This window comes from Myodes glareolus, chromosome 17 (assembly GCF_982192425.1).
Source record: "Myodes glareolus chromosome 17, mMyoGla1.1, whole genome shotgun sequence".
Classification (NCBI taxonomy): Eukaryota; Metazoa; Chordata; class Mammalia; order Rodentia; family Cricetidae; genus Myodes; species Myodes glareolus.
In genome coordinates this window covers 9,240,170-10,393,602 of record NC_142042.1, presented here as the reverse complement: position 1 = coordinate 10,393,602, position 1,153,433 = coordinate 9,240,170, and the positions used below count along the sequence as shown (strand labels likewise).

The window sequence follows — 1,153,433 nt, the reverse complement described above, 5'->3', positions numbered from 1 at the left end:
CTTTATTTTGGATCTAAATCTCATAAACTTTGTATTACTAAAATTGACCGTTAATTTGCACTGCTTCAATTGAATTTCTGGTAGCCTGGCAATAGAATTAAACTACCCCTAGGCAGGATTTATAAATAGACAATTATGTACCCTTCGTGTACATAATTGATGTTTTATATGTGATAGCAAAATATTGTATTATCGACTTAGAACTGGCATACCACATTCTCAGTGATTGCTCTGACAAATGTAAGCCTACATTATCCCTATGCCCCTGATTGTTCCTAATCCCTGACAGAACTGGGCACGATCAGGATAAAATAATTTCTTAGCATAGATGTGAACATACACAGCACTTGGAAATGTGAAATAAACAGACTCCATTTTTCACTCTGGGAAGCATGCACGTGTGAGTGTCAGTGCCTTCTTGACAACACTGCACTGCATGAAGCCCCCGTCTCAGCGATGTATTTCCTTCCAAATTCTTTTATCTGAACATCGTTGAGATCTGTAAAAAGTAAATTTGGGGGATCCCGTGGGAGAAACACATTTTTGTTGTTGTTGTTGTTGTTGTTGTTGAAACATTGGGCATTGTTTAGGTTAGGTACTATTTCTATGTGTCTTGATCCTGCATTTTAAAAAGAATGAAAACGCTTGAGTAATGACTCTTCAGTAGTAGAGGTGAGACGTGTATAGAACATAAATAAGTAGAAATGGTGTGGATACCCACTAATTTGCATTTTCAATGCAGTGGTCAGAAACTACATCTCTGAGCAGGCAATATTTGAACTCAAAGTCTGCGAAAGTGAGCCATGCAAAATCTGGGGAGAGAGGGACCCAATGGTGGATTTGTTAAATCCCTGGGTACTGGCCTGAGGACAGATTTTGTCTCTTAATGGGTAAAAAAGAAGCAAAATTCACTTGAAATTTTGTTAGTATCAGACAGAACGGATGGAAGTTGATGAGACTAGACATGTCAGATGGAATATGGTTGATTTAGAAGTGAGAACAGGAAGCTCTATTCACTACTCAACACAATTGTGGGGTTGCTGTTTGATTTTTATTTTGTTCGTTTCTTCTGGCATACCTTGACACTGCCTTTTACTGCAGCATCTACTACTACAGTCCTATACACATCACTGCAAGTTTTCACCTGGAATTTTAAAATTATTTCATAAATTTTATCCCTACTTCTATCCTTGCATTCTGCTTTCAGTATCTGAACCACTGGTTATTTAAAACCAAACCATCTGTAAAGTCCAAGATTTGTGACTTTTGAAGAATTAAAAAAAAAAAAAACGTCACCGAGAACAGATGTATTTGAAAACTATATCAGGTTGGAAGAAAAACTAGAAAGAAAGATTTCTTTGGGTTTTCCATTCCCCTGCCAAGCTTTGACACAGCACACAAAGCACATCGCTCAAAGATGGCTTCCCAGAAAGATCCCACATCCCATGCCGGCTTTGCATTTCTACACAGTTCATGCCATCTTACATACTTCTTTACAATTTTAGTCCTGTGTTCCCACACCCTTTTTGAGTCTCAGTTCCTTAAGAGCATATAATGTCTTTTACTGTTTCTGTGTCAAGCTCCAAAACAATTTTAGGATATACTCCATTTTGAATACATAGGCAACATCTTAAACATTCTTTCCATTATTGGAGAATGGATCTTCGAGCACCAAGGTTGTATCCAGGAAAGCACTGAGAAAGCAACTACAGGAATCTGAGTCTTGCTCTTTGTATGAGGGTCAACGGGGAGGAAAAAAATGAGAACGATGAACATAGTTTGAGTCTGTTTTGTTTGAAAATGAGACAGTATTTCCTGGAAGACTGGCTGTGAGATGATGGAAGAGACAAGAAGGAAGTAGAAGGTTTCAGTTTGAGAACCAAGAGGGTGTGAGTGCCATTCACCAAAAGGAGAAATCCTGTGAGGACAACCAGATACAGGTGGGCCTAACGGGAAACAAAGGATTTTCTTTAATTTCTCCATTTCCTCTTCAACTATTTTTTTTTTCTTTTAAGCAGGAACCCATTTATGTATCCCAAGCTGGATTTGAACTCCCCATCTAGCCAAAGGTAACACTGCCTGTCTTCCCTCTGTTTTCCGAGTGTTTGAATTACCGGTATGGTCCTGGTTTATGCTGTGCTATGTATCAAAACCAGGGATTTGTATAAACTATGCAAGAAGTCTACTAAGTGTGCTACATCTCCACCCTGATGCTTTATTGAGAAATTGAAAAATAATCAATTTTTTTACTTTCTAGTCTCTCCTATCATATTCCTAGTTTAGAGCTCAAAAATCATCATCATTTTGAGATAGATATTTATGTATAATTTAGTTGTTTTGAGAATTTGTGCCTGTATTTAAGAAACTGTTTCATTTAGAATGAATTTAAATATGTAACTATGAGCTATAATCTAAATCTTCCCAACTAATTTAACAATTACCTCAACCACTTTGGTTCTTCTGTAGGATAACCAATCTTTCCCCATATTTATGAAATTTTCAGTTTTTTCATATACCACTACTTACATGTGCTCGAATGTATCTGAAAATGTTTGTTCTGTTAATGCAATTATCCTATCCAAACTACCTTATTCTTTTTACTAATTTAGTTAGATTTCCCCTCATTTCCCTTATTTTCAGAGTTGTATTGGTTATTCTTAACCATTTATTCTCCCTAATAAATGTTTTTAGGATTCTAATCTATTTTTTACAACCCAACCAAATTATCTTAATTAAATAATGTAGTATTTGTTTCACTCTCTCTCTCTTTTTCCTTGCTCGTGTTTTCCCTGTGGATTGGTTCTAAGAGCTACTTAGCATCCATCTTTCTTTGTCTTATTCTTGTATTTAGTTGCTTTAATAAACCCCTTTTTACATAATGAATCTTCTGTTCTTCCTTCTAGATCCATTAGAAGTCAATATCCTCATACAATTCAGCTTAGCAAACCCATTCTTAGTGCCTAGGAAGCACATAGCACTGCATTGTAATTTCTCCTTCTTGTGTCATTGTCCTTCACTAATTTCTACCTTTATTCTGGCTCATGTTTGGTCCCTAGACCCTTGTACACCTCCAATTACTGAAGAAGTAGAAGTCATACTGGCTGAGTGACAAAGTAGATATAGCAAGACTCTCAATTTCGTTTCTGTCAGTCTTCACTCTTTCTGAAGAAAATAACCGTGTTATTTTTAAGAAGCTCTTATGAAATTCTTCACAGTTATAGGAAGGAAAGTCCAACTGTGAACTTTCACAAGTGGTTTGAATGAGATGTCCCTCATAAAGCTCAGTCATTTGAATAATTGGCTTCCAAGTGGTGGTTGTTTGGGAAAGTTTAGGAAATAAGGCTTTGTTATAGGAGATCTAGCACTGAGAGTAAGCTTAAAGTTTCAAATACCTCCTACCACACTCAGTGCACTTTCTGATCCCTGTATACAAATCAGTATCTGAGCTCTTGGGTACCAGGTCAGTGGCATGCCTACCCAACTGATGTAATGCTTCCTGCCATGTTGGTGATGGACACTTATCTCTCCCAATCTGTAAACCCCAATTAGATGTTTCCTTCTATTATTTGCCTTGGTTGTGGTGTTTTATCATAGAAGCGAAACTAATGTTCCTATTAACAAGATGCATGTACCTCCAAATGCTATTAAGTACAAGTAAATCGATTATATTTTTGACGGGAAGGTTTAAGGAGACACCATGCTTGCTGTTCATCATATCATTGAGCCTGCTTTACTTTGCTCTATGGCTATATCACACAATGCCTTTCTATGAAATCTGTAATCAACTGAAAACCCATGAATTTTTCAATGAAATGCTTCCTCTCCATGCCCACTCGTCCTCATTTAGATGCTATTCAAATGCAAAACTTTATACATATATGTTTAAATTCATCTACGTTATTCATACTATACTACAGTGAACACTGTCAATCATGAACCATTCATTTCATATCTCTTCCACAGCCTGAAAATTTTCTAAGAAAGTTTCTTATTTCTTGACTCATTAGTTTTGTGAGCAAAGATTGTCCAGGGGCTCTGTGACCCTGTCCTGGAGACACTGGGATCTGTTTTATCATTCATAAAATTATATATCTCCAAGTATTTTGAGTTTTCCAATAGGTTGTACCCAAAGATTCCCTGAAGTCCACGACATATTCTTTATATCTTGTGCTCACTAGTCTTATGACAACCTGACACACAAACTAAAGTTATCTGAAAGTAGAGAACCTCAGTTGCAAAAAAATCCTCGATAAGATCCAGCTCTATGACATTTTCTTCATTAGTGATTGAAGAAAGCCCAGCCAAATGTTGATGGCTCCATCCCTAGACTGGTGTTCCTGGATTCTGTAAGAAATCAAACCAAGCAAGCCATGAAGAACAAGCCAGTAAGCAGCACCCCTCTATGGCCTCTGTATCAGCTCTTGCCTACAGGTTCATGCTCTGTTTGAGTTGCTGTCCTGACTTCTATCGTGAATGAACAGTAGTACAGAAGTGTAAGGCAAATAAACCCTTTCCTCCCCAACTTGCTCTTTTGTCATGGCATATTTCACAATAGAAAGCCTAAGACATCTCTCTCCTTCTTTTTTTTAAAAGTTTATTAAATTACAAAAGTTTCCATTTCCGCCCCTCCTCCCAACACCCTCCCACTTCCCCCACTCCCTCTCCTCCTCCCTCTCCATCCCTAAGAGTAGTCAGGGTTTCCCACCCTGTGGGAAGTTCAAGTTCCTCCCCCCTCCCTCCAGGTCCAGGAAGGTGAGTATCCAAACAGACTGGATCCCAAAAATCCAGTATATGCAGAGGAAACAAGTCCCAGTGTCATTGTCAATGGCTTTTCAGAAAGACTCCGAGCCAGCCACATCCAGAGAATCCGGCCACATTCAGAGAATCTGGTTAGATCACGTGCTGGTTCAGTTCCAATCCAGCTGGCCTTGGTGAACTCTCATTAGATCAATCCCCTTGTATCAGTGGGTGATGGCGCCCATCGCAGTCCTGATTTCTTTTTTCATTTTCTTCATCCTTCTGCTCCTCATTTGGACCGTGGAAGGCTTCGTCCGGTGCTCCAATATGGGTCTCCGTCTGTATCGCCATCCACGTCGGATGAAGGTTTCCTCTGCTCTTGCCTTCTTTGTTCATGTTCTCCTTCCTTCTGCCTCTCCTTTGGACCTAGGGAGCTAGGTCCAGTGTTTCGACATGGGTCTCCACCTCCATCTCCCTCCATCGCCAGATGAGGGTTCTATGGTGATATGCAAAATGTTCATCAGTATGGTTGTGGGCCAAGGCCGGTTCAGCCACCCTCTCCTCTGTCCAGAGAACAATCTGGGGATCTCTCCTGGGACCTGGGATCCCCTTTATACTCAAGTCTCTTGTAAACCCTAAAATGACTCCATTAGTTGAGGTATATACTTCCCTGATCCCATATCTATCCATTCTTCTTCTCCCCCATCCCAGTCCCCCGATCTTTCCCCATTCCTCCCCTACTCCCTTCTCTCTAACCCTCTCCCCTTCCAACAGTCCCCCCACCTCCCCCCCATGCACCGAGGTTACCTGGCACTCTTGTCTATTTCCAATCTCCAGGAGGATAGCTACATGATTTTCGTCAGGTTCACCTTCTTATTTAGCTTCTCTGGGATCACGAATAATAGGCTCAAAGATCTTTAATTACGGTTAGAATCCACTTATGAGTGAATACATACCATATTCCTCTTTTTGGGTCTGGCTTACCTCACTCAGTAAAGCGTTTTCTATTTCCATCCATTTGCATGCAAAAGTCAAGATGTCATTGTTCTTTACCGCTGAGAAAAACTCTAATGTATGTATGTTCCACACCTTTTTTAACCATTCTTCTATTGAGGGGCACCTAGGTTGTTTCCAGGTTCTGGCTATTACAAATAGTGCTGCTATGAACATAGTTGAACAAATGTTTTTGTAGTATGTTAGGGCATCTCTTGGGTATATTCCCAAGAGTGGAATTGCTGGGTCCTGAGGGAGGTTGACTCCCAGTTTCCTGAGAAACCGCCACACTGATTTCCACAGTGGCTGCACAAGTTTGCATTCCCACCAACAATAGATGAGTGTTCCCCTCATTCCACATCCTCTCCAGCATAGGCTATCATTGGTGTTTTTGAGTTTGGTTATTCTGACAGGTGTAAGATGATACCTCAAAGTTGTTTTGATTTGCATTTCCCTGATCGCTAAGGAGGTTGAGCATGACCTTAAGTGCTTTTTAGCCATTCGAAGTTCATCTGTTGTGAATTCTCTGTTCAGTTCAGTACCCCATTTTTTAATTGGGTTAATTAGAGTTTTAGTGTCTAGTTTCTTGAGTTCTTTGTATATTTTGGAGATCAGACCTTTGTCTGTTGAGGGGTTTGTGAAGATCTTCTCCCAGTCAGAAGGTAGCCTTTTTGTTTTACTGACAGTGTCCTTTGCTTTACAGAAGCTTCTCAGTTTCAGTAGGTCCCATTTATTTATTGTTTCTCTTATTGTCTGCACTCCTGGGGTTCTGCTTAGGAAGTGGTCTCCTGTGCCTACGTCTTGTAGACTACTTCCTACTTTCTCTTCTATCAGGTTCAAAGTGGTCAGATTAATGTTGATGTCTTTAATCCATTTGGACCTGAGTTTTGTGCATGGTGATAGATATGGATCTATTTTCATTCTTCTACAGGTTGACATCCAGTTATGCCAGCACCATTTGTTAAAGATGCTTTCCTTCTTCCATTGTATACCTTTAGCTCCCTTGTCAAAAATCAGGTGTTCATGCATTTGTGGATTTATACCCGGGTCTTCTATTCGATTCCATAGGTCGACTTCTCTGTTCTTATGCCAATACCAAGCTGTTTTCAATACTGTAGCTCTGTAATAGAGTTTGAAGTCAGGGATGGTAATGCCTCCAGAAGTTCCTTTATTGTATAAGATTGTTTTGGCTATCCTGGGTTTTTTGTTTTTCCATATAAACTTGATTATTGTTCTCTCCAGGTCTGTGAAGAAGTTTGATGGGATTTTGATGGGAATTGCATTGAATCTATAGATTGCTTTTGGTAGAATTGCCATTTTTACTATGTTGATTCTCCCAATCCAAGAGCAGGGGAGGTCTTTCCATTTTCTGGTATCCTCCTCAATTTCTTTCTTCAAGGACTTAAAGTTCTTATCAAATAGGTCTTTCACTTCCTTGGTTAGAGTTACCCCAAGATACTTTATGCTATTTGTGGCTATCATGAAAGGTGATGTTTCTCTGATTTCCCTCTCTGCTTCTTTATCCTTTGTGTATAGAAGGGCTACCGATTTTTTGGAGTTGATCTTGTATCCTGCCACATTACTAAAGGTGTTTATCAACTGTAGGAGTTCTTTGGTAGAGTTTTTGGGATCGCTTATGTACACTATCATATCGTCTGCAAATAATGAAAGTTTAACTTCATCCTTTCGAATTCGTATCCTCTTGATCCCCTTATGTTGTCTTATTGCTATTGCTAGAACTTCAAGCACTATATTGAAGAGGTATGGTGAGAGTGGACAGCCTTGTCGTGTTCCTGATTTTAGTGGAAAGGCTTTGAGTTTCTCTCCATTCAGTTTGATGTTAGCTGACGGCTTGCTGTATATTGCTTTTATTATATTTAGGTATGATCCTTGTATCCCCAGTCTCTCCAACACCTTTATCATAAATGGGTGTTGAATTTTGTCAAATGCTTTTTCAGCATCCAATGAAATGATCATATGGTTTTTTTCTTTCAGTTTATTTATATGATGGATTACATTGATAGATTTGCGTATGCTGAACCAGCCCTGCATCTCTGGGATGAAGCCCACTTGATCATAATGGATAATTTTTCTAATGTATTCTTGGATTCGGTTTGCCAGTATTTTATTGAATATTTTTGCGTCAATGTTCATGAGTGAGACTGGTCTCTAATTCTCTTTCTTGGTCGTGTCTTTGTGTGGTTTTTGGTATCAGGGTAACTGTAGCCTCATAAAGAGTTTGGCAATGATTCTTCTGTTTCTATATTGTGAAATACATTAAGGAGTATAGGTATTAGCTCTTCCTGGAAGTTCTGGTAGAATTCTGCATTGAAACCATCTGGTCCTGGGCTTTTTTTTGGTAGGGAGATTTTTAATAACAGCTTCTAATTCTTCACGACTGACAGGTCTGTTTAGATTGTTCACCTGGTCTTGGTTCAACTTTGGTATATGGTACTTATCTAAAAAAATGTCCATTTCTTGTACATTTTCCAACTTTGTGGCATATAAATTTTCGTAGTAAGATCTAATGATTCTCTTAATTTCCTCTGCGTCTGTGGTTATGTCCCCCTTTTCATTTCTGATCTTATTAATTTGCATGTTCTCTCTCTGCCGTTTGATTAATTTGGATAGGGGCTTGTCAATCTTGTTGATTTTCTCCAAGAACCAGCTTTTTGATTCATTGATTCTTTGGATTGTTTTCTCTATTTCTATTTTGTTGATTTCAGCCCTCAGTTTGATTATTTCCAGTCTTCTACTCCTCCTGGGTGAATCAGCTTCTTTTTTTTCTAGAGCTTTCAAGTGTGCTGTTAAGTCTCCAATGTGTGCTTTCTCTGTTTTCTTTAATTGGGCACTTAGTGCTATGAACTTTCCTCTTAGCACTGCTTTCATAGTGTCCCATAGGTTTGAGTATGTTGTGTCTTTATTTTCATTAAATTCAAGGAAGACTTTAATTTCTTTCTTTATTTCTTCCTTGACCCAGGGGTGATTCAGTAGTTGACTGTTCAACTTCCATGAATTTGTTGGCTTCCTGGGGGTAGCACTGTTGTTGAATTCTAACTTTAATCCATGGTGGTCTGACAAGACACAGGTGGTTACTAATATTTTTTTGTATCTGTGGAAGTTTGCTTTGTTACCCAGTATGTAGTCAATTTTTGAGAAGGTTCCATGAGCTGCAGAGAAGAAGATATATTCTTTCCTATTTGGGTGGAACGTTCTATAGATGTCTGTTAAGTCCATTTGATTCAATACCTCCAATAATTCTCTTATTTCTCTGTTAGGTTTCTGTCTGATTGACCTGTCCATTGGTGAGAGAGGAGTGTTGAAGTCTCCTACTATTAGTGTGTGTGGTTTGATGACTGCCTTGAGTTCTAGAAGTGTTTCTTTTACATAAGTAGGAGGCTTTATATTAGGGGCGTAGATATTCAGGATTGAGACTTCCTCCGGATGAATTGTTCCTGTTATGAGTATGAAATGTCCATCTCCATCTCTTCTGATTGATTTTAGTTTGAAGTCGATTTTGTTAGATATTAGAATGGCCACACCCGCTTGTTTCTTAGGTCCATTTGCTTGGAAAACCTTTTCCCAACCCTTTACTCTGAGTAGGTGTCTGTCTTTGTGGTTGAGGTGTGTTTCTTGTAAACAGCAGAATGTTGGATCCTGTTTTCGTATCCAATCTCTAAGTCTGTGCCTCTTTATAGGGGAGTTGAGTCCATTGATATTAAGTGATATTAATGACCAGTGTTTGATGACTCCAGTCATTTTTTTGGGTAGTAGAGTGTATGTGTTTTCCTTCTTTGAGTTGTGCTTGTGAAGGGTCGCTAGATGTCTGAGTTAGTGTAGGCAGTGTTGGGAATGTTGGATTCCTTGGGTTGTGATTTTCCTTCTAATATTCTCTGTAAGTCTGGAATAGTAGCTAGGTATTGTTTAAATTTGTTTTTATCCTGGAATATTTTGTTTTCTCCGTTGATAGTGAATAATAGCTTGGCTGGGTATAGTAGTCTGGGTTTGCATCCATGGTCTCTTAGTTTCTGCAGTACCTCTACCCAGGACCTTCTGGCTTTCATGGTTTCCATAGAGAAGTCTGGTGTAAGTCTGATAGGTTTACCTTTATAAGTTACTTGACCTTTTTCCTTTGCAGTTCTCAATATCCTTTCTTTAGTCTGAATGCTTTGTGTTTTGATTATTATATGGCGAGGGGATGTTTTTTTCTGATCCAGTCTATTCGGTGTTCTGTATGCTTCTTGAACCTTCATAGGAATATCGTTCTTTAGGATGGGAAAGTTTTCTTCTATAATTTTGTTGAATATATTTTCTGGACCTTTGATCTGCAATTCTTCTCCTTCTTCTACTCCTATTATTCTTAGATTTGGTTTTTTTATTGTGTCCCACAGTTCCTGAATGTTTTGTGATGAGAATTTGTTGGATTTGCTGTTTTCTTTGGTCAGAGTGTTTAATTTCTCTATGGTGTCCTTAGAGTCTGAGATTCTTTCTTCTATATCTTGTATTCTGTTGGTTATGCTTGCTTCTGAAGTCTCTGTTCGTTTACCTAGATTTTCCAGCCAGCCCTCGGTTTGTGATTTCTTCATTGACTCCATTTCAGTTTTCAAATCTTGAACTGTTTCTATTACCTGTTTGATTGTTTTTTCTTGGTTTCCCAGAATTTCATTTACGGATTTACTCATTTCTTCAAACTTTTTGGTATATTTCTCTTCCATTTCTTTACTCATTTCCTCAATCTTATTGTTATACTTATCTTCCATTTCTTTACAGCAGATTTTCACCTCCTGTTTAAGTTCCTCTATTATTTCCATAAAGATCCGCTTAGAGTCGATTTCTTCTATTTCTTCTGGAGTAGGGTGTTCAATTCCTCTAGTTTCGAGCTCCCTGGATTCTGGAAATGTCATGTTGCCTTTTAGGTTGTTGGAGGAATTCTTGCATTGCCACCTGCCCATCTCGTCCACTCTGGATGAAGCTCCTCAGCACTTTCTGGATAGAACTCCTCAACACTCTCTGGGTAGGACTTCTCGGCACTCTCTGGATAGAGCTCCTCAGCACTCTCTGGGTAGGACTCCTCAGCAGTGCAACAGGGCTAGCTGGTCTTCCCAGGACCCAGGAGACAAAGGGCCAGCAGCAGTGGGGGGAGGGAGGGGTCTCGTGGAACACCGAAGACCCTGCTGCAGAAGCTGAGGGGGGAGGGGCTGTGCTCTCTTCCCAACAGGCAGGCTGCCCAGGTGAGCACCCACTCACCTCTCTGGGAAGAGCTCCTCAGCAGTATAACAGGGCTAGCTCGTCTTCCCAGGACCCGGGAGACCTCCCATTCTCCTTTTTGTTCCCGATTCTCATTGTAAGATTCACTAAAAGCAGTGAGAGACACCATCACTGTAGCCTGAATGCTTCTTGGAATAGAAATGTTGGCTGCCAGATAAACTAATTCATTTCCTTTAAGATCAGACACTCACAAGGCATCATGTAGTAATAGAATGTAGACAAAGTCTTGGATGGTTTCTATATGGTGGTGTTTCATCTGATTTTCAAACAATCTCGTTTGCATAGCTATAATTGTCCACATTTCCACCAGTGTCCTGTTCTTTTGAGACTCCACCAGAGTCTTCTAGTTAGCTCCACTGAAGAGCAGTCTAAGATTTTCCAGTTTCATCCACCAAGTTCTTTGATACTCTCACTTTAACAATTTTCCAAAGTTCACCCGCATATCAGAAATAGCAATAACAATGACCCAGAACCTGGGTCAGTCAATTTTATCAATTTTCTATGGTCAGCTCTTCATTACCTTGACAAGATACCAGAGGTAGTTAACTTACAAAAGGAAAATTTTTATGTTAGTTCACATGTCTGGATATTACAGGATGAGTTTGCATAACTTCAATTGTTTTGGAAATCAGGAAACTGGCAAATGTCTGTGGTAGAACAAATCCTTTCCTCAAGAGCCAGGAAGGAGAAAAAGATAGAATGTGATGAGGGTCCTATGATCCCCCTTAAGGGTACACTCCAGGGGGTCTAAGGACTTTCTGTAATGTTCATGAGAAGGATATTAGCTAATAATGAATTCTCAGAATCACAGAGAGGAAAGCTGGGAATATTTGGTGTTTTGCAAGTAATAAGTGTACTTCCAAAAGGATCAAGGAGTTTGAGGTGACATTGTGTGGACAGATAAAGTTTAATGAGCTTTTGAAATTAATTATTCAATTTAATGACATGGAAGAGCCACTGGAAACACAAATTGCTAAGAGGAGGGCAGACTAGGGTGTTTGGGGTCACGAATAAAAGGCAACACATGATTCATTGACCTCTTGTACTTCTTAGCATAGTTTTCAACATTACTATGCATAATTAATTATTTGAAGTAATTAGGACTGTGATAACTTTACACATGTGTATCTAATTTGCTTGGCCTACGGTTAGCATTTAGAAGACGCCTGCTGTTTGTGGGATTTGTTCTTAAATTCTCATTCTATCTTGAAAAGAAAGTTAATGTGAAAGAGGGGCCTATAATTGTCACAAAATGTAATGTGGGATATATTTGTGTATTAGTCGGCTGAGACTACCTCACAAAATAGTCTGGGTGCATTAAATAATAGAGATTTAGTCACTGTAGTTATTAATACCAAAAACAAGGATCAAAGAATCTGTTGGCGGGAAGGCCACTTGTTCATTTCCAGCTGCCCAGCCTCAAAATAACCACACAAAAACTGTATTAATTAAATCACTGCTTGGCCCATTAGCTCTAGGTTCTTATTGGCTAACTCTTACATATTAATTTAACCCATCTCCAATAATCTGTGTGTCGCCACATGGTTGTGACTTACCAAGTAAAGTTCTGATGTCTATCTCTGGTGAGGCTATACGGCTTCTCTCCAACTCTGCCTTCTTTCTCCCAGCATTCAGTTTAGTTTTCTCTGCCTATTTGGCCAATCAGGCCAAACCAGTTTGTTTATTAAACAGTGGTATTCACAGCATACATAGGGGAATCCCATATCAAGGGTCAGCAAGGTGGATTACATTCTGAGGTCCTTTTTCTTTGCTTAGAGGAGGCTGCCATCTCACTGTGTGTACATTCAATGTTTTCCTCATGTATACATGATAGAGAATGGGAGAATAATGGAGGGAAAATAAATGCAGGAGAAGAGGAGAAAATAGAGGGAAAGAGGGAAGAAGTGAGGATAAGAGAGAGAGGATGAGTCTTTGCACTTTTTTGATTTTTCTTCTTTTTTTTATTTTCTTAGCAAGCACTTCCCAGCTGCACCCTTTTCTGTCTCCTCATAATGAAAAAGCAGAGGAGTAAAGACACTCTTATAATAGAATATATGCATTTGCTCACTCTTTGTTGAAACTTAAATTTTTTTCTAACCATGAATTTTATGAAACTTTGTTGCATATATCATGTCTAGTTCATAGTCAGAGCACAGAGGCCCATATGAGTTATTATATAATCAAATGGAACTCAATTGAATCAAGATTTTGCCGTGTTATAACAAAAATCAGCCTTTATACACTTTCAAATAAACTGTTGTTCTTCGTTTTCTTCAGAGATCGCAATACAAGCATCTGTCTACATAAATGGATGTGTTTTATTCTACAGCACCCCACTTCTCATACTAAAATCAATTCTACTAATTCTTCCTTGGATCATCCACCCATGGTCTCACAGAGAATTCTCTATAATGACAAAGCAGAAGATTCAGGATGAAGTACCATTGTTTCTTGATTATCAGACGTCACAGCTCCTTTCTAGAACACTCATGATGGATAGTGGCTACGTAAAATTATTCCCGGAACAGAAGTTCTCCTAGTTCATCTGGTATTTTGCTGTTTTAAAGAATATTTGGCAACGGAGTAATTTTATACTAAAATGAATTGTGAACAATGGTTTGGTCAGAGACTTGGACATAATCATGTTCTGAAAATTCATGACAGGGAAATCTAGGGACAAGGAATATGGATGGGAATTTCTAAATGTCAAAAAAAAAAAGAAAGAGAAAGAAAAAAGATATTTTATCTCCTATTTGATGGTCATCACAGGGTGAATTTAGCAAGAGATGAGTAAAATAATCAAATAAGGTTTTGACCTACTATGTTCGTATTAATCAACCTACTAAAATCAGTTCTGCCATTGCTCAGAGTTTTCATGAACTGAGTGGCATTGGAGATTATACAGACTGAGGGACATGGACTTCCATTTGCAAAGGAACATTTCCCATAACCTCTGCCAGTTGCATGGTCTGTAACAGCAGTGCCATGGCCAGCTACTGGATCTACAAATACCAAGATGACATCATGCATGAGGGTGCTCAGCAAAATACAAGGCTGCAGGTTGTTTACACTGGACCATGTTCATCATGAAAAGGACAGTGTATTTGGACATATTAGAATACAGATATTGCCTTTCCTTCCTGCAAAGTCTTTAATAAAACAGTCATTTGTGACTTAGAGAACATTTTAACTGCCACTATGGTATTTGACAGTATTATTAGGATGTCAAAATTTATTTTCAGGTGAACAAAATGGACTCATGCTCACAAAGTTCATGAGGTGGTGTTGTTTTTGCTGTTGTTTTAATCAAATTCTCTAATTCTCAGTTAGATAACTTGACAGAACCATTCAAGACTCATGTTGGGACTAATGAGTCCTGGCCCTTCGGCTGCTCTTCCCTTCTAGAGCCTTCTAATTGAAGTGACTAAAAGCTGTGCTTTGCCTTGAGGATCAGAGGATGGGATTATCACCTGTTGGCCATTGACAGCAGGGTATTTAAGCCTCCATGGTGCTATGAAAGGAGGGCTTTTGGTACCAGGGATTGAAGGTCTGTGTGTTGGTCTGTCTCTGCGCGAGTATTCTCAACCTCCAGCCCCTTTCCCGACTCGTGAACTGGGGTCTTGCACATAAAGCGCAGACCGGGGTCGGTCGCGGTGCCCGGCAGACTCAATTATGGTTATACCTTGCAAATCTGAGGCAAGATTACCTAGAAGGAGATAATACTGAATGATATCATGTATTTAATGCTCATTTCTCATATTCAGAACTCACAAATCTAGGAATCAAAATACAGAATATAAATGCATGACGCACTAGTGAGCATTAGTTAAAGCTTTCTTTTCTATTCCTGTGACCTAAGTCTACCAGCCGAGACACTGTGATTCCAAAGGAAGTGATGTTGTCACTAGGATATAACAGTGAGCCCACCAGAGTGGAAGCTTTTACCATCCAGCCTCTTTGGAATTTACATACCTGTGAGTCATGGGGAATGAAGCTACAGTATCGATTAAAGAAATTAACCCAGACTACCAATGGGGAAGTGCAAACAATATTTCACAGTAGAGGTAAGGATATTTTTTCTAGAATACAGAAGACATTTACAACACCTCTCAGTATTACTGTTCAACATAATTAAGGTTAGAGAAAATGGCAACCTGACTCAGATTGTATTAAGTCCTATAATGAATGAGAAAGGTACTTCAGGAAAAAAGGTATGGGTCTCCTAGCCAGGCTGAGAACCAAAACCACTTGAGATAATTGCTGAAGATAAAATGATAATATTATAGAATGGACAGCAGAAAAAAGTAATTATAAATTATATGATCCTCTGAACAATAACAAAAATTGAGGACTATGATTGCCAAGAATTTTTCTTCATTTGTGTTTGAATGTGTTTTGTGAATGTGTGCTGTTTGTATATATTAAACACATCCTTTTTTTTTCTTTTCTCATTTCTTTTCTCACTCTGTAAGACAAGATGAAATGCTTTTAAATCACAATTTTCATCCATTGTTGACTTTACAGCATATTGCTTAAATGTGGAGCTATCAAGGAGAACGGTCAGTAATCAGCCTTTATCTTGTTTTGTGTCCAGGGCTCCAGTGCTTTGGGTGTGCACAGTACACAGAGAAGATGACCCCTGTTAAGGATATGACTTATTTGGAAAATTATTTAAACTGTGTATAGATGCCAACATGATAAAGTATGAACTTGTGCTGACTGGTATTTTATGTTAGGTTGACCACAGGCTTTACAGATATCTAGTTAAACATTTTTTTTTTTCTGTTAGGTTTCAAACTGAAGTAAAAGCTGGTCATGTATCTTGAATCGTGATCCTTCAGGTTGGATTATTCTTCATGGACTCTCTTTGTTTGCTAACATTCACACTAGACTAGAGCCACACCAGAGGCACCTTGCATGTCTCTAACTTGCCATTTTTATCATTTGACTTTCAGTGGCTCTAACTGTGTGAGCCACTTGTACTTGGGTTTTATTCCTCTGGAGAACTCTACCTAGCATCATGATGGTAAAGAGGTACATCATTTTGAGTTCATGACTAAGGAGCTACTACATAACTGAATTGAAACATATAGTGACTGCCAACTCTCGGACTCTAGAATTGCTTATGAGACAACCCCTGGGCATGCCTGTGAGGAACTTTCTAGATTGGGTTAGTGGAGGTGAGAAGATGTAATGCAAGCAACAATCTCAAGTTCCTGTTGTCATGACTTCACCATGATGGATTATACCCTCAATCTGTGAGTCAAACTAAGTCCTCCTTCTTTGATGTGTTTTTTCCTGGGTATTTTGTTACAACAAATAGAAAAGAAACTAGTACAATACAGCTATTTAGAAAAATACAAAAGTATTAGAAATTGAGATGATTATTGCTGTGGGACAATGGTCTATACCCTGTCAACTGTATTTTAATAAAACGCTGATTGGCCAGTAGCCAGGTAGTAAGTAGAGTCAGGGCAACCAGAACAGGGGAATTCTGGAAAGAGAAAAGCAGTCATCATCCAGACACAGAGGAAGCAAGATGTGACTGCCTCACTGAAAAAGTACCAAGCCATGTGGCTAACACAGACAAGAATTATGGGTTAATATAAGTTAAAGAGTTAATAAGAAGCCTGAGCTGATAGGCCAACTAGTTCATAATTAATGTAGACCTCTGTATATTTCTTTGGGACTGAATGACTGTAGGACTGGGCGGGACAGAAACCTCTGTCAACAGACCATACTATATGAAAATATTTTAGTAGATGGAGAGATGACTCGGTGGTTAGATGAACACTGGTTGCTCTTGCAGAAAACATCCTTTCAGGAACAATACGGTGACTCACAATCATCTGAAACTCCAGTTCTAGGGGAGCCAACAACTTCTGAATTCCATGGGTCTGTGGTACACACACACATACATGCAGTGAAAGCATTCATACCACAAAACATAATAAATAAATCCTTAAAACGGCTTTAGAAATATCCACACATCATCTACATTCCTGTTTCCATTTTGTTCTTGATTAGAGCTTATTCTCTGAGAAGGGAAGCTATGATACAAGACCTTCATATGGTGCTAAATTTGTGTTTGTTGTCTAATGGGTTAATTCCATCACCGTTGAATTTATGTCTAAGTATAGCATCTATCTGAAGAAATAAGAAAACCTATGACCAGCTTCTGAGCTCAAATTGATTTCCATGGTGTTGTAGAAATGCTTGTTTCTGATTGTACAACATAGCTCACAACACACCAAGAATTCTTTCCCCAAAGATTTTGTCTGACTGGAAAAATAAAGTTTCTTCAGTTTCATCTATGAAGCTAAAAAATCTAATTTTAAAATGCCAAACAGAAATGTTCAGCAATATTTTGGTTTGTCTGTAGATAGCATGGTCTGTTTCTCCAGAGAGGGGGTCAGATTGTGAAACCTGACTTCTGCCAGCTAGCTTTATCTTCCTGCCCAAGTTTAAGCACAATCACCTGCAGAGAGAGACTGGAAACTCTAAATAATGCACTAAGATATCTGTGGGGAGCCATACACCTTATGAAGGGCAAGCCAGGCTCATTTCTCAGAAACCTGTTTCCCCTAAACTCTCACACCTCACCCACTGTAATCAAAGATGAATGCCTATAGATTTTCCCAGTAATAGGGCACCATGCAATACCTACTTTTTTGATGCTTCCTATGTGAAAAGGGAAACATTTCAGGACAGGTATCTAAGAGACCTGTGACTGCAGCATTTGGACAGGAGAGGCTGTGGCATAAGGCATGTGTCTCAATTTTCACTTACTCTCAAAGAAGTGAATACCACAGTTTTGCATTATAAGAATTGAATTCAGAAGCAAACATATGCAGGCAGTAATGATTTCTTCCTTGTTACTGTCATGATGGTATCCAACTACCCAAATCCTACTATAGAATCTAAATTCTCCTATACTGGAGATTAGATTTCCACACATCAATTTGGTTCATATACATTCAGTGTGTAATGAGAGTCAAGAAATCTCTGCCTGTGCTTTCCTGAATCTGTATTGTCTGAGAATTAATTGTTACAGGTAGCATAGTACAAATGTGTTAAAACAAACCTCAAAAAAAGGAAGTGTCCTTAGGAAATTGTAAGGTTAAATTCATCAAAGAAATTTGTACTTGTAGGTAATTTGGCAATGTAATGAGTGAATGAATGGGAAGAATATTTATACTATTTTATAACATTGGCTTTGTTTTACTGTTTTATTTATCTGACTTTATATGACCACATTATGTTATCTGACATCACTTATAGTTAAGCTTAATACATAGTGCTATGGTTGTGATGTAGACATTGACCGATTATAGATTCATAGCTTGATCTATGTAGTATGTGGGGCTGGCTTGTTGGGGTATCTGTCTCGCCCAGTACCCCACATCCCGCAAGCCACACACAAGACTCCATAAGATTATAAACTGATTGGCCCATTAGGTCAGGCAACTTATTAGCTCTTATAACTTATGTTACCCCATTATCCTTATCTATGTTAGCACATGGCTCCGTACCTTTCTCGGCAGGGCAGGTTACATGCTGCCTCTTCAGTGGTCTGCACAGGAATGACTGAGAGAGCTTGTGTGGTCCAGAATACTCCCAGTCTCTTTGCTCCACCCCTACTTCCTGTCTGGCTTTCCCGCCTATACTGCCTGCCTGGCCAATCAGCGTTTTATTAAAATATGATTGATAGAATACAGATAATTCTCCCGCACCAGATCTATACTAAATGATATGCACAATTTCGATCTCTTTTTCTCAATCTCCCTCTCTCTCTCCTTCTCTCCTCTCTGTCTCTCAATCTTTGTCTCTTTTCTCTCCCTCCTTTTTGACTAATGATAAAAGTAATCATAGGTTTGTTGTGACTTAGCATTGAGTTAATATCACTTGAATGACTGAAAATAATAATAGTAAAAATAATTTTGAGTTTGGGCCCATTTACACTTCATTTCTCTTTTAACATTTCAGACTTAAGCTATTAATAGAAATGTAAAAGAATTCTAAATAAAAGGATATTCGATTCAAACATTTGAATCAATGGAATCCTGAAGATGAATGAAAATAACTGACTTTTATCTATCTGAATCACAGAGAGCTGAAACATACTAGAATTACTTTACCATCAGGAAAACATATGGAGTTCAAGAAACTCTTAGTCATCTCAGAATAAGTAACAAAGAAGTAGTTTAAAAAGAAAAATAGATTTTTATATTAATTAAAGAATAGAAACACCCCCTTCCCACCAACTGCATTTGACCAGTGAGTTAATTTCATAAATGCAAAACACAAACATCAAATAGAATGTTGGACTAAACTAAATGATTTATTACAGACATTATTTTCCCTTTAATTGACTGTTTAACTAAATAAGCCAGATAAACTTATTATCCTTTGAATCTTAGAATCAATCTAAGAATTACTAAATTCTCAATCATTTCCCTGAGAGCCCATTAATTTAGCTGTGTTGTGACGCTTGAGGAAAATAATTAAGAGAATCAATATAAAGAGCCTTCCTCTGAAGGATGAACTGACAATGATGTCTCCAAAGTTATTTCAGTCTTTATAATAAGCAGAGAAATAATTATGGTGTTTTCTACAGAGCACATGATTACTCGGGTCAGAAAGTTCTAGATTCTATTTTTCTCTCTCAAGATCTCAGAAAACACTTCCCTATCTCAAACATGTGGTATCCTCTCTGTCAACTACCTTATTACCAGGCAGGTATGATGAAATTTTCCATGGAACTTTTAGAATTATAATATGCAAGTCCGTGTTTACCAACAAAACTTCACAATTTCCAGGAATGCCAGGACTCAAAACCAGAATGCAGAGCAATGCTGCCAGCTGGACACTTTAATACAAAACTACTAAATGAAAATGGAAACTCTCTGCCATGGTTAAAAGGAGGCATCACAAGTTGTTTTACTTTAGTAAAAAACAAAAAAACAAAAACAAGTGTTTATAAATATTTAGAAAGTGACAGACATCTCTCAATAGAAAGGTGCTAACAAATCACCAAGCTTTACAGTGGTAGAGTATAGAGCCTCCATCTGACCATCAGTGGGGCCTGGATTCTATTACTGTACTAATCTGTATCTGAGAATACTCATATCTGCAGTGGGGCAGGGCTGAGTGTCTGAAAGGCTTCCAGATTCTCATCTTACAAACCCTGATTTCGCAGGCTTTCCCAGCCTTGACTAATAATGCTTCCTTTTCTGTTGGAGTTGGATTGGGGCATTTTGAAGACAATAAATAAATACATAAATAAATAAATAAAATTTGTCTGTAGGAGCAAGATAGCAGGTTTAGACTAGTGTCTTCTATGGATGTGAAAACAGTGCCCAAGGAGAAGGCTGCAGATGGAGGTGTTTTCTAATCAAAAAGGGTGGTCACAGGCTGTGCTTTAAGCATCTAAAACAAAGGTTTTTAACACACTAAAGTCTGGGCTGTCCACCACATAAACCCCAGAATTACATATTACAGAATTGAATATTACAGTCTGAAATTGATTGAGTGGGCAGGAAAGAATTGGCAATGCCAATTCTGGTAGTTACAGAAACTAATTGAAAACCTAATGTCAAATGAGTCCGAGGTCTGTTATCTCTCACCCAAGTGGCATCAGGTGGCATCAGGGTAGCATCACGCTAGTCCTGGGTCTGAACATGGAAACTTGGTGTGCTGCATTTGCTGCAGCTCCTATCAACTGTCTGAAGTCCCTCAAGTCAAATTAGAGATGATTGTGTTATGGATTGTAGTGTTTTTACTACCCATACATTATTTCTGATTTTATGAAAAAAAAACAAAAGCTTTTCGAATTTTCCCACTATCATTCCTCAGTGTATAAGCACCAAATTATGATATCTTTGTATTGGGTCACAATGTTTGATACTAAAAATAGCTGTTTGTTTTTCTAACTCGACTGTCATTAAAAATTGTTAAAATGAATTTTGATTTGGGATCAGGCCAGAATTCCAACAATATCTGAAACTTCTCTAAATATACATCTGCTATTTTTCACTATGTATTTGTACAAAGTGACATACATTCTCAGAACTGACACCTATGAAATCAAAATTTTAGTTGACTTTGGAAAGTGTTGTATATGTCCTATAGTATAAATATTTAGCTAAGATCTGGTTCTTCATATAAAAATAAATAAGCATATACATGTCATCAGAATTTATATTTTTATTCTTTTAGTAAATGTTAAAAAATACACATATGTCAAATATTTTGTTTAAAATGAATTTCTTTGTAAGTCATTACTAATAAATATTTTATTTGTGTAGCTGCTTTGCATATCTGTATTCTTAAGATTGTACAAAAACTTCTCAGGCAAAAACTTGGTTGTGAATGATAAAGCTTAAGAAGCTTTGGCTGAATTGTTCTTGCTAATTCCCATGATGGTGTGACCCATTATGGTCATTTATGGAAGAACCTCAGCGTGATTGTGTAACAAAGTAACTTGGTATATTCTTTGGGATTCAAGAAAAGATATAATGATAATATTAGGTTTTCTAATTTGTTTTCCCACTGCTTGCAATAATTCCATAAACCCTCTAAAATGTAAAATTTGCAAAATTCATATAACACGAAAAAATTAAAATGAAAACTCTGAAACCACCATTGTATTCTAATATTATTTTCTGCCTTTGGGATTGTTATCTTTCATGGTAATATGTTTGCTTTGTAACTTCTAGGTTTTTTTGTGACTTTAATTTTGTTTTAAATTCAGATTATATTTTGGTATGTACCTTAAATATTATGAATGGTGTTGAAGTCAAATTTATAGTATAATAATTTCATTTCAAAAATAAGTGAGTGATGACGAAAATCGAGGGCAAGAAAAATGGAGGAGGTGGCCAACGTTTGTTGGGATTCCCAATACTGAAGCTGTGCCCAGCAAGTGGATTGCTACAACAGTCCTCTTGCAGGAGGAAGTACAAACTTCAAAGAGGGAGAACTCTGAGAAAAAAGCTAGCAGAATGCACATGACATTTCTTCCCATTTTGGTGCATATATTCCTAGAAAACACAAAGCTCTACAATAAGAAACCGATCTAGCTGTAATTAGGGGACAAAACAAGATGTTTCATTAATGTAGAGAATTTATGGAGAGAAATATACCTCTCCTCCAAGGAGCAAAATCAAGAGACTTTCTACTGGGGTGTGAACACGGAATCTGATTAAAGCAGTTTGATTGGTCAAGGGACAGATTGATTCCTAAATATGCAGTAAATTGTTGATCTCAAATTGAGAATTTCTTCTATTCGGAGTCGGCTATAGTTTGAATGCATCTCTCAAAAGTCATATGTTGGGCTCTCCCATGACACAATGTGAGGAGCTGCCGTCTAATGAGAGTAATGTCAACGAAGCTGTCTGTACATTTCCAGGTCCCAGAATATGAATGCTGAGATCGTATAGCAAGACAAAGGAATTAAAATGGAGAAATAATACCTTGATCTCACATTGATAGGGCTATTAGGTCCCCAAGTATAAGTTAGTTAGGTATATTGCCCAGTAAAACAATTTGTATAATTTCATATGGAACACCCATTGCTCAAACAAATAGCCAAAGCTAAAACAGTGCTGTGTGAAGGGAGGAAATAAATCAAAATCTGTAAAGACCTAACAAGCAACTCCAAAAAATATATGGCATATTATTTAATTGTAGTCATATTTATATGACTTTCAGTTACACAAGCTGCACTCATGTGAGAACTTTGAGGAATTGCCTCTCTAAATTGCTATTGCAAATGTGAAATAAGAGAAGAAAAATAACAGCATGCAATTGCAAATGATAAAGAAGAGACTCAGTTTTGTTTATAGGAATTTGGAGTGAATTTATTTGACATATTCAGGATGATTTGTAACTGCTTAATTATTCTTTTTGTATTCCTTGGAGTGCAGGATTCTAGGGTAAAATTGAGCAAGGGTATTTAAAACACTTCCTGCCCTAGGAAAGTATTGAGTTGCAGGAATAGTGCTACAGGAAAAGCAAGAGAGGGGAGTTTAATAGCTAGGGACTTAGGAAAGTCAACAGTGCCAACATATTAGAAGGTTGATGTTAGGAAGCACTTTCCTCCTCTGGAGTTTGCGTGTGCAGCAGATTGCTTACCCACTTTTCTCCTTTCTGTTGCCTTGTTCCATACCTAAATCTGATGACATAAATGGTTTCCTTAATTCTTGAGCTAGTGTTGCCAGCACTGTTCTGCCTGAAAAAAAATATTAAAACAATCTTCATGTGGCTATCTAGATATCTGTTCAGAATTTATCATTTACCTGATGCTCACTACCCCTTAAAGTGACAAATTAATGCATCCTACTCCTTGACTCAACACGGAAAGCCATTATAATGGGGACACAATTTACTTGAGCGCATGGTTCTGCACTGGAAACTTTTCCAATGCTGTATGGGTTCATTAAGGCAATTATGCCTTAAATTCCGGAAAGACACGACTGGCTTGGTCAGGGGTACTGTTAGTGATCTCCCGTGGTGTGATGTTTATGATAGCGGCATAAACCCAGCATGAAGTTACATTGGCCTGGGGGCTCCTGTAACTTAAGTGCTTGCTTTTTTGACATTTATTCACATTCTTCAGGAAGAAAATGTATTTTTGTTGGTTTGTTTGACCAGTTTTTGCTGGGGGGAAACGAAGACAGACAGAAAGAAAAAGATGTGTGAAACTTACATGACTTACAAATGAATGTAAAATGTTCTTTCTGGGCGGGGGAACCATGCTGGCTAGGGCCAAAGCAAGCTCTTATTTTATACATGTTCATAATACTGAAGCCCTTTGCCTTAAGAATTGGTATTCTCTGAATGCTGTGAGGTTTTGTTTGTTTGTCTTTTCTGTAAGTCAAGAGATCCTGAACGAATACTGGTTTGGAATTCACAGACATGAAGCTGTTTTAGAATAAGGACCCTTCCAGCGTCCATCTAACTGAAGGCCAGTCAGCAGAACTGGCTCACAGCATATTGCCTCATTCAAACTGATTTGGCTTGCCTATGATTTGATTAAATATGCAGCATAGCTCTTGCTTTTCTTCGTATGAAAATCTGCATTTTATGATGGAACTTTATCTTTTATCATGACATCAGTTTAAAAAGTATTATTCATATAAAATGAGGGAATTTCCTCAGTGAGACTGGTTGGGAACGCTGGTGCTGGCCCTCTCTTTGAAAAGCTGTCCACTTGGAACAGATGGGAGTTTTAGGATCTCCTCATTCTGCTTCTATACAGGCTGCATGGGACAGTTGAAATCCTGTTAAGTCTGTTCCTCTCAGCTATCTGCAAACACTGTCAGATCATACAAACATCTATGTTAAAATGAGAGTGTCATTATTACACTGGTGTCTAGAATGAACACTCCATGGCTCCGGCTCAAGAGCTGGGAAGTGAAGCTCCCCCCAACCCTGCCCCGCCTCAACCCCTTTGTTCTTCTGAAAGTAAAATTAATCCAACTGGTTTGGACCTTTCTGAGTCTCAAATACCAAGCATAATAAGGAAGACATTTAGTCATATCAAATGACATTCTTATTTACACATATTGTCTAATCTCAAGTTGGATAAGAATACATCAATTTTTATAAATCTTTTCATTGGCAAAGTTGAATGTTCTGAACAGAATTGAGGAGCTTTAAATAAGCCCAGTGATATACTTACAATACTTAAAAGATTATGCTTGTAAATGTTTTGATAGGGAACCAAATTAAATAACCATGAATCATTCAGTGGCAAGTTGAGGGATTCAAGTGCAGATTAATTCAGGGTACTATTCGTTAACACAAAGTCAGTAAGAAGTACGTGATTGTCGGTCTCGGTTTGTGGGTCGAACTCCTCAGGCTCCATGAATGTATCATTCCCTGTGTGGCCAAGTCATAGGAAACTGGGCATTGAAGTGGCCCCTCCTCCCCCATAAGGACTTCCGACCTTTGGACTGGACCCAGGGAAATCCCTGGGAAATAACAAAGCAAGGTTGTTTATATACAAAAGCAAAATACTTCTTTAGAACAGATTTTAAGCACTTAATCCACGCTGTAAAGCATAATTAGGTAAAATAAACACCGAATTGTAAAGGGAAATAATAAATAGACAGAAACTTGATCCATTACTAAGAGGGAGGTAGCTCTGACCAGCTTTGATTGCCCTGCTTTCAGAGCATTGCCAGCATGACCGCCACCACCCTCTGTCCCCTAATCTCTGTGCGGTATTATTTCTTTAAGACAGCACCTACAGTCTATAGCCTGCTGGGAGGGCACACGTTTTCATATCTAAATTTCAGTTTTCTCTGTAAAATGTCTGCGCTCAAGTCTTTTTTATACTATCCGTGAATTTACTGACGAATTCAATTAATATTTTAGCAAAGACTTACTCATTGCAAAATTCTGTGCAGTGTGCTCTAAAAGCCATAAATAAGCATGAGCTATGACTTCACTTCAAAGAGTCTATGATGAAGTAAGGATTAAAAGTCCACTAAGAAACTACAAAATAAGATTTTACAAAAAATAAGTGTGCACACATATGTTACACCAGCAATGCTAATAGTTGCTAATGTCTCTTACATGAATAGTGCCCACGCTTTTCTGAGAACTCAAATGCATAAGATCATTTGATTTTTCCTGTAATCTGAGGAAGTTGACGGTATGAAAAGCATCAGTTTGCAGAATAAACTGAGGCAGAAAAAGTAAATAATTAATACTCGAGTTGAGCCTTGGGAGGGAGCACTGTGTGCTTTTGTTCCCATCGAAGTCTTGGGTCTTCCATCCTCTTACATGTTGTCATTCTGGTCTCCAAGGAGCACTCCTTAAGGTGTGTGTGTGTGTGTGTGTGTGTGTGTCTGTCTGTCTGTCTGTCTGTCTGTCTCTCTGTGTTTGTGTGTGTGTGTGTCTGTCTGTCTGTCTGTCTCTCTGTGTTTGTGTGTGTGTGTGTCTGTCTGTCTGTCTGTCTCTCTGTGCTTGTGTGTGTGTGTGTCTGTCTGTCTGTCTGTCTCTGTGTGTGTGTGTGTGTGTGTGTGGTCTGTCTGCCTGTCTCTGTGTGTGTGTGTCTGTCTGTCTGTCTCTGTGTGTCTGTGTGTCTGTCTGTCTCTGTGTGTGTGTGTGTGTGTGTCTGTCTGTCTGTCTGTGCGTGCGTGTGTGTGTGTGTGTGTGTGTATCTGTATGTGAGCACGTATGCATGGGAGATGACAGCAGGAATTTCTAGAGATTTGCGTTCAGTTCTAATAATAGGAGGAAAGGACCTAATTGCAACTGGGTTGTTATGATTACTTTTTGCAGAGAAGGAAGCTTCTGAAGAGCAACTGGAAGAACAGATGGGATATTTTATAGTGCTCAACTTTTCTGATACTAAAAACTAATAGCAACAAGTCAAAATCACTGTCAGTATTTATACTGAGACCCAGTAACCCTCAAGATTCTAATATGTGTCCTTTGAGTGATTATCTTCTGCTTTATGTTTTGATGAATCTGTCAATGAAAAGAATTACATCTGCACCCAGACAAACTACACAGTTACTGTGGATTTTTTTAAAAAACAAAACAAAACAAAATTCTCCTAAAAAATGGAAAGATAGTATTTTTAATAAGGAAATTAATATTCTGGTAAAAATATTGTATACAGGTAAAATGGGAAATTTTATCAGGATAACAGATCAGAAAAGGAATACCTAGAAGAAGGGGAGTTCATACTTTAACCTGTGTTGGTCCACAGAACAAACTTGTCCGAGAGAGCTTAGACTGATCTCACATGCGCTCAGGACCACTAGGAGCCATTGTTCTTAATATTGGCAGATTTAATATCATTATGGAATTGTTGGCTTCATTCCTGGGGTTCCATAATTCAGTTAATTTCCTTTCATTTTATTGAGGCACCTTATGATTATCTTTTGTTTCTATTTCAAAGAATCTTTCTTTTTATTATTTTACTGAGGTCTCAGTTTGAGTTTAAATTATGTATCAGAAATGTTTAATTAAACAAGCCGCTCTGGCTAGTTTCTTTCCTCTGTTTTTGGAGGTTTAAGGTTTTACTTTTTCCTTGCTTCATTGATTGCCTTTGTGTCTCTTATTTTTAACTGTTGACACTAAGCCTACTGTCCAGACACAACCAAGGAGACCAGTTCTCAGCCACCCACTCATGCTCCCTCGGACATCATATGGCTGCTTTCAGGTCTCAAGCTTTATAGCAGACAATGTTACATGAAAAGTCATAAATGGCTAACACACATGCTGGTGTAGGGCATGTGGACCAGCAGAAATCCATCCCCACTTTTACTTTCCTATTTTAGAAGAAATCAGAGTCACACACACACTCATCTAAGCAGTAATAACATAAAGGCCAGTTTATCAAAAGTCTGGGACATCGAGAAAGACATAAGCTGAAATGGAGACCAGATGCAGGGAACCTTGAAAAAAAATGAAAACTAAGATTTGCCTTTTGCTCTACAATTTGTAAATCACTGTACATGTGCTGTTTTTTATTCTTATTACAATTTTGAAAAATAGATATTATCTCTTCTTAACAAGGGCCTTAGGAACTTTCTGTTCTGTAACCAGTGCATTCACCTTTTAACTACAAAATCCAAAATTTACTCTTCTACCTCAAAGAGAAGCAAAAACTTGGGCTCATTAGGTTTAATTTGTTATGTGCATGATATACCACAGAAAGATTTATATATATATAGTTCCTAAAAATGAGTTATAGGGAGCTAGACCTCGTGAAGAAAGCCTATATACTATAACTAGTTACTATAGGCTAGATGACACAAACACCAAAGCTTTGCAATGCACACTTTTGGAGATTGGGAAATACACGATCTGGTTACTGGGAGATGCGTTTCGGCTTCATAGTAATCTCTCTGCACACCCAACATGACACAGGCAAGTTCATTGGAGACACTAATACAAAGGTGTAAATCTTACTCATGGGTGGAAAACCCTTATAATCTAACTGCTTCCTGAAGACTTCACCTCTTAATGCTATTGCCTGGAGGATTTTAATATGCCAATTTTACAGAGACACAATCAGGAACAAAAAGAAGGAAGCAAACATTCTGAATCACCGAATGTAATAGTAATTCAGCAAGGTGCTCACAGGGTGTGGACTCTGTAGCCAGAGTGCATAGAATTTCATCTATTTTCCCCACTTCCAGGCTGCTTATTTTGGGACCAGTTACTTAACTGCCTGCACCTCATTTTCCTCATTCTTTTTTACATGCTTTGTATTTTTCTTGAACTTGGACATAAAGTACTTAGGAATGACTAGCACAAAGGAAATACTTGAAAAGTTGTAGCTATCTTCAGACAACGTCCTCTGGCCAGGTCCTCTGTGGGACAATTTGAACTCAGCTTTGCTGACACGGCGAATGGTTGTTTCTCCTGAAAGTTCTGAAAGCAGATTTCCAACACCTTCCATATAAATCTTACTTTGGTTTGAACCATTGTTGGCACCACTGACAAAACTTTCTTCACGTTTGTCTCAGTGATGCTGACAATATTAGATGGTTGATCTCCCATAGTATCTGCAGCAGTTCTGTTGCTGGGTGTCTAGACAGTGATTGCTGTTTATTGATGGTAGCAATGATTTTTAATGATGTCGGTTACATAACAAATCAGGAAGCAGAGTGACAGAAAATTGTTCGTTAAGCCAAAGAAAATGCTTTAGATGGATGCTCGCCTGGGGGATGTTCCATCACCTTCTTGTCCCAGAGAAAGTGATGGCATGAAATTTTCTACAACTTACCTTGAAACACCCCACCCAGAGTGATATTTTACCACTTTGTTTACTTCTGTTCTATGCTTTACTAGCCCTGCAGGCATTCTAGATTAGCAAGCATTCCCTGCAAAATTGGCACTGCTTTGAGGAGTCAATAAACTATTTTTTTAACTCTACTGCTGACACACCCATGCTTGGGAAAAGGAGAACATCAGCAAAGAGATTTGCACGACATCTGAGAAAGTCTGAAGCAAGCAGTGAAAGATAGTAGCCCTCTTCGGAAGGCAACTCAACTTCTAAGTACAGAAAAACTTCGAGATGTCCCTCTTGATTCTTTTAGACCATTTAAGAATCTTGAAATGTTGATCAGTATAAAGATAAGGTACAGGAAGTGTTTCCAGGCTTCTCAGACCCTTAAGCTTTTCAAAAATCCTATGACTCATGGTGAACCCTAGTGTTTATCTATCACAAGGACCACAAGGGCCGGATAATGAGTTCTCAACAATGTCTATTTACAGGTAGACAATAGCAATATAGTAATAGATCAGTGTTATCTACTTCTTACTTTCCCTCCCTCCGCTTTTTCATGGTACTGGTAATTGAAACTAGGAGGCATCGCACAATAGGTAGTAACCTACCACTAAGCCATATTTATTGGCCTTTTTTATTTTTCTGTTACTGACAGATTATCCCTAAGATTTTCAGGCCCACCTTGAACTTGGAATCCTCTTGCTCCAGTTTCTGGAGTAGCTGTGATTACAGGCTTTCTTCACTAGGCCTAGCTCCCTAAAACTCATTTTTTGAAGCCTGAAGGTCATTATCGTAGTTTAAGTTTCTAGAATTTTGGGTGTTCTTTTTATTATCTACTATAAACTGAAAAGCTTTCTGTTCACACTGCTACCATTTTCAGTTCTTGGTGGATTTCAAAACTATTGTAGTTCCATTATCACACAGGTATGCTAGAACAGAGGATTAGATTAAAAACCAAGTTCTAAGTTCGGGAACAATGAGAAAGTTTTTAACAATGAAGACTCATTCCTGATACGACCTGGCACAGGAATGCCACTTGCAGAGGCTGGCTTTTGAGTAAACCTCTGCAGAGGGTGAAGGGGTGTGACATGTCCTCTTTTGGGATGAATGTGCTCCAGAAAGTATAAAAGATAAAGAAAGGGTCTGGTGACAGTAAGTAACTTCTGGGTTTTGGGAGCACCAAGCAAGTCAATATGATAGGAAAGCAAAGAGTAAGGGAAACAGTAGTGCTGAGTTTTGAGGGCCCAGGGAGGTGTTGGGGACAGGGGATGCAGACTGTAGAATCCTGGTAGTCACTATGAAGAGTGTGGTTGTTACTCAGAGAACTTTGCAAATTGTCTGAAGGGTTTTAAACAAGATGATAAAGCTAGATAATCCACTTTAAAGTAAACTTTTTGAGCTGAATGCGAACTTTAGCTAAGTAAAGTTACTTTAACATCACTGTAAAACGGGCTGGGTGGCACATGCCTTTAATCCTAGCACTAAGGAGGCAGAGGCAGGTGGATCATCACACGCTATAGGCTACCTGACCTACATAACAAGTTCCAAGCCAGCCAGGGCTACACAGTGGGATTCTGTCTCAAAATACATAAATATCTAAGTGAATATTTATGGAGACTGGAGGTATGTGGCTCAGATGTTTACCACCAAAAAGTTACTCTGTCACATTTTCTTTTCTCTTAAAACACAAGGAAAAATGATGATTCATGACATGCTAAGGGACTGGAAGCATCATCCATGTAGGTAGATTACATATGTAAATTTTGAATCCTGCAGGGGAGGTTCTTTAAACTTCATTCATGTATGTAATGATATATATTTAAGAATATTTACTCTACTCTCTTCTTCAGATTGTAGCCTAATACTACATAATTTTATTATTTACATCATTCTAGTTTGACGTTGAGAACTCTCCCAGTTTGCTCCTGTGTTCCTTTGACTCACTCTCACCATTGTACAGGAAAGTGCACTATGTGCTATGGTTTGCCATTGTGTGTGTTTGTGTACGTATGTGGGCATTCGTGTACACATGGACAGGCATGTAAGTACATGTGTGAGTCCTTCCTTCCTTTCTTGTACTACAATGTGCTAATGGCTTTCTTGAGTGTCCCTTACCATAACTGGGACAAGGAACAGTCACTGTTTAAAAGCACTGGTTCCTTTTATTGGAGAAATCAGGGTCTGGTTGCTGTTGCCCTTAATCTTTGTTTGATCTGACCGCATACTCTTAACCGGCAGAGCAAACGCTGCAGTCTTACAAGGTCGTTAGATATTTCTACAACTGCGTTGCCAAAGAATTGCAAAAGCAGTTAGTGAGAAAGCTATTATCAAAATTGACCAGAAAAAAAATGAAAATAATAGGTAGATGTGACAGTGGAGTAAAATAGAGTTATCAACTGCATTCTAGAGTAATATTGAAGTGTTCATTGTCTATATAGGCAGTGTGGTGTTTCTGAAGCAATTTGGTTACCAAGCATTTGAACACATATGTCAGGCAATCTTTGTGTTGAATGTAGAAGACACAACTGTGCAAAGTCATAATTTTATAAGTCCATGTGTAGTCTATTTGGGGACATTGCTGCAATAGCTGAAAATAGTCAGGGCCAAGATGGAGGTAGCGGTGGGGAAACGACTATGAAGTCTTTCTTCCTTTCTCTCTTTCTCTCTCTCTCTCTCTCTCTCTCTCTCTCTCTTTCTTTCTTTCTTTCTTTCTTTCTCTGCAGCTAGCACTTCTATCAAACTCCTGTACAGAGCCAAACGTGAAGGACAGCCTTAGCTTACCAGGATCACATATCTACCATTGCCTAGGCATTGGAAAGCAAGACAGTGAGGTGAGAGCTCTTCAGGGGGCAGGAAGCAATGCTCAGGGAGCTTTCCATTTCTCTCCCCCCATTTTTCTTTAGTTTTAGATAATCATACTTTGAATTTTATCTTTGTTTTCCAATTATAAGTGATCATATCGTGTGCCCTTTAAAATAACTGAAGGATAAATCTTTAAAAAAAAATCCTGATACCAATTTTACATAGCAAACTTTTCTCACACATTAAATATGTGCATGTGCCCTGAGCATGTCAAAACAACATGATTTAAAAAACTCATTTCGATGTTTCATTTCATTTCATTTTGAATGAACTTGATGAGAGTGGCCAAACATTTAGTACTTGCAAGCTTCATCTGCCCTAAAATGTAAGAACATAGAGGGGTCCTAAATGTTTTGCCTATAATGATTAGATTTTATCATTAATTTATTATAAAAATAGATTGAGACAATAACATTGTCACGTGTTGCCATGTTCTACTTCTAAAGATCTGGTTAATGTTTAATAGTGTTTACGTATCTGACATGAAAAGCCATTGACTTGATAATGGCTACCAGCTGCTGAGATCTAGTTCTTTTGTAATGGCTTCAAAGGAATCGGATCAAAAAGGAATTCTCTAATAAGGTACTTCACACATTAATATCCTTTAAAGGAGCCAGTTCAATGGACTACATTTTGTAGAAAAATCTCAAAATTCATCTGAGAAATTGGTGTAACTCCCACTATTATTAAATAGGGTGAAGAATTGTGCATATATTACTATATATGCATATAAACATATTAATATTGGGTTTTTTAAATTAAGATCTGTTATCTTTATGTTGGGAAAGTTTTCTTCTATAATTTTGTTGAATATATTTTCTGGTCCTTTGATCTGCAGTTCTTCTCCTTCTTCAATCCCTATTATTCTTAGATTTGGTTTTTTTATTGTGTCCCAGATTTCTTGAATGTTTTGTGATGAGAATTTATTGGATTTGCTGTTTTCTTTGATCAGAGCATTTATTTTCTCTATGGTATCTTCAGACTCTGAGATTCGTTCTTCCATCTCTTGTATCCTATTGGTTATGCTTGATTCTGTAGTCTCTGTTCGTTTACCTAGATTTTCCACATCCAGCTGTCCCTCGTTTTGTGTTTTCTTCATTGACTCCATTTCAGTTTTCAATTCTTGAACTGTTTCCATTACCTGTTTGATTGTTTTTTCTTGGTTTCCCAGTGTATCATTCATGGATTTACTCATTTCTTCGAACTTTTTGTTATATTTCTCATCCATTTCTTTACTCATTTCTTCAATCTTTTTGTTGTACTTCTCATCCAGTTCTTTAAGGGAGTTATTCATATCCTGTTTAAGGGACTCTATTGCTTTCATAATGGTATTTTTTTCTGCTTCTTCTGAGTTAAGAGGTTCAAGACCTTCTATTGTAGGGTCATTGGTATCTGGTGTTTTCATGTTGTTTTTTAGATTGTTGGAGGAGTTCTTGCCTTGGCGTCTGCCCATCTCTTCCTTCAAATGCTCTCTATTGGATCTTCTGGTACCAGGTCAGGTTCCCTTGTTGGGCAGGGACTTCACTGACAGAAGGTCTACCTTTCCTCAGGCAGGCTCTCAAAGCAAAGGAAATGCCCCTGCCAGCCTGAGCCCACAGTCCAGGCCCAGCGTGCAAGGGAGCAGCTCTGGGGAGATATTGTGGCCCCAGAGGGGAGGGGGGAAGAGAGGAAGGTGTACCTGGATATAGGCTGGGACATGATTCGGGGGAGCTGACATCTCTCTTCTTAGCTTCTCACCAAAACCCTTTTATTCATAGCTTAATGGTGAATAGGAAGAGCAAATCCTAGGTCCAAATGGTATTACGGATCCATTTTGTCATGGTTAAACTGTAATGACAAACAGCTCTGGGGCTGTGTCTGTGTGGCTCTTTTCTACCCTCTCCATTATGCCAACATCACCTGTACAAGGCCTTTTATCTTCATAATAAAATGATTACAATAGCCTCGGATTCTCAAACCCATAACGTCCAGAAAGAAGCATGCAGTGGTGCCCAATTTCTTGAGAAAGTCTTGGATGCACTGCAGTGCCAATGGAAGCCAAACACTGTTTGGAACTATGCCACTTTAATTAAGCAGTGCCTCTGCACATGGGACTGTTAGTGGTGACAAGGATTGTCTTTCTCAAAGTCCATAGTTCCTGGCAGTATAGGAAATGGTATCTACACCTCAGGCAGACCTTTGCCAAGGAAAAAGGAAGCACAAATTATCAGTGGTCAACTGAGACAGTGACAAGTTCTCTGGCTCACATCTTTCACCAAGGTAGTGTGCATAGTCATGCCTGTGTGAAATTCACAGTCTACAGAGATTCCCTTATAATGGCACACACGATAAAGAGTCCAAATGGAAGGAACGATATTGGGTCATTTTCACATTTTATGCGTCAGTGTCGAGTAATATCTTTTGTCCAGCCTTCTTGATGCAGTCTTATTTTTATAGTTTGTGGGAGAAAGTGTATTGAAAAAATGGTGGATCTGTGACCATGTTTTCTTTTCTTTTACCATAAAAGCCCTGAGGGGCTGCGTGTTTGTCTGAGCAAGCTGTCAACCAATTAGGGTTTACTGCTGAGGAAGAAGCAGAGAAAGTTAATCATGCTCCTTCAAGGCATAGTTAGAACGGAAATATGAATCTTAAGTAGTGTATGCTATTTCATCAACTGAGAACCAAGAGAGAGTAGTTAGGCAGAAAGAGGCGAGGGCACTTTTAATGGGCTCGTTTAAAGAGGAAACCCACAGCACACTCGGAAGAAGTTACTTCTTCCCTTTGGCCTGGGATGGAGGAAAAGAGAGTGCATTAATGAGTTGATACTGACATTTAAAACACCCTTCTTCTGTATGGTTCTACTGATAAAAAACGGCTACAATTTAAAAATCATTGCACCAGAAGCAAGGAGCCCTCTCTGCAATCCAATTCTGGTGACAATTCCTTTCCTTTCCCTGGTCTTCTGAACCTTTCTCTGCAGCAGAGGTAATAATAGCTACAAGAGATTCCTTAAAGTTGTGATGATATATCTGTCGAGGAAGAAAATCTTCAGGAGTATAATAAGGCATCTAGCCAGCACTTGTTCTACTTAATGTCTTTCACTTGTGGTCCCTGGTCTTTAGGATGATAAAGCCACCACTAATCACTGGGTTCTAGCATATTATATGGGCCAGCCTGTGGACCCCACTGTATCACCATTAGCAAGGAGGTCTCCTAAGAGCATACACTTTGAATCTTCCTTTTCAAAACCTTCTGGTTTGGTTTTTCACTGGCAGGAACAAGTTGATTAAACAAAACAAAGCAAAGAAACAACTCCCTAGACTATTTTGATACTCAGGTTTGATAACTATTAATTTCATCCAACTATACTATTTTCAAGTAAGAAACTTGGCCTCAAATGGAAAAAAATGAGTAAAGTATAATGAACTAACCAATCATCTAGGTGTACTAATTGATAGCAATATTGAGAGATTATAGAGATTTCAGGTATCACTGAAATAACAGTGATACCTCTAAGAGGGAAAACAAATTCTATTAAATCTCTTCTCTGTGGTTTAGCTATCTAATAGAAGTGGGCTAGTAATTTCCTGGCATACTAAAGACTAGAAAAATGAGGGTTACTAAGAGGTGATAGTAGGTACATAGGACCTCTGTGTAAGCTTCTTATTAAGAATTCAGTCTTTATCACAGAATAGACCTTCGATAAACCTGTCTGATTTTCACATACCCTTGAAGAAAGTTCAGTCATTCCTCTAAACAAATGAGGATCTAAGAACTGAATTTTTCTCTATTTTTCTTTCATTGAAATAATTTTTTTCATATAATATATTTTAACTACAATTTTCTCTACTCCAACTCCTCCTGGGTCCATCTTCCATCCCTTCTGAATCCACACCTTTTCTGTCTTTCATTAGAAAACGCAGAATAATAATAAAATAAGGTAAAACAAAACCAAACAAACTGAATAGGGAGAGAGAGAGAGAGAGAGAGAGAGAGAGAGAGAGAGAGAGAGAGAACAAAGAAAAACCCCAGGAAATACATACATACAGATACAGAGACATACATTTGTATACATGGGAATCCCATAGAAACACAAATTACTTATGCAAAGATCCTGTACGGTTAAAAAAGAACACTGACAAAGCATTATGATAGAAAGAAGCTCCAAAGATGTCATTGAGTTCAATTTGTGTTGACCATCTACTGCTGGGCATTTAGCCTGCCCTTAGGAGTGGTTTCTATCCCCAGTGATACTCTCTTGGGGAGAACTAATTTTTCATTCGCAAGTGGTCATCAATTGGATCTAGCTTCTAGGATAAAGACAGGGGCATGTGTCCCCTCTCAGCAGTGGAACTTCATCTGGTACAGATCTGTGCAGTCCTGTACATGTTGCTACGTTCTCTATGAGTTCATTTGTGAATCAGACCTGCTGTGTTTAGGCCTTTTTCTACTGCTGTCTCCATCCTCTCTTGCTCTTGCAATCTTTTTTGCCACCCCCCTTTAGTAGGAGACTGCGCGTTCATTTCCCAGCTGCCCAGACCTGAATAATCAGACTGAAACTGTATTAATTACAACACTGCTTGGCCAATGACTCAGGTGTATTTCTAGAAGACTTTTACATCTTGATTTAACCAATGTCTATTAATCCATGTATAACTATGAGACTGTGGTTTACAGGGTAAGGCTCTGGCATCTTCCTCCTTTGACAGCTACATGGTGTCTCCTTGACTCCACCTACTTTCTCTCTATATCTCTCCCAGCCTGGCTATATACTGCTAAGCCATTGGCCAAACAGTTTTACTAATCGACCAATAAAAGCAGCACATATACAGAAGGACATCCCATATCACCCCTTCTAAAGAGTTCCCTGTGTCAGTCCTGAGGGAAGGAATCTGATGGAATATCTCATTTTGAACAAGTATTCCAATGCCTCTTACTCTACATATTTTCCTGCTGGGAAATTTTTATATTTTCCATAAATTCTCATTTTCTATATTTGTTCTATCTGCTGCAAATGGCAGCTTCTGTGATGAAGACTGAGCAAGGCACTGATCTATGAATATAGCTGAATTTTGTTAGGAGTCATTTGTGGTCATGTTGTTTAGTAAAACAACAGTATTTGGTTTACCACTTGGTCCCTAAGCTATGTGGTCTCAGGCACCTGAACCTAGGGCAGTGTCAGGGATGGGTTCCATCTCATGGAGTATGCCTAAAATCCAATCAGTTGCTGGTTGGATACTCCTATAAACTTTTATGTCACTATTACATTAGCTTACCTTGTAGACAAGTCATCATCATAGATCAAAGAGTTTGTATCTGGGTTGTTATTCACTGTTCTCCTTTGGAGAGTACCTTTCTGTACCATGAACACTAGTCTGTAGGGGTGAAGGCACCAGTTGACTTCTCCATATTAAAGGAGTAGTATAGGTGTTGTCTTCAACAATAGAACCTTAGCATCCACTTATGAAGAACAACCAATAGCTTTGGCAATAGTCTGGGTTGATGGAGGGTTTCTATGTGGCCTGTTTGACCAACAACTTGATTATGTGTAATCTGTTTCCAGAGCATTGATTTGAAGAGTCTGACACACATGCTCTTCTTTCTCAGCTTTTTAGAGGCATTTTTTCCTAATTCTATACAACTAAACACATTCTTGTAGCAGCACCTTAAGACTTTTCTTCAAGTATAGATTCATCTGAGCATCTTACACCTTCCCATGGCTAATCTTGGTTAAAAGACCTAAGAAAAGTTACTTTCAATAAATAAGTGATCAAGGTCCTATAGTAATAATTACTGATGTCTTTTAATTTGATTTTAGCAAAGCTGACTTTATGTTTTAATTTAAATAGACTGTAAGTACTGCACGAAAGTCCTGTGCCTACAAGTGCTGACCTTAAGACTACATGAGCCCAGAGGGGTACAAATGGGAGCTAGAGGAATAGCCAGAAATTAGGACAAGCAATAACACTGTCATAATCTGAGGAAACACTTACATCTTGTATCTTCAGAATTAGCATGGCATGTTCATATGTGAAGTTGCATGTTTATAACTACACACTGATTCTACTTCTTCATTGATGTCATGTAGGTTTTATGATGAAAGTTGGGCCGTGAACAGTAGCATAATCCCTGTCTTTAAAACTATATGCAAATATTTTCCACTCTAAGCAATTGAATACTCAAGACATAGACTTGTAAACTGTAGAAGTTAGCTCGATTTGGGAAATAACCAGGCTAACTAAAAGATAAACAATTATATTTTTATTTATTATAAGGGGAAAAAAACTCATGAAACAGGAACAAGAAGTACAAGTTCAACCGTGCCATGAGGGAACTGCAAAGAGAGGGCACCTGGGCCGTGTGCCCATTTTTTCCCAGGTCCCAGAAAGCCACACCCTAACTTGGTCCCATCTCTTGAAGATAATTGGTTAGCAAAGCTTCCCTATCACCTACTCTTTTTGTCTAAACAAGAGTAATCCAAACCCAATACAAAACTATATACAATAGGAATAGATATTAAATATAAAATTACAAACAACATAAACAATATTAAGCAATGAACACATGATAAATGTTTGTCTGAAGTTTTTGTTCTAATTGATCCTGCAGTTGTTCAGTCCCAAAGAATCACACAGAAGTCTACATAAATTATAAACTAACTGTCCTATTATCTCAGGTTTCTTATTAACTCATAACTTATATTAGCCCATAATACTTGTCTGTATTAGCCATGTGACTTGGTACCTTTTTTGGCAATGCAGTTACATCTTGCTTGCTCTGTGTCTGGCATCCTCTGTGGCTGGGTGACAATTTTAAACTGAAACTTCCCTCTTCCCAGAGTTCTTGTTGCCCCTCCTCTGCTTCCTGCCTGGTTGCCCCACTTATACTTCCTGCCTAGCTACTGGCCAATCGGCGTTTATTTAAAACACAAGTGACAGGGCACAAACCGTTGTCCCACAGCAGTAAACCACAAATCAAAGTATAATTCTATGGAAAAATTAGAAATAAAAAATATATCTGGTTCATAGAAATTGTTAGCACAAGCATAAAGATAGGTACTTATATTGAAATACGTGTCTAAAAAAAGCTAAATTGTTATTTTCTCCCTCACAAGTACCCTGTTTCTAAGGCAGCTGATCTCAGGACTGTACATGAGACTCTTTCTTCCTTTACCAGATAATGAGAGACAGAAAGATGCTGAAGAATAGGTAGAAAGTGAAGTCAGTCAATGTGTCTGTTCGTTTTCCCTTTTGGGCAGCATTAAGTAGGTTGTGACCTTTTATTGAAGGACATTTGGCATAAGAGTTGGTCTGCTCTGAGAATCCTGTGCTTCTCTCCTTGTCCATTCTGGTTGAGGAATGCACATAGTTCCCAGAGGACATCAGCCTCTATAAAGTACCATTTCTGGCCAAAATTCCTAAACTTTCATTGTCATTTTATAATTAACCCCCTTTAAAACCTCCTTCAGCCATCCCCATCCCATATGAGCCCATGCCATCTGCATCTCACCGAAGCCTAAGCTGATAGGTTGGCTATCTGGTGACTTTAAACAAAAAATTAATTTCATTTCTAATTAATTTCTTCACCTCTACGATGATGAAGTAGCACCTATCTATTCTACTTCATAAACCCTTGAGAAGGTTTAATGAACTGATGTTAATTTTTATATCTTACCTAAACCTTTGTACTTTTAAAAGGTGAGAAAATAGTGTAACTCTGTGAATAATTGTGTGTGTGTTGCCCCTATTTCAGATAGGATATTTTTTTGTAGAACAGGCTTCCCACACTGTGCCCAGGGTGATCAAAAGCCAAGCAACAATTATAAGATCAATGCAACTATCCACTGTGCATCCATTATGTGCAGAGGGAGGGGAGGCATGCACAGAGAAGCCAGGTCTGAACAGCCAAGTAGCAGAGGTTTGTGAAACTCTCAGACCTTTTCTTTATAAATAGCAGACAAAGTCCATCCTTTATGGCATCTTGGAAAACCCAAAGAAGATAAGGAAAATCCATTTCTTCAAGTCAACGATGTGGGTGATAAGTCCTATCTGGAAATCTGATAGCTATAAGTTGAAGTTAAGTAATAATGAAATTATGTGTCCACATCCAGGCAGTACTTGGATCTTTCTGCAACCTTGTGCTAGGTGCTTTACAGCCCAATACTCATTGACTATGGAAACTGTAGCTCAAAATGAAAAGAAAACTAACAGCAGGCTATTTTCCTCACCAGTTAATCTACTTTGCTCTTTGTTTTTGCAAGAATGTAAAACAGTAGAAGGAAGGAGTCTTCATGGCTCCTTCTTAAAGTAGAGAGGGCATTCATGATTCCAGCTTCAGGACATTTGTTTCTGACAGAGAGTATTCTCACATTTAGACAATGAAAGGTCAGGTAAGATTAAACAGGTGGTTGAATTCCTATATTCTATATTCCATACTCTCCTTTGTGTCTTACTTAAGTAGTGTGTGTAGTCACAAAAGTTGCAGTCTACACAGAAAGGAATATTTTTATTTTGTGGCCCATAAACATTGAAGTCTATGACAGATTTCCTTCAGAAGGTTCCAGATTAACTATTTTCAATAAAAACACAATTCAGTAGATCCATAAATAAAAACAACCTTGAAAATTAACCAGCAATGCCTAAGGTCTATCCGCACCAAATAAGATTGATCTACTAATAGTCAGAGGAAGAAAATGCCAGGTACCATGTATGCATGCATCTGAATGAGGCAGTAGAAAATGAACTCGGAATGCAAGGCTATTCTGGCTAGGAAAGTAAGAATTCACCCAGTTTTACTATGATTCTTCCAAGTTTATTCCATCTTTTTTTATGTTTTATTAAGTGGAGTGGAGAAAGCCATGAATAAAATGTTATTATTTATGGCAAATTTGTTGTGTGTGGCTCAATAAAGTGGATCAGTTTCCCAGGCAGTGCCCCAAATTCAGTGAAATTCAATGATTTATTGAGATCTTCAAACACAAACTAGAAATAGTATATAAAAAGGCTGTAGTCAATAGCCATATTAATCATAAAAGTGTTGACTTGCTGTAAGAATTAAATAAATTTAACTTTTATAGGGTGTCTCACACAGCAATATCCTTCAAGAATAAAACATATTCCATGTTGTCCTAACTTAGCTTGAGCCAACAAATGTGGTAGAGATCAACGCAAACTCAAACTCTGTCCAAACTAGCAACAGAGTGAACATCTACATAATGGATATTTAATATTGACATGGCAGTCAGCCAGAAGTACCCCTTTTTGAACCTCCATTTACAGAGCTGTGAGCCTTGAACTTCCTTCTTGCAGAACTTGAGAAGTAAAACATTTTTGCTATCAAATTGTAGACGAGATTTCTGAATCACATTATCATAAAGATAAGAAAATGGGAAGTTTAACATTTTCAACCATGAATACATTGACTATAAATTATACACTACCCTATTCTCCATCAGAAAAAATGTGCTTGATTTTCTCCTAGCTCTCTCAGTTCTTTCTCATCAATGATAATGAAGAAATGTGGTAAAAATGATAAAATATCCCTTTCAGCCTTTTGGAAGAACTGTCTATAGAAAACCAAACTAGCTACACTCCAAGTTCTCAGCAGATTCAATCGTAGAAATTGATACGTCAAAGACCAGTATTTGCTTAGTTTTCTTGTACTTCTAAATTGTCAGAAATTATTAGAAGAGAAAAGACTGAATCTCAGTGCATTTGGACAAAGCTTGAGGCAAAACTTTCTGAGTATAGCCCCCAAAGTGTCTTATTCCTCAAGACAGAGTGATAGTATTTGCCTTGTGGATTACACAAGGTTGCAACAAAACTTCAAAGAGATATTTTTATGGTTAAAAGTACTTTGAAAGCTACATAAATGTCACACAAATACCTCATTTTTATTTTCAAGATTGTAAAATAATGATATTCTTCTAGGTATTTTGAAAACGTAATTGTTTTTATAATTACATTACTTAACATGCAATGAAGCTATTGTTGTTTTTAAAATGAATTAATGCAAAATTTCTCAGATTTACTGTTTAAGATGATAAATAGCTGTACTGGTTAATTTCTTTTTTTAATTGATTTTATTGATCTATTCATTTTTCTCTGCTCCCCTCCCATCCTCTCCCCTCCCCATTAACCCTCTCCCATGGTCCCCATGCTCCCAATTTACTCAGGAGATCTTGTCTTTTTCTAATTCCTATGTAGATTAGACCCACGTATGTCTCTTTTAGAGTCCTCATTGTTCTCGCCAAAGTGTCAGCTGCAGTGCAGATCATAGCCAGCATTGGGTAAAAAATGGAAAGGAAATCAAAGCATACAAAAAAAGACGGCTTTTTGGACCCTAGTGCCCACTTACAAGTACATATCTCTTCAAGGAGTACGCAAAATGGTCACATTCTAGAACCTCTAAGGCAGTGTAAGACATGATGCTGATCTATCATCCTCAAGTTGACTAGATTTAGAATCATATCTGGGACTCATCTGTTAGTGTGTCTATGGGATCATTTCCAGAAAGATTTCACTCAGAAGGGAAGAAGGGTGGCACTGTGCCTTGTATTTGGTTCCTAAAGAAACCAAGCTAAGCATCAACATCCATCTCTTTTGGCTTCCTGGTTGCAAGGGAAATGTGTGTAAGCTCCTTTCTGAAGTCACAATTTCTCCACCATGGTAGACTGTATCCTCTCAAGCATTCATTCGCTTGTCATGAAACTAGGAGTGACCTAAGGAAATACCCCTGATGAATTTATCTTAATCCTTAATCCTCTCTCATTTGGAGGGTCCAGTTTCCATGCTAACAGCTGGACTCTGGAGATATTATAAGACTGAAGTGATTTTTTTTTTCCTGAAGTGATGTTTTAAAGAGTCTTCTCAGGACCCAATGGCAGGAATGAGTTTGGGAATCTCAGTTCAATCACAGGTGACAATGAAGAAAACCAAGAGTTCTAAGACATGATTGCTTTCAATCCCCCCGCATCGGGGGCAGACAAGAGACACCTGAAGCCTTCAGTATCTTGGGAATATTGTTTTCCTCTGGTCATGTTACTAAAACCCAGCCTAAAATGCTAGAGGTTTGGTTTTTTGTTTGTTTGTTTGTTTTTTTCTTTGGTCAGGAGTTATCCAAGAAAGAGACATTGCATACAAGAAACAGGATAATAATGCAGGCAGAGACCGTGATTTTTTGGAATATGAATTTTATCAGTGAGGCTTAGAATATATGACGTATCAGAAAGAATGGTCAGGAAAAGGATGGTTTAGAGAATGAAGGAGAGAGATTGTCAACTTGTAACATGAGGGGCCAGCTTGTTGGGGTTTCTGTCCCACCCAGTACCCCACAGCCGGCATACCCCAAGGAAAATCACACAGAAGACTCCATAAAATTATAAACTGATTGGCCCTTTAGGTCAGGCTACTTATTAGTTCTTATAACTTATGTTACCCCATTATCCTTATCTACGTTAGCCACATGGCTCAGTACCTTTCTCAGCAGGGCAGCTTACATTTTTCCTCTCCGGTGGTCTGGACAGGACTGCCAGAGGGAGCTTCCCAGAATACTCCCAGCCTCTTTACTCCACCTCTACTTCCTGTCTGGCTTTCCTGCCTATACTGCCTGCCTGGTCAATCAGCGTTTTATTAAAATACATGATTGACAGAACACAGATAATTCTCCCTCACCATCAACTGACTTAACAATGAAGGAGGGAAGCTATTTCTAGGGAAGTCCCATTAAGTTGAAAGAGGGGGTGCAGAAAGCAAGCGAGAGCTCTCCCAGGGAGAGCTGTAGGGAAAGGTTGCAAACATGTCTGTGGAGCAGACAGACAACAGCTTCGGAGGAAAAGCGGGAGGGCCTGCAGCTCAGGGCCTCCTGACAAGAGATTTGTATAGGAGGATTTATATTTGCCATCAACAAATGCCAGCATTTTATGACTATTAAAGAGAGAGAGTTGCAGAAGCTTTATGAGATGTTTTTACCAAAACCATTTGTGAAAGATTCATGTTTCATAACTTTTGTTGCTTTGAGAGTGAAACACTATTGCCAGACCTTAAGAGGTTACTACTGTACCAGCTATGAGAAGCGATGCCAATCCAGGGGACTGGGAAAAGCTCTGGACTCTTTACCCACCTTTCTCAGCATGAAGTACATCGCAGCTGGGACTGCCAGCCTGGTGTGGAACGTTATGGACCTGCAAGTTTACTGATTGGGTTAGAAATAGTAGTGTCCGTAAAAACCATATTGTGATACCACAATCCATATCTGTTGTAATCCAGGCAGCTTGGCTGTTTCCAAAGTAAGCCGTGTCTTATTTTCAATACAGCAGGATGTCTGTGGGCCACAATGTGGTTCCACAACAAGTGGGAAGAAGTGAATTTACACTGGCAATTTTATAACAACAAAAGAGAGGTTCTGGGGCATGGATTTAATATTTTCTTGTACAATTTGAAGATCAAATAGAAATAGAATGTCTAACAGAATAGTAATACACTTGCTTTACAGTCTGATAGAAATGAGGAGTGGATACACAGCCAGCGCCCTGGTCATTCGCTTTAAGGAAACATGCGAGTTTATTCATTGTAACTGTTTTATAGAAGGCACTTGCAGCATGCTAAGACTATATATCCACATGAGAATGAAGACACAAGTATCTAAAATATGATGCAAATATTCTAAATAGATGCATGTGTTTAGGTGCAACATGAACAGAAAAGTTAGACAACCAGTATTTTGAAATGCTCCAATGATGCTGTTTTATTAGAATTATACACATAAAAAAATAAATGAGGAGATATGTTAGTGTAGATGTTCATCAGGACTTGAATTGATAGCGCATTATGAAAATGATTGTAGGTACAATCTCTGCTTCCAATGACGAAGGTATATTTAAAAAACATACTTTTCATTTGTTACAAGAAATTTCTTTAGAAGGAAGAAACACAAATTCCTTTGACTGAAGTAGCAGAAAGCAATCACAGAAAGGCATTGAGGGAAGGCTTGAGCGTGTTTCCTGAGGGCCCAGGCACACAAGCATGAGACACCAGCTGAACCTAGGCAGTAGGGGTTGTCTGGTAATAAAGGCAGAGTTCAGCAGATTGGGAGGAAGCGAGTGTTAACATTTGTTTAGTGACCTTCAATTTAGAGAGAGTAGCTCACATCCACACATTAGTCATCTGGATCTGTGAATATTAAGAGAAAAAAAAGAGAGAGAGAGAGATGCTATCAAAACCATGCATGCATCAGAAAGAAGGAAACAAAAAAAAAGCAAGAGTTCTGCCTCCCTGTCTGCTCTCGCAAAGCCTACAGATGTTCTCCTTCTGACGCGCGTCTTTGCTTCCCTCAGTGACCCTTCCCCTCACACTGATTTTGTTTTTAACTTTCTTTGACTACCCGTCTCGGCCTCCTGACTTCCCTGTAACTAACACCACATCCCTGTCGGCATGGCATCCACTTGAAGATTATTGCTTTGCACGGGTGTCTGAGAGCTTCCTCTTTCCTGACCCTGACAGCCTCCACTCAGTCTTGTATATTTAGAAAAGGGAGGAAGGGCAGAGGTACCCACCGAGAAACATCTGTGCTGGTGCCCATTTCTTCACATTCACTTGGAATCATTTTCCTCGAGCTACGCTGGCTGCTAGATTGAGTCTAATGTTGCTCTTCAATGAAAACCACCTTTATGTGTGGGGGGAAAAATCACATTCATATTTACATAAACCCTCTTATGTGGGACCTGAATGTTTATGCCCAAGTGGTCAAGAAGTCACGGGGCAGGCAGAAGACAATTACCTTCACAGACTGGAACTCTGGGCTGTAAGTTAATAGGCCTCCTTTTAGAATATGGCACTGCAGCCCTCTCCTTCTAGAATGAAGGGAGGAATTTTCTTTGGGTTGAGTATCTGTTTCCTGTTCTGATAATTAGCACCTGCTCCACATTTGGATGTGACTGCTGCGCTCAGGCCCAGCATCTGGCGTCCCAAGTCAAAATGAGCCTAGAAGACTCCATATGTGATCAGACACCGGGAAACTTTCTGGCTGAGGTTTTCATTAGGCAAATGAAAGCTTTAGGGTTTCATTTTACTTCAAAGACAAGATCCTTCCAGCAGTCTGTCCTGTTGTGCTGGCCGTGAGGATATTACGTTAACAGCCACGAGGCCCAGAGCTGCAGAATGGAATGGAAGGCATTGCCTTCCTTGCTGAAATATGTGAACGGCAAGGCAGGGCTCGCGGTTTTTATGAAATTTAAGAGATGATTAAAGTGTTCTTAAAGTTCTCAGGAAGTTTCCCAAAACGTGTTTCCAACTTTGTGATGAGGTAGTCCTGCAGCTACCTCAGGACGCAGGAGTCTACGCAGAAGCTCAGGTCGATTCATCTGTTACCAGCAGCTTCTCAAACGTACTTCAGCCACTCTTCACTGCCGCTTGCCTCTCAAGTAACTACTGCCAGCCCTTTCGTCTAACAAACTGGTGGAACTGAGGAATGCCACATTTATTATGTGCTCACTAGGGCCAGGAACCAGATAAACCCAGAAGCCTGTGATTCGACTCTCATCCATTTCACTAAGATTCTTGCCCAGCTTTTCTCTTTCTGAGCTGATTTCCATGGATCTATATTCCAAAGCTCCCCTCGTCTGGCTGTCACTTGGATTTGGCTACACCAGACCCTTTCTGTGGTGTGTATAGCAGCCTGGGAACCTCTAGCTCCAGGTTTTAGGGACACCTGCTTCTAGGTGTCAGTCACTGCCATGTAAACAGATTTCTATTACACGAGTTGCCTTGGGCCTGAAGCTATAATTAAGTTACCATCTCTTTATGTATTTCCCCAAATGTGGGTGAGTGTAGCTGACCCCACATCCAATGTCAAGATTTTCTTTGTACTTTAATTGGTTCTTCAGTTATGTTCTCATCGATGTGACAAGTTTCCTGCTCTGATTTCTTTCTGTTTGAACTCTCTAGGATGGTTTCTGCTTTCCTGTTTGAATATTGACTAAGGTAATGAATATTCATTAATCCAAACGTCAAGCTTATGAGGAAGGGGTCTTGATATCACAATGTGGTAACATAGGATACAAAATCATGAAAGGTAACAGATGTGTACACAATGTTGTGTGTGCATATTTCATAATCAAATAATAGACAATAGTGCATTTTAGAGATGAACAATGAACTTGTCATTTTTATTCCTTAGAATTTGTTTATTGCTTCTAAGAACACACAATCGTAGACTTACTTGACCTATAGATACAGTTATTCATAACTGGAAAAATAAGTCCCGCAGTTTTTATTTGATTTTTGATAACTTCATAACTACATATAATATATTTACAAAACTTCCATCCTGACTCCCCCAGACACTCTCGCACCCCATTTCAGTCTCATGTCATCTTCTATGCTCCCCCTCCTTCCTTTTTCTGAACCACTGAGTCCAGTTATGCTACTTTTATATGCTCAGGTATATGAATACACCATTGACATAAAAATCTCTGTTCTTTCCTCACCCACATCTGTTTTATTATGTAGGATTGTTAGTCTTGGTACTTTCTTCAGCATTTAACCCTGCTGAATGGAAGGAATCCCTGATGAAAAAAATGTAGACAGTTTCCCTCAACTATTGGCCTCCATTTGCAAAGACTAGAGTTCCTCAGGTCTATTCAAGGTCAGTCCATTATTTGTCTTGAATATCATTCTCTTCAATTGTCTTCAGTTGTCACCCTGCCCTTGTAGTGACCCAGCCACTGAACTCCCATCATTAAGAACTTTCTCCCTGAGCCTGCAACACACACATCTTCCAATATTTCATGTCTCTAGTCTTCCCACCTTTGCCTCTGTCCTTGACCTCATGGTCTGACCTAACTGAACTTCTGCCTTTATCAATCTACTTCTTCCAATGTGATAGCAATGATCTCATAATAACTTTACTCCCTCACATCTGTTATTGGATGACACTCTCTTTCATGTCCTGTGGTTGATGCTTGTCCTTCATGATGCCTCTAGTTACTTGATTCATTTTCACTGCTGTCTGTTTAATCTTGAGATAAAACCTATGCAGACCAGGCCGGCATGATAATTTCAAGCTTCCCCTCCAGTGTTCCAAGTGAACCACCATGCCTGGCTCTCCAATGGTTTTAGCATCTCGATACTTGAAATGGTTGTAACTTAAACCTGTCAATTTGCTTTTTATTCATGTCTCCTCACTTACTCCAGCTTCTTGCCTTAAATGATGCTATTTATTAGGATTCCAGCTTGGTCCACTCCTATTATCACTGGACACATTCTCCCTGGACAGATCCCATTTATTCTTCAAGCTTCCAAGCACTATTTAAATGTTAATATTCCCAAATGGATATTTATAGCACAGTCTCTCCAGATGTTTAGCATCATTACCATAAAGCCTGCTAACCATCTCTAACACATTTCCAGAAAGAACTGATCTCATCATTTTAACCTTCTAAAGTATCAACTTTGGAACATCTGAATCCCTTGTATGTAGAAGATGAGATTTTCCATAGTTCTTCTCCTGATGGTTAAACTTCAGCATCAACTCGATGAGATTTACAATCACGGTGCAAACAAACCTTGAAAAATGTCTATGAAAGATTATCTGTCTTAGATTAATCAAGTAGGAAGGACTAATCCTAAATGTGGGAAGTAACATCCAATGAAGTAGAATAATAGAACCAAGGGAAAGAAGAAAGCAATCTGAAAAACAAGTGTTCATCTTCCTCTGCTTCCTTACTGGGGACACAGAGTGACCAGTCACCCCAAGCTCCTGCCACAGTGACTCCCTCACTATGATGAACTGTACCTTGTACCTGTGAGGTGTTATGAACTGCTTTTGTCTAGGTGTTTTGTCCTAGCAACCAGAAAGATTACTAAAAACGTTCTCTCTCCGAATCTCTCAAATATATCCAGTTGTGCTTGTTACAGATCCCCTATCTGGGACTTATACTCTGGCTGGGCCACTCCCTGGCTCCACTCGCAAGAACTTCTATGAGAGATTTCACTTCTATGCAGGGTCTTGTTTTGCTCTCATTCTTCCTTTGTTTCTGTTCACTCTTCCTTTCTACCTCACCCTTTTTTTTCTCTTGTAAATATGATGAAATTTTGTAGGTGCATACATATAGCGTGCTTCCTGTCACCCAAAGCCTTGGATGATTATTTTATCTCTGAACTAGTTAGTCATTAAATATCTAGTTAACCAATTGTGTTCTGGACTGCTCTTTAATTATTTCTTCCCGGAACCCTTCCTCATCCTGTCACTACAGTCCCTTTACCTTCACATGCATTTGTCTTGTTGTGATTGTATGCATGACTACTTGGTGGTTCTGTTCTCTGAGTGTTGAACACACTTTATTCTCCGTTAAATACATCATTTGCAGCAGAGGATTAATATTTGGCTTGCTCTTGATGATTATTTGCTGCAGAAATGAATGAGCACATGAAAAGTACTTGGAGGAAGAACTGCTATAGTGGAGACTGATGGGTCTTGGTGAGTATGTCTTAGGAGATGGAAATTTCTGCAGTTCCTGTCTGCTTGTGGCTGTTCTGAGTTTCATCCTGTGATATATATATATATATATATATATATATATATATATATATATATATATATACTTGTAGAACCAAGGCAACTGAAGGATGAGTAAAGTGTTTGCTGAGCAAGCATGAGGACCAGAGTTCAAATTCCAGAACCCACATAATCCTTTTGTGGTAGCATGAACCAGTCATCCCAGTATATCTATGATGATATGGGATGTGCAGTCAGGAGATTAGCCAAGGGCAAGCTAACCTAGTGTGTGCATCTGGCAGCAACAATGAGATCCTAATTGAGACAAGATAGAAAGCAAGAACCAACATCTAAGGTTATCCTATCATCTCCACAAGCACACAGCATATGCCACACAACACATATATCCATATATGTGCCTGTGCACATAACACCACACACATACGTACACACAAACAGTGAGAGGAGAGAGAGAGAGAGAAAGAGAGAGAGAGAGAGAGAGAGAGAGAGAGAGAGAGAGGAGAGAAGAAGGAGAAGGAGAAGGAGAAGGAGGAGGAGGAGGAGGAGGAGGAGGAGGAGGAGGAGGAGGAGAAGAAGAAGAAGAAGAAGAAGAAGAAGAAGAAGAAGAAGAAGAAGAAGAAGAAGAAGAAGAAGAGAGAGAATTAAAAAAAAAAGAGCCTGGATAGTTGCCAGATGTTTGCACCTCTAACATGAGGATTTGTTTTTCTGTGGTGCACTGACCTTGGCATGAGACCCTCCCTGACGTGTCTAATGTGATGTGAGGATGCTACTTCTTTTGCACCACTCACAGTTCCTTTAATGCCTTGTCAAATGTATTTTCCATTCTTCTCTGACTACTGCCGCCAAAAGAGGAACAAGGATGCAGAGACGATCAGAACTGAGATATGCATGGAGGCTGTGGAGCACAGAGAAGCTCAGGTTGTGATTTCAGTTTCTACCCTAGTGAAATTCCATCTACTGAGTTCCCTGGATAAACATAGGAGTCAATGTCACAAGCAGACTATTCACAGAGGAGGCTCCATTTTCAGTGTGCTGGCTGCTCTAAACTGTGCATTTCTTATCACCTGTCTATTTGGTAGGACATACAAAGACAACATGACATTCTAAACATAAGTCAGCACCTGGCACTATCAGAGAATCTAGAAGTGCCAATTTAATGAGATGATAGTCTGTCACATTCATTGTCTTATATAAACTTCAGAAAGCTGGCAAACATGTAGAATAGTTTTTTAAAAAAAAAATAGGAAAAGTCACTTTCCAAAGAAAACCATTGGCACGAACAGGAAGAATCTTAGCCAAAACAAAACTGCCTGTGATCCTAGGGTGGGTAGTCACAACCAGGTTTGGTCCTGTTCCTTCCATGGGCATTTTCCACTTGAAAGACCTTTGCACATATTAGCAACTGTTGCTTTTCTCTTTCTCTGTCGCTGGAGAATCTGATGTATCTCTATTCCACCAATATCTCTTATAAATAAGTTATAAAGAAGCTTTCAATATAATGTGATCTATGTATAAACTGTTTTATCATATGACCTCCCACCTCTCACCCTTCCCCAGAGTAAAATTCTCTCAAAGCCTCTATTAATGCTTTTACTTTATAGGGGATTTTATTTCTTCTATTTTGTCTTGCCTTTGTTGCACATAATAAAGAAAATACTGCAATGCTGGCTTTCTATGATACACATTTATATAAGTAGATATCTTTAAACTGTTTTTCTGTACATTTATATACACATACATAAGAGACAATGTCTTGGCTCTTTTAATAATGAGATGAGTTATCAGATTCTCCTGGTGTTATATGAAAGTGTTTCTAAAAAGTCAACCTTAGGAATGAATAACAACCCAAAGGAGACCCTGGAGAAAAGGCAGTTATATTGTTGGGGCAGGAGCCTGTATAGGGAAGAAAGGTATCTGGCCCCTCCCTCTCCTCCTGGAGACACAGATGAAGGAGACCAGCCTGTGAGCCACAGGGACAGACACTGAGTCAGATTCTTTAGTGATTAAAAGACACAGAGTACAAAAAAGACTAAGGTATGGGCTGAGAATCAAGACAGATTATAAAAGACTGCAGAGAATAGGAGAGTCTGCTAGCAAAGACGTTGGATTTTTTTCCCCCCTCTTCTCTTGAAAAGGAGCCATAGAAAAACCAGAATAGAAATTCTTTTATCTCAAAAGAAAGAAATGAATGCAGGTAATTTCTGGGTCATCAGAATAACTCAGCAGCCAAACCAGTCCCCACCCACCCAGAGAAGCACTGAGCTAATGACCTTGAGAGTCTCCTTTTAAACCAGAGAAGATGCAAAGACCCTTAGCAGGAGAAGAAATTGGGATCCCGTTCCCATAGAAAGCATCCCTAACTTGAGAGTGGTTCAGGGAGCTCCAAGGAGGGACTAGTTTTCACTTCTAGTTTCTGGTGTCGCAGTCCTTGGGAGCCTCTTCAGGATGGCAATATGTTTCTTGAGTTCCGAAGGTGCAAGAGAAACTCAGCCAGTCTGCTCGGGCCTGTGTTTCCTCACCTGTAATGCAATTAGGAAGCCTTTCGCTTTCACTGGAGATCTCAAAGGCTTTTCCAGCTGTTTTAACATATCGAAAACATCTTTAATAAATCCCATGGGCCTCTGTTTAAAATAGAAGTTCTGACCTCAGATTCCTTTCTGTCAGTATCAAACTTAGGACTCTTAAGAATAACTCCAAAAAGAAAAAAGAAAGAAAAAGGAAAAAAAGAGAGAGGGAGAAAGAAAAAAATCTCCTCAGTAGGCCAAAACCACTTGTCCAAGAGGTTAAATGACAAACTGGGTGTGAATTACTTGAGAGCAGTTTTATAAACAAACACTTGCTCAGACTGAACTCTGTATAGATTCTGAGAATCCTTCTCACTGCTCTCTCTAGTATCCCAGTGCTGAGTCTCACAAAGGGTCAAACTAAGCCCCTGTGTCTCCTTTCCAGGAGTTCAGACTGAAGGCCCTGCTCTTCGTCTGCATTTGACTGGTTTTGAGTGACAATGGGATGCTTCCACTTGCCCAGCCTGGAGGCCAGTGCCACAAAGTCTAAAGGAAAGAAAATAAAGTGTTTTTGCTTTTGATTTGTGTGTATGTTGTTGTTGTTTGATGACCTGGAAAGAAACTAGCCAAGATCTCCCCCAATGCTGGAAATTTGAGTGTCTCTGAATGACAGCTAATAAGAGGCTGACCAATCAATCCCAGAGGCTCTGATTTGAGAGTCTTCTGAATGACTGCTAGTAAGAGGCTGAGCAATCAATCTCTGAGGCTGTAGGCACCTGTACACTCTTTCCACCCATGAGACTTAGCCAAATTCATTGTGATGCAAAGCTGTGGCTCTAACCCAGGCCTCCCTTTAGAAAATCGTGTCTGTAGAAGCCAGGTCAATGGAGAAATGCAAGTTCTGCACCCAGGAGGCAGCCAGGGCACCCTAGGGTTCAGAGCAAACCGCTTCCTTTTTGCTGCCTGTGTGCAGTACATCTTCTGCAGGCTTGGCTGTGATCTTAGCTCCTCTCCCACTCTGCCTTGGCCATCTGCCTGGTCTCCTGCTGTTCTCATCTGGAGGAAACACACAGCTCAGCAAGAAGCTATTTTTCTTGTGCCCATCACAGCACTTCAAGAGAAAGAATACCAAGATAGTTGCCTAAAAAGCAAAGGAAGCCCTTGTCATGTTGCCAAATTTATTCCTGTAAGGGCTTCTGACTTTTACAAAAGGAATCCCCCTCCCCACTCAAATCAAAAGTGCAAGATATAAACAGAGCACACCATCACCAGGACAGTCTCCGATTCCAATACAGTGAAAATCGCACAAAAGTAACGTGGACCTGGCCCCTGGATCGCTCATGATTGGCTTTTCAGATATTAATTTGGGACTAGTTTACCATTTAGCTTCATAGTGACTCTTTGTTCAATGTTACTTAGGGACATCCCCCTGCCAAGATGAAAATATTGAACCATGCAGGACTCTGTGTGACTGTTATTACTCATTCTGGAATTACTGTTTTATTTGATAATTATGTAACAGGATAAGATAGATGAAGACAGTGGTCCTGATGTGTAAACAGGCAGAGTCCGTCTGGTAATTATATCTGTTTATCAGGGACCTGCTGTTTTATTGATATTTATTCTTTGTAATTGGGTCAATATTTCTTGCCTGTGTTGAGAAGCAGGCATCAAAATTCCACTCACCTGTGACACCATTTTGATGTGAAAAGCAGCTACTGTTAATTAACTTTCAGAGCTTCAAATAAAAAATATACTTGTGACATATATGTTCTGCTACCTACAATCTGAGCCTCAAGAACAAGGGCGTCCATTAAATGCTGTGTTAAACTCAGCCAGGGCCCTATCAATGATACCTTTAATTATGAGTATATATCAATATAGACTTCCAAACAGCTATCACAGGAAGAAAATGAAGGTTGTGATGAAATAGAGGTTCTGAAAAGTTTATGCAAAACTAAGACTGTGATGACCTGCTTTTGGAACCTACATTTTAAATGTATTCTATAAATATAAGAAGGTGAGACTTCATGCTTTAATGGAATAAGTATGTTTTACTCCCCTGGGAAATAAAGAAAGATAGCTACTGCCAAGTTTAGAGCCAATGCTGAATAAATACCTGTTGATTGGCTAAATATTGACTAAAAAAAGTCCGGGCAAAGCTAGTTTATGGTTGTGGCTCATAATCCTTGGTTCGAGTCGTTTATTGAATAATTTAAATTTTAGATAACAGTACAGCTACTTTTTATGACTTTGGTAATTTTCTCCTTAGAAATGATTTTTATAGCTTTAGATTTTATGATTAAAAAATAAGACATCATTTGCACATGGAGACCAAAAAGACTTCTCTTTCTTTAGTCAATACTATGGTGAATTTGACCCTTAGTTCTTAGCACACCTACATCATGTTCTGGAAATGCTTCAGAAATAAGAGTTGTAAGTTAAAAGTTTGTAGACTTTTCCTTTCTATGAAATTGGGGTCAGAAGCACAAACCCTAAAAAACTGCAAATGATGGCAGATAATGTTTAAATTAAGGATTTTTATATTTATTTATATTTTATTTCTGTTTCCAATACTTGGCCAAACCTGTTGCAATATAGTACTCTACACTCATGGCTGGGCCGCTTCATAAAGTTCTTTCCAATTCCATAGAAAAATCAGAATTTGACATTTGTATACATAAGGTAATTATAATCACTCCCTTCAAAACCTAACTGTTCTGAAGCACAGATGTTTAAAACAGTCCTATCTCTGTAGCATCATTCTGGTTCTCTCAAGCTATTTGATGATTATAAAACCATCATGGCATAAGAGACACAAGAGACCTGTATTTTAGTTTCAATTCTATCCCATCTATATAAGTATCTTATATTCATCCACCATTTATTCATGATTCTTTAGTTCAATACTTCAGGGGTAGAATAATGTCTCCCTTAACCAAATACCATTACTGTTCTGAGACCTTAATGTGTGGTCATTGTGCTAATGTTGTCTGTAAGCTACAGTTCACCCGATAATGGCTAGTGCCATTTTCAGATGAAGAAGCATAGATGTAAATATGACTTCTGATCCTCAACATCTGACAAGTGCTACATGGTACCTATGGAATTTTGACTCCTGTATTCTGCCAAAACTGTCAAAGATTGAAAACATGCCATTTAGTGAATATTATGAAAGCTGGGAATGTCAGGCATTGCATTCCCTAGGATGGGGTTCGGACATAGGGCTCAATAACCACTGAGATCATCAGAGATGCCCTTAGAAGGGAAAGGGAGGAAGCAGAATTGGACAGAGAGATCATGAGCTACAGTGAAGCCTCAATACCCATCTTATCATGACCTTCAGGGTACTTTTAAGATCCAGGAAAGACTCAGAGTTGTTGTGAATTCGATTAAAAGAGTAGGGATGTTTCTCTCTCCTATTAATCAATGGATCCAAGAAGCTCTAGTAAGTGTCAACTTGTGCAAGGTAGATCATCACAAACTACACAAGCCCTGCATAATGCTATCACCTTGTGCCCTTTTTCTCATACTGGGCTGTATTGTCCAGCCTTAATATCAGGAAAGATGCCTATTTTTGCTGCAACTTGAAATGCCACATTTTGTTGAAATTTATGGGAGACCTGCTCTTTCCTGAACAGAAACAGAGGAGCAGATGATAGAGTAGGTGAGGGGAAAGCAGAGGTGAGGAACTAGGAGGAGAAGAGGAAAGGAAGCTGTTTGGAGTGTAAATAATGATGATGATGATGATGATGATGATGATGATGATGAAGAGGAGGAGGAGGAGGAAGAATTGCTTTTGATCTCCTTAGTAAATTGGGAGCATGGGGACTTTGAGGGAGTGTTGAAGGAAGGTGTGAGGGAAGAGCCAGGGAGGGAAGCAGAAAAAAATATAGAGCTCAATAAAAATCAATAAAAAAAATTTCTGTTGAAAAGTAAAGCAGAATAGTCAACATTCTCTAGAGGTAGTTCGTGGTCACGTTGTCCCTGCAAGAGTAAAGTTGGAAACCGAACTTTTAATTGCATAGTAAAAGAAAATAGCTCTTCAAGGCAATTTTCATTTTATTTACTTATATTTTATTTTTGGAAATTTATCCTTGCAGAACACTGGCATAAACATATGCTAGTCAACATTAGAATTTTGATGCTGGTGCTAATATGGTGGTTGTTGCTGCTGGCCACAGTACTGTCTTTACATCATCCAAGGAACTGAGGTGCTGTGCAGCATCTCAGGAGCTAAGTCCATGAAAAGTATTCTACAGTCAACCCTTTGAACATGTCTGTGTTTGTTTAAAAATGAGAGCCCATGGGGACACCATTAGTATTGAGATAAAAAATGGTTCCAAATCCCATTTGTGCTCTCAATGTAATCTCTCTCTCTCTCTCTCTCTCTCTCTCTCTCTCTCTCTCTCTCTTTCTCTCTCTCTCTCTCTGTGTGTGTGTTTCTCTGTGTGTATATTTCCCATAGACATGAACTTATAATATAAATGATGTGGAGAAGAATCTTACTTCTGTGTTTGATTGCCTGTAGTAAGTAGCACTGTTAGGAAGTATGGCTTTGTTGGAGTAGGTGTGGCCTTATTAGAGTAGGTATAGCCTTGTTGGAAGAAGTATGTTACTGTAAGGATAGGTTTTGAGATGTTATAAGCTCAAGCTAGACCTAGTGTGGCACACTTTCATTCTGCTGCCTGTGGATCAAGATGTAGAACTCTCAGCTCCTTCTCCAGCACCACGTTTGTCTGCTTGCCACCATATTTTCCACCATAATGATAGTATACTAAACCTCTGAAACTGTAGCCAGCCCCATCTAGATGTTTCCCTTTATAAGAGTTGCCACGGTCATAACTTTTGACCTACATCTTTCCTGCTTATGAGATGTGCTGAGGTAAGGGTGACAGAGATTGAGGGAGTGGCCAACAAATGACCAGTCCAGCCCATGCCAGAAGAGGAAGTCCAGCCCTGACACACCTGGAGTACCAGAACCCACAGGTTGGATGACCCAGAGACCTAGAAATAGAACCAAACATGATTAGAGGAAAAATGTCAATGTAGTGATGCCTAATGATATTCTGCTATACTCATAGATTGGTGCCTAGCCCAATTGTCATTAGAGAGGCATCCTCCAGAAACTGATAGAAACAAATGCAGACACGCAGGCAAACATTAGGCAGAGCTTGTGGAATCCTGCAGAAGAGGGGGAGATAAGATTGTAGGAACCAGAGGGTTCAAGGACACCACAAGAAAATTCACAGAAGCAACTAAGGTGGGCTCTTCGGGTCTCACAGAGACTGAATTGACAACCAGTGCGCCTGCATGGGACTGACGTAGGCACTCTGCATATATGTTATATATGAGTAGCTTGATCTTCTTGTGTGTGACCACCAAGGGTGAGAGCAGGGCCTGTCTCTGACTTTTACTGGCTTTTGGGATCCGGCTTGTCACACTGGGTCGCTTTCCCCAGCATACATGGGAAAATGCTTAGTTTTGCTGCAGTGTAATACACCATGTTTTGTTGATATTCATGGAGACCTGCTCTTTCCTGAACATAAATAGAGGGGGAGATTGAGGGGTGGAAACAAAGCAGCGGTAGGGGGTGGGGGCTGGGAGGAGAGAAGGGAGGGGAAACTGCAGGAGGGATGTAAAAAGAGGGAGTTGCTGTGGTCATGGCTTCTTTTTCACAGCAATAGAATCCCTAAATAAGATACTTGATTAGAAAAAAAATTCAGCATTATAGAATAATATGCCATCAAAATAATAACTCCTTAGGAGATTTATCTTTTGTTCAGTATACAGTAAAATTTCTTTCCATTTAGTGAATGCATTTATGCATGATAGACTCTGCTAAGTGAGAGCATATAAGTCTAGCTACAGAAAACCACACTTTGCAAAGACACACACACACACACACACACACACACACACACACACACACACATATATATATATATATATATATATATATATATATATATATATTTCAATTTAGTCATATTTCATTACACCTTATGGTGGTCTGAAGGAAAACCAAGGGAGCCGAGAATGGTGAGACTGTCTCTACCAATTAAGTATGATAGGTTTTCAATGGCATTATTCTCCTTGAATTGATTATTCCAGATGAGTAAAAGCATCAGTCTGAGAAGAAGTAATGATAGAATGTTTTTTTACATACTGTCATGGTTTGAATGAGAAGAAACCCATAGGTTACTATTTATACCTGCTTTGTCACCAGAAAGTAAGTGTAAGCTCACTCTCTCTTTCTCTCTCTCTCTCTGTCTCTCTCTCTTCTCTGTCTCTGTCTCTGTCTCTCTCTCTCTCTCTCTTTCTCTCTCTCTCTCTCTGTCTCTCTCTCTCTCCTCTTGCTACAGCATGATGCCAGTGTGTTTTCAACCATGATAATCATGGAATAACCCATAATACTGCAACCGTTTCCCATGTGAATGTTTCCTTTTGTAAATTACCTTTGTCATGGTGTGTCCCTCAGAGCAACAGAACAGTAACTATGTATTCGTGCATTATTGACAGTTTGCATTTGTTAATTGATAGAATCAAGCAGCTGATTTTCAGTTGATTGTTATAGCTCATCTAATGAAATGTATTGGTAGAGTTTAGCCAAGTTGATCATCGTCTTCTTTTTCTGATACTTCTACTTGTAACAACACATAATATTTCCTCTCTCTTCAGTGTTTCCTCTCCACTTCTGTTTATAGATATTACTCTCTTCCTTCAGTAACGACAGGAGGGCCTTTCCCTATGGCCTCACCTGAGCATTAATGCTCATTACCCAAGTAATCTCCTCTGGGCCCTTGTTTGCAAATAGCACCTGTGTCCCACGAGGCATATGAATTGCCCACTCTTAGAGAGCCTTTCAAACACAAATAGTTTAATACCAAGAGCACTGCAAAGCTCCACCTTGACATTCATAGGAAGCTTGGCACATTCTGTTTTCAGTAAAAGTCAAGTTCTTATGTGATCTACAAAATGGCTTCCTGGAATGCCCCTGGCCTCACCTCAATCTGTGGACTCGTAGACTGCTGCAACTACACTCTTTGCTCAGTCCAAGTTACTTCCAGAAAATGTCGAGTGGTCAGAAAACCAGCTGGACAGAGACTGGGGAAAATGAGGGCAAGGTAGAATCTGCTACTGCCGCAGCTCCTGTGTGTCCCACTGGGATCTTCACACAGCAACACTGCTCTTTTGCTTCTTACTTCCAAATCTCTCTTGCTTAGCTCTTTGGACTTCCATAAAGTACAGGGTTCTGGGAAATGTGGTTGAATCTTATTCTAACAGTCTTCAAAGGAACACCACCACAGAGATTACTACTCCAAACATCCCTTTGCTCATTATCCCTGGTAACATTCCTATGACTGAAATTTAGGAAGAAGTACGGCATGGCACTTGCTCTCAGGGTCTCTGGTTCCAGAAAAATCTCATACTTGCAATCCTAATACTGGCATTTGCTATGTAGGAGAAAATAAAAGACCTGATCTTATTGTAAGTCCCAACCACACAATCTGCTCATGATGTAAATAGCATGGCAATTATACCAAAGATTAAATTATATAAGGTATATAAGAACCATATCCTAGAAAATAGCAAAAACTGTTAGCTTGCTAGAATACCTCGGAGTATGATTTTTGAGAGTGTCATGCATGTAATAATGAAAGGCAAACAAAGGCCCAAAATTGGAGAAAAGATTACTGAAGGGTGAGAAAGGACTAGCAAAGTAATTAATAAACTTAATGGTTAGTCACCAACTATGAATTTCACAAAATAATTATAAAGTTCTGATGACAATTCTGAAATACCCACTTTCAGGAAAGACCTTGGTTGCAACAAAGGAGCTAGAGAAACTGGCACAAACTCACCAAACTATCATTAAGCTCCCCTCCCCACCCTACATGATTCAGGTACCTGTGATCTCCTCTCTGATATTAAAGTGTCCTCTCAGCAATAAAGACATGAATAAAGACAAGGAACTCTTGGTAGACCATAAGAAAGTAACTGTCCTGGTGTAAACACTTGCAGGAATAAGGTGTCACTGCAATTGGAGTGTACAGTGGCTCCACAGAGGACACCAAGGTTTAATGGACACTGGGTTAGGGAGATAATTCAACCAGCAAATCCTTTTCTTGCAAGTGTGAGGACCCAGGTTTGATCCTCCAAGCTCGTGCAACAAACAAGCAAAACAAGAGCAAAACTAACACAAAACAAAAAGCTGAACATGGTGACATGAGCTTGCTATCCTAGTATTAGGAAGATAGAGCAAACACGGGAGACAGGCAGATCTTTGAGATTCACTCCCAGCATTCCTAAACTATCTGGCAAGTGCCACGCCGGCGAGAAGGAAAAACGAAAACTTAGAGCCTTGCCTTCACATACATGCACACATACAGGATCACAAATCCTTATCTAGACTCAAATGCACACACATTCACACAGACTCAGAAACACACACACACAGAGACAGAGAGAGAGAGAAAGAGAGAGAGAGAGAGAGAGAGAGAGAGAGAGAGAGAGAGAGAGAGAGAGAGAGGAGACAGACAGAAGTAATGTCTTTGGTAAGTTGTTACCTATATGTTCAGTGCAAATGTTATTCAAGATTTCTCAAAACAAATCAACTAAGGAAGTAGAACCATGTCACAAAAGGCAGTGATCCAGTCAGATTTCTCACGATTAGCCCTTCTCCGTTGTATTGTGTGAGCCTTGACTCAACCTCAAATTCCCTCTAGTTCAGGAATTCCCCAGTCAATGCCTTGGGTTTAGTGCCTGACGCAGTGGTTCATTCTGACACTTAATACCCTTTTTATGTCCCTTCCTAGCAATTTAACTCTGATTCCCCAGGAGACATACTAGTCACAGGCTTCTAGTGAGACTGCTATGGTGCATTTCCTGTTCATGACGGAACCACCGAAGCTCAACACAAAGGAGGAGGCAATGGCTCTCTTTCCTTCTCCCTGGTCGCAGAGACCTGTTTTTCTACATCAGTATGAGCTGGGCTAGTCCTCTGTGGCTGTCTCCCAGTTGTACTGCTTACTGTACTACCTCAGTTCTGTGTGCCCAATACCACCTCTCTGAAGGGGAAGAGATGCCCTACTTCCAAATTTGTGTTTCATTTCTCTTTCTTTTTCACTTTATACAGAGAATGGGCAATACTTTGTGCACTCCATGTCTTAAATAAGAACCTAATAGTAGGATAGAGACCAACCATTTTTATCTAACTTTTTCGGTAGTAACACCATGATTCTTAAAAAAAATATATATGTTTATGTTGCCATTGAGTCATGAGAGTTTGAGACCGAGATATCAGGGACATTGGCAAACAACAGAAACTCCATACCACAAATGAGTAAGAGGGAGGAGACTGAAGCGGAAAAGGAGGGAATATATTAAATGAAGACTGATTTTGTACATGGCCTCCTCTCAGGAGGTTCCTACATTTTAGTTCAACCTAGGAAACTTTAGGCGGTTCTAGTAAACCTACTAAAGGGCTTGAACTTGCCTGTGTCTATTGATATGTCAACATTCTATATTAAGGTTGACACACAATGGAATTGACGCGGTTTCCAGAACCACAGCAGGGACTTCCCAAGAGTTGGCAAAAATCTCAGAAAGTTACAGATCATCACCTGTGATGGAATTGAGATTTTTTAATAATTAAATCTATTTGTCTTTCAATAGTGGAAGAGTTACACAGGAAAAGGATTAAAAGATAGATTGGCAATTTCCATCTTTACCCCAGAAGGTGAGGTAGCATGAGATGGGAGACAAAAGTGTTCTACAGGGACCCACTGTGAAATACAGCAGGACACCTTTCGGGTTCACCACCCGTAACCTTGTACTAACCTCCGGCTCCCACCTACCCCTTAGATTAAGGCAAGTTTTCACCTTTGGAGTCTTTATCCCTTGACCAAATTTGGCCCAATCATCTTTTAGGTAAGTCAGAGCATCCTTGAATGTGTCCTTGTACTTTTTCTCTTTCTGTAATGCAATTATATTTCCTTTTTAGTGTTAATAGAACAAAGATAGATTCTCTGTGAGAATGTGATTTTATCTCAACTATTTCTATTTTGCCTCCTGATTTTATGTCAAATGAATGGAAAACCAGGACTGCCCATATTCTCACATGATGTTCCTGTGACATTCACTGCTTTTTATCTTCTCATCTCAGGGATTTTAAAAAAACAAAATCAGGCTGCTCAGATGACTAAGCTGTTAAAGAACTAAAACTCAATAATATAATGCCACCAGACACCCTGAGCCCATGCAATCACAAGAATTGGGAAGTGTTAGCATCTGTAAGCTCTGGCTGAACAGGGTAGCCTTTGCAATTTTTTGTGTGCCCAGCGAAAAGTTAATTTTTATTCACAACCAAATAGGCTTTTTTCTTTATTTAAAATGATAAGTTTTCTTGAGTTAGACAATAAAAGTTATCTAATTTGTATTGGCTTGTCCAAAATATTTGGTTATAATCTTTCTGCTTTATTAAAACAACTTTGTTTCAATTTTTCTATTTAATTCTTCTACGTGAATAGGAACCACCTAAATATGATTTAGTTATTACCTGTTCCACATTAAAAAAAATCTGAGGCTGGGGCTGGAGAGATGGCTCAGCGGCTGAGAGCACTGGCTACTCATCCTGAGGTCCTGAATTCAATTTCCAGCAATCACATGGTGACTGACAACCATCTGTAATGAGATCTGGCACCCTCTTCTGGCCTGCAGGCACACATGCAGACAATACGCTGTATACATAATAAATAAATAAAATCTTTTTAAAAAAAATCTGGGGCTATAGAGATGGCTCAGCCTTTAAGAGTCCTTGTTGCTTTTTCAGAGGATTTGAGTTATGTTTTCAGCAGACTCCTAGAATGGCCTGCACAGATACCTGCATACAAACACACACACACACACACACACACACACACACACACACACACACACGCACACGTACACCTTATAATAAAACTTTTAAAAATTATGTTGTTTTAAATATATTTTTCAAAGTTTAAATAATAATAGTGATATATTTGAGTATATACACAAACTTTTCCCTCAAACAAGAGACTATTTCCAAAATACAGGCTTGCAATCTTACATTGTTCTGTAGTTCTTCTAAACTTATAAAATTATGAGCAAATCATCATTCCTTTGTAAATGTCCCATCTCCTAATTTTCAAGTGAAAGTATTCAAGCAGACAACCTCTAACTCATTTTCACTTCTTATATTTTAGGATTAATTAACATTGTGGATCCAGCAATGTATCTTAATAATTATTCCTATAATTATGAGTAAGAAAATATTGGGTTAAATTTTTCTTGAAACATTTTCTATTTCAAGAAAAATGTAATTGAAATAAAATACAATCTTAATTGTTACATTTCCAAGGACATTTTCCAGGACTAAAGCTTATGTTTTTGATGTTAGTAATGAGAAACCTAGTTATTCTATATTATCTTTCCAATTAACCACATAGGAAGGAATCTCATTTCTTCACTTGTTGATAGCTTGGTCATTTTTATTCTTCCCACCGAAGTTTCAAGAAAACAGAGCTCTGGCAGGCTGAGGTGCTGTAATACCAGCACTTTCAGAACAAGTACGTCTATGAAAACAACGAATGCGTGAATTCTATGAGTCAACTATTGTGAGTACTTTATATTCAGTATATTCAATCCTAATCCTATTTAATGTTTGTCCTTTCATAAAACTGTTAATTACAAAACTGACCCTAACAAACCCTGAGATTTAATAAACATATTTTGCTTCAATTTTACTGAGACACTCTGCTTTGATGATTCTGATATGAACCTCAGGCCTCCATACTTACACATATGTACACTGTGACTACACACATACAAAACATATCACATACACATGCATATAGGAGGCAAATTTTCAAAAAGGAAGAAGTTTCTTTGTTCGCAAAGCTCTTCATAAATATAGCACTCAAAGAGTTGGCTTACTGCCATTTTACAATAACAGATCTTAATTTAAAAAACCCAATATTAATATGTTTATATGCATATATAGTAATATATGCACAATTCTTCACCCTATTTAATAATAGTGGGAGTTACACCAATTTCTCAGATGAATTTTGAGATTTTTCTACAAAATGTAGTCCATTGAACTGGCTCCTTTAAAGGATATTAATGTGTGAAGTACCTTATTAGAGAATTCCTTTTTGATCCGATTCCTTTGAAGCCATTACAAAAGAACTAGATCTCAGCAGCTGGTAGCCATTATCAAGTCAATGGCTTTTCATGTCAGATACGTAAACACTATTAAACATTAACCAGATCTTTAGAAGTAGAACATGGCAACACGTGACAATGTTATTGTCTCAATCTATTTTTATAATAAATTAATGATAAAATCTAATCATTATAGGCAAAACATTTAGGACCCCTCTATGTTCTTACATTTTAGGGCAGATGAAGCTTGCAAGTACTAAATGTTTGGCCACTCTCATCAAGTTCATTCAAAATGAAATGAAATGAAACATCGAAATGAGTTTTTTAAATCATGTTGTTTTGACATGCTCAGGGCACATGCACATATTTAATGTGTGAGAAAAGTTTGCTATGTAAAATTGGTATCAGGATTTTTTTTTAAAGATTTATCCTTCAGTTATTTTAAAGGGCACACGATATGATCACTTATAATTGGAAAACAAAGATAAAATTCAAAGTATGATTATCTAAAACTAAAGAAAAATGGGGGGAGAGAAATGGAAAGCTCCCTGAGCATTGCTTCCTGCCCCCTGAAGAGCTCTCACCTCACTGTCTTGCTTTCCAATGCCTAGGCAGTGGTAGATATGTGATCCTGGTAAGCTAAGGCTGTCCTTCACGTTTGGCTCTGTACAGGAGTTTGATAGAAGTGCTAGCTGCAGAGAAAGAAAGAAAGAAAGAAAGAGAGAGAGAGAGAGAGAGAGAGAGAGAGAGAGAGAGAGAGAGAAAGAGAGAAAGGAAGAAAGACTTCATAGTCGTTTCCCCACCGCTACCTCCATCTTGGCCCTGACTATTTTCAGCTATTGCAGCAATGTCCCCAAATAGACTACACATGGACTTATAAAATTATGACTTTGCACAGTTGTGTCTTCTACATTCAACACAAAGATTGCCTGACATATGTGTTCAAATGCTTGGTAACCAAATTGCTTCAGAAACACCACACTGCCTATATAGACAATGAACACTTCAATATTACTCTAGAATGCAGTTGATAACTCTATTTTACTCCACTGTCACATCTACCTATTATTTTCATTTTTTTTCTGGTCAATTTTGATAATAGCTTTCTCACTAACTGCTTTTGCAATTCTTTGGCAACGCAGTTGTAGAAATATCTAACGACCTTGTAAGACTGCAGCGTTTGCTCTGCCGGTTAAGAGTATGCGGTCAGATCAAACAAAGATTAAGGGCAACAGCAACCAGACCCTGATTTCTCCAATAAAAGGAACCAGTGCTTTTAAACAGTGACTGTTCCTTGTTCCAGTTATGGTAAGGGACACTCAAGAAAGCCATTAGCACATTGTAGTACAAGAAAGGAAGGAAGGACTCACACATGTACTTACATGCCTGTCCATGTGTACACGAATGCCCACATACGTACACAAACACACACAATGGCAAACCATAGCACATAGTGCACTTTCCTGTACAATGGTGAGAGTGAGTCAAAGGAACACAGGAGCAAACTGGGAGAGTTCTCAACGTCAAACTAGAATGATGTAAATAATAAAATTATGTAGTATTAGGCTACAATCTGAAGAAGAGAGTAGAGTAAATATTCTTAAATATATATCATTACATACATGAATGAAGTTTAAAGAACCTCCCCTGCAGGATTCAAAATTTACATATGTAATCTACCTACATGGATGATGCTTCCAGTCCCTTAGCATGTCATGAATCATCATTTTTCCTTGTGTTTTAAGAGAAAAGAAAATGTGACAGAGTAACTTTTTGGTGGTAAACATCTGAGCCACATACCTCCAGTCTCCATAAATATTCACTTAGATATTTATGTATTTTGAGACAGAATCCCACTGTGTAGCCCTGGCTGGCTTGGAACTTGTTATGTAGGTCAGGTAGCCTATAGCGTGTGATGATCCACCTGCCTCTGCCTCCTTAGTGCTAGGATTAAAGGCATGTGCCACCCAGCCCGTTTTACAGTGATGTTAAAGTAACTTTACTTAGGTAAAGTTCGCATTCAGCTCAAAAAGTTTACTTTAAAGTGGATTATCTAGCTTTATCATCTTGTTTAAAACCCTTCAGACAATTTGCAAAGTTCTCTGAGTAACAACCACACTCTTCATAGTGACTACCAGGATTCTACAGTCTGCATCCCCTGTCCCCAACACCTCCCTGGGCCCTCAAAACTCAACACTACTGTTTCCCTTACTCTTTGCTTTCCTATCATATTGACTTGCTTGGTGCTCCCAAAACCCAGAAGTTACTTACTGTCACCAGACCCTTTCTTTATCTTTTATACTTTCTGGAGCACATTCATCCCAAAAGAGGACATGTCACACCCCTTCACCCTCTGCAGAGGTTTACTCAAAAGCCAGCCTCTGCAAGTGGCATTCCTGTGCCAGGTCGTATCAGGAATGAGTCTTCATTGTTAAAAACTTTCTCATTGTTCCCGAACTTAGAACTTGGTTTTTAATCTAATCCTCTGTTCTAGCATACCTGTGTGATAATGGAACTACAGTAGTTTTGAAATCCACCAAGAACTGAAAATGGTAGCAGTGTGAACAGAAAGCTTTTCAGTTTATAGTAGATAATAAAAAGAACACCCAAAATTCTAGAAACTTAAACTACGATAATGACCTTCAGGCTTCAAAAAATGAGTTTTAGGGAGCTAGGCCTAGTGAAGAAAGCCTGTAATCACAGCTACTCCAGAAACTGGAGCAAGAGGATTCCAAGTTCAAGGTGGGCCTGAAAATCTTAGGGATAATCTGTCAGTAACAGAAAAATAAAAAAGGCCAATAAATATGGCTTAGTGGTAGGTTACTACCTATTGTGCGATGCCTCCTAGTTTCAATTACCAGTACCATGAAAAAGCGGAGGGAGGGAAAGTAAGAAGTAGATAACACTGATCTATTACTATATTGCTATTGTCTACCTGTAAATAGACATTGTTGAGAACTCATTATCCGGCCCTTGTGGTCCTTGTGATAGATAAACACTAGGGTTCACCATGAGTCATAGGATTTTTGAAAAGCTTAAGGGTCTGAGAAGCCTGGAAACACTTCCTGTACCTTATCTTTATACTGATCAACATTTCAAGATTCTTAAATGGTCTAAAAGAATCAAGAGGGACATCTCGAAGTTTTTCTGTACTTAGAAGTTGAGTTGCCTTCCGAAGAGGGCTACTATCTTTCACTGCTTGCTTCAGACTTTCTCAGATGTCGTGCAAATCTCTTTGCTGATGTTCTCCTTTTCCCAAGCATGGGTGTGTCAGCAGTAGAGTTAAAAAAATAGTTTATTGACTCCTCAAAGCAGTGCCAATTTTGCAGGGAATGCTTGCTAATCTAGAATGCCTGCAGGGCTAGTAAAGCATAGAACAGAAGTAAACAAAGTGGTAAAATATCACTCTGGGTGGGGTGTTTCAAGGTAAGTTGTAGAAAATTTCATGCCATCACTTTCTCTGGGACAAGAAGGTGATGGAACATCCCCCAGGCGAGCATCCATCTAAAGCATTTTCTTTGGCTTAACGAACAATTTTCTGTCACTCTGCTTCCTGATTTGTTATGTAACCGACATCATTAAAAATCATTGCTACCATCAATAAACAGCAATCACTGTCTAGACACCCAGCAACAGAACTGCTGCAGATACTATGGGAGATCAACCATCTAATATTGTCAGCATCACTGAGACAAACGTGAAGAAAGTTTTGTCAGTGGTGCCAACAATGGTTCAAACCAAAGTAAGATTTATATGGAAGGTGTTGGAAATCTGCTTTCAGAACTTTCAGGAGAAACAACCATTCGCCGTGTCAGCAAAGCTGAGTTCAAATTGTCCCACAGAGGACCTGGCCAGAGGACGTTGTCTGAAGATAGCTACAACTTTTCAAGTATTTTCTTTGTGCTAGTCATTCCTAAGTACTTTATGTCCAAGTTCAAGAAAAATACAAAGCATGTAAAAAAGAATGAGGAAAATGAGGTGCAGGCAGTTAAGTAACTGGTCCCAAAATAAGCAGCCTGGAAGTGGGGAAAATAGATGAAATTCTATGCACTCTGGCTACAGAGTCCACACCCTGTGAGCACCTTGCTGAATTACTATTACATTCGGTGATTCAGAATGTTTGCTTCCTTCTTTTTGTTCCTGATTGTGTCTCTGTAAAATTGGCATATTAAAATCCTCCAGGCAATAGCATTAAGAGGTGAAGTCTTCAGGAAGCAGTTAGATTATAAGGGTTTTCCACCCATGAGTAAGATTTACACCTTTGTATTAGTGTCTCCAATGAACTTGCCTGTGTCATGTTGGGTGTGCAGAGAGATTACTATGAAGCCGAAACGCATCTCCCAGTAACCAGATCGTGTATTTCCCAATCTCCAAAAGTGTGCATTGCAAAGCTTTGGTGTTTGTGTCATCTAGCCTATAGTAACTAGTTATAGTATATAGGCTTTCTTCACGAGGTCTAGCTCCCTATAACTCATTTTTAGGAACTATATATATATAAATCTTTCTGTGGTATATCATGCACATAACAAATTAAACCTAATGAGCCCAAGTTTTTGCTTCTCTTTGAGGTAGAAGAGTAAATTTTGGATTTTGTAGTTAAAAGGTGAATGCACTGGTTACAGAACAGAAAGTTCCTAAGGCCCTTGTTAAGAAGAGATAATATCTATTTTTCAAAATTGTAATAAGAATAAAAAACAGCACATGTACAGTGATTTACAAATTGTAGAGCAAAAGGCAAATCTTAGTTTTCATTTTTTTTCAAGGTTCCCTGCATCTGGTCTCCATTTCAGCTTATGTCTTTCTCGATGTCCCAGACTTTTGATAAACTGGCCTTTATGTTATTACTGCTTAGATGAGTGTGTGTGTGACTCTGATTTCTTCTAAAATAGGAAAGTAAAAGTGGGGATGGATTTCTGCTGGTCCACATGCCCTACACCAGCATGTGTGTTAGCCATTTATGACTTTTCATGTAACATTGTCTGCTATAAAGCTTGAGACCTGAAAGCAGCCATATGATGTCCGAGGGAGCATGAGTGGGTGGCTGAGAACTGGTCTCCTTGGTTGTGTCTGGACAGTAGGCTTAGTGTCAACAGTTAAAAATAAGAGACACAAAGGCAATCAATGAAGCAAGGAAAAAGTAAAACCTTAAACCTCCAAAAACAGAGGAAAGAAACTAGCCAGAGCGGCTTGTTTAATTAAACATTTCTGATACATAATTTAAACTCAAACTGAGACCTCAGTAAAATAATAAAAAGAAAGATTCTTTGAAATAGAAACAAAAGATAATCATAAGGTGCCTCAATAAAATGAAAGGAAATTAACTGAATTATGGAACCCCAGGAATGAAGCCAACAATTCCATAATGATATTAAATCTGCCAATATTAAGAACAATGGCTCCTAGTGGTCCTGAGCGCATGTGAGATCAGTCTAAGCTCTCTCGGACAAGTTTGTTCTGTGGACCAACACAGGTTAAAGTATGAACTCCCCTTCTTCTAGGTATTCCTTTTCTGATCTGTTATCCTGATAAAATTTCCCATTTTACCTGTATACAATATTTTTACCAGAATATTAATTTCCTTATTAAAAATACTATCTTTCCATTTTTTAGGAGAATTTTGTTTTGTTTTGTTTTTTAAAAAAATCCACAGTAACTGTGTAGTTTGTCTGGGTGCAGATGTAATTCTTTTCATTGACAGATTCATCAAAACATAAAGCAGAAGATAATCACTCAAAGGACACATATTAGAATCTTGAGGGTTACTGGGTCTCAGTATAAATACTGACAGTGATTTTGACTTGTTGCTATTAGTTTTTAGTATCAGAAAAGTTGAGCACTATAAAATATCCCATCTGTTCTTCCAGTTGCTCTTCAGAAGCTTCCTTCTCTGCAAAAAGTAATCATAACAACCCAGTTGCAATTAGGTCCTTTCCTCCTATTATTAGAACTGAACGCAAATCTCTAGAAATTCCTGCTGTCATCTCCCATGCATACGTGCTCACATACAGATACACACACACACACACACACACGCACGCACAGACAGACAGACAGACACACACACACACACACACAGAGACAGACAGACACACAGACACACAGAGACAGACAGACAGACACACACACACAGAGACAGGCAGACAGACCACACACACACACACACACACACAGAGACAGACAGACAGACAGACACACACACACACAAGCACAGAGAGACAGACAGACAGACAGACACACACACACACAAACACAGAGAGACAGACAGACAGACAGACACACACACACACAAACACAGAGAGACAGACAGACAGACAGACAGACAGACAGACACACACACACACACACACACACCTTAAGGAGTGCTCCTTGGAGACCAGAATGACAACATGTAAGAGGATGGAAGACCCAAGACTTCGATGGGAACAAAAGCACACAGTGCTCCCTCCCAAGGCTCAACTCGAGTATTAATTATTTACTTTTTCTGCCTCAGTTTATTCTGCAAACTGATGCTTTTCATACCGTCAACTTCCTCAGATTACAGGAAAAATCAAATGATCTTATGCATTTGAGTTCTCAGAAAAGCGTGGGCACTATTCATGTAAGAGACATTAGCAACTATTAGCATTGCTGGTGTAACATATGTGTGCACACTTATTTTTTGTAAAATCTTATTTTGTAGTTTCTTAGTGGACTTTTAATCCTTACTTCATCATAGACTCTTTGAAGTGAAGTCATAGCTCATGCTTATTTATGGCTTTTAGAGCACACTGCACAGAATTTTGCAATGAGTAAGTCTTTGCTAAAATATTAATTGAATTCGTCAGTAAATTCACGGATAGTATAAAAAAGACTTGAGCGCAGACATTTTACAGAGAAAACTGAAATTTAGATATGAAAACGTGTGCCCTCCCAGCAGGCTATAGACTGTAGGTGCTGTCTTAAAGAAATAATACCGCACAGAGATTAGGGGACAGAGGGTGGTGGCGGTCATGCTGGCAATGCTCTGAAAGCAGGGCAATCAAAGCTGGTCAGAGCTACCTCCCTCTTAGTAATGGATCAAGTTTCTGTCTATTTATTATTTCCCTTTACAATTCGGTGTTTATTTTACCTAATTATGCTTTACAGCGTGGATTAAGTGCTTAAAATCTGTTCTAAAGAAGTATTTTGCTTTTGTATATAAACAACCTTGCTTTGTTATTTCCCAGGGATTTCCCTGGGTCCAGTCCAAAGGTCGGAAGTCCTTATGGGGGAGGAGGGGCCACTTCAATGCCCAGTTTCCTATGACTTGGCCACACAGGGAATGATACATTCATGGAGCCTGAGGAGTTCGACCCACAAACCGAGACCGACAATCACGTACTTCTTACTGACTTTGTGTTAACGAATAGTACCCTGAATTAATCTGCACTTGAATCCCTCAACTTGCCACTGAATGATTCATGGTTATTTAATTTGGTTCCCTATCAAAACATTTACAAGCATAATCTTTTAAGTATTGTAAGTATATCACTGGGCTTATTTAAAGCTCCTCAATTCTGTTCAGAACATTCAACTTTGCCAATGAAAAGATTTATAAAAATTGATGTATTCTTATCCAACTTGAGATTAGACAATATGTGTAAATAAGAATGTCATTTGATATGACTAAATGTCTTCCTTATTATGCTTGGTATTTGAGACTCAGAAAGGTCCAAACCAGTTGGATTAATTTTACTTTCAGAAGAACAAAGGGGTTGAGGCGGGGCAGGGTTGGGGGGAGCTTCACTTCCCAGCTCTTGAGCCGGAGCCATGGAGTGTTCATTCTAGACACCAGTGTAATAATGACACTCTCATTTTAACATAGATGTTTGTATGATCTGACAGTGTTTGCAGATAGCTGAGAGGAACAGACTTAACAGGATTTCAACTGTCCCATGCAGCCTGTATAGAAGCAGAATGAGGAGATCCTAAAACTCCCATCTGTTCCAAGTGGACAGCTTTTCAAAGAGAGGGCCAGCACCAGCGTTCCCAACCAGTCTCACTGAGGAAATTCCCTCATTTTATATGAATAATACTTTTTAAACTGATGTCATGATAAAAGATAAAGTTCCATCATAAAATGCAGATTTTCATACGAAGAAAAGCAAGAGCTATGCTGCATATTTAATCAAATCATAGGCAAGCCAAATCAGTTTGAATGAGGCAATATGCTGTGAGCCAGTTCTGCTGACTGGCCTTCAGTTAGATGGACGCTGGAAGGGTCCTTATTCTAAAACAGCTTCATGTCTGTGAATTCCAAACCAGTATTCGTTCAGGATCTCTTGACTTACAGAAAAGACAAACAAACAAAACCTCACAGCATTCAGAGAATACCAATTCTTAAGGCAAAGGGCTTCAGTATTATGAACATGTATAAAATAAGAGCTTGCTTTGGCCCTAGCCAGCATGGTTCCCCCGCCCAGAAAGAACATTTTACATTCATTTGTAAGTCATGTAAGTTTCACACATCTTTTTCTTTCTGTCTGTCTTCGTTTCCCCCCAGCAAAAACTGGTCAAACAAACCAACAAAAATACATTTTCTTCCTGAAGAATGTGAATAAATGTCAAAAAAGCAAGCACTTAAGTTACAGGAGCCCCCAGGCCAATGTAACTTCATGCTGGGTTTATGCCGCTATCATAAACATCACACCACGGGAGATCACTAACAGTACCCCTGACCAAGCCAGTCGTGTCTTTCCGGAATTTAAGGCATAATTGCCTTAATGAACCCATACAGCATTGGAAAAGTTTCCAGTGCAGAACCATGCGCTCAAGTAAATTGTGTCCCCATTATAATGGCTTTCCGTGTTGAGTCAAGGAGTAGGATGCATTAATTTGTCACTTTAAGGGGTAGTGAGCATCAGGTAAATGATAAATTCTGAACAGATATCTAGATAGCCACATGAAGATTGTTTTAATATTTTTTTTCAGGCAGAACAGTGCTGGCAACACTAGCTCAAGAATTAAGGAAGCCATTTATGTCATCAGATTTAGGTATGGAACAAGGCAACAGAAAGGAGAAAAGTGGGTAAGCAATCTGCTGCACACGCAAACTCCAGAGGAGGAAAGTGCTTCCTAACATCAACCTTCTAATATGTTGGCACTGTTGACTTTCCTAAGTCCCTAGCTATTAAACTCCCCTCTCTTGCTTTTCCTGTAGCACTATTCCTGCAACTCAATACTTTCCTAGGGCAGGAAGTGTTTTAAATACCCTTGCTCAATTTTACCCTAGAATCCTGCACTCCAAGGAATACAAAAAGAATAATTAAGCAGTTACAAATCATCCTGAATATGTCAAATAAATTCACTCCAAATTCCTATAAACAAAACTGAGTCTCTTCTTTATCATTTGCAATTGCATGCTGTTATTTTTCTTCTCTTATTTCACATTTGCAATAGCAATTTAGAGAGGCAATTCCTCAAAGTTCTCACATGAGTGCAGCTTGTGTAACTGAAAGTCATATAAATATGACTACAATTAAATAATATGCCATATATTTTTTGGAGTTGCTTGTTAGGTCTTTACAGATTTTGATTTATTTCCTCCCTTCACACAGCACTGTTTTAGCTTTGGCTATTTGTTTGAGCAATGGGTGTTCCATATGAAATTATACAAATTGTTTTACTGGGCAAAATACCTAACTAACTTATACTTGGGGACCTAATAGCCCTATCAATGTGAGATCAAGGTATTATTTCTCCATTTTAATTCCTTTGTCTTGCTATACGATCTCAGCATTCATATTCTGGGACCTGGAAATGTACAGACAGCTTCGTTGACATTACTCTCATTAGACGGCAGCTCCTCACATTGTGTCATGGGAGAGCCCAACATATGACTTTTGAGAGATGCATTCAAACTATAGCCGACTCCGAATAGAAGAAATTCTCAATTTGAGATCAACAATTTACTGCATATTTAGGAATCAATCTGTCCCTTGACCAATCAAACTGCTTTAATCAGATTCCGTGTTCACACCCCAGTAGAAAGTCTCTTGATTTTGCTCCTTGGAGGAGAGGTATATTTCTCTCCATAAATTCTCTACATTAATGAAACATCTTGTTTTGTCCCCTAATTACAGCTAGATGGGTTTCTTATTGTAGAGCTTTGTGTTTTCCAGGAATATATGCACCAAAATGGGAAGAAATGTCATGTGCATTCTGCTAGCTTTTTTCTCAGAGTTCTCCCTCTTTGAAGTTTGTACTTCCTCCTGCAAGAGGACTGTTGTAGCAATCCACTTGCTGGGCACAGCTTCAGTATTGGGAATCCCAACAAACGTTGGCCACCTCCTCCATTTTTCTTGCCCTCGATTTTCGTCATCACTCACTTATTTTTGAAATGAAATTATTATACTATAAATTTGACTTCAACACTATTCATAATATTTAAGGTACATACAAAAATATAATCTGAATTTAAAACAAAATTATAGTCACAAAAAAACCTAGAAGTTACAAAGCAAACATATTACCATGAAAGATAACAATCCCAAAGGCAGAAAATAATATTAGAATACAATGGTGGTTTCAGAGTTTTCATTTTAATTTTTTCGTGTTATATGAATTTTGCAAATTTTACATTTTAGAGGGTTTATGGAATTATTGCAAGCAGTGGGAAAACAAATTAGAAAACCTAATATTATCATTATATCTTTTCTTGAATCCCAAAGAATATACCAAGTTACTTTGTTACACAATCACGCTGAGGTTCTTCCATAAATGACCATAATGGGTCACACCATCATGGGAATTAGCAAGAACAATTCAGCCAAAGCTTCTTAAGCTTTATCATTCACAACCAAGTTTTTGCCTGAGAAGTTTTTGTACAATCTTAAGAATACAGATATGCAAAGCAGCTACACAAATAAAATATTTATTAGTAATGACTTACAAAGAAATTCATTTTAAACAAAATATTTGACATATGTGTATTTTTTAACATTTACTAAAAGAATAAAAATATAAATTCTGATGACATGTATATGCTTATTTATTTTTATATGAAGAACCAGATCTTAGCTAAATATTTATACTATAGGACATACACAACACTTTCCAAAGTCAACTAAAATTTTGATTTCATAGGTGTCAGTTCTGAGAATGTATGTCACTTTGTACAAATACATAGTGAAAAATAGCAGATGTATATTTAGAGAAGTTTCAGATATTGTTGGAATTCTGGCCTGATCCCAAATCAAAATTCATTTTAACAATTTTTAATGACAGTCGAGTTAGAAAAACAAACAGCTATTTTTAGTATCAAACATTGTGACCCAATACAAAGATATCATAATTTGGTGCTTATACACTGAGGAATGATAGTGGGAAAATTCGAAAAGCTTTTGTTTTTTTTTTTCATAAAATCAGAAATAATGTATGGGTAGTAAAAACACTACAATCCATAACACAATCATCTCTAATTTGACTTGAGGGACTTCAGACAGTTGATAGGAGCTGCAGCAAATGCAGCACACCAAGTTTCCATGTTCAGACCCAGGACTAGCGTGATGCTACCCTGATGCCACCTGATGCCACTTGGGTGAGAGATAACAGACCTCGGACTCATTTGACATTAGGTTTTCAATTAGTTTCTGTAACTACCAGAATTGGCATTGCCAATTCTTTCCTGCCCACTCAATCAATTTCAGACTGTAATATTCAATTCTGTAATATGTAATTCTGGGGTTTATGTGGTGGACAGCCCAGACTTTAGTGTGTTAAAAACCTTTGTTTTAGATGCTTAAAGCACAGCCTGTGACCACCCTTTTTGATTAGAAAACACCTCCACCTGCAGCCTTCTCCTTGGGCACTGTTTTCACATCCATAGAAGACACTAGTCTAAACCTGCTATCTTGCTCCTACAGACAAATTTTATTTATTTATTTATGTATTTATTTATTGTCTTCAAAATGCCCCAATCCAACTCCAACAGAAAAGGAAGCATTATCAGTCAAGGCTGGGAAAGCCTGCGAAATCAGGGTTTGTAAGATGAGAATCTGGAAGCCTTTCAGACACTCAGCCCTGCCCCACTGCAGATATGAGTATTCTCAGATACAGATTAGTACAGTAATAGAATCCAGGCCCCACTGATGGTCAGATGGAGGCTCTATACTCTACCACTGTAAAGCTTGGTGATTTGTTAGCACCTTTCTATTGAGAGATGTCTGTCACTTTCTAAATATTTATAAACACTTGTTTTTGTTTTTTTTTTTTTTACTAAAGTAAAACAACTTGTGATGCCTCCTTTTAACCATGGCAGAGAGTTTCCATTTTCATTTAGTAGTTTTGTATTAAAGTGTCCAGCTGGCAGCATTGCTCTGCATTCTGGTTTTGAGTCCTGGCATTCCTGGAAATTGTGAAGTTTTGTTGGTAAACACGGACTTGCATATTATAATTCTAAAAGTTCCATGGAAAATTTCATCATACCTGCCTGGTAATAAGGTAGTTGACAGAGAGGATACCACATGTTTGAGATAGGGAAGTGTTTTCTGAGATCTTGAGAGAGAAAAATAGAATCTAGAACTTTCTGACCCGAGTAATCATGTGCTCTGTAGAAAACACCATAATTATTTCTCTGCTTATTATAAAGACTGAAATAACTTTGGAGACATCATTGTCAGTTCATCCTTCAGAGGAAGGCTCTTTATATTGATTCTCTTAATTATTTTCCTCAAGCGTCACAACACAGCTAAATTAATGGTCTCTCAGGGAAATGATTGAGAATTTAGTAATTCTTAGATTGATTCTAAGATTCAAAGGATAATAAGTTTATCTGGCTTATTTAGTTAAACAGTCAATTAAAGGGAAAATAATGTCTGTAATAAATCATTTAGTTTAGTCCAACATTCTATTTGATGTTTGTGTTTTGCATTTATGAAATTAACTCACTGGTCAAATGCAGTTGGTGGGAAGGGGGTGTTTCTATTCTTTAATTAATATAAAAATCTATTTTTCTTTTTAAACTATTTCTTTGTTATTCTGAGATGACTAAGAGTTTCTTGAACTCCATATGTTTTCCTGATGGTAAAGTAATTCTAGTATGTTTCAGCTCTCTGTGATTCAGATAGATAAAAGTCAGTTATTTTCATTCATCTTCAGGATTCCATTGATTCAAATGTTTGAATCGAATATCCTTTTATTTAGAATTCTTTTACATTTCTATTAATAGCTTAAGTCTGAAATGTTAAAAGAGAAATGAAGTGTAAATGGGCCCAAACTCAAAATTATTTTTACTATTATTATTTTCAGTCATTCAAGTGATATTAACTCAATGCTAAGTCACAACAAACCTATGATTACTTTTATCATTAGTCAAAAAGGAGGGAGAGAAAAGAGACAAAGATTGAGAGACAGAGAGGAGAGAAGGAGAGAGAGAGGGAGATTGAGAAAAAGAGATCGAAATTGTGCATATCATTTAGTATAGATCTGGTGCGGGAGAATTATCTGTATTCTATCAATCATATTTTAATAAAACGCTGATTGGCCAGGCAGGCAGTATAGGCGGAAAAGCCAGACAGGAAGTAGGGGTGGAGCAAAGAGACTGGGAGTATTCTGGACCACAGGAAGCTCTCTCAGCCATTCCTGTGCAGACCACTGAAGAGGCAGCATGTAACCTGCCCTGCCGAGAAAGGTACGGAGCCATGTGCTAACATAGATAAGGATAATGGGGTAACATAAGTTATAAGAGCTAATAAGTTGCCTGACCTAATGGGCCAATCAGTTTATAATCTTATGGAGTCTTGTGTGTGGCTTGCGGGATGTGGGGTACTGGGCGAGACAGATACCCCAACAAGCCAGCCCCACATACTACATAGATCAAGCTATGAATCTATAATCGGTCAATGTCTACATCACAACCATAGCACTATGTATTAAGCTTAACTATAAGTGATGTCAGATAACATAATGTGGTCATATAAAGTCAGATAAATAAAACAGTAAAACAAAGCCAATGTTATAAAATAGTATAAATATTCTTCCCATTCATTCACTCATTACATTGCCAAATTACCTACAAGTACAAATTTCTTTGATGAATTTAACCTTACAATTTCCTAAGGACACTTCCTTTTTTTGAGGTTTGTTTTAACACATTTGTACTATGCTACCTGTAACAGTTAATTCTCAGACAATACAGATTCAGGAAAGCACAGGCAGAGATTTCTTGACTCTCATTACACACTGAATGTATATGAACCAAATTGATGTGTGGAAATCTAATCTCCAGTATAGGAGAATTTAGATTCTATAGTAGGATTTGGGTAGTTGGATACCATCATGACAGTAACAAGGAAGAAATCATTACTGCCTGCATATGTTTGCTTCTGAATTCAATTCTTATAATGCAAAACTGTGGTATTCACTTCTTTGAGAATAAGTGAAAATTGAGACACATGCCTTATGCCACAGCCTCTCCTGTCCAAATGCTGCAGTCACAGGTCTCTTAGATACCTGTCCTGAAATGTTTCCCTTTTCACATAGGAAGCATCAAAAAAGTAGGTATTGCATGGTGCCCTATTACTGGGAAAATCTATAGGCATTCATCTTTGATTACAGTGGGTGAGGTGTGAGAGTTTAGGGGAAACAGGTTTCTGAGAAATGAGCCTGGCTTGCCCTTCATAAGGTGTATGGCTCCCCACAGATATCTTAGTGCATTATTTAGAGTTTCCAGTCTCTCTCTGCAGGTGATTGTGCTTAAACTTGGGCAGGAAGATAAAGCTAGCTGGCAGAAGTCAGGTTTCACAATCTGACCCCCTCTCTGGAGAAACAGACCATGCTATCTACAGACAAACCAAAATATTGCTGAACATTTCTGTTTGGCATTTTAAAATTAGATTTTTTAGCTTCATAGATGAAACTGAAGAAACTTTATTTTTCCAGTCAGACAAAATCTTTGGGGAAAGAATTCTTGGTGTGTTGTGAGCTATGTTGTACAATCAGAAACAAGCATTTCTACAACACCATGGAAATCAATTTGAGCTCAGAAGCTGGTCATAGGTTTTCTTATTTCTTCAGATAGATGCTATACTTAGACATAAATTCAACGGTGATGGAATTAACCCATTAGACAACAAACACAAATTTAGCACCATATGAAGGTCTTGTATCATAGCTTCCCTTCTCAGAGAATAAGCTCTAATCAAGAACAAAATGGAAACAGGAATGTAGATGATGTGTGGATATTTCTAAAGCCGTTTTAAGGATTTATTTATCATGTTTTGTGGTATGAATGCTTTCACTGCATGTATGTGTGTGTGTACCACAGACCCATGGAATTCAGAAGTTGTTGGCTCCCCTAGAACTGGAGTTTCAGATGATTGTGAGTCACCGTATTGTTCCTGAATGGATGTTTTCTGCAAGAGCAACCAGTGTTCATCTAACCACCGAGTCATCTCTCCATCTACTAAAATATTTTCATATAGTATGGTCTGTTGACAGAGGTTTCTGTCCCGCCCAGTCCTACAGTCATTCAGTCCCAAAGAAATATACAGAGGTCTACATTAATTATGAACTAGTTGGCCTATCAGCTCAGGCTTCTTATTAACTCTTTAACTTATATTAACCCATAATTCTTGTCTGTGTTAGCCACATGGCTTGGTACTTTTTCAGTGAGGCAGTCACATCTTGCTTCCTCTGTGTCTGGATGATGACTGCTTTTCTCTTTCCAGAATTCCCCTGTTCTGGTTGCCCTGACTCTACTTACTACCTGGCTACTGGCCAATCAGCGTTTTATTAAAATACAGTTGACAGGGTATAGACCATTGTCCCACAGCAATAATCATCTCAATTTCTAATACTTTTGTATTTTTCTAAATAGCTGTATTGTACTAGTTTCTTTTCTATTTGTTGTAACAAAATACCCAGGAAAAAACACATCAAAGAAGGAGGACTTAGTTTGACTCACAGATTGAGGGTATAATCCATCATGGTGAAGTCATGACAACAGGAACTTGAGATTGTTGCTTGCATTACATCTTCTCACCTCCACTAACCCAATCTAGAAAGTTCCTCACAGGCATGCCCAGGGGTTGTCTCATAAGCAATTCTAGAGTCCGAGAGTTGGCAGTCACTATATGTTTCAATTCAGTTATGTAGTAGCTCCTTAGTCATGAACTCAAAATGATGTACCTCTTTACCATCATGATGCTAGGTAGAGTTCTCCAGAGGAATAAAACCCAAGTACAAGTGGCTCACACAGTTAGAGCCACTGAAAGTCAAATGATAAAAATGGCAAGTTAGAGACATGCAAGGTGCCTCTGGTGTGGCTCTAGTCTAGTGTGAATGTTAGCAAACAAAGAGAGTCCATGAAGAATAATCCAACCTGAAGGATCACGATTCAAGATACATGACCAGCTTTTACTTCAGTTTGAAACCTAACAGAAAAAAAAAATGTTTAACTAGATATCTGTAAAGCCTGTGGTCAACCTAACATAAAATACCAGTCAGCACAAGTTCATACTTTATCATGTTGGCATCTATACACAGTTTAAATAATTTTCCAAATAAGTCATATCCTTAACAGGGGTCATCTTCTCTGTGTACTGTGCACACCCAAAGCACTGGAGCCCTGGACTCAAAACAAGATAAAGGCTGATTACTGACCGTTCTCCTTGATAGCTCCACATTTAAGCAATATGCTGTAAAGTCAACAATGGATGAAAATTGTGATTTAAAAGCATTTCAGCTTATCTTACAGAGTGAGAAAAGAAATGAGAAAAGAAAAAAAAGGATGTGTTTAATATATACAAACAGCACACATTCACAAAACACATTCAAACACAAATGAAGAAAAATTCTTGGCAATCATAGTCCTCAATTTTTGTTATTGTTCAGAGGATCATATAATTTATAATTACTTTTTTCTGCTGTCCATTCTATAATATTATCATTTTATCTTCAGCAATTATCTCAAGTGGTTTTGGTTCTCAGCCTGGCTAGGAGACCCATACCTTTTTTCCTGAAGTACCTTTCTCATTCATTATAGGACTTAATACAATCTGAGTCAGGTTGCCATTTTCTCTAACCTTAATTATGTTGAACAGTAATAGTGAGAGGTGTTGTAAATGTCTTCTGTATTCTAGAAAAAATATCCTTACCTCTACTGTGAAATATTGTTTGCACTTCCCCATTGGTAGTCTGGGTTAATTTCTTTAATCGATACTGTAGCTTCATTCCCCATGACTCACAGGTATGTAAATTCCAAAGAGGCTGGATGGTAAAAGCTTCCACTCTGGTGGGCTCACTGTTATATCCTAGTGACAACATCACTTCCTTTGGAATCACAGTGTCTCGGCTGGTAGACTTAGGTCACAGGAATAGAAAAGAAAGCTTTAACTAATGCTCACTAGTGCATCATGCATTTATATTCTGTATTTTGATTCCTAGATTTGTGAGTTCTGAATATGAGAAATGAGCATTAAATACATGATATTATTCAGTATTATCTCCTTCTAGGTAATCTTGCCTCAGATTTGCAAGGTATAACCATAATTGAGTCTGCCGGGCACCGCAGACTCTGCGCTTTATGTGCAAGACCCCAGTTCACGAGTCGGGAAAGGGGCTGGAGGTTGAGAATACTCGCGCAGAGACAGACCAACACACAGACCTTCAATCCCTGGTACCAAAAGCCCTCCTTTCATAGCAACATGGAGGCTTAAATACCCTGCTGTCAATGGCCAACAGGTGATAATCCCATCCTCTGATCCTCAAGGCAAAGCACAGCTTTTAGTCACTTCAATTAGAAGGCTCTAGAAGGGAAGAGCAGCCGAAGGGCCAGGACTCATTAGTCCCAACATGAGTCTTGAATGGTTCTGTCAAGTTATCTAACTGAGAATTAGAGAATTTGATTAAAACAACAGCAAAAACACCACCTCATGAACTTTGTGAGCATGAGTCCATTTTGTTCACCTGAAAATAAATTTTGACATCCTAATAATACTGTCAAATACCATAGTGGCAGTTAAAATGTTCTCTAAGTCACAAAAGACTGTTTTATTAAAGACTTTGCAGGAAGGAAAGGCAATATCTGTATTCTAATATGTCCAAATACACTGTCCTTTTCATGATGAACATGGTCCAGTGTAAACAACCTGCAGCCTTGTATTTTGCTGAGCACCCTCATGCATGATGTCATCTTGGTATTTGTAGATCCAGTAGCTGGCCATGGCACTGCTGTTACAGACCATGCAACTGGCAGAGGTTATGGGAAATGTTCCTTTGCAAATGGAAGTCCATGTCCCTCAGTCTGTATAATCTCCAATGCCACTCAGTTCATGAAAACTCTGAGCAATGGCAGAACTGATTTTAGTAGGTTGATTAATACGAACATAGTAGGTCAAAACCTTATTTGATTATTTTACTCATCTCTTGCTAAATTCACCCTGTGATGACCATCAAATAGGAGATAAAATATCTTTTTTCTTTCTCTTTCTTTTTTTTTTGACATTTAGAAATTCCCATCCATATTCCTTGTCCCTAGATTTCCCTGTCATGAATTTTCAGAACATGATTATGTCCAAGTCTCTGACCAAACCATTGTTCACAATTCATTTTAGTATACAATTACTCCGTTGCCAAATATTCTTTAAAACAGCAAAATACCAGATGAACTAGGAGAACTTCTGTTCCGGGAATAATTTTACGTAGCCACTATCCATCATGAGTGTTCTAGAAAGGAGCTGTGACGTCTGATAATCAAGAAACAATGGTACTTCATCCTGAATCTTCTGCTTTGTCATTATAGAGAATTCTCTGTGAGACCATGGGTGGATGATCCAAGGAAGAATTAGTAGAATTGATTTTAGTATGAGAAGTGGGGTGCTGTAGAATAAAACACATCCATTTATGTAGACAGATGCTTGTATTGCGATCTCTGAAGAAAACGAAGAACAACAGTTTATTTGAAAGTGTATAAAGGCTGATTTTTGTTATAACACGGCAAAATCTTGATTCAATTGAGTTCCATTTGATTATATAATAACTCATATGGGCCTCTGTGCTCTGACTATGAACTAGACATGATATATGCAACAAAGTTTCATAAAATTCATGGTTAGAAAAAAATTTAAGTTTCAACAAAGAGTGAGCAAATGCATATATTCTATTAGAAGAGTGTCTTTACTCCTCTGCTTTTTCATTATGAGGAGACAGAAAAGGGTGCAGCTGGGAAGTGCTTGCTAAGAAAATAAAAAAAAGAAGAAAAATCAAAAAAGTGCAAAGACTCATCCTCTCTCTCTTATCCTCACTTCTTCCCTCTTTCCCTCTATTTTCTCCTCTTCTCCTGCATTTATTTTCCCTCCATTATTCTCCCATTCTCTATCATGTATACATGAGGAAAACATTAAATGTACACACAGTGAGATGGCAGCCTCCTCTAAGCAAAGAAAAAGGACCTCAGAATGTAATCCACCTTGCTGACCCTTGATATGGGATTCCCCTATGTATGCTGTGAATACCACTGTTTAATAAACAAACTGGTTTGGCCTGATTGGCCAAATAGGCAGAGAAAACTAAACTGAATGCTGGGAGAAAGAAGGCAGAGTTGGAGAGAAGCCGTATAGCCTCACCAGAGATAGACATCAGAACTTTACTTGTTAAGTCACAACCATGTGGCGACACACAGATTATTGGAGATGGGTTAAATTAATATGTAAGAGTTAGCCAATAAGAACCTAGAGCTAATGGGCCAAGCAGTGATTTAATTAATACAGTTTTTGTGTGGTTATTTTGAGGCTGGGCAGCTGGAAATGAACAAGTGGCCTTCCCGCCAACAGATTCTTTGATCCTTGTTTTTGGTATTAATAACTACAGTGACTAAATCTCTATTATTTAATGCACCCAGACTATTTTGTGAGGTAGTCTCAGCCGACTAATACACAAATATATCCCACATTACATTTTGTGACAATTATAGGCCCCTCTTTCACATTAACTTTCTTTTCAAGATAGAATGAGAATTTAAGAACAAATCCCACAAACAGCAGGCATCTTCTAAATGCTAACCGTAGGCCAAGCAAATTAGATACACATGTGTAAAGTTATCACAGTCCTAATTACTTCAAATAATTAATTATGCATAGTAATGTTGAAAACTATGCTAAGAAGTACAAGAGGTCAATGAATCATGTGTTGCCTTTTATTCGTGACCCCAAACACCCTAGTCTGCCCTCCTCTTAGCAATTTGTGTTTCCAGTGGCTCTTCCATGTCATTAAATTGAATAATTAATTTCAAAAGCTCATTAAACTTTATCTGTCCACACAATGTCACCTCAAACTCCTTGATCCTTTTGGAAGTACACTTATTACTTGCAAAACACCAAATATTCCCAGCTTTCCTCTCTGTGATTCTGAGAATTCATTATTAGCTAATATCCTTCTCATGAACATTACAGAAAGTCCTTAGACCCCCTGGAGTGTACCCTTAAGGGGGATCATAGGACCCTCATCACATTCTATCTTTTTCTCCTTCCTGGCTCTTGAGGAAAGGATTTGTTCTACCACAGACATTTGCCAGTTTCCTGATTTCCAAAACAATTGAAGTTATGCAAACTCATCCTGTAATATCCAGACATGTGAACTAACATAAAAATTTTCCTTTTGTAAGTTAACTACCTCTGGTATCTTGTCAAGGTAATGAAGAGCTGACCATAGAAAATTGATAAAATGGACTGACCCAGGTTCTGGGTCATTGTTATTGCTATTTCTGATATGCGGGTGAACTTTGGAAAATTGTTAAAGTGAGAGTATCAAAGAACTTGGTGGATGAAACTGGAAAATCTTAGACTGCTCTTCAGTGGAGCTAACTAGAAGACTCTGGTGGAGTCTCAAAAGAACAGGACACTGGTGGAAATGCAGGCAATTATAGCTATGCAAACGAGATTGTTTGAAAATCAGATGATACACCACCATATAGAAACGATCCAAGACTTTGTCTACATTCTATTACTACATGATGCCTTGTGAGTGTCTGATCTTAAAGGAAATGAATTAGTTTATCTGGCAGCCAACATTTCTATTCCAAGAAGCATTCAGGCTACAGTGATGGTGTCTCTCACTGCTTTTAGTGAATCTTACAATGAGAATCGGGAACAAAAAGGAGAATGGGAGGTCTCCCGGGTCCTGGGAAGACCAGCTAGCCCTGTTATATTGCTGAGGAGCTCTTCCCAGAGAGGTGAGTGGGTGCTCACCTGGGCAGCCTGCCTGTTGGGAAGAGAGCACAGCCCCTCCCCCCTCAGCTTCTGCAGCAGGGTCTTCAGTGTTCCACGAGACCCCTCCCTCCCCCCACTGCTGCTGGCCCTTTGTCTCCTGGGTCCTGGGAAGACCAGCTAGCCCTGTTGCACTGCTGAGGAGTCCTACCCAGAGAGTGCTGAGGAGCTCTATCCAGAGAGTGCTGAGGAGCTTCATCCAGAGTGGACGAGATGGGTAGGTGCCAATGCAAGAATTCCTCCAACAACCTAAAAGGCAACATGACATCTCCAGAATCCATGGAGCTCGAAACTAGAGGAATTGAACACCCTACTCCAGAAGAAATAGAAGAAATCGACTCTAAGCGGATCTTTATGGAAATAATAGAGGAACTTAAACAGGAGGTGAAAATCTGCTGTAAAGAAATGGAAGATAAGTATAACAATAAGATTGAGGAAATGAATAAAGAAATGGAAGAGAAATATACCAAAAAGTTTGAAGAAATGAGTAAATCCGTAAATGAAATTCTGGGAAACCAAGAAAAAACAATCAAACAGGTAATAGAAAAAGTTCAAGATTTGAAAACTGAAATGGAGTCAATGAAGAAATCACAAACTGAGGGCTGGCTGGAAAATCTAGGTAAACGAACAGAGACTTCAGAAGCAAGCATAACCAACAGAATACAAGATATAGAAGAAAGAATCTCAGACTCTGAGGACACCATAGAGAAATTAAACACTCTGACCAAAGAAAACAGCAAATCCAACAAATTCTCATCACAAAACATTCAGGAACTGTGGGACACAATAAAAAAACCAAATCTAAGAATAATAGGAGTAGAAGAAGGAGAAGAATTGCAGATCAAAGGTCCAGAAAATATATTCAACAAAATTATAGAAGAAAACTTTCCCATCCTAAAGAACGATATTCCTATGAAGGTTCAAGAAGCATACAGAACACCGAATAAACTGGATCAGAAAAAAACATCCCCTCGCCATATAATAATCAAAACACAAAGCATTCAGACTAAAGAAAGGATATTGAGAACTGCAAAGGAAAAAGGTCAAGTAACTTATAAAGGTAAACCTATCAGACTTACACCAGACTTCTCTATGGAAACCATGAAAGCCAGAAGGTCCTGGGTAGAGGTACTGCAGAAACTAAGAGACCATGGATGCAAGCCCAGACTACTATACCCAGCCAAGCTATTATTCACTATCAAAGGAGAAAACAAAATATTCCAGGATAAAAACAAATTTAAACAATACCTAGCTACTAATCCAGCCTTACAGAGAATATTAGAAGGAAAATCACAACCCAAGGAATCCAACATTCCCAACACTGCCTACACTAACTCAGACATCTAGCGACCCTTCACAAGCACAACTCAAAGAAGGAAAACACATACACTCTACTACCCAAAAAAATGACCGGAGTCATCAAACACTGGTCATTAATATCACTTAATATCAATGGACTCAACTCCCCTATAAAGAGGCACAGACTTAGAGATTGGATAAGAAAACAGGATCCAACATTCTGCTGTTTACAAGAAACACACCTCAACCACAAAGACAGACACCTACTCAGAGTAAAGGGTTGGGAAAAGGTTTTCCAAGCAAATGGACCTAAGAAACAAGCGGGTGTGGCCATTCTAATATCTAACAAAATCGACTTCAAACTAAAATCAATCAGAAGAGATGGAGATGGACATTTCATACTCATAACAGGAGCAATTCGTCAGGAAGAAGACTCAATCTTGAATATCTATGCCCCTAATATAAAGGCACCCACATATGTAAAAGAAACTCTTCTAGAACTCAAGGCAGTCATCAAACCACACACACTAATAGTAGAGACTTCAACACTCCTCTCTCACCAATGGACAGGTCAATCAGACAGAAACCTAACAGAGAAATAAAAGATTTATTGGAGGTACTGAAACAAATGGACTTAACAGACATCTATAGAACACTCCACTCAAATAGGAAAGAATATACCTTCTTCTCTGTAGCTCATGGAACCTTCTCGAAAATTGACCACATACTCGGTAACAAAGCAAATTTCCACAGATACAAAAAAATATTAGTAACCACCTGTGTCTTGTCAAATCACCATGGATAAAAATTAGAATTCAACAACAATGGTACCCCCAGGAAGCCAACAAACTCATGGAAGTTGAACAGTCAACTACTGAATCACCCCTGGGTCAAGGAAGAAATAAAGAAAGAAATTAAACTCTTCCTTGAATTTAATGAAAACAAAGACACAACGTATTCAAACCTATGGGACACTATGAAAGCAGTGCTAAGAGGAAAGTGCATAGCACTAAGTGTCCAATTAAAGAAAACGGAGAAAGCACACATTGGAGACTTAACAGCACACTTGAAAGCTCTACAAAAAAAAAGAAGCTGATTTACCCAGGAGGAGTAGAAGACTGGAAATAATCAAACTGAGGGCTGAAATCAACAAAATAGAAACACAGAAAACAATCCAAAGAATCAATGAAACAAAAAGCTGGTTCTTGGAGAAAACCAACAAGATTGACAAACCCCTATCCAAACTAATCAAATGGCAGAGAGAGAACTTGCAAATTAATAGGATCAGAAATGAAAAGGGGGACATAACCACAGACACAGAGGAAATTCAGAGATTCATTAGATCTTACTACAAAAGTTTATATGCCACAAAGTTGGAAAATGTATAAGAAATGGACACTTTTTTAGATAAGTACCATATACCAAAGTTGAACCAAGAACAGGTGAACAATCTAAACAGACCTGTTAGTCGTGAAGAATTAGAAGCTGTTATCAAAAATCTCCCTACCAAAAAAAGCCCAGAACCAGATGGTTTCAATGCAGAATTCTACCAGAACTTCCAGGAAGAGCTAATACCTATACTCCTTAATGTATTCCACAATATAGAAACAGAAGAGTCACTGCCAAACTCCTTTTATGAAGCTACAGTCACCCTAATACCAAAACCACACAAAGACACAACCAAGAAAGAGAATTACAGGCTAATCTCACTCATGAACATCGATGCGAAAATTCTCAATAAAATACTGGCAAACCGAATCCAAGAACACATTAGAAAAATTATCCATTATGATCAAGTAGGCTTCATCCCAGAGATGCAGGGCTGGTTCAACATACGCAAATCTATCAATGTAATCCATCATATAAATAAACTGAAAGAAAAAAACCATATTATCATTTCACTGGATGCTGAAAAAGCATTTGACAAAATTCAACACCCATTTATGATAAAGGTGTTGGAGAGACTGGGGATACAAGGATCATACCTAAATATAATAAAAGCAATATACAGCAAGCCGTCAGCTAACATCAAATTGAATGGAGAGAAGCTCAAAGCTTTTTCACTAAAATCAGGAACACGACAAGGCTGTCCACTCTCTCCATACCTCTTCAATATAGTGCTTGAAGTTCTAGCAATAGCAATAAGACAACATAAGGAGATCACGGGGATTCGAATTGGAAAGGATGAAGTTAAACGTTCGTTATTTGTTGACGATATGATAGTGTACATAAGAGACCCCAAAAACTCTACCAAAGAACTCCTACAGCTGATAAACACCTTTAGTAACGTGGCAGGATACAAGATCAACTCCAAAAAATCAGTGGCCCTCCCATACACAAAGGATAAAGAAGCGGAGAGGGAAATCAGAGAAACATCACCTTTCACAATAGCCACAAATAGCATAAAATATCTTGGGGTTACTCTAACCAAGGAAGTGAAAGACCTATTTGACAAGAACTTTAAGCTTTTGAAGAAAGAAATTGAGGAGGATACCAGAAAATGGAAAGACCTCCCCTGCTCTTGGATTGGGAGAATCAACATAGTAAAAATGGCAATTCTACCAAAAGCAATCTATAGATTCAATGCAATCCCCATCAAAATCCCATCAAACTTCTTCACAGACCTTGAGAGAACAATAATCAAGTTTATATGGAAAAACAAAAAACCCAGGATAGCCAAAACAATCTTATACAATAAAGGAACTTCTGGAGGCATTACCATCCCTGACTTCAAACTCTATTACAGAGCTACAGTATTGAAAATGGCTTGGTATTGGCATAAGAACAGAGAAGTCGACCTATGGAATCGAATAGAAGACCCGGATACTAACCCACAAACTTATGAACACCTAATTTTCGACAAGGGAGCTAAAGGTATACAATGGAAGAAAGAAAGCATCTTTAACAAATGGTGCTGGCATAACTGGATGTCAACCTGTAGAAGAATGAAAGTAGATCCATATCTATCACCATGCACAAAACTCAAGTCCAAATGGATTAAAGACATCAACATCAATCTGTCCACTTTGAACCTGATAGAAGAGAAAGTGGGAAGTAGTCTACAAGATATAGGCACAGGAGGCCACTTCCTAAGTAGGACCCCAGTAGCACAGACAATAAGAGAAACAATGAATAAATGGGGCCTGCTGAAACTGAGAAGTTTCTGTAAAGCAAAGGACACTGTCAGTAAGACAAAAAGGCTGCCTTCTGACTGGGAGAAGATCTTCACCAACCCCTCATCAGACAAAGGTCTGATCTCCAAAATATACAAAGAACTCAAGAAACTAGACACTAAAACTCTAATTAACCCAATTAAAAAATGGGGTACTGATCTGAACAGAGAATTCACAACAGATGAACTTCGAATGGCCAGAAGACACTTAAGGTCATGCTCAACCTCCTTAGCGATCAGGGAAATGCAAATCAAAACAACTTTGAGATACCATCTTACACCTGTCAGAATAGCTAAAGTCAAAAACACTAATGATAGCCTATGCTGGAGAGGATGTGGAATGAGGGGAACACTCATCCATTGTTGGTGGGAATGCAAACTTGTGCAGCCACTGTGGAAATCAGTGTGGCGGTTTCTCAGGAAACTGGGAGTCAACCTCCCTCAGGACCCAGCATTTCCACTCTTGGGAATATACCCAAGAGATGCCCTATCATACTACAAAAGTATTTGTTCAACTATGTTCATAGCTGCACTATTTGTAATAGCCAGATCATGGAAACAACCTAGGTGCCCCTCAATAGAAGAATGGTTAAAGAAGGTGTGGAACATATATACATTAGAGTTTTACGCAGCGGTAAAGAACAATGACATCTTGAATTTTGCATGCAAATGGATGGAAATAGAAAACGCTTTACTGAGTGAGGTAACCCAGACCCAAAAAGAGAAATATGGTATGTACTCACTCATAAGTGGATTCTAGCCATAGTTAAAGGTCTTTGAGTCTATAATTTGTGATCCTAGAGAAGCTAGATAAGAAGGTGAACCTGAAGAAAATTTATATAGTTATCCTCCTGGATAATAGAACTAGGTAAGATTGCCAAGCAAACTCGGGTGCATGGGGGGTGGGGGGTGGACGTAAGGGAAGATGGTTAGGGAGAGGGGAGAGTGCGAGAATTGGGGATGGCTTGGGGGAATGGGAGGGGGGAGGGAGGAAGGATGGTTATGGGAGCAGGGAAGTTTATATCGCAACTAAGAGAGCCATTCTAGGGTTTGCAAGAGACTTGATTCTGGAGGGGTTCCCAGTAAAAATTAAATAAAAATAAATAAATAAATAAATAAATAAATAAATAAATAAATAAATAGAAAAATAGAAAAATAAAAAAAAGAAAAAGAAAACGCTTTACTGAGTCAGGTAAGCCAGACCCAAAAAGAGGAATAAGGTATGTATTCACTCATAAGTGGATTCTAGCCATAATTAAAGGACTTTGAGCCTATTATTCGTGATCCTAGAGAAGCTAAATAAGAAGGTGAACCTGAAGAAAATTCAGGTAGTTTTCCTCCTGGAGATTGGAAATAGACAAGAGTTCCAGGTAACCACGGGTGCTTGGGGGGTTGGGAGGGTAGTTGGAAGGGGAGAGGGTTAGAGAGAAGGGAGCAGGGGAGGAATGGGGAATGCTCAGGGGACTGGGAGGGGGGGGAGGGAGGAAGGATGGATATGGGTTCAGGGAAGAATATATCTCAACTATGGAAGTCAGTTTAGGGTTTACTAGAGACTTGACTGTAAATGGGATCCCAGGTCCAAGGAGAGATCCCCAGATTGTTCTCTGGACAGAGGAGAGGGTGCCTGAACTGGCCTTGGCCCATAACCATACTGATGAATATTTTGCTTATCACCATAGATCCTTCATCTGGCAATGGATGGAGATAGAGACGGGGACCCACGTTGGAACACTGGACTTAACTCCCTAGGTCCAAGCGAGAAGCAGAAGGAAGAAGAACGTGACCAGGGAGGGCAAGATCAGAGGGAAACTTCATCCGGCGATGGATGGCGATGCCGACGGAGACCCACATTGGAGCACCGGACTGAGCCCCCCAAGGTCCAAAGGAGGAGCAGAAGGAGGAAGAACATGAAAAAGAAAATCAGAACCGCAAGGGGAGCGATCACCCACTGATACAAGGGGACTGATCTAAGTAGAGTTCACCAAGGCCAGTTGACTGGGACTGAAGGAGCGCTTGATCCAACCAGATTCTCTGGAGGAGGCTGGATTCCCTGAATGTGGCTGGCCCGAAGTCTTTGTAAAAAGCCATTGACAATGACTCTGGGACTTGTTTCCTCTGCATATTCTGGATTTTTGGAGATCCAGTCTGTTTGGATACTCACCTTCCTGGACCTGGAGGGAGCGGGAAGGAACTTGAACTACCCACAGGGCAGGAAACCCTGACTGCTCTTAGGGATGGAGAGGGAAGATGAGAGGGAGTGGGGGGAGTGGGAGGGTGTTGGGAGGAGGGGCGAAAATGGAAACTTTTATATTTTAATAAAAAAAAAGGAGAATTGGAAATAACTAGAAAAAAATGCAGTTTCAAGAAAAATGAAGTTTAGAAGCCTGTAAATACAGTGCCCAAAAGGAGCAGTGATTCCTTCCCTGTAAACCTGTGGTGGTTAGTCACCTTATAAAGAAAAGCAAAATCCTTTGCCTTCACACAATACAAAGATGGTTCAAAATTATCTCAGGCCTGGTGTGTGATAGCCCCACAACAAGTTAATTGACGTATAAATGTACTGCCAATAAAAAAGTAACTGGGCTGTTGAGTCTTGGTTGGTAACCTGCAGAACCATGAGTGAAAATAAACATTTTTATTTTATAAGTTAATTGCCTCAAGTTTTTCATTTTATTCATGGAAAACTGACTCATGACTTTCCCTTCTGCTCCACTGCATCCTACACTTACCTCATTTTGTTTCAATGATCCACACTTTTTCACACGGATCCACCACAATGACTAGACATGGTACTTCCAGGGCTCAGACTGGCACAAATCTCAGAAAGGATTTTCCTGAGCACCGGACACTCCGTGTTGGAAGAATGGATGGGCTACACAAAGCTACAACTGTATGTGCTCTCTCTGTTTGAGAGATTTTTTCCCACAGCATAATGCAATCTTCACTAAAGAAAACATGATGTTGGTAGATCAAGGCTAGGACACTGAATAATGTATAATAGAGTTAATTGAACAAAATTGAATTGACTGTTCCTTTAGTGTGTGCATGTGTGATGAATCACTTTTGTTGGCTAAGACCACGTGTAAAAGTATGATGGAGAATCTTCTTATCGGCAGGAAGCTCTGCATTGGGTTTGAGACAAGCATAAATAAAACTTATGAACAAAATAAAAGCATATAAAACTGAAAATAAAGAGTAAGGAATTGACACCACATGCTATGCCGTGAGACCAGTGCAGGTGAGATGGTAAGAGCTTGGAAGAAACAGTGGTAACTGGTAATGAAGTGCCTTAGGTTGCATGGTAAGTGAGAGAAGACACTAAACAATTTTGACAAATCCTAAATTTTTAGGGAAAATCTGTACTGAGCAATACTCTAGAGGCTGATGACTTTGGGGGATTAAGATCAGAGGACATAATTCTGAATCTGTTAAACTTGGGAACGTACTTTATGAAAGGCCTGAAGTTCTAGTCACCAAGTTCACTAGAAGTCAGACTGTGAAATGGTAAGAGTCATAATAGCTGGAAATTACAAAAACAAAAACATAGCTGCACTCTTCCATACAATGTATTGGAAGATTCATGTGTACTGGGATGTAAAGGTGGAAAATGCAAGAATTCAATGAAATAGGTTGAAAATGTAAGCATCTTACAAAGTTGTAGCCTTGGACCATCACACAACTCTCAGTGGGGTCTTCAGAATTACACACATATAAAACAGGATATGTGTGCGCCTCTTTAGTAATCTGAGCTGTTCTATGCATTCCAAGTTCTACTTTTCATGGTTAGATGCTTTTAAGAACTTCATTTAAAGAAAGCTGACTTGGAGATAGTTTGCCAAAAATCCTTGAACAATTTTCATTTTGAAAGCTAACTTTTTAAGGTGTTTCTAGATTTCTCTCTTTTTTTTTAAGTGAGGTATTTGGTAAAATCAAAAATAAACATTTTATCTGTGAAATCATCATTTTGTAATGGAAGAACTAAGAAGTTCATAGCCTCATACATAGAATTTAACACACAATAATTCTAACAAAAATACCATTATTGCACTGATTTATAGCATTTCTGTGGGTGTATATGAAGACAAAACCTACTGAATTCTATTCCCTGATCTTTAAATCGTGATGGAACACAAGCAGAAGTATGTTATAGCTTGATAAGTCAGACAGAACCACATGAAAATGATTCTGCATTACAGAATTTTCCAGCAGAGGTGGAGAATTATGACAAGAAATCCCAATGTCCTTAATTTGGGCTTATTTCTCTTGGGGACAGTCAAGTTATATGGAGATTTGGGGGGAAGGGAGGTTGCTATCTAATGGTAAGATCCTGGGAGAAAAAAATCCAGAAGACTAATGGTTGAAAACATATCAGAAAACCCTTCTCCTCAATTTTCCAGTTGAAAATCTTCCATTTCATTCATATATATATATATATATATATATATATATATATATATATAAAATATTCTTGTTAGTTATTATTTTTTTCTTTATTAATTATCACCTTCCCCAGAGTTTCTATGTTATACAATCTACAGAGAATCTATTTCAAGTGTTCCACAAGGGTGAATGGGGGTGAAGTTTCCAAACTGTATCCAATGAACACTTAAAAGATAATGACTAAACATTGGGCTGGAGAGACAGCTTAGTTTTAAAGTTTTAAAGGCTTGTTTTAAAGAATAATGATAAGAGTTTAATATCCAAACAAAAAAAGAGGAGGAGGAGAAAGATGATGATGATGATGATGAAGAAGAAGAAGAAGAAGAAGAAGAAGAAGAAGAAGAAGAAGAAGAAGAAGAAGAAGAAGAAGAAGAAGAAGAAGAAGAAGGCAAGAAAAGAAAGACAGAGATGAAAGCAAGCATCTATAATTCTAGTATTGGAAAGTGGAGCCAGATGGATCACTAGAGTGTCCTGGTCTGCAAGCCTCATCTACTTGGCAAACTTCATATCATTGACTGGGAGATGATGTGTCAAAGCAAAAGTAGCTTGAATATTTTTTGAACCATTGCATTTTGTTCCAGGGATTTAGAACAAAGGTTGACTGTTTTCATCATATAAGGCTCTGATGAAATAAGCAGGAAGTGTTATAGGACCTCACATGAGGGAGCATTTCAGACTACCAGGAGAAAGATATTTTTGAGGTTGTCGCACTGGAGTCAAATCTTGACTAAAATAAGTGGATTGAAAAAAAAAGTCACAGTTAATCTTCATTGCCAGTTTAACTAGATTTACAGTTACCATGGAAACATACTTGTATACATTTCTATGACTGTTTCCAGAAAAGCATAACTAAGCAGAGATCTACCCTGAGTACAGGCACTACCTATCATCCTGTGGGCTAGAACTCTGGGCTGAGTAAAAGGGGAAAAGAAAATAAACGCATACCTTCGTTTCTTTCTGTTCCCTAAATTGAGTGAATTTCCTTCCTTATAGTTCTATACTCAAGGCAGAGGCTAACCCTGGAAGACTGAACCGAAGAGGAAGCGCAAGAGGCAAGACGGCCTTGGGATCTGGATCTATCCCCAGTTTCATAGTGATTTGTTGAGCAGAGCCTAGTCGCGAGCACTCTCCACGTGACTCCACAAGAAAATCTGAGCCATTGGCTCTGGATTCCCAGTGTTGGGAACGTGCTTGCTTGAAACATGCTAGTCTTCAGTGCAAAGTCTCCTCATTGAGAGCTATACCTCAAAATCATTAGTAGATTATTGCCACAGAAATTACAATCCAGAACCAGAGAGCAGAGGCTTCTTTTTCTATGCATGTGCTATATTTGCAGGTGCCAACTTGGAATGAATACTTCAAATGTAATCACATATTTCTGTGGCCATAAAGAACTTAGGATTATTCTACAAACTGCTCACTTGATTGTCAAATGAATGAAGATTTAGTAGACCAATATATTTGATCTCAGAGCTGACTTCATCAAGATCTCTTAATCTCTTGAGAAATTTTATTTCTACCACAATGCTTTTCTTAAATAAAATGTGTTCACTAAAACTTGGGCGTTTCAAATTATTGAAAGAAAAAGTGCAAAAGTCTGTACATATATTTAGTTTACACAGAGTGTGAGCCATCTCCTACAACTGTTTGGCCCTGTATAATGGTTGCTATACCTACATATCAAAATTTCACAGAGGCCCAGGCAGCACTTTGGGAAATCATTTCCACCCTTTTGCTATGATTTAAATGTGGTTTGTCCCAGCATGAAACATGTTGAGGTTTGATTGGTGTGGTGCACCCACTAAGAGATGCTTACGTCTTCAGGATAAATTACATCCCCGCAAGAGCATGCTGTTCCCATTGGCTCCCAATTCGGACTCTTTTACAGTCTTGGAATGCAATGCTATCCACCACGTGATGACTCAGCCATGGAGCCTCTGTCCTATGTGGCCTGTGGCACACTGCTTGGAAGTGCCAGCCACCAGAACTGTGAACCAAATAACCATTTCTCTCATCACTATATCAGGTGGTTTGCTACAGCAGCACCGAACCGCCAGAGACCACTTTCTAGCTGAGTTCTTCCTGATTCCATTTTAAATGACTTTGTGGAACATGTGGTACTATAGAATGTTAACTTGGTACATAGATTTTCCTGAGACTGTCTGGGGATTAATATATAAAACTTCTCTAGAAAACACATAAGGTGTTACACAGGATTCTGAAGCTCTTATAAGTCCCTCATCTGAAGATCTGCCACAAGACTCAAGTTCTTTGGAGGAATATTCCTGTGATTTTCATTCCAAGGCTGCTTGCTACCACAGATCTTCCATTCTGTGACATTCAGGCACGAGACCATGAGCAATGCATCCTCAGAAATGATCCATTTTGGAAATTCTTAACCTTGATCTGTACAGAATATTTCTCCACTTTTTAAAAAGCCATGCTATTATCACCCCATGTCCCCTATTTCTATTTTTGCTTTAATGTGCCTTGAGCTCCTGAGATAAAAGGATTATCAGAAGTACAAAGTGTTGTATTATTACTAAAAGCATAAGACCCTATCTCTTCAGTTCATCAGTAAAGCTTTGGTCCAGTGACTAACAGAGGTCTGAAGTTTTTGAAGTAGGCTACCAATATGTCTCTGAGGACTTACAGAAGTGTTGGGCAACAAATATAGAGTTGTTTTCTGCGTTAAATGTCCAAGTGCTGGATACTAGAATTGTATGTCTAGTTCTTCCTAGGACATTTTGAATGTAGCTTCTACCTTTATCTATCTTTTATTCTGAGATGAATAGAAATAATTAGCTCCCCAGTCATCCATCTTAGCAGTAGTGTGATATAGGAAAGACACTGCTTACATTAAAGATGTTGATAATTTCATTCACCCCCCCATCAAACAATTTTGTAAGCAAAGAGAGGTAGAAAAAAATCCATAAGCATTTGCTTATTTTGTTTCTTAAATTTCCCTGTCAAGAAAAGAATGGTAAAAGTTGTTAGACTGAGAAAAGTTACCTGGGGTGTACTGGAGAAAAGTCTCAGCAGTTAAGAGCACTGGTTGTCCTTCTAGAGGACCTGGGTTTGATTCCTAGCACCCATGTGACATTTCTCAACCACCTGTAATTCCAGTTCTAGGAAATCTGATGCCCTCTTCTGGCCCCCAGAAGCACTGCACACATGTTCCGCACATGCATACATGTGTCCAAAATAAAATTGTTTTAAATAATGAAATTGCAAAAGTCTATCTGATGAATATCTCTCTATAATGGCCACATAACACTTCCCAAATTATAGTCCTTGGGAGAACAAGAATGTCCTCAGCAAATGCTTGGACCTAGAACTTGACTCAACATTTCATTCAGTTTCTCTTCTAAGTACCATAGAAACTCTATCTTTCCCACACACTAGATAGGGATATGTTCTTCCCTTTGTACTCTTACCAGCAGACCAACCTCAATCTCTGATCACTGCCATCTTGTCATATTCCACTTCGGTCCTCAGATGACCTAAGCATGTTATAACTGGGCTATTATAGATTATCCTATCGTTTTTCTTCTTTAATGTCTTTTTTGTCTTCCAACACAGGTTATAAATTCACTCAGGGAAGTCACAATGATGTTGTTATTTTACACAGATAGACACAAGCTGAGAACCTGGCCAGCACTGAGCAGGACTTGTGATTTGGGTTCAGTCAGGATCAGAACGGCTGGAAAGCTCAGCCGGCACACTAGGGAATTAGTGATAGTCTTTGCATCCTCTCACAGAAATCCTCAGCCTCCCACGGCCAGTTCCATCACTCTGCCACCTGGTCTGTGAAGGCAGGACAGTGGCAAGGCTGTCCGAGCCTTGGTTTAAGATACCTGGAGGCAGCAAAAGCATAAATGGCTCCCAGTAAGCCTGCTATGTTTCCTTCTGCAGTGCCAGACTATTTATGACCTTGGAAAATCTATCTCAGCCCTACATCCATGCTTCATTAGAGGAGACCTTTCCTGTAAACGAAAGAAAACATCAGGAGATCTTATTTTAGATGTTGCCCCTAATTTCCGTTCCCTGGAACTCAGAGCACGGGTTTTCATTCATTCTCGGGTCCTCTCAGGAAGAGCACCATTTGAGGCAGTCAGGGTGGTTAGGGAACAGAGAACAGCATCTTGCCCCTGTGCTACTGCGTAATGCAGCAGCTGGGGTCATGTGACCCCTCTCGAGGCTAAGGCTGCAAAAGATAATAGAAGGAGACATGAGCAAGCGAGAAGATAACATTTCAAATAAAATTTAACATCATGCTATTGCCGCTTGCTCTAACAAAGGCCAGAGGCTGGAATCTCAGTGCCTAAGGCCCAGGCAGGTGTGATTTGTGCTTTCTCCCTTCTGATCGTCTGATTCTCACCTATGTCATCAATAGTGGTACTGACACTTACCTGGGAGGAAAGACATGAGGTAGCAACGAAAGATAGGTTCCCACCCTATAATGAGCTTTTCATCGACCGCCAGATAAGTGGTCTAATTATTTTGTCATGTATGGCAAATTGGCCTGGCAATACAAACACTTTAAGAAATTGAATGTTCCCCAGATGTGGAACAGACAGTGTTTCAGATATGGTGCCTTGGTCATGTGAAGGACAGCAGCTTCCACCACAGCTGCAGCTGCCAGAGCAAGAAGAAAGTTAGAGACCTGGGACCCGGTGACCAGAGCCAACCTGAGTCTCCAGTTTCTGTCGTTGCCACCAGCAACAGCACTCGGGGCTGTAACGAGTGAACCTATTGTTTATTGTAAAGACGTCATCATAGGGCCTGATAAGGACAGTCCCCCTAGACAGAAAAAGGGCAAGGTGAAGCCAGCAGAAAAAACCAAGCCTGTGTATATTACTTAGCAGTATGCAAATTTTCCAGAAACACATGCAGGATCTAGAAAATGACAGTAATAAGCAACGTGTGCATAGCAAAGATGCTGAGAGACAAGAGAGTCCCAACATGAAAGGGTTTAACTCAAAGAAAGGGTTCTGTGCCCCTCACACTGGCATGCTTCCCTAGAACTGGCTGTGGTAGAGGAAGCCTTTTATAAAAAAGTCTCAAATTTTAAAGACTCCTATCTCCTTTTTATGCTAATATGGGTGGAGGCCCAAGCTAGATAACTTTTGTACATTTATTTATTTGTTTGTTTATTTATTTATTTATTTATGGAAATAACTGAAAATCCTTTTTGGTGATGAAAAATGTAATCAGAAAAAAAAATAAAAACCTCTTACCCAGCCTTTTGCAGGGACAGAGCTCAGTGCTACCTCAGCTTGATGAACCATGCTTTGTTCAAGTCCATGGGAGGCCTGCCCCTTCCTGAATGAATATGGAGGAGCAATAGATGAGGAGAGGGGTTAGATGGAGGTTAGGATGGAGAGAGGATGGGAGGAGAGGAGGGAGGAAAAACTGTGGTTGGTACATAAAATAAATTAAAAATATTTTAATAAAATAAAATAAAATCTTAAAAAGAAGAAGAAAACTACAATCAGCACAGCTTGAAAATATATTATTTTTCTACGTACAAGAAGCATTTCAGTTTCATTCTGGCCATACCAGAAGGAGGTGGAAAGAGGGAGTGGACACACAGTCCTTTTACTTATTAGCCCCTCCATTGAGGAACATGATCCCAATGAGGGTACTAGAAAAATTCTCTTATTATCACACACCTGCTATACACTCATGTAGACACATGCATGCTCATGTTTCCTCTCTCTCTCTCTCTCTCTCTCTCTCTCTCTCTCTCACACACACACACACACACACACACACACAAGGCACATGCATGCATGTACCTAAAGAAAACCAAAGTGAAAACTAAGTAGCCTAAGCTATTATTTGAAAACATGATCATCATACTTAATTCCCAGAAACCAATGAGTTTAAAATTCCTCCACCCTTCTCCCGCTCTCTTCCAACATATTCAAAAGGCTCTGTGCCTTTTGTTGTTGTTGCTGTTTTCCTCAAATAAGATTCCTTCTCTAAACTGCCCAAGTTGTCTTGTTCCAGCATCCATTGGTTCCCTGGAAGATGAGTCTATAGCTGTCATCCAGTTTTACTGTCAATTTAACATTTGCTTTTTTTCCCCTGTTCTGACCTAAAAGTCCAGAGCTAATATTTACACTGACAAAGCAGGTTGATTTTTCTTCAGCAACGTGGCTCTCTAAGCCCAGCCTAAGAACTATCACAAACTCTTCTTCCCACGGACTTCTTAAAATTTTGATTTTTATCTAATTCCTAAAGAAATCTTGACATTTGTTAAAAACCATACCATTTTCTTGGGATTCGAAGGAAAATGAATTTTAGGTTTATTTGCCAACTGAAGAATCATGAAAGCCTGCCTTAATTCCCATTCAAGAATCTCTATGGCTCAAGGACTCTCTCCACGAGAAGTACTTCATGACATCTGCAATTCTGAGCACAGAGGGAAAGATGAGTCTTGGGCCCACCACCATCTTTCAGCACAGGCATGTCAATCAAACTCAAAACAAAAGAAGAATTCTTCATCACTTTATCATGGAGTTTAAAATAACATCTCAGGTGAAGAGTGTTGTGTCTAATTCATCCAGTACGTATTAGATATTATAAATGTCCTAATTAGAGTAATTCATTAAATATTTTTCTTGAAACCTATTAAGTAAAACGTTCTTAATATGAAAGCATCCCTTGCTACTGATTTCTCCCGACACAGAGCTCAGTTTTGCCACTGGTAGCATTACTAAAAGGTGTGACATCCATAAAGAACAGTTACTCACAGCGCATTGCTGAGGTCTGTTAAAATGTTATTACCTCACGAGCTCTCCTTACACCCTTCTAAGGCTCTCCCAACCTAAACTTATTTTCTAAACTTGTTTGGTCTTTAAAATTAATCATTTAAAGGTACCGATGCTTACATCATGGCAATGAGGAAAAACTCCCACAGCCTGGGCTCTCAAAGTCTGTCCTCTCCCAAGTCTCTGTTTCCCCCACCAAATGTACTGACTAAGCTGGGTAGGCGGACACACCTGCCATTCCAGCATTCATGAAGCTGAGACAGGAGAATCAGAAGTTTGAAGTCAGCACACAGCAAGTTCCGGGACAGCTTAGGCTACATAGGAAGGCATTGTCTCAAAGCCACAGCAACAAAAATTCTGTCATCTGGGCAGGCACTTTCCCACCTGCATCAGCAGATGTGCAGCCTGAAGCTAATCCAATTTAAACTTCAGGGCTTCTCACTTGTTTAAGCTCCTAAAGGCTGTTTCTAATTTTGTTTCCCTTTCCTTCTAAAGACCTCCACACAAAAATGTGAACTTCACAGGTCACATGTCAAACACATTTACTCTCTGAGTTTTTTCAGCCACACCCATCTTCTTTCTCATTCTGAAAACTTAAATTCCTTCTTGGAGGCCCAAATCATCTCTTGTTCCATGGATCTACTCACAGCTAGTAGGGGGATTTTTGACATATTTTATGTGACTATTTTTTCATATTTCTCATGTCTTATTTTTTATACTCCTTATATTTTAAGAAATAAATGTTTTCTGTGGTCCCCTGCCATCTGGGCTAATTTGAGACTTATTGAGTACACACACACACACACACACACACACGCACCTACAGTTTAGTGTGTTACACTTCTCCCCTCTAGGAATCTGCCTAAATTGTGTATTTTTAGGTGTTGTTCACCGTTGCCTCTATTCTATGCAGGTAAATACCTCTTGGTATTTAAGTTTAATTCATGACACTTGATACATTATGAATATTTATCTAACCGTAAAGTACTGGGGAGATGTTGGTATATGCTAGGTGGGGTCTAAGAGAAGTGAGCAGAAAAACAAAGAATAGACTCAGTTTTCCACCAGACAGTCGCAGCAAAGATCACTCTTGTGATTCCACAGTATTTGCAGATTTCTCACCACAAACATTGATTATAACACAATTACAACTCCATCCATGGTTGGCCATGTGGCCACCAAGGAATTGACAGAAGTTTCTGCCCTGCACTGTATTTCAATCAAAACCCATTCCTTTGTAATCCAGATTCATTCTAGAAAATTCTATTTCACTAAACTGAATTTTGAGAGTCTCCCTTACATTGAGAGCATAGGTCTACAATACTGGGTCCACTGAGGTCCATTTGAAAGCCAGGGGAATCAGAAGTTTGAAGTCAGCAGACAGCAAGTGTGCTTAGGCTACGTAGAACAGGACAGCTTAGGCTACATAGAAAGGCATTGTCCCAAAGCTACAGCTACAAAATTTCTGTCATCTGGGTAAAGAAGGAGCAATGGAGAGAGGGGTAAGGCAAATGCCAACCTACCCTGCTCTCAGTCCTGTCCTGACTTTCATCTGTTGAGCAGAGGCAGCTGTGTAAGCCCCACTCGCTGATGGGTTGGTGGAACACCCATTTAAACTAATCTACAAAGCAATGATTCTGCCTAGTTCATGGTGACCTTACCCTTAGAACATGAAATAGTCAGGACTACTTGTTCCATCATGGGGTGGTGGCTACAATTTCAGAGTATGAAAAATTACAATTCCAAACTCTATCACAAGTAAATGAATGAACTTTCACCCTCCTACCCCCGAAAATGTAGCTGGGGAGCAGCGTAGCCAGGCTAGGCCAGGTCTGCTGTAGAGCATCCTGTGGTACACACTGTGGTTCCTTCGTGCAGAGACACTTCAAAAGTCTACACTTCTGTTTTCTTTACTTACGTCTTAGAGGTTCACTTCTGTGGCAAACAGAAGTCTTTGTATTCTATGAACAGAAAACGTTACTTTCATTACCTTCCTTTAAAAGAAAAGAAGTTTCCCCAGGAACACTCCTAAATAGAATGTGTAGTCAGTTACCAGAGCTTTGTAGTTATTCTGTCCCTTCCTCTGTCTCTTTTTCTAAACCACCCTCACAAGTAAAATCTAGTTGATGATAAATACAACAGGGCAACCTGAGGGTGAGGGGAGACGATAGGGTGGAAGGAGAAGAGGTGGGGAGAAGGCGAAGGGTGAGGAGAACTTGAGGGAATGGGATAGTTGAGATGGAGGAAGGACAGAGGTGAGAGCAAGGAAAGAGGTACTTTGATTGTGGAAGCCGTTATAGGGTTTGCAAGAAACCTGGCTCTAGGGAAATTCCCAGGAATCCACAAGAATGACCCCAGCTAAGACCCTAAGCAATAGAGGAGAGGGGGCCTGATCTTGACTTGCTCTATAGTCAGACTGATGAATATCTTAAATATCACCATAGAACCTTCATCCAGCAACAGATGAAAACAGGGGGGACCCACATTGGAGCACTGGACTAAGCTACCAAAGTCCAGCTGAAGAGTGGGAGGAATGTGAATATGAGCAAAAAGGTCAAGACCATGATGGGTTCACTCACTGAAACAGTCTACCTGACATGGGAGCTCACCAAATCCAGTCAGACTGGGAAGGAACAAGCAGAGGACCAAACTAGTCCTTCTGAATGTGGTTGACAGTTGCATGGCTGGACAGACTGAGGGCCCACTAGCAGTGGCACCAGGGTTTATCCCTACTGAATATGCTGACTTTTTGGGAACCTATTCTCTTTGGATGTATACCTTGCTTAGCCTAGATATAGCAGGGAGGGCTTTGGACCTTTCCCAAAGCAACGTGCCTTCCCCTCTCTGAGGAGTGGATGAGGGTGGGGTGGGAGGTATGTGGAAGAAATGATAGGAGGGGAGGGAGTGGGATTTGGAATTTGGATAGGTATTTAAAAAAAAATCTAATAATTTTTTTTTTTTTTTTGTACCAGGCCAGGTGGTAAAGCAGCTTCGAGGTTAAACACGCAAATCGACACAACAATTGAGAACACCCTGTGTTGTCAGGGTGAGTGGCAGGGTTGGTATGTGCATAAAATCCCAGATTTACCTGAATGCTAAGTCACTGTCAAGGACTCATTTTACCACTGCCCTTTATTTTTTTTTCCCTTATGTCACGTAAGATTCCTTGAAGCAACTAGAAAAACAGTCATAATCCATTTGATTTTCTGCTTTCCTAGGAGGGGAACTTTTGACAGATGATAAATAGCCACTGCTGACAATCATCAATGCGAAGCTATCATGCTTTTACATTAAATACAGAAACAGAGTTGTAAAGTCACAGGGGATGGGACTTTTGACATGGACGAGACAAATATATAATCCTCAGAACTGCATCACTGATGGGATCTGAGCACGGCAACAAAGCGGACTGCTTTCAGACCCTCACAAAGTCGCACTAAAGCTAACTTTGATATCTACAAGCTAATGCATGTTCCGCCCAATGTAGCGAGCTCTTCTCCAGAAACCCGAGTCAAACACACACATCCATCCATGCACGTGCGCAAGGAAAAGAGCCATTTTATCATACTGTCTCTTTTAATTAAGGCTAAAAAGGAGACCAGAAAACAAATTAAAAAATACCATAAACCGTAGTTAATTAGATGACAAAGGCAATTCTAAGGCACAGGGGCTTGGCTCTCGGATGTTTGTGTCTCATTAAACCTGCAGGAGAGCTGAGCATGTAGGACCCTTCAAAGAAAACCAGTAAATTGCCCATATGTCCCATCAATAGGAGTGGGTCATGTACAAAGGTTACTTCCTTTATCGTCTGGCCTGCTCCCTCTTCCCCTGTTGGCAGGCAATCGCAGTGGCTCCCAGATCATCCTTACTCTATGGCTAACTGTTTACTGACATTCACTTCAAGTTATCTAACCAATTTAACAACCCCAAGTGCTCTTGGGACCCAATTTCCACTTCAAATTATACATATTTTTGTACTTTGGATTAAATGACTGATCTTAATGGGAGAAATCTTATCTAATAAGGCTGGGGAATAGCAGTTACTTCAAATTTCATGCTATACTGAATGATCCTAGTATCAAATTAACAGGGTTTTACGATATTCTGTTTATTTACCCAATTAGTAACACTCTGACCTTTTGGCTTTTATATAAAGCTTATTTCCTTTTATTTGGCCTAATTTCCCCATGGGAGGAAAATAAGAGGTAGACAAGGTTAAAGAGATTTTCCTGTCACCTGTATCTCCTTTCCTTTCTTTGGCACACCAGCACACTGGCACACCTGGAAGAAGGCAAGACATAAGAGAACAGAGGCCAGAAAATGTGTCCTGAGCTCCATGGAGGTTCCAATGCTCAGCATAAAAACTTTCACAGAAAACGATTAAATGGAACCACCCTTTTTAAAAGCCTTTCCTGTTGTTCATTGTTCTGTTTTGTATGCTTTTTTATGAGATTTTTCTACATTTAATCTCTATTTCTGCATTTCAGTAATCTGATATGTCTCTCAATGAGCAAAGAAGTGGGAAACTTTTTTACAGACACACACTTAAATTGAAGGAAAGACAGCATTAAAGTTGGTGAAAGGACTGGTGTTGGGCTAGAAGCTCAACAGTGGTGTGCTTTCCTATGTGTGTAAAGCCTTGGCTTAACCCCTAAGCACAAGACGGGTGGAAGGAAGGTGGGAGGCAGAGAGAGGGTAATAATAATGGTGGGGAGGACTCCATTAAGAACTTCAAAAATACATCATTTGTTTTAGTCCTCAAATAAAGAAGTTTGGTAGTGTTCAGGATCACACACCTTGGGATTACACGTGTTGGGACTTGAATCTTTCTTGGCTAGCACCTGATTGCTAATTCTTCTCAATAATTCTCATAGTAAACCAATAAGCTTCATTTTCCTCGTTTTTAAACTTGTCCTTATTGAAAAAAATAAAAGAGCAGAAGCAATGAATAGATACGCACACAACACAATTAAATGAGCAATGACATATTAAGAAATGGTTAAGTTTTAAACTTACTTTCTATTATCTTTCCGCTAAACAGCATTTATTTCTTGCTATTTTTACAAACATAGATTTTGACAAAACTATACTATGAAGTAATGTTTAATTCTTGATAGAAATATTTACTACAAACTACAATCAGCTTTTAAAAATTTATACATTACAAAGTAAGGCTTAGTTTTTAAAGTGAGCCCACAATGAAGATTATATCCTTGAATGCTAAAAATCTGAGATGATCATAGCAATTAATTTGAATGGCAACAGGTTTAAATGAGAAACAGGATGAGCGCATAAAGGGTACAAGTCCCCCATTAGCTTAAGAGAATAAAAATGAGTAGGCTACTACTTGAAATAGTCTATAGGAGTCTAAGAAAGTGAGATGCATGGAACGGCTAGGTAGCACACTCTTATAAATGAAAATATATTAATATATAAATAGAACAACATGCAGTGACGTTCATATTATTAAAATACTAGCTTTGGAGAAAAAAGTTTGAAACAATGTCAGCCCAAAGCGATACTCGACGTTGATTATAGTTGTTTCCTCATTAAAGTTTAATGGAAGTTGTCAGTAGTGAATTTACATACATTCCATCTGAAATGGCTCAGAAACACAGTGAGAAAACGCACTCAGTCCCGAATGAATTTATGATTGTTTTCCAGGGTCCCCATGCCACAGATGGGCCAAATATCCCTTCTAAGTATAAATCAAAAGTGACCTTCCCATGAAAGACAGCAGCTTGGTAAAGTCCCTACCCTTTTCCTCCCCAGCCTCGGTCCTTCACACTGGAGAAGGGGCATCTGGTGAAGAGAGTTTCTTCCGTGTAGTCTCTGTCACGGTGTCTCCTGTCAGGCTTTCCTTCATAAATTAATATGTACATCTAGGCACTATAAATCAATCATCTTCCAGAGTACTTTATCTCCTAGAGATACACAGCATTGTACAGAAATTCACCTTTCACAGATCCATGCTTAAGAGGGAATAATCTAATAAGATATCTAATGTCAAAAACTAATTGTCATGTAGTTGGACTTTATCAACTCATTTTTTCATGTTACCTCTTTATCCCAGTGCAGAATTAGGACATTAGTCTTCCTGGCTGCATCTCAGTGTAACTTGCAGGTGGAGGGAGATCTTCATTTTCCCACAGTTACAGTATACCAGTGAACAATAAGTATATTAAAGACTATTGGTATTTTGATTACAGCTGCTAGGAAAAGGTTGCAAAAATTCCAAGCCCAGCAAACGATAATGATTCATCATCTGTCTTTGGAAAACTTGGAAGACAACAAGCAAACCAAGCTAAACCTTCAGTGAAGAAAACTGACATCCTGCTACTCACTGTATTTTATCTTGCAAGTTATAAAAAGTGGACTTAGGCGATCAATAGCCGCTAAGTAGAGATCATAACACCTGCTGCATTTATTTTTTTTCCTTAAGAAAAAAATTACCTCCTCAGTAGCTGTGCGTGTAGGAAAATAAGGCCACTTAATCTGAGTTACTCGGAGTAACTAAGGAGAAGGTCAAAGGTTGAGACCTAAACAGACCAGTTAACTTCAAACAAGAAGACATCTGTTCATCAGACACATTCTGTGCCTCCGGTAATCCTGACCAGCTGTCTCAGAAACTCCAGTCACAATGGCGATCAGTTGAGACTCTGGACTGTTCGCTGGTTCCATGCAGAGGCAACCGAGGGAGGGCAGGTAAGAGGCTCACACGTCGGCATTTCGCTTGCTGTCTCTGAGCAATTTGAATGCGCAAAACAACAACACTCTAAAAATTATTGTTTTGTCTCTCACCAGCCAATAAAAACATCAAGCCAGTGAATGAAAACGAGTTACAATATTTAACACTGCCTGCGGGACAAACAGCATTTCAGTGTTTTGTGTTTTCCAGCTGTCAGGAAGACAAAGCCCCCTCTGCTGTCTTATCGCGCTTGTTTTCAAAGGCGTTTGGAGCAAACTGCCCTTTGAAAAATCTAGGAAATGTTTATTTATTCCATTTACTAAGAAAGAAAGCAGAGCTTTCACTGTGTGACAGATGGACCCGAAAGAAACCAGAGAGTTCAGTGACTCATCCAGAGATAGTCTGGCCCAAAAAAGACAAGGCCAGGACCTGGGCGCTTAGACCCCAGGTCTCCTGTGTGTCTTAAAATCATTTCTTATCCAGCCGTTATTTAAGTACATTTTGAATTAGGGATATTAAATTATTCCCAAGTTTTCTTGGACTCTTTATTTGAGAGAGTTTGTAAAAACCTAACACATAAAAGAAAATGGCATTGTTTAAACTGAAATTTAATACATCTTGCTCTTCACTGCCTTCTGTTGGATTATTTATCATTGGACTTTCAAAAATACTGAATAAATACTCACGGACAAAAATAAGTATTTTAAAATGTTGTGTTTCTCTCTTATCAGGCGATTTGAAGTCAAAGTTGTGTTTAAATCCTGGCTTCTTCCTCTCGCGAGAACAACATGAACTAAACTGAGAAGCAAGGCCTGACTCGGGTTCAATTTAATTTGGAAGAGCTAAAAGGAAAAGCTGTCATAGAGCAAGGTGGATGTTCCCATAGTCACACGCTGGAAAATTCCCAGAAGCCAAGTCAGGGCAGTCTCATTGCTACAAATATCGCTTACAAATGGAGGGAAAATTAAATTATAAAAGTTACTCATTTAACTCATTTACTCAGCAATTATTGTATACCTTTTCACTAATACCCACTCAACATGGAGCATACCAAACGGCTTTTCTGTGCTTGATCCCAAAGTCTCTGCAAATATAATTTCAATACCCTTCATTCAGCTTTTTAAGATATAAGCCCAGTCCCTGTGACCATCTTTTAAAATTCATAAGATCTTCTTATCTGTTGCAATATGTTTTAAGCAGAATAAATTCATCAGACTAGTATATAATTTTCACCTGTACATCATTTAACCTACACTGGAGTGACCTGTTAAAAACAGCCACTTACAGCTAAATTCTCCCTGATACTTATGTGGCCTTAACTGCATAGAGTAACTAATGGTTGCTTTTTATGGGTATTTGGGCAAGGAGACAAAGAAAGGAATTTGAAGAGGGAGAAAGGTAGAGACAGAGAGAAGCAGAGGGAGAGCATATATGCATCAACTTCTAACATTTATTTTCAGTGAGGTTTTGAAAGTCAAGAGTGGGTTTGAATCATAGGGAAATAGAGTACAAATCCAGTGTCAAGTTACTGTTTTTGCAGCAACATGACACTGATTTTTCTCTCCAACCTCATATGTTTAAAGAAAGCAGCTAAAATGTTGATCTCAACAAAAAAAACAATTAATAAACATCAAATTCTTTAAAACTACTTTCAAAAAATATAAACATAACCATTAAACTTTAATATATTCACTTAATCATTAACTTATGAATTGAATATTCATTTATTATTGAAACTTAAAGCAGTATTTTAGAGCCAAGAGGGAAACAGATGAGAAACTGGGTGAAGAAACCCAAGGTACATCTTCATTCCAGAAACTGTATCCTCTTGAAAATCCAGATGACTTCTACTCTGTCACTGAAGCCAGATAGGAAGGATAAACTATGTCCAAGCCTACCCTGTTTCCTTCCTCACGCGATCCTCCAGTCGTTACATGATCTGTTATAGATGTTTCTACTCTGTAAATTATTTGAAGGTAACTCTGTTTGTATTCCAACTCTGATCCCAAGCATTCCACATGAGATGCCTAATCCTTCCCAAAGTGTTTCACCAATTGGAGACATTTTCCTCATTCAGAGAAGCACAGCATCTCTCCTGAGACTACATTTGATGACCTAGGTAATCATTCCTCATTATTAATTAGCTGACCTCTTATATTGTAAGGCTGGTGCAGCCCTCTAGCTTAGAACAATAATAGATTCAAGTGAGTGAATTTGGCACGTGACTCCATGCACTACTTTACTCTCCTCAAGTCTGACACAATAACCTTCTCTCCAATTTCTTGCACCAACTAGCTTGCTTTTCTTTACCTCCTAAAATATTTCTAAGCATAAATTCCGTTGCTGTTTTAAGATGAAGTACTTTATAGTGAAGATTTTAGTATGTTGATACAAGCGTGAGTCATCTTCATATTATTTTCCAAGCCAGCATTGTACCTGGACTTTGACAATGGCTTTTGTGTTGATTTTCCCTCTCCTGTGACTTATTGGCATATTGAGACTATAATAGTTACTTAGAATCTCACTAACCCTTTGTGAAATAACCTTGTGATTGTGTTGGTTCAGTTACTTCTAAATGTTAGTAAAAAATCTGTGTTATTAGCAGATTTGGTTCTGATGATAGAATTATTTACCTAATTTCTAGATCACTGAAAAGATTATTTACACAAATGACTCACTGCTCGATTACTTCCAATTATCTGCTGTTTTACATATTCATAGGTTGAGAGTTTTAAGTCACTGAGAAGTCTCTTGAATATTTTGTCTCATTGAATACTTCCATTTTCTGACTCCAGACAGTATCATGTATTCTGTGTGTATCCTCGTAAACCTGGATTGCCCAATGCAGAATCCATGACTCATGTGTGGCTATTATATTAAAACTGACAAAATTAAATTGGAGTAAATATGCCAATTATACTAGCTTTGTGAGAGTTTCTGAGTGCTACATGAGTGTGTATGCTTCTGACTTACTGTCTCCTGCACTGGGCACTGAAGAACTTTTGCAGTCTTCAATGTGTTTACCAAGAGCATTGGACCTCTGTCTTTCCTTGCTTTCCTCTATCTTCTCTGTTCCTGTTATTACACCGAGAACCATAGATATTTTCTCACTTTACTTGCTCTAGAATAAGTCTTGTTAGGAGAAAAGGGGTTGAAAAATTTTAAGTACCACCTATTCTAATCTCACCCTTTCATAGATGTCAACAACACTCAACTAAGAAGTTCGTGTCTTTCTTCATAGCAAGCCAGTGGCGAGAGCACTACCTTCTGAATAAAATAAATCTGTAGCTGCTCTGCTGGAAAGCTACAATGTAGTATCCACCACTTCATGCTAATACCAAAGTCACACAGACACTCACAGAAAAAAAATGCTATCAGGTTTAAGAAATAAAATTGTAACCACCTTTCAGATGCAGCAATAGTCTCCATACAAAAGTGGCATATTCAAAGTAAATTTTTATTTTGTTTTGTTTTTCAGGACAGGGTTTCTCTGTAGCTTTGGAGCCTGTCCTGGAATTAGCTCTTGTAGACCAGGCTGGCCTTGAGCTCACAGAGATCCGCCTGCCTCTGCCTCCCAAGTGCTGGGACTAGGGGCATGCGCCACTACTGCCTGGCTCAAATTAAATTTTGAAGGATGAACATGAACACTACCTTGACTGTTTGTGGAGAAGTACATCTTAGCAGACCTGTTACAGAGCAATTTTTGTGTATATTCATTTGACAAATGTTCATTGGGTACCTACTCTGTATTAGGCACTGAATATCCAGTTAATAGAAATGTGTTTCTAAGCCAGAACTAGATTGCTCAACAATGAGATCAGCAGACTCCTAACCAAGAAACTGCAAAGACTTGAATAGGTGTCAATTTGAAATTATCTAACAGGGATATCTAACTCATTCATGGAGATACCAGAAAAAGAACAGCATAATAGAAGGAGTCTCTGTTCATCCACTTCTTCTAACTTAAACTTTAGTTAAAGTAGCATTGTGCATCAACATTGGGATGGAATAAATGGATAAATAAGATAGAACTCCATCCGAATGAAGCCCCAAACCAGCCTGAGAGCCCTCCATTGTTACCACAGAGTCTGAAAGAGAAAAGGTACTAGATTGGGCTAAAATCCATGTAGTCATAACTTGATATACTGTATCTAGGCTATAGCTCTCCATTACCGTTTCAGAAAATGGTGCATGATGGTACTTTTACCAACAATGACACTTAGCAACAGATAATCTTCTGAAATAATATTGGGACATCTGGTGCCATGAACATGGACATGACTCTTTTCTTTAGGATCTCTTTATTCTCAGCCTCAATAATTCATACACATGGGAGCTCAGTACAGGGAGACCAGGGACTCTTGTAGCCTGTGAGGAACAAGTGATGAGCACTGGGTGATTACTGCATTAAATTATTATTCAACATCACTATATTTCATGCTATATTTAAAAATGCAGCCACAATACATTTAAAACCCTTCTAACAAGGTGATAAGGACAACATTCTGAGTGGACTCTAGCATCACTAAATTACACATGACTGAATGTTTTCTAATTGTCAATCACTTAAATCTTAGGCTTGGTCTTTTCACACACTTTCAAGGTGACTCCTTCTGTTTCTGTTTTAATACCTATAAATCAAAGTAGGAGGTGCTGAAATGACACTTACTGTCTTCTTGGGAAAGGTCTTTGATGATTAGTGGGTTAATAGCTATATGAACATTTCAGTAATTGCATATCAAACAGGAGAAAGACTTCAGAAGTTTCATGCTTTCCCGAGGAATCTTTCTACAGCCTCATGGGTGAGGTGGGGGGCGGGGACCCGTTGTAAAACACAGAAATATATTAGCATTCTTTAGTCCTCCAGTGAGATGCTGTCCTCCAGAAGTTTTCAAAAGTATTCACTAATTTGGTGGAAGAGGAAGGGATTGGGGGTGGGAGTGGGGGAGATAGAAGAAAGACTGAGGCCAGGATGTAAAATAAATAGATGAATTTTAAAAAGGTGCTATTTGTTACTTTCTGTAGAAAGCCAGTGAATAACACATTTAAACTAATGCTCTGTCAAATTTAATAGTCGTAATTGCCTAATTATCTGCTCTAGTGTGATGGTAAAGCCTTTTAACATCTTGCTTTCCCCTAAGGAAAATGAATGCATTTTCTAGAACACCACCTTTCGCTTCTTTGGAGAATACTCAAGCAAATAATTCATTTTACTCTCAAGACAACAGATACCATCTCATTTTTCTTGTTTGTTCAGTGTGTGTATGTGTGTGTGTGTGTGTGTGTGTGTGTGTGTGTGTGTGTGTGTGTGTACTTTGTTTTACTCTGTCTGTACTCCTCTTAACCTCAAATACACAGACATTTTTTTCCAATGGTAAGAATCCACACACATAAAGCAGTGTGGATGGTTTTTCCTTGGTTATTCACTTACTTTCTTGGTTAAATTTATAGCATCCCTTTCTAGCATATCATTTCATTTCAGCTCACTCAATAGTACTTGCCTAGAAATATGTCTTTCACTTTCCTAATAATCGACACTCTCCTTGATCCAAATCTAAAGATTTGTATCACTTCACCAGTGTGATCATTTAACACACATGACCAGATAACCTCGGTAGTAGATGAATAATTTTCAGGTTGAGCTGATTTTTATCTGCTTGCTTTGATTTTTATGCAACTTTAGCCTCCTGAACTCTCTGCTTTTATATGACATGTTATCTTGACATTTCTTTTTTTTTTTCCTCTGAACTTGATTTTTCAATATTATTCAATCCACTTGGGGATCCAGTGGGCTGCTTGTTACCATGAGACTCAGATGTCATTAGTGCAAAGATGTCAGCATGCACCATGATATAAAGGACCACTTTCAGACACAGAAAACTATCTGGACTAATATATGACAACAGGAATAGTGAAAGGCACACCCAGATTAAGTAGAGCCTACTTGCACTCCAGTATTTTCCACTGAGAAGGGTTCATTTAAGCAGTAGACTTGCCCGCTCTTCTAACACATAGCACTAATACAGAAAACACTTCCAAAATATTTATGAAAACTTTTTATTAAATTGGGTCAGTAAAAGCCACTGGCTGGTTGAGAGAATCAAACTTGGACCCCAAATGCAGACCTATGAAGTCATTTTCTGTTACATGTTCTCTGTTTTAGAGTTTTAGATTATACCTTCAGATGTCAGAGTGAAATCCTAGCACTCAAGAGACTAAGACAAGAGAATTCCTGTAAATTTGAGACCAAAATGGGCTATGTTGTGAGTTCTTGGATTGTCTGTGCATACAGAAAACCCAAGTATCGAGTAAGTGATTGCTTTGATATATGATCAGTAAGCATGGCTCTTATCTTCATTCCAAAAATATTTATCAAGAAAACCCCCACTCAAATAAGGACTCACTCGTTTCATAAAATGACACTGATTCTATCCAGTGAAGGGTTGTGGTAGATGGATATGTTCAAGTCAGGAAGATAGTCAATAAATGATAGACAGATGACACATAATTGATACAGGTGATATAGGATATATTTATAGACAATAGATATTAGATATATAGATGATAAATAAACAGATAAAACGTGTAATATTATGGTTTATGGTGGCAACGAGTTAATTTTAAAAACTGGCCTGAAAGGAAAGTCACAAAAACACAGGGGATGTTTTAACTGATGTTCTATAGTCTTGACTTTCATGTAGCAAACATATTTCCCTTTACTTCAGAAATGTTTGGACTATTCTCAGTGACTTCAGGCATACTTAAAAGAATCAATTAATTCAGATTTTTAAGTAATACCTAAAACACAATGAGAGTAATAGTGTGCTTTTTATTTTGCTTTCTGTGTTAACTATGTCAAAGTCACTGTTCTGTTGCTGTGAGATATGGTGAAATTTCATCTGTGCTTTAACAAATAAAGCTTGCCTGAAGACGAGAGTACAGAGTAAGCCACACTAGTTAACCAGAGAGGCCAGGAAGTGAAGTGGTGGCACATATCTTTCGTCCCAGCACTCAGGAGCAGAGGCAGACAAGCCTCTGTGAGTTCAAGACCACCCTAGGATACACAAGACTGACTCAAGTCTAAAAGAGAAACAGAGTCAAATGGTGGTGATTCACACCTTTAATCCCAGTACCAGGGCAGTGGAGATGGGAAGTGATATGGCTGGGCAGAGAGAGGACTGTAAGGTGGGAGGAGACAGGATCTCAAGATTCAGCCTGAGGTTTCGTAGAGAGAGCATTTAAATTGAGGATTTGTAGAGATAGGATAGCCCATTCAGTCTGAGGATTTTGTAGAGGTAAGAACATGTGGTTGACTGTTCTACTTCTCTGATCTTTCAGCTCTCACCCCTTAATATCTGACTCCAAGTTTTTATTAGAAAGACCAATTAGAAATCATGCTATAGTGAGGAGACATTATGACCAAGGGAACTTACAAAAGAAAAGATTCAACTGGAGATTTGGTTACAGTTCCAGGGGTTTAGTTCATGATTCTCACTGAAAGAAGCCGACAGACATGGCTCTGGATCAGCAGGTAAGAGCTTTATGTCCTGATGTGCAGGCATCTAGCAGAAACACTGGGACAGGCTCGCAATTTTCAAAACTCAAAGCTTATACTCAGCAATGTACTTCCATTCACAGCCACATCTATTCCAACAAGACCACACCTCCCAAACCTTTTAATCCTTCTCAAACAGTTCCACTTAAATATATGAGCCTTTGGGAGCCAATCTCGTTTAAATCACCACACTGTCTAACCATGTAAGAGATGCAGATGAACACAGTGTCTCCATTTTAGACCTCCTAGATTCCACGGATTAAGATGCCACAATTAACTCAATACTAAAGATGGCTAAGAATGCAATGTAGCAACATACCTTAACTATAACAGAACGTCTTGATTCCACTAAGAATGTCAAAATTCAAAGAGAACTGCTAGATAAAGAAGAAATCCAGGAGTTGATTGCAGATGTTACAAAAATAAAAACCCTTGCATGTAAGGCTCAGGGGGGGAATAAGACCACAGAGGCCAAGGTAGAAAGTTTGTAAGAGCCACAGAACTATGAGGTTTGCTCCTAGAAAGTGTCTTCTGGACTTGACAGGAAAACTGCACCTATGAAATCTCAACAATACAGTGGCATAAACAGTATCTGGATGTTTGCAATGCAGCTGAGATGTCTATAGAAATGGAGAAAAATTTCACAAGGCCTGACCCATAGATGGAGGGCTACAAGCAATCAACTGTCAGTTTTAGGTCTCTGCTTTCTTTCCTGTTTATCCTGTTTTATCAACCCATTCTATTTCACTAATTACTAACTTTCTTTTTTATTGGTTTTTATTGAGATCTACATTTCACACTGCTCCCCTCCCTGCATCTTCCCTCCCTTTCAACCCTCTCCCAAGTCACCATGAAATTATTTTTTGATTTTCCTTTCTCTCTTATAGTTTTTACAGATCTTAACAACATTGTCTATCATATCCAGCATTTTATACACAGTCATTGAGTGTAGGAACTGGTGCCTACTGAGAACAAAGACACATGGGCACAGAGTTCCTTCTTGTCATACAAAATTATGGCTCACACCTGAACATCGATTCACATGACTAACGTGCTAGAAAACACCCAAAGTTTTATCTGCAGAAGATCTTATTTTCAAATGTGTGCTAAATCACCTCTAAAGACAGAAAAGGCAAAGAAACTACATGTGTCTTCAGACTTAAATACAATAGTAGAAACAAACACAAGTTTAAGAAGCATCAACACCAGCCTTTCCAAATAATAAGGCCATATCTTTAAGTTATTACAGGAATTTTGGCCTTTTTTCTTTTTGTGTCAAAAATAGACACCCACTGCTTGTGTAACAAACTGTTCTGCCACACAGAAGTCTATGATATAGCAACCATGGTTCCCAAGCTGAATGACTGCATAGTAATACTAACTGAAAAGTGTAAACTAGTTAGTACAGCATATATCACATAGGTATCCAGACATAACTGTGATTATCATTTCTCCCTCTCCCTAGGTGAGGAATAACTCCAGAGTAAAGCAAATCATAGTCCACATTTGTACTCTCATAGCCCTGATAACTATTCTTTGTATTTACACAGCCATATTCAATAAAAGTTAAATGGATAAATGAATTTAATAAATAAAGCTTTGTTTTCTAGTCGAATTAGAACATCACTGCATGTGGAAATCTTTTCAATGCCATGTGGCCATTGACTGCTGTGCCCTCTTCTTCCAGTGCAAAGACAGTGTCTTCAGAATAGTACCCACCCACTTCCTCCAAGTTCCCAGCTTCATTCTCTTCTGTGCACTGTTGGCATGCGATGAGGAAATGACCTGGCCTCTCCAGTGGCACCCTCTTTCCCCACTATCTTCTAACACTGTATCTCCACTGCTAATGTATTGCAGATGAATTAATGACTGGAAGAATATAAGCTAAGCATAGCTTTCCCTCATCCCTATTTATCTCTCATTGGTTCCCAGTACCTCATAAATCATGGGTGATTCTTCTTTGTCTGATTTTTGTTCTTCAGAAAAATTGACATGAGAATATAATGGTTCCCATCTGAGACATAGAGTAGAGGATAATATGTCTCTGCTGCAGTGAGATTGTTACTGCTAAGAGAGTGAGTAGAGAGCTTAGGAAGAGGAGTCTAGTAAAACTTCTAATACTTGTTCATCTTTCAAATGCCAAGGTTTGGGTGCCAACAGCCTGCAATGAGAAATTCAACAGTGCTCAGAGCATAGGTAAATTGCCTGGAGTGTCACCTGTACCTGAGAGTTAAACCAGCATCTGCCCTCTTATCAAGAAGTCTAGAAAGGTCCATGTGGCAATATGGAGTGTAGCTTTTCTTACAGGAACATCGGGTATCAGTCTGTGGGGAGCCAGAAAGCCATTCTCACTGTTTAGAATAGATACAATTCTGAAATATCAAAGGTTCTTTCCTAGACAATGATAATGACAAATATTTACACCAAAAAATCAAAAATTCTGTCATTAATTAAAAATGTCAGACTGGCTTTGGATTTGACTGGTATAAAGCAAAGTATGAACTTGCTATCACTCTTCAAAAACCAGGAAGATTATGGAAAGAAGTAAAATATGACACTGGTTTTCCTCATTTTACTGTAGGATGAATACTTATACGTTTTGGGGACAAGAGCTCAATATCTATTCCCTGCATGGCTCACTCATGAGCTCTCACTTATATCTAGGCTTAAAATGCTCAGTATTTCTGTGTTTACAGTCATCAGGCCAACGTAAAAACTGTTAATCAAGGGTGACAGACAGTATGGTAGGGTTAGAAGAATATTTATTTCTGAGCCTTATTTTAATCAATACATTCTCATTTTAAACTCACAAACTGTGATGTAAAAATACCTGAACATATTTAATTATGTCAATTAAATATTTAACTTGACATTGTCAACAGGAAATGGAATACTTGCATAAAAATAAGCATTGCTACTTTTGCTGTTTTATGTGCTCCACAGTTCAATGTTTTTGATCTCACACTACAGAAAATGTCTGTAGAGATAATGCCAAGCCAAGCTACCCTTAAGGGAAGGCAGAAAGTGCGCATGCCCAGTTTGCACTATATGTTTCCTTTCTTATACTGACTTCTAATCTCAGAGTTCTTCACCAATGTTTGTTGAGTTATATATGAAGGGGTTTAGTGGTGTTTATATTTCCACCCTCAGCTGTCAGTGTGACATTAAGCTTGTTGTGAAGGCCTGGAGTTCTCTGCATTGACTCAGAAAACACACATGTATTGTTTATAAACACATCTCTCTCATCTGCTGCTGTTATCACATCTCTTCATTAAACTACATAAGTAGAATAGGGTGATGTGGATGGAATGCTTATCTACCAGGAGGCTGAAAGACATCACCCATGTCTTCCGGGATCTAATCACTAATTGCTTCTCCAGAGACATGCGGATGGTCACTCACCTTTTACCTTCCGTCACTACTTACCTACCAGCAAGATCTTCAAACATGTTAGGGAAAAAGCAACAGACTGGGAAATCAAGATGTAGAAAATAAAAGAGATGCAGACATGATGACACGTAGGTGACTGAGATAGAGGACTGTTGATTTCCAGGCTAGCCTGAACTACATAATGAGACTCTGGTTAAAAATAAACAACAAACAAAAAGTGAAGAGGACACTTCCCTTTTCATGCATTGCAAGTTAATCTTTGAAAGAAAGAAAAAAAAACCAAAACAAAGAAACCTCGTTGCTTATTCTATACTTGAGATTAGGGAACTCAAGTGAGATAGATTTTGAAATGTTTTTCAAAATGGTTTTGAAATGTTGATCAACTTGTGAATACTAAAATGATTTCCCAGATCTCAATCTGACTGAATGATCATATGATAGTACATTTCCCACTGATGGCCATGTGAGAATTAAGAGAGAACTGACCTGTTTACATGGGCAAGAATTATTAGGATCCAGAAAGCACGCAAGGCCATAGATACCTAGTAAGTTAAAATGATTTGAAGCCATATGTAGCAGAAAATATGGAAGACTAACAAAATCTCAGGTCGGATTTAATTGTGTTTTAAATTAGGGGATATGGGTCATTATTCATCAACCCATCCATTGTTCCAAAGCTTGATTTTATCCTCCTAACTAGTTCTCCACTGTAAATACGAACAAGTCCATATATGGAAAGGGAAAAATAGAAATTTATTATGTGAGGAAAAATAATAGGTATGGAGGATGTCTATGAAGTTGATGGTCAGGTTCACATAACATTTATCATTTCAAAAGTCTGAATCCACGTTAACATGAATAAACTTCATTTTATCTCACTTCCTGGTTAACAGACGACATTCACAAACACCTAACCTCAGGAGCTCTTGGCAGGTATTAGCCACTGGGATGTAACACCAGTTTTCTTCAGGGGTATGGGCCCCAGGTAGGGGAGACTCTACACTCCAGTGGATGACCCTATAGACCCACGTGAAATAGCTAGCCCTAACTGAACTCAATGAACTATTTACATAGAAGAAGGCATGAAGTTATATGGACGACATGGTTGGGGACCGGGACTATGGGAGAAATTTGGGGGTTGGTATGCTGAAAATATATACTGTGTAAATATATGAAATCCTCAAAGAATAAATAAAAACAATAAGGAAAATGTAATCCTCAGAAGTAAGGAGAATGTATACATATTAGATGAGCTTAAATTTAGAGGGCAATTCAGTCTCTCCAATGGTGAATTCACAAGTGAATGACAAGAGCCCTGAGCACTTCATAGCAGAGATCAAAACTAAATATGAAGAGCATTATCAAACACACCAATTCTTGCGGACACTGATTGGCCATGTTCAGTATTATCTTCATGGTAGAAGATTTGTGTGACAATGAAACCAAAACCATTCTTTGAAACAAGCTAACATATTTTTAGAAGGATACTTTTTTTTTTTAAAGTAGGAGTTAAGAGTACCTCTAAGTCTTTGGTGGTTTTTACAATGCAAATTTCCTGTCTAATACTGTCCCTGTTGAAAACCTACAGAGAAGCCACAAATGTAGAGGGTCTTGCATTAGCCCACAGTAATTTCCCTTCTACAAATTAATGTGAAGTGGGTGCGGAACTAGCTCTGGGTTTGCCTTCCTGTGGGGGTGCCCATGTGTGTCTGTGCAGACTTCCTGCCAGAGTGATTGGCTAACAATTTTAGGGGCACTGTAGACAAAGAAAATTGCCTCCAAACAGCAGATCTCACTCTTATTTTACACACAAGAATTTCCCCTTGATTCTGTTGCATGAAAGATCTTCTGCATTTTCTTATTAACTTAAGCCATCACAGCCTGAGAACCCAGCCTAAGAGTAAATCATGGAAACCAAATCAATGGCTGTGCTTTTTGGACACTGGCTGCTGTTTCTTTCTCACCAGGATGCTAATATTTCTTCAGTTCACTAACAGGACAAGAACCTGATGTGTCTCCCCTGGCATTCTTCCTTTGGGGGAAACAGAGAAGAAAAGGAAATCTGAAAGCTGGACTTGATTAATAAAAAATGCCAAGAGAAGCAGTTTATCCCAAGATCCCCCAGGGTATGCTATCATGCTGGAGTGACAAGTTCATGGTCTGTTTTGGAAAATAGGCGAGAGCAAGGGACAAGAGTTCAGTATCTGGTCATCACAGGATGCTGAGAAACAGCTCAGGGCTGAAGTGGTCAGATAACTATGGTCAAAGCACTGTGAGGACAAAGATTCTCCATTCTCCCGCCTCTCCCTCCATCTGCGTTCCTGTGTCTGCAAAACCGAAAAGGGAGCCGGTGTTTCACCAGTTCCCTGGGAATATCCCAATCATGTTTGCATTATACTAATAATATAATGCCATAGCTGGAGGATTGTGCCTGTTCTCTTTATCTCTAGCTGAAAATTAACGCTTCTGTTGAAGAGTATTCACTAACAAGAAAAAAAAAGGTTCTCCTACTTCCCATCAAAAGAAAACACAGGGCTCATTTTTGGACCGACAGTTGGTCAGTGGGGTGTTTGCCATCTACCTCAGGAAAGTAACAGAAAAACGGTGAGAGCACTTAGTAGGAGGTTCTGACACAAGAGTATGACTGGAACACCATTTCTAAGCTGGCAGAAGTGCCATTTCCTGGCACAGAAAAAAAAGGAATTAGAAACTAGGACTCTCTTTACTAAAGTACAATTCAGTCTACAATGGCAACACATGCTCCATCATTTGTGTTGTGCGTAAAAAATGTCCACACAAACACTCAGGGCAGGAAAGATTCTCATATGACTTTGGATGCTCTCAGGAAGTATGTTATCAGTGACACACTTACTAGGTTGCTGACAGTTTTCAGAAACCTCATAGATCAATATTTCATGTGATGCAGGAGTCTCTTTGCCAACATCACAGGTAGAGACCTGTCTCCATGTCTACCACTTATGCTTTCAAGATGCATTGAACACTGAAATTTGAGTGAGAAACTAAGCACACTCAAATACTCTGTACCAGACTGGTAAATCTTTGCCTCTTAGACTCTTTGTCTAGGAGCAAAGAGATGCCTATAGCCATATAACCGGTACGAAAGCATGCTAATAAGGAGACGAACATACAAATATGGAATACAATATATTACATAGTTTAGTAATATATTGAGGGCTGAAGAGATAGATGGGGACAAAAGACACTCTAGGGAAGGAAGCAGAATGCTCATATATTTGAAAATACAGAAAGTCTGGGAGAATCAAATTGATACATAGACATTAATTTGTCTTCTAGGGCTATAATCTCTAATATGTTAGTGTTAGTCACTAAGCAAATATAGTTATTGAACACTTGCAGTAAAGGTTAATCAAATTTGAAGGACCCAGATAGGCAGAATACACACTGCCTATAGATTTAATTGATTCAGTATTTTCAAACTGAAAACAGACTTGGTAATCAGGTGTCTTAAAAATTTTCATAAATAGTTAGCGGTTTCCAGTTATTAGCATCTATTCTCAACATTTTTAGTATTTTCGCATTGGAGAATATTTCCAAGGCTTCAATAAAAGTATTATTGAAGCCAAAGACACCTGTAAGGTTGAATGAAGCTGCAGAATTAGCAACCATGCAAATCTATCACAGTCTCTGAGAGGAGAGCTCACGCTCTAGTGAGTCACTGTTCCTTTCCAGCCTCCACCTTTCATACTGGAGTCCTCAATGTTTGGCTCCTGGCTCACCAGAGAGGGAGTGATTCAAGGGGAGATACAAGTACATGGGCCAAGTATGTTATGACTTGGTCTCCAAACTCATACTCATTTTTTTTATCTGTGTGTTTTATTTATTTATGTATTTGTTGGAATGGAACACACACATGTCATCATGTGCATGTGGAGATGAGAGGACAGCTTCCAGGAATCTATTCTCTCTCTCTCTACCATGTAAATTCCTCAACCTATCCCAGGTCTTCGGGCTCAGTGGCAAATGCCTTCACTCATTGCTAGCCAAACCCATTCTGTCTGTTATTTACTATCCATCACCCAGGAAAAGAAGTCTGAAACTTACACAGAAACTTGTCAACTAGGCTGGCTATGGCTATAGGAATATGTGTGGCTTCTACACATGCTAACCTTACACGGGCTCTTTAGGCATATGGACAGTATTCTGTGGAAACATTTCTCTTTAGGAGTGTGTGGGTCTTCTGTGAGTCTTATCATACTGCACTTATCATAGTCTACCCCACTGGAGAAGTACAGATCCATTTTGTGAGAGCTGTCTGTACCTTGTGCTTCTCCTAGAATGACTTAGAGACGCTACCATTCTGTGCTAAGAAGCCTCCAGCAGTGCTAGATGACTCAGCATGGGAAGGTGCTTGCAGTGTCTGCCTGGTGACCTGAGTTCTAACCCCAAAATCCATGTTAAGCTGGAAGAAAATGACTCAAAAAAAAAAAGCATCCTCTGTGTAATGTGGCATGTATTTCCCCTTCTGCCATATGCACATATATACACAATAAAAGGGTTGGGGGTTTTATTGCTGTTATTGTTTTGTTTAATTTAATGGGGTTTGGTGGTAGAATTAAAAAGCTCGTTGAGTCAGATCTTCTGTCAGGCCTGTCTGAACCACACAGAACTGTGCACCAGATACCCTCGTAATCTTCCTGACACCTGAACAAGGCACTGTACGGTCCCATTCATAACTTAATTTTTAAATCATTTTCTTGACATTGACTTGAATTTGCTCAGTGATAGTTCTTCATTTTTCTATTATTATCCTCTATATGGAAAGGTTGAGGATTATTATAAAATCAAGTCCTGATTCCTTCCTGTTAATTAACCCTCCCTAATAGTTAATTCTTCTCCTCTCTCAAATTACCATAATCATCAAGAAGAAACCAGTTAGACTCCTTAGGACTTTGTCCAGGAAATCTTAGTTATATTACCGACTTTATTAGGAACATCTTCTACTTTTCACGTTAGTGCAGGCAGCAACCTGCTGAACATCTTGCCGTTGCATGCCCAGATTTTTCCCAATGTCTCCTAATACTTCATTTACACTTCTTCAAAGAGTATCATGTTTCAGGGAACATTTCTACAAGGCTCTCTCTTAGAACATTCAGCTCTGCCTTCAACCTATAACCTGGTCCCAAAGCCATTCCCATACTTGGGGTGCTGGCTGCAAACACAGCTTACTGCCAACTATGAACTTATTATTGCTGCTTAACAATTTATGTCAAAATTAACGATGTAAGAGAGAGAAAGACAGAGGTCATAGGAGTTTTTCTTATTTATTTGCTTACATATCTCTCTTTCTGTCTCTGTCTGTCTGTCTGACTCTCTCTCTTTCTCTTTCTCTCTCTCTCTCTCTCTCTCTCTGTGTGTGTGTGTGTGTGTGTGTGTGTGTGTGTGTGTGTGTGTATAGCTTATGTGTGTGTGTGAATGCCAGTACCTAACAAGATCAGAAGAAAGAGTCAAATCCCCTGGGTCTGGAGTGAAAGGTGGCTGTTACCACCTAACTTAGTGTTTCTACTGTATGAGCACAAACTTTTTAGCCCCATCCATAAGATGGTTTTGTTGTTTTGTTTTGTTTTGTATTTTGTATAGCCTAATAAAGGACACACTACCTAAACTATTGATTGTTATGTCAAACAATCTTGACAAGATGTGGGAAGACCCTATACTGTTAGACACTGTTGAATTCCTCTTGGAAACAGCCTCTCCCACAAATATTTAATTAATAATTTCATACTTTTGGGTCATTTGCTAATTTTTAAAGATGCTTAGATATCAATGTCAACACATAAAATATAGAAAATATTAATATAATTTGCATATATTAAATAATACAAAACTTAAAATATTGTTAATAGAGATGGCGAATATCTTCTTAAGTTTACTTTTCTGTTAATGCAATACTAAAATTTAAATGTACATATCTGGCTTATATTATATTAATACTGGGTTATAATAACTGAAGATATAAAAAGAAAAAGAGATGAGCAGGGAAAAGGCAGAAGATGGACAAGGAAGCACCTTGATTCTTATTTAAGAGTTTATGCCTCTTCTACAAGTAACAAAAAGACATTGAGGTTTAGCATTGGGAAGTGGCATTATCAGAGATGTGGCAGAGGTGATTGTATCTAACAGCGGGGAGTCAGACAGATTAGATTGAATAGACACTGAAGAAAGGTCCCGAAGAGTGAATTATACAAGGATAAAGCTCAAAAGGAAAATCAAGACAAGAGAATGAAAATCTGTGGCATCATGTCCTTATGAAGCATAGTTGCAAGGTTGCAAAGAACCCTTTGTGACTAGGACCAGAGGTGGAACTTTGCAAAGTCCAGCAGGGGTCGAGGGAACAGAGACAAGAGAAGGCAAGAAGTCCTAGTTGGCAGAGAACTCGACAACAGACAGCAAGTTGGGCGTTTTGTTTTGTTTGTTTTTTGTTTTGTTTTCCTCTTCGTGGTTTTCATCCCAGGTTTGAGATGTGGTTTCTGGTCCCAGGAGGAGCTGGAGCAATGGAGAAGCATCCTTGAGCAACATCTCCCCCATGTGCTTTTCCGCCCTCCACCTGTAAGCCACTGCCTTTCAAACAATACCACTTTGTAGTCTCAGGTGGCACCCGCCTCCAGATGGAGTGATGGGCAGAGCCCTAATTAAGATATCCTGTGTTTTCATCCTCTGCCAACTCCTATCTTGTGTCACGTTTCTGGGGCGGAGGTGGCTGTAGATAGGCAGTATGGGTGTCATTCAGAGCTGCGGTCTGAATGTTTACGATGTGTCGCTGTCGAGCAGGGGGAGAAAAGAACAGCTGGTTGTATTCAGTGGAGACTGAAAAGGCTTTTAATGAAAAGTTTAAATTACTCTATCATCTTGGGAAAAAATGCTCTGTCAGTAGCCTTTCAAATGATGAACTTGGTCACATTCTTGATTACAGAAAATATAATTCTTAAAGTTTTCACGCACACTTTCAAGTAACTTTTTCTGTTGTGTTAAAGAATTTTCTGAAAAATTTTAAACCAGTTTGATGTTAATATCGAATCAAATGCAGTCAGTCTGGAAGTTTTGTAAAATTTAGTGCTAAAGATATAAAGTATATTATTGGAGGTAGTAAGCAATAATACTGAGAATAAAGCAAAAGAACAGTGAAAAACAGCCGCAACATGCATGGGATCTGCTAATTATTTTTCCAGTTGCTGTAACCTGAAGTTAACAGCACTCACATGCATTGGCTGAGTGAATCTAAGCTTATAAGCAGATCCAAGAGAAGAAAAGTCCTCTTCGGCTTGATGTCATTTTCTTCTGCAGTGTCTCCAGTAATCTGAAAATTGTATTTGCCAAGAGAATTTGTTTTTATATCCAATCATAACTGGAACAGTTTCAACAGTTCTTGCCGGACATTCAACAACCTTACTAACCGCAGTAAAGACATGTTCAGCTGATCTTATGTGTGCTTGGTGAATTTTTTCCATCAATAAAAATGGTATTTTTGATCAAGTAATTTTCATAGGTTAATCATATACTGCTATTAAGGAAATCATAAACGTATTTGTCATTACAATTGTAAGAGTGATATGAAATGAGAAATATATGTATTTGGGTGGCATCTGAAGTCATGGTTCACTGTGAACTTGCTTTCAGGAAAACTTTTTAGTTAAAAAAACAAATAATAAATCAAAGCATTTATCAAATGCATTGGTAGAGACTCCAGTAGGCAAGTAACAACTGGGCAGGGGAAAACTTCCAACAAGTATTAAAAACTTAGTTTTGGATTGGTGGAAGCTAGTGTGTTTTAATGGTTTTGAAAGCCGCAAGCGATGAGGGCAGAAGAAAGAAAGAGTTAGGCAGTTTAGAGGTAGGTCCTCCTAAGCAAACAATTTGGCCTCTGTCTCTTGACAACAGGAAATGTCCTGGGCCGGACCTGCACCTTTGTCCCGCCACTCAGAGGCCAGAAATGTCAGAGAGGCTTCAGCACTCTGGTTCTTCTGCTCACTTCAACAACCGTAATGACCACAGCTGCTTAGGAGGTATGCATGAGGAAGTGGCCAAAAGTCTGCCCAGGAACCAGGATGGAGAGGGCCCTAAATACTTCATGAGAGGGAAAACTACACTGACCATCTCAGCCTCTTCCCATTCTCCAACCCCATACCGCCTCATTAGCCCCTAGTGGGTGCCTAGGCAACAGCCTTGTCTTGGACCTTTCCAGCTGTTTTCTTTCTCTTAAGCTTTTGCAATAAAACTCCTTTCCAAACTTAAGCCTCCCATCATCTTTGAAATTCATTCTTGGAATTCAGGACACAGAGATCCAGAAGCCACTGACCCAGAGTGGCTTGGTCATTCATTTTAGGCACCCTGGCTCCCAAAGTTATTGTTCATTCAAGTGGCCATGCCCCCATGATTGTATTCAAAGATCAGTACTTTCCTACTGCATCTTAAGGAACTTGTATCAGACATGGGGGGTGGCCAACAAATGGCTTTCAACAGGATTAAAAAGGTAGCCAAAGATAGTTTGATTTTGGATTTCCAACATTCTAACTCTTCATAATCGTAGCGTTTTAACTCAGTCATCTATAATGATCAAAACAACTGCAGCCTTTGTTTGTTTGTTTTTATGGGCATTTTAGTTTATATCCTTCTCGTGCAAGTAGCTAATCTTACTAAGGAAGTATTTTATATGAGGTGTGCAGAATCTGGATACTATGGAATTTAATACAAAAACAGCTACATCCCCCAGTGTGGGTGTATGTGGAAAGAATGAAAAGATGCCACCTATAGAGCTGGGTGGGTAAAGCACCTGACAAACAAGAATAAAGATAAGAGTTCAAATGCTGAGCACCCATATTAATGCTGAATAGAGGTGGCAGCCTGCCTGCCATTGCAGCATGTAAGGAGACAGAGAGAGTGGTATCCATACAAAGCTGCTGAACTAATTATCTGTCTCAGCAATTCTGGGGTCAGATGAGACACCTTGTGGAGAATGGTCCAGGAAGATACTCCATGACTTTGATCTCAGTCTTGGGCCTCAACCTTATGCAGGCATCCCTACACACCTGTGATTCCCCAGCACATGCAAACAAACACACACCGAGCACAGACACACACTGAAAAAAAGAACAGATAAAAAAACACAAAAAAGAAAAGAAGGAAGGAAGGGAGGATAAAAGAAAGAGAGAGAAAAGGAGGAAGGAAGGAAGGAAGGAAGGAAGGAAGGAAGGAAGGAAGGAAGGAAGGAAGGAAGGAAGAGAATACACAGCCCAAACTGAAAAGGAGCCATACAACTAAGTAAAACACAGTGTGAGAAACACCATTAACATCAACCTAAGCTTGTGGAACACTTAACCTGCTGCAGGTATTTGCAGGTAAGTTGCTTAATTTCATTTAATTCTGATAACAAAGCTATTTAGTGGGCAAGTTATTATCCCTAACACCATCCATTAAGATAATGATAAGTGGAGATGCAGGAGGGTGCTTTAACTCTGGAATGCTAAGCAAAGATGCTGGAAGGAAGATTGCAGGCCCTCTGGGAGGGTGAGCCCCTGTCATCTCTGTGGGTCCACCTCATCTGAAAATTTCAGGGAAACTATTTAAGACACTTTTATTTCCAAATACTTTTACCTTAAAGACATTATTTCACTCTTAAAAAAAAAGAAAGAAAGAAAGAAAGAAGCCAGACTTAGAGGTGCAGATCCTGGAGTCACGGCTCCTGGAGGGTCTGAGGCAGAAGAATTAGAGGTTAAGGGCTGCCTAGGCCACAGATGGAATCCAGGCCAGCCTTAGTATTGTAAAGATCTTATTTCAAAACAAGAAAAGATTAAACTGGGGTTGAGATACAGTTCAGGGGTGGAGCAATTGCCTAATGTTTGAGGCCTTGTGTTCAACGCTCATCATTACACAAAGGAAAAAAATGTCCTTGTGTTTTAACCCAACTTAGGCCCACATAGGAAACTGTCAGGTGACCTTGGCTGAGGGTGGTAGGTCAAAGAAGAGAACTGAGGACAGGAACAAGCACAATGGAAATGGAAAAAGAGAGGAGTATGTAGAATTCAGGAACTTCTTTATATCAAGAAAAGAACTCGGGTGCACCCAAAGGAATATTTCACATTGGTGGCTGCCAAGAGACTCAGCAATGGGGTGGTGCAGCAGGGCCAGACTTGGTCACTGCACTGAGATTTCACATGCAAGAAGGTCTGAGGGATCCTCGGGGAGTGTGCCAGGGAAACGGGAAAAGCTGATGGTATAAACAGATGCTTCTTGACCTGCAGAGAAAGTCTGCAGCTGCCTCCCTTTTGTGTAAGGCTACATTGCAGGCTGCAATTACAGAAACTGTGTCCCCCAGGGATTTCTGCATTCTGAGTAGGTAGAGACAGCTTCTTCCATTTGAAGTGGCTTGTCTTGCTATCACTCGTGAGCTCTTAAAATTGTCAGAGGTAGGAGACGTAGCAATGATCACAGCACTGTCTGCGATATGGGCGGCCTTGGTGCTCACTAACAAAATGGCAGGGAAGGGCAAGATCCCTGGGCAAGCACCATTCCTCAGGGAGGACACAGAAGCACCTCATCCTACCAAACTCTTGTTGGGAATTGTTGTTGCTAACTAGCTCGCTTACCCAAAGGCACTGAAAAAGCTTAGCTTTTCCTTAATAATACTGAGGGGTTTTGTAGCAGTTTTTAATCTTTAATTAGTTAATCTGAGCGCCATCCCTATGAGATAGGTAAGGATAATCATCCTCATTTTACAGATGAGGAAACGAACACTCAGAGGTTAAGTGACTTTGACAAGGTTATTTAGTGAGTTGCCCAGGCAGAGCCAAAACACAGACAACTTGCAGGCCTGGAGAAACGGATGGGCCTTTGTCTTTAGCACGTAGCCAGTATAACTCCTATAATGTTGAGGCAATTCAGATGATGTAATTGTTTTCCTTTTTATCTAGATGACTTAGACCCTTACTTACACCCTGGCCACTGAATCACCAATTAGTGATTGTTAGTGGCTGATGACAATATATGTTGCTATTGGCTGTCACCATAGCTGAACTGGCAAGAGAGTATTTAAGAGGATTAAGAGCTACCATAAAAACTCCCTTTCAATTAGAACAGAATTGACTTTTATAGAGTTACATAAGGTGAATAACTTTTCAGAGCTGGAAGTTCAACCAAGGCAAGCACCAAATATTATATACAAATTGAAATGAATTCTACTATAAAAATAAATGCTCAATTACATTCCCAAAATATTATAGACAACTATTTGATAAAGTAACTAAAAGACTGGTGAATTCTGTGTACTTTAAAATCATTTGTTAGGAACTAACTTTAACATGAACTACAAGTTTAATATAGAGTTCATATTAGTATATTTTGAAAATCATTATATTCCAAAAGTGAATGTGTTAAAACAAAACAAAAACTCTCAGATTTAGGTTCCCTCTCCACCTCATTCATCCTGCTTCCAAATCATGGTGTGTTCATACACTACAAGAATCACTTCAATTGTAGTGAAATTTTTCATAAATGTTGTGAAATCACAGCTTCTTATCAGCATTAATACACATTCACAGGCTACCCAATGCATATCGATGTCTGAGGGACTAATATTTCACAACTGCAGTGACTCAACATTCAAAGAGGCACCAAGGGCGTACTATGGCCCAAGAGTCAAGAAGATTATGTTTCTTTGGCATGTGTAGAAGTGTTCTCACATTAAATTCCTGTGTGGGAGGGTAAAACTATGTGTTCATGCAGTGTGCACATGACCTGCATGTTGGGGATCCTCCTCTGTCTCCCAACTCTTATTTTTCTGAGACAGTGTCTTTCACTGAAGCTCAAGTTTGCCAATTTGGCTAGGCTAGATGGCCTACGAGCTCCAAGATTCTGTCCGTCTCTGCCCCAGCACTGGAATGGCAGACCTCCGCTACTGGGCCTGGCTTTTTATGTGGGTGCTCGGAACTCTGAACTTCATTTCTGCATGCTTGCATGGCTGACATCATACAGACAGAGACCTCTCCCCGGCCTCCCAGGATTTAGTATTTACATGTGTGTATGTATCACAGGCTTCTTAATCTCAATCTTCCCTAAAAACCAGTGTTCCAAGAAAGACTTCAGGACGATAAACACGAAAGAGTTCACCAAAAGCAGCCCATCTAAATATCTATGACCCGTCATTATATATGTTATTTAACTACATAATGTGTGTATTTTTAATTGCATGTGTTCTTTTTTCTCCTGCGTAAAGTAAAAATTTAACTTAAATGTAGCTATATCAAAATCTCAATAGTCCCTAACACAATTGAACTTACCTTACTTCCCAAGCATGGAAAAACAACTTACATAGTTCTTGAAATTTTCTGAACAACAGAGTAGAGCCCACCATCTCATACTGAATTGCTAGATAACTGCAATATTTCCTATAAATTTTTCTTGAATATCCACCACCCTTTGCATCTTACTCCCCACCCCTGAAAACCTTTTTACAACATACTTCTTTCTCCAGAGCTTCTTTCAGGCCACTTCACATCCCTTCTCTCTGGTCCTGTCCCATTGGGCTGCCTCCCTGTTCCTTTAAATCCTTATTTCATCCTTCCATGGACATTATCCAAAAATTTTCACCCATCTGCTCAATAAAGAGTTGGCCCTTCCTCTAGAACCAACTTCCTCAAAGAGTAGACGAGAAAGAAACTGTAAATATTTGCTATTTAATTTGCCCCTTAGAAATTCAAGGGATGAAAGAAAAATCTAGACGCTGCGTAAAAAGCAAATGGGAAATGGGAGCCAGGAGTGTTAACTCTGATACGTGTAAAGCTGGCAGAGGTGAGCCGACTGATAAAAGTCCCAGGAACCGAGAAATTTAAAAGCAGCTGTACAAGCCTAGGGATTTGCCTCTGTGAAATCAAAAAACGAAAAAGCACACCGATCAGATATCATAGCAGGAGACACGCCTCCACGCAGCAGGAGGGTGCTTTCCCAGTAGGGGGTCCAGCTCCTGTACCTGCCTCTGAGAATCAGTGTTCACAATCAACCTCTATTGAGCAGGGACAATTCCAGGCTGCCGTGTGAATCTTTGAAACCTACTATAGAAAATCTCTACAGAGAGACATACTGCGGCCCCATGGCCCTGACAATCCAAAGGAAGGTCACAGGCTTCCCACAGAAGGGTCACCCAGGACAAAAGCTTCAGCTGGAGTTTTGTGGGGTTTTTTTTCACTCCTTCAAGGGGAGTGTCTTAGGAAAGCTAAATCACAGAACAATTATATAAACATCAGAAAGACACCAGTCTATAAGGGGTGGGGAAAGAAAAAGAGAGGGGTTAGCAGTGAGATGTCGTTATGCATCAAAAAAGTTAGCTTCCTGAATTCTAAGATGGTATGGGAGCCAGGTAATTGCTTATGGGTACGGTGTCAGAGAGGTCTGGGGAGAAATGGTCGTCGCTGATAGGATCTTTTCCTCTTCCTCAAAAATCAAAGAGCAAAATGGACCGACCTTTATTGATGAAGTTACTGGCAGAACAAAGATTACTAAGTACACAGATGCAGCTCATCCAGTAGCAAGAAGGCAGGACCAGGCTCACTTCTGAAGACAGAGAATAGAAAAGCATAGCTAAGGAATATGTAATGAAGGGTGGGATAAGAAAGGCAGTAACGGGTAGATGAGAGAGTAGGTCTGTCCCGCAATCAGGACACCATTGAACCATACAAGTAGCCACACACAACTAACTATCGCAACATTAGAATAACTAAGGAAATCTACGAATCATATCAGAAACACACACGCCTTCCTTGATGGGCCTGTACTGAAGATATCTTCATAAAATTCCCAAATACAGAGCAAACTATTCAGAATGAGAGATGAAGACACAGCGATTAAAGAACTGGCAGAATGTGCGTGCTACATGGAGAATGACGTCGAGGGAAAAAGGCAAGCGAATAAGTAGCGTATTCAGAACTCTTTTGTCTGAAGCCATTGTGTGGTCAGGAAAAGCATGCAGGCTCTGTAGAAACCGATGCCTGGACTCTAAGCCTAGGGGATCCCATTCGGCTGGTCTCAGGTGGAGGCTGCCACCTTGCCTGCTATCAATCTCTCAGGTGCTCTTGACGCTGCTCACCCGGACCACTCTCTGCATGGCACCAAACTAAAATATGTATCATTTAGTCTTCCTTCAAGTTCGGGTTTGTCACAAACAGAACAGTTTGCTGAACTATCTTTCACCCATCTCGATCTCCTCCTCCGATCTCAGTTTCTCTTCAAGTGGTTTTAATGTGGCCTTAATTTTCCAGCGTGGTTTTATAATGATGCACACTCATCACTGTGGGTGAGGCCCCCTAATTACACAATTAAAGTTTTAAACCCTTTGAAGTCCTAACCCATAAAGAGCCTCACACCAGTGTCCTTGCGCTTTTTAAAACCCTTGTGATACCGGCTAAATCCGGCAGAAGCCGCTCCGCAATCCAGACACAATTTACACTTGCCCCAGATAGTAATTATAGAAAACTTATGACTTTTCTATTTGTAAAGACTGAAGTTTTTGAGGAAATAAGCAGCTTCAAATGTCAAGCACTCGCTAGAGCCGCCTCCTCCACTAAAGAGGATGCTGCAGCTGTGACCGAGGATGCCAGCGCTCTGGTATTAGAAAGGGGATTTAGTCTGACCAGACTTGAATTGACCTGTGGGGCTAAGAGTCACTTGTTCAGTTGGCTTTTCCCGTAGGAGGGAAAACATTTGGACTATGTATCTGCTGGAGGCTCTTTAGTCTCCAATATAACCTGTTTTCTGCCTATTGAAAAGACAAATGGATAAAGATATTACTTACTTCTTTTGATTTCCTTCCCCCAAATAGGTGCAATGAAGCCTTATTAGTCCCTGAAGAAATTATCTTCTTTGACAGATGCTTTAGGTTAGCTCATATTAACACAGTAAAGTGGCTGTGTGTTCACTGATAAGGGCAAGGCAAATCCACTCTTCTCCTTCCCTCTTTCCTCACCTGCTCATGCATTCTTTGTCTTCCCCTCCTTTTGGTTTTCCCATCCCTTCACCCTTTTGATGCATTCCTTCTACAAAGGGGCACCACGCAGTTCAAGTTTAGGCTCGCCATCCTCCTCATCATACATTGATTCAGCACCATTAAGTGCAATCATGCTGGATTATCTTCATTATCTTGGGTGGCCCAGATGCTCAACATGTTCCTCCCTTGTGCTCCCTCTTTCCCCCCTTTTCCCACACTTTCCAAGGTATGGTGATCTGTTTGTCCCTCACTATTCCCTTTCCGATTTGTAAATATAAAACTTTATATTCTCTTTCTGCTTCCCTGTCCCCTAGCACTTTGTGTCCCCCAAAGTTCTTTATCTGGTTTCTTCCCTATATTCCTTTACCATGATTAGTTAAAGCTCCTCGGTTAAAAATTGGTTGGCAAGGAAACCTGGCCTTGGACGATGTTTTACATTTCACTCAATGGCATAAATATGCAGAAATTGCTTCCTGTCAAATACCCATGCACTAAATTGTCCTATTAACTATTTAAGTGAGCACGGAAGATTATTCCTTCAAAGGCCCACCTACTGCAATTATTGTTAAGTATGCTTTCACTGAAAAGATCCTGGTTATGATAGCTAAGGGGCACGGCCAAGTTCAGATTAGGCTTCTCTTCTCGTTTGTAGAAGAAAACGTCCACATAGCAACTGCTTTTGGAAGGAAAGGGTGTGTAAGCCCAGCAGGGGGTTGCAGCTTGAGTTAAGAGATCTTTGCTGAGATGAATAATGCACTGTTGCTTCAAACATCATTTTATTTCCTAATTGGTAGCACATACTTCTTTGCTGGATAAATGGAACAGACTAGGTATGGCATGATCCTTAATTAATTGGTGTACTAGCTACTTAAGAGGGCACACACCACTTGTGTTATTAAACAGTGCCATGTCAGATTTAATGGATGTCATTATGGGGGTTCCTTGGGGATCAATCCGTGGACCATTGTTATTTATGCTCATTGTAAATGAGCTGACAGGGCAGTGTTCAGAGCTTACTGAAGACCTTTCTGCTGATGGTAACACGCCAGGGTGGGAGTGATCCGTCACCGAGTGAACTTAGACGCTGCCTTGTTCAGGGTTTCCTTGGCTCCAGGTTGAATTGCTTCAAATAAGTCAAGCATTTGGGCTTTCTATTTAGGAATTCTCCAAAACTGTGCACATATAGATTCTTTAAAAATGAGATACCCAGATACTCCAGTAATCAGAATTCTTCTAGGGATGGTGACCTTTGTCCTGGCAAATGTCTTTATATGTAAAGGCATAGAAAACTGTAATGTGAGGGGGCCTGCTTGTTGGGGGTTTTCTGTCCTGTCCGGCCCCGCAGCTATTTAGTCCCAGAGAAAAATCACACACAGATCTCTTTAAGTTATAATGCTGATTGGCCCATTAGGTAAGGCTACTTATTAACTAACTCTCACATCTTGATTAACCCATTTTTCTGATCTATGTTAGCCATGTGGCTCAGTACCTTTTTCCGTGGGGCAGCTTACATCCTGCTGCTTCCGTGGTCTGGGCAGGAGTGGGAGGAATCAGCTTCCTCCTCCCCAGAATTCTCCTGCTCTCCATGCATCATTTCCACTTCCTCTCTGGTTTTCCCACCTATACCTCCTGCCTGGCCAATCAGCGTTTATTTAAAACATGACTGACAGAATACAGACAATTCTCCCTCACCAGAAAACATTATATTCAAGAGAGAATTCAGAATGCTTTAGTTCTGAAACTCTAGACAAGTTTCAACTGTGGGAGTCATGAGTAGAGAAGGAGCCTATTCAGTTTTAGACAAATGTTGTTCCTTCTTTAGCATTATTTCTGGACCTCCCGGGTTTGCATGAAGGAGGTTTGCCTTGAGTTCTTGCTGCACTTTGAGCTATGTGATCAGTCCCCACACAGACGGCAGTATTGTTTGCACAGGTCTACAAACACAGACTCAAGTGTTTGTGGAATGGATGCATCTGTCTGTGGAACAAGGGGAGGAAAAGGAGGTAGAGGGAGGAGACAGGTGTAAAAAGTGAGAATAAAATTAATGAAGGTCTGTGGGAGGGGAGAAGTTTGGCGGGTTGCACCTGGAAAAAGACTATCACTCACAGCTTCTCCCTGAGGAACACAGATTAGTGATAGAGACAGTGTTTCACTGAGGAGTCTGACAAAACACAGCCATTTTGGAACAAGCAGAGCTTGTGAAGCAGTCTAAGAATAAATCTAGCTGAGCTGAAGCCACTGAGATGCCACCATGTCTGAGAGACCAGTCTTTGGAGAGCCACACCTTTTCTTCCTCTTGGCGATCTTCTTGCAAAACTATAACTAGACAACATTTTAAAAATGGGAGTCTAAAGAGGATGAGCCCAGCTTCCCCTCTATAGTTTTGATGTGTGGGAGCTACTGACCCAGCATGACATATAAACAAAGTATAGGCAACAGATATACAAAGAGACACTTATTCTCCAACTGTTGCCTAACAAAGAAGGCGGCTTTGACTCATGACACTGTTTAGACATCGGTTAATGTCAACACGGGAGCAAAGGTAAAGTGCCAACTTGTCGGTATTATCTTTTAAGTTGAGCTCTGAGATAATACATGGGCACAGGAATAAAAAGACCTTCCTCTGCCAATAAATGTTTCTATGCTGATAGGGCAGGGAAAAAATCAACACAATAAACAAGATTTAGTTATTGAAAATGATTGAGCCCCCAAATAACTTGCACTTTATGATATAACAACCGAGTCGTATGGGAATTATGCCAGCTTGCTCTCTCGCTTAGAGCATTCCAGACACCACTGCCGTTGAATCTGCCAGAAATAATCTTGCCAGTCTTGGCTTAGTAGACAGTGATTGCATTGTTGTAGGCGCAGGTATGTCCCATGCAACACGCCCTCCTGATGACTTCATCTGCATGACAGGCTGCCTTTCTTCTAGAAGAAACCATAAATAATTCCACAATAAGCAAATGTTTCTTGTTACAGTGAAGGCACGATATGAGTTAAACTACTGCAGTTTTATTCTTTGAGGCAACTTTGACATTTCAGGCTCTATGCCACCCTTTCAGTTGGGAACAAAACATGGTCAAAATGGACGTGTGGTTTTGACTTTAGTAGCATAAAAATCCAAGAGTTAGAAACAAAAAAAAAAACCAAAACAACAACAACAAAAAACCAAAAAGACCGATTTCTTTTTCTGTTATACAGTCTAAATAACTATTTAATATTTTTCTAAAGTTCTGTTTAGAATATACTGTCCAAGTACATTCCTCAACACTTTCTCACAGTGGGAGAATGAGAATTATGAAGACTATTTTGGTTTCTAAAAGACAGTTTTCCTTTGGGTAGAAACATAGTAGCATGACCGTAATTAGTGTTCACTTATTTTCAACAGGATGTTTAACAATCAGTAGGCATCGTGTTTTAAATCTTAAAGGGCCACAAAGATGACTCAAAGCAAGCACTATCCTTAATCAGTTTGCAACATGGTAGAAAAGTTAGAATAAGCTCACAGATATCTTTAATACAAAATGAAAGATAGATACCACAATATTTAAATTCATTAGTGAGGAAGTATTAAATCAGGGAAACTCCCAGGGCTGTACATCAAATTTTGCCTTCTACAATGGGTATGATTTGAAATTCCTCCAGTTCAGAATACTGATTTTCATTAAGTCACACATATTTATCATAAAAGCAAAATCATGGCGTCTCTTAGGGTGAGTGTTTGATAGGTGGAATGGGAATATGTGGGTCATATACCCATGAGTAGATTCAAGCATCGTGACTTTCTCAAGGGTGAAAGAACAGAATGGCATCCAGGAAGAACTTGGGCCTGAACCAAAGAGGAAAGGTTATGTGTGGACCATGCATGAGGATCTGAGTTCAAATTCCTGAAACCTGCATTAAAACTGAACATTTAGAACATGAGCCTGCAGTCCCAGCACTGCCACAGAGAGGTGGGAAGGAGGAGCAGGAAAGTCCCAGGAAAACCGAGAGTTAGCTGACCTAGTGACAACAGTGGAAAAGCAGCAAAAAGGCACTGATTCAAATAAGGTAGAAGTCAAGTCAACAGCACCAGAGATTGTCCACCGCCTCTGCAAGTTTGCATGGCATGTGTGTGCCCAAATTGCACATGCACGTTCAGGCAAGCTCACACACACACACACACACACACACACACACACACACACTCACACACACACACATTTAAGGATGTCACCAGTGCCATGTGAATTGACAGTTGCTAAATTAGATCTTCCTATGGAGGTTAGAGGGAGGTTGAGAGGCCCATGTCTTTAGTGAACAAGCAAAAGCAGAAAACCATTTCCTCCGTACTTCCACCCTTTATTTACAGACTCATTTCCTTTAGTAGGGATCACACAGGGAACTCCATTTCTCTCTAACTTTCACATGACACACACATTTCACAGACTCCACCTTTCTTGAATCTCTGATGAAGAGTGCTTGTCGCCTTCCCTTCAACTGATGCCCAGAATGTTGCAGCCATATCTTTGTCCTCATCCTCTTTCTCTTTCTCACTCTTTCTGTGTGCCACCTGACTGCTAGACTCCTCTTTGGTCACACCGGGCACACTTGTATCTTAAATATGGGACTCCGGTCATCCTACTTGGTTTGTTCTTTTCCTAAATTACAACTTTGTTCTTGCGTGCTCCAGTTCTCTTCACACATTGTAATAGATTCAATGATGGTCCCCGAATGTCCCCATCCTGACCCAGAACCTGTGAAAGTGTACATATTTGGCAAAGCACCTTTGAAAATATGTTCAAGGATGTAGAAACAAGAACATCCTGGATGGTCTGAATACTCCCGACAGCTCATTGCACTGTCTTTATGAAACATGCACAGAAGATGCATACGCACAGAGATGGAGTCATGTGAAAGGGGATATAGATATTGAAGCTAGGTGGAATTTCATCAAAGGTTGCTGGGGGCCAGTGGAAACTAACAGAAGCATGCATTCTCTAGAGGGAATGTCATCTTGCTCTGGATTACCATCGAAGACTTCTGCTCTTGGGGTTGAGAAGGAATAGGTTTCAGTACTTGCAAGTCACCTGGTGTATTATTGTTCTTTTACAGTGTCCCCAGGAAACTAACATATGTATTAGGTCTGGATAACCCCTACCTTAGCTTTCCTTCACAGTGTTTTTTCCTCTTTGTTCTTCCCATTGCCCCGGTGATTTTGGACTTGCAATTTTGTTCTCATTTTAAAGAACACATCACTTTGTTAAATACTTTCCTTAGAATACATGTATTTCAGCTGAGTGAAGGTGGTGCATACCTTTAATACCAGTGTTCAAAAGGCAGAGGCAGGAAGATCTCTGTGAGTTCGATATCAAGGTCAGCTAGTTCCAGAACATATAGAACACAGGGAAACCCTGTCTTGAGAAACCAAAAAAGGAATATATGTATTTTATATACTTTATTGTCTACCTGCCAGTAGAATGTAAAATCCACAGTGACAAGTGTGTTTTTTCCTACTAGTTATGAGTGCCTGACAAAAGCTAGGTATGTAACTTCATAGTCAACAAAAACACAGTTGTAAATGTGAGTACCACAGGGAATGTGTGTTGGTGCTGAAATTCATGACCCTAAGTTCACAAATGAATTCATAGAACATAAACATGGAGAGTTATAAAAGAACAAATCTGGGTTACAGACGATAAGACACATAGTTTGTAAAGTCACCAAACTTTTTTGAGTGTCAAGATGCTAGGTTTAACCAATATCTTTTTTCTTGTTAAATAGTCCTCTTTGTGAAACCAATGTCCCCTTCACTCCCTCTTTCACTGTACCCAGGGAGGAGATGGAACTTGCTTTCTTGGTGAAGTCAGAGAAAATAATCCAGCAGGCAAACCTAGGCACACTGAAGCTGTCCATGAATAGACATCTACTGTCTCCCCCTCTTCTTTCTCCCTCAACAGTTTTCTAGATGGACTGGTCATACTTAGAAAATCTTGTCAGCTTGGTGTACATAATTTTAATCCTGTGTGCCAAAATCTTTCTTAGAAAAGTCTTCAAGATAAACAAAATTCTTTCACTCATTGGCTGCAACAGCCAAATTCCCCAAATCTGTAACTGTCGTGTATCATTCAACTTGCTCTAGTGAATGCAACCAACAGCTTTGCATATGACTAAAAGATACCTTACATAAAGTGGAAATAATAGGACTCTTTGGTGTTAAAAATTAAGAATTTTCTGGAAACTAAAGTGAAGACAATGAGGACGCACAGATTTCTCTGAGATCAAGCTGAAAACAACTGCTTTTCAAGGACGTAAGCTGACATTTGCCAAAGTCCACATTCTTCATAAGGCTCTATTAATCTTGCCAAATCGCTAACGTTTTGCTGCAGGTTCTTCCTGTATAAATTAGGGTATATTTTCTTGTTCATAAGATTGTTATGAATATTAATGATCTCCTTGCATAGGAACTGCCACATTTCCATAAGAAAAGACTTCTTTGTCCTGCCCTGTGCTCAATTTCCCTCTCAACTCCTGGCATTCCCAGTTGGAGATCTTTGTCACCTGTACCCATGGTAAAGAAGAAGCTGGCCTTTCATTTCGTTTTCCAGCCTCAAATGGGTAGAAAGCATCGCTTTCTAAACTTAATCACTAAATACAATAATATCCTCTAAGCATGGGTTATACGGTTACTTAAGGGGAAACTGTAGTTGTTTTAATATGGTGATTGTGGCCATGCATTTTGATTTTATGAGTTTTATACAGCACTATTACTTGTGTGGTAATCTTAAGGATATTGTTATAATCTGTTCTATGTGTTAAGCATTAGAGAGACTGCCTAGCGTTGCTCTAGCTAAAGTACACAAGCATCTCATTTGATTCCGGCTCGAGTTACATCTCACTGCTGCATTCTTTACACAGCTCCTGCTTCCTGCTTCCAGCCTCAAGACACTAGAAATTTTAAGTCAATAAATAGCTCAACACTGATCTCTCTGAAAGCACCCAAGCTCTATGTGTTGTTCTACATGTGCCCAACTCTGTAGTCTCCTCAGAGCCTAATGAACATCCTGTCCTTATGCATTCATGCCAGCATGGGTGCTTGTGGGTTGACTCCTCCTCCCCCTCCTCCTCCTTTTCCTCCTCCTCCTCCCCCTCCTCCTCCCCCTCCCCCTCCTCCTCCTCCCCCTCCTCCTCCTCCTCTTCCTCCTCCTCCTCTTCCTCCTCCTCCTCCTCCTCCTCCTCCTCCTCCTCCTCCTCCTCCTCCTCCTCCTCCTCCTTCTTCTTCTTCTTCTTCTTCTTCTTTTTCTCTTCCTTCTCCTTCCATAGATTTTAAGACCACAACACAATTTCTCAGTTTTCTATATACTAACAGAAATTAGAAGGTTCTATTGACCCCTTCTGAACATCATATAGAAGTGAAGTAGTGAAGTAGTTGTTCTGTGTTGTCCTTGATCCCTCTGGCTCTTACAATCCTTCTTCCCTTCTTCAGTGGGATTCTCCATGCTCTGTCTAATATCTGACTCTGAGTCTCTGCATCTGCTCCTATCAGTTTTCCCTGGGATGCCCACTCTTTTCTGAAGGGAAACAGAGGAGGAGTGGAACTAGGAGAAAGGGAATATGAAGGGGGGACTGGGGGTAGAGGAGGGAAGGGAAACCACAGGCAGTGTGTAATATATAAGACAAGAATAAAGTTTTAAAAGATGAAGTGGTGGGGATGGGGAGACAGCTTAGTTGGTTAAGCTCTTGCTATCAAAGCATGAAAACAAAAGTTCAGTCTCCAGAACTCTCATAAAAAATTTTAGATCTGTCTGGGCAGTGGTGCCACATGCCTTTAATCCCTCAGGAGGCAGAGACAGGCAGATCTCTGCGAGTTCGAGGCCAGTCTGGTCTACAAGAGCTAGTTGCAGGACAGACTCCAAAACTACACAGAGAAACCCTGTCTCAAACAACAAGCAAGAATTTAGATGCAGTAACTTCTGCTTGTAATGCCAGCACTGAGAGATGGAGGCTGAGAGATCCTTGGGCCTTACTGATCTGACATCCTAGTCTAATCAGCAAGATTCAGATCCCCTACAAAAATAGAATGTGTGGTACCTGAGATGTTGAAGCCATCTCTTGACTTCCATAAATGCATGCACATACATCCTACACATATACAGACAGCTGTTACTTAAAATGTAAGTGGTCATGATACCTACACTGCAATTTCAGTGTCTTCTCTTTCCTGAGCTATAACCAACAGCAAAGATTCAAAACAAAAATCACATAGTTCACTTCAGTATTCTGTATCTCGTACTTCACATAAAATAAACCTGTTCCTCCATTCTGGAGTTGTTGTCAAGAGATCTTAGTGCACAGCAAGACAATTGCAAGGAAGGCAGCCTCTACCATTCAATTGAGAACAGCTCATGTCTTGTTCTGTGGACTGCAGTGCAGCTGGCAAAAATCTGACCACTTGCAAGGATCACTGGGGATGAAAACTTTACATCCATATCTTCCTTTATCTGAAAACTGTTCCATGCTCATTAAGAGAAATTTATCATTTGAAGCAGGTTTTTGCTTTGGGCTGGTGTGTAGAAACAGACGTTGATATGATGACCCTTCACCAGAAGTCCATAAACCACAGGTGATGTCCAGTCATCTGACTACATGTCATTTTTGCTTTAGATTACTCTTAATACCTACCACTATGGAATAAAGGAAGTAAATATAGTAACTTAGTAAATATCATCATTATGTATGACCTGGAAAAACCACTCTCATGTCTTAAATGACATTAAGAAAGGACTAATAGGTGCTTTCAATATCAATGGGTATCAATGGGTTCTGATACAGAAACTTTCAGGGCAGAAATTTTCCTACTGTAACAGTTAATCAGTTAAACTAAAAGTTCATAGATCTTAATGCAAGAAAAGAAGGAAAGAAACAAAAATGAACTTAATTTCAGAAAGCGATGAATTTCTCAATGAGAAGTAGAACCGCTTTTGGTGTAGACTGGTAAAAATGTTGGTGAGACTTCACAGGTACAGCTTCTGATATTCCTAGGTGAAACAATTTCAGAGGCTAGATTCTGATCCTCTGACTCTCAGTCTTCCTGCCCCCTCTTCCTCAATGTTCTCTCAGCCCTCTGTGTGGGAGTGTTTTGTAGATGTTCCTAGTGTTTGAGACAGCGATCAACAACTCTATATGTGGATTGGTTGTGGATTTCTTAGTGGTCTCCATTTGTTGAAAGACAAGTGTCCTTGATGAGGGCTGAAGGCTACACTCATCTGTGTGTGTAAGGACAAAAGTTCATAGTCTGTTGCTAAGTATTATACTGGTTTAGTCAATTAATGGTTGTGAATTCTCCTTCAATACCCACTATTTTACTAGCACTGAATAGTTAACAAGGTTTCCATTCATAAAATCTCACCAATGGGACTGCTCAAATGTGTCAAAAACAAGAATAATACCAGGAAAAATGCTAAACTAGATAAGGAGAAACCCAGGAGGCCTCAACCTTACACAAATAACTAACAACCAAGAAATGCTGGGAATTGGAGAGATGACCTTCCCAGGAAAGAACACACTTTTTTTTTTTGTTGTTCAGTGACAGTCAACCATAGAAACATGCATACAGGTAGCATTATCCGGATTGACTAGGTTATATTTATAAATATTTATATGTGGATATCATAACAATTCATGAAAAAAGAGGTCATGAATTTGAAGGAGACCAGGGAAAGATATATGAGAATATTTGGAGGAGGAAAATGGAACGAAGATATGTGACTAAACTATGAAAAAATAATTTAAGGAAAAGAAGTTGAAATGGTTTAAGCAAATTTTTAATCTGCAATAAGCAATCTTGAGAGTCAAGATAATGAAACATAATTCCAAGAAAGCATAGAATTAATGTGCATCTCTTTGTTCATTACCAGTCCATGATACTTCAGAATACACACACAAGTATTATGCCAAAGGCTGAGGCAGGGTAGAAATTCTAATACCAATTTGGTTGCAAGAAGAGAGGGGCCTTTTGTTTGTCCTGGCTGCCCGGCTAGCTTATACCCAAAATAACCACATAGAAACTGTACTCATTAAAACCCTGCTTGACCCATTAGCTCATTATTTCTTATTGGTTAGTCCTTACATCTTAATTTAACCCATTTCTATTAATCTGTGTATCACCACGTGACTGTGACTTACCACAAGATTCTAACCAGCATCTGTCTCAAACAGGAGAATCCCACGTAGGTGGCCCAGTGGGTAAAGACATTTGCCACCAAAAGTGGAGACCTGACTACTATCCTAGTACTCATATGACAGAAGGAGAGAACCAACTCTTTCAGATTGTCCTCAGACCTCTACAAGTGTTCCATAGAATATCTTCAACTCCACAAAATAAATAAAACCATTAATATGTTTAAATGAAAAGAGCTTATGAAAATATCAATTCTTAGAAATAAACTTAAGAATTATGTGCATGATTTAGTACAACAAAGCATTCCCAAGTTGGAAGGATAAGTTTTTAGAAAAAAATAAGAGAATGATTTTGTAACCACAGGGTAGATAGAGATTTATTAGACAAGTCAAAAAAGCACTAACCATAAAGTTTCAAAATTTAAAAGCAGAATATTTTGTGAGGCACACTAGCAAGCTGAAAAAGAAGGCATGCAAGGCCTCTGTGATGTCATATCATGAAAGAAGCCTGTGCCCCACACTTGAGAACTCTTGAGTTGTACATTCTCAATCTTCAACTGGTTGAAAGAATAACTGCTTTATTTAAAAGTGAATTGACTCTAGATGTTAACCAGATTTGCAAAAATACAGTAAAGATATAAACAAATGTGTGCATTTGTATTTTAAAAATGCAAGCAGCTAGGTTAATATTTGATTAAATAACTGAATTCTATAGCAGAAAATTAGCTACTGTTAGGGAGAAAAAGGAACAACTCTAATACAGAGTTTATTAAGAACATATACAAAGAGAAAAATGAATATTTAAAAACACTCCTTTAAATAAAAAAAATGTTCGACATGATGATTCAGGATTATAATTCCAACTCTTTGGAGGCAGACACAGGCTAGTCAGAAGTTTCAAGTCATCCGAAGACACACAGCAAGCTCATAGTTGGTCTGAGCTGCATCATACCTTGTGCCCCATTTCTCTGAAAAAATAAGTGGGGGAGAAAAGGGAAAAAACCCCAGAAACTTTATTTTTAAAGCTTAATAAACAAATCAAGTAGGTTTCAGAGTGAAGAAAATGGGGAGAGATTGGCTATTGGGTGCAAACAACATAGACATTGGAATCAATGAATTTTGGCATTTGATTATACAGAGGGACATTGTAAATAACAGTGCACCACACAATTCTAATTAGCTAGAAAGAAACATTCTGAATATTCTTGTCACAAAGAAACAAGGTGTTGCATACCCTAAATATCCCAAATTGATTACTATATAACATAAAATGCTTCAAGGTATCCTACTAACACAAAGACATATAGTGATCATCAATAAATTTTGAATAAAATGATGTTCCACATCATTTGATTTTAGAGAAAAACAAATCAAAACCATAGTACGATATGATAAAAGTGTGGCATCCAAAAAGAAGACAAAATGAAAAACCAGTAGGAATGGGAATGAGTGAGCATCTTGCATGACTGGTGGTTGTGAAGGAAGCTTAAGTTCCTCAGAAAAACTATAAAGCCTGGAACTAGCAATTCTATTCCCAGAAGAATTTAAAATACTAGACCCACAAAAGATTTGTATATAAAGAACCAGGTCGACTTACTTAGAATAACAAACGACTGGAAAGAGCCAAATGCCTATCTGCAGAGAAGGAAAAATAATTGGAGCTCTGTGTTAAAATATAGAAAATGCCTGTGCAACATAAAGCAATGAACTATTGGTGCATACAACAGCGTGAACCTCAAAGATATGGTGAACAAATACAAGGAAAGGATACATACTAAAATGTATTGGAGCCCAAATCAGGTACAAATAATCTTCAGTTACAAGGCACAGGTCTGCAGTGTTCTATGTTTCATCTGAGGTGTCCGTTTCAAAGAAATACATAATTGACAAAATGTATCAACCCCACTCTGAATTTTCTATAGTTTTTCTTCATTATTTCTGAGTTATTGCTCAACAAAACATTAAAAGGCAAACAGTTTCTTGAAGAAATGTTTAAAATAAACAGCTTTCTAGGTCTCGGATTAGAAAGAGCCAGAGAGATTAAGACAGAAAAAAAGTCTTACCCCTAGAGATAACAGCCAAGGGCTTGATATCATCTTGTCACTCCCAGACATAGAGAATGGAAGGAAAGTGGTGGAATTGCTTTGCTCTGAAACAAAGCAGACCCAGTCTAATTCTCTGTGCTGATTGTAGCTGTAAGAACAGAAGCTTGCCAGCACAGGCAGTCTCATTGAGATTTTGTTTAAACACTTGCATCGATCCACAACAACTTTAAGGGTAGTTGTTTGGGAATGCAAGAACTTTTATTGTTTGTTTCCATTTCGGTTTTTAAAATAATGTTCCTTGTTAATCCTCTCTTCAATAAATACAATCTTAAAGTGTCAAATCACCTGTGAGAGTTAAGTACTCAAGTGTGTGATGGACATCGCAGCCAGACTGAGTGGTAAACCTGGGGGATTAGGATCCCTGGACTATGTGTAGGGTTTTGCTAATTTATCAAGGAACTGGTCCTCATTCTTGGAAACAAGCTACTACATAGAGCATCCATATCTCATAATACAGAAATGTAAATAGACATGCATTTATGTATATATGTACTTATGATTAATAACTCAACATCTGGCATTTTAAAGAATTAAAATTGCTGGAATGTTCTACATCATTTTTCAGAGATGACAGTAACAGATCTTCTGACAGAGATTGAAGAAAGAGTAATGATGGCCATGTTTGTTTTGGAAGATACTTTCTAGGAAGAGGGGTTTGAGCAAAGACAGATTACTTGAATCACAGAGCTGAAAGGAACCAGGGGGCCATATCTTCATGCCCAAACTAGAACTCTCTCTACCACATTGACTGATGACCAACCTGTCTCTGCTTGAATTCTTTCAGAGACAACGAAGATTCCACTTTGGAATTTGGCCCAATCAGATTCTTCTCTTGAGAATAATGAATGTAGGGCTGATGATACCGACTGTATGTAGCTCGCTGCTGTAAACTCTGCAACCAAAAGGTCAAATCAAGGCAGAACTGGAGAAGCAAATGAAATCTGGGAAGGGAGGCTGCAGATAACAGAATATACCAGGAGGCCAAGCTACTATATAGAGAATGCCAAGAATGATAGACAAAAGCAGACCCAAGAATCCAGGCAACCCAGACAGATCTGCCTTGCTTCCAGTTTCTCGGCATTCTTTCTCTCCATGGATTTAACTATCTTAAAATGGACGTCATTTGCTATGACACCCTTACAGAAAACATAAGACCTGATTGTCTAAGACAGAGATTATAGAAGCACTTTTTATCTCACCATAAAAGCCCAGCCTCAGGGTTCTGTTTTGTGGGTGTAGAGAGAAATCTGTGCTCTCAAACTACAGCACATAGACCAGAAGAAGCCAATGGAATTAAGACTTTGACAATCTGTCAAAACCACTGCACTGGGACAATGTTTGCTTATATAAATAGTCTTGTCAAAACAGGGATCTTTTAAGATACATGCAATATTCTCTGGCTTAAATGCCAGGTGGTTTGGGCAACAGTAATTTTATTCTGCAAAATTATAAAACAGAGGGAAAACATCATGGGCATTGTTAAAATAGGAGTTATTCAAGTGTTTTTGACAACCAAGTCCTGAAAGAATGTGACAAGAATTTTGAAATCATTCAGCCGTTACCTTTCACCTCATGTTGCTGGGGAAACAGTGTGTATTAGTGTGAAAAAGGACTTTTCCTCAAGGTTTACTTGTTCCTTGTTCTTAATGGGAATATTGTTCCCTTATACCCAGTCTCCTCTCTCTATTCACATGTACATATGTGTGCACGTGTATGTGTGTGTGTTTCCCTCCATAGTCTATATAGACCTTTACAATTGAGGGCAGTTTTTCAGTCTTCATCCCAAGAAGGAGAAGTTTATCTCAAAAGTTGACTGTTACTGACTTAGAAATCCAATTCCATCATATCTGTGGATAAGAGTGCCTCTGAGCATTACTGAATGATGTGGACTAGATGGATAAGCCTCAGATATTTACCAGAAAATCAGAGTATAATTCTTTCTCCAAGAAAAGAAACTTGGCAATTATATATAAAAAAGTTTTGTTAATCCCTTATAGGGTGCTAGAAAAAAAATAAAAACTAGAAAGCACCTTAAACCTACTGAGTCTCAGTCTTTGCCACTTTTCAGGGTCATTTAAGATGTAGAGTGTCTTCACACATTTAAAAAAATAATAAAAGGAATAAAAAATAATAATAGAAGGAAGCTGAAAAATACAAGCTTTTAAGGAGTTTTTGAGGTTTTCATATTAATAAACTTGTAACTAAAATACTGCCATAACTTTTTCAGAGGAATTTAATCATTTGCACTCTAGCTCTCTTTCTCTCTCTCTCTCTCTCTCTCTCTCTCTCTCTCTCTCTCTCTATATATATATATATATATATATATATATATATATATATGATGGATTAATGTATAGAGCTAGCAACACTCTTTCTTTAATACGTACTAAAAAGTGAAAAAAATAGAGTACTAGCTCAATTTATTTACCTGCATTTATTTTTGTTCATATTGATGTTTACTGGAGTAGAATTTTTGAGCAAATTTTGAAAAGCTTCTAAGTAAAATGTGAAAAGAGATGTGAAGGGCATCCACAAAGATGCCCACAAGAATTAGCTGTCTATTGCTAGAACTAAGGAATTTTAATTCCTTGTTCAAAATTTATTAGTCAACATAAGTACACACAGTTTTGAACAAGAAACATCTCATGTAATTCTTTTGTTTGTTTGTTTGTTTCAAATTAATAGAATCTAACAAAGTAAAACAGGTAGTTTCCTTGTGCCCAAGTGGGCTGGTATCCCACCTCAGCCACCGGTCTGGAGGACAGCCCATCCTTTGACCATCCTTTCGTATTTATATTTTGGGTGAGGATAATCTTACTGATGTGCAACCTACTCATAAGTGTCTTTTAGTTGCCTTCCTACAAACAGTAATGTCTATTGAGAGTGTCTGGGGAGGCTGGCTGTATGGAGACCAGCTGATTCTTGTGCAAAACTGATAAGAAAAACAATTCCTTCAAACTTTGAGTCATACTTATTTTAAAGAGAAGCAATTTGAGCAATTTCTTCCAAATGTTTAATATGGGATCAATAATCAAACTTTAAATGACATGATTTCACACTTGCCCTTTTAAAGCAATATAAGCTTTAATGTGTTTCTTGCTAATTCTTTTTGCTTCAACTGATTGTGCACTCTTACTTTGTTATCCTAACTAAATTCAAAATGTAGCAAGTTTTATGAAATAAATACTAAAGTGGGTTGAGCTATCCCACAGTGATAGAGAATAACTGAACAAAAATCTAAATAGGAAAAGCCAGGATTTGGTTGCAATTCTACTCCTAATAGGTAACGAATGAAGAGTTTGTGATACGGATGCACACCCTATATCCATATAACATGGCATAAAGCAATACCATTAAAATATTTACTATCACTCCACTATTACTTAGTAGCTTTAAACAGCAGTCTTTAATTTTTCCACAGTTCTATGGGCCGATTTCCATCAGAGCGTCTTCTATACAGCTACTAGGATTCCTGGTGAGTTAGCTGGAGCCAGTCATGAGGTTACAGTTGAAATTGGGATAAAACATCTAAAACGCCTTCTTGTAAGTGCACGCCTTGATAAGCAAGGATAAAAGACGCCTCCTCCTGCCCTGTCTCCTGTCTAGCATGTCTATCTCTATGAAGCTCCTCGGGCTCTTGAATATCCTCTGATTTTCACATGGGATAAAGCAGAAGTACTGGTGCATGAAGAGGCTGCGGCAGGCAGCAATGCCACGTCACTTTCCATGTCTCTCTATGGAGGTTGTGATTCATAAATGTAATCTTTTGAAGTAATATCATGCTCTATAAGGTATTTATTCTCCACTGAAAAGAAGCTTTTACTTTCTTATCAAATTATAAGAGAAACTTGGATTTTGACTGTATTTCAAGCTACAATATAATCTTCATTCCCTGTTGACATCAAAGTAAGCTTTCACAACCGGTCATTAGAGTAGTAAGTACCCTGTCACCAATGCTTGTGGACATCCTATGAGCTTGAGAAACTATCACAAAGGGCTCTGACTTCCGTGATCCATAGACACATCGATACCTCTCTGACCGTGGCTATGACTTCACAGAGAGTTTCTTATTACAAAGTAGCAAAAGAAAGGAGAGTCTTGGCTTGCTGTGCTGGCTTTTCTTTTAAGTAAACCAGAAGAGTCAAAGTCCTACACAAAAGTAACTCCGAAGGAACATAATGAAGCCTTTGCAGGCTCTCAGGATGCCAAGGAGCATGTCTCATCCCTAATTTTTCTTGAAAGCATAGACAGCAAGAGGTGCAGATGGATGTCACTGACTCACGAACAGTGGGCGAGTGACCAGGAGTTGGGAAGAGACACTACTAAAAGCTTGGAGGCAAGAAAATCTGTGGGAAAGGTGTGCATCTTGGTTTGAAGGCACAAAAAAAAAAAAAACTTCACTTTATGTGACGTCTGAATGTTAATATTTTACAAAGCAAAATTAGTCACTTCAGTATGATGTAGTTCTTCATCTTTCTTTGTTCTTGCCCAATAGGATCTTGAGCAAAGAAACACAGAGGTGACAATGCCTCCATATTACACAAGCATGAACTTACACTTGTCAAGGCCAACCTAGGAGCAGCCAGTGCCACCTGTCTACACAGCCAATGGCAGAGAACAACAGCAGAGGCCCCATATGGTAGATTTATCACTGGATCGAGACTCAGTGTTACTTACCTACTTCTGACCAATTCCATCATGGAAGGGGCAGCTTTTTGTTCACACTGGAATCAATCCTTGCTCAAGATTTGTCTTTCTGGCATAAGATGCTTTTGCCAAAACCAAATGGACTCACAGGCTTCTTCATTCACCATCTGGGTATTCTACCCAGCATTGCTTCTCAACGGGAATCTCATTTTACAGCAAATGAAGTGTGGAAATGGGCTTGTGTTCATGGAAGTTACTGGTCTTGTCATGTTTCCCAACACCCTGGAGCAGCCAGCCTGACAGAGTGATGGATTGGCCACTTGGAGTATTAGTCACAGCACCAAACGGATGACACCACCTTGCAGAGTGGGGGCATTGCCCTCGAGCATGCTGCAGACACCCTGAATCAACAACCAAACCTCCTGCTTTCATCCCTCATATTCACTGATCTAAATCTCAGAAATGAGGCTACAACATTTGTGAAGATTTCTTACTTTGACACAAATATTTTTACCTTCCTGCCCATTCTCTTTTTGTTAATAAATAACTTGCTGCCATTTCTAGGAAATGAAGTGAATTCCTCAGGGTGATTACTGTCAAGTGGGATCCATGACCGTATACTAGCATTCCACCAGTCCATGGAAGCAGGCAATGGCAGCAGGGAAACAGGCAGTCAATGCAGGACCATAGCCGGAATGTGATTCTATCTAAGTCATGTGAAAGAGGTACCATTCTCATGAAAGACACAGGGTCTTCATGGAGAAAACTGATTTCTGGAGCCAGGGCAATGCAGTCTTTGCCCTTAATTTTTGTTGCTTTTTGTCTCTCCGTAGATTCAGTGACTGTATCGGCAGCAGGGAAATCCATGTCTTCACAGTTATCTGTGCGTCATTAAGGTCATTTTCTGCAGGAGATGCTAACGCAAGTGAGCACAGAAGAACTATTGCCTTAAAAGAATTCAATCACTTCAAGAGACAAGGCAGAGACAGAGAGAGAGAGAGAGAGAGAGAGAGAGAGAGAGAGAGAGAGATGGAAAGAAAAACACTAACTTCTTTTGTCTTCTTCCAGTTTGTCACAGCCCTTTGTTAATGAGAAACAAAGAATGGAGCATGTGCTCAAACTGAACACTCTGAATGTGGCTGGCAATGAAGGCTGACTGAGAAGGCAAGGACAATGACACTGGGTTTTGATTCTACTGCATGGACTGACTTTGTGGGAGCCTGATTTGTTTGGATGCTCACCTTTATAGACCTGGATGGAGTGGGGAGGACCTTGGACTTCCCATGGGGCAGTGAATCCTGACTGCTCTTAGGACTAGAGAGGGAGGGGAAGGTGGGGAGGGGGAAGGAAAAGGGAGGCGGGGAGGAGGTGGAAATTTTTAATAAATAAATAAATAAATTAAAAAAAATTCTAGTAAACACAGCACAGACCCACTCACCCTCAGAATCACATGGTGTTTATTAAACGGCAGGTGAGACATAAAATTCAGGAGAAAGTAAGTAACTGGAGTGCTAACAGTGCGTACCCCAGAGAACTCAACCATGGGGGACCGAACACTGTGCATCAGAAATGTGGAAATATGGTATAGGACCCTTGATGAAAACCAATCCAGGTTTTATAATTGTGCTATTTAAATGATCAGGTTTTCATATGTCACATATTGGATACATTTCCATCATCACCATCGTTTATATTTTATCAATAAGGATTCATATTGAAGATCATAAAGTAAATACAATCATAATTGTTGTCTTTTCACCAAAATTCAGTTCAAAACCTTTTAAAAACGTGCCATCAAAAAACGATTGATCTGAGATAATATGAACAGATAAAAAAATTTACTTAGAAAAAAAGAGAGAGAGAGAGAAAAGTAGAGTTTCTGCCAGTTTGCCCGAGACTCCACTTTGAACTTATTCAAGATTTCAGTAAATTTCCAGGATAAAAAATGGGGGCCTTTCAGCCCTGCAAAATGAACTCATTTTTCTGCTTCTTTGCCCATCTAAATGATAGGGCTCTGTAATACTTGGACACAGAGCTTGATTCAAGTTTAATCACTGCACACACATGTTACAGCTGTGACTTTGGCAGAAGTAAACAAAATAGAATTCCATGACAACCAAATAATTCTTGTAATGAATTCAGATCCCATACATAGTGTAGTTCACCACACACAATGGGTTCTCTTGTCCATTAAGTATGGTGCATGGGGTTCAAGCTTGTGGAGAACTATGTGGGTATCGTTTGTCTGTAAAGTGGTAGAAACCCCTAGCCATCCTGGAGACTGTCACTGGGAGATGAGCTAAGTCATTTAAAGTTTCAGAGTTGCGACACTCCGTATCTAAAGTAGGATAATTAAACAGACTTTAAAGATATCCAGATGAAAGGAATGATGTAAGAATAAAATAATCTGCTGATCATTACAAAGACAAACCTTAATCTACTCCTGAGAGTGAGTGGTTAGAAAACCATGGTCAAAGGAAAGAGACGTTTAGGGAGATTCTTATAATTACAGGAAGCTAATTATTCATTAGACTGCCGTGCATCTTCATCTGCACATCATCTCCTTCGCAAGGCAGCGATAGCACTGTCTTGGAAGACCTTCTAATTGTATGATTCATATTTCTCATGAGACTCTTAAAAGCAGGGTTAAATAATGTGTTTTAAGTGTTTATAATGCTCTCCTAAAAAAAAAAAGCCAACAATCTCTTTTGTTATAGTGATTTGCTTTTGTGTGGTGATTAACTGTCTCAGAACACACGCAGCAAGGATTTTGCTTTTTTTTTTTTTATAGCAGTTTAGTTTCTGAATTTACCAAATCAGAGTCTATACAGAACATGTTCACTTGTCCTTTGTAAAATAGTACCAAGGAGATTTATGTCTCACAGCCTTCAAACCCGGGAAACAGTAATGTTCATATTACTTTAGGGAATTTCCTGTAAGAGAGTGGCCAAGTTTGTTTTTCCAAATCACACCACAAAATTAGGTCCTGTTTTTGAAGGAACACTAGCCCACTAGAGTATGTGGCTCTGGCAAGCCGTGCACTTCTCCCCAATTCCCTCTGCCTTGCTAAAATCCCTTCGATTACATTCCTAAATCTAGCCATCAAAGTGTATTCCCTTATTTGGCTACATCCTTCTCCTGGGGCTGACTACCAAGTTCCAACTATCAAACTATTAAAGTCTGGCAATCAAAAACCTGTTTGGTTCACCTAATTAACATGCCCAGTTAAAACTACACTCCTTATTTTAATACAGGGTTTCTCATCATAAAGGTATAAACCACCATTTTCCTATATGCCACATCTCCTCTCTATCCAGAGGAAGTCCTTTGTTCCTCCAAGCTAAACAGTCTTCCCCCCTTTCCCTAGTCAATCCTAGTCAATTCTGGCACACACCTCTCCTTTTTCTCTTCTTAAAAATTACATCTGCAAGGTCATTTGCTGCTGTTTTCTTCCTAAGTCAGAAAGCAGTCATTTCAACTTCTCTTTCCTGCTTCATAAAGAATCTCTCTGTGAAAATAGGGGTATGGGTGTAACGTGTCTAAACTGGGCTGCAGAAGGAAGTCCCCGACTGTGTGGGGAAGAGGAGAGTGCTAGGGTCCTTCATTTGTTACAATCTATTAGAGCAAATAATAAGCAATTGAGTATTTAAAGGCAGAAAAACAATGCAAAGTAATGAAAACATTATTTTGGGGGGGCGGCTGTGACATGTTAGTTTCTTTTGAGTGGTGGTTTGCCAGCAAACTGAAAACAGAGGGCTAGAAAGGAAGGGCAGTAGTGATGGAGGGGGGGTTTAAAGAAGAGGAGTTGCTTTTGTTTCCACAGGAAATGAGAGGCTGTGGATTCATTTTGAGTTAAGAAAAATCAGGTTTGATCAGAAAGACCACCTGAGAAATCTCCAGTAGGAACAGATGGCCCAGATGTCTGAGTTCTACATACAGAACAGATTCAAGACTGCTGACTGAGATGATCAAGACTCACGGGATACTCCAGTCAGGACTTGATCATAATTCTAAATTTTCTTTAGGTCACCATAAGATTATCAGTGCCCCCAACCAGCAGAAAGTAGCCTGGAAAACTATATCCACATTCCCAAAAGATGGACTATGAATATTTTCCTTTGTTTAGAATGTTGGTTACAAGTTGTTATGGATAATGGTCAGGAGAAAAGCTAAACAAAGGAGATTAGATTCAGAGTTCTTGGTTTTTTTTTTTAAGGGGGGAAGTGCTGTGGGGCAATGGTTTGTACCCTGTCAATTGTATTTTAATAAAATGCTGATTGGCTGGTAGCCAACTAGGAAGTATAGGCAGGACAACTAGGCAGGAAGTAGAGGCAGGGCTACAAGAACAGGAGAATTCTGGAAAGAAGAAAGCTTGGTCCCCAGCCAAGAAGAAGCAAGATGTGACTGCCCCGCCAAATAGGTACTGAGCCACGTGGCTAACACAGATAAGAATAATGGGCTAATATAAGTTGTAAGAGTTAATAAGAAGTCTGAGATACTGGGCTAATCAGTTTATAACTAATGTAGACCTCTATGTGATTTCTTTGGGATATAGCGATGTGGGGACGAGGCAGGACAGAAACCTTGACAATTGGGGGAGGGAGAAAACTTAGGTGTTGTTGTGGTTTTGTTTTCTATTTTAACCTGTTTCTATACTCTATCCCCAAACTGATGAAATCTATTATCCCATCTCCAATAATGTGAGTGCAGGGTAGGAGTGCTAACTTTTATTTGGCTGGAACGACTACCGTTTCACAATCATCAGCTCTGTCTCCACAGGCTGCGTAGAGTTTGGATGTAACTGAGAGTGGCATATTTTTTTAAATAGTTCAAAACGTAAAGACATACAGCAGTCGGAATTTGGGAGACAAAACAAAACAGAAAGCTGACAGCCTGAAGTTGGGTTCAGTCCCTCTATTTTACCCCAGTAAAGAAAGTGTATAATTAATGCAGTCTTAGATTCTTAAGAGAAAGGACTTTAATAATGAGTGTACTAATCAAATGATTGTCTTAAGTGTTTTATTCAAAGTGAATACTTTAGAACAGCTTTCCTTTAAGTTGCCAGGGCAAAATGGATTCCCAAATCAACATGAACATTCAAAAAATGATAGAAAGTAAGGAAACAAATAATGATTTGACAGAGGAAATAATAAGTTCATTAAAAACATAAAATTATAATAGGTATGGCTGTACTGGTCATCTTTATTTGGATGTCCTGTGGCATGCTGATCGTCACTGGCAGCAAGAGAACTTGATAGATGTATGATCACGCTATGGAGAGAGGAGTGGGGGAGAAAATTTTCAAAACCATGAAGTTCAAAGTTTAGCTCTTCTCAGAATGACCCGAGTGAACATTGACATATAAGCTTGCTCTGGTGAAAGCAATCAAAAGAAAGGATCTAAGGACAAAAAAAAACTTCTTGGTAAGTTTTGAGGAAGCCCATGACAGTTGAATTTGTATAAGATCTAAATAATGAGACAAAGATACATAAGCTGGGTTTAAGAACCTAGGAAAGAGAGATGGATGGCAATAAATCTAGCAAATATTCTAATCTTGCTTACCAGTGGGCTGAAATGATAATTAAAAATAGTAACAGATATAGGGAGATAAGGCAAAAGCTTGGTGTTCATTTCTTGGTGTTTATGCAAAGACTTTCTTATACTCACAATAGAATAGGATAGGTTTGAATATCAGCTATCACGCTTGGAATCAGAGGTGAATGAACATTGTCTATATCAGCATTCAAAGGTTTAGCAGTCCTTGGCAAGAGCTGCTCTCTGTGAAATCAATACCCCAGATAGAAACCGAGGCCATATTCAGTAGGGAATTTCCCTCAGTCATACAGGGATCATGCATGAGCAGACAAATGAGAGTGAAAAGCAGAAAACAAAGCTAGGATTTTGAAATAAAGAAAATAGCTAACCCATGACCTGAGACAAGAATTACTAATCAGAACTGAAGATAAAGACTATGTAAGAGCTGGTGGATGAAAGCATAGAAGCTAGCAAGCGGGAGGTCTAGGAGAAATCTTTTCTAGATATCTACAGACAGTTTCTGCATTCACTATGAGAATATTACACAGAATAATCTTGACCAATGCTGTCGTATTTGCTGCTCAATACCCATCCCTACCAGCTTCTGACATTGGCTCTTTTTCCTTTTAGAAGACACTTCCCTTATTTAGTTGTTTGAGCCTCACCTAAAAAAACCACTCTTGGCTTCTTCTTCCCCATATCTCTGGGTTCTGGTGGAGCCTCTCTCTCCCTTGTGCCTTCAGCATACACTGAGCCCTGAGACCTTCCTCTCCAGTGCTAACTATTTATGGTTGAGCATTGAAATCTTGCACTCTATATATTCATCCAGACTTCCTGCTGCAAATACTGACTTTAGGGATTGTCACCCAGAGAAGTCACTTTTTTATGCATACTTGAAACACCTTCTTTTCTTAAGTGATCTGGACACTGCTCTGCTTTTGACTTCAACATTAGAAATGTTACATTTAAAATGATTCTTAGGTAACCAAGCAGAGATGCTGAATTGTGGGTGAGCATCAGCTTTGGAATTAAAAAGAGAGACCCAGGAAAAAGCCAGACAATAAAAGATGTCAGTGAACTTATACTGTAAAAAGTTGTGGAAACTAGAGGAGACTTGGAAGGAAACTTAGAAGGAAGTCGGATATCTGAGCCCCTTGGCACCAAATGCGGCTACAGAGATTAGAATGATAATAAACAAAAGAAATTGTGAGGGCCAGCTCACTTTAAGGTAAGTCGTTGCAATGTAGACAGTTACCCATGTCCTTATACAACATGCTAGCAAATACCACAGAACTTCAGTGTTTCATAGCACAAGAACTGAACACACTTGCAGAAAAACCAACGTTCAAAGGACTGACTGCAGCGATTAAAAGCTCCTAGAGCTGATCCCTAGTGACCTGTATGACCTACTAATGATCTTCAACCCTTGCATTCATTCACTCATGGATCAAGCTGTTGAATTATTTAGTTAAATGTGAAGCAGTTAATGTGAATATTGACTAACTGAGGATGAGGAACAGTTCCTGCATTCAAAGAAATACAAAGATTATGTTGAAATTCTATACGTCCCAAAATCCTTTAACAAATATTTTCATATTTAATCTTTATAGCCACCTTCTAAAATAAATATTTTATAGTTATTTAAATGTAAGGAATATTTTTAAGCTGTTATATGCAACTCATAAAATAAAAAAAACACTTCAGTGTTAAGAAAAATTGAAGAAATCAGTTTGTAAGGACAGGGCTTTAGAATAGTGGTTCCCGACATTCCTGACACTGTGACCCTTTAATACAATTCCTCATGTTTTGGTGACCCTCAATCATAAAATTATTTTCATTGCTACTTCATAAATGTAATTTTGTTACTGTTAGGAATCATTATTATGTAAATATATGTGTTTTTGGTAAGTTTTACTCAACACCTATGAAAAGGTCATTCAACCCCAAAAAGGTTGGGACTCACAGGTTGAGAACTACTGGTTTTGAAAAACCAGCTACCTCTAAATCTAGCCCCTCCTTGCCAAGCTAATGAATCTTTCTGTGTCCTGGCTTCTCATCTGCACAATGGTGAGAGGATCATTGGGAATCCATCATCAAGGATGCTGTGGTATCTCTGAAACGCTTTGAAGATTACCTGGAACTTGTCAAGAGTTACGGAGATATCACGAACATTATCCAGCTAAGAGGGAGTAGAAAAGAGAATGAGATAAAAATTCACACCTCATAAGATTACCTGTGAAAGTTAGAACAATTCTTGGAACACACATGTTCATTAAATGTTAGTTCATTCTATCCATTCTAGACCTGGTCTAGCATCCAGTATTCCCAAAGTGTATTATGGGTAACAGGATATAGTTATGATGGAAAATAACACCCATACCCAGATCAAATTTCACTAAAATCCATACTTTGGATAATTTTATGAATCAAATTTATAAATATTTAGAGCTTTGCTTGACACTAATCACCATCTATGCTTTCAACGCACGGCAGTAAATACCAGGAATTTTCATGAGGGTATTATAAGTAGGACAGACGCTTTTGCTCATAAATCAGGCTTTGACCTCAATCATTAATAAACAAATCAGGGCAGAGCAGCAAGAGAGTGTAAAGAGTAATTTGGTGAGGAGCCCAATAAATTTTATCAACACAAATAATCAAAACCGAGAATTTATTCTTAGTCCTACCATGCTAATGACTTCCTGTAAAAGGGAAAATGATTAAACCAAATATGGCTTTAATTTGTTGAGGCTAGATGTATTTTTCCCCAATGTGATAAATTACTGTGAGAGCAAGTCAAATAATGTGAAATTTACTACAAGTCTGCTGTTGTGTGTAGGGTAAAGAAACACAAAACAAACCGAGAGCTGTTGAGCTAGAGAATTCAAACTAAGCTAAGACTTTGCATGCACGGTCACTGTTCTGCTGCAGGAGAATGGCTGTGACACCATGCTATTGCTCTCAGAATTTCCATGTCATAATCCACACCAAGTGTGTGATGAAAGCATTGACTCCCAAGATTCCATAAAATCACAAGGTGCTCCTGCTGAGTGACAAGTCAGAAATGATTGACCCCTACTTTCTCCTTTACAAATGAGGAAACTGAGGCTCCAAAAGATTAAGTGACCTCTCTACGTATTTGGAACCGAACACAATATGTCTTAAAGTAGTTTTGTCCTCCATCATTAATACTAATGGGGGCATAGAAATGAGAAAGAGAGAGGTGTCAACCTGCAGCTCACTGCTACTCATGAAAAGAAATTTCTAAGGTACTACTTTCTACAAGCAATGGGATATGAAATTGCTCATCCACTTCCCAACTGCTTGACTCTGAACTTTAATTTTATCTCACTTTAAACATTGGGATACAGTAGAGTATCTGCACTTATACGGCTTAAAGATTTTTGAAGAAAGTATTTTGTTGATCTTGTCTATTTTTGTGTTTTCAGGCTATTAAGAGAAATTAGTAGATGATATGTATATTTCTCAAAACAGAGGGCGTGTTTTGCCCTATTTGACTGCCGTCTCTTGGAGGACTGTTTTTGTTTTTCTGAAGAGGAAACAGAGGAGGAGTGGATCTAGGGGAGAGGGGGATAAGGATACCTGGGAAGAGAGGAAGAAGAGGAAACTGTGGTCAGGATGTATTATATAAGAGAAAAATCTATTTTCAATTAAAAAAAACTGCAGCAAAATAAAATTGAAATACTTGTGAACAGACAGAAGGAAAGGCCACAGGGGGTGATGAAGGGTCACAGAAAAAGAAAGAGGAAGATAATCAGACTGACTCAGATATGGAAACAGAACAAAGTAAGCATCACCTGTCAATAGAAAGCTGGCCCAGGAGACATGGGCACAGAGCAATCGAGGAGGCTCTCTCCAAGGGAAACTGTTTTTATGAGAAGAGCTCAGTGCATCTACTCTTAGTACCACAATTGTCTGTCTGTTTCCACATCACCCCCAAGGAACTAACGAAGCCCTGGGCACTTGGACAGAGTAGGGCCTGGCGAGGTTTACACTGCACTGAGCTGATCACGGCACAAACTGTGCAGGGGACAGTGGAGCCTGAACTGTTGTACTGGCAATACAAAGGGGGGAAAGGACAGAATACAGTATCATAAACTACCCTGGTGTCAGCTGAGCACCTGTCAATCTCTGAGAGAAAATACATCTGGGAGATTTGCCTCAGGTCCCAGCTTTAATCATGATGAGACAAGACAGTTTTCTTATTTTTCTCATGCTAGCCTCAACCAGCTGCTCATCTTTCAAAAGTCCGATTCAAAATAGTAAATAGGAAAAAAGAGGTAGAAGTACAAACAGGACAAGGGGTGGTGTAAGTGCATGCTATTGGCAGAGATGAGAATTAAATATAAGCCCCTTGTCTTAGTCCAGGACCACTATGAAGAGGGCCCCAAGAACAGCTCTAACACTGGGGACTGAATACTGTCTGTACTGAACAGGCTTCCTTATCAGGGGATCATACACAATATTCTCCAACTCAGATAAGGTCAGAGCCCCAGACTCCTTCACTCTTCCAGCCTACTTCAAACTCACCTTCATTCCAGCACAAAGAACGTGTATCCTTATTTTATCTGATTCCAGAGAGACATTTGTGTTTCCTTTCTTTATTTCTTCACACTACTGCATTTGAGAAGCTAAATTGGACGTTTACATTTTGTTCACATCAAAATGATTCAAGGAAAAGTAGAATTTGAAGGTACTGTTTGGAATGAGAAGCCTACTTTATTTTGCTTGGAATAAGGAAAAGACACTGAGCCAACATTTCCATATGCCAAGAACACAAACTGACTGATGGCATTCTGAGTCTATTTCATGTCTGGAAACAAATTTTTGGATGCCTTAGTCTGCATTCTACCAATGTCTTTATAAATGTGTTTTCAAATTAGTTTGGCATGAGCCTAGGTCTCTGGCAAATCTTACATTTTTGTAGAACGTGAACTATAACTTGAATTTTGAATGCCTGGATGACCCACACAACATCATTCCAAAAATAGTAAGATTTGAAGCGAGCAGATAATGCTCTACCTCAGAGAACAACAAGGAAGCCGACCATTTTCAGCATCTTTGACTCATCACTCTTAGGGTCTGTTACAGGGATGAACCAATATTTGCATGATAGAATCAGTGACACACATGTACAAAATAAAAATAAATTTTGCTTGCAAATGTGAACTGTGGAGAGCTGAGAAGTCTTGCTTTCTGGCAAATTAGAGAAAACAATAAAATCTCAAATTTTTGAACTTTGACCTTGAATCAGGATAAACTTTGTTGGTAGCACACAGACAGAGATGCTGGTAGTACTTGTTAATGGGTATTACATCTGAGGGCAATTCAGGGAAATCCTTTCTACTTCTTTTGGAGTTACTTCTTAACAACAGTGTAAAACAGACCTGGAAGGTAGGACATGGAAGGTAGAGGTGGTAATAAATATGCAACAGTTGTAAACACACCTTTCTTCAAAATCTTAAGCAAACCACATTTTTACCTTCAGTGGTTCTTCCAGCGACCAGGAAGCTCCTTAGCCTTGTTGTTATGCTTACTGTCTTCCCGCAGGGGTTCTCTTTTTTCTGCCTGGAGACATTGTGTTTTCAGACCACACCATGTCATCTCAACTGTTCTCCAACCTGGGCTTTGCTGTAACCTCACTTAGGCGTACTCCCAGAGGCAAAAATTGCATTTCCGATTTTGCACAGCATCCTGGGCTCTATGGGGGGTGTGGACCCCATCAATCAGATGTCCTAGGAAATGAAAAGAAGAAAAATAAAGCTACTCATTTATTTCACATAGTCCTGATTATGCGTCTTAAGTGCTTCCTTTGTCTAAAGAGGAATTATCCAAACTAAATTTACAGTAGTTTTAAAAGAAAGCACACTGTACAAGTTCTTTAAATGAAAGCATCTTTGGTTTAATCTTTTGATTGATAAAATCTACCCATTAAGTGTACTGTCCTTCAAATGCAGACATTTGCGGGTTCATTCCACCTCTTCGAGTACATTTTGCTATTGTATTAGTAATTATCATTTTGATTATAGTTTTATACATCCTTCCCTGATATAATATTTTAATAGCAGTTAATGAATTCCCTGAGAAGTTCATGTAATCTGCTTTGATCATATTCATTCATCCTCCTCTAATTCCTCTCATACCCACTCTCCCCACCCACTTAGAGTCACCCACCCCCAGTCAAATCCAATTTCTGTTGCCCAACTGCTCTTGGGAGTTGGACCTCTACCATAGTGTAACTGAACTATCAGGGGTTAAACCATCAAAGAATGCTGACCTTCCCTCCCCTACCAGCTACCTCAGCTAGTGGTGGGATTTTTATGTACGCTCACTCTCCCATGTTGGAAATTTCTCTGGTTTGAACTTTCCCAGGTCTTGAGTACACTCTCACAAGCACAGTGGGTCCATATGTGTATTTTCCTTGTTGTGTCTGAAAAATACAGTTTTCTTTTCTTTTTTTTTTATTTAAAAGGTTTTTTCCATTTTACATACCAACCACAGTTTACTCTGCCTCCCCTCCTCCTGTTACCCCCCCCTTCTTCTCCTCACATAAACCCCCTATCCACTTCTCAGAAAGGGTAAGGCCTCCCATGTGGAGTCAACATAGTCTGGCATATCAAGTTGAGGCAGGAACAAGCCCCTCCTCCCTGTATTGCAGCTGGGCAAGGTATCCCTCCATAGAGAATGAGCTCCAAAGAACCAATTTATGAACTAGGGATGAATCCTGGTCACACTGCCACCAGGCCCACAGATTGCCCAAGCCACAAAACTGTCACTCACATTCAGATGGCCTAGTTTGGTTCCCCAGCTATCAGTCCTGAGTCAGTGAGCTTCCATTAGCAAGAGTCAGCTGTCCCAGTGGGTTTCCCATCATGATCTTGACCCCTTTGCTCATATAAACTGTGTTTGAAGGGACTCTGGGAGCTCAGCTCAGGGCTTAGCTGTGGATCTCTGCACCTGTTTCTGTCAGTTACTGGATGAAGGTTCTATAATGACAATTAGTGTGGTCATCAACCTGATTACAGGGGAAAGTCAATTCAGGCATCCTCTTCAGTACTCATAGGGATCTTAGCTGGGGTCATTCTTGTGGATTATCGGAGTGTCAGATTACTTGTGGAGTTCTCTAGTGTCAGATTACTCATTAACCCCATAATGGCTCCTACTATAAAGATATCTCTTTCCTTGCTCTCCCTCTCTGTCCCTCCACAAGCTGAACCATCCCAGTCCCTCATGTTCTTCTCCCCTTTCCCCTTCACCCTGCCTACCATGACTCCCAATTTACTAAGGAGTTCTTATCTATTTTCCAATCCCAGGAACATCCATACTTGCCTTTCATAAGGTCCTCCTTGTTACTTAAATTCTCAGGGGTTATGGATTATAGCCTAATTATCTTTTCTTTATGGGTAATATTCACTTATGAGTGAGTACATGCCATCTTTGTCTTTCTGGGTCTGAGTTAGCTCACTCAGGATGGATTTTTCTTATTCCATCTATTTGCCTGCAAATTTCATGTTGTCATTGTTTGTTATCACTGAGTAATACTTCATTGTGCAAATGTACCACATTTTTTTATCCATTCTTTGACTGAGGGGCACCTAAACTGTTTACAGGTGCTGGCTATTATGAATAATGCTGTTACAAACATAGTTGAGCAAATATCCTTGTGGTATGAGTGTACATCCTTTGAGTATATGCCCAAGAGTGGTATTGCTGGGTCTTGAGGTAGATTGATTAACAATTGTCTTAGAAACTGCCATACTGTTTTTCAAAGTGGTTGTACAAGTTTGCACTCCCACCAGCAGTGGAGGAGTGTTCCCCTTACACCACATCCTCTCCAGCAAGAACTGTCATCGGTGTTTTTGATCTTAGCCATTCTGACAGGTGTAAGATGATATCTCAGAGTCATTTTTATTTGCATTTTTCTGATGGTTAAGGATATTGAGCAATTCCTTAAATGTCTTTTGGCTATTTGAGTTTCTGCTGTTAAGGATTCTCTGTTTAAATTTGAATTTAATCCAAATAATTTTTAATTGGATTATTTGGTATTCTGATGACTACTTTCTTAAGTTTGATACATATTTTGGATGTCACCCCTTTGCCAGATATGGGGTTTGTGAAAATCTTTTCCCATTCTGTAGCATGCCATTTTGTCTTATTTACCAAAAAACATGGGTTTCTTGAAGTCATTCAATTCCTCTAACTCTTACAATCTTCTCATCTCCTTTGTCACAAAGATGTCTGAGCCTTGTAAGAAGGATTGTGGTACACATATCACTGTTAGTGCTGAGAACTCTACAACCTATTTTTCTCTGCATGCTGGCCAGTAGAAGATCCCTGCATTAATGTCTATCTACTGCAATTAACAACTTTTCTGATGAGGGTTGTGAGACACACTGATCTATGAGTATACTAGTAAGTCATTAAGAGTCATCTTAATAATATGTCCATTCAGCAGAATAATAGTATTAGATATTCTTCTATTGCCTATTATACAAGAGCACCTGCTTTTCTTCTTTCTAATCAATAATGTGATAAACAATTTTGATCTTTTCCATTTTAATAAATTAGGATTTAGCTATAATTTTATTTTTTAGAAAATTGTTGGAAATCATCTTTCCCATTATGAGAAGCCATTTTTATTTTTATAATTAATGCACTCCTTAATGGCATATTTTTTTTCTTTATTCATTATTTGCTAATAGAATCAGAACTGCTCTGTAGACAAATAATCCTTTTTGTCAAAAGAAGATAATAAACTGTGATTCTAAATTTAATTTGGGGAAAAAATTCATTCCTTTAATTAATATAAAATCTAGAGTAATCGTCTGTGGTCATTCATTAATTTGAGTAGATGTTGGTGGGTTGGTTTCCTGCTGCAACCACAATAAGAAGTCATAGGGGTTTGTATTGTAGTCTGATGTCCATCGATAGTGTTAGCAAATGCTATGCTTGGTTTCACAATTGTGCTTAAGTTCACTTATGACAGGCTCATCTCTATCTACACTAGGATTCTGGAAAAGTAGGTGCCACCTTGAACACCCCTGTTCACTGACCAAGTGTCAATTTTAGGATAAACCACTAATTTGTAGCTTATTGACCAGGACTCATCAATGGGGTTTGATGCAAATAAAAGACAAAGTGTGTAAAAAAGAAGTATGCCTTAAACACTCAACACTTGGCGCACCTTGCTGTTAACCCTATCCTTCAACACTATCAAATACTTGTTTCACCCTCATTCATTTCTGCCTGAAATATGTGCTCATCTTTGTGTCTGCAGAAAACCTCCAAACCTTCATGTGGTCTTGGTATTACACTCTGGACTTATGGTCATTATTTATAGCCTGGCTACTTGCAACAGCTTAAGTGGCACATTTTGGGAGTGGTGTCTTTATCTAGAGAATAATAAATTTAAAGTAAATCATCTGCTCCTTCCTAAACCATCAATAAAGTTCAGAATAGGAGCAAAATAATCAATAGTCACTCAGAAATGCAAAGTTGGAAAGGTATACAGCATTTCTCTTCCCCAGAGGGACAGTCATTTCTCTATGAGACCCCAATCCCATCTATGGGAAAGGGTCCCGGGTCTGTGTTTTCTGTGTCCTAACATCTGATCATTCCATCTCTGCCATTCTAAAGTGTGTACACTCAAGATAGTCGCGCTGGTGGGCTGCCCAGTTTCTTCAGTCTGCTTGTTCATGAGAGAGGACTGGGGATCCTTGTCCGACCTTAGGCATGAAGCAGTCATGCCAATGGCCATGTTCAAGTTTCTGCTTCCTTCATGATTTTGTGTGCTTCCCTCAATACATCTATGTTTCTGAAGTGGGAACAAACCCCCTTTGAGAGGCTGTCTGTGATTTGGCTCTCCTATAGATATCCGGAGGAAATATGGCTTCAGCGATGGAGATACAACCTTATTCTCCATAGCAAGAGACATTTCTCTTTTAGCTGTAGGTTATGTTTCCACCTACTAGGTACCTTTCAGTTTAGAAGTGATGATATCATCAATTCCATAGGTGTGTTCTTATTTTTATCTTTGATTTTTTAAATTAAAATATGTCTCAGTTTTAGCTTTTTCTGTTTGGAGTTCTCTGTCTAATGTCTGGATTCTTCCTAAACACCTTCCATTCTACTTGCAAAGTTCTTTTTTTAGGTGTCTCTCTTTCTTATTACTAAGCTTCCAAGCAACAAGAGATGCCCATATATCACCCAGTACTCCCATATCCAATTGCTTCCCTTAATGCTACAAACTCAGGATTAAATTCCTTCTTTGTTCTCCCAAGCAACAGTTTGCTTACTGTTAAGCTGTCACCACATCCCAGGGATTGTATCTTCTAGTCTGCAATGTCTGTTTCTTTCATGCATTAAAATTATTTCCAGGTCTAGCTACTCCCACATATTACATCTTCTTTGTACTAGAGTCCTCATAGGGCTTTATGCAGCCTTCAGGAGGAACTGATTTAAGCTGAGAAACAAATGGCCAGAAATCTCAGTAACTGATAATATGAAGTCATTTACTTTCCTCTAAGGGAGACAAACTAACATTCCCTATCTCTCTCTGGTCATAGTTTAGTTTGGAAGACCCATGTGAATTTTTCCCTAAAGATCATGTCAAGCATCTCCTTCTCTCTAGGCTTCAACTCATACTGTAGAATGTACTGGTGTGGAGATGAACTATACACAACACAAATCTGGTTATGATTGTTCACTTTGGCCAATTCAACAGAGGGCAATGAGATCAAAATTTCTTTGTGACTTCATAGCTCTTTAGCTCTTTTATCATCTAACTGCTGGCTTTCTTTCTATGCCTGCCTGGACATTTAGCAGTAAAACCTAGGTCTGTGACACACACACACACACACACACAAAACCTCTCTTCTATTTCTTGTCTATTTCTTCCTTTGGTTTTCTTTCATATGCCCTTTAAGACTCCACAAACACAGAGGAATCAGATGGCTTCTCCCAAGCTTGTTCATAATATCTCCTCCTACCGTCAAACCTGATGAACAGCTCGCGTTGCTTATTGTACAGCTTTGCAGCTTCCCTTTCCGTATTCCACAGTGGACAATTAGCTGTTTGAGGCCAACAACTGCCTTCCTTATTCATCTCCTTGGCTAGAACAGGGTGACATTTCTTAAGTCTTTGTTATTTGTTAATTCACGCAGTCTGTGCTCCTGGAGTACGTACTGGCATAGGGCATTGTGTTAGACCCTGCCCAGAAGCCAGAGTAGGAGTGTGGGAATGGAATACAGGACTAGCTACTATACTGCACTGTGGAAGGAGAAAAAAAAAAACGCAAAGTGATTGAATTATCTATGTCCTCACAGACGAAAAACGACAGAGCTGGAAAACACACTTTTGTTTTAACCTTCCTCATACAGATATTAACAGGAACCAGAAGTTTTCAGAATAAGTAGCTTATGAGTGCTATTTTTTCTTATATGACTAATAGCTAGGATACTTTTAAGTTCAATTTGGAAAATTTTAGTTAAACAGGATGTTCTTATGTGAGACCAATCGTGGTTTTCCTCTCTTGCAGCAATTCCCCATTCTCATTAGCCACTGTTGTTCTTTTGGGGATTCAGGACCTGCCTCTTTCTTAAGACCATTGCTATTGAGGACAGCTGATGCCATTTTCTGAGTGTGCCAGGAAGCTCTTACTTCTGGCCCCAGAAGGATGGATGAAAAGTTCTGCTCATGAAAACAGTTTGATATAGACAAGTTGTGACCTCATAGATTTATGTTCTCAGAGTCTTAACCCTGAGCCTTGAAGGACCTGGCTTAGTGATGCAGTGTTTTGGAGTATACGTCCCTAAATTCAGCTCTAAGTCTTGAGGAAAGGTATCAATCCCCCTCCTATTTTTTCTGGTGCCATTGGTTTTTATTAGTAAAATTTAGTTTAATGAAAATATTTTTATAGAACTTATTAATATAAAGTTAAAAATAAATAACAGCATTATACACAAAAATTAATCAAACACAGTCTCTACAACTCAGTGAACCTCTGTACAGTCATAGGGGCTTAGAACAGAAGCTGTAGAACTTTACATTAAATCTTACACTCTCATTATTGATTTTATTATATGCACATTTCTACCATGAATATCCGCAAAATTTCATGACAGAATTAGAACTAAAAATTAGCTTTAAGCTTATTTGAGACTATTTATTTCCCATTTTGAGAACCTTACTTGTGATGACTACATAGACTTATGATCTGAGCACCTTGATTCAAGATAGAAACCATATTATCTCATTATGCAACTTTTAGCATGATGTTTAAATCTCCCGTGGAGTACACTGATACCTATTATTTTCAGCTTTCCTCACATTGCAAAATCTATTTAATGCAATATTTTATACTACCTCCAGGGGCATGCTTTTATGATCATGATTTAAAAACATTACTTGTTCCTTTTTGTAATGGCAGTTCATAGCCTGGGGAGAGAGTTTATCTTGCCATATGTTCACCAAATCACTTCAGTTTCTGAGTTTCATATTTGTGAAGCTCTACTTTGGGGACTCTTTGCTTTGCTTTGTGTATATGGAACTACTAAGTATTCTTCAAAGAGAAGAGAGAAAAATAAATAAGCAAGAAAGACATTTTTAAATTATCTATCCATTTGTTAACAATGTGTAGTGGAGCAAGCTTGTAATTCCAGCATTCAGGAAGTAGAGGCAGGGAGTTCAGTTATCTCTGGCTACATAATAGGTTCAAGTCTAGCCTAGCTATATGAGACCCTGTGTCCTACCCCCCCCCAAAAAAAAAAGAAAGAAAAAGAAATGAAAGAAAGGGAAAAAATGTTCACAGTAGGAATGCCTCTCATCCACAGCTCCCTTTGGTGGCACCAGGCCTTATTTCTGAGTTTTCGTTTTTGGATTTTTTTTTTCTTTTTGGAAGACTATGAGACAGGTAGAAATATGAAATCAGGGGAACTTGAAAGTCAGCTGAAACCTTGGCATCCATCAGCAGTGTAACATTGCTGCCACTGACCCTCCAGGCCAAGATGTTTCTAGCATAGGGGGAGAAACCCAACACTTACAAAATTTTTGCAAGGTGTGTCTCATGTGAACACTTATAACTGTCTGATTGCTATGATTATCACTGCTACTGCATAGATACCGTAGGCTGTTCTCCTTTGCCTTTCATAATTTTTCTTCTCAGGCCCCTTGGGTCTTTGTTTGCTTTTTTGCCTTTTGAATAGATTATTATTAAGAAAAAAAACTCACATACAGAAGAAATAAGATTCTGAATTAGTTTGCATTCCAACCACAGTTGTGGATAGTATTGACACAAATGTGCCAATATTATCAATGTTTATTTCTGTAACAATATAGAAAGGAAACTTTCCTTTGAATTGAGCATGGAGAGGACTTGACTTGAATGGTTAGAATGTGAGTGATCTAGCACCCCAGAAAAGAGAGGGAAGGACTCACCGCTGCTCACTTAAGTCTAGGATCGGCAGAGTTGGGGAGAATATCAATCAGAGCACAACAGATGGCAGTGACTTGACAACTTATCCTGGTGCAGGAGGTACACACTGATGGCGGCACATCAGGGTGTGTTCAGACAGAGGGTAAGTGAGGTACGAGCCAACCTGACAAAGATGTGCGCAAGGCTCCTAATTATGCCTCCGAAGAGCAATCATTAATGAACAATCAAAAATCTAATAGAGTGAACTCCTGATTAACTGTAAATACAGATCGTCAAATATGTGGATGATATTTTAAAAAACTAAACAGCTATAAAAGTTGCTGTATGAAGCTGAAGAGTCAACACTCTCTCTCAAGGCAGCACATACATTCTGAGGCCCATGCTCAGCTCCAAGACTTGAAACAACCATTAATCATATTATTAGTGACTAAGATTCCACATATGGATAAGGAAATGGCCTTGAACTATGATGCATAGAATTTGGATTTTGTTTTTATCCTTTTCTTACTTCATTGTCTTACTATCAAATAGGTTCAAGGATTTGTAGTTAGCATTTCATTAATCACTAATTCATAAATCACTAATTTCAAGAACATTGACATTAGTTTTCAGTAATGAGGGTCCTGAAGACCTTGAAAACTTTAAGAACAGTGAATAAAACCCAAGTTCTAATTTTGTGTTTAAGTTACAGCATGGCCTTGAAGAAATTGTACAGCAACATGCTGCGCACATAAGCTACAAAGCTATGCTCAAAACTTTTCACATTGGCTATTAAGTCACCTCAAGACTCCATGGTATGTATTATGGCTGGCCTCAGTGCCAAGATGAAGAAACTAGAGGAAGAATAGACAATGAAACAACTTGTTCATGATCTCACCCATTAGGAGAAAAAGACATGGATGGGGCTTACACTTCTCTACTGAGTACACCCATGAGGAGAGCTTAAGCCCTAGTAGGCTTAACTCACAAGCCAGGATGGTAGTACACACCTGGAATCCCAGTCCTGGGAGAGATGAGGGCAGGAAGGCCAGGAGTTTAAGGTCATCTCCAGCTGCTTGGAAAATAAAAACAAAGATAACCTGGATACAAGAAATTCTGTCTGAGAAAATCCCGATGGAACGGCAACACTTGGCATTTGCATACTTGGAAGGAGAGTCTAATACTCAGAGAAATGTATTGCCACCGAGGATTGTTGAGGAGTCGTATAGGATGTCAGAGTCAGTGAGCATTTGAGAGAACAGTATGTAAAGAAAAGGCAGAGGATGGAGAGATGGCTCCGTGGTTAAAAGCACTACTCTTCCAGAGGACTCTGTGATGGCGAACCTCTGTCAGCTTTAAGAGATTGGACCAGTTTACAGTGTGACCTTTTAGGTACCCAGAGGAAACCACTAGCCTGACCAAGACTGGCACTCTCTGATTCCCACATCATCCACCTGAGGTTGGACTTCTCATGCCTCTTCTGTCATTTTGCCCATTATAATAAAGAAAATATAAGTGGAATCTTTTTGGTGTTATCTTGGGATTCTTTGACCTGCTTCCAGGGCTTCAGATCACCTTCAATATGGGAGCAACAGGCTCTGCAGGCCCTGAGTTCTCCAAAAATTGGGTACAGGTAGTTTAGTAACAAATGACACAAAATCGAGGAGCATCAGCAGCCGTCTGAAGACTTTCCTAACCTTTACAACTTCAGAATCATTACATCACAGTGTTTCTGTAATACACATTTAGAATCATGAAGTCACAACATTCCTGCAATACACATTTTGTAGAAAATCCTTCACGTTTCAGAAAAGTCTGACTGCTTCGTTATCATTGTAGTCTGAAAAGTCATTGTGTATAGCTTTTAACTTTTATGTCAGGAAAAATCATGTTCCATACAATAACCCACAGAGTGTATGATTCTGATCTGCCCTTTTGTTTAAGAAAAGCAAAACATTACTAATAAAAAAAAAAACATTAAAAACTGTGCCTTCCTTTTTACGGAGTTTATCTAGCTTTGCACTTCTGTTTGAGAGATGTGCCCCAGGAAAGGTAAGAAGAATGTTTTTGTTTTTGTTTTGTTTGACTTAAACACACTGACTAAAATACATTTACTAAGTGTACAGTGTACTTAAAAAAGAAACTTGTACAAAGACAAGGAAATGTTCCCTATTCTTCATAAGAATGAGACAAAGCACAGAAACCAAATGCACAGAACTCTCTAAACCTGCCCTGTGGATAACACTGTGGGAAGGAAAACACCAACTTGAGCAAAGAAAATGCCTCAATGTCCTCCTCAGAATTCTAGACTCTCTCATAAACTCTGTCCTTGTGATTGGAAAAATCTCCCAACCTCTTGATGTTTTTCCTTTGCTGGTTAACCACCCTTTCTCCATTAGTTTCTATTTTAGAGCTGTCTAGAGGAAGTGAGTGACTATACATCATGAAGTAGGATTTACACAATATAATCTAAAGAATTCAACACTGGTCATTGTAAACTGAATAGACTTAGAATCCAGAGATGCTCAAGCCTCCAGGCTATATGCCTCAGCAGTCTCAATATGGTTCTAAAGGACTACAGTATTCCTCAAGAACTGTTGTCCTTTAGTCCCTTTTGGAAGGCTGAGAAAGCTATGGTCCAATCCCTGTGGTGGCAGGAGCTTCATTGTGATAAACACAGTCATCAGCAAGAAGCTAATATAGGCAAGTCATCATTGCTGACCTCGCCTAGGCTGTCTTTATATGTGGCTGCTGCCAGATTGCTTCTTACTTTGAGGGATATATTTTCCTCTTAGTTAATTCTGCTTGATAAAAACTTTATGGACCAGACTACAGATCTGTCTCCTGTTTGACTATAGAGTCCATCCAAGAATCAACCACTATTAAGCATCACCATGTTCTAGTTAACACTAACTCCCTTTTTAGAGCCTGAAACTATAAATGGAGACTGCGCCTTCATTTTCTGGCCAGCCACACCTGAATAATCACACAAAGCTATATTAATTACAACACTGTTTGGCCAATGTCTCGGGAATATTCCTAGTTAGCTCTTACACCTTAAATTAGCCCATTTCTATTATTTTATATTTTACCATGAGGCTCATGGTTTGTTACTTCATATCTTGCATCTTGGGCGGTTACATGGCATCTGCCTTTCTCTGCCTTCTTTCTCCCTGTATTCAGCTTAGATTTCCCACCTAGTTATATTAAGCCCTGCCATAAACCAAAGCAGCTTCGTTACTAACCAAAGGTAATAAAATACATTCACAGCATAGAGAGGGTAATTCCACATCATGAATCAGACTGGGGTTTCATGTAGGCTTGCAGAGTGCCTTCTCACACATGACATACATTCCTATTGTATATTAGTGTTGAATACATTATATAAAGTAGCACATTTCAATCAGGTGAGGGGTAATCCTGTACAGCTATATTTTACACATGCTATGTGCATTTTATTACTAGTCTTTTCTAGACTACTTTTAAGTAGAGATGATGTTTTGTCTGATTTTTCCAGCATATCACATGTTCTAGAACACTGATAACATGTTTTAACTATTTATAGAATGAATAGAGACCCTGTTTTGTTCAAATCTTCAAGCATAGTAAGGGTCTCTAAGGTAGAGACGGCAGAAAGGAGACACTGTCAATGAGAAGAGCATATATAAAAACACAGGATATATTTGAGAACTTAAGAAAGGCTAGTGTCATCTTCCAGACTTTGATTTCCATGTTTGATTAAAACTATATTATATTTACCCACATATTAAACTGTGAAACCTTTTCTATTTCCAAAAATAAAATATATATAAAATATTGTATAACGTGTATGTACATCTATTTATACATGTATATAAGTATGTACATATTTATATAACTATATCTGCATCTGTATCTATAGATATATGTATACAGATATAGATACATGCATAAAAATTATAACATACATACATACAAACATACATACGGGCAATTCAGCAAACTTTTTATTTGAGATAGAATAGGGCATGTTAAACTTGTACCTGTATAGGTTAGTCTGTGTTAAATTACTTATAAACACATGGAATTTCTCAACTTCCTAGTGCTTTACAATTGTGGTCTCTTCCTTACTCTGTTGAATGATTGTTCAAGATAATTATGGACGATGATACAGATATAGATACAGATTGGATATTGATAGATGATATATATAAGATGTAGATATGGATTAGATTTAGATGTACAGCCAAGAGCTTCTTAGGTGCCATTCAGGAGTACAACAAAGAAATTTTTCTAGAAATAGCCACTTCTAGGAGGCAAGAAGAACTGGCAGGGACAGAAAGAAAGGGTAGTAACGATTAACAGAAGCATGGAATGTCAATGAGGAGCAAACTGAGACAAAAAAAGAGGTATGTTTGTTTGTTTAAAGTGACAACTGTCATCAATCAACTCTGGAGATGAGAAATAGAAAGTTATTGAATTGGTCACTTGTTACTCATTGACAAAGATAGTCACAGCATAGGACAGACAAGAAGGGCCTCTGAAAGCAGGCACCAGAAGAAAGCAGGCTAGATGGGCTCCTGGGAGATTTTCTCTGCAGAGGTCAGCATGCAAAATGAGATAGGATTTCCTCCCAGCATGTTGGGAGGGTTCCTAAGCTGTGTATGTACTTAGAAGCACAAACTGTGTGTGTTGTGAGACATGTAGGTTTGGAAATGCAGAGGATTCAGCCTGTCAGCAATCTCTCTGTCCTCTGTCCTTCCTGTGGGGAAATAAAAAAGTTCTCACCATCTCTACTTATTAAAATATTAGCCAGGAAAGAAGAAACAAGTGAGGGAAAGGAAAGAGACTGAGTGTGTGAGAAAAGAAACTATTACTTTCAATTCATTCTACAAATCTCCAAGGAATCAAAATAATTTTACTGTTAACCTTTCAAATCCTCTCCCATGTAAAGGAAACGTAGGTCCGATTCTACATAGTTTCTGTACAGACCCCCAGCACAAGCTCACTTTTACACGTAGAGCCAATTTACTACTTTACCAAACTTGAACTGAACCCAAGTAAAACTGCAGGTTAAGGACCGACTTCAGGAGGAAAGCCAGAGCTGTAAATAATACTTCTACTTCAACCCAAGGATTCATACCCTGTGTGAGCGGCTTGATTCCTTGCCAAATAGTCATGTCAACAATTTCTAGATATTTCTGATACTGATTCACTGTGTTACCAGAGAAAAGTTGCTTAGAACCATGATCTTTAGACGGGGGGGAGAGGAGAACAGAGGAAATAAGGCCTAATTATCTCATTGAAAGAAAAAGGCTCACAGTTCAAAAGCATCCTCAAGTTGCACAAGGCCCAAGTCACACAACTATCTTAAGAAATGATTCCTCCTTAAGCCCTGAATTCAGAACCAGGAATCTGCCCTGTTGCTTTCCCATGTGAAGATGAACAGCCCTTCTTACTACCCACCTAGCCTTGGTCTGATTATAAATCATCTTTTTTGAGCAACGAACACATTACTAATTTTGCCAAGTATAAAACAAGTTACTTGGATAGGAAATCAACCGTTCCGTCATGCTAAGAGGCAATGTTTCCCTGAAGATTATGAAATCAACTTATTTGTGGACCTTTCAGTTTTACATAGAACTCCAAGTGCAAAATGAAAATGTAGATTCATTAGAGACAAATAGGCTCAGCCACAGATCACAAGGCACCGTTTAGGGAAGGCTCACTGAGAACTAGGAATATGAGCTAATATTAAATTTACCTCTGCTTCTCTGGAAAGGGTCCCAAATACTTGTTCCTCTCTATATAAAAATATTAACCTTATGTTCCTCTTCTCACAATTTCTTTGTGCTACATTGGGTGCAGAACATAGTTAACAAGAGAAGCTGTCTTTATTTCAGTTAAAACGATGCCAGAGCCTAAGTAGCATCTGAATTCTAGCTATCAGTGCCTTCTCAGTAAAGTCTGGTTGTCCAGCATGGACCTAGCATCCACCCAGTTCAAAGAACAGGAGCTGGTAGGTCAATGCCATAATCCATTCCATCTGCAGAGAAGGGCAGCCTAGTCTTGGCAGAGTTGCACAAGGATCATTCTACAGTGGAACCTTCTACAGTCCATTCTACATGATTGACAGTGGGGTGTGAGTTGCTCTGACTGACTCAATCAAAACTGCTTTAAGCAGAAAACCCAGGATGAGTGTTTTTATCTCTCTGAACCTTACCACAATCTGCATCCTTAAGTCACTGGACCAGACACACATCCTTCTTGCCTACCTCATGAAAGAAAAAAGTTAGCAGCTTAAAATAAAATTATGATGGAGAACAAGGAAGGAAAGGGGCAACAAAAACCTTCAGGAGAACAAGTTAAAGGAGAGACCAAAGAATTTCCAAAGAGGAAGGAGACTCCAGATAGGGAAGACACAAAGTGATTCCTTGGTGGGGCCTTGTTTTAAAGGGATTAGGTAAATATTTAGGATAAAAAGAAGAATCAGCAAGGGCAAGGCGGGGAGGGATTCCTGTGAGCGGGCTGGTTTGTTAATATAATGAAACTGTGCTGGCCTGCTTTCCAGGACTTGTTTCCAATCCCACAGAGACATCTCCCCTTCAGAAGGAAGGATGTAGATTATTAGACTCTTGGCAGGGGGTACAGAAAAATCTATGTTGCTTCAGGTCCAGCCCAGCAGTGGAGGATTAAGGTGTGATTGAGTGGATTGCATTCATCAGCCCCACACTCTGAGATCCCCCAGATCCTGTTCAGGGCTTCAACAAGGCAGTAGCCCCAGGATAATCCCCGGGGATGAGTTTATTTCTTCCCTATTTTTTTCTCATCACCTCTTTGTATGATGACATGTAGGAACCTTCAACTAAGCAGCTTGTGCCCTTCAAAGATAGCTTTTGAAAGATACTTGGAGGGGTGCAAGCTATAGGCTTATTTGTTGTTTAACCTGAAAACAACACCAGGCACCTGTCCTTGCCGTCACAGTGCATCTCTCCTTGTTGGACTCACTTTGCTGGAATCAGTTTCACAGAGTTGTCCTTGCAGCCACTAACCTGCACACCCTTAAACCAGGGGGAGAGCTGTTTCCATCTCCTGCAACTTCCAAATACTGTTTTATGAATAATAAGAAGAAGAAAGTTCCAAGAGCTTGGTGTTTTTACATATTCAATTGAAAACATTCTAGGATGCATCTGACATATTATCTATTTCCATGCTTGTTTTATGTACACCACACACACCTCTGAGCTCTCTCAGAGACATGTATGTCAAACATATGAGCCTGTGGGGAACAGTTCACAACCGAACCGCAGCACATGATGTCCTTGAAGTCCATCCTTCTTTGCTGCAAATGACAGATTTCTGTTCAGCTCCATAAGCACATCATGCTCCGCGGGGAGTCCGAGCCATACATCCTTGCCCACCTGCTGATAGGTAGTTAGGTTGTGGTAAGAGTGCCGCAGCTAACATCAGCACTGGATTCTTGCTTACCCACCTGTTGATAGCCAGATAGGCTGAAGTGATAGTGTCACAGCCAACACTGGCACTGGATTCTTGCTTACCCACCTGCTGATATTCAGATAGGCCTAGTGCCACAGCCAACACCATCGCTGAAGTCTTGTTTACCCATATGCTGAAAGTCAGATAGGATGATGTGATGGTCCCACAGCCAACACCAGCACTGGATTCTTGCTTGTATACTGACTTCATTTTCTTTCAATATATACTTACGGTTGGGACAACTGAATAATGTATATGGCTTTTCATTTTTTTTCCTATCTTCTCTCTCTCTCCTCTCTCTCTCTCTCTCTCTCTCTCTCATCTATCTCTCTCTCTCTCTCTGGTTGTATTTTACCCCAGTCCTTTTGTGAAACTCCCAAATTGCTCTGTACTGGTTACACTATATGTCCCCAACAGTGGATAAACTGCCCATTTTCCCCAAATCTTAATTCACCAAAATATGTAATTTAGGGTTCTTTTTTAAAAATAACTCTAACTGAGATGAGATGAAAACCTCATTATTATCTTATGTGCATTTCTGTTAGTGAATGTCGATGATTACCTTTTGCACATTTACGGGGGATTTCTACCTCCTTTTGAGAAAAGTGCACATTTAAATCATTTCCCTGATTCGGGTATAATGACACACACCTATAACACAAGTACCTAGAAAGCTGAGGCTTGAGAATCATAAATGCAAGGCTAACCTGTGCTATGTAGCAATTTAACGTCAGTCTGGTTTATGGAAGGTGCTATCTAGAAATAAGTAAATAAGTCTCAGATGAACTGTCTCGTTTACTTGATTTTTTTCAGTATTTGGAGGTTCTGAATATGTTCTGGACATATAGGACATATAAACTCACATATACACACCACACACACACACACACACACACACACACCTTAGATGGATAGCCAGAAAGTTTTCCTTTTAAGTACAAGAGCGTCCTGTCCCTACCTATTGGGCTGTTTCCTTTGCTGTACTGAAGCCTGGTATAATCCCATTATTCTCATTTCCTGTGTATTTAGAGCTTTTAGCCAGAAAATCATTACCTGTACCAATGCATTATAAAATACTCCCTATTTATTTATTTATTTATTTATTTATTTACTTACTTACTTACTTACTTACTTATTTGTTTATTAGTGCTATCATTGTTTCAAGTCACCCATTTAGGTTTTCATCCACTTTGAGCTTTTTTTTCTTCCCCACAGGGCTATTGGGAAGAGTCAAGTTTCAGTCTTCTCACGGAGGCTGCCCTGTTATCCCCACACTACATGTTGACTCTTCTGTTCTTTCTCTGACGTGTGCTTTTATCACCTCTGTATATGAACACTTAGCTGTTGATGTGTGGGGTATTTCCAAGTGCCTGATTCTGTTTGTCTATTTTGGAGCCATCAGTTTTGACTGCTGTAGCTCTGTGGTATGTCTTGAAGTTGGTTATTATGAGAGCTCCAGTTCTGACTGTCACTACATTACCTTGGTTATTCTGGGCCGTGTGTGCTTCAGATGGATATGAATATTGTCCTTTCCAGTTCTTTGCAGAATTCCCTTGCTAACTTGATAAGACTTAACTCAGTTCTTATGTGACTTTGGACAACATAGACACTTCACCAAGACGAATTTTCCAGCCTTTGACCATGAAATTCTTTTTGGTATTCTGTAAGTTCACCAGTTTTTGTCAGCACTATATAGCCTTCGCTTTCTTAATTCAGTTTATTCCTAGTGGGGTTTCTATTGTCTGTTTTCCTTTGGTTTTTGTGTCTAGGATTGCTTTCATCGTTTTGTGTCCAGAGGGTTCATTGTTGGTGTATACTATATGTTTATGTACTCTAATATTTCATTGAGTTCTTCTCTCTGTTCCAATAGCCATTTGCTGGTATCTTTAGCTGTAAAATAACATTGGCACGTTGAGATAGTTTTTGTTTGTATGTTTGTTGTTGTTGTTTTGTTATTTCTTTTTAGATTTTTGAGACAGGGTTTCTCTGTAGTTTTGGAGCCTGTCCTGGAACAAGCTCTTGTAGATCATGCTGGCCTCCAGCTCACATAGATCCACCTGCCTCTGCTGGGATTAAAAGCATGTGCCACCACTGCCGGGCTCATTTATGGTATCGTTTGACTTCCTGACCAAATGTATATCATTTCTTTCCTTTCTTCTTTTCCCTTTTCCTTGCTGTTCCACCTTAAATTTTTAGGTCTATATGGAATGATGGTGATGAGTCCAGATACCTTGTCTTCTTTCTGATCTTAGAGAGCTGCTTTAGGTCTTCCCCACCCAGGGTGACCTGTCCTTTTACATTCATACAGATACAGTCCACGTGGATGGATATTACTGAAGGATTTTATTATGGAGAATGTGAAATTTTATCAGTTGCTCTTTCTGTAACTATGGAGATGGTCCTTGATTTTTATCTTCCCCTCTAATTAAGCAATATGCTATACTTATTACTGTCAATTGAGCCATCTTTACATATCTGAAATAAAATTAACTTTGTCATATTTTATGAATTCTTAAAATGCAACTGAATTCAATTTTGCAGCATTTTATTACTAGGGGTTTTGAATTTGTATTCAAAATATTTTTTTGTATTTTTCTATAGTTTCTGTTATTGTGTGTTTCCTACTCCTACTATCTAATCCTTGCACATAGCCATTCCAATTTTGGAAGTTTGAAAAGGTAAGGATTTCTCTTTCCAACAAATATTTGCAAAAAAATTAAAATTAAAATCAAACTAATACAGAACATAGAAAGAGTAACATAGTGAAGATGAGCTTAATAGTAATTTTGATACAATTACTGCAAGAAAAAGGTGATGAAAATAATAACAAAATCAAAATATTGAATAATACATGCCCAATGCTGATAGGGCTCCATGCACATGTGCAAGAAAGGGATGTTGCAGACCTATGAGGGCCATGTCACAACCATAACTCTTGCAAGAATATTGCACAAGCATTTTCCATGTTGTGCTTTGCTTAACACAGGGCAGGAAACCCTGACTGCTCTTAGGGATGGAGAGGGAAGAGGAGAGGGAGTGGGGGGAGTGGGAGGGTGTTGGGAGGAGGGGCGAAAATGCAAACTTTTATATTTTAATAAACTTTGAAAAAAAAATAAAAAAAAAGAATATTGACTTTTAGTAAGTCTTACTTTTCTAGTAAACAGCCCTGCTTCTTCTAGAGTAGAAGCATATACAGCTTCAAGTCAGTTGGCACAAGAGCTAACACAAGGCTTGCTGCTTGCATTTTCTCCTGCTGTTTGGGAAGTTTCCTATGGACAGGCAGGATGAAGGATGCTGCAGAGGAACACACTGTTCCAGACACAGGTTTATAACTGACAGCTGAGAACTAAAGCTGGTCTTGGCTGGAGTCCCTGAATGTTAGATCTCGCAAAGGCCCTATCCTCCAAGCACAGGTGGGGAGTAAGGTAAAGGATAAGAGTGGAATTATGAATTTTTGATACTGTTCTTTTTAAGGGCTCTGCAGCTCTCTTCTCTCCCCATAGACAAAATGATGAATATAAAAGAAGAAAAATCATGGCTGCTTATTTTTTGATGGTCTGTTTGTATCTACCTGTCTTGTCATTTGATAATTCCTATGAGTGGTTTTTATCTTCACATGGAACATGGTACCCATTGCACATGGGTTTTGTTTGTTATGCCAGGAAGTGTCTTTTCATCAGCTGCAAGACTTAGACTACCTCTGAGTGTAGCTCTTAATGAGCTCTCCTCCCTCCTGTACACTTAGTTCCTAGTAATGCCTTCTGAAATCAGCCATTAACAGTCATATCACCCACAAGGAATGAAGATCCCGTAATTAAAGAATTCTGAAACCCAAGAAAACTAAAAATGATAAGAGTGTTTCTGGCCTGTGCACATTTTGGGGTACTTTGATTTTTCATTCAGTCATTGGCCAGGAATGAAAAAGACACAATCCATAACACCATTTTACAAAAAAATAATAATAATCATTCCTAGGAACTGAAGAAAATATATCAACCACTGATTAACTGCACCTGTTGAAATATTAGTTGGATAAGAAAGTTATTGGATATTCCATCCAATGTATTTTACTGCTTCATTTTACATGTGTGGTTGGGATCTTTCTTAGAAACCTCATCAAATAATAAAAAGCAAAGGTCAATCTTCAATAATGGGGTTGAACTTATGCAAGTCAGTGACAAATTAAAATACTATACAGGAAACGTAATTAACTTTAACTTTTCAAAAAGCTATTGGTTGCTTTTTTACTTCTGCCTTAAAAAGGCTTGCTGTTTTGAATGTAGGGCTTGGCCCACACTGTGTGAGAAATTATTGCAGTACCAGAGACTTTAATCAAAATCCTGTGTGTGTGTGTGTGTGTGTGTGTGTGTGTGTGTGTGTGTTTTCCTAACTCACAAAACAACTTTTCTCTATTCTCCAGAGTTGCCTTGCCTTTGCCCGGATAAAAACAAAAGGTCCTTAAGGCTAAAGACTTCCCTTTAAATTTACTTAGATGGAGGAAACTACATTTCTTTTCTCTCCCTTGAAGGAGGTTTGGGGTCATGACGTGCATCTGACAGCAGAAGGAGGAGGGATATTGGTAATATCCCTGGTGGGTGAATGGGCTTCTAATTTTTTATTACTATTCAGGAAGTGTCACTCAAACGAGATTCTTTTATTGCAGCAGTGCTGTGGATCTCCGTCATAAATTTTGTTTGTACAATTTTCCCTCTCGCATTGTCAAGTGTCTGGTGGTTTTATTAGTGGCTTGCCTGTAATTAGATTCCAGGTACTGACGCACACTCATCTTTCCAGGCAGGAAATCACAAAGACTTGTCTTCTGCTGTTCCCGTGAATTCGGTTAGGGATATATGATAGGTTCCTAGTAATTTCATTTGTGGGTTGCACAGTGCCCATGACAATGGATGCTCGTCTCCTGGTTGTTACCTTGACTCCCTCACACTTGGGATCTCTTCCACCTGGACATGTATATTTTTAAGTGACAAGCTCTCCCTCATATTTTATGAAGTCAACAAATTAAAATCAGAATAACTAATAAAAAATAGCCTGTGGTCTGTGTGTGTGCGCGCGCGTGTGTGTGTTACTGGGTTTACAATGTTGCCAACTATCTCAACAGGTCCCTTAATTTTAAATGAAATCTGCCATTGATGATGAATTTAATTTTTAAAGAAAGCATCTTTCCCAAGGGAAGAATGTGCAGAGCTGTTTGCTGTTTTCCTTCTTCTAATAACCATAGGCTGGTAGTATTTAACCCGTGTTTGTAGTACTCAATTTACTGGTCAGGTGGACACTCACTGTAGAGTGCATTTCTTGATACCTGTCCTTACCTAATATCTCAGATCCAAGTGATGCAAATTTGAATGGTACAGTTTGAAAAAAATCGGAGGGTGAAACTGATATCCTCACATTAATGAGCACCCTGTTCCCAAGACTTACCAAACCAAATGGCCTAGGAGCCTAGGTAACTTGATTTTCTGGGATATAAGTGTAGGAAGAGTCATCATAGCCATCATGGTAATTTACCAGATTAGGAGATGACCTTCTTCACTTGTGTTAAAACCATGGTGGTCCTCTTTTTTCTTCTATCTGTCCAGAAACTCACAATTCATGACACATGCATACTTCAGAACAAATTAAGGGGAAAAGATGCTCAGATATTAATAGAAATCTCACTTTTTCTTTTGATTAATTAAAAGGGATTTTAGGAGAAAACTAATAATAGTCCACAGGGAAGAAAAGGCCATTAAAGTCATGGAATATATATTAGCAATTATCCTACCATATTTACTGCCTGTTTTTCTACTGAAAATGGGAATGCATAAAATATATAAATTGTCATAAAATAATAAATATACACAAAAATTCACGAAAGCCTGAGACACATTGCTATTTTTCATGCATTTTTTAAATACACAAGATGAACTTTCAAATAATATTAAATACGTGAATTAGGATTGTACTCAAATTACAGCCCTAATTACATCCTCCTCATTTTCATCTTCTTTTAAACATCCCTTAATTCTGTACCACAGAGAAACATAAGCTAGAAACAAGAGTAAACAACAAACCAGAAAAAGTATTTACCACTTTATAGAAATACCAAAAAGTGTTATTCCAGATAAGCATATGAACTTTGAACTTTAACAGATATTAGCAAAGCAGTTTGTATCTAAATTTACTTCACATGTATAGTCCTTTCCAAAAATAGAATAGCCTAAGGAATCTGAGTTTTTCTATTATTTCTGTGGAATTACAATTAAAATATATTGATTTCTTTTGCAAGGCTTCCCAACAAAAAGTAAAAATTCATGTTGCAAGTGTGGATACTTAAGTGGACTTTATTAAAGTCAGTTGTCAACACTCATAATTTTAAACATTTAGTATCTTCTCTTGAAATAAGTACTGCTTCAAAAGGAACACATGTGTAGACATTACTTATAAGATATCAGTGCACCTGTTTAGTGCAGGGCATGACTTTTGACTCTAGAAATCAAAGATTAACCATTCTAGACCCATTCCAGAAAGTAGAGGAGTGCTTGGTGTGGTGGGGAATGCTTGGTTGTCAGATCAAGATCCTAGAAATTATAAAGTCAATATTTTTTTTAATTCTTTGGTTTCTTTCTCCACAGACTAGAATCAGAACATCACCTGCCTCATAAGACAACTCAAGTGATCAAACAGATGCGACCTGAACATGCTGAGTCCCCAGCAGTCTCCACTAAATATAAAATAATTCAAATAAGTTACAATGCATCGTTGGATGTGAGAAGAACATGAAAAAGCCCACATTCCTTTTTGCTAACATCAAACAACATTTTGGTAAAAATAAAAGTAATGCTTCAGAAAATAAGAATCTTAAGAATTCACTGGGAAATAACCACATATGAATCAATATTTGTGGAACTTCAGTGAGGATATGGAAGAAAGAACAAAGAAAAAAATGCAAAGAGAAGAAAAGTGTATGAATGTTTGAAGAGTGATTCATAAGAAATTAGCCAGTCCAAGTCCATACCTGGAATAGAAAAATCGTAAGATTAACGAAGCAAATAGCAGCTATTTTTAATGAACATCACATAGACTATGAACAACATTTTAATTAAATAAAAAAATGAATGAAATGAGAGTTGAAACGCGTTGCAATAATATAATCAGAAAGGAAGCTTTCCATCAAAGAGCATTACCCAACATGGATTGTGCTTTTCCATCTTTATATCTCAAGAACTGTTCAATGCTATGAGTAGTAGGGACCTAGTTCTCTATATTTATTATAATAACAGAGTATTTTTATTCAAGTAAATCAGGGATTTGTGATCAGAGAGCAGCTTCTCTGGTGTCAGCCATGGATCTAGATTTCTTCTGTGCTGTAGCTTCAGCTTCCTCTGAATCCCTAGCTCACTCTGCAAAGCAGGACAAAGAAAGGCAAGAGAATTTTGTAGATGGTTGTAATTAAGTACTGAAGATGTTTTCATAATTTTTCTCTTAATTTAATTGCTCAGAGCTCAATACAAAGGACCTCATGGCCTTGAAGTAGAGCCTAGAGATAATGGAAAATATTTTATTTATTTATAGATGCATAGGAGTCTGTGAGATGTGTGTCTGTCCAAGCTACAACTTAGAGAACTCAGTTTTTGATGAATAACCTACGAACAAGAAAAGGTAAGAACTGCTGGCTCTGTTATTAATCATGGTGCCTTTCACGTTTATAATTAACTTGTCAACCTCATAATAAAACACTAGTTTTCATTTTTTAATCAAGCAGGCATAAATCAAAATGAATGAGTTCTGGGGGGTTATAAACTGTCTAAAATTTAAGAAAAATATTGAATTTATCTAGGTCTGCCTGAACATATTGATACAATTACCTCAATACTTAGATGCTTTATATTCAGCCTTTTAAAATAGCTAAATTCCCTTTGTGAATGCAAAATTTATTACCAAAGAATACTTGTGGATAAATCCTAAAGATGAGGTATTTTGAGATATTTATATGTAAGATATCATAAAATTTAAGTACATTAAAATAAAGAAAATCATTTTAATGTAAAAAAGTATGAACAAAAATATTACAGGTGTACTAATTTATAAGGAATATAACAAGTAGGAAAACATATAATAAGATTATTTTCCCACAATTTCAGTAATAGATACGGTTCTATGGCATGAATTGCACTTTTGCCACCAAATTTATACATTTCTATCTGGTTATCTGGTAGTCACTTCCTGATGTCACTATTTGAAAAATGGGAGGGTGTTTAAAGGCTTGAGTAGACAAATGAGTGTGTAGGTTGAGATGTGATCCAACGAAGTTAAGTGTCTTCTTACAAGAAAATCAAATGTGGACACTCAGTGAGAGAGCAGGGAGTCACAGACAAACGGAAAGGCCTTGGAGGGCACGGTGAGAAGGTGGCTGTCCACAGACCAAGGACAGAGGCCTCGGGAGAAACAACATGAACACTTGACTTTGCATTTACAGCTTTCAGAAGCACAAGATGATTTGTTTACTTAAGTCTCGCTGCTACAGTTTTGTGTGATTGCAGCCCAAAAAGACTGAAACAGGTGCTACTTAGATGACAGGTGTGAAGAGAAACTTAAGGTCTCAAAGGTAAATACAAAAGTCAAAGCATATTTTTTTTTTACTAAATTACCTAAAAGTGCCGCTGCACTCAAAATGGCCAGCAAAATTAGTCTCATTGAGAAATCTGAGCTATAGCAATTCATTTATAATATTAGACATGAAAATTGTTGGATATTGCCCAAATTGTATATTTTAAAAAGTTTTTGTACTCTATTTAGTACAGAGAATGCAAATTGTTATAGAAAAAGCAATAATGGGGGTTCTTAATAACAAAAGGTGTCACAGGGAAAATAAAAGAAGTATTCAGTTACATTGATCACAAAGCACAATTTGATCTAAATTAAAGAAGTAGAATATGCACATACCCATGTGACCATGGGAATGGAAAATCTCTCCCACAGGCACAGATTCTCAATACTTGGACCTTACCAGAAGTCCTATGTTAAAGTCCACCAAGTCCTTAGTAAGGCAAGTCTGGCTGGCTGAAGCAGACCACAAGGAGTAGGCTTCAGAAAGGGTTCCTACTTCCAACTTTAGCCCAAGCTCTCTGCTTCTGGTCTACTGCCATGTGAAAGGGCCGACTCTTCATGCTCTCACTGCCTTGAAGAGAGCTGGAGGCCCCCACTGCCATGCCTCCTCATAATAAACTAAAATCTCTGAGACCATGAACCCATATACATCCTTCCTTTCTAGAATTGCCACTGTATTTGTATCTTGTCACACTGAGGAGTGACCAACACAAACATCAAGGGGATAATTGAAGTATTTTCTTAATTTAAATACAATCATGAAATTTTGACAAAATTCACATCATTACAAAAGTACAACTTCTTAAAGTTCATGAAAAAAAACAACTAACCCTCTGAATAGTCTTACCCATATTAAAATAAGTAAATGAGATGAAAATCCCTGCCTCAACTAAGAGAGAAAAACAAATGAAAATCAAAATTAGTTCCACATACATGCAACAGATCCAGCAATGGAACCAGAAATTCCAACCATTGCCATGGTCTGAAGCCACAGGAACTTTCATAAAATATTTATATATTCACAACCTAAAGAATGAGGGTGGCCTCACACATAAAGCTAAACAGAAGAAACGTGACCAAAATTGTTAGCATGTGATTGCTTTATTGAAAAATTAAGAAATCTTGTCTGTGTTCCATTTTTGGTGAAAAGAGGGGAGCTATTGTAGAAGGTGTGTGAAGGAGGAACTTAGGGTGCATATAGCATTGAGTTTACTGATCTCAACAACAACTATGTGGGCATGTGTTCACTCACCCATGCTAAACCCCAGATGGCTAATGAGTTAGAAATGCACATTGTTCTTTGAAGGGACCAGATTTGAGCTCCCAGCACCCACAGAGGATGTCTCACTACCAGCTGTAACTGCCACTCCAGGGGCTCCATTGTCCTCTTCTGAGGCTCATAAGCACTGAGCTCACACACACAAACACACACACACACACACAAATACACATATAACTAAACAAATTATTTATAAGAAGTTTTTGTTTAGCATACATCTGCCATATGCTGAATTCCATCCACAGCAATTCTCAGTCTTGTTATTATAAAGCAAAGAGGTTAATTACAATTATCTATAGAGAAATAAACACTGTAAATTAACTGTATGCAAATGCAACATTATGTTATCCAAAGCAACTTAGAATTTCGTCTGACGGCACCCATTCTCTTATTTATTTCAGGATGTATTATACGCTTATAAAACATGTCCATTTATTCCAGAAGTAGAAAAGGCAAAACTATGGCAAATATTGAAGATGTTTTACACAACCGTAACATTAAAACCACAGAATTTGACTCTTAAAAACTAAAAGGAGAACGGAATGTGTTAATCAGAAAGAATCAGTTGAGGCATTGTTGTTCTTGTAATTAACAAGGGAGTGTTAATGTGGCATTTAACAATTAGATTTTAACTTTTGGATAGGAAATAAACTGGGAAAGCCTGAGTTTCAGCAGTAAAAAGGCCTCGTCAAATATGTGCAAATGATCATGCTCAGTTCTGCCTCCTTCTCAGTCAGGACAAGTTGACGTCCACCAGTTTCAGCCACAAACTGATCTCAGTTAGCTCTGCAGACTGGGCCAGAGCCAGGTGGTAATTATGTCTTGGCTACACTAATAATAGGAAACTTACAATCCGTGTGAGTGTGTCAGTTTACACAGCGATGGCTGACCTATTCCTATTGTGCAAGGCCACAACTACAGTGAGGCCTTTAATGTCCCTGTGTTAAAAGACTGGGTCACTAAATTGTACTAGTGGGAAGCAATGGAACCCTTAGGGAATGAGAGGGCATTAGGCCATTGGGAACAGGACCTTGAAGGCAATACTGACAGCCTAGCTCCTTCCTGCTTCTCTTCTTGCTACCAAATGGCCATACTGTGAGCATACATCATGTGTCTCATGTCCACACCTGCTGTCCTCTATTGAAAGAACCCATTCAAGAGACCATGGGCAATATGCTTTAAAATCATGAGTCAAATGAACTATTTCTCCTTTTAAGTAGATTCTCTTGGGCAATTTGGCACTGACAGGAAACAAACATGGAAGAATTTAAAGAAATAAGGATTAGGTTTTGGTCCAGCTGGCGCTAAATATTGCTGTTCCCTGAGGTACTTGCTTCCTCTGGGAAAAGAAATCTAGAAGTTAAAGAATTAGCAAACAGAGTACAAGTTCTGCTACTTTCTACTCTCACAAACGTCTTTCCTTTTCTCAAATAAGGATAACAGAAGAAATGGCAAAGCTTCTTTTTTTTTCCCAAAATAACAACATTCTTACTCCAGACTCTCTGATTGAGGAGGAATGACTGAAAATGGCAAGTAGTTGACAGATGCAGGCAGCAAATGAGGAAAACCTATGATTCTAAAGCAAAGCCAACAGAACACAGCCACCCTTCCAAGGGCTTCCATCTCAAGAGTGAAGTAACAATGGTTGTGTATAAGATCACATCTGTATAGTTTAGGAAATAGAACACCCTAACTGGTTCAGAAAAACTTCCCCAGATGTCTTGCAGTACCATGTTACATCAGGGCTTGTTGCAGCACAAAAAAATTTCCACACTAGCCCAGAATAGAGTATTTATTTGGGGGTAAACTCACAGAGAGAGCAGTGATCCACAGTCCCCTGCATGCACTGGGAACTGGAACCAAATCCAGCAGCTAAGAGGCCCATGAATGCTTTTTGTCTGCATATACAAAACATGAGACCACACCCAAAGTGGGCCAGTATCTTAAAGGCTATTGACTGAAGGAGTTCCCACAGCACCTCCCCCTTTTGTCTAATAAAAGAATTCTAAGCATAATACAAAACTATACACAATGAGAACAAATATCAAGTATAAAAATTACAATTACAACCAGCATGAACTATATCAAGCAAGAAACATGGTAAATGTTTTAATAGTCATCCTATCCTAAGGACTCTAAGTCTTATATTAGAAATGGCTTGGCTAAGTCATGAGAGGAAGGTAACTATGACTATCTAGTCTTTAATCCCATCAAAGACCTGAGAAGGGAAATAATATTACTTGAATAAACAGGAAATGCATCAAGCAGATTCCAAAAGATGCAAAAAATGATAGCGACAACCAGCTACCTGGGCAATCACCCAAAGTCTCATTGCTACTTTGGGGACATCCAACTTTGACTTAGGCCTAGAGTAATCCAAAGATCATTTGCAGAGGAAGAAAATATTTAAAAATTGTCTTACCCTGTCAAGGTCTGGCTATCTTTTTGCCGAGTTTCCACAGCAAGGGCATCCACAGGAAACACAAACATACTTGATTTCAGCAGAGATCGATTGCAGGACAGGAGCCCAGAATTTTAAAGCCTCCTGCACCTAGGGAAGGTACAGGAAACTGTGGTTACTTTTGTTAAACAAATTTCACATACCCTTGTGGCACCTTGAGTTTTCTGCATGCAAAAGAGAGTTCTTACTAATCTTCAGGGCTGTGATTATATCTTTCTTCTTCAAACCTCTTGCATAAATTCAGTTTTTGAAGAACTCATTTTACTTAAGCAAGGAGATTTCCTTAACCAATAGATCTTTTCCCAGATACTACAAAGAGAGAAGGCTAGAAAGAACAGCAATCAAAACCACCACAATGTCAAACACACATTCTTAATTGTACTAATTGTTAAAATAACCCAAGACTTCTAAGCAAATACAGATATGGGTAAAACATGAGAGATGTAGAGAAATAGAAGTTGAAAAAAGATAAGGAATAAACAATTTTTTTTTGCCTTTTGTTTGGTTTTTTGTTTTGTTTTGTTTTGTTTTTCTCGAGACAAGGTTTCTCTGTAGCTTTGGTGCCTGTCTTGGAACTGTAGACCAGGCTGGCCTTGAAACTCACAGAGATCCACCTGCCTCTGCCTGGGATTAGAGGCATGCACCACCACCGCCCAGCCAATAAAACACAGTTATCGTTACTTCATTGAACACAGAGCCCGAAGATCCCACGCTATGAAGAGGTAAAACTAGTAGATTAAAATAAAAAAATTAGCAAAAGTAGCAGAAGGGGAGGTTGGTAAGGGACAAGCATGAGAAGCTGATTCTTCTCCTCCAGCACACACATAAAAGGCCAGGTGTACCTGCAACCCCAATGGTTGATGCTGAGCAAGAGGGGTGCTGGGGCCTGCTGTTTGGAATCTAACCGATGCACTCCAAGTTCAGAGAGAGACTCTGTCAAGAGAATAAGGCAGAAAGTGGTAGAGGATGATCCAACTTTCTCTTCTGGCTGTTACGTGTAGCTGTCTCAGTACCTGTAGAGATGTGTGTGTATGCACACCACTGCCCCGACACACGTTTAAATTATGAAAAAGAATTCACGGACAAGACAAACTAGAAGGGAAAAAAGGAAATGCTAGGAAAAAACCAAAAGAAGCCATTCACAGTGATAGCATAGCATAAAATTCAGTGGAAGAGCTTTGGGCAAGCAAACACGTTATCCACTAACTGCAGGCAGGTGTAGCATACAACTGTTATAGGGAAACAGTTGCAGGTTAAGCAAAAGTCACCTGCAGACTGGGGAAGAGCTCAGGCCTAAAATAATGCATTTCAAAAGCATTAGAAATAACATGGTAGAGAAATGTGTACAGAGTAATCGCAATAAGAAAGGAAGGGAGAGTAAAGAGATGCATACAGAATAATCACAATAAAAAAGGAAGAGAGAGGAAGTAAAGTTAAAACAGGGCATCAGTGACTCTGGTCAAAAATCACATAAAGCATTTTGAATGGAAAGATAAGCAAAAATACTCAGGAAGTTATGACTCCCTCTAAGTTAACTTTCCAAACACACAGTAAATATACTTGAAAATCTTTACAGTGAGTGGTTCATACTTAGAAAAAGATATGAGCAGTTTGAGAATAACTGGACAAAATGATTTTTGGATAGAAGGGAGTAAAAAGCAATGAAACAGAGTCTATAAAGCTAAAATTATGAATTTCTATGCAACTTTAACTGTCAAGTATTAATAATTATATAATGGTAAACTTCAATGATACAAGATACATAATACTGTAAATTGAATTCAAATTATACATATACAAGCACGCAAACACATAAACAAAATGTTTTGCCAGCCATAAGTATACAAAGAAAGCCTAATTGCCTTGAATTACAAAAATTCTAATCACAGAAAATAAAACTTCTATAAAACACATTTTTTTGTAACAGGAAATTTAACCTATATGCCCCTCGACCAAAGAATGGATAAGGAAAATGTGGTACATTTACACAATGGAGTACTATACAGAAAAAAATAATAGCATCTTGAAATTTGCAGGCAAATGGATGAATTTAGAAAACATCATTTTCAGTGAGGTAACTGAGACCCAGAAAGACAAATATACGTACTCACTCATATGTAGCTTTTAGACATAAATTGAAGAAAAACCAGCCTACACTTCAGAACACCAGAGAACCTGGACAAAAATGAGGGCCTTAAGAGAGACACATGGATCTAATCTACATGAGAAGTAGAAAAAGACAAGATCTCCTGAGTAAATTGGGAGTGTGTGCACAATGGGAGAGGGCTGAAGGAGAAGGGGGAGAAAGGGAGGGGAGCAGAGAAAAATGTTTAGATCAATAAAATCAATAAAAAGAGTTAAAAATAAAATAAAATATAATGACTTCTGTACCAGGAAATTTAAACAAATATATTAAACTAATCTTAGTGAATGGGCGATATAGCTGAAATGAAGAATTGCTTTTAGAAATGAAAGCACTGAATTTTAGAGTTCATTTGATTTTTAAGGTGATAATCTGAAGTGAGTGTTGTTAATACAAGAGGAACGCATCCATAAAACTGAAAATAGTGGGTTTTTTTACACAACCGTTGGAAAAATTAGGGCTGGAAAGAATAGGCCAGCTTACAAGATTCGCTGCTTTGCAAACACAAAAGCCAGGGCTTAATCTTCAGAACCCATATTTAAAAGACTGGGCACAGTAGTGCACACTTGTAATCCAGCAATGGGAAATGCAGGCAGGAAGGTTCTATGTCCACTGGCCCAGTCTTCTTGCTGAATTTCAGGCCAAGGAGGGATTGAAAAAAAAAAAAAAAGGTGGGTGGTGCCTGTGATGATTTTTCTTGGTTGTCAACTTGACTACATCTGGAATTAACTAAAACCCAGGCTCTGGGTACACCTGTGAGGGATTTTTCTTAATTGAATCATCTGAAGTGAGAAGATCCATGTTTAATCTGGGCTACACCTTCTGCTGGCAGTCTATATAAGGGACATGGAGGAAGGAAGCTCTTTGCCTGCTTGCTCTCACTCCCGCTGGCAAATCTGTTCCCTCACTTGCATTAGAGACTACTTCTTCTGGATTCTGGCATATGCTAAAGACTAGCTGAGACACCCAGACCTGTGGACTGAACAACTGCTGGTCTCATGGACTTCTTCTTGGTAGACTGCCATTGCTGGACTAGCCGGGCCACACTCTGTAAGCCATTCCAATAAATCCCATATATATGGAATAAAAACAAAAATTGAAAATAGATAAAATAAAATTCGACTAATATAAACCTCAAAGCTATTACTCTCTTGACATATAAACATACAGATAGACAATGAAATAACCAATAGGAAATGTGATGATTGAGAAAAGTCAGTTATAATAACAACACAAAAATTAAACAAACTTAAAATGTAGAACATAAGAGAAAATTTTATGATTCCTGATGTAGGCTTGAAAAAATTATTGAACAAAATTCATTTTCAAATTTATTGTCCCAACAAATGTAAAATATAAACTAGATGACACATTTTATTAGTGTTAGAAAATATAAAGTTCATACATGAGGAAAATAAAAGAAAATAGCTAAAAAAAAATAATAAATAAATAAATAAATATTAAGTAAAACCCTACTGTGACTGCACTTCTCTGCAATTGAAGAGAATACCAGTGCCATGGAAAACCTCATTAATAGGAATCCCAGCCGCTCAACAGCTAAACTCTCACCTCTGTATACACCTGTGGAAACACAGGTCCCCAAAGTATCAGAAGTGCATTCGCAGTATGTTTAAAAGCAAACTAACCCCAAACTAGAAAATGCCCATTAATAAGAAAATTTTATCTTAATTTTCACTAAATTGAATTTCATTTATATTTGTTTTGATTGAAATATTTTTCTTGCACTAACAACATTCACTTCAGATTATCACTTTAAAACTGTAAACAAATTCTAAAGTTCAGTGTTTTAATACAAAGAAAGAGAGGGAAATCCTTCATTTCAGATATATCATCCCCTCACCAAGGTTTACCTAATAGCATTACTTAAAATGTTCAGGGTTTATACGATAGGATGTCACTTAGCTGAATCAAACTAATAACTCAAACACACAGCAAGAGTGACTGACAGAACACCTTCAAAGTGAAGGAAAACTATCACAAAAAAAGCACTGGCTGAAGTCCACTTGCATGGTATCTGGAGAAGTTCAATTCGGTAATGACGGGTGACATCTTTGGGGAAAGTGTATGAAAAGGATATTGGAATAGAGGGGCGAAATTTATTGGGTTTGTTACAGATGCTGCATTTATGATTTGTGAATTTCATCATATGTAAATTGTGATAAAGTAAGACCCAAAGCCAAGAAGCTCATGTCTATAAACCCAACATTTAGGAGGTGGAACAGGAAAGGTCAGGGTGTAAGGTCAGCTAAATAGTGAGTTTGAGACCAGCCTAAACTAAATGAGACCATGCCTCCAAAAGTCTAAAAAAAGTGCAATAAAAATGAATACAACTGGCGTCCTCAGAAATACTTTAATTTGAAATCATAGATGTTGAAGTAATTGATGGGGTGAGAATAAGACCTTTAGTTCTCTGTGAAACATCAAAAAATAAGATAAAATGAGAAAGGAATAAATATTTAATCAACTGAGTTGAGAACAAAATTTATAACATTATGGGGTACAGTGCATGTCTGATGACTTTAGAATTATTTCAAAATTATTGAATATTTGAGATGTTCCATGTTAAAATATTTGGCTAGAGGAAAGGAATATGAAACTAGACATGAAAATATAGTTAACCTAAAAATTAACAACAACAACAAAAAAAACCCTGTAGTAATTTGAAAGGCTTTACGGACAAGAGGGATGGCATAGAATGTCTAGTGAGGAACTCATGTGTTGGGGCATACTTAACATACTTTTGCCTATGATAAAGGTGACTTCTCAAATTACTGACAAGTGACAGACATTTAATAAATGGCGTTGACATATTGGATATCCACTTGCATAACTGGCAAATCGGATCCATACTTCATAACATACATCATAATAAATTCAAAATGGATAACTAGACATAGTTGGGGTTCTAAAGAAAGGCCAAGCCAAGAGAAGATAGATCTATACATGGATAGGAGAGAGAGAAAGGGAGAGAGAGAGAGAAAGAGAGAGAGATCAATAGATTGATGATTGAGGGAATTGTTTTTTAAAGAGGAATTGGATCCTGTAACTGTGGATACTTAGCAAATCCAGAATTTGGTAAAGGGAGGGGATGGGTGCTGCAGGCTGGAGACTCCGGAGAGTTACAGGTTGAGTCAAAAGGCTAAATGATAGCAGAGTTCCTTCTTGCTAGAGGAAGGGCAGTCTTTGTTCTCTCCATGCTTTGGAATAATTAATGCAAAATAATTAATGTTATGGAAGACAATCTTTATTTCAACTCCTGTTAATTAAATATTAATCTCATCCAAAAATTACCTTTGAAGACACAATGTGAGAAAAATAAGCTTGACCTCATCTCTGGATACAACAGCCCAGGCCAAACTGGCAAAGGAAATTAAAGATCACTCTTTATAAGTGCATCAGAATCTTGAAACCACATAGGTGAGGCAAATGTGATTGCATTCCTTGAGACTCAAAATTCAAATGAAACGTCAGTAAAATTTTAATAATTCTGATCACAGTATTTTACATCAATAACAGGATGTAATGTGGAACTTCAGATGGGAAATGATAACAAAGGATAATGTTTCCTATAGAGAGAAGATAAAAAAAGTAATAACCTTTATGATTTACAAAGAACTCATAAACACTGAGAAGACATGGCTGGGGAGATGGCTTATTGGGCAAAGTGCTTCTTGCAATGCAAGTGTGAAAAATATGGATTCAGAACCCCAAAACACAAGTAAATTCTGCTGTGGCAGTATGCATCTATTATTCCGGCACTCTTTCTATGAAATCAGAGGCAGAGATAGGAGAATACTAGAACTCTTACAGAACAGGTACCCTGGTTTACACAACTGTGAAACAAGGTACCCTGTCTCAAGCAAGGTAGAAGACAAGAGCCAACATCCATAGCTGGCCTCAGCCTCTACTGAAGAACTATGGTACATGTATCTCACATGCTTGCATGTACATACACACACAGACAAGAACACACAGACACACAGAGAGACACACACACAAGAGACCCTCTCAAACAAGGTGGAAGAACACCCACACACATAGAATAAATCTTTTTTAAAGAGAATAAAGAAGATAAAGGAAGTGGATAAATGGTATATTTGACCCTCTACAGGTTACAGTGCAGCGAAACAGCTAAAACAAGCCACTGTGGGGATGCTAGCAATCTTGAGAATATGGGTTGAGAGTAAGATGATATATCAGTGTTTGTTCTTGGAAGTGATGACATTTGGGGGACTCTACAGGTGAATGTCCTTGTGCTTAGGATTCAAACAGCTATGCATTTCTGGGTGATTCTCCAAGAGGCCTGAAACTTCTAATCCTATAAATTCTCAGGTAGTTTCTGTTCAGAGAAGATACACAAGTGAGAGTTGGATGAACCTAAGAGAAGACTAGATGAGGACACCCCGCAGTTTGCCCTCCATCTGCCATTGACAACCCTTAAGTCCTTAAGAATGATTCAAGTAGGGATGAACAGCCAGGCCTTGATGCCTGCATCCTCCCTAATCTGTCTCTGATTTAGGAAGACCAGGGTGGGACCACTTTTTTAGATGAGGCAAGCTTGGAAGCAGGTTCAGGTTGACCTGTTTCACCCAAATGCCCCCAGTATCTGTGCCAACAAGCATTCCTTCTAGTGCCACATAGGCAGCAAACCACAGTGCCCACTACAGATTATTTCCAACTATATAAAAATATTTTAAATTATTTCCACAGGGGGCATCATTTTCTCAGCCAGAGAAAAATAAACCAGGGGACAAATGCCCTTGTTATCAGAGTCATTCTTGATAACCATGACATTCTGTCTTAGTACTGATATTGCCACTCGGGAGTTGTTTTTGCAGGCTTTGTAACCAAATCATGTTTAGAGACCCATCAGGCAATAGCCCCCTTCACCCTGAAATTATGTCTGTTTTAGCTGAAAAAAGTGTGGCAATACACATGCTTAACTGAAACACAGAACAGCATTTTCCTCTGAGAAGGTCAAGGTTAACCTTCAGTGTCCTTACTTGTGTGACAAATCATCTTTAACTTGAATCAGCATATTTTCTATTAAGTACAGTTCAACTTTCAAGGTGCACAAAGGGCTTACAACTCCAAATAGGAAACAAATACTTAGAAATAAAATTACAAGAAAGGCACAAATTAAGTCTCAGTGGTGGCATGGCTATTTCAGGACAGGAATTGTTTGTAAAGAAAGCAGACATGCAAGACAGAAAGCAAAATGTGGGCTCCCTTGAATGAATCATTCTTTGAAAGTACAATACAGCTTTTCATTTGATCATTGCTGTTTGTGAAGGTATATTCAAATGTGGGTGTGTGCGAGTGCACAAACTCACTTACAAGTGTGCATCCACAAGCACATACATCATACACTTCTAAAGGCTGTCATTCCTGATAAGGATCAGGAATGAACTCTATAAATGTCTACTCATGGAGGTTAATCACAGCAAAGAATATTCTATCCTTCCAGCCATGGAAGCTCAGCTGTGATTCCTTTTTGGAAATTCTATGTCTGTCATTCTCAACATAGCTGTAGCCAAATTTTAATTTGTCATTCATTTTGGCCCTGTTTGGAGATTACACATGACATACAAGGAAAAGTAATATCATTACAAGTGGGCCAATATTTGGTGTTAAGCTGAGTCCAGCATTTATTTTTATTTAGAAGCACAACACAATGCCTGATACATACTAAGCATGCTATACTGTGTTCATTATATCAAGGTTAATATTGGCCAACCAAGAAAGTCTGTTATCTTCTAGGAATATGAAAATAATGGTGCCAGTTTAAATGGGGCATATCTTCTCAGAAAGTATAATAAGCAGACTTTCATAAGTAGGGCTTGATCGGTCCATCAGTGTTTGACTTCTCATAAGCTTTCAAATATTTGTCTAGTTGGGGTGAAAATATTGCCTGTCTTTGTTTGACAAAATGCAATTTCTACAACACAGCAAATGCATCGCCTGTTTCATATCTTGGTGCAATGTGTTTGTTTCCTGTCTTCACAACACAGGTTCCATGGAGAAGACTCATCAGCTACTAGAATGTCACTGTATTCACCCGGCTCTCTGAAAAGCAGACAACGGTAAAGGAGGGCTTTCTGATTGTGTTGCTTTCTGCCTTATATCAAATGTGCGTTCAGTTCAATCAACTCACCCATTTTATCTCCGAGTAGCTATTACCTAGATAGAACCACAATGGGGTAAATTGGGAACAAGTCAATGTATTGGAAGTTTCTAGAGCATGCATTTCTGAAGAGAAGTTGGAAAAGCTTTCGAAAGTCAAGAATGTGTGGGGAAAAAAACTCTCCTATTAATCATACTTCCTAGAACAAGAGAGGTCGACAAAGCTGCCCTAGAGCTATCTGAGTTATTACTATTTACTTTTCAAATTTATCTGGTACTGTCTTGACAGGACAGACAAGACAGACAAGATGAGTTGTCTGAACTTGAGAAACAAAGTCTGTTTTCTGTTAATTAGATCTTCTCCTTTCTCCGCACTTAAAAACCAATGCTTGCTTTGGTGTGCTTGATTTTATTTAGAAATGAGATTTTGCAGGGAGGGGGAGTTTGTTCTGGATTTGGGGTGTTTTTTGGGGGGTGTTTGTTTCTGTTTTGCTTTTTCTTATTGCTTAGGTCCCATCTTGAATCTGTGTCAGGAACAATAGTGTTATCTCTAAATGAGGAGCACATGCAAGGATCTCTGCCGATGTGGAATTTCAATGAACTTAGTGGTTCTAATGTCATGAGATTCTGTCAGATGTGAACAGAAATTGCATACAGGATTCTTAAGGAAGCACTCAGACCAACAGCCCTTTCTGCCAGCATTTGAAAACAACCTGGGGTCTGTGATCTCTGGAGACTGATGTGAAACTGTGACCCTGAAGAAACACCCACATGTAACCGTGGCCCTGAAGAAACACCCTGATTTTTTCCCAGGCTAGTTTATTGAACAATATGTGTTTATTTAAGTCTGAACATTTTAAAATAATTTGATTGTGTTTTTTTCTGATCCACTACATCAAAAATAGGAAAAATAATTAGCAACAGAAGCATTCATTCATTTGATAATTAGTTATATTTCTGTTTAAAATGATAGCTTGTTTACCCAGGTATTTTTTGTGTGTATGTGTTTTTAACAAAGGGAAGCCAATATGAAAATCTTTAGAAGTCTTTCATTTTCCACTGATGTGACGGGAGGCACAATCAATATTATTTAATACAGCAATCATCATGTTAAATACAGATTTTTTCTTAAATGACCATTTATCTCTCTGTGGACTCTCTATGCTTCCATGAATATAAGTATCTAATGTAGATAATGAGGCACGGTGTTCTTTACCTTTGTTCTAATCTTTACAGCATCACTGGAAATCAACAATCAAGGAGCTGTGGGTGACAGAGAATTCTTAGTACAGATTAAAGGGTTCAGAGGGCAGTCATTCTTCAGTTAGCTAGAACCACCTTACAGTTGCCTTTCTCCTGCTTTTGCCTATTCTAAAATACTCAATACCAGAAAGGTAGAGGTTTGAAAGCAATTCAGAAACCTGCATGCCCTTCCCCCACCCACAAGATGGCCTTGGCTTCTACTCTGCTGGTCTCATTAACAAATGATTCCCCAGCAATTTTGAAAGGAGGGAGTTTCAGTGAAAGAGGGAGTTTCAATGAGCCTTCACACAGGGATTAAAACGTCAAGTTACATTGGCAATTTCTAGCCAAAGGGGTAGGCTATCTATCCTTAGACAACAGTGAAGAAATATAAGTGAATATTCTGGCCCAATCTTAAAGAAGTCATGCTGACAACGTTCCCCAAGGGGCAAGAGTATCCCAACCTGTATCCACAAGTCGACGTTCACTGAAGTAATTTTATTTACAACAGGCAATGTACAGAAATAACCTAAATGCCCATCAATGGACAAGTGATAAAAAAAAAATTTGGTGTCATATATACTGGACTGTTACTTGACAATTAAAAAGAGAGAGAGACTGGTATTTGTGGCATGAATGACCATTGCAGACATTAGGCTAAATGAGGAAAGGCAGAAAGAGAAAAATAAATGTGACAGGAGAGTATGTTGACTCCAAAAGAGGCAAACATAAAGGCAGAAAGTGTCATATGAGTTTCCAGGGCAACAAAGAGGAGAAGCTGGTGAAAGGCTACAGCTAGCAGTTATAAGTGATTGTCAGACTTCCATTATACAGCCTGGAGACTCTACATGGTCAGTGACAATGCTCTGTAGAGTGGCAGTTTACTAGGAAAAGAACTCCTGTTCTTGCCACAGAATAGCAGGGAAGGAAGTAGGCTGGTGAGACAGTTCAATGGGTAAAAAAGTTTGCTATATAAACATTAACTCCCAAGTCTCACCTCCTAAACTCATGGTGGTAATTAACCCAATTCCCAAATCTTTCCACACACACACACGTCACGGCACATAAGCCCATGTGCATGCCATATGTGTGTGTGTGTGTGTGTGTGTGTGTGTGTGCGTGTGTATTCAATAATAAACTGTTAAGTAAAAAGAAGGGAACCAGAAAAGACAGTCAGACAAGACAAAGAGGGGATAGGAGGAGGAAGGTAAGGTTAGGGGAGGGGAAACCTGTAAGAAGGGAGGTGATAGAGAAATAAATTGTGGTAAGGATCTCCAGTGTATAGTATATCAAACAACCAAGTTACATGTCTTAAAATTCAACCATAATGAAATGGAGCTTGTGAACAATAGAGACAAAGTAGATAAATTCCAAATTGAATTCTAGCCAGCTGGGGCCCATGTCTGATCTGTTCCCATCCCATCCCTGTGTTCACTGCACTTAGCACAACGCATAAAACAATGAATACACATTCCTGGAATGAAAATACTCGAGACACCTGACGCACTGTGTCTTCATTTCTTTCTCCCTGCTATGACAAACTAGCTGACAGAAGTGGATTAAGAAAGGGTGGGTTTATTCGGAACACAGTTCAAGGTAAATAGCTCACCAGAGTGGGAAAGAAAAGACAGTGAGATCCTGAAGAAACTGACCACGTCCCACCCATTATTGGCAGTAGAGAGCAAAGCATCTGTGCTTTTGTGTATTTTCTTCTCCACTCACACAATGCAATATACCCCAGAAAATGGTCCCTACCTACACAACCAAGGCAGACCTTTCCAAATTAATTAGTGCAAACTTGATAATCCCTCACATGCGTGCTCTGAGGTTGGTCTTCGGATGACTCGAGTTCCAAGTAGGCTGGCAATTAACGCTAACCCCCACATGGTTATGGTCTTCTCTTCCCTTTGACAGTCTTGCGAGCCATAACGGATATCCTCAGGTGGATTTCCTCAGGGGTGTGTCTGCGCGTCGTGACTATGATGAATGGAATAGAGCAACTGAAACTATGGAACTTGAGATTAAAGGCAAGTATAATATAATGCTTAGAAAGCCAATTTTCCCGCAAATTGCAATGTCCTAATGGAGGTATTCAAGTTTTACAATTCATTACTAGTTATTAGAGACTTGAGGCTTTAATCTTAGAGTAACTGAACACTTGGAAAATTAACATAGCCAAACTGAAAAATGATCTATACAAATACATATAGTTGAAAAATCAAATTATGGGTTAAGTTTAAATCAGAGGAAATTAAAATATTTACGAAAGGCTGTAACAAATTGTAAATCACACGATAATTTTAATTTGCTATTTATTTGGGCATTAGCTCAAGAACAATTAGAGTGATATTTGAACTATATTCTAAACATCTACAAATAAAATGTAAAAAAAAGATCTTGCTCTACTTCTACATAAGATGTAAATAGTTACCATCGTTTTATTTAAGTATTTTTCATCTTCTCCTTTACATCAGCCTCCACAATTTCATGTACTCCCATGTCTGAAACTGATCTTGTCCGTATTCTGAGTATTTTAAACTGAGCTAATCTAAGTTTTGCTTTTCAAGAATCAGGTCTGTCAATCTGTGTAGACCTCTCTATTGGATACTCTACAAGCTATGAGATCGCCACACTCAAGTAGATCAGATAGTTCCCCGGCATTCCTAAATCCTGTGAATTTCCGCTCGTTTCTTATTTCATTGCCTCCTTAAGTCTTTCCAAATAGCCCAATGCCACATCAGTAGTTTCCTTTTCCCTTCTCTATACCCACAATCAATTCCTATTGCTTCTACCTCTGAAAGTTCTCCTTAGTACATGCTCATCTGAACTGGCCATCCTTGCTCTAGTTTGGAATGCACCATCCCCCCATCACTGTCTGTGTGTCAGTTGCACCCATGCTGACCTCACCTCCATACTTCCTTCAACCTTCCACTAAAATAATCCCATTTTGGGCAAACCTGATTAGTTTAGCCTAAAAAGCAGAATTCTGAATGGCTCACCAGTACCCTAAGATGTCATTACAGATGTATGATCAAACAGTCATGCTTTTTATGACCTCCCTCATTGCTTTGTACACCAAGTGATACTGAACTGCTGAAGTTAGGTCATTACTCTCTGGTCTGGACTGAATTGTGCCCCTCGAGATATGTGTGTTGTAGCTTTAAACCCTGATGTGACTGTAGTTGCAAGTGGGGAAATTAAGGAGGTAGTTGGGGGCTAATGAGTTCATTAATGTGGGTCTAGTGTCTTTATAAGAAAAGAATGAAACACAAGAAGCAATGCAAATAGGATAGCCATTTGCCATCCAAGCCTGTCAGTATTTTGATCTTGAGTTTCAAACCTCCAGAACTATAGGAAAACATGTTTGTTTTAAGTCCCAGTCCGTAAGCATTCCTAAAACAGTCATCCATCCATCCTTCTACCATTCTGAGACAGAGATGGATTCTCTTTTCTTTCTTAAGCACCTTCTAATTCCCCATTTAAAGCACTCATTCTATTCAACTTTCAATGCATCCAGCTATCCTGTCCCTCCCCCAAAGCCTTTTATAATTATTTTAGAATGGTTTAAAGTTTAAATCCTTTCTGCTCAAAATTAATGGAGTCAGAAAGCATCTTATATGTGCTTTCATTCCTAGCACAGCCATTAGCTTATATTTGTTGATAAATCTAATGAATAGTACTTGGTCCAGAGCAGATGGTCAGTAACTGATAAATTAAAGACAAGTTACATAAAAAGATTTCAACAAAATCATAAGAGAAATCCAATAGACCTCAATTACAGAACTAGGAGCAACCACCGAAATGTAGTACAAAAGCATATATTGGGAACACAAAGTTCCTTGGTTCGATGTTCAGGAATTAGGATAGCACAGGACACATGAACATACACACACACACACACACACACACACACACACACACACACACACACATACACACCATCATGGCAGAAAAGGGAACAGACAAGGTTTTCAGAGCAGACATAGATGCAAGTAACAGTTCTATATCAACATTGTCTAATGATTTGTGATCAAGAGTACAGATTCCACCTCCTCGTTTTCTCTTTCCAGTGTAAGTAACTTCAGAAGAAATGGTTATAACATAAACCCTTTTAAGATTTAATAAAATATTTCATGTTTTTCCTTGCAATGGTTCTATTAAGTCTCTTCAAAGGGACTTTCCACAGGGCAAACCAGAGGGACAGAACATTTGTTCCAAAAGCAATCTCCTCCTCAGTTATTTCCTCTATTTCCTCAGCAGCATTTCTCCACAGTTGTACCTGAATAAGAGCTTATTGGATCCCAAACCAGTTTCTCCTGCTGTTTGAAACTACAGTCAAGTCTCAGACTGTTTGGTGTGATGCCTTCCTCACAATCTGCTACCATGGAAATGATCTCAGTCACACAAGTACAGTATACATTTTGTTACGAGGTGAGTTCCTAGATTTACAAAGACAAAGATTCAAGATGGTATTTACAAAATGTGTTCAGAAGTGAATTGTGTTGCTTTTGATCCATTCAAAGAAATTAAACAGGTTCCCAAGTTGAACTCTTTATGTTTAGAGAAAATGTTAACATCAAAAAGAATATGATGATGGTGATGATGGTGGTGGTGGCAGTGGTAGTAGTGATCATAATATTATAATTACATCACAGCGTAAAGTTGGTAACAACAAAAGAAGTTAGTAGTTTACAGCAGTGTAGGGAGGAGGGTGATTATATATTTCCACGTCTTGAGCATTGCAAAGCCTTTCCATCAGGGACACCTCTTTCAGGTCTCTGGTTTGAGCCCTCTCGTCTTATAATTGAAGCACTCACGCATAGATTTTTCTAGGATCATGTCTCCAGTAAGGAGCAAAGACTTGCTGCTTACACACTATGCAGACAGAGGAGACATGGCAGCAGGATTCTGCTGAACATCTGTTCCATGCCAAGGATAAGATTTGGGAAGGCTTGTTTACTGTTTAAGCCTTTAAAAAAAAAAAAGAATTGAAAATAATCAAATGTTTCCATAGTTCCAAAAGAAGCCTTTCTGGAAAACTTGGGGACAATACATTAGGACTGAGGACTCTGACAGATTTGGGGGTTACCGTCTGCAATATTCTTCCTACTCAGTAGCACCCTGCGGTTCCTTCTCTGCTATTTTCAGAGATGCACCTGGTGGGTGGTGTGTGGGGAGATTACTGAGAGGCAAGTGGGATTCTCAATTTTCCCACATTTCATCTTACTCTTGTAGATCTGCTACCACTCCTATAGCAACTCCAAAACAGTTTGTGGGGAAGAGGCTAAGCCCCTATTTACGAAATATCCTGGATTCATGGGTCAAAGGGCATTAAAAAGCAATTAAATCCAACAAGTATCCACTAAAAAGTTTATTTACTCAAGCATTACAAACTATGCCATTTATAGCCAGACAGAAGCAATAGGTTTTGTTGTTTTAAAATCGTATATATGTTTCTCCAAACAGGGAAGTATTCCATTGTTTTTCCACTTAAGTCATATTCCAATTCCTTTATAGTTCTAGGTTTCTCTGACCTATCCAAACCTGAAACACTCCCTCAGGACTTGTATGAAGTTGTAGGCCTCTCCCCCCTAGTCTGGCTGAGATGCCATCAGGATAGCAGAAGTTAATACTGTGGCCACTTCCTGTTACCTTGATGGATCTTTAAGATCCTTCATGGAGTATTCAGATAGTTTTCTTTAATAACCGAGTTCCCCTGCCAGACCAGGTTGGACTTCCTCAGATGAGAAATAATTTTGTTCTTCCAATGCACTCTTGATGGGTTATTGCTAACCCATCTGCCCCCATAGCTGTGGACTCCAGGAAGCCATAGGGACATGCTCCATACTTTCACATGGGGGCATGGCATGCCCATACCTTCTTGTGCTCCTCACTGCTGCCATTCTGAATACGTGACCCTCATCTAAACTCATCCCCAAAGTCAGTGGCTGCCTTTCCACCGCTTCCCCTCCTACAGCTGTTCACAGCAGAGCCGGGAGTATTCCCTCTGAGAACGCTGGGTTTTGTTGCTGTTGTTGTTGCGGTCCCCAGGTGTCTCTGCTAAAATTCCTGGGGCAAAAAACATTTATAGTTCCACACATGTTTTCGTAGTCAATGGGAAAAAAAAATTCCGTGTACTCCTAATGGACTGTCTTCAGTAATATGCTTCATGGCACCCTTGGATGTGGGAGACCGACGTTGCCAGAATATTTCTTTTTTATGGCTTTTGTTGCTTTGACAGCTTTGATTTTATGGCAACTTTAATCATGTGAGTCCTATTCCTTCACCTCTGGCATTTTGCAAATATTCCATTTCTCTATTGCTGCTTCCATAACTGCCTTCAACAAATTGTGATTCATCAAATGGTTTCCCCCATGTCCTTCTACCACATCCACAGGGGAATCCCAGAAGGGGGCTACATCAAACAAACAAGGCGATGCTAAATGCTCGAGAGTGTGAAAATCTATTAATTACAAAGGGGAGGAGAAAAAGAGCAGGAAGGAAGAAAAATTGCATGTACCAGTTAATGCAGCCCCTAGCCACCACTGGCTGTAAGCTATGTTCTGACACTGTAGACAGGCTTTGTGAGTCTGTTTGCTCTGTTCACAACTGTTCAGGAGAAAATACGCTATCAAGTTTAACACAAAGTACATGTGTTATCTTAAAGATACAGCAAGTCAATAAATCATACCTGATCCATAATGGTATTATACGTCCCTCTCTTGTATAATCACAGAATAATGGAGGTAGAAATGAAAGAGAGTCAGAGCCAGGAAAGACCAAGTAGGTTATCCGTTCAATCTTGCCCTGACAGAGGCTCAGTCTAGAGCAATACATCTTAAATTGTATCATCTGGAAATTAGCATCTCTGTGGTGGTGTCGCTCTCTCACCCACTCTCTAAGCAGCTCCTTTCTGTGAAACGGAGGGGAATGGATTCTCATCACCTTCCCTGAGTAATAAACCTAAAATCTGACTTTGCTGAATCATTCACCCTCTTTCTTGCTTTTCTGATCCCCTGGGCCCTGCATGGAAGTTCCCTCTTATGGGTATTTGCAATGTTCTAATATGAACAGGATCACTCTCTGCTTCCTGTTCCTCCTCTGGAATGAGCCTCATTAGGCGTTTTCTTTCTTTAACAGGAAGGTCGCTTATCCCTTCCTGCTAAAGAAAGAAGACAGTCCTTCCCATGGAAACTCTTTTGTGTTTACTGCACCCCCAAGAGAATGACAGACTATAACGCAGTGTCCTCAAAGCATCAGCTACGGAAATGCCTCTTCTGCTGTGCAATGACATCCTTGTTCTTTCCAGCTGGTGGAGGCTGCCACCCCTCTCTCTTTACCCCAGCAGACATTTCTACCTTGTGCGCCTAAGCTTCTCACTAACTTGTCCCACTTTACTCATAAATCTCAGTAGCTATAAGTCTTGTTTGTGATCCAAAATAGTGTGATCCATTTCTATGGCAGTTGATGCATCTTAGAAATACCAGCACTGTTTTTAAATTTTACTGAAGTACTGCTTACACTCTTATATAGAACATTGGAGATTTGTTTTCCATCATGAATAATAATTACGTTATGGCTCATAACCTCTTCAAATTGATCAACCCATCCCAATTTGAAAGCATTGAGATCCTTCCTCACCATGGATAAGTGAATTCCAAGCTAAATGTTTTACAGAAATCATTATTGTTGTCAAAACAATATAAACGTTTTAATAGTGTGCTGGAGTTTGTGACATGATGCAGACCAATGCAAAGGTCATTCACTTGTTACCTCCATATCTGGCACAAAGCAAATACTCAGTATGAATTCAAGATAATGAACCATTCATTCAGAGCCAAATTATTATTACTGTTTTAAGTATGTGCAATAAATGGCCAAGGCTGAGCACTGAAACATCAGATCAATGATTAGGAAATGCCAGTGTAGCTATAGATTTCTGCTGTAAAATTCTCACATAGAAAGCCCAAATTACAGAAGGCCCCTTCTGTTACAGCAACAGGTGAAGGGTTAGAGAGGGACATTGACTGAGATCAAAGTACTACAGGAAATGAGAATATGTATGTGTGTGTGTTTGTGTGTGTGTGTGTACTAAGCACATATATGTATTAGTGATATATGGTAAAAGTTATAGCAACAGTATACCAAGAAATCACAAATATATTCATTCATGTGAAAAGTCTTATGGAAATTTTCTCATGCAATTATGATGGACAAGAAGTTCCATAATGAACCATCTACAAGATGAAAAACAAACAAGGTCATTGGTGTAATTTAGTCAGAGTCTGAAATCCTGAGAACAAGAAACTCCAGTGTGTGAAGCAGGTGATAGATACCATCAAAGATATACAGAGAATTTGCCCTTCTGTTGCCTTGTCTAGTCTACTGGGTCTTCAATAGAAGGTATAGAATCATTCACATGAATCTTCTTTGAAGGAAATCTTCTTTACTGACTCTACTAATTCAAATGCTATCCCAAACACCTACACCCTATACCCAGAAACACACTGTTTTACCAGCTCTAAGGGTAGATTCAGCCCAGTCAAAGAGGCACACAAAACTGGATGTCACAGAAACTGAGACGGAACAAGGACATACTAAATCCCCCCAGCACCTGATCGGTTGCAAAGAATTTGGAATTTCTAATAATATTTAATAAATATTAATATTTATTAATATTTAATAAATATTAAATAATAATAAATTAAATATGGAATTTAATAAAGACAAAACAGGGGATTGACCAGTAGTCCAGTTAGGGACCATGATAAAGAAGCAGGAAGCAGAATAAATGGGCTGAAAACGTGATACTAAAAACAAGTTGAAAGGACAGCTCTGCATCTAAAATAGGAAAAGTTGTGAAATCAGATCATAACGATCATGTTCTTTGTTGCTAAAAATCATTTTAGATTTAAGAAGACTTCTATGTTACAATGCTCCCAAAATATCTCTATTTTGTAACACTACGTATTAAATTTGAAGAGAACAAGGAGAGATAAATGTCTAAGGGTATACTGCAATTGTCTAAATAAAGAATTATTACCCAATAGTGATGACACAATCTGGGAGAGCAAAATCCACAAGTTGAGCTGACACTTGTTTATTATGAGGAGTTGAGGGAAAGGGACATGGAGTTACTATATAGTGATATTTTAGTGATACCCTACCTGCAAGTCAAAATGTAGAGCCTGGAAACAGTTACAGAAAATAATCTACGGAAGAGAAAAGGATGGACAGTGTCTTAGTGCACACTTTTCTATTGCCCGGATAAGACACGATGACCAACGCAACTTATAGAAGAAAGTTTATTTTGAGCTTACAGATTCAAGAGGTTAGACTCCACGACCAACATGGCAGAGAGTATGGCAGCAAGCAGACAAGAATGGTGATGGAGCAGTAGCTGAAAGCCTACATCTTGATCCAAACGCAAGAAGCAAATTGAGCACACTTGGAATGTCATAGGCTTTTGAAATTTCAAAGTCCACTCCAGTGATACACCTCCTCTAATAAGGCCACATGTTTTAATCTTTCCCAAACATTTCTACCAACTGAGGACCAAGTTTAAATTATATGAGCCTATGGTGTAAGACCAATTTGGAGATAAATCAATATGGGGCATGTTGAATTTACTAAAGCAACAATGTAGCTGACTATTGATGGTGGGAAGATCATGGCACTGTGTTGGATTTTTTTGAGAACAGTGCAAAATGAGAATTTTTCACAGAATGTATACTTGTGCTTTTATATAAATATTATGACTCAGTGGTTGTGATAGGAACATAAGTGAATATTCATAATAAAATCACAAACGAACACAGAGATGGGTTAAACCTAACAGATCTACCAAAGTCCTGATAGGCATAGAGGACAATGTATTTCTAGCTCACCACTTTTTCACTATTCTGTAGTGAATAAACTGAGTCACAAACCATTTGTTCACCATGAATTAATTTATTCAATTACAATCAAGTTTTCTTATGAAATTAAGCAAAATAGAAACTCTCATAGTAGCACAGTATATATATATATGATACTTTCGTGTATGTTAAGTTTGTACATAAAACGAAATTTTTGCACTATATATAGTGCTGGCTTGTCATAGAAAATTAAACTTTTCTTTCATAGCCAAAACTTTTCAATTGATTACTGTAGATGACCTAAGTAGTTTTTAGACAAAAATGCAAGATACAAAATTTAACATTAATTAAAATACTTCATGACCTATGAAGAAATATTAAGCAAGGTTTTAAAGAAGAATCATTTGATGCTGAGAATCATTACCTATATGTTATTGTTTTCTAACACGTATAAACAACGTCATTTCCAACAATCGGATAGCAGCTTTGGCACATGCTTTGAAATAAGCAATAAAGAGAATATAAGCAAAAAATATCACTTGGCCTCATTTAAATTTGCAAAAGTTTTTAGGTACTATCTATAAATAAAGTTTAAGATCATTGCTGCCTAGTTCTTAAAAGCAATAACTTTTGAACCATTTGTGAGTCTTTATATTGAAGCTTTGCACAGATACTATCTCTCCCAAGGCAAGCATCTGAAGCAGGCTCTTTTGCCATACCTGCATTTCTCAAATGAGATTAACTTTAGAAAGATAGAAGGCTCGATTAAACAAATATAAGATGATATCTCTAAAATATTGAGATATTTCTGATAAACTTTTGTTCATTTCAGCTTGTAATAAATAAGCATACTAATCAGTTTATATAAAGTAATCATTTCATGACATTTTCTTATTACCATCATCACTGAGCCCAATACTTTATGTGTACATATATATGTATATATATTTCTAATTTTTTCAATATTTTTTAACCCTTGAAGGAGAGAGGGCTACTTCTGACCATTATTCTATCTTTCTCCTTTGTCAAAGCAACATCATGTTGTCTTTACATGCGTAACATAGAGAATACAATTGTGTTCTTTACTCAGAAATATGTTCTGACTAATTTGATCATATCATCCTCCTTATAGATAACTGATTTATAGATGGGATATGCTCTATTCTAGTCAATGATCAAAAATAAGTTCAACCCTAGCTTCAGGGACTCTCTGAATGTGGCTGACGGTGGAGGCTGACTGAGAAGCCAAGGACAATGGCGCTGGGCTTTAATTCTACTGCATGGACGGGCTTTGTGGGAGCCTTATCTGTTTGGATGCTCACCTTCCTGGACCTGGGGGGAGCAGGGAGGACCTTGGACTTCCCATAGGGTAGGGAACCGTGACTGCTCTTTGGCCTGGAGAAAGAGGGGGAGGGGAAGTGGGGGGAGAGGAGGGAGGGAAGTGGAAGGAGGGGAGAAGGTGGAAATTTTTAATAAAAAAGAAAAATAAACAAGTATACATTCTGTGAAAAATTCTCATGTTGCACTGTTCTCAAAAAATTCAACACAGTGCCATGATCTTCCCACCATCAGCTCTGTCTGTCAAAGCCAGAACCTGGAAACAACCTAAATGTCCCTCGACCGAAGAATGGGTCAAAAGAATGTGTGGTACATTGACACAACAGAGTACTACACAGCAGAAAAAAATAACAACATCTTGAATTTTGCAAGCAAATGGATGGAGCTAGAAAACATCATTTTGAGTGAGGTAATTCAGACACAGAAAGACAATTATCACACGTACTCACTCATAGATGGTTTTTGAACATAAAGCAAAGAAAGCCAGCCTACAAGCCACAATCTCAGAGAACTTAGACAACAATGAGGACACTAAGAGAGACTTACATGGATCTAATCAACATGCGAAGTAGAAAGTAGAAAAAGACAAGTTCTCCTGAGTAAACTGGGAGCATGGAGACCTTGGGGGAGGGTGGGAGGGGGTAGGGGAGAGGCAGGGAGGGGAGCAGAAAAAAAGGTAGAGCTCAATAAAAATCAAATTTAAGAAAAATCCTACTGCTATGTTTCTCTAAATAAGGACTATGGAGCTGTGATCGGCACTCAGTCACTCTAGGTCCTGAAGGCCTAGACAATTCCATAAATTGTTACATTAAAAGACAGAACAGAACATGATTGATGATACTTGTGTATCTAATATCATAACTTCATATGTTATACAGTAAACTTTTTAAATATAAGCATTTTAAGATGTGTCTTTTGATAATTGTAGTCAATTACATTCTAATCAGTTCAAAATATCTACAGCCTTTGGATTATCTGCCTCTTTCCTTCTCCTTTTCCTTTCTTTCTTTCTTTCTTTCTTTTTTTCTTTCTTTCTTTCTTTCTTTCTTTTTTCCATTTTGTAGTAATTTGGGAATACCCTAGTTTGAACTTTGCTTTTTAAAAATTTAGTTCATTTTCTGATGGAGCTTGTGAAGAGGCTGGATCTATAGATCCAATGCTGCAGGATCTCCATGACACAAGTCAACAACAGAATAATTCCAAAAAGAGTACCAGTGAGGGCCCAGTACACAGGCTGCAGCAGAAGCCACAGGCCTTGAACCAGACCAATGATTCATTGCAACAACATTTGAAAATAAAGATGTATGGGTTAAAGGGTCCACTATGTGATTCACTGTGTCACACTACAGCTTTCATGCCAAGACTTTTTTTTTTCTTTTGGTGGGGAGAATTTGCAAGGGCAATAAGCCTTTTTTTTAAGATTTATTCATTTGTTTGTTTGTTTGTTTGTTATGTGGTATTTTCAGTATGTATGCTGCAGGCCAGAAGAGGGCACCAGACCTCATTACAAACGGTTGTGAGCCCACCATGTGGTTGCTGGGAATTGAACTCAGGACGTTTGGAAGAGCAGGCAGTGCTTTTAACCACTGAGCTGTCTCTCTAGGACCATAATTCTTTTTTGTTGAGGTACTATTTGCAAAACTTTTTTTTCTTTAGTGAGTTCAATATTTTGATTAACAAATTTAGAAACATTAGCTAGCTGTTATCATGTATATTTAAATTTTGCACGCTAAAGTTTTCATGAGCATTTCATTTTAAAGAAATGAAATTCTTCTTTTAGAGTATTTTGTCTCGGAGACAGCAGGTGTACATGAAAGTGCCTGTAACATAAGTTTGAGGACCTGAGCTTAAGCCCCCAAACCCAGATAAAGCTGACCACAAAGATTAAAGAGATGGGAAGCAGACACATAAAAATTTAGAAGATCATTGTTCAGGGAGCTGAAGTACACAACAGAGAAACAAAAAAGGACTCTGTCTCAAGGCAGTGAGACAGCAAGGCCTGATACCTAAGGTAGTCCTCTGATCTCGACACTTGCCCTGCACATACATTCACACACAAAAGTGCGTGTGCACACACTCATATTTACACTTGCAGAAGGAAGGAAGGAAAGAAGAAGAGGGAGAGGAAAAAGAGAGAAAGACAGAGACACCAACACTAAGACAGCTAAAAGAGACACACAAGGGAAGCACAGTGATGCTAAGGTGGCTTCTAGCACTTAAAACTGTTCAAAGTTGCATACATGCTTTGCTGTGTATTGTTCTGGTAGATCATGCACAGCTTTCTCAGAGACTCCGTAAATTAAAAATCAGGGTGTGAGCTCAGACAATCATTTTTCCTTACTGTTTTTGAGCCAGAATGGCACAAGCCATTTTTAAGCCACTGTTTTTTAAATAAAGAACAGTTTAAACTCATATTTCTCCCTTCATATAGACACAGCTTATGGGCATACCTGATACACAAGCTGCACAACTTGATGGAAGCTGAAAAATGCTAGAAACATTGAGTCCTTTCTCAGAGAGGACGAGGACTTAAGTGTGGAGATTGGGTTTTAGTGCAGCTCCCACTTCGTTCAGAGCAATATAGAGTAGCTTAATTTTCTTTCTGAGACTCAATAAAATAAGCAGAAGGAAAATGTAGAAAAAGATCTTTGGCGTGCCAGTTTTCATAAAACGAGACTGCCAAACTTTTCAAGATTAATCAAACACTCTTATAAGGTCTGAAAGCCCACCCTCAGCCTGTACTTGGCCTACTCACCGCTTGTACTTACTAAGGGTCCTCATTTTTCTCTCCAGGACTCACCGTCTGTGTTTCCAAATGCATGGCTGGCTCTGCTACAACGGTCTCTCCATCGTTCTTCCCTTGTTGCCTAGCATCTTTTCCTATTTCCCACACTGTCGTCCCCGGAGAAGAGTCTCTTAAGAAGAGTGTGGTACTCCCTGCTGTTTTCTCACACAACCCCAGGCACTCTTTTAACAAATATTTTTCAATACTTACGAATATTTATTCAATGCCTCTAAGCACCGAGGGTGCATCAGTGATCAAAACAATATGCTTTCCCATGGAAATAGTAACCTAGTAGAAGCAGATTATAAATAAATAAGCGCATGATATATGGCAGGGCTTAGAAAGACTCTGAAGAGGAAGGAATGAGGGTCACCGACAACTGCAGAGGAAGAAGGAAATCCTTCAGGTGAGCCTAGCATTTGAGCACAGTCCAGATGTGAGGTGTGGGGGCAGGGGAGACGGGTGGCTACTTTAAAAAAAAATCAAAAAAAGAAGGAACGGCAAATCCCAAAGTTGGATGCAGGAACGGACTTGGAATGTTTGAGGAGAAGTGAAGGAGAACAGCGAGTGGGGGAGGGAGAGAAGCAGGAGATGAGGTCAGGAAAGTAGCTGGTGCCAATTCAAGCTCTTGTATGCTCTGGCAAGGGCTCTTGGCTCTTCTTTGGGTGTAATGAAAGCATCAGGAAATTTTGAGCAAGGAGTGACTGGGTCTTGCTCTTATTTCTACTAGCCCCCTCTTCCTGCTCTAAATAGAAGGTGTACACTTGGCACTAAGAACACGGGGAGGCACCTGACAACGCAGGGAAAGTAGGGTGTGGGGGTGATCTAGTCGAAGGTGACTGCAGACACTAGGAAGGAAAACAGGGAGCACAGACAGGCCTTTTGAAGGAACTGTGCTACAGGAGAGAGTAGAGAGATGGCTAAATTTTGTGCATGTGTTGGAGGGGTGGCACGCAAAGGAAAATCATTTGTAGACATAACAGCATATTTTATATCCATGGGAACAAGCCAGTTAAAGTCTAGATCAGGCTGGATGGAAAGAGACCAATCACCATGCCCTTTGGTAGATGCTGATACAGAGTTGAATCTAGGCGACAAAACTCTAGGCTAACCTCTGCAGAGAAGCAATGGCTCACCTACTGCATGGATAAGGACAGAGAGAATGAATGTTCGGTTTGATGCAATGTAAGCAAGAGATGTAGTGGTTGGGGAGGACAATCAGTTTATAATCTTATGGAGTCTTGTATGTGATTTTCTTTGGGGTATGCCAGCTGTGGGGTACCGGGTGGGACGGAAACCCCAACAAGCCGGTCCCCTCATGTTACATATGGCACCCAGACGTGGATAACTGAATCCACAGAAAGCTTGAGACAGCTTGGAAAAGAATAGAGTAAAGCATGTTTTCTTTGTATGGTAGCAGCAATTTCTCAGGTCTGCTCTGCTTGGTAGAGGCAAGCAAGGCTCTCAGCTAAGAGAGGCTTCCTGACTCAGCTTTAGCTGCAAAAACATTGCAGCTCATTAGAGGTTCTGCCACGAAATACTTAAATGGTGTTGACGAAAAGCTGAACGCATGCTTTTCGGTTTTCAGCAGTAACAGGAAAAAAGTCATGCTGCTTTAAAACGCTGACTTTCTGGACTGTCCTGCCAGGGCAAACTCTGACTCTTTTAGGCAGGCAGTCCTACTGAGTGTGGTCTGTGAACAGAATACTACAGCTTGCTTGCTAGCAAGGACCTTGAAACGCCACAGAGTTGTGGCAGTGAACTGCAGCTTTGGCTGGTATCTCAGCCATGAGGCACGAAAGCTGAGGAATGGACTGGATCTAGCCGTCAAAACCACGGCTCTCCATATTGCTTAGTAAATTAAAGGCTCATGTAATCAGAAAAAGAGAGATATACAGTAAAGAGAGATTCAAAGAGGAAGAAAACCTCTAACTGGTTTACAGTATGTTAAAAATATATGCAGACTAAAGGTTAAAGTCATTAAAAATAAAAAAGAAAAGGGAGAAATAGGGTGTGGTGGTACACACCTTTAATCCCAATGCCTGGAAGGCAGAGGTATATTGACCTTTGTGACTTCAAGGGGCAGAGGTAGATTGACCTCTGTGACTTCAAGGTGTGGTAGTGCACACCTTTAATCCCAATGCCTGGGAGGCAGGGACAGACAGATCTCGGTGAGTTCAAGGTGTGGTAGCACACACCTTTAATCCCAGCACTGGGGAGGCAGAGACAGGAAGATCTCTGTGAGTTCAAGGACAGCCTGGTCTACAGAGTTATTCCAGGACAAAGATATATACAGAGAACCTGTCTCAAAAAGCCAAAAGTTAAAAGTAAAAATAAAAGAAATAGAGGTTGAAATAACGTTGCATAAAGATGGAAAATAAACAGAGAATCTTGATACTGTATGCTATTATGCTCTCTTTGAATTGTTTGAATGCTGAGGAAGGAGCAACAGCTGCTAAAAGACTTTTGTTTATAAATGCTGCTGAACTAACCCAAGATAGGCATTTTGAAAATACCTTGGCTTCAAAACTGAAGTCAAAAGGTATGTTACTTTGGAGAAGAGATTTTGCTTTTGTTTCCACAGAAAATGAGAGGCTCTGGATTTATTCAGAGTTAAGAAAAATCACCTTTGACCAAGGGAGGCCACGTGAAAAATCTCCGACAGGAATAGATGGCCCAGATGACAGAGTTCTACATCCAGAACAGATTCAAGACTACTGCCTGAGATGATCAAGACTCACAGGATACTCCAGTCAGAACTTGATTATAACTCTAAATTTTCTTTAGGTCCCCATAAGATTATCAGCACCCCCAACCAGCAGGAAGTAGCCTGAAATACTATACCCACATTCCCAACCAATGGACTATGGGTATTTTCCTTTGTTTTTTTTTTTTTTTTTTTAAAAAAAAAGAGGGAAATGGTGCGGGAGAATTGTCTGTATTCTGTCAATCATGTATTTTAATAAAATGCTGATTGGCCAGGCAGAAAGTATAGGTGGGAAAACCAGACAGGAAGTAGAGGTGATGCAATGAGAATAGGAGAATTCTGGGAAGCAGGAGGGTTTCTCTGCCACTCCTGTGCAGACCACCGAAGAGGCAGCATGTAACTTGCCCAGCTGAGAAAGGTAGGAAGCCATGTAACTAAGATAGATAAGGATAATGGGGTAACATATGTTATAAGAACCAATAAGTAGCCTGACCTAATGAGCCAATCAGTTTATAATCTTATGGAGTCTTGTGTGTGATTTTCCTTGGGGTATGCCGGCTGTGGGGTACCGGGTAGGACGAAAACCCCAACAAGTCGGCCCCCTCATGTTACACAGATATCTTAAGGAGACCTCTCAGAGATTCAAAAGACAGAAATATGTTAGACCTTGGGATGGTTAAACTTGTCAGCTTGAAAGATTTCACACTCATCAAGAAGACAAACCCTTGGGTCTGTGTGTGAGAATGCTTTCAGAGCGATTTACCTGAGACCCAAAAACCTTGCTGAAAGAGTGTAGTGCAATCCTACGGCCTGGGATCTTGTGCTAAATAAAAGGAGAAAGCTATCCAAAACCCAAAATTTCTCTCTCTGCTTCCTGACTATAGATACCATGGGACCAATTTCCTCATTTTCTTGGGACTATATCTTCCCCACCATGGTGGACTGTATGTCTTTGAACTTTGAGCCAAAATAAATCCTTATCTCCTTAAATTGTTTTTCCTATCAGGAATTTAATTACAACAATGAGACATGTAATTAGCATGACCCAGATAGGCAACAATGAAGTGTCACAGTGCTTCAGTACTGCCTGGTTAATCAGAACTTTCTCAACCTGGCTGAAATCCAAATTACACTGAATTCCCAGGTTACAGTTCTGGAACTCAGGCAGCTCAGGTTATCTGTCTATCATTCCTCCTTGCAAAGAAGTTCCTACACTCTACCCCCTTCCCAGCATATGTTCCCCAAGTGAAATCTTACTTGGGCATGTCTGATAGAAGAAACCTAAGTCATATTCTATTTGTACAGGAAGTTGGAAAGTGTTTCTGAGATCGACCTTAGAGACAAAGGTTACCTACATGAGTCAGGGACAAGCGTCAGGCTGGAATAAAGGAAAGGTTGGACAGCTAACCTGGTGACACACAAACACGGGTCTTTATCTGTTTGCTGTTGTATTTCAGCACTTATTCATACATGGCTATAATAGTATGCAAATGTTTGCTGAAAAGCACACAAAAAAATAAATGAGTACACATCATTTTTAGGCACAATCAGTTGTCCTGTCTGGTCCCCACTTTAAACTCTACAAAGAACAAAAATATACTGATTAAAGCAAGAAAATCCTGTTTCTGTCTCTAGGGTTGTTCTGTATGGGAAGGCTCCCATGGGGAGCTGATCATTTAGACTCTTGTTCATGTCAATGTGATAGTCACAAGAAAGTGCTAGGTTCTTGTAAAGTTTGAAATATAGAGCAGAGTAAATATTCCTTCATTGAATGTGTGAATATTGAGCTGAGCCCTTTCTGGGGCTAGGTGCTGCTGGTGATGCTGGACATACAGTGGAGAACCAGAGATAAGATCTCACTTTCAGAACCAAGAAATGGTTTGTCAGTCAGGCCTCACGTACACATGTACCTCCAGAACTGTGATTTTACAGTCTTCTGGTCCCTGTGTCATTGTACGTGTGTGTGTGTGTGTGTGTGTGTGTGTGTGTGTGTGTGTGTGTGTGTCCATCCGTTGCCCTAGGACAGTGGAGTTTTTTGTTTTGTTTTTCTTTTATTTCTTTTTCATTCGTTATTTCTTTTTTTCTTTCTTTACTTTTTTTTTCTAGTTGAGATGATGTCACATCCTACATACCCCAGGCTGATCTAATACTTGTCATTTTCCTATCTCATCTCATGAGAAGTGGGCACATTTTGATGACTGGACAGTTCTTAATTTTCATTCTATAAACACTGTTGCAATGGACATCCTTGTTCTTATACCCTGCAGATACAAATTGTTTCCTCAGAATTATTCCACAAGTGTGCGATTACCATATCCAAGAGTCACCATATGTTAAATTGTTACTACTTGCAAAACTTTACTAATTTCAGTCTCAGTTGATCTGTATGTGAGACTACCTACGGCTGACACACTAGAAAAATCTTTTTGTTGTTGTTGTTGCTGTTGCTTTTTTAACTAGCAATCAACTCCTGATGACTCAGCCAGTGACTCTCCTCAGTAGGGAGAAAACCAGGTGGGCACCTGTCAATAGATGATAAGTCAACAGATTTTCTCGATATGAACTATTTGTCAACTAGGATTACCCAGTCCCCAGTGGGAGGCCAGCCTGTTTTGTGCTGATAGGAATGTCTGAAAGACTTCTTCAGGGAGAAAAGTGAAACTCAAATGCTTGAGGGCTACCTCCGTCCGTCATTACCCACCCATGATTTCATTAATAAAGTGCTGGCTGCAGCTCGGTGTGGGTGCACACCTTGCAATCCCTACACTTAGGAGGTCATCAGAGCGAGCTTGGGTCCAGTCATATAGCAAGTGTGAGTGCAGCGCAGGCAATCTGAGATCCTTATTACACAAACCAATCTTCAGATGATGCCTGAGGTTCAAGGTGTAAATTTGTACCAGATACCTGGAGTACTCACTAAAAATTATAAACTTACACCATTCAAGTGTGAGCATTGATTTGCTGAGGAAATACATCTAATCTCCTAGAATATCTATATCCTAACCTTTGAAGAGAACATACTAAAATGAGCTCTCATTTTCTCTTATTGTTCAGTTTCCCAAGCTTTAATAGTTAATGACTATGTGTGCAGATCACAAACAATACTTCAACCAAATCTAATAATAACATTAAGGATAATCTCTCCATCTTGTCAAGAACCAAACACACTGTGAAAGACCATAATTAGCATGTGGTAGGTTCTTAACTTGAAATAAATTTTATTAACATCAGAACCTGTATATAAGTGTACCCTTCTGTGTCAAATTATTTTTTGAGATGTGGCCAACCATCACTTAACCAACAGGAACATATTCTTAAAAGGCCCTAGAGCCACTTGCCTCTAAGTCAAAAATCCTTTCTTTCTAAGCCCAAACTTCTAAAGATCATAAAGAAGAAAGTGAGTTAGGTTGACCCTGGAGAACAAGTGAAATACCCCAGATTAAATATCTTTTATTGCACTTATCTGTGTTGTCAGATACCATCTCTCTGTGTCCTTTTGCTGCAGCCTAAATCTATAAACCTTTAACTTCAGCATCAAAAGCTGATCAAAACAAGAATGGTTCAACAGGTCCTGGTCATGAGCACTTGTCCAGTGCTGATTTCCTCTTAAGCCTGCCTTATATCTGCCTTGAAGTGATGCTAATAGAATCAATCCGCTTGTTTGACCTACTAAGTCTTCTTGTGGCTTCTACTGTGGCCTCCGTGTTTTTATTCTACTTCCCAGAGAACACATGACCCTGATTGTATACATTTGTGTGCAGGTGACCCACTGGCCGTCCTTGTCCCAACAGAGCCCATCTCTCTACATTCCTCAGCAAATGGCTTTCTTAGTCTCTACAACTTGGAGCTCACACCAAACATCTTTTGTGAGAGCATGTTTGGAGTCTATTTCTATCCAGTTCCTTCTTTAATCTTCATTACACTACTTCTTATTTCTATCTATTTCTCTTCTTCTAAAGAAGAGAAAACAAAGTTAATATATCATCTTTATTCTGCATTACATGTACATCTATAGCAAGAGCATGGGGGAGGGATGATACAATTTGATTCAAGCTAGAGGCTGCATTCCACCATGGTAAGGAAAGTATGGTAGCAAGAATAGCTTGGGGATGTGAGTAGAACATGAAGCCACTTGCTGATACCTCAATGGACCAGAATGCATAGAAACTAGTGGAAAGGAGATGAACTATAAAGCTCAATAACTTCATCCCATTAATCCACCTTCTCTAACTTCTTCCCAACATCCCAAAAGAGCTACAGACTCAAAAGAAAGAAATAAGAAAGAAAGAAAGAAAATCCAAACAACAAAAACTGACCAACAAATACCTGAGACTGTGGGGGACATTTTATGTACAAACCACAATATCCACCCTTGGCTATCACAGGCTTTTTACCATCTCGAAATGAAAAACTACATTCAGTCCAACTATCCCCCACAGTCTTGACAGTCTCAATTCTATCTGAAAGTCCACCCAAAGGATCTTCTAAAGTATAGGCAATATCTTATAGGTAAGTGCCTGTGAAATGTTGAGCAATTTATATAATTCCAACAGACAAAAGCACAGGGTAAGCATTTCTACTGCAGGGAGGAAGAATGGAGACATGGCAAGGACTAGAATACCAATTTAATGTCAGAGATATCTCACAATATCCTTAATCTACTAGGATTCTCCCCTTGAACATCCTAGCCTCCGGAACTATAAACAGTGAATTTATTTTCTTTACTGATTATTATTCCTTAGATATTATTACTATATTAATAGCAGCACACTAAGACAGTTTCTTTTCTTGTTTTTACACTGGATACCCAAGATTTGAAACTAAGTCTTCTAGGTTCTAATGAACGCTTTTCATGTTTGTAACATTGAAAAAGAACCACTCAGTTTTAGCCTAAACACTCTTTTCAAACAGAGATGTTCCTTTTCCATTGGCAGATATAGAAAATTTTATATAAACAAAAACTTCTGTGTTTTGCTCAGGTGAATCTTATACTCAGCTGCAAAAATGCCAAGTCAAAAGAAACATATGAATCAGGCAATCAGGCACACCTCGTCCAGAATCTGCACCATGAGATGAGAAGCACAGTTAAATATTAAGGAAGATCTTGCTGAAGCTTAATAATAAATGAAAGATTTAATTGACCTATGAAAAACTTACAATGCACAAGGAAATAATAAAAGTATAAAAAGTTTCTCTCTGCTTGTCTTCCACCCAACACGGTCCCCTCAGCAAGACATGTCATCCCAACACAGGCCCCATGCAAAGGCATTCCAATTAGTAATAGACCCTAGGCATCTCAACGTGGAAGGCAGCATTCAAACGGTTTGTGATTATATAACATGTCATAGTTTTCTGCAAAAAGAAAATAAGAGAGAAAATGAAGAAATCTGCTTTTGAGCTCTTGCTTAATTAATTATCCTACCAGACTAATCAGGCCAGAGAGATGATGCCACCTCTTTCTCTAACCTTTGATCTATTTCCTACCAGGGTTTGTTTCATTTTCTCAAAACCACAAAAAGAATAAAACAAGGTGATCAAGGCTGAAGTCATCCCCTTTGCTGCATCTTCTTACTTGACACACTTTTTTATCCTTCAGCCAAATCATGTAAGAATTCTGTTTAATAAATAACAGGTTACTACTGCTAATTGCCATGGAATTGCAGAGAAAAAAAAGTCTTTTTTTTTTTAAGTTTAGGCTAAGTGGAATTGCTTTCCTTAAACTTATTGCAAAAGTTATGTGCACTGATTACAATCAGCATTCTGGTTTCTGTTCACATTTGAAGACCTTTAGATCAGCAAACATGGACTGGCACAGTGTATGAGACATTACTCATGCTGCCCAGATTGCCTGAGGACTTGGAAAGATTACGGTGGGTAAAGTGCTGACTGAACAAGCGTGAAGACCTGAGTGCTGATTCTCTGTACCCACGTGAAACCCAAACGGACTGGAGACAGGTAGGACCTAGGGTCTTGCAGACCACCCAGCCTAGCTGAATTGGCAAGTTCTACATTCAGATGGAGAGCTAGAGAGGAAGACACCTGGATTCAAGTTCTGACTCTCACATGAGCATGCCCACATGCAATCTCCCCACATACATGCAAGTACATACCTGTACGTACCACACAGAGCAACAAGAACAAATATTACTAGAAATTCAAATCTAAGTTGGTGGTGTGATAGATTATGAATAAAATGCTTTTAAGTTCTCAAGTTTTCACATAAACATTACAATCACCTAAACCTGCCCAGATGTTACCTCGAAAACTGGCAGCACATTTACCATATCACCCTTGTCTTTAACCGAAAATGTGGTTCTCTGCTCTCTATATTTTTATAAATGGCATTAAACGCTTATCAGAAAAAAATGGGTAATGATACTTTCTGGTGCTTTATTGGGTGGACATTTTGAGACACAAAAGCAGCAACCATTAGCCCCAGTTTAGATAAAGGAAGGGAATGGACAATGCCAACCCCCGGGCTTCTCTTAGGCAAGAAAGTATGATACTTTCCTTATTCTGCCACCAATGAGTTGCTGGCTTAGCTGTTATTGTGTCAGGAGCTGTTCTATTCCAGAATTTTAATCTATGAAACATTTATGTTTCTCAAGTTATAAGATTTTTTTTTTAAAAAAAAAAGGTATTTTATAATTCGAGTGTGCCTAAGTAGTAAGGCTGAAAGAGTCTGGACGCAATGGATTCTGTATTCTTTTACCAAATACAACATTTTCTGAATATTGCAGATTATTAAAAGTTCTTAACAACCAAGAAAACAGAATAACCAATCAGAGAAAGAAATAGAGAGTCTCTCTCTCTCTCTCTCTCTCTCTCTCTCTCTCTCTCTCTCGTGTGTGTGTGTGTGTGTGTGTGCGTGTGCGTGTGTGTGTGTGTGTGTGTGTGTGTGTGTGTGTGTGTGCTACCATAGTCCTTTGCCAGATGCCGCACTAGTTAATGGTCTATGTTGTCACACACACTCAGCTACTGGCTTGAAACTGGGTAATAAGGTTCTGTATTCTGCATAGTCTAGACATAACAGCTCAGAAATGCGTGTGCTCTGAACTCTGTATTCCAGATTGGAATTGGAATTCCAATTCCAATTCCAATTCCAATTCCAATTGGATTGGAATTGGAAAAGCATCATAAGTCACATCAAGAAGAATTTAGAATCCTCTCACAATCCCTCACAATCTCTCACAATCCCTGCATGGCCCAGTGATCTGTGATAACCAATCTGAATGTCGTTTTGTATCCCTGAGTTTAGTCAGAGTGTGGCATCTTTATTTTCCTGAAAGACAAACCAAACCCTGCCCTGTGTCCACATGGCTCACTGTTCTCCGTCTTTGGAAACTTCTTTCTACATTTCTTAATTTACACCCTTTACCGGCAATATGAAACTTCCTTCTTTCCCACTTTCTATGATAATTTAATCCCATAGGTCTCTCCTTAGCTTCTTCAATTAACCTTTCCATATTGGCACTTACATGTCCATCTTCAGAAAGACTCAGTTACTCCTACTTTTAAATAACTTTTACCAAGTGTGCTCAGTTAATTTAGAAATAACCTCTTTCTGGTAATTCTAAATGTCATTTTCCGACTGATCTTGACCCATTCCTTTACTGAGCTCCTTCCCTGCTGTGGCTTCTGTGAGGATGAGCCAGGTTAAAATGGTTTCTGTTTTCCGCTCTTTGAACAGCCTTTCTACTTCCCGGTTCTCCGGACTCTGTCCTTAGCTCTTTATTCATTATTTCTCTTTCTGGGCCTTTCAGTGACACAAATCTTGCCTCCACCCATTCCTTTTGTATCCATGGGTGTGCTATTCACAAAAGACCAACCTCTAAATTTTGTATTGTTTGTGCAATCATGGTGAGGACCCATTTGTGTCTTGTCGGTTGTTTCTCTGGAACAGCTATCCTACTGCCAGCTCATTCTTACACATCGGGACCCTTCACGAATGGCTCAATAGGTGATGGAGGGGAAAGAGTAGAAAAGATTTGCCAGTAGTTTTGTGTTTTGTTCTCATCTTTTAAAAAAAAAATATAGTCTCGGAATTGGCATCTGTCATTCTGAACTTGTGCCATACTGGCCGTAACACACTGTGATTGTGCTTACCTAGAACAGATGTTGCATGGTGGGGTGGAGATGTACCCTACAGGACATGGAAGCTAATTCTGATGGCATTACAGCTGTCTCTTCCTTTATTCCAACTCCAGTCACTAGCTGTGTCCTGCAAGACCTTTCATTACAGATCCCATAGGATATACAGGTATGGCTTTTTCATATTTCCTTCCAATCCAGCACTCCCAAAATAGACTTTATCTTTGAAGGATCTGCTTTCTAAACTCCAAGTGTCATGGTATAGACGAAGAGCATATCCTGAGCAGGCTGCCCAGATGATTCGGCTCAGGGACTCGGTGCACAGCCTGTTTCACAGTCTCCACATCTACACGATGCACAGGCCGCACAAGGCCACCTTCGCCACCTTCTCACCGTGCCATGCTTCGCCATACTTGCTCTTTTCCACAGCCCCTACTCAAGCTTTGCCTTTATTTTTCTCTTGTCCAACATAATCTCCTCTCCTCAAAATACTGCTGTATCTTATTTCACTAATTCCTTTGCATCATGCTAAACTTTCAGAGTGGTGATTAAGTCTTTCTTCTCTTTCATCTCTAATGCCCATTGCCATCCATTCAATTCTATGGCAGTTTTTTCTTAACATAAACCTTTTTTAACTCTGTGACTCTCTCTCTTTCTCTCTCTCTCTCAATTTCATTATATAGTACCTTAATACCTGCATCTTTGAAACATCTGTGTGTCAACCTAAAATGGATACTTGTTTCAAAATGCTGTAATTGCAAGGACTTTAAAAAGAGGCTCTAGGAACTTGGACTTCCCACAGGGCAGGGCACCCTGACTTCTCTTAGGACTGGAGGGGGGGGGGAGAATGGGATTTGGGAAATGGGAGGATGGGAGGAGGTGGAAATTTTAAATAAATAAATAAATAAATAAAGCAGGCTCTATGTTATCTCTGTGACCCTATCTCCCACAGCTTACCAATACAAAGAAAGGGAAGATACATTTTCTTTCCACAAGTATGAAACATGTGCAGTTCCAAGCATTCATTCATTCAAGAGCGACATGAGGATGAGCTCCTTATTGCCCACAAGCTGACCAATGTTAAAGAAAATGACTGTCCTGGTTTTGAAGACGGAGTACAAAGAAAGTCTAACAGAAAAGTAAAGCTCAAACCAATAATCCAGGGTTGAGAAATGGAGAGATGACATAATGCATTTAGGAGAAAACAGTATGGATACCTTCACAAACACAAATTTAAGGTATAGATATTAAAGGCAAATGTTCTAGTCAATGAATCATTACTGTTCTAACACAAGGAGACATCAAGTTCAGAGGAATGTAAAGTTAAATGACTCTAGAGAAGTAAGGGATGCCTGACCATGAGCAGCCTTGTAAGGCATGTCTGACAGTATTATTCCTGAATCTAAGGACAACGAAGACCAAGGATCATTTCAAGGAATAAATAATCTGACCTGGTTTAAGGCTAGACAAAAAAAGTTGGTGGTGAAAAGGGTTTTGAACTGGCTAAATTATGTTATAAGAAGGGGACAAGTATTGAGAGGAAATTAAGAAAAGCCTTCAATGAGTGGGTCTGCCCAGTCTGCACAAAGAACAGAGGGTTTCCAGCAAAGCAAGAGCTAGAAGAAACAAACAAAAAAATTGGCAGGGCATCATTACCAGCAACACACACTCTCAGAGAGTGAAGAACTCTGAGTAGCTTCATATATATATAGCATGCAGTATGTGGCCAAACTTATAAATAAGTTGTAAACTCATAAACTTAGTAAATAATGAGACATGATGCAGAGATGATGATGATGAGGTGTATTTTGGACACAGAATACCCAGATCTGAAATGTACTCACACAAGGTTTAAAGAAATGATAACTATTTACTTATAAGTCATCCATGAGTTGCAAGGTCATGGGATGGACTTCAAAATGCATATATCACATTAAGATTAAATTAAATATGAAATTCAAAGTATGAGTTACATTTAGCAGTTGAAATATCACTGATATTTGTTCTTTTGACTTCCAGTTAATGGTGAATGTAGAAGACGCACACACACACACACAAAATGAGAGGCAAGAGCATGGAGAACATACAGAATAGTCTAAAAGGGTTGTGCCATGGGCAGGAGGACTGGTTCAGTTATGAAAATTATCAAATGAATGAAGCCTCCTCCATCGGCTGTTCATGAAAGTCACCCCCTTCCTTCATAGAACCATGGCACAATCAGAGCACTCCCACATTTCCACGTCAACTTATTAAGTGAAACATTCATACAGCAGCTGTAACATTCCCTTGTGGTGATGAGCCCTGTGTACACACTGTGTTGCCAGTGAACAACATTAATCTAAATGCTTCAAGAGGATCATAACTTCCACGTTCATCCCGATACTGCCTGATTCTTCAATAAAGGACTTATGCATCCCTCATTCATGCATGCCACTGATGTTTGTTATTTAGGATATGACAGAAAGTACATGGAACTAAATAGAAATGACACAAGTCCTGTCCTCATGGAACTTGCATTTTAGTCAGAGAAACAGTGGATCCAAGAGACAAACAGTAGAGTCTGGTGCAGTGTTGGCATGGAAGGTGCCCCTTAGGCATGATCCGTAAACGCACAGCCTAAAAGTCTAGGAGACCTGTGTACATCCATCTTGACTACCGTCAGTTAACCTATATGAGCTTCGGTCTTCTTTCCTGGGAAGTAGGACTCATGATACGGTAGAGCTCACAGTGTTGTTAAAAATATTGTTAAGACAAATAAATAGGTTAGCATGCTTTTATTGTCTATATAGTAACTAGATCCTCATAGAAAGTTCCTCATAGGCTCTTTTAAGGCAGATACAAACCAAAGGTCAACATGAAGCAGGGAGAAGAGATGGTCTTAGAATTTTAAATCTGATCTCTAGGAAATTTCACTGGGAAGGTGACATTTCCGTAGAGAGTTAAAGAACGCCTGATAAAATTTTATTATTTTGGTATCTTAAGAGAAAAACTATTCTAGATAAAAAGCAATTTTATGTATACAAGTTGTACTGGTCAAACTCTATGGAGGGGAGGCCAAGATAGTTGGGTTAAGGCACAGTGAATGTAACAGCCACTGTAGACAAAAGCAGATGAGGATAGGAGATACACAGCTAAACGCTTTGGGGAACTGGGGACCAGGAGCTTTGGACATTTTGACTGTCATTTGCACTGATTCTTCTGGCTTCTATGCCACAGACAATTTGAAATAGATCAGAACCATTTATGAGACCATTAAAAAATACCAGAAAAAAACTATCTAAGGCTTTGATTTTTTTTAAAAAAAAAAAAGCTTGTAAGAGAATAAAAACAATAACAAACAAACAAAGATGAGGAGTAGAATAAGAAGAAAAGAAATTACTGCTGGTTGAAACATACTTGGACAGCAGTGCCTGTAGGTTTTGATGTTAGATAAGATGATGTAAGATTCCAGAAAAATAAACAGGTCAAGGGTTATTTAACAACATTAATCTGAGCCACTAGAGAAATAGAAGGACAATTAACTGACATGAGAATTATGACAGGAAGAGGAACTTGAGGAATGTGGCTTTGGATATATTAAGTGTGATATGCCAATTGCACATTCAGGCTGTGATATGAAGTACACAGTTGAGTGTGTCTTTGAAAAGACTATTCCATCTGAACACTTTCCTTTGGGAATTATCAGTGATAGACAGCAGTTAGAACCACAGGAAAGAGGAAAATCAAGAAAGAAAAGTGTGTGTATGTGTGTGTGAGGGAGAGAGAGAGAGAGAGAGAGAGAGAGAGAAAGAGAGAGAGAGAGAGAGAGAGAGAGGAGACATGAATGGGGTTGGGGGTGTTTATCTGCAGCTATGATTCCTACAGAGAACAAAGTCTACAGAAAGCAGGCGCTGCCTCCCAAGTCAAAGAAGGAGATATCATGGAATCCAAAAAGAAACCAAGGGATGTGGTATTTGGTAGTCACGAGCAAAGAGGAATTTTAAGGACGAGTAAGTGACCAACTTCATCAACTGATAACAAGAGGTCTGTTAACAAGAGGTTGCTAGGTAGAGAGGTAGTGACATAGACCCACAGTGAAGTCAAATGCTGAGGCTCAGAAGCATCATGAGAGGTGAAGATGGTGTGAAAGAGCAGAGAGAAAATGATTTAGACTTTCCAGAGTTTGTTGTACAACCAAAAAAAAAAAGTAGAGTAGTAGATAGACAGATAAATAAAAAGCAATTTTAAAAGAAAAAAAGGCATGTTTTATCAGAAAATATCCAAAGCAAAATTTTCTCTGACTTTCCTGACATCATGTTCCTCACCACCCACGCTTCTTTGACAAGAAAGTCTAAGGCCATGCCCATGACTGTCTTTCTGGAATGGTGTCTCTGGAACTTACTGTCTATTAAGGCTGCATTCTCCAGGATAGTGCTATTCTACAAAAGTGTGTATCTGTTGGAAAGGCTCATGTTTACTAGAAACAGAATAGAAACTCAATAAAAAAAAGTATATAAGGTTGAGAGATATCAACAGATAGTTCTGGATGGTAAAGCAAGTTGGGCAGATGGACAGAAAGCAAATTGGGTACAAGACTTCAAACTCACCAAGAAAGGATAGATAATGGAGTATTTTCTCTGAAAATGCAAATGGACTAGACATTGTTGATACACTTATTGCCTGGACATATTGTAAATAGCCATTGTACTTATTGCATATAGTTTTTCTTATATTATATAAAGTTATAACCTTTTATATTTTAGACAAAAAAGGAAATGTAGTGATATTTTGTTTGGGTTTCAAAAATAAACCTCACACAGAATAACTTTTCAATCTTAATTTATCCTTCTTTTTTGGGTCCACTCTGATAGTTATGTCAATTGATTTTTTTGTGATGACAAGTTTTTTTTCTTCTATTTTTATTATTGAGTTCTTCATTTTTCTCTACTCCCCTTCCTTCTCCAAGGTCATTATGCACCCAATTTACTCAGGAGATCTTGTCTTTTTCTACTTTCCATGTAGATTAGAACTATGTATGTCTCTCTTAGTTTCCCTTTGTGGTTCTGAGGCCCTTAACTCTAACTCAGCACAAGCTGATTGGACCTGTTTTGAAGACACAATCAGAATCTCAACTTTTCTTTTTGGATCTCTGTACTTATTCCCAGTTAATAGCAGTAGCCATAAGTCATGGTAGCAACTCAAATCTCTCTTGCTGTTATCTTTACATATCTCTTTTATTTTAAAATTACCCAATTTTATCTTCAAATAGTCAATGATAGGCTATCAATCATCTTGATACTAATTTTGCAGATGTCCTCATATTCACAGATACCCTAGTTCTTCAAAAATGAAAAGAATGGAACCGAAAAGTAAATGTTCAAAACAATGGATCAGAGTCTCAAAGAACTGGAAAACAATTATTTCTGATAAAATGTAGTTAGTATTTTATACAGATAGTAAACAAATAAGGAACCACAGAAGAAGAAGTAGTAATTGGACAGGGATCCGAGTATAGTTCAGTCGCTGATCATGTGCCTAGAATGCAAAAGGTCCCAAGTAATTTTCAATACAATCAGGAAGAGACATAGACAAAAGAAAAAGTAAGAGCTAGGGGTATAGGAAGAGGAAGAGGATAGGAAGAAGAGGAAGAGGATACATCTGAAAGGGAGAGTGGGTGGAGATAGAGGTTGGATTTTTATGTGGAAAGGGAACATAGTTCAAGAGAGGTCATGAGTAAATCATCATTCTGAAAGTGTTTCTGTGAGGTCTTTTGCTGTAGATCTTGGATGGAGTGCTATTATGCGATCAGGAAGTGTGTCCAAGTGTTTGACCTCATCAAATTAGACTAAAAGATTTTGTGTTCCTGTGGTTGGGCTAAGACAGGTGTTTAGAAACCCCATGGGCATTTCAAGATAAGACACATCTAGGAGAACAGTGGGCCTGGTTAGTATATGATTTACTGCAGCATTCCTCACACCAGAGAAGAACTGGGAAACACCTAAGTGTCCATCAATGAATGAAATTCATCCATTAAAAACTACCTATCATTTGTGACTAGGGAGAACTACAGATCAACATGTTAAGTAAAATAAGTCAGACACTGAATAAGTCAGTCAGGCATTATGAGAGCTCATTCATATAGAGTCTAAAAGCACTGGTCACACAGAAGTTGAGAGTAGAACAAAGTCACACAGAAGCTGAGGAGACAAGAAGGAAGGGAGACCTGGGAATGCTTAGTGGGTAGGTACCACCATTAATTTATAGATGTTCTAGAACAAGGCTCTGGTGCACTACTGCAAGGCGGAGTTACTAAACCTAACAGAATATTTTAGATTTCAAGATTTTTGAGAAAGTATTCTACATGTTTTCACCGTAAATACTGGATGAGTATTTGAGAAAAGGGATATGTTTAACTTAATTTAGACATACTATGTCTGTAAAACTTAATATTTTGTATCTTAAGTGTCAACTCAAATAAATGTAAGTGTATAGTAAAAACTAAATTAAGGGCTAGAAAGATGTCTGAGAGATTGAGAGCACTGGCTGCTCCTATTGAGAACCCAGGTTTGATTCCTGCACCCACTCAATGACCCACAACCATCTTTAGCTCCAGTTCAAAGGAATCTGATGCCCGATTCTGGCCTCTGCGGGGACTAGGCACAAATGTGGTGACCATACATTCATGTGGGTACAACACCAATATACAAAGAAAATAAATCTAAAAATATATTTAAAGTTATGTGGAGGGACTGCTAGACGGCCCAGGGAGTAAAAGGCGCTTGCTGCTAACCCTGAAAATCTGAGTCCCATCCCTGAAACCCCACATGCAGCAGGAGAGAACCAAATCCCGTAAGTGGTTCTCTGACTTTCACATGCATACTATAGCATGTGCGGTGTGCAAACATGTGAGCACACAAACACACACTCAATAAACAAAATGTATCTTTTAAAGGAGGTTTTGTAAACGTTATATGGAACACAAGGACATATGCAGTGTAGTTTCGTCGTGTAGAAAACGAGTAACAAAGGAGGGACAGGTTTGGTTAAATGTTACATGATTACATAATTGGAAACACACACTGGTCAGTTGATTGGTGTTTCTTTTGTCTTTTGAGACGTGGCTTCATTAGCCCAGGCTAATTTCAAACTTGCCCTGCAAGGGTGACCTTGAAATCTTGGTCCTCTCATCTCCACATCCTAGGTGTTTAGGATTGTAAATACGTGCCCAAACACCCAAGCCTGGGGTGAATTCAGAGAGTTCTGAGGAAAGAGCATCTGGGCAGGAGTCTGGTACTTTGGGGCAGCAGAGGTACGCTGACAGTGACACCTCCATTACCATCAGCAATACTGGACATTCTGAAACAGGACAAGTGAGAAAGCAGCGCACAAGCTGACTCCAATGCCTGTAAAACGTCTGGTGCATACAGCTAGAAGATATTTGGAAACTCAGATCTGGGCTTTCTGAGATATGCTGGGGTTGGTAGAGTTCAGCAGGATGTGGGTAGAAATTAAAGTTGGAGCAGTGGGCTCAGTCCTCTGGGAGAGTGTCAAGTAAGAGTAAGAGCATTTTAGGAAAGAATCATGGGAAAGATCTACGCTTGGCAGGCTGCTCCGGCTGTGTCTAGAATACAGTCGCCTTGCCATCTATTTCCTCAAGCTTATTAACCAATAAAAACTGACAAGACCTAGCTGCTAAACTTAAATCTCAGGAAAGTGTTTGTGGTCTAGGTTTTGCTCTCCTAGATCACGTGTCCTTCTTTTGATAATTTGTCTCTGTTTTCCAGGAGTTCCATATCATTTCAGAGGCCTCTTCACTTCAGTGTCTCTTCTATAAGTGCTGGCTGAAATGTCCAATTTTATTTGAAGGTCCCATGGTTGTTGGTCCATTTTTCAGCTGTTTTTGGCTTTTCAGTGAGCATCAGCTCCCTTTCTCAGACTATAACTGGAGCATATGCTGTATGAGGCGGGGCTCACTGTAAACAAGTGTGATCTCCATGTCCTGGCATATCTGGCATTTTGCTGCTTTCTGTTCAAGTACCTGGATATTTGTGGTTTTCTTATTTCCAAGTCTCTGGGTAAATTCCCTACCTCATATGGCACATCATTCCCCCAACTACTTTTATTTTCAGTGGGACACACAGAGTTTAGAGCCCTGAATAAAGCAAGAAAGAAAGGGTCATCCCCTTTGACTGTGTGATTTAGTCCATCAGTGGAGTTTGATTTCATAAATCAATTTCTCTCTTACAACTCAGATGAATGCTCATAGCCCAGTATACTTTGAGTTGGAATAGCTCTAGTTTTTCATGGACTTATACTCCAGTGAGAAACCACTGTTCTTAATGGATTAGAAAATTAATTAAGCTGCATTATGCTTGAAAGTGGCCAGCGAAAATGGAAAATAAGGGTATGCAGTCTGTTCCCCAATCATACATTTAAACTCTCCCGAAGCACTTTTAACTCAGCCGTCAGCGTTTATTGTACAGATAACTCATTTTAAAATTGAGAAAGTAAAAGTGTTATAATTTTTATAATTTCCCCTTAGCAGAGTTTTATATATTACCTTTAAAGCTTTAAGTAAAATACATTCTAAGGATTTCTGCACCTCACCAACTTTATAGAAATGTCTTGGCCAGTGACTCCGTGATACTGAATATAATAACTACTGAATGAAGCCAGCAATAAAATCAATCTTACACGTGTGCACCTGTGCTGCAAAGGTCTTCAGCTCCCGTTTTTCAGAATCTCGAAAATATCCTTTAAATATGGAATTGGGTTCTGGGTTGTTGACAATCCTCAGTGTAGACTATCCTTTGTGACTGAGATAGCAGTGTGCACAATTCCTCATCCCCACCGCTGACCACACCTGTATCAGACCCCTCTACTTGTAATTCAGCGCAGCCTTTGTGTCCACTCAGTTCCCATCACACGAGAGAACAAGGCACAGACTTTTGTCCTCCACATTTTCACCTATAAAAGTTCTCATCCACAGAACTACTGGTTCCTTTTTAAAATCATTTATTGCTTTTTATTTTATATACATTGGTTTTTTTGCTTGCCTGTATGTCTATGTGATGGTATCAGGTCCTCTGGAACTGGAGTTACAGTTGTGAGCTAGCCTGTGGATACTGGGAACTGAGCCCACCTCAACTGGAAGAGCAGCCAGTGCTCTTAGCTGCTGATCCATTTGTCCAGCCCCTAAATTCTTTTTTTTTAATTTATTATTTTACTTTTTAGATCATTTTATTGAAAATAGATTATTTTTTCATATATTGCATGCTGACCACGTTTTCCCTCTCTCCACTCCTCCCAGTTCCCCATACCCCCTCTCCTCTTCTCCATCTACCCGCTCCATCTCCTATCAGAAGAGGAGGCTGTCAGGAGACAACCAAACATGACAAAACAAGATACAATAGGGCAAGACAAAAGCCCTCAGGCCAAGGCTGAACAAGGTAACCCCATAGGAGGAAAGAGTCTGAAGAGTAAGTGAAAGAATAAACCACACACCCACTCCCATAGTTAGGAGACCCACAGAAACAGCAAGTTACCAGCTACGCACAACACAGAAGACCTGGAGCAGATATGTGCAATCCTCAGGCTTGTTCCTACAGTCTCCGTGATTCCATGTGAGCTCTGCTTAGCTGATCCAGTGGGCCATGTTCTCCTGGTGTCCTCCATCCCCTCTGACTCCAATCATTTTGCATTCTCTTTGACAGGATTCCCCAAGTTCTAAGGGAAAGGGACCCAATGGAGACCTCTAATTTAGACTTTCTCTCCGTTCATAATATCTGGCTTTCCTCTACTGCCTTCTTCAGGACTCTTTGATGATGGCTGGACAAGGCACCAATTTATCAGTTTGTCAGAGAATCATTAGGAATCATTTCATTTGTTTTTGTTTGTTTTTATTTTTCCACTTCTCTTTGGTTCTACCTTAGGTCTCTGGGCTATCCAGTGTTGATGTGGGGTTTCCCTTTGTATGCTGTGAATACCATTAGTTAAAGAATAAAGCTGGTTTTCCCAGTGGCTTAACAGTAGAACAAAGTGGGAATTCCAAGCAGAGATGAGGAGAAAGTAGGTGGAGTCAGAGAGGAGCCATGTAGCCACTGCAGGAGACAGATGCCAGATGCTGGATAGAATTTTACTGGTAGGCAACAACCACATGGTAATGCAAAAATTAATAGAGATAGGTTGATTTAAGATATAAGAGTTAGCTAGAAATATGCATAAAATAATAGGCCTAAAAGTATTGCAATTAAGATAGTTTCTTTGTATTTACTTCAGGTCTGGGTAGCCAGGAAATGAACAAGCAGATGTCTCCAATTGCACAGTGTACAGTTCCTTGCCATTCAAGCAGTTTCAGGCATGGGCTCCCTCTCATGGAGTCGGCCTCAAGTTAAACTAAACATTGGTTGTCCACTTCTATAATATCAGAGCAACCAATGCCCCAAGGCATCTTTCAGGCAGGACAGATTGTAGGTCAAAGTCTTGTGACTGGGTTGGTGTCCCTTTGTAGCCTCCAGAGTACTTTCCATACCAAAAAGACTAGAACATAGGAATGAAGACTCCATGCAGACACCAACTTAACGTTCCCATGTTCAATGATCTGTGTGTGTATTATCCTCAGGAATAGATCTCTGTTGTCAGTTTACAGAGAGCAACTATCTCTACTAGAATCAGCCTGGATTGTTTGAGGATCTTCATGGGGATTCCTCAACAACTAAACTGAATGCAACCACTTCTCTCCACCAGGAGCCTTGCCATGCTACAAGAGGTGGTCAGTTCAGATTCGATATCTCCCATTAATAAGAGTCCTCACTAAGATCACTGTCATGGATTCCAGGAAGTTTCCACTGCATTAGGTTTCCACACTGACCCCAAGTACTTCAACATAAAACCAGATATACTGAACCTGATAGAAGCAAGAGTGGAGAAAAGCCTGGAACTATTCAGTACAGGAAAAGATTTTCTGAACAGAAAACCAATATTGCAGGCAGTAAGATCAACAATCAATAAATGGGACCTCAGGAAACTGAAAGTTTCTCTAAGACAAAGAATACCATCAACCAACCACAGGAGCATCCTACAGAATGGGGAAAGACTTTTATCAACTACACAAGTAATTAAAGACTAATATCTAAAAATAGATAAAGAACTTAGGAAACTAGACATCAAAAGTCAAGTAATCAAATTTGAAAATGGAGTCCAGATTAAAGCAGAGAATTCTCAACCAAGGAATCTCAAATCAGGGAAACTTAAAGAAATGTTCAAAATACTTAGCCATCAAAGAAATAGAGATTGTTCTACATTCTTTGACCTTTGATGATTTACTCAACTGTCTTTATGATAATTCTTTGTGTTTTGACCATTGGCACCTAATAACTGTTCTTTAATGTTTTGAAATAATTCTAGTAGAAAAGTTTGCACTGGGACAGTCTATTTTATCTCATTCATAATGGAATCTGCACAGCCGTGTCTAACAAACATGGCCTTCCACATGCAGAGCTGTGATTTCTGCCCACATACCCACATGGTTTAGGGAACCATGTCCACACACCCACATGGTTTAGGGAACCATGGCCAAGGTGATTAATGATGACCTCGGGGTCTATCAAGATTCAATACTTGTACATAGTTTTCAGGATCAGGGATTTCAGCATTGTAAGATCTGAAAATCCTTCCTGCTGAAATTCTACTTCATTTTTCAGAAAATCCTGTTTCTATATTCACACCACATGACCACATTCCCTCCCTGTACCAGAAGCTGTACACCCTTCAGATCTGGAGTTGGATGTCACAAGTCTCCACCTCAGTCTCCCCCTGTCCCTGTGGTTGCCTGATGAATATTGATGGGACACATATTTCTCTTAGTCGTTTATAAGAGCTCAAGTAACAAATGAATTTTTTTACCCCTGCTGCTCTCTAAACTTTAGGAAGTATCAAGTGAACCATTAGCCATTTCATGATATTCAACTTGGGAGACCATGCTGGGAACAGTTGCAACTTAATGCCTTTTAAAATATACAGCTGTGTGCTATGTCATATCCCATCCTATTACATTTTTCTGCCATATTTTCATTTTATTGTGCTATCATCATTTTTACTATCAAAAAATATTAATTATATTATTTTCATTTGCTTCTCATATCTTTTTTATAAATGTTATATAATATTAACAAAATCTTGGACTATGTCTTGAGAGGCCAGCAGAGTCTCTGAACTGCCTGTGCCAGCTTGTCATTATAGAACCCTTGCTGGGGTCTGTTTGGGCATCTCTTACACATGTAAAAGTGAACACTGAGTTTCGTGGCAATTGTCTTTTCTTCTCTTTATTCTGCAAACTTTGCATAATATATAAAACTAGAGAACAAATAGTGATGTTCTCAATATGAAACAGTTTTCTGGGCAATATTAACAAGTCCTTGTTCCTAGCAAAAATATAAGTATTGTAGGATTTTTAATGACTCTGTGTTAATTACTTTTCTGTTGTGGCAATAAAACACCACAACCAAGGCAATTTACTAAAGAAGGCATTGCTTAATTGGGCACATGGATCCAGAGGACTAGAGTAAATGATGCTCAACAAAGATATCATGTGGCAGGAGCAGCAAAAAGAGAGAAGCACCAGGAATGGTTGGAGACTTTTGACATCTCCAAGCCCACCTCCAGTGACACATCTCCTCGTCAGGGCCACACCTCCTAATCCTTTCCAAGCAGTATCAGTAACTGGTGGACAAGCACTCACACATATAAGACTATAGGGATCATTCTCATTTAAACCACTACAGCCTCTAAATTATTGCTTATTAACATCCAAATAAGGTTGACTCACACAAGATTTTAGTTAGTAATGACATTATAAGTCTATCTGAAGTGAGTTCTCAAACTAAAAATTACGGAAAAACAACTTTGCTAATGGAAAGAATTTCATGGATTTTGAGGGGAAAGGAGAAGAAAAATTTGGGGACTCGTATCTTTCAGACTTTAAGTTGAAAATAACAGCCCCACAGAGGACTTGGTTAACAATAGTTCTTTCATTTCCCTAATTCTGCTTCTAAATTATCCTAAATGCTTATGTTTACTGTGGGGAAAATCAAGTAAATCTCAATTGTAAGTCATGTCCCTGAGGATGCTACTGTGTAAAGCCCTACCGCCTGAAACAACAGTCTCTCGCTTAACAGTCACTGAACAAGCCAACAAATAGGAGGTAGATACATGAATTGCAGCAATCATCGTGAGGGTTCGTCTTGAGTGTCGCCTTGGCTGGATTTGGAATTAACTGGGAGGTGTCTGTGGTCAGGACTTTGAGGACATTTCCATAGGGGTTTAATTGAGCAGGGAATGCCTACCATGCTGTTATCAGAAAAAGTACATTTATGTAGCTATTTGCAACCTCTACCATAGTATTCTGGTGAGATTGCTTCTATGCAAGAGTGCCAGTTCTTCTTGCATCTGATTGCTAAATTACGCCTCAGCATCTCACTATCCAAATGAAAATGTATGCATCAAAGTAATCTTTTCGAGTCTCTCTAGAAAAATAGTAAATATGATAAAATCCATTTTTGCTTTCAGTTAGCACATGCCAGTAATCTTTCTGTTTCAATGTGTAGTGCCCTGTTGGCTACAAATAGAGAACTACCAATACTAATTAGCAAACAAAAACACACATCTAATGGGGTTCCTAAAGGATATGCCTTAGTGTAACGCAGCCCTTTGAATTTTAACAGAGCAACCAAAGATAAAAGAACAGTATGTCAGTCTTGTAATTGATCATTTTGTCCCCTACCTTTCCTTAAACAAAAGCCACACTTGTAAAGTATTTGCTAAAGGCCATTTGATTTCCCTTAGATGTGAAAAAACAGATCTAATTAAAAAGCACACTTGATTTATAATAAGCTTCCTTTCTTAGTATGCTTTGTGTGTTTTTGAGAATATTTTTACTAAGATGCGGGTTTCAAATCTTTGAAATTTCATGTCATAAAAAGTCTTAAGATGGTAGTAGGTCCATTTAAAATATTCTAACTTATCCTTTCATCTAATGTTAGGTTACTGGTATGTGTGTATTCAGTATATTCATGTATATGTATATAGCCATAAATATAGACACAAAGAGTGTGGAACCTTACTGAACTCCTATCCCCAGTGGCTTATATATGTAAGCATCTTGGTTTTAAAATTCACTGAAAATCAGTCACCATCTTCTAAGCAAGATATCTTGAAAGAAAACCCAAATTCCACAATACTACTATATTATTGTTCTGGTTCCAGATTTTATACTCAAAACTCTTTAGTTACAAAGAAAATTATGGCACCTCACATCTGTAATGCTACCACTTCTGAGGATTAGGAAGGAAGATTGGCCTGAATTAGAGACCAAACTCAAAAAAGAAAAAAAAATAATGTATTCACAGAATAAAACTGAGTCTTTCAGAAACATATATATAAACCAGCAATGACTAAAAATCAGAATAACTGATATTGGAAAAAAAAATAGTTAGACGTTATTTTATTTTTCTTTTCTATTTGGAAATTCTTAGATGTAAGATGATTGGTAATGCTAACAAACAGCAATTAGATGGAACAGGGCAGAAACCAAGTAAAAAGGTATATATACAAAGTATGTCTATGATGCCAGCAGGACAAAGGACACACGTCTAACCTGAAGATCAGAAGATCTTTAATGGGCATCTCGTCATAAGAATCACGGATGGGTAACAATTGGAAGTCACCAACAGATTCAAAAAGATATAGGAAATCTAAACGAGGAAGTAGAGAGATGTGGAAAGAACCAGGTAACTTAAAACAGTCCATGGTACACCGATGAGAATGGAATGAAGAAACACATTTCACATGATCTGCATTTTCCCTCCTCATTGACAAGCTTTCTAGGAGTCAGAATGAGATCACAAATAATGGCTCTTGCTAAGTAAGAGAGGGCAAATGGATCTGAAGGACCCAAGATACTGAGCACAGAAGAAAAAGGATAGGACAGCCCATTATAGCACCAAGAAAGTAAGACAAGGACATACACCAAGTTCAAGGGAAAGAAGTCAGTTATCAACTAAGCAGGCAAAATAAATACATGGCAAGTCACCCTGTTGTCAGCAGTCGGGAAGGACAGAGCCGTGGCTCTACACAGTCGGAGGACATCCTCAGTCTTTTATGAACTGTGACTGAGGCAAACTCAGATTTGTGCTTTGATGCAGAAAATTATTTCAAGAGTAGCCAACAGGAAGTGAAACAGAACTTTTTAATTTTCCTATAAAACTTTCAGCACAGGGGTTAATACCAAGTCCCTGAGAAAGACACAACTAAAGGTGGGTGTGAGCTTCTGCAAGGAAAAATCACGGTTTATCAAACCACATGCTTAATGCAGATTTTGAGCAAGAGGGTTAAGGGGGGCAAATGCTAGGAAAAACATACTCAAGTGTCGTACAGGTGCCTCAAAGGAGAGCTGCAACCTTACTAAGCCATATATGCTACTTTGGTTACTCTCGTGTTAAATATCAAACGACTGCTAAGAAATATTTTTCTTTCCTTTCTTTTTTTTTTTTCAGTAAGTAAGATTCTAGGGTAAGTCTGCAGATGCCTTGCATGGAATTGTAATCTGATAAAGTAAAATCAGGACCCACTAGGGTTGCACAAAGTTTCTGTTGAGATTACTGGATCACACAGGTTTTCCTCAGAAGAGGGAGAATGAGGTCTTTTGCAGTTGCTAATTGTGCTGGAAATTCTTGTTTTTCAGCTTGCGAGAGAGTCTTCTACCAGGCTCAGGAGTAAGGGACTCCTTCACTTTCTAATGTCTTCATAATATTTTTCTACCTCTCTATCCTGCTTCAGTGTTCTCTAAGGGACATAAGCAGGAACAAGGGTCATAGAAGAAATTCTGAACCAATAAATAAGACATTAATCACAATAGTAGAGGTCTGTTTGCCAAATACTGGACTGAGAGGATTTTTGATAAAAGATGTCTTAATTTCTCATAACCTACCAGTGAAGAAGTCACCATTATGACAATTTTAAATGTATGAAATCTACAATGCATACGGGAACCTTCTCCTTGCTGCGTTATAAGCACACCTTTATTTTATCTCCTAATCTCTGCCAAATAGCTCAGCCATCAAACACAAGAGAAGCTCCCTATGAAAGTGCATCAACACCGTGGCCTTGAGGTTTTCTGTCCCGGGAAGACACTGTGGAAATTTGTGAGCCCTTCCAGAAATTTCTGCAGTTCTCTGTCTCACTAGAATCCCTGATGATGATGAATCTACAGCCTCAAATGCTTCATATGTCCAGACACCTTGTGCTAGATGTTTGATTCTTTTTCATGTGGAACTGGCTGAGGAGGTGATCCAGGCATCTAGCTTAACAACACGTGTGGAATTCGTTAGACAATTCTACTTGGACCAAGAAACTAACCTACTTTTCTTCTAACTTAAAATGTTCGTTGGGATCCCACTCTTTTCCAAAGCTATTTCCAGCCAGTTTACTTCCTCTCTATTGTGATATCAGTTTGTCTTATCCAATCTTGTTGATCTTCAAAGCTGATTTTATACTCTATTGCTGCAGCTTCACAGCTTTTCCCTAAGCGCCACCAGACATGACCTCAGCCTCCTCCCAGGGTTTCTCGATGACAGCGGCTAGCATTTACAGCAAGGGTCACGGCCTGAGCTAAGGATCAAGACCTGGTTTGTCTTATGGAATCTTTCCAACGGATCTATGAGGTACTATGATTAGCCTCGTTTCATATCTAAGTAACAGGAGCTTGGGTGTTTTCTAACATTGGAACAACAGGAAATATCAAAGATAAGCTTCGGACCAGAGGATTTAGTGTGTTTAACCACTGCCTTCTGTTGCTTCTCACTGCTTTAAATAAAGATCTACTCTAGACTCCTCTACTCGAATTCTCCAAGGCATCTCTCAGAGCCTCCATTGCCTTTCTCAGACAGGATTCCTGTTCTTCATCTTTATTTCATCCTCTCTTATCTGCTTGTCTGATTATAAACACTGGGTTTCAGGAAGTGATGCTCTAACATATGACACACCGGTTTGCTCAGTGCTATACCGGGAAGGAGGTTTTGAGGGTTTCAGAAGGTCTCTCAGTGACCTTCTGCCCTTCTATCTCCTGCTTGTCATTCTTCTTTCACAGCTAGTCCTAGAAACCAGGGCTGAAGGAGGCAGGCCGAATAGCGCAGGGGAATAGGCACGCTGAGTAAAAGCTGATGCAACCGCAGAGCTATATTATAGCAGAACATTACATGACAGCTGCCAGTGAAAAACAAGCCTTTCCAGGACCCACAGGGATCAACATGGCAGATCAAGATGACCTCTAAGTTCATTACAATGGCTGCTATGTATCGTTACCCTTGCAGAATTGGCTGTTTCCATCATGTTTCTGGTGTCATGACACATCCAAAAGCTCATCTAAGAACAGAATATACAAGTAAACCCTACTCCCCAGGAAAACCTCCAGGTTTTTTTCCTAGTCTTAACTCATGAATAATTCTCCACTTCTTTAAGCTGTATCCTAAAATGTGCTATTCACAATGACAGAGGACTCACTCCAAGACCCTCTACATTCACCCTTCAAGTGTACATTTTTGTTGTGCAATAAATGCACTCTCCCCTTTTACTCACTTGTGAATCCTTTCTCTGACAGTAAAAAGAACCTGAGGTTTGGGCTCAATCTCTTCCCGAGATCTTGCCAGCCCCCACATCTGGCAGCAATAGAAAGCAGAAATGTGGATCTGACTTTCCCTTGCCTTTCTCTATAAGCACAGGACACAAAGAAATCTCTCTGGTTTTCTTCTGAATTGAATATGGCGCACTCCTTCTTGAATGTTTTCTTGAATGTTCTTTCTTGGAAGTAAGTAGTATTAAATAGAGAGTCCAAGTATCGAGAAACACTGGCCTTGCTGCATCTGCCACTTTAGTCTGCTGCCTGCCAGACCAGCCACTCTTTTTATTCAATCACATTTAGTACATCAAATCTTGTTCACCCAAGTATTAAATATTAGCATTTCATCCAAACATGGTTGTTTTCAACCAAACATGGTTGCTACCTCCAGATCGCCTCCTTCATGCAATCACATTTATTACCATCAGATCTCCCTATTGATCTAAACGTAATTACAACTATTAGATCTCACCATTCATTCACTCATTCTCAGTACCATCAGACCTCACCATTCATTCAACCATATTCACTACCATCAGATCTCACCAATCATCCAAGCGTATTCACTACCATCAGATCTTACCAATCATCCAGCCATATGCACTACCATCCGATCACATGATTCATTGAATAGTTGTCCCCAGCTGTTGTTCCTCATAAAAAATAAACAAATAAGCAAAAAACAGTGTTTTCTGAGTTTGAGGTTATCATATCTAATGTTTTCCTTGTCATGCAAAATAATGGTGAGACAAATTTGTGATGATTTTCTCTTGTTAACTCAACTCTTGTTAGAGGACTGTTGCTATGGACCTTAACATGGAGGAGAAAGGGATACTCTCACTTGCAAAGATATGACTTTCTTCTCTACCCAGGAAAGTGTTTTGATGTTTCAGAGTCTCTGAATTCTTAATAATTTCCCCAGAAATGCCAGCTAGTATGTGGATATCAGTCTCAGGTTTGTCAAAACAATAAAATTACAAGCTGTAACTCAATGCTACATGCAGCAAATGGCTAGGAAGCATGATGTAGGGCATGCTTTACCACTTCTCGTCTGGTAATCACCAATTAGGCAAATAACGGGTAATAAAATGTGCACAATCTGAGGACTCCATGCGTTATTGATCATGGAACTAAAATAAAAAACAGTTGAGTCCTAGAAGTAGTAAGGAGACTGGTTTCAATATGGAAAAAAAATTAAGCCTTCTTCAGCAAAAATTAAAGAATTCTGTGTGGAATCTGAGACCTGTAGGCAAAGCTCGTATTATTTGAGTTCTTTGTATAATAACGTTTTCACTATAATAATGTTTGAAATAGCAACTAACCAAACTCAGATGTGAGAATATGGCTCAAAAACAGAAGACAAAAGAAAAAGTGCAGTGCTCTCTGGGGAAGACACCAAAATGCCCCAGTTTCGTTTAACAGGTGTCTATTCTATTATTCTATGTATTTTCTTCATATCTCTCACAATACATCCAGAAGGAGTCCCCCCCTCCGGGCACTCACTACAATGATTATTTATGGTTCTTCAGAGTTATATTTTTGTCTTTTTCAGCTCTTATCTCAAACTTGGCATTAAATAAGTGATTTCTGATCATTTCTTTATCCTGTGTTATTGGGATAGGTACTCTCAGGCTAATAAGATAGCAAGGGTAACTATAAAGTTGGCAACATCAGTTTTATAGCCATCCTGATATTGATTTAATATGCATCCTGGACTGATGAAAGGTGGTGTATTCAGTCCCTGGGATTGTGGATCTCCACTAAACAGAATGTTCCTGGGGAACTACAGTGCCCCATCAACTTCCCTCAGCTTGGAAGCAATACTCATGAGAAAGAGGTATGCTAGGTAGCAGCAACAGTCCGAGCTGGATGATGAGGAAGGCACAGAACAAATAGGAATGAAGAAAGGAAGTGAATTCTGCTACATGAGCCAACCCAAAACATCATTCAGCAATAATTTCACTTCTTTTAATTATTTTCTTTAAATGCTTGATTTTTTTAACGTTTGAGTTTTTCTGCAAAGTTAGCTTTATCCTTATTCAAAACATTTCTCTCTTGCTAACTTATAATATGAGACATATTTAATGATACCATATGACCTAGCAAATATATCTATTAAGTTACTGTTAGCCTGGCTCCCTATAAAGTTACAAAACACAATCAATGTTTATCATGAAAGGGACATGTCTACTACTCATCGACAGCTTGAGAAAGTAGCTCATTTAGTTCTAGCACATTCTGAGGATTCTAAAATATGATGAGCATCTAAAATCCAGAAAAAGGACAATGCCAAAATTTTTAAGCGTGGGACTGAACAGATCGCTCTGTCTATAAGGAGTTTGCTGTACAAACGTGAGAATCTGTGTTCCATCCCTAATACCTACATTTAAAAAGCTGGGTGTGATGCTGTGTGTGGGTTTGTAAACCTGGGACCGAGGAGTCAAGACAGTAAGCTTTTGGGGCTTACTGGCCAGACAGTGAGTGCTTGGTAAGTTCTAGCCCAATAGGTCATCCATCTCAAAAAAAAAAAAAAAAAAAAAGAGTAGATGGTAGTCAAAGTATGATACCCACTACTGCTTTCTGCCTTCTACACATCCTTATGAATTATGTGCACATTACCCCACATACACATGTGTATCTACATACTTACACACATGCGCACGAATACACACACACACACACACACACACACACACACACGGTTTTAGATATTGTCTGTAATCTGAGCAACTCCAGAGACTATGACCAAAGGCTCAAGAGGACAGCCCAGTTAACACATCCCACTCTGTCTAAAAAATTACTAAGAAAACAAGTCCTTTGGGTCAAGAGTGGTGGCTAACATATGTAATCCCAACCCTTGGAAAGCTAAGGCATAAGAACTGACATGCATTGGCGACTAACTTGGGTTAGAGTGAGACCTTAGCTCAAAACAGCAAACAAGGAGACTTCTGCAGTTATTTGTGTAGGATAAATAAATCATACCCAACCCAAATGGTTTTATCTGCTTTCATCTCCAACAGAATAAGGTATTCTGGCCAGTTGTTGTGTTTGAATTACATAATGAGAATTCCACAGAATAAAACTAAGACAGCTGGCTTTGTTCTCCATGATACATGGGCATTTCCATGAGCAGCAGCCTTCAGAGGTGGCTGTTGGAATTTGCTCTGACGATCCCACTCCTCCATCTTCAGAAAGGTTCTCTTGTTGTGGGCCTGAGATTTGTCTCAGGACAGATTTTTCCAGTTACGCAGACCTCATAGTAAAATGAAACTGGTGGGGGGAAATAACTCACTTGAGCTGTCTTATTATCCAGCAGATTTAAACCAGATCTCACACTGTGGAAGGGGATGAGAAGCAGTGGGTGAGTGGGCGATAAAGACAAAACATGTGCACCGTGGATTCTGACCATAGACAGAGCTTTGCCAATGCCACTTTATTTTGCAAATACTCTCTTGGTCACTCTTAATTTTCTCAATTTCATTTCACCTGACACACACACACACACACACACACACACACACACACACACACAATTTGCCAATACTTAACTCATCCTGGCTGCTTGTACTTGAAAAGCTATATGGTTGAAGATTCCACTCACAGGTCAGCATGATATGGGCTCCAAGGCCACCTACTCAGCCCACAGTGAATTTCGTCCATCTCCTAAATCACTCATAGGATAATACTATCTATATTTAAATGTTGTCTTTTTTACAAGTACGTATTTTTTTTAATCTATATCCGTTTCAACACTCTTTTATAAGTAGTGTATGTTTCTTTAAACTTGTGCTGGTCAGTTTCTTTATTGGAGAAGAAAAACACAAATGTCTTTTTAACATTAGTATTAAAGACCCAGCAGTACTTGATTCCAATAGTGAAATGGTGTGTGCGTGTATGTCTTTCTGTCTCACTCTGTCTCTGTCTGTCTGTCTGTCTGTCTGTCTCTCTCTCTCTCTCTCTCTCTCTCTCTGTGTGTGTGTGTGTGTGTGTGTGTATGTATAAGAGAGAGAGAGAGAGATTTGTAGTTCCTGTATTTCCTTCTCAAGGCTAATCATTTTTTCCATAGACACTGAAATGAAAGCCTAAAGGAGATAATGTGTTTCATTTTACACAGGTTAAGGTTAACTGCTGATCTGCCAAAGAAAGTCTACTCGATGAGAAGGGGGCAGTTATGAATATACATGTGCGTTCTTCATATTGTTTATTAAGACAGGGTTTCTCATTGTACTTCATTGAAGCTGAAGTCCACAATTAAGCTAAACTGACAATTAAGCTAAACTGTCGAGCAAGCCCTGGCAATCCTTCCCGAGTTCTGACCTTACAGGTATGCTATCATGCTTAGCATTTTCACTTGAGTGTTGGTAAGAGAAGGCACATCCTGTGTATGTGTCAAACATTTTACCAACTGAACCATCTCCCCAGCCCCAGAAAAAATAAAAATGTAACCAATAGTGTTTAGTTACAAAAGAAAAATGAAGACTAAAACCAACTTTGACACTAACACCTTAGCAGGTAAAAGGACATGTATCAGTGACAGCCGTAAGCTAGAAGTGACCTCAGCAATGTGGTTATACTTCTGAGTCAGCTCTGAAGGACCAGAAACTGTGTATCTCAAACCTCAACTGTGCTTAACAGGACATGCAGAGCAACTATGCTTTTTTTTCCTGAAGCAGGCTTTACAGTATGCTATATCCTGATAGATGGATATATGTATGTGTGTGTGTGTGTGTGTGTGTGTATATATATGTATATATATATAATCTTTACATTTAAAAATGCTGTGCATTACTTTTCCTTTATGTTTAGATAGCAATCACATGGCAAAGAAGCAGATGTAACATCGAAGAATGATGGACCTCCCTTCATATAGATGACAACCACTGACTCAGGCTGAAGTTGCCCTTTCAATTGTGAGGTGATACAACAACACATTGTCATAATCATTAGCTTGCCTTACTCATCCCACAGGCTTGCAGTGGGCAGTAAAAGTAAGTAAATAGGGCCTGGAGAATAACTCAGTCTTTAAAAACTTTTGCTGCTCCTGTAAAGGTCAGGATCAGTTCCCTGCCTCACACTCCAGTACACACTCCAGTACACACTCCAGTACACACTCCAGTACACACTCACACTCCAACCTGTAACTCCAGCACAAGAGGATCTGTCAACCTCTAAGAGCCTCCAAGTGCTCCTGAGTGCATGTGGTGCCCATATACTCATACATTCTCACACTTATACACATAAATGAAACCAAAGATATTTTTAAAATGTAAATTAGTAAGAACAATATTAATGGCACCTTCCTTTTACCGAATATTGAGACAACAAGCATAAGCCAAAGGATACACCAACCATGAACTCAGAAATTGCTGACAGAAGCTTACCACGTGAGTAGTACTAACAGAAGAGGGCATTCAAAAAAAAAATAAGACAAAAAGAATTAAAATTCCACAGATTGTCAGGGAAAAGCACAGAGATCGGTTCCCAGTGATGTTTGGTGGCATCTAGTACAGTGGACAGCAAGGAGTATGTGTCTCTTTCATCATTACTAACAAGAAGACAAAAGGAGCACTCACTTCTTACCGTTTTGTTTACAAAGGTTGCTGATAAGGACATTTGGGGACATAATAACACTTTAAAGATTTTTTTTTAAAAGCAAAACTCTAAAAGTTAATGAGTCTGGTGGTAGACACCTGTGATTCTAACACTTGAAAGATAAAAGAGGGAGAATCAAGAGTTCAGGGACAGCCTCTGCTACACAGCGAGGCCAGCCTGGGATACATGAGACCATCCAAAACAAAAGAAAACAAACAAACAAAAATCCCAAACAAAAACCATTCTAAATGAACAAACTTGCTGTATAAAATGATCAAAATTAGAGTTAAGTAGAGAACTTATTCAATTTACAGAAAACAATATTTTTCTTTGTTCGACAGAGAATGAGTTCTCAGTGTTTCCGGTGCAACTCTAAGCTAGACAGAGGGTTTATCTGTAGTTGCCTTCACACCCTTGAATGCTAATGCTTGTCTTCTGCCCATGATACTGTACACTTGTACATTTATGTACAGTTGAAATATTTTAAAAATTAAAATATGTCATAGACAAGGTGATATTGATCAACCCTAAATCCCTTTCAACCTTTCAAAATCCAGCTAAGGGTAGTTAATCTCCTTAACTCAAAAAAAGATGCAAATACCTCCTTCGACCAAATTGTTATTAAATTAGAGCAAAAGCAAAGTCTCTCTCTTACTCACGTTAGCGCAGAGAGACAAAGGTCTGTCTGTTTCGATGACCTTTCCCTAAGGTAGATAATTGAAATGATTCTAGTTTGGCTGTTCAAGCACTAAAGTGTCATAGTGATGAGCGTGGTAAGATAAATAGAGGGATAGCTTACAAATATTTCCTTTTGCAATCTGGTATTGCATATGGATGCCTGGAATAAGTAATGTAAATGAGTCTCCTCTAATTTACATTTAAACAGGGGCTTAAGCAGGATCAAGGAGCACCGTTCTGCCTTGGAAAGCCAGTGCCTGAGAAGAGTGGCAGGGATTGTCATCAGCATTATAATTATTACTAAGTTCCCCCCAAAAGGCTCTCGTTAGAAATGGATCTCTCTGCAGGGAACATTCGAGACTGGGGTGTCTGGGTAAAATATGAATCGAAGGCTAATGTAAAAAAAAAAAAAAAAACCCTGAAATTACATTTTCAAAAGAGGATGTTCCATTAAACAGTGATAAGCGGGGTAATTACAAGAATTTTCTGAATCTTCTAGCATAATTAATGACGTGGAACACTGAAGTTTGAAATTTGAAATCCGTCTATTCTAAATTATGCTTTTATATTTGCATATTACATTAGAATAAAAAATCAATGTCAAATGGAAAGATTAATAAGTATAAACCAAGCATGGATCAGTTATTTGTCCATTGTGAATATTACAAAGAAAAGCAAGAGTTACTTCTCATTTTAAGTGGGTTCTTGCTAACTGCAGGGCTTTTACTAAAACTAATATTAATATTATCTTAGTTAACTTTTCATATATAACAAGCTCTGGGTAAATAAACCCTGTATGAAAGCTGAAATGTAATTTATAATGAATTTGTGCTAATGGTATCTAATACGCCTAGTTTAAATGAAATCTTTATTGAGAGTAAATGTTGCTCATTTGCTTCAAAGGGAGTTACCAAACAAGTGTAATTTGATGGCAATTTAAGGAGTAACACAGTGTTAGCTAATACAAGTGTAATTTAAATTTCTTTATGACAGTGTGGTACAGGGGTCACATGGTTTTCAAACAATGTTTACTAATTAAAAGGATGGGGTGGGCATTAAAAATATCTTCCATGAATAGAGTAACCAATGTTTCACACAAATAAATAATTCAGACTACATACTATGGAGGGCAGCAAAACAATCCTATGAAAACTTCCTATCTTTCTAACTCTTGGGACCTAGAAATATGTAAGCAGTTTCCACGAAGGGGCTCTTTACAATGTCATGAGTGTGTGAGCCTGAAGAGAGGAGATGGGATTACCTGCATGTAGATGTGCACAGAGTAAGTCCGTGAGTTTTCTCAAGCAAGGATCATGTTGAAATGGGTCTCCATGACAATGAGAGCTCCCAGGTTCTTGGCAACTGAATGAAACAATGGAATAAGCATGCCCAAGCGTTGACTGCAAGAGGTTTACTCAAAAGAGAAAGTAGCAGTCAAGTGGCTCTGCAAAGGGGTAGTGGGCTCTAATGAAAAGGCTCAGAAGCTCCAAATCCCACCACAAGGCTGAGAACAGTGTGGCTCTTTACCCCGATCTACAGACGAGCTGTTTTATGACTTGGGACAATATGTCCATGAATGGGTGGGACATTCCACAAAGCATGTTGCTGCACATCTGACCTTCCTGTCTTGGGAGGAAATACCTCTGCGTATCATTATTCCAGATGCATAAATGAGAGCTAGAGATCTCAAGTTTAGCTGCTTTCTTGAGGCTCATGCAACTAGAAAAATTGCCAAGTGAACCCTAACTCCGAAGTCTGTGTTCAAAGCGAGACTAAAACTGGCCTCTTCTTACCGAAACTATTTCGGAGTATAGAGTAACCCCAAATTTGCTGGATGATTAGCTACATTGATATACATATGTAAGAATTTCACCCAATAACCATGCACAGAACCCATAATGCAAAGGTGGCAGATTGAGAGAAGGAAGAAAAGAAGATGTGTACAAAATCCAGTAGGGGTAATGTCTGTCTAATGATAGTGAGGTAGTAAATGTAAGAAAACAGAATGATGTGAAGTCCTGTTATTCATGGATATCCACACACAAGAACATACAACACAAAGAAACTAGGACATCTGAATGCTTTGTGGCTCTAGATTAAAACCCCAACAAGGAGAGAACAAGAACACAAGCAAAAATTCATCAGGAAGTCATGATTAAACACACCCATTTCCAAAGTAGAAATTTTTATTAGCTTCCTAAGAATTGTGTTTCCTAAATTATGTCTTTGCAGGAGAAAGTACAGATGGCATTTCCCAGGTTGACATTTTAGAAGTTTGGGAATTAAAGATAAAAAAACACTAATTTTCTTTAAATCCTGGTATATTAACAAAATGATACATTCAATTTTTGTATTAAATTATTTAACTATTTTGCGTATTATAAAATTAACCGTGACAGTTCTGTCTTAAATAACCACAAAGCATAGAATTTGAGCACCATTTAATAAGTGGTTCTCATCATCTGAAGTCAATCTGATCAACTTCATAATGCTACACAACCATGATTTAAAACACTATCAAAATGTATTAATACATGGCTTTTTAAAGCGTCTTTCCTTTGCTCTCAGATACACGACCAAATGCTGTGATGAATTTTCTAAACAGAATCTTGACACCATTCATTTTTATAATTGGTTTAGGGATTATTTAGCAATAAAACATTTCGAGAGTCCAGCTTTATGAAGAAGGGAAGACATGGTTGAACTTACTAGACACTCTTAGATATCTTAGTGTGAACTATAATTAAAAAGAGAAGCATATATGAATCAAATCCTATTCTGACACCATTTATTGTCATTATGATGGAGTGAAAAAGCAAGTGAAAAGATTTTAAACACCTAAAGGATTCAACTTTCTGCTGAAAGACAGCTGGGTGTGATGCCATATGCCTTTAATCCCAGTACTCAGGAGGTACAGGCAGGTAGGTATATCTCTGTGAGTTTGAGACTAGTCTCAAACAGCAACTTTGAGGCCAGCCACAGCTACACAACTAGAAACTCCTTGAAAACATTTTTAAAACTCTGAAAGGAGGTGGGTGTGGTGGTATACAGCTTTAAATCACTCTGGGGATGAGACAAAAAGATGTTCAAGGTAACTTTAACTCTGGAGTGAGCTGGAGACAAGAGACAAGCCTTTTTGTTTAAACAGAAAAAGGGGAAATGATGGAGGAGGGTCATCTGTCTATGTGTTCCTTTCATTGGTTAATAAAGAAACTGCCTTGGCCCTTTGATAGAACAGAAAATTAGGTAGGCAGAGTAAACAGCACAGAATACTGGGAGGAGGAATACAACGAGGCAGTCGCCATGACTCTCCTCTCTGAGACAGACGCAGCTTAGGATCTTTCCCGGTAAGCCACCACCTCGTGGTGCTACACAGATTACTAAAGATGGGTTAAAGCATGATGTGAGAATTAGCCAATAAGAGGCTTAAACTAATGAGCCAGGCAGTGTTTAAAAGAATACAGTTTCCATGTAATTATTTCGGGTAAAGCTAGACGGGAGCGCGGCCCACTGCTCCTTTTGCAACATGAGTTCATGAGAAATATGCCCTCTACAGTGGATGGATGCCATAAAAAAAGGGCCCTTAGAGGCACCTTTCTCCCTTCTAACTCTTTCTCCTCAGGAGCACAGAGCATTTGCCCACTCTGGAGGGTGCAGCAGCAGAGACCTTACCACAGACCCCACACCAGTTTATCTTGAACTTCTGTGATACTGTAGGAAGGAGGCCGCTTGTTCATCCTGGCTGCCCAGAACTGAAATAATCACGCAGATACTGTATTAATTAAATCATTGCTTGTCCCATTAGCTCTAGCATCTTCTTGGCTAACTCTTACATATTAATTTAACCCATTTCTATCAATCTGTGTATTGCCATGTGACTGTGGCTTACCTGCTAAAGTTCCAACCAGTGTCTGTCTCAGGAGGTGCTATGGCTTCTCTCTCACTCCGCCTCATTTCTTCCAGCATTCAGTTCTGTCTTTCCTACATACCTAAGTTCTGCTCTGCTATAGGTCCAAAGCTGTTTCTTTATTCATTAATGGTAATCACAACATACAATGGGAAATCCCACATCATGATACCTTCTTTAAGTATTCTATAATAGTAGCAAAGTAGATGAAGACAGTTGGCTGACCATAAATACATTTGTAGGGATAGTTTGTACTGCTACTAGACTCTGGTTTCTTTCAAATCATACTAGTCCTCCATGTAAACTTATAAAACATCATAAGTAAAACACTAGGATAAGGCTATTACAATTTGATCAGGACGTAAGATACAGAACACTGAAGGCATGAAGGAGAAATGAAGATATAAACATAACAAGTTATATCTCCAAGATTCAGTTCTCATCGAAGCCTAAATAAAACAATCATCCTCTATTAGGAATATGTACCACACTATAGACCAGTGTTGGCATCAACATAAATAGCAGAACCTTTACAGGAGGCCACTGCAATGAGGCCGCTGACAAGCTGTTTGAGAGTTGCTATTCGCAATGCTCAAGGAGAATCTCTGACCCTCTTACAATGTCACCCTCTTCAGAGAAGCTTCTTCGGGTAGTGGATTACAATTAACATGAAAATTCACAACTGATCAAGGCAAAAATAATAAGAGACAGCAGTACTGAATGGGATATCTCCGTCACACTCCCTCATCCCAAGATTCCAGATCATAGCAGAGGAGGCAAAAAGAGGCATCCAAGAGCTAGAGGGAGCAAATTACTCAATGAAGCAGTATCTTTTTTCCAGACATAGTATGTCAATTACACATATGAACTCACAGCAGTGTGAGAGCATAAACAAGACCTCTGCAAGCTCAATACAGACAAAATCCCAGTGTAGAAGGCTATCCCAGAGGAGAGGGATAGATGCAACAAGTCCTAACCCTGATTAAGGAGATACTATCAATTGGTAGCTGCTAGGAGGGGGGGAGTCAGTTTTTTTAAGGATGTGACCTTTAGTAGGTGGACTGTGCTTCAGTGGAAGGGCAACAGTATATGGGCAGTATAAACTGGACTGGATTGGTGAACAAGAATGAGGATACGAATTTGGGTGGGTAGAGAAGGAGGGTCTAGGGGAGGGAGTTGGGGAAGCAGAGAAGTGTTGACAAAATACACTGCTCAAAAACTGTCAAAGAATTAAGAAAACAAAGCCAGAAAATTTATGATGTACTCCTATATGTACTCTATGCTTAGATATAAAAAACTTTTATAGTTATTTTTTATCAAACTGGAGAAAGATATAAATCATTATATAACATTATATATTAATTATAATATATAATTTATTAACATAAATTATAAGAATCAAAGAGAGATATTTAAATTGTTTGTACTTTATTTTTTCATACAATATATTTAACTGTTTTCCCTACCCCCAACTTCTCCTATATCCTTCCCACTTTCATGCCCAATGAATTGAGTTCCTTTGCTTGCCCCCAAATTATATTCACCTGTTGTCTTTCAGAAGAGGCATGAGACCACAATGTCTATATCCCAAAGGTACAGTTGCAGAAGATGTTTGTGCTATAAAAGTTGGCCAGGCAGGTAATTGATACTTTATTTTTCTGCATTTTGTGAGGTCTGCTTTATTTTTGTGCTTTTAGCTTTTAACTCATGCATTTAATTTTCCAAAGTATGACATCATTTGAAAACATGGTCTAGCATTTCTCACTGTGTGCTTTGTTTGTCTTTAAAGTAATCTCCATGACATTATGGTGAACCTGGAATTGTCCCCGTATGCTTTCTACATGGTGAGATCTGCATTGTTTGTATGATGTGTGCCTCTTGATGCAGATCCCGGTAGATCCTCCAGAGTGTTCTCTGTATGTCCTCCCACGTGATACTCAGAAATCAGACGCAGGAACATTTTACTTTATCCTCTGAACAAGTAGTACCAGCATTCACACATGTGGTTGCTCGGGAAATTTCAGGCAAACAATAAATTTATCTTTACTGCGTCCCCTAAAAGATAAGAAGCTCTGTGTATGTCAGGTGTGAGGGAGGCATATGTTCAGAAATTCAAGTACAGCACACACATGCAGCTTTGTCTTCATTTCCTCTGAACCTGGAGCTCCAGCTCCTAAACTTCCTGCCTCTGCACTGGGCATCACAGCGCCCATCACGGGTGGAACACTCAGCCCTCGCTTCTGCTTTCTTGTTGGTGTCGGCCCTGCTCTGCAGGAGACAAACTTCATACAGCAGGGGCAGTTGTCTAGGCTGCTCACTACTTCACTCAAGAGGGAACTCAGAGGATATTGATTTTAACAACATAGAAGATCTTAAATATTTAAGATCTGAGCAATCTACATACAACTTCACTCTTAAATATGTCTTAAATCCTTTCTCTACTTTTATCATGACTGCTGTCCTAATCAGAAACTGCAGATTGTCAGTGCTGTGCTCTGGGTAGCCTCTTTGCACCCAGCAGTACTTTTCTGAGATCACTCACTCAACTCACTCAACTTATTGATCCTCAGGAGGCATTGAGCCAAACCACTCCCTTACTGAGCCTTCACAAGACGACCCCGTGGAGGAAACAAATCATTGCCTTCTCCATTGTACTTTTATCCCTCTGTCCCCCTCACCTGCCACAGACCCCAATAGGCCTACAATGTCTATGCATCACTTACATCTTTGGATCTCCATACTAGTACTGAAGAGGTACTTATCCACAGGAGACTCCCTGCCCCTTTAGCTACCATCTCTGCCAGGCCATCAGATGTTTGTGTCTGCTATCATTCTCTCTTACTATGGGCTTCGTGGGCTGAGCGACTCAGTAGCCATCTGTGCACAGTTATGTCACTGTATGTCCATCTTACATCTACACCACTTTATTGCTTCTCCCTCTGAAAAGTCAATTTCTTAAATACAAGACACCATGACATTTCTTTTTTGATTCACAGCCCAAGCCTGGTACACTGCACAAATAAGCTTCCATAAATATTTGTTAAAGGAAGTCACTTCAGTTAAATTATCCAAATGAAACCGTTGAGTATATCTATTCTATTTAAGATTTCTAACTTGGGATTACTTGTTGAAAGATGGGTGATAACCAAGATGTCTGATAACATAGAGAAGAGATGCTCCATGGCTTAAAAAGGAAAAAAGAAATGATTCGGAAACAAACCACATCCAGAGATAGCAGCTATGTTGAAATGAGTGTGATAATGAAGAACAGAAAGTGGCCACAATGGTAGAGAGGGCCAACCAGAAGACAAAACAACACGTAAAGAGCCAAGTCCTAAAGAGTGTGGCTGTAGCACAATTGGTAGTGTGCTTGTACTAAGCCCTGGGTTCTGTCCCCAGTGCTACTTAAAACCATGCCCGTAATTCTAATACTAGAGAGGAGGGTGAATGCAAACATCCTGGGATTACAGTCAAAGAGACTTTCAGACAACCTGAGATTCAGGAGACTCTGAGACAGTGTCCACTGTGTCACAGCCTTAAACTTGTTGAGCTCACAGTTAGGAGATGGTACAGACAAGGAAGGCTAGACCCCAGTGCTAAGAGCACAGTGGCAGTGGACCTGAGAAGGCCGTAGCCTTCGAGGAGGAATCCAGAGGTGCTGGCTTCCTCGTGAAGACAGGCAGAATATTAGGAGCTGGCTTATGACAGAGTCTGTCACCTAGAAACAAAGCGTAGGATCACCCTGCCAAACCCCTTAAGCATATATGAACAGAGTATATTTTATGAAATAAATTTAATAAGGGAATAAAAGAAACAGCTAACCAAACAATAGATTTGGATGTTTTAGAGCACTATGATTAAGGTCCACCTATTCCATTTCTTGTCCCTATTTCAAGGTATTTTTAGAATCTTTCTTAGATCAGAGTTATTTGACCATCTTAAAAATTCTTTAGAAATAAACAGAATGCATTTAGGTGGTGTAAAAAGGAAAAGGGGATGAAGAAGAAAGGAAATCAATGCAAATACCTTAGCAGGGAGTGAGAGTCTCCTCTTTGGTGCTTACCTGTGTGGTGGTCTATGACATATCTCTTCTACATGGAGGAACTAAGTGGGAAAAAGAGAAGATCCCCTTAGTGACTGAGCAAAGTTACCACCTTCTGATGACTTTGCTCTTGGACTCATTAATGTACAAATATGTTATATGTCAGGAATGGACAAGAAGGCTTTGAGGACTGACATTCATATCTCTGCCTTCTATTCCCAGCTCTTCCACCAGCCACCGAAGCCCTCACCCCTGTTAATAAATAAAAAATTTTGATATAATTTGAATGACTTTGAACTAAACACCACAAATCATTCTGTTACTAGGTGTTGCTGTTATGGAATTTCTACAATCGTTCATGCCAACCCTAGTCCTTATGGGTCTAAGGGCATAACATGCTTGCCTCGAATCCCAAACTCTAAAGAGAGAAAGTCCTTTTGTCAAGCTCCCAGGAAACTAGAGTTTCCTGAGACATTTTCATCTCATAGCCCTCAGAAAGCTGATCTTTTTTCAGGAAAACAAAAATGAACAAAGCCTACTGGGACAGTTACCACCTTCTTTCTTCTTCCTTGGTTTCTTCCAGTACAGTCAACAAGTGTTGACTGAGTAAATTTACACTGTTCACTGACCAGGAATCTCATCTGAAAAAATAGAAGTTGAGTGTGCCCTAGTCTTCTCTTTTACACCATTTAAAAAAAATTATTAGACTACCCCCAAACTGGAGATATTATTTCCATTAAAAAAAAAACTTACATTGAAATAACTTCATGGAAACATATAACACAAACCAGGTGTATCAAGTGAAAGACGTTGAACAGAAAAAGAGAGCTATCATGTCCCCAAGGAGGCTGAGAATCAGTTCTAAGTACTATTAGAGAGAACCTTCCATCAAATCGCTGTTCAACTTAATTATGGTTTAAGCTGTGCACATGTGAAATTAATATTCAGGATCCTGGTGATTTAAAAAGCAGCAGTAGGCCACCATTTGAATTCACAGACTTGTAATCCATCTTGTCCCATGGAACAACTAAGTACAACATGATACCGGTGCTCAAATTTCTGAAGAGAGAAAGCAATGGTCCTCTAATTTTTAAAGAATCATGCGTATGTAACTTGAATACAAAAGGGTGGAAATTATGTTAATGCTAAGGGCCATACATCCTTCCAACTCCAAAAGAAGCAGAAATCCTCAATTCTTTAAGTCTATTAGGAATGTCACTACCCACACACAGATGCCATATTCTAATGTATGTAAGACCTCTGTATGGTCAGAAATGGAGATCCCACGTGAAGAATGAGCCAGACTAAGGCTAAACTGATTAATGTCCGCATCGATAACATCCCATTTTTACCTGTTCCTTCTGTCCATGCTTGCTGTTTAACACTGACTCTGAAGAAATGTACCAGACCCTTAACATAAATCTTCTTCCTCCATCATCTGTGTGGTCTAAAGCATCCCCAGAGTCTTGTTTAATGTCTCAGCATGTTCCCCATGACTGCTGGACCCAGGCCAAGTTACAGAAGACCCAACAAGACTCTGGTGGGAGCCTTCACATTCGCCGGGAAGCAATGGCATTCACTCATTATCCTCTATCTTGAACACTTGGATGTGAAATCTCATTGACTTTCGACCTCTGCACCTTGCCGCAGTAACTTTCAGAGAGAGGAGACATGGCATAGTAGAAAGACCTTAAGCTCTGAGGTCATGCTTATGGTCCATTACTCACTTATGGCCTTGTATCCCTGGTAGGATACTTTGTACTATACCTGTTTTGTTGTTTAAACATCAGTAAATTTATCCACATTTTATTTATAGGGTTGTGGGCAACAAGAGAGGGTGTGGAAACTGTACACAACTTCTCCTTCTATGACAATTGTATAAGACGTGAGAGTAACTCTGAGTCCTGAGACTCAATTGGCGTGCACATCACCAAGGATCGTGTCAAGAATCCAGAAGTGAGATATACTGTTGCAACAAGTCTGGAAGGGGATCAGAGCTTTGAATAATGATGCCTTTGTTACAAAATCACTGTCTGTCTGCTTCATCTTCTTCATCTTGATATCAGTCATGAGTCCTAGGTCACTGTCACATTGGCCAACACCCTACTCTTCCCTAACTTGGAACATTCTAGGCTCAAGATTTTGTGATATTCTTTTCCTGGCTTTTCTCAGAACTTCCTCTATGTAGATCTCACTTACAATGTCACCCTCCCACAGAGCATTTAATGACTATCCCTCCCTATAAAAAGTCCTCTTTGCATTTTTTCAGCATCCATTCTTTTGTTCTGAATATATACCATATGTGATAGTGACCTAATTTGGTTTGCAATCCATTTTTACTTTAAGGAGATCTTGTCTGATTTTTACATATAGGGTTTTTTTTTTTTTTTTTGGAATGAATGATCACATTCTCCACAACTATCTCAAACTGTCAGCTCTTTGTTTTGCATTTCCACTTCTGTAAAGAGCAAGGGCCTTTAAGAAAGACATTTTAGAAACATAAATGGAAGTTTGATGCTCTGATGGCCACTTCTTTTTTATTAAAACCAGACTGACTTTGAACCTGTGGTCCTCCTGCTTCTGCCTCCCTAGTGCTGAGATTACAACTTCCAGGTGGATGACGACATACTTAATATATATTAATTATTTCTAGTGGTATTTTAAGTATGGGGACTGGGGAGATGGCTCAGGGGGTTAGTGCTTGCTGTATAAGCCTAAGGTTTTGAGTTCAGATCTTCAGCATCTCAGTGTTTTTTATGGAAGGCAGACTACTCACTGCTTTGGTAGGTACAGGCCCAATAATACATGTAAGGTTAAAGAAAAGCCTGTTAATTCTGTCTAGGTGGGAAATTCATATCATCCGATGCTCAGACTAAGTAAAAGGATGATAGTGTTGTCCAATAAAATCTATGGAGAGATTATACCCTCAAACTCTTTCAAAGCACACCACTTTCAATAATAGTGTATGGATATCAAATGGTTATTCGGTGCTAGAGATGTAGTTTAGTTGGTAGAGTGCATGTCTAATATGTATGAAGCCCTGGGTTTGATGCCCCAGCACCGAAACTGGTTGAAACAGTGCACAGTTGCAATCTACTTAAAGGGTAGAGCAGCGAATCAAGACCATTCCCAGGTACCTAGAGTTTAAAGCCAGCCTGGGCTACTTGAGACACTGTGAAAAAAAAAAAAAAACAAACAAACTTAATATTTAAATTCTTAAGTGAATGAATGGGTGCCACCATTTTTGGATAAAGTATATGCCAGCTGGATTTGCAGTAATATGTAACACATCAAACCCTGCACTTGTATGGAAGGATTGCTTTAATATTTCTATTTTCCATGTACTTTGACTAATATGTGAACTTATTCTTGGTTAAGGGAATTGAACCCAGGGCCTCATTCACGCTAAATACACCATACTCCTGAACTATGCTTCCAGGTCCCTACTATGCTTCTTCACTGGCCTCCCAGGATTAAGATTCATTTCAATAACTGGCTGGTACAATTTTTTAATAAGATTCTACTACAAATTCCGAGTTACAATGTGTCTCAGTGTGTCTGTTTGTAAAGATTTTTTTAATTTAAAAATGTTTGTGTTAATAGAAACTAAAAATAGCAAATGGTCCCATATTTATATCTCAGTAGTCAGAACACAAATAAACATTCTTGGTGAAAACACATCAGTGCTTCCAATTAAGGCAATATAATTGCATGCTTTGAAGCGGAACAATGGAAGAATCTGACGATCCATTGTATTAATATGAGGCACAGACTTTAGAGACATATAAAAAAATAACATTTAATCTTCGTAAGGCATCTGCTTCAATATACTTTTTGCATAACATTTATATATTTATGTAAACACACACATTAGATAGATAAATAGAAAGCTGGATAGATCAGCATATGTTAAAGAGCCACACGAAATCTGGTACAAATCACTAATTCACATTAGTAAGCCATTTCCCTGATAATGCTGCGAGTTCTATTGATTTCTACAGACTCATTGTTTTCAGGATGCTGCACTAAAGCTTTGTGCTCCAATACCAAGTTAACTCATTTTCCTACCTGACAGACCTCAAATGACCAGAAGTCAGAGCAGAAAACAACCCGCTGAATAAGCTCAAGGGACATAAAAGCTGAGAATGATGCCGTTTATCCAACACATGTCTCTGTTTTATTTTGTCTTCAAAATGGGGGGTAGCATATACGATCTCAGGAAAAGACAAATAAGAGGAAAATCAATCATCTTCTGCATTTCTATATAAACTAGTTTATCAAACCATTGGGTCCAAAATTCTTCATTAGATTACTCCAGACTTCCACATACTGCTTTCTCTCTCTCTCTCTCTCTCTTTCTCTCTCTCTCTCTCTCTCTCTCTCTCTCTCTCTCTTTCTCTCTCTCTTTCTCTCTCTCTCTCTCTCTCTCTCTCTTTCCTCTCTCTCTCTCTTTCTCTCTCTCTCTCTCTCTCTCTCTCTCTCTCTCTCCATACTTATGTATATAGACAGAATTCAGAGGTTAAAATCAGATATCAGATGTCATTTGCTATTACTCTTGACTGTAGTCAAACTTTCTTAGGATTGCCAGCTCCAAAACAATAAGGCAGAGACTTCTTATTAATTATGAAAGATTAGCCTTAGCTTAGGCTTGCTCTCAGCTAGCTCTTATAACTTAAATTAACTCATTTATATAAATCTACATTCTACCATGTGGCTTCTTACCTCTCCTTCATAGTGTGCATCCAACTATCTTCAACTTTCGTTGGATTAATCCCAAGTACCTCAGATATTTTTTCCTGAGTTCCTCTCTTTCCTATCCTCTCCTGCCTAGCTACTGGCCACTCAGCTCTTTATTAAGCCAAACAAAATGTGCCTTAGGCAAAGACGCATCTGCACAATAAATAAGAAGATTTCTGTAACGAGAATTCTAATTGATCTTAATAATAAAAATCTACAGACAGATAAAGGGGTTAAAGCTGAAAGATCAGAGAAGTAGAGCAACCAACCACCACACAGTTCTTACCTCTACCAATGCTCAGACCAAAGGGGAGATCCTCTGTCTATGAACACTTAGGATGAGTCCTGTCTTCACAAAACCTCAGACTGTTCCTATCTCTAAGAACACTTAGTCTGAATCTCAGACTGAATCCTCAGACCATATCTGAACTCCTGTCTCCTCCTACCGTATATTCCTTTATACACCCAGCCATATCACTCCTGTCTCCACCTCCCTAGTGCTGGGATTAAAGGCGTGTGATCCCAAACTCTGGGATCACCTTTGTGTGAGCTCTGTTTCTCTTTTAGACAGATTCAGTCTCAGGTAGCACAGGGTAGCCTTGGATTTAGAGATCCATCTGCCCGATCAGATGTCCATCTGCCTCCTGAGTGCTGGGATTAAAGGTGTGTGCCACTACTGCCTGGCTTCTGTAGTTACCTAGTAGCTGAGCTCTGCACTCTGATTTTCAGGAAAGCTTTATTTGTTAGGTCACAAACAAAATATGAGTACAGATTGTCCCACAAGAGTTGACCTCCCCCCTTGAAGGCGGGGTATCTCACTGAACCTGGAGCTCGGCAGTTGGCTAGACTGGCTAGCCAGCCAGCCCTGTACTCAGGAGCCTTTGGCCTCTATTTCCAGGGTTAGGATTATAGGTATATGCCACCACGAGCAGATGTTTACATGATTGATGAGGCTCTGAAGGCTCAACACTTTACTCTCGAGCCGTGTTTTCAACCCCAGTGCTGCTTAATTTCAAGCGTTATTTTCCCATCTTCGTTCTAAAACAACTTTAAAAACTAAGCATTCTTTGCAAGTTTCTTTGCTCAGATTCATGGTTTCAAGATTACTAACTCTGCCTGCCGACATTTTTGGTTGGTAATTATGCAATATTACACTTAGATTATTCTAACCTAAAACTAATTAATAATTAAATGATGGTACCTGTAAATAGTTGTGATTTCCAGGGCTTTAAAAACTTAACCTGGATGGTGTATTCTAGCCAAGGACAACACAATACAGGGGAGTGTCTCTAGTACATTTTAGTTTGGATCTGAACATCTATGTGGGGAGGAAAGCACTAACATCCCATTCTGGGCTAGTGCAGAGAAGGTATCACTATTATTTTAGGTCCACCACAAACACAGCAGATTCAGTTAGGATGGATGTGCTCTGACTCCAATCTTTCAGCATCTGTTGCTAGTACAGCATAATCTCTTCCTAATATTTTTCTTTGATTTTTTTTAAATTTTAAAATTATCTCTAGCTATTTCATAATACGTAAGATTAATTATCTATACTTTCAAAATTAATCTTCAGTAGAACTGAAATTATTTCAACATAAACATGCTACCATCCTTCAGGGTGAAGCAAACTTACAAAATGTAAAGTGTTACTATATAAAATTTATCTATTTATAATACACACTTTGGGGAGAAACCACCACTGTTCAGTGTACAGAGTCTTTAGTAAAATGAACTTCAAAATGTCCTGGGTAAACATTTGGGTGCACTTTAAACGGTCATTAGCTAAAGACACATACTATCGCTGCTCCTTTCATCTAACATCTTAGCAGATCCTACGTTCAAATCTTACCTAACAGCTAAAAATGTGCCTTTCTTTTCCTTTCTTTTTCTTTTCTATTTTACTTCTTTCAGATTATAATTTAATTATATCATTTCTCTCTTCCTTTCCTCCCTTGAAACTCTATCATATACCTCTTGCCACTGCCCTTCGAATTCATGTTCTCTTTATTAACTAGTTTTTATTGCATGCATACAATGCTGTCTGCATGTCTGTTTTCAGTGATGATTGGCACTGGGGAAATCCATTTCTTCCTTTCCCAGCTTTACTCATTTGCCTACCCCTAACAACCATCAAAAAACATTTGTTCTTATACTCACAGGAAATGTAGTCAGTCTTCATCTGCCATCAAGTTTTTGTTGCAAAAACTTCTCTTTGCAACAGATAGAGACCACTTCTGAAAAACCACAACCAATCAAAAAAAATGTGGAGGACAGCATGGCTTCTCAGGTGTTAAAACCTCTGTTTTGGACTCTGTAATACTAACAAAATAATTCTGCTGGTCTCTGTAAATTCTGAGATAGTTAGGGGTCACAATAAATTTGAAGTGTGATAAGTTTTGAGTCAGGTGTTTGAAAACTGTGACGCTCCTGGGCAAAATGATCTCAAACGTGAAGATGGAACTAAAGCAAGGAAGAAATAATCAGATATAAAATTTTAATTCATCGTTGTCTTAGTGCCTAAGGGTACTGAGAGGTTTAACAAAAGACCACTAAGAATAATACACTGGAAATACACGCCAAAGAAGAAGAAAATAAACAAAGGCCCTCAGAGAGTTCAAGGCAGTGCACACCACCAACAGTATGTAGGGCCAGAAATAAAAGTCTAAAGAGAAACTAAAAAGCTTTGAAAATTGGCCTTTAGGATGGTGAATATGAGGAAGGAAAGAATTTCTAGTTAAAGCCTTTCAAGATCCAACAGATTGTACTTTTGATGGTCAATAGTATCATCGTGACCTTGACTGCTGCTGTAGGAAATAGTGGGCCATTCAAATATGGCCATGTGCCTGCTCCTCGTCAGCCAGACACCAAGAATAATGATGGCCCAAGAATAGAGGTCCTTTGGCTATATTCTTTGTTCTCTGTGGGAGGAAAATCTGAGAAAGATTTTCTATTATGCCCCAAATAGCATTCTTTCTGGCAGTCCATAATAGGGGGGAAAAGGGAAGGGGATTATCAAATGAGGGGAAAAGTTTACCTAGGGAAAAGATGTATAGAGAAACTTCAGTGTATTTCATATCAGTGTTGTCTGAGAATCTGCTTTGTCTGTTAACTCATTGGATTCTGAAAATACAGATAAGAAACTCATTTCTATTTTATAGACATGAACGCAAAAGGCCAGCAGTGATCAGCCATTGCCCATGCCCTGTGACTAACCGGAAGATTTTCCTGGAAGTCGGCTAAGTGCAAAGACTCCAGTCTCTAAAACATGATACTTTCTATACATTATTCAAGACAATGAGGGATTGTCTCTCATGAATCTTATGTCTGCATCCCACAGCCTCAGACAGACAATACCCAAAGTCCTCTGAGTTTCTGTGCACACTGAAGGCAAATAGCCAATTTTTAGAATTTTATTAAGAACCTGGGTATGAGGGACACACATCCTCAAGGGTGTTCCTAGCCCTTCCAGCATCTGTGTAGTAAAGGACCTGAAAGATAAGATGTGGAAAAGATCCCAACTCTTCCTGGAGAAAGGAGTCAAGATTATAGCAACTCAGCACAAAAGACTTCATGTAAATTTAACCACAGCCACTGCAAAGGGTCCAGTGCATGCTTTATCAAAGAATGCTCTGTCAACATACTTTCAAATAAGGATAAGCTCTGTGAAAGTAGAACTTGTAGATTGCTTAATTCCAAGAGTTCAATAAAACAGAAACCATCACTGAAATGACCAAAATGAAATGTTTCACCTTCACTCACTTGGTGTATTTTTTTAAAGTTATGATAAGAAAATAACTCCATCCTCAAAGTGAATTAAAAAAATATATGAAGTATAACTCATCTAAAGTGACATAAAGAATTTTTTTATTTTTTATAAAATGAATAACACATTGTCATGAAAAACACCTTATTGCATAATCTTGTTAAAGGCATGATTATTTTAAATTCAGTTCTAAATATTCTGTCCATCAAAACTAAAATGAGACACAATTTCTGAGGAAGTCTCAGCTTGAACTTGATGATATTAACCATTCATCAGAGAAAGCCACTTGGTTGCATGGTTGGGGAGGGAACATCCATTACAGACCCTCACACCCCATCCAAGCCTGAAGCCAGGAGACTTCACCAGAAGTTTCTGATGGCTTCCATCTTCACAACTGCCCCTGGGATGTGTTTACAACTTGGCTCTCCTGGCAGGGAGAGACTATGAGCTGCCTTCTGTGTTCCAGAGGTCACATATATTTCTTATATAAGAAGTATAAGTTCTTAAACTATGACCTGAGTACATTAGTATCCTAGAAATATATCTAACAAATCTGATCTTGCAGGGCTGACTGCCTTTAGTAGAACTATTTCTAACGAATAATGGTGAGAGCACACTATCCCAGAATCTCCCAATTTTTGTTCTTTTCCAAAATGTAATTCCCACATTCAACTCTGTTATCACCAGCTTAATAAAGTGTATGCTAGTATAACAAGACTTAACAAGCACTATCCTGATTCGTCCTCACAATAGTTCTTGAGGCTTGGGCGGTGGCTCAGTGGGCAAAACGTTGACTATGCAGCCATGAGGGCCTGAGCTCAGACCCTCAGTGCTCTGTTTAAGCCAGGCATGATGCCACACCTGTGAAACCTCCACAGTAGCACAAGGAGACAAGCAGATCCTGGGGACTCGCTGCCATGTGGGTTGGCCGTAATAGTGAGCTCCAGGCTCAGTGTGAGACCTTCTCTTAAAAATTAAGGAAGATTGAGGAAGACACTGCTGTTGGCCTCCACGTGCATACACCATAATTAGGAATGATAGCAATGATTGAGATTTTTGATCAATATGCAAACTGAGGTTCTGGGAAGTTTAGAGCAAACCCAAGATCGCTGGCAATATAGTGACTATTTCCCCTGTCAATAAATCTATTTTTCTACATTGAGAGGGACCACACCTTAAACTTTTGACTGTGAATTAGCAGTAGTATGTGTTTAAAATTATATGTACTCATATAGAAGAGATAAAATGGCATGCTCTGATGGGTGTTTTAGCTTAAGTCCTATGTTCTCATTCTCAGTCTCCATATAAATATTAATCACTGTTATATACATAATAAAGTAACTATAATTGCACACATTACATATTAGGTAATCAAATAATTGTTCTGTAGGAAAATGATTTCTTCAAGAGAGAATTTGGAAGACTGGAATAAACTTTGTCAAAATTCTGAGCACACAGTGCCTATCACTGAGAGTCACCCATTGCCATCAGGAATCATTTCCATCCCTTGCAGCACTGAAAATTCTTGTTAAAGTTACTATGTTGTGCTTGGGGTAAAAAAGGAAGAAAGAAAGTAGTTGGGTGTGGTGGTACACACCTTTAATCCCAATGCCAGGGAGGCAGAGGTATATTGACCTCTGTGACTTCAAGGGACAGAGGTACATTGACCTCTGTGACTTCAAGGTGTGGTAGCACACACCTTTAAACCCAATGCCTGGGAGGCAGAGACAGAGGGAGTTCAAGGTGTGGTAGCACACGCCTTTAATCCCAGCACTGGGGAGGCAGAGACAAGTGGATCTCTGTGAGTTCAAGGACAGCCTGGTCTACAGAGTTATTCCAGGACAAAGATATACAGAGATCCTGTCTCAAAAAGTAAAAGTAAAAATAGAAGAAATAGAGGTTAAAATAAAGGTGGAAAATATACAGAGAATCTTGGTACTGTATGCTATTATGCTCTCTTTGAATTGTTTGAATGCTGAGGAAGGAGCAACAGCTGCTAAAAGACTTTTGTTTATAAATGCTGCTGAACTAACCCAAGATAGGCATTTTGAAAATACCTTGGCTTCAAAACTGAAGTCAAAAGGTATGTTACTTTGGAGAAGAGATTTTGCTTTTGTTTCCACAGAAAATGAGAGGCTATGGATTCATTCTGAGTTAAGAAAAATCAGCTTTGATCAAGGGAGACCACCTGAGAAACCTCTGACAGGAACAGATGGCCCAGATGTCTGAGTTCTACATCTAGAACAGATTCAAGACTGCCTCCTGAGATGATCAAGACTCACAGGATACTCCAGTCAGAACTTGATTATAACTCTAAATTTTCTTTTGGTCCCCATAAGATCATCAGCGCCCCCAACCAGCAGGAAGTAGCCTGAAATACTATGCCCACATTCCCAAAAAATGGACTATGGGTATTTTCCTTTGTTTAAAAAAAAAAGAAAAGAGGGAAATGGTGTGGGAGAATTGTCTGTATTCTGTCAATCATGTATTTTAATAAAACGCTGATTAGCCAGGCAGGAAGTATAGGCGGATCAACCAGACAGGAAGTAGAGGTGGGGCAATGAGAATAGGAAAAGGCTAAGGAGGAGAAAGCTCCCTCTGCGATTCCTGTGCAGACTACCGAAGAGACAGCATGTAACCTGCCCAGCTGAAAAAGGTACTGAGCCGTGTGGCTAACATAGAAAGGATAATGGGGTAATATATGTTATAAGAGCTAATAAGTAGCCAGAGCTAAGGGCCAATCAGTTTATAATCTTATGGAGTCCTGTGTGTGATTTTTTTATTGGGGCTTGCCGGCTGTGGGGTACTGGGCAGGACAGAAAGTTCAACAAGCCAGCCCCTCATGTTACACTGTTTGGAAACCATGGGAGGGTAGCACATTAAATCATTATTAGGCACTAATACCATTTTGTAATCCTACTTAGCCAATTAGCCAGAATGACCTACCACGTCCTTGAAGAACCAGATGGTCCAGCATACCAACAGGTGAGCTTGAAAAGAGGGAAGTTGTATTCTTAGATTCACTAAGCCGAAAACACAGATCTGAGTTTATTCTGTCAGGTTCCCCTTGTGGCTGATGAAGATGACCACTGGATTTATTAATTCACATAGCAACTCAATCATGCAGATCTCTGCACTCCCCACCACATGGGTCCCATTGTGGAGCCAAGCTTTTCCAACACTTCCACCCCTGTAATAATACCAGACATTACAGACCCGAGCAGCCGTTTCTCACACTGCTAACGTACATGGCTCTTCGGAGCACATATTTCTATCACCCTTGTTTCCTTCTATTATGTTTCTAACAATCAAGGGTGAGATGAGGTGGAAATGGCAGTGAAAGATATTTTTCATTTGCAAACAATAATTGCATATTTGTGGGTAAACAAGCACCTCCATATCAAAGGCAGATTCAGGATAGGTGCCAGGCATAATAGCACAACTCATAAAGCAACAGCTCCTGGAACCACAACCCTCCTATCACGGATGCTTCCCAGTGAACTCCTCCTGCTCTACCCTATACTTAAAGAGAGGATGGAAAACAGGGAAGGTAGTTATTTGGAAATGCATTATTTTTAAATGGGTCTTAATAACAATTTCAAGTTTGAGAGCTGAATATCTCAGCGTAACTTCATCTAAATTTGTCAGTATTTTTACCCATATAGCCGCACTCCAATGTCAAGAAGTAAAAGGTTATAAATGGTTCTATGGGCTATCCATCCTTACAGCATCACTGAGGCCATGAAATTACTCACTGTGTTTATCTAAGTCTGATCTAACAAAATCAAATCACAGTGTAAAGGCATAAAAGGCCTTCTTCTGAGCGATTTACTAAAGAGAAAAGCCAATGAACTGCAGGTTCCAGTGAGAGATTTTTCTTTAAAAGAATAAAGAGGGTGCCACTCCTGAGGAATAACACTCACAGTGACCCTCTGCCCTGCACACGCACAGGCACATGTGTGAAAGCATGCACATGCACACACATACACACAAGCATTTTGCTTTTTCAAAGCTACCACTATCAAGTCTTTTATATCTTTATCATTGATGCTTCCTTACAAAGGGCCTGAGACAAAGAACTCAGAACCTAGGTAAGATGAAAGAAAGGAAACAGATAATACGTGATCGTAAACAAATAGGATAAAATTCGTAAATGTTGCTTAGGGTCACTGTTAATAAAGAGAATATCAAGCAAAATAAAGAAAAGCTAATATTAATCTCTAACTCTGTAATTATGCCAAATAAAATGTGTACGAGGGTTTAAATTAGCACAAGACTTTTGAAAACAACTTGGCAATGTGTGTCAAGAGTATGAAATAGTCTTTCTCTTTGAGGAAATTTTTCTAAATACGAAGGACCACAATAGAAGATAGAAGTATCTAATAACAGCATGTTTTATGACATTGGAAAGTCAGAATAATCTAATAATCAATAACAGGAGTTATGTAAAGGTACATAATCATATCGCAATGTGCTCAGGGTTTAGTATGGATAAAAGGAATAACTCTTGAAATTAATTGATAGGTACATGTGTTCAAGATACCGTTCTTTAAACAAAAAACAAAAATTAGTGTTCTTGGTGTTGGGGAGATGGCTCAGCAGTCAAGATCACTGCTGTTCTTCCACAGGACACAAGTTCCATTCCCGGCACCCACATGGCAGTTTGCAATCTTCTATAAGTCTAGTTCCAAGAGATTTGCCCCCTTCTGGACCTCTTAGACACCAGGTGCACACATGATATACACACATGCATGTAGAAAAAAACTACTCATACATGTGAAATAAAGAGTAAAATTTTAAGTTGTGGTGTTAAAGAAATAGGAAATATACTTTTGAAGAAGAAAGGTATAGAAAGTAGTATGTTAAAATGGTAGGCATTGTTGGTTACTTTTACTTCCCCTGGCAAAACAGCAGACCATGGAAACCTAAGGAAGAGTTTGGATTGGCTCATAGTTTTGCTGACACAGTGTACCATGGCCTGGAAAGGAAGAGACAAGAGGGTATGGAGTCTGACCAGGAAGAAAAAAGCCATAGGTAAAGGCGAGAGAGAAAGAGAGAGAGAGAGAGAGAAAGAGAGAGAGAGAGAGAGAGAGAGAGAGAGAGAGAGAGAGAGAGAAAGCGCTAGGTTACAAATCACAAGGCTCATTCCTAGTGGTTCATTTCTTCCAGTTTAAACTGTTAAACTGTTTAGCTGTTAAACCTTATATCACCTCCCTCAAATGATACCACCAGCTGACAATTATTATTTTTATTTATTTATTTATAAAAAATTTCCACCTCCTTCCCACCTCCCTTTTCCCTCCCCCTCCTCACCTCCCTCTCTGTCTCTAGTCCTAAGAGCAGTCAGGTTTCCCTGCCCTGTGGGAAGTCCAAGGTCATCCCCTCTCCATCCAGGTCTATAAAGGCAAGCATCTAAACAAACCAGGCTCCCACAAAGTCAGTCCATGCAGTAGAATCGAAACCCAGTGCCATTGTCCCTGGTCTCCCAGTCAGCCTTCATTGCCAGCCACATTCAGAGTGTCCAGTTTGATCACATGCTCCCATATAATAATCAAAACACAAAAAGTACCAGCTGACAATTAATACAAGGTTCTTGACTGAAAATTTCTGATTAGATTATTGGCTTGTTTTGTGTATGTGTGGAGTAGTGCGCATGTGTGTTACATTATGCGTGTGAAAGTCAGAGGACAGCTTGTCGGGGTCAGTTCTCTCCTTCCGCCTTGTAGGTCCCAGGACCCCAGGAGTCTAACACAGCCTGCCATGCTTTGCAGTAATTCTTTATATTCTCTAAGTCTTCGCATTGATCTGCTGTTTTACTTTCTTAAGAGCATATTTTAGGAGGAACAAAGTAAGAACAAAACAAACAAAAGAGGCAATCTTCTTCACAGAACTCATGGGAACAGTAGAACCCCTCCTCGGAGTAAAGGAATCATTAGGAGAAAATTCCTAAAATGAGAAAGGCTGGTACATGTATATGAATAGTTCGGCCACAGAACAATGGGAGGGAAATTAAGTTTTAAGAAAATATTGGGAATAAGTGGTTTCTTTTCATTAAAAAAAAAAAAGTGTTCCAGAAAGAAATAGTTGCCCTTGGCAATGAAGTGATTGACAGGCTGACTCGGAGTCAAGATGAGGTTCCAGGCGAGAAAAGAGAGACAGAAGAGGAATCCCTACCATAGTGCCACAATTAAGGATTCCTTTTTTTACACCAAGGGGGAAACAGCAGAATATTTTATTCACAATGAAATGAGAAGGGCATAAACAAGAAGCTTACTTTGAAAGAAAAAAAGAAGGAAGACACAAGGACATGTTCATCTTGTTAGTCCTTCCCGGGATGACTTTAGAAGATGCTCAGTCTGTGGGAGTGTTTTGTTACTTCAAATCTGAACGGCCGTGAGTTGTTTTCCAGGCTCTCGGTGTACATTGGAAAGGAACCATGACCTGAGGTGGTGTTGTCTTTGGAGATTAAGAAAAATGCATTTCTGTGCTATCGTTTTTCTGATGCTCTCCAATTATAACCACTTGCAGACAGTTCCCCGTGGCCTTTGCAGCTTGGTGTCTACTAAATAATTGGAGTTGAGATGTCAAGTATTTACCTAATGAGCTCAAGGTCCAGAGTAAACTCAGGACTTTAAGGTCAGGCTGGCCAGGCATTTCTGGTGAGGCCGCTTCTGAGGATGAGCTAGAGAGGCTTTGCCTTCCAACATATGCATGTCATTTCTGAGCCAAAAGAGAAAAAAAAAAAATGAACGTTGAGGAGAAAGGACTCTGTTTCTCTACTAGATTAAGAGGATTACTGTCTTAACATTGTTATTTCTCTCCCTTAGGTTTAGAGGTTCAGCTCCAGAATGACTGGCCCTGGGCAGCTGGAATTCTATTCATAGGTGGTTCAATGCTCAGATGTGTAACCTGGGAGAACGAAAGTCACATTGGAAAGGAAAGTGCTATAAGCCGTGCAGAGAAATCATGAGTGCATTGGAGAAACTGTTTTATTTTAGACAAAGGGGCATCAGTCACCTCTAAGCACAGAGGCCAATGTGGGTGTGAATTTCCAAAGGCAGCCAAGCTTCATGCCCCCAGCAGATGCCACAGGTTGCTACATTCTCCATCGTGCCTGGGAGGGTGAACCAGAAAGATCCACAAGTCCAGGCTAGATGACTTTGGCTGTTGTACGCTTCTTTTCTAAATAACATAGAATAAAATAAAGTTAGCTAAACCTGAACAAAGAATTGATGGGGTTCGCTACCCTAAAATTACAGGTAATAATATGGCGATTAGTGTCTATAATTATTGAAAAGGGGCCAGAGTTACAGGTTTGGTTGAGTCTGTTTTTAAGACTTCCTTATAGTGGAGAGAAACAGCTTGCTGCCGGTTGATAAGGTCTTTAAATCGTGGTGCCAGCATAGCAATACAGACATTTAGAGTCAGCATATTAGAGTAAAAATTTTCTTGTCTGTTCCTCTTCATTCAAACATCAGTTGTAAGTGATTGGATAGTGGGCTCACAGCTCTGTTCACGGTGTTTGTTAAACACAAGCTTCCCAGCCCTCCAAACCAGCACACTGACTGAAGAACAAGCTTTGCTCATCTCTTTGTAGTGTAGACACGTTGGAGCTTGTCGCTTCCACGGCTCTGGGGATTTTCCCAATGTAAATTCCCTTGGAACTCAGCTCTCCGACTGTACAGATGTACTGTAACTGACTCTCTGTTTATGATCCTGTATCCAGCTTGTCTTTAATGGGAGTAGACAGATTAGACACACTTCTAAGGGACCCATTGTAGATTGTAAGAACTACAAGCTTAATTGCAAAAGAGAAAAAAGGAAGACAAAAAGAAAGAAAGAAAAGACCAACAACCCAGCTGCTTAATTTATGGATATCAACAGCAGTGCCAGCAATTTCAACATGGGAAGTGGAGCACTCGTCATTCATAACGCTGGCAAGATTTCCCTCTAAATTTCATACTGAACAAGAATCTCTTTGTTTTCCTCCAATTACTTTTTCAAACAAGTAAATTGAGTGCTGGTGGAAGGTGCTTGTTTTCCTAAGCAAAGTCCTCTATTTCACCACGAAACAGGTGCGAGAGACTGAGGGCCATGCAAGGCATTGCAAACGCAGTTATATTCTACTAGAATGCCTTTTCCTTGATCTAAACTTGTCACTTCAATGGCTCGGAAAGTTGAGACTCAGTGGCCTTTTGCAAACTTAATAGTGATTTCTGCTTTTCAGAATCTGTTGGTCCTAGAAATGACCAGATGGCTTCTCTAAAATATTACCTCAAATAATTTTGACCTCTTTCTTTCTTTTCTTGAATGGCCATTAACTATAAGGGAGCCTCTTCAACACCTTGTTAGTATATGTTGCTGATGGTATGGGCAGGGCCCACATCTACAACACTTTACCTGACTTTGCTTTATTTTCTGCAAACTCTCTTGGGGGGTGTTCTTATAGCAGAATGAGTCCTTGTAACCTGGTAGTAAATCTCTGCATGTGAAAAATCAGAAATAAAACTGTCTTTCTAAAGCATCATGGAAAGTCAGAGGCACTTTCTCGGGAGGCCATCTTGACAGTCCAAAGATGTTTGAGTCTTCTTGAGAAGGAACTTTAGTGGAATAGAAGTAATTTTCATCTCAGGCTTTAAATCCTCTTGGGTGAGATCCAAAGGGATTTCTGTTAATTGTGAAAGTATTTTCAAAGGCAAATAGTCAAACTTCAAGTGTAATTTCAGTATATTGTAGAGAGATAATCTTTAGAGACTTGTAAGGAGGGCAAGTATTGAGAAACACCTGTTCAGCAATAGACAGCAGAAGTCAAAAAAAGAAAAAGAAGAAAGAAAGAAAAAGAAACAGAAAACACACATACACGGGAAATAAAAAAAATTATATAAAAATATGTCAGTGCTGTGAGATCCATTAAACAGAGGCATTCCGATCTAAATCATTCTACCAGAGGACTGAGAATTCCCAAATGCAATAGATTTTTGGTTACTAGTAATTGAGCCTGGACGCATGCCCACAAATTAAAGATAACTCGCGCCCGTATCCCATTACTAATTCTTTTAACAAGCCTTCCTCTGAGTAGTTCTTACTTTTTAACCTTTTGGTTACTGACATTGCATCCATCAGAATAATTCCACAGAACACATTTCAGTCTTTTTTCTGGCTAAATGTTTGGAATGCAGCTGTTTAGTGGAATATCCTGGTACAACTTCTGCTTTCTTATTGATGCCAACATTGAGTATTCACATCTGGGTTGGCAATGAGAAGTTAATATCTGTCCATCCATATCAAGATTGTGTAAAATGACAACCTGACTATATGTGGATAAAGTTTTAGGAATTCCTGTTTACTTGGATAAATAAGCCAAAATCTGGGATTTGACTTGATTTTGTACCAAAAGCCAACAATTTAGGAATGACAGGTATCAGAGACAACTTGTCATCTCCAACCTGGTGATGCAGGTCTGTAATCCCAACTCTTCAGAAGGTTAATATAGGAAGATCTCAAGTTCCATACCTGCCTAGGCTACAGAGTGAGTCCAAGGCCAGCTGACAAAACCTAGTGAGACCATTTTAAAACAAAAACCAGCAGAAGAATGCTGGAGAGGCAGTTTTGTGGTCTATCACTCATGTAGGTTCACTCTGTCACAAGCAGAAGGAGCAGGGCACTTTGCCCCTTCTTACACAGAGATTGTATAACCCAAGACTCAGAATAGATGCCTAAAACTCTTATCACAGACAACACAAAATGTATATGTTGTACAAAATCTATATATTTCTTTTTTTGTATATATACACATGCATAATATTCTACTTTTAAATTAGGTACTGTAAGAGTTTAATAATAAATAACAAAACAGCACTTATGACAATGCAATATTATGAGTTATGTGAATGTAGCCTTGTTTGTTTTTCCAAATATCTACCCATACTTCTTACAATGACGGAGAGTGAAACTCCTTGACAAAAGCACTTTGCAGCCTCTCCTTGGCATACCTGCATGGCGAGCATCGCTTGCACTGCATGATATTACTACGTAAAATCAAGGACACTTGAACAAAAACATGCTGTTGTAGGTGATCTAAGGGCTGACAGCTACTACTAAATGAAGAATTGTAGGGAATAAACACAGGATTTTATGGCACCATGTAGAACAGTGTGCCATTTACAATTAGGAATTGTTTGCTTCTAGATGTTTTCTATAGTGTAATATATTTGTATCATGACTGATCAGACTCCACAGGAAGCTGGTGGATTGGTAAGTATAGACGGCAGAGGTAAAGGTTTATTTTGGATCCTTTGCTTCTGATAGACAAGACTTCATGCTTTGACACTCCTAAATATAGACTTTAAAGATATGCCACAACACTATGAATTATGAGGATTGTTATTGTTTTACCACTAATTGACATGAAATCAAGCTACCACTTCTCAGTGGTTTATTATCAATTGTCAAATGCGCATGGTAATAATGGTAACTAGCCTTCCTCACAAAATCATGGTTGAGATTAAATACTACCGTACATGGGAAGGAATTTTAATGAAACAGCCAACAAAATACTTAGGGTTGTGGCTGTTGCCAAAAGAAGATCTGATTGATGGGTACTAATTCAATGTCTAGGAGAGAGAACTAGAGTCATATTAGGAAAATATTTTCCTTTACACTCTGAGAAGGGACTTAGGGAACTGTGGGTTTGGCTATGGCATTATTTAAGAAGTCTTTCCTGAATACTCAGCATTCCCCATTCTTTTGTTAGTCACTGTTCACAACACAATGACCCAACCATTAAAAACTTTCAGCAGTGGTGTTTAGATGCTAAGAAGGGATGCAGGTGATGTGTAGGTAATCATGCTGATAGCAATGATTGCCAGGAAGAAGGATGAAAGGGAGAAAGGGAGGGATGTGGGAGGGATGGGGAGAAGGGATGATAGCTCCAGGTTATTGATGTGTAGAATTATCCACATTTTCCTCTCTGCTGCCTACAGGAGTCTGCTTTCTATTTTTCGGGACGCTTATCACTGTTTCCTCTGCTTACTCGCAGATTGTCATACCCTATCACGTCGTTTGTCTTGCAGTGGAGCCTCACTCCCTACTCCTCAGGGCCTCAGGAACTCTGCCAGGCATCCAGAATTTTCCAGAGGCAGGTTTGTGAGTATCACTTTCAGGGAAAGGAGAGCCATCTTTTTCCAACTAGGTGATGCTGATTTGCCTTGACTGGGGTGTGACTTCCTCAGGCTCTCCTTTCTGAGGTTTTAAGAACTTTTTTCATTGCAGCTTGGTTCAGGATGGTGGATGCCACTCATAGACTAGGGAGAGAGGAAGGTTGCCCATTACACACCCTGAACACCGAGGGCTGAGCAAAATAATGTGTCCAGACACACAAAACAAGGCAATGGTGACACCCAGTACAAGGGAGATCAATGGACATAGCTTTGTCTGCCCCGACCCCACACTCTGTCTCTCAGGTTGGCTACATGAAGGATCATATCAACATTCAATGATATAATACCTGTGACAAGTAGTACAGGAAGAGGAGAAAAGTGTACAGTCCAATCCCAGAGTTCCCAGCAAGAGCTAAGACAACTGGTTCATTCACTTTTCTCTGGCCTGTTCTTGCTTTTGGTAGGTTGTTTTCACACAGCCAGTCTCTTTCTGGGTCTGTGACATCTACTCCAGGGTCACCTGCTTTCGTCTGGAAAAGTTAAGGTCTATTACAAAGTCTTACATGCATTCTGTGGCTTTAAGACCTCAATAAGCATTAAGGTCTAATTCACTTACATTCTACTCAACAAATGCTGCCTTACATTTTCCAACATCTCGCAAAAGCAGATTACAACAGCTGACTGCTTAGGCCAGTGGTCTGTTAACTAAAAGGTGCTGTAGTCTAATGCAGTGGGGAATTTGTGTAGATTCTGGACCACTTCTCTCCTGCCTGGGTCCCCAGAACCCATACAAATGGCCGGCCCTGGCTGCATATGTATTGTTGACCTTAACACTGTGGGTCAGAGGTGAGTGGCTTCTGAAAGATAAGCCAGTCTCGCTGAAATGAGATTCTAGGTCTGGAAGAGATCCTGTCCCCAAGACCATAAGAAAGAAAACAATGGAGGAAGACATCCAACATCTTGCTCTGGCTGCTCCCTACTAGGAAACAGGCATGGGAATCCATAGCCACATGCATGCACCATACGTACATATACCATACATACATATACCATACACAACACAAACACACATAGACGCATAAAGGGCAATGAGATGAGCCTTTTTTGACTGATCTAGCTACTGAAATAACCACTTCATTCTAAAAGTCTTTCATGTAGACAGCAGGTTCTGCAAACACAACAGCAAGACTTCAATCTCATGAGCTACCAAAATTAGTAAGTAGCTCTCTAGCATCGCCTTCCTTGCTTACACAGGTCACTAACAGAAACTAACAGAGACCACCCAGAGCAAGAGCTGAAACTTGTGCTAGTTCAAACTTTCTTGCATGGGTAGCATCCAAAGATTTCAAGCGCCTGGATTTCATGGGACTGTGTATTTATGCACACCACCAGCATTTCGAGGTTAGTGGTGCAAGGAATAAACAGAAGAAGGCAAACAGATAATTCCAGCTGTGTAGCAATTTGGAACAAGTATTCTATCTCAGATTAATAAAATGGAAATTGTGCATCTAGAACTATGTTACTTCCTGTTAGTGCCAAATCTCTTTTGCATCTGTATGATCAAAAACTCATAATCCTATTGAATGCACACAAAATTGGGTAATAAACTTTTCCAAGTGTTATTGTCAGTGTCTGCTCACCAGTACCAACACAGGAGGAAAGCAGTATGCATAGGAGCCATTACCATGTTGTAAGCTCTTGACTCTCCTTTTCTTTCAGAAAATTAAGCATTTTAAATTAAGGGTTCAAATTAAGCATTGAACAGCATTGGATAAAATAGACACATATGAGCAAAATTATAATCTGATTAGCTATGTTATGTATAGGAAAAATAGAATTGTTGTAATATTGTAATTTGTGGTTTAAGATCTGAACAAAAGTTTGGCTGTAGCTCTGCAACAAAACTAATTTTAGATTGGTTTTGTTCGGCAGTATCATATTTCTGCTGTGAAGCCAAAGGGCTTGGTGTGCTGCTGTCACCAAAGACGGAGGACGAGGCTGCATTGGGGGAGAGAGAGACAGAGGCTGGCAGTGAATCACAGGAACGGATAAGCCCACACTAATTTGTATTTGTTTCCTCATCCCCAAACTGCCCTAAGACAGACCACAAAGAAAATTCCATATGCTAGCAAACATCACAAACATAAACTCTCTCAGTGAATCCAAATGCAGCACATCAGAAATCTCAAGGGCAAATGTTTCCTTGAGAACATGAAGTGGGTGGACTACCAAGGGTGTTCCTTTATGAAGCCCCAACAGGGCTCAGACTCTGTGAAACAGAAGAAGATGGAAGAGAGATCAGGCCCCTCCAAATTCTGAATTCCCAAAATACTCATCAAGAAGAGAAGCAAAGCCTGTTCCTTAAAAGGAACGTACAGTTCTTCAAAAATAAAATAGGCAACTTTTTTCTTCTTTTAGATTTGTTCCTGGATTTGTAACTTGAGACGCTCCCTCAACTTCTGAACCTGTGTGTCAGGCAGTTGTGGAGTCCTGCATATTGGGACGGGTTGGGCAGAGGTGAGATACGGGCAATGGCATTCTGTATCATATCCCCTACTCAACATTCCTGCATTAAGTATGTGCCAGTTGCCTACCACATGTTTATCATATAGATTATGCTTATACCTTTTAGACAATGACGGAAACCAGACATAATTTCTTTTTCGTCTCACTCCGGAGATGAAAGAAAATTTGTAATTGTTAAAGACAGGTAACTGCATCACAAAAATGGTTAGGTAATGTTAAATCAGAGCAGGCCATGTGCACTGAGGCTGGCATTTATAGAGATCCATGCTACTCCCATTTTAGGTAGGGATTTGATTCATTTAATTCTACCCCCAAATCTCTAGCATTTTGCTTTTTTTTAGAGACAGAGTACTCTGTAGCCAGCATTGTTTTTTCCTTTAACACCAGCACAGAGCAAAGGGAAATTTAACCATTGGGGTTAATCAACTTGTCAAATGGATGAGTTGAAATTTTTCTTACAATTAAAAAGAAAAAAAAAGCACATGATTTTTCACCTTAAACAGAAGAGAAAAGAGAAAATAACAAAGTGATATGAGCGGACGCATAGAAGGGAAAAATAGAAAGAACTGGGATATCATATCTCCTGCAGTATTAAATTTTTCATCTCTTGCCAGGGCAGGCAATTCCTCTCTGTCGGGCAGCATCATCCCAATGCAACCACCCAATATCCTTCTGGCTCTTGTGACCCACTCAGCAGCTCTGGGTCACATGTTGTTTTCCAGAAATCTGGGTCCACTGCATTGTGTGTTTACGGGGAGAAGCAAAAGCTAGGTCATTCATTTCATGGCCCTCATTCCATTCCCTTCAAGGTTACAATCTGTCCCTTTTCCCTTCCTTAAAAAAGTATGGCTTCCAACCACATGCACATGGCACATAGACATAGCTGTAGGCAAATCAACCATACCTATAAAAAAATTAAGAAGGAAAAAAATAAAAAATGACTCCCAATACATGCTGGTGAAATCCCTGACTGAAATATGCTTCATGAGAAGAGACAATAGAATCTAACAGTTTTATATGAATTCAAGTAAACTGAATGCCTCAAAAGGAAAATATTCTGAAATTTATCTCAAGGTTCTAAAATTCCCAATGTTTTGTTGTTTTTTCTCTAGAAAATTTTAAGGGGAGGGAAGAAGAGGTTAGTAGGAGTAACAGGAGACAGACTTCACCAATATTGAAAAGACTAGGCTTATGAAAGCTCTCCGTCAGTATTGAGGATCCCTGCCGATTTTAAGTCAAACCCCTTCCTCTAGTCTGGTGGTGGCACTCATACACAAGGGCCCAGGGAAAGTGATTCAATAATACTGCATGTGCTCTAATGCATGTGGAAACATTTGGCTATGAATGTGTATGCTTTCCCCACGTTAGTGTGGGGCATTCCATAGGCCCACCATAAGGCTCCATTATGTGGAAGGATCCACTAGAGAACTCCCGTTATGTGGCAGAGCTGAAATATCTGCAGCTTTTATGCAGGCAATATTCCATTTTAAAATGTTTTCCAATCTGGCTCTGAGCAACCCCCTCTGTGAACCAAATGTGTTCGTTACCAAATATTCTCCATGGTTCTCCTCCAAGGACCAAGGCAGCCTCCAGGTGTTAGTAATGGCCTATTCAGACAAAAGCCAGCAGTTACCCACACTTAACCCAAGATATGCTTTCTCCTTCCTCTCCTTTGCCTTCACAGCCTTCATACATCTGCTAATTACATATTTGCAAATCTCTCTTTTTTATCTCCCCAACAGATGCCTGCTGTGATGAGATATACCGAAGCACGAATTAGAAGCAACGATGGTTATCAGCCTCGTAGAGGCGGGTGGGCTTCCTCCCATCCCGCCATGGAACACATGGAATGCCGGGGAATGGTTGGCTGGGGAACTCTTCCACATTGTCACAAGCATTGGAAAAGAGAAGGCAAGAGACTGATGAGCAAAAACCTGGAGCAAAGCAATCTGCTACCTCCCGCCTCTCAGAGAGGGATGCCTGGCCTGCTGTGGAAAGTCCCAGGCTGAGAGGCGGTAACAGGGACGGGATGTGGGGAGGCCGGAACAGACAGGGAAAGAGAGGCCGAGAGCAGTAACCTCACAGCCTGTCTGTCAGCAGGATCTTCTCTTGAATTCAGTCCAGCTTCCATGTTGCTGAAAAGTCATCATTTCCCTCACGAATTAGTATAAAACATACAGAAAAGAGTAAGAAAACGGGAAAAAAAGACAGAAAAGAGAGACAAAAGCTTGAATACTGTGAGTCCAATTCCTGATTCTCCTGCTTTTGCCAGATCAAGCAAAACATTTAAAATCAGTAGCAGACATTTTGAACGTGGCCATTCAGGCTTCTACAGACAGGTCTAGTCCCTAGTCCAGTCAGTGGTGAGGTATACAATAGCACTTAGGGACAATGACCATTCAATGGCCATCAGGTACCAGAGCTTCTAAATTGGCCAATTTCGTGTGTCAGAAGGGCAGAAGATGCACAATCACGTAAAAAAGACACTTTAATCCGGTCATTAGAAGGGAGGGACAGAGAAGAATGGCTGTGTGTTTATGGCTGTACCTGTAATTTCAGAGAGGTTTGTTCAGCCAGAAAGATTGTTTCCAGTCTACCAGAAAACACTTCAATAAGCTGGAATTACAACCCCAAATCTTTCTTTTATTTTTTTCGGGTTGACATGAAATAAAGAGTTTTTCTCAGTAATAGTTCCTTTGCTATCTAAGCACCAAGGAATGTTTTCCCCTTTCAAACCAGATCTAATGCTTGTTTATCTTCTAGTACAAAAGTATGGAGACAAAATTGGATTTCCATTTTTTTCTTTTGTTTAGTTTTCTGCAATTGATCACTTGCCTAAAAAGATGAGGTTGGGTGTGTTAAGACTCAGAGGCAGAGGCAGGTAGATTTTTTCCGAGTTTAAGAACAGCCCAGGGCTACCCAATGAGAACCTGTTTCAAAAAGAAGAAGCAAAACAAAAACAAAGAAAGAAAAACCCAACACTCCCAAAACAGAGATGAAAGGAGATTCGCCAGTTGCCGTGTTCTATGGTGGTATTCATCTATCAATTTTCTTTCTCTTCTTTCTTTCCCCTTCCAAGCTCCTCCTATTCTATGGCATCAGTTCCTTCATTACTGTGTGTTCACATACTTTGTGCTGCATGTCTTTGCAACGTTTGATTTTTTCTTTTACTGTGTATTAAGTGTGCCATCTACACTACAGAGGAGAAATTGGGCTGGATGATGGCATAGCAGGCTTGATTTTGATATCACCACACCCAGAAAACAGCATCTGGATATCTGAGATGACTGAGTGAGGGGGATAAAAGACCCTAGAATGTCAGGATATCAAATTAAAGTACAAGGCTGTGTTCCTGAGCTCTGAGCCCTATTTATGCACTGTTTGAAATGAGAATGCCAATCGGAAGTAAAGCTTCATGAAGATGAGACAATTATCCTGCAACTTACCTCTCACACACAGTACAGTACAAGAGATAGCATTGCCTTGGACACACATTTTCTGTTGAGAAACATAAAACTTCCTTTGTTACACTGTTAGTTACTCATTTTTAATCCAATTAAATTGTGGAAATTCCCATGGATAAAAATAGTGTCCTGGAAACTAGTTGTGTAAATTTTAATGTACCACAGTATTAAAAATTAAGTGATTTTGTTGTGATTTGGATACTTTGGAACAGTCTAGTAGGAAGAGAAGCACTCCCCTAATATGTGGCTGAACATTGGTAAGAAGAGCACCTTAATGTGGCCAGGAGAGCAGAAACTCATACAAATAAATAAGTAATAAGTAAGTAGAGAAAAAGAGGAAGGAAGGAAGGAAGGAAGGAAGGAAAGATGCTTCCAAAATCTGAAAACCCAGGGTTCAGGATAGAGACATATACCTTTTTGTTATATATTTCTCCTCTAAATTTTTTATTTGTTATTTAGACTAGGAGACCCTTGTATTTTTGTTAATCAGTCTTACAGCCAGTGTGACATAACTTCTTTGTATTTGAGGAAATGCAAACAGCTATTGGATTCTGGAAGAATTGAAAGAGGGAAGAACATGAGCAGATGGAGACAAGCGTGACACTGTCCTTTCTTGGCCCTGCTTAGCCAGAAAAAGCTTTCCTCCCCATCCAGAGATGAACCTGCCCCCAGTGTGAAGGACAAGTAAGGCACAGACAGGTATTCTTACTATCCCTCCCAGGTGGTACCAGTAAGTCCACATGGATGCTCATTGCTTTATGTGGTCTCCAAAAGTCTCTTTTCACCTTGCTTCACTCCACTTTCACCTGTGGGATAGACACTGTTCGAACACATTATCTTTAATTAAAGGACAACTTGAGACGAGTTCTGTAATGTTGGGACGTTCTTTGTGGCTAGAGCTAGATTTGAAGGAAGAGCAACAGACATAAAATGTCAGTGCTATGAACTTATGTTGGCTTGTTAAGGTTGCGATGGAACACTAAAGAGGTGTTTAAAAAGCACTGCCTTGCACTGGACTGGGATGGAAGAAGAGATGGAAATTATGGGATGGCCTAGATCCTTTAGCTTTGCATGACAACAGGACCCTGCCAGTCAGCCTCCTGATGGAAAAATAATTGTGTCTCTTTCTCCAACTGCACATCAGCCTACAGACACAGTGGCTTAACTCATAGAGATGACAGCTGTTCTGGGCAGCAGGATGGCTCATCAGAATGTGCCTCAAACAGCAAGCACAGCTGGGCTGCCTGTCAACAAGTTCTGATTTCCCTCCGGGGTCCTGTTCTCTATAGGTCTCTAGCTCTGGTTCCAACTCAATCCTTGTCAGCCCTTGCTAGCTAGTTCCCTGATTGCTCTCCTAGAAAGAAAGAGCTTTCAAAGACCTAAAACCACACCACTGTGGCATCCAGAGATTCTCTTCATTGCTGTCGTGGAGGGACCTCCACAACCTTGCTTATGACTGACTAAATCTATCAGTTGTTCTCTGATTCTCGATACTCTCCAGTGGAAGTCAGTGGTAACTAAATACCAACCACAACACTCCTTGTTATCTTTTCCACGTTGCTGTCAAATCACTCTGGCTGATAGGACGACTTCACCCATGACATCTCCTTTCATAGCTCCATTAACCACTACTGGACGGTAAAGCAACTGTCTCTTCAGTATATGATTTTGTAATTTCAAATCAAGACCACAGGAATAAGGTAAAGGGAAAAGAGAAAAGACAGACGGAAAGGAAGGAAGGGAGAGAGGGAGGGAGGGAGGGAGAGAGGGAGGGAGGGAGGGAGGGAGGGAGGGAGGGAGGGAGGGAGGGAGGAGAAAGGAAGAAAGGAAGGAAGGAAGGAAGGAAGGAAGGAAGGAAGGAAGGAAGGAAGGAAGGAAGGAAGGAAGGAAGAAGGGAGAGAGGGAGGCAGGAATAAAAGTGTTAATGCTCAGCCAAAACTCTTGTGGACAGGAAGAAATATAAAGACTACATTTAACAAAACTTGGTCTGTCAGTCAATGGAAAAGTAAAATGCCCATCAAGCAGACCTAAACCCCTGAAGTTTGCCATGAAACCATAGCAGTAAAAACTAAAAATGGCAACTCACACTGCCAAGATTGGTGGTCAGGGAAACAAACCTGAACCTCTGTGAGAGATCTGGTATGTGGGGCACTTAGCGTTTCCGGTTGGAAGGGCTCTGCTACTGGTTTTTAGTGAAAAATACATGCGTTTTTTTTATTAAACAATAGTAGGGCATCCATTTGAATGGTGTGAATTACCTGAAACTTTAAGAATATTCATTGTCTGCCTTATTAGACCTGGATGCCAAACTGTGCAGTTTTGAGACAACCTGTGAACTGAGTGACTTCTCTGAAGCCATTTTTAGTGCTCTGGTTTTACCTCTTTGATTTTCCTATTTATGATTTTTCAAGATAGAGAAGAAAGTTGGTTTAGTCCTTGATATGCTTTGAATAAGTTATGGAAAAGGCATTTCAGTGGCTTCTTATTCATCTGAGGGTCTGTGACCTCTGAACTGCCACAAGGCTTTCTCTTAAACCTCTCTTGGGGGGGGGGGTTCTCAACGATTTCAAGTTCTCAGTCTCTTCGTTCTTCAGAGGAAGATTTCAAGGTTAGAATTTAGAGGCTGGGTCTCCATGCTGCCAAACGCATGTCTACTTCTCTAGGGAACAGGTAATTCTGACAAATGAGCAAACACTCTGAGAAGAAAGGAACTTTCTTAGGAGTAGCTTAGGGCTAACCGAACAGGCGGGGTGCTCATGTATGAAGTACCTGGCCTCTGGTACCACCACCCTCTGAACCGAGGTTGCTCTCATTTTCTCAGGGTTCATCTGTACTTGTCAAGTAAGGGATCCATTAAACTCTGTGATGCACTCAAGGGTTGTTGTACATCCGAGTGACCATTCCACTTCAAACACCATAGACCCCTACCTACCGGCATGGATTCATTTTTCCCTCTTTTATTTCTTCAGGAAGTAATTATGTGTCTACGATTGCAGCAATTTCTTTAGGAAGGCATTTTTTTTCTCTTTTCTCTTCCACTCTGGTGAAAGTGCTGATTCCGGGGTCGGGGTTTATGCTGAATACAAGGCAGAGTGAATTACTCAAAAAGGTACAAGTGAGCTTCCACAGAATCACTGTCCTAGGTGGCCTTTTAAAAACAATTACTCATTAGTTGGACTACAGAACCAAGCAGCTATATTTCTTCTGTATTCATGGAGTCAAGCTTGCTTTAGTAAAAACTATAAAGAAATATCACCACTTAATGCTTTCTTCAGAAATAACACCTAGAAACTGAAATGAAATACCACTATCCACAGGAAAGAAAAATGTTTTACACAATGATTGTGCAAGCAAGAGGAATCTTTTGTTTTATAATTTGCTTTGAACAACAAAATGTAGAATTGTGTAATAGAATTCTTATCAGAACTATAAATAAGCTTTCTGCAACTACATAGCCATGTTCAAGCTCTATTTCAAGAGAAATTATTTTCCCAATTTTATAGTTCTTGGGTTCTTATTCCTACAGGTATTAGAGAAAGCAAATAAAAGGCTATTTTGGCAAAACTCTTTAAATTTACTTTTTAGTTATATCATAACTAAATCATAATTATGATAAATATACATATGTTCTTTTGTAGTTTTATTAATTAAAAAGGAAAACATTAAGTCAGCGAAGTTGAAAAGCACTTACCTATTTGTGTACTGTGCATCTGGCACAGAAGTTACGTGTGTAAAAATCTCAAAAATAAAGAACTATCCAGTCAAAAAACATTGCCGTTAATGATTATTTTATTATCACCATACTTATGCAAGATTAATAAAAAGTATTAGTGAGATAATATGGCTATGTTAACGCATGGATACTTTGGCATCTTTGTGTGGCTTTGTGTGGTAACAAAACCTCCCTCATGATGATGTAACTCTCTGCCTCCACTATCCCTGGATATCAAGCAGTTTCGGGCAACTTTCCATTTACAGACAAGCAGTTCCCATTGTGACTCTGTGCCTTTCCATGGGTTTTAGAGGAACCTTTACTCATCTGAACAATATGGAAACAAAAGGAATGCTGTATGGAAATGGTACTTGAGGACTAAGCCCAAAGAGAATGTACACCACTGAACTTGAGTAACATTGGTGAGAAATTAGTCACATGAACTCATCAAACCGTGACAGGCATTGTAGTAGATTGTCCAGTAAATAATAATAATGATGATGATGATGATTATGATGATGATTATGATGATGGTGATGAAGGAGAAGAAAAAGAAGAAGGAGGAGGAAGAGGGGGAGGAGGAGAAGGAGAAGGAGGAGGAGGAGGAGGAGATTTGGTTAAAAAAACCAAGGGGCATCATAAAAGATGTAAACTCTTCAAAGTATTTGAGGGATATTATTCTTGTATGAGTAAATTTAGGCACCAAGAAATGAAAAGGACAGTTTTAGAGAGGCACACTAACATGGCCAGTATATGAAATTAATAACAGATTCAAATTAAAATGTTCTGTGATATGTCTGCCTTGAACAAATGTTTTCAACAGAGAAGTAAATAATTTATAACAAGCTGTATGAATTCAGTGGCTACATTTTATAATTTGATAAGGCAATATACACATAAAATTATACACCATATATATGTATATATGCACACAAATCCTCATGGAATCATTACATCAAGGTAAACAATACCCAATATTTTCCCCTGCCAGTGTGATGCCCACATGTTCGTCACCCGTACCCTGTCTTTAAGCAACACCCATCTATTTTATGTTACTCTGGACTAGTGTTCCTGTCCTTGGATCTTATCCAAATAACAACAATGCTCCTCTCTCATGTTCTTTCACTCCCTACCATTATTATGCCCTTATATACATCGGCGGCATCTTCCTTTCAATTATGAACTTTGCACTATCCAAATATATATAATTTTCTTGCCTATTTGTCTGTTGGTACACATTCAAGCTTTGTTCAGGGTTTCCTACGTGAAAACAAGCCAGCTGTGAATATTTATGTACAACTCTTTTTATGGGCATGTATTTATTTTGTTCAGATAAATTTAATTCTTAGGAATGAAATGGACAAATCCAAACTTTGATTTCATTTTGGCACTTTTGTGCCTTCATTTTGGTTAATTTTCCACATTGTTTTATCTTACTTGAACTATCATACTTTTTAAAATATATGGTGTTTGTTAGGAATTTTTGGCTTCTTCTCTGCCCTGTTAGGTATCAAATCTAAGCCTTGAACTTTTAGGTAAACACCCAGATGCCACATTTATCATGAAAGAATTTGAGCCAAGCTTTAAATAATAAGCTACGCCAACTACAGTGAGATGATCTTTGTAAAAGTACATTTCCAACTCTTTCTCAAAATTCTCTCACCATTACCATAATTTGTAATATGTTACATAAACACACATTAAGTCATTGATATTTTTACTTAAAAATAATGTTTGATGAAATTAAATTATAAAAGAAATTTTTATTTTCCTTTCATTTGTTCATTTTTAAACTCTCCTGGTCTCCCCTTCTAAAATCCTAATATTTTACTTAAAAATATTTCTTCAAAATGTTCTTCAGGTCAGGCAATGGTGGTACATACCTTTAATTCCAGCACTCGAAAGGCAGAGGCAGGTGAATCTCTGTGAGTTTGAGGTCAACCTGGTCTACAGAGCGATTTCCAGGACAGGCTCCAAAGCTATAGAAAGACACCCTGTTTTGGGGGGAAAAAAAGTTTTTCGCAAAAGTTGTTTCTAGGGAAGACTTCCCTCCATTTTCTTTTTGTGTGTGTGTGTGTCTGAGAAAGCATTGATTTTTTTTTCCTCCATTTTCAGAAGATATTTAATCTAGACGCAGAATTTCGAGATAGTAGATTTCTCTCTCTCTCTTCCCCTCCTCCCTCCCATTTGCTTCTCTCTCTCTCTACCTCTAAGCCTTCTAAAGCTATCTTTCATGTGATTGCTTGCTTGCAGGCTTCTGATGAAAAGTTTGCCGTCATTGTCCTATTTCTATGTAGGCAATAACTCATTTCTCCTCTACTCGCCTTCAATGTTATCCCATGACACTTCACATCCAGAAATCTTAACATGAAATTCTTAGAGTGTGGATTTCATAGGATTTACCAGATTTTGGTGTTTTCCAGTCTTGTTGGGTTCATTTGCTTTGAGTTTGTAGATAATATTTAAAACACCGAGCTGTTATTTCCACTGTTTTTCTTCTTCTAGGAGACCAGTCGTGCTAGCACTGCCCCTTTATTACTGTCTTGGAACTCTGAATCCTCATTTCTCTCTCCCAGACCCTGATCCTCCATACTTTGTTTTGTCTGCATGGTCTCTTGGCCTCTCTTAAATGTCACTCCTGCTTCCCTTCGCTGTGTAAGTCTATGGATAGGCCCTCACCCCAAAGACATTTTTTAATCTATGATACTATGCATTTTTCTTGTATTTATTCTTAGTGCTGTCTAGTTCCTCTGCAGCCGTAACTTGTCTGATGCTGCACACAGGCATGTTTTCTTCATTACAGATTCTAACATATAGTCATAATTACTTCAAATTTTGGTCAAATAATTCTGACATCAGTGTCATAACTGAGTCCAATTCCTGTGGTTACTTTATTCCTGCAACTTATTTTTTTCAGGCTTTAGAAAGGAAAATGTCCCACAGATTCTTGTTGAGATCCAGATATCTCACACAGGACAGCAGATACTGTGTGGTAAGTGTTTCTGTATTTGGAGATGGGCCTGTCTTTTTTGACAGCCTATTAGTGAGGGGCTTGCATTAACCAAACTAATCAGAAGCTGGGATGTTTGAAATTTATGGCAGTGGCTAACCTTAGCTCACCGCAGGCTTCAGATTCCTCTAGTGATGTGTTGGCTCTTGAGGGTGAGATTGTTGCCTGAGGTGATTGTGAGCGCCTGCCTTCCCCTTGGTACTGTATTTTCCCTGCACCACTCCTCGGAGAGGATCCCTTTCTTACAGTTCTCCCAGCTGTGCTCCACTTTCATTTTTACTCAACAGCTGTTAGTCTAGTAGTGGGGGAGAGAAAGGGGACACTTGCTAAGATTTTAATTAAGCCTCCAACTTAGAGTCTGTGAGTCCAAAGGGGATCTATTTATTCTTCATAACTGATTTCTCTCCCTGCTGTAATGCTGAGTTTGGAATGTCTTCTTATTCTTTCCTATGGTGAGTGCCATCTCTCAAATTGCTTTCCCAGCCTACGGCAGATTCACCAGTACTGCAAAACTGCCCTGTTAATGGTGTCAATGAAATTCTCCACCACAACCACCCATCCCCAAACACCCAGCCCTTGATCCAAAGGGAAAACAGGGAAGATGGCTGGGGAGGGAGTTCCTAGTTCCTCCAGCACCATCGAGTACCATGAGGACACATTTGAGGGTTATAAGGAGTGACCCACAATAAATCAAGATTATAATATCCAAAGTCCCCAAATAATTCTACCCCGTGGCATACCATACTCTACCTTCACATTTTATTTTAGCTGCATTTTCTTACTGGCCTTACTGTTAGTACGGGTTACAGACGCACATTTTTGCTCAAACTTGCAATGGCCTTGGAGCATCCTCCCCAACAAGCCTCACTCCTTTCCCATTTCCACACCTCCCCTAGTTATGCTGTTCCCCAAATAGTTTCTCTTCTACCTTCGTGTGATCTGCACATCTCTGATCTTATGTATCTGTAAAGTCTAAGACTCACACATAGGAGACTTTCTGAGGATGATTTAATTCCTATAATATCTCCACTTCTGTTCCTTTTCCTGCAAACAACAAACTTTGTTCTTTATGATTGAAATAATTTCTATTGTGTATACACACAACATTCCCTTTATCCACTCCTCTGCTGACGGACACCTGGACGGCTTCCATAACATCACTGCTATAAACAGTGCTGCAATAGACACTGATGAGCAGGTATCTCTAGAAACTAACTTTGAAGCTTGGGGTAAATACCCAGCAGTGGTCTAGCTCGGACATATGGAAGTTCTGTCTTTAGTTTTATGAGGAGCCTTTGCCTTGACATTTGTTGTAGCTGGACTATTTTCTGCCCCACAAAGAGTATACAAGACTACCCTTTGATCTCATCCTAACGAACAGCAGTTCTCTTTCTTGATAGTCTTTTGACTTGCATTTCTTTCATGACTAAATCAGGTTGGATTTTATGGCCAGCGGTGGCATCTTCCCAATGGTTAGCATAGGTCCAGTCACTGTTCTCTTTCAACGACCCCTTATCCCTTTTCTCAATGCAGTTCTGTCGTTGATGAAAACTCATCAATCTGCAGTTTGTCCTTTTTATTTTTAGTGATGCTATAATGAGGTTTTTCCATTCGTAAGCAGAAAGAGAAGCCGACTTGGACAGAGGAACAGAGTGGTAGCTTCTCTGTTATGTACTTTGAGACATGTTGCTTCTCTGTTTTCTCACTCATACTCTTTCTAGCCAAAACAGATGCTGCCATTTATACTATGGACCCTCTACAGACAGCATGTCTTTCTATGTGACTTCTTTTATGATTTTTTTCCCCACACATTTTGAGTAGACTCTTGGGTGGTGTTTTGGTAAAGGACTTTCTCTATGGAAATTACTGAAGTTCTTTGATTTTAATAGGTTTGTGTATTTCATAAAATCTAGACACTTTGCCATTTTTCCTTGAATGTGCTTTTGTGTTTTCCCTTCTGTGTCCTTCCCCTTGGAGACTCTGGTTGTGTGCATTAGGCCCCTAGGAATGATACCACAGCTCTCTGATTATCTGTTTCTATTTTTCAGTGTGGTTTTCCTTTTGTTTCTTCCTCTTTGCTCTTCATTTTGGATAGTTTCTGCTGCTACATTTTAAAGTTCAGGGATCTTTCCTCCTGCGGTGTTCAATCTGCCATTAATCTCAACCTAGTACATTTTTCATCTCAGATGTAATACTTTCTACCTCTAGGGAAAGTTTGACATGATTTTTAAAAACATTTTCCAAGTTTGAGTAACATTTTGGTCTTCTCCTGCTTTTGAAATCTTTGGGCTACAGTTACAATAATCATATCAATGTCCATGCCTGTTAATTCTAACATATTTCATATCTGGTTTCAATTGTTTACTCTTTCCCGCCTAATTACAGATTTCATTTTTTTTCATTGTCATGACTAGAAATTTTTAGTTGCATATCAGAAATCACAAATCATGCCTTGTGTAGAAAATTTTTAGAGTCCTTTAAAGTCTCTCATCTTTGGGACTCTGTTAAGTGACTTGGAAACAATTTGATCCTTTGAATTTTAAGATTCATTAAACTGAAGTAAAATAGTAGTTTAGGTCTACTTCCCTTTTTCTGCTGAGAAAATATCATCCTGAGTATTTACATATTCTTTGAAAATTTTCATGAGTTTCCAATCTGGCTGGGAAGTCAGCAGGATTCTCCGTGCTGTGTGAGCTCTGGCTGCTGTTGCCTCCAGTACTGACACTAAGTTCTCTCCTGGCTTCTAGAAGTTTTGTGAGTATTCTAGAGTAGAACCCTGCAGATGCTGAAAGGTGTTGCCTTTGTTTTTGTTGATTCCTTTTTTCCTTTCTAGCAATAAGTAATTTGTGCTCAGCTTAGGCTGATGTCCCTAGTTTCTCAGTAACTCCCAAACTCTAGATGTGGTATTTCATTTGTATTTTAAAAAACAAACCTTGCCTGAAGTTCAGAGAGTGAAAAAAATCACACTGATCATCAGTTTTACAGACCAGGCAGTGGTGACACACACCTTCAATCCCAGTAGCCACACTAGTTGCCACAGAAACAGGGCAGTAGTGGTACATGCTTTTTATCCCAGCACTAGAGAGGAATATAAGATGGGAGGAGACAACTCTGACACAGTCTCATTCTGAGGTTCCTGGAGGCAGGATCGCCATTTCAGACTGAGGTAGAGGTAAGAGCCAGTGGCTGGCTGTTTGTGTTTATGACCTTCAGGTTGAACCCCAGTATCTGTCTCTGGGTTTTTATTAATCGTGTTACAGGAAGACTTCTCATTAGTGTTAGAGTTCTCCCCTTGGGTCCCGCCGCCTAGAACCATTAGGTTGTGTATTGAAGCCATGCTATAACTCAACTCATGTATCCTGATTTAAATATCACCGCCCTTCATTGTTCAGTGTTCAAGTTATTTAAAAAATAGTTGGATATATTTTATCAAATGATTATTGCAAATGCAAAAACAAATTTCATGCCTTGTTACTCCATTTTAGGAATTAATTCCTAAACAATTTTTTTGGTTATACTAACTGAACTGCAATAATAACTGGTATAACCAGATATATTCAAGGGTGCAATAACGGCATGAATGTTATGAAGAAAACCAAGAACTTTCTAGTTGGCTATAAGTTGTTCCATAAGAGGGAGCACATACTTGGTCCTGAAAATCTGGCACAGAACCCACGGTTGGAGTGCTCACAGGACCACCTGTTACCATTATTTTGCTAGATGTACATGGCATTGAACACTTCTCTCAACTCTTTTCTCTCTAGCCATAGATTCCTGCAGCTCTGAGACCTCATCAGAGAAATTTCTTTGTTTAGTGATTAATGTAGAAACTCACTACTGATCAAAATTAAGAGAATAGGTGACTGTGGAGTGTTCGGTTACAAGTGGGACATCTCTGCCATACCCTTTCCCTAAGGTTTTAGGACCATCACAGAAGAGGGTTAGAAAGATGGTCAGGGCAGACTGCAGCAACACAGTGTCTTCTGGCCAGGACAGAACCATTGTACCCGTGGACTCACAGCAACTCTGGCTGCCAGGACAAGATCAAACCAGTCAACATTCTAGCATGAAATGGGAAGGGGTTCATGCATGACCCAGCACTAACTGGGGAGCTATAGACTGTTGATAGCTTCTGGGGAAGTAAAAGTCAGTTTTCTTTAAGGGTATAACTCCTAGCAGATCAACCATGCTTCAACAGATAGCCCCATACCCAGGAATATATGAAGATCTTCAACTGGAGTCAATAGGTTAGTGTATTTAAAAAGTAAATAAAAGGAGACCCCAACATAAAACAAGTGTAGGTAGGAGTGGACTGAAGGAAAGGAGACTGCGAATATTATCAAAATATACCATATGAATGCAAATATTTGCAGAATGCATAATTCTGCAAAGAATTAACAAAATGCAATCATTTCCTGGGCAATTAAGTTCTTCATTAGAAATATTCACATCAAGAAGAAATAATGAGATGAATTAGTTTTAGCCCTAGAATGGTTGGTCACTTTTTGTTGTTGTTGTTGTTGTTATTTGCCACTCAACCTCTCTGCCTCCTTTTTTGATGATGTTCTATCAGAATTCCTTTGAGGAATCTGTTATTCTGGAATGTTCATACAGCTTACTTGGGACTTCACTCCTGGCCCATATAATTGAAAAGTGACATCTCAGTGCAGTGTGACTTTGCGATTGTCTTATCATGAATGAGATTAGGCAAATCCTCATACACTTAAGAAGCATTTGTATTTTCCTTTCAGTGGGCTGTCAGTTCATATCCTTGGTCCGTTTTCCTTTGGAGACCTTCTCAGTTTCTCAGCCTCTTTACGCAGTTAGGGGATACATCTGCTTGTTTGGTGCTCCAAGTTGGATTGATTATCTGTTTGCCCATTGACTTTTTCCCTTGATTCAAGAATTCTCTTCTCAGCAGAAAATATTTACTTTTCGATGGAAAACAATCTCAATTTAGTAGATTTTTGAAACTGAAATAATTTAGTGAGTTTTTAATCAGGGTTGGGACTTTGTTGATGATGTGTCCATAAAGATTTTCCCCAATGTTTCCTTTAAGTCTTTTCATTGTTTTATTCATATGACTTCCCACAAACGAATGCCTTGCATTTATTAATGATCTTTCCCAATTACCCCAGGCATGAAGCTTTCTTTCTGATTTCTCACAGGATGGATAGGGATGCATCATTTATTATAATTACATGCTTTACTACTTTTACGTGATGCTGTTGAGTGTATTTCATGATCCCTAGCTACCCTGCAGATCACAGGCTTTCGTTATTTCCATTAGGCTGCCCACGTAGCTGGGGGAATCCTTCCGTCTCTGCTTCCCCAATGCTGGCAGTAAAAGCAAGGGCCACTGCACTTGGCTTTTTATGTGGATGTCAAGAAAGAGACACAGGTCCTAATGCTTAAACAGTCTCTAGCAAGTGAGTCATCTTCCAGCCCTGATTGTCGGTCACTTTGCCAAAGTCCTTCAACATGATCTGATTTGCTTTGTGGTTTACAAGACACTTTCTGCATATTTCTCTAAACTCTTGATTTCCTAAATACTAAGTGCATCTTGTACAAGTAACACAATTTTTAAATACTTACCTCCTTACTTACAAAATAGAAACAATTTTTGCTCTAAATTCAAGAACACACACATATCATAACTAAAATATTTAGTACAAAGCCCGACATGTGATGTGGTCAGTATTGATTACATGATGTCATTCTCTTTTTCTTCATCCTTGTTCTGTACTATGTATTAATTACTTTAGCATGTTTTATATAGATAATTTATGTCAGCTTTCCTTTCTTGTCTTATTATTTCTTACTTCCTTTCAGCATTTTGTTAATTTTATTAATATGTGACTTGCCTCAACATTCTACCCTAAGTACGGTTTTCCTATTTTAGACGTTTTGGATTTTACGGAAATGATAAGCTTTGTTTGTTACATAGATAGGCATCTCCTCAAAGGAGCATAGTATGTTTAGACACAGGTGGAAACACAGAGGTGGCTCCTACTCTCTAGGCACCAGAAATATAGCCTATTTTCCCTTCTGTAGTACCTCCCCTACAATGAGACACATGTTAATCTATGTGGAGAACCTCTTCCCGAGAGAAAGGTATCTTAAAGTGCCCTTGTGTCTGCATTGTCTCCACATTCCCATCGTGTTCCATCCACCCTTCCCTGAAATCATCTCCTGAAAGGAATCCTTTCTCGAAAGCTACACATTTTTAGATGTTTGCTGCGTTACAGGGAGAAAGACGAAGGTTTTGTGAGCACTCTCCGCTGAAATCTTTGACAACACCTTGAGGTCGAGAGGACTTGCTTACAGGCAAGGAGGGTAAGTCATAGGGATGTAAGCAGCCAGTTCATGCCCAGTTAAGTGGCAGGGGTAAGTTTTGAATGCATCCTACATGAGTCTGAAAGGAGGATTTTTATGCCTAGCCTACTAAGCTGATTGTGCATACTGGAGTAAGCATCCCTACCATAGGATGCATTTGGACAAAATGAAACCAAAACAGAATGAAAGAATGGCTAAAGAAACAACATCAAAAGATCACAGGCAATCAGTCCAAGGTAACTTAGAGCAAATACCCCAAAGAGACAGGAGTTCCAGTTGTAATTGAAAATGCCCTCTGGATCTGTCACATAGCTTACAAGGGGTATCTCCTATTTCCCTATAAGTTTTGAAATGGGGAGAATGTCAGCTTTGTTTTCATATAATTTTAAATTCAAGATTGGCAAATATCGAACCTTAGCCCATCTCCACTGACAGGGCTGCGATATCCCCTTGAACTCCTTTGATGATATAAGCAAAATGAATTCCTATTGTCTCTTGTTTGTTCTAACTCCTCCTTAAAAAAATAAAAAAACAACTCTTTTTAAATTAGTAATTTTCACTACCTCATACAATCTTCTAAATTACTTTTTAGAGTGCTGGCTATTAATATTTTAGGTGGCTTTGATGTTTTACTTTATAGTCTTCAATTTTATTTTACATTTCACAGGTTCCTAGTTGCAAATAATCCTACAGGCAATTTTCTCACGCTGCAGCTATTCCTTGAAAGATATGCTAATGCAGCAAGGCCCTTGTGATGCTGGGGGTTAAGTTAATCACCCAAAATGAGTTGTATTACTGTCAGTGGTGTATAAAGACATCCCATCGCGAGTTACAAGGAACGCTAGCTCTAGAGCTGCTTCAAAATAGACCCAAAGCTGGAGATGAACGAAAGCAGGCACTTATTTCAAAGTCTATTGAGCTCAAGAATCAAACATTTGTTATTTCTGGTCTCAGAGTTACTGAGAATAAACCAAAGGATTCATTTTTTTTTTTTTTTTACAAAATTTAATTACCAGGAAAATTCATGCTGATCTCACATTCTGGGTCTGGGTAAGACAAACACTGCCTAGCAGTGTCTGTTTCTGTATTTATCTGCCACAAAAGAAGAAATCACTATTTTGTTCTCTGTTTGGCTGAACCCCGTGCTGGATATGAAAACCTAGAGAGCAAATTGCCTTGCTCTGCCCACTCAGGGCCAATGCCGTTCGCAATCTAAAAGTGACTTTTGCAGGGATTCGGGAGGGGTGTGGAGACTGTGAATATGATCACCTTTCTTTTGCACTGCTCCCCTAAGTCATACGTCATGTAAGCAAACTGGGGACCAGACCATTGTATATTTTTCCTGTCTTAGAAATCCAAGTCGCTTACAGACTATTTTTTATCAACCTCATGGACGATGAAGAGATCATCTGATATTCCAGGGTATGATTTCTGACAGTCCTCACCACTTCTTTTCAGGAAGGGGATTAGCATAGCTCACCTCTACATTGCTCAGATACAGTCACAGGGCAGCTCCAGGTTCAAGAAAAGCTTTCACTATTAAGTGTACCACTGCCAACCCTAACTCTTATTAGTGGCATCATAGGTGTTGCTTTACTGCTTTTCAGTATGGGCAGCAGATTAAAGATTTTCCAGGACTTAATCCTTTCTGTCAGAGGGGTAACTCTCGACAGACTGGCTCTTCAGAGGCAAACTGAGGGAGAGTTCAGAACTGAGCTTTAAATAGCTGCACATCTACACTTAGGATGATTGAGATTTCTCTTTTCTGTCTTGCAAAAATATTGAAATAAGATTTAGCAACAATGCCTGGGATATGCATTTTTATGAGAAAAGAAATATATTGTGAAAACTGTATTACTTCTCTTGAACAGATCAAGAGAGCAAAAAAGAATAAAGGTTTACCAGGAACATAGTATTTATTTGCCATGCATATTTGATGTGAGTTCATTAAATACGCAATAGAAGTGTCAACATAAAGTGTTGTTTAGATCAAGCTATGAAAACAAACTGCCCTGATGCTAACATTGGAACATGCTAAGCTGTGGTTAAACATAAACCTTATTTACTATATGATGAAGAAATACTTTATGGACTATTTTTAAATAACCATCTACTTAGCCTAATTGAATCTGCCCTCTATTTGTAAAGGCTAATGAATCAAAAACTGTGACAATATGGATGGTGCTTTCACTTTTTGTCTAGTCACAATTTCATGGATATTTCTTCTTTCACCTCTTGACATGCAGTGGTAACTATCAGCAGCGTTGTGTGAGTCCGACACAGAGAGTCTGGTAAAGGTTCTCAAGAATTTTTCTGGGTACAAATTAGGGGCAAACACTCACTGATTCAGATCGGATTGGATGCCACCACTGATGCAGTCACATTTGTCCAGTCATTCTGCCCAGTGGGTAAAGAACACTAACAGCAAACTGAGAGACCCTTTGTCTCAGCTCATAAATTGACATGTAGGCAGGCAAGATTATGCCGTAGGGCTTGCTGCCCCAAGAGTCGGTGGCTAAATGGATCAAAATCCCAGAACAAGCCAGGCTTGAGAGCAGTTTCTCAGTCTCCCTAGGTCATTGTCAAAGATAAAACCTTCGAAAAATCAGAACACACTGGTGCTCGCTAAGGAACCCATTCACTAGATGTGGAGTGTACCTAAGGGTGGCAAAGCACAAAAACCCACTCACAAACAGGATAGGGGTGTTAACCAGAGAAAGTAGGCTCTTTAGGGTCCATTCTTAGAAATGAAATTTAAACAGGCATTTCAGATTAAAATGTAAGCACCTCCAGCAAATGTTGATGGCTCTGTGGTCTTTCTGGCATAAAGCCTTTGTAACATTCATTAACATAATGCAAAGATGTGAAGGAAGGAAACCACTATTATCCTTGTGTCTCACACAATATGAAGGAAAGCTAAGCCTACAGTAAGCAATACCGACCTGCTATAGAGATTTGCTTTGGTATGGATCTTGGTTTATTGATACAAATTTTAGGTCAGTTTTGTTATATGTATACTTCTGTTCTTGATTAGGGTATTGTTCTTGTACAGCTCATTTAAAAATGTAAAGTATAATTATAAATATAGGTTAATAAGTAATCATCTATAATAGTTTAGCCTGTAGTCATATTAGTCAGGTTTTCTAGATATATAAAGATATATTTCAGTTAGATAGGTTATTCTTCAAATCTTTCAGAGACCTTCAGAATATGGCATTTAAAATGTTTAAGAATTAGGACTTTTCATGACAGTGAGACACATCTACTCCTGGAAACACCAAGCTACTTCAAGAGGATAAAGGACACCAAAGAAGCTCCTTAAAGAGTTGGTTAGTCATTTAAGTAAGTAACTGCTCTTGCCTGGGCTGCTTGATGTTATTCTATATGAACTGGACTTGCAAGATCCACAGAGAAATGATTGCTGAACTTGCCTAAAGATGAGATGGTCCTTTAAGGTTCCTGCTTCGTGAAGGAGTCTGCTAGATATTCTGCAAGACACAGAAAAATGTGACTGACAAACTGCCAATATAAGAAGAACTGTTTTTGAAATTTCCTGCTTCATGGAAAAGTCTGCTAGATGCTATGGGCCAGTTAGCTGAAGATGGTTGCTGCAACATTACAGAAGAACTTTGGGTGAATGACCAGGTAGGAAAATGTCTCTGTCAATTCCAGAGTTTTGGAAGTTGCTTACAATCCACTTCCTGTTTACTTAGGTAATATTATATCCTTCTAAAGTGTTTGATAGAGTTGAAGACTCTAAAGTTATAATTAAACTTTTCCTTAACTATGATAAAAGATAAAGTAGTTATAAATATTGTAACTATAATTTTTGCTTGATACCTGTTTTGTTATATGTAATTTTACTATGTTAAAGTTAATACTTTCTGTTTTTATTTAAACATAAAAGGGGAGGTGATGTGGGATTCTGCTATGTATGCTGTGAATATCATTAGTAATAAAGAAACTGGCTTGGCCAGACAGGGTAGGGTAGAGCTATGAGGGGAAAACTAAACTGAATGCTGGGAGAAAGGAGGCAGAGTCAATGAGAAGCCATGCAGCCCCACCAGAGATAGATGCTAGATGAAACTTTTTCTGGTAAGCCACAGCCTCATGGTAATACACAGATTAATAAAGACAGGTTAAATTAAAAGAAAAAAAGCAGCCTAAAAATCACAATCCCAGAGAACCTAGACTACAATTAGTACCCTAGATAGAAACATACATGTATCTAATCTACATGGGAAGTAGAAAAAGGCAAGATCTCCTGTGTAAATTGGGAGCATGGGGAACATGGGGACCATAGGAGAGGATTGAAGGGAAGAGGAGAGGAAGGGAGGTATGTAATATGAGGACCCACTTTTGGAGGGTTTCTGTCCTGTCCAGTTCCAACAGCCAGTAAGCCCCCAAAGAAATTACACAGAGGTCTCCATATGTTATAAACTGATTGGCCCATTAATACAGTCTTCTTATTAACTCTTATATTAACCCATTATTCTTATCTATGTTCGCCACATGACTCAGTACTTTTTTCAGCAGGGCAGGTCACATCCTGCTTCTTTGGTGTCTGGACAGGACTCGGGAGGAAGCTTCCTTCTTCCCAGAATACTCCTGTTCTCATTGCCCGGCCTCTACTTCCTACCTGGTTGGACCGCCTATACTTCCTACCTGGCTACTAGCCAATCAGTGTTTATTTAAACATAATTGACAGAATACAATTGTCCTGCACCAGAGGGGAGCAGAGAAAAATGTATAGCTCAAAAAAATAAATAAGAAAAAATATATGGAGATGAAAAAAATAAGAAAAAAAAAACCTCAAAAGATATCAAAGTTAGCCAGAAATATACTTAAGCTATTGATCAAAGAGTATTGCAAATAATATGGTTTCTGAGTGATTATTTTGGATCTGAGTAGCCGGGAACAAACAAGCAGCCTGCTACAATACTGACCCTTCTTTTACTGGAAGTCTTACAACAGAAGCCTTTGAGGAAGAATACTGGCAGGACAAGTGTAATGTTGGAGTTTTAAGGCCTAAACTTTTACTTTCTAAATGATTTCTGCCACAGTTCTGACCTTAGCCCTTCAGAATGGAGGACATAAAAATAATGAACACAGATGCTACCATCGGGACATACGTATACTATACCAACATAAGAAAAGCACTGGGGTTTATTTAAACTCATTACTAAAACCCTGTAGTCAAAGGCCATTTCTATGATCAAAATTATTCATGTGAAGTAAACCTCTCAGCTATTTTAACCTTAATTTTGTACATGTGGTTATTCCTTCTTCTGTGACTTCCAAATCACCTGTCAATTGAATTGTCGACATACAGTCCAAGGCCCTGAATCCTTAATTATTTAATGTTAGTGTGTATTCTTGTTGTATCTTGAGCTGCTTGCTCAGCATTGTAATATGAAAGGTTCAAATGAATATACATTTTGGAAGTCTCAAGATTCTAAAGAAATAGATATGAGCTCTAAATTTAATTCTTTATGTTACAAAAAGAAAGGTACCAAAGAAGGAATACTTATCCTTTCTTCAGTAGTAGCCCTCAAGGCCATTTTTAGGGAGGAATACCAGAAGAACAAATTCTGGGTTTAAAAGGCATGACTAGGGAGTAGACCCATGAAAGCAAACTACGTGGATTCGTTATTTTCCACTCTTTAAATATTTTCTACAACTTCCAATTGGTGTCAAAACTAAGTTCAAGTCAAATGCTGCCTATCAGCTTTGGACTCTAAAAATGGAATTTAAAATGTCCATATTATTTTTTAGAATAAACACACACACACACACACAGAGAGAGAGAGAGAGAGAGAGAGAGAGAGAGAGAGAGAGAGAGAGAGAGAGATCGCTACTGTCAAATAACAAAGCATTATAGAGAATTTCCTGGAGGTATCAACTGGTAGCATTATTAGCAAGCAACCATGCATCTTTTTAGAACATTCTACTGCTCAAAATCTGAACTACCTAGTGCGGCTAAAAACTGGCTACATTGTTCCTGAATTAAGCAGCTTCTGGAAAAATTGCTTTTCCTTCACAGTTGGTGTACTAGTGCATATAGAAATTCTTCTCTATAATGGGAAACTGGTCAAACATTGTACAATTCTCAAGCTATGTAAAGATTAAAAGATGCCAAAATATGGACTCATGTTTCACCACAATCTCCACCTGTGATATAAATGTTTCTTCTGATTTGAAACGTTCCCGTTGTGTGAATACTCTGGAGAATAATGAGCTTACAAGGCTCAGGAAACTCATGAAGGGTATAAGACTCAGAAAATCCCTCCCCATGGTTATAAACACAATCAAGCAATGGCTGGGGACAGCAGATTTTCTGGTGGAGGAGTTGTGTAGAAGTTCCATGAATACATATTTTCTCAATGATCACCTATTGTGGCGCAGTCCTTTCACTAAGGACTCTTTGAGTCCCTTAGATCCCCATAAGCCCTCATCGATGCTATCGTAGCAAGCTCAGTAAGATGAATTCAGAGGTTCACCAAGCTGGTCTTGGCAGTCGTGGTTTCTCTGTTTTGTCGTGAATGCTTCACCTGGCTTCAAGAGATATTTGTTCATATCTCCCAGCGAGTCACATGGCACAGCCTCACCCACTTGTCCTTCTCTTGTGAATATATAGATCCTTTATACAGCTGTCACTTTTGGACTGTGATATAGTCAAGTCAGTCAACCAAGCCATAAGCCCTCAAGTTGTGCTTGATAACTCTTCTTCCCTTACTTTCTGTGCTGCCTGCCAGTAAACCCAGTCTCTTCTAAAACAGGGGCCAACTGTAGCTGCCATGAAATGTAGTATGAGAAACCTATGAACTGTTAATTAGAGAGATGGAGGTGTGGGTCCTTTATTCTCATAGACCGTAGATCCTATTTGGTTGAAAAAGCAAAAACCAGTTTCAGAGTAAAATGTTATGAGTTTGAGTTGCACAATCAGGTCTCCTTGGAAACATTGCTTCACCTCGTGAAACATTAGGAGCTCAGTGCTTTCCATTTTCCTCCAAGAATCTCAGAAATGCAAGTCTCTCCAGCTGTAGCTCCAGTTTCTGTAATTTCTTGTTAACTAGGCTGGAGATGAACGGTTTGCCTAGTTATCTATGCTATTTCTTGTCAGCCGCCTGTAACCATGGAGCTTCCATTACTACATTCACAGCTGAAATCGCAATTGCCAGAGTCACCCACAAACCCTTAGCTCAGATGAATACACTTCAGCTTGCATATTAGTGAACCTACTCATTCAGCTGTCCTGGCTTTTAACCGAGGAATTAAATTTGGTTTGATTGGTTTTTCTGGTTCTCCTCAATTTGATAAGTCTTTTCTTGTGTGCTTTTCAATCCAGATTTTTCTCAAGGTTCTGTTCTTGATATTTAGTCCTCACTCTCCCCTTCCCTTCATCTCTCCCTCCATTTCTTGAGACTGAGTCCCACTATGTAGGCCTGACTGTTCTTGAACTTGCTATGTAGATCAGATTGTCTTTGAACTCTTGGAGATCTGCCTGCCTCTGTCTACTGGGTGCTGGGATTAAAAGCATGTGCCACACTATTCCTTGGTTTTTCCTGGTCTCCTTTTGGGCAGACCACTCTTGTGACTTTGAAGAACTCCTGTACCTTGGTGATTTTTGTTATTTATTTTCAAGTTTCATGCTGTTCTCTTTGGCCAACTGTTGTATCTACAAGGCTGGCTCTCTTCTGATCAGAGTTAAATAAATGCAGCCCAATCAGGGGTCACATTATATCTGAAAAAAAAAACAAAACCTGTCCATTTCCTCTTAGATGCTAATATAAAAGTCTCCTCAGACTGAAGACACTTATATATTAGTATTTCCTTTACCATAGTTTGCCATAAAATTAATCACTTAGAAATTTCTCCCTTGGGAACTGGAGAGGTGACTTAGGGCCATCTAAGAACACTCTCTTTCTCTTCTTACAGAAGACCGAGGTTAGACTCCCTGCCCAAACATCACAGCTGTCTGTAGCTCTAGTTCTAATTGATCTTATATCTTCTGACTTTCACAGGTAATTCACGCATGTGCTACAACTACATACATGCTATCAAAATAACTCTATGCATAAAATAAAAGTAAATAAATCTTCAAAACAAAACCAAACTTTTGATATTTTCTCTATCTATCACCTGCTTCCTGTTCTTACCACAGCCTTATGTTAGTGTCTCCTATTTACCTGGATGAAAGCAATACCTTTCTAATTCAGCTCACTCAGTCTTCCCCACTTCCTGCTGTATCCTGCCACAAAGAAACAAATGTGACAGATGTTAAATCAAGTCTAAAATTTTCCCATAGTTCATTATTGCCCACAGCTTCTTAGCATAGTACACGAGGCTCATTATGAACTTTTCCATATCCACCATACACTTCATAGCTTATCCTTACTGCCTGATATTGATTGTGTTTTACAATATTGTTATATAAATAGCTCAAACCACACTTCAATCTTTAAGCTTTGTAATTCATCTGTGCTATTGCTTTGATTGCTTTCTCCGCTTGATATATTATTCCTGCTTTACAACTTCAAGATTCATCCTTCAATATTCAGTACAGAGGTTTTTCCAATAAATCTCCAAGCAAATCTTAAAGGACTTTCTCCATAAATCATATCATTCTTATCACTAACCACAATAAAATAAAATTATTATTTTTCTCTCATTCCCCCTCTTAGAGATCACTAACTCAAGGATAAAATCTTTATTCTAATCAACTATGCACACTAAGCATCTTTAGCACAATAGACTTAGAGATGATTTTTTTCATAACATCCAATTTCTGCTTAGACCCCCTGAATATGTGGTGGCATCACCCAGTGAAACAGAAAAGAAAGAGATCTGGAAATATCTGGGGCCAGAATATGCATCTGAAGATGCTGACATATGGCTAGAAGGAAATATTGTAGATAGATCTCTAATAGGAGTTGAGTCAGGCATTCAGTAAAGATCTGGTCTGGAGATCAAGGTTTGATAAGTAATAATCATCTAAATGGTAATAGGCCAATAAGGAAATTCGAATTGTTTCCTGCTTAAATTTTTTTATGCTGAAAGCTAATTATTTATGCCTTCTGCTTTAATCAGAGTTGCTGCTACAGAAAATCATTTTAATTAACTCAAATACTTAAGAATTTGAATGCCTACAACATGTCTTGGTCTAGATGAAGCAATAGAGTTTTGATTTCAGCTACTAGACTGTGGGGTTATTGTGCTTACAGTGAGAATCACTCACATGAAGCTCTTACACAATCATGAAAAAAACCACATGAACTAGAGGTTAAATTAAACATTACCATGCTCTGAAAGACAGACCACCGAAGAACAAATGTTGTTCTGTGATATATGTGGACAGTACCAATGATGACGACAGTGTATCACGTGAAAGTGCAAGGGCACCACACGTTTGTCTGGCTGGGTAACAGATTTTCTGGTTGTAAACTATTTGTATATTTCCTTCCAGGTCTGCAGACCCATAAACACGTGCGGGGCATTGATGGCAGACTTTTGCCCTACATATTTATGTCACCATGTGGTTCTAGAACTATACTTTGTCATCACTGTTTTGTTGACAGCAATTACAGAAGCAAGGAAAACATGTAAAACTTGTTCTCACAGACCATTGCGTACAGTGAGAAAGGCAGGTGATGAAATAAGAAGCAGTGTTTGTTCAGTCACAATAAGTATTATGGCTCAAAATTAAACACCAGCGTGAAATGTGGAGGAAGGAAAGATTAATTTCATTTAAAGGTTGATTTCAAATAAGGTAGACTTCAACAGCAAAGGGAAGGAGGTTTGGGATGAAGTACTGTGAATAGCTGGAGGGAAAAGAGTTCTAGGCAAAAGTCAAGACTATGAAGTGAGGAAATTCCTACTGCGTTTGAGGAACAGCAAAGTGATTGATCCAAGGAGTTAAGAAAGCAATAAGAATGTGTTCAAGCCATGATGAGACCATTTGGAGTGTTTGTTCTAAGTGTCAGCCATTGACGGGATCGGAGCAGAAGAGCGTAGTGATAGAGCTCACCTTTGTGCTTCCTGGATGTTAAGATGACTTCCCAGCTGAGACTGGAATTTAGACACATAAATGGAAGCAGAGACCAAGGCAGAGACACACAGCCGTTGAAGTCAGAGCAGTAGTGACTTAAGCTAGATGGAAGCAGAAGGTATATTAAAAGGAGATCTTGGATGCATTTTATAAGTTAAATCCATAGCACTTGATAAATAGCACCAATATGAATTACAAATAAAAACAAGGCCACAGGAATAACAAGAATGTGTTTCACATACATGAAAAACAAGAATGTGTTTAACATAATGCAAGTGTTAAAGCTATGTCGAGCAGTAAGTAAGAGGTTTTAACTGAGGCAGTAGGGAACCTATTCTAGCTGAGCCTATTTCATGTGCCTGTTAAATATTCCAGTAGAGGAGGTGGGTGAACACAGGGTGCTGGTTAGTTATTTTCCTGTTGCTGTGGCAAAAACAACTTAAAAAAAGAAAGGTTTTTCTCTGGCTCACAGTTCGTTGGCGAGTCCATTATAGTAGGGAAGTCAAGGAGCCTGAAGAGGCTGGCCACAGTGTATCCTCAGTCAGGAAGAAGAGAGCAATGAGTGCCTGTGTTCATTATGCAGCGGGACTGTTTTTCCATGACCTCAGCTGGAGAAACGTGCTACGGGTCCCTTCGTTTCTGTTTGTGCATCCATGCTTCACAGGTAATCACCGCACAATACCACTTCTCAGAAAATGGTCGAGCATGCACATCTAAGTCCTTTGTCTGAAGCAGAGAATTACCTGCTTACACGTGCTTTCCCTCAACCAGCGCTTTAACACCTGTGTAAAAAGGACGCCACGGCCGTCTAAACATCCATCTTGTAGGAGGTGTCCTCACTGGGGTGCTTTTGACTCCCTATTTTTCTGAAAACAATAGCTAAATTATTGAAGTACGGTATGTGTCACAGATATGCTGCATGAATATAAACACAAACATATTCTGTATAGTTCGATATTAATTCAAATTCGATCATTTTGATAGATTAGTTTGCAATTCTAAAAAAAAAAAAAGAGGTTGATTCTGTATGCCCTTGTTAAAACCAATGTGTTGGGTCACTGACTACCTAAGATGGACAAACATGGACACAGAGGAGATAGAATTACAGAATTTTAAAGGCCAATTCACTCTCAGCCCAGATTTCAAGTAGGTTAAGAGGGAATTCTACCCAAGAAGAAGGGTGCATATGGAAGGAAGAAGCAGTGGAAAAACAAAAGACTCAGATTCTACATAAGTCATGCATTTTCCTCTGTATTAAACCTCTCTCTCTCGCTCTCTCTCTCTCTCTCTCTCTCTCTCTCTCTCTCTCTCTCTCTCTCTCACACATACACACACACACGACATGTATAAGAATTATGTGTATATATATATATATGTATTTATGTATATACGTGTTGATAAGACATAATCTATGTTAAATGTATTTGATGCTATACTGAAATGATAATAAATAATGTAATTTAATGGAGATGCTACGGCTCAGATCCCAAATAAATGTAGGCCAAAAGGTTTATTATGGTGGCAAAATTTTTATCTATAAGCAGTATGTCCATTTTTATGAAATGGTTTAACATCAGCTTTGGTAGGCCACACTTATCTCTGACACAATAAAAACTATATTCTGACACACACAAAAAAAACTACATTTGGTTATGCTTATTAAGTGATCATTAAAGCATCTTACCTTAAAAAAATAAAGTTATACTCAGGTAGCAGTAAAACAGCTGCCTCGGAACGGATGTGAGTTGTTGTGGCTTGGCAGAGAAAGGCTTGAGAAAATATTTGTCGGAGCTCAGTCTCTAGGCCCACTCTTCCTTGTCACTGCCAATCAGCCCCATTAGATGGGTGATTAGCAACTGGGAACATGAATAGAAAAGCAGGTTTGCCCCCCAACAAAGCAGCCTTTGAAAACTGCTAACTACTGTTGCTGCATCTTCTGGTGTTTAAGAAGCTCATTTTCAGAAATCTGGTTGTCTTTTCTTAATCAAAACTATCATGAATTTGATGAAATTTGTTGAAGTACTCTAAATGCACTCTAATCTGTTTGGCAGGGCTAAGTGATTCTTCCCCATCTTCCAGATGGGTCTGTTTAGACTGACAGTGTCTGAGTAGCTGAGAATTCTAATACACAAAGTCTCAGAGAGGATGCTCTGAGCAAGGATAGCTTTACCCAGAGCAGGCCCATGAGCCCAGAAAAGACCAAGCAAGTTCTTGGTGATCACAAAGAAGGAACTCGAATGAAGTATTTGCTCAAATTCAAAACCCAAAGGTTCACCTCCCACCAGTGAAATCTCAAAGAGAAATCATCAAGAGACCCATCTATGACTTCCAAACTTAGTCAAACCTAGTTATTATTGCCCAAAATGATTCTGAAAAACTTTCCTCTGATATCTCACTAAATTCTAACTGCATCCTGAAGTATTATTATTCAATCTATGTATGTAGAAAGTGAAGCCCAAGAAACAAACTTTTTGCTTGAAACAGCTAACCAGCACCAAACAGAGTAACTATTTAGAGTTTGTGTAAATCCCAGCATACTTTAACTGTTCCAGGACTCTCTGTCCCATTGCCAGGAAGATATCTGGGTGCTGATTGCCGAGGATCTCAGTATTTCCTGCATCTCCTGTCCAGGACAAGAAATGCTAATTGAAGAAGTTAGAATTTAGAATCTATACATGTCTAATATGCCTCAGAGCTCTTATATTCCTTTTAATTCACTTGCCTTCATGTACATGATCTGACTAATTGTGATTTCCACGTTACAAGACAAAAACATTGACATAAGAAATGAAGAATAACTCACTTATAAAGTGATGTTAATGGTTGTCCCTAAATAATAAATGGCACCAGAAAAGTAAAGTAATATGTCCAACAAGCATCAGGGTCTCAGTGACAAATTAACATTATAATAATACCTTGCAAATAGAGAGTATTTATATATGATACACTTTTAATATCTGACAGCTCTCATAGCAATGAAAATGGTACTACTGTTATCTTCCTTTTTATGAATAATGAAAGAAGAGAGACATTAATTTATCAAAAATGAACAAACTAGCATTTCCAAAGCTAGTTTTTCAAAACTCAAAATCAATTTCTCTGACTAGTGTCCTGTGCTCCCTGTGGGCCCTGTGAAGTGTCATGATGTAATTGAATAACTGTTGTTATAATTAAGTTGGGTGTTAAACACACGAGGTTTTTTAAAACTGTATTTGCCAATAATGATTACATTATGTGATTTAAAAGCCAGAATGACCGTGACATTGTTAGAGATGGTGATGTCAGCACCTTTATGACTGCTGCAAGCTTACTGGGTGGTACGTCACACTCTCCTCAGAAGGCAGGGACCAGTCCACCGAGAAGAAGGGTATTATGGGAAAGAAGGGGGTATTCATTTGGGGAAATGAGATTTTTAAAACTGGCTTAGACAACTTAATTTTTCAATTCCTTGAGTTTTATAGTGAAGATTTAAGTAAGTTACAGTATCCCATGTTCTAAAGCTTTGAAGAACGAAATTACTTTTAAATTCCTTCGCTAGATATGAAAGATTGAAAACTTGTCACGAATTAATTCCTTTTCTTTTCTTTTTCTCTCTTTTTTTTCCTTCCAGCATTGGAGATTGAACTCAAAGCACTGTCATGTTGGCAAGTGCTCCACCACTGAGCTATGTTCCCAGACTGGATTGAAAATTTTAATGACGTCTAACAAACCTCACCAGGAATGTTAATACCTCTGAAACTGAAATTTTCTGCTACTGAATACGTGGACAAATTTTAAACTTTCCTTTCTTTTACAGAAATGATAAAATTCAATAATAAAGTATTTTGCCTTCTGTGGTCAATGAAACATTTCCATGCTACTGGCCCACGTGAGAAAAGCCTTAGAGTGGCGGATAGTGAGGCTCTGGTGTGGGGTGGGTGTCGGATAACACAGGAGAGAAATAAATACCTCTGTGGACAGGTCCCTGGGATGCATGATTGCTCCCTGAATTATCTCACATCCCAGGCATCTGCATACAGACACGAGGAAAAGAAGAACGCCATTGAAATAAATGTAGCTCTCAGTGCAGTTTGTAAACATAACAAGATCCTAGAACATTAGAGATTGAATGCCTAAAACAGTGATTTTGTTTACAATATGGGTATCCAAAGTGAAGACATCATTGCCCTTTCAGTTTTAGAGTCAGACCGCTAGAAGCCCACACAAGACCATCATCTCTCAAACAGATGTGATTTTATGTCATTTCAGCAATCAAAATATGAATAAATTAACCATGAGAGTTCAAGACAGCCTGGTGCTTTTGTTTTGTCCACTATGCATATTTCTGACATATCTAAAGAATGAATGATAAATTAGATTATTTGAACAATTACAACGACAACAAAAAAGATCACATAGCCCAGACTGACCTCAAACTCTCTCTAACTAAAGATGAACTTTAACTACTGATTCGTCGGCCTCTAATTCCCAAATGTTGGAACTGTAGGTTTATGTTACCATACCAGGTTTATGTGGTGCTGTGGATAAACCTAGGGCTTCTGGAGTGTGAGACACTCCATCAGCTGAGTTCTAGTCACTGAAATAAGACTTTCTACAGTCAAAACAAAAGCAATTCTTAGAGAAGCAGAAGTGCCTGGCCAGGAACATATCCTAGGGACTTACCCCTCCCCTGATGGTGTTGTGTGAGATAAAAATGAACACTCATTTCTGAATCTACTCATCTGAGTTTCCAATAATTGAAAATTGTCAGAAGCAATCACAAGATAGTGTCACAAATGAGTTCTAGAAAACTCCAAACACATATGTAAATGAAAAGGATCTGGCAAAGAAAATATCCAGGCTCCGCCCAGCCAAAGGCTCCAGGGACTGCTCCTCCTGGCAGAGACTCTCAGTCTTCCGCTCTGCCTTGATGGGATCCTTTTCTGTCGGCTAGTACAATGCTCCGAGCTGAAGACAGGCGTGCCGCCGTTAGCGCTGCTTTGAAATGGTTTGGCTCTCGCTTTCATTAAATGCACTCTGACCTAAGGCAGCAGATGTGAGAAAGTTCATCATAATTCTGGGAACTACCCCAAATCACTGGGCAGGAACGCACTGGAGAACAAGCACTTTTTTTCTGCATATTTTTCTCCAATTATAATTATAAAACAACAGCATGAAGAGGCCTTTTTCAACTTGTGGCAAGTCTGTTTCCTTCATGTAACAAAACGTTACCTGTCTCTCCAAAATTGTAGTGTGCAAAGGACGAGATGATGAGAACAAGGGGCAGGCTGGGAGCTGCCTTAATTCACCAGCATTTGCACTGTATGGGCAGACAGAATGGGAGGTGGGCGGAGGCGGCTGAATGTTCCAGAATAAGGGATTTGTAAAACCGGAGTCTCCAGCAGTCCTCTCGGGGGCCCAAGTCTTTGAGTTTTTCACCACAGTATGCTCTTTGTGGCTCTCCTCCCAGAGAAAGTCTGGAATGAATGAGGGAAAATGACCAAGGTATGCTGGGCATAGTTATCTCCGGGACTTTTTCTAGTCTAGCCAGGAATTTTAAAATGGCATTCAAAGGATCCAAGGTGTCTTAACCTACAGGAAAAAAAAAAAAATGCACCGCTGCAGCTTCCTACACAGCAGACATCTATAACATTTTTTACGGAAGACGTCACTCTACCCACAGCAAGGGTGATAATAATTAGTAATCTTTTCAATTACAGCCGCTGACAATGCTACTGATAGACAGGCCTTGAGTGAATCACCTAACAAAGGGGATGCTGAAAGGATTTGGTTCTATGGGTATTTCTCCACCTGTGTGCCCTCATCTGAACCGGCCGCTCTCCCTGCTCCTACTCAGTTAATGAAACTGCTTCCAGTCTTGTTTTCTTTTTTAAAGATATATTGTATTATTTTTAAGTGTGTGTGTGTGTGTGTGTGTGTGTGTGAGAGAGAGAGAGAGAGAGAGCACAAGTAAGGGAGTAAGGAGGGCAGGTACCAGAAGAGTGCAGAAAACGGCACTAAACCCTCTTATACCCTCTGGAACTGAAGTTACAGGTGTTGGGAGCCATCTGATGAGGGTGTTGGAAACGGAATTTGGGTCCTCTGTAAGAAAAGCTAACACTCTTGACTGCTGAGTCATTTCCCTAGCTTCAAGAAAGAGGAAGGACCTAACATCCATTGCTTTGAGGTAGGGTCTAATGGAGCCCCCAGGTGGACCTTCTAGTGACATTTTCAGAGGTTACTTGCACAGTTAGAACCACATTGACTTGTTTGTTTGTTTGTTTGTTTGTTTGAGACAGATTTTCCTGTCACACAGGCTGCTCCCAAACTTGTTATACGTTCAAGGGTGGCCTTGAACTCCTGGTCTTCCAGTAGCTGCTCTTCCTACTTGGGGATAACAGGCATGCGCACAGCACCAGTACAAACCACATTTTCACAGAGAGGCACGGTGTTTGTCTGCAGAGATTCACACTCAGAATTTCGAGAAATGACAGATGTGACTCAAATAAAATTGTCACCCAGCACCAGTGTAAACTTCAGTGGAGACGGGGATTAAGTGAGTCTGAATTATGAATGCACATCTTTTGATGAGCGAATGTCAACTCTGTACTTTTTGAAAATTTAGTTCTTCATATGCATCTAGTTCTTGGGGAAAAACTCAGGCATTACAGTGTATTTCCTAAATTAATCCAATTGTAATGATTTCTGTGTTTAGCAATGAGCCATCAATGTTTTTAATCACACCGTGTCTCCTTGGTGCAGCTTACACAATACCATTGTTTATCTGCTGAGGAGGAGCGTGGAGACATCCTGGCACTCTAAGGGGATACCTGGCAAGTCCAGAACTCATCCTCGGAGGTCAAGCCACTTTCGGAAAGAGCAGAAGCCACAGATTTGGAACTAAACAAAAATCTGCTTCACAAGTGTTGTCTTTCACTGTGCAGCCAAACTGCATAATTCCAATAAAAAGTATCTACCTTGGGGCTTTAAATTATATCCTTAAAATTAATAGGATAATTACCTGTTCTGCATTTTTTCTTTTGCTCTGAAGATACAGTTTTCTGCTTATGGCTTCAGGGAAGAAATACTGGGAACTTTATAAAGGAAAAGGAAGGAAGCAGTATCACCAGGTTCAGTATCAGGCATGGAGTCTCCCTTTGTTTCCAATCTATTTTCAAAGCTTTGGATCCCAGGATAAAAATGGCACTCATAATAGCAGAAGCCTTTCTCTTAAAAAGAAAGCATATGTCCCAGTGTTGGAATTCCCAATGCTTATTGCTTCTCTTCACCCAGCTTCTCTCCGGGTGCTAGGGGTCTGAACTCAGGGCTTCATGCTTGCATAGCAAGCAAATGTTTTACTGCCTGAGTCATCTCCCCAACTTCAAGACAAAAGAAAACTGAGACTAAATATATATAAATTTGCATTCAGAACTGTTGGGTAAGCAGAATGATCAAAATGGTGTGTACGTATATGGGTGGATATTGATTTGTAACACTAAATGAAACATGAAAGTTTTCATATTTTGTCTGCAAACACATAGCATTAGTTTCTTCATACACACACACACACGCAAACACATGCACACATGCACACATACAACATTCCCTCATTCGATGTGTCATTCACTGTACAAAACAAATGAGAAAATAAAGGGGCAGGCACCTTAGCAAGTTGTGGGCCGTTACAAATTCAAAACTGTCAGCATTTGAACTCACGACTATTTGACTCTTTTGACTATAAGGTTCCTGCTTGCCTTTCTATTCTCTGTTGTTTCCCCTTGCATCAACTCTTTTGAGAACCACAAAAAATTGCATGGATGACAGTGTCAAATATTAAGTAGAATAGAAATAGATTTTATTTATTAGCTACTACTATCAGAGAGATAAGAATCCACCCAGATTCCTATTTCCAAAGTTACATACTCTCATTCTGTGTCATTTAAAGCTTGGATTTGGTATCTAGAAGAGGACAAGGGGTTCTATGATAAGCAAACAAAAAAAAAAGGACAGAAATGCAAATAGATTATTTTGCTTAGCTGGCTGTAGTAGTGATTATTGTGAACCAACACAGAACAACATAGGAATCTGTAGAAAAAAATGCTATTTGATTTTCTAGTTCACACCAAGTAAACTGCATTACAAAAATATTTTGCTTGCTTATTCTTAGGTTTCTTCATCATTATTTTTTAACTAGCTCAGTCAAACAAAATGCTCCATTTGAGTCTAGTCTTCAGAATCTTTGTGGAATTTCCAGGAACAAATATGTCCCTTGTTCCCTAAAATGTCTCAGCTGAAGGTGTTTGCTGCTGACTAAAGTCACTAGGAATGGCCTGTGGTGTGATCTAAGGGAATACCTGTCACACGGAGCTTTACAGGTTAGCAACTCTTTGAAAAGACGTCATGGTCTAAAGCTGTGAGAGCAGGGAGTCTTCCGCAGTGCGAGAAGAGCACCTTGGAGCAGAGTGGGCGGCTCTGGGCATTTTGCAGAGAAAAGTGTACTGGTACTAGAAATCTAAGGACAAGGGACCTTTCCATGGGGAAAGTGAAATAATTTTCATAATTTGTCTTAGCGTTATTTGGCCTCACCCCTTATTTCCCTGATGCTCCACCAAGTTAACACTTTGTTCATGGTCAATAGTTCTAATTTCATCAGGCCACAGTGACTTAAAGATGCACAATTGGCTTTAGTAGATGGAAATCAACACCTCTTAGTTAACAACAGCCAAGTTTTATTCTTTGCAATCCAAGAAGACAGATGTTATCCCAGTAAATGTTTTTTAGTCAGCTCTCCAGAAAAGCAGGGCCAACAAACAATACCGTGATCTTTAATGCATACCAATTTTCATGTTATGCACGCATCCATCATGACTGTGATCCAGCTACTGAACATGTTAGAGTTTTTAGGATATTGGGTCCAAGCTTCAGCATTCCATCAGCCCAAATATTGTTCTACCACTATGGAAGCTTCCTGTAACCAGGGTAGTCTACACTGGTACTTAAAGTCAATGACACACCACTTAAAAGTAATTCTTTTGAGGTCTGATCACATTCCAGATTTTATTGTAGCAATCTCTAGCTATAGCCACCCTTAGCGCGAGGACCATGGCGCACCTTTAGTTCCCGTGAACAACTCTACAAATAATGCTTGTGTCTGCCCATTATGCTAGAGAGTAGTTTTGTTTCAAAGTCGGTGATCAAGAATTAAATAGGTGATACCTAATATTTCTTAGTTATTTCTCATAGAATTCCTAAGAGCATGGTGGTAGTTACCAAATATTTGTTGATTCATCTTTTGGAGTTCATGTTTTGAATTCTTCAAGTATCATGTGTTTTGAGTTCCGCAAGTAACTGAGAAAGCTGTAGATACATGGCTCCTTTTATTTACTTTTGTTGCTTTTTTTTGTCTGTGAAAGATAAAATAGCTAGGAAAATGAAAGGAAAATGAAAATGAAATAAAATTAAAGGCATCATGGATAGGAACTCCTATAAAAATACAAACAAAACAAAAACAGCAAAACAAATAAACAAACAAATACTAGATACATGGATAGGCATTGTGGTTGATGTCATCAGTCCCAGAATCCTGGAGGCTGCATTGTGAGGAAGGCCATAAATTTCAGACCAGCCTGTGCTAAACAGGAACAGTCCATCCTGAACTACAGATTGACAGCCTGCATCAGGAAACAAAATATGTATACTAATTTATGTTTGGGGAGGTTAATATACTTAAGCCAACATGTAAATATCTACTACAAACAACAATCACTGAGAAGAAACTGAAATTATTCCACTGTACATGGACTTCTGAAACCAGGTGCTGGCCCTGGCAGTGGTAATGAGATTTCAATGTAAAGATCCCATTTATGTCTCGTTTGTTTGAGTTAAGAGCAGAGGAAATCCTGGTTTGCACAGACACCGGTTTCATTTTTAACCTTTTGGTTTTCAGTCCCACATATCTTCAATTACAAGAAGATATTCAAGAGGAGGATATTTTCATTGTTTGCAATTTGTATAATCAGCAATATTTCAGAATCACACATTGATAAAGTCTTTTTGGTGAGTCTTTGTTGATGATGTGAACATGCTTGATTATGTCTGACACATATGTACTGAAATATGGGTTATTAGATAATATTATTACAGCATCCCGTGTGTCTCAATGCCTATCTTCATCTCACATTCACTCAGTTTCATCAGCATCAAATTGACTTTATTTTTCATATTGAATTCAAACCTTAAGTTTGGTTTTTATAGCTAATGTTTTATATGAAGTTGTAAATGAGATTAACATCACAGGCCAACATTGCATACTGAGTTCTTTCAGCTTATTAAAAATGTCAGCAAGAGACAAAAGCAAGCACAACCACGCTTTCAGTGAGATTTTGTTAATGGTGCTATTACCATGAGGGATTTTTTTTTTTCTTGTCTCATTTGAAAGATTTGTAGCAAGACTTGGTCTTGGCAGAACCAAAGTAACCTCAATTGAAAAGTGAATTCTGGAACCCCAATGTGAAACCACAAACACTACTAAAAATTCTCCATTGTAAAGTATATACCTTAAACATTGGCAGTACTCAGCAGAAAAACTCGTCTGAAAGAGGCTCATTTATCTGCTTTACAGCAAATGTTATCTATGCAACACGCCTCGGTTGTCTAAACTTATTTTGGCAACTTCTCTTACAGGAATCAAAATGTCTGGATAGTTTTACAGCCATTACTTACTCAATGTTAATTTCAACTCTCTACATCTTTGGAAAACCATTTAGTGTCTTGTTCTAAAAATTAACATAAAGCTGAAACACCTGTTCTGTTCCATGTCTTTAAATGGTTTTGCTGAGCATGTTGGTCATTTTAATTGTCAACTTGAAGCAGCCTAGAGTCACCTGGGAAGAAATTCTAAGTAAGGCACTGTCTGGATCAGATTGACCTACTTGCGACAGCTCTGCATTCATAATGAATATACTTTATTATTGATTATCTGGATCATGATAGGCGTGTCTGTGGAGGGCTGCCTTGAGTATGAACTGAAGTAGAAATATATCCAGTTCATTGTGGATGGCAACATTATATATGCTGGGTTCTGGCCAATGTAAAAGGAGACCAAAGTAAGCAGGCTGTCTAGCTGCATTAGCTTCTCTCTGCTCTTGACTGTGAATATTATGTGACTAACTTTTCTGTCTGACTCCTAATTTGGGTTGCCCCACATCATGGACTGTAACCTGGTGTTGTAAGTCAAATAAACCTTTTCCTCACTTACATTACTTTTGGTTAGGGTTTCATCAGAGCAACAGAAATAATTCCTGTACCCAGGAACTGTGTGTGTGGTGTGTGCACACGTGTGTGTATGTGTCCCCATCTGCATGTGCTTGTATGTGTGTGTTCCTGTGTGCACATATGTGTTTTTGTGTATTTATATATGTGTGTGTGTCTATGTATGTGCACCCTTCTGTGTTTCTGTGTATATGTCTCCATATATGTTTGTCCATGTGTGTATGTGTGCCTGTGTGTGTGTCTGTGTGTATATGTGTCCCCATGTGTTAATCAATATAGTCATATCTTACAAAAACCAGAGACTTGTGATATATAGTGTTCAGATATGGAAGCAATTGAATTTTAATAGTTCCATCTTTTAAAATAAGCAATTATTCACGCTAGTGCTTTGGTCATTTGCATAGAGTCTAGAGCAATGGCAGGCAGTATGCATTCTCTGCTTGCTCACCTACCAGGACCATCACACATCCATAGCACTGGGACCAATGAACATTTTCCTGATAGCTTGTGTATCCCTTTTACTTACAGCACCATAGCTTCAAACCGCACTATACATTTTCTTGACAGATTTACATCTGTTAGTACACTTTTTCAAGAAGATTGAATGGCTCAGATTGCACTCACAGATGTGGAGAGTCTTAATTTTATGGTGAAGATTTTCTTTCATAACTTCAGAATTGGTCAGCGTTCACAGAGAAGTGAACTTTGCAGAATTTAATTTGATAAACACAATGAAGACATTGTGTAGATTGCTCGATGCTTGGGACTGGAACAACGTCACTGATGTCGTCTGACCTTCATAAGATTTCTGATATCTACCATGAAATTTTATTTCCTCATGAAACTTCCTGTTTTTAATTAACCATCCATCTCCAGTTTAAGCAGCAATTATTTCGCCTCAATTTTAAAGACTACACTCACGCGTATGTTTAATTTAGGCAAATGACATCTGACACTACTTTTCTCACAACGCGGTCATGGTGCTGTGCGTGGACTTCACTTATTACTGCACAATTGTCTAACAAGGCGTGATAAGAGCTGGAGCTGAGCAGATGTGCCCAAGCCCTGCCTGGCAACTAACTGAGCTTAGCACGCATACAATGAACTAGTGAGCTCACTTGTATAATTTTACAAGAGCAGACATGTGCGGGCTTGAGTCAAACAAAGACCAGAGCAAAACCCCATCTTCCCAATCAATTGCACATCTGCGGGAAGGTTGTGTGTATGCGTAAATAAACAGAAGGAGCCACAACTGGAATTCTGCATGGAAGCAAGGAATCGCGGTGCACAGAAACTACTTCATAGGCTCAGATAGGCCAGAAGTTGGCAAGGAGGAGCACATTTTATGCTTGCTTTTGTTGGCTTTGTGGAGGCTTAATTTTATTTCATTTGGGTTATAAATTGTGAAATAAATGGACCAAGTTTCAAATATTGAAACAAATGTGAAGCTATAGAAATATCTCTTGGAATCCTAAGGTTTCAGAGAAAGCATGTTCAAAGTACACAGAGATCCAACAAATACCCACCCAACATAAGACACGATCAGTCTGTTCCACTCTTCTTTTTCCTCGCTGAAATCACTTTCTGGTGAGAATGGAGGGGAGAGAAGAGACAGGAAGGAAATGGGCAGATGGGGATGAAAAGGAGATTGGAGGAAAGAGGGGGAACAAGGAACGAACTGCATCTGGAGCCAGGGCTGTGGAACTTACAGTATTTGAAAAGATCTAAACTCCACCAACTCCTAAGTTCACCTTCCCAGGCAGGTCTCCCCTTGCCAAAGTCTCTACATGAGACCTCCCTTTGCATTCTAGGTTCTTGTGATGCTTCATGGCTTCGTAAGGTACACTGTCCTCAACCGCAAACAGTGCCACACTAAAACCTTTATGATATATGTGTCGTGGTGGATTGTAAGAAGGCAATCCTTTAGCTACTTGAATTAATCAACATCAGTAGCAAATGAAATTCTTTTTTCCTTTCTGAACCTGTGGCTACAGAGAGGACGGAGTGAGCAAAGACGAGATTGTGAGCTGCTGTTGTGTGTAAGCAAGCATTAGAACGATTGGAAGGAGGTCTCATCTGGTAGCTCATTTAGACCTTGTGTCAAAAACATTTTGTTTATCACCACTCTTATTTTTCACAGTGCTAAGAAATAGAAAACAATCTTTTTTCTCCAAATCAGGTAATTGGATTCTAAAGCTTAAATAGCTAAAGATCAAATTATTGGGAATCTTCCAAGCTCTGAAGTAGCTGTAGGTGTTCCTTCAGAGTTACTCACATAACCTCTATTGCAGCACATCTCTGATCAATTTATTGTTCAGACGGTAACATTTATTTCTTAGGTGGTTTAGTATTCTAGGCTACAGTTTTCTAAGGTATGATTCTATTAATTTCACACTCCCATCTACCTAATATAGTAGATAGAAAATGGAACTACAATTTTCAGATAACTGATGAATTTTAGGCATTTTTCAAATGTCAACTTGTAAATATCCTTCAATTAGAACAACAACCTTGACTCCACGAGAAACTTTTACCTGTACCTGCACATCACCAGAAAAGGCTCTCCTCGCTGCTCAGCTTTGAAGAGCAAATTGAAAGCTGCGAGGCAACACTGGGAAAGCAAAGAAGCCACAGATTAGCAGATCTCTCCTTCCTATGTCAGCATAGGAGGACACACAGGTACCCAGGGAAAGGAATTCCTACATTTGATCTTTTGTGGACATGTGGGTGCACACACACACACACACACACACACACACACACACACACACACACACAACTCCGGTGTGTTTTCCTCCCTTGCTCAGCTTTCTTGATTGCGAGGTTTCCTCCTTCTTGCTTCTTTCATCATTGAAAAGCTTCCTAAACAACCTCGCCAAAGTAGAACATCGCCAAGGTTAGCCAGTTGATTCACGTACGCCTCATTATCCACAGATGCCATGAGTCACTGTTTTTTTTTTCTTCTGTACATAGTTTGTCAGGATTGTTCATAGTAATTCATGCTAGGTAGACACAGACCACCAGAAATTAGTTAGCCTAAGGAATCAGGCTTCAGAGTTGTGCGTACAACCCTACCTCATCTTTAGTTTAAATGACAGTATAATGATTTTCTGAACTTTGGGGAAGATTTGGCCCAAACCCCTCACTTTGCAGATGTCCTTTTTCTGTACAGAGTCAAGTAAACCGAAGCCATAAACAAAGCTGCCCAGTAATGAAGCAAGCACTAGCTTCAGGCAGAACTAATATATGCAAAAACTGCTTCCTCATCCTGCACAGCTCTGTGCCTGTGGCATACCACCCACAAGGCAGCCAGCCCATTGTCACCATGAACACAAATGTCAGTAACCTGATATGTGTGATCTCTTTTACAGGAAGCCACTAGTAGCTATTGGCGCAGATGTGTTCTGTGTCTCATTTGGTAAAATGATTGCATCTTTCCTTTATTAATCTATGATGGATATTCTTCACGTTCATATTACTTTGGCATGAGACACTCATGCTGTTTTATGGGAAAAATCCATACTTTCGAACAGACTATTATACATTCTTGATATAACCACTGTCACTTCATATAATGAATGTGTTAATAAAATACACAGAATGATTGCTTCTCCCCCAGTGTCTGCACCCTACTTGAGCCCGCATCGAGCACCACAATACAATAATCATTATTACATTCTATTGTCAAAATATATTGGTGGCTTAAGAACCAATGATGAGCAAATCTCAATGGGGTTTGAATTGGAAGCTCTTTAGTCCAAAAGAAAAGGAGAAAAAAAAAAAACTTCACTAAAGTAGACTTTTTAGAAACCTTGAGTGCCTTTGTCTCCACTGCTAGAAAAATTCTTCAATACAACTTTCTGTATTCGGACATATGTGGTTAGGATCTTAGCCCAGGCTATGAATTATTTGCTAAATTTGGCTCTCTCCAAGCCCCCATAGTTTGAATTCATGCTTCAATCAACAATCCTAACACAGCATCTGGTTTTTAATACTTTGGGAGGATCATTTTTTTTGACACACAGACTAATATTTTTCTAACTAATATCCCAATATTTACAGCATATGCTTCATCCATGTAAAAAAAAATTCCTTCTGTCTTTTAATGCTGTCTTTCTTAAATCCTGTAATGGGAAATTTATGTTGTTTTTCTTAAACCTTTAATCAACCTTCAAGAAGAAAGTTTCCCTGGTAATTATTGTCTGTGAAACGGGAATGGGAAATTGCCTCCTAAGGCAGGACAGTCTTCCCCAGTGTCTGCATCAATATCAAAAAGCCATGTTGTTCTTCTTATCTAACCCTGTGAACTTACAACCTCAGAACAGGGGCCTATTAATAAGCTCAAACCCTCACACCATCCATGTTCACATGCTTAAGCACAAGGTTATGTAAAATAATCTTATGTTTTGTTTTGGGATGGTCACAATGGTGGAGGTGGGGTAACAGAATATGAGAGGGATCAGGATGCATGGTGCGAAATCCACAAAGAACCAACAAAGAGTTTTTTTTTTTAAAGGTAATCAAGAGAGGTGCTGTAAGGAGGCCGCTAGTTAGTTCCCAGCTGCTTAGCCTTGAAATAAATACACAGAAACTGTTTTATTTAAATCAATGCTTGGCCCATTATAGCCCTAGCTTCTTATTGACTAACTCTTATATCTTAATTTAACCCATCTCCATTAATCTGTGCATCAGGTCATGGCCTACCAGCAAAGTTTCAGCACTTCTGTCTCCTGCGGTGGTTTCATGGCTTCTCTCTGACTCCACCCCCTTTCCCCCAGCATTCAGCTTAATTTTCCCTGCCTACTTCTATTCGCTACACAGGCCCAAGACAGTCTTTATTAACCAATGGTTTTCACAGCACACAAAGGAGAATCTCACATCAGAGAGGTTCATTCTGCTGGGTGGTGACATTCAATGAAGGTTGAGAAAAGTTATTTTTAAGATTTATTTTTATTATTTTTTTAATTCTTGTGTGTGCATGCACACACACAAGCACGTGTAAACGCAGGTGTATAGAGAATTCAGAAGGCATCATGTCCCCTGGAGCTGGAGTTGCAGGCGTCTGTGAATCGGTCAACATGGGTTCTGAAAATCAACTTGGGTCCTTTATAAAAGCAGTATGTTCTCTTAAATGCTGAGCCATTTCTGTTGCCCTCAGATGAAAGCAATTATGAGAGACTCAACACATGTAAAACTAGGGAAGCATTTCGTTCTGTTTGTTTTGTGTTGTGTTTTACTGCTTTATCTTCAAGACCAGTCTGCTCCTTTAGCCAAATGCTCCCCGGTCTCCTACCTGGTATTAGGAGAGGTAGGACAAATGTTCCCAGTTCTCTGTACTCTAAGAAAGGAGATAGAGAAAAGGTGAGTTGGTATGGGAGGTCCTTCTGTATATGTGTTGGTTTATTGGTTAATGAATTAAGAAACTGCCTTTGCTTGGGATAGGACAGAGTAGAGATAGGCAAGGAAAACTAAACTGAATGCTGGAAGAAAAAAGTTGGAATCACAAAGAAGCCATTTAGCCACCACTGGGGACAGATGCTTCAGAACGTTGTGGGTAGGCCACAAGCCTCATGGTTAAAATATAATTAATATAATTTCTGAGTAATTTTTTTGAGGGTCTGGGCAGCTGGGAAACAAATAAGCAGCCTCCCCCAACAGTGAATGGTCCCACTTTTCCCTGTGCGGATGTCAATCTAACCCATCATTTTATCTCCAGCCCTAAACCTGGCCTAATCCCATACTCACTCTGCAGTAAATGAACTGAGACATTTGGAGAGGTAAACCTGAGGAAAGAGTCAGCTTCACCCATACAACCTATCAGAATGTGATCCAAGGTCCTCCACACCAGGTCCGTTGTACTCATTCCTTTGCCTCACCAGGAAGCTACGAAGCAAATTGGATCCTTTTCCTTGAAACTTCATCTGTGAGCATCTCTTGTATGCTTCTCTTCTCTAGCCTCAGTTTCCCCCTGACTGTGTTGGTTTGTTTTCTGTTGCTGAGATGAAATATTCTGATAAAGATGAAGTGTAGCTTGGGGATGGGGGGGAATCTTGTTTATTTGACTTAATGTGCCAGAGGGCCAGAGTCCATTAGTGATGGGCAAGAGCAAGAAGCTGGTCATTCACATTTCATTTGCACAGGAAGTAGAGAGAGAGGGGGCAGGGAAGCGGGCCTGAACTGTACAATATCAAAGCCTGCCCCAATGATCCCCATCATTCAGCAAATCTCTACCTCCTGAGGGTTCCAGAACCTTCAGCCTACTTGTATTTATTTTATTTATTTATTTTCATTCTCCACAACGTTTTTCTCCCATTTACTTATTTAGTTTTGAATTTTTCTCTTCCTTTCACCAGGTTTTGAATGAAAAACTTAGAAATGTGTGTTTACCATCTGATGACCTTGTCCTTATTACTGTTCTGCAAAATTAACTGAGTTTTTATATTACCTTTGTTCCTTTTAAATAGCCAATTCTCCCTTTTTATTATGATTCCTTCCTTCCATCAAATACAGTTCTTACACCTAGGATGAATGTAGAGTTAAAATAAGCAGAGATAGATCTTTCAATGTTATATATGTTAGCAAACCTGTCCAGCAAATGCAAACTCTATGAATAGTATCAGATTCAGATGTTTCCTTTCAAAAATTGTCTTCCCCATAAATAACCAACTTTCCAGGCATAATTTTGTCTGCAAATCCACTTCTGAATGAACACAGTCTTGGCTCAAGAATCACATGGAGAAAACCCAGCACAACCAACTTCCTCGCAGAAAATTCTCTGTTAAGTCATTTGTCAGGTCAAGCCTCTCTAAGAGTGGGAGAATGTGACTGGGAGCTACTCTCTGAAAATTACTAAGAGACATAACATCTGACACATCTACCAGTAAACCGTGTCCCTGAGACTCAGAGCTGCTCTCCAGCCAAAAGCTGGTGAACAATGTCTGTCCCCTGGACTATCTGCTGTGGTGTAAATTTTCATATGGTTTTCCAAAGCACTGAGCTTTTTGAGTTTCAGCATGGGGACTTTGTGTTTTCAGTTGAAGGGAGTAAATCTTGCAAAAATTGCATCTTAGTATACAGGCAAATCAGGTTGTATTTAGAAATAAATGAGTTATATTTAGAATATATGTATATTCATATACATATATGAATGCAACAGCAATTACTAAATGAAGAAGATACGAATTTGAAAGAAATTAAGAAGGGATTTATGGGGGCGTTGGAGGGAGAAATGAGGTAACTATTATGGTCTCAAAAATAAAAGAAAATATTGAATTTACTGGTTACAAATCAATGTTTATTAATGTTAAAATCCAATAATACGCTTTATTGTAAGATATTAGAAGCTTCTGCCTTGTGTTTCCTAATGTTTCCTAATAGGTGCATTTTTTAAATTTGCCTTAATTTTATTTATTGTCTGTTTATTTTTATTGTTCATAGTTCTAAATCACCTTTCAGACATAAAACCCTGTTTCCATTCACCCACTCATTTGACGCGATTTTCTTATTCTTCTCTTTGTTACCCAGTTTTGCTCAATTTTTTTTTGCCTTTACTCAGGCTCTGGCTCAGCTTCCACATTCTCTTGGTTTTCACTGGGAGACAGAGCTGTTCTCTGTCCATCCAGTTGCCCCTGTAGCATGGCTTGCTAAATTCCTCAAGCCCTTCCTCTTCTGCTTGGCATCTTATTCCCTCAGTGCTAAGCCCTTGCTTCATTGCAGTTGGAACAAGCTCAGGATGACTGTTAAAAGATTTGTTTGAAAACCCCTTTCAGAAGTGGCTTTTGCTTTCAACATTGTGACAGGAACTAGCACATTGAATAAGGCAGAAACAAGAACTGGACCCAGGAAAGCTCTCATCCTTCCCCAATTCAGGAGGGAGTGTATTGTAGATAGAGTCCAGAGTCTCACATAAAACCATCTGCGGTCTGCTAGGCTTGTCCCAATAAATGTCAGAGGCTGCTCTCGCGTCTTCCTTGGGATGAGTGTGCCTTCGCATCCTGAAGCCCCAGCAGTTTAGCAACCAAACATGCAAGTAATTTGCTGCTTTCTCAGGTTGGCCTATGAAACTAATAATCTTATGAGACATGGGGGCAGAAATATCAGACAAGAGGTTCAAAATCAACATGGGGTAAATTTTTATTTATTTGTTTGTTTGTTTGGCTCATTAAAGTTTCCTATCATTACCCCATTACCCAAGTTACCAAATCATGATTAGGTTACCAGCTGCTCTCAAGATGCTTTGGTGACTCCCTGAGTCTGGACTCAGGTGTTCCTGAGTTCATGCCACAGCCCTGCTGCTAGCCAAATGACACATCATGAATTATTTAGTCTCTGTAAACAGCCGTTTTGTCATCTGCAAAACCCTAGGATAATGTTTTTATGAAACTGATTTTGAGGTCTAACAGGGAAAAAGAAGGATAAATAACACAAGGTACAAAGCAAAAATTGATACATTTGTGAGAACTTCATACTTATAAATGTTGAAATCAAAAGCAAGTATAGCATCAATGTCAATTTCTCTTTTGATTTGGAGAAGGACAAAAATTAAATAGCAGTGGGGAAAAAAAACCTGTGTCCCTAAAGGCAGAATTTTCAAGGAAAGAGTCTGCATTCTGACTATCAGTTCTATTGCAATTGCTTTTGTCTTTCAAAAGATTGCACAGTAGCAATGAAGAGAATGAAGAGAAGCCAAATAGGCCAGAGATACACACACACACACACACACACACACAAATGTGTGTGGGGGTATTGGTAAAGGTCAATAACACTGAAATTTGATATTATAAATTCTGAGGTGCATGCTAGCATTTAATATCAACATTGCGGTGAGATTATTCAGTCTTCACTGAGCATCTCTTTGGTGAATGTCTTTGCATGCATGTGGGGACCCATAGATGTGAGCCTCTTCCACTTTGACTGGAGGTCAGAGAGTTTGAGCTTATTTTTACTCTTTCAAAGTTGTTGACAGCAGGTGTAGCTACACTCCCTGACCCAGGGTGTGGTTGTTTGGTGTTTTGGACATTAAGATGGCCCAAAGAGGTGGATCCTCTCCACGCTGACATAGGGAGTGGCTGCCTACAGGATACTTGGTCTAGGGTGGCTTCACTGCGTATCCTGTCCAAAACACCAAATGCGTTACTCAGGAAATAGTGACTTGATATCTCAAGTATTGAAACAGCTAACTGTTCTGGTTGTCTTAGTGTGATTTTTTTTTTGTCTTTTGCCTTCTTCCTTCCCTTTTGTATTGGGTATAAAAGCATATGAAAATTTAAATGCAGGAAAATTCAGCATTCAGTACCCACTCAGTTGCCCTCCTGGTTCTATCCTATATCTCTGTGTTTCTTTCATATCTCTGTTCCTCCTACCTAACATTTCTAATCCGCATGCCCCTACCCTGGAATGTACAAACGCATCGTGACTGGTCAGTGACAGAAAACACCCCAAAATGTTGCTTACTTCACATGTCTATGGGTGTATGATGTGCAAGTGTGTACATGCATGCTCCCATGTGTGCAGGTGCAGGAGTGTGCATGTTAGAGAGATACAGGCTGAGGTTAATATCTGGTGTCTTTTCTCCAATCGCTCTCCACTGTATTTACTGAGACAAATTCTCTCCCTGAATCCTGGGTTCTCCAACAGCTCACTTTAGGGATCCCTGCTCTATGGCCATCAAGCAGGCTATCACATCAGCCTTGCTTTTACATGGGAGTTGGCAATTCAAAGGCTGGTTCTTAAGTTTTAGCCCCTGAGAGTCATCTCCCTGACTCCCAATATTACCTTTTCACTTGTATCTTCCTGTTCCAGATATATATGCTTTATCTCATAGATTTCATATGTATAAATCTACAATTCAAGTACCAACCTCAGGAAATGTAGAGTGGGTAATATTTGCCTTCCTTAAAACGGAATCAATGGTTCTTTTATCTTAATGCTGAAATATCCTAGTACTTTAGTTGAAATATATGTTTGAGGCCTAATCCCAGATCTGCTTGATTCCACAAGCTGAGATGGAGCCTGGCAAGGTGTAGCTTAATAGATGTTCCTGGGATCCCAAACAGGTGTGTATCAAAGCTCATGTGGAACAACACGGAATTAAGTCAGGAGCTGATATTGTTTGCTTCCCCTCTATTCCAAATCCTCAACAAATAGCAAAAGTGATTGCATTTCTCTCTTAAATTTTCACAACCATTTGCATACATCTTTTACAGCCAAATAAATAAAAGTGCCTCACGTAAAAACACACAGATATGCTTTTCTACATTTTCTTCATTCTGAGAGTATGGCCGTTCTTCTGAGAATTCTAGGAAAAAAATAGATATCGAGAAAGTAAAATATGCAAAACACTAGAGATTGGTATTAGATAAATCAAGTTTCTTCTTGTTTTTTTATCACCAGGCTCATTTCTTTTTTAAAAGGACATATCTGGCTAGCAAGTTCTCATACATTACTGTGTGTTCACTTGACATTACTTGCTAAATAGTCTGTTGGAACAGACATAATTAAAGTAAAGGTGGAAAGAACATGACCAGTTAAAAGTCCATCAGAAATACAGCAGCTCTGGAAATAGTGTGAATTCCTTGTAAAGATATAAATATATCTGCTTTCTCTTTGTACCAATCAGTGTTTATCTAATATCTGTCACATGCCAAGAGATTGGTAAATTTATTTTTTAAAGTGGATTTACCATATAAGTCAAAATATATCCACACAGGCTAACAGAATGACTGTGCTGTGCATGTGTGCATGTATGTGTGCATGTGTGTGTGCGTGTGTGTGTGTTACATTTCTGTGTATGTGTGGGTATATACATGTGAGCACAAGTGCTGGCAGATGCCAGAGGCCTTGGATACCATCCCTGGAGATAGAGTTACAAGCAGCTGTGATTTGTCCCATATGGGAATTACAACTCGGGTTCCCTGCAAAAGCAGTATGTGCTCTTAACTGTTGAGCCCTCTCTCCAGGTTCAGAGTAACTTATATAGGCTCTCCAAGAGTACAGTCTTTGAGCTCACTGAACACAGTGGTACAGAATTAAAATGAAAACAAAATCAGCACTGATACTTTGAAAGCTTACCCAGTCTTCCCTAAGCCTCCATGTTCCTTCTATTTAACTTGCAAAGAATACCATTTGCTATTGTGTATTTTGGTTCTGACTATACGGAGTTTAATAATCCCATTTGAAGAGACAGACTCTAAGTCACTGACATTTTCCTATAGTCTCCTCATGCATTCAAGTGAACAGGAGTCATCTTTGAGGCAAAATATCTGTTTTTCCATGAGACAAAATCTTGCTAGGTAGCTAAAGTTGACAAGGAACTCACTATGTAGTCGAGGCTAACTTTAAAGTTGTGATGCAGGTGTACCTCACCAAGCCTGGCTAAGACTAATATTAATTTCAAAACATTGAGACACACTGATAGAAGTGTAATTAATTGCCTTTCAATGATTACACAATAATAAAGTAATACTCAATGGATGATGCTGGGCAAGTCATACAATTCCTCTGAGTTTTTCAAGGGTCCTCTAGGAGGCTCATGATAGATGGCATGAATTGCCTACTGAGAAGCCCAGCTTTTAATGAGGGCCTGGGTTTGATATCCAGCATCCCATGGTGCCTCATCCCAGAACTGATGTATAAGAATTCACTGAGTTGGGAGAGAAAAGTGAGGAGGGGAGGATAAGGAGACCCTGGGGGAATGGGATGGTTGGGATGGAGGAAGGGTGGATATGGGAGCAGGGAAGAAGATATCTTAATTAAGGGAGTCATTTTAGGGTTGGCAAGAGACTCTAGAGGGGTTCCCAGGTGTCCATGGAGATATCCCCAGCTAGTTCCTTAGGCAGCTGAGGAGAGGGAACCCGAAGTGGCCCTATCCCATAGCCACACTGATGAATATCTTGCATATCACCATAAAAGCTTCGTCTGGCGATGGATGGAGATAGAGACAGAGACCCACATTGGAGCACTGGACTGAACTCCAAATGAGGAGCAGAAGGAGGGAGAACATGAGCAAGGAAGTCAGGACCGCGAGGGGTGCACCCACCCACTGAGACGGTGGGGCTGATCTAATGGGAGCTCGCCAAGGCCAGCTGGACTGGGACTGAAAAAGCATGGGATCAAATCGGACTCTCTGAACGTGGCGAACAATGAGGGCTGACTGAGAAGCCAAGGACATTGGCACTGGGTTTTGATCCTACTGCGTGTACTGGCTTTGTGGGAGCCTGGTCTGTTTGGTTGCGCACCTTTCTGGACCTGGATGGAGGGGGGAGGTCCTTGGACTTCCCACCGGGTAGGGACCCTGACTGCTCTTTGCACTGGAGACGGAGGGGGAGGGGAGTAGGGGGAAGGGGAGGAAAATGGGAGGTAGGGAGGAGGAGAAAAAATTAAAATTAAAATATTAATAAAAAAATTTAAAAAAAAGAATTCACTGAGGTAATGGGTGTAAATTAGCAAGTCTAAAATCTGGCAACCCATGATCGAAAAGTAGACGCTGTTTGAAGAGATAACGAGAATGACGTCATTGTTGCAAGTGCATGTCGTTCCTCTCTTCTGCTGATCTGCTAATTATCTGATAGTCGGAACTGTGTCATTTTGATAATTATCATTCACCTGCGGCAGTATTTGCTTAATAACATCTCATATATATAGGAGTGTTTGTGATGATCAGAAGTAACCATATCGACTGACAGAAACCAAATTTCTCTCTGTGAAAGAGTATCAACAACGTTTCAGCAAAGAACATAACATAAAATGTCACAAGCACTAGAGGCAAAGCCCTCGAAGAGACAGATGACAGAAATAATAGCAATAGCAAACTGTGTCTTGGTGCTACTTGTGTGCTAAAGCCTAATTCACATAAATATTTCCAGGAATCTCAGACAAGGGATGGGTCCCTGTTATTCTTATTGCATGGATAGAGAACTGGAGGTGAGAGAGGTTAAGTGACTTCACAAGGTCGCACAGGCAGGAAGTGCCACGGAGGAAAGATTCGAAACAAGCATGTTAACTGCAAAGACCTGTCTCTAACAACACAGGTCTGTGTCCTGAGGCGATGGTAGATTAAATGTGAGAAGGAACAAGAGATATGGGGTCAAAGGGAAAGAACAGATTTAAATGTAATGAAACAGGCAACTGAGTCTTATGTTTTTTTCCTTTCCCTCCTTCCTTCCCTCCTTCCTTCCCTCCTTTCTTCCTTCTTTTTTTCTCTCTTTCCTTCCTTCCTTCCTTCCTTCTTTTTTCTCTCTTTCCTTCCTTCCTTCCTTCTTTTTTTCTCTCTTTCCTTCCTTCCTTCCTTCCTTCTTTCCTTTCTCTCTTTCCTTCCTTCTTTCCTTTCTTTTTCTTCCTCTCTTTTCTCTCTATCTCTCTCTCACTTTTTTCTTCCTTTCTCTCTTTCATTCCGTCTACCTAAAGCTAGTATGAGGGCTCACTTTCTCGCTGAAGAATGTCTGTGCAGACTAGCACCTTCCTTGCTCGCCATGCTGTTCAAGCAGGGACACACATGCATCATTACGGAGAAAGGCACTTTGTTGCATTCTGAAACACTTGACAATCAGTGATGCCAAATTTAACAGCAAGTGCTAAGCTTCCCAGGCTTTCACTTTCTTCACCTCTAGCAGCATGCCTTCCAAACTGCTGCACAGGTAGGGACTAGGGTACAGTTTGCTATTGGCTGTTATTATTTCAGCTTTATCCCTGCTGGGTTTTTTTTTTATAGAAATGCAATCAGTTTCTCTCAAGTATCAATCTTTATTTCCAATTTATAAAATCTTTGAATGATTTAAAAAAGAAAGGCCAATTATCGACTTAATTATGATCTTTCTACTTGTTTTGGCAGCTGTTTTCTGTGAGAGGTCAGATTCTGGGTTTTGTAGAACAATTGTCCCTACCCCAGCTCCTCAGTTGTGCCTGTCCAGTGTTTGGAATGGCCACACACAAGACATGAACTAAACGTGTGGCCAGGCTTCAAGAAAACTTTACTTACCAACAGAGAAGCAAAGGTGATCCCAGAGCTGTAGTTTGCTGATCTCTGGGTTCTATCAATGCCACAACTTGACAAGTCCTGCATCATTTCCCCTTGAATGTCACTTTAATCTAACAGAGATAATCACGTTAGATTATACCAGCAGTCTTGAAAGTGGAGAACACCAAGCCCAACCAAGTTAAGTGGGCAAAGATTGACCCAAAAGGGGGTGGTGCAGAAGTCGCAAAGCAAAGAAACAGTGAGGTACCGATTATAAGTACCTCGTTCTGCATCTAGTGTTACTGCTACCCAAGGCTGGGTTCCTGCGCTAATTAAAAATAAGGTCCAAATATTTTTCATTTAATTGAGTTGAATCTAGAGATAATTAGTTCCAATAACAGTAACTTTGGGAGAATGAAAAGCTGGATTGACGAAAATACTTTGAAAACACAGAATGCCTAGCTGGCCTTCTACATCTTGTTACAGGAATGAAGAGGAAGGCTGGGGAATGCATGGCAGTCTGACACCTTAAGACATAAGCATATAATTAACAGCTAGATTGGGTTCGGAGCCCTTTTTCATCGGTTCTGTGCTTAGTCTGTGTCTTGTCATTATGGAATTAAAATTCAACTGGAATGTTTACATGGTGACTCACTCCTGACACCCTGACTTCAGAAGTTACAGTGCTGTGTATCATTAACCTTAAGACTGTGACATTTGCTTGAATTATTTGTTGTTGTAAATTATATTTGTTCATTATATATCTGGAAGGTTATACTAAATTTACTTGTCAACTCCACTGATTTAGCCAATGCATTTTTAAATGAACTAACATGGAATTGGAGGGGTAAATGCCTTTTCTCTATATATGTAATTGTACAAATAAAAGTGGCAATTATAACTGAATCTTTTGAAGATAACGTGCATCCCAGCAGTATTCTCCTACTTCATGGACTTTTCTCATTTTAATTCTCACTACTGCTCTCCATGGAGAATATCTAGACACAACACTGGTCACCTCTGAGTGAGATACAAAAAAATTACCCAAGAAATTTGCCCCGAATTCCTCTCGGAGTGCCATAGTGGATAATGCCCTTGAAGGACTTGGGGTTTGATAGAATTTTTTTAATCTATATATTTTAAAGAGAGAAATGTTGCCTTATTGTGGCCAGCAATAATTAGAAAACATTGCTTAGCACATAAAATTATCCATCACAACAGAGATGACAGAGAGGAGTGTAGATGGCAGTGTTCAGACTTCAGAACAGAAAAGTACTAACTATACAACCCATCACCAGGGAAGCTACCTGCTACTCTGAATCCCAGTCTTCCCTTCAGCACCAACTTCAAACAGTGGTGGTGAAAGTAAATGAGTAAACAAGAATGGGATGTTCTCAAAATATCCTTGCTATTTAGAGTTACTATATTTTATGAAATATGATTTAATATTATTGCTATTACTAGTATTACTGAAGAGAATCTGATGGTCAAAAATGGTCATGTGTCCCAGTAGGTAAGGAAAGCTGATTATATAGGGAGACTGAATGATCAGTATCATGTTAAATGCCATCCTAAGAAGGGAAGAGGCAAAAGGGAAGATAGAGCAATAAATGAGCTTGTTCTAGACTATCATGTTGACTTGCGTTACATGTTGCTATCGTAACCTTGGAAGAAATCAGAAAGCAGGGCAGACTGTAAGGATAAAGGATCCCTGTTTAAGGACAGTACTCCAAGCCTTCCGTCTAAAAGGTCATTCATTGTTGGAAAATACAGTCATCATTGATAAACTCAAGAGAGCTGTAACTAAGGTAAATTTAATGTTTCTGTTGGAGTGGTAAATGTCCCCCACAGGCTCGTGCATTTGGTCCTTACCTGGCGGCACTGCTTTGGGAGACTGAAATACTTAGGTGATACGGCTTTGATAGAGGAAGTGAGGTGCTGATTTGCAAACCTTGAGGGTAATAGGTGCACTCTGCTCTCAGTTTTAAGGCCCTGCTTCCTACTCTAGAGAGATCTGAGAATGTGAGAATTCTAGACACATAATCTCTCCACCACAAAGCAGCATGCTGCCATGCCTTCCCCACTGTGATGGAAAGTACCAAACTGGGAAGGAAAAGAATCCATCTTCCCTCAAGTCCGTTTATGTCAGGTATTTGGTCAAAGAGATTAGAAGATGTGGACTTCTCTAATAAATGAAAAGCAAGTCATGAAAGCTGGGAAAGGATTTAAAACTAATTAATTCACACATATCCATATATATCCTATATCCAATAAGTCAGAAAGTGTTATTTGTCCATTACCTTTAGAATTAACTATAAACTAAACCCTGTTCATTCCCTCCATTGCTAAGATCCTAATCCAGGTCACTATTATCTCTCTATCTGAACTCTTCCTGTGTTTACTCACCCCCACATCTTACCTCCATACACAGTTCGCTTAACACAATAAAAACACTGATTTAAATAAACCATTTCTTCTGAAGACCTTGCATTAACAACCTGCTTTGCACAGACAGCAAAAGCCAGTGTCCTTAAGGTATCCAACAAGATGTTACACAGTCAGGTTTCAGATATTCCCACCATCCATTCCTATGTAACCACTTTTAGCTCCTTGCTGCTCCTTGGATGCACTCATCCTGCTCCTTTTCCAGGATCCATGCACCTCCTCTACCCTCAACCTTGGCCATTCTTCCAGGTGCAGGAAGCCTTCCTTTTCCCTTTCTTCAGACTTTCAGCCTCTCAACAAAGCCTTTTCTGAACATCCAGTTATGCCTACAGCCTTTCTTCTTACATTCTAAATGCTTCTTTCCCCACACCAATTAATACCAATTACCTTATAACTGTGGATGGGACGACCTTGCCTTTGGAAGGTAAGCTGAGAGATAGAGATTTATCCCTCTTCTGAACAGTGATAAACCCATAGCTTCCAATGCAATGGACTTGGCACAGCGCTGAAACATGCTATTCATTTGTTAAACGAATTCTCGCAAAACTATGGCACGCAGAAAGCAGAGAGATCATATCCAGGACATAACAATCCATGAATTCAGGATGAGTCATTCTCACACCATCCCATCCCACATCCTGGTGTCTATCACATAAACACACCTTGATCTCCAAGGAAATACTCGGTCTTGGCACTCTATGACCAAAGCACGAAGCCTAAGGGTTCACTTCCCTAGCGCATACAGGGAGCACTGTGTTCTCCTCTAACGTCCGCCATTCCCAGAGTGACTTGTCCATACCAATCCTGCTCTACATTCATCTAAATGGCGACGAGTGGTTTAAAATGATAGGTCCTTTTGTAGCTCTTCTTCCCCTCTCTGAAAGCAATCAAGGGATAAGCGCTTGAAGGTATGCAAACAAGCACCATGGTAAATGTCCAAATGACAAGTTTGAATGCCAGGTTTCACATTTCCCGAAGCATGCCTAATTTATTTTTTTCACATAAGGGAAGAAAAGTCTTATAATCCAAACCCATTCCTTTTCACGTGCCTGCTGCCCCAGTAAACACTGTGTACACAAATGCCTCCTTGTGTGAAATGTCTGTCCCCAGTTGTCACATGTCCTCGGAGCAGTTGCTGCCTCACTCCTACCAGGAGCCCTCTGAGCACTTACCACCATCCTTGGCCCGTACTTCTGTCTCCTGGCCAGATGGCCTTCATTACAGGGAGAAATTCTCCGGACAGGTGCTTCCCATGCCTGGAAATACCATCCTGAAATCCAAGGCTGAGATAATCTTCTGTGTGTGGTGGTGATGCATTTAATTGTACGTGTGATCTAGGAAGCTTGCGCTCTGCTGCTGGGTTTCCTGACACCCACTTGTTTGCCCTTTGCTCTTAGAAAAATGCATCCACGTCCAAGGAAATTAGAATTTTTACCATTCCAATTTTATTTCTGTTGAATAACAGCAAGAGAGGCAACTTTATAAGATCTCCCAAACTGGGTGTCCCAAGAATAGAGTCAAAACGGAAAGCACAAAACAAACAACCAAAAACATTCTACTGTATAAGTTCCGGAACATTCTATAATCAACTAAGTTGACATCACCTTAAGATAAGATGTCAGGGAGGGCAGGGATATCTTTTAAGTTGGCAAGCAACTTTCCCTTTCAAAACTTAAATCTTCCTCCTCTTTCTCTAGTTAAGTTTTTGTTAGTTCCCCAGGCTGGGGTTAGTTGCTGTCTGTCTAAATCCAACTCCTAATCCTTTCGCTGATGAACTCAGCTTCACTGTGTGCAAAACAACCAATTGCCGTGGGGGGGGGGGATCAAACTGGTGCTCAGCTCATTGATCCAAAGAGAAATGACTGGGGGAGGGAGGTGAGTGGGAATTCATTCCTGGCAAGAAGAAACATCCCAAGCATCAAAGAATGCAAGAATTCTTTCCACAGCACACATTGGAGATAATCAGGGCGCGTTCTGTAGGCAAGAGGAGTCAGGACTGAGCCTCTCAGATCTCACACCACCTTTCCTCTCTCACTGTGTAAATGTGAAAGTAACAATAAGTCTTGCTGACAATTACTTCCATGTCTACTGGCAGGGATCCAGCAGTGGTTTGAAGAACCACTGTGAGCCATGCGTGCCTGGAAGCCAACACCCATTAACTATCTCTCTAGTTTCCCCTGTGACTTATAGAATGTGTTATTTTTCCCCAGTGAGTAGCCCTTCCAAATGTTGAATTAGTAATATTAGCACCAAATACCACTAATTTGTCAGCTGGGTGGTGTTTTTCCATAGTGCTTGTGATGGAGTCCGATTACACCTTTTGCCGCACAGCCAAGCCAAGATGAAAATCTGAAGACATTTTATTTATACAGTTCTGCCAGGCTTTACGAAGACACATTAAAAACAGTCACAGAGGTGACTTAGTCCCGGTTCAAAATACTCACCCAGACTGCAAATAGCATCCTGACATTTCAACCTAAGCCTCCAATAAAGCTGGCATTTTGGCAACACCAGCACTATTTTGGAATTTCATAAACTAAATTAAAGTTTTAATTCATTCAGCAGCATTTATATATGAAATTCCCATGTCTGTGCAGAGTTGGAAATTAAGTTGGTGGCCTGGGTTGAGCTCCACCAGAGTTTTATGGAGGAGCAGGGGTGAGAACTGGAGAGGACGCCCAGAAGTGAGGGGCCCAGCAAGCTCCCCAGCTCCTTCCCCCGGACACCACTGCCCAACACAGGAGGTGGAGGCACAGCGAAGGTTCTCAGTGACCAGCTGCTATGGGGAAAGCGTGGATGCCTAGCTGCTTGCTTGCTTACTTACATCGAAGTTACTTACATCGACTGCTGCCAGAACCCTATCCAGAAATAGAATTGGCATCAGTGTTGAGGCCTGGGTGAAATCTCAAAAAGAGGACTTAGAACTTCAGTTGATCAAGGGACTCTGCCTCCGTTAAAAGTCACTGTCCCTAATGGAGTTTTGATAGCCAGCAGTTATACAAAATTCTGCAATACCCACACTCACCATAGAAGGTAATAAGTCAGGAAGGGAGGCAGATGTGGGGACTGGCAGAGACCATGAACTGTAGACTGTCTAGTGTCTCCGTGATCCACAGATGCTTGCATTTTTTTCCCACATTATCTTAAGTTCTTTCCTAAGTAGGAAGAAATAATAAGGGAAAGGAAACATTGTCTAACTGATTTAATATTCCCATTTCCCTATACTAATGTGTAAAACTTAAGATAATCATGTGACTTGCTGTCTAAATCGGGGTAGTTACAAAAGATTGTACTGTTAAGAACACATGGGAATGGTGACTATAACTCAACGCTAGCCTTCCTTTCCTCCTACGTGAATGAGATCTGCAGCTTTGAGAAGAGAAAAACTCGGTGAGGTGGGAAAGTGACTGAATTCTTTGCTCTCTGACAGACAGTACTAGCTCCCATGCGCAGTTCTGCATATTTTCAGGCAAGGGATCAACACAGTTTGTTAAGTTCAAGTGTTGGCGTATGGAAAAGTCAGCACAATTGTGAGCTGTGCTGATGTTTGCCCTCCCAGCTGTGTTCTCTGGCTACTTAGCACACCCAGTCTTCAGCTCTGAGAGGCCAGCATAGTCTACGTATCGTGTTTTTAGGCCAGCCAGGGCAACAAAAATGAAACCCTGTCTCAAGTAGAAAAAGACAAAGAGAAGATTTGTCTTCTGTCAATGTGGGAAGTGGGGATATAGAAAACGCTGCAAATATAGGCTGCGGTCCAGGGTTATACTCTGCAAACAACCTCAGTAAGTGACTTGACCTCTGCGATTTTCAGTTTCCACTTCTGGACAAGGTAACAAAAGAACAACCTCCCCAAGGATTAAAGGAAACAAAGTCATGCTTTTAAAATGTTTGTACAGGAGCTGGTCCTTAGACTCCAGTTGGTAAATAATGATAGTTTTTAAAAGTAAACATTGCAGCATTAGTTTTGAGAGGACAGGTCTGAAGTCTGTACACCGCCCTGGGTTTCTGCAGTCCATTTTCAACAGTCTTTTTGACGTCCTGACATTCATTGTCGAAAAACTTTGGTTTTATGGTAGAAGTCAGCAGTTTATATGTAACAAAGGGCTGTCTGTTGAACACCTACTTGTACTTCAGCTCCTCGCTGGTAGATGACAGGTTAGCCGATTAGTCATAAAGACAAACAGCAAAAGGTCTTTGCAGGTTCAAGTCTATGCAGCCCCCTTCCCTGGATCGTTAAGAGACAAAATGAACACACAGACCTCTATGATCCCCTGCTAGCATTTCAAATGTGTAGTACTTCTTAGGGTAAGGATTTAAAAAGTTCCCTAAGATAGTTTTTGATCCAGCAGGCTGGGTGAAGAAAGGAGCAGGGCAGGACCTTGCAGGGACTTTCCTCTTTCAAAAGGATAAGGAATGTGCTAACTATTAAAAAAAAAATTCATTATAATTTTGCATGGCTGAGGTTTCTGCTGGCTACTTGGCACTGGCCGGTCTGCTAGAAAGCCAGAGAACTTACAGAGAGATCTTCCTCCACCTGAGTGTTCACACCTTGGGCACCTTCAGCAAGTGTTTAGAAGTGGTGGCATCTGTACACAGCTTCCCCATTGTTCTCCCAGCTCCTCTTTAAAAAGGGCTGTGTCCAGACACAAACTGGAAATTATAGATCTTTCTTACATGAGCCAACCTCCCAGGTGACTAAAATTAAAAAGAGTAAGGGTAAGTTAAGCCTGTAGAACAGATATTTCCAAACTAGAGGTGGGAATGACTTTTACTTGAGAGCAAACACCATACTCTTTTACCATGTTTCAGCAGCACCGCACATCCATGACCTGTTTGTCCATGACCTGTTTGTCTGCTTTCCATGGTGTAATCTTCCCAAAGGGATAATGATAGAAATACATAGGACAAATATTTCAAACATAATAGCAGGCGGGTAGTTCTCTCTCAGGCAACCTCTAGTCATATTTTCAAATTGTGTGTGTGTGTGTGTGTGCTGTGTAAGTGTGCAAATGCATGTAGAGGTAAGAATTCAGCCACAAGGGCTGTCTAACTTGGGTTTCTAAGCTCATCCAAGCAGGCAAGTTGTCCAGTAACCCCAGGAATCTGCCTAGGTTCGCCATCACCAGCAATGGAATTGCAGGTGTGTGCCACCATGCCAGCTTTCTACACATGGGTTCCAAGTGCTTCCCTATAAGCACTCTGCCTGCTGACCCATCTTCCCACCTTCTTCCTGAACAACTTTAAAAAGATTTTCTTTTCAAGAAAAAAGACCATAGAATCCAAAGAGGAAAGAGAACAGATGCTTTTATAGGGGAAATGGGAGTTAAGTCTACAACTGGATGCATCTAAGCCTCCGTGTGTCAAATCCATAGTAGAATAAATCCTGGGGGAAGTATCTCCGACATGCTCTACAGACGGAGCTCATGTACGCAGCCGCTTACAACATGGAGCAGGGTGGTGTCAAAAGAGCCCTGAAAGACTGGCCTCAGCTCATGACCTGCTGATCGTCCCGCTCAATTAGCATAACAAATTAGATAGACTTTTTATGTGGATGTTATACAAAATTCAAATTTACTACGATTTTTCTTGCAAGTAATTTTTTTGTTTGTTTTATTGATTTTTATTGAGCTCTACTATACAAGTAACTTATCTGGGAAAAAATTTAGACAATATGTGGAAACATTAAGAAGGGTACTTTTACTAAAAATGTTATCTACTTCTTTCACTCCCTTGGGAGTCTTTTTTTTTTTTTTTTTTTTTTTGGCCAGGCACTAAGTTAGATATCCAAGTGAGCAAGGGAGGAAGTCAGATAGAAAAGAAATAACTAAAGGTCATTAAAATGACTACTGCAAAAGACATGCGAGACCTTAATGGTGGCACATAGGACATTGATTCAGGAGAATCATGAGTTTGAGAACAGCGAGAGCCACAAACCAAGACCCTGGGCAAGGAGGACCTACTACTATTGCCTTGCTTGGTGGACATATAGGTAACTTGTCTTCTAAATGTTTACTTTTATACCCACAGACAAGTGAACCAGGACTGCTCCCAGCCTTGGTCAGAGAAGCCTATTTTTGAAGTGGACAGTGGCTGCTAATACAGAGGCTCTTATCTGATCAAAACAAAAATAAGATTGACTATTGAGCTTAGGGTAGCTTAGCCCTACCTGAAGCATCTTCCAAAGTCCAGAGACCACCATGGAAGAGGGGTGGAAAGAATGTAAGAGAAGCGCAATAAAAGTCTACTTCTGGACGTGGCGTGCTGATGCAGTCAGGAACTCACGGCTCCTCTAACTATCTGCACAAGAATGTGCTTTTTAGCATTTCATCAAAAATGAAGAAGGGGATCACTAGGCCCTACTTTTTTTTTATGTGTCCACTATTAAGTTGCCTATGGGTTAGTAAATGACTTCCTCCATATTCCTATAAGGTATATTATTTAAACTCAATTTCTCTCCCCCTCTCCCCAACGAGCACACACACACATACGGGGGTGGCCCGGTAATATAAAGGGGGAAATATATCTGCCAGGGCCAGGGAATATAAAGGGGGTAATGAGGAGTTAATATACTTATCCATAGGTTTATGAAGTGGTTAAAACTTAACATTTTGATTCTAAACCCACAATCCATACCAACAAAGAACAACCTGTATGGTGTGTTAGTAGTACAGAAAAAATAATGAATTAATCAGAAAGGCAATCTCATGCTTTGGATTTAAAGTAATCATTTACAGGAACACAGAACAGAAAGGGAAATCTTGTCCACCTCAAGACAAAATTTAATGTTTTAACAAAATAATGGCCTTGGTTTGGAAGTGTATCCCAAATACTAACATGTTAACAACTTGACCACCAGACTGCGAACCTACAGTAGAACTCGGGGGGAAATGCCAATATAAAGTTAAGTCATCAGAGAGAAAATGCCTCTCTCTCTCATTGCTTACCCAGCATTTTAGGGTAAACTCCTCTCTGCCTACACTATGATGCCTTGTGCTGTCTCATTCCCCAAATTCCAGACCTAGACACCTATGTGCCTAAACCTCTGAAACTGAGCTCTCAAACACCGTTTCCCCTGGTAAACGGTGTGGTGTTTAAGACGCTTAAAGCATTTTAAGATGCTTACCCTGGTAACTGGTCACATACTGGTACAACTGGTCACATACTGGTACAACTGAATGAGGACAAGCATAAGGGAGGCTCAGACTTGGAAACAATGAAGTTATGACTTTTCTCTGATAAACTCAACAAACTAGCCTGGCAAAGTATAATTGCAGCAACTGATTGATTGATAGAAGATTCAGGCTGTGGAAGAAAGTCGTAGAAGTCTCTGGTTTGGCAAGAGTAATCACCTTGAGAGATTAGAAGTCACCTTGGTTCTAAGAGTGGACTAAGGATAGAAGAGGAAGTGTAGGACCTGGCAAGAGAGGAGGTATTGTTTCAAGGAGAGTCAGGAAGGAAGACTCCAGGGCAGAAGCTGTGAGGAAGAATTAGCAGGTGGAGCCTGCAGGGCCGTGACATTGTCAGGGAAAGGCAAACCAGCTGTGAGAGTGAGGAGTCTTAGAGCAGAGAATGCTGCAGAGGAATTGAGAAGCTGGGAAGGATCAATTCCATGCATATGCAAATTCTATGGTGTGTGGGGGGGAATCCTAGAGCCTGAGGCAATACTTCAGCGAGCAGTGAGGTGACAGGGGTATCACTGAGCAAGGGAGAGAGCTCTGAAACTGCTGTGTTCTGTAAGCAATAGTGTGGGAGCCATGGGCAAACTGAGGCCAAACTTGAGGAGCTTCATAGTAAAAGGGAAAAGACTGATCTGGACTAAACAAGAGGAACGAGGGTGTCTGTTTTACCTCCTGGCCAGTGAGAGAAGATGGCTGGCTAGGGGAAGAGAAGGGCCAGGAGGTAACTGTGTGGGAGGCTATGCAGAAGCTGTGGGGACTCTGTGAGGCTGTGCTGAGGCTGTGGAGACTCTGTGGGAGGCTGTGCTGAGACTGTGGAGACTCTGTGGGAGGGTATGCAGGGGCTGTGGAGACTCTGTGGGAGGGTATGCAGGGGCTGTGGAGACTCTGTGGGAGGGTATGCAGGGGCTGTGGAGACTCTGTGGGAGGGTATGCAGGGGCTGTGGAGACTGTGGGAGGCTATCCAGAAGCTGTGGGGTCTCTGTGGGAAGATATGCAGGGGCTGTGGGAACTCTGGGAGGAAGTAGAGACTAGGAAAAGCTGTGAGGAATCCCTGTTGGGGAGGCTGGGGCGGACTGTGGGGCTATGTGAGGGAGCCTGTATTTGGAAATAAAGTCAAGACTCTAGAATATTTTGCTAAAGATGTAATAGTTACACAAGTGTAAAGAACCAAGAGTCTAGGGGAGGGGCTTGCTATGGTGCTAAAGTTGATGGGGCTCACATCCATGTTGAAGTGTTATAGCATTTGAGAAGACCTTGAGTATATAATCTAAGTATGAATGACCTTTGGAAGCAGGACCCTAGGTAAGGTTATGGGGGTTAAATGACCCACAAAGTAGTGTTAAAATCTTCTAGAGCTGGAATGTTTGTTTGCTTTTGTCTTTTAGAAGAAAATGAGAGGCTAGAACTAGGACATCCCATATCACCTGGCAAGAGATTGTGTCACCTTGGGTCTACGCAGACTCCCTCCAAGCAAGAGATCAGAGCAGATGCAGCTGCTCAGTCTTGATTTTTCCAGTCTAAGACCAAACTAGGTGTCTTAGCTTTTTGCTGTGATAAAACACCAAGACAAAAACAACTTGAGGAGGAAAGGGTTTATTTGGCATATACTTCCAAATCACTGTTCATCGGCAAAGGAGGTCAGGACAGGAATTCAAACAGGGCAGGAACCTGGAGGCAGGAACTGAAGCAGAGGCAATTGAGGAGTGTTGCTTATAGGTTTGCTTCCCATGGTTTGCTCAGTCTGCTTTCTTATAGAACCCAGGACTACCAGCATAAAGGTGGTCCTAACCATAATGGATTATGCCCCTCCATCTGCATCACTAATTAAGAAAATGTCTTAGAAACTTGCATACTGCCTGATTTTATGGAGACATTTTCCCAACTGAAGCTCCTTCCTCTCTGATGACACTAGCTTGTGTCAAATTAACATAAAACTAGCCAGTACACTGGACAAACCTTTCTTCTTTAGAAATGACCTAGTCTGTGCTACTCAGCTATAGAAAGGAAACGTGAATCAGGAATCGTCGGGCCAGTATTACAGTGTGATAGAAAAAAGGAGAATTGGGCCCTAAGGGTCCTGAGAAAACTGGTATAAACAAGGAAGAAAGTGAGTTGAATTTGAGCAGAGGGCTGAGAGGGAGGGACAGGTCCCTTAGAGCCTTTCTTGCCGTGAAGATAGAAATAGAAAGCAGGAGAAGACTCTGCCCCTCGAGAGCATTCAAATTTGTCACTACATTCCAAAACAGGTTCCCCGCACCTAATAACAGGAGGAGCTCACAGGACTGAAATGTGATGCAGTCTTCTCGGTTCTCAAAATGCCAGAGGGGCAACGATGGGAATGCAAGAGATGGCTACCACTCAAAGCCCTGCATAGCAGGAGCTAAAATGTCACAAAGTCATCACAGTCTGCTGCTGACAGCCTGTTCCCTTCTGCTCTTCAAAAGAGGAGCCTCCTGTGCCACGGATGCCTTGACCAATCGCCTTTTTCCAAAAAAGGCAAGAATTTTGCACAAATATTCAACTCGTTTGGTTTTAAATCATCCAAGTGTTGGCAGTCAGTTCCACAGTCCACCAGGAGCACGGGAGGAGGAGAGATTAATGGCACGCTCTCTAAAGAAAAACACGTCTGAGCACTGTTTCATCCGGATGACAGTGATCTGGGATGCTGTTCGGGGAGGGAGGAAATTCGCCATGCTGAAAATGAAAAGAAATATTCCAGGAAAAAGGAAAAGGTCAAGGGCTGCCTTATCTTTTTACTATGTGTACGTGGGGCCTCCGTTGAGCAAGGAAAACTAGAAGTACATAGATAGCCGTGTCTTGCATCTCCTTGTCCCAGTTAGGCTTCTCCTTTACTACTTCTAACTCAGAAAGAGCAATTGTAACCAAAGGAGTTCCAGCATCAGCTCTTGGCAGTGAGTGTCCACTGAGTCCCTGACTGGTGAGTGTGCATTGAGTCCCTGACTGGTGAGTGTGCATTGAGTCCCTGGCTGGTGAGTGTCCACTGAGTCCCTGGCTGGTGAGTGTCCACTGAGTCCCTGGCTGGTGAGTGTGCATTGAGTCCCTGGCTGGTGAGTGTCCACTGAGTCCCTGGCTGGTGAGTGTCCACTGAGTCCCTGGCTGGTGAGTGTCCACTGAGTCCCTGGCTGGTGAGTGTGCATTGAGTCCCTGACTGGTGAGTGTGCATTGAGTCCCTGACTGGTGAGTGTCCACTGAGTCCCTGACTGGTAAGTGTGCATTGAGTCCCTGGCTGGTGAGTGTCCACTGAGTCCCCGGCTGGTGAGTGTCCATTTGGCCCTTGGCTACTGAGAGTCAGTTGTCTCATCCCAGCTTCGGTATCAGCAGAGGGAAGAAGAGAAGCACGACCCTGAGTATCAGCTTGGGATTGAACCAACACCTGGTTCTGTCGGCTCCATGTGGATCAGCATTCGGAAGGGAGCCTAGGAAAAGCTTTCCTACAGGAACAAATAGTAGATGTCTGCTGGTTACAAAGAGTGACAGGAGGGTGGAAAGCATTGGAAGTCATTTCCTGTCATAATCATCTAACATCACTTTACATCTCTAGTACAGATCGCCTGGGAAATAATTTTAAAGCATTTAAGGTATCTCCTACGTTGTAGTATGAGCTCTTGGGTTTCTATGGCTTAAAGGAGCGATGAGGCTGCAGCTTCAAGAACTAATCGCAAAGCGTAAGAATGCTGGAGTCTAAAAGAACACAGGTGATTGGAGGCCAGAGCCAGGATGCGGGGATTCCTCACACCCAGCCTGAAGCAAAGAAAGCTCGGCTGTCAGAGGGAGCAGTGGTTTCCTCCTGTGTTGTTCTCCACATCTTTGTCTTCTGTTCTCTTTGTTCCTGTTGGCTTACTAATTAGCTGTGATTTTTTTTTTTCAATTCTCCTTATAGTAGGTTAATTTTGTCTAACTCACCAGCAGGGGTTTTGTAATACATAATTCACAGAGCAATGTCAATGATTAAAATTCTTTCATTAACACAGCACCTTAAAGATAATAAATATGAAGCATTTAGTTCCCAATCTGTGGGTACAGGAAGCTTCATTTTGTCTGTGGGGAAAACAAAAAAGCTTGCTCAGATGATGGGCACCAGAGTAAAATAAAAAAAAAATAAAAATAAAAATAAAGAAGACTGAGTTTTAAGCGGGTTCTAAGACAAAGAGTACTTACTTATTTTAAGCCCTTTAATTCTGCAAGGGTTTTCAGAGAAAGAATTATGGAAATTACACAGCCAGGAAATTCTTGTCCCGTCTTTCCGAAGAGCCACTTTGTTGTGTCAAGGCTCGCTCTCGCAACTGAGGGTGGACACATCTTACACAGAAAGTCCCGGTGTGGGCAAAGTTGCTCCGGCTTCCACAGGCCGCTCTTTGTTCTGTTCAACAATTTTAGCTGCTTTGGCTTGAGTTTGTGCAAGAAGAGTAATGCAGTAATTAGATACAAAGGATGGAATTTCATTGAGAAATTTTAATAACTCATAGAACATCTGTCCCTCTGAACCCTGCCTGTCCACCTACTCACACGTGAATCTTGTATTTCAGTGTAAGTGCACGCTCTCTCTGCCTCCATGGACCAATAATAATAGTAATAATCACAAATGCCTTGGCAACAGCAGTCAAGAAAACTGAATCTGAACCTGATCACTAAATGTGATTTTGCCCAGAGCCTTTTCTCTCACTGCTGTGTGTATGTGTGTGTGTGTGTGTGTATGCGTGTGTGTTCTATGTGTGTGTGTCTTTGTATGTGTGTGTCTGTGCACATGTGTATGTGTGTCCTGTTTGTGTCTGTGCATATGTGTGTATGTGTGTATCTGTATGTATGTCTGTGGTTGTGTGTGTATGTCTGTGTGTGTGTGTGTGTGTGTGTGTGTGTGTGTGTGTGTGTCTTCCTATCTCTTCTCCAAAGAGGGATCAGATATTTTGGGTTTGGATATTTTTGAAGAAATGGATATATGTATTTTTGGTAGTAATTACATATAGCACTAGCTAATTTAGAAAATCCTTCAGCAGTAAAGATATAAGTTGATACTAACTTTGCACAGAGAAAGCTTAAAGTTCAAAGAAACATAAGTAGAATTAAAAACCACAAAATTTCTACCCTGTCCAAAGGTTATGGCTCAGATTTAACAAGAAACCTTAACATAATGCATTTTCTACTCTCAGCTCTGGTTCTAATAGGTTTGTCTCCAGAACCAGAAGACAGCATCAGACTTAGCCCTCAATTGGCATTTTGAGCTTAAGAGACATGGAGCAAGGTTACCGAAGCGGTCTCTCAATACGTCATCCATTCCAGTAAATAGCCTGTCCCCTTCAGAAACGGGTCAGTAGCAGGCCAGTCAAACGAAATGCTCATAGGCTTGTCCCTGCTCTAATCTGCCTGTGGCTAATTTCAAATATTTTCTATTTTTAGTGGACTGTGGCTCCCATCTCTCTCATAAGCTCAAATAATTACTCCCATTTTTTTTAAAATAAAAAACAGTGAGCAGCAGATGGCCCTCAGAAAGCCAGCCACTAAGCAAACGACTAACGCTAATACAGAATAGTGCCAGGCGAAAGTTGCCACTGGTCAACTGGCACGCAGGAAAGTAGTAATGAGTGTTTCTATTTTTAAAAATGGTAGAGAAGCTTTAATTTCACACATATAAACCAAAAAGAATTGATTTTTTTTCCCTTGTTTCCACTTACAGATTAAAGTCTGGGTACCTTGTCAAGCTTGGTCAACTGATTTCTGTTAAAGATAGCTGACGAAACGGGTGCAGAAATACTAGAACCCAAACTACTGGAAAGCAGACATGTGTGTCTCAAATGACTCATGTGTCTTATGCGGATGCAATGAATCTCACTCTGGGAATCTGAATTCGCAGTGTCCCAGTGCTATATAAAAGAGGATGGGACAGTGTCTTGACTCGGTGGATAAATTACTGGTCACATTAGCATGAGGCCACACATGTTGAATTCCCAGAGCCCATGCCAAGCCAGATGTACTGCCACACATCTGTAGTCTTTATACACTTGCAGAGAGATGGGTGGCTGAAGTTGGAGAATCCAGGAAAGCTCAGCAGCTCTGGGATGAGGGGGCTTGTAATCCACAACCCTTAAGAGCAAAAGAGCCTGCAGCAGGCAAGACTAAAGGGAGGACAGACACCTGAGGCTGCTCTCTGAAATTCATAGGCACACCGTGTTACACCCACCCCCAACTCACATTGTACTCACATATAAACAGCCAATTAGCAGAGCCAAAAGAGAAGCTTTTATGCAAAATCAATGTCCTCTCCTGGCATCTTCCACTCTTCTCAGGGAGTTCATGACTATGTGTTAATCAAGAGCTCAGAATATCAAGGGAGTAGTAAAGTCCCCCAGCACAGGTGAGCTTGATCTCGATGTAAGATCTCCATTTGGGTGTTTATGTATGCTGGCCTCTAAGGAAGAAACTCGGATTTTCATTGACCTTTTATTGTGTTTCTGTGATGCATCTACTTTAGAGAAAAGACTTTGCATTTGATTTTGGCATTGAAAATGGGGGTTTAAACCAAAGAAGAACATGATCTGGTAAGAGGTTTGCCCTGATGGATGTGTTGATAAGAAACCTTATTGTGACATAAGAAGGAGAGTAGACCTGTCCTACAGAAAGAGGGTACTAGGTTCACTTACGGACAGTGGCTACCCTCAGATATTAGGAAAGCAGAGTCAACAGAATTTCAGGTGGAATAATGAACTCCACTAAAACGTAAGCTGCCCTGTGACTCATATGTGCCTGGACAACAGTAACTCAGCCCTAGCCCTACACAGAGTCTAGACTATAACCCCTCTCTGATGCAATCTCCAAGAGTCTCAGCACAGAACTAGAAGGATAAATGAAGCTTCCTTTGAAGAGCAAGGAGAACACTTTCAGAGGCCTTGCTGGAGAGAAACTTGAAATGAGCAGTTCAACTCTGCCAGCGCCAAGTTTGAGGCGTCTACTAGATATCCAAGTGCAGAATCCACATGGACAGCATGCCAGTAAGTATGGAGACAAGCGAAAGATGGGTGGAGCAATGAACTTGGCAACTTGTTAGAAAACAGATAAAATTTAAAGCTGGGGGTAAATGGGAGCATCCAGGTTTTGAGGACCTATCAGTTCAGAGTCAGGAAAGCTGCCTCAGAAGCATGAGGAGCAAGGAACTTGAACAGAATGGTGACATTAATGCATCATGTTGATGTTCATGAAGACATCATGGGAGCTCACATACTGTGAGTGTCTACAGAACAGAGGTGAATGGCCAGTCTGACCAGGACAGTGTTGGTACATCTCTGTGAATTAACATAGGAAGTAGTTGATACTACCACATGGAATGGTAGAGCACAAGCAGACACCCCATGGACACCTGTGGATGAAGAAGCCAAACACTTTATTCTAAGTATACTCCAAAAAGTTTCTTACATCTCCCATGTTATTCACACTAGGCTGAAAGTGTGTGCCTGGAGAGATGGTTAATCAAACTCAAATGCACATAAAAATTTGGAATAACAAATAACAAAATAGACAACCATCTGGGCAAAATATGTTCATTAGAAGATTAAATATGATAGTAAAATGTTCAACAAAACATCAAACTGTAATAAATAGGCAGGTAACTTATAATTTATTTAGAACTGGCATATTGTGCACAATTAAAATGTTCAGTAGAAAAATTATGTGTTTAAGTTTTCAAGAGTATAAGATGGTGTCATAAAATGTCATAAACTGTGTGATAACAATATTTTGTAGCTATAAAAAAGTATTATGCTGCCTGGGAAAATGGTTCAGTGGGTACAGGGCTTTTTATGCATGAGGACCTGAGTTCAGATCCTCAGAATGCACTTAAAGCTGGATGTGATGACAAGCATCTGCAACCCAAATGCTCCAGGGGTTCAGTGGAAGGCTCAGACAGATTCTCCAGTAGTTCCTGGGCCAGCTAGCTGGGGAACACATCCTCAAACAGTAAGAGACCTTGTCTCAAACAAGATGGAAAGTGAGGGTGGACCCTCGGGCTGTCCACTGACCTCTAAACATGGATTCAGGCACGTGTACACATGAACAGACACACACATCCTACACACACATGAGGTAGAGGTAAACAGTGGAAATTGAAGATTTATATGGTGATATATATTGTCTGAAATCATATAAGTCTGACATACGTGTGCATTCATCTGTAATTAAAGGATGATTGTGAGATTAAAGGAGCATGTCAAAACGTCAGTGGAGTTTTCCTGTCCATGAAGATTCTCTTCAATTTTCTCTTCTTTCTATTATATTGAATTTGTTATTTTTTCTCAAATATCACTACATTGCTTATAAGATGAAAAACAAGTAAACTTTGAATTATAACGAAGATAATTTATTAAGTCTGTATCAGTATATAGACAGCATACATAAAATTTCACAAATGTTAAGATTTAATTCCTGGTCAAGGCGCCAACTGATCTAAGTACATCTATGACAGCTGAGGAGAGTAGAGTCTACAAGAGCAAGACTCGTGAGATCAGCCTTTGCACCTACGTCAAATCTAATAAGGACATTCTATATTCTACGCTCCTTAGTCTTTCTTGTGGACTACCTCAATATTCTACATTCCAAGAGTTTCATCTGCTTTCCCTCTTTCTAATGAACATATCACTAAAAGAAATTATTTTTGCAGGGACTACAGAGATGCTCATGGGTTAAGAGTGAGCACAGTTTTCCAAAGGACCATAATTATGTTTCCAACACTCAAATCAGGAATTCAAACCATTTGTAACTCTTAACTCCAAGGGATCTGACTCCCTCCTCGGGCCTCTGTGCACAATGTGCTCATTGCACACACCCCACACACAAATACACATAATTAAAGAAAGATAATCACTGCGAGTAATTTTACAAAAACAAGTTGTGAGGAATTTTAGGGAAAATATGAGTGTGTTGGAAAGAGGAAGGGAGAAAGAGAAAGAAAGAATAAGCAGTTGTCTAGGTTATATATTTATATAAGCATCTGGGATATGTGTGTATGTGGAGGCCAGAGATAAACATTAGGTATCTTCCTCTCCTGCTGTTATCCTTTTTATTTTCAAATAGTATCTCTCAATGGGCCGGAAGCTTGCCATTTCATCTTGACAGGTCAGTGAGGCCCCAGGATCCACATGTCTACTTCCCTGGAACTAGGTTATATATTTATAGGTGACACCAGTCGGCAGAACTTCCCTTCCTAGAATGGAGATCCAAATGTAGGTTCTCACACATTGAGTCATTTATCCACTGATTGATCTTGCCAGGCCCTAAAGAAAAGATTTGTAAGACATTTTATTTGGATTTAGAGAGTTGGCTCAGTAGTTAGGAGCATTTGTTGCTCTTACAGAGGACTTGAGTTCAATTCCCAGCACCCACATGGTGGCTCATAACTCTCTGTAAATCCAGTTCCAGGGGTTATTATTCTCTCTTCTGCACTCCATAGGCATCAGGCACACACATGGTACACACACATGTAGGCAGACAGAACAATCATATACATAGTATAAATAAAACTACTTTTAGATGATTCAACCACCTCAAAGGAGAAGGCTAAAGCGTCCATTCTCTGAGCCCTATGACATCAACAAATAGTTCTAAGTATCAGCTCACTCCAGGCTCAAACAGATTTCCCAACTTTCATGCATAATGGAATCTGATTCCCTCATTTCTCCAAATTACCCACGATTCTAGTGGGGCTAATGGATTGTTTTCCTTACAACAAAGGCCTATTATAAGCTATTAACAGAATCAATTTTAAACAAATGCATAGCTGGTTCTTTGTCTTTTGGTTGTGTGATTTGATTAGTATAAAAAGAGGCTGAAAAAACAGAGAGAATGCTGTTGTCCTACAGCATTTCATAATGTTTAAAACTACATTGTAAATGCTATATTAAGCCTCTATAGATTCCACATCCTATGTATTTGATATATTTTTTAATTTTATCTTGTGTGTAGCAGGTTACACACTGTGTGGATAGGAGGGATGTAGATGCCTGTGCTTCTGCAAGCCAGGAAACAATGTCAGTTACCTTCCTTAGTCTCTCTCCACATTATATTTTTAAGGAGGGTTTCTTGCTGAACCTGGAGATTAACAACTTGACTTTGCTGGATGGATAGCCAGTGAGTTCCAGCAGCCTGTCTCCAGTGTTTTACACGTGTATTGGGGTGTCTTAAGATAATGTAAATGGTTGAATAGCATGCCATTGAATAAAGCCACTAGAATCTGTTTTTAAAATTTCATGCTGAGCATGTAGATAATTTTGAATTTTCCTCCCCTGAGAACAAAGCTACCCAAAACATCCTTGCAGGTAGAAATTTGTACAAGTCCCTGGTTATACAATCTGGCCACACAGCATCACATCTTGCTGGAACTATAAAAATGTGTGTAAACATCAGTTGTCTTTCCCCAGAGTGGTCTCTCCTAAATATCTAATTTCTTTGTTAGGAGAGAAACTAATATTTTTCTGGCAACTGTGGTAGGTGAGAGTGATCAAGATGGCTTGGCGGGTAAAGGTAATTGCCTCCAAATTTAAGGACCTGAGTTCAGTCCCTGAGATACGCAGCATGGAACAGAAAACCAACTCTCATATTCTGTCCGCTTGGCACAGAATATATACACACACACATCCACACTTACACTAAATGATGATGATGATGATGATAATAATAATAATAATAATAATAGTAATAATAAATTTTATGAAATGTGTAATAGGTAGTAGTGGATGATTTTTTAGCAACAAATCTTTACACTAATCTTGTTGAATGCGCCCATCCTGCCCATTTTTACAAAAAATGATGATGAGAGTCCAGCGGGTTAAAGTAACTTTGCCAAGATCACATAGCTAGGAGACAGAAGAAAAAAGGAAAGAAGGAAGGAAGGAAAAAAAGAGGAAGAAAGCTTAAAAATTAACCTTGAGCCTGAATCCAAGACCAGGGCTCTCTTTAGAAAAGTCAGATGCAAGCTTATATTCATCATGGACTGCATTTCACTCCTTTCAGAATAGTGATAACCTAGCTTGATAAAAAGCACACTATCAAATAAATACCTGAACAAAATGTCCCCTCTGAAAAATTAGTTTTGCTTTTTGTTCATTTATTTGGAATTAAATGTCCTGGTCCCCGCATTGTCTTTGTGTTTTCCTAGGTTTCCCTGTTTCCCTGAGGAAGTTATGTCCCTTTTCTCCACTTCTTTCTGACTCTGCACTTGAGTCTCCGTGACACAGCCATGGCTCTCACTGTCCGCCAGGGATGAATGGTACCCACATCACATTCCAGACAACCTTGGCATTCTGATTGGCCACACTTCCTTGGCATGGCAGAATCCTACTGGTGGGGAACAAAGATTTTACACACACGACAAAGATTAAATGTGATGAGAGGAAATTAATCTCACCATCCACGGCTCCTTCTTTGGGTGTTTGCTAGGCATGACATCAAGATAGACAGCTCAACTTTGCCATATTATTACTATAATGTCCATAACAAAGGCCTCCCTTTTGCAAATCCAAGGAATGAAGGTTGAGAAAAAAAAGTTAACTCTAAAAAGAGGACAAGATGTCATTATTTTTTTTTCTGCTGTCTCATATTCCATCTTGAAATTTGTGGGCAAATGAATGGAGCTAGAAAATATCATATTGAATGAGGTAACTACATGTATTCACTCATAAGTGACTTTTAAATATAAGGGAAAAAAAAGCCAAAAATTCACAATCCCAGAGAACCTAGACAACAATGAGGACCCTAAGAGAGACATACATAGATCTAATCTACATGGAAAGTAGGAAAAGACAAGATCTGAGTAAATTGGGAGAATGGTGACTATGGAAGAGGGTTGAGAGGAGGGGAAGCGAAAGGAAGGGGAGCAGAGAAAAAATGTGTAGCTCAATAAAATCAATTAAAAAAAGAAAAAAAGAGGACAAACAGATCCACTCATATTTTTAATTGATGCAATTTTTCATGATAACTTTTGCTATCAAGACGTGAGAAATTTTATTAATGGACTTTTTCACCCCTTCAGCACTTGTCTCTTTTGTACAGCTTGTGTTTCTCTGCTTGTGTTAGTGAATGAAGATGCTTTCTTGGGACCCTTTATCCACGTTCCCTTGCCTTAGTTTACAAATCTCGCCCAACATACCTGAAGGTCTCTTGTCAAGCTTCCTTTCTCTCTCCAAAGTTTATTGAGTACTCACTATGCCAAAGATATCCTAATGTTTCAAAGTTGCAAAGATGTATTGGGCATGACGCCACCGAGGGTGGTCTTCTAGATGAAGGAGATTTCTTCCTGAAGAGCAGTTCCTTTTCAAGACACATCTTATCTCATGCCTTAGCAGTTATTTCCTGAGCATTGCTTTAGCAGTTATAGATCAGGAAGGATTTGGGTTGTTTCCTTGGATGTTTATGCTGACATTTGTCTGTGTCTCTGTCAGTGAATATGCTGGTTATAGTGAGCTTGCCACAGTTGGGGGTGGGTCTGTTTATGTTTAACTTAACTGTGCACACTGCCACACACTAATACCAATTTAGAGGTATGCTACTGGGTTATCTCAACAACTGTCATGTTCTCTGAGCTGCTAATACAGCAGAGTGTGTTTTAATGTGCCATCCCCCAAATAGTTTGCTCAACACCACCCTCAAGACCAAGAGCATCTGGAAACCAACTGGTGTTGCTGAGAGCCAACCCTTCCTGAGTGTATCATACCCACATTCATGTGTTCATCTAAATAGTTTTTTACACTACCAGACAGGCTGTAAGAAAATAAAGAATCTTTATCAGTTCCTCACTGACAGACCCATGTGACTGCAAAGAGTCTTTTGTCGGCAGTGCTTGCCAGAACCAATAGAGAACTGGGACTATGCAGGCTTCTGAGCTGTCCAGTATCAATCCTTAATACGTCAGAAATATGTCCCAAAGTCATAGTGTTCTTCGTTGTCATGTACATTTCAACCTGTGTAATTTTCTTCATTGGCAACCGCAGGTTTAATGACACAGACCTTGTGTGCAGCAGGGTGGTAGGAACCAGTTTTAGTTCCCACAGAACAGTACCAAGATAGAAGTCAGTATGGTTATTCCTCTCAGAGAACTGAAGTGGCGTGCTTTTAGATACTAATTTCTTTTTCTTTTCTTTTTTCCTTTATTTTTCTTGGAGAGATATTTCCCAAAGTTTGTTTGGGTTTTGAGGGGTGTTGCTGTTATTGGTATTGTTTGCTTGTATCTTAGCCTGGTCAAATTACCAATGAAGATTTGACGATTCACATACGAGATGACCCAAATATTAAAATTATATATGCACAAATATATGGTTTATAAAACAATAGGAATAGTTCTATGTTTTTAATTAAATAGTTATTCTTCCAAGAAAAAAAATTAAAATGAAGCTCTTACTTCAGACTGGAAAGCAATGGCACTTTCTCTTTCAGCAGAGTGATCAATCTTACTGTTTTCTTTTGAGCGCATTTTTTTTTAACAACTCTATGGCTTTTGCCTGTCATTCATACAATACACCTAACACTGATGTAGGAGCCACCCTTTAACTGTGGTTCCCTATCTCAGTCTAGTCTCCCAGGGTGGTTGCCTAGGTTATAGTTAAGCAGGTACCATAAGGCCTCTGTTCTGGGGTTCCTAATATAGTAGCAAAGGTTTGAGTGATGACAGAGTGTCCCATACCAGTGGTCAGACTGGGTAGTAGGACCACATAGTCAGACTTCTGCTTCTCCGCACAGCCTCAAAGATAAAAATGCCTTCCCTACCTCACTGTTAAAAGATAGACCCCAATGCAGGGTGAGACCAAACAATCAGGGCGAAGTGTAACACAAATGTTTGTTTTCTCTTACTATATGAACCCCTGAATATTAGATAAGTAGAAACTAAAATTTCTTAAGAACAGTTGGGGATATATATATATATATGTGTGTGTGTGTGTGTGTGTGTGTGTGTGTGTGTGTGTGTGTGTGTGTTAATAGTGCTATAAACTTTGTGCCTATTTGCTGTTAACTGTCTACCTATTTTGAGGGTTGTTTAGTTTGCTTGGGGATCAAATCCAATGCTGGGAAAGAAATTCACCTCGGAGTTCCACCCCATGTTATCCTGTGCCCACTGCTTGTTCAACAGGTGTTTTCAATATTTTTACGCTTAGTAAGTTTGCCTTACGGTTACTGATTTATGAACGCTTTACACATGTGTCAAATTTCACAAAGTTGGCAAGGTGATAATAGGGAAAAAATATTTGAGCAACATATATCACAAGGTGTTTAGACCAATGATGAAATAATTAGTGGTTATGGGGGTTTCCTGTGCAAAAGATGCTGTTTCTAGGTGCTTGTGGGTCAATTTCCTAAGTCCCTGGAGGGAGTGATAGTATAATCTTCATTAAACTAAGGGAAGAGTGGATGAGTAACTCAACTAGAAGTTATAGTAAGCAAGTGTGGTGGTTTGAATAAGAATCGCCTCCACAGGCTCGGCTCATAGACATGAATGCTTGGTTAATAGGGAGTGACACCGCCTAACAGAGCTTAGGGGGTATAGCCTAAGTTGGAGGAAATGTGTCACTGGGCATGGGCTTTTAGGTTTCAAATTCTCAAGCTAAGCCCAGTCTCTCTCTTCCTCTCTCTCTGTCTCTTTGCCTCTCTCTCTCTCTTTCTTCTCCCTCTATCTCTCTCTCTCTCTCCCTCTCTGCTGCTGCCTGCCAATCCAGATGTTGAACTCTCAGCTTTCAGTTTTCAGCTACCTACTCAGCACCATGTCTGCCATGCTCCCCTCCATGCTGATAATGGACTAGACCTCTGAAACTGCAAGCCAATACCAATTAAATGTTTTCCTTTCTTAGAGTTGGCATGGTTGTGGTATCTCTTCACAGCAGCAGTCCATTGCCTAGGACAGAAGTTAGTACCAGGGTCTGGAACTCTGCTGTGCCAGGCATAAAACCATGCTTTTTGTTGGTGGAATGTGGACTTTGGATTAGTAAAACAGCTGAACACATTAAGCTGGGCTCAATGGGTCATACTAATAGGACCAGAGAAGACAAAGGTGTTGAGAGCAATGTTGATTATGACAACCCAGCTCATAGATTTCAGAGGAGACTATTAGTCATTAGCCTAGAGATCATTCTTGGGATATTTTGGGGAAGAATGTGGCTGATTTTTGCCCTTATCTGAAAATTCTCGCTCAGGCTAAATTGGAGATTAATGACAATGACTAAGGAGATTTCAAAACAATCTGGTATTGACTGTCTCATGGTTATCAGTGGCCAGTCTTATGCAGGTATATAATGAGAAGGAACAAACTGAACAAGGAAAAAATACAAAATGTAGGTTTGAGGAGAAAGGGGACTCCAGGAAGAGTAATAGAGCTAAGACCCGTGCTCAAGCAGATAAACAGATTAAAGAAAAGCTTGATTCTAAATGGAATAAAGGGAATGGTGAACTCATGGCAAGGTTCCACCCAGCTAAGCTTCCAATTTGCTATGAAAAGGAATTTTAAAAATTTTGGGGCAAACCTGATAACACATGCCTTTAAGCCTAGCGCTCAGAACGCAGAGGCCGATGATCTCTGAGTTTGAGACCAAACTAGTCTACAGAGTGAGTTCCATGACAGTCAAGCTTAGGCAGTGAAGGAAATCATTGAAAACAGAAAGATGGTGAAAATGTACTTGAACAAGGGGCCCCAGCAAGCAAAAGACCTTGGCAGCTTCAGCTATGCAATTCTGACAATAGAGCCAAATATACAAGAAAAGAATTTTAGAATCTTACTCCATGGCTAAGGAAAGCCACTGAGGGCAGGTGAAAGTCAGAAGTGTCCCTGAGTGGAAGCCCAGAGAAGCCATTCTGTGAAACTGTGAAAACAAAGCCTGCATTTCATTGGAGACCCATGATTTTGGAGATGCCAGAGTCCTGGGATACCCCTCAAGAAGAGCTGCTAACAGAAAGTGAAACCTCAGAGAAAGGAGTGTCTTGTCGTCAATAAGCTGAAAGGAGTTGAAGATCTGAAGAGAACTTTGATGTCAGACATGGACAGGCAGAATTTGGAGTTTTTACTGCCAGTTTTAGATCTTGCTTTGTGCCAGTATTTCCTCACTATGCCCCCTTTCCTCCCTTTTGGAATGGTAATATATATCCTGTGCTATTGTGTGTTGGAAGTATGTGATCTGCTTTTTGATTTTGGTTTTATAAAGATTACAGCTAAGAGATTGTCATGAGTCTCAGAAGAGACTTTGAACTTTGGACTTTGTTAAACAGTGTTGAGACTGTTATAGACTATGGGTACTTTTGAAGTTGGACTGAATAAATTTTGGCATTATGGTATAGCTACAAACATATAGGGGCCAGGAAGTGGAAAGTGGTGATTGAATAAGAATGCCTCCCTTAGGCTAACAGATTTGAAAGTTTAGGCATTAGAGAATGGCACTACCTGCCAGGAATTAGGAGTTAGAAACTGTGGCCTTGTTGGAGTAGGTGTGGCCTTATCGGAAAAAATATGCCACTGGGTGGTGGACTTCGCCATTTCCACTGTTCAAGCCAGGCCCAGTGTCTCTTCCTCTTCCTTTTGCCTGCTAATCCAGATGTAGAACTCTCATGCCTGCCTATCTGCTGCCACACTTCCATCCTTGCTGATAATGGACTTAACCTCTAAAACTATAAGCCAACCCCAGCTAAATGTTTTCCCTTGTAGGAGTTGCTGTGGTCATGGTGTCTCTTCAGCGCTTTAGAACAATGACAAAAACAGCAAGGGAGACTATACAGTAACGAATATTGCTTGGGTCTTGGCCATCTATATATGCCAAGTTGGTTTCCAAATTAGTAGAGGTAAAATCTTTTAAGAGGTTAAAAAAAAGTTCAAGTATAAAAACTGATGATTCCTGGAAGAAATAAAAATATAAAAATTTCATCTCCTACTCCAAAATGAATGGGATTTTTTTTTTTTTTTGTAAATCAGGGGGATAGTGTATAAATCCACAGCCCAAGTACAAGCTGAACTGGTTGGTAATACACTTGAGGTTGCCCAAGTGTGGCTATACTGACTATTGGCCTCTGAAACCCAGAATCCTCAGCGCCTTCCTCACTATGCTAAGAGACCAAGTCTCTGCAATGTTAGAATTCCTGTCTTTGATTTCCTACTTACTCTTCTGTAACTGTGAGTCACATAGCAGCCACTTTCAAGCTATGGAAATTTAATGAAACGGTATGTGACCATAATTTTTCATGGCATTTGGCAAAGAGCCAGGCAAATAACAACCACTCAAATTAACATTATCTACCTTGGCTTGGTACAGGATGATGTATTTTGCCCAGCAGCCTATGAGAAGTTATGAGAAAAACTGCCCAGTATGGTAACATAAGCCTGTAATCTCAGCTCTTGGGAGGTAGAGGCAGGTGGACTATGAGCTCATAGGCTAGACCAGAAAGAAAGAAAAACAGAAGGGAAGGAAGGAAGAACGGAAGGAAGGAAGGAAGGAAGGAAGGAAGGAAGGAAGGAAGGAAGGAAGGAAGGAAGGAAGGAAGGAAAAGGAAGGACCTTTTTCTATAAACAGACTGAGGTGACCTGTGAAGATGGTTTGCCCATCTTGATGCTCTTGATTCAGACAACCCTACAAAATCCTGCAAATCAAGAGGTTCAAATCTTCATGTTCACTTTAAGAACACCTGTGCTGAAACTGCCCAGACCATCAAGAATATACGTATCTGAAAGGCCACCAATTATCTCAGAGATGCTTCTTTAAAGAAGCCGTGTGTGCTCTTCTGGGGGTATGATGGTTGAGTCCAGGTCCACCCAGGCCAGACAGTGGGGCTGGGTGCAGAGTCGGTTGCCTGAAATGAGTGCTAGATGGTTGTTACCTTTACTTAAAGATGCAGACAGTGATGCTGAACTGAAGGGTTTAGCTGTAGATTCTCTAGTCATTGAATATATCCAGGTGAGCAAAGCACCCAAGGTGCGCCGAGGACTGTACAAAGCTAGTGACCAGATGGATTAATCCGTACATGCGCTTCCGCACCACCCTGAGACGATCCTCACTGAAAAGGAACACATTGTTTCAAAGCCAGAGGAGGAGGAAGGCCCACAGGGGAAAACAATATTCCCGAAGAAACTGAAGTAACAAAAACTTATGTCATGGAAATAAATTCAGTATAAAATAAATGCAGATAAAAGTAAAAGAGAGAGAGGGGGAATTAAGAGTGAGAAGAAGAAGAAGTAACAGTTGACAAAAAGGAGATGTTATGGGGAAAATACATGCATATCTCACAAGGTGCTTAGAATGAAGATAGAATAGTTACCACTGTTATTACTAGGAAACAGGCAGTCTGAATGTATTCCTCTTCCTCCGCCCACTACCTGCAAAGTGGTCATTGTAAAATGAAGAACTGGTCTAATCTGAAAGCAGGAACGCACTAATCCAATTCTGAGTTCGAAATAAGCCTCTCTGATTATCTCAGAAGTCAAGAAAGTCATTTCCCTTCCATCTTCTACTGTAGTCTGTAATTCATAATGAATCAAGTTGCAGTAGCCTCCCAAATGCTTTATCAAAGTGTATCAGGTAATGCATAATCCATAGCCTAAAACAAACAAAAACCCCTCATCAATATGATCTGCTGGATAACTTGTTTTAGGTCCTGGTCATTGATCATCCCTCTGTTCTCTGGAAAGTAGACGTGAGATGATGGACAGAAACAAAGGGAGAGAGGAGGAGGCATTAAATCATATCCCAAAAGAAACAAATGTAAGAAGATATGACAGCAACAATTTGTGAGCCAACAGGGAGGCTTACAACCGGGAAGTGCAGTGAATCAAAATGATCAAATGATTTTATTAGTTTGCTTTTATTAGTTAGATCTATTACCTTTGTTTTTTTCATGATCAGGGAAAAAAAACAAAGTAATTATCATCCGTTTATCAAGACAGGGCCTCATGGAACTTGTACCTCACTCGTTCCCTGATTCTGCACTGCAGAGCTGTGCCTGGTGCCCTTGGACTTGAGAGCTCTTTGCCTCCAACTCACCCCCTTGCATAAGCAGGGAGCTGGGATGCATCTCAAGACTCTCAGAAAACTGCTTTACAACATGGAGAGAAAAGTTCAGTGTGTGGCTATTGTATTTAAAAAGCATGGAAGATGGACACTGCTCAAAGCTGAGGTGGGGGGGATCTTAATTTATCTTCAAGGCCCAGGCTGTAAGCATGGTGCTGCAATCACAGCAGATCTCCGCCCCACATCACTGCCCTGCTCGGCAAGCCCCTGAACTTTACCTGGTGTAATCACATTCTCTGTGGGAGAGAGGGGATTCAGTTACCGGGAAAGCTAATTCTTGGGCCTGCCCCAAGTGAAGGCGAACAGTCATTATAAACCATTCCAGATTACTGACAGCCACTCTGCTGTGGAAACTGCTATAGACAAGGACCAAGAAAATTTCCCAATGAAAAAAAAATAGTATTCTTTTAAGAAATCTGACATTTGCATACATATGTGAAAAATGATGAGGGAATAAATGGGATACAGCTTTCAAAGCTGATAATAAAGAATTGATAGATGTAGAATCCTGCTATGTTTGTGTTTACCCTGTAGGAATGCCATACAGGTTAGCTCAGAGGAAGAAAAGTGAGGGCATTGGTCACCATTTTCCCCCTTAACCGGAAGCTGTTCTTTGACGGTGAAGTGTTTTAAGAAGGTCTTGGGATGGGACAACAGGGGTCTTAGCAGTATCTTAAGCATTTCAGGGAGAAGAGAAGAGGGAGGAGGGAGAGGAAAGCTGCAGACAGGAAGGCTTTGAGTTTCAATGCTCACCATTAACATCACAAACAGTATTGTTTCACATTTAAATTATAAAATGTGCACTCCATCTTACACTCAGTTTTATTTCAACCTGGTATCCCCTGGTATTAGAATTGCCGAATTCCCTTTTAGTATCCCTTTTTTTACTTTTTTTTTTCCATGCTGCAGCTCCGTTTTTAACTACAGCAGTGGTTGACGGTAACCGAGAGCTTCTTATTTGCTAGGGACTAGCGTCACCCTTGCCTGAGAGCAAACAAACCCCCCAGACACAGAGGCACAACTAATCCAAACACACCGTCAAGGAAGTGCACTTTGTTCCCCTTCAGGAGACCAAAAGCTAAAGGCCCTACTCTTCTGACTTGCTAGCTAGTCTTTCTTTACATATTGTGAACAGGCAGACCCGAGTGACTTTATTAGCAAGCAGCTGGAAAGACTGACACTCATGATTGTAGCGCCTAGAGACCCTGTACCCTTCAAACCACACTGAGTCTCTTTTCTCTTCCAACATTCCTTCAAGTAAGTTTCTAAGTCAGGGAGAGAAATGCCTAAAGACAAGAGAAGTTTTAGACAATCATCCTCAATTATACATCTGTGGCCCCATATGCACTTCACTGAGGAGGCAATGGGCCGACTGCTGATGCCATTTCAACAGCAAGAAATTCTATTATGGAAAGAGCTCCCTTTCAACATCATATCTTCCGACCAGCTGCGGGCTCCCAAGTCAGTGTGATGTGGTGGTTGATGATAGGAGCTGGACAGTCAACATCAGGAGACAACTCCCTAGGACGCAAACTTTGTTCTGATCAGTTCAAGGGTGTTTCAGCAGCAAACAACCTTGGAAGTCAGGATGGTTCATTTTGATAGTCAAATGGAATCAATGATGAGGCGGTGGGGGGTGGAGACACTGGTGTGAAGTTAATAGCTGCTATGCTCTTCCAAAGGACCAGAATTCAGTTCCCAGCACCCGTGCCAGGCAGCTCAGCTCACAAACACTTGTGACTCCAGCTTCAGGGGATCAGATGTCTCTTGATTCCAAGGAACTCATACGCACACACCTACCTACCTACCTACACACAGATACACACACACACACACACACACACACACACACACACACACCACACTGGGGAGGGAGAGACAGTGAGAGATACAGACACTTTCTTAAAGTGAGACACATTCCTGGGTGTATCTGTGAGGGTGTTGTCACCAGAGACAATTGGTATGTGTTTCGGAAGCAGGAGGGGGAGTACTTACAACCTGCCCTGAATCCAGAGAGTACCATCCCACAGATTCTATGGTCCAGATAGAACAAAACTAGAAGAAGCAGGAAGGGAGCTGGCACCAGTTTGCTCTTACTCTCAGCTCCTTGGCTTTCATAAGTTCAGGGGCAGCAACGTTCCACCACTCCTTCCCACCAAGGGGCTCTGCTTAACCATGGAGCCAGCCAGCAGAAACTGAACCCAGGAAGCAAAACGAATCCTTCTTGATAACATTGTTTGTTTCAGGCGTTGTCAGTGATGGGAAACTAACATTACCGACCAAGGAAGTTGCTATCATACTGCTTGTTAAGGGAGCTCTGGGTTTTGCTTATAGATGGATGCTCACAAGTGCAGGGGTGACCTGTGGTCTTCTTCATGTCATATGAAAGAACTGAGGTTCAGAAAAATACTGAGATGATGGCTTTTTTTGATGAATGTAGCACTCTTAAATTTCTGATCCAGGAATCTCAAATTCCTCCTAGCATCTACAAAATTGCAGCAGGATCAAGTATGAGCTTACAAAAAGTCAAGATTTCAGACACTTCAAGCTTTTGACTAGACCCACTCAGGCGCTCTGGTTCTGCTGTTTATGAGGTATGTGCTGTTAGTACATTTATACAAAGCCACCTCAGAATGAGGACAGCCTTTAAAGTTTAAGGGTTGCATGATATAATTCACTTACTATATACCTTTACTATATACTACATGTCTTGGTACATGCATGCAACAAAGTGTGTCCTCAATAAATTTTGCCTGGTGTGAATCTTGTATAATTAAAATCCTCTAAAATGAAGAGACAAATCCTAGTTCAACTTTGTATGAACTCAAAAGTCAATAAGCTCATTCTGGAAGAAAAAAAAAGTAAAAAGGAGACAGGAGGAGGAGGATTCAATTAGAATAGTACTATCTCTCTCAGCTGCACACAATGTTGAGTTCCTGATGTCCCTGGTTAGCCAATTACTATCCACTTGAAGATTTTGTTCCTTTGACCAAACCCTGATGCTTCTTTACACTCTGGCTGTGGGCAGGATGGTAGCGTGGAAGTGGGCATTGCCTCTTCAAGAGAATTGATCCAAAAGTGGCTCTCCACTGGACAAAACTGTCAATATATATCCCCTTGGCTGGAACTCGAGGACAGGGCCTTGCATCACACAAAGGGGCATAAGAAAATTAGCAAGATTTAGCAGAGCAGAAGCCAGGAATTTTTCACATAGTGTAAAAGAATTTAAACATAGAGAACAAAAAAAGAAAGTAGAGACTTTCTATGGAGTCTTTTAGGAGATTTAAAAAATAGTGTTCTGTATTCTAAAGCCTTTCAGGAAAATTTACCTGTAGTATAAGATCGTATAGTCTAACTAAGATCTAGATATATTTTTTTCTCTTTCAAGCAAGTAATAAGAGATGTCCTAGTTTCAACAGTATTCTCCTTTATTTTATCAGAGCAACAATATTCAACAACATGGGGAAATGCAGAGATGTTATTTAAAACTTATTTGATCCATTGTCCTACAAACAGGAAGGTCCACACCTACACCATTCCATTTTCATGAAAACATCTTTTCGAAGATGTGGAGTGTCCGGTGAGCTTTTATATGCCCGACATCCCTCCAGGCCAGGAAATTCTTTCTTGTCGCTAATTTAAATTTGTTATCCTATAGCTTAAGCTCAGTTCCTTTTGGATTTCTCTTAGATACAGAAAACAGATGTCTTTCATCCTTGCTCTATTATGCATTCCCACATTTCTACTTTTAGCCGTATCCTCAGCAAACTGAGGAATCCCAGAACCTCTTTCCCCAGGTCTTAAACCTAAACCATGCCACGAGATGCATTGCTGGTCTTAGAAATCCCTCCCACTCTCCTGCATTCCAGTTAAGCTCTCCAGGAGATCCTCATAATAGAGCCCAGTTTGATAAGTACCTGTTCAGAAAGCAGCATGTGTATAAAAAAAATATCAAATCTATTTTCCAAGAAAATTGCATTCTGCCAACATTAGAAAAATGTTTATCTGTGGCTTTTTCCTTATCTTGCCTGGTGCCACTTTTATGTTTGTCACCCTCTTGGGAAGAAACCTTGACCTACCATCCAAATTCCCAGTTACACAGCCACAGACTCTTCTCACTACACCCCTATGGAAGCAATAAAGCTTTCTTCATAAATGCTGGAAATCTTTCACATGTTCACAGTCAAGAGACTTGGACTCGTGCAATTCAAGTACTCCTCTTCAGTTTGTAAAACACATGTTCTTCACGACAGCTTTGGGAAACTTGAGGGTCACTTGGCTGTCACTGTATGGAAGTCATGGCAAAGGCAGGACCTACCTCAGATTACCTGATTTTGAATTTGAGAGACACAGCAGGGAGTAATTTTTACTTTTAGGTTTATTGCCTCAGAAACCCAAGCCAAATGCAAATCTTGTTCTCAACAGCAGCAAGAGGACATGCAATTGTATCAATAGAAAGTATCTGATCTGAAGGAGATCTGTTTTGTTATTAAAGGAGATAATAAAATGTAACTGCTATGTAGAGAGTGACTGTGAATTATTTCACAAAATATTGGACATAATCATGTGTCAATAGGAATATGATTATATATTCTTAATAAAGGCCATGATGTTCTTGATATATAGTAAAAAAAAAATGTGTGTGTGCAAAAGATGCCTCCTCATTTATGTAACTGAAGGGGAGACCAGCAGAGCTCACCAAAACTCAGCCACAGCCCTCGTATGACCACGAGAAGAAAATGCCCTGTGCAAACATGCAATCTCCCTTACTAAAGGTAACAAATATCTCTGACATTATGTACCTTTTTAATGTTTTCATTACTCCAAATTTTTGTTATTTGTCAGAAAAGTTTGTTAAGGGACAATTAAATTTTAATCCTAGCACTTGAAAGGCTAGATATTTGTGAGTTACAAGTGAGCATGTCTATATAGTGAGTGCAAGGCCAGCCAGGCATTGATAGTGAGACCTTTTCGAGAGAGAAAGGTAATGGAACTCCTGAGGATACCTCCACAAGCACACCATGCACACACATCTATATGTTCACCAGCATACATACTTTCACATAAATGTACAAGTATGTCTATATCACACATATACACATTGACGCAAACGTGAACATACAAGAATGAGATAAATTACCATAAATTAGATTTTCAACAACAACAACAACAAATGTTTGACTTTCACAAAAGGTTTATTTCAGGCCCACATCCCTTGTGTGGGCGGGACTAGCATTCATCATCACAAGTTCAATCTTCGACTGTAGACCTTGGCTTTAATAGCAGTACTGTGGACCATAAGAGTACCAAGCTACACATTTGCTGGACTTTTGTACCTACAATGTTGAAGTATTTAAAGCTCCTTCCATTTTCATTCTGTTGACTGTGCTTGGATATGGTCATGAAATTCCGAGTTACTTGCTTCGTAGAAGAAATAGAATGTCATTTACAGGTGATGTTAAGATGAAACTTTTGCAGTGAGAGACAGATAGGGAGAAACATCATTCAGGTATCAATGATGCTGCATTTGCTTATGGTAGTGCAACACAGGGTGCCCATGTGAGTCAGCTAGGGACCTTCCTCAGTACTTGGACATCTTCAGCTAGTAGAAGCACTACTATCTGGAAACAAAGCATATATTACATTTCCTAATTAAGTGAAAACATCACAAGTTCTCTCCCTAAATAATAATCTTTGATGGATTCTGTCCTTTCTGAGTCACACAAAATTACAGTTGCTTTTCAGGAAATCCAAGTTCAACCTGGTTTCTGTAGAAAGAGCAATATTTGTTGAAAAAAGAACAGTATTTGCCAAAAAGGCCTGTCATTTAATAGATTTACTCAAAGTGCTATTTTGTTTTTCATTTCTGTCTCAGAAAATTCAGGAAAAGAGAAGAGAAATTTAAAAGACCAATGACATCTTACTATAGAAAAGAAAACATTATATCTACACAAATACGTAGCATGAGCCTGCATAAATAATTAGCTACCAAGAAGCAACATCATAGGTGACATGAGAACTGACTGTACAGTCTGTCACCTCAGGTAATAGAACCAGCCACTGTATTGAAGATTCATAGAGCAAACCATCTCTTTGCATACATTATGCTGGGAATGGGTGGGATATATATATAATAAATATATGTATATGTATATATACTATATATAGTAGATATACTTTATATCATATCTTTTTATATAATATGGCATATACTATATAAATATTATATATGTTTATATATACAATATATATTCCCTCTCCAGTTTCTGTTTTGAATCCATAACTTGACCAAATACAGAAAGGAAATACACCATTTGTCCACAAGCAATGGATGCCTCTAAGACTATTAGGCCCTGGAAAAGCATTGAATTTCTTATGGAGAGGGAGAGAGTAGGCTTAGTAAGAGTTCATAAGATTTGTAAAAGGGGTTATATCCTCCCAGAATCACTGATGGTCTACAGATTCAAAGCTTGATCCCTACTTTGGTTCATTACCTAGGAAGTCCATAAATAAACACAGAAACTACACCTGAAGGTTAAAGTCGGGCTTTCTGATTACAGAGAGAGGGGGGAAAAAAAGGAAGGAGGAAGGACAGGGAGGGGAAAGTGGAGAAGGGGCAGGAGAGAAGAGAGAAGAAGGAAGTGGCATACTTTTACCAAATATCCTATTCTTAATTTAAATTAACTTTTGAATCCTTCTCTCTCTCTCTCTCTCTCTCTCTCTCTCTCTCTCTCTCTCTTTCTCTGTCTGTCTGTCTTCTCTTTTGATTAAGATTTGATTAAGAAAAAGAACTAAACACAAAGGTTTTCCCCTGCCCATCAGCAGATCCCTGGCCTGAGGAAGTCCCTGCTGTTTTCACGTTGAATGGTGGAAGAGGCCAGGCTGAGGGCTGTCACTTCATGATGTCTTAGATCTTTGAGTCTTGGCTTACAGGGTGTAAGAAAGAGCATTGGCTGCCTGAAAGGTCCCTGCTAATTTATAGGGGTGCTAATGTTTTCCATTCAACGTGCACGATGCAAACAGATGGCTTCTGAACGTCCTGGTTTCCCTTCTAAGGCCACGGAGACCATGCTTTGCTCAGGATTCCCAGTGGGAGATGCAGAAAGGGAACTTTTCATGCCCCTTCTAAAAGCAGAGGGATAATGACTCAGTGAGAGTCACTTACCAAGTTCCTGGGGCCCCTGGCGGCAGCCTCTCTGTTCTACTCACAGCGGGGTGTCGGACAAAAGTTTGTCAGGAAGAAAGAGACAGAGAAGAAAAAAAAAAAACTTCAGGGTTAAGTGGAACTCAAAAGAAATTCGAATATGCTAAAATAAAGTTTTCTCTTGGGCTTTAATTCTGGTCTTTGATTTGCATTCTTCTTCAGAAATATTAAACGATGTTTTCAATAAGGCAATCCTTTTGTTGCTTTCATTTAAGCCCAAACCTTTGACTTGGGGGCATTGTTAATAAAGTTAAATATCATGCTTACATTATTAGCTTAATACTAAGTGGGAAGGGTGGCTTTGTAATTGTATGATTTTTCTCACTCAAGCCATTGCTTTTAATAAGTCGGTTTAAAATTCAGCAGATAATGTTAGGGCACTTCCAAGAGGAACTGCTCATCCACAAAGAGGCATGGCCAACTCAATTCCCTTAAAAGTGGGCAGTTCATGGATTCTGCTCACTGGATTTATCCTTAAGAACTGATAAACGCCACTTGAAACCTGTGTTAACTAGGGGGACAGTGTCTAAGCTTTCTTAAACCCTGCAGGTCAGTTTACAAACAACATCTGAAAACAGGTTACGTCACTGCATACAAATAAAACTCAGGGTAAATAGTTGAATTCAGTTACAATCCATATAGCAATATAACATTAATGAAGATGTTTTAATGATCATGGGGAATTTTTAAGATTTACAGCTTTACAAATTTGATTTTGCAGGCTTATTTTTAAATCTTTGTATGTATGTGTCTGGGCAGAGGTAGATGCAACAGAAGCCAGAAGAGGAATTGGATCCCCTGGAGCTGTAGTTACAGGTTGTTGTAAGCTGTTCCCAACACCCATCAAACAGCTTGATTTTAGACCACTTTTACTATAGGCTGTTATCTACTCAGACTGCTTTCATGAGACATAGATATAATTTAAGGAATAGGAGTTACTGGCTAATCAGGTAAAGTGCTTTGACACCATGCCTGATGACCTGAGTTCACCACCCAGGACCCGCATGGTAAAAGGAGAGAACTAAGTTTCACAACTTGTCCTCTCAACACACACACATACACACACACACACACACAAAGAGAGAGAGAGAGAAACAGGCACATGCACGCACACACACACACTCACTCACACACACAGAGAGAGAGAGAGAGAGAGAGAGAGAGAGAGATGCATGCACACACACATGTAAAACTTTCTGTTTTTACAAAAGGTGAGAGGTCACCAGATAGTGGTGGCACACACCTTTAATCGCAGCACTTGGGAGGCAGAGGCAGGTGGATCTCTGTGAGTTCCAGAACATCCAAGACTACATAAGAAACCTTGTCTTGAAAACTGAAAAAAATAAATAAAATTGGAAAGATAGAAAGGTGTGAGGTCACAAAATATATTTAACAGATTATAAAACAATGGTTTGAAATATTTAGGGTTTGTGTATAAAATATTGCATGGGTATAATTGTAATATTGATCATGTATATAGTATTGTACAGGTGTAATAGATCGTATTGATACTATAAAAGTAAAACAATCTGAGTAAATCTATATCTGTGAAGATTGTGTTTTCTAAAGGGGAGATACACTGTTTATGTTCACTTATACTAAAAGATAAAACAAACAGATAATACAGGATGTATGAAGTCCTGGGTTTAGACACTAAAAAATCAGAACAAAACAAAAACTCACAGGTGATATAGAAAGGAATGGGGGAACAATAGTGGGGAAGGAAGCTTAAGTGAGCAGAAGGATGGGAAGGAAGGATGATGAAGGGAGGGATAGATAGCTATCACTATGGGTTTTAGAGAAGCCATATGGAAACCTATTATTTTATAAGCTTCATATATATATATATATATATATATGAATAGATATGTGTATGTACATATATGTATAAGTATGTGAAGATTATATATATATATTTATTCATGTAAAAGTGTTTAATCAAAATTGTTGTACATAAGGGTAATATTCCTCCCAGAAGCCATAAGTTGCCAATGAAAACCTAGTGCCAGATGGGAAACACCTCCCCTTTGGTTGTTGATCATGGATGTTCCAGAGTCCCCTCCCCACCAGCAAACAATCCAGGCTATTGCTGCTACACTTTCCAGGACCACATCTTGATGGCAAGTCCCCACTGCTGAAGGCACTATCTATTCTGGTCATGGGACATAGAGAAATCATGTTGGTACTGACCTGGAAGCTTTCTCCACGATGGCTGGATTTCATAGTACCGGAAGGTGCTGTGCGGGTCGCTGGGGTTGCTGCTGAGATGATCAACAAGAGTGTTATCTCTCTTTGGATGCTGTGAGCTACAGTCTCAGCCATGTAAGGTATGCCCAGGATTGCAATAGTGGCACAAACATTATAAAAATAACCAACCACTTTGTGATTACATCTAAGATTCTTTCCACAGAAGAAAGCACGTGTCCAATACTACAAATTTGTCAAAGAACTTGTTGCTGGGGAGCTAATAAGCCTCAAGGATAAATCCACTGCTGTCATTTTCTAAATAGGCATAGTATCAAACTGCCTTCTAGAGTAACACAGGTCTCAAAAATCAAAGAACTTTCTTTAAGAAGTATAGCAGTTGTCATAAAAACTCACTACTGATCCATGTGCGGAGATTAAATGTCTGTTACTCAGCCACAAAGGAAACGTTTAGATCATAGCCCACCCTCTCAATGTTTGGGGACCACTGCAGAGAAAGGGCAGAAAAGTTTTAAGGGTGGCATTTTGAGGAGGCCAGAATGAAACATTGTCTTCAGGATATGACAGTGCCTTTATGTGTATTAAATTGCAGTAATTCTGGTTGCCTACACAAGATCAACATACTCAATATTCAAGCGTGGGGGGAGTGGGACATCCAAACTTCCCTTCCTAGCTGAGGACTTAATAATAAATGATAGATGATGCCTATATGACATTCAAAAAGAATTAATAAAAAATATTCTCATTAAAAATTGGCAGCACTATTCTACAATGAAGATTACTAGCCACCTATCCCCATACATTCCTTTATTAACCATATGGTAGAATTAAGCTGGTCAGACACACTAACAGATAGTTACATGTTTTAAATTCTAAGTTATAGAAGGAAAGTCAAGGCAACTGGTGTGCTTGCCAGTCTGAGTTCTTCTTACTAGAAGAGTTTATGTAAGGATTCACAGACTCCTTGTCATCTTGCTGAACGATACAGACAATGAAATATCCTAGGTCATCCTATAAAAAACAGCTATCCATTGAAGGTGACATTTTTGAATCAGCTTTAAGTCACTCAACTCAGGGATGTTGTGAGAAGCGATCAAACCCCACTTAGGGAGAGAAAATGGTGTGGTAGTTATTCAAAATATTCATAAGTAGGAAATTGTCTATGGCTGAAACTATCAAGCATCTGTTCCAAAGAGGGAAAACACTTTATTCAATGTACTCCTTTGCAAAAAGTTTTAACTTAATTCCAGTTACATACAAAGTTGCTTTCAACAACTAGAATTAAGGAAGAGCCTTCTCTACTTATCAATTCAGATCAACACTTACTGACATCAACACTGTAATTACAAGAGAAAAAATAGGTTATAAGTTTCTCTACCTCCGTCATTATAGCTGCACTCAGATTGAGTCCCTAAGTGAAACAGACAAGGCTTTAGTGCAAGAACCAGTCTGGGATAGAGGTCAATGGTACAGTATGTGTTTAGCATGCACAAGATCCTGAATGCAAAATCCAGCACCAAAAACAAATGAATGAAGAGTAACAGGTAGGTTTCCATAATCTTCCCCAAAGTTTTTCATTGAAATACAATGTCCTATGAGAAAAGCAAGGGTTGTTAATGTTTCTTATTAGCATCATCATTACCATAGATTATACTTTTTTATTAATTCTATTGGCTATTGATCTAAAGAATGAGAAGTGAGACAGATAAAATGTGTATGAATGGAACAAATGGATAGTTCTGAAAAATTGATGCATGAGTAGAATAATCTACTGATAAAAGAATTAGGCATCCAGAACTCTGAATTCAAGGTTTATATTTTAAGTGCTATGGCCACAAAAAAAATTCTTCATAGCTATATACATTGATGACATTTTCAATGGCATGTGAGTGAAAGAAAGTAGGGCCACAGAACTTTGATAGAATTATTGAAGTTGAAAATAAGTAGTATGTGTGTGAATTTATGTATGTGTGTTTGTTAACATTTGTGTACATGTTCAATTTTTTTGCATGTGTGATATTGATCTATTTTCTTATAAGCAGATTTGCTTTTATAAAACTGCTTATCTTATAACTGTAAAATAAGAATTAATAGTTAATGATCTAAACACAGTTTATACTGAAGTAGAAAACCAAAATACGTATATGGAATTTTATCTTGAGTACTTGAAAAGTAAAAGCCAATGCAAGAAAAATTGCTCAGCAGTTAAGGCATTTGCCCAGAGACCTTGAAGATGGGAGTTCAGACCCCTACTGCCCCCATGAAAACTGAAGAGGGGGTGACATATTTGTAGTCACAGAGTTGAAAGAGGCATAAACAGGTCATCCCCTGGGTAAGCTAACTAAAGAGCCTGGCATAATAGGCAAACTCAATGTTCAGTAAAAAAAAAAAAACAGACGTAGGAAACAAAGATTGAGAGTGACCATAAGATAATACCCATCTCTGACTGTCATCCGCTTGTGCATATCCACGTAACCACACATGCTAAGCAATAATTTACATAATAAATTGATAATACCCATAAATTGTAATGTTTAGCTTAATTCGAATATTAAATCAAACCATGTTTTCCAATGTAGTGTTATTACCTTAATTATCAAATTAAAACTTTTATTTCTCAAGTAAATGATCCAGTAACACTAAGCTAATTAAATTATAAATGTTTAGACTGGTATGTCAAAGGTAATGAAGGAAGTAGAATTAGCTGATAAACAGGTGCATATGTCTATTTCATACATTGAGAGCTTGACCTTGTATTTTGATTGACTTCTACAAGGTTTTCACATTAAATGACCTGAAAGTCAAGAGATTGCTAAAACACAGAGACACAACTCTTCTCGGTGCTCTCAAACAAAATGAGTTTTCTCCATATAAGAGCCTGGCAAATTAGCAATCATTAAGCACTTTATTTGTGCTAAGCACTACTCATAGAGAAATAATATCATTCATAGGTTCTATTAGAAAATTCCACTGTATTCATTAAATTCTATATTATCTTATTTAATTCCTGCACAAGTTTATGAATGAGATATTATGTTGATCTGTGTATTTCAAAATAAAGTATTACATAATTACATCACCCCCACATGATATAGTATAGAGCAGTACAGCGTCTGTGTTACTGTCATAGCTTATTATTATTAGTACATAGATTTTATTACAGGTGCTGTTGTTGTAGTGAGCTATTTCCTATAAGCCTCGCACGGCCATCAGTCACCATGGAGTGGAGACCGCAGTGGATGACCCACAGAATGTTTGACTACAGTCATGCCATTAAAGCAAGCAATATGCTATGGTTCTATGGTGATAGAAAAGAGCTATTAACATCTCATAATATAAGGAAAGGAGTGGAGGAAGATCTACCATTCCTACCTTTAATTTTACCTGCCCTGTCTCCTTACCTCCCAGCTGTTTACAGTCTCAGAAGCTTGTTGAGTATATCGAAGACGGAAGATTAGTTAATTCCTATACTCCATTGATGCAGCATTTGGAAGGTCTTCACCTATGTGAAGTGGGACTCTTGACACACAACTGCTTCAGAGTCACCTATGCTTCCGTCTCTCACCCATGCTCTAGTGCTGTAAGGAAGCCCAATAAACTCATCAGCTCTTTTGGACTGGGCGGAGTTGTTTTGAGCTGGGTGGACTTGGCCTGTTGTCTAGGATTAGAGTAACAGACATTCATGTTTCCCATGGAAAATTTACACATCAGGAGCCTGTTGAAGAAGACATATTTAGTTCGGTGTGGTAAGAAGCATGTGAGGGAATATTCTTGGTGACATGGCTAGGTAGTTCAAAGGCCGAATAAGACGTGATGACAGCAAGAGAGTCATATAGAGGTTTGTGGGTACTGCATGACACTACTTGGCTGGCCTGAAGATGAAGGAAGAAGCCACAAGTCAGGGAAAGCAAAACACTTCTAGAACTTGGGAAAACTAAAAATCAGAAAACCAACCAACCAAACACACAAACAAAAAACAAAACCCAGAGAACTGCTTTTCCCCTTAAAGCCTCAGAAAGAACACGATAAAGAAGATGCATTGGTCTTAGCGCAATGAAATACAGTGCAAATTTCTGAACATCAGAACCATGCATTCACACTGTCTTAAGTCACTAAATTTGTGACAGTTTATTTTTGGAAGAATTATGGGAAAACAATGCATCTTACAAAAAGAAAAGGGCGGTAAGCCACCACAGAGATGCAGCAGTATTAATAAAAGCCCAGAGACAGAAATTGGGGGTCATAAAAGCAACACAGTCAGCCATTGACACTTACCTCTACCTCAGTCCAAAAATGGCCATTCTGCCTCCAGGAACCTCAGAATGAGACTGTGTGTGAGAGGTGTCTCCTCCCATTTTGTATTACGCTTTAGTGCTGGGATTAAAGGCGTGCACCACTACTGCCTGGTTTCTAGGGCAAACTAGTGTGGCTACTGGGATCAAAGGTGTGTGTCACCACTGCCTGTTCTGTAAGGCTGATCAGTGTGACTGTTTTACTCTCTAAACTTCAGGTAAGGTTTGATTATTAAAATACAAATGAAATGTATTTTAAAACACAGAGAGAATATAGCTTCCCACAAACACAGGTAGCTTTCTACTTCCTATCCTAAGTCACAGTTCTACATTTATGTGCGATAAGAGCGACTGTCTTCAGGTTAGCGCCGTTAAAATACACTTTCAACATCTGTACATGTTCTCATATAGAAATGGCTCAAACGTGGCCACCTGTTACATAAATTCTCTCTGGCACGAGTTTGGCAATTTAAGGACCAGGTCTATCGGACAGCGTTATCTACAGAACCTGTACCGCACTCTCCTTTACCCCTTAACGCACGGCCATCCTGTTTAGGTATCATGTCATAGATACTGGGGTAGTTTGAATGTCATTGGCCCCTATAATCTCACAGGGAGTGGCACTATTAGGAGGTGTGACCTTGTTGAAGTAGGTGTGGACTTGTTGAAAAAGCACGCCACTGTGGGGGAGGGCTTTAAGGTCTCTTTTTGTTCAAGCTTCACTCCTTGTGAAACTCAGCCAACTCCCTGTTGCTTTCCGCTTAAGACATAGCAAGCACCATATCTGTCTGAATGCCACCATGCCCTGTGCCATGGTGGTGTGTGATTTTCCTTGGGACTTGCTGGCTTGTTGGGGTACTGGGCGGGACAGAAACACCAACAAGCAGGCCCCTCATGCTACAGAAACTGGACGAAATCACTGAAGCTGTAAGGTACCACCTCAGTTAAGTGGTTTTCTTTCTAAGAGTTGTTGTGGTCATGGTGCTCCTTCACAGCAATAGAAACTTTAACCAAGGCAGAAGTTGGTAGGGACTGGGGTATTCCTGTGAAAGGCTTGACCATGTTTTTGTCTGGAGGAATTTGGTCCTTGCGACTTTGGGTTAGGAAAGCAGTGGAATACTTTAAACATTGCTTAATGTTTCATACTAGTAAGAGCATGGAAGACATTGGTGTTGAGTGTGATTTAATGCACGATGTGTGGGGCGGGGGCTGGCTTAAAAAGTTTCAGAGGAGAAGAATTTTAATATGTTACCTACAGATTGCTCTTGTGAAATTTTGGTGAAGAATGTGGGTGCTTTTTGTCCTTGTCCAAAGAGTCTGCCTGAGGTTAAGGTGGAAAGATTTGGATTAATTCCATTGGCAGAGAAAATCTCAAAAACAGCCTAGTATAAACTGTGTTGTGTGATTATTAACAGTAACTATAATAATGATTTGCAATGAAAAGGAGCAAGAAAATGTAAAACTTGAGGAGAAAAGTAATGGAGTTAAGTGCTGTGTTCAAGGAGATAAACAGATTAGGAAATGGAATAAAGGGAGTAGTGACTTCAGGGAAAGATTCCATCCAGCAAAGTTTCCAATTTGTGAAAAGGAATTAAAGAAAAGCTTCACCACCTTTACACCTTTACACCTTGCACCTGGGAGGCTGAGACTGGTGGATCTCTGCGTTTGAGGACAGCCTGGTCTACAGAACAAGTTCAAGGATAACCAAACTTAGTGAAGGAAAAGAGAAAGCTGGTGATGATGCAATTGAGGGGTCCATGTTCCTCCCACAGCAAGCGGCAGAATTTGGCAGCTTTGGCCACATGGTTCTGGCTTTGGAGCTAATAATAAACAGGTTACGGGATTTGCCTCCACACCTAAGGAAGGCTGTTGGGGCCAGTCATGTGCCAGGTGTGTGCCTGAATGGAGGCCTAGAGAGGCCATTGTGTGAAGCTGTGAAGTTGAAGTCTGAATTGCCTTGGAGAGCCCAAGATGTTAGAGATGTCAGAGCCATGGGATCCCTGCCAAGGAGAGATGCTAACAGGTAGTGGAAACAGCCCAAGAGAGAGAAGTATGTTAGTCCACAAAGATGAAAGGAACTGGATATCTGCTTTGACATCAGACATGGGAATGCAGTGTTTGGAGTTTGCCCAGTTGGTTTTTGATCGTGTTTTCGTCCAGTATTTTCTCACTATGTTCCCTTCCCTAGGGTTTGGAATGATAATGTATATCCTGTGTCACTAAGTATGTGATCTGCTTTTTGATTTTGACTTTACAGGTGATTACATGAATCTCATAAGAGACTTTGAACTTTAGACTTTTAAATAAGTTTGGGACTGTGCTAGACAATGGGAACTTTTTAAGTTGAACTAAATGCATTTTGCATTGTGATACTGTTACAAGTTATGGGAGCTAGGGAGAGGGGTATGGTAGTTTGAATCTAAGAGACCCCTATAATCTCATAGTGAGTGGCACTATTAGAAGGTTTGGTCTTGTTGGAGTAGGTGTGGATTGTTGGGAAAAGTGTGTCACTGTCGGGATGGGCTTTGAGGTTTCTTTTGCTCAAGCTTCATTCACTGTGAAACTCAGTCTACTCCCCGTCGCCTTCTGATCAAGGTGTAGCCAGCACCAAGTCTCTCTGCATGATGCCAGCTTCCTGCCATGGTGATATTGGACTAAACCTCTGAAGCTGTAAACTGCCCCTTCAATTAAATGTTTTCCTTTATAAGAGTTGATGTGGTCATGCTGTCTCTTCACAGCAATAGAAACTCTAAGATAGATGCACTTTGAGATTTTCAAGTTCTTTGGGGAATGGGAATACATAAGCAGAACTACAGAAAACATAGAGACAGGAAGTAGAAAGACACTGCCAGGAATGGAAGGGGCCAGAGAGTTTAGGAATGTCTGAGGCTCAAAAGCCCTAGGCTTCCAAAGTCCTCACCCTGTTCTGATCATTTTTCTGGTGCCTTCTTCAGCATTTGGACATCATAGGCTTTCTTCACACCCTCTCTGTTTGCTTATATGGCACATATCCCACAGTAACACAGTTCTTTGGTCTTCCTCTGCCACTGGTTTCTTTCATTTGTGAATGTTCATATGTCTGAAGTTCCCCTCTACCTGATTATCCCTGTACCTGTGGAGACCCAATGCCAATCCTCACCTTGCACTAGACCTCTTATGAACACTACTAGATCCCAACCAGCTAGTGGACAAGAGCAACTCACTACTTCTTGGACTCAGTTATCTCTTGCACTTACGGGGGACTTGAAAACATATCCACATGTACAATGTATCGCCCATATGAATTTCTTTCTTTTGTAAATAGGTTTTTTGTTGTTGTTGCAAGGAACTGCTTGTTGGTTCTCAGCAGCTCAGCAGCTCAGCCTCAAAATATCCACACAGAAACTGTATTAATTAAATCACTGCTTGGCCCATTAGCTCTAGCTTCTCATTGGCTAACTCTTACATCTTAATTTAACCCATTTCTAGTGATCTGTGTATCACCACGTGGTTGTGGGTTACTGGATAAAGTTCTGGTGTTCATCTCCAGCGGGGGGCTACATGGCTTCTCTCCAACTCTGCCTCCTTTGTCCCAGCCTTCAGCTTAGTTTTCCCCACCTAGCTCTGTTCCCCTATAGCTCTGCTATAGGCCCAAAGCAGTTCCTTTATTAATCAGTGGTAATTATTGGATACAGAGGGAAATCCCACATCAGTTGTTCCCACAAAAGGGAAGATAATTTGATATCAAACATTGTCTTCTGTGGCAAAATGCTAGGTATACATTGAATTAGTGTGAGACAGTGGATTGTTGGACATATTCATGGAGGTGCATAAGTACAAGTCTACATGTCATGTAAAGACAATCAGTCAACACTGGATGTCTTCCTCAATCTCTCTCCACCTTACTTTTTGGGATGAAACTCTTATTGAACCTGGAATCCATTGGTTTGATGAGAATTTTCTGACCAGCCAAGCCCAGAGACCAGCTCTCACCTCCCCAGCACCATGGTTGTACAAACAAGACACCATATGCCGATTGTCACAGGAAGGCCAGGGCTCCAAATCTAGGTCCTCATAACTTGAAACAGTGAACACTTTACTGACTGAACATATCCACAGCTAGATACATCTAGTATTCCCAGGGCAGCTCATTTATACAATTGACTTTCAAATAATTTCTAACTTCAGTGTGGAAGAAATCATGAAGTTATATAATCACTCAGACTATACTGTGTTTGGGTTAAGTTTAAATTGCTTCAAAAGAATGAAAAGAAAAAGGAAAAAATCCTTCAAAAAATATTCGGTCAGACAACAAAATAATCCATATTTGGATCGTATTGAAAAAGTGGGCACAGAGTGCCCATTAGACTAGCTCAAATGACTCGGAATGTCTAAAGGAGAATTGACAGTATTCACCAGTGGTAGAGGTGAATTTAGAAACAGAATACCATGAAAGACAATTTTTTGAACCTTTCTTAAAGTGTATTTCAAAGATCATGAATCCCATGCATATCCCACAAAAAAAAATATAGATGATCAAGTAATTTCCTGCCAGGCAGTCAAGATGTGCAATAGTACAGTAATCATTATGAAAAATCTTGCAATAAGGAAAAAATTACATTTGTTTACACAAATGTTTCCCTAACTATTTGACCTTTGACTAATCCCATCTTTTATAATCCCTTTAACTCCTTTCATATGGGACTATTTAGGGGAACTTTGCAATACAGCAGGGTTACCAACTTTTTTCTGTAAAGGCTGAGGAGGAAACACTTTAGATTTGGCAGGTCACACGGTCACTAGCCCCTATTCGACTTAGTGCGCATAGTCTAAACAAAGTCGTCTTAACAAGGGGATGTGACGGGATCCAAATCGTTGTTTTAAATAAAATACAGCAGACCAGAGTTGGCCTGTGAGCCATAGTTGCTGACCCTGCAGTGGGGGCATAGTTCTCCACCAACAGAAGCTGAAAATTCACCTTTCTTTTTTTCCCCAATAAACATTGCCTTCAAGTTTCTTCAAGGAACAACACCCATGAGAGGGGTCTTTGAATTGTATTATGACTTAAAAAGACCTCCGCAGATGAGGTTCTTGCTTCATCAGAGGAAGGAGATACACCAAGAGCTATAATGCCTGCAACTTACAGTTAGAAACAAATATTGCCTCAGGTTTCCTAGTGGACTTCGGATACAGATATACATTTTAAACTGTTGTTGTTCCCCAGAAATACAAATATCTATGCTCAGTGTGCATTTAGAAATGGGGTGATTTAGGACTACTTGCTTGTCTTACTCATCGTCAGGAAGCACAGTGGTGAGTGCTGTCTCTTAGCTCACTTCCTCCTTTCTGTGAAGCCTAGCATCTCAGCCCACAGGATAATGCTGCCCACATTTAGGCTGCCTTTTTGGATCCATTATCCTGATCTGGATAATCCCTCACAGACACTGTTTCCATGGTGGTTCCAAATCCCTCAGAACTGACAACTAAGAGTCACCATCAGGGCGCATCTATTTATTAAATGCGTTACAATGTTGAAAAGATGGTTTTTACTGGCTTCAAATAGTAATTATGCAAGCTGTAATAGTATATTCTCATAAAATAATATTCTATTCAGATACCTAAATTTAAGGAATAAATTAAAATTGTCTCCTTACATGTACCTAGTGATATCCATTTCAACAGAGTTCTCATTGAGATGATTTCATCACCTTAGGGAGATACCCTCAGATGATTAAAACCTAAGTAAGTGATAGGAAGACAGTATTTCCCCCACTACAGCTTGTTCTTTTCTCTCATTATCCTGTTTAGAAACTCATATGCCTTGTCAAATTAGCAAAAATATTAGCAAGTATTACAGTCCTGGCTCCCAACATTAGTTTTGATCATTTAGCTCATTTCTTCCTTTCTCTGGAGGCTTAAAAGACCTTTGGCAATTCTCTTAAATGATCTCCTATTTTCCTCAGTAAATGTCATTTCCTTAATCTAGTAATTAATAAGAAACAAAGTCCCGTTTGTTCAGTGAGTATCTCTCTTGCCTTGTTTTTTAAGCTGTAGTCCTCTACCATTTACCATTTTATTTTTTGCCAAAAAGAAATGAGGTTATTTTACTGCTAACATTTAATTAGAGTTCTTGATCCTTGGTTAAAGTTTGTGGGTTTCCATTATCCTACCTACAAAGACCAACCCAAATGCTTTTTTAAATTCACGATTTTTATTAACTCGTTGAGAATTACATACTTCATCCCATGCATTTTAATCATATTCACCTCTACTACAATAAGATCCATCACCAAGCCCATAAATTTTATCTAGTCTTTTCTTTCTTTCTTTCTTTCTTTCTTTCTGTCTGTCTGTCTGTCTGTCTGTCTGTCTGTCTGTCTGTCTGTCTTTTTCTTTCAATAACCCATGGAATCTAATTTGTGCTTTCCATGTACACAAGAGTGTAGACCTATACCCTGGAAGTTGGTAGACTTACTCTGGGACCCACTGGAAGGAAACTGACTCTTGCCCAGCAGCCTATGATATTTAGTACCTGCACAGCCAGCCGTAGAGTCTCATAATGCCCTCCTACATACATGCTGGAGTGCTGACTGGACTGACCTGGTGTGGGATTGTACAGGCAACCACAGCTGCTGTGATCTCATGCAATCCCACTGTTTAATGCAGGCTGATGTGTCTTGAAATGACCAAGTAATCAAGCCACTTGGGTATGACCTTGGCTACAGAATTACTACTATGATAACAGGAAAAATGCATGGTACAGACCCAACATGAATTCTCAATTTTTCACAGAAATCAGATTTCTTACGAACTACTTCGGTTACAAGTTTGTTGTGAATCATCATGATTTCATCAAGATAAAATTCAATAAACAGAAGATTTTCTTGATTACTCAAAATTTAGGCAGAAATGATGACAGCTAAACTTACCCACAACTGATTTTTTCAGTATTTCTTTTTGCATAGAATTCAGTATTTTAAAGAACTGTTCCTTGTCCAGAGAATCTTGTCAATGTAAGTCTTCACTTCTATGACTCACATGGACCATTCTGCGGTCTCTTCTCTCTGTGTTCCTTGATCCTTGTCTTCACAGTGCTGTAACTATCGCACAGTATGGCACAAACATGATTAGTCTATTGACTGCTATTTAAATGGCCCATTCTGGCTGAATACCATATTGTCTATTTGCCCGGCATTGTTTATACACTAAAGACAAAAACAGGTAGTCCACTACTCTCATAGGGCTTATAGCTAGAAAAGAAACACAATGAAGTAATGCATAGCCAAAGAGGATCATTATGAATTGTAAAGAAAAAGAAAGAGGGGGGAGGGAGGAAGGAGGAAGGGGAAAGGAAGGAAAGAAGGAAGGAAGGAAGGAAGGAAGGAAGGAAGAAAGGAAGGAAGGAAAGAAAGAAAGAAAGAAAGAAAGAAAGAAAGAAAGAAAGGACAAGAAAAAGAGACAAAGAAAAGAAATAGCATTACAAATGAGCCTGCGGAAGTGAGGGATCAGCTAAGCATAGCCCTCCTACGAAAAGGGGATTTGTAGAGTTATCACACAAGGCCATGGCCTGAGGTAATAAAAGATCAGTATTCATATACTCTGTATCCCACCCATTCAAAGGCAGTCCACCAATGGCTGGTTTCTTAACAGTATACAATAGGGTGTTATAAATGTTTGCTTTGAAATCAACTTTCAGCTCTTAAGGATGATTACCACAAATATTGAACTCACAGAGATTTACCTGCCTCTGCCTACCAAGTACTGGGATTAAAGGCATGCACCACCACCACCTGGCTTGATTACCAATATATTTATATATCTTGTGTCTCTAGTTATAGAGAATTTAGAAGTGCCTTGTATGTATACTTGATAAGCATCTGCTCAAATATAATGCCTGGATCAATGTAACCCTTCCTAATTATATAGTTCTCCATTAATCATTTACCTGTACCTGTAGCTCTCTGTCAACTCACTACAAAGTTGCAGTTTTTCCATTTAAGGAGAAATAAATCCTCTCTATCTTACCTCTGCTTCCCCCATAGAGATGGCTCCTGTAGGTTTCTTCATTAACATTTCTTTAAAGTTTTTGTTTTTATCTATTTATAATGTATGTGTATGTTTATGTGTGTACATATATGAATGCTTATGTTGTTGTACACAAGGAAGTCAGAGGACAACTAGGGAATCATTTGCTGTGGGATAATGTTTTTGTACACTATAAAGATTTGTCACTCATATTAGATTAATAAAATGCTGATTGACCAGTAGTCAGGCAGGGGTAACCAGACTAAGAGAATTCTGGAAAGAAGAAAAGCAGAGATATAGTCTCCAACCAGACTCAGAGAAAGCAAGATGAGAATGCCTCACTGAGAAAAAAATACCAAGCCGCATAGCTAAACATAAACAAGAATTATGGGTTAATTTAAGTTGTAAGAGCTAGTCAATAATTAGCTTGAGCTAATAGGCCAAACAGTTTATAATTAATACAAGCATCTGTGTTTCTTTGGGAAGGAATAGCTGCGGAACCAGGCAGGACAGAAACTTCTTCCTACAATTGTTGTTCACTTTATACTATGTGTTTTGAGGCCCAAACTCAGGTCATTAGACTTGATAGCAAAATGGTTTCTCAGAAAGTTGGAAATCAGTCTACCTCAGGACCCAGCAATACCACTCTTGGGCATATATTCAAAAGATGCTCAATTATACTACAAGGACATCTGTTCAATTATGTTCATAGCAACATTATTTGTAATAGCCAGAAACTGGAAACAATCTAGATGCCCTTCAACCAAAGAATGGATAAAGAAAATGTGGCACATTTACACATTGAAGTACTACTCAGTGATTTAAAAAAAAAAAAAAAGACATCTTGAAATTTGCATGCGAATGGATGGAACTAAAAAAAAAAAATCCTGAGTTAGGTAATCCAGACCCAGAAAGATAATGATGTTATGTAGTACTCACTCATAAGTGGATACTAGCTGTAAAGCAAAGGATATTGAGCCTATAGTTCATGATCCTAGAGAAGTAACAAGGTGAACTCTACGAAAAACATATATAGATTCTCCTGGAAAGGGGAAATAGACAAGATCCCTTGACAAAATTGGGATCATGAAATGGGGGGAGAAGGAAGAGTAAAGGGAAAAGGAGGGGAGAAGGAGAGGGGAGGGGAGGGGAGAACTTGAGAGAACGGGATATTTTAGATGGAGGAAGGACAGAAATGAGAGCAAGTAAAGAGATATTTTGACTGAGGGAGCTATTATGGGACTAGAAAGAAACCTGGCACAAGAGAAATTCCAAGGAATCCACAAGGATGACCCCAGCTAAGACTCAAATAGCTTTCTTATACAGCCCATGTCCACATGTCTAGGCTTAGTACTGTCTACAGTGGGCTAGACCCTCCTACATCAATTAGACATTAAGAAAATGTCCTGTCAGCCTATCTGATGAAAGCAATTCTTCAACTGAGGTTCCCCTTACCTGGTGACCCTAAGTTTGTGTCAAGTTGACAGTTGGTGCTACAATCCTGAAGAGTCTCATTTTCCATCATAGACCTCTCTTCAACAGAATTTAAAGTGTCTCCACTTCTCTTTATATCAGAGTCCTCTAAATCAACCCCAGTGCCCCTGAAATCAGCCCCTCTTTCCGGGCTCCTGCTCTGAGGCCCTCCCGGCGTGCCATCGTACAGCTGATTCCCTGTGAAGACTGAACAGATTCTGCTTTTAGTTTTTTTTAGTATTTTAGGTTTTTTTAGTTCTGCTTTTCATCTCCTTCTCCTTCAACAAGCAAAATTCCTCTGGCCACCTTACAGGCCTCCTCAGATGATCTCTTTCCGTCTTTGGTAACCGCAGTCCCTTCAGCAGCCTGGGTGACCAACCATCTTAGAAACATTGTAAGTTCATGCCAGTCCTTTCAGACTCACAAAGTTGCAGTCCATCTAGATATAGCGGCCAACAAGAGCTTTTAAAACACAAGTCTAATGGTGCCATTGCCCTGCTTAAACCCCCATGATGACTCCCCGAAGCTTTGGGGACACAGTTCAAAAGCATCAGTTTAGTTGGAGCCCCTGTGCCTGAGCTAGCTCACTACCCCTAACAGCTCCCTTCTCACCCATTAGGGAGGCTGCCAGGACCCTATAAAAATCTACTGTGCAAACCCTTCTGGGATGGCAAATGTTTCTGGTTCACCATCTTTCTCCCTACAGAAGAATGTCTTCTAAGAAGAATGCTTGCTTTACCCAAGGTAGCTCACAGCAGAGGATCTTCCCACCTTCTCATATCCCAGGCTCTCTCAATGCTTCCCTGTGTTCTAAGCCAGCACCCAAGTCTCTGAAAGCTGGGGAGGTGTATAGTCTTTGCTCTGTGCTAGTGTTTAAATCTAGGGCGTTGCAGATCTTTCAACAGGGCTCTGCCACTACAGAATCATCTAGAAACTGAAGTGATTCCTATGTTCTATTAATGGGGACTACTTCCTGCTCCCCAAGCAGTTTGAGTCATTTCATACCCATGTCACTATCCCCTTCACCCTACCTTGCCTGCTCTCCCTTACTGGCCCATAGCCCATTGCCCAACACAAGCACCTCTTGACTTCGCTGGACCATCACTCTGTGTTGCAATTCTTGAAAGCTTTTAGTGACTCACACTCTTAGCTTTAATTAGAGACCTCTCTCTTGTCTTCTTGATCCTTCCTTACAAATGTAACTCAGTGTCTATTGTTTGGAAGTTACTTTATTTTCCCCTTCTGTCCTAGTTGAGGTAGCCCTAAGGTCTGAAAAACCATCTTTTTATCCAAGTGCCTAAGGAAGTGCTTAGCTTGGCATGAATACCTAATGGGTGGCTTTTCAATGAACCAATGAACAAATTAATTTCATAGTCCTGAAATGAACTGCCTAAATGCCATTTTGAAACATTTTAGACGCTATAAAAATAGCATTTGACAATAACACATAAAGTTAGCTCCAAATCTGTGTTAATATCAGTATTCTTAAACGAGACAGAGCCTGAAATATCTCTAAGAACCACATGGTATCCTTCCCCTTTTAACTTACACTTATAATGTATTGACTCCTTAAAAATTGAAATCAATGCCCATCTATTTCCTTCTCTAAAAGGCCTATATGAGGAGGCAGGGAGTCTCAGCAGAGGTTGCCCACCAGCAGAATTATGTTGTGTATTTGATGTGGATAGACTCCCATCAGGGAATAAAATAAGATGCCCTCATTCTTCCTCACTGTGCATTTGTGAGGCTCTTAGGAAGGAATATTCGCACTGCAACTTTCTGAGCAAGTCAGCTCCCGTAGTGTTTTTAATTGTGCCATTTATACCTGACACCATTATCCCTATGACTAAACACTATATTGCTGAACATAGATAGTTATTGGATATATTATTAAAACAGGGAGAGATGAATGTATGGAATACCCAATGCTAATATTATTTTCCTGATTTAGCACTTTGTAATTCTAAGCTTCAATACACACACACACATACATACATATATAGACGTAGTTGCTATATTTAAATCACTCACAATGAGCCGTGTTGGTAATAGCCAGCATTTACTGAGTATTCACTATGTATTCAAAGAATTTTACATACATTTCAGTATTTAGATTTTACAGTACTGAGAAAAAAATGTCACACCACTCCCTACTTATTTTCAGATGAAGACACAGACACAGAGAGGTGACTAGCCCAAGGTCACACAGCCAGTGAATGACAGCATCTTCCTGAAAACCCAGTCACTCTGTAGTACAGGGGCTTTGCTATTAATCTCTCTGCAGATTTGTGTTCAGGTATATCTCGATATAAAGCAAAAACTTGCATGGTTCTACCAAGAAACGATGCTTTAAAAACTATAAAAATTTTATCCTTCTCATAAATAGAAGGGAGTACATGTATCAACAAATTTAGTATCATTCAACAATACATAGATTTTTTTATTTATTAAAAAATTCCACCTCCTCCCCTCCTCCCAATACCTTCCCACTCCCCCACCTCCCTCTCCCCCTCCCTCTCCAGTCCTAAAAGCAGTCAGGGTTTCCTGCCCTGTGGGAAGTCCAAGGTCCCCCTCCATCCCTCCGATACATAGATTTTTACAAAAGCCATGCGTTTATCTCATATGTCTCCCACCAAGTAGGGTTCAACTTTTTACAGGCAACACATGGGAGAATGGTGCTGAGGAACAATTTGTCAGGTATAGGGTTTTTTTTTTTTAATCAATAGGTTTCTAGAACCAGATGAAACATTGTGATAAATACTTCGTGCGCTGTGGTCCATCTGACACTCATATGTAGCAGAAACAATGCTCTCCTTTCTGCTGGTGTTTAGAGCCGGGATTTTCTCAAGTTACATGGCAGCGATTCAAGCACAAGTTTGTGGTTGCAACCCCAAGGTTAAGTTCAACTCCTTTAAAGGAGTCTTCGATTGCCAAGAAACCATACACAGGTGCTGACTGGTCACAGGTTCTCCAGTTTGTGAAATTCACTTCCGTATTAGTCTTAGGTTCTGCGTCTGTAAGTCCACAGCATCAATACTGTCAGTTGAGGGCATACTAACATGGGAGGAAAGCAAGGCCACAAGTAAGGCGTTGATCTGAATACTAGGCTCTACTACCATTTTAATTTACTTTTCCGTTGCTAGTGGAAACCTTGGAAAGAGCATCAGGCCCTGGCCTTGATAAGGAAGCATAAAGTAATGCTGCAGACAGACTTGCGGGGGATACTTCCTTCTTCTGCATCTGAGTACACCATCCATTTTCTGCATCTGAGTACACCATGTCACACGTTTCTAATGATCCCAGGGCCTGTCAGAATCCTAAGAACACAGATGAAACTGCTGGAATTGCTGATTGCCAACTGCATAATTTGAGCCAGGCATGGTAGCATCACATTTGATCCCAGCACTTGGGAGGCAGGGTTGGGCAAATCTCTTAGTTCAGGGCTACCTGTCCTACAAAATGAGTACAAAGTCAGCCTTCTCACAAAAATAAATAAGTAAATGTAAGCAAGCAAGTAAATAAACGAATAAATAAATAAAACAAAAGCAACAGAGAAGCATAACTTAAAACATATCTTTAAAAAAAAACCTTAAAAATGTTCCTTTTAATGCTGACACAAAATCAGAACCATAATGGGTGGATTGTAATGAAAAGTAAAATATAAATTTATACTTAACAAAAGTAGGACTGGAAAGAATAGAAACTGTCATCCAGCCCAGGACATCACTACAGGAGGTACACTGTGAATATTTATTGAATAAATGAATGAGGTTGACATTTGTATCTCAGGCTGCCTTCCATTAAATGGTAACATTGCTATGAATGATGCAGTAATTAGTAATAGAAACATCTACTTAAAATCTGCAGATACTAGCATTTAAAAACTGGCATTTTGGGGGGTTGCAGAGACTCAGTCATTAAGACCACTGACTGCTCTTCTAGAGGACCTTGGTTCAGTTCCCAGCACCCACGTGGCAGTTCACAGTCTTTCCTCATTCTAATTCAAGAGGATCTTCCCAGCTCTTCTGAATTTTGCACCAGGCACTCACATGGTGCACGTATGCATGTGAAGGCAAAATACATGTATAAATCTCATAATAAAAATTTACAATGGACAATTTAACTTCCTAAAATAAGCCTCATCCATGTCAGGCATCTGGTTAGCACCTCTTTAGCCAAATAGCGGACCCATTTGCAAGCAACATTGGTACCTTTCATTAAGTCCAGAGATCAAATCCTACAGTGCTTCCTTCAGTCTTGGACGTCCAAGAGAACTTTCAGGCATAAGAACATTTTAATATCCAACATGTTTTCTCTTGCCATCATAAAATCTGATTCACTCAACGGTTCTGTCACTTTTCTAAAAATCAAGAATAATGCAAAGTTTAATTGCTTTTAAGAGTTCTTACTAAGCCGCCCAGACACCACTGAGCATGCCAGTCAACTCGGCTGCCGTTCTTTGAACTGGACAGCAGCCCATTAGTTCTGCTCCTGGTTACGGAATACTGCAGTTCCTAGTTATTTGGCCAGATTTTACAAGCCAGAATACATGTTTTTCTTAATGTGGAATGACTCTAAGTCAATCTGACCAGAAACAAGTAATGATGCTAACCTGAATAATTAGGGTCAGTCTTCATTATCGGAACAAGGGCAGCCTTTTCAGAACTCTGTCATCACATGGCCAATAACATCACCCTTCTTCGTCTTTTGTTTTTGTATTGATCTAATTAAACATCGCACATCAAGACATGGGTTAATGATTTGTTGACCCCGTTTATAATTATTCCCTTTAATTTGATATACAAATATATATCCTATGCTACAACATGTATGGTATCTTCTAAACACTCTTGAAAACAGAACTTGTGCATTTCATTTAGAATCAAAGACAAACCCAAAAGAAGCAATCATAGAGTTGTCCCAAGTACGGCCTCCTTATTAATATGCAAAAAAATTACATGGCATTAATTCATTGACCCAAGGTAAGGAATGACACTATGGGGGGGGGAAATACTTATTTGTTAAAGTGCCCTTTTATATATCCTTGGTAGTATCCCATACAGATTAATATTGATACAAATTAATTTCCTAATTCTGAAAAGTACTAATTGAAGCAACTTGGCCTGGTTTCCAGAACTAAATGTATGCCCTTGAACTATGTTTTGGATCCGTTTGCAATATCCATCCTAAACACTGGAAATCCTCATTTATCCTGGCTCTGATTCAACCTTCCAACATTTCCTCTCTGTTTACTTTGGTCCTTTGGAAGAGGTCCAAGTTTGTCTCGGTCTTTGAAGGCAGATGAATGAAACTGAAATTACATTTACTGTTCTTTTGGCTCTTGTATTTATGCTTAAAGACAGATCTAATTCCGCTAGTAATTTTCATAAAGTAAAATTACTAAATTGATGTATTTTAGCGCTCTCTAAAGCAGAGATTATGTATAGCCAATATAGCACCACTCCCTTTTTTTTTAATAAAAAGATAAAAAACCTTGCTAAAGGGTAGATTACTGTTTTCCCAGGTATGGCTATAAAAAGCTTTACATAATGCTAAGCATTTTGGAGTCACCCAAGTTAGACTCTTTGAAAGCTCAAGTAACTGAAGCCTGGAACAGCTGGACTCCCCTGAAAGTCCCATGGAGAGCTCAGGACTGTTGCTAAGCATAGTTTGTTCCTGCTCTTCTCTGACTTCTGCAATTGCCTGTAGAGTTCCGGTTAGTCAGCTTCCGGTCTATCTTCTAGGTTTCCAGTGGATGGAAGATAAGTCCACTCTTTCTCCATCTCTGTTACTGGACATTGACATTATCTTGATCTGTCTCAAAAAAAAAAAGAAAGAAAGAAAGAAAGAAAGAAAGAAAGAAAGAAAGAAAGAAAGAAAGAAAGAAAGAAACAAGAACAAACAAACATCAGGAATAATTGGCAGCCAACATAAAGACAGTATTAAAAACAGACATATCTTCAGAAAACACATAACTAGTAGGTCATAGGGTCATAAGTGAAGTAGAAGATACCAGCACCAGAGACTGTAAGGACACTTACCAAGGCTATGCTTCCAGTATATAACTCTTAACTCCGTAAAGGTTTTCATACACATAGGCAAAGAACCCTCACCTGAAGGGTATCTATGAATTTTTAGTAGTCTAGCCAAATGCTTCAATTCAAACACCCAACATATCAAGCATTGTCTTATAAAGATATAAAATAGTCTGAGAGGTGCTGCACACAAAGCAAAAGAACGTTATTATAATGATTTGCTTAGGCCCCACATTCTTCCTGATTATTTGTTTATAAAGTCATCCAGGCATCAACAGAAGACAGAGCTGTAAATATGTACCTAGCCTAATATGAGAACTACGTTTCAGAAAACTCATGAATGAATCATTTCTTTTTTTGTAAGCCATAATATTATTTTAAAATGCATAGCAGGCTTTCTATTTAAGGGTACTCTGCAGTAGCTCTTAGAAAGGATAATTCAAAATAATCACCGTTTTCTGTTCACAGAAGTGCTGAGGACTGAAGTTGCATGGGTCAGCAGATGGATTCTCACAGATACCACAGCACTGGGGTGGATTGAGAACCCTAAGTTGAGAATTTACAGTTACATGGGGCATTTGTGCTGGCTCCGCATGTGACAGGACTTTATAACCACTTGAACAGCATTATATATAAAATAACAGTATCCAGATCCCATCCCTAATGGCTGTGTTAACCAAAATACAATTTTCATCAAAAGGAACTAGCAGTTTATTTTGACCCAAATGTGAGTGACCATGCCTATAAAGAGGGATTCAGGTTGCCCTGAAAATGGCATATTCCACCATAGCAGTGAATTTTTATATATAAACTTTGATAGTCACAGAACAAATGACAGCTCGAATTCAAGACATTTGTCATGTATGGTGGCGAGGACAGCCGTGTAGTTTGGTTATAACAAGACAAGGAGAAAAAAAAACACATTTATATGTTTCAAATGCTCACGATACTTTCAGCTTTGCGACTTGCAGATACTGTTGGTCTGCTAAGACTTTATTCCCCAGGTTACCTAGCAGTCAAAAGAGATGTCATGTCAAGTACAGAGGTGGGTGACAAATTGATATTAAGGAGACTAAGGACAGTCTAGGGTAATTTTTCTTTTAATGACAACTCTCTGTAAGCAGGAAGTTCTAATCAGTCACTCTTTTGCATAGTTTTCAACACAGTGTGGCTTTTTTCTTTTAAGGGAACACTCAGTTCTCAAATGAAAACCTCTAACACAAGCATTTTTGGGTTGAAAGCATGCAAGTAAGTTTACAAGAAAGCCCGATAACAAAGGAATGAAAGACAGCTAATACAGTCAACTCTTCTCAGAAGCTTTTCTTTAAAGGGGATCATACAAATAAAATATTAATTATTGGAAGTGGATGCCCAGTCCTGGGAGATTTTGTTTGTTTAGTTCATGGTTTCAGCTGTTTTTCAAGACAGAAAGTTCTCTAACCCATTTGTGTGTTGACTAGTGTGAGCCAACATGAGAGGAATTGGTTCCATGGAAGAACCATGTATTCCTGGGTTAGTCTTGACTAACCAAGAGAGCAAGAGTGGTGTGTCTCAAGAAGAGGAACTGAACAAGACTGAAGTGTGGCAGCCAACCCCCAACAGAGGAAGAAAGCAACAATGAGCATTCTGGCTGAGGAAGCATTCGGGGCTGGGAGAGGGCTCTTCCGGAGAAGTGCTTGTCACCTGAGCACTACAATCCTAGCTCCATCTCTGAAACCTACATGATAAGGTGACTGCGGTGGCATGAGCCTGTCATCGCAGCTTTCCTACAGAGACAAGAAAGGCAGAGATATGAGACTTGCCTAGGTTAGGAGGCAGCTAGCCTGGAGTAGACAGTTCAGCACCATATGAAAAATAGGCTTCATCTCAAAATAAAATCGAACAGAGAACTGACTGATAAAAGTTGTCCTCTGGTCCGCACAAATATGTTGGAGCATGTGTATGCCCAAACTCACACATATTTATCATGCACATTCACAAAAGTGATTAAAAGGATGAATTATTACACAAATAAAGCATGAAGAAATATGGTTCCTTCAGATAGTCACTTATTTTCCCAGTGACTCAAGGAAATATCATCAGAAAGAGAAAGCAAAGATTAAAGACAGGGGAATACTGATCTACAGAAAAGGATCATACAAAATAACTGTGAAATGACATGTAGATAATTCTCTCCCATTGGTATGTTACATCCCAGAATAAATGCTGTTAAAATAGGACAAACACTATTCTCACAAGCTGGTATTGGTGACTCCATGCTGGGACCCAGTTGTCTTATTGAAGTAGCGAACCATGTTCTGGCTCAGATGCAAACAGTGCCTTTTACTCTATGTATAGAACATTTATTCCCTTAGTCCCTCTAAATAACACTTGCTCATTTCCAGAGTGCTGGTTCCCAGTCTCCAGAATTCCTTAATGATCAGATCACTGAAAAATACCCAGCACCCTCATCTTTCACCACTCTCAAGATTTCTCAGGGTACTTCCCTCTGCTCTGTTCAGCGAGCCTGACTTGTGTGGCACCTATAGATCTATCTCTGCACCTCCATATTTCTTTCTTCAGCCCTCTTAATCTGCTTTACAGTGCTGACATATTTATGAAAACCTCTGAGATTAAATGAAGCATTTCCCTTTTTGATCCCATTTCAACCCTACTCCAATGCAAATCAAACTCTACTTGCTCAAATACTTTTAATTCAAAGATAAATGCGTGGAGGCAAATGGCAATAACCAGATTGGGTCCATGTATGTGTAGGTTTATGTGTTGATGGGGATAAGATTTCATACACATCAGCTTTTTCCAGCCTCAGATTTGATATGTATATTTTTACCTACACAGAAAAGAATTGAGTGCATCCATATAACCGCAGAACCTCGGTCTAGGACAGCAGTAGAGTTAAAAGAAAATTAAAGCATGACAAGCAGGACTTGATAAGGTCCTTCACTCAGAGCTTACTTCTTTTACAGGCAAAAAAAATGTGCTAAGGAGATGACTCAGTGATTAAGAGCAGCTATTGCTCTTTCAGTGGACCCTGCACCCACACTGTCGGCTCCAAACATGTATATGCCCAGTTCTGGGGATCCAGTGTCCTCTTCTGACCTTAGTGGGTGCCAGAAATGCATGTAGTATATACATTCTTACATGCAGGCAAAACACACACACACACACACACACACACACACACACACACACACACGTAAAATGAAGCTAGATAAATGTTTTTAAAGGAAATGAAAAGGTGCTTCTATTCCCTAAGGCTTGGTGTCTCTCTGCCTTTAAAATAATTCATCCCTTGAAGTTATATTTAGGAGGGACAGCATTCGTACAATTCTCTCACATAGTAGGTTCCTGGTGAGTTACTCTTATTTGTATTACTCTCTTCATAAGTCTTTTTTTTCCCTGCAGTGCCAGACATTTTTAATAACAACAATAAATAAATGCCTGCTGAGTTAGATATTGCTATGATTTGATCTTGTTAATAGTAATGAGTAAATTGGTGGGTTTGATGCTTTCAAATTTAAAAAGAAGCCATCTTTTGATGGAGTCTTGCAACATCTGCAGTACAGCCACAATGGGTAAAATGTTTTTAAACTCACACATCAAATCAAATACCAAAGAGGTCTTATATCACAGACATACATACAGCTTCAGGCTGTGGTATCCCAATACACAAATCTGCAATAAATGCAGGTACCTGCAAACACAGTCCAGCTGCCAACCTTGTGTCTATATTGTTTTCTTTCTCTTTCTCTCTCTTACTCTCGTTCACTCTCCCTCTTTTTCTCCCTCCCTCTCTTCCTCCTTTTCTGGCTGTTCTCACCTTTCTTTTCTCTTTCCTTGCCTCTCTCTCCTGTCCCCCCTCACTTCTTCTCACTTAGATCCCTTTTTCCCTTCTCCCTCTTTGTCTCCTTTTCCCTTACTCACTCCTAGCTCTTCTCCTGATTGCCCCATTTCTCCATGTGCATTGCTGTAATGTATAATATTTACATTACTCTTACAGCAATCAGACATACCTTGGGAAACCTTATTATTGACTTTCCTGGTTTTCTCTCCACTTTTATAAATGCCACAGAGAGCAAAGTCTAATGACAGTTAAGCAATTTCTTGTCATCGTACCTTCTACTTTTTCATCAATAACATTTTGCTAAAACAAACACATAATAGAAATGGATCTAGTTCATGTCACCCTAGCTGATTGGGGTGGAATTTCAAGGCCAGGAAAACAAAACAGAGATTACTGGTTTGATGACTAGAAGAATCAAAGTTACAAGAGATTGGGAAGAATTGCCTCCACATTGATTCCTGAAGTAAATCATTCTCCTAGCCCTTTTACATGTTGACAGGCTAATGGAAAGAAATAAACTTGTTTTTTTATTTGAGTGATATTCAATTTAATCACGTTTCAGTGGTGAATAAAGACAGTGAAGGATGAAAACCAGAAACTGTGGCACAACTTTAAAAGAGGAGCTACACTTCGGGAAAGGTCAGGGAAATGGGTCAATTATACAGCTGATGAAAGATTATCATCAAGTATATCTCATTTGTCTACTGTTTCATAATGGGATGGGTCAACAAATATGCTTACCTTATCATTGGCAGAAACTGGGGAATCCACAACTGCCATTTGTGTTTAATTATAATAGTAATTAGAGTTATTATTATTATCATCATTATTCATTATTATTATTATTTAGTCTTATACTGTCTTATAAATATAACTGAAAAGGCTTGCTGGAATGAATTCCAGAATATGCAATTTTTAGTTATCTGACATTGAGGAAAAAATACTTGACTTTCTGAATCTTCATTTTCTTATCACTAAGATGAGAAAAGCAATCAAATTCTCCTTGCAGATTTTAGCAAGATTTAAATATGCAGTTCTTGAAAAGCAGCTACAACTTAGCTGAACCTAAAGAACACTAGTTCAAAGACTTGGGAAGAAGGAGTCTGAGCTATCCTTGAAATGAGAAAGGATGCCCAATAAATTTACTTTCATATTATAAGGTATCATTTGGCTGACTCTATAATGAAGTCAATGGATCATGGCAGGAAGGAATGAGAACTCAGAAAGTAAAAGGGCAACAACAGTCTTTGCTGCCTGTGTCCTAGGACCCTATATGATCATGCATACTAAACGTCCATTAAAAAATTGCTATTTTCATTTTTAAAATAGAAGTCTGAAGCTGCATAAAATTAGAAAATGTGTTCAATATTCTTTAATGATTGTCATATCTTATTTAAACACAAAATTAAGGATTGAGTTTTTGATACCGTCTTAATAATCAACATTGCTATGGGAGTTGAAACTCACAAATAGCTCACAAATAATGCTCCAGGTGGGTATATCAAAAGAGCAGGGTTTCATTCTGTTAATCATCTGTGCTTTCTGACACTGTTCAGAGTTCCCTTCTAAAACCTATGTCCTAGTCCTGAATGCCTAAACAAAGAAAATATCAGATTCCAAAATCAAAACATATATTTGATTCTAAACACTCTGAAGTAGAGTCAGATTTCAAATCCAGTCTTTGACCATTTCAGATGTCCCACGCCTGAGAGATACAATTCCATAAAATATTACATGCCAAAGATACTACGTCCAGCCCACACATTTGAACTCAAAGGCTACTCTAATCTTCATAACCTGGAAAACAAGAACAAATACAGTGACTTAAAATGGATCACCATATGCATTATCCACAAGCTAGAATAAGTTCTTTAAAAGCAGGTTAAAAAAAGAAATAGAGAAGCCCATTGTGCTCTATAAAATTAAAGAATAAAGAAGTTGGAAAATTAAGCTTCAAGTACTTTGATGCATTAGAATATAAGCAGAGTAAAATAGTTTGCCTGCTACGAAAGCAAATCTGTTTGAACAGCTCTAGACTTACAAACCATGAACATTTAAGTGACACTCTGAAAATATTAGAGTCTTTCTAGTTGAGCATGCAAATCAATAAATTGTGTATATAATGGATGATCACATGAGCATAATTAGAGTCTATGCTTGCAATCCACATTGACATGCTTGATCAACATGCTGCCATTTTATTGAAAATAGTTTATACATACAACACACACACACACACACACATATATATATTAAAAGTGTTTCATACTATGCATTTCATATCTATATTTCTATTTCTGAGGTTGTGAAACAGTTGAATGTATATTTCTTGAAATTAATCTTGTTTCTACATTAGTGTGTTCCACAATACTTTGTGAAATTGGAGCATGTATATATTACTGATCAGTTTAATTGCATTTGTGCATGCATTGTCATCTGGTTGCACCGTGGTGTACTGCTCGGAGGAAGGAGACAGTCTTCTTGCCTTTTAAGCTTCATGCATGCATGCCTTTCTCAATAATATCATTGATGTGTGATTTCCCTCTGTAGCTGTGATTACCATTGAGAAATAAAGGAATTGCTTTGGGCCTATAGCAGGGGAACAGAGTGAGGTGGGGAAAACTAAACTGAATGCTGGGAGAAAAAGGTGGAGTCAGAGAGAAGCCATGTAGTCCCACCAGAGGCAGATGGAACTTTAGCTGGTATGCTCACAGCCATGTGGCGATTACACAGATTACTAGAAATGGGTTAGATTAATATGTAAGTATTAGCCAATAAGAAGCTCGAGCCAAGTAGTGATTTAAATTAATACGGTTTCTGTGTGATTATTTCAGGGCTAAGTGGCCAGGAACCAACAACTGGCCCCCTCCTCCAACATATTATTAAATTGCCAAGCATCTAGAAGTCAAATATATATAGAATATATATAAAGAGAGAATATATAGAAGTCTTTTCTGAAGAAATCAAACAGTTCAGTGTAATGACTCACACTATTAATCCCAGCATTTAGGGATCAATGTCAGATAGATATCTGAGTTTAAAACCTTCCTGTCCTACATAGTGAAAGTAAGGAGAATGAGAATGAGAGGAGGATGATGAACAGGAGGAAGGCGGAAGAGGAAGAGGAAGAGGAGAATGCCAATCCAGCTAATTCTGATAACCTGGGTTTACATGCCCACTTCCATTTGAAGGCAGCCTCTGAAGGTTGGTTCAATATCAGATTTATATAGAAGCAGAAAGTGATTTTTAATACGATCAAGTCACTGCTTGACCTATAACTTTTATAATCATCTTATAGAAAAAATAGACATTAACACCTTCTTCTTACTCATTTGACAACCTTATCATAGATTTCAATGCAGCCCTTCTCAAGACTCAACATGACATTATAAATCTTGAGTGGATCTTTTTGTTTGGATGTCTTTGTTGTATTTGATAAATCACCATCTCTTTTTTTGCACATCTTTTCTTTCCTAACTTTCCCATTCTCCTACTCAGTCTCAACAATTAGACTTTTCTCATTGATACACTCTTATCTGTTCATCCAGTCCTTTCTGTTAATTTTCCAGTTCCTTTACCTTTTCCAACATTACTTTCCACTTGTCACATTTGAACCTCTGAGCACATCAGATCTACAGCAAAGAAATCTCAATGCACTGCATCCTCTATACAATCATCCATACACCACACTGTGATTCATTAAAAACTCTGTCTTCATTATGCATTGACATTTTCCATTGATTAACATAAAAATAGCCATCACCAACCCCAGCCCTTGTTCATGCAAGCAACCCAAATTGAACTCCTTGGGACACACACACACACACTCACAGAAAGTAGAAGGGATATTTGGAAAGTATGTGCTCAACAAAGGTGGGAAACTAATAAAAAGAATAATGTGGAAAAATGATAAAATACTTTATATCCAATTATAAAATTGTCAAAGTATAAATAGTTAAAGTCATATCTAGTCATCAATATGAAATTATAATATGCTTCCATAAGGAAACTGGCAGGAATCAGATACAGATGTATTCTGGATAATTCTAGCTGGAGAAATTTAAACTCATGAGACATTGGTTAATGTGTCCAAGGCTTCATGATTAGTTGGTCTAATATTTAGACATAGGAAAAGTGATGCTCAGAAAAGACAGCTAAGAAGAGGGCACCCTGGTAATCTCTAATGGCAGTGTTCGTCTATTTCATAGAACACTGTGCTAGCCAGTTTTCTGAAACTGACAAAAATGCCTAAGATGAACAAGTTACAGGAAGAGGGAAAAAGGAAAAGAAATGTGACGTTAGCCGCCAAACTTTTCCTGGTACCCAAATATATATAGACCCGCTTCTTGTGCGTAGAGGCAGCAAAGAAGAAAACAAGGTGGAGCGGTTTAGAAGCAATAAGGTAAGAAGTGAAAAGACTATGTGAAGTCCGTGAATTCCTAAGAATCAATGTTCCCCAAACAGCTGATAGACATGTCAACGGATTGCTTTCTGTTTAGCATTTTCCTCCTTTACTTCTGTGTTTGGTCTTCATTTGATGAGCTAATGATTTTGAGGTTGTAGTTTAGTGGTAGAACACTTGCCTAGGTTCAGTATTCAATCACCAGAATAGCTAAATAAATAATTGATGGCGCTGACACTGATTGTGCACGCCTATAATTCCAACCTTGAGAGGGAGAGACAGGAGAGTCATGAGTTCTGGCCCATACTCAGCTCTATAGTAAGTCTGAGCCGAGGTTAGGCTATATGCAGTCTCATATATTAAAACAATAACATTTAAAATACTAAAAATAGACAGGTAGTATTATCTATTGGCATCATTGCAGCAAGAATGAGGAATGATTTACCAAAATAATGGTAGTTAGTTTGTGAAAAATTAGGCAAAATGTTATATATAATAAATGAGGCCTTCATAACATAAAAGAAATTTTTTTCACAGTCTTTCCTATGGAGAGACATTAAAATAGGAAAAAGCCAACTACTAATTACTTTTATTCCCAGAGTTTTAATTCCTACATCTTGGTACCAGACAAGGAAGTGACTCAGATACTTTTAATTATGGACAGAAGGGTAGATATAAAATTTCATTTAAAAAATCTATTTAGAGATATAATTTATTTCAAAACCAAAGCCCATCAAGTTTTAGGAAAAACTGAAGCTTTAGAAAATCCAAAATAAAAATAAAAGTAGATTGCAACCATTTCTGGTTTCTGTTTTAAGGAGTTGGCAGCAGTTGAAAGGTTTGGGCCCTTTTCCTGTGACATGCCATGAGATGCTAAATACTGAATAGGCTCCTCTGCCTCTTCACATTCATCATGAAAATGTTCGTGGGCAGTGAGCTAGACCCAGTACAAGGACCTAGAGCTCCCAAAAAAATTTTGTCCTTGCATGTGTTACGTTTCTTTGGTTGTAAATATTGAGATTCTGATTAGCCTCCAACTTCAAGCAATTCACAAGAACCATCTTGCAGAATCGAAATGAAAATGAGGCAGTATTCTCACCTTAGAGACAGCTTGGTATTTTGTGAGGGATTGTTAGTCAACTTTAGGAACCATGACCACAGAACTGATTGCACTATTTCTTCCAGATACCTCACAGGATAGTGGGGCATCAAATGTCTCCTTCATTCTTGAAACACTTGCCTCTATTTAAGCGTTCTCCAAAGAGGAAAGGGAACCCCCACCCCCGTCCTAGGAAAACCATCTGTTGCTTAATGACAGGCATTCAACAGCCTAGTTTTATGGCCCACCAAGATTCTTCAGAGAGTAGAGACGTCAGCCTTCAGAAAAGAAGGGGCTCTCTTAAAGGGGGCCCTTTGGGAAGTCAAGAAACCAAAGGATGAGTTGGTATAATAAAAGCCACTGCAGTATTGCAATTTTGCTATTTAGGGATATGTTAAAGGATTTAAGTCTATTTTCCCCAGAAAGAAGAGAGGGGTGGAACATATCTATTATGCTTTTCAAGTGCCGGTGGAATTACTAAGGTTGACCAGTTGTTCTCTGCAGTGGAGCAGAAGCAGGCCTCTGGCTTGGCTTAAACTAAAATGCAAGTAAATCAGTTTCTCATTAGATCAAATTACACTGTGATAAAGTGGATAAAGTAGGAGATTATGGGCTGATGTTGGGGACTAGGATAGGCAGACAGCAATAGGAAGAAAAGGGGATAGTAATCAGGGAGAGATTTGAACAGAGTGCAAGTGTGTTAATGTGTACACCGAGTCAAGATAAAATCCATTACTTTAATGGTAAACAGCTGAAAAGAAAAAGAATGATTTCTGGTAGAACCTCAATAAATTGAACATAAAACTGCCATGAAGCCTAGCAGGCTCACTTCTGGGCTCCTGGATGCCTCCCTGGCCACAGTTTGGGTCTCTACAGTCTCTGCTGCCTGCTGGGTCCTGCGACAATCTTACATCTGATTGACAATCTCATCTTACTGAGAGACTGATGCACACTCTTTCCTCCTTGTGCTTTGATTTGCATTTTCCAAGTGATTTATGATGCTGAGTGTGTTTTCAAGGGTGAGCTAGGCATCTGCTGACCTTCTGTAAAGAAACGTCAGTTTCGGTGGCAATTTTTAGCTTTTGTTTCGTCTTGTTACTGTTCACTTTTTTTGTTGTTAGTTTATAGGGGTTTTTCATGAATTTTATGTGCTAAGATTTTACCAGATACATTACTTGAAAACAAACAGTAGGTAAATAAACAGGTAATGGTTTTGTGTAATGTTCACAACAGAAGAGCTTGAAGGTATATTGTGTATTATGTAGGGCCAGCTTTCCTTTGTAAGTTAAGAAACTGAGTCTTAGAAAGTTATCTCCAGCCACTCAGATGCTCAGCATTAAAAATAAAGTCTACCACATAGATTTTCTAATGTATGATAAAGACACAAGTTTCTATTATTCCCTGAGACTTTTTGCATCCTAGACTATTTGGACATGCCCTGACAGGAATATAGCTTCTATTTGTTTTTCATTGTGATTTTGGATGACTGTATACTCCCAACAAGCAAGTTTCAAACTGAGATAGGCCAGCACATGAAGTTACCATCACTGTAAAGTATGTCAGCACTGTCTTCGCTACCAAACTGGTGATTCATATCAGTGGGTGCTTTTATTTCAAACATAGAAAAAGAAGTCTTTCCAGATATACTTACACATGAATTTTGCCACCTACACATGGATTTTTCCACTTGTACGTTTAGAGAACACATGAGAAAAAAAATGAGAAATTTGTTGGATCTTCTTGACCTCTGGCATCCAGCCCTCTTGAGCTACCATTTTTCACACAGCCATAGAGAAACGATACGATATGTCACCTCCTCTGTCAGCCAACGCAGTCGAGACCCAGCCTTTCTTGAATGGTTCCAAGGATTCTTCCTGTAAGCCACTGACACCGAATAGCCCCTTGTATCCCATACTCTGATTGCCCTGATGGCTTGTGGAGAAATGCAAGCGTCTGCCCTTGTCCCGTCATGCCAGTGAGGACAACAGTTGAGCTCACACATGCACACTTGTTGGCACCTGTCTTACAGCTGCCATCCGGTCAGCAACAACTGTGCAGCACGCTGGGTACAGCTTCTTTCTAAGTCAGCTGTGTTTAAAGAAGATGGCATGTATGCCGTATATCCAGCACGGCGGATTCTAAGTTTTAGCATTTAAAGTGGGTATGAAGAAATAGTTTTCACTTTATTGTCAAACTTACCAAGGGAGGGGAATAGAGGGGGATGTGGCAGGGGGATGAGGGGAAGGGTGAGCTCACAATCTTCACCTAGGTGATGGGATCTTTAAGTAGTACGTTGATACAGAGGAAGGTTAAGAACCATAGGAAAACATCTCCGAGCTCGATCATCCTTTGTATCTATCACGTTCCCCGGGACTTCCTGTGTGCCTCACACTTATCCTTCCTACCTAGCTAAGTTTACACCTTCTGCCTCCCCTGCTTTCCGCGGAAAGTCTGATGTGACTGTGTAAATCAAGCATTCATTAACTAGGAATTCAGGAATCATTTTTTTTGTCATTCTTATAAGTCTAAAATGATATATTTAAAAATCAAAGGTCAGAGTATATACTCAAATGCACGGGAGAAATTTCCATTGCCTTACAAATAATTCTCAAAGGGTCTTTAACCAATCAATCAGTCATCTATGAAGAACCAGTGACACTTTGGGTAACTTTTGCGCATGTGTACTTCTGGGTTCTTCTTGTAAACTTTTGAATTGTAAAAATATTCCTTCCAATCTGGAAATGGGCTCTTTCTGAGGCTACTGATATGCCCAGACAAATTTATTTTTTCCAAAAACAAAAAGCAGAAAAAAAATCAGTTAGGAGACGTGGAATGCAAGATCAGTCCGCTTCCCCCTGCGTCCGTGGAGCAGGTGAGCATCTCCTTCCGCTCGGCAGTCCTCGCTCCCTGCTCTGCCACAGGTCACTCACAAGGCATGCTGTTCAACATTCCTCTTTGTTTTCTTCCCTGCCCTGGGATCGTCCAAAAATGTGGTATACACACACGTTGAATCTTTGCTTTTCTACAAAAGCATCTGGCTCTTTCTTCTTCAAAATCTCATTCCAAACACTGAGGAACCACTGTGATTGGTCTCAGCAACTTGTCATAAAGTCTTTGACACAATCAGTCTTAGCCCTGGGCCTGACAAAAAGGACTACTCTTCAATACCATTGAAAACAAAGAAACCACTTCCATGACATCTCAAAGCAGGAACAAGTTGATGAATGGAGAGAAAGGACAGGCACAGAGGCATGGCATTTGGGAGGAGATATGATTTGACCATAAAACTTAGTGATGGCCACATGTTCAGCCAGAGTTGGTGAATGCACCTGTACCAGAGTTGTCTGTGAAAGGTCATGTTTCTGGGGCACCAGTAAGAAAGCATTTTGAGTTGGCATTAAATATTGATACAAGTGTTTCTAACTGAGCAACTTCATCTAGGCAGTGAAACCTACCCAGAGTTGCATGACAGAGAATAATGCATTCTCAGAAACCCACTAATAAGTGAAATGGGTTAGTCAAGACTAAGCTTTAGTCATGCAACTAAATGCCTAGAAAAACCAGTCCTACCAGAGTCTTCCCTGGGTCTATGTTTATGTATAAATAAAACAGTCAAATGAATGAGCTTGTTTCAAAAGGGAAAGATTGAAGTCTGAAATCCTGGGCTCTGAATTCAAGGACACTCCAGATCTGGGATTTGCAGCCTCACCTTGTGTTCTATGATAATCAACCTCACATTTTCATCTGGGCAACAGGAATAATAATTTCATTAACTTAAGCAAGTTATGTACAATGTTTGATATGACTCAATAATATAGCCATCATTACAAAAAATATATTTTAGTCTTTAGTTGTAAAGCAAATACATTCATTTGCCCAAATCCCTATTCTCATTTACAAGTATTTCCATGACTGTCAACTAATATGATAATGAAAGACCCCCGAGGGACGTCTTCCTTACGAGAGAGGCCCCGAACCCACGAATCAGACGAAACCACACTTACGGATGCAAACAGCAAGAGGTTTATTCGAATACACAGGTACCTGGGGCGACAAGGTCTCTCGGAAGACTTGCGCGCCCCCAGGTTGGAGTGAGGGGTTCTTATAGGAGAGCAAAAGCGCAGATACAGAAGCGAAAAGCGTGGTTACGGGGATTCATTCCATTGGTCAATTCAAATAAGGCTAAGAATGCGCGCTGAGTGGCAAATTCTTGACCTTTCACCTAAACACCAAGGAGGGGGTTGTCCAGGGGCTTCCTGTTTTTCCTGCTTTCCTAGCTGGAGACCCAATGGCCGATGGCCGGCTGTAATTACCCTGACTCACATCCTGTCACAGGACAAAAGGCCTCCCCCCTTGACTCTAATGCCTTCCATTCCAACATCCAGGGTGGTATTCTTTTCTTTTTTCCTTTTCAATAAGTTAAAAGTACTTGAAAAATTATAAACTTAGAGTTAGGGGACACATCATCCTATGTTTCACCTTAATTGTTTTTAGTTGCCATAAGCCAATATACTCAGGGCCAGGGAGACAGCTCAGTGGATAATAATGCTTGACCAGACCTCAAATCCCCAGCACCCACATAAATGACAAGTACACAAGTTGTTCCACTCGAAAGTCTAGCATTGAGGCACCCTGCCACAATAAGGTAGAAAATCACCAAAGCAGAACCCCAATGCCAGCCTTGGGTCTCCCACCACTAGAGTGAACAAATGCATGCACACGCGCTCGCGCACGCGCGCTCGCACACACACACACACACACACACACACACACACGATGTGGGATTCCCCTCTGTATGCTGTGAATACCTTTGGTTAATAAAGAAACTGTTTGTGGCCTGCATAGGGCAGAATAGAGCTAGGCAGGGAAAATAAACTGAGTGCTGGGAGAAAGAAGGCAAAGTCAGGAGACACCATGAAGTGGCTGCTGGGAACAGATATGCTGGAACCTTGCCGGCAAACCACAGCCACATGGTGATACACAGATTAATGGAAATGGGTTAAATTAAGATGTAAGAGCTAGCCAATAAGAAGCTAGAGCTAATAGGCCAAGTAGTGATTTAATTAATACAGTTTCTGTGTGGTTATTTCAGGAGTCTGGATGGCCAGGAACAAACAAGCGGCCTCTTACAACACACACGTACACATACCACATGCACACATGTGAACATACACACACACACACACACACGCACAAAACCTGTGCAAGCACACATACTCACCATATATAACATTATCGTGAAAAAAAAAATGCCCATAAGGAAAAAAATCTCTATCATAAAGTGATTTTTTTTCTGCTTTTAAAAATCTTGTTATTTTTTTAAAAATCATGTGTAGTTGTGTGTCTCTGCACATGTTATGTGCATGTTTGTGCCCTGCCCACAGAGTCTGGAGGTGTTGGACCCCTGGGGCTAGGGTTGCAGATGGTGTGAGCCATCTGATGTGGATACTTTGGTCTTCTAGAAGAGCAGCAAATGCCCTTAACTGCTGAGGCATCTCTCCAGCCCCATGTGATAAATAATTGGTTATTAAGAACACATTTTCAGATTCCTCTCAAAAGTTATTAGAGGAAATGTAAGAGACTATACCCTAAGCAGGCAGGAAAGGTCAGCACATAGAGGTACTTCCAGGTAACCTAGACAGCCTGTTTTGATCCCCACATCCAACAGAATAGCAAAAGAGAACAGACTCCGAGAAACTGGACCCTGATACCCACTTCCAGCCATTTGCATGCATCTGCATTCACACACACAAGCACATTTTCTCATTTTAATAGTCCTTAGATTCGAAAAAACCTAATAATGGATAAGTGAGAATAATACATCCTTTATATTTCTGGAAACATGAGTGTGGATATTAGAAGTGACTATTAAAAACTTCTGTTATTAATTGCCACCATAAATATGGCCAATTACATTGATCTCTAGCATTTTTAGCTGTGACAAACATTGTTTTTCATTCTCAGAATAACATGAATCAAATTGTTAAATCATAGGTAAAATGGAATCAAACCAAAGGGGCACTATCTCAATTTGGGGAAACATGGAAGCAATGCCTACAATAGGGAAAATACAATTACAGAGCTGGCACACCACTCCATTTTCACCCTCTTTTCCTAATATTTGATTCCTTCTTGCCATTTTACTTGGGCTATGATGCACTTCCCTCTTTGCCTATTGAGGTTCGTATCTAGTATTAGACATACACAAAATGGTCTAACTAGAAATTGAACCAGCCATCTTCCTGAAGTTGGCCATGCCAAAAAATTGCCAAGATTTTGTATTGGAGGATATGGTGCTGCTATTTACTCTGCTCCATTAATTATTTAAAGCCCAAAATATGTTTCATTAGCAATCGGATATTGTCAAGAAAGTTCGTTCAAAGTTACCAGTTTTTAGCTTCATTAAATTTTATGTTATTGATGGTCCTGCTGATGAAAACATTTTTAAAAGAAGTTGTTGCTCAAGTGAGTGGGACCTAAGGAATGTTTTAAGTTACTGAGGTACCACTTCACAGAGATGATACTGCCCTGTCAGTTAAACTGTCTTCCCTCTGTGGGCATGCCTCCATTTTGCAGGGGAGATACACACATTGGCATGTATTAAAATAGTCTGAATCAAATTATCATCTAGTTGAGACGGGGATGTAGCCAGGGGAGGTCTTGATGACTCAAAATTCCTCAGAGAGGAGCTGCAGTGTCAAACTTGTGATGTGGTGTCAAGATGAAATATGCTTTGAATTTTATTAATAGTATAGAGCACATTCCACTGCTCCTTCAAGTGCCATGCCAGAACTAGGCTAGTGTTACCAATATTGAAGGATGGAGATTCACACTCTTTAACACTCTTGCCACAAAGTACCTATAAAATGTTTATACCTGTAATTGTCAAATTATGTTAATTGACTACTGGAAAAACACTAGTAAGTTGAAGTGTTCAAAAAGTATATTTCTCAGAATCTCTTGGGGCACTCTTCAAGCTAGGCACTCGGGGGAACTTTTTCCCTATACCACATACCTTGAATGAACAATGTCTTAAAATATAATCTTGGTCTTAATTTAATTTTGTAACACTTTATCAGGAAAGAAACCTCATTGAAATTCCTGATGAGACATATATAAGATAGCAAGGATTTTATCTTCCAGGAGGCTTTGTTTTTTAGCTCCGTTGCACTAATATGTGTTAGGAATATTTATTTGTTGTGAAGTTTATACACACTATACAAGATATTTTAAGCACAGCTCGGATCTTCAACAACCTCAGCCACGGGTAGATGTTAACAATAAATCAGGCACAATTGTGACTCAAGAAGAAAATGAAATAAAATATTGGTTCCTAGGAGAGATTTATTTTTCCCTACCTCCTTCTCTCAGGTCAAAATAAATAGAGATTTTTCTGAATGTCATTACAACTTCAATGACTTCTCAATTTTTATGTGAGACTATTCTGCTTTCAGGACTATAGATAACAATCCTTGAGTTGCAAAATTCTGACCATATTCTATTAAAATCATTTTTCCACTTTTCTGTTAAACTGTATTTAATCCTTTGTGTCAATGTGCTGGGGAAGATAGTAAAGATATATCTGAACTTTGCCTTAAACTTCTTTAATCTTTTTTTAAGCTCTCATTCATGTAACACAGCTTCAGCAATCTGATTTCAACACCTCATCTCCCAGGGGAAAAATGCTAAGATTTCCAAGTTCAGAGACCAGTGGGAAACTGGTTCTCCTCCACTAAAGGTGTTTCATTCCAACCACAGCTTCTCCACAGTGCCTCCTCCAGGCCTTTCAAGTCTTTTGAATCCCAATGGCTAGCAAAGAGGCCTTTTGTAGTAGCTAAAGAGCCCTAAAGCTGAGGGGACTGGTAATGACATCAGGCTCAGAGGATTTTTGTGTGGTGTAGAAGGGGCAAAATCAAACCTCTCCCAAGGACGGCATATACTTACTACCAAGAGCATACCTGTCCAGAGCCTTTGTTCTTCATGTTGGCCATAAGCACAGCTTCACAAATGTTTTCAATTCTGCTTCATTGTCAAGGTTGTTAATGAGGTAGGATCAGATGTGGAGAAGACTGACTGATGACGCCGTTCTGCTTCTTCCTTTAGCTTCCACTAGACACATGGAAAGATAAATACCTACAGAAGTATTTGCTTGCAGGTCTGAGATTCTGTTTCCAGCTCTCAGCTCTTCTCTCCAAGTTCCAAGAGTCCTCTCCAAGATGAAGTAGTCCCAAGCTCGTCTTCAAGCAAGGAATGAATGCCCTCTTCCTCACCATCCCTTGCTCTTTCCACCCAATGCCCTTTATCACAGCTGAAATCCTGCCCCTTTGGCACACTTCTAATATTTTCTGCACATGAAATTACGTTTTCCAATGGTGATGATAATCCCAGGCACATGGATATCTGCAGGACTGAACTGACAGTTAAAGCATCCAGTCCAGTTTGGTGATGATTGCTGTCTACCGGTTATCCAAAAGCTTTATGACCCAAGCTGTCAGGGACAGTCAGTCCGTGCTATGGCAACAAAACCAAGTCACACCGAACCACATGCTTGATAGAGAGCTTTTCATGTCTATGGGCAGCTTCAACAATAAGTTTCTTTGTACCAGACAGAGATAGACAGAGAGTGATGAACTATATCTAGTTCATATGATGAAAATGGTTCAGCATGATTTAAGAAACCTTAACTGCCACCCCAGAAGAAATAGAAATAGTGCTATTGACCTTTAAAATAAGATATTGAATTGTACTACTGATCAGCTTCCACCATCATTAAATTAAAAGAATATTGTGATATGGGGTATGTACTCAGTACATTCAATATCTTGATACTGAGTTCATTCCCTTTAAAACTTTTTCCTGGAAATTTCCTATGTGATGGAGAGGTTTTGCTATTCCCATAACTGTGTCTGCATGAAGGGTGTCTGCAGAGTGTCAGAGGTTTAGATGGCAGTGGACAATCGGCTGGAGTCAGCTCTCACTTTCCACCATGTAGGTTCTGGGTCTCAAATTCAGGTCATCAGACCAGCAGCAAGTGCCTGGCCCTTGTCTGGTTTTGATTGCTGTATACCAAAAGCAGTGTGGGGAGGAAATGGTCTACGTGGATTACACATCCCAGTCATCGAAGTCCATCCCTGAGCAAAGCCAGGGCAGGAATTCAAGCAGTAGCAGAGGCAAGAACAGTAGGGTAGAACTGCTTACTGGCTTGCTTTCTGAGACTTGTTCGCATTAATTTTTTAAAATTGAAAATAGATTGTTTTCTCATTTAATATATCCTGATTATAGCTTCCCCTCTCTCCACTCCTCCCAGTTCCTTCCCACATTCCTCCCTTCCAGATTCATTCTTCCCTTTCTCTCTCATTAAAAAAGGACAGGTTTCTGAGGATAACCACCAAGTGTGATAAAATTAAATATAATAAGATAAAGCAAAAGCTTTTATACCAAAGTTGGACATGACAACAGGAGGGAAAGAATCCCAAGAGCAGGCTCAAGAGTCAGAGGCTCACTTGTTCTCAAAGTCAGGAGTCCTGCTGTGGGACAATGGTCTTGTACTTTGTAAAGATTTGTCACTTGTATTTTAATAAAACACTGATTGGCCAGTAGCCAGGCAGAAAGTATAGGCAGGACGGCAAGGCAGGAAGTAGAGTCAGGGTGACTAGAACAGGAGAATTCTGGGAAGAGGAAAGGTCAGGCTGCAGTCATCACCCCCAGACACAGAGGAAGCAAGATGAGAATGCCTCACTGATAGAGGTACCAAGCCATATAGCTAACATAGACAAGAATAATGGGCTAATTTAAGATGTAAGAAAGAGTTAATAAGAAGCCTGAGCTAATAGGCCAACCAGTTCATGATTAATATAGACCTGTGTGTGTGTGTTTCTTTGGGACTGAATAGTGGCGGGACTGGCAGGGACAGGAAATCCATGGCAACAAAGTCCCATAAAAATACTAAGCTAATAGTTATAATATATATGCAGAGGACCTGATGCAGACTCATGTAGGCCCTGTGCTCACTGCTTAGTCTCTCTGAGTGCATACACACCTTGCTTAGCTGATTCAGAGAGCCTTGTTCTCCTGGTGTCCTCCATTCCCCTGGCTTTGGCAATCTTTACAATATACCTCCCCAACTTCTGTAAGATTCTCTGAACTCTGTCTGAGGGCAGGGATTTGATGGAGACTTTCAATTTAGGCTTTCCACGTAACATCTGGCTGTGGGTCTCTGCATCTGTTCCCATCTGCTGCTGCAGGAAGCCTCTCTGATAATGACTGGATAAGGCATCTATGCATATAGCAGAATATCATCAGGAATAATTTTATTATTGACTTTTTTGCTTGTTTGCTTGTTTTGTTTTATACTGATAGTGTTTGGTACTATCCTAGGTCTCTGGGTTATCCAGTCTCTAATTCCTGATCATCTGGGCTTGCTCTCATGCCTTGGGCCTCAAATTAAACCAACGCTGGTTGACTACTCCCACAAGTTTTGCACCACCATTGCCTTCGCATATTTTGCAGGCAGGATAGATTGTAGGTTAAAGGTTTTGTGACTGGGTTGGTGTTCATATTTCCCTTTTGGTATTCTGCAGAGTACTTGCTCTGTTCTAAAGAGACCAGAATATAGGGGTAATGACTCCATGTAGGCACCTACTTGATTTCTCACTGGTCAATGAGTTGAGTGAATGTTGTTCTCACCAATGGGGCCTGCTGGTAGTTTATGGAGAGCAACCCTTTGTCTTGACGTCAGCCTGGCTTGTTGGGGATTTCCATAGACTGATCACCCACCACCATTTGCCCAGTACCATGGACTGGACATGCCCAAATCAATCTTTAATCAAGAAAAATTCCCCCACAAGCTTGCCTACAGACTATCTGGTGGAGGAAAATTCCGCAATTAAGGTTCTCTCTTCCCAGAAGACTCTAGCCTCAGTCTAGTTGATCAAAAAGCAAACAAACAAAATAGAAACACCTAACCAGCATGTACTTTTATCTACTAAGATATTTTGCTGTGCTTAAATATCTGTTTATTAATAATGACATAATATGTAATATTATGGAAAATAAAAATTTTATTGTGGTCTATATGGTTAGCTTTGTAACTTTTTTAAATATTTTATCTTTTAGGACATGGAGCTTGCCTGCAGCTGACTTCCCCTGGAATCCTGGTTTTCTCTTATCTATACTAGCATATGAAATGCTCTACTGCCACAGTCCTCTGTACCACTAGTCAATCTATTTTGTTCTCTTAAGTCCTTTTAAGTCAGGTAGAATCACAATGCTTTTTCTGACCAATGAAATCAGTGGTGCCCTGCATAGTTTTCAATGCAAGAGTCAACAGATATTGTTGGCTGTTTACTACAGTATCTTTTCCCAACTACAGCAGTGCTAGAAACACAATTGAACTAGAACCCAGCATGGCCCCATCCCTGACTAACTACCACGACCTCACCACTGCCTTGTATTAGGAGAGAAATAAACCTTGATACATTGAGACAATCAAAACTCCAGATTGTTATTGCTGGATAGCTTGACTGTCCGAGAAGATCACATGTCTACAGATACTCATCAGTTATTCAGAATAAAAATAAAAAAAACACTACAGAAAATTCCATGCATATTGAACATGTGTTTATTACAAGATATTTATGATAATCATGTAAAAATGGTATTTTAAGTAAAATAGAAATAGATAGGATTTTATGAAAGTTGGGACTGACTTGAAGGGAGAAAGCATGAGAAAGAAACTTGTGTATAACATTTCCCCCAGAAAATGTAAGAAAAAAATAAATTGTATTTTTATTTAATAAAGAAAAAGTAATAGGAATAGGATTTTCTCCACATTGGACTTGCTGCCAATTTAGAACTTTTGAATCTTTTAAACACTTTTTGACAATTGTGGGTATAGAGAGTCCCTCCAGATTACAATAGGGAAATCCTTCTTGTTGTACTGAGTCTTGGACTTTACTGGTAGATTTAGTGATAAGTTTCTGTGTCTGGAGACAACTCAAGACTATGACCTCTTCTCAATGCATACTCAACACTGGTTCTTCTTTCCATGGTGAGAAAAGACTGGTAAAGTATCTAGGATTTAAAAAATATGGTTCCATTAAAATAAAAAGATAGTAATAAAACTTTGAAAACACCCAGCAATAAAGTTATGGGAAGGCTCATTTTTTAATAACCTAACTTTAAGAGGAAACACAATTTTAAAGGTCATTATAAACATGTTAGGTATTCCTTCCACACTGACTTACATAAAGAGGGAAAATGTAGAAAACAGACAGCAATGCTTATGAGCAGGTATAAAGCCACCATGGTGTGCTAGATAGAAAGGCACAGGGCATCAAGACGGTACGATTCCCTCCTTTCCCCTTTGGAGCTCAGATTAAGCAGTTGGCACTAGACTCTTACGATTTAGGTCTTCAGTCAGCCACCACATACAGCCACAGCTCTAGGGTTGTCTTCTGACATCAAGTTCTAAATCAGACTTTCTGGGACTGAAGAGATAGGACAGAAATCTTGTGGTGCATGCATTAGGATCTGAGGTCAGATGCCCAGAACCCACCATGTGAAGGCTGACATGGTCACGTGAACTTCTAAAACTAGTACTGGACATTGAAGAGACCAGAGAGTCTTGGGGACTTGCTGACCTACCAGCCAACTTATCTGAAAAAGTCAGGGAGCTCCAGGTGCAGCGAGAGGTCCCATCTCAGGGTGATCAGTAGGATAATGACAGGGCAGGATGTCCCCTGATGTCCTCCTCTAGCCTCCATATGTGTACGCGTGTGTACTCACAAGCACTCACTACACACTGTGAAGGAAAGAAGGAGGTAGGGTAGGAAGAAAGAAGGAGGTAGGGTAGGAAGAAAGAAATGGAGAACCAAGAAAGAAATGAAGAAAGGGAGAAGGGGGCAAGATGGGCAGGAGGGCCAGCAGCACCTCATAACATGTCCTCTTTGTATCTGTGCCACCAACCAGAGGTGCCAGTCAGTGCCCACTCTGGGGAAGGCCTCCTCTCCTGTAGTCCTTTTTGGGAATGTTGGGAATGCATTCACAGACCAGTCTGATTGGAAATCCCACCCAGTTTACAAGCAAGATTGATCATTATAGAGGGAATTTTTAAAGAAAGCACTAATTTTTTAAATTTTTATTTTGTTATTTATTCATTATTTTTTCACCTTTTTAGTCTTTTAGAAAGGAATGTGGTAGATCCTGTTCTACATCTAAGGTCCAGCCATTCCTGAGACAATGATAGAAGCACAAAGTTGTTTGTATGCTTAGTAACCAAATAGTCTGACAAATGCAGTTTAAATCAGATAAATTTTGCATTACCCTGTTTCTTGTTGGTGAGTGTGCCATTGCCACCAGCACAATCCGCCAAAATCAAGCTGCAGCTTCCTAGGCTTCCCAACATGAACTGAAAATCAATGGCTCTCTGGAAATCTTCCAGGCCTGCAGTATCTGATGGGGCTGCCGAGTTGTCCAATTTCCTAGCCTGATCAGCTACTGAGTTCTCGCATCTTCAGTATGAAGACAGTCATTTTTGGACCCTTCAGTTCCTACTACACTTTTTTTATGTATATGCAATCCACAAGCTCTGTTTCTCTAAGAACCCTGACTAATGAATTACTGCAAAGGCTGAACTGAAAGGGACTACCGCCTCTGACTTAATTTCTACAGGAGCATATTTTTATTTATACGTGTTACACATATCCATGCTTACGTTACTTATTGCTCTACTAATGTCAGCAATATTCTTATTTGCATGAGTCTACTACGTTGTCTTCTTTGCCCCTCTAACAGCATATTCACCACTGTGTTTCCCTGATACAACAGAAGAAATAGAGAAACTGCCCTCTTACCTTTCAGACTAATTCTACCATATTAGCATGGCAGGTGTTGGGACAAAGTTGGCAATGGAATAGAAAGTTTTCCCAAAGGAAGAAGAAAGCTTTACAATGTAGCTAAATTTAAAAACCAGTATCTTCTGAGGACAAGGGATTCCTACAGCTTTATAGAAATAGAAATATAAAAATTTTATATATTGTATAGATGTGAATTGTATTTGCATGATATGATTGTAGGAATGTGATTTATATTTATTACCTATAATAATTATTAATGAAGTACAGCAAGGGAGAATGCAAACTGATGAACCAGGGCAATAGAAAGAAAATGTACACAAAATATTCAAAAGCTTAAATGTTTATGCTGTAATTTCTTTTCCTTAGCACTTTAAACTCCTTAAAAGTAACTAAATGGTGTTTTTCTTCTCCTGAAAAATCTATTTTAGAATTGAATACATAACACCCAGGACTCCCACTGAGTTCATCTCTTCTTTTGAAAGCTGCCTCCTGTACTTTAAATAGTCAGGTCTCCATGCTACAGCTGGGTTTGTAATCCTCAACAACACACTTCTCATTATTTACAGGAAAATCATTCTCCACAGTGAAGCCCCGACACTTCTCCCTTTGATCACCACTTCTGCAGCACTTAGGTCCAGAGCCATGGTGTCCTTGACACAGATGCTCACAGAATGACATTGACTCCATAGTTTGAGTTTAAGAGATCACACGAGGCTGTGTAGCCACACATAGCACCGCGGAGTATCTACTGCGGGGAGTTAGACACAGAAGGCAGTGGGAAATGAAGAGAGCCAGAAATTTAGCATGGCACGGTGGGTCAAGGATACAAGGACACCATACAAAGGCTGCTGCAGATTTCTAGATATTCAAGGATTCAAATCAGCAGGATATGGCCTGCTGAGTAAGAAAATGTAAATGTTGCAGCTCATTGTCCCTTTGGTACCTGAGATGATCTGAACTTTGTCATACGTACTGATGCTTAAAGAAAAATCACTGGATAGTCAGTTGGGATTATGTTCATAACGAGAATGTGACGTGTTTAAATGCTGCAAATCCTGTACACTTTGGTTGCAAATCCTGTACACTTTGGTTATCTTAATGACTAAGTCTATGTATCAAACTGCCTTGGCCAACAGATGCCCTGAGAGGCTGTTTCTGGAAGGGGCTTTTGGATGACATTAACCTTACTACCTTAGATCAAACAAGCTATGTTGAAAGAAAATCAATCTGAAAAATCATGAATTTCTCAATTTAAACTAAGTAGTTTCTCAATTTAGAAATTTATTAATTTCTGAGCTTATTAAAAACCCCAGAGAGTTACTTAGGCAATAACATTTCTAAATGAGCATGACCAGAAGAAGAATTAAACTATTCAAGCATTATGGGGAGGGATAATGTGTTCAAATTTCTATACATTATTCACAATACTGTTTACAATGATCAGAGGCCACAAACATGCATTCTCTGGGCTGCTGTAGCCAAGCCCAAGAAACTTTGAATTTAAGTCAACCTTGAAAAAACAGAAATGAGTCTGGAGAGATGATTCAGTGGGTAAAGTGCTTGCAGTATAATCACAAGACCTGAGTTCAGATCTCTAATAACCACGTAAAAAGACAGACACGGTAGTGTTTGCCTGTAACCACGGTGCTAGGTGAGTAGAAACAGATGAATCCTGTTAGGTTGTCAGCCAGTCTATCCAAAATGGCAAACTTCAGGTTTAGTTAGAAACCCTGTCTCAAAATGATAATAACTATGTGGAGAGCAGCATGCATAAGATACAAAAGATATCCAAGTTGAGCACACATGCACACTAAGCCACATTAGAGACCAATCTATTATGTAAAAAAAAGTCCCCAAAACCATGTAAGACACATCAGACATGCATTACTAAAATTTGTAGCTGTTATCAACATAAAACATGCATTAGTGATGTCAATATTTATCAGGTACATTTATCAAAAATTTCATTCGAGGAAATAGAAAGCTTTTGTTTTGTTTTTAAAGCATGGTGGCACAAGAGGAAGAAAATTCTAACAGTATTGCACAGTCTGGTATTTAGGAACAGAGACAATTTCCAATAACTAAAGCAAGTGTCGGAAATATCACGCATTGAGTGAAGGGATCCCAATGACAAGGTCCCCTTTAGGTATCTAAATGTCCCAGACAGTGGGTCTACCAGAATATCAGAGATAGGAATGACCAAACACATGATCTGAAAGCAATTTTCCAAAGGATTTTTGTTCAGTGAGACCAGAGATTTCACCGGTTGCTAGACCTAAACATGCCAACAGGTCACAAAAGCAAATAGTATATAGCACAGTAGAGCCAGAGAAACCAAGGCAAGGTTTTCCATAGTCTCATCCAAAAAGAAGATAATCTGTGTCTGCTCAGACACATGCATCATTCATTCTGACTGGTCCTGCCGTGGAACCCCAAGTGAGAGTCTGTATAAGTTCTATCAGTTCTTGTAACAACTGAGTAGGTTCTTCCAGTGTGATGAGTTTTCTGAATTTTTTTTTTCAGAATTTTTCTCTACTCTTACTCAGTGACTGTCAACTCTTAATCTCATAGTCTTATTGACCAGTTCAGTATCATTCAGATTGACCCCAAGTGATCTTTATCTTCTGAGATGGGAAATGAGACTGAAAATTTCACCCCCCTTAGAAGCAAAAAATCTGTTTTTACTTTCATATTTTTCCCATTTAGTAATTTTAGGGACATTATCTGATTTGTTTTTACTTTCTTCACTTATGAACAATTTGATTCACCTATTGTGAATTTTATCATTTGATTCACCTATGGTGACTTGTCATTTCTAGTCTTTGAGAGCTGATGTTTAATACAAAGGTAGATAAAGGTAGTGTTAGATATGAATGTAGATACCACAACATACAAGATAAAGCTGAAAGATGATTGGGTCTGGGGAAATTTTTATTCTCCTACTTGTTTTCCCTGATGCAAAAACTAGATTAAACAAATTTAAGGTAAGAAGAAGGAACTAGGTTTAAGAATCCAAGAATAAACCTCCAATTTTACAATTCATTCACTACAAAAATATAAAATCCCCAAATCAAAATGTTAGAAAAACCGAGATAATAGAGCAGTATTGCATACAGTATGTAAAAGAGCGCACACAAAATGAGACTGTAGAAGGCAATAGAGTGAGACCCTGGCTTCCCACCATCCTCTGTTTTCTGTATTAGTTATTAACATAGGCTAATCTCATTCAGTCCCCCAGCAAATACAGAATGCCAATGACAAATCTCATAAAAATATTAATCTACATTTTTTTATAGAACCAAAGAAACCACAACCCCAAGCAAGGTGAAAGGGAACTTGTAGATGAGGTCAAAGCACTGGAATGGGTGGGATTCTCAGTTAATCAAGAAGGCTGGCAGTAGTTTCTCAAGCAGGTTAACACTAGCACTAGGGAGGTGCAGGGGTGGGGTATGCATTGAGGCCAGCCTTGGCTACACAGCTAATTGAAGATTAGCACAGGCTACCTCAGAAAAGTTTCCAAATTTTTCAACAACATGTTAGTGACTCAATGCATTAACAAACTTTTAACATAGAGTTCTGGCACTCAGAAGTCCAAAATGGATTCTCAGTGGGTGCAAACAAGGCTGAGTCCTTCTGGCTACTTTCCTGGAGAGTTCATTTGCTTGTTTTCTTCACACTTCAGAGACCGTTAATAGCCTTTGGTCTACTACCCACTTCCATCATCAAAGCTGACCACAATAGGTGAGCTTCTCACATCTCATTACTATGGCACTGCCTTACCCATACTCAGACCTTAGTGATTAAGTTCAAATCACCTAGATAACTCAGCCTAATTGTATAAGCTTAGAGAACCCTGACTAGGGCTTGATTCCATTCGCTACTATAGTCCTTCTTCGCTGTGATCCTTAACATATTCATAAGTTTCAAGGGATGAAACATGGACATCTTTGGGAAAGAGCTATTCTACTACACAGATGTTAAAAGAGAGTATACTAGAGTATCTTCTGGACCTGATGTAGCCAACATGTGTCTGAAAAAAAAATTGAAGGATCAGAGACTGGCGATGTTAGACATAAAAAAGATTCCTACTCAACAAACCTTGCTTGTTTTTGAATGAGGAAGAATGCAGGACTGAAGGCACAATGAAGGAACCCTGCAAACCTGGGAGTAACCTTACCAACAGCCTATGAGGAACAGAGACTTTAGCCCCAGAGACTCAAGGGTCTGAGCTCTGTCAGCAACTGAAGTGAGACCCCAAAGAAACCCAGTAACCCAGCAAGACATAAGTTTGACTTGAGACTGACATCTCTGTAAGATAATAATCATGCACTGTTTTTAGCAGCTGAACTTGTGGCTATTTACGACATCAATAGAAAGATTGTGGAGCCAGCAGTCAAGCTTCCCTAATGGGTTCTTCAGAGCTGTCTTAGGAGTTCTGAGAAAGCAGGCTACACATGACTTAATCCTTCAACAGGTTCTCATGAGGTACCATATAAGCAATACTGTGATTGTTTAGTCCTATGATGTCTGCTAGTCATGAGCTTCTTTGACTAGAAGCTGATACTTCTAATTTCTACTGTCTCCCTTAAGAGTATATATTCTGCTACTTAATAAACATATATTAATCACCCAGTACAGCGTGCATTTTGCTGCCTATTAGTAAACTAAATAAAGATAGGCCACAATTCTTCACATTCCTGTGACTCACTATACAGTGGGAGACAATGCAGAACAGTTTTTCTAATTGTTCAAATTAGTTGCCTTCATTTCCATGAGTTCAGTGGCTTACAAATAAATTTATTTCTAGGGCTGGCAAGATGTCTCAGCACCTAAATCCCCTTACTCCTGAGCCTGATGACCTATGTTTCACACCTGGGGCCCATTTGGCAAAGGAGAGAACCAACTCCTTACGTCAGCCTCTGACTTCCACATGTACGCACACTTGCTCACACACACAATTAGTTAATCAATTAAATGTAATTACATATTTAAAAAGAAATGTGTTCCTCGGGGTACTGAGGCTGGGAGTCCATGATCAAGGGACCCACAAAATCAAGTTCTGGAGGTTTTTTCCTCACTTGGACAAAATGCCAGCTTTTCATTGTTTTTCTCATGGCAGACAGGAGGTGATCATTCTTCAGCCCCTCTATGAGAGCATGAATTGTGTCCAAAAGGACTGCACCCCCAGGACCTAGCTGTCTCCCCAAAGTCCCAATGCCTATGTCCATCACCGTTGATTTTATAAGAGGGTTTGATGAGATGAAGGTGGAGACAGGTGGATCCCTGGGGCTTGCTGTCCTGTCCGCACATCCTACTTGACAAGTTTCAGACCAGTGAGAGACCCTGTCCCAAAAACAAGGTGGACAACCCCCGAGGAGTAACACCCAAGGCTGACTTCTGACCTCCACATGCGTGCACATGACTGTGCACTTACATCTGTACAGATCTGTGTACCCTCAGTCACACACAAAACAGATGCATCCAATTATTAATAAAGAAAAATTGTTCATAAAAAATAAAATCGGACTGAAATGTGAAACTCAGAGGAAAGACACAACTCTTGTTTTTCTCCCTGGAACATATGCACTAGTCGGCACACACTTTCACCAGAGCTTGAAATTTCTAAGGTTAAAGTGACTCTATCAGAAAAATAGGAAGATCACAGTGGGGAACCAGCAGACTCTGGTCAGTCACTGGTCCTCAGATGACTACATAATATACTCTGTTTGATACACAGGAGTGGAGTGTATCATATCAGGGGCATTCTTACCAAAATTGCCTTAATTTAGTGACAAAAATCTAACATGAGGAGGGGAAAAATATACAAATATTTCTAATACATTAGGGACATTCTCCAAAAAACTAACCACTATTTCAGGTCATGAGAGACTAAGAAGGGCTGAGAACCTGCCTTTAAGTAGAACAAACAAGGAAGGAATGGGAACAGAGGCAAGAGTGAAGATTTCAAGGTTAGATCTTAGAACAGAAAACAAAAAAGACACAAATATCCTGATATTTGGATAGTTTTGAACTTAAAGCACTTTGTGTTTAACTATTTGCTAGATTGCTGTTACTGTGTTCAAAATCTCATCAAAACCAATGAGGGAGAGAAAAGGGTTTATTTTAACTTACAGGTTATAGTTCATTATCAAAGGAGGTCAGGGTGGGAACCCAAGCAGGATCTCCAGGACGCAGGAACTGGAGCTGTGTCTGTCAAACCGGCCTGAAGGCAGATCTGAGGGGCATTTTCTTTATTAATGATCGATGTAGGAGGGCCTAGCCCGTGGTAGGTGGTGCCTCCACACGACAGGTGGTCCTGGTTTGGCTAAGAAATCAATCTAAACAAGACAGGAGAGCAGGTCAATAAACAGCACCCATATGTGGTGTTTATTCCTCTGTTGAAGTTTCTCTTCCCGTTGACAAGGTGACAAAATCTCACCAGCACAATGATGTTGTGTAGCCTTGTGTTCAGCACTCTAGTAGGACCTGGGAGAATGGAGCAAAAGTCTCATGCAATAGCTTTTTTCCGAGCATCAGACAATTTCTACTGTGGGGTCTGAGAGGAGCTGCATGAGTGAGGTGTCCAGTCATCAGGGCAAGCTGCCTGTGAGAGGCAAGCGGCATATAACAAACATGTTTCCCTGTAGAGCCTTTAAACAAGTAACAATATCTAACTGTAATAGGCAATCTGAAGCAAACTCACTCCTATCTGCTACACCTGGAAGAAGTCAGAATGCACATTCCAAGAACAATTGCATGTTTTTAAAGTAACTGAGGTCACGAGACTTGTTTCCTTGGAGTTTTCTCACGAGCACTCAGAAATCTCCTCGCAGGATTCCATTCTTGGGCCGTGTTATGACGGCCACGTAAAGTTTCCAGGTTTGTTCACTGTACTGTGGTAATGTAAGGGGAACAGGAGTGAAGTGAGCTGCTGTCAGTTTCTTCAGGTGACCTTATACAGCTTGGAGCATTTGCAAACCAATCAAAACTCACTCACTGTAATCCTGTCACGGACCTGGAAAGGAAGAGGCAGGAGGATTCCTCTGAGTTCAAGGCTAGTCTGGAGTGGGTCGCAGACCAGCCTGGGTTACAGTGTGAAACCCTCCCTCAAAGAGAGAACAAAGGGGCAAGGAGAGAAAGAAAGAAGGAGGGAGGAAGGGAGGACAGATGTCTTTAAAGCCGTCACGCCTAGCACAAGGCTTCCAGGCAGGCCTCTACTGAGCGGTTCTCACTTGTATTGTCACAGTCTTGTCTGAGTGTCTGAAAATCTTCTTTCCAAAGTGGTCAATTAGAGACAAGTAGGAAGCCCAGGCGTGAAGTTGGCGCATAGTTTTGATTGAGTGGAGTGGGGGAAGCTGGGAACTGAACTGAGACAGGCCTGTTAATTTCCCTCAGACCACCTGCCTGGCTCCGATACAAGCCAGTGACCAAAACATGATGGGCTATTACCAGCCCTCTGCTGGCATTCTGAAATGGGTGCAGAGGGGACACGTTTGGAAATGCCAAGAGCCGCAAGAGACGTAAGGAAAACAGAGAGAGGATTTTTCAGGAGTATTCTAAAAGGCCTTAAGACACACACACACACACACACACACACACATCACACACACTCTATAAAAACAAAGTCACCAGGAGTTTTGCTATGTGAATTAACAGGACTAGTCACCCAAAGTAAAACCTTTTCCTAGTAAGTTGTGACTGACAATGTGCAGCGTTATCTATGCACATTGCAGGGAGGGGTCCTCTAAGTAGACCCTTTCATCACATTTCCTATGGCATTGAAATGGAAACTTTTAAATACCACAATTATTTTCTACTTTGTCCTTTTCCTGCCAAGCATGCATGCAGCTGCTTTGTTTTCAGACCAAGGCAGTTTGTACCATAACGAGTGACAGAAGAAAAGGAAAAGTGCTGTGATCCTGCCAACCACAATCAAGCAAACACTTTTACTAGCAGGAATTCCCCCCAAACCTCGGGAGTGTCACAAAGTCTCTGCTCTCTTTCCCTCTTCTGCCTTCCATCTTTTGTGGATTCACACTACTGTAAAGTGAAATCTCTCCTTTATTTTAAATTATTGTCATTGTTCCCTGTGTATGTACCAGTGATTCACACTGTGTCAGATGATAATACACCAATAAATTTGGTATTTAATGGCTATAATAGCTGTAATAGAGAAATTAAATCAGATGTCATATGCAGAACGTACATTCTCTTTTTTATTTTTTATTTTTTGACGCTAACAATAAACTGAATTATCGCAGAGTAAATGCTACAGAGCAAGTGGTTGGAATTGAAAGTGGCTGTTGAGACAACTCTCGGATAAGCAGAGGAGGCTCTGGAGGCGTCCAAGGAATTGACCTCACGCAACAGTTCTCTGGTGCGGTTCTTCTTCTCAGACTTGAAGCTTCATCCATCGAAATGATTTACCCAAATGCTACCTCTGACTGTACCCTAACCAAGAACCCACAGCCACAATTTTACCTTTTCTTTACTAAAAATAGTTTTTTCTTTACATAAATATATCTGTCTACTCCCCCCAGCTCCTCTGCACCCCCTCTCCCATCCAGAGCCACCCCCTTTCTGTCTCTCATTAGAAAACAGACAACAATAAGTTGAAATAAAACAAAAACCAACACATAGGATTTGGACAAAACAAACAAAAGCGCCTAAGAGAAGGCACAGGAAACAGACATCCACTCGTTTGCACACTCAGAAATCCCATAAAAATACTAACCTGAAAGCTATAGTATATACACAAAGGACATGTGGGGTAAAAAGTGTGAAGAACAAAAACATAAACAAAATAAAATTTAAATTAAAGAAATAAGGTAAAAACAACAACAGCAGAAACAAGAGTCCTGACGTGCATTGCGGGATAAGGAACCTCCACTGGACCTTTGAATTTATCTTCTCTTGATTGTCTTTTGCTGGGCATGCAGCTTACCCTTAAGAGAAGTGTGTTTCCCCAGTGAATCTCCCTTGGATGAAACTAAATTTCTATTTGCGAGGGGTTATCAGTGGGAGATTTTTTCTAGCTTAAGCATTGGGGCATGGGTCCACTTCTTTCAGCTCTAGAGACCCAACCGCTGCAAAGTCATGTGGGCAGGGCCACGATTTTAATATGCATATAATTTCACAGGGTTTATGAGTGATTCCACCACGGGTAAACAGCAGGGAGGGGCTTCATTTTCCCACTTGGAGGCGGTTACTTTTTTAAATTACTGATATTGGACACTGTAGGAGTGCCCCTTTTCATACACCCTAAAGCGCTCCACTGGCCCCAGGAGTCACCAAGGCTAGTGGCTTTTAATAGTTATAGATCTTAAATGGAGGGTTAGAAAGTGTTTCTTTTCATTACAATTACAACAAGGAATTAACCCCAAGGGTATCCACTTAATTTCATAATATATAGACTGGAACGCTAATGTGGCTCTTCTACAGTGTAATAAAGAGGCAACAGGCCCTGCTCTCCCCGGGGTGGGTTTCTGTAAAATGTATCACACATGCACGCGCATGCGCACGCGCACACACACAGACACACGTTAAATAAAGATGATTTGAAGTTAACAAGCTCCATAACGTGACCAGCTAGGTACCTGGTGTGAGCCGCCCTTTGCAGGCAGTGAGCCTGGTGTGAACCACCCTTCACAGGCTGCGAGGCCGGCTGCTCCTCCTTGCAGTGGAAGCTCACTCCCGCCCAGCACTTGTCTTGGAATCACTCCATTGACACAGGAAGACAGAAAGTGAGAGAAGGAAAGACCATTTACAATTAAATTCAGAAAGTCACCGGGATGACAGAGAGAGGCACGGAGCGGGACTTGTTAATTGTCTCAGTATGGAGATGGGACCAGCAGTGCATGCTGGCCAAGTCTGATCACGCGCACATAATTCTGCACTCTGTCAGAGACCTCAGTTTAGTTGTGGGAACTCACTTCTTACTGACAGGAACCTGGGGCAACACCGGGGTTAAGGTTGCCATCTCCAGGCTCCAAGTGTCTGAGGCCACTTCCTGGCAAAGATTTGATATCCAGGGTTCCTCCCGTTAGCCCTGGCCATTAAAGTCATTTTTATTTCCCAGTGCCTTCATGATGTCGAACGAAGGTCTGCAGGACAAATGAGAAAAGGGACACTATTTCAGAAACAGGGTTTCAGAAAAAAACAGTCTAAGGACATCAGGAGAGGCAAACGGCAATTCAATAAAGCGCAGCCCTTCCAGGAGAAGGTTGTTCCCGTATATTAGACATTTCCAACATCGCTGTAACATCTGACCTGCTCCAGGCCTCCCGCCAGCCATGCCCTGGGACTCATTTCTTCCTTGCTGCTGAAAGTGTCAGTGAGGTAGAAATCTGCAGACTTCCCAGTCAACTGGGGAGAAAACTAATGATCCAGAGAGAAGAAATAGCCGGTCACCCAACGCATTTGTTCTCATCTGTCATGCAGATCACTTTCCCAGAGCCAGATAAGGCTGTATATAAAAGCCACAAAAGAACTCTGGCTTCAAGGAAAAGTACCCTTTTATAAATCAAAGCCCCAAGCTTCCCCCACTGAGATAGGAGGCAGTGGCTTGAAGCAGTTGTCAAGAGGGCTGCAGCCCAGCACCAGAGATGGGGAGTCTCTAGGGAGAACCACTGCAGACTCATGTTGCTAGAGAAACCTGGGAAAGCTTGGAGTCTTCTGTGCCTGACTCACAGCTACAGAAAACGTTCCTAGAAGAGTTCAGTGTTTCTCTCAAGGCCCAAGTAGCCCAGAGGGAAGGGACAAAGGACAGAATGAGGAAAGCATGAGAAACCACTAGGACAACCATGGATGTGGTTTTGCAAGTGATTCTCTAGTTAGCCAAGCAGCTATTTCTTTGCAAGGGCAGTCCGGAGCCCTGCAGGAAAGATGCCCAAGCAATAAATATGTGGTTTATTGACCATACTGCCTCCTACTTTTCTTACTAATTTTCATAAAATAGTGTCTCTATATGCTATGCTCTATATACAAAGAACTCAAGAAATTGGGCATCAAAAAAAATCCAATAAAAAAAGAAATAGAGTACAGATCTAAACAGAAAACTCTCAACAAAGGAATCTAAAATGGCTGAAAGACACTTAAAGAAATGTTCAACATCCTTACTCAAATCAAAAACAACTCTGAGATTCCATCTTACACCTGTAAGAATGGCCAAGATCAAAAACACTGATGACAACTTATGCTGGAGAGGCTGTGGGGAAAAGGGAACACTTCTGCATTGCTGGTGGGAATGCAAGCTGGTACAGCCCCTTTAGATGTCAGTGTGGCAATTTCTCAGAAAATTAGGAAACAACCTACCTCAAGACCCAGAAAAACCACTTTGGGATATATATCCAAAGGACGCTCAATCATGCCACAAGGACATGTGCCCAACTATGTTCATAGCAGCATTGTTTGTCATATCCAGAAACTGGAAACAACCTAAATGCCCTTTGACCGAAGAATGGATAAAGAAAATGTGGTCCATTTACACAATGGAGTACTACACAGCACACACACACACACACACACACACACACACACACACACACACACACAAACGACAGCTTGAACTTTGCAGGAAAATGGATGGAGTTAGAAAACATCATTTTGAGTGAGATAACTCAGACCCAGAAAGACAATTATCACATGTACTCACTCATAAGTGGTTTTTAAACATAAAATAAAGAAAAGCAGGCCACAAATCCAATCCCAGAGAACATAGACAACAATGAGGACCCTAAGAGAGACATACATAGATCTAATCGATATGGGAAGTAGAAAAAGACAAGATCTCCTGAGTAAATTGGGAGCATGGGGACCTTAGGAGATGGTTGAAGGGGAGGGGAAAGGCAGGGAGGGGAACAGAGAAAAATGTAGAGCTCAATAAAAATCAATTAAAAAAAAGAATTAAAAAAAGCAAAAAAAAAAAGAAATTATATTTATTTCAAAGTAACTCCTATGGACTCCTACCTCAATAACTTTGTTTTTTCTAGACCCATGATCTGTGGGATTTGAGGACTTGAAGTGTTTAAAAGACAATATACATATTGTTTTTGTTTCTCTAGGTATGGCACACCCAAATGTCCTCTTCCCTTTAACAATTATAATTAAAAAGAATAAGCATAACCTGTGTAGAAATTTCTTTCTTTCTTTAAATCTTCTTGGGCTGAAAACTGTCAATGCTTCTTATTTTATGTATATATTAAGTAGAAAATGAGTACAAACAATCCTCTCATTAGAATTACATGAGATATATACCTTACAGTGTTGATTTCCAGAATCTTCCCTTGGCATTATCAACTCAAATCATATAAAATATCAGCCTATCCAATAACAAGTAATTTAATTTTATAACCAACCCAGAGCATATCTAAATTTAGTATACCAGACAATTTGTCTCTGTTGGGTTATTTTGAGATGTTTTAGCTAAACTAATCTACAATAGCAATTTTCACATTGTTCAAGCAACAGATGACTTCAGCTTGTTGGTATTTTATCACTATGAGGGGCTCAAATATGCTCATATCAAATCACACTGGGTAAAATGTCTCAGATATCTACTGCTATTTATTTTATTTATACACTGTTTGCTTTTTACGCCTTCTTAGACACCTTAATCTTTTTGATATCTGATAAAACATCACACTATTTGATATGCTCAATTTTCCATTGTTGGGGGCTAGCTGACATTCTGCCAAAATTTAATTTAATATTTCTTGAATGATATAAGCCTGTGTTTCACAAATAGAATAGACAAAACCATGAGTCACCCATTACCTTCCTCAATGATAGAAGCTGTTTCCAAAAATGGGATTCTCACACATGCGTACATGCACGTCAAAAAGATTTTGAATCTTTCTGGATGTCGACATTGCTACCAGTGGAGAATAAGTCATTTTTCCCCAACTCTGCACTATTGTGGAAATCAAACACAATCCTCTAACAATTGTTTGAAATACTGCCGACGCGTACCATGACGGCCAGTGACCCTGAAGACAGTGGCCCCAACCGAAATTCTTCATTTCTTCATTTACACTTCTCTTCTAGTCAATGGAACAAATCACTTTCTAAGGTTGCAATATTTCTGCTGTCATTGTTTGTTTCTGTTTGCTTTCGGGATGTTTGTGGAGTTAATCTGTGGTTTTGTTTTATTTTTCTAAAGAGGTACTCTTTCATCATTCCCTGCCGGGAGGGTTTCCCCCCCTTTGAAATAAGTCAAATATTACCAGGCTCATGTGTGGGCACAGACAGGCCCTTCGACAGCAGTCTGGGTCTCTCAGCTGGAGAGAGATGACCAGGAGCCATGATGAAGAAACGGAGCTGAAATCTAGGAAGTTACCTCAAGTATGAATGAAGATGGAGACCGTGTAAAGGAAGCATGGCGTGTGGGAGGAGCAAAGTCCTAGGCCAATGCTCTCCGACATGGAACCGAAACAGGTATTTCAAACAAGATGGTGAGTAATCCTGTTATTACTCCTGACAGTCCAAGGTCAGAAAAACAGTCAGCAGCTTTATCAAAATTATGGTTATCAGGGACCTTGGTAAGAAAGCTTCGGGGAGGGCTGAGGGTGAAAGCATGGCTAGCCTGTCTCCAAAAGAGAAACAAGACAGAACACAATGTATCCAGGAAATCCCCATGACCAGGAACTGATGTTGCACCTGAGAAGGGTTTTAGTGTGTAGGTGTGGAGTGTGTGTGTGTGTGTGTGTGTGTGTGTGTGTGTGCGTGTGTATGTGTGTGTGTGTATGTGTGTGTGTATGTGTGTGTGTATGTGTGTGTATGTGTGTGTGTATGTGTGTGTATATGTGTGTGTGTTTATGTGTGTGTGTTTTATGCATGCACGTTATAAGTGTGCTTGCCCTGTGCACAGTAAGGTTCAAGGAGGATGTCCTCAACCTGCTCTATCACTCCCCAACATATTCCCTGGAGAAAGGATTTCTTACAGAACCCAGAGTTTGGTTCTGTGCACCTCTGAGCCACCTCTCCAGTTTGTCAAGAGTGTTCTTTGATGATAGAAACCAATTGGTTATCAATGTGACTCAGGTAAGAGGATGAAAACTGGCTTTCCAGGAAAACAAGGGGAAGGATCCAGGGGAGACTACTTACTGCAGGGATCTCCAAGGTGGGTGCTGGCTGAAGGCAGAGGTGACAAGCAGAAAGCCTTCTTGAACCCGTGGGAAAACCGCCAGCGCTCGGACAGAGTCCTTGATCCTGCAGTCCAAGGTGCGCCCCACACGCCGAGGTTCAGCAGCTTGCCTTGGCTCTCTTGATGGCCTTGCACCCTGTCTTAACTGGCTCTAGTATTTATCTCCCAACTAACAATATAGACACGGCTTTTATTTTTTTTCTGCTCTTACTTTAATCCCCCAAATAGAAAACATAGACCACAGAGAAGAAGTTCCATGTATAAATGTTAAATGAATAAATAATAAAAGCTCAAAAAAAAATAACCCAGATCTTTTCTAGACTCCTGATGTTTTGACATGTGCCATTACCACAATCAAGTACTTCTTTTCAACTATAAATTAATTAATTTATTAATTAATACATAGTGACAAAGTCTGCATGCAGTCGGGTCTGCAGTAGCTAGCCCTTGAGAGTTTGGTGATGATCATTTGCCACTCCTGGGCATGCTACAAACTGCAAACCAAAAGCGTTAAAGATGAGCAGGTATTGCCAATGCGAAGGATTCCCACTCATCCTCCGGAGGCTCCGCACTGTGTGTATAAATGATGGCGCAGAGAAAGGATCATTGGTTTAACAAACACCCAAGATTCAAAACCATTAAAAGGAAAGAGCATTATCCTTGGATGTTTGCCTAGCACATGATATTTGTCTTCCATAATTTTTTTTGCTATTTTCTACCAAATCGCTCCAGAGTTCAGTTAATATTGCTGTACTGGTTTTCCACTGGGCTGTAAAGTGAAACTTGGAGAGATTAAATGCGCTCCACAAGGGCAGTTATCTGCAGCTGCTGAGCGAAGGCTCACGATCAGGCTGCCTGCTTTTCTTAGCCTGACTAAGCCGACTAGCCTTCCAAGGGAATGAAGGATTGGAGAGGTACAAGAAGCACACTGGCCACTACAGATAATACTGATTTTACTTCTTTGGGCTGACTTGCATTGATCTGCACCAAGAATATTTATGAAAGTAAAAATAGATCATTCATGAATAGCAAGCCTAAACTGTGCTATTGTGCCTATGCCTTGGTTGAGGTACATTGAAAAGCAACTGGACATTGCCCAGTGGCCTTAGATTTAACCCCTTATTATACCACTGAAACAGAAGGAACCCATGTTTACATTTTGAAGTCTTTTTAGGCTATCTTTCACAGGTAAACTGATCATGGCTGCCAAACAGAAAACAAAGCAGGGAAAGGAACTTGGGAACTGAGAAACAGAGCCGTTCTCCTGGGGAGGGAAGTGGAGAAAGTAAAAGAGAAAGACAGAAAAGGAGAAAGCTTCGTTGACTGTGGCAGGGCATCACCCTTTTGCCCCAATTTTCTGATTTTTAGTAGTGATAGAGGTTTTGTTTTAAAAGCTGGTCATTCTTTTAAGATTGTGTTCCCAATTGAGAAATAACATTCCATTCTTCTCTGTCTCCAGTTAAGGAGAATTTCACACCCCGGTTCCAAACCACATAGTAAAATAATAACATTCCGTGTGGGGTGTAGAATGACACTCATGATCTCCTCCGTACCAGGCAAAGACTTTTGCATACATGAGTCTAAAGCGATATTGTTCGCTCAGATCCCTCCGATGAGGTCAGCACCAAGCAGCGGAGGAGGGAAAGAGAATGTCTCACCCCTGAGCAGCGTGGATGTGCAAAGGTTGTTCACACTGGCTCCTTCCCTTTCACTCCACCCCTTCCTCTTCCCTTCCTTCATTGCTTTCTGCAAATCTGTCCCTAGTGTTTTCTGCCAATGGAGACCTTTGAGAACAGCTGGGCTAGGTCTCGTCACTAACCATGCCGTCGTCCCGCAGATGTGGAGAAGCTGTTGGATCGTTAACTAATTCCTCTGCTGCTGTCTCTTCTTTACTCTGACCATTTCTACTGCTGGCCCTTAGCCTGGATACCTGTTTCATGTTTCGCACACGTCCAGAGTGGAAAACTTGAAGACAATACTATATATACCTGTGAAGCCCTATTTTAAAAATAGAAATAAATATATTTCAAATTAGAAGTAAATTCAAGTTTATTTCCTGTAGGACAAAGAATGATGCATACATTTGATGCATGTGGGATTATTTTAAAAATTCACTGTTGAACGAAGAATAAACTATCGGATAGCATAACCAGATGCTTATAAACAAAATGAAGTTTTAAAATAGCATAAAACTTTTACTTTTTTCTTTTTTTCTACGTTTTCTATATAATTAAAACACCTATTTATTTAATTCTTTATTTAAGAGGTTTTGTAATGTTAAAATACCTATTTTGAAAAGTTTTATTTTTCTTTCTCCCTTTTAGGTATTACTTACATCTTGGAACAGACATTTGTGGAGATATATATATATATATATATATATATATATATATATATATATATATATATTTGGATTAGGCCAAGTTTCTCCTCTCTGAGTCAGTTGATAAGGCAGGGATTTAGAAGGCAAAAGCATTATATAATCAGAATTTTATTAAACTGTCTGGGATTTTATAGATCATCTGTTGAAACCCTGCATTTTATAATAGAGAAACTGAGAAGGATAAAGTTAGAAAAATATGAAGAGCTGATGTGTGGGTGGAACAGATGGGTGCAATGGGAGTTGAATGAAATTTTCACGTTGGTAATTATTTCTGAACGCTCTGGATCTGGCAAGAACAGGTCTTGCTGAGAGAACATCCCTGTCCTTTCAACCCTTTCTCTTCCCCACTGAATTTTTTGAGACTTTCCAGTCCCAACATCAAAACACCCATTTGTCTAGGGCATTTGCACAAAGTTACCAAACTCAGAGATATTGCAGTGGTGTTTATTGGAACTCTACATTCTAGACAGAACTTGTGCAATGGATAAATGGACGCTGTTCAGCTTCCCTTCCAGTATCAAGGTGGTGGAGTCCCTCTCTTGGTCAAGTGACTCCCCTCATCCTGTGGCTCATCCTTGGCCAAGACAGCCCCAGCTCCCGCACACCCATCTTGAACGTGGTAGCCTGCACATAGATGGTAGGAATCCCAGTGGACCCCCTCCAGACCCCCAATCCGCACCTATGATAGGACCCATGTTCAGTGTATGTGTGTGAATGAGAGGCAGAACTTCCTGTTCCTCATAATACTGCTGCCTGTAGAACAATGCCTAGATCACTATAGACACCAAGTAAGAGACACTGAATTTAAGCATAAGTCCTTATAGGCTTTCATAAAAATTCTCAAAAGGAAGGGACATTATTTTTAAGGGTAAGTAACTAGGCACCAAAGACATGAAGTCTTACATGCTCTAAGCTCTTGACAAGATGAAAGCAGAAAATTACTTTATTTTTCTTTTCAATATGTGTAGGAACTAAAGGGAACAGGCCATAGCCATCATAAAGGATTAGGGGTCATTTGCGTAGAACCAGCTTTCTCCTGTATTTGTATGTGGTAGCTTACAGGTATTCCTTGGTCAGCAGTTTAGTCTTTTACCCAAGTATCACTAGTTTTCTTCACACGTTGAGAGTCCCCACCCTAATATATTATATGTGTGTATCAAATAATTAAAAACACATTTTAAAGGAACTGTGTTTCATTGTAAAGATAAGATCGCTAGTGTATCTAGTAAGCCCTTCTGACCTTTCTGACTTGCTCCATTCAGCTCATGATTTTGGTGTGTACGGTGATAACGAGATAGACAGGAACAGTAGGAACATTGTTTCTAGCCCAAACTTGCCAAGGACTCAATTCGAAGTGAACCATGACATTGATGGTTCACTTGACTGAACCATAACTGATCCCCCTGCCTCTGGCTCCCAGTTACTACTTCAGTTACTTCTGCAGATCTGAATCACCACACTAAGTTTATGAGGTGCTGGGGACAGGACCCAGTGTTTCATGCATGCCAAGCTAGAACTCTCCCAACTGAGCTACTCTCCCAACCCCTCAACTTGCTTCAAAATTAGTCTTGCTGTTTGCTCTCGGTCACAATTGTACTTAGATGTTTGTCCTATAGGCTGTAGTGAGCCTGATTTTTCTTAGACATTTAATTATCAGTGGCCTTGTTCACCCTAGAGGTACTGTCCCTCCTAGGGTTAATTAATTCCTAGAGGTGATAATAGAAGGTTACATTTCATATGCAAACCAACCAGTCCAGAGACTCAATTATTTTCTTTCTTAGCCACTATGACACGTCTCTAACTGTCCTGGGTCCAAAGCAGGATAAGAAGAGAAGGTCCCTGGATCTCCGAGGCCACCGAAGTTATTCAAACTTGCCAATCATAAGGCTTTTGCCCATTCTTCCTTATGGAAACAACAAAACAGCTGAGTGACATTTTTTTCTCAGGCCTCATGTCATATTCTCAACCTTGGCCCCTCCTTCCCTGTTGGTCCTGTATTATGTTATGTGTGCTCTTCTCAGGAACTGTGTAAACAACACTTTTTTGTTGGCTTCATGGTTGTCCAATATGATTAAGAGCTGCATTTCAAAACAGTTCTCTCATTCATCCTTCCTGACATTCTTCTAAAGTTGAATCATTTCTTCTTCTTTCTTCTTTTCTTTTCTTTTTTGACAAAAAAGAAATTCCTTCATTTCAAGCACTTACATTTTGTTTAAAACAATGTGCTGTAGCACACACACACACAAAAAAATCACTCTTTACTTTAACAGACAGACCAGGGTTTAAATCCCCTGATGGGAATCTGACTTCTATAAACAACCTTAAGAATCCCAGTCTTTCTACATGTAAAGTTCACCGCTGTGGTAGTTTGAATGTAATTGACCCCCAGAAGTTCACAGTGAGTGGCTCTATTAGGAGGCAAGCAGTTGGCGGAATAGGCATGGCCTTGTTGGGGGAAATGTGTCATTACTGGGGTGGGCTTTAGGTCTCATATATGCTCAAGTCACTCCCAGTGTCCCAGATCACTTCCTGTTGCCTTCTGATCAAAATGTCGGATTCTCAGTTCCTTCGCCAGCACCATGGCGGCCTGCACACTGCCATGATGACAATGAAATAAGCCTCTGAACTGTAAGCAACCCCAAATAAAAGTTTTTCTTTATGAGAGTTGTCTTGGTCATGGTATTTCTTCACAGCAGTAGAAATCCTAAGACAACGGCCTACTGACAAAGAACCCTGTAGGTCAAAATGTTCTCTAGAGACATCTCCTTACCAGGGTGACTCATTAATCTTTTCAGGCAATACTGTGTGATTTCTCCATCTCCAACTACAGCATCCGTGGGCTTCAGACAGCTATAGAAAGAACAAATGAACTCATCTCTGGTCGTAACAATCTCTGTCTATAAGTGATGCTATCTCATCCATTTTCAGACCATGGGCCAGAAGGCATCATCTAATCCAGTTGCAAGGCAGATCATAAAATATAACAGAATAAAAGGGCATGCAGTGGGGACTATTGCACTAACACTTTCCCACCAGTTTTGAGTTTTTTCCTAAGGAAATATCCTTCTATTGTGCCAGCATATTTAACAAAGCAGCTATAGCCATTGAGATAAAAAAGAAATCAGTTGTGTTCATCCCCTTTAAATGTATGGATATTCTAAGGGTCTGATCTTCTATTCCTTTCTAGATATGCAGAACATATATTTACTGGTAGAATGTCTTCTTTGGTTACTTATACTTTAAAATATTAATGACTGAAATTGGAGTCTACTTTGTTCATATAATCACTTTTGGGGGCTAGAGAGATTGATTAGAGCTTAGAGCACTGGCTGCTCTTCCAGGGGACCCAGGTTTGATGCCCAGCACCCATGTGGTGGCTAACAACCATCCCTAACCCCACTTAGATTAGATTTAGTGCCTTCTTTTGGGCTCTGCAGGCAAGGCATACAAATGGTGCACATTACATAGACATACATGTAGGCAAAACACCATACAAATGGTCAAATGGTGTGCAGACACGCAAGTAGGCAAACACACACACACACACACACACACACACACACACACACACGTAATAGTCACTTTTGGCTCTAGCTAAAGGCTTGATAGACTTTCACTGACAGGTATTTGGATGCTTTAGCATTTATTTCCTAGGCACAGAACCATGCAAGGATACCTGTCTCAATTCAAATACTGCTAAGTCTGAAGAAAAGTAGGATTGTTTTTAGGAAGCAAAGAAATTCCTTCAGCCTGCTTTTCCTTCTTTGAATCACTTTATTCCTATTTCCACTGGCTGTGTCTTTCTCCTCTACTGCGTGTGTCTTTCAAGAGTCCCTTAACAGATGATTAAATTGCATTTAAATTGATACAAATTGCTTGACTCCACACAATTTTCCAATTGAGTTTCCTCTGGGGACAAAATTCTTATATTACTGCTCAGGCAAAATATGACTGCTGTGGTCAGTGACAACCTAAGAGTACCAAAGCATGTAACAGGATGCACTCTTTCCTTGTTATTCTGTGTGTGTTTACATGAACACATGTGCACACATGTGTCTCCTATAGCCCAGCCTTACCTTGAATTCCTTGTGTAGCTGAGGCTGACCTTAACCTCCTGAGCCTCTTCCTTCTACTTCCTGAGTTCTGTAATTGCAGAAGTGTGTCACATGCTTAGCTATAATATACTGTGGCGGTTTGAAATAAAATGACCCCCAAAAGGAGTGGCATTACTAGGAAGTATGGTCTTCTTGAAGGAAGTGTGTCACTGTGGGGGTGGGTTTCGAGGACTCTTTTTCAAACATCACTCAGTGTGATAGTCAGTACTTTCTGTTGCATTTCAGTCAAAAAAAAAAGCTGAACAGAGTTAGAGAACTGAAACTGAAAGAGCATTTCAATGCAGAGTTTGGAGTTTGCCCAGCTTGTTTTAGGTCTTACTTTGGCCCAGTATTTATTATTTATTTCCTCACTATGCTTCCTTCCAAGCATTTTGGATTGGTAATGTATGTGTTGAAAGTGTGCGATCTTTTTTTTCATATTTTATAGGGGATTACATTTAAGAGATTGCCATGTGACTCAAAAGAGATTTTGTACTTTGAAACAAGTTTGAGACTGGAATAGACTATGGGGACTTTTGAAGTGGAATCCATTTTTGCACAATGATATGACTATAAGGCTTTGGGTGCCAGGGAGTGGAATATGATGGTTTGAAAAATACGGCCCCCAAAGGGGGTTGACACTATTAGGAGGTGTGACCTTGTCGTAGGAAGTGTGTCACTGTGGGGGTGGGGGCTTTAAGGTCTTTGCCCAAGCTTCACACAGCTTCCCATTGCCTCTGAGTCAAGATACAGGACTCTCAGCTCCAGTACCATGTCTGCCTGCAAGCTGCCATGTTCCCCGCCCTGGCAACACTGGACTAAACCTCTGAAACTGTAAGCAAACCACATCAATTAAATGTTTTCTTTATAAGAGTTGCTGAGACCATGGTGTCTCCTCACAGCAATGAAAACCTAAGACAGATTTTCTAACTCACCTCCCAGCTTCCCTTCAAAAAGAGCTTTGGGTATGACAATGACTTACAATTTCAAAGATTACTCTCCAAAGAGCAATGAGAAGAGATTTTAAATAAATTGAGATAATTTATTTTCAGACTGTTGTTGTTTTAGTAATCTGGAAACTGAATATACTGAACCATAGGTTATTTAACATGGGCCTAGTTAACAGGTAACCAAAGAGAAAAAAATAGATATGAAAAATATGTGTTCTAGGCAATGTTATCTCTGTCAGTCACAGAACTTCCCCAAAATGATATATACAACCTTTTACTGATTTTGTTCTTAGTTTTGCAATGTTGGAATTCATTAGTTTATATCCTGAATGAGTTTAGAAATGGGATTGTTACCTTAAACTGAGAAGAAATGCAACTTGGGTTATGATCTCAAACATCCAGTGAGCTCAACAGAGAAGCACACTATTATAAATTAAAATAAGAAGAGAAATAAAGTAAGGTTCTGGTGCATTGTTCATTCCAGCTCCCTCTTATCTGAGAGCAGGGATGAGGGAAAGGGAAAGGGAAGTGGATTTATGCAAACGACAGGGGCTCTGAGTTGAACACATGCTAATTTTTCTGCTAAGATCTAAAGAATAATTAATGCCATATTCTGCATCTGCAATCCCAAAGACAACAACAGAGCCATGCAGACCTCCCTGAGCATGACAAAATATTTAATTGAGTTGTGTTATTCATTCAAACTTTTGTTTTCTATTGTTTATAATAATAGTTCATCTGAACATCAACAGATTCAAGAGAATGTGGGTCCAAATGGCAAAGGAAAGGGTTCTAATTAAGAAGCAAAATTTAGGAGTCATCTAGTCAATTACTTAGTCCTCAGTACAAACAAATTCAATAAATTCAAAACAATATAGAGACGGGCGTAATGATCAATATATCCACCATGGTTAGGCCTGGGGTCCAGTGACCAACAAATATGATGTTCCAGCAGCCAGGATGTGACAGGTTGGCAGGAAAATAAAAGGCAGTCATGATACTGAGTATTATAGGTGGCCAGGTGTCAGGTCCCAAGCCTTCACACAGTTGAAAATGATTAGAGAATATTCCCCTTGATAAAGGTTCAGGGCACATGGTGCTATTGAGCCTAGCCAAGGCAACTTTTCAACTACAGCTAAGGGAAGGTTAGAGGGACCTAAGTAATAGAAAATAGCCAAGACCGATTTTGAAGCTTCCAATCAAATGTAACAAAGTGCATTCTTTTTCCTGGGGATTGTGGCCAGGTGAGGGACCAGCTTATGAAGGCAATCTCAGTGTGACATGATTTATACGGAGGCCCACACAACTGCACACAATGGCATACCAGACAGGCTATCCGGCTTTCTAAATGAGATGGTTCCAGGCTGAGAAGTCAACAAGATCGTGTATGTGAAGGAACAAATCACAGCCTGCTGCAGTCACACATTCAACATTTAATCTCTAAATTATCGCAACTCGAGAAACCATTTTTATTACTGTGGAATGAGTGACATGTGGTTTAACGTTCTCCCCCTCCAGGGAGTCAACTTTCCCCAAGAGGCCATGGAGAAAGGCACCTCTGGGCTTTTCTCTGGCATGAGATCATGGATAATACCAACTTTGATGTTTATTATTTCCATACAACAAAATTAGAAAAATGAACCAAAAAAAGAGAAGGAGGAGAAGAGGAGGAAAGAAAGAAAAATAATTAAAGGTGGAACAGACTACCCCAACATGCTCTTATGAAAGAAGCTCTGTTTGGATGACATTGCTTTTTTCCTTCTGCTGAAGCCAGGGAAGACATTCAATATGCAAAACAGTCAATGTGGCCAGAGCACAGACCAGTCAAAATGCATGAAAGGCAACCCCAATCGCATAATGCACACTGGCACAGTCCAGGTAAGGGCTGTAGCTTTTAAACAATAGACAGTCTGTTCCCATTTTGAACAGAGGAAGCTTCAAAGAGCTAGGTTTGTTTTACAGAATCAGTTGAAAAAAAATACTGTGAAAGTTCCCTTTGTCTTTGTCATCCTTCCTGTGGTTTCCTGTTGCAGGGGTTTCCTGGCTCCTGGCAACCATGTCTACCCAGTTAGACTCAATATCTATGTACAAGAGTGGTCCCCCAAAATAACACTCTGGACCCAGATTTGGTAAAAGGAAAACAGTCAGTCCAGTTCAGTCTGTACTCTGCCAAAGGATGACTTCTCTAAGTGTTCCCAGAAGTGAATACATAGGAGGATGTTTGCCCTGGACTGGGGCAGCCACTGGCAGTCCTCAGCAGGTGTTCCTCCTTCATGAAGTCTTTGCTTCTTCCCCTTCTCCCTGTGGGTCTAGCTGGAACAGAAGCCAAGGCTTGCCCCAGAATCATGGCTGATGACAGTCTACTTTCCAGGCCACTGATGTGAAGAGACTCTCAAAAGGAAACGCAGAGAAGACTTAGCCTATGTGATACTTCTCTAGCATTCCTCCATGCCAAGAGAAGCAACAGCTCAGCAATGACAAACCCCGTCAGCAGTTTTGATGTTGTTATTGTTGTTGCAGAGAAACACAGAGTCCACATTTGCATGCAAGAGTCCTTCAGGGAGAGACATCTTGCAGTGTAGCAAAGACGACCCTCAAATTTCAGTTCTTTCGCCTCAGCTTCGCAAGTGCTGGGCCTACATTCATGTGGCACGACCCTTGACGAGGAGAGCGCTGACATTCACGGAAACACCCCTCCTCCAGGGCCTCTTTAAAACAACTTTCAGTATCGTCTCCTCTCAGTGTCCATGGGTAACTGGCCTCACTTGTCTCTCTGATGTGCAAATCAGCCAATGTTCATGTGTGCTATGTACAAGGCAGTCCGTTTACGTGTAGTCTATATACCTAGAAGCCTGTTTGCTTTAAGTCACCTCCACATGCATATCCATACAGAGCTGGATACACTGGAGTGGAGGCAGCCAATGAGTAGCCTTGGTATTCTGGACCACTTCCCCAGCGTGCACAGGTTTCAGAACCTTCTCTGTGGTATAATGGCGATGACACCCTGGTGCAGGGTTCTGGGGAGTAGGAAAGGGTGGGCACGTGAAGGGCCTTTGAGTGGCATGTATGGAGAATATTCCACGCTGGGTAACAAGTAGGGCTTGTCTCCAAAATACAGACGACAGGGTTGTTTGATTCTGAGAGCTAAGTTTCCTAACCACCAGAGTTTCTCAAAACTTAATTGTTTCTTTTTATAAAAATATTTATGATTTACCTAATTATCCTTTATTATAGAATCATTCACAAGGCAATTTTTAAAAAATAACTTCCTGTCAGATCCTGTGTGGTCTTCTAGAAAATAAGAAGAAAAGAAAGATAGTGTCCACCATCCGAAGGCTTACAATTATTTTGAGGCGACAAACCAAAGGGACACTATCCCACTCGAGCATGTGGCTCTGGCAGGCCTTGCCCTTCTCTCCAGTTCCCTCTAATGCTAAAGAACATTAGATTGCATTCCTAAAGCTAGCCACAAAGGCCTAGTTCCGTATTTGACCACTTCCTCCTCCTGAGGCTGACTACCAAGTTCCATCTATGACAATATTGATGTCCAGCAACCAAAATCCCCCTTTGGTTCACCTAATTAACATGCCCAATCAAAGCAGACCACCACATCCTAGCCCTTTCTGACAAACCTCCCCTCCTTTTCTCTTCTCAAAATTTACGCCTGTGGGGCCATTTCGGGGTTAGAGAGAAACCTGGTGCCAGGGAAACTCCCAGGAATCCACAAGGGTGACCCCCAGCTAAGACTCCTAGCAATAGTGGAGAAGGTGCATGAACTGGCCATCTTTTGTAATCAGATTGATGACTACCCTAACTGTCGTCAGAGAGTGTTTATCCAATAGCCGTGGAAGCAGATGCAGAGATCCATAGCTCTGGGCTCAGCTAAGGGAGGAGGGATTGTGCAAGCCAGGGACAGGAGTAGGGTGTGTGGCAGGTATCAAGGTCATGATGGGGGAAACCACAGAGACGGCTGACCTGAGCTCCTGGGAGCTCATGGACTCTGAACCAGCAGTTAGGGAACCTGCATAGGATGAGCCTAGGCCCTCTGCATGTGTGTGACAGCTGTGTAGCTTGGTCTGTTTACAAGGCTCCCAGCAGGGGGATCAGGACTTGGCCCTGAAGCTTACTTAGCTGGATTTGGAAACCTGTTCCCCGTACTGGATTACCTCGCCCAGCCTTGAGGCAGAGGGAGGAGGTTCTATTTTACTTAAACTTGACTGCCAGGCTTTGTTCAAGCCCTTGGGAGGCCTGAGTGGATGGGAGTCAGGGAAGGGTGCAGGAGGAGAGGAGGGAGGGGAAACTGTGGTCAGTATGTAAAATCAATGGAGAAATGTTAATTGGTTTATAAAATTTTAAAAAATTACACCTGCAAGGTCATTTCCTGCTGTTTCTCTGCCCAACTTAGAGAACAACCACTTCTACATTTCTTCCGTACTTAATAAAGGATCTCTCTGTGTAAACAGGTGTGGTTTGTGCCTAATCCATGGAGGAAGCCCACATGGGGTGGTGGAGAGATGGGAGCAGCGTTTCTTTCACAGACCTGCATAATCACATGACAATGCAGGGAGTAAACTCAGCAAGGGGGTCACTTGAAAGACTGGGGAAACCCACAGAAGATCATCTTGCTAGATGCCTCACAGGAGCATTGAACAATGGTATTGTGAAGTTAAGGGTTATGTGCTTGCATGCGCACATCTGTTCTCAGCAAACTGATGTATGACAAAACTTTTCCTAGTGAAATAAAACATACTCATCAACTCACTCCAGAGAGGGACTCATGACCGGCCAAAGTGTGGATACCTCCAAAGTTCCTTGGTGAACCAATGAGTTTATTCAGGTTCCTTACAGGAGCAGAAATGACTCAAAGAACCAAGGCCCACCAAGGCATCGCCAAGACTCACCCCAGCATGAGGGGCAGCTCACAAAAGCTGGGAAACTGGACCTGCGGCACAGACTGCAGGCAGCTCCAAAGGTAGGAGAGTGTTCTTTCCAAGTGACTCTGGTCTTAACCTCTTCCAGGCAGATGGTCTACTCTCAGTATCTTCTGGGCAGCTCTGCTTATCTGAGAGTAACTCTTAGTATCTTTAGTTGCTTACACAGGGAGGAATCTAGTCAGTTCTGCAAACTTCCTGAAGTTATTTTGCATTGTCTCCTTTCCTGTTTAAGGAGCTTCCCTGCAGGTTGGAATGTTTCAGTCTAGGAGGAAACCGCTATACAATCCATACTCATGTTTGCTATCTTTCTACCTATAGTAGAACCCCAAAATTAGATCTTACTACTTCAGGTCAAATTAGACTCTTGATTTAAAATGTCCCCTCTTATGGAAAGTCAACTTCAGGGTATTCTCCACCATCATTCTTCTCACTGGAGGCGTATGGACTGTACTGTCATTGGAAAAAGGGCGCATGCTCCCTATTTGCTGAGTTCAGGCAAAGCTCTACACTGGGCAGGGCTTATGTGTTTCTCAGATCCCTTAGCAGAGGGATGGAGTCACTGCTTTCAGGACACTAAGCCTTCTCCTCTGTTGCTTAGGAAACCCTTCCCAGCTCACAGCAGATGTTTTGAGATCTCCCAAATCTTCCCTCTGGCCTTTGCTTTCAGCTATCTCAACCATTCATCCATTCCTCTTTCCACAGTCCCCTACAGACATGTTGTTGTCTAATTCTTAAATACCTTCCCTGACACCGCTTACTAAAGACTTGAAAAATGCTCCTGGATTCAACAGATTTGTGATAGGAAGGGGAGTTGGTCACTTCAGATGCACAGCACCCAATTCCTACACCAGTGACAGTGTCCCTCTTGAGATCAGCCTCTCCAACAGAGTCCTAGGTAAGGTCTATGCCCCAGCCTTCTCCAAAGACTTCCAAACAGTCTGGATTTGTAGCTTCTCCCTTTCCAGGCCCAGGAGCTCACCCCATTTGAGGACCTGTAACCTTGCCTCCCTCTCATTTCCCCACCATTCCTTCCTAGTGCATTGAAAAATTACCATTATGTTATACCTACATATTCTCTCTTCAGTGGCTTGTAGTATATCTTTCATTCTTGAATCCCCCAACTTCTTAATATTTTAAGGAACTGATTAATATTTAAAGGCAAGGCTCTGGTTTCTCTTTCAAGAAGCCTAGGGACTGCAAAGTGAAAACCTGGCTTTTCACTACAATTGTCTCTGAAAGTAGCTTCGAGAACAAACTTTGGATTTCAAAACAGGAACATTTCATCCTTTGTTCTTGTCTGGGCTCTGCCTCCTCATGAAACAGTGGATGCCACGACTCTAGGGGAGCGATCTGTGGTACTGAGGGGAGTACAGAAGGGGAGAACACAGCCGAAATACAACCCTGCCTTTTTTCGGCTTCGATTTTTTTAAAATTTTAATTCTTAATTCCCAAAGACCAGAGAGCAAAATGACACTGAACGCACCTGTTCTTTAGCTTGCCTTTAGTATCCAACGACCCAGAGCTCATAGCAGGAATACAAAAGTGGGGACATCCCCCAAAGAGAAAAAGCTGCATCAACACCCTAATACACAGGGTGAGTGAATATCCCAACTTCAGCAGAAAGAAGGCCTCCCACTGTGTGCAGTAAGCAAGGCTATTCTGCAGAGAAGTGAGGAGGACAGTGGGGGAGGCTGATGTGAATAACAGAAGCCAAGGGTATTTTAAAAATCTATATGACTTCCTGAGGGCCACCATCAAAGAGTACCCAGTTGGAGTTTTTAATACCAACCCTACATAATAAGAGCCATTGTCCCAGAGTTCTACAATGTACTAACTGTTACCCTCCCATTATCTTATTTGTTGTTCTATGTGAAATGGTTATAGCAAGCCAGTTTCCCCTTGATGACCCTGAGGCTCATTCACTTTCTTAAAACCAAAACGCTGCAGAGATAGAAAGCAAATCCAATCTCTTCCTTGCTCTGCAACAGCAGCTCTTTTTATAGTCTTTGTTCTTGCAAGGAACACCGATTCCCTCTTTTCCTAAAATCCGTCACAATCTCGACCCCATGGGCTTATAAGCCTTTGCTCAAAAATACACAGACTGCCAATGTCGCTAACTGACACGGGTTTTGCTGTCCACTGCATGAGGCGTTACTTGCTTACCTTATGCTTTATCAAGTCCTCAGATCTTCATTCCAACATTGTTCATCTGTCCTCTGAAGTTCCCTCTTTGTTAGAGAGGTGCATATACGTAGGTGAGATTTATATGTTCGTATGTATGTGTGTGTTTGCACATACATATCTCTGACAGAGACCAGAGGAAGATGTCTGCTGTCTTCTCTGCCAAGCTCTGCAATTCTCTTTTGTTGACAGGGTCTCTCATTGCTTCTAGAGTGCCTTTGTCTTGGCTAGTCTGGCGACAGCAAGCGCACATAACCTTCCTCTCTTCCCAGCCCTTGGGGTTGGGTTCAAAGGCATGTGAGAGAGACTACCCTTGGCTTTTTACATAGGTGCTAATAGCAGGAAGGCCACTTGTCTGTTTCTTGGCTGCCCAGACTCCCAAAATAACCACACAGAAACTGTATTAATTAAATCACTGCTTGGTTCATTAGCTCTAGCATCTTATTGCCTAACGCTTACATTAACCCACCTCCATTAAGCTGTGTATCACCACGTGGCAGTGGCTTACTGGCAAAGTTTTGTCCTGTCTATCTCTGGCAGTGGCTTCAGGGTTTCTCCCCTGACTCTGTCTTCCTTCTTCCAGCATTCAGTTTAGTTTTCCCCACCTAGCTCTGTTGTACCCTATCAGGCCAAGTAAGTTTCGCTATTAACCAATGCTATTCTCAGCATACAGAGGGGGCTCCCACATCAGGTGTTGGTAGTTGAACTTTGGCTTTCATGCTTGCACAAATGTTCTTAGGTGTCCCTCCAGTTCTAAAGGTTTCACAAGATGCTTCCTGAGATCTGCTTATTTAGTGGAGTAGTTACTGCTTATTCTCTGATCCAGATAGTTCCACCTAAGAACCTTCTTCCAAAGAAAGGGCTGGTACATGGGCCAAATCTCACCACCGTTCTAGACCAAGTACCCTTTTAATTGACTTTTTCCCTCATAGTGGGTTGCCTCGCCCAGCCTTGATATAAGAACTTTTGCCCTGACTTGTATCTTCCTTTATCCTGTCTGTCTATGGTCTCTTGGAGGTCTGTTCTTTTCTGAAGAGGAAATGGGGTGGGGGACAGGGAGTGGGGGAGAAAGAGGTGGGGAAGTGGTAGAGTGGGGGGAAGGGAAACTGTGGTCAGGATGCATCATATGAGGGAAGAATCTATTTTCAATATAAAGAAAAGAAATATATGAGTGATAATTAACTTTTGCTCTATAATAATTCCAAAAACAGAATAGCTTACAACAGTATTTATTTCTTTAGTTTACAATTCTGTAGGTCAGCCATTTGGGTTGGGCATAGTTAAGAAATTCCTGTTTCAGCTGGAATCAATTAGTTCATCTGTGGTCACCTGCCAGTTCAGCTGGGATCTGGCTCTTCTAAAATGACCTCAGTTAGAGGACTGCCCAGATGTGTGTGGTTGAGCCATGGTGTGGTTGAGCAGAATCTCAAAGTTTATCCTTAGAATTCATCATGTACTATAATTTTGATCACATTCTACTAACTAAAACAAATTCTAAAGTCAGTCAGAAATCCAAGATTGGACAAAGAGACCTCATCTTTTTAATGATAGATGCTTATTGTATTACAGAATAACACAAATATAGCAGACATTCAAACAACTGTAGTCATATTTGTAACTAGCCCACCAAAGTATCTACAACTAAAATTGGTCAGATAACAAGAAGAACAAAAAAAACTATTCATTACAATTCATTTAGCCATTTCTAAAGAATCACAGTTGCTTGCTAAAATGAGATAAACCTTTAATAAAAATGAATTCAGTTTGTTAAACATTCCTCAGGCACATGATCCTAGGCCTTGAGCTACCCATGAAACTTGATGAGAAAATCATTGTCAGTAGGAAGTTTGTGTCCTAATAGAAAAAGTAAATAGATAAATATATGTAATTATAGATATAGAGGGACCTATGATGTTTCAGAGGAAGACTGCATCACATACAAGTATCCTAGAGAAAGCTGAGAGGGGTTTTATATCTAAGAGCCCACCCGCCCTCAAAAAATGAGAAATGTGGCATTCTTCCTCTGTGGACAGATAACATTGACTCAATAGCTCAAGCTCCCAGACTTTTTGCTTCACTGACAGATCTGGGTTGTCAATAAATACTAGGGACTATTGCCAATGGTACATTTGATACTCGGGATTATTGACAATGGTATATTTGATGCTAAGGATTATATGATTAAAATGGTTTTGGTCACCAACCCCCTTTTATTATATGCATGTAATGATCCCAGGTATTTTTTTTTTGTCTTTATGTCTAGTCAAATATTAAGTATTAGTCAATGTTGCTTGCTTTCTGTGTCTAAAAAACTCCCTACCATTCAATGTGTTTTTCACATCCACATTCCTGCAATGTTAGCAGTTAGCATCCTAGGACCTAGTTGTTTGCAATATGGAGATGTGGTTCTTATCTGACTCAAGCAATTAAGTATTCATCCAATATTTGAAGTTTCAGTACTAATCAAATATTCATTCGTGCAATAATTTATCAAGGATCAGCTATAGCTTAGAAGTACTATATAATGGTTAACAAGATAATAAAAAGGCTGTTTTCCTCACTCTACATCTATGGGAAGGGACTGATATTAAAGCAAGTTACAAAGATGCTTCAATTATGGTTAATACCCAATAAAGAACAACATAATATAATATGAGAACAACACAAGAAATATCCAATTAGTCACCTATCAGATGAGCAGGTTAACCACAGATGAATTAGAGAGTTCCAGGGGAAGGACTCTACACTGAGGAAATTGATGTGGGATGTCCTTCTGCATATGTGTTGGTCTTATGGGTTAATGAATAAGGCTGCTTTGCCTATGGCAGGGTAGAACATAGCCAGGTTAGAAGAGCTATAGAGAGAGAGTAGGCAAAATCAAAAGGACACCATGTAGCTGCTGAAGGAGACAGATGCCGGAACTTTACCTGGTAAGCCACAGCCTCGTGGAGATACAAAGAATAATAGAAATGGGTTTATTTAAGATATAAGAGGTAGCTAGAAAGATAGCTAAGTCGTGGGCCAAATAGTGTTGTAATTAATATAGTTTCTGTCTGATTATTTGGGTCTAGGCAGTTGGGAAACAAATGAGCAGTCTTCGTTTACAAGAGATCATGTATGCCATGAGTCTGTTGAAGTCTAGCACAGAAGAACAGCAGGAAGATGATTAATGTGACCATATCCGACTGAGTAAAGAACAAAATCGTTAGTAGCAGGACACAAGGGATAGAAAATATCTAATCTTCAGAATTGGATTACTTTACATCATAAAGATACGTTTCTCTAAAATGTACCCTATTTGGGGTGGACAAAACATCAAACTTAGCCTAGACATACAATGTTAACTTATTTGCAGTTTGTCATTCTGAGGGCATCTAGCATCTCAGTTCACAAATTCACTGTCAGTTCTGACTAATCCTAGTTTCTTGGGTATTTCCTCAAAATAAAGTTGGATGGACTTTGATCAGTAGTTGGGATCTAAATAGATTCCTAGGAGAGAAAACGTTTGACAGGCCAGACAACATTTGTCAGGGAACTGAATGAGGGGTGGTAGAGGTATACAGATGGACTCTAATTTGTTCAATTTTATCTTTTCTTGAAGCTGGTCAAGTTAAAAAAGACATGCCTCCAGTCCTAGCCCTTGCAGTTTGAGGTTTGACTGACTCCCAGGACATCTAAGGATTCCAGCAACCCCCTCGTCTTTGTTAACGCTCCAAAAATCTTTCTTTATTTGGAATCTTCTGTTTTAACTTTTCTTGAAATTAGAACTTAGAACAAACGTGCTTCACATGCAATCAAAATATTTGACTGTTGCCGCATGCAAAATGAAGCTGAAAATCAAAGCTATAAAAACAAAAATAGAAACCTTAAAATCCTTGTTGGGTATGTAGCTCAGCTGTAGAGTCCTTGCCTAGTATGAGCATCCAGATCAAATCTCTCATCTCTCTCTCTCTCTCTCTGTCTAACACACACACACACACACACACACTTACACACGCATGCATGTATGCATGCACACACATATGGAGACAGAAGTAGACAGAAAAAGACAGAGATAAGAGGCTTGGGCATGAGTTAGAAAGCAAATCTCGAAGTAGGACCTAAACCCTCTCTTCCTGGGATACTTGGTGTTTCTCACTATATAGTTCAGGCTGACTTTGAACTCTAATCCTCCTGATTTAGCCTCCTTAGTGTTGTGATTTTAAGCCTGTGCCAGCTTGCCTGGCTTTCAAAGTTCTGGCTTCCCCAAGGCTCACATATTTGACATTGCTATAGCTGTTTTTCTTATTGTTCTGATCCTATAGTCGGCCTAGAAAAGAATTCATTTAAAACCACTGTTCTCTGGACCCTCATACCTTGGACTGCCCCTTTACAAGCTAGCGGTGAAGTCGCTTTGTCCTGAGCTGATGGCCCCTGTGTCACATGTAGCTCAGTTCTTTGTTTGTAGTCAGCATCGTTTGTGGCACACTTCCTCCGCATGGGACCCTTTGGTCCATACTGTTCAATTCACCGGAATTTAATTCATCTATCCAGACTCCCAGGTCAAACGTTTTCAGGTCCCTCCTCTTCCCCAGAGGTCATGGTTTCTGTCAGAGTGGCACAGCTAATTATCAATGACCAGAGTTGAAAGTATAGCATAGAATTGAAGCACCTTCCGTCTTAGGAGCTCAGCTCCTGCCCTAGGTCTTGTTATTTTAAACCTTCAGCTGAAAGCTGCCTGGAGGTGACTGGATTTCCTTAGTCCCCGGGGAAGCTGCTGTGAATGGCTGGCTGCTCACGATGCTTTGTGGGAGAGTCGCCAAGTTCAGTTTTCACAACCCTAAGTGCTTATGAGTTCAAATGCATGCCAGGGGGCATTCAAATTAGAGGAAGGAATGAAAATTTGAAATGGAAAGCTAAAAATGGAATAGACAGACACACATGGAAAAGAAGGAACAGAAAGTTTGGGTTCTGACCTGCTCCAGGTCACCCTCTTCTTAGAACCAAAGCTTAGGATCTGTCCTCACTGTGAGCAAAGTCCCACAGCAAGCTGTGCATTGCTTCCAGCCCCAGTTCTGCCATAGAGATTGCATGCATTCCCATATGCAAAACACCTAGGACATGGCGTGTACCCAGACCCATCATCTCCCATCATACTTTGCCTGGAGCTTAGCTAAAGCCTAACCTGCCAGCAGAGAGGCACAGGAAGTAACTTATGCTCTGTTTTCAAATGAACTAATGGCACTGCATTGATTTATACAGTCAATTATAAGTATAGGCAACAACCAAACAGGCAAGTTCCTTCAGGAAAGACAGGAAAAAGAATTCCTCAGGTCACAGAAGTGGCAATTAGCGTGTATTGTGCCTAGAATGAGGAGAAGAGGAAGAGAGGAGGAGAAAGGGCTGATGAGGCAAATTGCCTTTCATTATCCTGAAACAGCTTCTCCTCTTCTTTTGATGCCATAAGACCCCCTGCAGCTCCAAAATAAAATAAGCCCGAGTTTTTTTTTTCCGCTCTTGTAAATAGGAAGGCAATAGCCACTGTGGAAACATGATCTTAATCAAAAGTATTAAACTCCTGGCTGCTCTTTATTTGAAATTGCCTGGGCTCATTACTACCGTGGGGAAGAGAAGTCTAGTCATCATTCTACTCACATCCTGGTAAATTAAAATATTAATTACAAAATACGTTATTTTTGTCTTATATCTTAAGCTATTCGTTACTGTGGTCGGAGAAAAGAGCACCTCCGTTCCTTCCGTGCTGAAACTGGTCTCCAAACAGATCACTATGTGTGTCTCTGTCATTCTTAAAAATCAAATCAGGCAGGACATGAAATGTGGATTTCCTGAGCATCTCTCTCATTCTTAGAAATCAAATCTGGACATGAAGTGTGCTTTTTCTGAGAGTCATCCGAATAAATTAGATAGCAATGTCATTACAAACATACATAGATACATATATACATACATATGTACATACATAAATATGTATTTTTCTCAGAGGTAAGGGTTCAGTTACAGTGACTGCACTCACATGCTAGGGCCATGTGACCCTGTATGACTGTCTTTTGGCTGTGCCAGGGGCCTGTGGCCAATGCTGGGCAGAATTGGAAAGGGAAGAAAGAGTGTTCCCTTTCATTTCTGCCTCACAATACAACAATCGATCTTATACCCATAAATACAAATGCTCCATCTCTGGATAAAAAAGCAAACAAAAGCACAGACTAGGCCTTAGAGCCCACCAAACCTCTCATTGTCTGCTTCTTCAAAGACCCAAATTACTAGCGAGGTATTCAGAATGAAAACGCAGGCTGCTAGCAAACAAACCCACTAAGCAGAAGACCAGGGTCCCTGCACTCAGCACAAAATGATCAAAAGCTGAGTGCCTTCTGCAGGTGAGTTATCTATACTAACTGCGAAGATCACCTGAAAGCCACTATCCGCATTGCAAAATATTTCCTACTTTTGCTGGTTTGTGTGAGGTGTGAAATCACGCCCCCTCCTAACCAGAAAGGTTCTTGGTGAATAAATCATGAATTTCAGAATGAGCTGGAAAAATAAAACTATAGTATCGTTTCTGGAGTAAAATGCCCTGTTCTAAGCACTTAAGAGTCATTGTCTTGTTATTCTAATGAACTTGGGAAGTAGATGCATCTTTTTGCTCTGTAATCAAATAAGATTGGGGGATTAATGTAGCAAAGAAACGTGAACAAATAGCCAGTGCTCTAGGAAAGATATAAACTTAAGTATTTTGTTGTTGTTGTTACTGTTGTTTTTGGTTTTTGTTTTGTTTGATTTTGGGTTTTTTTGTTTGTTTTTCATTTTGGTTTTTTTTTTTTTTCATCCCTTGCTCTGGTTTCTGCCAGCTTTTAACTTTTGAGATGCTGGGATTTAGTAGACAGAATGTAGAAGCTTTTGAAAATAGAAGTACCAAAACTAGGCAAAACAAACAAACAAACAAAAAAAACCAACAACCTAAAGAGAGAACCATATGGCACCTGGAGAGAGACCCTACAGCTTTCCAGGTTGTTAGAAATGTTGGTGATTGTAATATTCTCACCCTCCCACTAAACATCACAAAAAAGACCTACTTTATCTGCCTTTGTAGATATTCTCCAGGAATTCCACGTAGCACCCGAGGGCTAGCAAAATAGTTTTCCTTTTTTAAAATTTCTTAAATTACTTATTTATTTTTATTTTATATGTGTTGGTGATTTGCTGGCTTACATGTCTCTGTGAGGGCATCAGATTCCCTGGAACAGAAACAACAGACAGTTGTGAGCTGCCATGTGGATACTGGGAATTGAACCCGGGTCCTCTGGAAGAGCAGCCAGTGCTCTTAACCATTTAGCCATCTCTGCAGCTCCACAAAAATAGTTTTCATTCTTTCAAACATGTGTACTTTTATCTCTAGCTGCTTAAAGAGTGGCTCATAGGTCTCCACACTCAACAGTCACTGGGAGGGTACAGGTCATGAAGCTTGTCAAGGCTCTACTGCCCAGTTCAAGAGTCTAAAAGAACTGACTTAAATTCCCATGACTAAGATTCTTCATATGGAAAAGCAGGTCAATGCACTGCCTCCTTCCCCAGAAAGCGTTGCCTGCACGCTACAGTAAAGAGTTCACCAGCCTATGATTTTACTGGGTAGACTAGCATCGCTCCAAGGCGTTCCAGAGAACAATTCCCAAGTCAGGTAAGCTTGGAAATGGTAACTCCTCAGACCTGAGCTTGCAAATGCACAGTGTACTTTAGCATATAAAAATCACTCCTGAACCCCAGCAGAGAAACCTATTTTAATATATTTAACAAGAAGGCCCCTTAGGGATTAGTGTTCTAAGGAACTCCCTACAGGAACTTGAAGAGCTGAACGGAGTAGAGAGAACACTGGTGCATTTAATGCCATGGGCTTTGCTATAAATGTTACAGAGCAGAAAAGTGATGTAGAAAAATTGCATTCTTCAGAACCAAAACCTTTTTTGATTTAGAGCTTAGATTAAGAGACTTGAGTCACCAGGGAGAACAACCTTGAACACATGGCCCAGCTCTTACACTTCAGTTTCTAACTAAACGAGCAAGTATGTCCAGGAAGGCAAGGTTCAGCCTTATTCATCCTTGAACTTCTAACATCTCAGAGCCCCAAATTCTTATTAGTATTCAAGATGTTTGTAGAATAAAAAAAAAATGAAACCCCAGTTTGGACATGAACAGCACAGAATGGTCCAGGGATGTTACCTCATACTTAATCTCATATTTAATCCTGAAATCCTCAGAAGGGAAGCTGACTGATCTTTCTGGAAGCAGACACTGGCACGAAGGGAAGAGTACAGGAGGTAAATAGGAAGGTGGTTCTATCTGAGGAAAAGGAAGTGGGGGAGAAAGACTGAGGAGAGAGGGGACTCCACATGCAATACAGAGCTGAGAAATGCTCATCCAGCTAAACCGGGACCCCAGCACAAAGACCGCAGATACGCTCCCTTTCAGTCCCCACCACACTGTTATTGGTTGGGGTTGCTGGGAAGATCATGGCATGGCTGCCACAGGCTAAAGTAACTCTCCGCAACACCACGTGAGATGCCGGATGCCGTTCTATTCACAAAGTTTGATGAGACTTTTATGCTTTTCTTTCTCTTTTTTCTTTCTTTCTTGGCATATTTTCATAGTACGTCGTGATGGGTTCCATAAAGACAAGGTTATATTCCCTTAACCTTATTCATTCCCATACCCTCCCCTTTCTCTCTTTTCTCCATCCTTCTGGATCCTCCTCTCCCCAGACTGTAGGACTCCTGCCCACACATGTGTATGCATATGTGTGATTTATGCATTTATATAAAACATAGGCAAAACAAATGAGAGGTATGAGATACTTTTCTGCCTGTTTCTGGCATATTTCACTTAATTCAATATTTCTACATGCATCCACCTTCCTGCAGTTGGCATAACATTGTTCATGAATGAATAAAATTCCACCATGTGTATATGCTATGTTAGCTTTATCCATTCACCTGCTGATGGATTAGTTCTATGAGCTATTGTGAACAGCGTACCAGTAAATGTGGATGTGAAAGCTTTGCTGTGGAATTTGACTCAGAGTCCTTTGACTACATACCCAGGAGTGCAATAGCTGGACTGTATGACAGAATTACAGAATTGGCTTGGGAAGTCTTTTTCTGAAGCAAGAGCCATCATCACACCTCTATTGCTGTTGAGAGCCTCTTCCGCGCATCAAATTCAGCAGGAAAGAAATACGCAGGGCTTAGAGTGTATACACGGAGAAATGTGTAGTTTGACAGGAAAGGGCCAAGTAACAAAGTAAATGTGTGCAGTCTTCAAAGAGAGGGTGTGGCATGGTGACTGTGGAACACTGTCTGCCATGTGCACAGCAGAAGTGACTCTGCAAGGACTCCTATTTGTCTTATCCAGATCATCCTTCCTCTGCCGAATTCAACCTCAACCTCAGAAACTTCCTTTCAAGTCTCATGTTTTCCATAATGTATTTACCCGTTAATGCTACTATCCCTGTGGTAGCCCAGTAAAATGTTAGCTGCTGCTCGCATCACTTGCTGTGGGATTTGATTTACCCTTCCTGTGTCATTCTCCAACTGGTTTTGCTGTTTGTTTACACATGGCCTCATGACCGATGCCAATCTGATAGCCGGTAGATAGTGTTTCACACGTGCCCTCTCTTCCTTTTAGGATTCACTCCCAACACTTGGGAAAGTGGTATTGGCCAACAGATTATCCTTTAATGAGACATAGTTTCAACTAGAGGACTGGACCTCTTTTCTCTGGATTGAATAATCCAAAAGGACCCTTCCTGTAAGGTGGTCTGATATTCACATATATGTCTATGTAGATACGTATGTCTGTTTCCAGTATTGGCTCTCACTGATCCTCCTTCTGTCGGCAGTAAGGTGTCAAGAAGGGAAATGGAGACTCAGTGACCATTTCTCCAATCGTAGTCAGGCCTGTCCCAATCCTGTTCTCTAACATGTCAAACTTTCGTTTTATAATTGAACACAACTTGCACACAGACACAGTTTGCCACAGTACCCATCCCAATAAGATGGCCAGCATCTGCTCCACAGGAAGGCACTGAGAGACTCTCCTCCCACTTGCTTCAGAAATGAGAGTGGATAATAGACCCTCTTTGCTATTTCCATTCTCTCAGTCCCTCCTTTAGGGAGTGGTAAAGCCAGCTCTAGGCCCTCAAACTCTCCACAGCTGCTACTATGGTCCACAGTCAACCTCTCTCCAAGGATCATCTTTCCATTTCACTCTGTAGAAAAAAACAAAATGTGTCAAGGAGACAGAAAAGGCTGGGCTGACTCATAGTTTCCTTTTCCTTTGTTGCTTGTTTGTTTTTGAGACAGGGTCTGCTCATATAGTCAAGGCTGGCTCAAACTCTATCTTCTTTCTTACTCCCCTAAGGAGTGAGTCACTTCCTATGGTGGTCACTGTGCTCATCTCTATAATTTTTTAAAAAATGATTTCAATTTTATACATCTGCCTTAAGTTAGCATATAAAAATGGTATTGTCGTCTTAGTAAAGTTTAATGTACCAATTCAAATTTGATTATCTTTGCCTTTGTTTTAGCAAATATGATCATTTGGCCTGTGTAGTAAGAACGCAGGGCCCCTTTGCTCCGTCCCGCTCAGCTAGCTTAACCCCTGAAATAATCACACAGAAACTGTATTCATTCAAATACTGCCTGGCCCATTATCTCCAGCCCCTTCTTGGCTAACCCTCACATATTAGTTTAGCCCATCTCCTTTCATGCGTTTCGCCACTTGACTGTGGTGTCTGCCACACTGCTCTTCTTCCAACATCCTGTTCTGTCTTCCCCGCCTATCTAAGTTCTGCCCTATCAAAAGGCCAAGACAGTTTCTTTATTCAACCAATAAAAGCAACACATAGACAGAAGAATCTCCTACACCAGGCCTGTCTACAATGTTCCCAGTATCTTAAAATAAGTAAATGTTTTCATGAAAATGTCTTTGAGTGTTTATCATTAAAACTAGCTCTCATTATATTTCATATTTTTACTATTAGTAATCTCCTTTGCATCCTAATACTAATTAAGAAGAGCATCAGAAAGCAAGTATTTGGTTGATTAGTCTGTAATTCTGGCAGTCTTAAAGTTGAGACAGAAGAATTGAAAGTTCTAGGAGAGATAAAGCTGCCTAGTGAACCCTGAGCAAATACAGACTGCATTTTTGTTTCCCAGCCACCCAGACCCAGATAATCACAAAGAAACTATATTAATTATAGCACTGTTTATCCAATGGTTCAGGAGTATTCCTAAATAGCTCTTACATCTTAAGTTAACACATTTCTATTAATCTTTATATTGCCATGAGGCTGTAACTTACCAGTAATGTTCTGGCATCTTCCTCCTTTTGTAACTACATGGCGCTTCCTTGACTGCACCTTCTTTCCTCCTCTATCTCTGCTTGGATTTCCTGTCTTGCTCTATTTTTCTCTTCCATAGGACAAAGCAGCATCTTTATTAACCAACAACAATAAGGCATATTCACAGCATACAGAGGGGAATCCCATATCAACCCTGTCTCCAAACGCAAAAGTAATTTTGCTGAAGCTCATGATGAATATTGAGGTGAAGCAGTGATTTGGGGATAAAAGCTGGCTGTTTGGGCAGGATTCCCTGGGCTCTGATGACCCTGTGTCGCCTCATCCAAAAGACACTTGCCGCATAGTTCTGCTTGGTCTACAGATCTTCAACAAATGAGACTTGCAAAGGCGTGAACTACATCTGTCATTTCTCAAATTTGATGCTCGCTCCTTGCAAATCTTTTTAGCAAAGCCAAGTGTACCATTTGGCCATGTACATACCAAATCATCACTTTTCTAAATTGATGGACTATTTTTTATTTCAAATCTAATCTCTCTGCAAGTGCTAAGCATTTTCAAATCACAGGTAAAGAATTTTCTTTCTCACCTGTCTCTTGTTGATATGAATTCAGTCAGGACTCTCTGTATTCTAGGCATTGTGATAATTATTAGAAATCCAAATCACAGGCCTTTGCACCAAGAATCTTACCATTTGTGGCAGGCAACAATTAAGCAGGGGATGAGATATAGAAAGTTATACAAAATTGGTCAGTACCAAGTACTTAAAGAAATCACAGGAAGGTTTTTCAGTCAGCATGAAGCAAAGAAGTAGTATAAAAACCAAACCCTCAGCATTCATATCAGAAGTTAAAACTGAGCCATCCAAAAATAAGGTCAAACTCAAGTTCTCAGTACAGCAGAATAGGGTTTAATTTGGTAATGAGGCCTTGATAGGATTAATCAGCATCAAATGAGGTCATCAGAGTGGGTTTTCCTCCAGTGTGACCAGTGTCAACACCAATATCCTCACAGAGCAGAGACAACACAAAGTCACTCATGAAAAAAGCCATATGAAGATAGAGGGCTATGAAGTCACATTTACAATCCTAGGAATTCCAGAGGTCACCAGAAGTTGGGAAAAGCAGGGGTGATTTCTCAAGGGTGGTTCACTCAGAGGGACCAAGACCTGAAGACAGCTGTGTCTTGGATGTCTGTCCTGCTGAGTCCCGCAGCATATTGTCCAGACACATGGAATCAAGGGCCACTCCCAAGTTCTTCCTGCAGCAGATCAGCCTGCCTGTTGCTGTCATACAGCCTGTGGAATTCCTACTACTTCCACCGTGAAAATTTTCTGGACTTGGTATGTTCTACACATCACCTGATAACCCATAAACATGTAGCTTCCTCCACAGTCAGAGGCTTGGAGCATCAAAGCCTGTGTCTCAACACCACATCAAAAGTCAGGAAGCGCTAGCTGAAAGGAGACACCCGGATGGACATGGGAGGCAAGCCATGTGCTGTCTCAAGAATCCTCTGAAAATAAATATCAATGGACTTTCAGTTAAGTCCTGGAATGGCCTTTCCTGTTCCCTATCTACCCCAGCCAAAAATATAAGGTGCCGTGTCTGTTTAGTCTAAGGGTTGTCAGCAGCCACGAGACAAGTGGGAGGAAGTGTAGCTCTTAGGCCACAAGGAGCAGAGCTGTCTTCCTCTTTGCAAAGACAGTGACAGCAAGCACCTGGGCCACGAAAACATGTCCCCTTAGGAATGTGCTAAAAATAGTGGCTTCAGTTCCCCCTTTGACACATCCTCTCACCACAGAAGGCATTTTTAACAGACTTCCGTAAGGTCCAGCTTCACGTATGTCCTGCCAGACACTTGAATGGAGCAAAGTAACTGGTTCACTCGAGTTAAGTGTGGTTGTCTGAGAAGGTTTCAAGATACCTCAACTGAAAGCAGGTGAGAGAGAGATTGGAAAGGAAGAGCCACTTGATTCAAGCCTGACTGCTCCTTGGAGGCGGATATGCTGCGTTAATGAGAGGAACCGCCTCATGGAAACAAAACAAATCATAACCAATAATGAGCCAAAATCAAATTCTGGGGACCCTTAGTCTAGTAGCTGGATTGCTGAACTAGCCTCTGAAGCAGTAGTGTTACATTTCACTTCTTTTTTTTTAATCTTATTTTATATATAAATAAGATTTTCTCATATTTATTTATTGTTTTTAATATATCCCCAGTGCTGTTTCCCCTCTGTTTACTCCTCCCAATTCCCCCACCTCTCCCTCAGGTCCACTTCTCCTCCGTTTTTTTTCAGGACAGAGCAGGCCTCCCAGAGGTATTCACTGAGCATAGCCATAACAAGATACAACAAGACTAAGCACAAACACTCATATCAAGGCTGGACAAGGCAACGCAACCCATCCAGTAGGAAGAAAAGGATCCCAAGATAGGCAAAAGAGTCAGAGACACCCCCATTTCCACTGCAATAAGCTACACACACACACACACACAAAACCTACCATGCTAACAGCCATGCATATATGCAGAGGACCTGGTACAGACCACTTCAGTCTTTGTGAGCCCCTATGTTCCAGGGGTCATGTTCTCCTGGTGTTCTGGACCCCCACTTCTTTAAACAGATGTTACTCTGCTTTGAAATGTTGGGCCAAAGGGAACAGGCAACTGGGTCAAACAAAGCTGAAAGTAAAGAGATTTAAAAAGATGGCCTTTGGGTTAGCTAAGCACCAGAGTGCTATAGGATCCAAAGAGCAGTGAGCACTGTTTCAGCCTCTCTTGAGTAGGAACTGACAGGACGGTCACTGAATCCCGCTTCCCCAGTTCTCCTAGAAACAGCCTTCCGTATCTCCCTCTCAGGAAACCTCCTGGTTTTGGGAAGTGCTTGCCTCCACGTTTCTGTGGTTTACCAACAGATTTCTCCAATGGCAGCATCTGCTCCTATCTTTCTGCAATGAATGACCAGCGTACATTTGAGAGCTACCAAAACACCGGCAGCACCAAATTTTCTGTTTTAAGAGACCGTTTCTTCTCTTGGAAGCAATACTGGTGTTTCTCCTGCCTGGGACTGTTAGGAACACAACTGGACTGAGCTCTCTATTTTTTGCAGTTTGGGGTGTCTGTAGTCGGAGGCTGCTCGTTCATTCCCAGCTTTTTGGATCTGAAATAATCACTCAGAAACTATATTATTTGCAATACTATTTGGCCAGTGGCTTAAGCGTATTTCTAGCTAGCTCGTATCTTAAATTAACCCATTTTTATTAAACTGTGTGTCTCCACGTGGTTGTGGCCTACCGGTAAGGCTCTGTCAATCATCCAGTGTCTGTCTCCTGCGGCGGCTATATGGCTTCTCCCTGATCTGCCTGTTCTCCCACTTTATCTCTTCCAGCCCGCCTATATTCTGCCTTGCGATAGCTGAAGCAGATTCTTTTACTAACCAATGGCTGTAAAACATATTCACAGAATACACAGGGGAATCCCTCATTAGGTGTCAAATCCACTTTTGTGCATTCTAGCCAAGTGTCCCACCACTGAGTCACGCCCATAGCTCCAGTCCCCTTTCCTGCCTTGTATTCTTCTGTAACTCTTGTTTGAGTACAGCTACAGCTTGGAACACAGAAAACAGTTAAACCAGCAAAGTGACTTACATATTATTTAACAGCTTTACAGAACAGACACTGAGGTATGCCAGGGCTTTATATGTACAGATATTGCCACTCAGTTTTTAGAACTATGTTTATGCAAACTGCATGCTAGACACAATTTCTAGTCTTTAAAGCTTTTCTTTATAAGATGCAATAAACTTTCATAATTACAGTAGCTTCACTAATAATAGTTCATCTTGGGAACCCAAAACATTTAATTGACATTCTCATGTACCTTTTTAACACTTTCCTCACCTGGGGATTCTGAAGCTGCTTCCTCCCTGCACTCCCCCAGAGGGTGAAAGGGGAATATCAGCCAATGACTAAGCTTAGAAAGCAGGGCTTCAGACCTATTCAGAACTGAATATTTGGGTTTTAGCAGAAGGCTGAAGCATCTTGGCTTCCATCCAAAACAGGTTTTGTTAGGGAAATTGTGCAATATCTCCATTAATGAGAAGACTATGCCCAAGCTGCACTCTTTATAGTCCAAAATTTTATTGCTAGAACTCAAAATAGATGAGGCATTGGGACTATATTCTGGAATGTCAGTGAAGTAGACAATTACTGTCGGATCATGTCATCAACCCAAACTGAAATTACATCAAATGCCCTAGAAAATAAAATGATGATTCAGAGTCTTTGGGAAAGACAGGTAAAATCTGGGGTAGGAAGTCTGAAAACAGAATTGACCAGATAAGCTTCTGGGTATCTGAAGAATCATGCACAGCAAGCAAAAACATGTGTTCCAAATGTTCCCATTTCAGGACATCCACCTCCAAGAAGTACAGCTGGAACTATGTGTCGTATCCTCCCCATAAGCATCAGAAGTTGTTCATGGAGAGAGATTTATGCTCTGTTTTGGAGGTCTACACACTGAAAAGGTAGCACTGAAAGAGAAGACCGATTTGGGGACCAGTCCATGAGATGCCGACTCACTGTGGAATCTCAAAGAAATTTCCTCTCTCACTGCAACTTTACTTTCCCTCACTGAAAGAAATAAAACTAAGGGCAACAATATTTACCTGGTAGCTGTGAAGATTGGAAATCATGAAGGGAAAGCAGCTAACATGTTTCCTGGTAAATACCAGATGTTCAATGGAAGGCAGCTATTATTACAGCTAGAATATTAAATTACATTTGCCATCAGCATAGACTTGCAGAAAATGAGATTCAGTTGTATTTATGCCCAAAAGCAATTTGTCCCCTATTAAAAAGATTTCAAATGTCAGCAAACAAAAGGGGAGAAAAGTCCTATTTTTTTATGTAACAGAAAATGATACATAAAAGCTAAGTGGCTGAAAGGTTAAAACTACATTAAAATTAATAAATCAATTGCCAAGTGCAAGCTGTTGATATTCTGTTCTGTCCATTTTTGTTCTATTTTCTTCAAAGAAAAACATAGTAAAACCAGGAAATAGAAGGAGGTGGAGACGAGAACAACCCATAGAAGAGCAGAAATCTAGAAATAAAATGATGAATAAAGGTACTATCGTGAGCAGAGTGTATTAAGGTAGTTAAAGGCAATTTTACAGAAAAAAAATTAGAGGCAAGAGCTAACTTAAATGTTATGGTTCCTGTATTCTAATATTTTCCTATGTTGGATTAACCAAGATACTAGATAAAATGTGGAAGCATTTTAAACACTCTTTTTGTACATGGCATTAAGGAGTTCATAGAAATATGAGCAATCTAATAGGACACTTAAGCAAAGTTTGATCCAACTTGGCTTCTGCTTGAGAGGTTTTGCAGAACTTGGAAATATTAGGCTCCATCTTTGACAGATATACTGCAGTTAGTAGACAGGAAATCCAAGGTAAGGTTGTCCAGGCATAGTGCCTAGTCGAAGATACTTACGTTGGATCAATACAAAAAAAATTCTCCACCTTTAATATTAAGACGAAACAAGAAACAAAACATTTTGTATGGTAATAATGATCAGTAAAGATGGGATCTTGGTTCTAGATTAGTGAGGAAAAAAATACCTCTAGACCTCCAGAAGATACAGCTGTCTCATAGCCAGGCGCATGATGAGGTATGCGGTCTCCCTACGACATAAAGTTCATAAGCAGGTGATTTCACGGAACATAGTGTTTCTGTGTTGGTGGTGTCAAGGGTAAGTGCCAGAAAAAAATAGGAGTCTTTTTTATAAGAATTAAAATTAAGTCTGTCCTTGGATAATTTTATGGAATATATAAGGAAAATATGCCACCCACTGTGGGGAAAAAAATCACAAAATGCATCAAAAGAGAAGATACTATGAATGAAAATCAGGCAAAACAACATAAATAAAATATATTCAAAGAACTCATAAGCTCACAGCCATCTGCAGAATGTGAAATGAACAACATCGATCCGTGTCGATTTCAAAAGTATGAAAATAAAACCATTGTAATCATGCAGGTACAAGAATGAACAAACATAGTACAAAAAGAACCAAACTACAATTCCTACAAATTAAAAAATACAATTATTTAAGTTAAAAAATCAATAGAATGGATAATATTGCCGAGAAAATAAATTAGTGAGTGAGAAGGTGAATTTCTAAAAACTATGGAATGCCCTAAGAAAAGGACATGATGTAGAAAATATACTCAGAAATAAAATGGAGACAAATTTTTCCCATTTCACTCTATAGTTCTGATGAAATACTTGGCCAAAAGCAACTCAGACAAGAAAAGGATTTATTTGGTTCACATTTCCAGGTCACAGCCATCATTAAGGACATCAGGACAGGAGCTTGAAGGCAGCATCCATGAAGGGACACGACTTGATGGCTTGCTCAGAGGCTCATGTTTAGCTAGTTTCCATACACAGCCTAGGATCACCTACCTAGAAAATAGTGACCACCAGCAATGGGCTTAACTCTCCAACAGCGATTAATAATCTAAACAATCTCCTACAGGCAGGCCTGCTAGTCAGCCTGACGTAGACATCTCCTCAACAGAGCATTCCTCTAAGATCATGCTGGGCTGTGTCACACTGAAAATTAAACATCTCATCAGAAGCTGTGAATGGGTTAAAATAAGAAAGCAGGAAAGATTCGATAATAAAGCACACAAAGATGGGGTGTTCGAAATCAATGAAACAATACCAATAATCAGATATAAAAAGTCTCAGACATTCTGCAAAGGCATAATTATAAAGAAAGCACACCCAGGAAACTGAGAAATGAAACTAGAAGGCACAGAGTATTTTAAAGGAGTTTGAACAGCTTGAAGACAGTCTGAGAAATGTGAAGATTCACTTACAAAGATAAAGGTGATTAAGATGATGGTTGATGTCTCTATAGCACTAAGCAGTCGCAAAAGACAGAGAAGTAATGTTTCACATCTTCAGATGAAATAACTTTCTGTGTAAGTTGTGCTGAGACAAAGAAACAAACTTTGAAGGACTGGGTTTGGGGAAGACTGTTAATCCTCTCCGAAAACAAAAACACTGAGATTTTTTGGTCTAATGTGGGTCTTCGCTAAAGGAAATGGAACACTATCTTCAACAAATATCATATTTGTCATCTCCCTAAGTTCCTCCTGAAAATGAGTCTCCCTGCATCTGATTATCATGGCTCATCCATCTGAGTATCAATACTCATCAACTGTGGAAAATTTTGAAACAAAATAATGCAATAGTCAAGAACAAGCTGAGAACTTATTGTTAAACATGTAAGTATTGATGACACAGAATTGTTCACTGCAGATAATTGTTGAGTCCTGTGGGGTATGTGTGTGTCAGGGGGTGTGTGTGGGTGTTATTTGGGGGGTGCACATGTGGGAGGTGTCGATGCGTGTGCATTTGTGCACTTCAGAATGACAAGTGCAGTGTCTCAGGTTCTGTCAGTTTTCACTGTCTGGAACTGACTAGCGAGCAAGCTCTAGTCACATGATCTGCCCCCGAATCCCATTTGTCTAGTGCTATGATTACAAGTGTGCCTCCAAACCTATCCTTTCCATACAAAGATGCTGAGGATTTGAACTCAAGTCTCACAGCTGAGAGGCAGGTGCTTTACCAAATGAGTTTCTGTTCAACCTAAAGAAACCATTTTTTTTTAAATTTTCCCGTTTTTGTTAGATTAAGGATGGAACTGAGCGCCAAGTGAATGCTAGGTAATCACTGTGCCACTGACCTCTATCTCAAGTTCCCTATTAGGCATTTCTTGTGCGTCTCTTCAGCTCCTCTTGACCTGTGAGTCCAGGCACAGCTCTGGCTGTTCCTTATATGAGACGTCAAATTAATCAGCCTCACAAAGTCACACATCTGCGCCTTGACAGCCCGATGCCTTCGCATCTGAAGAGCGTGACACTTACTCAACCGATGAGTACCAAGTACAAAACAGTGAATGTCCCCAAGAGACAACAGGAGATTTTGGCAAGCGATCACTTGAGACCAGTAAAAAATGCCTAAATCTGGGAATCCTTTAACAAGGCTTAACCTATGGTCCTAGCAGATTGTACTCTGAACCCAATAGTGCGTATTAGCTCTGGCTTCTCCACCCTCCCTACTTTACCTCACCTCTCTTCAGATAGCATACTCCGAAATAAACTATTTGCTTTAAACTTTCTTCAGGTTCTGCAATACTTATCATTCATGGTAATGGGTAATTAATTCCCTGAAGGTGAGGGCATTGAAAAACAAACAAGGTATTAAACACTCTAAAAGAAAAGCAGATAAGTTGGTGTATTGGTCATGACTCTTTTAGTAAGTATAATATTTATTATATTACTGTATTATATTTATAAATAATATGGAGCCTGTATGACTAGCTTGCATGCTTATTGAGCCTGAGAAATACTATGTTCTGTCATTTCCTAGACACCCAGAAAGACACTTAGATGATTAAATCTGATTCCAAGACCCAAGACCCAGAGAAGCCAATGATGCAGAATATAGTTCAGGGGGCAATGAAAAGATGAGGTATCCTGGCTCAAGTAAGAGAGGCAGGAAACAGAAGTGGGTTTTGTTTCTCCTCCTTGTTTTCCATTCAAGCCTCATTGAATTGGATGATGCCCAGCCACACTAAGGACAGAGGGCAACCTACTTTATTAAACCCATCTGTTCAAAAGCTGGAGCTGTCCAGAAACACCCTCAAAGATAGACCCAGAAACAGTGTTTTGATTCTGGCACCCCAAGAATCCACTCAAAACATGTAAAAGGAACCATCAAAGTTGAGGAGCTGATAAGAGTTTCAGCCTTTTAAAGCCCTTTTATTACATGAGCAATGAGCAAAATATGAAAAACTTTAGATTTAGTTAAGTGTGCATGTTAAAATATTGAAGAAATCTTGGAAAAGGAAGTTACAAAACATGTAATTTCCAAGGAAGGTAAAAAGGGGAATGGGAGGAGGGGGTTGGGGGGTTGATCCAATGCAAAAAAAAAAAAAAAAAGAAGAGAAATGGGAAGCTCAGACATGGAAAAGAATTCAAATAATCCAACATAAATTAGATCAACTTCTCAAACAGTAGAAAAATATCAGTAAAATACAAATCAGTTGTAACAAAGAGTTGCACCTGAAACACGCAAATAGAGAATCAGGAAGATAAAAGGTGAAACGGGGGCTGATGGGGCCCAGGTGATGGCCATGGAGTCTTCATGCTGATTTCTGATTTCAACACCCATTTATTTTCCATGATGCTATTCCGTTACTGAAGGAAGACCAGTATCTTGTTCATCTTTATGTTATCCAACACCTAGAATAGCAACAAGGCAATGTCTACTGAATTCATAAAATCAAAGCTGGAAAAGTGTTCAATCCATCAGTTACTTGTTGAGCCTTCTCAAAGGAAGCAATGATATTTCATATAATTTATGAAGATTGATTTGTTCTGGTATACCTATCATAATAAATGACTTTATTTCTCCCTAGAGAATAACATCAAGGCATAACTCAACCTAGAAAATTTCTGGATGTGAGGTCATTTGTGAGGTGACAAGCATGTCCATGAAAGATGGCGTTCCTTTGTCCATTTATTCTGCATGTATTTATTCACCCAATAGTGTCAAACGCTGTGTAGGCATAGAGTACACGATGGAAATTAGATAAACACAATCCTTGGCAGTTTGGATATTACACAATAGTTGTTGGAAAGCAAATCTGCAATCAAAAGTATTTTAATATATGTATCATGCATGCATTTTGATGCAGTTTAAATTTTATTTCCTTTAGGTTGTATTTCTTTTAGGAAATTCCTTGACTGCAAAATAAAATTTCAGCTTGTCTTGACTCTATTAACTGAATAACCCTGGGCTCATAATTCAGTCAGTCAGATCCTTTGCTGCTGAAAAGTTCAAGTTTCTTATCTCAGAATTTGAAAATAATCCTTACCTTTCGTTGTGAATGTTACCTAAGAGAATGTGCCAGGTATGGCGATCTCTAATAAATGTCAGTGTTCTAAGAATCGAATTGTTACCCACACGCCCAGAGTTAATATGTACCATATCCCATTTGTAAATATTAAGCATTATTCATGCCAGGCATCAAGTTTCAGAGAAAGGGAGCTGTCTAGATGGAGCAAGACGGCATTTATTGAAAGCAGGTTTTGGAGGACAAACCAGACATGTGATGTATGCATACCTGTTCATATATCGTATCTGTTACATAGTTGTTGGATTGCCAGCTACACTTTGAATAATCTACTGGCATCTTTTGTAATAATGATCATATTATATTCTTTGTAGTTAACTCAGATAAATTAGGGCATTGCCCTCCACACTCCCCTCCAAAACACAAAGGCTTCTGACTTACAAACCCCTGTTTTGGACCTGGTCTTCAAACGCTCTCTTTCCACAGCAGATGGAGAAGTGTCTCACTGGATATGCTGCATAAAACTAAAGGCTTTGAAATTAATAGAGACCTGGTTATCACAGGATACAACTATGCCTCATGGGCTATTCAAAAGTGATTAATATATGTCCCAGTGGGGCAACAAAGGGAAGGGCCGTGGTTGTGCATTAAAACAAAGAATTAATTTGACCTATCACAGCAACAGAAAAGGTTGGTGCAAGTTACTACACAATGACCGTGAGATTAGGCTAAAAGGTATTACTCATCTTATTAGTGTCTATAAATGGTGCTTTATAAAAGTGAGGAAATCCCATAGTTTACTAGAATGAACAATGTATTTGGTCACACGGCACTAGCTCAGTATTTCACTAGTGAGCGGTATCTTGCCTTTTATTCACCATGCCAGGGTGCTCCAAGTCAACCACATGAGATCAACATTGACCAAACACATTAGGGAAAATATAACTCCTGAGGATGCTGGGTTGAAAGATGCTTTGTAAGTGGGAGAGTTTAATATTAAATATTACTATTATTCGAATGTTCATTTCCAAACCTTTTTCACTTTAGGCAAACAATACAGAATGTCATTTCTGCGTTTCAAAACACAACCTCAGGAAGTCTGAATTACAGCAGAGGTCTATCCCTCTACCCCTCTGTATTCAGGGCCACATAGGAACAGATGATTTCCTTCTGCTCGGTAGTTATGAGATGAGCCATTAAATGTCTCAGACAGTTTGGATATTTTAGTTCTTCAATGAAACATTTTAAAATCAGTTCCTTTCTTATTGTTCCTCTAAAATAGCTTCATCCGTAACACATATAATTTATTCTTATAATCTAAATATTACCAGTCAAGTAATGGAGATTTCCAGAAGTCACACATGATAGAATATGTTGCAGAAAATTTTTTAAAAACCGTAATAATGGATTCCTCTTATAAAATTAAAATCATTGATTCTTTTTATATAAATGAATTGAAATAGCTAAATATATTGGTTCACCAGTGACTGTTTTGGAATTCTAGTCTGCACTCCTTCAAACACTACAGAAACATAAGGAACCATCTAGAGCTTACCTAGTTAGAAAGATCATGCCCACAATCAGAGGAAATCACTCCTGGGGTAGGTTGGAGGAAGGGCGCCTGGGAGATTTCAGAAAAGGCTGAAATATCTGTTTAGACATTCTTCCAGTGACCTTGGATTTCCGTCTCTTTCACACTAACACACATTTGCACATTTGTTCATTCACAGAAAAGGAAGGAAGAATATTTCTGTTTGTTATGTGCTATATTTTGATATATTTGTTTTAGTTAAGCTTTACCAGAACTTTAAAACTGCAGATATGATTAGCTACATACCACAAATGCCTGACATCACATGAATAGTGTGTGGTAGGTGTCACACACAGACCTCGCAGGGTGTAAATTGGAGTTCTTTGCAGGATTTGCATTCACTTATACATTCATGCACTTTATTAGGTGTTGGCTGTGTGCCCCACTGTTCTCTCTCTCTCTCTCTCTCTCTCTCTGTGTGTGTGTGTGTGTGTGTGTGTGTGTGTGTGTGTGTGTGTGTATCTGTATGTAGGTGAGATTAACCTCAGGTGTCCTTTCTGAGGCCCCATCCACCTTATTTGTTGAGACAGGGTTTCTCACCAATTAGGCTAGGCTGGCTGGCCACTGGGGCCCAGAGAACTGCCTGTTTTTGCCTCCCTACCACTGAGATTTCTCTAATTAGATAAATACGGTCCACAATCAGAGGGAATCACTCATGTGGTAAGTGGGAGGAGGAAGGAAGCCTAGGAGAATTCAGAAAAGGCTAAACTGTCTGTTTATAGATTCTTCCAGTGATCTTGGATTTCTGTCTCTGCCACACTAACACGAATTCACACATTTGGGCTTTCACATATGCGTCTCCGTTCCTGGCTCTCTAAACACCAGCTCTAGGATCCAAACTCAGGTCCTCATTTTACAAAGAAGTCCTTTACAGACTGAGTCTTCTTCCCGGCCAACACATATATGCTCTTGCAATACCATCACTGCCTTAGGGAGCCAAGCACTCTGTCCTGCAAAGGAAGCCTGGGAAAGGCTAAAACCTCCAAGGTAAGAAGGGTGATTGGCTGATGCCTCTTGTCACACTAATAGTTCGGAAGTACAGGCTAAGACAAAGGTTACTGAGGGACTGATTTTATTTTTTTCTCATATACATCTCACTCTCCCATGAATTTTAGATGAAAGTTTCTGTCCCGCCGGGTCCCACAACTGCTCAGTCCCAAAGAAACACACAGAGGCTTATATTAATTATAAACTGCTTGGCCTGACAGCTCAGTTCTGGGTCTTTCTAGAAGCAGCTGTAGCATGCTCACTGTCCTGATTGCCAGCCTCCAGTGAGTCTCCCATGAACCTGGCCATCAGCAGATTTCTCAGGAAGTACAGTCAGCCACTGCACTTGCAGGTGGATCAGGCTAGGGCAATGTGCTTGGTTCTGGGTTAGGTAGCAGGACATACAGAATGAGCTCTTTGTCATTTCTGCTTTCTGGATATCTCTGCTGCTGGACAGATGAAGAACGGTGAGCTACAGACGGACATAACAAATTACCCATAAAATGTATTCATAATCATCTGATAACCAAAAATGAGAATCAGGCCATCGATCACATTAAACTTGTGTTGACTTGGCAAAGACTGCCAAATTAACCTTGAAAAGACTTGTAATCGTTGGGTAGCTCACAGAAAGGCTCTGCATTTCCTGTCCAGCACCATGGCTGCTTCCCATGTTTCCTTCCCTGCTTGCCTTTCTCCTTCTGCCTCAGTGAGTGTCTTTTGCTCTATCAGTCAGCCTTTTTCTGTCAATGCATGCTTTCCTCAGAATTCTGTCCCCATCCTGGAAGCTATCCAATCATCAGTATTCCATCGTGGCTTCATGTGATAAAAAAAAGATGCTTATAGGTTCCTGACTAAAAGGAACCCATTCTCAGAATTAAACTATATCTAGCAACAAAATGAGCCTCCAACATCATTTCCTTTAACTGCTCTCTAAAAATCAAGGGAAATAAACAATCTCCTGCAATGAATTTTTGTGTCAAAGATAAGAACATGGCCCAACTAATCAATCACACAGCCAGCCTCTTTTCCTGTTTCTTTCAAGTAGTGTTTCTTTATGCCAACTTTTCTTTTGCTTTCTTTGGAAGGGTGGAAATTAGTGTCTGCCAAGCACAGATATTGTTTCAGGCTCTTGGAGCAAATTTCCTTGTGCCACATACACAACATTCATATGTGTGTGTGAGTGTGTGTGTGTGTGTGTGTAAAAGTAATATATCTATTTCATAGTATTTATATTATATAATGTATACATGTTATATATGTATATATATATAACTTACTTCCTAAACTTTGTGAATGAACTCATTATCTGTCTATTTCCTTACTTTCTTAAAAAGCAGAATTAGAATGAACTCTTTTGTGCCCCTAAGTAACTTGAAATACTTGTAACGCAGTTCTCAGGAGTCTGAGCATGCCCATGAGTGGGAGCCATATTTAGAAGACTGACCTTATTTTACATATTCAGCATCAGGTACTTTTCAGCATTTTGATATTTTCTACCCTGGCTTGAAAAAGCTATTTATTACCACAAAGTCACTTCACCAGTAAATATTTATAGGCAGTTTTATTTCCAGCTTAGGGTTTGAATTTTGTATCTTATGATACCTACAAAAGGTATTGTTGATTTGCTATTTTAGCTTTTGATGGAGAGCATGTTTATGGTCTGGTGGTGGGAGGTTTCTTCTTTAATAATTTACAAAATTACCTGCAGTAAAAATTTTCACCTGTTCTTTGTTTCCTTAGTGCCAGAAAATTGGAATTACATATAAAAACCTTTCCTCCAGGAGATTTATATCTACCAGAGACAGAAAATCTCCACTTAAATTTTTATGAAACATCAAAATTACAGCTGGGCTTTCACAAAACAATGGAAAGGAGCCTTCATTGGGTGAAGAGTATTTCCAATATTTGAAGACATCATTCTTTATCTCCCGTTTAATCTTTATTTTCCTGTGGCAGCTTCTTTTTTTGGTCCTATCGATCCCCCTGTGTGAATGTGCTGTGCGCTCATTTGTCTTTTCATTACAGAAGGTTCCGAATCCCAACCACAGGGGCTAACTCTAGCCACAGGACCCGCTCCTCAAATACTTGTGCTTTTCCAATTTAATTTGACATTGTTTCATTTAGAATCGGTGTCCACTCTCTTTCTTCTTCCTAGGACTGATCACCACAGGCTTGAAGAGGGTGATGTGGAAACAAACTGGTGGCCCCAAGTGAGAAACCCAAAGAGAAACAGACACAGAGAAACCCAAAGGCTGCCCTTCATAGCAATTTGGATGTTAAATCTCTCTTTATTGGATTATGTTTTAATAAAGGGTTTGTGTAACATCCACAGAGCCGTTATCGATTAATTACCCATGGAAATTTAAGGCATGTTATACAGTAGTAGTTATTATACTCAGGGCATTAGACATATGTTACATAAAAGATGCAGTCACCTTGAAATGACGCTGGTAAGGCTGCCTGTTTCTATAGAATTTTATACATTCAAGGGTGAAAATTGAGTTTAAAAACCTATCAGGAGATGAGGGTGAGTTGTTCCAATCGGTTTAAGGCAGGCTTAGAGGTGTTTACAGTTAGCTCAATAGAATTTCAAAGCATTGCATTCAGTATTTGAACAATTTTCAGTTTTTCAACACAATGAGTTTATATGAGCAGAGGACACGTGCCACAGAGAGCAAGCTGGCCTCACAGTTGAGACGTCGGTTGGTGTCATGTATCCCTACAGAGTTACTCGCGAATACTGACTCTGGCCTTGGCTGCGTCCTGAGGACTTGAGAACACCAGCACCTGGATTCAGGGTCCAGAGAAGACTGACCAACGGGAATGACAGTCCAGTGGCAACATGGTCCCTAAGATGTGACGTACAGCGATAGGGAGAACGGAAAGTCCCCAGCTCTATGACGACGGTAGCGCCCTAAGAGAATAGCAGGGGAATAGAACAAGTTCAAGTCAGAGAGAAAGGACGAAAGGATACAATGACTCCAAGGACAGCAGGAATTTTCAACTTCAAATAATATTGTGACTTTGAGGGATGGAAACATGTCTTGCTCATGGGGAGTTTACATGTCCTTGTGTATGTTATTTCTAAAGTCATCAGAAATAAAAAATCACACACCCACCCCTGTCAACCTGAAGAACTCTGGGAGTTGTGTAAGGCATTTTGAAAACTATAATCTAAAGTATCAGAAAATCAAAGTTATTACTTTAGGACATTATACTACATTGATTTTTAGAAAAAGAATTACCTCTATAGTTATAGTTTAATTTCAAAATATCAGAAACCCATTTAACTACTCATTTAACTAATTTGAGCAAATTCTAAGTAAAATATATATCTACCCAATATTTTACTACACTGAAAAACAAGTGAATCCATTCATCCATCAGCTTTCATTTCTGATGTATCTGTTCCTTGGGAGTCACTGAAGGGGAAACTGAAACGGAGAACCCAGCCATTGCGCTTAGTGAATGCAAGAATAGAAGGAGATGAGCTATCAACATTCTAGGCAGAGAGAGACCTTCCAGGAAACCATACACAAGGGTGTGGGCATCGTCACGTGCCTAAGTCTATGAGAAGGAAACAAACAAGCAAACTGGGGAAAGAAGAGCGCTGAGCACTGATGTCACAGTGTCACAAGATCAGAAAAGTGATGTTCTAGGGAGGAGGTGCCAGGGTTCATGCCCAGTTCCCACAACTGCTTATGAAAGGCAACTGCACTTTAGGTTGGACTTAGGTTCAAGTATCCAAGGGTGGTTAGGACTTGGGGAGACCCTTCTTTCACATGCCTGGGAGTAAACCTTTTCTCCGAAGTACCCAGCAGCTCTCACGTGAATATTAGCAATTCTGTGAACCTGTAAAGTGTCATCGATTTTGCCTGCCAAGCTTTTCATCAAGGCCTAATTTTCCCTCTTGCAGTTTTGGTCATTCATTGCTGTCAAGGAGTAGTTTCAATGAAAATGCAGCTGAGTACTTAGGACCCGTTTTGAAATGAACTATAGCTGATGTTGGAAATGAGAAAGATCATCACATGAGAATGCAACTAATATGGCGAGCTCGGGGACTCGGTGACGAAGACTCAGACTTGCAGTTACACAGTCAGACTTGTCGAAATGTGACAATAAATCTCTACTGATGAATAGTACACTCAAATATCTTGGAAATGTAACGGTACTGGGGAGTCAGGAAAACAAGGATTGTCATCACAATGGTGTGGTTTACCAACAGAGATCTAATAATGCTATCTAAAATCCTATGCACGGATGTCTGGGTCTTAGGGAGATAGAGATATAAGTAGATGATAGCTAATAGATTCAGAGTATACAGGTAGTCATGTAGATGATAGCAGATAGATGATGGAAAACAGATGATAGAGATGGATATATGAGACACAAATAGATAGGCAATAGTTATTAAATTAGGCGGTTAATTAAACATGTGATTGTGGAGGTAGAAATATCCCATGAATACATCAGGAAACAGGAACTCCTGAAGGGTGGCAGCACAGCTCAACTCAAGTATAATGGCCCACAATCCAAAGAAGTAAGGGCTATAAAATAAAATGTGAACTGGAAAGCCTGGTGTCCAAAGACAGAAGAGTTCTGCTAGCCAAGGTCAGGAGAAGGGTCCTTAGCTGCAGAGATAGAGTACACCATTTTATTTGATGTTCTATTCAAATATTATATGGGAAGGTCCAGGCAGTAAAGCCTTGCCCTGGAAGATGTGAGGGCCTGAGTTTGATCTGTAAAATCCAAGTAAAACACTGCCAGGTGTGTTGGTTAATGTGCGTACCGATCACCAGGTGTAAGAGAGTATGAGGGATGTGGAGGTGTGGTGAGAAAAGTTCGTGTTTTGTTGGCCATCCAGGATAGCCCGATTGGTGACTTACAGGACAACAGAGACCCTGTCTCAAGGAGATAGATGGCCTCTCTGAGGATGACATTCCGGGTTGACCTCTGGTTTCTTCATGTACATGCACCAGGTACCGCCTACACACATACCCTCGTGATATATGTTCAGATTATGTTCTGAGTAGTTAGGACAGAAAACATAACTACCACTAGAAACCTATGAACATGAACTAACTAACATATTCTATGACTTGGTGAAAACATCCCAAATCCCCTGTGCCATGTTTTTATATTGTGACTGTATCAGGTCTTTGGGCTGCTGCAACAACTCAGCCCAAACTCATTGGCTTAAAACGACAGAAATGTCTTTCTTCATAGCATGTCATGAAGGCCACTCTTCTCCTGAAGGTTCTAGGGGAGGCTCCTGTTGCCTTTTCTAGCTTCTGGCAGGTCCAAGCTATTTGGCTGAGATTTGACTTCAGTATGCTGGCCAGTCTAGCCTCGAATTTGCTCAAGCTCTCAACTGCCGAGAGAGACCTGCGGCATCACACCTTTCCTGGCTAGTCCTCTGCTGACATCCTACTGCCTTCCTCTTTGTGTGTCTCGGATCTGTGCGTGTGTCTTACCAAAGACTTTGCTTTGCTGTTATGGCTTAATTAGGAGGCATCTCTTCACACTCATGCTTCTGAACACTTGGTCCTCACCTGTACTACTCTGGGGCAGTATAAATTCTTGGAGAGGTGACACCCTATGACAGAGGTAGACAAGAAGCAGTAGACCTTGAAGGCTGCACCAAGTTTTGGTCCTGGCTTACTCGATCAGCCTTTTGCCTGCTGTCACTTGGACAAGGACACTGCCACCTCATGTTCCCACCACAACAGTCAGCACTGTTCTTCACCTCTTCTCCTTCCCCACCACGATGAGTTGCAGCTTCAAGACTGCTGCCAAGGCAAGCCCCTTCTCCCTTCCATCTGGCATTTGTGTAGGGAGGCTGTATAAAACAACTAATACATTCATGCTGGTTGCTATTGAATTTAGTACCATTTGAATATTCGAGGATGATCTCATTGAAGAATATTAAATAACATCTGCAAAAGCTCTTTCTCCAAATTAAGTCGCACTCGCAGGTTCTTGGGGTTAGGTTATAGACATACCTTCAGAAGAGATATTATTGAGCCCATTGCATTCACCTGATGTAGGATGTACTTCTGCACATATGTTGCTTTTATTGGTTAATAAAGAAGCTACTTTAGCCAATGGCTTAGCAAAGTAAAGCCAGGCAGGAAATCTGAATAGAGATATACAGAGAGAGTAGGTGGGATCAAAGAGACATCCTGTAGTTGCCAAAGTAGAGCAATGCCCAAAACCTTTACCGGTAAACCAAAGCCTCGTGGTGATACACAGATTAACAGAAATGGATTAATTCAAGATGTAAGAGCTAGCTAGAAATACGCCTGAGTCATTGGTCAAGCAGTGTTGTAATTAATACAGTTTCTGTGCGATTATTCGGATCTGAGCAGCCAGGAAGTGAATGCGCAGTCTCCGTTTATACTCACCGAGCAATGCCATTCATTCACACAGAGATCACCATTGGCTGGTCATTAGCTCAGTATAGGCACTCACGCTCTCTGAATCACTCACTGTAAGGTACCAATCACAGTGTCCTTCTAAAAGACAAATCTCGGAAAAAGTTGACCCTTAACTTACTCTTTTGTCTTATTGAAGAAGACTTAATGTTAAGTTTCTGGGGCATCAATTATGCTGGCTTCTTTTGACTCAGGTTCTATGTAGGTATTTTACCAACTGTCTTTATTGCAATGAGAAAATACCACAACTAGGGCAACTTCTATAAGAAAGCATTTAATTTGAAACTCACCATACTAGAGGGTTAGAATCTATAACCACTTTGGTCGACAGCATGGCAGCAGGCAGCTGTGACGCGGGAGCTGTAGATGAGAAGCTGACATCTGACGCACAGGCTGAGACAGGGGCAGGGAGAGGGAGAGCTCAGTAACTGGGAACCGCACGGGGATTTTTCTTTTTTCTTTTCGGTTTTTCAAGAGCGGGTTTCTCTGTAGCTTTGGAGCCTGTCCTGGAACTAGCTCTCGTAGACCAGGCTGACCTCGAACTCACAGAGATCTGCGTGCCTCTACCTCCCAAGTGCTGGAATTAAAGGTGTGCACAGCCACCACCAGGCAACATGGGCTTTTGAAACCTCAAAACCTGCCCCCGAGTGACAGATTTCCTCCAACACGGCCATACCTCCTAATACTTCCCAAACAGGTCTTCTAATTAGGGTACCTATGAGAGGCATTCTCATTTAAACCATGACACCAAGTACACAAACCTCTCATATGAGGCTCTCATCAACGACGATGAATATAATGCTTTCAGGTCCCTTCTCCCGTCCCCGTCGCCCCCCCCCCCCCGCCACCTCCCGCCTTGAAAGCAAATTCTCCTAATGGGCTGACGTGGCCAAGTGTTTTAAGAGATTTTGTTTCTTAAAAGTCTGCAGTTTAGTTCAAAATTAGGAGACCCCATTATTTGGCTTCTTTTTCAGCATTATCACCTCATCTTCAAATAATGGGCAAGCCTCGAGAGGACGAACTACTTATTAGATCTATTATTTTGAAGTTCAGAGTTTTTATGAGTCCAAAATAAACATTTGTAAGTGTATTCTTCAACGCCAGAAGACATGGCTGCTTTTTCCTTGCATCTCAGGGCCCTTTTGAAGGCAGTCTTTATTTTTAAGAATGAATGTATTAGGCAGAAGCAGGGGAGGAGTCTTTATCTGTCATGATAAGGAAGATTTATTCCTTTCACTTTTATCCTGCTTCTTTCGCCAGTCTTTACCAAGCTGGCAGGTCAGGGAACTAACTAATCTAAGAATTAATCTCCATGTTGGCGTATGTCCATATCCTCAAGTGGGAGGGTAGCAACCCTGACTCTGTAGAGAATCGACAACAAAGGCTTTAACTCTGGGATCCTTTCTGGCCTCATCATGGATATCCCCTCCACTTAACGCTAATTCATCTCCTTTGCTTTAATGCAATTACAATCGTTACACTTCCCTGAATTCTGGAAACTCTCTTAGGTGAATTACTGAACCTGGGGATTGATGGTAACCCCTGACTTTGTCAACATCTGATCAGAAACTTGGGGCTGAAAAGGGAAACTTTCTGTAGAAGACTGGGCTCTATACCTGTGGAACTTAGTCATCTCCACACGGTTGGTGTCAAAGGCCACAGCAGCCAGGAACTGATGCTTCCTTAGCTGTATCTTACAGGTGCCTGTTGTTGTTGGAATCCTCCTGTCGCTAACTAACAAGCCACAAACTTACTATCACAATTTTGGAAGCTAGAATTCTAAAACTGGCTACGTATCGTGTTTCTCACAGAGGCTATAAGAAGAAATATTTTTCCTTTCCTTTGCTTTTTTTTTTTTTTTTTTTTTTTGCTTGTCTTCGGTGAGGATGCCTCAGAATGTCACCCTGTGCCCAGTCTTCCTTCTGACATCCTCATCTTTGACACCGACATTTCTGTTTTATGGAGATCAGGGAAATACATGCATGAGTTATTTACTACCATGAAGATCTCGAGATTTGAACTCGAACCCTCAGGCTTGCTGGGTAAACCCTGTTGCCCTCTGAGTCATCTCTACTTGTGAGGCTCTTGCGGTTCTCTAGAGAGTTTTCCACCTCAAGTTTCTCAGGTTCTCTGCACTTGCACACCAGTGAACATGTCCCAGGTTTGGGGGTTTTCATGTAGACTTGTTGGGAACCGTTGCTCTGCTTACCACAAATAGCCTCATCAATGAAAGAAGATTCAAAAGCAGTAGTCTCCGGGAGATTCTTGTTCAAAGCCAAGTTTGCATTTTTGAAATCCTTTCAAAAGAAGCAAGTGTATTTTGCTAAATGTAATTGCTTTCTGTCTACACAGTCCTTTCGTGTTAAAATTTAATTATTACTACCCTTAGGGTTGCCTTTCTTTAATTTTTTTTCCTTTTTATTTCCTCTTACGCACCTATTATTATTAACCCAGATCCCTTACATTCAAAGTTTGTATCCGAGAATGGAGAATAGAATTCCAAATTCTATTGCTAACTTCATTATTTTTCTTCTTAAAATGGCTTCTGATCTTAATGTCCTCTTTTTTTAAATTTTTTATTTATTTCTTTATTTATTTTTTTGCATTAGCAATACAGCAGCTCAGCAAGTGGACGAACAGAGGAGTAGAAGAACCGGCTGTGTCTGTGTGAGAAGACGGTGTCTGCAGTTAACTGCTTGCAGGTTCCTGGGGAAGTCAGTCTCTCTAAAGTGCAGCTTCTTTGTCTATCTCAGGGAAGCAGCAACAACACCAGTTTTGTTACATTATGCTAATTAGGTTTCTATTACAATGAACCTTACAGCAGCGGGCCTGGAATGTAGGAAGCCTTCTTCACCGTCATCACCCCTGTTCACCTGAAGTTAGACCTACGTGCTTCCGTGAGAAGCCATTGACACAGGGTCAAATGTCATCTGCTCTACTCTGAGGCTCTGATGTCCTGGAAAAAAATAGGTCAGATGCCAGTCATGAGTGTCAAAAATGGCGGCTCTTTACTATTTATTTTTCTCTTTGTTTTTATATTCAAGAGAAGGTCTTTTGAGACCCCCAAACTGGCCATTTAGTTGACCATGACCTTGAGACTCTCACCTCCAGCCTCTACATCCCAAGTGAGAGTTTTACAGCTGTCCTCATCACTCTCAGCTTGTTTGAGCTCTTTTGAGACAGGAACTTGCTGGGAAGCCCAGGCTGTCCTAGAACCCACAATCTTCTTGCTTCTGCCCAAGAACTATGGTTGTAGAAGTGTGCTACCCTATACCCAAATAACACCTGCTAACTAGTTTTCCTGACCTATGTATCTTTACTTGGCTGCGGTGAAAGCGATGAAGTAGGAGATGGTGTTTCCTCAGATCTTCACTCATCTCTTTGAAGTTCAGATCATTCTACTCTGCAGCCAGTGTCGTCTCTTCCTTCTTATCTATCCTCGCTACCAGAAAAGAAGCAGTGCCGGTCATCGACCTTGTTTCTCCAGCACCTGGCAGGACAGGGCACGCTCGTGCATCTCTTGCTAATACTTAATGAGTAAACTAATAAATGCGTTGCTTGTTCGTTTCCTCATTTGACCTTTATCTTGACCTCGACTGTCATTTCTCCTCTCTGAGTTGTGGTAATAATTTAAGGGCTAGCCCGATGATCTACGCAGAGTATACCATACTTTTTATAAGCTTTTTGGCATCCTGGATACTGGGCTGGGGCCTTGCAAAGCTAAGGAAGTACTTTACCATTGGGCTACAGCCCAGTCCTTATTTTTTGGTAAGTGGTCTGACCACTCCACCACACTTACTGTCAAGTGCTTTACAATACTTCCAGTTTTCTTACTTATCTAGAACTTACTTTACATTAGATTTTTCATCACCCTTTACCTCTATTAAGTATGCAATGAAAGTTCTTCAGGGCAAGTAGTGTTTCTTACCATGTGTTGTGTGCCTGGCACTGTAGGTGGTAGAGAGACACCCTTTGTCCTGCTCACCCCTTTTCAGATTCTGTATACTTCACCTAAACCTTGAAAAACACATCCATGATCAGTTAACAATTTTATCATTTTGCCAGAATTACTCAACAAAATGTCTCATTTTAAACAACATGGCTGCTTGGTATGCTGCAGTGATCACACCAATTTCAAATGCAGCCCCCTGTTTGCACTTTGCAACTCCAAAGTATGTGAGGTGCCTGTTGCTGGGCAACCAGGGGCACTCTAAGGTCAGGTGTTAAAGAATTTTCGCCTCAAGTTTTTGGACTTGCCAACGTTTCCTAGAGTAATCTCTGCAAGGTTTGAAGGTATGAATAGGGGTTGGATTTTTAGAGCAAATAGCAAACGGTGCTAATGGGAGTCAGTGAGGAATTCAATTATTCTCCCAATGATGTAACACGCTAATACTCCTCCTTTGCCTTTGCTTTATGCTAGTAACTGAGAGTGAAATGATGCCCTGGTCCCCAATGTGTTTGCAGAGGTGTCTAAAATAGCGTCTCTTTACTGACGTTAGGGAAGATGCTCTGTCTCCTGTTGGCGCTTGTCCCCATACACCAGGAGCAGAAGTGTGCAGGAGATTTTTCCTTCTAGATGATTTCTATTTTGCATGGTTGATGGTTCTTACCAGTCTTCTAAGGACATTATATTTTATTTATATATTCAATTAATTTTAGCAATATTCTCAAGATCTTTGAAATTTGTGAAAATGACAAGATTTTCGTGTTTTGTTTTGTTTTGTTTTTTACATTGAAGAGTTCCATTCCTAGTATAAAAAAAAAAGATCTGGAAATAAAACAGTTGTAACTTTACACTAGGTACACCTCAACTTACTATCAGGCCACAATGCAATAAAGCTAATTATAGGCTGAGATATTATGACTGAGGACTTGTCTAAGGCACTTAACTCATGAACCATCCTATTTTTGCAACACAGGATACTTACTGTAGGGCATCAGTTTTTTGCTTTTTGCTTTTTTTTTTTTTTTTTTTTTGGTTCTTGGGATGTCATAGTTGACTGGAAACTGGGGCTACCAGCTTCTCAGGAGAGTATTCTATCCCCCAAAATGATTAACATAAAAGCATTGAGATACAGTTTCTATTGAATGCGTATGGATTTCACCTAAAGGAGTATCCAAAGCTTGGCAAGTCAAACCATTAGGAATGGGAACCAGGTGTCCTGTGATTGAGGAAGTTAACATTTAGTCAAGAAAGAGCAGAAATTCCTGGGGGTGTCTCCTGACGGATGGACCAGAGTTAGTGCCTCTCTGTCACTTAATTAGCCACACAGAGAGGAAGGAGTCAGCAACTGAGGCCTCCCACGGTGTGAGCCCTCTTAACACACCATACCTTAGGGAAAGCGCAACAATAAATTACTAAAGCACTGAAAATCTGTAGAAATAAAAAGATCCCCTAAATTTAAAATCTTACAAAGTTGATAGCATTGAGTGTAAAACCTCGTTTAAAACCATGACTTTTTTTTATGGAAAAGAAGAAAAGAAGAAAGGAAAGGAAAGAAGAGGGGAGAAGAAAGAAAGGCTAGGGATGTTAGAAAAGGACGGTGGAAGGAATTAGCCCAGAGGGACTGAGTACAGTGACCTCTGGCTTGCTGGGTTGCGTCAGTTTCTTGTCTCTAATGTTTATCTCCGTTTACTCGGTTTGACTACATATAGAGTGCAAATGAAAACCTCCCAGAAATAATTCTACACGGAAACATCCATTCTGCCAGATTCCCAAGGTTGCTTACTTGTTTAAAAAAAAATGAGAGGAGCAGATGTGGTGGTGCATGCCTTTAATCTCAACCCTTGGGAGACAAAGGCAGTGATCTCTATAACCTGGTCTACAATAGCAAGTTCCAGATTAGAAAGGGCTAAATAGTGAGACACTGTCTCAAGAAAAAAAAATTGCTTTTTCTGTTTTGTTCTTTTGTTTGTTTTTTCTGTAAAAAGTGCATGAAAATTTTCCTTAATATTTGTTTTATTAATGGTATCAGTGTATTAATTTGTGTCATTAATCTCTCCAGACATATCGACTCTATGCGTCAGATATGAAGCGAGGGATTAACTGTTATTCAGGCAGTAAGAGAAGCAGGGGAATTGTTTCTTCTCAGGGAAGACTGACTTCCTAGCTCGGAATGCTGCCAGAGCCTGAGGTAGTGTACAAAAAATGAATTTTGTAGTCATAGTTGGCTTAAGTTATTGTGGACTGGGGCATATTTGTCTTCTCTTTCGTCTGTTTCTTCTTTTGTATGACTGGTTTGCGACAGTTTTGTCCCGATCTTTTAGTTAAGTTCAGTTACTTGAAATTTTGATAGTGACTGATAAGCAAAAGTAGCTTTAAAAAAAAGAGCATTGAGACCCAGGACTGGGGCGTCCGGGCCCTTCCCTGGGTCTCCAGCCCGGCTGTCAAGGCTTGAGTGGCTGTGGGAAGGCAAACTGAGGCCTCTTTTGTATTTCACCTCCTGTCGGTAAAGCAGAGATAAGACTGTCTTCCTTGCTAAAAGGGACAGCCGGTAACAGTGTGGGAAACTATGTGTTAACCCATTGCCTCACTGTCCACTGTGAGAGTGAAGAGGTTGAAAGTCCCTGTTTGTAGCCCATCCAAGGCCCTGAACTGTCAACACAGCAGGGACACAAGTGTCTTTTCTCCATGTGGCCTCATTGAACTGTAGAACTTGTAAACAGGGTCTTCAGTGAGCCCAGGAAGAGGACTTCTGTCAAAAACTGTGGGTGTGGCCTCCCATTACCCGTGTATTATCTATACACACGGGGCCTCTAAGCTTGCCAAAGCTTTAAGTTAAGAGAAACATGTAACGTTGAATAAGTCAGACTCTGAAAGGCAACTACCATGTCTTCTCTCTCCTAGACTTAGATGTATAAATACATACGTCTTACAAGCTTACATATATGCATATATACATCATAAACACATACACACATACTTATATACACATACATACACAAAATACACATCCATACATGTACATATCACAGATACACATGTATGCATAAATACAAGCACTGTGGTGGTTTGAATAGGAAAGGTCCCTATAAACTTATAGATCTGAATGCTTGGTCCCCAGGGAGTGGCACTATTAGGAGGTGTGATTTTGTTGGAGTAAGTCTGGCCTTGTTGGAGGAAGTGTGTCAATGTGGGGTGGACTTTGAGGTTTCAAATGCTCAACCCAGGCGCAGTGGCTCACTCTCCTTCCTGTGTGGTCTCTCAGCTCCTTCTCCAGGACCATGTCTGCCTCCATACTTCCTGTCATGAAGATAGTGGAATGAAACTTTGAATTCTAAGTCAGCCCCACTTAAATGTTTTCCTTCATAAGAGTTACCACAGCCACGGTGTCTCTTCACAGCAATAGAAACCCTAAGTAAGGCACACGCATCTGTGCACACTCAGGACACGGAAATAGAAAGATGGCTGTGGAAGGGGAGGAAGAGGTCTAAGGCGATGAGGAGGAAAAGAACAGGAAAGAGTACGGAGTCTGAGTGACAGGGGAGCAGAAGCAGGGACTGTATGGAGGGAGAAGGGGTCCAGCAGGAGGGAGACTACAAGAGAGAGTCGGGGAGACAAACAAAATAAAATATCATTGTATCTATATGTGTGTGACAATGTTGCAATAATAACTACCACTTTGAATGCTGACTTAGTAATTAGTAATAATAACAACAAACCAAGTTAGAAACTAAACCCTGAGAGAGTCATCAGAATTAATTGCGGATATTGTTAGTAATTTGACCAAGAAGGCAGAATGACTCTGTTCTTCAAAGAGCTATGTCTTTGTGAAACTCATCCTAGCCTCACCAGGTCTGGGTTTCTAGTAGACAGATAAGACTCTGCTGAGGAAATCATCATTTCCTGTCCCTGTGGAATCTCCAAATCCTAACACTTGCCTCAACTCTATCAAAGGGGAGATCTGAGCTAGGAGTGGTGGTACCCACCCTAACCCAAGCCCTTGGAAAGTAAAGATTGAGAGTATCAAGAGTTAAAAATCATCTTTAGCTACACAACAAACTTCAAAGCTAGGATGGCTTTTAGGAGACACTGTCTCAAAACAAACAAATCCATAAAGAAACAATGGTGTTCCAGCTAGGGAAACTGCATTTTGTTGGATCCTCTGCTCCGATCTTGCAGTAAGCCCTGGAGGTTCTGAAAGCCCAGGGCACTGCTAATTCCTAGGTGGGGACTGAGGATGCCGGGGGAACACCTGCTTGAGTTACTCTCTATGATACAGTAAGTCATAGGATGTCAAAGATCTTATTGCATGACTCTGAACACTGAAAATGGCCCACTAAATCCTGCCGTTCTCCCCACTGTTTTATTAGCATTACCTGTTGAGAGAAAAGTGATGAAGCAGTGAGTGTTATCTTTACTTGCAGAGTTAGAGGAAACAGGGCATGCTGGTGGAACAGTGCCCACTCTATGATTAGCAAGTGACTCGGAGAGGAGGGCATTAGAAAAGAGCAGAAGCCTGAAGCAGGATGAAGGAACACCCACCCCCTCCCTGATGAGCTATGAACGCTATTCTAGCTTCATCCTGTTGTTGTGACGAATGCCACAGCCACCTGCAGCTCAGGGGAGCTAAGGGTTCACTGGGCTGGACTTACAGGTCACAGTCCTTCATTGAGAGAAGTCGGGGCAGGAACAGAAGCTGGGATTTGAACCATAAACCATGGAGGATGCTGCTTGGGAGCTTCTCACAGGTTCACACTTAGCTAGCTTCTGTCTACATCCCAGGGCAATCTACCAAGGGATGGTGGCCCCCACGGTGAACCTTCATGATTCTCAGGGTTCAGACTCTACACCGTGAAACACAAATACATGTTGTCAAAATCTTGCCTTTAAGCCTCAGACTGGTTCCTGGTACCCATTCTCTAAGATGGTCCCATTATAACACTTAATTCATCTGGTGTTTATCACCACTGTGTTGTGTTTCCGCTTTTCCTGGCAAGCTGAATATAGTCAGCTTCCGCCTTCCACGGGCCTGCATTGCAGAGCATATGATATTTCAGTGATCAAACAGAACCTTGCAGTCTGGAGGAGAACAGAGCAGCATTAAGCATAGTCTCCATAGATATTAGGTTGTGTTTTGAATTCAGCATCTGTGGTTTTTGAAGACAGAACAATAAGCAAGTCAGAATAAAGGAGAATCAATAGCACACACACACTACGCTGTGATGGGTTTTGCAGAAGAAGAGAAAATGAAGGAGGTCTTTGATGACCAGGTAGGGAAAGGTACTTGCCAAACCCATGCAGGGGAAACACGCTGCACACGGGGAGGAGAAAACATAGAGGCGGGCCATTAGAAGGAAATTAAGGTGTCTTTAGAAGGAAGGAGAGCAGGAACCGAATGAAGGGCGTAAAATTGAAGGAGATTAGTGGAGGAGGAGGAAGAAGGGCAGAAACCAGAACGCTGAGGGTAAACAGGATGACTGGACCAGGGAAGGAGAGAAAGCTTTGTGCTTTGTTCACACTGCTCATCCATAGAGGCCGTTCCTCTCCTGCTGAGCTGAGGGGATTGATACTCAAATTTCTTCTTTTCTTCAACTTTCTTAGAGGTTATGTGACTAGTATTTTTGTCATTTTAACTTTTGATTGGACTCAAAACATTGCTGAAAATTTTTCAACTTGGTCATAATGATCTGGGGGGGGGGGGACTTTTAACTGACCTGCCCTAACTAGACTCTTTGGTGAACTGCTCACACAGACTTGAATATTTGTCATGTCAGCACACATCAGAAATGTGCTGCTCATTGTTTTGCAGTCATCACATGCTTTTGGCAGGATGTTTAAAATCTGAATAAACAAATTAAGCTCTTATAAAGGTTAATGACCAGGACAGCCAATGGATTTCAGAGATTATGGTAAACTTTGTGAGGATACTGTTTGCAATGTACAATTCCACATTTTAACATTTCATTTGCTTATTCATGTAAGACAGAGTCCCTTCTACCCAGGCTGGCATAACATTCAACTCTTGATGCCCTTGCCTCTATCTCCCAATGTGCTGGCATTACAGGCAAATACACCGTATTAGGATCTTCTTTTAAAATATTATTGTGGGTGGGCGCAGAAACATGTGTGCTTTGGCACATGAGTTGAGATCACAGGTCAATTTTAAGGGTCAGTTCCCTCAATCTGGTGTGGGTTCAGGGGATCAAACATAGGTCTACAGGCTTTCAGGATAAACTCCACTACCCCTTAAGCCATCTTGCTGTCTCTCCCCAACCTAAAATTATAAGAGAAAGTGTCTTTTTCCCTCCTGAACAATTACCAGTTACATCCTGTAAATCCTTTTCCTATGATCTCTCCAAAGAATCCTCCTCTGCCTCCCCCTCCTCTTTTATTATCTGAACTTTTTGAAGGTCTCCAGACTACGGGGTTCTCACTTCCAGCAGTCACTGGTTGCTAGAGTGAGAAGCGTACACAGTACCATAGCACATCTGTGCTTCGTGGTTCAGAAGAAATGCTGACATTTAAAGCTGTGTCTTAATGTTCCCCAAGCAATCGGCTTTCACCTCGATGGTCCTTCAGCTCCTCTGTATCTCCTCACTTCTCTTAGCCACTCTGTGACATAGTGAGGGTTCTTGGAAACTGAGAATGAAAGATCCTTTTGTGCCTGTGTGTGTGTGTTTGGTTTGTGTGAGTATGTGCATGTGGGTATACATGTACACATACACATATAAATGTCCATGTGGAAGACTTCAAGCCAAGCATTTTTCCTTCTTATACTCTTTATCTTTTTTCCTCTTCTTCCTCTTCTTCTTCTTCTTCTTCTTCTTCTTCTTCTTCTTCTTCTTCTTCTTCTTCTTCTTCTTCTTCTTCTTCTTCTTCTTCTTCTTCTTTTCCTTCTCCTCCTCCTCCTCCTCCTCCTCCTTTTTCTCTTTCTCCTTCTTCTTCTTCTTCTTCCTAGTGTCTTTCACTGGACCCAACAGTACAGGAGTCTGAGAGTCTCCCTTCTCTGGTGATGGAATTATAGATGAAAGCTACCATACCCCACATAAGATATTTTCTGCCAATTTGAACTCTTATCCTCATATTTGTGTGGTAGGCACTGTATTGATTGAGCTATTGTCCCAGTGGCAAAATATTACTGAAGGTTTAATTGTCTACAAACAGCCACAATTATCTCTGAGTATTGTTGCTATGTTTATTATGTATTATGTGAAAAGATGGGCATCTTTGAATATTTGTACATCTTCACAATTATTTAATGTATGCATGTGTATGTGTGCCTGTGTTTGTGTATATTTCTTTATTTCTCTAATTCTCAGCTGCATCCCCTGCTGCTGTGTGAGGCTTTATTTGCTGTGGTGTCTCCTTTGGCCTGTTCTGTATTGCAGAGTTCACATGTTACCTCATTTCATCCGTTCCACACAAACCCTAGGAGAATAACCGCCCTTCACAGACCCCGGAGAGACTTCTTCTGTGAAGCAAATAACTTGCCTTATTCACTTGATCTCGTAACAAATCAAGTGCCATGTGTAAGCGGACCCCATGAACATTAGAAGAGTATGTCAGTTGGATGCATGAAAGCCAGTTTTATCAAAAAGTTTAATCTTTTTAAAACATGCTTTGGTAAAGCTGGCTCTTATAAAGTCTGGGCTTGGAACCTTGGCTCTGAAGGGGTCTTTGAGAAGGGTATGGAGCAGATCTTCCACCCTAAAGCAGAACCACCTGAGGAAAAAAAAAATCTCTTCTGTTTTAAATAGAACACAAAAAGATTTCAGACCACCTTTCATAACCCACTGCAAAATTGGTATCTTACCCAAACACCTCCAGTGTAACGTCAATCATCCTGCAATGTCTACTTCCTGTTTTTCTTTCTCCAACAAAATTGAAACCAGTTAGTTCCCTTTGATACTATAATAACCCTACTTTCACAGTCTTCAACATATTATTGCCTCAGATTATAGAATCTTCAGCCTCTTTGAGGTTGCTGTGTAGTCTTGACAATCTAATTCTCTCTGTACTTGCACTGAACTTGTTTATAAGTTTCTCACATAACCTCATGAAGGCTAAAACAGAGCAAAGCAGGGGTTGCTTCTGATGAGCTTTGTAAAAGCAATAGCTCAGAAACATTTGCCATCCTGCTATGCTGTTGGAGTTATTTTTAAATAACCAGATCTTCATAGGCATACTTCTATGTATATATAGTAACTGTATTTGAACATTTTTGTTATAAGTTGCTTACTTCGTTATTTTTCCTCCTTTCTTTTTATTTCTTTCTATTTTATGTAATTAAATTATGTTTGAAAAAAGCCTTATTTACTTGAAAATGGTGTTTCTATATCAAACCTCTCTATTTACACTTTTAACTTATGAAAAAGAAGCCTAATTTTTATGTTTAAGCTTTGAATGCTCATGATTTTGTTTTATTTGCTGCTTCTTCTGTGACACTCTGTCCCCTCCACTGAAAGCCAATGTGTTTACAGAGCTATGACATTTTCTTTTCTGTTAATCACTTCTCGTAGAAACAATGGTGTCCCTAACAAACAAAGCTAATTTCAGTTGTTCTCTGGGTCAATTTTACATTCATTGTAAGTTAAAATGAGCTTTAATTAAATAATTGGTATCTTATGCTAAAGAACTAAAAATGCCCAAACTACTTTTTAAAATTGTGGTAAAATAAACATGAGGTGAAATTTAATACTTATCTATGTTTAATTGTGTGGTTTGGTGGCTTAAGAAAATTCACAGTATTGTGCAAAACCTTTACTGTCATTCATCTCTAGAACTTGACTCATCTTCTCAAGATGAACTGACAGTGGGGGACAGAAGAGAAGCCTGCTTGCTTGCTTTCTCTTACTTTGTCATGGCTTTGTGGTACTTTCCATTTAGTCAATAGGGTGTGTGATTGTCACTGGCCCCTTTCATTACTCCTTCTAGAGCTACCTACCCTCTTGAGTTGGTTGAAAACTACAAAATGTTTCCTCTCTGAATTGCAGTAACCAATGTATGTTCTTGGAGACAGATCTCTTCTGTACTGCAACAAGACCAGGCACTTCTAGGACCTTTGATGTTTCCAGCTGACGAGGCCCATAAAAGGGCAGTGCTCAGGATAGACCACAGCCTGGACTTTTCCTGCGTTGTGCCCAGGAACAGTGTATAAATTACAGGCATGTGTCATCTCAAATGAAGGGCTGTCACGCAGCTATCTTCTCCAGATGGAAGTGGTTCTTCAAGGAGGGAAATGAGAGGCACCTGTTACTATGGAATCTCAGGAAACTCATCAACAGGCCTCTCTGGAGAAGTCTGCAAAGGGTAAATAATTGAGGAGTGGAGACAGGCCAGCTGCCATGGGTCCTAACCCACGCTTTTCAGTGGCACAGTTGTCCTTCATTCACCCAAACTCTGGTAAGTAGCTCATGACACATGCTTCTTTACCTGACCCCAGTAAACTCATCGTTTCTTCAAGGTAGAAGAATACAATCATTTCTCATGGATTTCCTTCTTATATCTGGGTGAACAGGCTTTTGTTCACATCTTCCTAGGAAAAATCATACAACCAATTTGTTCTCTTTTTTTTCTGAATAAAATTAGAAAAAGAAATAACAATGAATATAAGTTTAGTATTCAGAAACACATACAACACAAGGCATAGATATTGAATGCCAAAAATGCATAAAACACAAAACATAGACATTAGATGCTGGCCTTCTGGATAATGTAACTAGTTTGGAAATACATATGTAGGGAATGGAAACTACACCTTTTTTTTCTTGTGTGTGTGTGTGTGTGTGTGTGTGTGTGTGTGCGCATGCGCGCGCACGCGTATGCTCACACGTGTGCACAGGTAGGTCCTTTCAATAGTCAGTGGATTTTTGTTATTACTGTTTTGCCTGTTTTTTGGGGGGAATGGAACTCAGATCTTAGGCATTCTAGGCAGGCATTGTACTCTAGCCCTCTTTAAAATACTAATAAACTTAAGATTGTTCCAGTATACATTAGAAGTTAAAAACTGTATGAGATTCTCTTTGAGAATCCAGAAGAATTCCAGGAGAAGTTCCAGAAATTGTTTTCTGATTCTTGTACCTCAAGACCCCAAAGTAAAAAAAAAAAAAAAAAAAAAAAAAAAAAAAAAAAAAAAAAAACAGTTTACATATCGAGTCTGGGATTATAGCTCAGTCAGTAATAGAATACCTGCCAGGCATCAGTGAGGACATGAACTGAATCCCTTTCACTAAACAAAAGAGTAAAATAGTAAAATAGAAAGAAAAGCAGGAGGAGGGTGACAGCTATGATGACATCAGATAATTTTTTCAGGGTCTGAATAAAGGGTGGTAGCACAAACCTGTCACCCAAGCACTTAGGATGCTGAGGCAGGAGAATGCAGCAAGTTTGTTAGCCAGTTAAGTTATATGAGTTAAAGACCAGCCTCAACTACAGTGCAAGACCCCAAGAAACCACCACATGAAACACACACACACTTTCAAGGTTCCGTGCAAGTCCCTGATGAAAACAGCAAGATTTATACTGTGTACATTTTGGTTAATTTATCTCCTGTTATTTTATATTTTTTTAATTTTGACTTAGTTTACTACCTTGCCAGTATATTGCAGTATTTATAATATATATATTCTATAGTCTCGATAGAATGTGGCATAGTTTAAGTTAAGATAGCTAGGTTTTACCTGCCAGAAGAGAATTTTGTTCATTCAGTATACACAGATATTTACTGTGTACATAACATATGTCAAGAACTCATGCAAGGATGTTGGCTTACTGAAGAGAAAAGAAATCTAAGGAACTTCCCACGTTAGGAGCTGTGTTCTGTGGAATTTAAAGCCTTAAATAAGAAATGCATATTTACACCAGGGCAAAATCCTCGAAACTGACAACTGCCATGAAAAAATCTTGATGCAAAGAGGTCTGAGAGTCCGCAGAGGAAGCAGGCAGCTTAGACAAACAAATCCTAGGAAAGGCATTTCTGGAATGAGATGTCCAGCCCAGCATCTGGACTGCAGGCTGGGAAACGGGGGATGGGCAAGGAAGGCAGTCTGGTGTAGTCTTCCGGATGGTAGAGGGTCAGATTACAGAGAGCTCTGAAAGTCAGGACTGAGATTTGAAAATGTTGTCCATAAACGAGATGGCAAAGGAGAAGAGGGGGCAGAGCCTGGGGAAGCACAGTGCCTGGAGCTCCTTTAAAGGACTGTGTTGGCAAAGAGAATGGAGGGACTCTCTGCAGGCACGGTGGAGATGATGCAATGTATGCCCAAGGCAGCCTGATGGAAGTGGAGCACGGTGGATTGAAGATGGGTGAGCGGAAAATACCCTGTTCCAAAAGCAGGTGTCTTTCAAATAATAGATGCTTAAGGGGCTTGGTGATCCTTTGCTTTTTTCCATTAAAAGGGTGTCCACATGAATTGGTGAGTTGTTGAATGCAGGTGACAAGGAGGAGGAAGAGCATGGGAACCCCAGTTTCACTTGAGGTCTTCTTATGAGTCTTGCTCTCCCAACACCCCACCCTAATGTCCCAGTCCAGTTCACTCCACCATGGTCGTTACTGAATCCGGTGTAAAACGTCAAAATATTTGCATTATTTTAAGTGTAAAGCCAAACTCGGCCAGTGGGGGAGTCTTTGCACATGCCTACAGTGGAATGCAGAAACGGAAACTCTTAGGATTTGGCAGTGACAACCATGATCAGCACGTTGATTTGAATGTGCCACAGTGGCTGTCTTTGCGAAGATGTCTTTGGAAGACGCTCACACTTACATTTGTGAACTTAAACACAGAGATGACTGCCCTCCATAACTTGGTAGTTCTTACCTATAACTTGAAGGTCTTAATAGAACACACTTCAAACTTCTCGGCCTCACAACTTGTGGGCATAGATAGGAACACTGACTGTTCCTGAGTCCCCAGAGACTTTAGACTCTCACACACACACACACAGACACACACACAGACACAGACACAGACACACACACACACACACACACAGACACACACACACACACACACAGACACAGACACACACACACAGAGGCACACACACAGAGACACAGACACACACACACAGACACACACACACACACACAGACACACACACACACAGACACAGACACACACACACACACACACACACAGACACACACACACAGACACACACACACACACAGACTCTATTGGTTCTGCTTCTCTGGAGGCCCCTGACTAATGCAGCAAATAGGAAGTATTAATTTTCCAAGGGAAATTCTTGCCTTATGCGCACTGTTCATTTAGGGCAAAGCTTAAACTGCTTCTCTGATGATCAAACCAGATTCTAGAATAAAAAGGCCCCTAAGCGTTAGTGGGTGATAAAAAGCCTCGGGAATACTGTACTTCATTTCAAACACTTTCGCTTCACGCAAGTGAATCTTCCTTGCAATGTCCTGTTCAACACTGGCCCAGGAACACTGAAATTATACCAACTTGCTACTAATAAAATTCTTATTTCCAGCTGATCGATATTATTCGGTACCCACTGCCATTCTCAGGGAGGAAAGAGCTTTGACTTGCTCTACAAATGGCGTCTAAATCTTCCCAACTTTGTCTCTGTTCTTTGTTCTCTCCTCAGCAATCTCTTCTTTCCTATCCGCTCTCACCGGCACTGTTTGTGTGTTCATCAGTGTTAAGTCAAGATCAGGATAATTAAATTTCACTTGAAGTTCAGAGACAAAGTGATTAAATTTGAACCTAAATCTTTCTGAAATCGGCACCTCTCGTGTTTCAGAGAGGAGAAATCCTACTTGCATTTTGGCAGAGATATAATTATCTTGTTCAAGATACTAGATCTTTTGAGAAACAATACAATATTATCTTGGGGAAAGAGAGGGTAATCAGAAATTCAAAGCAGGTTTTTCTCACAATTATTTTACATATTCAGGAAGTAATTGAACATTCCTCATACACAGGCATTTGCTATAACCAAATGATAGGGTTTCCAAGGAAGCCGTTCTCTACCTCCCTCAGCATAGAAGCAAAATGGGAGGAGAATCTGATGTCTTTAGGAATCAAGATGGGAGAAGACAAAGCAACACAGGCGGCAAAGGCTGCTACAGTCAGCGCCGGAGCTGGGAATCTACTGCGAGAATGTTTGTCTAGCACGCACAAAGCCCTACGCTCAATCCCCAGTACCACATAAGCCGGACACGGAGAAGCCTACCTGCCATTCAGAACTTGGGAGTTCCAGGAAGAAGTACCAGAGACTACCCATCATCCTCTGCTGCCTTAGGTCTGTAATCTGAGCAAACAGTGTTGCAGTCACCCACCAATGGCAGTTGTGGTTCGTTTCCTCCAGGATGGACGGAGGTGACCCAGGGGCTCTCCAGTTGTGGCACCGCCTTCCCACTGGGTCACAGCCTTGGAAAGGGTGATCTCCAGCCAGAACTGGGCATGGTGGAGATATACAACTGGGTTTTCAAATCTAGCTTTTCCAACAACAATTCAGCAGCAATTCACCCCCTAAACTGAAAAGTTATTTCCTAGTTGCTTCCACTTTAGTGTGACTACTCCCCTCATCCTCCGTCCCAACTTGATTAGGGAATCCGAATGCAGAACTCAGAGTCACATTCCAGCAGAGGCAGAGACTCAGTGCCAGAGTGACAGCCATCCCCATCCTCAGCGAGAACAAGGAGCAAGTGCTAATTAAAATTATAAGCTAGAGAGAGCAGCCATTGAGAAGAAGAAGCCGACCCTAGCCAATATTTCCAGAGATAAATCATACTTGATTTGCTAACATATAGATGTGTCCAGGAACTATGATGTACAAATGTCTTGAATACAGTTCCAATCAACCTGCAGAACAGTAATCAGGGAGGCATATAATGAGAACAGGCTCGTGATGATGAACAACAGACACTACTGGGTCACCTTGAAACAGAGCAGGACATAGAAACCCAAACCATGACTGAGCCAAGCAGGCAGCTTCTTCACCTAAAATTCACTCTCTCAGATTTTGCACTTTCCACAAAAAATAAATAAACAAAATAAATCAAAACAAACAAACAAAACAAAAACCAGTTACTTTCAGAGTTTCGGAGTTAGTTGAACTGTTAACTTAATACTGTCTATAATTTCCTGAGAGGGGAGACTTGGTTAAGGGATTCCCTAGACCAGATTGGCCTGGGCGTGTCTTTGGGAATTGTCTTGATTGGTTATTGATGTAGGAGGGCCCGTCCCATTGTGGGTGGCACCATTCCCTGGGTCTGCCCAACCAAGACAGCTAGGTATGAGTCTGCAAGTGAGCCCGCAAACGGTGTTCTCCCACAATGAGCTTCTCCTTCAGTTCTTACCCTGACTTCCCTCAGTGAGGGATTGGGACCTGAAAGGACGCTGAGTAAGTCCTTCCCAGCCCGAAGCCGTTTACCATCAGCGCGTGTCATCATAGTAGCTGACGGAAGCACAGGGTCTCCTGGCCACGCTTCCAAGAGCCTCCTGTTCATTCTATCCTCTAGGCCTTTTCCTTTCGTGAAAGGGTTCTGACTCCCTCATGCCTCTTCAGACAGTCAGTCAGTGATGGAAAACTGCAGGCATGTAGCTGGAAGACTCTGGAGCAGTCACATTCTCTTACCGTCTCCAGGCCTTCAGCGTTGTGTGGGGTCAACAGCAGCAGCAAGGTGGATCATCCCAGGAGAATAACAGGAGCAGGATAACGCAAAGTTCTGAACCTGGACACCTTGTCACTGTATCACCAATGTGTTTGTCCTTATGAAAATGACACATTTGTTGCACTCCAGACACTGATGCATTCAGCAAGGAAGCAACAACACAGAAAGACAGCTACATTTAGTTTGGACGCCACCATCCATGTCTCCAGCACACACAAGGGTACCTGGACAAGCCCTCCCTCCTCTCAAACTTTGCTTTTTTTCTGGTCCTTCTGTATGCCACTCTCAATTCTGACCCAGGCTCTTTTTAGCAGCATCCTCGGTCAGCAATGACGTCTCTCCAGAGTTTTAGGCCAATACCTCTTCTTCACTACTCACCAATCTGTTGTGTATGTCAGTTTCTCACGGCATCCTAGCTAGGTCAGGATTCTCACCACAGCATCAGTCATAATTTTACATTTCATAAGGGTATGCTTGGTGCACCCACTCTGAAGCTCAGTGGCCTGGACCTGAACGCAGTTCTGCTTACTAATGGTGGGGTTGGATGCTGCAGCAGCATGGCAGAGCATCTTAGTCTGTCAGATAAAGGCCCAAAGGACGGATGCCCATCTCACAGATTTCTTTCTCCTGGGAATTACAGGAAGAATACACGCCAAGTTCTGAGAATAGGGGACCTGCTGGCATGGCTATGGCTCTTCCATAAACATAGAAAACATTTGATTAATTTATTAAGTATTGCCGTTCTTGTCTAGAGACTAATTAAACCTCACATCACTGGCATTAAAGCTTTCAAGTAAGATGAGACTGGATCAGACTCCCAGTGCCGCCTGCCACTCTACAGCTCTCTGGTAGGAAACTGGGTGCCTAACTTGGTGAAGTTCTGGGTTGACCACTTTTTTAAAAAGGGCAAGAACAAAAGAATCCAAGGTTAGAAAAGGAATATGCATTAATATCATCAGTGATGCTTTATACAGGAAAGAAAAGGCAGGACCCACAGTTGCACACTCTTGCATGAGCGAATTCCACAAACAGAACGCTGATAAACCACGTACAAGGTATTGTATTGCTCTATCCACATGTACATGATTAAAAGGTAGTCAAAAATGAACTACAATGTTACAAGCTAGGGATGACTGTATTGGGGGTTGTAATAAATAGGACACAAAACCTTTGTTGTTCTGTATTTGTTTCTTAATATAGAAGCTACTTATATTCATCTTGAGAAAGATGAGGAAGTATTAGATATCATACTTTATTTTATCAACTTGGTTGGACTGAGAACTGTCTAAGAGACTCCAGGCACTCTGGGTATGTCTGTGGGGGGTGCTCCGAAAGAGTACTGTATAATTGTGAGTAGCTGCACCATATGGGCTGAGGCTCCTTGATGGCATGAAGGGAGGAAGAAGTGGCCAGCTTGTGCAGACATCTATTGAGTCTTCCGGACAGCTGTTGTGATGGGAGCTGGTAGGGCCTGCCACACTCTTCCTTCCAGGATGCTCTGAAACCCTCCTGGAACATGGGCTGAAACAAATCTCTCTCCCCTTAAATAATTTTCACAGGAATTTCGTCACAGTGCCTGGGAAGTAACTTGCTCATTGCCTTTTTAATTGGAATCTGTCATTAGTAATAAACAAGGAAGGGCATTTCCTTGAATGAGTCAGTACTAAATAAAGACATGTTAAAACGGCAAGAAGCTCGCCTCTATCTTCTCTTCATTTTGACCCTGCTGTCTGTCACTCTCATTCCTGAGCCAGGCTCCCTTTGCCAACTGTGTCCTTTGTTTGCTGTGACAAAACTGGCATGAGGGAACTTGCTCAGCACTAACCTTCGTCGTTGTTGTAACCTGGGCATGATGCAGAAGTTCCTGTCTCTACGGTCTAAGAGCACTGGAGCACCCTTTCAGGATGTCCCAACCTGGTGAGGGAGAATTGTCTGTATTCTGTCAATCATGTTTTAAATAAACGCTGATTGGCCAGGCAGGAGGTGTAGGTGGGAAAACCAGACAGGAAGTGGAAATGATGCAAGGAGAGCAGGAGAATTCTGTGGAGGAGGAAGTTGATTCCTCCCACTCCTGCCCAGGCCACCGAAGCAGCAGAATGTGAGCTGCCCCACTGAAAAAGGTACTGAGCCACATGGCTAAAATAGATCAGAAAAATGGGTCAATCAAGATGTGAGAGTTAGCCAGTAAGAGGCTAGAGATAATGGGCCAATCAGCATTATAACTTACAGAGATCTGTGTGTGATTTTTCTCTGGGACTAAACAGCTGAGGGGCCGGGCAGGACAGAAATCCGAACAAGCAGGCCCACTCATGTTACACCAACCGTTCTCCCAGACTTTGGTTCCACGGTGGCTTTTCCTTGAAGATCATCCTGTGTCTTATCTTATCAGTCTGCTTTTCATGTGCTCCTCCATCTACCTAAGTGGCTACTCTGCAGCAATGGGCTCATCCAGCAACCTCCTACATATCTTCCCAAACCCAGATCCACCATCGTCTCCTCAATAAACTGTTCTGGGGGATGGGTCATCCACTCTCTCCCTTATTTTCTCATAGTTAGTAGAGGCTGTGTGTTATTGGGCTGTTAATATTCTTTAAAAACAGGTGCTTCTTCTTAGCGCTGGAGAGACCATGACAGGAAGATCAAGAGTTCAAGCTCAGCCTGGGCTGCATAGGGAGACCCTGTCTAAACCCACAAACACTCTTTGTTCCTGTTTCTGGACATACCAGTTGCTTAGTAATAAGGTTCTCAGACTTTCTGTTGACTCATGTTTTCTACTTCTTCAAGTCATTCCACCTTAGTAAGCCTATTTTTCACTAATAAAATGCAAACAGTGTCTTTTATGGACTGGGTACGAGAATTAGAATTTTTGTAAACAAATGAGACAGTGCTCTCCATAAAGAGTTTAGCCAAAAATTGGTGCTAAGTAAATGTTCGTTCCTGTAACTTGGGCAGGGCACGGCTTCCTTTGTTCTGTGCTACCAGTCTGGTAGTACCCACTCAGGAATGCCAACTCCTGAGAGAAAGGAAATGAACAGCTGCATCCTGGGCCCTGTCTACAGGTTTGCAGGAAAGAACGAGAAGGTAGAACAAGAGATGATGTGGATGGAGGTGAAAGCGGAAATGCATGTCTTTTTTTAAAAAAAAAAATTAGCTAAATTCATCTTACAGGAGCCCCAGACGCGTCCTTCCCTTTTTTTTCCCATAACACAGGCTGTTGCACAGAGCTGAGGACTCCATTGGGCCCCATCAGGAAAGGCATTCCTCACAGATCACGGCCTGGTGGATGCTCCTGAGAAGAGTCTCTGGCCACACGGCTGGAGAAAGATAATGCCATCCAACTGAAGTCGTGATGGCTGATTATTTCTCTCAAACTTGAAGTCATGAGGTATTTATGCTGCTTACCTAATATCTTCCTAATGAAAGACCCTGCTATCAACTGACTGCCTATCTGGTGGCGGATGGTGCTTAGGCTCTTTACATACATTACCGCTAATCCTCAGGCCATCCCTGGGCAAGGTAGGCTGATTCCAATTTTCCGGAGGAGGAAACAATTTAGGAGAGGTTAAGTAAGAGAGAAGAGGCTTAAGTCCATGTCTGTGAGGATCCAAAACTGCACAGGTCCTAATACCTCCATTTCATTAAGTGATTGACATGAATATCTTAGCATATAAATGAGCACTAAAATCCGGTAAATATGTAAGAAATGGATAGACATTCCAAGGTTGGCTGTTTGGTCTTCATCTGATAAATGTTGGATGCTGTTGTAACTGTATTAGATAATCAACTGTGAGGATATGATTTACATGGTGAAATTAACTCCCTCAGCAAAAGCCCTTGCATTGAGTATGTAACCAAATAATTCACTTCTGCAGGGCCAAAATTTTGGGGTATAGGTTCATTTCAGAGCCCCAAACTGGTGGTAAATGCCACAAAGAAAAGCAGCACGTAGCACATCCATTCTCTCATTTGAGTGAGTCAGAATTGAGGAATCTGAACGGAGCCCAGTGCATGAGGTGGCACCAGGGTCACCAGTCAGCTGTGCTTGCTTAGAGCTTCCAGGTTTTACTAAGTTCTACATGAAGTTACTAAAATAATTAAAATAAATATTCCGTGAAGTGTAGTAAAAACAAGCCACTCAGGTGAGCCCTCTGCAAGGACCCAAAGGGACAAGATGGACACTTTCAAAAGTTGCATCAGATGAGGGAAAGGTGACTGGAAGGTGGAAGAATCATAAACATGACACTTTGTCTGTCACAAGGAGACACTGCACCCGGGGAGGAACCCAGCTGGGGCAACCTTTCCCATTGGTCTTTTCACCCTGGACTTTCCCCGTAGTCTACATAGCTTCTAAACTTTAAGGTGCCCTCTCCTGACAGGGCACTTGGATTGCTTCAGGGTAAAATGGCGGTTGCAATAGAAGATAAGAAAGAAGGGAGGGAGAAGGTGAATATTTTTTTAAAGAGTAGAACTAAGAGAAATTTAATATAAGCAGTTTTATATATTAATAGAGACTTAAAAATAACACAAATATCTGAGGGCTTTTTTTTTTTTAAGACAAGTGTCTAATACAATCCAAGCTACACTTGAATCCCAGTCCCTTGTCTCAGTCTCCATGGTACTAGGATTACAGAAATGAGCTGCCTAGCTAATGTATAAGATTTTTGAAAAAAAATTAAAAAGATTATGAAGCTAGGAGAACAGAGAGGCAGAAAATAACAAAGGCAGGAAAATACTTATACATGAACAAGAAAGGTTAAATCATAACGATATATAAAAAGTATGCTAGTAGCCAAAATTGAATAAAAGTAAAGTAATAAAAAAAAATCAGGAGACAAAAGAAAAACAACAAACATTTGGAAAGGTTTAGATGAGAATTAAAGGAAGGGAGGGAAGTAGCAGGAATGGGGACAGAGGCTAATGACATCAATCGTCCATCCACCAGCCAGGGAGACTGGCCAGGACCTCCTGCCTGCCCTGGGCTAAAGTCCAGGAAGTAAATCCTCTGCTCCTGCTGGATCCTTCCTTTTAGGTGCGTGAGACCTAGCTGAAGACTGACTTGGGATGGGTGTTTGGTAGGGTCATCCTATTGGCAACGCAGACGTCAACAGAGCTTAAGTAAGCACAGACCTAGTTCTGATGCCTACCCACGAGGGTACCGCCTTCAAGACTTGAGAGCAACTGTGGGAATTACTGCAAGGATCGGAAAGGGCAAGGGTCTACGTTGCAACCCTGTGACAGCCACTGGCCTATTGCCCAGCAGGGGACAGAAGTGTCACCAAGGGCCACAAGACAGGGCCCTGAAAAATACCTTATTTCCATGAAAATTTCATTTGTTTGGGGCAAAAGTTTCTGTCTCTGTTCAGAGAGTGAAAATGTTTGAAAACCCTAAATGCTGAAAGACACTTGAAATTTTTAAATAACACGCTAAAAGAGTACAGGAAACTGAGCTACCCTGACTTTCTGTTTTTACACAGATTTTGGCTTTTGTTTTGTTCGTTTGATTGGTTTTTTGTCTCAGTCAATTCCACAGGGAAATAAAAAAAAAACTTAAATATTTCAGATGTGTGTGTGTGTGTGTGTGTGAGAGAGAGAGAGAGACAGAGACAGAGAGAGACAGAGACAGAGACAGAGAGAGAGAATGTGATTTGGCTCCACTGCAAACTGGTTAAACAGTATTATTTTATGAGTTAGGTGAGGACCAAAAATTGGATGCTGCGAATCAAATCGTGATATTTTCCCTCCATTACAGCTTCTTCCTGGTGAACTTTTTGTTTAGGTTATAACCGAAGGAGTAAATGAATAACCAAGATGGCCAGCATCACACGTTTGACTTCCACAGGCAGGGTTAATGAATCCACTCCTGGGAAATGTTTTTTTATTTGTTTGTTTGTTTTGTTGTTTTTGTTTTTGCTTTTTTTTCCTCCCTCCCTCCTTCCCTTCTTCTCTTCCTTCCTTTTCTGAGTATATTTCCAGGGCTTTGTACCTCAGAATCTGTTTCTAGTTCCCTTTCCTTTCTGTCTCTTTGGGTAGAATCAAAAGCGACAGACACAGCACTGACTGAAAGCTGTGATCACGCCAGTGAGATGCTGGGGTCATTGGTATGGATCTTCTCAGAACTGCAAGCAAATGTGTGTGGGTCAAAGGCTCAGACTTAAAGAGAACATCTGACATGAGCCCTGCCACTCGCCAGCTGGGAGGCCTCAGGAAAATTATTTTTCCTTTTTGTAAAAGGGGAAGATGAAAATTCCCCTCAGAGGACTGTGGATTAAGTGAAACAAGCGCAGTGCTTAGGATGGAGCCCCAGCGCTTAGGATGGAGCCCCAGCGCTCTAGGTGACTAGTAGGTGGCGGCAAATGTGTTCCTGTTTTAATATGCAAACAGTGAATGTGACAAAATGATTTAGTCTCTTTTTCAAAAATTAGACAGCCATTCTTTTCTCTCTCATTACAGGTTAAAATGACTTAGTGTAGCCAAGCCTATTTATTATGATTGATACTTCATCAGAAAACCACCAATAACTCTTTATTCCGATCAATACCTTCTGACACCTGTCATTATTGCTCCTGTTAGTTCTATGAGGTCGCTGTCAGCCCTTTCAAGAAAGCAGCAAAAAGTCCGTCTTTTTTGCCTAATAAAGTCAAACGAGAAAGCCATGTGGCTGGGAATGCTAAAACGCTCTTTTAAGAAGCTGAATTCTGACTCATGATTTAAAAATGCTTCTGGAAAACTGCACAGATTGATCATTCTTCATTGGTCTCTCAGGCTCACAGCTCTGGCTTGCTTAAGGATAGTGATGCCTTTTGAATATTTCCGCAATAGCTTTGCCCTTCAGCTTCAATAGTGCATGTGTGCCCGTGTGTGTGCATGTGTGTGCATGTGTGTATGTGTTTCCTACAGCAAATGAACACTATAGTAAGCTTAAAGCACTGCATTCCCTACTTGCTAGCTGACTTCAGACACTCATCTGTAACACTGAAGCCAGTATACATAATGACATTTCATAACCTATTCACAAAACCCTCACCTAGAAACAATAAAATCAAACCTGCCTCTCAGGACTCTGAGAAACAACATGAGATGAGGGGACATGTATAGAGAAACCCAGCATTTCTAATTGGCCTAGTTAGTTAGTTACCTGTGGACTTCAAAGTTATCGTTACTGTTTGCTTTTGGTTTTGACAGAAAGATGCTCCTCTGGACTTGCAAGCTCAGGTCAATGACTACAGTCCCTTCAGATGAACTTTGGGTGACTGCCAGTTAACTAAGGCTCAATGCCATCGCAACGAGACACATCACAAGGAATGTGTGCAAAGCACATGTTGCGTGAAGATGCTCTAGCCTTCGCAGACACTCACACTTTCCCGCTTGGTGGTGGTCTGAGCTATCCTTGTCGATGCTCCTTAAGAGATTCAATCTGAGAACATCATGATGGTTCTCAACTTTCTCCCAGTCACCTGATCGTTAGTGCTCAAGCTCTCTAAGGTCGCCAATGAGCAGGAAGCACCTAGTAGACAGTCTCACCTGAGCAGGAAGCACCTAGTAGACAGTCTCACCTGAGCAGAAAGCTCCTGGTAGACAGTCTCACCTGAGCAGGAAGCTCCTGGTAGACAGTCTCACCTGAGCAGGAAGCTCCTGGGAGACAGTCTCACCTGAGCAGGAAGCACCTGGGAGACAGTCTCACCTGAGCAGGAAGCACCTGGGAGACAGTCTCACCTGAGCAGGAAGCACCTGGGAGACAGTCTCACCTGAGCAGAAAGCTCCTGGTAGACAGTCTCACTTTAACCATCTCAGTTTTACTATACTGGGAAGCAAGGTTCATTTACTTTCAACTTGCCAGTCACTTTTCCTACTGAAATTGGAGATTTAATGCAGCCGTCTGAAGGAAAGGGGAGGACCTGGAACTGGAACTCTTTTCCTGTAGAAATGTGGTGGGGAGACCACCCTTGGAGTAAACTTCAGGTTCATGAAATAAGAAAACCTGGCTTCATTTCAAAAATCCAACTGGGGTGCCTCCTTTCAAGTTTTTTTTTTTTTAACTTAGAAAGACTGTAATAAATAAACATTTTAGAGTTCAAATATTTGGACCCCTCCCACCCCATGAGAGCCAAGTAAAGTTCAGTTTCAAACCTGAGTTGAGGAAAACAGACATCACGCACTGGCCTACTCGTCTGAATCCACAGAACATCTTGAACATATCCACAGAACAAGGGCACACCAAGTTTTCTTTTGAGAACAGGCAAGGAAATTTGCCCATTGCTTGTCTCTGGGGGCGAGATTGCAATGATGATTCCCTGCCAAATAATCCCTGTTTTTATTTATTTATTTTGTTTTTCGCTACAGGGTTTCTCTTTAGCTTTGGTGCCTGCCCTGGCACTAGCTTTGTAGACCAGGCTGGCCTCAAACTCACAGAGATCCACCTGCCTTTGCCTCCCGAGTGCTCGGATTAAAGCAATCCCTGTTTTTATTGGCTACCATACTGCCTCTAATGAATGTGGATGAGTTGGAATGGCATTGCATTTAACTAACTTTTTATCAGTTTCCATATAACTAACTACAAAAGCATACAAAATTAATATGAACACAGAAACATATAAGCCATACTTTAGAATGAGAACATGAGACGACTTTTTTTTTTTTTTTAAAAAAAGAAAGGGTGACTCTAGATGAACTTATATCAAGCACAACTAAGATAATGGACAAAGAGAAGAGCTGTCCCCAGGGGGAGGGAGAGTAAAGCAACTTTCTAAGCTCATCAGGACCAAGAGCCGGGATGCAAGAACCGTTTATTTAGGAATAGTTTGGGCAGACCCAAACCAAGTTGACAAATAACAGATCCATCAGAACTTTGAAAAAGAATTAAAAAGCCAGGTGCTGAAGTTATGGCTCAGTGGTCAAATTGATTGCTTCACAAGTGTGAGGACCTGAATTTGGATTGCAGGACATAGTGGTATATACTGGTAACCACAGTGCTGGAGATCACAGGTAGATCCTGTTAACTCTTGTTAGCCAGACTCTCCAAAGTGCTGAGCTCCAGGTTCAGGGAGAGACTCTCAAAAACAGGGTGAAGTAATTGAGAAAGACACCTTGAAGTTACCTTCTGACAGACACTTGTGCCCATATAGACAGATTTACCTGTAACACACACCCACACCCCTACACGGAATTGCCAATAGGCTCATAATTTTAACTTTAAAAATTACTTTGTGCTGGGAGGAATCCCATATGGGATTAAAAAGCGACTCATACATATTCCTTTTAGCTTATTTTAAAAACAATTGTTATTTTGGCAGCAAAGATGAATGAGTTTCGAAACTGTATTGCTTGGGGTAAACACTAGTGAAAAAAAAAATGATTTTCATGGAGACCACTAAGCATTTAGAGCCCAAACACTTGCCCCCATCATTTCAGAGTTCTGAGAACTGACAGGAAAGAAATACAGAAGGGACTTAACAGTCAACACAGCGTTTCCTGTTCTACAGTTTTTAAAAATTCATGACTGAGGTAGGCTGATGCTGTCTAGCTTATATACAAAGAAATACGGATTTTGCAATATCACAGAGATTAAGACTGAAAAAAATGCAACAAGGCTGAAATGGCAATCCCTGCTCATATGACACCCTCTTCAGACAAGAGTTTGACCAACTCTGGGCATTTAGCCTATCAATCATACGAACTCCTCAGAAGACTGCGGGTCCAGGACACTGAGCTTTCTAAGGAGTCAGTTTCTACTTGGATCCTGATGGTGTGAAACTGTGTGGCTTCTTCAAACAATACTTAGGACTTAGTCTGCCCTCCAGGAGATGTGTGAACACAAACTTTAAATTATTTCTCCTGAGGCTAGAGAGATGGCTCAGGAATTGAGATGTTCCTACAGAGGACTCGGGTTTAGCTCCCAGCACCTACATCTGTCTGTAACTACAGGTCCAGGGGAGCTGATACTCTTCTACGGCCTCTGAGAGCACTAGGCATGCATGCAGACAAAGCACTCATACCCATAAAATAAAGATAAACAGACATTTTAAAACAAAAAAAAAGTCATTTCCCTTTTCAAATTCCAATTGTGTCCAGATAAAGTGATGTCTTACTAAGAGGCATCTGAGGGACTCCCACGTGTGGGTAGAGCTTGGAAGATGACTATGACAGAAACCAGAAAGATCTATGTGTAGGGAGCCACCTGTAAGAATTTGTACTTGGAGAAATCCACCGAAGGAAAGAAAAATCACCTGTATATTTCTGCCCAAATTAAATGGTAGAATTATAATTCATTTATCTTATAGAATTTTAGTTCCCATTGCAAATCGTCTTTGAACATTTTGTGTCTGTATGAGAGATAATTATATTATGAATTCTATTCTTTTAGTTGCAGAGGGAGAAGCAGGCAAACTTGCTTGCATCATTTCATATAACTGCGGGTTGCAGTCTGAGATCACCTAAGGGGAAGGTTTGAGGGGACTGGAAAGGACCGCCTTGGTCGAATCTACTGCTTAACACACATGAAAGTGCACGCTACTACTTGAAAAAATTCACATTTATTTACTGTCAAACCGTGTTAAATTTTACACTGGATATTAGTGATGGGCTCATTATTAACAGGTTTACACAAAGGGCTTGAAGGAAGAGCAGAGTCTGGCTGGAACAATTTACATGTCATTAGAACTTTACCATAAAATAAATTAATTACTAAATATAGGCAGAAGGAATATGGAAGAGTAATATTTCTGTTTTATTTTTTTTATTTTTATTTTTTAAAAAAGAATAGGCACCTTTTGTTCACTAGAAAGTTTGTGAGAAGTGCCCAGTGCCCCCTTCGCCCTCTGTTCCAGAATAAACAGAGGGATGACCCAAGACCTCCAGATTTCCCCACATTTGTGCAAGGCATGGCAGGACTGACTTCAGAGAGTTTTCTCCCCATAACACACACTCTTTTGGCAATAAGAAATTTAAATGTAAGAAAAGGACTAACCGGTCAAAGTGGAACACCGTCTAGGGTGGAAAAGAAGCCAAACTGGGTACAACTTACCATGATGGGCTTAAGAAACCACATTTCCTATCATGTGCAACCAAGAGCTCGTCACAATATTTTCTCCAAACTCTTTGAAAATTATTTTAATGACAATTATATCTTAGTTGGACACAAATGTATTTATTTTACCCTAGCAATAGAACAAAATATAATTTCTTTAGCCATTTTTTTTTTCATGAGAATAGTTCATTGTACAGTTGAGGAAACATGAAATAAGGCCTGTGGCTTGATTGCTACTGGTTAAACATGTTTTCAATTGTTGCCTTAATGTGAAAGGTTTGCAGGGAAGTGCAAACAGGTGCAGAATCTCTCTCCTGCTTTTCCAAGTCTTGTCAGGAAAAGTAAGATACAGTCAATTTGTCCCACAGGATCTTAAAGCCTACGTCTTGTATATAATACAATGCAGGCCTACAAAAAAACGGTGCGGCCCTATTTACAGACTTAGTTCACCAACTGCCGCAAGTGACATGGCTGGAAGGGTCTCTCGTTTGTTTCACAATCTCTCTACACAGCAGCAGAAACGTAAAATACCTGGTTGGCATCTCTTTTTCTTTGTAACAAATAATTCAATTTAGTATACTCTGTGTATATACAAAGTTTTCGCATGTTTTATAAAAATTCACAGAACTACAAGGTTCAGTCTAGTTTGTCTTCCTACAGTGGAGAACCACAGGTCATCAGAGCCGACTCTTCAGGCAGAGCTGGAGGGGGCTGCAGGGGCCGCTGGCAGCGTCTTTAGCAATTAATACTTGTGTGTGGCCCTAGGAATAGCTGTACTATTAAAGACTCGTTACCAGCTGCATCTGTCCTTCCCTGACGTCCCCCTCCGGGATGCACCCTTCTTTGTTAATGGGGATGATGTAACCATCACTATTGCCTCTGCTGATCTGGTAGCACATCTGGAGCTGGCGGCCAGCTCCAAGATTTGGCATGCTTTTATAGTAAATATCCTCGTTCTCACTCCTCCTGGAGGGAGACAGGTCCTCTGCCATGTCGGGGCTGCTCTCCGGGTAGGGAGAGTCTCTTAGGTTGGGCATGCTCGTGTACAGAGAGTCTCTGTTGGGGGACTGGAGGTGGTCGTCAGCCTCGGCCGTCAGCTGGGAGACGTAGCTGTCGGTTGCCTCGGGTTTCACTTTCTTCTGGGGTTGGTACAGAAGCGAGTGAGTCCGCTGAGGGATGAGAGGCGCCTCCAGTTCTTTGTGGCGGAACTCCAGCGCTGGGTTGTCACCATGCATCAAAGATGAGGCGTCAGCCACAATCGCGTCATCTTCACTGCTGCTGCCGCCGATCACGGGTTTAACCGGGAGCTGGAGCTCCAGGTTGTGGGCTTTGTTGCCGCCCCGGAGGTTGTTATGCACTAACTCTGAAATGATCATTTTCTCGAACGCGGTGTCATTCAGACTTAGTCCACAGTCCACGACCTGCACCCCGTCGTGGTAGTCCCCCTTACGCAGTGAGTAACTGTTGTTGAAGTTACCATTTAGCGGTAGAGTATCCATGGCACTTGTGTCCCTGGCATTGTTCAGTGAATGTCCTGCAACAGAAAAGCGTGGGGTTATCGTTACTGCCTCTGTGCCTTCCTGAAGAAACCGCACGTTTCATATACAAAAGGTTTTAATGTCGTTCAGGACAAAGTTGAATTTGAAACCTAACACCTGAAGAGTGCCAGGCTTTCCCGCATTCCCAACGGTAAACAGTTGCAACCCTTAGTTAACAGGAAGAAGTGTCAAAAAAATGATACTGTTTTCCAGGGAGGGAAAATGGCATACCAAATATTACTTTATCAATTTGGGGACACAGTAGTTCATCAATCAAGTTTTGGTCCAATTTCGACATGTTTACAAACAAGACTTCACTCCATGCCCTTGCATAGTTAATGCAAAGCAATTCATTAGTGACGTTTACATTTTAAAGTACAAGACCATGGTTCATAAAATAAAAATCAACAGAATTTGTCCTAAACAACACTAAATTAAAAAGGAATAAAAAAGTCACATACAGAAACTAAAAAAAAAAAAAAGCAATGTACAACAAAAGCCCACATAACTGGCAAGCAACTTTTAAACAACGTTCTAACATTTCCTTTTTCTGGAGATGAGTTTAAACAAAACAAAACAACAACAACAACAAAAGGTATGAAAAAATGGACAGATACAAAGAATTCATGGGGCACAGAGTCAGGCATCTTTCACACCGACAGGACCAGGGTCCACAAGCACCATCCAACAACACGACAGACAGCAGGTGGGATGACTCACTTCGGACAACTCACATTATGTCTGTCTGCTCAGGCTATCTGGCCTAAGAGTAGCTGATATATAAAAGAAAGTAAAATGATTTTATTGTAACATGATGAAGAACTTCTAAGCTTCTCAGCAACTTAGTCAGAGCAAGGGTTCAACAAATTAGATTCCCAGCAAAGCAGCCTCCACTTTTCATTGAGGAAAACTTTTTGTTATTTTGAGTTGTGCTTGCTACTTCATAACGTCTAATCACAATGGCCTTGGGCTTCTGAAGGTCAAAGTTGGCCTGCAGCCCTGCAGACTGCATCAGTCACAGTGACGGTACCAAGTGAACCAGCAGAGACTACTGTACGAGACTGGCCCAGAGACACCATGGGTATGGACGTCAAATGCAGAAAGGTTAGAGGTTGCCTAAGTATGGGTCACAGAAATTAAACCAAGAATAGATATTAACTATGGGATGGGAAAAGGTGTCAATCTTAGCTAATACGTATTTTTTTAATATCTCAAAGAATGAGAGATTGGATAAATCTACTTGTGATATGAAGAGAGATTCAGGAAGAAAGAAAACAATGGGAACATGCTCGTATTTGAATCAGAGTTAGATTTCCAACAGACACATAAACATGTAAACTAAGACGTCACAGTGATTGTCAAGCAATGGGAAAAAGTCAGAGAAAATTAAATGGTCTGCACAAGGGAAATTAGGTTCTTCAACCTCGGAATCCTACGGGGGGTGGGGAGAGTCACCAGTCTACAGAGAGGTCTGAAAAGAAAATTAAAAAAAAAATCAACAAAAGGATGGCATGGTGTTACTGAGATGAAACTGGCCACTGTGAGGCTGCTGCATTGTATGCAAGGCTTGGAGAAGTCCAGGAAAACTCTCATCTTTGAAAAAAAGAGGAGGAATGCTCTCTTTTTTTGTGCTCACTGCACTCTTAAAGCTGCAGATACCTCAGAAAACCCATTATTCTTCAAAATAAAAATGCCCCTGCATGGTACAAACATCATGGCCAAGAACTGACAGTCGAGGGGGAAGTCCGTGTTAGCCCACGTGCGAGCACTGAGGAAGGCTTACGCCTGTTATTCATTCTTTTATAAAGACTGAAATAATTTCCGCATTAGAAAAACCGTCAATTCCATTTGTATCACACTCCGTGTGCTAAGAAAATGAAGTTGCGATTGCTACTGATAAGGCTTTCTTTGGTGGACTTGACTGGGGTTCGCCAAATCAGTGCGCATGTGCCGCGCTCTTGCTGAAGGTTACTGTTAGGCAACACTGGGCACATTTGAGTTGTCACACGGCGAAGGGGCTTGTTTCCTCTGCAACGAGAGTCAATCCTTTCACTTTCTTTCCTTTTCTATCGTTGCTTCCTAAGTACAAAATAATATATGCTGGGTATAATTCCAATGGTGTTTTCTATGATATACTGCAGATTTAAGACCTCTCTGGTTTTGAAGAGGCATCTTTTACTGCCCATGTTCAGGCAATTCACAGGAAGACTTTTTTTTTTTTTTTTTTTTTTTTTTTTTGCATAGCCTGTAGCAAGATTACTGTGGGAATGCAGAAATGATAAGTCAATTATTAAGCATTTGGGCTGACAGTACTTCAGGCTTTTGAGAGCAAATTATTTCAGCATCGCACAGACTTCAGTATGGACAGCATTTGCTACAGACCTCTCAGACTAATGAAAGCCAGTATACAGAGATGCACTGTTGGAATTTGGTAACATTTTAGTTGCAAATTGTGAACCACTTGCCCGCTGAGTCTACTTCATGACTGCTAGGTATGTTTTAATTGTGCCCGTTAAAAATCATGCTGAAAAAATTTACATTTGATAGGCAAAGTTAAGTTTGACTCCCATACTTGTCTCTCTGTAGGTTGCTAGAGGAGAGCGTAAGGAAAAGTAAGAGAACAAGAGAATGAAAAGAGAAGCTGCAGTTACCTTAAAAAGGAATCGCAAGAACAAAAACAACAGACAAACCGGAACAAAGTTCTGCGTTTAATTTAATTGAAATCGTTATTCACAAGTATTATACGCTAGTTTTGACCATGTTAAAATTTACCAAAAGCATAAAAAATACTATTGAATACGTTTTAAATAAGCTAGTGATTATAGCCAACAGGACAAGTTAGTGAAACACCACCCCCCTCCCTCAATTAAAAGCCATGGGCACAGACTGACTTCATAGCCCCTGAGTCCCCAAAGTTCCTTATGAAAAAGGAAAACAACATAAAGCTGCACTATACTATAGTTTGATTCTATTGATAATGCTGGATGTAGTCCTGTACACCTGGACATCCAAATTATCTTAGCTAGTCCATTCCAGAAGCAAAATTTGTCACCAAGGTTTAGAGTCAACTGAACAATATATTATATAGATAGGATACCTCTAAATGATATAAATCTTGAAGATGGGCTCTCGGACCATGTGATGTCAGTCCTGTAATAATATATTAAGATTTATGCCACCTGTGTCAAAAACATGGATAATTACTGCAAACCTATCACGACTGAACTCTTACTATAATATAGTGCAGTTTTAGAAGCCTGGCATGGGCAACACCTTACTTTTTAATCTGAGTTACTAAAGGTGTAGGAATAATAACTATATAGCAACAAGTTATTTCAGAAATAGGATCAGAGCTCTGTTTAGCAGCAAAGAAAGACAGTTTTATTTGTAAGTATGAGCACACCTGGTGAGTTAAACACAGGAGCTGAAGGGGCATTACATACAACTGTTTCAGCGAGCAATGTGTTATAGGGGTTGTTAGTGCCGTGGGGCCGAAGAAGAGGGTTTGTTAGTAGGTAATTGCCAGTCATTCCTAAAGCAAAGAAACAGAGAAAGAGTCCATCAGTGTGCTTGCTTATGTCAGTGTTACAGTTGCAGTAGCTTTCGTTAACTCATCGGGCCCCGGGCAGGGTGGCAATGGAAAGTCGGCTGGAATTTCCCTGACTCTGGCTGAACTACTGATTTGCAGGAGGAAAGGGGAGAGGGAAGTTCAACCCCGGGAATTCACAGGTGCTTTCTAAGCCCCCTCAAGTAAACACCTGCTGAGAATGACATTTACTAATTTATACAAAATCACTGTTAAACAAAAATGGCAATTAAATGCAGGGAGATCAACATTATGCTTCAGGACGCTACTACTTAACATGAAAACCCTAACCACCAAGGCCCAGCGGAGGGATGCTCAAACTTTCAGTCTTACAGGTGTGGGACCGTCCCTCATGAAAACATCTGTGTTAATACTGACTTCCACACAAGCAGGGGGGAGAAGCAGCTTCCACAGACATGTAAGAAGGAAGACAGACTGCACAGAGCTGCACTTATTAAAGGCAGAAGCAGACATGCTGGGGTGGGGGTGGGGGAGATGGATTATTAGACCAGGACAAGAATGCGGGTTCTGTAAATCTCGTTTGCCAGGTTTCAGAAGTGAGTCTTTGAATAACTTTCCTGTGTGACAACCATGTCAAGAGAATTAGGACAGCACCAGGGCAATGGTGATCAGGGCCTACCCTCGCTCTACCTGCACAATCGCACACCTTTCCTTGTCAATCGTGTTTCACGCCACTGATGGAATCTGACTAAAGGGAGGTGAAAATTCGGGCTGGGATGGATGTCATATAGACACCCTTTTCATTCCAGAGCCGAACTCTCTCATGACAGTTGCATGTATTATAAATCATGAAAGAGCCTCTTTCTATGGACTGGTACAATAACGCAAATTTTCCATACCTGACTGAAGCATACTAAGCTTTTATTTAGAAGAACCCGTGGCTTCATGTTAATGCCTTGATCTTGCTAAGGTCCTATATTTCTGGCCTTTATCATTTAGGAACTAAAATGATTTAAATAACAAATTTAAGTTGGCTCTAATCAACACATGGAATTATACGGGGGAAGTTGGTTTATATGCTTCCGTACATTTGAATTTACTACAAATGTTTTACTGCTTAGTATTTACTTTAAAAATGTAAAGGAACTTTATGGAAATTACGTAAGTTCTCAATGTGAAATTGGCACTGTTTTACATGAGCAATTACTACTCTAATTCTAGTAAACTCTTAGGAAAATAACTTTCATAGATGTCTAAGAAAGGACAGGTGGGCACTAATGAGAGACACATTTCATCTCTAACAAGGTATGTTCTCGACAATTAACTTTTTCACCCATGTTCTGTTACTGTGGAGCTGAAAGCTGTCTTTTCCTCCACTGCACCATGGAAATAATATAAATCTATACATACTTTGATGAATGAGGTTAAAAGCTGACCCCCAAAGTTTACTAACTGGTGATTTAAGCCCACGACAGGTAAGTCCAGCGTCTTCTCTACAGTTAGTCTAGGCTCACACAAAGCACACACTGTACGCCGTACGCTCAGGTCCCCTAAGAACTGACCTTGGTTAAGGGTAGAAGTGCTATTGATGTCACCTGAGATAAAAGAAGATTCAGACTGTTTCCTCACGGTGTCATTCCACATCCTTCTTATACGACTCTATTGATACGAAACAGCAAGAAAAGCACATTATGTCCGCGTCCCCACGCTCACCTCGCTAACACACTCTTCTACCGGAGATCGTGAGTATCTGACTGTTGTTTGGGCTTTTTCAGGATGCGTTTTGTTGTTGGTCCCAAGATGAGGACACCAAGAATGCCTTGTTCCTATTCAGGGCTATTTAGTCTTCAATCGTACACACTTTGTGTGGACTTATTTATCTATTTATTTATTTGAGGCAGGTTTCACGTAGCCCAGTCTGGCCTTGGCTTGCTCAGTAGCCAGGGATCGTCAGGAACCTCCTGCCTCCACCTCCCTAGGGCCCGGATTACAGGCCCATATCACCACTCCTGGATTTAGCCTTCCACTCTTAGGTGCTATTTTATTGATTTGTTTAAGGTGGAGACAAAGAATTATTAAATAAACGTGTTGGGTGCCTACTAAAAGTCCTGTTCTAGATGGCTTGAGAATATGAATTATTACAAGCTTAGTAAAGTGAACTCCTCAAAAAGAATATTTGCATCTACACCACACATTGAGTACATATTTAGGGAGAAACTGAAATCAAAATCCCCAATAACAGGTGAGTTCTTACTATCTAGATCACTACACTGAGGAAACAATTAGTGCGTCTAAACAGAACGTGTCTCCACAGACTTCCGGTAAATACAGTTAATTAAAGATGCTGTCAAGGTCTCTGTTACCTGTGTGCCAGAGGAGTACCGAGCACTGCTGCGCGTGGTTGACGCCTTCACAGAGCTGTGGGGGCTCTCGGTCGGGAGGCCGCCACAGCAGTACCAGTGTCTGAAGCACTTCCCATATTCTTTTCGCACCTGCATCAAACAAGTCCAAGACCAGAGGATTAGTGGAAGCGCACTGGCTTCTCCTGTCCTCTCTGGCTAAATGAGCAGCGAAGGCAACTGAGAACAACTGAACTTCCATAGAGAAAACAGGATGAATTTGACTCAAGGTCGATGCAAGTTGCTGAAGTACTTGTAGTGATATTTAAAATACAAATGACATATCACTACAAGTATTAGTCACTAGAGTAAGCTCTGTCTGTCCACAGATGGGCTGTGGTGGTAGCTTTATGACTCATGTGGAGATGCTTTGGAGTCTACTATTATTATGCAAATTCTGGTTATTAATACAAAGTGATATAGCAAAGGTTTCTTCTAAGTGCTTAGTAACTATTGGCAAAATAACTAGACAAAAAAAATAGCGTCTTTGATGCTTGGTCGTATATAACCAATTTGGAAATCCGTCACTGACATTTTATAAGCTTAGCCTTCCTTGGTAGTCAATACATAAACCTCTGGATTGCACACCTTTGGCCTGAGAACACACCCAATGAAAAGTACTTTCACACATTTGCCAATGCTCGGGAGGAAATGTTTTCCCAGGTGTCTGCTGTGTCTACCTTTGTCACTTGTGGAGTCTAAGATGTTCAATGACTCCATTAGCACACAGCAGCATGACTTATTCGGTTTCCACTCATAGTAATGAGCGACTCACGTAATGTCCTTTCTTCCCTAAAGCTGGAGTAGATGAGTAGACACAAAAATACTCCCCTGAAAGAAAGTTCAGCTTAGCCTTTAAAATGTGCAACCCACACAACTGAAATAGGCCCCTCATGGACAGGGAGCGGCATAGAAGTGGGAGGAGTGGGGAGGTGTGTATTATAGTACTGGTGTATAAATATGGTTTTTGTACATTAAAGCTAGACTTTGAAATTAAAATAGACAAGAAAAAACTGGAGACCAAAAAATAAGTCTTTTCCAGTAGATTATCTAATACATGAGACCATTCCCATCTCATAATCCTGTTAACTGCTTGCAAAGGCCCTGACTGACACTCCTTCACCGCTTAGATAATTAATGCCGCACGAAGACCTCCTAAGCCTAAGAACACTAGCATCGCCATCTTCTCTGTTTTATTTAGTGATACACAGCAGAACAAACAAGAACAGCCTCGAGCTTTCAAAGCACTTCCTGGGCCCAACTGTGCTCATTCAAGCATTAAAAATGAAACCTTTATTTTATTTTTCGACTTAATCATTTTGTTATATTATTAACAATCTATCATGGCAACTCTCACGAAGAGACATGGAAGACTGAGTAGAACATATTCAGAAGGGGAGGGTGCATGAGGCTTTTAAAATGGAATCCTTAATGTAAGGATACAGTGGAAATTCCATGCCCAAGGAATAAACGCAGCTATATGAAGAAACAGGCTCTTAAGCCTTCTGCTGCCAAAGCTGAGCTTTATGTCAAAGGTGATAGAGTGACTTCTGAGAAATAACCACTATGTGACTATATGCTTTGTGCAGGATGCTCACTTACATAAGACACATACAGAAATGGCAGTGGTTACCATGGATATCCCTGCATAATGTTTAAACTGTTAAAGTACACGGTTATTAAAACACAAGATACCTTAGGAAAAATTTCTACACATGTAACCGTTATTAGTTGCTCTGAAAGCTGAATAACCAAGACAATGGCAATCAAAATGGTATTTTATCCGAATCACACCCTCTGCTGTTGGTTTTGCCTAATGCCTATATTGCTGTGACTGTACATTATTTGTCAGTATTTCACGTCCCCACCGCCATTATCTCAAAATTACAGCTTATTCAAAACCGATGGAAGTAACAACACTATCATCTTGTCAGCGCTGAAAACTTAATCGTTTTCACTTTCACAGTTCTCTTTCTCTGTTCAATTTAGTGACCAACTAGTAATAACAGAATCAAAGACTACATTAGACATGCAGGCAGGGAAGGGCGATTCCTCGTGATAAATTCTCAACTTAAATGGCAGCTAAGTGGTTTCCTTAGTTCTGGCTACAGATTCAAGGTTTTCTTCCCCAACTTTCATTTATGAAATTATTTTTGCTGACTCCACACCACATACATGAAATCAGGACAAAATAATCAGAGGTGAAACACTAAATGATAGTTGTTTTAGATCTTTCAAAACCACTCACAAGGCAACATTAATATTAATCTTTTGCATGTCTGGAGCTTTAAAAATTAATGTTATTTGTCCTTGAGTTCATTTTCATTTTGGACCAGCGCATTCCTATCAGTGAGCTAAGACTGAATTTAACCTTGTATCTATTTTTCTTTAGCTTATAACTATGCACAGGTACTTCACAAACCCTTCTGCCAAAGAAGGGGCTCTGGACGTAAGAATCTAGTGTGCCATGGTCTCAAACGGAGATGCAGAAGGTGGCTGGCACTCTGCGACTCTGCACAGGCGCTTACATCCCCAGACAGGTATAGAGATAATTATAATATGACAGTGTTCATGAACAAGCAGGCTGTCAGGAGAAATCTTCTCCAGACCTATCCTCAAGTCAAAGGTCAAGAATATGGAGACTCTCCCCAGGGGTCCCTCCACTTACTTTCTTTTGAAGAGCACAGTGGAAGATGAAAATGAACAATCCCTGGAAAGCATTAAAGGTGGTGAAGAGATATGCCATCACAACAGTCTCCTCATTAATATAAAGAAACCCAAAGGACCAGGTTAGACCCAGGAGACACAGAAGGGCAAACGCGCCAAGCACCCAAGACCTGAAAAAATAAAGTGCATTTTTTTTAACGGGTTCAATGAGGGAACAACATTCATCTCATTTAGTAACGACTCAGTAGTAGAGGTTGACTTGCTCTATGTTCACCCAAATTCAACAGCATTTTGGCTTTAACCTTCCATCGATTAAGAAAGAACAACATTTAGTACTGCAGCTTCCTGTGAGCACAGCAACAGCGGGTATTGGCCTTTTTCTCGCTCCAGAATGAACAGGCATCAAAACGATATTAAAATGCAAGGTGTAAAATGTCCCCCGTGGCTTTACTGTCTTTCATGTGAATTTTAGTGAAGGAAATTAAGGAGTCCTTAATTAGTTTACTCCTATATTTTTTATTCCTGTGGTGTACGCGTCTGATACTAGATAATGCGACACACACAGAAAGGTTAAATGGCAGATAATCACGGAGAGCCTAGACTTCGGATTCTAATACGCTAGACTGAGGTGAGCCTACGAGATTACAATGGAAGTATGAAGAGGCCTAGCTGGAATGAGTTACAGAATAAAACAAAACAAAACACGAGAACGGTTTCAAAATAAAATATTCTGGCAGAGATTTCGTCATGAAAAGCTTAAGGAGAAAGGAACTGTAGAAAACGGGGCGGAATGAGAGGGTTTCAGTCATTGCATTCCATGTCTAACTAATGATCTTACTTGATAAATGGCTTATTATCTTCATAGCTAGAAAGCATTATAAGCAGAAAAGAGAAACAAAATTATTAGGCAGAATTAAAATAGAAAGTAATAAGAAATCATTTATATATTTTATAAATTAGTCAAAATTAAGAAAGTCAAAATGCAGAGGCAAGCAATTAAAAAAAATAAAGGCATATTATAGTTTAAGGATACTACAGCAAATTAGATATTCCAAAATAGCTATAAAAATTAAGAGCAATTCATGATACTGACGGATTTGCAAAAAATATTAATCATGCTGTAAGTTTGTTAATGTAGGGTTCTACCTTACCCAGGTAAGTCCGTATTATAGTAGCCATCACAAACACGGTAATTACTGGTGTAGGTGAGAAGACAGAAAAGAGGAAGGGAAGAAAAGAGAGAGACGCTAGCGATTAGCTCTCTCTCTTACCATGCAACATGCAATGAAGCTGGCACTAACCTATTTAAAACATCTAATTAAAAAATATTACCCTTACTATAATCTGCCATTTTTTAACATTAAAAATAGTATTTTCACAATCCTAGCATACGCAACTTTCATACGTCCTTGAATTCTACATTAAGACTCACATTTTAAAAATATGTCTGAAAATATTTCCATAGCTGATTTAATGAATCAACAGCTATCAATTTTGGGTTAATTAGATAGCATTTTCACTAATAGAATATTGCAGATTTTATTCAACATCGAGATAAAGTAAACACTTGTTTAATTAGCATGAAAACAACAGATAATCTTCAAGATAACAATAGTAATAGAGAAAATTCTCTTAGGAAAACAGGATTAGGAGGAGAAACTGCTCAGAATCCTTAAATCAAAAGTCATTTAACAAAACAAACTTAATATAATCATATCAGCCATGCAAACAGGACCATCATTTGGAATTGCATTTTAAATTCAAATGAAATCACTACAGTGCTCCGAAATTTCCACGAAGCCAGAGAAACAATTTCTCTACTCTAGATCAAGTCAGAAATTATATGCTTCTTGACCAATGCCCGCAATATGGTTATGGAAATTCAACCTCGTGATATCAGTAAGATTTCATTCAGAATCCCTCCCAGAGCTGCCAGAAGGCAGAAACGCCTGCGGTCCCTGTGGAGGATATCTTTCACTGAGCTCGGCAAGTATAACAGTTCAAACACAAAATACTTACTTAATGTTTTCCAACCTGCTAGAATCTGGTTTCAAAGTGTTTGAATGCTTCACCATTTTGCACAGCGTAATCACCAGGAAAATAATATTTAGCTGTTTTAATGAATAAAGAAAGAATCAGATCACTATGAACAACGAATAAAATATGTTTTGCAAATTTAGTTAATGAGTTCACCCCGTTCGGTACCCACGGCATATGGACCTGTATACAGCAAGTCAATTTTCATTTGTGTATACAGTGATGAGTTCAGCCTGTGTGGAAAACACCCTGGCTATTATGATCGATCTAACAGATCATTTGACATGGAATTGCAAGCTCATTAAGTCAGTATCATTTGGTAATGATTAAATTAATTAAAAAACCTAAATTAGTTTCTTTAGCTAAATGTAGTCCAAGGACTAAAAGTCACCTAAATAGAGACACCGAAAAGAATTCTGAGAAGTGCATTTACATCAAGAACCTGCTGTGGACGAATTGCTGAGTTCCAGGAAATCTGGCTGAGAGCCTACCTCTTGATAGTGACCAACTAAACCAGAGGAATGATGTTTGTATAACCTACATCTAAGGTAACAGAGCAGCCAATTAAATAAAATACATGAAACAGTTGAAACTAGTAAGAAGATAAGGTTTTTTACTCTCTGCACACTTCCAATCTAACTAATGTTAAAAGTCTCTTTCATCCCCTGTTCACACTGCCCAAAACTTGGTCAATTCCCACAAAAGTTTGAGTAGTCAGCTGTGTGAGGACTTTAGGGACAATCAAAAGCAAACCAAGGAGGCTGGAATTTGATGTGGAAGTGTTGGATTCCCTAGAGATCAGATGGTTGGATAAAGAAGACAGTGGGGGCATTATGACTGAGGAGAGGTAAAGGCTGGTAAATTTGGGCAGAGAGTCAGAGGGGAGCACTTTTCCATTCATGCCCTAAGACTAGAACTAAGAGAGAGTACCCTCCACCCTTCTTGTGACATTTTATTCCTTAATTCATAGATCCATCTAATCATGGTTCCTTGAGAACTCAGCATAACCCAGGGTTCTCCGGTCCTCGTTGAAGACTCAAGAAACACACAGTGTATTGAGGGTATGTACTTCTCTTAGGTGAGAGATACCCAACTGTGTTATCATTGTGATCCTTGCCACCCAGTCACAATGACACACAAGCAAATGACCCCACACTCATTCATGATAATTTTATAACCATGATGCATGATACAAGTCAATACACTAAACCCTCCTAATGAGTTTGGGAACAAGGCAAAGACTTTAAGTTGTGCATCCTTGTTCTCTGATGCACTTTAGTATTTCTCATCGATGTAGAATTTCCTCCATTAAGAAATAAAATGAGGCTAATGGGCATAACCTATACATGGTGACATATGGTTTACCTTTCTAGGGTAGTTACTTAAGGGCAAAGCAGATATTTATTTTATTTAACTTCTTAAGAGATTTATCAGAGAGAAGATAAAACCATAGGAACATTTCTTCCTTTATTTTTACAGAATTATTCCAGCTGGTTTATAGACATGTTTCCCTTCATAGAGATAGGCCACATCACATAGCTCACCCAACAGATATTTTATTGACCAGCCTGTGCTACACAAGGGTGTGTCGATCATGCTGTGGACACTTAAGACAGGCTTCAGCCCCCGAGAAAATCAGAATTCTTTGTGGTAGTGGTAATGGAGTAAACACTATTTTAAAGAATCATGGTAAATAGTGTGTTTTTAACTTTTTTTTCAAAAAGGCAAAGATCAGCAATGCCACCAGTTTTCCATTCTATGCATTGGTCGCCTTCACTGGTCACACTAGAGGGTGGCTGGGAGGCAGAGTGCCCCACAAGGCCAGGGTGTGCTATGCTCAGTCTGTATTAGTTGGGGAGGGAGCTGCTCAAAGACACTCTGCATGTAAATAAACTCAACACATCAATCCAAACTCAAGGTAAAAAAAAAAAAAAAAGGAACGGACTCCAATCTTGGGTGAGATGACCTTCTTTACAGAAGCATATAAAACCTTTCAACACTATTTTGAATGCCCTGAATGTACTGTTTGTTCGTCCGTCCGTCCGTCCATCCATCCATCCATCCATCCATCCATCCATCCATCCATCCATCCATCCTACTTTACTTGTTTGTTTGTTTATTTATTTATTTGATACCCATTCTGATTATGTCGCTCTAGCTGGCCTAGAATTCACTACGTAGTCTATATAGACCAGGTTGGCCTTGAATCCACAGAGATCAGCTTGCCTCTGCCTCCCATGTGCTGGGATTAAAGATGGATACATCACAGTGATCTTAATTTAGAGTGTTCTAAGAAGAATCAAAAGAGAATCACCTTAAAGATAAATGTACAATACACTCCATGAAAAATTATGTAGCAAAAATTATGATAGAAAAAATAATAAAATGCTCAATGGGCTTTTATATTCAAATTGTTTGGAGTGTCTATAAATTTTCCACTTTACAGAAATGGAAAAGATAATGATGGCTGATGACAGACTGTCATCAAACGTTCAGTTAACTTGTACACCGGACTTTAGCCTCTGAAGAAAAATTACTTGAAAACATAGAAATAATGGAGCAAGGATATGTTTAATAGGACAAAACACTGTCATTTCTAAACAAAATAATTATAAAAGGAGGCTTACAAGGAGTACTCGAGGCACAAGATAGCAAAAAAATGTCAATCGGAGAGTTTTCTCCATGCTTATTAAATATTAAAATTTCATTGATATATATTATTTGCAGTGAACCAGAGAAATGGAAAAAAATGTTAGTGACATAGATGTTGATCAATTAAACAGGTTACCATCAACATATACAGTGAACTTCTTGGAATGAACAGACCGTTGACAAGTCTGCTTTATAGTTCTCTCTTTTCTAATGCTTAAGCATTTTAACACTAAATTTCAGTTTCATACAATAAATGTTATGATTCTTTTTCAAGAGGCAAGACACTCCAACAATTATGATTTTGCAGATTAGAATATTTTATTATACTTCCACTCCTGTTTTCTCCTCCACTTCTTCTTTGCTCTTCTAAAATAGAACAGTGGGGCCCAAATCCAGGCACAGAAAAGCAGACAAGAACAGCTTCAATATATCTACAGTCCAGAACAGTCACCTTAAAACAGCAGACTGCTTTCAAATAAATGGCTATCTACAAATCTGAGTTCCTTTTCTGTGCATTTTTCTCAAGACATACATGACTTTCTAGTCCACAGTATTATATTTCTGCTTTGTCTGTTTTTACATAACAAAACGAGTGACTTCATTTACTTTAACTTTCTTCTTCCCCTATTTTATTGCTAGTATCGTCTATAGTCTTTGAGAAACTAAAGAAATCACGACAATCAGACATTCCCCTTTGATCTTTGGAGGGCAGACCGAGAGACAAGAAGGGTGAACACCTCTACCACACAGTCCCTCTGCTGTCACTTGTCCTGTCTGATTAGAATATCTTCACCCCCATTCTTTGTTGTTGTCCCTCACACCCCACAGCAAAAAAATTACTAAATACTAGTGAATTTAAATGAAAGGGGATATATTAAAAATTATTTATCGATGGGTAAGGAAAAGGGCTAGGCTGCATATACATGCAAAACTGAATGACTCACATAAATTAGTAAATTTAGATTAAATAGAACTATGTTAAGCATGTATATCAACCCAATAGTCTCAATGCACAGGGTAATAACTTATTTGGAGGGGGGATTTGTTAAGAAATTATTTGTACATTCATTCTACACTGTGGGCTTATCTGTGCATGTGGGTAGGTACATACAGATATCTGTAAACATATAGATATTTTGTTCTATTTCTTAATAGTTATATTAATTTCTTAATATATTGGTTCTATTTCTTAATAGAACCACATGTAAAAGTTGGGAGCAAAACCAGAAAGGGCTAAAAAAAAAATTCCACTCAACAAATAAATAACCAAACTGGGATACTCTTCCAATGACTACTACTAATACTCAAATCATAATTGCATATATTATTGTTTAAATCATACTTTGCTAATCTAATGGGCACTGCAGAGTTAAGCGTCACCTATGTTGCTAGGCATGACATACAAAAGAGTTTTTAGAAAGGAGAAGTTCCCAGGGATTATAGTTTGTTTTATGGTCATCAGCTTGCTCCATTAATTCACATCTGTCTGGGCTTAGCAGCTTTACATTCATTCCACAGCTTGCAGGGCTGACATGGATATGATAAGACAGAAGAACCGAAACAGCGCGCTGAAATAACCCGGCTGAACTGCACATGTTCCGACCCTTTTCGTCCTCCCTAGAGCTTTGGCTACCTGGCAAGTGCAAGTCTAAAACCGCACTTGTGTCTCCAGATCTTTGCTGTTAGCCAAGCAGAAAGTGATTTCCCCTGGACGGGCAGCCGGAGAGGTGTTCTCTGAAGAAGACTTCTAAGTGAGCATGTGAGCTGAACTCTTACTGAACTGAATTAATTATTAATGATGCAGATGGAGCTGTCCAAATGATAAGAACAGCTCCTGACGTGTCATGATCCAAGCCTTCATTAAACCATTTCAGGCATACTAATGGTTTCCCCTGCTCATTACTAACTGGCACTTTTCTCATAGATATAATAAGTCCAGTGCCTGTAGGCAAGACATTCTATAGAAAGGCGTTAAGTAGGAAGTTTTATCTCCCACAGACTCTTACTTTTCTTCACAGAATATTACAAAAGTAGACCTATTTAATACTATTAAGTTAAAATGGTTTCAACTCAGTCATAATCCAAAATGTATTTTCTTGGAATAGCAAGTAATGTTTTGTTATAAGAATATTCCTTACAGGGACAGTATGTAATACAATTTATATTATTAAGATTCATGTCAGAATTAGGTTTTAAATGTCTTGTAATACCACCGTACCTACTTAGGTAAATGTGTTTCTAACATACATATGCTGTATAATCTCATTTCTCAATTTAGGTTAGATATTGTATTTCAAGTTATCATTTTGCATTCTCTCTGTGCTGGGATGGTTAGAGGGCAAAGCCATCTCCGAATCTCAAGGAGATCTATATGGTAATTGTTACTGGCTGGTTTCTTTTATTTGTTTTTAGGTAGGGAACAATGTGACCTAGAGCCCTCCACAGGTCAGTCTGAAGGCAGAGTATAAATGAACATCAGAGTCTGATAAATAATAAGCTCCCATTATAAATGGGTGATGCACCAAAATACCTTTTACCCATTTCGTACTGAGTACACATTAACTTGTTCTTCAAACAAAATGTTTTTAATATATTATTAGTTAGTGCTAATCTTTAGAGGTGACATTCTCAGTCAACAGAAGTAAACACGTGACAGTTTTATGTCCCAAACATCCCTACTGCAGGCTTTGTATTTAAATGTGTTTGTTTTAGGGAGCTCTAAAGAAGCCTTTAGTCATTTTATGCTAGAAAACACTGAGTGTGGTCCTATACACTAAGGGGCAGAACTGGGGCCATTGCCTAGTGAGGATAATCTGATGAAAAATCCCAATCTCAGGAACACTAATAATATTTCAGTGGTTTATATAGGCTTTCACCTCTAGTTTCCATGCTGCTTTGTTGAAGTAGCTACGCGACACAACTGTAGTAAGATCTAAACTGCATACATGTTCTAAGTTTTGTTCAGCAACAATTATTTTTTTAACTAATTATCTGTGTAAGATCGACGTTAGGTGTCCTCCTCAATCACGCTCACGTATCTTTGGAGAAAGGGCTGCACACTGAAGCTGAGGGACAGCGACTCAGCTGCTCAGCCTCGCTGTGGGTACCAGGAATCTCACTGTCTCTGCCTCCCCAGTTCTGGGGCTACAGAGTCTCTGGCTGTACTTGGGTTCCCTTTCCACGCTACAAGTCTTCATGTTTGCACAGCAGGGGTTTTACTGACTGAACTAAGACCCTTTCTTTCTGAATTTTATGGAACACCAGTCGACATTAAAACACCCTGAACAGTTTCTTTAGGAAAAAAAATAAAGAAGAAATAAAATAGTAGCAGTAAAATACTTAAAATAGCAATAGCTAGTGTGTTTAAGGACATCAATTCTGCATAGATGATATGAAAACTTGTTTATGGTATTTTTCAAACTTCTAAAGGCTATTAATACTCATTTCAATCTGTGTTGTACTGTAACTGAGACAAAGTTTTAAATTATAAAATCCTGATGTTGTCATTTCCAATATAAATATAGATAATATAAAAGGTTTTGTAAATACTTTAATGCTACTACTGATGACATATAAAATTTGTTTAAAAATAAATTGTCACTGATTTTTAAAAAGTATATTAAGTCTTCAAAAGATATTCTTATTTCCAGTGAATTTAAAATCCATTTACTAGCCATTTTAATTAATCTAAGCTTCATAAAGATTTATGATCTACAAGAATTTAAGGTACGAGCATTCACTTAAAAAAACCAAATTACTATTAGACTGTGAAGAAAAATAATGTCCATTTGCCTGACTAAAACAGTCAAAAAATTCTTAACGTGGCTGTTGAGTGGCCTTTTGTATGTTAGTTATTTATTTGATATTATTATGTTGTATCAGCACACTGATACAGAACCAGCACAAAGTATTTTTCAGGCATAGTGAATCAGCCAGTGTACAACTTTCAATAACGGCAACAGTCTAAATATGCTACTCGATACTGTCCTCTTAGCAGACATATTTATACATCTTCAACTGCATCATTAGAAGTCGGAGGGGCATAGCATGGATTCCCGAGTAATAGTGCTACAGTGGCCACCCGAAAGGCTGTGAAAGGGAAGTCTGCTCACCAGAATAATGAAGGTCACAGGCCCAATGAAGCTCCATATGAAATAGTTATCAACGTGAAGCCAGCAACTATTGGGGAAAGGAGAACAAATGCAGTAAGTACTTTTCCGGGATCCTCACATTAAGCAGAGAAACAAAACCACAAAAATCCAGCCAAGAAACCATCTCTTCATATGCCTTTGAAAATTCATTAATCATGGGCAAGAAGAATTATAATAATTCTGAGTTGGCTTTGACCCAACAAAGTTGAGCAATTCGTTTACTTCAACCTGCAGCAGGATTCGTTTCAGGCACAGTACTGTACAGAAGTTTTCACAGGGAAAACGGAAGTCCCACCCCAGTCCTGAAGCCCTTGGAAACTTCCGCTTCTTTAGTCGATGCCAAGCAATATTCTACATTGCACCATCATTCAAACGTTCTATGTGTAATCCTCAAAATTTGTCTTTCAGGTTGATCCGAATTAAATTGCATAACAGAATTTAAAGAAAGCATTCAGAAGGCGTTAGTGGCAAAACAGTATAGCATAAATATCTCCATTAGAAATGGACAAATACTAGGGAAACATATAAGCACACAACCTCCACAGTATTAAAGTGTATAATGCATAAACTCATTAAGGGACACTTTAGTGACAGATATCATATGTCCTCACTCATAAACGGCTCCTAGACATAAAGCAAAGAAAACCCAGCCTACGATGCACAACCCCAGAACCTAGAAAGCAAACAAACAGGACCCTAAGAGAGACATACATGGATCTAATCTACATGGGAAGTAGAAAAGGACAAGATCTCCTGAGCAAATTGGGAGTGTGGGGATTATGGGAAAGGGTAGAAGGGGATGGGAGTAGAGAAAAATATACAGCTCAGTAAAAACAATAAAAAAGGACACACTTTAACTAGTGGTTCGTATTTCCTACAATATGAAATCTTCACTGAATTTCTCATGCTTTTTTATCATCTATAGTCACGGGTTCTTTACTATAAATAAATACTATTAACTAATTTTATCAGAGGAAAAATATAAGCAGAGTTGGAAGTCCAATTTATGCCTTTAGCAACGTAAACCATTAGAGAAGTGCCATCTCTTCATTCTGCCACTTTCTGTACTTTTAGGAACAAGAGAGGGTGAATTATTTTAATCCTCTTAAAGTTCCTGGTAAAATATTACCAAAGGGAAACATCTGGGATAGAATATGCTTCCGTAACAGTGCAGAAGGAGAATCAGCCCCACAGGGACCTGGGGAAACATTGGCTTAAGTCAGATGCATTAAGTTTGGGAGAATTTTTTACTTAATATCTTTCTGAGGCCAAAAGTTATTTACTTTTTCAATTTGTTTCAGGTCAATCTTTTGTGTTAAAAAAGAAAGTCCATAATTTAGAATCTGCCTCACCAGAGAACAAATCCTTTGAACCCAGAAAATTACAGAAGACTTGATTGTAATTTGTGCACGGCATGCCCCTTCTCTCCCCCAGTAAAGCTTTCAGACACGATTTTCGTCTGTCAGGAACCCTCACTGACAGCTAACAGGCTGTAAAAAATTATTCAGTTGAAAAGCACGCAGGCCGCTTGCAATTACTTACGCCTTTTGTGTCCCATAGCTCTTATAGTCAATAGCGGCCGAAACGCCGACCACCGTGGCAGGGAACAAGTATCCGGCCACATAGTAATATTTCTTCCTTGAATATTCGCTCTCAAAAACTTCAACCAACATTAAGTAGAGCTGGACACCTTCCAGGCACATCCAAGAAAAAGCCGCCAGGAAGAAGAAATGCAAAAGCCCTGCAAAGACAGGGCATAAGACCTGAAAAAGGAAAGAAGAGAAACATAAAGGATATCTGTGAGTACAAAGCATCCAGCATCCTCTCCTCAACCGTGAAACCGTCGGTGGCAGGATCACTAGGGTTTAAATACCTCAGCATCAGTATCTTCACACACACACACACACACACACACACACACACACACACACACACACACTTTCCATAAATGGACACAGGTTAAAGGCCTGGTAAAATATCAAGGGCACATATGCTTGAAAACCATACCCCCAAGTGTGACAGACTTCCTCACTAAGCGATGGCCGTTTTAGGGAAATTAAGTACAAGGAGGAAGCCAGACCTTTAAGATCACGTCTCCAAGTCCCCCACTGAGGGTGTCTGCTTCACAAGTCCACAGAGCAGTTATGTGCAGACACGTTATGTCCATCTAGAGCAGAACTGTAAAAGTTTGTTTTAATGACTAATACCTCACTCTAATTATGTAGGGCCACTTCCTTTTTGTTTCTGGGGCATTCTTAAATATCCCAGATGAATCCAGGGTGATGCGTTAATAAATTATGCTTTGTGTCTGATGCTGAGGCTTTGAGATGATGAATTCATTGCTTTAAGCATGAAAGAAAGACTGCTAATCAGAATATAAGCAAAGTAGGAACTTGGAAAGTGGCATCACTTTATTACAGGGTCCCCTGCATTTTTCTGTTGTATAACAAGCCAGAAAAATGAACTTGTACTTTAATCCATGAAATGAAGACCTTCATAATAGCATTACTGGGTAAGCTGTCTTATAATTCCACACAGTTTGTCCTTCACTGTGACAATCCATTGCATCAAACACTAATACCAGCATTACAGGTGCACCGACAGCTAGCAGACTGACTAAGGTCAGTCAACTCGACAGGGGCTTACCGGGTAGGACGTCTTATCGATGCCTATGAGATAAATAAATTCGGCAATGAAAAGGTTGATGCAAAGGTTCTTGTGGATAGTGTTGCGGTCACTCTGTAAACCTCGGAAGAAACAGAAGGTGAAGATGCAGATCGCCAGGCAGATGAGGGAGACAATGATGCCCACCCAGGTGATGACTTTAAGCAGAAGTTCGTGAACATCATTCACCTGGAAAGTGGGAAGCACAAAGAACGTCAGCAATCCACATTACCAAGAGGAAACCTTCTGCCTCCACCGCTAATGAAGAACATTCATGTGCTCAGTGGGGGCTCACAGACACAACTGTTGACTATATAATGGAGTTGAAGACTATCTTCCTGGATTTACAACTTAAAAGTAATTCAACAAAGAGGAGGATTTTATATAGAAAATGATGTGAGAGGCCCAATCTTATTTAAAATAAGTATTTAAACAGTTACCTTAAGAAATGTAGACAGAATAGTTACATGGAATAAAGACTAATTATGATTAAAAATAATTAGCATTTTAATGATGGTGCAGCTAATACATCATTCAACTTTTACGTTTTCCTTTGCTCTTGGGTTTCAACAAATTTACATAGTGAGAAATAAACAATACAGACAAGCCTGATATACATACGAGTTTTATACTGTACTCTTCTTGGAACAAGAAGGGATGAATACCAGAGTCTTTCTCAGGCTAGACAAACACTCCACCATTGAGACACATCCCTGACCCCATGCTATGTACTGAATATTTTTTTTTTGTCTACTATCACTCTCTTTAACAAGAGGAACAACTATGTAGGCATATTCCAGAAGCTTTTCTAACTTTTCAAACTCTGCAGTTCTACATAATGTGCCAACTGTCACAACAACATCGTGAAAAGCGATGCCACAATTCAAAGGAACGGCATCCGGCATCTGGGAGCCCAAGTTGTGCTCTGACGCCCCCCACTGCTATCTATTCTCAAAACCCTTGACTGCCTCTGAAAAACGTCTTCCCACAAAGGTGGGCAGGAACTTAGCAAGAAAGTGTCAAGACTTCTGAGCATATATGGACAGGGTAAAAACAATTAGAAACCTGCCTCACTTTGTTTGCTGTTTAGTTACGATAAGCACCCAAAGACGGACTATTACACAAGCTGTTTTCAATCTCTGAGGTCTTTCCCTGCGACTAATTAGAAGTGCAAATACTTACTGAAATTTCCCTGTGGGCCATGAGAATAGCAAAATTGGTTAGGTGGCTGCATGCACACGTTGTGCGAGTTTTATTAGTGTCAACCAGCTTGCAGCCCTGGGTAGACCAATATCCCATCATGGTTCTCTCTGAGTAGTTCCAGAAGGAGCAGTTTGCATTGAAATAATTGTGAGTCTGGGAAATAAAATGACAAGATAAAATTAGGATTTTACACTCAAAGATGGCAGTAGCAATTGTTTAATATGTGCAAAAGGTAATTTAGATTAAACTTTGCATGTTTCGGACTATAAAGTTTTCCATCAGCAAAGTTGTGGACTATGTTATACAAGGCACATATCTAGCTTCAAGGGGACTTTATAGTCCGAAACACTCTAACGTGTATTCTAAATTACCAGAGATCCATTTCACCCAATTACAATTTTGATCTTATGATTTTACCTACCGATGGGTACATTAGAGTCTATCTCCCTTTTCTGATAAGATTAAGGTGGTGAATTGGTTCTGAGAAAATCCCACAGGGACCGAGAGTCTTATAAAAATTATTTTCAAGTTTGGGTTCTTTTTATGGTTACTTGTAAGTGACACATGAGATACATGTGAAACACAGTTGACACTGTAAGAGTCTTAAGAAAAAATCATATCAAGCAAATATGAGCTAAGCTCTATGACTACACATTTGATTCTTGTCTGCCCCAAACACTTGGTTAACTCCCAGTGTTCATTCACTCTACTGAAGAAGCCCCATCTTCCAACATAGCTGTCATGTAAGCACCAGCCTGTGCTCTGCAGCACCACAGACAACACACACCTCCCCAATTCTGAACTCTTACATGCAATATTTGATGAAAGTTGAACCAAATATGTTTCATTTTTGTATGTATATGTGCGTGTATCTGTGTGTGTGCCTGCACACTTTGTGGGCAGATGCATGTGTGTAAACGAGCCCAATATAACTCATTAAAAATAATGATTAGCCATACTAAAAAAGTAGACTCTGAAGAGTTAATATCCAGCTATCCTGCTGCTAAGGTAAGAGCTAATTTTCACCCAAAAACAAATTAGAGTCATTTACATTTTCTTGTTGATTACTGAATTAGCTTTCATTAAGAATACACTTAAGTTCTAATAATCACTGAACCAGGCTCATTTAATTTTATGTTCACAGACTTAAATAAACTTGTGTCTCTGACCTAGTCTAACATTTAAAATTCAAATGGAAAGGTCTTCTCCCTCCCACCCGCCCACCCAACCGCACCATCCTTCCTGCATCCTCAGCATGTCAGCCTGGCTTTCCTCTCTCTGAGGGTTCAAGCCTTCTCTGACTTCATTAGCATACATTAGCTTACATAAATGTGCGGCAGGGTGAAAAGCACGGGGTCTGTCAGGTACACGCGGCTGGACTCTTTATTGATGGAAACGGAAATGACGTGGGAGTTCACTGCAATGGTGCTATTCCGACCCACGAAGTCTGCGCCCAGCTTTATGGTCGCATTTTCCGTACTCAAGAATTGTCCCAGACTCCGGTAAATGATGAACACCAGCTTTGCCAGCCCTGGGAAGGGAGAAACCGTCATAGCGCTCACAACAAATATGAGAAAGGATGTGGCAAAATGAGAATAAAATATGAACACCCAGTGGGCTCTTTACATGGATCTAAATCAAGTTGTTGAGAAAGTAAGGCTCTATTTTAAATAATAAAAGTCATTTTAGTTGCATTAAGGATAAATTTTCAAGACAGAACAAGTCCACCTCAACAGCTTTCTCTTTTTCTTTCTTTTTCTTTTTTTTAACAAGGGGAGTAAGGTGGGAAGGAAAGAGAAGAGAAGGACAAAGCAAAGCGGGGTTGTTCCCTCTCACCATTCCTGCTGTTCTGTTTGACAGTGTTTGCTGAGAGCTGGATGGAGCTGCCGGCCCCCTTGATGCCTAGAGGGAATTTAAAATCTTGGACCTGCCCTTCTGTGCTGAGTACTTCAACTTGCAGAACTGGATGAAACAAAAAATAAAAGAGGGGGGTTGTCATTCTTTAAACTACAAATAGACAAAAGAGAACCCAAAGGAATTATAGCTTCCCTTTTCTACTGCAAATCTTCATTCATTTGGGGTCTTTGTATTAAGTAACTCTTCAGTGACCATCCCTCTGCGGAAAGTGAGTGCGAATCTGCATGCCTTCAGCACACAGGCACATCTCTTTCTAGGCAGCACTGTGTCTGGTAAGTTTGTAGCTACACATTTTTCCAATTTCTACAAGCAGTGCGAGCAGTAAAGAATTTTAATGAGAAACTGTCAGCGGAGAGATGTGACTTCACTCCTTTCTTTGATTCAAAAATAGCCTCACCCCTGCACTCTCATTGCTCATAGACTATTTTTAAACTTTGTTTTGTTTGAAATATGAAAACATGGACATTCGGAGGTTCTTAGAAGGAATTCAGCCTCAAATGACACCACTCAACTGCAAGCTTACAATGATGCCAAGATTATAATGGTGCCCATGCAACTCTTGCACTCCCATGGGTGCAGACACAGGCTGGCAATTGCTCTCACTGTCTCATGTTGGGAAAGATCAAGCAGCTGGTAAGTCTCCCTGCTTCGATCAGACTCTCTGTGTGAGGAGCAACGGATCCAGTGGAGAGAAACGACTAACAGAAGTGTTTCTCCAAAGACAGCACCCAACAGGAAGACTCAGAACGGTATTATGGGGTGACAAGTGGTGGCAGACACATGAGGATCATGAGGTCAGAATCATCCTCACTTACACAGAGCATCCCAAGCTAGCCTGACTACATGAGACCCTGCCAACAAAACAAAATACAGCAAAACGCTCGTCCCCTCCCCCTCTGACATATAATTACCTCCTTATCATATTAAATGGCTCTATAATTACTAATTACTCCTCTTAAAAAGCAAATAAGATCAAAAGTCCAAGTTTCATGCAAATTCAAATATTCTAGACACACATGAATTCGTTCACTTCCTCTAATTATATTTACATTTTTAGCTTAAAAATTATGTTCATAGGAAAAAAAACTGACATGAATTTTCTAAAGTAATGGGGTTATTCCTACATATGACTATTGATTTTAGACAAAACTAAGCAATGGATATGGGATCATCAACTTTATAAAAGTAAGTGTGCATCAGCCAGTAAACAGTGCAACAGAGAACAGAAACATCCTGGGGACACTAAACATAATTGAAAGGAACTTTTTCAAAACTCCAATAGTTTCGGATCTCAATGCATCAATTCCTAGTTTAATACATACTTAATTTTAAATAAACTTATATTTTCTCTTTTAGAAGACAGGGTATTGATGTGTGCTAACCACTTCACAATCTTCTCAGTGATTAAAGGGTTACCAAACAATCCTTAAAAGAATATGCTACATGCCACACTTTAGACACTAATAACCTAAAGAAATTCAAAAGTGTAACTAGTTAGTATATTAGAGAAGCGTGTAAAATAAAATTAAATAATATTAGCAGAAAAATTCAGTACATTTTAACTTGTTTAATGGAAAAATAAAAAAACAAAACTTTACAAAAGAGGAGGAATAAAGGAACAGCCCCCTGAGCGGGAGGTTTTCCTGTCAGAGGGATCTTTTGCGTCTGTGCAAACATTAGGATGATAAGAGCACCCTTGAAAGGAAAAGGACACTTACTGGTGTGTACTATTTATCACTATCTTAGAATGCGATCCAACAATTAAAAAAAAATTAAAGGGAATGTAGACTGTGGGAGTGTAACAAGCCATTATTCACAGTATGCATAATTAAGAAATAGCCCATCCTGCAATGCTCTTTAGTTTGGAGAACTCTGGTACTTCTTTTAATATCAAGCCATGAGTGAAGTTTAATTCTAATAGAAATTCGAACAAGACCTTAAGAGTGTATGGGACTTGAAAAATTGATTTTAAAATCCATATGCATGAGATGTACACAAAGGCAGTCAAGGGAACTCCTCAAGGGGAAACACTGAAAGGTTCAAAAGCTGCCAGCATCACTGAAAAGGAAGCAGCACTGCACAGACGCAGCCAACACTAGATCCTACTACCATGCTGTCACTGGTAGAGCCTTGTTTGAAGACAGAGGCAGGGGAGGGAGCACAGAAAGAACTGGCTTATTCCTATGGAAAACGCCACATCAGTTTTTCCTACCACAAAACACAATAAAACAGAAACTTTAGAAAGACCACAAAGATTACTAACATAAATTTACAAAGTTCTAAAGCATGACATCATCATAAAATCAAAGTAGAGATGACTTTAAAAAAGCCAACGGAGCAGAAAGTTAAGAGTAAATTTTCTTAGGTAGCAAAAACTCCAACACTAAAATTAAAAACTAACCAATTAACTGCACATCATTATTATGCAAAATGATAACTTTAAAATAGTTTTTAAAAGGAAAGGAACACAGTATTTTTAAGCTATATCATCTGCAACAAATCAGTGGTCAGAACACACACAAAGAAATAGAAACGTAGGGAAATGTTGAGAACAACAAATTCAAAGATTAAAAACAAAAACAGTCAAAGGAAAGTAATACAAAAGGAACCCTTCAAAACATCAGGTGAACTATATATAAAAGCAGCAATGGGATCAAACTAATTAAAAAAAATTTATGTCAAAATGAAGTGTCAGCCTGTGCTGGTGCAGTGTTTTTAGCAATGAGAACAGAAACTGGAAAAATTAGGTAGAGGAAAAAATTGGAAAGCCACTAAAATGCCTTTCAGGAAAAACTGTGCTGTATTCTTAAATCAGATGGATGAACTAGGGGTACACATGACAGTGGATATACTCATGAAAACCTAACTGTGAGGGGAAAAACATCCAATGGGATTTACAGTATGAAATCGTTAATGCCATAAATATAAATACTGTACCTATGCACAACCTGCTAAGTAAAATTGTAAAAATAAATCTTAAGTGGTAGTTTAGTCTAAGAGTTTGAGGCCAGCTTGGACAAACCATCTCCAAATAGATCCCAGAAAAAAGGTAAAAATTTATATAACCGTAAAAAATAAGTCAAGGTGATAATTATTCCCTACTTGATCTTGTCTATCATGGAGAATGCCTATTATCCTCTTTACGACTAAGAGAGCTTCTGCATGGCCTGTGTGTTTGAACTAACGTGAACATATTAAAACATCGCCACGTAGCACTGCGGGCTGTTTATGTTGGTCACTATGGTACACGCCTTAGTCAACAGACAGCTCATGTGTATACACTCCAGTTCACTGGAGAGCCACCCAGAGCCTCATTCATCACAGCTCCCCCTGCCCCCCACCCGGCAGCTGGCTGCAGTGAGATGCAGAACCTCTGGGGAAGATGTTGATGGGGCCCTGAGGACCTGCCAAAGCTAGGTCAGTCTAGGCTCCAGGGAGAAGACAGCACTGAATAGATTTGAAGAGATAGAAGCCCAGCCTCTTGTCCACACAGCGGAATGGCGGAACAACCTCTGTTGTTGTAAAAGTCTAAAGCGCAGCAAGGTGGGGATGGTAGAGGCTATACTGTCTACTGAGGCCCTTCTGAAAATAAATGAAAGGGGATTTTATAATGGATGGATTGGGCTTATCTTACCTAAGCTATCCAATAAATCTTACTGTCAGGAGGAAAGACAATGGACAGTGCGTGTACCACAGTCACTCAACAGAAAGCTCCCTGTGCTGGTGGGCAGGTGGGAACTACACGCGGCCTGGTCAAGCTCCTCGGCCTAATTAGCGTATCAACAGAGTTGAGTGATGACCGGAAGATGAGACAAGCCAAGGAAAGTCTGCAGGGCCAATCCCCTCCTTATTTCTCTAATAAAACATTAAGTTTTTTTTTTGTAAAATATTCACTCTTTTAATGAACGATAAGTACACCAGTGAATGAACTATATAGACAGACTGTTATACCCACTTTCAGAGAAGGCATTAACACATCACAAGAAGTAAAGGTGTAAGAATATTATCTTCTGAACGTATTTTCTTAATGTTTAATTGTAATTGTTCTTTTCCCTAAAAGGATATTGAAGATTTCACATTAATAATGAGAGAACGCTATTTACGCTGTCAAATACCACAATGTTGGAAAGTGCAAGCAAGATAAAATTAGGCATATGGTGCTGAAACTAGGTATTACAAACCTCCAAAATCAAAATTAGAAATTTCTGCTATTCACAAAATAGAAAACGAAAATAAAAAGTCACTTACTGGGGGAAACATTCAGCATATAGACTTCTGGCCTAAGACATATATACACTAAGCACACATAAAAACTGAACTAGAGAAAAATAAATTAACAGATACTTTAAGGTGAGTGAACGGGCCATAAACACATGCGAAGAATTAATCAACTAAATGTTACTTACTGGGCACAGTGGTACATATCTCTAATCCCAGCACACAGGAGGTTAAGGCTAAAGGACAGAGTTCAAGATCATATGGGCTATACAAGGACACCAGGTCCCCATCATACTCAACCCAAAAAGTAAACACACGTTACTTAGTAATCATAGAAATCCAAAACAAACCCACACGAGATACCAATGTAAACTACTGAGAAGCCAAAAATAAAGAGACTGAGTATTGGAAAGATGGAGAACAGATGGACTCTCACTCACTGCCGTAAGAGACCAAATGAGAATAAGAGTCGCCATGTGGTAACAACTCAAAGAACCAGAAAGGGGAAAGAATACATAGAACCGAGAGTATAGTATACCCTTATGATGGAGGGACATTGAGCAATGACTGAACTACAGACAATCAGAATGGATAGGGAGCTCTCTAAGTGAACTCAACATAAAAGAAGATTAAAAATAATGCAAGGCAAAGTCAGGAACCACGCACAGGGACAGGAAGCAGTGGCTTCCTGGGTTGGAGGTGGGACGCCACTGCCTTCTGAAGATAAAACGAACCCTATGCTGAGGATTACAGGGAGAACATTTGTTCAAAATTCAAGGGACTCACATTCAAAATATATACCCCTGAATACAAATTAGACCTCAAATTTTACGGCACATGCTATCTCTGGACAATCACTCCATTTTTATGGGATCATATATCCTGAGTAAATCACACGATGATGTTAAAACAAACTGCTAAGAAGAAAACCAATTTGTTCTAATAACTGAAGATATAGCCATCCTTTAAGTTTAGATAAGTGCCTCAAAAGGATAAGAAAATAGTAGGTTGTTTCCAAAGTATGTTTAAAGGCAAGGTCTAGAAAAAACAGAATGCTTTTTTCTTGCTTAAAACAACACATATTTCTCTCTCTCTCTCTCTCTCTCTCTCTGCAAAAAAAAAAAACCCTCCAAGACTATGAATTAGAAATAAAAAAATAACTATTTTAAAATGCTTAAAGTGACTTTTATGCTGATAAAGTTGGGACAGTAAGTAAAAAGATACAATAAATTCTGTGCATGGGTTACTAATATCAGTAAAATGTATACATTGTATCCTAAATGTAGCCATGACATCTAAGCTTAAAGCTTTAATAGAAAGAACGATCTTTCCAAACACAGAAAGATATATTAAGAAAATGAAGTTGGGCAGTGGTGGTGGACGACTTAAATCCCAGCCCTCGGGACACAGAGGCAGAAGGATCTCTGTGAGTTTGAGGCCAGCTTGGTCTATAGGGTGAGTTCCAGGACAGTTAGGACTGTTTTACAGAGAAATCCTATCTCAAAAAACCAAAAAATGAAAATGGTGACTTGCAGACATTTCATTTTCTGTTTGTCTGGTACTGGGAAAAAATTATATGGGTATAGGACTGGGTTAGGGTTCCATGTAAATCAGGGGTAGTGGTGCATTCTGTAATCCCAGGAAGGTGGAGCCAGAAGGTCCCAAAACCATCTGGGAAACAGAAACTGGTTTATGGGTATTCAGAATTTAAAAGATCACAGAATTTAACAAGGTCCTTCAAATTTTTATGCACAGTTAAAGTCAAGGGAAAAAATAAGTTATTTTGTTTTTTTTTTAAAAAAAACTAATATTAGAAAATTAGGGAAGCAAATTAAAGTTACAAAACGCCAAGCCATAAGTCTTCTCAGAATGCCTTCACTAAGAGGATCAGGTCCACACCTCTTCTGTAATTAGGGGAACGACATGGATACAAGTGAATTGGGTTCAAAGTGAAGGAGCCTGGGGACTATAGCTAGCGCCGAACTGTGTGCAGATAATAGAAGCTTTGGGGTTTTATTCTTTTCTTATTATGAGTAAATTACATTTTTTTTAAAGCCAGATACCTAAGATTATGGTGGGTGCCTCCTTTTGACTTCATTTATACACGAAAGTTATTGAGTGATTTATAATTTCTGCACTTCAGAACAAATCATTACTATTTAACTTCATTGGAAAATTTTACATATAGGAAATAAATTTAAGTTTGTATTTTCAATTTTGGTGCATAATTTAGTTACGCCATCTCTTTTTTACTTTTTCATTCCTCAGCAGTTAATACGCCACCATGATATTGGCAGTCATGATTTGGCATTAAGACATGGCATTACAGCCAGAGAACTTCAGCCTTGTTGTGCTAAGGAGTCAGCCTGGCTTTTGATGGAGAAGAGAGAGGTCTATGCTCTTTTCAATTTTCTTTTCATTTTTACTTATAATCGGGAACCTTTTATTTCAGTACAATACACAGTAAACTTCATATGAAGGTTTACAGAGGAAGTCTTCAGTCTCACCAAACAACTGTCAATTCGAAGATGAAAGAAATTAAATACTAATTTTTACTCTCCTACCAAATATTGTCAACAATAGATTTCTGACCCTCACTGCAGCATTTTAACTCCGAGTTTACCCCAAAATTACTGATATTCATTTGACAACCTAGAAACAGGCTATTTCATGCTACAAAATATGTCCTTCACTGACAATATCTTTAGGAAGGAGAGAGTTTCTACCGGACGGGCTGACCTTCAATCTGAACCTCCCGGCTCCGCCTCCTTGGAATTACAGAATGTACCGTTATTCCGTGGTGCCAGGGACTCAAACTCATTGCTTCCTGCATGCTAGATGAGCACCTTGCCAGCTGAGCTCCACTTCAACTGTTTTGTTTTGTGAGTCTTGATCTAACTCTATAGTCCAGAGTGGCCTTGAACTCATAACAATCCTCCTGTGTCAGCCTACCAAAAGCTGATATTACAGATATGAACCATTATTTCCCAGGTATTAAACATCTCTTTTACCTAAGGGAGTCTGTGTTTAATGTAAAGAATCTACTTGAGTTTTATGAGCCAAAATATTTGGCGGGAAGAACACATAAAGCAATTTAAATTCATTAGGCATGTTATAAAAATGGAAAGACTTTTGCTACGTTCTCAGATGAAGCACTTTCATTACTTAAGCAATCCATATTCTAGCATTTAAGTGCTTTTATTTTTTCTTTTAATGATTTTTCAATTGAAAAACTCACACATACTCATAAAAATAACTTTTATAAGATATAGGCAGATTCCAGCTTAAGCATTAATTTTATTAAATATGATCAATAATTTCTGTTCCTGAAAATAAATAGCTCAGCAAAAGAGAAATCTAATGCTGGGAGATGATAGATTTGGAATGCAAACTTCACTCTCTTTAACACCTGTCTCCCAAATCAAATGTGACCACAGATACACTCACCAATGTTTTCTGTGGGCATTGAGACGCGGGTTGGTTCCAAGAGATTATCTGCTAGGACAAACGCTCCTTCTTCCAGTGTATCCAGTAACATCGTGGCTGTGTGTGCTTGCTCAGAGGAATTCATGTGTTTCCAGGAGTCCAAAGCTTCGGGTCTCAGAAGGTTGTCCACTGTGTCAACAATTGCCTGCATCCATTTAAAAATGACCATGAGTTTGGACTGCTTCTGGGGCACCAGGGGACCTGTCAATCGCTGACCTGTGACAACTGGGATGTTTGCCTGACTTGATGATTTACTTTTCTTTCATGACTTGGGCAACTGTAAGTATGGACAAGGACTTCAAAATAGCACTAACTGAACATTAGTGAACAGCTGCTGGGCGTTACGGAGCCTGTGAGAGAGGTGGTTGATTTTTTTCACTTCTCCGAGCACACTGCAATTGCTGAAGGGGACGTGCAACTCTCAGGAGCAGCTCTGAGGCGAAGGGCTGACTTACAAGGGTGGCCACTCACAACTACGACAGTCGCCCTATTTACAGCTTCAAATTTAAATGTAAAACTAGAAAACACCAGTGCTTCTGCAGTGGGCCAGAATCTACGAGAAATTTCAGTCATAGTGTCTTTTGAACCCAAACTCAAATAAGTCAATCTGCTTTACAGATGCTGTGCATTTATTAACACTTCAGGGAAAAGGCAGCTTTAAAGCTCATAAGCTAGCTGCCTACATTTTTGTCCTTCCCATTACCTAGAGAGCTGAAAGGCACGTGTATTTATATATATATATATATATATATATATATATATATATATACATTAACTTCTAAGGACCGGGTCTGCTTTTAAAGAATGAGGAAAACAGGCAGAATACGGAAAGGCTAGACTGATGATTTAAGAACGGAAATAAGCAAGTGTTGCGACCAAGCTGCAAATATTCCTCGAGTGTGGGTTTAATTTATTTCCATGCAAAACAGCATTAAATAGCAATATAACCCAGTAGGCTGGTCCACTGGAGGCAAGCCCTGATGCTCACATGTGCTGTGCTTAAGCTGGAGTGTGCTGTGCCACGGATAGATAGCCAGACAGCTGAAGTCGCTATGTGTGTTTACTGTTCCATACGCCTATGCTTAACGTACCAAGGCCGACATATACATTGCTCCAACCTACTGGTAACTGCTGAGGAAAAAGGTCACCCCATATATGAAAAACAACAATGAACTGCTGGTTTGAGGCTCTGTACTGAAATAGGTAAGGGGAAAAGTTGCCTGAGGTTATTGTCAGAGTAAGATTAATTAGGTTCATCCATCTTAATACCCTTGTTGCATCTGCCTTGTGAGCCACCACGACTTCTCTGGCAGGTAGAAGGTACTTCCAAGTGGCGTTAAAGTTTTTTTTTTTTTCCCCTTTCTTCCTAACGAGAGATGGAATAGTCCAGAATGTTCACGTGGACACTTCTTCAGCCAGTAACTAGAGTGGAACAGAAACTGGTCTGCTGAGGCCAGATTCATTAGTCACCAAGAAATACAGACTGGAGCCTCTGATCTAACTTACAGATGAATCCTCTGTAGCCAAGCAGAAACTTGCTTCATTTGCACAGAGTAAGTCAGCTTCTGATTTGTAATCAGGCTTATTAGTCTTGTCGGAAGGGAGTAGCTCATTTGAAACACACTGAAGATGACACTGGTCAGAAATTAAGGTCATACAGAGATGTGCCATGTGTACACGCTTCTCCTGAGGGTGCACTTACATGAACGTGACGTGCTCCTTATTTATTACCATTTGTGCTTTTTTATGGGGGGCCAAGATAATCATCAGCCTACTCATATTCCTGAAGCAATCATTTCTTTGCTTGCCAAAGTCTACTCTCAGTTCATTGAGGTATACCTTGGACAACACACTGATTAGTACCTTCTACCCATTAGTATCTTAAGGGAAACTTCAGCATTGAATGTGAAAAATTCCTTAGATCTTTATCAGTTGCATCCTCAATCAGATTCTTAAGGGTCTTTAGAACTTTACTACCTAAAAAATTGACTTTCCTCTGCCTTTCTTGCAAAGGGCTCAGGTTCAAAGGTGTCATTTGATAACTAGAGAGACGCTGGTCCTTGTGCCTGCCCATCCCTGACCTTGCCAACCAAATTAATGAGGTTTCAGTTTCTGAGTAACCGCATTTATAAAACTACAAAAATTCTTTGGTTTGTTACTCCACTCTGTGAATCTGTCCTTCAGGGTTAGGTTTGCCAGGGTAATGGCTAACTCCTTCTCTGCAACAGCAAGGGGCTTTTACACTGCAGAGCAAACCAAAACACAGTAGAACTAGTTTGGCTGACTTGCATGGAGAGCCTCTGCGTGCTGCCTAGGGAGGAGTGTTGGCCCTAGCAAGGAAGTGTACCTTCTGCTCTGGTAGCCCAGAAAGATCTCCCACCTATCACACAGTGGCATCACCACCACAGGGTTCATGTTTTATGCCTGGACACCCACACTCAGCACCCTACTTCCAGAAGCGAGTTCCCAAACAGCCAGGACAAAGCCTGATTTATTGACCAGTATACCCCAGAGATCAGAAAGCGGTGACTTTTTACATGCACATAGAGTATGCCCATACAGTCTTTGATATGATAAACTGCCAAGAATATATCATAGCTGTTTCAGGTTGTTGAATGCAGAGATGACAAGAGAACACAAAGGGACTACTATGTGCTTTCTTCCAATTCAGAGGATAATTATTCAATTCTTATATGTTTTGGATAAATGGGAAAACAGCAAAAAAAAAAAATCAGTCAACTCTCATTGGCTTATTCTGAGGAAAGCCAACATTTGTACAGCTGATATGGGGCACATTATATAATTATCAAAGACTGAGAATTCTGAGTCATGCAGCAAGATGGCATAAGCGTGGTAGGCAGCCGGAGAAGGGAAGAAGCAGGGGGACGTCACAGGAAAGATACCTTAAGGTAAGCCCTGCATGTCTTCTCTCGTTTTTGGAGCTTTTAAGTAAAAGAAAAGAAAGTCAGAGGTTAGATTTTATCTGCTGGAAAAAAAAAAAACCGAGGAAAGAAGAAGTCCTCAAAAATTAAGCTGGTGTTCCTGAATTCCAAGTCGACTAGCTACAGATCTTCTCTGGGCAACTCCGTTCACAGCCACAGCTATCTATTGACAGCTCTTAGCTCTATTTTGTTGTGTCATTTGTTAAAAGAGGAAAACATATATATATATAAAACCATTGTTTAAAAAATGATATGTCACTTATCTGAGACTAACTCTAGATTTGAACTTATAAAGATTTGAACATGAATGTAATATAAACACAACATGGTAAACAGAACTTAAACTTAGTAAGAAAAACTTAGTGGTGTGATCAGCATTCTCCTGAAAATGGATACATCCTTCTCTCTAAAGCTGCCACTAATACTACTGTGTATCACAACGTTGTTTCAAGCATTTAGAGTTGCATGTTCTCACACAATTCACTACTCATGTACCATAGAATCACTCTAGCTACAGATATTAATTCTACAGAGAGAGTACTGACCACATTCAGAAGGATCAAGTCACCATTCACTAAAACCTGTCATAACTGGTTTCATTGAGAACTTTCAGGGAAAGGGCAACGTTGCTTCTTTCTCAGTAATGCTCCTTGAGAAATGAGCAAACAGGGAACTCCGGTCTCTAAGTGTGTGTCTGGGCACCTGGCATCCACGTTTTGAAGGGCAGAGAGCTGACACGCACACAGACCCATGTCCTTTAGTGGCAGAGGTCCTACCTTGTTATAACTCCGCCCAGCGGAATCCTTCTCACTAGGTTTCAGCTCCTGCAGCTGGGCATCCAGGATGTCCACCAACTGCTCCATCAGTCTAACGGAGGAGCTCACATCCCCTGCAAACACAGTCCCCTTGGTGTGCTTAGCCAGTTCGTTGGCTAGACTTGCGGCATTTTCTCCACTTCTGATCTGAAACGAGAATTCGTATTATCTCAGTAAAACTCTCTCTCTCTGTGGTTCTTGGTTCTCTTTAAGCAGCTCTGTTGTGGTGGGGAAAAATTGCAAATATGTCAAAATCTGCAACTAATTGAGACCAATAACTTTCTCTTCATCTTAGAAGATTAAAGGCTTTTAGATCCTTAACACACAAAAGAAATACTTAGCCAGACACAAAAAAGAAACAAAAGGGAAGAGGGGAGACATCCTTTAAATTTGGTTTTCCAGTTGGCTCTCTTTGCCCTGTAACCACTTTCTTGTTATTTAAATTTTTTAAATTTATTACAGTGTTGCTGATTTTACATCAGATAACAGATAATTCTTAGTGATAACAACGTCTGTATTTCAAAACAGGTAGAAGGAGAAAAAATTAAAAGGGTACAATATTACAATGCAAAAATCAAGGGAGTGATTGCTAGGCCTTTGTAAGGGTCATTTCTACTTGTGTTGTAGTCATATGTGATACAAACATCTGTTTGCATTCTGTGGGCTCAGTTGAAAACTTAATGTTCCTTGATTTATTGGGCCAATACACTATTTGTCTTACGAACATCAAAAGGACCAGAACAAACTAAATGTGAATGAAATTAAACAAGTATGCATTTGTTAAACAGCTTAACACAGAACACAGCATACCCCCAAACAAACAACATTCAAAGACTAGTTTACAGACAAAACTATGGTTTAAAAGAAAACACACACACACACACACAAAATTAAAAAAAAAAACTTTTATGCAGCACAAAGGACCACAGAGCCTGGTTTAGCATAGAAAACTAAATTATTTATGTTAGAACTTCAAACCCTCAATCAACACATGACATCAAAACATTCCAATCCACCTTTTGAGCCAGCTGATTCACCCAGTGAGAGGTGCAGTTGCTAAGATCAGGGCCCTTAGGGTTCCATGTTCCTGTGGAAGCCATGCAGAGATACGAGGCCGTTCCTGCAAGAGATGAAGAAAACAAGAGGGAAAGTGAAGCCAGTGTTTTCGGCGAGCTTTTGGGAAACGGGCTCTGATGATCCTAGACTGTGTGTTCAATTTTGAATAAACGCTAATAAAAATAGATGACAATAACCCAGAAAAAATACCATGCAATGCAAAAGATTATAAACAGGGAGCATAAAGTCAGCACAGAAACACCAGGCATTTAGAGCAAAAAGAACCAAAAAAAGCCTCTGATATTCTTGGGACTCATCCAATGTGAGTTATAATGAGAAAGACAGCTGTAGGGAAGCCTCACTAGAGGCCTGGGGCAAAAGTCTCAAGTCTGACACAGGTAATGTGAGAGGGAATTCTGAGTCCGATCTTAAGTGACTTTGACAGTTTAAAACCCTTATGTTGTGGAAAGAAACTGTATTTATAATGTAACAAAATAATGGAATTGGCTATTGCAAACGTCTCCTAATGAAACTGCTTTGGTGTCTTTAGAAGCTACTCAGTAACCTACAAATGCATACATTGTATCATGTAATATACGGCAGGAAGTACCTCTCGTTCCCTTGGGACAGGGTCGTTCAACCATCATTCCCCTCTGTGTCTGAGGCCACTTTATCCCCTTCGTGTCTAACGCTTCGCAGAATCTCTCTGGCAGGGGAAAAATATTTGTTACAGGAGGAATTTTGGTTGTAGAAACTGCCGGAGGTGGCTTTGTCCCTCTGCTTCCTTCCTGAGGTCCAGCCACTGTGGTGCTCACGGGGCCTCTCTGTGAAGTAGTGCTTGTGGTTGACACTGTGGTTTTGAACATCTCAGCTGAAGAAGTTATTGTCACAGCTGTGGTAGGCACTATGAAAAAAAGATGAGTGTATTAATCTCAGACACACCCTCACGCTCACCTACCAGCACATGGATGTGAAGGTATGCATGGATACACACACACCCCTTCACCCATCCATATGTCCCAAATCAACAAACAGAATTACAATAGGGAAGGAAAAGAAGAAAAAAAAATCACTAAAATTGCAATTTATTCATAAGATTAAAAAGTGACTGTTGAACCGGTTAAAGCTCAGCTCTCTGTGAAATGTGACCCCACGGTTTAAGTACAATCTCTTCATAAAGCACAAAGCAAATGAAGGCAGTGCAGGAAAATTCTATTATACAAACACACTCTCAACAAATGCAAAAGATCAAGGGGGAAAAAAACCTCTGACAATTATGGATAATTAGGATGATAAAAAGATTTTGAGTCACCCACTCCACATCCTGCAGGAAAACAAACACTGACATCTTTACAGCCAACAGCCATTGTTGCTTGAGGGATTTCTGAGCATGTCTTATTCCAGCTAAACCAAAGATAAGTGTGGCATACTATGCTGCTCTTGGCTTGGCATCTTTACTTCGTGAAGGTGGGGGATGAAGGGCAGAGCTCACCATGGAGTTATGTATCCAGACAGGGGTTAGAACGGATCATGAATTCAAAAATCAACCTTTCATTATCTCAGTGACCCTTAGCAGAGAGTGTGAACGAAATACAGAACGACAGCTATAAATTTAAGAAAACAAACAAACAAACAAAAAACCCACAAAACAAACAAAAAATATTTTAAGGAAAGAGTTTTCTTTTTGTGGTTTTCCAACATTGCTATCAAGAGTTAAATCAAGTAGATTTTATCTCCATTAATAACTAAGTATTGAAAAACCTGTTAGCCAAAATTTACAGCCATTTAAAATCTGTCAGAAAATATCCAAAAGTTTTGTTCATATCCACAGATATTACAAATTTATTCTAAAAACCTTATGTATAGTGTGCCTCAAATTTAAAATATACAAGTAATTTATTCTTATAAAAATATTAACATTGATATGCTCAGGTGAAAATATCTTAGTGAAATCTACCACTATGTACAATGAACAAATATCATTTAAAATGATTAATTTTGTGTTTTACCTATACACAAGAAATAAACTGCAATACTGAGTATTAAAAATATATTCAAACACACGATCATGCTCAGTATTTTAGGCTCTGAGCTACAAATATTTGTGTAATTCTGAACAGTTGAGAGCATGCCAAATAAGTACTAAAAGGTATATTTCTAGGGTTTTAGGCATGACAAACTTCTAGTTATCATTAAATACATGACACTTTGGTCCTTCCTTCCTCCTCCAATCTCAATGGGAAAACTTTAAGCATGTGTTTTATTTCTAGACTAAAGTGATTGGTCGTATGAGAGGCATCTATGTCCGTCAGTCAATTCACATGCCTAGCCAGCTGCTGCGGAAAAGTATTCAAAGCTGTCTATCTTTGTCTCTGGAAGTTCCCTCCTGACATCTTGTAAAACCTGTGTAATTTTCTTTTGATTACAATGCAGCTAGGCTTTCGGTGCCTTCTCAATTAACATTTGTCAAAGCATCACAATCTTTAGCAAAACTGTCAGATGACTGCTGCTGTCTCTAGTCTTGAAGAGGGAGTGAGGAACCAGAGGGAGATGAGAACGGGGCAGAACGACATGGTTTGGAGTTATACCACCGTATGGATCCCCTGACACTATACTAATCAGAGCACATGGCATCACTCCGATATGTATTAATACCACAATTACTGAGTGTTGGCGATGCTTGGGCACAGCGTAAGACTACGCAAACAGCATGATCTCACTGGATGCATGCAGCGTGGTGCAGCCATGCAGCCATGTACTTCCTGTCAAGATATTAAACCATCGGGAGCAACTAGAATTTGTGGGATTTTTAAGACAGAAATTTAGTGATACTTTAAGGCAAAAGTTTTTGTATTTAATATTGAAGATATGTTTCTAAAAATCATTATCTCTTTCCACAAAAAGAGACAAATGTCAGTGGGGCATCTGGCAGTGATAAAGCTGGTATTTACTCAGCATACGTAGCCAGATGTCACGACAACCAACAGTCTGGATCAATAGATCAAATCTTACCACTGCTCCATAATACAGGCACAATTTATCTTTTTACACATGTGGAAATTTGACCATGGAGAAGTCAGGTGATTGATTTAAGGTCACCTGGTTATCCTCTTCGAAGTTTGATCTTACTTTTCTAGGTAAGAGGTTGTTCAAAAACAGAGAAAGGACAGAGTCAGGCAAAACAATCTGCCCTTATTCTGGAAAAAAGGAAACATTAAGCTGCATCATGAACATAGCAAAAGGTTCAGACGCTGAGGACATTCTCTGAAGAACAGCACAAAACAGAATTGTAACGTAAATACCAACCCGTTTTACAAGGCTCTGTTCATTAGGGCGTCCTAGCAAACATTTGGTTGGACGGACTTAGCACTTTGCCTACCATGTATCATTTGAGTGACATCAAAGAGTCAGTGCTAAAGAACACACTGGCTTGGTACCCAGGAAGACTTTAATGAGCAGAAAACAATTTTGTCTACCATTTACTACCAGTGGAAAGATACTCAGAAAATGTGACATACTGAATGTTTTGTAGATATTAAAAAACTGGCTCCTTTGCTGAAACATGTCTTCTTGTTACAGAATTTTCAGACTTCTCATAGTCAAGACAAACAAATATTCAGGAAATGACTCACACTGACTAAAGATATACTATTCTGTTGTTAATATAGGAAAATTAGAGCTATTGAAAGATTAAGAAATATGAAGCGTTAAAATAGAACCAAAAAGGTTTTTCTTTTTTTGAGACCATTTCTAGATAGAGATACAGAGGGACAATTGGAAAGAGTTTAAGACAACAAAGAAAATTACTCAAAGGGGAGAACAAAAACTAAATATTCAAATATTATTTTAAAAAGGATCAGAGAAATAAGACACTTGTGCCATCAGAAATAGTAAGGCTTGATCTAAAATTGAGAAGAGTGTTGGAAGTGATGAGCTAGCAAGGTGAACAACACACAGAAAAGGAAAAGACGATTTCTCAGCGCCCTTTCTACCTTTGGCTACATACAAGCCACAGCTCATAAAACTGCTTTCCCTCCCCCCTTTTGTATTGTTTTGGTTGTTATACACTGTGTAGGCTGTTCTGAAATCCTGGAGGCTTTTCTTCCCAAGAACCCAGTTCATTAAGACTTAAGTATGAATTTTAGCTGCACAAGACAGTTGCTGTTTTATGGAAAGCAGAGACTCAGTTCTTCCGGGTGCTCTGTCCCCTAGCCTTATTCATTTCTTGAATCTTGCTTCTGGAAAGCTGAATGAGGCTTATTGGTTTGACCTAAATCTATTGACTAGGATAGTTTTGCGAGACCCCACGTCTAGGCATATATAGAACACACACCTCAGAAGAGAAAGACAGGTCTCTGGAAGCCAAAGAAGATACATTACAAGGAGAGAGAATAAGAATATGGGTCAAACAGCAGCAAGAAAAATTTAGGTCAGGTAAAATGTTTTATTACTTAGGGTTTAATAAGGGGTCAATATGAATTTTTATGTTCTGGGAATATGGAAGAATGGCGAACTATTTGGGAAGATAAAACACTGTCATGGGAAGTCTCACTTGCTCTGTGTCTCATTTTCAAACTAGTAAGGTCTCTCTCTCTCTCTCTCTCTCTCTCTCTCTCTCTCTCTCTCTCTCACTCTGAAAAACACCTAAATCATCAAAGCCTTCTGGACTGGAATTGCACCACAAAATGTTCTAGCACAGAGATTGCACGTGGGAAAGCCGCTGTTACCTATTCTTGTATTTAGTGCTATGTTCTGAGACAAGGAGGAGGGTCACTGTGCTATGGTAAAAGGAATCTATACTCAATGACCACAACCTCTATGCTACACCATTCTCAACCCTTCCACCATTGCCTCAATAGCAATTAGTAGCTGTTAAGGTATTCCCTCCCTCCCTCTTTTTGTTCTCCTAGTAAGGGAGAAAGATTTACTGCCACACAAAACAAATGTAACAGTTGTCAAGATGGAGCAGTATACAAAAAAGTGAACCAGGGATCAATACAATTTTAACCAATGCCTGAAGGTAGTCAGGGTCTTAAGTCTGCCTTTTGCAAAGCCGAAGGATGAAACAGAAGCATTGTAGTACCTTTTAGAAAAATTAAGATGCATGAAGCATCCCAAAAGCTAGCCTCTAGAGCAAATAGACATCACATACTTTAAAACAAATGATTCTAAGAGGCTATCAGTAAAGATTTATGCTGTTAAAGGAGACTTAGCTCCTGAAAATTTAACAACAGATTTTACAAGCACATTTTTAAACCAAGACTCTCCAGGCACACATGATTCATCAGCATGCTGCCCGAGGTCTTTCTTTAAAGTAGAACTCAACATGTATTTGGTACTCTACGAAGATTCAGATTTGAAATTCAGTTATAGACAGCTCTTCTTTCCACTTCTAGGGTCTGGGCCGTATGACAATATTTAGAACCTATTAAGGACACATCTAAAGAGAAGTGTTAGTGAGTGTGAATATCTCTACCTTCAGTACCTTAGCAGATGGGTGTGTTTCACCTTGGTGTCAAGATTAATTTCATTACTTCACAAGTTTTTCAGTTTTAAAATTTTGAGTCCCTTCTAAATGTAAAAACTCCAATTGACTCAGGAAACGAAACATTAATTTATACCATAAACTAAAAACATTATTCGTTTGAAAAGACACCATCAGTACACACTCTACGATAATCATTAACAAGTTACTCTTTTATCCTGAGTGTGAAGTAATTTCTTTGTAAATGAAATATTAACACTATGACACCCAGAATCCATTTTTCATAGAACGGAAATCATTTGATAAATCAAATTATATTTCTAAAAACTTAACACTGCTTTCCTAAATAATGCTCCTTCTTGAATATACTTAAGGAAAAATATAAGTCAAGAAAACGCTAGCAGAGTCATCACAGATCATTTGGACACACTTAAAACATATAACCTGTGTGTTCCAGGTGGGGTTACAGAAATATAAAATGGCTATTAGTTTATTAGGAAATGAAAATGTGCACTTTTTACATGATGGAAGAGGAAGAAGTTTGAAGGTGTCCTCTTCTACCCAGAGCACAGATGTCAAAACTCCTGCACACGTAACCCTGGCTTTGAGTGTCAAACCTAGGCATTCTCTTGGGACATCCTAACACACATTTCCCTTAACCACTGGTGTCAAGAAGTTTAAAAGTCTGCGAAAACACTGTAATCAGATCAGAAAACAGGTAAGGAAAAAAATTGTTAACCGGTTTGTAGGAATTACTATATGTTTAGCAATGAAATACAACACTCAGCAATGGAATGACTTCATTTCTTAAAGTCAACATGCAACTCAACAAATTGAGCAAACGAAAATTGTGCAAAATAGGGCTGTAGTATAGATCATCCTTTGTGATCTAACTGTGAGAAGAAGAAAAACTTGGGAAAAACTCAGGAGTCTTTTGAAAGTAAGTAGTACAAATCACAGTGAGCTGACGTCAAACGTTCTTACCTTGGGCAGGGTCAGGTGGACCAAACTCCAGAGAATATCGTAAGATAAAGTTATTATTCCATACGTAGAGTTGGTTGTCTCTTGGATTGTAATCCACTGCAGCGATATACTGATACTGATTGGGGAAAGGAACATCCACGTATTCTCCCCGGCTTAAGCGAGTGTTGTAAATGTAATCAATTGTATTCTTGCCTGCTTCACTTTCATTGTCTTGGTACACTGACCTGACCACATAGAGAACTCCACATATCATGAAAGCATTGGACGCGGCACGCTTGTCATACACCGTCTCCCATGTTGCTTCAAATCGAAGAGTGTATGGATTTAGCTGGCTAATTACTATCATCCCATTGTTCTGCTCGGTGGCGTAAATGACCCACAAGCCATTTTCATCCACTGCCAGGTCAATATCTGTCTTCCCGCCCCATCGGTAGGGCGATGTATCATGGTAGTTGGCGTAGTTGATTATGGCCTCGCCACTCTTAATTCTAGTCCTCAAGTCAAATTTCACAATATTTCTCGTTCTCTCTTTGTTAAAGAAGACAGCTCCGTCATAAACCACAAATCCAGTACCGTCTACTCGGTTTGGAAGTTTGTATGTTGTTGTCTGGCGGCTGTTTTGAAAATCTTCTAAAGAAGCATATTCTATTAAAGTATCAGTGCGGTAGGGAGTCCAGGGCATAAAATAAATTTTATCTGCCGCCTGAAGAGGGTCCTTGCACCAAGCACCGGCCTTTTGCTCAGCTTCATATATAGATGGTGAGTCCACAATGGCTTTCAAGGTCCCAGGACACACAAAAACTAGCAGCCACAGAGAAAAGACAAGAAGTAAGTTATTTTTTTTAAAAGGCACAAGCCATCACACATTTTATTGAACACAAATCAAAAGAGGAAAATTCATTTCGTACAGCATTCAAGTTTTACACGTTTATATTTTGTCCGCATTAGCCTTGTTTTCCCAAGATTTTCTAATCGAGGTACCAGTGTACAGAGCAGCTGGCATTTACTTTCACAAATAGAAACCTACAATTAGGATCACTCCTAACTAAGATAAAATTTAGATTTCTGAATTGCAATTTTATCTGATAATTTGGTAATGCATGCATCAAAACTTGGAGCCTGTGCTTGAGAGTGAATAAGTATTCTACCCCAACCCAGACATTATGACTTCTAATCCCTCACACCTTTGACACCTCCCACAAACTAAGGCTAATAAAACAGAACACTCAATGCAAAGACTTATTTTCAGCTTTTTGGTTTTTTATAGAAGTTACAGGTGCTTCGAATTGGAGAATATAAATTTTAGGAAAATGCAATCGGGAGCAGAGAAAAGTCAACACAAGGGAAGCATAATGAGATGACCAGGAGACCCTGTAACCATGGCATGCTACGGAGAGGGTTCTGGAAGCCAGGCAAGATGACACTTCAGTAACAGGAAAATATCCAAGGGTGTCAGAGAGAGAAAGAGAGAGAGAGGAGAGAGAGAGAGACAGAGGGTAGAAAAGAAACAGAAAGGGCATCTCCCCTTCGCCGACTGCAGAATTTTACCCCATCGCCAGATCAGCAGCCATACAATGTCATTGTGGACAGCTGCCGCCTTTATGAGGTGCAATATGAGGTCCTGCCGGTCATTTTCATACAGTAGTGTTGCAGGGAAGGGGAGGGAGGAGGGTCACATCCATAAGGCACATAACAGGGAGCTGGGGTTGAGACTGGACATTATTTACCTTTTTGCTCCACTTCTATTTTAAGCATCGGAAGAAAAATGAAAAAAAAGTGCAAGGAAAAAAGAAAAAAGATTAAAAATAAATTGACTATTATTAGTCTAAGATTGAATTCGTAACAGATGCTAAACACAGGAAGAATAAGGAAGCTGTACTACTTTGGATAAAGAGAAACACACAGGAGAACCTAGCAGGAGAGAGATTCTAAAGTTACATGAAAGAACACGGATCAATCATTTTAGTAGATTAAGGAGGCAAGACAAATAAGTTGGCATGCTGCTTCACTTAGTGTGCCTTAATAAATAATGAAACTCTTCACTAATGCAAGCTAAACAGACTCTTGCCTCGCCAAAGCCACCCCGCGTTCTGACCGAGGTTTCCTTTATATATGGACACCACAGACATAAAAGCATGCACAGGTGTGTCATCTCCACTTGGTCTGTGTGAGCTTAATTATCAAACTGATTCATTATATAAGAATGGAAGGAAAATGTATTTATGACGACTTGACTTTGGAGTTTGAGCCAAATTTAATAGATATCGAGATGGCTACACTTTCCCAAAGGTATTTAGATGAGAAATAACTACATAGTCATGCAACTTAGTACATTTCAACTATTTGTCTATTATTTCCTATTTTTAGAAAAATCCATCTTAACCATTTAACAAAATGCCCCCATTCCAGAAATATATAAATCTCCCCTCACCCAGTAGGGATTTTAAAGGGGTAGATAAGGTCCATTAAGTATTAGCAAATTTACTTAAGGTTATGTATACATTACAAAATCCCATAAAATTACATTTATAATATACATTATAAAACTTGCAATATTAAGTCTATTAAATAAAAAGTAAGCAAAATACATACAAGGGAAAAGCAAGCACAGGTGGCAGGGAGGAAAAGGAAGAAAGAATCATGATTAGCTCATTATGACATTGTTTTCTACCATTGTTATTAACATCAAAAGCAAGTTAGCATGCAACAACTGCCATACCCAGCACTCACACCAAGGATCTTGATCCACAGACCCCATAAGAGGGAAAGGCTTTCACAGGGTAGACCTGGCCCAGGCAGGACATAGGAGTAATAGGGAGAAACCCTATGTGGTTATAGAAGTGCATGATGGTCCAAGAAAATTGCAATAAGATCCTAGTTGACACGTAGTCTCCTACAATGGGGATGCACACAGTGCAACTCTGAGATTCAGTGGAGGCTGTCCAGCACGTGGCCTGGGCTTTAAAAACCAACTCCACTGATGCTGTGTTTCCTCTTCTTCCCTTTCAAAAGGCACCCGTCTGTGACTACTGATGATTCAGAGTGGTGTTGCACATTTTATTACAATCTCAGCTTGATTACATAGTTTTTAGAAGTATAATTATTCGTCAAGATAAAACAGTGACCTTCTGGAACTCCTTTGAGAGAAACATCACACAAATATTTTTTTTAAAGAATTGCCATAGTAACAGCATATAATTTCTAAATTAAGCTACAACCTGCTTAACCAACAAACAAGGTCTGTTTAAGCACTTTCAGAGAACACACTTGTTCTGACTGGTGTGCTTCTCGCTGTACGAGGGGAAGGCGGGACAAGTGCAGTGTGCAGTTTTGGAAGCAACACTGTCTCTGTGGCACGTGGAGGTAACATCACTCCTCCCTCCATAAGGAGCACACGGTACCTGCTCAGAATCAATAACGGACAGGCACAGTGGAAGAAGAAAGAGCATTGGTGTTGAGGATGCTCACACTGCATTGATAGACAGCTACACTGTTCCTTGAGGAAACAATACTTTTATTCACATAAAGCAATTAAGGATAACGGGTGGGAATAATACTTGACACAATGTTTACTTATTACAGGGAACTTTGAAGTCAGTTCCATGAAAAGATTAAGGAAAATGCATTCTGTGCTGTCCATTCACTGAAGATCACTGGGTTATTTTTATTTGACAGAGTAAGATTATAGTGCAGTTACTGAGCAAAACATAAACAGAAATTACTTCAATTATTTATGATTTGAACCATACCATGTAAAGGGAAAGAGAATTGTTATGAATTTTATACAACTTGTAATTCCAATGAAAATTACATCCAAAGGCAATTTTTTTTAAAAAAAATAAAACCTTTGATGATTGATCTTTAAAAGAAAAATAAAATCTCCATATAAAGAATTTTATAAAATCAAAATGTGTCAGATCAGCCAAAATTCTATCAGGGATGTAAAAATACAATAAAATTAATAATAATCTGCATTCATAATCACATGCCAAATATATGCAAATAGTCTTAAGAGACACTATGAATTAATTTATAAGGATATATTTAATATTCTACGAACCAAACATACAAGTACACACCCACCAACATCAGTAGAGGACTCCATGGATGTACAAGACAGAAAATGAACCCAGATTGACTACAGCCTACATACTCTGTATCTGAAGTGACACACTATTTCATTTGAAATAATCTCACATTTATTCATTGATAGTAATTTAATTCATCGACATGAATGCAATTTACTCATCAAATGAGAGAACATGTAGGTAGCATTAGGATAAAAATCCTTCTATACTGTGGCAATTTGAAATAAGTAGGCACAAGGTTGAAAAGGAATGCCTGCTTATAAGTTGGGAACTCCAGTCTGAACAATCCCTTTTTTCTCCAAGGCTCCTAATGACTCTTTAATGTACAGTTACATGCTGTAATACCTGCATCCTGTACACAATAAAAAATGCCTTGCATGTGCGCGATTTTGATACGGATGTTACCTAGGCAAATGGAAAAGGGCACATATAATGTATCTGCCTGTTTACAGAATAAACTGACCACTGGCATTTCTAATGTTCTCTGCTGAGTGCATTTATTGCCATGTTTTCTGAAGTCACGGAAAGTCTTTGGCATCGTTTAGAACAGGATGGTGCACTTTGGAATATATGAAGTTTCTGAAGGATTTATTATGGATAGAGACTGGCATTAAGCCAAGTGGTAAGGCATACACACTAAACTTTATATGATAGAGACTTTTTTTTAGTCCAAGTAGGGTGTGTAAAACCTATGGAAAAGCAAATACATTGTTAAGATAAGGAATGGTCCAAGCAGGGCCCTTAAAAATGAATGTGAGGAGAGGCTATCACAGACAGGAGCATAAGGAAAAAGAAGAGGGGAGAATGGGGAGCAATGAGGATATGTAAGATTAGAACAGCCCAGAACACTCTGCGTTACATTTTAACGTGAGCTACAATCACGTGGTTTATAGTGTGTCACTACCGTACGGTATATAGGAATGAGAACCACTTCTACTCTCCAAAGAGGAAAAAGGTCATAGACTTATTTCTGTCTCTTGCAAACATCTAGAAAGGCAACAGCAAATTAATTACTGGGTTTACTTTTTATTTTGAAGGACAAAAACTAAATTAAAAAAATGGCAAATACTTCTCTGAGTACAGCTATTTGCAAGTTTAGTGCACAATAGACATTACTTCTGGAGAACTGAAAAGTAAAATTTTGATAGTTAGATGTTCCAGAAGATATCCACATTTTCTTTTCTTTAAACAGCACAAGGAATTATTTAAGAGTCTGAAAGTAATGTTTGCTTAACACTGTCCTTGGTGTCTTAGACTAGGTTACAGGGACCAGGTTGCAGAAAGACACAATTCTTGACAGCTTTGACTGATTCCACTGTTTGGGAATGGATGCTGTATTCCTTGTCTAATTTGAGGACAAAAACCAGGCTGAGTTCAAGGGAGAGGGACTTCGTGAAACAAAAATTTTGGTTAGCTCAAAAGAATACAATGTTCCTCGCGTGGCACAGGAGAGTGATTAAGTAAAGCCACCGCACTACACAGGAGCAATGCTTTAATAGATCGGCTCACTCTGGGGCTTCCAGTCCTACAAATGGTACAGAAGATACTGAAAACACAAAGCGCATCCATTTCACGTAACACAGGAACACAGAGCAGGGACGAGGAGAGAAGATAACCTGTGTTTGGCCTTTAACTGACACCACACACGCACAGAAACAATCTATTGAAATTGTGGCTGAGAGGACAGAGCATCTCTTCACAGTATACGCTACAATGTGTCATTACCTTCATATATCTGCTTTAATTATCAGAATTTGGCCTTTGGGGGTTTCTATGTTGAGATGGGGGTCTTTTTACGGTGCCTCAATCATCCTGACGACTCTGCTGGGACTACAGACACACATACGAAAACACCCAGCTCTAACTGTTTGGGACGTTTTGGTTGTTGTTTAGATTAAAAGTATAGAAAAGTTTCTGAAACTAGCAAAAGTACTAACCTAAGACTATTACTTCAAATGTCTCTGCACTATTGTGACAGTAATGTTTCATTTAACTTAAAAAAAAAAAAGCAAAGGAGAAAAAAAAAGTCATGTCTAAACTACCTTGTGAAAATTAGGCAATAAACTCAAACTTCTAGGTTGTCTAAACTACGAAAGCATTTTTCTCCCCTATCCAATGTATTGAGAAATATGCATTCTGATACTAGAAGGATTACACTGATACCTACTTAGAAAATTTCCAGTTAGAAAAAGTACTCCTGCAAAATGGTAAACAGTTAAAAGTAGAAACAGGTACAAGATGTTTGAATGATTGTCTGTACTTTTGGCTTTATTTTAAGCATTAAAACTTCCTCATCAAATCTGGTAAAAGAATTGCTTCCTTCCAGGACATGGAAGAAAGGGAAGACTCCTGCCTCAGTTTCTGTCCTGGTAGCTTTTACCAAGCACTCACGTTACCACGACAGCAGGTAGCCATTCAAATCCTTCACTATTAGAACGGAAGTCAATTCCTTCTTCAGAAAACTGCGAGCCAAACCAATTTGTCAGCAACTGGTATTGGGCAAAAGTACAGATTTCTATCTGCCCTATTCAATAGCTAATTCAAGTTTGTTTTCTGGAAAAACACTAGCCTTAAAAGCCAAACACTTAAGAACACAGACAGACACTTGGCCAGCATCACACTATGGCTTCCTTCCACACTTCATGAAGCTAATTGGAGTCCCGAGTCTGGGAGCGCTTTGCATGCATAATGGTTTTGTAGGCCGTAAACATACTCTTCTTTCACATGTGTAGTCTTTCAGCTCCAACAAGGAATGCTGGAGAAAGGAGAAAATACAAACTTCATACTTACTGTAAGGGACACATTCATATTGAACTTCAAGGTATTTGTAAGTGCCGGGACACGGGTCAGGAAATACATCTGACCCGGTAACTACTACACACTGCGTTCGATTGTTGCACCTGGAAAACAGAATCAACCAAGCCTATGAAACAGTGTGCTCATTGTTTACTTGAGAAATATAATATAGAACTTAGTCATGAACCAACAAATGCAGGTGAAATAAGATGGCATTATCAAACCCTTATTTTCTTGGCTTTTAATTTCTGTATCAAGGGTCACTCTAAATTGTAAGTAAAAAAAAATCGTTAATGGTTTTCAAATATACTACTATGTTTTAATTTTGCCATATCCAATAGGTCCTAGGAGACAGAACAACCAGGACACTTGATAACATATTTAAGAATTAAACCTTACACCCAGAAAAGGCACAATCAAACCCAGGGCTGTAAGCAGAACAGCTAAGCAGGAACTTGTCACACCACACGCCAACACACGCAGACCCAGATTTCAGCCTCTATGCCCAGTTTCTGCTTTGTGTTCTCACTCAGGCACTGTCCACACTCATGAACACAAGGCATCTGCTAGCACTTCCCACCTTCCATGTGGAGGCCTGCATAATGACAGAGGCACTAAAACTGTCCAGCAGAGGACCCGGAGCACCGCAAAAGTCTAAGCGCTCTTGGGGCTTTTCATAGGAGCTCTGCTCCTGTCCGTGGTATGACAGTGTATCGGGATGTTCTGAAGGTTAATATCAAAGGCAATGCCATGAACACAATTACTAAAATGTCTTCTAAATTACTGTGTGGAAGTATTCAGTTTGTTGTCGTCACTGCCATTAGGTCAGCAAGGATACTGGAATTAAGCAGGCATTCCAGGCAGGATGGTGCCTGAGTTATATAAATGGGCCCAGATGGTCTTCTCTTAAGCTTTGTAAAAGCCAGAACTATTTCTTTTATAATTTGATTTGATTACAGCCCAGTGGAATGGAATGTTTGCAGGGGTTTCATTACACTTCTTGATAGTATATACATTAAGAAGGCAAAGCAAGCAGAACCAGGGCATTATTACAAAATTTATTCAACAATTTGAATACCAAATATTCTATGGTGCATAAAATAACCGAAGTATAAAATAGCACCGTAGAGCAGTCTGGGAAAAGCAGACTAGCTCCCAGCATAGGAACCCCGGAATGGTGGGAAGCAGAATCACACTACCGAGGGATACATGCTAAGTCACGCACATTGGTACCACTGCAACTCAAAATCCCAGAGAACTGTCCTGAAAAGAAGATCGACAGGATTAAATGGCTACAGTTTTTAATTTAAAATATTACAGTGAATTTCAGTAACTCCACAATATTGAGTAAATTGTAACTAAGATTGAAATAATGCATTGCAAACATTAAAACTGTTAGCTTTGATATCAATCAGTCCCTGAGACAATATGGTATTTTGTTTTTTTAAGACATTCTTTCCCATGAATTTCGAGACCTTGGATGGTGTAAGTGGTTCATCTCATACAACATAATGCTTTGTTCTGTTCTTTCTCTTTCCTCCTACCTGTCCCCAATCATTTGAAGAAACTGCCTATGGTTCACCACTTAATAAAATGAATTATTTTAACATAAATCACAGAAACAATTTTGTATTATAAAATTTAAAACGAAGGGTGGATTTTTGCTATTTCTCAATGGTTTAGTATCTTGGGTTTTAACTCCCACAGAAATACAATTCTGACATTTCATTTCTTTTCTTTCCTGGTTCAGCAGTAAGAAATTTCAGTGCTTCTTAAACCTCGCTTGATCTTCCAGGAGTCCTTAGCCCCACGCTGCTCCCTGGAAAACACTCAAGTCTTGGATGTCTTTTCCTGTGCTTATCCATATCTACAGGGACTGTCTTTATGCTTCATGTTCTGGCCTCTCAGAAAGTAAGAAAAGTCAACGACTACATGCTTAACACCTCTTTCACATTCCCCACCATGTATGTTTCACGATCACGCAAACATAGTCTGCTATTTATTTTCCAAGGGCTTGAAACATACTTGTAGAAAACCCATAAAGTAATAATTCAGTTAGTGAATGAACTTTATGTACAGTATTACTTCCCCCTTTTTATTGAGGGTTCCTTTCACATCGCCAACATCACAACACACATAGTTGAAAAAAACCTGTGATATATATCATTTTCCGAAAAAGAAAAGTACAATGGTGCTGGAGAGATGTCTGAGAGTTAAGAGTGATTCCCACTCTTCTAGAGTCCTGAGCTCTGTTCCCAGAACTCATTTCAAGTGGTTCATGACCACTTCTAACTCTAGCTAGAAGACTGGGCACCTGCTCCTAGTGCACACATGCAGGATATTGGGTGTTTAGCTCAATGAGAGCGAGCATATGTAATCTGTAGAGGTTTTGTGTTCAGTCTCCAGCACTGAGAGAGTGAGGATTTAGATAAGTTGGAGTTTTGGACTAGTTCAATTAAGAATAAATAAGAAGAGGAACTTAACAGAAAAGGACAAGAGAATCATAGTTGAGGACACCAGTATTTTTAACCAGAGACAAATGAAAGGTCTTTGGAGGTTCAGACACAGTAGCAGTTGGGACCAAGAGGGAAATACCTGGTATGAGTTCTCACTATAAGGAAACGTCTGGCAGTTTGCAAACCTGTGTGCTGTGGGTCAGACTGTAAAACTGGAAATTGCTATCATTGAAGAAATCAAGAATAAGAAAGCAATCACTAAGCCACAAAAGAGAAGTAAATTCCCACCAAGGGTTCAGTTTTCAATTTTCATTCCCATGGAAATGAAAAGGCAGCATAAGCCAGGAAATGAAATCTATTCTGGAGACTGTGTCCACACAGGGCGGAGATTGAGCTTGACTCTCCCTTCCCACATAACGAGCTGGCTGTATGAGCAAAGCTGCTACTGCACTAACAAGGAAAAGACCAACACCTTGTGGGTTTTCAATGTTAACAACCCAGGCAGTAATCATAAAAATGAATGGAAGGAAGACAGAGAGGTATAAGAGAAAGGGGGTTTTCTATAAAGTAGACACTGGATGACTGCTTGGGAGAACTTTAATTACTGCTCATCACACAGAAATGGATTTTGGACGTACTTTAAATAGTTCAATTCCAAATAATAGCTCTTGGGCTGCTCTGCAGTGATGAAGATACACGAATGGCTAAAGATAGTTCACGCAGTGGCTATCAGAACACAGTCCTCAGAACAGGATCAGGATCACACAAGAGCTTGTTGGAAAGAAAAAGGTTCAAGGCCCACCCAAAAGGAGGAGAGCTCAGTGCTGGGGAGACCCCAGAGTACTCTTAAATAGCAGGAGGCTGTGTTTCCTTGCTCTGAAAACCACCAAAACAAAACACAGTAAGCTTAAATATTTCAGAAAAATAAAAGACTAGGCATGGTAGCTAAAATTTTCTTCCACAAAATTTCACAGAAACAAGACAGAAAACAAATAGCAAGATTTATCTAAGCACATAATTGGAGTTTGCAACGCCGATCTATCCTGGAATCAAAAGTTCCTATTGCCACTATTTTGAACAGGCTTTACATTCATTTTATTGGAGAGTCAAAGTAAATATGACGTCTAAGAACTCGCACATGACCCATACAAATCTACTTTATAGACAGGAGAAAAGGCATAATCTTTTCCTAAAAATTTTCTTTGTAATTAAAACTCTTTTCACTCATTAAACGTGAAATTAAGATTTTTCACTATCTATAAAAATAGGCTGTATTCCACAGGCAAATGTAATTTAAAATGAAAAAAAGTACTTAATCCATTGTAACTATTGCTATTGTCTCTGTATTTTGTCTGACTTAATTAACCAACTAAATATGGTGCCTTAATCCTCAGAAGGTATAAATGTAACTACTTAGACTCATGAGGAAATAATGACAACTAAACTTAGGTACATGATGCATAGTGCCAGGAAAATAAATACAGATGTGCTTGAATGCCTCTCCCAAGATTTGCTTATATTTTTCATTAAGTTAAATTATTCTGATATATCACCTTGGTCTAGAGTAGAGTTCAGGGAATGAGTTCCTCCTTGAGCTATGTGAAGCCACAGATTTGATCCCCAGCATGGCAACATCGAAGTTAAACAATAACCCCAACCTATATATTATCTTTATATTAATTCTGAACACAAATGTATGACTATAATATTAAGAGGGTTTTCTCTATCAAACTTATAGGAAACAACATACTGGACCTCAATTTCCACAAGAAATTAAATCAAATCCAATAACAAACGCTTCGAAACATCACCATATGCAAATAAAATAAGAGATTCATTATATTAATGATCTACATTAATACTAAAAATTTACATCTTATTCCTAGAACCATCAATTACATCAAGAAAATATTAAATTTCGCTTTACAAGTTATAAATGGGTTTAAATATGGCAAAACACCATATGTTAGACAGTATTTAACAGCCCATTATTATAATCCTTTAATGTTAACCTGAGGGAGTAGAATGAAAAAAAATGAAGCCAAATGTTCATCTTTATAACCTGAATTTTAAAAAACCAGAAAGTCTATGGATGCTGCTCTAGCTATTGTTAAGCCCTCTCCCCTTTATAGTATACTGCTGAACTACTTTTCCTGAGACAAATAAGTCCAAATATTGAGACTATTTAAATCACTGATAGAAATATATTTCAATATCAGAAGAAACTGAAGCAAATATTCGAACTTGGTGTCACTGCTCAGGTTTATGCCCAATAGACAGGATAAAAACAATTACAAAATACTCCAATGAGCAACTCAAAAATATATTCACCATCACAATCTGTAGGATGGTTACACACCACGCATTTGATCCCCTCTATCGTGGTCAATGTTGATATTAATTCTTAGGACATTCACAATAAATTCAAAATTAAAATAAACTGCATCCGTAAAACATGTGTAATTGATGAACAACTATTTTATGAAAGGATATTCATTTACATACCAGCATACCAAAATTAGAACAGGTCAGATGCAGCCTGGAACAGCTCCGACATCTCAGCTGCCAAGGCTGAGGCAGGGGAATTATATGTTCAAGGGCTGCTTGATTTTCTGACTCACCTTCAGAAAACTTCATACACAAAGTAACAATTGGAGAAACACAGTGTTTTGGTTTGAGGGAGACAGAATGCTTGCTGGTTTGTATGCTGCTAACCGTAATTGTATTGAAAAACAACAGAGCAGAGTACTGGCTAAGTGCTAACTTGGAAAATGAGTGCCTAATTAACAAGCTTGAACACGATGAAGAACTAGCTACTAACTTTCTGCCTGCAATCAGTGAATCCATAAACATGCACTAACCAGTTTGAGCTCCACTTTCTCATCTAGAAAATGCATTACCTTCCCTAGAAGTTTATGGATAAGATTCAACTGGATAAGGAATATGAACTTTGTGTCACGCCTGGATAACCAGGAATTCCCCCACCATGACAACCCCTGGGAACAATGCCCCTTACAGAAAACAGACAGAGATCTGCAAATCCTGAGACACAGAACAAGGTCTCCTCTTCCAGGGCACTGTGTGTATTCTTTCTTGTGTATACCTTTAAACGCCAGCTAAACTTATCCACGCAAACTTGCGTCTGTTCCAACTCTAATCTTGAATCGTACATTTCCCGACAAATTGCTTTTCCTCTGCTTTTGATTATCTTATGCTCATTATTACACTTTACCAAGTGCAAAGTATGGAGATGAGATTCCACGTGTAATCTATTGTGTGAGGTGTTTTAATCAATAGTCTTGTTCTGCTGATTAAGCAGAGTCTTCTGTTTTGGCAAGATAACATTAGCTTCTCCAGTCATGCTCCAAAAAGCATTGGGAATCTTCCCCAGATCATTAGTTATGCTACAATAACGCTTTGGTGCATTTTCTTTTCTTCCTTAAATTACTTCTTCACTGTCCCATCGTTCCCCATCACCAATGCACCGCATTATTACTGCAGCTCCCCTGGAACTTGTACTCCAGCTATGTCTCCAGGCCATAGGATGCCATTTTCAATTGAAGCTTCTACTTGAAAATATAAATTAAGAAAATTTCATTATCTCCTGCCAGGGGCCATTATTCACCACAGTTCTAAGGGAAGATTAAAAATGCAAAATCTACCAACTTGAACAAATACTCCAACATGCAACAGAGAAGCTTGGCATTATCAGGACAGGAACTAAATTCAACTTTGCTCGAAATGTGAAACATCCTGCAGAATTAGCCCAATTCTTTACTGAGTGTGTGAAGTTTCCACAAGTTCCTTCTCTAATTGGCACCTGCTATTTTTAAACTTCAATTACAACAAACTAGCAATAACAGGTTTATTGTTTCCACGCACCTCTCCTACCAGTTACCTTTGATCTTAAAACGTTCACTTTTAGAAGAAATATGACTTTACTAGGAATGTTACCCATGTCCAAAGGTGAACTGTAAACACGACAGTCATGGCGGGAGTCTGGGACTTTTCAACCCACATCCGTGGTGAACAGTATATTCTAAATGAGGAGAACACCTACAGTTGAATCTTCTACCACAGATCTAATTAATGGAGTAGGAATGACATTCATTCCCAAGCTTCAAGTAACAATAAAAATAAATGAAGTCAATTGGTATACGTCATTCCATTCAAGTATACAAGCTAAACAAATGGAGAGAGGCCTTGCGGCAAACCAGAGAGAATGAGGAACAACAAACTGAAACACACACACACACACACACACACACACAAATAAAGACGAAAGAGGACTGGTCAGCTTCTAAGACACTTATTCAAGTCATATATACGACAAGCATGTAAGTACATGTTTCTGAATGACAGAAATGATCAATGGCTAACCTCGCTATTTCTGATTGTAAATAAGTATGGTTAACAAAAAAAAATACACAACAGACAGCCAAGTCTGCTTTAGTCTGCTGTTCCTGGTCTTGCAGAATTATGTCATTTAGGACAAAGTTTTTTTTATCATGAAAGAATAAACACTTAATGTATAGGTTATTTATTTATGTGGGGAAGCCCTTTAATTGGCCATCATTCGCCCATGTGCTAACATTCCAAATGCTCTGATTCTATTATTCTCACACTTGTCCTGCCTAGTACAGAGAGAGAATTAAGTATTCCACACACAGCATGTGATTTGACCCCACAAGCAGGAGAAGGCCAATGCAAGGAAATATGTGGAAACCAAATACTCAATTCAGGCAAGAAAGGGATAGAGCACCCCCAAGACTTGGGAAACAGCCATTCTCCAGGGTCAGGAGGGAGGCTGCTGAGGGCTCAATCAAGCATCTCTCTTCTAAACGAACGCTTATAACGAAATGTCTTTTTATCATCTAAACTTTCACAGTACTATGGAAGCAGGGACTGATTTCTTATTCATTATGAAGTGAGAGCTTAAACAATTGCTAGGTAAACGGGACATTTGGAAGTTATAAGCGGAACACTATAGGATGGTCCCATGTGTCATGTAACGATCTTCTCATAATTCATTTAGTAATCTGTGTTATCTAGAAGAGTTCTATCTGGCCAGAACTGAATTCTTTAGGCATGTTAGGCTATTACTTATAATTAGGAAAAACTGAGTAATTCAAATTGTATTTCACTCAATCTCCTACATATTAATGTTATCAAAAGTTTTACTGTAATACTGATTTTTCATGGTTGTAGTGATTAAAACTTTGAAACTGCTGTGGGAACAAGTGTAGAAAAATCTAACACTGCATATATAACCATAAAAATGAGTGTGTATTTTGTGCTACAAATACATAACTTCTGTCGGACTGCTAAAGAATGTTGTGTGGAAGGAAAGTAGAAGGCCTCCTCCAAAGTCGTTCAGGGTGAGTCTACCAAAGCCTGACAAAAAAAACCAAAACCCTATCTAACTAATTTTGCTATGGGGCTATCATTCCATTTATTGTAGAAGTTGGAAAAGAGAGTATCTCGAACAGTAATGCCATCCATGGTCAGTTTATATCCTAGCAAACTACTGTACCAGGAAATACAACCTCAACATATATGGATCTTAGAGCATATAAATGATTTGTTTCTTGCAGATTGCTAAAATTATCTTAAAATTCCACATTAATTATTAAAATAAGCATCTTGAAGTGGTGATGCTGGGCTAAAAACAACTTTTTATGTTTAGGAACCACTGAAAGTCCTTGCAGTTTTTACTGGACCTTGGGGTCAGTTTAATGCAAATGAGGTTTGACTCACTCTGAGCCTTATTAATCCAGTACAAAATCTGTTGTTTGCAGAAATGCGCATTCAACACAAATGCACTTGCTTTTATTAGCAAAACCAGAGGTATTTATTTACAAAGCATGCCACTGAGACTGCTCCATTCATAGGGTCATGAAGTCTAACTGCTTAATGAAAAGAATAAGATCACTTAAGTGGGGAAAAAAACCATACATTAAAAATTATATATTTCAAAAGTATCGCTTCGCATCTAGATGCTCTGGACCTATACTTTTAATCATTCAAAAAAATACCACCTGCAAAAATTAAGAGTAATTATTTATAAAAATGTTAACCTGTTACAGTTTGGACTTGCATAAGCTGTCACAGTTAACAAGGAGAATGGGAAATCACTATGGGATGCCCTAGTTATATTAAATTAGCAGCAAATGCGTTACCAGACTGTATAAAAGACACAGCATAACAAGACGTGACCTTGCAGAGCCACAGAGCCAATCTACGATGTCTTCTCTCCTGTACCTCTTGCTAATTATCTGCAAAGTTACAGACCCCTTTGTCGTGGGTTATTTTTCTTCAAATTGTGAGGGGATTTTGGTTTCTAAATATTTAATTAGTTTTGTTATGATGTGAGAATTGTACATGCCAAGCGCTTCGATTTCCATACTCTGTCTAATTATCCTCAGATTTAGATTGGTCATCCCAAATCTTTTTTCCTTTGTAATTATTTACTTCGGAAAGATCATTCAGTGAAGAAATATTTTCACCCTTATGGCTCTTCTTTGCCACAAATGGCTCTGCTGGTCTGTTAATTACCCGCTCAGAGGATTAGAGCTTGAAATAAAGCGAAGGAACTGTAACTAGAAGGAGCTTTGGAGGGCAAGACTGCGCCAGAAATATATGAGGTGCTGTGTTAAAGTCATGATTTTGATAAACAGGAAAATTACACCATTGAAATTTTATTTTCTGATTCTTTATGGAACATAGGTTGTCATTTAGTCAGCATTATAATAAACATATGACAAATTCCCCAGTCTAATCAATAACTAATAAAAATAGTTTCTGCTTCTACAGATCTTACTTGGATTAAACACTGCAACAAATGTTGATAAACATCCCATACAAATCAAATTGAATGCTCAGAAATAAAATGTTAAGACTTTTAGAAGTGGGGCTTATTTTAAAAAATTGCAACCATGCAAAACTTAAAAAATATAACCATGTTAAACTCTTTAATCAACTGAGTAGAAGCGTCTCATGTCTTATTAAAATGCTTGTAACCCTGAAACGCTGTAAATGCCACTGCTCTTTATTGCACCTCTGCTCTAGATCATTTCCAAGTGTGACTTTTCTTCACTAAGCTTACTTATCAAAACGCATGTTTGTTAATACTCTTATGATACAACAAGTCCTTTATTTATTTCCTGAAGCTGCTAGTAAAATATATGTCATGGTTTACAAAGGAATGTATAAAAACACCTAGTGTTCTGAAAGACGGCGAAAAGTTCTGAATGAGCAACTTAATAGGTCTTAATATGAACTGAGTTCTTAAGTCAGTGCTGCAGGAGGACATTTGTGGTGTACATGATTGCGTGAAGGTTTCACCAAGGGAAAAACACATGATTCTAAAGGCAACCTGTCAGGAGATTAACTCAAAGGCCAGGAATCTGTCTCTACTCACTTTACCTTTGCAACTTATAAGAGTCATGATACCTATGCTACCTTACCTTGGCTTTTCCAAAGCCAAGAGATTCACGATTCACGCAATGTTTCTCTCAGCTGAGAATGTACTCCTGTGATCCTATTATGCCCCACCTCCCCAGAGCACTCATGTACCCAGTGTGAACAAGGGGCACTTACTCTTTCTATAGTATAAAGATGTTAGCAACTGTGCCCTCGTGACATTCGATTTCCATACTGTAGTCTGTCTAATTATCCTCAGATTTACACTGGCCACCCCAGATCTTTTTCTTTTGTAATTACTTGCTTATGAAAGATCATTCAATGAGAAATATTTTTACCTCTGTGGCTCCTCTTTGCCACAAATGACAATGCTGGTCTGTTAATTATAGGTCCAAGAATAAGTTATGTATCTATCAAATATAGACACCAAATTAGAGTCAGAACTGAACAACAGAACAGCGCTGTCAAGAATAGTTTAAGGGAAAAAAAACTCTATTTAACTGTATTTACAAATAAGAGGTGAATCCAGGCCTATAGATAGGGTGCTCAGTTCTCCTCCCCTGGAGTCTGCCTACCCCTTTGTCTTCCTTCCCCTATGTTTTCCTTACTGCTCAATCTGAGGGCAGCCAAGAAGTCAGTTCTTAGATCACTGGCCTAATATAATGAATACAGACAAAACACCCCAAATCAAGAGAATTTGATTAAGTTACCAAAAATTACACCCTAAAACTAAACAAAAAAACACCCCCTCTAGAGTGCAGTTCAGAACTGATTTCCAACAACAAGAGAACAAAGAAATTCTCTACAGGAACAGCCTCTTCACGTAGCCCCGCAGATCCTTGATCATCTCTGTAGTCGGAAGCAGCTAGACACTGGCGCACCATACAGAAATTGCTGCGCGGACATGCTGGAATGCTCTTCTCCTTTTCTGAAGAAGATCCCCTTTAAGTCTCGGAAGTAGAAAACTCTGATACCAGTTTCTCCAGGTCCCAGTGCTAAGAAGGATCCCATGACCAAGGGTCAAGCATGGATGCTGAAAGCTCAGAGATCTTTTTCTGTTTTCTTGGCCGATGTCGAGAAAGGTCTGCATCTAATTGTCAATTTGCGCACATTCTGCTTTGTGCTGAATGGTCTATGCTTTATTTTCGCTGGTATTCAATCTGTCAGTGTCTAAAATTAAAGTGTAAGCTTCCTATCTGCTTCTTTAATAGTACTTACCCCTCAAAAACTCAGCATTTTATTTTTTTATTTTTTTTTAAGGACTTTAGTGGTTACCAGAGCATAAGGTTTCCTTCCCTGTAGATGTTAGGCTTCTTATTAATTCCTGCAATGCTCAGAACTACCTTCACCAAGAAGTAGTTGCTCAAAGAGAGTTTTCTAAACTGGATTTCTTATTCTATGCCTCCTCTTTTTGTTTGCTAATGAGTGAGCAACAGAAAATGGCTTATGATACATGTCAGTCATTTCCTTTAAACAAAAAATAAAAGCTGCAGAAAATTTGTACAGGCACAGATATTTACTTGAAGATTAAAAACAACAAAGGCCAAAGCTAGAAACACACACCCTTGGGGTGCTAGAAGCAGTCAGCTGAGCCAGGAGGATGGCCCCAAACAACCCTGAGCCCCCTCATCTGAGTATAAACATCAAATCCTTGAGAGACAATATAAAGAGATCGGTACTTTGTGGTTCACACTCGAATTTAATGGAGTCTCATCTGACTGATAAAGAGATGACAAATTTCACTGGCTTGCCTCTGATAAATCAGAAGTAATCTTTAATCATGACAAAATATTCATAATCTAATCCTTTTATCAAATTGACTACCACCGCAGGAGTCTCGTGTGTTTGCACAATTAAAAACCCTGTGTTAGCTGCATATAATAAGGCATCACATTTGATGCAAATCCTTTCCTATTGAAATAAGTGCCAAGCTGACAGCAGGAAGCAGCTGATAAGAAAGCAACAAGGCATTGCTGATGGCATTCTCGATAACTGAACACAACTCATAAGCATTCGGTCTACAGCCTATTACCCAAAGAGCTCCTTTTAAAAAGTGTGGATCAAGGGAGGATTCATGCTGTTGCTTCTCAGTCACAAGAGGACACATCATCTTACAAAGATGATAGACAGACAGACAGACAGACAGACAGGATTAATCTGCAATTACATAAGTAGTAATACCCTAAAATAATCACATTCAAACAATATCTACATGGAGAAAAGCTAACAAGCTGCATATGGAATTACGCATTACTATTCTCTGCTACAATACACTGAACTCTGGTGGAGTCAGAGTTAATACAAGCCTCTCAAGCCTTAGTATCCACTTCAACGGTGACATTACAAGCCCTTGCAAAACAACTGCATGCTTTTAGGAATGCAAAGAAGTTGGTGTTTGAAAGACTCCATGGTCAAAGAGCAAGAAGAGAAATTATAACGCTGCAAAGAAGGTGGCAGATGAAGGTCCTATGGTGCCGAAAACAGAGATGATGAGCTCAGGGGTGGAGTAGCTGAGCTGCTCACAGGCGTCAGTGTCCCCTAAACCTACAGTGTATTTTCCCTCCAGGTTACTCTGGCTGTTTTCCTTTTCTCCCGCCATGTTGGGAAGTGTTGTATCAGGCGGGAGATTCAGAGTATCCGCTCTATGTTACAGCTGAGTGGTTGGCTACATTACAGTTTGAAGAATATCTGAGCCATGTGCTGTACACTCCGCAGTACCCTCTCTAAACTTAACCCCACAGACGCCAGCCTGGACTCTTGCAAATGTATATTTTTGCTAGCTGTTAATGGATGCTTTTCGCTGTTGCGAGGGGCACGGTGCATCAGGACATAGTAAGCATTTCATAGTGCATGCCAATGCAGCTTAGACAAAGACTGAATCTTCCTGAGTCAAGCCTGGCTCCAAAGTTCTTCAATACAATGGAAATCTGATTTTCAAGATTTATAACATGTACAAATAACACAGATATGTTTTTTTAATGGCAATGAAGGCAGGAGGCTTCCATTTAATACTGTACTCATAGCATGAATTAACTCTCTAAAGTAACTTGTGTAGAAGGTGCAGGTCACGGGGACCTTGAGAACATTTAAAACCACTAACTGCACGTCAGGCAGGGATGTGAGCAGAGCGTCATGTTGTGGAGCATCCAACACAGCACCTTTGGAAGCTAAAAGTGGCACACATCTAGAACTGGAGAAGTACCTGAATAGTGGTTGGGTGGGGAGTCATCTTTATCACTTCATATTAGAGACCTAGGGCAGGCCTTGTCATACTGTACAAAGCCAACTCAACTGTTCTGTTCTATTTTAGGAGTTTCATGACTTTCAAAAGTACGTAATTTGACATCCATCCAGATGAAATAGGTATTCGAGGTGATGCATTTTATAGGTGCACCTTCCAAAGCATATTTATCTTAAAAACATAAACTCCATGATAGCTAAAACAGTATGTGTATATATATATAATATATGCTTTATGCTAAAAATTATGACCAACTTATTAAGCATATTTGATACATCATTACTAAGCAAAAGAAACATTGCAAGACCTTGCTTTTATCATTGGCCCTTAAACATTTCCATTTCAACAACGTCAATAATGTCAACATGCCATTAGGATGCCTAACCACTCTTGAATCTCTGTAGCCTCAGCAGGGCAAAAATCTTCTAGGTCTAATCAGGAACGGTTTCTTTCTGCATGCGGCTAAAATGCTTAAAGAGACACAAAGGCCCAAGCACTACTTTCACGAAAGAGAGGGGATGACATGACAAAGGTGAAAAACGCCATGTTCAGACTTGCACCGCGCAATTTTCTCTTTCCCTTTTGCTTTGAAATGCTTAGTTTTAAAACTCAGCTGCCATACTTAGCATATACATAACCAATATCCCTGGAGGAAGCATTTTGTATTTAATATCATCACTGTCCTTTGGTGGAGCAGCACAGGAGGAGAAATCTGAGGTGGAGATCTCTAAGAGGCTTTCCGGGACCATTCTAAGCTCTACCAGGGAAGCTAAGACAGCAGCACAGCGGGCAGAATGAGATGCTGAGCCCCTGGAAGATGGAACCATCTGTCTGGGTGAGGAGCTGGGGAGCTACTGTGAAGGATGGTGAGGCTTTGCCTCGGCCCTCTGGCCCTAAATAACAGCTGCCTCTGAGGTGGAAGGTTTAGGTTCCCCAAACTGCAGGCAGGTCCTGTGAGGGCATCGGCTGTGAATCCTCCCACAGGGCGACTCTGGGCACCAGGCAAAGACGGACAGATGCAGAGCTGCCCAGCTCCTCCATAACTCCGTGACAGGATGCAAGTTGATGTACATCTCATTTCAGGATTTTTATTCCATTTTATCTTCTCGTACACACTGACATGTCAATCCTGTTTACTAAGTGATAGTCAATGGGTTTCCTATAGAGCAATGAACCTTAACAGGCAGCTTTTAATTGGCCCACATAGGAAACCACACTACTATTAATTCCTCAGATACAGCATCAAATAAAACCATCGCTTCTCAAACTCCAGAGCAATTAGACCTCTCGGCTATTTGGCTAACTCCACTTCATGATACCCAATGCAGTTAATTATATTTTTTGATGTTAATAGTCACTGTCAGTCTTAAGCATAACTTCGCTTTGATGAATATTTAAATTATATTTGAATAAAAAATAATCTTGGTTACATTTCACATTCAGTAATCATTGCGGCTTAATAAAGGTCTGTTCATCAAGGGTAGAAATAAATGGAAGTGAACACACAAGTGTCTTGAGTTGTCATTTATTAGTTATGACAGTTAGTCATCACCCTTCACACTCCTGCTTATGTATCTCAAGACTTGTGACCGTCTTCATGACCAGATCTAGATAACACATACGTGGCTCCATAAATTAATGATGCCGTGATCTTAGGGCTAGATCAGGATATAATTCAATGTGTGTGGAGCAAGTTCATCAAATAACAAAATATGCTTTTAAAAGTCAGTACACATTTTCTTGCCTTCTTGAGATTTATGGTTCTAGCAAGTTCCAAAGGCAATGAGGGGCAGGGAAACTCATCTTTTGAATGATCTCTTGTTTAGAGATTATACTGAAACCACTACTAAAGACACATAACTTAGAATACATTTATTGACACTGAGGCTATTAGTGTGCAATGCTAGATGCAAGTGACGGCATTATCTTCAAGTGGGTAGACGAAGGGGAGGAGAAAGGGGAAACAATGTCTATCAATCTCACTTGCTTAAAATTTACTTCTCGTATAGTTTAAAACTTACTGATTTCCATCTCCATTGTAGTATGAAGTCTTAAGTATTAAGCATCAACTGTAGAATGGGTTATTTTATATCAACACTTTTATTGAATGAATAAACATTTTACTGCCATTGAATTAACGCCCTTGCAATAAACTGATTTTTTGGAGTTTTTTTTTTTTTTAACATCTTCAGTTTCTTCTCCAAGCTCTGCATGGCACATTTATAATTGTACCTACTGCCCTTGGCAGGTGACCTACGTAATCTATACTCCAACCAGGAACACTCATGTATGAAAGCTGAATGAAGCTTAACGTCTCATGTATTGAATAACTGACAGAATTTTGCACAAAGCTTGCTTGATACACCATGAATGCTATTCCTACTCCCATTCCTCCTGGATTAGGTGCCATGGGAAACATTTAAACTGTGGTACGGCCTGGCACATTGGCACCAGAGTTACTATAAAGTATATAATGAGTAGCGTGAACATTTCCCACAGGCCATTTCTTCACCAGAACAGCCAAAAACGTCAAATGACATAAAATGCCAACCAATCCAGACTGAACTTATCAAGAACAGACCTCCAAAAGAGTCCAGTTGCTTTTCAGCCAGCACAGAGAAAGGAAGTAAAACCGACAGGTCAGAGAAAGGAATCAAACACGAAAGAGTGCTTCCATGTGGTACATTCTGCAATGTCCATGAGAAACATAGTCTCCTTGGCAGCACACTCCTCCCGCCATGATATTCTGCCTCCCATCAGGTTAACGTAATGGAGACAGGTGAGCTTGGACTGAAACCTTGAAAAACCCAGAGCCTTAAAATCTTTCTCTCAGGCATCCCTCACAGTAATAAATCTGAACAACACATGTAGGTAATGTGTTAACGAAGACCTAAAACCATGCCCTTGGGGTGCATACAAAAAGCAGTGAAGACACACTGTCTTCAGAGAAAAATGACACATCATCATCTCTCATGTTTATTCCTTATATGCTACCCTTGATGGGTTTATGTGGAGTGGACCAATATTAAGAGGCAGCAGAAACTCTTCGCTGTTGCTTTTTTTTTTCCATAATGAGATTTCTCCTAGAAACATGCGAAACAGATATTATTAGGTCCAAAATTAATTGCAGAAGAGCAACCAGCACTAAACAATTTAAATTGCTATAATATATTTAAAGAAAGGCAGAGTAAGGTAAGAAGGATGGGCTGTTAAAAACTGCAGGACAGCTAAATATGTATTAGCAAAATGCCACAGGAAAACTCTTTCTTCACAATAACTTTCCTCAGCCAATGTGCACACTAGAACATTAATATTGGTGCAATTTTGCTCTTACTATTATAGTCTTACGTTAACAATGCTAGTATATAATACCTAAAAAATAAGGGGAATCATGATTTTTGAAGGCTTAAAGTGCTTCAAAATAACTAAAGTGCTAGCTTTCGCTATTTAATAAAATTCATCAATAAATGCTGAATGTTAAGCTGCTAATCAGAAAATGAAATAGAGATCAAGGGCTGATCAGATGTGGTGGTGCAGACACCATCAGTCCGAGCACTTGGGCAACTGAGGCAGGTAGATCTCTGGGAATGCAAGGCCAGCCTGGTCTACACAGACAGCTCCAGACCAGCAAGGACTACTCAGTGAAACCCTGTCTCAAAATACAACAATTAAATCAACCAAAACCAAAACAACAATAATAAAGAAATAGGGGCTTCCTCTATCATATGTCTGTTTATGTTCGAAATTTGATTGAAAAACTCATTAAATGTACAAGAAAACTCCAGAGTGCATTGCATTCTTGATTATACATAAAGTTGCACCACACAGTGGTAGAAAACTGGTAGAAATGCTCTCTCTCTCTCCCTCCCTCCCTCCCTCTAGTTCTCTAAGACAGGTTTCTCTCTACAACCCTGGCTGTTCTGAAACTCACAGAGATCCGCCCGCCTCTGCCTCTGCCTCCCAAATGCTGGGATTGAAAGTGTGAGTCACCACCGCCCATCAATCTCACTGTTCTTTACAACTAAGTGTAAATGTCTATTCTGTGTGCTTACTTGATGGTGGTTACCAGAAGGCATAATTTATTTCAAGTCTTTTTTATTCATTACCATTTCAGATCAGAAGCTCGTTTTAAGAGCCAGAGCGGTGGTGGTATAGTTGTGATTCCAGCATTCAGGAGCCTGAGAGAGGAGGCTCCGAGTACATTATCCATGGTTAATCAAACAACCATGGGCCAGCATTCGAGGACACCCTCAGGCTTGTTTGTCCTTATCCTCCTCTTCCAAGATAAAAGCAAACTCGAAGCTTTAAAATATTCACGCAAGCCTGATTTTCACCCAGCCAGCCCCAGGTCACACAAAAAGCAGTAACACTGTCTTCAGAGAAAAAAGACAGTTCATCATCCACACAAGGAACACAATGTGAAAGGGGCAAACCCCATGTAGGAGAAAGAGTCAGCAAAAACAAGAATGTAGAAGGGAACTCTCCTCTGACGTAATCGAGTAAGAGAACCACTTCACAAATGTTCTTTTTAAAGGGAGAGCCCAGGTCCCAGGAGTGAAGACCATATTGCTTCTTCTTCCTCCATTAGGTGTGGGCATAAGTGTCACTTAGATGACCTGTGTCATAAAAGTTACTCTATAGTTTATTCATCTTTCTTATATAGTAACCGCCAGTGTTAAATATGGTTCATTTTTTGTTTTGCTTTTTTTGTCAATAATCTCTCCTTTCAGTAACAAACCCTTTAGTTTGCATGCCGATCAGTAGGTAACATGTAAAGCCTGTGTCCAGTTAAAGCTGTAATAATTATATACTACTGCACTAAGATTCAAGAATCTATAGTAGCAACTCTCAAATAGTAAAAAGGGTAATTCCAAGTAGCTGTCTATAAACAAATTCAGCCAACAGCAAGGGAATTAGTGAAACCCAGCATTAAGACACAGGAAATAAACTCAATATATTTTGCATCTACTGGCAAGCTTCTATGCTATTATTTTTCCCCATTTACATTCTATCCTAATGGATAAATGGTTGATAAACCTGACACCACAAGTAGATAAAAGCACTTGGGATAAGCAGCATATGGGACGAATGCAGCTTCTCAGAAGCTACAGGCTTGGGTTCTACGGGAAAGCATGAATTTACTGAATAAATCCAGCAAGCAAACTGAAGATGGAATACACCAACTCCCCAATCCCACAAAACATCAACTCTGATAAAAACACAGATTGAGCCGAGTTTACTGATATGAAACGACGGTTAGCATCGAGGAGACCTTAAGGTCTGAGAAAGGTATGTATAACGTTTATGGCTGCCAGTAAAGAGAGACCAGTAAAGGCATACTAATTAAATTAAAATGAAACAAAACGAAAAACTTCCTTAGAGCTCTGACGTGGACACACGGCCTCTTTTCAAAGACTGATTGATCAATACAAAGGCTGAGAAATTTGTACGTCAAGAAGACAACACACCAACAGAAATCTATAATCATGAAGTCGGCCAGAACTGTGGTTGCCTTTTAATGGATTCTTCTGGCCAATACCTGAGCTTTGATATTTACTACTTCTTACAGTAATGTTCTCTGCGTGGGATGTGTGTGTTTGTGTATGTGTCCACATCATTCCCCTTTGTTTAAATAGCTCACATAGAACTTCTGTTACTGAAAAATGTAATTTCATCTCCAGGTGTGATGACTCGGAGTTTGTAATTATAGAACATGGAGGGGTGTGATGGGGGAGTGAAACAGAAAGATTGAGGACTTGATGCTAGCCAGGGGTACACGGCCACACCCTGACCCAGAAACACAACAACAAAAAGATGTAAAAACAAATTTCATTAAGGAATTAATCATTCAACACATAATCGGCAGTTTTGGCCTCTGTGCCAAGCAGTTCCTTTTCTCAAAAGGACATCATATCTCCTATCTATGTTTAAAAACACATAGGAAGAATATGCATGCAGCCATGGAACCAAATGTGCTGTCCACAAGAAAAGCTACAGATTCACCAAGTGTGGTGAACGGCAGTGGAGGCAGAGGGAGGGCCTCCTTCCTGCCTTGTGCTGACAACCTGGTGCTCAACAATTCTATTTAAAGAAACACCATAGCCTAGCACCACTCCGACAGAGGGTGCCCAGCAATTGCTCTGCCGTGGAGCAGAGTGAGAACACAGCACCGGCGTCTCACCAGATACACAGGAACACACATACAATGCTGCACCTTGAGGTTTAGGATGCCAACTAGGCTGCACTCAAGTGTCATATAGATTCAGAACCTCCACCAAAACTGAAACTTGTTTATTAACAGAAGTTTCGAGGTAGAGCAGAAATCTTCTTTGTTACTAACTTGAAAAAGTTGTAACTGTTTTATGTGAATGTGTTCCCACAATTATTTTGCAAAGATTGTAAAACAGCCACCATTATCTGTAAGAGTAACTGTCTAATAATCTATTCAAGTAAATCTTTGAGACATTAAATTCAACCTTTTTAGGATAAATTACTGAGATTACTTTAAAGATAAGCTTACTAACTGAACATTACTCAGAGTTATTAACACAGGTCATGTTCACTCTTACACATGATCGGGAACGTAGAACATAGAGTAATAGTAATTTCACTTCCACAGTTAGGACTAGAAATCGAGTTACATGCTTCTTAACTGCTGGGGTGGTAATGGTGGGAAGCAGTAATGAAAGCGTTGGCATCCAAAGCAAACAAAAGTTCACTGAAATATCTGTGTCCCTCTCCCTATGCAGAATGGTAGCTTTACAAGAGGAGAATTTCTAGTCTATCAAGTTGAGCTTTCCAAAAAAAAAAATTTTCTGCATTAAGGAAATAAAAGTGCTTCTTTCTGGTACACTATTCAATGGCTCACTTGTTGAGGGTTTATAGATAGAAAAATCCACTAAACTATTTGAGGCTCTGTACTGTCAGAGTAAACTGGTTGTGTGTGCACAGTAATTATTCACTGGGAACCCAGCTGCAAAACACTGTCTCCCTGGTTTTCCTTTGGATCTTTCAAACTACACCAGTCAAATGTGACAGACTTCCTTACGATTTACATCATGACATACAACGAATAGGGTACTTACACATTTCCACTATGAAAATGTTTTTTAAATCATCTCAAACTTGTCTTCCCCTTTTCAGTACAGTGTTTATGTTCAAATTGTCATCCTGCTGATTAAATAATTATAAGCCACAAGTACACTACAGTTTTCAAAATGGGGCTTCAGCTGCTCTCTTTGGAATTATTTCTTTATTTATGCCAATACCCCAGATAATCATTTGAAGATCTGATAATAGTGGTAGACAGTTCAACATCACCCATTCCCCAAATTTAAATCTTTTCAATTTTTAAATCCTCTGTAGGTATTGTAGCAACAAGAAATGGAGTTCTCTTGCACTTAGAACCAATGGAAATAACTTCACATTTTATCTTGGAAGCTTTTCACATCTGTAGTGACATTCACCTGTACAATAACAAAAAGTTTGACGCATGTAGTAGATATGTGCTGTGCACTAAGTGTGTGTATGTGTGTACCTGTCTGGCAAGCAAGGAACAGCAGCATTTGCCAACCCCCTACGTCAGACCTGCCAGACAATCTTTGCACTAACTTCCAACTGCCTTTTGCTGTTTTATCAGTTTAGTAAAACATGAAATCATCCATAACAAATTCTTCACTTCCTGTTCCTCCCTTACCTGCTTCCAAAAGTCTCCCGTCTATGAATATTGTTGAACAAATGGATCAACAAAAGGAATGGGGAGATGGTTAGTTACTAATGTGTCATGGTATATGCAGGGCACAGACGGTTCCCCAAACTGGAAATAACACATGAAGTGTCCTCCAGGTTTAGGGTCTCTCTGCTGAAAGAATTGAAGGCAAAGGTGTTTCAGGTTATTCTTTTGGCTAAGGCTTGCCTATTATGCATGGTAAATTATTGGGGAGCTCAGACAGAAATAAAGACAAAGAATTCACTGTTTTACATGTACCTTGGACACAGCCAGCAGGTAACAGTGTTCTCAGTAGACGTATGCTTTGACTGTCACACTGTTACAAAGGGGCCCCATGTGGTAGTGCTTCTGTCTGTGGTACCATGGTGGCAGCACTATGTTCTGATCTAGATGTTCTCTTACGGATATTCAACTTGGAAAACCCATTTTACCAAATGAAGTAGAACACTAAACAGTAGTTCTGTTCCAAGGCCAGACTTCCAATCTTACACAAATCTATGCCAAATCTATGATTTGGGCTTTAGACAGAAGTATCTTTATCAAGCGCTTAAGAACTGACGTAAGACCATTTTGATGGAACTCTTAAAAATTTGGTGATGTGCTCTAGCTTCTCAAAAAGAACTAGCAAGCTGGTATCCACACTTATAAATCTACCTCTAATGCCTGTCAATTGAAATGCACTGATAAATTCCTTCCCAGTCTTAAGAACATGCACTCACACGGTGTGGACAGTCAAGAAGTAGTGCATGCGTTTCTTTCCTTCATCCCTCATGTCCTTTCCATGTTCTCATGTCACGTTTTCACCGTGTCTGCACTGACCACCCCTACACAGAAAGCCTGGTATTCTCCTGGGTGATCTGCTAATCAACTTAGAAATCTCATTATGACATTGTGTCCCAGAGGAAGGAAAGCAGGAGCGAGTAGGGAAAGCAAGGACTGCAAAGATCAAGGGCTTTTCTTCCACGGAATTTATCAGTAATAATGATGCTAAATTATGTGACCCTTAGGTGTCACTTTAGTATTCTGACTACTTGTACATCATGGAAACCTCTGGACAAAGCAATGCTGGAACGGAGGTATCGCTGATCTAGTTGGCCGTATTGATAACACACGACGGTGTGTGCACATACACACGGCAGTGTTCACTGAGCTGCATGGATTCCAAAATTTTAAAAACACAATGCCAAGAGTTAAGTGCCTTGTGTTTAATGCAGGATTGCCTTGGCCTAAGATGCCCAGTTTAGGATTTTCTTCAACCTCACCATGGTGCAAAAGTATACTTAATTGGAAAAACTCCAATTTTGATCTTTTCCTGGGCTAGAGCTATGCAGCTCCTCCCTCCAGTGATCCGCAGCAGATCCTCAGCTACTCCCCAGCTGTGGGTTACAATGGCAAACAGCCTCCGTAGGCATGTTATCTGAGTCAGAGATGTTTAAGTTTAAGATGAATTCATTGGGGCGCGTGACCAGGCTATGTTCAAGAGCATCTATCTGCTTTTTGTCATTAATCAACTAGGACTTAGTAGGAGGAAGAATTAAAAGTGCTCAAATTCATTGAGGCAGATGGTCTCAGATTACATTTTAACCCAGGTATCCCGGTATTCCCTCACATCTGTGTAAATACCTATTTTATACTCAGCTCTTGCAGACTGAATTACAATCTTTTATATGCAGTTGAAGACAATGATATACACACTTAACATGAGCCATGGCACACTGAACACTCAGTGGCATCCCATTTTATACTGCCTTGAACTTTCTTCTTCCCAATTGTGGACAAAAATTATTTATTCAATTATAGATTGCAAGGGAAATATATTGTTACCTTTCACCTGATCCTCAGAATCATCTTGAGTAATGCATGACGTTTTGAAGGGGGGGAATTGCTTGAATTACAGAGAGCACCTTCATTAGACTATGTTTTTCCTATCTACTTACTGTTTGAAGAGGACAGATACCCTCATTTAGAAATACACCGTGCATCTCATTTTCAGCCTATCTGATACGTGAACAGCACAGTTCCAAGCCACTAACCTTTCCTGCAGTCATGGCTAGGCTAAGGGAAGTTGTTCGCACAGACATTGGCGGTCATTTAGCCGTTTGGAAGGATTTCATCTCCAGTCCCATGGGGACACACAGGGTCCTACTTAGCTGGACGCTTCTGAATTTGCATCTGTGTCCTTTTTCTGTTGTTGCTTTTAAGGTTAGGAACCAAGAGCACAGAACAAAAGCCAGCGACGTGTTGGAAACATTTACAAATGACATCACTGAGAAGGTGGTTTCCAACCTAAATGTGCAAAGAATTCTTTAAACTGGACAATAAGCCTGAGTTATTAGGGGGTGGTGTGAGGTGTCAAGAACTAATAGATCCTAGCTCAAGGAACACGCACAGAAAGCAGTGAGCACATGGGAGCAAGTTCCACATTATGCATCATTAAGGACTTACAAATCGAAACAAGGAGATGCTTATAAAACGGCTCACGTTCAGACAGTGAACACTGCATGCCAGGGACAGTGTGGGGCAGCAATCCCACCCGTTCCTTGATCGTAGGGAAGAAAAATGGGAAAGCAGCCATTTTGGAAGACACCACCTCCTTCACTCCCCCACACCTTTAGAAATGTGGGTGAGGAAAGACTGGCAAGGGACAGGACTTTTCCATGAGGTCCAGAAAGGTCTAGAACTCATAGCCCTCTCTCCTCACCCTGCTAAGTGCCAGGATAGAAAGCTAAGTTAGAGCAAACCCAATGGAGGAACCATAATTTTGCATGGAGTTTTATTAACCAACCCACTAGTTTCACTTCTGGGCATTTACCAACAGAAGCTGAAAACACAAGCCCATACCAGAAACTACACACACACATACACACACACACACACGCAGACAGACACACACACACAGACACACACACACAGAATGGTTTCCCATGGAAACACTACACTTTCCATTCAACTTCAATGTGAGTCTAAACTTCTGTGAAAACTCATTTAAAACAAAATAATGGTAAGGAGCAATTACTAACAAAGTTCCACAGTGTGTGTGTTGTGGTTGTGTGTGTGTGTGTGTGTATACATCCTTTATGATTACAGAAAATACTTCTAACTGTTGAAGTCCTGAGACACAGGCTTACTTTTGAAATCTCCTTTTTATGGTATATGAAATAAAGGTAAGTGTTCTAGATTCCTATATATCCTGTCATTTATATTAAGATGATATAATGCTGCAGAAAACATATTATAATCCAGATATTAACATTAGTGACTAAAATCCTAACAGTTTAATTTGCAAGTTTATCTGTAGGCAGCACCTGGTCACTCTGGAAAGACTAACTTGAAATATTGCCCACAGGACACGTGTGCACATGGATCTACCACTGTTGGATGCAGGACACATGTGCACACGTATCTACCACTGTTGGCTACAGGACACATGTACACACGGATGTACCACTGCTGGCTACAGGACACATGTACACAGAGATCTACCACTGCTGGCTACAGGACATGTGTACACTCGTGTCTACCACTGCTGGCTACAGGACACGTGTACACACGGATCTACCTTTGAGTCATGATTTTGAAGGCGTCAGGGAGGTAGCAGTCTGTGTTCTCCATCTGAAAGGGGTCCGCATCACAGATCTTATCGTCCGTCCGACCATAGTTTGCGCTCTCAATCATGATGACATCACTGCCGGGACATCGCAGGTCTATAGAGTAACCTTCGCAGGACAGCTCTCGTCTAACTAACCCAAAGGGTAAGGCGGCCCTGCTGAAACCTACGAGTAAAGAAGACAAAAACAGAAAGGCTGGGTTTAACTCAAGTGTTAAACAGATGACTTCAATATGGCATTTTCAAGAGACATGATTCATTAGAGTCAAGAGATGTCAGGAATCCATATATTTATTTTTAATTAATTAATTTATTCTTAATTCTCATTCTAAAGGTTACTATGAAGTACTTTCATGCATCTTTATCTCGACTCACTCTTATCAGACACCTTAAATCTACCATTAAAAAATTTTTCTATATAATTTAGTATGAACCCACCTAAATATCGTTTGTCTGGCAAGTTCATATAAAAATGACAAATTTAAATGACTTCATGAACACTTTTCAAGTTTCATAAATATCTAAACATCAAATCAAGGAAGAGCTGTCACACATGTAAAAAACTAACACTCTACCACACATCATCCTGACCATCCCCTTTGTAATGTATACATATCAATTATTGTCAGGATCATTGCCATAAAACTACTTTATATTAGAAATTCTTCCTAAAATGTCTATGATAGTTATGACAATAATAAATACCAGGGCACAAAACATTTTAAATATATAGACACTATTGTGAAAAGTGACATCACTGACAGGGGACAGCACTATCTGAGCCATTTCAATAAAGAGCACCAAAGAGAAAGTTACACAATCCAGAAAATGAGGAGACTACTCATTGCATTGGCTTTCCTACCCGAACGACAGAAAAACCTGCTTAAGCGCTCTCTGAATTACACATGATGCAACAGGTCCGTGTGCCAGAGAGAATTTTTGAGTGAAAGTCTAAAACTTCAAGGTTTTCCTTTTAAATTATTACTATGAAAACATGAATCTGCTGGGATATATGATGGATGCACTACAGGCACATGAGTGGAGGCCACAGTACAACTTCCGTAGCTGGTTCTCTCTTGCCACCTTATGTGGGCTCTAGAGTTGAACTCAGGTCATTAGGCTTGTGTGGCAAACACCTTCATTCTCTGAGCCACCTGTTCAGAGTAGTCCAAACCAAAATCCCAAACCAGAGATCCCTTGAATTAGCACTAAAAGCACAGGCAGATGGCCAGAGCAGAGAAAGTGAAGGAGTAAAGACATATGATTGAGAGATAGGGGCACTAGCCACACTATTATGGTGAGCTACCTGAGGAGGAGTAACCATAGCAACCCTCTCTGATGATGCCTGAAGTCACATTTCCATCTTCCTGTTTGTCACCATCTACGACATTCCTTTTTAATGTTTCGTGTTTGTTTGTTGTTTTGGAGACAGGGTCTCACTTTGTAGCTAACCTGCTGTGCAGATGAGTTTAGATCACGGGCTTCCGCTTCCAAACTTGAGAGGTGGGGTTAAAAGTGTGAACCATGCTTAGCTGTCTTTTCTATCTTATATCTGTTGTTTTAATGACTCTATCATGTTGCTCACTCCCTATAGTCAATTGCAAGAAAAATTCTGGGGAAAAAAAAAAAAGAGGGAAAAAACTCCTTCAAGATATACACTTCAGCCCAGAATGTTGAGTGTTTCTGGGTCAGCACACAACGTTAACCCCTTCTCTCTGCATGTTGCATAACGGCCTTACTAATTCAAACCCTTCTAGGAGGTGCCTCACCCTACAAAAGCGTTTTATACAACATACCCATAGATCAGCACAAAAGCAATCCTACGGACTCCAGAGGGGAGGAAATAATTATATAACTTAGAACATAAACATTTCAGGAGGTGTGGCAATCCCCAAACCTGGGAAGGTCCTCCTAAGGCCCAAAATAACATGAGAACATCGGGCACAAGGAGGTGTGTGCAATTGGCAAGGACGAAGCATGCACACACAGCTTAGCGCCTCAGGACATGATGGTTACCTGGACAAACGTATAAAAGGTGTTTCGTCTCCTACAAGGTCAGCTACATATGACCCCTTTTCTAGTCCTGTATTAAAAAGCAATTTAACTCATACTGATACATTTGTCTTATTTAAAATTATTTGTATGGCTTCACAAGTTCTTATTTATTTCTGTGGAAAGCAATGTGCAAATTCAAACAAGCCGCATCAATAAAATTTTCGAGTGCAACCTACATTAAAGGCAGAAGTGATTTGCAATTATAATTCTATAATAAAACAGAATAAATTATATTATTAGAAAATCTTAGGAATATTAGAACATGCTATTAAAAGATTGGCTTAGAGCATAGTTCACACTTGGTACTATTTTGTCAAAAAAAAAAAAAAAGCCCAGAATTGATTACAAAGTTCCGTGATTTCAAGGCTGTGCCCTTTAATGTTGGTTTTTGTCGGTGTGCAGGATCTAAGTGGATTTTCTGCTTGAGAAAGCTGCTCGAGCAGTGAGGTAGCTCAGTGTCTTGGCTGGTTTGCTAACACAGGGAATTTTACAGTCTACATCACAGTCCCCCAAACTGATCCCATAAAGGAAGAATGATTACCATTCTTTACTAATGTTGGGGTGTCTAGTATGGAACCCACAGGAGGAAGGAGATCAGGGTTCTTGTGTTTCCATTGCAAAGAATGTAAGAGTTTGCCGCAACAAACACTGTTTACCTGAAGCTACAATGTCTATTGTTTCAGATCATAAGTCATCTCCTTGCCAAATTCTGACTAACTGCTTTCTTTGAACTTTGTCTTTACAAACGTGCTTGCTGGTCACGCGTGACGTTCATCTTTAACACACTCTGCCTGCTAGACACTGATGAGGTTCTTAGCCACAGTTCCACTACCTTGTACGTGCACGGCTTCAGTGAATGGTGCAGAATGGTAATGAGAGTGGTGAGTACTGTACTACACAGACAAACACAAAGCAGATAATGGTTAAACACATCCATATGAATAGAACAACGGGCACTGAATCATGTGTGTCTGTGTGTTCGTGAAAACCTGAGCCAATAAAATCCGCATTTTTCTAAGTTCTTGTCTCCTTTCCTGAACAAATAAAATTAGTTAAAAATTGTGTAAGCTTTTCCCTGGTTATGAGTCCAAACAATATCCTTCTAAACATATGCATGACGTTTCAATATTGTTTCCCAGTGACCCACAACTGAAAAAGCATTCTCTCTACTTCTCTGAGCTACGGACACTGGGTACGGATGCAGCATGGTGGTACAACACAGATCATAAGGTACTGTCAAGAAAATTCTCAAAAGAGTTGTCTTATTTACTAGACAGGGTTCCCTTGTTGAAAGAGAGCATCTCTCTGGATGGGATATTTTAACCAAAGAATTATGGGGACGGAGAAAACACATAGATGTCAATTATGGGAAACTTTTACATACTTTTTTTGCTTGTTTTTCGAGACAGGGTTGGAGCCTGTCCTGGAACTAGCTCTTTTAGACCAGGCTGACCTCGAACTCACAGAGATCCGCCTGCCTCTGCCTCCCGCGTGTTGGAATTAAAGATGTGCACCACCATCGCCCGGCTTATAAACATTTTTAAGAAGAATGTGGTGTGTGCTTTCTTCAGTCACCTCACACTGCTTGCATGAAAACTCGAGTGAGCACGGACCTCCGGCACCTCCCATGTAAGGTCACAGGAAGTCAGGACATCTTCAGTAAAACCCAGGGTTTTCACTAAAGAAACCCAATGAATGAAAAAAACATATTCCTGGGGAAAAGAAAAATAGTTACCCCCTTTTGTCCCTGACTTACAGACAAAAATCATGGGTGTGGCTTCCATTTCTTAGTGCAACTTCTTCCTTTACATGAAGTCATTTTTATAAGTGGCCATTATAGAATATATATTATTTGAGCACTGAATGTGACCATGGCAGAGAGTCACCCGGTAAGATCTTCTGGGAGGGCACAGCTTTCAGCTCTTCTCCATACCCTCAGAGTTAGGATCCTGGAGCAGAGGCAACTGAGATGTGTGTGTTTGTTGAGGAGAACACTAATTTACTTACAGCAGTGACAAAGCGAAGATGTGCCAAGACGGTCTCTGCGGCCGTTTAAAAATAGTTTTCTCTACTGAGACCGTGCATTTGTTAAGTCTCTGTCATCATAATTCCTCTTAATTCTCTAATATGGTTTCATTCTAAGCTTTGAACATATCCATAATAGCTGCTTTGAAATGTTTACCAGCTAAATCTATCGTCTGGGCCTCTATCTAAGGCGGCTTCTACTGGATGGGTTTTCTCCTGAGGATGGGTCAACGAGATTGTTTGCATATCTCATAGAATTGTTGTTGAAAACGGTGCGTTTTAGACAATATCCTGTTGGCAGCTCTGAATTTAGCGTTTAGTTCCCCAAGCTGCTGCCACCGCTGTGCTTTCTTCTGGGCCTTGCACAGATCAACAGCTCTGACTCTTCCCTAGTGTGCATTTTTCTTGTCCCTCCTCATTGCTCCAGTTTCTCAGCCTGGATTCCTAGGGATCACCCATCTCTGTATTCAGCTCTATGACCAACCAATGGCTGAATACAAATGTCACACTGAAGCTAGGAGCCTTCTGCTGGTCTAAGGGAACTTCTGAAGTCAGACTTGGAGATTCTTTCCGGCCAAGTGTGTTCTCGTTCTCTCTCTCTCTCTCTCTCTCTCTCTCTCTCTCTCTCTCTGTCCCTGCCCCCCCCCTTTTCTCTCTCTCCTGTCTTGTTGCCCTTCCTAGCTAGTCAAGCATTCATGGAAAAGATTCAGCTCCTATTGTTTCCAGGATTTGCAGACTGGACCTTTGAGAATGTATGCCTGCACTGGCCTCTCAACTGGACCCACAGTCAAATGGAGCTAGGGAGCCAGGAGGCACTCCCACCGGTACTTTTACTGACAACAGCACTGGGCTGTAGTTTCTGTCCTCAACTCCAAAACCAGTCGAGTCTACCTGACCACAGTTTAATAGGTACAGTGTTGTCCAGCAAAAAAGAAAAAAAAAATGCTAAGGCTTTTTTTGGGGTAAGCCAAGGCTTCATGCTAGAGGGCCGTGCTTCCTACCATTTCTGGCAGAAGTTCAGCAAATTTTCACAAAGAAACGCTCACCATTGGCTGTCTGGCTTTCGTTCATTTCTGCAGCCCGAAATGGTCATGGCTGAGAATTTTATCTCAGCATTGTCAGAAATATCTGAAGATATTTCACATGTTTAGCAGCTAATGAGCCTTCAAAAACCCCTATTGATGGGAACTATTAAGGTCACTGTTTTACAGGGGCTTAAGTGAGATTTAGGTTTCCCATAGTTCCACACGCTGGAAGGATGATCTCACAAGTTGCTTTCCTGACTCTCCACACTGTGCCGCCCATCAGCAGTAGGTCTCGGTAGGGAGGGCAGAGTTATAGTGTCAGTCTTGGGAGAGAACAAGAGGAGAAAAAAAAACTGGTCAAGTGGTCAGGGAAATGGCCACATGATCAACATCACGAGATCCCTAAATTAAAGCCTTGTAACCACGTTTACTGCATTTCTTCTTAGTTGTACTTGCAATCTTTTTTTTAACTTCACTCCCCCCCCCCAAAAGCATTCCAACCAGCAGAATGTAATCCAATCCATCTTGCAATGCTGACAATTGGAGAAAGAACTAGTGGGAGGCTTCTGTGAGGGGGGAAAAATCAATACTGCATCTTGGTACCGCGCAAATGTGGATACTGCCAAAGTGCGGCGCTTAGAGCGAAATGAACTGCTTGCTCTGTTTCTCCTCTCTGAACAAACGATTCTGCAAAGACAGTTTCTTCCCCCCAAGCTATAAAAGGTCAAACAATAACTCTCCCTGCTTTAGGCTAGTGATCGGAGTAAATACCTCTGGGCAACAGGTGCCAGTACTTGGGTCTGAACTCATCTGCATTTAGGAGGGGCGTAACAGTAACAGGTGCTATGACGGGAACCCTCAAGGCCAGAAGTGGAATGTCACCACTGGCTGTCACAGCCTCCATAAGCATCTTTGCAAGACAGTGTGGTGCTTTGTCAATAAATAGAAGGTTGCTGGACTTGAAGCAGGTGATAGCTAGCAAGCATTTTGCCGTTCTACCCAGTCTCCATGCAGTCTTGTACACAATTCTGTAGGAATCGTGTCTATGAAAGGGCTCTTATTAACTAGAATGTAAAAATCTCTCCTCGGCTACTGTTATTCTTAATTACTCCGAACTAAACCCTCTCATGGACAGTACTGCTCATGCTGTCTTTGGGTCCTAGTGAGAACAGTGGCTTTTGATTATCAGGGACCTCCGTGGAACTGGGGCTGTGACTGCAAGCTGCAATGAGACATTAACGCGGGCTACCATTTATGATCATTGCCAGCCTATGAAATCTCTGAATACTTCCATATGTATATGCTCATGAGGACTCTTCCTCATGGAAGAGTGCTAAGAGCAAGTCTCAAAGAGAAATTAGTTCGCTAATAGTTCAACAGTGTCCGTTTACCTCTGTATGCCCATGAAGCACAATTTTTAAAATCTAAAGTGTGCGATAAAACTTTTTACATGTAAAGGCAAGATGCTAGAGATGTAGGTTCATGTACGTTTGTGGGAGCTCAAGGCTGTTTCAGTTTCTTGGCTACTCCAAGGTTTAAAATAGCTTCATCAAGTATGATGAGATGGTTTATTGATTAAAAAGTCCTTGCGGCGAAGCCTGAAGACCTGAGTTCAAACTCTGAGACTCACTTGTCAGAAAGAAAACTGACTCACACAAATTACCCTCTACTTTGGAAAGTTATATCTCCCAGGCATGTATGGTATATGTCCGCCCTCCCCAGATATGAATACATATGCATTTAAAAAGGAGTATCTATCAAACAAAGACGTTTCTGTAGTCATTGATAAACAATTCCTTTGAGGTACATGTGGTGAGAAGCCTAAACTATGACATGTGGAGAGCACACAAACTTTAACCTATGGCCTTGTCTTCACAGTAACAATAAAAAACAGAAGTATATAGCTCCCATTGCTCAGCAGAAGGACACTGATCTAGAAAATGCAGAAATCTGCATGTATAGAAAGATTGTGTGGAACCTTGCACAGAAAGGAAGCCTTCCTGCAAAAAAAGCATTCTTTCCACCTAAGATAATGTGACTACACAACTCAACACAGAGGCGTGTCAGGCTATAGCTTCTTATATCTTTTGTTTCGAGACAGGGTTTCTCTATGTAGCCCTGGATATCCTAAAACTCATAGACCAGGCTGGCCTCGAGCTCACAAAGATCTGCCTGCCTCTGCCTCCTAAATGCTGGGATTAAAGGTGTGTGCTGGTTATCACACCGACTTTAGTTTCTTAAAGCTTATTACATTTATTTGTGTGTGTGTGTGTGTGTGTGTGTGCGTGAGAGAGAGAGAGAGAGAGAGAGAGAGAGAGAGAGAGAGAGAGAGAGAGCCAGTATGCCAGAAGACAACCCGTGGAAGCCAGTAAGTTCTTTTCTTCTACCATTTGTACTTCAGAGGAGGAACTCCGGTCATCAGGCTTGGCAGCAGCACCTTTACCCACTGAATCATCTGCACACGACTTTTTGAGTCATTTGGGTTTAGAATCAGTTGCTCATTTAAATAAAAAACAGTTGGATATTTAAAAATGATAAAGCATTTCACATATATTTTAAAATTTTGATAGTAACCTAAATTTAAATCCACAAAAATTTTATAATTACATTTGGAAATATATTTTTTAAAAACTTAAAATAAGCTGGTGGTGGTGGCACACACCTTCAATCCTAACACTTGGGGAGCAGAGGCAGGAGGATCTCTGTGAGGACAGCCTGGTCTCTAGAGTGCGTGCCAGGACAGTGAGGGCTGCACAGAGAAACCCTGTCTCGAAAACAAAAGCAAAACTTAAAATGAATAAATGTCTAATGAAAAATTGGAAATGCTAATTACATAAACGACACAGAGCAAAACCCCTGATATTTATGCAGTATCACTAATCCTGGTGACCCTCTGGATAGTCCAAGGTCAAAGTATCAGAAACCCACCAGCAATTAGGTTAAACAGAAGAAAAAAAATCCTCTCAATAGTCTGAGAATTCATTATGAGTCCTTCAAAACATCTGGGATTAAAGCACTTATTAGGAAGAAATTGATCCCTTCCAAATTATCCACTACTGAGTAATAATTCACAAGTGTCATTAAGGCACAGCAGTTTACGTTATAAAACATGACAGGTTTAATCCTGAACTTTAAAGGAAAAACTCCCAGTAAGGATGTCTACAAAAATAACATAAGCCACAGGAAGAGGTGTTTCTAAGAGTCTCAGCATGAAACCACAACTTCTCCAAAGTTCACAAAGACAGACTTCCTTAATTCCAGTCTGCTTCAGAAATGCTGCCAAGGGATTTCATATTTCATATCAAGGCTCCGTATTAAGGCTTTCAGAGCTATGGTGTGGCCGATAGCCTGGAGTTTGGCTGGTAGATTCCTTTCTAAGCACATTGGAAGCTCTGAGTCCAACACCGCAGGACCTCATAATTTAGGTCCTATGGTGTATGCCCAGCAATGGAAGAGGCAGGAGAATCACAAGTTCAAAACCATGCTCAGCTGCACATTCAATTTGAGGTCAGGCCAGGGTACCTGAAACCCTGTCTCAAAAACAAAGGAAAAAGAATTCAAACAAACAAAAACCAGCCCAAGGCTTCCCTGACAACAAGAAAAGAAAGTCTGACCTCAGGCTTAGATATTCACGCTGTACCTACTGGGCCCTACTGCTCTAAGGACCACAGGAACACACCTGAATCAACAATGACTATGGACCTGTGGCTGGGTAACTGACATGGAGGGAGGTGTCTCCTTGGGGAAGAGGGTCTTCATCTACTCAATCTCTGAAAACTAAGCCTACCGAGGAGTTCAAAGTCAGTCGGCCCTTGTGGTCATCATACAAAGGCAAAACAAAGCGCAATGACCCACTTGTTTCTTCTCAAGGAAATAAAATAGATTCTTCACAGTATTTCTGTTTCCAGCTAGCTAAAAGCTACTAAAGAATTAGCTTCGGTAAGGAAATCATCCTTGGCTGTTCTCTTTGTACAGCTAAATGAAAGTTCTCAAGAGCATCAGTATAATTCATGCACTGTCAACAAAGAAACTAGAAAATAATTACAGAATAAGTAATGAAAAACAATTTATTATCTCAGGTAGGGACTGCCACCTCTCACCAATGAATAGAACAGATTTCACAATTCTCTTTTCTACCCCTTTGTTATCAGAATCCCATTAATTCTCCCGCCCAGACCTGGAGAACTATTTTTCCTTAAAAGCAATGAAATAAGAAACAAGAATACAGAAATGTGAAATTTATTCTTGCATCCAATATGGCACCCCCCAGTCAAGCAGACTAAACAAGACTCCATTTCTTTCCTGTAACTACATTAGAGTCCATTTCAACTATAATTCCAGGAGGTCTCAAAGATCAAAGGGAATACAGATTTGGACAGTTACTCTATTCTCCTGTTGTATTTAAAAACAAACAATATATTTTTACTAAAATGCAAGAAAAAAGGCAGAAAGCTACTAATCACAATCTCTTTTTTTTTTTAAAAAAAAGTGGATTTAAAATGGTTCTCAATGGGGACAAAACACTATGTTCCAATGTATGACTTTTACAGCAATAAAATTTTACTAGGCAACAATAAGCCCTGAAGGTGTGAAGCAGTTCCACCTTGGTCAGAGAAGACATCTATAATGGAGCCCATTAGTGTGGGTTCCAGAATCTTCGTTAGCAACTCCGAAACTACAGTGAAACCACCCACTCTTTTCTCTACACCCTGAACAGGGGAATTCAAAGGAGCCTGCAGTCAACTGCTGCTGACTCAAACAAGTCTCAAGAGGAGGGCTCGCGGGGCCAGACAGGTTCCTCAGGAAATTAATCCAGCTGGAACCCTGCCTTTTCAACTACCCATTCCAATCACTTGTTCTGAAATAAGTTAAATAAATTAGCAAACTAACTCCAGGTAAAACCTTTACTTCCACACTCTGAAGGAAGACCACTCCATATACAAGTACCTCTAGAAGCCAATGACGGCACTGTATTTAGAACAAAATCCCATTTCTTAAATGACAATACAGTGGCTTTGACATTCATTCATTTGAGTCTGGGTACCATTTGCCTTTAGATGGACGGATACTGTTTTAAAAATAAATTCAAATTTTGCAAATCTGCAACACCATGAACTTAATTGGCAATTGTGATGTCATAAAACCTTAGAAGCGCAACATGGAACTCCTCCACAGTCAAAAGGCTGCGCTGCTGAGCAGATCCACTGAGAAGCAAGAGGCAGCATGGTGGCGGATTTATTGGAGAGGTCCAAACATAACACAGGGAGAGCCACCTCAGCTTTTTACACCGGCTCTTGCACCAGAAGATACTAAAAGCTGACGCTAGTTTCTAGGTACAGAGATTCTAACAAGTCACAGAAATACAGGGAAGACAGTCCTGTGCCAGGCAGTGTCTCTATTCCTTGATGAACTAATGGGCACAGCGACTTCAAAGGTTTGTTTTCCTTCACAACCTAGAACACTCTTAATTTTATTCTTACAAAGTGGGCAGTCTGGATTTAAAAGACCCTCAACGATTCGATAAAAGAAAAAGAAAAAGTAAAAAGCAGAAAATCCTAAGACTCACAAAACCAATCACCTGTTTTAGGGATCATGTGAGCTCACGGAGACAAGCAGCAAGCGACTGCACAGGTCTGCACCAGGTCCTTTGCCTTGTACTAAGACTGTCAGGCTTGGCGTTTTTTTTGTGGGACTCCTAACAGTGTGTGAGTGTGTGAGTGTGTGTGTGTGTGTGTGTCTGTGTGTCTGTGTGTGTGTGTCTGACTCTTTTGCCTGCTCTTGAGATTCTTTTTCTCCTTTAGGGTTGCCTTAACTACCAACAATACTTGGGTTTTTGCCTTATCTTGTTGTATCTGGTTCTGACATGTTTGGTTGATGCCTCTTGGAAACCTACTGTTCCCTGAAGGGAAATGGGGGGGAGGGGGCTGGGTCTGGGGGAGAGGAGAAATAGGGGAGGGGGCAGGGAGAAGTGGAGGTAGGGTAAACTATAGTTGCAATGTAGTGTACGAGAGAAGAATCTCAATTTTAAAAAAAGAAGAAAAAGAAAATAAGAGTTCAAGTGAATCTGATGTATAATAACAACAGGGAAGTTCTAGAAAAACCACATTCCCCAAATGGAGGCAGCATTATACCTAGGAACTGCATTAGGGCAGGAGACACTCTTACTCTTCAGTATACTCTCTGCCATTTCATGTTGGCACACAAGAGTTACTGTAACAACTGATGAAAGAAACCGGCACTGAAAAAAACATGGATTGCATTCTAGTCTATTCATCCACTAAAGAAGCAAAATGTAATGTGTCCTTACAAACACACTTCACATACAATGACCGCCCACGAACAGTGTATTTAATACTGAAGTAAGTTATTCTGAGAATGTTATATAAATGACTTATCAATAGTCAATTCCACTACTCAGGAGACTGACAGATGAAGACTGCTCAAATTCAAGGCTACCCTGATCTACCCAGCAAGCCAGGGCTATGTATAAAGATCCTATCTTAAAATTCAAGAAAACAAGTACTTTGATGTTGGCCAAGAACTTGTGCTTAATATTTTTAACGTTTAATACAATCACAATAGTATTTAATGACGTGTTAAAATTATACAAAATTTGAATTTCAGTACTCTATTACAGAATTTTATTCTGTCCATAAAATGTTTACATATTCTTTTTTGTTATCTAAAAACATATAATACCATCACTTATACTTTTAGACACACAAAACCAAAATAAACTATTCATGGACCACTCTTCAAATGCATTAGGAAAAGTATAGGAATGGTCAAGTCTTTTCTCAGTGATACTTGCTGTCAATTTGTTTTGATGACTGATATTAATTGATATTTGATAAAGAATGCAGATAGCTTAAAATAATAAAACATGATGACTGAGGTGGAAGTTTCTCACGGAGCTAAATAAGAAGAGGGGTTATGGAAAGAACGACCAGACGGGTCAGGGCACTTTAAGAATGTCTCCCTTCTGAAGCACTCATTAACGATCAGGACAGTCGGAACTGGAGGGATTGCTTCTAAGATGTGTTTCCTATTTCAGGCCAACAGTAAAAACTTCTGAGCAAGAAGGTATGTAGTTTGGTTTAGAATCTTTACACATTAAAAACACAGCACCAGTATTTCAGTACTTTCATTTGGAAACCAGGCACGATACTGAATTAATTCATTGTCAGTACACAGGGTGATGGTTTAAAATGGTTTAAAACTTTACTCAAAGTTTTACCCAAGCTGAAGCTCGTCATAGATTAAGATCAGCAACTACAAATGTTTACTATTGTAATTCTCATCCCACGTCCCACATACTTAACACATTGTTAAGCTACCTATTTATTAAATTCTAGTTACCAATGACAAACTAATATACGGTAAATCTGCCTTTGAAATTGCAATGAAATCCTATTTATGAAATACAAGCTGCCATCTTCTCCCAGCAGATGAACAACTTTTTCTCGCTGTGGAATGCTTGATATAGACACGGACTGGGGAAGTCTAAACATTAGACACTGAAACAAAAACACCAGGTCACATCGTTTATAGCAAGGTGTCTACAAGTCAGAGTATCTGTTTTATTTAATTTGTTTTCCTGTGGGTGTTTTGCTTCTTTGGTTTCTTAGCCTGAACTGGCCTGCTGTGCTGGCCTTAAAGAGATCTGCTTGCCTCTGCCTCCTCAGTGCGGAATTCATGGCACTACCACCACATGGCAATAGAATCCATTTTAAATTAGATCAAGAAAAGGCATGGCTGGGGAGGTGGCTTACTGACCAAATGTTGGCTGAGGCCTGGGTGAGACCCTGGATTGGATCCCCACGAGTGAACACCAGCATCTCCCAAAGCCCAGAAAACAAAGTAAACATAAGTAGCAAATAAAAATAAAATACTGTATTTAATGGTCAAGAACAAAACGATTTTTTTAAAAAAAAAAATCAAATTTGATTGCATTTTCTCCTATCAAATTACCAAAGATCTGGTTGTTTATTACAATAATTGGGTTCATAATTTAAGTGCTTCACATTGAGTCATTTTTAATGTTGGCGATATATCAATCCATTTTTTGCTGCTTTTATTTCATGAATAGGAATTGAATGCAATTAAGATCACATTTACCCACATTTTCATTATGTTTATGCTATACTTCAGCTATTTATGAGATCATGAACTCATACAATCTTTCTGAAAAGATTCTTACCAAACCCCATTTATGATAATATATTCTAAAAACAATCTAACAATCTGACAGTAATTTGGACAAAAGGAGACAGTGGAAATTTTAATACTACGTAATATCCCACAATAGGAGAGTGATTTAGAGGATATTGATAAAAGGGAATGGTTTCCTCCCTGAAAATACCATAATATTAAATACATGATAAAAAATATTGTGGAGTCTGATTAGTTTGGAGTGGACCTGGTAAACCAAGAGCTAAGGTCATCTGCTACCCTGTGAGTCTGAAACTGGCTTGAGTCAAATGAGATTCTGTCAAGAAAACAAAACAAAATTATGATTATATTGAGTGATATGGGATTGGGCTCCCAGGCCCCTCTCCCCCAGTCCACAAAAAGAAATTATAACTCTTGCTAGAGATATCTTCTGTATTTGTTGGTTCTCCAGTGAACCTGAGTTCTTGGTATCCATTCTGGGGAGTTCACAACCAACTACTAACTCCAGCTTGAAGAGATCAGACCTGGCCTTCACAGATGCACACACACACACACACACACACACACACACACACACACACACGTGTCATACACACAAAGAGACACCCACATATACAAATATAAATGTCAAAATACAATTTTAAAAAGATCTACATATTTATCACAGTATACATATGCATGACAGGAAGAGGAAGTATGGGAACACTTTTCTGGTATAACAGAAATTAGTCCCTAGACGCCAAGGGTGTCCAGTCATCGAGATGGGCATGAAACCTTGCCACCAACCCCTATGGACCAATTAACGTGAGTGGATGAGCAAAGAAGCAGAGAGCCCAGGAAGATAAGGGAGTACTGCCCCCTTTATGGGAACAACCTGATAACTACACTTCCTGAGCTGAGACCTGAAGTGAAAGTCCCATTGCCTTCTTGTGGCTGAGAGCCACCCTTTCCTTCACAAAAGATACCTGCGTGGAAGTGGAGACCCAGATGGCTTCTCCTAAAAGTGGTGTCTCGACCGGATCGCTCTCCCGTGGAATGCTGGATGACCTGTGCCCAGATTTATACCACCGGGAAAGGGACATTGCTTAAGTTAAATGTTTCCTATAGATTTCATGGCATTTTCTTCATTCCCAACTCTCCCAACTCCATTCCAATGGCCTTCTCGTTGTCTCCTCCTGGATACATTTCCCCAGTATATCCCACAGTTGGCAATGTTCTGCTGTGTTAAGGTTTATATTCTGCAAGGTGGTTGAGAAAATGACTTGTCTGCAAATTAACTACAAATATCAAAGAGAGAAGCAAAGAGATTTACACGGTACTAGAATGTTACTGTAGAAAAGCCCCAATTTGCTTATCCCGTTAAATTCTCTTAAATGACAAGCGTGCACTATACAGTCTTTATTTTCAAATCCAATTCTCACATCCCTATCTTTACGGCTTCACAGCATTCTCTCCAGGTGCAACTAACTTCCTCCTGCATGCTCTGCTTTTTTTGAACCCCGTCTCATCTAGGGTGTAGGAGTCCCCCCCCCACTTCTTCCCCAGACAGCAGAAAACTTCCAGGAGACTCATCAAAAGACAAGACAGAAATAAAGTATGTTTTGCACAAGAGTCCCAAACCACACTACAATGCTAAGTTTTTCAAAGTCATCTGTTACCAAAGAAGAGGGACTGGTCTAGGGACTGGTCTAGGGTGTCTTTGTAGAAGCCTACACAGCAAGTCTTACTGAAAAGACAAATACCCTTAATCCTCTGACAGTCAGCATTCCAGAATCATCCACCTTTGGCTGATGCTGGTGACATGAAGGCAACTCTCAATTCTGCAACTGTCTGCTGCAAGTTTGTAGGCTAAATTAATGTATAGAAAAGCATCTACTTGACACCATAGGCTGAGACTTTTGTAGGTGTCCTTTTTGGGGCTTTAACACCTAGCTGTTGGTTGCAAATTCATCTTGGGGTCTCGTGCTTCTCTGCTGGGTTTACTATTGGGAACTCTTTAATCATATCGCTCTTTTAAAGCTACTCTGCAAATGAACTGTCTGACACAGCCCACCTGGAGCTCAGCTAAGTTTTCAATGCTTGCTAGCAGAATTATCTTGCTTACCAACTTGAGGATGGATCTGTTCTTGAGTTTTTCCGCTTACCAAATGGGAGTAACAAGGCCCCTACATCTCTTCTTCAGGTTTAGACAAACAATAAATAACTTATACTTAAGGATTAAAATGTAACAGCTGCTAAGTGCCAAGTGTTCGATTTTGCCAGCATACTGGGGGGAAAAAAAAGAAGAGGAAGTCCCAATGTGTCAGCTTGCAATTCTGCCTTCATTAGTGCAGTTTTTAAAAGGTTTAGATCCTGTGTCCAGCTATCCAAGGAAAGAGACTAATTGGTAAGTTATACAGCAGATATAAGTGACTATATGTAAATAGTTTGTATATGATGAAATCCTAATTGCAGGCAATTATGATTAAGTTAATTCCTGTTAGCCTGATTTCTTTCCTCAGTCTTCTTAAAGCTACAATGGTAGCCAAGTCAGGGAGACAGCATCCTTCACAAGGACTAAACACAGTCTAGATACACTGCATATTTTCTCAGTTCTCATGAGGACCTGTAACAACTCAAGCCAGGAATAATATCCAAGCTACTTGCTGGACTCTTCATTCCTTCCTTCTTCTGACTAGAATTAAAAAAGCTCCCCAAGGGGGTGTCCTCTGTGTTACAGCCAAGCAGTACTGCCTCTTCCCCAAACAGGGTCAAGAGCACATGCCTGGCTTCCCAGGACTTATCCTATGTCCCTCTAAGAAGTGTGAAATATTCTCTGGCTTCAGGATTCATTCATTCGTTCATTTGATTGGGTATTTATTAGCTATGGCAGTCATCTAGCATGACAAAAACTCAAGACAAGGCTCATTTTACAACTCAGAACTTGGGGCTAGGAAGTCTTGTACTGAAGTCCAAGCGGAGAGGGTGGTGTTGATGCTCATCAGCTGAGTCCTATCAGGAGCGCTTTTTCTCTTTCTAGGCCATTTCACCTGCAGACTGCTAATCTCATTTACCAAGCAAATCACTGTGATTCTCCCACAAATTGATCAAAATCTTTCCTATGGAGCTGGAGAATTGGCTTGGTGATTAGCAGAGCATACTGCTCTTGCAGAGGACTGGAGTTTGGTTCTTAGCAACGACATCAGGAGGCTTACTACTGCCAGGAACACCTCAAGTTTCATGCACAGACACACACGTACATAATTACAAATACAATCATCCTTGAAAACATATTTCTAGGCACTGAAACTAAATATATTATATGCACGTTAAAAAGACGATCATTTCGATGCAACTAAGATTATCTTATAAACTTTTTATTTCTATTACCCCTACACAGGAACACCTTAGAATAAGAAGCAATGGGTATTTTCTTTAGAAATCTTACATGAGAATATTTCAAGGTGATTTAACATGCAGTGGACATTTTAATGATTGTGGCATGCACTGCTGCTGCCACTGTTCTCCGCAACGGTTGCAGCTGCAGCCTGTCTTGGTTATCCACGTCAGATATCAGATTACAAAACCTTTACTGACTCCCAAGGAACAGAAAAAAAGGTCCTAAGCCTTTAGTCTATTGCTTGGGTCACTTTGACTGTTCTAGTATGAGACACAAAGTCACTTTGCTGAATAAATTAATCATCTTTCTAAAATGCTACCTTATTACTTGGGGCATGTAAGTTTTCCAAAATACTGTACGTGTAAGGAAGTTCAGAATGCCCTGCAGTGTGGTCTCTGTGACATGGAAAGATCCCTACATGACAGGCTGTTAGGAGTTTTTCTAAGACACAGCACTTTAGGGAAACGAGGAACTCACTCGCTCTGGAGTTGGAAAGAGCTGTGTGTGTTTTCCGACAGCTGCTGTCGCTATATCTACAAGCAGGCATCTCAATCTCCTTTGCTCACTGTTTGGCTGAAGCAAAACAATTATACCCTAAGCTGGGCTCTAGCGTGCAACTGGAACCCATGGCAGACAGGGGCAGGAGAATCAGGAGTTCAAGACCACCCTTAGCTACCCAGTGCATTTAAAGTCACCCTGAACTCTATAAGACCTTGTATCAAAAACAGAACAAAGATTAAGGGGTATCACATGAATACTTGCAATATTTCTAAATATTTTTACATTTTAAAAAAAAATCAATGTGTACAATAACTGGTCTGCAAAAAAAAAAAGAAACAACATGTCAAACCTCTTTGCCAATAATGGGAAATTGCATAACTGTCATTAATAGAAAACCTTATGATCTTCTCAGGTATAACGAGGAATTTCTTTGTATTTTCCTGGTGCCTATCACACTATAGCTTGAATTTGTGCGTTTTCTCATTAGAGATGGATAAGAAAACATGCATGAGTATACAGATGGTTTCAATTATGTTCAAAATCTTCCAGCAAAGCAATTACTTCATGAATAAACCTTAATAAGCCAATGTAACCAATAATGTCCAAACACAATAGCATCAAATCTTAATTTTTCAAAACAATTCCATTATAATCTTTGAGCTCAATTTCCTCTTGCTGAACAGCTTTTACTTGCTACTATAAGGATTGCTTTTAGCTAGGCAGTAGTGGTTCATTCCTTTAATCCCAGCACTCAGGAGGCAGAGGCAGACGGATCTCTGTGAGTTGAGGGCCAGTCTGTTCTACAGAGCAAGTTCCAGGACAGCCAGGGCTACACAAAGAAACCTTGACTCAAAAACAAAAAAACAAACAAACAATAAAACAATCACAAAAAGTGAAACAAAACAACAAACAAACAAAGAAACAAATTGCTTTTAAGATATGGGGGGGGGGAGACAAGTGTTTGCTTTATTTATGAAACAAGGCTTCCTGAAACTAGAGACCCTCCTGATTTGTCATGCTGGGATCCTAAGATGAGACCCTGCCCTGTAGATCTTCTAGTATTTCAGCTTACTATTTATTGTTCAAACTTTTATCAAGAAATAATCATATTCCAATCAGAGAACAATGTACTAAAACAGTGTTGCCCATTTCTATTTGTTAAAAAAAAATACACTGTGGGAATACAACACACAAAGAAATAAAGACAAATGAAACAAAGGATAGATGAAGAAAACTATCCTGATTGGCAAGAGAGGAATCAGGAAGAGAAATGTTTTAAAAATCCAGTTGTCAAGAATAAATTAAATGAAGTAGGGAAGATTCTGAATAGAGCCTCAGCAACTAAAGATCACATCAAAGCCGTCACCTAAGTTTCCACTATCATTTAGCTCTAAATATTTTCATTTAAAAATACTGTAAAGGTTTGGAGAGATGGCCCAAGTCATTAAAGGACAAGCAGAAAGAACAGAGATGGATCACACAGTAAATGAAAAAAAGAGTCAATCCTGATGGAGTTCCCATCATTAGAGAGAGGCCCTGCCTCAGAAGAAAAGGTTGACAGCTCTTAAGAACACACCCCAAGGTTGTCCTCTAAGGGTCTGTACACGGATGCACCTGAAGACACACAGGCAACTGCACCACATGCACCTTCACTCACAAATGCACCTGTACATACATGCACTTACACTCACACACACACCTGTACATACATGCACCTGCACATGCATGCCCTTACTCACACATGCACCTGCACTCACACATGCACCTGTACATGCAAGCACCTACACTCACACATGCACCTGGATGTAGAGTCTGAGAAATGTGGGCTCATTTCCACCTTGTCTGAAGGTCAGGGATTTTGGAGATTACTCAAATGTTCAACAAGCAACCCAACTAAGGACGCCTGTGCTGGGTTCTTTTAACATCAAAATAGCTCATTCTAGTAGGTCCACGCTATCATGACAGGTGGTTAGGATATGCAAATGTACTTCTGCTCCTTCTTTTGTAAATCACCTGGGAAAAGGCAGCCTTCAGTGTGGGTGATCTAGAGCAGCTTGGCTACCTAGACAACAGAGTGCTAATGATGTGATGTCTCAAAGTGTAAAAGCAATTGACTGACTTGTCCTTTGTATCATGTTAAAAAAGTCTTCTGTTACCTTCTCTCCCAACACCCCCCCTCCATTTATGCTGGGAATAAAAGCTTGGAAAAAATAAACACAGATGATTTCAGGATTTCAGCAATCACTGGAGTACCCTCCCGGTATAATTCTATGGTTTCTGTCTTAGTATCTTTATGTGTCCTCATATTCTTTACTTATATTTATAAAATTCACACTCCTGTACCCTGGTAAGAGGTGACTTTGTCGAGGCCGGTCCTTAATGCCTGAACTCACACATGTACCTGCACACAGACGCACCTGCACACACACCTGCACCTGCACACAGATGCACCTGTACAGACGCACCTACACAGGCATGCACCTGAACTCGCATGGATCTGAACTCACAGGAATGCACAAAAATAATACAAAAAATCTCCGTGATGTGTAATTTGAAAATACCAGTCAAAACTTTTTTTTCTCACAGTTCTTCTAACGAGGTAAATCCCAATATATGTTGGTCTCATTTTAATAATTTAACATTTCACACACATGAACTTAGATGCTTGGCAAACGTATGCAAAGCAGCTCCAACACCTTTATAAAAATGCAAAATAAGCTGTGAAATGCTCCAACACAATTATGGTGCTACAGAAACACCACCAGGCACCCACGGTTTACTTATTGTTTATCAAGGTGCGTTTCTGACTCACTTGGTTTCATTACATTTGGCTGGGCATCTCAAATTCTCTTGTAACTTCGCCCGCCATCCCATAGGCTTCTCACCTACCTTACCACGATGCACTCTACCATAGTGATTTCAGGCCGGGAAGGTCTGATAGATAGGCCAGCCTAAACATCACTCCTAGTTCTTAGAGACAGCATGTAGGACTTGGATGAATCCGTATCCAAAGCATGTGAAAGTCAAATCCCTGCGTTCACTACCCCAAATGAATGAATCTAGACTTGTTTTTAAAGAATATGCTCTTAAGAAAAATTAAAACCAAGAGGTCAGTGAAAATGATCAGTATATTCTTGCCCTGTAAACGTGCAGACTGAGTTAAGTCTCCAGAAACTTTGTTAAGATGGAAGGAGAGATCTGACACTCCAAAGTTTTTATCCTCTGACCTACACACTGTGGAACACACACATGCACATGCACGCATATGCATACAAACATACACACACACCATGTATACTTAGAGTACAATGTACTTCACTATTTTAAAAGAATACACTAAAAATCACAAGCTTACTTCTCAGAACCACGGTCTGATAAGTTACCTGCTTCCTATAAACCAGAAGGTTTTTATATTAAGGTCTAACTTGCCACACTTGGAAGTTAGGAATAATTCCAATTTATAGAGTACCGCTGCTGCAGAATATCAAATCCACATCTTTCTCTTATTCTTTTCAGCCCCCAAAGATTCTGCATGTGACATATTCCATTAAAAAAATAATACTACCTAGGAAAGAGTGGGATATGTACGCTCTCACCTGGACATGCTGTTCTGGAAAAGACAAGATCATGAAGCTTCTACTTGCATTTTTGTAAGCTATTGTCTGCAGCAAACAGACTTCTTATGAGAAAACACTATGGGTTTATTATGTTCATGATTGATATCCATTCCATGAATATTCATAGTTGCTTTTAATAGATGATTAAAACTTAAAAATGTTGTCAGAGTCGCAATGCACAATTTAAAAAGTGCTGACCTTGTCCAAATTGGGATCCAGGAGGGAAATGCATGCTCCTTCTCCTGACTTAGGTAAAGCACACACTGCTGCGTGTCAGACACTCCAGAGGCTGCCTCGGTAACGGCTCTGGACTCTCTGGACTCTGAATACACACAGTGCACATTCCATCAAGGGTCAAAGGCTGCCAGCAACAGTCAACCCTCTCTTCCAGTTAAAGTGAAGATTCTTCTTAAACAATATTTAATATTGGGTAGGAACATAATATCCATATTAGGTGCTCAACCAAATATTTTTTTTTCAATTATATTGAGCTGATTACATGGCTGGGGTTTGGCTTAATATTTCTAGACTTCAGGTCTAAGTGCATCTTATGCCACATTCCTGGAATTTCAGAGCTACGGTCTTTTAATCCATTACCAGTTTTCTACCAAGGGACAACGCTCTTGTTTCCTTACATTAATTATATATGGAATCTTCGAGCTGAAATACTGACAGCAGGAATGTAAACGAGCTAAGCCGAACTAATTTTACTTTAAAAGAATACATACAAATATACCATTTTTAATAGAAATTTAATAAATGCCTAAAACTATTTTTATTTGGAAGGTTTTGTTACTTAAAAAAAAATAGCACGTTAGTTAAGAAGCATGCCACACTCAATTATTAATTAATGCTGAATAAGTAGTTCACTTAAAGCTTTCGGCAAAAGTAATGGGCATCGGAAGGTTTTGGGGAAGCGAAATCACAGACAATACAAATTATCTAATGGTGAGGTGGAAGAAGCTGAGCTTTTGTTTCTGGCAAAAAAATTTATCTGATTACAGCCACATTTAAAAGACTATAATTTGTGAAATTTAAGAAGTGTGTAATGATGGAGATGACTACAAAGAAATAACCTATTTATGCTGCATGCAATATGGAGATGCAAGCTACTTAATAATACTGCTCCCAACAAAAAGATAAAAATTCATGTGGAATCTCTGCTCTGAGGTGCGGAAGGCGACTGTCGTTATTACGTTATTAGTTAAGTACCAAGTAACAACATCACCCACTGTAAGCCTTATTTTATCTAAGGTAACTGTTTCCTATGTGACCTGTGAACATTCTCACAGAACTACAGGTGAAGGCTCCTCTGGCCCTGTTTAAGACACCATGAATGTGGGATTGTCTCCATGTACATCTGAACAATAGTCACAGGGCTTGGAAGAGATAGATTTTGTGGAAATCTCAATCCTTAATTAAATCACAGAAAGAGTTTTTGAAGTAGTAAATAATAAATCACAATGAATCCTCAAACTGGTTGTCAAGGAAACTACTTTGCTTTTGGTGTAATTGCTGATGTGCCCATTTGCCCTCGCTGACACCAAGCCTCATCACACATTCTGGTCAGAGACTGAGAAAGTCGCTTTTCTATTCCTCTCAGGCAATCATGTAACATGCATTGAGCTTGGCTGAACAGGGCCATGCGACCATACAAATGCTGAATTCAAGGACTTTCCTTTTCTGTCTGGAGGCAGTAATTAACTAGAAAGCAGTATATTCCTAGCAAGGCTCAACTAAGAAATGCAACCCAAGGTGACTTGGCAGCTCTTAGTAGCTGTGTTTACAGGATGTTTTTACTAAGTTAATAATTTATTATCAGAGGACTCATTTGTGAACCTGTGATCCCCAATGTTTTAAAAATTAAGTGTCAATGCGTTTTAGATTTCTCTGAAAACAGACACATGAAGGTTGATATGTGAAACGGAAGTAGAAGAGCAAACGTAAGGCCTCATAGATTTTGTCAGCTCAGCACGGGTTTCCTCTACCACCCCCTTTTTAATTCTATCTAATTATATGGGCTATTTTTCAGGTAAGAATAATATAAAATAAAATTCTGAGAGAAATTGGCAGTGCTGTGTTGTGAATTCTGCAAGTTACACTGTTTCCTGCTGCTTGTAGCTCCTTGACTAGAATGGCCATAGGAGAGGCCTGTGTACAGATGTAATTCTGTAATCTTCAAGACTCTAGTAGCTCCCTCTGTGTTCTGAATCTGTGACATTTTTAAGTTCACTCAACTGGTAACTTCTCACTGCTTACTTCAACCGTTTCTAAGAGCAATAGCAGCAATGTAATTTGTATCCCACAAACAGACATTGAAAGGTTAAAATTATCTTCATCAAAACAATGCCCTTGATTCAATACTTTCACTCTTTTGAACATGCATACGAGGCTTCTCTAAAGCCGGTCACCCACCTGGCAGGTCTGCTCCCTCATCTGTACAGATAGCAAATACCATTGGGGCCTAAGAGCTTCCTAATGGTGTTTGGATATATAGAAGGAATGTATGTGTTTACCTCTTTTCAAAGCATGCAGAGTCTGAAAATATTCTATTTAGTTTTGCATTTATTTGTTTGTCTGTGTGATGTATATTTGTGGTTTTGCCTGCCTGCATGTCTGTGTGAGGCTGTCAGATCCTCTGGAACTGGAGTTACAAACTATTGTAAACTTCCATGTGGGTGCCAGGAATTGAACTCAGGTCCTCTGGAAAGGCAGCCAGGTCTCTTAACAGCTGAGCCCTCTCTCCAGCCCCCTATTTATGTTTTCTATGGCACACATTTTTCTGCTTTGTATTTATTTTATATGTACTATAATTATTAGTCTCTCTATATTTATTCATTCGTCGATGAATGGGATCTCCCGAGGTATTCCACACTAGCCCGGAACCTGTTATGTAGGGCAGACTGGTTTTAAATTTGCAATCCGCCAGACCCAGACTCTCAAATGCTGGGACTACAGGTGTGCAACATAATGCATGGCTAATTTTTCTATTTCCCTTTTAAAAATAAAACCACAGAGCAATAAATTGTATGATTTTGAAACAGTGGGTCAAACGATTTAGCATAATATCATGAAAGCTTATTTTAGGAGAGCAAAGTCGGCCTGCATGTAACTCTAGGTAGTAAGGGGAAAGAGTGTGTAAAACCTTGAGTCAACGTGGGAGACTTATGGGTTGGGCTGTGAGGAAACCAGTTTTATTGGAAAACAGAAAAAGGATTTAACAGTCTCAAACCTGTCTGTTATCTCCCTCCCACCCACCCCCAATCCCAAAACAAGGTTTCTCTGTGTCCTGAAACTCACTCTATGGACCATGCTGGCCTTGAACTCACAGAAATCTACCTGCCTTTGCCTCCCAAGTGCTGGGATTAAAGGTGTGTGCCACTACCACCCTGCACAAATAAAGAGTCTTTTTTTAAAAAAAAACCTTTATGGCAATTTGTTTTGTCTTGGTTTATTTGTTTTTCTTGGCAAAAGTGAGGGTGTGTACGCATGTGTGTGTGTAAATGCATGGGTGTAATAGGCCTCCCAAACCTAGCAAGCACCCTATCATACAGCCACATGATTCTCCTGTCTTTGGCCATCCATCCAGGGCTATGTTGCAGACATCTACCGCCACTATGCCCAATGATGTAATAATCTTGAACTTGCTTCAATATACGATTCACCTTAATTGTCATAAAGAAAAATAAAACACACACACGTTGCTTGTCACAGTGGGCACACAAGGAAGACGCCGTAAGAATTATGAGAAATTAAATAGCTAGGAGTGAAACAACAAAAGGGTTGGGATTGATAGTCTAACTCATGTAAGCAAAGGATCCTGTGGGGGTGTGCAGGGGTTGCCGCTGGGGCATAGGAATCTCATACTTTACATTTCCTGACGAAGGGTCTCCTTCCTGGTTTTAATTGAAGTAACTGGGCTCACTCACTCTTTGTAGAACCAATAACTACACAGCATCTTGACAATAACACTAGGAGGGGGTTTATATCTCTTCAAAATGTTACAGTCAAAATTTGGTTATTTGAACATCAGACTGAAAGGAAATTGCTCACAACATTCCTACTGGCTGGTTCTAAATACGCAAACTAAATATTGCTATTTGGTTTCCGAGACTAACAACAACAACAACAACAAAAACTGCTGAAAAACCAGTATTTTCTGATTGTATACCATTATTCTATAGTTCAGGATGTCATGTTCTTCTCTGCTGATTCTCTAACGTGAGAAATGCATCACACTGTAGGTACACAACATTTGGAGCAAAGTGATATATACCCTGCGAAATCTTTCTCTCTCAAAGAAACAAACTCTACCTTAACTTGGGAAGTTAATTGTGTGCTTCGGTTTCACAAACCAACTGCTGTTGCCAGCTGCATTCTAAATACGAGTAAACAGAGGCAGTCTGAGCTGTCAACAAAAGACATAATTAAGTAGGAAAGACGCTGTCAATAAAACATGGCCACATGTAAAACTCTGGGAAGCAAACAGGGCCAACCACATTTGGATTACACAGTATAGTCAATACATTCTTAACCACTAAATAATAGGGTTCAGTAAGAACAATCTGGAAGGAGAAAGGTCTTCAAACACGAATGTGGAAAAACAAGATACTGTACAAGAGAAGATTAAAGCAAACTGCTCATTGCCTTCTCTAGCTGGGATTCCACATGGAATAAAGAGGAACGTAAAACAATATGCATGCCTGTTTCCCAACTCTACTAATTTCTTGAAGCATCCAAGAGTTCTCTCATCACATGCAGTGGGTATTCAAGGCTTAATTATCTGCAGTAACCAGCTGAGATTCTTATGAGGACTCTTATAAACTATGAACATGCATCACACATTTTTCAGTTGGAAAGACGTCAAGAGTAAAGGAGGCAAACAAGCACTGGGCCCTTACCTTGGGCTCTCCTAACCACAAGTTTGCACGAATGTTTACATTGTTTCTAAATGCAACATTACCCATCTATGAAGTCCTATTTGGGCATACTGTGAAGAACACATCTCATTTTTCTCCTTTTAAAAAATGCATTTTATTTTAAGATGAAATTAAAGTTTACTGGGAACAACAAAAGAACCTGAACTCTGTGTGATGTTCTCCTTACATATAGCATGCTCAGTATAAAGAAAGAAAACACCTTACAGAAATCTGTACAAAGGTGCTGTCTCTTGGTTACAGTTAAAAAGAACCAAAAGTCACATGAAGTAGGGAAGAAAGAAGTCACATCACCATTGCTCCATCTTCACATTTTACACACACACACACACACACACTCAGGAAACTATACTAATTTTACCTAAGTTAGAGGCTTTTCAGAGCATGTTTCTAAGAAGCAGTTTGTTTACAAGGAAGGATGGAGAAAGACAGCACAGTTCATTATGAACAGGGAAAAGCAGGCAGAAACATACACAACCCAGGACTGTGCACTCCAGAAGGCTTTCAGAGGCCGATTTGCCGAAGACCTGGGAAATCTGAGACCTCCAGACAAGAAAAAAACCCTCGACTGGTGTCTACCCATACAAGGATACCGAGTGATGTAGAAAGAGGAATTAAAATAAGATTAACAGGTCTGAAGTTGTGAAGAAAACATCTCCAAGGAGTGACTTTGGATGAGGAGCAGGGTCACCAGCAACAGGGAAAGATCTCAGAAGTCATTTTTCTTTCTTTCTTTCAGGGACTACATGTGAAAACCATGTAGTCATGTAAAAACCAGCGATCTGGCTTTAAATCTTGCACACATGAACTCGGGATTGATATGTAAAGCTCAAGAACTCATGCTTTTCTTTGAGGTTTCACCGATCAGTTTTTTAGCGTTGGATTAGCCAATACTCATAACACAAACTAGCATTATGATTTCATTTTTCAACACGCAAGCCCACTTATACCACTCTGTGTGACATGCGTACGCTGATATTCAAGAAATGCAGGGGATGTGCCCCCAGGTAGCCTGTGGTCCACCTCCACTATGTGAAGATTGAAGATGACACCATTCTGGGTGAAGGTGCAGGGTGCAGGACAGGGAGAGCAATAAAACATCTTAAATCGCTTTCTAAGAAGACAGTCTCAGGAAAGATTTCAGGCTGACAATCTCCCTTTTTCTGTATAAAACATAAAGGATAGTTGGAGAGCCTTGACTCTTGGGAAGACCAGTGAGGTATACCTGTGTGAGAACAACCATTTAATTGTGAGGCGGGGGCGGGGGGGGTCAGTAAAACACTAGAAAACACTGCACCATAGACACTAAGTGACAAGCACATCCCGGAGTCCCTCTTCCGATGGAGACACAGAAGGACTTCCCATCAGATACTGTACTACCATCCCACCCTCCGGCTTCACACTGCTGCTGTCTGACTCCCAACCTGGCTGGTCTGCACCTATAAACAGTGAACCAAGGTAACGCATAAAAGTCTCCTGTTCAGCCTTTCTCTGGGAGTCTAATAGACCTCCTTGAGGGTACATTCAAGGTCCTTTTAAATGGCTCCAGGGAAGGGTTCTAGAAATGTACATATGTTGAAAAGACCTACTAACTTCTCATTTAAACCAATTCAACAAGAATTCAGCAGAACCAAAAAATACTACTGTAGTAACTATAGTAGGTCCCTATTTAAGGAAAAACAACAACAAACAAACAAACACAAACTCAATGTGTTTAATATAGGCCCAGTATTTATTGCACATTACCCATGATGCCACTTACTCTAGCTTTTAGGTTCTTAGCTGGCATTGAGATATCTGTTATAAAATAGTTGAAAAGAGCCAGGCAGTGGTGTCACATGCCTTTAATCCAGCACCTAGGAGGCTGAGACAGGAGGATCTCAGAGTTCGAAGCCAGTTTGGTCTACAGAGCAAGAGTTCTAGGACAGGCTAGAAAGCTACAGAGAAACTTTGTCTCAAAACAAACAAACAAAAAATGGATGGATGGATGGATGGATGGATGGATGGATGGATGGATGGAGATGGACAGACAGACGGACACACAGATAGATAAAATAGTTGAAAAGAATAACCTGGCAATTTAAAAGGATAAATTACAGCACCTCTCTATGGCGCTATACAATCTTAATTTCTCTTTTGAAAACAAACTGAACAGTGACTGCTTGCTGTGTGTTTATATTATCACAGTAAAACAAAGAATAAGTGTCCTTCCAGGCTGGAGACCATCCCATGTTAATCCCAGGAACAGACGGGAACTGGCAAACTGATGACTAGCGTGTACAAACATTATTCTGCTTAGTTATTCCCAGTTGTAAAAGATAATAAAAAATAGATGCATGTTCTATTCAGTAGATAAGAATATCTTCAGACTAATTTCTACAGTTAAGGAAGAAATCCGTCAAAAACCAAAAGCACTTATAATTTTCATCATTTCTTCAACATCAATTAAAATATTTCCCCAACATATTTTGTAATGATAAAATTTAGAACACATATACAGGGCAAGTTAAATTTTACAGGTATTATTTTTAATATTTTGGAAATATTTTTCAAAACCTCATGCCATCCTTTACAAGTTATGACATTTGTTTGTTTATGAATAATTATAAGAATTCTAATCTATTCACAAATAGGAACACAACTTTTGTTAGAGTGATTGCTTTGTGTCTGTAATACGGGTCTCACAGCAGGAAAAGAAGCCGTGAGCCTACACTGGGCCTTTCCAGGAGAGGAGAGAAAAGCACCATGGGGCACAAACAGTCTTCTACTTAAGGTTTGTTTACCTGGAAACCCACAGCTTCTCAGAATCACTCCAAAACTTGATCAGGTGCGAATAAAGCTCCAAATTAATTATAGCATAACTTATTCAAAAGACTAAAAACCTTGTTTTCAAATAAAACTACATAATGTTTTATTACCAAAAGCAAATGGAGGATTAAGATTTTATAGGAAAGATTCCTGCTCATTTTAAATATATCTATGTGCGTGTGTACACACACACACACACACACACACACACACACACACACTGACAAAAGATGTAAAGGTATTTTTTTTCCTTTCAATTAAGATCAAAGTGTTGGTGTCGAGCCTAACTCATGATTCACATACCTGGGAACCATTTTTAATGATTTTAATTGCTATTAGGCAAATAAGCCGCACTCAATAACTTTTAGAGGCAATATACCTATATAGCCAACTATAAATGCTTGCAGCAAAAATAAATAATAATAAATAGGTAAACTCTGGCTCATTTCTCCAAAATACCAGCTGTCCCTCACCTCCATTTCCCCACCAAGGTTCTCTATCTTTCCTTCTTGTTTTAAACAATCTAAGGGTCTTAAAGAAAATAAACGACAGCAACAACAAAGTACTAACCTGTAATTTATAAGTTTATGGTTTCATATGTGGCTCTAAAAATAGCTATGCCATATGCTAAGAAGTTAATTTACCTCCAGTTCACCAAGGCCATAGTGGAATTCGTGTCCTTCCTAGAATATCTGCCACGTATACTGCTTCGATTAGTTAGATTTTTAAGGAAACAGTAAAAAAAATAAGAATTATTAGGGAAAAGAGCAGCAGTTGTTCATCTGTCTGTCGTCCTGTCCTCCTAATAAGAACCTGGTTTTCCTTTGTTCGGACAGTAGCAAACAGCCACTAGAACACAAAGCACCGTCCCTGGGCTGCCTCCCATTACACCACCCTTGTTTGACAAGGTCACTTGCTGCAGGGATTTGTAGGGGAAAAAGCATGCAGCCTGCAGAGTGAGGTTAAGCCACAGATGACCCAGATATTTATATTTTGGTAGGATGTGTAAGTAAAAAAGAATTATTTGCTCATTGAGTAAATAGACATTTTGTGTCTAACAATTTCAGAAACTTAAAATTCCAAGCATACCCATAATTTTCCCAAAGTCCTTTTTCCTTGGAATTCACAAAGCAACTGTATGAAATATTGAATCGCATGATAACATTAAAAAGCAAACACTAGTGAAGAAGAGACTGTGGATGACGCTGTCTGATAAGGAGAGGGCGCCTATCAAATGCAGAAGAGTTCTGGTAAAACCCGAGGCTGTGGTAGATACACCGTTTTCCCTTCACTTTAAGTTTCATCAAGAATTTAATTTGTAACTAATTTCATTACAAGGAAGATGAAGGGGACTCAAAGGTCAAAAATTCCATAACTCAATTTTATGTTGATTTTTACCTTTAAATTAAACTGGTGTAAACTTCGTAAGAAAGTTTTACCCATAACCCACCAATGATCCAATTGGTAAAACTGACTTTAGGAAGCAAGGCTCACCTTGAATTTTTCAAGTACGCTGACGACCTCGGAAAGGGCGTAAGACATACATGAAGACAATTTCAACTAATTAAGTTCTTTCCTTACAGAGGTACACAGTGAGAGTGGAGGGCTTTCCATACATGGATATGAACAGGAGACACCAGGAATCATGACTTTGTGGTTTTGAAAGTTTAAAGCATGAACAGCAGAACTATGACTCTTTCACATGTTCTTAGGGCAGTCTGCCCTTAATGTCACCTGGAAATCTAGAGTTATTGATAGAGAATTTAGAGTGATTTCAGTTTTTTACCTCTATACAAAACTAAATCATTTTCACATTTTCCTCCTAACTTTGATACAAAACCAGCAGAAGGACTATGAATCAATAGCCATTTTAATGCTTGAATCATGCGCCACTAAAATACAACATCATTTAATCTAACACTGGGGTTTGGAGGTCTTCACTGTTAAGAATTTGGTGTGTTCACATGGGAGGAGGAAGACAAGTGATAAATAACTCATTTGACCTCAATCTCTACTTAATTATTACAGTTACATTCACAGAACGTGCTGTCCAAACGTTCCCCAAAACAAATCACTTCATAAAGTTTATGAGTTCTGGTCTCGTGTGAAAGAAATTCCAATTCTAAGACTATTTTGACTATAGCGGCTGGGCGTCTGAGTCCTTGGGTGAGTCTATCAACTGACTCATTTCTGTCAGATATTTTTCACACTTTAGTCAGAATTACAATATTGTTAAGGCACTGATAGTACCCCATATTTAGAGATATTTAAAAAGTGGGTACAATGGTTGAATTTGATTTCAATTATCCAGTGATAACCAATAGTTACATAAAAATAAGAGGATGTGACAGTTAATCCTGGATGACAGACAGCCTTCAGTCAGAGATTCTAACACTCTAGTGGCTCCCTAACTGGAGCTCACTCAGGGCAGATCTTCGGCTTCATTTCTATTCAGAGGCAGCCAATCACCAGGGCTCATTTACATCCCTCCACTTTCCTTATAGTGTCTTAGCAGCAGGCAGTCCACCCATACCATCTTTAAAATAGGTAGGTGGTTCAAAATGCGCTCCCATCTGAGGGAAAAGCTTGAATTAAAAATAAACTGACACCTCCGTGTCGCCGTTTTCTCTATAAGACGCTAACGCAGAATAGACACAGCGCTTAATGGCTCTTGTTTTAAGCTGTGCACTGCACAGCAGACTCACTGCAGAAATCTGTGCCCTTCAGTCCTCCGTGCTCTCTAAAGAGTTGAGCATCACTTAAGCTCATACAGTCAATAACAGCAAGAAATTCTAAGTGTTCCTGATATTCCTTTCAAACTTTAGTTTTTCTTACAACAAACTGCTCACGATAGCATTAAAATAAAATCACAAGAGGAGGAACACATGGGATTATTCTGGCATTACCTTATGGCAAGCAGAAAATTGTAGACATGTGAAAACACCCATGTCCTATTGACAGTCGTACAAACTTAAAGGTGAAAAATAAAACAGTTTTCATAACTACATGCCTCCAAGACACGGTAACATACAACAGCCTAATCAGCACCAATATTCCGTGTGGCTACTTCTCATGAGATAAATATTAATGCAAAAATGTTACACGCAACATTCAAATCATCAATTAACATTGCAGGGGATTTAAGAGCAAAGTAGAGGGTTAAAACCACCCAGGTTTAAAAACTGATAACTTTTTCTTGGAAGTAAAGAAGATGACTCTACTTTTTCCAGGTTTACACACTAAAATCAGAATTTATAAGGAACTGTGGTCCCACGGCCACAGAAAGAAATTTCAGTGTGTTTCTTGCTCTGTTTCCAGCTTTTCATTACAGCTGTGGGCTTGCATATTTCCTTTAAGACAAAACTGGTCAGAAAAAAACCGATTTACATCTTTATCTTAAACAAAGGTGATGAACTTAATTTCCAAACAATGGCTGTGCACATTGTCATCATCTAGTGACAAATTTAAACATAAAATTCAATCAGAAGTAAAGCCTACTGAAAGAGTTATGAATTTACAAGATTTTCATGTATCAGCAACAGCCATTTAAATTGACTTTTGACATATATATATATATTCAAAAATAGATTATTGATGTTTTGACTAAGTAGTAACTTTAACTAAATGAAATGGTACAAAATTTACAGCATAGTTATATTCAAATAACAAAAGCCAGTTCTATCAAAATTTTCACAAGCAATAAAATGGAAAACCAAGAAAAATGTTTTCATGCTATACTAACACATAAACAAAATACAAACAAATCCATTTCAACATAATGCCAACAAAAGTCAAGTTTGATCATTTGTTATTTCTTGCCTGCAAAAAGAATATCAGAGTAGAATGTAGCTCAGAGGTAGAGCATTTGTCTAATATGCAAAAGGTCCCCTTGCATCACAAAACATCAGAAACCAAACCAAACAAAAAGGGACTTTCATTAAGGCAACAATTGCATCATAATGGATATGGCACGCTAAAAGATGGTTTACTTTTCTGTCTACATTTTTATGTTTGCTTTACTTTAGAATAGCTTTGCTATTTAAAATGTCGCCTTCTGAAGTCTTTTATCTAGCAGTATATATAGAAAGGTTTCCAGAAAAGAGATTCCAACATTTGCTTTTACTGCTATAGCATTTTTAGAGTTGTGTGTAGGAAAAGATCACGGGTTATTTCTGAGAATAACACTCACTCAGATCCTGGGGGCAGGTGGAATAGGAAAGATGCCCAAAAGTCACAAGCACTGGATACTTTGCAGGGGACCCAGGTCTGATTCCCAGCACCCCACAGGCAGCTCAGAAACCATCTCTAACCACCATCCCAGAGATCCAGTGCCCCTGTGGTTCTCATGGGCACTGCATGCATTCAGTGCACTTAGATGCAAGCAAAATGCTCATACACATAAATCTGATAAAGTTTTGAAAAAATGTAAGAAGGTACTGAAGAGATGGCTCTGTGGTTGAGTGCTTGTGTCCAACTGTAAGAATTGGAGTCTCTGTTCCATCACTCATATAAGAAGCTGGCCTTCCTACAAACACAGGCAATTCTGGGTCCTGGAAATCCTATGCCCTTTTCTGTCCTTTAAAATTCTACTCGCTCTCTTGAGCTTCATAGGGGCACATGCATTGCAGTCACGTGTACATATGCATGTGTGTATAACCCCATCCTCAAAAATAAAGAAAATGCATCCCTTTTTTAAAAAAAGATTTAAGGAATTCAAGTTTTCAATTTAGGTAATTAGGGATTCGTGAAAGCTTTTCTATAGATCTTGGGTTTTAACAAATGTTGAGATACACCCCCATCTATCTTTGATAAATGTTCCCCTTCTACAGTGTGAGCACAAACAGGGTTTATGCACCAGTGTAGATGGAATTAGCTCTGAGTAGCAGGCTGCCACAAGCTAAGGTCTTAATTCTACACAGATCTCAAGGGTGCTGTTAAATTTTTCATTGTTTCCCATGGAAGTATAGTATTCCTGTTTAATTTTGATATGATAGAGTATCGTACTGCTTAAGGAATATTGACTATACATTAAAATACAGATTCAAAGACCAGCAAGGCTTCATACTGTAGAGATCTGAACAATTAAAGAAATAGAAAAGAATCAGAAATTGCACTTGACTTCACAAACAGTCACTTTAATCTTCTTAAAGAGCACTAAGATGTCTATATAAATAGGCAGACCATGACAATATCAGCATATGGGCATATGTATACTATCTATTATGTCATTTCATGAATTTCCAATAAACCCAACAGCTTTAATATTTCAACTCACACATACTCTATCTCTAAAATATGGTGAGAATTTATAAGTAGTTATAAACTGACAGATGAAAATATTCAATCTACTCATATATGTCACTACCTAATTATCATAATGTTTTCTGTTTGGGCTCTTTCATGGCTGGAAATCAATGTAGATGGCAGTTAATTCACTATTAATAGAAAAAGTGGCTGATGCTAGGTGGATTTCTGGAAGAGGAGAACAAGAAGGAAGGAGAACAGGAAGAAAGAAGAAGCATCAACACTATAGTCTTTAAAAAAAGCAGGGATTTCGCTCTTTCTTTGGTATACTTTTTAAAGTCAGAAATCTCTGATCAGGCAACATCTGATACTTGAGAAATGGAAGGATCTTCAGTGCAAAATTACAAGAAGACAAATCCTCCAGCCCCAACAACGGGGGTGGGGGGGGACTTCCTCAAACAAGCCTTGGACAGGCTACATCCCCAGGGTGCCTGAAGTCATCAAAGAATGACTTCACTCGCACCCACTTTCCTTTTTGTCTTTATCCACTTGCTGGCAACGAACTCGCTGCTTCCCCCAAGGACCTCTCTGTCCCCCAGAGGTGTTCTTACACTTCCAACTCTCTTCCTTCTTAATATAGAGGGAGGGGACACACACAAAGAGGAGACAGACAAACAGACCGGTGGGGGTGGGGTTGTTTTCCGCACAGCAACCATAAGGCCAAAGGTCTCGCCAGCAAGAACTCTGGGTCCTGGAAGAGTTGGAATAATGTACAAGTGGCAAATGCAGGCCACCTCATCTCATTTGTGTGAACCCAATTTCCCAGAGCCAATTAGCTACATTTTACTGTCAATAATTAGATGATCAATGTGCCAGTCAGTTCTCCACCAAAAGATTACTCGACCCTCTGACTTGGTCAAATAGCTATCTAATTTGTACAGCCCAGTTCATCATTGAGTACTCATGACTATAATAATTTTTAAAAAACTGGTTTAAACAAAGAGAGCATTACTGGACCCATTAAGACAATATTTTAATGCAAATAAAACAAGTCCCTTATCTCTATAAAAATACAAAACACATACACAGATTCATATTTAAAATACTAGTAAGAATATAAAGATAGGGTCTACGTTTAAACTTTTAATTTGACGTGTAGTATGTCACTGAAAGAAAAAATATCAATCAAAGGTAAAAAAAATCACAAAACGAACAGAATGACTCAAGAACCACTTAAGCATATAATGTTCACATATAAAGGACTTTAGTTGTATAGAGGAACTAAAATGAGACCGCAGCCTGAGGTCAAGGAACCCCTAAACAGTCTGCACAGCTGGTGGGAGAGAAAATCCAGCTGTAAGATCCCCGGGGCTTGGAAAGACAGAATCTACACTACTGATTTGTAAGAAGATGTGATCCAGTTTATCCTTTGCCAAGTTCTTAGCTGTGTGAGACGAACAGAGAAAGCAGGGCCCAGGATGAAAGTGACCCCCGTGGAGATCACCTTTGGGAATGTCATGGATGTAAGTCTCCCCCTATGTTTAAAATAGCTTTACTGGAGCAAGAATTATTTTGTTTTTTTCATCAGTATCAACAGTATGTACCGTAACACTTGGACATACAGGTGACACAGATGAACATTATCAATTAAACATCTATAAAGATAAAGTCAACAATATTTAACATTCTTTTCCCTCTCTCTCTCTCTCTCTTTCTCTCTCTCTCTCTCTCTCTCTCTCTCATACACACACACCTATCAGAATCAGAGCTTTGTATCATGAAGTATACAAAAGTATAATATTGTGTTTGTGTTAATTTCAATTTTATCATCTAAAGGGGACTGCTGAGCTTCTACTTCTACTGTCAGTTACACTGTCAGTTCTGAAATGATTAAGAACCACACAGCTATGTAGAAGGTAAAGTTATTTGTATAACACAGAAGTAGCAACTTGGGCTAGGGATGATGAACCTTCATGGCAGAGTGCTTACCCACCAAGTGTGAGACTCTAGGTTCAATCACAAGAAGAAGGGGGGGGGGGCGCAAGTAATAATCTAACATAGATAAATAAAATCTAAGCTCTTCGTAGACTTACAAGTTAATCCTAGAATGATCTCTCAAATGAAGCATTGATATCACATGGAGATTTTAAATTGAATTACTTACTCTTGAGTTTGCAATTAAGTATTTAGATGTATTTAATGACTGTAGCAAACCCAAGTAAACGAATTAGCTTCTTATCCCGTGTCTTAATCTATCAATCGGGAGTCAGTAGATAAGGATAAACCAGGGGTAATCGGACACTGATTTGCACCTCTAACTAAACAGTTGCTCTCAAATACAGAATTAAATAGAAAACTCACTCATGGGTCTCTGTTTGTTTTCTCTCATGCACCAGCAGCATTTACTGCCTCTTGCCCTGAATCTTTCTCTAAGTGAGATCTCCCAAAGAGCTACAAGGCACAGGCCTGGAGTACACAGCAAAAGAAGTCAAATACCTCACAGACTCCGTTCTTCATATGGAGATCATTAATAAGGCCCCGTTGTCCAACAGTACAGAAGGCATAATAAATGCAGTCTACTTCTGCTATTTTTAGAAACTATATATTATAAAATATAGAGAATTAAGTAATTATTAAAGCACGATAAAAATAATTATTCCTACCCTAAATCAAACAAGATACATGACAACATTGAAGGTTTTCAACTCTCAGTTTTTAAAAGTAACCACTATATTACATTTTTATATCGTATAGAGTTCTCAAACTATTTTCAACCCAAAACAAATGCTGTTCTTAACTGTTTAATTGTCACCATAGAAAACAATTTATATTCTAGTAAAAAAAAAAAAAAGAAGTATTTGTTTGCCACTTATGCATCCTTAGAGCTTGCCCTTGGCTAATGGCTGATGAGAATCATAAACAGAATCCTAGCAAATACTAGTGGGTTTGATGAACATGTAAATACACAAATCTCACATATTGAAATTAGGAGTCCTCCATGTGCAGCAAACACAATCACTTTAACAAGCTATCAACGTCAATCCTAACTGTCCAATGAAAGATTAACCTGTATTGTACAAAACACAGAACCTACGGTAACGATGTCACAGTATACAAAGCACAGTCTGAATAAAGAAGTTCCTGTTCTAGCAAACACATTGAACTTTTCTGATTTGTTTTGTTTAAAAGACAACATCCCAACTTTGTAGTCCAAGATGATCTGGAACTCAATTCATATCAAGCCTCCTGCCTCAGCCTTCCTTGTGCTGGGATTACAGAAGTGAACCACTATGCCCAGCTTCAGGTAACTTTTGACTACCACAGAAGAACTTAAATTACTTTATATCATTTAGTTTTCATTGGAGTCATTTATTGGCTTTTTAATCGGTGTACTTATTTCTGCATATTTAAAGAGGTCTGAATACGTTCAATGTGGGATTTTTCCATCGAGTCCATAGTTGCAATATGCTAATATAACTATTCTGCGAAGCAGAATCACAAACATAAAGGAGTGGACAGTCCCCTCTCAACAGAGGGCTCCTGAGGAACTGAGTTGGTAACAGGGAGGAGGAGGGACTGAGCTGGATGACGTAACATGGGAGGAGCCCATCTCTGCAAAGCCTCTCCAGGGACTGACAGTAATTACTGCCAGGATCTGAAGGAGAATGCCCTAGTGGAGTGGCCTGCCAAGGAGCAAGGAGGTGGGGGTGGGGAGGGTGTCAGGCCCAAGAAGGTGAAGCACATGGGTGGGAGCATTCCTCGCCTATTTTTGTGTCAATGAAGCAGCTTCTAAAACAGTCCACTCAGAGGAGGAAATTTGGATCTGAATCTCAGCTCTACTGGACAAATGGTTTCGGGGGTTCTCAGCCTTTGGGTCAAGATCCCTTCGGCAAACCTCTCTCCAAAAATATTTGGAGATTATAACATCGCAATCCATAACAGTAGCAAGAAAAACAAAAAAAAACAAAAAACTGTTATTGAAGTAACAACAAAAATAAGTTTATGGTTGGAGAATGCTCACCCCAACATGAGGAACTGTATTAAAGGGCCACAGTATTAGGAAGGTTGAGAGCCACTGGTCTGAATGATCTTAGCCAGCTTATTCCTGCATTTTAATCTCTTTTTTCTTAATTTAAAAGAGAAGAATCACTATATTATGGCTATTGGCACAAAATATATTCCCTCCTTTCAGGTAGTTACTCACCTTTCTGAACATAAGCGGAAAAATTCTCTTTAAATTTCACAATCTGTGTTGAATACTTCAAATTATTTCAAATGAATTTGTAAAGGCGATATAAGTTTTCAAAGAGAGTCTGAAGCAGACATTCTTGCCCTAGCCAAGGGTGTCTGTTAAGTCTTCCTTGGGTCTTGTCCTGCGTGATGTCTGTGAGGAATGCCACAAAGCTGACTAATAAAAGTCATTTCATTCCCAGGTGTTCCTTAGGAGAATGAGTAGTACTAGCTCACATTTCAGAAAAGACGCAGAGTCTGGTTTCATGCCTAGAGTGAGCAGCTCCAGAGCTGGGAACCAGAGAGGAACCAGCCTCTCCATGCAGAGATAGATAGATAGATAGATAGACAGACAGACAGACAGACAGACAGCCTTGAAAGCAGCGCATGTGTGAGCACTGTATGCTCCCAAACATTAAATGCAAAGGAAAAAATATTTTTAAATCTTCCAGTTCTAATATTTAAGACCCTTACTATTGCATAATACTTGTATTACGTCAATACTATCTAAAATTATGCTAGCCAACAGAACATTAAAAATCTGACAATACAATTTCAAACTTGGCTCACTCATTAGCTTACAATAACTCAAAATGTTGGCTAGTGTCAAAGCTAACAGTAAACAGTTAAATTACAGGGAATTTCAGGAAAACAAAATGCGGTAACAGTTTCAGACATACAGAAACCAAGATCAAAGTCCAGAGCCCATGAGTTAACTTGCTGTCTCTTTCAGAGCAAGGCCTGGCTGTCCAAGTGACAGAGGGGGAAGGAGGTAACCCACAGTTAACACAGAGGAAAGATTTGCTGTCTGCAAACCAGGACACTGGGGCAAGACTCTTCCAAGACAATCAAATCAAAGAAAATGAAGAAATCCCATTTTTCAACTTCATTGGAAATATTGGGTGGTTGAAATTTCCATGATAAAAAGATGTAAATGAAGGCACTGATTGATCACACTGAACAGAACCAAGTAATCACAGAATTATCCACCCCCCCCCCCCCCCGCATCCAAAAGCATCCATCGACACCACCCACTTGCCAGTTCATTCTTTGGCACACAGGCAGCTATAATCATCTGGGAGAAAACAAAAGAGGCTTGTGTAATGAACTACCTGAATGCAGCAGGAGTAAACACTGGGTATTTTTAGACCGAAAGAGTACCTCACCAAGTTTCTATGCATTTTCCCAGAGACACGGAGCAATTAGAAACCTCATGTCATCCTTACTCCACCCACCCTCATCTACGTCTCCACATTTGCAAGCTAAATGGCTCCCACCAACACCTCATCTATAGATCAGATACACAGAATCAAACCATGAGATGCACATGACAGTTACTACTGAGGGACATTGATGATGGTTTACAGAACATTATAGTCTGCTAAGGATGCCGAGTAAAGAGTTTGTGAAAAACACTCAAAGGGTTGAATATCAATCATACTTTGCACAGATGTCAGGGTGATGTAACAGCAATAAAAACTTGAATTCTGAAGTTTTCAGTTCTGGTTACAAAGTAGGTGCCACTTATGTCCGGACACTGTAATTTTTAATGCTAGTCCCACCAACATTTGAGATGGCTGAAAGAATAAAATATCTGCTCTCTTCAGAGTAATTTAATCTTGGTTCTAAAGAACTGCAAGAGTCTGAGGGGTGATTTAATACTTGTGACACATAATTCAATACATTTGGGTCAAATGTATTGACTTCTAATCTTTTCAGACAACTCCATTATTTTTTTGTTCCTAACACTAAATATATACAACTCAACTACAGTCTTTTTGTGTGGGAAAACATGCTCATCTATTCTGCAGCAGGCTCTCACTATATGATACCTCGTTTCTTGATTTTAATTGGCCCAATATAAACAATTAAATTTCAATTTATACCAAATCAGATTTAAACAACAGTGAGAGACTGAGGTTTTCCATCCATCTGCTGCCATGCTGGCTGAGCCGGCAGGATCCTCTTCCAGCATCTTAAGGACCCTCCCAGTGGGAAGCCAGTGAGTGCCTTTTGGTCCTACAGTGAAGAATCTGGGCTAGCTAAGCAAAAAGACTGTCAGATGTGGCTTTAAGAACTTTCTCCAGATTTCCAGAGATACTTTCTGCATATATGCCATGAAGCCTTCAGCCAGAGGGTAGTGGCAAAACTCTGTAACTGAGGCACTTGGGAGGTCAAGACAGGAAGACCAAGAGCTTGAAGCTGGCTTGACGTACATGGTGACAGTTTGCCTGTGGTTGATGGACTGAAGGACAGGCGGTCAGAGGGATATGCTGAGTGTCCTTCAATACTACCCAATAGCTATAAAAACACAGGCAAGGGGTGTAACCAAGCAACCCTCCAGTTCTAGCCACTGTTTAGTCACCATGACTTGGGTGTCTCTACTGCTTGGAAGAACTGAGGCAAATCATCCTCAACTCAAACATAATAAGTCTTACAGCTAGTTAGTCTATAAGGTCAAAGATCAATCACTTAGAAACTGTAGACTCTAATTTCTAATCCATATTCTTACCAGCTAGCTAGAGCCACTAATCACAAATCTGTCACTTAGCATTGCTGTACAAATGATTGTTCATAAGATGAAGTACCTCTTGGCTTCAACCTGTACACAGTATCACCTGAGACAGAATTATAAATGCACCAGACAATGTTCTGCACTCTAGGGCTGTGAATTTATTCTTAGAAACCACCCTGGTATCTATTTCCAGGTTTGGAGATGCAGGTCAGTGGTACAGTGTTTTCCTAGGATGCTTAACATTTTAGGATAGATTGACACATATATTTTCAGAATTGATTTTCTTTATTGTCTTATATATCCTAGTCTGTTTTATTAATACCTTATTTCAACGATGTTCTGATGATTACCCCTTAACTTCAAATTTGGAAGATTTTATCTTTTGCAAGTGAAATATAATTACATGATAAACAAAATTTTAAATCAGTTACTGTTTGCCCTATTCAGTGACCAGAAAAGGACCAACACATTCATGTTGAGACAAAACTAGTAAGCTGAAACGGTCTGAAACGACATAATTCGGGATGGAAAGTATTCATGATCTAAACCAAGCACTTCCTGTGTCCATCAAATTTTAAAGGGCATTTTAGAAGTGGTATTGACAGGATCGATAGAACACAATCTTTTTTCTGCCTATATCATCATCAAGCTACACCTTTAACCTAGAACCTGCCAAGACATTCTGACAGTTCGTATCGAGTGGTAGATGAGTTCCTTAAACTGAATTAATACCCATATCATTAGCTCGGTTGCATAACTAGCTTTGAGATAAAACACTCTGGTAGTTAATCATCCAATTAAAATGGCAGCAAAATGTGCACATATCCTAATATTAATGAAGATGTGTAAAGAGAATTAACAAAACAAGACCAAGAGAGACAATTGGAAGACAACTATGGACTTAGTGAACCAGAATGAACTGGTAGCTAAGAAGAATGAAAACCCTGCTGGACAAGAAGCATTCTGACACAACAGGGATTTTAAAGCAGAGAGCCGGCTCTTCCAGATTTGCTATCTCTGTTTAAAGGCAGCACATGAACTGGCTCCTTTCCAATCTAATCTCTTAATGCTTTAGATCAGAGAACTTAAACCATGCTAACTAGTGATTGCAATAAAGTAGGTACCTATAGACAGTCTTTCCCCCAAAACACCTCCTTTGTCCTGTTACCACGGCAAACAATGAACTCACACATTATAGGAGAATGAATATTTGGCACAGGATTTGCACATTTAAGAGGTTAAAGTACACTTGACGGAAAAAGGCTTCAGAATCTTAGTATGCCATTTGGTCTTTAAAATACAGAAAACTGACCAAGTAGTTTTTTTCCGTGGGGGAAGGGAGAAGGGGGAAGAGGGAATTAAAACTCTGAAGAAGAAAACAAGTTGACTTACTTAAATCGCATGGAGAGCTGCACTGGAATTGAGAGCTGCATATGTGTGGATAGACAGACTAAGCACTTAGAAAATGAAGACTAAAAATTAGAGGGAAGGCACAAAAAAAATTTAAAAAGATAATAACATGTAAGAAAACATCATAATGAAATCCATGACTTTGTATGGTAACTTAAGAAGTAACTTTAAGGAAAAAGAAAACAAAACATTTAACTGCAATTATGGCAAATGTTTTTCACCAAGACAATGCCCAAAGTATTAAAATATCATTGACTTGGTGACTGTTTTTATCCCTTACACTCTCAAACCATGCCAGTTACATACAACCTTTTCATATGAATTTGCTTGTTTTTGTTTTTCATTGGTGGCAACTTCTTCATCCCTCTGACAATTATCACAAATAATCTGATGTTCAAAACATGGACAACTAATTGCATAAAGATATACCTCACAATTCTATTTATTCACACAAATATCTTCCAGCATGTCAAAAAATAAATAGTACACGCTATAAAATTATAAACTCAGAGGCCTACTTTAAATTTCAAAGCATACTAGAGATAAGCCAAGCAATGGAGGATCCACACTTTTCCTGAACAAGACAGCACACTTGAGAACTGAAATAACAATAATAATAATAATATTTATCATAACTTCATGTGTTTCAAATGCTACATGTTACAAATGACTTTGCTCCTCTTTATTTTCCCCCCCCTTCCTTAATTTGCTAACATTTTTTTAAATGTTTAAATGTTTTTTAAAGGTGACACATTTTCACTGTCTCTGACATAAACCCTTCCTTTGGAGAACTGAAGAAATAAGAACACTAGGTCAGGTATGGTGTGGCATGCCTTAAATCACAGCAGAGGGAGGCAGATCTCTGTGAGCAGGAGGCCAGCATGATACACATAGCTCCAGGACAGCAGAGACTACATAGAGAGACAGTCTCAAAAAACCACAAGGAAAATAAAAGAAAAAAATGAAATAAGAACACTAAACCACACTGCTCTGCTCTGGCTGTTCAAGCTACAAAGGCGTAACTCTGCCTAGCCAGAGAGCAAAGACCGGTACAAGAGTAGCTTATGTTTTGGTTCTTAGCATTCCTGAAACATTTTTATTCTTTTCCAAAGAAGTTGTTCATGTAAAAAACACAGAAAGTAATATCCACTCTCTGTATTTTAGTTCTTCCTACCAAGGAGAACAAGTCCCCTTACTAAAACTTCAATGAATACAGGCCTTGCTGAATGAAATAGCAGATGACTTTATCAGTAAATCAAACCAAGACTTAGTAGCTATTTTATCCTCGTGTCACCGTATCTGCCGTGTTCCCTTCTCATATGCCATGTGCAGATTTTCCACATTGAGCCCCACTATAAAGCAGCAGTGCATTTTATCAAGGAATAAATTAGTGAGTATCAGCATCTAAGAATTGATGTTTATTCTAGAGGTGGGGTGGTCAGCAGGTGGCCTCTGCTTTCCTTCCAGGGTCATGGCCACTGACGCTATTGTCAGTCTTATTATTGTATGTCCTCGTTTATCTAGCCCAGTTATCCATTAATTTTAGTTTTCTATTTGGGAAAAAAATGCATTCTTGTGCATTTTCAAGGGCCATTCTAAAAATAGAACAATGATCTTGTAGTTGACAGCACTAGGAGTGATGATTAATCGCTGAGTAAACAGGCACAAAAATTCCATAATTGGCCATAACTGTTATCTTTATCTCCTATGATGAAGCTGTCACAAGTGGAGTTTTGTCTTAATCTCTGGTGGCACTGCTGATCAAAAGAACTACACTCTCAATCGACAAATGGGTTTTTGCATTTTTCTCTACTTATCTGGTACATTTTTTGAGTTATTTAGTAAGAAATTGGTATTTGCAAATTACAAGATGATTTTTGAAATGTATGTGTATCATTAGGAACAAAAACCTTCCCGCATGCAAGCCCTCAATGGATGGTGAATGTGTGAGAAGAAACTGGTATTATATGAAAGCTGCCACCACGGAGAACCATCTGCGAGCTGATAAAGGATTTCTAACATTGCATCTATGTGGTGCCAAAATATCTAGTCGATGCAATTAAAAAAGAAAGTTAAATAAGATGTCTGGCACCAGAGACAAAAGCATATGCTGAATGCTGTCTCTTCCATTTCCCAGCATGCTGTCTGGGGCTGTGCAGACCTAGCCTGAGCATGACCCATGTTCATACATGTACAGACTTTAACAACTGTCTGGGGCAGTGCAGACCTAGCCCGGGCAGGATTTCCATATTTTTAAACCAGAGTGGTCAATCACCATCGTATAGGCATCTAGAAACATTCCAAAACTGAAAATGAAAGAACCGATGTCTGAGCTGACAAGGTGGTAATGGCACTTGGAACTGAGCCTGTCAATCCTAGTCCAACTCATGGGACCCACAGGACAGAATAAGAGAATTCACTACTAGTAGTTGTAGTCTGCGCTCCATGGCTCATGTGAACACACACACACACATACACACTCACACGTACACGTACACAGGCTAGAGAGATGATAAACAGATGATAGACAGATCAATATAATATAATATAAACGTGAATGGTCCCTATTATACAAATTACAAGCAATGTGACCTCTGTTGTCAGTTCTGGGGATGAACATATCTCTACAGTCATTTACACAATATTGATTTACTCTGTCTGTCTCCCAACTATGGGTTCATCTCGTCAGATACAAAACTGACAAAATACTCGGAACTGCACAGATCATTTGGGAGAGAGAATATAAAACACGCAGCCCAGGGCCTGAGCGCCTGAGGAGTTCACTAAGGGGTCACTGCGGCTGCAGACTTCAGCTGAAAGTAACGAGAGAGGAAAGCTAAAACGTCACTTCTGCACACTCACGTCTATTATTTCATCAAAGCAAGACTTCCAGTAAATACGTTATAAGTTATGGGATGTTAAAGCTTTGTGAATATTTTAATTCTGGAATTGATTATAACACTGACAAGCTTGTCTGCAAGTCACTGTGATAACTTATTCTTTAATAGTGCTAACTTCATTAAATTGACTCCACAAAGATCTTATCAAATTTTTTTTCTCTCCTTTCCCAAATTTACTTTTGAACCAGGGTCTCTCATGAAGCCCAGGTTGCCTTGAGCATGGTGCGCAGCCAAGTGTGATCTGGCTCTCCGCATTTTCCTGCCACCATTTCCCAAGTGGATTAGAGGTGTGTGCCATCACACCCAATCTATACAATCCTGGGAGACTGGACCCAACATTGCTCACTAGTCAAGTCCTCCACCTGGGGTATACCTCCAGCCCCCCTTTTCTGTTCTTCCATGCCTGAGTTCATTATCCACCTTGATGGGTGGCATTTATACATCGATTTTCCAGATACAAATTACCCAAGCCACGAGCATTGCATTTACCCAAATTCAACCACTCTAATTACAGACTTTTCTAAGGCATAATCCCAGACTGCCCAGGAGAAACTAGACACACAAAGTCCTGGCAGTAAATGTGGTTATTTGAAAAGCAGGCCCGCCACAGTACTGAAACTATGCCTGACGCTTCCTTATACTAAAAGAGTTATAAAGCCTATGAGTTCCTCAAGAATTTTAATTGAGAAGCACCAGGCAATTCTGTGGTTAGTGCAGATACCACGATGCTACAAGTTGCGAAGAAAAAAAAAAACCCTGAGAGACATGAAACTGGGGTCACATGATGGAGCAGGGCAGGGGAAGATAGTCTGGTTGGAGACAAGGAGCACATACAAAGGGAATACTGAGCATCTAAGCAGATGCTTGATGTTTGGTGTTGAAGCAAGATGTGGCCACCTTCCACTTCACCTGACAGAAGCGGTCTCTCTTCCCAGCCAACAATGAATTTGAATGACTTATCCATTCCCTCCCCAGTCAGGCTCCAAACCTCATGGTCAATAGCCCTGAAGTCTCAGCAATTCATACCTTTTTGTCTGATATCAGGGCAGTTTTCCTCTTGCCTCTCATTGTTTTTCACCTAAGCTAAAGTGATGGTCTTGCTCAAGAAATAGGGCCAGCGGGCACACAGAGCCAGAGCACAGGCGAAACCCAGTTCACAGGTACGTTTTATTTACGCACTTGGTGTCTGGATTTTTTTAATTAGCTGCAATATTTCGAAATATGAAGACAGAATAGTCAAATCCAAGTTCTGACTTTCCTTCAGGGGCTTGAGGCAGTGGAGAGGGGGATCAGTTCAGATGAAAATGTGTTAAACAAAATAAAGTCACTATTCAATAGTCTTTCTACTTTCAATAGAGAACCTCGGCCCCCAAAGCAAATACTTCCAGAAGAAACAACTATAACCATCTTTGAAGCTGATGACTGTCACTTACATGATGAAATCATAATTCTTCTTTCCACATGCCAGGTGAAGTCCTTTGTGACATGGCCGCAGAGTCACCCGTGCCTCTCTTAGCACTCCCTACCTTGAGCACACAATGACCGACACACAATCTGCACACATATTTACTGGCCTTGTTTGCCACACTGCACTCCCTCCTCCAGGATGCCTTTCTCATTCCTTTTTTCTTCCCCAGATGAGCAATTCTTGTCCATTCGGACAATTCTGCTCCACGACGCTAGCTGGATGTGCCAGGGACACTGCTCTCTCCAATACCCTGATTTATAAGATCCACAAATGTTAGAACCATGTCTAGCACAGGACAGCCTGGCCACCCAGCAGAAATCAAATCATTACTGTTTAATAAATGTTTGAATATTGGATTTGAAGCCTCTTTTCCATTTTTAACTTTTTGTATCATCAATTTAGTTATTTTTGTGTGTTTGGACATGCATGTGTGCGACTATATATGTGTATGGGAGCACATGTCACCGCGTGTGTATACACAGATGTGTGCATGAATGTAGATCAGGAAAAGACTGTTTTTCCCATCTACCATGGGTTCCAGAGATGCAACTGTGGTCATCGGGCCACGCCACAAGGGGCTCTACAAACTAAGCCATCTTCCAGGTCCAGCAGTAACAACTGGAAACAGAAGGGATTTTGAAATGTCATAATGAAAGCAGAACATAGGATCAAGTTCGATGGTTTTTTTACAAATTTACAGAGGATATAAACATGAATTAGAATATGAAATGTCAGACTACAGAGCGGCTCAGTAGTTAAAAACGCTGACTGTTTTTGAAGAGGATGAGTTCAGTTCCAGAGATCCATGTCTTCTTCTGGACTCTCCAGGCGCCCACACACTGGTGCCATAGAATGATTTATACAGAAACATGCACGTACACATAAATAAAAATAAAAAAAATTAAAAAGATGACTCATTGTGCCCAAGCTGGCTCTACAGATCAAGTTGCTTGCTGCCAAGATTAAAGACTTGAGTTCCCTTCTGGAACCCACACGATGAACAGGGAAGAATCAACTCCAACAGCTGTCCTTTGTGGCATGTTCGCACAACACACACACACACACGTATATTTAAGCTGTCAATAACCCACTGAAGTTATTAGCACCACATCGCACTGCTTTTGAAGTTAACCATTTGTTGCCCCCATGAGAAATGTACTAAACTTAATTTCCCTGCCTGAGTGGTCAGTGAAAGCTCAGAGAGACTAAATCAATACAAAGGACAATAGTGCCTGAGTGTGAGCTAACAGCAGAAATGCCGGGAAATTCCCATCTACCCTTGTGTGGCCATGGCAGAGGCTAGAACAACTCTCAAGAGGCCAAGAGAAGTTACGAGAAGCTGCACACAGTGTTCATATTCTGAACACTTAGCACTTCATTACATTCCCATAATACAAAGATTAGACAAATGAAAGCAAAAATAAAATCTTTAAAGGAAAATATATCAAGAAAACTCACTGCCCACAGGATAAGCAAAAGATAGAACATACACTCTTCTAGAAAAAATATTTACATTAGTCAAGAAAGCACAATTAACCAAACTAATTAAAGGATCCTTCTGTGAGCCAAGTTGTTTAATTTCAAGAATAGTAACACTGTTACAAGTGCTTCGAGCACAAACTAATTTGAATAGTTCTAAGCAACCGACTGTGATACAAATTCAAACAGAATAAAAATTTTAATTTCTACCTTCAAATATCGTAGTACTATGTCATAAAAAAAATCAGAAAATGACAGCAAGAAACTCAAAACAATTACACCATGCTGCAATTTTTTCCATAAGATCAAAAAGCCAGGAAGAAGCAAGATTCGTCTTCACTATTCCTTCATTAACACTTGAGTGGCTTTCATGTTTTTGCAGCCCTTGAAATTGCCACTAGTTATCCAAACAGCTTCTAAATCAAAGTATTTTTAAAGACACTGACATAAAGCCTCAACAAATAGTCTAATTTCCTTTAGACGTCAACTCCACTATTTCACTCTCAATAGTATTTCAAGGCCAGCGAGACACTGACCACGTTCTCAGCACGTTAGGGGGTGAATCCCTTGCAAACCACAATCCTCACACAGATGGATCTGTTTCTCCCATCCCGCTCAGCAGCCTCTGCCATCAGAACACCTGCACCCCTGCTCTATCCTGCGAAGCATTTCTAAAACACCTGGGCAAGCTGTTTAGGAAAAGAACTAGACACTGGAAGAGATGAGGGGTGATGGGGGGGCAAAAAACATATTCCTGGCATTCTCTCAACACTTGTGCAGAACCAGGCTCCAAGCCGGCACCTGGTGAAGGGAACTGGTGGATGTGATGATTCCAATTTACACATTCAGCACAACGTTCTGTCTGCCTGTCAATTTGAAACAGTTTTCTATTCAGCGATAACAGATACCCCAAAAGAATGCAGTGTCGAAATGCTGACAAGAATTTTACGCACTAGCTAGCCCCTCTCCCTGGACCAGCTGCAGTTGCCTTTCTAACTCTTGAATGGATTGACAGCTCTTTACTCCTCCTATGCCGAGGTGGTAGGGAGACACAACTGATTTTGACATGTTTGATTTCATGGAGCGGGTATTTTTCCTTTCACATGAATACTGATAATTTTCTTCTTAAGCAAAGCTAAGTATTATTCAATAACTTTTTTAAAGCATTTTTGTGGGTATACAGTACAATAGTTCTCACACCGGAAGGTTTATATTTCTAAGAAGAAGAGAACGTGCCAACGTATTTTCTAAGTTGACAGAGACAGTGAGCAAATAAGAAACGAGAAGAAGACATGAACGGACACCACAGTAAATGAGGTGTGCACCTGCAAATGGGGGGAAGAAGAGAGAAATCTGAAGGATATAGGGGGAGGTTCGTCATGCTTTTTTATTACATCTGTTCTTTGGCAGTTTTACGTATGCATGCAATACATTCTGCTAACTCTGCCCACACTCTCTCCGCTCCATTCCATGCCTATCCCTCTTCTCCCTCACGGTCCCTTTCTTAGATCGACAACTGGTGGGTTGGTTTTCTAACACACTCAGTCCAATCAGGGCATCTATCGGACCACTAATTGGAACTATCCATTGGAGCCTGGTGGGGTCAGCAGTCGGTACTCAATTCCCCGGCCATTGCTGACTCTATATATTCATATTTTAAAAGAATGTCAGAAACACATAATTAAGTTAATAGTTTGTTCAGGCTACTATAAATTCCAGGAAACTTTCACATTCTTCTTACACTTAAATGACAAGCTAATCAACTGCACTGACAAACTACTAATGTGGATTTCCACAGGCATGCCATTCTCTAGAATTACTGAATCCTCCTCCTTCCAGCCAACCACCTAGAAGATGATCCATTTGTCTTAAGAATGCCATAAGAACTCTCTTACATTTGTCCCCCGAAACAATCTCTTCTTTAGATGATTTCAATGGTACCAAAACCTTTCATTTTTAGAATGGATGACTTTCTGAAATAGTAAGTGCCATTGAAGATTAAGATGTGATACAATGACTTTTTTTTAATCTGAGAGGAAACACAGTTGCAAAGTTAAGACTAACAGACCAACAGACATGAAAGCAGAAAAAATATCACTTCTGAAACCTAAAACCATATCCTTAAAACTCTGTCTTTTAAGTAAATCTGTGAGTTATACTGTATTGGAGGCCAAAATTCTTATCAGTGGTACAGAAAAACAGCACTTCTGACCCCCACTATTCTAAAGCAAATACTTTCCTCTTCAAAGTCACTGGACAGAAATACAACCACTATGTGCTCAACAGAGTCTGTGATCTTTTTTAAATCAAACAGAAACAGACAAAAACAGCAACATAAGAGATATCCATTTACTAATGTTGACTAAAGAAGAATAAAAAAAAATTCTGACTGTCAACAATACAAGTTACCCATAACATGTATTGAAATTTAACATGTTAAAATACATGTTGTGAAAATTACCCCCAGCAAAACCTATCTTATTATTACAAACTATAAGTAATTCCTGCTATAAGCAAGGTCAATAAGAAAATAATAATTTAAAACCAGATATTTTCAGATAGGCTGCATAAGTCTGTATAAAAAAATCACAACAAAAATGTCATTGCTTGTTAAAATGACAAAAATGGTTACTTGGTAAAAGGAGTAAATCACAGGACAAGACAGTGAGAATTTTCAAAGAACTGGAGGCAATCATTGATCATCATGTCTAAACTGATGCTAGTATAATTAGTTCCAAAGCATGATCCTAAGTCATAGAAAGTGTACCGCTGAGTTCAGTAACTGCACTCCAAGATGGAAGTTCCATGTTTAAGGAGAAGTCAGTTTCAACTAGCTGGCTCAGATTCGAGAAGATTACTATCACCTAGATAATTTGAATAACTAGAGGAATTTAAGCACTAAGCTATGAGTAACTAGATTTTGTTGCAATTAAGTTTTAAATACACTAATACTCAGGCCTCATCTTTGTGCTTTCAAAATCTACACCCTCAACTTACTGATTGTAGGTGCTCTCTAGTGAAACTCTAGCACTGTGAATGAAACACATTTAAAATCTTGCCTGAACGCTCAATCTACTTGAAGGTGTTTTGCAATCATTAATGTTAGCATGATTACAAAGAAAAAAACTTGAGTAGAAGATTGTCCCCAGCCTCACAGAATTCACTGGAACATATAAAAGGAAGCAAAAAGATTTATAAAAACAGAGCCTTGCTGAGCAAAGGTGCCTGTAGATCACTCTGTCCAGTAAAGGCATGCTCTCACTTCTACTGGTCAGATCCAGAATTCTTAGTCACTCCTGAACAGTAGTTTCCTACACTGTACTGTGTTACTACATACATTCAGAAGATCTGTGCTTGTATTACTTTCTTCTTAAGCTTCCAAAAGAAACCAATGTTCCAAAGTAACCCCCTACCAAAATTTAACACAAAGAGCAATGAGCACTGCTTTAAGGGGACATTATCTTGTGATTTGTTGTTTAGTTTTTGTCTTTTGTTTGAGACAGGATGTCAAGTAGCCCTGGCTAGCTTCACACTTTCCATCATCCTAATTCTACCTCACAGTTGCTAAGGGAGATGCCACTATACCACACAGAAAATACTAACTGGTCATAAAAATCGATGGTGCTAACACACAACCAATATTCCGAATCTCCAAGTGTAGGGAGAGGAGAGGGAAGAAGGGTAGAGAGGAGTTACTTGAATACAGAGAACACACTAGAACAAAAATGCTAGCTCAACACTTTGTTTAGTAGCATAGAAAGCCTTCAAATTTATCCTACTGAACCCTGGGACACTGGCAGATACTTGCTATTTTGCACTACAGCACATACATTAGCAAGCAATAAACTACATCTACCAGCAGCCATGTCCACGTCCCAGAGTAGCTTTGGACCAGCTGAAGGTTTCTAAGGTGTGGACTCGGGAAGTGAGAAGAGGGTCTGGGGAGCATATGTGAGAATCCGAGCCAGTCTACTAGCTGTGGCACAATGTCAACCATTTGGTGTGTCCTTAAGTTGCTGCAGCACGGCGGCTCTGCAAATGATCTCTGATCTGTGATCAGCTGAAATGCATTCCAAAATGCAAGTGTAAGAAGCTGGCCATTTAAGTTACCCATGGGGACTTCTCTACCACTAATGCCTTTGAAACAGTAACCAAGGACTTCAAAGCAAAAGCAAGCACATATAGTATCCACTGTGACAATTGTAAATTTGTCTTCTCTTGAGTCTTGCTACATCATTAAAATATGTGACCTGAAGACAAATGTATACCCTAGTTCTTGGTGAAATCCGCCTTCCAAAGATGAGGGTATTATTTCAGTTGAAACTTAGTTCAATTCTTTTGAACAAACATGATTAGAAATATCTGTTCACATCTTGTCAGGTTACAGTGTTACACTTTTTACTTGCCTTGTCAGTTGAAAAAAAGTACGTGCAATCACATGATTCTTACATATGATTTAGCTACAAATCCCTGCAGGACACTAAACTAAAATCTACTCACAAATGTCAGCAATAATTAGGGCCACAAATTAAGTCAAACATAAAGTTAATTCAAATAGTCAAATTCTGTCATTTAAATGGTTCTAGTTTTACCGCTGCTTTAACATTTCTGAATGTGACTGAGTGTCTTGCTCTTCTATTGTGCATTTAGCATTTTAGTTCAAACAGAGATGAGACCAAGAGGCAAAGATTTTACCACCTTGCAAACTGGGGTCACACCTATCCCCAGGATTTTTTAATCACTAAAGATTTTCCAGTCTGTCTTCACCATCAATTAACAGCACTGTTGAAAGAAGAGAATGACAGCTCTCAGAGGCGAGCTCTTTAGTAAACAGACAGGAGATGGCAGGATCTACAGCAACCGCCTTTAAGGGGACAGAAGTAAGAGACACTGAGCTATTCACGATGGACTATTTGCTGAAACTCTAAAACAGAGGCCAGGATTAAGCAGCTTCCTGTGGCAAGCAGAATAAAGAGAAAGAATGACACCCAATGCCCAAACCTGAAGGACAAACGGGGAGTCCTGACTAAATATTTGACAATGATATGAAAACTAACTATAATAATCACCACAGGCTTCCAGAATACCTACACCCTACCATCTCATCAACATCTGAAAGCTTAGGAAATTACTTGCTTCTTACTGAAAATTTTCTGAAGATGTTTCAGAAGTTGTGGAGTTAACATAGCTGTATTATTTTGTTACAAAACAAAGTCGATTTTAGTACAGCTTTGGATCTACATTTTGTTTGTTGAGGCAAGGGAGGAGACAGAATCTTCTAATATAGCTCAGATGAGCCTCAAATTAGCTCAGAATAATCTGAACTTGTGACCCCCCTGCCTAAGGCTTTGCAAGTACTGGATTTTCAGATGTGTGACTACCTTCCCCAGCTCTTCAGAAAGCTTTTAATCTGCAACGATATTAAACAAAGAAACCCTGAAATGGGTTCTCTTTTGATAATAACCATTAAGTTAAACAATAATGCATGATATTTTGAAACATATTTTGTTCTGGAATGATGGCCTTGTGAAGTAATTGTATCAGTCAACCAACTGAAGCCAGATGTACCGTTCTGTGGGGAAAAGGTGGGCTCAGCAATAAAACCTCGATGAAAGGACACCCCTTCCCGGCTCTCAGTTTCTGCATCTGTTAAGTGGAAGATTCTACACAACTGATCTCCAAATTGTCATCCCAAATCCCAAAATTCCTAAACTCTAACAAATTAGGAGAACAAAAATGCCTAAGGTGTCTCTATGTAACTGCTTTTATTTCGAATTTGCTGTTTACTCGAATTCTGCCTTTCAAGGGCTCAGGAAACTACTGAAGACACATTTAATTCCCAAATACTATCAGTAACCTATTTTTGTCCTTGAAAGACAGGCAAAAGGATTATATCATCTGCTGCAAAGAAATATTGTATCTGCTGTGAAAAAAAACAATACAACATCATTGGTAACATGTATTATCAAATGACATCATTACTTGACCCTAAGCACACAAAACATCCTTAGGCCACTTCTCCTGGCCAGTTAACACTGAGGTATGCAGGCCTATGATCTTCCGGCCATAACATGCCACAGAAATAAAACTGAAGGGAAATGATGGCTGCTAGCTATTGATGTAGGCTGACTCTTCAAAAAAAATTAATATAAAATAACACAAAATAAACTTTTCCCAAGTGAGTTAGAACAAAGAACGATGTTTCACATTAAATGACTACTTGTTAACTGTTACTTTAAATAATAAAACAATATATTAAGAGGATATTAAAATAATGTATCTGTGTAGGGTAAAATAAAAGTAGGGCAGACCAACAGGGAATAGAGGGAAATATTAAGGAGAGGGCAGGTTGCATGGTTGTTCAGGGATTCTTTTTTTTTCCAAAGCAAATCATCAGATAAAAGGTCATCTTCAAGCATACAAAACGGGATGAAAACATAACAAAATATAACAAGGCTCCCTGCATCCTGAGGTATCTCTGTTCTCTCTTTAATGAGGGTCATAAAACTGAACACAATGCCGCTTCTGTATTTCAGCCACGTTCTCTCGGTTAAAAACAAATGACTTGCAATGACTGAAATCACTATCATGCAAATTCTGATTTTCTGAACATTTTAATAACCACAACTCCAGGATACACATCTCCTCTCAGAGACTATCAACGTCTGTGCCACCAGGGAACCCGTCAGACATGATCCACGCCTACCCCAGACACTGAGTCAGAATCCAGGTCTTCAGATGCTCAAGCGACTCACGACCGTATGCACTAACTTGCCATGCACATGGTGCTGGATCTGACGTTTAAGGTTTAGCCAGACCTGTTTCTGTTTCTCTATTTCTCCCCCAGCAAGAAGACCTTGGAGAGAGAAGAATTCTTTCTGGGTCTTATTTCTTCACCTATAAAATGAAGAAATCTACACTACAATCTCCAAGGTGCCTTTCCAAACCGTTGTTTCCTTCCTGTCTATGTTCCCGTCTGAATCACCTAACACTACCATCTCCCACAGCACTCAAACAATAAAAAAAAGTGGATCTCAGAATCCAGCGGGTTCTCTGTGTGACGCCGGCAATGCACTGTGACAGTCTCTCGCTTCAGTTAATACTACACTACCTGGATCTAAGACCAGACCATGAACCGCCTGTTTTAGATCTTCCTGTAGCTTGACTGTCTTTTATCCAAAATACCTGGGACCAGAATTATTCCTGATTTCAGGAACTTTACGATTTGAGACGATTTCCCAAGACTTTAAGGGAAAAACTGCAGACAACAACAAAAACAGCTCATGAGCCCTCAAATGCGTGGACTTCACAGCAATTTGTCTAAATTTTTAGATGAAGGAATGATCAACCTTTGCTACAAAGAAAAGAATAAAAACCAAAGACAGAAGTGAGAACTGATGGTTAGGACCTAAATACACAATTAAATAGAAATAGATGATTCCAAGGGAATAATCTGGAAGCACCTTATAAATATGCAATGAAATAGGATATTTTACTTGGCTCTCCTTTACAGAGCCATCCCTTACACAAAACTGCATCATCCGAGTCTATTTTATTACAGGAATTTCTTTCTTAACACTGAAGGATTCCTAAGATACAGAACTTTGTCTTTCTGTTTGTTTAAATTATTTTTAAACATTTAATTCAAATTGTTCCAACTTTGCTCCCTACCACCTGTCTTAACAATCTATCTACCCATTTATTGCTTAAAGCCAAATTTTGATTTTTTTGTTTTTCAACACAGGCTTTCAAATCTTGAGTTTTAAATTCCATGCAAAAAGAAATCTCTTCAAAGCAGAGATATATAGTTGGAATAAAAAAAAAAAAGGTGGTGCTTTTCTCTAAGAGCATGGTCTGTGCCAATGATGGATGTCTCCTCTGCTTTACTTTTGTCTTGTTTTCAACTATTACTATAAGAATCTGATCTTATTCCTGATTTTACAACAACTTTACCCACACGGAAATTTGGGTTAATATTTATTCGCTTCACTTTAAATTAACCATAGAATTTAGAGGCTGAAGATGCAGCCCAAGGGTAGGACATTTGCCTAGGATGACTAAAGCCCTAGGTTCAACCCCCAGCACTGACAAATTTCAAGAATAAATATTTAAGAGTCATGGGAAAATGCAAGTGAGGAAATATTTAAGACATGGATATGAGGAGTTTTAGCATAAAAGTGGAAGAAATCAAAAAAATTGCTATAAATTTAAAAGGGGGGGTAAAATAAACCAAATATAACAAAATCAGGATAGTTATTCAACCTTTAATTAATGTTCTATTAGAAAATCTCCTTTTAAATTCTCATCACAACTTCAAGCAATACAAATATCAAACTATCAGGCAAAGTAGAAAATATTTTTCAAAATAGAAACGGCCATCAATGATTGTAGTCATCAGAAAAATGATCATGTGGTTAATAAAAAATAAAAAGTTCACATCAAAACTTAACTGGTGAACAACTAAGTACACATGCACAAAAAAAAATGTTTTTATCCTTACAAGTCATTTTCAAATTAGAAGCACACAATGAAAGCCTTCATTGTACTCTGTGTCACTGCTAACAATGCAATGGTGACATCAGCACTCTCCTGTGCTGGGTTACCAACGTGAAGCCTCTTAGAACAGGCGATTGTATGCCTAAATCTCAGAGTAGGCAGAGTTCTACGATTCCAGGCTCGCAGAATAACTCACCCCCAAAGAAATATTTCCTATGAAGGTATTTATCTAGTTTATATCTGAAAAAAAATTAAGAACAAATGTCTGGTAAGTGAAGGTGAAGGATAAAGGCTTTTAAATGTATACATAATACATTTTATAACCATTATTTAAAGTCATTATCATAATAAGAGATGCAAATGAAGAATTTATCTGTTTCATACATGATTTTGTATTGATCGGTAACATCACTGTGTACACTGTAGAAAATTTCTTGAAAAAAGATGCATCTTAGGGAAACAATATGAAAGGTTCAAAGTATGAGCATCGTTACATTGTTAACTTAATTCCTTTTAATTATCTATCTTTTCTGGTTACATTGTTATCTCAATTTTTTTAAATTCTCTATCTTTTCTGGGGAAGGTGTGTTGCACTCAGAGTAAAAAGGGTGAAGGACTTTTAAGAAAAATTAGCTCTCAAAGAAAGAACTATGGCAGACATGAAAGTCAAACTCTGGAGAGTTCCCGGCGGATAAGAAGAGATTATAAATGTTGTTTGTGCTTCCTGGGGCGCAGATACGGAATTCCCTTCTCAGCTTTGCATTTTAGCCACGAGATCCCAAGGCCGGGACGAGGTATTCTCTTGGAATCACTTCTGTCAAGTTGACAAAAGCAGTTCCGAGACAGGGTTGAAAGATGTCAGGAGATATTCACTAATCCACATTGATGTCTAATACATGTAGCCTGCATGGCTGTCATATGTCATTCTCTGTCACGCAGAGGAGAAGAAAAGAAATGTGGAGTGCCACAGGGTATGGAGCATATGTTTCAGTGAGACACTCCCTTAGTAATATGGAAGATAAATCAGGCTTTCAAGGCAGACCAGGCCCTCATTAATAGTTATCTCCAATCATCCGTACTATTATTTCTCTGATACTGCAACCCAACTTATACGACAGATTTCAGAATTTAAAAAAAAACAAAAAAACAAAAACATGATTTCAAAAATAAAATAAAAAAATGTGACTCCTCAAGAATGAAACAAACGAGGGACAAGTAATTAACAGAAATATAGGCCTGAAAAATTACGGGGCTTTCAATGCTTCCTGCGTTTTTATTTTAATTAAGCTACCTTTAATATATTATTGATTGTTGCCAATGTAACAACAAAAGGAATGAAAGCCTAATTTGCATGTGAAATCAATATTTCTAAAACGCACTTTACTTTGAGAAAAATCATAACATCTATTCATAAATATTTGATACAGTCTTTTCCATCCAAACTTAAAGCCTGAAGAGTACCTGATAGTCAAGGACACACCAACAGTGAAGTTTTGGGGTCTATTGCTCTGAGAGCATTTGTGATACTCTTTCAGCAGTTGTGAAAAGACTGATTAGGGAATTAAGAGAGCTGAACAACCCCTTTGCCATGCTGGGGAAATAAAAGACAATAGAATATAAAGTCAGAACTAAACAGAGAGTGAGAATTAAAAGTTAAAAAAAAATTAGAATCCAGTTCTTGAATTTCATCTTCAATTATAAAACAGCATACATTAGCAGTAAAAATTAGGAAATAAATGACCTATATGGAACTGGAGAGCTGGCTTCTGCGCCTGAAGCATGCCCTGTAGGTGGCTCACAACAGCCTGTAACTCCAACAATTCTGGCTTCTAGTGGCACCTGCATGACATGCACAGAGCCCACATGTAGACAGACAGACAGACATCAAATTAAAAATAAAATAAATCTGCCAGGCATTGTGGTGCACACCTTCAACCCCCGTACTCAGGAGGCAGAGATAGTTGGAAATCAGCTTGTGCTATATAGCCCGTTCTAGGACAACCAGGGCTATGTAGAAAAACCCTGTCTCAAAAACAAAAAAATAAAAATAAAATAAATCTTTTAAAATGTGACCTATGTATACAACAAAGCAATGTTTTCAAAGCATGTGTGTGTGCTTTATTATTTTAATTTATGCAATGTTTGCATTTAGAACAAATTTATCTTCAGCTAGAAGCCAAGTAATTCTATACTTACATCATACACAAATATGATGCTATCTTATACAATTTACAAGGGGCATTATATTTACATTCTTAAACTTTATTATACATCATTACCTATAGAGAACACTATCACAGTCAAATTATATGACACTCACAAGGCACAATAAAGAATATTTAAGGTCTCCTAAGAGAAGACGGAGTTAAGTGTTGCTTTCTTAAAGAGTAAAGTAGTATTAGTTTGCACTAAAAATCTAAATACAAAAAAAGAAAGTAAATGCTTTGTTTTGAATAGATGCTAATTTACCCAATCTCTGAGTTTAAACAATGAGGTTACATTAGCTATGCAGCGAGCACAGGCACAATTCCTATTAATTTAATGGGAGTTATGACTTCCATTAAGTTTAATAGGAGTCATACAGCCAAATCCCCATGTACCTTGCTGGAAATTCACGTCCTAGACATCAACTAATCAAACACACTGAAATGAACAAAAGAAGGCGATCTTGCTGTGCTCTGAAATCTAAGATGGCGTCTGTAAGTCAGCTAGCTCAGAAGGGCCACAGGCATTCCCGGGAAGAAAAAGAACAAGGTACCACTGTGAAGACACCAGCCCTATGCCCAGGAGTGACACTAGGCCATGCTCACCTCGGCTGCTAATGTTACTTATGCGATTCAGCCAAAACAGGTTAAATAAACAAAACAAACAAATAAAACCTTTCCCAGAGTCTGTAGTTATGCTCAACAAGCCTAATCACCAGGATTAAAATAAAATAAAATAATCTGAAAATGGAAACATAAATACCAAGAAAGCAAATGGTTTCACCAACTTCTGAATCATACTGAATAAAATCACATATTTTTTTTTCAAAAGTGATTCTCAAAATCTTACGATCCGAGATGGGACCATGTGTTAATGACAGTGATGGCTTAGCCTGTGTAAGGACAATCACACTATTATCCAAAAGCTCCTGTTCCCTCCCCCACTATGACAATTACGTCTTCGAAGAATCACACCCTCCTGTGATGGCTACACACTAGCTGGTTAAAGGAACCCAGACAACAGCAAGCAGGGATGCTCCCTGCTCCAGGGAAGATGACATGTTTGTTATGTGTGCGTGTGCATGTGTGTGTGCAGGCTTATGTGGATGCGTATGAATGCAAGAGAAATGATTCTAATTGTCTGAAGTGTCTTCCTTTCCTTCCCTTCAGTGGTGGAGAACCATCATTTCTCCTCCCAAACTCAGACCATTCTGAAAGAAATATTTGGATACCAAGTAACTTTCTTAGTTCGTATTTAATCACATCTCTGCCTTTGTTCCATAGCTACAGATTAAAGCTAGCAACAAAAGAGCATTCGTGCAAAAGCTGTAAAAAAAACCTGCTGTTTCCAAACAGGCTTAACACTGAGTCCACCAGTTCTTCTCAGACTTTCTTGATTTCTCTTAAAATGTGAATCTTTATTTGCCATTCACACCTATCACAACTTTTTTTTTTTGAAACTGGGGTAAGTAACAATGTGTCCTGAGTTCATTAACAAGAATTCAGAGCTACGAGGTCCAATGATACATTCATTGCATAAAAAATTCAGCCTAAAATTCATATTACTGGCTTTGCTGAAGAACTGCTATTATTTGTAACCTGTCACTTGAGTGAGCCTTCATGTGTCTGACTTATGCTTGCCAGGGCTCCATTATATGGCATAATTTAATTCTCTAGGACACAAAAATTCAATTTACTTTCCTACTTACTGATACATGATTCCACAGTGGGTTACTATACTTATAAAACTTGGCCAAGATAATCAAAGCACACCAGGTCTCAACAGAACTGACTTGTGAAAGGCAAGGTTAGTACTATAGAAATATAAATCAGGTATATGAAAACAAAGCATTTCTAAGTATGATCTTCATACTATCTCTGTTTATACAGAGATACTAGACAGTCTCCAAAAGGACAGGAGACTCAAGAACAGAGCATTGTCCTACTTTGACAAAAATCACATGGTAAATTGATGAACAAACAGAATACAAGCAGCTTAATTTTCATATAATTAGTTTCATTAACTTAAAACATTTCAAATGAGTACTGAATGTGCTGTTTGTTACCCAAAGGAAGAGGTCAGGGCACAGCTCAGTCACAAACTTCTTCCACGACAAGCCAAAGCCCTGGGTTCTAGCCCAGCATTAAAAAAAAATTAATAACAAAATTGGAAGAATTTGCACAAGAAATATGTCATAGTGATGAGATCTGTCAAACCACTGAATAGATACCTCACAAACTTAGAGATACACCTCTCATAGGTACTGCTTCAGATCAAATTCAAAACCACGCTAAGCTTCCACACTTATCCCAAGGAAAAGCACATACACAGGAAAAATAAAAGCACTGGAAATTGGAGAGATGGTCCAGGTGGCAGTTTTGCTTTTTTGTTGTTGTTGTTTTTGCTTTTTTGTTTTTTTTTTTATCCTTAGTGCTTATGAAAACTCTTATTTCTGGATTCTACTGAAAGGGTGAAGAACTGATGGAACTAGGTTAAATACAGGCTGAATCCAAACCTAGGTGGGCGTGGCAGGGGCTCTGGTGGGCGTGGCAGGGGTTTTGGTGGGCGTGGCAGGGGCTCTGGTGGGCGTGGCAGGGGCTCTGGTGGGCGTGGCAGGGGTTTTGGTGGGTAGCAACTCTCAAGGAGCAGCAATGCTGAACTCCAATGTGTTCTTGAGGCTCCATTCCCAGCAAAGAACACAAACTCTTGAATGAGAGATCCAATGTGTGCATCTCCCAATCTCAAGCACCCACTCAGGTCTGATGCCTGAGAGAGAGCACACAGAGAGAAACCCACTAGGAAGACTCCTCTGAGTGTAAGGACTCTGGAAAAGGTACAAAGGTGTGTTCATTCCTCTCTCATCACTCATCCCCGCGAAGGCGACAGTGGAGAGATGGCTTGCTGTGTAATTTTAGGACATGAGATCAAATCCCAGAATCCTCATAAAAAGCTAGGTGTGGCATTGTGGGGGCAGAGACCAAAGGATTACTGGGGCTTAATGACACCAGCCAACTCCAAACTCAGTGAGACACCTCGTATCTAGGGACTGAGTCCTCAGCGTGTGAAAGCAGGACCACCTTTGTCATCCTTTGGCACTGCACACCGGAAAGACCACATGTCCCAGCACACAAGTACGTGCACACATACAAAGACACACACAGACATGCCTGACCGACAGACAGACAGACAGACAGACAGACAGACACACACACACTTTTAACTGAAAAAAGTAAACTTGGCTAAGAAAGAAAGTGATAGACAGACGGGGTGGGAAGAGAGGGAGGAAGAAAATCATGTAAGCAGCAGCCTAGCAGCTGGGATTTGAATGTTGATCTCCTGTCCCATGCCCTTTACACCTAACTTTGATTGGTTTCTCAACAGGTGTTCACAGGTCATTATCTGGCTTCCGGCAATAAAGGCAGACGGCGTCATGCACAGCTCTTCCAAGACACCCTCATGTGCCGCCACCAAGATGTTCTAGCAATGCGTGCTCACTGTGGCTCCTCTTAACGCCAGCAGTGTGAGTCCCTCCCATGCTCTCTGTTTGCCAGTAGGAGGGAATTCTTTCCAAAGCAACATGTACCCGGCCTGATGAGGCAAAAATGAAATTTCTCTTAAGAGCGGATATGAATCCTGACCTGAGAGGTGACACTTGACATAAAACTACGGCAGCTCATGAAAAAGCCTCTGCACGCTGCCCCCCATGGAGCGAAGCTACTGTGCTGGCAAAGTGGTCTCTATCTTGATTGGAAAATTTTTCATTATTGGACTAATGAGCCATTGGTCCACACCTGGAATCTTTTTCAATGTATAAAAACACTCAAATATAACAGCAGGAATTCAGACAGTGTTTTTCCAAAAAAAAAAAAAAAAACAGATGCAAAATTATAGACCATACATATGATTTTCGCAGCAATCCAAGCCTGAGATTCATATTATTAAACTCAGTTTCTGCCTGTTTGTCATTACAGTACCAGTTATTCAGACACATTACACTTTTAGATTTTCTATCTTCAACTCTAAAGCAAATAACTATGTCGTCTTCGAATTAAATATTAGCCTGTGCATAACTTTCAAGTGAATATGTATATTTTTGAATACAGAAATATATCCAAATGTTCCTGAATGTATTAACCATTTAATGGCATCATTAAATTGTGTTGATATATCAAATGTAGGAAACAGAGAACAGGCATAAAAAAAATCACCACAATTTTAAAACAAGCAATTTAAAAAAATAAAAATGTTTAGTTTGTTGATGTTCTTCACAAAGACAACGGACAATGGCTTTTCCACAGTTGTGTCTTTTCCCTTTCATTTTATTGCTGTGTTAAAACTGGACCACTGAAAAGTACCAATAAAACCAATTTTATAAGTCCAGTGCTTTATTATATTGAGACTAAAAAAATGCATTGTATGTACTAGCATTTCTAAAAGATATTTTTAAGTTAATATACTTTCTTATTAAATATAGTGTCATGATCTTCTTGGGATAAGATTGCCACATCTTACCCCTGTGTTCACTTCAGACCTGATCTAACATGCACCTGTGTGAATATTTTTTTAACGTGACTAATAAATAATGTGACCATAAATAATGGGTATCAGAAACATCCATTTAGAAATTAATAAGTGATACTTCTCATTATTTAGAATCAAAAATCCATAACTGTACACTCACTTCTTTAGAAATTATGTCTGTTTTGAAAACTTTTCTCACAATTATTTATAAATTTAAACAAGTTGTAAGAACTAAGGTTATAGCTCAGTGGTAGAAATTCTATGTCTTTCTTAAAGAAAGGGAAAGTTGATAGATACTTTACATAATTTTTCAAAGAACATGGATGTACATTCATGAGTAAGATTAGTTTTATTCCATGTGTTGCGAAAATAGGACTTAGAAGCAAATTAAGAACTGAAATTTCTAAGACAAGTTTCAAGAAAAATAAAAACTAAAGTGCAAGAAGTCATGACAAGTCAGTCAGGCAGTGGTGGTGCACGCCGTTAATCCCAGCACTTGAGAGGCAGAGGCAGGTGGATCTCTGTGTTAGTTTGAGGCCAGCCTGGTCTACAGAGTAAGTTCCAGGACTGTCAGAGCTGTTACACAGAAAAACCCTGTCTTGAAAAATCAAAACCAAAAAAAAAAAAAGGAAAAAGAAAAGTCATGACTAAAGAATTCAAGTTTTCTGGAATAAATGCAACTAATGCATGTAAAAATGTGCCAAAGGACTGCTGAGAATTATTGTATTTTCTAAATTTATAAAGTTATAAAATATAAAATAAGGCATTCAGTACTTTCTATACCAGAGAACAATATAACGAAAATAATTTAGTCACTAAAAAATGAATTCAACACATACTTTTAAAATTAAAATAACAAAATGATAATGCAGCCTCTTTAACACAGAAAAGATTCTATCCTTTCCGTTCTTCTGGGCTTTAGGAAGAAACTGAAATGTGTCTTACCTTCTGTATTCGGTGAGAAACTGATTATAATGATAAACCACAAACTTCGCATTCTGCAACCAGAAGACACCATTATTGATCCCTTTAAATATTTTCTTTGTATTCCTTAATGAATCTAGTTATAAATGCCCAGCTTCATCAACCCAGCAGTCTGCATCATTGATCCTCATATCTGGAAAAAAACAAAAAACAAATCCATCACTTACTTTAAGGCCCTGGTATGTCATCACAGCAAATGCAGAAGTAACTACCCTCAGCCCTTCCCACCATTTCACAAGCATAAAATACATTCTGATTGCATATCCAGGAAGTCAGCTGCTCCTAGATATATAGCATCTGAGATATTCTGGGGAGAAAAAAAGAAGCTTCCCCAAACGTATAGATAATCATATTCAAAAGTAAGTATATATTTTTTTCTAATAATGATATTCTCTAAGGAAAGCATCAAAGCTTAGAAAATCACGTGAGATAATACAGCCATCTCTCCATGACATTAACCTTTTGATCACAGAACTAGCTTTAGAATACATAATACCTCTAAACAAATGTATAAACACATGAGCATTTGCTGATCATAGTAACAACAATATAGTATTTTCCCCAGTTGTCTTGCAAGATAGATTACAGATCTGATAAGTTAATTTTTCTAAACAAAGGTAAACGGTTGCTAACACATGCTCATTGACAACACAGGCATTCAAAATACCATCCTCGACCATTATTTCCCTGCTAATTACTCATAGAATGAGCAGCTAGTCATTGTCAACACTACTTCCTCATAATGCTTCATGATTCCTCTCAAGGCTTTTCTTGGAGTAAGGTGTAACTTAAGATCAAAGTCATATCACTGAGTCCACTGGACCCAAAGAAACACCCAAAGATCCCGAGCACTGTATCTTCAAGGGATTTGGGGGTTTCTTTTCTTTTCTTTTTGAAGACGCATCTAAGGGTGGGTTATTCTGAAATTCATGATCTTCCTGCCCCAGCCTGAGCACTGGCACTGAAGCGTGTGTCACCAGACTGGATCGCATTGCTTTTTAGAAATAACTGATATGGGACAGTCCTAATTTTGATGTTCCTGTATGGGCCCATTTTCCCAAACTGGAGAGACTACAAAAGAATGAGTGTGGCTTCAAGGTATCCTCAGCTCCAAGGACCACATGCAAACAGCTTATTTCAAGTCTTACAGACAACTGGTTTACCTCTTTGTAGGGTGTTATAAGAAGTCATAGAGTCTGATAACATGAGATAAAGACGGTTTCCAAATATACCTGAACTTCCTGGTACAGCCTCCCACGATAAAGAAACCACTATTCCTTTAAAGGTCCCTTCCGAAGTTGCACCTGTGGAATTGCTGTAGTGTTTGTTTGCTGGTGGGCAAGGGGCAGGACTGGGAATTGAGCCCTGGCTGTGCTACGCGAGCACCCCACCACTGAGCTACCAACCCATACCTTGACTGCAGAGTTCTATAATGTGGGAACATGAAGGCACGTCTACCCTTTGCCTTTCTCAGGCTGTGTACACGACTCAAGACGAACTCTTAGTGATTTGCATCCGTTCACTAAAACATGAACAGTAACAGCAAACCAAAATACCCCTGCTAATCTAGTATTCTGCCACATCATCTGAATTCTTCATCTCTGTTAGAAGCTCCAGGTACCACATTCTACTAAGAAGTCCCTCTATTCCGTTAGGTGTCACCATGATATAACTTCTATGGAAAAGCGGTCAGATTCTAAATGGTTTGAAACTTAACATTCATCAAACTACAAAGGGATTATCACAGCTGTCAGCAACAAATACACCAGAAAGGATGTAAGAAACAAATTACTCTGAATCCACTCTCTAGCATTTGCATATAGAAATCCACAAAAGTCTCAGATGAAATGCTATCAAGACATTTCTATTATGAGAAATTGGTTTTATCATGCCTACAGGTTAAGAGATAAAAGTATGTCTGTATACATACATACACTTCAGCCCGTATTTTAGCTCTATGAAGAAACTGGAGAGATTTTAGGCACTTTCACGATGAAGGGAGCAGTGGGGATTATGCAGCTCTAAGAATACCCTATAGACGCTTCTCAATCAAAAGAAATAAAAGCAAAAACAAGGGATAACATGTTTCCTCCTCCTCTGAATACAAACAACACAGGAAGTAGGAAGCCATCCAAATTTAATCTGATGGAAACAGGACAGACCTCCATATGCAGAACTAGCCAGCTCTCTGATAATCCTTCCCAGGGTTAGTCAAAAGACAACCTGAAATAAACCTGTAGTTCACACTCCCATGACAAAGTTCCTGTCTCAACACCGAAAGATATCCTACATTAGACAGATGAAAAGCCCCGTGCCCTGACACACCCAAGTGCTCATCAGTGCGTACTCTCTGTGCCTCAATCTCTTCAGTCACCTGATCAAGCAGCTGAGCATAATTTCAGTCTGTGAATGATATGCATTCATGGCTACAATTAAAAACTGCGCCCATTTTTGGACGGCTCCATGCTCAAGCGTGGAATTCTGCCTATCCAAGCTTTTCCTGCAGTAGGTCCTTTCCTCTCACTCGGCTTTGCACACAGGCAACTTGCCCACTGTGCCACTCTCACCGTTTCCAGTTCCTTAGAGCGATCCAAGATTCGTCTGTCTTTGGTCACCCGCTGTTTGAAAGAGTCCTTGTTTGTGGGAAGAAAAGGAAGGAAGAAATCAAGGACTGATGTCTGCCGTGTGGGAAACAGCTGCCAAGATAGGACAGCCTGTGTGTGAGAGAGTGAAAGGCAAGAGAAACCGCACAACCAAGACCTCTGTTGTGGTCTTTGGCCAGCACCACTACTTCAGAAACCGATTTTACACACTGAAATCCCATGTACTCTTAAGGCTTGAGAATGTGAAACACGCTTTACAATGCACAGTCCACTTGACTAGAAGACTCTGTGCAAATGTCTGCCTCTGGCAAATAGAAAATTCTGGAATGTATCAAGCCATGGCTTCTTTTATGCAAATAAAAATGAAGTTCATCTGCCTTTGCAGGAAGCAAAAAGAATATTGAATTTATTTTTCTCATTCTACAACCTACAACGAATCACTTTCACATCAAATAAAATTATTTCCAGAAGTTCATACTCTGAGTGCAATTTCTGAGAACTAAGTCAGAAGATTTTACTGCTGTGATCCAAATTAAAAACAACCCTTCATTGAACAAATGTTAATGAAAACTGAAATACTTACAAACCACAATCAGCTAAGAATAGAAGGAATAAATAAATACGGTGAGAGGAATCCAAGGACGCTTTGCTCCTAAAATGAGCTGGAGTCTAAGGAAGCTCACACACATGCACAAGGCTACCAGACCAGCCCTTCCCACCACCTGCAAGCACCAGCTCAGAACACCCCACAGAGACTGGCACCCTGGCGCACGCTGATAATCTCAACAATCTGGAGCCTGAGGCAGGGGCATCAAGGTTCAAGACTCACCTGGGCTACAAGCGAAAAAAAAATGCTACAACTTAAAAAAAATGGAGGGGCAGGTATTTCTCAGAAAACAAAATAAAACTTAGGAAAAAGCAGAAATGGACTATTGAATGTCCTTCCAACAAACAAGAGATTACTTTGAATAATACCTCAGATTAACTATTTATTTGCATTTAGATTTTCAGAAAATCCTTCTCCAAACACATGAGAAAGGGGGAAAAATAGGCAGAATGACCCTCTCTAACAGCATGTCTTAGTAAAACTGGAGATGGCACAGTACCCTTAAACGAACTCTAATTACGACCTTCAGCAAATCCAAGCCTCCAACAGACAACCTCCTATGCTTTTGTCTCATTCTCGAAATGAGAAGATTCCAGCTATTTCATCCTAATCTTGCTTCTGTGAACCACAAGCCTTTGTCTACAAACCTCAGTCGTACCGTCTTTAGATCAGCACATCCTATTACTCAGCCATGTAAAAAGTCAATTAATGCAATCCCTTACTAGGAAGCCTTCCCCAGCTGGGGAGTGACTTCCAGGAATATGCTTCAGCGCTGTGTTCATCCCAGTAGCCCTGGTCGTTTCAGACTCTGTGGTCTCTCAGACGGTAACCTGCTTTCATGTTTACTAGCTGCAATAAACAGCCCCGCGCCTTGAACTGTGAGCAAAATGACTTAAAAGGCAAACACCGACGACCAGTTAGTTCTCAGTGATGGCGTTACGTAGCATGGGTAGGAAATCACATTTACCTTGATGATGTGACATATATTTAGCAAGTACAGAAGACAGAAGACAGGAGGTGGAGCCGCTGAGAAGCAACATGGAGCAAAGAGAATTTAGCATCCACAATAAATAAAGGGAAAGAAAATTGAACTAAAATTTGCTAAATGGATGTGGGTCTCCTACTAAAAGGAAGGTTACTATGGAGAAGCATTTACGCAGATTTCCACTCATGGACACTGGATATTAGATACAAAGCCTTCAGTCAGCAAGGAAGGAAAGAACCACCTAAGCCTGAGACCAGCCAAAATCACCAGCCCCAAGATAGTGCATACACACCCACTCACGCTGCAGAAAATGCAGCAGCCATGCTCTGGATAAGCCTAGAGTGTTACACACTAATATAAGTCGACTCTAAAGGAAAACCAAGGATGGCTACACACAATCAGTCTTTCTGATCTCATTTCCACTACAATTTCCACTATAAAATTGTAATCGTCATCAGACGGGATTTCCCAGCTTTCAATAAGGAAGAAAAGAGCGGCCATACGAATAAGAGGAAGAAACCAACCTCCCTCCCTTCCTCAACCCCAGTAAATTACAGAATTTGTATTAACTTAGCGAAAACCCAGTCAGGGTTTTCAGTTTTCAGGAGTGTTTTCGGTCCCCTCCTTTCCAGGCAGACTGGATTCAGCCCTCTGCTCAGACCAGAGACATCACCAACAGCTCTGGGAGTTTTCCGCCAATAGATGCCCTGAGCGAACCTTCCAAATGAATCACTAATCCGAGCAGCCTTCTCAGCACCAGACACTTCTCTTTGCGGGGGGGTTTGCGTTTCTTTTCTTCACTTCCCCAGCAATGCAAGGCAAGGCTGAGAACCTAGAGGCATGTGGCCACCCAGTGGTCCCCACCCTCCCACTCCCTCTGTCTAATCTTGCAAACACTGGTATCAAGACACCGGCAGTGCTTCTTGAACACTTTATGCTAAGTTTCCCTGAAAAGTCACGATGGGTCTTACCCTTGATTGAAACCTCTTCGTTGTCAAGGAATAAATCCTCATCTGGGGCTCAGAGGAGCAGAAAGAGTTGGGGAATTCTCTCACTTGCATTTGCTTTATGCTATCATCTGGGAGTCTTGCTGAGACTGCAAAAGAGGCTGGAGCTGTGGCCGTGGGGGCACAGTCGGGGCAGGCTGCCATCCTCCTCATTAAAACCCATCCAGTTGAAATGACAAAAACAAGTAGCTGCCATTTTTAAACCAGTATGGGGGACCCCGTGTGACAGCACAGGAAATGTCCAACTAAAGTTCCTAAAACGGGGGGGGGGGGGGAGTTATGGGGAGGCGCAGCCACAGAGCAGGCAAATGACTGCACTGTGTATATTGGAAAGTTGGCAGATTCCTCGAATTTATATTTGAAAAGAAAATGCTACCAATCTATTTTGTACTTGTTATTAGAAAACATTTGGAGTACTGACAACACAGAAGGTATAGAGTTCTTGTTACTGGGCTGTTTGGCTGTTTGTTTGCTTTCACCATTTGGGTAAAGGAAAGTCTAGTCTGACTGAATGACTGATTGACTGGCTGACTTATTTCAGATTTTTTGAAACAGGGCTCATATAGGTCAGACTCACTATGTAGCTGAGGGTATCCTTGAATTCTTTATCTTCCTCCCTCCACCTTCAAAAATCTGGGACTACAGGGGAATGCCACCATGGCTTACCCAGAAAAACTAATTTTATTGACGTATTTATTAATAATTTATTTATCAACAGTGTGCATGCCTGCATGTTCCCATGTATAGTGTCTCAATAGACCCACACACATGAACACAAGCTCTAGGTTGATGTTTGATATCTTCATCATCTATTTGCACATGATCTACCGGAGCAAGGTCCTTCACTGAACCTTTGAGCTTGTTATAGTTAGCTCACCTATTCTGGCTAGTCCAGGTAGCCAGCTACTCCAGGATCTCCAGTCTCCACAGCAAGGGTGCTGGAAATAAAGGCATCTACATCACATGTGGCCCACAGGCAGCTTATTTTGTTTGTTTGTTTGTTTGTTTGCTTGTTTTATTTCCGTTTGGTTTCTTTAGCTGAAAACCCAAGCATGGACATCAAGATTTGAAAAAGGCCCAATCAGCAATCCTTGCAAAACTGCAAGCTTGGAGCTACATGGCTCCTTCATTAACTTCTCTGAACTTACTCAGCTGATTCAATGGAGAAGCAAACATGTCCACTGAAGCTAAGGGGGAAGTTGAGGGCCCCTGACTACCATCCACAAACCCACTCATAAGCAGGTTCTTACTAGCAGCTTCCAGTTGCTTTGCAATAAGAGTAAAAGAAAAAAAAATCTCATCCAAAGAGAGATCACACTCTAGGTCAAAAACAAGTCATCTGAATACACAGCTATAAATGCCTAGCAAAATACGTTAATTAATAAATTAAGTTAAATAGACAAACTAAACAGTTTAAAGCAAGAAATATATAGACTGCTCCAGGGCAGTGACCAAACAGCAGGCTGGGAAACACACCCACGGTCTAAAGTCACGACTGTGGCTAATGAAGTTGATCATATAAACCTGCTCTGGGGGTCCTATTACAATTTACTTTAGAATGAAAAATGTAAACAAAGTCATTTTGTGATTATGAAAGTGTTGAAAAACCAGAAGAATAATGAGTTGATTTTAAAATGTTTACATGAGCAAAACTAACATCCCTCAGGTAATGATAACTATGTATTAACTTAATTTTTAGTATTTCCAGTTGAGCTACCTTAATTTTACCCATTTATATTGCTATTTAAAGCACTAACAATTACATGTTATAAATTAACAAATTATTCTAGACTGATAAGTCTCATGAATCAAACTACCTGAGAAGGAGCTTCTAAGTCGGAAAAACAAACACAAATGTTAGCAATATGCACACCTTAATTATCATAGAAGGAATCAATATTCAAATTCCTTCTTGGTCTGAGTATACAATCACTAAGTCAGGACCCAGGGCTGCTGTAGGTTACAACATCCAAGCACCATGAGAGATTTCTTAAAGGTAATGAGTCATTCTGGAAAAGCAAGCAATGATCTTTATATATATATCTATGTATATAAAAACGTAAAAACTATTCTGCAAGAGCGCAGCATGGTCATTCTTGCAGGCTAATTCCAGCACTCAGGAGGCTGACACACAACTACAAGAAATTCAAAGCCAGCTTGGGATACACCGTCTCAAAAAACAAACAAAAAGCTCAAGAACAAAGAAATCAAAGAGAAAATACAGCATAAAGCTGAAGAAAAATTTGACAAGAAGTACCACAGGTTTGCAATAAGCCAGTATACAATACAGTTCCCTCAAAAGCTGCCACGTTATGCAGTATTATGTAAATTTCGTACTTCCTCTAAATTGAAGTGGGTCGTATTAGTAATCTATCTGGTTCTTGCTGGCTAATGAGTTACGCCTAGGCCTCTTTGGCCTTGAATTACAAAAATCAATGTTTTTATCTTATTTATTTCACATACTAATACAAGTTAGTCTTGTGTTAGGTTCTAAAGGAATTGTTTGAAAAGACAGGTATGATGAAGTTAAAACGCTAAGGAGACTCAAAACGGGCTAGAAAACGTCAAATAAAGAATATACAAAACAATTATTTAAATTATCAAAACTTAATAGTAACAAATTTACTTCAGACCAAAACACAAAGAAAGAAACAAGTTTCTGCATGCCTATCTCCTTGAGATGTATACTTAGACCGGCTGGTACCAGCCTAATGAGTCGTTCAAGGCTGAGATCAAGCACACGCTTAACCTGCCTTCTGAGAGCTGGGACCCTTGACGAGCATCTGGGTCTTGAGTTCAGCAACTTTACAGGCATGCAGGAAAGTCCAAAAACTCACAATTGTACATTTTTTTTCTTTTTCCACTTACAGACTTTGGTGCTGAGGTCCCTGTAAGTAACACCAAGGAAACCATTCAAGGACTCCACAGTGTGGCTAACTGCTATTGTACTGCAGCTACACCACCATGCCTTGGCATTTATGCCAAGTATGACATCTATACTCCACCTCTCTAGAAAACTGGATCACCAAAAATCGCCATGTCAGGAGAGACTACAGGAAAGAACCGGCCCTGGGCTGAAGACCGCTTAAGTCATCAAGTCCCCCTGCCATGTGTATCTATGGCTGTCTACAACGAAAACTCGAAATACCTGTTTCTTATAATTGTAGGGAAAAGAAAATATATCAACTATTTCTAAAGAACTAATCCTACCAGCTGTGTTAAGAATATTCCATTTGAGTCCAGAGAAATGAACAAAACGCAAAGTCATCTTCCCAAGACCAGGGTTAGTTTTAAGGAACAGCCTTGGCGAAGGAGTGAGAACCTATCCTAGAAGTTTAAGACAATGTCAGAGAGGAATTTGTCATCTTCAGAAATAAATACCGACTGTGTCACTTTGAACAGTTAACAGTTGTTTAATAATAAAATATCAAAAGTTTTGTTGAAAATCCAAAACATTAAATTCTATAGGTTAGTGCTGCCCCAGAGTTGGAGGCGGCCTGAGATTTTCAGAAAAGTGATTTTCAAAGCAAAAATGAAATTTCACAACCCCTAGTAAAATGCCAAATGACACCAAGGAAAAAGTAAGACAGCGATGGTTTCACAAAAAGCAAAAGGTTATAAAAAACTTACTCAGTGTTAAAGTAACTTTACAGGACTTCCTCATCTGGTAATTAATTAATTTGTGTGTGTGTCTGCATGTGCATATGTGTACGAAGAAATGATTTTTTAAACACTTTAATTTAAAGAACTTAGAAGAGGGGAAATCGCTCGTTATTACTTCAATACATACAAGAAAGGAGGGAAATAGTGCGCGTAACTGAGACCTGCGATCCCAACACTTGGGATGCTGGAACAAGGTTAGCCTGGGCTATAGAGTGAGAACCCACCATGGGGTTGGGGGAATATAGTGCCCCTCTTACCATCTCAGCAGGAAGATCACACATACAAGGCCAGCCTGGACCACGCAGCGAGACCCCGTTGACAGAAACCAAAATGCTGGCGTGAAAGGTAAGCACCCATGATAGTCAGTGATTCTTTGGATCTGCTGAGGTTAGCATTATAAATAGTTTCATTATATTTGGAAAGAGTAAAGCCATCACATTATGCGCAGAGACTCCGTGGACATCAGAGCAGGGGTCAGATAACATCGTCTATGAAGGACCAAAGAGTTAATAGTGTGGAAGTCAACAGTCTCTGTCACCACCACACAACTAGGCCACTGCGTGGAAACAGTTAAGTGAGTAAGCACAGCTAGGTAGCAGAGCTCCCTACTTAATGCGGGCTGGCCATGGCTGACCCACTCTGCTTTAGACACACAGCCTGGCTAGGGCTGAAGGCAGCGGAGTCCCGGAATTGATCACGTGACTACCGGTGTCCACCCGCATTACCAACGCCCTCAGTCTGCTGTTAGAAGATTAACCTGAACAGTCAGGTAAAGGGAAATGAACCATGCTGATGAGAAAACAAAACAAAGCACCATTCCACCGACAAGGACAGACAGACGTGTCTATCTCCATAGGAGCAGATCTATAAGTCTCTTCACAGTGCTAGGGAGGCTTAAAAGAGAACAAAGGACTGGACTCGGCAGCTTAGCCCACTACTTTGTTTGGCATGGGAAAACGCACAGGCCATCAAAAGAGTAACAGGAGCCTGAAGAGCAGAAGTTTGGAGAAAACCCCAGGTACCCCACCCGAAGTGGGACGGGAATGGCTGTGGGGAAATGTGTCATATAGAGCCTTGGCGCTGCTGGCACTCGTGAGAGACACAAGATCTGCCCCAGGGACGTCTACGTTTGCTAGGCCCGGGATTGATGACTTTCTTTGAGAACGCTAAAGATTCTATAAGGCCGAATCATTTACCTTACTCCAAACAACTATGAAGTCATAATTAGTATACACACTGTTAGTTGAAAAGGATTAGTCTCGAAGTTCTTTATTCCTATATTCACAACCAACCCTTGGTTTTCCCAGCCAGTGTGACTTTCTGCATATGTAATGCCCACTAAAACAAACTATAACACACAACTCATAACTGTAACACCTTAAACTACAACAGATATCACATTAAAGAAAAAGACTCAACTTTTCTACCGATATTATACACATGAGACAAAGAGGAGAGAAGGTTACAAATTTTTAATAAGAGCATTGTATTATGGTACTAGTAATCTAGGTGTTTTACTGGAAGGAAAGTGGATTACTGTAAATGAAATTTTAAAACGTCTTTTCCACTTTACAGATAACACAAAATGACTTTTTTCATGTCTCTGGCGATAAGGATAAATTCGCCACGTTTAAATGGTGCCTTCACTCTTCCCACCCGGGCTCATGAATTAATAATTCAGTGCCATTAATACAAGAAGATAAATGATAAAAAGGTTAAGGCGCATGGGCCAACCATACACACACACTTCTTTTAGCACAGTTAAGACGTCCCTACCAATTATAGCCCAAACTTTTAACCAGTTTCCAATAGCGTTTCTACAATCTAAGTAGCAGCTTATACACACACAATTTCACAGGATACATTCCTAATAAATCTCCTGCTGGCCCCAAACAATCATTCTAGGGGATTAAGGCGCAACAACTGTTTGCATTAACAATGCAGCGCACACTGTGGAGTCAAGAAGCCTCCTTGCTGCTGTCAGTCTCTGGAAAACCTTCTGGACCAACAAACTGATTAGGAATGAGCTGGACCCGTACCTTGAGGTTGCTAACTTACTCTAACAAAGGAATACATTCTCAGGAAACAGTAAAGGAGAAAAACACCATGTTTACAATGAAATTCCAGACTTTGTTTGAACTTAGCTTACTACATGTAAATAGATAAACAAATACTACTGATATCAGCTCGATCTTAATTTTTAAAGCCCAAATTCCTCTGAGGCATTGTTTGAATTTGGGAAAGATACAGCTGTGTGTTGTAGTCATGGAGTTTGGGGGTTGGTTTTTCTAATTTTTAGACCAAATTCACATAGCACTGTCTCAATGTGATTTAATTTTTGTTTGTTTTTTATTTGTTTACTTTTAGCAATAGGAAATTGACTAGAGTCTACAAGGAAGGAAGAGGATATATTGGGAAGAAGGACAAACTGAAAAATTAAAAATGAATGAAAATACATTAGTAAAACATCTGAACCAATCTAACTTCAAAAATACTTAATCTAGTACTCTACCTTGGCCAAATTTATTCCCTCAATAACTGTGAATGTGCCAGTCACAGTAACGTTGCCCCAAACCTTTTATTCCTCTAAGATCTCCCTTCCTTTCTACCTAAATATATTCTGTACCCACCTGATACCATTATGCCAAGGCAGTCAATCAGGCAATCAGGAACAAAACCCTCGCCCTCTTCGGTCTCCTGACACCATTCTGAGTCATAGCTGCTATTGGGTCATCTTACGTCAACTGAGCTCTTTGAACTACCTTCTTAAGCTCTTGATGAAAACTGTCCATGTCTATCTTTCTTCAGCCTGAGTCCCCGACAGCCATGTAAGCCTCGTGGGGAAGGTCTGTGACCCCAGTATCTTGGGAGACTGAGGCATGAGGGAAGCAAGTTCAACACCACTCTGGGTTACAGAGGAAGTTCCCCAGGTGCCTATACAATTTAAAGAGCCTGTCTCAAAACAACAAATAAAGAGAAACTGAGTTCAGAGCTGGAGCATCTGCCTACCATGGGTGAGGTCCAAGGTTCAATCACCAGCACCTCCATCCCACACCAAAATATTCCTGAACATACAGTTTGTGAGGGGCTAAGGTGGGTACCATAGCACTCCAAGGATGCTAAGAGAGAGGAGGAAAGGGGCCGACACAGGAGTTATTATACCATGCGTGTGGTGATGGAGATAAGGCCTCCTGCTGAGGTACGACTTCTGTTCTTGGCTGTAATGTTCACGTGATGAGTAGTGAGCACGCCACGTGTGTAATTAACACAGCACATGGACAACAAACAAACTAACTGTGGAAAAACAGTGTTTTGAATTTATTTCTCACTCAGCTCACATCTATCTGTGAAAATGGTCAGTCTTTCTATGCTTCCCAGTTTGTAAAATTTAGGAATACTAGGCTTGCTTGCCACGTATGTCTGGACCACATTTGACACGCTTACGCTCTTATTTCTGACTGCAAGTCCTCTGCCACTTGTTCTTTGCCTAGGGAATGTCTCTGGCCCACCCCGTGACTTTCTCTAACTGGACCCTGCGTGAAACCTCCAACACACACCAGGGAGCAAGACTCTTTGTAACCGTGGTACAACGCACTCACCACTATCAAGAAGTACCTGAAGAATCATTTTCAGAAGATCATGAGCTAATTGAAAACAGACATGATAACTTTCCCATCTAGCCCTTCATGAAGTGCCAGATACAGTTGAGAACGCAACAAGCAAAAGCACAGGAAACATTCTCGTGCCAAGAAGGAGAGCAGAAAGGCAGAGGAACAAACTGCAGTTTGGCATGTCGTTAATAATCAGAGGATGAATTAAGGAAGTCAGTGGAATTCAGGCACTGAAGGGTACAAAAAGACAAAGTTCATTCTAAACGAGAAACAAATTTACAGCAAGATTTCAAAAAGGGGATTTCTTTTCCTTGGGAAGGGCTATTTTTCAATTAAATACTGAGGAATATTCATTAATAAAACAAAAATGAGTCTTGCCAGAAAGATGAACTTACTGGTATAATAAATTATCTTATCATTTTCAGCATCTACAAGAGTAAAAAAAAAAAAAACCCTCCAGTGAAAAATTTAAAACCACTGGGTCTCAAAGCAGAGAGGCACAGAGTTATGATTGAAACAAAGCCTGCAGCTCCAATCCAAATCAGAAAAATAGTCCCTGAGCAAATTAGTTAGAACAGTAATAGTATCTACAGAGACACACACATGCAAACACGCACACATGCACAGACAACATGCATACAAAAACATACATGCACGCATACACAAAAGCCTCATAATTTAAAACAATTTAGAACTGAAGTATGTGGAATTATATGATGCTTCTAATACTGAATCTTCTAATTTTGCGTTTAGATAAAAACTGAAAATTGTATAAGGAACAGGTTAGACATCTGTGTTGCAAAATACACGTAAAAAAATCTTAGTGATTTTTTTTTTCTATTGCAAATGTTTTAAAGTAGCTTCCTTTTCCACACATTTAATATTTAGGAAAAATAACTGCTTCTATCAATAAAGTACCCCTTAACACTAAAATATTATTGAACATAGGTAATACATATGTTTAAGACAAAAAAAAATTTATCTCCATTCTAAATAAAAATATGAACTTAAGTGTGGGTCAATGGCATGGTGCTTGCCTAGCATGAACAAGGCCCCAGAGTTCATTCAAACCCAGATTGAAGAATGAAAAAAAATTAAATGTTCACATTTTTCTCACAAATGCTAGAACAATCAGTTACCTAACTCAATAACAGCTCTTGGGTCACCTCACTTCTATATGACTGAGAGATAAACTCAGTGTTAGGCTGTAACCCCAGGAACCCTTCAGGCATCCTGTTTCTAATGCACAGATGCGGGCACATTGCTTTTCAGTCTGTGATTTACAGAGACTACTGCAAAAGCATGGCTACTTTGAAATCGTTCTAGCATTTGCAAACTAATTATCCATAATACGTAAATTCAACATTGACAATAAGCCTAAGCAACTCATTTATAAAGAGACACACAGGTATTAAATATGAATTTTAACAGGTCTTAATAATTAGACTTTGTAAATGGTGTGATACGTACATCTGTCCTAATTTGGTTAAAAGCGTTTCTCAAGAAACGCTCCTCAAACTAAACACAAGGAATTTATCCTGGCATTTTACTAAATTAAAATCCTGAAATCCTACAGCCTTATGTACAAATTTAGATTTTATTAATACTTTAAATCAAACCATACTTATTATTCAGCTTCATCTAAAGCAATTTACAGTCGACTTCTGCTGTGAAAGCAAGAACACAAAGAGACGCTAATCAGATTTTAATATAAGGCATTTTGGAAGGCAGGGAACCACCGTCCTGCTCCCCTCCAAAAAAATCCTATCATTTCACAATTAAAAGATAAAGGTGATCCACTCATGATGTACGCTCACCCATTGAAGAAAAGCGCTGGGAACAACTGGCTCTTTGCATTCCTGAACATGTTCTGATGCCAAAAAATGTGACCACCTGTGTTAGTATCGCGTGTAAAAATTAAATGCCTTTGTTTCACAGGCTGCTAGAGGACTCAGTGGTAACTGGGTTTGGTCATAGTCCAAGCACAGACTTAGTAAAATATTATGAAAACATTTCTTGAAATATTTTATCTTGCAAACTTAAAAAATCATCTCATTTTAAGAACTGTTGTTGGTTTTAGTTTCCACGACCCCCTAAATACAATGACGTTCGCACTTCAACACCAACAAGAACGCACAGCTAACTCCCTTTACCTCCTGCTGATCACCTTGAGTCTTGTCCCCAGCTTGACTGCTCCTTTCAGAAGGGAAGAGAAGCAAGCCTGCGTTAGAGACCCTCTGACAAGAATCCCCACTGGCTCCCTTTTTGAGACTTTAATAGGTGGGAGGGTCCTAATGCTGGGAACACTCTGGGGCCAGGTGTGCTGGGAGCAGGGATGCTGGAGCCGGGCTGAAGGAGAAGGAGAATCTTACTCCATCAGGCAACACAGCACAAAGGGGAAGGGTAAAAGCATTACCTTCTGTACCTAAAAGAAAGGGTGACCAAAGTGTTCAGGCATTTTCAGGTAGATGGAGACACCAATGCCTCCTGTTCCCAGTACTGAACCTTAATTTTGACATGCTAATTACTGATTTATCATTTAAGCTGCCAAAATTTGAAAATCCTATAATAAAAAGGGCGGGAGGCAGGGAGAGGGAAGAAAGGAAAAGAGGGAAGAAGGAAGGGAGAGGGAGAAAGAAATGGACAGACAGTGAAGGAAACAGAGACAGAGAGAGACACGTACAGAGAGACTATAAATAGGAAAGGACTTAGCCTAGATCAGAAATAAGGAAAGAAAAGGGGAATTTGACCAAAACAAAAATGGAAGATGAAAATGGTTGCCAAAAGACATGGGCCACCTGAGAACTGGAACAACCATTCACCAGCTTAAATCTGCCATCAGTGACAGCCATGGGGAGCACTCACTGAGGGCAATCTGAATGGGAAACTCCGCCTGAACAGACCGCCTCACCCTGCTCCACTATCTAGAAGCAATACAGCTTTGAGATGAGTCCGGAACACCCAAGATAGCATGCCTATTCCAGTTACCACTGCTTTATCCTGGTTTACACTGGTTAAGCTGTAAACTTGATTATCATCACAAGACTCAAAGTACCCACTCCAAGTACGCTGAAGGAGTCGGAGAAACAGAGGATGTGGCAAAGGTTCCTGCCCTCCTCTAGAAACAGAACTTTAGCCTAGCAAGTGTGAAGCCTGCTGTAGATCCCAAGCACCTCCTACTAAAAGGAGAGCATGAGAGCCCACTGTGACTGAGGCCACTGTGAGTCCACCCATCACTGATGGCTGCAGACAGGCTGTTGTTTAATGAACATACTAGAATGGACCACCAAGCAAACCTAACACCACTAATATCTAGGACTGGAGTTGACTTCTCTATTTCTGCTGTTTTTGAGGCAAGTTGTATAATACCATCCAGGCTGTCCTGAAACTCACGGTAATCCTCCCGCCTCTTCCTACTGAGGTGCTGAGGATACAGGTATAAATGACCACACAAGCTTTGAAATTCTATGTTTTTTCACACCAATAGGTGAGAAATTTTACATATTTTATATATTTTTTAATTTTTATATTTAATTAATTGCATTTGATTCAATAAATATATGATATTAGGAATTTATGATAATAAATTAGAACGATTAACTCAGTAAAGACAAGCTGCAATGAATAAAAAAAAATTCAGGGGCAGAGAGATTTCTATACTACCTGTAAGAGGGCAGACTGGTAACTACGGAAACCCGTGAATACTGACTTCTGAGCTGGTTGTTTACCGATGTGGTTGTTTACAGAGCTGTTCTAACAGTAGGAAGACCAGAACAACGACAAATATCTCAATGTGTCTATCCAGGAAAAAGTGCATATTTCATTTGAAATAGAGCATAATAGCTGGCTATCAAGACTCTCATAAATTAATTAATTAATGGAAACTCTAAGCCTTGTAGCCTGAAAACTATACAATGACTCATTTTATACAAGCAATTGAAAAACACACTACTTACGCACAAAGAAGTTCACCCCAAAAACACTTGTAGGGATAGGTATAAAGGTTGGGAAAAAATTATTTTTGCACAAATATCACATTAAAAATGCACATACTGCGATTGGAGCTATAGCTCAAGAGTAAAGCGCTTGCCTAGCATGCACAAAGTCCTATATTTAAGCCTCAAGCATCACAGTTAGTCAATCAGGGCATGTGAGCTTGAAGCAGACTGAGGCTGTGAGCACTCAGTTACGCTCATCTAAGTAGCGTCAGAAACAGGAAAAGTCCTCTCCCTTGTGAAGGGGGTGTGGCTAAAACCTTGGTCCTGGACTGTGATTCCTCCTCACTCCTCCCTTACTTATGGATTACACTCAACCATTACAACATCTGTCTGTCATCGCTGCCTCTCACCAGAGCTGTCATCCACAGCTTTTAATTAGCTTCCCAGGCCTTCCAATATTCCGCCACTCTATTTCATGGCTACACAATGTCCGGAAACTAGCAATTCAACGTAATACTCTCTCAACTGAAAATATAAACAATTATGCTCGGCACCATCTTGACAGAGCAAACTCTTAACACACACACTCACACACACATTCCAAACTAACAGTTCCTCCTTCCATTTTCTGTATACACCGAAGGCCCCAAATCTTCCTCCTCAAAAACAGCCTGTGCAAGACGACCTGACATTTATGTCCCTTTCCATTTTGCACGTACTCCTCACATTTGGTCACGTGCTCAGTGTGCAAAGCTCCAGTTCCTTGTGCAAAGCTCCTAGGACGGTGCCTTTTTTTCAGGCAGGGCCTTAATAAATGTCCATGCGTCTAAAACAAACAAAACTAAAGCTGCACACTAATAGTAAAGCAGATAAAATGTGCTTGCCAGGGGGCTTGTTCTTGGGAAGGTTAAAACCCGATATTTTAAAAGACAGACTCCAAGACTGGTGCAAGCAAATGCATTTTTTTGGTCTGGTAATTTGGGCCAACTTGGTACCAGAAATTCTGTCAAATTTTTGAACCCACATGTGCGGCCACAATAACCTCTGTGGTATTAGAGGGAACCAAAAATAACATCCTGAAGGTGAAATCCAAGGCACTGCAAATACTGTGGATTATTAAAGTAAACCCCAGCCCTTGCCTGCCACTCACACAGGAACACCTCCAAAGACAGTTGCTCTGAGCTAGAGGAGTGTAACTTACTTTTACAAATTATACCCATGCAGGAACAAGATCTTTCAAAAGATACATTAAGTATATACTGTATTTTAAGAAGCCTCCTACCAGGCATGGTGGCACACGCCTTTAATCCCAGCACTAGGGAGGCAGAGACAGGAGGATTGGATCTATGTGAGATCGAGGTCAGGCTGGTCTACAAGAGCTAGGTTCAGGATAGGACAACACAAAGAAACTGGGGGGCAGGCGGAGGGAGAGCCTCTGGAGATATGTCTTACAACATTGAAATTTCCTAGTTGTGGACACATTAATATAGTTTCTTGAAACTGGGAGAGAAAAGTCATCAAAACATGACAACAGCTGAATCATTCCGGGTTGGTGCTATCTTACAGCCTGAGGACGCAAAACTGTATGAGACCGAGCTTGGCTGACAGGGCTGCCAAGATTTAGGATTTATTCATTCAAATATACTATTATGACCATCAAAGAACTCTATTATATCTGTTGATGTGCAAACTCAACTGAGTTATTAGCAAAAATGAACAGTTTTCTATGTAAAACAATTTCGAACATGGAAAGATTTGCCATTCGGGAAAATAAACAAATTGGTTGGGTATCTGTCTATTCTAGATATTGAAAAGAAGAGGTAGGTTTCTGGTTTTATTAGAACTGTTAATGGCATTTGCTCTTTTTGTTGAGTCTGTTGAATCTACACATGTTTAACCAAACTCGCCCAGCTCTTGGATGGTTGTATTTACCATCTGTGGTGCTCAGTCGTCGTCCAAACTTCAAGTTTGGAGACAGTGAACTTCTAACCTCTACTGGATTTGTAGCTGTTGCTAAGTGCAAAGATGACTGGAGTCCCCTCCTCCCCACAACCACCCCCTTTAAAGCTGTCTCTCCTGACCTACAACAGGTGATTTCAAAATCTTGAATTTGGGATTTTAAAGCTACATTTTACCTTGGGTTTTGTGCCAGGAACTGAACCCAGGGCTTCAAGAATGCTAAGCATAGTTGATCTGCACCCCTAGCCCCCTTTCCTTTTAGAATGAAACTGTGTGTTGAAATGATGAAAAATATTAAAGTTATCATAAGTACTTGGCATTAAAAGCACCAATTTCCCAGACAAAGAATGAACGTTCAGAGATGGATGGACCTAAAGACTCGGAGAGGTCTGGGTGTTCTCCAAAGTCACCTTACTAAAGAGTGACCATGAAAACGGTGACTCTTAGCTCAAACTGCGTCCTGCTTTGTCGGACTCTTCCCCGCATTTTCCAGCAGTTTGACTCTGGATCTTTCATTGTTGATCCATTACAGGTTCCTACCCAATGCTCAGAAACCCCTATGCTTCTTAAATCTTTGCAGTTTTCTTCTTATTAATAGGAGTAATTTGTATTCATAAATACAAATTAAGGACAACAAAATGCAGTTACTACACAATTTCACCAAGGTCACAGAATCTAACAGAAAGTGAGACGTGAGAGAAAAAACTGAGACTTGGATCTTACAAATACAGCAATTTATAGATTAGAAGTCACAGAGAGTCAAACCTGCTTGTACCCAAAGACTAAGACAATCAGCCAAGGTCCCAGCCAGATGCATTTAAATATTTACTTAACATAAATTGGGGGGGGGGAAGATGACCAAAACAAACCAACTGAGGTGCACCTTCCCCCTGCCAACCCTCTCACGTAATCTAGTTCCCCAGTCCCTTTAAAACCACTCCAGGACTCAAAGAAATTGAAAGCATCAGTTCCCTCACAGCACCGGACGTCCTCTAAGGAGCTCCAGGGGAAGTTTCTGCTATTTTGCATACTGACAAAGGCCATCCATACTTTACAATGAATAATCAGCATAGTTAGCATCCAGGGGAACTTTTCATAATGATGCCGACCATGGGGTGGGGGTGGGGGGTGGATGGGGTGTCAAGTATTTCTCTCCCAGCCAGGGAGGGCTTGAATGCCTCTGAAGTCACAGGAGACCACCGTGGGTTTCACCTACCCGATACTGTTATTCCCTGCTGGCCGTCACTAAAAGCGCAGTTCACTCTTGGTGCCCCGGGGCTGGGGTGGGGATAGCAGAAATTATTTGAGGGAATGGAAAAAATATTTTCCCTAAAGAATTAGATTTATTTATTATCTTTATTTAGTTATGTGAGTGAGGCTAGTGGCTTTTTTGCGCACCACGTGCATGCAGGTGGCCACGGAGGCCAGAGGCCTGGGGTCCCTTCCACCTGGAGGTACAGGCTGTTATGATCGCCCAGTGCTGGTGCTAAGAATGGGCAGAAACCAAACCCAGGTCCTCTGCGACAGCAGAAAGTACTCCTCACCTCTCAGTCATTTCTCCAACCCACAGAAAAATACTTTTTGAAGAAGAAAAAAAAACATCAGCAATTCAGTGGGATGTGAAGAATATCAATTTATCAAAAAGCATTTTTGATAAAAACTACCCTATTAGGACATCTGCAAAGTATTACAGGAATATACAAAATGCTTAGAAGCGTAGATTGTCCTAATAGTGCCGGACCAGCTTCATAAGTGTGCAGAAATCAGAAGTTACTCTTCACAAGCAGGCAACGCTTACTTATTAAATTACATTAACACATCAAAACTGTGTTTGCAATTTATTTTTAATTCAACACTAATGTCATGGTGCTATGACTCCAATATTCCTGAAACTTCCTTCCTGTTTGTCATAGAATTAACACACAGCAGTGAAAAAGAGCCCACACTGCACTGACCCAGTTTTCAGTACCTGCCTTCTGTTTGCTCGCTTTGGCTTTTCCCAACAGGGTTCTCACTCTGTAGCCCAGGCTGCCCTCAACGTCATGACAATTTTCCAGCCTCAGCGGTATCATTCTTAAAATCCTTCAAGTATTTAAACAATAAATATAATAAAAACTACTTAATTGACTATTGTTTTAAATAGATCAAATTCTTATTTTCTAGGCTTTCAAGAATATTCAAAGTATTAAAAATCAATCCCCAGTATTTTGAAAATTGAGGTATTTAAAAGTGAGTTCTGTGAGCAGGATGAGGGCCAGGCCCCTTGCTGTCATGGCGGGAAACCAGAATTTGACTTCCGGAATCCCGGTTGTGTAAGAAAAGAATTCACTCTTGAATGCTATAAATCTCTACATGTGTGCCAAGGCATATATAAGTCCCCACCCCCAACACACACACACAGTAAATAAAAAAATAGTAGCAGTAATAGGATGCTTAAGCTTTATTCTTGGAAACGTTTTAAATGTAATGGCAACTGAAACAAATTAAATCTATTCTCATTTAATGGTTTCTATTACAGGTTCCAAGAATAAACTTTTATATAAACTTAATCTAAATAATTTGTCATATCTGCAATATAATAAAATATGAATCATGCCTTTACAAGAATAATAATAAACAATTTCTCTGCAATGGATACAGAGTTTATCAATCTCTAAGGCACCAAATGGGCACAGGAGAGGGCTCTTCTATAAAAACAACAAAGCATAAACAATATACTTGGCCACCGTGTTCATTAATAATGTTGTCACCTCATTTATATGAATTCTATGTCATCATAATTCCACAAAATACTTTATAAGCATTAATCAAGGCTAAATTTTTATGGAGGTTATAATCAGAGAAAGGTGGCTTTAGGATCTATTGCTGTCTTAATGTGCTGCAGCTGTTATCCCAAACCCCAGACGTACAGGAAAGGTTGTCTTCAAATAATTCAAATTGCAATTCAAATAACTTCAAGGGGACAGGTATTAATGCTTCACACTGGTTCGTTACTACTAAGAGATCACAACAGCTTTGTCATGAAGCCCACACAGGTCCTAAAATGACTGCATAAGGATTTTCTTTGAATCTATGCTAATCTCTTACTGAGGGACCTGGCGTAAATAACAGAACCCTATGCTTTGATTTATATTTTGTCAAAATAGAAATGCCTTCCAAAAATCAACCCTGACTCAAGGAGCAATGAGTACAAATTAACTCTTTGAAACCGTAACATAATATTCAGTGATTAAAGAATTTTACTGGGTGTTACTCTCTTTCTTAAACATGGAAATGAAAAACAGTAGGCTCACCAATCATATTTACATTAAAGTATTTCAACCAAACATATATTAGAGACAGACATACAGCATCAGTTTTTGTATCTTGAGTTTTTGATATTTTCTTAGATGTATTTGATTTGATATAAAGGCAAAACTAAAATATCTCAATGAATAGGGGAAAGAGTGAAGTTCTTAATTTCATTTTTTTAAAAAGACTGTAGAAATTTTATATTCTATGATCTTAATCATTTTCTATTTTGTTAAGGTTTGAATGGGCAGTATCATCTGAATCCAGAAAAATCTATCAATGTACACATAATAAACAGTTTTCTTTAAACCTCTGTTAGACTTAAATTTGAGGAAATTTCTGAGACAGAAAAAAAAAGGAATCATTTGAAACAATTAGAAAATAAGTGAGTTTTACTACTTTATCTTTAAAATAAAAATATTAATGCTTAAAGTCTAGGAATATTAAAATATTTTAAATAAATTTTATATACTTTTTCTCATCCAGTTATGAAAACATCAAGATTCATAACTTTTCGTTCCTGGTTTCAAAATACCCACAAATAAGCCTGTGATTACTATTTAGAGTTTATGTTTTCTGCCTCTATTAAAAGTACTTGACATAATATTTGACTCATGATTTAAGGAGGATCAAAAATATACTTTTTAAAATGAGTATCTTCCATTTTATAACTCTTTTATTAAGAAAGTTATTTTGAAGAAAAGAAAAAAGAAAAAGAAAATTATTTTGACAGTATACTCATTACTTATTTGTGAATATTATTCCTAAATACAGTCTATCCATAATATATCTTGTTTTAGAAAAAAATCAGTCTGCTCAAATGAATTTGGGACCAATGTATACATATTTACTTTAAAATCATACATTTACAAATGAACACAAGATACTACATTATAAATGTCTAGTCTTCAAGAATATATGATAAGATTATCTGACAACTTACAGAGACCGCCAAGGCTGTTTCTAACAGAAAAAGCAGCTACCAATGCCTTCCAAAACCATTCCCAATATTGTAAAGAGCCAGCAGTATTTTTACAAGAACATTTGAAAACATTTTGCAATGGACTCAGATTTCACAAACCTGGGGAGAGAGGAAGGGCCACTGAAATAAATGTTCTACTTTTAAATTTCAGACAATACAAGTAGCACTTACCCTAGCTGTGCCTTTCCAATAACATCACAGAAGTTATGCACTTTGTGACAGCCCCTGCGTCTCTCCTCCCAGTCTTCCTGGAATAAATCCTGCAGTAACCCTTACCTCGCTGAGGAGGAGGCTGAGGCATTCGCTGGGAGACAGTATAGAACTGTACCATCAGGCTCCACTTCCCAGCGCCTACCCACTGGGATAAGAAATGTCCCTGCAAAGCATTGTTTAAGACAATGACACACACTTGGCAGGAAGGAATGCCTATCAATAATGCTATTGAAGAGGAGTATGCGGATGCTTGTGTGACGCACAGAACCGTAATCCTGTTGAAGAATAATTGCTGTTGCTAACAGTCTTTACCCTGTTATGAAAATGCTCCGCAAAGCTGTAGCACAGACTTGTTGAGATAACACAGAGTGTAACATTTACACAAAAGCCCATGTCAGTGCCAAGAATCTCTCTATTAAACCATTTTTTCTCACCTGCAGGGTTACTCTGTGTAACAGTAATGATCTGACTCCGCACATTAGGTAAAGATTAGCTAATGGAATAATATATTCAATACAGTGAATTTCATTAGGAATCAAAGCCCTTGAAAATACAAAATAAGTATGTTTGTCACGCCAATTTGGCAGAGGGAGAGAGACTATTACATCTCTCTTCAAGAATACATAAGTGGGTAAACCCTTTTTATACCCCTCCAACAAGCAAATTCTCAAATATGACTTCATCAAGAGAGAGAGAGAGAGAGAGAGAGAGAGAGAGACTGGCATTGTCAACAGAATTTGATACTGTGAAATTTACTACCAAAAAGCAAATGTATGCAGGCAGTGTGACACCAAGGAGCGCAGCCTGAGCACTTACTGTCCTACCTGTCAAAATGCCCACACCCAGAATTTAAGCAGTTTTGAATAGCTTGGAAATTCCATTGGCACAGTTTACGCAAAGAACACAGTTTTCAATCAAAGCACCACCTGTCCAGCTTGCACTGGTGCTTTTCCAAGGTCTCAACAATCCCCTCCTGATCCCTTTGGGAAGGTTCTTCCTGATGGTCCCCTTGTCTTGTCTCTGAACCCATTTGCTCGCTCTGGCAAGTCTTTAAACTGAAGTGATCATTCACTGTTTTTGAGACAAGAACACATTCATCTCGTTTAGCCTATTGACTGAGTGCACGTGGAGAGGGATACAATTTGCTACTTTGTGTTTATGGGTCGTCTAATAATATTGTGTATAACCTGGGGAAGTTCCTAAAGCCTAGCCATCTCTTCCTTAATGGGCATGGGTCTAGAGACTTTTCAAATCTGTTCTCCCCTAGAGGTTCAGTCAAAGTAAAATAAAACCTCGAAATGAATCAACCTGATGTGTTTATCTCTATGATTTTCTAATATTTTTACTAATTGGGAGCCTACTTGTATTCTATGAATACAGGAAATGATAAGCACTGACTTACTAAATTTCACTGGAATTTGACTAACCTCAAAATGACTCACTTTCTAGCCAGCATTTACTTACACACAAGAGTAATTTAGAAGTCTTTACCATACTTTTCAAAGGGTAAATTATCAATGCTTGTGCCCTGATTATTTTTTTCTCATATACAGGCTCCCTCTGCAGGTAATAACAAGAGTTAGCAAAAGTATTTGCAGTAGCTAAACACTGCAACTACCTACACTGTTCTCGCCTCTGAGTAAAAAGGTGTTTCCTGAAAATCTGTGATTGACAAATAATTATCGTATTCTCCACCCTGGATAAGAAGCTTGCCTGGCCTGGCAGCATGCCCAAACTTAGCAGACACCGGAGGGCTAATCACATGGGGGAGGGGGGAGAAAAACAAAACATTTAAAAAAAACCGTTGTTTATACTTAACCAGCCTAAAGCCAAGTGCCCAACACACTGATTCTGTTCACCTTCTGAACACAAAGCAAACAGCCAAAGGAGACACACCTTCAGATCAACAACTGTTGAAGATGAATACACCTCATATTCCTAATCTTTCTCTCGGGAACTCCAAAACTGAGGGGTATTTTCTTTTTAAAACAAAATTTTATTCCTTTAGCGTAAAAATGAAGATTTAGAAAACCGTTATCTACACTGTAAATGCCATTACTTCTTTTGTAATATTTATTTCGGAATTTCTTTTAATCCATCTCTACCCAAGACCCACTTTTGCCAAATGCCCGTCCCCCAGGTTTATATAAATTAGAATGCACACGACAGTAAAGGGGGAAGAGCAGTAAAAGTCTGGGGGACAAGGTGTTAACCCAAAAATCCCTGAAAGAGAATGACGGATACTGCCAATTCTGTGGGTTCTCCTTCCTGGCATCCCACCACTCCTTTCTAATACATAAATAATGAACAGGAACAAGCCATTTCTAATATGATTTGCCTTACATTAATTGAAAAGCTTATAAAAACTGTTTCCTTTTTTAACTTCTGTTTCTTTTGGCTTGGTTTGATTTTCTGATACAATGGCTCCCTATATAACCCAAACTGATCTCCAGCTCACAGCAATTCTTCTGCCTCAGCCTCCTGTGCTGGGATTACATTCTTGGACCACCACACCCCACAAAGGTGATGCCTAAAACCAAAATTGTTAATGAGCAAATGAAAATTATAGGATACAGGATTAGCTCTGAGACAGATCATTTGTCTAGCGTGCACAGGGCTCTGGATTTCAACCTCAGCACGGGAAAACTAGCAAAAATAAAGACATGGATTAATTTCCATGCTAATTACAGAAACAAAAATTCTATGTCACTAGATTTTTTTTTTACCCCAAGGAAACAAAGAAAATTAGGCAAAGGGATTTTAAAATGTAGGATGTCCGCGTATTTGAAAAACAGTAACAATATGAAAACTGCATTTGTGTACCTTGTGGGTACCGCAGCACTCACAACGGGAAGGGCAAAGGGTATTAACAGTACTCTTTATTTGTCTGTTCAAGTAAACCGAGAAGGCACAACTAGGTCTGCATTATCTTCCCCATGACAGAGATGCCTAGGGCATCGTGAGTCTGGTCTCTAATTTCTATTCGTTGACGCATCTGAAACTAAATGAAGCAGTTTTGTATTGTATCTGTCTTTTCAAACACGGCCAACGAGACATGGAGTGTGTTCAGGCTATCTTGTCTCCAGTGTACCCTGTGTCAGGTCACAGCAAGCCTTCAGCAACACGTGACCACACGAACACCTACTAGAGGACACACGAGCATAAATAGGCAACATTACCAAAGGCTGCTCGTGATAGGTACAAGACAGCCGGGGAGTCTAGCAACTGAAACAGCTCTGTGAATCCAAATATTAGGAACACAAGGAAGGAGCTGTGGATGGAACACAAAGGGAGAACCTAGCTGAGCAGTAACTGCAAGGCCTAGGCTCCGTTCCTAGTACTTGGGGGAAGGGGGCGGAAATTAGTGGAGAAAAGGATGTGTAAGAAATGTAATTTCTAATCAATAACCACAGCACCAAACACTAAAAGACAGAGGCTTTTAATGCAGGAGAGTAAAATTTCCCTGTGGAAGGTATGTGTGGAGTGAAGAAATAAAAAGGAGAGAAATAAATGTTGCTTTTAAGCGAAGACAGAAAAATCATTTTTAACACCTCTTTCCTATGTGAGTGGAAGCTGAGAACTGATTACGTAATGGTATTCTACAGAAAATAAACGCCAAGTATTGAGTTTATCCACATTTTGCAATGGTTCTCCCATCTGATGGGAAAGCAGTACCATAGCACTTCCGTTTTTGAAAACAATTAAAATCAGGGCTTATTTTTAAAAGACAACAAAGCTGTCCGTTGCACTCTCCATAAATAAATGTGTTGCCACGGTCTACAAACGAAAGCATCAGTCTGGACCAGCATCACCTCAGCTGCCCCCCAGTCTACGGCCATTTTGACAGTAACTGGGTTAGATTGTTTAGCCATCCCATCCCTGAGTAGTAATGGGTTCGAGGCATAGACTGAGGCATCAGGAGCAGGGAAAGGGCGAGAACAGTGGACAGCATGCACAGTGCACGGTCCAGAGGTTGAGAACACCTTCGACAGCAGACCACAGCTGACTCACCAAATCATTTTAAAGAGTGATGCCAAGATCATACCTGGTTTGCACTTTAAATTTCCATTCATTCTTAGCCTAACACTGCCTAGAAATAGCAGAACTACCGATGAATCAAGATGCTCAGGATGTAAATTGCTTGCTCATGTGTACATGGGGCTAAACAGTTTGCCCTGGTGGCGAAACCCTGCCTTTTTCTTTTATTAGGTCTACCCCGGCACATTGTTTTACCACTACTTCGCTAAAAATCCCATTGTGTGTATCAGAAAAAGACAGACGCTCTGTATGCTTTTGTTCTGACAAAATAACATTGGTTTGATTTCATGGTGTGTCTCACCAACTTCTGCCATCCTTCACAGCCAATAATTGACGGTTCGCTTTTATGTCCTTTTCTTTTTTTCTACGTTCAATTGAAAAAAAAATCAAGGTGATTTAATGTATTCTAAAATAAAATTAGGACTTGGTCACATATTTGTGGGTACTTCTCTCACCTATTTTTCAATGCTACATTTCTAATTTTATAAAGTACTGCATCCACCTCTTTAAAAAGGCATCTAGAGGTTTGGGGTTTTCATCTCCCCGAACACACACCCAGCTGTAAGGAAATGAATTGCAGCAGCAGAATTCAGAGACTGAGGTGCAATATCGTGTCTGTCTGTAATGTTTATAAGATGGTCCTTGCAGGTTGGGAGAGGAAGGCATCAATGGCAGGACACACTGGGACCTGTTCTCGTCCCACGCTTTCTTGTCCTGCACCGATTAACGCTTTGCTCTGCAGAGGGAGACATTACATCCGGGCAAAGACAGACCTAAATTTTACCCTCAGGCAGAAATCTGATTTAAACATCTCTATTTAAAGTGGCATTTGTCCTCCTCCTTTCAACTGGTTTCCCTAGAAATTCCAGGAAGTTGACTTCATGACCTAAAAACAGCCGGGTGTCTTCTGAGCAGCACTGGTGACTATTCTTGCACTAGGGCAAAGCTGAGTGCCAGAATGAATCAAGGTGGTCATAAAACAGGTGCCTGGCTATCTGCAGCAATGAAGTCTGCACCCCTTTATTGCGCTAAGAATTTAAGAGGGAGGATTCGGTATAAGTCGAGTGTTGGTGATAAAAAAGAAATCCTAAAATGTGGTCCTGTGGATGCCAACTGGCCGCCTTTTCTGAAGGAGGAAGCTTCTTCAGATTCCTCAAATCATGTGCAGCACTTCATGATACTGATTCAAACTGTCAATTGACCAAAGCTTCTAGAAAAGCAACCTCTATAGCAAATAACACCACCACCAAGGGTACAGCTTCCTGTGCGTTACCTAGCAACTGCCATGAAAACAAAAATGGAAAGAGAAAAGAAAAGGATGCATAATAATAATAATAATAATAATAATAATAATAATAATAATAATAATAATAATAATAAATCACCCAGTAGGCAAACACATACATATTACAAGAGGAGCCAACGCCCTCACACTGCAAAGCACGGTGACTTTTGATATTATTAAGCAATTTCGACAATGCTGGCAAGTTTCTACTAACCAAGGTAATCTAATTTCTGTTGCTTTTCAATCTCAATTGATTTTTTTTTCTTTTAGCTGTTCTGGTAATTGAACAAATTTATACAAGTGTGATGGGATTTTATTTACTACCACACAATGCATAAAATCCTCTATGAAGACAAACAGTATACTTTCATAGTGCTGTATTTTTGTTGTAATTAAACAAATTGTATCTGGATTTGCTTTGTGCTTTCCAGACAGTTCCACAGTGCCTGTCGTAATTGCACTTTATTTGAAAGCAGGAGCTCGGTTCCTCAAACGTCCTCTTCCCTGGCAATATTTGCCTATCAAACATAAGAAGTTTGCTATGGGTGGGGGGCATGGCTGGAAAGAATAATAAACTTTTCAAAACTTACTGAACTGAAATTTATTTTAGAAGAATCCAAACTATTACTTGCATTTAGTCTATCAGACCATAGACCTAAAAACATTGATTTTTAAATGGTGGTTTCAGTTGATTGGGCCTTCCTATTCTTACGGCCCATGACTTGCCTAAAAATAACGATTTGTATCAAAATTAGTATGAATTTTTCTAGTTTATAACACGCACTAAGGAAACCTACACAACAGACTCAAGTACCTACCTGAAGTCTGATGGGTGTTAATGACTCTTTGTTTGTGACTACACCAGGTCAGTATACTAAGTGTTATGATTCACTGTATCTAACTTCAATAATTAACCATCTACCTGTATATTCAACAAATCATTTTCTTAAGCTGTTTCTTAAAGCATTTTTAGGAAGAAAGAAAGAAAAGGTCACTTCTTTACCCAATCTTGGAGAACGGCTCACACAACTGGAGGTTTCAGAAAGTAGTCCATCTATTTTTCTGATAAGATCGCTCTAATTATAGTAATCTAATGATTAAGTACGTCTTCTACCTTTAATCAAGAATTATTTGCAGAGGTGAGTATTTGGGTAGACCTCAAGAGCCAGTGTTATGTAACAGAGAGGCTAACCAACCTGTGATTTTCCTCTCGCTTTCAAGTAGAAATGTTTTAATCTTTGTTCAAAATAGTTCCAAAACAGTTATGGATTGAGGCAATGTGAACCTGTAAGCGCAAGAGTCGAACTGACCGAGATATCTGTAAGGATCCAAGTACTTTTTACACCCAGTTATAAAACTTGCTATTTTTAGTAGTTTATCAAAACCTTCAATTTAAATAGGCATGCTTGTACATAACCTTCCTCCATCACATGTACGGATCTCTAGCACATATCGCCCTGAAAATGACTGTGTTTTTCTTTTACAAGGATCTGCTCTGCTGAAAAGCAGGCAGGTGTCAAATGAGCCCCTTGCCCTTGGCGACTCCAAAGCAGATACAAGGAATCTAGATGCCAAAGTGCAAGCCTCTAGCAGGGAAAGTTCTAAGAATAGCACTTCCCAGGATGCTCAATTCTCCGTTCTCAAAACTGTATCTGATTCTTAAGCAAAGCCTGCCTAACCTGAGTTCTAGTTGTCAACACTTAGGCAAATGGGAAAAGGTTTCTGTTAAAACGAAAATGGAGCGTTCATAGGTGGGTACAAGTGTGTTAAGCCCACACACTGCAATAAATCTCTAATGCTGTCTCTAGTGCATACTACAACTGTTAATAAACCATCGTTTAAATAATTTTTCACAAACATTAGGTCAAATAAATATTTTTATAGAAAACAGAGCAGTAACGTTTTATGACTTGGGTTTGCAGATCGCCTGTGACTCTGACCTTCACATCCCTGTCGGTTTTTTTATACCCCACATGACTTAAGGACACTAAAATACACCCTAAAATTTTTAAGAAAGCACACAGAGCCCGAGTACTGATCAAGCAAAGCCCTGACCCTGAGTAAACTTGGTTTTAAAGCTCTGTATTCTCTGCATGTTTTGAGAAACACCGAGAAGCCCAGGCTTTCAGCTGATTGTGGAAACCGCAGCAGTAGAAACACCAGAGGTCTCATCTGAAATTAGGACTCGCAGGACTGCGAGTGAGATCTCTGCATTTATATTCCTTTTCGTGACATTCGGAAGTTATGCTGGTGGCTTTGATGTTACTCCACCAATAAAACAGAGCGAAAAACCTGGAAAACAGAGTTATTTATTGGAAATTCTCATGTCAAAACTTGAAGTAATTGGTTTGTTCTAGCCCACATGATTCAATATTCTGAATTCCCTAACTACCTGTTCCCAGGGCTATCTGCATTTCTAAATTCGTTTTCTGTTGCCAACACACACCAGCCTGGTGATTGCAAATGGCAGCTGAAGAGCTTCAACTGCACATTAATTCTTCTCTAAGTAGCCCAATTTTGTCATCTAAATTCTAAGAAATCTTAGTCTCACTGCCTTTTACACCTTTAGAGAGTTGTTAAACTCAGGATCATATAAAATGAAGAACAGTATTTTCAAGGCAATTTCTGTATGATCCTAATAGCACTGAAGATGGTGTGTCTTCTCGAGAAGACTTAGCACTCAAAGCAAAGGCGTTACCCACAACTGGAGCACAGCAGGCACAATTACAACCAATTCCACCCCCACCCCAATACTACAGTGTTTCTTTGGCTAGTGAACCAAGCAGATAAACAACTATCATAAAATGATTGCACAGTGAGGCTCTCCATTGGAAAGGTACTAAAAAACTCATCTTGATCTGAAAACAATTACCATCCCACTAAACAAAAGGCTAAACTATTTAGGCAATTAATGGTGGAGCTCCCCCCCCCAAATGGCTATATTAGAATTCATTTCCACTATTAAAATAGAAGCTAGGAGTCCAAACCCTGAGTAAATATCTTTCCTCCAAGGAAAGAATGTCAATTCATATTCAAAAGCAAACATCACAGGTAAACCAAGAAGAAAAGAGGAGAGAAGGAGAGAGGGAGAGAGAGAGAAAGAGAGACAGAGAGAGAGAGAGAGAGAGAGAGAGAGAGAGAAGCTTACAATTTTCAACCATTCTGTTTATCTTTAAAAATCAGTTTTGAAAAACTAAAGTGAAATAAATACAAGTAATTCAGAAGAAAAAGAGTTCTCTCTTGATCTCTCTGCTCTCCACAAATGCCCTATAGGTGAGTTTCTTATTTCTTTCTTCACTCAAGTTCTGGGTTGCTAAAAGAAATTCAGACATAGTGCTCTATAGATGGGGGAAAACTGAACCAAGAAAACTGGATATTTTTCTTGAAAAACAACTTTAATCCAAACAAAAGATTGTGTCTAGTGTTTGACAAAAATTTAAAGATAAAAACAAAAACGGTATCTAAATAAAATTACATTCATTTAAATAAAAGTCATAAAATGTGAGTCTTTGTCGCTTGGAAACCTTTTCCAAGCTGATACTTCTATCAGAAGTCGTGCTAATAAAGCTCATATGGGCTTTTAATTTTCAACAAAGTCTACTTCCTTTTATTCCTATTAATTTAGTAAGTGTATAAAAAAGTTTCCGATGTGTAGTAATGAGTGTCTTATCACAAAATAGTTACTGTTGTGTAGACTAATTGGAAGCCCTTCTAATTGTAATAACAGAGCAAAGGGTGTCTTAGAAAAGCTTTAGGTTAAACAGTTGGGCTTTTTCCGAATGTTTCACTAAGGGAACCCCAAAAGAAACGCCAACAGAGACTATCCTAAAACAAAAGGTCACCGCTTTCCTAAGAACAAATCATTTATCAATTGAAAATAATTGTCTTGCCATCTGCAAGCGCTCCAGAGCAAGAGACAATGTTTCTTAGCTCACATAATTACAGACAGGGAAAGTTCGGCAGCCGGGCTTGGATGCTCCTTCCAGCCAGCACCCTTTACAATTCCCATTGCCCTTTGGGCCTCGCCTTGGACGCAAAAGGAAGACAGGCGGCAGTTTTCTCAATTGAGCTGAAGCTAAGAAACCTTTGATATGCTAATCGTCCCCTTCAAACGGTAAGAATTCACACTTGCATTAATTCAAACAATTTGTGCAGTATGTGAAATGGCACCTCTTTTCGAGCGCGGCAACAAAAGGAACTCAGCAGCAGAGCATGCGTTCCTTGGGATTCCATCACGCACCAGTTTACTGGACGGTGCGGGGGGGCGTGGGGGGGAGACAAAGTTCGAAAACACACCTGAACTTAAGCAGATTTTCTTAGGAATCTCTAAGGATAGCTAGTAAGCATCAAAGCACACTACAATTACAATTACCTTTGGCTAGGCTCGAGACAGTTCCATCCTACCTGGACGCTGTCACGGTCACCCCCAAAAACTTCTGTGTTTCTGTGGACGAATTGGTGCTTCTTTAGGGCCTGTTTCTTAAGATTTACCCCACCACAAATCCTGACTTAGCAAGCAAACTACCAACAGGCAATCATTGACCAAACGGGCGTGCCTTTCTTCAAGGTTGGAATTAGAAGTAGGCAGCGTCAACTCGGAAGCAGGCTCAAGTCTTAGGCTGCAGAGGGAGAAATGAATGAACCAACTAACTACGGGGGAAACGACGCCTCTGGAAAGGGGGACAGCACAGGGGAACTCAAGCCCGGGAAAACGTAGAAGAAAAAGCAGCGGCGGGGGGCGGGGGCGCTCCTCAGAAACCTGGCCTTTGTAAGGGCAACCATCTGGTTGCCGCTGAGGCTCAGGCGCGCCCAGGCTGCCTGGAGAAGCTGCTAAGCAGCCTGACACCTTTCATGAAGCAGGAGGGAAACATTTCCTCCGTCTGAATGTGAGACAACACAGTTTGTATCTGGAGGAACGGAACGGAGGGGCCCGGAGAGGGGGAAAGAGAGAAAAGGAGGGAGGAGGAGGAGTCCCCACACGCCAGGGAAAGGCTCTGATGGGCAGCGCAGGACGTTGCTTTTAGAGGACAGGCTGGACCAAGAGCTATAAACACCCAGGAAGACGCACGTGCCTCGGCCTCTGCTCTGAGACAGCCCCGCACTCGCTAAAGCCTCCAGCGATTTCTTCTAATCCAAACCCTGCAGTTCAGCGAAGAGAAGAAAAAAAAAAAAAAAAACTTTGCTGGTCCCAACTCCATGAGTCCTGCACACTCAGAGACGCCTCCTCGCTGTGGGTCGCCCTTGTCCCTGTGGTGTGGCGGAAGGTCTAGAATCCAGAAGCCCACGCCCGCGACCCCAAGGGTCTCCCTCCCCTCGCGCTCCTCCCACGACTCCTTCTCCCTGCTGCTTCCAACCGGGGGCTTGCACACGAGCCAGTAGGCTCCCCACCCCAAAGGCAGCCCACGCCCCTTAACTTCTCCTGCAGGCCCAGCGCGGCCCGCTGCTGCCCTCTCACTGCCGGTCCGGGAGCTTCTCTGCCCTGGCCCCGGCCCGCCGAGTCCCCGGGCCCCGCCACCCTCCCTCCCCGTCGCCGAGCTCCCCCGGCCCCGGTAGCAGGCGCCCCTAATCGCTGCCAGCCTCAAAACTAGAGAGGTCACATCTGGCTGTGCTTTTCTCTCATCCTCGCCTCTCCGCACCACCTGACCAACGACAAGAAACGACAGCCCGCAACAACTCATCCAAGCCCTCCCCCACCGTCCCCTTCCCCGGGACTAGCTCCCAGGGCCAAACCACGGACGAGTCCCTGCCGAGTCTGAGGCCCAATATCTGGGGCGGGACAACCCGGGCGAAAACGCACTTCACAGTCCCCCTCCACAGCCCCGTTGCGTAAAGAACCAAGGGCACCTTCTGGTCCCCAAGCTTTTTAAGAAATGCCCCCCGAAATGCACGATTAGGTTGGAGCTGCCTCGCAAACCCGCACCCCCGCCTTCTAGGTCCCCAGCAGCCAGCCTGATTCCCGAGAGCGTGACAATAGCCGCTCGCGGCCCGGCGAGCGGGCTACACCGCACAGAGTTCTGCCGATCGATGTCGGCGGGAAGGGCTGCGCACGAGTGGCCAGCGCGGGTCTGACCCCCGCGACACGGCAACCTCCGGAGGCGTCAGCCCCATCAGAAGGCGCCCAGCAAACAGGTCTCCGAAGTCGGGTACAGAGGCACATTGTTGGCGCTTACCTCGGTATGCGCCCAAGAGGAGGGTCAATCTCGTGCGGGGAGCCGTGCGGGGACACGGGCGCCAGAGAGGGGACGCGGCGACCGGCAAGGGGTGCTCCTGCTGGCCGAGCGCGCGCGGGGAGGCGGCGGCCGCGGCTGGCGGGCCGGACACGGCGCCGCGCGGCTCCTCGGCTCGGCTTGTCCTCGGGCTCGAGTCTCCACCGCCGTCAGCCGCCGAGTCCAGCCAAGCAGCCCAGCGGCCCGGGCGGCTGCCGGAGGCTTAAGTCAACATCTTCCCGCAGTTTCCCACACGCCGCTCCGCGACACAGGGGGCTTTGCCCGCACAAGCGCGCGCCTACCGCCACACGCTCCCTTCGGAGCCAAAAAAAAAAAAAATCAAAATTCAAAACCAAAAGCTGCGGGGATGAGAGAGCGAGGCTGACGAAGGTGCGCCGACTCGGGAGTCTCCTGGCAGCGGCGGGGAGGGGGGGCGGGGACGGGCGCGGGGGAGCGAGGCCAAGTCCCTCAGTCTGTCCAGAGAAGCCCGGAGCGCACGGGCAGAGCCGGCAGGACCTGCATCCGGAGCACGCGCCGCCCCTGCGGCCTGGGGCACGACTCTGCCGCCGGCCCTTCCTCACACGTCGGGGCCCCTGGCGTGGGGGGGGGGGGCCTCTGCGGCCGCAGGAGACGAGGAACTCGGGTTCAGGGAAAGCGACGGGAGGAGCAGGGAAGAGCCGCGCCGATGCACAGCCGCGAAGGGAGGCTGGTCCCCTCAACAATCGCCAAAAATCCTCCGGTAAGCTCCCGATGGCGCTCGGGCACCTCTGCGTGCGTGTGCCTGTGAATGTGTGTGTGCGTGTGTGAGTGAGTGAGTGTGTGTGAGCGCGGAGAGAGTGAGAGCTGGAGGAGAGCAAGGAGAGCAGGGAGCGAGAGACGGGGAGCCCGAAGTCCTGACACGGACTCAGCCAGGGCTGAACTGGAGTCACCTCCTGCCTCCTCCTCTTCCTCCTCCTCCTCCTCCTCAGTCCCCACCCCCAGCACCCCCACCCCAGGACTGCTAATCATATAAACATATGAGCACGGACCCGCGCAGCATCCGTCTCTCCCTCCCGCGTTTGCCAGCGTAGGGGCTAGTGCAAACTCCTAAGACAGGCAGCTGAGTACAAAACGCGGAGCAGATAATCTAGAACTCATTGCGCCCAATGGCCATTTTCCACTCCATTGGAGCAGCTGCGGCAGCGGGGCGCCCGAGCGCAGGGCAGAAGGAGGAGGAGCGAAGGGGACACTTACAGGCGGTCTAGCCTTTCGGGTGGCGGTGGCGACGGCCGAGCAGCCGCGCCAAGACTGGCCGGCCGGGGCTCGGCCCGGTGGGGCGGCCGCAGGGCTTTCCGGGAGGCGCTGGTGGTGGTGGCGACGGGGGACGCGCGCGCACGGCCGCGGAACGCGCCCCAGAGGCGCCCGCGCAGGCTCCCGCCCCTCCCCTGTCCTCCCCCTGGCTATCGACTGGCGTTGCCCCCACCCCCAGCCAGGTCTCGGGGTTCGGTATCCAGCCTTCACCCTCTGCACCCCACCCCCAACCCCACTCTCGGCGAGCCCACAGTATGCTCTGCAGCCCGCGCGCACACACGCACTTTCCAAACATCGCTTTTATTTGGGGATCCCCGTGCAGGGGGTCCGGGAGAGCTTGGCATTCAGGCTACCGGGGGCCAGGCACTGGGGCCACTGGGGCCTGCAGCTCGGGATCCCCCTCCCTATTTCCCTCTTCCCTCCAGACCCAGGAGCTCACTCCTTGCCAGTACTGCGCCCGGACGCTCTGGAAGCGTCTTTTACCCACCCCTTCTCCAGGTTTTCTCTGCTCCGCGCGCCCCGAGCCGGAGGCCCCGAAACTTTTAGTTTCCGCAGCCCTCCTTTTGTGTGACTGCTCGCAGGAGAAAGGAGGTCTGTTCGCCTCGGCTGCCTCCGTCCGGCTGCGGCGCGCAGGGGACGCTCCGGGGCTAATGCGTCTTTGATACCTGAGATTTCCGGCGCGCTCGTTAACGAAAGTTGCATTTTATTTTAATTGCGATGACTTTTTCTTTGTAGTTACATAGAGCTAGCTAAACTTTGACTTTATTGACCATATTTCACAAGAGCGTTCTGTTTGTTTTTGATTAAACTCACCAGGATATGCAACGGAAGGAAAGGAGACTGCAAGGCTTTGCTTGCTAGAGCAGTCATCGTCTTTTAGGTCTGTCTCCCGTTTCCTTACATTGAAACCGCAGAAGCTCTTGTCCTCTCAGAACACTTCCTTGTCCTTCTCTGCTGACAGTGTTAGCAAACGACAGAAAGAAGCTGAAAGGACCAAAGCCACAACAATATCATGCTAGGAGAAAATAAATAAAAATAAACGTTTAAAAACTGGGTAAGCGTCTTCTGCCCGGGAGGTAAATAATCAAATCTAGATTTTTTTTTTAATTACAAGATGTCTAAGCAGAAAGCAGTGAGTTTTCCATTGTATTATAAACTATTGAGTAAGTTAATGAATTCAGCTATTTGCCTGCGAGAAGCTGATTCTCCCAGATTTGAAACCTCTAGGAAGCAGGGTGAAACTTGAGCTGTCTGCTTTCAGAAACAATATGTACTTTTTGTTACTGCGGGTATGTTGCAGTCACCACACTTCGGAAATCATTCCAAACAATGTTATTAAAATGTCAACAGGAGATTGCTCTGAAGACTCGAATATTCTGAATATCAATTAGCATTTGCATTTTGTCACAGAGCCAAATATTTGCAGCACTAAAGTCACTCAAATACTGGTCAATTGCATTCTTGACTGCAGAAAATCTGAAGTTAAATGTACATATATCCAAATCACATTATCATTCTCAGATTCAAAGGAGAAGACACCGTTTCTTCGACTGCGAGACTGATAAAATGAGCAGCCTAGAGTGCTTGTGCTTTATGGTACAGACACTCTTCACTTGGAATTTCTCAGGTCAATCAGTTCAAATATCCTCCATGCAAAGTTAAAGCAGTTTGCAAAATATACACCTATGCAGAGCTCAGGCAAAACATGAGTGTGCTTACATTTTCCCACTAGTCAAAAGCAGTACAAGGAGCCGGTCCTCCTAGAAAAGTTAATTCCGCCTACTTAAAGAAGGTGCAAAGAAAGCAGACCAATGATTCTCAGACATCAAAGATCATTTATATCACATTCTCCTTTTTAAAAAAAATGGCTTATTTGTGAGCGTAATACACAGTATGTCAAACTACTAGTAATTTGCATTTGCCAAAAAAATTTAGCTCTTTCTTTTGTTCAGCTTTCAAGGTTTGCATTCATCTGGCCTGACTCACAGGAAGCCCCAGTGAGTGCACAGACCCGTCTAATCCTATTTTCTTTGGGGAAGCAAAACTTAGCCTGAAGTTTTTATTTAGTAAGCTTAGCAAGTAATCAATAGACATTTTTGCCTGAATTAAGCTGGCCATATGTTGGCTCATTTATTTAATTCTCTCAGAAAGAATCTCTGAAAGAAACCACTGTCTACATTTTATACGTCTGATACTCTTTGATGCTCAGGACATAAAGTGAATCACTCTCCACTATGTTTCTAAGGCGCACACACACACATACACACCTAAAATGAGGAAAGTTGGCCAAAAGTGAGTTACAACTCTAGGGAACATGAAATGACCCATAAGAACTTTCAATTTTGATTCAATAGGATGTGTATTCTCTACAGCTCAAAGGTTCAGAAAATTTTCACCCTAAGAATATTTATTTGCTATGCCAAAACACACACACACACACACACACACACACTTGTAGTGGTGTCCCTTTTCCATGATACCTTAAATATTAAGAACTCTTTAATTCTGTATTATTCATGTATCCCAATAGTTCCACTTTCTGTATAGGTGTACAAAAGAGAATTGGCAGCCCAATCAATTCAATTTCAATGTTCAAGATTAAGCTGTTAGCCACAGACCTGACACTGAGAAGGAACAGTAATGTGATACACTCCAGAGTCTGTCCACATCCAGGAAACACAGCTTAGCTGACACTTCATGACAATTCAAAACACAACCTACAGCAATACAGGTGTGATGGTAGCAGAAGGAAAAAAAAATGAACGGAGTTGCTAACTAGTGTCTACAGATGTGAACAACGTCAGGGGAACTGGAATATGCTATTGGTTCCTAAAAGCCAAAGGACTGGACACAACCACTCGGTCGGTATTAATCTTTCAGTAATGGCAAAACCATTGATTTCTTCATCATACTTGCTAATTGTTTTTTTTTAAAAAATAAATTCTACAAAGGACAGAAGAAACACCCATTTCCATTTGTTTTATGTTAAATCAACATCTAACCACTCATGGTGATTTCATTCAAAGAAAACAGAAGGAACTCATTAGCTTATGTGGTTAGAGAGATTGGTGGGCTTCAAACATTTTTACCATACATGTTTTCCCAACTGCAGAAACGCATGTTTTTAATTTAAGCAACTTCTAGAAACTAGAAATTATTTTATTCAATAGGCTTATGTATTTCTGAGACTGAAATCACATTAATTTTCAAAGTTGTTTGCCATCCATGTATCTTTGTTTACAAGGAAAACGATCAGGTATTTGTCAAAATACAGTCTGAATAGTGACAGTTTAGGTAACAAGTTAACGGAGAACCATGAAAAGGGGCATAGTGGCCAAGAGCTGGGATGGGTATAAAACAGTAAATGCAGCTGGTAGCGTCTTCATGGCCCTGCTGGAGCAAACTTGAGTATAAATAAGCCAAGTCTTTAAAAGGCTGCACGAAGCTGCAATGGAGAGAGGATGCTAGACCTTGACTGTGTTTGTAACAGCATCACGGCTGAAGCAAAGCAGTGAAGAGAACTGTCGCAGAGCGAAGGCTGGGACGCTCCTAAAGAATACATGGGATAAAGTGGGCATCATGGTGCACATCTTTAATCCCAGCTCTTGGGAGGCAGAGACAGGTAGATCTTGATGAATTCGAGGCCACCCTGGTCTATAGAATGAGTTCCAGGACAGCCAGAGCTACATGGTAGACTTACATAGCTATCTTTTCTCAAAAACAGAAGAAAAAGCAAACAAACAAAACCTGTGTAAAGCTGCTCCACTATCCTGTTCAGAAGTAGGAACAAAATTAGTTAGATTATCGCCTGAATTGAACTTGGTGCTCTTTTCTTGACAACTACAATTTGATGTTTGGTGGGGACATGGCTCCCACCTCTAGAAAGTGCCCTGGCAGAATGTTCTAGAGCAGTCCAGTGCAGTGTGAGTCACATGTCTAACTAGAACTAGTTGGAAATTATGCTGGCTTTGTTTTTCTTTTCTTCTTTCCTTCCTTCCTTCCTTCCTTTCTTTTTTCCTTCCTTCCTTCCTTCATTCCTCCCTTTTTTCTTTCGTTTCTCCTTTTTTGCTTTCTTTTTCTTTTCTTTTTCTTTCTTGCTTTGCCATGCATGGAGCTAAAATGAAATCAAAACTCATTTTCCATGAGACCAGAAACATATGAAAACATTTGACAAGCCAATACGTTTTTAATTATTCTCTCAACTCTTAGGCTCAGTAAATTCTGTCCAAGAAGGCCAAACCTTACCTAAAAGGAGGCAGTTCAGCCTCAAAATTTAGGAAAGTGAAAAGCATAATATAAATATGATTATGGTGTACTAGACTTAATGATATTATTCAGAATGTATAATCATATGCATTTTAAGGCCATCATTTTTTAATTAATACTTTTAGAAAATATCCACCCATATAAGTGGCTGCATGAGTTTTTCTATACACCCAAATGTTTAAATATGCATAACTATCTCTAAAGGATTATAAAAATTTTATACTATTACAATTATGACACTTGAAAGCAAGCAAATTAAAAATGATATCCCTTATAATCATGTTTCCACTGCGTTTCTCATAAGTCAACGTCTTTCTTTTCTATAGATTGTTCCCATAACTCTTGCTAATCTCTGCACCATGAGGATTTTCTCTAATTGGGTCTTATAGATCTTCCTCTATCAATGCTTCTGTCAAACACAGACAGAGAAGTGTGCTGCTTCTCCAGACTCTGTCCCAACTTCCCGTCATTATTTTATTCGTGATACGTATCCATAAGCACTTTTTCCTTGTTAACGTGTGTGTTTAGAAATGGACCTTCTCCATTCTTTTTAATGCATGGAAACCTCACCACTGTCAACCACAAAGAAGAAATTTCTTTAAAAATTGTTAAAATTAAACCAAGAGAAAAAGTCTTTGCAGGTTTCGCCCCTGGTAAATCATGACACATACATCACTTGAGTGCAGAACAAAAGCAAAGGGATGTTAGCGGTGTCGGCAGCTCCATGCTGAACAGCAGCCTCACAGACTCCTCACAATGGGATTTCCATGGCTCTGGGAATATGATTCTGTCTATTCTTATCGCGGTCCACTGCAGGATGACCGGATTGCTAAAGGCTCTAAGAGACAGAACACAAACTCACAGACGACCCCTGTGAGTTCTATCACTTTCTAGTGTTTTCAGATTAAAACGAAGTTCTCATACCTGTACAGCATAAAACAGTTGTCATATACAGTCTGAATATTTAAATAAATAAATAAGATGCACTTCATTTTTCAAACTACTTCATGGTTTAAAATGGTAAAAACCTGAGGCTCTTTACCTTGGCTCTGCTGGACCCTCTGATTGCATCCTTTAATTTTACTGACATTTTTTATTATTGTATTTCCTTATTAATATAACTATCGTTTTTTTTTTTAACTCTATTTTTTTGAGACAGGATCTCATAGAGCCCAGGTCAGTCTCTAACTGAATATGTAGCTGAGGATAGCCTCAAACTTCTGATCCTTCTACCTCCAGTTCCTTCATGCAGGAATTAACTATGTGTACCTTCATGCCCAGTTTCTGCAGTGCCGGGAAAGGAACCAAAGGCTTCTTAGGTTCTCCTAGGCAGACACTCTCCCAGCTGAACTACAGCGCCACCAACATTCTATTTTTGAAGATACTTATTTGTTTTATCTATTTTGGTACAAACAAATTTGAACATGTGAGAACCAGCATAGCGATTTGCCAAGTAAAAGGCTGTAGAGATTTTTGATAATATCATATACTTTCTTAATAAGATATTAAAATGCCCCCTTTCCACAATAATTTAAATCATTCCATTGAGTTTTCACCGTGCCATAGATCTTTGCAGTTTATCCCCTTGTCCCAAGACCACACAATGACATCATCAGTACATGCCCTTGCGATACATAAAAATACGCTAAAATGGAACTAATTATTCTTTTAAGACGAACATTCAAATATGGAATCATATTAAAATCATTTGTTTCTCAAAGGAGTCCTGAAATGGTGTGATAATGATGAGATCTTTGTATGTGTGAATATTTTTAAGTATTTTGATTTTTAAAAATCACAAAATATTTTTTGCTTTACGTTAAAAATAAATCACTATTATAACCCGTGCGGCCACAGTGTATTAAAGAGACAGTGCGGCACTGTTGCCTGGATGACTATTCTTGGGATGCTTTTGTGTGTTTCTCTGAATTATCTACCCTCTAATTCAATTGTCCTTCCTACTAAAATCACAGATCGCAACAGAACTAAAACGGATTATTAGTGTGCCAAGATTCTCCCCACCTTCACTATGAAGATATAATTATGGCACCAATTTAATTACTACTATGTCTTTAATACTTGAATTAATGGTGCAAATGAATTCGTGTATTTTAAATTGTTCAGACAATATGGAATGCACTGCAAGAAAAACTAATTTCCTGTTTGTTATCTAATGGTAATTGAAGCACAATGATTCATTATGATGCTGGGTTACTGCTGTAGTTGAAGTGACAAGCCTCAAGGATAAAGGTGATAGATATAGTGAGAAAAAAAGGCTTTTTAAAAACAAAATCAGAGAGAGGCTGAATACAAACACCAACTACAAAATGTAAATGGACAAAGAATCTGCAATTGAGACTTGTTCTTAAGTAATATGAATCCCAAGGAGACTTCTTGGAATGCTTTGGTTTGTTTCTCTGTATGTAGTCATACAGTAAATAAATCTTTATGTAGTCAAATAAAAAATTCGAGAAATACCTGAAATAATGAATTTTAACATTTCCATGCCATTATTTAATGCATACTTTCTCTCTAATGACCTATTGTAAAATGATTTTAAAGTTTATGGATGTAAGTACACATATACACATATGAATACCAAGTTATTTTATGAAGGTACAGATTTGAGATCGCAAGGATAGCATATGCTTATGTACAGAAAGAAATTATGTAATGTCAAAAATAGATACTGATTAAATATTTAGAAAACTCTTTATTTGAATAAATTTATAGGTTTTCAAAAATCATTTATAAAATATTGTCCTTTACAACAGAAGCAAGTTTATCTTTAGTTAAATTTTCCAGTTAATGAAATAAATGTTTAGATACTCTATAGTGAGATTATTAACATCTACAAAACTGAAACAGATGCTTGTCTTAATATACCATTAAATTTATGATATACATAGAAGCCTTACATAAGGCTGATGGAAGACTGGTGACTCTAATTTGCACTAGATTTATAATAACCTGATCTGGTTTTTGTAAGTACTGGAACCCTTTAAACAAAATTAGAAAGCAGTTGTGCTCTGTGTGATTAAAGATGCAATTCCCGTTGGGGTAATGAGAAGAAGTTAGAACATGCTTCTTTCTTTATGGATGTTTCTATAATAAACAAGACTGCCGTATATTATATATTTTGTTACTATGATTTCCTTCTCTTTAATTATAAAGTAAACCAGTTGAATTTCAGTGGACTCTCAGATTGAAACTATGCCAAATTTGAGCTGAAGAATGTGCACTGAACATCAGAAAAATCCTTAAAATTGTTCTCAGGGTTTTGGGGCCATATTGTACAAATACTAGTTCATTATTTTCTAGAGCAAAACATCATTCTGATTTAGACCGCACAGAAAAAAATCTCGCGGGCCTGATAAACCTGAAACCTAAACAACAACGTAGATAAAACTATTCCTGAGTAATGATTGCTGGAGTCATATAAACTACAAGTAGAGAAAAGAATTCCAGGCTATGCTATCTCTTATACAAATAACATTTATAGCTCTATTTAACAGTTCACTTGGCGAATTGCAGCAATCAGTTCCTACGCCCCAGATCAAGAAGAATACTTTGTTTTAAAAAATGTGAACTCTATTTCCCTTTTTAAGAAAAAAAAATCAGTCAGAAAATGTTCATACAAATATCAATATAAGCATATATGTATATATTTGTGTGTATAGAAAATAAGTGCATGCAAAATATTAATTCATTAAAAGTTTATCTCTCATAAAACCTTTATTAGCCCTTGAAATCTTCGCCACTTCATATAAAATGATTTATCTTTTGAATAACAAGGTTCCATTAATCTGTTTGACAAAGGAATTTTTAAATCATTTAAATAATTTATTTGGATGAATTATTTAAATTCTGTAAAATATATATGTGAACATGTGTATGTGTATATCCATATCGAAAGATTTGTGTTCTAGCATAATATCACCAAGAACTTACAAGGCAGGACTCAGATGCCCTGTCCTTGACACCACCAGGGTGACTTGAGGTAGCTGCCACCTAGGAGGTCTTTGATCACCCACTGCTGGCACCAGGCCCCTATTAGAGGGCCATTTGTGCTCCATCTGGCAACACCCGGTGACTTCATGTCAGAGAACCTTACACATTATTTTCTATATTCCTTTTCAATTTTGCATTTTCACTGAAATTGTAATCTGACATAATTTTCAACACATAAGGATAGTAAAGGCAATTATTGAGCCGTCGTAGAAAACTGCTTTCCTTGGTGTGCTGCTGTAGGCGCTACTGAGAGTGGCAAACATACCCCCTCCCCAGAGAAAAAAGTTGTTAGTACAAACAGCTATACCCAGAGGAGAGGTGGGAGCAGACCCCAGTCTACAGTGTGACCATTCCACAGAGCCGAGGGACGTGAGGATTCCCTGAATACACTCAACAGGCAAGGCATGCCGTTCAGAGATTTTCACTTACCTCTATTTCTTCACAGCTTTTTACACAATCTTTCTCGACTAAATCTTGTCCTTTTATCTCTGAAAATGTGTGTGTGTTTTAACTTTCACAAATAAAGCAACTAATTAATAATCCCATGATAATCCCACAAATTTGGTAATGGTGCAAAATTTATAACAGATTCTTACCACTTTTAATTTTACACATGCAAGAACGTTAGCTTGTATTTAAGTCTCTCCATCGCCAAACTCATTTTTTCCTTTTGCCTGCTAGGTCCTTGCTTTGGGAACTCCATCTGCTGGTTTGTGTTTGTTATTTGTCCTGTAGGGCGCTCCTCTCCCTGTTGTCCTGGTTTAGGGTGAGCTCATTTAGTTTTCATTTCCGTTTTGTAGCACAAGCCTCTCAACACATTCAATGAGGTTTCACTTGCAGAGAGGTCTTAATTTTACAGGTAGAATCTCATTGCATTTTTGTGGCATTTGGTAAACTTTCAAGCGCCTGTCTCTCACTTATGTAAAGCCCACCTGTGACACTTGCCATTTCAGAGTGAGAAGACAGCAAGTTGATACAATTGCAAAAAGCCTTGACCTAACAAAGTAGGACTGTGCCACCTTGGGAGACAATAGTCTAAAGAAGTCTTAAGTTTTAACTTCTAAGTTTTTAGATTAAGAAGAAGAAAAGAGAAAGTAGTAAAGAAACCTGTCCTGGAATTCCTCGGTCAGTACCACCTTCTTGCTCTCATTCTGGGATGATCCGCTGAGTCCCTCCGTGTCCTGGACCAGCACTCTTCCCTGAGCCCCATCCTCAGCCAGCCCACTTGTATTGCCTCTAAACTTTACATGACATAGGAAGTAGCAGGATTACGGTAACTCAGAATAGAATGATGTGTACCAATCACTGAGGTAATTTGGAAACACGTCACCTGTTCTCAGAAGCCTTCTGAAGAACAGTGGCTTCCACAGTCCTTAGCAGCTGCAGTTGCTCATGGGATAAATGGGGGTCAAGATGCTATCTTTGTGGATTGACCTCTGTACACTTAGGTCAGCATCAAGGTTACTTGGTTACTTGGTCTGAATTTAAGACATTAGATGTGAAATAACCTATAAATCTTGCAAGAATATATTTATCACCATGCATGGTAACTATACTTACCATGGTTACTTATTAGCAAGTGGAAAATATTTAAATAGCTTGTTTTAGTTAGTTTACTGAAATATTTTTGTGAGCTATTTGTAAATTTTCACATATTAGTGATTGCAATCAAAATTTGAGTAATTTCCAAAGCTTAACTTAATAAAAGCGTTGTACTTACATGTGTATGTTCTCTTTAGTAGGGACTATCACAACCAATTTGTTGAAGAGGTTTTCTAGTGTCTAGAACTTACTGTTTATATGCACACCTGTGTGTGTGTGTGTGTATGTGTGTGTTGAGAAGATGGGAAGTCATACAACTAAGAAAGTATTTATTGGCATTTGTAACCCTGCATTCAACAAAGTTGAAATAGGGGTGGTTTTGCTACTTGGCATAGAACAGTCATTCTCCCTTGTACCCTTTCTGTTCCAGTCACCGTTATGGCACAGGAGAACCTCAGATACTGGGTTCAATGCAATTTTCTGTTTCTAACCCCAATACCCAAGTTTTATTTTAAGGCAAAACATCCTTGACAAATTGTGCATTCTGCTAAAGAGTAAAGTAGTCATAATGAGCTACTTCCATGGTAGCTCATTATGACTCACAAAGTTGTCAAAGCTCAAACCTTACTTCCATAAGGCAGAAATGCATTTTAACCAATTTTTTGTCCTGCCAAACCACCAGGAATTTTATTAATGTTTTCTGTTTGTTTGTTTGTTTGTTTGTTAAACAGATATGCAAGCATGGATTTATAGCATCCTCCACAGACCCCATTGCCTCCTCCGGTTAGCAAAGCATCTCCTGCCGTGAGTCATCCAGTTTCTGCTATTGTTTCATGTTCTCTCAAGACAGCATAAAAGAAAAAAGAAGTGCATCTTGACCCATGTGTCTACTCTGTGGAAAGTCGAAGTCAGAGCAACAGGGCTGTTTGGGAGCTAGAAAGGAGGTAAGATGTTTGCCGTGGAAGCCTGAGAACCCAAGTTGATCTCACAGAACGTGTGTAAAAGCTGGCACGACAGTATGTGTTTATAGTCCCAGTGCTGCAGAGGTGGAGACAGAAGCACCCTACATAATCTTTAGCAAGGGCAGCCAGTTTAGCCAAATTGGCAAGCTTCACATTCGTGGAGCCGCTGCCCCAAACCGTAAGGTGCAGAACAATTGAGAACACTGACATTGACCTCTGGCCTCTATTCACAGGTACACACACACACACAAACAAGTACACATCTATATAAGTACACGCAAACACACATATACACATGCATAAAAATATTTATGTACACATCTAAACACACAAGGACTTTACTTGCTCCCCACATTCTTTTTATCCTTTTCCTGTTTCCTCCAGGGACCTTTGGTTACCTTAGCTTTAAACTTCACTGGACATTAATATTCTATATTCTAAACAAACATATGAGTTTCACATGACTGCATAAGACATGAAGAAATGTACTGAACAGCAATAAATGTGCTCAGAGGGTTCGTGTGACATCCACATATTTGTCACTCACAGTTCATACTATGAAACTTTCTGCTTACCAACTGGCTGAAGTTCACAGTGTCTGGCATCCTCCTTTCCTGGCTGGCCGCTGTCCCCACCCCCACCCCTCTAATGTCTTCTCTTAAGCTTTGTTTTCATTCTTGGACTCCATTTGGTTTCCCTCTGTGTTTATCAGAAGTAAATACTATTTTTCATTATTTTTGCTTCATATCATACCACATAATTATGCTTTACCAAGGGAGGACACATGAAAGAAATTAGACACTTTTAACCACCAGCAAACAGAAGCAAACAACCTTCTAAGGATTATTACAAGCTGCAGTGTTTGGTAGCCATAGCTCAACAAATGAGTAAGACTCATGGCAGAGACAGCTAAACACAACATGTTTTAAGGCAAACAAGCTAAGCTTGAACTTAAAACCACAAGTAATTGATAGTACCACACATGCTAAGGCTCTGTTTTTCAAAGGAGGGTGTTTGCTTAGGATCTAGACAATCTACAAAACCTGAATGAATGAAGAGTCGTTTTCAACATCCCAGTTCAGATTGTTTCCTGTCTGATACTCTTAATTTTAGTTTATAGTATCTATTTCCCCATACAGATTTCTAGTATGACTACAGATTAAGACAACTGTTTATGGAATGTTACTGAACCAGGTATGAATTGAGAAACATTATCATCATGAATTACTGCAAAAATGAGAACCATCTATATGAAATATGCTCATCTTTATGAAATATGCACTCAATTTTTAAAAAGTATCTGAAAGTTGCATTGTTTCATATATATGTATATATACATGTGTGTTTATTATATACACACACACACACACATAATTTGGTGATCAAGAAGATTAAGCCAAAAATCTCATATATAATAAGTAAACTCTTCCCCACTGAGTCAAAGCACATTGATAGCCCACAAAATACCTCATAACACTTCAAAATCCTGGGTAATATGTAATTTCTAAAAATTTGTATTTTGTAGTTCTGTTGGAAGACGGTTCTCTTCAAATAGTTTTACCAACTTTCAATTTTCTGGCATTTTCTTTCATTTTGTTTCAGAGTGCATGAACACCTGCCAACTATTTTGTTAAAGAATTACCCAGTAGCTTTACTGTTACAACTTTATTAGGACAATTATCCTGTTCATTGTCGGGTAGATGCCATTAAGCAGAAATCATTACAGATATCTTCCTGTTTGGAAACTGATATTGGTATCTACAGCTATGTTGGCCAAGTTTAGAGTGAACTGACCAAGATTGCTGGCTCCTATCTGAACCCCAGGAATCAGAAAGCTTAGGCAGGAGGATTAAGGAGTGTTCAAGGCCGTCCTGGTCTACACAGTTAGTTCCAGAGACAGATTGAAGAATCTGACTTGGGAGATGGCTTAATCTACAATTACTCTTACTGAGGCACTGTATTCTGAATGCGTTGCATTCTTCAAACCACTAAACAACAAGGGACAGAAGAGCCTGTCAATAATTCTTGAGCTTCAGCAGAAACATGGGAATTGGAAACAAGAAACAAGAAGGCCAACTTAGTCTACAGAGAAAAGAAACTGGAGGGCTAGCTTGGTCTCCAGAGTGCTGAGAAACAGGAGACAAGGATCAAATAAAGAGGATGGTGAGAAGCAACACCCACAGTGGTTCTCAGCTATCCACCCGTGTGCATGCGTGCGTGCATGTGTGTGCATGAGCGACTGTGCATGCCTGCCTGCCTGTCTCTCACTTTCTTGCACACAGCAACACACAGGCTTTATTTTTTAACTCATTAAGACCCTGTCTGAAAAGAAATATTTAAAGATTAAATATTATTATTAAATATTATAAGATTAAACTTCCATTAATTATAGTGTTTGTTTTCTAAATTTTTCAAACGTATGCCTAGTAATCCAACAAACTGAAATATAAAAGACAAAAGTCAGTTCTTAAAGTTCAGTGAGTGATTTCTTCAGTTGCTTAGTCTATGTTCATACAAAAAAGGGAAAAACACATTTTCCATTGTTTAAAGTCCTCAACAGAATAAAATACTTCTCTTGATTCTTAATTTAAAAAAAAAACTGATGAGCTTACACCTAGCTGAATCCTTTTGATTCATTTCTTATTTGAATGCTATAGTTCAGTTTAGTCAGGATTGGGTAAATAACATTTGAAATCACTTTGCTCTGCAGAAGTTTTAGAAACATAATCACTGAGTTGTTTGGTTCATCCTTTCAAAGAAACCAGAAACCACAGATGCTGTTTTTCATAATAAAAACGAACTGGACGATTAATCAGTTTTGCTCATTGGTCTTGAGAAGAAGCTATTTTTAAAAAAATCTGAAAATCGTTTTAAAATATAAAGTGCAGGTACAGTTACATTTGCTTAATGTTAGTTTTAGGCATTTGTTTGTTCCTGTGTTTGTTGAAGATCATCTTACTATGTAGACCAAGCTGCCCTGGAACTTGCTCCAACTCTGGAGTGCTGGGATTAAAGGTATCCACCCTCAATCTGTCATGTCATGCTCAGCTCTAAGAAATACTCATTCTCTCCCCCCAATCTCTCTCTCTCTCTCTCTCTCTCTCTCTCTCTCTCTCTCTCTCTCTCTCTGTGTGTGTGTGTGTGTGTGTGTGTGTGTGTGTGTGACCCCAAGAGCCTTGTGCATGCTGTGTGTTCTAACTGCCCAACTGATCAAAATCCTTATGAGGAAGAAGGATCTCATAGTCTCTGAGAAGTCCTGGTGGAGGATAATGAACAATGCCCTTGGAATGCGGGTTTCTTCCTTCAGCTCCAGTGGCACATTTATTATAGGGTAGCTGACAGAGTCGCATCATTCACGGATAACCTTCCCTTCCATTCAAAGCCATCAACTCAGGAGACAAAGATCTCAGGCCAGCTGGGTATGACTAAAATATATCATTCGTCAACAGCTGGGTTCCAAATGCAGAAACACGATTTCAGTTAATTTTTGAAAATCCAGTCATGATCTGTAGATATGAAATGAATTTTGGCATTATAAAATAAATAGTGTCCTGTACCTTGAATCCTAGCACTCAGGAGGCTGAGGCAGGCGGATTTGTAAATTCTGTGATCAGCCTGGTCTACAGAACTCCTTCTAGAACAACTAAGGATAAGAAATAGAAAAAGAAAGACAAAAAGAAAACCCCTATTTCCAAAAAAACAAAAAAGGTACCAGCATGGGGGAGGGGAGAGTAAGAAAAAGAAAAAGAACCAGTGTCCTCACCGGCATGTTGTAGAAACAGAGTAGTGGGATAAATTTCTTGGGCTACTTGGAGACATCTCTTCATGGAGTTCCCACTGTGTGTGTCCACCAGATTTAACAGGTATGAAAGTGGGTGGGCGGACAAGGGAAGAACATTAGCCAGGCATCACTTAGGTATGTGTTGCTAGGCAGATATTTGAAGGTCCCTTGATAGTAGGACTGGCCGTCTGCTGGCATGCCCTAGTAGCTTGCTGGTGGGTTAGGACATGCATCTGTTTTCATCTACTGGTGCCCAAGTCCAGTTAGGCATTATTAAACATTTTCTTGTTTACCCTGTTTTAATCTTTCCCTCCGAAGGCAGGAGTGCTGGGATGTAAAAGGAGAGACCAGCATGGGGCTCCTGGCTCGAGCTCTGACTGCTATTTCTAATCCTGCTACAGGAGTTGTTCTGGCCTGGAAGTTTGCTTCTAAATCTCAGAGAGACCGTGTGTTTCCTATCATCATCTTCCATGGAAATGTGTAGACGGTAAATATAAGTTCTTCAGAATAATGATCTAGAGTTTTGTTGTTTTTTTTTTAAGTGTGTTTTTCATCCTTGGCAGTAGAGTCTTTGACAGTTGTGTTGCCCAGAGGGAACCAGACGCACAGAAAAGTCAAGCCAGGTATGTTGGGCCTGCTTGCACCTGCTTCTGCTGTACCTCCCTGCCTAGATCCAAGTCCTGTACACTGGGCTAGGATACTGTGGAAATGGCAAGTGTTGGTGGGGTATCTGCCTGCCCATCAGCTCTATGATGAATGGGGAAAATAAAGTGGCATAGGAAAGTTAACTTTCCCGGCCAGAAACAAAATATAAGAAACTGCATTTTGAGACTGTGTAAGCGTATTTTCCGTCCTGGTACATGTCTTCATTTCCGTTTTCAGAAAAGCTTCTCTTCCAAAAGCAGCATCACATAGCAGCCTAATCTATTCGAAATTCGAATTTCGATTCGAAACAAGTATGTTTGCTGTGGTTCATGCGAGACAATGCCAGCCTTGCTTCATCCCCCCGTCCCCTCTCCAGGTCCTTCAGCATCTTCCTGAGGCTTTATTGGCTGGCTCTTCAGAGGTGGAAACCCGTTGACCTACAAAATGCGGTACCTTCGGTCCCACTCTGTGTTCTTCACCTTGCTGAATAATTCATTCAACAAATATACTGTGCTGCTAGTGAGTGCTAGCCTCGATAGACTCGAGGAATAAAAGATAAATAAATGCCGTCTGCCATCAAGAAGACTGGAGGGAGGAAGGAAACAAGAAAAAGAGAGTCGAGGAAAACAGCCACTGATATGACAGTGTCCTTAGCTTAGGTTTCCATTCCCGTGAGAGAAAGGGATGACCGTCCCCTTAACAGACTGAAAGGAAGGGGCGCATTGCCATGCATCCCTTGAGAAATGCAAAGAGAACTCGAATAACACCTGGTTTCAGGAATTGCCAAAACCTAGAGGACGCAGCCTGCAATTTGTTGTGAATCTGAAAGAGGGTAAACATGTTTCAATACAGAGAGTAGAATTTAAAATGCAAATCACTTCAACAAACAGGAAAAGCTCCACAGAAACCTACAGGTTAAACTATTAAAACAATCACCATCATAATACACCCCCCACACACCTATTATCTCTGTGGTTTTCTCAGGACTTGTGAGGTACCTGGGTAGGCGGTCCGATTTCCACGCCACTGCCGCTGAAGTGGAAACAACCCTCTAGGCTGTTCATAGAGAATAATATGGTGTGGATGAAATTTACCTGCCTAAGAAGGGAGTGGGGGTGCTGTCTTAAAGTTGGAGTGAGCTGTGGTGTTGTCCCCAATGAGCTGTGTGTGACACCTTAGGCAAGTCAATTAACCTTTTCTGGCTACAATTTTCTCATCTGTAAAAATAGAGGTTCCAGATCTTTCCTTCCCAAAGGCTCTTCAGTTGGGACATGATGCCTCAGCACCTTGTCAGAGGGCTCTCAGCCCAGTGTGTGGCTTAGTCAGCCTCAGAGGCAACCCTCCATCCCAATACTTCCTGTTGTTTCGAGGTTGTCTTGTCAATATCAAGGCTAGAGGGAAACATCTTGATTTCCTGGTCATATGGTTTGGTCACATAAACAATTTAATTTGTAAGTGTGTATGTTTACATTTGTATGTGGAGACCAGAGATCAAGTTTTACCTTGTTTGTTGAGACAGGGTCTTTCTCTGACCTCAGGCTTATCAATAGTATCCTGACTCCCAGCAAGCCCCAGGGCTCTATATGGCCTTCCCAGCCCTGACTCTGTTGCATGATGTGGAATTACCCCTCTGTAAACTGTGAATACCATTGGTTAATAAAGAAGCTGCTTTCTGCCTCCGCCTACAATTGCATAGGTTAAAACGAGCAGACTCAGGACCTCCTGCTTGTTGGCAAACACTTTACAACATAGAATGAATATTAATTGATTTTTAGACCTCTATTTTAATTATAATCAGGCCAAGCAGATTGGAAGGTTGGTGAATAGTCCTTGCTAGTTGGAAACTCTGAGTCTAATGACCCATGGCTGGAGAGACACTGGAGAAAATTCTAGGTGAATGCAAATGACAAGCCCAGACACGATAGGAATTTGGGACAGCCTTCCTGGCCAGGAGAGGTGGGATTCTTCTCTCCTACAGACCACAAAATTGACAGAGCCGCAGCACATCTTGGCATTGGGGATTTCAGTCTCCAGGTATCTGCAGAAACTTGAGTTTCTTGGAAAGCAAAGCACTGACAATTTCTTGACCAGCCTTGCTGATAATTTCATTTCCCAGAAGACGGAATGAGCGTTCAGGAGACTCTTACTCAGGACCCAGTTCTGACAGAAGCCATAGGTAAAATGGAAATGATTGGAACCTTGGGGGAAAGCAGTCATGCGGTCTCAGAGTTTGATTTAAACAGTGTTCTGCCTATGCAAACACAAATGGTTCTAATGAGCAGGAAAACAGGGAGGAAACCAAAGAAGCCAGCTTGCCACACGGGGACTCGCTGACAGGCTCTGAATCTCAAGCAGCATTTGTAAGAGGGGGGACACATGAGGAAGAGGGAGTGGATGAGGGTAGTATGGACCTATAAGCACTCGGCAAGACATGAGCTAGGGACTTCTGGAAGATGCTGGAAAGAAGCAAGAATGCCGTCCTTATGACAGGGAATCAGGGAGAACAGCCACAGAGGAACGAGTGCAGATTTTGAAGTTGAAGACAGAATCATTCATGAGAGAAAAGAAAGAAAGGAAGAAAGGAAGGAAGGAAGGAAGCAAGGAAGCAAGGAAAGAAGGAAGGAAGAAAGGGTTTCCATTCTTCAATGCTTCTTCGCCATTGGTTCATTCTTATCTCGACTCACAGAGGATGTAGACCACCGTCTGGGAAACAGTTCTCCCTGACATCTTTTGCCCTTTGACTTTCAGTCTCATAATTGCTGGTACTGCTATTTTACACACTGAAATGTTATTGTTCTGCATTGGAGTGTAAGCTCCACAAGTAAAGGGACTTGGCCGTTTTCACTGGTGCACATGTCAGGCCTTGCATGTTCCGAGTACTACTCAATAGACATGAGCACAATGAACAGAGCCAAGATCGCTCGGCGAGCTTTCTGAAAAGAGAAATATGTGAAATCACTGAGAATGTAGACAATCGATAACGTGCTTGACATGAGAGCAAGTATCGAAAGTACGTACTTATGTGCTCTAGTTACCGTGCGAACCCCATGACTCTTGCATTATGACTGAGTAACTTCCCCATAAGCATCCAACTACAGAAGTGCACAGCTAGCATGTGAACCAAGAAAGTCAGGGACAGGACTCAGCACAGAACGTATGCTTTGCCTGGCCTAGCTGTCACCATGTCTCTCTCTTAATAAATAAATAAATAAATAAATAAATAAATAAATAAATAAATAAACAAACAATCCTTTTTCTTATTTTTACATCCCAATCTCAGTTTCCCCTCTCCTCCTCCCACTCCCCACACATTTCCCCCCTTCCCACAATCCACTCCTCAGAGATGGTAAGGCCTCCCAGAAGGAGTCAACAAAGACTGTCACACCACCTTTGAGGCAGGACCACCTCCTCCTTGTATCTAGACTGCACAAGGTCTTGATCTCTGTGAATCATTACCAGACACCTTCTAAATGCTGGGGTGGAAGCTCTCACTGTTCCCCTTAACAAATCTGGATTGTCAGGGGGCGGAAGAAAGAATATTCCTTGTGTTAAAAGAGGAAAAAGGCAGAGCCTGAGAATTCAGATCTGTGACAGCAGTGTTGTTTAAGGTACAATGGCTAAATTACAGTTATAAACACGTGGGACTTTGTGATCATTAAAAGTATTACAAGGAAAAATAATTGCACTAAAAAAGAATAATCTATTTTTTTCATTTTATATATCATTTCCTAGATGAGGGACTAAACAATTTTTCTTTGTAATAGGTGGAGATGTGTAGATTTTGGGAAGGCATTTGTAGTCTTTCTAACCCGTGAGAAAAGTTCAGGTTTAGGGATAGTTTCCTAGTGTGTTTTTATAACTAATTGAGCAATTGCACCCAGTCTCCGTGCAAAGGAGCCAGTGTTCACCTGAAGAAGACTCCAGCGAAGTGAAGGCCTTTGTTCTTCACTTCGTCTGGTGTGAACATGTCGTCAGTGACGGAGATAAGGCAGGAGGAGGCATGGCTGTCACAAACGGGTTACATGAGAAAAAAGAAGGTGGTGCCTTAGATTATAAAATCAGGATGTAAATGTTCTCAACAACTGAAAGATGAATAAAATTTAATAATATATAATTTGGTTAGAGTAATTGTGTGGGCCTGCCTTGGGACTAAAGCACCAACTGCCTAAATTTGGTTTGAAGGCTGTGTGACTTGGCAACAATCCTCCTGGGGGCACAAAAAGGAGCCGCACCTGGCAGTGAGCCACTGGTGTGATGGCTGCAAGCAACAACAAAACAGAAGTAGCTGAGACTGTGAGATAAATTTAGAGTGTTCATAAAGTAATGGTGGCTGTTGTCGTTAGTCCAACTCCGTTTTCTGCTGATTAGCCCGCCATGCCCAGCTCTGGGAGTAGCATTTAAAGTTACCAGTGGAAGACTGAAAAACTCCAGGATTCAGGACACAGAATGATAAAGAGAATAAACTACCTCCTATGGGGGGGGGGGGGGGGAGGGACTGGAAGAGTTAGGAATTTTTAACCTGAAAAAAGTTACACTTTGTCATTTTTATGTCAATAGTGAAATGATTTTAACCAAAATTGAGAATTTACTGTATTCTAGATGCACTATTAACCATTTTGCATTAATTAATGCTAACAACAGCCCTGGGGAGTGGGTTCAGAATTATTTCTATATTGAAGAATATGAAACAAGAACCAAGAGATTCCAGGTGATAAATATTAACAGAGGCTGGCAGTGGTTGAGCACACCTTTAATCCCAACACTCAGGAAGCAGAGGCAGGCAGATCTCTGTGAGATCAAGGCCAGCCTGACCTACAGAGCAAGTTCAAGGACAGCCTCCAAAGCTACAAAGTAACCCAGTCTCAAAAAACAAAAACAAACAAACAAAAAGTGCTAACAGGCACAGAAATTAAATCTGAACCCACTGCCTACTCAATCTGTAAATCAGATTTTCCCAACTATGCAAACTAGTCATTACATAGGCCCTAGACATTAAGTATATATGAGTGTACTTGTGATATATATTTGTATTGTAATATATATACATATATAATAAAATTATATGAAATAGTAAAAATAATAAGCCACAAGAAAGACTGGAAATAGACCTATCAAAGTTTTAACAACAGTTATACTTAGATACTGGAAAAAAATCTTTTTTCTTGTCTATTCCTTTTAATTTCATGAATCTTTACTTAGCTTATCTTGAATTTGTAAAACTCACACCTACATTTTTTGAATTAAAAAAAACAATTACTATATCAAAGAGGAATTTTTATTTTAAATACTCCCCCCAAATTGAATTAATATACATAAGAGCATCATAAAACTTTTTCAGCATAAAAACCACTTGTAGTTCAAGTTTTTTAAAGAGTTGATTTTTTTAAAATAATTATTTTTTGAGATAGGGCCTCATGTAATCCATGCTCACCTTAGACTTGCTATATAGCCAAAGAGAGCCTAGAAATTTTTACCCTCCTGTTTCACATGCTGAATGCTGGGGTTACAGGCGTGTGCCACACTCCATTAGGAAATGCTGGGGATAGAACCAGGGCTTCATGAACGCAACATAAGAGGCAAATCTTGGTAACATAAATGGTGAATTAGTTTTGCAGGAGATGCCGACAAAAGTCTAGAAGCACTGCCCCATCATTCGATTCAGTCCACATAATAATTTATAAAGTTTAGAATGTTCGAAATATGAGCCAGGGAAAAATAAGCCAAAGAGTAATTGGTGAATATTTCATTTTGTTTGGAGACCTTTCAGACTGCAAATAGATTTAGTGAAATATTTCTCCACTGAATACAAGAGACACTCAGAAGAGGGAGAGCATGGCATAGGCAATTCTTCACTTCTCTAGCAGTATTAGCACAGGTTTCAGGGACAGCCAAGAGTAGACTTAAAGCCACTATCTTCACTTGCTCATCCAAGTCCCAGGAAGCTCCTCGCTACTAAGATCTGAGTACAAGTGTTCCCTCTAGAAACTGACATTTGGGCATGACCTTGATTCATGTGCACTGCCTTTGCCTCTCTGCAGGCTCCTGCACACGCCACCCCATCTTCTTAGTTTTAAAATGGATCACCTGATAAACATAATAATTTATGTATTGTTATGGATACTAAGCCCAGAGTCTCACAAATGCTAGGCAAACACTCAACCACGGAGCCCCACTTAAAAAAACAAAACAAAACTAGTATTTCCATTATCTTAGTCGAAAGCTCTGTAGACACAAGAAAGATGCCAGCTTTTTAAAAAATTTCCTAAATTATAGAACAATTAAAATACTAGGCACAAACATGACTTAATCAGCTTGACAGATAAGTATAACAAACTTTTGTTTTCAAATCTAAGAGTGGCCAACAGGACTGCCTTTGATTTTAGACAGAATGAAGTTGAGTTTATCTCTTAAGATTGTATTATTTATTAGCCTTTTCTAGAAATGCTGCTCTTCTATCTTAAGTAAATACTAAGACCTTTTCCTCATCTTATTAAACCAGGTATCACAGCTTTTGAATGCCTGTAATTCCAGCCCTTAAGGCAAGGCAGAGGCAGGAGGTCAGAGTTTAAGGTCACCTTTGATGACAAATCAAGTCCCAGGCCAACCTGGGATAAAGGAGAACCTATCTCAGCATCAGCCAATCAATTACTCCGTGGTTTTGATGCGCAGAGCTAGTTGGGAAGTGTAATAAACAAACTGCAGCTGGGTAAAGGGTGCAGATCTGATTTTTGCTGCCAAGCAGCTCGTGATCCAGGAAGTTTGCTAGAAGATTATGAATGCTTTTTATCAGAATAAAGAAATGCTGAGGCTTACTAGAATACTGCAGGCATTTGAAAAAAAAAGTCTAAACTAAGGCAAACATCTCTAAAGGGGAGGAGAAAGAGGACCTTGGGAAGATAATACTTGGCAAGGGTTGACGTGGTCAGAAGATTGACTACTGAATGCTCCACAGATAACGTTTTCCTTTGCACATGCTGCAGACTATAGTCTAAACAGTGGCCACTTATCCTCCCCTAGTTTTTAAGGTTAGAAGTCCTAAGTAAAGATGGTAGCTTTGAGACCCCCATTGGAGCACTGGACTGAGCCCTCGAGGTCCAAATGAGGAGCAGGAGGGAGAACATGAACAAGGAAGTCAGGACCGCGAGGGGTGTGTTCACCCACTGACACAAGGGGACTGATCTAATGAGAGCTCACCAAGGCCAGCAGGACTGGGACTGAATGAGCATGTGATCAAACCGGATTCTCTGAATGTGGCTGACATGGGGGCTGTCTGAGAAGCCATTGATAATGGCACTGGGTCTTGTTTCGTCTGCATGTACTGGCTTTTTGGGATCCTAGTCTGTTTGGATGCTCACCTTCCTAGACCTGGAGGGAGGAGGGAGGAACTTGAACTTCCCACAGGGCAGGAAACCCTGACTGCTCTTAGGACTGGAGAGGGAGGAGTAGAGGGAGTGGGGGGAGTGGGAGGGTATTGGGAGGAGGGGAGGAAGTAGAAATTTTTATAAATTAATAAAAAAAAAAGAAAAATAAATAAAGTTCCAAGCTGTTAAAAAAAAAAAAGTGGTATCTTTGCTGATTCTCCAGAGGCTCCTCTCTTCCTTAGCTTTTACGTAGCCTTTTCCCTGTGTATTCTGTCTTCTTTTTTTGTCTATGTGTCGCCAGTTCTTATCTGTCTGTCTGTCTATTTATTTTTATTACTCTTGGGATTGAACTAAAGGCATGGTAGGCACACACTCACATTTACTCTTCTTTTAAATATTTTTATATCTTTAAGTGCATGGATGCTATGTATACAAGTCCATGTGTGTACCCTGTGAGTGCAGTGTCCATGGAGACTATAGAGAGTATGGGATCCCCTGGAACAGGTTGTTGTGAGCCACTACATGGAAGACTGCAGCACTCAGGAGGTCTATCTCAGGACTGGCTTTTGTTCATGTGAATGCAGCTAATACGACCACTGCAAGTTACCGAAACTCCATTCTGATCAGCTTCTGCAAAGGCAGTTAACCAGTTTGGAGATCTATGAAAACTTGAAAAACTGGGATTAAGGCTCAGAATCTGCCTGCTCTTGGATCTGTCAACTAATCCAGTCTCCCATTTCCCGAGTCTGCCCCAGATTTCCAGATTTAAAACTCACAAAGACCAGCTATAAGTGGCTCAGCATTAACCAGCTATTCACGTATAAGCATAGTCAGGGCTCGTTAAACAGGAGTGAAACTCCTCCCTGGGAAGTTCCAGAAGCAGAAGTATAAAGTTATTTGCTTATCCTTGAGTTTCCAAATGAAACCATACTTTACACAAACAAGTAGTTTTGAATCATCTTGATATATTTCTGCCTTAAAGTGTTTCTATAAATGGTTTCTCTGTAGAAAACAAGAATGTATGAGGAAGGCTTCTATATAACAGTATAGTAGTCATCAATACACAGGTTCCTGGGTTGACATCATTGTCTTCTTCACTTCCTCCTCCTCTTCCTCCTCCTCCTCCTACTCCTCCTTATCCTCCTTCTTCTCCTTCTCCTTTTTTTCTTCCTCCTCCTCCTCCTCTTCCTCCTCCTCCTTCTCCTTCTCCTTTCTTCTTCTCTTCTCCTCCTTCTCCTCCTCCTCCTCCTGCTTCTTCAAGACAGGTCTATCCTGGAATCCAGTATGCCTCCAAGGATGACTGATCTATGATCTTCCTCCCCCCATCTCTAGCTTACTGGGGTTACAAGCCTATAATACCATACCCAGTTCATACCTGAAGCTCTGTGCATGTTACACAAGCACTCTACCTACAAAGTAGACACATCTTTAGCCCCACTATTGTTAATGTAATGTATTAGTTTCTTGGTAATCTAAATAGAAAAATAGTGCTTCAGTTATTATTTTGTTTGTTGAAACAGGGTTTTGCTATGGAGGCATCCATTTGTCTAGAACTATCCTGATTCAGTCTCGTGAACTCTGGAATCTCAGGCCTATGTGCCACTACACCCCACCCAGTGTGGACTTCCTTTTGATTCAAAAAGGTACAATGTTGGAACATATTTGAACTATATATTTCCCCCTTCCAGCTTGGCACTATAACTTAAGGTCATGGGCACTCTGGACAGACAGTGTGAGCCACTGAGCTTGGTTTCCTGGGCTTCCAAATCTTGCATTAAAACTCAAGATGTTGTTGGGTGCTGGTGGTGCACACCTTTAATCCCAGCACTGGGGAGCCAGAGGCAGGCGAAACTCTATGAGTTCAAGGTCACCCTGGTCTACAAAAGCTAATTCCAGGACAGGCTCCAAAGCTATGGAGAAACCCTGTCTCAAAAAACAAACAAACAAACAAAAAGCTCAAGATGCTGTTTGTTCCCCTTCTGGGGACGGAGTTTCATGTCGATGGTCATCGCTGTTCTCTCCATCACAGCCAGCCGCATGTAGCCCACTCCACGTCTGCAACGTTAAAGGTGTTTCAGTACTCAGTGAACTTTGTAGAGAAAAATTAGCCCCCAAATCAATACAGTGAGAAGATCTAATAAAACACAACATTCATGAAAGGTGAAAAATTAAAGTCAGTAAAAGAAAACGGAAACCGTCCTAACTTGTTGTAAGGTGTGGACAAAGCACCTCTGACTTAATGGCGAAGGATCTGCAGCCTTCTCTTTAAAAGTCACGCCAGACAGATACGGTATTTACCGTATTTACCGTATTTACCGTCCCAACACAATGCTGGGATAGTGGCTAACAGAGGATCACGGAGAGGGGGCATCCAGAGAGACTGAGGAAAACTAACTGAACAGAAGATAAGCTTCTTTATATGGTGAACCCCAGGGGAAACAGAGAGAAGTTATAAAAATTAATGAAAACAGGTTTAGTCGATGCAAATTATTAGAAAGTTACATTTGAATGCTAAGAAGAAAACATTAGAAACTATCATCTTAAAAAAGTAAAGAATCTGAAATATATAGTTGAAAAATAGTCATAAGGTAGTAGAAATAAGTTTAATAAATATACATAAAAATAAAACCTTTCTGAAAAACATTCTTGGGCATGGTAGCAGCTGCCTATAATTTCAGCATCACGGTTGCTGGAATCAGGATGATCATGAGTTTTCATATGGCTCCAGAGAGAGCCCTTAACTCAAGAAAGAAGCAAGGAAGGGTGGAGAGGAAGGGAATATTCTTGAACAACACAGAGTGTCAGGGTGTCAGAGGGCATTATCATTCCTTGGTTGTTTTTCACCCCGACACTGGCTAGTAAACTGTGTGTGTTTCTATGTTAACAAATGACAGGGGTACACGTATCACTGTGTGTGGACATCCGTGGACACATTGTGGCGGTTTGTTCACTTGTTCTACCACTGGTTCTGTGGATAGATGCTGTGGGTAGAAATCATGTCACCAGGCTAGAAAGGAGAGTTCTTTTATCTACTGAACCACTTTGCCAACCCGCCCCCCCCTTTTAACTAATTAGTATTTTTATGTTCCAAGTACAGAAGTCTTTGAGCTCTGTGAACTCTATGCTGCAGCTGCTACCAGACTAGCAATGCATTTGTGCAGATTTAATAGGTTGTTCATGTATCTGAGCAACTGTAAAGTGATTACAAACTATTCCAGAGACTAATTTAGGACAGAGCATGCGCAAATTACAACAGCCAGTTGTTCAGCCAGCCTGACTTCAAAAGCAATGGCTAAAAGCTGGGCAGCGGGGCACACACTTTTAATCCCAGCACTAGGGAGGCAGAGGCAGGCAGATATCTGAGTTTGAGGCCAGCCTGGTCTACAGAATGTGTTCCACGACAGCCATGGCCACACAGAGAAACCCTGTCTCAAAAAACCAAAACCAAACCAAACAAACCAAAAAAGACTTTTAACAGCTATCCTAGCTGACCACAATTAAAACAGGAGTTTAAAAACAAAATAGGACAGTCTAATGGCAGTTATCAGGACACATAGATAAACGTTCTAAAGAGCCCATCAATTACTGTTTTCTAATTGAGAAAACTGCTTTTTCCTGTGAAATGAAGCAATGACTTGTGTGAGGCCAAATCCCCAGAGATCTATAATGAAAAAGATTCGGTGAACACAATTTTAATAGAATTGGTGAGAAATATGTTTATTGTTGCTTTTTTTTTTTTCAAACTCTCAGACCTAATCAACCAGTTGGCTGGTTATGGAGGCTTTCTTATATTTTTTAACTTGTGATCCTCTTGCCTCAGCCTCCGAAGTGCTAGGATTATGGGTGGATGCCACCATGTCCAACCAGAACTTTCCAACCCCAAAAATGTTTTCACACTTGTGTGACTTACTGCAAGACAATGAGTTGCTAATGGTATTTCTGCTGCACTAAGGGCCTCTCAAATTCAGGAGTTATTTTTGTACTGCGTGTTCTTTTCATCTACTGTGGTAAGTAGATTTTCACACAAGGGCTCCTGGGGCTAACGATGTACTTGCTGGGTGTACAGGATGTCCTAGGCTTGATCCTCAGCCCCATGCAAAAAAAAAAATAAAATTGCAAAAATGTTCATGGTCTTTGACTCTTATTCCTTATAAAGGTTTGTCGTAGAACCAAGGTCTTGACACAGGAACACTCAAGTATTCTAGCAAACCTCCAACCTGACAATGGTTTCCACCTGCAAACACTGCACAGCGTGTTTCGTCTTCTGGTACAACCTCTCCTACTTGAGAACATTTATTGTTACCATGAAAAAGTGAAGCACCACACTCTCACTCCCTAAGCACCGATGTGAAATCACAGACTATGAACCAGAATGAAAATGACTTTTTAAAGAATAGCTTTTATCACTTTAGATACTTTAAAGATATATTTTACCTAATTAATATTCATTTGTGTTTTAGTGCCTCCTACAGTTAAGTGGGAGATATATATGCATACATAATTTTATAAATATATATATATATTTAATTTTGTCATTCTAGTTAAAATTTTGCATAGAGAAATGCTTTTCAATAATGTGTGTATATATTCAATACCAAACATGTTCTTTTGAATAGTTGACTATTCAAGCATGTTTTTCTTCTGTTAGAAAAATAATATGTATTTATTACAGGAAATTCAGAAAATAAAAAATTAAAAGTATTCGTTGAGTTACAGTCCCAACAGTTTGTGGACTCTTTGAGACATTCTCCCAACCACATATCTAGTGTAAATTCTCTGCCTGTCTTTTCACACATCCCAATGTTTGACTATTTCAAAATGATATTTTTCCTCAATGAATATTTCCTTGGTTTCATAGCTAATGCTCAAGATGCTCAGAGAAGACTTTGAAGTATATAGTACCTGAGAACTGTTTCCCAGTTCTTATTCAGTAGGATTCCTCTGTTCATTATTTCGATTGTAAAGAGGTTATGATCAAGACTATAACCAAATGATTTGCTGTGTCATAAAAAACATGAAGACAATGAAGTTACACATTTAAATAAAATCCCGCGGTAGCTACCCTGCCTCATGGAAGTTGTGATATATGGTTTAGAAAACAAACATTTTAAAATTCACAGATGCTTCAAAGCCCTGGTCAGACATAAATCCCAATGAGTTTTTCTGTAACAGTGAAAATCCTGAGGCCTCACTCACCAGCTCTCGGTACGTGTCACAGATACATAATCACTCTGCACACAGAACGCAAAACACATCTATTTCTGCCTCGGGGTATATTTTAAAATAAATCCCCCCAGGAAAGAAATGTTGAATACACCATGTTTAACTATGATCCAACAAAGGTGGCAACACCTTCTCTTCCCTTCAAAGAGCCTGCATAGTATATGGCGAGAACTTTGAAACGCTCAAGGTGTTTGAAAGCGACAGAATTAACACCTGTTTTCTAGAGTTAGTGGGCAACGGTCCACCCTCATCACGACGTGCACTTTTTCTTGCTTGCTTTTGCTTGGGAGTTTCAAATGTAGGAAGAGTTCTTTACTTACCATTCTGGGAAAGATGAAATTTATTATCGTGTCGTAAACAGCCTGGAAAGCAAAGAAAATATTATTATTTATGATACCTTCACCTATGGAGGCACTGACTGTCAAGTGACTGCATCAGCCACCAATCAGCAGGAAACGCAGCTGCAGTGCTGAACGTTCAGGGCTGGCTCATGGACAGGCCTGCCTGCAATTGAGTGGTTATGATGGTAAGCACTCTCAGATGCATAATGCAGCACTTTATTTTCTCAAAATAAATGCTATGGGGATAAGAGGAAATAGTCAATATTTTTTTTTTCACTCTGCCATTTTGCTCAGTTGAGTTAATATAGAGGTGATAGAGATATTTAAAATTCTTTAAGGGAAAATGTGGGATACATTCCAGTTTTCTGAAATCAACATGATGACCATTGTTTTTGTTTAACCATAAATGAAATTTCTACCCGGAATTTTTCTACCTGCAAATTAAAATGTAGAAACTGAGAAATAAAGATTGAAGTCCCATGTTCTTTTTCAATTGCTTGCTGCTTCCTATTGATTAACCATAAGATCCTCAGTATATCACAGGATAAAAATTAGAGCAAATCTGCATTCTGTAAAGCTCCCCAAAACACACAGAGCCCCTGAAGCACTGGAAATCAAATTCAGAACCTTGCTTGCCTGGCTAGTGCTTTACCCGTGAGTTCTGTTTCCAGCCACACATGTTGGGTCTCAAATTCACTATGTTATTTAAAGTTTCTAAAATGCATTTAATTTTATTTTTACTTTTGCATTTAATACAAAATAATTGTTTTTGTATTAATACATACAAACATATCAGAATATGAGAAAATATGCTCTACCACATCCTGATGAGGTTAATAAATTTTCTGTTTTTTAATCTTTTTAAGGTATTATTAACATATTTTAAGGAAAATATATTGAGTTTCTATCTTTTGAAACTGCACAGTGGATAAGGGGAATGGAAGTAACAACAGAAGAATAAAGGGAATTTGTTAGAATATGTTAGATACTGATATTTTAGATCCTAAAATGTTTATCTACAGAAACAGTAATTATATCAAAACTATTCTTAATATTTATTTAAGAAGATTATTCTTTAATATATAATTTTTCTGTAAATAAAAACTAAAATTTCAAATGTAGATTCTAATGTTTATATTTTTAAAGGACACTTGGCTAGAAAATAAAATTATATTTGGTAGGTGTCTGTCTTATTTATATTTTCACAAATAAATACCTTTTTGTCTTTATTGTAAACATTGTATTTGAATGTTTTTGGATTTTTAGAACTTTTGCTTCCTTAGTTATTGTTTTACATTTTATAATTCCCAAGACATCTATTTCTATTAGATATTCTGTTTTTTAATGGACATTTGAATTTTGTCATAACTCACAAACTTTCTCGATAAAAATACTTTTTAAAAAATCTTATAATTTGTATCCAATCATTAGTGTTCATAACCCAGTTCAAAATTTATATTTATTGGGTTGTTAACTGAAAACTTTGCACGTCCCCCAAACCTATACTTAGAAAGGCATGACTACATTTTATGTGTTTCTTATTTACACAGGATTATTAACGGAAGTTCTTGATATCACTACTCATGTTTACATTTCGAAACTGCTATTTTTAAAGTATTTTTAGGCACAAGCTCCTGAAGAGGGCAGCACGCTCTAGATATCATTGAATTCTGAGCTCGGATGTGACAGCTTTGGGTTTTTGTTTTTATGTACTAGAAGGGAGGAACTGGTTCTGTTTCATAGATATCTGCTCCCATGATACAGTGAACCAGAAGAAATTCTAAGCAGTTGCCCACCAAGGTCAAAATTGCATTTGATTATTCCAAAAGACCATTCAAATTAGCTACCCACAGCAATGTGTTTCGAGAAAGGCACAACAAAATGCTTGCAAGGAGAATTTGCGTTTGGAATATGTTTTATCTTAATGCTGTGGGTAACGTCTCCTACTTGGCAAAGCGCTCACTGTCAAGCCTACTAAAGGGTTAGATTTAATTATCTCACTTCTTGCACATTTCATCTCAATTGCTATGGCAACATTCACTTGCCTTAGCAGCAACGCACACTTTAATCAGATGCTTCCTCCCCATTTCTCTATGAGCCTAAAATGTATAGTCAAATTTACAACCAAGTCCTGATGAATCTGATAACACGGCTTACAGTTTAACGGGAGTCTTCACCCACACATACGAACATCCTCAGGTTTAAAGCTGTAAGATGTGATGTTTGAACTTTCCCACTCAGTCCATTTATTTTTATTTTATTTGACTATCACGGACCCTTTTTATTCTTTCCTTTTGCTGCTTTGTTATCTCTAGCCAGTCACCACTCTGGAGACGGAGAGGATGAGAAAACAGAACAGTTCCCAGTGTTCAAATGCCAACCTAAGAGCCTGTTGGATTATTTGCCTCTGTATTGGAACGCAATTTGGATTGCCCTGTCAAGGAGCCCTCCTTTATTTCTTGAATACAGGCAAGAGAAGGAAGACAGTACAAGCTAATACAGCATGCAAAATGCAGAATATCAGATTCAAATAGATGGCCAAGCATGAAGAAGTTGCAGGCGTGGTCCAGGGGGTGTGATGGCTTTTATAAGAAGGAACAGGACAATGAGTTAAGCTGTGTGCTTCTCTTGGGTGACTCTGTAACCATCAACATTGTCATGCAAGTCAGCGTCACTTTGAAGAGGACCAGAAAAACTTTGGCGCATGGGTAATTATAACCATTTTTCAGAAGGTCTTTAGTTTAATTTGATATTGTGTAATAGTTATTAACACAATTTATTTTAGAATGTATTTAAGAAGCAAAATGATCTAAGACCGTCCCAGAAATTGTAGAGGCTGCGACCCTTTGGGTTTAGATAAAAAGCATTTTGCCTTGAAGTTATGATAAAATGTTTTATTTCAGTGGCCAGCAGTCATATTTTAGCAAACTTTTTCAATCATCACTTAGTTGTGGCTAGTGAAACTTCCATTAGTGGATGCAGCCAACAAGATGTGTGCTGTAGCCCCAACCTGAAGTCTAAACATCAGTTTCTAGATGGCATCTTATGTATTACAGATGACTAAAGCAGGCAAAACAAGCATAAAAGACCATTTTAAGAACTGTCCTTATGTGCTTTTAGCTTTAATTGAGCTCCATATTAGCAGGTTATCAAAATGTCATTTAAAAAAAAGTTCAATTCTCATCAATAATAAAATTGAGAAGCTAGATAACCCCTGGAGAAGCTAAAGGAAGAGCAGGTGCTTAATTAAAACAAGAAACCTATAGGTTGAGGTAAGTGCAGATGCTGGCTTCAGATATTTGCAGGACTTCTTATGTAGGACACATGGAGTGTCTGGCAAACGGACAGATGGGAGAGCCAGAGAAGTGGACTTCAACGCTGTAGAAGGAACAACCTGAAACAATGCGCATTGCTTAAATAATAGCCTAAGCCACAAAGCACTAAGTTCCCTGTCTAAGCATTTCCCAGAACTATTCAATGTGAACTCGGTTTTCTCTTGCTTGAATTCTGAGAGAACATTGTAGGAAACATGTTAGAGGCACTCCAGGCATTAAGATCAGGAGATATGACGAGTCACGTCTTATTGGATTTTTTTTTTTTTAATGTCTTTATTGAAGCCTAGCAATGATGCTCAAATAGCACACTCAACAACACCCTGAAAATCCTGGTCTGGACAAACAGGGAATGAGAAAAACAAACTTCTTAGTGGAGAGTTCTTGAAAGCCCCCAAGGAGACATGCAAATTGGTCCTAAGTGGCTTCCCTTCAAGAGCCTTTGGAGTCGCAGGGGATGCGGAGAGGTGAGGATTGAGTTTCCCTTTCGGTCTTGGCTTTTCCAGCTGGAGTGCTGTCACATGTGGCCTCCCCTACTATGCCTATATTAGACTTCCTCTCTGGATGAAAGGGAGATTTTTGGCACTATTCTCAAACCCTACATTCACTTAAGAAACAATAATTGCTCAATTAAGAGAAGCAGGAGCTTTTCTTCTCTGTCCAAAGAAATTTAAAGATGAAGAGGAAATTATGCATCTCATGGGAATGCTCATCTTCTGCGTGATTGCTGACTAAGATAAAGGGAAGTTGTACTAATTTAGAGATTATAAATATAAAGAAGTTGCTGATTCTTGACTCAAAATAACGTTTACTTTTCATGTAACCTTAGACCTGTAAAGTTCCAGCTTACGTTAGTTGTGAGTAGTATTCTCATTAAGTTTTGAAGTTTCCTAGGGTGGCTCATCCTCATGTCCCATTGATGGGAGGGACTCCCAAAAGGTGTAAAATGGAACCTTAATGTACTCCAGTGTTGTGCTGGAGTGGGTGAACTCTGAAGAATGGCTGTCCACCAGATGTATGCCACATTACCTACACACCTTATCTTGTAACTGCCGGAAAGTTAACTTTATTTTCACTACAAATCAACAACAACAAACAACAACCCACAGAGTCTTGTATACTTATTAACTATTTTACCTCCTTTATCCTTCCTCATCCATTCTCATCAAACATTTGCATTCACGTGTGTTGGTGCAATTTCTCCCGCTGAGATGTTGCTACCAAATGGCCATGAAACTTGTCTCCAAAAGGCTCACCCGTAAAAGCTTTTACAAGCCAACCCATTTGGTTGGCTGTGATCCAGCAGTCTCTGCTGAACACAAACATCAGCTACAGAGAAGCAAAAGCTTCCATGGCACCCTGGAGGAACTTTTTGATCCCAAAATGTCACTCTGAACTCAAGAATATTTCCTGGTGTCACGAAGACTGCGAGAAACGGACCGCATCTGTGCAATGCTTTTTCCGCCTGTTTATAAACCTGGTCCCCAACATCAGACCAAAGACTGTCTGCAATTAACAAGTATTTATTTGATGCCTATCATGTCTTAATATTACAGCCCCAGAAAAGGACAGACAGGAGCTTTTTTTTTTAAATGGTGTTGTTTGTTACTTGAATGAAGAATGATGCATTGCTGGCATATTGTAAAACTGAAGACACTCCAGGAGACAATGTTGACATAAAAATGAAAACGCACTCTTTTGGTTGTTTTTGTTGTTGTTGTTGTTTTGTACCACAAAACCTTTTCCTATAATTCAACAATGTTACCTCTTTTAAGTAGTTTCAACAGCAAAAGATAAGCACACATTTTGTGTCGTAATCAAATGTGGCCCCTCCCATCTCCCGTGTGGACCTCTTGTCTGTAAAATGTTAAGACATCAGGATTCTGACGGTGAGCTCACTGAACATAGGAGAAGTCTGGATTTTCAATGTGCACCATGCAGCAGTGCCGATAATAACAAACATTGAGAAAGTTTTCATTCAATGCATAATGAATGAGTAGTTACTAAAATGAATGCAATGGTATGGCCCAAATCCAAGGAGTGTTTAGCAAGAACAGTGGCATTTGAAATGATCTTAATTTCATGAAGTTATGGGGCTTTTCACTGGCAGGAGAGATTTGAATAGTGGGTGGGAAGGAGGCAGAATTAAGAGCATCAGCAGATTGCTTAAGATACCTCCAAATTAGTGAAAAGATGTAATTCCGCAGATGGAGGATTGAACTCAAGACCTTGGGCATGCTCCGTGGTGTCTTTACCACTGAGCTATGCCTCCTACTCGGTCTCTCCTTGATGAGGCCACAGTTTGTGGTTTTGTGTGGTTCAGATTAATGAATATTGTCGGAAACCATTTCTCAAACTAACTTCAATTTGCAACCCTCCCCACCTAGTTAAAACGAAGACTCTAATTTAGTAGGTTTGCTTTGCGAATGTGATTACCCACTTTTAGCAAGTTCCCAGGTGGTGCTAGCACCGACGCCACACTTGGGATGGGGATGCTATGGAAAGGCTGAAAGGCAGGCAGCCTCCTTCAGACCTGAGAATGACCCTGCCTTGTTGCACACTCCAGGCAGGTTGAACACTGGACTCCCAGGAGATAAGTCTGCTAAGTTCTGAGAAGCTGGCTGAGGGAGAGGGGGTGTGAGTCCAGGAGATTCAGCTGGGAAGGTAACTCTGCTTATGCTGCAGTTTCCAGAGCCTTGGGGCTCAACTCCTGCTGAAAGACTGACTTGTATACACTGTCAGTTCGGAAGCAGGCTCATGGCTGAGTGACTGTGGGCCTAGTGACTTTGAAAACAAGTGAAGTTTAGTGAAGTTAGTTTTTCCCTTCCTCTCTACCTTGGAAAAATGCATCCTTTCCTAAAAGCCCTGAGATTTTTGCTCTCCTGTTTCTGTCCTATGGAGCTGTAATTACGTCCTCCTATGCATCTCTCAAATTCTGAAACTACTATATCATAACGATGACAATAATAGCAATTAGCAAGATGGTGCAACTTGTGTTTTGAATGCTCATTAGTACCGTGAGGCAAATTGCTAAAAAATTTTTATAATTAAATCTGTGTACCAATACTGTGAAAAATTGTCTTCATTTATACAGATGAGTATAAAAATGAAGGAATGCTCATGTGTGTGAGTTTTGTTCCTGGTATATGCTAAGTAAATATATTTATCAGGAAAAAATGATCAGATATACTCTATCACATCGCTGGTTCCTCTTGCACTTTTGCTTGACTTTTTTCCTTTTTTGCTTTGTTTCTTATCTCCAATAATTATAACTATGACTAGCAATTAGTGTTTCCTGTGCCTTGGGTACCACTGTAAGCAATTTGAATGTGTTGTTCATTTAATGCTCATAATAATTCATTAATTTAAGGTGTTATTATTATATATGAGGAAAATTAGGTGTAAAGACACTAAATAATATGTCTAAGTTTCTGTATCTGTAGTAGGAGAGTTAGGACTCATTAAACTGTATTACTGATGATCATCCAACCTTTCTTTAAAAATGTAGACTTCTTGATACTTTTTAAAATAAACAACTTCAAATCACAGTGAAAAGTTAATTTCAGGGGTCAACAAGATAGTTTGTTGGTAAAGCATTTATTGTGTACATCTGACCATGAGTTTGATTCCTGGAACTCACGAAAAGATGGAAGGAGGCCACTGACACCTCCAGTGTCAGAATTGTCCTCTGACTGCCAAATATGTGTGTACCCAGACACATACATCATACACACAAACAATAACCAAATATGTGAGTATCTGGACATGTACATCATACACACAAACAACAACCAAATATGCATGTACCCAGAGACGTACATCATACACAAAAATAACAACAAAATATGCGTGTACCCAGAGGCGTACATCATACACACAAACAATAACCAGGAGTAGGTGTTTAAATTAATTTTTCTCACACGTTAAGAAATGTCCATGAAAACTAAGGAGACTTCCTGTTACCTCCTGTGTCCTATAGGCACACCCCCATAAGATCTAGCTACTCCTGGAGTGGAGTCTTTTCTGAGAACAGTTAGTCAAATAGTCCAGGTCCTTGGAGTCCCTGCGTGGTCAACTAGCTCTCCTCCAAATCCTTGTCAGTGCAACTCAGGTCCAGAACAGAGTAAAGAGCATTCCCTCCATCACGGACTGGCAGACTGAAAAGAGGACAGCCTGGACTTTTCACTAGTGAGCCCTCTCCCAAACTCTTAATCTGAAATTTTAATGTGTAAATCCAAACTGGCAGACTAGATTTCAAAATCTCTGAAATTATGTGTGTTGTTTGTTTTGTCTGGCTTTAAGGAAGACTGCTTTCTGTAGGCATACCATCGCACTGCTGAGTCCAGAAGTCTGATGCAGTGTTCCTCCTTGCTCCATGAGTTCCCATGCTCTGATCTGGGCAGTGTTTGTCCCACAGCTAAGCCAAGAATGGCTACCACTGTCTGAAGCTTTACCATAGAATTTGCCTTCCTGGCTTGCGTATGATACAGTTCACTTAAAGTGTTTCTATAGCCAGGGAACCTCTTATTTGCCAGGTCCTCTGCTATTCTTCATTCTAGGGGCTGGGGTGAGGTGGGGTGGTTGATGTCACACTGTGCTGTTCAGACTGGCCTTGAGTTCTAGGCCCAAGCAATTTAGTTTCCAGCACTCAGGGGTATGATTTTTTTTTAAAGATATTTGTTGTTTGGGGTTGTCTTGAATTTTTTTTTACATTTATTTATGCATAATCTGCTGTGGCATGCATATCATGGAGTTTATGTCACCTTCAGAAGAAAACTGGATGGAGCGAGTTCTTGTCTTCTGCCGTGGGAGTAGCGGGGCTCAAACTCAGGGCCCTAGGCTTAGGGGCAAGCTCCTCTATCCGCTTACTCCTCTCAGCAGTCCTTGCTTTTAGATTCTCATTTTGCTTTCTCATCAAAATTCAATTCATCTAGGTTTGGTGGGAGTTTGTGACAGTGATTCATTGCTCTATGTCCTATCAGGTGACACATTACTTGTGATATTAACATTTATCCTGTGACTAAAGCATTAACTGTAGAATGACTCCTTTCTCGTTCTATAGGTGTTTTCAGAGCAGTACATGAAGTTGTATTTATTTATCAAAGCAGGAACACATGGATGTTTATTTCGTTTAATGAGTTGTATTCTGCTATGGCAGAACATTCCAATCTTCCTGAATGAGAAGCCACTCTTAAGAAGTTGTAATCAAGTAACTGATGATAGAGAGATAGAGATATTAGGACTCCAGAGTTCAACTCTTCATTTGGGGACTTATTGACAGAGTTTAGGGGATAGCAAGATTAGGTGGCCCTTGACATGTGAGTCACAAGAAGGGGCATGCATATTGTTTAGGAAAACTTGATTTCACGTACCTGGTTTATCTTAAATTAAAGGTCCCATTAGAGTCAGGTTGAGTTCTAGCACCAGAGTGCAGCTGTACAGGTCCCCATGAAGACCCAGTAATAGCCTCATCTACTTGCCATTCACCAGGAAACCACGTGAAATAAAACTGCTCGGGTCACCCTGGGCTAGTCATGGTGGATCTCCTTCAGGCTGGGTTCATTTGGGTCGAGCTGAATCTGTATATCTCTATTGTTATCACACATTGGTATCTTCAAATCATCTCAGATATGGTCACAGTAATTATTTTTAATCTGACTTTTTTCTTCAACATGTTTCTGGCACTGCAAGAACATCTGTGCTTTTACATAACAAGATATTCCAGGCTAAGATTTTTTTCTTTTTGTTTTTTTTGAGAAAGGATTTCTCTGTGTAGCTATGGCTGTCCTGGAACTCACTTTGTAGACGAGGTAGGCCTCAAACTCACAGAGATCTGCCTCCTCATCCTTCTGAATGCTAGAATTAAAGGTGTGCCCCACTTCCTCTTAGCGTATTTTATTTCTCAAACTACGTTCCCAGTATCAGCTCTTTCTCCAAGAAGTCTCCTTGGTTTTCTATTAACAGTGGTTAGAAACCGAGATGGGGGAGGAAAGCACACCCAGCGCACAAGGTGAGTTCTCTTTGGACCCAGATGTAAGGGACACATGATGGAAAAATCCATCTATCGACCCACATATTCAGATCTCTATTTATTTCTTATGTACTTATGAACCATCAAGACTTCCATTTCCAAACCAGTCTTATGGGGCCTACTTGGCCTCTAATTTCAGTTTCATTACTACTTTCTCTGACAATGGGAGTCTGTCTTCCATTATGCTTAATGCAGTTCCTTATGTGGCCAATCACCTTGAGTTGGGGCAACTTATCTTTTCGCTATTGAGCACTCTCACACCCACCACAGTGGTCTCCGCACTCTATCAGAAGACCCCCTCAGGTTCTGGATCCCGTCCCATAGCACCTATGGATGCTTACCTCCCTACTGTCCCACACCAGCTACCTACAGATGCCTGTCTTACTTCCCCATCCCCAGCTCATGAGTTCGGACTGACTTTTTCGGGCAGAAACAGACGAACAGAAGGAAAGGGAAAAGAGAAACAAAGGTGAAAAAAAAGAGAACAAAAAGCAAGACACGCACTTAAAACCACATCTCTGTAATGTGAATTCTAAAGTCATGACAAATTATTGTTTAATTGAAAATTTTCATTTTTCAATATGAGAAACTAAAAAGAAAATAAGTCTCCTTTAACTAGACCTCACATATTTGACGGATATTTATTGAGTGCCTACTCCGTGATAATATAATAAATTTTGGTAAAAACCCAACTAACTCCAGTTATCAATTAATCAATATATTTTACTTACTGACTTTTCAGGAAATTGGCCAATTATAAGAAACCACATTGAGACTGACAATTTATTCAAAATAAGGTCACTCTTGAAGTCAGCATGGATTTTGCTGTAATTCTTGTGACATATGTTATTCTGTGCAGTGAGAAATCACAGAATTATGAAGCTCGGAAAGAATATTAACTCAATCACATTTGGAGCATTATGGGCTGACTGTGGACACCTTAGAGTCTTTACAACACACATCGGGCTTTATACCATTAAGATAAAACATTTTATGTCCCAAACATGAGATTCTAGCTTATTCATTTAATGAATACGAAACATTTATGTATTTCAAGTGTTGGTCAGGAAAGCTAAATTAGAGTGCTTGGAGGCGGAGGCTTAAGGACCAAGAGTTCGAGGTCAATCTCAACTACAATTGAGTTTACAGCAGTTTGGGTTTGCCTGGGACAGTATCTTAAAGGAACTCTACTAGGACAAACCATGAGGTTACTGTCTGGTAACAGGGAAAGACAACACACACACAACCACGTGGATTTCTATGATGTCAAAATAGCTAAAAAGCAGAGCTGTAGAAATGGTTTGGTGGTTAGGAACATGTGTATGCATTTGGTTGCCAGTTCCTATGTTTGGTGGCTCACAACTGCCTGCAACTTAAGATCCCAAAGTTTTGATGCACTTGTACTGACACGTAATATTCCCACATTAACACACATATGCACATTATTGAAAATAAATTTTAGAAATTACTAAAGCAGGGGCTGGAGAGGTGACTCTGGTTAAGTGCACTGTCTGCGCTATCAGACATCCTGAGTTCAAGTCCCAGCAATCCCAAGGTGGTTCACAACCATCCATAGTAGGATCTATAGATGCCCTCTTCTGGCATGCAGGTATGCATGCAGATAGAGTACTCATACACAAAGAAAATCAACAAATCTTTCAAAAATGAATAATTCCAAGAAAAGATGAAGAAGGACAAGGGAATATAGCGTGGAAATGTGAAGGAGATTTGCTTTAGAAATGTGGTTAGTTTAATTTGATTTTCTTGTAATCATTACTCCCACAATAGTTTCTACTAAAAAAATAAATAAATGATCATATTTGTCTGTTGTACTTCTTTAATATACTTCGGTCAGTTCTGTAGCAAACTACCAGCTGTCAGAACCATATGGGGGGCTAGAGAGATGTCTTATCGCTAAAGAACTGACTGTTCTATCAGAGGACTGGGGTTCAAATCACAGCACACATATTAGATAGCTCACACGCAATTATAATCCCAGCTACAAAGGACCCGACAACATTCAGACATACGTCCACACATCACATACCCACAAGTATGCATACAGTACATAAATAAAATAAATCTTTTAAAAATACCATGTAAAGACAGGGCAGCTAGAACTCAAAATGGAAAACGAAAGAAAGAAGAATAGAAAGAAGCAACATTGGGCAAATAGTCTGCACAGATTTACAAAATGTTTGGGAGGGTTTTTGGAGACAGAGTTTCTCTGTAGTTTTGGAACCTGTCCTGGAACTCGCTCTGTAGACCAAGCTGTCCTTGAATTTACAGCCTCTGCCGCCTGAGTGCTGGGATTAGAGGTGTGCACCCAGCCAGCTATAAATTCAAAAAAAGGTCTTTATTCTGCAAAAAATTTTAATGTAAAATTTCTTTATTATTTTTAAAGAAGAATTTTGGGATAGTTGAATTCTAAATCGAACGGCATGTTGAGAGCTCATCTATCTAGGAACAAGGTAGACAAAGACAAAATGAGATGAAAAGGAAAGAAACCGACCCACTCCTAGGCTACTCCTCATTTGCCTAAGTCTCACTCATTCACATGCTATCTTTGTTTTCATAATTTAAGTTGTTGATTTGATTCAGGAAGATTTCTGCTGTTCTTAAAGAAAAGTCGCATTTCCTCTGAGCCTGATAGTTGTCTGTCAGGCCCGATGAGAGAACCATGAATTTAAGGAATTGCTATTACTACTACTTAGAAAGTACGAAAGCGGACGTGGCTAAACTCCAGAATGGCTGGGCAAACAGGAGTCATTCCTTGTTCCCTATATAGAAGAAAATGCATCAGGTACAGAATTGTGAGACCGGACGTGAGCTTCTCCTAATTTGATATTAAACTTTGAGATTTAATTTTCTTTTTGTTAAAGTGTGGCCATCTGCCTCTGTCTAAAGCCACCATTCAAGCTTGCTTCTAAAGAAGCAAAGTGCTCAGAAGAGGAATATCTTTTCTTTTGAGTTTCTGGACGTACACACTTTCTTAATCACTTCTCTTACTTCCCTCCCACACATACATACATGCTGGCTCATGCACACACCCAGCCGTGTACATAAAATATTGAAAGAAAAACTACTTTGTAGCCAAACAAACTGCTTACTATTACAATTTCTTTCACAGGTAATATTACCACGCTGTCAAAACTTCAGTCATCCTTCAAAGTGATGAGACCTCAGAAAAAAAGAGAGGAGAGATGGGTGCCATGTTCTTTCCTTTCCTCTTTAGTTTGTTCAAAAAGCAGTCATACCTTTTGATTTTTTATTGTTTTGTTTGCTTTGGTTTTTTGATATAGAGTTTCTCTGGGTGTCCTGACTGTCCTGGAACTCACTCTGTAGACCAGGCTGGTTGCAGCTCACCTGCCTCTACCTCCAGAGTGCTGGAACTAAAGTTGTGTACCACCACTGCCTGGACACACTCACATTTTAGCAAATTAAAGGTTTTTTGGTTCAAAGATAGAATTTTATAGAAAAAAATCATGGGACTTTCTACATTTTTTCGTACATTTATTTTTTCTCATGTATTTGTGTGTACATGCATGTGAAAGTGCATGTTTGTGTGTGTGTGTGTGTGTGTGAGTGTGTGTGTGTGTGTGTGTGTGTGAGTGTGAAAGAGAGAGAAAGAGAGAGAGATGCTGGAGACTGAGCTCAGTCTTGTATATGCAAGGCAAGCTCTGTATCACTGAGTTACACCCCCAGCATTAGAGTTTTACGTCTTGAATAAATGATCGAGTCCGATTTTGAACTGGAATACTAATATTCACAGAAAAGAGTAACCAGAATACTATTGCAGCATTTAAATTACGAGGCAAATTTATGCACTAGTGCTGTTTGGTTAATTACAAACCTTTGAACTTTAACTTTAAATAGTACGCTAATTTACAGGAAAATGCCTTTCACAACTTACATACTATCTTTCTATGTTCATTTTCAAGGGCTTCTTATAGAATATATATTAAACAGTTTTGAGAGGCTTATTTCTCTAGTTCATTGCCTTTGGAATATTTGGCACCCTATACCTTTAATAGGAACACATTGTTCTTTTACCAGATGCCAATTCAGCATAATCGCAAACCACATACATTTGCAAAAATACATATCCAGGGGTAAGAAACTTAAATACATTATTTTAGAAATCAGAACCAAAGGTTGGACAGATGGCTGAGTCAGTAAAGTACCTGCCACACAGCATGAGGACCTGAACTGGAATCCTCTGGACCTCTGCAAGAGCCAGCAGGATGGTTGTATCTGTAACCAAGGAACTGAGGGAGAGGAGACAGGAGATCCGTAGGGCTCATGGCCAGCCAATCTGGCTAACTGGTGAGCTATGGGCTTAGTTCAAGACTGTCTCAAAAACTAAGGTAGAAAGCTACTGAGCAAGACAGCTGACATCAACCCCTGGGCTCCACATACACACTTCCTGGCATTCACATGTGCATACCCTCAAACGTACAGTACATACAAGAACATTTAAAGCTATAAAAATCAAAACAAAAGTATTTCCACAAGTAATTATGACATATATGCAATTGAGCTGTCATTTCTTTTAAATCTATACACCCAAAAGTTACATTGTAGAGCTGGAAGTATGGCTCAGGCGTAGCATGTTTACCTAGCAAGTGCAAAACACCATGTTTGATTCTAGCCCTGAATTAAAAAAAAGTTAAAGCTACCTTTTACTTTACTTCTTTTAAAGACAGCCGTACCTGGGTCTACTAAAAGAACTCCGCTTCCATGTTTACTATGCTGTGAACTCTCTCTCTCTGCACTGATGAGCCTTGGAAGCCATTCCTTTTGCCTCAAGCCATTTGTGAGGTAATCAAAGTCACAGAGTGTCTCTCCAGACCACACGTATTAAACTAACCAAACATCTGACCTCCTGGAGGTGGTGGTACAGAAAAGCCGTACAGGGACCACCCCTGCCCCTGCCCCAGGCTGAGCTCGGGTGTGCAAACAAGAGCAGCTCAGCTTTCACAGCAGAGCAAGACACGGGCTGAGATGGTGGTGGTTGCCAAGCTCCCTCCTCCCCCACCCGACATAAATCCACAGATAGAGTTTGTGGATTGGGCTCTACATTTATACCCGAAGGAAGAAACGTGATCTCTCTCAGGGCATCACAGCGAGGATGAGATGAACGTGCACTGGAGGATGACACCATCTAAGAGGGTACCACAGGCTGAGCTCTGTGCTGAGTGTTCCTCGTGGCTGTGGCAGACAGACTGGAGTGCAGGAATTTACCGTTTCTGTAAGTGACAACTCTCAGTTCTGCTATGCTTTAACCAAGCAGTACTGACTCTTCCCCTCTGTTAGTAAAGAAACTTAGCAACCTGGTTGAAGGAGAAGACTTTTTTTTTTTCATCTTACGTTTGAGCATGGATGTTGGTGCTAAGGAAAGAATAATATCTTTCCAACTGCTTACTTCTTTAGAGACAGATATTAAGGAAGATAATATCTCTGAGTAGCGGCTGGAGATGTGGCTCAGTAGTTAAAGGCACATATTCTTTTCCCAGAACAGAATTTAGTTCTCAACACCTAGGTCAGGCAGCTCACAACAACCTGTAACTCTACCTTTATGGGATCTGATGCCCTCTTCTGGTCACCACTGGTACCTACACACACACACACACACACACACACACACACACACACACACACACTGTCTCTCTCTCTCTCACACACACACATATTCTCTCTCTTGCACATACACGCATACACACACACTCTCTAACACACAAGTTCAAAAATAAAATAAAAAATAATCTAAAATAATTCTACTTGTACTTTCTAAGTTTTGTTGTGATATCAAAGTTAGCTTTTCTTGTTTATAATTACCAAGACAGACGACTTTAGAACTTGTTATTCACTACAACGACTTCCATTCTGAAAAGGCGAGTTGATTTGCAGTCATCTGTATTTGTTTAATTTAATTTTGTTTTTCTGCTCACTCTGTCCTAAATGATGAAGATCCTGGAGTTCCTTGGCCCTCAAATTATTTCCCGCTTTGGGACAAACTAGGTACAAGGGCCACTGGGGATAAAATCTGAAAGACCTAAGATATAGGATAACTCTCAGGGACTTTATGAACGTATCATTCGAATACAACTTTGTGTGGTTTGATCTGAGCTGGAACCAAAGGCGGATTAGAAGAGGACAGCCGGAGACAGAGCAACCTAAGTAACGACATCTGCTTGTTCTGTTCCGCTCTTGTCTGCTCTCACCAGTATCTCAGTCCCTCTCTGGTTGTCAGTTGCCTCCCAGCTGCTGTGTTGAATTTTTTTGTTTGATAGATATCTTGTGAGTTAGATGCACTGAGATATGTTCACTTGGAGCCTGTTTGGTACACTGCAGGCCTGGAGTAATGTCAACAAACATGACATGATACACACACTGAATTTACAATGAAGCACCCCATTACCAGGGCTTATGTCTTGCATACTTGCATACACATATCACATGCAATAATACTATTTTTAAATAAAAAATAACACCCACAGCAGTAGCATTTTATGTTAATTTTCTCCTAGACACACAAGGTATAATGTTTACACAGCTTGGCTCAGGAGTTACCGTCTGTTCAAAATCAGACCCCACCTGTGTTTGAAACTGCCTCAACTTTGAGAAAGTCGTCTCATTCTAGTTAGCATGTGTGCGTTTATAAAATGAGTGCGTTAGATCCTCCCCCTCACAGTCCAGTAGTACCTGACATAGAAAAATGGAAGGAGTGTTGAAATATCACTGTGGTGATATTTTGTATGTGATCTAACAAATAAAACTTGTCTGAAGATCAGAGTGTGAAGCCAGCCACTAGTTAGCCAAAGGAGGCCAGGCAGTGGTGGTACACACCTTTAATCCCAGCATTTGGGAGGCAGAGACAGACGGGTCTCTGTGAGTTCAAGACCACTCTGGGTTACACGAGATTGATTCAGTTTCGAAGAGAAACAGAGCCCTGTGATGGTGGTCAAACCTTTAATCCCAGTACTTGGGAGTCACATGCCTTGCGTCCCAACATTAGTGAGGCAGAGACAGGAAGAGATATGGCTGTACAGAGAGAAGAATATAAGGCAGATGAGACAAGAGCTCAGGGCATTCAGTCTGAGGATTCAGCCTGAGGATCTCTAGAGATAGGATTGCCCATTTGGGTCTGAGGATTTGGTAGAGGTAAAAAGTCTCTCTAATGGCTGGTTCCTTTACTTCTCTAATCTTTCAGCATTTACTCCCACATCTGACTCCGGGTTTTTGCTATTAAGACCAATTAGGACTGCGCTACACATCCCAAACATGCCCAAGGTTCCAATGGACGCTTATTCTTCAGAGGCTTGTGAACATATCTTAATTTAACACAGAGAAACATGAGCGATTTCATGTGCTCATAGGGTACACAAACACCTATCAGGAACTTAGGCCTGCATCCTTGAAAGTGATTCATCACAGTCTTAGCCTGTATCTAATACCTACTTAATTTCCGTGAAATATACTTCATTTCCCACTTCCTGGATTTATATCTCGTCCTAGTTTTCCCACACTGAATACAATTCGTCACTAGCCAGGCCGGACCTTATCTTTTCCTCTCCTTCAGTGTGGTCATGCACCTCATTGTTCTTCATTATCACTCGGTGATATCGACTTTGCTACCAAAATAGACCTCGCAGGCTAACAGAGGAAAGATAAGTTGGGCACTTTTTAAACATACAGATAAATCTTCCCAAAGCTTAAAGCTCTTGAGCTAGGAACATACACACAAACAAATAAAGGGCCTAGGAATGTTGCTTATGGTAGAGTAAGGCAGAATATGGTAGAGCACACATAAGGTCTTAGGTTTAGTCCCCAGTACCTCAAAATAGGGAAAGCCAAGAAAGAAGGAAGCAAATGAATGATTGCGAAACAGATGAAAATGAATGAAAGAAGATAGATAGATAGATAGATAGAGATAGAGAGAGATAGATAGATAGATAGAGAGTGATAGAGATAGATAGATAGAGAGAGAGATAGATAGAGAGTGATAGAGATAGATAGATAGATAGATAGAGATAGAAAGATAGATAGATAGAGAGATAGAGAGATAGAGAGTGATAGAGATAGATAGATAGAGATAGATAGAGAGTGGTAGAGATAGATAGATAGATAGAGATAGATAGATATAGAGAGAGATAGATAGATAGAGATAGATAGATAGATAGATAGATAGATAGATAGATAGATAGATAGAGAGAGAGAGAGAGATACACAGATAGGTAGGCTTGCTGCTAGGCAGAGAGACAGATGGATAAGCTGACGTAGGAGCTGCTCACTGCCTTCTCCATATATGGTCACGACAGACGTATGTGGACGTGACACACAGAGGAACTTTGTGCTGGGAGAAAGGTGAACTGAGCACTATAGGTCGCAGTAGGTTAATGGAGGACAGGTCATCCTGACAGGAGGAAGAGGAGGAGGAGGGAGAAAAGTCGACTACAATATTAAGCAACCCCTGAGGATGCTCAGGTCAGGTCCCTTGTGACAGAGCCTTCAGGTCTGTGCTTGCGCAGCCCAGTTCACCAGCTGCCCCCACTGCTGCTGGCCGCCCTTTCTCTATCAAGTCACCAAATCTGGACGCACAGGCCCCTCCATTCATTCCTTTCATTCTTTCCTTCTTCAACTTGATCTCATCCCTTCGCCTCCAAGGATCCTCAGTGTCAGACCCATTTGTTAGGCTGAAAGTATTTCAATCTTCGCGTTTCCTTTTATTCCTTACAAGGCTAGCTTTCTTTCCAAACTCATGTCTTCCAGTTTGCCCCTTGACTTCCTTACCGCTGACGTCACTGTTTGGCAAAGATGGTGCCTGTTATTTTAGTTCTCCAAGGCCTTTCCTGCTTGATTCGGGAGATTGCCTCTAGAGTCAGCAGAAGAGGTTACACGCCAGCGGTGATCTGGCCGGCACGTCCCAGGGATGACTCGACACGCTATATTTGATAAGTGAGCAACAGCTTAGAATTTTGAGCTCCTGGGAAAGCAATGATTTAGGAACTTGAAAGTCAAAATCGTTTTGTTTTTTTCAGGCTGTACCGTGGCTCTTATCTGTAATCTGCTGTCACAGGACAGGCAGAGGTGGCGGGGTGGGGTGGGGGGAGCAGGGATCTTAAGTCCAAGGAAAACTGGACTAACTAGATAGCAAATTCCAGGCCAGCCTAAAAACTGTAAGATTCTTGCCCACAAACAAATCTTGGCTAAGAGTGGCTGACGACTAATAACTAAGCACCAAAAGAGATGGCTTTTTGAACAAGGATATGGCGAGTTTCACCCGTGGATTCATTCATTCAGACAAACTTGCTTGGTTCCTGCTGGGAGGGATAAAGGCTCCAACAGGAAACCGCCTACTTCTCCGGAGTGTTCTTCTGAGGACTAAGTTATTGTTTGCTACAGTTGCAAACCGATTGGGCCTTTTGATTTGAGTAGCAATCTTGGCAAAGGCCAGGGCTGACCGAGAGTTCTCTGCAGAGCTCAGGTTTTCTCCAGTGCTGGGCAGGTTGCAGGCATGTAGCATCATGCCTGACCTGTGGCAGGCTTTTTTTTTTTTTTTTGTCCATTTGCCACTCCTCCTGTGAGGCCATTTGAAGGCAAAGTGCAAGTAAAACAACAGATGCTTGACTTGAAATGTTGGCTTGAATTCTCTTTTTCTCAAAATGGTTTCAGTTTGGATGGAAAACGAGCTGGATTTGGAAAATCAAATGCTTTCTTTTCTTTCTTTCGTTTCCCATTTCTTCCCCCCCCCCCCCACCGTAGGACGAAGGTTTAGTTAGGTGAAGAAGAGAGAGCCGGGGAGATGGCTCAGCGTGTAAACAGCTCGCTGTGCAAGCATGAGGACCTCACATCAGATCCCAGAACACACAGAGAAGCCTAATGTGGCGGGCCATGTCTCTAACCCCAGTGCAGGGAGAGGAAAAGATTCTGGGGGTTCTCTGGTCAGCCAGTCTAGGCAAAACAGTGAGCTCCAGGTTCAGAGAGAGACCTTACCTTAAAAAAAAAAAAAATGTGGGAAGTTATGGAAAAAAAAATAGTTGATATCAAACCTCTGATCTCGATACAGAGAAGGGCACCTTCACACTTATCTACATAACACACAATAAAGAAATAGATATTAAGGAAATAAAGAACAGAAGGAGAGAGCGAGCCATGTAATGGACAATAACCAATAATAAGGGGAATTGTGGTTCCTAGTACACGCAAGTAACTAAACTATGTTTAAGGGTTTTTTTTTTTTTTAAAAAAAAACCATTTCATTTAGAATAAACATTTATGCTCAACCAACTCCAGAGGGAATATATTCCCAGTTTAAAAGAGAGAGGAAGTTGAGCAAGTGAACACAGCTCAGCAAGTGAAGACCAGGCTGAGGCGGAACCATGGATCCCCTGCTGATATTATAATAGGTGCCCCTGCTTTTAAAGATCCTTCACGAAGGAAATACATACAGTCAACTCAGGCAGCTCGTGTAGACACCAGTAAAATGTGCACCGCATTGGCGGCTAGCTTATGTTTTATATATTTCCTAGATAATAAGATATTTGAAAACAAATTAAACTTTTATCAAAATCCTGGGCAAAGTTTACAGTTTTCTTTTGTGTGCTCAATTTTTGATAAAATTTTAATATTTATATTTTATATTACAGTAGAAAAAAGCATCTATTCTTTGATTTCAAAGTCAAGGAAATTTTTTCATTTTGAGGACTGGCCCTCACATGAAAAACATTCAAATAATCAGGACACCGATAACACTAATTTGATTGAATATTGCTGTCCTCTTGATTGGAAATATGGAAAAGCTGTTTTTACTTAAGTTTTTTTCTTAACTTGGAAAAATACAGTCTCCAAAGGTAATTCAGACAGGGACTATGTTACTGTGGGTTTTAAAGAAACTGTTGATAAGTCTGTGTGCATTTTATATGTACCTTTAAGCTTGCATGCTAAAGCTTCCATGTTTTTTTAAGAAACAAAATAACATTCTGTAAAGTTTAATTAAGCATATCTAAGTATGATGTTTTAATGTGACTAATATGATGTCAGGTTGATTTTAGGCTAGCGGATGATAGCCTTCATCACACCGAACTGAAGTAAGTTTCAATATTTCAGTTGTTCGCTCTCAAAATATTCGAATACGTTGCCCGGTCATCTGTGTTCTAAAAGTCCAATGACAGCACCGCCCAAGGAAGGCACACAGTTACTTTTTCTAGTGCTGCATTTCCTTTTAATTAACCTTTCCTTACCACCTGGCTCCCCCCGCCTTTGGCCATTTCCTCTTGTCTGTTCTGGCCTTGTTCCTCAGCTTCATGCCTGTTTGATTTTCTTCACCCTTGTTCCAGAGCCTACCATCTTCCCCCTTCTCCCTCTTTTCCTGTCTTCATTTCTTCTTCCCCTCCTTCCTTATTTCTCCCCCATTGTGATTGTCCTTGTCTCATCTTCCCCCGAGTCTATCCTCCGCCCCACAGTTCACAGGATAGATGGAAGACTGGCCCATATCCTAGCAACGTCACACTCTGGTTTGTGTGTGTGTTTTTTTTTCTGCATATGAAACGTATTTCCCCCTTTATGTGGTAACAGAATCCTTTCACCGGGTCTTTCTTCCTCTTGTTCCACAATCCATCACCCCACCTTTCCACACTCAGCGTGCAGGTTCTGACCTTCCCCCTCTATTACCGCTGAGGGCTCGGCCTCTTTCATCCCTTCTGCTTCATTCTTTGCCTGCATTTCTTCTTTCAAAAGCTCTTTGGTTCTGTTCCTAGCAGCCGATCCTCTTGATATCCCATCTAGGGGGGAATGTAAAGGAGAAAGCCCACGGAACGGCTTAACTTTCATACAGTAAATGGGAATGTTGGCTCGAGCCAAGCGGCCGTCTGTGCAGCAGGACAGTCCGTGGGCACTACGGGAGCACAAAACGTTTGAGTCATGTCTGTGTATGTCTGGATTCCGGATCTGTGTCTGAATAACACAGATCTGCTTGTCTGAACCCTGTTACGATTATTCAGGGCTGCTTCTCAAGCCCAAAGGTATTGAAGTTCTAACAGAGAGGCTGCCAAGGCAGAGAGTTTGACTTACGTTCACAGATTCAACACAAAGGGATTAAAAAAGATAGTTTAAAGCTGTGGAGTGTTAACAGCCACCATCTAGAAGTTAATAATAACTTGCCATCTCAGATACGGCTGCTAAATAACCTACAAATTATGTCAGAGCCTTTCCGTCCTGGCTCACATAACCCTTTTAAGATGAATATAATTTACTTATTAGCACTTATATATACAGTGAGATCTTCTTTACAGCAGAATATACGGAATAATTGGCATCTTGTCAGAGAAATATGAACAAAGATCCCCTTTATTAAAGTGATCTCACCTCGATATTAACAGTTTTACAGGAATTAATATCACTTTCCTGGATGTGGGCTCACCGTTGTCTTTATCCAACACTAACCTCGAAGTTGGTAGAAGTTATTTCCCTCAGTGAACTCACAACTTCCAGAGACATGAATATGATTATACAGCTAAAGTCATGGCTCTCAATATGAGACCCTGTCACTTTGTAGAAGGGTGGAGGTGGCGGGTAGACACAGGTAGTGGAAAGCGTCTACCTTTCCATTGTTAAATTTATTGTCATTTAAGGGGAAGGCCCCAGCATGCTATTGCACCTACACTCCTGGGACAGTGCTGATCGGGAGAGGACGCTGTCATGCCAGAAAAGTCTAGAAACCCTACTAAGAACCTCTGTAGCATCCTGGGGGTTTGCCAAGAGAGCTAGGTAGAGTGGCTCTGACCTTGAGTTCACAGGGTCTGTGCTGAAGTGGAATCTCTGCGTCATTTTACGTACATTGTCTACCCTCCAATATTTCAGCTAACACAACCAACTACTTTTCTACACTTGTATCCTCTTCTCCGGCAGAGCTGGAGTTGAAAAGTGGAGCCCTAAGAATAACAGTTTAAAAGACTTCACAACGACTTCTTCTCTTTGCTCTAGGCAGGAAACTTTTCTTTACTGAACTGATTGTTTTGTGTCAAAAGTACAGAAAATGGCTTGGCAGACTCTGTCAAACCATTAGGAATTTTTTGAGCAGCAGCTGGACATAGTGCAGCATGTCCTTATAGTAAAGAATATGGAGCATCATTGGGAGCCAGCAGTTGCTGCAGGTGTGTTGACATGTGTGATCATATGTATATGCTATATACATATATTTGTACAAATACACATACAGCCATCGTACATGATTTTTCCTTTTTCTTCTTTCTTTTCTTTCTTTCTTTTTTTCTTGTTTTTTCAAGACAGGGTTTCTCTGTGTAATAGAGATCTGGCTGTCTTGGAACTCAGTCTGTAAATCAGGCTGGCCTTGAACTCACAGAGATTTACCTGCCTCTGCCTCCCGAGCACTGAGATTAAAGGTGTGTGCCCCCACCACCTGGCCATATATTTGGTTTTTCAAGACAGGGTTTCTCTGTGTTGCCGTGGCTGTCCTGGAACTCACTCTGTAGACCAGGCTAGCCTCGAATACAAATACAGAGATCCATCTGACTCTGCCTCCCGAGCACAGGAATTAAAGACTTACTTCACTACAGCCCCACACTTGAGTGTGTGGTTCTATTTTAAGCTTTTCAACATACCTAACCTTTTTTTTATTTTTGTGACAGGTGAAAACTGAGACACCGGTCAGTTAGACGACACACCTAGTGTCACGCAGCATGTGAGAGAACGAGGGGCCATTTGATCAAGATCGCACGCTCAGCCATGAAGCTTGCAATAGCGTAAGTGAGTTAATTAATTCAACTCTTGTCTGCTGCTGGGGTTTGGTTTTCTGTCCGTCAGGCTTGCTCTGCTACATTGGGCCATGAATAAATGCTTTGTCTACAGTTGCTAACACAAAAGCCTTTTCTATGAAAGCTCTTTCTCTTGGCCTCATTATCCCAAAGCAGAGGCACCTGTGTTATCAGAAGGGCACTAGGTCCCTGGGGCAGCAGGCCTAAGAAAGCACCCAGTGGAATGAGCGTCATCCTCAGTAGCCCGAGCCCTGCTGGCTACAACCCTATAACTGGGTTAATTGTTATGATGGTGGCATTTGGAGCAATGATCTCTGAGGTCACGAGGCCACGGGGTTCTGGTAAAGAGCCCAGAGTTCAGGGTGTAAGGTGAGGCCCAAACAACAAGAAGAAAATGAGGTCAGCCACACAAGTGTTGGAACACCGGGCTGCACTAGAAAAAACAAAGGTTAAAAAAAAAAAGTCCACACTGTCAGGCACCCTGGAGAACGGAGACAGCCACAGTGCTGAGTGAGTGATGGGGAAGAACAGTACCGCACTGGGTGGATCTCTCCTGTAATGCTTCCCAACTACCATAGCAACCATTAGGTACCAAAGCTCTTCTCCTTTCCTGTGATTCTTGGCAGTGAACGCCCTAAGGAACATGCCTTCGTTCCCACCCAGAGGGGGCTCCCTCTACAGTTCTCTGGAAAGGTTTTGGCTTTCCATTTTGCTCTTTTGGTGGCATTGTCATGTTATGCTGTCCCCGTGGATCAAGAGTTAGGGTGAGGCTTCAGAATGTCTTCCTAGCAGTTGAGAGTGATCTGGTAATTGTGTGACAAGGTGAGCCTAGCTCTGAGATCCCACCATGGCCCCAGCTGTAAGAATCAACACCCTGGGACGGGCTCCTATTGTATTGTTTATCAGTTAGCCTGGCATTCAGTCCTGACCTAAATCCAGACCTGTGGCACCCTAAAACCACAGTTGGACAATGTTGATACATTTTCTGCATTGCAGGGTGCATGAGTTTGTTTGCTTTATGACTTCATTATTTATTTAAATTTACTTCTAAGGCTGTTGTGGTCTATCTTTACAGACTGAGATTTTGAATTCTAAACGGGGGTTTAGTCTGTTCCCAAGTCTCTGGTTCTTTCTAGTATATCAAAGGTTTATTTGATGATTTGGACAAAAACTATTTCATAGGGTAGGTATATCTTGCTTGTCTTGTGGAATTTAGATGCCTTCTGAGTTTTGTAACTATAAATAAAAATGCACACATATTGTTTTGATTTTAACCATGGCCAGACCTTAAAAAGTTCTCGTTTCCAGAGTTCTGGAGCTGGTAGCTGGCTCTCTGGTCAGCTTCTCTTATTCAGACCATAGTGGTATTTTGAGCAAATGAAAAAAATAAATGTATTATCTGGCCTTGAAATGTGTAAATATATGAGAGAAAATTGACCCGTAAGAATATGCCTTTTTTTCACGGTTTAGATTTATAAATGAGGACATCTCAGCTCCACCAGTGTGACAGAACTTCGTAAGAGGAACCCAATGAGGGATAAGACATTAAGTTGGGGAGAAAACCTGAAAAGTCAATCTGTGGAGCAAGCAGGTTTATGGATGTCAGCTTATTTACAATTTGCTGTTTTTCCTCTCCTAGCCCCACCCCCTGGTGAGCACTTTGAGCCAACCACAGTGTAGAAGGAAGCAACAATCAAGCAAAGATCAGTAGGCACAGAGACCTGGGTTGGAGAGAAAACCAGGGTCAGAAACAAAATGTGAGTCTGGTGTGTTGTTGCATGCTGTGGTTCTAGCACTGAAACGGGTGGGTGAAGACATTCTTATGAGGCCAATCTGGCTACGTACCTAGTTCTATGGCAGCCTGAGCTGTACAGTATCAGATAACAAGCAGGACCTACGGATTCATTCAACAGAATCAAGAGGAAAGCAAGGCAGGAGGCCAGCAGGCAGGAGGGTTAGAGAAGTGTGACTTTATTTCCCTGTTTTCATGGTGGGCTGACACTGGGGAAGGAATCCCTTAGAATATCAGCAGAAGTTGCCTGTCTACCTGCCTCTTATTACCACTCTTCTTAGCTACCCACATGAACCACTGTCTGAGTCCAATATGCAGCCTTGGCTGACCTGGAACACTCTGTAGACCAGGTTGGCCTTAAACTCACAAAGACCCTACCCACCTCTGTCTCTGGAGCGCTGTCACCCCTGCCTGTGGCAATGACCTGACTCCTGAGTTGGCTCTCTTGCTGTGCCAATCAGGGAAGGTTACTTACACCTCTCCAGACCTCAGTTTCTTCATGATTAGAGGCCTGAGGAGAGAGCAACCTTTTATACCATAGCTCATGCTGCAGACAAAGAAGTCACTAGTACAAGAAAACTATGTTTGCTTTTCCCCATTACTAGAACTCCTTGCTTTCATAAGATTGAGTTAAAAGCAGAGAAAGATACATAATTGATAACTGAATATTTTAGGTAAGAGAGTGAAATCAACACCCTAAAATGAATCATGAAAGTTCACTTTATTTCAGTTTGAGGCCTATTGTTGATTTGTGTTTTATCTAGCATTCTCTGCTAGCAAATTCCAATAGTTACTTTTCATAAACATGAAGCTTTTAATGAATTAATTTTGCTTTTTCTGTGTAGTCCTGGTTGTCCTGAAACTTGCTCTATAGATCAGGCTAGCCTCAACCTCAGAGACCCATCTGCCTCTGCCTCCCCAGTGCTGGGATTAAAGGCGTGTGCCACCGCCACCCAGCTGCATCTTTTTATTTACTACCTTTAAAAGGTCCAAACCTCCCAAGTGTTATCTTACCAATAGGGCATTACAACAACCACAGCTGTTGCGGTAGTTCATTTACTGTCTCATTGTTTGGGGATCTGGGTGAAGGAATTAGGCTTAAAGGATAGGTTAATACCTGTTTCTGTTACCGTTGTCTTGGTCTTTAAGGTTATATTGGCATGTAAGTGATACACAGTTAACATGAAGTATTTATTAGTAATGATATCAGCAGAACTCCAAGAAGAGCCAAGTTAAAAGAGACTGCCTCATCTCAGGCATTTCTCTGACAACGATAATTTCACCGATATTTATTGTCAAGCTATTCATCTGGTGGATTTCTTACAGCTGGCGTACCTAGAGATTTTAGGGAATACATCAAAGAGTGCTGCGGGGGTGGATCGCACATTGTGTTCTCTTAACAATAGTTGGCAGCCGGCAGCATTCCTTTCCTCTGCAGTGATGCTGACCTGCTCCAAGGTTAAAATAAGGAATGTGTGATCCGGTGCTCGCTTCCCTTTGAAAATATGGATTTCTCACTGTCAATGATACCTGCGTGCCCCTTGACTGTGTAAATAGCAATGAGTTGGCTACTGAGAAAATCAAGAGAGACAAGCCTGTGATACTCTAGTGTCTCTAGAGAGCGTATTAGCATCAGGCCTCAAATACTTTGATCAGGGAATCTCCTTCTAGAGTATAAGCACCGCAGGGTTCTGTCTTTCTCTTTCGTCCGTTGTCTCAAGGGTCTGTACACAGTATTAGATACTAGTAAGTAATTTTTAGTGGAGGAACCAGCTGAATGGTGTATGAACACCCCCCCCCCCCCCATCTTGGAGAAAATACTTTTTTTTTTTTTTTTTTGCTTAGTCAATAGTGATAAATGGTAGGAAAAGTCATTGAGCAAAACTCAGACTCAAAGTAAAACCCAGGACACCTAGGCCATGCTGCCATGGGCAGAAAATAAGAACTATCAAAAATGCAAAGAGATGGCAATGGAGTTCAATGGTACAGGATTTGCTCAGCATGCACAAGGCCCTAGGTTCAGTAAAAAATCAATCAATAAATAAGAAAATAAAAATGCAGACTGGAACATTTGTGAAATGAGGTTATAACTGGCGACACACACACATATACACACACACTACATTGTAGTCATAAAGCAATTAAAAGTTGATATGAGCACAATATATCTGTTGCAGTATAAATTACAGAGTAATTGAAATATTAAGATAATTTCAAAAAGAGGCGCAAACTCACGGTACTTGTTTTGAAATAGTTCTTGCTGAAGAACATACATTTAAAATCAAATTTTGAAGAAGGAAGCTGGCTGTAATGGCACATGTCTTTAATCCCAGCACTCAGAGACAGAGGCAGGCAGATCCCTTAGTTCAAGTCCAGCCTGATCTATAGAACATGTTCCAGTACAACAAGGGCTACACAGAGAAACCCTGTTGCCACAAAATGAAACAGAACAAAATATTTTTTTTAGAAGAAGGCAAGAAAAATCACATGAAAAATGTTTTTCAATAAAGTTTTTTTAAAAAAATTTATGTGTGTGTATCTGTGCATGTATGTGCATATAAATGGGTTGCCTACAGAGACTAGCAGGGAATATTGGATCCCCTGAAACTGGAGTTGCAGGTGGTTTTGAGCCACCCATTCCAGTTCTGGGAGTCAAACTCTGGTCCTCTGCAAGAGCCTCCAGGTGGTTTTAACTGCTCAGCATTCTCTTTAGCCCCAATGAAAAGTATTTTTCTTGAATGCATCTTACATAGAAACACTTAAGTGAGAAAACATGATTTAGTGTATGTGCCAATGTTCTAAGAGTGTATTAAACGTAACACATGGTTCATTTCTGTAAATAATAACCTTGAGCCCCACTAGGAGGGAGGCTGACTCAGATAATAACTTCCTAAAGTCAAATTATTGTACTTGCCCACACAGGCCTTCTTAGTCATTCTTCACAGCATAGCCACCTGTGAGGGAGATGTTGAGGAAGTCGTAATAAGCAGACTGTTTCACTGCAGCTTGGGGAAATACACTTCTAATTTTTCCCCACCAGAATCATGGAAAGGGTAACTGTGGTAACATAGAAGGGGTTTTCTTTGAAATCACAGGTTCTGTCTCTATACCTTAGAAGAAATACAAAAACAAGCCAATCACTATTGAAGACTGAAGATTGTTCTTCACTAAGAAGAGAAAAACAGCAGAAGCCGCCTGTTCTCTACATCTGCAGTGTGGGAAGGGCTTGCATCAAGACTACACTTTTCAGGCCGGTGGTTTTTGCCTTGTTTGAAGTATTCAGAACTGTGTGTTAACTAAATAAATGACACTTTACACATTTTGGACAAGAGTAGGTGCTGTTATAACTAGGAAATCAGAAATTTGCATGCTAATTTCTCTGCTCACATAAAGCGCAGCTGATGATAGGTCAGCCCCTGTAGATATGGTGGCAGATTTCTGAAAAATGAGATAAAATAAAGCAGTTGGTTATGGCGGTATAAACTACATAAAACGGTATGTGCTACCATGGAATTTTTTAACCACATTTTATGACATATTTTGGATCTTCTACTTAGAAAAGTTTGGAGACAACAGAGCTGGGCATTTGCTTGAGTCTGTGCTGACTGTCGTGGCTTCCTAGGACCTCAGGATTAAAGAGTGTTTGGGTAGATGTGACCTGTGTAGCTGACTTCGGGCTCGATGCTCATGGAGGTGAAAGGTGAGTCCCATCATTCATTAAAGAAGGCTTTCATTTCTCTTGTGTTTCTATAACTTGGACACAAATCTGAACAATAGAAGCAATGAAACCCAACATGGCCATTCCTGGACATTCATCACATACTACACGGACTAGAGAATGTGGTCCGACTGCTTCTCATTAACAATGGACATGCTTGATTTAAACGCTGTAGTGTTTAAGTGTTCACAGGTGTGACTTGAGTAAGTTATTTCTGTGAGTGTGTGTGTGTGTGTGTGTGTGTGTGTGTGTGTGTCTGTGTGTGTGTGTAGTTTTTCAAGACAGGGTTTCTCTAAGTAACAGCCTTGGCTGTCCTGGAACTCGCTTTGTAGATTAGGCTGGCCTCAAACTCACAGAGATCCACCTGCTTCTGGCTCCCCAGTGTTAGGATCAAAGGCTGCCACACCTTTAAAATAAATTCCCTTAAAAAACAAATTCTAAACAAGATTGGGAAGATTAATCTCAGAACGTAAATGAGAATGAGAAAATGTCTTAGCTTACCCTATAACAGAGTTTGACAACAACAGAATCTAAAGAATAAAAAAAATATCATGGACCACAAAGGAGAAAAAAATTGATATGGACATATCAAATCACTAATTCAGAACCATTTTGCTAGTATGGTTCTTTTTGTTTACTTTAGGCAGTGTCTCATGCAGCATAGGCTAGTCACAAATTAACCGTGTAGCTAAGGGTGACTTTGAACGTCTGTTCCCTAGCCTCTAAGTTACAAGCCCACACCACCATACCTGTTTTGTGCAATGCTAGGCATGCAAACTCTGGCTTTGGGCATGCTCGGCATGCTGTCTATCAACTAAGCAACAACCCTGGCTCTAGTTTCATCATTTTGCATCCTATAGAATGCATAGATAATAATGAGTTATCTCAAAAAAAAATGCCTGAAATGTGGCATTTCAAGTGGTAATTCTGTTTCTTTAATTTTTTAAAAGTCAGCTCCTTTAGGACAGAAAGATACTATAAGAAAACAACTACTAAAATTTGTACATACAGATGCGTAGTAAAAACTAACCACAAAGAGGGGCCTTATATTTAGAACAAAAACATCAAGTTGGGGGGGGGTGTTCTTATAATTGCTTCTGTAGAATGCAAGATGCCTAGTGTAGGCAAATAACAAAACGTTTAAATTGAAAAGTAAATACAGAAAATTTTAGCATGTGTTTAGAGTTCCCTAATTACCATAAATAATTAAAAAACAGTAATGACTGTAAGATTATTTAAAGTATTTATTCTTCAGGTCATTGAATTGCTACCACATGGTAGGAAGTCTTTTCTGGCTCCCCTTGTACACCAGTATCTAACAAATGCAGGCATGTGACATGGCCCTTTAGAGGAAGCTATAATCCTTGTAGATCTTTGAAAGGTAGCCACAAGTCAGTGATGAATTAGTTCTTGGTCCATATTTGAACTTCCCGATCCTTCCCTGCTCTCAGTTTATTTCAGACTTGAGGCAGAGGAGCAATACCCATGCCCAAGGAAAGTGAACCTGATTCGCTTTCTCTAGCGAACTTGAAACAGGAGCACAGATTATTAAGCGCTATAAGGTCCAGGTTTGTGCTAAAGAAGAAAGTTCAGAAAAACACCAGAGGTACCTGGAGGGAAATTGAGTAGGAGCAAGTGCAAGAAGAGAAGGGCTGATGTCAAGGGAATTGAGCAGACGTTCTAGAGGGGTTGTCCCCAAAGTGTTCCCATAAGATTTATCTGGAGTTTCTACCTTCATTTCTCTGAACTTTGAGATTTCCTCTTTTTGGGTAGAGGTGAGGTGCTGGGATTAACTCTTCAGTCTTGTGCATGCTCTGCCAGTGGTCCGCCACTAAGCTGCACCCCTAGTCTCTCTAGTGTTTGCATAGAAATCCAAAGTTTTGCCTAAGTAAGAGATTATGAGTTCAATGTAGGCTATGGAGTAAAGGTAAAATTTTGATGAAGGAGGGAGATTTCCATATCAGGGACAGATACTTCGCCTTTTAGGTTTCTCTCTTTGGGAATTTGTTAAAAACAAACTCACAAGACATATACATGTGTGTGTATGTGTGTGTGTGTGTGTCTTAAGGACTGAACCCAGAGCCTCATACATGTTAGGCAAGATCTCTACCACTGTGGCGCACCTTTGTAGCCCTCATCTTAATTTTGTTTTGAGACAGGGTCTTATTTAGTTGCTCAGGCAGGCTTTGAACTAACACTACAGTATAAGTAAATCTTATTTTCCTTCCTCAGCCTCCCATGGGCTATTTATATCTCAAAAAGCAGCAATGAGATAAAAGATGTCCAGTAACTTCTGTAGGTCACATGATTTTTACTAGACCGGAATCTGATTTCAAGCACATAATTGGATTTTGTTAAGTCAAAACTTTAAAGTTTTGCGACATTCAGCCAAAATTCAAGGCTTCAAGTTTCTTAGTGTATAGAAATTGTTTTTGCCCAAATAAGCATGATTTGACACAACTTGTAATTTCAAGAGGAATAAGTTAAAATAAATCTATAATGAGATACCATCCTCTGTCTACAACCCTAAAGATAAATCAAAAGTCTCAGAGTTGACAAGAATTTAAAGAAATGAGTTCATCTCATGCTTGCCTTTCTGAAATTCGAAGGGAACCACATCAATATGCACTCAGCAAACACTTATTGAATGTATCCCAGATGTCAGATACTGTTCCAGGCTTGGATATTCAGCAGTAAATAAAATCCCTGCCAGAATGCTGAAGAAAACCCACATCCTTTTAACAGCGTCATTGCCTTTCTCAGACATACGTCGGATCCTTGTAATAGAAGACCACTCAGTCATTGAGCCTGCTGTGCTGGTGTTGCCAGGTGAAGAGATGCTGCTAAGGAGTCTCTACAGTGGGTTTCCTCCTAGGAAGAGCACATAGATAGAGGAAGTGTAGCTCAGTGTTTAGCAGGTGCTTGGCATGTGTGAGGCTCTGGACTCAATTCTCAAAAATTGAGAAAAGCCCACTGCCAAAAGAACTCAAAATAATACTAATACCATCAGAAACACAGACCAAAGCAAAAGATGGTTAATGCTGTGTGTTGGCATTTTGGATAACTTTTCTTTTTTCTTAGTTGCCTTTGTTTGTTTGTATTTTAAAGACAGGGCCTCATATGACTCTTGCTGTCCTCGAACTCACTAGGTGACTTTGAAGCCAGGGAGAGCACCCTGGCAGGATTATCACTGCACATGTTTGATGCCGACAGCGTCTGTGGTAGAAAAAAAAATGCATGAACTTAAATTGTGTCCCATCTATCGCCTTTTAATTTTCCCTTTGAGAAGTACAGGCTGGGTGGGGTGATTGGTAAGGAATTAAAGAACACCTGTAACTGTGGTACTCCGGAAGCAGAGGCAGGAGGGTTAGACATTGGAGATTAGCCTGGGCTACTTAGTGTTAGCCTGGCATATGTAGCAAGACCTTCCACCACAGTCTCTAAAAAGAATGTTTATAGAAAAACATTAATTCAGTTACAGGCGGGAGATGCCTAACAAAAACTTACCATAGTGGATCCTAAAAATACAAATTTTATGTTCATAATCCTTTCTGTATTCATTTTTATTAAGGAAGAAAAAAAGCAACAGAAAATTTGTATGGTACATGGTGTGAACCGCCTAACAGGAAGTTCAAAAGTTGGCAATGCCAGGAGGTGGCTGGTGCGCGCCTTTAATCTCAGCAGTTGGGAGGCAGAGGCAAGTGTATCTCTGTGAATTCCAGGCCAACCTGGTCTACAAAGAGAGGTCCAGTACAGCCAGAGTTGCTGCACAGAGAAATCCTGTCTTGAAAAAAGCAAAAGAATTTTTAAAAAGTTGCTAACCTCTCAAGTTTGGAGTACTTAGAAGAGTGTGTGTGTATATTGATCACTTTTTTGGCATCTAGATGTCCTTGGGGTGGAAAAATGGGAGCGGCTTTCCCAAGCTCGTTCCGCAGGCTATGAACTCAAGTGGATTGCTCCAAAAATCAAACTCTCGCACTGCATACACGATCACATCTGTTTCCCTTATATTAAAATTTCCCCAAATAAAATTCACAATGTTTCCTTCGCCATATTGGGCACATTTCAAGCAACAGCAGCATCGAATGACTGATGGCTGTATCACTGGGAGATTCAAGTTACATCTAACTGCCCTCATCCCAGAAAGTTCTCTCGGACCAAACTATGGAGCTTCAATAAAACTCGGAAAATCCCACGTGACTGACCTTTAATTAAGGGACTTGGAACTCAGCTCAGGTCAGTAAGAATCAGGTCTGTGACTTTGGGAGTATAAGAGGGAGATGTTCTCATGGCTGTTGAAATTACAGAGAGCAGAGGCAATTGGAGAATTACTTCTTTCTTGGGGGATGTCACATGAGTACAAGATGAAAGAGAATGACTCTTGGCAGAATGAAGGTTATATCTGTAAGCTATGAAAGCTAGCATGTTTCCTTCTTGCTCAAGATAAGATGGGTCAGTTCTGTGGTTCTGATGTATAACTGAGGGAATATTGACAGAATTTAACACGAGTTTAGAGTTTGGTGGTCTATCTAATTGATATGGCCTGCAAGGCACCCTTTTGAAGTGACTCTGAGGCTAAGAAGTAGGTCTTGAGTCAAAGAGGAGAGTCATATGGAATTATACAGATAAATGGATGCTATTGTCTGACAGCAAAGATAAATAATTTACTTTCTGAAATACTATAATCAGAGAGAGGGGGTTATTATAACTGACAGCTTCTTAGGATCTTGTAATATGATATATATTTATACTGGTCTATAAAACTTGGAGGACATTTCCCCTACATTCACTGGGCACTTAAATTTACTAGATTTCCTTTTCACTGGGGGTGTTATGGAGGATGTTTTGCTACATGCTTAAAGTGCCTTTTGGTTGATTTTGGCGAAGCCTATTTTATCTAATGACTGCATTAGACAGTCCTTTATGTTGAGGAGTAATCATTCATTTATTTACATTTCCGGGGCAACGAATCTAAGTATGCTTAGTAAGTGCTTCACTGAGCTGTGTCCCTCTTTCTTTTTGGATTTGAGCAGGGTCTCACTAAGTTGTTGAAATTGACTTGAACTCACTCTATAGACTTCCCAGGTCTTAAACTTGTAATTCTCCTGCCTCAGGTAGCTGGAGTTACAGATGTGTATTCTCTTGCTCAGCTCAGAGTAATACTCTTAATGACATTGCCTAAAATATTTAAGCATGACTAAAATTATGGAGTATCATACTTAATTCCCCTTTTCTTTTCATCTACTATGAATTATTTTGATGGTCAGGGAAACACTTCAGTGATTTAGAGTGAAGGAATGGACCAAATCTAAAGAACCAGCTTACTGTCATTACATAAACCCTGCTTTCCTTTCAGTGAAGGCCTTTCCAGGGACAGATCCCGAGCATCTGTCGCACAGAGAGGAGAACCGTGGCCCCTAAGCCAAGCTGAGTTCTCTGCTTCCACTCTGATGATCTCAGCAGCGGTGCTGTCTGTGAGCATGGTCATGATATTTCCATAGGAAAGCACAGTTAACAGAAAGGAAAATGCCAAGAAAATAGATTTGTTTCTGCAGATGGCAGGAGAAGGGATGGGGTACCTGGACATGTTTCATGACGCAGCTCACAAAATCCTGTTTGCTCTGCTGTTCAGACTTTCACAGGCCAGAAGGTAGAAGATTGCCTGTTTACAGGACGACTCCCTCAGGAATCAGTGGGAGACATTCAAACACACTTGAAGTCAACGTGCTGACAATGATCAGGGGAAAAAAAGATGAACCCCATGAGCATCTGGGCTGTGTACAAAGAGCCATCACATCTCAGACTTGGGGAGTGATATATGACCCACCTGGAAAAGTGCATTTAGCTTGGATAAGCTTGATTCCAGAAGTACAGGGACGGTTGGAGAGAGTTAAGAGAAAACTGTTTTGAATGATGAGGTGACTAGGGAGGCGAGGTTGGGAAAGGGGCTTGGGAGGAAAGATTAAAGCAACTGACCAAGGAACTTTTAAGATTTGACATGATAAGAGCCAACAAATATTTGAGAATAGCAAATGCCAAAGAGACATTATTTGGAGTGGTCAAAACTATAGCAGGAAAGCAGTCCTGCAAATGCCAACATTCTGATCCTATAAGGAGAGGAGAGCAAAATGAAAGAAAAAAAAAAGACTAGTTCCTCTGGAATATTCTCTAGAGAGTGTAAGAAGCTTTATTCATATCCCATTTGTTGCAAAATACAAAGAAAGCCCTGGGTGTTGGGGGAAAAAGATGATTATAAGGGATGGGTGGTGGATTATGTTGCTGGAGACATTCTCTCCTGCTTAGTATTTCTATAAATCTATTAAATACGAAGCACTAATTTATGTTGAACCTTGCAGTACAGTGAGGTTTAAAGCAAACTTTGAAAGAACCCATTATTTCACAGTTTGCCCTTGGATCCCTTACTGTCACCGGGGAGAAGACAGTTCTTAATCTGCTGTTTTCCAAAAACAATTCAATTAAAAATAATTTAAAAAAAATCTGAAATCCTGCCCATAAGGGTTAATAGCTATAGAGGTGTCCAACCGATATTCAATCACAAAACCTCAAATGCTCTTTTCATTAAGCCACTGGTGTCAGTTTTTTTCCCCTAGCTAAACCAAGATAATTGTTTTGGGGCTAATTTCTGAGGCCATTTAATAATACCGCCTGCTAGACTTTCCATGTAAACTCAGCAAGTAGACGCATCCGGAGTAATAGAAAAAATACTTGTGCTCATTTTATAGCTCAAAATTATACTTTTCTGTATGAAAGAGAACTTGCTGTTAGGAAGTGGCAACTGCCGTGCGAACCAGGCTGGGAAGATGGGGCTAGCAGACAGAGCTGACCATGCAAGAAAGGCCCGGCTCTCCATCAGGATTTGTATGTAAATTCCGTCTGTTCATATTTTTATAGATAGTGACATGGATACAAAACACATCAAGGACTTTTCTTTTTCTTTTTTTTCTCAGTCAGCAAAATGATGAACAGGACACCCAAAGATGCTGTGATACACTTTGACACTGGATCATTCATATAAATGGGTGTTGTGTTTTTCTTCTTACAGGTTATTCTGGGTGTTACATTTTAACAGCTTATTGCTCTACAGATTATGACTCAAGTGTGAACATGAACTACAAAAGAGGTCATCATACCTTTAGTTTTGTTAAGGGGCAACTTTTGCGTTATGTTTTCTTAAGGAAACATTGCCCATCTTTTGGAAGGACTGCCATTCTTTCAGCTTGAAGGAAAAGCAACAGCAACACACATCCTCCAAACTCTTGGCAGGGCCAGGGAGGTATGCTTTTATAATCAACTAACCACAAAATTAAAATTATGTAGATTGATCTATAATTATTCTTTCGTGTAATCTGCGATGACATGTAAGGGTAAAGGTATGTTTTTGAAAAGCTGGCCTCCAGAGAACATATGTTTTCAGGTTTGCAAATCCACCTTTCTCGGCAATCGTCAATGACTATAACAGAAACAGTCAAGAAAAATGCTCTGTCGGGCAGCATATAAAATGCATTTTCCCCTGCTACTGTCATCTGAGTTCCATATATTGTCCTGTGAAATTCCCATTTGTGTCAATGGAGAATCCAGGCACTGGGAAGAGGAAACCCAAAACTCTCCCAACAGTGACAGACATCTCCAGGCGAAGCCAGAATGCAAACCAAGTATGTGCTTTAAACCTGAGGTATTGTGGCGATCCATTATCCTGCAAGTACAGTTGAACTCCAGGCCTGTGTGCATCTGTACCCAGGAATGACTAACACACGTGGGATATTCCCTTTGGTATGTTCAATAGTTTTAGTCAAAATAGGAAGCATACCTACAGTTCACCTCATGCCAAATCAAACAAGATTAGTCACATGAACTATGCCTCACTGATAGATGAATTCTGAAGGGGAAATGTCAAAACATGACACACGGCAGTTGATTTGTAGTTAGCCTGCAGGGAACCATGGCGTGGCTCTCTCCAAAGGAGAGAAAAACACGGCCAGGGGCCCAGGGGTTACCGGCATCTACTTCAGAAAGTCATACATAGCTGGCTCCCAACTGTCATTTAAAAGGCCTTTCTCTTGGAGTAGCTAAATGCACCCAAGTGTCCTTGGAGCGTCCGTTTTCAGCCTCCACTTTGGGAAGTCCTGATAATTCACAAGGACAGCCAGAAACAAAAACAGAAGACTGACAAGGATCAACAGTGGAAAAGAAGCAAGGCCCACACTTATTGACACTTATTGTAAGGGCACTAAGTCCTTCCACCGGCTTCCACAATCACCTTCAAGACAGAACAGTCCTGTGAGGTAACTCTGCTCTCCTTATTTCAAGAGGAAGAGTGAGAATCGTGGGGTGTGTGTGTGTGTGTGTGTGTGTGTGTGTGTGTGTGTGTAGTTTGTAGAGACTGATACTAACTGTCTTCCTTAGTCTATCCCCCCTTTTTTTTGGAGACAGGATCTCTCATTGAAACTGAAGCTTGCTGTTTTTCTAGACTGACTGACCAGTTGACCCAGGAGCTTTAGAGTTCCCTGTCCTTGCCTACCCCCAGTTAGGGTTGACAGGCACGTCTTGTGCCTGCCTTTTAAATGGGATGCTGAGGTTAAAACTCAGGTCGTCATGGCCCTATGGTGAAAACAATTCCCCTGTCCTATATTTTTAAAAATTAAATTCTGTGTTATGAACTTTGACTTGAATCTACATTCAGTGTTGTCGATGACTTCAGGCGTTGTCCTTCTCTCCACTCTTGCTCATGAACACCACAAAATGTACCTTACCTTCTATATATACTTTTGGGAACAGATATTGATTTTCTTGTGTGTTTTTAATCCTTTAATGCTGCTTTTGGTGGTTTTAGGCCAGTTTAGTATAGGTTTTAGATTCTAATTTTGTTGTTGGTGGCATTGGACAGTTCTTTGTATGATCCTGATGAATCACAGTAGATTATAATGTGCCTACTTTTTACCGAGATATTTTGTTTTTTTCTCCCTGAGTGCCAACCACATAGGGATGAGAAAAGAAGAGGTTTTTTAGTTTGTTGTTGGATTATACAACTCCAACATGAACTAAGGATATCAAGAAGGGTGAAAATATCTAATGAACACAGACCTTGTCTGTCAGGTCCTGGGCTGGACGGTTTGTGAACAGGAGCTCATCCAGTACGCATGACAGGCAGAGCCATGTTATTATCACTGTTTGACCCATTGAACAGTGGCCCTAACCCCTGAAGAACCAAGTGAAGATGTGCAAAGTCTATTGTGGGACTGATCTGGTGCAGATCTGTCACCCTTGGCTTTTCTCTTTCCTATACTGGGTGTCACGTGCAGGAATTGGGAGGCTCAGCCAAGCAACTTTATTTATTACGAATGAACCTTTCTTCGTATTGGAGACTAGGTGAATGGCGTCAGTAGAATATCGTTGTCTAAGCATCCTTCGTCCTTTCTCATGCTTGCATCTTCTTACTAGATAGCTGAAGATGATGTTGTACGTCTGATCCTCCGTTTTCTACTTCTACAGTGCTGGAATTATAGATGCGTTCCAGTACACCCAGTTCAGGCTGTGTTGGGATTGAACTCAGGGCTCTGGGCACACCAGTGTTTACTCTATCAACTGAGCTCAGCCCAGGCTCCTCTGTTTCATTTTCATATGAAATACTAAACAGTTGCTGTGTCTTGGTGCTTTAGAGTGATAAGGCTATCTATTCCCAAGTCAGCACTGCAAGCTGAGTGGTACCCATGAGCACAGCACCTTGCTCTTCTTGTTCCTGTCAGTCTCAAAACCTCAGCTATTAGCTAAAGCAACTTCTCCTAATGTGTGTAGTGGTCCAAAGAGCTCTACTTCCTTTGACTTCTGTTCCTTAGTAGGTCCTGTGCGTTAGATCCCATAAAAAGCTAATGAAAGAATAAACAGAGATCTAAAGCATACTCATTCCAAGAATCCAATAGTGAGATGTGTCTGCAGCTCTGTGTATGTCTGCCTCCTTCTTCTAAAGATAAATTGTGGGGAAAACCACAGATATTGTGCCAAGCTTAGTGTTCAGCACACTCTTCCTCAAAATATGACAAATTAGTTCAAACACAGTCAGGAGAAAAGTCTCCTTTTAAAATGTCCAGCCAAGTAATAAGACCCCACAAGGATGGTTTTAAAGTATTGACAGATGATGATAAAAAAGAAAAAAGGAATGTTGGGCCCGTGAGATGACTCAGAGACTTAAAGCGCTTGTTGTCAAGCCTAATGACCTGAATTCGGTTCCAGGATCCATACGGTGAAAGGAGAGAAAAGAATCCTGAAAGCTGACCTCTGATGTCCACGCATGAGCTATGTTGTATGTATGCACACACACACACACACACACACACACACACACACACACACACACACACACACACAGAGAGAGAGAGAGAGAGAGAGAGAGAGAGAGAGAGTAATAAAAATTAAAACAAAAGTTATAAGATACACATATACAAACAAATTTTTCCTGGTAATAAAGCATGCTATTTGGACTGTTATGTAGTCTATCTTACTATGATCTAATGTCTGTTCAAGTTAGTATACATTGCCCCACTCAGAATATAAATCTCTTAAGAATTAAAATTGAAACAAAGAAAAATCCAACTGCTTGTGAACAAATATAATTCTTTTTTCCTCTGTTTTTGTCTGCTTGCTTTTTGAATGCTCTGGTTGGTCAAATGTCTGTAGTACTTATTTTATAGAAGAAAAATTAAATGCTATTCTTCCAAATCAGCATATTTTAGAAAACAAACTTGGTCAGAAGCAACCAAAGCAAGAAGTCATAAAAATTAAAAAATAACGTCACAGCGTCAGTTGCCTAACTTTTTTTAAATTCACTGCAGAGGGAAAGAGAACAAACCAGAACAGAAAGGAAGACTGAACAGAGCAGGTTAAAAACTGGGTGGGGAGAAGGCTTGTATCAAAGAAAAAGAAACAAAAGAAATTACAGCTATTCTTTCCTTGGAACGAAGTAAAGACTTAGGATATATTGAAGTAGAAGCAACTATAAAAGAAGAAAGAAAGCTTGCCCATACCTGTATTTGGAGGGAGGTGGAGCTGCTACCTGCCACAGTTATGTGAAAGTGTTCCTAATGGCATAGCATTATTTTTGAAATAGTCAAGTATGCAAGACATTTCTTGGAATTTTCTCCTCTGAGTCAGTAAGCTCTTTGTCACGTTCATTAACTTTTAATATGGAGTTCGTTTTCTAAACCCTTATTTTTCCCCTTTAGACTCTTGTGTGAGACTTTTGTGTCATTGTGTATAAAAATATATCAAAATGATGCTGATTGTTTAATCTTAGTTTTAAATTTCCAGGAAAACTTATTTCTTTAATATTAAGCACACTCAGGGCATTCTTCCTTCCATTAAGTTTATTTAATGTGAAATGACCAGCCACTATCTCATGTGTATGCGAGAAAGAAAGAGAGAGAGAGAAAGAGAGAGAGAGAGAGAGAGAGAGAGAGAGAGAGAGAGAAGAAGGGAGTGAGGCAGAAAAAGACATATACAGACACACAGAAAGAAGCATACATGTTTGTTCATGTGTGTGCATGTATTCTGTTCAGTCAATATTTCTAAGCAAAGATGTGTGTAGATACATTTATTTTTTTCAGAAGTTTGATGGCACTTAGTAATGTTTGCCTATTAATAAGGTGGATATTTATTCCAGATTTTCTGGTACAATCCAGTTTATGTTTCTTGCTCTGACACAATTATTGGTAGTACCTGTTTTCACCCTTAAAAGTATCTAAGTTTAAATTATATAGTTACATTAACCTAATATTAAGACACCATGAGAGGAAATATCTAAAGTGTTCATGACAAACCCACTAGCATTTGTATACATTTCCACCATTCAACTTACTGTGAAACCATGGGCAATGACTTTTCTACTCTGAGACCCATCAGGAGCATATGGATAATAGTAGATCTATTGAGATAGAGCCACTGAGATAACATCAATGCAAGGGTATTATGTCTGGGTAGGCTCACAAGTAGGGATACTATGGCAACTGTGTAAGATTGCTATGCATTTACTCAAGGGGATGGATTTATGTTTAGTGATCAGCATTGTGGCAAGGGCTAAGAAAATACTCATTAATTGCGCCCATCCCTGTTGCCCCCAGCCGTACCATCCACCAAAGGAAGCTGGTCATAAACATTGGACATGACCCATTTCTCCATTCTCACTTCACACTCACACTGCTCAGAGACGCTGCATCTGTGGGAGATGCTTGGGAATTTGCCTGGCACCCATGGCAGGAATTGCTATCACTGAGTGACACCTTGGAGTGCTTTGTTGTACCAACAGGACAGCATTTGGTCCAGCCACAGAGCAGTACAGATGAGCTTACTTGTTCTAAGAAGGAATGAGTCAGAGCATCACAAAAGCCCCCCGCCCCCCGCCCCAGTGTAGAGCAGAAATTTCTACCCTTGGGCACTCTGGGAAGAACCCAGATATTCCCTCATGTGAGAAAGAGTCCTTGAAGTGCCTGATAATCTATCTGTTTCTAGTTTGAATTTTTAAATATTTAGAGATTTAATAGTATGTGTTACACTGTTTCAGTTCCCAGGATGTATCTCACTTGGTGGTATACCTCTCTCTGTTGTACTGCTTATACCCTAGTGTGAGAAGAGCAGGGTCTTCTCAACTATACCCAGGTGCCTCAGAAGTAATTCTTCACCTTATTTTCACCGTTACTTTGAGCATGCTGTCTGTCTGTCCATCTCTGCGTATTCATGGGTAGTGTGTCATGTGTGTGTATGTGTGTGTTTTATGTGTGTCTGTGTGCACATGGATATATGTCTATGAATGTGGAAGCTAGAGAATAACCTTGGATATTATGGTGGTTTGAAAGGAAATGGATCCCGAAGGGAGTGGCAATATTAGGAAATGTGTCTTTGTTGGAGTAGGTATGGTCTTGTTGGAGGGAGTCAGTCACTGTGGGGGTGGGCTTTGAGGTCCCCTATGCTCAGGCTATGCCAAGTGTCACTGTTCCCTTCCTGCTGCCTGCGGATCAAGATGTAGAACTCTCAGCTCCTTCTCCAGCACCATGTCTGCCTGTCCACTGCCATGACAATAATGGACTAAACCCTGAACTGTAAGTCAGTCCCAATTAAATGTTTTTCTTTATAAAAGTTGCCATGGTCATAGTGTCTCTTCACATCAATAGAAAGACAGCCTCGTTAGTACAGGTGCCATTTTGATGCCACACATCTTCTTTTTTTTTTTTTTCTTTTAGGGTCACAGTGGTTTGAAACTCACTAAGGAGGTTAAGATGGCTGGACAGCAAGTCCTTTGGATAAGACTATCTCCACCTCCCCAGAACTGGTACCACATGTATAAACTAGTGATCTGACGTTTTCTATGGGTGCTGGGGAGTAAATTCAGGTCCTTATGCTTCTGTGACAAGCATTTTTCGACTTGAGCATCTTCCAACCCTGGGAGTATTGTTCAGTGCTTCTGAACATCAGTCTCTTGTTGGTAAAATGGGACTATTCTTTTACTTATAAGATTTTTACATAGTAATTGTGGTGATATCTGTAAGGCCTACCAGCTATGGAACATGAACTCATTCCCATGCCATTTGTCTCATTGCTTCCTGGTGTCAGCTAAAATGGTTAATGACATAGGGTCAGTTTGCACTGCTGAAGACCATATTGAATTTTTTTTTCTACAGAAACAGGGAGTCAGAATGTATACTACCTAGATGACACCTGGCTTACCCCATTACAATACCAGTGAAACACATTGTGGAATCTCATTCAACTGTCCAGGTTTTCTCTTCCAAATTCCCATATTCATTCAACTTTGCATTGGCATAGTTTATGAGTGACCTTTCTTGACTTAGCATACGTGTTTTTGGAAACTGGTTACCATAGGAACCATATGGTTCTCCTTAGATTTTATAAAAATGTCTTAGTAATATGGAAACAGAGATGGCATTCCCAGGTCCAGGATCCATTCAGCCAGACACTTGTTAACCCGGCTCTGCACTTAGGTGTCCTTTGTTAGCCTCTCAGGTGTGTTCTCTAGAACGTGCTGTGGGCTGTACAGGTAGCACAGCCACATACCACTTGCATAGGGCATACAGAGCCCAGTCCTACCGCTCCCACCAAAAGACATTCAAACACCTATAATCCAAGCACTCAGGAGCCGGGTCAGGAGGATTACTGTGACTTGGTGGCTAGCCTGGGCTACATCTGTGAGTCGCAGACTCCTAAAAGAGTGCTCTGAAAAGGCCACACTTTCTCTGTGACCACACGCACTGAACACCACTGAAAAATCTGTGTTCCGGTCTCTCTCTCCCTTATGCTTTGGATTTCTAGAACAGGTTTTCAATGTCAAGGCAGCAGACCCCAGGGTTTCCATAGACCAGACTGGGGGTGGGGGGTAGGTTGCAAACTAAAATTCTTTTCAAAATAAAACTATGGCCATTATTTGCCTTTTTCACAGAGTTGACATTTGTACTGAAGATAAGAAGGTTTGGCATACAAAGCTGCTAACACCTAATAGTAAGGCAATGGCACCAGGCATATCACATTGCCCAACTTCCTTCTGCTTGTAGGAAAACAAAAGCAATGTAAAACATGCAGAAAAGTAAAAACCACCGACTTCCATTAAAAACGTCTTTTAAGAATGACGAAAACTCATCAAATCCCAATCTCTGAATATGCACCATTAATGCTATTTGTGACAAAAGGGAAGTGCATCAAAAATGCGGCGCAACATCTGGTGAGACAACTCTGTGGGCAAGAGAACTTGCTACGCAAGTGTGAGAGCCTGAGTTCAAATCCCAAACAGAAGGGAACAGCTAAACGATCCTCAAATGCCAACACATGGGAGCAGAGCCCTCAGATCCCGGAGCTAACTGCCGGCTGGCATAGCTAAAACACATCGCTGTAGAGATCCTGTCTCGGGTCAATGAGGCCAAGAGCAACAGAGAAAGTTATCTCAAACCTGCATCTGCCTCTGGCCTTTCAATGTACGTGAACAAGGGCATACCCACATACTTATGTACATACAGTACATACGTGCACATGTACACACGTGTGCAGTTCAACTCTGTGCAGCATTCTGTCCTGTTGAAAACCCTTGCGAACTGTTAATGTCAGGGATTGAATTCTATGCTCCTCCCATGAATTTTATCTCTACTTCAGGAGCAGTAGGACTTGTGGGCTTTGCAGAGTCATTCCGTAACCAACGAATAGACAGGCCAGTCACTTCAAGGAAGATACCCAGTGAGAGATATTGTCAACGATAACATACGAATGTCCTGATAAAAATCGTAACCTAATGAAAGATGTGAATCCGTCCTGCTAGCCTGATCGTTTTCCAAGCTGTAGAGACGGACTTTTCCGATAAGCTTAGGAGTGATATTCACAGATGCCTTTGCTAGATGTGATTTATGAAATACGGTGGCATTTAGGAAATCCCCATATGCCAGTGAAACAGTATTTCCCAAATGAACAATCCATGATGTCACATAATCTGTGCGGAAATCGTCATTTCAAATGTAAGATTTGCCAATGCATTTACTATAAGCAAGTTTTAACTGAAAAAGTTTGTCTGAATGAGAATGTGACTGTTTGTGAGTATAAAATGTAGAATGTGGATGTCCTTGGAGGTGAGAAGAGGGCACTGGATCTCCTAGAGATGCCATTATGAAGAACTACATCATCTGAGGGTGCTTGAAATTGAAGTCCAGTCCTCTCCAAGAGAAGCAAAAGCTATTAAATGACTGACTCATCTCTCCAGCTCCTATAATACAGTATTAATACTTCACTAACATGGTTTCAGATCCCAACTTGCCTAACTTTAAGCAGACAAGGACCATTTGACCATGATTCATTAACTAACTAAATCCACATTCACAGAGGAAACACTGTTAGTTACACAATGAGTTAGGTATCAGTTGTGTGAAGGGAACAGAGAACCCGTTTGTTTCTCTTCAATTCCCTGCTGTGACAGTCACATCGTTAAGCTACTTGATTAAGTATCAATTTGTACATCTTATACATTGCTTGAGAAAGGGTAATTTTAGGACTTTTCAAGATGTTTTTAAGCTCGGCCCAATGGAGTCACCCTGTAATCCTGGCTATTTAAGAAGCTGGGGGCAAGAAGACCAGAAGTTCAAAGTCTGCAGAGTAAGTTCAAGGTCAATCTGGGGAATACAGAGGGCTGGCTCCTATAAGGTTTTGGCTTCAAGTACTCCAAACGAGAAAACAAAAGAGGTTTTCAAAGTTTTGCTTGACTTTCTACTTTTCAGTTCTCAAGATAAAAGTTCTCACTTAAGGTAAGGCAACTTGATACACTACAGCGACAACACAGTGACGATTTTAAAATATTGCACTGTGGTTGTATTTTGTGTAATTTTAATACCTATTCATTCCACTTTCCTATAACAAAATTTTGAGTTCCTCTTCGCCTCAGTGGGAAATGGAGGGGACACACTGACAGAGGGAGTGGTGAAGTATTAAGACAATGGAGTAGAGAGACTGAGTTCTTGGTAGCTTAAGCCACGGAAACAAGAAGTATGTTAAATGTGGGCTGTATTTAATTTAATGTTAAATTAAACACTGTGGTGTTTTCTTCTGTCTTTTGCCACTGCTATTCTGCCTCCTTCACACCAAATGAGTTGTCTTAAAAGAGAAGCAGAGCGATGGCTTTGGACAAGGGGCGTGGTCTGAAACCGTGTCTCACAGGCGGGCGAGGTGTCAGTCAACTGAGCAGAGGGGTGACGAGTCTCGTCTGACAGAGAAAGGTTCGCCTTTTATTTGTGCTGATGGAGTTAACGATCTCCACCCAAGACCTGACCCACAGGTTGCATCCTATCCAAACAACTGTGAATCTTCTCCTCATCTGAACTCTAATCGGTGATGAGTCACTGCTTTATGGACAAGATTTAACAATTTTTGAGGATATAAATACTTATGCCTCTTTCTGTTGGTAGCATGTAGACAGAAACAACAAAAACAAAGAGAAGAAAACCGACAAACACCCTGGATCCTACACTTACTTTATAAGACTATATCCGCATGAGCCACTCGAAGGCCTCCGTGTGAGTTAGCTGTTTCCCTTCCTGTCCCCATGGAGAATCAAATGCTCATCTACTGAGGACAGAAAATAGTTTTCTGCAAGGCCAGGTAATTTTTAATGCCAATTTTGATCTCTGAGACTCTCAGAGTTTGATATAATGTCTGTGCAGGTCCAACCCTCACCCCCAACCTCTGCAAATAATAATAATAATAATAATAATAATAATAATAAGTGAAATTCAGAAATAAAATGAGGTCATATGATAGACATCTATTTAAGGGATGTATTCCCAAATTTTTGTCTTTCAAAATATTAAGCAGTTCCCCAACTTACAGTCTAGTATATCATTTAAATGCAAACAAGAACATTTGCAATTTTCCTTTCTTCTAAAGTGCCCAGGAGAATAAGCACGCACTAAAGCCTTGCTGCCCTCATCTCTATCTGTGCACTGGTTAAACAATCGGCGCTTCTGCAGATGCAGGCAGGAAAATCAGCCGCACTCCCGCTTCCTCCAGCCAGACAGTCATGCTGTTCTGGCAGCACACACACATAATGGAAACAAAATTGCTTTAAATAATCAAAATACACAAGGCACTTTTCTCCCCCCTGAGTGATTGGAAATAACTCTGACAAATGCTTGCATTTGGTAAATTATGAGCTAGCCAAGTTACGTTTGCATAAATATAATGAAAAACATTTTTTTAAAAAATTTAGTGAACATATAAAGCAAAGCATTCTCTTGGTAATGAATTTCTTTGACAGATAAACCAACAACCATGCAGGGCAACTTTATGAAGGTGCCTCCCTGCGTGCTTAGGAGGGAAGGGAGAGGAGGGCAGAGAACGCAGACAGACAGACAGACAGATGGACAGAGAGATGGGGCAAAGACAAGGAGAGAATGAGGGAGAGAGGAGAGGAGGAAGAGAGAGATGTAGAGGAAAGGGAGATTATACATACATTGTATATACAAACGGAATTATGCAGCTTTGTATAAATGACAGGAAGGCTTCCAACTAAAGAGAGATACTGAGGCTAGACACAGGAAAAGGCCCCTCGTGTTTTGGAAAGAACACCAAGGCTGCGCAATGCAACACTGTAGACATGGCATGTGGATCATTCATATTCCTCAGACGTAACTCTCTGATAACGCTGAGATTACCTAGCACATAAACACATAATTATATTCTCTTCCAACCATCTAGACACCACACCTCAGCTGCACATGGAAGCAAGCCTCTGTGTATAGGTGAAGCCAATTTGTGCATGGCTAATAAAAATGTATTTGAATAGGGAGAAAATAATTTCCTTCTCCCAGGTAATATGGCACGATTTGCTAGCCGACTGCGACGAATACACAGAGCACTGAATATGTGGATGCCAAAGAAAACAAAGATATTCAGAATAAAAGGCCAAAGGAAGACAGCCACACATTTAGATTTTTCTAGATTCACAGATTCTTAAGCTAGTCATAAAAAAGGTAGGAAACTGAGCATCAACCTTGCTACTTACATAGGCAAATAGCACTGAGAATTCTGTGGCCTTAATCAGTCACCAGGATGGAAGGGAGGGGGCACACCTTGACACTAAAGGGATCCAAACAGGCTAGTCATGTGACATAGGAATTTGTACTTAGGCCTACACCAAAGAGAGGCCACATCCTAAGAGATAAAGTTGACCAGAAACAGATGGGTGGAGTAGAGGTGATTTTCTTAGGGGAAAATTCCCCTGATTCCACAGCATGAATTGTAGGAAGTACCTGCCTGTCATTTACAGCCTGAGTCACCGAATATCATCTGCTCATCCCCATTAATTGCCTGCCACCCACCTTCAGTTGATAGACTAAGGGTGAAACAGAGAGAAACCAAGACAACAGCTCAGTGTAGAGAAATGGGGCAGGGACCCAGCCGACTGCCGTGGCTTCGCTCTGCGCTGCCTGTCCTCTTCTGGTCCTTTCCCTTAGAGTGAGCTCCCAGAAAGCATGCTTCTGCTCCAGCTTCAGTTTCCAGAGTGAGGCGAGATGACCGGCAAGTCCTACTACCAGCATCTGCCTTCTCTTCCCAGGAAAGAAACTGGCTTTCACCAAGTCTCTCCCGAAAGTCAGCAGTGACTAAGTATTATGACATCTGTCTGTGTCTCCTGCTGGCCTGCAGATCAGGCCTTTCTTCCAGAAACTGCCCATCCCTTGCCCTCTTCCTTCACTAGACCTTCAAGTTTTCCTTTGGAACCTGTAGGATCAACTCCACTCACCAACCTCTCCCAGTCTCTGTACATGGACTCTATGTTGACAAGAATCCTTGCCAATCTTGTCTACTCTTTGGGCTACTGCTCTGGATGTGAGTTTTGAACTGCACCCCCCCAAAACAATGCAGCCCATACTGATCTTTCCCTCATCTTTCCTTTATTTTATTTTTGTTTTTATTTTTATTGAAAGTCCTACTGTGCAGCTGTGGCCAGCCTAGGATTTGATATATAGATCAGGGTGGCCTCAGATTCAGAGAAATCTACTTGCCTCAGTTTCCTGTGTGCTTTTTCAATCTTTATCCTGTTTTGTTTTGCTTTTTAAATAAGCTATCTCCAAGCTATAAAAGCAGATATGACAACTTCCGTGTCTCTTTCCACGCGCATGTGCAAAGCACCAATCCCTTCTCTGGGGGATTTCCACTGTTTCCAGCCTCTTCTGCAGCTTGCTCTCTCAACAGCCTCTTTAATCTCAAGGCCTTTCTTCATCCACGCAGATTCACACATTGTTGCCAGTAAAGTTCTTGTGAAATGCAGTTTTGCTCATATTTATATGGATTCCCATAGCTAAATACATTTGCTCCACACATTTGCTTTGCCTTCCCACCAGAAGAAATGTCTTTTCTGTTAACCTCTCACCGGTGTCAACTTCAGGTGTTGGAGTCTAAGAGGCTTGACTTCCATAGAGAACACACAAGAAAGGCCTGCTGTCCTTACGCTCAAATACGGGCACATGGGGCAGTTTTCCACATAAATTGGTGTTCAGGATTCTTTGATTTTTAGAATACAGTTATTTCATTGTTTAAAGATCTTTAATATTCCCCACTGGCTAAATGCTACACACTCCTTCACCAGGCCAACAAGGCACTGAGATTTGGTTTCTGGGAAAGATTGGAAGCATGCAGTGAAGGCAATGGAGGTTGGGGGGAAAGAGATACAGAAAAGCAGCCTGTAGTTATTGGTTGTCTTGGTTTAGATTTATGATCCTGGCACTTGAGAGGTGGAAGGAAGAGGATCTAGGTCAGCGTTGGACACTTAGCAAGCCGGACGCCAACGTAACGTACACAAGACCTTGCAAGAAACAGCTAGGACCAGACCAGAAGTATTCTGCTGTTCTTTCGCCTACCACCTCCAATCATCCACCCACCCACCCAGCAGTCCCTCCCTTCGTCTCATAATATTCTGTGCCCCAATTATGCCATGTTCAAGCCTGTCACACCCAGAGGATGCCCTGGGTCCATTGGCATACCTTTCAATGAATGCTGTCCTCTGCTCGTATCTTTAGGCAGGCAAACCGGAACAGCTAGCTCCGTGTCTGAATGTCCCTGTCCTAAAATGTTGGTGGTCATTCCAGACATGGAGAGCAGAAGTCACGCATTTGGAGCCTGCTCTCTCTATCTGATGGTGCTTGGGTGTGTTTTCAGGCGCTGGCTGCGCACGCAGGTAAGGAGGAAGGTATGTGCCTAAAGGAAGTCCTGGGCCAGCTGCACACAGGCCTTCCCCTGTAGTTACGTAAGAGTCTCCAGTCCCTGCAGCAAGGACAAAGGTTAGCAGAGGGATGGGCGGCAAGGGACGGTTTCTCTGAAGATAAAACCTTTGTTGCTTGCTGTATATACATATACCTTCCCCACAATCCCTTCCTTGATGTGGGTGACAAGCCTGCCCACTGATACAACCTCTTTGTGCCCTGGTACTGGAAAATGCAAAACATATAAAGCCATCATTAGCTGGTTGCAAGTTTGGTCTCACTTCTTACTTTACTGCGGCGAAAGGGAACCTCTAAGAGAAACTTTGAATTTCTCCTTTCTCCCTCCCTTTCCCCCTCCCAATTTAATTTTAAAATTTGCAAATTGGCTTGCAGTTTCTTCTCTTCCACAGGAAGGTAGAGTCATTTTAATGGCTGTGTGACGTCCATTTTCCTTCAGTTCCCAGGAGATGACCTCACCCATGTCCTTACCAAGATCAAAGGCGTTCTCACAACTCTCCTTCCCCCAGCCTCAAACTTTGCTCTGTCACGATCCCCTTCTAGTCCCTCTCTGGGCACAAGAACAAGACAAACTACATTGCAGCTACCTTGACTCACTGGTCTTTCCCCAATTTCAGTCCCATTAGCAATACACCTCCCTGCTAATTGCTCTTGAATTGCTGGATATTTTGTCTCCTTAAAAATGAAGTCACACTGCCTTTTGTTTTGCCTTGTTTTCCGGGGGTTAGTAGTACAGGCTTGCATTCTCAGCTTCTCAGGAGACTGGAAAGATTGTAAGTTCAAGGCAACCCCAGGCCTGGCAATTTAATGAGAGTCTGTCTCAAAATAAAAGCAGAAAGATCAGAGGGCACTATAAATGAGCATGAAATGACCGTATGTAACCCCATCTATTTCAACTACATAACTAGGGTCTGGGGAAGTGGTTCAGCAGACAATGGCACCTGCTGTGCAGGGGTAAGGAGGGTACTCAGATCCCAACCATTCCTGTAAATGGAAGGTAGCTGCAGTGGCTGTCCCTAATCCCCTAACACATGGGGCATAGCTAGGAGATTCCTGGAACAAGCTCCCCAGCTGGACCGACTGGACTTGGAAAGCTCTGGGTGCGTGAGAGACCCTGCCTTAATAAAATGTAGATTGAGGAAGATACCTAATGTCAACTTAGGGCTTCTACATACATGCATACACAAAAGTATGTTTATCCACACAACACGTGTGCCCACATGCATATACACTTGTGTGCATATCACATGTGTGCACACACCAAAACTCTCAAAAAAATGTATAAGTAACAAGAGGAATGGAGACATAGCTTAGTGGTAGATACCAGCACACATGGAAAACAAATAAAAATCGTTAAATATTGAAATTGAGGTGTGGTTTTTTAAAACATGCATATGCTAATTACTTTGAGCTCATATTTATTTTTGCTTTCTGATAGTGGATGTCTGATCATGATAGACTCTTGAAGACAAATTTTTCAAGTCCAGTGCATTAGCAACTCACAACTCTGGAAAACCAGTATTTCAGATTCTGCCTGCCATAGGTCAAGACGAATGAGAAATGTCCCATATCCAGCTACAGGTTGTGACTATTTTTTGTTTCTTAAGATATGACTATTGTTTAAGACATAGACTTTTGGGAAATGATATTTAAAAACTTTCTCCTCAGTTTATTTCCCAGAAAACTTTTGGACTTTCCTAAGGAACTATTTCACATGGTTTTCATAATTTACCTTAAATCTTAAAATGAAGGTAGGACCATCACATGATCTTCATAAGATCCCTCTGTCTTATATAAGAACAAGGGTAAAAGATTGGCTGAAAATGAGTCAGTCTCCCAGGACTTTCCTGAAAACTATCTTATGGAAGGCCACAGGTCTTCCGTATGACGCAGGCTCTTCAGGGTAGTAATGCTAACCCTGTTTCCTGGAGAAACTGAGTTGTGATGTGGGGACTGAGTCTACCTTGCTCGCTCTCCTGTGCTGTGGGATGTAGAGCAGGGGAGGTGCATCATGAACGTTTGCACATATGTTGGCAAGGAAACAGTGTTGGTGTGACCAAATGAACATGTGGAACTTGACCAAGCACCCTAAGATGGTATAGGGGAATACCTATACCATCTTCTGAAGGGAGTATCATATACCTTTGGGGTTGTAATGTCCCTGTAGTATGTGCTCAAGATGCTTAGGAATTTGGTTGAATCTGATCTCTGGTAAGATTCAAAGGGCAGAGTGGAGGCTCTGACCCCTGGACTTACTGTAATTAAATACTTACAGAAAGAAACAAGCCAGTTTTTGGCCTGAAGCCTCTGGCCCCGGCTGAGGCTGGCCACAATAGACTGGATTCCATAGACTAGGAGACAGTCCAGTTGTGCTCAGCACCTAGTTTCTCCCAGAGTTTAATTATAAATTTACACTTTTAGTAATGCTGTTTCACCATTTACAAAGCATGATCGGGTTAGACAGTTATGTGAAATGTTGGGTACAAGCGTTGCGAAAACTGGTCGAAACGCTACAGGTCAAACACTGATAAATCGGTGTCACAGTGACATTTATTGCACCCTCCTCCATTTTTATAAATACCCAAACATTTTATTTTAATCGAAAAGAAAGCAAGGTATGTCACTGAAGAAAATCTCAGACGCCTTTTTGTGCTTATTAGTTAAAGCAAGCAGAAACATCTGAAATCTGTTTGCTAAGTACAGTGTGATGGGAACGAGCCTGCAGGCACAGTGTGCCGTCCCCTGTCTTCTTGCCAGGTCTGCTTAGCCCCAACGTATTAATGAACAAGTGCAAGTATTTGAAGAATCAGCATTTCCGCATTTGCATGCAAACTCTCACGCTGGGTAATTATACACAGAGCTGGCACTCAAATTAATTAAAGCTGATTTCTCTGTGACTGCAAACTGGTCCTATCTCCCCACTTTGCCTGCCTATGAAGTCATCACTCTCCATTCAATGTGACACTTCTGTCCCTGGTCTTCTCAGGGTTGTTCATGTTTGACAATTGTGAATCAGGCAATATTTTGGAGAGAAGCTGACAATAGCTGGGGGGGCATTCTGTTTTGCCCCCCTCCCCCGTTCATGGTATCAAGATAAAGGACAGCTTCTGAACGCTTGCTTTGTAATTATCTCAAATAATAACGCAGACAAATTACACGTATTGTTCCAGCGGGTTCCCTCCCCTCTCCGATGACTCCGCCCACTTGATTAGAGCTTGCAAACAATTCATCAAACTTAAAATTTTTGTTTATTTGATGTTAGCAGACAATTAGTCTTGATGGGCTTAGTCCTAATTTTGAAAAGGCTATAACAAATGGTGTTTTCCTTTCAGAGCTCTGGCTTACACCGTTCAAGATCAGGGAGATTAGGAGAGAGAGAAGCAGTGGTGACTGCTAGATTTGATTAAGACGTTTTGAGTCCTCATCAAATAGAGCAGAATTGAAACGGAGACTCGTATTTGCCGAGGAGATCCCCGCATGTTAGCAGTCCTGGGACGGAAGGCTTTCCTAGGCTCTTCTGCAATCAAGCCATCTCCTCTAGTTTCTCACTTCTTCTGAAGGAACTCTTTCTGCGACAATTCTTTTAAAAAGGCATCCTCAGAGTAATTAAGATATTGCTATGTTTCTCATTCATAAATTTAAAGCTCTAGATGTGGGTAGTTCCCAAACATCCCCAGATAGGGCCCCTGGAGAGGAGTGGTTGTGACATATCTCCCTGATGTCACTCCTCACCACTCAGACACCATTCACCCTCCTTCTTATTTCTCTGCATCGCATTAGACAGAAATGGCATAGACTGCTCCTGCCCGGACTGGCTGTCTCTTTTGTAGAGCAAGCACCAAACAGTTCTGTCCCTCCAGTTCAGGATGTTGAACCACGCTCCAGGTTTGTCCTAGTAATCTACATTTGAAAGGCGAGATCTAGGAGGACATTTATAATGCGCCTCTAAGCTCACAACAAGAACTGAATGGGCCTTACCTTATCAGGAATCCTGGATCCACACAGAATGCCACCGCTATTAGCTCCTTTCAAACTGAGACAAGTAGTCCAAGAGAGGGAGTCCTGAGCCCTTATGGGAGAGGCTGCTGACCAGACCAGTCACAACACCAGCACTGGGATCCTCTGAAGCCTGCCTTTCTGGCCCATCATGAATTTCCTACGCAGACAGGTGTCATATTGGCACGGATTTCGTTGCCAAGTACATTTTAAGAGATGGGCGTGGCTGCCATTAAGTAGCCAGTTCCACTGGTCTTTAAACTCTCTTCACCCCCTTTGCTTTCAATATTGCGCTCAGGCACCCGGTGACTTCATGAGGGACCCACACACAGGGCTCAGCTCACTGAGGTGTGGGAACAGTATCGAGAGTTAAGTAGTACAGTCATTGCCGTACACAATGCCCGTCGCTACTGGCAAATACCTATTTGCTGAATCAGGATTGGGCTGCGGGAAGCAGGACTGGGCAGTCCGACGGCTCTCTGTTTGTTTCCTTTTTGCAAACCATCCTCTTCTAATTAGCCAGTTAGCAAAAAAGAGATTCTTCTTTTGATATTTATTCTTTAACACGAAAGCTTTCATCATCAAGGATTACTCCATTTCAATCTTTTTTTTTTAATTACAGCCAACGTTTACAAAACAAAAGACAGAGTCCCCTTAATAATTACAATTAAGTCATTGCGTATCTTGGCCATTTTGCTCTTAAATTGTTGAATGGCAAATCAAACACATATGTCAGTTATGATTAAAACATTAGGTAGGCTATTCATTACTTCTTTTTCAGAGAAAAGAAGTGTTCTGTAAACTTCTTGAAAGAATTTAGTAATTTGCTTTCTCTCCTTCCTTCCTCCTCCCCCTCCTTACAATTTCAAGAGCAGGCAGTTGGCAAAATCACTCAATAAATGAGCTAAAATTTTTGATTAAAGTATTAAAAATTGTTGTTAGCTGCCTATCTATCTTATAGACATGATATAAATAGGATTTAGGATATGTCACAGTCAAATATATTATCTGTTAATATAAGTACTAGCATAAACAAAACAATGTTTAGACAGCAAAGGGCTCAGTGCATGTGAAAGGCCTGACATTGGCATATGATTTGGACTTGTGTGGTCAATGGACTCAGAGGTGAGGTTTTAATGTTCTCAAACCTCTTGACTCCTTGGTGACATTTGAATCAAGTGAACTGACAATTTTAAAACTTTTTTAATCTTAACTATCAAAGTTTCAACCAATATGCATCTTAAAGTAGGGCTTTCTGCTGGATGGTGGTGGTGCACACCTTTAATCCCAGCATTCAGGAGGCAGAGACAGGCAGAGATCATTGAGTCTGAGGCCCACCTGCTCTACAGAGTGAGTTGCAGGACAGCCTGAGCTGTTAACTGTGAAACCCTGTCTCAAAAAAAGGAGGTATACTGCATTTGCTTCAATCTGCCTCTAAACATCACAAAATTGACACAAAATGATGCTCACTTAGTATCTGATAAAGAAAATTTTGCAGACATGTTTATAATTACACAAATGGAAACTGTAAGTGATACAGGTTAGCTCACCTTTAACCTACTGTGGTTTTCCCCTATGTATTGAAATGATATATGTTATGCCTATAGGAGCACATGGGAATCATTTCCTAAGTAATAGGACTCCAAATCACTCTGAAAAGAGCATACAGCTCTCAGATTACTCTTTCTTATTTTATTGATTTTAAAGATTGCTCTACTATCTATCTATCATCTATCTATCTATCTATCTATCATCTATCTATGTATCATCTATCTATCATCTATATGGTGTGCGTGTGTGTGTGTGTGTGTGTGTGTGTGTACGCGCGTATACATGCACGCACACACTACATGTGTGCAGGCACCCACAGAGAACACAAGAAGGTATCAGATAACCTGAACTGGAATGTCAGACAGTTGTAAGCTGCTCACTGTGGGTGCTGGGAACTGAACTCTTGTACTCTGAAGAGAAGCAGACAGAGGAACCCACTGGGCTGTCTCTCTAGCACCCACTCTCATCTTAAGTAAAGCTCTTCATTAGTTTTAACCATTACATTTCTGAATAATCTTTTCTTTAGTGTGAATCTTTTTTCTTTCCGAAAAGCTTCATAGGACAAATTTGATCCCTATTCCACATGAAAGTTATCCAACTGTTTGAAAATGGCTATCATTTTCCCCAACATCTTCTGATTTTCCAGATGGAACATTCCTTTAATCATTATACTATGATATGGCTTTTAAGGCCTATCATCATGTTGGATGGATTCCAGCCTGTCTGTGTCTCCCCTAAATGTGGCAGTCAGAACTGAATGTATTACTTGAAATGTGGTCTAATTATGCAGAATGAAAGTGTGCTGCAGTTGCACGCCACTCTATTGAAAGTCATTTATAGAGGCAGGAAACACACTCAGAGGAGGGGGTGGCGTCCTCATCATATTCTTGGTTCTTGAACTTTCATAAAACTAAAATGTCCATCTTTTACAGACAGAACTCTGGTTAATCAAATCTCTTGGGTCTTGTTCTTGTTGGAATTAATGTTTTGAGTGGAAAAAATTAGCTGTGTGTCCGTCTATACTAGAGTTTATTTTTGGTGCTCGTCCAGCATTCTAATTACCTGTGCTTTTGCTGTTGTGTTTTTTTTTTTTAAAGCCTGACTTGACCATCCAATGGGTTTGTTATTGTACATCATTTGTTAAAAGGTTTCTGAGTGGTTTCTGGTTGTCAGACTTTGTGCTGGGCACTGATGATACCAAGAACAAGATGATACCTTGCCCATGATGACAATGCCGTAGATGCTGTCTTCAAAATGACTGGTATAAAAAAGAAAAAGAAAGTGGTTGTGTGTGTCTCGAACAGCTCTCCCCAGGGCGATGAGAGATAGCTATTTGGCACTAAGCTAGTAAGAAAAGACTTTATTAAATGTTTTTTTTTTTTTCAAGGATGGTTAAGAAGCAAGTGAGGAACATGATGGCACTTATTAAACACAGCACCCTGATGAGTAAATAGTTTTAACTCTTGCTTACAGCTGAGAATTGAGGGTCAGGAAATGGATGGAAGTTTCACAGGTGGACTTGGCCCATGTGTTTTAGCACTGCTACGTGAATGCTAAGCATCCACTCCAAAGTCTGCTCCTAATCACTTCCAAGGAAGCCACCCTTACATGTTGGAAGCGTCAAACATATTAACATCTCGTTCTAATTTAGCTTCTAGGAATGTGTATTTTGATCGAAAGACTTGCCAGATCCAGGTCCACACTCTTCTGTAGTGGGAAGGATGGTGGGTTACCTGGAGACTGTTTTATTTTCGATGGACCTATACTAATGTGTAATAGCCAATGGTGTCTTTTCAAAATGTTCTCTGTTACTTTAACCAGGCTGTAAATTTTCTTAAAGAATAAGGTTCAGTCCAGCATCTACCTCGAATTCTTGCTAAATCATCTCAGCATTGACTGAGTCTTTCTGATTCGATCCTCTTTTCTTTGATGTTGTAAACCATACCAGGCAGAGCTGCTCACCAGAAATTCCGTTATAGAGAAAGCCCCAGAACTTACTTGTATCCATTCATTTCAACTTCTTGGGGTTCATTTACTGTAATTGAATTTATTGAAAGGAAAGTAAAAATTGAATTTGTTCTGCAAAAGGCTTTACATATAAAAACGTATCTCAGAAATGCTCCTTGAAAAATATCTACCTAACAGGAGCAGCGTGGAGGTAGGGATTGTGCAAGGATCTTTTGTAAAGAAATAAGATACGGTTAGAGAAATCTTCAGATTTGGGGACTAGGGAAGTGACTCAATTGGTCAAATACTTGTTTAGTCTTCAGGAAACCCTGAGTTTGATCCCTCGCAGCTTCCGTAGTCCCAACATTCAGAAAATGGAGGCAGAAGGGTTAGAAATTGAATATCACCCAAAAGAGTTCCAAGTTAGCCTGGGCTACATGAAACCTTATCTTGAAAGTGAAAGCCAAGACCAAAAACAATTACAATTCACAAGTCAAAATTACGTTTGATAATGAAAGCGCATTGTGCAGCCTTTCTCCCTGACGACGATGTGGAGACACGGTGCTGTTATGCTAATTTACTGCAGCTGGAAGACCATCCTCACTGAAAAATTGAAAAAAACCGAATTTTGATCAGTTACTTGCAGAAGGGCAATTATGGGAGCTGGTCTGGTTTCATTATCCAAGATGAGTGGGGCAGAACGCAAAGCTGAAGCAAAAACCATGCAAGGCACATCAGGTTTGAGAGTTCTTTTTGTTTCAATTATCTAAGTTGTCATTAGTAAGTGCTTTGAAATATATGATCCTGTTGTTGAGGTGGCTGTTTCAGGAAAAAATAATTGTTTTTCTACTAAATTTTACTGTAATGTTGCTAATAGTTAACCTTATGTCATTATGTGCCAGGTATTACAATGTTAAACATTTTCCATACGTTTTGATATTTTTTTTTAATTTGTCTCAACTCTGTAATAGGAGACCATCCTATCATTTCCTCTAAACAAAGGAGAAAACAGAGGCAAAAAGAAATCACACATCTTGTTCACTTCACACTGTTAACAAACAGTGGAGCCAGGACTGAAACCCAGGCAGAATGTAGAACTTACACCTCTTTGCTTTTATTTTGCGGCCACTAGATGCTCTTTAACACACACCTAATACTCGTACGCGTTCTTCTATGACCTATACTCTCATGAAAGAGAGGTTAATCCTCCTAATTTATTTTATAGAGTTAAACATTCCTTAATGTCTGATCCAAATTGAGTACAAAGTGTATGACTTCTATTAGGATTCAGCTCAAGAGAGTCAACTTGACTTCATCAGACAAGACAACAGGCGTTGCCTCTGCTTCCCTGCGTAGGTGCCCATCTGTGCCCATAACAAACACTTCACCTATTTGTTTGCATGTCTCCTTATCAACAAGCCCTTAAACACTACAAGCCCTTGAGGACATTTGTGGAATGAATCGATAACTGGGGCCCAGTTCTTATCATTTCTTTATCATTTTTTTGACATATAATTTTCCCTGCCAGGTACCACTTTGTCTCCTGATGGGGTGAGGCAGAACACTGCCTTCTCTAGATGGAATTAATGTTCTCCCTGCTTACCAAAGCAAAGAGGTAAAGAGACATAGACTCACTGACTCTCCGCTCAAGCAAGAAACTTTTATCTTTGTGTGTGTGTGTGTGTGTGTGTGTGTGTGTGTGTGCGCGCGCATGTGTGTGTGTGTGTGTGTGTGTGTCTCAAATAGGGTTGGGTGGAGTTGAACTCCCTAAACATTCAAGGATGACCTTGAACTTCTGGTTCTCCTACCTGCACCTCTGGAGTGCTGGGACTATGGATGTACCCCAATTTACCCAGTTTCTGCAGTGCTGGGCATCAAACCCATGGCTTCCTCCATGCTATGCAAGTACTCTACTAACTAAGCTGCGCCTCCCATCCACAAGGAATATTTTTTTAAAGCAAACGCATTTAAAAGTCTGAACCTGCAGTCTTCATCTTGATTGTCCTCACTTTTTCTCATTGCTGGGGATAGATGAGACTGGATGCTGTTCTTCTTAAAATCTCACTTGCTAAGTTATTTGACCTATAGTTCAAACAGGGAAGAAAGTCATAGTGTTGCTGCTCCAAGATAAACCCGAGGGGCAAACAGTCAACTGCCAGCTAAAATAGTAACAGAATATTGCTATTTCTTTCTTACTTCCGTAATCAGGTATTCATTAAATAAAAGACAGGGTGCAGGTGGGAAGCTGAAGCCAGGTTCCAAGGAGGTTGTAGAGGACAGGGCACATTGCACGCAGCAATTAGGACTAAGTTTACTTGGGAGAGAAAAGTGGGCGGCATCCTGAGGCTCATCACCAACTATATGGAAACCTGAGGGCACATGAGCTCTGAGTCCTAGAGACAACCAGTGTAGCAATGGGCTCATGGGCAGGGGAAATGGTGTGCTAGCCCAGGTTCATCTTGTGTGAACATTTTTCTGATAAAAAAAAAAAAGTAACAAATTTTAGGCTTTCATTTTCATGGAATGGCCTTTTAAAAATCCTCTTACATCAGAGGTTCAAATACCAGATGCCTGGAAAGGTCAAGTGAGTTAAGACTAGGAGACTGGTCTTTGTCAGCAGGGGCCTGGTGCATAGGCATGGGGATCGCTGCTACCATTTTCAACTTTATTTTTCTTCTTCTTCTTCTTCTTCTTCTTCTTCTTCTTCTTCTTCTTCTTCTTCTTCTTCTTCTTCTTCTTCTTCTTCTTCTTCTTCCTCTTTCTCCTCCTCCTCCTCTTCCTCTTCCTCTTCTTGGCTTTTTGATATAGGGTTTCTCTGTATAACAACGGTTCTGGCTGTCCTGGAACTCTCTTGCTTTGTAGACCAGATTGGCCTTGAAATCACAGAGATCTGCTGCCTCTGCAGGGATTAAAGGCATGCACCACCAGCGCCAGGCCCACTTTCAACTTTCTATATGTTTATGTATCCAAATTTTTATGGGATAATTTTTAAAATATTGATATATAATTGAATATTTTGCTAAATAAACTAGCAAGAAGTTACGTGTGGTCATTCTTCAATACCTCACTTAACTTTTTAGTCTAGCAGAGTACTGGGCCTTTTTTTTTTAACAGCTTACTGAAAAGAATATTAGGAACATCGAGAAAATCACACTGGGTAAGACAGTTTATAACTTGATCCTATCTTCATTAACACCATCAATTTTCCTTCACCTAGCTATTCTGTGCCCTCCTTTCCCTACATTGCCTTTGTTTTTGTCCTGTAGTAATCAGCAAAGGAGCACAACATACAATGACCTGTTGTTCAAGGAATCGGTCCAGCATTGCTGGGCACAGACTGGTTGGCAATTCTGCTATCCCACATAATTCAATCTGTTGAAGTAATTGGATCTTTGCTTGGCAGGAGGATGAATATAAACACTTTCAAAATACATTATTTAATTTGGTTTTAAATATCCTTATATATGTAAGGCTAGGAGAAAGTGACTTGAAAATATGCAAGCCACCTTGCTCCAGTCTAAATAACTCTTGCTAACTGAAAGCCTTAAAAATAAAATAGAGTAGACATTATCCAAGTATATTGGTATGTATAATCAAAATAGTCTTTATTTTTAAATTATTGTTTCTTTCCTCCAGTGTAGAGATTCTCATGCACTTACAGGAGTTTTGGCTAATGCTTTGTTTAGCCTTATTCACTCTCTGTGCTAAACAAACCCAACAGAGCTGAGCCCAGTGAGTGCCGGGATGGGGGCTAAAACTAAGCGTAACCACCAGATAAAAAGCATGGCAGCCTTGGGATTGACGCGGCAAAATCTTGCTCTCCCAGAGAGCCAAGAAACAAGATTTATCTCGTCTTTCTCCTATGAGGTTGGTGTGACCCTGCCAAATGGCTGTCTCACAAGTTTACTGCACTTGGGCCAGTGGGAGAGGGAGGACTGGGGATTTTCGTAAAAAACACTTGGGCTCTCCACAGCTCCTGCACTCTTTTAAGAAAGCAAAAACTTCACAAGAATCTCATCACTGTTGCCTCAGTGCTGGTCAGAACTTCTTCAGAAGCAGCTTTCTAACACCCGATTCTCATCTAGTGCTTCTGAAAGGACTTCATCTCATGAGCTGTGGCAGAAGCTTCCACGGCAGGCAACTCAATAAGGTTCAGATTAAGCGCGGGAAACATATCTTTTGAGGTAGCATTCTAAAGGCAGGGAGCAGCAAGAATAAAAAAAGTCATGTGCTTCCTGTAATATTTTACTGCATGCTGTAAGGAACCTAGCAGGAAAAGGAGGCTTGCCGGGGAAGGGGAACAGAAATAAACACACAGGGACAAGACCAGTTAATAAAGAAGAGAAGCAGGTTGCCAGCGTGGCAATTTTTAGCTGAAGAAACTAAAGAAACACCACCACCTAAAACAAACACAGCCCAGGAGCTGCTGGATAGGAGCTAAAACAACTCCCTTTATATTTTAGAAATTCCCCCTGCGTGCATGCATGTGCGTGCAAACACACACACACACACACACACACACACACACACACACACACACGCAAAATCATCCATCAGGCGCAAGAGCATCCCCCCCCACACACACCTTGTGGTTAGTGGTGAGGAGTGGGTAGATGCCAACATTCACATTGCAAATGAGGCTTCAAGCAAACTGGAGATACTGAATGGGTAGAAGGGATGGTTTCTGTTGTCGATAATGTGGACCCCAGCTAGAAAGCAGGAAAGCAATTTGCTTCCGTTGTCAATCACGTCCCTTTCTCTTCTTCCTCTTAGCCTTGTGAGTGAGTTCAGGGACAGACCCTCATTAAGGAGGAATGGAAGACATGAGGAAGTCAGAGTTGCAAACTCCTGGAAAGAGATGGCATCAGGAGATTGGGTCTTATCATGCTTTCAAAATTCCCCGCTAGGGTTACCCTCAAGAAAGTTTTATAATCTCTGTCTAGTAAATGAGCAATTGCCATCTGTGAGATTAGATTACTCAAAAATGCTAGTTTAGCCCAGGCTTCAAGCACACCTATTTTTTTTTTCTTTCTGCCTTTTCTGACCTCTTCCATCATTTCACCCCCAAGGCCATTTTTTAAGTTCCATTGCTCCCTCCTCATCCACACAGACCCCCTTGACAGTCACCTCTGCCTGGGGGTGGCATATGACAGTAGAGGAAGTGAGGTGAGGGGGGGTGAAGTGTGCCTTTTGTCATACTTCCCAAATGCCACTGTCCAGTGTTTCCCACCCTTTCATTTATACCTCAAGATGAGATATGAAGATGTTCTGAAAAACTGGGGTCTTACAGAATATTTTCTTCCTTTACAAACAGAATAGCTGGTTGGAATTTGTTTCCCTAGATAAATGTCTCTACCCGAAGTCTTGGAATTTCCGAAGGAGACAGCCTGTTATATATTTCTGAAATCTGGAAGTGTGTAAAATATAGCTGGTGCTTAATAAATCTGTGCTGAATAAGCGAATAATCTTTAGAAAATCTAATATTCTATTGGATAGTCATTCAGCAAGGTTGAAGATCAGAAACTGGGAAAGAATTGTGAAACCAGCCCAAAGGAGTCTAGGCAGGCAAAAGTGCAAACTATCCAAAGTTAACCTTACTGCCAGGAAACGGAGGCAAAGGCTACTGTGTCGCTGAGGCAGTGAGCTCACACAGACCACTGTGCAAAAAGTCACATTGGAAAACATTCTGCGTAAAACTGTAGCTTTTAGCAGGATAGTTATAGACTTGCTTTTTGAAGGGGGCGGGAAATCCCAGGGATATTCTTCACCCTTACCTGAGAAAAATGGACATTTATGTTGAGTAGGAAGGTTAACATCTCAGGCAAACTTACATCTCAGGTAAAGAAACTTCATCAAGATGAAGCCTTTGAATGGGGACCTTCCAGGTGCGGAAGAGGCCTTTCAAGGCGGCTTCTGTTCCGATTCAGAACAATAGGCATCTATCCAGCATACTTACAAATTCCATCCATTCCACAGGGTTGAACTGAAAGAAAGGAGTCTCATAGCAAGCCACCCCCTCTCTGCGGAGGTTACAGAATGTTCAAGAACACCCCACAGAGAAGAAGAATCACACAGCTGGATTATAGTCCAACCCTCAGCTCTCATATCCTGAGAGAGGCACACAGTAGGTTCACAACACACAATAAATACAGCAAAAGGATGGGGCTTGTGCCTTGAAGCTTCAGCTACTTGCTAAATACATTTAAGAGACATTGCTGTCAGTAATTGATCTCTGCTTCTGCAAAATACTTTGTCGTACTTCTCAAATGTAAGGGGCCTACAATTCCCTGAGACCCAGAGGCCGGCGCAGTTCTTGAGGGGAAGTTGTCCTTACTTTGATTTAATTAATGGCTGTCTATGCTTGTGTATGCGTGTGTGTGTTTGTGAATGTGATTGTGTGATTGTGTGTGCATGTGTGTGTGTGTGTGTGTGTGTGTGTACATCTATGCACAGTGCATGGAGTGCACATTCGGGTCAAGGGAGAGAGACATCAGAAGTCCTGCTCTATCCCTTTGACACAGGCTCTCTCACCCTGAGCCCAGAGCTCTGTTTTCAGGTAGCCTGACAGCTAGCAAGCCCCAGCAACCCTCCTGTCTGTGCCTCCCTCACACCTCCTTTGCTGCTCCCCATAAACATGTGTGCCGGATCACAGGCACACAGTGTCACCTTTGTGTGGGTGCCAGGTGTCTGAACTCAGTTCTGAGGCTGTGCCTGGCCTGCCTTTATTTATTTGTTTATTTGTTTGTTTGTTTATTTAAGAGGTGGTCTCTCTGTGTAGTCCTGACTGACCTGGAACTCATTGTGTAGATCTGACTCATCTGTCTGTGCCTCCCAAGTGCTGGATTCAAGATTGTGCACCACCACCCTTGGCTCATGCATGGCTTTTTATGTGGGTGCTGGAGTCCCCAACTCGGCTGTTTAAACTAGTCTGGGAAGATGTCTTCCCCACGAGCCCATCTCCTTTCTGCTCCTTCATCTCTCTTCCCCTGGCAATAGCTTTCTTTCTCTAATAGTTTCCTTATTGCAATGGCAGAAAGAAATGTGGATATGTACGTATATACATGTGTACATACATATGAGCCAACTAGGATCTGGACTGTTGCTTTTTAAAATGCTTTTGTAGCCAAACAGATGTATTTCTAAATTTTACTTGTGTTCATTCACGGGCTTCTACACTATATTTAGGATCCATTGCTCATTTTCTTATCATTTTTGATTTCGTTGCTTTTGTTTTACATGGGAGGAGCTGGAGGTCAGATGCGAGCCCGACTGTTCTGTTAAAGACACGTGAAAATCAGGGAGAAACTGTACGGTTAACAGCATGAATCATCTGCTTTTATAACAACAGGAATGTAAACAAGCGTTCCGTGGAGCCCCACCTGCCTGACTGCTGTTGCGGGTCTGTGTGTATCTGGGGGGGAAACAATTCCTCCTTCTCAAGGCTGAACTAAAATTAGGCTCCACCTGCAAGATGTTAATGAAGCGTGCACAGCTGCATTCTGGAAACAAGTTACCCAGATTGCTTTTGGAGCACTCTGTGTCAGTGCAAACTTGTTAGCTCTTTGCCTAATTCCCAAAATGTAGTATTAATGTTAATGGTAATTATTAGCACAATAACCAACTGATAAGTAATCTCAAAATAGATCCAATATTATCAGATTTGAAATATATTCTGATTTTTTTTTCTAAAGCCACACATCCTGCCTAGGTTAACCCCTTATTCACTGATGCTTTCCTTCCTCTCTGCATTCACTTTCATTCAGGGACAGGGGACTGGGGGAAGTCACTGGAAAAGGGCCCAGACAGTTCCGCCTTCCATGGGGCTCCTTGCAGGAGAGGAATGGGAATCGTATACTTTCCTTCCCTTGATCCCTTCTGTGGATTCTGGAGCTTTCTTCAGAACAGAAGATTCAAATAAAAACCAAATCCCACCAGGCTTGGGTCCAACTTTTTCTCCAGATTTAAGATAGGGACACAGCCTGTGAATTCTTGCCAGAGAAGGCAAGTCACTGCTCCTAAGGAGGACATGCCTTCACAGCTCTACTCTGTAGGCCAAAGTGTCCATTCTTGACCCCACCACTCTTCTAGATTACACTTCAGCACTTGCCCTCAGAGCGAACAGGTTATTAGAGTTTATTTATTTACTAAAATATATGTGTCAAAAATCTCCAGCTGTTGAGGTGTGGAGACAAGTGGTTAAGATGGGGCCCAGCACAATGAACCCATGTAAGAACGCAGCCGGGAGTGGAATTGGGGGTGCACGATCCCAGGTTGAGGGAGGTGGAGACAAGCAGATCCCTGGCCAGCTACACTATGGATGGATAATCGAAGTAGAAGAGGAAGGGTACACAAGTCATCCTCTGGTTTCTACATGCATTTAACCCCATCACCACCACCCCCAGGACCCCCCCCCACACACACAAGCACACACACAAAATACTTTAAATGTCAAAGACTCTGTAATTGGGGGAAGGGTAACCTCCACTTCATATAAATTCAGCTCGGAAAACCATCTGCGAAACCGTCTTTACCATTTCTTTTATTGCACTGTCTTTAGTCTTGAAGGGAGCAGGACAAGTCGGCAGTGCTTCCGATTTGACCTCCTCCCAATGTCACAGGTGTCACGGTAAGGATTCTTACTCGTTTTTATACTGCTTTCTAAAAGCTCTCTGAGACTCTTCTTAAAAATCAGCTAGAAGTCAAATAGGCTCAATTAGGTCCCGAGCGGCAAATTCAGTCTCTGTTAGAGATTAAACAATGGAGAAAATAGCGAGGCTAACGAGAAGGCTGCTTTTCATTACCCTATCTGATTTCATTAGCCTAATTCACGCTTATTAATTATTGGTTTGATGAAATCATCAATGCGGGCATGCCAGGCTCGTGACGGCTACGTATGGGAAATATTCTGTCTTTCTCAGGCCCTTCCTATAGTGCTGAGATAATATCCCATTTTACTCCCTTTCAATAAGCTGTCCGACTCCATAACTGTACCGCCTATGAAGCCGGCGTCCCGGGAATAAACACGGGGTTTACCCACAGCTCTGCTTTGCATTGTCAACAGAGAAATGGAAAAAAAGCCGTGAGTTTTCATTCCTAGAGAGTGAACTCCTGCGTGTTTGGACAATGCGGGTCATTACAGACCGGCTGCCCCCTGAGATTGGGCAATTCTCGCTCCTGTTCTAACAAAGGGCTGCGGATCTGGCAGGGGTGGGAGTGAACTGGGCCACTCAGATAAGTTTCATTCACTGTCGGAGCCCAAGGGAACAGCACTTGGAGGCAGCGCTGTGGCAGCTCCTGGTGTAACTTTACACTATTTTTTTCCCCCTTAAAGTCGTTACTGATCCCTTGCGCTTACATGTTTGGGGGAGGGGTAGCATTAGAGAAAGGCCGTGTGAAATTGACTGACAGCCTCCTTATAAATAAGATCATATAGACGACCTCCGAGGATGAAAAGACAGTTGTGCCCTCGATGGTCCCAAGAATCATACAACAGGCTCCCACTGTGATGTACATTTTTAATGTTCTTGTTTGGTCCGTGTCTAATGGCAGCAAACAAATTACTGCCTAGGTTAAAATTCAAGTGTTATCATGGTGTTTCTTCTTGTCTACTTGCTTGCTAGGGAATGTTTTTTTAGACTTGGTCTTGTCTTTCTGAAACAAAGTCTTACCCTTCAAGAGTACTAAGAATAACCAGGAAAAGCAAGAAACCTTGGGTATCAGAGCTTGTTTAAAGTTGCAGCATGTCTTGAGTGAGTCTCTCAAACAATATGCAAGCCACTGATGGGGCTTTCTATCTTTTGGTTCTCAGGACAATTCTTTGAAATCTTATTTTTGTTGTTGTTTTAACTTTTTTTGTTTGTTGTTTTGATTTCGATCCTGGGGTTCAGAAATGAGGGTCATGAACATTCTACAAAAATGTGCTACCATTGAGTTACAATCTCACTCCCTTTTAATACTTATTAAAAAAAGAAAGAAAAGAAAAGAAAGAAAAATGGGCCTATTTAGTACACTACAAAGAGAGTAGCGGGTACTGCAGCTGCCAGTCGTTGTTCTAGTTTTGAGACATGGCTACCCTAAGCACCCAGGTTTTGAGCTTGGGATCCTCAGAATCCAGGTTCCAAATAACCAGAACTGCAGTCCTGTACCACCATAGCCGGCTCTGTTGATTGCTATCAAAAATGAGGAAGCTAGGGCTAGGGAATGGCCCAGCTCTTCATGGAGCTTCCATTTTAAAAGATTTTGGGTTTTCATTTTCAAAGATTCATGGTATTTTTTTCTCTCCCTCCCGGCCTGGAGAGGTGGAGGAGTTAGGCCTTCTCATCAGCAAGGACAATACAGACACACGACAGCCACCCCACCCTGCTCATCCCTTTGGGTTCTTCATTACCCCCAGTCCATCTTTCCTCTCAATCCTTACGACTCTGGAAATTGGCCTGACCTCTTCCCCTCTCCCTTTTATGAAAACACTAACTCTTCTCACGCCTCCATCTGCCTCACACGCCATCCTGTCCACCCACCGGCCCCTCCTAGAGTTTGCCTCCTTTCTAATTCCTCCTACAAACAGCCATTTGGAAGCAATTTCCAGGTCTACCTCCTTCCTTGTGCATCTGTCTTTGGTAATTTAGAGGTTAGGGACTGTGTGTTTTCTACTTGTCATGTTTATGCCTCACACTCTGTGGGTACCTAATAAACGCTGAATAATAGCAGCTTTATGACAGCCCAGAACCAGAAACACTGGTTCTCATATTTAGTATTTCATCACCAGTGAGGTGCATTTATTCACTGTCAGCCCGAGGCTAGGCACTCACTGGAGCTCCCTACTACAGCCCTGAACCTATCTTTGCATATCAACTTCTCTCTCTCATTTTCTTGGCAAAAGCAAAAAGCTGAGACCACCACTGACCTCCTCATTAAATTCCCAGTATCCTAGAGATGGAGGAAAACTAAGATACAGAGTCTCTGAATGAGAAGTCAGAGCTGGTGACAAAACTATACAGAAAGAGTCTGTTTGTTCCTGTGTGCTCAGGTCCCCGGTTTTCCTTCTTGATAGTCTGCGAAGAGAGAATTGGGCTACCTAAAATTTTTATTTTCTATAAATAACAAAATACCTCTGTGTTTATGCTGTGTCTCAACTAGCAGAGGAAATATATTGTCAAGCCTGAAAAATTTAAGTAAAAAAAAAATAAATGCACTTGCTTGTAAAATCAATATAATTGTTCCAAGAGATGGCTCAGTGGGTACTGTTCCTGTGGACAACCTGAGTTTGATTCCCACAACACAACATCCAGTACCTTCAGCTCCAGAAGCACCTAGCCTAGATGCTTCTAGCTTCTGTGGACACCTGCGCTCACATCTGAGTGCTTTTTCCTCCACATCCACATAATTAAAAATAAAAAATCAACCTTCAATGAATCGATGTAGACTAGCACTGGTTGCTCCTGTTTTTCAGACTTCCCTCAATAGGTGCTTCAGTCTGTTTCTTTCACCCACCTGTGTAGGAAGAATATACATGTATATTGTGTATGTATGTATGTATATTAATATATATTTAAAATAAAAATCCACTTGCAAATTGGGACACATTAATTCAGGAACTGACCCAAGGCAGCACTTATAGATTTTTTTTGGCTGTTGTTTATAATTGTGAATTCAGTAAATACTTTTCGAATGCTATACCATTCTTGGCCTTATGCTAAACATTGGCGGGTGCTGTTCAGTGTGGAGGCAGAGATATAAACAAGTTATTGAGGAAAAATGGTATAACATAATGGATATAATTGCAAATCCTACAGGAAGACAAATTCCTCTACGTGCCCGAGAGGACTACCTATGGGAGGTGACATTTCAGCTATGTCTTGAAGATAAATGGTTGTTCTCTGTCAGAAGGTGGGAAATACATCATCGAGGGATGAGGAAAGCAAGCCCCAAGACAGAGCATCAGTTAAAAGGTGGGAGACAGAGTTAGTCACGTGGAGGGTATGATAAGGAGTGGAAAAAGTTAACTTTGCATACTCTGATGACCAATCCCCTTGTATATTCCTTAAGGGAAATTAAATTACGTTTTGTGGACATCAGGGAAAATTTTAATCAGCAGAACGATATAACTATTTTTATCCCCAAGAAAGAGTTCAGCATAAAGGACAGCATAGGAATGTTCTACTTTGTGGGAAAGAGAATTAAGTGACCATTGTTCTAGTCAAGGGCTGAGGTAGTGCGAGGCTTGATTTAGGCGACACAGAGGAAGACTGCCAGAAGACGGTAGACTGAGAAATGCAGAGGACTGAGGAGATGTGATGGCTGGGCTCTTGGGAGGGAGACAGACCAACACTTCTGTTTCACCCCAAATATCTCAGGCGTTGTACTAGGAAAATTCTTCACATTCATTTATTCAGATCTCACTGTAATGTTGAGACACAAGCCATGAGTAGTTTCATTGGTATTGTACTGTGAGGTTTGGAAACCTGTGTTACAAGAACATGAAGTTCGGCTGAGGGGAGTTGTGGTCAACACACAAACACACATTCTCAGAGTCTTAAGGTGGGAGTCAAGAAGTCTCATACTTAAACTCCTGTTGATGGCTTAAGATCAAAGTAAATCCTCAATATGATTGTTATAACTAAATATCCTCCTTCTGTATGAAATCACTTCTCTGTTTAAACTCTAGTAGTGCTTGTGAAATTACTGGACAAAAAAAAAATCAAGAACAAAGCAAAAAAAAAACCACAGAAAGCAGAAATCTCTGTTTCTTTTTCAAGGAGTAAAATCTCTTTGTTAAGAGTGTGACAGAGTGCTGGAGACGAGCCTAATATGTGTGCAGAATAACGTGAGTTTTCAAATAGCTAATCATCTTTGTTTCAGCTCATTGGCAATTTGACTTTCAGTTTTTCGATATGACTGATTGATAATACCTGGGAAGCCTTATTATCAAATAGAAATAGTTCTAAGATTAGCCGAGCAAAAGTTTTCCCTTGACTGGTGCCGAAGGCTCTTATTACACGAGCAGCCATTAAAGGCGGGGGGGCTGTTTTATTTGTGTGTCATAGGTCAGTTGAGCTCTCCTTCTCTTTCTGCCCATCAGCTTCAGTGTCCCTTGCCTTTGTGGAGTTCTGGGAACGTATTGGTTTGCATGAGCTTATGGCACCGGTTGGAGATTCATGACAGAATATAGGATGAGGACAAGAAGAAGAAGAAGAAAAGAAAGGACATAGCCTCAAGCACATTTCCTTTCTTCCCTTTTCATTTTACTTTTCCCTATGAAACATCTTCCTGCGAGAATCTTCTCTAGACGGTGGAGTATGCTTTTGATATGTAGATCAAGCAAAATGGTAAATACATGGCCCTGTCTTTCAAGGACTCCTTATTCTACAATGTGCCTGTGGTTGTAGAGTCTTTGATTTTTCATGAGGGTTTACACTGTTAACTTAGTATCTTCCATTGCCCCTTACCACAGAAATTCCTTCCCCAAACCTAGGTTCAGCATTTACTCCATCAAGCTGCAGCTCACTTTTCTCCTCCTTCCTTCTGGACGATTGAGTGACTACGTCTTTGCTTTGATTTTCGTCCTGACTCTGAGGGGTCTCACTTTCCTAATTGCTACAATCTGCTGTCTCTCTTTTTTTTTAACCTAAGAATAAATAAAAACAGAAACAACTGAAGACACACAGGACTTTCTCACTCTGGTGTAGCTGGTGTATTTTAAGTCTGGCCCTCTGGATCGTGGTCTTTCCCCATGTGACCTCAGTTTCAAGGTCTTTATTGTGAGTACGCAAGCCCTCAGAGTCTGCAGGTCTCACCACAACTTCCACAGCTCTAGATTTGAGAGCAGGGTCTCTCTTGGTCATTTTCGAGGTCATTTGACCACTGAGTTTTAGTACTGCTTTCGGTATCTACATTTTTCAGTGCACACATTTAAGCAAGCAATGGTTGTGTACCTGTGTGCAACCTAGTTAGGACCGGATAGAGCAGTTTTGGATGATCATCGTATCATTCATTTTTCTTGTTTTAATACTTCAAGGAATCTGTTTCCTCTGGTGCTTTTGGGCTTGTTAATTATATTCTAAAAATAGAGAATAGGGAAAAAATTCCAAAGTTGCCCTCTAAAGAAACAGAAAGGCAGAATAGAAAACATAGACACACAGAAGCATTGTCATTTTATCATTGATGTTAAAACTTGAAAAACAAAATGAAATTGTTTAATGTTGGCTTTCATTATCTCTTGGTCTTCCTTAGTTTCTCATAATTGAGAGAAAGATATTGAAATAATCATTAGTTGATATTTTTTGTTTTGTTTTTTGTTTGGAGACAGAATTTCTCTGTGTAACAGTGCTGGCTGTCCTGAAACTCGCTTTATAGACCAGTTTGGCCTCAAACTCAGAGAGATACCCTTGCCTTTGTCTTCTCAGTGCTGGGATAAAAGGCATGCACCACCCACTACCAGCCATTAATTGTATTTTTAATTATAGATTACTCTGGGTAGTATCATATTTAAAGAAATATGAATATAACTTTATATAGTAACAAAAATGTATTTACATGCTAAATGTTTTTTATATAAGAACAGAAATGTATTTACATGTGAATCCCATGGACTAGACTTTAATATACAATTTTATTTTGTTTTACAACACAGGAAAGCTAACTCTTACATATAATTTTGCAAACAAAAACATGGCAAAAGTTTCTGTATAGAAGAGAGATTCTTATGCAAATATATCAGGTGAATTTACTTTGTTAAGACTGTGCACGCACATTAAAATCTGAAATATGTTATAAGTTTAATTCAGTTCAACTATACAACTTATAAGATTGCTCAACTCACTAAAAGAAATACAGTGGGCCATCACACAAGCATTCTGCTGTAGTCTTTGATGCCAAGAAAAGATTACATGCAGAGCATGGCAGCATCATAATCCTTTAATCCCAGCACTTGAGAAGCAGAGGCAGTCAGGTTTCTGTGAGTCTGGTCTACAAAGAGAGCCTGAGCTACACTGTGAAGCCCTGTCTCAAGACAAAACAAAAGGAAACAAATAAAGAAGCAAATTACATTTAAAAAAACCACTAAAAATACCACACCTCCAGTGTTAGAAACACCTGACTCTTCAGAGGAAATAAATCAGGCAGGATTTCTTGATTAGATTGCTTTAATTTTTAATTGAGAGGTGTGTAGGTGCTCTGTGTTCCCTCTCTGTGTGTATACACACACGCCTGCGTGTGTGTGTGCGTGCGTGTATGTGCGTGTGTGTGTGTGCGCGTGTATGTGCGTGTGTGTCTAGGTAAGAGGACAGATAACCTTATCAAATCAGTTTCCACCTTCCATCCCTGTGTGAGTTCTGTATCAAACTCAGGTCACCAGGTTTGCAGGGCTCAGCCCTTACTCCTTGAGTCGTCTCGTTGAGTATGTGATTTTTATCCCTTGTTGTTTACTTCACAAAGATCACACATTGAACATTTTATTACATACACATGAACTCTACTGCTAGAATAGAAGACTGAGAGAGAAATATAATCGTGCTGGAAGACAAGGAATTTCACTGGGCCTTGAAATATGAAGATGATTTTGAAATGTAGATGAACCTGAAGATAAATACTAGTCATTGTAAGATCACATGGGAAGCTGTGGGCTGTGGTGCCTGTCTGGTCACAACATGTCTGTGGAGGCTGAGGTGGCAGGGATTGTTAGTTCAAGGACAACTGGTGCTGCATAGCAAGTTGGAGCCAGCTTGGATGACAAAGGGAGAATCTGTTTGAAAATAGCAGAATAAAAGAAAGGCACGTCGCAGCAATACAAATTTTCCCTGGTTAAGAATGCCTTCACTCTAGCCGGGCATGGAGGTGCAGGCCTCTAATCTCAGCACTCAGGAAACAGAGGCAGGCAGTTCTCTGTGAGTTCAAGGCCAACCTGGTTCTATAGAGAGAATTCCAGGACAGCCGGGGCTACACAGTCAAACAACAAGCAATAACAAAATGTCTTTGCTTTCATTGACATATAAAATCTACAAATTCCATTAAAAACTAGGTATATACAGCCAAAAAGGAAATTCTAAATGATGATTCTCCTTTGTTCCAATGCCAGAAACAAGATATTTTCCTCTTCATTATGTGAAATAAATGAGGTCGAAAGCCGGAAAATTACAAAAGCCACTTTATTCAGTAAAGCACATAAATACATTCTAAGGGTCTAGGCCCTGTGTGCTCTCTCCCCCTGAAGCTGGGTGGAGCCATTTCAGTCTCCATTGCTGCATCCTATGGGTGGCCCAGGAGTGCGATGCCAGCAATAAAGCTCGCAATCAGCCCTCACATGATTTTAGACATTCCCAATCCACTTTGATCACGACTAACAAGTCAGCGGCCATTTCACTCACAATCTGTAAATCCTCCAGAGGAAACTTCTTCCAACGCTCAGCCCAGCATTTCATATTTTATGTTTAAAATATAGAATGATACTATCGGCAATATATTTATCCTTAAAACATTACTCAGTTTTCCATGATGTAATCTTGGTTCAATGTCTGCTGGTTTTTAATTGCCGCTACCCACAAGTCTGAGCTGCTTTTGAAAAACGCATGTATTTTAGATTACATCTCATCTAGGTTCATTGAAAAATGGTAACTCTTGCCCCGCAGTTTTCAAAACCACTCTGAGCTGTGTCGCCCGAGGCATCACTGTCCTTTGTGCGCCTGAATTTTGCTGGGCACACTCATTATGGCGAAGAAGATACTGAGTAAAATTTCTCGATGCCAAGTGTTTTTGAGCTAGTAAAGATGTCCTTAAATATGTATCAGTTCCTATCAGAGGACACAGTGAGCCCGAGTTGGAAGGATCCAGGCTGTGGCTGCCACCCGAGAGAGCAGCCTGTGAGAGCTTGTTGAAAGCAGAGGGTGATTTCGAGAGGGAAATTTCAGAGATGACAGCTGTTTAAATCTAATCAAAAACCCTTTTCTACACCAGGAGACAGTTAGTCTTCCATTTGCTTTAATATGTATCTTAGGAATCTGTAGGGTTTTAGAAGGCTGCAGGAGGCTTCGAAAGCAACACTTGAGAGCCCAGTTTAAAGATAAGACCTGATGCCGCCACTGCCAGCAGATTAAAATGGAGACTGAGAGGGCACAAAAGACTGGGGAGTATTCTGACAGAAGATTCTAAATAATACGTCCAATGCCATAATCTTTTTTAACTCAGGTTGCCTTGAAACTTATTTTTTTCATTGTTTTGTTCTCCTTTTTTGAGACAGGGTCTTAATGATGTAGCCCTACCTGGCCTAGAGCTGGCTGTGTATACTAGGCTGACATCAAATTCACAGAGATGTGCTTGCATCTGCTTCCCAAGTGCTGAGGGTTAAAGTGGCATGTCACCAAAACTGGCTTGTGATTTTTTAACATGCATTATTTAAATTCCCAAGTATATGCCACACACAAACTCAATGATAGCTATTAGTGTACTTATGGGTCTTGCCACTCAAGGTGTGGTCTACAGACTCTTATCATCTAAGAGATAGATAAACTTCAGCTCACAGGGTGTAGTGGTGCATACCTTTAATCCTAGCACTTGGCAAGCAGAGGCATGGTGTGGGAAGTCCTTCTGTATATGTGTTGCTTTTATTGGTTAATGAATAAAGAAATTGCCTCGGTCTGTAAAAGGGTAGAGTAGAGCTACATGGGGAAAACTAAACTGAATGCTGGGAGAAAAAAGGCAGAGTCAGGAGAAGCCATGTAGGCCTGCTGGAGACAGAAGCAGGGGTGGAACTTTACCCAGTAAGCCACAGCCACGTGGTGATACACAGATTAGTGAAGATGGGCTAGTTTAGGATATAAGAGCAAGCCAGAAATATGCTTAAGCTATTGGCCAAACAGAATTGTAAATAATATATTTCTGTGTGAATATTTTGGGGCCGAACAGCCGGGAATGAACAAGCAGTTCATTCAGAAGCAGGGGGAGCTCTGTGAGTTAGAGGCTAGCCTGGTCTACATAATAGGTTCTGGGACACCCAGAGCTACATAGTAAGACTCTGTCTTTAAAAAAAAAAAAAACCTTTAAGAACACCAGAAGCTCAGGCTTCACCCATCTGCACTGTAGATCCGTGTAGAAACTGGCACACCAAGAAGTTTTAAGACACACAGATTTGAAAGTATACATAGCTCTCTCCTTAAAAGTTATGCATCTTGAGCCAGGCGGTGGTGGCGTATGCCTTTAATCCCAGCACTCGGGAGGCAGAAGCAGCCAGATCTCTGTGAATTCAAAGCCAACCTGGTCTACAAGAGCTAGTTCGAGGTCAGGCACCAAAAGCTACAGAGAAACCCTGTCTTGAAAAAACAAACACACAAACAGAAAAGTTTAATTTAATTTAAATTTAAAGCCATTTAAATTTAAAGCCATTCTGAGTTGCCCTCATATCTAAGACATTACTATTTAAGGGGTTACTATTTAAAGGTAGGAATTGCCAGAAAATTCCTGTTGAAAAATCCTGGAGGCCACTTCCAAGGCTGTCTGGGGTTCCTTCCCAGGGCTGATGCTGATGGTGTGGCTGCTTGGAAGAGAAAGATGACACACAGAAGGGAACCCAGGGTTGTAGGAGGTAGGTGTTGGCCCTCATCTAGAGCCTCTGTTGTGACTCTTGCCCCGACCTTGTAATGCTAGGAAGTGTGGCTTATTAAAACCAACCTGTAGCTATAATGATGATGTTTTCGTAAAATCATTTTGTTTCTTTGTATTCCTTCCATCTCTCTTCCTACTGGCCCTGGCTGGTAGGACAGAGATGCTGGCCCAGGCGCCCTGTCCTTCCTTGTCACCTGTCTTCTCTGTCCCTACTCACACAACTGCTACCATTGCACCAGGAGATTTTTTTACTTCCACCCGTGCTTCGGGACTCTGTGCTGGAGTCTCACAGGGACACAGAGTGCTACACTTCCCCAGATACACAGGCAGAGTTCCCACCACCATGGTGCATGTTCTCCAATCAGACTGTTACCAGGGAACAGTCTAGAATTGGAACTTTTCATCAAGATAAGTCAGCCCCCAACTGCCCTGGGCACAAAAGAGCACACTTCCAATTAAAGGGAAAACACACAGGGAATATAGAAAAGAGTTCCCCTATGCCCTGGAAAAGAGGAAGGTGAAAATGAGCTGAGTTCACTTCAGTTGCTGAGGAACATTTGGAAATTCTTTAAAGGCAATGATAGCCATCTGTCCACTTATTAAAAGGTCCTTTAAACCATCCACCTAACCTACTCTGAAGACTCTAGAGATAAAAAAAAAATGTTTCTAAATGTTACACTTTCTTGCATGCTGTTTGCTAGACCAAAGCTACTCTCCTCTTGCCTTTAGTGAGACAGAGATACCTCCCAGCGCAGCACAGGTGTCTGGGCTGTTGGAAACACTCTGAGCATCCTGCATGCCTTCTTTACAGCAGCGAGTCAATCTAATTAAAGATTTGGGTAATCACATGTTTTGTGTTTATCTATCCTGCTATAAGCATCAAGAGAACAGGGCCACATCCCATTAGGAGGCAGATAGAGCAAGCATGTTTACTAGGCGAGTGTACATTTAATCACGTAAGTATACACCCCACAGTCTATAAAAAGCATATCCACCCAAACGAGCAGCAATGAGCTCCTCATGCGGATCCGGTTCCTCTCTAGACACAATTCAGGTGGATATGTTTGTCTGTTTTTCCAAATTCCAAAACAAAACAAAACCCCCTGCAAGTAGTGAGGAGGAAGGTAGGGAGGATAGGTAGTAAAGTAAGGAAGACCAGTGATGATTTGGATTGGCAGATTGGTGCAAGAAGGTAGGAAAACAGGGAGGAAGTGAGTAAAATACCATAGCAAGGTGGGGCCCTTGCCAGAAATAGACATTGCACAGAGCAACTTGATAACCTCACAGTTAATGCCAGTCATTATAAATCCCAACTAAGACGAATCTGTATCAGCTGCTTATGAGGAATATTAGGGAGAATTTACATAGAAACAAGTTACCTAAAACTGAGTCTGTGATCTGGTGGCAATAATGACACCTGGTAGCAATAAGGTTACCCGCCCTAATATGCTTCATTAATTACGAAATGTCTTTTTATTTTGTAGCTTTTGGAGACAGGGTTTTTCTGTGTAGCCTTGATTGCCTTGGAATTCGCTTTGTAGACCAGGCTGACCTCGAACTCAGATCTACCTGCCTCTGTCTCCCGAGTGTTGGGAATAAAGGCATGCGCCACCACCACCAAACATTTTGTTGCTGTTGTTGTTGCCTGAAGCACGTTTTAATACTTTACCTGGCTTGATTTTTGCAACATACAAGAGGGAGATAGGCTACAAAAACCTGGAAAATTTGCCGAGGAAGAGCACTTCATTTCCTGGTGAAGCTGACAAATTGTTACTGAAGTGCTTTTTCACCGGATATTATCATAAATATAAGATTTGATTTTTAAAGATTATTTTTGGAGGGAGAACCATTTCGTTAAGATTCACAAAAGTTTTTTAAGCTATCTTTTTTGTTGGAAATTGGACATTGTGTTTAAATCAGCTCATCAAAATACAAAAACAGAGCTAGACAGTTGCATGAGAGGCGAGGGCCTGAGTTCAATCCCCAGATCTCATGGGATGAAAGGAAAGGCAGACTCTGGACAGTTGTCCTTTGACCTCCGCATGGGTGCCACAGCACCGCCACATGCACGATAAATGACCAAATGTAAGAAAAATTAAATTCTACAGTAGAGCTTCATAAATAATATATAACAGACCTTATAAATATGCAGTAGATGCAAATTTTATTATTTATCATATTTTAAAAGGAGATATGTCCTGGACACTAGCTTATGATTTTACATTTCTTATTCCTTTGTATTTCTACAGTGTTCTTTCCTTAATGCTGAACTTTATGAAAAGCTAAAAACAAACAAACAAATCCCCCAAAAACCAAAAAAGAAAAAGAAAGAAAAAGAAAACCACACTTGCTTTAAAGGATAGTAGGAATGCAGATTTTACAGCAAATTTTCAACTATGTTGGTATCTAAAACTGCATTTGCTTTTTGCTGAAATAAAGAATATTGGCAACTAATTGAAAAGGGTCAAGTGTGTCAGTGGAGGCAAGGACTTGTTGACAGACAAAAGCTGTTCCCTCAGTAGCCACTGCAGCACAGCTGTGGAAAACTGTCTGTACGTGAAATATTTTTTATGGCTCCTTCTACAAGACACCAAAATTAAATATACACAGGAACATAATTAGAGGATTAATGGCCAAAGCCCGTGCACAAAGGGAGAGATTTCGAGAAAAAGTGCGTTGAGGAGGGTTTTTTTTATTTTATAATTGTACTTTAAAAACTAACCCGAATTATAGCATCAATTGTTCTCCTGTTGTATGAGCAAGGTCATACTACATAACTCCTCTCTGATTTTATCCACTTCACAGCCTCCACCCAGCCAGGGACAGGTTTTGCCTCTGTGACATCCAGTCTGGTGATTACAGCAAAACCCACTCCTTGTAACTCTTACAATGTCTCTTGGTCTCGTCAGGGCACCGAGGACTGAGCCAGCCAAGCACTCCTCGCCATATCATAAAGAAGCAAACAGGAACCTGTGCATTTTGGTACTACCGAGGAGTGGTAGCTTCTCCTCTTTCTTCTCTGCTTCCATATGTCCTTCTCGGATCCGCTCTTCTGAGGATTTATTTTATTACAAGAGCACACTATACTAGATACTTTGTAAAAAATGCAAATGTGCTTTTTGTTGTAATTACAGGTGAGGTGTTTGCTCCTGTTTATGGAGTTAGTATGGGAAGCTGACCCTCAAGCTCCTGTGGGTTACCTGAGCTGAGTAGGATGCTCTAGGCCTCCGGGATGAACCAAGGAGAAAGGAGTTTCTAAACGCTCAGCTTGGAAACTGATGCTGAGTGCTGTCAACTTCAAGCCAGTGTCAGAAAGTCTGTGGTTTTAGCGACCCCCTGCCTTTTAGCTGTTATTTATTTATTTATTTATTGGAGTGAAGGGTTGTCGAGGGGTGCATAGCACACAGCCCACAGAAACTACTTCCTCAGAGCTAACGGACCTCTACAAACACCTGTTTTGCTATCACATCCTTTTAGCGTCTGGCCTCTTCCTGCCATCCGAGTACCACGCCGAGCTGTCCTATTGTTTCTGGGGAATGAAGTGCACTTTTGTGGATGTCGTACCTTGCCTCGAGAGTCTGTTTCAAAATGGATTTAAAAGGATGCCTTACACTGTGGCTGGGCATGCATGTTGCTAGGCCCTAGTGCTTGTTTATCTGGTTGTTCAGGGAAGGTTTCTCGACAGCTTTGTTTAGTGCAGTTATCCAGCTTTAGTGGGGAGACATTATTTTCCATTAGCCAGGGAAGACACCACCAAACCTGCGTGGCTATCCATAGGAGAACGTCTTTTTCAGTGCTGCTGACTTAGCTTTTAAGGGGCAGAAGGACAGTTACCTGGAACCACCTACAGCATCCTGACGGTCACTGGCATGAGCTCAGTTCTCTGCAGGCTCCTGAAGAGGTCAGTCACAGGCATGACCTGCTAGAAAAGGAAGGTGCCCTGGCCATCTCTATGCCCTCTATGCCAAGGCTCAACTGATTGCTGATAAGGTTAGAGGCTCATGGATGTAGTCTCTTATGGAGATTTGTGGTTTCTAACAACAGAGGTTCTCATATGGAGACATAGTGGGAGTCACAGAGTGTACCTCTCAACGTGAAGACTGTCTCTGTTGTTCACACTAAGAACCAACGAATGCCTGGTTCATTTCATATATCTGCAGACTAAGTTCAAAAATGGGTGCAATATAGAAACTCAAATATAAATAAAATATGTATGGACTAAACCCGACTCAGATTAAATCCATTTCAGGTTTCAGATTGAAGATTGAATATATATATTCAACAAACTATATATATATATATATATATTCAACAAATTAGATGAACTTCATCAAAGACATAAATTGACAGCTACTCTGAAACTAGAGGGTGTAAAGGGAGGAGATAACGTGGTCCTGTTGTTCAGGGGCTAACACAAAAGCTGTTCCTGAAAGCGTCTCAGTTATCTGTGCCCCGATGTCGTTACTCAGACTGCGGAGACAGTACAGCTCCTTCTCCTGCTCCCTGGTAAGCAAGGCAATCAATGAGACATTTCTTGAATCCATGCCTGGTTAGGAAAACTCTTGAGAATTGAAAGAATTTGATTCACAAAAAGGTTTAGCAGCATTCACAGAACGCGTGTTCTAATTACTACATGCTGTTTGTGGAAAAAGCGGCGCTGATTATTTCAGAGGGAAGCATGCCAGCCCTGCCGCAGCAGAATGAAATGGGGGATCTAGGCGGGGACTTTTAAAAAAAAACCTTCCTTAGGACGGTTATACACATGCATGCAAATTGGAACACATCCTGGAATTATGAAATCACAGGAATATATTTATTAAAATCTGGGGTGGATTTTGGTGTAGTATATATTTTAGAAATCTAAGATATATGGAAAGATATAAAGTATAGGTGTCTATTCATTCTTTTTATGATTATGAATACTGTGTATATACCCGAGTCTATGTGCATTGTGCGCTTGTGCCTATGTCTGTGCCTGTGTGTGACATCAGGGACTCTTCATCATTCTTTGGCCTAGGACCTTGACACTGAGTCTCTGGCTGAACCAGAGCTGACTGTGTTTTGATTAAGCTGACTGACCAAGAAGTTCTGGGATCCCCCTGTCTAAGCTTCCTCCCTCTCCAAGGCAGAAGTTACAGCCTCCAGGCCACTTCCTGCTCTTACATGTGTGTGAGGTTCAACACAAGTCCTCATGCTTGGACAACAAGAGTCTTGCCTGTTGAAACATCATCTCATCTCCCTGTCCTGATAAATATTTCTTTAGGGATTGGTTATATTAGCTGCTTCTTGGTCATTAGGTAAACTACAAAGATTTTCCAGATACAAGCAACACGGAAATAGACGTTAGAAAAGAAAAGTGATTTGTCCAAAGAGAAATGGTCACCAATATGCAGACTTTCCTTTGTGGCTGAGATGCTTCAAACAAGCAAGAGGAGCGGAGAGCAGCAGGAAATAGCTTTCCCATGAACCTTCTTGCTATGTAAACATGTGTTATCATTGAGAAAGACTGGCACCCTTCCTTCTCCCTCAAGAGTCTGAATCACACTGAAGAACATTTATCACATTTATTTCCCAGTGTAGAAAGACACATTCGACAAATCACACAAAGGGAAGATGACAGACAAAAGGAGAGGATTCTTAAAGCGTGTATTCTCTTTCCACAGCGAGCTTCTAAGGTTGATTCTAATAATTAGTATGGGCATCAAATGTCCGGAGCCTACAAATAGAGATGTCATAAGAGAGACAAATGCCCAAGGCCACCACCTGGCCAGGCCCTTTCGCAAGAGATCAGGCGTAATTTAAGAAAACAACAGAACTGCATTTATCTCTTAGTTGAAGAACTGGACTAGATGGAACGGAAGTTACTTTGCTCCTATTTCTTGAAGTGTTGAACTAGATTGTTATTAACAATACTCTTTTCCTTATACTCTTTCATAATGAATTAGAACTCCTAGTAAGTATTCACTGTAATATTCCAGTTATAAGAAGAGCAGCAAGGAGGAGGGGAGAGTAGAAAGGGCAATCATATTGTCCTAACACCCTTGAACAAAGGGAGGGAAATATCCAGGCAGCCATATACATGTGTGTGTGAGTATGTGAGTATACATTAATTATACCAGACAAAAGTTAATCTTTTGACTGTCTCTAGCCAGCCTGCCTGTAAAATCAACCTATGAACAGGCAGCCATAACTGTACAAATTCAGAGAACCTGACCACTGAGAGGAGTGCAGAAAACAGTGCCATTAGCGGTCACTCACAGGCTACATGAGAAAACAGTTTTAAAAACAGTATTTATTTTTGTAGTTATTTATTTTTAATTTATTAATTCATGTGCACCCTGTGGGTACAGGTGCCCACAGAGACTAGAGGGCATCTAGTTCACTAGACCTGAACTTACAGACAGTTGTAAGTTGCCTGAGGTGGGTATAGAAAACTGAACTTGGGTCCTTGGAAAGAATGGTATGTACTATCAATATCTGAGTCATCCACTTAGTCCTGAGATAATATTTAAATAATTTTAACTAAGTACTTGACTACTAACTAATGTTGAAAACAGGGCCATTGACTGAAAACACCTTGCTCTGCTCACTATATTCTGTATGGTTTAAATGATTTAAATATGGTTTACTTTACCTTGGGAAGGGTCTAGGGATTCTCCACCCTTCATTGTCCCTAAAGCTTTTAATATCTAAGATGTTACTATGGTACAATTCCCTAGTCCAGACAAACATGTAACACAAACAATCACGATGTGGAGGGTGGGGGCCAAAGGCTTGGAGTACTACCTGACTTCCCTGTGCTTTCCTTCACCCTGCCTTGCTATTTCCATTGTTTCAAAAGCAATCGTATCACATGCTGGTTTCATATTAGTCTCCTACGGACACAATACGGAGCATCAGAGTGTTTTGGAAATGGCACATACACCTAATATACTTAAAAGTGCTTCATTTTGAATCTATTGCAATAAAGAAGGTAAGGAAATGGTCTTGAGATTTGTAGGTGGGGTGGAATCAAACACACTGGTTAAGGGGTTAGTGTGATGGTTCTGTGGGTAAAGGCACGTACAACTTGAGTTGGATCCCTGGGACCTTCAACTGGATAGAGAGAACTATTCAGTTATTCTCCAGCCTTCACAGGTAAACCATGGCATGTGCATACCCTAGGCTGTGTAAACTTGCACAGACACACACACACACACACACACACACACACACACACAGCACACACAGAGAGAGATTATACGTATGTGTGTGGTACAATAATGCTATGTGAAGTATTTAAATAAAGAAGAGAAAAAGTAGAATTTTTGTGACTGGAAAGCCTTATTCACGATGTTTTAATAGTGTCAGAAAGGCGCCCTATAATCCCACGACTTCACCTTGAACTCTGCCTGCGGTAGTAAACCATTACTGTATATCTATTTCCTTTTCATACTGGAACTGCATTCTTTCCAAGATTCAACCACATTTTACCTATCTTTAATTATACAATGTTTGACCCAAGGTAAACTCTAAAATGATCTTTGAACAAATTAATATTGATTACAAGTTTAAAGAGTTCTCTCTGTTTGAACATTAATATTCTTTATTTGATCATTACCAGGTTTTAGTTTCTTCTAAGTTTTTTGTTTGACATTTTTCAAGACCCTGCCACTTCCCTGTGGCAATAAAATCTAGCCAACCCATTCATAGGACGGCCTGAACGTTCCATGTGTTTTCCTCACAGAGTATCTTTCTTCAGCAACTCAGGAGAAGCTAGCTCAGAACCTGAAGGTGAATCTGGCTCCGCAAGGCATCTGCTTCCTTTTAGAGGTGCTGTTGTCAATGAAGGGACAACACAATAAAAAGAAGGTTACAGGTTTTATTAGCTTGACACAGAGAAAACCTACTGCAGCGTCAGAGACAGAGTCTGCACCCTCAGCGAGCTGTCCTAGGTCACAAAGTGTACGGATTACTCACAACACACCATTAACTGTTAGAAAAACAAACAGGACTGTGGGGTGGAATATACAAGAGGCAGGACAGCTTTAACTTTTACAATGCGGACACAAACCAATCAAGGAATATAAACTTAAAACCTGCATTTCGGTTGAGTCCCTTTAGACCTGCATCTTCCTTCTACAGCCCCCAAATGGGCAGCGTTGGCAAGGAAAGATCAACGCTAACTGTTAGAGACTATGCCGAGCTCATTGCTGGAAACTCCACCTGGAAATCAACTCTTAAAAGGATCGCTTTGTAGCTAAAGAGATGGCTTAATGGGTAAAGGGCTGGATGTGCAAGCGTGTGGGCTGGGGTTTGAATCAACAACCTTCATGTCAAAATGGGGCATGGCTGAATACCTGTAACCACCGCATGTAACTGCATGTGGGTGGGGCAGTGTAAAGGGGAGCCATGGACCTCATTTGCCTGCTAGACTGGCTAATTGGTAAACATCTAGTCCAAAACAATAAAGTTGGGAGTGATCAAAGCAGACACATCAATCTCTGGTCTCCATGCTTGTATGCCCACACGCACATATATATGTACTCATAGTCACATGTACGCATGCATGCATCACACATCCACACACCCACCCACCCACACTCCCCCACACACAAACGAAAGAGAGAGAGAGCAGTCAGTCAGAAAATCCTTGCTAGTGATTATGATTATGGCAAGCATCCGAGTGTGTCTTCGACTGTATCTATGTGTTGACAGAGTGGTATATAAAGAAATAATGTAGATACTTTTCAGGAAATTGAAAGGGTCATTGCAGGGGAGGGAGACTTCAGAGAGGGGGAATAGCTAATTGTAAGCGCTCTGAAGGGCAGAGCAAGAAAAATTGGGGTGGGAGTTTTAATTAGGGAAGGAGGGGTAGATAAATACAGAAGGAGGTAAAATAGCAGTAAGGAGGCCTGAAAAAGGCATAAGGAGTCATACTATTAACTATCTACCTAAAAATCATATATGTAAATATATAATATATGTATATTATATAATACATATCAGTGTATAAAGATACATACATAGTTTATATGAAATGTTCTCATCTGGGATGACAATGCTCCACCCAAACCACAGGTCAACTAACAAAAAAACCCCACAAAACCAGGCATGAGAAGTCCTGTTTTGAGTTATTGTTCAGGAGAGTCCAAGAGACTCCCAAAACATTGCAGGATATTGGTGCTGTCCTTGGCTGTGCCCAGAACTTGAAGGTAAGTCCCTATTTCTGAAGACACTGTGAATGTCAGTCTCAGGACCCAGAAAGTCCTTGTCAGGATTCTGACTTGGAAAACAATCTCTGTGAGGTTGAGCTTCCATGATACCAGAAGATGCCGTGGGAGTTTCCAAAGGATGGAGGCAACCAATAGTCCTACACAGCTATGACGCCTGTGAACCACCAATAAGGGACCATCAAGGCACAATGGCACAATAATCCTAAGGGTGCAGTAGTGGCATGCACACCTTGCTGGTAGCCAACAGCTCTCCAATTGGACTAAAGATCTGCTCAACAAGAGGAAATATCTTCCTGGTACTGAAAATCCAGCCACCTATCCAGGGCTACTGACGTCATGGACCTTAGGAAACGACTCATAACTGCCACTTTACTGAACCGGTGCAATCACCAAGTATTTGTTCTTACACCCACAGATAACTGCCGTTATCATCTGTCATCAAGGAGACTTTTCTTTGCAACTGATGGAGAACACCATAGAAAACCATAACTGGTCAAAACATACAATTGTGGGGCCCACTCTCAACTAATATATATATATACAACACAACCCGTACACTTAAGGCTCAGGAATCACTGTGGAAGAGGGGTTGAGAAGACTTTAGGATGGGAGCGGAATGTTTGTTGTGAGATCACGTTTCCTAGACATGTCAGAAGCTACATCTGTGATGTTTCACCAACATGGCTGCCCAAATATGGCCTGAACAAGGACAACATGAATGGACATGCTAACATGGAAGGCAGAAAGCTCAAGAAGCCTCAGCCCTACACAAAGAACTATAGGCAGCTAAGAAATGCTAAGAGTGAAATAAATAGTCTTGCCCAAGAAAGAACACACTAACTAATTATCCAACACTAAATTGTCAGCCCAGAAAACAGACATCCAAGTAACATACGGATTATACTGTGTATTTAGAAACACATACACAGGCAAAATACACACACAAAACCACCACTACCAACAACAATAATAAAAAACAATAATTAAAGATAAAGAGACCATCAATTTGAAAGAGAACATGGTAGAAGCAGGGGAGAGGTCAGAGGGAGGAACTGGAATAGAAAAATGATGTAATTATATTACAACCTCAAAAAAAATGGCTTTTGTTTTAAAAACATGGTTTCCTAGACACAAGTAACATTTCATTATCTGTGACCTTCTGCTTTTCCTGATAAATACTGATTCACATCTCACTGGCTAATGCCCAAAAAGAGCCATTTAGAAATATTTTTCTACATCCTAATATGCTAAATCCACTTTCATAGAATTAGAAAGTGGAGAACCAGTGGGATACTCTGACAGACAAGGGACTTGTGAATGCCACCTACAAGCCATCCTCTCCTCGTTCCACAAGCCATTGCACATCCTGTGGTCCATGCTGTGAAGTCCCTGTGTTCACTGGGAAGACAGTGACAACTGCCACTTATCTGTTATCTTGACTAGGTTCTCAGATGAGAACACAATCCAGCTTTTGGAAGAAAAAAATCAGAAGGGAAGAACATCTTTTACCAAATTTCTGCACAATCAGAAGTCTTTTCTCAGCTCATTTTTTTTTCATTTCTATTGCCTTTACTATTTGGGGGAAAATGAAACAAATGATCATTATTGATTTCTCAAGCATGTAGCCAGAGGGACATGAGAAGACGGTGCTGTTGGTGAAGTAAAACCTCAGGTGTGACCCTCGGGCAAGTTTGGGGGCAAGATGATTGGATCCTGGGATCTCACTGACCAACCAGCCTGGCAAAATCAGTGACCTCCAGGTTCAGAGGAGGCTTTCTTGAAATTAAAAAATAAGGTTCAAAGCAATGAAGCAAGACACCCAAAGCCAAACTAAGCTCTGGCCTCTGCCTCCATGTTTATGGGCTCTTATACCCCACATACATGGGAACACACATGCTACATACTTATGGACACACAATATAGCTAAGATGCATTTGATGCCATAAGTTACATGTCAGTGGAGAAATTTAGAAGGTATTCTAAATATTTATGGAGACACAATAAAAGCTGAACGAATATAAAAGAATAAACGGCATGACCTATGGTCAGACAGAGTCAGTGTTCAGAATGCGGGGAGCAGAGGTGGAGCTTTTTGTATGATATTTTAGCTGGGCAGGTCCACTAGACTATCATATGTCCCGAGCTTTAGTCTGTTTGAAATGCTGTAACAAAATGCCTTACACTGAGTTCTTTATCAAACAACTGTCATTTATTTTTTCATAGTAGTGGACATTGGGAAATCCAAGATGAAAGGGCCTACAGGCTTGGTGCATGATGAAGGCTCACTCTGCTCTTTAGAGATGGTGTGGTTTGTGTGTCCTCATACGGGCAAACAGGCCAACAAACACTTGTGGCTCTTTTACAAGGCAATGATGCCGTTCTAGAGGGCCTGACTCTCTGACTTAATTGCCTTCTCGAAGGTAATGGTCACACTGGGAACTAGGTTTCGATCTACAAGTTCTGCAGGGCCACAAACCCTCGAACCACAGCCCTGTGCAATAAAACCAGGTTGGGCCACCAGTTTATGTTAGAGCCTTGAATTATATTCTTTCCCTAATAAACGTCATGTTGTCATCTGAGCAGCTTAACATTACACAGGCTGAGTGGCCCAGCCGGATCTCAGCATGCTGCCCTGTAGTTCCTGTGGCTGAAGAGGATTCAGGGGTTACATTCCTAAGCTCTCTGAAAAAAGACGTTGCAGTAGAGACTGTTGTATTGGAAAAACTGCCTCACTATGGTTGAAACCATTTATCTGGTATACAGCAGATTGTCCCTGGCATACTTCTTAGAAATACGGTAGTGTCTCTTACTACTGGAGTCAGAAAGACCCAGTAACTTGCCAGAGCGAAAGCTAGTGAGAAGCAACGGGGATCTGAACTTCAGCCCATGCAAATTTAAAATCCGAGCTAGATGATCTGGTTTTGACATCTGCCACTCGTGATCGGTAATGAACATGGACTTCCTGAGTTCAGAGAGGTAGGCGTCTACGTTATGTCTTTCAAATGGGGAGAATGCCTATCTCATGGAATTGACGGAACCGAGCAAGTGTTTGAGACAGGATGATTGAACATGCTCAGTGTTGCATCCTTCCTCCACAGACCAACCTCAGGTAAGTAGCCTTGGTGCTGAGCCCTGAGCTAGGCATTCCAGACAGATTTTCCTTCCCACCAGTTACCGGCGACGGAGTGAAAAGACCGAGTGAAAGAGAGACATTAGTCACTTACTGTGGGAATGCATTTAGACATTTTTCTCAATATATAAAAGCAATGAAAAGGGGCTACTCTGTGTGAAGGGGTGTGGGTGTGCGTGAAGGAGACACCGATCCACCCACTCAGCCTTTCCCAACTGCGTCCAGCAGCCTAAAGCCACCTCCTTTGAACTCTGAAGACAGGGTGATCTTTCGGGGGAGCGGGGCTTTCAGCACAACAGATATCTCGATTACTGCAGTACATACAGACATGTCCACAAGATGCCCACATATAACAAGAGACACCGAGGACATGCCCACTCAGGCTGAGGGAAATGACAGCTGTGCTTTCATGGAAGAAGAGGAGAAAAGGTCAAGAGTTAGGGTCACAAGAAGGCAGCCTTTTACCTCCACAGGCAGAATTTCAGGAAGCTGAGATCACTGCTGAGGAGGAAGGAGAGGCATGAAATGTGTGTAGAGAGGTTTCAAGAGTAGAAGTAAGACAGGAGGAAGAAAGGAAAGGACAAAGGAGGAAGCACTTTGGGCAACCGTGAGTAACCAGACTGGACTCTAACTCAGTACAAAGGAGCAGGCAGAAGGAGAGACTTGCCTGGAAACCAGAAACAATGAAGGACTCTTCCAAGAAGCAAGGGCTGTGGACTCAGACCTGTGGGTTGAATTCCTGGTCCGACACTCATCAGATCTGGGAACAGGGGCAACTGATGTAACCTCTATGAGCCTCAGTGTCCCTGCCTGCAGATGGCAATCGTAAGTGTAATATTAAAAGTAGGGAATGAGCAGAATGACATGTATTGAGGAACGTCAAATATTAATATAATTCCCGAGAGAAAGATAGACCCACCTGATGAGTCATTTGTCACACATCGATAAGATAGAGACTGGAAGGAATCCAGGCTTTCTGGTTCTAGAACCTCCCTCCTTATAATGGTGTTCCTCTTTCTACCCCAGAGTGTGTTGAAAAACAAGTAACAGCTGATTTGCTTCACCCAGAGTCAGGCATGGGGCGGGGCATAGCTGAATTAATTAATGTCAGCCTGGAAAAGGAGGAGATGATGGGAAGAGGAAGAGGTGGTGGCCAAATCCTGGGAGCTCTCCGTACAGATCTGATGTTTGTATTTAGCTCACCGGGGCATGTGGGGTTGCAACAGAGCTGTGTCATCGACGGAGCTGTGACTTAGAAAGGTTCATCTTTTAACAAGGTTCAGCTTAAAAGGGCCGGCAATGAGTGGAGACCAATTAGACTTTTATTGCGGCTGTCGTTAAATGAACCCCAGAAAGTCAAGCGGGAGTGGAGGAGTCAGGGAGGAAACAGATGCAAAGGCCTTCCAGCCTGTTGCGGACAGTGGAGCCAGCAGAAGATGAGTCAAGGTTTTGAGGCTGGTGGGTGACTGGGAACACAGCTGATGCCACTAATGGTATTCCGAAAACCAAGGGGAAAGCTGAACCGTGGTGGTGAATGCAGGTTTTGCAGACTGAGTCTGAGGTGATGACATGTCGTTCAGGTGGAAACATTTGGCAGATGGTAGGCTTTACAGAGAGTAAACACCATGTGTGGTAAATACCCGGGCATCGGAACACTTTTCCTTTGGAACATTGTTACTAAATAAGGAGTTTCAGTCTCCAGACACATTAACAAATTCGCTTGCACACACTTTCCTCCCTTCGTTATAAACAACATGCTTCAATAAGTATAGATTAAAAGTAATCCACCTTTTTACCCCAGGAGATGTTCAGGGTCTCCTGTGGGAGGTCACGTTTCTACTTTGGATACTGCTGCTGCAACCTCTGCCTCTTTCCTGTGTAAGGAAGCAGACTGAGAATTCTAAATAAAAATAATTTTCTGTGACTCCACCTGCAAATGAAACGGACCCCTTTGCTGGGTCTGTTGAGAATGTGCGTAAAAGAAAAGGGACTGGAAGACTCCTTATTTAAAGCCTTTCACCTCTAGGCACAAAGGTCTCCATGTCAGGTTTGGATGCAGCATTGTTTGCAAAGATGAAGGTAACCGAAAGGCTCATCAAGGGGAAAGACAGCACATCTCCCCTATGTGCCAAATAAGGGGGAGGAATCTCCAATATACAATATTTTTTTTTTTCAAAAAGTGGCATCAGGTGGGTGGTGCACACTTTTACTCCCAGCAAAGGCAGACAGATCCCTGTGAGTTTTAAATCTGCCTGGTCTACACAGTGAGTTCCAGGCCAATCAGTCCTATACAGTGAGACCCTGCGTCAAAAAAAAAAAAAAAAAAAGAGTTATAAGAAAGGCATGTTGGTGAAAAAAAATATTTATCAGTGAAATAAGCTGGGTAGATGGCTAAATAGATAAAAGGCTAAATGCTGCCTAAATGTCGCCTGAGATTGAGTCTCCTGAATTAATATAAAGCCCACATAGCGGCACAGTTGTATAATGTCAGTGTTTCTGTTTTATATGGCAGGGACAGGAGGCTCCCCAGAAGCTTGAAGGCTACCCTGCCATGTGCAGCAGAAAACAACAAAGGAATCCTGTCTCAAACAATTTAGAGGCCAAGGGTCTACACCCGAGACCGCCCTCCGACTACCATGTATGTGCTATGCTACCATCTGCACTCACATGTATGCACACATATTTTGCACACACACTTACTTACATGTACACACAAAAGCATTTTTAAAAATCTTGACTATATATACATATATGCATATAGTACATTTAAATATTTGACATTGAATCTGAATGAATAAGCCTCTGTCAGAATAATCTGGATAAGTCAGCACATACTCCCAATTTCTAGCAGTTACAGAGAACAGAGGGAAACACTGGACAACACCAAATGAATGCAGACAATAAAATTCAGACCAGAGGATCAGCTCAGGACAAATAATCCATTTTAATTAACAAATTGTAATGATAAAAACTAGAGAAAGACCTAGAAGGAGACTATGATTTGAAGAGACAAGACAACTCGTAAGACTGAACTATATTGTCTAATGATGTCCACAGAGCGACAGAGAAGAACAGGAGAGGGTAGTGTTGGGAAAACAGCCCCATACAAACCTCAGGCTGCTTGCTTATAGCACGTGGTTTTGTGTAGATATGCCCCATTAACATTTAAAAGCTGAAAATTCATGAGGAAAACCAAGTTTCTTGTTGCTATCAGTACAGTCCTACATATGAGACAAAATAAAATACTAAAATTATGTGGTTCATATATTTTTAAGTTGTCGAATAAGTCTGGATGTACCCACAGGTATCCACTGATAGTGTGATATGAAATAGAATCAGGATAGGTTTCTATTTTTATCCCGTATTCTTCTCTATGACTTTATCCTTTTACAATAATATGTTCATATGTTACTTCTGTAACTAAATGTGGAAACACAGCAACCCAGTGTAGACAGGGAGATTTGCTATAATGGAAGTTCCAGATCTAGGCTGGAGATGAAGATGTTGCTTACTGGGGCTGAGGAGGTGTCTCAGTGGGTAAAGTGCTTGGATTGTAAACTGAGGACCCGAGTTTGATTCCCAGGGCCCACCAAAAAAGCTACATGAAGAGATGAATGCTTGTGATCTCCGAGCCTCGGTGGGAGGTTAAGACAGAAGAATCCTGGGAAATTCACAGACAATCTAGCTTAATGTACACAGAAGCAATAACAAGAGTCCCTCTCTCAAAGATGGGGAAAGCAAGGGAGGACATTTCACACATGGGTCATTGCCTGTGCCTGCACCAATACACTGATGCCTACAGAAGCATAACACATCATACACAGAGACACCCCATAAATTAATAAATGGACTTCCATTGATATTGTGTTGAGACACACAGAATTATAAAAATAGACTTCATTTGGAGAAGAACTTGGACCATGAGTCAGCTTTTAGACTGAGTTTGTTTAGCTGGTTTTCTGTTGGATTCCCAAAGTAGCAAAGATCTTTTTATTGTTTGATACTACCTCTGATTCACAGCCTGACAATATGTGGATTTGCCATGGTCAGGAAACTTAGGGAAGACTAAGATGAGAATCTCTGGTTAATGACAGGAACACATTGTGATTTTCGAGTGGATGCCAAAACGCATCGAACTAATGCTCGAACATAAAGAATCTTGTGTTCCAAAGGATGATGGGTTGGTGAGTAGCAACCCCACAGTCCCTTAGAAAACCAGGGTTGTTCTGGCATCCTTAATGTTACATGCTTATTTTGGATCTTTTATATATTTTTTCTCTACAGAATGACATCTTTGTTGCATTATTTTGTGTAAATTTGCAGTGAATCTTGCTTATGAAATCACTGTTCTATGCACGTGTTATGGTTTTATTAAGCTTATCAACCAATGGAATCCTTGGTCCGTGGGTGGAAATGTATGAATCTGCAAGGCTCTGTACCGCATCTTCGGCTTCGGAGCTGTTTGCAACAGATTCTTGATTTGATACGCAGACACTAATAGAGATGATAGGAACTGTAGCAGTCTGATTTTCTTTCCCCTCTTTCTTGTAGGTAGTAATGAACTCTAAACTGAAATGAGGAGAGGGGGGGGGACCCACAGTGCGCATCTTTTTCCACGATCAACAATTTCCAAGCTATTTAGCAACTATAGGACAGCTGCTTTATTGAGCTAAAAAAAAAAAAGACTAAAAATGTACTGGTAGCACTTTGGACTCTATTCTGATCTCCCTTAAACGCCACACAGCTTGGATTTTTCTGTAATTTTAATGAAAATGTGGCCGGGCACACCCCTCTCATTTAAATCATGCACCGTCAGTGATTTCCGCTCTGCAACCGAAGCAGTTTTTGGGACACATGCCAGGTACAAGATGGGAGGGGAAGCCTGAAAATAGAATGAGGGAGGGGGGAAGGGGGTGGGAGGGAAACTGGACAAATCCCAGGGAAATGGCCCAGATGTTAAAGTAGGATTAAGGTAGCATGAGAGCCTAACTGGTGCTTAACACGGTTCAGAATAGGGTAAGAAGCACACACAACCTTGGAGCTTGTTGACTGTTGAAAAGTTGAAGAGTTTACACACCTTTAACTTATTCCTCCCTGGCTCCTTTAGGTTATCAATGAGCAAAGCCTATCTTTCACCTCCCATCCTTGTTTTCCCAGAAAAGATCAGTTCTTTATTATCAGTAAGTATTTGTTAAGATCTGGAGTGAAGAACCAGAAGAGAAAGCGGAGAGATGGGGGAGAGAGAAAGAAAGAGAGAGGAGAGAGAGAGAGACTATGGTGTAATCTACTGTTTTGGAGAATTCATATGTACATGGCAATTAAATGTTTGTTGAGAGGAGTGTGTTCTCTGTTCTTGTAAGGAATGCACACTATATTCTTATCATCAGAGACTTCCACACAAATGTGATATGATTTTTCAGTGGGAGCTGAGGAGTCGTATGCTGCCCAGCCTTCAGGAAGACCGACCTGGGTTCCATTTGCAGCCCCTTGGAACTCTGGGTGTGATGGCGCACACCGGCAATCCCAGAAGGGCCGATCACACTGTGTTCTGTCCGTTTCTAAGACCAGGACCTGGCTGTTTGTTTGAGCAGGAACTGGGGCTTTTCTACTTGCGTGTAGGGGCTGCGAAGGCAGGATCTGGACCCTGACTCCAGTTTGACTCACAGCTCCTTATCATGACCTCAGGCAAACTGATTTAAAGCTTTTAAGTCTGTTTTCTCTAGAACGGAGATCTTGATAAACCTCCCTCGGGGAATGTGGCAAGGAGTAAATACGTAAGACTTATGGCTGGCACTGTGTCCAGACTCAGAAAGGGTTAATGGGTTTTAAAAATAGAACTCTTGAAAAACGAAGAAAAATTCCTTCCAGTTTAGTGAAGTCAAATTAATAAGATAGTCTGAAGACAGAAATGGAAATGAAACACTTAGTTGGGACTAGTGTGAGAAGTCAGGAAAGCCCAGAGAAGAGGAAGGCTTCCAGCCCAGAAATAACTTTGCACACACTAAGAGATTTCCTGTAGGATAAGTTAACAGTTCTCTCTAAATGTAAACCCTTGAGGGTAGGAGAAGCAAGGTGATCCTGTTTCTGGGTGAGTCACTATGATGCACATTCCGTTCATCAAATATCTAACCTGAGATCTTCACAGCAAGGAGTTGGAATGGAATTTCTTAATTCACTTTGAGACAGGGTAGTTTCGAAAAGAGAGACCTGGGCAGGTGGAATGCACCTTCTGAGCCTTTGAATTGGTCCAAGGGAGACCCAGGGGCCCTAGGAAAGAGAGAACATTCCAGAAGAGGGAGGAGGAGTCTGGGAAATCAGAGGCAGTTCCAAGATAAACTTCCTGAATTCTGCAGCGTAGTTTGAATTACTAGCTTCCCATTGTTGATAAAAAATGGTCAGTCTTCAGAGCTGCTGGTGTGGGTGGGGCTGATGCCAGAGCTGGAATACAGTCTGGGCAAACCCTGCGATGTGTCACAGACCCCATGGTCCAGGGGGCTATGCAGGCAGACATTTATTCTGTTCAGCAGGCAGCGTCAATCGCCAAGTGAGTGTAGGGGTGGTTTCTTTCAGTGAAGCCAGCTTACGTTCCCATCAGAATTACGGCTTTATTTTCATTTTATCTTGAGACAGGGTTTCCTGTAGCATAGGCTGACCTGCACCTCCCTGTGTAACCTGGTACTCATGATTACCCTGCCAGAGTTGTGACTACAGGCACATGCCACCATAGGTGGCTTATGTTGTACTAGGGAGCAAGTCCATGACTTCTCAAATCCTAGGCAAGCACTCTGACAACTGAGCTTCATTCCCAATCAGAATTTTAGATCTTAGAAGATTTTTTTTAATTTCCCCACACACTTTCAAGCAGTGGTGTCTAAGAATATCTGCTCCCTGCCATTACTAAACAGGTTGGATAGGTTGAAAACTTAGGTTTAAAGCAATGTCTCTATGCGAGATGTGTCCTCAGAGCCTCACAAAGCCTCCAACCAGCCTACCCTTCAAGAAGGATAAAAAATTTCTCTTTCTCCAAAGACAGAAATAAGGTTAAGGCTCTGGCCTTATTATTAACTCTTCAGTTCCCTGTCTCTACCTAGTGCATTCACATCTGGACATGATCTTGAGCCCAGTGTTCCGGAAGAAAGACGGTGAGTCCTGGCTCTGTCTGGCTACAGAAAACACTCAGGGTTTATACAGCGTTAGGTTCTGACATGTCGGCCCAATGTGCAGCAAGGACCTGTGGCTAAGAAGATGGTGGCAGAAGTCGAATGTCCCAAATGGAGGGCTTTGATGTTGGAGTCCTGTTTGACTTCCATCTGTGACCCCTGTCTGTTTTTCGGTCTCCAGATTTATAATACAAAAGGTGTTGTCTTCTTGGTTATATACTTCTGTAATACTTCAAATTTGCATGACCTTTCATCTCTGTTGTAAAGGTGGTTCTAAATTCGGGACTCCGATAGAAGCCCCCAGTTCCTTGGTTCTGAGCTCAGTGCTGTCTCTGGGGCGTAACAAGCAGTTGTTATGAAATTCCTCCATTTCAGGCTGTTTTAAAAGCTGAAATCCCTAAATACGAGCTTATCAGGGGCTCCGATCACCCCTCCCATCTGGTTTCCTTTGCATCCCGCCACCCACTGACCCATGCTGGAATAGGTGCGGTGCAAGTCACATGAAAAGGAGGAGGGCACAAAGCTCAGTCAAAGCTGAACTGCAGATCACTGGTTGCAATTTTACCCCAAAGCCAGGCTGTGCTTCTTGAAGGACTAAGATTTATTGGTTGCAACACATGAAGATGTAAAATGCACAGTTATCGCATTCCCCAGAATGTGTCCTGGCACCAGCCTGCACAAACGGCATGGAATGGCAAGTTTGGGCTGTCACCCTGTGATAAGTCAGAGTTCCAAGGCAGCAGCCCATCATACTGTCTTGTGAGGGTGAACCTTGGACTAGTATTCATTATGACTAATTTGATTATTATGGTCTAGACGCTTTCATGTTTAAATGAGGCAAACTCTCACGACATTCAAACTTTGCATTCAAATAGAATGCAAACTCAAACCGCTTTATAAAGCTTATTTTAATTTTTGTGTGTATGCATGTGTACATTTGTGTGTGTGTGTGTGTGTGTGTGTGTGTGTGTGTGTGTGTGTGTGTTGGGGGGGGGTTTAATCGGGCCTTTGAAGGCCAGAAGAGGGAATCTTATCTCCTGGACCTTGAGTTATGGGTACTTTTGAGTTTCCATGTTAGGTCCTAGGACCCAAACTTGGGTCCTCTACAAGAATAGCACATACTGTTAACAGCTGAATCATCTTCCCAGGTCCTAATTGTATTAATCTTATTATTGCAATTATTTTGCTCCTCCTATTCTTGCTATACTATAAAATAATGAAAAAAATATATGCTGAAAAACAATAAGGGTTCTTAATATACAAAGATTGACCTTTTTTGATTATGCTGGAATTCCTTTAAGTATGATGCTCAATTCTTTGCTTATCTTCATCATTGTCATTATCATCTCCATCGGCAGGGTAGTATATAGCCCATGCTGGCCTTAAATTCACTATTAGCACCTTGAATTTCCGGTCCTGTTGTCTTCACTTCCTGTGTGCTGAGGTCACAGGCCTGTGTCATCACTTTTGCTTTATCTGTGGTTGAAGGTCAAACCTAGGGCTTTGTGTGCGGGTAGACAAGCTCACTACCTACTGAACTACATTCCAGCTCTGTTTACTCAGTTGAGTTGCTGCTTCCTTTTGGAAGAAGCAATACTTATCTCACAATTTTTCTGTAATGGATTGTATTTGATTTATATTGAAATAATACTATATTCATAGATCAACTTAACAACTATAAACCACCATCTAGGAGTTTTTTGTTTGTTTGTTGTTTGTTTTTGTTGTTGTTTGTTTGTTTGTTTGCTTTTTTGGGACAGAATTTCTCTGTGTAGCTCTGGCTGTTCTGAAATTCAATACATAGACCAGGCTGGCCTCAAACTCACAGATCCACCTGCCTCTGCTTCCCACATGCTGGAATAAAAGGCATGTGACATGACCAGCCGGCAGGACTATTCTCATATATGGATTTGCATTTTGTTCTTAACCCTACCCTGTAAAACTGGTAATGGTAATTTATCTCCATGAAAGAGATAAGAAAATTGAGACTCAGGGATGCTGTAGAAGACAAAGGCTGTACTAGACATCTGCAGACTGAATCTTAGGCTCAAAGACCATCCTCAAGAACTGACTCCCTAAGGAATAAATCAGGAAATGCTCTATCAGTTTAGGGCTGATCTACCGGTAAGCAGCTACATACACCTCGGTGGTGTTCCCGGTGATCTGAATACTCTGTGTAGTAGAGTTCTAACTTTCACCTCTCCTCCTTCTGCAACACCGGACATTTTGGAGCAGGTTTTAATTGCTTTGCTGCCTAAACACTGCTGGTTCTGAGAATCTCTAAGCAATAATTAATGTAAACAACTGTTTTCTTTCTTAGTTTTGTTTTGCATTTTTTTAAGAGAGAGCCTTAAGTAGCTAGCTTCAAACTCACTATGCAGCTGAGGATGACCTTGAATTTATGATCTTCCTGTCTCCACTTTCTCACTACTGAGATTATAGACAGGCAGCATTATACCCAGTTATACAGCTATGCTCCTTGCTAGGAGCTGAATGAACCCAAGCATTTAAGCTTGGCAGGGAAGCACCATATCAACTGACCTAAATTCACAAACTTGAATGAATGTTTGTACCCCTTAGATTAACATATTTACTTGTTTGTTGTTGTTGAGTTTTTTGCTTTCTGTTTTTGTTTTGTTTTGTTTTGTTTTGTTTTATCGAGACAGGGTTTCTCTGTGTAACAGTCCTGACTGTCCTGGAACCCACCTCACTCTGTAGACCAGGCTGGACTCGAACTTAAAAGGATCCACCTGCCTCTGCTTCCCAAGTGCTGGGATTAAAGATATGCACCACTACTGCCCAGCTTTACTTTTTTTTTTATAGGAAAAAATCAAACATTGTTTGAATGTGTGGTTCTCTTACTTTGCAGATGGGTCTCTTGGCATAGTAGCTTTGGAGAATGAACTGATAGTATATTAAAATTAAGTTCCATTAGTATCTAAAGAAAGAAACTTATCCATATGACCAAAGAGACATATGGTAGGGTGTTCAATGCATAGCTTTCATTAAAGGGAGAAATATAGAGAAAGGGGGACATTGAAAGACCAGTTCCTCAGAAAGAACGACTTCACAGGATTCATCCACCATCAGGACAACTAGAGAAAATAGAGGCCATCAAGGATGACTTGGAAAGAAAGCTGGAACCTATTGTGAGGTTTTAAAATGACATGTTCAGGTTGGAGAGGTGGCTAAGCAGTTATGAGCTCTTAACTGCTCCAGCAGAGGACCCAGGTTCAGTTCCTGTCCTTTGCATATGAGACCTCACAGCTGCTCTTCTGGCTGCCATGGATACTTCATGCACTTGGTTCACATACAGACAAGCAAGCATCCATCCATCCATCCAAATAAAAAATAAATTATAATTTAAGGAGGGTAATGAGGCTCGAGAAATGACTCCACAGTGAAGAGCAACATAAACATATAAACCAAAAATAATTTAAAGTATTTAAAATGAAAAAAATGTTTGAGGGCTGTAAATGTACCACAGTTAATAATATGCTTGCCTTGGGTTCAGTCCCTAATCCTGCCCCCCCCAATATATCTCTCTCCATTAAGCCCTGTTGTGGGTTTATATATGTTCATACAAGTACAAAAATATCTCAACAAATTCTAGTAGGCACATGCAGAGTGAATAACACTGATTCCCCCACCCCCGGAGTGGTGGTCACAACTGGAAACTTCAGAACTGTAATGTTCAATGTTTTATAGGAATACATTCATGTATTCAAAGAGAGAGAGAAAATGCTGCCCAATGGATCAGCAGGATAAGGTACTTGTTTCACAAGGCTGACAGTCGTAATTCTATCTCTGGACCCATGTGAAAGGAGCAGAGAGGACTGACTCCACAAAGCTATCCCCCAGCCTCCACATTTGAAACACAGACCATCTTACCACAAGTTCATCACACACCACACATGGATAAAACAAAAATACCTGAAAGTCTTCATTTGATAAATGTTCTGGAAATAAAGGTCAGCAAATGCGAGAACAAGAGGTCTAAATAGACTGAGTTTTCTCTGATGACTATTTTTATTTTAGTTTTGTATTTTAGAGACAGAATATTGTTGTGGAAGCCATACTGGAATCCAGTTCCTGTGCCCTTGCCTCAACCTCATGTGTCCTGAAACTGCAGGAATGCGTGCTTTGACTTGCCACTCGTGAATAGATTTCCATGTTTAGAGCAAGTTTAGAGGGACAGCAAGACAAAGCAGAATAGATAGATTCTGTCTACCCTAGTCCCCTACACATGTGGCTTCCACTACCACAGCGTGTGAGGGCTCTGCTCTCTACAGCTGCTGAACCTTGGCACACACATATTATCCCTCAGTCTGCTCTATATCAGGGTCACACTCAGTGCAGTCTGAGTTTGGACAAATGTATAATGATAATATGGTGTGACTTGTCTTTTCATATGGCCATTTGCCGTTTGTGTATCTAAGTCTTGACCTTTGATGAAGTGCTTTTTGTTTGTACATTTTAAGTGTTCTATGTTTGTCAGCTTTCCGTTGCTGTGACAAAATATACCAGGGAGAAGTGTTTTAAAGGGGGGCAAAGGTTCTTTAGGGTTTTTGGTTTCCAAGGTTTCACTCTATGGACAACTGAACCTATTGACGTTGGGATGTTTGGAGGCGGAGCATCATGGCAGCTGGGCTGAGAGAGGAGTCTGTTCCTTCACGGCTGGTGGGAGTGACAGAGAGGAAGGGATCAGAGGCAGAATATGCTTCAGACTCACTTTCCTGGAGAGCTACTTCCTCTAAGTAGGTCCCCACGTCTGAGTGGCACTTTAAGCTATAGATTCATGCTTGATCAAACCATTGAAGAGAGAGGTCCTGACCTGGGCTCCTCCAAGTGACCTCTAGACTCTGGACACTGTTGTTCTAGGGACCAAGGACACATAGGCCTTTGGAGGACACCAAGGTTCATAGCTAACAGATTTTGGATATGGCCAGTATCTATTGCAGAACAGAAATATCTAATTATAATCAGATCTGGCCGATCAATCTTTTCTTCGGTAGATTATACCCCTCTCTCTTGTTTTGTATCTAAAAAGAAAAAAAATCACTAAAGCTCAATGCCATCAGCTTTTCTCCCTCACATTTTATTTTAGTCTAATAGTTTTCTATTGTCCTTGTAGCTCTGTCCTCTTTTGTGACTGCTGTAGAAAATGTTCATTATCGGTTTGGGTTGTTTTGTTGGTTTTACGTAAAGATATTCAATTGTCCCAAACTGTTTGTTGAAAGATTATCTGCCTGTACTTCCCACCCCACCATGTTGCCTCTGTCAGGGATCTGTTGATCTATTCTGTATCTATTTCTGGGCATTCTTCTTGGTCCCACTGTTATATTTGCCTGCTTTTTTTTCACTAGTACTGTGTGATTTTGGTTTGCTATATGATATGTGTCAAAGCCAGGTAGTGTCAGGCCTCCGCTCTGCCCTTCACTGTTGCTTACTTTCCTACCCTTGCACCTTTAGTCCCCTGACCTGGCTTATGCAGTAGCTAGAACTGGAGGCGACACCGGAGCGACAGTGCTGGAGATCAGGGCTGAGCACAGTGGGAAAGCTCTGGTTTCTTGTCCCTCTCTCTGTATGATATTAGCTAGAGCTTTAAAAACAGTTGTTCTTCATTAAGGCAAGGAAGGCCTCTTTTAAATTCATAGTTAAATTCTTTTTAGTCATAACACAATGTTAGGTTCTACTGAGTGCTTTTTATACATCAGTGGATATGATTGCATGGTATTTCTTCTCTAGCCAGCTTGCGTGATATATATTACACTAATTGATTCTTGAATGATGAATGGGTCCTGAGGACCTAGGATACATCCTACTTGGTCGTGTATACAACATTTTTTTATAGATTATACGATTCGACTTGCTAATGCTTTATTGAAGGTTTTGGCAGCTACATTCATGGCAGATACGGGTCTATAGCTCCGTCTTCCTTTCATTTATTCCTCCCTCCTCCTCCAGCCCCTCCTTCTCTTCAACTTCCTCCTCCTCTTCCTCCTTTCCCTTCTCCTTTTATAATGCTATTTTGTGAAAAAGGCAACTTCAAGAACGAAATACGTACTTTGGCTCAATCATACCTGACTTGGTGGAGAGAACCACCTTACTACAGCATTGAGAGGAGTGGCACTTCTTCCCCTGGGTTGTTCACACGTGGGACAGAGCCCTGGTCACTGGCTCACAAAAACTGCTGAGTCAGCACAAATGCCTAGCAAGTCCTTACTACATCCAGTTTGTGCTAATTTTTCAGCGCTCTTCTTTTCAAACCTTTGAAGTTAAAAGCAAAGAGAAAGACCAGTGCAGAGGGTAGTGTGCTCGAGAACACATAATGAGGAAAGATAAGCTCCAAGACCCTTGCGTACATTTTACACGTAATAAAAATTGAGAGTTTAGAATGAGAAGTGTCGTGTTTGAAGACACTCAGAAGGGGGTGGGAAGTCTCCAGACTGTACTCAGGATCTTCCATTGTTCAAAGAGCTTAGTGAGGGTTTCTTTTGAGTCAGAGGATACCCGTTCTCTTTCCCTCAGGAATGCTAGAGAGTACCCATGAGCTAATGATGAGGAGATGAGAGAGGAAGTGTGCAGCTTTGACTCCAGGTTTGAGTCTGAAACGACCCCCACAAGACCATGTGTTAAAACACTTGGTCCAGTTGAGGATACTGCTGTGAGTGCCTTAGAATCTTTAGGGGGTAGGACCTCGCTGAGGAAGTAGGTCACTGGGGGTGGGTTCTTAACATAATAAGAAATAAAGTAGTTTTCTGTTTATACTCTCTGCTTCTCAGATTCACTATCATGTGAGGGATCAGCGGGAAGCTCCCATGGACATGAGCTACCCTGCTCTGTTTTCCTCGCAACTTAAGACAGAAAACTGTGAGCCCAGACAAACTGTGAGCCCAAACTGTGTTCCCTCCCTTAAGTTGCTCTGTCAGAGATGAGGAAAGCATCTAACACATGGGGCAACATTTAGCTTAGGGGATCGTAAATTGCTCTGTACCTTTATTTTCATTAAAGTTTTATTTCCCAGTTAGTATTTCTCAATAGAATTGCCATATGCTCAGTGCTGTAATTATGCAGTCCTGTGTTTTCTTTGTCTCTGTGGGAAAATTAAAAAAAAAAGAAAGAAAAAAGAGAACATGGAAGGATGAAAAGATTTAGACTTTTTAAAACTTAGAAATTTAACCGGGTGGTGGTAGCACACGCCTTTAATTCCAGCACGTGAGAGGCAGAGTCAGAGGCAGAGGCAGACAGGTCTCTATAAGTTACAGGCCACCCTGGTCTACAGAGCGAGTTTCAGAACAGCCACGGCTATTACACAGAGAAACCCTGTCTCAAAACAAGAACACCAATAACAACAAAATTATAACTTTATATACTTATGTCTCAAATTAATTTTGCAGGGAACATCTAGGCTTTATGCAGTTGACTATGATCATCATGTGACATGCTGCACCAGATCAACAAACTATACATCCACTGAGTATCCTGCATGTTTTCTTGTAACTTAGTAAGGTCATAATTAGCATCAGAAATGCCTCTAATTGCTCTCTCAAGTTCTGCCACAGAAAAGAGGCTCAGTTTCGATATAATGGTCCATATGTTGACCATAGAATTTATTCAAGCAGAAATGGTTCATATTTTCCCAAATCCTACTCAATTATTACAAATGATTACTGTTTCTAAGAAGAAAATAAGGTAAGTCAGCCTTTTATAAGTAATACATTCAAATTCCAATTCTATTTCCCACAGTATCCTGACCACCTTCCCTACTTGGATGGGAATGCCCACAGAGGGTGCTCTAGGTGCCAGTGGGAACTCGGTTTCATCCCTGTAGCTCCTTCACACGTGCTGCAGAGAGAGGAAAGCCCTGGGAATCAGATGAACGTGGCTCCAGATCATTTCCTGCGACTTTCCCAGCTATGGAGCTCGGGTCTAACTGTTTTCTTTCTTCGTGGTTTCTTCAGAAACTAAAAATAACAAGGCAGACGTGGCGGTGGGCTACTGTCATCCCTGTACTGGTGAATAGAGGTAGGAGGACTGGAGGTTCAAGACCACCCTTAACTACTTAGCTATGCAGTGATATTTCATTTTCAGGCTGAACCCCAATATCTGTCTCTGGGTTTTTATTGATCATGCTACAGAGCGACTCACAGCCATCCTGCGCCACATAATATCCCGTCTCAAAAAAACCTAAAGCGTGTGGACTGGAGGGTTGGCTTCATGATCAAGAGTGCTTGATCCTCCAGAAGACCTGCGTTCTGTGGCCAGAGTTGATGCCAGGCAGCTCAGAACAGTTGGCATCCCAGTTCTAGGAGATCCCACACTTTCTGGCTAGTGTGGGCATCGGCCCAAATGAGGCACACACTCCCACAAATATATGCACATAGTTAAAAAATAATAAATAAATAAATAAATAAATAAATAAATAAATAAATAAATAAATAAGTGACTTAATAAAAAGCCCAAACATGACTGTTAACGTGGCTCATGGGTAAGAGTGCTTGTTCCTAAGCCCGAGTACCACATGGTGGAAGGAAAGAAATCTTTGCACTTATTTTCTGACCTCCAAATATATGCACGGTGAGGCATATAACCCTTCCAAAATAAAATTAAATAGATAAATTACAAATAAATAGGTCTAAAATTGTTTTTAGAAAGAAAAGAAAGAAACGAATGAAAAGGGATTGCAGACTAGAATTTTTCCTAAAGTGTGCTGTTTTGTGGACAGCAAAGGAAAGCACTGCTGACTTACTTCATAGGTAAGCAACCTTCACAAAAGTCCTGAGTGTGGTGTCTACCCTGGTGTGCGCTCAGGATTTAGAATTGTCCTTGCTCCACGTGTAGTCAGTGTGCTGTTTTGTTGCTTGCTTTCAAAACACTGAAAAGTATGACCACTGGTTTAAGAAGATGCCTGATACATAGTAGATGCTTTGAAGGGAGTTTCATCTGTTTTCTGGCCTTACTCAAGCACAGATTTTCTTTAGTCTCTAGAGAACATAAATTAATGGTTCTGAAGAACTCAGTTTTGGGAAAACTGGGCCAGGAAATAGGGAAGTATGGGTAATGGCTTTAAAGCTCCAGAGAACAGAGGGAAAACTTAGAAAAAAAAATTAGGGACAGCTTTTGTAGCCATCCATTCCCATCAGAATTCCCTCCCTTTTCCAATTAGAGGTTGGGTCCCTCAGAGGAAAGCTTCAGACTTTCTTATCAAAATACCCCTAAAGCAAGGGACAGTGAGCAATGATTTTTTATCACGAGAGCCCACAAGAATCTCCCATGTTACACCAAAAGACATCTGTTTGCTTAAAGATTAAAAATAAAACGTTTTAATTATTGAAAAGTAATTGATATGTGTAATGTGCATCTGTACACCCATGCATGCATATACAAACCCTTTTTTCTGATCAAATTTATGATTCTGAAAGATGTGCTACCTGAAAAAGTATTTATTAGTGAGTGTGTGTGTGGTGGGTGTGCATGCTTGTGTGCGTGCGTGCACGTGTACAACAGCTGTACGGATGTCAGATTACAACTCCAGGCGCTGTCTCCCTCTCTGCAATACTAGATCCAGGGATTGAACCCAGTCCATCCGGTTCACAGAGCAAGACTTTTGCTCACCGAACATGCTCATCGACCCATGTTTCTTTCGATGTTTATGAAACATACAAGCCCAATTCCTTAATATAGTGTCAGAAAGCCACAGAAGGAGTCCTTGTATTAAGGCCTTATGCCAACCAGTCAACACAGGTTAACCACCATTATTAGTCTAGGTATTAAGCTAGGTATTGGTCTTTGAGGGAGGAGAAGCTGTGCCTTTAAGGAATTCTTACGTGTTCTAGTCTATAAATGTGTTTCCGAATGGATGGTGAGTATGAAAAGCAGAAAAGAGATACAGTCAATCAACTTATGAAATGGTACCTCAGTTGCCGCACCAAGGCACATTTGAGGAAGACGTGACAGGAATAAATACGTGAGTTGGATCATCAGGGAGGTTCACTGGAAATGAGCCATTCTGGTTCAGGCACAGCCACAGTGTGATTTTTTATGTATCTCAAATATTTGTATATTGAATTACTAAACCCAAAGTGATGGTATTAGGAAGTGGAGCACTTGTGGGTGTCATAAGAGGTCAGGGCTTCCTATCAATGTGATCAGCATTCTTATAGAGATGATTCAAAGACCTTCTGCACAGTCTCTGCCATCTGAGGGCAGTACTATAAGGTTCCATGTGTGGATCAGGCAAAGGGCCCTTGTTGCATTACAATTTTAGGTCTGCCATGTTTCCTGTCGTGATGATGATGAACTAAACCTCTGAATTGTAATCCAGCTCTAATGAAATGTTTTTATTCATTAGAGTTCCAATAGTGGTATCTCTTCACAGCAATAGAAAACGTAACTAAGACACACATCTTCGGTGCTGGAGATTCAACCCACGCCCTTTGTAGACCATGTGCATTCTCTACTACAGAACGGGCCAAACTGCCTGTGTGAATCTCAGTTGCAAAGAGTATCAATTGGTAGCCTTAAGTGGAGAAATTGTATGGACTGATTAAGCTCTGCCGAGATTGTCACAGGTTACCTATGGAAGATGGTCTGTTGTAAACAACCCACTAGGAAGAACTTTGGTTAGTTGAGCAACATAAAATGGTTAATTGGGTTGAGCTCTGCTTCCCTTCTCCCTGGTCCACAAAGGGACAAAGGTCATAGCACTGGGGGATGCTAAAAGAGGTTGACTGAGAAGACATTTTGGAAGTAGAGCCAACAGGTTGATAGAATATGTTGGTCTTGAGGATGCAGGGTAGTCTGAGATGGCAATTCAATTTTATCTAGAACAACTGGATATATAGTTATTCTACTCACTGAAATAAAGATGTGTCAATTTGGCAGAGAAGTAAATAACTCTCATTTGAGTATGTTGGATTTAAAATGTCTGTCAGAAATCCAAGTAGGATGTACAACATATCTGATGGTTTTAAAAGAAAGAGTCCAAGGACCATATCTCTATTCAAACCAAACAAGAATCCTACAAAGATGTAGCCTTCACACAACTTCCTGTTTCTCTTTTTTATATTGAAATGACAGAGTTGATTTAGTGGTTTGTCTAACCACTAAAGGGTTGGAAAAAGGTGGAGTATGGTATAGACTGATAGACGTCAATGGCTGTATATCCTTAAGCATTCACATGCAGAAGAGGAAGTGAAAAGGTTATATAAATGTTGTCAAATGGATTTTGATATGAATGAAGTTTTATTATAGCCACCTCAATCTTAGCAGCAAGTGCTCAAGATTTCCCAAAGCCTTTCCTTCTCCTTAGAGTAAAGGATATGTCTAATGTGGCTAAGGAGACCCAGCCCCTGTCCATCTAGCTACCCTACAACAGCCTCTTGGAACAAGGCTCACTGCACTCAGTCCACAATGGCCTCTTTCCTCTCTCTTAGACACTCCAAGCTGTCTACTCAGAACCTTTCCCATTGTCTTTTGCCTCTTTCTAGAATAGTTTCTTCTTCTGCCTCTGCATAGTTTCTGTCATTGAAAAATATGTAGTGATTTATTATTTATTTATTTGTGTACTCTGTATGTGTGTGCATATCAGGGAACAACTTGCAGGAGTTTGCTTTTTCCTTCCACTATGACTGTTTTGGGCACTGAACTCAGGATCTCAGGACTGACAGTCAGTGCCAGTTCCTACCAAGTCATCTTGCCAGGCATCCTTGATAATTTTTTAATCATTACTTGTGCTCAGTTGAGATTCATTGGCATGTTATTTGTCTTTCTTGCTAGCTTATAGACATTGATATGCTAGAGGCATTACTTGGTCTTTTCTGTTTAGTGCTATATCACCAGGTTCTAGAATATTACTTGACATTTAAGAGGTGCTTGGAAAAGACCTCGTTGAATTAACCAGGGAGTGATTGTTTTTAAGTTAATATGCATCACAATAATAATTTCATGAACAGGCAAAACATGCAAAGATAAAAAGTCTCAGAACCACGATTATTACTGCTTAGAATCAAAGATCAAAGGAGGCAAGAGGTAGAACCAGTATCAGAGAAATTTCTAAAAATAGTACATGTCCTAATGTGAGGGAAATGACAAGGACAACTATTATAAAGGCAATAACGATCCTTTGTAGACCATCAAGACTTGAATTTAGGTAAATAAAAAAGTCAATGACCTGATTATCAGAATTGGGGTGTAGACCAACATTCTTGTACATAGGAATCAAGCAGGAAACATTTAAAACTTCTTGTAAATTTAAAATCATGCCTCTTAGATAAAAAAAAAATCAGAATATCCTAGAGCAGGATCTAACTATCATTGAGTAATTCCAAGATTTGGGCAATTAAAATTGTTTAAATTGTTTATTACATCTATTCTATTATCTATCTATCTCTATCTATCTATTATCTATCTATCTCTATCTATCATCTATCTATCTATCTATCTATCCATCATCTATGTATGTCGCACACATATAACATTGTATACATGGTGGCGGTCAAAGGAACAGTTTACAGAAGTAGACTCTCTCTTTGCATTGTATGAATCTTAGGAATATTAAGATTAAGTTGTCAGCCTTGGTGGCAAGTGCTTTTGATCACTGAACCATCACACTGACCCAATTCTGAAAAATTTGAGAGTCAATATGCCCAGTTTTGTGGTTCAAAAATGTGGTTCCTAGACTGGCAGCTCTGACATGGTCAGGCAATCTTTAGACATGCAGAATCGAATCACCAATTCCATGCCAGCCAACAGACTCAATGCCTGTGCTTGAACAAGATCCAGGGGGTTTGCGTGCACTTTATAATCAGAGACACACTAATACAGACCACAAGGGCTGAGCTGGGCAGGAGAGAACGGCATTTGTCTTCAACATGCAGATCTGAGTCAGAGAACAGTAAATCTGCTGTGATTTCTAACTCTGATGAGGATCGGGTGCAGAGCTGGGAATGTGGACAGGGAGGCTGCACAAATGGACAGCATGTGGCCCTGACTCTAGGGGGAGGACAGTTAATGGAACATAGGAACAGGCATCACTTAAATATCATGTATGACAATTTGAAGGAGACGGAATCACAAGGGTGAGTTAGCTCTAGACTGTTAATTATCCCAAAGAGTGATGGAACAGGTAGATGCTTAATTGTATTTGAGGTTTTGGCAAGATAGAAATTCTCAATACACTCTAGAAAGGGGTTCAGGGAAGATGCTTCAGTAGGTAAAAGCACCTGTACTGCAAGTGGTCCCAGGAACCTAAGTGAATAGTCCAAGAACAGTGTGTTGCACATCTGTAATTCCAATACTTCATGGCAAGCAGGGAGGCAGAGGCAGAAGAATCAGCCAAAATCTCAGAGGGCATCTATACAGGAGTATAGAGCCTGGCAGAAACAACAAAAGAGGTCCTACCTCAGCAAGATGGAAAAACTCCCAAAACATGTCCTCTGTTCCTCACATGTGTCATAGCACACGCACACATGCACACACGCACATGCACACACACACACACACCTCCACTCACACACACACATAAATAAATAAATATCTTTTAAAAGTGGTAACAATGTGAAGATAGTGCAAGAATAAGAATAAGTGGGTTTTTTTCCTTGGTTTTTTGAAATTAATGTATGCCGATCAACAAGTCTCTAATATTAGGTTGTGTGGCTCATTAATTTAATCACTGAAATATTTAAAATAGCATCTAAAATTAAGAGAACACACAGAAGCAAGCCAGGTAGATAGTGCCTTGCTTGGTTAGCTTGGCTAAGATTCGATTAAATTCTTTTCTTTAGAAATACAAATTTTATTTTTTTATATCCACGCTAATAGCAAAATTGACTTCTTTTGCCACTTCCTAAAATTACTCTTACAATTGTGAACTTTAGAGCTGTGAAGCACTTTATGCATTGTAAACTACTGGTAAATTTGAAAGTTCCTTTAAGTCGCTAATGAAATCTAATGCATACTTCACCTGCACGCCGCCCCCTTTTAAATATGTGTGTGAGGTTTGCTGTGAAGAGTTAAGAGTCTAGCAAAACTGCCTAGAACGAAACTTGAAGCCCAAGGTGTATGATTTGCAATAGAAATGGTCTGTTTAACTATTACGAAGGCATTCTACCATAGCATTCTACATTTTGAAAATTACAATTGTGCTGCTACATGTAATTTCTAAAGTCGATGAGATAGAGTCAGACTCTGAGCTTATTACGTTCTAGGCTTGGAATAGATTCTCTCTCTCTCTCTCTCTCTCCATATATATATATATATATATATATATATATATATATATATATATATATATGTTCTGTTTAAATGAATGAATGGTTATAGCAGCAGAATCTATCTTCCTCAAGCCTGCTCCTTGGCCTAGGATTGCCCAAAGCAGAAGGAGTTGCCCAGTTTGGGCAGGATGGGAAGTTAGATTCCAAAACCTCTGTTTTTCTTCCCTTACTGCTGTTTTCCTATTAGATGTGCAGCTGTCGCCTGACAAACATCCACTGTGTTATTCTCATGTCAGGGACTGGGGAGAAGACTCAGTAGATAAAGTGCCTACCACACAAACACGAGGTGGTCCCCAGCACTGACGTAAAGGACAGGCACTATCACACATGTCTGTCACCCCACTGCTGAGCCATAGAGAAAGGATCTCTAAGCCTCTGACTGGATGATCCAGTCAATGGGTGAGCTCAGAGTGTACAGAGAAAGCCTGTCCGAAAGGCCAGGTTAAATGAACATTGTGAGCTTTCCAAGGCCAACCTCTGACTTTCATAAGTGTGTGCACAGGTGAATGCACCCAAATACACATATATAATACATACACACACACACAATCTTTGTGTCAAATTTACTTCTAGTAATCATAATTATGTTGAAGACATTTTCAGGTATTCATTATTATATAGGCTTGCGTATACATATGAATGTTATGTATATGAGTGTACATATGTAACATTTTCTGAAAATGTTCTTCCTGTCCTGCAGTAAGAAGCTTGCTTTAAAAACGAAAAGAATATATACATATGTGTGTATGTATTTATTATCTATTATGTGTTATGTTCCAAGGCCGCTTCTCTTCTATTTGCTGGGGAAAAAACAGTGGCTGTGGAATTTACATTCCCAACACAAAGCTTAACGTTACCTAACAGTGTTACACAGCCTAATATATTCTATTTCAATCTAATCTTTTCTATATTTCAATAACCTCTTCCTTCCTTTTTTCAGAGAAATACTGTTGATGACCCACTAAGTGGATTTAACACTATGCTTCAGGGTTCTAACCGTTAGTTCAAAAATATTGCCTTATCCAGTGTCAGATCTGATTTTATAAGTTGCGGGGATGCGTTTGTCAATCCCTGCAGGCATTTAGTATGATATATTTAATACTAAGGAGAAAGACACAGAGTTGGCATCTGCTCGTGGGCAGCATTTTCCTACTTGAAACTTATATGATTCAACACTTATATTTACCACCAATTATTTTAAAAAATATTCTTAATATCTTCTTTAAGTAGATTCAATAAATGAAGCTTAGACCCTACGTCTAAACCATCAAGGTCTCTAGGAGATGTGTGTGGGCTAGTGGTCACTCTTGCACGGTACATTCTAGTAGATCCTCTCTACCTGGTAGATATAAGGCAGACTTCCTCCGAGAAGTCTCCAGACTTGAGACTGATATACAGTCTGGGTCCTCACTTCTAAATGTAAGATTCTAAATAACCCTAGAGCATTACCTAAGAGAAATCATATTATTATTTCTCTGCGAAACAAAGACATTTAACATAACATCTGAATATTTGTGAAGTAAGGCACCATTATCATTTTCACCTAAAAATGTGTTCTCATATCTGAGGCTCTGACACTGGTTGCCATTTGATTGAGTTGGAAGTGGCAACCTCATTTTTTCGCTAAGTCTGTTGTCTTGGCAGGGTCTTGAAAGGCAAAGATGAAGTGCTGGGTGAAGGAAGGAAGAAATCCCTTCAACTTGCCTGGACTGGAAGATTCCATGAGGAAATAGCAGATATATACACAGTATGCTCGTGAGTCCATGTTCTTGATTGTCTCTAAAATTGGATGGTAATACCAGGATTAAAAAAAATACAGCATAGATGGCTTACTGCCACTCCATAGGCATAACGAGTGTCTGTACCAATCAATATTAATCAGGAGGAGGCATCTACTTGTCATGATAACAGAAATCATAGAACAATTAGAGAAAACATACAAGGTATCAAATGCTTGCTTCCTTCTATCTCTCTCCCTCCTTCCCTCCCTCTCTTCTTCCCTTCTTTCCATTCTGTTTTTGAAGATTGTATCTTATAGAGCCCAAGCCAGCCTCATGTGTTTGAATATGATATGCAGCCATGGATCACTTTGAACTTCTCTTCCTCCTGTCTCTGTTACCCAAATGCTGGTGTTACAGGCATCTCTACCACATTCAGTCTTTGCTTTTTAAAAAAAGATTATATTTATTCATTTATATCTATGAGTATTTTGCCTGCGTGTATTTCTATGTATTGTTAGTGTGCTCAGTGAGTGTAGACGTCAGAAGAGGGTATTAGATCCCATAGAACTGGAGTTCCAGGTGGTCGTGAGCCACCATGTGGGAACTGAGAACAGAACTGGAGTCAAGAGACACAAGTGCTCTTAACAGCTAAATCATCTCTGCAGCCCCATATTTTCATTTATTTCTTTCAGACGGGATATCACTAAGTAAGCCAGGCTAATCTCAAATTGCACCGTAGCTCAGGCTGGCCTTAGGACTCATCTTAGCCTCCAGAGTTCTGTGTACCACCACCTTTGGTTAGTTATTGGTAACTGATTGTTTACACATTCTCTCAGATGCATACATTCAATTCTTTAAGAGTACACACATGGGGGTGGTGCTCATGTCCCTATGATACCATATTCATAATCTCTGGAAGATACCCTCAGAGTATATTTTCTTATCTTACACTGACTTTCCACGACCACTGTGAACTATAGTCAATATTATTTATCCAATGCAGTCTCTACTTGTTTCCCCAGGTATAGATCACAATGAAATTGAATGCTTTTAGAAGTTCTTAAAATATTAAGACATTTGAAAAATTGTCTGATGCTGAACCTGAACAAACGGATGCAGGGGAATCTTCAGAAATTCTGTATTCATAGAGCCCAATGTGACCACATCATCATGGGACAAGAAGACAAACCACTGGTGATAATTCTCAATGAGTTGATGTTGACTCTCTGTTCCTCAGTGCTTAACAAAATCACAGCTGTGAGCTAGGATTAGACTATGAACTTAGGTTGAGCTGGATAAGGAAACTTGTGACCGCCTAGAGTCTTGATAGTGGTGTTGATTCCTGTCCATTGTTGAGCCCTGCCACATGGACAGCTCTCAGCACATGACAGGGCATCATCAAAATTGAGAATCTAGTCTGTAGCAGAGATGGTTCTGGGATCTCTCTACAGCTCCACATTCTGAATCTTCTTCACTTCCAGAAGGCTGAACTTGCAGTTCTGAGTTCCCCCTCTGTCTGGCTGTGACAAAGTGTCCACTCACACCTCAGCCTGTCTCCATTCCAAACAAGGTAGTTACATGATCTTGGAAAAGGTTATTTAACCTTTTGAGCCTCAGAGTCTTCACAGGGTTGATTGTATATGCTGGTAAGTTTGTTGTAGGGATCCATAAAATAGTGAACACAAAGTGCTTGGTGGAACTGGAGGACACAGCAGACTTTCAGTAACTGATGGATATAATTATCACCTTCATGCATAAAGAATATCCAACCTACCTCAGGCCCACCTCAGGGCCTAGAAGCCCAGGTCAATAGAAGCCTGCCTCTCTTGGATCTTCTCAAGGGGTGGTATGAAGCAGCTACTCTGGAGTAGGGAACCTTTAATAAGGTTGTGCCGATTATGGGGAGAGAGAAAGTCATTAAGGGCACCAAGCTGGTTGGATAAATTGGATACATACATTGAGCATTTTTTTTTAATGGCCATGTGCTTTTATTCTTACATGTGCTTTGGAAATACGCTTTTAGTTTGCATGACTTCTGAACCCATTTCTAGAATAATAATAATAATAGTAATAAGAGTAATAGCTAACATTTACTGAAAATTACTAAGGGTGCTACAAAAACCTTTGAAGTAGGGTGTGTATCTGACTTGGTATCATGGTAATGGATAAAGCATTGCAGCAGAAAGAGGGGAGATGTCCCCTCCCCTTTTTTTCTAACGCGGCTCGCACCACCTACCCACCACCCCTTCCCTTCACCATTCCCTGTTCGCAGATGTGCAAGTCATCATTAAAGTGTGCAACTGCCAATTTTCTCTTCCTACTGGTAAAGTATAGGTACCAAGGCTTTCATTCACACATCAGCAAATATTTATAATGCATTCTCTGGGCCCTGGTCAAAGGCTTGAGGTAGAACATTCCTGCATGGACCACCTAGTCCAGAAACTTAGAGAGTTCCCAGGTCTACTCCCACGGTCAATCAGAGTTTTTTAGCAAAGTCTCTACCCCCGTGCCAGATTTTACATAGTTTTTTGTTTGTTTGTTTGTTTTGGTTGTTGTTTTAATTTTTTTTACATGTCTCTGTCTCTGTGTTCCTGTCTCCCCCTCCCCCACTGTGTGTGTGTGTGTGTGTGTGTGTGTGTGCGTGCGTGCGTGTGTGTGTGTGTGTGTGCGCGCGCGCGCGCTCTCGTGTGATTGCACATGCCTTGGCACAGGTGTGGCTGTTAAAGGAGAACTTGCAGAAGCAGGTTTCCTCCTTCTACTGTGTGGGTTTCAGGGATCAAATTCAGGTCCTCAGGCTTGATGGAAGGTGTACTTACTTACCTGCTGAGCCATCTGGCCAGCCCACTTGTCCTGCTTCACAGCTCATATCAAAGTGCAGTTGATCATTAAAGCAATAATTTTCTGCAGTTAGTCTACATTGGTCATGAGTACTGTTTGCCGTCTTTGGCAGTTGGCAGTGAAATACAGATGTGGTGGAGCCTTGTAGGGAAGTTCTTTGGAGCACCCCGCTTTGTAGAAGTGTTTAGTCTCTGTGTTTTGAATCTCAGGTTTCGAAGCCTAATAGGATTTCTGATCATTTAGGGGGTGTATCATTTTGGATGGTTAACTCTGTCAGAGCTGAGAGATACAGCCGTGATTGGCACCAGCTAGTCACTCTTCAAAGGCAAATGAAAGAATAAAATTCCTTGCTGAAAGATATTTAAACAAAGAACTTTTATCTACGTAGATGCCACAGTTCAACACGTGCAATTGGGGACACTCTTTCTAAATAAGGTTTGTTTTAGAGATGTCTTTATGGTTTGCATGTGGAACGTCTCCTCAAAGCTCAAATATTTGAACAGTTAGTCCCCACTGTTTTGGGAAGACTTGGAGCCTTTGGAACCGAGACTTAGCTACAGGAGAGGGGCCAGGGGTAAGACTTGAAGGTGGTATATCCATTTCTGGTACTGACTTGCGTTCTTGGTGTCTTTATTTGTCATGATGTGAAAAGACTCAGCTGTAAATTCCTGCCACGCCAGCTGCTCTCCCTAACAGAGTCGGGTCCCCTGAACCTTGAGACAGAGTGCGTCCTTCCTACCTTCTACTACTTCCGGCATAGCACTGAGGAAAGTTGCACTGAGAAATGGTTGGCAACCGTCTAGAGGTTTGGGCAGCTAGAGGAGCCGGGGTTCAGTGCAGACCGTTCCACATTGGTGGCTCTGTGTTTCACTTTTTAGAGAATCGCCCTCCAAGGAATGCAGGTATAATATAAAGAAAAGGTACAACGTCAGTCTGTTTCTGAAACACATTGGGAACGTCGCCTCTGAAAGAGTAAGACAGGCCAAGAATTGACTTTTTCTAAGGAATGAAATGGAGCTCAGCTCTCAGGAAATAGATTTGACAGCTCTGCAGTTTGTTTCCTTAGGTAAAATATTTCCATTGATGGCTGCTCCATTGCTTCAGGCCTGGAGGACACTGGCACGAGACCCAAAGGACAGTGGGTTTATTATGACATCATAATAAACCCTAAGTGGGAGCTCTGTGGAAAAACAGCACCTACTAAATTTCTTGATCATGCTGGAGACTAATTATTTCTCTCTCGAGAAGTGAGTAAATATTTTCATAACGAAAATGCATTTTTAAATTTTATTATTATTATTACTATTATTATCTTATTTTATTGGGTTTTTTTTTTGAGACAGAGTTTCCCTGGGTTGTTCTGACTGTCCTGGAACTTGTTCTGTAGACCAGGCTGGCCTCAAACTCACAGAGATCTGCCAGCTTCTGCCTCCTGAGTGCTGGAATTAAAGATGTGCACCACCGCCATCTGGGTTCAAAATGTATTTTTATAAATAGGGGCATTGAAATTTAGAGGAGAAAGGAAAGGAAGGAAAGAGAGAAAGAGAGGGAGAGAGGGTGGGGAACAAGAGTGAAGACATTGGGAAGAAGTAGCGGGGTGAGAAAGTGTGTGCATCTTTCACCAGTGTTTCTACTCCTTCCTATGTCCTTAGATTTGTGTTGCTCAGGCATTGGACCACAGTGAAGGATGTTTGAGTATGTGGGTGTCAGACAGGGCCTCACTTAGCACATTCTGGGCTCAAACTTGAGCTTGCTACCTAGCCAAAGATAACCTTGAACTTCTAATCTGCCTCCACCTTCCAAGTTCTAAGATATCAGGCGTTCACCACTGTGTCTGTCTACAGTGCTGGGCACTATGCATGCCAGACAAGCGCTCTGCCAACGCACAACATTCCAGCCCTGAGTCATCTTTTCCATTTAACTCTCCCATTTTTCTGTTTCTTTATCCTTTAAAGGATGACCAAGTGTGTGTTGAGTCACAGTGTAAAGATGACTAGTATATTATAGAGAAAAAATGTCTTGAATGTCCCCCCAAATCCCAAAGTGTTGCTATTGGCATTATTTCCAGAGAAACTTCTTAGCTTCCCAGAATCTTGCTAAACTGGGAGCTTACTGATGGCTACAAAACAATAGTGTTACAAAGGAATGCCTCAACTGTCAATTCAGTCTTTTCTATGTATGGAATTAGATCTCCTGGCTTAGAGGCTTTAAATGACCTTTGAGGGCTAACCAGTCCCTTAACATTTATTTGTGTCATGGCTTGTTCGGTATTAAACTTCAACAACAATTGTTTTTCCTTCTAATTTCTCTGCTAAAATTGCTAAACTTTGGTCAGTGCATCTATCCAGCTCACAACTTTTATAGTTAGGTAGCTGTACTGGTTTCCTAGAATTACCAAAATAAAAGCTATAACAGGAAGTTTATTCCCTTGAAGGTCTGTGTGCTGTGAAGTCTGAGACCAAGGATGGGATGGATGTGAACAGGTTCCTTCTGCAGTCTCTGGGTATATCTCTTTGATAACTTTACTTAGCTCCCTACCTACAGTGTACATTCCTTGTTATTCTTAGGTGTGTCTCTCAAATTTCTGCTTCTGTTGTCATCTGCCCAGGCTACATTCTTGGAGGGGGAGAAGCTTTGTGGTTTCAGTTTCCCTCCTTTAAAAAATATAACCCATTAGATACAAAGCCCACTCTAATCAAAGACCCTATTTTAACTGCATTAGAGATGCAGAGAACTTGTTTCCAAACAGAGTCATATCCTTGGGTCTTGGGGGTCAGGATTTATTGTAGCTTAAATCTAAGGTATCCTCCATAGGCATATGCGGTAAGTACTTGAATCCAGTTGTTGAAAGAGTTTAGGGAATCTGTAGAAGTCATAGGAGGTAGCCCCTCACTAATGAAAATATGTTACGTGGGGTGAATTTGAATGTTTTATCACATACCTATCTCCAGTATCTTGTTGTGAGGTCTAGCCTCTGCTTCCAGATCTGCCACCATCTGCTGCCAAGGATGGAGTTCCTCTGTCATGTCTTCCTGCTATGGAGGACCAAACTGTCTTAAAGTAATGAGCAAAGTAGATCACCCCTTCTGGTACAGTCAGATATAATTAAGGTTAAATCATGCAAATTAGCTACCTCAGGACCCAGACAGACCTTTATGAGGACTACAAACCAACCTACAGCAATCGTCTGGTGTCACAACCAATGTGGCTGAAAGTAGCCTTGCCAAAGTGTTTGCAAATAGACTCTATTTCTGTCACTAGTATCAGTGAAAGAAAATAGATGCTTTTGAATTCTGCAATACTGACTGTGTTACTTACTTTTCTATTGCTGTGCTAAAACATTGTGACCCAGGCAACTTACAGAAGGAAGGGTGTATTTGCAGCTTGCAGTTCCAGAGGGAATACCACTCCACCTCTGCCACCATCATGGTCTGGAAGCATGGCAGCAAGCAAGTATCACATGTGGTGGCAGGAACAGCTAAGGGCCCACATCCCTACCAGCTAGCAGGAAACAGAGAGAAGAAACTGGAAATGTTATGTGGCTTTTGAGACCACAATGCTGGCCCCCAGTGATATACTTCCTCCAGGTAGGCCACTCCATCCAATCCTACCCAAACAGTATCATAAACTGGGGAGCAAGCATTCAAATGACCCAGCACATGGGGGGTCATTTTTTCTAAACCAGCATGCTTAGGCTGTAGAGTCACCCACGAGTTTATTTATGGGCCCATTGAAGGAGCCACACTCTCTTGCTGCCTTTTGTTCCAACATAGCTCTTGTTGATGCCTTCAGCTCCTAGCTGCTCTCACTGACTCAGATGTTGACTGAATGAAGCACCAGATTAGCGCTACGCTGACAGAAAGGAAGAACTTTGGTTCTACTTCGGACCCAGCTCCGTTTCCCACTCAGACTCTGCCTTCTGAAAAGATCATCAGTAATATTCCTTCAAGTGGAAAAAGGCTGATGAGGTTTAGAATAAAATGACTGCCACTTACCCTGGCCACTAACTGGCCAGAAGCGCTTTCAGTCCCTTCCAATTTTGCCCTATCCATATTGATTAAATGACTTGAATCATGAATGCAAAATGAAATAGCATGTCAGAAACATTACAAAACCCAGCAAGGATGTTGTCAAAGATTATTAAATAACTTGGGAGAACATGTGTGTCACAATTTGCATTGAAAATGCAGATTTAGAAGGACATAGGATGCCAGAGTTTGTGTGAATACAAACACTAGATCAGTGTAACCGGAGAGTTTTAAGTCACCATTTCTTACAACTCCTCTTTGGCTATGATCTGAAATAAGGAAGTTAAATCTTCTATCTATACCAAGTTCTATCTTCTCTGTGTGTAGTTTGTGCATGTGTGTATGTGTGAGTGTGTGTATAGCTTATCTGTAGGTGTTTTTCTTGGTTGCTTTTCATCTAATTTTTTGAAACAAGGTGTCTAAAGGAAAGTGAAGCTCATCAATTTAACTCGACTTGATGGACAATGAGCTTCAGGGATCAGACTATCCCTGCTGCCCCACTCCCTCGCACTGTTTAAACTGACAAACTCTTGGCTGTTATGTGGGGAACTGTGGATCCAAACTCATGTCTTCATGCTCGCATGGCAGATCCTTAACTGGCTATGAGATCTTTCTAGCTCCCTTCTTTCCAGTTTTTAATTTATATTTCCCATACTAGAAATGGGATTTGAGAGGGGAAATGGCAATTGAGTGGGAAGGCTTTTGTCTTAAGGTATAATCACTCATTCTTGCAAGTCACAGAGGGACAAACCCAAATGCACCATAAATTACGGTTAGGAGCGGAGGATGAGGTGAGGGAGCGAAGGGAGCTGTGTTTTGAACTAGATTCCAACCTGACTTTGTCCTTTTATTAGTTTAGGCTGAAGACAATTAACTCTTTATGGTTGCAGCAGAAAACCATTACCCAGACTCAGAAGCTTAAAGCACAGAGACATCTGTGTTTTCACACAATTCTGCAAATTAAGAGTCTAGAAAGGATCTCACAAGTGATGGGACCATCAGCTAGGCTACCAGCTAGAATAAGTTAGAAGTCTACCTACACTCCAAGGCACACAACAGCTCCAGCTTGAAATGCTGCTCTCCACACAGACCTGGAGCAGACTTGAAGGACTAATGTATGAAAGATGGGCTTTGCTTCCACTCCCTTCCTTGGCCTTCTAGGATGAAGCTGCTGCTTTAGATGGATAGGAGAGAAAAGATCTTAGCTTTTCAAGGACAGGAAACTTTGTAGCTCCCCATGACTTAAAGACACATGGGATAACACTCCCGCCTACCACAGATTCCAATGCAGTACGTGAGAGCGCAGTCCTAGCCTTTAGCCGTGCTGATCCCACCAGCAGAGCCCTTTCTTCTCCAGGCACTCCCAAACTGTGTTCTTGCTTGCCCCTGTGGAGCACAGTTCCACCCTACCCTAAACTTATATTTTTAAACACCTACTTAGGAATATTACCAGACTAATCGGGTCATGTTTAATTTTTAATTTCTCTTTTGTAGTTTTAGATCTTTCTGTTCAATGAAAATTGCCTTATTGAGAGCAGAACACTTCCCCCACATCAATATAAAGCCAGGCTGGGTGTATCGAGGGCGTGTTATTTAGTTTTGCTAATTACTTCAACCTTGAAGATAGAGACAGAACAAATGCTTCACTTCCGTAATGTCAGTAAACTTGGATTTGAAAGCCAGTGTATTGCAGTGGAATGTTCATGGGCTCTGATACCCATGGACATGCCTCCTACTTCTTTGCTCTGTTCATGGTTTGCTTTCACTCACACTATATGGTTTTTTTCCCTGAGATTTAAATTGTGTGTGTATGTGTGTTTTGCCTGCATATAAGCCTGCACAGCACATGCTTGTGAAGTTAGAAGACAGCAATGGGACCCCTTAAACTGGAGTTATAGGTGGTTGTGAGCCACCATGTGGGGGTGTTGGGACTTGAACTTGGGTTTCGGGGAAGAGCTCTGAACACAATCCATGGAAATATGCAAATTATATTCAAGTTATATGGTTTACATTTTAATTCTTATTTTATTAAGTTGTTATTTATGGCAGGTGTGTGTATTGTGTACATGTGAGGGGGGCGTGTAGACAGTTCAGAAGAAAACTTCTAAGAGTGAGTGTTCTCTTTCCATTATGTAGGTCCCAGGGGTTGGATTCACCTTGTCAGTCTTGGGAGCAAGAGTCTGTGCCTGCTGAGCCATTTCTCCAGCTTCAGTGTCCAGTTCATAAATTTTGCATGAAAGCACATAGTACTGAATTGAAGTATTATTGCTCACATACTACTTATAAGTATTTCTTCTCCCACTAATAATGCTCACATTACAAAAAATTTCTCAGACCTTGGTCCTGAGTCCAGACTACAGGGTAAAGATGATCCTGATGGTGGCAGTGACCACCGAAGATCATTGTGAGTACTCTGTAGTAAGGATGGGAGTATGTATACTGACATCAGGAAAACCATCTCGTACTTTAACAGAGAAGGTATGCAACCTGCTCAAATCTGATTTGACCTCGTTAGCAAATGCAAGATTTTAACTCAGACACTCTGGCTCCACTCTGCTCCTTAATTACTCCATACTTTGCTTCCTGTGTTTAGTTTGGATTATAAAGATTAAAAGAAAAATAAATTGCAATACACGTGGCTCACATACTGTCTAGTGCCAGGTCTAATGTATGAAAACAGTTCAATGCAGTTTAATGACTGGTGTGTCTCAGGTCACCCTTTTGCAGCCCTCAGAGAATGGTGTCATGCAATGACAGTCTTTCACACTCAGGCTAGACCTGAGTGAGGCTTCCCACCTAGGTAACTAAAAGCCTAGAAGATACCTGACAATCTTGCTGCTGTGGAAGGGAAGTCCCACTGATGTGAGGAACTTTAATACAGGGTACCTCCCAGTGACCTTGATGCAAGTTTGCAGGTCGTGAAGACCAATTAGTTGCTATGGTGTCAATGAGTGCAAATTGTTGGAGGTTGCTGGCAAACAGGGAAATCTCTGCTGGGTCAGTGCCTGGGGCAATGAGGTACTAAAGCTTCTGCAGGGGGGCTAGAGGCAGACACCTTTAAAACACTACAACCCTGCTGGGCCTTGGGGGTCTACTCATAAACAGCAATACATCCTCCTGCCTCTCCAGCCTGTGTGTGTAAATCAAGGTATTCATCTCAACCTTTAACCTTCCTGTGTGGCCCACATTATTTTTATTTTAGGATTTATTTTTTTTTGTAGGTGTAGAAGCAAGTGATTTAACACAGAATTGCTTATACCGTGCAACTTTTGCTTATCAATGCAGCTTTGGATACAGCTAACAATCTTCATTTTAAAGCATTTCATATTAAAATTAACAGAAATGAAGACAGTTAAATAATGTCTCTGTTGAAACATGGAAAACATTGGTTCAACCTTGAAGAAAAAGAATCTACAATTATGAAATGAACCCAAGTATTGCTACTTGTTACAGTAAAAATGGGTAAAACAGAACTCTCCAAATGAGTGATGTGTGTCCTGTCAAAATAAACAGAGTTCACTGAGATAATTAAAATCATTTTCATTCCGTTAATAATGAAGTGTCATGGCTGAGGGTGATTGTCACAGATGTCTGCATAGAAAAGAGTAGAACATCTTGTCTTTGAAAAAACATAACCGTATCCCACAATTGCAGAATGTTTTATTCATATGGTATTTATGTCTGGTATGTCCAAGCTATTTGCTAGGTGAACAGTCACACTTGATAGATCCAGGAGGGAATTTCTTGGTACAATGAGCAAAAAGAGTTATTTTGTTCTTGTGTCCCAACCTCAGACCAAGAGAAGGAGAGAAAAAAAAAAGCTGTCATAAAAATATGGTCACCTTCCTGTCTTTAAAACAGTGCCAGTGCCTGGGGAAGGATTTTCAGAATGAGAAAGAAAACGGTGACATTACACAGGGAGCTCTGCGCTCTTCACCTTGTAATAGTCAATCTTATTTAGACAGTAGTCTCTGAGTGGGCTGCCGACTGTACTGTGAGAGACAGCTAGGGACTCCGGGGCTGCAAACCCACAGAACCGTTACATCTGACAGAGACCTGGGTCCTCTACTAAAACTTTATTGTTTAGCTCTGTTCCTCAATGCTTTGACAAGCACCGCCATCCAAACTACCCTTGATAACAATAAATCACTTCTCCCTGCTTAATGATCTCTTGCTTTCTCTGTGCCACCCCTACCCCTACCCCCACCCCCCATTCCCTAACCCCCATCCCTGCGCTGAGAAGGGGAAGACAGACACCTTATAATTGGAAAGGAAAAAGGCAGCATAAGCTTTTACAGTAAAGCTTTTTGTTAGGTAGCTGCACAGTTTCAGCAATTGACAATAAAAGATGCTAATACCAAATGGAAGGTGTATCTCTAACCAGGGGGCTGCCCTGGGGTGTTGAGCCTTCCACAATCAGGGGTAATGTTAGGTCACTATCAGTAATAAGAGCAGGCGGAATTTTCTGTTGTTCATTTAGTTTCAATGACCCCTAGAAAGGGTTACTTACTGAAGTGCGTTGGTTTGTGGAAGTAATTCTATGGGGAATATTTTAGATTATGCTACAGGAGTGGTACTTGCAATAGGGGGAAAAAATTCACCATTTAAAGAAACACTGACATCACATCCCAAATTCTGCTACCTTCCTGATACACGGATGCAGCCAAGTTTGTACTTGGAAAGGAAAAGGTTTTCTGTGTGGATTGAACATCTCATATCAATGACATCATTGTAAATTCATGGTTGTTCACCTCCCAGATGGAGAACAAGCCCGGCAAAGCAAAACAGGAAATGAGAAACTATTACCGTAAAGCCATGAAAGAAGCTAGCTCTGCCAGCAAGTTGGTGATCTGCAATGAATAACCTAAGTGGGGGATACACTCGATCGCCCATGACTCCCATCCTTCCAAGGGTCTTAGCGCCCGTTGTCCCAGGGACTTGCCCATGGAAACCGGTGTCCAAGCTCTGAAAACTGGGTCAGGGTATTAATGAGCAGGCAGCCTCAGGTGTAATAGTCACCAGTGCAAATCCCTGGATTAGCAACTTTGCACAGTGGAGCATTTGAGGAAATGTTCTTGATGGGTCGTCTAAAACTATGCGATTTTTTTTTTAAACTCTCGAGAAATTGAACCCAAGTAATTTACCAATGACCAGAAGGAGTGTGGCATTACAACATTCAGGCTAGAACAGGGAGGCTCTGAGTGTTAAACCTGCCTTTTGTTGATTTTACCTACAAGGCTTATCTGGAATCGATGTTTGATGCCTGGTGAAAACAAGGGGTGTGGGCTTTGTGTGTTACTGTCCTTTTCTAGACCAGTAAAACTCAGCGTTGAAAGGGGCCATTGGCAAGCTCGTGAGAGCGCTTGTGTCTATGTGGATACTCGGGTACTACACTGGATTAGACGCTCTGCCTGCAGACACTCGGAGAGTCCCAGATGACTCCTTTAGAAGACTATGGTATCACTGAATACGGCTCACTCTGTTTTAGATCTTGATTCTAGGCCAGAGAAGGGCAGGAGATTCGGGTGCACAGTAGGGCAAAGCATTAAGATTGGCATGGGTGATTTCTAGCTATCTGCTTTGAAGTCTTCAACCAGCTGAATTCATGTGACGACAAGAACTCTCTCTGAGATGCCATATTTGGAATGGGGGAGAAAGCTGAGTGAAAACATACATGTGACTGCTAATCTATCATTACTTTGCAAGGTTTGGAATCACCTAGAAGACACACCTCATGTAGTGTCTATAAGGGCCTTTCCAGAAGCGTCCAGACAGAGAAAGCATACCCTGGACATGAGTGACACCATCCCAAGGACTGGTGTCCCGAGAGCTATAAAATTTAGGAGAAAACAAGCTGAGTACAGCACCTCTCTCTCTCTCTCTCTCCTCTCTCTCTCTCTGCTTCCTGACAGATGCACTGCGACCACCTCAAGCTCCTGCCACCTTGCCTTCAGTGCCATGCTGGATTGTGTCTCTTTATACAGTGAGCCAAAATAAATCATTTTTTTTCTTAAGTTGCTTTTTATCAGGGATTTTGTCAACACAGCAAGAAAAGAAACTAATGATGTGTATTCTGGATTTCATCTTCCTAATCAGTCTGCCCTCCTAGATTTAGCTTCCTGTAGGTGACACTGTCTCTTCTTAATCTTAAATGCCTTACAGTTATCTGAATATTTGACACTTAGATGGTTTTTTAATCTGAATGTGTTCCCCACATTTTATGTGCGGTGTACTTAATCTTCAATCCAGACTGGGATGAAGTAAGGGGTCTTCAAGAAACCGTGCAGTCACAGGGCTTTGACTCTGATGGGGAGCTAAGATCTCACATCCATTGAGAAAAGGAACAGGTCCTAAAACACCCACTTCAATTCCAAGATTCTTGCCAAGTCAAGTGCACAGTGGAAGAGACCTGATAGCAGGTGTTTGAATAAAAGCTGTCTCTAGGACCATCAACTCCCTCTGGAGCATTCTAGGAACTAGGGCAACTATTGTCTCTCAGAAGATATTTTGTCTCTTGCCTGCCTGGTAAGGTGTCCTTGCCTTGCAAAGTGAGTCAAACAAGGATAAATCACGCCACTGTCTCTGTGAGCTCCCCATGAAGCTGGTCTTCCTGTGGTTATCGGGTAGGAAAGAAAGCATGGTAGAGAAGAGAGTGCTCCTGGCTCAGCATGGGTTGATTCAGCACTGAGAAATTAGGTGCTGCTCGAACTTTGGCCAAGAAACACTGGGAGAGCCTAGGACATTCGGGTGCAGGGCACAGGACAGTCTCTGCCCAGCCCGAGGCTGTGACAGACAGGTGTTCCTGTCTAGTCTGATGCCTCCGCCCATTCAACCTGGCTCCTTAGATTATCTCTTCTTTTGGCTACCCTGTTGGTGAGTCTCAATAAGCCTTATCTACCACCCTAGTGCCACTTGACTGTAGGAGCATTCCATCGCAGGAGTGGCTTCGTCGTGAAAGCCCTCAGTTACTCACAAGGTTGAGGTAGGAGATCAAGAGTTTGATGCCAGACTGGGCAGCATAGTGTGACTGTTTCTGAGTGATTTCAGCGCTCAGTTGTATATTCTTCCTGTCTTTCTTTCTTCCCCGCCCTCTCTCTTTTGTCTACTCAGTTTATAGTGGGAAGAAGAGACTTAGTAAGTCACACAGTGAGGCCGTGGCAAGAGCCTGTTGACTGGCATGCATTTAGCTAGTGACACACCCTACTGGCCTCTCCGGTGTCTGTTTGTGATAGATTAAATCAGGAAAGTAAGGCTTACAGAACCAAGCTAGAGGGTCTGGATCGCGTCCAGTTAAAGAGAAAACATTACTTCTCCTATTTATCTCTTTCACAAATAGGGACTAAGGAAGACTATGGAAGTTGCGAGGAGTTGAGAGATCTCCTGCCAATAACGATCAGATCAGCGCGCTGAACCCGTGGAAGTGTTCTGGGAGGAAGCGCCAGAGGCAGCGATGGGTCTGGTTTTATTTAGCACATTTAATAATGATCTGAAAGGGGGAAAACACATTAAAATCACAGATTATCCTAAATTGACAGGTGGTGTAAACACAAATGAGGGCAAACAAAAGGATATAAAGAATTTACAACAGAAATGAGATTCCATCGAGGGGGGGGGGAAGAACGCTCTCACATCTGTGCAAGTATCCTAAATCAGCAATGGAAATTGTTTTAGAAGTCATTTAGCTGAGAAGACAGCCATGGGCTTTGCCCACGTTTCTGTGTGCTAACCATCTCCCTCTCACACGACACTCACAGTTATTTTTGCTCAGTTAGATTAAACTATTTATTCCTACTACTTCAAAACACACATCTGATCTTGCCCCTCCTCTGCTTGAAGGGTCTCGTTGTCTTATAAATTCAGACTAAGTTCCTTGATTCTGGAGGAAATCTTCTGCCACTGCTCCCTTAACCTTCGCTGTCTCTGATGTGTCTGTCTGCCCCTCTCTCCTGGATGCTTCCAGGCCCACTCACTGGCAAATCCCTGACGACATCCTACCTTGCTGCTAATATTGCCAAGCCTTTTTTTTCACTCCTGTCTTATCTTGTAGGGAACATCCACACTCAACTCTGGCCCCACCTCCTTTCTAGATTTTTCTGAACAAAACCCAACTTCCTTTCTGAGTTCCGTTTGGTGCCATGTTTGCCTTCGCACCCATTAGCCCTTTTAACAACGACAATGTATGCATTTACGTATTGAGCAAATTTGTGTTCCAGACTCTCCCTGTGTGGTGCATTTTACATACATTGTCTTTGTAACTGCAGCAACCACCTTAGGATGTAGCACTAATGATCCTCATGCAAAAGAAACGGCAAGTCCACGTGAAGCTCAATAACCTGCCCGTGATCAAGAAGCTGATGCAAACTTGATGTGGGATCCCTTTCTGCACGCGGTGAATGTGTTCTCTGAGCACTGATTAATAAAAAAGACGACTTGGCCAATAGCCAGGCAGAACAGAACCAGCTGGGGAACCTAAGCAAATATAAAGGGAAAAAGAAGGCAGAGTCTTGGAGAGGTCAACAGCCTCCAGAGAAGCAAGAGGAGAGATAACAAGTCACAAGACTCATGGTAAGATATCAAATGGATTATTTTAAGTTGTAATAAGCCTGGGATGGTAGACCAAACCGTTTGCAATTAATATTGAGTCTCAGAGTAGTTATTCGGGAACTGGTGAGTGGGAGAGAACCTGCAGCTACACAAACTCCTTTCAAAATCCAGACTTTTGAGATTCTGTTATTATCATAATTCATTTCCTCGTCGCCCTTGTGGACTATGCAAACTTCTTGAGGACAGGGACTATATTAGCATCAACTAGCACCTCGAGTTCCTTGCATGGTATACACGGCTTCACAATAATATCAACAAAGATAATTAATACTTAATGTGCGCTAATCATGCTTCTTCAGGAGCCACGCCAGCAGGTGTGAAGTGAGAGCTCATGGCGGCTTTGATTAGCATTGCTCCAATGGGTAGTTATTACCTGTAACTATTAACCATTTGTGTGCCTTTTTCTTTTCTTTTTCTTCTTTTTTTTTTTCGGGGAATTGCCTATTTAATTTCTGAGTCCATTCTTAAATTGAACTGTTAGTCTGTACAGGCTTGCATGTGACGATGGATTGTCCTCATGCGTTTGCGTAGGTCATTTTTCAGTCATCTGACAGAAAATCAGTTTCCACTGATAGGGATCTCAACACAGAACTTGGGTGAGACCTGCTGAATGGCCTGGCTGTTGTTAGATTCATCTGCTGTGTACGAGTCGTTCTGATTCCTTCTAGGCATTTGATCTACAAGGTCACATGTTGATGGCACAGGTCATGTTTAATTTCTCTTATGTGTTGGCCTCTTTTATCTTGACTTTTACTGATATTCTCTACTGAGGCAGAAAGGTCACCTGAACCAGGGCAGTGCCTGTGAGATACAATGTGCTCCATTAGTTTCGATTTGACTGTGTCCTCCAAGGGGCCATGTGTTGGGAAACTGGCTCTCCCTGTGGTGTTAGCAGTGGATGGTATGCTACTGGTGGGTTACAACTGGTTTTTCCCTCCCTCTCTGTCTTGCTATGAGATTTTCTCTTACATAAATTCTTATCACAAGAGGCTGGGTCAAGAGAGCTGCCTCTGATTAGATTTTCAGCCTTCTAAACTATGAATCCAACAAACCCCTTTTTCCTTAGTCAGGTGCCCAGCCTCGGGTATTTTGTGGCAGCAGCACATAATAGAAGGAAAGAAGCCTTTCCACACAGTTGTGCTTCACAGTCACCAACTTCCCCATGTTGTCATTTTCTCAGTAATAAACCAGCTGGTCGACTGTAGACCGTGGACCAATGCCATCAGCATCACCAGGAGATGGCTTCACAAATCTTGATTTCTGTGGCACACTCAGAAGGATTCTAATTCTGCATATTTGAGATAAGGTTAGGAAAGGGTTTCTTTAAAATGTTGTGCATGTGCCACTGGAATGGGTGGTTTCTAACCAAGACATGAGGTGACCTATCACCCTGGCACACATCACAGAAGCATGGGAGAATGGACTTTGCTAACACTGAGTGTTCACTCATAAGGCCTGTGCAGAGAGGGCTTGTGCATAATGGGCTGGGTGAGTGGGCTTTGTATTTCATACTCACAGGTGAGGTCTGTGTTGTTGGAATGTTTTATAGCAAAAGATAATAGCTGCTTTATTTAACAGCTTTAAAAGTTCAAAAACTTTCCCCAGACATTATCCCATTCCATGTTCACTAGAACAACTTCCTTTTACAAATAAAAAAATGAAGACTTACACACACACACACACACACACACACACACCCCATATATATATATATATACATATACATATGCACACACACCCCATATATATACATATATATACACCCCATATATATATAAATACACACACACCATATATATATACACACACACCCCATATATATATATATATATACATACACACACACACACACACACACACACACACACACCATATATATATCTTCGTGTAAACCAGGAGCATAGGCAATAGTTTGAGCCAGCCCTTTCTGAATCTAACCCAACAGGAAATTCTATCTATCAATGATGCCCATGTAGCCTGGGATTTTTACAGTGGGGTGTGATGGCTGAAATTCATTGTCACCGTGGTCCAACTGAGAATTGCCTAGGAAACACTCCTCTGGGTACATTTCTGAGTGTGATTCTGGAGAGATTTAACTGAGAACATGAGTGGATCCATGCTATGGGTTTGGGTCCTGGGCTGAATCAGATGACCGAAAGTCCGTTGAGTGCAGTCTTTAGTCCTCTCTGCTTCCTGGCTGCAGGTGCAATGTGACCAGCCACCTCTCACTCCTGCCACCTTGACGCACCTGCCACAATGGGTTCTATCTTCAGACTATTGAGTTGGGCTCCAGTTGCTCTTGTTGCAGCCCCCCAAAATAGTAACTGCTACAATGAAGCATCTGGTGTTTAGAGAAGGACAACGTTTCATTTTTATAAACCTCAAGAATCTTAAAGCTAGCAATATAGGATCCTTGAGTGCCAAGTCCCTGAAAGACATGAATGATATAACGTTCTGCTGAGCCTCTAGCAATTTCTACAAACGCTGAGCATTTTATTAGGCTTGTTTGGAGAAATTGGTTTAGAATTGGTGGCATTGGAGTAGGTCTGAGTTATTGAGGATCTCTATCTAGAATATTGTCTCTAAGACACTGAGGATCTCTATCTAGAATATTGTCTCTAAGACACTGAGGATCTCCGTCTAGAATCCTGATCAACTTCTTAACCATGACCCCGAAGAGTAAAAGGGTGGATTTCCTTCCAATCTGCCTTAGTGGGTAATATCACAAAAAGTCTAATGGCAAAACCTCCAAAGTTTTGATCCATTATATAAATCTGCCTTTTAATTGCTTTCTCTTACTGAATCCTATTGACTGTTCTTATATATCCCTAGTTTTCTCATGTCTCCCCACCTGACCAAATACCACCTTGAATTAGAAAATCAGGTTTTTTTGTGTGTGTAAACTATCATAGCTTCCAATGTGGTCTTCCTGATTCTTTTCTTTACTCTGAAATCCATTTTCCTCTCTCATCAAAGGTCTGTTAAAATGGAAAATCTTTATATTCTAAATTATAATGTTGCAATGAATTCAGCTTGGATTTGGAATCAAATCCAGGCCTCAGTATAGCCTTTGGCTCTCCAGGTTCTCACAATTCATCTGAACCCATCTCCTCATTCCATTGAGTATGCATGTGTTAGTGACATTGCATTCACGTTGGACCCATGCATGTAGCAAGCTCCTTTTCCATTAGTCACTTGGTTTTTAATTTTCCCACTGCCTGGAAGTCACTTCTTCCTACACTGTTAGGTAGCCTTGACGTCTTCACTCAGATATTACTTTATCTGTCTTGAGGTGTCACCAGTTCCCCTCTGACTTTGAAATAAGCCCTGGCACTAGCTTATTTGTTTTCAGCACAGCTCTTGTGACGTAAGGCTGGGTGAGATGGTGCTGCACCCCAGATGTGGTCAGCCTTCTAATGGCTGGCACCGAAGGTCCACGATCAGTGTAAGCTATCACAAGCACACCTTGTATCCAACAAAGGTGCCTTACTCATTAGCATAGTGAAGACCAAAAGTGGATGTTTACTGGTGAAATTAGTACCTTGTTCGCTAGTATTATGGACGCTAGAGATAGACTGTCTTTGCAGATTTAAAGAGAGATATCTGAGAGGTATGTCTAACAGGAAGAAGAGAAAGACAACTAGAAAATCTTCTAATCCGAAGTTAAACAGAGTGGTCTTTTTTGTTTGTTTGTTTGTTTGTTTGACACAGGGTTTCTACGTGTAGCCCTGGTTGTCCCGGAACTCACTACTAGGCAGACTAAGATGGCCTGGAACTCACTCTCACAGAGACTGGCCTGCCTCTGCCTCCCAAGTGCTGGAATTAAAGGCATGTGCCACCATGTCCGACCAGTAAGAGCATTCCTTAAACCTACTACCCTGAATCACTGACTTATAAGACATTTTCTTTTCATGTATATATGTGGTGTGTGTGTGTGTGTGTGTGTGTGTGTGTGTGTGTGTGCAAAAGAACACAGACTTTTGTATGGGGGTGGGTGTGAGTATGTGAGTGCCTATGCATGTGAATGTGCATGCATATGTGTGTACATGAGTATGGAAGCCTGCTGTTGATAGGAGGCATATTTCTTGATCACTCTTTCATGTTATTTTTTGAAGCATGCTGGTCTCACATCAAAACCGAAGCTCACCAATATGGTTAGTCTCTCTACAACTGGCTCTGGGAAGCCCTCTTCTATGCCTAGAATTACATGACTTTTAGGGGTTTGAACATTCATACTCATGAGACAAGTGCTTTTGCCCCTGAGCCAGCTCCCCAGTCCTTGAACTCATTGCTTTGTCTGATGCTGATCACAAGGGTTGCAGAGTCTGCTACTCAATTGCTGTCTCTTCAGTCTTGAATGGAAATGGTGGTGGGAACAGATGGTAAAGGACACAGAGGGCCACACCTCTGTCACAGAACAGGTTTTACCAGCAGTCTTATGTTTAATAGCTAATAAACTTCATTTCACAAAGTCTGTGTGTGGGAGTCTATGGTGAGTCTTGCTTTCATGTATAACCTTACAGCAAAAATGTAGGTATGAAAACCCATCTCAGAGTCTGTGTTGTATCTTTTGGTTGTGAGCCTGGCCTTTAACAGCTGAGCCATCTCTCCAGCCCATGTATTGTCTTCTAAGGAGACATGTGTATGCCAACTTTAGTCTATAAGAATGAATGAAACTGACTTGTGTGTACTTATTTAGTACTGCTAACTGCCTGCCATCTAATGTAAATCTCTTGAGTAGAAGTGTGAGGTGGTCTCTTCCTGAAGCTTAGACCAGAACCTGGGATCTGAAAGGCAATGGAAAATGTAACAGAGTTATGTTTTTCAGAGTCGCCCATTTTGGAACACTGGCTGTGAGATATACCAGGAAAATATACTATGGAGAAAAATGTAGTGTTGAAATGAGATGGACTAAGGGTTAAATGAGACACAGATATGTCTTGGTAAATATCTATAATATTCATGAGCATCTTAAAGATGCTGAGAAGCAATGTAAGAAACACACACACAGAAACACACACACACACACACACACACACACACACACACACTAGATGATGGTGGTAGAGAAATCTGTTTTAACAAGTATTTCCTAAGGTTATTTGGACATGGGACTCTTTATTTCTGTGACATTTGCTACCAAGCCTAGAAGGACACTTGCAGGTGTACAACAGGTGTGTATAGGAAGTCGGCAATCCAAACACCCCTACTTTTGTTATCCTGAGAACCTAGTCTGTTGTAGAAGCCACCCTCCCCCTCCAGGGTGCCTCCTGCATAAGAACCTCTACAGAATGGCTTTGAAGAGGCAAGGAAGCATGTCTTGGGCTATTCTTGCTTGCTTTCTGACCCACCCTCTACACAGGGGAAGGAAGATAGTCTTCTGGAGGCAAGAGTACTGAGCGAGCCAATCTGCGCTCAAGCCCTGCAAATCACATACGAATGTACTGCGTGGTGTAGCAGAAGAAAGGAACCCACAAGAGCTGCAGTAAAGTGAAACTTACCTTCTACATCCCTTCAAGGGTCAGCTGGTGCTCACACATGAACATGCTTCCGTTCCTCTTTCCTTGAGAATTATTATGAAGGTGTTTCACTTTAGTAAGGTTCAAGACTTTATCACCTTCAGAAAGCCCTTGAGAATAAACTCCAGGAACTCAGAGTAGGGAAAGGAAAAGGGACTATTAACAGGCTTTTGTTTCTCTCGTCTTTCTGTGACACTCCAAAGGAGACATTGGATTTACTTGCATTTCCAAACTGTGGAAGGGTCTAAGGAAGATGGGTATTTTCTTTCTCTTACTGACTTAGTTAACTAGACATTAGAATATGTCATAAAGTTTGGTAAATAGATTCAAGGGAGAGATTCCTGAAATATTATGCTCACGAATGCGTACGATTACATAGCTGAACGTAAGCGACAGAAGGGCTATTGAGTGTATGCAAACGTGAGGGACGGATGGCAAACACAGAGAGCTTTCTCCCGTGTTCAGAATTGCAGGTGAACAATTCTTTCAACGTGGGGTGCTTTGGACTTCTCGCTGTGGTGTCGTTAATTACTATTCATCCTGCCATTTACAGTTTAGATGACATTTACTTTGGTAAGCCTTCCCTGAGCCCTGGGCCTAGTGTAGATTAGGAAATAAGTACAGGTGCCCTAGTATGGCTTCCATAGACATCTTGCATCTGCCATGTGCCACTAGATTATAAACTCAACCATGTTCCTATTATCATAACGATATATATATAAGTCCCCAGAAAGTGACAGATCAGCTGTTGGGAAATAGAAATTTAATGTGCATTTATATCTTTGGTAGTTTGTATAGTTTGGGTTTTTCTTAGAGTGTAACCATCCTTGATATTCTGTGTTGCATTTGGAGAGACAGACATCAGCTTAACTCTTATGCATAACTTTTGACAGTCACTGGGAGGAAATGGGATTGCCCCAAGACAATTAAACCAGAACTTAACAAAAACCTTAGTTTATAGATTATGGAACTTTGAAAGGAAGGAGTTAAGCCACACAGTTTCTGAAGAAAATCTTGGGTTCTGAAAGATCCTAGCAGTGACCTCTGTAGGCAGAGTGGGGCTTTGGGTTAAAAAGTTCATTGGATGATCAAGAGGCACCCTTGTTTAGAAGGCTTGATTTGTCAGTATCTACAACTGTTTGCTCTGAGGCATCCTGGTCACATGATTGCAGTGGTCAAGAGCTGCATGTGAAAACCACAGACCAGTACACAAATAAATGAAAAGACCTAAGTTATAAACACATGAGCACATGCATCCCATGTGGTTTTTCTTGAGACTTTTATTTGTGTGTAAGTTTGCACAGCTATGTAACATGAAGAATATAGTGTATACATATGAGTGTGTGTTTGTGAGAGGTAGGAATGAAAAGGAAGAGAGGATGATGGGGAGAAAAATAAAACAAAGACACAAAAAGAAAAAGAAGAAATCAAATGCATAGCCAAATTCTTGGTACTTGGTGTAAATAAATCAAGCTTTAAAAGCAAATACATAGTTGATTCATATAAGCTAAACCTAGTTGTGTGTGCAATGACTATTTCTCATTCTCCTAATTTGTACAGATTAGGTTTGCTGCCTACACACACACATTTTGGATCAATTACTATGATCTTTGCTGATCACTAAATAATTAGCTAAAACAATGTTTGGTTGTCCTCTGCAGAAAGATCAAATGAAATGAAAGCCTTTAGAACTCTTAGTGTCATGAGTTGCTCGCTCTATGGCAGACAAAGCCCTTACATCTATGCAGAGAATGGGGGGAAATGGCAGAGTTTTGAAAGTCAAATCCCAGAATGCTCGATTTGAGTTCCGCATAAACTAACTTCACTTCATGCTAAAAAAAGCCACTCGAGCAGTTGGAGAGGTACAAAGAGGGAACAGAAAGACAGGGGCACTCATGACAAGCTATAAATCTCGAAGCTTAAATGGGGCGGGGTACGAGGGAAGAAACAGTGCTGTGTAGGGCTTGATTCAAAAAGTGGCCAATGATGTTTTCATTTGTGAAAGCCTTTGCACTTAGCCATTAATAAAGGGATTGGGTTACGTGGAGCTCCTGCAGCCCTTACAGAACATCAGTCTTCGGATTTCTCTTGTTTCATTTCATTTCACTTAACAGCTCAGAGCTGATTTTATTCAAATATGTATAAGGTCTCAAATGGAAAACATTTTGGTAATTTGCATGGCTTTTTTCAAGCCTGAATATCTAATCTTTATAGACAATAGAAACAGACTGTCATCTTGGAAATAGGGGACAAAAATGATTGGTGTAAGTCAGTTGTTGAGATGTCATGTTTCTGCCAAGGCAGCTCAAATCAGTGTGGTGTCCTATTCCCAAAGATGGAGTGTGTGATGTAAATCCGTCAGCTTCAAGTTCAATAAGAGACCTCATCTCAAAAAATAATGTGGAAAGCTGAGAAAAAGATACCTGTATTGACCCCTTGTGTCCACGCTCATGCACACTCATGTACATGTACACACAAAAATAGAACAATCTAAAAATAAATCAAAGGAGTGGGATGATGGCCCACTTCCAGCGAAATTACACTTCTTCTCTTGAGCCGTACAGGGTGAGCAAAGCACTTTCTCAATCATCTGTCCTCTACAAAGAGGGAGTAGGCCTGATAAAGTAGTCACATAGATTATTTAATTACTTGCAGAGCTTCATTGAACCTCCTTTCCTCTTAGTGTCTTTAGGTGGCTTGGGGCTCCCTTGCTCTCCCTGCATCTCTGATCTCCACTGAGATGCTTGCTGCTCCCTTGCTCTCCCAGCGTCTCTGATATCCACTGGTCACTGTCATCATAATTGTGCCCTTTAACCATCTTGTGTTGTGACCATCTGCTCTTCTCCCCTGAGTAATGGTGTTTCTCACTGGGTGCACATAAATCACAGGAAGAAGAGATTTCTCTTTTCTTGCCTTTGCAAACACCAAGAAAACAAACACATTTAGAGTTCAGACTTGTCATTAAACATTTCCCAGTCTTCATGGGCAGGGTAGATGTGGAGAAGTTTGTAGCCTCGAGGAGGGGCTGTTAGGTTGACCTTAGCTGCTTCGATGTTGTCCTTGTCTGTGACTTTAAATCACATCCTTGGGCAAAGTAGCTAGGGGTTATTGAACATTAAGTGTGAAGAGCAAAGACCCATGGTTCAGTTTCATCCGTAAAACCCAATCTTGGAATTTGAAATGAGATTATATACAAGTACCATATAACTGAAAGAAGATAAGAGAGATAAAAGTGGACAAAATCACCCTGTCTTTCTCAAGGAGCATGGGTATCACATGAATGCTTCTCTATCCTGCCCCCGTGCTGTGACTTGTAAATGGGCTTCTCCTTTAGCATTTCTCCGTTCCTTTCTAAGGCCAAGAGTTTCCAGGCCCCTATTTATTGCCAGCAATGCTTAGCACTGCTGAACCCCGATATGCTGTGTTCTCCATGTGTATCAAAAGACACTGGTCTTGTTACCCTGACCATAAGCACAGGTAGTTCTGATTTTAGCCCTCTAAGTCATATGTCCCAGCAAACACATGATAGAATCTCTCTTCTTAGCACCCATTTAGAAAGCTCAGTCATGGGAGGAAGTTGCTGATAGGCAACTGTGGTCTCTTTTCTCTAATACTTCTGGTGGTCTTCCTCATTTCATTGGGGAAAGTCCCATGAAAGCAGGCACCATAGGGCTGATCTGCAGGCGATGCTCTAGCTGGGGAACTTCAAGAGGGGTAGCCCTGGACTTCGCAGGGCTGCAGATTTTACTGCATGGAAAAAATTGGTCTGGACAAATATGCTTCTCAAGAACCATAAGGGCAAACTGATTTAATGATAGTATTTAGACTTAATAAATGAGACCGAGACCTCTGGGATGTGTGGAAAGGGAGAAAGGCTTTGATAGAACAATCCTGTTGTTGTCTTCTCTTGGAGATGATGAGACACAAGGAAGGACTGTTTTAAAATATTCTTGTTCATACTAAAGCTGTTTCTTTCATCTCTCTGAGAACACACTTTACCATGAAATATTCGACAAGTGAGGGCACTCAGGGTGTTTGGGGTTGATTAATATTGGGAGTCGAACACATTATGGGTAAAGTGGAAGAAAACAAGCTTTTTTTTTAATGTTTGTTTTGTTTTTCATGTCAGGGTTTCTCTGTATAGCCATGTCTGTTCTGCAACTGATGTCATAGACCAGGCTGCTCTCAAATTTACAGACATCTGCCTGCCTGTGCCTCCTGAGTGCTGGGATTAAAGGTGTGTACCACTACTGCCCTCGAAAAACAGCTTTTAAAGCTCTGGTAATTGCTAATTCTGTCTCTCTATGTCATAATGTTTCCTTCTTGTGAGTCAACCTACAGGATGACATGGCTTTAGTTCTGAGAGAGACTTACTGCATTGCAATGCATCTTAATTGCTAGAATCACCCCTGGCCCCAACACACACACACACACACACACACACACACACACACACACACACACACCTCTTTTTAAAAGATTTAGATCTTGAACCTGAATAATTGAAGGAAGTGGAGCCATGAGGCTGAAGGAAAAGTGACCCTTGGAATAGGAGAGTTTGTTGAGTTTAGGATGTATGAGGAAACCTGAGCCAGTCATGCTAGCTCACACCTTTAGTCCCAGTACAGAGGTAGAGGCAGGAGGATCTCTGAGTTTGAGGGCAGCCTGAACTACATAGTGAGTTCCAGGACAGGACAGGGCTAAGACACATTAGATTTGGAGAAACGAACCAAGCATGTTAGGACAAAGGGAGTTTTTTTTTTTTTTTTTTTTTTTTTTTTTTTTTTTTTTTTTTTTTTTACAACATTCAAACAGGTAGGGAAAGCTATTAAAACTTGAGCATAGGAGGGGCTTATTCTAAACACTAAGACATTAACTTAGCAACCAGGAAGCCTGGGTTTGGGGTCCTGCTCCCACAAAACAAAGAAGTCACAGCAGAGACAGGTCTTTAAATATTGACTTTTCTTCCTTCTTCCACACATCCTGAGACCCTTTAACCCTCAGGTGCCAACAGACCAACCTTAGGCTTCCTCAATTTACCCCTAGTGATGGTTGCATAGTTTATCCTGTTGTTTTCTGCTGTGTGGGTGATATCTTTAAATCTTTCAGATGAACTATTCCTTTGTTTTGAAATAAAACAGAGACACTGTACACAGGGACTTAAGTCCAGGGAGAGGCAAACCTTTGCCCGCAGCCATCCAGTCTTCTCAGGCAGTGCTTAGTGATTACAGCTGACTCTCCCAGTGTTCAGTTTTCTGAGACAAGTTACCTCCCTCGCACTCTCTCTCTGTAGCCTCTCTCCAGAGTTGTCTGTTTTTCTTGTCCTCTTTCTAAACTCTCTCTTTTTTTTTAAGTTTTGAGCGTCTTTCTGACACTGATTTCTGTTAATGTCTTCTCTTATTTTCTCTTCTCTTTTTCTTCTTTATTTTTTTGAGTTTCTTTTTTTTTAAGACCAAGTCCCATTTGACACTGAACTTTTGAAATAGCTGATGATAACCTTGATCCCCAGTCTTCCCTGCCCCCACCTCCTGAAAACAGAGATTACAGGCATATGCCACCGTACAGAAGTCAGTTTTGAACTTTCCTTGTTTCTCTTTTGTTTTCTCCTAGCAAGTATGAGTAGCTCCTGGCAGAAATAACATGGCCTCAGTCAGGCTTTCCTCCTTCAAGGATTTGGGGGAAAGGGCTGTGTGTGGATGTGCTAATAGGGTTCTAAGTGCTCTCAAACCCTTCTGGTGAATTCTCTTTGTGGCATGCAATTCCTGAGGGGTGTGCACCAAACTGATAAACTCAGTGCTAATGTGCACTGTCTCATCCAGTCCCCACAAGTCCCTTGAGTGTCAAAACCCCATTGTGCTCCAGTGGCACGGCTGTTCTGTAGAAGAAAAGAAACCCTTGAATGCACTATTGACAGCATAAGCAAATTAAAAGACTCAGCAAAGTTAATATTCTCACATTATAACAACATCTCCTATAAATTATTAAAGCCCACACAATTTATTACCCATGTTACGGGATAAAAAAAGCAAGTTGAATCATGGGCTGTGCTACTTAATGATTTATTTTTTTGTTCTTCGATGTGTGGAGCTTTATAAATCACCCTGCTCTGCTTTGCACTGCACCAGAGAAAAGCATTCGCCAGTCAACCCTTTCTCCCACCAACGGTCACCTATGCAGGGCCTGGTTGAGCCTCATTATTTTAGCATCTATCAGTAACCTCCTTCTCTGTTTGGGGCTGGCTGCTCCTTCTCATTACAATAATGCTTCAGCATGGCTGGAATGACCATGATTTAAGTCATCAGATGATAGATCTAAGCCTTTTCAGAAATAAATATTAACCTGATTATTTAGGCAGGGTGGCAGGCAGACTTCTTGTAGGCTGTCACAAGTCTTCTAAGTAAATAAAAATTTACTTAGGAATCTCGTGTTTTAAAGTATGGTCTGCCAGCTTAACCGAGAGCTATTCTGATTACATTTCATGCTTTTAAACAAATATATATGTAATTTTCCTTTACTCTGAGGAACTCATTTTTATCTCTGGTGCCACCACTGACTTGGTCAAAACAGTTAGCTCTCAGAAATACAATCCCTAATATATTCCTGGAGCATGGTGTATTAGATAATGTCTGAACTCCCCTCTAGATCTAAAATTCTGAGAGGATAGGCTATAACCGCACATTAGGTAGCAATCTGTGCTCCTGGTGGGGAGAGAGCAGATATTTGCCAAGACATCTCTGTCTATGCAGTAGTCTAGTTCAAAAGACCTGGGGTCCTCTGTAGACCAATCTGTCCCTTCATATTTGCGCAAGCCAGGACAGCAGAAGAAAGGTTTTAAAGGGAAACGAGTTACACTTGAGAAAGGATAATAAAGATGGCTTCAAGCCATAGACTTTGTCCTAGAAGCCGTAGACGAACGTGAAGACTCTGGAGACTTCGGTTGGGTTGGCTGACAACTCAAGGTCTCTGGTGGCCATTTAGTCAGAGGGTCTGTAAGTGTCTGCGCATATACCCTTTGCAAGGAGCTTTTCATCTCCGTCTGTTCCTATGTCGGCCTGAACTTCCCTGGAGAATAAATGCTCATCTGAGCTATAGAACAGCAACTTGCACGTCTGATTTTGAAAATAGTGTCACGTTAGATCACTGTCCTAAAGTTAGCAGAAAAATAAACACTCAAGCACAAACTAAGAAGGCATGTAAATACAAGTTGTTTTAATACAGTTCCTCTTGTAAAGGCAATTCGATACACATACTTCTTGGGAATTAAAATAATAGACATCAATAATGCATGGACTACACATTTAATTTGCTTCACAGAAGTAAACAAACAAAATGTACTTTTCCGTTGGATCCTCAGAACTTGAAGAATGTAGCTTGACCTTTAAAAATTACTTCATTTCGTATAGTATATTATTAACTACATGGATGAATAGATGCATTCATTTAATTTACTTTACATTTAGTTTATGTGAGTGTGTGTGTGTGTGTGTGTGTGTGTGTGTGTGTGTGTGTGTGTGTACACTATGCTATGCACAAATGTGGAGGCCATAAGGCAAGATGGTGGAGTCTGTTCTCTCCTTCAACCTTGTGGGTTCAGGGAATAGAAGTGAGCAGTCTGGGTCATCAATAAGTGCCTTTACCCACTGAACTGTTAGGTTGTGCTTGATAAATACATTAGCATTCTAATTTTTGAATATCACTTGAGTGGAATTCTGTTTTATCTTTTCACATAGGTATTGATCTACTTTTAAGCACATAATTTATGCTTAACAAGCCTCAGTTTTCTCATCTGAAAAACTTAGATAGTAATCTTTACCTGCTTCATAAGGCTGATGCATAGCTAACATGTGTTTGAAACAGTGAAGGCATATCAAAAAACAAATTCTAACGTTGATTTTGATTACACGAATGACTGAATTCTCAGTTTCTCTTTCAACAAGAAAGGTGGAATTTCACTCATCTACAATAAAAACTTCCCCAGATAATGTTTCCACATCCATGGCTTCCTTTTGCTGATAGAAGAGAGGAGACCGTGAAGTGGGAAAGGTGACGAAGGCATGTTCTTTCATGTTCCATCTGCACTACATAGTGGCCAGGGCTTTCTCAATGGATGAAATTCACTATTGGATTTCAACTCCATGCCAGGAGCTTGTGTATGCTGCCGGATGGGTATGTGTGTCAATGACTCACTACATGTAGGCAAATACTCTTCCTGTGTAAATACCCTTCCCCTAAAAGAGTGTTAGGTTTGGATAGAAGGGACAGGGCATACTTGGGAAAGTTAAGTTCAGGCATTGGTTCACTGAGACCTTTGTATAGTCAGCCATTGGACTTATTGTAGACATTGTGGAATAATGCCCCAGGGAAGAACAAAGGCATGATAGCATGGCAGGTCCACTTGGCTGATTAGATTGAATCGTTGAACCTTATGCTGCCCTAGATAGACAATGGAAGACATAAGCACCCTCCTAAGAGGGGAGGTGTTTAGATGAGATCTTTAAGGCTTAGGTATTGTGTCCCATGAATGGACATGAAAGCCTGGATGCATAAATAGCCATTCATTCTGTCAACAACATTAATTGAAAACTCAGGGGTGCATAAAGCCCCACTTGGGTTTATTGAGTGAGCCACAAAAATATACTCACATCTGTATGCGAATACTTCGCAACTGTGAGGCTCATGAGTGAGTTCTAGGGATGGGCAGAGGCTATTAAATGGTGACACACAAACTTGTGCTGTGAATTTCCACCTAAAGTTTGCCTGACCACTTATGTGTCATAATTTTCTGTATTATATGTCTTTAAAAGTATTACGGCACTTTTAAGTACTAAAATTTGCTCCAGCATTTTGAACAAAATACTTCCAACTGAACTGCAGACCTTAGCAGTGAAAGCTGGTGCGGTATCACAATGCTTGCTATGAAAAGGTTTGCATTTGGATATTTCTTTGTGTTCTGAAAAAGCCATAGGCTTTGAATAAATTTATTACTCACAGGGTGTGCAAATCTCAAGTATTGTCTATATTTACAAAGTCTTTTTCTCGTGGTATGTCCCTGCCACCACACAATCACATCCCCACACTGTGAAAAAAGACTGCCACAGGTTGTATTCTCTCAAACCCAAATACTCAAACAAAGGCTCCGGTCTCCTTCCTGAGCCTAGCTGGATGAGTTGGGATGGGTAAATCACCTAAACTTGCTGAGTTCAGTTAACTCCGTTCTGCTCCATAATGCTGCTCTTCCTTGTGAGCCTCAATGGTGCCTGTTGCAGCACCTAGAGTTAGGATGAGGGCTGATTTCTGTCTCTAGAATTATGCTTAGTGTGCAAATAAAGAGACCGAGAGTTGCTGCAAAGTTACTTCCATAAGCAGACTTCAGAGAAAGATGGGTAAGTGGATTGGAGACAAAGATATCAGATTCTTTTTGCTCTGGCTTAGTTTGTAACTAATCTGGCTGCTTCAATCCACAGCAGAAAGGAAGAAGGAGGAAGAGTATGAGGATGAGGAAGAAGAAGGTAAGGACAAAGACAAAATGAGGAGGAAGTGAAGGAAAGATCTTGAAAACTTGAGAATTTTCTCTTTATATATTATTCTACATTTCTATCAATGTGTCCGGGAAATAGCTTAAAAGTACTTGAATCCTTATCCTAGGGCAAACTTTTGGGAGACCTAGTCAAATCGTTTATTCTTCTCATGAGCAAATTAAAAACCCCAGGGCCTGTTATGCCCATCAGCAGGTCCTTGTGAGAATCAAATCAAGTCACGTGTGCGATGGAGCTTTGAAAATTGGAAAAGAATCAATGAATTCATGTCTTTTCATCAAGATGTTCGCTGTTGCGATTGTGTGGTTCAAACTTTAATCCGTTCATCTAGAATGTTTGTAAATAAAGTTCTTTAGCAGCAAGCAAAAGAGAAAATACATCGGAGCACAATAAGGTAAGTTATTGACAAAGGGTGGAGAATTCGAACCGCAGGATGAAAGGAAGTGACTGCTAACACCACTCAACACCCACACAGCCCTCTTGCCACTGACAGGTGTCAAAGACAAAGGATCAGAAGAGGGAAGCCTGGCTTTTCTCATTGTCTCATGCTTGCCTTGGAAGAATGGCTTTCTAACTTTCTTTGTATGGAAAGCACCTTTTCATTCAGCTTAAAATTTCCAGGGAGGAACTGTGCTTAAGTTTTTTTTAGAGCTCCTTTTAAAGTGAATCCTGTTATTTAAACATTCAGAAATGTAAGTCAAACCCAGTGCAGAGAGAGGGAAGGCTATTAAGAAGCAGCAGTTGAGGACTGGGGAGATGATTTAGTAACTAAAGAGCTTACCAGTACTGGGAGCTGAGTTTGATGCCCAGAACTCAGGTTTTAAAATCCTGGTGGTGAAGCACACTTGTAATCACAGCACTGGGAATGTGGGCTCATGAGCAACGCTGGGCCTAACTGACCACTGGGCAGGTTCCGAGGCAATCAGGGACCCTGCACCAGTGTTTTCTCTCACCTTCTTTCAGGTTGACAGTGCCAGAGAGACCACACGGATAGCTGACCTCTGACCTCCATATGTCCACGCCCATACCCACACACTCTCCCACACACAGAGCTGCAATGAAACGCTGAAATACTTGCTATCACCTGAGGCAAACTTAGGGCAGAAAACTAAGACTGTGTGTTACCTCTCAGAGTCAAACAAAAACATGGCAGAATATTTTCATCAACATAAAAGTCGTTCCATCAGAAACAAACACACACAGAGACAGAGAGAGAGAGAGAGAGAGAGAGAGAGAGAGAGATCTAAAAAGTCTAGTTGTGAAATAGGGGAGAAAAAGAGGCCGTGCTCTTGTCTGCTTTGTGTTCTTGTAGCACAATAGCACAGGGAACCTTGTGTCGTGGGAAGTGAGTTCACTAAGCAGGAATCAGGTCCTTACGGAAGGACAGTATGGCTCAGTGTTGCCCATTCTGTTACGCTTTCATGTCCTTCCACTTTTTGCCCGATGAGGCAATAGGAAGATTCCTGGCACCTGCATCGTGGACTTCCCTCCTGGAGAACTGTCTACAGCATTCTGTGAGGGCAGCTCCAGAGACAAAGACAATCAGATAAAAGGCTGAGTGTGGTAGTAAGGGGCCCCGAGACATGAAGGCAGATGTCAAAGCAGTACCTTCTCACTGCAAGCTCATACCATGTCTTCTCGCCGACGGAACAATTTATAAATTGAAGAGACAAGCCCATCACTTCACTTTGTTGCCCTGTGATTGTTGTCGATATTAATGGGTGATGATCACAGTTACGCCGGTACTGGATTTACTACCTCAGAGTGTGTGACTCACTGCCGTGTGGAAACAATGCTCTCCTGGAACTATTCATGATTTCAGTGAGATTTCCTAATGACTCAGTTACTCTTGCGTAAAATAAGGTTTACCCTGACAGTCACGGCTTAAGTCCCATGAAAAGAGAAGAGAAAGATGCTTTATTAATAAGGCACATGGACCACCATCTTGCAGCTCTCTCAATGGTATCACTTGAATTCTTACTGGGAGTTCGTACTTAAGAAACACCCACCTAATTTATCCCCATGAAAGCTTTTGCCGATCTTCATTTAGATATTGATTGACTTGCCTTGTAATATTTACTTAGTTGTCTTTCTCAGTGGTAAGCTTGCCAGGTAGTCATGTTTCCCTGCTCCCGTGACACTTAGAAGACTGCCAGTATGGCACTCGTGACTTAGCATTACAGGTAATGGCGGAGGTGTCCTCACCTATCCTAGACCGGGAGCTCCCTGAAGGCAATGGCCACCATTTGAATTTTTTATCCTCACAGGGCCAGACACATAAAGGTTGGTAATTGAAGCAAATAGTCAAATACATTGTCTTTACATTAAATAGTTCAGCTAGTTCATATAATAAATTGCTATTTATTTTTAGTACTTATTTTTAAAAGAATTCTTTGGTGTATATCCATTTATGCATGTGTACATGTGTGTGTGGTCTGTGTGTGCATGTTTGTAAATATGTATTGTGGAGGCCAGAGATTGTTTCTCTCTACCTGATATTTTGAGACAGGGCCTCTCACTGAACTTGGAGTTAATCATATGGACCCTCCTGTTTCTGTCACTCCAGTGCCTGGCTTTGTATGTGAGTGGTGGGGATTAGGCTCAGGTCCTCATTATGTAAGGCAGGCACATTATGCTACCAACTGAACCATCTTTCAGATCCAAGGATTTATAATGCAGAGGGGCTATAATCACATTTGGGTCGAAAATAACTGAATCCTTCAGAATCTTTGTCTTCCAAAGACTGTCTGTTACTGTATGCCTTGCTGATTTTCAAAACTTCTTCCCCCAAAATCAGCCTTTCTTAATATTTCTAATTATCCAGGCTGATATTTAAATTGCCAAGGGAGACACGTGTAATAGGTGAGAGCCGCTCCCACCTGATGTATGCCACTTCCTACTAACTTATGGAGTGTTCAAGCCAATCCACTGGTTTTAAATAGCGAAAGGGAGTAGAATAAATGTTTTTAAAAAACCCTAACTGCTGAAAAGTTCTGCAATATAATCCAAAATAAATATACCAGCTTAACTTTCATTTATAAAAAGAGAGACGAGCAGGTTTAAAACACCATCCGCAGAATAGATATGGAGCAGAGCAACAACCTGATTTACGGAAAGCTTTGGCATCCACTGTCTTAGTTAATGTTTGATTGAGTGCATTCACTCATGATTCTCCAGGGAATGAAGAGAGAGAATAAGGTCATGACCCTTTTCCAGATGTTTTCCTCGTCACATAATTATGCTCGAAATCTCCCTAGTTGCTCAATTCCTATTCCATCATTTATTGAGCATTGATTTATAAAGACAAAGAGAAAGGGGAGCCAGGCAGTTGATAGGGATCAGCCACGTGTCATGAAGGTCCATGTAGAAAAAGTTTAGATTGTAGGAACCTAGGAGGTGGCTTCATTGGTGGTGTGAGACAATGGTCTGTATTCTGTCAATTATATTTTAAATAAATGCTGATTGGCCAGTAGCCAGGCAGGAAGTATAGGCGGAACAACCAGACAGGAAGTAGAAGCAGGTCAATGAGAACAGGAGAATTCTGGGAAGAAGAAAGCCCATTCCTCTGGAGTCCTGACCCTGCCACAGAAGAAGCAAGATGTGATTGCCTCACTGAATATGGTACCAAGTCATGTGGCTAACATAGACAAGAATAATGGGCTAATATAAGTTATGAGAGTTAATAAGAAGCCTGAGCTAATGGGCCAATCAGTTTATAACTAATGTAGACCTCTGTGTGATTTCTTTGGGACTTAACGACTGTGGAAATTAGGCAGGACAGAAACTCCTCAGTCAACACATTGGTAAAGTCCTTGCAGTACAGAGACCTGAGTTCAGATCCCTGGCACCTGTGTGAAAAACCAGGCGTTGAGACAGGTGTCTATAATACCAGCAGTGGGGGGGGGGTGATGCAGGTAGAACTTGGGAGCTTGCTGAATCAATGTGGGAGTTCCAGCTTCAGTGAGAGACCCTGCCTCAAACTACAAGGTGGAGAGTCATAAGGGAGACACCTGTTTTTTACTTCTGGCCTCTACATCCATGCACCTATGCAAAAATGCTGGTGTACACACAAACACACACGATAACAAACATGCACCACATACAACATGAATTTTAAGGTATATTTATAATTATAATAACTGGATACTGAAATCACCTTAAGTAGTATGTGCAAGGACATAGTGAGCGCCACTCATCATGAGTCTGTACAGAAATAATTGCTCAGCTGCATGTGTAAATTTCTTCCATCATGTCCTTTCCAACTCTTCGAAAGTTCTGGGTTATCACTAGCTGACAAACTTCACAACATGGAGGTATAATTTTTTCTCATGAAAAATGAAGATTTGTGGTCAATTACCAATGTCTAATTATCTCAGATAGGCATACATATTCTGTGTCTTTCTAAAAAGAGAGCCGATCATAAAGCTTACGCATAATTTTCCTTGATGTCTAGGAAAGAGAACTGGACTTTTGCTCAAGAGTAGACCTATTATTTCCTCATATTTTCTAACATGCTAAGCAACAGGACTGAGAGTTCATAACAAATCATGGATGCATTGAAAAAGCTTCATTTAAGCACAGCAATAGATAAGTTAGGGGTGCACAGTAAGTAAAATATGAAGAGCAGTAACTAAGCTGGCACCCACTAAATGTTTACTATTCAGCAAGGACACTTACAAGTTCTCCAGTAATGGTTAAATTTTTAAATCTTTAATTATTACTATAGTGTATGCGTATGTATAGCACAAAATGATGGTTTTTATTTTCCTTTTTTTTTTCTTGCTGTGGCCTCATGAGGCATTTGTATACACTACATTTTATAGATGAGATATTGAAGGGGCATCGACATCTTGGTACCTTCCAGAGCGCACACTGACAGTAAGGAGTTGAATGGCATGGATCCTGAATGAGTTGGACATTCGGGCAAATGTTACAACTCTGTTGAATGGTGAGCAGCAAACACAAGGAAAACCTTGAGCTCTTTGGTTTCCATTTTGATACACGCCTGTGTTTTCCACAAGAGCTCCCCACGCTGTCATCAAGTACCATCCACTGGAGGAATGTTGGTTCTAGTTTGACAAATGAGCCAAGAAAAGTGGTAGCAACAGCCACTGTGAATATAACCAGGATGAGCAGGAATCGTTCTGCGTTCCTGTTGGCACCATTAACTTGTTTGTACCTGTACATGTTACCTGTGCATGGCTCTGTGTGTGCGCATGTGCGTTTTTGTGTGCGTGTGTGCGTGTGTGCACATGTGTGTGTGCGTGAGCATTTATTTCACTTCCATCTCTCAGAAGTGACTGAAAATGTTTTCAGGCAATGAACACAAGTTTAATTTGGGTAAAAGCATTACCACAGGCAAGAAACAAGCAAGGACCCATCCCAAAGCTATTATGGGACTAACAGCCCACAGCTGTCCTCTCTTTTGAGGAGGGAAGCTGGATTGCGTGGGACACTCTCCAAACCAGGCGGCAGGCTGGCAATGATTTGTTGGAAGAAGGGCATGGCATTTCTTCTTCCCGACTCCCCACACCCCACTGCCCTGTTGCAAGGGAGCATTTCTCTCTAGTGACCTCGCTCCCAGATTTTCTGCAAAGCCCACACGCCCTTGCTCCACTTCCTATCCCAGCCCTCGCCTTCCCTTTCCTCTTCTCCTGAATGCTGCCCAAATCAGTCACTTTTCTAAGACTCCTTCCCTTAGACTTTGCTTCTAGAAAACTGAAACCAAGATGGATGGCGCCAGCATTGTTCCTAGGAATCAGAGACAAAGATGGGGATTCTGGAGGTGTTAGCAGAAGGCCCAGCCACTAGTGGAAGTCTCCATATTTATAGTATTGTCAATGACTGGCATTTGATAGCAGTGGAACTTCATAGACAGAGGTCAGCACACTATACCACACAGGCTCAATTAGACACCTTACTGCAAACAAAGTTCCATTAGAACACATTTGTTTATGTATTTTCAAACAGAATTCAATACAGGAGACAGAGATCAGGTCATCTACACAGCCTCAGGTTTTACCAGCTACCGCTTTACGGAGAGTGTAAAACGACTGCTGGCGAGCTACCCTCCCTGTAGTTACTGGATTCTCATCCAAATACGAAGAGATACCAGGGAAGCTGTGATTCTCCTGGCTTTGAGAATTATAGAGAGATTGGAACCCAGAAGACTGTAGATTGGCGGGTCCTTGCTAAATTTCGAAGTGTTATAGAAATAATATGAGAAGCTCTGCTATTTACCTGTGTTCTGTGTATGCAGCTATCGCATTGTGCAGCTGAAAACCACACACATTCATCTGCTCCATGTTCCTATGGGTCAGGATTCCTGTGACGCCTTAAGAGGATCCTAGGTTCTGTGTCTCTCACGAGGCTAAAGCCAGGGTGCCATCTAAGGCTCCAGTCTTACCGCTGGAGAAGACGGTGATGTTCTACTCTTGATAGTAGTAATGGTTAAATAGTTACACACAATTGACTCCATCCCAGGAATCAAAGGGTGGAAATAGGGAAAATTCCTATTAACACCAGACCCAATAGCCCATCTCTCCAGCTCTAGGTTTTATGAGTCTAGAAGTCCTAGTTTCCAAACAAGTTTCTCTGGAAACTTCCAGCTGTGGTTGTTGCCAGCATAGCTCGTGTGGCTCCTGCCAGCAGATGGACTGGTACAGTGTGATTATTTTGGCAGAGTAACTGACCTGATTACCAGGGAAAGACAGAAATGAAGCTACATGACAAGTCTAGGAGCAGAGACCGTGTCACTCGGCGTCGGGGTGTGTTGGCTCTATCTAGGTGCACTGCTGCCTTGTTTAACGGGAAGGGGTAATCTGCCATCTGACTGGACCTGGGCACTCATTCTCCTAGGAAAGGAAAATCTGGTCACCGACCAGGCTCTGCAGATGTTTCAGTCTTGTCACGGTCCATCTTCATGTCAGTCTAACTGGATTTGGAATAGCGTAGGAGGCACGCCTCTGGGATGGACTGTTATAGGACCCTTTGTGAAGATGTATTGCTGTCATTGGTGTGATTAAAAGCTGAATGGCCAATAACGAGGCAGGAGAGGGCAGGTGGGATCTCCAGGGAGAGAAAGAAAGGGGAGCAGGAATCTAGGTCCACAGGAGATGCTTGGGAGACCCTGAGAAGGTCGGAAACAGAGCACAGTGTAGAAGTAACTGAGCCATTTAGAAGAACCTAGATTAATAAAAGCAGGTTAATTTAAGCTATAAGAACCAGTAGGCCAAACTTAAGCTAAGGTTGGGTTTCCAGAATTAAGAAGTCTCCATGTCATTATTTTGTGAGCTGGTGGTCCAAAGAAAACTCTGACGACAATGTGTCCATGAGAATATTTTAAGAAGTCTTTAACTGAGGAGGAAAGAATAATCTTAAATATGGGTACAGTTCTTTGGACTGACTAAAAGATATTCAGGTCTCTGGTTCCTGACTGCCAGTGTTGCAGTGAAGCCCATTACTCCCTTCTCAAAGATTTGCCAAGTCACCTGAGAGAATTATCCTTCAGGAAAAGAAGAGCCAGCCCAGGAGAATGGTTTCTGTGCTACCACACCCTCAGCAGACCAAAGCATGGCCAAATTTCAGAAAAGACCTCATCCTTGTCTCTTCTTTTCAGAAAGCACTCTCTTGACGCATCATGCTTAGAAGAACCACAGTGTCTGGGCCACTTCTAAGGGCTCCACTGAGGCTCCGTTTCCTGCTATTAGGTATAGTTATAGCGGGTCCTGTTTTGTCTGCCACCGTCTTTGACTCACAACTGAGAGTTTGCATTTGAAGGTGGCGTGCATTCTGTGTGCGGTTGCTGAGGGGTTGTTTGTTTGTTGTTTTTGTTGTTGTGCCATTTTGCCTCCAACCCCTCTCTTTCATTTGTTGCCACCATGAAGGCTTTCACTTATTTTCACTTCTCAAGATCACACTGACTGACAGAAATGCTTCTGTACTTGTCATTCTCTAAGACATCCTGTGTCCTCATGGCAGCCATTTTTCTTATCACACTTCTTGGATGAAGTCTCTCTCCACTCCTCCACGACATGTACAAGGCACTGCCTATTGGATTGCGGATTAACGTGAAATTACGGTATGTATGATCTTCTGCTTACCACACAGTCTATGGACAAGTCGCTTACCTCCTGGGTAATTAACACAGGGATGTGAGTCTGCAGCATTTCTTCTGCCTGGCCTGTGGGGTTTGCTCGTGATCTTACTTATAGTATATAACATAGCTTATTTATCAAATTCTTTTCTCTGAAATTGTTGTTTACCAACCAAACACTTCTTTTCAAACGAAATCATCCTCCTGGGTTTCATAGCACTAGGAACACACCTGTGTTATGACAGCTGTAATGTTTTGTTACTGTTTAGCAACATGCCTCTCTTGCCTGCATGACTCAGAATGTCACAAAAGCCAAGTGACACATCATGGTGCCTCCAATCCCGATCAGATGGCTTCTCGCAATACCACAAAGTGTGGCTATGGAGGTGTTGAGTGAGGAACTTCACAGGCCAACAAATTGGTCACCTACACTCTCAGCCCTGCCTCCTGTCATTTCCCCGCTTTGGTGGAAGGTTTTGAAGCTGGTCACTCTTTAGACAACTGGCCACTGGTGTTGGTCGTAGGACTGGCCACACCCAAAGCCTATGATTGAGTAGGCTTAGTAACTGCTTCCTGTACATTCATACTCATGCTCTCGGTGACTGACAACCAACAGAGGGAAAGAAACAGGTTTTCAAGTGGTATTACCTGGAGATGTCTGGCTAGGGAACACACAGGAAGTCATTCATTTCATCTCTCTTTGGGGTGGTAGGAAGTGACAGGAGAGCGAGAAAGAGCTGGTGTAAAGTGTTCAAAAATTCTATCTGCTTTATAACTTATTTATACTGCTATTTGGAGGCCAGTTTGATTGGTCCTTGTCAGATTCATCTAGACCAGGGGCTCGCAACCTGTAGGTCACAACTCTTCTGGGGTCCTGTATCAAATATCCTGCATATCAGATAATTACATTACAATTCGTAACAATAGCAAAATTACAATTGTAAAGTAGCAACATAAATAATTTGATGCTTGGGGGTCAACACAAGATAAGGAACTATATATATATATATTCAAGGGCCATAGCACAAGGAAAGTTGAGAACACTGATCTAGACTTACCTATAAGCACAACAACATGAGTCTTTGAAAATTTTCAACTTCCTTCAAAGATAAACAAATCCTTTAAAAGTGTATTTTTAATGCTGGGGTTGTGGATCTAACTTCATAACGTCTAAATAAATACACATGAGAACAATCCCTAGTGTATTATTAGGAATCACAGGTGCGATCCAGGACTCAACCAGGAGTTAAAAGAAGATAATGAGCGTTTCCACCTTAAAGGAGAGCCCATGGTTAATGCGGCATAAAACCCAGGTATGAGAATCTGACCTGATAATGTTCCTTTTTATGTCCTGAGATCACATTGCCAGCTTTAACTCTCTTGTGCCTCTCTTACTTCAAAAGAAGCGCAGCCTAGAGACGGAAGGCGTACAAGAAGACTGATCCGATTCACCTCTCTGATTGAAACGGGCAAAGGTTGTGAATATGTGTTCTTCTTCTTCTGCATCGGTCTTTATATCCTCAGTTATCTTCAGCCAAAACCCCTGCCCAGACTAATGCATGGATATAGATTACACTAACATCATGTGAAATTGGGAGCAAAATATTAACAATAATTCATAATGGCTTAACACTAATATTTATTAACAATAATATTTATTATTACTGGCTTTGGCTGATAGAATAAGAAAGGTAAATCAGCTTAGAGATGGAAGTTTTGTGTTGATGATAGCCTGTATTTGTTCTTTGTACCAGTTTATATCACCAATGTGTTCGTTAGAAAGAGCAAAGTTTTCCCTCATCTGCCAAAGCAGATTTTTCCTCTGAGTGTGTATGTGCACGTGTATGTGCATATGTGTGCAAACTGATCATTTTAACCCAAGTTTGAAATCAGGCATTGTTACACTAAAGACCAAAGCAGTGAATTAGCTTGACCAGGTCACTGAAAGACACTCTGTGAAGGACTAGCCCGGGAGCGCTGTCAGGACGTGTTCTCTCTGAGTCAGTTACTGGTCAAGACTTAACACCAAGTTAAACAAAGGCAGGAAGGATCCAAGATTTATTTTTTTTTTATTTTTATTTTTTATTTTTTTACATTTTTTTTGTAATTTTATTAAATTATAAAAAGTTTCCATTTACGCCCCTCCTGGGGATCCAAGATTTAGAAAGGCCAAAATTGAACAGGAGACCTTCAGCCCCTTCTACTGCGCTACTGAATATCTCGTTTGTCAGATGTGCACATATTGTATTATCTCCTGGAGGAAACGGGCATGTAAACTTCTATATTACAGGCTGAGAATGCAGGCCTTTCCCTTTTGTGAAAGAGCCTCAACACAGTTAATACTGAGCGACAGCAACAGCAACAAGGACACAGGATCTGTTGGGGGAACAGACCTGACAATGGAAAGCTTTCTGATTAAACTTTTTAAGAGAGTCAAGCACTGGGGAAGTGGGCAGTCAGGGCATCTCTGTGAGTTTGAGGCCAGCCTGGTGGACTTATGCATAGTGAGTTCCAGGCCAGTCATGGCTACATAGTGACATTCCATCTCTAACAAAGATTTAAATAAATAAGTAAACTCTTCAAATGTTTGGTGTCAAGACAATTACACATAATAGATATATCTGGAGGTTAGCTTGCTATTTACAATGTCTATGGTAAGTCTGGAGAGTGACACCTCAGGTAAAATTCTATCTGGGAGGAGTGAACTGCCTCCAGGAGGCACATTGATTGCCCTCTGACCTCTGCATGCCTACACATCCACACAGAACAAATAAACAACATGGTATAAAATCAAGTAAGTAAAAACGAAATACATTTGACAAAGGCATTTTCCTTGACAAGAGTTGAACTTGTCTAGAGGATTTCCAATTTAACAGACGATTTCCAGAAGGCGCAACACGATCTGAAAAAGCTAGCATTTTAGTTTGAGCTACTTCTGCTCCTAAATACAGCAAGCCGGTTAGTAACGCACATTCATTTCCACCATTCCTACGCGAGTTTGAATCAGAAGCAAAGCACTTCTGAAATGAATCGACTTGTCTAGTGAGCCCCAGGATTCATGTGCTTTCATTTCTCGCCAGTTCTTATGGTTCAGTTCCCAACACCCCAAAACACGCCGAGAGTGGAACCGGAAGACAAACTTTGCTGCCAGGTAACACGAAGGGATTCTTTCCTTTTTTGTTTCGTTTATGGAGACGGGGTTTCTCTGTGTAGCCCTGGCGGTCCTGGAACTCTGTCTGGAAACCATGCTGGCCTCGACCTCAGAGATCAGCCTGCCTCTGCCTCCGGAGTGCAGGAAGTAAAAGCTTGAGGTTTCCAAGAGGCAGTGAGGGTGAGGCCATTTCAACAGGTGAGTCCTGGATGTGGCCAGCGTCACACTTTCTGCGAATCCATGTTTAACCTGCAGCTCGGACACCAGCTCCCCTTTGGTCCTGCCTTCGCAGTTCTATAGCCAACTGTACCGTGTTGAAATTTATATGACAGGCAGTTTCAGCACTTTTGTTTAGTTAAAGGCAAGAGCGTCACTTTAAAAGCAAAGCTCTATTGCCAAAAAATATAAACAGCCTGGACTTTGATTAATATAAATATTTTAGAACCAGAACATTCTGTTACATCTTATAAAAACAAGCCGGACGGACTGATGGGAAAGCAGGAGCACTTTCATACATGAGATGAACTCAACAAAATACAGCTGCAGAGCAAAATTTTAAGTAAATATGAATTGTTTGTCTTTTCAGAGGGCTGTGGACTTTACTTGAATGAAGCTATTTTGAGCGCTTCATGTTTCATTAGTAAAAATGAAAGATTTTTTTAAGTAGATTTATTTCTGAAGCAGCCAATTTAAATTTCAAAGTCCTCTAATTTAAAAAGATGCCATTAAAATGATTCCCCTGCCAAGTTTAGGGTTATTTACTAATAAACCACTGGACAAGAGACGTGTGAAATGAATAGATGAGGAACATTGACGGAAAAGACTTGACAGGGTGAAGTTAGTTTATTAAGTCCTCGTTTGTTGGGAATGGCCCCATTGCACACAGAAAAGCAATCCTTCTACCTTAGAAGATTAATTCTGGAGGAGGTTCTCTGAGGTCAAAGAACACGGGAGCGTGTGCCTAATCTCGACGAAATCAGGCTATTTCTCACAGCAATTAAGCAGAGGTCTGAGTTTCACCCATAGTGTGTTTAAACACAGGATACAATTAAGCCCCAAAGTATTAATATCTTTGCTTTGCAAAATTGTCCAGGAAATAGATTTTGCCCTCTCTCAAATGAACAGCAAGTCAAATTAAGGGACTAGCTCGATGCGTAGCTAAGTTGCTTGAAGTAAGAGAGCCACATTCTTTTCTAATTGCAAAAGACATCAGTAGTTTTTTTCTTTCTTTTTACATTACAATAGGCTGAGTGTTATATGCTTTGTTGTTCCTTTTATCTAAATGGCGAATCTCTGATGCTTTCTTGAGAATGTATTGTTTTCACATTGTAATTAAATAGACAACTCATTGTGTGTTAAAAAATCAACTCAGTATAAAAACTTGAGGACTTATAATTTGCCACCTAGACAATATTTTAGCTGGGGAGCTTAGCAACGGATGTGTGGAGGGAAAAAAATTACAACTCATGGGCAATCAAGTGATCAGAAGGTTTTCCTTAGAGTTATTTTCCTCAGATACTTATCTCAAGCAATGAGCTAACGCTCTAGAGAGAATTATTACAGCTTTAAAACATTGTCTCACAAAGACAAAATAAAACGCTAAATATAAAAACAGCTAAACAGCTTTTATTTGTTTTACATCATATCCCTAAAGGCAAAATAATTTTTAATAGTACATAAGTTGTATTAAATAAACTATCACTTTTATTCAGATCTTTAAAAAAAAAACCTTCTATAATGAAAAGATTTTGCCCCTTTTCCAATTTTTTTGTGATTTCTCTTTTGTCTACATATCAGATTAACTTTCCACTTCATTGCCAAATCAAATTCTCTTTGTCTTTTTTTTCAAGGGAGGGAGGTAGGGGGAAGTTAGTCTTGGAATAGGAAAAGATAAATCAATAGATTTTGTTTGTATAGCTGAATCAATAATTTCTTTTCATATAGGACTTGGTAGCAAGACAAGTTTTGTTACACAGCATTGGGAAACTCAAGGAGAAATGGATAACCTGTGATTCACAGACTTCCTCATAAAATAATAAACCTGAAGGAGTGAAACAGATAGGATGGACGTAACATGTCTGTGAGGGGCTCCATGTGTGACAGTTGTTTCTCCACACATAAGATGCAGGCAATGTGTGTGTCAGAGGATACGTGTGTGACAGTTGGTATTCCACACATAGGAGGCACTCAATGTGTCTCTGAGTTGATATGTGTGCGTTCATAGTTGATTCTCCCCCACTCAGCTATGCCCATGTTTGCTGCTGTGTTCCTACCCAACACCAACTGTGACTTCTAACAGTTGAGAACCGAGATGATGTACCTAAGTCAATAGTCTTTGAACCCACACTATGGATAGTTTAGATTGTGTGTGTTGGTTGTGTGGTGTGTAAGCAGTGAATGTACAGGGGTGTGCGCCTGCGTGAGACTGTGAGTGAGCAGAGATGCCAGAGAAATCTTCCTCTATGGCTCTACACTTTGTGCCTTTGAGGCAAATTGTCTCACAAATTGGAAGCTATTTTGACCAAGTTGCCTGACTAGTAATCTCCCAGGATCCACCTGCTTCTCTCCTCTCCAATGTTGGGGTCAATCTCCCCCACCAACCATGTTTAACCCTTTTTATGTTTTTTTTTAAACATCAATTATGGGAATTTGAACTCAGAACCTCCTATTTGCAGAGCAAACACTCTTCCCCACTAAACTATCTCCCTAACCCTAGCTTGGGCCCTTTGGAAGGTATGGTAGGCTATCTGAGAACATATAGAAATTTGAATCCCACAAACAATTGTTTTTGTAGGACCAAGGGCTTTAATATACTTCTCACTGACATCACTGGCAACTTGGTCTACTCTGTAACCTTTAAAAGTGCAGCATATCCCAAAACGAGTTACTTATTAAACAAATGTTCTTTTTCTAGTGAAACTGACCTTTAAACGGTTATTCCTCAGCACCCACAACAAAGAGAATCTCACTTGTCACCTCTGCATGCTTGACGCGCTACTGTGAGTGTGTCCACAACCTTTTACATAACATGGAAGGACCCTGAAACACAACATGGAATTACAAAATGCTAACGAGCGCTTTTTCTTTTTAAGAGGAAAGCCTTATTACTTTGCTAACTTGCTGTGACGTGCAGAAGCTATGCAAAAGGGTAGAAATAAATCGCTATTTTCATCGAACTGCGACAGTTTTAGACAATACAATTTCAAAACACTGGGGCAGTCGTTTAGCTGCTAAGGGCAATTTCTGCAGGTTGCTCCATGTAGCTTTAAGATGCAGAGATGTGGGTTCCTATAGGTGTGGGTGCATGCAAGCCTGAGTGAGCACAGGGTGATCGTAAAGCTGCGTTTGATTCAAAGAGTGTGGTCGTCATGTTGTCAGATTTTGGAACCTACACAGCATTTGTAGACAGTCTGAGCTACACCTCTACCCACTTAACCTGGTAACTCCTTCTCTGTGTAGAAGGAAAAGCTTTGGTGTCAGAGGAACATGTGTATCTCTAAGTGATTTTTTTTTTTTTAGTTGTGCTTCATAAATAGACATCTTTGTAAAGACATGATAAGACCAATCATGTCTTAATTGTTCTTAATTAAATGGAGATGGTAATTGTAAGCTCTATTCAGGAACCCAATCAATCCAGCATGTATTTAGATGCTTTATATTCGTGAGGACTGCGCTACCTGAAGCCCCACTGCTCTCTATATTCCTTGGCAGATAACCGAGTTTATACTTCCGTGGAGCTGCAAGAATTCGACAGAAAGTTCATTAGCCTAAATATTTTCACTCTTAGAAAACAGGAAAATTCATTCTTGACAAAGCCCAAGTGAAAAAGTTTTGCCTGCAAACATGGTAACAGGCTAAGAGGCCACACTTCACACTTAGGTTGCAAAAATGTTAAGGGTCTGAGAGGCCACACTTCATACTTAGCTTGTAAACCTTAGGTGGATTTGCTGGTTTTGAAAGTGTTGGGCTTCGGAATGTCAAGTTCTAATGCTCTAGGCAACAATCTCTCCCCCTTTCACTTATAAAATGTATTAGGATGAATTACAGAGATATCTAAGGGTTCTGTTAAATGATGAAAATATCTATTTTTTTTTTTAAAAATAATACCCACTTAAGAGTTTACTTTCTGAATCTGAGGTGATATTTTCTAAAACACAGGGGCAGGGAAGCCACAAGGCTCCTAGGGAAAACCAAAATGAGTAATCTTTTTGGGAAAAACGAGCTCTAAAAGAGAACAAATGAGATATGCTTTGTTTGCCTTCCTACAGCTTAATTTAAAAATAGGTAAACCAGTTACTTTATTGAAATGTAATCACAAAGAAAAACACCCAGACTTAAGACTGAACAGGCTTGCTGTGAAGACTTTCAGGGTCGCATTCATTAATTTTGGTGACTGCTGACAAACAGAAGAAAATCTATAGTGCTGGATAAAATAATCATCAAGGGCTTCCATGTCTGTAAACTATTTAAATTTCTGACTTGGAATATTTATAGTAAGCGATGAGCCTTTGACATTCACCGTATTTCAGCTGGCTCTCAGATTCCACATAGACACAAACCCAGAGACCGAGGAGGGATCTCATATGCTGGGCTCTCTTAGTCATGCGGCCTGTCTTGACCATGAGACAACCAGACACCCCAGTGTTACTGACAGTCCCTCAAGGGCCCACTCGCTGACTGGTGGCCCTGGCGCCTCCAAACAATAGTTCAGATCCATTACACCCTTTGCCCTTTCCGAGGCAGCCCTGTGGGATAGTTTTCTTTATCCTATAGTTATCACCATGATCTCAAATCAGCATGGGCTTGCATCCTCCGGCTTCAAGAGCCTACTCTCCCCGTGAGCAGAGACAGCATTTTGGCCACAGATGTGACCAGTTAACTGTACAAGCAAAGAGGATAAATCCACGTAACAATACTTCATTCAGCACGGGAATCTGCAGTGGATTACAGTTTCTCTCTGGTTAAGTCTGGTCCTAATTTACTGCTTTTATTCAGTTTTCAACCACAAACGAGCCCCTTATGAGGCATTCACTAGGCAGAATTGACAACTCTTTTTATCTACTTGAAAAATATTTTTGGATAATAATTTATGGTTACAAAATATTTTAAGCAGTTCAAACACTTAACATTCATTCTTCCAATGCTTAACCATGCAGTATCCTCCGAAAAAAAAAAAAATAAAGGACCACTAGAAAGTCTGGTAATTTTACACACCGTATTTGTAACAACAGAGCGATTTGGGGACCTAGAAATACAGGTTGCAAAGAACTCCATGTATTTCACGGAGAGTCTCTTAAAGAGTTTCCTAAGCCCTTAAATCACATCTCAGGAGAGCAGCAGAATCCAGAATGGTGGCTACAGGATCTGAATATGGGTGAAAAAATAATTTTGGCAAGTATTGTACTTTATTTATGAGTTAATGTTTAAAATAGCATATTTTGAACGCCCTTCAGAAGGGGGAAAAGCTGCTGCTGAGGCCACCAAGGAGAGTTCAAGTACTGCTCACACTTTACACAGGAAACTAGAAGGCAGAAGAAGACTGGGACTTTATTTCATGATCCAAAGTTTTCTCTGAATGTGATTCTGTTTTTTTTTTTAATTTTTTTTATGATTTATTTATCATAAATATGTGCATTGGTGTGAAAGTGTCAGATCCCCTGGGACTGGATTTTCAGACAGTTGTGAGCTGCCATGTGGGTGCTGGGAATTGAACCCAGGTCCTCTGGAAGAGCAGTCAGTGCTCTTAACCGCTGAGCCATCTCTCCAGCCCCCTCTGAATGTGATTCTGAATTGATGTGGTGTCAATAGTCTCTCTGCAGGTGCCCACTGTTCCGGGGAGGGAGGGATTTCTGCAGACTGGGTACCAGTCCCTAGGACTGTTGGGTAAACTGCCTGCCACCATCTGTGCGGCATAGAGAGACGGCAAGTGCCAGGACCAGGGTTGTTTGTGAAGAATCCTTTCTGGTTTTGCCAACCAGTGACCTTGACGAGGGAACCCAAGCAAACGAGAAGGAATGCATTTTACAAACAGAGACAAAGATGCAGTGTGGTTGGTGTCCTTTGAGATGCGAATGTTTCTTTCATATTGCTTTAGATCTGTAAACCATGGGGACACAAAGCTCTGCAAGCCTTTTCCTGGCAGAGTCCAAACATTCTAGACTCTTTCCTCCTATTTCTTTCTTACGTTCTTTTTATTAAAAAAAAATCAGAATATAATAATTACACATAATAAAGCTTCCATTATGACTTTCCATACATGTATACAATCATCATATCCACCTCTCATTACTCTGGCTGATTCCTTTAATCCTCCCAGTTAGCTCCCTTTCTATTCTCATGGTGTGTACATGTGTTGTGTGAGTGAGTTTGTGTGTGTGTGTGTGTGTGTGTTACTGTGTCTGTGTCAATAATTTTTGTTAGGGTCCCTTACAAGAGTGAGGGTGAGGGTTTGTTTATAGGATCCTGGGAATCTTAGCAGTGGTTATACCACCGAAGAATATGCTAAACTCCTTGATAGGAAGGAATTCTTCCTATTTTAGCATGAACCCTCAAAGGCAGACACTTAGATTAGATTAGATATTCATCTGTTTCCCTTGTCAGCCTACATGCTGTCTTAAGCAAAATTTTGGGGAAAATGCCTTTGACATTAAGAAGAAAAGACATTGTTTCAACAAGAAGAACCAGACAGGATTCTCTATATATCTCTTCAAGTATCTTGTGTAAATCATATTTTTTAAAAAAATTATGGATATGTTACAAGAGTGAAAACGGCATAAATGTGCAATAAGAAAATAATGAACTGTATCATTTTGATTAGTTAAGTAATTATTCCATCTTTATAGACTACAATTCTGTTTGATTTTCATTATAAAAATGGGCGGGATTTGTTGACTGTTTTTTACCGCTGGAGGTTTGCGATTCTGTTGAAAACAATTCATAATATCATTCTTGTCATTTTGGAATGTGTCACCTTTGCCTTTAATCTGGTAGAAGGATTTCATTGCCTCCATGATGTGCTAATGAAAATATAAAAGGAAAGGTTAGGGAGGAGATAAATTAGTCTACAGCGGCATTGGATTCGGATGATACTTAATGTAATTCCTACATCTTTTGTGTTAAAATTGTTTTATAAGCAATATTACAACTACCTTCTGCTATGTATCACAAATATATTAAAGCATAGATAAGAGTCACTTTAGTAACTAGTGAGGGAGACTGGAGGTTGTGACAATCCCGGTGAGCCAGTTCTGCCATCAGAGAAAAGTCAACTCTCATCAGCAGCTTGTGAGAACAAGCTCTCTTCACAGACGGTTGGTACTTTCTCTTTGCTTCCCTGCCAGTGTCCTTCCTTGCCTTTTACTCCAGACTTCAGGACCCTGATGCTGTCTTGTTTTTTCTTTCTCTCCTTGACAATCACTATGTGAAAAGTAAGAGTATATGTGTGTGTATGTGGTGGGGGGGGGTGGTCATTTATCAATGAACTTCCCCATTCCATTGCTATCACAAAGTTATCCAGGCTAAATAACTGATTTTCTAAGTTGTTGTACAACTTCAATGTCCTGATGGTCCTAAAAGTATCATAGCCCTTATCATATATTTCCTGAAGCTAGTGCTCGGCTTTGGGTTCATGTGAAGCAGGAACATGGCTTGGAAAGAGAATGAACACTTGAGAAGCAATCCATCCACTCTGGGCGCTATCTTAATGGTTTGTCTCTCTTATTAAGTATTTTTTGATTCAGGTTTATTCAAAAGAAAATTAAATAAACATACAAGGAAATATTTGTTTAGCACATTTCTTAGAGTGAAATACCCATATAGTGCAGCAGGAATAGTTGGGCATTTAAATAATTTAAAAATAAAACTGCAACAGATTGAACAGAAGCCACTGAGAGTCTCCACCCTCATCTCAGTGCCTTAAAGAAGTGGGAAAGGAAGGGTTTGGAATGGAAGTAGGATACATGAACCCAGAGAAAGGGCCAATTTCCTAACTGGATAATCTCGTGTGGGACACTGGGTTTGAGAAGCAACAATCTCCTTTCATAAGTGCTGGTGTACGGAGGTTTAAATCTAAAAGTAGAATCTATCCAAAGAGACCTCTAAGGTCCTACAGGCTTAGTTACAGAACAGAACCCATCTGGCTGGTGTGTCTGCAGTCAATGGAATCACGGAGTCAAAGCAAACACTAGAAAAAAGCAGACCAGGAATCCATGCTGCCTGAGAGCATGGTACACAAGAGTATGGTACAGGTAAAGATATGTGTTTGACAAACATGGGTAACTCACAGATTGAAGATCTCAGCAGTGAAGAGTTTAAGAGCATTCACTAGGTGGTGTAGGCACACACCTTTAATTCCAGCTCTTAGGAGGCAGAGGCAGGTAGATATCTGCGCTGGGGGCCAACCTGGTCTACGGAATAAGGCTACACAGAGAAACCTTGTCTTGAAAAGCGAAACAAAATAAAACAAATAAAAAGAGCATTCATCTCTGAGGCTAGTGGGACCAAGCACAGATTCACACAGAGATCCAGATAAAAGAATCATGACTTTTCCAAACCAGCAGAGACCCATGCCTCTGGCAGCAGTGTGGGGCAGGCAGGTCCAGGATCAAGTGACAAAAAGAGAGAATTCAGTGTGAGTTTGAAGATGAGACTGAACAGGGGTTAGTCACAGAATCAGAGAGTTAGTACTTGATGAGATGCAGAAGGCTAGACAAGTAAGGCTAGGCAAGTGGAGACACATCGAGGGCATAGGAAAATGATAGCCTTGTCAGGAAGGACACACCTGCAATGCAACAAGATCAAGCCATAGTCAAGAGAAGGACTGGGACTCACATCCTACACTTCTGTTTCTTAGAGAAAAAGAACTGGAAGCTGAAGAGATGCTTAGTGATATAAAGAGGAGTTTGATTAATCAAATAGAGATGATAACTGTATGCTCTCTCACACACACACACAAAGTGACACACAGAGAAAGAAAGACCTAAATTAATTGCTTGGCAAATGCATACCCTTCACCCATATTATTGGGTTAATCAGCAACACTGATGCTGTTTGCCAAGGTGCCAAGCTGCAGAGTACACGCTCAGGTGTCCAGTGGAAGCACCTAAAATGTGGGTGAGCACAATTAAACATTCCGTCAACAGTTTTTGGCACCAAGCAAAGACAGGACCAGATTGAATCTACTGCACACTCGCTAACCCGGAAAAGGACTGCGTGCCCATCATCTCAATGGAGGTTGTGGGTGATTTGCTTATTGCCAAGTAACCCAATTTTAGAATAGCACAAATTCTAATTATATGTTTCATTTAACTGGCACCTGTCCTTGGAGGCTGTCATTAAATTCTAACAAGCTATGATGTGGGAACTATTATTATGTATGATTTATAGAGAGGCGAAAATAAATAAGGAGAGAAAGAAAGGATGAAGAGGAACGCAGGAATTTGACCTGGGAGCTGGTGTTAGAAGCTGTGTGAGTGAAGGCCTGGGGAGCCCACTGGTGACCCAGCACCACATCAGCTATCTCGAGAGCTCTGGGTAGGGACATCCGATCCTCACACTTCTGGTGTTTACTGGCAACTTGACTCAGTTCCCTCTTGCCCACTCTTTCATGTTGTGGGAGAGACACTCTCTTCCTGAGTGATTTGATCTCCTAATAAATGCTTGACATTGATGCTGTGTGTCTTTGTGTGTGATAAAGTGTCTCATGAAGTCTGTCTGTGCTGCCCAAAATTTTGCTGAAGATGACCTTGAACTCCTGATCTTCCAGTCTTTACTTCCTAGACGCCGTCATTGTCAATCCGTGGTACCGTACCCACCCCTCTCCTACCTTTATTTCTGGCACAGGATCGCACTGTGTGGCCCAGGCGGACATGGAAGTCACCATGTAGCCCGGTATGGCTCTACTCACAGCAATCCTCCTGTCTCTATCTTCACATGTGGATTAGAGATAGGAGATATCATAGGAAATTTCCCCCGGCAGTTAAGATCAGTGAGTGCCAAAAAGCCCTCTTGCTTTTAGACTGAGGAAGGCAAGGCAGGAGAATGAAAGGGTGCTACTGAGACACACACCAAGTGTGGCTAGGAACGAAGTGAGGTGGATACATGTTGCTGCTGACACACACACACACACACACACACACACACACACACATGCAGTGTGGCTAGAAAGGGAAGTGAGGTGGATACATGTTGTTGCTGAGACACACACACACATGCAGTGTGGCTAGAAAGGGAAGTGAGGTTGATACATGTTGCTGCTGAGACACAGACACACACAGACACACAGACACACAGACACACACACACAGTGTGGCTAGGAACGGAAGTGAGGTTGGTACATGTTGTTGCTGACACACACACACACAGTGTGGCTAGGAATGAAGTGAGGTGATTACATGTTGCTGCTGAGACACAGACACAGACACACACACACACACACACACACAGTGTGGCTAGGAATGGAAATGAGGTGGATACATGTTGGCCTTGGGAGCATGGGTGTTCATACCTTTCTGTTTGATAAGTTGTTGTATTTCCATAATAAAAAAGAAAACCAGTTTAGAGATGCATTTAAACAGATATGTAGATTTATCTGGGAAAATGATTCATCTTGTGTTGTAAAATGTGGTCATCAATGCTAAACCAGAACTTCTCCTGTTAATTACTTCATAGTGCTATGTTTCTTTTTGAGATCCCAAAAACAGGTACTGAAAAAAATTCTGTATGTTTTTCCGAGTCTTTGCCTTCACAAGGTTATTTTATTTATATTTTATAAGAGCCTTAGGTTTCTAGAGTAAGCACCAAACTCACTTCCCCTTTAGAAAATCTAGCTGGAACTGAAATAATTAGCCCTTGCTTCTGATTTTAATGGCAATGCAACTTAACTCCTTCGTGAGCATAGCCCTGTTCAGACCCGCTGTGAACAGCAGTTTTTATGAAATAATTAGTAGACCTGTTTCTGGCAAAGAAACACGCAAAATTTGTCCTAAAACAAAGGCAAAACAATAATAATAATAAAAAAAACCACCACTTTTTAACCTCTCCAGAAATTTAAATAAAATTATGTGGGGGAAGTCACATTAATAAAGCCTGTTCGGCTTGGGAGAATACTTTACATTCGCGTGTACAACCTCAGACAGGGTCATGACCCTGCTTGAAGAACTAGGGCTCCTGCAGCTTCTATACCTGCGTGCGGGAGGACGCGAAACGATTTTATAATTAGAAAACATTAAGAGAACTGACAGAAGGAAGACAACACACTGGTGCTGAAAATGCCCCGGGTATCAGTGCCTATAAAACTAGAGAGAGTGAATGGGCTGGCTTTTATTCCTCTAGCTGCATAAAAAAGAAGCAACCAAAGAGGGCTAAATATAACCCAAAGTGCGCTGCGAGTACGCCTGAGATGGGAAATGTGAGGGTCAGCCTGGACTTTACAAGCGGTAGGGTGTGTGCAAAGGGATCACAAGCCTTATTTGCACGAGATGCATGGAAAGCTGCAGGCTGACGAGGAAAAAGATCTAATTCGCATGAAAACTTTGTACCCCTGGCTAAACGGCTCTGCGAGTGCCGTGATGTTCATTTGGACCCTGCCATCCCCCAGATTTCCTGTCGAAGACATTTTTGGAAGCTGTAGCTGTTCGGGGTGCCGCTGCTCCCAGAGAGGTCCCGCGATGACTCCAAAAGCAAGGCTAATTCCCTCCCCACCACTCAGCCTGAGAAAATTTCATCCACAGAGCTGATTCAGGGACTTCTTTGGGTCTGCTACTGGCAGCATAATACGGGATGAATGAAAAAATAAAGCCCTCAGCAGCTGAATGCCCTTAAAGAGCTCTTGGGAACTTTATTGGGTGCCAAATAAAGTGGCCTCCAGTGTCAGCTGCGGGAAGCGCATTGTCCTGGGCTCGGCAGTCCGTCCCACAGGCCTATTCATTTCTGGGGAAATTTTCAGGTACTGAATTTTAATCCATGATGCCCAATTATAATTTGGGACCCTTTTACATCAGAGACTGGGCTTCACCCCATATGGCAATTAAATCAGAACCGCCGAATACATGGTTTTAATTTCCAGTAAGCAGGTGCTGTTGCCGGTCAGTCACCAGTCTGTGGTTTTCCTTCCTTCTGTGGCTGAAGAAGCAATTTTCATTTCCATACCCTCAACGACACCCTTTCCTATAAGCATTCAATTTGTGCTAGATGGTCTCCGGCCTGACCCTGTAGAGCTTCTTACAAACGTCTTTTAAAGGTATTCATACTTAAAAAAACAAAAAACAAAACAAAACAAACAAACAAAAAAAAAAAACAAGCAACAGAAAACATTACTTTGTAGGGGCTTGCTCGTTCACCATTGTATGGTAACTTCATTGTGAAAAATGTAAATGAATATGCAATATTTACAGTCTTATCTGATGCCTAGAAGTATGAGGTGAATGCCCACAAAATAATGACATTTTGCTAATTCAACTATAGACATATCCCCCCCCCAGACAAAGACACTCAGGTTTATTGAAAAATGACAAACAAAATTCGTACAAGAAATATTCCCAAATTCCTTGTCACTGTGCAACAGTGATCTTAAGAGACATCATCACCTAGGACCCTCTCTTCCTCCGCAGTGGCCACATCCCCTTTGTGGAACAGCTTCCCTTTTCTTAGATTTTACCTTAGGTTCGACATCCACAGGTAGAGTTGTCTGGTAGAACAAAACATTGAATGTTACTTCCTTAGATACTCAAATGTTTCTAACTGTACAGGTTCTCTGCTCTTCAGGGCCATGACATAGCTTTAAGGTGTGTGTTTGTGCTGACGCCTGTACCTGTATTTGTTCCTTTTACTTGCGTTCCAGTCTTCCACTCAATGGTTAGTTTCATGACTCAGTTTCTTCAAAAATCTCGTGAGCTTTATCCCAGCATCACAGCCTCCCTTCTGATCCAACCACATAAAATTCAGGCTCCAAAAGCCCATGGAACAGGCATGTGGATGGCCAGACTACTACAGACATCCTTAACAAGGCAAAAACTAGCGTTAAGTTTCCTTAGAGATGTGCAGGAGAGAAACCATCTTACAGTTCGGCAAACCCAAATCTGAACTTGCACAGAAAAATGTTGTGTGAGTCAAATCTTGTCTGGAAAGAGTTCCTTCTATAAATACACAGATTTTGGTTGTTTTGAGACAAGGTCTCATGTAGTCCCTGCTGGCTTTAAACTCCCCATGTAGCTGAAGTTGACTTCGCCATCTCTTTCATAGTCTTACCTCCTACCTCACAAGAGCTGGGATGAAAGATCCATGTCCACCAAGCCCTATAACTGGATATGTGGTAGACAATTATTTTGTTCTCCGGAAAACAATATTTGCCCTCTGAGTGTGCCCTGATACTTATTACCTTGTTTTTTTCACGTTATAAGCACTGAGAAGTTCTTCAGGAAGGAAAAAAGGTTTAATTTGTTGAATCAAACATTTTACCAAATAGGTTGCCTATGAGACATTCCCTCCCCCTTAAAACACTATTAATAATTTCATTTTCATATGCTGGGGATAGAGCCGAGTGATGAAATGCTTGCCTGGAGGCTGGAGACTCAATCTCTGGCATTAACAGCAAGCATTTGCAAGAGAATAATTATGAAGCAATGTATTTCAGGAAAAGTGTCTAGGAAATTGTGGTTGTTACTTTTGTTTTGAACAGTGAAAATAGTGAAGGCTCACAGACATGAGACACTGCAGTTTAGTACAAATATTTAACATGGAGTGAAGCTGGCTGTGATTTCATAGATGCTGATGCTGCTACCCATCTCGACCAGGCCTGTGTACTTCCCTGCGTCTTTGTCTGTCTCTGACACCCTGAGGAGAGGTCCAGATCTTGGTTGTCAGTGTGTGCCTGGCTCTTAAACATTATAAAGATCCAGTAAATAGAGGCATATTTGTTTAAATGAGTGATAAACACTGTGGTAGACTCATTTGAGCTATGGGTCTAACCACATTAGAATGTGGGTTTAAAAAAATCTCCTTACCCTCAAAGTAAAAATAACAGAAATAAAAATGAGAAGGACTAAATTGAACTGGTCTTTAATAGCGTTGTCAAAGCCAATAAATTCCTCACCAATTACTCTATTATCTGATGCCTCGTTGCTCCTGTTAGCCGGTCTATTTGAAGTCAATGTTCATTTTGTTCTATAATTTTTCAATTTGTTTTTAAGTCTTTATGCCTTCAATTGCCTTCCAATAGCTGTTTCTTACCTGCCATTTATCCTTTGTTGGATGGCTTCTTAAAAGCAAGCTAGCAGTGAACATCATCTATCATCAGAGGCCTTGAAAAGCTTGTGGAAAAACACAAGGAAAAGCAGTAAAGGGCTGGGCGTGGGGGAGCGTTGTGGTGTAAAAGTTAAAATAAATAGGATTTTTGGTTTACTTAATCAATTTATTGAATGCTTCCACTGGGTTGGGCACTGTATATAAAGTCTAGAGGATTCAAGGTCAGCAAAATTATGAAATAGTCATAGAACAGAGAGAAATAAGAATTATCAAAACTCCACCCCAATTCAGTTTAAACTCTAGAATGATGTGATACTTCTAGAGCTATAGTTGGATGTGTAAAGTTTTATTCTATTTATTATGTATTATATATATATATATATATATATATATATGTACATGTTCATTTTTTTATCTTGACAAATTTGCAAAGTTTCCTGAAATTCTTTAGTCAGGACACATTTATTAAACATGATTCTGTCACCTAAGAGTAAATGTAATTTTAGTTACCTGAAATCAAGGTAACAGTTGTGCATGACTCAGGAATGTTTTGGACCCTGGCTTGATAAACGATGCTCCTAGAACCACACTAATTTCTTTATTTCATTGCTATTGTCTTTGTTACTGGCATGACTATTTGATGTTTGGTATTAGTCCCAGAGCTTCTGCACATTAACACACTCTCCACCCCTGAGTTACCACCTTATCCCTATTATGTTTTTGTAAATAAATAAAGTTTTATTTTAGCGAGTTGTGAGTCTTTTCTTTCCCACAGCCTAATACAGGTTTTGTGGCCCAACAGCGGATTTAAGCAGAACTTACTTCTCTACAAACCTGCAAATGTTTATCTGGCCATGTCCAAAACTCATGCTGACTTCTTGTCTAGACAACCTTTGGTAATTCATGCTAAGTAAAATGATAATTTGGATGAGAACAAAATGATTGATAACCAGGGAAAAATTTTAATATCTCCTTCTGGATATGATTTTTGCCCTATATTTGAATATGATGTGAATATTATTCTGGGAATTTTTATCTAATAAAAGTAATATTCTCTGCTCTGAAGGATATTAAAGATCTGAATCAGTAGAGGGAAGGTCTGCGTAACTTTGCAGCAGTGTGCTTTTGTTCCATATCTGTAAGTGCAGACACGAAAAACTAGCATGTCTAACTTTTCTGGTCATGTATTTTATGCTGGGAACATAGAATTTCCTTAGAATGTAACATATTTCGGTGGTTATCCTATCTGAGTTTCACACTGGCTTAAATGCTCCTGATTTCCTGATGTCCACGACCTTGTATGGTCTTATCCTACACAGAAGATTGTTGACCGCATAGTCAGTAGGTCATTACAGGCTTGGTGGAGGGTGGATTTTGATAGCAGAAGGTCATCAAAGATAGTGTAGCTTTTCTTCTGCCTTGAAGGCGTCATCTGCTCTGTTGAGAGAGGCACTCGGGCAGCTCTTTGGAAAGGTCTACACAGAATGACGAAGTTTTCTGTGCACACTGAAGCATACCCGAGTCTTCCTGCAATGTGCTCTCTAGGAGGGACCCATTCTGGGAACCAATCTTTTGGCCGACTCCAACATCTGCCACACTACAAGAGCTTGTGTAGGGATTGCCCAGTGAAATCACTTCTCAATTCCTGACCCACAGAATCTATGAACTAATGTGGCCAGCAATCGGAAACCTTCACTTTGTGCAGCAGTGGATAGGAGAAGAGAATGAGAGTGGAACCCAAAGTCTTTCTTAGTCTAAGCCTGTAGGCACTAGTGCTGGCTCCCAGACGAAGTTGCCCTGACCGACGGCTTCTGCCGTTGGCTCCGTGTGACCACAGGAAGAGTTCTTAATTATGAGGTTGAATTTCATCATCTTTAACAGTGTTGATATTACTTCTGTGTCTCAGAATTATGACTCCATTGAGATGAATAAAACAATAAAAACCCTGGTATATAATAATTGCCAACAGCAACAACAAAAATTCCAATTGTCAGAGATGGCTCGGTGGGTAAAGTGACCAGAAAAGCCTGAGGACATGATGTGGACCTCAGGACCTGTAGGATATTTTATTTGTTAAAGTACCTGATGGAAGGAGAAAACCAAGTCTGTCTGTCTGTCTGTCTGTCTGTCTGTCTGTCTCTCTCTCTCTCTCTCTCTCTCTCACACACACACACACACACACACACACACACACTAAATAAATAAATAAATAATTAGTAAATGTCAAAATTTTAAAAGAATTGTTCAGTGTTAAGTATTATTAGAATTGACTTCAAGCACTGCCCTAAGCATGTTTCAGACTTTTTCTCTCAACCCAACCAAATCTAGAGTAGATTTTAAAAGGACTTTCATGCTATACCCAAAAAGTACACGCCATGCAGAAAAGCTAACTTGACAATGACAGCTTGCCATTGTGTTAAATGATGAAAATCAAATCCAGAATGACAAATAACACGTTGTCTCTCACACGCAGCATCTAGGTTTTCAGAGCTAAAGATGTGAAAGTGAAGGAAGATTGTTTAGAAAGGGAGAAGTAATCCCGGGAAGGGACAACCTGAAGAGGAAGGGAGACAAACAGAGAGGTGAACAGGACCAAAGGCCGTTGTGCACTGGCCTGAAAATTTCATCATGCTAATAATTATTTTACATAATTAATATATATGAATAAAAATTTAAAAATAAAAAGAAAGTCATGAACGGGGGAAAATGGGATAAGTCTATTAGGAAGCAAAGAATGGTACAGCCAAGTTCCAAGATGGTCAAAGGCAAGATAAGGGGAGGCTGTTGCAGGCTTGTTATCACTGCAACACTACACATTAACAACCAAAAAGCAGGAAAAGGCCGTGGCTCAACTGAGAACAGCAGGCACTGACCTCGGGTACAACATACACAATAAATAAAATGGCAGGCATAATTTCCTGATCTTATTTATTAGAGCCCAAATCTTAGATATCTTTCTTTTCTTAGCAAAAATGAAAGACAAACTGGAAAAATGACATGGTTCTCTGCAGATTGTCTGAGTTAGCCAGCAGTCCTTTAATTCACGGGATTACTGGACAAACCCAGTGTTCATTCAGAAAACACTTCCGAAATCTGCCCAGGATTACCAATATTGTCAGCAAAACCTGTTTCAAATTTATTGCTTTCATTCAGGTTAAATAATAAAAGGGTCCATTTGTCCCACCACATGTACATGCACAATTTTAGCTTTCATCGTTCCCTACAAGTTTAATCCAGTGATTTATGCATTTTTAGCTCATATTTGAGGATTCTGTTGAGAAAGTCACCCGGACAGACAGAAGAACTGGCGGGATTAATAGGATGTGTGCCAGGTTCAAAGTCGGTGCATTCCTTCCTAAGAAAAAAAAATGACCTTAACGTCGTAGCCCTCCTTTCGGGGTCTAATCACGGTCATGACTTCTGCACAAGAGAACTGGCTGAGGCTGAGAAAGTTCAGAGATGAGGACCGCGACTCCAGACACACAGTGCGTGGAGGAGAAGCCGTTGCTGCTGGGAGGTTTTCCTGTTTAAAGCGCAGAATCCACCAACCTGGTTTTCTTGGAAGAAATCTGTGCTCTGTGTCGATCATTGTACTAATGGTTAAATCTGAAGTTTCCGAACTTTTGATTTTCTTTCTGAAGCCACTACATCTCACCCAACAGCACGACTAGCCACAGAAAAGCATGACAAAGAGTATCAGGTCTGCTGACTTTATAAACACTTTTCTGGGTTGCTTCAGCATTGTCAGAGAGTGAGATCCCAGACCGGGAACAAACACTCTGGTTAGCTGTTTATGGATGGCTGTATACTCTTAAACACATCTAGTTTGTGTCTCATTGAAGTAAAGTATTGGAATGGGGGGTGTGGTAAAAATCTCTCCATTCTACTCCATTAGTAGTTTGTTTCAAGGACATGCAGACCTTTACATGTATCAATAACCTCTTTCCCTGTTTAAGGAATAAACCTATTCGTTCCACCAGCTTCCTCGAAGAGCTACAAGCGGTGTCCTGCTGAGCATATTTCACCGCTTTGCTGAACTCCACAGTTATTTCTAAGCATTGCCAACTCTCAGTTTGTTCTGGCACTGGCGGTTTAATACTTTGGGCCTGTTGCGTTTTGTGTTTGTCAATTTTAAAAGATGGTTTTAAATTTTTGATTATATGCACGTTTGTGTGCACATGAGTGCAGTGGTCCGTGGAAGCCAGAGAGGCCACGGGGTCTCCTGGAACCGCAGCTGTAGTTGGTTGTGGGTCACTTCTGGATTCCTGACCTGGGTGCTAGGAACTGAACTCAGGTTCTCTACAACAGCGCTCTCTCTGTGTCCGTCTCTCTCTCTATCCCTCTCTCTTCCTTTCTCTCTCTCTCCCTTCCTCTCTCTCTTTTTCTCCACCCCTGCCCCCCGTATGGATGCATGTGTGTGTTCTTTGCTTGTCTTGGAGACAAAACTATGTAGCCTTGGTTGGTCTAGAACCCAGAGTGTAGACCAGGTTGGTTGCTCCCCTGGTATGTTTGCCCATCACCTCGCTAGTAATGTTTAAAACGATTAGCATTTGCCTTGTTTTTACATACTATAGACTTAAAAACACTGGTGTGTGCTGCGTTTAAATACACTGACACATATTTGACTGGTTTACAAAAACTCAGCTGCTCAGGTGATAGTTAATTTAAATTTACTTGTGTCAAATTTATGATTTATGAATGTCACTGGAAATTCTTTTAGAGTCGCTAGAAATTGGCTCACATGAAAAAATCAGAAATTATTTCTGGAATACATAACGTGTTACCAGGGCATAATTTTCTATTCATATGAAAAAGCAAACTATTTTCTGGATAATGCTCATTTTAATAGAATGACTCGTTAAGTTTAAAAAAAATGACAAAATTTTCTGTTCTTTCCTTGTGGGAAGATTCATGTTTGCTTCAAGCACAGGGAAGCTCGGCAAAGTCTCCTTGGCAATATTTAATGTTATACTTTTATATAAAATGAGTTCATTTAGCTAGCTATGCTGGCAATTGAAACAAGGGCTGGGCTCTGTCCCACTCATTTAATCTTTTGCCCTAGTGTTGTATTATTTAAATGTTGCTGTCATGATGCTTCCTGGTCCATGCAAACTTACCCTGGAAACTGAAAAGAGAACAGGAGGGTGTGGGAGAAGAGAGGGTGCAAAATCTTCAATAGATTTGCCTTTTAAAAATCCACAGACCTGTGCTTTCACAATTTGCCAGTGTATGACTTATCATGGTGATGTACATTTTATCCTTATTACTCAAACTACGGAATTGCTAAATAGCCTCTATGTCTTTTTCTGTATCTATTATGATTCTACATTAGTATAAGGCCATTTGGGTTCATGTTCTTGTTTGTATTTGATCCACATGGGCAGTGCCATTACTATTGCTGTCAGCTGTGGGACTGCCCAATGTGATCTCAAACATGAAGACCACCAGGCCATACTTATTGGGATAGCATATTTTCAAAGTTCGTACCACACTCTAGTATCTTTTCTTCTAGTAACCACCCTCATATAATATCCCTTTTGTTTGTTTGATTTTATATGTTAAACAAAGTCTTACAGGCATATCCAATCTTCCAACACTGTGACATGATGTCATCAACTTCATGCTGGAGAACCGTGCAATTGATAGAGAAGGGAGAAAGGAGAGAGAGCGGGGAGAGAGAACTCTCAGATGTGTTCGGCAGTATTCATGGGTGTCCTAGGGTACATGGATGGTGGGCCAGGGTGCATGCTTGCTAGAACACACCTTCTTAAAATTCCTTTCATTTCTATAGTGCTCCATCTAGTCTTCTTCGACTACGGTTTTGTATACCTGCATGCAGAAGAGGCCTAGTAGCCTAACTCCTCCATCTGCAATCTGTTCTACGCTGTCAATCACGTCGCCTTCCAAGGTACTTCACTGTACACAAATCAAGTTTGAGGCACATCTCCTTCTAATCAATAGACCCTTATAGATTGTTGTAGTCTACCTAAATCACTTCCCAGAAAATATCTTGTCATCTTGTTGCTAAGGGGAAAACATCAGATGAGATTTCTATCGGGGTCATTGAAGAAAGAAAAGCAAATGTATGCTTCTGGGGCACTAGTAAGCCTCATCATCCTCATAGTCCTTACAGGATACGGGAGCATGTTTCCTTTCACGTCAGAGGCACACACAACAGGGCCATTTGGACTGGGAGTGGCCTTGAATCCAGGAGAATGGCTGAAGGAAGTGCAGGCTACCAGGGTGCGTCAAGGCTACAGCAGGGGTGCGCTGCCTCAAAGGCCCTGCATGGCAGTCAAGGCAGCCTCGTGCTGAAACACAGGCCAACCAACAGCAAATGTGGCTGCTAATGGCTCCTTCAATAGCAGCCCAGCACATTTACCATCCACACCCCAGAGATGGCTGTGCTGGAAGGAGAGAGTTAATGTCTGCTAGACAGCCGTTCCTCACATTCTGTCCTGTTCTGTAGCCGAGGGGAACTCTGGCAAAATTTGTGTTTATATTTTGCACATTGTTGCTAACTCAATATTGTCCACTGTGTCACTGTATTTGATCATCACAATGGCACTGGGGAAGAACCAGGATGTCCCTGGATTGCCTTCAGGAAACTGACTCAGCCGCAACCGTCTGTGTTTAGACAGTGGCAATCTTGAGTTATATTTTTAAACATAGTCAGAAGATTCCGGAGCCCACCTTCTTTTTATCATATCAAGCAGAAATAAAAGCCATTTATATCTACCAATTCGCTTTCCTGATATTTGAAGCGAATGCTCGGTTTTGAAAAGAAATGAATTTTTATCTAGGTGGTGCCTGGATAGTCACGGGCATTTCTGGGTTGCCGAAGGTGTAATTCTGTGAGGGTTACTCTCCTCTTGAAAGAGTGAGGACACTATGCTTTAGAAGTTGCGTTAGAACTAAGCATGCGATGAGGATCAGTGGAGTCTTTTGAGAGCAATAATTTTTGAGGACACATGATTGCTTTTTAAATACACTTTTTGCAGTTCTGGGGTTTGGATATTGGCTTTTGAACATGCTAGGTAAACACTCTAACCCAGAGCTACATCTCCAGGTGTAGGGTGGCCTATACAATGGCTCCTATGAGTCGCCTTTGGAGACTAACTAACTCCCTTACCTTGGGCATGGGTTGACTATCTATCTCATGACTTGTTTCTAATAAGTAGAAAATAGCAAAAGAAGGGATGCCACATAGATTAGGCTACAGAAAACACACGGCGCTCTTTATTGCTCACAATGGAAGCTTGCTGCCATCCTCAGGGCTGGTCTGTGGAGCATCACTTTGTGTGGAATGCACCGGGAAACTCAACCCTAGGAAGGCATGAAACCTCTAGTGTGGTGGTTCTCTAGTGTGGGTCATGGCCCCTTTTTGTGGGGGAGATCAAACAACCCTTTCACAGGGTCACCTAAGACCATCGGAAAACAGATATTTGCATCGGTGTATAACAGTAGCACAATTATAGTTATGGGGCAGCAATGGAAGTAATCTTATGGTTGGAGGGTAGTCACCACAACACAAGGAACCGTATTAAATGGCCACAGCATTAGGAAGGTTGAGAACTCCTGCCCTATTGCAGCAACTCTTAAGGAGCTTCCATTCGCATGAGTTTGGGTGAGAATCCTCCAGGGAGATTGGTTGCAGGACTGGTTGTCACAGAGACGGCAAGTGGGTGAAAGCCTGGCTCTATATCCTCTGTTTGGCTGCACCAAAATGTGTGACCTGCAAAAATTGAGGTCACATGCCTCATTCTGGGGTAATTCACTTCACAACAATACGGAACGCACATACTGACTTTAACTGTTTTTCCTTGTTTTTCATGGACATAATACTGTCTACTATCTGTGCTCAATTTTAGAAGTGGATTTGATGTTAATGAAAACTGAAGAATCACTAAGATCATTGCTTTGGAGTTAGAAACATCGGGGCTGTCCCTAGATTTATCCATGTATTGGCTCTGCGGCTCCAGGGAGTGGTGCTATCTCTGTTCCGCTACACTGATACCCCCCCCCCACACGTGTTTGTCTATTCCTTTATGTCTAATGCAATTGATGAAATAAAATGAAATCTTTAGGAAATACAAATACACAGGAAATGTTTGCTCTTATAATTTATGTGTTGTGGTCGAAACACATTTTTAAATTTATTTTTTTAAATTTTATATACATTGGTTTTGCCTCCATGTATGTCTGGGAGAGGGTGTTGGGTCCTCTGGAACTGAAGTCACAGACAGCTGTGAGCTGCCATGTGGGTGCTGGGAATTGAGTCAGCGTTTTCTGGTAGAGCAGTCAGTGCTCTTAACCGCTTAGCTATCGCTCCAGCCCCCAGCCACATTTTAACCTACATCCTATAAGTGCCCACATGCTTCCCCTGACACAGCTCAATCAGTAATCAATCAATCGATCAGTCAATCAGTTAATCAATCTTAAGTACACAAGGCAAGCACACCATTCAGGAGGCAGAGGTAGGCTCCTTTCTGTAAGTTCAAGTCTGGTCTGACTTACATAAGAAATTCCAGAACAGGGCTTCTTAGTGACAGCTTTTCTACCGAAAAGAAAGAAAAGAGAGAAAGAAAAGAAAGAAACAAATCAACTCTGGAATAATAATGATTCAAGCCAAGCACTGGAACAATGTTACAGAATAGCAATAAAAACCATTCTAAAATATTTTATAAGACACAAAAATAATGTAATTCCATGACAGTAACTGATTTGTGATGCTTAAAATGGAAGCCACATTACAATGGTCTTCACTAGGTGTTTCTGAAATCCCGTGGGGACCATCAGCCGATTTCCTCTGTCACATCTCTGAAAAGATAATTGCAGGAAATACTGCAACCATTTCACACTCATGGGTCATACTGAGACATCCTTAGAGGCATTGTCAGATACACACAGCACATCGCAGTACCAGACCCAACATGGAGTGCACCTGCCTGAGAGCACTTACAATCAAAATAAAAAAGGCAAGCTTGGCTTTGGAAGTAAAGGAATAAAAATAACATGTTTGTTGGATGGGCAATTGAAGGTTTTCAAGATTACCGTATGTACTGAATATCAGAGAAACAATACTAATAGATACAGTGAATTTTCTTTGATAACATTTAATGTACTGTCCATTAAATCTTGGGATTCAGAAACAAAACAAGGCATCCAAAATAGGAAAAGCAAATCCGTGTGTACTTTACTAAAGAGTAAATAAGAAAATCTTTTGGGAAGAGTCAAAAAATACTGCAATAAAATTTTTCTTTAAACTGAAATTTTTATGAAGTTCATTTTTGTAAACAATGAAAATTAACTTAGTGGAATGTTAAGTAACAGTCCTGGGAAATAGCTGAAAACAAAAACTCCACAAATGATATTTTCCAGCTGAGATCATATAATTGAACACTCTGGGCTGAGGGGAAAGAAATAAAAAGAATTTATTTTCACTAGAAGAGATGCTCACAAAGGCTTGTCGCAAACAGTTTTTGTCTGTAAGAGGAGAGCCTCTCCATCTTGCTCGTTAAAATATTGACATACAGGATCTAGGCGGGATAGTTTCAGATTCTTCCTTAGGATGCAAACGGGTGAAGGTAAATAAACGGACACTTGCCAGTGGGCACTCAGAAAGAGGAACCACTGCTGTGTTCAACTGAATCACCTTTCCTACACATGCAAAGTCTTCAAAACATTTAAATCAATGTACATTTTAACTGTGTCCTTCCCCACATAGGGCCTTTTTGTGCACAATTAGCTTCTCCCTCTCCTATCTAGTCCCTCTCTTCTATTTATTATTTATGACATTGTCCTTTTATTTGCAACCAAAAATGTATATTGATCCTTATGCTTCATGAATGCTGATTTATCCAGGCAGAAAGCCTTGTTCTTGTATCTTAACAATGAAAATGAATACACACACACATACACACACACACACACACACATGTTTGTGTATTTAGTTCCTTTAAGAAAGATTTCAATCAGAGGAGCTTTTCTATAAGTGAGTACATGTATGAATCTTGTGCATGGAACAGAAAGAAAGAAATTTGTGACTGAGCAAGGGGACAAAAGCTTGCTCTTCCGAGAACTGTATCTTTTTTCTCTTGCAAAAACGCTAGGCCAGGGCAAGGTTATCATCTCATGAAAATCTACAACCAAAGTGACGTCAGTGTGCAAAGAGAATCTTTTTTATTGAATTTAAACAGAAGGAAAAATAATGGCAGGAAACAAAATGATTTTAAAAATAAACCTTATAAATGAATAATATTTATGGGACAAATTTATTTCTTATGGGTCAAGTATCCTCTCAGGAATGGCTGTTACAGCAGCAAACAAAGTCAACAAAACACTTCTGGGACTTCTATTTTTGGGTAAGGCTACTCTGAGGAAGGGAAAGGGAAAACAAACAACATTATGTTATAATGTATCAGAAGAGTGAGGTAAACTGAGAGAGGCTGAGCGGACAGGGTGAGTGTGGGTAAGCTGGCAGGGTAAGGGTGAGCGAGCTGCTAGAACGAGGGTGGGCACGGCACAGATGGTGTAAGAAGAGACAAAGTAGGTCTCCAAGGCGTGACTGAGATGAAATCCGAGGCTGGTGTGGGGGTCCTGCAAGCGATAGTCAGAAGGCCCAGAGACTAAAGGAGACAGTTTTGGGGAGTAGGAAGGTCAGAGGAGCTGCTATCTGGGATGGGGCAACTGAAGATCTCTCAAGGGCTTGGAGGGCTTTGGGGACACTTTGATCCTGACTACTGAGTGACTGATGTTTTCTCCTACTCCTTCTGCTCCTCTCATTTTCTCCCTTTTTTATGTCCTTATCATTTTCATTGTCAAGGTATTCATTGCTCACCTACCGAGAACAGAAGGATTGTATGATTCTATGGTTTTAAGGGCATATTTCCGTAATTGTCTTAATCTCTTTTAATTCATAACTATGTGTTGAATTCCTATTATGGCCAAAAGTGTTAGACTGAATCTACATTTATAAATGAGAGACTACAACCTTCGTGTTTCCAACCATGGAATGTGTTACTTTAGGCTGCTGCTGAGTAGGGTGAAATACCAAACATTTCACACGTGCTAACTCGCCTTGTTCTCTCAGTCGGCCCCCTGGGGACAAGGGCTGTTGTTTGTCCTTTTGTGATGGAGATGAATGAGGGTAGCAAGATGAGGTAACACAAATTCCTCTTCCAGACGTACAGACAGTAAGCCATCCACCTGACCCTTGAGCTTTGGTATATTTTGGCTCCAGCGTCTATCTATGCTGACCGTTCACAATGTTGACTTCTGTTGTCGTAATGCTTGACAATACTCACACTCTGAAAGGTTTCGTCGGTTCATTTATTAGCATCCTACTGTCTGCTCAGCAGTCTCAGGCCCTGTGAAGACCGGGCAGCTGCTAGCCTTAATAGTGTCTTTGTCTGGAGTCTAGAAGGATGTCTCTTCCTCAAAGTCCTGTATGATGATGTCAGAAAGTTACAGTAACATTCCCACCTTTAAAGAGCAAGACATGGCTTGGGCTGTTGCTTGGTGATAAAGCTTTAGCTTTGCATGTGACCAGGATCTGGGTTCAAGGTGTGTATGTATGATGTAATACAGCCAAAGCAGGAGAAAATCACAATATTCAACTGCCATTGCTGGTCAGTTCAACCGGGGTAAATACAGAATAAACATAAAAGAATTTTAATGGTACTAATGATAGAAGTCATGTCTCTAGACTTTGTGTCCTTGAACAGCAAGTACCGAAGAAACTATTCTTGAAACGTCTGTGTGCACTAAGGGATAGAAACACACATTGTTCCCTAAAAAGAAAAAGCAAAACTCCCTCAGAGGTTAAAAAAAAATGACATTTTTTGTAAGACATTTTGAAGTATTTTGATAGGCTCAAATTGAAACCCTATGAACTGACATAAATATGTAGTGTTTCTGAATACCACTAATAAGACAAATTTTAGCAGTGTATTTTGTCTGTTCTTTAGTGTTATCTTTAAATTCTTTTCTATTCTGTCATGTACTTTTCATTTTTATTCTAATTTATTTATGTACTTTGCTGGGAAGGGTCTCATGTGGACCAAGTTAGCTTCAAAATCACTAATTTGCTGAGGATGACCTTGAATTTCTGACCCTACTGCCTCTCCCGTTTATGTGGTTTAGAACCAGGACATGCTAGGTAAGCACTCTCTTTGTATACATTGAATTCCTAACAAGGGCATATTAAAGTAACACAGATCATAACCTACCAAGCACAGGCCGTATATTAAGTGCTATTGAAATACCAGGTATCAGTTCTTCACAGTAATTATATCCATCATAGCTGACATTAATCAGTTACCTATTTAGAAGTGTCTTTTTTCCCCTCTCACCAAGATTAGAGTATACCTTTGCCATTAATTTTATATTAATTAGCACTTACCCTCAAGAGATTTTTAAGTATGACTGGTTATTAATTTCATCCTTACAAATAATGAAAATGAAGTTCAGAGAGGAGAATGGTGAGGCTGAGTTCAAACTCAGAAACATGTGACTCCAGAGCCCACCAGCAGAGGAGGGGGCCTGTAGGTAAAGGAGACCAGAAAGGGAAGAGGTGACTTACTCTCCCCCTCCCCTCCAGATGGAGAGACCGATATGAAAGAAAAAGTCAACATCAAAGCAGAACTTTTCAAAAGTGAAGATTCTCTGTGTGACAGGGTCCCCCACCCCGGCCTGCACTCAATCCAAGCCCAGATCCATTTGGAGGCAAGTTTGAATACCTGCAATCTGCTCTAATTCCAATACATGACCCTGTCCACAGATGTGTTTTAGGGTTAGTTGTATCTTTTTTCTTTCCTGTCTGTACTTGCTTTTCAACTTAGATGCAGTGCTTTTGAAAGGGTAATTTGAAGATACCAGGAGATGTGAACTAGGAATAGCGAACGTGTTTTCAAAGCCTAACCAGGTGCTAGATAGTAGTCCATTATATTAATAAACTCATTTGAAAAAAGTGAGCACTGGATTTCTATTTTTTCTTCTTCTTCCTTATCAGAACAAACTGAAAGAGCTTGGGCAGAAGCCTGCAAATACCTGTAGCTGAAAGACTTCAAGAAAGAAATCAGATGAGAAGACTCTGTGTCTCACTCTCTTCCAGGTAGCAGCATGACCTTGGGAGTGTTCTCAACAGATTATCTGCTCAAAAACATTTTGTTCAAAGCCATCAGGTTTTCATAGAATCCCTACATTACAATGACCACTTATCCATCCATCTATCTACCTATCTACCTATCTATCTATCTATCTATCTATCTATCTATCTATCTATCTATCTATCTATCTATCTATCTATCTATCTTGTCTATGGCAAATTTGAAAATAGTTTGGGAGTATGTTACTACAAAGAAACTTTCTTTTAACTGATGAAAAAAATGGTGTTTATTTTTAGTTCCTTTCGGTTCTGTACATAGTCTTATCCCTAGTGGCTTTGTACTCACCAAGTAGATAGCAGAGGATGATCCTGAACTGCTGATCCTGCTGCCCCCACCTTCTGAGTGCTGTGAAGACACACAGGGACCAACATGCTCTCTGTGATGCTGGGAGTAAAGCCAAAGAGTTTCTTGCTTGTTCAAAAACTTCTCTGTCAACTGACTTGATACTTTCTGTTATTTGTTTTTGTTTTTGTGAGACAAGGTTTCTCTGTGTAACATCCCTGGGTGTCCTGGAACTTTCTTTGCAGATAAGGCTGGCCTGGAACTCACGGAGATATATCCGTCTTTACCTCTGGAGTGCTGGTTTGCTACTTTTTACTTTAAGTTTATTTACTTTTGTTTCATTAATTGATTGAGCTAGTGTCTTATTCTGCAGCTGTGCTGGAACTCATGACGGTTCTTCTACCTCGGCCTCTCTGATCCCCTTCCTTCTTTTTCAAAATTCATGTCCACACTGTTCTACACTGTTAGAAGCCCAATAATAAGGTAATAGGTTTATTTCTTTTTGAGAGTTCCAGAGTTTACCTTCTCCTTTGCTCATAGAAAATGCTGTTTATTTTATTTTTTGCTTGTGACCAAGTTTCATGTAGCGCAGGCTAGTCTCCAACTCTAGACACGTAACCAAGGCTGACCCTGAATTTCCCAGCCTCCTGCCTCTATCTCCTAACTGCTGTGATGATAGACTTATCTTATGACAACCATCTTTCATTAAAGTAACCTGTGATGATTTTTTTGAATGTCTACTATGTGCCAGATAGTACATGTGTGTTAAGACTCAGTCTTCATTAACATTGTCATTATTAAAACATACAGCAGTCAGGCAGGAAGCATGCAATTTCAATGCAGTGTGAGTAAGATACTCAGCGCCGCAGACACTCAAGTCAAAGAAAGCAGCTCTATGCTCACTTTGCAGATTCCAAGCAGACCCCTCAGAGATGCAGACAAGAATTAGAGGAGGAAAGGCGAAGCGTGCAGGATAAACTGCAAAGTGCCCCAGCCTCCAGGTCAGCAGGCAAAGTCCTAAGTGCTAGGGACTTAAAGCTTACGGCTGGATCATCAGTGGGGTTTGCACAGAGGAGCTCTACTTGAGAGGCAGTAACAGCCAAACCACCGACAGCACATGATCTGTATTTGGTTTTGATGTTGATAAATCCATCTCTTTGTGGAATCCATAGAAGTGTGGCTGAAAAGGAAGTCATTATGACAATCACCAAGTGCCTCCCACAATGTATAAAGCCAGAGAGGATGTTCTCATTATAAATTAATCCACGGAGTAAAATGGCTGAAGCATCTGGCTGTCCCTGTTCTGAACACACCTGCTGTCCTCCTCAGAGAACTAGGCAGAAGATGAAGCTCGTGGTTAGTGGAAGGATGCTTTCCACATTCTCCAGTGTGTCTGGGTATAACATTGTGATCTTTAGATAAACAGAACCCAAATCTTAACAACTACCTGGCCATATATAATCAAGATAGCTTTCAGCCTATTTGCATTTTGTTGAGCTAAGCATCTCTCTGAAGGCCTGGAGTCTACTGCAGGCATCCTTTAGCTCCCTTGCACCGTCCCTGGCTCTGGAAGCGCTTCTCTAGTGTGCTAGGTACTGAACTTTGACGAAGAGTCCACCGCAATAACAGTAAAGTTTAATGGCGCATAACTTTGAGAGACTGACAAATTCCCAGCCAAAGTATTGATTCTTACAGAATTTATGAAGCACACGCTGTATTCTGTGTCATTATGGTCCATTTTTGGCTGAAAGAATCATGTAAAATAGATTTTTAAATGAGTGGTAATAGCCAGACATAAAGAAGGTATTGATGTACGTCTTGGAGGGTGAAATAGCATGCCAGATTAAGGCAGACAACAAATCAAACACAACAGCCCCCTGTTACTACAAACGTAAATTCCCTGTTCCTTCTAATCATCCCCTTCCAGTTAGTTCCTACTTAATTCGCTTTCTATAGACCTTTTCTGAAGAACATTAGAGATGGTAAGATTTTTTTTTTTTACATGCTAGCAAATACTATTTTGGGTTGGTAGTGAGAGTCAAGGAACTGGTTGCTTAAATTCGGCACAGCAGTTTCCTCTCATGTGCCAATAATGTCCTTGAAAACAAAGCTAAATGAAATGTTTTACTATAATAAATACACGCCTATACATGGAACTAATATTGGATCAGGATTTGAAGACTGAATGTTTTTCTTTTCACCAATTTAACTATTTTAAAATAAAAGGGAAATTTGTGTTTTTCAGGAACAAAATTGCATTCTTCCTTTACAACCTTAGGTTAAGCTTATTTCTTTCTGAAGAGGGTTTGTGAAACCATCTCTCCACTGACTCTGCGCTGGGAAAGGGAGAAAGGCACTCTGCTGGTTCTGAGACGCTCCTCTTAACACCTTTTATAAACAACCGAAATGTGAGGCTCCCCCCACCCCTGACATTTTGTTTTGACATGCTTGGGGAAAAAGAGTAGCTTTCAAAAATGGTCGTTTAAACTTTGATTTTTATGCTTCACTGTGGAATACATGTTTATTAAATGTGTGTCTCACCGACAGAGTAATCAATACAGATTGTGTAGTACATTATAAGGAAACCATGTCTGGGATTATTAGAAAAATTAAATGCCTTAGGTTTTGCTTACTTGAGCAATATGGGAGAATTAACAGTTTCAATCCTTCTGCGGATCTGACTGGAGTTAGCCTAGCTCAGAACACATAGGGGCTAGTTGGCTGCTTTATACACATACATTTCTCATTCTCTAAATAAAGTCACATTTAGCTTGTGCAGTTATCCATCATCTACCTAAGAAACGTTAAGTTACCTGACATCCTAATTTTGAAGACTAATGTTTAAGAAAAGATACTGCAGAGCGATAGGAGACAGACACGGAAAAACTGAGTGACTGGAACTTTCTCTGAAACTTAGTCGTGTTCCCACTGCATCCGGGAAACCCTCTCTGTGCTAAAGAGAGGCCAACCTGTTTGCTTGTGCCAGGAACCCAAGGATCCTGGGTAACCCCCCCGCCCCCCGACCACACACACACACACACACACACACACACACACCTGAAACCCGGCCAGAATCAAATTTTCAACAATTCAGAAGTTATCTGCCTAATATAAAAGTAACTATCAGGAAGAAAAAGGCAGAGAATCAAAATAGATTTTTTTTTTTTAAAGCCTGGTAGAGCCTGAAGAACTCTTCAAGGTCTTGGTCAACAGCTAACAGTTTGAAGTAGAATACTCGGATAACCCACAGACAGACACAGTGCTGGGAGGCCCAGAGCCAGCCAGGTTTTACATAAGCATTTTCCCAGGACAAATGCAGGCAAATTCAAACAAAATAGGCTGGTTGGGGTGGGAGATTTCAACACAAATTCAAGGGACAGGAAAGCAAGTCCTTTTCTCCAATATAAACATTGTGCAAGAGATGCCCATTAGCATAAGGTAGCTAACCTGAAGGGCTCCCTGTTCACAGAATCAATGGGAGGTTATTCACACGGAACTGGTTCTGGAGAACAACTTTTGGTTTCGTGGATTGATGTATTAGAAGTCAAAGCCATGGGTATCATAAGCAATTTTAAAATATAGTCACGCTCCAACATCCTTATATCTTAATATCCTGTTTTGTGTTCTTTAAATCACTTAAGCCTTTGTTAGACAGTATAGGCAGATTATATACACTGGATATGTGCATAAGTGCATACAATTGTAACACCCAGTCGTGACAAACTAGTTTTACTGAAATGGAAGATTTAGCAGATGACGTGTGGAGGTATGTCATGTTAATAGCACATTAGACCTTGCAAATGAATGATTCCTAAGGCAACCAAAATAGCTTTGTTTTCTGTTTTTCATTCATTTTGTTCATTTGACAACTAACATTCAGAATCCATCTTTGATCTTGAAGGACTTGAACAAATTCTAATGCTTAAAGTGACACTCAGACCCAAAACATTTCGATAGAGTCTCTTTTCGACGGTTGCGGGCAGACCTGCCATGGCTGTGGTGTCAGGGCTAGCTCAGCTGGTTGGACAGGAGAAATAATTTGTTCGGAGGATTTAGCATATCTCTTTGCCCTTCTTCCCACTGAGTGTCAAGGATCACCTAATGCAGTAATTATTTATTGAGAATTTATTGTACGCCACTCCTTGGACACCCCTCTTGCGGGATCTGTTTGTTATCTCCAAGCCATTGGAAAATGGGAGTCAAGGACTCCAAGGGATAACTCTGGGTCTGACCTTGGGTCACACTTCAAAGCCCTCCAGAAGCCAATGACATCATGCTGCCTCATCAAGAAGCTGGAGCCTTCCCTGCAGAGTGTACACCCAAACTGGTTCTTCCTGTTTTGGCTCTTTCCAGACTCCCCACCTGGATCTTTGGCTTGGGACTTCAATCTGAATGTAGACAGCTGTAAATAAGTCCTTTGCTTGTTTGCGGGTATGTGTTGCAGTGGTCCGTCATGGATAGCTTCCGGGACCCCGCCTCTTCTTTTAACTTTAGCCCTAGAGTTTCATTTATTTTTCTGAAATAATACTTCCACTCCGTGGAGCCGTGACAGGAGGAATCTCAAGCAGGGTGGCATGTGGTTGATCAGGCAGACGACATGACTGCCAATTTGGCGTGCCGTTAAGATTAGCCATTTGTTTTGTGAAAACTCCTGTTAGCTTCTTACAGACACAAAGCGTGCGATGAGAAATTGTCTTTATTTTGCTTTGTGAATATCTGCCATTTGATTTTTTTTTCTACTTTGCAACATGAGCTGACATCTTCTGGGCTTGCAACAGCAATTTTTTTTTCTCATAGTGAATAAATCCCCGAAAACACTTTCTCTGTAAGTCAACCAACAATGTGTTCAAAAATCACTAGAAATCAATTTCTATTAAGACTCAGATCTGAAATTTACTGTGTGACTTTGGAAAAGCCATTTAACCTCTCCAAAAACCTTCAAACATAAAATGACCATCATAAGGATGAAGCCAGATACCATCTTTACAAAAGGGCTTTACAAATTGTTGAGAATTATCCAAATGTTAGGGTATTTATGGGCATCAGTTTTAATCGGATTCCTTCCTTTTTGAGAAGCAATCCTGTAGGCTACACAAGTGACTATCACCTTCCATCTGTGATATTGCCTTTTGACCCCATTTTGAAAGGGGAAAACTAATACTTCTTGGCTTCTGCCTCCAGCTCCCTTTACTCTGCCAGTAATCGACAAGCCAGGAGCTCTACACAGTACCACCTTCGTTTTCTAGCTTTCACTCCCTGTTGAATCCTGAAATTATTAGGAAGCCAGGCTTCGTTTGTCAGTGTCTTACAATGTATCTTCTTTGTCTGGAATCCCTTCTTCTATATGGCGGTAGTTTATCTCTCACAATCACTGATTGCAGTCTAAGCCGTCTATCTGAGGCTGAGCAAGGGAGGAACAAGCAAATGAGGGATGAGGGATGAGGGATGAGGGGAGACCCCCCCCCCCCCCCCCCCCCCCCCCCCCGGTCTTCCTTTCTTCTCATTCATTCTTCATGAAATAGGTACAGGCCACAGACTTTGAAAGGTACCCTAGTGCCCTCTGCAGGTTGTGTGTGTCTCTCCTCCCACAATCTTGTTCACATATTGATTTTTTCATTTTATTTTTGCTTTTCCTTAACTTGAACCAATTGGTGGTTAAACTCCTCCACTTGGGAAGCAGCTCATTGGCAGCGTGCTCTGAAGAGCACGGCTTTGATGAAGTTGTTGAAAAAAATGGCTCTGAGATAGCTATTTCAATCCCTAGTGCACAGTGGGGAAAAAAAGGATCCCAGCTATTTGACACAGCATGGATCTTTTGAGCCATATCACAGGTGATGAGCTGCAGGAGACATTTGTAGGCGACCAATTGGAGGCCTGCAAATGCCAAGGAATTAGGCTATTTTCCCACAAAGATTATATGGATCAGAATTCTAATCTCACAAAACCTATCTTAGCATTCTTAACTTTACCTTGTTCATCCTGTTTTCTAAAGTGTCTGCCTTGTCTAATAATTACTTATGCTACAAATCACTCCCTAAAAGCTCCACCCACCCACCACATCAGTAACTGACGCATCAGGTCTTTCAGAATGTTAATTCTAATCCACTTTGTAACCACATCCTGGTACCTTCAGTAATGTCTCAGAGACCAGGGGCATGATTTAGTGAGGACCAGCAAACAAAGTAAACAAGGCCAAGGACTTGGTTCTTGGTTGAGGTGAATCCAGTCTAAGGGATCGTAGACCAGTCTACAAGAGTGGAAAGAGGCAGAGGCAGAGACATTTCTGGGTTTTTTTGTTTGTTTGTTTTTGTCGTTACTAGGTTTTATAATCATTGACACTTTTTGAACCTTCTAGTCCCTGCAATGTCATTCATCCTTCTCAAAATTATTGATTGGTATTATCAAAACTCCAAGCTTATTTTGTTTATTATACATCGTGGAGTATCACTAAAGTCCTTTCTCCTCCAAGAAGCCACAAATCATGAAATCTCTTCTGAAATTGTTTTGAAATCTTGGAGTAAAAGTTCCAAGAAGGCAGTTTTATGTTTCTACCTAAACCTTTAGCAACAAAGATCTGGAGCTACAAAAGCCCTACAGCTCAAAATTAAGGGTACAAACATTTACACGAAATTTCTGCAAAGCTAAAGTTAAGAAGACTTTAAAACCTCTTACAAGGGGCAAATCTTCCAGCCTGACTATACTTCTTCAGCTCCAGGATTTCCTCATCCTAAGTAGCTTTAAAACTACTTAGCAGCATTTAATTGACGTCTTATTCACTACTTAGCTTACTTCAAGTCTTTCATACACAAGCTCTCCCAATTACAACTTGCACACACACACACACACACACACACACACACACACACACACACACAAATCACCTTAGCCGGATTTCCAACTGGGAGCAATTTCAGTTTGAATTCTGTGATAGGGAAGGTGGGGGCAGTAAAGCAGCATTTTTAAAATGCCAATCATGAGCTTTGCCTGAATCCTAAAGCCAATTCAGTTGATTATGGTGAGCATTAAAATGGAAGAGAAAGAAAAGGAAAGACATAGAATAGGAGGAATTGAGCTTTGTTTTGTTGTGAATCCCTTTCCTTAGGAGCATACCTCTCAGGACTGTAGTCATTCAGAGAAGAACTATTCTAGACCGAGGGACTCGGAAAATCCCTTAACACCTCTTCACAGCATTCTTAGGTTCTCCTCTCCATGTGTGATTACTTTCGTTATAGGGTCGTATTAAAACAACAACAACAAAAAGGTAAGTAAAATAACAATGGTACCGATGCCCTGAGGTCTGTTATATAGTTGGAGCCCAATGAGCCAGCAGTTGTGGGATTACAATGGGAATTATTTTGAAGTCATTTGAAATAGCAGAGCAAACTCCTGGCGTTTACCCTGCCATCAGGTTCCCGCTTTGCAAACATCCGCCTCCTGAGGAGGAGGCTCCTGGGAAGAAGAAGCTGCTGGTCCGAGTTTAGAACAAAGACGCCTGCAGAGGGTTTGCTTTGAATCTCAAAGGCTGCCACTTTTTGACTGCTTTTCCAAGACAACAGTCAGGAAGTTGGATTTTTCAAATTCTTTCATTTCTGTAACCATTGAGAATCAGGGCCGACAAACAGAACCAGAGAGTGAAAGCTGGGTGAATTGGGGAGGTGGGAAATTCCTGATCCCTAAGTTCTCATTGATAGCTGAGTGGAATGTACACCGGGCCAGAAGTTCTGTTTTCCGTCTCCTGAGCAGTCCCTGATGATGGGGGTTGAGCGTGAAATAAGTAGGGAGAAGTCCTAGAAGACGGGGTAGGGGTAGGATTGAAGCAACCCAAACTTTTGCCCTTCCAAGAAAGACCTTGGAAATCATCTTTTAAAAGTAGACTAATTCTGGCTACTTAAAAAGAAAGAAAGAAAAAAGAAAAGAAAAGAAAAGAAACATCTACATTTATGGCCCTCTAGTCCCCAGTTCTGGAGTGGAGTGGTCACTCCTCAGAAGTTGGCAGTATGCTGAGAAATGAGGTAGTCTAGCAACTTCACCACAGAAACTTGTCCAGAGGGAATGAAACCGGCCACTGCAGACAAAGGCATACATGGGAATCTTAGTCAGCTGCTAAGGAAGACCTAAAAGTCAGCAAATGTGGGGAGGGAGGAGGCTCTGCAAGGGGCGACGATGCCCGGAACACTCATGGTCCAGTGAAGAAACACAAGTCATGTCACCCAAGGCAGCTTCTAGACTATTCAGGACAGTCACTTCGGGGAAGGGATACCTTTGGAGGATCCCTCCTGTGAACCACATGGCTCCACCCTCTGAGATTGCATAGGCCTCTCTTCACATGAATCCAGGTGAAGAAGACACACATCTGACAAACATTTCTGACTCACCAAGACAGAAACTAAATTACATAAAGACCGGGCTTAGACTTAGATTACCACACGTGACTGAATCATCAATTTGGCTAAAATAACTTTTCCTCTCTACCTGGGGAGAGTGGGGTGGTGAAGAAGGCCTGGTCTGCTAAAAGGACCCAAGCCCATGTCATTCATCAGCTTGACATGGTGTGACTGCATTCGTGATGGTTCTAATTCCTCGTTTTTACGCCTTAGTATAAGCATTTCTAAGTTTTTTTTCCTAGTTGTCATATGAGTGTTAGGCAAGGACTTTTAGCCTTGAAGACCAGGTGACAGGAAGAAGATTGTGGGAAGGGGATAAAGAGTTGTTACTAAATTACAAGCAAGATCAGAACTTCTTTCTGGAAACCCTGACTTTGTGTCAGGGTTGCTTCAGGTTGCTTCAGGGTTGTAGAAGGTCTAATTGTATCAAAGGCTATCTACTACAGAGCTTGGCCTCAGCTCCTGGTGTGTTGGCTGTTGGCTCCCTGTAGATGCCCTTCCTAGTAGGGAGACATGGAAGAGATAATAGGGACATTTGTTAGTGAAACAGAATAGTCAGGGCTCAGTAACGTGACCAAAAATATATTTCAGGTAGAGAAGAAGGAAGGATGAAGTCAGAGAGAGAAACCTTAGACATAAAGCTCTTTTACCAAATGTACATTAGTGCTGGTGGGAATGGGTTTAGAAAAATGCAAATGCCTCCTGATTAATTTTTTGTCAATCCTACCACGTAACTGACAGCTTTACCTGTTTTTCTTTTTTAATTTCTGTTAGATTTAAACATATATTTATTAACCAAAATAGGAACCATGATGGTCAGTGAACATATTTTTGCCAAATGAAAATAATCTTATTTATCCCTGTAGATAAGCATTCATGCTTCCTATTTAATGAGCTCTTGGAAAGAATTCGAAACCCTGCTGATTGTGGAAGCAAATTTAGATTCTAAAAGCAGATATAAATGCTCCTTTATTTCCTTTTCTTCATTCAATTGTGCATGTGTGCGTGCGTGTGTGTGTATGTGTGTGTGTATACAATGTGTGTTATGTAGTTTAAGCTGGCCTTGAGCTCACTCTAAAGATAACCCCGACACTGAACTCCTGATCATCCACCCTTCACCTCCTTACACAGCTAAGGATGACCTTGAACTTCTGATCCTTTACCCTCTCCTTCCTGAGTTGAGGTTTCAGATGTGTGCCACGCTTTCTGGCTTCTGCATGACTGGGGATTAAGTCCAGGGCTTCCTTCTTGGCAAGCACTATATCATCTGAGCTATAACCCAATTCTAGAATGTGTCTGTCTGGGACATTAGAATTAGTGTCCTCTGCTCCTGCAGGAGGCAGTTGGGATGGGGCCCTTGCTTCATTCTGTTCATTCACCTTCTCACAGTTGCTAGGGCTGTGCCTGTGACCATGGACCAGAGCAGTGGTTACCATCACCAAGGAGAAAATCATAGGGTACCAAGCTTGAGGTGTGGGGTGAGAATGCTAGGCTGTGGAAGATTCTTCAGTTTCCAGAGTTTCCAGAGTCTGCTCTGCAGCAGAGACAGAATCAGTTTAACGTCAAGCCTTATGTCCGGGGAAGTTACTTTGTTTATCTTAAGGCTTTGCTGCTGTGAAGACTGTCTGGGGCTACAGATGGAGCTGACAGGTAGACAGGTCGCCCATCCCTCACAAAGCTTTGAATCCCAACCAGGCACCAGAAACGATTACAAACAACAGCAAAAAGACTTTCTTAACATGGCACACAAGTTCATTATAAATAAATTGTTGCCACAGCATTCTCTTTTCTTTTGGGTACATGGTGCATATGCATGTATGTTCATGTGTGCAGGGGTTCATATGTGAATGTGGAGGGTGTGGGATGTATGTGTATGACAGTCAGACAAGGTTTTTCACTGGATGGATTGTGAATACAACAATAACCTAAGTAGGCACCAGAAGTATGAGTGTCTCTACTTCCCAGAGCTGTGATGAGAGGGCATGACACCATGCCTGGCTTGGTGTGTGTGTGTGTGTGTGTTGAAAGCAATATGTTTGTGCATAAATATGCCACGTGTGCGTGCTGAGGTCAGAGGTTGGTATTGCAAATAGTCGACTATGGCTTATCTTTTGCATCAGGGTCTATCTCTGTACCTAGTGGCCACTGATCCTTCTGGTTCTATCCCTCTGGAGCTAGTCATGTACAGATGGACAGATGTACATGACTATACCCAGCTTTAATGTGGGTGCCCAAGATCAGAATCCAGGAGTTTATGCTTACAATACTTCACAAACAGCTGAGCTATCTCTTCAGGGCTGTTTTCTTTTCTTGCTGAGCTGAAATAATTTTATTACCATCTCTAGAAAGCGCAGAGTTTCTCTCAGCCATCTGGGAGTTGGTCCCTTATTTAGACTGAAGTGTTTCTGAAGGTGGGTGTGTGAAGAGGGCAGAGTTCAAGATTTCTGTGGGCTGGTGAGAGCAAGATCTCAGAATATACTAGCAAAGTCCAAATTGAATGCTCTTTTAATCTCCTACAACTATCTACAATCTGGTACCAAGCCCCCATCTGTGACCTGGCTTAAATAAGGGATTCAGGGTATTTGGAAAAGACAGAAACAACTCTGTTGACATTGGTCTCATTGTAGCTACTGGCACAGGGAAGTCAAGTTGTAAATGTAATAAGAAGCAGTAACAATGCAATCTGAGAACTGTTCAGCATTATTTCTGTGTGTATGCTCAAGAAACAAGGGCTGCTTTTAGGGTACTGAGGAGATTGTGGGAGATCGTTGATCCAGTTCGCTATTTTTCTCCCATGCTGGGTGTACAGTCAGACCTAAAAGCACAATTACTCACTGGCGTATTGTAGGTCGTATTCAGATGTAATTGTACTTTAAATATTACAGGGTTTAGGAGCGGTTGCTCTCGGACTCCTTCCCACACAGGCAAAAGTGATGGCGGGCTGATGACCAGTAGGCCTAATTCTTTCTCTTCTAAATTCCTTAATGTACTCTTTAGTTTAGAGTTTAGGCTAAACTCTAAAGTAAATGGACTCTGCTCTTTGACACTGTCTCCCTGGACTCCTTAGGGTCTTTCACAGGCTGTCCTCTATGTTTGGAACATTCTAGAATGTTTTCCCTGTTCTTACAATTTGCACAGCCAGGTCATTGTCTTGCAAAGCTGTCCAACCTTTGCAGGTTACCCTACTTAATTGTGGTCACCTCCCTTCTCCTCCTATTGAGGCATTTACAGTTTTTCACGTTATTTAAGTTATAATAGTCATATATCTGTCTTTATTTTCCATGAAGGAAGATGGTCCGCCAATCATCCCTCATCATCCTGTTTGAATGTCTAATAAGTGTCCAGCATGTGGTGAGTATTTGACACATACTTACTTAAAATAATGATGCCAAAAACTCATTGTGAACGTTTTTCATTCAATTCTATGTTCCTGACATTGTAAAATTGAAATTAATTCTTAAGAGAAAAATCATTCATTCAAATGAAAAACAAAACAAAACAATCAACAAAAAGCAATTAAAAAAATTTTATTAAATTTTATTAAGCTCTACATTTTTCTCTGCTCCACTCTTACCTTTCCCCTCTCCTTTAATCCTCTCCCAAAGTCCCCTGCTCCCAATTTAAAATTTTAAGACTCAGTGTCCTCTTTAGAAATCCTGAGCAAGAGCTCCAATTCTAGTGGGTTCCGGAACCGGGGAACTTGAATTTTGCTATTCAACCTTCTCTCACTTGTATTGATGGGAAAAAGAAAATTCCAGAACTTACTCAGTCTTAATGGGGCCACACGGGCAAATCCCAGAGCATTTGGAGATAGATTTTAGTTAGGGCTTATTTCACAACACGTGCTTAGAGTAACTCACAAGAACAGCTCTCAAATGGAAAGAATGCAACACTACCTTCTGGGAAAGGGTGTGGAAAAAGTTGCCCCACTTTGAGATTTGCCTCCAAAGAGAAAGGGACCATCGTTTAACAAACAAACAAACAAAAATTAACTTTTCCCATCTTATTGATGTTATATAGGTATAATAGCTATAACTACAGCAATCGTAGTGAATCTGTAAAGTAGAAAGCACCTATGTTCAGAATATAGAATAAAAAGAGGAATAGCCAGGCTCCCTACATGCTCAGTCTGCCTCTTCAATCCTGGAGAGCCAGGGACGATCTTTATGTGTAAAGGACATACACTCCCTATCTCTTAGGGCTGTGTTATGAGAGCAGTCTACATAAAGAGCACAGGACTGACAGGCTGTCCTCAGAAGTGTCTAGAAAGTGCAGCGTGAGGTGATGGAGGGGCACAATGTAGATCCTGAGTCAGGGACTGTGGTCACTGTGCAGGAAACCATTGCATGATATGGGTAATGTGTTATCTTGAAATACTGAGCGTTAGACCATGTGTCAATGAATCCTGTAGCTCTAACACTGTCAGCATGACCTGGCCCCCTGGACCGTAGGCTGATTATTAGATATGTGGGTAGCTGTTTCTGGTCATTGCAATATTATAAGGGAATTTAGAGAGTAAGACCAGGCACTGTAATTGTTCAGATAACTGTAAGACCGTTTTACCCAAAGAATGGATCTATGTCTTCCATGATTTTCAAATGCTCTTGTTCAATATTTTTGCAGCTAAAACTCTGCATAACTGGTAATTATCCAAGCCTAATTCTTTTTGACCAACAAAAAATAATGTGTCATATTGTTTTAACAAACTTAACAAAAATTCCAAGATCACACACATGGAGGGGCATTTTTGTACTGTTTTATTCTGGACTTGGCTCAGTGTTGCAGACCATTTAAAAAATTAAACTAGATGGTGGGGGAAAGTTCTAAAGAAAAAATTCAAACTTGGGTGAGTTTAAAGGTGAGGATGGATTTGAAGAAGTCGGGCAATGAATGTGACCAAAATATATCTGATGCAATTCTTAGATAATTAATAAAAATACTATTGTAAATAATACCTTATAATCCATTACCTGTGACAGGTCATCAACACTTGGATGTGTTGAAGCCTATATCATTTTATTTGTAGAAAATACTTAATGAGGTGTAAACCTCTCTCTTGGTGTATCCCAGAGGGTGGTTATGTCTGAATATCTACCAGAAATCATTAAGGAAGTTATGTGTACAAATTTCAGATTATGCCCTCAGAGGGAAGAAGCGTGTGCTTCCCAATTCCTTCCAACTAAATACAAACAGGATGGCTGAAGCTGGAGAAACCATGTTGGATCAGGAGATAGAAGCTATAGTTGAAGTTGGCAGAGCAGTTAGGCTGAGGAAGCCTGTGTCTAGGCTGGAGAGTTGCCACAGCCCAACACGTGTTATCCAGACCGTTATATGTGGGAGAACACATTTTTATCTTGTTTGAGCCACTGTTTGGGTGTTTGTTACAGCAGTCGAATGAAGGTCCTAGTAATATAAATGAGATAGCCAAACTATAAATAAGACCTACTGGAAGTCTTAGAGTTTCTTCTATAAAATCTAAACCTGAAACTGGTTTAAGTGGTAAGTGAAAAATTAAAATCAACAACTTGAAATGGACCTTTTATTTTGTTTTCTATCTCCTACAGTAATAAAGAAAACAGAATTGGCAGAAAGATCAAGAAAGAGAAAATAGCAGATGCACATCTAGGGAGGAAAAAAGCCACACTTCATTAGAAGCAGTGACGCTGTGAGCTCCAATTCACAATTCTAAACGGCACGGTATGCATGTGCTTCTGGCAGGCACGCCATGCTTTTCTTCTAATTATATTCATATGTAAATATACATATATAAATATACATGCACATCCAACTTTCCAAATATATACAGTGGACATATTCCATAAATTTAAAAACAGTAATTTGAAAATAGAATTTAAAAAAAAACACATAAGGAATTTGAAATGGTTTATGTGTTTGACAAGTATTTCCAAAAATAGAGGTTTTTTATGGATAAAATGCGTAGTAGTGTTTTTTGAGGGATATTGCTCTTAAATTTGACAATGTTCCTCCACATGGTCAAAGGTACTGCTTCCCATTTGATCATGATATTGTGTTTACAGAATAGAAGAAGTAAATAACTGAGCCAAAGAATGCCATGAATCTTGTTTGCATGCTGGATCCTGTGTATCATAAAAGACAAAGCAAGGCTGGGGATGCGGCTCAGCTAGTGGAGGGCAAGCCTAGTACTCACGGATCCCTGGGTTTGGGCCCTAGCACAGCATGCATGGCTGGTGGTGCACACCTGTATCCCAGCATGCATAAGGAGAGGCAGGAGCATCAGACAGTCCAGGTCATGCTCAGCTGCATACAAAGTTTCAGGTCAGCTTAGGCTACTTGATAACTTGTTTACAAAATAAAATAAAAACTACAGTGAAGCAACCACTAAAGGAAGGTGATTCAAAACAGCAAGCTGTTCCCAGAGCTCACAGACGTGCGAAGGACTCGCAAAGGAAGGAAGTCTCAGGCTTAGGAGGAGAAGAGGCCTGGGTTGCAGGACTGCACTGGAACTGACCAACCTCCTCCCTCCCTCTCCAAATCAATATGCAATGAAATTATCTGTACCAATCTCTGGCAAATAAATAGCAGAAATCACTCTTGCTTTGAGACATCAGTGTGGAACAATTGCACGCATTTGGTCTGTTTTTCTCAGCAGCACTCCAATTTTCCATTTTGCCAACATAAAAAGAAAGTGAAACACTTTTATAAAATGAGCCAATAGCAACTACTGAGACCAAGGGCTACATTGAAAATCACTGAAGGAACCACACACACACACGCACACACACACACATATCACACACACATATCACATACATACAAATATATATGTGTGTATACCAAGAAGACTATCTGCAAAGATATATATGTTATAATTCATATATTTGTAAGATACATATTATTTGTAGACAATATTTACATGATTATGCAAATCTGTAACCTAAAAAAAAATAAAAAATAATTAACATTGAGATTCAGTTTGGCTTCAAGAAATGCCAAAGGTTTTAGTTTGGCTGTGTACCCAGGAAGTGTACCATCACGGCTGAAAGTACAAGTACCACGTCCATGCTAACATTTTTTTATGTTGAAATGTTAAGCCTCTTCTGGGAATTTCATATTCTGTCTTCCGATTTTTGTATTTAGATTATGAACCTGCTTTTCAGGAGTGTGCTGAATTCCTTGTTCTTTGCAGTACTGGGCATTCTTGGGCTAGTAGCTACTTCTCATACTGGAGAACTTTCAAGCAAACACTGCATGATATCATCTACCAGCTTCCTGGTGTACATTTGCCTGCTTCTGGAAAACAGCCCTAGGAAACCACATAGTATGGCATGCTGTCTACTTCCTTCTGCCCGGAATGTTCTGTTCCCACAGAGGCCGTGTTACTTCCTCTGCCTCTTCTCCTTCAATATTCAACTACTTTATTACTACAAACCTATTCTATGGAAGAAAAAAATTTAATCTGTGATAAATCTTTAGCATTTAGATAAAACATAAAAAGGAAAGGAAGGAAAAAGAACACATATGGGGTGGGGAGGAAAGGAAAAGAGAGAGAAAGAGAGAGAGAGAGAGGAGAGAGAGAGAGAGAGAGAGAGAGAGAGAGAGAGAGAGAGAGAGAGAAATGGAGACTGTTCGTTTTCCAGCCATTCAGACCCGAATAATCACATAAACTATATTAATTTCAACACTGACCAATGGTTCATACATGTTTCTAGCTAGTTCTTACATTTTTTTTTTTTTTTTTTTTTTTTAGGATAGCACGAAGGTTTATTGGGGCATCCTAGTACAGACGCTGGGGCTTGCCCATGGTGCTCTTGATGTACAAAGCCCGGACATTTTGCCAGTTCTTCTTGAGCAAGGACACCAAGAAATTGACAGCCAAGTGGATGTTGTAGACCAGCTCGCCGTCAGTCATCTTCACATGGCCGACAGCAACGGCCAGACACAGCACCCTCTTCATCTGGAACTTGATGGTGGACTTCACCTCGTCCACTTTGGCCACCATGTTTTCATTGTGTGTCAGCAGGGAAGGGAACTTGCCAGCCTTGTTCAGGCCTGGGCCCAGGATACGTGGGATCTGCTTGATCAGAGACTCAGAGGCCAGAAAGGCGTCATACTTCTTGGCCAGTTTTTTGACCAACTTCTTGTTTTTATTAAGCTTCTTCAGCGCCTCGATGTCCATGTGGGGGATATCCACGGCCTTGGCTTCATCGCAGTGCTGCTGGTCCCCCAGGACGCACACCGAGAACTTGGGGCGAGGGGTGGACTTAAGCCTGACGGTGACCGAGAAACGCTTGTCCTTCTGGGGGTCGTAGTTCTTCAGGTTGATCTGCAGCTCCACCGTTTCGAGAAACTTGCTGCGCTTGCGCTGGTTCCCGTGCAGGACCTCCCGCACCGCCTCGTACAGGGTGTCGCGAGAGACTTTGCTGCTCATTGCTGCAGAGGTTTCGGAAACCGGAAGGAATAGTTCTTACATCTTAAATTATCCCATTTCTATTAATCTGCATATCACCACAAGGCTGTGACCTACCAGTAAGGTTCCAGCATTTTTCTCCTTCAGCAGCAACATAGCATCTCTTTGATTCCACCTACTCTTTCTCTATTCAGATTTCCTGCCTGCCTTTATTCTGTCCTGCAATAGGCCAAAGCAGTTTCTTTATTAACCAATGGTAATAAAATATACTCACAGCATACAGAGGGGAATCCCACATCATCTCCCCTTTTCTGTCTAAATTAAAAAGGAAGGTTTTAACTTTAACATAGTAAAATTACATATAATGAAACAGTTATTAAGCAAGAATTATAATTACAATATTTTATTTATTATGTCTTTATGAGTCTAAAAGTTTCATATCTAATTTATTTTTTAGCCATAACTAAGGATAGCTGCAACCATAACTTCTAGTCTTCTGCTCCATCAAAGACCACAGAAGAATATAATATTAGCTAAGTAAACAGGAAGTACATTGTAAGCAACTTTCAAAACTCTAGAATTGACAGAGACATCATGCTACCTGGACGGTCATCCAAAGTTCTTCTGTAACATTGGGAAATCTATCTTCAGCCGGCAGGCCCATGTTACCTGGTAGATTTTTCCATGAAGCAGGAAATTTGAAAGATGTTTTGCCTATATTGGCAGTTTGTCAGTCACTTTTTTTCTGTGCCCCAAAGAATGTTTGACAGACTCTTTTCATGAAGCAGGAACCCTGAAGGACTGTTTTACCTTTAGGCAAGTTCAGTAGTCATTTTTATGTGGTTACAGCATATCCAGTTTATAGCATATCATCAAGCAGTCCAGACAAGAACAGTTTCTTGAGAGATTGGCTAACTTTGTCACATTGAAGGCAAATTTCGTAACAAGTTTCTTCAATGCCCATCAACCTTTCTGAAGTAATTGATACTGCCAGAAGCAGACATGTCTCACTATCGAGAAAAGTCTAAGTTCTTCAAAGATTTTAAATGCTGTATTCTGTAGGTCTTTTGTATGCTGAGAGAGAAAGAGAGAGAGAGAGAGAGAAAGAGAGAGAGAGAGGGAGAGAGAGAGAGGAGAGAAGCCAAAAGGAGAATATGCTGTCTCTACAGAGCAACAACCCAAAGATGGAGGCATTCAATTTAGTGGTTACTAACTGAACTTTCATTTTAAAAAGATTGAAAAAACTAAAGAGACATTTAATTTAAAATGACTTAAATATTAATTTAAATATTTAATTTAAAAATGATTCCCAAATCATCCTTTGTTGCTTCTTTTCAGTCCTATCAAAGAAACCTGACAGCTCTGGGAAAACAAAACCCTTCAACTGTTCTTGGAGCTGAGTCTCTGTCATCAGAATGTTTTTTCTTCAGTGTACACACTTGGGCAACTCAGAGGCAAAGCAACAACTCAGCAGCAGCTATTTCAAGCCTTACAAACACCCATCCAGAGGCGTAGAACGTTTGAACCAGCATTCCTCAATTGTGGGATGAAAAACAGGGGAAAAAGAGGGTACTTAAGTACATACTCTTGTCATTGAAATAAAAATTTACAATACTCACCCAGGATTTGAATTAATAAAGAGTCTTTAAGAAGAACTTGCACTTGATTGGGTAATCTTTGAAATAATGCACTTTAAATAATGGTGGCTTCACTTAGCTCTTGCCAATTCCTAAATTTCTCAGGCATAAACCAGGCAGAGTGTCACTAAGATGAGATGTGATTCTGAGATTCATAGATTAAAAAAAAGAGGTATAAAAGTATATTTAGTAAAGATTTAAAAGTATATTTTGTATGGCAGCTCACACTTGAAATTGCAGCTTTAGGAGACAGAAGTAAGAAGATCAGAAGTTCAAGATCTTCCTCCTCACCTACACAGAGAGGTCAATGACAGACGGAATTGCTGTCTGAAAGGGGAGGGAAGAGAAAGAGAGAGGAGGGGAGAGGAGAGGAGGGGAGAAGACAGCACATGACAGGGAAGGAGAAGGGAGGGAGGGGAAGGGAAGGAAGAGGAGAGAGGAAGGGACAGGAGAGGAAATGAGAGGAGGAAGAAATGAAATAAGCAGCCAACATAGCTCCCCCAACTTGGGTCGGAGTTTCTAGCCTTAATCTTAAACAGTGTCAGGGCATTGTGCTAGATATGACGGCAGTGGTGTCCAGACTTTTTCCCTCTTCCATTTTTATCCTATTTTGCTTTTCATGTTCTAAAAGGGTACAAATAAGTTCCCAGTGTGTTGGTGGCTCATTAACACACGAGTTCCCAGAAGTCGTAACTTGAGTCTTCGCTTGAGGGACAGTGAGCTTGGTTTTATTCTTAAAATAAGTACATTACGAGGTCTAAAAAAATGGTGCAGTGGTTGAGGGCGTCCACTGCTCCTGCAGAAGACCGGAGTTTGGTTCCCAGCATCTGTATTAGGAGCTCACAACCACCTGTAACTTCAGTTCCAGGGAATCTGATGATGTCTTTTGGCTTCTGATGGTACTGTAAGACCATTTGCATATAGAGCAGGCACACACACATACACATAAAATACAGTATTAAAATGAATGCATTATTTAGTCCACACTATTTATCGTCTGTGTGCTGTGTCGTAAGCATATATTGAGTTTCTGGATTACAGCAGAGAATCAGGGAGACAGTCCTGACCCACTGCAACTTCTACTGAGGAGTTCTATCATCAGGGATGCTGCTTCTTAGACTGGCTGTGATTTTGTGGCTCTTGCCTTTCCACTGGCGCTCATGGAGTATTGTGTGTTTCTTTTCTCTGAAATGTCTTCTGATTTATTCCTAAATACTCCTTTTCAACAGCGATAGAGCTTCTCCCCTTAAACCTGGATTATCACACAACTTCTAGATTGTTCTTTGTCCAACAAGTCTGTACCATGCCCCAGGTGTGTGGATAGAGAGAGTACTAGCAACTCACCTTGCTTAACCGGGGTTCATTCCTTCTCACTCCATCCTGCCAGCAGAAATTTTACTCTCCACACTCCACCTGTTCCTTAGACAACCCTATTCACCTTCTTCACCCCCGAGTAGTGTCCCTGGTCCTGAAGGTGAAGGTCATTGAGGATGACAGAGAAGATTCAGGAGTGCTCCTAATCAAAGGAGCAGCTCGAACTGTTCTTAGAGAAGATACTCAACTGAATGGGAGCAGAGGGAAGGTGTCCCCCTAGGTCTGCTGTCACTATGGAAGACTGGCTGGTTGTTGGGATAGAATGTGCATTAAGGAAAAACCTTTGTGCCCAGCACAGTAGCCATTACCTGGGTGTGATTACCTCTGACTCTTCTTCCCACCAACACTTGCTTCCTGACAGTCAGGCTGATGCCTTCAGTGTTCTTGGGTGTTTTGTACTCGTTACTGTTTGCAATTACTTCGACATTTCTCTCACAAGCTCTAGGTCACTCTCCAGCTCTAAAGCAAATTCGTGGCACCACATGTTTGTTGCAGAATAGTATTTACTCCTGTAATCTTCAAAAGCTATGTCTGTACATGTAAGTTCACAGATGTTTATTAGATGCCTGTTGACTGCTCACTACATACAGGCAAGGTGGTAGGTGTCAGATTACCAATACAAAGACAGACTCTAGTATAAAAACCCCTTCTAAGTCCCATGGCATCCATAAGATTCATTTCAGTCCTGATGTCATATCGCTGCTTTTCCCCAACCTTCTGAATCTATTTGGAGGACTGTAAACACACCTAACAGTGAGCAATTCATAGTCAACAGACATGCGTCTGTAGCCTTTAAAGTCAGGCTATATGAATTCTCTGTAAGTCTACTCATTACTGACTCTGTCATCCAGGAAACTTAATTTCCTGTACAAGACACAGAGTTTATGTGTTTGTCTCATAAAGGAGTGAAAGAGTGTGGGGATCTGAAAGAAAATGGCCCCCACAGGCTCACAGAGAGTGAACTATTAGAAAGTGTGACCTAATTAGAGTGGGTGTGGTCTAGTTGGAGGAAGTGCATCACTAGGGGGCAGGCTTTGGGGTTTCAAATGTTCAAGCAAGGTCTAGGGTGACATTCACTTCCTGCCGATCCATATGTAGAACTCTCAGCTTCCGCACTATGTCTTCTTTCTTACTGTCATGCTTCCTGCCATGAAGATAATGAACTAAACCTCTGAACTGTAATCCAACCCCAATTAAATGTTTTCCATGGTCATGATGTCTCTTCACAGCATCTAACTAAGCATCTAACTAAGACAATGAGTTAAATAAGATACTCTATTTAATTTGTCCAGCACTGCTATGTGCTCTACATATAAATTTAAGAAAAAAATTACACAGGACAACTTGCAGTACTTGGACCTTCTACCAAGTACCAAGCTGCAGATGGAGCTTACGTTGTCAGGCTTGGTGGGAAACAATCTTGATTTTTCCTAGTGTTCTTATTCACCAGCATGCTGTGGGTATTGAAGCCACTGACTCAGTTCCTCCCAACACATAGTTCAACAATCACTATGGTTTGATTTTTTTCTTAGCTTCTCCCTGGTTTGAAAGCATACCATGGAACCTTTCTGCTTCTTGCCTTCAATATTCAAAGGACTACATAAGGCAGTCTACTCTTTATTACAAAATAATCTTTGTGTTTAGACTGTCTAGGCTAAGCTGTAATGTTCTGTCTTTTCTACAGATCTAGTATGTACAGGACTGAAAAGAAGCATTTGACAAATACCTAACTGAACTCAATATCTATTGGACAGTTCCTGATAGCCTATGACACAGTGTTTCTCAGAAGAGCACTGCAAGACTCCTGTGAAGTGGGCTGTTTCTTTCTTCCCGCAGTGGCCCATTGCTGGCACTAGCTCTGTTGTCTTCTCCTGGCCCCTCACCCCATCTTTCATACTCGAAGGTTTAGAGTTCTGAGTCAGCCGTTCTCCCAGACCTGCTCCTCCCTGGCTTTCTTGCCCTCACCCCAATGCTGCCACTGCCACAGGAACTGCTGCCTTCACCTCCCCTGCAAGTGGTTCACACATCTGTCCTTGGATGCTTTCCTCCCACCACCTCCAGGTTAACTCCCTAAAACAGCATTTCCATCAAGCCTTTCAGCCGCTGCTCATTTACTTCCCTAATAAAGTCCACAGCCCTCAGCCTAGTTTTTAAGACTCTTCATAAATTTATTTCCACCTTTCCTAGCAACATTTAGATTTAATGTTTGGCTCCATGCATTCCCAGTTCTGGTTTGCACAACTCACTTGTTAACCTCCTGAAGCACGCTTCTTGTTTCCTCTCCAGAGTTTGACTTCTGCTGAGGTCCCATTTGTAATACACTGTTCTATTTCTCTAATCAACACAAACCCTGGCCACTCTTTCAGATAGAGCTGGAAGCCTATTTTATTCACAGGCTTTCCCTTCTGTATCAGCTGACAATGACCCGCTTGTTCACTTAAATCCTGTAACAGATGTTTATTGAGTGCTTACTACAGACCAGACAATATGCTAGGTGTTGGATTACCAGTAAGAACAGGGGTCAACTCGATTCTACCGAATCTCAGTTATCCACTTTCTAACTCCGCCAGTATTTACAAGATGACTCATTTGGGCACCAGTTACATATTTCAGATTTTTCCCAATCTTCTTAATCATTTCAGGCGACTCTTAAAATATCTTACAGTGAGTGATTTATACATAATAGACGTCTATTTCTCATAGTGCAGGGGGCAGAGAAGTCCACGGCCAAGGTGCCTGTGGATTCAGGCAAGAGTTCCCCTTCTCCTTCCAGGTATACATCTTCCTGCTTTTTTTCACACGACACATACCTCCCATCGCCCTCTCCATGGCACGAACCCATTTAATGAAGAGCCTATAGGAAGTGACCTTGTCATTCTCAGAAAGCATTACCTCTTAATATTGCCACGTGGGAGGGGGGTTCAACACGAGGATTTTGAAATGACAAATGCTATCTGCACTGTCTTTGGGCTCCTGAAGGGGAATGCCAGGCTCCTATTTTATTGGCATTTGTAATCACTTCCAACAGACTAGATCCTCGATTTGGATTTGTTAAATGAAAATATTCTATGTTTATATTGGTTGTATGCTTGGTTTTGCAACATTACAATGGAGTATAATTGAAAACTTTTGACTTCTGGTTTCAATTACATTAAAATCTATCCATCAACTTGTTAGAGATGCTGAAACCAGGGTGTCTCATATGGTCATGAACAATTCTTCCAAAAGTGAATAAGTAAAGCTGAGGATGTGCAGAGATGAATCAGTTGGGAAAGAGCTGGCTATGCAACCGTAAGGACCTGAGTTTCAATCTCTGTACTTACATAAAAATCCAGGTGAGATAGCAAGTTCCAGAAATCCCAGCATTGAGGAGAAAGAAACGGTGTATATCTGGGGATTTTGGGCAGTTTTTTGAACCAATCTGTGAGTGTCACATTCAATGAGAGACCCAGCCTCAGAAACTAAGGTGGAAAAGTGATTTAGGAAGATGCTTGATATTTAAACTCTGGCTTGACATGCACACCCACCCACATATACACACAAGTATATACTACACATGCGTGTATACATTTGCTCTCATGCATACACACACAGACACACACACAGACACACAGACACACAGACACACACACACACACACACACACACACACAGAGAGAGAGAGAGAGAGAGAGAGAGAGAGAGAGAGAATAAACGGAGTAAATATATTGTAGCAGAATAAGTATGTTTGTATTAGCTTAGCCCTTGGGCAAACTTATGCTAGAATTGTAACAACAGACAACAACAAAAAAAATCTGATTTAATTTTCCCGTTCCCAAATATGGAAAGTTTATACATCCGAAATAAACTTTCCTTTGGGTATCACTGACATAGGTAATGGCAAGGTAGAGATATTTACATAAGTAGAAATTATGTTTAAAGCAGAAAAAGATGTAAGCATTGTTTTCTAAAGAGCATTTCCCCTCGGAAATGAGAAAAACCTCAGTAGAACAAAATCGTAATTGGGGCTTATAAAAATTTAAACGCAAAGTGATGTTAAACATTATCTTTTTTCTCTGCATTTAAGGTAATTTTTTTGAAGATATATAAGGACATTCAATAGTTCTTCTTATTGATTTAGAAAGATTAATTTCTGGCTATCTACTTACAAGTAATTTATCAACTCTCAAGCTGTAACACTGAGATGAATATATTATGCAAATCACCTGAAGAGGTGGAGGAGGCACAGAGTTAAAAAAATGTTCATGGATCATAGCAAAGGAAGAGGATAGCCAACCAGAGCTTTGCTATCATTATCTGCAGCATTTCTGGACCATCCTTGCTGGATATCATCTCCCATAGTTTCAAAAGGTATTCCTCACACCTATGTGTTATAAAGTCGCTTTGAATTATTTATAAACCAAGCAAATATTAAAGGAAAAACACTTGTATGTATGATGCAAGGGGAGAAAATGAACTTGTAAATCTACATGATTTCCTTTCTTTAAAAATATTAATGTAAAATTTTGTTTACTATTTTATGTGTGTCTCTGTGTGCATGTGTGTGTTCATGTGTGTATATGTATGTGTGTGCATATATGATATTGTGCATATGCAGATTTCAGAGAACAACATTGGGAAGTTCTTTCCTTCCAACATATTGATTAGTCCATGGATTCGACTCAAGGAGTCTTAGAGTAGAAAATCCCTCTATCCTCAGAGACATCTCACCATCTTTGATTGTGTTGCTATAGCTTTAATGTAATTGTCAAAAAAATGAAGTAAAAAACTCTGCTTGACCTAGGAGACATGGTGAGTAGGATGTCTTGCTTCCTCTTTTTTATTAGGGGTCATTTATGGTTCATCAAGAAGAGGATATACTTTTTAAAAATCTTTAAGATATATTTATGTGTATGAGTTTTTTTTGTTTTTCTGTTTTTTTAAAAGTATTTCTTAACTTTATTTTTTTCATATGTTATGTTCTTTTCAATTTCTTTTTATGAAACACAGATTTCTTTTAAACAATGTATTCTGATTATGGTTTTCACTCAACCAATTATTCCAAAACTTCCCACCCACAAAATCTCTACCGTTCTTTCTACCTCCCACCAGAATACATATAGACATCTAAAAATAATAATAAAGCAAATGTGATAAAACAACAACAAAAAAAATGAGGAAAGGAAGAAACAAAGGAACAAAGCAAAAAGAGTCAAAGAAAGAGCATAATAAACACATATAGACAAAGAGACATATATGTTCACATACAGAAATCCGATAAAAACATAATACCAGAAACAATAAAATATATGTAAAATACCAGGAAGGAAGATGTTAATGTCCAAACAAAATATTGTTAGACAAATATTAAAGCACAAAATATTTACCACATTTGTGTATGAGTGTTCTGACTGTAGGCATGTATGTGCTCCGTGTATATGCCTGGTGTCTGAGGAGTCAGAGGTGTTTTAGATCCCTTAGATATGGAGTTACTTCAGCATGTAAATTTGTGATTAAAAGTAAGTCTTGGATGTGGATGTGGTTCAGTGGGTAGAGAGCTTGCCTACCATTTTTGAAGCCTTGGGTTTTATCCACAGCACCACACATATTAATATTGGTGGCTTATGCCTGTACTTCCAGCACATAAGAGCTGGAGGCAGGAGAATTGGGAATTCAAGGTTATCCTTAGCTGCCTAGTGAGATCAAAATCACCTTTCAGATCATGAAACTTTTTTTTCAAAATAAGTAATAATAATAGCAAAATAGTATATACAAGAATTGAGCTTTAAATTCCTTGTTAAGGAAGAACAAGCTAGAGTATTCAATATGTTGGAATGAATAATAAATAAAAATCAAACAAGAGTTAGCTTTATTATAGCAATAATTTAAAAGGTTAGATGAACTTTCATTATTGGAATTACACATTAGTTGACTGGTTTAAATAATTTTCCAGGGAAAATTTTTTCTACCTTTCACCTAAAAATGTCAGCTAGTAATAATTTTTAAAGACAGGAAAATGTTTGGAGTCTGAGACGTAGTTAAGCGGTAGAGGACTTCCCATCATGTGTAAGGCTCTGGGTATGAACCCCACCACTGCAAATTAAGCAACTATTTGATTAATTAAATATCAAGAAAATAAGCAGAAGTATAGGGTTAAACCACATAGAATGTATTAGGATATACGGAACTGGAAGAGTAACTCCGCGATAGAGCCCTCGGCTGAGCTGTGTGAAGCTCTGGGTAGGTTCTTCAGATGGAAAAGTGCACACACACACACACACACACACACACACACACACACACACACACACACCTCATCCTCTAGGCCATTCCTGGCCAATCCTGGGTTTTCATTTCTCCTGACTGTGTGTGGTTGGCCATTCACTCGGGATACACCATTAGTGTCCCCTGTCTGTGGATGGAGTCCTTGGGAATGAAGTGCTCTTGAACTGACATACAGCATGTCTTCCATGTCTTCTATGCCTGGCTAAACAAATTCGTTCATTAAAATCAGCCAGCCACTGCCTCACCCTTCTTCCCCTGTTTCTTAGAGCACATCATTCCACCATTGCGTAGGCTGATTCTATTATATCAGTGAATTCAAAATAGTGTGACTGTCTTCTGGGTATCAATGATCATATCTTCTCAACACTGCCCACAGTAGACATCAGTTACTACACACAGGGGAAGGACTGCTTAATCATATTGTGTGTTTTGTACACTCAGCCATAAGAAAAGAAGGATTTAATTCTGGCACATCATCTTTTCCCATGTCTCCGTGGCCTGACACCCTCTTCAATCACATAACTAATGTGCGGAAAGAATGAAAACTCTTTGAAAAACCAGTGACCCAGAAAGTTAAAAACCAAAAATTATAAAGCATCAAATGGCAAGTTATTTGTCATCTTTCTCCTTCATAAAATAGATTCTACTTAAGTGTCATGGATAAACATGTTCTATTATTGGGTGTTTTACGTTATTTTAAGACAGATGTACTGACAAGGTATTTTATTTCTAAGCTTATTGTTTATTTAAAACTCTAAACAAGGAAAGGGAGAAGACCTGCGATTTGTTTGTGTTCTTAAGTTCAAACATAACCTTGCTCTTGAATGCTGAAATCATAACTTCATATGTATATACTACATATGCGTTCATCCTGGATAATGTATATACACATTTCACTCTATTTTAATTGTGAATAGTCTTAAAATCCAGGACTGAAAAAGGTGGCATGAATTTTTCACATCCTAATGCAAGGGCAGGCAGTGCTTGACCTGGGAGGGTAGTAGGAAGCTAGGGTGGAGGGCGGTGGGAAGTGATCATGTGACCATGGAGTCGTGAGCTGCTTTGGGCTTCCAGACAGGAAGGCCTTCAGCACACTCCTCTTCATCTTTTCTTTCATTTTTCTCCATACTGATTGAATTACTGATTCTTCGCTGTGTCCTGGGCCTCTTAGAACAGTGCTTACATTTCTCCTGTTTCCTTGCAGTCAGTAGTTGTAGAGGATGTGATTCCAGAGGGATGGAAACTTCCAGGCTTTATCTAAATGTAATCATGCATTATTTGGTACTGAAATCGATCGTATTGCTTAGGAATTAAATAGCCACGAGAGACTTCACCTCCTTTCAGCCTGACTGAGATTTACACTTTTCAGTTTCTCTCAGAAAAGACTTTCAATAAGCCCGGCTGTGGTGGCACACACCTTTAATCCCAGCACTCAGGAGGTAGAGGCAGGCAGATCTGTGGGAGTTCGAGGCCAGCCTGGTCCATAGGAGCCAGTTCCAGGACAGGTAGGGCTGTGATACAGACAAACCCTGCTTCAAAAAACAAAAACAAAACAAGGCAACAAACAAACAAACAAAAGATTTGCAGTGTGGTACATCCCATGCAGCCCTCACGAAACCCAAGCTTTTCTGTCTTTCTGTCCACCAACCCAGGAACATACCCATGACACTGAGTCTGTACACCTGCTGCGGTGCCACCATTTGCATGCGTCTATCAGGGGACAGAAAGAATGAAAGAAGAAGGAAAGCCACCAGCCAATATCACAAAGTCAGGGGCAGCACAAGATTTACTTTTTGCAGGACTGGACTCTGTGCTGCCAGGTTGGGGCCACTCATCATTCACCTAAGGCTGGTGACAATTCTTAAGTAAAATCTCGGGTCCTTGTACGAATCCCAGCAAGAGTGAAGAGTGAGTCACTGGTTACGTGTATTATGATAGTCACAGTATCGTGGAATTTTCTGTGAGGTGGGGTCATGGTAATAACCAGTTCTTAGGGAATCAGGAAACGTCATATGAAGAAGTGTGTAAGGTGTGTCAGCCTACCGGATGGAAAGAGTTAGTTATGAGTATTCTAGCTCCACAGAGCTGGTGTGTTACAGCTGACTAAACAGACCCAAGAATGAATTCAAGACCATTGATAAAAAGGTTATTGCATTGAGATCTACTATTTATAAAGCTAAAACTAGTACCTCTCTTTATACAATTTTTCTTCATCCTCTGCTTTGGGTTCATGATACATTTGGACATATAATTACTGCGTCATCCATTATCTGTTGAATCAACTGTGACCCTCCAGGGCTGGTACAGGCACCACAGATAGGTAAAGCCCTTGCAAATGTTGATGGGCAAGTCAGTGAGGCTGCAGACAAGGTGTTTAGGAACAGGGAATTGTGAGCAACTGCAGGCAGGATCTAGCCTGAGCTGTGTTCATTTCACCAGGACCAAAGAACATTTTCTTAGAAATGGAAATCAATGTGGCCCAGCAGAAAGTTCATAGAGCTCGTGTCTGTGTGACCCTGGAGAGCAGCGTGCTGCCCATAAAGCATGAACGAGGGAAGTAACCTACCTTGCCCAAATTCGAAAACTCTTAAGGGAAGGCTTTAGAAAATGTTTTTTTCACAAAGCAAAAAAACGATAACCCAGAAGGTATGACTGGAGAAATAATGTGCAGTCTAGAAAACGTTGCTGTTTATACTCATGTTTGAGGAAGAGTCTCCCTACATAGCTCACTCTGGTTTTTAACTTGTGATCTCTCCTGCTTCATCTTCCCGAGAGACAGGACTACAGGTATGTGACACTATGTCCAGTTAGTTCAAACAACGCTTTTCTTTTAGGAAAGCTAATGCATTTATGTCCCTCCCAACTTAGCTCTTAGTTCTTAAATAATGCTGTCTGGTTTTTATTGTTGTTGTTCATTAGCTAGTTTTATTGTTTTTGTTGTTGTTGTTGTTTTTTTTTTTTTTTTTGAGACAGGATTTCACTGTGTAGTCCTAGCTGTCCAGGAACTCACTTTGTAGGCCAAAGTGATTACCGGCTTCTACCTCCTGAGTTCTGGGATTAAAGGTGGTCCGTCCTACCAACTTAGATACTGTATGGTTTAATATTCACAGTAAACAAGGCCATGAAGATAATAATTACACCCATTTTTTTAAAATGAAGAAATGGAAACGTGGAGATGTCTACACTACACTTTGCGACAGTCATTGTAGACTTGAGCAGGAGAGATGGGTTTCTAGAGATCAGGGATCTAGATCATCTCTAGATCAGGGCTGACCCACGGCTTTATGTGAAGCAAGGCTCCAAAATGAATCACTTTTTCACATTCCAGAAGCAGCATGTCGTCTGTCCTTCCCATCCCTCAGGATATGGGTCCTTACCCAAACTATACAGTCTATAGTATAAAACTTGGAGCAGAACCCAGCAGGAAATCAGGCCTAGGCAGAGAAAGTTTTCTCTTTTGTATGGAGAGTAAGAATTTGTATTCGTGTAAACCTGTGTGTGTGAACAGACGGTCTATGAATCAAAGAAGGAATAATGAGAGATGTTCCTGGGCTGAATTGCAATGGCAGGGACATTTGTTTTTCCATTGATATTTTCTTTTAAAAGTGTGTGTGTGTGCGTGTGTGTGTGTGTGTGTGTGTGTGTGTGTGTGCATGACTGTGCACCCTGGGAGCACAGAAACCCTCTAAGGTCATAAGACAGCAAGTCTCCTGGAACTAGAGTTATAGATGGTTGTGAGCTGCCATGTGGGTGCTGGAGTCTTCTGCAAGAACAGTAAGTGATCTTAACCTGGGAGTCACCCCTGCAGCTCTCTTATCTAATTCGTTGTCAGAGCTCTGCTCCCTTCATTTCCTCACAAGGCCTTTGCTTCTCTGGTTACATGGCAAGCCATTCCAGCTGGGCAGCTTAGCTCCTGAAGGTCATGCAGAGCTAAACTCTTTGTCCTTCTGTAAATGTCTTTATTTCAATTATCTCCTCTTTAATGGGAGTAACCCATGAAGGTGTTGATCACTGACGATGTGAACAGAAATGAAACAAAGTGTGATAGTTTTTCCCTCTGACATATATGAATTTTTAAATTTAATTTTTCAGGTTGCATGTAAAGTAACAGGTTTAATTATGGATTTTTTTATTCATACGGTCATGGTGCTTGAGTCTAATTCAGAACAAAGAGCAGTTCAATTCATGGTTGCTAAGGTTTTAGGTATTCTGGGAAGGGGTAGAGGAAAGGAATCAGGGGACAGAATTAGATCCTTAAATCCTGCCAGCTTCACCTACTATGTCACACAAAGCACCTCACACAAAGCACCTTAATATTAACTATAACTGTTTGGCCAATGGCTCAGGCTTATTCCTAGCTAGCTCATACATATAAATTAACTCATTTGTATTAAACTGTGTATCAACACATGCCCCGTGGCCTACTGGTAATGCTCTGGCATCTTATTCCTCTGGTGGTTGCTGGCATCTCCCTCAACTTTGCCTTCTTTCTCCCTGTAACTCTGCTTGGATTTCCTGCCTAGTTATATTCTGCTCTGCTACAGTCCAAAGAATCTTTATTAATCAACCAATTAAAAAAACTCATTCACAGCATAGAGAAGAACATCCCAAAGCAATACCCAGTGAGGTCATCTTTACCTGTATAGAGGGATGGAGGCCAGCTTGGATTATCTGAGACCCCCATCTCAACAAACCAAAGCAAAACAGGTAATACTGTACAAAAGCCAGTGACCTATTGAGAAAGATGCACAGAGAGGGTGATTCACAAGAGTTCTGGGGGTGGAGGACGGAGAAATACAAATATCTTGGAAGACCACCTGCATTTTAGCCTCTGTTCTCCAGAAAATTTTTCCTAGAAGGTCATCCTCTTTATTTCCTACCTGCAACCTACTGGTCTTCTTGGAAATATCTTGACAGAGGCAGAAACCCATTGCTATTCTGAAGGGGAAATGAGCAAAATATTGAATTTGTCAGTGTGCTTCCAATGCCCTAAGATGCTGGTAAGCTGTGTCACTTAGAGGTAGATTTCCAGTCTCAAGAAATAATGGGCTGACATGAGCAAAGATATCATTTACAATATTACTTAAATAACCAATAGAGGGTGACAAGTAAAATTTTTAGAGATTACATTTCAATAATTGCATTTGATTATTTGAATAAATAGTCTATTTCAATATCTATAGCACAGTCCAGTATTTGGTTGCTCTGTATTACCAGTTATTAAGAAAACATAAATCCTAGGATTAAAAACATAATAAACAAACCCTGACATAAGTGTAAAATAGAAGACTATAAGACTATGAGAAAGACAATTATCTTTGAAGTCTCAGGAAATGTTTTTCCTTCTCTTAGTTACAATCATTTTCTTAGTTTCCAGACAGATATACATCACTTTGGGTCTAAGAGGAGCAATGCTGTAAGTTCAGCAATAACAGTTGTAAGCAACTACACATATCAGTCACAGCTCAAAGAGAACAATTCCCTCCTACACCATCACTGAGAAACATAATGAAAGAGTTCCTGACTTCTCAGGACCATCAAAGCCCCTTGAAGAACAGATTCTGGTTGGGTGACATTACCATATCTCAAGCACAAGCAGAACCACATTTTTTCTTGTTGTTGTTTTTCGAGACAGGGCTTCTTTGTGTAGCTTTCATTGTCCTGGACCTCCCTATGTAGACCAGGCTGGCCTCACACTCACAGAGCTTTCCCTGTCCCTGCTTCCCAGGCACTGGTATTAAAGGCATGTGCCACCATTGCCCAGTTTTAAATCTTGAATCAGAGGAAGTTGTCATTAAAACAAAACAAAACAAAACAAAAAACTCTGAAACAGAAAAGGTCATTAGTGCCAAGTCTTTTTTTATATGATCACAATATTTAAGGTAATGAAGATCTGGCAGATGTCAGCTAGGGGATGAAGAATGATTTTGGAAGGAGGGGGATAGCAGATGATGATTGCCAATATATATATTTTTGCATCAGATTATAAACATTACACACTAATATTTAAGTCAAGAAAGAGGAACATGCCTAGCGTCCTTCTACTTTCCTTCTTTCTCTCCACTACACTACTATACAAAACGTATTTATATACCCTATTACCAGGCATGGGCATGTGCATGTAAGCAGCATTACAGAGATAACAAGACAAATGTTTTATTAAATTTAATGCCTGATGCAGAATTTTAGGTTTGTTGTCTTCCACCCGAATTTAATGCTTTGGGGTTTGGGAACGTAAAGCTTGACAAATCAACTTTCTGTTCTTGAGTTAAAGGCAAATCAAAAGCATTCAGCAAACTTCATGAACATCAAATGCCAATTGTAACAGAAGATTTCGATACAAGCGTAAGTAAATCTGAAACATATGGATTGAATTTTCCTTGCAGTATTCTAACGTTTGAAAGGGAAATCTGTACAAAAATGTGTTGTAGTTTTTCTGAAACCCCTAAAGTTGAAAAAATATTTTTTATTTATTTAGATTTAGAAATAGGATAACCATTTTGCACCCCGAGAAATTTAATTAGAAGCACGGAATTCTCTTAAGCGCTGCATGGCACAGGAGCTGGCATGAACAAGACCTCTCTTTTGGTGGTTCTGAACCGCTGTATGTATTTAACGTATCATCTTATCAGTGGAGGAGTCAGGGCATTGCTGTCTGAGGTTCTAAGCCCCCAATATAATATCCCTGACTTCCAAGAAACACACCCTCTAAATACAGAAAATGGAAACCCAAACAACCACGTAACCTAAAGGAAAACTGCAACGATGCTATAAAACCCAAGATTTTGAATCAGTCTCCCCACATCCTCTGAAGCTGTTGCATCTCTGCTGTGGAATCACACAAGAACGCAGGAGGATTCCTTGGACTCGGTTTGGTTATTTGGGATTAGAGTTTACACCTTGGTCCTTGAGTTGAGTCTTACTAGACTACATTTCACTATGGAATCCTGTCACGCCTGCCTTTTGCTCTAATGAACTGTGGAAGTGTACACACGATGACAGGAAGATGGAGAGTTGGACTCAAATACACCTTATTCTGACCATCTGCTCCGTGCTTGGTGCATACACGTCATCCTTCAAAGACAAGGAGTGGAGTTTGGAGAAATGTTGTTCAGGTTTGTTTTCCTAAAAATGTGCAACTATGTAAAACAACTATGACACATACACACGCACACACACACACACACATGCACGTATGCACACATGCGCGTGCGCGCGCGCGCACACACACACGTATGCACACACATGCTCACACACATGCTCACACACATGCACATATACTGCTTAACCTTCGGGCCGAGGTGGCTCGAGCATTGTGCCTCTGTTGTGCTCCTTACTGAATACCTGAGTACATCTCCTACATTTGAACATATCTTACATATGCAAGATATTTTACAATTTGAGCCCTGCTTCTTTCTTCATAAATATGGGGATAGTGGTCCCTCCTTCACTGAGCCATTTCAATAAATAGTGAAATTGACTATTACCTGGATGAATGTTTCACATGTGATTGATGCTCAGTAGGTATAATCTCTGCCTCATCATGTTGCCCGAAATCCTAATAATTCATTCCATGGTGTTTTAATTCATGTCAAAAAATTATCAAAAATAAATAAAACAAAAATCAAACCACCAAAGACAACACCTCCTCTCTAGTAGAAATGCTCTAATTGTTCATGCCCAAGATTACAGAATGGTTACAAGCATCTATTTTCAAATTATGACCATTATTCTGACTTTCTCAGTGAATGGAGAAGATATTGAGTGTTAAATAGAAAATGAAATAATCTTTCTTTGGTCTTTCTAAAAACATTAAGCATTAACAAGAGAAAAAAATTCAAACTAGAAATTTGAATGGAACACGACATTTTTCACATTTTAGATATTAAATAAAAACCACATATTTTCTAAGACCCTCGAAAAAAATACATGAAAAACTTAAAGAAGACTGCTACTCCCCCCTTTATCAAATATCAAATACTAGCTTGATAGATATTTGCTATTAGCAGGCACTGGGGACTGGGTTAAAAAAATTAGCTAACAGAAAGCATTGACTCTGATTAAGTAAATTCCATTGAACTCTTTCTAGTAAGCATTATTCAGGTCACGAATGCTAATTTGTCCTGCAGGGGGCTGTGGGTAATTACCCAGAACAACTATCAGCTTTATTGAGTTGTTACAAAACAGTATTACTGAATGGTGTGCAGTAAAAGAAGACAACCTTGCTATGGACTCGAGAAGAGAGCATTTCGTTTTTCCTTCTCTTCCTGGAAAGATTTTCTAGGCAAGGTAGAAACGCTACTAATCAGTCTTTTACTTAGGAACATCATGCCCCCTCCATGTTACATCTTGTTGAAGAGTCATGTAAAATTCCTGACATGCAAAGACATGTATCTGGGAAGTGCCACCCAGCTACCCAAAACAATTTTAGCTTTCTGCATACTTAAGATTGCGTCGAATCAGAGCCGTCTTAAAAATGAGGCAAACATGGTACATTGGCTGCGTTCCAGCGACTGCACAGAACTGCTGACATTACTAAAATCTAGATAATTTAGTCCCATATGGGGATCCATACCACAATTATATTGTCCCTGTTTCCACACAGCCCTGATTTCGCACTTCTTTAAAGCCTGGCTTTTTATAATTTTAATTCCCTTCACCAATAAAGCAATTTGCATTCGCACAGTCTTCTGCCTAAGTTAAAGTGGGGGAAAGGCAAAGTCTGCAACACGACCTTGCTCTCTTTACAGCTGATTACCAGAGAACGGATTCTTCAATGAACCCATTCTCTCCTCTCTGTTTAATTGATGTGAAACATCATCCCACTTAAACTTGGATGGTGAGCAGGCTGTGGGTACACGTGGCAAGATGCACCCTTGTTCACAGCCTGAATTTGATCAGACATATATCATGAGCAATACTCAGGTATTAAGCAGCTAGTATGCCCTTGGGGAATAGGAGCAGTGCAAACTATCATAAAATATTGAGACTTAAAAAAGTATGTTTTTTTTCTAACTCCCTACTATTTGCAGAAATAATCTGAAAAATATGCTATCTTGATCCAAAGTGGCTAATCCTGACACCTCATAAATGTTTACAAAAAAAAAAAACAAAACAAAAAAAACAAAAAAAACCAATTCCAGAACAACCTTTTCTCCACAATTTGTACCAAATAGTGTTGAAGTCAAACACTCATGTAAAAAACTCATTTTCTTTTCTCTTTGATGCATCTTGGAGTGAAAGGAAAAGCAGTCGTGAGAGAAACGAGTGCAACGTGTAATCATATCAGACAAGGGAAGCCTGAGGAAGATTGCTAACTTGAAGCAAAGTCCTTCCTCCCTCCTTTCACACACAAAGAAACACAGGAGGGAGTGTCTAGGGACTATGAGAAGCGTGCTTTCAGACAGCTAGGATGTTCAGAAGCAATTGCAAGCCTCTGTAATCATTCGCATGTTGAAAAGTTTTCAGCCTTCTTTACCGTGGTCTGGACTGAAAAGAGGAGACACTGCTCAGGTACCAGCGGCATTTGGTCCATCATGAGTTTGGGAGGATCCTGGTCTTTCAAAATGATCAGGTAGTAATAGCAACAGTCACTAACTGATTTTATACTGTTTCAGATACATTATATTGACAGGGAAAGTAGGAGATTTTCTTGGTTTATTTCTCTGTTATTTATTTATTCATTGGTTTTATTGTTTGTTTTTTTAAGACAGCATTTTTCTATGTAACCTTGACTGTCCTAGAACTTGCTCTGTAGACCAGGCTGCCCTCAGATTCAGAGATCTTCCTACCTCTGCTTCCCAACTGCTGGGATTAAAGGTTTGAGCCAACCATGTCCAGCTGAGATTTTAATTTTTAAAAGTGTCTTTTTTTTTTCTCCTCTGATATCAAGAAACACCTTACTACATAGGCTTTGCTTAGCATTCACTTTCTACGCTGTTAACATATGAAGCTCTGATTGATTTCTGAGTTCATGCAGACCAAGTCTTGGGGCATGCTCCTCATTCATTTTCTTGTGCAAACCTGTGTGAACTGGGATGTACTCACATATTAGACCCAGAAGGCTGTTTTCCCTTTATCAAATAGCTTTGGTTGTTGTTGTCGCTGTTTTAAGGAGTCCGATAATGATACCTACTCTAAACAAAAAGACAACTCAATAATGGAGGCTTTAAATTTTCATGGGTACTAATGATGATTTACGCCTAATCCTTCTCATTTCTTCTACACTTTAACACTGACAAAATGAGCCTGCAGAACTGCCCCTCCCCAGGGGATTGAAAGTAGCTCTTGCTGTAACTCAACTATAACCATGCCTACTAACAGCCTTTTAGTAGTTTTTTTTTTTTTTAATCAATACTACCACCAAGGCGTATCTTTACATTTCTAGCCTCGAGAATAAAAAAATTGCTTTTCTTTTTTATCATAGCTCATTTTAAGGGAAAAATGAGTACCATATGTATTTCATGTATAGTATTAGAGAGTTTGTATGAGATTTGCAAGTTAATATTTCTGGTTCTAATACAGAATTTTCTGCGTGCTTGAATGTGTGTTTTGTGTATCTCTCTCTCTCTCTTTCTCTGTGTGTGTGTGTTATATGCATATGTGTGTGTATGTGTGTGTGTGTTTGTAGGTTCAAGTGCCCATGTGTGGAGGCTCTAAGTGAATGTGATCTGTCTTCCACTATTGTTCTCTGTCTTATTTTTGGAGACATGATATCTCACTGTAAACCTGGAACTCACTGTTTGAGTTAGCACAGTTGAACAAGCCCCTGAGACCACTTGTCTCTCTTTGTCCCTCTCCCTGGAGTGACAGACACACATGACTGTTCTGAGATTTTATGGGGGTGCTGGGTGTCTGAACCCTAAGCTTCATGCTTGCACTGCAAGGGCTTTACCCACAGAGCCATCTCTCCAGTCTGGAAACTTGCTTTTCAAGGAGTTTCATTATTCAACTAGGACCTAATCGACCATCGTTACTGCAGAGAAACCCCCTCTAGCCATCCAAAAGTGGACCAGGGAGGGGGCTTGTGTATTTCTGTCAAGTCTGCTTTAAACTGGAGCCTATGCACCTGGGAAATATTACACATTCAGCATTCGCACTATCATTAACACCTTGAACACATCTAGCTCTGCAAGTAATAATTATTAACACGAACGTTGATTCAGTCTAATTTAGGTCATTAGTAGGATAGCTCCTTTGGTTTCTAAGGAGGCATCATACATAGCACTTTAATCAGCGGGCAAGGCTTGAGTGTTTATCTCTTATCTTTCCCTCGGCGTCTCCCACCAGCCACGTGTGTTGCACGAGCGTCAACGAAATCTGTGATGAAGTTTTCTGTGAACTCTGCTCCCTGGACGTCACTGCATTGATTGAGAGACGTGGATGACCCCTTTTCATCTGTCACCCTGGAATTCCCTCTGCTGGCTGGACTCGAAAGGATTAAGAAAGCCGTCCTGAGCATGCATTTCACTCAATCCGCGCATGCCATTCAGAGTGGCTACCGCCAGAACGACTTCCTCCTGTTTGCACACAAGAAGTGACTGGTGCGAGCTACTCAATAGAGAGCTGCCGGGCACTGAGAGACAGGGTGTCAGTTCAGCCCTGTACCAGTTGTTACTAATCCATCCGCTTGACAGAGGAGATGGAAAAGAGGGCTTAGCTCCTTGAACCAGTTCTTCAGGCCCTGTGTCCAGGGTCCATTCCCCCACTTACATTCTTTTATCGTTTCTAACATCATAATGTGTCTATCTGGGAATCTGATAATATGATTTCTGCAGTGACCAGAGACAGGCACATGGTTGACTATAACAAACACTGCATATTCCACAGCAGTTGTAAAACATGCGTCTGAAGGGGGAAGGCGGTCTATGCAACCGTCCACAGGAGATAGGGAGGCAGAAGGAATGTTCTGGAAGCAGTTTTTCTGACAAGTCACTTAGCCACTTTTTCCTAAGTGATTTCCTTTGGAAGGACAATCATCTACCCTGAGTGGAATAAGAGGGATGCAGACACCAGGAGAAGAAGAAAAAGCCCCAGGATCTGGGAGGCAGTCAGTAGAGGACTCAGTATTATGAGTATGTTTGCTGACATTATGTGTATTTGTGAACTAATCTCTAACCCATTCCACCATGGCTGGTGATGGGGGGGTAGCAACAGCAGAGGCATTAAAAGAGAATATTAACGGATCAACAGTTTTGTGAATTGAGTTTTAAAGGGTACATGATCTGGGATTTTTTTTTTAAGGTTAGTGTTCAAACTGAGTCTTGAAGCTACCTTCAGCTGAGTGCTGCATACTCTTAGTAGCTAGGTGAGCTTCATTATATTTTTTATTTTTATTTTATGTGTAGTGAGAGAGTGCCAACATGTAAATGTTGTACCACATGAGTAACTGGTGCCTGTGAAGCCAAAGGAAGGTATCGGATCTTCTGGAACTGGAGTTACAAATGGTTGGGAGTTGCCATGGAGATGCTGAGAGCCAAGTGCAGGTCTCTTACGAGAACAGTCAGTACTTCTAACTGCTGAACTGTCTCTATAGACCAAAGGTAGGTCAGCTTCTAACCATTGTATTTGAAGTATCTGTGGAAGAGAAATGAAAGGCTGGTGTTGGTGGCATTCCTTGTGAGATGGACAAATACTCACTTGGGTGCCCATTAGGTATTCTGCAGCATGTTGGCTAGGTCAGCTTCACAGGTGTTCAGACTCTGTGCGGGTCTGCAGCAGGGCTTCACACTGGGTTTCGCACTTTGGGTTCACCTACCTGAAATCTGTAGCGGTTTTCTGTTAGAGCTTGTGTTTCTCAGTGAAGCTGAAAGACGTGTGTGTGTGTGTTAATCCTTGCCTCCTCATTTGGATAAGCCATTTGTGATACCTTAGTAATGTGCAAGTCTCCTTGGTGTTATGTATGTGTGGGAGATCAGTGAGTTGAGGTAAGTACGCTACACCTGTGTCCAAGGGAGGGTTCATGGTGAAAACATAGAGGAAATTTTGGTTGTAAGACAACGCAGAGTCTGTTTCCTTCAGGTCTCCTTACTCCTCAGGTGACAATGACAAGCACACATGTGAAACAAGACTTGAAGTCAAAGCAGTTGTTTTGTTCTGTGTGGTATTTTTATTATTCCAGTGAGAACGAAGTGAGTGGGTACCCTACATAATACGAGGTCTGTAAGTCCTTTAAGTCCACTTAACCCAAATTCCCATTTGCATTAAAAATTGGCATTGTGCAAAGTAAAATTGAGAAGTAGAATTCTAGTAATAATTTATAGCTTTTCCTAGGACATTATGTAGCAGTAGAAACCATGACATGTGAGGGAAGGATAAAGGAAAACTTTCTACTCAAAGACCTTTAAACTATTTTCTCAGGGATCTTAGAATAAGAGATGCTATGTTTAAGCCACTCTGAGCCCAACACACTACAGCTGGCTCTGAGAGCAGAAAACCCTCTCTTTAGAACGGAGAGTGGGGTGTGCTCCTATGTGCAACGGTAGTATCAGCTCCTCACCTTTTCTAAATCACTTCATCGCTGCTATCTCAATGACAATAGTGAACAGAACCTATTCTTAGGGTATCAAGAATTGAATTGGAAAGCAAACCTGTCAGTCTCCTGTCATTGTCCCATTCAACTTTCCTAGTCAGTTTGATGGATGCCTTTCTGGTCCTGACATGTGATGTATAGCCACAGTTCCCGTGTGCTGCCTCCCTCCTGAGAAGTGAGATAAACGACCACCAAGTAATGAGAAAAGGACTTGAGATAAACACTGTTCCCACACACATGGTCACCGAGGAGAATGCCACTAATTAGAGGCCAAGAAGCAAACAATTTGTAAATGAATTAGTAAATGAACAATACCCTAGGGGCCCCAGTGAGTTCATTCGCTTTTAGAGGAAGAGCAATTTACCCATCTGCACCAGCGAAATCGATCCCTTGTTAGGACTGTTCAGTGCTACTGCCTTTGGGTTGAACTTCTTCCTGTCCATAGTACATCTGGCTGGCAGGGAGGAAAGCCGAGGGGCACAGTCTGCAGGTTATGGTTCTCATCTTCCTGGAGGTTCATGGTGAGTTTCCAGAAGCTAATTGTATCAACACGTCTCACCTAGGCTTGGAAAATCCCAGGACTACCGTCACATTTTCCATATTGCCCAGACTGGCTTCAAACTTTCAGGAACCTGTCACATAAGAGATCTACTCCTCTTTAAGTACTAAATGCTACTGTGCATCACAGTGAACAGGGGAGGTATTGTGAAACTAAGTACTTTTATGCTTGCATTTCTATAGTAATGACATTAAGTATGTCTTTAAAGGCAGAGTATTGTACCAGTGGTGACATTTGACCCTGAAGTTATACTGTTTGTCAGTAGTGGTAACTGCCCATTGTCTTTGGTACCAGGAAAGGTTTTGGAGTCAGAGTGGAGGAACATAATATTATCTAACTGGAGAACCACAATTTTGAGATCTGAGTATCTATCTATCTATCTATCTATCTATCTATCTATCTATCTATCAAACATCTATCTTTCTATCTATCTATCTGTCTATCTATCTATCTATCTATCTATCTTTCTATCTATCATCTGTGTGTACATGTGTACATATGTAGGTTAGAATGCATGCATATGTGTGCACATGGAAGCCATAGGTACCAGCTGCCTTCCTTAATAGTCCTCTTAATACTTCAGATTAGGCCTCTCAGTGGACCTGGAGCTCAACCATTCAACTAAACGGACCGGCCAGAAAGCCCCAGGTATCCTTCTGTCTCCACCAACCCAGTGCTGCAATTACAGATGCAAGATTCACCATTTGCCTTCTTATGTGGTTGACTGAGATGCAAACCTGGGTTCTCAGGCTGGTACAGTGAGCATTTCACCAACTGAGCCATCTGCTCAGTCCCTAAGATGTGCTTCTCCTTGCTATTTCTCTTTTCAGAGAGATAAATGATGAGTTTTAGGTCTCAAATGCCTTCTTTGTGATGGGGGGAAATCCTTATTTTCCTCAGTATACTTGTGTCATCTTTTTTTATTGGTATAAAACTCGGTATTTTGAAATTGATCACCTTGGTCATTTTTAACTATGTAGCTCAATGACAAGTACATTTGTCCTGTTGTGTGATGTCACCAGTGTTCGTTTCTAGGCCAGATTTATCATGCCAGACTCTGAACTACTTAAACAGCTCATTTCTACTCCCTCTTGGTCCCCAAGCCTGCAGAACACTCTGCTATTTTCCCTGTCTATGAATCGAATTATTTCAGTCCATAAAATTCCGGGTAAGCAGAATCATATAGTGTTTATCTGGCTTATTTCCTTTACACTAATATCTTCAAAGTTCATCTTTGTTGCAGCCTGTGTCAGGATTTTGGTTCATTTTGAAGGTCAAAAGATACTGTGCTGTGTGTAGGTAGCACATTTTCTAGATCCAGTAGGATATAGATGGATTTGGGGGGGGGGCAGCTTCCCCTTTCTGGTTCTTCAGAACATGCAAAGTTCCCTTTATGTTTCTTTTCAATTCTTTTGGGCAATGCTATATTCCGTATTGTGAGTGCTACCACACTCCTCTCCACAGTGGCTGCGCAGTAGTTAGGTTCCCATGGGTGCAGCGCGAGGGTTCTGCCATTCCCATATCCTTGCCTACACTCGCTTCTCCTCTTATAACAGCCGTTCTAGGGAGGAATCCTTTAGCTTTTTAGGTTCGTGAACATCTTTCCCCTTTATTCTGTGTGAAATTTTAGTAGTAAGCCTTTGGATCCTCTTCCATTCCAAGCATAAATTATTTCCTCTTTCTAATCAGATCTGTTAGTTTTGTTGATAAAGTAGGGTGGTCGTCCACATATTCATAACTGGAGACTATGTGAGCCTAAAATCTGTTACTATGGTTCTCTTTGTTTCATTATATTAACAATACCTACTGCCATGGAATACTGAAAGCAAATAGAAAACTACTCTCTGAATTGTATAAAAAGAAACGCCAAATAGTTTCTTCTGACACCAATTTTGTTCATATTTACGGCAGGTGGGCCTCTGTTTGGGGGCTTGCTGGTGATGGAATCCATATATCTCTCTGTAACTTTCTGCATTCACGCTCATATCATGCGGCCTCACGTCGCTTCATAAATACAGGCGCTTCCTGCCTGTGGGGTTCTCGCAAGGGCACTGATTCTAGGCTCCAATGATGAAACATTGCCTTTGTTGGAGCCAACACAGCGAGATGCTCCTATTAAATAAGACAAACAGGTGGCTGGATGTTTTGTGATCATTTTAACAATTGGGTTCAGGTTCCGTTCCCTCTTCTAAATTAACTGCACAGAGATCTATCACTCAGGCCAATAACTTACCTGGCAGGTTGTATGGCCCTCACTGGCTAGGCCTCTGTGATCATGGGTGTGAATCATAGCATTTATGCTGCCTAAGGCACCGGCATAAGAAAGCACAGCCTAGACCCAGCTGATTAAGCTGTAGCATAAAACAACACTTCAGTAGTCAGGCACATGACAGCTCACGATAGTTTATTGGACCAAAGAGTATAACATTGTAATTTACTTCTCTAATACATGTCATGTTCTCTCTTATTGTTTCCCTTATGGAGTGAAATATGCAGGGAGAGATTGCTGTACAAGCTTCATGTGTTATGCCCCTCCAAAATTAGAGGGTAACAAACTGTCTTTATTATCCTGTGCCTTTGGTAAGCTGCCACAAATCACAGAAGCCACGGCAGGTGAGCATCTAGTGACTTAGAAAGTCAAGGCAAACTAAAAGACTTCGTGTCTCCGCCTGAAGCTATTTCTGAACTACGGTTGCAGCAAGACACAATTACTGCACTTCCTGACCCTTCCTTTTTATTGTGAGCTCCTAACCAATTTTTCTTTCTCACTGACAGGAAACCAGGATTTATAAAGTCGGGCTTGATGCAAATATTTCAGGGCTTAATTTCCCCCTCAATGCAGCAGCCTAAGTTGCTTAGTGTTTCGGTGAGTTCACTTTCCTCTCTAAACTGGGATTCATGGCTGCTCTCCAGATGCAAACAGCCCCAGTCACAGATAATTTAAAGAGAATAGCTTACTTGTTTGTCAAGCAAACACGTGTAATCTGATGAAATTATTAATGTCATAGTGTGAACTCTCTTCTCATAAATACAGTTAGCAGTGCTGACACTGCAATTAGACTGCAATGCTCTGGCTCCCTACTTATTCGCTCAATCTGTCAGTCCTGCGTGGGGGAGACAAATTGTGGTGGGCACTTGACAATGCACAAAAGAGATATAAACTTCATCTGATTAAACCTTGGTGAAAGATTAAATGGTTCTGAATGTTTGCCAGATTCTTACGGTGTGACATTTTTTAACCAGTGGTAATAAAAAGTCCCGTTCAATAGAGGTTTTTAAAAAAGATTGCGGGGAGATCATATACATACGTCTACATAAGTAATGTGCACGTACACACATGACAGACTCGGTGAGAAAGAGCAGTCTCTTTTCACCCCGGAATCAAGCTTTATCGCCATATCGTAATATGCTTGGTGCTCTCTGGATGTCTATAGTAATTTGTTGGAGAAGAAATGACAGCTCCCATGTTCCCAGGGTGACTGCTTCCTGTTATCCTAATCCATAGCGAGACACTGCTCATACTAGCCCATTCATAACAAAGGTCTCTGTTCTTGTTGGGTACAACTGTCAATAAAAATGTCCTCATGCCTGATCTAGCATCAGTGAAGAAGAGTGAGTACATTCGTGTCCTTCAGCCTTATCATTTTTCAGCTCACTTTATTCCTGTTCTGTTTTTGATATGCGGTCACATAAAAATAAACAAATTAATAATAATGGTTAACACGTACACTGTACTTTTGATAGCATTTCCTATGTCTAAGGATTGCTCTGGTTACTTCAAATTCTCCCCGTCCTTTAATTCTGCATGCCATACAGCTCCTCGTATTTGCCCTCATTTGCAGATGAAGAAACCGAGGTACAAAAACGGGAAATAATTTGCTTAAAGTCAAGCAGGTAATAATGGGTGAATTAAGGCTTGAATATAAAGTGTGGTCAGAGTACATGATATATTTGGATGAAGCAATCATTATAAAACTCATGTATGTTAATACTTTAATAAAATATTTAAAATAAAAGAGTTTTGAAAATAGACATGTAACAATATGAACCTAGTGGTTTAAAATTGTATCTGTTGGTACCATCTTTATCAAGAGATTGTTAGTCTTTCATGTTCTGCAAGATCTTCTCAGAGTTCCACTCAGCAAAGATAAATACTTGAATATAAAATAATTATAAATGGATACTTTAAAAGTCTGTAGCATTAGCCACAAATACAGTTCAGAGGCTGAAGCAAGAGGATTTCTGATGTGGGATTCCCTTCTGTATGCTGTGAATTTTTATTACCAAATAGATTAATGAAGAAGCTAATTTGACCTATGGCAGGGCAGAATACAGCAAGGCAGGAAATCCAAGCAGAGATAGAGGAAAGAAGGTGGAGTCAGGCAGACGCCATGTAGTCGCCCAAGAAGTGAGAGGTAACAAACCATGAACCTTGTGGTAAAATATAAAATAATAGAAATGTGTTAATTTAAGATGTAAAAGTTATTTAATGAGAAGTCTGAGATAATAGGCCAAACAGTGTTGTTGTTAATATAGTTTCTGTGTGATTATTTGGGTCTGGGTGCCGGAAATGAAATTACGTTCTTGTTGACATATTTCCATGGGTCCAAGATAGCCTAGTGTGCCTAGTAAGTACCTGGCTAGCCAAGGCTACATTGTAAGACCTTGTCTCATAAATCTGAAAACAAGCAACCAAACGAACGAACAGTCACAGCATCACAGACTTATAATTGGGAATATCCATATTAAGGATTGTACTAAATTGAATGATTTCTTTAAATAACAAAGAAACCTCTTGTAACTCAGTCCTCTAGCAACAGAAGCAAATACAAGCGCATTCACTGAAAGTAAAAGGAGACAGGGAGTCAGAAGAGGCGAGCCCTCTCTCCCCAGCCTCGCTGACTGGCAGATAAACTGAAATACTAACACAGACAGCCTTTTATACTCAGTTATGGCTGAAACCTCCTCAAAAATTTGAAAGGAACCTACAGGATTCATTCCAATCCTTTTGTCTTCATGTTTGGTTAGTAAAATGTGTACTAGGGCCCTGTCTCCTCCATTGTAGGAAACTTGTTGGAGGAACAACCCTCTTAGGAGGGCGGTGTGGAGAGCAGTCAGTAGAGGAAACCAGCCTTAAAGGGAACAAGCAGAGGACAAAGCGAATTCCGCAAAGCGAGGAAAACCACTTTCAGTTGTGCTAAGCAGTGATCTCCCACTCTGAAAGTTCATTGTATTTATTTGTCATCAGAATAATTATTCTGCACTTGTTGCTAAGTCTGTTGCTTGCTTTCTCAGGAGCAGAGTCACTCCGCTCCCTTCTAATCTCTGCCTTCTAAATGTGATAAGCGCTATAAAATTTCTTTCCTTGTATGGGAATTCTAAGGTCTTTTTCCCCCCTCAACAGCTTGAATTCCTGTATTCTGATTAAGATAGATGAAGTATTTGCATTCTATCCATATTCATAATCCTCTTTCAGAGTCAACCTAAAATACCACATTTGTTGCCCAGGCAGAGACAGGCAATGTGCTAGCACACTCCGCAGCTTTTTGTCTTGATGGATAAGAACCCATCACTTTCAAATCCAACAGAAGAGTGGCCACTAGGTGAATTCGGCCTCTAAAAAACCCAGAACAATCATAGCGTCTTTTGTATGTGGCAGAATGATAATTAATGATCCCCCCTTTTATGCTACAGAAAAGAAGAAGGCAGTGCATTTGACAGACATGTTATTAATAGTTTCTGCCAACTTGCCATGCATAAAGGGTTTATTGGTTACAACACCAGTGTAAGAAGACATTCTTTTCCTTGAAATGTTCAAGATGGTTGTTTTATGGATGAAAAATGAATGCAATCTGTCTACCGCCACTCAAAGTTTGGGTTTCAATAATAAAATTAAAATGAGTGTGACATTTCCTTTTGTGGTATTTAACCATCTGCTTCCTGCTGGTCAATGCAAGGATGGCCTTAGCTAGGTAGTCTTCATTTAAGAAGGCCTACAATTTTGTGTCTCACGGATAATTTATAAAGAAGATGTATTACTGATGAAGGTACTTGCATATTGGCCATTGCTCCTCTGATAAAAGTGAATTCTTTCATCTTTGGTTTAACTTTTGTTTTTTGTTGTTTTTTTCCTTCTTTCTTTAACAAATAACAATAGATGCTTGGAGCCCCTCAAGAGCTAGAAATGTAGAAAGCATACACAGGTGCAATGTACATCAGTGACAAATTCTTGCCAGGTGGGTTATGTATGTGACTTTAGGTAAGCGCCTGATATTTACTGACTTAACATTAATTAAAATGATAGGTTCCCCGATACTGTCTCAGCATCTAGAAGTTAAATCTATTGACTTCATTTACCTTCTTTTAAAATTGCTTCATGAAAGTTTTTCTTTAGGATGGATCTGCTATGTTAATGATTTCTGTCCATCAACTAATCAGGAGAAAAAAAACCGCTTTAAAACAAATGGGTAAACAATGCTTTACTACATGGATTCTCAATAAAGCAATAGAGAAACTGCCCAGCAACCAGCCTAGTCCTCCTCACGGAGGGGTGGGGAGAGGGATGGTTAATATTTTAGTGAGTCTTTGGGTTTTGTGTCAGATAAGTTAGAATTCAGACATATGAAGCATTAAGTTCAGAAGTAGTCTCAAAAAAATATGCCTGGCTTATTTTGCTCATAATGATCACTTATTATTTTTATAATTGCTAGTGTTTGCCTGTAACTCCTACACACTTAAGTTTTTAAAAGTCATCAATGGCTCGGAGGGAGGAGAAGAATGCAGTTAAAAATGTGTGTTTTGCCCATTGATCTTTCATTTATTCGTTGTCTCCAGGAATTTCCACGCAGGCACCATTCCTGGGAATGTGTTAATGACATCTACCATGATTACCGATTTCCTCCAAATCTTTAGTCCTCCATGGGCAAAGCAGCCAGGATCGGAGAAGAAGAAGCTCCTCTCTGCTGTGCCTGCCTTGGCTGCTGCCCCACTCCCCTTCTTCTTAGCGAGATCCTCGGTGTTCATATTTTTGCTCCCGTATTAGAAGGGATTTGAATGCTCGTCAGGAATTTCTACTTGTCTTCCTTTGTCACTGGCATGATTCCTTGATGCGCTCCCACTGCAGACTTGCTGACTTCTGCTTACTCGGGCAGATTAATTTTATTAAGCGAGAGCCGGTAGTGGAGGTGAGCAGCTTCGTTTATTTGGGATGTGTCAGCTCTGAGCACTTTTTAATTAATGGCCCCGAGTTTAGATGCTGCAAACAAAAATAAATGTAACCAATGTATTAAAATATCCCAGCATTAACGAGAAGTGAGGGGGCTTGTGAAAGGTATTGATTCTCCCTGATCCATTAGTAGGTGTTCTGACAAGGGTGGCTAGCTAGTCCTGCAGACTTCCCAGTGCCACCCCATACTGACAGCCAAGGTACTCTGTGCTTCTGGGGGGAATTCATTTATTTTCTTAGAGGTTTATCCACACTGATGACATGAAATAAGGCTGTAGGTGATCTTTTAAGTCTTCTCCACCAATAAAATTGTGACTGTGTTATTTCTATAAAATACATTAGAGATGATGGTAAAATTGTTTCATGGTGTGACTTATGAATGGACATTTGATCTTGTCCTGGGAAAAGCTACTTAAGAGAACCTGTCCATCTCCAGAGGAGGGACTCAGAGACTCCCAATTAGACTATTAAAAACAGGCATAGGCAGGCCACAGCATATTTAAGGCATCCCAGCACCTAGGAACATGAACATGAGACAGGAAGATTTTGAGTTCCAGGCCAGCCTGAACTACATAGTGATATCCTGGATTGAAATCCAAAATAGAAATACAAAAGGCAAGCAAAATAAAGATTGGCAAAATAAAAAAAAACAAACACAAATATATCAGATTCCAGAGGTGAGACCATATCTTCTTCAGTTTGGGGTGGAAGAGATGCCACTGCTGATTGATTGAAGCAAGTCTGCCCCTTCCGTGACTGAAAATGTGCAACAATCTGACACTCCCGGCAAGATAGAGCCAACTTAATGTGCACGATTGACACATAGGTAAAAAGAGTTTGCAAAACTGGGTGCCATTAACTCACCGAACACTGTCAAAACATGAGGGAGACATGCTAGGGAAGGCTGACTCCAGTTTTCTGATATGATCTTAAAGAGAAACCAGCCACTCCTGTTCAAGTGGCTTCTGGAAGTATCCATCTCCTTCAACATTGCCGTTTTTACTGTGCTGTGACCCAGACTAAGGCCAGTTCCATAGCATCGACACTTGGAGTAGAGACTTCTCATGAAGAAAATCATAAGATTTTTGGCACAGCGGAGAATCTGTATAGACTAGAATTTTCTGTGTTTGCACATGTAAGGTACACGTGTACATATGACCTGAGGCCAGAGGATAACATTGGTGGTCATGTACCAGTTTCCTCCCACTTCATTTTTGAGGCAGGGTCTCTCATTACTCTGATCCACAGGCCAGACTGGCTGACTGATGAGACCCAGGTGTGTCAACCTCCCCACTCTTAGGACTGTGAGCTCTTTACACCATTCAAGGCAGTTCAGTATGCATTCTGGGGACAGAATCCAGGTCTTTGGGTTTGGATGGCAAGCACTTGGTTTGATCCAGTACCTGATCAGTAGTATTGCTATGTATGGCCCTCCTCTTTACCCCTACCTTACCCATGTAATACTTTCTCTGGCAGCTATTACTGATTTGTGTTATGATTTCTTTTTAATAATTTTGGCTTGCTCCACACAGAATGACAGAGCCAAGATTTAAATAGAAATGACTTCACTGACCTGTCTCAGTTGACAAGAGGCAAATTCACGCCCCAAAATAACCTCCACTCCCTTCCTTCCACATATCCCAACCAAAGGAAGACACACACAGTCATTTTGTCTTTTTTTTTTTAATGTATTATACAAACAGAGCCCTTTGGAGAAGCAGCCCTAAAAATAGGTAAGCACAAACATATCTTAATATTTCATGAGCTAAAATTTCAAGGGCCTGGAATTAAAGATAGGCATGTAGCCAGAGATGTATGGAAAAAAATATTTATTGCAGCTTCAGATCTATAACAGTAAACATTCTTTTCCCTGGGAGTCTATCTTTGGACTGCTGGGATACATTGGTTACTGGGCTGGATATGGTAACTGATAATGTCTCTACCAAACTTCTTAGCAAGACATTTCACTGAGGCCTCCCCCCGTGACCTTGAGACAGGGTTTCTCTGGCTTGGCCTGGATGTCCTGGAACTCACTTTGTAGACAGGCTAGCCTCAAAGTGGAAGATTCTACCTGTCTCTGCCTCCCAAATGCTGGGGTTAAAGGCATGTGCCACCACTGCCTGGCCTCACTCAAGACCTTTGATGTATTTTTTTTGCTTCTGAATTTTTCTTCCACATTTCCTAGAGGCTTGATGACCAAGGTTTGACGAGCATATCTCTTACTTTTTTTTTTTTTAAAGTTAAATAACCTATAAATGGGATTGTTTCTTGTGAGTAGATCACACTGCTTTTTGTTGTCTTTTGAACCTTTTGGCAGGCATTATTTATTGGGTACATATCACGCATGGCTTTATTATAGGACCGAACAAAACCCAGTATAAGTTTGACATCAGCAGAGTTGACTTCTGCTACCTACAGACTTTTCCATTCCAGAGTAAATGCTTTTCCTGTTCTGACTCTGGACTGAGAATGAGAACCAGATGAAGGATGCTCATGCATCCCTGTGCAAGCAAATTTAGGACTGACGTCAGCAGAGCCCTCTATGTCAGGGGCTCGGAATAGTCTCTGGTCCACAATATCAAATACCACATGTGCTTCTAAAACTTACTTCTGAACCCAAAACACTGAGCTTCTTTCCCAGTTTTGAGGATGATTGTATTCACTCAAAATCAGTTTTTCCCAGTTTAGAAGTGAAGCGTTCTTAAGTTTAAATACCACATAGTGATCATTTCCAACCAGAAACACATTTGGACTTTGGTAAGCCTAGGCCCAAGTATAATATTTCTCATTTGGAATGACTTTCTTTTTTCATAGCAATAACCTAAGTATTTCTGTCTTATTACATTTTTCATTCCCGTATGGTTTCAGTCAATACACTATCATTATCAGACTAAAGACTTTTACATGCAACTGAATTTCAAACTTACAAAATACATATAGAACTATTTGAAAATTGGAATTTAAAAAGTGGGTAGAATCTAATGTGTGCTTCACTTCTTCGGTACTTTTCAAAGAGATTTACATAAAATGCTCATTTATGTGTATCTCTTCCCTTTCTCTTCTAGACATTTTAGTATTTCAAACTGAAGTGATGAGTGTCTTCAAATATAATGAAAATATTGGATTATACAAATATAAATAAACAGAATGCTACTGCTGGGTGCTTTGTTATTATCATGTCTATGAGAAAGAAACAATGCATTTGTGATGAACACACACATACACACACATGCATACATACATACACACATGTTTTTAAATAAAGCAGACATTTATTTTCTTCCATGTAAAATGTCAGGCATAAAGCATCGGTGTCTGTGAAGTTATCCCAGATCACAGGGTGCCTGCTGTAGATCTTCCATATTTACATCACTTTGACCAGTCCTAACCAAAACAGAGTATAGCAAAATGTATTCTTTTGTGAGCATAGAATAAATTTACGGAGGAGTTTCAATGTGGGAACGAGAGGAAGGACTGGAAAATAAACCACCTGAAGTGGTGAGCCGTTTGTCTTCCAATCCTAGATGAAGTTTTCTTTCTTTTTCTTTCCTTCCTTCCTTTCTTTCTTTCTTCCTTCCTTCCTTCCCTCCCTCCTTCCCTCCCTCCTTCCCTCCCTCCCTTCTTCCTCCCTCCCTCCCTTCTTCCTCCCTCCCTCTTTTCTTCCCTCCCTCTCTCTTTCTTTTCCTTCCTTCCTTGGGACTGAGTCTTAAGAGTTGTGTATATATCTCAGAGGAACTTCAAAACGGTAGCATGTACAGGCTACTACATTTGATTTGCAGCAACACTGAGTAAGTAAGTTAATAAGTGAGTGTCTAGGGATTGCTTTATTGCCCAGGCTGAAACCTTGGTCTCAGGTAATTTTCTTACCTCAGATTCTCAAATAACTGGGACCACAGATGAATGTCACTCTTTCCTACCTCCCTCCCTCCCTCCTTCCCTCCCTCCCTCTCTCCCTCTCTTCCTCCCTTCCTTCCCATACCTGATAGGTCTCTGTCTGCTATCTTAGGTTCTAACACGGCTCAATTACTTTCTCTTTCCATTTAAGATGTTGAGTCATCTTCTGTCTGGTTTTTAAAAAATCTTTTTAACATTTCTTCCTTAGTCTAAAATGATGCCTTTCCTTATCTCCACATTCATAAACACATATTCTTTATTTACGTATTCCCAGTTTTAAATAAAATTGCATTATAACTGCTGCTGCTTTGTCACCGCCTCCCACAATAAAATGCCAGACATGCCTAGCTAAGTGTAGTGGCACACACCTTTAATCCTAACACTCAGGAGGCAGAGGTGCATGGATCTCTGCTTGGAGCCTGGTCTACCAAGTGTCAGTGGTTCAGCCAAGGCTGCTACAAATCCCTGTCTCAAACAAAAAAGAAAGAAAGAAAGAAATTTATTAATGAAATCTAAAGCATATCCCCTTCTGTTTCTAGCCATTTTCACATGGTATATTTGTCTAACATGTAGCATGGAAGAGAAGTTTATTTTCTTTGCATTTAAGCAGTTATACTCAGGGGACAGGGCATTGAATTTCTCATAGAGAAATTTGGCAGTACAAAGAGGCATATTTGGATGTCTTGTCTTGGGGAATGATGCCAGGATGTGGCAGGTAGAAACCGGGAATGGTGCCAAACATCCAGAGCACAAGGATCAGCTCACCATGCCAGAGTTATGTGACCAAAATATCAATTTTAACCAAAAATATCAAATACCTAAGTTTGTAATACTTCGTTATCAACTACATTGTGAGGGACCAGGAAGCTTTTGTTGTCTTCCTGTGAGGATTTCATGTGTAGACAGCAGAGAATATTCTGACATTTATCTCTCAGCTTGCCTGTGTGTGCATTCACTTCATGGTAGTCAGGGTTTAAATGGGGGCATATTCAACTTCACAAAAACAACAGTTTTGCCTTATAAATGATTGTGGTGTGCCAGTGAGATGGCTCAGCAGGTAAAGGTGCATGTTTTTACAAGCCTGGTGAGCAGAATTCAGCCACTAGAGGCCACAGAAGGGTAGAAGGTGGGAACAGAGTCACCAGGGTGGACCGTTAATCTCTGTATGGATGTTTCCATACACGCATGCAAACGCATGCTAAATTTTCAAGTTAATCCTGTTACTGATGTGTCCAAAAGCCATGGTATATGTTCTATCTTCTCCATATTCTCATAACTGCTTGAAATTGTCATGAAAAAAAGTAAATTATTTTATTATAGGTTCAGAGCATCCAATTTTAATTTGAACTTGTAGTTTCTTAATGACTAATGAGGTTATGACCATTCCTCATGTCTATGACTATTTGGGTAACACCGGGGTACTATTGGGACCATTTGTTCCTTTTTGCACAAAATTATTTGCAAATTATTTCTTCTCATTTTTAAATGTATGAAGTCACTCAAACAACGCAGGAAACGAAAAGTAGACTATAAGCCTTGCTCACAGTATCCACTTTTCCAGTGTTCCTTGTGTTTGCCTTGCTGGGCATTTTCATCTCTTCCGATGCTCTTTTCTTTCCTATCGTCGCTGGACGATTCCACACTGCAGATGGTCTGAGTTACTGTCCACTATGCATTCATTTCATTTATGGAGCTGGGACACTTCTTGCTGTTTCAATGGGGATTATTGGGATCGTCTGTGTATCTATGGAAATCTTCATGTCTCTTGCACTCTTGAAGAAAAATTTTGCTTGAAGTTTAGTTCTTTGGTCCTTTCTTGCAGCCTCCTGAATATACTTGTCATTGATCTTTGGTCCCATAATTATTTAAGGATCCCTGGCATGTGATTGATCTCTCTGCCTCACTTCTTTTAAGACTTCCTCCTCGCCTTTTGAAAGCTTGATTAAAGTATGACCTCATATGGGACCGTGGAATTCTTCTCAGTTGAGATGTTTGGTGATCATATGGATGTGCCATATCAAATTGGAGAGGTTTCACACTTTTCTCTCTTCATATATTCATTTCTATTCTTTCTTTATCATTATTATTTTTGGAACTCCTACAATGTGTGTATTGTGTACCTTGTCCTCTTCATATATTCCTTTCCATTCTTTATCATTTTTATTTCTGGAACTCCTACAAGGTGTGTACTGTGTACCTTTTCCCACTTGATGGCATCTTCCAAGTTTCTTGGGTTCTGCTTGTCTCTTTCTTTCCCTGAACAAATCGACTTTAGGAATCCTCTAGCTTTTTCTCTTTATATTTTCCAGTTGGTTATTGCACATCTTAACTTCTGATCCTCTTCCTCTTCTTTCCATTTTTCCTCCACCTCCTCCTCTTCCCCATCTTTCTTCCTCCCCTATTTTCTCTTCTCTCTCACTCCCTTCTCCACCTTCTTCTGCCTTTCCCATCCTGCAGCTACCCTCCTTCTCTTCCCCCCCTTCTCGTTATTCTTCCATGTCCCTCCCCCCCCACCTGATAGCTCGATTTTGTTCATAAACATGTTCTTGGCTACTTCCCATTTTCTGTTAGTTCTCCATCTTAAGACAGCAATTTCAAAATTTTTGTTTAATAAATGTGCTGTCAGGTCTCTGTAGCAGGTCTTTTGGTTTTCATTGTTGAGAAGGACCAGAGTATTTTGTTTCTTTGTATGTGGCATTTCCCCCCTTTTTTTCCCTTTTTGAAAAGCAGACTTTGAGATCTATTATGTGAACATATATATCTATATGTTCACTCTGAGAAATCACATTCTCTTTCTTTGGAGTTTGTTGTTGCTTGTTAATGTTTTTGCTTGCAGCCTTTGTTTGATTTATTTTACTGTTGTTGACTGTCTCTGTGGCAAACATCAGCCAGAAGTATAAATTTAACATATTTTCAGGTATTTTCTGAGCCTTTCCCTGGGAATATATAGTCTCTTTCTAATTTTTCTTACATTTACAGTTTCCTTTGAATGTCCTAGTTTTTAATATCTGACTCCCAAAAGAGGGGAAAGAGAGAAATAAAGACGATACACGGAGTGCTGGCCCTTTAAACCTCTAGGAAGCCCCTTACAAGTTTGTTTAATCAGAAGGGGAATTTAGCATCCACCAGTACCTACCTGCCTGCCTTGATTTCAGTGACTAGAGCAGAAATCTCCGCGGGTAGGGTGCAATAGACTCCCTTATAAATCTAGATTGCTGGATTGACTATGTGACTCTATGTGCCCAGGAGAGTCCCAGTTTCTGAGGATTTGGGAGGGAAATCTCCTTTAGGCCAGGAGACATGTGTACAGTCTTTTCTCTGCTCTTCTTTACTCTGTCCATTTCCCACAGAAACAAGCACCCAGGTAACCTCCATGTCAAACTCAAGGTGGAGATGGTTGTGTGCACCAGAAGTGTCACGAAATACACATCTCTGCTTTTCAGGAAGGCCTGCTGGCTGCAAACATTTTTAGAAGGTTTAGGGGGCTTGAGCCTCGTGTTTTTTGTCCTTTAGTATTCCTTTGTTTTAACTTCTGCTACCACTTAGCCTGCTCATTATCTCGATGCTGTAGTCTTATCATTTTTTGCTACCACTGTAAAGTCCTAACATCTCCAGACAGGCACACGCTCCTGCTGAGTTAGCAGGTGAAAGAACTCAGCTATTTAAAGCTGGGCCTGGTGGTGCATGCAAGTAATCGCAGCACAAGGGGAAGCCGAGGCAGAGGATGGCTACAAATCTGAGGTTAATTTGAGCCATGTAGCACTCAGAGATGTTCAACCGGACCCTGCTGTAGAAAATAAAAGCAACAAAGTAACTCAAGCGTTTAGAAATTTGCAAAATAGGAAAGAGACTTTCTAAGTCCTGTGTATGAAGAATAAATTCCCAGGAGCTGAGAATGAACAAGAAGGTATGGTGGCATATTATATATATATTTGGAGAAGAGAAAGAATTTCAGAACCCTGTATAGAATTCTGGGAGAAAAAGCAATATATCTTCTGGTACCCATTTTAATGAATTCTAGTCACCTAATAACACTGTACACGAAATTCAAGCTTTTTCTAAATGTAGATGATCCTCAGCAGGAGCCTATAAATCATTGCATTTAGCCTTTTGAAGCTCAGCACGGGTACAATATTTTTCTGCAAATTAGTTAATACTTAAGGCAAAGATGCCAATGATGTGCAATTCTCTGTTGGGCCGACTTTAGAGACAATTTGTAGACCACCCCGAAATACTTGCTCTTTTTAACCAGTGGCCAGGAGCTGGAATAGAATCACAGAAGCAGTTTGTCTCCTCCTTTAGAGCTGTCTGCCCTCGGGTGAGGATATAAGCTCTGCACATAGAGGACATGAGTGAAGCACAGCAAGGCTCAGAGACAGAGGCGACATTCTCTTTGTGACCATGCTACTTTTTCTGGCCCAGTTATTCATCTGCTTGGGTAAACAGCATTATAGGTACTCAGATTGGCAGAAAGGCCCAGTGGTATCCAGTTTTGACTCAAAAACCAGGCAAGCTAAAGTAGGAAGCTCACTTGAGATCAGGGGTTTGAAGCCAGCCTAGACTACCAAGTGAAGAAATTTTCTTTCTAAGAAACAAAATAAAACAACAACCGAGAACTGAACTCTTACACATTTAGTGTCCTTTTGCTGAAGGTACTGAATGGAAGACGTAGGTGTGTCTGTACAAAACGTTTGCATAATGGCTTGAACATGGACAGTATTAAATGTCGGCTGAAGCCAAATAAGCAGAGAGAGCATGAGGAAAGGGGCTGGGGAGATGGCTCAGCGGTACACTGACTGCCCCCGTATGAGGCCCAGATTTCTGCTCCCCATTATCCACGCAGGGTGGACATGGTGGCCTGGAACAATCCCAGGGTGGAGGGAAGGATAACAGAGAACTCCCAGAACAGGCTAAATAGGTAAATCAGCCAAATTGGTGGGTTCTAGGTTCAAGTGAGAAATCCTGCCATAATATATAAGGTAGAGAGTGACAGAGCAAGACACACATGAAACTGTTGTCTTCCACTTCCATGTGCATACATGTATCTGCACGTATTGTATGTTCACACCCATGTAGATATGCATGCCCACAAACCAAACAAAGCACACATATACACAGAACCAAAGGCCTGGGACTGAGGAGAGTGTCATGTGTGAGGCTGTGGGGTTAACCCAGCAGGTCCCTCACTTCATGTGGAACTTCTTTCTCAGTCTTGGTTCTGCATACCGATGGGCTTTGGTCTTCACTTCTCCTCCTTTCACTTCCTTCACTTCTCCTTCATCATTTATACTTGGTTCTTGGAGAGTGAATCAGGCTGGGCTAGTCAATTTTGACTTCCATGCATCTATTCTCTTTGAAACAAAGCATTGTTCCCAAATGTTTGATTTGCCTGAGGGTAGGGCAGTGACCTTAGTGCAGAATGGAGAGAAGACTGTAGAAGCCGTGTGTGCCCCACAGACACCAGCACGACCGTTTAGGGTTGGATTCTTCCCTCCAGGGATATGGGACCATTGTTCTTGTAAGAAATAAAACCATGTAACTCAAGGCTCCAACACACCTTGTAGAACAAAAATAGCTATGAACAGGGGCTGACACAAGATGGCAATTTTACTTAAAATATCACAAGGGTCTATTTTTTGGAATTTCTTATTTGTAACTCATAGTTCCTGAGCATGAACTTTGTACCTGATAATGTTGTGTCTCAAGGTCAAGAGCCTGAATGGACTCTCCTGTAGATCACATGTAGATCTGATATTCCTGGTCTTACTCCATATCAAGTATATGGTTAAGCACACAATTTTAATAAGTGATAGAATTTATCTCATAAGCATATTTCTACGATTTCAAATTTCTATGATTTCTATGATTCTAAATTTCCAAGACTGGAGTAACAGGAACCTTCATTCCTTTTATGTAATTAATCTCTAGAGAGTATGGCCTCCACATTTAACCCTTTCTGTACTCTGATATTAAAAATTCCCTAAGTCTGATTTCTTTTGCTATTTTCTAATTGCTGGATACCACACAAATGTGTAACCTTGTTTTAGTTCCTTGAACACACAACTCTTTCTTTCTGTTTCTGTTGAATTCAACTGTCTGCTCTAGACTGAACTTAGGTCATGTTGTACTGAGGCACCTTTAAATACCATGGCTGGTTATTGCAATTGGGGCAGATAGTACATTTCTTGTGTGTAAAACCTCTAGTTTATATCTCAAGCTTGTCTGTAAATTATGTTTCTTGCTCAATTACTATTATTTAGATGTTTAAGATTTATTTTTATCATTTTTATTCTCTCTGTGTATGGGGTTATGTATGTACACATGGTGGCCAGAAGTGTTGGGTCCCTTCTCGCTAGATAGTAGCGAGCTGTGTGACGTGGAAAAACAGTTTTGTGCTCTTAACTCCTGAGCCTTCTCTTCAGTCCACACTAGCTCAATTATTGAAACAAAACGAAGGATCACACCACACACAAAACAAACAAATAGAAAAGCAATAACATCTTTCATCTTTTCTAGATAGTTTATACATAAAAAATTACATGCATTTACACTTAATAAAATTTTGCTCAAGGGAAAGATCCCTGAGATACATAAACTCTAGGCTTATTGAGGGACAAAAATGGTATTTTGGAATTTAGTAACTGTTATTTTATTACCCTACATAGAATGACGGAAAAGGCACTGTAACGATACATTTTCCCTTGCAAGACAGATGCTTTTCCATTTTTAAAGGTTGTACTCAACAGGATATGGTGGTGTGTGCCCACAGGCCACATGCCTCTGGCGGCTGAGGCAGGGGATCACTTGGCTCAGGAGTCCTAGGCCAACATTAGCAACTTAACAAGGGAATCTTCTCCAACCAAATAGCATTTTCTACTAACCTGTGCTCAAAAAGCAAGAGCCAGATGATTATCTGCATTGTGTATAGGATAACTCAATCTATCAGAGGCACATAGGCAATACATACCACAATACGGGAAGTTTACACTGGCTTTTTCTGCCACTGTTTTTACCCAGTGGTAAAGAGAACTCTCCCAAATGTTGCTAAGCACAGTATGAATCCTTGTAAAGTAAGGGTGGAACATGTCTGCCATCTGACCCAGCACTTAGGGTTGTTCAGACAGCTGTGGATTTCACAGTTTAGATGTCTACAAGGACCTGTGCTGGAGTTTTCATTGGTAGAGCCCAAATGAAATGAATTACTGCCCTGGACAGTCTGTTTCCTTCCCCAGTCCTGTAAGCTGTTTCTACCACAAGAAGAGTCCAAGATATAAGGATGAACTCTTTAACTAATTAAATTTCATAGCTTAAAGACACACACACACACACACACACACACACACACACACACACACGCCCCTTGTGTAATTTTGATCAAACGCTCTTTGAATTTCTATCTTAAAATTGGTTTTGGAAAAGCCAGAAGGATGGCAGATTTAACTCTCTTGTGTTCTGTGAGTCTCCACAAGGAGCACCCAACTGGTACCCAATAGGGGAGGGAAGCTGCTTTCCATCCATGGGAGACATACAGCTTAGCCTATGGAAGACGGTACTTTTGAAAAGCCGGTACTTTTGGAAACTTAAACCCTTTCTAAATGATCAAGTACAGCCACAGATTTGTCCCGATTAAGTCCACCATAATTGCTCTTAGTCTGAGAATTTATCTTCTCAAGCCACTGATGCCGTTAGAGAGAGGAAGCTCAAGGCTCAGACACTTCTAAGCGAGCTTGTCTTATCATTGGTAAGTACACACTGTCTGTTTCCCTGTGTCTATAATGAGTTCATGAGAGAAAACAGGTTTGAAAATGCCTTGTTTAAACTCCAGCTTCAACATGAGAAATAACCTACTCCACAGCTCTCTCATTTCTAGAACCTACTCATGCTTTGACTGTCAGCATGAGGAAATGTGGGGGAGACGTCACTCCCTGGCTCATTGCTTTGTTTACATGACGGTGAATCTGTGTTACAATCACTCATGGGAAACAGTATTCCTGTGCATTTTAGAGTTTTGTGTATCGCTATGAATAGCCCCATTGTAGTAGTTTAGACTCATATGGGCACCGTCTTTTTGCTTGGCCTTGTCTCTCTTTCTTTTCCTCCCTTTCATGCCTCCCTCCTTCTGTTACCTTACTTCTGTTTCTTTCCTTCGCTTCTTTTTTTTATTTCTTGACAGGTTCTTGTGTGTTCCAGGCTAAGACATTTTAAATGAAGTTAAGGTGACATATCCTACATTTGTATGTGCTTGTTTTCTATATAATGAAATGTTTTCTATATAATGAAAGTATAATGTATAAGTTTAATGCATATATAAAATAGAAACATGAGGACATATATCATTAAGGAATAAGGTATAAAGTAATAATTTATAGGAAAGAATTGTTTACAATGCGTCTTTAATTAGATGTCTGCCTATTGTCTGTTGTGTTCACAAATATGAAGTAGGGATATATTCATGTCATAACGTATTTAGGGTCATATACTTTTATTATTTATTTATCAATCACAGTGCTAGGTATTAAACCCCAAGGCTCTGCCCATGCTGGAAAAATACTCTATCTATAAAAAGCTTTATTTTAATAGTTTCCTAATTTAAAATCATACTTGTATAATTTATAAGCATTGATAATAATGAAAGTGCAGATTAAAAGTAAAGGCAACACACTTAGCTAATTCCTCCAAGGTGAAGTTGAGTTCATGGTCTTGTAAAACATTTATATTTCAGCATTTTGATTTCAACCTCAGAATTATACAAGTAAGATGAGGTTTATGTGGTCACTGACCTTGCTTTGTAATAGTCTGGATTGCAGGTTTAGAATAAAAGGTACAATAGTGATCGCATATTTTTTAAGAAAAATGCGCTTGGATGGTAAATAAGATAGACATATTTTAAAGAACATACTGGGCCACTATAATGAATCTTTTATTCACAAATTTTCAAGAAGTATATGGTGACTTATTTAAAACTCCTAAAAGAGATGCTACAGCTATTAGTTTGTTTTGTTTTTGTTTCTCTTCCTCCTCCTCCTCCTCTTCTTTTTCTTCCTCTTCTTCTTCTTCCTCTTCTTCTTCTTCTTCTTCTTCTTCTTCTTCTTCTTCTTCTTCTTCTTCTTCTTCTTCTTCTTCTTCTTCTTCTTCTTCTTCTTCTTCCTCTTCCTCTTCTTCCTCTTCTTCCTTTCCTTCTCCTTCTTCTTTTTCCTCTTTCTCTTCCTCCTCGCCCTCCTTCTTCTAGTGTTGGGAACTTATGCTTGTTAGGCAATTTCTCTACCACTTAGATAAAATCCTCAAGTCTTCTAATCTGTTTTCTACCAGAATTAACCAGGATCTGCTTCTACTGACCCAAGTCAATAGTCAGTGCAGTCAGCATAGCTAGTGTAGTAGAGAAGCGGAGTGACTGACTGGTGGGGCTTGTTGTATTTGACCTTGTTCAGGTAGTCTGTTCTGACTGAAATGGAGATCAGCCATGCACAAGAGCCCAGAACGGCAGTTGTGAACACAATATGTCTGGAGTCATCAACAGAATATGCAGGTCTGGGCGGGAAAGTCCTAAGGATATGTTGGTAATTGGCTTGAAAAAAACTGGGAGGTGTGTGAGATTGGAAAGAGAGGAGAGAGGGCTGAGTATTTAGGAAGAGACGGAGTCAGGAGCAGGTGGACCAGGATCATCAGTGATAATAACTCCAAAGCAGCTGGATGTAATCTGCGGTTTGCCGAGTGTTTCCGACCCTCCTTATAAACCAGCGCATACGGTAAATGGGGCCCAAAGTGGGTTAGGGAACATTGTAACCTCATTCCACCTTATTTAGCTATGTGCCAGGGATCTCAGCAGGTAGTTCAATTAACTTCCACTAGTTAAATGGGATGAAAATGAGGTTACCCAGATTGTTCCCCCTCCAAGTCAGGAGGGGCTAGGCTCTGGGTGGCAGTTCTAGCTGGCGAGGCCCCAGGCAGTTACCGGTCTGAACTGAACAGGAGCTTTGGAGCGCAGGGCCACAACTCCACCCTGCCGTCTCAGTGGAGACAGGAAAGTGATGCGGAATGGATGGCCACTGTAGTAACGAGGATGCCAAAGGCTCGTGGCATGCGTCTCCTTTTTCTCTCTTCCCACATGGGTGCCGGACCTTCATGGAGAAAACCTTCCCGTGTGACTTCATTTTATATCAGACAGAATATGAACAGTTTTCTTTTTGGAAAGCCTGGATTTTGTGTGATTATTTTCCTACCGATGATGGTGTTTCTGAGCTTAGAAATCTCAATTAAGTCCGCTGTTATTTGCAGAATAATGTTCCAGAATCTTCAGCTACATTAATATGTTTAAAGGTTCACTAAATGGGAATAATTGTTTTAAAAACATCACTTAATGAACAACTGTGTTTGGAGGTAGACACAGTTCAAATTACGTTCCTTTAATTTGTATCTATTTTCAATTTCAGCAAGTGGTTTTATGGCTACTTTTAACAGATATAGAAATGACATAAATGTTGAAATATTCAACTTGTCTTTTTCTGCCTCAGTTTCCCCTTCCGCAAAGGGTGTTTAATTTTAAAAGTAAGCAAGTGGTGGTTAATTTTGTCTGTCATCTTGGGACAGCCTAAGATCTCCTTGGACAAGGATCTCATCAGGGATTTTCTAGATGAGGTTGTACATAGGCTTGTCTGTGGGAGACATTATATTAATTACGATAATTGGGGGGGGGGAGACCTGACTGCTATGGGTGACAGCAAACCCAGGCAGGAAGGGGCTCCTGACACGTAAGAACAGCATTAGCAAGTTGAGCCTAACCATGCGTTCCTTCATTCTTTGTCTCTTAACCGGATGTCTGTGGCTATCTACCTCAAGTTCCTGCCAAGCTGACCTCTCCACAATGATTGAGTGGAATGTGGGATTTTGAGTTAAAATAAACTCTTTCTTCCTTAACTTTCCTTTATCAGATAGTGTGTTACCAGAGCGGCAGGAAATGGAACTTGGACGAGGCATCAGACTATATTGTTCTGAAGAAGAAGAGATGAATTTGACAGAATGGCTTTGTAGTTGTGCAATAAATGTTAGCTATTTCTATTTTATTTTTATGGAGATAGTGATAATGAAGCAAGTAGAGTTTTTAAAAAAATACTATGTCTGGACTGCAATGCTCTTTATATCAAGACCATATAATAAAGTGTGTGTGAGTTTTCCATTAAATAAAAGCAACCCTCTTTTCCACGACGGTCTTTGCTTTATGGTGTGTGTGTGTGTCTGTGTGTGTATTATTTTTTCTGCCCATAATCCCTGTACTTTAGAGGGTGGGGCAGGAAGGTCATGAGTTTGAGGCTAACCTAGGCTATGCAGTGAGATCAAGTCATAAAATAGATAAAATAAATCCCATCTGTGTTCTACAGAGGGAAAATAGGCTTGTATGTTCTGAAATTAAGATTTTTAATGTGAGATGCTACTAACTCACAAAAGTCAGGGAGACAACAACAGATGGTACATAACTGGCCAGCAGAATGTTTGTGATGGCTCTGGGAATTCATGTAAACTCCATCCTTTTGTGATAAATAGTATTTCCTATGTTAACTACTTGAACTGTTGTCTTGTTTCCTCTTTATAATGCTCCAGGGAGTTTGTCAGGACTCGTCTACTTCATAAATGATGACTCTATTCTCTGTGTGGTGTAGTTCATTTAGCCCAAGGAACCACAGTTAATAATTCCAGGTTAGGGCCTGGTACCTTCTATTGCTGTGGGTGGTTGCTTATTGTTTTCAGATGTTGGTCCAACGTGGATTGGCCTGATGTTGTGTGGCAGAGGCCAGGCTGAGACCTGCTTCTTCCACCCCAATGTTTGATAGAATCTGTCTACACTGTATTTTATAATATTATTGGTTTTGAAATGAATAACGCTAATAATACTGACTTTACAGTTGTGTGAAATGAATATAGTATAAAATGAAGCATTTTTGAATTCTGATTATGCCAATTTTATTTAAACATACTGCATACATAAAAAGAACCTTGGGGTTCTATTTTGCAAGAACAAGGATTATATTAATTAAATAAAATAATTTTAAGGAAGTAGTATTAATTTGACTTATGTAATTCTTTGTCTCTAAACTGTTTTCTGAACTCTGCCAATAACTGGGGACAAGCACTAAGTGTATGTAAGTAAGTGTGCTACAAGATACATGAAAATATTATTTTGGAGGGAATGAATATGAACAAAGTACAAAATTTATATGTGTGAAAAATAAAATTAAGTGTTACTTTATATAACATAAGTGCCGATGGTTCAGTCTGTACAGAAGAATAGAGAACCTTGAATTCTGATGTGAAGTTCACTCTGCAGAGCTGGATCATGGCATTCTATGTAACTGAGAGAGAAGTGTAATAAGACAGAAAACATTCAGTAGCTTCTAACTTTTGTTTCATTGAAATAAGGGGGGGAAACATACTTCAGAAAAATGCATGCAGATGCCAGTAGTATTTTCCTGACTTGCACCAATCGCAAAGCAAAAGGGGCGGGGGGGTTCAAGGCAATCAGTACCAGTTCTGTGCCACAGGAAAATGATGGCCACAGAGCGTCTCCCTCCCTGAGGATATTACAAAGGGGAATTTGAGCCCTGCTGCTATTAATGATGACTACAAATCGTAGCCAATCAAACCAGAAGGAACACTGACCATATTCCCTGGAACTGCTTAAGGCTTAAACACCAGGGACTTGAAACAGACTGTTCTTATCCCCTTTTCCAAACAGAGATTTAAGTGTGCAGTGCCAGGGCCAGCACACAGCTGCACTGAAAGAGGCACAAGTCCCCATAAGCTCCAAGGAAATGGAACGGAGCCCAGTTCAAACTGGAGGTGTCATCTTGTTCTAGCCAGCTGGGTGACAACCAGGGTGAGAATGATGAGGTGTTAATTAAAGTGAATGGACAATCTCATTTTAGTGGTGGCCAACGGCACCTGCAGAAGGAGCTAGAGCCCTGGGTGCATGGCCCAGCCTGTCCAGAACTGGGGGTCTCTTATCTCTGCCTTGCCTTCTAGTTTTCTCCTATTATAGGTTTTGTTGGAGATAGTGCCTCCTTCTGCCTATTGTCTTTATTCACCAATTATGCTGAGGAATAATTCTGTGAGGTTGAACACAGGCCCTTGGTAAAGGTGTGGGGGTGTGTTTTGCTTTTAATTTTTTAAGACAACAAATTAAAGTATTTGTTAAAATAAATAGATACACAATACAAAACAGAAATCCTCAAACATAACTGATATTCTCTGGTCTGAAAGACAATGCCAAGTTGTTCCATTTATGTTTCTCACATTGAACTTTGACTGAACTCCATGAGATGCTGCTGAACCCAGGACTGCATGATGATCTGAACTGATATCTAAAATTATCCCAACAAGGTTCCAGTGGCTTTTCAAAATAGAGAGTACAACATGACCTAAGCAGGCTACTTGATTAAAAATGAACTCTCCACTTCCTACATAGAGTAACATTTCAAGAGCTATGTCTTCAAGGCTTTATCACATATGAGCAAGGCTCTGATGGAGCAGGGAGTGTATTTCAGAAGAAGACCTGTGTTTGTTCCACTTTGCACAGACATAGCCCTTCATGCTTTCATTTGAATGGCTGGGCCATGGAAGTTGCTCCATGGTGATCTTTAAAGGATCTATGTTGTATAAATGCTTCCCTATCCAAAAGAAGTCATGTGTTGCCACAGAACTCTGTCCTTGCAATTTATAAAGATACTTTTTTTTGGCAAATTGAGTTAAGATATAGGTTCATATAATTTTAGTCCCCTGTCGAAACTGAGGAATCCACACCCAGCCTCCCTACACTTGTACATTCTTCTTCAGATTGACATAAGAATGGTCCAGTCTTTCCTGGCATGTCAGTAGCAATCCTGGTTTCAATACGATATTCAATCCCTCAGCATCACCCTTTATTTCATCTGTAAAATGTGCATGAATGTTTACCTCAGGGAATGTGTGACATGATATGATCGGGCACATGGAAACAATAACACAACGCACGGTAGGTAAACCCCATGGCATAGAGGTGGGTCTGTGATGGTCAACCAATCTGGAGAAAGAATAGAAAAGCAAGGTTTTGGACAGACAAGGTGAATTTTAATTTGGATAGGTTTCACCTAAGCAAATGTGAGATTCACTAGAATATTTCCATAGGAATGCCAGAACAAAGGCCAATCACAATTAAAAGACATGCAATTAGGTAGGTAGCTTGATTTGGGTGTTCTTAGTCTAATCTATGGAATTGACAAGATTCTTCACATCAGAACTCTGGAACAAGAAGGTTGACATTAGTCTGAAAGAAAATCTGCAATGAAGGAGATTTGGTTCTTTACAGGGACAAGATTCCTATTAGGCTTTCCAATCCCAAGTGGTCAGCCCTAAGTATATATGCACAGCAGCAACACTAAATGGACTTAGGATGTTGTAGATATACATACATGTGTTTATACACCTAACAGAAATAATTAAAGAAGGAGGGGTCATAAATTTAAGAGAAAATAAAGGGAAGACATGGGAGGAGTTGGTGGGGAGAGAGAAAAGGATGAAAATAATGTAACTATAGTACTTCTGGATGAAATTATCAAAAAAATTAAAAAATCAAAACAAAAAAGGAAAAGAGACAACTCATAACCATACCAGGAGGGGTTGAAGAGGAGTTTGAGAATTGTGACTGCCCACTCCACAAGAAGCAGTGGAATGACAGTATGAGGTGTCACCAGGAGAGACAGGCAGACTATATTGACTGGACTTGACAGGATCTAGAATCATCTAGGAGACAGTTTTGGGCATGTCTATGTTAAAGGTATTTCTAGATTAAGTTGATTGAGGAGATAAGGAAAGACCTAGGGGTCTAAGATTGCCGGTAAAGGAGAAAGATCACTAATCATGAACACTCTTTTAACAACTGCTTCCTGGGTGCTGTTGCAATGTGACCAGCTGCCTCCAACTTTTGCTACTGTGCCTTCTCCACCAACACAGACTCCCCCAAGGCACTCGTCCATCTTTAACTATCTGTGGTCAGGTACATTGTTGCATCAATGAAGTAGATATTCAGTCCAGAAAGCCAACAGTGAGCAATGTTTAATGAGGCATTTTAAGGCAGATGGTGAGTTTCTTTTAAATAGCCACTTTGTGAGAGTTCTGCGGAAGAGAATGCAGTCCATAGCGAGGTAGGGAAAGGCTAGCTGGAAAGGATGGTGACAGGGACACATGCCTTTTATCCCTAGAGAGAGTGTTGAGGAGGAGGATGAAGAGAAGAAGGGGTTACTGTAGAGGAAGGGAAGAACATCATATCCTCAGTGGTCATGGCTCATCCCTTTCTTTTTGGAGTGTGGGGAAATATTTACTTCATGTACATATACGTATATGTAAATACATATTTCTGGTCAATATCCTATGCCTCATTCTTCTTACTTCTTAAAATGACCCAGCCACTGTGTTAAAAGTCTAGATGAAGACATCAAAGATGTGGTCTGTTTTGCAAAGCTCCATATTTTTTTCCTGCTTTGTTCTTTTAGTGGATGAGGTTTTAAACCATGCCTTTGCTTTAGATGTCTAGTATGAAGGGTTTTCTCCTCTGGAGAGAGACTCAGAGGAGACCCAGCTCCTGAACATTGCTATTGGTGAGATTCTCTCCCATTTAGGAATTTCTGCCTCCTCTGAGCGCATTCGGATTTTCTTCGCATAACAGAGAAACTTAGCGCCCAAACAGAAACAAAAGCTCATGGACTCATGTGCCTGGCTCCTCTGCCTTTACCAGGGGCAGTGACATGCTTTTTCTTCTCAGGTTTGACAGCTTCAATCTTTTTCGGAGCACATACCCTTGGAAAGCCACTACTGGGTCAAGGTGACATTTGAGAGCAATTTTTCATCCTTACACCTTGTTTTTTCTCTACCATTTTTCTCACATTTGCTTAGACCTTTACTCCTTATGACGTTTAAGTCTTCTGTACATTGGAGCCCATCTGCTCCCTCAGAAGAACACTTCTATTTCTGAGAAGCCCTTGATTGTACTTTCAGAAGATGGGGGAATCCACAAATCTCTTATGGTTGGTTGTACCATTCTTTCTCCAGCCTCCATCTAATGGTAGAAGATTGTCATCCAAAACTGGCCTTACCTTGAAACAAATGAACAAAAAGAAAGCAAAAGATGCCAAATTCCCTTTCATAAAACATTCTAAAATACACATGCATGCTCGTAAAATCTTGAGAAAACAGCCCATTTATGTTACTTAGAGACTGGTTGGGATCTCTGAGTAACAGGTATGAGCTTGTGAAGAAAGAGGAAGAGCTAGCTGGGTAGACTCTTCTTAAACTGAGATGGTCAGCCATGAAGGGGAAGAAGCTGTCTAGGCACACATCATTTTCGCCAAATTCACATCTGGTAATGACCAATGCCACCTTATATTTTGAAAGGCAACAATGACTTATGCTGTTAGTATCATTTTCAACGTGTTCAGACAGGAATTTTGTTTTAATCTAGATGCTTAACATTTTGTCTTATCCCCAGGTTTACAGAACAGCAACTGATGGCAGCAAGCTCTAGCAAATGAGGGGAACGGAAAGGGAATGCTGTAGCAGTCTGCACGCAGAACTGGACTGCCCCTGATTGCTTTTAGGCCTTGGCTTCAGTGCAGGGGCACTTACTACCCACCAAGGCATTTTCTCAGCAAAGGTTAGAAGGCACGCAGATGGCAGCTTGTAGCTTTGTGAGAATGACAGTCTTTCTTGCTGTTACTTGAATTTACATAAAGTAACGATGCAAAGCGTTCATCATGCTCCAAACTCAATCTCAAACAAAATGACCAGTAATTGAAACAACAAAGGTAATTGGCCACGGATGATAGAAGAAATTTCACTCTAAGGAGCTTACCGACTGGAAAAGATTCAATAACTCCCAAGCACAGGAAATATTTTAGGCACCACAAGCCCTCGTTGGAGTCTCTCGGCAAGGAGAATATAAGAGTCCTTGATTGCCTAGTCTCATGCAGGGCTTTGACTAGACTCTGTAATTTCTGAAATGGACAGCATTTGTGAAAATGATCAGCCACGCTCCCCTTACCTACCAAGCACTGTGCTCAAGGCAGAGCACAGACATCGTTCCCCACACCACCTGTGTCTGGTTTACTGAACACGTTAGACTTCGTGGAGACAAAAGTGATCTTTTCCCCTTCTCTCTCCAAGTGTTGTTTTCAGCTCGACTGTGTCAGATTCATTCACTAAACAAGTATTTATTGCCTGGCTATTATGGGCTCGGTAATATTTTAGGCCCTTTAGGGCATGGGTTAAAATAAAACTAAAGAGATGAAGCTTTTTAGTAGTGAGACAGGCAAACATAATAATTGCTTTCTTTTTCCCTGTCCCTAGACTCAGGTGTATTCCATGGTTTGTCTAGTAAAGTTGTCGTTTCGTCCTTCTATTAGAACATTCTATGAAGCCCAAATTAAAATATTTCTTTCTCATTGAAATAAAAGCTTTCTCTGTCCTGATCAAGTCTCTGTGCTGATCTGGCCATAACAGGAGCCCCACATTAGGGACGGCACATACTCTCTTCCTTCTAATTCTCTGCTCTGCGTGCTCAGCCTCTTCTTCAAGCTCCCTCATGATTTTTTCTCCAAATGCCAAGATGACCAGGTCAAGTTCTTCTCCAGGTTCTCTTGTGAGATTCCATCAATAAGGGAAATCCCTAAGAAGCTTCTCAGCTCCGTGGACGTCTGCGTTGTGAGTGCCCACCTCTCCTCAGCTATGTACGCATCCACATCTGAGCAAATGGTTCACTTTTGAGCTTTTGCTCGGCATGTAATGTGAAAACAAACACACTCATTCTTTGCTCAATGGGAGGAAGGTTCCAAGATTCTAGCCATGAAACTGTATTTTTCTTTTGAAAAGCATGTTTTCATTCTCTAGGTGCACAGTACTAAACAAGAGTTGTGTGTGGTGTAAGAGTCAAGGAATCATTTTAACTATCTCCAAGCCCTCTCTTGAGGCTGGTGTAGACATCGGTGTTTCTTGGGAATGTCATTCAAGATGTACACACTTTGCACTTTGCTGATAAGCTTGTTTCAAAAGAACAAACAGAACAGGCTGCTGTAGCCTTGGTTTGCAGGCATGCTCCTGGGAAGGGCCTGTATCAGTGGACTTTAACCTATCACAGTAGCATCCCAAATCAGGTCAAAGTTAACATCTAACAACTTTATTATCAAGTAAGCATATTTGCAAACTTCCCAAGGAAGGATTGACTCTTCACAAATTGCCGTGATCCTGAGGGTCTCATAGCAATGTATAAGTGTGCCTTGTGTGGGGCAAGAAAGCCCTAAGGATCGATCATTAAATCAGAAGGACTCAGTTCTAATGTAGTCTTTCTAAGCATTTCTACCACCTCACTAAGAAAGCAGATGTGGTTCCTAAGAATTTTCAGAGGGACAGAAAGGATGTAATTGCCAAATCCTGAGAGAGTTGAACTCACCCATGGACCCAAGAGGCTTCTTCTTTCCAAATGGAAATAGGGGTCATCTATAGTCTCTGACCTAGTGGCATAAATTTTTCTGGAGGACTTGAACAATAATTAAAAAACCACTTTAAGTAAATGGAAAAAAAATCAAAACACACAGATGAGGGTGGTTTTATGAGACCTTCAAATAAAAATGGGTGTTGACACTTCTGAACAATCTCCATAAAACAGGAAAGGAAGAAACATCACCAAACTTTTTTGAAGAAGCCAGTATTGTCATGATACCAAAACCAGACAAAGACACAACAAAAATGAAACTACAGACCAATATCTTTGCTTAACATAGATACAAAAATTCTCAACAAAATACTTGCAAACCAAATTCTTGAAAACATTGAGGGATCATTCATCAATGACCAAGTTGGCTTATTTTAGGGATGCCAAGATGGTTCAACATATCCAAATAAATAAATGTGAGACATCACACAACTGGTCTCAGGGTCAGAAATCACATGGTCACCTTGACAGATGCAGAAAAGGCTTTTGAGAAAATCAGCAACCCTTCAGCATATACGTCCTGAAGAAACAGAGTAGAAGAAACATACCTCAACATAACTAAGCCTATCTGTGAGAAATCTATAATAAATTTTGTATTAAGTGGAAAAATCCATCAAAAATATATTCTATGTAACTAAGTTCATCATTATTATGTCAATGTAGATTCATCATAAAAAGAATCAATGAGATATTCCTCATTCTTTTTTTTTCATGTTCCAGCTTTGGGAAACAGGCCCTCTTGAAGAGGTCCAGCATGTTGCAGTGTAACAGACCAGACTTCAAATGTCTGGAGACCATCTGTGCATCTTGCTCATCATTTTGCATAGCACAGAGACCCTTCTTTCTTGAGAATGTAAGACTGAGACTGGACCACTGCTATTCTGTCATCCTTGGCATCTCTATTAAACTGAATGAGCTCTAAAAATCATTTATATGTCTTGATATCACATCTTTCTCCATCACTTCTACTGGCTGAGGGCTTCCACCTCCTCTGCTCTCTCCTCCACCTCTTCTTCCTCATCGTCTATTTTTCCTCATTAGTCATCTCACACCCGCTTCTCCTCCTCTCTCCTTCTTCTTACTCTATCATTAGTTCTCCTCTTCCTGCTCCTTCATCTCCACTTACACTGACCCCCCTAGCTCACATGACAGGCGATGGTGTCCTAAGAGTAAACAGTACTTCCGGCAGTGACTGGAAAAGAAGTGAGTTGGTGCTCAATAGATCTCCTCATTCTAAGTTCCCTTTTTCCTTCTGTCCTCTGTTCGTTCCCAATTCATCCTCAATTTCATTTCTAAAATATTTAACATGTAATTAAAATATTACCACCATGCAATGTGGATGTAAAAGCAAGTGAACACACAACAAACAAAAACCAAAGAGTCGTCTTTGGGGAGGAAATGTCCTCTCCTGCAAGGTAGCAGTGCTTCTACTGTTATAAGAGGTGCTGGTAACATGGGACTCTACTATGGCAAGTACTGGGTGATAGCTATGCCGGAGATTAAGGCTTACATCCTGATGCTTGAGCTTCTCAGGCTCTCCAATGAGCCCATTTGGCACTAATGAACAGAGGATTTAATGATAGATAATTGGAGCAGAAAACAAAAAAAGTCAAATAAAATAATTGTTGGAATTTGGAAGAAAAACATGAACCTATTCACACACCCATAGAAAATAAACATATTTTATTTGTGTTTGAAAGTTTTTGAGTTTCTTTTCTCCCTACTTTTCCTATGAATTATGACCCCTAATTTGAAAGGAAAGAGCTGAATTTCATTTCTCAGTACCAGCACGGTGTTTTCAAATAAAAGAGCTATTTAATGTTTAGAAAAAAAGTTGTAGCCTGAAGTTGGAGAGTAAATACCAAAGGCTCATGAACTGGAGTGGGGACAGGATTTAGTTATCTCTACCCAGATCACTAATAAACTGGCCAATATCCTGGAGGAAATTAGCTTAGAAATACTTTAGATGGTGTCTCCTTCTAAACGGCTACTGTAGCTGTGATAAGGTAAGGTGTCAGCTCTAAAGGGAAAGAAAAGATGCAGGTCCTACCCAACATTAAGTAATAAAGATCTCATTTGCAGTTTCTGCAGCTAAAGTAACAGCAGAAGCACAATTAGGGCAATTACATTCTGGGCATGAACACATTCTTCTCGCCACTTTCAATTTGTTTCAGGCTCAAAATCATTCTTATTCAACAATGGTTTAAATCTGCAAGAGGTGAAGCCTGTGTGAGAAGTTTGCCCCTCTCTATATAAACAGCAACTAGTGTGGTAACACCTCCTCCAAAACGAGCAAATACAAAACAATCTTACTGATTGTTTTAATTCACTTCTAAAGACTGGAATAAATGAATCTTGTCATAGTCTTAAACAATTATTCTCTGTTCATGGTAACTCGGACTTATATCTACGATCTATGACTTGACACATTACACAGTGGGGGTGAATTTTATATTCATTCATATAATATTGAGTACATTTCTCAGAGACTTCTTAATATTGGACAGTTTTAAAAGGAAGATGAATTATTTAACCACTAAAGAGGATACTAGAGAGCCATGATTAAGCCTTCCAGATAAACACTGTATTGACATCTAGTGGCTATAGAGGCTGATTACCAATCTCAACTTTGAGCATATGCTTTCCAATGTTTTCCATCTCAAAATCGTCTTGAAGGAAAACTAGGGAAAGAATATATCAAGTTGCAAATCCTTTTTGTATTGGTATGCTAAAGAGCAAAGATTGGGCTGGGTGATGGTGGCAAACACCTTTAATCCCAGCACTCGAGAGGCAGAGGCAGGTAGATTCTGTGAGTTTGAGGCCAGCCTGATCTATAAGAGCTAGTTTCGGTATAGGCTCCAAAAGCTATAGAGAAACCCTGTCTCGAAAAACCAAACCAAACCAAACCAAACCAAACCAAACCAAACCAAAACAAAACAAACCAAACCAAACCAAACCAAACCAAACCAAACCAAACCAAACCAAACCAAACCAAACCAAACCAAACCAAACCAAAACTTTATGGTTGCCCAAGAACCAGTCTGCCTTCATTTTAGGCTTGAAAGCCATCCTATAGTAAAGACAAACTAGATACAATTTTGTTTATGATTAAACCTGTTTCTCAAGGATTGGGCTGTGTTTTACCTGTAACCTGAACTAAAGATGGTTCTATACTCTTTGTTCCAGGAAACAGAAACCATGTCTTTGTTTTAAAAAGTTACTATGACCGTCTTATTATGACTATCTTGTTACGACCACTTTGCGAGCATGCCTTTGTTTTAGTAGATTGTTATGACCAAAATGTTTTGCTTATGGTCTGCTATGTAACCCACTCATTTGCTTTCTAAATCCCCTATTTGGAGACCCCTACTCCTGCACTAGAAAAGCCCTTATCTACCCCATGTCCAATGCTGATCTCTTAAACCCAACCTTTAGAGGGTTATAGCCTGTGTATATGAATAAAAAAAAAATCTTGCTTTAATTAACTTAGCCATGAATCTTCTTGCATCTGTGGGATTAACAATACAAGCAAATATCCCAGGTACTTAAAATGAGATTTCATAAGATTCATGCATCACAGTATTATCAACCAGCATTCACAGAGGTCCTGTGTCACTAATCTGCAATTTGCTTAACAGAATTTAGCTTACTTACAACTAAAGTACCATGCAAATAAAATCTCCAACTGTCTTGTTTCCAATGAGGGAACTGAAGGTGAGAGAACAGACGACTTGGCGGAAGTTAGGTAACCACACAGGAATACTCTCAGAACTTGAACCTAAATTTGTCCAAATTCCCAGTCTGAACTCAGTCAATCTGATATTCTCTATAAACACAGAAACAACTTTGAATGGTATTGCCTCCGTTCAAAATTAACAAATAAAAATGGTTAGACTAATCATTTTTACTAGTGTACCCTTAAAAACTGTAGCAAATCAATCTTGCTTTTGCCCTGGAGGAACAATTCTTGTTCTGTGTTAGTGACACACGTTCTTGTGACTTTCACGTGTCTTACAGTTTGGGTATGCGGCAAGCCTACAGAGAAAAGGATGCTCCTCTGGGATGGATGTTTTCCAGCTTTAAAAATCTTGGTGTATCTTCTGTTCTTGACAAATATATGAGAAGCTGTCAAAGAAACGCATCATGGCAAGAAGTAAATTTTGGGGCCTGGGTTCTATTCCCAGCACCGTGTATAAAAGCCATTAAGTTTATAAAGGAGATTGATAAAAACATAAGCTAGTGATCTGCCCAAAGGAATGGAAGGACGTAAAAGAAGGCTGCAGGCAAGAACCTTAAGAATGCTGACAGAAAGAGCTGAGTGCAGGAAAGAGCCGCTGGTAAAAAGTAGTGTTTGACAGAAGGGGAAGAGTGAGGGGGCACCTTGAAAGGACAGCAAGAGGCAGAGCGGTAGGCTCTGCAGAATCCGTTTATACAGGAAGCAAGAGTGGCAGGCAGAAGGGTAACCAGTTTGATAATTGCTCTGAGAGTAGGCTCTGAGTTCACACAAGCGGGTGAAGAGAACCCGCACACAAATATGGGGAGTCCACGCCTCTTCTTGGGTTTTTGGATGATTCTCACCTGTTGAAAGCTGCTTGCATCCGGGTAAAATGAGAATAAAAGTTAAGGAGTACAGCGTGCGTGCTTGTCTTCTGTTGTCTTCTGTTCCTTTATCTTTTGAAAATATGCATAGTGTATACATGTGTGATGGCTCGCTTGCGTACCTCGAGGGCAGGCCACAAATATAATTGTATAACATGCACATGTATTTTTGTTCTTCAACAATAGAACATATCTGCAAAGAAGACGGGATACTTTCATATGTGTGTGTATGTGTAAATATTATGTGGTGAATATGTATGTATTTGTGTGCACGCATGCGGGTGTGAGCATGTAAGTGAAGGCCAGAGGCTGATGGCTTCCTGTGTCACTCTTCACCTACTTTTGACACTTTTATTTGAGACAAATTTCTCACTAGTCACAAGTCTCACTGATTCGGTAAGACTACCCAGCTATCAAGATCCAGGGATACACCTATTTTTGTCTCCAGTGCTAGTATCATAGTCCTGTGTTCCACTTTTCACACGGGTTCTGGGGACTAGAACTCGGCTTCACATGCTTGCCTATTGAGCCACGCTTCAGCACATGTTTTTCTACAGACTGCAGTGTTCCCAGTAACTGCAGAAGTTCCTGTGCTGCACCATCCCCCAGTACACTCTGTTGTAAGAGCTCCTTCTGCAGGCCACTCGCTGATGGGAAGCGTTCATTAAGCCTTGCAGTCCATCCACAGGTGACTTCCATCTGGCTCTAAGGCTGGGGAAAGCCGGATACTGAAGGATGCTTCAGAAATAGAGGGCTAGAGAAGAAATGGGCACGATCTGTCTACTTAGGAAACACAGCAATGAGGTCTTTATAATGAGCAGGAGAAGGCGTGAGAAAGCTAACGTTTTCAGACAGGGAAGCCATTAGCCCGTGAGAAGGCAGCAATTGAGAACCTGAGAACAGTCCACTCTAATGAGGTAAAATCACTGAGGATCTCACCTTAGCCCTTGGTTGAAGATTGGAGAAAGTAATAGTGCTGCCTGTGGGTTTCAGATAAAGGGAAGGAAATAGCTAACATTGAAAAGGCAACTTTTGATACTTTTCTTGGTCATAAGATGGTAAGGATAAATACAGGAAATCGAACGAGAGCTGAAAACTCAGGAGGTAACGGCTGGTCTTCAGTAATTTGTGGGATGGAGGAGTATAAAGTGGAAAACAGGCTGTAAGCCACAGTAACAGAAGCCCAAGGGTGTGCTGCCCAGATCCAGACAGTGTAAAGAGGAGCCATGGGCCCTGATATCAATGGCAAAGTGACTGCCATTACTTTTAACCATAGGAGACAGCAGACTGGGTTTTCTTTATATCAAATTAGGCCAAATTTACAGAACTGGTCTCCAAATTTTGTTGCACATACGAATCTCCTTTAAAGAGAGAAGGAGAGAGAGAGAGAGAGAGAGAGAGAGAGAGAGAGAGAGAGAGAGAGAGAGAGAGAGAGTTCTTAGATACCAGGGTTTTATTCCACATGGAGAAATTCTGGAAACCAGAATGTGTGGCCTGGGACTGAAGTCTTAGCAACTTTCTTTTCTTCCATTTATTTCCTTTCCCTTCCCTCCCCTCTCTTCCCCTCCCCTCCCCTCCCCTTCTTTATCTCTCCTTCCCCCCTCTCTTTCCCCCCTTTTTTTTGTATGGGATGGTTCTCAGACCACAACTCATCATGAACACGTAATCTACCTACCATACCTCTAGCCCAAGCCTTAGCAATTCTAGAATTCTGGACAATTCCAGCTGCAGTCAAGTGTGAGAATCACAGACTGCAGGCATTGATGACCCACCCAGTGCTTCTGCTAAGCTGTCTCATCCACTTTCATCTATAGAGGAAATAAAAAAGCAGGTGCTTATGTGGATAGGTTTTGTTTTTTTAAAATAAATTATCTAGTGGTGGGTGGTGTAATTTATGAATATATTAACAACCTACACAATCCTGACACTGGGCAGTATTGTATCAGGTTTCTCCTCTTTGAGATGACTATGTATTACGTAAAACAGGCTGGTTTGGAACTCAGGATGTAGTTGGGTTGGCCTCAAAACCATTGAGATTCTCTGACCTCAACCTCCTGAGTTGTTATGATCATAGGTCTGGGCCACCACACACTGCTGTTCTTGCCTTCTTATTTCTCCTGAGACTTCCTTGTAGTTTATTTTTGTGATACACTGGATTTCCCATTCTGTCTCAGTATATTAACATACTGAGCACACAAATTACAGAACATTGTATGTCAATTGAAAAACAAAAAATGCTAGGTTGATGAAAACTGGGCATAAATTAGTCACAACATATTCAGAAATGCAGCCTGCCCCCGACTCTCACACTGGATATGCACAGAAATAGGAGGCTGGGATGATTTTGTGCCCAGGGTATTGGATTTGTGCTTATGTCTTTTAAATATTAACAGCTCATGAGGTATCAGAAAAGCCTTCATCCAAATGTGTGAGGTGACTTCAAGTAACTCATCTTGCTTGGCTTTAACGAGTGGAGTCGGTGTTCAGTGTATTCACAGATAAGTTCCTTTCCCAGAAGTAGTCAAGTCTTATTAAAAAGTGGCTCAGCACATGAAGAGGATGCCTCTTATTTTTCTCCTCTGATTAGGCACGTTCAATTCTGCATAATCCCACTTTGCTTTGATGCCAAACAAGATTAAATTTTCAAATACAGTACGCTAAATTTATAATGTAAATTTAAAACAAAATTACTTATAAGAAACCAACATCAGCATCCAGGGACGAGATCGAGCTATTAGCATAATTTATAGCAGTGGAGATACTCTCCTCTAATTATTCGTGGCCAATTATCAATTACTGGTCAATGCTAGAATCATTCACCATAATTATTTCCCTATGGTATTATTCATGGATATAATGAAGTATTCATCCCTTTGCTTTTCTTAGAAAAACAATACTTAGAGGCTTCTGTTGTTTCTGTTGTTATTGTTAATGATGATTTTTGTTGTTTTGTTTAGTTTGTTTCTTTTTTCTCTGTGAGAAAATAAAATCTAAATCATTACCACTGAAGATTTTTCTAAGATTTTAAATCTTTAGGTCTTAAGTATCTAAAGAAAGGAGATGACTATATCCGTGGTTGGCATGAGAAGTTTCTAGAAAGAACTCTTAAAAGCTTACTACTTCATATTGGTATGATTTTCTAAAAATAATTCAAATTAAAAAATAGTTTTTTAGTTTGAAAAGGTTAATTTGCACTTCTTGTGTTCACATTTTTAATATATATTCCTTTCTCTGTACATATGGCTCTTCTCTATTAAAATCAACCCCAAAGGCTTCAAACACCAAGCTCACATCTGAATTCCTAATGGCTCCTCCTATTGTCTCATTTCTGTTTGAACCTGTCAATCAATAGTGAAAAGTGCTAATCACTCCCAGAAACCCCAATGCTGCTCACAAAAGTACCAGTCACTGAAAAAAATAATACCGATTGGTCATGGATGGGCAGGAAATCACATCAGGGCCTATGGACACAATGGGGTTTATTAAGTCTATTTTGATCAAGTCCAGTTCTCCCTACTTGCAAGGGTCTGGGATCTTAATTTCCAAGTCAGTGGAAATCAGCTAGGTAACTTACACTCATGAGCTAGCCTCCCTCTGAACTACATCAGAAGTTCTTGCTAAGTTACTTCAGCTTTTTATGACAGCAACCTTTATTTTTACGTTTTATTTTTCTCCTCTTCTTTCCAAAGATAGGGGAGGGATTTAGTTGGAAACTGATTATTTAAAGTTTTTAATTGACCCACACTGTTTCCGTGCCCATTATTTTCAAACTCCGTTCTTCTAAGTGCACGAACATCCACAAGAAAATTATTTTCCTTTAATATTTCAAGGCACTAATACCCCTTCTCCAAGCCCTGACTGAATTTGTTTCTGAGAGGAACTTATGATGGGCATAAAGTATGGACCCCAAAGTATTGTAGCCTTGGGTCACAGAAGGGATTAAGTTAAACAATCTTATTGTACTTATTATGCAGAATGCCAAATTTTTCCCAGTCTTTTCCTTGGGTTTTTTTTTTTTCCAAGAAAATTTAAGCAAGCAAACAAAACCCAACCCTAAGTAGAATCCACACAGCTTATTTGCGTTCTTCAGGGCAGTAGCTGTGTTAGGCTGTGAGAAAGGAGAGGAAGGAGGCCGTTGCTGAGGAATGAACAGTAATTACCTTGTAGAAGTCTCCAGAGCGATCGATCACCTTTCTGGTTGGTAAGAACAGGACTGGGAATACACAATAATTGATTTCTATTACTTATGTGTGTTTTCCTTTTAGCTTTCTGAAGAAGCAACGTAGTTTAATTGACTTTAATTTCAAATTACGTATTTTTATGACTCCTAGAGTTGGCTGGAATTAGAACGAATGGAGTTGCTGGTCCCACGAGCTACAGTCTCCAGAGAAGGCAGAAAGACTGTGTGCTTGGGTGCATTCATGTGTGTGTGAGAGAGAAATATGCATTTTAACCGTCATACGTCTTTCACTTATTTCTTCATCTCTATTATTATTATTATTATTATAATATGGGTAGCTGTTAGGTTCATTTCTCTTGTTTTAGAGACTCTTAAGAATTTTTCACAATGAGAAGCTGAGAAAGGCCATATTGGCACAGGTTCAATAGAGCCAACTCTCCTCCATGCATGACAAATGGGCAGCGCAGTCAGTGGCAGGGTCACACTGACTCGTCAGGCACCAGCGTGGGCCATCCCTGCTGGGATGTCACGGTCCAGTCAGGTTCCTGTGAAACTGTGAGGAACTGAATTGATCTAACCCACACCTTCAACTTGTACTTTGATCATGAAAAGAAAATGTGCTTCCAAATTACTGAGGCAGCGAGGGCGACACAGTGCACCCGGGAGATGGAGAACCTGGCACCCGAGAATGTGGGCCATGAACTTGAGCTATGGACTATTTTGCATATTACAAAATATGCAAAAAAGAGACACAAAGAGAGATAGAGTTTGCCAGAAAGCATCCCTGGCTTCTTAGGCTCTGCTGACGTTTAGTTCTGTGCCGTTTTAGGCAATGAATACACTACAGATTCCTTGATTGGGGTGCCTACCAACCACACTGTGTTACAATTACTGGTTAATTCTGCTTTCTCTCCTCACCCTGCCATTTTATGATAGAATTTTCCTCTTCAGTTTTTTACATGTCTCATTTTTATTCAGGGTCTGGAACATTTTAGGCAATGGAGAATGTGTGTGGGGTGAGCTGCTAATGAGGGGTTCCCTACTGGGTTGATGACATCATCCAAGCAGACACTGAGATCTTCATTTTTCAGTGTTTAGACAAAAGTGATTAGGGGATGGTTTACTCTTCAGTACCATAAACAAAGCAAGGCCACAAAAATAACAAAAGGGAGCGAGCGTGGCTGTGAAACACTACCTCTCTGATTTCTGGGATACCAAGGACCTGGAGATACACATTGGATGTTCTAGGGCTGCTAGTACTTGGCACAAACAATCTCTAAGGGAATTTTGAGTTTGGTATATTATTGTATACTGCGTTTCCAAGCAAGAAATCTATTCAATTAGCAAAAATTATGTCATTAGCACCAGCAGCTTAAAAGACAGAATTTTTGTGACTCAAAACCCATTTTATTTCTAAACACAAAACAAAATTAATGATTTAAGGAAACATATCTATTCAAGCGAGTGGAATTATGTTAATTTATAATTTATAAAATTATATAGAATATTATTATATTTCCTTACAGGCATGAAAATCATGTGTAACCTTCCAGGCCCTAATTTCTTTCACCTTGTTTGTCCATTCCCCTCACAACATAGATGCATTCTCAGAATCTAAATCTAAAATTTCAGGCTTTGCCACCATCTAGGAGCCGATATGACTGGAAAATATTTCTATGTCATGAACGCGTCAGTACCGTGTAAACTCTGTCGCTAGGGAAGAATCAGCCTGCAGGATCGAGGCTGCCACTTTAGTGCTAGAAGGTTTCCCCAACAATACAGGGTCTGCAGACAATGAAGCCAAGATAGGAACGCTGACATCAGGCTGTCCCTCGGACAATGCCACCAATGGCATGAGTGACAGTTGACGGTGGAACATTAGGGGACTGGGACATAGCAAGCTTACGCTTTGTCAACTATTCCCTTTCTTCTTTCTCTCCTGGTGGCTATTTGTCATTCTAAGATGACGACAGACTTCCCTTCCCCTGGACCTCTCTGAACTCTGCTGTCTTTGGACATCATGGATATTGCCAAAGAAACTATTTGCTGGGCAGTAATTGTATGCCACCCCTCACGGAAAGGTAAATGATAATGAGGGCTGTACAGAGAATAGGCAGCCTGTCAAAGGCAGAAAGAGCGGCTTTTAAGATGTACAGCCATACAAAGTGCCTTATAGACTTGTCCTGGAGTAACTGTATCAATTAACCACGCTAAAAGCCCTAACTCGGATCGGCACTGCACACAGCATGTCTACTGGTATTTTATTATCAAGTCCATTATGATGAGTTCATGTCCTAGACAAAAGGAGAACAGAAAAAGAATTCAGGCTGACAAATTAGACTTGAAATCAGTTTCATTTACATAACGACTGGAAGTTCATTAATAACGGAGTTTTAATTATTCATGCTCTTGTTCCACTAGATACAGCAGTTTCCCCCCTGCTGTGCGGGATGTCTGGATTAGCTAAAATGAACCTTAGCAAACGGATGGGCTGCCCAGAAACTTGGAGGTTTTCTCTTTTCACACTGCTGGAGCTGGCTGGGGGCAGGGAGGTGGCTCGTGTGTACAAATTGGGGCCCAGTAATGAGCAGGCAGGAGAAGAAGAAGGCAGAGCTGAATAGAGAGCCGGGATACAGGCCGGCACAGTTTCTTTGACTCTATGTTCCACGTATGCTGAAAGAAAAGAGAAGGAAACACTGCAATTGTTATGTAGATGCTCTCCGAAAAGCCTTCATCTGAGAGGATGGTGCCTGCAATATCAGCCATTCTGAGGTTGCCCAGTATGTTACACATCTGCGAACAAGACTGGGTGTGTGGTTCTTCATCTTTGAGTATACGATCAGGAATAGGGTTTATTTTTGCTTTGTGTGTACTTGAAAGAATCAAAAGGAAGAAGAGAGAAAAATATGGCAAGCCCCGCTTTCAATTATCTTGAAAAATTCGAGAAATAGGGCGAAAATAGGTTTTCATTCCCTTCTAGTGACTAAAATGGTGATATTGTTGTTCTTACTGGTAACCAACAATGACTGGAAGGATCTTTGTCCTAAAGAACTTACACTACATGTGCACACCTCCGTTCTTCATGCCGTGCCTGGGTACCACTTTGTGAAGGAAACAGGTGTGGGGCAGGTTACTGGGGGCTTAGTGCATCTCGGGCTCTTTTGGGGTTCACACATTTCACTATTTCAAGGGACTCATTCACAAAAAGAGAATTCCTGATAAAACAAGACCCAACCACTCTCCTTGATTTCACGGGTGACAGAGAGGAATAGAGGGGCAGGGATGCTTTTCAACTGGAATCACTGGATTGCTGTAGTACTGGGTTTCCAAGGCTGTCTTTTGCAAGTGCTTGAGAAAAAGAGTTGTTTGTCTGAAGCGACCTCACAAACGAGGGTTAGAAACATTGAGAACAAAAAGGAAATGAACAAAGAAAAAACTACTTTAGCAGAAACTAGCTGAGACCCCATGCATCTCCTTCATTCTCCCATTTGACTCAAACTGCACAACAATATATACTCATTTTATGATGATGGAAACTGAGCTCAAGAGAGACTAAACTGTGCTTGGTGAAAGATGTACTCTGTCTGACATGAGCTCTCCACAGCTCTGTTTACATCTGAAGACAAGGACTACTTTTTCCTTCTATGTAGCTCATGTACTTGTTTCATTTTTTTTCTATCTGCTGCTCCTCAACTTAGATACAATTTTGGACAAAATAAATGCAAAAGCTTAGTTACTGCTGCTAATTTTTCCTCCTCCTCCTCTTCTTTCAGAATATTAGTTAGCTTATATTTTTAGTTTTTTTTAAAACAGCCTTAGCTGTCCTAGAACTAACTCTTGTAGACCAGGCTAATCTCGAGCTCACAGAGATCTGCCTGCCTCTGCTTCCCAAGTGCTGGGATTAAAGTTGTGTGCCACACCTCCCAGCTGCTTACTTAATTAACTGATATACAAAGTCATGTATTTAAACAATTAGTGATGCTCTTAGAACACTTTGGAAACAAGATGCTGATTTGAACAAAGGTCATAGGAAAAATTTGAAACATTAGACAGTCTCCTTTGCCTGATGACTTTATCCCAAATGGCCTATCTGTTGATGAGGCCAGCAGTAGCTATCACTCCTTGTTTATTTGAGCAGACCTCTATGTGCGTATATTGCCCTATACACAAAGAAACTTTCTCCCTTCCTCCTCTCCTTCTTTCTCTTTCTTGTCAAACTCTCAGGTGTTAAAGGAGATCAGTGCCCTTGTTCTGGCCGCCTGGCTAGCCTGCACCCGAAATAATCACACAGAAACTGTATTAATTAAAACACTGCTTGGCCATTAGCTCTAGCCTCCTATTGGCTAACTCTGACATCTGATTTAACCCATTTATTAATCTGTGTTCACCATGAGGTCGTGGCTTACTGGGAAAGATTCAGCATGTCTGACCTGGCAGCTCCATGGTGGCTCTCACACTCTGCTTTCTTCCTCCCAGAATTCAGTTCTGTCTCCCCGCCTACATAAGTTCTGCCCTATCAGCAGGCCCAAGGCAGTTTCTTTATTAACCAATGAAAGCAACACAAATACGAAAGGACCTCCTACACCACTCAGGTCAGCTTTTCTGCTTAGAAGAAGTGGTGTTGGGTGGCTAGTTTTCATTTCAGTGTTTGTGTGTATACAGGGTGCTAGTACATCCATGCACAGAGCACATATGAAGGTCAGAGGACAATCTTGCATGTTAGACTTCAGAACTTCCACTTTGATTTTTTTGAGACAGAGTCTCTCATTGGTCTGTAACTTTTAAAATGGATTCTGGGTGTCAGAATTCATGTTCTTTCTATGGCAAGGCATGTCTTTAACTAACTGCTTTCTTAGCCCCAACTAGTTTTAATTTCAGATTTTGTTTCATTCCATTACTCCTGAGCTATTTTCCCTGCTTTCCCAACCCTACCCCTACGTTCCTGCCCATTTTATACATGGGAGATTTGGGGTGTTTAATTGTTGCTACAGGATGATCAAAACATATTTATAGTATTTTACCTTTTTAATCTTTCAGAAATATGCATAAGCTCAAGTGCAAAGAGGGACGAATGACTTAAGGGGAAGGCAAGCACATGGAAAGAATTAAATAAGATCTTTTACTCGTCAGCTAGCCTGAGGATCATGTTGGACTTGAGTGCAGAATGAAATGCAAGGAAGTTTAATGAAATGCAGCAAGACATTGTTGCACAGTGATACCTCTACAACAGCCTCAGCTAACCTGGAGATACAGTCTCAAAGGACACACTTTAAAATCTTTGACTATTTTACATTTATTACCCATTGATAAAGTCAAGGCAGTGACTCCTCAAGCCAGGGCCATGTTCTCTCAGCCACATTCTAGCCACAAGATATAACTTCTCACCCGCCATGTTGGCTACCTAACCTTCCGATCTTCACTTGGATCAGAAGATGATTAACAAAACCTAAATGAAACTCTTGGTAAATTGCAACCTGTCAAATGCATCTATTACGAATAACTGTTCTGCTGGGCATAGTGCCTTATATTCTAGCACTTTGGAAGCAGAGGCAGGCAGATCTCTGTGAGTTCGAAGTCAGTTCAATCTACATAGTAAGTTCCATGACAGCCAGAGCTACATAGTAAGAATCTGTTTTGAAACAAAAAACAAAAAAAGAATAACTATTTTATCATTAAAAAATGAATATTTTATTTTGACTTTGAAAATTTTCCTTAAGATTTGACTTGTGAATTTTCCTTAAGATGGCAGAGATAGAGCAGCTGTTATAAATTTTTGTGTTTACATTTATAATTTTTTTTAATTGTATAAAGCAAAGGCCCCATACGGCTATGCAAATGCACTGTCCTGGCCTCTCTCTTTTCATTGTTCCTGTAAATTTTGATTTTCCCACGGGGTGACACTGAGTGTATCCACCGTACTTCAGGGCAGTCCTCAAGCTCAGGAGTAGCTGGTCAACACAGGACAAATTCCTTGCCTGTTATGTTCTTTTCTTGTTATAGTTTGGTGGGGTTTTGTTGTTTTGTTTTTCAGAGAGAAAGAGCATAAAGTTGGGTTGGGAGAGAGAAAGTATCTGAGAGGAGTGAGGGAGTGGAAGCAATATGATCAAAATAAATTTAATGAAAAAATTGTTCTTTTCTGTAACAGGGTTTCTCTGTGTAGCCCTGACTGTCCTTGAAGTTACTCTGCAGAGAAGGCTGGCCTCAGCCTCACAGAGACCAGCCCATCTCTCCCTCCTGAGTGCTGGGATTCAAGGCCTGGACCACCACTACCTGGCTGATTGAAAAATACTTTTAAACATTTAAAAAGGAAATTCTTATTTTAGTTATGTGATATGAGTCACACACACCAAATAAAATTCTGAAACCTATTACCCCTGTCACTAATAAACTATTTCAAACCCAAGATCTTTTAAGACAAGGTCTGAAGAGTTGGTGCAGTGGGTAAAGTGCCTGCCCTGTAAGTCGAGCACCTTAGTTTGTGTTCCCAGAACTCACATCAAGAGCGGTGTTGCCAATGTCATCCCAGTGCTGGGGGCACTAAGTTCCTGGCGCAATCATGGAAGACAACTGATGCTATTTTTGCTGCCTCCATTCACACACACACACACACACACACACACACACACACACATAAACATTCATGAAACAAAACAAGAATGGATATGTGGGATGACACCAAACTTCAAAGCTTCCTTCTGCAGGCAATGGAAACAAGCAGCAGAGCAGTAGGACTCACGGAGGAAGGGACACTCAGCAGGTAGCAGAGATAGTGATACTCATCGGGGAAATGCAGATCAAAACAACAATGAGACACCATCTCACACCTCCTAGCCTGGCTATTATCAAAACAACAAAGACAAGTGTGGGATGGATGTGGAGAGATTGGAAATATTACAGGCTGTTGCTAGGGATGCCGAATGGTGTTTACTATGGAAAGCAGTATGAGGCTTCCCTCAAAAATTAAAATTACAGTCACCATATGGCCCAACACTGCTGGGTCAAATAGATCTGGCTAAATGAATTAAAGTTACGACACTGTAGAGAAAATTGTCTCTTGCTCATTGCAGCACAAGACACAAAATGCAAAACATGGGAACAACCTAAGTGTTCAGAGGCAACAGAGAAAGCAAATAAAGCGAGTGCACACAGTGTAAGCCATTTTACTTCTAAAATTTGAATTTTGCAACGTAAGACTTGGATGAACCTTGAGAATGTTATATTAAATGAAACAAGTCAGTTGCAAAGGGAGAAACCTTGCATGATTCCATTTGGATGAGTTATTTAAAGCAAAACTCAAGGAGTAGAGAGAAGAATGATGGCTGCCAACGTTTAGAGGAGGAAACAATGGTGCATTACCATAAAAAGGTGTGATGTTTTAGTTCCGTAAGATGAATAAATTCTAGATCTATGTTGGGTGTGACATTGTGCATATAGATAGTAATGCTACTGTCCCATAAATTTTTTTTTTATTTATTTAAAGACAGGGTCTCATATACCTGAAGTTGGCCTCAGACCTACTAGGTAACCAAGAATCACCCTGGACTTCTGGCTCTCTGGCCATCACCTCTCCAATGCTGGGTTGCAGGCATTTGCCCTCATGCTTGATTTTATGGGGTGAAACCTAGCATCTCTTGCCTGCGAGGCAAGCACTACACTGACTGAGCCATATCGCAGCCCCCTTCAAATATCTTAAGAGGGTAGATCTCATCGTAATGAATCTTGCCACAATAAAAAAAAATTATTCACCATTGGCACATTGCCATTTGCCAAATGGAATAGAGCATTTGGTTTTATGAATTCTTGCAGCTTTGCCTAACTGTACTTTTTTCATGGATAAAAAGAAGTGATAATTCTTCTCTGATTGAGTTATTGTAAGAATTCAGGACAATACTCTACTCTCACCAAAATGGCTGCATACTTGGTAGTTGTTGTTGTGATCTGACTGCTAAGAAGATCAGTTTAGCTCATTGGGCATTGAATTTATAATTTGATGTTGTCAGATCCATAGCACCAAGTTGAAAAGCACATGTAATTTCCTCTCAGTAATGGGATCACTAAATTTCCAAGATGTAGCCTCTGTGGTGTGATGTGAAGCTTCCAGGCAGTGGTGTGAGTATTTGCTGCAGGCTGAAAGGAAGGAGTTGAAGCCCCCAAAATATCTACATGTCCCTTCTGATCTGTTTTATGTACAATCAGAGTATTCAAAAAACTCAGCACGGGCATACACTTGGTAGTTCAGGACTTTAGAATCTGTACTACATTAAAAAAAAACTTCCTGTCTAAATTTAAAAATCAATTAATTGCTCCAGAAATATATTTATTTTCCAAGAAAGAAAAATTTTATCTAAAGTAAAAAAAAATGGAAATATATGTGCTCACCCCAGGACATAGTCTATTCTATGTCAATGATTTGATTCTTGGTCAGAAACAAATTATTGTTGATAGCATTAATGATAATTAATGGATAAAAAACTTGAATCCTTGATCATGATAGAGAATAACTAATCCTTTTTAAAACAGAAAGAGAAATTTAGGAAACAGTAAGCTAGTTAGTATTCCATAACTAGCTTTCTTCCCTGGGGTATTAAGGGTATCGGTACCCGGGATAATGCATGTGCAAGTCATTGGTTCAATCCCAGCACCAAGTAAACTGTGTGCACAGCTGGTTCCTGTGGAGGTCAGAAAAGGGTGTCACATGCCCGGGAACTGGAGTTACAGGTGGATCACCATGTGGGTGTTAGGAATTTAACCCCAGTCTCTGCAAGAGTCACAAGTGCTCTTAACACCTAAGCAGTCTTTCCATCTCCCCAACCAACCAGGCTCTTTTTACTCTTTTTACTCTTTTTTAAATTTAATGGGGGCACTGGTAATGAATTCATCATGCTATTATTACAAACACTGTACCCAGTTCTTTCTATTTGTTTATATTTGTTTTCTCTGATTCATTTTGCCTGCTCTCGGGACCCTTTCTTCCCTGCTGTGTTGCCTTGTCCACCCTTGATATGAAGGTTTGTGCCAAGACTTTCTGCCTCTTGCTATGCTGTGTTTGGTTGATATCACTGGGAGGCCTACTCGTTTTCGAAAGAATTGGAGGAGCAGGGAATCTGGGAAAAAGGAAGGTGGGTGGGAACTGAGAAGAATGGAAGGAGGGGAGTTTGGTGGGTGTGGTAAGTAGGAGGAGGAGATGAAGGAGAGGCTGTAGTCAGAATGTATTGTATGAGAAAAGAAAAAAAAAATCACATATACTGGAGAGAGTATAAGAGCCAGTGTAAGAGCCTTTAAGCCAACATGAGCAAAGCTCATCTGAACTCACAGAGACGGCAGCAGCATGCGCAGGGCCTTCATGGATTTGCAAAAGGTCCGCTGTGTATATATTACGACTTTCAGTTTAGTGTTTTGTTTTGTTTTTTTAATGGAATTCCTGAGTGTGTGAATATGTGGGTCTCTGATTCTTGTGTTTCTTCTCTTGGGCTCTTTCCGTTGGTTTGTCTGCTTCCACTTCGATGTGAGAGGTTTTGTTGTATATTATTATACTTTGTTATATTTTATTAGTATCTCTTAGAAGCTTGTTCTTTTCTAATAAGAGACAGTAAAGGAAAGGGAGTGGATTCAGATGGGAGGGGCGGTAGGGAAGAGCTAGGAAGAACGGATGGAGGAGAAACTGTAATCAGGATATATTATGTGAGAAAAGACTTTCTTTTCAATGAAAAGCAAAAAGAGGGAGAATCACGCCTATTGGATTTGGACGGTAGCTCAGTTAGTAGAGTTCTTGCTTACTTAACAGCACAAACCCTCGATTCCATCCCCAGCACTATATAACACAGCTCACGTGGTACAAGCCCATATAATCCCAGAAGTTGGCAGGTTGAGGCAGGAGGCTCAGGAGTTCAAAGGTCATCCTTGACAGCATAACCAATTTGAAAATTGCTTATACTACGGGAGACCCTGTGGCGGCAACAAGAACAATGACAAGAAGAATCACACCTATGATAGAACTGGAAAACGGTGACATACTAAGAAGCCACGTGCTGTAGAATGAGGAGGGCTTGTTCCAAACGGGCAAGAAAACCATGGTGGAGCCAGAGGTCACAGAAAAGGAAAGCAATAAGTGCCTTCTGTGTGGAGGGCCTGGTGACAGACTGTGCTTGGTAGCTGAAGAACTTCCTAACTACTTGTCATCCGTCTAGTCCCGCCTTTTTGCACGGCATCTCCAGGTGTTTTTCAATGAGACACTAAACATCCCCTCATTGACTCAAGGAGGAAGCCTTCAGGTGGGTTTAATGCTCAAGATTAAGACTGCATTAAGATTAAGTCTAAAATGTACTGCCACCAATTAGCCCTCGAGTCTTTCTGTAAGCCTTGAATTTTTGATGCGATCAATGACACCAGTGGAGCCATCTTCTGTGCGGTGGTTATTAAAGATATAAAAATCAATACAAAGATGATACTTGGAAATCTATATCACAAGATAATGAATCACCATGAGAGCCCACTAAGAAGAATGTCAGCAAACCAAACAGAAGGCCTGTGCAGAACAAGGCATTTCATGCCAGGAGAATTACAGCGAAATTTTGTACGAGACAGACATCCACAAACCGCGATTAAGACACCGTAGTATGACAAGGTTTTAGTAAATTTAAGACACAAGTTCAACTAGGCAAAAGGCACCAGCAGAATTAAAGGGGGGTGGGTGGGTGTCTTTTAAAGAAAAGGAATGGGACACAGCAAAGGAATCAGAATTGAGATGTAAGACTGAGCCAATAACACCATGATTTAACTTTAATTCATGACAAAACAGCATCAAACTTTCTCTGTCGGTAATCCTCATTCAATTCCTTTTAAATGAAGCATGATTTGCCTGCACCTTGCATCTGTAAGTACTGATTGCTATTGGAGCTGGGTCTCAGGGCCTCACAGAATGGTCCAAATTTAATTTGAACTGGGGATTGATTTAGTTTCTTTCAAAGGAAGATTTTTTTTCCCTCCAAAATTGAGCTAGGGTCTGACATTGCAAGTTCATTTTCGTTTTCCCCTTGATCCTACTGTAAGTGACAGAAGACCATTTATGTGCTTGGTTCCCAAGGGATGTCACAGTGCTGCTAATGATGTCACAAATGGCTAAGAACTACTCTGAGTCTTGGGAAATATGGCTCACCTAGCATTTTTTCTTTTAGATTTCTTTATTTTTATTTTATGTTTAATGGGTGTTTTGTCTACAAGTGTGTCTGTGCACTGTGTTCATGTCAAGTGCCCAGGAAGGACAGAAGAGGGTACCAGATCCTCTAGTACTAGATTTACAGGTGGTTGTGAGCCGCTATGGGTACTGGGAATCTAATCTGTGTTCTCTAAATGAGCTTTCAGTGCTCTTAAATTCTGAACCATCTCTCTAGCCTCCACCCCCATTATTTCTTCATTTTGGCTGCTAGGCAAAGAAGAAAAGGAACAGGCCTGCCACAGTTCCCGCTCACTAAAACATTGTATATTTAATAGACACCAAATTTATGTCTGAGATTTCCCAATTTATAACTATGTAAATAAAGTTTTATAGACAAGGATTAGGAGAGGATATGTTTTTGTGTATATTGGATGGTGTGAACGCCATAAATGTTTCTGTTTCCTCTTCCTGCAAATGCATGCAGGCGCCCCTTTCTGCAGCTCTCAAGGGGCTGCCCTTCAGGCAAGGGGGGCTCCAGACCACTCAGTATTAAGTCCTTGACTGAAAAGTGTGGTTCTGTGTTCATCTGGAAATGTACGGGTTTAAGGAGGCATGCCCTGATTCTCAGAGACATGCCATTGCTGTTCTTGGAGTCTTTTCATATACCCCTCGTTCTGATGCCAATACAATTTCCAGAAAATGAAATGAGGATTAGTTTATATGATGGCATAGTAAGTTGGGCTTCTTTGCATTTTCATCGCATGTTGTAGAGGTTGAGTTAATCAGCTGTGACTATTGTGGAATTAGTTGCTTGTTTGTATCCTAGAGAAGCAAGACACACCTCCCTTTAACAAGTCTTTCTAGTTTTGATTTAATTTGTCCCCCCCCCCCCACATACGCTCCCAAAACAAAGGAACCATCAAGTAGTATACAACAAGAGGAATTCAGTTCGACACAAATAAAAGGCGGACCTTTTGCTGGCAAGATGTGCTGTGATGAGAGATGCCTGTGGTTTAAGACACTATGCTTTCTTGATTGTGCAAACATCTCTGATTGGCCTCTGGAACCCCAATTGCCTGGGGAACACTGCTTCTCTCTTCAGCTGCTCAGTTTTCATGTTCAGCTTTGATGATGTTTGGAAGGGAGTGTCCTAACCCTCTGTCGGAATCTCCTCCACGATTACTGAAATCCAGTCAGCGGTTCCCAACAGCTCTGAGATCTGGTCCTAACAAAGAGCCTTTCTGGTATAGTCTTTAGATCCTACGAAACACGTTTGCGTCTAGTGGCTAGGAAGTTTTAGCTCTTCTTGCACAACAGGGATCTTTTTTGATTATAATAGACATATTTATTAATTTACAAACAGAAAGTTCGGGGCATAACTCAGTAGTGAAGCTGTTACCTCTCATGAGTGAGGCCTGAGGTTCACTTCTAAGCACAGTATATAAAAAAGAAAAAAAGAGTTACTGCATTTAAAAGCTGGGTGTGATCACTCATGCCTAAAATCATAGCCTGTGAAAGGCTAGAGGATTGCTGTGAGTTCCAGGCCAGGCTAGGTTACAGAGTGAGACCCGGTTTAAAAGAGAAAATGATTTTCCAGCAGTTGACGGTAACACGCTGTGCCTAAGACTGAGAATGCTTGGTCTCAGAGGACCCAGCCCAGGGAAAGGTTTTTCATTGAAAATTGTGTAAAACAACCTCTCTGAGGGTCACATTCTAATTGCTTTCAGAGAAAAGCTTAAATTTTGGCTATTAGATAAATACAAAGGACAAATATCTAAACCTGGGTAGAATAATCAAATATTTTAATAGGTAAAGGAGTAAAACAGCAATTGAATAAGAGTAAAGACTTTCATTGCAGACTGATTAAAATGTGAATTTTTAAAACTGGGCAGGTCACCCATACAAAGAAAGTTAAGCTTTCAGGCAGTGTATGTTCACCAGATTAAAAACTGAAGAAGTCTGAACAGAGAAAACTGGGCTGGGAAGGGAAGCAAGCTAGCCGAAAAGTGGGAGGTGAACCAGAAAATCTTATTTTTCGTATAGCTAATGTACATAAGAGAAATGGTGGAACCCAAAGAGGGCATTTACCACATTTCATAAAGCACAGAATGAACTTAAAAAACACATATAGCCTAATTTGGAAATTAAAAAATAGAAATGTATTATTTTGTCATGTATTATGTAACTCGGTATTAATATATTCTTAGTTTCTACATACTAAGAAACTGTTTTAAACGATTACAGAATTAGCACATGATAGAGGCAAAAAGGATTACCCAGGAATTATACAGTTGGCTTCATGAAGTTATATTTTTCTAAACAAACTTATAACTGAATACTTGAAGGCATCTAAAAGTCAAGGCTGTACCAGGCCCATTAACAGCCATATCTCCTGCTGTCTACTTGGCACCTACAAACTGGGTGAAAGCAAATCTTAGGCTCTCTAATTTTAGGAGAAAGCAGGATTCAAAGATACATTTACACATATATCATATATATTTTAGTATATATATATTTAATATATTTTAATATATATAAAATATTTGCAGTTCTAGTTTTAACCCAAGGCCTTGCACATGCTAAGCATGGGCTCTACTGCTCACACAATGACATACAACCAAAGTCTCATCCTACTGATTAAGTAAATTAAGACCGTAAGACAGGATGTATTGAGAAAAAGACTAGAAAGAAGAACCGCAGAAGGCAAAAAAATACTTCTGGTGCACGCCGACAAAAACTTTTGTCTTCACATTTATTTCTTGTATATTTGGGCATTTGCAAACTCTCAGCAATAGTATTTCCATCACTGTCAGAAATCTTTTTTTAAAAAAGGTATCAATGGAAAGTATGATCCCACCCCTGAAATGTCTGCAAATACAAAATGAATCCATTTTACCACTGGCGATGCCTTAAGCTAGAGGGGAAGGTGATTTCCATAGAAGAGCCAAGGTGTTTTATGCCCAATTAATTGATAAAGCTTTGAACAAAATTAGGACTCCAAAACAGGAAGGCTGAGTGCAAGGCAGAGTTGATAGACACAGGGGAAAACTGCAAGACAAATTGACACTCCTCAGCAAGAAGAGGGGTTTGTGGGTAGCAGCACAAAAAAATGCAAACTGGCAAAATGAGTGGAGAGGAAGGCAAATGAAAAATGATTAGGAGGGAAACTGGCCTTGAGCTGCACAACAAAGAACCACAAACAGGGTTTTGTCTTCTCAATGTCGAAATTATTCAAATCCATCGGGAAATCAGTTTATGGAATGAAAACAGCAATCGGATTCCTAGCCAGAGAGACGCCTGCGCTCCTGACTTCAGCCATCAACACTGGGTTTGTCTTCTGACGACCGGATCTTGACTTTCCCTCCAAGAGAAAGCACATAGACTGCTTTTACTCTCCCTAATTCACTTGCTCGCTCAAATAGTCATTGATTTTTTTTTTTTTTCTGAACCTGTAGCCCATCTGCTTGCAAAATGTTCATTGACTTCATGGGACAGATCAGTAAGTATTGGTTGATGGTAATGTACATGCACGCAATAAAACTGCCAACACAGTCATCTTCTGATACCTGAGTATAAAGAGAAGACATGGTTAGACAATAAGGCATGTTGGAGAGACTGAGAAAACTGCACGTGATGGAGAAAGCCTGGCCTTGGGTCACAGAGAGATGTGGGTTCAAATCCTTGTTTTGCTGCTCTATTTGTTCTGATGTTTGATCAAATTATCCTGTTGAATTTCATTTGTCTTTAAGTTGAGAACAGTACGTTATATCTAACGTATATTTTGTGAGAATTGAAAAAAAGTGTATGTAATTAGAACATGTAATAGGGGTGAGTCCAAAAAAACTCAGTATGGTAAGTAAGGAATATGATTGTCATCAGAACATCAGCCTGACCTTTTAAAATTGTTCTTTAAACACATTTACTTATTTAATGTGTTTGTTATCCTGTGCCTGTGTGTGTATGCATATGTATGACCGTCAGGGAAGAACTTTGATTTGGGAGTTCATTCTTTCCTTCCACTATGTGTCTCCTTGGCATTGAACTCAAGTTGGCAAGCTGGGCAGCAAGCTCATTTCTCCACTGAGAGTCTCACTGGCTTTCTTTTTATTTATCCATCCATTCATGCATTCATTTATTCATTTTTTTCGGCACTGGAGCTAAAAACCAGAGCCTTATGAGTGTAAGCAAGATAATGTTTTAGACCTGGAGAGATGGCTCTGGGATTAAGAGAAAGTTTGCTGCTCTTTCAGAGAACCCCAGTTTGGCACCCAGCACCCACGTAAAATGGCTTGAAACTCCAGCTTTAAGGTATCCAGTACCTTCTTCTAGTTTCACTCAGATGAACATACATACAAGCATAGACATACTCACTCATGCGCACACAGAAATGCAAATCACAAATCGTGAAGGAAGCCATTATCTATACATAATAGGAGACAACATGGTCACTCCATACTGGTGTTCAGCACGTAGTTATCACAGCATGGCTGTAGGCAGGCTCCTCCCTCTCCTCAAGTGGTAGTAAGTTCTGTGTTGGGAGCTTTCATACTGTTTTAATTATTTTGAGATTCACCCCAGATTGCCATAACCAACAACTCATTCCACTGTGCTATAAGATACAAAAATGAACCCTAATTTCTCCAAGTCGTTCTGTTTGTGTAACCATGCCACCTCCTGCTTTGCTCTTCCTAGGCTCCAGCCACAACTGTTCACCTTCTCTTCCACTGTGAGACAGACGTTTTGCTTGTTTGTGTTTTGTTTGGGGAGGGGTTACTTTGGCTGGTGTTTTTTGGCTTCTGCTGTTGTTTATATTGTTTTGACAAAGGTCTCCTTCTATAGCCCAGGTTGTCCTGGAACTCTCTGCATAAAGCCAAGCTGATCTAAATGCATGCATGCCTATCTCAGCTTCCCAGTTTCTTAGACAACCAAGGCATGAGCCTCATGAACTGTGCCTGACTGTGCTCTACTTTTAAATCACAACCCAGGAGTTAGAGCAAGAGCCGTTGTCGTTCCTACACTGTAATTTGACAATGCATGCAGCTTAAAATTCTATCATGAACAGACAATTTTTAGTTTTCTTTATATGGGCCAAGTTTTCTATTATTGATATGAGAATAATCTCACCCCTACACACACACACGCGCACGCGCACACACACAATTCCCTCCCCTTAGATGGTAAAGAGTTAATTCAGAGAGCAAGACATGAAAGGGACCCAAGAGTGTCAAGGTCAGTGGTACCTGCTTTACTAATAGGGTGACTGGGGCAGGCTAGAGGGTAGTAGAAAGCAGCCTGAGGGCCAACAGAATGGTGAAGGAAAGAGTCCTCAGGAACAATGCTGGTGGCCGATGGTTACTCGCTAAGTCTTCCTTGAACTTCTCATCCCTGTGGTCAAGGACAGGGAGCACCTGGATAGACACATCTTAAGAGAGGAGGATAGATCTGGGCTTATGGTTGAAGGGACATAGCCAGTTATGATGAGGAAATTTAGGTGGCCATCCTGGCTTAATAGGCAGCATGTTACATATTGCCTGATTAAGAAGCAGAGAGAGAGATGTATAGGTGAGCTGACTGACTCCCAGTCCCTTGTAGTCTGTGTCTGCCAATGAGGCCTCACCTCCTAATTTCTGGCAGCTTCCCAAAACAGAACACCAGCTGGGGCCCAAATATTCAAACATGTGAGTCTGTAAAGACCATTTCACATTCAAACCATAGTAAACAGTTTCTGTTCACAGGACCACTGTGGAAAGTCAGCAGTGGAGGTGCCTGTCTGGGAAAGGATTTCCCCTCTTCATCCTGTTGACCATGAGAGAAGGCCCTATTCCCACTAAGCTAGGGATTTTCATGGATGGGTTTTAGGCCTTTTTCTTCCCTGCAGAGTCACACACTCCTAGCTGGGGTTCTTCTAGCTCCCTGGTGAGCTGCCCAGCTCAGCCAACTCCGCCATCTTGCTTTCAGTGATGAGACATACATACACAAGCATGCTGTCTCTTACAGTTTATTCCGGCAAAGTATAGAACATCTAAACTCTGTTCCTTAAGAATCACAGGTTCCATAAAAGAATGTATCACTGTAGCTGAATATGCATATTCTTTATGTCTGGCATGTGAATATTTTTATATGCTGACTTTATTTGCACAAAGAAACCGCAGAGATCTCTGTATGAAACCAAAAATAAATTAGATTTAGTTTACATGTTTTTGTTGGAGAATGGTGGTTCATCTCAACTGTCAGTTTAATGAGGTCTAGAGTCACCGGGGAGATGGAGTGCCTTGCACATTGGTGGGGGAAAATTCTCACTGGCTTAATTGATGGGAGAGGGCCTGCTCACTGTGGGTAGCACCAAACTTCAGATTCCACAAAAGCAGAGGCAGTGAGCTGAGCACAGACATCCATCACACTCTACCTCTTGACTGCCGATGCAAGTTAGCCACCCCATTCAAGTTCTTGCTGCCTCTGGTCATGATGGGTTGTGACCTGAAATTGGGTGCCCAAAGAAATCCCTTCTCCCCTAAGCTGCTTTCTTAGGGTGTTTTGTCATAGTAATAGAAAAGGAAATCAGGACATGAAGAATCCGCTCTTAAACTAACCTTCTCCTCTTGATGTCTAAGGAGCCAAAGACAGCAGATTTAGGATTGATGGCATGTTACAGTCTGCTAAATATCTTTGTTGCTTGGGAGTTTCTCTCTAAATATCACTCTCTAATTTTGATGTTCTTCTTACCCTTTCTTAAAACTGTATCAAAGATCTTAACCAGATAACTACTAATTACCCTAAATCACTCAGAAAGTACCACTGACAATTTGGGACTAAAGCCCAACCTGCTCCCTCAACTCAACAGACATTCGTCCCTGCCCTTTATGTTGCCATGGTGATCAGTTTACTGAAAGAATTAGATTAAAAAATGATATTTGACTACTTTATTGTCGAACTTACTTAGAATTTTTAAAGTATTGCATGAAAAGAATTGTCTTAATATCTAACTTTATATTCGACACAATTACATTACCTTCAATGTATTCTATTCTTTTAGGACATTGTACATACTGACTTATATTTACAAAATAAAACAGTGAAAGAAGTATCTCAGAATCACAAAAAAGAGGAGTATCTTTTATTTTTATCAAAAAATATTTTACCCAACAACTTATTAGTAAGACTTGTACCTACTATTTCTATTTTGCCAACTTTGCCCTTTTGCCTTTGACAATGAATAGTAATATTGGCTAATACTATCCATTATGAATATGATCAGAGTATCAGGTTGGGTATAGCTCAGTTTCAGAGGATATATTTGGCATATATGCAACCTAAATTAAAACCCTAGGGCCATACACACATATACAAATTATAATAGTATGGTTAATCAAGATGATTCTGATATCCATTTAAATCTTATTATAATTACTATTTTTTGACAGCTTAGTAGACCACTTATTTAAACTTAAAATATCAAATTCTATAATTGATTACTAATGAAAATATGTCTAAAATACAGATAGCTTTTGCAATACATTCTAAGCAAAATAAATGGTACTTCTACATAATACGAACATTTCAATGGCATATGCTATCTTTTTTGCTTGTTTACTTTTTCGAGACAGTGTTTCTCTGTGTAACAGTTGTAGCTGTCCTGGGAACTAGCTCTTGTAGACCAGGTTGGTCTCAGACTCACAGAGATCCACCTGCCTCTGTTTCCTGAGTGCTGGGATTAAAAGCATGTGCCACCACCACCCAACTGGCTTTGGCTATCTTTCATATCATTTTTGGAAATAGCGTGTGATTCATCGCTGTGTGCTCATAAGCAAGACAGTGACCAAGAACATTTTAGAGATGAGGAATGTAGGTCAACTTTGCACTAAACCCTGGTTCTAAAAAACAGTGCCCCCATGTTCTTTTCTCTGGTTTGCTACTGCCAGTCCCTAAAGGAAAGCAATATGGAGGAATTAAGCCATGACTTGTTCTTGTCTGGCTAATAGCACCACGATTTTGCTCCTCAGAGGAGAAGGAGAGATGTGGATAGAAACATGGGCAATTGGCAAGTTTACCAGAGAGATGAAGTCATTAGCTGTCCATAGGCTCATTAAACTCTAATGGTGGTCATAATCATCACTGTGATTTGGAAGCAGTGCCTTTGCCCCCATGAAAGGCTTTTTGTTTTGCAGTCTCCTTTCCACTCAGCTTCCTGAAATGCTATGCCAACTGATGTTTGCATGTATCCAAGATGGCAACGAGCCTTCTAATTGCTTCTCCCACTACACTGTGTGCTGGCAGGAACGCACCCCACTTCCAGATCACTTGATACCTCCTGTCACCTTGGGGCTCGCCAGCACACATTCAAAGACAATGGAATGCCAATTATTCTCCTTCCTGGCATTCCATGAAAACATGCTGCAACTCCTTTAAGGAGAGAGGGATTTGGGAGTTTGATTTCTTTAATAATTCCCACAAGTTTAGAGAGAGTTTAGCCAGTGGGGGGGGGGGGGCGCCGGTTACATCCCAGTAACATCACACACACAACTACTAAAATCTCTTCTATTAATCATGATATCCACAAACATCAATAATAGTAATACTAAGAATGACCAAGTTTTCAGCCTATCGGAGTTGAGAGACAAAGGGACGATTCTGTAGAGCACTACAGCTAACCAATAAAGTTCATGCTTGCTATGCATCAGCAATAGTTCAAGTGTTCTCAATCTCCTGGCTTGATTGTGTTCTTCCACAGCTTGCCAGAAAGTCTACTGTTCTTCTCTGAGTTTATAGATGAGAAACCTCAAGCCCATAGTTATGTAACTCGATAATGGCGGGAACACCATGTGGTATTAAAATAACACAAATTAAATTCAGGTTGGTGTTAAAGCCTAGACTTTTTAGTTGTTACAGGTAGAGCCAAAGACTGTCTTAGAGAGGGGTAGCTTCTAGGAATTACTCTCCCCAGGAAAACAACAGGCAGTGATGAACAGTGAGTTAGATGCATGAAACCTTCTCTTATAAAAGACTTCATTTCACTTTACTTTATCAACCAGCATCTTCTTTTAAAGCCTTTATTCCATCCTATTCCATCAGCCAGCATCCTTGGGAGAAGCCCAACTGGGGCATTTTATCCCTTTACAAAGGAATGCATTCTCTTGGCTTCCTGCTCCACGCAATTCTAATGCATTTCTCCTTAACTGTGACTTGTGATGCCCGCTCACATCCCAAGGCTTGAGTGTCCTACCACCAAAAGAATCCTTTTTCACAAAACCCGGATATGTAGGCAGCCAACAGACAGCAACTAACAGGAAACCACACGTTCAGTGACTCACGTTTTCATCTCTACCTGGGACCATAATTTCCCCCTGAAATAAAGGCGTGTTGAACATCATGACTCGCAAAACCACCCACAGACCAAGCACCACACTTGTACACAATGCTTGAATTCACACAGGAGCGAAAACCATAATGCGACTTACTGTGAAATTCATCGTTTATCTCTAGAAACTATGTAGGCTCCATAGTCATCAGAATGAGTTGTGGAGTTTGGAGGAAGTGGCTTGTCAACCTAGAACAAAAGCAAAACACCCAACGGTTCAAATTCAGCATGAGAAGATCAAGAGAATGGAAGGTTCTCTAGTCTGCACCATAAATGTTAGTTAAATGTCTAGCTTCAGAGTCTAGGGATGAAGGTAGCTACTAATACAGAGGAACGCCAGACAGCAGAACCGCCATGCTTGTATCTGATTTTGGAGGAATCAGCTAAAATGAAGAGAGTAAAGGCTACAAGTGATTCCTGGAAATGAACAATGTAACTCAACCCAGGAGGGAGGAGCATTCTGCCACCCACCTGGGGAGACAGGTTAATCAGATCAATTTCACTCTTCTCTTAGTCATTAGGTAGCCATTGACACCACCTGCTCACTTGAAACATACAAATCCAAGTCAGTCATCAGCAAGCAGACAGACACCACGCTGCAAAACCCCTCTCTTTCTGCAGAGTGACAGGAAGACCAGGGCCCAACTCTGACCCCGAGAATCTGGGCATCTGCTCCTCTGGCACACACAGGTGTGAGGATGAACCAGAAAACCAGCCTCTGTGGGCAGTGAGTGGAAGACAGACATGCCCGAAGACAGGAGCTATGTAAAGTGAAAGTCAACTGGAACTCCAGAAATATTTAATGCATTTAGTGACATTTCTCTCCTCTGAACTAATTCTGTCCCTCAGATTCAAAATGGTGATGCTCTAAAGACATGCAGATAAGATACAGATTTCATTTGTTAACTCTATTGGTTTTGAGAACCACTGACTTCTTTTGGTGTTGACTACTCTTTCCCAAAGAATTACGGAAGGCTCACTTGTCTAGGCAAGTTGTCAGCTGCAAATGGCCACGATTCAAAATAACTACATGGAATTCCCAAAGGAAAGCCAGTACCTCCTCACCAGTAGAAGAAGGGGAAGGTAGTTCTTACAAATTGGTAGTTGAACTTTTCCTGCAGTTGCTACTACATGCTTTTTTTCAGCTTTTTCTTAACTCCCGACTTTCATGGGAAGTGTAGGTACTAAGGGGAGGTCATCAAAGTGCCTTGCCTACAAAGGGGAGGTCATCAAAGTGCCTTGCCTATGCAGCAAAGAAATACTCATGGTAAACTCTCCCTTTTTGTATTTTGAGACAAAGTCTCCTTATGTAGCAAGCTGGCCATAACCACTTTAAACTCACTGCCTCAGATGCTAGAATGTTGAGATTAAGGGCGTGTACTATCATACCCGACTCTTACCTTCATCCTTCTTCCTTCCCATTCTTCCTATAAAAAGAATGCATTATGTTTTAATGCCATGCACCGTTAATAACTACGGCCAGTTGAGGAGTCAGCGGTTAACTGGTCTCAAGGAACGTCTTTCTGTCAGCTTTGCACACTCTTATTCTAGTCTGAATTACCTTGTCAGTGGTAACTTGCTAACTCGGGAAGGAAAAGGCAAAGTAAGTTGTTTACCTTGCTCAAAGCTCTGGGATGGCAGCCTGCTAGTTAATTACGGCTCTCCTGCTCCTTTCTGTCTCTGGGAGTCAAAGTATCATGTGTAGGTTCTGAATACTTAAAATTCATTCCTAATTAAGCAATGTGTAGATGGATGGATTTTCTATCAAGCGAGTCTCAAACCTGTAGCAGAAAATGAAGCAGCATTTCTGGCCCGAGACAGAAATGAGGTTAATCAAGATGCTGCCTGAGAATCTACTTTCTAATAAAAAGACTTCCCTAGCAGTTTTCTAAAGTGCAAGATTCCAAGATGGGCTAACCTTTTGCATATTTTATTTTAATGTCTGTGGGGCTGAGGAATTAATCCAGGACCTCACACTTGTTAAGCAGATTTTCTACTAGTCAGTTATAGTTTCAGCTCCTCATTTATATAATTTGAGGTTGTTGATTGAATTTAACCATGATAGTAAACTTAATACATCTCTTATTCTTTGTTTCATGTTGAAATGAATTGAGAAGAAACAAGAAAGTAAAATTTTGGAGAGCAGACTAATTTGAGACGTCAATATACACATGATAGGTCTGACATGAATTGGAAGAGATAAATAAGCACATTCTGGGTTCAAACACAAGATAGACAGGGAAAGTGAGGACTGGAGCGAAGACTCAGTGGTTAAAAGCACTGGCTGTTCTTCCAGAGATCCTGGGTTCAATTCTCAGCAACAACATGGTGGCTTATAATCCAACTGTAATGAGATCTATTGTCATCTTCTGGCCTGTAGGGACACATGCAGCCGAGTATAATAAATATACATCTTTGAAACAAAAATAAAGAAAGGATAGGTGAGTGAGGTTAAAGGGTTTGACCTTCAAATGGTGAGTAAACAGGGGGTTGGGGATGTAGCTCAGTTTGTAGAGTGCTTGAGTAGCATGCACAAGGCCACCTGTTTAATCCTTATCTTCAGCTCTGCATAAAACGGAGCTTAATGCTGCATGCCTATAATCTTGACACTTGGAAGGTGGAATCAATTGTATTGCAAGTTCAAGGTCATAAACTGAGTTACAGAGTGAGTTCAACGGTAGCTCCATGCACTGCATGCCTGTCCATATAACAATAATTAATAAAATAAAGTGATCTATTCTGAAGAAAATTGTTCTTTAGGATTTTCTCCCCAGTTCTTATTTTTTCAATGAAGTTGGCCACAATCTTCCCAATTCAGCAACTGCCCTGCCTCAGCCTCCCAAATAGATGATATTACAGGTACAAGCCACTGCAACTGGCTCCTACTTTCTTCATATTTTGAAATTACTTCCTCTTAAAAAATTTCCAAGCGCCAAACAATAGATCACATTTTAATACATTAATGCTAATGAAGATAACTACTTGATTCATGTAGTGGTAATATCTGTGTTTACCCATACAGGACCAAGACTCTAAAAGTCTAGGAAGAAAGAGTATCCTTTAAACTATAATGTAGGGAAGTTTTCAAGAAGAATGAAGAAGCAGTAAGTTCCCAATACTATGAGAGCAACATTTTTTTATCTGCCAAATGCAAGTGCAAATGAGCGAAATGAGGGGTGAACAAATAGAAGAACACACATCACAAAAGATGCTCAGGAACTGTAGCAGTATCAGCTTAGAAGGGGAAGTGTCTCTGGCGTTCTTTCCTCTGGAGGAGAGACAAGGGAAAAAATGGTGGGTTTTGTTGTAGTTTTTTGAAACAGGGTTTCTCTGTATAGCTCTGCCTGTCCTGGAACTCACTCGAATTCAGGGACCTACTTGCCTCTGCCTTCTGAGTGCTGAGTTTAAAGGTGTGTGCCATGACCACCTGTCAGGAAAAGCCTTTTTAACTAAATGGGGGCAGGGGGACTTCAGGCTGCCTTATTTTCAAATAAAGACATTTTTAACTTCCAAGGTTTTAAGCAAACTCCTTTGCCTTCAATGTGTACATCTCGTTCTCTTGCTCTCCCGCCTAGGCTGTGGTGGTGTCATGTCTATACCTTCCGTTGAGGAGCAGGGCCAGTTCCACTCTATCATCTTGCATGACACAGCCTGAGGAGGCTTTTGCTATCACCGCTAACGTTGTCATTTCTCCAATTAAAACAGCTCTTAGAGTATTCTGAGCCGATTGGCACATTCAGAGAAGGAAGTTTGCCCTCTTAATTGAGGGCTTGGCTCTAGGATGGGGACATTAACCAGTAGGCAATCAGTTGGGAACAGGGATGACGATGTTTGAGCAGGGAGTGAATGGGCCAGAAATCCAATTTTGGCCTATGAAATGTCTGTAGTTTCAATTAGAGCGAGGATAGAAAATAAATTTAATCAACAATTAATTCAACCAATAATGTCAGCAATACTTAAAATATAATGTTCTTCTGAAGAACAGTATGTCATACCAATAGTATACTATAACTATATGATAAAAATGAGGCAATGAATAGTAATTAGACTATTTAGAACAACTATTAATTGGGTGTTTAAGATGCAGAAGTTAAGAAGTTTGTGAAGGTCAGTTCTCTCATGGCAAGGAGACAATAATAACATTAAAAAAACAGAGAATGTACATGAGAAGAGATTCAGTCTGGGGGAACTTTTCCTGGTATGTTTAAACTGTGTCTAAGGTTAGGAAGATTGCCCATGGGCTACAGTGGTCCAGAGAAAAAGGTGATTAATGAGAACCTACATGAGATGGTAGTAGTGGGAAATAAAAGGTCTCAAGATACCCAAGAAGTATTTCAGAGACAGTCAGTAGGAGCTGGCCACTGCCGAGAAGAACTGTAAAAGGAGAAGGAGTAGACATAGATAAATTAGAAACGTGGGCCCTACAGTGGAAGCTGGGAAGCTACCAGCAAAACTACAGATGTCTGAAGGAAGGAACCAGGGTAGAGAGGTGATAATAAACATAGGTGTGGTCCTTTCTGTTTATTGTGTCAGAAAGTCTCACGGGACAGCAGCAAACAGCCACAACCACAAGGTTATAAATTAGGAATTGAAGAAGGATGAAAGATTTCAGCACCTTTCTAATGGATGAGGTGGCTAAAGCTGAGATGGTCTAAAACCACCAAAGCTAAAGAAGAGAGTAAGACTTCACAGAAGTGGGGATTCTGGGAAAGAAGGCAGCCCAGCTTGAGGTGAGGCGAGCGGGGCTGGTGGCGGACACTTCACTACTGTAAGCCCTTAGCAGGATTTACTTAAATTTAATTAAATTTACTTAATTTTCATGATGGCCCTTAGGAAATCAATTTTGTTGTAAACTCTACTTCATGAATTAGAATCTGGAAGGGCAGAAAGTTTGCAAAGGCCACATCTTATGCCTGGCAGAGGCAAACTTCAAGTTTTATTCTACCCGAGAGTCCCTGTCCTTGACAACTGCGCACATGGAGCAAGCAGGGAACTGCTAGTTGACTTTTTGTAGTTCTCACCATTGAACCCAGGGTCTCAAGCATTCTGGACGAGCACTCTACCACTGAGCTCCCCACTCAGCCCAGAACAAGCTACTTTTCCAAAAAGAATTGCTCATAACAAAACCAAATGTCCAGCAGATTATCTGCTCACAGTTCATTTAGGGAAATGAGTCCACTCCGGGGGCTAAAGTTGACTGTAAGAGGCCCATGGAGCACAGGTGAAAGTGGAAGTTTTAATAGCATTCATCTAGCAGCATGAAAAAAAGTGTGTTCCACTTTCAGCAAGTAATCAAGCATCTATTGCACTTATCGGAGGGGCCCTGACCTCTTGTAAGTTGGAAAGGGAAGACTACCCTGCCTTGGGAAAGTGATATTTATACAGAGACTGTCTTAGTTGGGGTTACTAGTGCTGGCATAAAACACTGTGACCAAAAGAAACTTAGGGAGAACAGGATTTATCTGATTTACTCTTCCATATTCCCATTCATCATCAAAGGAAGTCAACATAGGAACTCAAACAGGACAGTAGCATGGAAACAGGAGCTGATGCGGAGAGCATGGAGGGGTGCTGCTTATTGACTTGATTTTCATGACTTGTTTAGCCTGCTTCTTACAGAACCCAGGACCACCAGCCCAGGGGCAGCACCATCTACAGTGGACGGGGCCCTCCTCCATCAATCACCAATTAAGGAAATGTCTTACAGGCTCGCTTGCCTACAGCCTGATCTTATGGAGGCATTTTCTGAGGTTCCAGCCCCTCAGATGACTTTAGCTTGCATCAAATTGAAATAAAACCATCATCGCAGAGCTTCAAAAAACTTTTTCCACTTGTGTTTTTGTTTCACTCAAGAAAACCATATACCATCCTGGGTGTGTACATATATAAAGCAGAAACACAAACCAGGAATATAGCTCAACAGTAGAGAGCTTGCCTAGTATGTGCTAGACCCCGAGTTCAATCTCCAGTTTGTGAACAATAAAAATTAGAGTTAAAACACGTATCATATGCAAATCCAATACTTACTGATAATAAATCCCCAAAATGTTATAAAACAATGCTTTCATATGCAGATAATTACACCATTTAGTAAAGACCAAAGGAAGTTTAACGAGGTGAGTGGCTCATTTGCAAACCAAGCCATGGCTAGCTATCTGACACTGTAGGCTCACAGCAGCTTCGGTGTTTTCCAGTGCTGAGTAGTGTTGTAGTTTTATACAATGCTAGGACCAAGTCTCCACAGAAACACATATCACAAAAGAGGAGCAATATATGTAGGGCTGTTTCAGAAACTACAAGATGTCTAATCCCAATCCCAGACCAAAACGTATGTAATGATTGTTTTTTTTTTTTAACTCACATCAGCAAGCCAAACAGTATTTTTAAAAATCAAACAGTGTGACACAATCCCTTCAGACAAACTAAGCCTTAGATGGTAAGGAATAGCTGTAGAAAAACATGAAAAATTTAAGTTTTTCATTGTTAAACCAGTATGCTTCTCCAAGAGCAGAAAACTTTGTATGACCCAGACAAACACTGACATGTGTAGCATACTGTTGCCTCCTAAGGACTATCCTTGTCAGGGCTACTGTTGCTGTCATGAAGCATCATGATCAAAGGCAAGCTGGGGAGAGGTGAATGCTATTCTTGGCCGTCAACTTGACGACATCTGGAATTAACTAAAACCCAAATGACTGGGCACACCTGTAAGGGATTGTTTTCTTACTTAAAACAGTAGAAGTGGAAAGATCCCCTTCTGATCTGGATCAGGTGGGAGGATAAACCTTTAATCCAGATTTTTTTTTTTTGAGGTGGAAAACTCCACCTTTAATCTGGACCACCCCTTCTGCTGACAGCCCATATAAAGGACATGGAAGAAGAATGCTCACTCTCGGCCTGCTTGCTCTTGCTTGTCAGCAAGCCCATTCCTTCACTGGCATCACAGTTCTTTTCTTCAGGATTCTGGCATATACTGATGACCAGCTGAGACATTCAGCCTCAAGGACTCACACTTGGATTACTGGATTCTTGACCTCCTGTTCATAAGCAGCCCTTGTTGGATTAATTGGACCACACCCTGTAAGCCCTTCTAATAAATTTCCTTTCTATATAAAGAAATTGATTCTGTAAGTTCTGTTCCTCTAGAGAACCCTGACCAACCCAGTGAGGAAAAGATTCATTTGGCTTATACTTCCACATTGTAATCGTCCATCATTGAAGGAATTCAGGGCAGGAACTCAAACAGGGCAAGAGCTGATGCAGAGGCCATGGAAGGATACTGCTTATTTGCTTGTTTCTTATAGCTTGCTCGGCTTGCTTCCTTACAGAACGCAGGACCAAAAGCCCAGGGGTGGTGGCTCCATCCACTGGGCTTTTCCCCATCAATCACTTATTAAGAAAATTCTCTACATGCTTGCTACAACCAGATTTATGGAGGCATTTTCTCAACAGAAGGCTATAGCTTGTGTTAAACAAGTCAGTGCAGGAGCTGAGGAGCTTCGGGCAGCCTTGCTATTGATGTGTGTGTGAAAGCCTGAATAGTGCAGTATATGCTGTGCTCAGAACCAAGGCCGTCGTGAAGCCTCAGGACACAGCATGGGCAGCACTGTCAGACACACCTTGTTCTCAGGATCTGTTTGATTCTGAATTGGTTTTTGTCCCTTGTGTATTCAGTAACCTTCAGTTACACAATTTCATACACATGACTCAGATATGTATGAGTTTGAAATGCCATGAAGATATGTGTAGTGAGCAGGAATGAGCAGGCAAAAGAGTCAAATGTCACGATTTGAGAGCCTTTAAGCAGAAAAATATTTAGGGATCCAGTTTAAAGAAATCCAGGGCAAATATATTGGATAAAAGACCCTAAAAATTTTGTGCTCTATTCTCAACAGGAAGATACTGAAGGGGTAATAATTATACTGCAGAGGGTGGAAGATAACCACTTAAGTTCCATACCTGCTAATGGAGCCAAAAGCGAGCTCAGGTTACATCTATGCCCATCTCACCAAAATTCTGATCTAGTTTACACAATTCTAAGCATCCTTCCTGGAGAAGAACAGTGTTTGTTTGTTTGCTTGCTTGCTTGCTTGCTTGCTTGTTTTTAGCAATTTTTGGTATGTGGTGTTCTAATTTTATTTCTGTTGCTGTGTGAGACCACTCTGACCAAAAGCAGCTTACGGAAGAAAATAATGTATTCAGCTGGCATGCAGTTCATACTCAGAACTGCTTTGGGGATGTCAGTGCCCCCAGTGGTCTGAGCTCTCCTATATCAATTAACACTCAAGACAGTCCCCTACAGACATGTTCATGGGCCAATTATTTTCTAGGCAACCCCTAGATTAAATACCAGTTTCACAATTGGGACTCCATACTCGGGTAGTTCTAGACTCTGGCACGTTGATATTAAAATTAACCAACACAGGTGGCATGGATAACCCATGTCTTAGTTACTTTTCTTTTTCTATGATAAGACATCATGAGCAAGGCAACTTATAAAAGAAAGCATTTAATTTAGGGCTCACAGTTCCAGAGGGTTAAAGTCAATGACTATCATAGTGGGGACAACAGCAATAGACAGACAGGCAGAATGTTAGAACAATAGCTGAGAACTCATGGTGTGGGAGGTCCTTCTGTCTATGTGTTGCTTTTATTAGTTAATGAATAAAGAAACTGCTTTGGCTTATAGCAAGGCAGAACTTCCTTAGGTGGGGAAAACTAAACTGAATGCTGGGAGAAAGAAGGCAGAGTCAAGGGAAGCCATTTGGCCTCCACCAGAGACAGATATGCTGAAACTTTGCTGGTAAGCCAGACACATGGTGATATACAGACTAATAGAAATGGGTTAAATTAAGATGTAAGATGAGCTAGAAATATGTTTAAGCTATTGGCCAAACAGTGATTTAAATAATATAGTTTCTGAGTGACTATTTTGGGTCTGGGCAGCCAGGAATGAATGAAAAGCCTCCTACTACAAACTCACATCTTCATCCACAAGCATGAGGCAGAGAGAATATGACCCCAGTGACCCAACTTCTCTAACAAGTGTATACCTACTAATTTCTCCCAAACAGTTCCACCAACTGGAGACCAAACATGTAAATGTATAAGCTTATGGGGGACATGCTCACTGAATTCACCACATCCCAATAGTATTTATCTATGGATATTTACCATGTTAGCTTCAAATATGGTATCATCGTAGATGTGGAAAGACATGATGTATATCAGTTTCAATGGTATTCATAGCTCAGAGACAACAATACTTTAAGAAAGCTCAAATATGAGTTCTATCCTGACCTCAAAAATAATATACCAATAGAAAATAATAATTGTTTCATAACAATTAGAAATCACTGGTTCTGTATTTCACATGTTTCTAGTATAAACCTCTATTCTAAATTTGTGCAATTTAATTTTTAATAACAGATCTCTAAAAAACAAAGCACTTTCCAAAGTCCTGAAAATCAAATGATTTGACTGGTGCCAAGGTACCTCTATCAAGTCATTCTAGGGCATACATTTTTAGTACTCTTGTTTTCGTTTTGGGAGAAAGTTCCTGAAATTTTAGATCAAACCTTTCTCATGTCTTTCCACACATCTCACCATGTTTATCAAGGTTTATATTGAACAAGAAGGATGCCAGGATATTTTTCCCCAAACAGGTCAAGTGTAGAAGCTGGTGAGAGAGGAGGGCTATGAAATACCTTCCATCTGGATACGAGTGCCTTACAGAAAACATGTGGCTCACTCCTCCCTCTTCTTGTGTTCCATCAAGAGAGCAGGATTCTCATATCAAATACAAGCGTATAACTTGGATCACAGCTAAGTTTATAGCCTCCGTTCCCATTATCATTCAGCTCTATTATTGTCATGTAGCCTCCTCTTTAGGAAAAACCAGTGGACCCTAAAATAAAATGATCACAGGCATGCAAATGAAGGTAGCTGAATTCTCAGGCTTTGGCAGTGTTGCTTGAGTTTGAGATGGCCTCAGAAGGGACAATCATAATATTTTTCTGGCTGTCTTATCTTGATTTATAATTTGAATCTCCATAAATGATAATAGAGAGGGCAATTATCAAAGAAATGGAAAGGGCAATTATCATTAAATTGAAAACACATCACACATCCAACACGATGAATGTCGGAGCTAAAAACAGATTTTGTGGATCTTGCAACTGTTCCAGAGGAACTTAATGGAGGCAACTTTGTCTCCCACCTCCTCTAATTAGCCAGATGACTTTGGATATATCCCCCTCCTTTCCTTTCCCTTGGATGAAAACACAAGAGCTGTTCATCTAATCTGCTTAAATAGGCACACTACTGAGGATACGCGAATAGAAGAGACTAAAGCAATTGTCTACTGAGTGTAAAAAATTTTCCTGATCTGTGTGTGTGTGTGTGTGCGTGCGTGTGTGCACATGCGTGTGTATGAACTCAGTGTGAGAAGGCTATAATATGGGTGTAGAGGTCAGACAATAACTTCAAGTGTCAGCCTTGACCATCTACTTGTTTTAAACAAGGTCTCTTCTTTTGCCCCTTCATGAGACAAGCTGTGTGGCCAGAGAGCTGCTGGGGATTCTTCTGTTTAGCTGTCACTCTCATTGCAGGAGCCCTGGGATTGCAGACATGAGGTGTGTGACTTTTACACGGTATCTGGGAATTTGAATTCAAGTCTTCATGCCCGTGGGACAAGGGCTTTACCAGCTCAACAATTTCCCCAGAAGCAGAGTTTTCCCTCTGAAGAGAAATGAAAACAGCTGACCCCTCTTGTCGATGTGACTCCAGGGGACACCCTTTTCTCTCTACCAAATCTTGCAATGAATGAGCTTAAGTGAAGCATCCATGAGGAGAAATAACAGACTGGGAGCTGGAGAGATGGCTCAGTGGTTAAGAGCAATGGTTGCTCTTCCAGAGGACCTGGGTTCAATTCTCAGCATGCACATGGCAGCTCCCAACTGTCAGTAATTACTGTTCCAGAGGATCTGACACCCTCACACAGACATTCATGCAGGCAAAACACCAATGTATGTGAAATGAAAATGAATAAATCATTTTTTATTAAAGATAATAATAAAATAAATAACTATACTGGACATCGGCATTGTCGTCAAAGACCTTTGTCTGAGATAAGTCAAATGAGTTCTCATCCGAGATCCAGGCATCAGTTCTCATGAGGAGGAGACAGAAAAGAACAGGCAAGTGTTTATGGACTCTGCTCATAGATGATCTTAGAAAATGATGCTGGGGACTGGGGATCTAAACACTGAAAACTACTTTCATTAGCTCTTTAGTATGGGAAGAGTAGTTATTTCATAGATTCTGGTGTCTGCTACTGAGGCTCTTTCTTGCACAATTTGATCCAATCCGCTTCTAGCGGTGAGTAACTAGAATTCCCCTTCTTTTCAAAAGTAATGTTTACTGCGAAGCCTAGACTCTGGCCTACTGATGCTTTCAATGTATGGGTCATTAAGCAATGGTCTGGGCATCTGGAAATGCCCAGTGAATTTTAGTCAGGTTATCTGGGTCTCTGCTCTTTAATTCGTGTCTACAAATAAGCCCAGCAGCTGTTTCTGGACAGTGCTTGACTAGATGGGACTGGCTTACTTGAGGGCAAAGGACCGCAGGTGAAGTCGGCAGGTGTGGCTGTACTAAGTTACAGAACTGGACGTTATGGTAGTGAACCAAAAGTGAGGTAAAGCTGTTCAAAAGTAAAAAGGAAAGAAAACTCAATTGCCCTTTATCTGTCAGTTACATTAAATATCTACAATTTCAGTGTTTCTATCTTCTCATGTCAAATTGTCTCTGGGCCTGTCTTTGTGAGTCACCCCCCAAAACAGATCAATACAATTTTACTATGCTCAGCATGACTATTGAAGTTACATTCTCCTTCAGATCGGAGGCCTGAGCTGGGCCTGCTGGTTTGCTTATTGGAGTATTGAATGCATGTTGTACGATCCACCGGCCGGCGAGATGTGACATCCATACCGGATTGTCTTCTGTGAATAGTTTTCCAGCGAATCGTCCTGTTTTTTTTTCTTTCTCACTTTCATCCTTCCCAGATTCTATTGCTATCTAAGAAATACTTCATTTTCAGTTTTTGGAGGTTCTGAGTATCGGACTAAGCCAGTACTAGTGCCCTACTGAGTTGTACTGCAGAAAAAAAACAAGTGCCCACCATGAATTTATAGAAACACATTCTTGTATATCTGTCATTCACCTTGAATTAAGTATCTATTTCCTTATTATTTTGAGGGACTGATTATTTTGGCCAATAACCATATTTTAAAATATCAAGAACTCAAACAAAAAGTAGTGTATTTTCCTTACAATTTCCCACTGAGAATCTGGGAATGCAGCTCAGTAATAGAACACTTACCCAGAATTTCTGTAGCCCTGGGTTCAAGGTCCAGGACTGAAAAAAATTCCCCCAAATTTATGAGTGTTTTGAATTTCCTGAAGTCTTGCAAGGCAGCTGTTGCTAAGTGATTTTTGTTCTGTGTACCCTCCCCAAGGCTAGGGAATTTCCCTTGAATTACAGGAAGTCCCTCTCTCAATATGACATTTACTTCCCTTGATGTCACAATTTCTCTTGATAAGCATAAACATTTATTTTTAACATAGTTTTAGATCTTATTTAGTATTTACTTTCAATCCCTGTGTCAAGGACAGATGGAGAAGAAAGGTCAGCTCGTGGGTCAATGCACTCACACACTGAAAGTGGAGTTAGTAAACGTGAACAATACTGTTTTCGTATTTTTGTTTAATATCTTGAAATGTCAGAGGAGTTTGTGAAAAACAGAATAGAAGAGAAAGAGAAAGAGAGAGAGAGAGAGAGAGAGAGAGAGAGAGCTAACCAGAAGTATAAGGGAAATACAATTCATGTCTAAATATTTCATGAGTAATATTTTGGAAGATTTATGCATTTTAAACAAGTTTTGTTTATCATCCCAACCCCCAGATTTTACAGCAATGTAAAAGAATACTCTATTTTCATTTTTTGGTGGTTCTGAGTATTAGACTAGGCTAGTGCTCCCCCACTGACTTCAACGTTTAAACAAACAAATAAATAAATAAGATCGGAGCATTTTCCAAAGTAGGGCAACAGGCAAAGCCCTATGCTATGTGACCACCTTGAACTTATAGAAACACACAACTATATCCATAAATCATTCTCCTTGAATTAAGTGTCTGTTATTATTTTGAGGGATAGGTTATCCTGGCCAATAAACACAATTGAAAATACTAAAAACATAAACATATTTTAAAAGACCAAGAAATTTTCTTAATTGTTTTTGGTTGTCTGTACTTACTTTTGTATGACTCCAATGATGTGTTTTAGGTTATCTGATTTTATATCCGTGGGAAGTTATCAAAAAAAATGAACGCAGCATGTAGCAAGCAGACAAAAGAACTGAAGCCTAAATCTGTGGGATTCTCAGGACTGTCTGTTGCACCAGGACATGTCTTAACTGTGCTGGTTTTGGAGGGAAAGTGAGCCTATTTACATATTTTGTGTTTCCTAGGATGCTTTCAGACTGATCTATTCCAGATGAAAGCTAAGGGTATATGGCTAAGCACTAGAACAGTTAATTACTATGTACAAGGCCTTGGATTTCCTCTCCAACAAACAAACAAAAACACAAAACATTCTTCTCTGTGTGAAGGATAATCTTTATCTTTGTCGTTTTGTTTGCTTGTACAGGCTAGGGAAGTATTCTGCCTCTGAATGATATCTCCAGACTCTGAGTTGTTGAGATAGGATCCTGTAATATAGCCTAGGATACCCCCAAATTCCCTATCCCCCTGCCTCAGATTTCAAAGTGTTGAAAGTTGTGTGATACGGCACCTGGCTCTTCCTCAATTTTAACATGTTTATAGCCCTCCCTTACTTCCATTTTCACTAGAGGTACATTCAGCTCACTGACTATTAGGTCAGCAGATATTCACTGTAAATGGAGACTGTGCTTTCATTTATTGACCACCCAAACCCAAATAATCACACAAAAATTATGCTAATTACAACACTGTTTGGCCAATGGCTCAGGTATATTTCTAGCTAGCTCTTATGTCTTAAATCAACCCATTTCTATTAGTCTATCTATCACCATGTGGTCATGTCTTCACCTCATTTTCTACATGTCTTGTTTCCTGAGGGGCTGGCTGTCATCTACTCGACTCCACCTACTTTCTCTCTTTATCTGTTTGGATTTCCCGCCTGGCTTTATTCTGCTAAGCCATTGACTGAAACAGCTTTGCTCGTCAACCAATAAAAGCAACACATATATATGAGTTCACAGTCTTTGTCTTGGAGTCTTCACATCTTTGGGGAGTAAAGAAATACTTTTTCTCTGCGTGGGAAGGAAGAAATACTTTTTCTCTGCATAGGAAGGTTTTCTCTGAGTAGGAAAACCAAGAAACATGTTCATATGGACACAAACACAGTCCCCACCCCCACAGAATGGTTTGGGCAAGATAGTGAGAAACTCATTGTAGGATAAAGTCCTAGAAGATACTAGCTGATTTCTATTGACTCCGTGTTATATGTGTGACACACTAGTCTGTATTCATTGTAGCAGTGGATTTGTTTATTCCCACCACTCTCTCTGTAGTCTCTCTGTACATTTATAGGAGGTAATTGCAATGAACTGCAGTTTTGCCCCCTCAGTGAGATGGAGCGTTGATGGCTCTCCCTCAGCCTGTGACCTTATTGACCAGGTTGATGGGTAGAGTGGGGCAGAGGCAGTTGGGCATCTAGTTCTCTTTATGTTGTCCTACTTCTATGTGGTCTTGAAGTCCTAAGTGCCTGGTCAGAAGTCAGAACCCCATGCTGTGAGAACATTCCAGTCACAGTTGGTACAAAACACAGCTCTCACTGCAAAAGGGGGAAGGCTTTTCTCTGGAGATGACATGACTTGGAAACATGGATTTGGGTTGTGGTGAATAACATCTCAACACGGAAACAGTTTCATGACGTTTTGTAGCTAAAGAACAAAGGGAAGTCATAAAGCCGGGTGGTGGTGCACACCTTCACCATCCAGAGGCAGATGGATCTCAGTGAGTTAGAGGTCAGACTGCTGTACAAAGTGAGTCCCAGGACAGTCAGAGCTAAACAGAGAAACCCTGACTCGAACAACATCCAAAAGTCAAAAATCCAAAACCAGAAGTCGTAAGTCAAGCCATTTTGCAAATGCTTTGATGGGAACATTAGCTTCGGTGAGTGACAGCAAAGCAGGAAAGAGTGTTCCACAGATTTCAGGTGTTGTCTGATGGTATTAGTTTCTGAATTGGTGGAAGTTGGTAGTGCGCTAAGTCAATGTGTCCCATGGGTTTCATGTGACAGTCTCAGGAGTGTGAGGCCAGACACAGAGGTGGGTGGGGACTGAACATTAAGTGATATTCTCACTCTGGGGGTGCAGCCTTGCACACCCAGCCAGGCACAGAGGTGATAGTCTCACTCTGGGTGTACAACTTGGCAATCCTTCCCAGCCACAGCAGCGTAGTTTCAATCAGCCCTGTGGACTTTGTAACATGGGTGTGGTTTCTCCCTGGAAGCTTCAGTTCATACTACACACAAAGGCCAGGTTTAAACTGAGCCCTGACTAAGTCTGACCTGGGAAGGAAGAATGATCTGCACAGCAGAGCCCAGCCCAAACTCAGCAAAGGGAGAGGCAGGCGGAGTTGAGTTCTCTAACCCGCTGTGTGTGCTTCCCGGTGCTTGAACTGTGCAGTGGTCAGCTGGGGCAAGTGCCACATTCTCTTCACAGATGGGCAAAGCCAAGGGAAGGAAGGGTGAACAGATAAATGAGCCACATGGCAGAGACTGGTTTCACACCCTGCCAATGTCCCCAGGCATCCTTGAATATACCATGAAGGCGCTGGCTAGTTCATGGCCCATTTTCTGTATGGACTCACAATGGTTAAAAGTGACCCACCAGTGCCCTGCCAGGGTGCTTTTCCACCACGGGACCTTGTGCTGTCCTTGTCCCAAAGGTATTATGCTGTCTATGGCTTTCCTGTGGATTGGAATCTTAGTGAAATAAGGAGACCACAAAGGAGATTGACCCGCACTAATCTATAATCCTTTCATTGTGTCATAAAATTATGAGAATTATTCAAGTGAAATAGGAAATTGACTGCCATTTGATTAAATAAAAGGGAAGGAGCACAAAGTAATTTTCTTAAATTGAGGGCAAATAACTGTCACAAAAATCAAATTTCTTGGCATACAAATAGGTCACATCCTTTGTCTAACAGGCGTATTTGGGTGGGAAAGGAACTAGTGGATGCGTGGCCCTGAATACCCTCACCCAGCACATCATCAGCCAATCAGGCCCCCTTAGCTAGGAAGGAGATCAAGCTGCCTCCTGCAAGCTCAGCAGGCGGAGGTCCAAGGGGTATTTACCATTTAGTTTAGCATTTCCACCCTGAAGACCTTTTGTGCACAGCAGCAGGACAGCTCTCAGCCCAGAGGAAAGGCGGCTGTGGATGAGGTGTGCCCCCCTTCCCGGGAAACTCCCGATGGTCTTGAAACTTTCCTGTCAGACTATTATACAATCCAGGGCCTTTTCCAAGCAGGAAGTATAATATTCCAAAGACAACTTGACCTCCTGATTGAAAATAGGCCTGGGTGAGTAGGTGGGTGGAGGTTGGGGTGATGAGAAGGGGAATTGTAATCAGGCCTGGGTTAAGTCAATCCAATTCACAGATACAAGTAAGTTAATTTTGATAGGGACACAGGCTAACGTTTCTCTTAAGACAAAAATCACAATGATTTATTCTCCTTGGGGTATGTCTCAGCTGCCCCCGAGGTTCTAAACGTTCATTAAAAAAAAAAAAAAGACAGCATAATTACAGAAAACAGTCTTTAAACAGGAGTATCCTGTTTTGTTTCCTGCATACGCATTGGGGTGCTCCTCAGAATCCTTGACAGCTTCCACCTCCAGAAGCAAGCCTCAAGATTGTCTCAAGATTGTTTGCTGGGAGTTTTCACACAGAGCTCCTCAGCAGCAGGCCCGTTGATCCTCTGGACCTGGAAGCCCACAATCGCCCTATTGTTTACTTTGCAGTCAGAAAAGCAATGGTCCCCATAATCCTACCAGCCATGTTCCCCCAGCAGCAGGTCCCCACCTCTGGTTCCCAGAGGGGCTTCAAACACAGGCGGTAGATTAGCATCTCCATGGCTTGATGCGATCTATGGCGAACCCATCAGCAATAGCCCTTTGAAAAGTGTGGTCAAGGCTAAATGATTTGCCGTGAGACAATTTTGTTCTTGAGGTAGAGAGAAATTAGGGCTAACTCCTGAGGACTGAATGCCCCGGCGGAGGGGTAATACAATGCCTCAGACCTCTTGCCCTCTCTCAGCGTTTGGTTCTGTTGTGAGGAATGAGGGAGGGGAAAGCCCAATTGTGTGCCGATGATCAGAACATACCTCCATGAGAGTGCAAGAAAGACACATGCCACTACCAATTAACCATCAGCGGGGCAAGGTATTTATCCTTTCTGTCGGATTCTGTGGGAAGTGTGCCTTATTAGCATTGAAGCCCAAAGAAGTAATGCAGCAGTCCACACTCACTTATCATGAGGAAAAGCAGCGTGGGCACACCGGGTTTGAACAACTAAATAAGCAACCAAATAATAAATAAGCCCCATTGCTCTACCTGGTCTCTGCTTCAGTCCTAAAACAGAAAGTCGCCAAATGAAATCTTATTTCCTCCCTGCTTCTCTCTGTGTTTTGATGGTAGAATGGGGGCATGCATTTTAAATTAGTCCCATCACCATCAGGAGAGTGATCAGGGGCTGCTAATTCCCTCCATAACAGTCCCCCCTCCAGCCCCTCCTACTCCATTACACTTTGAGTCAGAGTGGCTGACCTGGGACTGAGAGATTCTCTAGGGCCCATGCTTGTGGCCCCATCAGAAGAAAGTTTCCCCTGGCTTTCAGCTGGTTCCTGGCAGGTATCCGGGGGATCTGTGGTGAGTGGCAACTGGGGACTCACTTTTCATCCCGTCAGGCTGTGGTTAGGCTTAGTAGCGTTTCTTTCTGATCCCAGCCACTAGGAGTCAATCCCCCTGAAAATACATGGCTTTCTTTCTTTCTTTCCCTTCCTTCCTCCCTTCCTTCCTTCCTTCCTTCCTTCCTTCCTTCCTTTCTTTCTCTTTTTTCTTTTCCCTGAAAAAGATGGAATCAACTCCAGTCTCCCTCTTTACCCTTAAGACACAAACACAAAATAATCACGCATGTTCTTTAGGAAAGTTGGGGGAAGACAGGAGAGGGCTGGCTGAGGTTCTCTGCTTCCCATTTAATTTATTTGCTTTTCTACTAAAGATCTTAGAAGAGACTGGTGTCCTGTAACTAAACTGCTGGCGTACCATTTCATTAAAGAATCAGGGATAAATAATACTGCTGCCTTTTCATGTTAAAAAAAAAAACAAATTTAAAATGGGAGGAATTAGAGTGTAGTGTTATCACTTTGAGAATGAACGAGGGAAATATTAAATACCAAAACTGTTAAGATAAAGCACACAGGAGCCGGTGCAGATGTATGGAAAGGGCCACTCGGTACACGTCTTAAGTCAGCACTTAACAGAGGTTAGCATTTCTTGGATCGCTTTGGAAAACGAAAGAGAACAATAGAAGGTTGCGAACATTTTTATCCTGCCCAGCCAGGCTATTTTAAAGACAGCAAGAACTGCAGTCCACCAGCAAGACCGAAGAAGGGAATTTTCAGTCATTTCATAAAGTGAGGACATGTGCACCCTGGAGCGGGTGGGGGCTGGTGGGAAAGCCATCTCAGAATGCAAGACAGTTTTGTCGGGAAGGAGGAGCTGTGACTCCCGCGCCACTGTCCTCCGGGGGTCTTCGGCGGCGGCAGTTTCCTGAAACTCACCAAGCCCCTTCCCACCTTATAGCATTCGCACCCCAGCCTCTGACTGGAAATGTGTGTCCTGGGACCCTGATGGAGCTCTCTCTCTCGTGCACTCTAACCGCGGTGCTCAGACCCCTCCTCGTGCTCCCCCTCCCTCCCCACTTCGGCTTCTCTCCACCCCTCCCATTCATTTCTTCCTCTTTCTTTTTTTCTCTTTTCGTTTCTCTTTTTTTTTTCTTCTCTCCCTCTTTTTCTCCCTTTCTTTTGCTGCCGGCTGACTGGGTAGCCTGGCTCTCTATTGGAGGATGACTTTGAACTTCTAATCCTCCTGTCTTTATATGCCAAGTACTATAATTACAAGTGTGCACCCTCCACACCCAGCACTGGGGATTGAAGCCAGAACTTCAAACATGCTAAACAAGCACTTGTCCAAACTAAGACACATCCCCAGCCTCTTGCCTTAGTTTTCTTCAAGGACACGTTACTGCCTAGAGGTATATGGTCATTCATTTATCTGTCTCTGCATTTCAGCCTTGTGCTGTTTGGCTTTTCTTCACCTTCTTCCTTTCCTTCTGCTGCATTTATACATGTGTATGATTGAATAATCCTTTTTCATTTCATTTTATTGTTGCCAAGTAAATGTTTCTGCAGAGCCTGCATTATTTGATATATAAAAGTCATTATTAGTTTTTTCCCAAACTGATTTATTTTATGTGTATGGGTACTTAGTCTGAATATGTGTCTGTGTACCACATGTGGACCCAACACCCGTGGAGTACAGAACAGAGCATCTGGTTCTTTGGAACTGAAGTTATAGATGGTTGTAAGCCTCCATCCCCGTGCTGGGAACTGAATCCAGGCTGTCTGCGGAGCAGCCAGTGCTCGTGTGACCGCTGAACAATCTTTCCATCCCTGGACATCACTGTTTCCTTTTGGCTGTTGCTGTTTGTAGTGAGGAGCTGCAGGCAGGCCTGCTTTTCATCCCTCCCGGCTCCCGCACAGCTAGCTTAGCCCCAGAAATAATAACACATAAGTTGTATTCATTTAAACACTGCCTGGCCCATTATCTCCAGAGAGTTAGTTACTGGCTAACTCTCACATCTTGATTAACCCATTTCTAATAATCTATGTAGCACCAAGAGGTGGTGGCTTACCGGGAAGGATTCAGCATGTCTGACCTGGTGGCTGGCTCCATGGCATCTGCCTCATTGCCCTCTTCCCAGCATTCTGTTCTGTTTACTCCGCCTAACTAATTTTCTGTCCTATCAAAGGGCCAAGGCAGTCTCTTTATTAACCAATGAAAAAAACAATAGATAGAAGACCCTTCCACATCAGCTGTTGTTGTTGTTGTGTGTATTTTGAATTACTAAACCACTACTTTTGAGGACCTCAGTAGCCCAGCTCAGGGTACCGCAAAGGGAAAGGGACACTTGACTTTCCTCACTACATTGCTTTCCAGCAGGAGAGTCATGGTTCTTACAGCTTGCAACCAACGGATAGTGCACAGAATCCTGGGTTGACTAATGGTTTAGGGAGCAGACCAAGAACATGTCTCTTTCCTTCCTCCCAGTGCCGGATTCTTTAGACCATGGCAGGTGGCTCTGCAGGAAGGCTCACAGCTCACCTTCCTGTGAGAGAAGTTACAATGACCAGAGGAAAACAACAGATTCCACACGTAAGACTTGAAGGTTCAGGGGAAGCTCTTTCTACCCTCAGTCTTGCTGAGGACTGTCAGAAGGGTAGTGGTGTGCTATACTTCCGAGGAGTAGGGACAGCTGCTACCAAAACTGTACACAAGTCCACGGGAACTAGCAGTGCATATAGAAGCGAGAACAGACAAAGGGAAATGATCAGATGCTTGGACAGAGAAGGGGAAACCCAGCAAGCTTGGGCTCTTCAGACTTTTCTTCATCTCTCTGTGACACATTCCTTCCTCCCAGGTATGGGGCAGAACCTCCCTGTACAATCAGAGAAGGGGGTCACAGACTTTCTCTTTGGCCACACATAGGAAGGCAGGGGAAGGTCAGAGCAGAGCATGTTGCTAGTGTTCTGACCTCCCTGCAGGGGAAGAGGCATTCTGATTTCTGTGAATTGCTTGGGGGAAGGAGAGCAGAACGGTGGTCCTCAGATAGAAGGGCAGAGAAGGGCCATGGAAGAACCCGAAGTTCCTTTGAACATCTTTCTCTTTAAAGTTCTCAGTGTGTGAAAAGTCTATCCGCTGGGACAGCCTCTTCCAAGCCCCAACACCATTCCTAACCTCGCCGTTTATTGACACCTCCGAAATTCTCTTTGCAGTTTATCATAAGACAGAAAATGTTTACTGACACACAGAGCGCAAGTTTCTCCTTGACAGAAAAGGTGACAGCAGATGCCAGAAGAAGCACAGTGACCCACTGTTTCTCATGATGATTCGCTGAGAATCGGCAGCACACAAAAGCCAAGCTTATAGGCCAGACTGTCTGCCAACAGGAATGGGTCACCACAGCAAAAGCCACTTTGGATAGGCATTGTGGAGAATTCACAAACAGGTATTTTGAAAGTGCTTCTCATTTTGGAGCTATATGATATGATGAGGATTCATTTTTTTCTATCTTTTAAAAATTTTTGCTTGGAAAAACTTTTACTCTTCCCCTCTCCCTCCCTCTTCTCCCCCCCTCTTTTTCTGTGTGGGCTATGTGTACCCTTGCTAGGCATGTATTTCGGTATGCATGTGGAAGCCCAAGGATAACTTGTGAGTGCCACTTCTCTCTTTCTACCTTGTGGTGTCTAGGGATTGAACTCAAGTTCCCAGATGTGGCAGCAATGCTTTTACTGGCAAAACCAGTCACCCGCACCCCCCCTCCCGGCTCTTTTGAGATGGAGTCTAATACCTGGAATATGCTATGCATCCAATAATTACTTTGGACTCTTAATCTTCCTGTCTCGGCCTCCTGAGTGCTGGGATCATATGTGTGCACCAGGAGCCCATTTGTGTGATCTTGAAACTCTAATCTGGGACTTCCTGCATGGGAGGAAAGCAGCACATGAGCTGACCTGCAAACCCAAGCCCTTAGTAAGAAACTTTGAAAACGTGTATTTTTCATTTATGGGGCATATGGACTGACTCATAAATATTTTTGGAAGTGTAGGGCTTCTAGGTATCAGAGTTCAGGACCTGGTATTCCCATATCTAGCATGTCAACATGCCAATGTGCCCTGCATTTTGGGTAATCCCTCTGCCAGTGAGCCCCACCTACTGCTGCTGTACTGGTTACTGTAAGCTGAAGAGAACAGAGAGCTCCGAAGAAGCGAAATGTTCTCTCACGTTTGTCCCCTGAAACATGGTTCTATAGCAATTCTCTGACCTACCTCCCCTAAGTGAAATTCCAAAGACCCCCTCATCTTAAGTATTCTGCCTTATACCTGCAGAATAATAGAAATCAGAGTGTGCTGGCTTTGCTTGCTAAACTCGCCTCGCCGGCCGCCTTCTGTTTCTGTAGTCCTATTTCCTCATGCTGCTCCACTCTTTCGGAACCCTGTTCATAAAAACACGACTGGTTTTTGCTTTTCAGGTTTCATTTTTGAAGGATCCATGCCACAGAGACTGTTGGGAAAATAACATGGTCATGCTTTTCTCTTGTGTATCTTTACTAAAGGCTTGAACTGTGGACTAGGTGGGAAAAATTTATAACCACATCATTTACAGACTCTGGGCCCAACAGAAGGTGGCTGAGGTTATTACACCTACTCAGGAGACTGCAGAAACATTGGGCATAGACTGATGAAAGTCATCTAAAGAGTAATAATTTTTTAAATCCATGTCCAGAAGGTCTTAGTGTTTTGCCTGTAGAGAAGAAGATCCAGTTTCTCTTGTCTCTTGCTTCTCAAATTCAGATGAGCAGTAGAAAAGCATTGGAATGAGTTTCTCTTGTCACTCTGTCCTTCGTTATGGGATGTCAGGTGAAAAACTTGTACTTAGTGAGGGAAAATTGTTTCTTTCCCCTTCATAGATGCCCAAGCACACACATCAAGTTTAGCATCTAGTTCCTCTTATAAACCAGGTCCAATATCTCCTTTGCTGACTATTTAGGATATTTTGCAAAGGCTTAAACAAGGTGAGGTAGGAGAAAAATCCATAGGGACAGGAGAATGAAAAAAGTGGGACTCAAGAAACCAAACATCCAGGAGTGTGTATACACGTAAGCCTGTGTTTGTCTTGTCTGTATGTATGATAGGGCTCTCTCCTCTCCCCTCCCTCTTCCTCCCATTCTTTTGTGTCTCAGAATAGAAAAGAGACGGGGATTTTCAGAGTCTCTGTGGATTGATCCATCATATTCTGACAGCTGGATTCCCAGAAACAGAGAATTAGACTTTTGGAGTGGACTCATTTTCAGTTGAATCTTATAAAGTGCTTACTTGAAGCTGGCCCGTAGTGGGTCCTCCAGCAATATTAGTCACTGGTGTTGATGTCAATTGTTCCCCTTCAGACACCAATCAAGCACTGGCGATATAGGGCAGAGGGTGAAGGCACTTGCCCTGCAAGCCTGATGACCTAAGTTTGATTCTGGGAAGCTATGGTAGGAGCAGAGATCAGACTCCCAGTGTTTGTCTTCTGGCCTTCAGACACACATGAGTTCGCACACACACACACTAAAAAAAAAAAAAAAAACATATAAATAACAAAGAAACCAAGTGTTTGTGGCTGGGTCTAGTCAGTGGTAGAGAACTTGCCTAGGATGTGAGTCTCTGGGTTTCATCTCCACATTTCAAGAAATAAACAAACAAGGACCTTAATGTCCAACCAGCTAACTTGTGTCTCAGCATCGTTGCTGATGCTATGACACCAAACATTCAGTACCAGGTGAAGATAAAGTCACTGGACTGACCTTTGTGGTAATGGATAAAGAATAAAATGTTAAGCCACTTAAGGAAAACCAACCAAGAGAGTTAGATTACTGAACCATTATCCACTCAAACTAGAGATATTTTAGTATCTCTATCAAGAAGATTAAAAGTCGAGGCAAGATTTCATGCTTTCGATATTTGGAACAAAAATGCGCTTTTGCATTTAAAACTGCCTGGGTACAATGACAGTGCAGTTATTTGTGGTCAAAGTGGATTGTGGGTAGAGTAACCGGTGGGAATGCTTCTCAAGTGCGCACACAGGACAAAAACCTCCAGGCATTAGCAGTCGAGGTCTCAATTGGCTTTTCAGCTACACTGTGGTTTATTGTACTCTTCACACCAGCTCTCAGAAGACACTACATACCATTATGTTTCTTGGAAAATCATTATGGCGCAATTAAAAGCAATGTTGTTTCACAGACGAACATGGGCTTCTACGCTGTGTCTCACGGCTGGGCACTTCCTTGAGCCTCTTGTGACTACGTGCCCTTGTGATGGTCAAGAGACCCAGCTGTCGAGAAAACACTCAACAGATGGCAGTGGCAGCGGATGTATCACCCTTCCTGGGAGCCTCTCTGACATCCGAGCTGTGGACCTCCATCAGCGCTGGTGTGCAAATGACTCCTTTCAAGTCACAGTGGTCTGGAATGTTCAGTGACAAAATTAATCTCCCTCCAGAAATGAAGGAAATTGAATTGCCCTTATGAAATGAAGTGCATACTATAATACTTAAATATATCGTCCCTTTGAAAACTTTTAAATTCTTATAGATAAGAATGACAGACGGGGAGAAAGTTGACACATCACTAAGTGGACCCTTTTTTCTTTAGGATGAGAGCAAAGCTATACTGGTCCCTTCTCATTGTGTGAAGCTCTGTAAAGATTGGTTTTATATTTCTTTCTTTCTTCTCCTTTCTTTTTTTTTTTTTTTTAAAGAGCGATTTAACCTTGGCCTTAGTAATGACATGACTTGTTGAATGACGTGGTCTGTAATGAAATTAGCCTAAGTGGTTTGAGAATTAATTAAGTGGTTTCGTTTTACATTGTAGCTGGCATTTTAACACAAAACACTTAAGCCTCCCTCTTTATTATCGTTTCTCCTATGTGTGTGTGTGTGTATAACATTACTGGAAGAAGACATCTATGGCTGAGGATTCTCAACAATGTGCCGGACCACGCTGGGACTGAGCCCCATTACTCAGTATTCAGAATGGAAGTTGCAGATGATTTCTGACTCATGTTCCTTCCTGTCAGTCACACAAAAGACTCAGGTGCTGGAGCCTCAAGTCTGTCTAGAGAACATTCCGGTCTGTCTGGGTATGTAATTCCGTGACAGGACAGTCTTGAATAATAGGTATGGGCCTTCCTCTGTGTCCTGCAAAAACCGTCCTAGGTGCTCCTGCCTGCTACCTCAACCCCCTTTCCGATATTTCCAAATGGTGTTGATTTTCCTTACTTGGGCCCAAATATAAATGTGCGCTGTTAAATCTTCAAAGTCAGTTATGTAGGGATCACTATGTCCTTTAGCATTAAGTTTGATTTTGTCAAAATTGTCTTTCCTTTCTGATGTCATCAATATTGTGTCCTAACATTTACATTTATTCTAAAACTCTGACATTTATATTGTCTAGTCATGTCCGAGAAGAAGAGACCACCTGCTGTATGTGCTTTCTGTTAATGTAATCACACTTCGGTCTTACTAGTTCCTCTCTGGATAAGCTGTAAGATGATCTCTCTCTCTTGCTCTCTCTCTCTCTCTCTCTCTCTCTCTCTCTCTTTCTCTCTCTCTCTCAACAAACAAGGAATCAGGAATCAGCAGGAACACAGCCTGGCGTAAATGACATCATATTCATTTTAACTATATTATATGTGTTTGAGACAAAAGGATTTCACTTATTCTAAGAGTTCAGGGACTGTCAGGTATTGTACTAAGTCCTCTACACACATCATTAGATTTTTATTTTCACACATGTGTGAGATGGGTGAACATCCACCAGGGCAGCCCACTGAAAATGGTGTCAAAACTGATCAGACACCTGAGCCTAGGCCATCTTCTAGACTCCTTCATTTCTTCAGAGAAATATAAGTATTTCTTGTCTAAACAATATACTATTTTTTTTCCAAGACAGGGTTTCTTTGTGTAGCTCTGCCTGTCCTGGAGCTGGCTATATAGACCAGGTTGGCCTCAAACTCAGAGATCTACCTGCCTCTGACTTCCAAATGCTGGGATTAAAGGTGTACACCAACACCACTATTTATCTTTATATGTATATGTTTGCAGAGTACTATCATATTATTAATAGGTATATGGGCTAATTAAAAAACAATGAAAAATGTTTTTGTTTATATAATGAAAGGACTTTATATGTTAAAATATTACAATTTTTATAAAAACCTAATAGACAATAGATACATTTTTTAAAATATGGAATACCTTGCCAATTTACATTTCAGCCTTGCACAGGGGCCATAACAATCTTCCTTGTATTGTTTCAGTTTTAGCATATGTGCTGATGAAGTGAGCACATGCATGTTCTTTTGAAGGGTTCAGAAATATTTGTAATAAGTAGATTAGTGTTTGAAAATTTCTTTTTGAAAATTTCATTGTAATATAAATAATTTTATGATTTCTTTGCATGGAAATTAAATGAAAATTAATCTTCTCATTTACTGAATGAAATACTCTATAATAACACTATCGAGGAGAATTTTAGATCCTTCTTCAACAGCCTACAATTGGTGATACATTCCAGGCCGAGATTGTATACGAATGACATGAAAGGGCTTGTTTTCAAAGGTAATTAATAGATCAGGATCTATACAATTCGGGGATTGAAGAGAGGGGCCTAGTTAAACTCCCCACATTCCTGTGTGTGTGCTGGAAATCAAATCGAGGACCTCATACAGGAGTCTTTCAACAGATCTGTGACATTAGGGGGACATAATTTAAACAGGTGTGTGTGTGTATGTATGTGTGTTTTCTTTTCCTGAAGAATAAACACATGATGGGGGGCGGAATGAAGCCCAGAAAGGATTAGGCATCCTGAAATATTTTATGCCCACGTTAAATGGAATGCTGTGCCTTCGAGCTCCACTCCAGTGGAGCATTTGATCACAATCATTTACACACCAACTGCAAACCCAAAAGTTGCTCTTTGAGGTTTCTGTGTGTGGTTGTCATGCTCTGATATCTGCATGTAAAGACCATGTTCTTTGCACCGAGGAAGACAGCGGTGGTGTTTTCATCTGGAACATCTACCTCTTTGCTTTTACCCAGCTGATATTTAATGATTTACCACTTAATGTACTTCATCTTCCATAGCCCCGAGTTCAAACAGAGGCAGCTGCCATTAGGCCTGCAATAATATTGAACTTCCCACCAACGACCTATGAGAGTGTCTTTCTCAGCTTTAGCTACCGAACCCATCTGGCCTTTCCCCTGTGCCTGACAACAGAGGGAGAGGAGCTGCCCACTTCCTATCAGTGCAATCTGGGAAAGAATGTATAATTATGCCAGCAAAAGATCTTCAAATCAAAATTCCTCATGTTAGCAGCGATCTGCAGCTCAGGAGGACAAAACAATGCTCGTTAGCTCATTATCAAAAGAACGGGGAGAAAGATCAGGAATCATGGAAAACTCCTGCTGAGCTGAAATCAATCCAAAGGGTAGAGGTGTCCCTGGCAGCGAATCTGCCAGAGAACCTCATTTTCTTATAACTTCTATGTGCTCCCTTTAGTGTGGAAGGATGGGTATATGAGGAGCCTCCCTTCTCATAGTTTTAGAAGATATTTAGACAGACACAGAACTAGAGAGATGCAGAAATCATCTATAAAAACAGACTTTCAAAAGCCTAAAGCAGGACTGGTATGTGGCTTAGTTGGTAGGATGCTTTCCTCGCATGAAGAAAGCCCTGGGTTCAGTCCCAAGCACTGTATAAATCAAGGTCTGTGGTGCATGCCTCTAATCCCAGCACTCAAGAAGCAGAGACAGGTGAATCAAATGTTTAAGGTCATCCTTGGCTACACAGCCATTTCTAAGTCAACCTGTGCCACATTAGACTTGGGCTTAAAAAACATCACCATCCTCACACCACACACACACACACACACACACACACACACACACCATAGAAACACACGTCAAACCTAATGTATAAGATAGGCAAAGAGATTAGATACTTTTGGAAGGAGAAACATAGCATTTATGTTAACAAATAAAATGCATGATCTACATCTAAATTTAAGGCTTTTAGAATTATTGTCAAGTTCTTAAAAAACTGAGTACAGGCTATGCCGCTTTCCTCATAATTTTTTTTTTGTTAACATTGTAGCATCTGTAAATTAGGATTTACAAGAATATGAAAATGATTATAAATCCTCACTGTAATTATACCCTTGTCAGACAACAACTGTTATCTAGTTAAGATGGTATCTAATCCCTTGGCTGCATACAGTGGACCAAATGCAGTTTTCTTTTCTAACAGAATCCTTAAAGACAGAGGGGACAGCGGGACCAAATGTTTTTACTGTGGACAACACACTTGAAGGTGTCGAGTCTAATGGGATTAGACTTCTATTTTTACAGCGTCTTTCATTCTTAAAACTAGGATCAGACTTTTTCTCCAATGCTTTTTAAAATTGATTATTATATTTTAAGGGTTAACTTTTTAACCAAAAGGGTTGTATTTACTTTTGTGCATATTGGAAAATACTGAGTTGACGGTACTATTTTATTTATCAATGTTTGGAATTGGGGTTTGAACACAGGGCCCCATGCGGCTGTCTCTTGGAAGGACAACTCCAGTGCTCTCTGTATGTTTATTTTGAATTCTCAGGAAGCTGTCCAGTCTAGCCTCCACCTCACCGTAAGAGGCCTTGAATTTGTGACCCTTTGGCCTCCAATCAGCTGGAAAGAAACTGATATATTTCATAAGTTTGATGATGTTTAGTAGTTTGGACTCACCATTTGGCAAAAATGTAGATACTTTCTACAATGTTGATAATAATTCCATTATGACATATGAAAAGCCTTCTCCATGAGATGACTGGATGACGTAAGTGTGTGCATAGGGGACTTTGCTCATACACCTGTATTCTCAGTACACAGGGGATGGAGACCGGAGGACAGGAAGTTGAAGGTCATCCTTGCACACGTAGTGAGTATTAGGACAGCTGGGGCTACATGAGACCCAGGTGAAACCAGAGAGTGTAATGTGCTCCAGCTTGGCACTGTACTGTGTCTAGGCAATTGATAGGCAGCTGTTCAGGCCATTTATGGCATTTCGTTTTCCTTCCTGGCTGGCCACAGGGCTAGGGCTTATGGACTTGGACTCTCAGCTTTGTCTCTACTTGGGAAGAAGCCTTCTAGGTGTTTGCTTATTTATAGCCTCTAGGATGCTTTCCTGTGGACAGATGTATGTGTTGGGATGGAGATCTGAGATCAGATGATCATGATTCCATTAAAGAACCCATGATCAAAGCATGTATTCCATTTTAACATGCATCTGTCTGTGCGAGCTGCTGCAAATCGAAGATCAAGTGCTCATGCATCAAGCTCAACAAGTTAGAAAATTTGATTTGGAAATCTTCCCCAAGCTCCTTCTTTAAGTCTGAATACTGACAGGTATTTTATACGATTTTTTTGTTCCCCTGTTTGCTCAGTTCCAAGATTTATAGGAGCTCTAATTTGAAGCATGGCAGAAATGTCACTGTGCAGACAGCAGGGGTTTCCCCAACAAAATTTTATTATAATTGTTTCCAGGCCCAAGGGCAAATTATTATGGGGAAATATATATATTTAAAAATAATGCTTGCATTCTTTTTCCTTTTAAAACTTTGAAAGTAAATTCTGTTGCCTTGTTTTTTTTTCCCCCAAGAAAGCAGATGTCCTGGTTTGTTTTCTTCTGAGCAGTCTTAGCACATGTATTTGGTAGTTATGAGAGGCCAATTTTACACAAACAGCCAAGAACAAATTCAGTCTCTCCTTAGCTACACTATTGGCTGGACGTGAGAGAACACTCAAAGAAAGAGAACATTTCACAATTCACTGTTACTGTGAGCTCCTATAGGAGCCTCGTACGGAATGTATCTGTCATATGGTAACAAATGAAATCCAAAGAGAAATGACTTGTCTTGCAAAGAGATCCGAGTCTGATGGGAAGTGGTACTTGGGCGTTGATGGCAACTGTAATTGTCCATTGTGGGTGGAGAACTTCTGGCTTTTTAAATAACTTATCACAGTATCGCAGTATTCAAGGTAGAAAAGATTAACAAAAACGTATCAAGTCTCTTTAAAGAAATGACCTGCAACATTGGGGACAAGAAAATTGTGGGTAAATTACCAAGGAACACTCTTATGGGGAATAGTGAGTCTAATAAAACTTAAGCCAAGGCCCACTTTTTTTTTTCACCATAAGTAGACAGACAGTGTAAGGCAGAAAGCTGTGACGTCTCTCCTGTCTCTCCTCGTCTGCTTGTGGCTATTTGTGGCTAACAGCATGTGCAATAAAAGACTGGTTAACAAGAGAAAGGCTTACTTTCTCCTTCCTTTCCTTTCCTTTCCTTTTCTCCTCTTCTCCCTTACTTCGTTCTTCCTTCTCTCCTTTTCTTTCTTCCTCCCTGCCCCTCTCTGTCTTCCCTTTCCACCCTCTCCCCACCTTTTTTGGTGATAGTCTTGCTGTTGCTCTGGTAGACTTTATATGTGCTGCATAGCCTAATCTGGTCTCGCATTCTCAGAGCCCTTCACAGGTCCAGACACAAAAATGTATTTCATAGGTTTCATGGGACACAGAAACCTTCAGAACTGGGGAATAAATGACACGGAGGCGGCTGTATTTTATGCTTGAGTTTAAGGAAGAAAGGTGCCTCATACAGGACTATGATTACCCAAATGCTCTGTTATCTAATGCAATAGGCTGAAAGGGAAGTCTTGCAAGGCCTGTTTTTCTGGATTCTTGGGCACTGTGTAGTTCTGAAATCAAAGCCTAATGTGACTTGCCATAAAAGGGTTGGGGTGGGGAGGTGTTAGAGGAATACCTCTAAGGTGTTTTTGGCTTCCAGTTGCTATGACACCCCTTGGGGAAGAGGAACGCTGATGAAGTCAGAGAGAGAGAGAGAGAGAGAGAGAGAGAGAGAGAGAGAGAGAGAGAGAGAGACACTGCTTCTTCTGTGAGGCTTCCAAAGGCTCAGCGGATGGGTCTTCCTAAGCCAAGTCACAACCCTTCTAGCCCTCAAAGCATGATGCTATCAAAGCCGAAAGTCCTGTATATTATTTCTTGTGTAAGAGGAATAATCCAGTTACCAAGAAGCAGACACCGTTGATGAGGAAGGAAAAACGGTTTCACTTGAGAGGTTACAGAGAAACTCATAGGAATCCAATGGTATACTGGCAGCAAACAAGTATCCATGGGAACTTTTGAATATTATTTTATAAACTAATAGTCAAATTAATGAGTCTGTGAATTATCATCATAATGATTTGCTAATTTAGAAGAGGGTGGTCTTGAACGCCTAGTTATCCTGTCTCCTCCTCCCCAGTGCTGTGATTATATACCAACACACCCGGCTCTAAAATATATTTTTAAAATATAGCTATGCTTAATTGTATTTAGTAATCTTCAGTTATTTCTACTCCTTTAAGAAAGATTTTTAAAAGTCATCCTATTCCTCACAGATCACAACCAGCTTTGCTGCAGTGATAAAGTGCAATTTAGAAACATTTCAATTGTACTTTACAGGAAAAGAATAACGCAGTAAGAGAAGTGCTTGCTGTTCCTAGAATACAGCTTGGCAGAGAGAGAAAAATCCTTTAACTCTTAAGGCTGGGACTCCTTCAGCAGCTTCCAAAGACAACTTGCCGGAGAACTACCTGGGAACCTTGTCAGGAATGTACACATTCCTGGGATCCAGGCCAGACCTACTGAGCCTGTTCCAGAGGAATTACACCCAGAACCAGTTTTACTACACACACCCTTGCAGATGCTGTGTAAGCATGGACAATTTTGAGGGCCCCCTTTGAAGAACTCTTTAACCTATGTATTAATTTTGAAGCAGCATCCCAAAGTATTAAGCTAGCAGGGTTAGTTGCCTAAAAGTATGGAATAAAAAAGGCTGGTCTTCTCCTCGCAGGTCACTTCACTTTGTGAATTATTTTGTACAGGCTAGTCCCTCAACCAAGATAATGCTACAGCAACGGGTGAGTGCAATTTTCTCAATTACAAGACTATGAGGAATATTATTTGGATGCAAAACATGCAGCTTGTCTTTCTTTCCTCATCAGAGGGCTATCATTAGCCAACCACAACTACGAATATACAAAGGAAATTGACTATTTTGTGTATGTCATCTATTGAATAATATTTATATCATGTGAAGATAAATAGATACTTTAAAGCTAGCTACAGGGGACGGATAGTGAGGGACAAGCCTCAGTGAAACCTTAACTTTTTAGCAGGGGGTAGAGATGTTGAATTTGCCAACCATTAATTCTTCCCCCCTTTCCTTTTGTTTTTAACCAGAATGTTGTTTCGTGTGTGCTCGGTGCAGTGTTTATCTTCAGGGATAAACTGATTATCCTTGAAAGCCCAGAATATGAATGTTCTCATCTATAGATATTTACTGAAAGTGAAATTTTATTTTAGCAAAGAGAAAAAAACCAAGCTGCTAATGTTCACATTTATTCACTTATTTCATCGTACAGCAAATAGTTATTGATGACTTACTCTGTGCATAGCTAAATAAGATAAGGTCTCCGGCCTTGGAGAAGCTCAACGCTTAAAATCTTGAGAGGAGTGGATAAACAGCATGACAAAGGGCTAGAAAATGGACAAGACAGACTTAGGAGACTTTTCTTTTTAGACCCTTGGCTTGAGTCTCACTGAAGACAACATAATTAAACAGCTAAATGGGGTCCTTTAAAGCAGTGCTCAAGGGTTAGCTGCAGGAAGGCCGTCTCCACAGACATTTCAGGAGAAACCCAGAAGGAAACACCCCCGATTTTTTTTTTATCACAGATGGTTTCCCACTCAGTTCCTGGGGTTCTGATTTGGGTCACACACTCTGGGAGTATTTGTGAGCAAAGTCATTAGCATTTCCATCTAATTCTCTCTTTGTTGAATCAAGCTGTCATAGGCTTAATAAACAAGCAGTAAGTGTTTACAGACCGCCGTTATGATCTGCTCTGTCCTTTCCGCTTCTCCTTATAGTATCTTTTGTCAGGCAGCTGCTCCTTCCACACCATTGTTAAGCAGGGTGTGGTGACATCCTGTTTCTTGATGTAATTATCTTTGTAGAACCTGTGATGGTTTTATCTACCAAGCTGACTACCCTCTAACTACTGAGGCTGCTCTTTCAGGATTTTTAAACAAAGAGATTATACAAACAAAGGCACTGGTGACTCTCAACTAAGAATGTGATGAGTTGAAGGTATTTAGCAATAGTTGAAATCAGCCAGTCATTTAAAATTTGTCTGTGATACTACTAATTTCTTTGTGATGCCCACCCAATAGAAGCATACAAAACGAGACAAAAGGAAGTCAAACTCTATGTAAAGTGTATTCATCTTGTCTTTCCTGGTTAAACTGTTTAAATCCCCACTTCTGTTACAGTTGGACAAGACAGAAAGGTCTTGTCTCCAGCGTTGGGCTGATCAGCTTTAAATTCTCTTCTTACGAACTGAACTGTTTGCTTTCAGTCGGAAATGTGTAGTCTAGGAGAAATCATAGGTGTGCAGGTGCCCTGTAAATAGCTAGATAGGAAATGAAGATGATCAAACTTCCTTCTAGACCCTATGAGTCAAGTAGGAGGGGCACCATTTTTTTTTCCTCTGAAACAATGGGGAGCACGTGTCATGTAATTTTCAAGTCTCGTATACAAATGACAGCATTCTCTGCATGGGATCCCTCCTTAACGACAAAACCTGCTTCCTAGAGCCCATCCCAACACGCAATAAAGCTGGAGTCTGCGATTAGACTCAAGAGCTGTTTACTAGCGCCAGAGACACGAAGGAACTTCAAAAACATTTCCTTCAAGTAAGATAATACTCTCCCGAGGAGCAGCCTCAGCATTTGGTCACCCTGACTCAGTGGGAAGAGTGCCACCTATTGACCGTGGCCGCGGAGTGATGGCACCTGGTCACCCTTCCAGCTTACCCCCACCCCCACCCTGTTTTCCCCAGAGAGCCGAGGATAATAACCTCCAGAGGTGGTCTGAAGTTCACCTAAGTGTTTTCATATCACGCCTTATAATTTGAGGCAAACACATGAATTTAAATCAGTTTTTCAAACAACCAAGCCTGTCTTCTCATTTACTAGGATGGGGAAAAAAAATCAGTTTTATTACCTTAAAGATGCCAAACAGTGCCATTTTATTACTGTGGGAAGCTGGAAGTCATTTCCGAACTCTTTTGGCAAGGGTGCTATGTAGAGCGAGCGTCCAATTCAGGCCTTTAAGTGTCTTCTGAGAACCACCACACAGACTGTGATTTACTGTCTCCAGGAGTTAAAGGGACCCTTTCTACCCTGAGACGGAAGAAGGAAAGGTGAAGTGTGTCTACCAAGCATCCCAATGAGACTCGCAAGACTGGGGAAGAACCCAGAGCAGGGAATGGGAGGTGAAGATGCTCTGGAACACATCCTTTTTTCAACACGTAATTCTTTTTTGGGTGCAGAAGATTATGGTGAACGTTTTTCAGAGTTGTGGCCGTTTGTGTATATGGATGGATGGGTCTTCTGCCAAGTCCTGAACAGCTTGGAGTGGTGAGTGTGGCTGGTTGGCCCCTCCCTCCCCTCTCACCAAGCACGTTTCTGTACACTTCCATAGCAAATGTAAGGTTCTAGATATATATATATATATATATATATATATATATATATATATATATATATAGAAGCAGACATAGTGAGTGTTGCCTAGACACTGTGATCAGCGCACCCAGAGGTGAAGGCAGGAGGATTAGGAGTTCAAAGCTAGCCTCTGCGGCCTACTGAGTTTTAGGTCAACCTGAGCTACTTGTGAGCTTGTCTCTAGACACACCTGCATAAATACATCTACACATATACATACGTATTCATGTCCACAACCTTCAAACAACAAAAAATTAAAAGGTAAGTACCATATATACAAAAATCAGTATGTTTTTATATATACATGTGTATTATATATACATACATATGTGCAGATACATTTTTGCACACACACCTATACATGTATGCACACACATACTGTGAAGGTACCAAAGTTGTATAAACATATATTCAGTGTTTATATATTATATAAACACAACCGAGCAAGAGTCAAAAAGATTTTTGCATATCTCCTAATTTGTAACCAGAAGATGGAGGAGATCCAGTCAGTCCTCTTGCCGTTCGCTAGTAGCAAGTATTTTAATTTCTGTGCCTTCAGCTGACTCAGATCTCTAGTGACTGGTTTTGTGTAATCTCTAAGACACTACTCTCATTGTTGTTAATTAAAACACGTTCACACACATGTCTTTTCGGCACCTTATGCTATTTAGAGTGAGGGGTTTGACTGACTTTCCTCTTCATGTTGCCCGTAGTCATAAGTATCTTGTCCCAGGAGTAAAATCACAGAGACAAACAGGATATTTAACCAGGGCATATATTTACACATTTAATCAAAGAGTATGTTGCACTGTGTAACTAGCCCACTGATTGGCACACGGTGGGTTCTGTTTAAATATCTGAGAAAATATTAAATAATACTAAGTTATACAATCATGAAAATAGTGGTTCCTTCATAGAAAAGATGGGAGGCTGTCTGTGAGTGCAAAAGAGTTTGATAAATTCTCTTCTTGCCAAAACTGGAACCACCAATCAAGGAGAAAGGGCAGTCTTGTCTTACCAATTTATCTTTCTGCTTTGATGATTACGGTCAAAAGCAGCTCTCTAAGTGGGAGGGGGTTTCTTTCACATTGTAAGCAGCTCAGAATCTTTCATGGAGCAACGTCTCTCCAATAATTGCTTGTTTTCCTTTCTGTTTATCTTATTAAGTAAGTAACCGATCAATTAATTGTTGTAGCGTTGTGGAATAAACCTATGGCCTTGGGCATGCTAAGCAAGAAAGTGCCCTACTGCTGAGTTACATTCCTAGCCTTTAGCAGAGTACCACATTCATAAACTATAATACAGCTATCTGTAAAGGCAGCCTGTAGTTTTCAAATATGTTTCTTCAAGGTGAATATTTTTATGAGGATGTGATTATTAATGAGAAAATTATCATTTTATTTTATTCATTTTTATTCTGTCAGCCAGGTTCTGTCATTTTGAATAGACATAAATTACCAGAAATTGTGTGTACCCAGACGAGGTATCTATCCTACAGTGAATCGACATTCAGCAGGTTTAGGATGTCCTTCTGCTTTCAGCGTAGAATTGCGTAAGGGTCACATCTGTCAGCTCAGTGGCTCAGAGAAAAGGAGGACTCCATCCCCTGAGCCCGGATGAAAGGCATACTGTTCTTTGCCATGGTTACTAGAGAGCCAAATGTCCCCTTTCTGTAAGGGACGTAAGTGACCTCAAAGGCTCCGATGCCTACCTGCACAGGGGCTCGCTTTCCAGGAGCAAACATAGCCACCACCTTTCTGAATTAGCGCCAATGGCCATTCCAAAGGAACAACAGAAAATGAAATTATGTGTTACAATGGGTTATAAATCTCTCTTAGTAAAAACATGTTTGTGTCCTCCATTTCCTGTATTTTATGCCATTTGCTTTGTTTGTACCTCCGTCTATCAATCTATCATTTGAACATCTATCAATCTTAACCAATTACTTATGTTATTCTATTCCTTCATCTCTTCACAAACCTAACCTATCTGAGGTCTGTGCTTCTTGATTCATAATACACTATTAGCTAATGGCAGGAAGACATGGAAGTGGGAGTCTCCTCTCTCCACTTGCTTAGGGTCCCACGGGATGTAAAGAACATGAACAGAGTAGAGGGGACAGTAGAGGATGACACCTTTTGTTGAAGATCAAAAAGCTGGTAAATCACACCACAGGTTCTGGGAAGGATGTCACAAAAGTTCAACTGTAAGAGGCAAATGATAAGAATTAGGGGTGGTGACAAGAACGGTCATTCAAGACACCTTGTCTACCATATGTAAGATGACATCGCTGGGATTTATTTCTGGTCAAAAGTGTCAATTTAAAAAAAAAACAACCCCTGTCATGTGATGTGAAGTAATGATTCAGTTAGCAGTGACTTGAGGAGGTGATGATGTAACAGTTATATGCCCCTGCCTCTGGAGCCAGACTCTCAGCTTCTGAATTTTGGCTCTCGCTCATTTTTGTAGATAACTCGGGTGAAATCACTTGCTTTCTTCTGCTTCATTTTCCCTTCTTGGAAATTTGCAAATAGTTGCCTATCTCATGGTGTAGGCCAAATGAATTTAAACATGAAAAACTCATACGTCTGTGGCTTCAGCGAATTATTTTGATAGACATGTGATGTTCAATTTCAGTTAGAGTGAGAGGCGCATGGGAAGCTGCAGAAGCACATCCCTGGCGTGTCAGAAAGGGTGAGCACTGCACTGTTTCGCAGGCTGGAGACCCGGAGGGCTAACCAAGACGAGGACAGCCATTAGCATAGGCCTTCCCTCTGCAACACAGCCCACCATGACCTGAGCTCCTCTGCTCTGCCTGACTCCTCTGAGGCAGTCTAGTTAGTCTCCTCTTCCCTCTATTGTCTTCGGCAGGTAGTTTTTACAGTCAAGGAAAGAACCACACATACATGTAGCAGGTGATTTTCTTGTAGATTACAATTGTATTATTGGTGAAGAACCACTGATAAGAACATGATCATCTTTTGAGGGGTTGCCCCAAAACTACCACAAAGTGGGGTTCACCTCAACAACCAGAGGCACCCTAAAACTTAAAACTTGTATAGATGGAGAAAAGATACTGGAAATAATTCAGGAAACTTGCAGTCAAATTTTCTTTGCTACCTTCCAATTGGGGTCTTTTAGAAAGATATTTAATGTGTGTACTTGGATGGGAGCGCAGACAACACCAGTATGTCTCTCATGGGCTGTTCTGAACATTAAGTACAATTTTGTTCATATGACTAGTGTCACCGGAGGTTATATTTCTCATACAAGAAAACCTTTCAAAGGTGAAGAAAATACATAATGGCTAATCTAAGCATTCTGAGAAAGATATCTTTCCTAAAATACACTCTGAAGTTTGAGAGATCACATAAAAATAGTCACACCTCCATGTGCCAGCTCTGGAAAACACTCTCGAATGTTAATGCTGACTTTGATAGCCTGCCTTGGGGTCTCTGCCAGGACTTTCTCTCTGTTGCGGCTATTCATAGCACACCCTTGGATAATGCTATAGGTTAAATGTGGTTTGCTCCTTCAGTTGTGCTGGAGACAGTAATAATAGTGACTAAAACAGTCACCTGGAAAATTAACAAAGTCTCCCTCTAATATATATGATATATATCACAGGCGTACTCTTTCTATATATATACATACATGTACATATATATGTGTGTATATTTATATATCACATACAATCCTTAGAGTAACCCAAGAGACGATAGCATAAAAAAAATTGAGTAAAAATCATTGAGCATACTAACCTCTTTGCTGGATATAGGTTACATGTGCTTTAAAAGATCACTAATCTTGTATAAAATAGAAATTCAAAATGAATTTTTAAAAAACTAAATTATATACGAAAACATATATTGTGCCCTATCTTTTCCTGGAATTATTTTTTAATTGCACATATTGTTGAAGCCTCTGAAGGTAGTCAGTTCAGGCAGTATATCCAGACTGGCTTTAAATAAATTCCGCAGAACACCATGTTTCTAATGCCGTTAAAATCTTTGGTCTTTCCAAAATCTTTGCTGTTTCTTTCTGACATACCAATTACTTAAATACTGCTACATCTAAAGCCAGGGTTCGTTAGTCTGCCTGAAGGAGCACAGAGGTTCCAAGCTAGCATAGCTTCTATTTTATTAATTTTTTCCCCCTTACCTGCAACCTGATTTCTTCTGGGTCTGACCTAATTCCTTTGATGCTTGGAGCTCGGAGGCCAGGGCTAATCTGGAGGAAAGGTGAGACAACCGACAGAAAACAGAAGGAAGGAGAGAGCAACACCTGCGCGCCGTGCTCTTCAAAGTTCAGTGAGCTCTAGCAAAGCAAATCGCCCACGTTCTGAGTTTGGGAAGAACTCGATGCTCTGTTTCAAACACAGGTTCTCTATCTTGATTCTTTACTTCCTTTAGTAAGGCTAGTCAGCACTCACAGTTCGGGCAAAGGGGGACGCGGGAGGGGAGCGGTGACAGCAAACTGCTAATTATTAGCAAGGTACTCTAAATAAGAACACCGTCTTTTTAGAAAGATGCCGTCAGTGCTGTGGAAGCCGGCATCACGGAAAAGGTTTGCACCGACTTTTACAGAGTTCACGTGATGCCCCCAGCTTTGTTCCTAAGCTTTGGAACGTGCTTTGATTCAGACTTTCCTAGACCTGTCCGTTTATTTATTGTACCTCTGGGTCTGTTCCCAGGTTCCCTTTCCCTTTGGGAAGCAGATTCTTCTTACAGCGCAAATATGCCTCAGACATCTTGTAGTCATTAAAGCGCCAAAGGCAGGGCCAAAGGGGCAGATCTTCCTAGTGTTTTTTGCTCATCTTGCTTTTGAATTGAGTCCTGAGAGTGGGAAAGGGACATTTACCCTTCCTGGCTTACACATGACTCACTTCTTCTTCTTCTATTTTTAATGTGAAGAAGTGATAATTATGCATGGATGTACAGAAAAAGGGTGGTGGTGTCCATTTGTGATCTGATGAACAAAGACTTACAAAGCCACCTTTGCTGTCATTAGAAGAGGTGTACCATCTAAGGCAAGGAAGTGATCAATGGCTGCGATCGTTCCCAACACAGCCTGGCTTGCTTTGGGGAGCATTTTACTCAACAGACATTCATAGTCATACAGTGCTCAGCTTCCCAACTTGGTAGTCCTTTGGCATCCAAGTTCACACTTCCTAGCCTCATGGACCAGATGTAGACAGGATCCACTGAATTTTGGAGCTCCACTCTGGCCCGCCCTCAGTGGGTGTCTGTCTAGTCGCTGCAGCTTCCTGTTTCAGCATACATTTGCTGCAGATTCCAATAGCCTTAATAATAATAATAACCTTATCTTAGGCCGTTGTTTAGATCAATTTATTTATGGGCTATTTAGAAAGCTACTTGGTACAAAAGTTGCTTTTTGTGTTTTGCCAGGAATGGTAGTTTTGTGTTGTTGATACATTCCTTTCATGTTTGCTTCTTTGTGAATCATGGACACATCAGTGAGTGGGCACATGGCAAGGGAATCATTTACTAGAGGGAGGGTGGAAAGAAGCAGGGAGGGGCTGAAAGAGGAAGAGAAAAGAAGAGGGGCGGGGAATCTTAAAACCAGATAACATCATCTATAAAACTATCACATATTATTAGTTACAGATAGAAAACTGCCATACATAGTAGACATGTGCAGGGCTGTGCATTGCTGTTCTATTTTAGCCTGAGTCCACAGCATCAGCATTTTTCACACCAATGGGAAATTTTGGCAGTTTGATCTGAACACTGTTTCTGGAAGAACTGTAAAGTCCATTCTAAAACAGCACGTTCCCTATGTCATCTCCTGTTTGTTACGAAGAAATAGGTCACTTTTGAGAGTCGGTTCGTGACACTTTATGACATTGGCCCCTCCCACATAGACTGATGAGAACCTAAGACCAGAACACACACCTTCAATTTAGAGCCTGGGTCATGTCTTAGAGTTCTCCTGTGGCAGAGATAACTAAAAGAACCCCACATTTGCTAGTTTCCGCTGCTAGTTTCTCTTAGTTTTGAGATCCATTATAGCTCCTAGTTGGGCAGGTAAAAGATTAATTTGTGTTTGTAAACATACACACCCTTGGGGGCCATTGTATTTTATGCGCAAGTGAACCAGGATCTTTTTAGCAGCAAATCTATGAAGCTGACATTTTACTACCTCTCATTTTTTTTTTAATTTTAAGCACAGATCTAAGTTACAAGAACAGCCGATTCCCAATATTAAGCTGTTTGTTGAATTCATCTTTTGGTTTATGTGATAATTTATGTGGTTCATAAACAAATATTAGGTACAAACTTAATATGTATATACATACATTTATTTTCCTAAGACATTCCTAAGACATTTTTATTTCTAAGTACAGTAAGGGAATAATTTATTTCTATCGTATTAATACAACCACCCATTCATAAAGGACTCCAATTATACTAAAATGAGAAGACTTTTTTTAAAAAAAATAGGCAAGATCTTCTTATAGAAAATCTAGAAAAGATTGTTTCTATTCTTGCCTTTTTTTATTTTTACAAAATTATGAGACTCATTCCATAGAGTGACTCTACAGAAGCTTTGCTCTGCAAAACCCCCATGCACACAGTTTTATTTTTACAGAATCCTGATGAGCTGTGTGTGGTGCTGCGGGATTCTCCAAGCGAGCTCGACCTAACGTGTAAATGTGTATGATAAAGATCACAGCAATTACAAACACAATAGATGCCCATTGCCGCTGATGAGTTTCCAATCCCCTAAGAAAAAAGGACCAGGTCTCTTCCTTCCTGAGTGGGTCTCGCGTCACAGCCCCATCGCTGATAACTAATAGGCAAAAATGCAAGGAGGGGATGCTCTAATGCCACAGGGAAACAAAAGCAAAATTGCTCTAACTTCCACTTGCTCGGCTAGCCCTTCTCTCAGATGATCTTGGCAGTTTTACCTCTACCTCACTTTTCTCCCAACCTCTCAGGGATAGCAAAACCAGCCCCTCCCCCTCCCTCCTCCCCTCTCTCCCGCTGTTTCATTACATTTTCTTATGTGCATACCATCAAGTCCTCTTGGACACATAATAAGATTTGTGCCAGACTATGTTTCTTGGCTTTAATGGTTAGTTAGCTTTCCAGAATACACATGCAGCTTTACACATGTTTTTATTACTGACATCATGAGAACGCATCGCTCCTATGTTTACAATCGGGTGTTCACCCTTAAATAAAAGCCAGGAGACCCGGTTGTTTAAGGAAATCTTTGAGAAGCAGAATAAAAACAGCTGTTATCTGCTCGAACCATTTCATTTGCTTTCATGATCTGCATGGTAATGATGTGTGGCAGAGGGCAGTCTCCTGTGCTCATTATCCGCTACACATCACAGCCTCTTTCAGGTCGGAACTGGGGCTCCGTCCCAGAGTTCCAACACGATCATTTCAACCTCACTTCTAACAGGTGCTGGTGTTTGGGGGTGGGAGACGTGGGAGCATAAAACACCTATGCTTGCTCCCCGCTGACCTTCGGATTCGGGAGGCTGGATTTCATTGGCAGGGTGGGTTTAAAAGCAAAGCCTGGTCTTTGTTGAAATCTCACTCACCAGGAACACACTGTCCATACACCCTTGTCAAACACATGAACAATAGGGTGGTCCTTATTAATCAAAGCCTGGCTAAACCAAGTGCAGATGGGAGGGAACAATGGACTTTTCTTTCATAAAGGTTTCTAGAAACAGGGGGGAACTGTCTGTCGATCTCCTCCTAGACACAGCGCGCCAGGAAGAGCTCAAACCAAATTAAACCTAAATGAAATACATAAACAGAAGTATTTAAATCCCATTGTTGTCAGGATCCAAACCAGAGGGCTGATGATGCTTACTGCCAGTCAATACTCCACCACCCCTAACTGTTTCTGGTGATTCTGTGGCATCTGCTGGAGATCTACCTCCAATCCTAAATTAGTTGGACTATCCCAAGTCTTCTTCTCATATAACAGTTGATAACGATTGGAAAGCAGAGTCATGCTTTGCCAAAGTCAATGACTTTCAAGTGTTGGTAGCATCTACTAGTGAGAGTAGAGCCCATCTGATATGAAAGGCCCCTCTATATGCTGTGAATATGCTCTATTATCATTGGTTAGTAAAGAATTTGAATTGCCCAGTAGGCAGGCCGGGTGGGAAATCTAAGCAGAGACAGAGAGAGAAAGAAGGCTGAGTTAGGGAAACACCACGTAGCCGCCAAAGGAGAAAGATGCCAAAACATTACCGGTAAGTCACAGTCAGGTGGTGATACACAGATAAGTAAAAATGGGTTAATTTAAGTTGGAAGAGCTAGTTAATAATAGTCTGAGCTAATAGACCATGCAGTTTGTAATTAATATAGGTTTCTGTAGGATTACTTGGGACTGGGCTGCGGGGAAATAAAAGCACAGCCTCCATTTACACTTGTCGCTGACAAAAATGCTGCTTGTTTTCTTCAATTAACAAAAAATTATCAATAGCAATAGTTGAGATGCTGGGGATGCTGAGACGGTTCAGCAGGTGAATGTGCCAAGCCTGACAAGCTGAGGATTCATCCCTGGAGCCCACATAGTGGAAGTAGAGAACCAACCCCAGAGTATTGTCTGGAGTTCTGACCCCCACACACTATTGCAGCACATGGGGACAAAACAGAAAAGGGAAAAGTTTTGAAAACAGAGAATTTAAAATATTTTTTGTTACGTGTGTGTGTGTGTGTGTGTGTGTGTGTGTGTGTGTGTGTGCTGAGTGCAATGAACTGAGAATCAAGAAAGCAAGAAAAAAGGGGGTTGGGGGAATAGTTCAGTAGATGGACTGCTTGAGGACCTGAGTTTGATTTCTAGAACACATAAGGAAAAAAAAAACCTGGGTAAGATTACAAGAATTACAAATACTTGCAATCCTTGGGCTGGGGAGGGAGAGGGATCCAAGAGGATTCCTGATGATCACTGACCTGCCAGGCTAGGGTAGTTAAGTTTCAGATGAGTGAGAGACGCTAGAAAGTGATAAGTCAAAGTCTGCCTTTCAGCTCTCACAGGTAGGCAAGCACTCATGTATACACACCTGCACATACAGCAGCATTCATTCCTATGCATGCACACACATGTGCACACATATGTGCGCACACATACAAACACAAACACACACACCATATTCGAGATCCATAGCTGCCTTGTTTGATCTTAGCTACAATGCCTAAGCCTTGTGGGTTTTAGAACTAGGGACTGGGGATTTCTCTGGGAACAGTGACTTTCTAGAAGACTAGCTACTACTCTTTAGAAAGAGTAAACCTCCGATATTTTAACAAATCATCCCCACTGCTCTCTCAAGACTTGGCATTATGTTCCCTTGTAGTTCAGGCTGAGCCAGAAGATGCTGAAATGCTACTCAATTCTCATAAGTCTTCAAACAACGCTAAGCTAAAATCTTATTTGGAAAGTTGGGAATTCCTTTGTGAAGCCCTAAAGGAAAGGGTGTGTGGCTTGCACTGATAAAACAGCCCGGTGGTACGAAGACTATAGGAGTCCAGCTCTTTTTCCAGTCGAACGCTTTCACGAGGCACATTCTTCCTCTTTGTTCTCAAGGAAGAGCCATCAACAGAATAGATTAGCGTGTGGCTAAAGACTTGAAAAGGCTCTTCCCAAACTTTTGTAAGATAATTAGAGTCCAGATGGGAAATTTTTCTAATAGATTAAATATGTGTGAAACCACAGATTAATTATAAATATCTTTTTCAGGAGGACTACAGTATTATAGCTTTTCGTGAGGAGATAATGTTTTATTGGATTTCGAGAGGAAATGAAATAAAGCCATTATATATAGGAAGAATTTGCTTCTATATATAGAATCAAGATTCTACAGTGACTTTCTGGGGAAGGAGAAGAGATTATCCAATTGATTTTTAAAACACTTGTTGAAAAGATGGCAAAATTTCATATGGAAACAGGTTCTACTACTTTAGAAATGTGATATTTTGTTCTAACATATGAAACAGTATATTCCAGTACTCATGGTGAGCCTCTCTTTTGAGAAGCCCCTGTCCACTCTAAGATATATTCAAATGTCCTTTTTTCAAGTCTTTCTCTTAATGCCTGTACTGAACTCTATATTTAAACTTTCTTAAACTCCAACTTTGCTTCATGAAAAAGCACTCCAAGAAACTCCTTGAATATGTGGAAAAACAACCAATTTCTAAATCAACACAGAATCTTTGGCAAACGCTGGAGGCTTCATTATTCCAATTTCCTGGTGGTGTTGAGTAAGTGATAATATCTTAGTGAAATTCACTTTCAATGAGAAACTGTAGTACATCATGTTCCCCCTTGCAGAGTGGGCACTCCTCAGAAAACACTTGCATATGCCCCAGGCTTGTTTTGGAGCCATCTTACAATTCAGTGCAGTGTGTTCACCTCATAGTGTAAACTCACGCTTTAAGGTCTAGTGGAGAGGACAGTTGGAGATTCCTTCCAGTGATGAAAACTCAGTGGTCCCAGGGTGGTCTTGGAATGCTAACAAAGGCTTTTAGACTCTTTGTGCAGGCCACATTTACATTCAGTCCAGACACGACCAAAAAGATGCAAACTTTATAAAGTAATTCCAGTTTGTCTATCTCTCAAATTTAAACCAAAAACAAAAAACAAAACAAGCAAGCAAAAGAGTATAACCACCACTTTTTTCTGTGTTAAAAGGAGTATGTGAAGCTATGGGAGGGAGAGGTGGGGGGAGGGAGACAAGACAGTACAATGGGTGAGAGCAGGAGCTTGATGGGGAAGCAAGAGATGAACAGAATGGGAGAGAGGAGCTGCTCTCTGAGTAAAGAGCATGTGGTGGGAGGAATCCTCCAGGGGCTGACACTGGACCACGACAGTAATGAGTCCCATGGCCGCCCTTTGTGCCTTCTGGATGTTTAAAGGTCCTGAGTGAGGCATCAGAAAGAGCAAGCTCAGGTCTGACTTGATGCTACCCTCTCTAGTTGTACCATCCTGGCCTGAAAGCTAAGCGTCTCTGTCCTTCATCTTCTCGTGTACCGAATGTGGCGGAAGAATGTTCTAAGGACGTTGGGCATGATGGTACTCATCTGTAATCCCAGGATGTAGGATGAGGAGACAGGAAGATCAAGAGTTCTACGTCATCATTAGCTAGCTAATGAGCTCGAGGCCAGCCTGAGAGCCTGTCTCATAAATAAATAAAGTAATAACAACAACAACAACAACAAAAAACTTTTAAAAATTATTTCTACAAAAGCTCTTGGAAGATCGTCTGGGACATACCATATTCCATAAGTCTTTGTTACAAAGTATTATCATAAGGATTCTCTAAGCTGGGAAACAATTAATTTCATTTTAAAGCAAAGGTTATGGAAGCCACAAAGTTGATACAGGCCGTCTAGGATCCAGGAGCTTGTCAATGATAGTATGAGGTTGACACTTTGTACATCTGATTCCAGGACCATGGCTTCATTGTGCTCTAGAACATTCTCACAGGGCATAAGGTCTGGATCCATGGTCATTTAGGAACCCAGTTAAGAGGGCTGGTGAAAAGGTTCAGTGGCTAAATACACTCGCTTCCACACCTGCCAAACTGAGCTCTCCTGCAGTGACCCACATAGTGGGAGGAGAATCAGTGCCCACAATTGTCCTCTGACCTCCACATGCATATTTGAGTGTACGTGTGCATGCGCACGTGCACACATATACTCAAACACACACACACACACACACACACACACTCACACACACACAGTAGGAAACTAACATGACCTGATAAACATCAAAGACGTTGGCTCTTGCTCTCACTGTCATTGATGGAAAGGGAGGGAGAAGAAGGCAAAATACAGAAACGTGACTCACAGAAATCTAAGTGCAGACACCCCCTCAGCAGCAGTTCTGATTTTTAAACTAATTTATCTTTTCCATGACTCTCTACTAATTCACTTCCCAATAATAACACCAGGTTTGATATGGGAACTCAGAGGTATCATCATTAAATGAAAAAAAAAGTTATGCAAATTCCAATAAAAATTTTAATTGTTTCTATTCTGAGCTTCATCACTTGATACAAGGTCAGCTCATCAAGGATACCTCCTAGATTCCTCCGTGTGGATCAGAACTGTTACTTAGCTCTCCTCTCAGCTGACTCAACCTTCACCTGGTGGGATTTCGATTACATGTTTTAAAACATGATTCAAAAACTGAATGTCTTGTATCTGTATGTGGAAGCACCAAGTGTAGAAGGTGCACATACTTATTCCCTCTTTAGCTCTGGCAACTCAGATGCTTCTAGCATGGCATGGGATACCTGCTCTACTAAGGTATGCCAGACATTATGTGGCATATCAAGAGGAAGGCAGAAAAGACGGCTTGAGAATAAAGGAGCTGGCCAGCTATTCCAATAACCCGAGTTTGAGTGTTGGAGCTCACACGGTGGAAAGAGAGTGGTAACTCCCCCAAACTGTCCTCGGTTCTACATAGGAGCAAGGCCCCTCTTCCATGAGTAAACATGTTCAAAGAGGTAAAGTAGTATTGCCATCAAGAACTTAACAGGTAGGGCTCTTGGAAAGACTCACTGAGTGTTAGGCCTAAAGGGCAGCTGGCAGGACTGGTGGTCACTTTAAATAGAGATAGTGCACCTATGTGGATCATCCAGTATCACCAAAACAAAAATGTCGTGTGACCAATGCTGTGTCAGATTTCTTCAGAACAGGGTTCACGTTCAGGAGGAATTTTTCTTTTCTTTTTACTTATTTTTTCCCCCTCAGTGTGTTTCACAGTTTGAGTAGAACGCCTCTGTATAATTTCATTAGAAGAAGCTGGCTGTGGTTTGAACCTCTAAGTCGGAACAATGGCTGCTAGAACGGTGGGTGGCAGCGGTAGTGTCAGCTTTCCCTAGTGAAGGTTCTAAGCCTGTGTCATGGAAGGGTCACCACGCTGACCCTTGGGAGCAGGAACCCATGGTGAGTCCTCAAGAAAGAAGCACTTTCTTCATTGAACTCGGCAGAGAAGTTTCTGTACCCAGCAGGTGAAATAACGGCACTAGGGAACCGTAGAGGCAGAGGGCGGCAGTCTCTCCTGACCTCAATTTCCCAGAGACACTGTGTTGCTGTTTGTGTATGAGACATTCGCACTGGGAAAAGTGCAGGGCTGAGAACCTGTGAGGGGCTCAACAGATATCTCCCCTGGTATAGAAGGATCTTTGTCTTGGCCTTTAGGCAAGGAAGGAGGTCGCTTTCACCAGCATTTGAGAAAGAAGAAAGGAAGCCTAAGCTGGCTGTTTGGAAAGAATGTGTGTCACTTACTGAATCTTCCCTTGCCAACTAAAACTAGTTTGAAATCACTTAACCCTTTAGTGAAGTTCCTATTGCACTTGCTCTTCTTTATGCTGAAGAAGTGACTATAAATTGTGGTTCTAAACATGATATACATTTGTGCTTCTTCTATTTTAAATATAAAAGTACAAAAGAGAGTCTAATTACTTCAATTGTAGTTCCCAAAATAGACAATCCCTGTTAGCTAGTGAATTCAAACAGGTAGTTAAAGACGGGATTGCATCATTATTTCATGGGTTACCAGGTCTTTCCTGAAGTTGATAAAATTTCAATGAAGGGCAACCACATTTAGAAGATTCAGGACAATGGTACCCATACAGGAGATATTCACAGTGTGTATTAATTGGTTAATTGACAGCATATTTATTTTACGGTATGAACACCCTGTGTGTTATCTTCATGCAGATATTTAATACAGCTTTTCTCTGTCTAGTCACAGGGTTGTAGAAGGGCCTTTCATGATGGAGGAGGTCAGTAGGATCTTCTCATTTCTTGTTTTGCATGAGGTTTTCGTCCTTCCTCACCATCAAATTAAAAGTCAACAACACCAAAATAATTAAAAGTGGAAAGTATTGCTACAAGGGGGCAGAGGTGGGGGATTTCCCTAGGGGCATTAGAGCAATACAGAAAGATTTTTACCACTTTTGAAGAAGAGACAGAAAGAGAAAAATGAGGAAAGACAGGGAGCGAGAGGGAGAAAGAGAGAGAAAGAAGAGAGAAGAGAGACAGAGAGAGGGAAGAGCGAGGAGGAAGGTTGGAGCATTGTGAGTCAGGTCATCCTTGGGCTACAGAGTGAGACCGTATTTTTTTTTAAACAGCACTAACAATGAAACGGGAAAGAAAGTTTGTGTATTTTTTTAAAATTAGTATTAAGATGTCAGGAACCTGTGAGATGATTTTGAGGGTAAGAGCCCAAGCTAGGAAGCCTGGGCTAGACTCTCTGAAGCTGTAAAGATAGGAGAGAACTGACTCACTCCTGAAAATGTTCCTCATTGCCGTATGCATCATTCTCTCTCTCTCTCTCTCTCTCTCTCTCTCTCTCTCTCTCTCTCTCTCTCTCTCTCACATGCATGCACGCACGCCCACAATTAAGGCAGTCAGAGGTCTCCCTCAGAGAGTGATAGCCTAAGGAAATGCTAGGCTATTGAGATGACCTGTGACGCCATCTCCCCTCCCACTTTGCGGTGTCCTCCTATGTACTTGGGCTGTTGTTCTACATCCCTACGCTGATGTTCTGGAGCACAGAGCTAAAAGTCTCTGCACAACCAAGCTGAATAATCCAACTGTCCCTACAACAATCCACTAGGACTGTTTAAACACTGCTTTCTGAGAACGTCTCATTTCCTAAAGCCAATAGACAACAGGATTTTCATAATAACATTTACCTCTAGTTTCCTCTGGATAATTAGAGAATAGGGAACCAGTCACTGCAGAGGGAATGACAGAGAGCCAGAATCTGTAAGTGTCTGGAAACATCCATGATGTTGGAATTTACACTGTTGTGTGCGGGCATTGTCAGGAAACCAGGAAAACAAACAAACAACAACAACAACAACAACAACACCCAAACAAACTGTGTGAAAACAAGGAGAGGGGAAGGCAATTTTACTCAACACAGAAGATATCCAGTTTGGCCAAAGCTTTTCTAGCTTGGTGACACAGGCACAGTCTAACCAGGTGATTGACTTCAAGAAACATGCATTTATTTCCTCCCTCCCTCCCTCCCTCCCTCCCTCCCTCCCTCCCTCCCTCCCTCCCTCCCTCCCTCCCTCCCTCCCTCACCCTCCCTCTCTTCCTTCCTGTCTTTCTTTCTTTCTTTTTTAATCCTTTTGATATTATGTTCAAAAAGAGAGGCAAGACTAATCATGAGACATGGTGCCAGTTAGCACAACTTTCTCAAGGGTTCCAAGTTCATAGAAAAACTCCTATCTCCTAATGCTCCCAGGCATGATCTCTAATACTACGCTTCCAGTGGAGAGGCTGATCCATGTCTTCCATTGCTAATTCATAGCTATCGTATCTGGTGGAGACTGTTTAATCCAAGCTTAGTCTTTGGGAATGTTGAAATAGACTAACATGACTCTAATATAGATATTTAGATACGTTTTTCTGGTTTTCTTGTTTGTTTTTTGTTTTTGTTTTTGTTTTTAGTTCTTTGGGGGCTTTATCTGTCTACTTAGCATCTTTGTTAGTATTAGCGTGTTCCTACAGCATAATTCAGGAGAAACTGGTTAAAAATAGATGAAGCTTCATGTCCATAAAGATCCCAAGGTAGCAAAAGTTACTTAGGAAGGCAGGTGCAAAAGTGAAATATCACAAGTGTGTTCAAAACCTTCCTCTCAAAATAGACTTTGTTTCCATTGCATTTATCTAGACAGGATGGGGCTACTTGAGGCCAGAAAACGTTACTTTTGTGTGGGGCCTCAGGGGTGGGGAGGGAAAGAGACATGCAATCAGTGTTCTTATGCATGGCTCGTGGTTACCAACTGTGCTCTCATTGGGACCTTCCCTCTGTTAACAGTATAATCCAATCTGTTAAATATAAAACACGGGGTTAGGTGTGCCTGGAGTCTCACCTTGATTGTTTTAGCTTTTATTTTATGTGTGTGTGTGCACATGTCTTTGTGGATGGAGGTGCCTCAGGGGGCCAGAAGAAGATGCTGTACCTCCTGGAGCTACAGATGACTGTGAGCCACCTGACATGGGTGTTGGGAACTCAGATCCTCTGGAAAAACAGAACGTGTTCTTAATCACCTCATCATCCTTCCAGGCTCCATTTTGATTCTGTAGATGGAATTTTAGGGATTTTGTGAGTTGCTTTTTCTCAGGCTTTGTGCTCCTCATTCATAAACTCAGGGCAATGATCACTATAGAAACAAAGTAAGATGATCTATATAAAATGTGCAATCCTGTAAGTCAAGTACTTATTACAGGGTGAGGATGTAATGGCAGCAGTGAATAGCTTTGCTGTTTTCTGTGCACTCCAAGGCTTTCAGGAATGCAACAAAGTGCTTGTTTTTGAATATTCTCTGTGCTAGCTATATTTTGTAAACTTGAGACAAACTGCAATTATCTGGAAAGAGGGACCCTCAACCAAGGAGCCACTCCTGTTAGACTGGATTGTGGATATGTCTATGAGCATTCTCTTAAATCAATGATTGATGGATGTGGACCCTGCCCACTCTGGGTGGTACCAACTCCTGGCAGGTGAGGCTGAACTGTACAAGTAAAGCCGATGACCCACCCAGGGGAAGCAAGCTAAGCAGTGTTCTTCCATGGGCGCTGCTTCAGTTCCTGTCTCCAGGTTCCTGCCCTGACTTTCCTCAGCGATGGATTGTGGCCTGAGAGCTTTAAGGTGAGATAAACTCTTTGCTCCCCAAATTATTCTTGGTGAATGTTTCATTATAGCAGTAGCAAACCGAACTAGGATAGACTGAATGCTTGCCTTCTTGAAAGAAAAGGTCAGTATGTGCCTTCTCAACAGAGAAAACCATGCTTAAGGTGGCGTAGATGTGGAGCGTGAAAATTTTAAGTAAGAACAAACATCAGATGTGTGTGCAGGGACCACAGAAGACCTCCTACAAGGGCACAGCTCAGTTGCACACCAAGGGTGCGTGAAGATGCGCACAGGAACAGAGGATGCGTGAGAGGTCCGAGTGTAGAGATACACTATGCCGTTGTTCTGGCGGGAAAGCGTGTGAGGCACAGATAAACATGATGACAGGGCACAGTAAAAATGACACACATCTGCTAAATCTCCTGGTGGTTTTTGTTTTGTGAGAAGATTTTGGGGAGTGGTGACACACGTGGAAGCAGCAGCTCTGGCCCCTCATGTCAGTGTGACCTTCAGATCTTCCCTGGTAACACTCACCTCACTCTTTCCTTCTATGTAGTTAGTTACTAGTTTTTATATTTATTCATTAATTGGTCCAAGGTCTCAAGTATTCCTGGCTAGACCTGAATTCACTATGTAATAGAGGAAGATCTTGAACTCTTGATCTTCCACATTCCCAGTGCTGGGATTTCAGGTAGATATCATTACACTGATACATATCTGGGATGGTGAAGTATAAACCTGAGACTTTGCACATGCTAGGCAAGTACTCTACCAATGCTTGAGCTTCAAACCCAACCCTTGTTATCCTGTTGGCTTTAACACATCACTCTCCAATGCAAGAGCTATCTGTCAGTGGCTGCATCTGAATCCTATATCAGCAGCCCTGAGCCCTGAATAAGTTCTCAGAAAGTGATCTTACCGCATCAGCGAATCAAGGTCTGCAAGTTCCAGCCAAGGGCATTCATTTATGTTCTTTGTTAACAATCTTGATTGCCTTTTGTTCCTCAAAATGGCATATGCTAAGTTATAACTTGGGAACTAACCAGTGGTTTTTAGCACGAGGGTCTCCTTCAAATGCCCACACCCTCCATGAGTGTTTGTACTTGAATTGTCTTGTGACTGCAAAAGTATAGAACACAGCAAGCAGTAAGACAGCTCCCGCACGTATTTTAAACTAGTCTAGTAAATGGTGCTTGGGGTTGAATTCATATAATAGCCAAACAATTAAAGAGTGGTTATGAAAACAAGTGCCCATCTATAGTGAATTTTTAAAAGAAATTATGCTGCATTCACGTATATATATATACATGAATATATATATAATATATATATATATATATTATATATATATCAGGACTAAAAAACATGGTAGGTAAATGTTCACTCATGCAATTAAATGTCCAAGGACATGTTAGAGACCATGTCAAATTAAAGCATGGAATATATAGTAGTTTTCCAACTATATATGAAAACCACATTAACCTACTTGAGTTGGCATAGAAAAATTTTGAAAGAATATAGTGAGTTGGAATTACTCTGCTAGGTGCAGAGTCTTTCTGCTCCACTTTGCTAACTATTAAAATATTTGAACTATCCTCTTACAATAAAGGATTATTTATAGTTCAAAAATTAAAATTGCACATTCATATATCCATGACATCTCTCATGTCTGTATGCACATGCCCACATTCTTCCCCCATTAAGACCAACATTTTCTGTCAGTGGAAAAAGTTTGATACATGACCTTTGTGTAGAATTCTTCCAATTTCCCAAATTTCATTGGGTACTGAATTGGAACTCAAATAAATAGTCTTCCTAGCTAAATGACGAACTAGTGAGTTTTCAGATGTTTCCTGACTGGATCATCCCACCTTTCTGCTCACGAACACTATAAGGAGGTCGAAGTTAGACTGGAAAGCCCAGAACTGTAGTGGTTCATTTCACAACAGAGGCTCAAGTCTCCCCTTCTTCCTGTTTTGGGGGAGCCTGAAGTACAGACATCAGGGTGGTAGGGGAAAATCCACTGAACTTTCATGGGAAGCCCAGTGTGAAACCACCACTTCACCCATTTCACCAGGTCGTCTGGCTAGGAAACTTACTGGCATTCCACCAGGCTACACACTTGAAGTTGGAGTCCAGATTAGCCACTGTGAAATTGTGGGTATGCCATTTCTTTCTAGGGATGGTGGCTCCACAGAATGAGCAGTTTGAGTTTATGTCCTGCTCACACTCTGATGACACCCAGCCAGTGTGTACCAGAGTGCCTTTCAGGTGGGCGTCATCAACTAAGGACCAGCGAATTAGTGTTTACGTTACAGCTGATAGTTGAGATGACTTTCCTTGACCCCTCAGCAGATAAACGAGACAGGGAACAAAACACTGATGCCCCACTCCTGATCAAAGCCTCTTTGACTTCTGTCTTAAATTATTCTTTGCCTAAGTCTTGGTGCATGCATTTGATTTGACTTCAATTTCTTTCTAAGTGAATTTGTAGTTTTAATGTCCTTTAAATTTAACAAATATAAGCAAACTATGTTTTAACATCTCATTCTTTATTATTCTTCTATTTATCTCTATGAGTTTTTGCTCATCTATTTTATTCATTAAAAAATAACTTAAAATCACCTTGAATGTTTCTCCTTTTGGGTTTGTTTTTGAATAAAATCTTTACTGTATTAGAAGAAAGTTTTTTATTGTTTGCAAAGTCTTTCATTTCAGTACGGTCACACTATTGAATGTTTTGTGGTTCAGTAAGGTTATTTACTCATATGATCCCTCTTGTTAAAAACAGCTAAGAGTTCTAGATTTTATAAATCTGTCTTAAAAGAGTCTGAGATGACAAGAGTGCAAGGCGTTCAGGACAACACTGAAGAAAAACGGAGATCCAGAGAACCGAAGCCTCTGCTCTAGAGATAGTTTTGCATCTTGACAGGGATTGCAGTTGCATGAGGTTTTGAAGAGCATCACATGTCAGGCCTGCAGCAGAACAAGCACTCAACATGGAGCCAGTGGGAATCATGTGGGGCTCTCTGCATTGTGCTTCCATTGGAGAATAAGAAGTCATGCTCTAGTCTGCTTGGACTGCTAGGGAAAAAAAGACACAGATTAAAAAAAAGAAGAAGAAGAAGGGAAAAGAAAACAACCCTAAACAAACAGAAACCTCTTCTTCCCAGGTTTGAACCTAGGAAGTTCACAAAGCATTGGCAAAAGACCTTGTTTACAAAAATATTAATCCTTCCCTGAGGGCTCTCCCCTATGGACCTAAAGACCTTCAGGATTGTCTAATGTCTTAACTTGGTGTCATAATTTTAATATGGATAGGCATAGACATAAACCTTCAGAGCTTAGTAATCTGGTATACCAAATAGCCAGAAAGAAAAGAAAAGACAGAGAAACCAGTCAACATTGCTGTGGTTTGCAGCCCATACTACGTGCTGACTTGGTGACCCAGGGTTCTCCAGTCTATGAGCCTGGTCTGAAGTCATGCGTGGCAGTTAGTGGCAGTAGATATATGACAGAATCAGAATGTATGCTCTTTTGTGGATGGTCTCTTAGGTCTAGGCCTCAAAGACTTCTCACAGACAAATGCACAGAAACCAGGCACTACATGTGAGGGTCAGGAGAACATCACTCAGAAGAAACAGATCAACTGATTTTAGATGTTGGAATTACCAGTCTAAGGTACTGAAATTATTCTTGCTACAATTAAGGAGTTAAAACACAAGTTTGTCAATAGCCATGGATAACAGAAGGTGTGAGGAATAATCTCAGATATTTGCAAAAGCACTGCCTTGCAATTTTTTTAAAAAAAAAACCATAACTTCAGCAATCCAAATTAAAACCCAATGGATCAATTTAACAGGGTATTAACACTAAGGATGATGGGTCAGTGAGAGTACTCAGAAGTACTGTAGAATATGTCATACATACGGATACAAGAAAAAAGACTGCCAGACCTTGCCAAGACAAAATAAGATGGTTTTAAAAGTTTTCCTGCCTCTGAAAAAATGGTCTGTAAGTTACTCTTGCAAATGGGTGATTGTCCAGGTAACCAGTAAACTGTCATTTACTGCACATTTTGGGAGCTGCTTAATTGCACCTCCTAACCACTCAAATAATATTATCTCCCTTCTCAGGTCTTTGATGGGAATAAAGAGTAGATAGTCATAATTACTTTCCTCTTTTGACTTAGCCATGCCATTTCTAGAACACGACTCAAACTCTTTAGAATACAATAATTATTAAAGCATTTAGCATATGTTTCTTGCTTAATATTGTTTATGCAGGTTGTAATTCTAATTTTTCCACTTGATATCTGTTCTTATTGTATATAGTTTTATATTGGGTTTAGAACTCTCTTATTTAGACTGAAGAGGGAGGTGTTGGGGAACCTCCTTCAGCCAATGGCTTTGAGATGCTGGACTATGTTGGGTGAGGCCTTGGGTACCAAACTTCATGCTCACATGCCCTCTTTATCTCTCCTTTCTTGTCTGGCTTCTGGATTCGGTACTTGTTGCATTCAGTTCCTGTTCCCTGTTTGTGCAGAGGACTGTGATCTGTGAATCCCACCTAAACAAGAACCCTTCATTATATTTATTTCTGAGCTGGTGTAGGACTACTTTATTCACATTCTCCTACAGAAGTTACTGCAGAAATTGTGTCAAGGAAGTTACCTGAAGGAGAAGTGAAGACTTGAGAATAGCATGAAGCATTGGAGTACAGTTTAGAGCCCCCGGAGATGGGATGCAGAGAGGATTAGACACTGTGTGGTTTGAAAGTACTGAGTTTTTTCTCTCAGTTGACTCAAGACACCGATTCATAGACTCAAGTAGCCACTTCTATTTCCAAGCAGAATATGTTGAAGAAAAGCTATTTACTCCACTCACATCTCTGTGAAACTACAACGTCAAAAACCTTGGTGCACAGTGCATAGCATCTGGTTAATGAATAAATTTAAAAAGTAAACTTATTGCTAATTAGCATCAATGCTTCCGAGGTCAGCTTGCCTTGTGCCATCACATGACGTAGACAGATATTATTTTCCTCTCTAACTTACAGTCTCTTTAGCACCAAGATGGTGATACTCTTTGCCTCAGATGATCCCTCTCAGAACTTGGGATTTAGTACATGTGCACATTGCTTTAAATGGAAAATGCATAATGAAAATGATTTCCCTTGATTATTAATAGAGAAAACAACACCACATTTGAATAATTGAAAACTTACTCTTAAATTTTCTTTGTTTTCCTAAGTTTATCTCTGTAGCAGAAACACTTTGGTGATACAGTCTGCTTATTTATGGATTTAAATTACTTTATTTTATTTATAGTGTTAGGGATCAGACCTAGGGTCTCACACATGCTTGCTATATGCTGAACCACTGAGTTAAACCCCTGCCCTTGATCCTTCGTTGTTTTAGAGAAATGCTAGTAAATAAAAAAATCTGAATACTTGGCATTGACTTGAGACTGCATTAACAACAGCCCATTAATAGCAGTTAATATTGACTTTGTAAGTTCAAGTGAATTAACAAACACTACCACAGGACCGACTTTACCAATACTACCAGCTTGTGAAGAATATAAAACTTTCGACTGGGTCTCATATCTCACATCATCCTAGGTGACATTAATTCTGGACAAAAAGATCAATTTCTACAGAGTTAAGAATATACTAAATCAGTCAAAATCAACCACAGTCAGGTAATAGGTGCCACGTTGTCTAAGTGCTCTACTATTTTTCCTTCCTCTTTCTCTTTTTGTTCTTTCCTTTTTTAAAAAAGGTGTGTATATGTGTATGTGACTATGTGACTGTGTGTGGTATTCACACATCTATGAATACAGGTAGGTACGCAAACGCCAGAGGACAATATTTATTGTCCAGCTTTGCCATTTTCTGATTTATTTCCTTTAGATAGTGATCCTCCTGTCTCCAGAGAGTTGCTCTACAGATGCTCATAGCTGCATGCAGCTTCTCGTGAGTTCTAGGGGTTTGAATGCAGGCCTGCATGCATGGGCAGTGAGCGCCCAACCTACTGAGCTATCTCCCAGGTGCCTGACGGGCCCCTCAAGGTAGGTAAAGCATTGTTCTCAGCTGTTCCTATTGACAAGCAGTGGGGGAAAGAAGAAACATTGGGGAAGTTTACCTCAGCTCAGTTTTAGTGAGAGCAGTACCCATTTTTCATTGTGAGTATTGACATGATCATATTTATTTGACACTGATGACACACATCAAATTGGTTTAAACTCTTTTAAGCATAGCATGTACATGCCACATGAGGTCCTCAATTATATATCTTTTTGTAAGGCACGATCACAGGAAACATGGGGCCCCAAAGTGAAGGCACCTACTTTTAGATGCTAGAGAGGGAAAGAAAGTGATGGTGTATGAGTGTACGGGCCTGGTCTTTGGTTATGTATTATATGACTAACAAATAGAGGTGAAAAAAGAGGCCTTGAGCAAATACACACACATGCACATGCATATATGTGTGAGGCGGTAGAGGCTAGCAAATAGCAGCAGTTTAATCAGCAGCTGCCACACACTGGAGCTGCTGGGCATCTCTGGAACCAAGGCCAGCTCAGCTGAGCTAAGTGAGCAGATTTCTGCTTGGTTCGCTTAGGTTCTTTATAAAGGAAACTCGGTCTGTTTCTTTTTATTTAGACAGAGGGACAGTCAGACATGTTAATAGATTACTTTTGACTCTGACCTTGTCCTCGTCATTTTTTTTTTATGGTAAAGAATAGGTTGATTTTTTTTTTCTGGAAAAAAGAAAGAAATTTCTTTCAAGTTAGTGACATTGAAACCTTAGATAGGGCTATTTAAACAGAAAACAAATTAACATTGTTCAGCTGCCATTTTTCTTTAATCTTTTTGTAATTAGCCACACGTTCCTAGAGGACATTAGACAATTATAGAAATATACGGAGCTATGTGGTCTCGGACTTCAAGTAACACTCGTTTTCTTGGTTTCTGAAGACAGTTCATTTTCTGTGGCACTGTTTCCTGGACCACACCTCTTTTGCACACGTGTAAGTACCTGAGTTTATTGAGGAGTCACACGAGATCTGAACAGCAGCCCTGTGTCAGTTTCTCAGGAAGACATCTTGTGGAGGTCCTGTGGGACTCTTGCAGTTTTAATTTTAGTTTGCAGTGAAATACGGCACAAGCTTTGTCACCAACATGGTAACTTGTTTTCAGATTTGTTTTTTTAATTGTCACCAAAACTTTATCTGTGCCCAGGGCAGCTATTCCAGCTTCCTGAAGTAATATCTCAAAATCTGTTACTTGTTACTCTTCTCCCAAACAACTGCTAACAACCTCATGTGCCGGGATATAATTTTACATACCTTACCTAAGTCACTGGTTGTACTTATTGTTTATTTTAAGTGACATCATCTGTCTTTGTCTTTTGATTTCGTCTCGTTGACCTCAGCCATAAATTGCGAGCACATCAAATGTTCTCTATTTTTTGCATTCTGTGACCTTAGTAACACGAGTGTCGGCCCAGACTCCATCCCCGCAGCCTTTGGATCCTATTTCGAATTTGAAAAGTTCAGTCAGTTTTTAAAGTATATGTCTGTGCTAGACTTACATTCACACAGCTTTATGATTTTCCAATATTCACCCAAACCCCCAAAGCTGTACCTCACGAAGGGAAAAGAGTGGGTTTTAAATAAATTTATAGGATCATCACTTTTATACGGCCACATAATAAAAGACTATGTGGAAATAGTATTGATGAAATTTAAGCATTCTCTTCAGGTTTATGGAAGAACAAAGGAATGGAACGCTGCCACTTTTTATATATTTATCAAAGACTGCCAGGCTACAGGCGGCGTCTGTGGAACTGACCACACAGTAGGCAGAACACAGGAGACAGGGGAGGCTGTGATGTTAAGTGGTGAGTAATTTTCAAAATACATAGGAGGAAGATATGCCTGCCTCTCCTAATCCCTAACAATCTGCAAAGAAGGAAATAGCTCTGAAAATATGTCCTGAAACCTCCTTCAGCCGAAGTGAGCAGATAAATTTGCTCACTCGGCACCCTTTACCCCATTATTTGGAAACACGCCTGAAGAAGTCACCTTTGGGAGCCACCGTTTTGCAGATGTGATGTTGCTATGGTCATCTGCTGGCAGCGACCTGAAATCCCCTTTAGGTGACTCTCCAGGTGACCTTTCTTAAAGCTTAGAGCACCCACAACAGTGACCACAGCTGGAACTGATGCCCAGACACCACGGCAGCGGGAAGCTCTTCTCCTCGATTTGAAAAAGAAGTAACAAGTAAGGCTTTTAAATTGATTAATTTCAAGTAAAAGCACCCAGCAATAAGCAGAAGCACAGTGTAAAATAAACACCTGCCTTTTTCTTTTACTACCGACCATCTTCTTTCTGTTGTCTGTCCCAGCCAGGTCCCACGTTTTAAGAACTCTTTTTCCTGTCTTTTTGATACTTTACCACATCTCTTCATATTTTTTTATGTAATTGAAACTATGCAGCAGTTTTTAAAAAAAAGTATCACTGTTTATTTTAAATGTATTATTACCATATGCATACATTATGCTTGCACGCAGGTCCGTGGTGCATGTGTGGAGGTCAGAGCTAACTTCATGGAAGTTAGTTCTTTCCTTTCTCTGTGGGGTTCAGAGGTCAAGCTCTGGTGGCTCAAAGGAGCCGTCTATCATCTGTGGAGCCATTGTGCCGTCCTTCAGCTGATACACATACATATTTTCCCATGCAGCAATCACCCAGATCTTTCCTAGTTTAACGAACCACGTGATGGTTATTGCAATACCAGGCCTTATTTCAGTTTCCAGCCGATAGGCACTTGGATAGTCTCTGAGCACTTTCTTGGGTGACAAACCCACAATGTGCATTTTAGCAACTATCTTTGCACATTTGTGTGAGAATTTCCAGAAAAAGGTTTTTAAATGAAAACACCGAGTGCAGTTTTGCCTGGTTACTCCCCCACCCCCAGATGTACTCATTGCCTTTCTGCCAATGGGAGAGAAAGCAGCCTGCTTTCCTGACCTTGGTCAAGATTGGGCTATGTAAAAGCTTTACAATTTTTGGCTTTGTATCGAATATGATGCTTGTTTTAATTTGCATTTCTTTAATTATTAGAGCAGTTGAGCATCTGTGCCAAATTCCACTCCAGAAGACTCTGTTGTATTAAGTAAACAGGAACATATGAAGATCCATGAAGGCTCAAATATCTATGTATGCACACAAATATTTTTTCTCTCTCCCTCCCCTCCTCTCTTCTTCCTCTCCCTTCCCTTCTCCTTTCTCCATCCTTTGTAGCCACATGGCAAGAAAACCATTTAATGTTGCTTTTCAGCTGTTGAATCTGTCTATATAGACACTGATATAAGGTGAATACTGTGAATACTACATGCTTTGGGTTAGTTATTTTAGCAGGACCAGTTCAGGTCAATTCTTTTGAAACACAACTAAAATTTTTAAAGGGACATAGAAGCGTCAGACTGCTAAGTTAATTTCTAATTTCCAGAAAAAGATCCTCCTTCTCCATGGTCAGGCATTTTCCCAGTGTGGTTCAATAGGAACAGCTCCAGCAGTGGGTGGAAAGAAACAGTGGGTGAATGCGAACAACAGTACAGGAAGAACGACTTTTGCTTCCATGAACATCCCCAGTGCTTATAGCAGCGCCCAGTCTGCTGTCTGTGCCTAACACAAATGGACTGAATTGACCCATGGATGCCCTTGAACCCTGAGGATGTGGATAAAACCATTAGTATGCTACTTTCCTTATTAGAATTATACTTGAGATTCTTGTTGACAAACATAAAACATGCTAGAATGCTAGCTAGGATCTTCCTGAAAGCACTGACATTTTTAAACAATCAAATTAGCAAGGTATTCTCCTCACTAGTAAAGGTATTTTCTGTATACTTTTTCTATCATGAACGCTGAAATCTTGAGATCAATCATCTAGTTTTTGCTTCCTTCCTCACTGTTTACTTTTGTAAGATGTTCTGTTCAGACAATGGAACAGGATCTTTGAACATAATGAGTTTTTTTTAATCAAATGGTTTATTAGATCATGTTCTTTGCCTACTCTGCAACACCAGTATTCTGTAACTTTCATTCGATATTAAAATCAATGTAAAAGTTGCCCCTTTAAAAAGCAAATACCCTAACAGACATGGTGGTGCCTTCCTGTGGTCCCGGCATAAGGAGATACAGTTGGGAGTAATAATACAAGTGTGAAACCAACCTGGTGTTTATAGAAAGGTCTAGGCTGGCCAGGTCTGCATAGAAAGGTTCTGTCTCAAAACCACAAGAAGAAAGGACAGTAACATAGACTTTGTCGTGGAGCTGAACATAGCTGATTTTCAACCCTGGCAAGAATGGGTTACTGGATTTCAAAATATAAAGTAATTGCTTAGCTTATAAAACTCCCCAATGGGGTGTGATTTCATAATTAATGGGCACTCACACTGTTGTTATTTTAAACTCAAATAACAGGAGTAATCTCAATAATAAGATATTGGAAAGTCCTGCATGTTCAATCTCAGTTTCCTTCCTTCCTTCCTTCCTTCCTTCCTTCCTTCCTTCCTTCCTTCCTTCCTTCCTTCCTTCCTTCCTTCTTTCCTCTCTTTCTCTCTCTCTCTTTCTGTCTGTCTTCTTTTCTTTCTTTCTTTTTTTTTATAAATGTTCTTAGGAAAGAAGAAAATACGCACTGCAGCTATGGAGGTTGGTGTGATGAGCTCTAGAGCTGAGGGATTGCTGGCTGTTGGAGAACAGTCCCGTTCTACTAGGAAGCGGCAGACAGCAATGACTACAGACATACAGTGCTATGTTGAAGCTTGTTTAGAACATTAAAGCATAGAAGGGCTCAGTTAGGCTTCCGACTGGAAGAAAATCAACAAGATTGGTTCATGCCAACAATTAGTGAGATATTGAAACACAAATTACAGGAGAGCATATAAATCACTATGTAGCTAGCAGTCATGACTAATGAATGTCGAGATCTGACTCAACACAGTCAGTCTACGAGGAGCAATTTTTAAATATGAACTTTGAGTTTGACAGAGTGGGCATCTAAGGAAGACTTGGTGCAACGGTTTGTTCACAGTTTTGGGAGTAAGTTCAACACCGGAGTGCAGTAAGAAAGAATTTCCTCCAATCAGGAGGAGCTTATTCCTTGCAAAGAGACAACTCTCTTCATAGAAAAGAACAAGCCAGAATATTGGTAGGAAATAATACATTTCTATCTAAGAGGGCTGAAAGGCATATTAAAGCTGACTACAGTAATTGTTTATAACCTAAAGTGGATCGATGACTAGTCCTTGACTATGTCTACAGTTTAAACCAACAGCCAGGTTGTGTGTGCACCTGTGCACACATGTGTGTGAATGGGGGTGTATGAAGGTGCTACAGTACCCGTATGGCAGGTAAGGGAAATGCTGGGTTTCACTCATCACCTTCAAGCTTGTTTGAGACTGGGTTTCCTTGTTAGTTGCTGTATGTGTCAGGCTAACTGATGTGTGTGAATTCAGAGTTCTGAAGAATTTTTTGATTTTGCTTTACAACTTCTCCTGGGAGTACTGGGACTGGAGGTGTGTGGAGATTCAAACTTAGGGCCTCCACTTCTAGAGTGAGCAGTTTTCTCTCAGGACCTTCTCTCTAGTGCCCCAATATGCTTTCTCTTATGGGTGAAAACCGGTAATAAAATATAGGTCCCTATTACCTATGTTAATTTTAACTCATTTGAAGATTTCTGATGGATCAGTGGTGTGAAAGCAAACATGAGAAATACATATTAAGCAAAGTGTTAATTTTCAGAAGTTATGTGAATTGAAAGATTATTAATTGACCTAAATATCCATTTAATTTAAAGCTAGAAATAGGATTAACTTAGTAAGTCCCCCCTCATGACATCAAGAAAATATTAGTAACTCGGGAATAATCTTAGAACCAAGTTTCTGAATTGGGCCTGAAGAACATCATGAATGCTGATACGGTCTTTATGGAACACATACGGACTTAGAAACCTTCCTGAGGTCTATAACTCACAATACTACATGACTGGGAGAGATGAGTGGCTTTAATTTATGTTTCAAGTATTTCCCATGTGTATTTATATGTTTCAGGTTGTTAAAGTAAAATAGGAGCTTGGGGGGAAATTTAAAACTCCTTTTCCCCCTAACGTTTACTTAGGAAGAATAAGCAAGCAAGGTTTTCAAGGTAAATTGGAACAAACACTGTCACCACTACCAAGAAACACATTGTAAACTTACACTATGTAAATCTATAGTTTGGGTATAGGATCAGGCAGCTGAATGGAAAGAAATAAATAGTCGAGGGATAGATGTTATTATTTATAAAAATGTCATGTGTGTTAAAGTCATTGTAAATCAATAGAACGGCGAGGAGGAGACTGTCAGCAACCGCGCTGGATAAATGGTTGGCAGCTTGGAAAGGGTCTCTGAGCCCCACCTCACACATATTCCAAAATCAGTTTCAGGAGTACTCACATGCTAAGGTGACAAAAGCCCAGACCAGTGTTAAAGTAGAGAAAGTATAAGTAAATGCTTACACTCTCTTACCAGATGAGTACACGAGATTAGAAAGCAAATACAAAACTGCATAAGCCTGGGTAATGGAGTTTGGATCCCCGCACCCACCTCAAAGCCAGGAATGAGGACAGCACTGTGACCAGAGTGCTGGAAAGGGAGCGGCAGGAGGATTCTGGAGTATGCTGACCGGTGAGCTCTGGGTTTAGTAAAAGCCTGCCTGGAGATTGCGAGTGACAGACGGAGACATTCAAGTGTGCCCTGCCACACACACACACACACACACACACACACACACACACACACACACACGGGTGTGGAGAAGTGCATTCACAGAGATAAGCTTGTTATTTAAAGCAGAATACCTTATTCTATATTTCATTAGAAGTTAATAACTCTGCATTTCAATACAAAAACAATCCCATTTGTAAGTACTAGGCACAGGAAGAAAGCAGTCTGCAGAAGAGGACTAGTAAACAAACGTCAGAGTATGCTCAGTAGTAGTCAATGAAGCTAAAATTAAACTTAAACCAAAAAAAAAATAGTTTGTAGTCCAGGCTTCTTAAAACAATGTCTTATTGGTGTATTTGTGAGAATGGGAGGTGTGGGTAAAGGAGCCACCCCTGTGCTCCGCATGCTCACCTGCACAGGGGCCCTGAGAAACACAACCGGCTTCCAGAGGAGAGGAAGGAGAACGTATTTTTCTGGTGATGGAAGGCAGGAACTTTTGTCTATTTAGCATGGGATGCTTACTCTCCCAGTCCAAAAAGAAGGGAAAACTTAGAGGGAGAGGAAACTGGCAAACAAAATATCAATATCAATATCTCTATCTATCTATCTATCTATCTATCTATCTATCTATCTATCTATCTATCTATCTATATCAAATTGAGGTGGGTAGTGGTGGCGCACACCTTTAATCCCAGCACGCAAGAGGGTGAGGCAAGCAGATCTCATGTTTCTATTCTTCTGTGAGTTCAAGAAATTGGTCGTCAAAAGAACAAATAATCCAGTAAAAAAATGGTGTAAAAACCTAAACAGAGAACTCTTAACAGTGGAATCTAAAATGGCTGAAAGACACTTAAGGAAATTTCCAACATCCTTAGTCATCAGAGAAATGCAAATCAAAACAACTCTGAGATTCCATCTTATACCTATAAGCATGGCCACGATCAAAAACACTGATGACAACTTATGCTGGAGAGGTTGTGGGGTAAAGGGAGCACTCCTGCATTGCTGTGGGAATGCTAGCTGGTATAGCTCCTTTGGATGTCAGTGTGGTGATTTCTCAGAAAATTAGGAAGCAACCTTCCTCAAGACCCAGTAATACCACTTTTGGGTATATATCCAAAGGATGCTCAATTGTGCACAAGGACACGTGCTCAACTATGTTCATAGCAACATTGTTTGTCATAGCCAAAACCAAAAAACAACCTAAATGCTCTTCGACCGAAGAATGGATAAAAATGTGGTGCATTTTTATTATACAGCAGAAAAAATAATGACATCTTGGATTTTGCAGGCAAATGGATGGAGCTAGAAACATCATTTTGCACGAGGTAACCCAGACCCAGAAAGACAATTGTCATATTTACCCATTCTTAGGTAGTTTTTAAACATAAAGCAAAGAAAACCAGCCCACAAATCACAATCCCAGAGAACCTAGACAACAATGAGGACCCTAAGAGAGACATACATAGATCTAATCTACATGGGAAGTAGAAAAAGATAAGATCTCTTGTGTGAATTGGGAGCACGGGGACCTTGGGAGAGGGCTGCATGGGAGAGGGGAGGCAGGGGGGGAGCAGAGAAAAATGTAGAGCTTAATAAAAATCAATAAAAAAAAGAATCAAACTACAAAAGGAAAATAAAGATAAGGAAACAGAATATCTGCTAGCAGGAATGGTGGTGTGAAGTTAAGTTTTACTAGCAAGGGCATCTTTTATACTATGTGTTATTGGATAATAACTATCAATTAAAATTGGCTAAAAGATTAAAGAGCACTTTTCAACCACTTAACACCCAGTGTTTACTAAATACTGCACACTTGCCATTAGGGAGCACACTTGACATGGATTTTCTAATTTACTTATCACAATGTAGTCTACGTGAACTAAATCTTATTTTTACAGAGGGGGACATTTAGTGTTCACGAGGTTAATAGACTTATAAGTATCACCCTACTAGTAAATAAGGGATTGCAGTTTATGATTTACACATGGGTAAAGTATACATATAATGTGAATTAATGTTCCATGCCATTGACTTGTTTTTATTATGTTTCTATCTTCTTCTTCCTCTCCCTCTCCCTCCTCCTTTTTTCTCGTTTCTTTTTGTTTTGTATTGTTTATCAAAAGGGTTTCTCTGTGTAGCCCTGGCTGTCATGGAAATCATTCTGTAGACCAGGCTGCCTCTAACTCTGTCTGCCTCTACCTCCAGAGTGCTGGGATTAAAGGTGTGCACCACCACTGCCCTTATTGTGTTTCTAAAAAGTGCATAAATAAAATAAAGTGGGTTGTGGCAAGGTAATTTGCTCCTCCCTATGATACTTTGATAAATCAGGGCACATGTGTTAAGCAAGTTTTGTTTTTGCTTTTGTTTTTTGATGTTCTATGTTTAATTTTTTTACTTATAATTATGTGCACTTGAACGAGGGGGTAGTTATGAGCATACGAGTGTAGATGCCTTCAGAGGTGGGAATAGGGCCTAGTATCCCCCATATCTGGAGTCACAGGCCGTTTTGAGCCTTCATGTGGGTACTGGGAGCTGAATTCTAGTCCTCTGAGAGAGCAGTAAGCACTCAGTACTGCTAAACCATCTCTTTGGCACCAAGCTCTTAAACAAATGAAAGTAACCTGCATATTCCATAAAGTGGAATCCTAAAAGTGAGCTCGGCAGGGCTCCTCTTGCCATCTCTTGCCAAGGTAGCGCCACCGTTCAGAACTGAACAGGTCTTCACAGCTGAACTCCTGGAATAGTGTTTTTCCTGCTTTCTTCGCTTGAGTCAGCAGGTCCCAGTTGAAAATCCTGCCAGTTCTAACGCTGATAATAACAGAAGGATGGATATGGGGGCAATGACCATGGAGCAATGACCACGGTGGGATCATGAAGGGACCTTTCGCTGAACCTTCAATTCGGTGGCAGGTACTGAGCTCAGTCCTCTAAGGGACTCTACAGTATTACCGTTATCTTTAGTTCATGTGCTAAAAATCCGTTATGCTCCCCCCGCCCTGAAAACACTCTCTTTCCCCCAGTTTGGTTGTTTCTGATGAATAGGAAAGCGGTGTATTTGTCGTCTTGACCCCTGTGCTCTGCTGTTAGCGTATAGCCTGCCAAATCTCGGGCCTTGCAGGGCTTTGGAGCAGATTCATTTTGTATGATTCTTGATGAAGTGTCTGGCCACAGGCGGAGGGGGGGGGACGCTTCTTTTCTGCTGTGCAAGAACAAAGTGGGCCCCACGCCAAAAGAGTATTGGAAAGGAGCGAATGGTGACAAAAATAAAGCGGGGAGGGGGAAAGAGGGAGGTTATACCATTCCACTGTGTGAAGTGAGAGGGGGCAGGCCAACCCCCAGGCATTTGTGGAACACTGTGGTGTTTGGGCTGCCCCCATAAAACGGGCTGGACGGAGTCCCAGAATACCGGGATACTAAGTAATGTTTCTTTGGTTGGCAGGGCTCTGCTGTTCCCGTTTCAATGCCCAAGAAGTCTGAAAAGTGAAAGTTGCTACCTCCCACCCCCAGGCTGTTGGGAAAGCCGCCTAATGGGTCCCTGGAACAGGTTAGCGAGAACCAGCATGCGTATCTTTGGGCTTCACAGTTTTGACTTGAACAAAGCGAGATTTTTAAAAGTTCGCTAATTGACTTGCAGAGAAAGGCTGAGGATATCCACATCACCCTTCATCTTTGTACAGGGAAGCAGGAAGGAGTCACCCCAGGCCCAGCGCCAGCGAACAGGAAGCCCCAGAGGGAGGAGTGGTTATTTAGTGACAGTTTGTAGGTAATGATAGTACAGCATATCAAAAAGGAATTCTTTCCTTTTATTGAACATGGTACATACGGGACCCAATATACTTCTCTTTGTTCTAATTAACAAAATGTCTAAGGGTGATGTATCTTGCTTCTAAACATAACATCAAGGATAACATAAAAAACACCAAAAACCCAGAATCATTAAGTCTAAGTGATGAACTGGAGTTGAGTTTTTCCTTGAGGCCACCATTATAACATAACATGAATCCACTGCAAGAATTTACGGGGCTCGAGTGTCTATAATGGCATTGAAACACAAGGAGTCACCTATGCCTGTGAATAATTTAAAGCGATTGTGTACACTGACTTGCTTGGAATATGCCACTTAAGGAACAGACACACTTCCAGATCCTTCCTATATGTTAATAGGCAATAATATCTTTTTATTAATGAAAATAATGATTCTTTTTGTAGCTCTGGGGATTCAGTGCTAATGTGTTCTTTTCATCGGCATAAATGATCACTTCATTTTGATTTAAAAGCTTTTCATGCATGTGTGTATGTACTTGTGTGGTTGTGTGTACCAGTTGTGTGTAGGAGTGCCTTCTGAAGCCACATGAGGACATCAAGTCCTCTGGAACAGGAGTTAAGGTGGATGAGACTCTGATGTGCAGTCTGGGTACTGAACTCAGGTCCTGCGGAGGAGCAGCAAGTCAACACTGACCTGGTATTCTTTCATTTCAGGCTGTAATACTCCCTCCTCCATGAAGATATTTTGACTTCTGGAGTCACAGTGATGTGGCCCAAATTTCTACCATTGTATTCTGTAACCGTCTATGAAGACAGACATCAAAGAAATCCACTCACAGGCATGTCTATGCCTGTATTGACTGTAAACCTCCTGAAGATGAAGAGAGTTCTCATTATCTAGTCTAGAAAAATAGCCTTCTATTTACAACGGAAGTCTGTGTGAAATATTCCTTTACACTGTGTTGCTATATATCCATGCAGTGTGATTGGTTTGATAAAGAAGCTGATGGGCCAATAGCTGGGCAGGATAAGGTTAAGTGGGAGAACCAGACTAGAGACACTGGGAAGAAGAAGGATGGAGTCAGAGGAGTCACCAAAAAGACACAGAGAAGAAACAGGAGGTGCAAGATGAAAGAGATATAACACAATGTCTAAGAAAGCAGATAAATAGAAATGGCTTAATTTAAGTTGTAAGAATTAGCTAGTAACAAGCATGAGGTGTTGGCTGAGAATTTATAATTAATATTGAGTCCCTGTGTCGGCTATTTGTGAACTAGTGGGCAGGAAAGAAATGCCCTACTCCAAGTCTGTGAATTTGTTTCACAGAGGAGCCCGAGAACAGAAGTGATACAGTTGAGTTCCAGCCTGGTTTTCACCTACTCTGCTCTCAAATGAGAGCTGACTGAAAAAACAAACGCTCAGTCCCCCCCCTACTGCTGTAATGTAAGACTTCAGACTGGTAACTTTCTCAGGAAAATATGCGTGTTTAGCTGACAGTTCTGGATGTGCAAGGGTACAATGGCAGTGTTTTACTGCTCTACTCAGATCCTCCTGGTGGGTGGCACCAACTATGGGCGGAGCATCCACAAGAAGGAGAGCTTACATATTGAAATATGACCATGGCGTGCATATGCTAGGTTCACACTCCTATAAAAACCTTTTCTTGAGAATACCTCATACCTCACTCCATGAGGCCACTATCAGTCATTTGCGGGGCAGTTCCTTGAACGACTTAAAGACCACATAATAGAGCCCCATGAGTCTTCCATTTAAAGGTTCAGTCATTTAACATTGCCTTACTGGACACCAAACTGCTAATGTCAGAAGCTTTGCAGGGGACATACTCAATTCATATCCTAGCCATAGCAGAGATGGGTGAAAGATGGCTCACCTTCAGTCACCTTCTAGACTGGGACTGGTGAAGTGGCATTAAATCCTTATGAGATGCCTACAACAGCTATGTTTGATTTCTAATATAGTACCAACATCACGCATAGTCCTGATGGATATGTGTACCCCAGTGAGCAGCAAACAGTATGCAGGCGAGGCTGTATAACGCCCACTATAACTGGGACCCTCACATTTGACTCAGTTTGTGATGACCTCCCAGGATTGTCTGGACTGATTTGTCTCAGTCCTACCATTAATCTTCCAGCAATTCCTCATTGTATTTTATAGGCTTAAATATTTTTAGTTAATCTACTCTTTTATGTTGAGGCTTTTTTTTTTCTTCGAGACAGGGTTTCTCGGTACCTTTGGAGCCTGTCCTGGAGCTAGCTCTTGTAGACCAGGCTGGTCTCGAACTCACAAAGATCCACCTTCCTCTGTCTCCTGAGTGCTGGGATTAGAGGAGTGCACCACTACCGCCTGGCTGAGACTTTATTTTATTGTCTTAGTATTTGGAGTCAATAACTGTCTAAAGGATTGGACTCACATATCATCCATATCTACTTCTACATAGTGATAAGGGATACATTGTCATATATGCTATTGATGAATATGCAACCATCATAAATGCATTAATATGTATATATGTATCTAAAGATGATCAAAATATACTGTCGATTCCGGATGAATGTATCTGATTATTGGCCTTTCTTATACAAGGTGTTATTAACTCTCAGGTTTATATATTTAGTATTTTGTACACCTAACACATTATCCTAATATCAAATAATTTTAAATGTGATTGTTGTTTTAGTTTACTGCTTCAGATTGCCTGGATTGTGCCAGGTTCAAAGTGTGCCATTCAAATCACTTACTTTTAGCCAGGTGATGGTGGTACACACCTTTCATCCCATCCCAGCACTTGGGAAGCAAAGGCAGGTGGATCTCTGTGTGTTTGAGGCCAGCCTGTGAGTGAGTTCCAGGATAGCCAAGACTACACAGAGAAATCTTATCTCTACCCTGCCCCCCCCTCAAATCACTTACTTTTTCTGCCAACTTTAAGTCATCTGCAGTCTTGGTAGCCTAACCTACATATCATCGCCCAAACTCTTCCTAACAGACTTTTCCTGTAGTGCATTTGTCTGAGTCTTAAGACGGAAATGAGTGTCTTTAAAGACTCTCACAACAGAAAGATGACACGATCTCAAGAAACCAGAACCAGTCAATTCTCCCCTGGTGAGATGGCTCAGTGAATACAGCACCTGCTTTGCTAGGAGGGGACAGGAACTGGGATACCAGAACTTACTTAAACATCTATTTAAAAGCTGGACGGTGGTGGTGCATGCCTTTAAACCCAGCGCCTGGGAGGCAGAGATGGACAGATCTCTGTGAGTTTGAAGACAGCCTTGTCTACGTAGTAAGTTCCAGAACAGCTAAAGGAGACATGGCCAAGGGCTCTCTTGGGCAAGGTGGCTAGCAAGATTAGCCAGAATCGGTGATCCATAGGTTCAGTGAAAGACTCAGCTTCCATAAGCAAAGTGGAGCGCAATCAAGGAAGAACTGACTTCAACTTTGAGACTCTAAATTTTACATAGATACATGCTTTGAACCTGCACACACATGTGTACCCATGCAAACATAAGCAACTGAAAATAGAGCATTTACACTTAAGTAGTGAGGTGCCAAGCATATACGACATCATTTGAAATTGTCTAAGAGGTTTATGTCAATGCCTATGTCTAGATCAGCAGTCCTCAATCTGTGGGTCATGACTCCTTTGACAAACTGTTATTCACAAAAATATTTACATTATGGTTCATAACAGTAGCAAAATTAAGTTATGAAGTAGCAGCAAAGACAGTTTTCTGGTTGGGGGTCACCACAACATGAGGAACTGCATTAAAGGTCACAACCTTCGGAAGGTTGAGAACAACAGCTCTAGATCCACATGAGTGAATTTCGTGGGTATATCTAGCTTATCTTTCTCAATGTTGTGCAAGAGAAGAGAGGACATTTGTGATCTCAGGTCTTCTTTGCTTTTATAGCTTGATATCCTTTGTAAGTTACAAGGCAACCTTTGATCATTCTAAGCCAGTATATGGGGTTCTGCCCATTGTTGCCCCATTCCGTGGGTGTCAGGGCACACCTTATTAGTAAACTGCTTTGAGACTTGCCAAAGAGGGCACTAATTTGTCTCTCATTGTAGGGATCAAACTGAAGTATTGTTTGACATTCCCAGCCATCTCTTACTCTGCTTCTGTTTCCATGTTCACCTTAACTCGGCATTTTCCAGAGGCTCCTGTTTGGAGAAGTGGAACCAGGAGTTAAGAATAGTTTCCATTTTGGAGGACTAAAGTCATTCACCCATGTAGTCAACGTTTTCATCATTATCTAGCACTTTCTAAAGGTCTGTAAAGAGATAGATAGAGTTACTGCCATCTAAGTGTTCATGCAGGACTGGGTAGAATAATGGGTCTCACAACTAGGTGCTCAAATTAGTTATATCGGCATCACCATGGCACTTATTAGCAAGGTCATCTTGGTCACTCTTCCTGATGTACTGGATTCTAAACACTTCGAACAGTATTTAAAGAGCCCCTTCCTCTTGGGTAACCATTATGATACACACTGACATGGGAGAATCATTATAGTTTTACACACACACAAAATTGGCTTTCTGTTTTGCTGTTTTTGTTGTCAACATGGTTTAGAGAGCAGAGAACTGACTAACGAAAAAATATAGAAATATAGCATTAATCCCTGTGCCTAAGTCATTATCTATAAACAGAGAAGAAACGTTTGGTTTTTAGGGCTTCCCCTACAGACAGAAAAAACACCAGAGTCGTTCCAACAGCCTTTGACATATAAACAGAAAGCAAAGTTTTGTACTTAACCAACAGAAAATGAATTATCTCAAAAGTTTGTGTGGTGGCATAATGATGAGGGAGAATTATCTGTATTCTGTCAATCATATTTTAATAAAACGCTGATTGGCCAGGCAGGCAGTATAGGCAGGAAAACCAGACAGGAAGTGGAGGTGATGCAATGAGAACAGGAGAATTCTGGGAAGCAGGAAAGTTCCTCTGCCACTCCTGCGCAGACCACTGAAGAAGCAACATGTAAGCTGTCACACTGGAAAAGGTACTGAGCCATTATGGCTAACATAGATGAGAATAATGGGTTAATATAAGTTATAAGAGTTAACAAGAAGCCTGACCTAATGAGCCAATCAGTTTATAACCTTATGGAGTCCTGTGTGTGATTTTCTTTGTTGCTTGCCGGCTGTTGGGGTACCAGGAGGGACAGAAACCCCAACAAGCCAGCACTCATACTACAGCATAAACCTGGAAACCCAGCATGTAGGAAGTGAGACTGGGAGGACCAAAAGTTCAAGGGCAACCTCAGCTACAGAGTAAGGCTGAGGCACCTTGCACTGCGGGAAACCATGACTACAAATAAATAAATAACAAAATAAAATTAAAAAATTGGAATCAGATGGAATAACAAATAACTAATGAACTAATTAATTAATCAAAAATCATAAGCAAAAAAGGCTTACGTCTTATGAAGTAAGATCTTGACGTTTATTCAGAGTAAATTGTAACTACTACATCCAGTAACATAGGGACTTTCCATATAATTCAGGTACCGTCACATGGAGGTAGGCAGCGGACGAGAACCAGTGTCAGACTTGGCTGTCTTGATACTTCTCTCTGGCATCTGCCTTTCTGCTGTTTTTTAGACACCTCTGCCACCCAGGAACACAGGTGTTATGTGCTTCTTTCAACAATTTATGAAGTTTCTGTTCATGTCCCGTCTTTTCTCCCTGTCAGCTGAAGCCTGGCTGCAGTGCCTACTGAAGAAGCTACAAAGTTTTCAGAGTCTGTAAGGTTCTGCTGACAATGCAGATGACCTCCCACTGCCAAGAACAATGAACAGTTTGTAGTTCACACACAGGGGTGTGATCCTTATTCTACAGTGTGGGATGGAGTTGTCTTTGTTTGCCTACTGCCCCGTTCCTCCACCTCCATTTTAGCACCTGCTTTGTCTTTGTTCATTGCACAACCGTCCTCCTTTGGATCAGAGCATACTAGATTTTCTGACCGTCGCTCTATTCCCCACTGCTAACGTGATACCTGAGAGGTGATTAGTTCAATTAGTATTTAGTGATAAGTGAATGAATGATTGATTGTATGAATTCAGTAAGTTGTGATAAAGTACTTGATTTTTCTACCTCAAAGCCATGGTGATTTTTTTAAAATGGCCTTTGTATTTTCTAGTAAGCAATTAGTATAAGAACTATCAGAGGAGTTTGGCAGTTGAACCTTTACCATGGGTTTCAGCATATTTCTTGTAAATGGTACAATGTTTCATTTGTAAACAACAAAGACATTGCTTTCCAAAATCTAGTGCCAGGCTAACCACCTTGTGATTCCTCTTTAGATTCTCAGCAAGCAAGGGCTTACAGAGATGATATTAATCAATGTGTAATATTTTTGTTGAGGAATACAATCCTTAGGAACCAGGCTAGATGCCATGGCTGTCTCCTTTTCGTTGGCATAGTTCCCTCTGTATTACCCCATTCCCTGTCTACGAACTCTCTTCCTCCAGGTCTGTTTATTTCTCTGCCTTGTGTCTCTTCAACCTAACTTGGTCTGTAAAAATGGATACAGAGAAGACGATACTTTAGTTTGTACAGAACCCTGAGTTTTATCTGTTGTCAGGGTCTAACAGACACAGAAAAGGGAGATGGTTGGTTCTGGTTTCTTGACCTCTTACGTTTCTGAGGGCGAATGGGGACCTAAAAGATGACTCTTCTCCCAGTAAGCCCTGATATTAATGAACTACAGAAAATGAGAACTTATCCCACTTTTTAGTAGCATTTGCCTCACCTGGGTACACATGGCCTAAATGGACAGATTTTTAAAAGCATTTTATTAGCATACTGAAAATTCCCATTAAACGCTAGAGAAGTCACCATGTTACATACTGTATTGAAAACTGCCCTTCTGGAGACTTCAAAGGATGGGCCTAATACGGTTTTCTCATCTGTAATATCTATGATTCTATTACACTTAGCATAACTTAATTCTTTTGGTATCTCCAAAATGAAAATTTATTATATAAAAGTGAATTTTCTTGAAAGCACAAGAGGCAAAATCACATTTAATGAGGGAAGAGATGATCTTAAGTGGTATAGCTCATTTCAAAAGGGACTCAGGTCAATCGGGGATTCTAGAGCACGCTGCCTCGCCATTCCCAGGGGAAGAGGAATTTTAACTATCTTCAGATCTTAGCACCTATTTTTGTTTTTTAAGAAGTGCACCTTGAGAGAAACACACAAGCATCTTTCCGATGTCTATATTTAATTGTAAGAAGAATGCTGAGATTATGCCAATTTTCATGTAGAAACAGCAGCACTTATTTCTGTTGCTCCACACGCCGCACAAGGCGGTCCTACCAAATCCCCTTGTTTAGAACTTGGGTCTCTGAGAAAAGCAGGCAAAGGCATGAGATGAAATGGGGATTGCTTTCTGCTCACAGCAAGTGTTGTGTTATTTGTTGAAAGGAAAGACAAATAAGTAAAGAAGCCCTCCAGCAACGTCCTAACAGTTTTGGGTTCTATGCAGTTTTATATCTTTTCCTTAAAGCTCTGGATCAATATCAAAGTTCAGGTTCCCCTGTGCCAGTTCTATCCATGAAAAAGAGGTAAAAAATCAATTAAAGTTAAATATTCTAGAAGAACTACTAAATGTATGGAAACAGTATTAAGCTAAAGGCTCTTTTTTTGTTTTCTTTGGCGGCTGTCCTCCAAATTGTGTCCAAACCACTTTGGTTCACCATGGAATAAAGGAAGCTGTGTGTTTTCTTTCCTTGTCAGGTGAAGGCACCGCTCACACAGAGGGGAACCTTTCTTTTCTGAGGGTGTGGGTTTGCTGGAGAAACTGGCTGACTGATGACATCATCCCATAAGGCAAGCCGACTTCACAGACTTCAGGAATCAGTATTAGTTGCAGCTGGTTTTCTCCCCCTCCAAACACTTAGTGATAATGAAAAATATGAATAAATAAAAATGCCTAATCCTGGTACTAGATTTAGCCTGGTGTTTCCGTACTATTCCTAGGGCTCTAACAAATCCGAGCTCTAAACGAAGGTTGCCTAGATTCTTGTGTGCTTTTCAGCCACGACTTTTCTAAGTCACGGGGTTCTTTCCATGCTCCCACCCTTTGTTTGTGGAAAATACAAATTGATTTAACCTAGCATCTCCTTGTGTATGGGGGAAAAGCTTACAAGGTGAGATGGCTCTTCTTTGTTGTTAACCTGACTGTATCTAGAATGAACTATAATCCAGAAATGGAGGGCACTCGTGTGATCTGGATCTAGAGGCAATAAGAAGACAGCATTTCTTGGTCTGAACCTTGAGGCTGGAAGACACACCTTTAATCTGGGTCACACCTTCTGCTGGAGGGGCAAGGGAAGAAGGAAAGGGGCTTGTCCTTCTTTGCCTGCTTATGGCTTGTCAGTGTATCCATTTTCTTAACTGGTGTTGGAGCCTACTTCTTTGGGATTCGAGCACATACAGAAGACCAGATGAGATACCCAGACTCATGAGACTGAGCAACTACTGGCTGGACTCTTGGACTTTCCATTCACAGCTAGCCATTGCTGAAGTCAGCCTGTAAGCCATTCAAATATGTACACACACACACACACACACACACACACACACACACACACACACAGTGGGATGACTCTCTGCTTAAGTGTTATTTGTATTGGTTGATGAATAAAGTTTTTTGGGCCAATGGCTTAGCATAGTAGAGCCAGGCAGGAAATCAAAACAGAGATAGAAAGAGAGAGTAAGCAGAGTCAAGGAGACACTCTGTAGCTGCTAAAGGAGACAGATGCCATGTAGCTGTCCAAGAATCAAGAGGTAACAAAACAAGGACCTTGTGGTAGGATATAAAATAATAGAAATGGATTAATTTAAGATATGAGTTAGTTAAATAAGAAGCCTTAGCTAATAGACCAAACAGTGTTTTAATTAATGTGATTTCTGTGTGATTATTTGGGTCTGGGCAATCGGGAAACAAGCAGTCTCTGCCTACACACATACACACACACACACACACACACACACACACAACACAGTCATTGTATGTGTTCTGTGACTCTAGAGAACCCTAGCTAGTACACATGGCATTTCAAATGAATCAATCAGGTCATCCCTTCAGTTGATGCAAGATTATTTTGAAAGCAGAACAGCACTGTATAGGGGACAAAGGCTAGTTATATCTGAGTGCATTTTGCAAAAAATTTTAACTCTAACTAATAAATAAAACCACTCTGAAAATGGTGCACTTTAACATGTAGCCACTAGTGTCAGGTAAGTGTAAGTGAATGGGTATATATACAAATACACACACACACACACACACACACATACATACATACATACATATATATCTCTCATGCACACTCATATTTTCTGATTTTTAATCTCTAATCTATCTAGTTTGATGGAAGAATAACCTACAGCATACCAGCCTCTCCATGTACTTGATATTATTCAGCAAAATTAATAAGATGCAGCATAATGTAATATTTATTGAAAGAAACACATTATTGATAATATTAATGTTAAAACACAAACTGCATCTAACCTATGATTAAATAAATTAGAATCTTAATACTATTTTTACTATAAATACTTATGTTTTTTCCGGGATTTCTTAAACCTTTTCTCAATAAAAAATACATTATAAATTAAAAATATGCTTTTTAGATTTATAATTTATTTTTATTTAAGGTATATGAGTGTTTTGCCTGCATGAATGTGTGTGAACCTTATGTGTTGATGGCAATGGAGACCAGAAGTGGGCACTGGATACCCTGGACTGGAGTCACAGATGGTTGTGACCTGCCATGTAGGAATTGAACTTGGGCCCTCTGAAAGAACAGCCAGTATTCCCTCTCCCTCCCTCCCTCCCTCCTTCCCTCCCTCCCTCCCTCCCTCCCTTCCTCCCTCTCTCCCTTTCCCCGTCCCTCCCTCTCTCCTTCTCCCCTCCACCCCATCTCATTGATATGGTCTCACTCTGCAGCAATGCCTTGAGATTCTATGCATAGACAGGCTGCTATCAAACTCATAGAGATCCACCTGCTTCTGCCCAAGTGTGGAATTAAAGGTATGTGTCACCACACCATATCCAAGATTAAAGATATTTTTATGATATTTTATTTCTGGTTATCCCATGTTGTATTTACTGAACATAGAAATACATGCCATAGTCTACTTTTCTGCCCCTAACTTCCCCCTTTCCCCATGTATTAGGACACCTACTCTGAACTTTGTGAAGAGTTCTAAAAATGAAAAGGGCTCCCTATGTTGGAAATGAGTTAAGATTTCTGCTCCTTCCAGGATTCCACCTTACATCAATGGCGTGGCCAATCCAGCTGTTCTTCAAAGGCAGGAAACTCAGGATGACAGGCAGAGGCCTGCACTGAAGGTTTTGATGGTAATTATTATTCATTTGGCGTTAGAAGATCATGCATCCCAAACTGAACTTGAATTTGCTGTACTGGAGAGGGTGAGTTGAACTCCTAATTGGCCTGGCTCCACCTCTGGAGGGCAGCGAGAGTTGAGCTACATCAGCACACCAAGTTTCTGTGGTACTGGTGACCAAACGCAAAGCTTCATCCATACCAAGTGAGAACTCTATCACCGGAGCTCTATTTCCTGCCTGTTTGTGGACATTTTAGCGAGAAAGATGTAATAAGACTTGCTGAGAATCTGTGACTGTCCCTAGTGTTGTCTTTATTCAAAGAAAGAGAAGAAAATTCAGTGGAACAGTAGAGAATGAAAAGACGCAATATTTTGGAAGTCCATGAAGAGTCGCAGCCTCTTTTAAATGTACCTATATACTACTGGGCACACTCAGCCTTTAAAACAATCCTTTGAGGTGTTTTCCCCATGTTTCAGTGAAGCCTAATGATCTGAGACATTAAAAATTATCTATTTTTCTGCTCCTTAACCATGTGTTGCTACTCATAGTTATCGTTAACCCTAAAAAAGTTGGACTTTGGGTATGGAAATATGTTAAAATAGAAGTAGTGAACTCTGACTCAAACTTAAATCACAGAGGGTGAGGTGCTGCACCATGACGAGCTAGTATAAATATTTTCTTGCTCAAAATTTAGTCTCTCTTTCTTTCTCTTTGGTTAATTTTCTTCAGTCTGATATTATTTTCAGTTTTTTTTTCTTTTTTGGTGTGTGTGTGTGTGTATGTGTGTGTGAGTGTGTGAGTGAGTGTATGTGTGTGTGTGCGTGTGTGTGTGTGAGTATGTGTGTGTGTATGTGGAGAGAGAGTGAGAGTTAAGACACAGCAGAGACCGCACTCAGAAATGACTTGGACATAAGATGTCAAGAAATGTCGAAACCATTTCCTCCCTAAAACTGCAGAGGTATTTCCTAAGTCTTAAATGCCCTTGGAAGCAACATGTGCAATTTTGTCTATAAGCAAACTCTTTTCATTTCAAATGAAAGAGAGAAAGAGCATGAGGCATCAATGCAGCATGTATCACCAGAGGCATCTGCCTCATACATTGGTGCCAGTGTATACGTCCATTGTTAAAGCACCATTCTCTAAATAAAGCACACAGGAGTAGAATTTTGAGCCTGCCCAATGGGTATTTAAAAAAAATTCACTCAGCTTGGTAAGTAAAAAAGTTTCTTTTCTGTTTTGAGAAATAAATTAAGTACAGATATTATGTTGTTGGTTGACAGAGGCAACATTTTTCAATGAATTCACTCATTAGTGGCATATTGGGTGACTTTTTTCATTCATTTGACCAAGTTTTTCTATTGTACATGCCTAAAGTACAAATAACTCTAAATTCTCCACTGCCTGCTCTTATTTAAGCATTCTGCCCATTTGGGATTCTTGCATTCCCATAGACTGAGACTCAAACTGTACAAGTACAAGGATTTTTGAATATTGTCAAAGTTTATGGAAAAGTCGTTATGTATAGGCATCTCTAGAGGAAGAATTATTCAGCTGGATTACCATAGGATTGACTCATTAATAGCCTAATTTGAATAATGACTAAGTTACCCTTTAACATGCTTGATTGTAGCAAAGGCATTATTGAAATATCACAGAAAGTGTTTCTTTTTTTCAAGATTAAATCAAAGTTTCCTGACTTGATCTTCATAGCAACCAGAAATACCACACACTATTAAATTTCAAGTTTTCTTATTGTAATGTATTTTTATGTTAATTACATTCAAATACTCAAATGATTTAAGATACCCCGTTTGCTTAATAATGCATATCTCAGGTATACAAATGTAGGCAGCCCTATAGAAGTGCTGGCTCGTGGGGGAGGATGACACAGTGGTGTCTATGCATCACCCGAAAGCCAGAGGGCCGGAAGGTCCCCCAGGCTGGGAATCCCAAATCGGAACAGGCTGACCACTATGAAAAGCAGAGAACAACCTGTGATTTTGAGATGAGAGGATTGTTTAAAGAAATTAGTTTCTAACTCCTGAAAGGAATAGTCATCCTGTGAGAAGAGATTTAAATAATACAAAACTGATGAAGATGGGCACATTTTGGTCTGCACTGATCATCTCTGTGTTCTCTGAAAATGGGTAGAATAGGTTGTAGTGTATACTCTGAATATAGTTTCAAATGTAAGATCTTTTACACATGAGATTTTAGGCCCATATTTCCTCATTTCTTGTGGAGAACTTAGTGGTGTACAGATAGGAAGGCATGTGATACTCTTTTCTGACCAATTTTGTTGCATTTCTGACGGTGAGCTTTCTCATAGTTAAAAAAAAAACAGCATCAGAAAAGTTATAACATTAACACTAACATAGTAAAAACAACAGAGCACGTGGTCTCTAATCTCAACAGAGTTGGTCTGGTGTTGTGGGAGTAACTTCTGCTGCCTCAACCAATAGTCGATAAAATACGAGCCCACAGTGCAGCGGGGAGCGACTTCCGCTCCGTCAGCCAATAGCTGCTGAAATACCAGCCCACTGGGGCGTGGTATATTTCTCTTTTAAAAAGAGAAACATATCTGGATCAGGCCCTCTTGGTTCCGGTGCTTGCTCCTGGCTCCTGGTCCCGGCTCCTGCGACTAGGCTCCCTTCTTGACGGTTTATGGTGTATGTAAGTTTTACCCCCCAAAATAAATAACCCCTTAAAACATAACTGGTGTGGGATTGATTCGCCGATAATTGACGCCCAATGTAACTTCTGCTGCCTCAACCAATAGTCGCTAAAATACGAGCCCACAATACAGCAGGGAGCGACTTCCGCTCCGTCAGCCAATAGCTACTAAAATACCAGCCCACTGGGGCATGGTATATTTCTCTTTTAAAAAGAGAAACATATCCGGATCAGGCCCTCTTGGTTCCGACTCTTGGTTCCGGTGCTTGCTCCTGGCTCCTGGTCCCGGCTCCTACGACTAGGCTCCCTTCCTGACGGTTTATGGTGTATGTAAGTTTTACCCCCCAAAATAAATAACCCCTTAAAACATAACTGATGTGGGATTGATTCGCCGATAGTTTGTAATCCCAACACTGAGGAGACAGAGGTTGGGGAACATGACCTCATGGCCAGATCAGGTTCCAGGCTAAGACCAAAACAAACAAACCAAGAAACAAACAGAACAGAAAATAATGGAAATTTTAAATATTGTTTGAGAGAAATAAATTTAACTATCTCTTGCTTTTAAAAGTGTCCTCATATGACACTCACGGGTAGAGAGATACAAGGTGATGTCATAAAAACACTAACCTCAAAACCCTTCCCAACATTAAATGTCAAGGCCAGACTTCCATGATGTTTCAGTGTAGAAGTACTTAATGAAAGCAGAGGACCCCACACCAAAGTCTGCCAGAGATAGCACAATGCATTCAATGCTTGGTTCTGACCAAGACCCCCAGAGACAGCACAATGTGTCTAATACTTGTGTTTTGTGGATGTCTTCATCAACACATAGTGGATGTCTATGGATACTTAAAAAAAAAACATGCTAAGGAAAGCACTAATGTAGAGGACCATAGCCATCCCAGGAACAGAGAGTATTATGTAGAGGGAATTTATCTCTGAAAAAGAAATTGTGCCGGAACTCAAGCTGTGATTCAATGTAGGGGCAATGAGAGTAAAGTTCTAAGGACAGATGGGGTCTGTACAAGACGGGGGCTAGCACAGGTTTCCTTTGTGAGGAGTTTTAAAAAAATTAAACTGTACTCATTTCACTGTGTATATCCATATAATAAGAACTTAACAACTGTTTGTTATATAGTAAAGCAGGGAGAAATATAGTGCTTACTCCTTTAGGATAGATACCTAGAGGAAATTTCCAGTGAATTCTCTGGTGATGAAGTAGTATGTGACAGTACCCTCTCTGTGTTGTGATTACCATTAATGAATAAAGAAACTGCATTGGACATGTAGCAGGGCAGAACTTAGGTAGGCAGAGAAAGCTAGGCTGAATGCAGGAAGAAAAGAAGGGCAGAGTCAGAGAAAAACCATGGAACCGCAGGAGACAGACGCTGGGAACTTTAGCCGGTAAGCCACAGTCACATAGTGATACACAGATTAACAGAAATGGGTTAAATTAAGATGTAAGAGTTAGCCAATAAGAGGTTAGAGCTAATGGGTCAAGCAGTGATTTAATTAATACAGTTTCTGTGTGATTATTTTGGGTCTAAGCTAACTGGGTGGCTGGGACAAACAAGCGGCCTGCTGCAACAAAGTAGAAAACTAGACTCAGAGGACAGTGTTCATTTTCCCCACTAAGGAATTAGATTTTAACTCCATCCACATATTCATTCATTCATTCATTCATTCATTCATCTATTCATCTATTCATTCTGTTCACCTGTTCACTTACCAAGTGATTCTAATATAGGAATCAGCTTTGTAATAACGTTCTTCTTAACTCTACCTCTGTCCTTAAGGAGAACATGCCTAAGGACTCCTTCAAGGCCTGCTTAGCACTGATAAAGCCCTTGAAAGATTTGCCCATTCTAAAAGGACTGAAAGGCAGGCAAGAGATCCATCAGACTCCTCTTTCCTCACAGCAAGAGTACAGGGCAAATCCAAACAGGACCAGTTTGAGTGCTTCTGGGAGACAACGCCCCCACGGAGCACATTAGAGCATCCCAGATGGTATTACAGTGCCACACTCAGCCTTCTCCAAAACGGAGGTATAGAGACTGCCACCAACGGACTCCATGCAGCGGGAATAACACACTGAGAGAACACAGCCCCGTGTGTCACCTAATGAATGGCACATAACAGAACAAATACAGGCTTGAGCTGCTCTTGTGTTTGCTGTCCTTTTTTGTTTTATATGAGGCTAAAGGGACAGTAAGATAATGCAACTAACATTTCCCAGCAGTGCAAAATCAAGGTGTTCTTTGTACCTTTCTCTTATCGTCTTCAGTCCTCCGTTATCTACAAATTTGTTGCTCTATTTCCCCACATAGTTGCTAGGTGAAAGGGAGATTTTCTTTTTTATGTATTAAAATTTTGTGGAGTTCTCGTTGTAATTTTTTGTCTTTTCACCATTTCTAGTTTGAAGCAAAGACACGAAAGGCCAGAATGTCAACTTGCTTCTATCGGACAATGGCTATGCATTGCCGTCTTCTTCTCTCCTTCCCTTCTTTTCTTTTTTCTCCTTACAGATATTATAGCTAGTCTCTTGGAATATATACTTATCTGAAATAGCATATTTACAAAAAATACAACTAGAAAAACACAGAAAATGACAGTAAATAAAATTTTCAAATGTGGTTCTAATGAGCAGGCTACTTCATCATGTGTAGCTGGGAAAGATCTCCTTAACTGATGATAAAACTGAGTGAGGAATGGATGACAGACGAGAAGACACGTAATCCAAGAGATGGGAACAGAAAGTTTCAGATAGATAAATTTGCAGTTCCAAGTTTGTGCTTGATTATTGCAAAGAATAGTTAATGTCTAGGTGCTGTGGGACAATGGTTTTACCAGGTGAAGATTTGTTTCTTGAACTTGTTTAATAAAATAGGTCAGTAGCCACACAGGAAGTACAGACAGGGCAACAAGGCGGGAAGTAGAGGTGGGGTGATGAGAACAAGAGGATTCTGGGAGGAGGAAAGAGTCAGTCTGCAGTCTTCTCCTAGACACAGAGGGTGCAAGATATGACCGCCTCACTGAAAAAGGTACCAAGTCACGTGGTTAACACAGACAAGAACAATGGGTTAATGTATGATGTAAGAATTAATTAATAAGAAGCCTGAGCTACTAGGCCAATCAGTTTATTATTAATGTAGATCTATTTGTGATTTCTTTGGGACTTAACGACTGCAGGAACTGGGCAGGACAGAAACCTCGGTCAACATCTAGGTCGAGTGAAGATTGTATCACCAAAGAAAAGCTTTTTTTTTTAAAAATCATAAGTTACAGAGAACCAGGTAAAGAGGAGTTCCTGTAGAATCCTGGTGGCTTGTCACATTCCCAGCTTTTATTTAAGTGAGGTATAATTTGAAAGTTTTAAGTAGAATAGTGCAATTCCATTAAAATTATTCTAAGACAGTTACCCACTCGGTGCTGTGTGGAGAATGAAGTCCTTGTCTGTTCCTGTAGGCTGGGAGTCTGTGAAGATAGTTTCTAGATAAAATCTGAGGGCAGAACTATAAGGCCTAGGCAATAGGTCAGATGTGAGACGACTGATAAGAAGGAATGCAGAAATAATTGCAAGTTTTCGATTTTGAAAAGTGAATGGTTCTTTCTCTCAATGGGCATGAAAGACTGGTGAAAGCCAGGTAAAGGTTAAGTGAGTTCGTGCAGGTAAATGTAACATCCTTCTCTTGGGCATGTCCGATTTGAGATGCTTGTTAGATATGCAGGTATAAACAATGCTGGAGCCCAGGGAAAATATGAAGGAAGGACAATGATTTAACCATAGCATAAATCATGCCAATAACAAAATGCTGACTAGGAACAAGAAATAAATATAAGCAGTATTTGCAATGTGCTGACTTTGCATTTCTTATGGTTAGTGTTGCCATGTTCCTATTTGCCACATGGCTTGCTTTGAGGAACTAAGATACCCAAAGAGGAATCAGAATTCTAGACTGCACGCTGTGTGCTCTCTCTATGGACAGTAGCTTCTTCTGTTTGTTTGTTTGTTTGCTCCAGCCTGTATCTAGTTGACCACTTCCCAATGGGGATGCAGATCATTTCCCCAAGAATGAAGTAATCACATGTTGTTATCAGGATAATCTAGTCCATGTTGTCGCTTCCATATGGTTCTGCTTGATCATGGAAGTCCATATTTTCAGGCATGACCTGACTTGTGTTTGTGTATGTCATGATGGCAAGGACAAGGACACGGCCACATTGTCATCCACATCAGCCTGAGGAATTTCCTCAATCTCTTAGGAACCTGGATTTGAGTACAAACCAGAAGTTATGGCTTTAGTGCAGAAAAGAATTTTAGGACAAAATTGAAATTTTCATGAGAATAGAAAGAGAAGCACAACTAGGAGCCTGGGTGTTGGCTTCTCAAAGGAGAGTTACCCTTCAGGTGTCCCAGTGGTACCTGTCAATAGGATCTTGGAGGTTTTTGAAATTACACTGCTCATGGGGTTTCTTAGAGATGCTCTCTTCCCCTGTTTTTCCCCTTTTAAATAACCGAGAGTCTAGTTAGAACTGGAGGTGCCTTGGGGAGATCACATTCTGATAAGACAAAGGCAGGACCCACTAGGCTGCACAAGGTAGATAGGATATGTCTTCTCCATATGAAAGAAATTTCTGGTAAGATTGCTAAACAATTATAGGTTTATAGCTGGGAAAGGAGAAAGACTTTAAGCAAATATTTCTAATTGTGCTGGGATTCTTAATTTTGACTGGTAAGGTCTCCTCTTCTTATTATTCATGTCCCCATAATTTCCTATGTCTTCTTGTCCTGTTTCAATGTTTCTAAACTCCCTCAAGATGATCTTTTGGTAAATTCTTTAACTTAAAGATATTCTGATTTTCCCATAGTTTTTTCTATATATGTATATATGTATGTATATATACATATATATGCCATATGCCAAGATTTTAAAAATATATGCATACACATAGACACACAGATTTATGAGTTTACAAGATGTGTGTGGTGCAGGAATGTGGCGACATGTGTCATGATATGGGTATGGAGGTCAGAGGACAACTCCGTGGAGTTCATTCTTGTCTTCCACCTTTCCATGACTTCTGGAGATCAAATTTGTGGCAGCAGGCTGTGTTGCAAGTATCTTTATATATTGAACCATCTCTTTTGGACCCCATTCTTTTTTTCCATTATGGTTCCCCTTCTTCTAGTGAACTCCTAATCATTTTCCAGATTTTTAGCTCACGGAACAACGCAGGGTCCATTCCTAGTCTCTCTGAGGCCTCCTACCACCTACTAGTCCTCCTCATGAAAGTGTCCACCCAGTCATTTGATCAGTATCCACTCTGCTTTCCATTGTCACCCGCATCACTCTGCTTACCTTACTGTATCGTATGGAAACAGGAAACACTTAAATAAAACATCTTCCTGATGTCAGAATAAGAAAAAATTATGAAATCCTTAAAAGGCAAAGTGGAAAACAAGGCATGTGGCACAAGCAGAGCTATTTTACTCCGGTCGGCTTCTAACAGCACCAGGAGGAATTAGTCCAACCATCAATGCCGTGGGCCTCTACACTGCTGTGTCTCGAAGAACTGGAGTCACAGATGGGCAGCGTCTCCACAGTTCACACGCCTGCTTTTGAACTGGGGTGATTCAGGAACCCAGACTGAATTTAATAGGGTGAAAATGTAGGACAGCAAGAGCTCTGGGAAAATCGGGACTCTTTGCCCCGAGCACACAGGGCACACGGTGGCTTCTTCGACTAGCTCATCAAGGCACATTCAATTCAAGGGAGCGAGGTCACTGCTTCCCTCCTGCACCCTCCATATGATGTGGGAAAAATATTCTCCTGCCTGCTTAGGAAAAGCCCATCGTTTCTCACTTCCCCTCGGAAGTGTACATTCTTGTGCACATCAAAAATGAAAAATCCACCCTTTCCACAAATTTGTTCTCTGGTTTCTTTTTTGGAGATTATGTTGACAATGGAGTTAAAAGGACTATTAAAAGTCTTCCCTATTGTAAAGGCTACACTCTTAATGTCCCTTTAACATATATTATGGCTTACAGGGGCAGGATTGTTACTTTGTCCATTTGTTCTTTGTTATTAGCCTCATTCCTGTAACATTTTACTGTTTATCAAGCACATTCCCTTGACTGATATTTTGCAGGAGTTGCGTGGATATTAATATCCTCATTTTGTAAATGAATGAATTAAAGCTTAAAGAGTTCAACTTCAGAGACACAATATCTTAGTGGAAAGGGCACACGTGTTGGAAGCAGGAGAGCTGGCTTTGTACATACATATTATTAGGTATTGGCTATAAGACCTTTGGTAATTTACGAATTAATCCCTATCTCTCATCACCCTGAAAATGGTGGTGGTACAAGTGACCGCAGGTCATTGTTAGAAAGAATAAATGACAAGATACGTCTGAAAATTTAAATAACTATCTAATAGATGCAGAGATTTGCTTTGGTACTTTTTTTCATGGCATCATGCATGCTACATAACAACAGAGATGAGTAAACCAGGAGCCAGATCCCAAAATTTTGCTGGAAATGTTGAAAGAAATAGGTATTAAAAGCTGAAGATTGAAGATGCCTGATGTACTGATATTAGTACACAGAGGGCTGACCATGGAGAGGAGGCTAGAATTAAAAGTTGTGACTGAGAGGAGACTCACTTAATTCCAGGTGTAAGGTTTGTATCTAAAATGTCAAGAGAGAGCTTTATGACAGAATATTCTTCTTTTGTCTCTGAGAAAAACTCCTGAGACAGAGGAAGGGTAAGAGAAAGCCTGAGGCACCCCATGTGGCAGTGTGCCTGCCTGAGGCAGGGGAGGGGCTTTCCAGGAAAGACCCGTGGCCTCTTCTCGGAAGGACTTAGCACGTGAGTGGCCATTATCTTGCCATGTGTGGACAGACAAGCTCCAAGTACCTCATATCTCAGACGAAAGGAAATCCGTGACTCTTAAGGCTTCAAAAAGAAACCCTAATGCTCCCCTGAAGACAGACAGAAGCACCCCTCTGAGAAGTTGTTTAGAAGAGATCCTAGTGCCCTGTTATTCCACAGCACAGAGGAAAGAACCAGGATTCTTCACAACAACATGACTTCCCTCCTTGCTCTTCTTTGGCAGTCTTGGGAGACTAGGGACTAGGGAGTGTTGAATCTAGGGGACTCATGCATAAGAGGGAAGTGTATTAAAGAGCCGATCTCTCTGACCCTTCATTTCTTTTTATTTAATCTTTCTAATTTCTGGAGATCTCTCCTATAAAAAAATTAATAGCACACTTAGCAATGTGGCCAAGGTCAAAGAGTAATCAGAGGAGACAGAAGCTGAGCGAGCAAGAATATCCCTTTGTTTCCATTGGTCCACATGCTTTTTAAATATGACTTGAAAACCACACATATGTATACATATATACCCTATGTAAGAGCTAGCTAGCATCTTACAAGGTATAATCTAAACCTCAATGAGATTTCAGCCTGAATTTAGCAGTTTCCCCCCCATCCTTCTTGCTGGAGATGATGCCATTTCCCTTGCTTGATTTTGAGTCTAATTAAGATATATAAAACCTACTGTAGACAGTAGAGATGGGAATGAGGGAAGCATTCCAGGCTCCCCCTGTGCTGCAATCTCAGATCCTTTTATTTCTACCTACTGGCCAGTCATTACTCAATAGCATAATTCCGCGTTAATTGGAAGGCATTTCCTTGGGGCTCCCGATGCAGACATTGTTCCCAGTCTCCCCAGGACGGAGGAACACAAGCAGGAGGGAAGCATGGGCTGGTGGTAGAGGAAAATGCTTTTTCTCAATTTTGCCCAAGATGAGGACATTAAGCAGCTGTCTCTATTAAACGAGTAGATGAGGAACATTGGTCTAATTGGGGCTTATAGAGATAGTGTCAAAGTCGGGGTAGGAGAGAGGAAGGGGGTCACCATTCATGCAGTGACCACTGGTGAAGAAGAAGTCCTTGTTGCCCATAGAACACCTGTGGGAATTCAGAAGCTGCTGTGTGTGTGGAAGGCTGCAAAGCCGCAGGGCCCTGGTGAGCCTGCTTCTTCTCAGCTCTCCTCTTCCCAGACAGGATTCAGCATGATGGTCTCCCTAGCGTGTTTCCTGCACCTGCTGGGCCGCCTGCCTTCTCCAAAGGCAGTTGGCATCATGCTCCCTTCTCAGGACCACTGTACCTCCTCATTTTTCACCTCACTCGACTAAGCACCTGAAGTATTTTATAATTCACTTCTTGTGCCATTAATCCTCACCAGTCTATAGATTAAAGGAATATGCTTGTGTGTGTACATCAGTGTAGCTGTAAATATTTGAAGCTGAAAGTTGCATGCCAAATTTCCACCAAATAGAACTAGAACTTTAAATGTTTAAGACATGAAAGCTATGAAAATTAGGATTTATTAAAGCATAGAAAAAGCTTGTGCTGGTAAGTAGCAAAAAGCTTTTCAGAGAAACGCACGTGATGCCAGGTGCGTGTATATATTTTAGAGTTGTTTTTCATAAAATCTATTTTTTGCAACCTTTGGAAACCTTCTGGAAAACGAGAAGAGAGCATTATGATATTTATGACATAGCAGTGGGTTAAGGACCATTTAGGGTTCTGATTTTAACCAGTTTCACAATCAGCAGACAATTCCTACGAGGGATGTGAGAAGTGGAATGAGGAGGGTGAAAACACAGCTTTACCTCTGCAAAGCTGGCTGCAGGATCGGAGAGCCTGGAAGGCATTTAATTGTGTACGAGAGGATGGCAGGAACTCTAGGCAAGGTGCACAGGCCAACAGAGGAAGACACCAAAGAGCGCTGCTCTTTGGAAGGGTTCGTGAGGGAGGCTTTACAATATACATGAGGGATGGAGGATGTGTTAGTTTTAAATGAGATGGGAAAGCCATTTTTAATGCCAGAGAGGCGAATGCTTTTGTCTTCCAATCAGTGTTTAGTGAGACCCTGCTCTGCTTCTGGTTGTGCTGTGATAGGTATGAAAAACACTCATTGTATAACAAGATACAGAGGCCCTTGCATTTGAAGTGTAAATTGGCAGACACAGCTTACAGCAGTTGGCAGTTCACATTCTAGGGGAAGATACACAATCTGTTTCATCAGGAACTACTTTAGGGACTTTGGGCAAATTCTCCTTAATTTTTATTTTTTCTTGATACAGGTCTAATATGTCACAACCTGGTCTTGAGCTCACCATGTAGCCAAGGATGCTTTGAACTTCCTCTCCACATCCGCCACCGATGTGCTAGGATTATAGATTCTCCCAACGGATCCCTCATCACCAGGTCCATTTTGGAAACCCTGTAAGCTTTTCTAGGCTGTAGCACCCTTTAATTTAAGTTCAGTTTGGTAGCTTTTATTTTTCTACAGGATTTTTAGAAAGACTGAAATCAAATGATGCCTATGAGCTATTCATATGGTGAGTTGTTCAGAGTAATTCTCTTCACCCCGTGTTGTCTAATGTCCTAATGTGTTCTCAGTCCAAGTTGCTCATTAGTTCTACATTTTCTTCACCTTAATGTTTCTCTGTGAAGATGCTGTTCCTCAAGGTGCCTCTGAATGTTAACCTTAGTGTCATCCTATAGTTTTTCTTCATAACTTTTCCAAATCAAATCAATCAACACATACTAAATTATTTTTTGTTTTGTTTTGTTTTGTTTTGTAGACATGTCTGTCCTAGAACTTGCTCTGTAGACTGGGCTGGTCTCTCAACTTTATACATAGACATCTGCCTGCCTCCCCTTCCCTCCCCGATCAGTTCTTGGATTAAAGGCATGTGCTACCACCACCTGGCTATATGTTTCTCTTTTAACTCATTCATTCTGTTGATAGAGTGTTGCTTCCTCCCACAAAGCCATGGGACAGGAGGCATTTGTCTGTAATCTCAGTACCTGGGAGAGGTGGAGGAAGTTCAAGATTGTCTTTGGTGACATAGAACAGCCCAGACTACATGAGACCCTGTCACAAAACAAAGCAAAACAAAACCAAGTCAAAACAAAAGTCCAGTTCTGGTATGGAAGCTCACGAAAGTGAATCAGAAATAGCTGGAACCAGAAGGACCCCATCATTTCTGGCCATGACTCCTTTCTGGGTTCCTCCTATTGAGTCTGTCTCCCTGAGGTGGGAAACTGCACAAGTTTACGCGTGCTGTGTGACATCTCGGCTGTCGTTCTTTGGCTTTTGTGTTTTGGCTACCTGCCTCTGAAATGAATGGCTTTCAAATTGCTTGAAAAGTGAAATGGCACTTTTGTATAATTTTAGAAGAAGAGAGCCGCTCTTAATCTTTTTAAAAACTGACTCAGACACTTGTCAGTTATTTGAAGGGGTTTATGGCTTTGTCACCTATGTAGTCATTTGGGTTCCCACAAAGCAAGTGCCGCCAGGAACAGGAACACGTCTGCCATACCATGTAAGCACACGGCATTATTTAATTTGAACTTGGTTCTGAGTAGTCAGCCCTTCCCTCTGCAAGTCTAACTGTCTTGCACACTCGTCCTAGGTTGTCATGTGGGTCAAAGACATCAAGTAGTTTTACACAGTTTGGGGATGAGTTTTTCCCCTTTGTTCTTTTGTCAGAGAACCTGCCCATGAGACAGCCTATCTTTAGTTGGTCTTTGCATTTCCGATTGCTGTTTCTCATTGTACTTTACGGTTCTTTGCTAAGTATCATCCTTCTAACACATGTAAAGGATTCCAGCCTTGGGTGGCTTCTTTTTTCACCTGGTGGGGAGTAACTCTAATTCGGTACTTCTTAATGTTTTAAAATTAGTCTATTTATAATTTTCATGCACAGAGTGTGGTGTGGTGAGGGTGGGGTTAAAGGCTTTTTAGTCTTTGTGAATTTTAAAAGTCATCAGAAACTTAAAAAAACATTTAGTAAAATAGAAAAGAGGGAGGAAAGGCTAAAGACTCTGACAGAAGTAAATAAAAAACATCTGGACTGGCAGCTTCTATAAGTTCCAGACCTCTGCAGATTTAAGGGCCAAGTGTTAAAAGTTCGGAAGCCAAGGTGTGTAATAGAAATGCCAAGTGTCACGCAAGGGCTTAAGGGAGCATTGTCAAATAATTTAGGGTCAAATTTTGACTAAGTTGTAAGTTGTCATAATCTTGTAATAAATGTCTTCCAGATTTTAGCATTTTTTTACTTTGTAACTTTTTAGTTAGTTATGGAAATAAATATAAAAATATGATAGGTATTACTTGCTTAGAACCACCCCTTTGAGCTGTAAGAAAAATGGGTATATATTTTTCCTTCAGGTTTAAAGGCATATGATTTTTAAAAAGGCCATGCTATTGCTACATAATTAATAAATAAATGGTTCTAAGATTCCACCACACCTAAATGACAAATTATCTAATGAAATGAAAAATGTCTACTAATGAAAAAGATCAGCCTCTATTATAAAATGTAAAGCTGGTCACTGTGAATAGACCACCTGTGTTTTTGACGGACAGCACATTTCGCTTTCTTTATACTTTTAGGCAACCTGACTCCCAAACTTGCCAGTGAGGATTAAACTGTTTCATGGTTAAGAGATATTCCATCTTCTAGTCTTTTCTCTCATATCATATCAATATTTGACTCCATCCCATTGATTTCTTCCCTGGTTATTTCTTATTGGAAGTCTTAAGAATTCTTTCAAACTGCCACCTAATAATTTTGAGTACTTGCTACTGAATCTAAGAATATCCATTTTGATGTTAATGTGCAATACAGAGTTCTTTGCAAACACTCATTAGAATGAATCTCAGACCTCAGCATAAAGTATGTGTCAAAGCAGCAAGCCCTTGTGTTATTTCCAAGGCATTCTTTGAGGAAGACCTACTGAATCGTCGAGAGCTGGACATTCTCTGATAAAGTGTGGTGAGACATACATACAGTTATGTGCTAATCGGAGTTGTCTGTCTGAATGTTTAAAAATCTCTCTCTCTTTTTTTTTAAATCTCAAACTTTTCAACACAGATAAACCTTAAAACAAGGAGAATGAGAGAAAGGTGTGCAATAAATTGTAAAGGTACCAAGTATTTCTCAACACGCTCAAATGGAATCTGCAGTAATTGTTTTAAGTTTGATATAAATTAAGAAAGGGAAAAATAACGCAGAGAAACAATTAGGGAATGAACGTCTAAAATGTGTTTGAAGAAAGTGGTGATTCCCCCTGACCTGTGTGTACATGGGGGTGGGAGCTAACATTACAAAGTACCTGGTTGGAGATCAGATTTCCCTACCTGGTTACAAGCATCAGAAATGTTCACTTTCAGACAGCAAGTAGAGAAATAGATAGCTCTGCAGTCTGATCTAATGTGGTAAATTGGCTGTCCCTATATTCTTCCTGTAGCTGTTATCAGCCTAGCTGGACATACTTATGACCAAATGTTGAGAGAATTTACTGAACCCAATAAGCAAATGCTGGTACATGAGTGTACACACACACACACACACACACACACACACACACACACACACATTGGGAAAACAGGCCTTTCTGCAATATCTCTTGCTTAGACATTGATAGAAGGTACAGGGTGGGGGTAGTAGACATGGGAGAAGCTTTTAAAGAGTTTGGAATTCAGAGCTAATACCTTCCCGGCATCCCTTCCATTCTTGTCTTCACTTACTCTTAAGATCCTGTTTTTCCTTCTCACTTTACCCTGTGTGCTAAGGTTTTCTTGTTCCCAGGTTAAGAACAAATGAAAACAAACAAGAAAGTTTACACCACAAGGCAACATGAACACAAAGATCAGCTGTGGAACTGAATAGCACATAAACAAAGACATTCCCCGATAAGGATGACCACCCATCCTTCAGCCCTTAATAGCACCCGGTGACAAGCAGACACCTCTTCAGTGGCTGTGGAATGAAGCCTGTAGAGGGGCCTGGAGCCATGATTCTCTCACAGTTAATGACTTTGCTTGCATTGATTGAAGCATAACCCTAGCTCTTGGGAGGTGATTTTGCTTGGATGCGATGATTCTTTCCGAAACGATCAATAGTTATGAATATACAGTCATAAAACTTTTTCAATGAAGAAAGAAAATATGGTTTAAAGTGTAATCAAAAATCAGTGTGACCGTTTGAATCTCTCATGTACTGCGGAGTGTTCCATTGGTGCAGTCAGAGGTCACACAGTTATATACTGTCTCTTAAACAGCAAATGCATAATAGCTTTTGCTACTCCGAACAAATTCATAAATCAATGAAGCATGCAGATGCATAACTTTAATTATGATTTCTGCTCAGATGGTTGGTTTATATAATGTAATTGTTTACTATTTCCCATTACTACACTGGAAATGCTTGGTAGGGACTTCTCATATTTCATATGCTTCTCATTAAAAAAAACATTTATTTTGTGCCTCTGTGTGTGTGTGTGTGTGTGTGTGTGTGTGTGTGTGTGTGTGTGTGTGTGTACATGGAGGTCAGAGTATAACTTGCAGGAGTTGGCTCTCCCACAACACAAGCTCTGGAGATCAAACTCAGATTTCTAGGCTTAGTGGTGAGTGCCCTCACCCATTAAGCCACCTGGTTGGCCTTGTTCTCTGTTTAAGAGTGTTTTTATTTTTAAATGACAGTGAGGGAGAGCAGTCCTTGAGACCTGCCCTTCATTGTGATGTCTTTCTTTGTTGTTACGATTATCATTGTTATTTTATCCATGGGCTTTGTTTTCTTCTATTTTGGGACATTTCTGAAATCTGGTTCTCAGACTCAAGAGTCTTCTCATTCTATGCTTCTTGTAGATAGGTTTGGGGAAATTACACACAGGTTTTAATACATTTGTCTTTGACAACAGTAGTGATATCTTGTTTGTAATCTAACAAATAAAACTTGCCTGAAGATCAGAGTGCAGAACTCAGCCACTATTTAGCCATAGAGGCTCACCCTGAGGTTCACAGGGGAAATTTGTTATTTAATTTACATATGTACATACTACCAATTGCAGATACACACTGCACAGCAAATGCACAACATAGTTCATAAACCAGAGTTTTTTTTTAAAAAAAAGATTTATGTATTATGTATACAGTATTCTGTCTTCATATATCTCTGCATGTCAGAAGAGGGCACCAGATCTCAATGTAGGTCATTGTGAGCCACCAGGTGGGTGCTAGTAATTGAACTCAAGACCTCTGGAAGAGCAGCCAGTGATCTTAAACTCTGAACCATCTCCCCAATACTTGAAGGTTAAGTTTTAATAAATGTTCACTAAGCTTGAATTTGAGGAATGAGCACCATCACATCGCGAGTCATTTGGGAATTTTGATTTCCTAATGTGGCTGTTTCCTTTCCTCCCTCAGCTGCCACAGGGGCTGTATTTAAAAGGGGAGTATTTATAAAATTACAGCCATTCATAGTTCACTCGTCATTGTCATCAATGATCTCCAATTATTTATTCCACTTCCCTTTGTAATATAGTGCAGTCTATACCAAACCCTCACAGTAGATTATTAGCATTAACTGGTAATTTTTGATGTTTTATTCTTTGGAATGATCACGATTTTTTTGTTGTTATTGTTCTTTTGGACTAAAAGTTCCTTTCTCCTTAAAATTTACATGTTTAAGTGCTATTACCTCAGCTGGGCGTACACTTTTAATCCTAGTACTCAGGAGGCAGAGGCAGGCAGATCTATGAGTTTGAGGCCAGCCTGGTCTACAGAGTAAGTTCCAGGATAGCCAAGACAGCACAGAGAAATGTTGTCTCAAAAAGAGTTCTATTCCCTTTTCAGTGTGATGCTGTGAGTCAGAGTCTATGGTTTCGACGAGGTTGTGGAAGTAAATCCCCTATGATCAGCATGATTGACTTTATATATGAGACCAGTTACTCTCCTATGAAGTGCAACGGGGAAATACTCATGATCCTTGGAAGAAATTGTCACCAGATTGTCACCAGTGTTTCTCCACCTCAGTCTTGGACTCCCAACTTCTATGACTAAATATTGTTAATTTAGGCTACATAGTCTTGAGAGCTTTATAACAACCTAAGCTAAACATGAGAAAATTACAGTTCTGAATTTTGTTAATCTTTCACAAGTCTTTACATTTTCTTATAACACACACAATAGTAAATACAACACATAGTTTGCTGTTGCAAACAGATTATTGTATAAAATCTACAAGTATATATTTACTCATTTCCTACTATATGCATTAAAATTTCTATTAGAGGTGGCATACAGCTTTATTGCCAGCCCTTCAGATATGAAGAAGATGGACCTCTGTAAGTTCCAGACCAGTTTGGTCCATGCAGAACTCTTGGCCAGCCAGGGCTACCTAGTGAAATTTTGTCTAAAAAATTATTTGAGGAGAATAGTTACCTGCATTATTTTGTTTCCTTGGGATGCTTAGTGACATTTGTAAGTTAAAACAAAGAACAATTTGGAAAACAAAGACATGATAAAAGCCAACCACTGCAAAGAAAAAATTGAGCTAAAAACAGATTTTACAACTTGCTGTCTGGAGCACTTGGCTACATTTGTGAGTTTTGATATTTTCATCTACAAGGAAGAGAACAATGGAACAGACTTTATTGGTGATTACACAGATGAACAAAGATGCTAAATGTGATTAGAACCTTCACTAAGAAAAATGAAGTTACTTAATAGAAAGGAGACATCTATGGATGAAGAAGGCTTTTTAACATCATTGAAACACTTCAGCTAAACGAATTTAAATTACAATTGCATATACATTACCACATGAAATCTTTTCCCAGCTACCATTTGTGGCCAAATAGTACACTGGTCCATGAACCATAAGAAATGCATGGCTTGATATCAGTTAGTTATCAAATTCAAATGAAGCAAAGATACTTTTCTAAAATCATGAAAAATTAATGGAAAAATTATCCGTTATTGTGATAAAATTTGAGTAGAGATTAAATTTGACTCTATCAGTTCCAGTTGCAGTAGTAACGCAAGCTCCTCAATATCTGTTCTAATTTCATTAGAAAGCAAATATCTCTTTTTCTTTTTAATTTTTAGTCTTATTCGCACAGAGTAGGCTAGCTTATGATCTGTCTGTCTTGACTCCCACGGGCTGGGGTGGTAGGTCTGCCACCATGCTTAGTAACTAGTTGCAATTTCTGTGTCCTCTTAACACACAAACCTGAAACACAGTCCACACTTACATGCAGGCTTTTGAACAGGTGGACGCTTAAGTAATGGACTTAATAGACTAACCTGAGCATGTATCACAATGATTCACTAACAGGAAAATTTATGTATCAAGTCTTTTTCACTTTAATAGATGTGTGTGTGTGTGTGTGTGTATGTGTGTGTGTGTGTGTGTGTGTGTGTGTGTGTGTGTACATACATGCATCTTATGTAACTGAGCAAGTTCCACCTTCTTCCCAGTTGTCTTCCCCTCTTTATTTGAAACAGGGTCTTTTATTGTCCTGGAATGTCAGCAAGCAGTCTAGACCAGTTGGCCAGTGAGGTTCTATGTATCCTCTTGTCTCTGCCTCTCTGATTTGGGGATTACAACACACATCACCATGCCTGGCTCTTTTTTTTTTTTTTTTTGTGGATCCTTAGACTTGGACTTAGGTGTTCAAGCTTACAAGGCAAATACTTGGCTAGTGGAACCATTGTCCCAGCCTTAGTGATTACTTTTAAATACAAATACTTGGTATAATGTAATTCATTTGTTTATGTGAATGCCAAACAAGCTTTCATTTTTCCAGGCCGAACTTTTAGGGACTCTAAGTCTCCTAGCTTGGAAGTCATGTTCCTCTATAAGTCCTCAGTTGCACACTCTGTGCTGAACACATTTGCAGAACATTAACCCTACCCACCGTCTGCTTCACAGGAAATCAGTTTTTATTGAATTCAGACTTCGGAAAGGAAAATATGCAAACCTAGCGTCAACTGATATTTGTTTTAGCTTTAGTTGGAACTAAACTTGATAGTGTTACTAGTCTTTGCTAAACTAATTGGTAGTAATTCTCCATCTGTGTTGATAGCATTGCGCACACACATATATAGCAGAGATATAAAGTATCTAACTCCCAATGGGCTCCATGAACATATTTTTTAATAGAAATCTAGAACTATCTACCGGTATAGAAACATAAGGTGACAGAAGTCTCAAGCTCTTTAATTCATTACAATTCTTAAGGACTGCAAAGAGCACCTGTTACTTCAAGCTTGAAGAGAGTCTGCTATATAATAGCGATGCTCTCTAGATTGAGCAAACTGGTGGCCAAAGTGAGAAACTCTTAAGTGTTTAAGTGCCAGGCAATAAAGTCAAAGTAAAAAATAGGCACATGTAAGAAACAAATCACAGTCTCCTAGCAGGAGAATAGCCCAGGTCATAAATCATTTTCTTCCACTGGTCTTGTTCAAAGAGGCCAAAGAGATGACACATCTCCAAATAAATCCAGAACCTTTCTCATTTAAACCATCTCTGCTGCTTTATTTATTCCAGAAACTAAAACAGTTTTGTAGCCTCTCCATCCCCCTACCTCTCCCGCAACAATCAATATTGAGTTTCCTTTTGACTCTAAGATTCAATTTTTTCTTTCTCCAGGCATGGAACTCAGCACCGTTTTTAAGCCAGTCTGTATTATTTTAAACCAACTTCACTTAAACATTTTACCATAGCCACTGTTACTTCAGTGATACACAATCAAGAGATTATTATCTTTTCTGTCATTCATGATATCCACTTATTATTGTCATCTTAGAACATGTACCAAAGTTACCAAGCTTGCTCCATGGGTTAAGAGCTTGCAATGGAAATGTGAGAACCGAAGAACCCCCTTGAAATCACTTTTGTAAAAGCAGGGCAAATATAGTGACTGTCTATAATCTCAGGACTCAAAAGGCAGAGAAAATCAATCCCCAAGGCAGGGTGACTACCTGGATTAGCAAAACAGTTATGCCCTGGGTCTAGCAAGAGACTCTGCTTTGGTAATTAAAAGTGAAGAGTAATTAAGGAAGAAAGTTTTTCGCCTTAACATGCCCACAATACACACATGTGCATGTGAATATGCACATACATATGGGAATATACACATGGATATATAACAAATACACATACACACACAGATATGCACGTGTACACACACACACACACACACACACACACACACACGTTATCAAATACATAAGAACTTTTGCTTCACGATAATTCCTGGAGAGAGTGCCCAGGTAACTTGGGTTTATCAGGCATCAACAGAAATAAAGCTTGTTCTAGAATGAATTTCTATACACACACCTCACATTGGAGAGCACATCTCCTCTCTAGTCACACTGGCTATGGCCCTAAATTCTAAAGCACCCTGGAGAAAACCACTTTCTTATCTGGAATGCTACAGACCAGCACCATCGATTTAATTTGGTCCTCATGGGCTTATTGTTGCAGAAGTGCAGCCAAACTGCCTCCTCGTCTCACTTTTAATTTTAATCATAAATGAGTGTCAGAGGCAGCTTTGGCCGAAGATAATGTGTGACTGCTTCTTAGAATGAGTAATTTCCTTTGACACTGCAATCTAATTCCCTTCCTATTCAGGCAGGACCATGGAGAGTCCAATCAGATGACCCTGCTACCCTGGTAGAGGGAACAAATTGCTTCTGGACCCGGGAACTGATGGAGATACCTGACCTAGAGCAGGCATGAGGTGGGCGACATGCTGGGAGTCTTCAGAAGCAGAAGTTTGTGTGTCAGAGGCAAAGGTTAGTATGTCCTCCTATGTTAATTAGCGCTGAAAAAGCCACAAAAATGGCACAACAAAATATTAATTTACTTCTCTCTGGTCTCCATTTTGAAAAATAAAAGGGTTAGGACACTATTTGCTCAGTATGTCTTCAAATCACTCTTGGTACAGAAAGATAGCAATTAACAAGTGACTTTCTGATAAAAAAATTGCAGCATTATTCAAGGTGTGCTCTTTAGATTTCTCATCCACTCATGTACTAAATGATTGCACGGTCAGTCTATGAAATCCACTTCCAGGCACTGAATGACTTTTGTGAGAGCTGCATGGGTCTTCCTTAGTTTCTTTGGTGGGAGATGCAGACAGAAACACAATGGCAGAAAAATAAGAAGCAGAAATTGTACTAACAAAGAAACATAGGCAGAAAGTATGTACAGAAGATGAAACAGGAACATTCAACGGCTTAACTTGACTGCACAAGCATAGCTTGGAATTTGCAGATCGAAACAAGAGAGAAAGTTCCTTATGCACACAGGTAGAGAGATGCAGAGACTTCAGGGGAGTCGGTGAGAGTCATTTGAATTTTGAAATCAAAATAGAATAGCAGGCAGGAACTAATGCTGTGGGAGTGGGGTCTTTTCGAAGTGAGAAGACTGAGATTTGAAACCCTGGGCAACACTACAGAATACACATCAAATGAAGGGCTCATGGAAAAAACAAGCTCCAAGGAGGAACAATAGCAAACATTTATAGCTCAAAATTTCACATTCTATCTCTTGGACGCTGTGTTAGGATCTGGGGCTACAAAACAAACATCTAAGGCTCTGACTAGTAGGTTACTGCCAGGCAAGGCGAGATATACAATGTGTCAAGTATACTAATTACAGTTATGTGGGTTTGTACGCATCTGCAGCACACAGAGGGATAAGATACCTTTAAGAAAGCAGTCTTTGGAGTCAGATGGTCTAAGTTTTATTTTTGATTTTGTCAGTTATCACTAATAAATTAATTCTAACCATAGGAAGATTTGTGAATTATCAGGATGTCTCAATGTGTTTTTGTGCAATGAAGTACCTTCCAAATAAGGTTGTTACAAAAATGGAGCTAAATATCCGAGGGGCAGGTTTTAATTTTTTGCATATGGTCTTGCTCAATTAGCATCAGCTATACACATGTGCTCAAACACGGATTTATGGGAACACAGAGGGGGTACTTCTAAATTAGAGTAAGATTCAAAGAAGAGAGTAGACCAATATCTAAGTTTTGTGGCATGACTAAGAACACTCTGGACTTTTAGAATCATGAGTGATATAGCGAAATTAGAAACATTAAGTGTTGTCAGAAGAAGGGCAGTGGGCAGTCTACTAGTCAGAAATTCGGTACAGTGTCCAGTGATGGCTCTGTTCTGTACTTTCTTAGGAAGTCCCAATTGAAGCCATGTTGCTTGGGTTCAGTTTCTAGGTTGCATTAAATCACTAGCTTGGCATAATCTCTGCATCAGAATTGACTTCTCTGCAAAACAGTGACAGCAGCATCTTCCAGGAGGAGATTAAGAAGCACCTAGAACTTTATCTGGCATTTGGTAGGCACTCTGCATTTGCTGATGCTCTTATCAGACATCCAAGTTGACAACGGAGTCAGCTCAAGCAACAGATGCTGTTTAAGAGGGAATTCTCAAAGCCCTGTGGAGTCTATACCATTTCAATATAGTTATTTTTTCCAACACTGTGAGCTCAGAGTTCAGTCCTGATTCATGGATTGTCACTTAATATCTTTCTTCACACTGCAAAAAACTAGATCTTTATAAAAACTTGTTGGGTGTATGTTAAGAAGAACTTTGATTGTATAAATTGACAACACTTTTGGGTTAGACAACTTCAAAATAATCATATTTGGAAGGACACACTTTCTCCGACAAGGCCACAACTCTGAATTGTGCCACTCCTTATGGGCCAAACTTTCAAGCACATGTATCTCTGGGGACCATACCTATTCAAACCATCACGAGCAATGTACTAAATTATTGCATGTCTCTCTAGTCTTTTGTTGTTGTCTACCGAAATCTATAAACTAATGGGAATTTAAGAAAACAGATATGGAAGCTCAGGTGCACACACACCTTTAATCCCAGCACCTGAATAGTTAAGTCAGGAGGATCTCTGTGAGTTGTAGGCCAGTCTAGTCACATTAGTGAGTTCCAGTGCATCCAGGACTATATATTGATACCCTGTCTCAAAAGCAAAACATCAAGAACAAAAACAAACAAACAAACAAACACATATATGGACAATGAGGTAAACTGACAAGCTTGAAAGTAGACCATGTACATGTGATCGCTGAATCCCATGGAATTTATGGCATAGTCTATCTAGTACGGTGGTTCTCAACCTCCCTAATGCTGCAACCCTCGGTGACCCCCAACCCTGGTTTTATTTCATTGCTACTTCACTGTAATTTTGCTACTGTTTTGAATCATAAATATCTGATATGCAGAACATTTGATATGCAACTCCTGTGAAAGGGTCTTTTGACTCCCAAAGGAGTGGCGGGTACAGGTTGAGACAGTCACTGCTCTCGTACAAAGAGAGAAGTGATTTCTTCTATGAGAGAGATCTCAGAGAGGATTAAACTATCAAGAGACACAGGTGAGGGAATCGTTTTCCCTCTTATCTGAAGGATGGCTTTAGCAGAAGCACCTTGTGTGTTGACAATCACGCTATTTCGGACCATCTGTACATCCCATTAACAGACCTCAAGGACATGGGCAACAAGCATAAGAAAATTGCCAAGTCAATTAAGATACAGTCTCAAGACAGGTGGGAAGATGGAGTAACAGGCGCAGCGAACTGGCACCAGGAGGAACACATTCAGTGTCCCCTTTCCTGTACCTGGCTGATATCTGAAGCTAGAAAACTATTCCTAATCAACATGAAAAATGTCTATAGCAGAAGCCGGTGTGGAGCCCTGCCCTTTTCTCATCCCTGATTAGTATCACAATCAGCCACATTCATACTTTTATGTGGAGATGTAGGAAAAGCACTATCACACCTTGTCGAGGTCTTCAGAAACCGTGTTGAGAACGGTGCAGACAAGGAAGGCAGGTGGGGCAGGGCTGGTTGCTGCAGATAGGACTTGCCGAGGAAAGCAAAGTACTGAGAAAGTCTGGGATCTAGGTTCTAACTGGTTTTGCTGTGGATTGCATGGCTTATCTATTAATCATGACAAGAGTGCTAAACTCCACAAGGAGAGGTGGTGCCTTTGTTACCATGACAGTTCAATGGTTAGTACAGAGCCTGCAGTAGGATTTGACATATTTAGAAGGAATAAAGCAGGGAATTCATCTCAATATCAGATGTGAGATAAAGACAGCTTACAATGGTCAATGGTAGGAGAAATGGAGGTAACAGGAATGCAAACAGAGGTTAAACTATACAGGCAAATTACACTTAAAAAAGCATTTGCTCCTCTGAAAAAGATGAGCAATTCAAAGTACTCCGAAAGAGATTTTGAATTCTTTTGCGTATCACATTTTATTTTCCGAACCATGTGATTTTTGTGAAAAGGAATCAGTTTTGGTCTGTGGGTGATAGCTTGCCTTTGGTTCACTTCACTCTGATATGTTGTGTGTGTTATCAGTGAATGAATGGTAACAGTGTATATCACCAAAGCTACCGAGCTGAAAGATTGTGGATGTGAGATCAGGCTATGGCTGTATGACTATAAAAGATTTGCACACTCTGGTCTTTAAAATTGTTCCTGTAAAATGGGATGGTGCTACTCAGTTGTGTGTGTGTGTGTGTGTGTGTGTGTGTGTGAGAGAGAGAGAGAGAGAGAGAGAGAGAGAGAATCAGGTGAAACAATTCTCACACACTAAGATATTTTAAGTGTAGAACTACAAGCAAAAATGATTTTTTTTAAAAAAATTCCATTTACCTTGTCATTGTCAGATAATTCTCGGGCTTTGAATTCAAGCCCATTTGGTAGTACATGTGGTTTGTCTGTACCATCTTAGAATGCTCACTTACATTTCCTTTATTTCTGAAATGAGGCTTTGGAGATGGCTACTCACCAGTCAGCAGAGGTCATTAATGGTCATAGGAAATGTACTCTGAGCTTAGACACATGCTAATCCCTTCGCATCCCCCACTGTGTAATCTTCACCCTCCACAGCCTCTGTTTCCTGAAAGATCTTTTCCCTGCTCTCCAGCTTCATCTTCCTCACATTGATCCCGAGAGGATTTCTGCTGTTCCTGCCTGGCACCTAATCCCTCTAAGGCCACGACTGGTGATCGATATGTGATAATGACTTCAGACAGATGTGAACAGCCATTTTTCACAAGTGCCAATTCTGAGAAAGTAAAAGTGTTAATAGGCCATGTTTAAAAAAATACAAAGTACACAATAAGAATTATCTGACGGTACAATAGGTACTTCTTTTAAAACATAGCAGGGGTCATATTTGGGTATATTTAGGGAAACTGTAGTATGAAAGCCATTTTTAACATTTAATATAAAATTATAAATGTGTTTTAATCATTTAATTTATCTTAAGAGAGAATAAGGATCTAATGAGGAAAAGGAAGGGGCTCCCAAGAATGGGAGGGGTTAAGGGAGAAAGACTGCAGAGAAGTATTTTGAAGAAGCACAGTGAAAGGCTGGGCTGTAGTAATAGCTACTTAATGTATGTGAGCCATCACAACAGTCATCTTACATGCCTTATTTGCCTGAAGCTCACATGATGAGAAAGATACACAGATGTTTACAGAGATGAAGCAATACCACTCGGACAGGGAGCCTCCTCATAAGCTCATAGGTGGTGAGGGACTCCAAGTTTATGTTCCTTAGCGCTACACTGTTCCGGGAACTCTGGGAGAACACCTGGTCAGAGTGCACAGCTTTAGCGCAGAACCATGCACTCAGAGTGCAGGGGGCCGGAGAACCTAACATCAAGATACAGAAGAGTGTGCCTGTGATCAGAACTGGATCTTTGCTTCAGAATAGGCTCTCTCCAGCAGTTGAGCAACATCACAGATGGACTGACAGGTTCCCTAGATAATGAGGCACATGCCTTTCGGCTTAGTGGCTTTTCAGAGGCACCGTTGCCTAATATGAGGGTGTAAAGTTTCAAGGCATACCTTTGAGGTTGGAGCAAACATGCACTCCCTATCCCGTCTGCTACTTCCTGGCCTTCAGTCTTGTCGCCAAGTTGGCTCTATAGACGGAGTTTGTAAGAAAGCTTATACCTTGCTAAGTTGGTTGGGGTTATTAATGATATATTTTATACAATGTGTTAATGGTTCAAGGATTTTTCATGTTTTAATATAGAAATAGAGCTCCTGAAATAATTTTGTAGGTTGGATAATTTGTCATGCAAGTTTCTACTTCATTTCAGAGAATTCAACTTTTATTAGCTAATTTTCTTCTCACTGTAATAAAATACTTTATGGAGGAGGGGCTTATTTTTGATAGACACCTTTATGGGGAGGGGCTTATTCTTGATAGACACCTTTATGGAAAAGGGACTTATTCTGGCTCACAACTTGTAGTGGTTCTCAATCTTCCTAATGCGGCAGCTCTTTAATACAGTTCTCCAACCATGAAATTAATTTTGTTGCTACTACATAACTGTAATTTTGCTTCCATTATGAATTTTAATGTAAATTTTTTTTGGAGATAGAATTTTATCAAAGAGGTCATGACCCACAGATTGAGAATCACTGGTTTAGGATCCACAGTTCATATGGTTGGAATGCAGCTCTCCTTGCTGTCAAGAGAGTGAGGTATATAGTTATTTAAAGTTAGCATTCAGGAACCAGAAATCTAAAGCCAGAGTTTGTACCTGGAGCAAGGCTATAACACATTCCCACATCAAGAATGAACTATTTTTTTTTTCATCGAATCTCTGTACCAAATATTCACAGACTCTACCAAAGCAGTGACATCACCTGAGGGCCAAGTAGTCAAACACACAAGTCTTCTGACCTAAAATTTATAGCACAGCATTTCATCCCTAGCCCCTACAGGTTTGTGGCCACCTCATAATGCCACATCAATTCAGTACAACTGCAAAAGGCCCGAGTTTTCTTTCAATTCTAACAATCATTCAGAAATCATCTGATACTCAAGGTCACTTCATAACAGTGAGTTCGTGTACGAATAAAACCATATTACATAGCTTTATTATGCAATGGCACAGAGGAAATATTCTCAACCCAAGGGAAGGCCTGTGAAGAACGCAAGGAAAGAACAGGTCAAAACAAGAGAGAAACCCCATAGGGCAAATTCAGGTTCCATGTCTGGCATCTGGGACTTGTGGCAGCATCACATAGGCTCCTGTGGATTTGGTGGGTTCTAACTCCATTATCTGATACCTGTACTTACATATATTTCCTCTTGGGTCTGCTTTTTCTCAGTTCCTTCAGTTTTCTTAGGCGGATATTCTATGGCTCTGGATCCTCATTTCAACATGGATTTGCTTTCACACAATGGTCCGCCCCCCACATAGGGCATCTGACACTGCTACGTGTTGCTTGATCTCATCAACCTTTTCCCTTCCCACGTAGGTACAAACTTTCTTGCCCTCCCTCCCAGCGCTTGTGTCCTGAATGCCCGCACCACTAGTATCATGTGGACAATGCCTGGCCCTCTTGAACCATAGCTGCAGAGCCTATGAACACATCCTCACATAAACCAGAGAAAGAAAACATTTACTTTGACAATTCCCTTGGATCAGGACACTCTGGAGCCTTCCATGTGTGGGTCTTGCCTTCAAGGTATCATTTCTATTTCTCCAGCACAGAGAGGGTTCACCTTTAGTTGTGTTTAATCTCTTTAACGATGTCTTCTGTCTGTCCTTGCTCACTTTGGCCACTACTTCTTTCCCCCAAGTTCTAATTGCTGAGGCTGATTTTATAGGAGGGACTGGATGGGACTCCTTTTCTTCACAGCTCATTCAGCGCTGGCAGTCTTGTGAGGCACAGTCATGGTTGCTCCCATTTCTACTCACCAAAATGGAAGCTTAGCGAGTTTAGGTACCTTGTGTGGAGTCCTCAGTGGAAAGACCAAAGGTTGCACCTCCAAATATGTCAAAGCCAATTTCCTCGTCTGTCCTTTCAGTTTCCTGTGGAGCAGGTCCTTCATTTTCTACTTCTCTGTGTCGTCCATGAAGACCGGGCCAGGCTGGGTCATTGGGCACTGGCCATGCTGACCTGTCTCTGTTTCCCAAACTCTCTCTTGCTGAGTTCCGGGTGTATTATTTCCAGAGAGCTTCCCTCCATGCTGCTGTCACTGCTCCCTCCGTGATGTCTTCTCCTGTAGCACCCTGTCACATCAGTTTTTCCAAACATCTCCTATATGTCTCCATTTGGAAGTGGGAAGGTGTTTGAGTAGCTTTCTTGAACTAGTTGTGTGATGTTTTTTATTTTTGAGTTAATTAGAATAAAATGTTCTCATTAAAACTAAGAAGAAAATATTTCTTTTTACTCTTGGAAATATAGAAAATGTTTTTTTTTTGATGTTAGAAAAGCCATTTTACCTTTCCAAAGAAAGAAAAATAGAAAGGAAGAAAGAAAGGAAAGAAGGAAGGAAGAAGTCTGTCTTCTAAGCACTGACCATTTTTATGAATAGTTCGTTTATTTGCTGCAGGTCTCATTTAAATAGAATATCTATTAAAGCAAAATAGTACTTTACTATAAAACCATGGCATATGCTCCTTGCCTGGGTGAAGAGAATAGGAACCCACACCATTAACACATCTGCCTGACTGCATTCTTCACTCAGCTGTTGATTAGCTAAACTCACACAGCATAGTGATTCTTGAAGTAAATATGGATCAGACACAGCACCTAGCTGAGTCTACTTATTGGCTTAGAGAGTCTTCCTATTGGCTTGGAGAGGTTGGAAACTTGCTCATTAACATAGCAATGTGAAGTCAGGATGCAATTGCTGCTCAGGCCACCACACCTGCAGCTTGCCCTCCTTCTGGCACCTACTGGGGCATTGTCTGTGCTCCCTAGTTAAGAAGCTCTTGCCTGGGAAGTGCTTACATCAAAGCCAGCTATCCTGTTCCCTCCCCATTGCTCATTTGTTGCTTGGGAATCAGAGTCCAGACTTGGGTGTGTGCTATGAAACCTCCTTCATCTTTCCAAAAGTATAAGCAGAGACTCCCACTTCTGCTACTTAGGCTGATGTTCTTCAGAACCCCTGCTACGCTGTGCATGGGACTGGAACCTGCACTCACTGAGGGGGAGGGGAATAACAACAGAAAAGCACATGTATTTTCAACACATTAAAATATAAATTCACAAACTCCTGAACTCAGGTGTTTTAAAATTTCAAATGAAATTCCACTTCTCTCCCCCTTCTGAAAACCAACTCTGTTATTTTGAAGTATTACTAGAGAAAATAAGGTGAAAGGCGCGTACGTTATGGGCACTTGTTTCAATTTTGTACAAAAGTATCAATGTTATCCATTTAACTGTATATTTCCTCAGAGGAGTCCAACATTTAGGGTGCATTTCAAGCTTGTGTAAGTTTCAAGTCCATGTAATCTTTCAAACAAGAGCCTTTATGTGGAATTAAACCTTATTCTCAAGAAGGTTTGAGATTTATGTTTCTGAAACTCTTGAAGCATGGATATCACTAAACTTGATGGAGGTAAATCAGCTTGGGAGCTGGGAATGTAGCTCAGTTGGCAGAGTGCTTGCCAAGCACTGAGTTTAATCCTCAGAACTGTATAAATTTGTGTGGTGGCTCATACCTATAATCCGAAAACTTGAGAGGTCATATAGGGGTGTCAGAAGTTCACAGTCAACATAGACTATCCAGCAAGTTCAAGGCCAGTCAGGCCTACATGAGACTGTCTCATAGATGACTGCCTGACTGACTGAATGAATGAATGAACATATAAGTAAACAAATACACTTGACCATTTAAATATCTAAATAATCTACGTGGTTTATGAAATATATCATTTAAATTCTATAGCTTGTATTATGGATTATTTAATCTCCATCAAAGAGAATATAACACTTAATACTTTTAATCATTATGATATTATTTCTTTTACTAACAATGTAATAGTAGACTTCAGAATCAAAGACAGGTACTGTTTGTCAAGTAAAAACAAATGAGTTTTATCTCATTAGTGTGAGTACACAGTCCAGATACAGAGGCCATGGCTTTATTTATATGGTTCCCTTCATCGTTCTCACTATACAACCTATATTCTGGTTTTAAACTTCAACACAGAGCAGAAAATTATGGTATATGCCCCTGTCATGTGACTTCCATATCAATGATATACAGCAGTAAGGGTCCTTGTTGATCCCAGAATTCACTTGTTGCACCAACACATGAAGTGCAAGGAGGGTCCAGGGAAGTGAGACTGGTGTATATAAATGGGTGCAATAGAGAGTCAGCATCAGGTACTCGTAATTACGTCATCAGGTGCAACGACCCTCCCGTGCTTTCTAAAGTTAAATGGCCTTGCTTAACTCATTATACTCAAGTCTGATGTCTAATCAATGGGCGCATTTGCTGTCATCTAACTGCTTCCCTGTAGTCTTCAGGGATGTGATTGTGGTTTTATATCATAATGCATACTAAGCCCTCGCAGCTCTAACATTTTTTTATGTTTAGTAAATGTCAATAAATCTGTGGCATGCGAAAGGGCACCGCTAACATGGCAGCTATTTGATTTCTATACTTTGTCAAATATATGGACCTCTTAATTCAATAATCCATAAAGGCAATGCTCAGTGTGGTTTCCCATTCATGAACCTGACCTTTCCTTAATGTCAAACATCATTTTCAACTAGCAAGGGAATAAACCATATTATTTATATAAAGCTAATAATTATTAGGGAAAATAAATACGGAGGAAGTAATCATGAAAAAGATGGGCCCTTATTCATTTTTATCACCATGACTTGCTATAATATTGTATATATTCTTTCTCACAGTTCCAAAATATAAAGAAAAATATGCCATATCATCAAGGAGTCTAAATTTATCTAATCATTATTTCAGAGTCTAAGTAGTAACATGAATTATTTCCAAAGTCTTCCATTTTACTTGCAAATGTGAGATCTTCCTCAGAGTGACCTATTGTCTTGAGTTTTTATTCATGCATCTTTCTTGTTATTCAGGGCAATTCTTTATTACCTCAGTTTTGTTTTTAAGAAGCAGCTAAATGGGTTATGAATATTTGGAAATTAAAGAAGAACTCCCCTACCCTCTTTCACCAGCTGGGTACTTTGGTTTGATGTGAACAAAAAATATTCATCATCAAATATTTATTGAGAGCACACACTATGCCAGGCGCTAGGCCAGGCATTGTGGGGCATGCAAATATGTCTAAGGAACAGTTCCAGCCTTTGCAGAATTTATGCTTTTGTCATGTGTGAGCTTATCAGCCAAATTAGTCTGTTGTTAAACTTTCAAATGCTACCAGTGGCAGCTATTAATATGTGTTCCCAGTTCCGCAGAAACACCCTTTGAGTCATGCTTGCATGTTTTCTCAAAAGCACACAGCAGGTGTCAATAACGCAGACCTTCAACACTTGCTTTGCACTTCTGTGAGGTGCAGGTAGATGTCAGCCTCCAACCTGGGAAGCAGCTCTTCCCAAAATGAGGCAAGAATGTATTTACTGTTGACAAAGGCATCTGTTAGCAGCTGGCAGAGGCAGTGATTAGATATGCCGTGCGTTACCAGCTTTCGTACATGTAGAAAGTCATGATAGGCTGTAACAGTAAAGAACCAGGGGACGGAGAAATGGCTCAGGGATTAAGAGTTACAGCCAACCCAGGTTCAGTTCCCAGCATCCACATGGCAGTTCACAACCACCAGTCACTGCACTTCCGGGAGACCCTACATACTCTTCTGACTTCCTCGGGCACTGAATGCATGTGGTGCACTTACACACATTCAGACAAAACATTCTTACATGAAATAACAATGAATAAATATTAAAAGGGAAGGATCCATTATTTCCACTGTATTTCAAAGACCTTCCAGTTTTGAATAATAATTCCCAATTTAGGTACATCCAAACTTTCCATAATTACCCTAAAGTGAGGGTTGACTCAGATCAAGAAAGATACCTTTCTTCTTTTGGGATTATAGTTAGATAAATTTTTATCTACTGTGTGTTCCCAGCAACAGAGCAGTCTCCAAGGCAGAGCATGTCTGCATACGTGTTGATATAAGGATGCATGACTCTTCTTTTTGATCTGACGTCAGGTACGTTATTTGGCAACATGGGACCATCTTATCTGTTTGAATTAATGCCCACAGGGTCAGGATGTGAGATTATCTTTTGACTTTATTTTCCTATAAAGCATTAATATATTTAGCTGTTTTGGGTCATTCTCATCATGATGATGAGAGATGAAATGCTAAGCACAGTTGAAGCAACTCATATCTTAATAGCTGCTAATCTCATGAACATCCCAGTTGACTGGCATATGGCCCAAGCCAGATAGAAGCTAAAATAAGAAAGAAAAAAGCCTTTTGGATGATCAAAATATTGTTATTTATTTAAGAGCAATTTAATCAACATAACAGTTTTTATTTCCATTTCACCTTAACTCAAATTAAAAATTAATCACTAGAAATATGCAAAGCAAAGCAAGGAAATCTGCATCAGGAGAGCTGTCAGATAACAGTCAGAAAAAATAAATAAGGAAAATTACAACATCGGACAGTGCATTTATTCTGTACTGCCTACTAGAATTTCAGGTAAGGCAGATTAGAAATATTTTATGGCATGAAACTGATGCTCTTTTTCTCTGATTCTCTTAAAAATTTTAGAATAACAGTTGCTTAAAACCTTCATTCCTGTTTCTGGACAATGGTGACACACTCCTTTAATCCCAGCACTGGGGAGTAGAGGCAGGCAGAACTCTTAGTCCGAGGCCAGCCTGGACTAAGAATGAGGTCCAAGACAGCCAGAATGACACAGAAACCTTGTGTCAAAAACCAATCAAACAAAAATCCCTACAGAAAAAAAGTAAGTTTTCACCTGGAAAAGATACAGCATAAATGTGGTTTGTACAGTTCAGACTAAATGAAATTATTTTGAAATTCCACTCTTTAGTTAGAACTTTTACTTTGAAATCTTTAGGCTTCTCACACAGGGTTATGCAGTGAAAAGATCCTAGCTAACTAAACCACCAAGTGGCTTTTGGTGACAAAGTCTGACATCCAATATGAGATACAGACTCTTAGGAAAGGCGCCGGGAAAGCACAACAAGGAACAAACGGTAAGACATTGTGGTCAAAATCTTTAAATACCTGCCTACTATATACTGCATTTCTCTCCTCACCCTAAGAGGTTGTCAGAATCAGCAGTGTGTGCTGGGCACGGTGGCACCTACTTGTAGTCTTAGTACTTAGGAGGGAGCAAGAGCAAGATCATGAGTTCAAGGTCATCCTTGGCTGTGTGGTGAGTTTGCAGTCAGGCTGGGCTTGGGAGCCCCTGTCTCAAAAAGAAAAACAAACCAAAGCAAAATGTGTGCGCTGAGAAGAGTGGGGTGTGAGTGAGTGTGTGTGCTCTGAGAAGGGTGGTCCTCTTCTCCTTGCTCTCCTTTTTCTTAGACAGACAGACAGACACACACACACACACACACACACACACACACACACACACCCCAAGGACTGTGATGGCTAAAAGTTCATACTAGGCTGCAAAAAGAATTCACACAGTGGGAGCAGAGGGATGGCAGCCATGAGGACCCCAGATACAGAGTCAACCCCTTCATCTAGGGCAGACTTTGCCCAGGCTCCTTGGGATCCAAAGAAAACCAGAGGAACCGGTTCAAGCTACTATTTACTTGCCTGTTCAACAGAAAGGAGGCAAACAGACTCGAAATTCCTGGATACATCTCTTTAGACGATGCAAACTACAAAGGGAATGAATAGGTCTTAAAACAGCCAGGCCTGAAGCTGATTGAGTACTCACATACATTTTCTGAGTGTGGAAGACCAAAATGGCGGGAGACAGCTGGCTGCGCTAAGCAAAGCTCAGGTACCCTTACTAGAGGGCACTTAGCCATGAAGGTCCAGCAACCGCTTTCCCTCCACATGCTTTCCAACCAAATGCAGAGAACTGTTTATCCAGGCTAACTAAATTATTTTTAAGGCATGACTAAGTGGGGCAGGTAAATTTGGATGTGAATTTTTAGGTTGCTACAGAAACACAAATGAAAGTATATTCATGGATGAGGGGTTGTGGGGTGTAGTGGCATTTCATTTGTATTTTAATAAATAAAGACTGCCTAAAGATCTAAGCGTAAAAGTGTCCCACTAATCAGCCATATAGAGAAGGTGACAATAATACACACCTTTAATCCCAGTAGCCACAATAACACACACCTTTAATCTCAGTAGACATAATGACATACACCTTTAATCCTAGTAGCCACACTGGTTGCCGTAGAAACTGGGTGGTACATGCAACTGGGTGGTGCGTGGAAACGGTGGTGCGCACCTTTAATCCCAGGCCTACAGTGGATTATAAAAATTATGCTTTTATGCTTTTATAACGGTAGCTTTCAGAGACACAGTCTCCTGAGATTCCAGCAGTCAGGATCACCATTTCAGACTGAGGTTGAAACAGAAAAAGGAGAATTTAGTATTTTTTTTTTTAACTAAACTTCCAATTTGGTACCAAGATGTCTGTTCCAGTGGGTTTTGTTTGTTGTTATCATTCCTAAATATTATCACTTTATTTTTTAAAAAATGGGGTTCTCTATGTAACTCTCGGTCTCCCGGAAGTCACTCTGTAGACCAGGCTGGCCTCAATCTTAGAGATCCACCTGCCTCTGCCTCCTGAAAATGCTGGCATTAAAGGTGTGCACCAAAACAGTCAGGCCCAGTGTCGAGTGCTGAAACCAGTGTATCACACATACAATTTGACTGCCTCCCGCCCTGCATTTACCATTTCATTTATTTATTTATTTGAGAAAGACTTGTTTTGAAATTTATATTTACAAATGAGATTAAGATTAATGATAGTTTCATTGAATAACAAAATTTGGGCCACTCCCTGTTTAGGTATTAGTGAAAAAAGTCCTTCCAGTGTGAATGAAGATCTTAAGTTATGCATTTCTCAAAACAGTCACTCTTGGTGAATTTACTGCAGTGGAGGTTTGGGGCCTGTCTGTTCTTAAGAAGGTCACATGTTGGGAGAGTGGTTGCAGACCTAATAGAACTGAGAGAACTGGCAACCCAAGGTAGTGGACCAGAGATGGGAGGTTAGGCGTGGAAGGGGATGAGTGGGTGAGATGATGGGAGTGGGTTCATGAGCGATCACCTTTCACCCTCCAAAAGGTTTAATACTTGTGTGCTGTGCTGGGTGTGGGTTACGTATATGGAGACTGAATAGAGAGTCACCCCACACATGCTGGAGTCCCTTCTGTAAGTGATAGAGCCACCTCTCATATGATGGGAGTTAGAATGCAGCTGTGAGGCTTAAACTTCCTAGGCACGAACCAAGGCAAACCTTGCTGTTCCTTTGGAAATATTTATTCTTAGGCATTTTGATATTGCAACAGCACATGATCTAAAATCCTGGGTTAGGACTATTGCCATTAGGAAGCATCCAGTGATATCTGACAGGGATTCCTCTTTTTAGACACCTACAGAAAAAGACAGGATGGCGGTCAACTGCTTCTGCAAAAGGAATGGCTTGAAGCCTGCGCTATTTCCTAAGTATTCCTGCCTGTCCTCAAAAGGAATGGAAGCAGGCCTGGTCTCTGGGCATTCCTTTCTAAAAGTCGTCCCTGTCTTTTGCCCCCTTGAGCCTGTAAGTTGCTTTCAAAGAAGCGATTTTTAGCTTCTTTGTAGGGTCAGCTGCAGCTGTCAAGTGACTGCTAGGGTTATTCAGACCTAACATACAGGAAGACAATAGTTGAAGAAACAGCTAATGGACCTTGTCGACCCGCCTAAGATTGAGCACCAGAGTGACCCCCACATTTTAAACAGTCTTTAGTATCGATTCCAAACTCTTTCAAAGTTTAACACAGGGCAACGCTGTACACAAGAGCGAAGCCCTGGCACACTCATGGTGTAACATACAGAGGGCGTGACATTTGATTATATCTAAGCTTCTCCAAATGCCAAGAGGAATCTGGAGAAAGATATTTGATATTGACTTTTAAAAGGTCCACATAGATAAAATTAATAAATCTTATTAAAGTTTATTTTAGGGATATTGATTTTAAAGTTGAAATGCCCCCACAAAGAAAGTCCCATTATAAGGATAATGTGTAAATTCCTTTAAAACCCATAGTTACTGTAATTATACGGAGCATTTTACAGGCAGCGAGGGACGGCTTGGGATAGATGACTGAAATTTAATCAGTTTCTGGCATGGGCTGCCTTCCTTTCCCACCATGAGAATTTCAGATGCAGGCAGTCCTGTTCAGAGCCTGAACCTTGCTTATCATATTGGATCTGTCTTTGAGCGCTTTCCAAAAGAAAGGCTTCCTCGATTCTCCCCAAAGATAAAGGAACAGAGCAGTTTTCGTCAGCAGCCTGTACCTTCTTCCTGTCCCATGCCATTCTCAGTAAACTTAATTCAGTCCCTGGCTTTTCTACTCACAGAAAGCATTCAGCATTGAATGCATAAAACGTGGGTGTGTTGATGCTGCCTCAGGAGAGCATCCAATAAGAGAGAAGGCCTAGCCTTTATACTCTTAGGGAGGAAGTGTTTGCCCTGAGAACCTCTTTCAAAAACAACTCATTTCATTTGGAAGCATTTTCAGTTTTATTTGTGTTAAGTGGTGTAGGCCTGCCAGTCTTGTGAAGAGAAACTTGAATTTGATGTAGTTTCTTTTAAAGCAAGGGGGAAGTGGAAAAATAATCACCAGTGATAAGCGTGGAAATTAAACTACCTCTGGAGTTCATGTTTTACAAGGTCAAAATCGATTAGTTTATCTCCCAGATGATTTAAAACCTATCTGATTATTTCTGATGGCTTAAGATGTAATTGTCTGGAAGTCTAAATAGAATTTTTAGACTTACCTTTATTAAAACCTTAGGAAATGAAGCTAGAACTGTCTGGCTTGTTTTCTGCATTTCTGCCGTTGTGGAAAATAAAAACTACCAAGTTGTTATTTGTTGTTCACATTTTTATCAGAGCTCTTAATAAATCTCTGTCCATAGTACAAATTAATGCTTTTTTAAAAAATTGTAGTTCATTTAAGCGTGGGTTCCCTGAACACAGTAGCATTGCAGTGTGACATCTGTGTCCCAGAGATCAATTGATGGCTGTTAAAGATCATGAAGAATGGCCCATTAAAGCAGTTAGTGTATGACAAATAACAAGGTTTGTGTTTAGTGTGGAGATTTATCAACTAGACAGAGTACTTATGCCTGGGACCTGAGTGAACGTCTATTCAAACCAACTTATTAATCAGCCAGTACACCATTTTTAACAGGCCATCTTATTAAAAATACTCTAGATATATTAAAATTGAGCTCTGATGTGATAGGTACCATCCCTGAACCACAACCATGAAACACATACTCTTTACTGCAGACTAAAGTCTGTAAAAATGAAAATTAAGCTTCTTATTTTTTTCCCTGCTTTTCTGAGGGCTTGCTAACATCCTTTGCCTGAGACCTCTGACTCTGGCAGTGTCTAGAAGACTGCATCTGGACCACATAGCTGATTCTCTCTCCCAGTCTACATAAGATGTGGTCACATTAAGGTTGTGTGTCCGACTTAAAGTTATCATGTATGTATAGCTATAGAGATCATGCTAAAGAATCTTCTTAAATACCCAAAGCCATTTTTAGTGTGGAGACGTGAAGTACTTTTAATAAAGGGGTAGGGGGAAGCCTTACTCTCTTGGATAGCTAGGATCTCAGTAAGATTCTCCAGGCCTCACACAATTTGCCAGGTTTCTCATCCCCAGTGGGATCTACAGTGAGTCAAGAAGTTGATTGAGTATAATGACTGTTTTGATTATCTTCTCAAATTTCAATGCCAATCAGTGAATATTGATTATCTGGGAGATGTGCATTGAGAAAAATGCTTAGACTCAGTGTAAGTGGAGGGGGGAAAAGCTACGGTAAATTATTGGCTTTTACATAGTAGGTATGAGAGTCCTGGTGTTGGAGAGCCCTGGGCTTCTAACTTTTGCAGCCCACTGCTTGTACATGTAGACCTCTCTATTCAGGAGGCTAAGAGAGGAATGTGTGCAAGTTAAAAAAAAATTTAAAAACACATCAAATAGTTGGTTCATTCCAGTTTTGATAGTCAATTAAGTGGTTTACCAAACATTTGCAGCAGCCTATGTGAAGACGTTTTGTTTTCTTCATAAAAGTTTACAACTTGACATTCATAATTAATTAAACAACATAAAGTTGGATCTGTTAGGTGGCTTAGTCAGTAAAAGTGGTTTCGACTAAGCCTGACCATTGCAGTTCAGTCCCCTGGACCTACATGGTGGAAGGAAAGGACCAGCTTCTAAAAGTTGTTTTCTGATCTCCCTCTTCTTCTCTTTCTCTCAATATTGTTTTTAAAACACCACTACAAAGAATAATAGGAGAAAGGAGGAAAACTCAGTCTTTCAGAGCATTCTGGTCAGCTGGTATTGTCTCCACCTGTATTCCCGGTACCAGAATGTGGAGACAGGAGGCTTTTGAGTTCATGGCTAGTCTGAGGTAATAGTGGCCTCTGGAGACATTTCAGGTAGACTCTTGGCCACAGAGCTGTTATGGTGAAACATCCCCTCCAAATTAAGAAAATGATGTGGGATTCCCCTCTGTATGCTGTGAATACTATTGGTTAATAAAGAAACTGTCTTGGGCCTGCACAGGGAATAAAGGTAGGCAGGGAAAACTAAACTGAATGCTGGGGAAAAGGAGGAGGAGTTAGGGAGAAGCCATGTAGCCCCTCCAGAGACAGATGCCAGAACTTTACAGGTAATATACTGCCACATGATGGTACATAGATTAATGGAGATAGGTTAAATTAAGATATAAGAGTTAGCCAATAAGAAGCTAGAACTAATGGGCCAAGCAGTGATTTAAATAATATAGTTTCTGTGTAATTATTTTGGGGCTGAGCAACTGGGAAACAACAAGCTGTCTCCCAACAACAAATTGGGGCCAATGTAGAGAACTAAATTCACATAAAATCTGAGAGGGCTTAGAAAGGAATTCTAGACACTAAAAAACACAGTTTAGCCATTTTTTCCCCAAAATGGGCTTTGCTTGCTGATGGCACATTGAGGCACCTTTAAGAGAGGTTTCGCTGATTCAGTGGTAGCAAAAAAAAGCCACATGCAGTTTCAAAACTGCGGCTTTCTGGGCTGTGCTGCCAGTGCGACCTCTGGCTCTTTAAGGAGGCTGAGCATTTAAATAGGGTTTGTGAGCACTGTGCTACAACTTGCTTAATGGCAATATAGACCTGCTGTGTGCCTAAAAATGGGGCAATGTACATGGCTCTCAGAGACAGTGAATAGTTTCACCATGCTGGACTGGGTGAGCAAGCAGCAGTGCCATATATACAGTAGCAATGCTGCAGCGTAGATTCTTAAGAAGTGCTTAGCATTTTAAGAAGTGCTTCTGGTCAGAAAATGGGTCACAGTATTGGATAAAGGTATGTAGGCTTAGGAGAGAATTTTTTTAAAAAGAAGTATAGACAGTTATAAAAAGAAGTAAATGGTTTATTAAAAATGAAACAAAGTCTTTAAAGAGACAGAATACAGTCATAGATTCAAAGGAGTAAAGAAAAATAAGCCATGTAAAGGTGGAAAATTTATAGGTTCTGAATTATGTATATTATTGTGTTTTTTTTTTGAATTTTTTGACTGTGAAGGAGCTAAGTATAGAGAGATATTTCATGTATGGGCTGTTAAGCTAAACCAACATATATATTTTAAAGGTATCTTGATTTCAAAGTATGGGTCTAACGATTTGTTGCTTTGGAAAAGAGGTTCTTCTTTCGTTTCCACAGAAGATGAGAACTTGTGGATTCATTCTAGACTAATATTGTTTGATGCACCAAGAGCCCCTGAAAGGTCACCTTGAACACTCCTCAAAAAATTACCTCTCTCAATAAACAGGAAAACGCAGTTTGGAGAGAACTATGCCCATTTTCCCTAATATTGTTTATAAATGTTTGTTTACATTTAAAGGGGGATATGCTATAGAAATTTGGTATGGATTTGGGTTTATTGATACAAATTTAAGGTCAATTTTGTATATGTATATATATATATATTCTGTTCTTGATTAAGTTATTGTGTTTGTGCATCTCATTTAAAATGTAATGCAACAGATAATTATCTATAATTGTCAAGCTTGTAGTCATGTTAGTTAGGTTTTCTAGATCTAAAGAGATAATATTTCTATTAGGTAGGTATTCTTCAAATCTTTCAGAGATCTTCACAATATGGCATTTAAAATGTTTTAAAAACTTAGGAATTGTCATAATAGTGAGACACATGTGCTCCTGGCAGTACCAATAACTTCAAGAGAAAGATGGGCATTGAAGAGGTTCCTCATGGAGTTGGTTAGCCATTTGGGCAAGAAACTGCTGCTCTTGCTTGGACTGCTTATTGAACTGGATGTGTAGGAGCAACAGAAAAATGGCTGCTGAACTTGCCTAAGTGTGAGATGATCTTTTGGGATTCCTGATTCATGAAAGACTCTGCTAGACATTCTGCAGTACACAGAAGAAAGTGACTGAAAACTGCCAATATAGGCAGAACTGTCTTTGAAATTCCCTGCTTCGTGAAAAAGTATGCTGAATACTATGGGCCTGTGGGCTGAAGATTGGATGCTCCAATGATACAGAAGAACTTTGGTGACTGTCTAGGCAGTGAGATGTCTCTGTCAATTCTACAGTTTTAGAAGTTGCTTACAAGGTACTTCCTGTTTACTTAGGTAATACATCGTTCTGCAATCTTTAATGGAGTTGAAGAATTGATACTTATAGTTTTCCTTAGCTATGATAAAAGATAAAATAGATATAAATATTGTAACTGTAATTATTGCTTGATACCTGTTTTGTTATATGTAATTTTACTATGTTAAAGTTAAAGCCTTCCTTTTTATTTAAACAGAAAAGGGGAGGTGATATGGGCTTCTATTCTGTATGCTGTGAATACCGTTGGTTAATAAAAAAACTGTCTTGGACCTGCACAATGAGGGGAGGTAGGTAGGAAAAACTAAACTGAATGCTGGGAGAAAGAAGGCAGAGATAGGGAGAACCATGTAGCCCCAACAGAGACAGATGCCGGAACTTTACTCAGTAAGTCACTGCCACATGGTGATACACAGATTAATGGATATGGGTTAAATTAAGATGTAATAGTTAACCATTAAGAAGCTAGAGCTAATGGGACGAGCAGTGATTTAATTAGTACAGTTTCTGTGTGATTATTTTGGGGCTGAGCTGCTGAGCAACTGGAACAACCAAGTGGCCTTCTTACAACAAGAAAATACTCTTCAGAATGACCATTTAAAGAAAAGTTCTCCCATTAATTGAGCTGAAGATGTCCTTGTAAAGCTGGCGTTTGTGGTGTGGGTCAGCTTGCTTGAACACAGGATGATTCTAGTCTCTTTTGCCTGACAATTTACCAAATAGTCACCCCAACAACATGGCCATGTCTTATAGCAGCCATCACTGCTACTGTCTCCTGCTGTTCCTCTTTCTCCTTCCTCATCGCCCTTCCATTTCCTCCTCTCTCTCCTTCTTCCTGTACTTTCTCACCCCTCTTTCTCCTCCTCATTCCCCCACTTCTACCTCTTCCTCCTTTTCCTCCACATCTTCTTTTCCTCTGTTTATTATTTCCTCTGGTTTTTTCTTCTCCTTTTAAAATAAATAATTGATTGAGATTATCTTATTGTGTCCAAAACAAGGTTTTATTTTTAAGTTTTTATTTTTACTTCTACTTTAAAGTTGCTCAACATGTTCCTCTCTGAAGCAGTTTATCTAGTTACTCTTATCAGGAAATGAAGTCTGACTTGGCATCAAGTTTCTTTCTCCCCAGCCATATCCAATCCATCACCAGCCTTTGATACTCACCTCTAACATACCTTTGGGATCATTTTCAGACTCCAGCTACTGCTCCACATGAGGTCAAATAACTTTACCCCTTACCTCTTCTGCTTCAGGAACCTCTGAAGGGAGCTCTCAGCACCTTCAGCCTCTCCAACACATTAGCTGTACAAAGCCAGGCCAACCATACAGAACCAGCCCGACCATCTGAGCAGAAGAGAACTGGCCCACCTTTCTCACCGTTTACATTTTTCAAAGCTTCTCCTGGTATTAGAGACTTCAGACATACCCAAACCCCATCATAACTCTTGTTTTCTTTCCCTAACACAAGAATTTCATTGTGATTTGGTAATCTTCCCTTTTTTAGTCCTTATTTTGCAAAGCTCTGTCTCACCCTAAAGTTGTGGGTGTGTGAATTGTGTGTGTGTGATATTGCTCTTTGCTTGGGATGATATTCTCCCTTCAGCTACTTCATTTGCTTGATACAAATATCATTTTTTCGAAGCCTTCTGTTTAGTTTTTCTTACTTTGTGCTTATTTGCTTCCATATGTTTACTTGTGTGATTATTTAAAGCCCATCTCCCCATTTTGAACATAAAGATCATTAACAAAATGAGAAACAAATCTATTTTTTTTTCACGTCCTCTTTCTACCATACCTGAGTACTGCTTGCTACAGAATGTTCATGCCTGTTTTACGATATCCAGACTGACCCACTCCAGTCATTTACTGGATCTATGTTGCTCATTTGTTCTTAGGGCTAACACTTTTGTTCCGTTTCTGTTCCTCATAGGAGATGGTTTTGTAATCCTTCTCTGACTTGGGGCCACATTGCCACATGTCTTCAGTGTTCTTTATAAATGTAGAGAACTGACTTTAATGTGTGGGGTGTGATAAGTTATTGAAGAATGTAATGGGACCATTTTTCTCACTGTCTGTTAATTTAGTCTAAGGTAGTGGCATTCCTTTTTTTTAAATTTTGTATCTGTGGGTCACTATGGGTACATATTAATCTGGATCTACATGAACTTCTTACGTAGAAGCCATAAGTCTTGTCTTTTACCGTGAAATTTCCCTGCTAGAAAAGTGCTATTTGACGTTGTGCGTAGCATCTTTTGATGGCTCTAGGGAATCATTCATTCCCTTCCATGTTCCAGGTTACCCTGCTGTTTTTTACTGTAAGTGGTGTTTTAATGACCTTTTCTTTGGTGTTCATTCATGTTTGGTATATATACATGTTATTTACCATGTTCATATTACATATAGACAAAAAACATTAGGAGATAGAGATGGAATTACTCTGCAAGGCAGAAGTGAAAAACACATACCATTTTATACATACTATGAATATTCTCAAGATACAGACAAATACGCATTTATAAATAAGCTTGACTGAGTATGTGTTCCAGCACATATGTGTTTTGTAGAAAAGAACAGCTCATCAGACTATATGACCCAAGAATTTTGTTATCTTATATTTTAAAAATATTGTTACACATCAATGATTTCTGAATCATTTTAAAAATTAATTAAAAGCAGAAGGTAAAATGTCTGACTATTGTATTAGCTGTATGTTATAAATTTCTGCTCTTTATGTTCATAAAAATATGAAGAGAACAATTTTAGGAATTGGCCCAGGAGGCATTGAAGACAAAATAGTACATGAGTCATATGCTCCTTTACAGTTATTGCCTTAATCTAAGAAATAAAATTAATGGATGCAATAAAAGCTCTTGATAATTTGACTTATGATTGTTTTAGTCTATATATAGCCATTCATTACAAATGTCCACAGTTGTAGTTTCATTCAGAAAGCATTTATTAAGCACTGCTTCTAAGATCAACATGGCAGACACATGACCCTAAAAGATACTTTGACCATTTTGTCCTAATAGAATCAGTGGTAGAGAAGACAGGATTTTTTTTCTATGAGAAATTTGCATGTTTAATAGACTACTGCAAAAAAGATATAGTTTTCTATCAAAATCACAGCCTGATGGTATACGAATATGAGGACATAGAGGAAATGAAGGAAAGCCTGGGTTTACTGAAGAGGTAAATATCTGCAATCCTGTCTTAGATTCTTTCAAAGAACCATGCAAAACCACAATGGTGATTTCAATAAAACAAATGCACCAAAAGGATAGAAATAAAACAAAGAGACATAGTACATGAAAGCTATGGACACTATGGCTGCAGTAAAAGACTTCCTTTTTTTTAAAAAAAAATATAGTGTATTTGTTCATTTACATGTGTGAAGATGCCACAATATAAATGGTACATGTGGAAGTTAGAGGTCAACTTGTAGAAGTTGGTTCTCTTCTGCCACCATGTGGGTTCCTGGGCTGAGACTTAGGTCATCAGACTTGGCAACAAGCACCTGTGCCCATTTTCCTGATCCCAGATTTTTTTTGTGTGTGAAATTTTCCTGTAAAAATCAAATTTTGTCACAGGAATATCACTATATATGCAAAATCTCCAAGGGGCCTGGGTTGTCTTGCACTGCCATTTTGGTGTGTCCGTCTGGGTCATTTCTGTGCCTCACTCACATAATCTCCCAGGTATCCTGCTAGTTAAGTCCTTTCTGATTGTGTCCTCACTTTACAGATGAGCTAAGGTTTAACTCAAGCCATTAACCAAGCTGCTTGAGGTCTGGAAGCTTCTAAATGGCATAGCCTGAAATGGAGCCTCCATCTTTGTAGCGCTGGAGTTGGGCTCTAAATTTCTAAGCATTGCTGAAGTAAGTTTTTGGTGTTTACCCAAATGTTTACCTGAGCTTTAAAAGAATTAATTACAGGTATGCCAGATGTAGGGTTTGCTCTCTGTTGATAAGACAACAAAGGGGAAGGAGGCCATGAAATGTTACTTGTAAATGCCGCTGTTGAAAGTATAACAATTGTTGTAAATGGCTTACATGGATTGGTACTGATAAACAGTCACCAAACTAACCTGTGGTCTTGTTACTTAATAGTAAGACATAATTTCTTTATCTGATAAATTATTGAACATACTCATGGCTAAAACAACATAGACATTAAAAAACAAAAATATAAAAATAATAGTCACCTTTGAATAAGTGTCACATTTAGTGACTGAAGTCAATTCAACATAGTCATGTTCATTAAAGGCAGAAAGTTATCTTTTATTGCAGATATAATATTTCATTTATCCAATATATGCAATCACTACAGTTTGGAAAACATAATGGTGTAAATGTCAAAATATGCTTCAATTGGATATACATATGAATTTATAAGGCTATCACTGCATATCTTCATTAAAATGTATGTCTTATAGTAACTTTGTATTTACATATACACACAATCACACTATATTTAAGAAACACTGAATGTTTTAATAAACTTTCAGCTAAATTTATGTAACTAACTATGTAAGAAGACCCTTAATTATCTAACCAGACCTGCTTAAGAATGGTAGGGTTTCAAAAATTTTAAAAATAGTTATGTTATTTCCAGGTCAGCATCTATAATTTACACACATAATTTGCAGTGCCTGAAACCATATCTTGACCTCTACTTAAGCTAGCTTCAAGCATTTAATACAGTGCTGTTTCGAGAGGTAAGCCTGGCTCCACTGAACAACAGATCTTATTGGACTGTGACATCCAGAAGAATGATGCTACATTGTAAGAATACAAAGTGTAGTTCCCTGGAGATTCATGGTGTTTTATGGGATACAGAAGAAGATCAATTCTTAGTGCTGAATGACACAGTGGTGTGGTAATTCCCGTAATAAGATGATGTCAGCCACAGCGATTTCTTGAACCAGGGCACTTGCACCTTGGGCATTGTGGGGGAGGAGGAAAATTTGACTAGGTGCAAGACGGGTGATGTACATTAGGGGTGGTGAGCGAGTGCTACAGAATTGATGCACACGTGAGGAAGCAGTTGTTTGTGTCTTGTGTGATGTAGTTTTTATCCTTAGATCTATGGGAATTCCGGATAGGATAAGTCTTTGTTGAGGGTGGCCCACTTTACAACATGTCTCTAAACATCCCCAATGTTCACTAAGAAGTGAAGTCATCCCTATTTGAGAACAGGAGGAAAAAGAAGCATGGATATTACTGGGCACTGGAAAAACACTCTGACTCCACAAAGATGTTAAGAAATGAAAATTGGGTGGTGATCGTGGTGCACACCTTTAATACCAACACTCTGGAGGCAGAGGCAGGAAGATCTCTATGATTGTGAGGCCAACCTTGTATACAAGAGCTAGTTACAGGATAGACTCAAAGCTACAGAGAAACCCTGTCTCAAAAAAAAAAAACCAACCAAAAAACAAACAACAACAACAAAAATGGGCAAATTGGGCTACAGAGAAGGATTAGCGGTTAAGAGCGCTTACTGTTCTTGCAGATGACCCAGGCTTGGCACCAACACCTACGTAAAAGCGCGTAAGCTCCTCCAACTCTAATTCCAATAGGTGCAGTTCTTTCTCTAACCTCTGCAGACTTCTGCCACCACATGGTACAAACACACACATGCGCACACAGGCACACATGTACGCACACACAAACAGGCACAAACACACAATATGAACATTAATATTTACAACGGCAAATTAATTTTGTACTTCCTCAGATTCCCTAAATAAGAATGTAGACAAAAGTGATTTATATACCTTACATTTTAAAAATTACTTTTATCATGTAGTTTTACCTTTCTTTCTTACCTTCCCTACAAGTACCTGGAACCTAGTGTTTGCAATTCAAGAATTGCTTAATTACAGGTAGGAGCTGTGACACACACACACACACACACACACACACACTCACACACACACACACTCACACACACACTCACTCACACACACACACACACACACACACACACACTCACTCACACTGCAGAGCTATAAATCCAGACGATAATGCCTCCGACTCCTCTGATTTGTATATTATGCTGAATGTTCATCTAGATTGCACTCTAATATCTTCAGAAAAAAAAACCACAATCATAAACTTAGCAGAATACAATAGACATCTTGCAGGAGCAAAGCTGGGCCAGTCTCAGGCCAGACATGACACTGACCCCAGAGAGTACCCTTAGACAGGGACATCTGCTTTGTCAATTTTTATTATTCTTCATTTTAAAAAAGGTATCCATAATGAACATTATAAGATATGACTGGCTTCCAATACAATACATCTAACTTGAATCATTTTCTAAATCCAAAGATATTTTAGGATGAAAGCAAAGGCAGTCATTTCCACATCATTTTGTGAAACTTAAGCCTACCCAGAGGAAAGGTAATTTTGTTTGATCCTGAACATCAAGTGAATTTTTTCACCAAACCATTTATTCCAAAAGGTAATTAAAATAATGTAAAATCAATCCAGTCTATGTTTAACAAAATTAACTAATTATAATCTACTTAAACCATTTAACCTATATAGCTCCTTTAAAAATCGTTGATTTTCTTTGGAAAAATAAATAATCTATTTTTTAAAAAATTGCCTGTTTCTTTTCAGTTGGTCCTAAGATAAATTGTCTTCAGACAGGACAACAACCAAGAGGAGAAACTGAGACATCCTTTAAGCAAACACAAAACAAACACAAAACAAAACAAACACAACACAACACAAAACAAAACACCCCCACATATTCAGAGGTGAGGAAACGGAAATGAGATTCTGAATTTTGGAACCCGGAATTCAGTGATGGTTGCATGTGCTGTTGATGTTAGCATGCTGACACTCATTGAAAATGTCCCGACATGACCAAAAGGTGCACTGTTAGCCATCTTTCGGTGTTCAAACTGATTGTGGACAACATAAATATATACAACTTAGTGTTTGTTTGTGCTCAACTAATTTGCAGTTATTCCAGTTAGCATCAAACATACTTTTAAAAGTTCAACAAATCAAAAGAGCTAATTGCTTGCCACTAGCTACACTTATTTTCAACCTATCAGTTTTAATCACAGAAACACTATGGGGACGTTAAAATCTCATATTTTATAGGTGCTTGTATGTGTCCCTGAGAGCTATGAAATTGTTACAAAAGAACAGGTTTTTCTGTGCCAACTTTGGACTTTAAAGAGAGTGGAAGATCTAGCAACTACACCAGGGAGAAGTAACCTCAGGCCCTGGGTGACTTGCCGAGCAACTGCCACCTATTATTAATTCATTATAACTCGCTACTTTATTTTGCAGATAAAATTGTCATCTATGTCATTCCTTAAACCAAATGACATTATAAAAGACACCCAGTGCTAACAGGAACAGCTGAACTGTCTACATGGGGGTAAAAGAGAAAAGAAAAGCCCGCAGGAATCTGATTTTTGACAGCAATCTCTGTGGAGGATCTCTCATACTGAGGTTGGTTTATGGACTTATGATTTGTACTTATCCAGATATCAAATCACATGCACACACATCTAATCAAGATTTCTTTCTAATTGAATTATGACCTTTAATCCACCTTCTTCTTGATTATGAATGACAGTGACCTTTACCTAATTTAAAACAGACACTCTCATGCAAAATTATGCAAACGACACATGTAAATTCTGAATCAAACTAAAGCTGAGCATAATGGACCACTGAGGAATTATTTCAGAAGCGTTCATGGTGAGGCCCAGTGAGGGCTGCATGAGTGAGTGAATCCTCTAGCCTCTGAGCAGGCCGTCGGAGGAGCGGCAGAGACCTATTACTGTTTATAGTTTCTCAGCTTCTATTTAGAAAATCGGCATGTCAATCAATATACATATCAATTTTGATTATTCTCCCCAGCATTTTATGGCATTCAGGAAATGATCACCACGTAATGAAGTCAGATGACATTATTTTTCAGGAGAGTTGGTGCACCCTGCTTCACTATGCAATTCATTTCCATTTCGTATCATTTTTGGCTGCGTAGGAACCTGGCGAAAATCAGCTGTAGCACGTGGGGCAAGTTGACTTCCTGATACTGTTTTATCTCATTAAAGAGGAACTTCACGCCCATGGCATCTGGCAGCCAGCAGTGTATCTCAGCTATATTTAGAAACTACTGTCTCAAGGAAAAAAAATCTGAAAGAAGAAAAGCATGTTTACATCCAGAACCAGAGGAGCCCTAACTCTTGATCCTCCTTTCTTGCATCGACTCTCCTTTCTCTTTAGATCAATGGAGACGGTTAGGAGGGGTCATCACTTAAGGCGAGCCCAGGTCTCAGCTCCAGCTAACACAGAGCAGCACACTCTAATCCACGCTGCCCTTTCTGAGGTCATTCCTTTATTACGAATGAGATACCATCGCTCCTCAGATTTTACTTATTTTTCTTTATATACAAGAACATAAAAATGTCATAAAGTTTGAAGCACATGATTTATCTGTGTCTTAGGTCATAGACACACACTTGTGACTGTAGGGACATAGAGATCATGTCACAGTAATAGGTGATTAAGGACCTTTTGCTGTCAGAACTCTTCTGAAGGGTACCTGATAGAAGCATGTACGTTCATGACTCATATGGTATGTGATGGGAGTGGCAGATTGCTCTATTTAAATAAACAGATTGACCCTGACAGATAATAGCATTTTACACTGCCTAATACGTGTTTATCTTTTGCTATAGATGTAATCACACCGACAGTGCTCTTAATGTAATCATTCTTAGGAAATTAAACAGGTTTTAATGATATGCTTATAATGGATTGGGGACAGAGTTCCGGGGAAAGAAATATCAATACTAGATGTTTGGGGAGAATACATACATGAAGCGATGTCGAGGGGAATCAATGAACATCAGAAAGAAATCAATGGCGGTCTGTGTTTAAGGAACTCATTTACATAGCACCCAGAGAAACTGTTGAAAGTCTGCAAAGCGCTTTCTTCTGGAGTGTTCTCTACATGCACCTCGCTTCTCTCACACACGATTCAAAGCAAGAGTCCCCTTAGGAAGACGTGTGCTTTTGTCTAATTCATCATTCTCAGAAGTTGTCAATCTGGCTTTTGAGTGTGGGTTCTGGAAACTCCCAGTAGCCTGGAAAGGTGCCACTCACCAAATGAACCTGGAAAAGCTCCTGAACCAGAGCTCATCCCTGACAAGTCTGAGAACAGGGATAGACACACTAAGGTAGGAGCCACAGAGGGATCAGTGGGGTGGGAACATTGACTACCCCTTCCAGAGGAACCAGGTCTGATTCCTGGCCCCCATATGGCAGCTCACGGCCATCTGTAACTCCAGTTCTAGCGAATCCAATGCCCTCTTCAGACCTTGAATGACATTATGTGCACATGGGGTACACACACATACATGCAAGCAAAACACTCATGTACATACAATAAAAATAACCAAATCTAAAGAACCTTAGACATGAACACACACTGGTCCAGTGTCCTCAGGACCAACTGACATTAAGTTGAGCCCAGAGAAGCAGAATTATAAATATGACTGCCAGCAATGGAAGCTCCATTTGTTCTTGGCTGCGGTCTTTCTCACTGCTGAAAGAATCAGAGAGTTTTAAATCCAACTGATCTGAGATTCTGTATTAGTAACAGTTTAGAAACACCCTTTCTTGCCCCATAAATCTAATTTCTAGTCTACATAAGAAAATGAAATTAGGAAACATCGAAATTGTTATGTCTAGATGGCGTGGAGCAAAGCATGAATTCGGGTTTTGTTCAGAAAATACAACAGGGTGGAGAATGATCTCAGTACAGGATTAGACTGATAGCAACTGCTTTCTTTCGCTGTTACAATACTGAGAAGTGGGTGGCTTTAGAATTTGTGTCATGGATCAGAAGGCTGAGGCGTAGAGATATGAGAATTGCAGCCCTACTCTCATTCTACCCTAGGTCCGTGTTTGAAGCCAGCTAGTTCCTTTATACTCACCTTGACAAGTCTGCTCCTGTGATTTAAAAGGCCTTCCTTTTCTCTTTCTTCTTAATCAAGGATGTGAAACTTTAAACTATGGCCACACACCCCTCTTGTTAATTAGATAGAAGCATACCCGGTCACCTGCAGCCTCTTGCACCATCCCTGTCTGAATCCGCTAAAATCCCAGTGGCCAGTTTGCAGTGGCTTTTTTTTTCCCACAAGCTAATCAAAAGGATTCCACAATAGTGTTTAATATCACTTTGGCTGAAGGTGGAAAAATGAAACCATTTTGAGCGGAGACGAAATGTCATAGCCTGAGCTCTGCTATCCAGTTGGTACTGAAGCCCCTTTGTTCAGTGTCTTTATCCACCTGGAATCTTTGGAGGCATTAGGAGATTGCTGTTCTATGGGCCTTCGTCCACAGAAAGGGTTAGGAAGTCCTTCTACTATCTGGGTGTCCCTGCTGCTTGCCCCCAATGTCTGTCCTGGTTTGCTCTTGTCTGTGTGTCTTCTTGAGGCCATATCTTATTGCAGGTATCTCAGTTTTTTTTCCCAGGAGCACCCTGGCTGGGAAAACTTCACAGTCTCTCTACTTCTAAGCCCCTGGCTTCCACCGTCTTCCTTTTCACCTGCCCAGCTGCTGTCTGCTAATTCCCTTTAAGAACTTGAGTTAGGATCCAAATGCCCTCTGTGGACTTTGGTGCAGGGTTGGTGATTCCATCCTTCAGCAGAGTCTCCTCCTATGCTCTTGGCTTCCCGTGGCCAACTCCTCTCAATGCATTTGTACTTATTACTCTCCAGGACAGAGTGATTTTGCTTAACATTAATTACTATTGGATCTTCACTTGAACGTGATTAAGAATTGATAGTGTAAGATAAAAAGCTGCAAATGGTGGTTAATAAGCAACACCTAAGTCTGAATCCCTTAAAATCAACTAACCATTTTCTCATCTCAGAGAATGCCACTCTCCTTCCCCTTCTGCTCTTTTCCACGTTTCTGGATTTTTATTGTCTTTTTTAAAATTTCCCATTCTTCCCACCTTTCCACTTAATCCTTTCAGAAACGGTGCCGCTGATTTATATCAAGATGAGACTTTATAGAATCTATCATTTGTACTCAGTGGGATCATTTCCTTCCTCACGCTTTTTTTTTTTTTTAAAGTTGAGCACAAGTGCACTGTTATATTCTGGGAGAGTGCAACTCCAGTGTTGGGGCACAGCAATACCTTTTACAAATATAATTTACAAAATTGAAATGTTTTGCACAGAGAAGTGTCTCTCCTATTGCCCCTGAAACAAAATTTGAGTTTTTAAATCAGTCTCACCACATGAAGAAGTAAGCTTATGAGTTGTCCAGACACTAATCAAACACAGGCCCCAGGCTTAGTACAGGGACCAGGTCTGTGAAGAACACAGCACAGTCCCTTCTTCATCCTGAATCCATTTAACGTACTAGTGAGAAAATATTTTCTTAACATCCTGCCCCCGCCCCCAAATTAGAGGTTGATGTTTACAGCACGAACTTTAGTCACTGTGAGCAAACAGGAATGAAGAGTCTGTTGCAGAAGTGGCTCTTGAATTTTTCTTGGGGGAGATTGGTAGCCACCATGCAATAATAACAGCACCAGCAACTGCAGCACCAGCAACTGCAGCACCAAGGCATGGAGCTGATTGAATGCAATTGCAAATTTTGCCTAACTGTCAGTCGTGTGAACTACTCAAGTTTTGCTTTTTTGCGGCTCCCCTGTAACAGCAGCTATCACTCTCAAATGACTCTGAACACATTTGAGAATTAAGTTGTCTGATTATTTTTGCTAACTTCCCTGGAGAGGGATGTCTTTTGCTTTTATTTTCAATTTCCAGAAGCTGACATTGTTTTGTGCAAAGAATTCAGTAATGGGGCTGATGAACTGAGCACCAAGGGGTACCTTCTTTCAGTGGTTGCGGTCAGTTGTGGCTCTTAACTAATATATCTTCCACCAGCCTCTGTCTCTTTGCCCAACTGTTCCTTTCATGATGGAAATACTACCCAAGTAATTTGACTGGAGAAATCAAATCTGAATGGAATGCCTCATAGGCTAAGGAACTCACTCAGCAAGAGATGATGGCAGGATAAGCTCAAATTTAAATTAATTCCCAGCTTTTCCCATACCAGCGGCTGACATCTACTTTGGCTGATCTGGACAAAGCTGGCATATTAAAATAGCCATAAAGATATGTTCTTGGGCTTTCTGCATGCCAGTAGGAAGAGATTTTGGATGTAGAAGAGCAGTCCTGATATTCTTAATAGGATTGAAGAGAATATTGCTGTCTTGCAATGGGATCAAAATAGTTTTTTTTTTTGTCTCCCAGTAAATGAGCATCTAATGTATTTGCTACTGATGCATCGTCTCTATGTCTTTTCCACTAGTTGATGTTGATCCTGTGTAGGTGTGTGTTTATATCGTATGGATGATGTCCACAGGTCAAATGATCAGAGTGTTTGAATCAGATTTCCGTGGGTGACAGGTATAATAGTTCATCTTTCCACACTGGGACCAAGAGAGATAGGGGAAGGTTGAGGCTACCACAAACAGGCAGACAGAAGGAAGGCCTCTCTCACTTCCCTATAAGGAGAGGGTCTTCTCTTTACCCTCATGAAGGAGAGAGCAGCGATGACACAAGAATAGTTAACAGTGTGGAGCGGTTCATACTCAGCACACATAAAAGTTCATTATCACGTTATCTGTTCTCTTCATCTGTTTTGTAAATCTGCTGGTAATATTTTATCAGGGGGAAATTTCCATGTAGATGTCCACAGTAAACATAAACGTAAAAGAAAGAGCCACTGCTGACCACGCAGGAGATTTTAAAGCATGGTCTGACAAGGCAGCAGAATATGCTTTTTCTTAAATGAACAGTCGCTTGCATCAAATGTTTGCTTTGTTATCGGAACTTCAGTGGAGTTAGTAGGACAGGTAGTTAGATAAAGCCTCAGGTTAATTCCCATCATTACCAAACCCTTTACACCACTAATATTCCAAACATATAAAAAGCTGTCAGTCTTGTTTTTAGACAGCGAAAAGAGGGGGGGGGGGAATGGCACTTCAAAGACTGTGAATAGACAAGCCAATCAATTACAGATCTGATTTAGTTCTTACACTCTACTAGAGTAACCATTCCAGGCATGCCTTCAGTGAAATAACTCTTTAAAACTGTGCTGTAATAGTAATGTAGATGGAGAGGAAGAGCTAAGGAGAAGCTGAAAGTCAGAACAAGATACCTAGCTCTGGTGTGTCAAGACAACAGAAGGGGAGATGACACAAGCTTGCTGCTGAGAGAGGGGAGGAAGCACCCTGACAGATAAGCCAGGATGGCATCGTCATATGTGATTTGTAAAGAATAAGCAGGTTCAAATCCCATGTCTGCCATACGCTGTGGCCTAGACAAAGTTAATTAACTTCTCTGAACTTCAATGTCTTTATCTGTAATACGTGTATGACGGTCCCCTTGCCCTCACGGCATTGCTATGAAGATTCGAATTTGTGCAAACAAAACAAAAAGGATCTGATGAGTGTAGCCCAGATGTCATCATCAGTCCACACACGGCAATAACTTCCAAGGTCTAGGCAATGTTTAGTATAAGAAGGCTTCCTGAGAACCTCTAAATGTCTGCAGATGAAGCAGCCATCGAATGCCTGCTGATAATACAGATTATTTTCCCTGAAGCAGGATTGCAAGCTTCTAGGGCCCCACAGAATGCGCTTGACGTTCTGGACAACTATTAACACCCCTCATAGTAGCCCTTTAAGATGGTAATTTATCTTTTAAACTGTATTCAGTGAAAGCGGCAGAAGAGAGTCAGGTGGGAATAAGAGCCCACTATTAAATACAGCCATGAGGTTTATCAGTGCTCTACATTTTGCTGCAAGGCACACTGGAATGGAGTAAATGTAACTTATCCTGAGCAGTTGCTTGAATGAGTTACTAGAGGAACGGGAAGGGTAGCGATGAAGCAAGGGAACCCAGGGGGAGTTGAAGGCTGTGACCGTTTTATTTAAGATGCACAGTAAGACTTGACTAAAGGCATAGGAGGTAGGTCTTTGGAGACTTTCTTGAGGTTTACAAATAAATGCAAGCATCTATAAAAATATCTGCTTTTGAAATAACCCTCTGAAATGATGGCCTGGGATTCCTGGGGGAGTGCCTGCAGACCTATCATATTCAAGTAATGTGAATGCAGAGAATGCCCAGTTGATGGCATTTTCTCAGTCCCCAGAAGAGACTCTTGGCCACTTTCTCTGTCTCTTCTTGCTGCTGACAGAGTATCTGTGGTATTCCTTTGTTCTGAAAGGGTACCCTTTAGTTTCACACTAGTCTCGAGTTCACCCAGCTGGGCTATCCCACAGACTTCTCTGTTTTCTGTTTAGTGTTTCCTATTCAGGGGCTCCTATCCAAATCCCTCTGGATGTAGAAGATTCCCCTTTGACCAGGAGTGAGGAATCCCCTTCCTCCCCATAATACAGAAGCTCCAGTAGAATACTCCAGAGTCTACAACGACACAGAAGGTATTCACGGGCAGCCACACGGCTCCAACGGATCCACCAATTAGCTTGTCCTGGCAAGCCTCAGTTTACTTTACAACTCAGTCTTTCAAAGACTTTTAAAAGAAACTAATTACTAGGTAAGTAATAAGTTAAATTCCTCTCTCCTCACCGTGAAGGGTTTTATGACGTACTGTTATAAATCACCCCCCCCCCATCCTTCAGAGGAGCTTTCATACTGATAGGAATAATAATGCCAGGGAGAGGAAAATATTTGCCTGTGAAATTCTGCATAAAGTAACCTTACACATGCCAGAGACAGAGATAGTCTGTGCGGCAATCCGTGTGGCGACAGCTTCTTTATGCTAACAATGACAGGGCTTCCTGCCTTGTACTACTGTACTCAAAAATCAGAGTGCATTTCTCTTTTCAGTAGAACATTCAATGCCAAAAAGAAACACAGAGCTTTGACGCTGAGATATTTTATGTGGATAATAAATTTCCCCCCACAAACTCTACTAACTACAAGTATCCACCTAGACGATGGAAGCTGGGATTTATGACATTAGAATGATTGCGTATACCAGAAAACATTTTTTTCCCTTCTTTTTTGACTGTCAACTTTGCTTACTGTTTATGTTCAGTAGTTCTATCGCATACAAGGGATTAAATATCCTTGTCAGAGCCATATGTCAAGAAGCAAAATCATATTAACAAAGAGTACTTTCAAAGACAGATGACATTATTAAGATTTGGGCTGCAACTGTAATGTCCTAATTATATTTGTACTAATTCAAAGGATTTTTGAATATGTAATTTCATGACATTTTAGTGTGATTTAAAGTTAAAATGACTAAGGAATGATTAAAATATTGCCAGTCACTTCAGGGAAACACATTTGCAGTAGTACAAGCTGAGGGATTGCTTTCAAAAACAACACAGATATTGTACAATCTATTAGCTCCTTCCACACACTTTTAACCCACACTTAACCATTTGATTATTGAAATCATTGTTAAATAATGATCTCCAGAGGTGCTGTATACACATCAGGGTTTAAAGACCCTCTTTACATTAAACTTTTCTAAAATACAATTTAAATTTCAAAACAACACCTAACAGCACATCTAACGACGGTAACAGAATCCCAACTAGTTGCAATACTTGTGCATAGCCTAGTAATTTGTGAATTGCGAAGAACAAATCTATCTGACAGGGCAGTTAGCCATAGGGCCTCCAGCTTGTTGCCACTGCAGCAGAAGGAAGAGCTACTGGTTGCCTGCTGATGTTAAAAACATTTCAGCAGTTAATTCTTTTTTTCTTTTCAGGGAAAATGCCGTGAGAAGGCTCCGGTTTCAGGCACACAATACACGAACAGCCTTCTCACGGGTGAATTTTGCACTTGGCTGTAATTGGCCACGGTGCAGGAGAAGTTAAAACACCTAGAGAGGTTATTATTTTTTTAAGAGGGAAAACTTGATAGCAAATTGTATTTCTAGGCTAGAGAGTAGGCACTAATCTTCCTGCCGTTGTAAAACCGGAGCAGGCTACGTGGAAAATAAACATTCAAATACCCAGCACTTAAACAATTGTGCCTACACGGTTAAATAACAAAAGCACGAGGCACCTGGAATCACAGCATTTGTGCCCAATGCCAGAAACAATGTAAAGCATTCTAGTGACATTTGACAATGAGCAGACAGTAGAGGCATTACACGCATCTTTAGAAGAATCAGGCTTCCTACCTTGAAAAGACAGATGGAGGTAAGTTCCTTTATAAGAAAAAGTTGTAAGCAAAACCAGGCAGCAGTTGAAGTCAATTGAGTCCTTTCTGCCAGTGTGTACATACAGCAGTTCTGCAATAAGGGGAGAGATAGAATGGGAGGAGCGGCTGTGGACGAGTGACCTCCTCAGGCTGAGTCCTCTCCGGGAACCACACACTGACAACCACAGTTTCTGATTTGCATGGATTATCTCCACTTGACCAGATCCACGGCAGATACATTTAAACGGAACTGGCACATGCTTAAAAAGATGGAAGAGGGAATGAATGAGAGAGAGAGAGAGAGAGAGAGAGAGAGAGAGAGAGAGAGAGAGAGAGAGAGAGGAGATCGCAGAGCGTGGATAAGCTGGGGCGTGCAGAATTGTGTCTCAGAAGAGCTACAGCTCCCTCTTCATGCCACAGTTGTAAGATAAGAAATGTTGTCATTACGAGCTGGTTAATCATAGTGAGAAACGGACCCAGATTAGTCCCAATGACACCTGCTCTGATTTCTGTGGACATTTTTATGAATCTTACTATTTTGCTAGTAGGATTTTAGAGGTTATACCAAAAATATTTTATTAGTACTCAAATAAACAAATTTGGATAAAGTACCAGGCTTGTATGAGATTGGTGCTTTGGTTTGGATGCAGTAGCTAGCAAGGAAAGGAGATAATTTGCTGAGATTTGTTTGAAAGATCCCTGGCAACTTTTAAAGAGTTGCTGGCATGTATTGCCATGCAAATAGAAAATGGTAATCTAATATTTATGAATAATTGATTGTCTGGAAGGACTCAAATATGCTACTGAAGAGGTAGTCATTTCTTTAAATCTTTTTTAAGTCACTGTTTCATATCGATTTTTCCTAGGCTACAGATTTGTCTTTAAATATATAGTTATTATTTGCTTCCCCATTTAGCGTCTCCAGAGATTGCCTGGTTGGCTATATATTTGTGTTCTCATTTGAAAGATGAAAAGGGGAAGAGAAGGCATGATTTTAACTTTTACTAGCAGCTGCGCGATAAGTTTGCAGAAGATCTGGAGAAAAGGGAGACATATTTGAGTGAGTTAATGTGAAGCCTGCCTTGTCTTTGCAGAGAGGTGTCTGCAGATACCTAAACAGTTGCGCAACTAGGTTGGTGCTGTGGAAAATCAGTCAAATCAGCAATTTAACCAAACTGATCACAGTCTTGCAGAAGCCAGTGTTGACCTGGTGTGAGCCAAGGGACACAGGTTGAATTTATTTTAATGCTAAACTCTCAATATAAGCCCACGTGAGGCATCTACAGAGAGACTGAGGGAGAGAGCTATCAGCAACTGCCCTGCCGTTGTACCTCTGTCTTTTGCCAGGAAAGACAAGGAATTTGAACACATGGCACTTCTTGGGAACTGACTTGGTGGACAGATGTGGTACTTTAAAAGAAATCATGAAAAAAATCTAAGATATTTCCATGAGATTGCAGAGAAGATTAGGGATTTCTGAAGGGGGAAGACTCAGTAGCTGTAAATAACAGCATTTGGGAGACAATTAGTCAGATGTAATGATTGAACACAATAGTTATTTTCTGTCTGTGACATCCTGTAGAATGTTTGCTATTGGAAGACATGGCTGCTTTCACTGGCCTCCCTCCCTCCCTCCCTCCCTCCCTCCCTCCCTCCCTCCCTCCCTCCCTCCTTCCTTCCTTCCTTCCTTCCTTTCTTCTTTCTTATATCAGTTTGAATACCACTTGTATATGAACCTGACTTGTAACATTATTGGGGTCTTAACAGTGCTTCAGCCTCAAAGTTCTTCAAGTCAGGAATTGTATAAGTTCCTAAGAGACATGTCTCTAAATAGACTGAAAGTGTCCTTTATCTAGTTTAAGTAGTTCATGAATTTTCTTTTTCAGAAAAGATATTAAAATTATCGGTCAATCTTTCATATTTTCTATACTAGTGGTTCCTGTAAAATTTGGAGTCAAAAATTATGCCTTCCATATCTTTATGAAATAAAAAGACTTAAGTAAATATAATGTAGGTGTCAGGTCATGTATAGGATGGAAAGACCTGTGGTAGTTGGGCTCAGCTGTATATTTTCATGAAACCAAAATTAGATATTTCTTCCTCATGTTAGGGGTGTTTTCCTGAAGATGTTTAGGATTTGAATTACAACTTTCCGCTCACTACTAATGACTGTGAAAATTGCCAGCATTGTTGGTTAATGTTTGTAAAACAGGAGCAACGAAAGCAAGTATTATATGGCTGGCATTGGTAATAAAGACGAGGTACCTGGCTAACATTTAACCAGCAGAATCTGTTGTTATAATTACTAGGAGTCTTTTTCCATTGAGTTAAAATGTCTGCCTCTGGGAAGAGTCAGTATGGTGTCTACTGGATGTAGGAAGAAGATGATTTCTTTGTCTGTTCTTGGCTTTTTCTATTATATGAGGGAGGCTCATTCCTGATCCCTGACAACCAGAAGGAATGGCGTCTCTACCTTTTTATAACAGACAGAAATAGAAGCACGGTTCTCAGGAGAGCCTGAGAGTGTTGTGGCAGCAGAGCCAACCTTCTGCACAGGAATAGGAAATGGCTGGTGTGGTACAAAGTGAAGGGCACCCAGAAGCTCCCTGGTCCAGAAATATCTCCCCATCTGTCCCCTCCTATTCCCTGAAATGCCACCATTAGGGGCTCATTTCTACATTTTACTGGCTTTCCATTCTCTTTCCACTGCGCACACGACTGGCAGAGTTTGCACATTAACACATTTACACTTGAGTGATACGTGAATTCACAGTAGTTTCGCTTATTCTATCAGAGACAGTTTTTCTACCAAGTAGGTGAAGATCAGAATTCCAAGAAGCCAGGCTTCAAGTCAGGTGAAGAGGAAACTCGTTTGATGTGTGTAGTCCTGTGTGGCAGTCAAGTTGCAATGTGCATAGTGTGACTGCTACATTTCCCATGTTCGGATGCTTGCATTTTTATGAGTAGGCATGTTGTATGTGCACAAGCATGAGTGTGCACGCATGTGTGTGGGTGCACAAAGATGTGTAGGTGCACTTGTGTGTGAGTACAGGTGGAAATCAGAGGACAACCTGGAGTCTCATTCCTCAGGCAACACCCACCTTGTTATTTGAGATAGGGTCTTTCATTGGCTTGGAACTTGCCAAATATGTTGTATCAATTGCCTAGCCAGTCTCTGGGGTTTGCCTGTCCTTGCTTCCCAGTGCTGGGATTAAAATGAACCCCACCCACCATGACTGGTTTCTCTCTCTCTCTCTCTCTCTCTCTCTCTCTCTCTCTCTCTGTGTGTGTGTGTGTGTGTGTGTGTGTGTGTATCATGATTAATAAAAACCCAGAGACATATATTGGGGTCCAACCTGAAGGTCAGAGAAGCAAACAACCAGTCACTAACTCTTACCTTGACCTCAGTCTGAAATGATTATCCTACCTTCAGGAATCTCAGAATGAGATTGTGTCTAAGAGCTGTCTCTTCTCATCTTAGATTCCTCTCTGGTACTGGGATTAAAGGCATGCACCAGTACCACCTGGTTTCTATGGTAAACTAGTGTGGCTACTGGGATAAAAGGTGTATGTCACCACTGCCTCGTTTGTATGCCTGACCAGCACAGTTGTTGTACTCTCTGATCTTCAGGCAAGATTTACTTAGTAAAATCAAATGAAATATCACTATGTGTGTGTGTATAATATATATATTATGTATAATGTATATATATGTATAATATATATATAATATGTATATGTATATATATATATATAGAGAGAGGGGGGATGACAAGTTACTTAACGTTTATAAAATAGTGATAATAAAATGCTTTTTACTGTATGGTTAATATAGAGAATAAAGGCAACCTGACAACCATTTAATCAGTGGTTCTAATCACTAAAAATCTGCTTCCACTGAATTGAAATGCTTGCTTCTGGGAAATGTTAGTAAGGAACCCATTAGATGTAGAAAGAAGATAATTTCTTTGTCCTAGGGATGGAACTTGGGCATTTGTGCAAATGGTAAATGGGTTCCAGGACTGCAGACAGGATTCCCCCACTGACTTGCTGCATCCAAAGCCTCCAAGACAATTAATTTTCACTCATATATGAATAGGCCATAGATCACTTTGGGTTAGAAAAAAGATGGACCTGTGGATACCTACCCTCCAAAATACATGTGCACTTTACTGACTAATCTGTTGGTCAATATACAGGAGAACCTTCAGTCTGTCATCAGAGAGTATGGAGAAATGCTGGGCCCTGATCCACAAAGAGAAACAAGGATTCATTTATTCATTCATTTGCTTCTTCCTTCCTTCATCCATTCCACAAAAATGAGAACTGTTGGGTTAGACAAACCTAGGCTGCACATGTAAAGCATTATGGTGTTTACTGCCGCTTCTTGCTCCTATGTGTCCATCACATGAAGAAGTTGATTCAAACATTAAAAAGACACATGAGGGGAAAGAGCAGAGCAGAAGAAATCCAAGCGTTGCTGGGGTGAATGAGAAACTCTACAGATGGTGCTGCTGTGTGTCCTTGCAGGCACAGTAGGCACTGCCTTGAGAAGAAAGGGGAGGTGTCAGTTGTACTCCAGAATGAGAGATCACAGCTCCAGGGGCAGGGCCACAGGACAGATGATCAGGAACGGACACAAGTCACACATGCTCAGAGCATCCTGGAGCGTATTTCAGCAGATGGACAGGGATGTGACAGGAATGCTGGGGAAGAACGAAGGAACAGGACCAAGAGAAGAGACAGAAATTGAAGCATCTCTTCTCATTTGTCTCTGTATGCCTGGAGCATGTGTTAGCCAACTCCCCAGCCTAGCCAGCATGTATGTAAGTAAGTGTTTAAATGACAAGCAATGCTCTCTCCAATGAGAAACAAGAGCCAATTAGTTCTTGGATTTCAGTCCTTTTGAGCTGAAATATTTTGGAGTTGTTTGCAAAGTCTCCAGTTCCATTCTCTACCCAAAGTGCTCTATGGCCTATTCATGTATGAAATAAAATTAATTGTGTATGGAGACTTTGGGTGTAGCAAATCAGGGCGGGCAACACTGCTGGAGCCCTGGAACTCATTTAGCATTGAAAACTATAGCACTTTGAAATCCTTAGTGAGACAGATTATGAACATAAATGCCATTAGCACTAATGATGGCTAATAATTGGAAAATCTTATTTATAAAAACAGCAATGATAACGGAGTCAAACCAGCCAGCACACCTCCCAATTCCAATCCAAATGACACATCAGAATCTCCCTATTCTCTTTTATTGCCTGAATCTTAGTTATTTTGACATATTTATCCAGAAATTATTGAAGTTTCCACACTTAACCCAGGGATGACAAATTGCTTCTTGTAAATATTACGCTTACAGTAAAATTCACTATAAGATAAATGATTACAGAGATATGGGACCCAGAAGTGGTGAATGTATTTGAATTATAATAAGGACTGGTTCAACTTAAAACCAATTAATAACTGTCATTTTCTCACAAACACAATGACAAGTAAAACCCCCAAAAGGGCACCTGAACCACAAAAGACTTAAAAACTGTACTGATTACCACACTGACTGAGTGCATTAGGATTCTTTTTAAGTCACAACCTACTGTCTAAATCCATTAGGATTCTCTCAAGTTATCTTTTAATAATAGTCCTCCTGCTACTAGTTCACCACACTGACATAGTAGAGATAGAGAGTTTTAGGGGCTAGAGAGGTGGGTCAACAGTTAGCTTACTTTTTTTGTAGAGGACCAAAGTTTGATTCCCAGCACTCACATGGCAACTCACAACCATCTGAAGCTACAGATCCAGGGGATGTGACACTCACTTATCACATCTGTGAGCATCAAGCATGCAGATGGTGCATGTACCTATTTGTGTTCAGGCTACTGTGTCAGCGAGAATCTAGGCAATGAAAGATGAAGTTCATTGGATCTTTACAAAAAAATGTTCCTTTCTATTCAGTATAGAGCAAATTTCTTTTGCTAGGAGTTCCTTCAAATCTACATGGTAATTTGAAGTTTAGTCTGCCAAAGTCATGCCTCTTTCTGCTATTTTACTTTCATAGAGTTAATTATCTCCTTAGTAAACCTATAGTCCTACACACTGTATATTCTGTTGGCTGCTTTCCAACTAATTGGCACGTTTAACTTAAAGAAGAATCAACTGTTCTTTCTACTTCCTTCTTGCACCAGACAAGAACTGGGGGCACACTATTTTATATCCTTAGATTTGATCCTCAGCATTCTGCTAATTCCCAGATGTTCTGTTTCTGAAAAAAAAATTGTTTTGGGGGAGTAACAGGCTCCCTAGCAATGACTCACTCTGAATTGTTTCTCAGATCACTCCTTTGTTTCCGCATCTCTGGTGTGTGGAGTACGAAACATAGGCATGCTACCAAACAGAGGATCGAGGAGTGCAATAGACTCATTAGCCTAACTGCAGCAGACAGCCTAGCAGCACAAACAACACGTTGACATACTTAGATCAATACGCCTCTGGAAGACGTTCAGGTTCAGTGCCCAAAGAGGTTCACATTAAGGAGGATTTGAACGATGTAAGAGAATCTAAAAGGAGCTGGCTGGGAGGTAGTGTGAATTCCTTATGGTATGAGGAGAAACAGAAAAATGGATGATGCTTCAAGAATGAAGTCATTAGTGAAAATGACTAGACACTGGGATTCTGAATTTAATCTTTATCTTTTCCATCAGGACAAGCCTATGTTTCACTGCAAAGGGATACTAGCACACCCTTGTAGTGTGTTCGCAAAACACTAAGTTCTGAAGACAATAGCGTTGTTTCACAATCAGGGCCCATCTTCATTATTGAAGTCCTTTACATTTAGATTCTACTGTGGGACATTATTAAGGAAAAGAATCCTCTTGAAACATTCTAGTTCTTGCACGTCATCCCTAAAGAGATCCTGGTGACTTTTGCAGGAAGATAACTTTTCTAAACTTTGACCTGGAAAGACAAATGTGTGGACACAGTGCTTGCTGCCCTCTAGAAGTACATGTGTCTTAACCTGTAGAAACAGCAACTCCAAGGGAAACTGAAATAGTCCCATGCTCTACATTAATATAAATCAACTGAACATACATTGCTTTGGAATAATATCTCAAACATTTATAATGCTTAAAAGATTTACAAGTAATGGTTATTTCGTCTAGCTCTGGCATTTGTTAACCTTAAAACTTTTCTTTCACTGGAAAAAAAATATTTTACTCTACCTGCAAATGCAAATGATGAGTCAAAACGTATCATGACTCTGATGTATTCAAAAGAAAGAAAGCACAGCCAGAAGGCACAACACTTGTCTGTTGAATTATACTTTAGTTTGTCTTCTAGCTTCCTTCCTTCCTTTCGCTCCACATTTCTTTCTTTATTATTTCTTCATTTATTTTCTCTATTGGGATAGGATTTTACTACTCTGCTGCCCAGGTTGGCTCTACCTTCTTCAGATCAAGGGATTTCTTGCCTCAGCCTTCTAAGTAGGAACAACTATAGGCACCCTTCACTTACCTTGGTCTTTTCATGTGTACATTTTTTTTCTCCTCTATATTACAAAGAAATGCTGTTTAAATTCTCCCTGTGGAGCTTTGTTGCAGGTGTTAATTGCACCATTATCTCTGTACCCAAATTATGTCATGGAAACAATTAAAGAAAGGAAAGGTTTATCTTAGTTCACAGTTCCAGAGGAGGCTCACGGTGGTGGGGCCATATGGCAGAGTATCCACCATCAAACATGAGAACTATTGGTAATCAGAGAAAGTACAACCTTCAGATCCACACCTTGTCGACTTCCATAGACCAGGTCCTACCTTTCAAATGTTCCAGAGCATCCCAAAGAGCACCACACGCATGTCTACAACAAGCACTAGCCTTTTGGGGGCATTTCAGATTCAAATCACAGAGTAGCAACGTTAAGAAGCCTCACAAAGACTCACCATCTCATTCAAATAAAAGATAACAGGCTGATACCTCTACCCTGCATTGGCTTATAGGTCCTACTGAAACTCCCTACCTCTGCCCTTAAATCTCTTATATCATGTCTAACAAATCCCTTCCTCTCTCCAGTTGGATCTTTCTGGCTTTTTTCACATGCAGTGGCTGTAAAGGAAGCTGCTTGCTTGGGCCTTTGTTATTACTTTCCCCCTTTATGTAACCTGCACTTCTCATGAAATCAAATCTGCACAGACTTTTCGATATTTCTTCTAAAATGTCTTTCATGCAATAAAGGCTTCCTTGATCACAATATTTGGATTCCACCCATCACCCAACCTCTCCACTCTCTGACCAGCTGTGTTCACCTTATTCTCTCTGCAAAGTTTATCTGTTTGACCTCATCTAGATTCTGCCTAGCCATTTGTCTCTTAAATGTCTTCCCAGGCAGAATGTGAGCGCCATGAGAAAAGAGATTTTACTTCTCTTTAATGCCTCATACCCTGCATTTAGGATAGATGCCCAGTAAATAATTGCTCAATTTAATAAATGAGAAGTTTATGATTTAATGTGAGTATTTATATGGAGATCTAGATGCTCAGTGCTTCCCGTACTTCTGGGAAATGTTTCCAAATCCTTCTGAATTCCCATTAGCTACTGCCTAGAATCCATATTGCTAATTCTCTGGAGTGGAAGAGCAGAGATGCTCTAATTTTATAGGACAATGACACTATTCTGTTATGGCAAGACGATCACATATAATTTGTGCTTAGAAGCCCCTTGGTTTTCACTTGTCACTTTTGATTTGACTTCACAGGATGTTCCAGAACTCTGAGGGAAATCGCAATGAGGGAAGAACAGACACACCAGCAGCAGGTATACAGGGTGTAGCCTGGTCTTCTTCGAAGACTGCAAGGCAGCAGGATCAAAGAGCAGTTATCCATGCAGAGGTAGTGATATTCAGGTGAGGGACAGAGAGCAGTGTACTTGTTGATTTCCTTTGATGACATTTCAAAGAACTTAAGGGATATTTTTACAGACTGGAAGTTCTAAGCATTCATTTATGTATATACTTGGTGCCACAAACACACGCAGATTTTGTAGGAGTCTTGGCAGTCATGCTTCCTATATAGGAGACTATGAACATAAATGCCAACATTCAATGTATTTGCCAATTAAAACATACACATTTACCTATGTGTGTGTATGTGTTATTCTTTTCATACAATGTAATATAATATAAAACACTATGCAACAGATTTTTTTTTCACCATCCTTAGTCATCAGAGGACAAAATGCACAATTCAGAAAGCCTCAAAAACTTCCATCACCACATCTGTGCTATTTGGCTGTAGTGATTTTGCTTTCTTTATTCAATTCCAGAGATATTTGCACAACAGACACAACATCTATCTGTTGCAAAGCAGAGGAAAGCTGAGATGGAAACACAAGCCAACAGCAGGAACACAAATGAGAGGCTGTTTCCAGGCGTGGATTTAGCTCAACTATACCGACATCTACCAGAGTCAAGGAGTTAACAATGTTGTGGTATTTTAATTAGGGTTGGGGTTTGGGTTTGACTCAGACAAAAAAAAAAATCCTCAAATACTTTGCCCCACCATACCAGGACTTCCCAAACATCTTGATCTACAAAATTAGAATGGGAACAACATCCAAACTGGGTTTCTGAAAATATTCATGGGACTTTCTTCTTTGATTAGAGCTTGAGAATTGACAAAGACTGTAAGGACAGTTTTTAAAAAGATACTTTGGTTAAAAGTACCTTTTAACCAAAATAAGAAAAATGTTTATGTATACTGCATTGCAGTAAAAGCTTACCAGTCTATTTACCCAAGAGAAATTGAGTAAAACTATTAATTACTTATTTTTTTCAAAACACAACTATAAGGAGCCAGAATTAAATAGGTGATTAACCTTGGCAATGAAAGATAATAAATGAAAATATATATTAAATGGAATGTTGCTAAATCTGGAAATTACTAATACTAAGAATATAAGAAATTTAGTGGCCAATGGGAATTTCAATGTTGGTACCATTTATATATCTCTGGCATTGTGTTCTCTTAGGTTTTAAGTACAAGCCGGGTGGGTAGGGTGAAAGCTTTTCTATAACTGTTGCACCTAGTAGAAAGTGGTCATATCATACAAGGACATTTTAGATTTGTGTGTAAAATAACTTTGAATATATGCCTTTCAGATGAAAATCTTAGCAAAGCATATTTCATATTTTATTCATCTAACAAATGCACACAGAGCACTTGAACTGTTGAGGCTTCAGTAGGGAAAACAGCACTCATGGAGTTTGTAGTGAAGAATCTCATGGTATAGGCAAACATTATCTAAGTCATAAGCTTTTATCTGTGTATCTATAAGATCCTATTTTATTATGGGCTGTAATGTGAAGGATAAGAATTAGATAATACATATATGTGACAGTTATATAGCATGGTTTATTTGTGGGACTTCTAACAATGGCAGCAGGGGCTGTCCCTAATACTTTGGTTCTCTTGGGAACCTATTTCTCATATAGGATTGCCTTGCTCAGCCTGAATACAAGGGGAAGTATTTAGTCATATTGTAACTTGAAATGCCATGCTTTATTGATACACACAGGAGGTCTGCCCTTTCTGAACAGAAATGGATGAAGAGTGGAGTGGGTAAAGGGGTTGAGGAGACAGGGGAGGAGGGATTGGAAGGAGAGGAAGGAGGGGAAGCTGCAGTCTGGATGTAAAGTAAATACATAAATAAATTTTAAAAAAAAAAGAAGAGAAAGAACTAGGCATTATGTTTTAACTTGATAGAGGGCCAGAGAGTTTCACAGAGGATGGTTATGTAACATTTCAGATTTAAGCAGAACAGAGAGGAGACAGAAAAATATTGGTGTCTGTTGGAAGTAGAAGCATCACATCTGACACCTTGGTATGGGAAAATATTTGCCTTGCTTAGGAACAAAAAGAAGCAGAGAGCAGTGAGTGGGGAAGAGAGTGGGAAGGGATGCCATTGGACAGGTAAGAAAGCCAGGCTTCTCCGAGGCACAGTGCTTGAGTTCAATTTTGCTTTTCTATTCAATATGAAACCCTTAGAAGGATTTGCATATTGCTTCAAGATAAAGGTGGAGAAATTTCATGCATCTTTAGTTTGAGATTATCCTTGGCTGCTGCAGAGAGTGGATCAAAGCACAGTGGAAGAAGACATTGATGGACGGACAATATCAGGGATGCTTGGGTTAGGCTGGTAGTGCCGAAAACCAACAAATATGAGACATTTAAAACATGACTAGAATATCTGTAACTCAGTTGATTGGGTGCTTGAAGAAGGACTTGGATTTGATTGCTAGCACTCCACAGGATAAGATTTGATGATTCCAACACCTCGAGAGGAAGAGGCAGAAGAATCCAAAATTTAAGATCACCAAGATTCATAGTTACCTCAAAATCAGTGTATAAAATATGATAACCAGTGTAGTAAAATATGGTTTCAACTAAACCGAAGTAAACCTGAAAATCCCCAGACTTATAGATGGAAAGATATTAAGGATCTGGTAAGAGAAGGCAAAAGAAAAGGAGGACCCCAGAATGACTTCTCAACTTCAGGCAATTAACGGTGAATCATGTTGTCTCTTTCAGAAATGAAAGATGGTCAGAGAAGATCTAGACTAAAAGGAAAAAAAATCTTTAAAACATTTTGTGTTTGTAATAAACTGGACACCTCCACGTGAAGACACAAAAATCTCAGGTTAATAGATGTATAAAATGAATGCTCAAAGAAGAGGTCCAGGCCAGGGCACAGATCAGGGAATTTTATTGTACCTTTTCTGTTGAACACCCTCCATGGATCTCCATTGCTGTAGAAAGCAGCTTGAGGTCTCCAAGATGTCAGTAAAAGCCTTCTCCCATCACCTTTCCTTTACAGACTTAGTGATATGTGAAATGGTTTTCCCAGGATTCTGATGTGAATTAAATGAAATGTAAAACAATAAGAAAAAGACAAGGTTCTGTGTTCTGTGTACAATTCTCTCCTTTCAAGGACAGGGTACTCTCTTAACACTCATGCTATTTTTACAATAGTATTAACTGAGTGGACTACATTGATTCCTACCTTTTTATGGTTACTTCCATTTATTAAAACACACACCCATCACATGTCAAATAGTTATTATCAATATTCTGATACCCAAAATCTAATCCTTAAAGCCAACAATACTTGACACATGGTTAGTAAACATAACCCATACGCATGTGCGACTGAGAGAACAAAATATACATTTGTGTGGGGAACTTTGCAGCTCACTGGAAGTAAATGTTAGGGCATTATTGGACAGGAACTGGGGTTTTCACAAGATAGTAAACCAAACATTCCAATGTGACATGGATCTTCTTTTTGAAGTGTTAAATTGAGATGTCTAGCCGATCCTGTGTTTGGCAGTAGTGATTTTAAGCTCCTCTGGCATGTTGAACTCAAGGAGGCAGTGGAAAGCAGGGGATACAGTAAGAAGCAGAAATAGAAGATCATTTTCCTCCTGCCTAATTTAGCCCTCACACCTACCATTACCAGAACAAATGGGCACTATTTTCTTTCTTCTTCTAAACATACTTAAGCTTCTCCTTGGAGATCGCTTTCCCTCTTCAATGCTGTCTTGGAAGTGGATTTTCAACTGATTTTTATTTCTGTAACAATAACTTTTGGAGTCGGGGAGTACATTTCATGATGTATTGTGGCTGGGCCCCTCATTCCCGGGGGAATGACCTCGCCTAGGCATGAAGCCTGTTTCAATCCTGCCTGGCTCTTCGAAAGAAATCATGGTTATTTCTAGAATGAATGCGGTTTCTAATTGGCAACAAGTTCAAGATCTCTGAGGCTTCTTGTTTTTTAGGTGTAAACTGTTTGGAATGGCACAGAATATCCAGCAGACTCTGAAGTCTTAGAATGGCTTTATGATTCAGAATATGTGTCTGGCAACGTCTGGGGAAACGAACGTATCAAGAGGGGAGAAAACACAAACGAAGCATCTTACGCTTATTCTTATGCTTGGAGAGTGGTTTCCCATTGCATTGAAAAGCAGCAATTGTAAGAGCGTGGGTTGTAAACTCCAGTGCTGTCAGGGGCCAAGAAGCCACAACGAATGGGAGAAGCTGTCCTGGCGCTAGACAATGGAGCAGCTCAGCCAGCCATGGAAACTGGGCAGTGCTGTGTGCCCTGTTTGACCTCAAACCATGCACAGCAATGAGTAAACAAACCGTGAAAGTGCGCTTCGAGGCTTGTGCATCAGATCTCATTACTCTTCCCTCCGAGTTCCTCAAGGCCTCATCTTCTCCACAGAGCAGCACAGCACTTTCTGTTGCTTGCATGACTCTACTTGACCTGGGACGTCCCTGATGGTGACTTTTATCAGCATTTCCTGTCCCAAGCCAGGATGAATCCTCAGCACCTGCAAGTTTTGATTTCAGGCCTTGGTTCTTTTTGGGTCTTCTACCTGGAACCAGCTTCCTTCAGAATGAATGTGTCCTCTCTCTGTCCAAATGCCTAGGCAAGAGGACCCTTGCTGAAAGTGTCATACTGCTGCTGTTTTTGTGTTTGATTTTTGTTTTCTTTCTTTTTTCTTTTTTAATTTAATTTAATTTTTATTTTTATTTTATTTTATTTTTTGAGAAAGTAATTTTATTAAATTATAAAAGTTTCCATTTCCGCCCCTCCTCCCAACACCCTCCCACTCCCCCCACTCCCTCTCCTCCTCCCTCTTCGCCCCTAAGGGCAGTCAGGGTTTCCTGCCCTGTGGGAAGTTCAAGTTCCTCCCCACTCCCTCCAGGTCCAGGAAGGTGAGTATCCAGACTGGATCCCAAAAATCCAGTATATGCAGAGGAAACAAGTCCCAGTGTCATTGTCAATGGCTTTTCAGAAAGACTCCGGGCCAGCCACATTCAGAGAATCCGGCCACATTCAGAGAATCTGGTTGGATCACGTCCTCGTTCAGTCCCAGTCCAACTGGCCTTGGTGAATGCTCATTAGATCAGTCCCCTTGTATCAGTGGGTGATCGCACCCCTCGCAGTCCTGATTTACTTTTTCATTTTCTTCCTCCTTCTGCTCCTCATTTGGACCTTGGGGGGCTCAGTCCGGTGCTCCAATGTGGGTGTCTGTCTCTATCTCCATCCATTGCCAGATGAAGGATCTATGGTGATAAGCAAAATATTCATCAGTATGATTATGGGCCAAGGCCGGTTCAGGCACCCTCTCTCCTCTGTCCAGAGAACAATCTGGGGATCTCTCCTTGGACCTGGGATCCCATATATAATCAAGTCTCCTGTAAACCCTAAAATGACTCCCTTAGTTGAAATATATTCTTCCCTGATCCCATATTCATCCTTCCTCCCTCCCCCCCTCATCCTGGTCCACCGAGTTTTCCCCATTCCTCCCCTACTCCCTTCTCTCTAACCCTCTCCCCTTCCAACAACCCTCCCACCCACCCCCCATGCACCCGAGGTTACCTGGGACTCTTGTCTATTTCCTACCTCCTTCATCAGGTTCATCTTCTTATTTAGCTTCTCTAGGACCACGAATAATAGGCTCAAAGACCTTTAATTATGGTTAGAATCCACTTATGATGAATACATACCCGGGTATTAAACCACAAACTTATGAACACCTGATTTTTGACAAGGGAGCTAAAGCTATACAATGGAAGAAGGATAGCATCTTTAACAAATGGTGCTGGCATAACTGGATGTGAACCTGTAGAAAAATGAAAATAGATCCATATCTATCACCATGCACAAAACTCAGGTCCAAATGGATTAAAGACATCAACATTAATCCGACCACTTTGAACCTGATAGAAGAGAAAGTGGGAAGTAGTCTACAAGATATAGGCACAGGAGACCACTTCCTAAACCGAATTCCAGGAGTGCAGACAATAAGAGAAACAATGAATAAATGGGACCTACTGAAACTGAGAAGCTTCTGTAAAGCAAAGGACACTGTCAGTAAGACAAAAAGGCTACCTTCCGACTGGGAGAAGATCTTCACGAACCCCTTATCAGACAAAGGTCTGATCTCCAAAATATACAAAGAACTCAAGAAACTAGACACTAAAACCCTAATTAACCCAATTAAAAAATGGGGTACTGATCTGAACAGAGAATTCACAACAGAGGATTTTTGTTTTCTTAACAATTTTCCACTCACTCTATTCCATCTTATCTTCTTGTGTATGCACAGGGTATGTATATACCTGTACATGTTACGTCAGAAAAAACTCAGTTTAATCTTGATCAGACATGTCAATGGACTGCATTAGTAGGCAGTTACATTATCTTCTTCTAATCATGCTCCACTGGACCACTTTGCTTTGAATCATTATGCATTCATGAGAATATTTTCTTATATCCCAGGCCACCCACTTCAAATAACATGAAGTCATTTCAGATAAGATATAGCTCAGTTTGTCTCCTGAACTGCCAGTTTAGGTCTGCCCGAAGGGAGAAAGCTGTAGTGTGGAGTGGATAACTGTCCTCTCTCTCACCATCTTGCCACTTCCTGCCCTTTTGGACTTCCTGACTCCACCCCCTCCTGCTCTGTCCCTGGCTTTCCAGGGACCACTATAAACTGAATGATACATTTATTGGGTTTGGTTGGTTCTCAGTATTACCTAGTAATTTCGTGGAGGAATTTTATGGATTCTGCAGAAATCCTCCATCTGGGGAAACTCTTTCTTGAGTAGTGAGTTCTGAATGCAGGCTTGCAATCTGTCCTCTGCACAGAGTGCTACAAGTGCAATTTCTCCATATAGCAACTCCTTTTGTAACTCTTTCTCAAACTGAATGAAGACTAGCTAGCAGCTGTCTGTGGTAGGAATTAGCTCAGTGAAATCACCCCTAACTCTTACCCTGTCTTCCTTCTCCTCAGGCAGGTTCACAGAGAGTATCCATCCAACTCCAAAGAGACCAACTGCTTTTCTCTGCTATGCTTTTTCTTTCCTGTAGACTTCTAGGGTCTTCCCTCAAACTATGGTAGATGTGTGTCAGATTTATTAAAGTGACTGAGAATTCTTTCACTTGGGTCTATCCACTCCCTTCTCTGTGAAGTCTTGTTTCCAGAAATTGCTGGATTTATATATCTTTCAGAGCACAGTTACTAAGCAGTTCCATGTCATTTTGACATGTTCTGTGTGCATCTTCTCACACCTTTGAAAAATTGATTAAAACTCTGAGAGAGTGTCATGCTTGCCACTGCATCACAAATATATTCCATGTATAATTTATCAATTTAAATGACATTTAAAAGGTGGCCCTTTTTATTTCTTTTGCAACTAATCTTCTGTAACTCAGAGAAATGCAAAATGGCTCCATCACTCTTTAAAAACATACCACAGGAATGACAACAACCGCGTGAAATATAAATGTATATATTTAATTGAAAGAGATTAATATATAGATTTGAGTTATTTAACATGAAGAATGGTCAACGTTTGTTAATATATTTGAAATTTCATTACAGTAAGGGCATTATTCTAAGAGTAAAATATAGACACATGAGTTTCAGGCAATCAAGACAAGATTATCTGAAAATCTTTTCGACAATTTGTCTATAATGACACAGATTTTGGGAAACGTATCAAGGAGAATAAAGGAGTCTTTATATGTTTGGAAATAAATAACCTTTTCCTCCCACTCCCTTTAAAAACAAAAAGAAACAATTTAAAGGGGAATGGTGATGGAGCATTGTGAACATAATTGAAAACACAGAGAAACTATTTCTGTACTTTATTGTACATTCTAAATTGTTGCTCCAGTATCCTAGATCTGCTTAAATAGTTAAAGACTGCCAAACAAAACAGTAGTCAGCTCTCTGGAAAAGAAACAGCAATGGTATTGTCTACATGAGGAATTTGGAGCAAACAGACGTTGATGAATGTCAATGCTACATGGAACCCTATCCACTGTGAGTCATACCTGCAGGGATGGAGCCATGGGAGACTCAGAGTTTTGGAGATCTGATATTTGAATTCATCAACTTGGCAAAAAAATGCTTAAGTCTTGCCTCCAAACAAAAGCTTAGAACAATAAAATCTAGGGCCATAGAACATTAAAATAATAAAAGTATAAAATAATATAGTTTTATTTTCTTCAAATGTCGGTTTTATATAAGATATTTATTTTTATTTTTTCAGAAGTCAGGCTGTTTGAATCATCCAAATCTTCTTTATCCATCCCTGTTTTGTTCAGGGACTTGAGAGAGAAGGTCAGGGGCAGACTTGTCTATTGTCTTATCCTTAGAATAACAGTTTAACTATCTGCTGAAGTGGAGGGAAAACACTTGCTCTGCTCTTCACAAAGGAAAGTCACCTACAGGTTCACCATCACGATGATAAAGGCATCAGTGACCAAATTATCTGGAGACTTGAAAATTTCACAAGGAAAATACAAATGGAAGGAAATGTACATATATTTGCAAAATTGATAGCTGCTATTTTCTCTATGATTTCTCTTTTGTTTTCTCCTCTTCCCTCTCCTTACTGTGTGTGTATATGTGTGTTTGTGTGTTTCAGTATGTCCAGTGCCACATGATTGTGTTTAAGTATACATGTGACAAGTGAACTCAGGTGTCATTCCTCATTGAGGTTCATATTTCTCCTTCTCCTCCTCCTCCTCCCTCTCCCTCTCCCTCTCCCTCTCCTCTCCTTCTCCTTCTCCTTCTCCTTCTCCTTCTCCTTCTCCTTCTCCTTCTCCTTCTCCTTCTCCTTCTCCTTCTCCTTCTTCTTCTTCTTCTTCTTCTTCTCTCCCTCCTCCTCTTCCTCCTCCTCCACTTCTTCCTCCTCTTCCTCCTCCTCCCCCTCTTCCACTTACTCTCCTCCTCCTCCTTTTCTACTTTCTCCTTCTTCTTTTGTTAATACAGGTTTCTTATTGGCCTGGGACTCATCAGCAGTTCCAGGGGGCCAAGCTTGCCTTCTTTTGATGTAGTGGTCTAAGGATTGTACTTACATCTTCCTGTTGAACGTAAGACATTTATAGACTGAGCAATGTCTGTAACCCAATTAATTTTAATAAATCAATCATATATAATTTAATCTTAAGTCCTTCTTATAAGTTGAAAAGGAACACATTAGTGAAAAACTCAAAATTTGCATTTATTTATAGTCATTAGGTATTTATCCATTCCGTACTCAGAGATGTGCAGCAGGGCATAAGAACAAAACTTCCAGTCAAAATAAACAATCAAACATGGAAGGAAGTGTTGATAGATGCCGCTTTTGTTTTAAGCATCTTACTAGATAGATTTTGTCCTACAAACCATGTGGTGGGAGGTGATGAGGTGCCTGGTCATCGTTCAGATCTGTGGAAACTGAGCTTGGAAGGTAGAAGAGATGAATTCCTCAGGGTTGTGGAGAGACCCTCCTTTTCTCTTGTCTCACTCTTTTGTTTTTTTCTCCTGTCATAGTTTCCCTGCTCTTAATTCATTAATCAAGAGTAGTAAGTAGAACTAAGCTTTAGTTTTGCCTTTATTTTACATCTATATCCTGGAGAAGGGATTCAATTTATTTCTCCATATTTAGAGTTTACATTAGTTACACAGGAATGAAATAAAAGCAACAAGCAAGGTAATAGCAAGAAGAGATGCATTAATCATTTTTTCCTCATTGCTGTGGTGAAATATCTGACAAAAACCAACTTAAATGAGGAGTATTAACTTGAATTTGTAGTGTGAGATGATACATTTCATCATGGCAGAGAAAAGATGGTTGCTAGATTCCATTTTGGGCACCGGGAGATTGTCGTTACTGCTTGTAACATGGTATTTATTAGGAAGCAGTTAGTTCATGCAGTTACCAAGCATAACTCTAACCCTGCAGTCCATCTCTCTGTGTGTCAAGTATTTTCCCATGATGAGAAGGTCCCTAAAATAGTGCCATCATATTGGAACTAAGCATGGAAAAACACAAGCTAGTGGGGACTGTTCATTCACAACACAACAATGGGCAAAATCTAGCTAAGAGTAATCAATGTTGGAGTCATTTTGACTCCTTGTGTTCTGAAGCTCATTTTGAGGGCTCTCTCAGTAACTTACCTGTGAAAATAGAATGGACTGTCTCAGATTTGCACCAATAACTCACTCAATCCCTTAGATTTTTAATTCCTAATTCTAAAAGAGGTATTTGTTGGCTTAGCTCAGTAATAGTGTGTTACAATCGTGCCTGTAGGTTTGCTGTTTTTCTATCAGTTGTCCAGTCTGCATTAAGTCAATTGTCTCTGGGAAACAGAGAAAACAGCCTATCTGTAGTTTACACAGCAGGGGCGGGGAGAGTCAGTTTTCTTTAGATGTATGTGCAGGTGCTGAAGGTACAGGTGGAAGTTAGTAGTGTAGTAAGCCTTGGGTACACTACACTAGATTTGCAGATCTAATGTGGATTTAAGATTAGTACTGAGACACTGGTAAATTGGATCTCTACTTCTAGCTAGGTCTTCACTTAATTTCCAACATTTTGCCACTGACTAAGGGTTTTGAACACACTGGGATCAGCCCCTGTGATGAAACGAGTCATGAAGTCTCTGGTCTGTGTCTGAACTTGAGGAATAGTGTATTGTCAACATTACTGAATTGGTCAGTATTGTTTGTCACAGCAGGTCCCCACAATCAATCCAGAAGTGCCCTTGTCCTTCTGCAATCAGGATTGATTACCAGGACAGCCAGCTGTGGCTCATCTATTTCATTGCAGATGGCCACAGTCTTGGATTCCATTGAGAAAAGTAATTTATCACCAGAACCTCAAACACTGCTTTCCCAATATTTTCCTTTAAAGGCACAGGGAGGGTAAATGACCACACACAGAAGTGAATGCAGATTGGTGCATCCTGTTGTTGAGTGTTCTCTGTGATGCAAGTGCTGCTGGTCCCCAATTCCAAGAGCCTTTGCATAAGCAAATTCCAGTAAGTCCCATTGGACATCCTTTCTGGTCCTTGCTTGCACACACGTGACTTATGTCTGGGCTCACAGCTTAAGAAGCCTGTGGGACTCTGTCTGACAAATGTATCACTCCAGTCCTACTAATGCAATATAAAAATATACAAGGCTTCTAACAAATGGTTTTATTGTTGTAGTTATTGCTTCCTAATGTTGATAAAAATTTATGTTTCCATGCAAAATGACTTTATTCATTTCAGTAATAAAGAAAGAAATAGATGAAATAGAAGTTTGATTTAAAAGCCTGTTTTGCTCCTGATAAGCTGGTAAAAAGGACATTTGTTGAAGCTATTAAGAACCATGTTTTCAAAAGCTCCCTGCTAATTTGAACCCTATCACAGGAACACACATATGTGCACCCATTTTCAGAACATATCAGAAAACATGAATAATTAATGTGCTTTTGTGTCCCAGATTTTCATTAAATACAACTCAAATGCTGGTCGTGGGCCTCGGGATTGGGCCAGGTTTACTTTAGCAAAATGAATTAAGGAAATAATGGATCAAATAAAGCTATCTATCAGAAAATTCATACAAGCTGAGTCTTTTTTTAAAAAAGGAAGTTTAAGGAAAATAATAGATTTCTTAGACTCCTCTAAGTATATTCTTTTACGATTTTTCTGAGTATGTTATTTTGGTCACTCTAGCAACTGATCTTCACCACATAAAGGATGTGAGCATGGCAGTTCCTCTAATGAACCCCACAAGAATGAATTTAGAAAATTGTGATTAGTTGCTGCTGCTAAACTGTGACAAAGAAAACAGAAGACAAGAAATGGTGCTAAACTGTTAAGAAACAAACCAAATGCAAGGCCAGCATGTTATTGGACTGTTTGTAAATGATACAGAAGTTGCAAGTCATGTGATGGGTAACAGTGTGTGTGCTGGATAATGTTTTGATTTAAAGGAGAATGCATTATGAGTTTGGGATTTGCGTTTGAACTGGAATGTAAACTTCTAGGAAAAACTGAGTAATGTGCGTGCTTAGGCAACCTTGGATTCTGAGTTCTACAAACCCAGCCAGACTTCAGAGGGCCAGAGGCTTGTTTTATTGCTATGCCCTTCACCTGCAACCAAAGGAAGTGGTCACGTTCATCAGAAACTTGTAGCGGATGGCAGAGCAACAAAGATCAATAGGTTAATATTTATAAACCACAATTCAGGTGATTTAAAGTCTACAGATGCATAAAATAAACATTATGCTAATGATGGCCTATTGATCATAAAAAAATTACTTTGCTCCAGGGTAACACCTTCCATTTGTTCTCTGAGATATATGCATGTTAGTCTCCAACAGATATTAAGTCATAGAGCTAATTATCATGTGATAACCTTAAGACTGATGTGGAAGGCAAAGACCTCAGTACACTTTCAGGAGGGATTGTGTTTATTCATTATTACCAAAGCTTTGTACACGAGGCACAGGAACAAGAAAACTACCAGCAATGTTCTGTCAGGTGAAAAAGCGTGAATGAACTTAGTGCAATGCACTCTCTCTTTTCACAAAGATTTATTTTATGTTTTTAATTATGGACCTATGCATGTCTGTGTGTTGCTGTTTTTGTGAGTGTAGATGCTTGAAGTTTCCAGAAGAGGGCATTGAACACCCTGGAGCTGAAAGCTACAGGCAATTGTGAGGTACACATAATGGTTAAGAATCTGATTTAGGTCCTCAGGTAAAACCATCTAGTCAGCCCTACAATCTCTTGCTCTGGGAGTGTGTGTGTGTGTGTGTGTGTGTGTGTATTTGTATGTGTTAGAATTTTTATAACTTTAGTTCATTACAAATATAATTTAATTCATTTTCTGTTTTTTACTTTTATATATGATTTACTGTCTATGATAACTAAATGCCATATAAAGATGCATAAGATATCAAGAGAATGGCCATTTTCCACTCCTGTCCATTGTCTTACCATTTCTCTAGTCATTTAGATTCAAGACCATTGTCCTGATTTTAAAGAGGAGTGCACCCCCCCCCCCCCCCCCCGCCACCACTGCCAAGGCTCTGGTATTTGAATACTCAGTGGTGTTACTTGGTAGATAGTTAGGAAATGTGACCTCGCTGTAGAAGTATGTCACTGGGGACTGGTTTTGGATGTTTATCATCTTATCTGGATGAGAGATGTGGGGGTCTCAGCTTTCTCTTCCTGTCGCCATGCCTTCTGCTTGCACCTATGCCTCCCTGCCATGTTGGACTCATCCCTTTGGAAGATTAAGCTCTAAACAACCCTTCTATAAGTTGCCTCAGTCACGGTGTTTTATCACAACAATAGAAAAATAACCAGTGCATCTGCCTTTATTCCTTGTTGTTCATTACCTTGCATCAAATATCCATTCCACATGATCCAAGAACAAAACGTCTCTAATGGCAACTGGCTCTTCCTATTTCCAATGCAATCTGTCTTGGATCTCCTTTTCTTCTTTGTTGTCATTGCCTTGTTTACCTTCCCATTATGCTCACACCCTTCTTCTCTTCACAGTCATATTTTGATGCTGTCTCTGACTTAAGGCCTTCTTTGGCTGCCTTTTGCCCTCAAGCTAACTATAATTGGAGCTTTGCTGTTCTCCTATTTAGTCCTAAATGGTGACTAAGAACAGAAGCTTTACAACTGATAACTGAGCTGAGTTTTTATTATGTTTCTGACCCTGGTTCGCGCTCTCTCTCTCTCTCTCTCTCTCTTTGTACTATGGATTGAATTGGGGAGCATGGACACGTAGAGCAGATGCTCTAACATTGAACTTTCTGCTATCAGCTCATTTCTGCTCTTTCTAGAACCTAGACAAGATTACTGAATATCTTGGAGACCATCATCAGGTTCCTGGACAGCATTAATAATTGATTCAGGATGATATTTATTGAATGTTCTGTTGCATAACCGATACTGTCTAAAGATTAATAGTGAAACAAATAAATGAGACTTTCTCAGGGAAGAGGTTGGAGAGATGGCTCGGTAGTTAAGAGAATTCGCTGCTATTGTTGAGGATTCTCATTCTCAACACCCACATAGCCGTCTGTATCTACAGCTTCAAGGAATCTGGCACTCTGATCTAGTCTCTGTGGGTACCAGCTCCTGACTTAATACACACACATACCTTTGTGAGGGAACTCACCTATGCATATGAAATGTAGAAATGAATAACTATCAGACAGTACATGCTGTGGGACATTGATCTTTTATCCTGTCACTTGCATTATTTTAATAAAACGCTGCTTGTCCAGTAGCCAGGCAGGAAGTATAGGTGGGGTGACCAAGCAGGAATTCTGGGAAGAGGAAAGACACAGTCTGCAGCTCTCACCCAGACACAGAAGAAGCAAGATGAGAAGGCCTCATTGATAACAGGTACCAAGCCATGTGGCTATCACAGATAACAATTATGGGCTAATATTAGGTTTAAGAGTTAATAAGCAGCTTGAGCTAGTAGCCCAACCATTTTATAATTAATATAGACCTCTGTGTGTTTCTTTGGGGCTGAACAACTGCGGAATCAGGCCGGAGAGAAAGCTCATGTCGACAAGTACACATACATTCATTTAAAAAATTATTTCCTCTTTTCCAGAAATCATTTTGTCAATAGGCCCTCATGGAGGGATGGCATCTCATGGATCCCTCCCCATGCCTGATAAATGTCAATAGGCCTGATCTTGTGCAGGTAAGTTCAGATACAGAAAGCTCATGAGGGCAATGGTCATCTCCTGTCCAGAAAATAGCTTCCTCACCACTTTCCTTCATTCCCTGACTCTTTACACCATAATCTTCTGAGATGTTCTCTGTGCCATCAAAGGAGCGATAAATTTGCCCCACTACAAACAAGTACTTTTAAAGTAAACTTCAATTTTATTTTACTTCTATTTTTACAAAAATAATATGAAAATTAGCACAGAAAAGTTTCTTCATTCTCAGCCCTATCATTACTATTTTACATTGAGACATTAACTAAAATTGAAGGTTTATTTGGATGTATTTATTTATTTCAGTGTCTTTTTCTTTCCAATTCAAGGATTCTATCCAGGATAGCATATTGCATCTAACTGTCATTTGTCCCTTTACAAGTGTCGGTTGTAACTGCTTCTCATGTGTTCTTTGTTGACAATGACTTCAACAGTTAATTGGATGCTATTAGACACAAACACTATGAAGAAAAATAAGACCCAGTAAAGAGACTGGAGGAGAGGAAGCTGCTGGCTCCAATAGGTTGGCTGAGGATCTATTTTTTGGGGATTATATTTTAATTCAAATTAGAATTAATAGATCGTGGTACACAATTAATTGTATATGAAAAAAAATTTCTAGGCCTTATAAATGGCAACACAGAGGCTCTAAGCTGTAGCCCTGGTGGATTTCACACATATTAAGGGAGCTCGTACTGACAGAATTAAATGAGTGATACCAAAACAGTGGTCACGGGGACCAGTAGCCAAGGCAATCATGTACAAAGGTGCATAGGTTTCAGTCTGAACTAAATGGGACTCAAAGTCTTGGAGCACTTTGAGAAGATGAACAATCTGATGTGATGCTTAAAATGGAATGCACATGTGATTTTGTACCATAGCATTATCGTGACAGCTTCGATGACCCTTCACCAACATCACTACCTTCATGTTTCAAGCTTAGCCTTTATTAATGTTCCCTTTGCAAGATGTCGCAGTATTATCCACTTTCAAAATCTCCACAACAATATTATCCAATCTCAGTTGATCTTCAACCTCACCACCACCGGACTGTATTCTCCCAAGTCCTTTTAAAGTTCCATGTTTTTACATTTGTAACAATTTGGAAAATATGATTATGAGAAATCTTATTATATTGAGGAATGTTTGCAATTAGTTGGACTTACACTTGAAACTAGCCTTCTTCTATATGTTATCACATTTATTAGTTCATTTTCTATTAGTTGCTGTTACTACACATCAGAAGCAAAGGATTGTGTAAACATGGGAGCTAATTTAACTATCAAGTTTGGAGATGAAGAATCTAGACAGCATGCTACCAGTTCCAATGAAGACAGTTCTGGCTGTTTCTCAACATGGCAGTGGCCTCATTTCAGGATTTTGTATGTGGAGACAGCTCACATAGTGAGCCATGGTGGAAGGAGGGCCAACCTTACTCTGTCATAGAAACTCTCTCAGGAATTAGTTATGACCCATGAAAATTACTTTAATCCTTGAATGGACCTAACCTCTTTCACTGGACCCCAGCTTTTCAAAGAGATATCTTAATCTTAATCAAAACTTTTTAACATTACCACACAGTTAGTCCCATGGAGAGATATGGAGGAATTGCAAAGACAATAGATCTATGATCTTACATGAACAGACCAAGTGGACAAACCCAAGACAGTCTAGAATTTAAATTTTATTTGGACCCTCCATTTTGTATTTCCTCCTTGAGCCAACAGAATAAGATTTTTCTGGAATACTGGTCTTAATTTCTTTATTAATTTACCAACCCTTTCAGAGAAAAACTGAGGCAGTGAAAATAGTATTTCTAGGTTTTATGGTTTGTCTTTGGGGAGGGGGTTCTGGGTCCTGCTGCCTGCTTTGGGGAACATGGCCTTCTCTAGTTGACGGTAGAGAAGGAGGACGGGACATACAGCCCAAGGAGGAAGGTCAGAGAGAAACTTCCCTTCTTAGACTGCTCCTGACCTCTACTGTGGAGTGTCTTCTCTTGAGCCCAATAGTTTGATTATATAGCCAGACCTGGGAAAAATAGCCTGTAATTTCCCCAAATCTCAATGTGCAGTGTAGCGAGGAGCCATTGTAAGTCACAACTGATAACAATCTGGATTTGTAACAACTGCAAAGCCTTCCACATTTCAGGCCTGACCTCCTGGAACATCAAATAGCCAGAAGGCAGCTATGTAATAAATGCTAACACCAGACACTGACTTCCAAAGCTCATTGGTTACCTACGGTAAGTGTTCAGATTATAATGACTTTTTCACCTGCCTCAAAAAAATATTAACAACAAGAAGCCTACAGTTACATTAATAAATGCCTAATAAAGTAATTTTTTAGCATGCCCTGTCTATTACTCTCACAGCTAATCATGGAGGTGATAATTTACATGGATTTCTTGCTGTCACCATTATAATGGCTCTAAGGTGACCCTTCTGTTATTCTTTGTCTAAAAATGAGGACACTTTGTGACCTTTTTTAGTGACAACTCATTCTATAAGTCAAACTTCCGACAAGAAATAATTTATAACAGCAATAGTAATAAAATTAATACAATTTGATGTCAAAACTAAATGTTTATAACAAGAAATTAGCCATACTAAATAAATCAAGTATCTGTCCATTTACACTTGAAATGTTTATTTGCCCCTTTACAAATCTATATGTTCAAAATGTCAGTGTCCATAGAAATCTCTGCCAAGTTGGTTCTTCTTTCCTTTGGTGTTATCCTGCCAAGAAACTTGAGAAGAAAGGGCTGCAGGCTGTTTCCCCTATTATGGCCTTCTCAAAGCACATAGGGGTGATTAGAATCAAGGATCCCAAAAGCTCAAATGTACTCCTCTGATCATTGGGGACACACTGAGTGAAAAGTAAACAAGATGAAATTACGAATTCAGCTTGAATATTTTATTTTCCACACATCCCTTATTAGTATAGAAGGCCCTCTGTATCCTATTTTAAACCTTTTACAATCCATTAAGGTTCTCATCTTGCTTTCTTGATGACTGTCTTTTCTGGAGTCTTCCCTATTCCCCATAATCAAAATTTCTGAATTACTTTAATATTGTCGTTTCTTTACTGAGTAGTCTCTGGTTGTTGTTGATCTTTCTTTGAAGGGGTCAACTTCATGAACCAATTTAAGCTCCTTGGCAAATAGTTGTTTATGTGCATATGTTCCCAAGAAATTTTCATCAAAAGTAGAGTTTTCTTCATGATTAATTCATCTTTTCACTCAACAGCTATTGTTTTTATTGTTAACTATGATACAACAAGAATTGTGATAATTTCTGCAGATGCAGTGGTAAATAAGGGAGACCTAGTTTATCTTCATGGATTTTTCTTCACAGCAGCAGCTTATGATAATAAATAAAACCTTTATGAGAAATTTAGCATGGTTGCAACCAACCAAATAGATGAGTTCAGTGTGTGATAAGAACTTATAACCTTGTTGAGTCTAGGAATTTGGGAAGGTTTCTCAAGGAAGTGATTTGTAATCTAAGAGTTGAAGATAAATCCCAGTTTGCAAGATAAAACAAGTATTGATTACACGAAGAGAAAGAATTAGTGAAGAGCTCAATATAGGTCGGAAGTAGTTTTTCATCCAAGTGATTTTTAAGCATAAAAGGGTAGAATTTCCTATATTTAGAGTAGCTGAAAGTAATGAATAATCTGACAGACATGCAATGGGAAAATAGGAATATTTCTAGCTTGGAAGAGGAAGGATGAATTTGATATCGCTTTAAGAAAATTTGGAGACCATTGTGTTGTTTCAGCTCAATCTTCCCTTCAAGATAGCCCTTTTGAGTATGATTGAGATATTCAGTTCTTAACATACTGTGATTATTAGGATCAGAGAAGTCTAGTAACTGCTTCTAACTGAATGAAGTGGGCCACACACATGTTTATGCCTAACTCCATGGGCAACACCATGCAAGACTTCTGTGGATCTAGCCCCAAAGTCTTGATTATTTACTCCAGCTTTGACACTTCTATCAGATCAAGTAGAACCACACTTCTGTTCTGGTTTCCTTTCCATTTTGTATCTGGGATGCCCACTCTACACATAACTGACTGAGGCATTATGAATGATGAACTCCCTGGCAGCATGGCATTTTATTATTCTAAGATACCAACTTCCCCTTATCAATTGTATCATTTGATGAATGCTGGTTTCTACCTTTTAGGGCACTAAATATGAAATATTTTCACTTATATTTTTAAAAGAGCATATCAAATCATTAAGTATCAATTGTAGCACAATACAATACTTCAATGTGGCTTATATTGAGCAATCCTATCTATCTATTTCCTCAAGCTTTTTCAGTTGTTTGTGGTGAAAACAGATAGAATACTGTGTTTTAGGGTTTTTGTTTTTGGATGATCACAACCCTAAGTCCTGCTACCACACAACAGAACACCACACAACAGAACACCACACAACAGAACACCACACAACAGAACACCACACAACTGAACACCACACAACAGAACACCACACCACCACAACGCACTTCTCTCACTTCTCTATACCAAGTTCGTGTTGCTCAGCTGTACCCATTCACTTCCTTTCCCAATAATGTAGTTTCCTCCTCTCCCCACTCTCGCTGCTTTTGTTTCTCAAAGATTTTTTTGATATCACTGCCCAATAATCATCTGCATATAAATGTCAGACCTTACAGGCTGTTTTCTGAGAAATCTACCATGAATCAGTTAGTAGTGGAACAATCTGGGGTTAGCCCACCGGCTAGCTGACTATACGAACTTCGTGATTGGTGGTGACTGAAGCATGGATAGCTCTTGCCAGGTAAAGCAGAGTGATGACAAAATATTCACCAATGGCAGACTGAACCTTTCACAGTACCCTGGTGGAAAGAAAAGTGTCTTGCATAACTGAGAGGTTTGAAAAAAATGAAATCTCATAGCTTTGAATATCTGCTGGTGAGGGGACTCTATCCCTACGACAGAGAAGATGGCAGCTTCAGAGTGCTCGCTAATTACAAACAAATGTGAAAGAAAGAGGGCTTACAAGGGAACACACACACACACACACACACACACACACACACACACCAGACACTCTTCTGCTTTAGGTTCAAAGGCAGAAGGGAGTGATGCCACCCCGGGTTTAATTATATGAGTAACAAACCTCCCATGGAAGGTGAACTCTCCACTTTCACAAATGTCAAAGTGAGACATGGGCCGAGAACCTATGAGTTTATTCATCCTGGAAACCTTGAGGCCTTGAGCTCTCTGAAGTGTGTGTGTGTGTGTTTTTTTTTAAAGCATTCTGCTCCTCCCCATTTAAGGCTACTGCCAGGATGATGCAACAATCTCTGCTTTGCAAAAGATCATACATCCAGCATCACCCTCACCAGCAAATCAATATATTTGGTCAAGTCTGAACCAGGGAGGTGAGTGTTGAGTCTTTAAGAAGGGAAAGGAACTGCAAAAAATGAGATGTTTCAAATGCTATGTTATTTCTAGCGAAATGGGGAGTCAACAAAGAAAATGGATGTAAGAAGCAAAAATGTTTACCTACACAACTAAAAAGATAGGACACTAAAGACTGCTGAAGTGAAAGATAAATCATATCTATCGTACTCTTTTTTTCTGTAACTGAATCTGATTTTAAATCTGGGATCGTTATTGTCTGAAGGTCTCCGGAAGTAAAATCCTGTTGCAGCACAGCAAGTAAGTGCAGCAGCTACACCATAGTTCTTCTCCATCATGCTTATGCTTGATGTATGAACAGGACAGGGGATGGTCCAGATGGTCTTGGCCTATTGGATAAAGGACTGAAATAACCTTTCCATCCAGGAGCACCTGTTGACCACAAATCCTCTAAGAGAATTCCTGGCCCTCGGGCACAAGAGGTAGCACAGAGTTCTTCAGTCTCTGAATGTTCCCTTAAAACCTAGTCGAGACAGTTAAAAGAAAACAATACTTCATCCTGAGAAAATGGCGTGTAATAATGTTACTATTAAAAAACTTCAAGAAGGCAAGGGTATGGTCCACAGACTATTTTCTATTCAGTTCCCCAGCATGGTTTCTATGGAAACACAGATGGAGTCTAAAGGATTTCAGGAGACTAAATTTCTGTAGCATCAACCAAGGGGCATCACCAACAGAAGTTGATATGCTACACAAACTGCCTTTACTAGAAAGACTAACATGGCAAGTGCACATGGTACATTGTCCCCGAGGTGGCACATACACTCATCTTTCTATACCCTTCTGGAAAGACTGCAGGCAAATTGAATCCTCATATGGTGCGGGAAAATATATATTTATTGTTGTGCTTCTATTACAGTCTTGCTGTCAAAATACATGAGAAAGGGTCTAAACCATTTACACAGATCATATATTGGTTTAGATCACAGACTGATGGTATAACACTAATCCCTAGATGAAATGTAGTGGACATGTCAAAGACCTTGGTAAGCACGCATCCTCCTAAAAGGTTGGAGATGAACACCAGTGACTTATCAATGGTGTTTGTAAAGCCCAATATATGCCAGGTTGCTGTTACTTTCAAAGTAACTCATAAATGACTGTATCTATACTTCTGCTCCATGTGCTAAATATAGGGCTTGTAGACTTTAGATTCTAAGGCAGCTTGTTTCACATTTAGGGTTATTGCTACAGTTTACTGAGTGACTCAAAGAATTGCCATCTGTAAGAAACATGTTTTTAGACAATCCAGATGACATTGGACTGTACAAGACTCTATAGCTTTGGGGACTGGAAAAATACCCAAAGTGGATGCCTAGTGTAGATTTGCAGAAATTTAGAGATAGTCCTTCATTGCAGCATAGCAACAAACACTACTCCTTCAATGCTACTAAGTTCCAGCACACATGGACAAACTCATTGTGAAAACATCAATTATTCATGGGGCCAGAGATACCTATTGTGAACTGGATTCTGCAAGATACCCTGTGTCATATATCTGTGAAAATCAAGCCAAAGGCCATGAACAAATAGAAGAGGTTTTTCTGGACTGAGACTTGAATCTCTAGTCTCCTAGCTAGATGCAGAAAAAATTCTGGGAAGAAGGGCAGAGTCAGGAGAGTCATGAACCAGGTGCAGAGGGATCAGAAGATGAATGTGCCATGCCAATAAAGGTACTGCCACATGGCAGAGCATAAATAAGACATGTGGGTTAACTTAAACTTTAAAAGTTAGCTGATAACAAGCCTGAGCTATCAGCTGAGCATATATTATAATTAATACAAGTTTTTGTATGGTAATTTGGGAAGTGGCTGCCTGATATTTAGGACCAGGCAGTCTAGACAAGAAGCATCCAACTACATTTTCTATATGGATTCTGGGAAAACAAATACAAAATTTTGTGATTATAAGTCACACTGTTTACCGAATGAGCTAATTCAATATCCGCACCCCATATATAATTTGTTGGTAAGGAGTGGAGCAGCCCCACCCAGAAGTAACCCTGGGGGACAGACTCCTCAGGGATTAGGATCTGGTTTGTATGCTGAAAAACATTTAAGTCATAAGAGGCATTGTATTATGTTCAGAGGAACTTATATAATAGAAAATGGAAGATGATGGCTGATGTGGGAGTCCCGTCTGTATGCTGTGATTACCATTAATGTATAAAGAAACTGCCTTGACGTGTTGATAGGGTAGAACTTAGGTAGGCAGGGAAGATGGAACTGAATGCTGGGAGAAAGAGAGGCGGAGTCAGGGAGACGCCATGGAGCCACTGCCAGAGTCAGACATGCCAAGTCTTTGTTGGTAAGCCACTGCCGCATGGCAATATACAGATTAATAAAAATGGATTAAATTAATGTAAGAGTTAGCCAGTAAGAAGCTAGAGCCAATGTGCCAAGCAGTGTTTTAATTAATATAATTTCTATGTGGTTATTTAGGTTCAGGAAAAAGAAGCAGTTCTCCCCTGCAACAGATGACATCAGTGATGAACTATATTTTTAACTGTTTTCTTCATATTTTCTTCTTCTTAGCAGTGCTTGGGAAGAGCACCCAGAATTCCCAAGTGTTTCCTGGATAGCATGAGGTAAGCAAGGTAGACTCACACAAAGGAATGGCTGAAGGGTGTTCTTGTGTTGTGCAGGGCTAAACTGAAGAACCGCTGTATTTTTTAAAAAAATTAAATTTATTTTATTGAGCTATACATTTTTCTCTGCTCCCCCTTTCCTTCTGTCCTCTCCCCATTCTCCCAATTTACTCAGGAGATCTTGTTTTGTTCTGCTTCCCATGCAGATTATATCCATGTATGTCTCTCTTAGTGTCCTCTTTATTGTCTAGGTTCTCTGGGATTGTGAATTGTAGGCCGGTTTTCTTTCATACCACAAGGACATGTGCTCAACTATGTTCATAGCAGCATTGTTTGTCATAGCCTAAATGCCTCTCAATTATATAATGGGTAAGGAAAATGTGGTATATTTGCATGATGGAGTACTACACAGCAGAAAAAATAATGACATCTTGAAATTTCAGGCAAAAGGATGGATCTAGAAAATATCATGTTGAGTGAAGTAACCCAGACCCAGAAAAACAAATATATGTACTCACTCATAAGTGGCTTTTAGACATAAAGAACTACTGTATTTTAAGCTGTTGATTGCCCACAGTTAATGTGCTACACAAGATTTTGTTTATGAAGTAGCCAACATCTTGTGTTTTATTATACCAGTTTTGATGCCATTTCTAAATTACTCCAAAGTTAAAGATTTGTATGACCATGCTGATGTTATGACCAAATCCACAAAGTCCCCCAAAAGCCAACAAGGAGACTGAATCTAGTAAGTAAAAGCAAAGAGCCTTTGTTTTTTGAAAGTTTGCAAACTTGGTCTCTCTGCATGTCCAGTGTATTGGAATAAACAGAGAGCCTCAAGCTCATTTAGAGCTGGGTTTTTATAGTAGTAAAGGTGGTGGGGGTGAGGGGTCTCTGAGGTTCAGGACCCTCGATTGGCTGACATTTGTCTAGGGGTGTCCTGGTGACTATGCAGGCAGGTGATCCTATCTACAGTGGTTAGAATGTTAGGAATTTCCCTTGGATGGTCTGTTTTTGGGTGGTGCTCAGGTAATCTCAGTTTATGGTTCTTCCTACAATCAGATATTGCTTCAGGGTAAACTACTGAGACTCAGACCTCTATTAAACTTATCAATGACTGAGTCCTACACTGGCAGTGGTTGGCAGTGGTTGGAAGTAAAGAACATTTTTAGAGTGGTCTGTTTCTATTTAGCTTATCATGGCTGGATCCTACATTTTAAAAGAGGGAGTTACCGAGCAAGAGTATGGGTGACCCTAAAGCAGTTCCATAAAATGGCCTGCACTCAGGATGATAGCCACTCCCCTATGGCCACTTAGAAAGAGTCCGCTTTCCCTAGCCTTTCCCAGCCTAAGCACTCTATCACACTCCCTAGTTCCTGAGACCAGGTTTATACTTAGAGCAAAATTGCATATGAGTGCCTGGGAGGAAGTCCAGTGACCCTCCACTCTCAGTTCTCTGAGAGAAAGCCAATAGTCCACTGGGCTGCTTGGAGGAGTAACTGAAGCCAGATAGTGATAGACTGCTTGGGTAGGACTGATTGTCCTGATTGTGTGGAAGCTTCATGGTTTCTAGAGCAGGTGTGCTGGTTTGAGTGACAGCATTACCCATAGGGCACATATTTGGATATATCTGAACAACTGATAACACTTGATCACTATGTGTGTTAAGTCAGGAGCATAGCCCCAGCCCCTGGAATCCATCCCAGACTCCTGGCTTGGAAGTTGCATTGGTCTGGACTCCAGATCCCAGCATGCCAGGTCCTGACCCCTCCCCAAGGTCAGGACCATGCCCATTGGTATTTAAGGAGGAACACATGGTTCTGGGTTTGCATGTGTTCCCTGCTTTTCTGTCTCCCTGCCATGTGCTCAGCCACCCGAGAGCACCATATTTAATAAAACAATGGGCATTTTAATTTCGTTTGATCTGACCTAATTGGATTTCCTTGCACCAGCAGAGCCACAGGTGTTAGGAGTTTTTCCTAACAGGGTGGTGATGCTGGTTGCGTGGGTTGTGGATCCTTTAGGATCAGGGTCTTGCTGAGGGAAGTACTGCACTTGTGGGCAAGGCTTTTAGAGTTCATAGCGTGGCTCCACTTCCAGTTTACTCTTTCTGCTTCCTGTGCATAGATAAAGATGTGATCTGACAGCTTCTAGATTCTACCAACAGACAGCACTTTCCACCATAATAAATTCTAGACTGCTGGGCAGTGGTAGAGCATGCTTTTAAGTCCGGCAGAGGTTTGTGGATCTCATTGAGTTCCAGGCCAGCCTGGGTCTGCAGAATGAGTTCCAGGATAGCCAGAACCATTTAGAGAAACCCCATCTAGATAAAAAAAAAAAAAACAACAAAACAAAAGAACAAAATCAAAACAAAAAACCCAGCAAAACAAAAAAAAAGATAGATTCTAGTTCTATGGAATAGTAAGCCATTTGGCTAAGGTTTCTTCTACATACTGCTTTTGATCACACTGTTTAATCAAGGAATAAAAAAACTAACCAATGTAGAAGGCAACCACAGTGATGTGATCTTTACTACAGGAACATAGAGTTGTGTGTAAATCCCACTATCGTGGAGTAAGCATTCACACTGTAGATGCCTCAAACCACCATGGAGTCTGAACTCATATGCAAAAGCAAAGAGCCTTTATTGAAGTTTGAGCTTGGACCCTCTGTGCGTCCTATGCTGTGGTACAGAGAGAGCCCAGCCCAGAAAGGGTAGGGTTGTTATCATAGTAGAGGTTGGGGGTGAGGGGATTTCTGGGGTTCAAGATTCTGGTTGGCTGACCTTTGTCTAGGAGTGTCTTGGTGAAAGGAGATTGTTGCAATTGGGCTAAGGGGATCTGGTGGGACCTATCTCCAATGATTGCAATGTTAGATATTTTCTTTGGAATGTTAGGTATTTTCCCCTTGAATGGTCTGTTCCTGGGTGGCACCTGCGTTGTCTCAGTTTGTGGTCTTTTCTGGAACCAGGTGTTGTCTTAGGGTAAACTGAAATTTAGGCCTATTCTTTGCCTAGCTTCTATTGAGTGTATCATGGCAGCAATATAGTCAAGCTACCCTGGGCCCCACTCATGAATTATCTCTAGCTTTGCCAGCGAGCAAGCGTAATTCATGGAGATTATGGGAAAAACGAAAATGTCAGGGATTGTTCTGATGTCAGAGAGACTAGCGGAAAAAAAGGACTTTGTATTTGACTTGATATAAGAACAAGAAAGAACTGACATAATTCAGTGACTGAAAATTTGATAGAACTATTCTGTGGCCTACAGAGATTGTTATTCAAGACTTGGAAGGCCCAGTTGCTTCTTTCTTGGGAGGACTGTTTTTATGGGGCTTTGTGGAAAGCAGTTTCTACTCCCAGTGTCCCAGCTGACTGCAAAAGTATCCACCAATGTATTTTCCTATCACTGTGCCCACTTCCTTTGCAGGTTCTGCCTGTTCCATCATTTTACGGCACTATTCTCTTGGGGACTCGTTGTAACAAACTGCTACTAGGCCAAATAGCTGCTTCTCCATAACACAAATGAGGGTGTTGTTGTACACCCCACCCCCATTTAGAGCAGAATTTTGTAATGATCCCAAGCCTTGAATTAATTATTATTATAGCATTACTTAAACATGTTTAAACATAAAATAGGTACAAACTCTATGTGTTTACCAGCTTTATAACAGTACGTACAAGGAAAACCATTTCACAAGTTCAAGTCAATAAAAACTACAAAACTAATAAAATTTAAATTAAGACCATTAATTTAATGGACAGATGAAGTTGTTCCCCGGAAATTAAATTGCTGCTCACAATCTGAATGACAATCAGCCTCTTCTGAGTTTGGATTGCCAAAGCCATCTTGTCGCTTGATATGGATTCAATCCCCTACATCTTCCCTATTCACACTAAAGAAATAAGATCTCAAATGATGTTAGTTGCTTTTCCTTAGCAGGCACTCATTAATCTTTGAAGTACATTCCTCTTTAGTAGTAGGCAATTGTCGGAGTGACACTCCACCCAGTGGTATTTTAAACAGAAGTATGCATCTGGAGTCAAATGTGAGATAATCAAATATATATATATATATGTATATATATGTGTATGTGTATGTATATGTATATATATGTATATATGTATATGTATATGTATATATAAATTGACTTTGTTTTTTTAGGTGTAGAGAAATTAAGAAGATTTTAAAAATGACATATTTAGTCTAGAGATGGCTCGTGAACTGTAGTGATGTTAAGTTCTCTGGTTATTTTGAAGAGGTAGGTTATTCCATAGGATTTCATCTTGATGTACAATTAAATCTTAGTTCTCAATAAGATAGGCAATCTGTTCACAGTTACCATGGTTTTGTGTTTGTAAGCCAAGATCTGTATAATCTTCAATTCTCCGGATGTCCTTTTCTCTTTCCCTGGTGATCTGGCTTGATACAGTGCTGGGCAGTCTGAGAGTCTGGCAGGGGGAGTGATGGTCGCAGCAACGGCAGACAGGCTGCTAAGAATGCTGTGAAGTCTTCCTTGTGTTGGTGATTTGATTTGATTGCTATTCTTCTTGCTTTTTATTTACCAGTTCCTTCAAGTTCCTTGTTGTTTATTTAGTTCTATATTGGGAAACAATGCTCAGTTTTACTACCACAGTTCTGCACTAGATTTAACAATAATTAAACTATTCAAAAATGTATTGCTATGTGTGGATGTAGGGTGTGTATGTGTCTGTGTGTGTGTTATTTGTGGTTGCCTGGAGACCAGAGGTTGATGTCAGGTATGTTCTGCTATTAAACCCAAAATAGGCTGATTCCCTGTCAGCCTCTAAAGCACTGGGATTAAAGATGGGGTGCCATCCATACTAGCGTTTATGTAGATGCTAAGGATCCCAATGCTGGCCCTCACGTTTGTGTACCAAAGGCTTTGCCCACGAAGA

General features: G+C 40.2%; 1 protein-coding gene, 1 long non-coding RNA gene, 1 other non-coding gene and 1 pseudogene across 22 annotated transcripts; 1 reads left to right on the top strand and 3 right to left on the bottom strand.

Annotated features, from left to right (window-relative positions):
• Positions 1-498,341: 498,341 nt before the first annotated feature.
• Adgrl2 (adhesion G protein-coupled receptor L2) lies at positions 498,342-1,117,096 on the bottom strand. 18 transcript variants are annotated; one of them, XM_085677553.2, is made up of 24 exons: positions 1,116,870-1,117,096; positions 981,356-981,444; positions 701,715-701,756; positions 637,887-638,058; positions 573,907-574,120; positions 549,494-549,603; positions 542,616-543,416; positions 536,757-537,050; positions 536,107-536,210; positions 535,052-535,237; positions 534,237-534,275; positions 531,295-531,478; positions 523,549-523,674; positions 523,038-523,243; positions 521,692-521,865; positions 520,492-520,698; positions 519,388-519,608; positions 517,807-517,873; positions 511,025-511,116; positions 509,007-509,175; positions 506,303-506,431; positions 505,502-505,598; positions 503,796-503,924; positions 498,342-500,388 (listed from the first exon to the last, which is right to left on the bottom strand). In XM_085677553.2, exons 4-24 carry the CDS (start codon positions 637,957-637,959, stop codon positions 499,634-499,636), a joined length of 4,377 nt encoding a protein of 1,458 aa, XP_085533679.1. In that variant the 5' UTR covers positions 637,960-638,058; positions 701,715-701,756; positions 981,356-981,444; positions 1,116,870-1,117,096; the 3' UTR covers positions 498,342-499,633. The 18 variants fall into 18 exon arrangements, with proteins under 18 accessions (XP_085533679.1, XP_085533678.1, XP_087753594.1 ...); XM_085677552.2 differs by lacking the exons at positions 981,356-981,444; positions 1,116,870-1,117,096 and adding an exon at positions 755,130-755,397; XM_087897468.1 differs by lacking the exons at positions 981,356-981,444; positions 1,116,870-1,117,096 and adding an exon at positions 750,915-751,002.
• Positions 672,780-690,492, top strand: LOC148119316 (uncharacterized). 3 transcript variants are annotated; one of them, XR_015735282.1, is made up of 5 exons: positions 672,780-673,052; positions 684,154-684,366; positions 688,567-688,652; positions 688,732-688,788; positions 689,187-690,492. It is a non-coding gene; the product is annotated as an uncharacterized LOC148119316 (long non-coding RNA). The 3 variants fall into 3 exon arrangements; XR_015735283.1 differs by having other exon boundaries at positions 688,729-688,788; XR_015735281.1 differs by lacking the exon at positions 688,567-688,652 and having other exon boundaries at positions 688,708-688,788.
• On the bottom strand, positions 898,317-899,018 carry LOC148119315 (large ribosomal subunit protein uL1 pseudogene; annotated as a pseudogene).
• Positions 1,007,427-1,007,533, bottom strand: LOC125412880 (U6 spliceosomal RNA). Its single transcript, XR_007235736.2, has one exon. It is a non-coding gene; the product is annotated as a U6 spliceosomal RNA (small nuclear RNA).
• Positions 1,117,097-1,153,433: the final 36,337 nt, after the last annotated feature.

Bases quoted from the DNA above. Each gene is read 5' to 3' on its own strand.
- Adgrl2 (XM_085677553.2), bottom strand. From the start codon at position 637,959: ATGGTGTCTTCTGGTTGCAGAATGCGAAGTTTGTGGTTTATCATTATA. The intron at 549,604-573,906 runs GTAGATCCGTGT...TCTGTTTTCCAG, and splicing joins TTCAAAATCATGACTCAAAG to GTGCAACAATCGAACGCAGT. The intron at 543,417-549,493 runs GTAAGTATGAAG...TGTGGCTGCTAG, and splicing joins ATATGAATGTGTCCCTTACA to TTTTTGTGTGTCCTGGGACC.